This window comes from Suncus etruscus, chromosome 11 (genome assembly GCF_024139225.1).
Source record: "Suncus etruscus isolate mSunEtr1 chromosome 11, mSunEtr1.pri.cur, whole genome shotgun sequence".
Lineage (NCBI taxonomy): Eukaryota > Metazoa > Chordata > Mammalia > Eulipotyphla > Soricidae > Suncus > Suncus etruscus.
This window is the reverse complement of record NC_064858.1, coordinates 71,436,412-72,589,844: the sequence shown is the minus strand read 5'-3', so window position 1 is coordinate 72,589,844 and position 1,153,433 is coordinate 71,436,412. Positions and strand designations below refer to the sequence as shown.

At 36.8% G+C, this 1,153,433-nt stretch overlaps 2 protein-coding genes and 3 non-coding genes across 5 annotated transcripts; 1 reads left to right on the top strand and 4 right to left on the bottom strand.

The window, feature by feature from the left end:
- The first annotated feature begins 317,629 nt into the window (after positions 1–317,629).
- NAV3 (neuron navigator 3) lies at positions 317,630–849,122 on the top strand. Its single transcript, XM_049783639.1, has 39 exons — positions 317,630–317,735; positions 614,261–614,378; positions 615,025–615,077; positions 639,615–639,687; positions 644,618–644,798; positions 660,861–660,929; positions 663,870–664,009; positions 673,427–674,390; positions 696,219–696,334; positions 716,164–716,272; positions 717,091–717,471; positions 725,451–725,570; positions 756,694–756,826; positions 757,462–757,732; positions 758,530–759,238; positions 761,241–761,729; positions 764,749–764,790; positions 766,149–766,309; positions 772,347–772,535; positions 781,868–781,920; positions 786,899–786,922; positions 789,150–789,227; positions 796,797–796,880; positions 805,263–805,374; positions 813,332–813,453; positions 814,615–814,635; positions 815,339–815,511; positions 817,518–817,671; positions 818,893–819,067; positions 823,353–823,450; positions 827,329–827,424; positions 827,674–827,842; positions 829,088–829,323; positions 836,551–836,705; positions 838,070–838,141; positions 838,656–838,852; positions 840,632–840,750; positions 845,122–845,319; positions 847,944–849,122. Exons 1-39 carry the CDS (start codon positions 317,664–317,666, stop codon positions 848,061–848,063), a joined length of 6,846 nt encoding a protein of 2,281 aa, XP_049639596.1. The 5' UTR covers positions 317,630–317,663; the 3' UTR covers positions 848,064–849,122.
- On the bottom strand, positions 428,095–428,227 carry LOC126023169 (small nucleolar RNA SNORA51). Its single transcript, XR_007500374.1, has one exon. It is a non-coding gene; the product is annotated as a small nucleolar RNA SNORA51 (small nucleolar RNA).
- Positions 445,302–445,434, bottom strand: LOC126023129 (small nucleolar RNA SNORA51). Its single transcript, XR_007500336.1, has one exon. It is a non-coding gene; the product is annotated as a small nucleolar RNA SNORA51 (small nucleolar RNA).
- Positions 656,957–657,458, bottom strand: LOC126022644 (probable ribosome biogenesis protein RLP24). The gene has a single exon (XM_049783617.1). It carries the CDS (start codon positions 657,456–657,458, stop codon positions 656,967–656,969), a length of 492 nt encoding a protein of 163 aa, XP_049639574.1. The 3' UTR covers positions 656,957–656,966.
- A 136,311-nt stretch (positions 849,123–985,433) lies between the features above and the next one.
- LOC126023588 (U6 spliceosomal RNA) lies at positions 985,434–985,544 on the bottom strand. Its single transcript, XR_007500702.1, has one exon. It is a non-coding gene; the product is annotated as a U6 spliceosomal RNA (small nuclear RNA).
- Positions 985,545–1,153,433: the final 167,889 nt, after the last annotated feature.

Genomic DNA, 1,153,433 nt, shown 5'->3' with positions numbered 1-1,153,433 from the left:
GTAAGAGAAAAATTGAAAGCCCTAATTTAAGACAAGACTGAGCAACGCACACCAAACTTTGATAGAAAAATGGCACTAAGTCCCAGAATAATTCTTTCTCTCAATGTCAATGGACTAAATGCACCAGTTAAGAGACGCAGAATGGCTAAATGGATCAAAAAACTCAATCCAACATTCTGCTGCCTACAAGAAACACACCTGAATAGTCATAACAATCATAGACTCAAAATAAAAGGCTGGAAGAAAATCATTCAAGCAAACAACAGCCATAAAAAAGCTGGAGTGGCCATACTAATATCAGATGATGCAAACTTTATACTCAGGAAAGTTATAAGGAATAAAGATGGACATTTTGTATGAATCAAGGGATACGTAGAGCAGGAAGAAATAACTCTCCTAAACATATATGCACCGAATGATGGGCCAGCAAAATATTTAATACAATTGTTGATAAATTTGAAAAATAGTATCAATAACAACACAATAATTGTGGGAGACCTCAACACAGCACTGTCAACACTTGATAGGTCAACCAGACCAAAACCCAACAAGAATGTACTAGACCTGAAAAGAGAAATAGAAGAAAGAGGCCTAGTAGATATATAAAGGACACTCCATCCCCAGAAACCTGGATACACATTGTTCTCTAATGTACATGGGACATTCTCCAGGAAAGACTACATGCTAGCACATAAACATATCTCCATAATATCAAGAGAATAGAAATTTCGCTGACCACAAGGCCCTGAAATTATATGTAAACGACAAAGGGACACAGAAGAAAAACTTTAATACCTGGAAGTTAAATAACCTAATACTGAATAACTAGTGGGTCCGAGGTAAAATCAAAGAAGAAATCAAAAATTTCCTGGAAACAAATGACAATAAAGACACAAACTATCAGAACTTATGGGACACAGCAAAAGCAGTACTGAGAGGAAAATTTATAGCTTTGCAAGCACACATCAGGAAAGAAGAAGGGGCATACCTGTATAGCTTAATGATGAAACTCATAGAATTAGAAAGTGCTCAACAAAAGGAACCAACAATAGGGAGACAGAAGGAAATAAAAAAGCTGAGAGCAGAAATCAATGAAGTGGAAACCCAAAAAATAATCTGAAAGATCAACGAAAGCAGAAGTTGGTTCTTTGAAAAAATAAACAAGATTGATAGAACACTGGCAAAATGAACAAAGAAAGAGAGAGAAACTTGATAACTTGTATTAGGAATGAAAAAGGAGAGATCACTACTGATGTTGCAGAGATTCAAAGGGTAATCAGAAACTACTTTGAGAAACTCTATGCCACTAAAAATGAGAACCTGGAAGAAATGGATAAATTCTTGGACTCTTCTAATCTTCCACGGTTGAATGAAGAGGATGTAGCATATCTAAACAGCCCCATCACTACTGAGGAAATTAAGACAGTACTCAAATGTCTGCCCCAAAACAAAAGCCCAGGGCCAGACGGATTCACTAATGAATTCTTTCAAACTTTCCAAGAGGAACTACTACCAATTCTGGCAAGACTCTTTCATGAAATCGAAAACACCGGAACACTTCCAAATAGCTTTTATGAAGCCAACATCACCTTGATACCTAAACCAGACAGAGATGCTACAAAAAAAGAAAATTACAGACCAATATCGCCGATGAACACAGATGGAAAGATCCTCAACAAAAACCTGCCAAATAGGATTCAATGCCTCATTAAGAAGATCATCCACTATGATCAAGTAGGTTTCATCCCAAAATGCAAGGATGGTTTAACATCCGTAAGTCTATCTACATAATACACAACATCAACAACAAGAAAAATAAAAACCACATGATCATATCAATAGATGCAGAGAAAGCATTTGATGAGATCCAACACCCATTCTTGATCAAAACTCTCAGCAAGATGGGAATGAAAGGAACCTTTCTCAATATAGTTAAGGCCATCTATGACAAGCCAGTGGCAAATATTATCCTCAATGGAGAAAAACTAAAAGCCTTCCCTCTAAATTCTGGCACAACACAAGGCTGTCCTCTCTCACCACTCCTATTCAACATAGCACTGGAAGTACTTGCTATAGCGATTAGGCAAGAAAAAGATATCAAGGGAATCCAGATAGGAAAGGAAGAAGTCAAGTTCTCGCTGTTTGCAGATGAGATGATACTCTACTTAGAAAACCCTAAAGACTCTACCAAAAAGCTTCTAGAAACAATAGACTCATATAGCAAGGTGGCAGGCTACAAAATTAACACACAAAAATCAATGGCCTTCCTATACACCAATAGTAATAAGGAAGAAATGGACATTAAGAAAACAACCCCATTCACAATAGTGCCACACAAACTAATATCTTGGAATCAACTTGACTAAAAAATGTGAAGGGCCTATACAAAGAAAACGATAAAACTCTGCTGCAATAAATAAGAGGACATGTGGAAATGGAAGCACATACCCTGCTCATGGATTGGCAGGATTAACATCATTAAAATGGCAATATTTCCCAAAGCATTGTACATATTTAATGCTATCCGTCTAAAGATACCCATGACATTATTCAAAGAAGTGGATCAGGCACTTTTGAAATTCATTTGGAACAATAAACACCCTAGAATAGCTAAAGCAATCATTGGGGAAAAGAATATGGGAGGAATTACTTTCTCCAACTTTACATTTTACTACAAAGCGATAGTTATCAAAACAGCATGGTATTGGAATAAAGACAGGACCTCAGATCAGTGGAATAGGCTTCAATACTCTGACAATGTTACACAGACATACAATCACCTAATTTTTGATAAAGGAGCAAGAAATCCTAAATGGAGCAAAGAAAGCCTCTTCAACAAGTGGTGTAGACGTAACTGGCTAGCCACTTGCAAATATTTGAACTTAGACCCCCAGTTAACATCCTGTACGAAGGTAAAATTGAAATGGATTAAAGACCTCAATATCAGACCCAAAACCATAAGATATATAGAACAACATGTAGGCAAAACACTCTGGGACATTGAGACTACAGGCATCTTCAAGGAGGAAACTGCACTCTCCAAGCAAGTGAAAGCAGAGATTAACAGATGGGAATATATTAAGCTGAGAAGCTTCTGCTCCTCAAAGAAAATAGCACCCAGGATACAAGAGCCCCCCCCCCACTGAGTGGGAGAAAATATTCACCCAATACCCATCAGATAAGGGGCTAATCTCCAAAATATACAAGGCACTGACAGAACTTTACAAGAAAAAAAAAACATCTAATCCCATCAAAAAATGGGTGAAGAAATGGACAGACACTTTGACAAAGAAGAAATACAAATGGCCAAAAGACACATGAAAAAATGCTCCACATCACTAATCATCAGGGAGATGCAAATCAAAAAAACTATGAGGTACCACCTCACACCACAGAGATTGGCACACATCACAAAGAATGAAAACAAAACAGTTTTGGCGGGGATGTGGAGAGAAAGTAACTCTTATCTACTGCTCGTGGGAATGCCATCTAGTTCAATCGTTACGGAAAGCGATATGGAGAGTCCTCCAAAAACTGGAAATCGAGGTCCCATAAGATCCAGCTATACCACTCCTAGGAATATACCCTAGGAACACAAAAATACAATACAAAAATCCCTTCCTTACACCTATATTCATTGCAGCACTACTTACCATAGTAAGACTGTGAAAACAACCAAGATGCCCTTCAACAGATGAATGGCTAAAGAAACTGTGGTACATATACACAATGAAATATTATGCAGCTCTCAGGAGAGATGAAGTCATGAAATTTTCCTATACATGGATGTACATGGAATCTATTATGCTGAGTGAAATAAGTCAGAGTGAGAGAGAGAGAAAAACACAGAATGGTCTCACTCATCTATGGGTTTAAGAAAAATGAAAGATATTCTTGCAATAATAATTTTCAGACACAAAAGAGAGAAGGGCTGGAAGTTACAGCTCACCTCATGAAGCTCAGTAGAAACAGGGATGAGTTTTGTTAGAGAAATAAGTACATTTTGCACTATCCTAATTATGAGAATGTATGAAGGAAATAGAAAGCCTGTCTAGAGTACAGGCGGGGGTTGGGTGGGGAGCAGGGAGACTTGGGACATTGGTGATGAGAATGTTGCACTGGTGATGGGTTGTGTTCTTTACATGTCTGAAACCCAAACAACACAATCAAGTATGTTATCATGGTGTTTAAATAAAAAATATATTAAAAAATATCTGTGATTCTCAAGTTTATGAGAAAGTTGATTCTAAACATAAAAAAAAGAGGAGCAAGTTTATTGTAATTGAGAAATTCTTGAACTTGTTACCTTATGGTTTTTTATCGTTCTGGTCTCTATTTTGTCTGATCTCTCTTTCTTTCTCTATGCTGCAGGTCTCACAATGCCACAGGGTTTCCTGTGCTTAAATGTAACTTTAGTTCTAATTGTAGTTAAGATGTTATTAACCTGTTATTTCTGAGCCATCGTGGTACATTTTATGTATTAGCTTAAAATAATTCTGTAACAGAGCTAGAAAGTTAGTACAAGGGACAAAGGGATCAAACCCTGCTCAGTTGTGTGCCAGCAAGCACCCTACCTTCTGTACCATTGCTCCAGTCTTCTAAGTACCTTCAGTCTTTGTCACAAATTAAAGGCAGCCTGGAAAGATTACATGTTGCCATTTTGAACAATATTCAAAAGATTAAAGTATGGCTCTTTTATTTCAATATAAGAGATTGGCCAACAGAATTTTTGAAATCAACACAGTTTTCTTGCTCAAAGTGACCAACCCTTCTTACAGAAAGGAAATGTCTCTATTTTATAATGTTGCTGTTTGGCCATGCTTCTATTTCATGACTAGCTATAATTATAACTCATAATTTTATTCTTGTGTAAAAATCATTTTAAGGTGATAAGATTAAACAGCATAAGTAAATTATATTAATTCACAGGAAAAGTAAAGGTGTGCATTCATGTGTGTGTGTGTGTGTGTGTGTAAGTGTGTGTTAGAGACAGAAAGGAAGAGAATCTGAACAAGACATAGTACAACAATTGATGCACTTGCCTTGTATGTAGCTAACCAATATTCATCCATTGCACCCCATATGGTCCCCTGATCCCTACCAGGAGTGAGTTCTGAATGCAGAGTCATTAGGAAGTCCTATCTTGCCCAGTGTGGTCAAACAGAGAGAAGAGAAACATTGCCCCTCAGTTCTATTACTTTGTCTCATATGAGCACGAAATTTATCTTGGCTCTTAAAAATATTTGGGGGGGGTTGTTTTGGGTCCACACCTGGAAGTGTTCTGGGCTTACTCTAGTCCTGTGTTCAGGAATCACTCCTAGTGTGACTCCGGCCAATGATCCACCTGCTGTACTATCTCTATGGTCATAGTTCCTTAAACAATTAGCTACTTCCAATTCATTTGAGAATCTGCAATGTCTCCTCTACACATATGCTCTATTTTTTCCCTAAATGCTGTCTGCATGACTGTATAGTACAGACAGCTTGAAAGCATTGTCCCTGGCCATTGGGTACAGGACATTAGGTGCTGTCCCATCCTCTGTCCGAGGGTCTCCTGAGCATGTAGTAGTAGCAGACAAAAATGAAGAAATGACACATGAGCAGTTTAATCTGACTCTGGGTTACTCATACCCCAAATAGATCAGCAAGACTCCTCAGGTCACATTACAGCCTAGATTGAAACCAGAGAAAGAGTGTCCTTGATCTTGTTATCCTCTATGAATTCATACAAACAAAAGACTGACCTAGTGACACTTTCATGGGAGAGAAAAGAGGAGAGAGATCATAGAAAATGTTAGTTTTTCTTTTCTTCTTTATAAATCTATACATTTCTATAGACCTGACACAATGAATGCATTATGGAATCATTAGCCCCATTAAGTTCATGTTGCTGCATCTTCTTCTGTCAGCCAGCGCCTGAGATCCCAAAGAGAGGCAGTTAAGTGGTAATGGAGTTGTGTTAGGCATTTTACCATCTAGTGGCCCTAATTAGACTGCAAAAGGAGTTGCCATAGACAACCTGGAAATTCAAATAATGCATTTATTTCTGTATATTCTTCCTAAACATGCCAGCAAAAAATTTGAAAGAAAGAGCAGAGAGATATCTCAAAGCAGTATTAGATTTTGTATATATTTTTTCAAAATACAGTCTGAACCCTATTGATATTTTATTTGCAATAAGTGATATGATTTAACAAGTCTTACAAGGTAATCTGAACCTGGTACATGCAAACTGACACTCCATACCAAACATATCAACATTTGAATAAATCATTAGAAACAAAAGGCATTAATTTAGAAAAGCAGTGTGTACACAAGAAAAGGGATGGAAACTGAAAGCAGTATGGACCTGGTAATGTTAGTTCTGAGGTTATTTATTATCCAAGCTTCGATAATCTCTCTGTCTTCCAGCAGCTTTGGAAGGCCTTTGAAGTACCCAGCACTCTCAAAGACACTTTTGGAAAGACAGACATTTACAGTCATCAATAGGGACAGTAACATAGCATTCCCTAGAGCTGCTGTGGCTTCTTGCATTCCAATGAGACTGAGATTTCAGATAATTGAAGTACAGCAAATGGAGTCAAGGAACTGAAGCTATTTGTCTCATCTACAGGCCAATTTTCCATGCACAATCAAATTTTACTTCTTATGTTCCCCAACAGCTGCTTTAAATCCACTGAGGATTTGAGACTCATGATATAATATTAGTAATAAATTAGAGTAGTAGCAGATCACACATTGTTTTCTGAGCAACATAGTACAAAGCTGATTAATATTAAATACCCATGCCTGTGCACATGTTCACATCTCCAAGGAGAAACTAAACAAGATCTATCCTTCAGGGAGATACACTTAGTAGCTTTTGCATACAATAACCAAGATGCTGCTACCCACTAATGAAATTCTGATGGAGGGCTCCCAGGTTCAGAACAAAGCCCACAAAGGAAATGTGAATAAACTTCTGGTTTTAAAAGCAAATAGCCAACCTCATTTATTGATCGACTCAACATGTATTTGTGAAAGCCTTCTTTCGACCAGTTTGAGGAGGCCCTAGAGATATTGTAGTGAGGAAATACACTGCTACTGACCTCATGCAGTTCAAAACTAGAGAAAAACTGATTTTCAATAAAACATTCACACAAAAAATGCATTCTTATAACCTAAAAACAACTTTAAACTTAGATATTAAAGAACAGAACAGTAGGAATTGGCCTTGACTGGTAGTGTGTGTGTGTTTGTGTGTGTGTGTGTGTGTGTGTGTGTGTGAGAGAGAGAGAGAGAGAGAGAGAGAGAGAGAGAGAGAGAGAGAGAGAGAGAGAGAGATTAAGGGACAAGGTGGAATACTTGGAATAATTAAAAAGGAAGATGAGGAATTCTAGAGAAGAGATTCTTGTTTGAAGGAGACAATGGGGCAAGGAGCTTGTGGCCTGAAGGATCATGGTACTTTTAACAAGACCAAGGGCTTCTAAAGAGCAAATAACAAGGAGTAAGATGTGAAATAAATAGACACCTAGATATTAGGTCATGCTGCTAACAAGTTTTCACTATACAATAATGGAAAACTATTAAAATTTAGGTAGCAGGGTGTCAAAAGTCTTTTGGAAACAATTGCTCATAAAATTTGAAGAATTCTTTGGAAGAAGTCAAGAATATATCTGTCAATAAACAAGTGAGGAAAGAGAATGTCTGGACAAGAATGGTAATGGAAGACTTGGAGTGTCCAGAGAATTCCTGGAGAGAACATATACATACATATATAATGTTTTAGATCATGAAAGCTAGAAAATGAAAGAATTTTCATATTATAATCTATGTGTAATGTAAAATTATACATTATATGAACAGAAAAAATGAGAAAGTAACTGATTCATTACAAGAGTACTTTTACAAGGGTGGCTCTAGAGTTTTGTAAAACCTTGATGAATGCAAGTGGAAATTTTTTAACTCTAGTTAGCGATTTGGGACTAGATCTATGACAGAAGGCATGTAGATTTTTGTGTTATTAATATACAGTTATATCTGAGACAGTAGTATGCATGAAATCACAAAAAGCAAGAATAAAAAGTAAGACAAGATGATGACTAAAGTCTGGAGAACTTCTAATAAAAATATAGTGACTTTCAGAGTATAATATACAAAGAAGATGTACTAAAATCACTTTGGAATCTATTAGAAAGGCCAGTAGATCTACTGAATGCAGAATTCTGGGGGATGGGGAACAGTAACATGCTCAAGAATAATAAATCTTTGGATGTTTTTGATACACAAATAAATTTAAGTATTATTGCTAACTAAATAGTGTATAGTTAATACTTTTTGTTCTATTGTTCTCCTGAACAATAAGTAGTGTTCATGCTTGTGTTTAAGTACTTTCTAGAGGTTGAATAAAATTTAGTATAATATAAGTATGGCCGTCCAAGTTTTTTTCAAGTAGTTTGTATTATTGTTTTCCATCCTTTTATTCTGTATCTATCTTGAGATTTTAAGTGTGCTACATGCAAGCAGTAAATGGCACCATGACCAATTAGGTTTAATTGCAGGAATGCAAGCTTGGGTTAACATATGTAACTCAATCAACATAATACACCATATTAAAATAAGGAAAAATAAAAACTGATGATCTTATTGATATATGTGGAGAAAGCATTTGATATGGGTCCAACGCCCATTCATGATAAAAATGCTCAACAATTTGGGACTGGAAGGAATTTTTTCTTAATATTGTAAGGCCATCTATCACAAGCCAATGGCAAATATTATTCTCAATGGAGATAAACTAAAAGTCTTTTCTCTAAAATCTGGTTCAAGACAAGCTGCCTGCCCCCTCTCACCACTTCTATTCAAAATAGTACTGGAAGAACTTGCCATAGCAATTAGGTAAGAAAAAGATATCAAGGGCATCCAGATAAGAAAGTATGAATTCAATCTCTCCCTACTTGCAGATTATAGATACTATATTTAGAAAAACCTAAAGATTCTACTAAAAAGCTTCTATAAAAAATAGATTCATATAGCAAAGTGGCAGTCTACAAAATTAACATATAAAAATCTATAATGATAGAGAAGAAATAGACATTAAAAATAATTGTATTCTCCTTTCATCCTTTTTTTTTTGGAGGGGTACACCCCCATGGGTGCTCATCGGTTACTCTTAGCTCTACACTCAGAAATCGCCCTTGGCAGACTCAAACCCATGTTCGTCTTAAATCAGCCGCATCCGAGGGAGAGACTTCAGAGCATAAAAACCGGCTAACCTTTGCAAAAGCTGGCTCCCTGTGTGTGACACCAGGCGGGGAAAATCCGCGAAAGTACACCGGCCCAGTGGGGCTCAGCTGTGAAAGACTGTGAGTGTGACCTGTCTATGTCTGTCTACTGTCCTCTTGCGTGAAACTCTTGCGAGTGGGGCAAAAAGAGCCTCCAGAAACCTCGCTCACCCAGACGCCATTTTCAGGGAGGGACTTCAGAGCATAAAAACCGGCTAACCTTTGCAAAAGCTGGCTCCCTGTGTGTGACACCAGGCGGGGAAAATCCACGAAAGTACACCGGCCCAGTGGGGCTCAGCTGTGAAAGACTGTGAGTGTGACCTGTCTATGTCTGTCTACTGTCCTCTTGCGTGAAACTCTTGCGAGTGGGGCAAAAAGAGCCTCCAGAAACCTCGCTTGCCCAGACGCCATTTTCAGGGAGGGACTTCAGAGCATAAAAACTGGCTAACCTTTGCAAAAGCTGGCTCCCTGTGTGTGACACCAGGCGGGGAAAATCCGCGAAAGTACACCGGCCCAGTGGGGCTCAGCTGTGAAAGACTGTGAGTGTGACCTGTCTATGTCTGTCTACTGTCCTCTTGCGTGAAACTCTTGCGAGTGGGGCAAAAAGAGCCTCCAGAAACCTCGCTCGCCCAGACGCCATTTTCAGGGAGGGACTTCAGAGCATAAAAACCGGCTAACCTTTGCAAAAGCTGGCTCCCTGTGTGTGACACCAGGCGGGGAAAATCCGCAAAAGTACACCGGCCCAGTGGGGTTCAGCTGTGAAAGACTGTGAGTGTGACCTGTCTATGTCTGTCTACTGTCCTCTTGCGTGAAACTCTTGCGAGTGGGGCAAAAAGAGCCTCCAGAAACCTCGCTCGCCCAGACGCCATTTTCAGGGAGGGACTTCAGAGCATAAAAACCGGCTAACCTTTGCAAAAGCTGGCTCCCTGTGTGTGACACCAGGCGGGGAAAATCCGCGAAAGTACACCGGCCCAGTGGGGCTCAGCTGTGAAAGACTGTGAGTGTGACCTGTCTATGTCTGTCTACTGTCCTCTTGCGTGAAACTCTTGCGAGTGGGGCAAAAAGAGCCTCCAGAAACCTCGCTCGCCCAGACGCCATTTTCAGGGAGGGACTTCAGAGCATAAAAACCGGCTAACCTTTGCAAAAGCTGGCTCCCTGTGTGTGACACCAGGCGGGGAAAATCCGCAAAAGTACACCGGCCCAGTGGGGCTCAGCTGTGAAAGACTGTGAGTGTGACCTGTCTATGTCTGTCTACTGTCCTCTTGCGTGAAACTCTTGCGAGTGGGGCAAAAAGAGGCTCAGAGGAGCACGGCCGCTCCGCTTTGCTACGCGGCCGTGCACTCTTTCTAAGGAAAGAACTCCATTGCAACAAGAAGGAAAAATCACACTAAGAACGGCGCTATATCACAGAAGCAAACATTTCTCTCTGGACTGTCTTCTCTGTTGCATGCTCGGGCCTAAGATTTGACCCAGTGTGAGGCTTCATCCACGGAGGACTCCCCTCCCTTAGAGGCAAGTCAGCCCATCCAGAAAGGGAGGAGCCAGAGGAGTGTGCTGCCTACATCATATAGACAATGAATACCACCACAACACGTAGAAAAACCCACAATACAAGTGTGACAATGGGGAAACAACGCAGGCCAGCATCAGACATAGAGAATGAAGATGACAATTCTGAGGACCAGATAATGACTGAACAACTAATCAACCTCTCAGATAAGGACTTTAGACTAGCAATATGGAAGGTGCTCAACAGACTCCAAGAAACCATGGATCAAGTTGAACAGAACACTAATAAGAACCAAGAAAATATGAAGGCAGAAATGACAAAACTCCAAACTGAAATAACATGTCAACTAACAGGACTGAAAAAGTCAGTAAACGAAGTGAATGACAAAATGGATAAGCTCTGGGACAGGGTATCAGAAGCTGAGAATAGACTTGGTGCTGTGGAAGATGAGATACATAACAATTCCATACAGCAGGAGAGATTGGACAAAAAACTTAAAGCAAATGAGCAGACAATGGAAAAATTAGTCAAAGAATGGGAACAGACGAAAATAGAAGTCTATGATAAGATCAACAGAAACAACTTAAGAATCATTGGAGTCCCAGAGACCCAGGAAGAAAATTTCCAGGAAGAATCAATGGTCAAGAACATCATTAAAGAGAAACTTCCAGAGCTAAAGAATATATGTGATCAAATCCTGCATGCCCGAAGAGTACCAACCAAAAGAGACCCCAGAAAAACCACCCCAAGACACATCCTAGTCACAATGACAAATCCCACAGATAGAGACAGAATTCTGAAAACAGCAAGATCAAAAGGGGAAATCATGTTCAAGCAAGCTTCCCTGAGATTTACAGCAGACCTGTCACCAGAAACGCTCAATGCCAGAAAGCAGTGGTGGGATATTGTGACAAGACTGAATGAAATGAATGCTTCACCCAGAATACTATACCCAGCAAAACTCACTTTCCGGTTTGATGGAAGAATACATGGTTTCACAGAAAAAAAACAGCTCAGAAACTTCACAGACACAAAACCAGTCTTAAGAGAAAAACTGAAAGACCTAATCTAAGACAAGACTACCCAAAAGACACACCAAATTTTGAAATAAAGATGGCGTTAAATCCCAGGACAATTCTTTCTCTCAACATCAATGGACTAAATGCACCAGTTAAGAGACACAGAGTGGCTAAATGGATCAAAAAACTCAATCCAACCTTCTGCTGCCTACAAGAAACGCACCTGAATAGTCAGAACAAACATAGACTCAAAATAAAAGGCTGGAGAAAAGTTATCCAAGCAAACAACACCCATAAAAAAGCTGGAGTGGCCATACTAATATCAGATAATGCAAACTTTATACTCAGGAAGGTTGTAAGGGACAAAGACGGACATTTTATATTAATCAAGGGGTACGTAGAGCAGGAAGAATTCACTCTCCTAAACATATATGCACCGAATGAGGGGCCAGCAAAATATTTAATACAACTGTTGACAAATCTGAAAAATAATATCAACAACAACACAATAATTGTGGGGGACCTTAACACGGCTTTGTCAACACTGGATAGGCCAACCAGACTGAAACCCAACAAGAATATACTAGACCTGAGGAGAGAAATGGAAGAAAGAGGCCTAGTGGATATATATAGGACACTCCATCCCCAGAAACCTGGATACACATTCTTCTCCAATGTACATGGGACATTCTCCAGGATAGACTACATGCTGGCACATAAAACATACCTCCATAAGATCAAGAGGATAGAAATTTTGCAAGCTACCTTCGCTGACCACAAGGCTCTGAAATTATTTGTGAACTCCAAAGGGACTCAGAAGAAACACTTTAACACCTGGAAGTTAAACAGCCTCATGCTCAATAACCAGTGGGTCCGAGATGAAATCAAGGAGGAAATCAAAAGGTTCCTGGAAACAAATGACAATAAAGACACAAACTCTCAGAACTTATGGGACACAGCAAAAGCAGTACTGAGAGGAAAATTTATAGCTTTGCAAGCACACATCAGGAAGGAAGAAGGAGCTTACCTGAGTAGCTTAATGACACAGCTAATAGAACTAGAAAATGCTCAACAAAAGGACCCAAGAACAGGAAGACAGAAGGAAATAACAAAGCTGAGAGCAGAAATCAACGAAGTGGAAACTCAAAAAACAATCCGAAAGATCAACGAAAGCAGAAGTTGGTTCTTTGAAAAAATAAACAAGATTGATAGACCACTGGCAAACCTAACAAAGAAAGAGAGAGAGAGAAACTTGATAACTCGTATCAGGAATGAAAAGGAGAGATCACTACTGATATGACAGAGATTCAAAGGGTAATCAGAAACTACTTTGAAAAACTCTACGCCACTAAAAATGAGAACCTGGAAGAAATGGATAAATTCTTGGACTCTTATAATCTTCCACGGTTGAAGGAAGAGGATGTAGCATATCTAAACACCCCCATCACCATTGATGAAATTAAAACAGTAATCAAATGTCTGCCGAAAAACAAAAGCCCAGGTCCAGATGGATTCACTAATGAATTCTATCAAACTTTCCAAGAGGAACTACTGCCAATCTTGGCAAGACTCTTTCATGAAATTGAACAAACAGAAACACTTCCAAATAGCTTTTATGAAGCCAACATCACCTTGATACCTAAACCAGACAGAGACGCTACCAAAAAAGAAAATTACAGACCAATATCACTGATGAATGCAGATGCAAAGATCCTCAACAAAATCCTGGCAAATAGGATTCAATGCCTCGTTAAGAAGATCATCCACTACGATCAAGTAGGTTTCATCCCAGGAATGCAAGGCTGGTTTAACATCCGTAAATCTATCAACATAATACACAACATCAATAACAAGAAAAATAAAAACCACATGATCATATCAATAGATGCAGAGAAAGCATTTGATAAGGTCCAACACCCATTCTTGATCAAAACTCTCAGCAAGATGGGAATGGAGGGAACCTTTCTCAATATAGTGAAGGCCATCTACCACAAGCCAGTGGCAAATATTATCCTCAATGGAGAAAAACTGAAAGCCTTCCCTCTAAATTCTGGCACAAGACAAGGCTGTCCTCTCTCACCACTCCTATTCAACATAGCACTGGAATTACTTGCTATAGCGATTAGGCAAGAAAAGGATATCAAGGGAATCCAGATAGGAAAGGAAGAAGTCAAGCTCTCACTGTTTGCAGATGACATGATACTCTACTTAGAAAACCCTAAAGACTCTATCAAAAAGCTTCTAGAAACAATAGACTCATATAGCAAGGTGGCAGGCTACAAAATTAACACACAAAAATCAATGGCCTTTCTATATACCAATAGTAATAAGGATGAAATGGACATTAAGAAAACAACCCCATTCACAATAGTACCACACAAACTCAAATATCTTGGAATCAACTTGACTAAATATGTGAAGGACCTATACAAAGAAAACTATAAAACTCTGCTCCAAGAAATAAGAGAGGACACACGGAAATGGAAACACATACCCTGCTCATGGATTGGCAGGATTAACATCATCAAAATGTCAATACTCCCCAAGGCATTATACAGATTTAATGCCATCCCTCTAAAGATACCCATGACATTCTTCAAAGAAGTGGATCAGACACTTTTGAAATTCATTTGGAACAATAAACACCCTCGAATAGCTAAAGCAATCATTGGGAAAAAGAATATGGGAGGAATTACTTTTCCCAACTTTAAACTGTACTACAAAGCAACAGTTATCAAAACAGCATGGTATTGGAATAAGGATAGGTCCTCAGATCAGTGGAATAGGCTTGAATACTCAGAAAATGTTCCCCAGAGATACAACCATCTAATTTTTGATAAAGGAGCAGGAAATCCTAAATGGAGCAGGGAAAGCCTCTTCAACAAGTGGTGTTGGCACAATTGGATAGCCACTTGCAAAAAATTAAACTTAGACCCCCAGCTAACATCATGTACAAAGGTAAAATCCAAATGGATTAAAGACCTCGATATCAGCCCCAAAACCATAAGATATATAGAACAGCACATAGGCAAAACACTACAGGACATTACAGGCATCTTCAAGGAGGAAACTGCACTCTCCAAGCAAGTGAAAGCAGAGATTAACAGATGGGAATATATTAAGCTGAGAAGCTTCTGCACCTCAAAGGAAATAGTGCCCAGGATACAAGAGCCACCCACTGAGTGGGAGAAACTATTCACCCAATACCCATCGGATAAGGGGCTAATCTCCAAAATATACAAGGCACTGACAGAACTTTACAAGAAAAAAACATCTAACCCCATCAAAAAATGGGGAGAAGAAATGAACAGACACTTTGACAAAGAAGAAATACGCATGGCCAAAAGACACATGAAAAAATGTTCCACATCACTAATCATCAGGGAGATGCAAATCAAAACAACGATGAGATACCACCTCACACCCCAGAGAATGGCACACATCACAAAGAATGAGAATAAACAGTGTTGGCGGGGATGTGGAGAGAAAGGAACTCTTATCCACTGCTGGTGGGAATGCTGTCTAGTTCAACCTTTATGGAAAGCGATATGGAGATTCCTCCAAAAACTGGAAATCGAGCTCCCATACGATCCAGCTATACCACTCCTAGGAATATACCCTAGGAACACAAAAATACAATACAAAAACCCCTTCCTTTCACCTATATTCATTGCAGCTCTATTTACCATAGCAAGACTCTGGAAACAACCAAGATGCCCTTCAATAGACGAATGGCTAAAGAAACTGTGGTACATATACACAATGGAATATTATGCAGCTGTCAGGAGAGATGAAGTCATGAAATTTTCCTATACATGGATGTACATGGAATCTATTATGCTGAGTGAAATAAGTCAGAGAGAGAGAGAAAAACGCAGAATGGTCTCACTCATCTATGGGTTTTAAGAAAAATGAAAGACACCCTTGTAATAATAATTTTCAGACACAAAAGAGAAAAGAGCTGGAAGTTCCAGCTCACCTCAGGAAGCTCACCACAAAGAGTGATGAGTTTAGTTAGAGAAATAACTACATTTTGAACTGTCCTAATATTGAGAATGTATGAGGGAAATGTTGAGCCTGTTTAGGGTACAGGCGGGGGTTGGGTGGGGAGGAGGGAGATTTGGGACTTGGGTGATGGGAATGTTGCACTGGTGATGGGTGGTGTTCCTTTTATGACTGAAACCCAAACACAATCATGTATGTAATCAAGGTGTTTAAATAAAAAAAAATTAAAAAAAAATAATTGTATTCACAATAGTGCCACAGAAACTCAAATACCTTGGAATCAACTTAACTAAGAGGTGAAGGACATATACAAAGAAAACAACAAAACACATGGAAATGGAAACACATACCCCATTCATGGATTGGGAAGATTAACATCATTAAAATGGCAACAATCACCAAAGCATTGTACAGATTTAATGCAATTCCTCTAAGGATACCCATGGCATTCTTCAAAAAAGTGGATCAAGCACTACTGAAATTCATTTGGAATAATAAACGCCCATGAATAGTTAAAGCAGCCCTTAGAAAAAAGAAGATGGGAGTCATCACTTTGCCCAAACTTAAATTACTACAAACCAATAGGCATTAAAACAGCATGGTACTGGAATAAAGACAAACCCTCAGATCAATAGAATAGACATGAGTATTCAGAGAATGTTTCCAGACATACAATCATTCAATCTTTAATAAAGGGCAAAAAAGGCAAACTAGAGCATGAAAAGCCTCTTCCACAAGTGTTTTTGATTCAACTAGTCAGCCACATGCAAAAATGCAAACTTGGACCTTCATATAACACCATGCATAAAGGACAAATCCAAATGAATTAAAGGCCTTGACATCAGACCCTGAACCATAAGCTATATATAAAAACACATAGCTAAAACACTCCGTGACATTGAGACTAAAGGCATCTTTAAGGAGGAAACATCAGTGCCCAAACAGAAGAAGAGATAGGAGAAATAGAAACAGAGATAAACCAATGGGACTATATTAAAATGAGAAGCTTCTGCACCTCAAAGGAAATAGTGATTAGTATACTAAGGCCACCACAGAATGGAAGAAACTAGTCACCCAATAGCCATCAGGCTAACATCTAAGATATTCAAGCAACTTGAGAGAACTTAACAAGAAAAAAAATCTAACCCCATCAAAAAATGGGGGAAAGAAATGAATAGATACTACCTCAAAGAAGAAACACAAATGAGGTCAGAGTGATAACACAATGGTAGGGCATTTTCCTTGCACACGACTGACTAGGATGTACCCGGGTTCAATCCTCAACATCCAAACCTGCCAGAAGTGATTTCTGAGCACAGAGCCAGGAATAACCCCAGAGCACTGCTGGGTGCTGCCCAAAAAACAAAAACAAACAATAAAAGAGGATTACAAATGGCTAGAGCAACATCAATAAATGCTCCACATCACTAATCATCAGGGAGATGCAAGTCAAAACCACAATGAGGTACCATCTCACACCACAGAGACAAACGTACATCACAAAAAAGCAAGAAAAATCAGTGTTGGTATATATAGAAAGTAACTCTGATTCACTGCTGGTGGGAATGCCATCTAGTCCAACCTTTATGAAAAACAATATGGAGATTCCTCAAAAAACTAGAAATAGAGCTCTCATTTGATTCAGCTAGGGATATACCATAGGAACACAAAAACACAATGCAAAAATGCCTTCCTCACACCTATATTTATTGTAGTGCTGTTTACTATAGCTAGAATATGGAAACAACCCAGAAGCACAACAACAAATGAGTGGCTAAAGGAACTGTGGTACATATACACAATGGAATACTATGGAGCTGTCAGGAAAGATGAAGTTATGAAATTTTCCTATACATGGATGGATATGGAAACTATAATGCTGAGTGAAATGACTCAGAGGAAGAGAGATAAACATAGTATAGTCTCACTCATCTATGGGATTTAAGAAAAATAAAAAAACATTATTGTAATAATACCCAGCAAAGGTGAGGGATGGAAGGACCAGCCCATGGTATGATGCTTACTGTTAGAGAAATAACTAGACTGACAACTATCACGACAATGGTAGTGAGTGAGAGAAATAGAATGCCTATCTTAAATACAGGCAGGGGGTGGGAGAGGAGGGGGATCTAGGGCATTGGTGGTGGAAAGGTTGCACTGGTGAGGGGGAGTATTCATGTTTATAACTGAAACCCAACTACAAACATTTTTGTAATCATGGTGCTTAAAGAAATATATTAATTAAAAAATAATTAAATAAAATAGTTTCTTGGAGCTATATAGTTTGTCAATTTTTATAACTATGGTTATTTTATTTTCAGCTGAATAGAAATTTATCTTTCAAATTATAACAAATAAATAAACATTTATATCATAAGGATAACATGTTTTTCTCCTCTATACTATTTCATCTGGAAGCTGAGTAGGGATGTATTGAAAATTATTGGAGAATAATTACTCCAATGTCTTTACAATTACTTCTCTCTCTGTTCTCTGATATGTGTTATGTAGTTATAGTCAAATAAAGATGCCACTTAAAGCTTCTATGACTATTTTGTTTTGATTACTGACAGATAACTTGTTCCAAATTATTAAGAGATGAAGTTATATTTCTTTCCATAGCTGAATTCACCTGTCCTTCAAGTATAATCGTATTTAATTGGTGGTTGCTGTGAAATTTTAGAAAAAAGTCATCAATATAATTTCCCATTCATAGCTGGTATCTGAATTAAACTTGTCAGTATGCCAGCAAATGTGAACTATGTCTCAGTAAACATAATGTTATTATAAAATCACTGATAAGGAAATTCTTAATTTGTGTTTTTTTCTCTACTTATTAAAAACATCACTCAGGTATAATCAAAGTCTTGCATTATGAGTAAAGGAAATGGACTATTTAAAAGCTGTAGTAATAAAAAACAAGTCAAACAATTATATTTACAATGATAATGCATTTTCCTTCAAGTTGAATACAAAGAAAGAATTATAATCAGATGAACTAGACTAATATCTTGTGACTAAAAGAAGCAGTGCTTTGAATTCTCTTTCATGTTTTCTATCCTATTTTAGAAACTCTTAGAAAGCAGAGCACAGCTCTGGTTCCCAAAGAAATCATTAACTCACGCTCCTTTCTAAGGGAAAAGTCAAAACCATCAGCATGTCCCAGGTACATACATGATTACATGTCAAGTCCTTTCTAGCACTGGTTTGATGTTTATAGCAAAGGGACTAAATTTATTTGGCCTAGAGCCATAATTTCAGAAATTACTTAGCAGCTCCATAGAAATATTCTTCCTTTAAGACAACAAACAGAAAGCACTCCTAATCAACAAGTAGAATTCCAAAACCCCTTCCAACTTCTGTGCTACCCACTTTGGAAAACATCAATTTATAGCAGGTACCATTGACCTCATAAGATCAGGAAGGAATACTTTTTTATTAATAACTTTATTTAAACACTTTGATTACAAATATGATTATAGTTGGGTTTCAGTCCTGTAAAGAACACCCCCTTCACTGGTGCAACACTCCCACCACCAATGTCCCAGATCTCCCTCTTCCCCACCCACTCCCACCTTTATTCTAGACAGGCTTTCCACTTCCGGAAGTACATCGAATCTATTATGCTGAGTGAGATAAGTCAGAGGGAGAGAGATAGGTGCAGAATAGTCTCACTCATCTATGGGTTTTTAAAAAAAAGTAAAAGACAGTTTTGCAATAATCCTCAGAGACAAAGAGAGGAGAGCTGGAAGGTCCAGCTCACAACATGAAGCTCACCACAGAGTGGAGAGTGCAGTTAGAGAAATAACTACACTGAGAACTATCATAACCAGGTGAATCAGGAAGGAAGGAATACTTTTACATCTTCACTAATCAAATGGATCAGTTACCTATATATAGGTAAGGCCAGGGCAAAGACAAAATTCCCAAATAATTCCAGGCACAGCACGCTGCAGTCTTTGTCATTCATTGCTTTCCTTATCTCTTCCTCATCAAACTTTAATTTGTAGGCCCATGGAATGTTTTGACTTCTAAAACCACTGGCAAAGCTGCAGGCAGGAAGGTGAGAGAACTACAAGGAGGAACAACTGCTGTCCCTGCTCATATTTTTCAGTAGTATCTTTTCAGAAACTAATATGGAAAGGAAGGTTAGTTGGATGGTAATCCTTATGTTCTGATGCTAGGCCCTTGCTGCAGCATGACCCAAGGGGCAATTTGTCAGTTTATTCTTTCTTCCCAGGTTGCTTTATATGAAATAAAAGGAAGGAGACTGTTCTGCTGAGGTTCAACACTAAATAAGGTGGTGGAGGTGAAGGCTGGTAAAGGTTGGAGACTAATTGTAATGAGGAGAGGGTTCTTTGGCAGAGTCCTGGCAGAGGTAAGGCAGCAGAGGAGAAGAGGTGTTTATTGTAATGATGTGTCATACACATGGAATTTGGGGAAAATTTCCACTTCATAGTCTTCTTTGAGAATACCCTTTGAGAAGAGCCAGAGCAGGGAGGGTGTTTGCCTTGCATATAGCTAGTAGTAATTATTGACTACAGAACCAGGAGTATTCTCTGAGCACTGCCAGAGATGGTCCCAAAACAGAATTAAAACAAACAAACAAACCCCATTGAGATGACATTTTTCTTTTCAATTTATTTGATTTTTTTATTAGGTAGTTTAATAGATCTCTCTTATTTATCCCTTAATTATTTGATGGGCTTTTCTGTCTTTTCCATAGGGGTAGCTTTTCACCTGACCCCTATTTGATGCTAGTCTTTTCACTGATATATTTTCTACATTCATTGAAGCATTATCCTCAAGTCAAAATTGGCCAAATGTTCTATATGAGGCCAAACAGGAAATATTTTAGACTTTGCAGGCTAGATGACCTCTGTCTTTCTTATTCAGTGAGGCTGCTTGGCAAGCAGCTGTAACCAATGAACAATTTAGTCTGTGATAGAAGAGAATTTTTCTTTCATGTCTGTTGCATTTTTATCATCTTCATATATCAAATATGTCATGTCATGTCATGGGATGATGGGAAGAACATCAAGTTCTACCAGGTGTGGCCCATAAATCAAAATTATCATCAAATCATCATTTGCAATTTAAGAACATCTAAATATTTAGTTTGAAGTTTTCTAGACTCTTCATATGAAGATTAAATGGGGCTTGAGATAGCTAAAGATAGTTACTTATATAGCCTATATATGGATAGTGTTTATTTATGTATTTCTGTTCTGTATATATAGCATTATTTACATATTTGTACCACACAAAGCATAAGAATGTATTGCATATTTTTACTGTGTATGTGCTATGATTACTAGTGAACTAGTAGCTGGAATGATAAAGTAGACATAAAGCTTTTAGGAAAATAACACAGAAAGCAAATATACATATATATTTGCAATTAGAGAAGAAGACTTTCAAGAAGCATTCGAAGTTGACTTTTGTTTGGATTTATACATAAAACATTCAATTTTTAGGAAAAGTTCCAAAAGTCAATAGCCTCTGCCATTAATGGTTTTTTAAATTTTTTTCTTTTTTTTTGAAACTTTTTTCTTTATTTAAACATCTTGATTACATATATGATTGTGATTAGGTTTCAGTCATGTAAAGAACACCCCCTTCACCAGTGCAACATTCCCACCACCAATGACCCAAATCTCCCTCCATCCCACCCCACCCCCACCTGTACTCTAGACAGGCTTTCCAGTTCCCTCATTCATTCACATGATTATGGTAGTTCTCTGTGTAATTTCTTTTTTTTAATATAATTTTTATTTTAATTATAGTGGCTTACATATCGTTCACAGTAATATTCCAGGTACATATTTACATTGAATCAGGGGAATTCCCACCACCGAATTGTCCTCCAACAACCACTCCCATCCTGCCTTCCATATCCTCCACTCTCCCACCCACCCCCCCCAGGGGCTGCTAGAATGCGTGGTCCCTTCTGTGTCTAGTTTATTACTTAGTGGTCTTACAACTGTTTGGTCTTGGTGCCTCCATTACTGCCCCCTCTAATTGGGAGGTGGGACTAGAAAGTTCAAGTTATGTGGTTTTGTTTGAGGAAGAGAAAGGTAATATAATGGGGTAAAAATCGACTATGCCGACTATGAGCAGAGTCATTCTAGAGGCTCTCATCCTTGGTGTGAGGGACGAAGGGGAAAAGAAGAAGGTGAAACACCACAACAGATCAAAAAGAGGAGTCAAATAAGATATCCAGTGAGCACTGCAGCAATAAAAATATGCACCACATAGTTGCCATGGTCTTGAGATAGGAAATATGACAAGGCGCAAAGAGGAAGAAGAGAAAAGAAGAAAGAAAAAGTAAATATATAATTTAAAAAATGGACAACTACTTCAATATCTACCCCAAAACAAAAACAACTAGATAAAAAAATAAAATAAAATAAAAAAGAAGGATTATTTAGTGTTTTTTGTCTCTTTCCCTGCCCCCCCCCCCCCTTGCATAGGCACAGTAAATATTGGGGTCATCCGAAACAGGAATACCCTTGGCCTAAGAGATACAGGATTTCTCTACCCTTGGAATATATTGTCATGGGATTATCTATAGACTCCTTTCATGTTCATTTACTCTCCCCTGGGTGTTTTTGTGCCGTATGGAAAACTTCTGCTCTGATCTGGATAATAAAAACAGACCTCTAAATCTAGAGGTCTCAGTCTGTGCACAGGTCAAGGAGTGGAACTTATGATGAAGACTTTCTTTGTGATTTTACAAGTTCTGTTTCCTCGATGTCATTTTAATCTGTCTTCTGTGGTTAGTGGTCTTGGCCCTTGGCGCAGAAACTCGGATGGAGCCTGGGATATCGTCTTTCCATTATGTTTCCAGAATACCCGTTCAGTTGCAATTGCCTCAGTCAGGACTCTGGAATTGGAGGTCATGATTGTTATGCAGGACATAGACCAAACCCTAGACTAGGGCTTTCTTGTTGGTCCCAGAATACATACTGCCCGGTCATGGTCCTATCAGCTGGTCATGTGTAGATCACGTTCTTGGCTTTTGCACAGCCCATAATGTGGTAAGTCTTCTGATTTTGTTTTATCATTAGTTGATAAGGTAAGATAACCTGTTCTTATGTCCATTTGTTCCCAATTTCCTCGTTTTCAGGATATCATATTAGAACTGGCACATGTTGGAGATCGAGTAGTATTCAGGATGCCCCAGATGGGCTTTGGTTCCTGTAGCTGTTGTGAAGAACTGTGTCGATTCTATGTCTGGGGTTCAGGATTCAAGTCTGGATGGTCAGTGTATAATCTTCTGGCGTCTAAGATGGATCCACATGACATATTTTCAAGGTGGGAGATTCCCCTGTATTGTAAATAAGTATGAGTTCTTATCCCTAGTAGATAAGAGCTTGTTTATATTTGTGGGATTTCCTCCTTTTTAGTGTGCCTTTGCAGGAAGAAATGGTGCTTCATTATATTGCCGGTGCATTTGGGGATGAAAAGAACAGAGAAACAAGTCACACACCCAAAAAAACATAAAAATAGGAATAAAAAATATATTTGCTCACATATGTATAGTGAAAAATGATTTTAAGTAAAATGAAATAAAAAATAAAGAGGTAGTGTTATACAGGTCTTATACTTATGATGGAAGTATATGTTTCCCCATTGCCTTTTGAGATTTTCTTGTGGGGTGTGGGTTCCCAGACACCTTTTCATTGCACACCCTGCCCTTCCTGAGATTGGTAAAAGATTTGAGGGGGGGGGTCTTGTGTAAAGTTCTTGCATTAAGAGTCCTTTTAGGGCTAAGTCCGGTATCCAGCAACAGTCCACGTTAGGATAAGTTGGTAGGGAGAGCCACACAGCATGAGTCAGTAGGGGTTTTGGTTGTCTTTTCCTGCCAGGGACAAGGTGTGGGTTTGAGTGGATGTCCCTTCTCTCGGGTGCTGGGTACTGGTTCGTTAGGGTAGGAGGTCAGTCTTGAGGCCTAATAGATTAAGAACTAAGGGTGAAGAGTTTTAATAAATTGGAAAATCTGGATGGGATTGAGGGGTGAAAGGGTAGTCGGATTCCTGGAAGGGGGATAGGGGAGAGTATTTGGAAGGGGCAGAAAAGAAGAAAGGGGAAAATAAGATTAAATAGGGGGGAAAAAGGAAGAGGGAGTAGTGAGAAGAGAGGTGAAAAGAGTGGGAGCATGTCATTTTGCTTAAATATGTTCAATGAGTAGGTCCCGTAGTATAAGTCCGCAGGTCACCGTTGCTGCTTCGGTGGTCTGGCTGGTCACATGCTTCAGGTCCTAAAAGAAGGTATGCCATAGAGATAAAGGGTGTGTTAAAAAGTTTTGTCCAGACAATTTTGTAATGCAACCTGGGTATGGTATCTCATGTGGCTTAGCTCTGAGATGCCATCTTAGGTTGTCCATCCTTTGTATCCAAGAACGCCTGTGGACAGAAAAGCTGAGAGGTTACTTTAAATATATTAAGCTTAAGGCATTAACCCCTATTATTTTGAAATACTTTGGTTGTAGTCAGTGATTTCCCGTGGTATACTTTACCTGTAACCTTGTATAAGATCTCTAAGAGATTATTATGAGCCTCTGCAGTAACAGGCTGATTACATACCTGTTCACTCTACGCTGCTGTTTCTGCAGTTGCTGGTTTCTTTATGGTTTAATGTGTGGTTGAGAGTTTATGATGTTCCTCTTTCATGTGTTTTGGGCACTTCTGCCCAGTATATGTGTGGTATTACAGTGTTTGGAGTTTATACCCTGTTAAGTCCTGTTATTTAATCTTTGAATATTAGTTGTATATATGGTGTAGTTTCTAGGTGCTTCAGAATAGTGCTATCATTCTGTGTTTATCTTTCATCTTCTGACTTACTTCATTTAACATAATATGTTCTAGGTCCATCCATGTTGCTGCAAAGTCTGTGATTGAATCATTTCTTATTGCCATTGTGTATAGATACCACATCTTAATGATCCACTCATTTTTTGTTGGGCATTGAGGTTGGTTCCAAGACTTGGCTATTATACTGAGTGCTGCGATAAATAGTGGGGTGCACACATATTTTGGGATGAATGTCCTTCCAACTTGGGGGTAGATACCCAGGAGAGCAATTGCTGGGTCAAATGGCAGCTCAATTCTGAGTTCCTTGAGCACTCTTCAAACTGTTCTCCATAGGGGTTGGACTAGGGGGCATTCCCACCAGCAGTGGATGAGAGTGCTTTTCATACCACAACCCTGCCAACTCAAATTGTTCCCATTATTTTTGATGTGAGCCATCCTCACTGGTGTTAGGTGGTACCTCATTGTTGTCTTGATTTGGATTTCCCGAATGATGAGTGAAGGTGAACATGTTTTCATGTGTTTGTTGGCCACCTTTCGATCTTCTTCGGTGAAGTGTCTTTTCATCTTCCCATTTTTCTATGGCTTTATTTGGTTTTGTGGAGCTCATCTTTCTGAGTGCTTTGTATATTCTGGATATCAGCCCTTTATCAGACATGTTGAGTGCAAAGATTTTTTTCCATTCAGTTAATTGTCTTCTTGTGTTGAGTATGGTTTCTTTTGCCATGCAGAAGCTTTTTGGTTTGGTGTAGTCCCATTTGTTTATGTTTGATGCTAAAGTTCTTGCCATTGGCAATCTATCATCAAAGACTTTTTTGATATATAGGTCTTTGAGTGTTCTGCCTATTTTTTCTCAATAAACTTTATGGTTTCTGGTCTGATTTCAAGGTCTTTGATACATTTTGAGTTGACTTTTGTATATGGGGTGAGGTATGGGTCAATTTTCAATTTCTCACAGGTGGTTTTCCCATTATACCAACACCATTTGTTGAAAAGACTTTCTTTGTCCCATTTCAATTTCTTGGCTCTTTTGTCAAATATTAGTTGACTATATGTCTGGGGCTTATGTCTGGAAATTCTGTTCTAACCCACTGGTCTGAGGCTCTGTCTTTGTACCAGTACCATGCCATTTTGATCACTATGGCTTTATAGTATAGCTTCAGGTCAGGTAGCGAGATGCCACCCAGCTTCTTGTTTTTTAGAATGTGTTTGGCTATCCTGGGTCTTTGTGGTTCCAGATGAATTTTATGATTGATTTTTCTAAGTCTTTAAAGAATGATGTCTGAATTTGGATGGGGATTGCATTAAATCTATATAGAAGTTTGGGTAAGATGGTCATTTTGACTATATTGATTCTACCTACCCATGAGCATGGGATGTTCTTCCATTTCCTTAGTTCCTCTTCAATTTCTTTCTGAAGTGTTTTGAAGTTTCCCTGGTATAAGTCCTTCACTTCCCTTATAAGGTTGATCCCTAGGTATTTAATGTTTTTTGTTACTATTTTAAATGTAATTGAATTCTTAATCTCTCTCTCCTCTATTTTATTATTTGTGTAGAGAAATTCTACTGTCTTTTGTGTATTCACTTTGTAGCCAGCCACTTTGCTGTATTGGTTACTTATTTCTAGAAGTTTTATTGTGGACTCTTTAGGGTTTTCTATGTATATCATCATATCATCTGCAAAGAGGGATAATTTGAGTTCCTCTTTTCTAATTTGGACTCCTTTGATTCCCTTCTCTTGTCAGATTGCTATTGCTAGCTCTTCTAAGATTATATTGAGTAAGAGTGGAGAGAGTGGACAGCCTTGCCTAGTTCCTGACCTTAGTGCAAATGCTTTCAGTTTTTCCCCATTAAGGATAATGTTGGCTGTGAGCTTTTCATAGATAGCTGTAACTATCTTGAGAAAGGTTCCTTCTAACCCTATTTTGCTGAGTGTTTTCAACATGAAATGGTGTTGAATTTTGTCAAACGCCTTCTCTGCATCGATTGATATGATCATGTGGTTTTTGTTTTTCTTGTTTTTGATGTGGTGTATAATGTTGATTGATTTACATATATTGAACCAACCTTGCATCTCTGGGATGAAACCCACTTGGTCATGGTGTATAATCTTTCTGATGTAGTGCTGGATTCGGTTTGCTAAAATTTTGTTGAGAATTTTTGCATCTATGTTCATTAGGGAGATTGGTCGGTAGTTTTCTTTCTTGTGCTGTCCTTGCTGTCTTTGGGAATGAGTGTGATATTAGCCTCATAAAAGGAGTTGGGGAGGATTCCTGTCTTTTCTATGGTTTGGAAGAGCCTGTGGATCAATGGTAGTAAGTCTTCTCGGAATGTTTGATAGAATTCACCTGTAAAACCATCTGGACCTGGACTTTTGTTCTTAGGGAGTTTCTTAATTCCGCTTTGATTTCCTATGAAGCTTGTTTAGATTTTCTAGATCTTCAGATTCCAGTCTTGGTAGATGGCATTTTTCCAAAAATCTGTCGATTTCTGCTGAGTTCTCTAGCCTAACTGAGTATAGTTGTTCATAATATGACCTCATGATATGTTTTATTTCTTTGGGTTCTATTGTAATCTCTCCCCTTTCATTTGTGATCCTATTAATTTGGGTGATTTCCCTCTCTTTTTTTTTTTTTTTTTTTTGGTGAGTCTTGCCAGAGGTTTGTCTATCTTGTTTATTTTTTCAAAAAACCAACTCCTGGGCTCATTGATTTTTTGTATTGTTTTCTTGGTTTCTGTGTTGTTTATTTCTGCTCTGGTTTTTATTATTTCTTGACTTCTCATTGTGGTTGGATTTCTTTGCCGCAGTTGTTCCAGTTCCGGTTTTTTAGTTTTTTTAATAGAAAAAAGTCTTTTTTACTTTTTTATTTTCCCTGTAATCAGAGGGAATTTGGTTTAGTATAATGTTTTAGATCTTTGTCTGGTATCAGCTTGCTATTTTGTTAGTCTACTCCTTTTTTAACAATATAAAGTGAATACAACTACAGTGGGCTAATTTTTACCTGATTTCTCTATCCTAGGGAACAAGCTAAGGGAATAGTTTGACCTCAATAAAACAAAATGGATTTATATTAATGGCATACTAGGGAAAATCCATTAAAGCTATTTCAGATGATAAAAAAATTATCGAGATTTTCAGACCATATTAAGGTTTTTAATATAAAATATTTTTTCTTATCATTGGAATAAAATTAAAGTGCAGTTCTTTTTCTCATTTGTCTGGTTGAAGAAAAAAGTACAAAGGTTGGGTTAACTACCCAACTAAATTGAAAAATACATGAATGTAGGGAAGCTTTTCAAGATCCATGGGTAATTCATCCAGAAAGTGCATTTATTTGAGGTTGTTCTTGCTTAGTGAATTTTGGATATAAGTAGCAGCATATTAAGGGAGGAAGAACCATGCTTTAAAAGTACGTTTTAAATAAACAACCATGTAAATATTCAGATGTCTTTGTAAAATTAGGGCTAAAAGAATGAATAAAAAATGTTTTATGGTTGTTGTAATTGGGGGTGTGTGTTAAAACAATTTTCTACTCAGTGGGAGATAAAGGTCATATTAAAATCCCACCCCACCCCCCACTCTCCTGTTCTATATTTTTAAGCACTTACTGCAGGGGAACAGGAAGCAAAGGTTGTCAGAACTAGAAGGAAAAAAATTCATTCCAGATGAATGAATAATGGATACCCAGGGACTGGAGAGAGTGCTCAGGGGGGCTGGTGTGCATGCTCTGAACACTGGTGTTCCAGACTCGAGTCCCAACAGAGGTTCATAAATGAGTACTGAAAATGCTCAAAGAAGATACAAAGAAGTGACACCCAGAACAGGACAACAGGGAGCTAGGAGATGGGGACACAGAGGTAGAAATTAAGTTGCTGTTTAAAATCTTCCCTGTCACGAGGCCGTCTTTGCTTTGCGTTTCAAACTTTCTACAGGTTGTGAAATGCCGGTGATGCAGTGTGTGAGTGGAATGTGGAGAGAGGAATCTTTGTCACCTGAAGGCCTGGCCCATAGTTTCTTCCTTCAAGGCTCTTGGGATTTCTTACCCAGATAGAGTCCAGTAAAGATCCCCTATGGGAGATCTTTGACATTTCAACGACCTTCTTAACTTACATTAATTGTGACCTGAGCCAAAACCAAAACATAAAAACACTGTTGTTGGTTTATGTCAATGTCCTGTATAGGTTGGTTATTATCTATATCAGCCTATTTTAACTAATAAATCATAGAAGAGGAGCTTGACTTGGAAAATGTGAAAATAGGTGTTTAGAACAAATTAGAAGAGACTTACCCAATGAATGGAATAAGCTAGTCTAGTGGGTAAGGTGCTTGCCTTGCTTATGGATGGCCTGGGTTTGATCTCAGGACTCTATACTGTCCCAGATCCCTGCCAGAAGTCATTTCTGAGAGCAGAGCAGGAGTAAGTCTATAGCACAGCTGGTTGTGACTCCCCCAAAAACCAATCAACCAAACTAACAAACAGAACAAGAATCAGAGTAATAATTGTGCTTTATTATTTTCTGCCATACCCGGTAGTGGTCAGGGCCTGCTCCTAGATTACTGTTTGGTGGTTGAACTGATGTGATGGTACGTGGGACTTTAGGCAGGGGTGGGGATCAAAGCCAAGCCCCCACATGCAGAATACATGCTCGATCCTTATTCTTGACCTCCTGTACTCTACTTTTTTTTTTTATAATGTGAAGTTGAACTTTTGTGGTTTAAAAGGAAAATAAATTAATTTTATAGAAATAAGACAAATACCTAGGATAGTGACATACCTAGGATAGTGACCTAGGATACCCAGACAAATACCTAGGATAGTGACATAAAAATCACGAAATCAGGGCTGAAATAACAGCACAGTGGGTAGGGTGTTTGCCTTGCTCATGGTCCACTGGGGTTCAATCCTTGGCATCCCATATGGTTCTCAAGCCAGCCAGGAGTGATTTCTGAGCACAGAACTAGGAGTTAACCCCTGAGCACCACCAGGTGTGGCCCCAAAACTAATAATACTAGTAATAATAACCCAAATCAGTTCTACATGAGTCTTTTTGTTCCCCAAGAATATTTAATAATTTTTTCTGAAAGCCAATATTTTTTCTTTTTTTGATTGAGGTACTATGATTTATAATTCTGTTCATTCTAACTTTCATGGACATTTTTCTAGCACCATGCACATCACCAAAGTGTCTGTTCCCTAAATGCCCATCCTAGTTACTTTCTTCCCCCACCCCAAGGGAAACTCAGTTTTGGAGCCAAAATTCTGATGCCTTTGGCCATTAACTTGACTTTCTTTTAACTTTTATTATGCTCTCAACCAATGTCCTTACTAATGAGAAGTTTTTGATATACTATAATTAGCTTTTCTTAGGGTCTTCTACATTGAAATTAGTTTTTAACTTTTTTATGAAGATTATATGAAAATATTCAGTCTCTCAAATAAATATACTTAGTGAATACTATATACTAAAAAGTACACAATGACCAGTTTTGATTGTGACTCATGAAATGGGAAAGATAAAATTTGTCAGGAAATCACACAAATAACTTTAAATAGCTACTTTGCTAATCATACTTGAGAAATTTTTTTGAGGAATTTTTTTAATGAGGCTTGGTAAGTAAGTTGAATAAGAACTTCTCTAAAGATGTGATCTTTGAGCTGAAATCTTATTTAAAAAAATAGAATATTGTTAGCCAGTTTACTTTTAAAGATTAAAAAGTAGAAACAGAAGCTGAAGAGTTAGTACAGTGGTTAAGGTACTATATCTGAACCTCTGTTCTATTTCTGATACTGCATATGGTCCTCTTAGCACCACAAGGAGTGATTCATGAACACAGGAGTAAGACCTGAGCAATGTAGATTTGCCCCTCTCTTTCCTCCTGCCACCAAGAAAAAAAAAGTTGGGACTAGGGAAATAGTTCAGAGGGCAGTAGCACATGCTTTCTAAGTATGAGGCTCAGAGTTCAATCCCAGCATCACATCATTATTTAATATCTCTGGGTGAGACTCTGATGATCCTGAGTGCTGCGGCATCCTCAGGCCCAGGATCGCCAAACTTATACAGCAGGGTTAAGTATCCACCAGGGGTTAAGTATCCACACACAGACAGACAAATAATTTTAGCCTATTTGAAGTCCCTAAAGGCAGGAGGCAAGACTTAGAGAAATTTTAGAAAGGGCAATTGGTAGATATCACACACACACACACACACACACACACACACACACACACACACACACACACACACACACACACAATGTTAGAAGGGGTGAGTGGCCTGGAGAAGTAAGAGTGAGTTGGGACATTAGATTGGATTTTTTTGTATCCCCGTATAACTGAACAAAAATCTGGCATAATAAATGGCCACGAGAAGTAGAGTATTTATATAAAGTGGTATGATTTGTCTTGGGCTTATTTTTATTAGTTCAAGCTAATACTTGTTAGAAAATTAGTTATTTATTCTGTCATTACAGTGTAACATCCTAAAGAACCCAAATAGAAACTACCATAGGCATAAAAACAGGGTTAATTTTCTTCTGCATGTAAATAAGAATATTCTCTTTCCATAAACAACAATGTTATGAGAATGGAGGCACTAGTTGTCCATACTGAAACCTTCCAAAAACAGAAATAAATCATTCTGTTCTAAAGGTATTAATTGCTTTTTTTGAAGGACCTTTGAGGTCTTTTCATTATCTTGGGTAATACCATTCAACCTAATAGGAGATTGAATGTTGTGTTTAAGAAAACACTTTGAGAATGGTAATATTATATTTCCAGTGCATTGAAAGCTGCTGTTTCCATTAAATTATGTTAAATGGCATATCAGAAAAGCTTCTGGTGATCTATACCCATAGATTAAATTTTATTGAAACATGTGCAATAGAATAAAGAGATTGGATAATGACTTCTTCTTGATATTTCACATAAAAAGCAAAAAAGAATTTTAGCAATGGCCTAAATGTCCGGCCTTGAAAAAATGTCAGCATTTCTTGGAAGGACAGGATTGTCAAGATTCCTGCTTGGAAGTACTGGAACGATAGTACAGCAGTAAGGCAAGGTTTAGGTTTGCCTTGCATGCTGCCAACACAGAATGGACCCCGGTTTGAATTCCGACATCCGAGCCTGCCAGGAGCGACTTCTGAGCACAGAGCCAGGAGTAAATTCTGAGCACCTCCTGTTGTGACCCAACCCCCCTTCAAAAAGAAAAAAAAAACCTCCTGCTTGGAAAAGAACATGGAAGATTTCATTCCTTTGTGAGTTTGTGCCTTAGAAAATGACTCTTGACTGATCCCTGGAACAACAGCCTGGCAAAGCTGCATTCTTCAATCTAATATCTAAATTGATTAAAAAAAAAAAAAAGACAGATAGCAATGCTCCAAAGTTCAAGAACTGCAGTAGCAATACGGGCAAAATTAGAGACTTTCTGAGCTCAAATGCATGACCATCTTCTGAGCTGTTAGGCTTGCACATTTAGTTCATAGTTGTTGTTTTCCTCCTCACTCTTGTTCTCAAAACAAATTTACATCTCTAGATTCTATTTTTACCAGATGCTATTATTGAAGCAGATAAAGTACTTATTTGTAAAATGGTTTTTCCGAACTTTCACTATTATTTTACTGAGCAAGGAAATCTGATGTTGGAGCCCGTGCTATTTGAGAAGGACAATGAGTTCAAGGTCATCTCTAAGCCTGCTTTTAGTTTCTTGACTGGCCTCATCCCATAGGACTTTTAACTCATTAGTTAGAGTAAATTTCCTTCTTGCACTTAGGAAATCAGATCTTTCTCTGGTAATTTAAGGTACTGTTGAAGAAAAATGCTGTTTTCTAGCTTATAAAGGCTTGTGCTGAGTGCAAGTACATGGCTGCCTAGTCTTTCTAAATAGAACATGTTAGAGGTCATCTTGTACAGTATTCCAATTTTATGCCCAAAGAAAATAAAAGTAAAAAAATTTTTTTATTTTTAATTTTAGAATAAGTTGTTATATTTTTTATAGTATCTTTAAGCACCATGATTACAAACATGTTTGAAGTTGGGTTTCAGTATATAAAAGAATACCCTCCTTCACCAGTGCACCTTCTCACCACCAATGGCCCCATCTCCCTTCTCCCCTACCCCCTGCCTGTATTCAAGACATTCTATTTCTCTTATTCACTACCATTGTCATGATAGTTGTCAGCATAGTTATTTCTCTAACTTCACTCACCACTCTTTGTGGTAAGTTTCATACCATAGACCAGTCCTTCCAGCCCTCACCTCTGCTATCTCTGGGTATTATTACAATCATGCCTTTTATTTTTCTTAAATCCCATAAAGACTATTCTGTGTCTATCTCTCTCCCTCTGACTTATTTGACTCAGTATAATAGTTTCCATGTCCATTAAGTATAGGAAATTTTTATGATTTCATTTTTCTTGATGACTGCATAATATTTCATTGTACATTCCATATATACCACAGTTTCTTTAGTTAGTCATTTGTTGTTGAGCATCAGAGTTGTTTACAGATTCTGGCTATTGTAAATAGTGCTGCAATGAATATAGGTGTGCAGAAGACATTTTTGTATTGTGTTTTTGTGTTCCTATGATATATCCCTAGGAGTGGTGTAGCTGGATCATATGGGAGCTCAATTTTCAGTGTTTTGAAGAATCTCCATATTCTTTTTCATAAAGGCTAGACTAGACGGCATTCCCACCAGCAGTGAATGAGAGTTCCTTTCTCCAAACATTCCTGCCAGCACTGATCTTGTTATTTGTAATGTGTGTCAGTCTATGTGGCTTGATATGGTACCTCATTGTTGTTTTGATTTGTATCTCCCTAATGATTAGTGACGTGGAGCATTTTTTCATGTGCCCTTTGGGCATTTTTGTATTTCTTCTTTGAGGAAGTGCCTGTTAATTTTTTCTCTTCATTTTTTGATGGGGTTAGATTTTTTTTTCTTGTTAAGTTCTGTCAATACCTTGTATATCTTCTATGTTAGCCCCTTACCTGATGCATATTGGATGAATAGTTTCTCCCATTCTGTGGGTGGCCTTTATATTCTAGTCACTATTTTCTTTGAGGTGCAGAAGCTTCTCAGCTTAATATAGTCCTATTTGTTTATCTCTGCTTCCACTTGTTTGCACAGTGATATTTCCTTCTTGAAGATGTGTTTAGTCTCAATGTCATGGAGTGGCTTACCTACATGGCTTTTTATATACCTTATGGTGAGTCTGAACTTAAAATTAATAAACATGTGTGATCCATCTTGCCTTTGATTAATCATCACTGTCTGACCATTAGTCTGTGTGATCTTTGGCAGTGAGAACAAGAAGAAAGGAAATAATCTCTGTTTTTAATAATCAAAAACTCAGAGATATGCAAGGTGTTACTTATCTGTGTGATCTTAGACAAATTGAAACAGAGATTATTCCCTTATCTTTTGAGTGGCAACAAAAATTGCATGAACAATGATAATCTCTTGAATTCAGTCTGATTGGGGAAGATAGGAAAACAAAGGGGTTCCACAAAAGGCCCTTTGAAGTGCTTTTTAGGTTTCCCATGTAGGAAGCTAAGCAGCTTCTGGGTAACAAATTATGTTATGTAAAATAAGGGCTGGAGCTAAAGAATGAACCTGCCTGAAGTAGAGAGGAAGAGATGGAGGAAGAGTCAGTGGCTATCCCAACCCTCTTTTTCTATTTATTTTTTACAACTCCTCCAATGAACCCTTCGTTTTTATAGCAATTTCAAAGAATCTGTCGTTCATCAAATCTTTCTTCTCTTTGCCTCCAGTCTCTGGTTAATGCATAGTTTCTCTAGAGCTTTTCTGTGGAAATTTGTCTTGCAGGGGAAGACCACCGGTGTTCTTGGAAAAGGAGTAGAGATTAGTTTGAATGCTAACTGCAATTGACTTTATAACTCTTTGATTTTTTTAAAATTTTATTGTCGCTCTTTTTGTTTTGAGACCACATCTAGGGGTGGTCAGGAACTACTCCTGAATGTGTATGGGGGCTGCTCCTGGCAGTGCTCAGGAGACCATGTGGTGCCAGGGATTGAACCTGGTCCTCTAACATGCATAGCATGAGTGTAGTGTCTTGAGCTAGCTTTCCAGTCCATTTTCTAAAAGCAAGTTTTTAATATTTCCTGAATGCTATTGCTACTGGTAGAATGAGGTGTGGACATATTTGTAGGCTTTGGCTAAGAGAAAAAAAGATCTTGATCTTTTGTTTAGATGGAAATTGAATTGGTTGAACTATAATTTGAAAGAAGGCCTAAAATAACACTTGATAAAACTACAAATTCCACCAGACTTATGGTACAAAAGAATACAAACTTTAAAGAAAAAAACTATTTTTAATAATTTCTTGTTTTTTTAATTTAACCAACTTTATTACATACATGATTGTATTTGGGTTTCAGTCATGTAAAGAACACCACCCATCACCAGTGCAACATTTTATACATAATATGTGCTTTCCTTATGGCCCAGTTTGAGGCTTCTTTTCCCCAACTATAAATATGTCCACATAGAAAAATTTTACATGAATATTCATAGCAGTTTTATTTATAATAATGCCAAAGTAGAAATGATCAAAATGTGTAGAGCATGTGAATAAACATGCTGTGTGTTATATCCTTATGGAATACTGCTCAGCAATAAGAAAAAGAATGGCTGTTTGCAACACCATAGATGTATATCATATTTACCAGCTTTGAAAAAAACATATATACTAATCTTTGATTTCTTGACTGAAAACTTCAAACATAGTTTAAATATCTCTGATGATAGAAGAGTAAGGGGCTGCTTTGTTGCATATCATATAATGCATTGTGGGAGTAGCTCTCTTGCTGTGCTTTATTTAAAGTCAGTGCTACACACACACACACACACACACACACACACACACATACACACACACACACTCAAACTCCTACACACAGGCACAGGAAAGCAACTATTTATAGGACTATTAAAATTAAATAGTTAAATAAAGAAATTTTCCAGGGGTCTGAATCTTGTGTGAGGTGCCAGGTTAAATGAGCACAAATAATAGAAAAACTCTTAAAATTGTGGGCTTAAGACCTGGGTATGTTACTCTCAGTAAGGTATACCTCAATAAATATGTCCACTAGTTCAGGATCCACTTAACTGGGAAATAAAGAGAAACCAAATAAATTCTCAAAGAAAGCATTATGATCACTCTTTCTTTGGTTTGACTTAGTTTATTGCTAATTGTGCTTACTGAAAAATATAGTTTGAAGCATTTCTATTGAGGGTCATCTTGAAGGTAAGGGAGACACATGGAAACTAAAAGCAAGCAATTTCCATTTTATTTACTTAGAGCTGAGAAGACCTCCAGAAATCTGATCAGAGTGGTAGATGATGTGTGTGTGTGTGTGTGTGTGAGAGAGAGAGAGAGAGAGAGAGAGAGAGAGAGAGAGAGAGAGAGAGAGAGAGAGAGAGAGAGAGAGAGAGAGAGAATATTGGGAGAACAGGCTTCTCAGAGGCCAAGTAGACCTTATACTCTGAACGTAATCCTCAGCAAGAAAGCACTGAAGCCAAGCCACCCCTAGGCTTCCCTCAGCCAGCCAATGGTTGAGCACAATTGATGTACTAGGTGAATCTATCTCTGACTAAGTTCTCTGTCAGAAAGCTTAGGTTAGAGGACCCACCTACTCCCACTTGCACCCATTTCCACCTCTACTGGCTTTGTGGAACTTTTTTTTAAACTTTAGTGTAGAGTGAGAAGCCCCTGTTTGATTTTTCCCACATCCTGCTCTCCTTTGTCCCCACTTAAGGACACAGAACCTCAAGGCCTTACAGCCCTCTCATTCTTACTACACGTATCTGCTTAAAATTTCTTAGAGCAGCCAGAGATAATACAGTGATTAAGGTAAGCTGGCAGCTTGTGCCTTAGACAATGGTTCGAATTATGACACTATATGTGGTGCACTGAGCACCTCTAGGTGTGGCCTTTGAGAACAGAGCCAGGAATGGTCCCTGAGTATAAAGTCGGTAGCAAACACTTTAGCACAGGGCCAGGAGTGGCTCTTCTAAGAATGTCAAACCAGCTCCTTCTAATAATCTTCAAATGCACAACCATCTTCTATACATGCACAGGGTTCCAGAATTCTTGCTCAGATATTTTATTAATCATTTTTATATTTTATTAATCTTATAAAGCACTCACACAGATATACAGAAGCTGTAGCTGAAGAGCTCTTCTTAAAGTTTTATGATAATTTAAAACTTACAGTTCACCCATTTTTAATTTTGCCTAATTTCTTTCCTGATCTATTCCAGCTACTGGAATTGCAATGTGAGTTATTATGATCTAGGATAATGCTTGCCTCCTTTAGGTGTATCTCTAGCCCTTTTTCTTAATAGTTAAACTCATTAGCAAACTTGACCTTGAAAATAAAACTCTAAGTAGAGATAAGAGTCTATTGACTGTTGGAAATATTTGATAGGGAGATTTGTGGGTATTTTATCTTTAAAGCAAGAGATTTACCAGCTGAAGAATGATCTTCAGAAGAAAATGGTCAGGAGAGATAATGTATTGACTTTGCATACAGTCAATCTGGTTCTCTTCCCTATTCACATATTTCTTAAGAGACACCAGAAAATGGTGCCTGATCTGGAGCCAGGAGTAAGCACTGAGTACAGCGGGGGTGTGACTTAAAAAGCAAAAGAAAGGGGAAAGGAAAAAGAAGAAATACTGGTTTTCTCCGAGAATAGAATTTGAATGGTTTTACAAGGCTGAGGAGAGCTCAAGTGTTGCAGCAAGTGAGAGAGCAGCAAGTGTTGGCAGACTGTGATTGGGTCTTGGGGGCATTACAAGGCCTTTGGGACATTTCTGATATCTAGTGGTCTCCTCCAGTGCTGCTTCCTACCACTACCACCTTCAGGAAAACTCTCTACTCACAAAGAAAGCAAAATAACTATTAGATCCTAATAGGCTACAATTAGAATGAACTGAGGGCTGGAGTGATAGCACAATGGGAGAGTGCCTTGCATCAGGAATGCAGGATTGAAACTATGTTTCAATCCCATATACCACCCCCACCCCAATATTGTCAGGAGTAACCTCTGAGCATTGCTGGGTGTGACCCAATATAAATAAATAAAATAACTAAATTTATTTACTTATAAAATTAATATAAATATGTATTTATATATGAATAATATAAAAGGGAATAAATTTAATTTATTCTCCCAAATAAATAAAGACAGAATGAGCTGAGAAATGGAATACTGAGCATTAAGAATAGGACTTACTTGTCTAAGGATGAAATTTGTTGATAGATTTTGGGAGGGGTCAATACTGTCAGAGCTATATCCTTAAAAAAAAACAGTTGGGGCTTGTGCAATAGTACAGGTGGTAGAAAGCGTCCCTTCTCTAGGCCAGACCCAGGTTCTATCCCTGGTACTCCATATGGTCAACCCTGACCTTCCCATTACCTAAGGAATGATCCCTAATCTTAGAGCCTAAATCCTGAGCACATTTTGGTCATGGCCACGAAACAAAAATAAACAAAAACAAATTTTAAAAATTCTATGATTCTGCGGACTAGAAAGATAGCACAATGGTAGAGCATTTGCCTTGCACGAAGCTGATTCAGAACAGGTGGTGGTTGGAATCCTGGCATCCCATATGGTTCCCTGTGCCTGCCAGGAGCTATTTCTGAGCACAGAGTCAGGAGTAAGCCCTGAGAGCTGCCTGGTGTGACCCCAAAACAACAACAACAAAAAATTTTTATGATTCAGAGAGATTTTTAGTGTGTTAGAATGACCTTTATTTAAAGGAAATTTGAGTCTATCATACTGCTGAAAAGACATATTGGATACTGATTATTTCCAAGGATGGGACAGAAACTTGGACATGATAAGAAATTTACATTTTGCATCCTATACCTGAGCTTGCTATTTCAAACTTAATTTTTGGGCTTGGGGGGGGGGGTTGAGTCACACTCAGCTGTGCTCAGGATTACTCCTGGTTCTGTGCTCAGAGATCACTCCTGGATAAATGCTTAAGGGAGCTGGTTCTCTGTGGACCGATTAAAAAATTTTAAACCCCCAAAATATCTTATTTTTATATATGGAAAGTGTTTAAACAAAATTATAGACATAAAACCGAGAATATAATAATATTATTTTTGGAGAATTTGACTTTTAATTGTAAATGAGATTAAAATAAGATGTAAGTGGGGGGTCTGAGTGATAGCACACAGTTTGGGTGTTTGCTTTGCATGTGACTGACCCAAGTTTGATCCCCAACAACCCATCTGTCTCCTGAGCCTGTCAGGAGTAATTTCTGAATGCAGAGACAGGAGGAACCTCTTGTGCCACTTGGTGTGGCCCCCAAACAAAAACAAAACAAAAAAAGATGACTAGACAGTTTTGATAGGCTTTAGAAAAAAGTGTGGCAATTGCAGGAGAAACTGAGATGGTGGCTTGTTCAGTTATGATTAAGTCCATTTTTAAAAGGACTATTATAAAAGTCATGCTGTCATTCTTTAACCAAGTCATTTAGTGTCTGCTGACGACTCACAACTTTCTGGATATGTAGATAAAATTGTCAACACCCTTTAGGATGGAAATGCAGAGATATCTGTTGGATTAACCAGTTTCCTCTCTATTTTCCTCCCCATGGTGTGGTCTGGCATTCCTAATTTCCCAGGTCTCAAGGAAATGCTTTCTTGCATTCTTGAATTTCATACACTGTGCTATTTACTTCTTAGGAATGGAAGGCTTGCATGTTGAAGTTCCTGAACCTGTTTTACTTCACTGTGAGTGGATTATTTTCTGTGTTGGTGTTTTCTTCCAGACCTGCGTTTCTCCAATGTTCTGGTCTTGAGGCATGAGGCTTCTCCATACCTGACACTTAAAGCAGGGACTCAGCTGATGACTGGTGAGATGTTAATTCTGTGGCTTTTTAAGTTAGCATCTATTTGGTTCAAAGTTGTGACAATGGCTTGGTTTTTGGTTGAGGGACACTGGCTTTTCCTCATACAAATTGCTATCTTCTTTCTTCCAATAGTCAAGATAAAACATATTGATGTAGTAATTTATACAATGGTAGCTCTAGTAGTGGTTTTCATTGTTATTTTAGTTTGTATGTATTGTGAGATGTGAAAAATAAAGACTGAATACTCTAACATTGCACTAAAAGTTTCTGAAGTGCTTTATTTTGTTTCTAAAAGCCCTGTAAAGCTTAAAAATATAAAAGCATATCCGGTAATTACACCTGGTCAAACCAAAAGCCATGAGGTTGGTATTCTGCAGCCCCCCACTGGCTCTAGGCCAGAAGAGCCTCTAGTTGCTTCACCTGATGGTATTGACTTGCAAAGTAAAAAATCTGACAAAATGATGTTATAATAGCCCAATCAGATTCTGAAGGCGTATCTGTAAGATTATCACCTCCATTCCACCACAACTCTTTGGAGAGTATGAAACAGACTCACTTTCCCACAATGGCTCCTTATTAGGAGATTGGTATTAATACATAATTGGAAATAAATTATTCCCATCAGGAAAACAATAAATCACAATAGCTAATTCTTAGGATAATTGGCTCTAACATAGAATCAGAAACAAATTTCTATCATCAGGAAAACAATCAAACTTCAACCTCTGAGAGCTTAAATATGGATTACTTTGGTCAATTTAAGAAAGCATGCTCAGAGTATGATCTTCTTTCTCCATTTTGTGTTGAATTTGGTATCTGGAGTGATGATGGGTGTTGGACCCACCAGGATTTCAACACTGAAGCAAAAACCTGTTTGAGCACTTCTCAATATTTACAGTGGAAAATGTGGCATTCTAAAAGTTCTAAAAGTGAAATTAATAGCCTTGATCACTATGGAATGATGGCTGTAGGAGTCAGTTTGTCTTATCAGATGCTGATAGGAAAGGGGGAGTTCACAGAAATAAATAAGCAGATAAAAATACCCAGTGCTGGGGCCGAGAGAAAGCACAGTGGTAGGACTTTTGCCCTGCACGTGGCTCACCCAGGACGGACCTCGGTTCAATCCTTGGTGTTCCATATGGTGTCCAAGCCAGGAACGATTTCTGAGTGTATCCTCAGGAGTTATCTCTGAACATCATTGGGTGTGGCCAAAAAACCAAAACCAAAAAAAAAAAAAAAAAAAAGAATACCCAGTGCTGTTTTGAGAATTGTTAGGAAACTTGCTTTGAAGGCTTGGGAAAAAATTGACTTTGAAACCAAATATAAGGGTAGTTAAACAAAGATTTTTGGGGGGAGGTAAGGAGCCATATGCAGATTTTCTGGGGAAATTGACAGAGACTATTAAGAGGCAAATTAAAGATAAGGGAGTTCAAAAACTGACGAAAACCTTAGCCTTTGATAATGCCAATGAAAACTGTCAGGCTATATTATGTCCAATTAGGAAGAAATAAGACTTCCACTACAACGTTCACTGTTAGAATGTTTTTGTGTCTTAATTTCTATTCTATTTATAATAACCTTTTAATGCTTTTGTTCACAGTGATCCATATATATCCAGATATATTTTGCATGTGCTAGTTTCACATACAGTGATATGTTTTATTGGACTCCCAATACAGTGCTTATTATGATGTCTTAACAAATATTTTAAATGATTTATTTTCCATTTTACTACACTGTTGTATTATCTAATGTATCTCTCCACAAAGATCCTTGAATATGGCATCTGAATGCCATGGATTTTTGCTACAGGGCTCAGCCATTGAATATGGTTTTAGAATTTACCTTTAATTCTTGTTAATTTTTTACTAAATCATATGCCTTGTTCTCAATTTGCTTTTTGGAAAGGTACCTAGATTTTTGAAACATGTGATACTATACTCCAAGATGTAGACTCTTTTTACAGTGCTCACTGACGATTTACTTAAGTATTCTAGACTTGAAAATTATGATTGTTTTGGGAATATTTTGTGCTCATTCTAGACCATGAAGTTTTTTTTTAAAGCAAAGTTATTCTCTATTAATGTCGATTACTCCAAGTAATTAGAAAATTTTTACACCTAGCATGCTGACTTTATATTTTTGAAGCACTTTGATCCATTATTTTTGGGTCAGTCTAGGTGTCTGTGATGTGAGTGTATTTGTGGTAGCCACACCTATGTCCATTTGTATTGTATGTAATGTCTATTTATGTTGTATATTAAGTTTCCCTCGATTGTACTTAGCCCTTTGTTTTTTTATTGTTCACTCTCACCCCCTATTTATTATTTTTCCCTAGTTAACACTTGTTACTCTCAGTTCTTAACTCCTCATGAAACCCCTTCCCACCTGTTGCTGGTAGGATCCTCTACCTCTAGCCCAACTTTTGTCTCCATCCTGGAAAGAAGATGCCACCACCATTATTGCTGATGTGTTCTCAGTGGCTACCTTTTTACCACTTTTCTTCAACATAGACTGTTGCTTGGAACAGTTTTTAACTTTTGAGATATTCTTGGCTGTAGGACATTTTCTCATTGGTGACTGCTGTGAGCCATTTTTTCACATTTCACAAGACGATGTTGCCAGCTGAAATTGTGATTCTTAATTTATCCTCCCCTCAGACTATTTTAAATTATTTATAGGAAATATGTATACATCTTCTAGATATTTCTTAAATGTATTTCTTCAATATGTATATTCTTTATTGTATGTTTTATTATGTAGTTATAGATTCCCTCCTTTTCTTTAGATTTGCTAGTAGGAATTCTTAGAAGATAGTATAGATAGGGGTCTGCCTTGCAAGCGCTAGCCAAGGAAGGACTGTGGTTCGATCCCCCTGTGTCCCATATTGTCCCCCCAAGCCAGGGGCAATTTCTGAGCACTTAGCCAGGAGTAACCCCTGAGTATCAAATGGGTATGGCTCCAAAAACAAAAAAAAAAGATAGTATAGATAGTACCCATGAAGGTTTTTTGCTTTTTGTTTGTTTGTTTGTTTGTTTGTTGGGGCCACACCCAGCAGTGCTCAGGGGTTACTCCTGACTTTGAGCTCAGAAATCACTCCTGGCAGGCTCAGGGGACCATATGGGATGCCAGGATTCGAACCACTGTCTGTCCTGAATTTGCTGCGTTCAAGGCAAACACCCTACTGTTGTGCTCTCTTTGGTCCGTCCAATGGAGTTTTGTGCTTTTGATAGAACTAGATTATAAGGATTGTTTGATTTGTTATTATTTTCCACTTAGGTTTCAGTAGTATCCTGTGGCACTATTCTTTTTGCATGGGTGCATTAAAATCAGAAAATATTAGATACTAAGTATGAGCACTCAGAAATGTTTTGTTACAAGGGGCCTTCCACCCTGAGCATTTGCCATATTGACTTGACTTAGGCTTTAGACACTTGTACATGGGTCAATCATCCTTGAGTTTTGGGTCTCATCTTTGAACCCAGCACAGTTTTCTGCACCTACCCCAGGAATCAACTTTCTACTAGTAAAGGCCCTGGAACTGCTTTGGCACATACTTGCTGCAGGGTGGGCTCTCACACTAACCTGACTATGGCTTGGAAATCAGCAACAACTTGCTTTGAAGGCAGATTTTTCTGCCTCACCACATAATGGTGAAATGAAACCCGGAGACATCCTGACTTTGACATAAGATGTGTGCTAACATCAAGACCTCCAATTACTGTAACCTGACAGTGAAAACTGTGATTGGGGAGAATGTTTCCTGGGATTTCAAAAAAAGGCTTTGGGTTTAGACAAATTAGTGTGCCTGGAGCCTGTATTTTGTCTTATGTCCGGATGCTTTGTGGTTGGGGACATCCTGTTTTTAGGCCAAAAGTGTTTTTAATTTTTTTCAACTTTTGCTGAGCCTATGCAAATTTTGCCAACTTCTTTATCTTTTAGTTAGAGGCATCTACTTTTTTCTTAGAAACTCGGGATGCAAATTACTTTGTTTTACCTCATATTTTTGCATTTTTATATAATTTTTAGTACCTGTACCTTATTTTTGCACCCAAAACTCTCTATTTCTAAAGCATTTATGGAATTACTGGGATGATTGATTACCCAGATAGTCTGAATTCTTAGGAAAGCATATCATCTGTGAATTAAGTCAAAAGAGTAGTTCCCAAAAGATACAGAGACTCACAACTGCGAATGAGTTCTTGTTTGCAAAAAGGATGTTACATGTGTCTCCTTTTTTGTAGATGTAAGTAAATTGAAGATCTTGAAGTGAGACAACCATGAATTCTTCTGTAAGTCTCCAAACGAATGGCTAGTACTCTTCAGAAGATGGTGAGGGAGGATAAAAGATTGTTTGGTGAAGACTGAGGCAGGATTCGTGCAGCTATATGCCAAGGACTCAGGAAGCCCTAGGACTTTGTGGAATCAAGGACAAATTCTCCCAGAGACTCCAGAAGGAACAAGTCCTCCTGAGCCCTTGACTGCAAACATCTGACACCCAGAACAGTAAGAGAATCTCAATTATTTTAACATACTTTTTATTTTAATTGTAGTGGCTTACATATCATTCACAGTAATATTCCAGGTACATATTTACATTGAATCAGGGGAATTCTCACCACCAAATTGTTCTTCCACAACCGCTCCCATCCTGCCTCCCATATCCTCCACTCTTCCCCCCAGGGGCTGCTAGAATGCGTGGTCCCCTCTGTATCTAGTTAATTACTTAATGGGCTTATAACTGTTTGGTCTTGGTGCCTCCATTATTGCCCCCTCTAGTTGGGAGGCGGAGCTAGAAAGATCAAGTTATGTGGATTTGTTTGAGGAAGAGAAAGGTAATATAATGGTTTAAAAATCGACTACACCAACTATGAGCGGAGTCATTCTAGAGGCTCTCGTCCTTGGTTTGAGAGACGATGGGGAAAAAAAGAAGGTGAAACACCACAGCAGTTCAAAAAAGAGGAATCAGGGGAATCTCCCACCTTGAAAATATGTCATGTGGATCCATCTTAGATGCCAGAAGATTATACAACGACCATCCAGACTTCAATCCTGAACCTTAGATATAGAATCGACACAGTTCTTCACAACAGCCACAGGAATCAAAGTCCACCTGGGACATCCTGAATACTACTCGATCTCCAACATGTGCCAGTTCTAATATGAGATCCTGACAATGAGGAACTTGGGAACAAATGGACATAAGAACAGGTTATCCTACCTTACCAACTAATGATAAACCAAATTGGAAGACTTACCACACTATGGGCTGTGCAAAAGCCAAGAACGTGATCTACAGATGACTGGCTGATAGAACCATGACCGGGAAGTATGTATTCTGGGACCAAAAAGAGAGCCCTAGTCTACGGTCTACGTCCTACATAACAAACTTGACCTCCAATGCCAGAGTCCTGACTGAGGCAATTGCAACTGAACGGGAATCATAACGAAAAATGATATCCCAGACTCCATCCGAGCTTCAGTGCAAGGGCCAAGACCACTAACCACAGAAGACAGATTAAAATGACATCGAGGAAACAGAACTTGTAAAATCACAAAGAAAGTCATCATTATAAGTTCCACTCCTTGACCTGTGCACAGACTGAGACCCCTAGATTTAGAGGTCTGTTTATATCATCCAGATCGGAGCAGAAGTCTTCCATACGGCACAGAAACACCAAGGGGAGAATAAATGAACGTGAAAGGAGTCTATAGATAATCCCATGACAATATATTCCAAGGGTAGGGAAATCCTGTATCTCTTAGGCCAAGGGGATTCCCGTTTCGGATGACCCCAACATTTACTGTGCCTATGCGGGGGCGAGGGGGGAGAGACAAAAAAACACTAAATAATCTTTTTTTTTAATTTTTTAATTTTTTATTTTTTTATCTAGTTTTGATTGAATTCTTCGTTTTGGGGTAAATATTGAAGTAGTTGTCCATTTTTTTAATTATATATTTACTTTTTCTTTCTTCTTTTCTCTTCTTCCTCCTTGCGCCTTGTCATATTTCCTATCTCAAGACCATGGCAACTATGTGGTGCATATTTTTATGGCTGCGGTGCTCACTGAGAATCTCAATTTTAAGTCATTACATTATGGCATCTGTTTTAACTATAGGGGGTCAATACTTTCAATTCTAAGTTTGCAATGTCATCTAAATTGTCACTGTCCTATTATAAGATGATTATGTAAAAATTAATTATATGTAAATTATTTGAGAGATTACAAAGGTATTATTTTTAAAGTGGCATTTTGTACGACATTTTCATTGGTGTAATTTAGTCCCTCGACATATTTGATATCATTTAGAGATATTTTTGTTATCATAATGAAGCAGGTGTAGCTAATATCAAATACATGTCAGGATTTCTGCTAAACATTTTACAATGCAAAGATTTTCCAACAAAGAGTTATCTAACCTATAACATCAATGGCACCGAGGTTGAAAAATGCTGACATATGAGAAAACAAAGCATTGCAAGATTAAAACTCTACCATGAATTTTCATGCAAGCCAAATTATTTTGGTCAGTAAACTATGTGGACTTTAATTTTCCTCTATAAAACACATTGATACTTAAACCTGTCAGGTCTTTTCAAAATTCCAGTGATATAATGTCTATCAAAGTTGAGCCTTTAAGAATACTTTAATACTAATGAGACTTTTATAATTATTCCTATATTACTTTACTGGAAAAAAAACCTTTGATTTTTCATTAATATGGTTGGAAGTTTACAATGAGTTCATTTACTCAGTCACAGATTTTTCTCATGCATTTATGGTTATTATCTCAGATAGAGAAGTTCTCAGAATTTGGAGTCTGTTATTGTTTAATGGTACTTTTTAGTAGCAAGACTACACTGGAAATACTAATAAAGTTTCTCTGGAAATCTTACATCAGATGAATAACAAAACAGAAACCAAATCAGGGGATGAACAGAATTTTAATGCAATGTATGTAAAAGCAGAATTAGCACTATGTAGTCTTTAGAGTGCTTTTTTACTATACTGTTTCCTAATGATTATTATAATACCCGTGTGAAGCTAGTTGGATGAGTGTTATCTTTATTTGACTTAGGAGAAAACAGAAACTTGGAAGAGCAATATGCTTAGTCAGCCAATGGCAGGGTTAGAACAAACTTAGATTTTACCCCTTTCTAGAAAGAAAACTTACATATAAGCTTATAGAGCCAAAGAACCAAACTTATTTTAGAAGTAGGTTGGAAAGTTTTCTATGAAACTCAGTCCTGGAACTTCATCTGAGACATGGTGTGATGAAAATTCCTCATGTCCTACAACTTGTGCAGAGAAAGTAGGAAAAAAAGCACTATCTCTTATTTAGAAAGGTCATGCTTAATTGATTAACTAATCAAACCCCTCATATGCCAAGGGATAATGTGGCAAAAATAAGGTATACATTTAAGGGAATATTTTCCAAAAAATAATGAAGTATAGGTATATTGTGATTTTTTTGCTTTTTAAATTAATATCTTTATTTAAACACCTTGATTACACACGATTGTGGTTGTGTTTCAGTCATGTAAGGAACACCCCCCCCCATTGTTTTTTTCAAACATGGAATTTTTCTTTAAACAAGTTTGGGAATAAGTATATTTCTATTGATTCTAAGATGAACTCTGTATGTGTGTATATTTGTGTGTGTGTTTGTGCATGTACTGTGTTTAATTTCCATATCTCTTATTTTAAGGTCTACTTTTCAAATACTGTAGACTAAGTAAATAATGTAACTTTCCTAGTCTATTCACAGGGCAGCTGAGTTATTATTTCTGTTATTATGACTGAAAATCGAAACTTTTAGACATCTGAGACAGTTTAAAGATCATCTGAGTCTGAAATGATTAGGCTCTGAAATTTTCTATGACATATTTTGAACAAGAAAGCGTCAACATCAAAACTTCCAGAATAGAAGTAAATGACTTCACAGAACATTCTGTGAGAATAGTGAAACACATTTAAGAAATATTGTCTCTTCAGTGCTTCAGATGGTGCTGAGGTTGAACATTGAATGGAAAAACAAGAGTAATTGCTAAAAAAAAATGCTTCCAAATTGTCAGACTCTGAATGGGAATGAATTTTGTTAGTATTATATGCAATGACCTTTACATATACATGTACATATGTTTACATATACTTGTGGGTGAATATGATAAAATTGCATAAATCTACAAGTATCAGATAATCATGTGACTCAAAAAACATTGTCTCATGTAATTAGCATCATTATGTCTGCCTTCATTGTATCTAAAATTACATCTTAACATTAAATGACATTTTACAATAAATAAAATGTATTTCCCTTCTGGAATCTAAAGGATAAAGACTGCCTATTAGCACATTGAGATACTAATATTTAGCATAAGAAAATCTAAGGAGTTGTAAAGTATTTTAACTTTTATATGCATATTATAATAAGCTTTCTTTTCCTATAAAATGTCTTATTTCTTAGATGAATTTTGTATTTTTTCATCTAGGTTCATGAGAGCTTTGACAACATGCAATTATATTATCTTTTAAAGCTGTATTTTTTTAGATAAATAGTGCCTACTTCGAGAGACCTGAAATGACCTATTTTGGTATTATTTACCTTTGATTAGTAATAAATGACTGAAGTAAAGGACATATATGTTAGAATGGCAAGAGTACATGTGCTGGTTAATTTTATGCATCTACTTAACCATAAGATGCACCATGATATTCTTGAAAGTTCTTTTTGCACATATGTGGGAGAGAGTTTAAAAGAGATGAGCATTTGGACTGTTTCTTTGTGAGGAACAAAGATTGTTCTGCTGAAAGTGTCTCAGATAAATAGTTGAGTAGATTGTCAAGGCCTATCCTTCTTTGAGTAAAACAAAACTCTCACTGCCTCCAAGTGGAGCTTGGAGATTTATCTTTTCATACTCCTTCCTTTAGAGTCCCACTTGAATCTGTGCCTTGCCCTCTTTCCAACTGAAATGACTACATCTTTAATGGAACTACCAAACCAGCTCCCTGAGCCTTGAGCTTGTCAACTGCAGATTTGAGGACTTCTTGACCTCTGTGATAATATTAGTTCCTTATCTATGGCTCTGTGAATTCTAAAACAGCTTAGAACTTTGATCTTTCTTTTTCTGTAGTTCCTCTAGAAGTGTGAACTGGGAGCTACAGTACTGACATCACTTGGGAAATGCAAAAATCTTCAAAATGCAAAATCTCATTCTCTTAGGCTCCTCCAAGTCCAGCTGAATTTAAATTTGCATTTTCAGGTAATTTGCATATGCTTTAAACTTGGAAAGCTCTTCTTTAGAATATTTTGAAGTCTTTGCCTATAATTTGTGTTACTGAAGAATAGTACAAGAGAACCTTATAATTATTTGACACTAATACTTCAGGAGATTTTAACAAAGGTTTTCTTTTTAATCAAATTTTGCATAATATTTGGTGAATAATTTTGCAATGACTGGAAGAGAAAGATTAATGCTGAAATTTGTAGGCCTAGAGAATTGGTAGCTTTACTGGTTTCTTTCTTAGTAGCAATATATCCAAGTTAATATCTGCTTATCATTAAACATTAGCAGGAAGACTTCTAAAATTATTTTATAAAATATGGATAGCAATGTAAGAACCTCTAAAAATTTAATATTTAGACTATGCTTTATAATGGCATATGTAGCTAATGCTTTAAATTGCTTAATAGTAATGATATTTTATTTTTCTAATTTTAAGGATAACATTTATAAGTACTGTATTATTGTTTTTTGTTTTTTTTTTTTTTTTTTGGTTTTTGGGCCACACCCAGTGACGCTCAGGGGTTACTCCTGGCTATGTGCTCAGAAGTTGCTCCTGGCTTGGGGGACCATATGGGATGCCGGGGGATCGAACCTTGGTCCGTCCTAGGCTAGTGCTGGCAAGGCAGACACCTTACCTCTAGCCCCACCATGCTGGCCCCAGTATTGTATTATTTTAAACCTATATTTATAGGCATCACTAGCTCATGAGATGCTTCCAATAAGCTTGTGAGATTATTTAGGTATTTCTTCTGGAAAATTTTGTTTGTTTTTGGGCCACACCTGGCAATGCTCAAGGATTACTCTTGGCTGGTTGGGGAACCATATAGTGAAGTGTTGGGATCAAACCCAAGTCAGCCCCATGCAAGGCAACTGCTCTATCTATTGTACTACTGTTCTAGTCCCTCTTCTGGAAAACTTTTACAATTATTATCACACTTATGTTTTCATTCCTTTGAATCTTTTTAAGTCAGTCTTTTCAACACTAATTTTGTAACTTATTTTAAACAATATTTACTTTTATTTTATTTCTTTATTTTTTGGTCAATGACCATTTGTGAAGCCTTTTTTTTTCATTTATTTTTATTTTTTGGTAAATTGCATCTTTTACCCATAATGCAGTTTATATTTTTACTTCATTTGAAAAGGTTTTAAAATAAAAGTCTGTTTAGAAAAGTATGAACATATTCAACTATATAATATCGAACTTAACACTATTTATATAAAAAGTTTTATAGTTGAGAAGTTAAGTTTTTTGTATCCTTTGTTTATTTGTGAACTGCTTAGTTTTGTATTTTCTGAAACTGTTCTAAAATTGTGATCTGCATTATCCATGCTTAAGGGCTGCAGCTCAAAGGGGACATTGCACATTCCCACAGGTACCATGGGAGGAAGAAGACCTGAGGGAAGGGTCTGACCTCAGTACAGTTGCGCCATTGTTCATGGTTAGGACCGCACTCCAGAGAAGGGACCAAGCCTCATACCATAGGTGACAAAGAAGAGCTGAAACTCGAGGGCAGGACCAAACCCTCACTTGGTTACCACCATTTCTTCCCACTCCCCACCCCCGCTGACTCTCCAGACCAGTGTTCTATATACTGTACAGGTCTAGGCAGACCAGATCTAACACTTACTTCCTTCAGATAATCCACAGCCCATAAAACACAACAGCAAAACAAGGAAATAGATTGTATTACCTCTGCCATACTTTGATGAGCTCACTCAACTAGGAAAGATAAACTCAAAATTGAACATAGCTCTAATCACTTCTAACACAGTAAGTCCAGCAGACCACTTTATTAAATAACTCAAAACTTGAACACTCTAAGCTACCAAATACAAAGAAATATGGGTAAACTAAGTAAGACACTAGCAACCAGGGATATAGAAAGAAATCAGCAAGTTTCTAAGTCCACCAAAATGCACGAGCCTAATAGATGAGGACCTAAAAGTGGTAATGAATTCCATAGCAATAGAAATCAAAGAATCACTATCCAGCAAGATCAAGAAATCCATAAATGAACAATTCAATCAAATCAAAGAACGTTTACAGAAGATAAGAGAACCCATACAAATGGAATTAAGGGAAATAAAAACATCATAGCAAGCCATAATAGCAGAATTACTCAGTTGGAGAATCACATAGAAGAACTTGAAGAAAAACTACAAACCAAAAATGACAAAGAAGCCAATAAGAAAATAAGAGATAAAGCATTGGAAGAAAGTGTTAGGTATTTAATAAACAAAGAAAAAGAAATAATATACAAATTGTAGAAATACCAGAAGGGGAAAAAATTGGGAAAGGGGAAGAACAAGTAGTGAAGGAAAAATAGCAGAAAATTTTCCCACTCTCTCAAAGAGGCATCATTACAAACCCAAGAGGTGGAAAGAGTCCCTAATAAAATAGACCCTAATAAATCAACACCAAGACATATAGTAATCCAAATGGCAATAAACAAAGAGAAAAATGTTTTCCTTAAAGTAATAAGGGAGGTAAAAAAAAAACCTATAGTAGAAAGGAAAGAAGACAAGAATCAAACCAGCTCTCCCATTTGAAACAATTCAAGCAAGAAGACAGTGGAATGATATATTTAAACTACTGAATGAAAGAAACCTTCAACCTAGAGTCCACTGCCTGGCAAAACTCTCATTTATGGAGGTAGGACTAAAAACATTCTCAGAAAAAAAAAAGAGCTAGCACTATTTGCGCTAACCAAACTGACTCTGAATGAACTACTCAGAGATAAATTACAAAATCTAAACACCCAATTGTAATAAAAAAAAAACTGCCCTACACAATACAACTGCACGGCAGCCCTCTCTGTCAATAATCTCTTTAAATGTCAATGGACCAAACTCCCCCATTAAAAAACACATAGTAGAAGGTTGGATCAGAAAACAAAAACTGAATTTCTGCTGCCTGCAAGAAATACACCTAAAACAACAGGTTAGATAAAGGATTAGAATAAAAGTATGGAACTCAATTATTCAAGCCAATAAAAACAAAAAAAAGTTGGGACAGCCATTCTTATGTCAGATCAAATTACATTCAACCTCAAGAAAGTGTTCAGAAACAAAGAAGGTCAGTACTTACTGATCAGGGGAACACTAGATCAAGAAGTACTAACTATGGTCAACATTTATGCACCAACTGAGCCAGAAAAATATGTAAGGCATTTGCTAGCAAACCTGGAGAAACATATGGAAGGAAATGTGATAGTAATAGACTTCATTATCACCACTAAACAGATCTACTAGGCAGAAAACTAGCAAAGACATAATAGTCCTAAAACTTGAAAAACTAGGACTAATGGACTAATACAGGGCCTTCCACCCCCCAGAAAGCGAAATACACATTCTTCTCAAGTGCACATGGATCTTTCTCTAGAATAGACCATGTCTTAAGATATAAAATATCAATTTTCTAGGAATTAACCTTACAAGAGAATTGAAGGACCTATACCATGAAAACTTCAAACCACTTCAGAAAAAAAATCAAAGCGGGCCAAAGAAAATGGAAGAACATCCCATGTTCATGGGTAGATAGAATAAACATAGTCAAAATGACTATCACATCTTACCTAAGCTTCTATATAGGATTAATGCAATCCCTATCCAAATTCAGACATTATATTTTAAGGACTTAGAACAATCAATTATAAAATTCATATGGAGCCACGAAAGACCCAAGTTATCCAAATCCATACTGAAAAACAAGAAACTGGGTGGAATCTCTTTACCTAATCTGAAGCTTTACTATAAAGTCATAGTAATCAAAACAACATGGTACTGGAACAAAGACAGAGTCTCAGACCAGTGGTTTAGAATATCCAGGGATATAACCTCAAATATATAGTCAACTAGTATTTCACAAAGGAGCCATGCACTTGAAATAGAACAAAGATAGTCTCTTCAACAAATGGTGTTGGAACAACTGGATAACCACCTGTAAGAAATTAAAGATTGGGGCCTGAGATAGCATGGAGGTAAGGCATTTGCCTTTCATGCAGGAGGTCATCGGTTCAAATCCCAGCGTCATATATGGTCCCCCGTGCCTGCCAGGAACAATTTTTGACCCTGGAGCCAGGAATAACCCCCGAGCACTGCTGGGTGTGACCCAAAAACCACAAAAAAAAAAAAAAAAAAAAAAAAGAAAAGAAAAAACAAAAAGAAAAGAAAAACAGAAAAGAAAAGAAAAGAAATTAAAGATTGATTTATACATCAAACCTTACACAAAAGTCAACTCAAAATGGAAAAAAAACCTTAAAATCAGACCTGAAACTATAAAGTTCATTGAGGAAAATATAGTCAGAACACTTCAAGACATATATCAAAAAAGTCCTTCATGATAGAATGCCAATGTCAAAAGTTATAGCATCAAACTTAAATAAATATGACTACATCAAACTAAAAGGTTTCTGCATGGCAAAAGAATTCCTGATTAAAACTAGAAGACAGTGAACGGAATAGGGAAAATTTTTTGCACTGAATGCATCAGATAAAGAGTTGATATCTAGGATATACAATGCACTCAGAAAAGTGAGCTCCAAAAATACCTAATAAAACTATAGAAAAATGGACTCTGAGGACTTCAAGGGAAACTTCTCCTGCCTGTGATTGTCTGCCTGTGTTTCTGAATCCCTGAAGGTCTCCTCAGAGGCCTAGGAAATGCACCCCCAAAAAACTGCATTTTGAAGCTGCCCAGTGAGTAAATTCTGGCTGTGGGGGTCGCCGTCCAATAAGCTCTCTGGCCTGCAGAGGCTTCGCCCTGCTGTGCCTTTGTTCACTCTGAGGACTTCAAGGGAAACTTCTCCTGCCTGTGCCTGTTTACCTGTGTTTCTGAATCACTGAAGGTCTCCTCAGAGGCCTAGGGAGTGCACCCCAAAAAAACTGTCAACTAGAAGCAGCAGAAGAACACGGCTGCTTCGGTTCATGGCCACACACTCTTTCTAACCAATGAACTCCACCACAACACGCAGGAAAAACCATACTACAAGCGTGACAATGGGGAAACCTTGCAGGCAAACACCATGCACAGAAAATGAAGATGAAAGCTCAGATGACCTAATAAATTCCAACCACCTGATTAAACTCTCAGATAAGGAACTTAAAATGGCAATATGGAAGATGTTTGAAGAAGTCAAAGAAAGTCAATCTGAACAGAACACAAAAACAGAAATCAGAAAAAAAAAACTAAAATAACAGATCTGAAAAACATGGTAACTCAACTGAAAACCTCAATGGATGGACTCACAAGCAGGGTATCAGCAGCTGAGGAGAGAATCTGAAACTGGAAGATGTGATGCAGAAAAACTCAACACAACAGAAGAAATTGGAAAAGAACCTTAACACAAATGAACAGGCAATGAAAAAAGCACTCAAGGAATGCGAACAGATGAAAATAGAAGTCTTTGATAAACTAAACAGAAACAACATAAGAATCATTGGAGTCCCAGAGACCCAGATAGGAGATCTCCAGAAAGAATCAACTGTCAAAGACATCATCAAAGAGACACTCCCTGAATTAAAGACTACATGCAATCAAATCCTGCATGCCCGAAGAGTACCAGCTAAGAGACCCAAAGAAAAACACCCCAAGACACATCCTTGTTACAATGGCAAATCCCACAGATAGAGATAGAATACTGAAAGCAGGAAGATCAAAAAGGGAAATTACATTCAAAAGAGCATCCCTAAGACTTATTGCAGACATATCACACGAAACTCTCAAGGCCAGAAGACAGTGGTGGGATATTGTGACAAGACTGAATGAAATGAATGCCTCACCAAGAATACTGCACTCAGCCCAACTCAAGTTCAGGTTTGAAGGAAGAATACCTAGCATTATGGATAAACAACAGCTCATAAACTTCACAGATGATAAAACAGCCTTAAAGAAAAAACTTACAGGTCTACTCTAAGACAAGAGAGACCAACAAACACAGCAAAATTATCTACAAAGATGACATTAAATCCTATTAAAATCATCTCTCTCAATGTCAGTGGACTAAATTCACCAATAAAAAGACACAAAGTGGCAAAATGGGTCATAAAGATGAATCCAACCTTGTGCTGCCTACAAGAAACACATCTGAATAGTCAGAACAAGCATAGACTCAAAATCAAAGGCTAGAGGAAAATAATCCAAGCAAACAACACCCTCAAAAAAGCTGGGGTGGCCATATTAGTATCTGATGACACCAACTTTATACTCAGAAAAGTGGTAAGGGACAAAGATGGACACTATGTACTAATCAAGGGATATGTGCAACAGGAAGAAATTAGACTATTAAACATATATGCACCCAATGAGAAACCAGCAAATTATCTAATAAAATTACTGACAAATCTGAAAGAAGAAATTAATAATAACACAATAATTGTGGGAGACCTCAACACGGCCCTATCAACACTTGATAGGTCAACCAGACTGAAAACCAACAAAAACATACTAGCCCTGAAAAGAGTAATGGAAGAAAGAGGACTAGTAGATATATATAGGACACTCCATACCAAAAAAACCTGGATACACATTATTCTCCAATGTACATGGGTCATTCTCCAGGATAGACTACATGCTGACACATAAAACATACCTCCATAAAATCAAGAGGATAGAAATCTTGCAGGCTACCTTTGCTGACCACAAGGCTCTGAAATTAGATGTGAACTACAAAGCCACACAGAAGAAAAACTTAACAATTGGAAATTAGAAACCTCCGAGATGAAATCAAAAAGAAATCAAAACTTTCCTGGAAACAAATGATAATGAAGACACAAACTGCCAGAATCTATGGGACACAGCAAAAGTGGTCCTGAGAGGAAAATTTATAGCTCTACAAACACACATCAGGAAGGAAGAAGGGGCATGCCTGAATAACTTAATGACGCAGTTCAAAAAATTAGAAAATGACCAACAAAAGGAACCAAAAATAGGTAGACAGAAGGAAATAACAAATCTGAAAGCAGAACTCAATGAAGTGGAAACCCAAAAAACAATCCGAAAGATCAACGAAAACAGAAGTTGGTTCTTTGAAAAAGTAAACAAGATTGATAGACCATTGGCAAAACTCACAAAGAAAGAGAGAGAGAAATCTGATAATCCGTATTAGAAATGAAAAGGGGCCGGGGCCGGGAAGGTGGCGCTGGAGATAAGGTGTCTGCCTTGTAAGCGCTACCAAGGAATGGACCGCGGTTCGATCCCCCGGCGTCCCATATGGTCCCCCCAAGCCAGGGGCGATTTCTGAGCACATAGCCAGGAGTAACCCCTGAGTGTCAAACGGGTGTGGCCCAAAAACCAAAAAAAAAAAAAAAGAAATGAAAAGGGGGAGATCACGACAGATATTACAGAGATCCAAAGGATAATCAGAGACTACTTTGAGAAATCTTATGCTACTAAACATGAGAACCTAGAAGAAATGGAAAAATTGTTGGACACTTATAACCTTCCACATTTAAGTAAGGAGGATGTAGCATATCTAAACACCCCAATCACTACTGAGGAAATTGAAACTGTAATCAAACATCCGCCCAAAAAGAAAAGCCCAAGCCCAGATGGATTTTCTAATAAATTTTTTCAAATCTTTCAAGAGGAGCTACTACCAATCCTAGCCAGGCTCTTCCATGAAATTTAAAAAAATGGAAACATTTCCAAACAGCTTTTATGAAGCCAACATCACCTTGACACCAAAACCAGACAGAGATGCTGCCAAAAAAAAGAAAATTACAGACCAATATCCCTGATGAATGCTAATGCAAAGATCTTCAACAAAATCCTGGCAAATAGGATCCAATGCATCATCAAAAAGATCATACACTACGACCAAGTAGGTTTCATCCCAGGAATGCAAGGATGGTTTAACATCCATAAATCTATCAACATCACAAATACACAACATCAACAAGAAAATAAAAATAACATGATCATATCAATAGACGCAGAGAAAGCACCTGATAAAGTCCAACACCCATTCTTGATCAAAACTCTCAGCAAGATGGGAATGGAAGGAACCTTTCTCAATCTAGTTGAAGCCATCTACCACAAGCCAATGGCAAATATTATCCTCAATGGAGAAAAACTAAAAGCCTTTCCTCTAAATTCTGGTACAAGACAAGGCTGTCTGCTCTCACCACTCCTCTTCAACATAGTACCGGAAGTTCTTCCTACAGTGATCAGGTAAGAAAAAGATATCAAGGGAATCCAGATAGGAAAGGAAGAAGTCAAGCTCTCATTGTTTGCAGATGACATGATACTCTACTTAGAAAACCCTAAAGACTCTACCAAAAGCTTCTAGAAACACTAGACTCATATAACAAGGTGGCAGGCTACAAAATTAACACACAGAAATCAATGGCCTTTTTATACATCAATAATGATAAGGAAGAGAAGGAAGTCAAGAAGGCAATCCCATTCACAATAGTGCCACACAAACTCAAATATCTTGGAGTCAACTTGACCAAAGACGTGAAGGACCTATACAAAGAAAACTATAATGCCCTGCTCCAAGAAATAAGAGAGGACACACGGAAATGGAAACACATACCCTGCTCATGGATTGGCAGGATTAACATAATTAAAATGCAATACTCCCTAAAGCATTATACAAATTTAATATGATCCCCTTAAAAATACCCATGACATTCTTCAAAGAAGTGGATCTAACACTTATGAAGTTCATCTGGAACAATAAACACTCTCGAATAGCTAAAGCACTCCTAGGAAAAAGGAAAATGAGAGGCATTACTTTCCCCCACTTTAAACTGTACTACAAAGCAATAGTCATCAAAACAGCATGGTATTGAAATAAAGACAGACCCTCAGATCAGTGGAATAGGCTTGAATTCTCAGACATTGTCCCCCAGACATACAATTACCTAATTTTTGACAAAGGAGCAAGAAATCCTAAGTGGAGCAGGGAAAACCTCTTCAACAAGTGGTGCTGGCAGAACTGGTTAGCCACTTGTAAAAAAGCGAACATATACCCCCAGTTAACATCACGTAAAGAGGTAAAATCCAAATATATTGAAGACCTTTATATCAAACCTGATATCATAAGATATATAGAACAACACGTCGGTAAAATACTCCATGACATTGAGAGTAAAGTCATCTTCAAGGAGGAAACCACACTTTCCAAACAAGTGAAAGCAGAGTTCCACAGATTGAAGTACATTAAACTGAGAAGCTTCTGCACCTCAAAAGATATAGTGCCCAGGATACAAGTGTCACCCACCAAGTGGGAGAAACTATTCACCCAAAACCCATCAGATAAGGGGCTAATATCTAAAATATACAGGGCACTGACAGAACTTTACAAGAAAAAAACATCTAATCCCATCAAAAAATGGGGAGAAGAAATGAACAGACACTTTGATAAAAAAGAAATACAAATGTCCAAAAGGCACATGAAAAAATGCTCCTTGTCACTAATCATCAGGTAGCAAATCAAAACAACAATGAGATACCACCTCACACCACAGAGATTGGTGCACATCACAAAGAATGAGAACAATCAGTGCTGGCAGGGATGTGGAGAGAAAGGAACTCTTATTTACTGCTGGTGGGAATGCCGTCTAGTCCAACCTCTATGGAAAGAGATATGGAGATTCCTCCAAAATCTGGAAATTGAGCTTCCAGTTGACCCATCTATTCCACTCCTAGGGATATACCCTAAGAACACAAGAATACAACACAAAAACCCCTTCCTCACACCTTTATTTATTGCAGCACTATTCTCAATAGCCAGGCTCTGGAAACAACCAAGATGCCCTTCAACAGATGAATGGCTAAAGAAACTATGGTACATATACACAATGGAATATTATGCAGCCATCAGGAGAGATGAAGTCATGAAATTTTCCTATACATGGATGTACATGGTATCTATTATGCTGAGTGAAAGAATTCAGAGAGAGGGACGCAGAATAGTCTCACTCATCTATGGGTTTTAAGAAATATAAAAGTCATTTTTGCAACAATCCTCAGAGACAATGAGAGGAGGGCTGGAACTTCCAGCTCACTTCATGAAGGTCACCACAAAGAGTGGTGAGTGCAGTTATAGAAATAACTACACAGAGATCTACCATAATCTTGTGAATGAATGTGGGATCTTTAAAGCCTGTCGGAGTCTAGGTGGGGGTGGGGTGGGATGGAGGGAGATTTGGGATATTTGTGGTTGGAATGTTGCACTGGTGAAGGGGGTGTTCTTTACATGATCTAAATCTAATTACAATCATATATGTAATCAAGATGTTTAAATAAAGAAAAAAATTTTAAAAAAAGGAAAAAAAAAGAAAAATGGGGAGAAGAAATGAATAGACACTTCTCTAAGAAAGACCAAAGGATGGCCAATAGACACATGAAAGCATGTTCACCATCACTCATCATTAGAGAAATCCAAATCAGGACAACAATTAGGTACCAGTGAGTATGGCACATATTAAAAATAACGTGACCAATCTCTATTGGAGGGATGTGGTAAGGAAGAAACTCTCATTCACTGCTGGTGGGAATGCTTCCTGGTCCAACCCCTATGGAAAAAAGTATGGAGGGTGCACAATAACTCAGAATTGAGCTGCTGTATGACCCAGCAATCACACTCCTGGGTATCTATTTCCAAGACAGAAGGATATTCATACCAAAGTATGTATGTACTCCACTATTTATCTCAGCACTCAGCACAATAGCCAAGATTTGGAACAAACATTGATGCCCAACAACAGATGAGTGGATCATGAGTATGTGGTACTAATACACAATGAAATACTACATAGCAGTTAGAAATGATACAATCATGAAATTTGGAGCAACACGATGGATCTAGAAAATATTATGTTAAAGTAATCCAGAAGAAGAAGAAATAGAGAATAATAGCACTTATCTGAGGTATTTAGAATATATACCACATATACATATAATACTCCATGAACAAATACAATGTTCTAAAGGGTAGAAACTCCAACCACCATAGATGTCACCAATAGTGGGGAGAAGTGTTCAAATTAAGTGGAAGAGGAACAACACAAAGCCTTGACTATCCATTATACTAAAGAAACCAGTGGTTTAGAGTGAACAGGTATGCAATCAATCTCTAACTACAAAGACCTATAATAATGTCCTAATGTATTTATCCAGAGAACCAGATACAGAATATGATTGGAAGCCAGGGACTCCCACTGCAGTGATTACTAATATGTTTTAATGCCTTAATTTTACCAGGTATAAAATAACCCTTCAGCTTCTTTGTCCACAGTGGTTCTTGGAAACAAAGGGAGGTACCCTAATTTTATTCCTCGGTGCTCAATCATACTTGATACCATTGAGAGTACTCAGTATGACAATCTCTTGATAAAATACTCCAATTTACCCATTTCCTTTTGTTTATGTCTTTTATTAGGACCTAAAGATCACTGAAAGAGTCAGCGGCACACCACAGACTTATGTTACAGGTCACACACATAAAATTTGTTTTTTTCAAATTACTATTTCCTTTCTCTCTCCCTTTTCCTACTTCCTCTTTCCTTCTATCCTTTCTTACTCTTCTTCATCAATTCGATTTATGTTAAATAAAGCCCACGCTGTCAGTTACTCTTTAGGAAAGGTACCTCGATACATAAGATGCAGCAGACAATACTACAGAGGGTAGCCACCTCTCATAGTCCTCACTACCACATTGTTTTGTATTCTAGAAGTGAAACTATACTTATCCTAAAATGATTTAGCCACTATATAACCATGAAACCTTCATTTAACAAAGCCCACCTCTGTCAAATATTAAGTGTCTAGAAATTTGAAAATCTTCCAACTTCGATGCACAGGCCTATTTTTTTAAACTTATTTTTACCATATTTACTTATTTTTCTTTTCTCTTCTCTCTTATCCTTTATTGTCCCTTTCTTTCTCTTCTAATCTATATCTTAGCTAATTATCTTCTCTTAATTCAATTCTTTCTTTTTTTTTTTTTTCGTTTTTGGGCCACACCCGGCGTTGCTCAGGGGTTACTCCTGGCTGTCTGCTCAGAAATAGCTCCTGACAGGCAAGGGGGACCATATGGGACACCGGAATTGGAACCAACCACCTTTGGTCCTGGATCAGCTGCTTGCAAGGCAAATGCCGCTGTGCTATCTCTCCGGGAGAATTCAATTATTTCTTAAGAGCTCAGACCCATCCTATGAGGGTCAGGCTTCCAAAAACAGCTTAAGAAAAGGTCACTAATGTCTGTCATTATGTGGGCATAAGTCTGTACACAGTAGACCACCCTCTGATTACCAAACCTAAATTGTAAACAATCCATGATTAATGAATATATAAACCCTCATATATTTTCCCTCCTCCTGCCCTACAGAAATCCTTCTATCCTTTTATCCCCCAATCCTGATCTGATATCCCTCCTTTTTTTTTTTTTTTTTTTTTTGGTTTTTGGTTTTTGGGTCACACCCGGCGGTGCTCAGGGGTGACTCCTGGCTGTCTGCTCAGAAATAGCTCCTGGCAGGCACGGGGGACCATATGGGACACCGAGAGTCGAACCAACCACCTTTGGTCCTGGATGGGCTGCTTGCAAGGCAAATGCCACTGTGCTATCTCTCCGGGCCCTGATATCCCTCCTTATTTAACCCTCTTTACTCTCAGTTCTTAACTCATCAGGTACCAAGAGTGAACTCCTGCCCCAATAAACCACACTGAGCTCCCAAAGCAAAAGGACACCCTCTTAGCCCCACATCTCATGCTGTCAAGAAACTACATTCAACATCGCTGTTTTGTGGCCCTTCTCACCACCACCACCACCACCACCACCACAATGTGAACTGTTGTATGCTACCAGATTCAGCTCCAGAAAGACAATCAGGTCAATAACACTACTTGATCCCTTACTGCTGCATATCATTTCTCAAACTCAACAAGACCACAATGTGTGATGAAGATGTGCCCTAGATTTCACCCCCCAAAAGAATATCTCAAAAGACTAAATAGGAAAACCTAAATTTCCTATATATGTTTAATAAGTCTATAATTATACCACTTAGTCTATTTATTCCCAAATGTAAGATAGCCTCTTACAACGTACTTTTTAAAATTTCTCTTTATGCATTTCATATATATATATATATACATATATATATACGCACACACACACACAAACACACACACACACAACAGAGATTGTATAATCTGTCATTCTTACCCCCAAATGCACCAGCAATATATGGCACCATTCCTTTTTGCAAAGGCATACTAAAAATGGGGAAATTTTATGTATTGAAACAAACTCTTATCTACCAGGGGTAAAAACTCTTATATTTTATAATACAGGGGCACCTCCCACCCTGAACATGTGTCATGTGGATCCAACTTAGACTCCATGTAATCAGACAGCAACCGTTCAATCCTGAACACTAGATCCCAGACATACACAGTTCCCTGCAGGATCACAGGAACCAAACTACTCCTGGGAAATTCCTAATACTGCTCTGGCACCAACTTGCACCAGTTTTGATATGACATCCTGACAACAAGAAAATGGCAGCAACTTGATTTAAGAGCAGGTTGTCTTATCCCATCACTTAACCATAAGATGAAATCAGAAGACACATCCTTTGATCTTTGAAAAAACCAAGATCACTAACTACTGAAGACTGACTTTGACAACCATGACTGGCAGAACTTATCCTGGGACTAATAAGAAAGACCGTAGTCTAGACTTTGGCCTAGGATTTGTACAATAACCAAGATCTCTAATTTCAGAGGTCTGACTGTGACAACTGTGACTGACCAGAACTTCTGGAACCATAATAAAAGACTATCCTAGGCTTCATCCTAGGATCTGTGCAAAAACCAAGACCACTAATTACAGAAGACTGATTACTACAAAAGTGATGGAAGAGAACTTCTAGAGCTGTAAAGACTCTATCCTAGGCTGTGGACTATGATCTGTGCAAATATCAAGATCACTAGTTACAAAGGCCTGATTTTATTATCCACAACTGAGCAGAAAGTTTCCTGGCACTATAAAAGTACCTTGGGGTGTGAAAATGAGCATGTAAGGAGCCTGTAGTTTCTCTCATGACGGTATGCCTTTAGTCTCAATGTCATGGAGTGTTTTAGCTACAAGTTCTTCTATATATCTTGTAGTTCTAGATATGATGCCACGGTTTTTAATCCATTTGGATTTGACCTTTGTGCATATTGTTAGATGGAGGTCTGATTTCGCTTTTTTGCATGTGGCTGACCAGTTGTGCCAACACCACTTGTTGAAGGTTTCCTTGATCTATTTTGCATTTTTTGCTCCTTTATCAAAGATTAATTGATTGCATTTGTGGAGAACACTCTCTGAATACTCAAATCTATTCCATTGATCTGAGGTCTATATTTATTCCAATACCATGCTGTTTTAATGCCTATTTCTTTGTTGTACATTTAAAGTTGAGGAAAGTGATGCCTTTCATCTCTTTTTTCTAAAGGTTGCTTTATCTATTTTTGGGTGTTTATTGTTCCAAATAAATTTCAAGAGTGTTTTATCCACTTCTTTGAAGAATTGCATTATATCTCTACAATGCTTTGGGTAGTGTTGCCATTTTGATTGTTAATCTTCCCAATCCATAAACAGAGTATGTGTCTCCATTTCCTTGTGTCCTCTTTTAATTCTTGAAGCAGTTTTTTGTATTATTTTTTGAAATTTTCAAGACAAATCCTAGTCAAATTTTTTACTTTTATTTCCCAACCAAGACTAGATGATTTATTGCTCTTATTTGGATTTTGCTCAGTCCTATTTTTTATGTGGGAGTTAAAAATCCAGATTTGGGGCTGAAGAAATAGCATGGAGGCAGGGTGTTTGCCTTGCATGCAGAAGGTGGTTCGAATCCCAACATCCCATATGGTCCCCCGAGCCTGCCAGGAGCTATTTCTGTGTGTAGAGCCAGGAGTAAACCTTGAGCACTGCCAGGTGTGATCTCCCTCCAAATCCAGATTTGTGTTTGTCTTTCTTTTCAGTCAATTGCTTACTTCCTGTCTATAATAGGGAAATAGCTATTTGACAGTGTCTGATCTTGTTCCTGAGGAAGTGATGCTACTTAGTGATCATCATATAAATGTGGCTGTCTCTAGGGTAGGATGAAGCTGCTATTGTGTTTGTGTGTCTACAATAGTATTTAATCATCAGAAAAAGTGATATCCTATTATACAGAAGACTTGATCTCACTCAAGAGACATTTGGGTGTGGGAGTTTAGCCAAGAGATGTCAAAAGAGTGCTGCTGAGACTGGTTCTGGGTCCTAGAGAATTGGATGCTTGTGTTTGGGGGAGATGATGTATGCTAGATGGTATTTGCCTTTCATTTAGAATAAATAATGTGTTATTTTTCATAGAGGAAATAAACTGCCAGTTTAGACAATTGTGTTCAAATACTTTGTATTTGGGAGCACTGAGTACTGCAAAGAATGAGAAAATTATTTTTTGGATTATTGTTCTATAAATATCTATATTTATTACATTTTAAGGTTACATCTCTGTCAAGAGAATTTTGGTTGAGAAGAAATATCACTACTAAATAATAAAACCTTTTAGTTAAAATTTGATTATAATAAACTACATGTGCAACATCTGGTTTTTAGAGGACATTTGAAATTCCCTGGTGATTCTTTTAAATACTTTATATCTGTAGGAATGAGTCAACAATGAGGCTGATTACCTCAAATTTATATTTCTTTGTAAAACTAGTTAACTCTTCACCAGGATATAATGGAATGAAAAAGATGCTTTTAGGAATGCTAAAACTACAAAAGCAAAGGGCAGGGAGACAAGAGAGCTGCTACAGATATATGGACACATTTCATGCATAAACAAATCAATTCTTTTGTAGAGAACATAAAATTGCAGATAATTGCTAATTAATGCTGAAACTTCAGTTTTCTACACTTGCCATTGTTATCACTTAATCATAATCCCTCTAATCACAATCTCTCTATTTTTCTCTATCACTCCTCCCCACCCCAATGCCAAATGCTTCCAGTGAAATGGTTTGTTCCCTTCTTCAGGCCAGAGTGAAACACAACAGAACAAAAAACCTGTCTTGACTCCAGTATTCCCCAGAGACACTGTACTACTTAGTTTTTTTCCCTACCAAAAGGAACTGCCTGGACATCATATCAAAGGCTGCTGTTAATACTTCTTTTCTTCCTTTTTTTTTTTTAGTTACCATAAAATTATAATGTTAATTATGACTGGGTTTCAAGCCTGATCTCTTAGCAGTGCCCACTTCCCTCCATTAATATCCCCCATTCCCATTTGTGTCTTACCCACCACTCTGCTTTTGTGAGAGGTACTACTTATATCTCTATGTATATATGCTTTGGGAATAATTGTTGCTTTGATGACCATGAGAAGAAGATATGTTTCCATTTCCTTGTGTTCTTTTTTAATTTCTTGAAGTAGTGCTTTTTAAGTTTTGTATAGATCTCTCATCTTTTTAGTTAAGCTGATGCTGAGTTACTTGATTTTCTGAGGCACAATTGTGAATGACATTAAAAAAATATGTCCTTTGAGATTTGGTGTTGACATTTATTTTTATGTCTAAGTTAACACTACTCTTTTCTACCATCATCTCCTTTGACTTATTTGATGACTAATTTTTTCATTCCATTCTTGTCCGTAATGAGTTTATCTATGAGGCTATACTACTCATCTTAAACTGTAGAATGATTTCAACTCTACAGTAAATTCTACTCTTGTGCTACATTTTATTTTGAGATTTTTCCCTTATATATAATTTTCACTAGAAGTCCTGATGTTACTTCAAGACCAGTATTCCTTAAATGAAATTAATCTTATCCTTAATTATATACATTTCATTAACTCTCAGTTGCTCATGGCATCAATTTTGTTTTTGTTTCTCAGACTTTGAGTTTTGTTTCACACTTAAACCTCTATTTATTTTTGTTCCTATTTTTTTTGTATAAATATGCCTAATACCTCTTTTTGTTCAGAAAAGTTTTGTTTGGGAGTAGACTCAATCTATATTTAAATAATGTCTGTGTGAATATATTTTATATATGTTTAATAAAACTTATGAATAATAAATGTGGATATATTATATTAATAACATAATATATAATTAATATTAAAATATATGTTTAAAATATACATATAGATATATTTAAGGTCTAACCTGACAGTGCTCAGGAACTATTCTTAGCTTTGTGCTCAGGACTAATCCTGACAGGGCTCTGAGGATCATATGTGGTATTGAGGATTCAAACAATTGACTTGTTTCCTGTACTATTTCTCTGATTCCATGGGCACATGTTTAATTTCATTGACTTGTGCATAGTATGAGAGACTGTCAGAATTCACCTTTTGTTTTTTTGGGAGGGCACACTTGGTGACGCTCAGGGGTTACTCCTGGCTTTGTGCTCAGAAATCGCTTCTGGCTTGGGGGACATATGGGACACCGGGGGATCGAACTGCGGTTGTTCCTAGATTAGCACGTGCAAGGCAAACGCCCAAATGCTTGCGCCACTGCTCTGGCCAAGAATTTACCTTTTTTAATTAAATATAATTTTTATTTTAATCATAGTAGCTTACATATTGTTGACAATAATATTTTAGGTACATATTAACATAAAATCAGGGGAATTCCCATCACCGAATTGTCCTCTCTCCACCTCCATTCCCTTTCTTCTTCTCATATCCTCTTCCCTTACCCCCCGGGGCTGCTAGAATAAGTGGTCCCCTCTGTGCCTAGCTTACTACTTAGTGGTCTTACACCTATTTGGTCTTGGTACCTCCCTTATCCCACCCCCATTGGGTGGCTGGACTAGATAGTTCAAGTTATGCGGTTTTGTTTGTGGAAGAGAAAAGTAATAACCTGGAGAAAAAGAAAAAGAAAAAGAGAATCAGATACTCCGGAAATTGGCGGAGTTCGTCTAGAGGCTTTCATCCTTGATTTGAGAGATGAAGGAGAAAAAGAAGGTGAAACACCACAACAGTACATAAAGAACTGTCAAATAAAATATCCAGTGAACATTCCAAAAAAACAAACAAAACAAAACAAAAAAAAAGGGTAAGCACCATAAAAAAGCCATGGTATTGAGATAAAAAAATGTGGCAGAGCACATAAGAAAAGAAAAAAAGAAAATAAATATAAATGGAGACATCCACTTCAATAGCCAAACCACAACAATGAAATCAACAAAAAAATAGATAAGTAAATAATAATAAAAAAATTGTTTCGTGCTTTTTTTTCCCCTCCTGCAGATGCACAGTAAATATAGGGGTCATTCAAAAAGGAGTTTCCTTTGCCTAAGAGATTACAGGGTTTCTCCACCCTTGAAGTATATTGTCATGGGATTAACTATAGACTCCTTTCAGGTTCATTTACTCTCCCCTTGGTGCTTTTGTGGTGTATGGAAGACTTCTGCTCTGTCCTGGGTGATAACATCAGACCTCTGTATCTAGAGGTCTCGGTATCTGCACAAGTCAAGGAGTTGAACTTATGATTATGTCTTTCTTTGTGGATCTAGAAGTTTTGTTCCCTCAGTGTCATTTTAATCCATCTTCTGTGGTTGGTGGTCCTGGTCTTTGCACTGATCCTAGGAAGGGGCCTGGAATAGCGTCTTCTGTTATGTTTCCAGAGGTCCCCTTCCATTGCATTAGTCTCAGACAGACCTCTGGAACTAGGGATCATAGTTGTTACGCAGGTTGTAGCTCACACCCTAGACTAGGGCTTTTTTATTGGTCCCAGGATACATACAGTCTGGCATGGTTCTGTCAGCCAGTCATCTGTAAATCACGATCTTGGCATTTGGATAGACCAAAGGGTGACAAGTCTTCTGATTTTGTCTTATCATTCGCTGGTGAGTTAGGATAACTTGCTCTTAGGTCAAGTTGTTCCCATTTTCCTCATTGTCAGGGTATCATATTAGGGCTAGCACTTGTTGGTGTCTGAGCACTAATAAGGATGTCCCGGTTGGGATTTGTTTCCTGTGGCTGTTGTGAAGAAGTGTGTCATTTCTATGTCTGTGGTCCAGGGTTCAAGGCTGGATGGTTGGTGTCTAATCACCTAGGGTCTAAGTTGGGTCCACGTGACATATTTTCAAGGTGGGAGATACCCCTGTACAGAATTTACCTTTTAAGAAAGTTTCAGGAGAGATCAAAAATATGTCTTGAAATGACATGTGCCCTTCTCTGCCTCTGTCCTCTTCAAAAGATATGAGACTTCTTGACCAGGGTAAATTAAATATTCCAGATGATTTCTCTAGAAGGTAATAATGTAGTATCTGGAACAGATAAGACTCAAATCTGCCTGGCACCTGGACAAAAAAGACTCGGGTACCTAAACTGAAGTAGTCTGGGGTTGGTTGGTCCTGAATCAAACCAGGCTCCAAAATGTTGAGAGTTGAGACAGATAGTCTTGGGTGGTCAAACCAGCTCCACTGTGCTCACCCTGCCCAGAGTGGTGGGCTCTGGTACAGCTCTAGCCTAGACATGAGTCTAGTTGAGTAAATCATCATTTACCCAGCACATGAACAGTGACTTTTGGACTTTTCAGACATTAAGAGATGCTGAAGACTTCAAAGTTCTACCTGTTTGGTTGAGAAAATAGGTGGTATGAAGACTGGAGGTTTTGGCTGACAGAAGAAGGGTTTCCAAAAAGAAGGCATGTGATTGTCTTCTAATAAATTAGGGGCTCAAGGTATTATTCTAAAGGTGAAAAAAAATTTTAACTTCCTGATCCCCAGTGATAATCAAAGAACACAGCAAAATCAGCTCTCAAGTGCCTAACCTCATGTAGACTTGTCTCTGCCCACAAGGGGGCTAATTTCTGTTTGTCTTTGGGCTAAAGGGGACTTTTTAAAAAACAACTCTTGGGAAAAGGAATATAGGAGGCATCCCTTTTCTCAACTTTAAATTGTATTACGAAGCAATAGTCAGCTGGTGAGTTGGGCCCCTTGGTGGAGCTTGAAGGTACCCTAGACCTTCCCCCACTATCCATTTGGCTCCTTAGGGAGGGTCTGGGTGGGGCTCTGAACTTCTGGCCTCCCAGCTTCTTGAAGGATCTCTCCTTCCTGGGAGCCGGGAGTCTAGCAGGATGGGGTTCGGCAGGCCCCTGCCATGCTGGAGGCCTTCTTAACCAGGCCTGGGGGGGTGCGGGACTTGGGTAACCCCAGCACCCCTCTACCGCCTTGCTCCAGATCTCCAGGGCTTCCCCGGGCCACATGCCTGGGCAAGCTGGTGAGTTGGGCCCCTTGGCAGAGCTTGAAGGTACCCTAGGCCTTCCCCCATTATCCATTTGGCTCCTTAGGGAGGGTCTGGGTGGAGCTCTAAACTTCTGGCCTCCCAGCTTCTTCAAGACACTGGTAATCTCTTTCCAGTCTATATTTTCAAAATCGCGATGGGGCTAGTGCCCCCGCGCGCACAAGATACATTAATAGTACTCACTATTATTGAATTATGTTTTTATGTATGCAGAATGTCCATTTTGTACTCTGCCCTTTTGCACACCCCTACAAAAGATCATTTTTCTCTTTAACTTCTTTAACCCCTATCATCATCACTCCTCATTTACCCTTTCTAACTTAAGTACTGTAGAGCCCTAAGTCACAGACCAAAGTGGTACCCTCGAGTTAACACCCACCCAACTATTCCAAAAGTCATAAAAAGGACACATATGTCTTTTCAACATTTTATGGGTGTTTTCTTTGACGGCTATAACTTTTGCTGAATATTTTCTTATACAGTGACGATTCCCTCCCCCCCTTTTTTATATCTTCTCTTTGTGAACTGCTCAATATGGAATTTGGTGTGAAAGAATCCCTCAGTTTAATGCTTATGTTTGAACCAAGTCATGGGTATTGTTGGACATGTTCTTACGCCCCCGTATACTCTGATAACGACACATGGTTTTATTTCTTGTTTGCTTAGGCACACTAAAATGGGAAATACTATACATACCAATAAGTTCTTATCTAATAGAGATGGGAACACACAAATCTTGTAGTGCAATGGGACCTTACACCCTGAACATTGACATAAAGACCTGGCACAGGCCTCAGAAGAATGGACATTCTCCATTCACCCCTGATCTAGAGAAGACATCTACAAAACATCCAAGGTTGTCTATAACATCACCTGGAGGCAATCCTCTACCAGGGAAGACCCTACAGCTGCTCTGACATCGATCTACTCAAAAGAGACTTCACTTAACACTGAGAAGACTTAACAAGAACAATGACCTGCTTACTGGAAAGAGCTTGCTGTATTGCCACTTAATTGTGAGGTGAAACTAGAGGATACTCCACACCAGCCTGACTTCAATGTAGTATGTGCAGATTCCAGGATCTTTAATACAGAAACCTGATGCCAACAATAGGACTGCATGAAAAATAAAACTGTATTGGCACTACAGACAATGACTTGGATTGAATAAACTAGTTTGCCTGGAGCCTAGAGTTGGTCTTATGCCAGGAAACTTCAGAGGTAGTGGTCTCCTTGTATTTAGACCAAGACTATTCCTTTCTATGATCCCCATATTTTGGTGGGCCTATGCAAACAATATTTGCCACTCTAACACCGTTTTTACAGTGCCCTTTTGACTAACCCTTAAAAAAAACCCTTAAACTTTTGAGGTTAACTTAAACTAATATGTATGTGCATGAATATATAAAAATACTATGCCTTCAAAGTTAAGGAGTCACATCAATCTCATGGCTTTAGGTTGCTTTGTGTACTGCTAAGAAATGTTATAATGTACTACAATCTAGGGACTTGTGAACAAAGTAATTGTACATGGGCTCTGTCTTATTTTTCTTAATGTTTTTTTGACTGTAAGTTCAATATTTAGGCATCAGCAAGGGGATTTCTTCCGAGAACTCTGTTTATGGGCGATTGTTCTTTCACTGTAACTTTACCTTGTCCTCTTTGCAACATTGTTCTCATAATTAAAATAAAAATTAAAAAAAGTAATAGTCATTAAAACAGCATGGTATTGGAATAGACAGAGCCTCAGATCAGTGGAATAGACTAGAGTATTCATAAAGTGCTCCCCAGATATACAATCAATTAATCTTTGATTAAAGGGGCAAGAAATGCAAAATGGAGCGAGGAAAGCCTCTTCAACAAGTGGTCTTGGCACAACTGGTCAGCCGCTTGCAAAAAACTGAACTCAGACCTTCAGCTAACACCATGCACCAAGGTCAAATGCAAATGGATTAAAGACCTTGATATCAGACCAGAAACCATATATAGAACAACACATAGGTAAAACACTCCAGGACATTGAAACTAAAGGCATCTTTAAGGAAGAAACAACACTCTCCAAACAAGTCAAAACAGAGATACACAAATGGAACTATATTAAGCTGAGAAGCTTCTGCACCTCAAAGGAAATAATGCCCAGGATACAAAAGCCACCCATAGAATGGGAGAAGCTATTCACCTAATGACCATTAGATAAGGGGCTAATATCTAAGATATACAAGGTACTGACAGAACTTAATAAGAAAGAAATACCTAATCCCATCAAAAATGGAGAGAAGAAATGAACAGACACTTCCTCCAAAAAGAAATACAAATGGCCAAAAGGCACATGAAAAAATGCTCCACATCACTAATCATCCGGGAGATGCAAATCAAAACAATAATGAGGTACCATCCCACACCACAGAGACTGGCACACATCACAAAGAACAAGAAAAATTAGTGCTGTTGGGGATGTGGAGAGAAAGGAACTTTCATTCACTGCTAGTGGGAATGCCATCTAGTCCAGTCCTTATGGAAAACAATATAGAGATTTCTCAAAAAACTGGAAATTGAGCTCGATTTGATCCAGCTATACCACTCCTAGGGATGTACCATAGGAATACAAAAAAACAATACAAAAATTGCTTCCTCACACCTATATTCATTGCAGCACTTTATACAATAGCCAGACTCTGGAAACAAGCAATACTTTCAACAGATGAATGGCTAAAGCAACTGTGGTACATATACACAATGGAATATTATGCAGCCATCAGAAGATGAAGTCATGAAATTTTCCTATACATGAATGAACATGGAATCTATTATGCTGAGTAAAATTAGTCAGAGGGAGAGACACACACAGAATAGTCTCACTCATCTTTGGGCTTTAAAAAAATTAAAGACATTAAAATAATTCCTAGAGATGAGGGCTGGAAAGACCGGCTCAATATATGAAGCTCACCACAAATAGTGGTGAGTGCAGTTAGAGAAATAACTATGCTGAGCACTATCATGACAATATATATGAATGAGGGATGTAGAAAGCTTATCTCGAATACAGGTAGAGGGTGGGGGAGAGAAGAAATGGGGGCATTGATGATGGAAGGTTGCATGGTGCAAAGAGGTGTTCTCCCCCCCCCCCGGGGGTGTTCTTGTTATAACTGAAACCCAACTACAATTATGTTTGTAATCATGGTGTTTAAATAAAGAAATTATTTAATAAAAAATAAAGAAAGATAGAAAAGAAATAATTTTAAATATCTACATTATGAAGTCTTAGGACATATTACACTAGTTTAATTTTCTTTATTGCAAGCATATTTTTAGTACACCAGTTTGTTCAGGATGGATTCTGTTTAATTTTGAGCAATTTTCTCATTTGCCATCAAATGTGTTCTGGCTTAGAAAATATGAAGTCACCATTGCCTATAAATCTCCTATAAATGCAATTTTGCATTTTCAGGTTGAGAAGGGGTCTTTTACTTTCTATCACAAATTTACATCTTGGAATTTTATAGTATTAAATTCTACTAAAATGAACTGTGATCCTGATGAATTCATTTTACAGAAAAGGTACAAGACAAGACAGTTAAGGCTTGATTAGGTTCATTCAAACTTTCATAGTGCTGGTAGACCATGCCTTATCCTGTTGGTAATGCCAGGGATTTTGAATCAGCACCTCACATATGCAAGGTGCATGATTTACCACTTAAGCCACATTCCAATTCTCAAACTTATTTTCTACCTGATTTTTTGGTCATTAACTTGCATAGAGAGAATATTACTGTACAGGAGTTTCTAATAAAGGATACTAAAGAATACAAAAATTAGTCTACACTGGCATAGCTTTTCAAACATATTTGGCTTTCTTCCCATTTTCAGAAAAAGAATTACTAAGAACCTCCTGGAAATCAAACTTCTTTAAGCAAACAGGAAACTTCATCCTACCCCTGATTACACTTGAAGCTTGTTTCAATGCCTCTTAGAGAGAATTGCCCATTTTGGGAAACATTGACTTCTAATTTGGGAAACTAAGACATCACATGCTCTAGACTTGCCTTTGGAAAAATGGCTTCTTCAACTTCCAGAATGTAGCAGTTTATAGAATGCTGGTAAAAACTTTAGAACAAAAACTGTAATAAAATGGTCATAAATTCTCCTCGTAGGCTTTGGATCACAGCCTTCAAATGACTATATTGATTAAAATGACAGCTTCTAAATTTTTAAAAGGAAGTAAAATAGTTAAGAGTAAAGTTTATGAATATATGTTTCCAAAGATGTGTTTAGGCAAATGTTTATGCTTGCATTCAGTGGAACAAATATATTATTCAATAACTTTAAGATTTCCTTATAAAAACTCATCAGTTTTTTTATAACTTTATCTATACAATTTGATTACAAACATGACTGTAGTTAGGTTTCAGTCATATAAAGAACACCCCCCCTTCCCCAGTGCAACATTCCCATCACCAGTGCCCCCAATCTTCCACCTCCCTACCACCCCCCCACAACCCCGGGGTCATCAGTTTTTTAGGATCTTCGAGCTCTGAAAATAAATTTGAAGAGCTGTTTATTTTCTCATTATCTAGACATCAGTCTTTATAAAATTGCTTTGTTTCATGTTGCTTTATTTTAAGTTAATGAAATGTTATATGGTATGTTTTCTTATTTCCAGCATGCAATTTATATTTTTCTACTCCTAATTGATAGCACTTGTAAGAATGAAAATACTGAGGGGCTGAGGCACTTGCCTTGCATGCGGCATATCTGAGTTCCAATTGGCATGTTCCCCCAAAAGAGGACCCTAATCCTTGAGCACTGAGCCTGAGTCTTTTCCCTCCATCCCCAACATATATACCAGGTTGATCTCATTATTGTGGAACAAGGCAGGGGATTGACAGTACATAACAATAACAACCCCTGCCCTTAAATTACTAAACTAAATTTCTAATCAATGAGGGGTTGGAGGTGAGAAGGAATGAAGACCAAATTAGAGATGGCACTGGACATAAGCATGTTAGAGATAGTGGCTATAAAAACTGTGTACATCAACACCATAAATTTTAACATTATTAAATGTTACCTAAACTATATAAAATAAAAATAAAATTAATAAATGGTTCTTATGTTTCTTGTACAATATCATTTCATATCAGCATATCAGTAGTTTGTTGTTTTTACTGGGTAGTGAACCAACTAAGGTTGAAAAACATATTCTCGGCCGGGCGGTGGCGCTGGAGGTAAGGTGCCTGCCTTGCCTGCGCTAGCCTAGGACGGACCGCGGTTCGATCCCCCGGTGTCCCATATGGTCCCCCAAGAAGCCAGGAGCAACTTCTGAGCGCATAGCCAGGAGTAACCCCTGAGCGGCACAGGGTGTGGCCCAAAAACCAAAAAAAAAAAAAAAAAAAAAAAAGAAAAACATATTCTCAGACTGTTAATAGTGTTAACACAGCATGGAATTATTTGACAGAGCTGACAACACTGTTTCATTATTTTATTTTATTTTTTAATTTTTTTGCAACACCCAGTAGAGGTGCTCAGAAGTTACTCCTGGCTCTATGTTCAGGAATTCCTTCTGGCAGGTTCAGGGGACCATACAGGATGCTGGAGATCAAAACCATGTGGTCAGCCACATGCAAGGCAAAAGTCAGCTGGCCCCAGTGCCACCCTTGTAAAGCAAGAATCTTGAAGAAGTTGGGAATGAAACTGGCTATATCAGTGCTGGTGACTTCCCCAAGTTTTCAAATAGGCCTGAAAAGCCTCACTAGCACACATCACCTCAAGGAGCCACATTAGCAGTTCATGCCTGCAACTCTGAAACAGTTGATTCAGGAGCTGAGGTAGGCCTGCTGCTTTCCACAGCGTGATTCAGATCTGATCATTCCATCCTTGAACTACAGTCTGAGATTGTGGCTTGATGCCAGAGTGTATGCAGATGAATTTATAAAATTGGCAGGGATATGGTGAGAAAGGGACACTCATCCACTGCTGGTAGAATCCTGCCTAGTTCAACCCCTATGAAAAACAGTATGGAGTGTTCTCAGTAAACTCAAAATTGAGCTGACATACATGCCATCAATCCCTCTTTTGGGTATCTAGCCTCAGTACAGAAAAACATTTATTCAGTCAAGTATAGAATAAGACTGTTTAGGGTCTTTTAGATTCAGGGTCTACATCGGCAAAAATAGAATAGGAAACTATCAAAACTACTCTTAAGAATGCATTCGAATAGCTATGTAAAATATTTCAACCTTTGATCTTTATATACCAATTAAATGTTAGAGTGCTTATTAAATGGCCTTAATGTCTTTGTCAACCTGTTGAGAGCCCCATGGAGGCGGGGGAGAACATGGTATTGAATAGATGACCAGCTGTTAGATCACTTATGGCTGTTCAGCCAACCTAAAAAAAAAAATATCAGGGGATTCTAAACGAAGCCTGTCTACCCTAAACAAAGTTTGAATTCTTGCATATTGCATTCCTTTTAAGAAATAGAAATGTTTTTGGGTTTTCTTTTCTTTTGGGGGGGGGGTCATACTCAGTGGTATTCAATGGTTACTCCTGGTTCTGCATTCAGTAGTTATTCCTGGCAGTGCTTGGTGGACCATATGAGATGCTCCAGCAGCTTCATGCAAGGAAGTACCTTACTTGCTATACTATCTCATCAACACCAGGAATATTTTTGTTATTGTTGTTTGTTTAGTTTATGAGCCACACCTGATTCTTCTCAAGAATTGTTCCTAGTTCTGTATTCAAAATTCACTCTTGGTGAACTCAGAGGACAACATAGCTTGCAAGGGATTAAACTTGGATAGCCACATGCAAGGAAAGTGCCTTACCAACTGTTCTACTTTTTTGTCGAAGCAAAAATTTTGCTGTTTCTGGCACCCGACATCTGCAGAGCTCACACAAGCTCTAAAACTCATTCTTATAGGAAGTATTTATTTTGCCGCTCTCCAGACCATAAGAAGGGCTGTTATGAGGCCTTTGGGAGGGAGAGATTATAATTGGAGCATGAGGAGCACAGAAATGTAGGAATCACAGCTGATTCTTTTTTCTTTCTTTTTTCTTCTAGGCAGTAAACAAGGGGATATGGGAATGGTCTAGAAATCAATTTTCAGAATATTTAAAAGGTCACCATAGTATAGCGTAGCCTATTGAATTGCTTGGAATATCTAATGTGCTAAAACGTGGCTGCCACATTTTTAATGGAAATTGGGGTTCAGGAGAGTAATATGCTACCAATTGCCGGTTGCCTTTTAGAATACAATGAAGCTGATTTTTCAGGACCTTTATTTTGAGCTTTTATAATATTATATTGCTTCCATTTTTATTAATAGCTTCTTTTTTGAGGTTTTATTGTTTGCCTTGGGAAAAATTTCAAACCTTCAGAAAGCTTACAATTTTATAGATCAACCTGAATATAGCTTTTACTATCTTTGGTCACACTTACCACTATGTGTAGATATAGCTAAGAAGCTATCTATTTATACCTAGGAAGCTATATCTATATATACCTATATATGCACTCAGTCATATATATTTATATTTATATTAAAGCAGCTGTATCCTTAAATAAGCATTTTTTGGGAATAGTCATTTCAGGGTAAATTCTGTATAAACTGAAATCAAGGACATTCTCTTAAGTACCCTACTGCTCCTTTCAAATACAGATATAATCTATTTTTAAGAGTCCTTTTATTAGAAAATGTAGCTTTATATTGTTTTTATCCCCAATGGGCTTACCTCTAGAATGAAATTGAGATGTGCCTGTGAAACACTCCAAATGAAGGCCACCTTTCTTCTCTTAGCAGCCTCCTTCCCAGTTATTCCTACCTCCCTTTCTTTTCATCATCTCTTTTTTTGTTCCCTTTGCATTTTCTCTTCACAATTGATCAGTTTAAAGGCCACTACAGTTCTTCTCTGGTCACCTAAGCAACTTAATTACATTTCTTGGAGCTGCATTGCTTATTTAAGTGCATATGTCTAAAAAAAGTAAAGCTAGGTAACATTTTGCAGGGTGTGAATGGCCATTATTTCCTCTAGCCTTGGAAGGTGGAGACTTCATTTACACATTCAGACCTTTCTAGAGTCAGGAGTTCAATAGCTGATGTAGTAATTAACACTGGGGCTATTTGAAAGCTCACAGGCCAACATAGTGGGGCTGGATCACTCTTGAAAAAGCCTTTTCTCTGGTTGGCAGCTCCACCAGCATCTGTCTGAGCTGTGGACTAGAAACTAGAAGGAACTTTTAGATAAGTCCCTGGAGTTCCTTATCTGTTAAAACAGAGCCATCGATCTTAAGGAAGAGTTCAAAAGAAAACGAAGGTTAGCAGAGTCTATTGTGCAATTTTTCAAAGCAATTTGCAAGGCAGACACAGAAGAGAGGCTCCCACCCTAAAAAAAGAGCTTAGCCCAGAAAGATCCTCCCTCAAGGATCCAGGTTAGTAGCTGGAAATCAATCCAAGCAGATAAAAGGATGAAAGGAGATTTCATGGTCCAGGGTATCTTCTTTTGAGAGTTCTGGTCAGAGCTTTTAGTGGGCTGCCTGACTAGAGGCAAAGATTAGTGTCAGGAAGCATACTCTCAATACCATGATCTGGGCTTGGGGTCTTTCCCCTGGAAGAGAGCCTGGCTTGGGGGTCCAGGACTCCTTTGGATATGGTGAGCAGACGGGTTGAGAAGATGAATATTTACATTGCCTCATTCAAACTAATACACAAGAAGAATAGTGTTTGCCTTTGGATCATATATATAATATATTTATATATTACAATGTAATATATCGTATAGTATCAAATATATAATAATATATATTTTTAGTAACTATCTGAAGAATAGCTTTTTTGGGGAAGGAAAAGCAGCTCATCTAGAAATCCCAAGATAATAACTATCAGCTCTTTGCTTTGGTTCTGGATCTGGTGGTTTGGTTCCAGAAAGGAGAATCATTTTTATTTTTTTATCCCAAGGTTTTCCTGATAGCTAGTATGATACAGGAACAGTTTACAGTGCTATCAATAGCTTTCAGAAATGAATAACAATGACGTTTCTCACCACATATGTCAGAAGAGACAAAAACATAAGAAATCCAACACTAACAATCGTTCTGTAAAATTTTACTTTAACATTTTTACAAAATAAAGAGGAGCATCTTATTTGGGGGACCCAGGAACTGTTGTTTTTTTTTGGTTTGTTTGTTTGTTTTTTGTTTGTTTGTTTTTGGGCCACACCCAGTGATGCTCAGGGGTTACTCCTGGCTGTCTGCTCAGAAATAGCTCCTGGGGGACCATATGGGACATCGGGATTCGAACCAACCACCTTAGGTCCTGGATTGGCTGCTTGCAAGGCAAACGCTGCTGTGCTATTTCTCCCCCCTACCCCCCCCCCCCAGGAACTATTTCTAAGGCTGGAGTGCATGATCTATAAATGAATGCACTGGATTCAATTGTTGTGGCACCACATAATCCCACAAGAACTTTACCAGAAGTAACCCCTTGAGCACTGCCAGATATAGTTACAAGCTTTTTGTTTTGTTTTATTTTGTTTTGTATGTTTTTGGGCCACACCCTACAGCGCTCAAGGGTTACTCCTGGCTCTGTGCTCAGAAATTGCTCCTGGCAGGCTCTGGGAACCATACGGGTTGCCGAGAATCAAACCACCATTGGTCCTGGGTTGGCTGCTTGCAAGGCAAATGCCCTACCGCTGTGCTATCTCTCGGGCCCACAAGCTTTTTTTTTTAATTGTTAAAAAAATGGGGGGTGGCTAGAGTGATAGTGCAGTGGTAGGGCATTTGCCTTGCACGCAGCTGACCCAGGACGAACTTTGGTTCGATTCTCAGCATCCCACATGGTCTCCCAAGCCAGGAGTGATTTTTGAGTGCATAGCCAAGAGTAATCTGAGCATCACTGGGTGTGACCCAAAAACCCAAACCAAACAAACAAACAAAAAAGATGGTTATTTTTTATTGAAATGTTATTTTTAATAAAAATAAAAAAAAATTTATTTTTTGTTGAACACCTAGGCCCCATGAATAAATCTCCTGCTTCTTATTACTTAAGTTTATACCAGGTACACAGGGGTCCAGCTATGACCTTTGTGTCTTCAGTGTTAGCCTCTGGTAATACTAGAAATGATGGCTAGAACTACCACAATAGGATCTCAGTAGACAGACATTAGGTTTGAAGGTTGAGAATGATGCCTTGGAAGTGGTTATTGCTAGACTGTGAGCAAATGAGAATAAACAGGAAGACTCGGAGAATGATGTGAGGGGATCCGCATACCCAGTGTTCACTATGCAACAGATCTGAATGGGATCAGAATTTTAATTTCCAACCAGTCCACAGCTGTTGCCTTGGCTGCTCTTCTGGGGACAAATTTTAAAGTCTTTCTCAGCTGGGGGTTCTCACCTGATTCAACACAAGAATGGAAAGGACCAGTGCTATCACAGACTAAATCTGCAAGAAAGTCCCTGAAGGAGGGCACAGGCCTGGAAGCCATCAGATGTTCCAGGTTTTCTGTATGTGCCTCTCCTTTAGATTTTCCTTGCTGAGCTTCTCAAAAGAAGTGACCATCAGTCCTAGTTCTCTCATTAGAATCCCTTATTAGGATTTTAGTCACTGCTACTTAAATGCTGATCTCAGAGTTTCTATTAAAATTGGTGCAATATGGGCATAGAGAACTATGAATTTAAGAACTGAATTTAAGAACTTAAATTTAAATTAAGAATTTAATTTAAGAATTAATTTAAGAATTTAATTTAAATTAAACTTGAATTTAATTTAAGAACTGAAAGTGACTCTACTGTGCAGCTTAAGTTAAAAATCATTGTTCTTATTAGACAGGAATCAGGATTTTCAGAAGTGTTTCTTCAACTTGGAAATTATCTTTCGATACAGCTATATAATCTTTATGTGCCCAAATATTTATAAGCTCTCTGCAGTTTGTAATCACACTACCCATGTTTTTATATCATTCCCTTCTATGTTTCCTTATTCAATTACATTTAGCATTTATAAACACTGCTTTAACCACTGAAAAAAATCTAGGGGCTGGAGTGGTAGCACAGTGGTAGGGCATTTGCCTTGCATGCAGCTGACCCAGGATGGATGCAAATTCGATCCCCGATATCCCATATGGTCCCCTGATTTCTGAGTGCAGAGCCAGGAGTAACCCCTGAGCACTACTGGGTGTGGTCAAAAAATAAAAATAAATAAAAATTAGGAAAAAACCACTGAGAAATCTTTAATTTAAAACAATATAAAACATCTACTAATCACCAACCATTTAGGTTATTCTCCTACTTCCTGATTAAACTCAGATGTCATTTCAGAGGCTTATGTCTTAATTTCTTTCCCTAACATTCCCTTTACCATTAGATTCTATGTCCAAAGGTAAGAAACCTCTTCCATCTTAATTGTAGGTACACACACACACACACACACACACACACACACACACACACACACACACACACAGTGCTTTGCTATGCATGGATATACATGGAATCTATTATGGTGAGTGAAATAAGTCAAAGGGAGAGAGATAGACACAGAAAGGTCTCACTCACCTATGGGTTTTAAGAAAAATTAAAGACATTACTATAATAAGGCCCAGAAACAATAGAGTTAAAGGGCTGGAAGGGCCAAAAGGACCGGCTCACAATTTGAAGCTCACTACAAAGAGTGGTGAATGCTATTAGGGAAATAACTACACTAACAACTAGCATGACAATATTAAAGAATGAGAGAAGTAGAATGCCTGTCTCGATATTGGCAGGGGTGGGGAAGGAGGGGGGCATGGTGGTGGGAATGGTGAAGGGAAGGGATTCTCTTTATGACTGAAACCCAACTACAAACATGCTTGTAATCATGGTGCTTAAATAAAGATTTATATATATATACATACATATATATAAATATATATTATATATATTAACCATTGTTCTGAAGATCCTCTTCAGCTGTAATAATGTCATGATTTCTAGCTGAATATTTATGGAAAGCAAACATTCCTATAGATCTTATGTTTATAAGAAGCTGATTTTATGAGCTATGGGTTGGTATGTTTATGGTATTCAAATTTTAATTAAAGTGTTACCCCAATGTCCATAAAGTCTTCTACCCAACAATTTATTTTTATTCAAAATATAGACATAAGTTTTTGCTTAGACAAATTGGGAGTCCTAATTATGTTACTTATCACACTTTTAGTTTATTCATATTTATTCTTGCCATTTAATGTTTCCTATATGAAAGTAAAATGTAGGAGAGTGGGAATATCAACAAATAAATAATCAGCTTATTCATTGGAGCAGAATCAGTTTATAAAGACCATTCTAGGGAAAATATTTTTCTCTAATAACTGGTGCGGGAAGTGTAAAGATTACACAATCTCTTAAAAAAGTTTTATCACTGTGAACTACAAAATTACTTATCAACAATTAAGTTTTAGGCATCCAATGTTCCAACACTCATACTTTCATCAGTGTTCACTTCTTTCCAGTAAAGTCTCCAGTTTCCCTCAACCCCAGCCAGCCTCTATGACCACACTTTTCTCCTTCACCATTGTGGTGTTCCCTTCCTTGACTTGTTGACAAGTTTCCTGATAGAGACCAGTTATCTTTGGGGCCAGAGTGATAGTGGGTAGTGCATTTGCCTTGCATGTAGTTAACCCAGATTGGATCCCTAGCATCTCATGTACACCCCTGAGCCTGCCAGGAGTGATCCTTAAGTGCAGAACCAGGAGAAAGCCCTGACCACTTCGGGGAATGCCCTGAAAAAAAAAAAAAAGAAAGAAACAAAAAACCAGTTGTCTTGCTTTTGATTTCCATAGGTTTTGGGCACACATAGTCTTTTTAGGAGTCAAATACTTGGCATTCAGCAGCTTGAGAAGCACGTGCTTTAGGTCAGTGGACGAAGGAGTGAAGAAAGAGCTGGAAAGCAATAGAGGTGCCTTCCTCAGCCTGTGAGAGAGACCCTTTTCTGGAGAGCTGGGAGGGCAAGAGTGAGTGATAGTAATCAAAGTAATGAAATACTGGTGCATGGTAGCACACAGGTACAGACAATTGTGCAAGGTCCCTTGTGCAGCCCTGAATTGGCCTGTCTCCTTCCTAGGCGTGTGAAACTCAGTCCAGCTTCCCCTCCACCTGTAATACAGCTCCAGGTCCTGTAGCATTTATTTTGCAGGGTTACTGGGGAGGGGGGGTATGCATAGGGTCATATTGGCTTATCTTATTGTATGCTCTAAAGACCAGAGACTAGGTCAAGTAAGGCACAAACATCTCTCACATGTATTTGGAGGCTGAGTTTCAAGATCAAGGCACCATATGAGGTGTGTGGTAAGTTGAAAGTTCTCCTCAGATTCTTCTCACTATGTGTCTGCACACTGGGGTGAGGCGGTCTTTTCCCCATACATTTGAGTATTTCACTTTTTTTTCCTTTGCTCAGGAATCACCTTTAAGAGGGGCGCAGGAGGACCTTATGCCAGGGAGCAAACTGGAGTCAGCAGTGTGCAAGGCAAATAAATACTCTACTAGGGGTCTCAAACTCAATTTACCTGGGGGCCGCAGGAGGCAAAGTTGGGGTGATCCTTGAGTGCAAAGTCAGTAGTAAGCCTTGAACATGGGGGGGTGACCCAAACAACTAAAAACAAAACAAAACAAAAAAAGATTCCTCTAGGGCAGGGCCACAAAATGTACGGAGGGCCGCAAACGGCCCCGGGCCGCGAGTTTGAGACTAAATCATCTCTTTGGTCCCAAGTATGATCTACCTTTATCTTTATCTATCTAATCACCTCTCAAAGGCAAGATCCATGACAGGCAGATTAGGTTTCAGCAGGAGTTTGGGGAATATGCAAACAACATTCAGCCTATAGTTAGCATGCAAAGCATTTAGCCTAGTATCTAGCTTATGGCAGGAATTCAGAAAACATTAATTACTCTTTCCCTCTGTCTTTTGGAATATTCTTATTTCCTTGCTTATGCCATTCCCTTTTGTCTTTGATTATTATTACTATTATCAGAAGAAAAAATGTCACCTCTTCCTGCAATATTTTAGGCCATGGGCTTTGGCATCCTGATATATGAGATAAACAATCTACCATCCCTACTTTCAACACACCTCCTATAGTGAGGGAGTCAACAAACATGACTTATGTAGGAAGGTAGGTACAGAAGAAGCACAAAGATAGGCACCAAACTCAATAGTGCAACTTGAGGGTGTTTGGAGAGACATTTCTGAGGAAGTTTGGTTTTAGGTGATGAGCAAAAAAGAAATGGCTGAAATGTGATAGTGGTGAGGCAAGGACAGGGGGCTAAGTGTAAGGGAGGAATTTCTGCAGATTTCAACGTGTATATATATAGGGAAAATATATGGGTGCTGTTTCAGAAAACATTGTCTAAGTTTGATTTGTTTGGGAATTGTGGACAGATTGAGAGGGACGTATAAGGGAATGCATGTTGTAGGCATGCATGAGTAGACAGGGTTTGATCATAAAAGATCTATGCCCGGAGCTCAGAGTATGGGTCTCAGATCATCCACATTATTGTCATCTGAGCTCTTAGAAACAAAACAGACTTTCTGTACCCATGTTAGGCCATTGAAGGGAAAAGTAGAGCTTAAGAGTGATGGTTTTTGGGGCTGGGAAGGTGGCGCTAGAGATAAGGTGTCTGCCTTGTAAGCGCTAGCCAAGGAACGGACCGCGGTTCGATCCCCCGGCGTCCCATATGGTCCCCCCAAGCCAAGGGCAATTTCTGAGCACTTAGCCAGGAGTAACCCCTGAGCGTCAAAGGGGTGTGGCCCAAAAACCAAAAAAAAAAAAAAAGAAAAGAGTGATGGTTTCTACAGTCTACAACTGACAGTGGAGACACTACTTTGTACCATAATTAGAAATGTGAGCATTTCCTTGAGGGAAAAGGTAATTTTTGTTTATTGTAATATTAATTATTCCAAAGACATACTGAAACCAAGATGAAAGAGGAGCAAGATACATGCTTGGAGTCTGTTGGGAGAATTAGAGAAGAAATGGAAGATACTTAAGTGCAAATATAGAATTCTGGCTTTGTACAGCTCTCCTAAAAATATATGTGTCAGAAACAGAGAAATGATATTTGGCTCTGGTACACAAGTTATTGATAAGATTCACCATGTGTAAAAATACTTTCTTTCAACCCAGTGCATTGCACTGCGTTTATAGAGCAGAGAGTGACTTTGTAGAGTCAGCATGAATGGTGAAATCACACAATCACACAAAGAAGTCTCTTGCCTTTTTCCCCTGGCAAAGACCTGGGTTAAGTTGGTAGCACCATGAAACTGTCACATAGAAGCCAAATGAATGGGTCGGATCAGAAATTTTTCATTGCTACCAAGAAATCTAGGGGTGGCATTAAAGTTTCCAGGGGTCTCAAACTCAATTTACCTGGGGCCGCAGGAGGCAAAGTCGGGGTGATCCTTGAGTTCAAAGTCAGTAGTAAGCCTTGAACACTGGGGGTATGACCCAAACAACTAAAGCAAAACAAAAGAAAAAAAGATTCCTCTAGGGCAGGGCCACAGAATGTACGAAGGGCCGTTTGCGGCCCCTGCAAACCATGCCAACATAGCAGATATTCTATTTGGATTGTATACAATTGAGACTAGCATGGATCTGAGTCTTTTTCAGTGTGTGAATTGTCCGTTGAAATCTGGCTTTTCAGCTGGGGATCAAACAGCATTCTGTTTGCTTAAGCTTGAATCTTGCAAAAGGTCTCCTCCGCTGGGTGTGTGTGTGTGTGTGAAGGGCAGGAGGGGGAGGGAAGAGAGAGAGAGAGAGAGAGAGAGAGAGAGAGAGAGAGAGAGAGAGAGAGAGAGAGAGAGAGAGAGAGAGAGAGAGAGAGAGAGAGAGAGAGAGAGAGAGAGAGAGAGAGAGAGAGAGAGAGAGAGAGAGGAGAGATTGAGAGAGATTGAGAGAGAGAGAGAGGGAGAGAGAGAGACAGAGAGAGAGACAGAGAGAGACAGAGAGAGAGAGATTGAGAGAGAGAGAGGAGAGAGAGATTGAGAGAGAGATTGAGAGAGAGAGAGGATGGGGCCGGAGAGATAGCATGGAGGTAAGGCGTTTGCCTTTCATGCAGAAGGTCATCGGTTCGAATCCCGGCGCCCCATATGGTCCTCTGTGCCTGCCAGGAGCAATTTCTGAGCGTGGAGCCAGAAATAACCCCTGAGCACTGCCGGGTGTGACCCAAAAACCACAAAAAAAAAAAAAAAAAAAGAGAGAGAGAGAGAGAGGGAGAGAGAGAGAGATTGAGAGAGAGAGGGAGAGAGAGAGACAGACAGAGAGAGAGAGAGATTGAGAGAGAGAGGAGAGAGAGATTGAGAGAGATTGAGAGGGAGAGAGGGAGAGAGAGAGACAGAGAGAGACAGAGAGAGAGACAGAGAGAGACAGAGAGAGAGAGATTGAGAGAGAGAGAGGAGAGAGAGAGATTGAGAGAGAGATTGAGAGAGAGGGAGAGAGAGAGATTGAGAGAGAGAGAGGGAGAGAGAGAGAGAGAGAGAGAGAGAGAGAGAGAGAGAGAGAGAGAGAGAGAGAGAGAGAGAGAGAGATTACATGATTACATGCGTGGGGTGGGGGTGTCTTTGCAATGATGAGGCCCTGGAAGGCTGGAATACATTTTCAATCCTATTTTTCAGGACCGATAAGGAAAAGCAATATTCCATCGACTGTGATGGAACAACAAAAACCCCAACCCAAAGCAACCTTCCCTGCAAGACAAGTGACAGCTTGTCTGTCCCTGCCTTCCTCCTCTGAAACCTAGGCATCTGCGTTTCCTGCCTGACACCTTCAAGGAGCATCCCCCCCTGCGGCTCTGTGCGCTTTCAATGAAAAAATAAAAGAGAGAGAGAAAGAGGAAAAGTGTGTGTGCAGAGGGGCAGCAGGGAGCGCGGTGGGCTCGGGCTTGCGCCCCGACTTGTTGAGCATCTGCCTCTCCGAGATGCTCCCGGGAATCCTCCCCGCCAGAGAAAGAGCCGGGCGGGTCACCCCGAGCTGCTGTCTGACAGCGTCGTGGCCCTGGACAACTTCCACCCAGGGGCCCCGCGGTGGGCCAGGCCTGCGGCGTCCTGCCGAGGGGCGCCTGGCCGCGCCGCTCCCGGCCCGGGCGGGACGTTCCTGTCCCTTTAAATCGCCGCCGCGCGCAGCGCCCCCTGCTGGTCGGAGCGGCGGAGGCGGGCTCGTCGCTCGCTGGTTCGCTCGCGGAGGGAGGCTCGGCTCGGCTCGGCCCGGCCGCGGGCGGCGGCGGCGGCGGCGGCGGCGGCGGCGGAGCCGGGGAGGCGCCGAGAAGGGAGCTCGCGTGCTGCTCGGGCCGGGCTGGCGCGGCCGTGGCTCTCCTCGGAGCGGGCGCCAGGGACGTCGTGCATCGCGGGGCGCTTCCCCCTGGAGCGCGGCGGCCGCGAGCGCCTTCCCCCTTCTCCTCAGGAACCCGCGGCCGCGGGCGCGTTTTCTCCTCGGGAAGCGGAGGCAGCGGCTCGCTGTCGCCCTCGCAGCAGGTAAGGGCTGCGGCCGCACTCTCGCTCCGAGGCGCCTAGGAGGAGTCGCGGGGACGACGGGGCTGGTCCTCGCGCGCCGCTGCCACGAGGGAAGAGAAAAAAAAAAGATGAGGAGGAAAGAACACCCCACGGAATCCCGGGGTTCGGGCCCCTGCCCCGTCTCGTGCCCGCCTTCTTTCGATCGCTCGTTCGTTCGTTCCCCGCCCCGACGGCGTTTCCCCTCGGACGAGTCGGGCCGGCTGGGAGTGGCGGCTCAACGAGGCTGGCGGCCGGGGGGCTAAGGCCGGAGCGCGCCTCTCCATCCGGCTGTCATCTAGCAATCTTTCAGTCCATTCATTCATTCATGCATGCATGCATGCATTCATTCACTCATGCATGCATGCATTCATTCATCCTCTCATCCATCTTCCAATCCACCCTTAGCAGCCCTTGCAGCCGGCTGCCCGGCCCTCTTTCTCTCTCTCTCTCTTTCTCTCCTCAGGTCCCTTTCCCCCGTCTTGTTTCTTTCTTTCTTCCTTCTGTCCCCTCCCTCCCCTCCTTTTCTGCCCCTCGCTTCATTATTTTAAAATTTTTGTTTCTTTTCTTCCCTCCTTTCGCCCTTGTCATTTCCCCTCCCCGCTTCTTAAAAGACCGACACCCCAGGGGAGAATCCGAATCGGTTGCTTGGTTGGTTTTGGTTGAGCTGTGTGTGCCACCACCACCTGCAGTTTGTGGCCACCTCGATGGATGGATGGATGGATGGATGGATGGGTGGATGGATGGATGGATGGAGGGATGGGTGGGTGCATGGATGGATGTGGTCGGTTCCAGGCTCGTCCTCATCCATCAAACCCGTGTTGTGCTTCTCTGGGGCTCTTATTGATCTATCTGCCTGGATTCTGCAGAAGAAATGCATCCGGAGCTGGGCGTCTCTACATATCAGGATCAGACGCTTCTGCAGCTCGCTGCTTCCTTGCTCTCTCTCTCTAGTATGTCCTGCATTGTAAAGGCTGCTTGTGTTTGATTACCCCCCTCTCATCTAAATTGATTTGAGAGAAACTTTCCCTTTAAAATAACGAACCCCCCCCCCCATTGATAATTAATAGTAAGGGACTTGGAACAGTTATTTCTTCCCCCCACCCAGTTTGTGAGGCGCTTGCAGCTTCTATGATCTTAATTACCTCCTCTTTACACCCTGTATTCAGTTTTGTGCCTCCCAGTCACTGGAACGGGTAGATCATAATTAAGGCTCTGAAGCTTGACTCCCTGAGTCCTAACCGGCTTAAGTGGCAACTGATGTTAGATCTCAGGAGAGGTTGGGGTGGGCAGAAAGACCCATGCAAAGGATTGAAAAGGCAGAACAACTATTATTCTGTGTTCAGTCTTCAGTTCTGATGACATTAAAATACAGTAAAAACAGACTCTGTGGGGGGTTGGTTTTTAATATGCCTATAACTATACCAGGTGGATTTAAGGTAATACAACCTGAGCCATTCTAGCTCAGAGCCTATTCTGCCTGCTTTATGTGGATGTCTTTCCTCACTATGGTTTTATTATTTTTTAAATATAAAATGTCTGTATCATTGTGAAAACAAAGGGAAAACAGACTGTGACATATGCTTAACCTGAAATAGGATTTATATGGATCTTATTTTGTTTGTTTCTCCAAAGATCTAGTTGTTATGCTCTCAAGTTTTCAGAGGTCAACATATTTCATGGGTGAAATGATCCTAATCAATGATTTTCCTCTACGACTTCACTGCCGTAGCTAGTTTATATATAAAATGTTTTCAGTTTTAGAGAGCTTCCTTTGTCTGCACATTTGTTTTAAAATTTAGCTAGTACTAGAGAATCAATGAACAGAGAACACATCATAGAGAGGAGCTATGCATTAAAAGCCCAATAAAGAGAATAAAACCCTATCATTTTCACTAATTAAAAAGCTGTTGGTTTTCATTGTAGTATCTTCCTAATTCAGTAGCTAATACTTTCTGATACATAAAGTTATATTTATCAAGTTCAGATAAAAATTTACTATGGCTTCAAATTCTCTTGCTAGTGAAATAAAAAAGCATCTATTCTGTTCTTCCATCTCATGAATAGTGATAATAGTACTAGTTTGGCATTATTGTTTTCTCCTGATTTCTTGTTTTGGCATTTACTAGTTGAGTGTGTTTTTTCTGACACATTTTCGTGATGGAGTTCTCTAGCTCTGTGAAAATTGAATGCACAATTAAGCAATGAAATGTTCATTTTTCTTGTTCTTGATTTTAAGAGATGCCATATCCTTTAGGGCATTTATGGTGCTTATTCCTTTTTGTGTGTGTTCATGAAGTATTGCATGCAAACTCTGTTCTGTTTAAGCTTGTATGGTTTGGGACTAAAAGGTGACTAATACTAAAAGGCATTAGTAATAAACCATAAATTAATCTTATTTATATAGTACATTGATCCTGAAACTGCTCCTACTCTTCTGCCCCCAACAGTGATTTGCATCTATCTGTGAATAATTAATGAAGATTGACAGTAATAAGCTATCTGTTTCATAGTAGGCAAAAATGTCTCAACTTTACTTACTTCAAGCCCCCATCTTTATGTAGAAGCATTAACAGTTTTTTTTGATCTGATGCTTTAATAGATTATTGCTGAGACTATTGTTGAGTGGTGCTAACTACAAAACTATATTATGTTAATTCTGAAATTGATGCAACAGACATCTCTTGAGTTGTTGGAGGGCTCCAAGTGACTCATCATTGTAACCCATGGCAACAGGAAATGGTTGTCCTGGGCACAGCTTAAGTGTGGATACAGAGCTACACTTTACTCAGGGACTTGAGAGAAAAAGAAGTAGCATACTGATTCCTTTGCTGATGTTAACCATTTTGTTTTAAGTCAGAATAATAGCCATGTCTGTTTTCCCAGTTTTCCTTTGCTCCTCATTTACTTGTCTAAGTGGTGAAAAATTCTCATAAAAGATATATGTTCTGTATTCCTTTTGTGCGTGTTAGGGGAATGTAGGGGATTGGAAAAGAATCTTTCAAACAGTGGTCTTTAGGTGATAAAGGCCTCTCCCAGGGATACTTGTTTTGACTGTGAAAGCTCAGTGATCTGCTTAGGCTTAGGGGACCACACTTGTCTGGAAAGCTAACTTGGGACCCTGCATACAAAACACGTATTTCAGTCCTGTGGTATCTCATGATACCTTACTGTTTGTTTGAACAACATTTATTGGGGCCACACCCAGCTGTGTACCCTGGGCCAATGGTGGAGGTGGGTGGTATTGGCTATACTTGACTCAGCTGTATAGGCTCAGTACTCTGGGCAGGAAGGCACCTGTAGTGATGGGGCTCCATCTCAGGATCTAACATATGCCAGGCTTGTGCTTAACTTCTTTGAGTCACAGTCCCAACTCTCAATGTTACTTTGTAAAGTAACTTTGTTACTTTATAGAGAAGTATGCATGTGTGTCTTTTCCATGTTTAGCAGAGAATATCAACAAGTGGAACATGAGAGGCTGTGTTAACCTCAGCAATGCTGCTAGTCAGGATCTGTGTATGAAAATTGGGGTGACAAGGCCATATATTCTTGTCACTGTGTTAATAATTATTATGGTGACTTCCCCCCCTTTTTTACAGTTATCAATTTTTTCTTTCTGCAGAGGAAAATGAGCATTATCTTTTTAAACTGGATTCTTAATAGATTTCCTATGACACAATTATATATAGATGAATGTGTATATATATGCTTATATACATATATATGTATGTATATATATGTATATACATATATATGGTATGGGTAGAGACTCCAACACACAAGACAAATACACACACACACAGAAACAGGCAAAACACAATTCTTCTTTATAGAGAAAGGAAATCTTTCCTTCAACTACTGATGGATAGGCAGTGGTGCTGAATTAATCCTTCTACTTGGGGGGAAGGTGAATATATAACTCTTGGAATTCTATGAATATAGGTAGTACTCAGTGATTAATCATGGAACATAATATGCATAATTGAATAATCTCAGCAGGTATCTCCTTTTCCCTACATGAATGCAGTGATAAGTTTCTCTCATTAAAAAATAGAAATGATTTAAAATCTCCTCCATCTTCCCAATTTTGTAAGGAAAAGTAATTTTCTGTGAGGTTAAATGGACAATAGGGTATGACAAATCCCCTGAGGGGACTGCTCAAACTTTATTTTTCCTTATAATTCTGTCAACAGTAATATCTGATATGTGCCTCTTGGTCCTCATCACTCTGTCCCAGATGAAGTCTTAGGACAAGCACAACAGAAGCATTGATTCTGGGTTTAATGTATCATGCATGCTGCTATGTAACTTAGTAGTCTTCGGGGGTAGAACCAAAGCTAAAGTTCTTTAAATTATTGCATTTACATATCTTTAAAATGATTTAATTTCAAAATGATTTCATAATATTTAGAGAAAAATAAGCTTGGCCCTTTCCAGACTGCAAAGCTACTTGTTCTTGTCATTAGATTATGCAATATTTGCACAGTGATGCTTTTTACTAATCTCTGTGGCCTTTTCAAAAGTATAGTAGCAAAAAAAAAAAGTATAGTAGCATTTAGGACAACTGTTAGTTATCTTTATTTGGATAAGTACTTGAGGTAATGGAGACCTCAAGATTCCAAGATCTTGAAACTGCTTGATCTGCCCACATATTTTTGAACATAGGAAGCAAAGTATTTTGACAAAAGGTGATTTGAAAGACCAGGTATAGTCAATGATTGAAAAAAAGTAAACATTTATTTCTTCTTTATTTATATGTATATGTATGTGTATATGTACACATACAAGAATGAAAAATTTGTTGGCCACTCCATACTAAGCTTTCAGTTTTCTCTACTGTGCATATCATTTATATTACCAACCTTGATGATGTCTATGGCAAGAAATAGATTTTATGTGCTAACTTTGCTAATATAAATAAGGTCACAAAGCCCTATACTTTCTGAAATTTTTTTCTCAACAGAAGAAGCATTTCTGCTTTTGTACACCTTCTCTACTTCCTTACTGAAATGGGTTTAAACACCATGATTATTTGATTTTATAGCCATTCATTTTAAGGTAATGTTTTGGCCATGTCTCTTTGGGTTCGAATTCCAACTCTGCTATTTACACTTTAGTAATCTTGGATACATTTGTCAACCTGGTCTGTTTCTTTGTCTGTAAGATAGTTGAGAAGCATTTTTGTAAAGTATAGAGAATACATCAAGTTATTTGGGAGAGATTTCTCTTGTATATTAGGTTAACATTTGCGTATTAGCTGCCGTTAACCTATTATCCATGGAAGTTTATTAAAAAATGGAAACTGCATAAAATTACTGGGGTCTTAGCCACATTAATTCTTGTACATGGGAAACACATATACTCATGAAGTCTATAATCTGGGATTCTCTAAACCAGTTCTGAATTTCTGACACATAGAAACTGCATGAACTCAAAAAACTCTCAAATAGTTGAAATTGCTCATTTTGGGGGTATTTTGGTATGCAGTAGCAATATAAAGATCATTAAAGGTGTTTGCAGTGTCAATTATTATCAGTCTTTACTACTGATCATTGCTAATTGTCATTGCTTAGAATGCCAGTTAGTAGAATTCTAGTTGACAAATGCTGTTTAAGACTGTACTTAACTTATAAATTATAGACATCCTCCATCTCTTCTAATTCTTCATAATAAATCTTTTGTGGACATTAATTATAATTAAATGTTATTTCTTGTTTCATTGGTTTCTATCCTGGAACTGAATCTAGCTTTCCTCTTGGTAGCATATATGTTCAAATGAATTGCTTGAGAATTTTGAACAGAGTGGCTGGGTAGTGGTAAGGACTGGAATATACTTTAGCTGATACTAAGATAGATTTTGAAATAGTTTTATAACCTATCATATTACTCTTCAAAGGACTTCAAAAAGTTCCCCATTATTTTCACACACACCAACATAGAGATCACGGCCTTTATGATTTGGACTTTTATTGTTACAGAAACTTGTATTACTTACCAAAATACAAAATATGATATACCTCCAGTAGTGTTGCTTAGTATGGTCCTTCATCATGAATTTGCATCATGAGTCTTTTGTGCATATTACTAGGTTTCCATTCTTATGCTTGGTTCTGGTTGTATGTTTCAGTCTGTTCTTATATCACAACCTTAATGAAATTTAGAGGCTGAATCTATCACAGGTATAATAGATATATAAAGGTTTCATAATCCTTGAATACAATGGTATGAATCAGAGAACCTAAAAAAGGCAATGACTTTACATTTTTTCCCCTTTGAGTTTTTGAGCCATTCCCACCAGTGTTCAGGGTTTACCTGAACATTGTTTACTCACAGTACTCAGGGATTATTTCTAGCAGTGCACAGGGAACTATATATGGTGCCAGGGCTGAAATAGGGGTTGACATATGTAAGGCAAGTACCTTATGCCCTATGCTATTTCTTTAGCCCTACTAACTTCAATTTTTACTTTATGAATGGTTTGATTTTATCTGAATAAAATTACTGTCACTTAAAAACTTAAAAGGGGACAATATATGTGTGTGGATTCTTAGGGAATATAGATAATTAATGTTTTAAAACTTATGTTGTCTTTATTTTGCTCTTTTCTCAAATCAGCTGCAGTCTTTTGGACTGAAGTATAAGATTTTAGTGCCTGGTTTATTTTATGTGTTAGGTAGGATAACTATTGGATTATTGACACTGAAAAAATTTTTAGATCCAAGGTTATTTTGGCATAAAGTAGTGATCATGTTCACTGACTTATGCCAATATCATGCTTTCTGGGAATTGAAATTGATTCTTTTTGGTTCTTGTTTCATAGAACAAGGACCACCTAGGAAGGTGAAGGAATATCAATAACCTAGTTATTAAGAAATTAGTTTTTAGGATATTACAAGTCAGTTGCATCACAAACCTCAGAGGAAGCTAATGGTCTCTCTTTTCTGATATTGTTGACTACCATTGTGTTCAGTAAGAACTACTTTAGGAACTGACGATAAATAGCATGATCTATTTACTGTATTTTGTAGAATACATGAAATTCAAATTACTTAGTTGCCAATATATAGAATATGCACAGTGTGTTTTCTTTTGGGTATGTTTCTTTTTTTTTTTTTGGTTTTTGGGCCACACCCGGTGACACTCAGGGGTTACTCCTGGCTATGCGCTCAGAAGTCGCTCCTGGCTTGGGGGACCATTTGGGACGCCGGGGGATCAAACCGCTGTTTGTCCTAGGCTAGCGCTGGCAAGGCAGACACCTTACCTCTAGCGCCACCGCGCTGGCCCCTTCTTTTTTTGGGGGGGGGTATGTTTCTTTAGATGTCTTCTAATAAGTATGTTGAATAGTGTATCTTTTTTTGTTTTGTTTTGTTTTGTTTTTGGGTCATACCCAGCAGTGCTCAGGGGTTAGTCCTGACTCTACACTTAGAAATTGCTTCTGGCAGGCTCGGGCGGACATATGGGATGCTAGGATTCAAACCACTGTCCTTCTGCATGCAAGGCAAACACCCTACTTCCATGCTATCTCTCCGGTCCCTGAATAATGTATCTTATCTTGTGTTTATGTCTGTGTGTTATGTACATTCTGTTTTGTTCAATTTTCTTTAGGAAGTAAAGCAAGATGAGCAAACAAAAATAAAGTTTATAAATACATATTAATTACTATCTTCAATGTGACGTTGGTGCATATGTGGGTACATAAGCGAGTAAGATAAGTTTCTCACCCTGGAGCAAGTTGGAATGCATATCATTAATTTAATTTTATTTTTCAGAGCAGTTATTTGACTATGTTATGATTTATTATAGTCAGGCTGCATTCAGCACAAGAGTAGGTTGAATTATGTTTTAATAATTGACAGTTATTTAGAGTTTTACATTGTTAATGATAATGATACTTTGAAGGTCTCCTATATGTGTCTTTACTAATAAGACCTTTCTGTTTACAATAGATACTATCTCCATAATGTCACAGAAAGTAGAATTAGAAGTAAACCATCATATACAGAGAACTTACCCTTTTATTTTTTGTCAACAAACTAATAGTTCTTCAAAATATTCCCTATTTGTCAAATATCAGTGTCATGCTTTAAAATGTATTTTTTCCCAGAGTAGAAATGCATATTATGAACTTGTAAGTAAAATTCCAGATAGTAGTGATTTCTATTTGTGTATTTGAAAATTTGATAGTAGTGTTTTGTTGTTTATTTGTTTGGGGGCCACACCCGTTTGATGCTCAGGAGTTACTCCTGGCTAAGCATTCAGAAATTGCCCCTGGCTTGGGGGGACCATATGGGACGCCTGGGATCGAAGTGCGGTCCTTCCTTGGCTAGCGCTTGCAAGGCAGACACCTTACCTCTAGTGCCACCTCACCAGCCCCATGATAGTAGTGTTTTAACAGTGGTATGTTACCTCTCCAGGATTTTTTTGAAGTCAGTGCAGGTACCCTCCTCACTGCCCTCCAAATTCTTGTATTTTCTGATGGTTGGACAGCTGAAACCACACACTGCAAGTACAGTGGCTATGTTTGCATCTGACCAGCTCCATAGACTCACTCTGTTCTCAAAAGAGCCATGAAAAATCTCTAGCCACATAATGGAAGTCTAAAGAGGAGAGGGCAGGCCAAGACTCTGAACTGCCCTAAGTCATGCCAGCTGCAGCTACTACTCGCAGTCACTGCTTTGCTAATGGCCCAGCTTCACCATTCAACCACAGAGCTCTGCAGAGATACCATACTGACCCAAACTCTGGTATTTAGGCTGACATCTCCAGGATTTTTATGAAGTGAGGTGGGCACACTACAGCTGCCTTCTTGTACTTCTGGAAGTCCTGGCAGCTGAAACCATACCCCACAAAAGCTGTAATATCAGCCACAGAGCTTGAAATTTCTGGGTTGAGTAGCAGTATGTGCAGTTTCATGACAACTCCAAATATTTACAATATTGTCATCCCAGAAGTAACATATAGTAACACATAGTAACATAGATTCAAGACCACCTAATGTTCAGAAGTAACAGAAAACCAAACTAGCAACAAATTGCTTAGAAAATATTAATTGCAGGATATATTAATTTTCACAAGTTTTCTTATTACTGTTTTTCAAAATTTTTTATTTCCATGTACTTGTTATTTCAATAAGTGTATACTGGCTTTGAATGAAAAAATGGAATAGAGGGGGCTAATATGTATGTATGTATGTATGTATGTATGTATGTATATATATATATATATATATATATATATAATTTTTCACCTTCCAAAAGCAGAATACACATTCTTCTCCAGTGTACAGGAACATTCTCCAAGATAGACCACATGCTGGGTCACAAAACATAGTTCCATAAAATGAAGAGGATATAAATCATATTATCTATCTTTTCATATCATGATGTACTGAAAATAGAAGTGAATTACAAACAGAACCAGAAAAATAACTTTCACATCTGAAAATTAAGCATTTCACTACTAAATAACCAGTAGGTCAGAGAGAGTCAAAAAGGAAATCAAGAGTCCTGGAAACAAATAAGAATGGGGACACGAATTATCAAAATTTATGCAGCATTAAGAGGAAAATGTATAGTTTTGCAAGATTATCAGGAATGAAGAAAGGGACTACATCAATAACTTCATGGTATAGTTTAAGGAATTGGAAAATGACCAGCAAAGTAATCCTAAAGCAGGTAGGAGGAAGGAAATAATAAAACAAAGCAGAAATTAATTAATTAGAAACCCAAAAAACAATCCAAAAGATCAATGTAAGCAAGAGTTAGTTCTTTGAAAAAATGAACAAGGTTGGTAAACCATGAGCAAGATTCACAAAGAAAGAACCCTAATAAGCCAAATCAGAAATGAAAGGAGGGTTATTAGAATAGACACCACAGAAATTCAAAAGATAGAGATTACTTTGAGAATCTTTATGCCACCGGATGAGAGAACTTAGAAGAAATATATACATTCTAGGATTCTTTTCTGTTTGTTTGCTTTTAGTATTTGGGCCACACCTGGTTATGCTCAGGAGTTACTCTTGGCTATGAACTCAGAAATAGCTCCTGGCTTGGGGGACCAAATGGGATGCTGCGGATCTAACCAGATCTGTCCTGGGTCAGCTGTGTGCAAGGCAAATGCCCTACTGCTGTGCTATCACTCTGGCCTCAAATTCTAGGATTCTTATAATCTCCCAAGGTTGAACCAGAATGATTTAGAATACCTGAACAGACCTATCACTGTTAAAGGATATTGAAATGGTACTAAAAATATTCTCCAAAAACAAAAGCCTAGGCCCAGATGGATTCACTAATGAATTCTTTCAGACTTTCAAAAGAGGAGTTATTGCTATTATATTTCAAGCTCACCCAGGAAATTGAAGAAACAGAAACACTCCCAAGTAGTTTCTATGAAGCTAACATCACCCTAATATGAAAAGCAGAGAGGGGCCACGAAAAAGAATTACACCACACAAAGAAGGCCAATATCTTTTTTTTTTTGTTTTGTTTTTTGTTTTTGGGCCACACCCTGCAGTGCTCAGGGGTTACTCCTGGCTTTCTGCTCAGAAATAGCTCCTGGCAGGCTCGGGGGACCATATGGGACACCGGGATTCGAACCAACCACCTTTGGTCCTGGATCGGCTGCTTGCAAGGCAAATGCCGCTGTGCTATCTCTCTGGGCCCGAAGGCCAATGTCTTTGATGGACACAGTGTAAAGATCCTTAACAAAATACTAGTAAATAGAATCCAATAATTTATCAAAAAATCATACATCATGTTCAAGTTGGATTCATCCCAGTGATGCAAGAATGATTAAACATATGCAAACAAAGCGATATTATACACTATATCAATAAAATAAAAACTCCATGAATTTCCTGTATGCAAATAAGAGAAGAAAGAGCCAGTAAAAAAAATTCTATTCACAATTTTACCTCAGAAAATCAGAATCAACTTAACTAAAGAGGTGAAAGACCTATACAAAGAAAACTACAAAACACTATTTCAAGAACTAACGAGGAAATAGAAAAGCATACCCTGCTCATGAATTGGGAGAATTAACATAATTAAAATGGCAGTATTTCTTCAGAGCATTATATAGATTCAGTGCAGTTCTTTTAAGTATACACATGGTGATTTTCAAAGATATAGACACTTCTGAAATTCATATGGAACAATGAAGCTTCACAAATAGCTATAGCAATCTTTGGTAAAGAGAAGATGGGGTCATTGCCTTTGCCAACTTTGAACAGTACTACAAAACTGTATTAATTAAAATGGCATGATATTGCAATAAAGACAGACCCTTAGGTCAGTGGAATGGAATTGAATGTCTTGATACAGACCCCTAAGTTTATGATAAGTTAATTTTTGGGGGGGGTCACACCCAGTGACGCTTAGGGGTTACTTATGGCTTTGCATTCAGAAATCACTCCTGGCTCAGGGGACCTTATGGGGTGCTGGGGGATTGAACCAACGTCCACCCCTGGTGATAAGTTAATTTTTGATAAAGGAACAAAAATTGTGACTATACTTTACAATTCACACTTCACACTTCACAAGAGGAAAGGAAAGCTTCTTCATCAAGTGGTTCCGGGAAACTTAGTCAGCTGCATGCAAGAAACTGAACTCGAACCTCTTCCTGACACCATGTACAAAGGTCAAATCAAAATGGATTAAAGATTTTATTTTAGACCTGGAATCATAAGGTATATGGGGGAAACACAGGCAGAGCTCTTCATGACATTCAAACTAAAGGTATCTTCAAGGATGAAATGCCACTGACCATACGTTAGTAAAGATAAACAAATGGGACTACATTAAATTAAGCTTCTGCATCTCAAAGGAAATGAGGACCAGGGTACAAAGAGCACCCATAGAATTAGAGAAACTAGTAACTCAATACCCATTTGATAAAGGGTTATTATCCTAGATATGTAAGGCGCTGGCAGAGCTTAACAAGAAAAATATATAACTGACCCCATCAAAAAATGGGGAGAAGAGCTTAACAGACATTTTCTTAAAGAAGAAATATAGACACCCAAAGGGCACATGAAAAATGCACAAAACTAATCATCAGGGAGATGCAATTCAGAATTACAATGAGATATCACCTCACACCACAGAGACTGACACACATTAAGAAGAACAAGAACAACCAGTGGTGGTGTGGATGTGGGGAGAAAGGGGCTTTCTTTCACAGCTGGTGGGAATGTGGACTGTTTCAGTCTTTTTGAAAAATAATATGGACATTCTTCAAAAAGCTAGAAATTGAAATCCCACATGACCCAGTAACACCACTCCTGGGATATAATCTAGGGGCCTGAAAAACAATGCAGAAAAGCCCTCTGCATTCCTATGTTCATTGCAGTACTATCCACAATAGCCGGAATCTGGAAACAACCCAAATGCCAGAGAACAGATAAATGAATAAAGAAACTGGTATATCTATTCAATGCAGCTGTTAGGAAAAATGAAGTCATGAAGTCTGATCATATATGCAGGGATATGGAGAGTATTATGCTGAATGAAGTGACTGAGGGAGAAAGCTAGATGAAATGATCACACTCATTTGTGGGATCTTAAAATAGTATGGTAATTATATCCAAAGACAATAGAGATAAAGATCAGGAGGACGTCTATTGTAGGAATTTTGCCATAAAGGTGCAAAATGAGGAGGGCAGAGATGGGACCAATATGAAAATAACAGTTGGGAATGATCACTCTGTAGAAGAACTGGGTGTTGAAAGGAGATAAAGTGATATGTTTGATAGGCCTTCAGTAACTATATTGAAAATAGAAAAGGGAAAAAAAGGGGAAGGAAGGGAGGGAGAGAGACAGAGAGATGAGAGAGGGAGTTGAGAGAGAGTGAGAGAGAGAGAGAGATGAGAGAGAGAGAGAGAGAGAGAGAGAGAGAGAGAGAGAGAGAGAGAGAGAGAGAGAGAGAGAGAGAGAGAGAGAGAGAGAGAGAAGAAAAAATGGCTACCATAGAGGCAGCCAGTGTGAAAGCTAGAAGGAGAGCTGGAAGCTAACTGGGGACATGGTAGCAGAAAATGTGCACTGGTGAAGGTATGGATGCTGAACATTCAATAATTGAGGCTCAACCACGAACAACTTTGTAACTGTATCTCATGGTGATTCAAAGTAAAAAGTATTCATTTCCACTTGTAAATGAGCAATATAAAATAGGTTATTTTATGCTTGCCAATTGCTTGGGAATGGCAATCTGGGGACAGTGGTGGAAGGAATTTTACACTGATGATGGGATTGATCTTGGAACTAATGTATTATGAGCAGCTATGTAATACATGGTCATTAAAGAAAGTAATTTTATTAAAAATACTATAATTCATATAAAAGCAGCTTAAATCTAAGTAATAAATATACTGCTACATGAAGGTTTCTTTTCCACTATACCATATATTCACCTTAAAAGTAAATTTTTTCTAAGTGTGCTTAACTGAGTTAAACTTTTTTTCTTGGTTTAAACTTTTTAAGTATTATATGAGCATTGTAATGAGCAATGTGATATATTTTCATAGCTCCAAATGATCAAATTCTTGTTGTGCATTCGAAATCCTTAATACAGACAGAGAGGACCCCTAGGATTAAAGACATTTAAGAAAGGGGTATGTCAGGCTCTCAAATATGCCTGAATTTAATCTGCCACTTACCCTATATCTGATTGAACATATTGAAGCCAATTGGGATCAGAATTACTTTGTTAATAGTATTGAGATGCTAAAAGTTTTGTGCAAAAGGGATTGCTGTACATAATTTAGATCAGATTCACTTTTTTTTTTCTTCAAAGTGTCAAGAAAGAGCTTTATAGGCAGCAGGGGGACTGTGTAGAAGATGATGTACTTAGAAGCAACCATCTTTTTTAAAAAATATTTTATGGGCCCGGAGAGATAGCACAGTGGCGTTTGCCTTGCAAGCAACCGATCCAAGACCAAAGGTGGTTGGTTTGAATCCTGGTGTCCCATATGGTCCCCCGTGCCTGCCAGGAGCTATTTCTGAGCAGACAGCCAGGAGTAACCCCTGAGCACTGCCGGGTGTGGCCCAAAAACCAAAAAAAAAAAAATATATATATATATTTTACAGTTTAAAATATATACATTTTATTTATTTTTTTAAATTAATGTTTATTTAAGTACTGTAACAGATTGGTTGGTCTTGACACACAAAGAAATCTTCTGGGGTCCCTGTGAAAGGTGTATACCGAGTTTGGCTAATGGGTAACACAGGCCAAGGAATCAAGTTGGGTTCAACCTCTGTTTTGTTTATTCAAGGCACAAGGTGGAATACTTATATCCGTTTTTCTTTTTTGACAGATCATAAGGCTAATTTACCAAAAAAAGTCAGAGGGGCAAATTGTTCAAGGCATGTTTCTGATGCAGGGTAGTTTCACTTTTGAGGCTGCTTCTTGCTATCAGTAGTTTCTCAGAAGCAAGGTCAGTTGAGAATTGTTTTGGTTTTATGCACACTGAACTGGGGTATGAATTGTTTACTCTTACTATGAATGCATGTAGATTAAGAGCAAAGCTAGATTTGAAGTAATTTTTTTTGTAAAAATACTTGAATCTACGCAAATGTTCCTTATAAGTTGTGTTTATATATATGATAATTTTTAAAAGAGGCTCTAAGAAAAGTGAGTAATAATTATTTTTTTTTTTTTTGGTTTTTGGGCCACACCCTGTGACGCTCAGGGGTTACTCCTGGCTATGCGCTCAGAAGTTGCTCCTGGCTTCTTGGGGGACCATATGGGGCACCGGGGGATGTAATAATTATTAAAGAATATTTGAATCCATGCAAATATTAAATCTGAGTAATCTTAGAACGTCAGCTGAATGTATGCCTCACTAGTATTTATGCTACATCCCTTTCTTTCCTGAATGCCTCATGGACAGGCAACAAGGTTTTTTTCAGGGCTCTAATATGAGTACAAATTATTTTTTTAAGCATCTTTTCTTATAGGTGCTAATTTTTACAAATATCCTCTCTGCGAGTATAGACAGCTTTGAAAAAGTGCCTGTAATAGAAGACAGCTTTTAAAAAGCCCTTTCTTTGCAATTAGAACCTTTATAAACTTTCTGTCTTCCTAAATCTCAGGATTTGTTAAATTATGGGATGTAGCAAAGTACCATCATTAAAAACATGTTTGTAGTTGGATTTCAGTTATAAAAACACCCCCCTTCACCTGTGCACTCACTACCATTTTCAGGATAGTTGTCAGTGTAGTTATTTCTGTAACTGTACTCACCACTCTTTGTGGTAAGCTTCATATCGTCTCATCCCTATGGTCTCTGTGTATTATTACAATAATGTCTTAATTTTCTTAAATCTCACAGATGAGTGAGACTATTCTGTGTCTATCTCTCTCCCTCTAACTTATTCAGTCAGCATAATAGTTTCCATGTCCATTCCATATAGGAAAATTTTATGACTTCATTTTTCCTGAAGGCTGCATAGAATTCCGTGTGTATATGTACCACAGTTTCTTTAGTCAGTCATCTGTTGTCAGGCTTCTGGGTTGTTTCCAGATTCTGGCTATTGTAAATAGTGCTGCAATGAAAGTTGAGGAAAGTGATGCTTTCATCTTCTTTTACCTAAGGTTGCTAATAGCTATTTGTCATTGTTTATTGTTCCAAATTAATTTCAGGAGTGTTTGGTCTACTTCTTTGAAGAATGTCCTGGATATCCTTAGAGGAATTCCATTAAATCTGTACAATGTTTTCGGGAGTATTGCCTTTTTAATGATGTTAATCCTCCCAATCCATGAATGGGGTATGTGTCTCCATTTCCTTGTGTCCTCTTTTATATTTCCTGAAGCAGTGTTTTGAGTTTTTCTTTTTATAGGCCCTTCACCTCTTTAGGTAATAAGGTAAGGTATTTCAGTTTTTTGGTACTAATGTGATTGGTATTGGTTTTAATGTTCACTTATACTATTTTTACATTGGTTCTTGTGATTGTTTCTTTGTCCTTTATGGGGGATCATATACATATGAAATGTTTAGGGGCCATATGCAATACCAGTGATGAAATATGGGTCAGCTGCATGCAAGGCAAGTGACTTATAACTGTACTGTGTCTCCAACATTGTTCTGAAGCATCTGTGTTGTTGAAAATAGTAGGATGGCAGAACATAAATTTCTGGTAAAGAGTTAACAACTGATGAGAGACTAGCAGGTATTTATCTTGACACTCTTTTTTTAGTTTTACTAGATGGATGAATAGGTTCATGGGAAACAGGTATGGAGGTGACCATTTTGTTGCTTGAAGGCACTTGGGAGAAGGATACTCAGAGAGGATATGGCTGAACTGATTCTTGGAAGCTGAATGGTAATCTGACAGATGGGCAAAATGAAGGTGGGAGCCCCAGGTTGTGACTGCATTGCACAGCAAAGCAACATAAGGTACATGAGGCTTAGGAACAGTTAGTCTTCAGGAGGAGCTGACGTGGGAGGAATAGGAGCCACAGGAGGCTGTGAAGAGATCTATCCAGTAAGCAAAGCAGATCCAGTCTAGACCAGGAGATGAGATTTCTTTAGGAGGCATGAGTGCTCTTCAAAGGATATGAAACAGGTATACTATAGGTATACTATATCTATCTATCTACCTACCTACCTATCTATCTATCTATCTATCTATCTATCTATCTATCTATCTATCTATCTATCTATCTATCTATCTATCTATATCATCTATCTATCTATCTATATCATCTATCTATCTATCTATCTATCTATCTATCTATCTATCTATCTATCTATCTATCTATCTATCTATCTATCTATCTATCTATCTATCTATCTATCTATCTATCTATCTATCTATCTATCCATCCATCCATCCATCCATCCATCCATCCATCCATCCATCCATCCATCCATCCATCCATCCATCCATCCATCCATCCATCCATCCATCTATCTATCTGCTTTCCCTGGTGAGCAGCTATTTGGATTATAACATCTTAGTATAAGATTGTTCAGGAAAGGAGCAATAGTAAATGTCAGCCAAGAGCTGACTCTTCCTAATATGTCACACTTCATATGGGCTCTGTGGTGGTTGTGTAAGCTTGTCAGATATCAGTGTTTGCATCTGCAAATAGGTGTGATCATAGCACAAAGTCTCAGCATTTTTGTAAAAATTAGTTGTGGATTATTGTTGATAAGGAACTCTGTGATAATAGTAAATGTGCAGTAATTTAAAGTACAATTACTTTGCAGGTTGAAACAGGTGAGGTCAATTAGAACTGGCAACTAAAAGTCACTTGCATTGTTTAGGATTTTTCATTTGCTAAGAGATACCCAAAGATTCTAGCTAAATGCTAATATTTTCCTTCATCCCCTCCATAGTTTGTTGGGAGCACCTGAATTTGAACATATCTAACTGTGGTGCTTGCACATGTGTAATGCTTGGTAGGGGCTGCATTTAGACTGCGGTGCGCAGTGACATTTGCATTTCTTTTCAGTGTCCTTGATTGCACATGGTTGTGATGCTTGCCAGGGGTTGATTTGTGTTCACCAGAGGTGGCAGCACTCCCTGGCCCAGGTGTTCATACATTGTTTCAGGTGGTGCTCTCCTGGGCTTGAACCCTTCTGAAATATTTCCTCATTTAGAATTTTCTTGTTTACTTGGCTGTGGAAGAGCAGAAGAAAGTGTGATGTGGTGGAAACTTAGGATAAACCACATGCTTGGCAAATAGACATGCATGGCAAATAGACTCCAATGATTGGTATTGGAATTTCCTGAAATTCTACAGGTAGCATTAATTATGTTATAATATCAGAAAAGAGAGAACAATCACACGAGGGACTAAAAATAGGGACTATGTTAGGGAAGAGCATCCTCTGCCAAGGCTTAGTTGATTCAGAGTCCGAGGCATCAAGATGGTGTCAAGGATGGTATTAATATGTCTGCAGTCCTTTACCAGTGAAATGTGCAAAGTCACAATACTTTGGTTGAATGTTCCACACAAATACCATACACAGCTTTTGGTCACATTGACTGTGTGCAGGGTTTCCACTTGGCTTGGAACTTGGGGGACCATATGGGGTTCTGGAGGCAAATCAAGCAAATTCAGAGAAGGGGCTAAAGAGATAGTACAATAGGTACTTGTATCTACACAGCCAACTTGGATTCAGTCTCCAACATCTCATACGGTCTCCCAAGCCCAACAAAAGTTAAGTCCTGAGCTCAGATACAGGAATAACTCCTGAGCACCTCCAGATGTGGCCCCAAACAAAACAAAATTCAGAGATTAATATGATGATATTCAAGTATTAGTGAGTGTAGACTTATTATAGAAAAATAGATTTTCATACAATAAGAAATTTTTAATAATAGATGTTATATTCTTTTAAAATAAGATACATATCTTCAAAGATATTTTATGTAAAATATATTTTATAAAATGTAAAGATAGATCTAATTCATGTCTTATGTATGATCTTATTAATTGATAATTGTTTTCTTTACAACTTAAAAGTGTTTTTTTATTCTCTATTAGCACGAATTTGAGGTAATAATTATGGTATCTTGTGTGTGGGGGAGTGATTTTATTCCATTGAGTGTTCTCCATTGATAGTGAAATACTTTTTTTCAGATCAACTTAGAACAGTAGAGCTTTAAATATTTATATTTCACATATAACCTCTCAAATGTAATGCAGATTAAAGTCAGACATTGGTCCTAGAGTTTGATTGATGAATAAGTATTACTTCAATCATGCAAATTATGAGTTTCAAAAGAATATGTAGCATAGAGAAGTTTTATTGATGAGTGAATGCTATTAATGAAAAAATATTGGTGGTAAATTATATATCCAAGAACTGGAAAATTAACCTCTAGCACATTTTTTTGGCTTGGAGTTTAATTTTTTGATATTGCATTTATACTTTCTAAAATATATTTAAATTAGAAAAATGTTTCTTTGAGTTCTTTATGTAGGGTTCTGGCACCAGGACCCCCAACGAGGCCAGTGCAAGGGTGGGTAAAGGTCTCTTCCAGCCCATAGCCTCGGAGGCTAGACTTGGGAAAAGGAAGGAAGACTATGAGCCACAGACCACTAACAGGGAAGCATTGTCAGAGCATTGGACTTTGTTTATTGAAAGTAGGGACAAGGCTGTTAAGGGTAAACTTTAGGTGGGAAACAGAATGTGGGGAATACAGCTTAAGCATTACAGCAACAAGATGGTATGTGAAGACAGCAGTCACAATGTACATGGCATCATTAATTCAGATGGTATGCACTGATTATGGTTACAATGCTCATGGCATTATTAAATCAGGAAGTATGTAAAGATAGGATTGCAATGCTTTTGGCACTATTAGCCTAGACAGGTTGTTTGACCTGGATGACTTTCTTCTTAGCTCATCCTGCAGTCATAAGAGCAGGGACACAAGTCTCTAAACAGAGACTTCCTTTTATATTCAAGACCAGCTTGCAGAAATCTCTTTATTTCCCAGATCTCCATCTTTTTACTTTATAAGAACCTAGTGGTTTATGCTGAAGGGGCTGGGGGCCTATGGGTTTTTGCCTGCCTTAAGTTATCCTGGTGACACCTAAAAGATATCCCAGAATCTTACCCTTCATTAACTACCAAACCAGCCTCATGGGTTTCTGCTAACATAACATACGCTGTAGTCTCTCTGTTTCCAGTTTGTATTGTTAACTCATTTACTACATTAGCAAGCATTGCAACCATGTGAAACTGGCTCTTACTCATGGCCACCAGACGGTTTAAAATGAAAGGTCCAAAAGTATTGATAATCAAAAACATAATTAACGGTCCTGCCAATGCAGATAAAAGGGTAGTAAGCTAAGGGGATCAATTAAACCAATTTTGATACCAAGATGATCCTGCCTTCCACTCTATTTTTATTTGTTCAATTCCCACCTGCAATTTATTAATTGAGTCTTTAGTGTGTCCAGTATGGTCAGTATAGATGCAGCACTCTTTACGTAGGGCAACACAAAGGATATCCTCTTTCAGGAATAGTCTGTCCAGTCCTCGTTGATTTTGCAGCAGTACCTTGGCCAGGGAGCGTAGGGAAGTCTTCAGGTATGTGACAGAGTTGCCAATTTCACCCAGATCTTTGTCAATTTGTCGTCTCATATTTCAATGGCTTTGTGCTGGGTTCTAAGGGCTGCCATTCCGGTGGCTGCTCCTGCAAGGCTTAAAGGGGAATCCACAATAATAGTGGCCACAGTGCCTGGGTCCCGCTTAAAGCGAGTTATGGTGGCAGAGGTGTACACATCTGGAACAGAATGCCAGGTAACTCTGGGAATTAACTGGACAATGACACATATGTCTGTATCATTTTTAAAAATGCTGATAGATATAGGCACTTGGTAAGGCCTTTATTTTTACACAGACATTGCCCAGTGTTTGGAACTGCCCAATCAGAATAAAGGAGATGTCCAATTGGTAAAATTGAGGCAATAAGGGAGACGATTGTACTATCTCCTTTGTCCACTACATAGGCAGGAGCCTGTCTGACCCTGACCTGTCCAAATGTCAGACCCAGGGTGTCAGAGGTGGAACACCATTGAGTTTCAGTTGTATTTATATAAAAAATGATTGATTAAGGGCAGTAGCTTTATAAAAAGGGAGGGCTGCATCAAAACAAAGCCAGCAAGCCTCAGTTAAATCAGACCTGGTATAGTTAAGCATAGCATAGGTGGAATTCATGAGTTGCCAAAGTACATGCACAGTAGGTGTTAAACCTAAGAGAACATGGTGCATAGGCATTGGCCTACTAGGGGTCATGGTAAACTGGGATCTAAATATTTGTGACCTGGAGGTCAGAGCAGTTGGACTGACTGATGAAAAGCTGAGAGATGTTACAGGGAGAACAGGAGGTGGTGTCAGGCCCTATTTTAAAGGTAGGATAAGTGATGCTTAACTGGATTTTAAAAAGTAAGCCAGAATCATAGCCAGATTCATAAAATCTTAATCCCCACATCATTCCTCTTTTAATTTTTCTACATTTTTTTCTTTCCAGTTTCTGTAACTTGTAAAAGCACAGGGTTACATTGAGTAATCCGGGTGAACACAAAGTTTATGGTGTTTTGGTAATTTTAATAAAATCCTCAGTATTATGCTTTAATCCGCTGCCTGAATCTGTAAATTCACACTCGCCTGTGGCACAATAATAATCCCTTTCGATTCCACATTTAGTTGTAGAAAAAAAGACCATGACCAGGGCATATATAAAATTGTAAGTCGTGCAAATTATTTTTTTGCATTTAAAGTGGACATGGGTCATGGTACCCAGGCCTGCCCAAGATATTTTATTTATTTATTTATTTATTTATTTATTTATTTATTTATTTATTTATTTATTTATTTATTTATTTATTTATTGTTTTTGGGCCACACCCTGTGATGATCAGGGTTTAATCCTGGCTATGTGCTCAGAAATTGCTCCTGGCTTGTGGGGACCAAATGGGACGCCAGGGGATTGAACTGTGGTTTGTCCTAGGTCAGCCGAGTGCAATGCAAACACCCTTCCGCTGCACCACCACTCTGGCCCCATGTCCAAGGTATTTTAATACTGGACCTAAAGGAGCCCACAAGGTCACATAAATCAAACTGCAAGTCCAGAAACCAGGCTCCTGCTGGGTAGACAGAGGAATGAACCATAAAGGCATCAACACTGGCTTCAGCTTGAATTACTTTCCATTGCTGCTTAAGTGGTGCAGGCAGGGGTGGGGGTGGGGTGGGGTGGGGGGATGGTGGCACCAGGCAGCAGTTGGTTAAAAAAAAAAATCTAGCAAATCTCCATCCTGCAAAACAAAAGTAAAACTAACCTCAGGTTGGATCAACCTGTGTTGAATTATCATTATCAGTATTTTTAGTAGGTATAAGTTTGATATTTCTTGCTGAGACTCAAATGGGACTAGGTTTTTTCTGTGGTAACACAGCCAAAGCCACAGCCTACTGACAACAGAGGATCTGGACCCCTCCATTTCCCTAATACTGGGTCCTTCCAAATGGCCATCACTTGGAGTTTGGCTGATTCCTTTTTACAATGTCAGGCAAAGGCCTACAGCCCATTCTTCTTACTGGAACTTGAGTCAGCTTAATGCACAAGGCATTCTTATAATTCTGCACCTTGATGAGAGAAGCCTTTGTGAATACCTATCTATATCTGTAGCAAAAAGTAATGAAAATCTTTTGGTTGGATGGCAGCAAATACAAAAGCTGATTAGACAAAAACATTTCTAATTATGTCTAATAATTATTTAATTTGATTATACAGAGAGTTTCTTTACTTAAAACATATTCTTAAAAAATAGTGTTTTTTAAAAAACATCCTTAAAAAATAGCACTCTCCAAACAAGTGAAAGCAGAAATAAACAGATGGGGACTATATTAAGCTGAGAAACTTCTGCACCTCAAAGGAAATAGTGCCCAGAATACAAGAGCCACCCACTGAATGGGAGAAACTATTCACCCAATAACCATCAGATAAGGGGCTAATATCCAAAATATACAAGGCACTGACAGAACTTTACAAGAAAAAATTATCTAACCCCATCAAAAAATGGGGAGAAGCAATGAACAGACAATGTGACAAAAAAGAAATACAAATGGCTAAAAGGCACATGAAAAAATGCTCCACATCACTAATCATCAGGGAGATGCAAATCAAAAGAACTATGAGGTAACATCTCACACCATAGAGATTGGTGCACATCACAAAGAATGAGAACAAGCAGTGCTGGCAGGGATGTGGAGAGAAAGGAACTCTTATTCACTGCTGGTGGGAATGCCGTCTAGTCACTTTATGAAAAGCGATATGGAGACTCCTCCAAAAACTGGAAATTGAGCTCCCATACAATCCAGCTATTTCACTCCTAGGGATATACCCTAGGAACACAAAAATACAATACAAAAATTCCTTCCTCACACCTATATTCATTGCAACACTGTTTACAATAGCCAGACTCTGGAAACAGCCTAGATGCCCCTCAATAGATGAATGGCTAACGAAACTGTGGTACATATATACAATGGAATACTATGCAGCCATCAGAAGAGATGAAATCATGAAATTTTCCTTTACATGGATGTAAATGGAATCTATTATGCTGAGTGAAATAAGTCAGAGAGAGAGAGATAAACATTGAATGGTCTCACTCATCTATGGGTTTTGAGGAAAATAAGACATTTGTGAATGATTCTCAGAGACAAAATAGAGGAGGACTGGAAGATCCAGCTCACGACATGAAGCTCACCACAGGGATTGTTTAGTGCAGTCACAGAAATAATTACACTGAGAACCATCATAATAAAATGTGACTGAATGAGGGAAGTAGAAAGCCTGTCTAGAGTACAGACCAGTGTGGGTTGGGAAGGAGGGACACTTGGGACATTGGTGATGGGAATGTTGCACTGGTGAGGGGTTTTTTTATATTAAAAATTGGCAAAAAAAAAAGAAAAAGAAAGAAAAAGAAAAACACATCCTTGACCCTTTCTACACATTGCTTTAAATAAGGGTCTCAAGCTCAATTTACCTGGGGGCCGCAGTAGGCAAAGTTGGGGTGATCCTTGAGTGCAAAGTTAGTAGTAAGCCTTGAACATTAGAGGGTATGACCCAAACAACTAAAACAAAACAAAATAAAAAAAGATTCCTCTAGGGCAGGGCCACAAATGTTGTATGGAGGGCCGCAAGTTTGAGACCCCTGCTAAATTCACAGAATTCCCTTCCTTTTTCCAGTATTCATAAATTTACACTTGATCTTTCTTGCATACATCACGCACCTGCATTCCTTTTTTCTTAACTTTCTCTTCCCTGCTTCGTCCTCTGAGGGCACTTTATTCAAGGATACAGTTTATATCAGAATAGCTTAAAGAGTAAAACAGCTGTAATAATTTCTTGAATTTCCAGTTTTTAACACAAACTATTAAAGGTGACCAAAACTGACTCAAGAAACAATCCAGTGTTTCTACTTTTGAAGACCTCAAGTTAATAATTTGTAAGTTACCATGAATTTTATTTTTGTTTTTTTTTAAGGCAAGTTTAGCTTATTTTAAATACCCCTATATAATTAGTATTTCTTTTTTTAATTTATGTTGTATATGAAAAGAAGACTTCTAGTTAAAACATTGAACCAATATTAAATAGGTTTAGAAGCTATAGTCTCTTCTTGTGCTTATAGGTATTCCATGCATGTTAAAATTTTATATTCCAGATTAACAATATTTTTAGATCATTATAAAATATAAATTCTCTTAAAAATTCTCAAGATTTGTAATCTAGAGGAATTAGTTTTTAAGGTATGTCCTCACTACACACATTATTAGTTACTTTGCTCCTTTTTTTTGATAACTTAGTACATTATTCAAAATAGTTCTCTTTCTCTGTTTCAGGCATATCATTTTGCAGTTTTAAAGAATATATCTTATAATTTCTTGCTTCTTCAGTGTTTTAGCTGAATTGCTAAATTTGGTAAATGCAAGTAGTTTAAAAAAGGCTAACCACAATATTTTGCACACAATTTTCTAATTTTACATACCGTTAAAATAAAAAAAATCCAATAGAAATATAAAAGATTTACCAGAGGCCATGTTAAAGGTATTATTTTTTTTATTTGCATTCAAGTCCCCTTTTCTAGGGAACCTATGTAGATAATCTGCAGAGGAAAATACTTTGAATTGGGCCTCAGGATACAATGAATTCTATTAATTAGAAGGATGACCTTGTTTCAAGAAAAAAAGATTTCATTATATGTCTCCCTTGCTTTCAGTGTAATAGAACTTGTGTTGTCTGGTTCACATTTTAGTCTATTTTATTTTTTTGCAAGTGTGTGTTACATAAAAAGAACGATGGAAATTCAGTACCCATGCAGCAGACAATAAATTTGCTGACTTCTAATTGTTAGGATTGTAGTGTTACAGTTTATTTTCCTGCCTGCCTTGCTTAGCAAATAAAGAATCCCATTTACATTTCAATCTTCAAATATACTTGCATATTTTGGGGGCGTGACAGGTAGACATGATAGATTAATGACCATTATGATCAGAATCTTAGTTTTTTGGATTTTTCTTGAGTGTAAGCAGGGTAAAATTTGGTATTTTATTCAGGTATTACATACACCTTTGCTGGATTGAGAGAGGATAAAATAGAGGGGGAATGAAAGAGTTGAATTTCTTGTGTCTATGGAAATAACATTTTATAGTAGTCTGCTAGAGAGGGACTTTGAAATCTTCAACATGCCTAAGCAACTTGACAAGATTCTAAAGTTCATTGTTAAGTGAATTAATTTTTTGTTAAGTTAATTATGTGCTATCAGTTCAAAGTGGTTTTATTTAGGACACAGAGATAGCAAAGTGTTTGTCACTTGCTTTTCATGCAGCCAAGATTAGCTTGATCCTGAGCATCTTACAGTTTATCCCAGCACCACCAGGAGTAGCCTCCCTTAATCCCTCCAAAGAAATTTTATTCTGGCTCTGAAATGGTGGCTAAGGACCTAGAGTCTGGAATGGAAGGCAGTCCTTTTTAAGTTTCTAATCTAGATAAAATAAACTGAAGATGGCAGAAGTTTAGCACATGTGCTATAATAAATCATTATTTCTTTCTGAAAATTGGCTGAGAGAAAATTTCTAGCAAGATTACAAAAGAGTATTTTACTGTTTGTTCTTATGGCAATTTAATGTTAATGGAAGATACCTATTCGCTGTGTGTTGCATTGTTAGATTTATAAAATTCTTCTGCTTGTATTTGATGGTGTTAGCATTTTATAGTTTTAGATGCATAGCATATGCATTTGTCCTTAAATTATAGACTATCAAATTCAGGCTTGGAGTAAATTTTACTATTTTATTTGAATCACTAAGTGATTAAGTAGTAGAGTGACATTAGAATCCAGTTTCATTTATGTCTGGAATTATGAGTTGACCTCTATGATTAAGAAAGATAGATAGTTGTTGAGACAGTGGATAGGGATTCTACCAGTTTTGGACATTTCCAACCATAGAGGGTGTTAGTTATAAAGTGGTGATACTGAGTAAAGCCACGCATATTTTAAGATCAGTAATGACAATAGAAGGGCAAAATAAAAATAAAAATCACAATCTGCTTGTTTTTATTAAGGGGATACAATGGAAGTGACTGTTTGGCAGGCATTTCTGTTCTCATTGTGACTTAGGGTCAGTGAGTTTCCATTTTGACCTCTGCAGTCATAATTGATGGTGAATTTTAGGTATATGATATATCGCCTTATATGCATAATAAGTGAATGAATTAAGCTGAATCTGTTTCCATTCTTCTTGAAAATATGTATTGTAGATTATCTCATTTCTTTTTCTCAAGAGTCTGTCATTTAAAATATTGCCATGCTTTTCTTTTCTCAAAAGGGAGTAATAAAACCCATTTTGGGAATGAGTGAGTATATTCTCATAGATGTTTCAGTGGTCTAAATAGGACTATTTATCTTATCCTTAAGTAAAGATATATTATTGCAAACACAAACATTGTCAATGGGAGGGTTTGAATGTGTCCTTCAATCAGCTCAAGATCACTTTGTATAGCTTGGATTGAATCAAATACCACTTTAATCAGCTAATTACATAAAGTAGATCAGGTTTTCCTGCCAAACAAGTAACTGGGGAGGAATAATTATGTAAATATACTTCCCTGAAATTCGCCCCCAGTAGTCCTTTGGGAAACCATGCTAACAAGGTTAAAATTGTGTGTATGCTTTAAATTTTGAGATAGTTGATCATTACTTAGGAGGAGTATTGGAACATTTAATTGTGTTTAGGAAAGAACATTGGCTTTTCCTCCTTGCTTCTCATCTCTGACATTAAATTTTCTGATCTCTGTTTCCTCCTCTTTTGCCTTCTCCTTTTGACTCCATGTCTTCCAGGTGCCCTAAGGTTCAGTAATCCAAGAGTTTAGTGACATCACTAATTTCTCATTAGGAAAATTTCCTGGTGCTTTTATAAAAGGACTTTTCTCCTTTCTGTGGTCTACCTTTAAAGCCATAGGCTTTCAGATATTTAAAATTATTTTAATTTGTACAGTCATACAAAGTTTATATGTGTGTTTACCTCATTAAAGCCAGAGAAACTAAGAGTTTTGCACAAGCAGACTAGTGTTGTAGTGAAGAGAGGGATGCAAGTACAGGTCTTTACAGTTAAACTAGAAAATTTAAAAGTAAGACAAATGTAAGGTGAAATAGGGGCTGGTAAGATGGCGCTAGAGGTAAGGTTTCTGCCTTGCAAGTGCTAGCCAAGGAAGGACTGTGGTTAGATCCCCTGGCGTCCCATATGGTCCCGCCAAGTCAGGGGCAATTTCTGAGCTCTTTGCCAGGAGTAACCCCTGAGCATCAAACAGGTGTGGCTGAAAAAAACAAACAAAAAAAAAATGTAAGGTGAAATAATTGTTCACCTTTCTACTTACAGAGTAGTCTCAGTTACAAATGGAAGTCATATCTCAGATAGGCATCTATTTTACTGAGCACATGCAATAAATATTTTTTTCAGGCGGTGAGAGTTGAGAAAATAACATATATTTCCAATCTAGGGATTATTAGAAGAATGCTGTAGCTTTTTTCCATCAACATTCCATTGCTTACTATTTCCTACTATTTCACCTTTCTTCTTCCACCAGCAGGATTTCATCTGAGCATTAGGAAAATAGCAGAGGTTGTCAAGATTTTCTTTTGTTAACAACTTAGCATTTTGCTGGGAACCTGGAATCATACAATTCTGGGAATATGCTGATAAGGAGCTCATCATAATCCTTTTTGTTTTCTCTCTGCATTTGCCTTCTCTAGGTAGGTTTTGGGATGTGGAGGTTGCAAGCCTATGCTGAGACATTGATTTGTAAGGCAGCACATAGTTTCTACTTGTGTGCATTTCTAGAATTTTGCTTGAATATTAATTTTTAAGAAAAGTTAGACTTAAAGAGTTGTGAAAAAACCTTCGGTAAGATTAACTTCCTGTAAAGATGGAAGAAGATGGTAAATAATGTTCATGGGGCTGTTGATTCCAGTTTCCAACATCTCTTTCTGCCTTCTTGAGGGATTTAGAAGAGCACAGTTAAAATCACTGATATTCCTTGAGCTTGGAAATTATGCTGTATGTATCTCCAGTATCAGAAATCATTAGGCATATACAATGCAAGTGTAAATTCTAAGATCTGTAGAAAAAGGATGCAATCTAAATAAAAAATAAAAATTTTTAAGAGACATAGCTTATTTGTATCTTTCCTTTTGGTAATTTTCTATTTTAATTTATTATTTATTTAGTTATTTTGTTCCACAACTAGTGGTGCTCTGAGCTTGGTGTTTGTATGGAGGATAGAATTGCTACCAGCTGTTTTGGAGGACTATGCATTGGTGGAAGTGATTTAGGCAAGCATCCTACCACTAGGACTAAAGCCCTATCTTTTCATTTATGACTCCTGTTTCATCTCTACCTGGAGTGTGAATGTGGGAGTATTCTAACATTTTAACTCTTGGATTTATTCCAATATTTTGCCCCCTCCCATTTTTTGAAAGGCCAGGATTGGCTTTAAATAATGTTAGAGGTAGAAACATGGATATAGCCCTTAAAAACAAATATAAAATTAGGAATTTTTTGTTACCAGAAAAGAGGTCAGGCCACTCCTGGCTCTCCATAGTCATCAAGAACATCTGGTGTCAAAATCTTTGGCCATCACCCCAAAAAAGGTTATTGCTTGGGAAGCATGTGAATGTATACAAGAGAATAACATTACTGATTTTCCTATAAATTTTCCCAGTAGTAATAGTTTATCCCATAATTTGTTCTCTATTCACCTGTATTCTTTCTTTACCCCATCTTTGTTATGTCCTATCCATTTTCCTGATTTTTTTTGCAATATGTTTCTAAGATCATCATGACCATGCTTGTTTCTGCCTGAGCTCTCTCCATTAAAGATGCCCCTTCCCACTTCTGTGATATCTAGAGAGCATCCTGAATTTTTTCAGAGGAAGTGGAATGGGGTCACCATCCCTCTCATGGATACACTAATGCCATGCTGCCAAGAATCCTGGTTGTACTTCATTCAAAGAAACTAAAACGAGAGGGAGAAGAGCTTCTCATTCCCTGGATTTTGTGTTTTCTTCCTTAAAGACTGGGGCAGGCCCCTTGGAATTTTTGTCTTAGCTCTCTGCGATCAGTTGGTGTGTTATCATGGTTGCTACTAGATATGTAGGCTTATTGGTCTCACTGACTGGAGGCAAATAGGCATGCTTTGGTTTTTTTATTTTATAGCATTACACCCTCCTTCTTTATTCTTAGTTATAAAACTGCCATGGGCTAATTATATTCCTGTCTCATTTTTGGAATTCAGTGGCTGCTTGGATGGTATCTCCCTTTTGGTTCATTTATTAACTGGATTATTTCAGGTGAAAGTATCTGAAAATGAGTGGTAGAGGGTGTTACCTGTAACTGTCTGGCATGTAGTAGGAAGCATACAGGTGGCTGTAGATATAGACATTTACTACTAGATACTTCTGGTTTCTCTGAGAGATAGGAGTTTCTTTTGCACAATAACAGGGCCTGCATTGATTCAGTGTTCATTAGGTAGCATGTATTTGTCACATTCCCATATTAATGAGATAGCTTATTTGCATCCTATTGCTGCCAGTGGTAGCACTTTACTTACCTCTTTTTGTCTGAGATTAGTAGTTTTATGTGGATTTAGTAGTTTTGTCTGAATTTGGTTGTGGAATTTAGTAGTTGAATTTAGCAGTGTAGTGGTTGAGTTCCAGGCAAACAGGTAGTAGTTGATTTTGTCGTTTAAGTTAGTAGTTTTATCTAAATCTAGTAGTTTTGGCTAAATTTAGTAACTTGAAATTAGTATTTTGTCTAAATTAGTAATTATGTCTGAGTCTAGTACTTTCAGATAACATCATACAACACAATGTACTTGTTAGGTTTTTCTGTTTTCATTGTCTATTTTTTTGAGGGGGGCTCATAACAGTGATATTCAGGGGCTGCAACTGGCAGTGCTCAGGGGACTCTGGGATGCTAGGGATTAGACCCTCGTTGGCCATATGCAAGGCAAGCATTGCTTATCTTTTTTTAATAATAATTTTTATTTTGACCAAAATGGATTATATCTCTTTCACAGTAATATTTTAGGCACATATTTACATTGAATCAGAGGAATTCCCATCACCAAAGTTGTCCTCCCTCCACCCCTGTTCCCAGCTTTCGTCCCATAGCCCCCATCCTTACCCCCCGGATTGCTAGTATAAGTGGTACCCTCCATTATTTCCCCTTCAATTTGAGAGGCGGAACTAGATGATTCAAGTTAGGTGGCTCTGTTTGAAGAATAGAAAAGCAATAAAATGGGGTACAAATCAAATAAGCCGAAAATGGGCGGAATCCTTCTAGAGGCTCTCAACATCAGTTTGAGAGAAGAAAGGGAACAAGGAAGAGAAACACCCCATCACTACAAAAAGAAATATCAAACGAAAAATCCAATGAGCACTACAGCAATAAAGTCAAGCACCACATAATATCCACGGTCCTGAAATAAAAACACAAGAGAGTGAAAAAAAAGGAGAAAGAAATAGTAGTAATGATAATAATAATGAAAATAAAAAATGGAAACAATATCAAAACCAAAAAATATGAAATAAAATAAAATAAGATAAAATAATAAAAATAAATAGATAAATAAATAAAAATATTATTTTGTGCTGTTTTTTGTTTTTTTTTTTTTGTTTTCCTTCATAGGCACAGTAAATATTGGGGACATTAGAAAGGGAATTCCCTTGGCCTAAGAGATACAGGGTTTTTCCACCCTTAAAGTATACTATTATGGGAATAACTAGCACCTTATCTTCTGCTTTCTGATCCCATGATTTGTTTGTTGTTGTTGTTAATAGACATTTCTTTCTTTTTTTTTAAATTTATTTTTATTGAGGTCATTGTGAATTACAAGTTTTTCACTGTTGTATTTCAGGTGTTTAGTGATAGTGAATTAAGGTCATTCTCACCATCAGTGTTGACCTCCCTTCAGTATAGTTCCCCAATGCATCCTAAACCTTTACCTCTAGCCCCCTGGACTACAGTAGGTCTATTTTGTGTTTAGCTTGTTTTAGTTTGGGTTGCTTGTTTTTGTTGTTGTTGACTTTAGCTTGGGTATTTAGATCTGACCTCTCTTTTATTTCCCCACTCAATGTTCCTGAGACCACTTGACCCCTGGGCCCCATCCACTTATTTTTCTTTTCTCAATTTGTAAAAAGACATAGAAATATGAACCAGAACAAAGTGATTCAAATTCTATGGTTCTAGGAAAAAAGGCATGGGGCACCAATCTAGAATATAAATAAAATTAAAAGAAGAAAATAGAAAAAAAGAGAAGGTGTTCAAGGTGTTGCTTGAAGCATACTGTCTAAAGACCAACTATAGGCTCTGGGCATATTCGTTGTCCAACCCCAATGTCTCTATGGTCCCAGAAAAAAATTCTGCTTAGTTGCAGTTGACAAAGTCCATCTGTAGTTAGAGATCTTAATTTTTGTACAGCTCCTAGGGTGAAGACTAGATAAAGTTATTCTTTGGTCCTAGGAAAAGTTCTGCTTAGTAGTAGTTTTTATAGATAGTCTTTTGTAAATAGAAATAGTGGCTCTTGTACAGATCCTAGGGCAGTTCGTCATCTGATTTCATCTCACCATTGGGTGGCAGGATAGAGCAACCTGCCTTTAGATCAAATTGTTGCTGTTTCCTTATCATTAGGGTGTTAACACACATTTATTACACTTCTGGAGGTTAAAATTCTTTTTTACTTGTTTGTTTGTTTTTTGGGTCACTCCTGATAGCACTCAGGGGTTACTCTTAGCTCTGTGCTCATAAATCCTGGCAGGCTTGGGGGACCATATGGGATGCTGGGGGTCAAACCCAGGTTGACCATGTGCAAGGCAAACGTTCTACCCACTGTGCTATTGCTCTGACCTGTGGATATCATAATCTTAAAATCAAAGTGTCTCAGTTGTATTCTGGAGCTTACGGAACATAGGAAATGTGCTTTCTTGTTTTTCCTATATTCTAGCTGTCACCAGCACTCCTAGGCTGGTTTCTGCCTCCTGTATTTGCAAATCCAGCCTCTTCACAACTCTCTTGTCTCTGAATTTTAGTTTCTTCTCTTTTGATTTTTAATCCCCTTACCTCCTCCTTTATTTCATCTTTTAAGAAGAGTGGTTGTGATTATGTTGAATTAACCCAGGCAATTCAAGCTAAATCTCTCCATTTCAAGATTTTTTCTGTCGTCAAATATTTACCGGTATTCATTTTTTTGGGGTGTGTGTGTAGGGTGGTGGTGGTATTGGTCAGACCATTTAAGGTAGATCTAATGCTCCTGGTGGTCCTATGGGTATTGGGCAATAAACCCTGGCTGGCCTTTGAAAAGCAGGTGCTCTACCTGCAGAACTATTAGCCAAATCCTTTCCTCTATTTAGATGCAAGGTAATGTGTTTTTAGGTTCCAGGGATTAGGATTTTACTCCTTTTTGGGTGTGGGGTGGGAAGAATCAGTGTATATTCTATCCTTGGTAGTTTCCTATTCTAGATAGACCAGTGACAATAACAATATGGATTGAATTGCTACAGTGGTTCAGGTAAGAGAAAGATCTTGGTTACTTTGCTATAAGACATAATTCCAGCACGGTGACTTGGAGACTCTCCTGTAGCTGAGTGGCCTGGATAAAGGACAACAATCCAGAATGTTTGAATCCAGTGCTCATAGATTCTGTTTCTGTACAATTCCACAGTTATTGACTCTTCAATACTGACAGAGAAAAGAGGCTGCTTTTTGGGCCATATAGTTATAACTGGGTTTCTAGCTTCAGTATGCAAGGCTGTCTGTTCTGCATGTGTTCCTCCCACACCCTCTTTTGCCTGAGATTTTTGCTTTCAACTGGAGTGTCTTTGCCCTTTGTTTTGTGTGTGTGTGTGTGTTTGTGTGTTTGTGTTTAATTTTTCCTTGGGGATGATTCTTCTAGTAGTTGTGAAGTCAGGAGGAGAAGTTGAGATGTAGCTCCTGGTGACTGGGTGTGAGCACTCAAGGGCAGAGACTGCATATCTTGGTCGGTGGCTGATGCTCTGTTTAGGTGGGCTGTGTACTCAAAGGAGCTTCTTGTAGGTTGTGGTGACCACTGCTTTCTCCTTCATGCAGGGACCCTGATTCACATGGAATTTTAAATTCCATCCTTGTGATGGAAAGCTAATGTTTTATGGAACCAGATACAGTTTAGTTACCATAACAACTTGGAAATGTTCATTCTGTCTTGGCTTACTGCTTCCAAGTGTGATGTACAGCAGTCATTCTGGACAACTGAAATGTGATTTCACCATATTTTTGTCAGGTGTATTGATACATGGCTCTTTTCTTTTATCTGCAAGAATCACATATTTTTATTGCAATCATTGTGATTTACAAAGTCCTTCATAGTTGGGTGTCAGATATACAAGGAGTCAGGGCCAATCTCACCACCAGTGTTGACCTCCCTCCACCAGTGTTCCCAGAGTGAATCCGATATCACCACTCTTTGCCCCTACAATCTAAACTTTTTGTTTAGATTGTTAAAGTTTAGTTCTCTTGATTCTGTTAACTTTGGCTTGGATATTTCTGTTCTTTTTTAACACCACTAATGCAGCTGAGACCACTTGGCCCCTGGCCCCCATCCTTTTATATTTGTGTTTCTCCTCCACTCAATTTCTTTCCATCTCCTTGATATACTCTGGGGCCAAGAGTGTTTAAGACAACCTTATTTAAAATCATTGCATTTCTTCATGCACTTAGGAACCACATTATTATTTTTTAATATATTTTTTATTTAAGTAACATGATCATATTTGGGTTACAGTCATAACCAGAACACCCCCCTTCACCAGTGCAACATTACCCCCTCCCCCTTCCCATCCCCTGCCTGTATTCGAGACAGGCCTTCTACTACAATAATTTGTTTTTAAGTTCAGTAAGTTGTATTTTTTTCCTTAAAGGATAAGAGTAAAAAAATATAGTAAAGGTGTGATAGTGGCAATCACCAATGTTTGCATAGGTCCAGAAAAATGGAGAAAATGGAAAAAAAAAATCCTTGACATGATTACAAAAAGGCCTCACCCCAGAAGTTTATTGGCATAAGACAGACTCTGGGTTCTAGGCATACCAGTCTATCCAACTCCAGTCATTCTCAAGGTCCTGGTGAAACTTTTTCACACTTTAGCTATTGTTGGTATCAGACTCTTATATTTAAAGACTCTGGATTCTGTGCATTTCTTTCATCGATGCCAGGCTGATGTGGAGCATCCTCTAGTTTCAGCATATCATTCAATGCAGAGCGATCTGCCCTGCATGCAGACTGTTGCTGAGTCGCCTGGGTGTTGGGAGCACTTTTGGAGTAAGTCAATGCCAAAGCAGTGGTAGGTCTTCTCTGGTAGAGGCTTGGATCCTGGTAATGTTAAAGACAATTGTGGTTGTTTCCATAGATGGTATCCATTGTTCAGGTGTGTGTGGGCGATGCCCATTCTTCTGAGGCCTGAGCCAAATCATTATGCCAATGTTCAGAGTAAAAGGCCTAATTACATTACCAAATTTGTGTTCCCATCTCTATTAGTTAAGAACTTGTTTTTATATGTATTATTTTTCCCATTGTAATGTGCCTATGCAAAAGAGAAACAATGCCACAAGATATTGTTGGTGCATCTGGGGGCATGGCTCTTTTTTTATGACACAAATTTCGAAGTCATCTCTTTATGTGGCTGACCTTCCTTTAAGTTGCAGGTCATATAAAGAGAAGCTTCTGGAGTAGCAATATGATGTGTGTTTTTCTGTCACTGAGCTATTTTATTGTAAAATCTATGTCTTTCTATGAGTGCAGAGGCAAGAAAGGAGAAAAATCAGTAGATGGTTTAGTTTATCTACTTGGAGCAGAATATCATACTATTATGTAATGTTATTATTGTCAATTGCAAAACAACACAAAAGTTTAAAAATGTTAAGTGTTATCTTATTCTTAATGTGGTCAATCTGCCATAATCTTAGAAAGGTGTGGGCAATATTTAAAAAGTGATTCTTTTAAGGTCAGTATTTTCTATGCTCTAAGACATTAATGGTTAATATTTCTTTGTAAGTAACATGCATTAGTATTGAATTTGGGATGTGTGTTTGTGTGTGTATGTGTGTGTGTGTGTGTGTGTGTGTGTGTGTGTGTAAATGATAGAGTGAGCTTGTGAGAATTTGAAGGGAATTAGATATTAGGATTTTGGGGCTGGAGTGATAGCACAGCGGTAGAACATTTTCCTTGCATGTGGCTGATCCAGATAGACCTTGATTTGATTCCCAGCATCCCACATGGTCCCCTGACTCTGCCAGGAGTGATTTCTGAGCACAAAGCCAGGAGTAACCCCTGAGAGCTACCAGGTATGGCCAAAAAGCCTTTATATATATATATATATATATATATATATATATATATATATATATATATATATATATATATTAGGATTTTGTTGTGTCTTATAAGTAGTTAGGAAACTGTGTTCTTTGTTTTAGGCATGGGTAATAGGATTGGTAATAGGTAATACTCCCCTTGTAGATAGGGAGTAAAGGTAATGATGCATTTTTTATTCCTCTCTTGGAGATACAGAATATATATGCACATTCCAAGTTTCTGAAAAGCCCAGAAGCTGAAAAATGTACTTAATTAACTCTTTCATTCAGCCCTGGGGCCAAGGGAGGGGTTCAGTTCCAGCAGAGCATCTGTGAATATCTCATAAAAGGGTATTTAGTAAATGGTGCATTAGAGGAGTGAAGAAAAAACCAGATTCAGTCTTTCACCTTCTGTTTCTAACCATCTCTCTTGTGATTCAGGTAGGACAGAATCAGTATTTTTATTCTTTTTTTGTAAGCTGACACATTTTTGATGCTCCCCTCTCTAAATATTAAAATGACATTTTGAGAGATAGAGGAAGAGGATGCAGACCTCTTTGCTCTAAAGAGATTTTTATCATCTTAACTCTAACAGATTTCTATAAAGGATGTGGAGGCTGTTAATATTCTCCTAAGTATTTCTTCCTACCTTAATTTCTTAAGATTTCTAAAACAGGGAGATGAAATGTGGCTCAAGTGATAAAGCACATACCTATCATGTGTGAGACCCTGGGATCAGTCTTCAGCATCACATGATTTCCTGGGGTGGGGGGAATACCTGGTGTCTCTGAGTATTGCCCCATAACAAACAATATTGAAAACATTGGCAGGAACAAATATAGAAATGTATTCTGAAGTAGCCAGAGGATTAAGATTCTATAAGTCGGCTTCCTCATTGCTAACAATGTATTGGGAAACTCATTACTTTTAATAAGAGCTTTTCAATAAAACTGGAAGAAAATGACATTACTTATGATCTGTGAATTCAGGAATCATTTTTGGGAATTTTTGCAGTATTTTATTCAGCTTTTTTCTCTAAGTATGAGTATAGATATTTATTGGAAAATTAGAAAATTTCTGAGAAATCTAAGGACTAATAGAAACCACTAGATTTATAAAATGGCTAGACTAGAAAACAGGTAAAACACAAAGTAAAACCTATTTTTAACTGTAATTATTAAAGTATGAAATTTTGGTTGGAGAGAGTACAGTGTGGACAGATGGCTATCTCTGGTTTGGTCCCAATCACTACACATAGTCCTCAAATCTTGCTAGGAGTGATCCCTGAGTACAGAGTCAGAAGTAAGCACTGAACATCCTTGAGTGTGGACCAAAAACCAAAGCAACGATATGAAAGTACTCTGTTTAATAATAAACTAGTCTTTTTAGTACTGTGATTACTTCCTTTCTTAGTGATGAAAAAGCTCTTATTATGTTCCTTGTCTGTTTAAGGCACATATATCTGGGTTACTTCTGGCTCTATGCTCAGAAATCGCTCCTGGCAGGCCATATGGGATGCTGTGATTCAAACCACTGTCCTTCCGCATGTAAGGCAAACGCCCTACCTACCTATCTTTCTGCTCCCAACATCTTGTTCAAAAATAATTTTTTTTTGGGGGGTCACACCTGGCAGCGCTCAGGGGTTACTCCTGTACCTATGCTCAGAAATCGCTCCTGGCAGGCTCAGAGAATCATCTGGGATGCTGGGATTCAAATCACCATCCTTCTGCATGCAAGGCAAACACTCTACCTACATTCTCTCTCTCCGGCCCCTCAATAATAAAAATTTTAAGATGACTTTGTTTCAGAAAGCGTCATTGAATAACTAGGTATGCAGAAGCAAAGTTGCTTTTGCTGTTCACAGTCTTAGACATTTTGAAATTCATTGCTTGCTCCAAGTTCTTACTGGATATTTGACCTTAATCCCTAGTGGTCAGTGTATTGTCTGTGATTTAGCACAGTCAATGGCTTTTCTAATTCTAAACAGCCATTGTGTACTGTATTGTCTCCCTGTGGTTAACATTATCCAAATAACAATGCCACTCTGTGATTTTTGAGACAGTTGTTAATCTCTGATTAAACTTCCCCAAGTTCCATTTGTTCGAATTTTAAATTGCCTTTTTATTCCTTTCACTTTTTCTATAATAACATAGCTGGGAATTTTGAGGTAATTGATTTTTGTATTTACATTTTGGTCAGAAAAATGGTGTGGTTCCAAGCAAGAGTAGTGAGTTCAACCAACTCAGTCTATATTGTTATTCAAGAGTATTGTATGCCAAGCTAACTTCATAATGTAACAATGGGGTGTACATATTTATTTAAAAATTACAAATAATTTTTTTCAGCAGCAAAATTGGAGCTAGGGATAGTCAATAGCTAATAACCCAAACAAAGTATTAACCTAAGATGTTGAAATGGTGATTTATACACAGCTTGGAGAAAAGAAGTAGCCACTCATATGTTTGACTGCTGGAATGCTGACTTTGCTTATTTGTAATACTTATAATAACTCATTTTATATAATACTTGATTTCTTGGAAGAAATTAGGGAGAGCTGGAGTAAATGGAATATACCTCAGACATTTATATTTAATAGTATACACACATATATTTATCTACTTCCTGTACACAGACCTGAGAAATTAGGATTCAATCAGGAGACAATGTACTAAAAATCTTTGGCTGCAGAAATGGTAGCTCTTTGCATATTTTCTTAGGTGCTATTAGTATGGATACTCATTTCCTGGCATGGTGTGGAGAAATTATATCTTTATGATGACTGAAATGAAATGGAAAGGAGATATTAGCGTTGGGCTGTTTGAAAATTATCTCCCAAGGCAGGGGGTAGATAAAGAAACCTATATTGCTTTTTTTGAAGCTATAAACATGAGACAGGCTGCAGGCACAAATAGGATAAGAACCCAATGAGATGTCAGTGAGAGATAATAAAGACAAGAGCAAATGTGTTATCATTGTCATTTGTCTCTCTCACACATACACATGTGCATGCGTGTGTGTGTGCGTGCATGTACATTTTCTTTTCTGATTAAGAAGTGAAAACTTTTCCTGTATGTCATTTAGTTTTTGGATAATTAGTGAATCCCATTTAGCTTCTCCAGGCACCTTTTTTCTAATAGAATTGAGCTATGTAAGAGCCCAGATCATTAGGAATTTCACTTAAGCATGCTCTTTGAGTGAGCACCCACACTCTGCTATTCAACTCACACTAGTGCACTGTCTCCAAGTGAATCCCATGGAATGGTCCATAAACTGTGAGAGAAGGCAAAGAAAAGGTTACTGTTTGGTTGTTAATAAAGATGATTATTAGGGGAATGGTGAAAGTTTGCCATGTATAGGCTCAGAGGAAGAGATACCGGTAGTTGAATCTTATGGGATTTGCATGAGTATATGGGAGGCATAGATAGCTGAAGCAGCTTAACCGGTGTAGAGTACTAAAATATTCTTGGAAATTCTGTATGGCTGGAGCATAGAACTCATGTTTGGAGAGGAGTGGAAGAGTTCATCAAGGATAGACAGGAACCATACTCTGCAGGGCCTCACATTTTAGTTTTTAAATCACTGGCCTTGGAGTAACAATATGGACATAAAGTCTATTTAGACATTTGCACAAAAATGAGTGCACCAGTGTTATGGAGGAGGTGTCAGAGAGGGCTGAGCCTTGAGAGTAGGACTTTGATGAGGAAGTACATTCAGCATCTTATGCTAGAGCAGATAAGGTCATATTTTTATGTAGGGGCAGTGGGCATGAGAGTTAGTAAGGAGAAATTTAGGTGCTAATAAATTCCCCAAGACTCTAATATTAGAAATGGGAATGAAAGAGTGCAGTGAAAATTAAGTGAAAAGATAGATATTTTGTATTTTAGGCAGATGGATTCTGGCACAGAGTAAACACAAAGGGAATAGGAACCTATAAGTTCTTTTGCTACACACTAATAATGGAAACACCTTGTAGTTTTCTGTCTGTAACAACTGGAGACTTCAACTCTGTATAGCCCCATTTCCAATTATACATCTTCACAGCTTTAATACTTTTAGCTTTTGCTGATTAGGAGGAGTGTGGCCTTCTTCATCTTCAGATATCGAAGTATTTTTATGGCTATTAACAGTATCTTCTCACATGCTCAAATTGGAGAACCTGGTGCATGTTTTAAAAACAGCTCAGCTGTGGCTCACATCTGTTTACCTTTGGCTATATAATTAGGGAGAAAAGTCCACTCTCCCTGAGCCACATTTGGTTATTTGTGTAGGACTTTATCATACAAATATGTCCTTTTCCTCTGTGTACGTAGAGCTTTATTTTAATCTTAGTTTCAGATCCAGTGTTTCTTCAAATTAGGATATTAGGTTTTTTATAACTGACTACACTAGCAAATAGTTCTTTGAAGGTATATATTTAATATGAAACTAGTCTCAAGTTGTCTTAACACAAAATATGATAAACTGGTCAGTTTAAAGAATAGGCATTTAGTTGTGGAGAGATAGAACAGTGGATAGGGCACTTGCCTTACATGTGGCTTACCCAGGTTTAGACTCAAGCACTCCATAAGGTCCTCTGAATCTACAAGGTGTGATCCCTGAGCTCAGAACCAGAAGTAACTGCCGAGCATCGCTGGTATGGCTGGTTCAAAAACCATAACCAAAAAACAAAACAAAAAAAAACAAAGACATTTATTTATAATCACTCTGGAGCTTAGGCTACATGCTGGTTATGTTCCTGGTTACAGCCCTTTTCCTAGCTTGCTGATCACTTCTTTATCACTGATCTGCCTGTGGCATAGAGAGAGCTCTTCCTTCCTCTTATATAGTCATTGACCTTATTTAAGGGCACTTCCATAGTGATTCAATCCAAACCTAGCTACCTTTGAAGCCTCCCATCTCTAAAGTTTATGGCGATAGGGGTCACCATTCAGGCCATAGCAACTGGGGTTTAAGAGTGTGACTATACTGGATTTTTGCTGCTTTATACTGAGTTTTAAAAGTCTTGGTGAGGTGACTTCTCCAGTGGCACTTAGGAGATGTGGGGGCCTATCTCAGCAATTCTTAGATATTTGGTCTGGCAGTTCAGTGCTAGGACAGGAGGATAGTTTATTGACTGGGCCCTGCAGTGTTGGGGATAAAACAGCACACTGGGGGTACTTGGGAGGCTTTCAGGGACACACCCAGAAATACTGGTGTCCTCTAGGGCTGCAGTGAGGCATGTGGTGCCTGAGTTAGAGAAAACCTTAAAGACTCTACCAAAAAAGCTTCTAGAAATAAAGACTCATATAGCAATGTGGCAGGCTACAAATTTAACACACAAAAATCAATGGCCTTTTTATACACAAATAATGATGGAGAAGAAATGGACATTAAGAAAACAACCCCATTACATTAGTGTCAGACAAACTTAAATATCTTGAAATCAACTTGACTAAAGATGTGAAGGACCTATACAAAGAAAACTATAAAACCCTGCTTCAAGAAATAAGAGAACACATGAGGAAATGGAAACATATACCCTGCTCATGGATTGGCAGGATCAACATCAATAAAATGGCAATACTTCCCAAAACATTGTACAGATGTAATGCGATCCCTCTAAAGATACCCGACATTCTTCAAAGAAGTTGATGAAACACTTCTGAAATTTATATGGAACAAAAAATACCCATGAATAGGTAAAGCAATTCTTGGGAAAAAGAATATGGGAGGCATTACTTTCCCCAATTTTAAACTGTATTACAAAGCAACAGTTATCAAAACAACATGGTTCTGGAATAAAGACAGATCCTCAGATCAGTGGAATAAGCTTGAGTATTCAGAGACTGTTCCCCAGATATATAATCATTTAATTTTTGATAAAGGGGGAAGAAATCCTAAATGGAGTAAGGAAAGCCTATTCAACAGGTGGTGCTGGCATACCTGGTTAGCCACTTGCAAAAAAGCGAACTCAGACCCCCAGCTAACACCATGTATGAAGGTAAAATCCAAATGGATTAAAGACCTTGATATCAAACCTGAAACCATAAGGTATATAGAACAACATGTAGGTAAAATACTCCATGACATTGAGACTAAAGGCACCTTTAAGGAGGAAACAGCACTCTCCAAACAAGTGTAAGAAGAGATAAACAAATGGGACTATATTAAGCTGAGAAGCTTCTGCACCTCAAAGGACATAGTGCCCAGGCTACAAAAGTCACCCACTGAGTGGGAGAAACTATTTACCCCATACCAATCACATAAGGGGCTAATCTCCAAAATATACAAGGCACTGACAGAACTTGACAAGAAAAATACATCTAACCCCATCAAAAAATGGGGAGAAGAAATGAACAGACACTTTGATAAAGAAGAAATACAAATGGCCAAAAGGCACAGGAAAAAAAAATGCTCCACATCACTAATCACCAGGGAGATGCAAATCAAAACAACTATGAGGTACCATCTCATACCACAGAGATTGGTGCACATCACAAAGAATGAGAATAAACAGTGCTGGCGGGGATGTGGAGAGAAAGGAACTCTTATTCACTGCTGGTGGGAATGCCATCTAGTCCAACCTTTATGGAAAGCGATATGGAGATTCCTCCAAAAACTGGAAATTGAGCTCCCATACAATCCAGCTATACACTCCTAGGGATATACTCTAGGAACACAAAAATCCCTTCCTCACACCTATATTCATATGCCGCGCTATTTACAATAGCCAGACTCTGGAAACAACCAAGATGCCCTTCAAGAGATGAATGGCTAAAGCAACTGTGGTACATATACACAATGGAATATTATGCAGCTGTTAGGAGAGATGAAGTCATGAAATTTTCCTATACATGGATGTGCATGGAGTCTACTATGCTAAGTAAAATAAGTCAGAGGGAGAGAGATAGACACAGAATAGTCTCACTCATCTATGGGTTTTAAGAAAAATAAAAGACATTTTTGCAATAATTCTCAGAGACAATAGAGATGAGGGCTGGGAGGTCCAGTTCATTATATGAAGCTCACCACAAAGAGTGGTGAGTGCAGTTAGAGAAATAACTACACCGACAACTAACATAACAATGTGAATGAATGAGGGAAGTAGATAGCCTGTCTCAAATACAGGCAGGGGGGTAGGGAAGTGGGAGATTTGGGGCATTGGTGATGGTAATGTCACGCTGGTGTACTTTATATGACTGAAACCCAATTACACTCATGTTTGTAATCAAATTATATAAAGACATTAATAAAAAAGGGGAAAAAAAAGAACTGAGTTAGGCAGCATGCAAAGCCTGTATTTGTAACCCCTTGGTCCTGCATTTACCCTTTATAGAGTAATCTGGATGATTGTCTTAAACTGGCTGTGTTAAAGGTTTCAGTTATGTTATAGAGTCATTCATATCCTGATACAACTCACAGGCACGGATTTAGATTTAGAAGTAGTAGAATTTTGCCATAGGTGTATAAAGCACAGCTGTAATTTCTTAACTGTGTAACATGTGCAATTTTTTAGGGAAGTAATTACTCTTAGGGGATGGGAATCATGGAAGGCAAAATATCAAGGTCTTGGCAAAAAGGATACTCTCTCAAGATTCTTTTCAAGGCAGTTTGGTACTTTATGTGCTGTTGAAATGGACGTTGCATCATTCCATAGTTCTGTCCTTTGATTAATTTAATTACTAAGCTAATCTTAACTACAAGCATGGAAAATTTCTCTTCTGGTTTGTAAAGGAAGCTGTTAATTTTAAGTAGATTTTTTCCTTGCCTTTTTTTTTTTCCTGCAGTGTCAGGAATCAAACTCAGGGCCTCACCATAAGTAAAGTGAACACTCTCCTATTGAGCTACAACCTTGGTTTCTTAAACTGGTGTTTTTCTTTAGTGCTAAAACACGGTTTCCTACATTTTAAAATTTCTGATAACAGCATGTACTTTAATATAATGATTCATCATGGGTTAATGAAAATCTCCTGCCTTCCAAGGTAGTGTAGGATATTCAGTGAACTGACTGAGCACTTCATTTTTTTTCCATGGGTAATGCTCATTATAATGCTAATCATGGTCAGCTTCCAAAAGGATCTGCAATAAGTTGGTTTCTCAGTGTTATTTTGTATTTGTTTGAGTAAGTTTAATTTCTCCATGAAATAATGTTTTTCTGTCCCTCATATTTTGGTGGGCCTATGCAAACAACAATTGCCACTCTAACACCATTCTTACTGTGCTCCTTTGACTCTAATCCTTAAAAAGAACTCACTTAAAATTTGAGGTTAATTTAAGCTAATATGCATGTATATGGAAATGTAAGAAAATACTATGCCTGTAATGTTTAAGGAGTTACGTAAGTTTTATGGCTTTAGATTGTGTTACAATCTGGGGACTTGAGGGACAAAGTAATTGTACATGGATTCTGTCTTATTTATCTTAATGTTCTTTGGCTGAAATTTCAAAGTTAAGATATCAGCAAGGGGACTTCTGAGAATTATGTTATGGGTGATGGTCCTTCCACTGTAACTTTACCTTGTCCTCTTTCTTTGCACCCTTGTTCTCATAATTAAAAATAAAAATTAAAAAAAAAAAGAAATAATGTTTTTCTTTTCTTTGCCAGATTTAATCCTTTAATACTTCACATTTTATAGGAAAATGCTGGTGAGTTTTGTTCTAGTTTTATCTGGTGTATGTGTGTATGTGTGTTGGGGGAGGGCATGCTTACACACAGTGCTCTGAGGTCCATCCCTAGGCCTCTCTAGCTGATGAACCTGTGGAGATGTCAGAGTTCAAGCTTGGTATGTCTTATTCATCACATCTCTGTTGAATGCAATACCACTTGCAGTATCTATAATACTCTCATCATGCTGCTACTACCTCTATCATGGTTGTTTTGTCTTCCGGGTCCCAGACTCTGCCTTCCTTGATTCTGTCTCCCATGTCTAGACTACCTCTCTGGTGTTAGACACTTATATCCATGTTACATCATTTTTTTGGAGAGAATTCCTTTTGGGCCTAGTTGACATAGCTTGCCCTGGCTCTTGCAGTTGGCACCTGGATTTTGTTTGCCATCTTAGTACTCTTGCACTAGATTCTTAATTTAGACATAAGAAATGATACTTTGTCTACTACCCTGCTCAGTTTTATGTGGCATCCAGGCTTTCCAAACTGCTTCTAACTTTGCAACATTTTTTATTACCCACTATTAGCAAACTTTCCATCATATGATAATTTTAAACTATTCTGATTTCTGTACTTTTATATTCTTGGCTGATATACTTTGAATCCTGAAACACTGACATGTATTTTACTTTATATTTCTCCGTAGTAAGCAAAATGTACATTATAAGCAGAATGAATGAATTTCAGAATTAATTCCTACTGTGTATGCAGTGCTTATGATGATTAAAGGATAAACAGACAAGCATTCACAGGAAGTGCCTCATGATCATTTGAACTGTGCCTGATGGCTTATATGTTTAGATTTTAGAGTAATGCTTTTTTATATTTGAGTATTTTTGTTATGTTTCTGATGCAGCCAGTTACGGTGTAATTTACGTTCTATATAATTTTGTTTCTTTAAGTTCTGACATTTTACTTATGGCATGTATGAAATATAGTTATTCATAGCATTTATATATAAATGCCTATAATGCTTTCATTTTTCCATAATTCAGGCATTTTATACTTACTTAAATTTGTTACTAGAACATAACTTCTTGAGGGGATATGGTTTTATTTATATATGCCCAATTCCTGAACAAAGCCTCTACATAGATTCTCAATAAATATTGAATAAGTGCATAATTATTCTGTTTTCTTGAGGGAATAGTATTTCAAGATTCTTTTTTATTTTGTTTTTTATTTTTTGTTATTTTTTTGTTTGTTTTTGGGGCCATACCCATTGACGCTCGGGGGTTACTCCTAGCTATGTGCTCAGAAATCGCCCTGGCTTGGGGGTACCATATGGGATGCCAGGGAATTGAACCGCAGTTAGTCCTAGCCTAGTGCTTGCAAGGCAGATGTCTTACCTTTAGTGCCACCACTCTGGCCCAGTATTTCAAGATTCTTATAATTGGAATATTACTCACAAAATATTCCAAATATTGGCGCTTTGCAGGTTTTTTTACAATTTTTTTTTATTTTTGGCCACATCCAGAGACGCCCTGGGGTTACTCCTGGGTATGTGCTCAGAAATTGCTTTTGGCTTGGGGGATCATATGGGACACCAGGGATTAAATTGAGGTTTGTTCTGGGTCAGGTGTGTTAAAGGAAAACACCCTACTGCTGTGCTACTGCTCCGGCCCCAAGATTGTTGTTTTTAATTTGACAGTGATTTTATTTGTGAGTGAAAGTGAGGGAAAAGGTTTGCCAGAGCAAATAGCTACAGGGTAAAAATTATGGAGTTTAGCACCTCATTCTGCAGCCTGCCTGTTTCTCCTTAGTTCTTAGTTCTCTAGATGGGAGCTAATGAGGGAGAATGGTAAAGGGATATGCTGAAGGCCCCTCATGAAAACGGCCCCTCCAAATACATACTGCCCACAGCTTAGGCTCAAATCAGATATTCTGGAATGGTGGAGGGTGGTGGGAAAAGTCAGAGCTGGAAGAGACCGAGGGACAAACCAACTCTCGATCATGCCCTTCCAACAGCCATCAGAATTGCATGAACACAGGGAGACCTTTAAAAGGTGTGGAAGAGAGTTTAATATGCTTTAGTCTAGATTCTGTACCATAGAACAATGAAAGAATAAATATACATGTGAAGAAGTTAGAATATTAATTTAGAAATGTCACTGGAAGCCAGTGGTTGGAACACTAGAGAAGAAAAGAATTGATTCCTCAAGCACTTCTCCCTTAGCCCACCACTTACAGGATTGTTTATAGGGATCTGTGGAAAATTACATTATAGTAAAATGATTTGTGATGTCTGCTAAAGGGTCACAAAAGTGGCTTGTTGTTGATTGGAAGGATCAGAACCAATTCCTCTGTTGTGTTTATTTAAGCCTGTTTCTGTTCCATCTGCTCTGCCAGTGAAAAATGGTCTTGGGATTAGAATAAGGAAAGGGAAATAAAAATATTTTTATTGTGTTGATGCCTTATTGAAGGGATCAAGAAATTTCTTATTTCTTTTCTTTTCTTTTTTTTTTTTTTTTTGGTTTTTGGGTTACACCTGGCAGCACTCAGGGGATACTCCTGGCTCTATGCTCAGAAATCGCTACCGGCAGGCATGGGGGACCATATGGGATGCCTGATTCGAACCACCAACCTTCTGCATGTAAAGCAAATGCTTTACCTCCATGCCATCTCTCCGGCCCCCAAGAAGTTTCTTAATTAATTTGCCTACCGCTGTTTTAATTAAGATCACATTTTTAGAAAAAGGGAATACATGTTAATAGCCGAAATTTTGTAAGCTTATTAATTGGCATTGGCAGCAAGTCATTGAATAATTAGTCTTTACAATGTTTCAGAGTAGAGTATTTGATTTTTCCATTTATTTGTTAATAGTATTTTTTGTGATCAAATAAGGACTTACTGTTAGTTCATAAAGGACCTGAAATGTAACGGAGTAATTTATCTCAAGAATGAATTTTTCTGTATGATCGCCTTTATAGGTATTTTTCTGGACAGCATACATCTTTAAAATAGTGTTAATTTTTTCACAATAAAAAAATTTAACCTGCCACCTGCCTGTACCTGTTACTTGATAGTAGTACCACTAAGAACATGGTACTAGTTCTCCTCACATAAATATCCCTCCCTGCATTCTTCAGTTAAAACTGTAGACCTAGATCTACTTCTGCTTGTGGTGGCCATGCTCAATTATTTTCCTTGTCTCTTAGATTACATGTATATTTCAATTACATATATTTGGAACATATTTCTATTAGAACATCTATTTCTATTTCTATCATATTTCTTTTAGAACATCTTTCTATTACATATATTTGGAACATATATTTGGAAGCACAGAATAAGTTACCTCTTTCTAGTAATCATAGAAGCTTTCTCTTGAAATAAGAAAAGCTTTGTACATTGTGAAGTGAATCTTAAAGTAAGCAAATTTCACTTTTCTTCAATGTTCAGTGTGTTTGAAAATGGCCTTTAGGCCTCTGTATCTACTTTTATGGGTTCTTACTCAAATATAAAGATATAAAAAAAGGACTTTGATCTATAAGTGCTTTTCTGAACCTTAATGCAAGAAAGATTATTTACTAATATAGTTAGCTTTTGTGTGTACATGCTTAAGGTCTGTTCTTGCTCATTAAAATAAAAGATATTTTTCTTTTTTGGAGCATTGCCATTATAAAAATAAATAAATGTCAATATGTTTTGTACTTATACAATTTTAACACTTGTTTCAAAATGCCAAATGATGACTACAGCAGTATTTCTGGGTGTGGGCAGTGTATTCACAATAGAATGACATCAATTACAAAAATGTAACACTGTGCTTTATCTTAGAGCATTTTCTGAGTTGCAGTGGTTATTTTTACTTCATATGTCCTTGATTAGTGAATGCATAGAAAAGTAAAAATAGTATAGGTGTGAAAGCTTTTTATTTTCCTACTTACTTGCACTCATCCTGTTCCTATTCCTTTTTCATTCCCCTCCTGGCTTTTCTAACCCTTTCTCTCTTCAATCATTTCTCCCCTTGCCTTACATTGAACAGTGAGGGTATTACTTTATCCCAATGGTGGCAAAGGGATTTAATAAGATTGCTGACCTCAGGGCCAAAATGATTCTTACCTGGCTGACAGCTGTTAACTCCTAGAGGGCTATGTAGGAAGCAAAAGTGAAAAAGAGTTCCCATGAGCTGTTGAATCAGAATGTGTTGAAGACTAGGGACCTTTGTCAGCACCATTTTTTTTTCATTCTAGTACTTTGTCTGAATTGATGGGAATCTAATTGGTTCAGAATAAAATGACAGGAAGAGATCAGTAGATTTGCATCCCATATTTTCTTTTAATCAGTCTTCATTGTACTAAAGGACTTTGTGGGATTGCAGGGGAGAAAGGAATAGGTTAAGGAGATGTTGTAGAAGTCAGTTGCTTTCCTGGTTCCATAGTGCATGAATTCTGATGTGAATGGTGAGGACTGAGGTCTGAAAAATGGATTTGGATGGCTAGGTTTGGAAATTTTGGGGCTGATGTGTTAGCTTCAAGACATTAGCAGAGTAAGGAAATAATGGGAAAATAACTCATTGTGCTAACCTTGAAGATTATATATTTTGTGTAATTTATTTCCATTTACAGTAGAATTAACATAAGACAAATCTTCTCTGTGACATTTTAACATTAATTACACATATAATCTTTAAAGGTAATTAAATATTCTAGATGCTTTTATCTTGTGACTTCCTAATGACTTAACTCCTTCTGTTTGCAGTTACTGCATTTTCCTTGTCCAGGAGTCATGATTGTGGTTCTTTCACAGGCCTCATTTTGTCAGGGATCCCAGCATCTGTGACCATGATGTTACTTGACAGTTTGGGGCAGTGCCAGAGTCTAAACTCATGGCCTCATTCTTACAATGCTCTATCATTGAGCCACATACCCTGCCCTTTTATATGTTCTTATAGGAATTGTCCATTTGTGTATCTGATTCCAAATAAAAAGATTACAATCCAAGACAGATTCAGGGGCTGAAATGATAGTACAGTGGGTAAGGCACTTGCTTTGTATGTTGGCCAGTCTGAGTTCAATATCCAGCACCTCATATGGTCCCATGAGCCCTCTAGAAGTGATTCTTGAGGGGTTGGAGAGATAGTACTTCAGTTAAGACACTTGCCTTGCATGTGACTGAGATCTGGGTTCAATCCCTGGCATCCCATATGATTTTTCTATGTATAACTATGAGTACTTTTGAATGCATATCCAGGAGTAACCTGATTTTTGCTGGGTGTGGCCTCAACACAAAAAATTAGTGATTCCTGAATGCATAGACAGGAGTACCCTTGAGCACTGCCTGATGTGGTCCAAACAAAGCAAAAGAAGACTTAAAAACTTGTTCTCATATAAATTCCTGTGAATTCCTACTTGCTACTTGTGGGAACAGTCAGATCAGATTCAGTTAACTAGCTTGTAACCATTTCCTATAAAAAGCTGTGGGCCATGGGAGGTAGGTGGGGAGTTTACTATAATATTATTAATTTTTTTTACCCGGTGCAAAGCAATCAATTTTTATCCTCCTTCTATCCCCTGCCCCAGTAAAGGAAAAGAAAAACATGACTAGATAACACAATTTGAAATTTGAAAATGCTTTTTAAAAATATTCTGAAAATGTCTTTCTAATGATTTGAAAAGGAGATTTAAAACATTGTTTTTGATATTATTCTCTCTACACCCACCAACAAAACAGAATAAGTAACTTTAAAATTAAGTCAGCATTGATTTATATGGTTCCTATTAATGTACTGCAGAAAAAAGGAATTGTACAGCTTTGATGAATTAACAAAGCAGAAAATGGAATATATAGTTCAGCCTCTGGGTTTTGTGAGTCAGGAAGACCACATCCCTGGTAGTGTTTATGCTTGTATCGGTTTTGTGAAAAACAAAGTAAACAAGTTTTCATTTATGCTGATCTATTGTGATGTTGAAAATATCATGTGCTTTTTGTTCTTTGAAAAGATTTTCTCAAATAGAGCTATAAGAACTAAACATGAATTGTGGAGATTGTTTTTTTATACTAAAAGCAATATCCTTCCTGTCTAAACAAGGAATTTAGATGACTAAATCAATAACTTGTTTGTCTTATGGGACAAATTAGTGTATTATTTGTGTATTATACAAATTAGTGTATTATTAACTTGTGTTAATAACTAGTGTTTATTAACTTGATAAGCCTTAAAGGCCATATTCTCTCACTATTTTATCATCATGCATATAGAAACAATAAAAGAGAATAGAACCATAAATGGTTTCTAGAATCTTAGTTCATACCTGCTGACATTTATGTACCACCTAATTGCATGACACTCCTGTGACAAATTACTGGCATTGTGTGTGGTGTATTTTCCTAAAATAAAATTTCCTAAAAATAAAACTTTTTCTAAAGTAAAAAACAGGTGAAATCTGATATTTAAGAAATAAGAACCCATCTTCGATTGAGATGTGTAAGTAGAATTTCATTGGCAAATAGCTATCCAACTGCTAGCTTTATTTCCTAAATGCTCTTTTTTTAGGGTTGCATGTGAAAGTGTTAGCTGTGTCAATTAGTTGAGAGGAAGTGACATAATATATTGACCAATGGTGATAACTTTCTAAATACATTGAACATTTGGCAGCACATAATTCAATGCCTCACTAATTGCTCAGATATATGTCTGCTTTTGTAATCAATGTGCTACTTGGGCTAGCCTCAGCACAATTTATTGCCTCATTTTCTATTTCAACTGCTTAACTATTCACTGGGTGGTGGTATCCCTGAAAAATGACAGTCCCTGAGGATAAGAATCTGTGCTGTGGAGGGCAAAGGTCTCCCTTTGCATGGCTTCAGAATCACTCTTTCATTTTCTAAGAAGACAAAGCTGGTGATTTGCATTTAAAGAACCCCTCTCCAAGGTTGCATGCTGTTGAATCTGTCTTACAGATAGTGGGCATTTATCATAGTGTTGCTCTTAAATCTTAAATAGCTGCTGAAGGTAGAGCAGAGAGCCATCATAGTCTTGAAGAACAAGGTAATAAATCAGAACCTGCCATATAATCACTATGGTAACCATCAGGTCCTGTCACACAGCAAGCAATTTTGAAGGGTAGGGACAATGTTCACCTCATCAAGTCTTTGTGATCATAAACCTGTTGACACTGTGCATTTGATATGACCATGACTGTCTTTGTGTATTGAAAGGGACTGCTATCAAAACCCACTTTGGAGAAAAATAGTATCGTATTTAAGGGAACGGTTTATGATTGTAGACATTAAACTTGTCAGTGTCAATTGGCATAATACAATAGTATGTCATTTCTCTTTTTAAAGGTAAAATCTACTTTCTTAACACTGTGACACAACAGGTTCATTTCTATTGTGATAGTTCATGTAAGCAATACATGAGACATGTATCATATTGAATAAAGTTATTTAGTTTTTTAAACATTTTAACTATTATAACCCATTATTCAGCAGTTTTATTTCTTATGAAAGAAATAGAAAGGAAGGATCTTCAGCTAATCTTTTCTTTATATTTTAGCTATATGTACAGAACTATGTTTTGAAACATTATTGAGATATAGGTAGCATTATGGTAAGATTGCTGATGAATTTGTTGGGAAGCAGTTAGTATATAAAGCTAATATAATGGAAGGTAATATATTTGGTTATGTGATCTAATTAACTGCATATTCCCCAAAATTATAATCACAACTTTAGGCAAATAAAATCATATGCTCCTTAAGAGCAAAAATTAATGTATCTAGAACATTTAAAACAGGGGTCTCAAACTCGCGGCCACACGGGCCGTTTGTGGCCCTCCATACAACATTTTGTGGTCCTGCCCTAGAGGAATCTTTTTTTGTTTTGTTTTATTTTAGTTGTTTGGGTCATACCCCCCAATGTTAAAGGCTTACTACTGACTTTGTACTCAAGGATCACCCTGACTTTGCCTCCTGCGGCCCCCAGGTAAATTGAGTTTGAGACCCCTGATTTAAAATTAATGTTGTGAGATTTAGTATATTTATTTACTATAAATGTAAATTACACTTACTCATAATAGAAGGTAGATTTCCCAAAACATTTTTATTATATGCTTCTTTAACATTTTATTAAAGCACATATATTTATAACTACTCAGTAAGGGAAGAAAACGTATTTATTATTGTAAAATTGTTAGTATTGTCATAATTATGAATATATCTTAGTGTTTTTTTTCCAGTGGACTGAAAGGACATTTTTAAACATTAAAGGCATCAACTTTATAATCATCTTACATGAAAAGTAATAAATTATTACAAACATAATGTCGCAGGTCAGAGAGATAATAGAGGTTTAGGTTCAATTTCTGGCACTGCCTATCATCCCCTGATATATCACCAGGATTAAGGCCTGAGCACAGCCAGCTGTTTCCCAAATTTTGGAGGACACATTCTTCAATTAGTATTTGAATTTTCTTACTTTTCCTACTTTTTTAAGAGTGATCTAACTTTAAATAGTATGTATATCTTATTACATCTTTTATTTTTTTTAAAAATGGATGATTTTATGGATGATTTTATAGTTTTATATGATTGTATAGTTTTATACTTTCAGTTATTTTCTTTTTTATAAGTTAGATTATTTTAGTTTAGGCAATGAAGTCATAATAGTGCTCATATTTTGATATGCCATGTTACTTCACCTTCCCCACTACAGGTGCCCAAGACATTGCATCTTCAAAATATCTTGTCCAATTATAGGCAAGAATAAATACATTGTAAACTTTTTCCTTTAAAATATAGGAAGGAAGCTAGGAATGAAGGACACAGGAAAGGAAAAGCATACTGCATTAGTTTTGAATATGTAAGTAAGTAGCAATGTAAAAGGCACAACAAATATTTACAAGTTTTTAAAATAAGTTTTCTCTAATGATTTTTTTTTTTTTGGATTTTGGGCAACGCCCGGTGACACTCAGGGGTTACTCCTGGCTATGCACTCAGAAATCACTCCTGGCTTGGGGGACTATATGGGAAGCCAGGGGATTGAACTGCAGTCCGTCCTACATCAACTGCGTACAAGGCAAATGCCCTACTGCAGTGCCACAGCTCTGGCCCCTCTACTGTGATTTATTTTACTTGAAAGGCAGTTTGCATTGTGGCCCTGACTCCTGAAAAGCAGTGGAATTTAGTGTTGTGGCAGACATGGGGGTTCTGAACTGGACCAAGTGCTATATTTCATGTGGGCTGCTGAGCTGCTGTCAGATACACCAGTGCTTTACACCATTGTATGGTCTAGAGATAGAGCAGCAGACTGGTGAGGAAAGACTTGGGGGTTGAGTGAGTGGTTCATGTCAGCCAGCCCCTGACAATCTGCATAGAAGGGCAGAAAAGTCTCTAAGGACAGTAAAATGAAAGTCTATAAGGGCAGTAAAATGAAAGTCTATAAGGGCAGTAATAATATGTAATTATTATCTGCACACAGTTTACTTTCCTTACTCCCGAGTTTCAATTATCATTACATTAGGCTCATATTTAGAAGTACTTGTTCTAGTATTTTCTGAATTATGAAGTTATGGCATTTTTATAAGGAACCATACACATACTAACTGCCCTCATATGGTATGTACCGTATTTGCCGGCATATGAGATGACCCTTCAACCCATGAAAAACGTTCTAAAAGTCTTAAAAGTAAGTTACTTCTTAAAAGTAAGTTACTTCTTAAAAGTAAGAGGGGTGTGGATCACTTGTCCCTGAAGCTGGAACAAGTTTCAGCATGCCGTATACCAGCATATAATATGATTCCCAACTTTTAGGAAGTTTTTCATGGGTTTACGGATCGTCTTATATGCCGGCAAATATGGTAGTTATTTGCGTGCATTCTACAACCCTAAATTGGAGTAGTGTTTCCATGTTCTGGTAAGGCTGAGCCTTAGGAAGCCTTAAATATTTCAAATGTGGGGTCAGGGATGTTGTTCAACCTGTACACATGCCTAGTTTATGTGAAGCCCTGAATTTAATTTCTAGTATTAAATGTAATTTCCCATGCTGCACCCCCCTCCCCCAAAGAAAGCAGATCATAGCTCATGAAATAAAATATAGAAAATGGCTGAACTATATTTTTTCTTAATATATAGTTTTCTTTATTGAGACCATTGTGAATTATAAGTCTTTCACAGTTGTATTTCAGGTGTTTAGTGACAGTGAATTAGGGCTGTTCCCACCACTAGTATTGACCTCCCTCTACCCTAGTTCTCTGCATGCATCCTATACCTCCACTCCTACCTCCCAGGACAATCAGTGTAACAGGTCCATTTTGTGTTTAACTTGTTGTAGTTTGGGTCTCTTGATTCTATGGTTTTTGACCTTGCCATGGGTATTTAGGTCTGACCTTTTTTTTTTTTCTCACTCAATACTCTTGAGACTTCTTGGCCCCTGGGCACATACCACTTTTTTTTTTTTATCCTTTTCTCAATTTGTAGGAAGGCAGAAGAAATATGAGACAGATCGAATGAATGACTCAAGTTCTATGGTTCTGTGAAAAAGGCGGGAGCCCCTATCTAGAATATAAGTAAAATTACCATACATATTCAAGTATAAGCTGAGTTTTTCAGCACAAAATTTGTGCCCAAAAGCCCAAACTTGGCTTATACTCAGGCCATTCAGGTTATTTGATTTGGTGTAGCAAATCGAATGAAAGTAGTCTCCAGTTGTCTTTTGCTGTCTGCTGGAGGGAGCAGTGCTTCAGCTCAGTCCACAAGTCACGGCTGAGCTGAAGAGGTAGGCTGCTGAGCTGAACTATATGCCACTGAACTATTTAACCCACAATCTTCCGCACTTTGTATAAGACCGACAGCAGTGATGATGATACTTGCAAACTCAGTGATGATGACAGTGTCTATGGTGATACCCTCACATCAGATACAACTGAGCTCTGTTTGGACATACAGATGATGAGGAATCCAGATGAAGGATTTTAACCTTTGTGATATAGCTTGATTACCTGTTAAGCTACGATTTTCTGCACTTTATTTAAAGTTTTAAAGTTATTGTTGCTATTTTACAGTTTTTCTTTAGCAATAAATATTGAAATGCTATTTTACAGTTTTTCTTTAGCAATAAATATTGAAATTTAATCTACAGACTCCTCAATTATTGTAATTGTTTTTTTGAAATTTTTTATTTATTTTTAATTTTTTAATAATTTTTATTTTGACCAAAGTCGACTACATATCTTTCACAGTAATATTTTAGGTACATATTAACATTGAATCAGGGGATTCCCATCACCAAAGTTGTCCTCCCTCAACCCCTGTCCCAGCTTGCATCCCATATCCCTCTCCCTTACCCCTGGAGCCCTAGTATAAGTGGTCCCCTCTATATCTAGCTTGTAGATTAGGTATCAATTCTTTTGTTGTTGACTTTGGATTTGGTGTTAAAGTCTGATAATTTTTATCACTATTTAGTGATCATACAACTGCTTGGTCTTGGTACCCTTCATTATTTCCCCCTCAATTAGAGAGGCGGAGCAAGAGGGTTCAAGTTATGTGATTTATTTGAAGAGAAGAAAAGCAATAAAATGGGGGTAAATATCAAGCAAGCCGAAACATCAGTTTGAGAGAAGAAAGGGAGAAAGGATGAGAAACACCAAAGCAATAATAAAGAAAAATCAAACAAAAAATCCAAAGAGCACTATAGCAATAAAGACAAGCACCACATAACCACGGTCCTGAAATAAAAACAAAACAAGCGCAAAAAAAGAAAAGAAAAGAAAAGAAAATGACAACAATGTTTTGGGTATATATATATTTTATTAATAATTTTTATTTTGACCAAAGTGGATTACAAATTATTCACAGTTATATTTTAGATACATAGTGACATTGAATTAGAGGCATTCCCACCACCAATGTTGTCCTTCCTTCACCCCTGTTCCCAGGATGCATTCCATATCACCCCTCCTTTGCCCCCCGGCTGCTAGTATAAGTGGTCCCTTCTGTGTCTAGCCTGGTGTAGATTGGGTATTGATTCTGTTGTAGTTGGCTTTAGATTTGGTGTTTAAGTCTGAGCATTTTATTTTTATTTTTGAAATAATGCAGTGGCTGCTGCATTTTCCACCTTAGCTTATACTAAGTTTTCTCAGTTTTTAGGGTAAAATTAGGAAATTAGGAGGGTCATTTTATACTCGAGTATATACGGAAAAAAATAAAAGGAAAAATGGGAAGAGGGGAGGATTTTTTTTTACATAGGCATAACAAACATTGGAGAAATTATAAAGTTTCCTGGAAATTCCATTGGCCTAAGAGATACAGGGTGTCTCTACTCATGAAGCCATGAAGCAAACTATTAAAAGACTGTTACAGGCTTGTTGGGCATGTTGGTTGTCCAACCCCAATGTGTCACTTTATGGTCCTAGAGAAAGTTCTGCTTGGTTGCGGTTATCAAAGTCAGTTTTCTGTAGTTAGCAATCTTGTTTTTGCCCAGGTCCTAGGATTAAACCTTAGATAAACTCTCTTTGTGGTCCCAGGACAAATTCTTCTTAGTTGCTGCTGTTGTAGTTAGTCTGGTATACTTGGTTCTTGTACAGATCCTAAGACGGAGCATCTTTTGATTTCATCTCACTGTTGGGTGGATGAGGTAGGACAACCTGCCTGTAGATCAAGATGTTGTTGTTTCCTCATCATCATCAGGGTGTTTTATTGACATACCCTGGAGCAGGTTGGTGCCAGGGAGGAGGCACACAAGGCTACCCAAGGGGGATTTTGATTATTGGTGCTGTTTCCATAAACTGTGCAGGTCCCAATGTTGGGATCGGAGGGACTTTCTCATCCCTGTGGGAGACTGCTGAAAAAGACCCCATTGAACTTAATCAACTTAATCTCATCATGGTTCACCAACCAGGTAGGCGGTCCTAGTCCACAAGGCAGTGCCATCTCCTGACTGGTGCCTTTATAAAGCCTTTGCATCCCTCCATTTTTGGCTTTCTTATCCAAGCAGAGAAGCAGGGAGGAAGGAGTGTGGCCACTCTGCTTCGCTATGCAGTCGCACACATCTCCCTGCCCATGTTTTGATGTCCCAGAGAGTACCAACCACATAGTTAACCTCTCAGACAAGGAATTTAGAGTACTAATATGGAGGATGCTCATAGAACTCAAAGAAAGAATAGATCAAGATGAAGAGAACATTATAGTCTCTAGGGCTCTTTCCGTTTTTTGCTTGTTTAAATTTTTGCCCCCCCCCCAGTTTTTCCTTTTTTTTTCTTACCTTCAAACAGAACAACATAACTTGAACCATCTTGTTTTGCCTCACAAATTGAGGGGGAAATAATGGAGGTCACCAAGACTAAACAGTTGTATGAACATCGAGTAGAATTAAAGAATGATCAGACTTGAACACCAAATCCAAAGCCAACTGCAACAGAATTGATATCCAATCTACAACAGACTAGACACAGAAGGGACCACTTATACTAACAGCCCGGAGGGCATAGGAGGGGCAATATGGGATACAAGCTGGGAACAGGGATGGAGGGAGGATAACATTGGTGGTGAGAATGCCCCTGATTCAATGTCACTATGTACCTGAAATACTACTGTGAATGATCTGTAATCCACTTTGGTCAAAATAAAAATTATTAATTAAAAAAAGGATGAAGAAATCAGAAAACTCCAAACTGAAATAATAGGACTGAAAAATTTAGTAGATGAAATTAAAAACTTAATGCAAAGCCTCTCAAACAGAGTAACAGCAGTCAAGGAATCAGTGAGCTGGAAGATGAGATGCAGACTGGAAAAGAACTTTAAAGCAAATGATCAGTCAATGGAAAAATACTCAAAAAATGTGAACAGATCGAAATAGAAGTCCTTGACAAATTCAACAGAAACAATATAAGAATCATTGGAGTCCCAGAGACCCAGGAAGAAAATCCCCAGGAAGAAGAATCAATAGTCAAGGACAAAATTACAGAGAAACTAAAAGCTAAAGATGGCCTACAACTAAATCCTGTGTGCCTGAAGAGTACAGCATCTGAAATTTGGGGTTCGACAGTAAATGTCTGATCCATTGAGGTCTAAGTCAAATATCCGTGACAAACTGAACTGGGTTTTTTACTCAATTTTCTTTGATGCCAAACCTTGTGTTCTCCTTATTTTTTATGTACTGTTTATGCCCAATAAGACTTAATTTCTAATTTTTGTTGTAAAAGGTACACTTTAACTATACACTCCAAACAGTGTTCATTTAAAACAAAAAAGAGCTATACCCACTGATATGGTGCTCAGAGTTCTGGGTGCATGGGAGCTCCTAGAAATACTTGACCCAGTGTTGCATGTTTGATGATTCATTGATTGTGCCCAGTGGAAGAGGCAGTGCTGAGGATAGAACAATAGATGTCTCATTCTAAACATTTACAGGACCATAATGAATTATATCTCTGGTCCCTACAAATGTTTTAAGTGCAATACTGTGTTGTTAATCCACGTATGATGTCTTATAGTAGATCTAGAACTTATCTTATAATCAAAATATTATATTTCCTTTGAATAGTATCCCTAGGAAATTATTATGGGCCTTTGTAGTAAAAGGCTGATTATATACCTGTTCTCTTTATGCTGCTGTTTCTGCTGTTGTGATGGGAAATTACTGACTCCAACAGAAACATTTCAAAACAATATGTTTAAATACCTTAACCTTACTACATTTAAAATAATTTCTTAGTTTTTCTGTCCATAGGGGTGCTTGGAGACAAAGGGTGGGCATCCTATGGTGGCACCTCGGTGCTAAGTCACATGTGGTACCATATTCAGCTTGCATTATGAAAATATCTGGATAAAACTCTTTAACATACCCTTTACCTCCAAGTTATGTCCTCTTTTAGGACGTGAGGCACATGATCAGCCAGACCACCGAAGCAGCAACCATGACCTACAGATTTATACTACAGGGCCTACGCATCGAACACTTTCAAGCAAACTAACATGCCCTTACTCTTTTATCCTCTCTTCTCATTCTTTTTTTGTTGTTGTTATTGTTTGTTTGTTTCTTTTGTTTTGTTATATTTTTTCTCTATTCTTGTCTCCCTCTTCTTCTACCTTTTCCTCCTCATTACCATCAAATCAATCCATGTCAAATAAAAACCACATGGTTACCTCCTCTATAGGAAAGGAGAGCTGATATTTAGGGTGCCGCGGACAGTACTGCAAAGAGTAAACACCTATATAGATAGACCTCACTAACACAATGGTTAGTACTTGAGACATGAAACCTATACATATCCAAAATTTTATCTATTAGTTTCTCTACCTTACATGTACTATACTTGCCTATCTTTCTGTACTCAGTATATCTCTTACTCTTCCCACCTCTCTTCATTAATATATACCTAAGCTAACTTCTATATGTTTATAGGTGGGCAAGAGCATACAGAGAATAGTATTTTCTTGTTTCCTCTACCTTTCTATCCCTGACACTCTTCTACTTTCTGCTTCAGTAAGTTTGATAGATAACTCATTTAAGTGGAATCAAACAATATTTTTTTTTTCAGTTGGATGAAGCACTAATTTACTAGGACTTTCACAAAATCCCCTTTTTACTTGTTGTTATTTTTAATTACCTCTGTGAAGATCACATGAATTCTGAACTGAATGTGTCCTTTTTAATGGAACTGAATAGTAGCTTTGCAATTAGACTCAATCTGGCTTTATGCGGCAAGGTGCCTGGTGCTACTGAGCATCCTTGGTTAGTCTTGGTGATTTGTGGCACTGCACCCCATGTCCTTGTTCCACTGGCTGCACTGGCCATACTGCTAGGAGTGGCCTACTGGTCCCCTGAACCCTGCATCACATTCCTCCACATTTGGCCTCATGATTTCTGCGTGAGGCCTCTGAGGAAGACCCCAGCGAACCCAACCCCATCAAGGCTCCCTGGCCAGGTAGGCTGTATCAGCCCACCAGGGTGGCACCAGACTCCTGATGGATGCCCCCAAAGAGCCTCTGCATCCTCCACAACTGGGCCCCTAATGCCCTGTGGGAGGCCATGGAGGAAGACTACAGCTAACTCAATCCCCAGAATCAAGTAATATTTTTCCTTTTGTTATTATCTTATTTTACTTACCACAGTGTTACATATGGTAGAACTTCAGTTTTTGTTTTTGGGCCACATCCGGTGACGCTCAGGGGTTACTACTGGCTATGCACTCAGAAATTGCTCCTGGCTTGGGGATCATATAGGATGCTGGGTAGCGAACTTTTTTTTTTTTTTTTTTTTTTTTTTGGTTTTTGGGTCACACCCAGCAGCGCTCAGAGGCTACTCCTGGCTCTATGCTCAGAAACTGCCCATGGCAGACTCGAGGGACCATATGGGACGTGGGGATTCGAACCACTGTCCTTCTACATGCAAGGCAAACGCCTAACGGCTGTGCTATCTCTCCGGCCCCTTGAATTTTATTTTTTAAGGCTAAATATAATTTTATTTTAAATATATACATCATACATATTTTTGTATAAAATTAGTTTTTTTAATCCATTAATTTATTAATGGGCATTTGGGTTAATTTATGTTTTTCTTTGAGTGATAACTACAGTTAACATAGGAATGTAAGTATTTCCTTGAGACCTTGATTTCAATTGCTTTGATTATATATCAAGACCTGGGGTTGTGGAATTACACAATGATTCTCTTAGAGAAATTGTTATACTCTTTGCCACAGTGGTTGCACTAATTCACATTTCCATACACAGAAGAACAAGGGTTCCAGTATATCCACATTCTTGTCAACACTTGGTATGAATTACACGTGTGTCTGTAGTTTTTAATTATGAAGTCTTATACCTACATATACACATATAAACACACAGATATATATATATATATATATATATATATATATATATATACACACACACACACACACAGATACATACAAGTGTGATATGAGAACTCAGGCAAGTTTTGATTTTAACCTCACAGATGATGAGTGTAAACATATACCAGTTTTTATCATTTGTTGAAATGTTTTGAACTCTTTGCCTATTAATTTAGTTTAGTTGTTTTATTTATAAGCTGTTGAGTTGAAAGAGTTACTAATATTGGAAGTAACCTTTCATCGCTATATTTGTAAGAATATTGTAACATTATATAGGTTATATTTTCATTTTATTAATATTTTTGTTTTTATATTTGATATAATCCCACTTATCTATTTTAATTTTTACTCTTATGTCATATTCAGGAAATATTTTCCCAGAGCAGTGTCATAAAGGTCTCTCTGTAACTTAAATTTTTTCCTCTAACTTTTTTAAACATTACTGTTTACAAAGTTGTTCATAATAATTAAAACATCGTGGTACTGGAATAAAGACAGATTGGTGGGATAGAGTTGAATATCCTGAGATGGATCCTTAGTTAACCATTAGTAAAGGATAAAAAATATAAAGTGTAACAAGTGATGCTGGTAACTGGTCAGCTACATGCAAAAAAAAAAAAAGAACAAAAAAGAACTCAATATTCTTTTTAATGCCATGCACAAAAATCAAATCAAAATGGAATAATGACCCTGATATTAGACCAGAATCCATAGGGTACACAGAAGAAAATATAGACAGAACTCTCTATGACATAGAAGCTAAAGGCATCTTCAAGGATGAAACATCAAGGATGACCAAACAAATAGAAGAAAAGATAAACAGATGGGCTATATTAAGTCATTTCTGTACCTCAAAGGAAATGGTGTTTAGGATACAAAGACTGCCCACAGATTGGCAGGAACTCTTTACTCAATACACTATCTGATAAGGGGGAGCTTACCAAGAAAAAACACACCAAAATATCTAAAGCCATTGAAAACTGGGGAGAAGAGAAGAGCAGAAACTTCCTCAAAAAGGAAATACAAATGGCTAAAGGCACATGAAAAAAATGCTCCACATCATTGAACATAAGGGAGATGCAAATCATAGCAGTAATGAGATATCATTTTATACCACAGAGAATGGCACACTTTAAAGTAAACAACCATTTCTTTTTTTTTTTTTTGGTTTTTGGGCCACACCCAGCGATGCTCAGGGGTTACTCCTGGCTGTCTGCTCAGAAATAGCTCCTGGCAGGCATGGGAGACCATATGGGACACCGGGATTCGAACCAACCACCTTTGGTCCTGGATCGGCTGCTTGCAAGGCAAACGCCACTGTGCTATCTCTCTATACATGGATGTACATGGAAAATCTATTATGCTGAGTGAAATAAGTCAGAGAGAGAGAGAAAGATGCAGAATGGTCTCACTCATCTATGGGTTTTAAGAAAAATGAAAGACATTTTTGCAATAATAATTTTCAGGCACAAAAGAGAAAAAAGCTGGAAGTTACAGCTCACCTCATGAAGCTCACCGCAAACAGGGATGAGTTTAGTTAGAGAAAGAACTACGTTTTGAATTATCCTAATAATGAGAATGTACGAGGGAAATAGAAAGCCTGTCTAGAGTACAGGCGGGGGTTGGGTGGGGAGGAGGGAGATTTGGGACATTGGTAATGGGAATGTTGCACTGGTGAGAGGTGGTGTTCTTTACATGACTGAAACCCAAATACAATCATGTATGTAATAAAGTTAGTTAAATAAAATAAATTAAAAAAAGAAATGAATTTGCCCACAATATTCTCAAAGGTTTGGAAAAAAATAAATAAAGTAAACAACAGTGCTGGTGTGGATGCAGGGAGAAAAGTACCCTCATTTACTGCTGGTGGAAACATCAACTAGTCCAGCCTTTATGGAAAACAATTTGGACATCCTACAAAATCTAGGAATTGAACTTTCATTTGACCCAGCAACTCTACTTTTAATAAAGACTCTATGCACTTCCTCAAATAGTAAAAGATATTTGTCCTGGTGTCCACAAATTTATATGGGGTGAATTGGTGGAGGGAATGCTCACTGGCAAGGGATTCCTTTTAAAACGTTGTATACCTAAACCCAATAATGAATAACTTTGTAATTTCATGGTGATTAAATTAAAAAGAATGGAAAAAAGGAAATTAAGAAGGAAATCAAATTTAAAGTAGCACCAAGAAGAATAAAATACCTAGGAATAAACTGAGCCAAGATTCATGTATCGGAAAGTATTTAAGAAACCAGAATTTCAACATTATATCCAAAATTAAATAAGGAGTTATGAAATAAGTCATGAATAAATGGAAAAATCTTGTTTAGTTTTTTGAGTATGTATATATTTGGAGATTTCTACTATATGGTACATTACTTCTTAGAATTGCTTTTAGACTGGTTAGTGATAGGAAAAAAATATTCAAGTTCAGGCATTCGGAATTTCACTTGGTATTTCTAGATAACTAAGTAACTAAGTCACATTCTGGGATGGTACTTATTGAAGTCTATGGGAAAGAGTAATTTGTGTACTTACCTCAAGTGGAGCAGAGTATGGGGGAAACCATACTTTAGCAATCACATTTGGGGTTTTGTCTCAAGCCTTAGCCTGAACTAATAGCGTGGAGTATTAGTTACTAAAAACAGCCTCACCTAGGCTATAGATAGTGCCTACCACGTCATATTGTACTGTAATGGTGAGAAGTAATGGATTCCAAAGATTTGATGTGGAGTAGATACTATTCATCTATTTTCACTTGTGGTGCTTTCCAGTTATAGAGAAACTAAAAGATAAAGTTAGAAGAAATTAAAAGTTTAGATGATGGTTGGTATTTATTTTTTTAAGTAACTCCACCTTATGTAATTTATTTATCAATGACATTCATGCTAAAGGTATTGCATTTCCGCCTATAGATTAATTTCTCTATAAATTTTAAACATCTACTTTCTTGACCACAAGAGGTAAATATTGATGAGAAAATGAGAAGCACTTTTTTTCTCCAAACCTAAATCTGCAACTGAATACTATAGACTCAATGCAGAAGAGAACCTGGTGATTATAATTAGGAAGGCAAATGCTAATGTGCTAATTCTGAGCATTTTTTCAGGAATCAGGTCATACTTCTCTGTTTTCCTCTGTTCATTTTCCTGTTCTGTTTTCTTGTCTCTTGCTCTTCAGAATATCTTAAGGATTTATACTTTTTACCTCAGCCAGGCCAGTATTTCTATACAGGATAATCATTTGCTTAATTTCATCTGGTTTGTTGTCTTTTGAATTGAAAATTCCTCATTCTGCAGCTGTAGTATCTGGAAAAATCTAACTATAATGTAAATGAAAGGTCAATTCTTCTCTGTTGTGGAGCCAGGCAGCTGCTGGGCACTGTTGCCCTTTCACTGTTAGGAAAGTGTGAGGAAACAGGCTCTTTCACTGTTGTGGACTTGTTATTGTAGAACTTCATGTCATTGTCAGGCTGAGTGAGAAACAGTCTTTTTGAATAATATTAAAAAATTAACTTTCTGAAAGACCCTTCTCCAAATAATCACTAAGATTTTCATCATAGTAATCTATTTCTTTCTCAGTACTCTCAGTTGACTAATTATCTATGACTTGGAGGGTTTTAATTTCTTTTTTTTTGGTGTGCATGTCCTCTTATTTAAAGGGTTATGGATATGTAGGAAAAGTAGATGAAATTCTTTAGATTTTATTTCTCAGGTAATGCTGAAATCATTGGTTTAGAAAGGAATTCTGATTACATTGGCCTTTTCTCTATGATCTTTATTTAATTCTGAACAAGCTGTAATTTGAAATTTATATCTCTGTTAGAGAAGAAAAACTCAGATGAAAAATGCACCTTTCTCCCTGAAATGTTTTAGCTTGGCTTTGCTTTCCCATTAGTAAACACTAGGAGCAACTGTTTGCAGAACCAGACTCGAACAGCTCTTTAAACTGAAGCATCTTGATTCTCACCACAGAGATGCATATTCAGCTTCTCTGCTTGCTAAGTAGTTTAAAGAAAATTATGCATAATTTATGAACCAGGGAATTATTTGATTTAGTGCCTGCTGAATGTTTTGGGTGTGTGCATGTGCATGCACATTCTTTTTTGAGGTGTCTTTGTGGCCATACATGACTACACTTGAGCATAACCCTGGCTCTGTGCTCAGAAATTACTCCATATACAGTGCCAGTACTGAAATGGGTCAGTCATGTGCAAGGCAAACACTTGTCCACTCTTCTACCTCTCTGGTTCCAGCATGTGCTTCTAAAAGTAATTTTCTTGTTCTAAAAGTGATCACTGCATTTGTTTAAAAGATTTGGGAGAATTGTAGCTAACTAAAAAGTAGTAGGAAGTTATTGAGACTATAGAAGTTACTTCTTAAAACTTAAATAAATTAAAAGCCACCTTTTGGGTACTTAGTTCTGAGTTATGAAAAATTGTCTAGAATAATACGATCCTGAACAAAGTCAAGGTTAAGAAATATTTTTCCTCTGAAAAATTCTCTTGGGACTAACTCTGCCCCAATTTTAAAACCCTTGTGAACTGTAACTTTATTCAGTAACTTTACTCAATTTACACAGTAACAAAATTAATTTTCGACAATTTTGTTTTAAAGTTCCAAGTTTATTTGAGCAAAACTAAATTCTAATTAAGCAACAATGAAATAGAAGTTGTTAGGAACACACCACCACAGATGGCATAGACTTTACAACAAATGGGAACTGTGGGTGCTATAGGTTAAACCCTAGTGACTGTGATTATTAAGTTTCAACTTTGCAAAATCATGGTTTAGAAACTAATTTGTCTAGTGGACATTGTCACATTAGAGACGCAGCAGGCCATTAATTCAACGATGGACTCATTGAAGCCATCTTGGAAGGAGTATATTTGGCAAGTTTTTCTTTTCTTTTTTTTTTTATTTTGTTTTTAGGCTATACCTGGCTCAATGCTCAAGTTTCGACAATTTTTAAATGAGTATTGTACACTTGAGATTATCCTAGGTTTTTGTGTATAAGTAGCTACTTTTTATTCTGAGTAATATTTCATTGTATGAAAACACCTCAGGTTTTATCTGTCTACTGCTGAAATACTTGTATTTCTCCAGTTTTTAGTTATTATGAATAAAACTTATAAATATTGCATAAATGAATCCAGAAATATATATAGCACTGAAGTTAAAGCAATTCCCTTTATTGCTGACCCTGATTAATCCTAAACACTGCATATGTTCCCTTGAGCACTGCCAGAAATAACTCTAGAGCACTGCTGGAGTCATTTGGTGTGGCCCAAACACTCCTCCTGCCCCAACAAATAGTGCATACAATCATATGAATAATATGAGTATATCTTAAATAAATAACTTCAGTAAGTTTTCTGAGTTATCTATTAAAGAATAATCAGAATTTTTTTCTTTCAAAGGGAATATACAAATTTGAACTATCAGTAAATTATAACTTTTCTGTTGTTTTGTCTGTTTACCAATGTGTGGTATATTTTTCTTAATTTAGCTATTTCTTTTTCTAATATAATTTTTATTTTAATCATAGTGGCTTGCATATTGTTCACAGTAATATTTTAGGTACAAATTAACATTGAATCAGGGGAATTCCCACCATCGAATTGTTCCCCCTCCACCTCCGTTCCCGTCCTGCCTCCCATATCCTCCACCTAGAATGAGTGGTCCCCTCTGTGCTTAGCTTCCTACTTAGTGATCTTACAACTGTTTGGTCATGGTACCTCCATTATATCCCCCTCTAATTGGGAGGCAGGACTATATAGTTCAAATTATGTGGTTTTGTTTGAAGAAGAGAAAAGTAATAAAATGGGGCAAAAAACAAATACGCCGAAAATGGGTGGAGTCCTTCTAGAGGCTCTCATCCACTGTTTGAGAGATGAAGGGGAAAAAGGTGAAACACCACAACAGTATAAAAAGAAGTATCAAATAAAATATCCAGTGAGCACTACAGCAATAAAGATAGGCACCACATAATAGCCATGGTCTTGAAATAAAAAACATGACAGAGCACAATACGAAAAAAGAGAAAAGAAGAAAGAAAAAAAAATGAAAATGGAGACAAGTTCAATGTCCACAGCAAATCAAAGAAATCGACAGAAACTATATAGATAAATAAATAAAAAAGATTATTTTGTGCTTTTTGTCTTTTTTTCCCTCCTGCATAGGTACAGTAAACTTTGGGGTCATTAATTTAGCTATTTCTATAGGTCATAGTTGTATTTTGCAGTTTTAAATTGAAGTTTAGTGACGACTAATATTGAACAGATTTTTATGTTCTTTTTAGCAGTATATTTTCTTGGATGAGCAGGTCAAAAATCTTTTGCATCTAGGCTTTTATTGTTGGTTCTTTGGATTCTGCACGGAACTTTTTTGTCAATTCAGTCATCTAATTTTTTTTATGTGGGTTGTTTTTTTATTTCACTAAATGGAACCTTTTGCAGAGCAAAACAATTTAAATCAAATTTACCATCAAATTTATCCATATTTTAATTTTTGGATCATGTTTTTAAATACTATATCTAAAGACTATTTTGATAGGTGAAAAATAAAAAAATCATAGAATTTTAATTGTTTTATTATTCACTTATATCCATGATCCATCATCAGTTAATTTTTTATAAGGTATAGAGTATATTACAAGAATGTTTTGTGAATGTCTATTTGACTCTTCTAAGCCAATTATTCAAAAGACTTCATCTTCTTTCAGGGGGTAATTCTAGGCTCTCTGGTTGGCTGGTTTCCCCCAGGGCGGTGGGGGGGGGGTGGTTGACAGCTGCCTCCTGCAGCTTGCTTTTAGCCATCTGCAGTTTGCTGTATTGACTGTGTTCATGTTCGTGCTGATACTGGAATGGATGTGTCAGCAGCAAGGAGTGGTGCATAAGAAACCAGACAGAATCATGGGAAAAAAATGCATTTCATTCAGGGATTGGTGGGGAGCTTCTTCGGTCTTACTGAGCCAGCCAAGCTTCTCTTGCTGACACTTTTATTAGCCATAGTTTAATATAAATCATCTGAGGGTAAGAGTTGACATAATTAAGGGTACTTGTTCTAATTAACTCAGAAAAGATGAAAGTAAAAAGTAAGTGATTTTACAGGTGTATGACAACAGTTATCCTCTTCTATTCATTAAAAAGACCCATGGATGGGGAAATATCAGATAGTGATCAGCTGAAGAAGTAGCCCCTTGGTGGAGATGATCTCCTGTGGCTGCTGATCAGAATCAGCAGTCAAAGATCCACTGGAAGTGACCAATACATGTGGTCTGCTCGGTTGCAAGTGGTGATTCTCTTCTCTTTTGTAGTACTAATCAGTTTGTTTGTTTTTGGGTCATACTCGGCAGTGCTCAGGGGATATTCCTGGCTCTAAGCTCAGAAATCGCCCCTGGTAGGCACAGGGGACCATATGGGATGATGGGATTTGAACCACCCATCTTTTGCATGAAAGGCAACCGCTTTACCTCCATGCTATCTCTCCTGCCATTTTTGTAGTACTAATCTGAAAGGATACAGAAGGGGAACACTTTGAGGCCAAGAAGGAAGGTATTAGAGGGATAGAGAAAAGGTTTTGTTTACAACACTGACAGAGATTCACATCCGTGCATGCACAGTTGATCAGTAGCCTCAACTAGTTATAGCTGGTTTGAGGGGCCTTGGCACTCTCACAAAGCACCTTCTACAAAAGCTTGTTGGGCACCGGCATCTGGGACTTGTTCTGAATCTTCAGCTCACTCTCCCTTACTGTCTGGTTCTGTCTCACCTCAGGGGGCCTCAGCAAGGTGAGGCCCAAGATTAAGTTGGCAGAACCTATGTCGATTAGGAAAAAAGCGGCTGTCTTGCATTGGTATTCCCTCTGGCACTGTAACATTAATAGCTTCTGCACATTTCTGCCCTTTCATGATATCAAATTCCACAATCTCCCCATCTCCAATGCTGCTCAAAGACTTCCCGGCGTTGTTTCTCTTCATAGCTGTCTGGTGAACAAAAACATCCTGCTTAGTTTCATTTCTGTTAATGAAATCATAGCCATTTTGAACATTGAACCACTTAACAGTACCTAAGACTTGGATTGCCAACTCTGGCTTTTGGGTCTCCTTATTGCTCATCCTCCTGTGTCCTGTACTGACCCTGGGGGAGTATGTAGAGTGATAACTCTTTATTCTTGTATCTTGCACATATTTGTCAGACATGTATTCTGCACACATTTGCCAGACATTTGTAACACAATTTTGCTTATCCCACCGGATCCAGTACCTTAGGAATGTCTTTTGAGTAAGGACTCTTCACTCTGTAAGAGCACTCTTTTTCTTCTTGGAGTATGTTCATGGGAGAATTTTTAATGGATATACCACATTCAGTTCATCTTGAAAATGTTGGCAAATACCTCAGAACAGCGTGACACAATTCAGAAGGGGGGTGAGTTATTTAAGCAAATATTCCAGTAGAGGGTATAGCACATTTAGTGCAGTAAGAATGGGCTGACCTGGTATCTTTACTCAGTACCCCAAGAAATTTGTTTCCTCACTCACAGTTCTGAAGTTTTCAAGTCCCTGTAGAGATGCCAAACTGTGGGGTTACTACTGGACTCACTGGCTGGTTGTTTCTGGAGGCTGACTGATACAGTCAGTATTCACATGTTTGTGTAAACATGTGAATAAACATAGTATTCACCATGTTTGTGTTCATGTTAATGTTGGCAGCAAGGAGTGGTGCACAAGAAACCAGAAAGTCATGGAAAAAGTGCATTTCAGCTAGGGGATTTTGAGCAGCCTCTTAGATCTTACTGAGCCAGCTAAGAATTTTCTCTTGCTGCTTTCTCTGATACTTAGTAGCTATAGTTTAGTGTAAATCAACTGAGGTAACAGTTGACATAACTAAGGGTACTAAAAGGTGAAAGTAAAAAGTGATTTTACAGGTGTATGACAATATTCTTCAGTGAGCTGTAACTTGTATCCTTATTCAAATCAACTTATTTTGTGTGATTTTTACCTGAGCTTACTCCATTTGGTTCTGTTAATAGATAATTCTGTCATTTTTTTCCTTCTTTTTTATTTTTATTTTGGGCTACATCTGGCAGAACTTGGGGACCACATGGGCTATCAGGAATCAAACCCTGGTCCATCCTGGGTTGACCCCCTGCAAGGCAAGCACCTACCACTGTGCTATGGCTCTAGCCCCTCTTGCTTATATCTTATCTTAAGATGATTCTAAAGAAAGCTTTAGAATAAGGTGATGTGAGTTTTCTCCAACTTTGGGTTGTTTCTATATTTTAAAAATAGATTCTCTTTATTAGGAAAAGAATTTATTATTATACTCTTGTATGAATCCCTCCCCCTTTTATTTGGTCACACACTGCATGATCAGGAATTACTCCTGATTCTGCACTCAGAAATCGCGCTTGGCAGGCTCAGGGGACCATATGGGATGCTGGGAATTGAACCAAGATCCGATCTGTCGGGGTTGGCTGCATGCAAGGCAAACATCCTACTGCTATGCAATTGCTCTGGCCTGAATTTTCCCCTTAATCATGAAATGGATGTTAACTTTTATCAATATTTTTCCATTTGTTAATGAAATTGTATGGTTATTATTTACTAATATATCAATACAACAAATTACTCATTTCCTTAGGTGGAAGCTTATATTTAAGATATGCTTATATTGGAGGAATTATCTTCCCAGCTATGATCAGGGGTGTGTGCCACTCCTATACTTGGCCAGTCTTTCTGGAACACTCACTGGCCCTATTCTGAGGTACTGCTTTGCCTGAGGATGGATGCTTGAGTCTGCCAGCACAAACCTACAGGTGTATAGGGACAACCTGCTTTGTATTGTGCCAGAATTTAGAGGGAAGGCTTTTAGTTTTTCTACATTGAGGATAATATTTGCCACTGGCTTGTGGTAGATGGCCTTAACTATATTGAGAAAGGTTCCTTCCATTCCCATCTTGCTGAGAGTTTTGATCAAGAATGGGTGTTGGACCTTATTAAACACTTTCTCTGTGTCTATTGATATGATCATGTGGTTTTTATTTTTCTTGTTGTTGATGTTGTGTATTATGTTGATAGATTTACGGGTCTCTGGGACTCCAATGATTTGCTACACTTGTATTGTGGGTTTTTCTATGTGTTGTGGTGGTATTCATGGCTAAATGATGTACGCAGCCACACTCCTCTGGCTCTGCCCTTTCTGGGTGGGTCGACTTGCCTGCAAGGGAGGGGAGTCCTCTGTGGATGAAGCCTCACACAGGATCAAATCTTAGGCCCGAGCACGCAGCAGAGAAGACAGTCCGGAGAGAAATGCTGGGCTTCAGTGAACCAGCACAGTTCTTAGTGTGATTTTTTTCTTCTTGTTGCGATGGTGTTTTTTCCTTAGAAAGAGCGCATGGCCGCTCCACTTCGCTATGCGGCCATGCTCTTTCGGAGCCTCTTTTCTGCCCACTCCCAAGAGGCTCACGCGAGAGGACAGGAGACAGACACACACAGGCAGCACTCACAATTTTTCACAGTCGGGCCCCACTGGGCAGGTGTAGTTTCATAGATTTTCCCAGCCTGACGTCACAAACAGGGGACCTGGCTTCTGCAAAGTACTGCTTATAGCCAGTTTTCACGTTATGAAGCAGTTCCTTGGTGCTTCCGCCCTGGAATAAGCCTCTGAGAGAGCAAGTTTTCTGGAGCCTCTTTTCGGCCCACTCCCAAGAGGTTCACGCTAGAGGACAGGAGACAGACAGACACAGGCAGTACTCACAATTTTTCACAGTCGGGCCCCACTAGGCAGGCAGGTGTAGTTTCGTAGATTTCTCGGCCGAGAAAGCATTTTTATGTCTTTTCTTAAGTCTGTTTTTCCTGGCTACATAGCTGTTCTAAATTTCTTTTCCACCTGTGTTTAAAAAGAGTTTTTTTTTTTTTTTTCATTTTTTTGGCCTCTATAGATTATCTTGAGATTTCCGAGTTATGTGGATCTTTCTATATGTAATTTCCTTGTTCCTCCCACTGTTTTTAATCAACTGATTACAATGTGTCTGGGTTTGCTTATTGCAGTTTATCTTCTTTGAAAGTTCACTAGGATGATTAAAACTGTAAATTGATGTGTTTCATCAAATTTGGGATATTGTTTGCAATCATTTTTTTTTCTATTTTTTTCTGACCATTCTTTCCTCTGGGAAGTGAATGGCATTTTTGATATTTCCCACATACTTCAAAGAATATGTTTTAAAATTTAATTATTCTCTCTGTTCTTTAGATTGGAATATTTATTTTGATCTGTCTGGAAATTCACTGAAAATTTGCTTTTTCTTTTCAATTTTGCTAATGAGATAATTTACCAAAATTTTGCTTTTTAGCGTTTTTAATCTCAAAAGATTAAATGTCTCTCTGTATATATGTCATCGCTTTAGCTCTTGGATTAGAACAAGAAAGTAAGGAAGAATAAGGCTTGAAAAGTTGCCTTTTATTTTTTTATGGCTTATCTATTTGATATTGTGAGTCTTTTGGTTTATTTCAAATAATGTTCATAATTTAAATTTTTAATTAAAATGATCTCTTTTAAAAATAATTTTAAGATCAGGGACATTATTATGAAAGCCCCTATTTTGTGCTATGTATGTATATGTTGGTGAGAATTTTTTTAATTGAAATGTATTTGAATATTTTATTTTTCTAAAAATCATTTTTTATTGAGGTGCTGGTATTTATAATACTGTTATCCATTTTATGCTGCATCATTTCCATACCACACCTATCACCAAGGTGCCCATTGTCCTAAGGGCATCCACCCATGTAATCTCAATTTTGTAGAGAAAAACTGCAGTTCTGAGGGCTTTTTGACCATTAGTACAAAATTCTTTATTATTATTAAATTTCATTTTAGGTCATTCTTAAATTTTATTGGTGTTTCCCCCAATATTTGCATAAAGTTGTTGTGATGGCATTTTTGAGTAAAAACAGTTTCTTATATTCAAATTATTCTTTAGGCTCTTTTGCTAGATGAACAACTACTAAACTAGAGGGGCTCAGTTTTTTTTTAGAGAACACCTGTGATATTTAGAGGTAATCCCCTGAGAGTTATTCTGCACTTATTAATTACTCCTGATGTTGCTTAGAGGACCATATGGGATGCCAGAGATTGAACCCAGGTGGCTGTATGCAAAGCAAACAAATTACCAGAGTACTGTCTTTTCAGCCCCATCCACAAACATTTCAAGAAATAGGAATTATTTTAAGGGGCAGGTGAGGTGGCGCTAGAGGTAAGGTGTCTGCCTTGCAAGCGCTAGCCAAGGAAGGACCACGGTTTGATCCCCCAGAGTCCCATATGGTCCCCCCAAGCCGGGAGCAATTTCTGAACGCTTAGCCAGGAGTAACCCCTGAGCATCAAACGGGTGTGTTCCCTCCAAAAAAAAACCAAAACCAAAACCAAAAAGGAATTATTTTAATTAGGACTTTGTCGACTCCCCCTATGCTCTGTGGGTGTAAGCAGGGTCCTTCAGTACCGGAACACTCATATTCAGTTATGCAAGAATTTTGCTAGTCAAGCCAGTTGCTATGATAACTCTGATGGCATCACTTTTCTCTTTAGGATCCTTGCTAATGGAAAAATATTCCAAGATTTTTGTTTCTGTTTATGGGCCATACTTACCTGCTGGTGCTCGGGACTTATTTCTGTCTCAGCTCTCTCCTGGTGGGGCTTACAGGATCATATTGGTGCTAGGGATAAAACTGGGTCAGTCAAATGTGTGCAAAAAAAGTGTTTTCACTTCTATGTTATTTCTCTAGCACCATAAGTCTACTTGGTGCTTTGTCCATTTGTGATCTCCTGTTTGTTCCTTGTTATTCACCGTCCTATATTTATTTATGTTCTCCTCCAGGTTCTTCCATCTGCCTTTGTTTTTTAACCAACCACCAGCCTTCACACGCAAGCCCAGATACCCACATAGACCAGCTCCTCTGCCTTGCATGGCTTAATTGATGATCACTTTTTCATTTGGAATTCCATTTCTCCCAATAAATTCCTGTGCCACTCAACTCACCACATTAATATGCTATTTAACTATATTTATATTATATATTCTTTCCCATTTACAGTGGGAAATGACTTGTTTTTTTATGTTCTCAGTACTCAGCATAGCTGTGATATATACTATGATTTCAAGGACTGTTGATTGCTGTTTGAATATATGAATGAATATATGAATACCTCAGAAATTTTCTTGCTGATGCTCATTTTTAATGTTCTTGTGCTTCAGAGCAGGACTCATTAAGCCTTTCCCACACAGGCATGACCCCTTTCTGCCCGAGAAGTGCAACATGGGCTAGTGCTGCCAGAAACACCTCTGATTCATTTCCCATTTGATTTTGAATCTCACCCCCAAATTCACCAGCAATATAATATAGCACCATTCCTTTTGCAAAGACATACTAAAAAAGGGAAAATTTTACATATAGAAACAAGCTCTTATCTACTAGGGATAAGAACTCATACACTTTACAATAAAGGGGCACTTCCCACCTTGAACATATGTCATGTGGACCCAGTTTAGATTCCAGGTGATTAAACAGAGACCATCTCACCTTGAACCCTAGATCCCAGACATAGAACTGACACAGTTCTCTGTAACAGCTCCAGGAACCAATCTCTTTCTGGGATATTCTTATTACTGTTCTGACACCAACATGCACCGGTTTTGATATGACATCCTGCCAATGAGGAAATGGCAACAACTTGGTCTAAAAGCAGGTTGTCTTACATCACCTCCTAATGATAAGATGAAATCAGAAGACATGTCATCCTTTGATTTGTACAAAAGCCAAGTTTGCTATCTACAGAAGACTGACTGTGACAACCATGACTGGGCTGAATTTATCCTGGGACCAATAGGTCTTTGCCTATGATCTGTACAACAACCAAGATCACTAATTCCAGAGGTCTGACTGAGACAACTGCAACTGAGCAGATCTTCTGGAAACATAATGAAAGACTCTATCCTATGCTTTGTCCTAGGATCGGGCCAAAAACCAAGACCACCAACTACAGAAGACTGATTAAAACAACAGTAATGGAACAGAACTCCTAGAATGTAAAGGAAGACTCCATCCTAGGCTCCATCCTTTGACCTGTGCAAATATCAAGATCTCTAGCTACAGATGCAGGATTTTATCATCCACGATGGAGCAGAAAGTTTCCAGATACCACAAAAAGACCTAGGGGAGAGTAAAAGAACATGTATGGTGCTTGTAGTTATTCCCATGACAATATACTTCAAGGGCGGAGAAACCCTATATCTCTTAGGACAAGGGAATTCCCTTTATAATCTCCCCAATATTTACTGTGTCTATGCAAGAAAAAAATAAAAGAGAAGCACAAATTAATTTTTTTAGGTTTTGTTGTTGTTGTTGTGTCCCCCCACCGTGGTTTTTTTTTTTTTTTGTGTGTGTGTGTGCTTTGTTTTGTTTTTTATTTCAGGACCGTGGTTATTGTGTGGTTGTAGTCTTTATTGCTGTGGTGCTTTTTAAGTTTTTTGTTTGATTTTTTGAAATATTTTTGTATTGTTATGTTTTTCTTCCTCTTTCCCTTTCGTCTCTTAAATTGATATTTATAGCCTCTAGAACGAATTCTCCCATTTTTTGCTCATTTAATATTTGCCCCATTTTATTTTATTTCCTTCAAACAGAACCACATAACTTGAACCATCCTGTTCTGCCTCACAAATCAAGGGGAAAATAATGGAGGGTCATATGAACATTAAGTAGAAATAAAAAAATGATCAGACTTAAACACCAAATCCAAAGCCAATGACAACAGAATCGATACCCAATAGTGCTGCCAGAAACACCTCTGATTCATTTCACATTTGATTTTGAATCTCACCCCCAAATGCACCATGCTAGACACATGCTATCAGCCCGGGGGGTAAAGAAGGGGGATATGGAATGTATGCTGGGAAAAAGGGTGGAAGGAGGACAACATTGGTGGTGGGAATGCCCCTGATTCAATGCCTCTATGTACCTAAAATATTACTGTGAAAGATTTGTAATCCATTTTGGTCAAAATAAAAATTAAAAAAAATTTAAATGTACTTAAAAATTGTTTGTACATTTTTACAGACATTTTATAGTTACATTTAGAGGGTACATTCTCAGATTTAGTTACATTTATATCTCATATAGATTTGTGTCCTAAGTGCCAGTATTTGGTACTGTTGATGATAATCAGTAACACTAATATTTCTCTCTTAGAATTGGGAACAATAGTTCTTGATTTCTAAGGTTAAAATGAATGTGGATTCATGTGGCTTGAGTAGCAGATATTTCTAGATTTGACTGGTAGGGAACAAATATTTACATGGTTTGTGTTAACTGGTGTTATAGGCCATGGAGCAAAAGGTCTTGTTTTTCTTGTTTGAATATGGTTTTGTTGTTTTTTTTTTTATTTTTTTGGATTCTATATTATATGATGACAAAGACTCCAGTCTGTGCACTTGAAATAAATTTATAACTGGACAGTTTGGTGTGTTAGAATAGAAATCTATTCTCAGATGGAATGTTTCTGAATACTTTAAAAATACATTAAAGGGGCCAGAGTTATAACACAGCAAGTAGGGCATTTGCCTTGCACTTGGCCAACCTACATTCAGTCCCTGAAATCCCATATGCTTCTCCAAGCTTTCCAGGAGTAATTTCTGAGTGCAAATCTAGGAGTTAGTCCAATGCACAGTCATGTGTGGCCCCAAACTAAAACAAATACATAGGCTTGGAGAGATAGTACAGTGGATAAGGTGTTTGTCTAGTATGCAGCTCACTTGATTTGGGCTGCCAGCAACCCATATGGTCCCTTGAGCAATATCAAGGGTGGTTTTGAGTGTAAATTAAGTGGTTAGTCCTGAGCACAGATGGGACTAGTTTCAAAACTAATAACATATTATACAAATAAAAATCGGAACTATCTCCATCCCTGCCCCTTTATCCCCACTCTATTCCTGGATAAGAAATTTTGTACATGACCTCAGGGCAAACTTTATTGTTCAAAATATGTTTTATTGGGTTTACATACACAAAGTTTGTTTATTTACAGGGTAACTACTACCATTGCAAATTAGAATTTAAGTTTATAAAGTATTTTTAATAAATAACATGATGTTAGAAATCTGTAGAAAACACTTGAAGCATTAAAAAAATGATAGTGGTTATTTTGAGAAGTTAACCTAAGTCAACATAGTCATTTCTCATTGATAAAACATATTTAGGATTTCTGCTTTTCATCTACCCTTAACTCACTAGGACACACCTAAACTTGATTAAATATAGATTTTAATTAGTTCCAAATAAATAGTTTAAGGTTAACAATTTGTGAAATAAAATATAAACAAATAAAGCAGAATATAAATTTGACATAAGATGAGGCAAAGTATTTCCTGATTATCCAGCAATATGTGCTTTCTTTTTCACTTAATCCAATAAAATTAAGTAAAAGTTCTATTAGAATTATATGCATCACTATTTATACACATACACACACACACACACACACAGATACACACATTTGAAGATACTGAGCTTTATATCTCCCACCCATGTGCTAGGAACAGTGAAGTGCAGACTTGGGGTATAGTTCATACTTAGTGTCAACTTTTCTTTTCTTTTCTTTTCTTTTTTTTTTAATATAATTTTTATTTTAATTATAGTGGCTTGCATATCGTTCACAGTAATATTCCAGGTACATATTTACATTGAATCAGGGGAATTCCCACCACCAAATTGTCCTCCCACAACCACTCCCATCCTGCCTCCCATATCCTCCACTCTCCCACCCCCCCAGGGGACTTGGACTTCACCTCATGGTGCTCAGGTACCACTCAGCTCAGTGCTGGGTAACGATATGGTGTTGGCAGTCAAACATGGGCCTCCTGCATGTGACGCATGTGCTCTGAACCTTTCAGCATCCCCCCTGCCACACAGTGGAACAAAATGACAAAGTCAATAGGCAGTTTCTTCCTCTTCTCCTCCTCCCCTTGAAGTGCTCAGAGCCAATTCCTGGCTCTGTATTCAAGGATCACATTTAGTAGTGCATGGGGAAATTTAAGATCACACCATGACATGCACAAACTAAAGGGTAGATAAAGGGTTCTCTGAAAGCAGTAATTTGGGGATAAGAATAATTTCTTGGAGGCCATGAGATTTAATGTGTAGATATTGTTTTTTGATTTGACCATTTAGTTTTAGCATGGGGATTCCAAGTATACTCTTTCAGCTCTACCTTACTACTCTAACCATCTGTCCTTTCAATTTCTGTAATAGGTTCTTTAATAGTATCCTAGTGACTCTTCTTGGGACCTGTAATGTTGTTCATAAGGCATATTTATTCCTGACACTTAGTTTTATCTTCTCCTCTGTATCCCTAAGCCAAGTGGGAACAATATTGCCATCAATGTTTGTCAAGAGAAATTTCCAAAGAGAATACTGTAGGAGACAGGTTTGTTTAGGTGAGGGTATGTAGGGCCCAGGCTAACTCTTTGGCTGTTGACAGATTGTTGTTTAAATTATTCAGGGGTAAAGAAGGAACTTTTGTCAAAAGTTTTGAGCCAAGAAATGTATAGCTTTAGAGAAATTTGAATTTAAAGAATGCCGTTTTTTGTTAGAGCTGGTCCCAGTAATTCTCTCTCTCTCTCTCTCTCTCTTTCTCTCTCTCTCTCTCTCTCTCTCTGTCTCTCTCTCCTCTTTCTCTCTCTCTCTCCTCTCTCTCTGTCTCTCTGTCTCTCTCTCTCTCTCTCTCTCTCTCTCTCTCTCACTGTGTGTGTGATACTCCGCTGCACTCTAGTAATTTGGGGTAGATCTCTTGGATCTGATACCATAGTTGTAGCTGAATAACTACAGGAGCCATGTGACTGCATATTTCCCCCTTGAGCTTTACACCTACAAGAGGAATTCAAACAAATGACGTCAAGAGGCTGCTGCTCTTGTGTATCCCTTAAAAATAAATTTTGGGGAATAATTTTAAACAGCTATAGTTTATTTTTGGAGATTTATACTGTTTGGGGTAATACTACTTGTGTAGATCTTAGCTATGGATAGTTTGGGCTTAGGAATTGACTAGAGTATAAGAGATGATACAGGAAGTAAGGCTTGCATGTGGCTGACCCAGGTTTACTCACTGAGACACTGCATTGGTCCCCTAAGCACCACAAGACTATTCCTGAGCACAGAGCCAGGAATAGCCCCTGAGTACCAATTAGTATGGGCCCTAAATCCCCCCTCAAAAAAAGAACAATACTGGCTTGTATCATCATTTGCCTGTTTCATTTTGTATAAATTGGTAATAATCACTGTAAAAAATTAATCACCATCTTGTACAGATAAGCAATCATGTGGTATTAGAAATAAACAGAAGTAGGGGATGGAGCACATGGTGCACATTGGTGGTGGGAAGGTTGCACTGCTGAAGGAATATGTTATTTTTTATAATTGAAACCCAACTACAAATATGTTTGTAATCATGGTGCCTAAATAAAGATATTAAAAATAAAAATAAAGATGAAAATAAATGGAAAAAAAAGAAATAAACAGAAGTAGGAGGTTAGAGGTTCAGCGATCAATTACTTGCCTTGCATGTTTAAGTTCTATTTCAGACACTACAAGATTAAGGCTATAAAAAAATTAGGGATTGTTTGTTTTACTAAAGATGAACAGCCAGTGAGGATTTCTTTGTGGGAATTTAAGGGAATTCTTTAAATATAAGAAAATTAATGATATGAGAAACTTGAAATCTTGATAAGAAATGAAAAAATAGGGGTCAGAGCAGTGATGCAACCTGTAAGGCCTGTGTTAGCCTAGGATGTACCATGGTTCGATCCCCCAGTGTCCCATATGGTCCACAAGCCAGGAGCAATTTCTGAGCACATAGCCAGGAGTAATCTTTGAGCTTTACCGGGTGTGGCCCCAAGACAAACAAACAAAAGAAATGAAAAATAAATCAATAAGTAATGTACATAAAAAGAATATTGATTGCACTAAAATAATGATAAAATGCCTGTATAGAAGAGTTGAATAATTTTAATTGTTTTGGGGGCACAACTAGCATTGCTTAGAACAGGGCTGTTTCAGTTCATGCTTACCAATTCAGGGCTATTTCCAGTGGTGCTGGAGGATTCAGCGTTTGGCATGTCCACTAGCAGTTTAAGCCTTATCCCTGCCACCATAGTTGAGTAGTTTTAAAGCTACACTTCTGTGAAATAAATCTGAAAAATTAGTTGAAGAATAAAGAGGAATGCCTTTTTGTGTGTATGGGGAGTAAGGAAGTTGATATGTAAGTTTAAATCAACAGATATTTTTTGGGGGCCACACCTAGTGATGCTCAGGGGTTACTCCTGGCTATATGCTCAGAAATCGCTCCTGGCTTAGGGGACCATATGGGACCGTATCGAACTGCGGTCCATCCTAGATTAGCACATGCAAGGCAAACACCTACCACTTGCACCACCACTCCGGCCCCAGAGTTTTATAGACAGTTCATTTTTTTCTATCTTGCTCCATTTCCAAAGGGAGCACTTTTTCTACCCTCAGAACTATTTGTTTTTTATATCATAGTTACTAACCTTATAAGTTAATTCAAATCACTCATTCTTGAGGGTTTATGGTTTATGAGCAGCATTTTTCAAAAGCCTCATCTTAAACAGATTTTTTAAAGCAAACTTAATAGAGCCTGCATTCTTTAGCACTTATAATAAATAGTAACTCATTTACTGTTAAATCTTTTGTTGTTGTTGTTGTTTTGTTTCTGAGCCACCTGGCTGTACTCAGGGGACACTCCTGGCTCCGCATTCAGAAATCACTCCAGGGGTGCTGGGGATCAAATCCAGATCAGCCACATGCAAGGCAGATGCCCTACTCATTGTGCTATCACTTCTGCCCCTACTATTAATTCTTAGTTATTTCCTTGTACTTAATATGTTCTTTTAATAGTGCTATTTTTGTTGTTCATAACATTACTTTGTACTACTTTTTATTTCCCCCCTGTCCACTTCTTAACAATTGGAGAATATTCTCATACATAGAAATAAAATGGAAGGTTTCTAGTGAATTTAATTTAATTTTTAGATTGCCTTATTCTTGTGCTCCCATATAAACAGTGAGTGAATCTTAGATTTATAATCAATGCACTGCATGGCATGAAGGCTGAATTTTGTGTAATGAGATTTATAGTTCTTTGTAAAAGTTCAGTGTTACTTTTTCAGGGTCTTTTCTAGGTGCTTTGTTAGAGATGCAAGTTCTGAATTTATAATAAAGCCTTTAACATCCATCTGTGTATTATATGTATTGCCTAAACTAAATTTTATTAATCATATCTTACTTTAGCCTTCAGTTAGGTTAAGCCCAGGAAATATATATTTAGGCTCATTTAAACATATTTTATGTCAAAGTGAAATGTATTTTCTAGATTATTGGAAGAAAATCTTATAAGATAAAGAAAATATTTAATTTTAAATACTTAAACATTTTAAAATATTTTTATGATAAAAGTATACCTTGTAAAGAGAAAACATTATGTAGAAAGTGTTCTGAAAATTTAGCAAGTGATGACCCTGTGTAGATGCAGAACTTTCTCACTCTTTCTTCATCTGTGAAAAAATATTTTCAGGAACTTTCCTTCTAGATGCAAATTGAATGTTTTGTTGTTGACAACCTTGGCTTCCAGATATAGCATAGATGTGGAAGAGAAGAAGTATTTTTTACCTGTACATTTTAATCTTTTTGTATATCAGAAGATAAAGTTCCCCAGTATACCAGAGATTGGTTGAGACACACATGCAATATAACTAAGAAATGTGCTCACATAGGAAACATAAGAGTTGATGAAAATTAATAAGCCAAGTAATTTAGTTCTTTGTCTATAAAGGAGCATGCTTCAAGATCACAATTAAGGGTCCACAATTAGGTCCCCTCTCTTCAGTGCCTATTTTACTGGTGGTGGCATCTGCTATACTGTGCTGATGCACTTGCAACCGTACATTTTTTTAAAATTTTTTCTTTCCATTTATTTTTTTAATAATTTTTATTGTGACCAACATGAATTACAAGTCTTTTACAGTAATATTGAAGATACATAGTGACATTGAATTGGGTATACCCACCATCAAACATAGAATGGACACAGTTCCCTGCAACAGTACAAGAACCAAACTACCCCTGGGAAATTCCTAATAACTGCTCTAGCACCAACTTGCGCCAATTATTTTTTATTTTTTGTTTTTTTGGGTCACACCAAACAGTGCTCAGGGGTTACTCCTGTCTCTACACTCAGAAATCACTCCTGGCAGGCTTGGGGGACCATATGGGATGCCGGGATTCGAATCACTGTCCTGCATGCAAGGCAAATGCCCTCCCTCCATGCTATCTCTCCCACCCAATGCCAGTTTTGATATGACATCCTGACAATGAGGAAATGGCAACAACTTGATCTAAGAGCTCTTAGATCTAATCACCTAACGGCAAGATGAAATTAGAAAACATGCCAACCTTTGATCTGTGCAAAAATGAAGATCGCTAACTACAGAAGACTGACCTTGACAACCATGACTGGGCAGAAATTATCCTGGGACCAATAAGAAAGACCCTAGTCTAGGCTTTGGCCTAGGATTTGTACAACAATCAAGATCTTTAATTCCAGAGGTCTGACTTTGACAACTGCGACAGAGCAGATCTTCTGGAAACATAATGAAGGACTCAGTCCTAGGCTTCATCCTAGGATCTGTGTAAAAACCAAGACCAACAATTACAGAAGATTGATTACAACAACAGTAATAGAACAGGACTGTTTGCACTGTAAAGAAATACACTATCCTCGGCTTCATCCTATGACATGACTTGTGCAAAAATACCAAGATCTCTAGTTAGAGGCCTGATTCTATCAGCCACAACTGAGTAGAAAGTTTCCTGACACTATAAAAATTACTTGGCTTGTGAAAAGTAGTTTGTATGGATCCTGTAGTTATTCCAATGACAGTATGTTTCAAGGGCGGAGAAACCCTGTATCTTTTAGGCCAAGGGAATTCCCTTTCTAATTTCCCCAATATTTACTGTGCCCATGCAAAAACAAAAAAACAAAAACAGAAACAAAAAAAAATGCCAGACAGCCCTTTCTTTTTTTTTTTTCTTTCTTTCCTTTTTTTCTTTCTTTTGTTCTCTTGGTTATTGTTTGGTTGTTGTATTTATTGCTATCATGCTTTTTTGTAGTTGCTGGCTTTGGTCTTTTGTTTGATTTTTGTTTATTTTGTGTTTTGTCTATTTAGGTGATTGTTATTGAGTTTTTTGGGGTTTTTGAGTTTTTTGGGTAATTTTCTTAATTTTTCCTTTGTTTTTTTAATTATATGTTTTTACTTATTTTTAATAGTAAAGTTATTGCATTTTATCACATATATCGAAAGTTGTACAATATTCAATAATCTGGTAATCTTTCAAATATCATAAAAATCTCTTTTATTATAAGAATAAAAATTACATTATTTATTAGTGTATTTGCTATTTTAACAATATTTTAAGTTATCAGTATTTTGTGACTGCTACTTAATTAACTGAAGAACTACTGAAAAGATTTTGACAGTTTTGACTTTGAAAATGAGGAAATTTTCCTTTTTAATTAATTAATATAAACTCTTTATTTAAGCACCATGATTAGAAACACAATTGTATTGGGTTTCAGTCATTAACAGAACATCACCCCTCACCAGTGCAACATTCCCACTACCAATGCCCCCCGCCTTCCTTCCCATCCTCTGCTTGTATTCTAGACAGGCATTATACTACAGTTACTTTTTTTTTAAAGTTTACTGAGCTCTTCTATTTTTTTTAAAGGATAAGAGTTAAAAAAAAAAGGACAAAATCAATGATGTGAGAGTGGCAATTGTTGTTGTTTGCATAGGCCCAGAAAAATATGGGTAAAATGGGGAATAAAAGCCTTGGCCTAAATACAAGGAGACCTTACTCCTGAAGTTTTCTGTCCTAAAACTGACTCTGGGCTCCAGGCATACTAGTTTGTTCAATCTCTGAGTCATTCTCTGGTCCTGGTGAAATTTTTTCGTACATTAGCTTTTGTTGGTGTCAGGTTCTTGTAGTTAAAGATTCTGGTTTCTGTGCATTTCTTTCATAAAAGTCAGGATGATGTGGAGAATTCTCTAGTTTCACCTCATCATTAGATGTTGAGAGCCCTGCCCTGCAAGCACGTTGTTGCTGTTGCTAAGTTGTCTGGGTGTTAAGAGAACACTCTTTGGAGTGAGTCAATCCAGGGCAGCGGTAGAATCTTTCCTAGTAGAGGTTTGTTTCCTGGTGATGTTACAGACAATTGTGGTTGTTTCCATAGATGGTATCCATGGTTCAGGGGCATATTGCAATGTCCATTCTTCTGAGGCCTGAGCCAAGTCATTATGCCAATGTTCAGGGTATAAGGCCTGACTGCATTACAAAATTTGTGTTCCTATCTCTATAAGAACTTGTTTGCATATGTAATATTTTCCCATTTTAATGTGCCTATGCAAAAGAGGAACAATGCCACAAGGTATTATTGGTGCATCTGGGGGCTGAGGGAACAAGTCCAACAATCTCTGTAACTTGGTTCTAACATGAACTCTAAATAGAGAGACTTATTCCTTATTGAACAGATCAAAAGAAAAAGAAAAAAAACAGTGGGCAAAAATGTTACTATATAAGAGGATATTCAAAAAGAGTTATAGCTGTTAAGGGAATACATCTAAGATATACAAAGGAGATATACATGTCCCTTTTATGTCTTTAGAAATAGTCGGGGGGGTTGGGGGCTGTTGAATCTGGGACCACTTTGGTCTGTGATTTGACCTTCTGGAGTCTGAAAACTACTCCAGCAGCCCCATATCAGGAAATGTCTTTGAGTAGGGGACTTCTTAGAAGCTGAATATGGTGGCAAGCACAGGTACACAGTAAAGGAAGGTGGAGGATAGGAGACAGCTGAGAGTAGATAAATAGGAACAGAGTATTGGTTTCTTCTCAGGCTGAAAGTCTATTTTTTCACTTTGGGGAATAGTTGACAGCTGGCTTGAGTGGGGATAATGATCAGCTTCTTGAGGAGTCAAGAAATGAGGGTAAAAAGAGTTAAATATGGGGTAATAGATTGTGGGGGTGAGGGAGTAAAGGACTAGAAATGAGCTTGTAAGGTGGTGAGCCAAGGGGGGTGAAGGAAAGTAAACAACATAAACATTCTGTATATTGTAAACATGGATTAAACCATATGATATTCTATTCAAGTATACTTTAGATGCAGGGGCACTAGCCCCCACGCAGTTTGAGAATGACAAGGTGGGAAGAAAAGTTGCCGGCGACTTCCTCAAGCCAGCCCTTCTTGTGCAGGGTGGGGGTTGGGGAAAGCCTGGGGTCCCCTTTAAACTCCTCCCTGGCACCCACCTCGCTGGCCCCCTGGGCACCTGCCCCAGATAGCCCCAGAGTCTGGGAGGAAGAAGAGGGAAGATTGTTGGGGGCAGCCTGAACCTCGCAGCCCCACTAAGCTTGGTAAAAAGGCCTTCAGCATGGAGCCTTGCTATTCCCCATGATGGAATTTTTTCCTTTTCTTCTTTTTAAATTGATCTTGTTCTGCCTCATAAATTGAGGGGGGAAATGGATGGTATCAGAATCAAACAGTCATATGAACATTGAGTAGAAATAAAAAATGAGTAGATTTAAACAAACCCAAAGTCAAAAACATAATTGATACCCAATCTTTAACAAGCTATACACAGAGAGGTCCAGTCATACTAGCAGTCTGGGGACATAAGAGGGGGATGCCGGGAACAGGGTTGGAGAGAGGTTCCAAGGTTTTTAACTGGTTTGACTCTATTAGAAAGGGGTGAAATTTGGTGCCCATCATAGTAAGTAATATTGAAACTTGCAGTACCCTTCCATATGTATTTCATTTATTGAATTTCTGTGAGAGAGGCAGAGAAGCTATTCTAATAGGCAAAGAAATGGAGATTCTGAGAGGTTAATTGACTTGTCCAGGGTCACTAGCAGTAAGTGATAAAACTGTGACTTGAAATGCAGTTCTTTGTGTCCTAATCTAGGATATACTTCTGCTCTACTCTTTGCTTCATACATATGAGGCTGTTTCATGTGCAGACAGGCTGTTCCATCAGACAAAGGCTATTGTCAGTCTTTAGTTCTTTATTATCTTTTAGTTATTGTCTCTCATCAGTCTCAGTACAACTGAACTTGGGATCTGAGGACTCCAAATTCCTGTCAAGAAGCACCTAGATCTTTTGTGCCTTGAGTTGAATGGATAAGAAATGGTAAAATTTTATAGTCAGTTTACTTGGAATTTATGCTCCATTAGATACTTAGTATTTACAATTTGATGCTTAGTATTTGGGCAACAGTTGGTAACTTCTGCTCATATCCCTTAGTCACTTTGGAATGAGACCTTAGATAACAATCAAATTTTTCACACTTATAATTGTACTGATTTCAGAGGAAACATAGGCCTGATTCAAGACTGTACAGATCTGCAGAAGCCAAATGAAATCTCTGGAGAATCTTTTTGTATTTGGTAACAGAACTTTATATGATTTTTCGCCCCTGCATTCTTAGATAGGTAACTAGTTTTTGGATGTGAATGACTGTCCTCCACACCTTATGTTTAGATCGTCATTGGTTCCCTCGGCTAGATGATAAAACATGTTCTAGTAATGGTGCATTTTTCCAGCTTTCGTTAATATTCTCAGGGTGGATGAAAGTCACTCCTGGTCAGGAACTACTCTTGTAAACCTTACTAGGCTTATTTCTTGTTGGATACTTATTCCTCTCAAATATTAACTGACTTATTTATTTGTTTTTTCTTTCTCAGCTCTCAGTAACATTCTTCTTTTTTTTTTTTTTTTTTTTTTTTTTTTTGGTTTTTGGGCCACACCCATTTGACGCTCAGGGGTTACTCCTGGCTATGTGCTCAGAAATCGCCCCTGGCTTGGGGGGACCATATGGGACGCCGGGGGATCGAACCGCAGTCCGTTCCTTGGCTAGCGCTTGTAAGGCAGACACCTTACCTCTAGCGCCACCTTCCCCGGCCCCAACATTCTTCTTTCAGTTCATTTCTTATCATGCTAAGAACACACATTTTACTAAACTGAAACAATTACTATAGTGATCTTTGTATATGTTTTAGAATCCAAAACTACATTAATTGTACTCAGTAATGATGAAAAGTCTCAAGGGTCACAGTACTCTCTTGAAAGTAAAAGCATTTTGGTTCTACTTTAGTAAAGAAATATATTCTTTTTTATTAAAAGATAGGATTATTTTTATTTATTTATTTTTTTAATTTTTATTTTGACCATATTGGCTTACATAGTATTTTAGGTACATATTAACATTGAATCAGGGGAATACCCATCACCAAATTTGTCCTCCCTCCACCCCTGTTCCCTTCCAGCAACCCATATCCCCCACCATCACCCCCCAGGCAGCTAGAGTAAGTGGTCCCCTGTGTGTCTAGCTTACTATTAGTGATCATATATCTGTTTGGTCCTGGTACCCTCTCTTGTTTCCCACTCTATTGGAGAGGCGGAGCTAGATAGTTCAAGTTGTATGGTTTTGTTTGAAGGAAAGAAAAGCAATAGAATGGGGTAAAAAAAAAAAAATCAAATAAGCTGAAAATGGGCGGAGTCCTTCCAGAGGCTTTCAACCTCAGTTTGAGAGAGGACAGGAAAAAGGTAATTGAAACACAACAATACAGAAAGAAATATCAAATAAAATATCCAGTGAGCACTATAGCAATAAAGACAAACACCACACAATAGTCTTGGTCCTGAAATCAAACCATGCTGGAGTGCAAAAAGAAAAAGATAAAATAAAATAAAATAAAATAAAATAAAATAAAATTTGGGACATCAACTTCAATATCTACACCAAAATAAAGTGGTCAAAAAAAATCAATCAATATATATGTGGATAAAAGGATTATTTTGTGCTTTTTTTTTTCTTTTTTCCCCTGCATAGGCACTGTAACTATTGGGGACATTATAGAGGGAATTACCTTGGCCTAGGCGATACAGGGCTTCTCCACCCCTGAAGTATACTGTCATGGGATTAACTGTAGACTCCTGGCATGATTATCTCCCCTCAGTGCTTTTGTGGTGTATGGAAGACTTCTGCTTTATCATGAATGGTAAAATCAGACCTCTATCTAGAGATCTTGGTGTCTGTACAGCTCAAGAAATGGAGCTTATGATGAAGTCTTTCGTTGTAATTCTAGCAGTTCTGCTTCTTCAGTGTCTTTTTAATCTATCTTCTGTAGTTGGTGGTCTTGGTCATTGTGCTGCTCCTAGGGTGGAGCTTGGGGTAGTCTTTAGTTATGTTTCCGGAAGACCCGTTCACTTGCGGTTGTCTCAGTCAGACCTCTGGAATTATCTTGTTCGTTGAACAGATCGTAGACCAAAAGATAGGCTAGAGCTTTTGTTGTTGTTGTTGTTGTTGTTGTTGTTGGTCCCAGGATGTGTACTGTCCAGTCCTGGTTTGTTGGTCCATGAGCTAGTAGTATAGGAGGTAAGTTGTACCATATATCATTCTCTGAGCACCAAGAATCTGAGCTCCTCAGCATTTCTGGATGTGGATCCCATCCTAACAAAAAATATTTTGTTAGTTTTATGCTGCAATTGACATTCATCTTTCCACTATTGTCCTTTGTCTCCTTACTCATTTTTTGGAATTTCATACTTTTTTTTGTTTGATTGTTTTGGGGACACACCTGTTGGTTCTCAGCGCTTGCTCCTGGGCCTGCACTTAGGGATCTCTCCTAGTGGGTTTAGGGATGATAAGAGATGTTGGAGCTAGAAACCAGGTCAGCTGCATGCAAGACAAATGCTCTACCCACTATACTGCTCTGGCCCCAAACCCATTTCTCTTTCTATAATGCAAAAAACCATTTTTCTTTAAATGTGTAAGGAATACTGTATGTACTTACATTTTTTTTTTTTTTTTGGTTTTTGGGCCACACCCGGCATTGCTCAGGGGTCACTCCTGGCTGTCTGCTCAGAAATAGCTTCTGGCAGGCACGGGGGACCATATGGGACACCGGGATTCGAACCAACCACCTTTGGTCCTGGATCGGCTGCTTGCAAGGCAAACGCCACTGTGCTATCTCTCCGGGCCCATGTACTTACATTTTTAATTGGAAAGTCATGTAATTAATTTATATAAAATTGGAAATAATTCCTAGGATTTACTGTATTGATCCTCTTTGCATTTATTATTAAAATTTAATTTTCTAAATTGAAGTAAAAAGTCTTAGGGATAACAAAGAGGTAAAATGAAGCATTTTCTGTAGATGAATGAGTTTTTTTTGACATAGAAACCTTTTATATATATATCCTGTCTCCAAGACAACCACTGTATCACAAGAATCACTATTTTCAGATATATTAAATAAAGCTTGACCTCCTTCTTGCCATTCTTGCAGCTTTTGGACTCTTTCCTAATTGAGTATGAAGTTATAATTTTGTTATATAGATTTTCTATGTTCAATATGTGTATATATGGATGTCAAGTAAAGGGATAAGTTGTGTATCAATATAAGCTTCTGGAAGATGGTAAAAAGTAAATCATGTGAGAGATTATATAAGGTAGTGTGGTTCTGAAAATGTGAAACAGTTTATTTTGAAGACTTTAGAGAAGAAAAGTAGGAAATATGTGTACATGACAGAGATAAGGACAGCATAAAGAAGAATGGGAGATTAGAGGATTGTAGAAACATTTTTGTAGTTATCTAAAAATTAAATTATTGGTTTCTACCTTTTCTATTACTCTGTTATGGTTGGGTGATACTTTTTTGAAGCAGGGAAAGCAATAAGCCTGTGATTTAATAACAAATGAACAATACCTTTGTATATTTCATTACAGTAAATGTAACCTAACAAGGAAAAGCTATTGTGTAATTGCTTTATATAAAGCCATGGGCAATATGCACTCCTCTACTTTCATATTTACACATTCAATGTTCATCAACCTACATGTAAGGGGATTCTAAAATGAATTTTACATTTAAATATTTTCATACATAAATTGAACTCTTTAAGTATTACAGTTTTTTCTGGATTTAGTAGATTTCATAAAATAGTGTGTTAAACTTGAAGTGATTAGTACTTATGTTCTAGTTTGTTTATATTCCAAATTTTTCATTTATGAGTTTTAGGAATGTCACCAGAACCTGTATAGATGTAGTCAAAACAGTGCCTACAATCACAAATAGAACATAACATGAAAACATTCTTCATAAGTCTTTATTAAGTGCCTCTGATAGGTGAAATATTTTGTGATGTATTGGGGAAGCAATAGATCACATAACAGGAAGCAATCAAACACACAATAGCAATCATTTCCAAATTATAGTTTGCCTTGCTCAGTTTGCAAAAGCATAGTGATTAGCTTGGAGTCAATATACAATATTAGAAGTCCCTACCTTGGAATACAAATACTAGTGAAGGTCCTTTGCTCAAGTCCCTCTACACATGTGGTCCACTTCTGAGCCTTCTGATGCTCTTAGAAAATGGCACCTCCATGAAGGGGAGTAGCCCAATGATGCTGGGCTCATTTATTGTTACTTGAAAAAACTTCTGCAAATATCTTGCTCCCTTTAAACTTTTTTGTATGCTTGATTCTGGGTTCAGGTTGCATTTAGAAGGGATCTGGGTTTTGGATCATTTATGTAGTTTAGGATTTGACAGAAAGCATTAAAATTCATGTGAGAAGTTGTTGGATGAAACTCCAATTGGGAGATGGGGGAAGAAAGAAAAAAGGATTAGTTTTAGTCCTCTCATTGGGTTTGAGTTATGCTAGTTTTTCTAGTACAATAGTGGGCATCTGTAATTTCTCATCTGAATTAGCTGCTCCAGTGACTTCTTCAGTATAAGATGGGTACAAGATGGGTTCTTCAGTTTACCTGTAGCATTATAGCAGAACAGAGGCTACAGAATGGGAGAGAATAGATTGATCATAATTGTTGCTTGAGCAGACAAGAGTAGTGTCTCCAAATATCTGACTGCTATTTCATTACAATCTTGACATTTGTTGTAGTGAAAATGTTACCTAAGAGATATACTCCCAAGTCAGAAATAGTGTGTAACTTTGATAATCTTTCTGTGTGGGAGTGAAAAGGTAAAAATGGGGAGTAATATCCTATTTCAGAAAATGTAAGATTAATTTGAGATTAAAGCACTATGATGTTAAAAAAAAAAGACTGAATTTGTCATCAGCTACAGTATTTGATTCAAAACTACTTATTTTACAGGAAAAAAAAAGATAAGTACATATTACTGTTAGCATCAAAAAAGTAATTTAAGGGGCCAGAGCAATAGCACAGAGGTAGGACATTTGCTTTGCACGTGGCTGATCCAGGACAGACCTGGGTTCCATCCCCCGTGTGCCATATGGTTCCCCAAGCCAGGAGCGATTTCTGAGCACATAGCCAGGAGTAATGCCTGAGTGTCACGGGTGTGGCCCAAAAACCAAAAAAAATTATTTAAATTTAAAGAAAGCTGGAATCTTTTCTTGCATTATCTTTTAAGTTGTGAGTGATGTAAATGATGATTGCAGAACATCTCTCATTGTGGAAGTGTTATAAGTAGGAAGAATACAGCAGTATCTTCACAGACCAGATGGAATATGTCTGACTAGATTTCACATTTTAGATTTTAATTTATAAAGGAAGAACCAAAATAATAAAGAGTGTATAAACCTCTTTTCACCAAACTGTCATTTTTGTTGACTATAACTGTTTTCATTACTTCTTTCAGAAAATATTTTTTCTTTTTACCTATTATTTAGAACCTTAAAAGTAGTGCTATGATTTTTAGAAAGCGAACTACAGGGCTCTGTATATTTCTAGAGGATTATGAAAGATTGATTGATATTAAAAGTAAGGGTTTCCAGAATAGTGATTTAAATTGCCTTATAATTCTAGCTTAGGAATATTGAATTTCCTTTTGGGCTAAAAGGCATTAAAGTTACAATTTTGCAGGGGTCCTCAAACTTTTTAAACAGGGGGCCAGTTCACTGTCCCTCAGACCATTGGAGGGTCTGACTATAGTAAAAACAAAACTTATGAACGAATTCTTATGCACACTGCATATATCTTATTTTGCAATGAAGAAACAAAACATATATATATATATATATTACATATAACATGATATAAATACAATATGTGGCCCAAGGGCCATTGTTTGAGGACCACTGTCTTAGAATATAAATTTTAGTAGTGAGAGTCTGTTTTTTCCTTAGGTTGTTGGAGGTATTTTGGCATGAAGCAACCAGAAGAATCTGTTTATAACTAGGAAGAGTCACTAATCTCATGAAATATCAAAAAAAGTGATCAGAGATTTGTAATTTGATGATTTGTAGATGGGGAGAATTTATTGCTTTAAAAATTGTATTTTTTTTCATTATAAGACAGTGTTGAAAATATAGTTTCAACTTAGGGCTCAGATTAAAATATAGCAATATGTATTACACACAATTCTAATATTTTTGAGAGAGTGTTAAACAGATTAAATTCCTTATTACTTGGTGAAGTTTCATTCATTGTCTATTTCTTAAAATTATATTTTATGATGCATTCTTTTACTTTATAAGCACTTCTTTTCTTTGTCTATACCTTTGTTTAGAGTCAAAAAGAAATAAAAATTTTAGAGCTATACAATGCTGTCTGGCCCATAATGAAATCTAGTTTTATTTATGTGTGCTTAGAGGGTTGGAGCAAGCTGAGCTGCTAACAGTGGTATTAAATATTGTTTGAGACTCCCTTCCTTAAATCCTTTAAAAAGAACCGATTTTGTTTATGTACATGCAAAAGAGCCCTTAGGGGACAGTGTGTGAGGCATATGGCTTGCTCATACCTGGGATTATCTTATTACTAAAACTTGTGCAATTGGGGGGGTAGAGGGGGGAGAAACAGCCAGGGGATAAAGTAATACTGAGCTGTTTGCAATGAAGTGAGGAGCAGGGACTATGCAGCCTAGGACATTCCAGAAATCTTAATTGTGCCTATAAATTTCAGTGATAAAAAGGTGTGGCATAACTATGACATAATGAGGCCATAGTATAATAATATGTCTGGGATTATATTTCTTTAGTTTGTCTATCTAACACAAATTTATCCAAATGACTGGACACTTTAATGTTTTAATAGCTCAACTATTGATAATGACTAGAATAAGAATTATTTTATAGCCTACTTGACCTAAAATACCTGAACCAACTTTTTCCACAGAGTAGCTAGCTGCCTTATTTCAATTTGAATTGGAATGCTAACTGTGTGGGAAGGGAACAGGGCGCATGACCTTAGGAAGAGAAATATCTATGTTAGATAAATAAATGAACCTAACAGAAATGTTGATGTTTATTAAAATTAGGGATATGTAGGAATATGTTACTCTTCCAGGGATTGTTCACCTCAGACTGAATGATTGAAAATTGGCCTCTCAAAAAGTTCCTGAAATTGTTAGAAGATAGAATTTACCAAGATGTTCAGACAGGCCTATAGAACGGAACAGCTGTACTGAACATCTTTAAAATATATCCATATCTATCTATCTATCTATCTATCTATCTATCTATCTATCTATCTATCTATCTATCTATCTATCTATCTATCTATCATCTACCTACCTTCCTATCTATCTATCTATCTATCTATCTATCTATCTATCTATCTATCTATCTATCTATCAATCATCTATCTATCAATCTATCCAGTGTCCTTCTGGCACATGGATTATTTCAAGTTGAGATTAATCATGATTCTCAGCTTTATGGGGAGCTTTTGAACATGACCTTAACTACCTAGAAGGGTCAAAGTTGGAAATATTTAGAATTAGGATATTTACTAGAAATAGATGTCTCTAGTAGTGATTTTATCTTTGTGACAAGGTAGATGTGTCCCACTGAGCATCAATCCTCATTATATTGAAGTTATCTTCTCATCATGAGATACCCCTTTCTCTCCTTGAAGCTCCAGGATCCTATCCTATTTTTCTTTCTTTCTCTTTCTTTCTTTCTTTCTTTCTTTCTTTCTTTCTTTCTTTCTTTCTTTCTTTCTTTCTTTCTTTCTTTCTTTCTTTCTTTCTTTCTTTCTTTCTTTCTTTCTTTCTTTCTTTCTTTCTTTCTTTCTTTCTTTCTTTCTTTCTTTCTTTCTTTCTTTCTTTCTTTCTTTCTTTCTTTCTTTCTTTCTTTCTCTCTCTTTCTTTCTTTCCTTTCTTCCTTTCTTTCCTTTCTTTCTTTCTTTCCTTCCTTTCTTTCTTTCTTCTTTCTTTCTCTCTCTCTCTCTTTCTTTCTTTCTTTCTTTCTTTCTCTCTCTCTTTCTTTCTTTCTTTCTTTCTTTCTTTCTTTCTTTCTTTCTTTCTTTCTTTCTTTCTTTCTTTCTTTCTTTCTTCTTTCTTTCTTTCTCCTCTTTCTTTCTTTCTTTCTATTTCTTTCTTTCTTCTTTCTTTATTTTCCTTTCTTTCTTTCTTTCTTTCTTTCTTAATTTCTTTCTTTCTTTCTTTCTTTCTCTCTCTTTCTCTCTCTCTCTCTCTCTCTCTCTCTCTCTCTCTTTCTTTCTTTCTTTCTTTCTTTCTTTCTTTCTTTCTTTCTTTCTTTCTTTCTTTCTTTCTTTCTTTCTTTCTTTCTTTCTTTCTTTCTTTCTTTCTTTCTTTCCTCCTCCCTCCCTCCCTCCCTCCCTCCCTCCCTCCCTCCCTCCCTTCCTTCCTTCCTTCCTTCCTTCCTTCCTTCCTTCCTTCCTTCCTTCCTTCCTTCCTTCCTTCCTTCCTTCCATCTTTTTTTTTTTTTTTTTGGTTTTTGGGTCACGCCCAGCAGCGCTCAGGGGTTACTCCTGGCTCTATGCTAAGAAATCGCTCCTGGCAGACTTAGGGACCATATGGGATGCCGGGATTCAAACCACCATCCTTTGTCCTTCTGCATGCAAGTCAAATGCCCAACCTCTATTCTATCTCTCCAGCCTCTATTTCTTAGTTTAGGATATATCTCCTTAATTTGTCTCATTGATTTCAGAATTCACATCTATGTAGATTCTCTATACATGCAATTACATATCTTATTTTCTCCTAAAAATTGATCTAATATTATTGTGTTTGATTTTTGGATCATTCTTGGACTGATGTCTGGTATGGCTTTTAGCATACCTGAGTGACCATTAGGTGCTAGGGATCAAACCTAGGGCTCTAATGAAAGTGAATTGCACTATTTCTTCCAGGTAATGCTAATTTGCTCCAATAGTCTGAGATGAACCCAGAAGATGAACGGATAATTTCTTTTTTATTCTTAATTTTTGTACTGGTATCCTCACCAATTCATATGTTGACACATAACACCCCAGTTTGATGGTATTTTGAGATGTGGTCTTTGAAAGATTATTTGTTCTTGAGGATAGAGCTCTCAGGACTTGTTAGTATCTTTTAAATGGAGATCTTTGAGAATGCCCTCTCCCTTTCTTGAAGGCTTAGACTTAGTAGACAGCTCTTTGTGAACTGCTAAGAAATATGTCCTTATTTGCATTGACTGAATTTGGTGACTTCTTGATCTTGAACTTGTAGCCTCCAGAATGTGGCAACAAGTTTCTGCTGTTGATAAGTCCTCTAGGTCATGGTATTTTGTTATGACTGTATTATTTAAGACACCAGCAGAGAGCAGAGTCAAGTCTGGGACTCTTTATGTTGTTTAGTCCGAAAAGGTAAACATTCAAATCTGCACTTCAAAGGAAACAGCAACTAGGGTACAAAGGTCACCCACAGAATGGCAGAAACTATCACCCAGTACCCATCAGATAAGTGATTAATATCTAAGATATACAAGGTACTGATAGAACTTAATAAGTTAGAACTTATTAATAGAACTTAATAAATACCTTATTTAAAAATGGGGAGAAGAAATGAACAGACATTTTCTCAAAGAAGACATATAGATGGCCAAGAGGCACAAGAAAAATTGCTCCACATCACTAATAATCAGGGAGATGCATATCAAAACAACAATGAGATATCATCTCATACCACAAAGACTGGCACACATCACAAAGAATAAGAATAATCAGTGCTAGAGGGGATGTGGGGAGAAAGGAACTCTCATCCACTGTTGGTGAGAATGCTGTCTAGTTCAACCGTTTTGGAAAACAATATGGATATTACTCAGGAAACTGGAAATTGAGCTCCCAAATGATTCAGCTATACCACTCTTAGGGATATACCCCAGGAACACAAAAACACAATACGAAAATCTCCTCTGCACACCTATGTTCATTGCAGTGCTATTTACAATAGGCAGAATCTAGAATCTAGAAATAACCCAGATACCCGACAACAGATGAGTGACTAAAGCAACTGTGGTACATCTACACAATGGAATACCATGCAACCATTAGGAAAAATGAAGTCATGAAATTTTCCTACACATGGATGGACTTGGATATTATCATGCTGGGTGAAATGAGTCAGAGAGAGAGAGATAGATAGACACATATAGTCTCTTATCTGCTGGGTTTAAGGGAAATAAAACACAGTATGGTCAGTAATACCCAGAAACAATAAAGATGTGGGCCCAAAGACCAGCCCATAATATGAAGCCTACCACAGAGAGTCATAAGAACAGTTAGAGAAATAACTTCACTAACAACTACCATGACAGTGTTAGTAAGAGAGAGAAATAAAATGCTTGTCTTGAAGATAGGAAGGGGGTAGGGGAGCAGGGAAATGGGTAACACTAGTGGCAGGAAAGTTACACTGGTGAAGGGTGATGTTCATTTGATGATTGAAATCCAAATACGTTCATTTTTTGTAACCATAGTGCTTAAAGAAAGAAATTAGTACTTTAAAAAAATTAAATCTGCTTCCAAGAGGAAGCCATTTTATAACTGGGATGTTTGTGGAATGTGGCTTAGCCGTATTCTTTAGCACAGAAGTGCTTGTATATGTTTGCTATGCAAAAGATGCCAATGAGGATAGACTAAAGGATGAAAAAAACTAGTAAAATGAAAGATTTTCTGAGCTTGAGATCTGCGAAATAATGAGACACATACTCTTGCTTAAAACAACAGAAAATCATTTGTCTAACAGTTGGAGAAAATCAGTTATTATTTTTTTTGTTTTGTTTTCACCCTTACTTTTATGCCCCTGAATCAGGTACCACCCAATGGTGGGATCAGGTACCACCCAATGGTGGGAGCAGAATCAGGTACCACCCTTGGGTGGGAGCAGAATGCCAGGTCACCCCTAGGGTAGGGCACAATCACCGATCAGGGTAGTAACTTAATAATCCCATTTAAATGTTTACATACACAACACAGGCTACACTGGTGGTAGTCAGTGCTTTCTCCTGGCTTTGTGCTCAGGGATCACTCCTGGTGGTGTTTGAGGGTCTATCTGAGGTGCCAGGAATTAAACTGGGATGGGCTGCATGCAAGAAGAGCTCCTTAATCTCTATATTATCTCTCTGGACCTATTTCTTGTTAACTTTTAAAATGTTGATAGAATTTTTTTGTTTGTTTTTGTTTTGGGGCCACACCCGGCAGTGCTCAGGGCTTACTCCTGGCTGTCTGCTCAGAAATAGCTCCTGGCAGGCACGGGGACCATATGGGACACTGGGATTCGAACCAACCACCTTTGGTCCTGGATCGGCTGCTTGCAAGGCAAACGCCGCTATGCTATCTCTCCGGGCCCTGTTGATAGAATTTTAAGTAAAATCAAACATTTCAGTTTTTTTTTATTAAGTATAGTTATTTTTAAAAAATGTATACCAGGAAATATAAGGAGTTAAAATAATATAGAGTAAAATTTCAAATCAGTCAGTACTGTGGTATAAAAATATTTAGTAGGTTTTACTTCTCCTATATATTCTTGATAATTTCATTTCCCTTTTCTCCCTATTGGTAACAATACTTATGACTTGCTATTTAGCTTTCCATATTTTTGGGATATGCAGGTAGAAGAATTCTATTCATCATAGCATTTAGAATTTTCAGAAGAGAGTTAAATATAATTTGGTAACAAGATATATTCTGAATAAAAATTGAACAGGGCTTTTTAAGAGATAATACAAAGGACCAAAAGATAAGATCTTTCCTTTCACTTCTAGCACTATAGGCAGGAAAGGTTGAGCTGGGTCTTAGTATATTTTAGTCTGTGCCAGTTCTATAAATGAAATCAGGTATATGTGAAATACATTTTTGTGGTTACACAGCACTTAAACTTGTAGCACTCTTCATCCTACACTCTTGTGGTTTAGTTTGGCAGTTCTGAGATGAGACATAAGCCACGAAGTACTTTAGGTCTTACTGCATAATGAAGTAATGAATTTTGTGAACAAGTAAGGAAAGGAATAACTGGTACTTTTTGCTAGCCAAGCTCTTTGTACATAGATTGCCATTGCTTTGCACCTAATTCAGTTCCCAACATTGTATTCTGCCAGAAGGTATCCTTGAGCACAGAGCTCAGGGGTTAGTCTTGAGTACTGTCAGGTGCCCCCAAACAAAACAAAACCAATATTATTTCTAAAAAAATTCCTTAACTTATCCTCCTATAATTTTATGATACTAGTTGACATGTTGTTTTGTGCTTATGGGATTGCTCAGTGTTGTCTAAAGTCCATTATAGTAGTACTTCTGGAGTGGGAGTAATATGGCCAGTGTCAGCTCTCAGATTAGTCCAAGTGGCCACAGAGAAAATCACAGAAATGGGGGTCATGGCACAAAACTAGGGGATCAACCAATCAACTGGTAAAATATGAGGGGTTGTCACAGGAAGAAAACAATCAGAAGGAGGAATTACCTGAAAAAGGTTGAGAAACACCAAGTAACGATACTTGGCCCTTCTCTCTTGGGCATTGCGAGACCCATTTTGTTAGAATTTTGTCTGTACCCACAGTAGATGAGTAGAACTTACTGAAAGATTTCAGAGGAACTGTGTTGACTGGAGTGGTGAGTGAAGAAGCTGAGGAGACTATATGGATGGACACAGCCAGGCCTAGGAGTACGGCACAGAGAGCATTTGTGCCTAGGCAGCAGAGGGTCTCATGACTTAGGATGTCACAGTAGAACATGATGCCAAGAGCCTATCAACTGTCCATTTCTTGAAGGTCTTTTATCTTTTAAAATTTCAGTTTAGGGCCCGGAGAGATAGCACAGCGGTGTTTGCCTTGCAAGCAGCCGATCCAGGACCAAAGGTGGTTGGTTCGAATCCCGGTGTCCCATATGGTCCCCCGTGCCTGCCAGGAGCTATTTCTGAGCAGACAGCCAGGAGTAAGCCCTGAGCACCGCCGGGTGTGGCCCAAAAACCAAAAAAAAAAAAAAAAATTTCAGATTAGAAATTTAAATTGGGATATAATCAGTCAAATAAAGGATGCTTTGTAGAAAGAAGTGAATCTCATTAAAATTCTATTGTCTGTTAGGTAGAAAACAGGTCTAAAAACATAAGAATCAGAGGCAGCTTGACACTGAAAATTTTGTTTAAGCTTTATTTTTGGTAACCACCTTTATTAAAATTAAAGTTCAATTTGTGTTACTTATAGAGTCACTTATAGAGGGATGTTACAGGGTGCTTGCCTTGCACATGATCAACCCAATTTTGATATCCAGCACCACATATGGTCCTTTTACCATGGCCAGAAGTGTGATCCATGAGGAGAAAGCCGGAAGGAAACCTCATGGTCCCAAAATAACAACAAGAAGAATCTCCTTTAAAAATGGCTTCTTTTAATTATTTTGCTTTTTATCCTAACTGAATCGCACCCCTTCTCTTTGTTGCTATAGCAGACCTTTTGATAACAGTGAACTACATACATGTTTTCATTTTGTAGCTGTGATGCTTGCTGTGCTCATAGGTGCAGCAAGGTGCTTTGCTTCCTGAGTATTGGACCCCTTTTCATATTGTTTGCACACATGTTTGTAAGAGTCACACTCTTATTGTGGTGTTCACATACATTCTGATTGTAGTTGTCACCCAGGTGCCCAAAGGGCTTGCACTTTCTGGTTGTGGTGTGTCTGCACCATTATTATGCTTTCCAGTCCTTTTTTTTTCCAGTTGTTCTCCACATCTGGGAGCAGTTCAATCAGAAAGTTCTCAAGGCATTAGACCCACAGAATTAACAGGATTCTGCACACTTCATGTGATGACCCAGGGGACTGAATCTTGATCAGATGCTTGTGGAGCAGGTGCTCGAAACCTTTGGAGTATCCCTCCAGACTCCATAACTGTTTTTGAAATTTGAAAGTATATGGCCTTTTTAAAAAGATTGGCTGATATACAACATGTCCATTCATTTGCCATGTTTTCTTCTTACTTATAACTTGTTATTTTAACTTCATTTGACCCAGTTTTTGTGCTCTGTGTATTTAGGTTTTATTTCTTCCGATTGGGAAATATTCTCCTAGGTGTAAATCCATCTCAACTATGTGTTTATTTGGGTTCAGGTAGGAGAGTTGGAGCCAACTCTTTGTAATCCTTATAATTCTTTCCAGTTTTTTCTTTAAAACCATTAGAGCATTTCCTGAATTACCTCTGTTAACATTGATTTTCTTTGTGAGTGTTCATAGATAAGTGAAAAGTAATTCAATTTTTATTTAAAGGTGGCTTGTTAATGATTCACCATTTGCTATTTAAGTGACTATCATACTGCACATCTAACACTAAATATATATGTTGTTAAAATTATAGACATGTATAAATGTGTAGTAGATAAGCATTAATGCATTAATGTGCATTAGTCTCTGATTTTTAAAAATCTGTCTAGTCAGTATATTTTAATCAGTTAAAGATATATCTGCCTTTTAGAGGCAGAGAGTTCTTGAAAAGAGAAAGACTGTTATCTTTAGTAAGTTAATTCATGGAATACATTTCAAAAATGCTTTTTGTCTGGCAAAACTTTATTCTACACATTGTTGAAATTTTTATTAGTTAAATATCATTACATTTTAATTTAGCACATGTCCCCTTTCATTTAAAAACAAAGATATAAAGGGAATTTAATTTGCCTAACAAATTTACTGTGGTTATTCATGGAACAAAAATGCTTTCTTTTTAAATTTTAATTTTGATTATGTAATAAAAATTATTCAGAGTAAAAGTGATACTTGCTCATGAGACAATGTGGAGTGATGAAGAGAACTGTAAGTTTCCAGTGCTGGTATCAAGGGTAGTCATTTTTTTGTTTTTTTTGTTTTTGTTTTTTGGACCACATCCAGTGACAGTCAGGGGTTACTCCTGGTTATGCGCTCCTGGTTTGGGAGATGCTGAGGGATTGAACTGAGGTCCATCCTAGGTCAGCCGTGTGCAAAGCAAACACCCTACTGCTGTGTCACTGCTCCGGTCCCAAGAGGTAGTCATTTTAAATTGAATTTCATTATGAAAGACTCCTCAGTTTTTTTTTTTTCTGTCTAGCATCCCTCCAGGTAATACTAATTAGCCAGCCAAACTAGAGAAAACTTTCTTTGTTGATTGAAGGAACTTGTGCTTTTGTGAGTGGTGAGGAGCATGTATGTGCAAATGTATGTTTGCCTCCATGTGTTGTGTACTTTGTGTGGTTTGATGGGAGAAAGATAGGCATTTGATTCTGAAAATTTTTGGTAAATGTATTTCATTTTCATTCTTTGTCTTTGTTTTTAATTAGTAGGATTCTCCTCTGCAATAGTGCCCTAAGTGAAAGCAACTGGCAGTAACAAGGCTTCAATATCCACTATAATTGAACTTTGTCAGTGCTGCCCATTAAGGCCATGGTGTTTATGCAAGCTCATTAATCCATAGCCTATTGTTTCTCTTCCATCATTTCCCTTCTAATCATGGCATTATTTCAGGTTCTAAGCCACTCATTGTGTGTGTGTGTGTGTGTTGTGTGTATGTGTGCGTGTGTGTGTGTATGTGTAGGTTTAGTCTTGGAAGGCAATAGGCAGTATTGCTCATGTCTGAGGCATAACCTTTCTTAATAAAGACATCTGCAAATTGAAATTATGGTGTCATGATTACATATCATTTGGGCTTCTTGGGTCATTTATTTGCCATCAGATTTGTCTGTATGTGAACTGGCATCAGGTATCTAAAATCCTCATGGTTCCATGAAGTAAAGAAAGGTCTTTGTAATGAAAAGATAGGTCTTTGTAATTAACATGTGCATACACAATTGATATTGATAGTAAAATTATTTGTATATTGTGGAATCCCTATAGAGCATAAAACTGCAGGTGTTCATTTTTATCCCATTACCAGAAAAAAAAGATGAATTATAATATGATTACACTCTTGATTTTCCAAAATTGTTTTTCCTTAGATGTTGTCACTAGCATTTATATTAGCATCTTCTATTAGCATATGTTAATCCTAATTTTTATTTTTTAATTGTTATTTGCATATACCCTTTTGTGGGTACAATTCTGTGGTACGATAGCAGAGATGACTTAATTATTACATGGAGAAACCTTTCTAACATTATTATGTGTAAACCTGCTTAAAGCCCTTCTTTCATCTAATACTAAACATCACTTCTTACACTTTAAATGCAATTGAATAAAATTCCTTTCTGAGTAATTTTGATTCTGTAAAGTAATTGAGGCTTATCTTTTTATACACCTAAGTAGAAATCAAAGAAAATACACTCTGGCCCATAGAAGGAAAGGGATTTCAACTCAAGGTTTCATCAAACTGAAATGCAAATATGTGAGAATGCCCATTCACTGCAGCTGAAAATATAGACTTGGGAGAGTAAGGGGAAAATAATATTAATAGAAATAGTTAAAAAAATAATGTAGTGGGGCCCAGAGAGATAGCACAGTGGTGTTTGCCTTGCAAGCAGCCGATCCAGGACCTAAGGTGGTTGGTTCGAATCCCGTTGTCCCATATGGTCCCTTGTGCCTGCCAGGAGCTATTTCTGAGCAGACAGCCAGGAGTAACCCCTGAACACCGCCGGGTGTGGCCCACAAACCAATAATAATAATAATAATAATAATAATAAATAATAATAATAATAATAATTCAGGTGAGGGATGTGGCTCCACTGCTCAGGGATGACACTTGGTGAGGCTGGGATCACTCTTGGTGGGGTACATATAAGATGCTGAGTGTTGAACCAGGGTTGGATATTTGCAATGTAAACAACCTTATTTTGTACTATCTCTCTGGTTCCACAGTAGCATATATTTCAAAATATTCATATAAAATAAAGCTGATTTTATTTCTATTAAATATACTTTAACATTTTTGTTTTTTATTTTGGAAAATAACATTTAGAAAAGCCCTCCCCCCTTTTTTGGGGGGTGTCACACCTGGTGATACTCAGGGGTTACTCCTGGATATGCAATTAGAAGTCGCTCCTGGCTTGGGGGTCTATATGGGACACCAGGGGATAGAACTGCTGTCTTTTCTAGGTTAGCATGTGCAAGGCAAATGCCCTACTGCTTTTTGCCACCACTCTGGCCCCTAGAAAAGCCTTTTTAATATTATGTTTCATTAAGTGAAATTGACATTTTGGATTAAACCTACACACTTATATTTTATTTCATACCATAGGATTAGAAGACAATTGCTTTCTGAGTCATTATTACTTTTCTGCATGTGGGGCTAGTGATATAAGAAAATTCACATATCAAAATGCTATGTCAAAGTAATCAGTCAGGAAATATATTGGCACATTCTTTTCTGAGGCTAAGAAGAAAGAGTTAAGGTAGGGATAGCAGTCAAATGAACATTGCTCTCTAATTTCTTATTGCTCAATAATTTAATTAGTTCCTTGTTTGTAAATAACATTAGAGTCTGGAATCAAAGAATGAGACCACACAATTGGAGCAAAGCAAAACAAAACTTTATTCCATCAGCCACAGCCCCAAACTGACCAGTCAGGGCCATCTCCCAGAAGAGACAACCCCTGCCGAGTTCACAAACCAGTTCATATAGGCAGGGGATGAGGAGGTTATAGCTTCTGATGAATTGAAGACAATTGGCTTTTGTCTAGGGTTCCTTCATACTGTAATTCCAGATAAGCTACCTGGTATGGCCAGGTGGTGTTAAAAGAAACTTAGGCTTGAGAAAGAGAAGCCTAATATGTGGTCCTTTAGAAAATTGCACCCCTCATTCTTCAAATCATAGGGCCCCACTTTCCCACCTCCTCTTATGGACCTGAGTCAAATCCTTGACTCTCCTTGAGGTTCCTCAAACCTATCCCTGCTTATGGAATAAGCATATATTGGAACCTTAGCATAATCATCTTAATTGCACCTATGCATGCCTAAATAAAGTGTATGAGGAAATTGATTATGCAAGGACCTACTAAGAGCATCATAAAAATAATGAACAATGGCCTACCCAGGATGGGTATCAGGGAGACTGAGGGAATCACTATTCATTCTTCCTGCTTCTGCAAGCTGGCCTTCACCTGCTGCAGCATCCCCTTGATGGCCTCTGTTCTGTTCCCTTTGGATCATACACAGTCCACCTTGTTTAAAGAACGTTAGTCAAAATTCCTCTGCAGAGCCACTTCTATTAATGAGTCCAGAGAGTGCTCAAGATGTATGCACAATCAGCAATCTTTGGAAATGGGGAAGTTTGATCTTAGGCTCTCTTCTACTCCATGCTTGATAGTGAGGCTTACACTGGTACCTTAAGCAGTGTTGAACTGTTGGCTCCCTTCTTTTTATTTGTCTTAACTGATGATTCCCTACTAGGAAGTAAGCCAGGGTGTATTCTTTTAAATATCTACTGATATTTGGGCTGAGACAGCTCTGGTTAACAGCACTCCCAAATCTCTGAGACCTCCAGACCTAGCCTCAGGTTCTGGCTTCCTCTTTGCTGCCAGGTAGCTTCCCTGACACATTCCTATCTTAGCAGTGAAAGTGCACCTCTCCCCCACATTTTGGGGGGACTCCCTTATGGACACATAAAAAGAATGCTCACAGGGTAATTTCCCTATCCTGAGACCTTCACCCATGGGGTGGCATTCACTTCTTAAAGCTTACACCTCTGTAGTGGGAGATCTTGTAGAGCATAATTGGAAACCCCAAACAAATCACATAGGGGAGGGATCCATGGGGTGACATTTTAAACCACAAACCCTCCATTCATAGTCTGGGTAAGAGTCTAAATATAGTCCACAAACAAAGTAGGTGTCCATTCTTGCCAGTTGTCCTGCAGTCACTGCCAGCAGCAGGAGCATCAGGAAGATCTGTATTCTGTCCTGGACTATAGGGGGCTTTATCTTATTCAAGCTATGACTCTTTACCACGAAGAACAAGGAAGTTCCTGCATCTTCTTCAATCCTGCAATTTAAACAGCTATTGGTGTGGAGAGAACAATATAGGGCCCTAGAATCCAGTTGCCTAGAGAGACAACTCAGGGTTGTTATTTTCCCTGCACTGGACCAGACAGAAATACATCTGATGCTAATTCTTTTACCATTAACATTACCACGGGAAGTCACAATCTTTGCTCCTTCTTTCCTTCCACTAGCCATCCTCTTTAAATATTAGTGTCCTGTTCATCTTTCCTCTTGCCCTGATTACTGGGGAAGATAGGCATAGTGTAATTTCCAACTGAAGCCAATTGCCTTATCTAGTTGAGCTCCTGTGTCACCTTTTGCTCTTATTCTCTGGCAGCTTTCCTGATAACCTTTCTGTTTCACATATTTCCTAGAGATTTCACCACCTTAGAAGTAGTCATTAAAGGGGATGTAGCAAAGGTTTACTGTAACTTTTTCAGGCTGGCAAAGACTGTGAGCTCTACATATAAGAAGGGGTGAAATCTTATGCTACCTTAGCCCTTAATAAGGGTCCAGACAATTAACTGGTTCTATTTTGCAGTTATCAACATCTGAAAAATATCAGATCAATTAGACATAGGGATATTACTGAAACCTATCAGGCCCTGGAGCAGTAGTCCTCTCTATCATTGGGAGTATAGAACAGTAGAAGAATCTTCCTCTGGGATGATTACACAGAAATTAAGCAACAGAGACAAATCAGCATAGCACTATATCTGTTCCCTGAGTATTTGGGCATCTGTGTAAGATCATGCTGTCAGTCCTCCTCATTATAAACGTTCTTGGTTCTATGCAGGTATTGCTGGGAGGAGACCCAGGACTCCTACTAGGTCTGGTAACAGCACATCTACTCTTATCCATTGTCCTTCTTAGTCTAAATTCTCCCTAGTAAAGTTCTGGCTCCCACTATCAATAGCAATAGCATGTATTGCTTTTAGTTCCTTCATGGCCACTCTATTGCAACCAGGAAGTACGAGAAGAATGGGCTTTAAGTTAAGTCTACTAGAATGCATTTAAATTTAGTCTGCCACTGAAAAATAATTTTTTTCTCTCCACCTTCATATGGAGACTTGCAAGATGGTTAAATAAATTTGGCTTGTTTCTTGCATAAACCCAGCAAGACTAGAGAACTCTCCATTTGGGGCACCCCATTTTTTACAGAGAATTCTGAGGATTGTTCAAGGACAGAGCATGTGGTTTAACAATAAAAGCATTAATTCTTTACTTGTCATGTCATGGCTACCCAGGTTTGGCGGATGTAAAGATGCGAAGGTCAGTTGATGCACTGGAGGTGGCCTTGGGCTTCTTATTCTTTGTAGTAATGTCCTGGAAGGAGTCTGCCCCATCCCTCTCCAAGTCTAGGAGAGATTCTGATTTCCAGAACTTTTCTCGATGCTGAGAGCAGAATCCAGGCTGTGGTCAGTCAGTGCGGATCTAGACATTTTTGGATGATTTCTCATTTCCCTAGGCCGATAGCCTCTATCTATGGTATTCCTGAGATTATCAGAGTACTTGTAACAGTACTGCTTGTCACTTAATCTCAAACCCTTTTAACTCCATTTCCCTGGCAGAAGGTTCTGGAGTCCCCTAGCTGATTTTTAAGATATCCTATCTGCATGAGGAGTAATAACCACTACAGAGAGGAAGCTTACTGTTTTTTATTTATGCAAATCAACACAATGCCATGAAGTATCAAAAATACTGAAGGTTCCAAGAAAGGACAAAAGCAATATTTCTCAATTTATGGAATACACAGAACAACCATTATGCATATAATTTTAAATCCCATTTAAAAAACATTGATTTCCTGTAATTTCTAAAGGTCCAATTTTCTAAGAGCACTATACCATGTGTTTAGAATATCTAAGCTTCTTTTTATAGAATTCTTCATACAAAAACATTAGACCATATCTAATTTAGAGACATATTAACAACTCAGTTTAACCATAGTGTTTTCCATTCCAGTTTGCAACCAATAGAAACCAACTTATTTTATTCTCACAGAATTCCCTTTTAATTTTCCCCCAACATTCATAACTTTGTCCATTATCTTTCTTGCATAAAACACACATCTACAATCCTTTCTTTAACCCTCTCTTCTCTCTTCATCCTCTGATGGGTAGTTTTGCTGCCTTGGGCACCACAGACAACCATGTGCACCCAACTTAGAATACTAGAGAGGGCTGTTCTTGGCTCTGCGCTCCAATCTCTTTCCATGTCTTTTTTCTGTATTTTCTCCCACCCACCCCAGCTTCCCAAGTTAGCAGCATAGGACCAAGCACTAAGGCTCTAGGAGGGAAATTTGAAGCTGCCTGCTGTCAATTTGGAACTAAATTGCTAAACATTCTTATACCTAGCAGGACCAAATTGTTCTTTATGGTACTTATTAAAGACCTTTAAACCAGTCTATAGATTTCCCATCTTTTAGATATTCACAATTAAGTACATTACATTTAGAAAGAAGCCTTTACTAAGTTTACCATGAATCATTGATATTTTCACACTTAAAGCTATTTTATGTCCAACATTAAAGTTTAATATGGCAGAATTGACATGGAATTGAGTTACTTTAACAATATCATATGTTCACAAAATTATATGGCCCATTTTTTCAATCATCAGCAGTTTACTCATTAGTATACACACTATACATTCTCTAGGAAAGGGTCTAGGAAAGTTCCCCATATCAGATAACTACCAAATTATAATACTTAATATACTTAATATAACTTAATAATTAATACTTAATACCTAATCACTGATAGGATCAATATATAATGTTTTCAAAACCACATACTTTAGCCTGTTTGGATTGGGTTTTAAAACAGACATTTTCCTCCTCTCTCCAGCCAGTTACTACCACCATTGGAAAGGGGCCAGGGTGGCACCATTGCACACAACTCCTTGGAACTTTCTTCCTTGATTCTGCCCTCCCCCTCCACACACATGAAGATTGAGACTGTCTGGTGTTTCTTGACTTTCTCCCACTTCTATAAAGACAAAAAAAGACTCAAACACAGGCACACAACACAACACACAATATTTGCTGAATTCAAACTGAGGATGACACTAATGTAGGTCAAGTCCCACTAGGGTGATACGTGGGTTCGAGTCCCACAGGGGACCTCATGGATTCATGTCCCACTTGGGGTTCCAGTTGCTCTGTGTCTCTCTTTGTGGTCTTTGTTTCTGTCATGCTGTGTTTTCTCTGTACCACTGTCTTCCCTGATCAGAACATAGAGGGAAATTCTATTTAGTTTGAGTTCAGCAGAAACTTTATCCGGTCAATCACAAGCCCAAACCTGACCAGTTAGGAAAGTCTCCCAGGGGAAATGAAGGGGTCACAAGCCAGTTCATATAGGCAAGGGCTAAGGAAGTTCTAGTTGATGATCTTTAAGATGATTATCTTTTGTCTAGCTTACCTTCCTACGACTCCATCATGTTCTTTTCAGATAGGCTACCTGGTATGGTCAAGTAGTTTGGGGTGGTGTTAATAGAAACTTAGGCCTGAGAAAAAGAAGCCTAATATGTGTTCCTTTACAAAATGATGTCTTTCCTTGTTCAGAAACTAGCGCTCAACAACATGACTATCAATTTCACCAAGATAAAAGTGATTCATTAAAAAAAATGGAAGCCCAATTATAGTGAAAAGAAAATAAGTATGTTTTATATTTAGAAAAATATGCTTAAAAGTTTTCTCATCATGGAAGTTTTCTACACAGTTTCAGCAAAGCTCAGTATTCTGTGGCATTTTGATGATGAATGTGAAAAAGCATCATTATTTTCCTGACATTTCCTCTTCCATATATTTCCAAAAATGTTTGACATTAGCCACCATTGTACTTCCTACAAATGCCACATATAATAGATGTTTTAAAAACATAGCTTTTGGGAGTCCTAATCCTCATTGAGATGGATATAATTGCTACTGGTATTTTAACTTAAAAATTAACACACTTTCCCCACAAATTACAGCATACCTTCATCTTTCTTGTCTTTTATTTAGAGTCCAGTAGAGAATACCACACAGGCCCATTGTCTTTCTGGGTTTGCCAGCATTCCAGTTTGGGGCTCACTCTTTCTGTGAGCTCTCTCTTCTATCCTTTGCCCCCTACTCTTTTCTCTCTTACTAAATAAAACACACACAAAATCTTAGTCTTAAACTCATTTCTTTACTCACAGACTCTTTTTTTTTTTATTTTTATTTTGACAAAAGTGGATTACAAATATTTCATAGTAAATTTTTAGGTACAAAGTGATATTGAATTAGGGTCACTCCCACCACCAATGTTGTCCTCCCTCCACCCCTGTTTCCAGCATACATCCCACATCCCCCACCTTTAACCCCCAGGTTGCTAGTATAAGTGGTCCCCTCTGTGTCTAGCATGTCTGATCATTTTTTATTTCCCCCTCAATTTGTGAAGCAAAATAAGATGGTTCAAATTATGTGGTTCTGTTTGAAGAAAAGAAAGAAAAATAAAATGGGGCAAAATTAAACAAGCAAAAATTGGGAGGAGTCCTTCTAGAAGCTATAAATATCAGTTTAAGAGGAGAAAGGGAAAAAGGGAGAAATCTAACAACAATACTAAAAAAATATTAAAAAATCAAACGAAAAACTCCAAAAGCACCACACAATAAAGATACCAACCACACAGTAATCACAGTCCTGAAATAAAAACAAATCAAAGCACACACACAAAAGAAAACCCATGGAGGGGGGAACAAGCAACAAACAACAACAATAGCAAAACTAAAAAAAAGTTAATTTGTGCTTCTCTCTCTTTTTTTTTTCTTGCATAGGAACAGTAAATATTGGGGGAAATTAGAAAGGGAATTCCTTTGGCTTAAGAGATACAGGGTTTCTCCGTCCTTGAAGTATACTGTCATGGGCATAACTACAGGCTCCATACATGTTCTTTTACTCTCCCATTGGTCCTTTGGTGGTGTCTGGAAACTTTCCTCTCCATACTGGATGATAAAATCCTGCCTCTGTGGCTAGAGATCTTGGTATTTGCACAGGTCAAAGAATGGAGCCTAGGATGGAGTCTTTCTTTATGGTTCTAGGAGTTGTACTCACATACTTTTATGATGTTGATGGCTTTCAAGTCTGCTAATGACTACTTTTTAATAGTTAACAGTATATTCCTAGTATTATTTTTTGTAATATATATAATGATTATAAACAGGCTGTATTTTAAATTTGGTATGCTTATTCTCACAGCAGATCTCAGTTCATATGAATTCATATGAGCTATGCTTCAAATATTCAATGGCAATGTGTAGATAGTGGTTATATGATAGATAGCTGAGGGTGGAGAAAATAGTAGGGCGGGTAGGCCCTTTACTTGCACACAGCTAATCTGGATTTAATCTCTGGTCCATGGTCCCCAGATAGGATCAATCCCTAAGCAGATCCAGGAGCAAGCTTTAAGCACTTCCAGGTGTGGTACCCAAACAAAAACAAACATGATTTAGGCAGTACAAAACATAGCACAAAATCTTGCATATTTTGTACTTAGCAAATATTAACATTATCAAAGTATTTGGACGAAGGCAGTAATAAGAGTGCAATCATGAACACTTTCCAATGCCCCCTCATAATTAGTAGGAGAGAGTTTTGATGAGATGGTGCATTAAAAATAATACTCTTGCTCTTTGTTCCATTAAATTTTTTTTATATCTTGATTGATTCTTAAGTGTTTATGTACCATGAATATCTCATTTTTTGGGAGGGCCACATACTGTGATGCTCAGAGGTTTCTCCTGGCTATGTGCTCAGAAATCACTTCTGGCTTGGGGGACCATATGGGATGGTTGGGAATTGAATCACGGTCCATCCTAGATCAGCCGCATGCAAGGCAAATGCCCTACTGCTGCATTGCTCTTGCCCCAAATATCTTTAAGTGCTTTAGAATTTAAAAAAAGATCCACATTTCAAAATATTTCTGTATGTTTTAAATCTCTTGGGGGAAATAGTTCCTTCAACTGTAAACAGATATGGATTGAATTTCTGTTGTTTGCTTCTCTGACATTTCTCACTTCTCTTTTATACTTTATGTAATTTATAACATAAATTTATTTTATGAAATGTGACAATTTAGGTCTTCTATTATAGAAATTATTTTCTGAAATATGATATAAGAAGGAATATAGAATTGAAATCAATTGGAAAATATAAATGACCATTGGACCCATTGGATTCCTTGTATCTGTGATATGCTGGACAAAATACTACAGCAATTATTTAATCAAAATGTGTTGTGCTTCAGCACGGGGTCTCCCAATGAGGCCAATGCAAGGGTGTGTAAAGGTCTCTTACAGTCCATAGCCTTTGAGGCTGGACTTGGGAAAAGGAGGGAAGACTGCGAGCCACAGACCGCTCACAAGGATGTATTGTCAGAGCACTAGACTTTATTTATTGAATGTAGGAACAAGGCTTTTAAGGGCAAAGTTTAGGTGGGAAACCGAATGTGGGTAATATAGCTTAGGCATTACAGCAGCAAGATGGTATGTGAAGACAACAGTCACAAGGTACATGACATCATTAATTCAGATGTATGCACTGATGATTGTTACAATGCCCATGGCATCATTAAATCAGGAAGTATGTAAAAATAGTGGTTGCAATTCTTATGGCACTATTAGATAGTTTGTAAGGACAGGTTATCCTTTCTTCTTGGGTCATACTGCACTCATAGCAGCAGGGTCACAAGTCTCTAAACAGAGACTTTCTTTTATATTCAAGACCAGCTTGCAAAACTCCCCTTATTTCCCAGCCTCTCTCCCCCCAAAAAGCTTTATATTTTCTAATATCACACCCTGAGAGTCTAGAAACTCTGAGGAATCTTTTGTCTATCGATTTCTTTACCAGGGCAACTGCTTTGTTGTCTTTTATTTTTTCCCGTGTAGTGATTAGATTTTTGAAAGAAGACAAAAAAAAATTTGCACCATTTTTTAACTTGGCTTCCACTGCTTCTATTTCCAATTTGTGGCTAATAAAATCAAAGTATTTATTTAAAATATTTAATTTATGTTGCCTTCTGTATAGAAATTCAGAAAAACAGAAGAAATTTCAGAAAACAGAAAATTCTTTTCAGTCACCTTGCTATATTCATCTTTCAATAAAGTGGGTGAGGCAACTTCCAAGTATAATTAAGAAACCCCAATCTGTTGATTCACATCAGTACATAAAAGACTGGAAAAAGCATGAATGAATCTGTAATCCCAGACTTTAATCTTTGTTTTGCCTTAATTCAACTTTTTATAAATCTTAGCTTTCTCATTGTTAAACATGAGGATAATATGAAACTTAAAAGAAACAGAAGCAAATTCAATATATAAGATGATAAAATAAATGGAACCAGTAGAAATTAGTTTTCCAATATTTTCTGAGTTGTGGCTATGGGAAATTGAGAATTTTTGTTTGCTTGTTTTGTTTTTTTGTTTTGGGGCCATACCCAGTGAAGTTCAGGGGTTGCTCCTGTCTATGCACTAAGAAATTGCTCCTGGCTTGGGACCTTATTGAATGTTGGGGGATTGAACCGCGTTCCATACTTAGCTAGCGAGTGCAAGGCAGACAGACACTTTACTGCTTGCACCAACACTGTGGCCCCAGGGGAAGTGAGAATTTTAACATACCAGTAATGGGCAGAACATTATCAAGAGAAACTTCTAAAAGGCTGTTTGCAAGACTGTATATGCAGTATTACCATTAATTTACTTACGTATGTAGCCATTGACAACCTAGGACATAGAACAATGTGTTCATGAAAATTTTGTTTCATAAAATCTGAAAATATAGATTTATAAAATCTGAAACTAAAACTTTGTTTCATAAAACCCAAAAGCCAGATTTGCAACCTGGTGTTGTCTGTGGACCAGTGCTTGGAAATCATTGTCATTAAACAGGGAAGAATAACTCTGAAGCTCAGCATTAGTTTTTGACCAGGTAGTTGAAGACCCTGCTGTAGAAAATGGAAATATGTATAAATTAAGAATGAATTAAGTACAGGCATTATAATGGGTGGCATAGATAACTGTGGGAAGATGCCCAGGATGGATTTAAGTGAAATAAAAAGTTAGGTTGTTCTTTGTATAGAACATGTATGTATAAAAGGTATACGTGCACACGATCAATTAGTGGGTCACCCTGAGAAGTGGAAATGAATTCTGGACAGTGTTCTCTTTTGTTTTCCTTTCTGAGCTGTCTGAAATTTTCTCTCTATGTTGACAATTTTTGGAAGTACTTGTGTTTGATATTTATAGTTATTTTTAAACTACTCTAGTTTGGGGATGTAAAAAAGCAAATTTAGGGAAAAGAGATCAGCAGTTTATTGTAATCTTTTTGATACTGTTATTTTGGACTACACCCTGTGGTGCTCCAGGCACCTAATCCCAGAGCTCTGTGCTCATAAATTGCTCCTGCCAGTTCTTTGGATTGCACCCAGGCCTCCTCAAGCAGAGCATACTTTTGCATGTGTTCAACCCAATTGTTCTCTCTCCAGTCCCAATAATCTTGATTTTTTTTTTTTGGTTTTTTTTTGGGCCACACCCGGTGACGCTCAGGGGTTACTCCTGGCTATATGCACTCAGAAGTTGCTCCTGGCTTGGGGGACCATATGGGACGCCGGGGGATCGAACCGCGGTCCGTCTCCTAGGCTAGCGCAGGTAAGGCAGGCACCTTACCTCCAGCGCCACCGCCCGGCCCCCAATCTTGATGTTTTTGTCAGATACATATTACTAAGTCAATTTAACATTTTGCATAATATGTTGGATTTGCATCAGTGTGTCTGTTGAGTTTGATATAATAACAATTGTTTCAGTACTTTCCTATTAAATAGCTTAGTGTTAAACATTGAGTTTCAAGTGTTTTGGTAAAAGCTTAGTTTGGTAGCAGGCTTGAAATGCTTAAAATTTAGAAATGCAGCCTTAAAAAAGACACACTGGTTCAGTTTCTCCCAGCCTATCAATTTAATGTAAACTAATTAGATCTTTCTGGAGGAGGCCAGTTTCTAACTCACTTTACTTGTACTACATAAATATGAGAGACAAAATAATTCACTTTAATTTCTAGGAAGGTCAGATCATGAATGAGTTTCACTAAGTAGATATCAAAACAAATATGGCTTCTAAAAATGTAATAGTGTAAGGATTTTTCCTAATCCTGATTAGATTATGAATTGTCCCTCAGTAGTTTGTATAATTTTAAGGCTCTGCCATAGAATGGAGAACAATGACAAATAACTCATTAATGCCTGTTTATCTTTGGTATTGTTCCAGGACAGTACAGCCTGGTGTTTACAGAGGAGCCTGTCTGACATTTTCCAGTTTGATATGGAGTATCAGCACTGCCAGGACTTTTCTGTGTTAAGACAGTCATGATTTTGTCTGAAGTGGTAATATCCTGAGGAGCAATGGCTGCAAAATAATTCAAAGAGTTATTTCTTATATTGTCTTCACATGCTGTACCATGAGAGAAGTTTGGAATTATTGGCTTTTAAACAAAGCAAATTACTAAAAACTCTAAGGGCTTTTTTTTGGAATGGCACTCCTGGCTGTGCTTAGGGGTTATTTCTGGCTCTGCCTTCAGAAATCACTTCTGATAGGCTTGGGGAATTAAATCTGGGTCAGCATGTAAGAAAAATGCCCTGCCCTCTATTGATTGCTTCAGCCCCTAAAATCTAGTTTTTGAACCTAAGACTAGATCTAGGGTTATTCTACTGTTGACTAAAAATTGCTGCCAGGGCTAGATTTTAAATATTCACCACTTATAAATCATCAGTGTTAGTACATTTTCAGCATAAGGCTGAAGCATTAGATATGATTCCCTCATTAATATATAATAAGATGTTGAGTCTGGAGTATCTTCATTATCTAAGTTTTTCAGAACAGGTTTTGCTCATCCTCAGTGTTACAGGAAGATACTGCTCATTAGAAAATACTCACAAAGTAAGTGATTCCTGTTTTGATATATATAATAATATATGTATGATTTTATATTTATATACATACATACATACATACACATAAACCCATAATGTCTCTTAAGGCTTCAGAATGATCAGTCCACTTAAACAGAGGGAAACCCTTCAGTAATGTGCCATGTGCTATAAGTAGAAACATGTCTCTCTCTCTGTCTCTCTCTCTCTCACACATTCTCTCTTCTGGAACAGATGCTGTGGAACCAATAAAGATATTTTTTCTGTTGGTTCAGTGGAAATACAAGGGACACACACATATTAAGTTAATTTTAGGGCCGGAGCAGTAGCACAGCTGTAGGGCGTTTTCGCTGCATGCTCCTGACCCAGGATGGACCTCAGTTCAATCCCCAGTGTCCCATATGGTCCCCCAAGCCAAGAGCAATTTCTGAGCTCATAGCCAGAAGTAACCCTGAGTGTCACCAGGTGTGGCCCAAAAACAAAAAACAAAACAAAACAAATAGATTATTTTTAAATAATCAACAATTGAACATACAATTTTCTTTCATTTCTTATTGATTAATGCTTAAAGTATCAGTTTAGACTACTCAATTATTCTTTAGATTTTTGCATTTATAAATCATTTTTCTGGTTATATTTATTTTTTATTATCTCACAAAGAATCAGGTTACATATAATTTTGGTGAAATTTTAAAATATGAGAAATATGTATGTATGCATAGACAGTGACTTCGTGTAAATCTTAAATCATATAGACTTAGTCTAATTAGTCATATTAGACTTCTGTTTTCCTCTTTTTTCTGTTTTTCACTTTCTCTTTTCTTTCCATTCCGTTCCTTGCTTTGATGACTGGGGTCAAACTCTTGGTTATTATTCTTGCATATTTAGTTGCACTCTCTGGGGATCTTATGTAGATTATATTTTAACTTGTTTAAGTTAAATACTGATCTTGCACTTGATGCAATATATCTCTGAAAGAGAGGAAGAAAATTTCCCTCTATGTTACACAACCAGTTATTTAGCTTTTGATTCTTTTATAGTTATGGACCCCGAGTCAGGTGCAGGAGATCTTGTTACTAAAGTCTTGTGAGGCCAGACTGTATGATGGTTGTTGCCAGGCTGCTGGGATCTGCTTACAGAAAGATAGTTGAGTTCTTGTTTCTGAGACTTCAGCTTGTCTGCCATCTTACATAGATCCAAGGCTTTATTAAAAGCACTATTTATCCTTTTTGGCTCCTGCATATTTCTTAGTTTATTCTGTAAGGAACTTCATTCATGTGCATTAAACAAGTGAAAAGAACTCATTTGTGTAAACAATGTCAAAATACATTTAAGCAATTTTAATTTCAAAGTAGTTGCATTACTTTTGAGATTATATGTTTAGGTTATAAAAATAAGAGACTAGTCATGACCTAATTTTTGGAAAAGGACAATTCTACCAGAATTCTGCATAGTTTAATTTACAAAACATCCACAACAATTTCCCGAAGACATAATTCTTACAGATATGAAGAAAACAAGCATATTTTCATATCCAGATATTAAGAAAACAGGCATGGTGTATTCAGTGAGACTGTTGTGAGATCCTTTTATGTAAAAATTCTTCTATTTAAAATGATACTCAACAGACACTGATGGATTATTTTTTACTTGTTTATCCATTTTATTGATATTCAGGTATATTTTCTATAAGGGATGTGGATTTACCAAATGAAAACTAAACTTCAACTTGTAAAAACAAATATAAATAACTGACTAAAGATACTTTAAAAATAGATTTATTGATTTAGTTATCAAGCTGATATATTAAAAACAAATATAAACTGTAGATATTCTGTTGGTACTAATATGCTAGGATTGCTGTAACAAAGTTATATGTAACAAAAATCAGTTGTTTTACATAATAGATATTTTTGTCTCATGGTTCTGAAGGCAGGATGTCTGAAAACAAGTAATTTCGTGAGGAGATCATGCCAAGAATAAACTTATCTTGATTCTTTTCTTACAGTTTTTGGTGTTTGTCCTAATTCTTCCCCCACATTTACTTATAGAAGCAGTACTTTCAGTCATATAGTTTTCTTTACTTGGTATTTCTTTACACAACAGCATCTTTTTCTCTGTTTTTTCTTCTTTTGTCCTGATTCAATCATTTTTAATTTAAATTTTCTCTTTGTAGTTCTTAGATTTAATTGAAGATTTATGAGGTATATGTTCAATCATGAAAACACACTCCTAAAATCCCAATTTTTTATAAGCACATGATCATACTGTTTTGGATATGTCTTAGTGACTTTTTAAAATTCTATTTCTAAATACTGTCACATTCTAAAAAATAAAAAACAAACCTAATAATGTCATATTCTGATTGATATTTTAGCATACTTCTTGGTATAACACTTTGATAATGGTGATATGGAGGATGTTTGATTATTTATTAAATTTTTTTATTGAATTTATATAATAGAAGCTAGAGAAATAAGCCAGGTAGTTAAAGAAATCTCTAAATAAATTTTATTATTGTCTACTATATATTCAGTTGTTTTTAGAAATAGAGGGAAATCTCATGGATTAGATCAATAACATAGTTAGCCAAAGTATGAGTTTTAGGGACTCTGGTGCTCTAGATTGTAGTTGAAATTATCAGAGAGAAAATATTTCTAGCTAACAAACATCTAAAATACGTGATTGAAAGGTTCAAAGCATTGCTTTGTATTATAGGATTTCTTAAAGCCTATGTTATTGATCATTTGAGAATATACCACTGGAGGCTATTGTGTTTGTCAAACTTGTTTGACCACATAACTCATAGCATATCTCAAGGACTAATCTCCTGAGGAATTAATTTTTGTCATGTATGATTTTATTTAAAAGTTCATTATGCAGGAGCATTGATCAAAGGATGTTGTTGTGTGTGATTTGTATGTAGGGAATACAAATTTCCCAGAGCATTTCTGGAGTGACATAAAAGAAAAAAATGGAGTTAAAAAGCCACTATAGAATTCTAAATATTAGGAAGATAAGATTCTTCATAGTCGTTGAGCATAAAACACTTTAAGAAATTAGGAAAACTTGAGGGGCCAGAGAGATAACATGGAGATAGGACATTTGTCTTGCATGCAGAAGGATGGTGCTTTGAATCCCGACATTCCATATGGTCCCCTGAGCCAGCCAGGAGCTATTTCTGAGCGTAGAGCCAGGAGTAATCTCTGAGCGCTGCTGGGTATGACCCCAAAACAAAAACAAAACAAAACAAAAACAAACAGAAAAAGAAATTAGGAAAACTTGAATTAGACATTATAACTCCACAAGAGGGTGTACTTTTTTTTTAATAACAAAGGCAAGAAAATACTGGTTAGTGGATTGTTTTATTTTTGTGGGTTCTATGGCTTCCATCCATGACACAGCCTCACGCATGAAGATTGTTTCATTTTTAAAGGCTCCATTCTCAGAGGTTCCTTCTGGTGGTGCTCAGAGGATCCTGTGAAGTACTGGGATTGAATTCAAGTTAGCTGCCTGCAGGGTGGTTTTTTTGCTATACTATCTTTATGATCTCTATATTTTGTCTTCTTCATAAAATTTGAAATATAATTCAAAATATATTCAAAATATAATTTAGGGTACATAATTTGTTATTAAAATAAAAAGTAGAGTATTGCCTCACATTCATTGATATATTATTGTTGAATTTGAGAGATAAAAGTTTAAACAGTTTTGAACTCTGCTTCATACCCCTGGGAAATATACACACACACATATAAGGAAACACATATAGGGTTATGATGAGAAAGCGGGATATGTAGCTATGATATGGGGCTTGAAGTAATGTACATCCTGTATACCTTTGAAAAGGTAACATATTTATTCTGTATTAGCTTGAAAAAATACGAGGCTGTGTACCAAATTAGGGAAATTCTGCAGCAAATGTACTTTGGTTAGCACTTTAGAAGTGAACATGTATTTGTTTACTGTCACCAAAAGAAATCTGGAGAATTAGATGATTGAGTCGTGTTTCTAATGGCATTAGAAGCTGAAAGATGTTTTTATGATTAGCCTGGCCTCAATTTATTTGGATATGATATGCAGCATTGGGAAGATTCTAATATTTGCAGACAGGAATAGTTATATTTTGATTATTGTCCTACTTATTCACTGGCACTTTTGAGTCATGAAGTTAGGATTATTCTGAGAGTTGTAGATACTTTTATACATATTAGCACTCCTAAAATACAGAAATGGAATTTTAATTTTTTCATAGCATTCTATGGAAGTGCTATATCTATTTATCTATCTTATCTATCTTATCTATCTATCTATCTATCTATCTATCTATCTATCTATCTATCTATCTATCTATCTATCTATCTATCTATCTATCTATACTCTATTATCCTGTATGTAATTCATAAACTTATGTATATGGTCTTCTTTCTAGTTCCTTACATTCAATTTTCTGTATCTAGGTACATGTAGGATTTAGTTGTTTGACTCCATCAGAGAGGTGATATGACTCACCAATGATCAAAAAATTATGAGGATTAAACATGAATTTTTAGTTCCAGAATAATGGTTTTGCAAGCTTGCAGTTTCAAATATCCCATTAAAATATGTCTGTTTTCAGTTTTTTGATTGCTTGTTATTAAATAAAATAAGATCAGCTCTGAATGATATTTGTTTCGCAGCTAATAGCATTATGGCCAAAACATTTTCCATGACTAGAAAAGCATTTGGTGAACTGAATGAAGTGTTCTGATGGACAGAATCAGAGGAAAGCTAAGTGGATAATATGTGGAATCTTTTGTTAAAAAGTTAGAGTTTCCTTTAAAAATGAATAGCCATATCAGTAAACTTAGTTTTCAGTTCCTTTCTGGGGATTCTAGCCCCAAGGACCAAGTTGAGCCATCCAATCTGTGGACATTCTTTGCCTGTACATTAAATGTGGAGGCCCTGAAGTGTTTCTTTTCTGCCTCAGAAGTGGCTCTGTTTCAAACCTGGATGTAGAAACACCTCTTGGTCTCAAAAAGTTTTCAGTTTCTTAATTTTAATGGCAGTATAGAAATGTTAAACATAATAATAATGTTATTATTATCACCATCTTACTTGAGGCTACTCCCTGTGAAGAGTGAGCCAAGAACTGTCCATTGCTTTAAGTTTATTAGGAAAAGGCAGGGGAGTTGGAAAGCAGGAGTATCATTGGGATAGATACAAACTCTCCTTTGCAGTGGCCAACCAGTGTTTCCCTTCCACAGAACTCAGCCAGCAGATGTTCTTCATATTTGATTGATAAATGGAAATGTAGCTCATCATTCCAACAAATGCACATCATTGACCACGTTCCTGCAAGTGTCTAGGCAGAACATTTTTACAGGGTTTAGGCATTTCCAAACATCTTGAAAGTGGTAAAGAAATTGAAGGGTATATTCTAAAAATGCCATTGTTTTGTGCATCAGCTTCTGGAAGGAGCAACCATATAGTTGATTCAGTCCCAAGTATGAATACACAGGACACTGTTGTTTTTATTGAGATCATATGAAAATGTTTTTGTTTATTTAAGTTAGCCTTGCTTATTTTGAACAGCTTTGAAAATGTATTTGGTTAATTTATGTAAGCTTAGAACAAATTTAAATTAGAATCCTGTTGAGGACTTGAATTGTTCTTTTACCCATGCATTGGGACTTTGCATTTTAAATACAAATAATGAAACTGTGAGTCTGTTGGTCTTCCATTTGGTAACTGCAATTCAGTTACCCAAAGAAGTAGTTATTAGGCTTTGCTACTCATTACTTCCTTGGGACCGTTGACTAATGTGCTTGACATGGGCACCTTGGTCAGCCTGCTGCCTAATTTAGAATATCTTGAAGCATTACAAAATTATTTTTTATGGAGATAGTAACTAAGTCATGCCAAATTGTGATATAGCACTTCTGATTTGTAAACTAATACCCATTTTAGGTATAGTAACTTTTACAAAAAATGTGTTACAGTATTAAAATAAATGCATCCAGTAGATAGGGGTACAGCAATATGTTATTTAAATGATTTTATATCTGGGCTGGGACATCCTTGAGGACCAAGATGCCCTTTATCAGTTGATAACTCAGATCCAAACCATCATTTGATAATTGAGCTTGAAAACCAAATTTAGCAAATTTGAGATTTTTTTCATTAACTAAATAAATTGACTTTTATATCTGATTTATTATAATTTTTAGTTACAAATTTCTAGGATGGGGATATAGTTGGACTGTTATTTCTATTAGATCCGTGTGAAGTAAGAAAGATGTTTGTTTGTTTTTTCATAAGAAAAAATAAACTGGAGTAAAGAGGCATGAATACTTCTCAGAGCTACAGAGGAAGAAGACCAAGATTCTGACTGGTATACATTTTGTCAAAAACAATCAGTTGTCCAATAGCCTTTCAGAGTTTAGAGTTATCTGTGAATGATGGGAAGAAATGAATTTTGCCATATAGCTCTCTAATAGGCAGGGATATTCCAAGGGGGCTAATAGAGAAAATCAAATCATATAAGTGGAAAGGCACAGCATAAAACTAATGGGCCAAGTAGAATAGTGAACTATGCTAGGAGGGGCCACAGTTGGAAAATATTAGAAGCATTGCTCTGGAGAATGCTGCTGCTGAAGGAATAAGAGTGAGGTGATTCTGAAAAAAATTATCTGTCTTTCTCATTGCAATCTCCTACCACCACAATGTGCTTAATTCTTTGGTATTTATATTATGCTTTTAACTGACTAATTTTAGTTGTAAGCTGAATAACCTTAGGCTATTTATCCAGTAATGTTAAACCTGTGGTTGCAATTTTCACAAAATGGATTATTGATACCTATCTGTACCAGCTGTTTTAAGGAGGCAAAATATACATAAATTATCTACTATCATATTTAACTCAAGTCAAAGCAACACAATTTGACTGTTTAAATGACACCTATGAATGCCAATGGAACACCAATCTATTGATTATATTTTGATAATCATTACTTCAGAACTTCAGTTACCTCAGAAACTACACACATTATTTTATTTTAATATAAATTATTACATCTATACACAAAAGTAACTGTTAAGTTTATATATGTATGTAAGTGCTTATCTGTAAGTAGTTAGTTTCTGGAGTAAAATAGTAAGCCATTCATATTGCATGTATTGTGTGGAGTTTTTCCTTTATATTTGGACTCTGAAGCCAAGATTTTTCTTGGTTCTTTTGAAATATCCAGATACTTATAACTGCATTTTATCAATACTGTGTTGGTTAAATTCTTTTTCAGTTGATTTATGAGAAGATTTCAATAAGGTATACATTTTTTTTTTTTGGTTTTTGGGCCACACCCAGTGTTGCTCAGGGGTTACTCCTGGCTGTCTGCTCAGAAATAGCTCCTGGCAGGCACGGGGGACCATTTGGGACACCGGGATTCGAACCAACCACCTTTGGTCCTGGATCAGCTGCTTACAAGGCAAACACCGCTGTGCTATCTTTCTGGGCCCTCAATAAGGTATATATTTTAATGTAAACAGGAAATTTAGAAAAACTATGCAGTATATAGCTTTTAAATTATAAACAAATGGCATCAACGATGGCTGCAAATGCTTTCTATCTATTTGTCTCTGAAAACAAGACTGAATCAGGTTGAAGTTGCAATCACCTCTCTTACTTGAGTCATTAAACTTGAGCAAGCTGACTCTACTTTAAAGGAGCCTTTTAGGAGACTAATATTGCACTTTATAATATCAAACAATTTTCAGAAATATCAAAAAAGTGGTAACTTCAAATTTTTGTTAAAGGTATTTTATTAAAATTGGCCTTGAGGGACAAAATAACAGCTAAATAAATTTGGCTGTATAAACACAGAATAAGAGAATAAAGCATGCTACATTGAAATGATATCTGGTAAAATTATCAACACTGTATACACATAAATACAGCTTTTGACATCTTCTGAAAAATTGTATTAGGGAACTAACAGAATTGAAATATGGTTGTAGTTTAGTAAGTAGTTAATATTTTTGTCTTGCTTTTATTTTTTGCATGTTTTGTATTTTTTTCATTTTTTGTATTTTTTTAATAATAATATTTTATTTTGACCAAAGTGGATTATATATCTTTCACAGTAATATTTTAGGTACATATTAACATTGAATCAGGGAAATTCCCATCACCAAAGTTGTCCTCCCTCCAGTCCCGTCCCCAGCTTGCATCCCAGATCCCCCTCCCATACCCCCCCACCCCCGGGGCTTCTAGTGTAAGTGGTTCCCTCTGTGTCTAGTCTAGCTTACTACTTAATGATCATACATCTGTTTGGTCTTGGTACCCTCCATTATTTCCCTCTCAATTTGAAAGGCGGAACTAGATAGTTCAAGTTATGTGGTTCTGTTTGAAGAAAAGAAAAACAGTAATATGGGGTAAAAATCAACTAAGCCCCCATTTCCCTCCCGGCTCCAAAGGGAGGGTTTGGGGTGGAGGCCCTGACCTTCTGGCCTTCTGGCTCCGGAAGTATCTCTTTCTTTCCTGGTAGCTGAGCCGGGAGGTCCTGTCAGCATGGCATTTGGCAGCACTCCGCCATGCCAAAGGCCTCTGTAACCAGGCCTAGGAAGGGATGCGGGACATGGGTCACTCCAGCACCTCTCTACTTCCTTCCTCTGGTACTCCAGGGCTTTGCCTGGCCACATGGCTGGGCAGGGCAGCGAAGTGGGTCCCTTGGAGAAGTTCCTAGGTGGGAATAGCAGCACAATAGGTTCTGGCATTAGGACTTACCAGGCTATTTTTCTTATTAAACCTGTTCATTGTGAAACCGTGTGGGGGAACTTTATGAGAAATATATGGATATTATTGTTTTTCCTCTGCTTGTCATTACCTGAACACTGTGCAGGTGCTGGTTTTATTCCTTTACTCCCTCACTCCCAGCTCTTGTTACCCCACATTTAACCATTTTTCTGTACTAAGGATTTTTGTTTTGGCCAAGGTGGATTACATATCTTTCACAGTAATTTTTTTGGTGGAGTTTGAAGCTTCAGCAGGCAACACGTCACGGCAAGGTTCCATGCTGTAGGCTTTTTGGCCAAGATAAGGTGAAGATGCAGCCTCGGCTGCCCCTCACAGCCTTTTCTCTCCTTCCTCCCCGTTTCCAGAGTTATTCATGGACAACTGATCAGGGTCCCAGCAAGTGGGTTCCAGTGAGGTGCAATTTAAAAGAGACCCCAGGCTTCCTTGTTTTTGCAAGGGGCTAGGAAGGAACTGCTGAACTTTCAACTTTCAGCAATTAGGAAGCAAACGCCTCTCGGGGAGTCAGAAGCTTCAGCAGGCAACAAGGGGTGGGCATGGCTTCATGTTCTCTTCACTTATCCAAATCACAGACCAAAGTGGTATCTTGGAAACACCCCCCTCCCTCTTGACTATTTTTAAAACATAAAAGGGTCACATGTATCTCCTTTGTATATCTCAGATGTATTCCCTTTACATCTATAACTCTTCGAATATCCTCATATAGTGACAATTTTGCCTACTGGATTTGTTATTTGATTGTTTGATTTTCCCCCTTTGAGATCTGTTTTATAAGCAATACTGGTAGAAGAGTATTGCTGTATAAATTTCATGTATGTAGCAAGTTACGGGGACTTTATTCGTCGGCCCCCAGATGCACCATCAATATCTTGTGGCATTGCTTCTCTTTTGCATAGGCACATTAAAATGAAAAATAATACATATGCAAACAAGTTCTTATCTAATAGAGATGGGAACACAAATTTGGTGATATAATTAGGCCTTTTACACTGAACATTGGCATAATGATTTGGCTCAGGCCTCAGAAGAATGGTCATCGCCCACACACACCTGAACAATGGATACCATCTATGGAAACAACCACAATTGTCTATAACAGTACCAGGATCCAAGCCTCTACCAGGGAAGACTTACCACTGCTTTGGCATTGACTTACTCCAAAGAGTGCTCCCAGCACCCAGACGACTCAGCAACAGTCTGCATGCAGGGCAGATCGCTCCGCATTTAATGGTATGCTGAAACTAGAGGATGCTCCACATCAGCCTGACATCGATGAAAGAAATGCACAGAATTCAGAGTCTTTAAATATAAGAATCTGATACCAATAATAGCTAAAGTGTGAAAAAGTTTTACCAGGAACTTGAGAATGACTGGAGTTTCTGAATCCTGATGCACTGTTGGAAAGTACTGAATTGATTGGATGTTTTTTCTGACTCTTTTCTCTATGAAGAGCACAGTTGGTAGTTCCCAAATTTCTGTCCTTTATAAGGAATCCTGCAGTGTTTTATAGTGGCTGCAATAAACCCTGTTACTGTTTTTTAGTTCTTCTTTAAAAACACTTTAAGTAAATCTTGCAACCTGATTTTTCATGTATATGTCAAATGCAAGGATAAATAAATAAAGATCTCTGATGCCTGAGATTCTTGGTGGCGGATGAGGCATTGGATTGTAGATTTAAGCTAGCCTTGGAAAAGTATAGCAATAATAGACTCATTCAATTGCTTCTGTCCCTGCAAAGCTTGTTTTACAGCTTTTGAGTCAACAAGATGATCTCTGTTTTCCTCTCTATGTTTGTTCTAAATATCAGATTTGTTCAAGTCCTGATGAAGACCCTTCTTTAAAAATAGAAGTAGTTCATGTGGATTCTGTTGACTGTTTCCTGAAAAACTAGTCATTAATCTTTCTAATGGTCATTCAAAGTCTTTCGAGTTGATATAACTCTGCTGTCCTGCCATAAGGCTTTTATAATCTTACCAAATTATTCTGTCACCTTGGCTTTATATTCAAATGTACTTGACTTGTTAATGTTCTTCTTAAAATGGTTCTGGTATATGTTATTAGTCAAACTTGGAATATTATAAAGGCATTGTAGTACTGAGTTGATGTAACAAGTGTTTCCTAAAATATGAAGTCTATTGAGAGCAGGGCCAGTTCCCTTATTTACAGAATAGAGATTCTGGAATTGGTCATTTTCACTCCTATTAATTTCTGCCTCATAGTGTAGTGTCAGTTCATTATCCTGGTTACCTATTGAGGTCACAGTTTGTTTTCTTCTCACAGTTTTTGAATATTCCATATTGGTTCTGATGGAAGGTATACATTCTTATCATGCATTTATGTCTGAGTGTTTTCATTTATGAGAATTCTGCTTCTAATAAGGCATAGTGGGACCCAAAGATTTTTTGGACAGGGTTGCCATTTATATAAACATAAGCATATACTTTTCCTGAAATGAGATTACCAATAATCCATTAATCATGCATTTTTATCCAAATAGGTTTTTTTTATACCTGAGCAGCTTCTTTAAAGTGTTTTTCTGCAGTTGTATAGGGCCTTTTTGTGGTAAATTTAAAAAATTTCATGAAAATAATGTTAAAGATAAAATATTAGTGGATGGCATGCCCTTTTTCTATATTTTAATAGTTGAATTTTGAGAGTTCTGTAAACTCTTTCAACTATGGCTTATTCTTGTGGATTATATGGGATGCCAGTGATATGTTTGATTTGCCATTCCCTTCAAAATGATTGAAAAGTTTTACTGGTGTAGGCCGGTTCATTGTCTGTCATTAGTGATTGGGGACACTCATAACAGAAAACCACTTTAGCATGAGGTGAAAACTGCTCTAGTTCATTCTGATGTCACTGGAACTCCTCATATAAAATGAGAATATTTTGGAAAAGAAGTCAACATGTGTAACATCCCCTTGCCAAAATTCATTAGTCTGTAACCCTTTGGGGTTGGCCCCAGCTACATGTGTTATTTTATTCAAGGGTGCTCAAATGGTACATGTATCAACTATTTACCTGGCTTGCTTCAATGGAATATGATAGTTGACATGCAAATGACAGGCATTTGTATTTTTTCCAGGTACTTAAAAATTGGCATGGCCAGATGATCCAGATTCTTATTTCCTAAAGCCATCGGACCTGGGAGGCCAGAGAGGGCTCTTTTGTGAGTAATAAATATTGGTTTAGAATGTTTTTGCAGAAGAGCTTGTAATTGTTATGGCAGATCTTGAACAACCTGGTTATAAGCATTTAAAGAGATGGTTATTTTTCCTGGGAACAATCTTATTATGTAAGCTGAATTGCTTACTATATTGCTGAAATACAAATCCCAAGTATTGAAATGGAGGTAAAGTCTGGATTTTTTCTGTGGCTATTTTTAAACCAGCACTCTGCAAACAGATGAAAACAAATTCATAAACACATTGTAATTCTTTGTGAATCTGAGCTGACAGTAAGATGTCATCCATGTAATGCACCAAATATAGGTGGGTAAACTTTTTATGAGCTGGACATAGAACTAAATCAACAAAATATTGACACCTGGTGGGTGAATTTGCCATGCCCTGAGGCAAAACCATCCATTGAAATTGGTGCATAAGAGCCCTGTTATTAAGAGGAGGAACTGAAAAGGCAAACCTTTTTCTTTTAGATATATAGAAATATATAAAAACAGTCCTTTAAGTCAATTTCTATCAAAGGTTAGTCTCTTGGAATGATTACTAGTGAAGATAATCCATCCTGCATCTTGCCCATCAAAACCATCTGAAAATTTACGGACCTGAAATCAATTAAAATTCTCCAGCAAATTGATGGTTTCTTAATAATAAATACTTGAGAATTACAATTAGAATAAGAGGTTTCAATGTATCCCAGCCTCAACTGTTCATCAACTAAGTTTCCAATCATCTCTAATTTTTTCTATGTTTGGGCCACTGGGGAATCCAAACTGGAACATCAGATTTCCATTCAATGAGAGTGGGTTCTGGGCACCTTGTGGTCCAATTAAAAAGGCGAAAACTATGAATTAACATTCTGGGAGTTGTTTGGTGAAGGATGTGCTTTTCTGCTCTCCATTGCTTATGCAAGTCACATCCTCATAGGTTCAAAGAAATTGGAGATACAAAAACATAAATACCACCTGTTGATTTTCTGGTCCTGTGCACTTCAAATACCTAGTATTCTGGCAAACAGAATTTGGAGGCAAGACCTCTTCGATCTGTTCCAAACTGTTTCTTTGGTGGTATTTTGTTGTTTGTTTTGGTTTTTGGTCCACATTCGGTGATATTCAGGGGTTACTCTTGGCTATGCACTCAGAAATTGCTCCTGGCTTGGGAGACCATATGGAACACCAGGGGATTGAACCGTGGTCCATCCTTGGCTTGTGCCACCACTCTGGCCCCTGTTCCAAACTATTTTGAATGTCCTGTGGGCCCAATTTTGGGACCAATCTCTTAAAGAAATCACAGGTACTCTGTACTTGAATCAAACATACTTTCAATTTTCTGCCCTAAATTTCAAGATTTAACAGTGGATGTTCCTCTTTAAGGTTAGCAGTAAAAGCTATAAATGCATTAGCAGAATCCTCAGGGTTAGTTCTCCTAAAACCTCCTTCCCTTATACATTCTGCTTTTCCATTCATAACACAAGGAAGTCATAAAATTTGTGCTATATTTTTACCTTAATTCAAGGTCCAGACTGTGAGTACTGAAACAAAACTATTATTTCCCCTATATGGTCACAATCTATAATGCCCAAGTGAATTACTGTTCCTTGGAGCATTAAACTGCTTCTTCCTAAAATCATCTCCACAGTTCCTTGAGGGAGATGCTCTGTTATGCCAGACCTAATCTTATAAGGGTATTCAGCTGGAAGGACAGTCAAGTCCTCCAGGCGGGAATATCTAAACCTTATCTTCCTGAAGTGGAAGGATTTAATGACCTTAAACTGTGGAGTTCTTTTGGTCTGGCCTGTGAAACTGAACTATTGATTAAAAAGTTCCCTGATTTTGAGGGGTCTCTGGCCCAGTTTCCTGAAACAAGTTGATTAAATCTTGGTCTCAATGGGGCTGGGTCCTTGAATTGGTACAAAACCCAGTTGTCACATGCATTTTTTTGTGAATGCTCCATACTGCCACACTGAAATTATATAATCTGATCTCATGAGATAGGCTTTGTTTCACTCCTCTGGTTGCTGGGAATACAGGTACTGAAGGACAGTTACTTGTTCAATGAAATTTCTCCCCACACCTTGGGCAAGATCAGTTGATTTTCTTGGTTGAAAGCCATGGATCTGATTTTGTGGATTTTGCCTCTGAATAGGATATGTTGTTAGAGGTACATCAGTGGGTGGCAGTAGGGGATAATTGTAAGTCCTAGCATATCTACAAGCAAGTAGAAATCCCATGATCATCTTTTCTCTCCCTAATTGAGCATAATATAGCTTGAAAATATTCATTGGCATTATCAAAGGCTAAGGTTCTTGTCAAGAAAATTTGAATTTCTGTATTTCTATCCAGCCTTTTAATTGCTTCTGTCAATTTCCCCACAAATTCTGCACATGACTCCATAGATCCCTGTATAGCTATCCTTGAACTTGGTGCCTAAGTTAATTTTTTTTCCCAAGCCTTCAATGCAAGTTCCCTGATAAGTTTGAAATAGTGTCAAAGTTCATGAAGTTTGGGGCAGAGGAGGAAATAGTTAAAGAACCGCAGTATAGGAATGGGGAGCAGGGCCTGCTGTCCCCCCCTTCCAAACCCTGAATCTCAGGGGGCTTCACCTCCAGCTGTGGGCCAGCAGCCAGCCCGTGTCCATAGGAATGTCAGTCCCTAGTCCCTGACAGCTTGTTCCAAAACACACAAAGATCAGCTGCTCCCCAGGACCCAGGTGACTCTTGAGATTCTTCTTGAGGACAAGTGGGAGTACACGGACATCATACATGAGCTGATGAAGGTTCCTGAACAGGAGGAGGCAGGGAAAGAGCAGGAGCCCTAGTCTGACGCTGATTTCCTGAGCTACCTGGATGAGTTGTGCTCCCAGAAGGACCTTGTCACTAAGGTGGCAGAGAGGACAATGTGAGGGTGGGGAAGGTTCAGTCATATGAAATGACTCTGTGTTTTCTGTATCTTAGCTGTATATATATATATATCCATGTGTGTCTGTATGACCACTGGTACACATATATATTCATACTTGGGTTGAGTTTCCTGCTTGAAATTCATGCATTTCTCTGTGGAAAAAAATACTTTTTATTAGTCTTGCTTGCCTATTTACTTTTGCATACTGTCCTTCTCCTATCAGCATTTCATAAGATAATGTGATTCCTGTAACCTCCCTTCCAGAGTGATATAGACTATTAATTTTACTCTTAAAATTTTATGCAACCCACATTTTCCATTGTAAATATTGAGAAGTTCTCTAACAGCTCTTTGCTATAGTGTTCAGTCCTGGTGAGTCCAATACCCACCATTACTCCAGGTACCAAGGTAGTCAACACAAAACAGAGAAAGAGGAACATACTCTGAGCACTCTTTCTTAAATCTACCAAGGTAATCCATATTCAAACCCTCCTACTTTTATTTATTTATTTATTTATTTATTTATTTATTTATTTATTTATTTTTATTTTATTTAATTTTTTTGCCACACCTTATGATGCTTAGGGGTTACTCCTAGCTTAGGGGCCAGAGCAATGGCACAGTGATAGGGCATTTGCTTTGCATGTGGCTGACCCAGGATGGATCTTGGTTTGATTTACCAGCGTCATATATGATCCCTCAGGAACAATTTCTGAGCGCATAGCCAAGAGTAACACCTGAGTGTCACCAAGTGTGGCCCAAAAATTAGAAACAAAATCATTCCTGGTTTTGTGTACCATATGGGAAGCTGGGGATAGAACCCAGGCTTGTCCTGGGCCAGCCATATGCAAGGCAAATGCCCTACTGTTGCACTATCGCTCTGGTCCCATACCCTCATAGTTTTAAATTTGATTATCTTTATGATGGGGAGAATTCATTTATGCATCTGTGTTATTACTTGTTTCCCTAGGAATTAACCTTTGTAATGGAAGCAGGTTTATTCCACACTCTTTAAAAGGCTGAGGTGGAAGGTGGGTGGGTGAGAATCATACAGATCCAGCTTCTGATTGGGCTATTTCAATATCATGGGATTTGCTTTGTAAGCCAATATCCTCTAGAGAAACTACTAGGTGCTCTAACACTTATAAGGGGCGGCAGGACGCTAACCTCAGGGCTTTGGGCTTTACTATATGTGATCACTGGAAATGCCTTTCTAATTTTTGGCTTTACAGACCTTTCAGAACTACTAAAAAGCACTTCAGAAATGTTTATAGCAAAGTTAGAATAATCAGCTCATGCCTCAGCAAACTTTAATGCGAGGCTAGAGAATTAAGCCTGAATATTTTGATTCTCATGAAAATGAAAAAACAAAACAAAACAAAACAAAAAAACAAGGATAGCCACCACTAATGCAGTTTTCATGAAGAGAAGCCAGGGTCCTTCAACCAAAGCCCAAGCAACTGACATCACATTTAACCAAAGAGTCTAAGGTTAAAAATCTAGAACAGTGAAATCCACCCGAGAAGCAATGAAATTAGCATCTCACCAGTCTGTGGTAGTTCCTGTTTGATTACCTGTTACAGTTTCAGGTCCAATCTTGGGCAACATCTATAACCAGAGCCCCAGGCTCCCCAAAAAAAGGTTCAGGTGAGACATGAGTCTGGAAGCAAATGTTGACACAAGAAATAATCCATACAGTGAAAAGGGTTCAAGAACAGGTTCAGGAAATCTCATCAAGCCAGGAATCCCACCACACAAGCCTTTTGCTTATAAGAAGGAAAGCAGCCGAGTGGAGGAAGACTGAAGATTGAGTGCCTGACTTCCTAAGTCCCCTGCTTTTATTGACAAACCAGGCCACACCCTGGGGAGGATAGGTATATCAATTCAGGAATAATCCAATAATCCCATCACCAAATCACACCTTAGGGTAAATTATGAATATTGATTAGGGTGGGACCAGTAATCCAACAGTGGTGACTATGAACTATTTTATAAATGGATCACCTCTGACTATTAATTATTTAATGAAAGCAGGAAAATAGGTACCCTATTTAGAAGGAAGATGCATTTCGTTGCAAGATGCATTTTAACGTAAGAGATACTTAAAAATAATAGGTTTGCCCCAAAATGACAAAATAAAATAAAGAGCATTAGTGCAGTCATATTTAGAATTATGTAAGTTAAATATGTCATATTAAGGAATTGTCCACAACAGAAAGCTCAGGAAATTGATTATCATTTTCTATTTCGAAAATGATTCTTGTAACTAGTTCTTTCCCATGTGAGCTCTGATTTTCTTTAATGTAATTATTTTTTAAAGGGAGGCCATGTCCTGCTATGCTTCGAGTTCAAAGTCATTCTCTGTGATGCTTTGGCTGGTGGTGCTCTGGGTTAGGGGCGAGGGAGTGTGATCAAGTGTGATCACGCACTGCTGGGGACAAATTTGGGGTATCTCACATGCTAGTAATGTATTCTACACTTGAACTGTAATTTCTGGCCCATAGTGCAACTATTTTTACAGTGAACTAGCAAAAATAAACTAGCCATTATATATTATTTTAAAGTAATCATCACATGGTAGGTGTTACTTATTCAATATGAATTCCTGCTATCCAAATATTTTTTCACTTATGTTTATAATTGCATACAGAATTTGCATACAAAATAATATAAAAAGTTTTTACTAAGTATGTTACTGACCTAAATAACACTCTTTTAGGAATTTTTGTCTGAATACCTTGACAATAACCAAAAATGAAATTCTTCTCTGTACAGTCATGTGGCATTTATGCAAGTTCTACAGATAGTTAAGCTTTGGAATAATACTTACTGATGACTGTGGGACTTTTATAGCTATAAACAACTGTTCCATAACCTACTCCCAGAGGCAACAATTTATAAAGGTGTACTTAAAAGGGTAGTCTGGACAACTACCTTTCCTAAAGTGATGGTCTCACTCGACTTATTTTCACTATCATTCATTCAAATATAGCTTAATTATATTTCCTACTTTTTCATAAATGGTCTTAGGGAAATACTGATAGCTTTTTTGTGAATAGTAATAATAGCTTTATAAGTCTCTTGTGCTATATGGTTATTTTTAGGTAAGGAATTATTTACTGTAACACAATAAACAATACTAAATTAGATACTTCCTCCAGACTGGGAGAGATAGTAGAGGAAGAAGGGAGTTGCTTGGCATTGTAGCTGCTTTAGCCATGACCCTAGTTGGATTCCCTGGCACATCAATGGTCCCCTGAGAATTTCCAGGGGTCACTCATGAGCACAGAGCCAAGAATAACCCTTGAACATTACTAGCTATGCCCAAATTTCCCTAACCTCCAATTACCTTTCCAAGAAATTACTATGTGATTTTAACAGAGTACTTTTTTATTGAAGACTAAATTTTTTTATTGAAAAGTTTTTTATTGAACACAAAATTGTACTGGTCATTTTGTGGAAAACTATTTATTAGGAAATTCTATACAATACATAATATAAATATGTGGACATATAGATGGTAGTATAGGAATTACTAAAGGAAAGATGATAAAATACATTCATGTTATAATACATTTACATTTCTATTTTACAACTTTCAGAGTATTTTTGTATATATAATTTTATTTGCTTCTGAAAATATGTATAATGAACTTATTAAGTTAAATAAAAATATAGTCTAGAATTAGTTGACTAAGGGATGTCATATTACTAGATGTAGACTGAGGAAAATAAATATATACATAAACATTAACTTTCAAACTGACGTATTCAGAAAAAAATTTAGAAACTAAGATATAATGTAGATCTTGAAAAATATTTCAGGTTGAACATTTATTCTGGAATACAAAAATAAGGAAGACCAAATACCTTGTAGACTGCAGTTAAGAATCAACTTACAGAATCAGATGCTTTATGTATTGGGGCCTTGCGAGGTAGAAACTATAATTAGTATAAGATAACTGAAAATTACTTTATGGCCACTTGAGTGATTTTTCATGGGGTGACATTTTGTAATATCTGGAAATAGTTTTTGTTGTTAGAATGGAAAGATTGAGGTGGTGGTAATAACATCTATTTGGGCCAATGTTCTCCCGACGTTGTGTAATCTATAGGATAGTTTTACACAACACAAACTTTCCTTTCTTCAAATGTCAATAGGGTTAAAGTTAAGAAATTATGCATTAAGTTGTGGAGAACTGAAAATGTTTATTCAGGAAGTTGAAACTAATCCAACATGCATTAGACAGTTAATAGGAGGCAATACTATACCTAGAAGAACTATGTTGGGGGTGGTAATCAATAAAATCAGTTTTATTTTTCAAGAACTAAAATGTCAAACTCTAACAATTGTTTTTAGAAACTGTAGTCACATTATGATGTTTTTCAGGAGTCTGTCACCAGGGTGAGTCTTGACATACACTGAGACTTACTAGCAAAGTCTTGACTAGGTGTGAGATAATTAAAGTTGGGCAGCCATTGTAATGAATTCTGCAAGCCTCTTATTATGTCCGCATAATAAAGGGAGCACTCAGTCTTCTGATGCAGCTATTCTTATGGGTGTGTGGAGGGTTGACTTTATGGATGTGATCAGTGTTCTCCAAATCACATATGGAACATTCTGCTCTGTGATGAGATGTGACAGCTGCCAAGTGGCATAATAGTCCTGAATTTATCAACTGTCATCTATTCTAAATACTTTTAGCATGCCAAGGTTTTCACAGCTCAAGCCCTTAACTTTTAATGGCATGATATTTCACGTCTCTGAATGATATGACCACCTTTATAGCAAGTGCCTGATACTTTTGCAGTCATCTTCCAATTGTTGATCTTTTTTGTTTGTTTGGTTTTGGTTTTGGGACCACACCCGGTAACACTCAGGGTTACTTCTGGTTATGCACTCAGAAATCGCTCCTGGCTTGGGGGACCATATGGGACGCCAGGATTCAAACCTTGGTCAGTCCTAGGCTAGCACAGGTGAGGCAGACGCCTTACCGATTGTGCCACTGCTCCTGCCCAACTTCCAATTGTTTTTACAATGTTTTATTTTTAAATTACACAATGTGATTTTTTTTCTTCCCTCAAATTCTCTATAAAAACTAGTTTTCTTCTTTTGATGGTACATATAAGTTTCTATAAAACATTGTATTTGAAAAATTGCATATTAACAATCAACATAAGGTGATATAAAATCCCTATGTATTCAAAGAGGTCACAAGTAATGAATGATAAATGCCTGTAAATATTGGACTTAAAACTACAAAGAAAGAATATACTTCTGTTCCTAACCAACTTATGTTTGGACCTGGTATCTTGAAATAACATAGCAATGAGATTTAGAGTTTGTTTGGTCCCAAATATACAGGTTCACAATTTTTTGGATTTTTTTTTTTTTTAGGTTTACAGTTTTATGATACAGACTATCACTTGCTTAAAGCAAAAGTACATATTGTTGCAGCTGTGAACTACCTGGAGGGCTAAGAAAAATATTAACTTGTACAGATTTCTATAAACTAATTCATCCTGGAAAAGGTCAGACTGCATGAGTTTTTATTTTAAACACATATTCTGGGTATTGCTTATGTCCTGAGGCATGTGCATAGGCTCCAGGGCTTGTGGAGATTTATTATCTATATTAATATTCTTGTTTTTCTATATCTCATTTTAAAAATAAAACTAGTAAGTCACTATTATTTAGAAAGTTGTCCTAATATAATTGTATAAACATTGTTCATAATATAGTTGTTTCAACAACAGTTTTTCAAAAACAGTCTTACCACAGGGTGCCTTTCCCTCCACCAAAGTCCTCAGTTCCCTCCCACCTTTAATCAGCCCTCTTGGTAGGCATACAACACATTTATTTCAAATAGCTTGATGTAACAAAACTTAAATGGCTAAAGAAATGATCATAAAATAAGTCAATAAAATTTAGTTTTTGTTTATTGCTGTATGATTTTGAATTTCCTTAATCTATAAAGGGCAATGATAAGTTCATGAGTGAGTGTCATACTCGATGTCATGTTCTAGAAAGTTTATTTTATTCTTATCCTTTAGGAAGGTGCTTTTTAGTGCTTTTTAGAAAGCAGGTTTCAAGTTGTGGATTCCCTTAGATGTTTCTTGTTCATGAAGCTCTGTATTATTCTTTCAAATCTGAATGACAATCTCTCTAGGTAGAGTATTAATGGAGACATGTTCATAGAGTTTTTATACTATACCCTTTAATTTATTCTGGCTCATAGAATCTTATTTGATCTGTTGTGAATATCATAAACTTTATTTTGTATGCAAGCTCCTTTTTTTGGATCTTGTTACTTTCAATATTTCATATCTCTTTGGATTTTGCCCTCCTGATTGCTGCATGTCTTGGAGTCTTCTACTTTGAGTATTTTTGTTGGGACTCTTCAGACCTCTTGGATCTTACTGTCTGTTGATTTCTCAACACTGGAACATTCTTTTTTTTTTTTTTTTTTTTGGTTCTTGGGTCACACCCGGCGGTGCTCAGGGGTTACTCCTGGCTGTCTGCTCAGAAATAGCTCCTGGCAGGCACGGGGGACCATATGGGACACCGGGATTCGAACCAACCACCTTTGGTCCTGGATTGGCTGCTTGCAAGGCAAACGCCACTGTGCTATCTCTCTGGGCCCAACACTGGAACATTCTTATCTATAATTTCTTTAATTATTGTTTGATTATAGAATTTGCTTTCCTACTTTGGTGATTGTTATATTATTCATCAACCTTATTCCATAGTTTTCTGATATGTGTTCATTTCTTTTCATAATCTTCCCTATCATCTGGTGTTTTCTAGTGGTTTCCTCCATCTTGTCCTGGAACACATTTATCTTTCCTTAGTTGTTATTATTCTGCTGCTCAGAACTCCTATTGAGATTTTCACCTAACATTCTTTTCGTTTTTTGCTTGTAGTCTTTTCATTTTGACACTCGTACTTTATTGTATTTTTCTGACTACCTGTGCTGTCATTTCTTTGAGATTATTAAAAATCCATACCATGGTATTATTAACATCAGTGAGGATTTATGGATATGATTGGTGCTATTTGAGCTGTCTGTATTATTATTTTCATATGTTGAACTTGGTGAGCCTTTAGGTGTTCTCCACTGAATTTTCAGACTCTTGCTTCTAATCTCTAATCTTCTAATCTTCTCCCAAGCTCCCCAACCCAGGACTCTCTCAAGAATAAGAATTGGGATTTTTTTCATCCCTCCTGTTCTTCACTCAGTGATAGGAAATATAACTGTGAGCAGTGAAATTTGATGAGGAGCTCTCAGGTTTAGGAGATGTGACGCTTGACTTGTTGAAATGTCAGATATTAGACTATGAAGCTGGGAATTAATATCATACCTTTCATGTCTGGCCCGATTCATTTTCTGTACCTAGTTTCATATTTAGGGCAAAGGAAATCTATTTTATATTTTCATTTATGCACAATTTTTAAGGAAAAAGCGTGACTATTTCTCAGGAAATAGTCTGAAATTGTTTCTATTAACTTTCTTTAAGTAAATTGCAAATAAAATTGGAAAATAACTTACATAAGGATGGAATGTCTTATTGTTGATTTGCTGCATTAACTTAGAACTTATCCATAACAAACATTGTGACATAGATAATTTAGATAAAACTAAATTAACTGTTAGAAAAGATTGCTTCCAGAATTTTATCTATTATGGTATTTTCTTATTGAATAATTTATAAATGATTCTCAAATATAAATATATTTTTTGGTTGAATGCTTTTCTCAATAGTATGCAATTTTCTGTCATGAGGATAGATCTGGAGATTATCAGGCTAAGTGAAGTTAGTTAGAGAAAGGTAGACCAACACAGAACGATCTTTCAGATGTGGGATAAAAAGAAATATAATAGTGGAATAATAAATGTTTCCATTAAAAAGTCTGCACCTGAAGTGTGTGGGTGGATAGAGCAGAGCAAGAGACACTACAGCAGTGGAGGAAAGAAGTGTTCAGCTGGGAGGACAAGGGCTCTGAGAATAGTAAAGTACTATTCATCAAACCCTATTGGCAGCAGTACTAGAAACTAGTAACTAAAGTCACAAAAAAGTGCCTGTCATAGGTATGTATGTATGTGGGAGGGAGCATAGGGACATTGGTGCAAATAAGTGGTTGCTGGTGAAGGCTTTAGTGTTGAAACATTGCTTTTCTAAAGCCTCAGTCACAAATAACCTTGTAAGTCAGGGTAACTATAACATTTTTAAAGTAGCATGATGGTATGTTTTTAATATTCTGAACATGATCATATTTTAATGTAAATATTCAGAACCTTATTGTTAAGTTTGTTGTCTGCTTTTGCTTCCTATGTTTCTATATTAGTGAATTTAAGCTAATTCTTAGATATGAAGAAAGTGGAAGTAGTTTTAAATGTATTGGACTATATTACTTGGCATATACTTGGAAATTAGTGTATAGCCAGTTTTATGAGGATTATTCTTATTTTGAGTATACCTGAGAAAGATAACAATTTAAATTAACATAGATTTTCAAGAAATATGCAATAGAAAAGATTTTAAGAAATTAACAAGAGGCCTGAAGTTACAATGGAGATAATTGTCAAAATCTTATTTAGATATCTTCTGAATTTTATGGCATTAAGTTGGCAAAAAAAAAATTTTAAATGAAAGGAACTCTATAGCACTCCCTATATAGTCACTCACTATATAGTACTGATATTGGTGACTAAATTTCCTGACTTCTTTGAAATGGGAAATTTTATTGCTATATTTTTACAGAAAATAATTAAATGTAGAATTATGTCATTTCTATACAAAATTAAGTTGACAAATCTTAAGGTTTAGTTTTGTTTCCAACTAGAAATTAATCTAAATTTATTAGTATATATTTCCAAATATAAATTAATATAAATTTAATTTATCTTACAGGTTTCCTCTTTAGAAAAACAATTAGCCCAAGGAATGTATTCAGTAAGTAGGCTTTTTCTTTTGACTTTATTTAGTTTTGTGTTCTGAGCCTTAGAATTATAGGTATGATCAGATATTTGGCTGTGCTGACTCATACAGTTTTTTTTCCGACTCATATTTTTTAACCATAGTAAGGCAATATATTATAACATATATATATATATGTTCTGTGTCTTGTGAAATTCCTTAAATGAATACAAAACTCTAAGCAATTCATGGATGCTAATACTTGCTATCTTATTTATATCAACATCTCATTTAAATAACCTATTATCTACACAGAATTGACATTTCTAATATTTGAGTGTTTTAAAAGTTGAAGTCAGCAAGATAAGCTTTTACCCATATACCAGCTTAGTTTATCTTTGACATTAACTCAGTTTTTCTTTTTTTTTTTTTTTTTTTGGTTTTTGGGCCACACCCGTTTGACGCTCAGGGGTTACTCCTGGCTATGTGCTCAGAAATCGCCTCTGGCTTGGGGGGACCATATGGGACGCCGGGGGATCGAACCGCGGTCCTTCCTTGGCTAGCGCTTGCAAGGCAGACACCTTACCTCCAGCGCCACCTACCCGGCCCCTAACTCAGTTTTTCTTTGAGAGTTATTTTCCTCTAGTGACTTTTATAAATTTTATAAACTTTATATTATAAAATATAAATTTATAAACTTGGTTCTGTAAAAGAATCATAATGTTATACTATTATTAATGGTAATACTTTTAATGTGAACATTTCTATGGCTGGGACTAAGCACAACTTAGAAAATAAGGTTATTTCCCACCTTTTAGCCATTGAAGTTCTTAAATGTTCAAACAGAAGCCCAGAGAATTTGCTCAGAGAATGAGGCACTTCTTGAAATGATTGTCTCCGCAGGCCTTTATACCTTTCTGACCTGGAGTGGCTTCAAGTGGTGACACAAGGTTTTTGCTAAGTGTCTTGCCCAGTGGAGTGAGTTGGAGGAGGCAACAGAGCTGTTAAAATCTAAAATCCTTTTTTTTCAGTTTTCATCCCTACATAGAAGAGGGCAAAGGAAGAGGCTCAGATGTAGAAATAAAGCATTTCATTCAACTTCCCACCTGAACTGGCTCTAGGTACTTGTGCTAATACAGCTATTACCTAGCCAAATAGAGCTAACACCAACACCACCACTAAATATGTGATGAAAGTTGAACTTTATTTATAAGTGATAGTTGTTTTTTGTTTTGTTTTTTCTTATAATTATCTTTATTTAAACACCGTGATTACAAACATGATTATAGTTGTATGATTACAGTCATGTAAAGAACACCCCCTTCACCAGTGCAACATTCCCACCACCAATTTCCCAGATCTCCCTCCTCCCCACCCCCCCACACCTGTACTCGAGACAGGCTTTCTACTTCCCTCATTCATTCACATTGTTATGATAGTTTTCAGTGTAGTCATCTCTCCAACTGCACTCATCACTCTGTGTGATGAGCTTCATGTCATGAGCTGCACCTACCAGCCCTCATCTCTCTTGTCTCTGAGATAATGTTAAAAATGTCTTTCATTTTTCTTAAAGCCCATAGATGAGTGAAACCATTCGGCGTCTTTCTCTCTCCCTCTGACTTACTTCACTCAGCATAATAGATTCCATGTACATCCATGTATAGGAAAATTTCATGACTTCATCTCTCCTGATGGCTGCATAGTATTCCATTGTATATATGTACCACAGTTTCTTTAGCCACTTTAGCCACTGTTGAAGGGCATCTTGGTTGTTTCCAGAGTCTGGCTATTGTAAATAGCACTGCAATGAATATAGGAGTAAGGAAATAATTTTTGTATTGTATTTTTGTGTTCCTTGGGTATATTCCTAGGAGTGGTATAGCTGGATCATATGGTAGCTCAATTTCCAGTTTGTGAAGGAATCTACATATGGCTTTCCATAAAGGTTGTACTAGACGGCATTCCCACCAGCAGTGAAAAAGAGTTCCTTTCTCTCCGTATCCCCGCCAGCACTGCTTGTTTTCCTGTTTTGTGATGTGTGCCAATCTCAGTGGCGTGAGGTGGTATCTCATAGTAGTTTTGATTAAAATGGCAATACTTCCAAAGCATTGTACAGATTTAACGCAATTCCTCTGAAGATACCCATGACTTCTTCAAAGAAGTGGATCAAATACTTCTGAAATTCACCTGGAACAATAAACAACCTCGAATAGCTAAAGCACTCCTTGGGAAAAGGAATATGAGAGGCATTATTTCCCCCAATTTTAAGCTGTATTACAAAGCAATAGTTATAAAAACAGCATGGTATTAGAATAAAGACAGATCCTCAGATCAGTGGAATAGGCTTGAGTACTCAAAGAAGGTTCCTCAGATATATAACCACCTAGTTATGGAGCAAGGAAAGCCTATTTAACAAGTGGTGTTGGCACAACTGGTTAGCCACTTGCAAAAAAAGCAAACTCAGACCCCCAGCTAACACCATATACAAAGGTAAAATCCAAATGGATTAAAGACCTAGATATCAGATCTGAAACTATAAGATATATAGAACAACATGTAGGTGAAACACTCCAGGACATTGAGACTAAAGGCATCTTTAAGGAGGAGACGGCACTTTCCAAACAAGTGGAAGCAGAGATAAACAGATGGGACTATATTAAACTGAGAAGCTTCTGCCTCTCAAAGGAAATAGTGCCCAGAATACAAAGGCCAACCACTGAATGGGAGAAATTATTCACCCAATACTCATCAGATAAAGGGCTAATACCCAAAATTTACAAGGTACTGACAGAACTATACAAGAAAAAAACAACTAAACCCATCAAAAAATGGGGAGAAGAAATGAACAGACACTTTGAAAAAGAAGAAAGGCAAATGGCCAAAAGGTCAGTGATGCTCAACATCACTAATCGTCAGGGAGATGCAAAGTGATAGTTGTTGATATAAAATCCAACCCTCTCTTTTTTAGCATGCAGTAGAAAATAAATACATCTTGATAGTTATTCACATTATGACCCCATTGAGCTATGACAATTTTCACAAATTTGAACATTTTTATGATTGCTAAATGGCAATGAAAACAAAGTTAAAAAAAAGTTTTTCCCTTTTTTCTTTAGTCACTTTGACTACTAAGTTGTTTTATGTTGGTCATTGTTCACTGTTTATTGCACTATGAAATATTTTTATTTTTAGGTGTTGCTGGCCATCAAACCCAGTGAATCATGAATTCATAACACTTCCTTTAGGTTGTTTACACAACTGTCTCTTTTATATTCTTTTCTTTTATTTACTTTTTTATTTTGGTTTTAGAGGAGAGAGGGAGTCTGTGCTAAGGGTTAAACTCTTGGTTCTGTTCTCAAGCCTCACTCATGGTTGAGTTTAGGGGATCCTATGCAGTGCCAAGTATTACAGGTATCAGGGAACAGAATGTAGCTGATCTCTCCAATTCCCTTCCCTTTGTAACTTCCCTTTGCTCAGCTCTAAGTACTTTTTTTTCTGAATCTGTTCTTCACCTTTTTATTTTGTAGTGTTTGCATGTAATTCAAATGACTATGTGTTTCTATAATTTTTCATATCTTATTTAGTTATTATACCTACCTATAATATCTACCTTTTTTTTTTTGGGTTTTTGGGCCACACCTGGCGGTGCTCAGGGGTTACTCCTGGCTGTCTGCTCAGAAACAGCTCCTGGCAGGCACGGGGGACCATATGGGACACCGGGATTCAAACCAACCACCTTTGGTCCTGGATCGGCTGCTTGCAAGGCAAATGCCGCTGTGCTATCTCTCCGGGCCCATATCTACCATTTTAAATCTTCATTTCAGTGTACATGTATAATACATACATGTATATAATAATATATATACATATGTAATGTATATATAAAGTATTATAGTCTTCACCTCTGGACATCAGTGTGTATTTGATTTATATGATGCTTAGATTCCCAAATCTGAAAATTTGGGCTGGAGATATAGCACAATGGGGAGGGTGGTTTACCTTGTACTCAGCTGACCAGGTTTGATCCCCAGCACCCCATATGGTCCCTTAAGCCTGCCAGGAGCAATTTCTGAGTATAGAGCCAGGAGTAACCCCTGAGTGCCTTCCCATGTGGCCCTAAAACCAAAATAAAATAAAATAAAATCTGAAAAATTTTGAGTTCTTTAACGATTGCAGTTGTTATAGATTATAATAATTTCCTGCATTTCTATAGGCCACATATGGCCTTTTATTTATCTTAGTAAGCTTGGTGTCATATTTTTGGAAATAAAAGTACATCATGTTTGACTTCAATTTACTTAAAGTACTTAATGACATTTTTTCACCCACTGTGCTAATAATACACCTTACTTTTAAGGACTGATGTCACAGAGCCAAGCCAAGCAGACTAACAAAGTACCATCAAAGTTAATAAGTAATATGTATGTTAACCATGGATGTAAGAGACCTATTTCTTGCTGGGATATGCTTGGTTTTAGTTCTAGGCATTGTTCCAGAATTTGAATTTGCAGTGTTGATAACATATATATTGAGAAATTGGGAGATTATGCTAATCACTCTGGATTTCCATAAGATACTTTGGAACTCTTCTGTTACTGATACAAATTGTAATGGGAAATTTACTGTGTATATCTAGAAGCCTTGTTAATTTACTAGTTTAATTTGTGATCTAAATGTAGTGCATTTCTTTTACTTTTCGTTGAGTTTAGTTGCTGTTAATGCTTTGTCTAGTTAATTTCTTCTGATATTTTCAAACACTAAAAGAACGCTTATTTAAAAATAAACCTATGACTGACTTTAAAATAGTTAATTTGCAGTCAATTAATTGCATTATTTTCTGGCATTGTTATACAATTAGCAGTTAAATTAAATTTCTCTTAGGAGAGATGGCTCAGTGGATTTGAGGAAAGCTCAGCTGCTGGAGTTGAAGGATTTATTCCTGGTCTGGCATTGCCAACAGCACTTAAATATATGGTGAAGCAGTGATTATGGGGGTACAGTTCTTAGAATAATTCCATGATATTAAAAAATTCCCTGCTCTGTGTTACTCCTTTTGGAGTTTCATCAGGCCTGCTTCAGGATAGTTAGATTATTGAGACTTGTTAGACTTTTAGGATCAAGGGTTTTTAGGTTCAGGGCCCGATATTACTTGGGTTTCCTGAGGCATGTATGCTACAAAGATAGAACTAGGCTGTAAACTTTATAATAATTGCACTTAATTTATGGGTTCTCCATTATTTTTGTTCTTTGCTTCTGTTTCTCCTTGTAACCTCCTCCTTCCTTACCCTCATGTCCTTGTACTAAGGAGAAGGGGTGATGTGCTTGCCCCTTTTGCTATTGTTCATATACTCACACTGACTTCTGGATTGGATAACCCTGTTTATATATGTTTAAATTAATTTAAGATGAATTTAGATGAAAATCTAATTGCTGTGGCAAATGATTATTTCCTAAAAGATGTCTCCTTTAGTTTTCGGAAATTTTATAGAACAGCATTACTAATATTTTGGGTTTTAGGCTATTTCTTGCTTTACTTTATTGTCTACTCATTATTTACTACCATAGAATTTGTTGGTTATAGCTTATAAAGTATAGGTTATATAAAGCCTGGGAAAAAAGCAATCAGCAACTTGAAAATTCCAAGTTTTGAAAAATGCATTTCTTTTTCTTTTCTTTTTTTTGATTTTGGTTTTTTGGGTCACACCCGATGATGCTCAGGGGTTACTCCTGGCTATGCACTCAGAAATCGCTCCTGGCTTGGGGGACCATATGGGAACACCGAGGGATCAAACTGCTGTCTGTTGTAGGTTAGTGCATGCAAATGCCCTACCTCTTGTGCCACAGCTCCAGCCCCTAGAAAATGCATTTCTAATAAGTTTAATAAGTGGGTTTTTTTGACTCATTTTATCAGAAATCTAGCAACACATTCTGTTCAGATATAGTCTGATGTGTGCTCCTGTACCATTTGTCTGTGATTATATTATTTCATGTGTCATCACTTTTGAATTGTATTTTCTTTAAACTGCTGCTCCTCACAGAAAAAGGACCAACCTAGATCTGGCTCATACACTCTACATTGCATTATCCCAAAGAGGAGATTATATGTTTTATTTTGTATAAAACTTGAGTCTTTGGAACAACTTAGAGAATATGCCAATTTCTCTTATTAAAGGTATATCATATACAAATTAATTATTATGAGGTCAATGCTTATTTTAAAACAATTTTTTAAGGAAATAGATTAGCATACTAAAAATATACCTGGAAGAGATTTGAGGTCAAGCCCATAGTTATACATTTCCAATACATAGTAACAAAACTGCATATTTATATGGTTTGAAAAAAATTAGTAAGGGTCCACGTAGGGCTATTGTGTTAGAGCACATGTTTATATTGTGTGTAGAAATATAAGACATTTAATAGAGCACATGTTCTTTTTTTATATCTGAAGCCCTGGATTTGATACTTGCATTGATTTAAGGTACATAATTTCCTTAGGAGGCCTCTTTAAATATGTCTACTTAAGAAGGTTGAGTGTTCAGTGTTTTGTTTTGTTTTTATTTTTGTTTTTAGGCCACACATATAGCTCAGGGGTTATTCCTGGCTATGTGCTCAGAAATAGCTCTTGGTTTGGGGACCATACCCATATGATATGGTTCAATAACCCTGGATTGAACCAAGGTCTGTCCTGAGTCAGCCGCATGCAAGACAAACGCCCTACCACTGCACTATCACTCTGGTCCCAAGTATTCAGTGTTTTGATGAAGCCAAGGAATTCTGCTTGTAAGCTAAAGAGTCACCCTGACATAATTTGTATTTAGTAACAAAACACATAGATTCTCAACTGTGATACAAAGTACTTTACTAATCATAACAATAGCAATAATAGGAATATTGGCATTTGCTCCAGTTTCTTCTTTATACATTCCCACAGCAATTCAAGGAGGCCAAGATATTCCCTGCACACATACTAGGTTCCATTATAGAAGAGGGACAGTTCAACCAATATTCAACAAAGGAATCTTGATAACAAATGTCCAAGCAGACCTAGTTGACCTTTGCATTGGACAGAACTATTGTCTGTATTATACTAGAGAGTAACAAATCTGCCCTTTGTGTCACTTACAATTCCTCTCTTTCAAGGCGATTTTCTATTCAGAAAGTTTTGAAATGACCATCCAGAACAAAGACTGTGTGAGTGACATGTCCAAATGTAAGGAACCCGTGGGATACATCCTTCAAAAAAATATATCCCTGGTTTTGTCCCACCTAATTCTCCATGAGCATGCCACTTTGTTGGCCACTCTAATTTGGCTGACAGAAATTGCACCAAATCTCTTTGTCTTATAAAATATTAAATTAAGATTTCTGTCTGTGGGATACCAAATGTTATGATGACACCAACTTCATTGCCCATGGATGCAAATAATTCCTGGCTCTCCAACTTAACTTCTACAAAACATCAGACTCAGTCTAAGAAACCTGAGTAGTTTTTTTCCCCATAAGTTTATGTATTTAATTTACTACTTGACTTAGGGCCGGAGAGATAGCATGGGAGGTAAGGCGTTTGCCTTTCATGCAGGAGGTCATCGGTTCGAATCCCGGCGTCCCATATGGTCCCCCGTGCCTGCCAGGAACAATTTCTGAGCCTGGAGCCAGGAATAATCCCTGAGCACTGCCGGGTGTGACCCAAAAACCACCAAAAAAAAAAAAAAAAACCTCCCTTATTTATAAAAAAAATAATAGTAATATAAATTATGAAATGCTAGATGTTTATTAAAGACAATTAAAATTAGTTTTCTAGATCTACCCTTTTTAGGATGACAATAAGGTATCATTATAATTAGATAGCATTTCTAATATTATTTTGACCCATTGATAATATCAATATGACCAAGATTAAATTTAAACTTGTCAATGAAATTAAGTTCTTAAAAATATTATGCACTTGCAAAATTAACAATATTATTTAAAAAAGGTTAACCATAATTAATTGCAACATCATTTAAACAATTCTTATTTCTTAAAAACTTTAATAGAGGGGGTGGCGAGGTGGCGCTAGAGGTAAGATGTCTGCCTTGCAAGCGCTAGCCAAGGAAAGATCGCGACTGCAGTTCAATCCCCCAGCATCCCATATGGTCCCCCAAAGCCAGGTGCAATTTCTGAGCGCTTAGCCAGGAGTAACGCCTGAGCATCAAACGGTGTGGCCCGAAAAAACAAAAAACAAAACAAAACAAAAAAAAACTTTATTAGAAAGTTAGAGAAATATGGAAACTTTAAAAACCCCAGACCTTATTTCCTTAAACAATGGGGTGATCCTTTCCCCCTCAGAGAAATAAGTAGATCTAAGACCTACAAGCACTTGGATTTAAAAGTCAAGTACATTTTTTTCTTTGCTTTTCTTTGAGGCCAGGTTTGACCTAGGAAAAGCGGCTGGTTAAAGTTTACATATCTATGATACACTTAGTCATAGCAAAAAGCACTCACTGTTTCAACACACGATTCCAACATACAGTCTCAATGCACACTCAAGCAAACTTTCAAATTCACACAGCACATAAATCGATAAACAGTATAAAGATGAGTTACAAGTAAAAGATATGAGAGATGAGAAAAAATGTGGGAAATGTTTGGATGTCTCCAAACTTTCCTGCCAGAACTTTGCTGGCTATTATCAGCAAAAAATTATTTATTATATATTTATTTTATATATATTTTATATATATTTAAAATATTTATATATTTTATATATATTTATTTAGAAGAGTAAGAAGAGCCAGCTCTAGTGAAAAGGTAGTTTCAGAAGAGGAAAAGAAATTAAGTGCATTTATTTATTTCTTTAAATTCTTAGTTGGTAAATTTCTATTTTTGTTGCATCAGATATGACATGTAATTTTCTATAGATACACACATGTTTATTATTTATACATTACATTGAGCAGAGACTTTTAGTAAAACTACTCATTATTGGATATGTTAGATGTTAGTAATTATGTTTAGACACACTTTTTAATATATCTCTTCCCCATAAGGTATATGATAAGTGAGGTAGAATATAGGGCTGGAAAATCCCTTTTCTTACACTGGCATCCCAAGTTAAAATGATATCACTTTTAGAAACATTATTAGCTAATCCTACCCCCAAAAAGGAGATGAAATATGTTCAATGGCCCATGAATAGGGCCAGTCCTTTCCAGCAATACAGGAAAAGTCTGCACCGGTATCCAAGAGACCTAGTATATTCTTATCCTGAATCTTTATAGATAGTAAAGGCTCTTTACTTTCTAGTTCTTTATTTCTGTAAGGCAATGGTTGCCCTGAGGCATCCTCATATTCCTCAAACATTATCAGAAGATGCGGTATATGTTAGTTTTATAAAATTTCTGATTCTTTGCATAGGAGAAGCAGAAGTCAAGGCCAATATAGGTGTATTTTTAAAGGCTTTTTTCTCCGGTTCTGAGTCTAAGTCATAATTAAACCAATTTTTAGATCCTTTTACCGAATATGTAATCTGAGAAGGCCCATGATTTTTTAATTTTGCCTTTTGAGTTCTAGTTCAGGTCTATCATCTGTAAGATTACCAATTTGTGTCCATATTGAAGAAGAGATAGCCAGATGGACGTTTTCTGTGGCTATATGTTCATGGGACTCCAGAATATCCTGGTCCATCCTGTTACTTAAAGAACCAGGGACTAACTTTATGTACAGAAACCTGAATAAATTATTTTAATGGTTGTTTAGTTAATGTAGTTATGAACTTGTACCTTAAAACAGTAGGAAAATTCTGTTTACCTTCTGGTCTTAACCTGTTGCTGTTTAGGGAGTCATAGGCACTCTGACGAGGGTCATGCTTCGTGCACCTAAAAATAAGATGAAAGAAAAAAATAAAGGAAGAGAAAAGAGAGAGACATCTTGCTTTCCTTCGACAGCCCCCAAATGTTGAGCGCCAGCTGCTGTAGACGTGCTGCGTCTCAGCAATTCTCGTGGGTCATAGTCCTTTCACTGGAGGAAAACGGGTAATACAAGTGACCGAATATGAAATATGAAATTAATGAAACTACACAGGGAATGTGGGGTAAACACGTTTCCTCAGGAGTGCGACAAGTTTAATTTTTTGAGCAGGGAAATTTATAGGGGTAAAATTAGCCACAGGTGAAGAATAATTGTAATCACAAAGCCTAGTTTAACAATAACAATACCTAAGCTATGGATGTGACTAAAAATTTTAAGCTACAAGAGAGAAGGTCACAATTCAAGGTAACTCCTTGCAAGCTACTTTAAATGCAAAATCAAGATTAGGAGGAAGAAGGAAATATCTAGAAACTGGATCTTTCTAGGCTGGACTCTATAATTTGAGGTTAAGTGAAGGGAGGAACCAAATCCCCAAGAATGAGCTTTCCTATTTCTAAAAGAAGGTCAAGATCTGCATTCTGGTTATGCCCTTGATTTCCAGAAACTGCAGTTGCAAAGAGAAATTTTTTTTTTGCTTTTAGGACTGGCTATATCCAGAAAAAGGGGTACTCAAATAAACTTTGGTGCTGGAATTTCTGAGCCAAATTATTTGATAGAGGCTATAATTTTGCCTGATATATACAAAGGAGAGATAGTTAAATACTGTCTGAAAATGTAATGCCAAGCGTCTCTTTGGAAATTCCTCAACCATCCACGCAAGGGAAAAAGGTGTCTACAGAGGGCCTATTGAGGAACCCCATGGGGGTTAAATTAGTTCCACCCACCAGGAAAATCTGAGGATACATCTGGTGGGCTGAGCCCCCTAAAAGCTTAGGTATGCCCTGGCAATCCATCTGGGCCTGGACTTTTCTACTTAGGGAGTTTCTTAATTACATCTTCAATTTCCTCTGAGGCGATTGGTCTGTTTAGGCTTTCTAGATCTTCCTTTTCCAGTCTTGGAAGATGGTATTATTTTCAGGAATCTGTCAATTTCTACTGGATTCTCTAGCCTAACTGAGTATAGTTGTTCATAATATGATCTCATGATATGTTGTACTTTTGGGGGTCTTGTTGTAATCTCTCCCCTTTCATCTGTGACCCTAGTGATTTGGGTGTTTTTCCTCTTTAATTTTTTTTTGGTGAGTTTTGCCAATGTTTTGTCTATCTTGTTTATTTTTTCAAAAAACCAACTCCTGGTCTCATTGATTTCTTTTTTATTGTTTTCTTGGTTTCTATGTTCTTTATTTCTGCTCTGGTTTTTATTATTTCTTGCCTTCTGGTTGTGGTTGGATTCCTCTGCTGCTGTTGTTCCAATTCCTTGAGGTGATCCTTTAAACTGTTGATTTTGTCATTTTCTTCTTTCTTGACATAGGCCTGTATAGCTATGAATTTCCCCCTAATTACTGCTTTTGCTGTGTCCCACAAATTTTGACAAGTTGTCTCTTCATTATCATTTGTCTCAAGGAATCTTTTTATTTCTTCCTTGATTTGCTCTTTGATCCAGCTGTTGTTGAGAAGCATGTTGTTTAATCTACAGGTATTAGTTTTTCTCCATTGCTTCTTCTTGTGGTCAATTTTGACCTCTATTGCATAGTGATCTCATAGGGTGCTTCTAATGATCCTTATATTTGTGGTCTTATATAGTTGGCTCTATATCCTAAGACATGGTCTATTCTGGAGTAGGTTCCATGTGGGCTTCAGAAGAATGTGTATTCTGCTTTCTGGGGATGGAGGGTCTTATATAAGTCTATTAGCCCTAGATCTTCTAATTTTCCATTTAGAGCTCTTATTTATTTCCTATTTTTTTTTTTTTTTTTTTTTTAATATAATTTTTATTTTGATCATAGTGGCTTACATATTGTTGACAATAATATTTTAGGTACATATTTACATAAAATCAGGGGGGATTCCCATCCCCAAATTGTCCTCCCTACTCCCCCGTTTCCGTCTTACCTCCCATTTCCTCTTCCCTCACCCCCAGGGCGGCTAGAATATGTGGTCCCCTCTGTCTCTAACCAACTACTTAGTAGTCTTGCATCAGTTTGGTCTTGATGCCTCCCTTATTTCCCCCTCTAAGTAGGGGCAGGGGTAGCTAGTTCAAGTTGCGTGGTTTTGCCTGAAAAAGAGAAAATAAATAAACCGGGGTAAGAGTTTAATACCCCGAAAATGGGCAGAATCCTTCTAGAGGTTCTCATCATCGATTTGGGAAATGAAGGAGAAAAAGAAGTTGAAACACTCCACCAGTACCAAAAGAAGTGTCAAATATCCAGTGAGGACTCCAGCTATAACGATAAGCACCACAAAAAAACAGATAAAAAATAAACCAAAACAAACTAAAAACAAACACAAACAAACAAAAAACACGCCGTGGTCTTGAAATAAGAAACATGGCGTAGCACATAACGAAAGAAAAGAAAGGAAGAGAAAGAAAAGAAAGAAAAGCAAAAAAAAAAAAAGAATAATTGGGGCCAACAATTTCAATAATCACATCCAAACTGAGGAATCGACCAAAATAGCTAGGTAAATAAAAATAATAATAACAATAATAAATGAAGGTAAGATATATATATATAACCAAGGTTTTGTGTTTTTTGTATTTTTTTTTCCCTCCTGCCCTGGCACAGTAAATATTGGGGTCATTCGAAAAGGAATTCACTTGCCCTATAAGATATGGGGTTTCTCCGTCCTTGGAGTATACTGTCATGGAATCAGCTCTAGTCTTTGCTCAGGATCATTACTCTCCAGGTTGTGGTTTTTTTTTTTTTTTTTTTTGGTGTGTGGAAAGCTTCTGCTCTGTCCAGTGTGATACCGTCAGAGCTCTGTGTTTAGCAGTCCCAGTATCTGTACATATCCTGAGGTGGGACTTATGGTGAAGTCAGTCTTTGTGAATCTGGAGGTTCTGTTACCTCAGTGCCATTTTAATCCATCTTCTGTGGTTGGTGATCTTGGTCTTTGCGCTGAACCTAGGAAGGCATCTAGGATAGCGTCTTTCTTTGTTCTTCCAGAAGCCCCTTTCCGTTACAATTGTCTCTGCCGGACCTTTGGGACTGGGGATCATGCTTATTGTGCAGGTCTTAGTTCAAACCCTAGACTAGGGCTTTTTTATTGGTCCCAAGATGTATACAGTCTGGTCGTGGTTCTAGTATCCAGTCATCTGTAAATCACGATCTTGGCTTTTGGACCTACCAAAGGGTGCCACGTCTTCTGGTTTTGTCTTGTCGTTAGCTGGTGAGGTAGGCTAAACTGCTCTAAGGTCAAGTTGTTCACATTTTCCTCATTGTCGAGATATCATGTTAGAGCTGGCCCTTGTTGTTGACCCTGCAGTAATAAGGCTGTCCCAGATGGAGATTGTTTCTTACAGCTGTTGTGAGGAGCTGTGCCGTTTCTATGTCTGGGATCCAGGGTTCAAGGCTGGTTGAATGGTATCTAATCACCTGAGGTCTAAGTTGATTCCACATGACATATTTTCAAGGTAGGAGATAACCCTGTATTGTAAACAACTATGAGTTCCTATCTCTAGTAGATAAGAGCTCTTTTTTTTTTTTTTTTTTTTTTTTACTATGTAAGATTTCCCCTTTATTTAGTGTGCCTTTGCAGGGGGAAGTGGTGCTCCATTATATGTCGGAGTATTTGGGGTGGACAGAGTGAGTAACAGAGATAGGTCACATACCCAAAGACGATTAAAAAAAAAAAAAAAAAAGGAAATAAAAGTGTATGTGCCCACAAATGTATATGTAAGGCAGACATTTAAATAAATAAGTTAATTAAAAAATATAAAAAAATTAAAATGAGTTAGCGAAGTTTTTAAAGGACCAATGTGGTGCAAAAGACTACTTTGCATTTGGGAGAGAACAGGTAAAGAGTTGGTGTATTACAGGTCTTATGCCTATGTTGGAAGTACAGTTTTCCCATTGTCTTTTGGATTTTTCTTGTGGTGTGTGGGTTCCCAGGCATCTTCCAATCACACCCCCTGCCCCCCTTCAGATTGGTAAAAATTTGCAGCTGGGAGGTCTTGGAAGAGTTCTTGCATTGGGGATACTATTGGACCTAAGTCCGGTTTCAAGAAACAGTCCATGTTAGGGGGAGTTGGTAGGGAGGGTCTCGCAGCATGTGTCCACAGGGGAGTTGGCTGTCTTTTCTTGCAGGAGACGATGTGTGGGTTCGGTTGGGTGTCCCCTCGCCTGGGTGCTGGGTACTGGTTCATTGGGTAGGAGGTCGATCTTGATGCCTAAAAGATTAAGGACTGAGGGTGGAGAGTTTTAATATGGTGGGAGATCTGGATGGGATTGAGGGGTGAAGGGATAGTTGGATTTCCGGGGGGGAGAAAGGGGAAGATATATGGGAGGGGTATGAAGGAAGAGAAAAGAGAAAATACCGTAGAAAGGGAGAAGAGAAAGGGAAAAAAGTAAAGAGAAGAGTAGAAGAGAAAAAGAAAAGAGAAAAAAAATAGAGAGAAGAAAGGAGAGAATAGCAAGGGAATGCTGGTTTGGTTGAATGTGTTCGATGACTAGAGCCTGTAGTTTAGGTCTGTACATCGCAGGTACTGCTTTGGTGGTCTGACTGGTCACGTGCTTCGATTCCTAAAAGAAGGTTTAACCTAGAGGTAAAGTGAATGTTAAAGAGTTTTCTCGTGGCCGTCTCATAGTGCAAGCAAGGTATGGTATCTCGTGTGGTATCCCGAGTTGCCATCTTAGTTTGTCCGCCCTTTGCATCTAAGGGCGCCTGTGGAAAGAAAAGCTGAGAGGTTATTTTTAAAATATAGTAAGGTAAAGGGATTAAAACGTAGTGTTATGGTATGTTGCCATTGCATTACGTGATTTCCCGCGGTGTTCTATACTTGTGTTCCTGTTTACGATCTCTAAGGGATTATTGTGGGCCTTTGTTGTAGGAGTCTGGTTACATACCTGTTCTCTCCATGTTGCTGTTTCTGTTGTTGCTGTTTTCTTTGTGGTATAATGTGCAGTCAAGAGTTTGCATTGTTCCTTTTTCATGTATTTTGGACACTGCTCCCACGTATATGTTGACTATTACAGTGATCGGAGTTTCTACCCTGTTAAACCCTGTTATATGATTGTTAGGTATTAGTTGTGTATAAAATATATGTTCTAGGTGTTTCAGAATAGTGCTACCATTCTGTGTTTATCTTTTGTCTTCTGGCTTACTTCGTTTAACATAACATGATCTAGGTCCATCCACGTTGCTGCAAAGTCTGTGATTGTATCATTTCTAACTGCCATGTAATATTCCATTGTGTATATGTACCACATCTTAATGATCCATTCATCCGTTGTTGGACACCTAGGTTGGTTCCAAGATTTGGCTATTATACTGAGTGCTGCGATAAATAGTGGGGTGCATATGTATTTTGGAATGAATGTCCTTCCATCTTGTGGGTATATGCCTAGGAGGGCAATTGCTGGGTCAAATGGCAGCTCAATTCTGAGTTCTTTGAGCACTCTCCAGACTTTCCTCCATAGGTGTTGGACTAGGGGACATTCCCACCAGCAGTGGATGAGAGTTCCTTTCATACCGCATCCCCGCCAACAAAGGTTGTTTCCATTATTTTTGATGTGGGCCATCCTCACTGGTGTAAGGTGGTATCTCATTGTTGTCTTGATTTGGATCTCCCTGATGATGAGTGAAGGTGAGCATGTTTTCATGTGTTTGTTGGCCATCCTTCTGTCTTCCTCAGAGAAGTGTCTATTCATTTCATCTCCCCATTTTTTTATAGCTTTGTTTGCTTTTGGGGGGCTCAGCTTTCTGAGTGCTTTGTATGTTCTAGATATCAGCCCTTTATCTGATATGTCGAGTGAAAAGATTTTTTCCCATTCTGTTAGCTGTCTTCTTGCGTTAAGCAGGGTTTCTTTTGCCATGCAGAAGCTTTTTAGTTTGATGTAGTCCCATTTGTTTATATTTGATGCTAACGTTCTTGCCATTGGTGCTCCATTCTCAAAGACCTTTTTGATATATAGGTCTTTGAGTGTTCTGCCTATTTTATTCTCAATAAACTTTATGGATTCGGGTCTGATTTCAAGGTCTTTGATCCACTTTGAGTTGATTTTTGTATAAGGAGTAAGGTATGGGTTGATTTTCACTTTCGTACATGTGGTTTTCCAGTTGTACCAACACCATTTGTTGAATAGGCTTTCTTTGTTCCATTTCAGATTCTTGCCTCTTTTATCAAATATTAGTTGGCTATATACCTGGGGGTTTATGTCTGGGAATTCTGTTCTGACCCACTGGTCTGATGTCCTGTCTCTGTTCCAGTACCATGCTGTTTTGATTACTATGGCTTTATAGTATAGTTTCAAGTTAGGTAAGGAGATGCCTCCCAGCTTCTTGTTTTTCAGTATTTGTTTGGCTATCCTGGGTCTTTTGTGGTTCCAGATGAATTTTGTGAATGCTTGTTCTAATTCTTTAAAGAATTGTGTCTGGATTTGGATAGGGATTGCATTAAATCTATATAGGAGTTTGGGTAGGATAGTCATTTTGATTATGTTAATTCTACCTATCCATGAGCATGGGATGTTCTTCCATTTCTTTAGATCATCTTCAATTTCTTTCTGGAGTGTTTTGAAGTTTCCCTGGTATAGGTCTTTCACTTCTCTTGTAAGGTTGATTCCTAGATACTTGATATTTTTTGATACTATCTTAAATGGAATTGTATTTTTAATCTCTCTCTCCTCAACTTCATTGTTTGTATATAGAAACGCTACTGTCTTTTGTGTATTGACTTTGTAACCAGCCACTTTGCTGTATTGGTTAATTGTTTCTAGGAGTTTTACTGTGGACTCTTTAGGTTTTTCGATGTATATCATCATATCGTCGGCAAAGAGAGATAGCTTGTGTTCCTCTTTCCCAATTTGAATTCCTTTGATTTCCTTCTCTTGTCGGATTGCTATTGCTAGGACTTCTAAGGTTATATTGAATAAGAGTGGAGAGAGTGGACAGCCTTGCCTAGTTCCTGATCTTAGTGGGAATGCTTCTAGTTTCTCACCATTGAGTATAATGTTGGCTGTAGGCTTTTCATAGATAGCTGTAACTATCTTGAGGAAGGTTCCTTCTAACCCTATTTTGCTGAGTGTCTTTAACATGAAAGGATGTTGGATTTTGTCAAATGCCTTCTCTGCATCGATTGATATGATCATGTGGTTTTTGTCTTTCATGTTGTTGATGTGGTGTATAATGTTGATTGATTTGCGTATGTTGAACCAACCTTGCATTCCTGGGATGAATCCCACTTGATCGTGATGTATGATCTTTTTGATGAAGTGCTGGATTCGGTTTGCTAATATTTTATTGAGTATCTTTGCATCTATGTTCATTAGTGAGATTGGTCTGTAGTTTTCTTTTTTGGTAGTGTCTTTGCCTTCTTTGGGAATGAGTGTGATATTAGCCTCATAAAAGGAGTTGGGGAGGATTCCTGTTTTTTCTATGGTTTGGAAGAGCCTATGGAAAAGTGGTAGTAACTCTTCTTGAAATGTTTGATAGAATTCACCTGTAAATCCATCTGGGCCTGGGCTTTTGTTCTTAGGGAGTTTTTTAATTACATCTTCAATTTCCTCTGAGGTGATTGGTCTGTTTAGGATTTCTAGATCTTCCTTTTCCAGTCTTGGAAGAGGGTGTTTTTCCAAGAATCTATCGATTTCTACTGGGTTCTCTAGCCTAGTTGAGTATAGTTGTTCATAATATGATCTCATGATATGTTGTATTTCTTGGGGTTCTGTTGTAATCTCTCCCCTTTCATTTGTGATCCTATTGATTTGGGTGTTTTCTCTCTTTTTTTTGGTGAGTTTTGCCAGTGGTTTGTCTATCTTGTTTATTTTTTCGAAAAACCAACTCCTGGTCTCATTGATTTTTTGTATTGTTTTCTTGGTTTCTATGTTGTTTATTTCTGCTCTGGTTTTTATTATTTCTTGCCTTCTGGATGTGGTTGGACTTCTCTGTTGCTGATGTTCCAATTCTTTGAGGTGATCTTTTAAACTGTTGGTTTTGTTATTTTCCTGATTCTTGACATAGGCCTGAATTGCTATGAGTTTCCCCCTAATTACTGCTTTTGCTGTGTCCCATAAATTTTGACATGTTGTCTCTTCATTGTCATTTGTCTCAAGGAATCTTTTTATTTCTTCCTTGAGTTGTTCTTTGATCCAGCTGTTGTTGAGCAGCATGTTGTTTAATCTCCAGGTATTAGTTTTTCTCCATTGCTTCTTCTTGACCTCAATTTTGAGCTCTGTGGCATAGTGATCTGAGAGGGTACTTCTAATGATCCTTACCTTTGTGGTCTTATATAGGTTGGCTTTGTATCCTAATATATGGTCTATTCTGGAGAAGGTTCCATGTGGGCTTGAGAAGAATGTGTATTCTGCTTTCTGGGGGTGGAGAGCTCTATATAAGTCTATTAGCCCTAAATCTTCTAATTTTTCATTCAGAGCTCTTATTTCTTTGCTATTTTTCTGTTTGGTGGATCTGTCCAGTGGTGATAGTGGAGTATTGAGGTCCCCTGCTATTATCACATTTCCCTTCATGTGTTTCTCCAGGTTTGCCAGTAGTTGCCTCACATATTTTGCTGGCTCTACAGTAGGTGCATAGATATTGACCAGGGTTAGTGTTTCTTGATCTAATGTTCCCCTGATCAGTAAGTAGTGACCCTCTTTGTCTCTGATCACTTTCTTGAGGTTGAATGCAATTTGGTCTGATATAAGAATTGCTGTCCCTGCTCTTTTTTGTTTTCCATTGGCCTGAATAATCACTTTCCATCCTTTTATTCTAAGCCTGTGCTTATCCTGCATCTGTAGGTGTGTTTCTTGCAGACAGCAGAAGTCCGGTTTATTTTTCCTAATCCAGTTCTCTACTATGTGTCTTTTAATTGGAGAGTTTAGTCCGTTAACATTTAGGGAGATTATTGAGAGAGAGGATTGTTGTGTAGTTGTGTTGTGTAGGGTGGTTTTTGTTACAATCGGGGGTTTGGATTGTGTAATTCGTCTTTGAGTAAGTCGTTTAGGATCGGTTTTGTTTGCACAAATAGTTCAAATTCGTTCTTGTTTGAGAATGTTTTTAGTCTATCCTCCCATATGAATGTAAGTTTTGCTGGGTATTGGACCCTAGGTTGGAAATTTCTTTCATTCAGTCGTTTAAATATGTCATTCCATTGTCTTCTTGCTTGAATTATTTCAAATGGGAGATCTGGTTTGATTCTTATGTCCCTACCTTGGTACTTGAGGTTTCTTTTCTTCCTTATTGCTTTAAGGAGTTCTTCTTTCTCTTTGTTTTTTGCCAATTGGATTACCATGTGTCTTGGTGTTTGTTTATTGGGGTCTATCTTATTGGGAACTCTTTTTATTTCCTGTATTGGCATTGCAGTATCCTTCCAGAGGGTGGGGAAGTTCTCCGCTATTATCTCTCTGACTACTTGTTCTTCCCCTTTCCCTACTTCCTCCCCTTCTGGTATACCCACAATTCTTAGGTTGTTTCTTTTGTCCTTTTTCATTAGATACTGGACCTTTCCTTCCAGTGCTTTGCCTTTTATTTCTTTGTTGGTTTCTTGATCATTTTTTGTTTGCAGTTTTCCTTCGAGTTCTTCAATGTGTTTCTCCAATTCTGTGTTTCTGCTTGTAAGGCTTGTTACTTTGTCTGTTAATTCCTTCACTTCTTTTTGTATGGAATCTCTCATGTTCTTTAACATTTCTTCGTTAATTTGGCTGATTTGTTCATCCATAGATTTCTTATACTCGATAGCTAGGGTTTCTCTAATTCCTTTTATTAATTCTTGCATTTCCTTCCTCATGGCTGCTTTTAGGTCTTCATCGCGTGTATCTGTGTATTTTGGTGGACTTGGAAGCTTGCAAGAGTTTGTCACCATATCTCCAGATATTAGTGATTTCCTTGATTTACGCATATTTCTTCGTATTTAATGGTGTGTTTTAGGGTGCTGTGCTTCTAATTTTCACCTGTTTTGATCCCCTGTGGTGTGGGAGTTGGTTCCCTCCCTGAGGGTGGTTCTAGAGGGACTTTTGGGTGAACTCGCTGAGGTTTTGATCCTCCTGTACTCTTTATGTGGCCTGGTTAGTTGTTTTCCTCTTTTGTTGGCAGCTAGTACTGGCCCTTTCCTGACCACAGTGGTGGGGGGCACTGTTTCTCCTCTCCTTTTTCTCCTCTCCTCTACTAGTTGGAAGTCAGTCTTCCTCTTTATTCCTGTCAGCAGGTGTAGTTCCGCTTCTGGCCACACTGGTTGCGGGCGCTGTTGAGCCTGACTCTCTGTTCCCTCCCTTATCTGGGGGTCAATGAAGCTCTGCTCCTCCGAGTTACCGCGGAAGAAATTCCCCCAGTCAAGCCCTCCCGGTAGCTGCTCTCAGCCCTAGGGGGGGTCTCAGGTCCACTCTGGGGCTCGGGGCTAGGTTGCTCTAGGTTACGTAAAGGTCCAGGGGGCAGGCCCAAGCTCACCTAGTCTATTCGTCCCACCTGTCCCAGCTGGGCAGGTGACTCCGGCCCACTAGGTACTAGGGAATGTCCTCCCCTGTCCACGCTCGGGTCAGGTGGGATGAACTCTGGGGCCTGGAAGTTGAGGCAACGGGTGGTGTGGTCTCTGTGCCAACAAGCTGGCCTCTGCAGTCTATGGGGGGGGGGGGTCGCGCGCAGGGTGGCTGGCGGCTGCGGGTCGTCCACGTGTGAGCGCCCTAAAACAGTGCACTCACCAGGGACGCCGGGGTTCCCTATTCCCCGTTGGCGCGGCTGGCCTCTGCAGTCTATGAGGGGGGGGGTCGCGCGCAGGGTGGCTGGCGGCCGCGGGTCGTCCACGTGTGAGCGCCCTAAAACAGTGCACTCACCATGGACACCGGGGTTCCCTACTCCCCGTTGGCGGCGGCTGGCCTCTGCAGTCTATGAGGGGGGGGGTCGCGCGCAGGGTGGCTGGCGGCCGAGGGTCGTCCACGTGTGAGCGCCCTAAAACAGTGCACTCACCATGGACACCGGGGTTCCCTACTCCCCGTTGGCGGCGGCTGGCCTCTGCAGTCTATGAGGGGGGGGGTCGCGCGCAGGGTGGCTGGCGGCCGAGGGTCGTCCACGTGTGAGCGCCCTAAAACAGTGCACTCACCATGGACGCCGGGGTTCGCTATTCCCCGTTGGCGCGGCTGGCCTCTGCAGTCTATGAGGGGGGGGGGTCGCGCGCAGGGTGGCTGGCAGCCGCGGGTCGTCCACGTGTGAGCGCCCTAAAACAGTGCACTCACCATGGACGCCGGGGTTCCCTACTCCCCGTTGGCGCGGCTGGCCTCTGCAGTCTATGAGGGGGGGGTCGCGCGCAGGGTGGCTGGCGGCTGAGGGTCGTCCACGTGTGAGCGCCCTAAAACAGTGCACTCACCATGGACGCCGGGGTTCGCTATTCCCCGTTGGCGCGGCTGGCCTCTGCAGTCTATGAGGGGGGGGGTCGCGCGCAGGGTGGCTGGCGGCCGCGGGTCGTCCACGTGTGAGCGCCCTAAAACAGTGCACTCACCATGGACACCGGGGTTCCCTACTCCCCGTTGGCGGCGGCTGGCCTCTGCAGTCTATGAGGGGGGGGGTCGCGCGCAGGGTGGCTGGCGGCCGAGGGTCGTCCACGTGTGAGCGCCCTAAAACAGTGCACTCACCATGGACGCCGGGGTTCGCTATTCCCCGTTGGCGCGGCTGGCCTCTGCAGTCTATGAGGGGGGGGGGTCGCGCGCAGGGTGGCTGGCAGCCGCGGGTCGTCCACGTGTGAGCGCCCTAAAACAGTGCACTCACCATGGACGCCGGGGTTCCCTACTCCCCGTTGGCGCGGCTGGCCTCTGCAGTCTATGAGGGGGGGGTCGCGCGCAGGGTGGCTGGCGGCTGAGGGTCGTCCACGTGTGAGCGCCCTAAAACAGTGCACTCACCATGGACGCCGGGGTTCGCTCTATTTCCTATTTTTATGTTTGGTTGATCTGTCCAGTGGTGATAGTGGAGTGTTGAGGTCTCCTACTATTATCACATTCCCCTTCATGTGTTTCTCCAGGTTTGTGAGGAGTTGCCTCACATATTTTTCTGGCTCTACATTAGGTACATAGATATTGACCAGGGTTAGTACTTCTTGATCTAATGTTCCCCTGATCAGTAAGTAGTGACCCTCTTTGTCTCTGATCACTTTCTTGAGGTTGAATGGAATTTGGTCTGATATAAGAATGGCTGTCCCTGCTCTTTTTTGTTTTCCATTGGCCTGAATAATTATTTTCCATCCTTTTATTCTTAGCCTGTGCTTATCCTGTAGTTTTAGGTGTGTTTTTTGCGGACAGCAGAAGTCCGGTTTATGTTTTCTAATCCAGTTCTGTACTATGTGTTTTTTAATGGGAGAGTGTAGTCTGTTAACATTTAGGGAGATTATTGACAGAGAGGACTGTTGTGTATTTGTGTTGTATAGGTGGTGGTTGTTACAATCGGGGGTTTGGTTTGTGTAATTCGTCTCTGAGTAGGTCGTTTAGGATTGGCTTTGTTTGCACAAGTAATTCAAGTTCGTTTTTGTTTGAGAATGTGGTTAGTCTGCCCTCCCATATGAATGATAGTTTTGCTGAGTATTGGACCCTAGGTTGGAAATTTCTTTCATTCAGTCATCTAAATATGTCATTCCACTGTCTTCTTGCTTGAATTATTTCAAAATGGAGAGATCTGTTTTGATTTTTATGTCGCTTCCTTTGTACTTGAGGTTTTTTTTCTCCCTTATTGCTTTAAGGAGTTTATCTTTCTCTTTGGTTTTTTTTTGTTTGTTTGTTTGTTTTTGGCCATTTGGATTACTATATGTCTTGGTGTTAGTTTATTAGGGTCTATTTTATTAGGGACTCTCTTCAGTTCCTGGATTTGCACTGACGTTTCTTTCCAGAGGGTGGGAAAGTTCTCTGCTATTATTTCTGTGGCTATTCTTTCCCTTTCCCTATTTCCTCCCCTTCTGGTATACCCACAATTCTTAGATTATTTCTTTTGTCCTTGTTCATTAGATACTGGACTTTTCCTTCCAGTGCTTTGCCTTTTATTTCTTTGTTGGTTTCTTGGGCATTTTTTATTTGCAGTTTTCCTTTGAGTTCTTCAATGTGCTTCTCCAACTGTGTTTCTGCTTGTAAGCCTTGTTACATTGTCTTTAATTCGTTCAATTTCATTTGTATGGAATCTCTCATGTTCTTTAACATTTCTTCTTTAATTTGGCTGATGTGTTCATTCATAGATTTCTTAAACTCGGTAGCTAGCGTTTCTTTCATTTTTCTTTATCAATTCTTGCATTTCCTTCCTCATGGCTGCTTTTAGGTTCCCTTCCCATGGATCTGTGCATTGTGGTGGATTTGGGAACTCATGTTAAAACCAGGTTGTAGGGATTGTTTGGCTTATGTGGCATTGTTCCCTTTTGCATAGTCACATTAAAATAGGAAAATCTTAGGTACTGAAAGAAGTTCTGGAGAAGGCCCTCACAAGGCCCTGGGAGTGACTTGCTTCACCCTGGTGACACCCTGATGACTTGGAAAAAGTAACAACTTGCTTCAGTGCAGGTTTCCCTGTATCACCAGCTAATGTTGAGATGAAACCAGAAGACATCCTGACTTCCACATAGGATATATTGATCTTTTGATAGTTAAAATTAATAGAGACTTAGAATAGGTAATAGGTAATATTTTTGTATTTATTGCTTGGGGTGTATATATATATTTAGTTTTTGGGCCACATCTGGTGATGCTCAAGGGTCACTCCTGGCTATGCGCTCAGAAATTGCTCCTGGCTTGGAGGATCATATAGGATGCTGGGGGATAGAACTGTGGTTCATCCTAGAATAGCTGCTTGCAAGGCAGATGCCCTACCATTGCACCACTGCTCTGGTGCCATATATTTATTTATTAATATTACATCTTATTGTGAAACTTCTGTGAGAAAATAGCATGAGGGTTGACTGTAAGATAAAGGTTCCTCTTCCTGGATTTAGAGAATTGGAAATTAGTGAAATCGGCAACTTGTCTGGTAAGTTTTCTTTTTTTAAGTTCACAGGAATGAAGAAATAGTAAAGAATAGTAAAATAATAGAAGTATAAAGATAGAAATATTTTTGCCTTTTATGCAGCTGACAGTCTTCATTCTCCAGCACTCCAGTTGATCTCCTGAGCACTGACAGCAATGATCCTTGGGCCAAGTCAGGAATAAGTCCTGACTACTGCTAAGTTTGTCCCTCAGAACATACAGACAAGATTAATGATTTAAGAATCAGAGACTTACATGATTGAATATATTTGAATTAATTTCTAAGCTGTCACCTTTCATATTGTCAGTACTCAAAAGGCCAGGAAGATCAGAATAAAGTTGATGTGCCAGTGTTTTTTTTTTTAGCCTTCCTTTCTATCGTTTCTAAGTGACTCTTGCTAGCTGTATCTGGGGATTACATTACCAGTTAAGTTATTTTTTAAGTTAAGTACCAGTTAATATTCTTTTTTGTTTGTTTGTTTTTGGGCAACACCGGTGACACTCGGGTTACTCATGGCTATGTGCTCAGAAATCGCTCCTGGCTTGGGGGACCATATGAGACTCCGGGGATCGAACCAAGGTCTGTCCTGGATCTGCTGTGTGTAAGACAAATGCCTTACCACTGCACTATCACTTTGGCCCCTAACTAAAATATTCTTAAAGGAAATTGATTGTTAACATGAAATTTTTAGCATTCAGTAAGATGGTATTGTTGGTGTGACCTTTTGGACTTTATTAGAAGAGAGGAAATCTGATCATTAATTCAGAAAATATGCTATGTTGTTTTTCTTTGTCTGATTTTTTTTAGTTCTGGCATTTTTGTGTTTGTGTGTAGCAGCTCTGTTTACATTTTTATAAATTGCCTAACTATGGAATTAGAACAAATTCTGGAGGCATAAAATGCTAAGTGAGCAAGCTGCAGGGAGCACATTATACCAGGGCTCTTAACACACAGGGCTCTGACTGCCAATTTTGTATTAAGTACAAGTTGGAAGCTAGTTATGGTCTATCAAGCCCTAAATAAACTAGGCTTTCTTCACCCTAGAAATTAGCTCCTTTTTAAGAGCCACTATCACCATTAATCATGATCCTTCATTCTCAAGTTACTTGTTTTACAAATGTTTATTATACAAAATTCTCAATATAACATATTTCCATTACTTATTAGAAAGAATGGAAAGTGAAGATTTGGAGTTAGGCATTTTTAGAGACTGACCTTCTAACTTTAGTTTATTCTAATCTTGCTGTGGAACATTTATCAATATCAATACGAGTGCTACTTTATAAGAATAAACAGGGCATCTGAACTTCAGCATTGTTGGTAAGTTTAAATCAATATTTTGTTTTAAATTTTTGTCCACACTGGTGGTTCTCAGAGCTTCTTCTTGGCATTACACTCAAGATAATTTCTGGAGGCCTTGGAGCACCATAGAGTGTACTGAAACTTAAATTAGGCTCAGATGTGTCAAGGCAAGTGCTTTACCCATTGTATTATCATTTGGGCTTAAAAATCAGTATTTTTTACTTTCTACTTTCAACCATATCCTGCAGATTTTATTGTCTTTTCTATTTTGTAAATAAGGAAACCCATCAACCACCAGACAACAAACTAAAGTAAAATGCTCTAAGTTTTGTAGATTTTTCCAGGAAAATGAATAAAATAGTATTCACTTAATTGCAATGTGGTGATAATGAAATGAAATTATATTTTGTTTATTATAGGTATCTTTCATGATGACATGTTCAGTGTTAGCTGTTAATATATTTTTGGGGGTATAAGGACCAAACCCAATATTTCATAATCTTATCCATGGACTAATTCCCCAGCTTCTAGTTTTTTTTTTTTATTGGGGACACCTGATGTTCAGGGGCATCTGAGTATTGCCAGTAATTCCTGGTTCTGTACTTAGGAATTACTCATGGTGGTGTTTGGGGATTTATATGGAATATATAGAATACCAGGGAATACCAGTAAGCCATGTGCAAGGCAAGTGCTCTCCCCACTCTACAATTGCTACCGCCCCAATCTTAGTTGTGAATATTATTACATAGTGGTTTTTTGTTCTTCAGAGTGTCAGAATCAATATAATTAGATAGTTACACCTAATTACATAGAATAATATTTACACATAATACAGCATAATAAAAGTATAATCATTAGGACATTATGACATTGAATCATTAGGACATTTTTAATATATGTGAATTCATGTGGTTGTGGAAAATAGTAAATTCAGAATCTTTGATTTTAGTTGTTATTGTAGGGTAAGCTGTGTGGCATAAAGGGCTAATGCAGATGAAATTCAGAAGCAATGGGCTGGAGAATTCATTCTTTTTTTTTTTTTTTTTTTTTTTTTTGGTTTTTGGGCCACACCCTGTAATGCTCAGGGGTTACTCCTGGCTATGTGCTCAGAAGTTGCTCCTGGCTTGGGGGACCATATGGGACACCGGGGGATCGAACCGCGGTCCGTCCAAGGCTAGCGCAGGCAAGGCAGGCACCTTACCTTTAGCGCCACCGCCCGGCCCCGGAGAATTCATTCTTACCCAGGGCAAAGCTCAGAATTTTTGTTCTATTTAGACTTTTCATGAGTTTCACCCACATGATACATAATGTCCTCTACTTTTCTGATTAAAATGTTAATATCAAAGAGTCTTAATATAATTCAAGAAATCTGTTCCAGAAACATCAACAATTATACTTGACCAAATATCAAGGCATCTCATAATTCAGTCAATTTGACATATAAAAGTTAACTATCACAGTAGTATATCTGGTAGACACAATAAATGATCTTTTGCCATGAAAGATAATCTTCTTAGGAAATGAATATGTCAATTTATTTGTGATTCTTTAAATGGACTCTTTTCATATGTGACAATATACAATTTGATGTTTGGGTATATATGTACTAAATTTTGAAATTTCTTCACAATGCATGTGGATGAGTAAATTTGTTTAATTTTGGGGAAGGAACTTTGAGCTTTAATTTCTGAACAGTCACTACTTCTAAACAGTCTTACTGCCTAGGATACAAAAGCCACTCACAGAATGGGAGAAGCTATTTACCCAATACCCACCAGATAAGGGGCTAATTAATATCTAAGATATACAAGGTATGGACCAAACTTAATAAAAAAAAATTCTAACCTCATCAAAAAATGGGGAGAGAAATGAACTGAACAGACACTTTGTCAAAGGAGACATACAAATGGCCAAAAGACACATGAAAAAATGCTCCACATCACTAATCCTCAGGGAGATGCAAATCAAAACAACAATAAGGTATCACACCACAGAGACTGGCACACATCACAAAGAACAAGAACAATCAGTGCTGGTGGGGATGTGGAGAGAAAGGAACTCTTAATCATTGCTGGTATGAATGCCACCTAGTTCAGCCCTTATGGAAAACGATATGGAGATTCCTCAAAAAGCTGGAAATTGAGCTCCCCTTTGACCCAGCTATCCCACTCCTAGGGAGATACACTAGGAACACAAAATACAATACAAAAATTTCTTCCTCACACCTGTATTCATTGCAGCACGTTTTACAATAGCTAGACTCTGGAAACAACCTAGATACCCTTCAACAGATGAATGGCTAAAGAAACTGTGGTACATAGACACAATAGAATATTATGCAGCCATCAGGAGAGATGAAGTCACGAAATTTTTCTTTACATAGATGTACATGGAATCTATTATGCTGAATGAAATTAGTCAGAGGGAGAGACACACAGAATAGTCTCATCCTATGAGTTTTAAGGAAAATTAAAGACATTGAAATATTTTCCAGAGGTGAGGGCTGGAAGGACTGGCTCAAGATATGAAGCTCACCACAAAGAGTAGTTAGTTCAGGTAGAGAAATAACTACGCTGAAAACTATCATAACAATGTTAGTGAGGGATGTAGAAATTCAGTCTTGAACACAGGTGGGGTTAGGGTGGGGAGGGAGAGATGGGGCATTGGTGATGGGAAGATTTCAAGGTGAAGAGGGTGTTCTTGTTATGAGTGAAACCCAATTACAATTATGCTTGTAATCATAGTGTTTAAATAAGGAAATTATAAAATAAATAAATAATTACTGATAATTGTGTTTCACTCACACAATGTTCTGGTACCTATCCTACCAACTTAATTCCAGCAGTGTTCCTGAGTTTCCTCTTATCCTTCCAGCTTGACACTGACTAAAAATTTTTCAAATTTGATTTGTGTAGTTTGAATCTCACATTTTTTATGTTGTTGAGTCTAGGTTGTGGCTATTGAACTATATTATACTTCTATATTGGCAATATACTCAAGCCTCTGACCCTCGGTAACCCATTATTTTATCTTTCTTATCTTTCCTCTTTTTTCTTTCCTTTTTTTCTTTTCTTTTCTATCCTTCCTACAGTCTTGGGTCAAGGTGATCTAGGCATTCCCTTTTTGCTATGTTGTATTTTATTGTGCAGTTATTCTAGATACTACTGATAAATGAGATCCTTTTTTATTTTTTCCCTTCTTCATCTGACTTACTTCTCTCAATATATCTTACAGTTCCACCCAGGTTATAGCAAATTTCATGATATCATAATTCTTTGTAGCTCCATACCATTCCATTGTGCATATTTGCCACATCTTCATAAATCATTTGGCATTGGAAACCTCGGCTGATTCCATCTCTTACTTATTGTTCTGTTAGTGAATTGTGTTCTTGGAATGAGTTTTTGAGGACACCATCATTTCCATAGGGTCTGAAACCTTGGGATTTCCTTAAAGATAGTTCTCAGTTCCCCAGGAATTTAGGTATATTTGATATCCAAGAATCACTGGTAGCTAGGACTCTCCTGTCTATGTCCCTTAAATTCCTTGTTGCCCAATCTCTCTCCCCCTCACTTCTCTAATACTTAACAAATTTCTGTTGCCAGGCCTCTGTACTTTCCCTGCCGCAGGTCTTGTCATGATTCCTTAATATGCAAGAGTTAAAAATCTCTACTATAGGCCCGGAGAGCTAGCACAGCGGCGTTTTCCTTGCAAGCAGCCAATCCAGGACCAAAGGTGGTTGGTTCGAATCCCGGTGTCCCATATGGTCCGCCGTGCCTGCCAGGAGCTATTTCTGAGCAGACAGCCAGGAGTAACCCCTGAGCATCGCTGGGTGTGGCCCAAAAAACAAAACAAAACAAAAAATATCTACTATGAGAAATTATAGTTGTAAAATCAACAGTTTATTATTTTAACAAGTTATTTGTTACTGTAAATTGAATACCTTTTAGTAGGAAGAAGCATTGTGATTTATGTTTGTTGTTTGTAACAATATAGTCATTAGAAAGTAAGGTCTAGGTTAAAGATTATATTAACTATTAGACTGAAAATTTTAAGAGCAGGATTCAAGATACTATTCTAAAAATTTCTATTGTCATCAGAATGTTCATTGTATGAAAATTATTAAATTGGTTATCACAGCATGTTTTATTCCAAGTAAAAATTAAAAAAACAAATTTAAGTCTTTTATCAGGAGGCCTTTATAACACTCTTTTTAATTTTCTTGATTTTCCTTTGCATTAATAAATGAAAATTACAGATGACTGGTGAAATCCCTCACTGATACAGAGCTCACCACATATATAACAGCTGCCTGGTGAGATAAGAGGAGAGAGCCTGAAGTGCACCTTGTACCTCAGTATAATATGCCCTAGAGGAGAAATTTCTTGGACATTATAACACCACAAATACTTTCTGACCATTAGCAAATATTAAACAGGAAAATATAACAGGGGTTTCCATCGACATTCAATCAGAATTCAGGAGAGAAATGTCTGTCAAACTCCCTTAATACTGTTAATTCAAATGTTTGATGAAAATTGTCATTTTCATTGTGGTAATTTTCTTCAATGGTTCTTTCAGCCTTATTTTTAATTTTACTATAATAAGCATTTGATAATGGAATTAATTTTGTTTTGATTTGTCATCTTCACTGTTGACTCACTGCTGTAATTTACCCAGTGCATTGATTTTGATAGGTTTTGTTATTTAGGTTCTTTATGCCATACTTTGTGGCACTATAATTTACCTGTTCACTGGAAGTCAAATAAAAACATATATATGAAATAGTTAATTATACTATTTCATTTAATTAGTCTCTTGGGCATTCAGAATTTTGTGTTAATGAACTGAAACTTTCTGAAGCCCAAATGCCTGAATGTTTTTTGTTTTTTTTTGGGGGGCCACACCCTGTGACGCTCAGGGGTTACTCCTGGCTATGTGCTCAGAAGTTGCTCCTGGCTTCTTGGGGGACCATATGGGACGCCGGGGGATCGAACCACGGTCCGTCCTAGGCTAGCGCAGGCAAGGCAGGCACCTTACCTCCAGCGCCACCGCCCGGCCCCAGATGCCTGAATGTTTTAAAAAGAAGATCAAGAAAACCTTCATACTAGAAAATAAATACATGAAGAAGATAAAAAATAAATGTGGTGTCATCACTTAATTTTTTAATGAGACAGTTGCCAACTGAATAAAATTGGTTATTAAAACCACTCTTGCTATTAATCAGTATCAATCTGAGGTAAAAAAAAAAAAGTCAGCTTTCTTTCAAAACAAGTCTAGACTCTTCATTAGAATTTGGTGCATGGTACCTAGCAGACAGATAGGTGAATGAACTAGTAAGTTCTTTTGTTTGTTTTTATTTTTTGTATTTCTTTTGAGAAGTACTGTTTATTTTGCTGCTTTGAGTTTTTTTCTCTGATCAATGTCTGTTAAGTAAAATTGTGAGCTGAACTATGATGTCAGAAATATCATTCTCTTTGTTGCTCTAAGGCAGTTAAAACTTGTAGACCACCACTACTCTCTTGTTCACAAAATAAGGAAAAAGATACCTTCTTCCTAATTTATTTGGGGACTCATCTTGGGTGATGAGTCCTTACACTTGGAAGAAATTCCACTTGGAGATTGTGCGTTGTAATTTTCGGCAGTCTATGACTATTCTATTTGAGCTGAGATATTTTTTTGGAGTGTTTATTCTTTGTGTTGGCTCTTCATCTAGCTCATGGAAGTTTATTCTTTTTGTTAGGTCTTCATCTAGCTTATAGAAGGATAGTGTGATAATGGCTTTTTAAATCTTGACATAGGAGTACTTTATTGTGAATTATAATTTTGAAGGCTTATTTTTTGGGAGAAAAAACTTAGGATGGAGGAAGGAGTCTAGTAGAACTCCTGAGGACATTATGGAAGTTTGAACAGTAGTCATGGTGATAGAAATTTGCTCTAAGCAGCCAGGTGGTTCCAGATGGCAGAGGACCTAGATCTAAATGAGTGCTCTATTTCAGGAACCACAGACTCTCCATTTAGTATTCTTCATTCACTTTATGTTGTGTGGCCCCAGAAAGTTTTAGTGTTGATAACTAGGCTTGGTATATTTTTGAATTTTATTTAGTTAGGATATATACCTTTATTATGGGATTTAATATGAAATTACATAAATCAGAATTGTTTAGAGGCAAGTTTTTCTTCATCTCATTTATTTATATGAGCCTTGAAATTTAAGTTAAAACAAGGGAATTATTGAAAAATTAAAATGGTTAGGAAGAAACATGCTGGGGGGGGCAGAAAGAGAAAAGGCTGACAGAACCATAATTATCCATGTTCTCTTTTTTAAATGTCTTTAAACAATCTTTGAAGAGTAAGATTTTAAAGAAATTGAAAGAAACTTGAAGATCCATTTTGTATCCATCTTAATTACTTGTATATACATTTTAGCACCTCTTAGAGTTCTTTTATGCCTTTGTTTCCAATAGAGGGTGCAGTCTATAGATGATCTAGCATGGTCAACATTGTATTGGCATTAAATTCAAATTTACATCTATGGCATCCTGCTGTTTTACCTTGTAAGTTTTCTAAGTTAAATATTGTCTTAACTGTATCTGAATTGTCATCTTAATTCACAATCCCTGTGCTTTCCATGAGGTTTGTTTTTTCTGTTTCTTCTTAAAAACTTGTTTGAAGAGGTTTTCTTACCTTCCACTGAAATTATATAGCTAATGGGAAGGCATATTTTCCACAAAGCTACTAAAGTTTAAAGTTCATCTGCATGAACCTTTTCCTGGACTTTCATAATGGTCTATATTTATATTTATATATATTTATATTTTTTACAAAAATCTGAATTTTCCTCAATTCTATTGGTATATAGAACTAAATCGTTGCTTAGGTGAAATGATGCTTCTTTCTGCACAGGACTTTTATTAATCTGAAGAAATCTTCTTCTTCTTCTTCTTCCTCTTCTTCTTCCTCTTCTTCTCACTTTTTGTGTTTTTGTTGCTTTGTTTTATTTTGGGACTTTGTGATGCTTAGGGATCACTCATTGTGTTTGGGAAACTTTATTCAGTACAGGGATCCATCTGAGTCCTCAGTATGCTTGGAAAGTTCCTGAATCTCTGCATTCTTTCTCTGTCCTGCACAGGTTTTGTTTAATATTTTAATTTTGGCAGCATGATTGGCATTTATATTTCTATTTGAGCGAAGTAAAAAGCTCCACCGTTGCCTAAACTCACCAGAATTTTAAGCATAGAAATCTCATTGCATATCCACGTGGGAATTTCATAAGGCCTCAGTCTGTTACTTCTGTCTTTGTATTGTTTTGATTAATTCACTATTAACTAACTCAAATTAGAGAACTGGTACACTTGATTCCACCGACTTGCACATATACATATTTCATCAAACACAAATCCTAGTTAATTTGATCTCAGAGTTGTAGTTCATTCACACCATCAATAAGTCTAACATGGATTGAGCTCTTATTTTTTTCTACTTGATTATTTTAACAATCTGTCTGGTATTTTCCCCAGTTGGTACACCTCAAGTAAATAGGGCTAAACTGTTTAAATAAATAAGCAAAAAACCAAGATTATCAGGAAACATTGCCATATCTTTTTCCAGTGGACAAATTGCAGCATAAAGCAATAGTTGCCAAACTTCTCATACCTATAGATTGTTGACTAATTACGAAAGAAAGATTAAACCTTAAGGATGTCCCAGATGGGATTTGTTTCCTATGGCTATTGTGGAAAACTGTGTCATTTCTATGTTTGGGATCCAGGGTTCAAGGCTAGATGATTGGTGTCTAATCACCTAGGGTCTAAGTTGGGTCCACGTGATATATTTTCAAGGTGGGAGATGCCCCTGTAATGTAAACAAGTGTGAGTTCTTATCCCTAGTAGATAAGAGCTCGTTTTTATACATAAGATTTCTCCCTTTTTTTAGTGTGCCTTTGCAGGGAGAAATGGTGCTACATTGTATTGCCGGTGCATTTGAGTGTGGAAAAATAAAAAAACAAAAACAGGTCACAAACCCAAAAAGGATAAAAATAGAGATAAAAATATATGTGCTCACGTATATAAATAAAAAGAAAGGAAAAGAAAAAAAAGAAGAAAGAAAAAAAGATTTAAAAAATGAAATAAAAAAGTAAATAAAGGAACAAGGTGTTGCAAGAGACTACCATATATTTGGGGAAAAGCAGGTAAAGAGTTGGTGTAATACAAGTCTTATACTTATAGCGGAAGTATAGGTTTCCCCATTGTCTTTTGATATTTTTTTGTGGTGTGTGGGTTCCCGGGCGCCTTTTCATTACACAATGTGACCCTCTTGAGATTGGCAAATGATTTGTTGCAGGGAGGTCTTGGGAAGAGTTCTTACTTTGGGGATACTTTTAGAGGTAAGTCTGGTTTCAAGTAACAGTCCACGTTAGAAAAGGTTGGTAAGGAGGATCGCCCAGCATGGATCCGCAGGGGAGGTGGTTGCCTTTTCTTGCAGGAGACGAGGTGTGGGTTTGACTGGTTGTCCCTTCACTTGGGTGTTGGGTACTGATTCGTTGAAATAGGAGGTCAATCTTGATGCCTAATGGATTAAGAACTGAGGATGAAGAATTTTAATAAGGTGGGAAATCAGGATGGGATTGAGGGGTGAAGGGATTTCCAATAGGGGGGAAGAGGAAATTAAATGGAAGGGGCAGGAAAGAAGAGAGAAAATAAATTAAGAAGAAAAGGAGAGAAAAAGAAAAAAGAGAGAGGAAAAAAAGAAAGTAGAGAAGAGCAGAGAAAAGAGCAAGGGAATGCTAGTTTGTTTGAATGTGATCCTTAACATGGCTCGGACACCAACAAGTGCCAGCCCTAATACAATATCCTGATATCGAGGAAAATGGGAACAACTTGACCTAAGAGCAAGTTACCCTATCTTACCAGCTAACGATAAGACAAAATCAGAAGACTTGTCACCGTTTGGTCTATCCAAATGCCAAGATCGCGATTTACAGATGACTAGCTGACAGAACCATGACCGGACTCTAGGTATCCTGGGACCAGTAAAAAAGCCCTAGTCAAGGGTTTGAGATTCGACCTGCACAACAACCATGATCTCTAGTTTCAGAGGTCTGTCTGAGACATTTGCAACGGAAGTTGTCTCCTGGAAACACAATGAAGGACACTATCCCAGGCCTTATCGTAGGATCAGCACAAAGACCAAGACCACCAAACACAGAAGACGGATTACAACAACACCAAGGGAACAGAACTTCTAGAACCACAAAGAAAGACTTCACCATAAGTTCCACTCCCTGACTTGTGCAGATACTGAGATCTCTAAATACAGAAGTCTGATTTTATCACCCAGGACGGAACAGAAGTCTTCCATACACCACAAAAGCATCAAGGGGAGAGTAAATGAACCTGCAAGGAGTCTATAGTTAATCCCATGACAGTATACTTCAAGGGTGGAGAATCCCTGGATCGCTTAGGCCAAGGGAATTCCTTTTCGAATGACCCCAATATTATTTGTGCATGTGCAGGAAGGGAAAAAAAAGGCAAAGAGCACAAAACATACCATATGATATGAGGTCTGATATCAAGGTCTTTAATCCATTTGGATTTTACCTTCGTACATGATGTTAACTGGGGAGTATATGTTCACTTTTTTGCAAGTGGCTAACAGTTCTGCCAGCACCACTTGTTGAAGAGATTTTCCCTGCTCCACTTAGGATTTCTTGCTTCTTTGTCAAAAATTAAGTAATTGTATGTCTGGAGGGGGACAATGTCTGAGAACTCAAGCCTATTCCACTGATCTGAGGGTCTGTCTTTATTCTAATACCATGCTGTTTTGATAACTATTGCTTTGTAGTACAGTTTAAAGTTGGGGAAAGTAATGCCTCCAATTTTCCTTTTCCCTAGGAGTGCTTTAGCTATTTGAGGGTGTCTATTGTTCCAGATAACTTCATAAGTGTTTGATCCACTTCATTAAAAAATGTCATGGGTATTTTTAAGGGGATCGCATTAAATCTGTACTGTGCTTTGGGGAGTATTGCCATTTTAATGATGTTAATCCTGCCAATCCATGAGCAGGGTATGTGTTTCCATTTCCGTGTGTCCTCTCTTACTTCTTGGAGCAGGGCTTTATAGTTTTCTTTGTATATGTCCTTCACATCTTTGGTCAAGTTGACTCCAAGATACTTGAGTTTGTGTGGCATATTGTGAATGGGATTGCCTTCCTGACATCCATCTCTTCCTTATCATTATTGGTGTATAAAAAGGCTATTGATTTCTGTGTGTTGGTTTTGTATCCTGCCACCTTGCTATATGAGTCCATTGTTTCTAGAAGCTTTTTTGGTAGATATAAGACCTGATACCATAAGGTATATAGAACAACACATCAGTAAAATACTCCATGACATTGAGACTAAAGGCATCTTCAAGGAGGAAACTGCACTTTCCAAACAAGTGGAAGCAGAGATCAACAGATGGGAATAAATTAAACTGAGAAGCTTCTGCACCTCAAAAGAAATAGTGCCCAGGATACAAGAGTCACCCACTGAGTGGGAGAAACTATTCACCCAACACCCATCAGATAAGGGGCTAATATTCAAAATTTACAGGGCACTGACAGAACTTTGCAAGAAAAAAACATCTAATTCCATCAAAAAATGGGGAGAAGAAATGAACAGACACTTTGATAAAAAAGAAATACAAATGGCCAAAAGTCACATGAAAAAATGCTCCTCGTCACTAATCATCAGGGAGATGCAAATCAAAACAACAATGAGATACCACCTCACACCACAGAGATTTCCGCACATCACAAAGAATGAGAACAATCAGTGCTGGCGGGGATGTGGAGAGAAAGGAATTCTTATCCACTGCTGGTGGGAATGCCGTCTAGTCCAACCTCTGGAAAGCAATATGGAGATTCCTCCAAAATCTGGAAATTGAGCTCCCATTCGACCCAGCTATTCCACTCCTAGGGATATAGCCTAAGAACACAAGAATACAATACAAAAACCCCTTCTTCACACCTATATTTATTGCAGCACTATTCACAATAGCCAGGCTCTGGAAACAACCAAGATGTCCTTCAATAGACGAATGGCTAAAGAAACTGTGATACATATACACAATGGAATATTATGCAGCCGTCAGGAGAGATGAAGTCATGAAATTTTCCTATACATGGATGTACATGGTGTACAATGAAATAAGTCAGAGATAGAGAGAGAGAGTGAGAGAGAGAGAGACGCAGAATAGTCTCACTCATCTATGGATTTTAAGAAAAATAAAAGTCATTTTAGCAACAATCCTGAGACAATGAGAGGAGGGCTGGAACTTCCAGCTAACTTCATGAAGCTCCCCACAAAGAGTGGTGAGTGCAGCTATAGAAATAACTACATAGAGAACTACCATAATCGTGTGAATGAATGAGGGAAGTGGAAAGCCTGTCTGGAGTACAGGTGGGGGTGGGGTGGGATGGAGGGAGATTTGGGACATTGATGGTGGGAATGTTGCACTGCTGAAGGAGGGTGTTCCTTACATGACTGAAACCTAATTACAATCATTTATGTAATCAAGATGTTTAAATAAAGAAAAATAAAAATCAAAAAATAAATAAAATCAAAAAGACAAAAAAAAGCACAAAACAACTTTTTTAAATCTAGTTCTTGTTGATTTCTTTGTTTTGGTTTGGCTATTGAAGTCGTCTCCATTTATACTTATTTTTATTTTTTTTCTTTTCTTTTCTTCCTTTATGTGCTCTGCCACTTTTTTTTTTATTTCAATACCATGGATTTTATGTGATGCTTATCTTTTATTTTCCCCCACCTGGAGTGCTCACTGGATACTTTATTTAACACTTCTTATTGTACTGTTATGTTGTTTCACCCTCTTTTTCCCCTTCATCTCTCAAAACTAGGATGAGAACCTCTAAAAGGACTCCACCCATGTTCGGAGTATTTGATTTTTTCCCCCAGTTTATTACTTTTCTCTTCTTCAAGCAAAACCACGTAACCTGAACTATCTAGATTTGCCTCTCATTTAGAGGGGGAAACAAGGGAGTTACCAAGACCAAACAGGGGTAAGCCGACTTAGTAATAAGCTAGGCACAGAGGGGACCACTTATTCTAGCAGCCTCGTGGGTGAGTGAAGAGGATATGGGATGTAAGACGGGAACGGAGGTGGAGGGAGGACAATTTGGTAGTGGGAATTCCCCTGATTTTATGATAATATGTACCTAAAATATTGTCAGTGATATATAACCCACTGATTAAAATAAAAATTATATTAAAAAAGAAAGATTAAACCTTTGTAGTAGTACTAGTTCATCATTAGGTCTTTAGAAAGCACAGTATAGCAACTGCCTTATATATAGAGTATATGCTGTTATGAATCATTAATAACTAGTTTTAGACTGATAGAAAATAGGTAGGTTTCTTAGATTTCACCCCTGGCTGAGTGCTTCTGAAGCTCTGAGAATGTGAAGTTCTGAGAAGCCATTGTACATAATTGTCTGCCTATTAGATAAACATTGAATTTTTTCCCTGACTGTGTTGTTTACCATTTTATTCTAGCTTTTTTTTTTTTTTTTTTTTTTTTTTTTTGGCTACACACAGTGGTGCTAAGGGGTTACTCCTGGCTTTGTGCTCAGAAATCACTCCTGGCAAGATCAGACACCTTATAGATTGCTGGGGATTGAACTCAGGTTGACTATGTGCAAGGCAAACTCCCTACCTGTGTGCTATTGCTCTGGCTCTTTTTTTTGTAGCTTTTTATGTCTGTTTTAATACCCTTTTTTTTTTTTTTTTTTTTTTTTTTTTTTTTGGTTTTTGGGCCACACCCGGCCGTGCTCAGGGGTTACTCCTGGCTTTCTGCTCAGAAATAGCTCCTGGCAGGCATGGGGGTCCATATGGGACACCAGGATTCGAACCAACCACCTTTGGTCCTGCTTGCAAGGCAAACGCCTGCTGTGCTATCTCTCCGGGCCCTGTTTTAATACCCTTGTATTGCTATTGTTCTATGATATTGTTGTAAGTATTTTAGATTATGTACTACTAATACATAAATTAATTTTTAACACTCTCCAATACATATTGGAAATTAAAATGTTTTAATTATAATGATTATGTTATATTATTAAAACAAGTGCTAAGGGAAGTAAAATCTTGGGAATTCTTGGTGAAAAAATAAACTATATAAATATATCTTTATAAATTATAAATCTATAATTATAATTTCATATTATGTAATAACATATAATATATAAAATAATATATTATATAATTATGAATTATAAGCATATAATTTACCAATTATGTAAATAAATAAACTATCTTCTTTCAATTGATAATCTGATTTTTCTTTTTAACAGTACACCTTGAAGAATATTTACCCTGAGGTCCTTTGCATTTACTAGATAAAACTGATACCAGTTTGCTTTTTGTTTTGTTTTGTTTTTTGTTTGTTTCTGTTTTTTTCAATTCCTTTCTTTTCTTTTTTTTTCTAATTTTCTTTTCTTTTCAAACAGAACCACATAACCTGAACCATCTTGTTCTGCCTCATACATTGAGGGAACAAATGGATGGTACCAAGACCAAATAGTCACATGAACATTGAGTAGAAATAAAAAATGATCAGACTTAAACACCAAATCTAAACCAATGACAACAGAATCGATACCCAATCTACAACAAGCTAGATACAGAGGGGACCTCTTACATTAACAGCCCAGGGGGCACAGGAGAGGTAAAGGGAGGACAACACTGTTGGTGGTAATTTCCCTGATTCAATGTCACTATGTACCTAAAATTTTACTGTGATAGATCTGTAATTTATTTTGGTCACAATAAAATTATTGGAAAAAAAAACCCAAAAACTGATACCAGAAACCTAGTGACTTGAAATTTTTTAAAGTAGAATCAATAGTGATACTAGCCATACTTAACTTGGCAAAGGAAGATTGCTTTATTCATAGAAACTTCCCAACACAGAAAAAATAAACTTGAGTAATAGATCTTGTTGATCTTGGTACTGTTATAAAAATTTTGAACCTATGTTCCCAAGAGCTGTCTTACAGAAACTATTTCTGCTTGCTAATAGTACCTAATATTTGTCCTGGTTTAATATCTTTGACTTCTCTGTTAAAATATTACATTAGATCACTTTTTTCATTCATGAGAAATTTGAATTAGACTTTTTGTTCCTTTCTTTCAATCCCCACCCTTTTAAAAAAAACAACTATTCACTCATTCATTCATTGGTTGGTTTTGGGGCCACACCCAGTGGCGCTCAGGGGCCACTCTTGGCTTCTGCCCTCAGAAATCTCTCCTGGCAGGCTGGGATGCCAGGAATCGAACCAGGTCTCCCCTGGGTTAACCGCATACAAGGCAACAACAGCCCCTCCATTGTGCCATCTCTTGCCTCTGCTCCAAATCCTTAAGAGTAGTTATGGATAATAGCACAGATGCATGTTACTGGCTTTCTTGAAAGGTGTGTTTACTACTGCTTGAGTAAATAATATTCAGTAGAGGATTCTTCAGTGGAAATGCTGGAGATTTATAAAAACAGCAGTTTGCTCATACACTGGACTCTCATTACTGGGGTTGCCTTCTTAAATCCTCCTGCTTTGACTTTACTTCTATATTTTAGCTTTAAAAAATTACTTGTATTGTGTTGTTAGTATTTTACTTGCTCTGATATGATGGTTGCATCCAAGAGAGAGGGATTACACTCAGTTATGTGGTTGATGGTGCCAGGGGATCACCTGAACCTAAGGCATCATACAAACATTCTGTCACTGAGCTACATTCATGAGCCCTTGTGTGTTTATTTTTTTATGATTTTTCTTATAAGTAAAGATTGGGAAATTTCCTTATTTTTTAATATCACTTAAATGTTATGTGATAGTGATCAAATTAGTTCAGCTCTCAACAAATCTTTATTCATTTATAAAATAAAGATATTAGTGAAATCTGTTTTGTAGAGTTGCAGCTAAGATTTGCTTTTTTTTTTTTTTTTTTTTGTTTTTGGGCCACACCCGGCAGTGCTCAGGGGTTACTCCTGGCTGTCTGCTCAGAAATAGGTCCCGGTAGGCACGGGGGACCATATGGGACACCGGGATTTGAACCAACCACCTTTGGTCCTGGATCGGCTGCTTGCAAGGCAAACGCCGCTGTGCTATCTCTCCGGGCCCAAGATTTGCTATCTTAATGAATATGATAGTCTTAATTTATAATATGATCTAAGAAATATCTTTCATAGTTTGATTCTTGGCAAAATTCAGACAGTCTTCTGTGTTACAGCTTTGCTTTTGACTCTAGTGCCTGATGAGGAGGCATTGGTTCCATACTTGAGAAAGATGCTGAGTTTACCCAGATTTAAAATGTTCCCTGCCCTTCTATGACCACACTGACAGTAACCATTTACTTCCAGCTTCTGTCTACCTATGCTCAAGAATCAACCCAATCTGTTCTCATTTCTTTAGATTGAGAATATTAATATTTGAATTTGCCTAACTATTTTGCCTGCAGAGCATTGATCTTTATAAAAGGCCAATGTACAATCATGGCTTTATTTAGAAAAGGAAATAATACTTTGATATGAAAGTGTGAGAGCAAGAAAACATGAAGAGTTATTGTTAATAGAGTAGTAAAAGACACACATAACACATGCTTATCTTATGATCTTTATTTGCTTCACAATAGGAGCAAAGAGTAGAGAGCTTCACAGATCCAAACTTTTGATTGAAGTCCAACTAAAGGTTAGGAGCATCTGGATAAATATTTTATGAGGTTCTTCTGCTTGTTTTACCTGCTAATGAGAAATAAAACTGTGATTGTACCAGGATTTTTGTTGTTGTTGTTGTTGATGGTCTGCACTGGATTTTTTTTTTTTTTGTTGCTGTTGATAGTCTGCACTGGAATGCATTGCATACACACTTAGTTGAAGTGTTTTCTGTGCACTACACCCTTTGTTATGCTCAAATCAAAGCAGTGCCTTGGAGACTGCACACTTTTACATTGGTGCTGGGAATCATAGACCCATACCAATATGTTATCTGCACAGCAGGGGCTCTAACACTGATTGATGGTGGGCCTGAGACTTCCTTATTGTGTAAAATGTTCATTATAAAACTGGCAAAAGCAGAAATGCAGCCATTTTTAATTGTAATAAAATTATTCCCTTGTGAATTTTTGCCTTATATACTTGAAAGGCTTAGTAACATTACTGACTAGATTAAGAAAACCGATGCTATTGGCAATTAATCCATTTGATGCTAATGTTCACTTGCATGCTTATTAATTCATGAGATATAGAAATTCAAAATTATTTGCTGATCAATTGCCAATGCATATGATATGACTTTTAATTATGTAATGATTTCTTCAATTATTCATTTTAACTTTCTAACTTCTGGGTCATAGGAACACGTTTTACTTGTACAAATAAACAGTAGGAAAATCATGAGGACCCTGATTTAAAATAAACAGAGACAGTCCATTTTTTTCTCATAGGGAAGAGACTATAAGAGGTTTTGGGAAAATAATATATTTATACATATATGAAGGTGAAAAATAATTAATAGAGGAAATTTTGTGTATTTTCTTAGCTGCACTTGAGAACAACATCGAGAATATTTGACCATGGTGGCATACATTTCAGATAGTTTGCTCCTTTCTTATCAATTAGATATGTAAGCATATTGTTATATTTTAGAATACTGCAGTCGACTAAATGAAAATATGACAACTACTTTAGTAAATTATACCTACATAAAATTTATTTATTGTGTTCTGTCACAGATGTTTTTATCACGCATATGTTTAATAGTGGAGAAAAATGTATGTTTCTCTTTCAAATTATAAAAGTATGAAAAAATAGGTTTAAATAAGATTTGCTGGTAAAATACACATTATAAAACTGAATTGATGAATTATATACTCTCCCGCCTATTTTCCTTTAATACCCATTGAACTTCAGTGTGTTTTAGGGAGTAATAGGGTTCAAAAGTTGAGTTAATGTCTTACATGTATGATGCCTGTGTGAGTTCCAATTATTCTTTCTCTTCACCCCTCTCCACTCTATATTTTGGAATATTTCCTCATCCCTCTGTCTAGGTTAAAGGAACCAGTGAGAATTTACATTATGTCTCTATAGCACAATTATTACATAGTTTTCAATAAAATTAAAGACAAATCTAGGGTTTAGTGTTTATTCTTCTTTCATGTAGTCAACAATCAGCTGAGTACCTGTTTGTCATATAGTATAATTCTTATGTTCATATTATGAAGTATTGGAACTTGATTCAGTTCACTTCCTTTCTTTCTTCCTTTCTTCCTTCCTTCCTTCCTTCCTTCCTTCCTTCCTTCCTTCCTTCCTTCCTTCCTTCCTTCCTTCCTTCCTTCCTTCCTTCCTTTCTTTCTTTCTTTCTTTTTTTCTTTCTTTCTTCCTTCCTTCCTTCCTTCCTTCCTTCCTTCCTTCCTTCCTTTCTTTCTTTCTTTCTGTCTTTCTTTCTTTCTTTCTTTCTTTCTTTCTTTCTTTCTTTCTTTCTTTCTTTCTTTCTTTCTTTCTTTCTTTCTTTCTTTCTTTCTTTCTTTCTTTCTCTTTCTCTCTCTTCTTTCTTTCTTTCTTTCTTTCTTTCTTTCTTTCTTTCTCTCTTTCTTTCTTTCTTTCTTTCTTTCTTTCTTTCTTTCTTTCTTTCTTTCTTTCTCTCTCTCTCTCTCTCTCTCTCTTTCTTTCTTTCTTTCTTTCTTTCTTTCTTTCTTTCTTTCTTTCTTTCTTTCTTTCTTTCTTTCTTTCTTTCTTTCTTTCTTTCTTTCTTTCTTTCTTTCTTTCTTTCTTTCTTTCTTCTTTCTTTCTTTCTTACCTGGCAGCACTTAGGAGTTACTCCTGGCTCTGCACTCAGAAGTTGGTCCTGGCAGACACAGAGAATCATATAGGATGGTATGATTCCAACCACCATCTGTTTGAATCAGCTGTGTGCAAGGCAAATGCCCTATCGCTGTGCTCTCTCCAGCCCCTCATTTCAGTTTCTTAATTCTGGATTTAATTTTTATATAAAACAGTGAATGTAACTTTAGGTACATTTCTGATACAGAAAACTTTCAGGAATCAGTATATTAAAAGAGAGTAATGTATATTAAAATAGAGGGTAGTAAAATAAGGAATAAGTGTACTTAAGGAATAAATCTACATTTGTTGAATAATTTTCTATTATGTAAATATATGATTGATAGCATAGAAATATCCCATTTATGTTTTCAAAACCTGAAGATAATCCATACTTTTGTTCTTCTCTCACTTGTTTTTATATGTCTGGAGTGCTCAGTTCATTTTCTCATTAATTTATTGCAACTTCCTTATGTGTGTTAGGACACACAGCTGCTGCTGCATTTCTGAATATAGAGGTAAAGACTCAGTACAAACTGTGCAGAAACTTTAAAGTAAATACAATGAAGATGGGAAATGATGTGTGAAATGTGTATATTGGTTGCCCTGCTACACAATCAGGAACAAACTGACTTTTGCCATTATCCTGGGCCTTTGGTATTATGGGCAAAGGCCAAGGTTTAGTTGGAAGGTGAATTGCATTTGGAATGTTATATGACATATGGATTTCTCAAGAGGAATAGAAATTAGAGACTTGGGAGAGATTGCGAACTTTACCCTGTTATAAGGAACATATTTGTTTGACCAACATTTAAAATGCTGCTCCTTAATTCTATGCTTTGAATTGTAAAGAAGGTGATAGAAATATTAGAAGCCAAAAAAAAATACTATCACTGTTTTGATGATACACAACAGATCATGTCATTGCTTGTGAACTTGACACAAATGGACTTATTTTAAATCAAAATAGATTTTGTTTTGTTTTGGTTTTGGTTTTTGGGTCACACCCGGCAGTGCTCAGAAGTTACTCCTGGCTCTGTGCTCAGAAATCACTCTTGGCAGGCTTGGGAGACCATATGGGATGCTGGGATTCAAACTAGGTCCTGGACCAGCTGTGTGCAGTGTAAACACCCTACCACTGTGCTATCTGTCCAGCCCCATGTCAAAATAGTTTCATATTAAAATAAACACACAAAAAATTTTATCTATAAAATTTGATCTTTGCTTCTAACTTTTAAATTCTTTTTTCCTGCTTTGAAGTTTTCTTAGAATTATGTTTTTAAGTTCTTAGACACCTGAATTTTTCATTTTCAAATCTTACATTTTCTTGAAAGAATCAAAATATGTTCTTGACATGATGAGTATATGACATTAGAAATAATATCTGTTAAAGTTTTTTTTTTCTTTGTGGTTTTTGGGTCACACCCGGCAGTGCTCAGGGGTTATTCCTGGCTCCAGTCTCAGAAATTGCTCCTGGCAGGCACGGGGGACCTTATGGGACACCGGGATTTGAACCTATGACCTCCTGCATGAAAGGCAAACGCCTTACCTCCATGCTATCTCTCCGGCCCCTGTTAAAGGTTTTTATTTTTGTTTTGTTTTTCCTGAAACTCTATTTCCTGAAACTATCATATTTGATCTGTTGCTTTGCATCAATATAGTAACAACCTTTTTTACTCTGTGATCTTGTCAGTGGCATTTAAAATGAAAAACATATTAAATAATAATTTACATTTTTGAACAAATTTTTTGATCTGTGGTTATATGCCATACTGTTAAACAGGTTCTGATTTTTATATGTGGGCCACTTCCTGTGGTGTTTGGATTTACTTATGGTTGTCTGCTCAGGGTTCACTCTTGGCAGTAATCAGGGTACTATATTATGGTGCCAGGGATCAAACTGGAGTTAGCTCGGTGCAGGGAAATTGCTTTTTACTATCTCTCCTGCCTCTAATTTAAACACTTTCAATCTCATTTTCTTTGTATTGGTTCTGTTTTATTTTTTCGCATTTGTATGTTTTATCTCATCTGAAACAAATAAATTTTTGGGGGGCAAAATCAGTTGAAAATTTACCCTTTTTTTCTGAGCCCATTGATCCATATAACAAATTGTGCCAGGCTAAGGGAAAAAAAATCAACGATGTTAAAAGATCCCATGATGTGTTTCTTTTTTGTTTTGTTATGTTTTGTTTTTGGGTCACACTTGGCAGTGGTCAGGGGTTACTCCTGACTCTCCACTCAGAGAATACTCCTGGAGGGCTTGAGGAACTATGTGGGATGCCGAGATTTGAACCCCTGTTCTGTATGCAGGGCAAATTCCTTATCTCCATGCTATTTCTCTGGCCCCTGTTGATGTGTTTCTCTTCCTTTTTACTTTTCTTCTCTCAAATTAATATTTATAGCCTTTAGAAGGACTCCACCCATTCTTTGATTGTTTGAGTCTTACCCCCCATTTTATTTATTTATTTATTTATTTATTTATTTATTTATTTATTTATTTTCTCTCTTCTCCTCAAACAGAACCACATAACTTGAACAAACTTGTTCAGCCTTTCAATTTGAGGGGGAAACAATGGAGGGCACCAAGACCAAACAGTTGTATGATCACTAAGTAGTAATAAAAATGATCAGACGTAAATACCAAACCCAATCCTACGACAACAGAATCAATACCCAATCTACAACAAGACAGAGAGGGAACCATTTATACTAGCAGCCCGGGGGGGGGGGGGTGGGGTGCGGGGGAAGAAGAGGAATGTGGGATGCATGATAGGAAAAAGGGTAGATGGAGGACATCTTTGGTGGTGGGAATTTCCCTGATCCAATGTCAATATGTATCTAAAATATTACTGTGAAAGATATGTAATCCACTTGGTCAAAATAAAAATCATTATTAAAAAAAATCCAATGAGTAAATGGTGAAGGGGCCTTAAGTATACTTGAGTTGTGTTGTATGGGACAATGAGAGGAAGGGACTTAATTGGAAATAGAGGCAGGAGCAGGCAAGGATGAAAAGAGAGAAAGGAGAGAAGGGGTTCAAGATCAAAGAAGCAGAGAGTGCATCATTTGTGGTTGTAAATGAGAAAGATGGGACAAGTATTATGTGACAGCAGGTTTTCAAGACATTACTCAGAAGATCACTGTAAACTAGATGTGTACTTACTACCTCTTGGGAAGATGAATGGTCCAATTCTGTTGCGGGATTAGATATATAATAAAAACCTATTTACATTGTTTAGGCCTGCACTTTCAGAAGAAATATAACACAGTGAAATTTATAATGATCTAGTTGTAAATCTAAAAATTAATAAAGGGATAGGAAATGAAATTTAGCCTTATAATTTATACTTTATTCCCAGTATGTCATCATTTAATTATGTAATCAGGTTGAAAATAATTAATGGTCATCTTTATACACTTTGATTGATACCATTTTAGATATCTGTTTGTTTAGTTATACTTTTCTCAATTTAGAATTTTCCAGTGCTCAGTATTACTGTGTTGACTGAATTAAAGAGCTAAACTAAGGATTTAAAAAAAAAAGCTTTAATGTGTTCTTTTATTTACTCTAAAAATGTAAAGGCACTAAGTTTCCACACATTCTCGTATTTGTATATTTATATTTATTATTTTAGAAGAATTACTTCATATATAGTATGAAAGGTTGGTGAGAAATGCTGACAAAATGTTATATGTGGGGGGAGGTTGAATAATAGCTGGTGATATTCAGGGTATACTGGATACTCTTGGCTGTGTTCTCAAGGATCACTCGAGGTGAGACTTGGGGAACAGATTGGGTGCTGGGAACAGACTAGGGCCATCAGTATGCAAGGTTTATTCTCTGTACTATTTCTCCAGCTAAAAAATATATTTTATGGGTATATGAATGTCTATTGGTCTAACCTGAATAATGTACAGTTTTAGGAAATTCTTTATGCTATAGTAAAATTCTTTGTTTCTGTGACTAACGAATAAAAAGGTTACCAAATGCTGCTCTGGGAGGAGACTGTTTTATTTAATTCTCAAAGAGTTGAAGACAAAACAGTAAAAAGGTATGTTAATTAAAAAGGTAGTGTTAATTTCCTTTATAAAATGATCCCAGGTGGTAATTTTCTTCCTTTCCATTTGTTGTGATGGTGTGTTAGCACTCCATGAATCAGATGCTGGCCAGGAATGGATGAAGGCTCAGAAGAGTCAGGGTGGCATTTGGTAGTGATGAAGGCCTATGCTGGGGTCAGACTTAAGGTATCATACATCAAAGACATGCCACAGAGACACACTTGGTAAAATAAAATGGGAATCATAACAGTAGTTAAAATTAGCCTGAAAGCTTGACATGCTGACTGGAATGTACTTTTCAAATAATTAACCAATAATCTTGATAGCTGATATGTGGAATGAATCATATGTTAAGATTTTATAATATTGTGTTCATTATTAAAGTTTGAAAAGTAATTATTTAAACCTTTACATTTTAATGAGTTATTTATTTTACATGCAAATGCTACATTAATTAACATGATTAATTATGGGACACCACTATTTTGCCTTTTAATCACTATTCCTGGCAAGACTATTCAAGAGTCTGATTAAAATAGCTGCAATTCATCCAGGATGCTTTATTTCTGATTTAGCTTATAACGTTTTCAAACTAAATTTTCTATAGGAAAGAAAGTAAAGAATTACTATATCTCTGTGATAATACTTTATTTTCAAAGAGACATTTTATATGTTTAAATAAATAAAAAGTACAATTTAGCCCCATCTTAACGTGTTCTGGGGTGATGCGAGTTTTATATTCCATTTTTTTTTTTGTTCTCGTAATGAAAGAGGTGATATAAAATCCTATTTCCCTTCTTTTTCTATGCTGCTCCATTTATAGTTGCATTTGAATTGCAGACTTGAAAAGTTTTTTTTTAATTTGTAATTAGTAGTTGATTATTTTATATTATACAAAATTCCTAGAGACTTGGCTGGAGACAATTGTAATATATCCCAGAATTAACATAAATTCATCATGAAAGAAAAGATGAGGTGTGAAGAGCTGAAAATATGATTAGAGGTGATATTTCCAATAGAAAATAAAAGAATGAGAACAAAGGTTTTAGAGAGACTAGAAGCAGAAAATTTCTTAAGCAAGGAAAGGAGAAAAGCAAATGGGAAATTGGGATTAGAGTGAAGAATGGGGTGTAGCAGAGAGGCAAAGGTCCTGATGATTGACTCAGACTGCAACAGATAAAGTAGTGAGAAACCAGTGAATGAAAAGTGGAGAGAAAGCTCATGGCTATGAGCACAGACTGTTCCAGAGAGAGGATAGAGAGAAACCAGTCATTAAATAGAAAGTGGAGAGATGCAGTTGAACAGAAAGCCTTTTAGAAATTATTATAATATAGCAGCAGTAATTGTAAGGGGAAAGAAAAGGAAATTGAGAAAGAGGAAATGAAGTAAATAGGAGCTATTAGTCATGGCCAGCTAACTCTCCAAGTGTGGAAGGATTCTCTTCAAATTTTGTTTCCCAAGCTCTTTGAAGGTACTTGATCCTCAACCATGTTTTTGATGACAAAAAACAGATTTGAAGTAGCAGTTAGATTTTATTTCCTTGACTACTGTAATAGAATATACAAGCTGCATGGTTTATAAACAATAAAATTAGATTTTCTTTTTTTCAGTCATATTTAGGAGTTTGTCTTGGCTCTGAGTCAGGGACACTCCTGGTGACACTTAGGGGATCACATAGGGTATGACGATGAAATTCAAAGTGACCACAAGAAAAATAACTATCCTACCTATTGTATTATTACTTTCTTAATTAGATATAAGAACTACTGTAATGAAAAATAATTCTCTATTTCTTATACTTCTGGGCCTGGGAGGTCCAGCAGATTTTACTGAGAGTGCACTTAATTTAAGATGACCGTCTCCCTATGATATCGAGGGAAAAAGGAGTTGCCTGGAGCCTTTTATTTAAGAGCATTAGTCATATGGATTCTGCTTCTGCTCTCATGGTATATCCATTGCCCAGAGATCCCTCCTCCAAAAACACTGCATTGGGAAGTTAAATTGATATAGGAATTCAGGGAAAATGCAAGCATTTAATTTTAGTCATTTGCTTCTCTTTCTACCTAGTAATTCATTTTTTAGCTTTAAAAATCAGATTGCAGGACCAGAGCAATATCACAGCAGGTAGTTTGCTTGTCTTGCACACAGCCAACCTGGATTTAATCCCTGTAATCTTTCTTTTTAATTTTGGCTTTTGGGGTCACACTCGACCATGCTCAAGGGTTACTCCTGGCTCTGCTTAGAAATCGCTTCTGGCAAGCTTACAGGACCATCTGGGATGCCGGTATTCGAATTCATCCTGGATTGGCTGCTTGCAAGGCAAACACCCTACAGCTGTGCTATCTCTACAGCCCTCAATCCCTGGAATATGGTCTCCCACACCTGCCAGGAATGATTACTGAGGGTGGAGCCAGGGGTATCATCTGAGCATTACCAGGTGTGACCCAAATATAAGACAAAAGTAAAGTAAATGAATGTATGGGTAACCTCCCCCAACACATGTACACATGTGTACACATGACATATGGAAAAGTCCTGAGTCTGTGGGAGTGGAATATATTTAAAGTGTGATAGTGGAGTTAGGGCTGTCCTACTAGATCCAACAGAGTACAACAGAGTACAGGAGCCTATTGGCAGCCCCTTTCCTAGAATTTATGATGGAAGTGGTTTGTGGAATATGGCCTGTGGATAGGAGTTTAACTTCAAATGTTTAGAAGTTTTAGTAGAAAGATGAGATTGGTTGGTAGTTTAAGTATCACCAACACCATCACACTTTCTCCTCTGCTGACCTGGTTTGTATGTGTATAAATAATGGCCTAGAAAGAGGAAGATGCCATTACTATGAAATAAACCAACATTTCAAACCACAAAATAACCCCAACAAAACAGCATTTAGACAAATGGACAAGTCTTCCTTAATTTTAATTGATTAGTATTCTAATTCATCAACTCATAACTTTTTAGCAAATACAAGCCTATTATAACTATATACAGAGAAGTTTCATTTTAAATTATCCCTGCTGGAGCTGTCAGAAACTGCTACTTTATGTTGCAGGGCAGAAGGAAAGTTTGTGGTCTGAATTCTAGTGAGGCCTAAAGAGCTAGGTCATATGGTAGAGTGCATGACCAGCATATGTAATCCCCTGAGTTAGGCAGCACATGCTCCAGCAAATCCCACCAACACATAACTTTCCATTTGTTTTTCCTTTGGGCAGTTTTTTATATATTATAGTTGTTATATTATAACATTATAGTAATTTTTAGAAAAATATGTTCTTATTACTTAGAAAATGAAGATTAGATTGCCTAATTGGATATTAAGTCATTCTTTGCATTATTTATATATTATATTTGACATAACTTACCCCATGATGAATGGTAAAGTTGTCTTAATTACTTGCTATTTCATATATAAATTTCAAGATACTTTCTATTGATTTTATGTTAATAATGGTACATGAAAATAAATGCATTCTGATTTAGTAGTCTAAGGTCATCAGTTAATGTCTAAAATCTTTAAATTGTGATCTAAACTTTTAAAAAAACTGCTCATGCAAGTGTTAAGACAATGTGATAGACAAAACTGGATATTTGCTTTCTTCTTTTTAACTTGTTAAATAGGGTCTGTGTAGAGTAATCCTAATAACTAAAATTAATCAAATTTGGTTATCAATGTGTATATACTATTCTGAATAAGTCTTCTAATAGAAAAATTTTCTCTGGAATGTTTCAAAGTAATATTCATTTACCTTTTTCTTATGCATGTTTCTGTGCTATGGGAATTTTTTTCTCAATTCTGCAATAGATTTAAATATTTTCTTCTCAGCATGTGGTATATTTTAACAGAATATTGGTTTTGATGTTTATATTGTGTCTATAAACAATATCATCTTTTAACTAGAGCCATATTTTTATTTGAGAAACAATCCATTTGTTTTATTTATTGTCTCTTCTTTCTGTCTATTCTTTCTGATTGTGCCTAGTTAACCACAAGCTCAAGAAAAATAGTTGCTAAGCTCTCAGACGTGATATACTCAAGCTGTTTGGATTTCAGTCTATATTACAGCACTTTGGATATCCTTTTATTTACATCCAGTTGTAGAAAAACGAATGAAAATAATTTTAATCTTGGATTTTATGTTTCTTCTTATTAAGATAAAGAGTATTGATAACTTCCAGCCTTCTCTTCACTGCATAAGGGCATATTTTTTCACAGTAGCCCATCTGGCTAAAAAAAAAAAAAAACACAACACATTTTCCCCCTGTTTTTAGATTTTATTTTACATTTTATAGTTTAGAAACAATTGCCTAATGTTTTACATTTAGAGGTACATTTACCAATGTTTTATTGGAGTTGAAGTAAAACATGAACATGATATGTTTAAAAATGTAACTAATTGGCTATTTATTTATTTATTATATTTATTTTACTAATTGGCTATTTAAATGTAATTTTTTCCTGTCTTTTACATCATGTTTTGCATGTACGTATATATACAGCCTGGCACTGCAACAATTAAAGCTGCCACCACATTCTGCTCGTAAGGTAGCATGTGAGGGTCAGGCTGTGGCTCAGCACTTGAGTAAATGTCTTGGATGCATGACATACCTAGTTTTATCCCTTGTACTAGAAAAAAGGGGGTAGCTAATGAATGATAAAATATGGGGAAAAAAACCAGATACTTTCTTTAGATAGGGGCTCCTGCCTTTATCATAGAACCTTTAGATATGTTTTACCTTGTTTTATCTGATATATTTTTATTTTTATATAACATTGAGAAGAAAAAAAAAAGGATAGGGTTAGGGGTCAAGTGGTCTGAGGTGCATTAGTGGAAAATAAAAAGGAAAGAACTAAATATCCAAGCCAAGGTCACAACAACAACAGAATCAAGAGATCTAAATTTTAACAATCTAAAGTTAAAATGGGTCTGTGATACTGGCAGGCCAGGGGGAAAAGGTAGTGCTATAGGATGCACTCTTTGGAACATTTCTGGAGTAAGGTCATCACTGGTAGTGGGAATGGACCGAATTCACTGAGTATCTGAAATTCAACTATGAAGGACTTTGTAAATCACAATGGTTTCAGTAAAATAAAATAAAAATAAAATATCTCCAAAGATATTGATTGGAAAATCATGTTGAAGACAATCCAGGCTTATCTACTCTGAGTTTTATAAGGTTGGGTTGAATATATAGTACTATTTTTTCTGCATTGAAGTATTCACACAGTTGGAGATGTATTTTCTGTTCTACTCAAAAGCAGATAACTTCCTAGTGTAAGATCCTTCCAGAGGCCTCCAGCTGTACCTATAATGAAATGTTACAATTTTAGGTATGTCTGTATAGCAGCTGACAGAAAGATGTACAACATTGGTAGTTTTTATGGAATCCTACAGAAGTCTCAGAAAATAAAAGCTATTTAACAATAAATAAGATTTATCTCTTTACCAAAAAATAGGCTTCAGACCAAATATTTCCTATTGATTTATAGACAAAGAATTTAGATAAAGATTCCTTTTAATGATGATAATTAATTTTGCTGGGATTTGCAAAGTTGAAGCCAAGATACCTTAGTGAGATACTTAAAAATTAAACAACTATTTTGAAATTATTATTTTTATTTATTTACTTACATATTATTTATTAGTTTAAGTATTATTAGTTGAAATTCTTGAGTTTCTAGTGTAGGAGAAGATATACAAGGGTGAAGACATTTTTCTTGCATGTAGCTGACCCCAACTCGGTCCCTGGCCTGATATATAGTGGCCTGATTACCACTGAGAGTAAGCTCTGAGCACTGCCAGTGTAGCCCAGTGTCCTGACATTCTGCCCATTCCTTGCCTTCAAAATAAAATAAAATAAAATAAAATAAAATAAATATACAAATCAAACAAAATTATGTTTCACAATTATGTTTCTTACTTTCTGAAAGACCTAGAAGATCAACTATTCATACATTGCAGTTTGCCTACTATCACCTTTTGAAACACTATAATAAAATGTTCTTTGTACAGTACCTAAAACTTTCGGTTGATTTAAAAAAAAACTGAGACTACACATAGTAATTTGTTGGTTAATATTTACTACCTGGTTCTCTAGAACAATAAGTAAAAACAGCCATAATAACAACTGTAACTTGTAGAAGTTAATAATTTCCTACCAAAGCCAATTAAAAGTTACCAATAGTTGCCATTGAATAAAAAACTAAGGAAGATACTCATGCAAATTTATAATATGCTTTTCTTTATACAAAGGGTAATTTCATATAATTGTCATCATAATTATATTTTCTTAAGGTAAAGCAATATTTCTCTAATTTTTCCCTTGTCAGAATCGGAAGCAGAACAAATCAAGTGTCACAAGTCAGAGTCAATGAAGGGGAGATATTTTTTTATGTTCTAGAAGATAGTTGACATCATTTACTAATGCATTGTATCACACCTTGTAGGTATTTGTTTGCAACCTATGGTCTAAGGGTTTTTGAGAAAACAAGAGTTTTGAGGAGTTTTATGAAAACTATGCTCCAATGAAATGAATATCAGATCAATTTGTTGAAGTTATAACAACTTTTAGACCTGCACTTTCAATAATTACATTGAATACAACTGTGTACCAAAACATCAATACTTTGTTTAGTACAAGACTCCACTATTACTTCCATTACCATTTCTTCATCTCAGAACCAGTCTTCTTGTGGGGGAATCCTGAGACTGCAGTTCTGAAACACAAGCCTAACCTTTGTGTAGACTGGCAGGACTCTATAAAAGCCCCCTGATAGCCCAGGTTTAGGAAAGCTGGTCACATGAGAATATGACTTCTCCCCTAGCATTTAGGCTGAATAAAGAAAACAGGAAATATTGGCAGCTAAACAATTAGGACAACTTCTGGAGGAAGCACATAGGTATAGTTTTCTTCTGAATTTTCCAAGTACAGGGTATCATTTTACAGAATTATTTTCTTGTGAAACTTTGTAATGCACCTCCCCCACATCTATTTTTTTTCTTATCTACTTCTTTCCCTTTTGATGGTGTGGGTATACGCCTTTTATTCAAGTAACAGCTAGAATGTTTGCGTCATACTTGTCTGTGTAAATATTTTTTAAAGTTTCAGATAACAACAAAGTGCCCAGGACACTCCAGTATTGTCCAAATGTCACTTCTAGTCTGGCCTTCTTTCTTTCCCACTCATCTAACCTTATTTTGTAATTGGTTTTATATTCAGTGTCAAGGTTATGCCATTGTTCTATCCTGTCTATTCTCATGTTTTGTCCCTCTATAGTCCACAGATAAGTGAGATTATATTGTACTTATTTTCTTCCTTTGACTTATTTTGCTTAGCATGCCAATATCCAGTTCAGACCACATTTCTGGGCACTACATGGTCTCATTTTTCTTACAGCTACATGTTATTTCATTATATATAATATATATATATATATCTTCATGGTCCATTCATCCATTGTTAGACATTTTGGTTGTTTTTATATTCTGGCTATCACACTAAGCTACCATTGATCATAGGTACACATATCTTTTCAGATTGCAATTTTCTTTTGTTTTCATATGCCATGTAGTAGAATTGTTTGGGTTATAGTAGAGTCCTAACTTTTTTGATATTCCTCATTCTCCATACTCTATTCTTCATACTGTTTTCCATAGATGCTGACCAGATTATTCTCATTAACAATAAAGGCATTTTTTTCACATTGGGAAATTTTTCAGTTTTACTTATTGGTCCCAGCCAATACTGGTTGCTTCTAGTGAGAGTGGACTTTTTAGAAAATTAAAAATATAATAGTCTCTGGCATGGTTCTATTTCAGGACCGAGGCAATTATGTGGGGCTTGCCTTCATTACTGTAGTGCTCATTGGATATTTATTTGATATTTCTTTTTGTATTGTTGTGGTATTTAAAGTCCTTTTTTCCTGTCCTCTCTCAAACTGAGGTTGAGAGCCTCTAGAAGGACTACACCCATATTCGGCTTATTTGATTTTTACCCCACTTTATTGCTTTTCTCTTCTTCAAACAAAACCACATAACTTGAACTATCTAGTTCCACCTCTCAAATAGAGAGGGAAATAAGGGAGGGTACCAGGACCAAACAGATATATGATCACTATGTAGTAAGCTAGACACAGAGGGGACCACTTATTCTAGCAGTCCAGGGGGTGAGGGTGGGGGAAATGGGATGCAGGATGGGAACGGGGGTGGAGGAAGGACAAATTTGGTGATGGAAATTCCTCTTATTCAATGTTGTTATGTACCTAAAATACTACTGTGAAAGATATGTAAGCCAATATGGTCAAAATAAAAATTATATATAATAATAAAAAAATAAAATATATAATAGTCTTAAATAGTGATTCTAATTAATAACCCAAGTGATATCTAAATATTAAATGATTTGTAAATAGCAGTTAATTCTAAATAATTTTTTAGAAATTGTGCTCTTGAGAAGTGTACAGCACAGCACTTAAATCCTTTTCTTATGTATTAAAGCTTAGGGGATGTATCTCAAAAATAATTAAATGTGGATACAATTACTCTTGAGAGATCTGAGAACAAATTTTCTTTTCGGTACATGCTGGTGTGTGATTGTGGATAGATGTATACACTCACAGTTTCTGTATTTATTATTCCGTACATGTAAGCTAAATGTTAGCCTTTGGTTCGCTGATCTTTGTGAATGTAACTGTCTGGTTCCAAGAACTTGGGCCTTTGAATGGGAAGAAGAGAAAAGAACTGGAGGTGGTTGGTGAGTGTGTAGTTCACTTTGCTACATTCATTGTCTGTCAGAGAAATTCAGGTAGGGAAGCATCTGCCTCTTTCTGTATTTGGAATAGAACCTGTACTTGGAACTGGAGGGTAACAAAATCTCAGTCATAACTAGAAACTGGATGTGCTTTTAAACATGTCTACAGATCAACAAAGGAGAGGTTAGTTAACTTCATCTAGGAGTAGAAGATAAAGATGCAACAGTTTTTCCAGGAAGGCTCTTGAGCCTATAGATAGACATAGTTTTATTTTTCTCTCCTCTCTTTTAGACAGTGCCTAGGGAAAGCCTGTTTGTTGTTCTTTCTTTGCATCATCACAAATAATGTTTGTTTTGTATTCTTCTAAACAATTTACTAAACACTTTTATATTTTGCAATATTTAATAAATTTGAAAATATTCAAATTTCTAAGCTGAAAAAGAAATGAGGAAAAATTGTTATTGTAAATTATTTTTAGTTAACTAAGTATCATTTAAAAAGGAATCTTTGGTTGTGAAAAATTATTCATTTTATATGGCTGTGTTTTTATATAATTATTAAAATTCAGAAGCTAGGTATTTATGGCAAAAACATTTAAGGTTATAATATTTTTTCAGAAAAATTGTTGTGTTCTTCCATAATGTAAGACTATTGTAGGCTTCATCCTAGGATCTGTGCAAAAACCAAGTTCACTAATTACAGAAGACTGATTACGAAAACCGCGATAGAGAAGAACATCTACCTCTAGTGCCACCTCTCCAGCCCCTCCATCATGGTTTATTTCTCAAAGAACCAACTTTTGCTTTCGTTGATCTTTCTAATTGTTTTTTTGATTTCCATTTCATTGATTTCTGCTTTAAGCTTTGTTATTTCTTTCTGCCTATTTTTGGTTCCTTTTGTTGCTCATTTTCTAGTTCTAAAAACTGTGTCATTAAGCTTTTTGTATAGGCCCCTTCTTCCTTTCTGATGTGTGCTTGCAAGGCCATAAATTTATATATATATATACATATATGTGTATATGTACATTGTTTTAATTATGACTAATTAAATGCCTAATGAGTGTCCTAAGAAAAAAGGGTGATTATTTGTTTTTTCTAATTTAAAGTATTATATTTTTTATTTATTCATAGATCTTTTTATTATAGTTATTATTAAAGCACTATGATTTAAAAGTGACTCATATTTTTAGACATAATATTTCTGCACAAATTTATCACCCGTGTCAACTTCCTTCCACCAACATACCGAGGTTTCTTCTCCCAGCCCCCACCCCCAGTCTGTCATCTTGATGATTAACTTTTTAAGTTTGGATGTTAAAGTTTGGATCTCATCATTTTATTGTTCTTGACTCTGTGATTTGGATATTTATCTCTGTCCTTCCTTATCATCACTGATGTTTCTGAATAATCTTGATGCCTGTCCCTGTTATTTTTCATCATTCTTTTTCCTCCTCTGCTTTAGTTTTTCCTTCTCCTTCCTATACTCTGAGGTCAAGGTTGATTTAGGCAGCCCCCCTTTAAACCATTGCATTTCCTCCTGCTGTTATTCTGAATACCACATATAAGTGAGATCAGTGTGTATATCTTATTATCCTTATATATCCTTCTCTTGGCTTACTTCATTAAACATAATATTTTCTAGATCCATTTATGTTGCAGTGAATTGCATAATTGCATCATTACCTCTTTTTAAGAATCAATAAAGTCATTTAAATAAGGGGCCATGAATGTGGTTCAATGGCAGAGCACTTGAAGAAGCATGTATAAAACCTTGAATTTGGTTTTAGCACCCTGCATCATCAGGCTTGGTTGCTATTAAAAGGTAATGTGAGATTAATTGATTTACCAAGACCAAACAGGTGTAGGACCTTTAAGTAGTAAGCTAGGCACAGAGGGGACCACTTATTCTAGCAGCCCAGGGGGTGAGGGAGGAGGATATGGGAGGTAGGATGGGAGCAGAGGTGGAGGGAGGACAATTCGGTGATGGGAACTCCCCTGTTTTTATGTTAATATGTACATAAAATATTATCATCATTGATATGTAAGCCACTATGATTAAAATAAATATTATATTAAAAAAAAGAAAACTTGTTAATAGACCTGTCAAGGTGGCAGGATGAGTGGTGGGAGGAAATCTGGGAACATTGACATTGGTGGTTGTATTGGTACTAGACATTATATACCTAAATCTCAATAACTTTGTAATTCACAATTCTTTAAATAAAATGTTTTTTGAAAGTGGAAAATAAAAGAGATTAATTGATTGTATATCTGGGGGTCATTCTCAGAATATTCAAGTCTATTCCATTGTTCTGAGGGTCTGTCTTTATTCAAGTAACATGCTTTTTAAATGACTATTCATAGTACAATTTAAAGTTGGGGAAAATGATGCCTCCCATCTTTTTTTTCCCTAAGTGTTGCTTGAGATATTCTTGAGCATTTATTATTTCAAACGAATGTCAAGAGTGTGTGATCCACTTATTTGAAGAAGATTATATCTATGTAATGCTTTGGGGAGTATTGCCATTTTTTATTTGCAAATTATTTATTTTTTATATATATAATTTTATTTTGACCATAGTGGCTTACATATCTTTCACAGTGATGTTAAATTCCCCAAACCATGAACAGGGTATATGTCTCCATTTCCATGTGTCCTCTTTAATTTCTTGAAGCAGTGTTTATAGTTTTCTTTGTGTAGGTCCTTCACTTCTTTAGTTAAATTTAATCCAAGTTATTTGATTTTCTGTGGTGCTATTTTGAATGGGATTAATCTTTGACAAAGTACAAGAAATGCAAAATGGAGCAAGGAAAGCCTCTTTAACCAGTGATACTGAGTCAGCTGATCAGCCACATGCAAAAAGGTGAACTCATTCCTCTATCTAACATCTTATACAAAGGAAAAATCAAAATGGATTGAAGACCTTGATATCAGGTCTAAAATTATAAGGTATATGGAAGGAAATGTAGGCAAAATATTCTATGACACTGAGACTAAAGGCATCTTCAAAGAGGAAACATCACTGGCCAAATAAGTGGATGGAATCAGAGATAAACATATTGGGATTACATTAAATCGAGAAGCTTCTGCACTTCAAAGGAAACAAGAACTATAGTAAAAAGGCCACCCATCAAATGGGAAAAACTTTTCACCCAATACTCATCAGATAAGGGCTAATATATAAGATATGCAAGGTACTAACAAATTAACAAGAAAAAAATCTAAAATATATATATAAGATATACAAGGTACTAACAGAAATTAACAAGAAAAAATCTTATGCAACCATCAGGAGAGATGAAGTTATGAAATTTTCCTATACATGGAATCTATTATGCTGAGTGAAATAAGTCAGAGGGAGAGTGAAAGATGCAGAATAGTCTCACCCATATATGGGTTTTAAGAAAAATGAAAGATATTCTTGCAATAATTTTCAGAGACAAAAGAGAGGAGGGCTGGAAGCCCCAACTCACTTCATGAAGCTCACCACAAAGAGTGATGAGTGTAGTTAGAGAAATAACTACATTGAGAACTATCCTAACAATGAGAATGAACGAGGGAAGTAGAAAGCCTGTCTAGAGTACAGGCGGGGATGGGGTGGGGAGGAGGGAGATTTGGGACATTGGTGATGGGAATGTTGCACTGGTTAAGGGGGAGTGTTCTTTACATGACGGAAACCCAACCATAATCATGTTTGTAATCAAGGTGTTTAAATAAAGATATTAATTTAAAAATAAAAAATATTTTTTAAAAAAAGGGGGGGAGGAGAAGAAATGAACAGACTTTTCCTCAAAGTCTTAAGAAATACAGATAGTCAAAAGGCACATGAAAAAATGTTCCACATAACTAATCATCAGGGAGATGCATATCAATCACCAATGATATATCATCTCATGCCACATTTACTAGAACACATCATGAAGAACAAGAACAACCACTGCTGGTGTGGATATGGTCAGAAAGGAACTCTCATCCACTGCTGATGGGAATGCCATTTAGTCCATCCTTTCTGGAAAAAACATGGCTATTTCTTAAAAAATTGGACATTGAGGATATATGGATACAATATGGATATTTCTTAAAAAATTGGACATTTAGGATATATCCTAAATTGGACATTGAGTTACCACATGATCCAGAAATAACTTTCCTAGGATACATCCTATCTTGAAGGCAGGCAGGTGAGGAGGGAGGAGGAAAATGAGGACATTGGTGGCAGGAAAGTTGCACTGGTGAAGGGGCATGGTGAGCATTTTATGGCTGAAACCCAGTTACGAACATGTTTGTAACCATGGTGCTAATATAAAGAAATTATTTTTAAAAAAGGAAATTTGAATTAAACATATTTTTATTACTCTATATGAGTTCCAAGGAACTTTTGCCAAGTTTTTAAAATGTCTTTTATTATTTATGTTTAATAAAACTTAATATGTTTTCAAAAGAAAATAGTCTAATATAAGTAGAATATTTTCCCTGTGTACTATATAGAATTAAAAACCTGCTGATTCCAGTTTATCTCAGCTATATGTTATGAAAATGTTTTTTTACAAGTTTCATGTTCATAGTGTACTATTAACCATAAGAGATACTTTTTACATAAATGTGTATAAATATCCACATATGTAACTTTATAATCTGGAGGCTCATTGTGATATTGTGATATGAGTGTACTAAGCAAAATTTGATCACAAATGTTTGTTTTAGGTTAGGGACCACTCCCTATGTGTACAGATCTTCCTGTTGGCTCTGTTATTTGAGATCACTGCTGGAGGTGCTTGGGGATTCTAGGGAGTGCCTGGTTGACCACATACAAGGCAAGCCCTTACCTGCTGTACTATCTCTCAAGCCTTGACAACACAAAAACTGAAGAATATATTATACTGCTCACTTATTTTGACTTTCAATAAAAATAACCTAAAACTCATAGCTTATTATTAGCATATATTATACTTCCTCATTCTCCCAGGTACAACACTTCTCTATTAAAATTAATATCATAAGTTCCTATATCAAATTGTTTTTTTCTTTTTTTGGTTTTTGGGTCACACCCGTTTGACGATCAGGGGTTACTCCTGGCTATGCACTCAGAAATCGCCCCTGGCTTGGGAGGACCATATGGGATGCCGGGGGATAGAACCGCGGTCCGTCCTACACTAGCACTTGCAAGGCAGACACCTTACCTCTAGCACCACCTTCCCGGCCCCATCAAATTGTTTTCTTAAAATATATCTTTTGTACTCTTTTCATACAAATTAAGAAAAATACTTTCTCTTAAGAAAGAAGGCAGGAAAAATCAAATCTAATTTTAGCAATGACTTTCAAACTTTCTTGACCATTTATAATAATAAAGATATCATAAAACAATATTTTACATTTAACATTTTTGTTTTTTCTATGGAATTATACTGAATTTCAGTACATTCATTTCACCCTTCTTCTATTTACTTTTTCCCCTCCACTACTTAAGAGCTTTCATTGTGACCATTCCAATTGGTTTTATGTTCCATTAATGTTCCATGAGCAGTAATAAACAATGAATAATTAGAAGCTGAAGAAAAAAGTGAAGTCTATGAATGTGGCTAAATTAATGTTTTTTCCTGCCTTTTATTAAGCACATGTGACTTTGTTCAGCATTAGATTTGTAGGAATTTAATTTATATTTTGTAAGTATTAACTTGTTAATGAAAGAGAGTTTAGTTCAGAGAGGAGTTCAGTAAAATAGGATTTAAAAGTAATAGGATTAATATGGATTATGGAGTTAATGTATTTTGTACTGTTGAAGATTTTTGGCAATTGCCATTTCACTTCACATGGAAAGGAGAGCAGAGAACAGAAATTTGAATATGGAGTAAAAGCTAAAGAAATTACAAGTATTTTAAATACATGTTTTTTGACAGGCAGAGACAACATTTTTGACAGTTCTTCATGTATTGCTGATGGGATTATGGTGCCAGGATCTCAGGAAAGTAGCTCAGCACTTCTTTAAAATATTAAACATGGGTTATCATTGATACACCAATTTTATTCCTAGTTAGAGATCTAAAGGCAGTGAAAATAGATGTTCATGCAAAACAATTTGAACAAAATATTGTTCAAGGAATTATTCATAGTATTTCAAAATGGTAAATAATCAATCAGTTGATAAATGGATAAAAGTTGTGATGTATTTTCTACAAGAAATATTAGTTGGCAATAAAATGGATGATACACTGATACTTAGCATAATGTGAATGGACTTTGAAAAATATATTTAAATGAAATAAGATAATTTATAGTAATATGTGTTATATAATTTTACTAATATGAAATACCAAGAATGTGTAAGTTTATAAAGATAGAAAACAAATGAGAAATTATGTGTATGGAAATAAGATAAGTCATGAGGTAGTAGAGGGTGTGGTCTTCTATTTGGGTTGATAAAAATCTTCTAAAATTGGGCTGGTTTAATAATTGATAATGTAGCAAAATCCACTGAACTGTACAATTCTGAAAGGGCGACTTTTATAGAATAAATTCATATTTAAGCAAAGCTTTTCATACAGAATGAACTGCTTACATCTTTACTTTTTGCAGTAGGATCACTGTTCAAGATCCTTCTATTTCACATTTTTGCTGCATCTCTAAGCAGTACTCAGGGAGTCTCAGGACTGTGCCCAGAGACTTGACCTCTGTCAAGGAGACCATGTTGGCCAGGCCCTATGCTTCTAGGGACCCCCAGGCCATCCTAGCAGCTATGGAAGGGCTCCAGGACAACACCCAGCAGTGCTCAGGAGTTACCTTCACATTAGAAAGAACACAACTAGAATATAAAATTTTATAGAATCTGGGTGAAAAGAATATAGTCAATAGAAATGATATTTTCAGAAATACATCTGAAACTAAGTCCAATAAAATGACAAAAATAGTTCAAGAACAGAAGGAAAGAAATGATAAGAATAGCTTTACAATGTGGGCAGATTACATGCTGTTAATTTTGGTGCAGGATTTTAAAAATTACTTTAAAATTAACCTTTTGCTTTTAAAATTAACCTCAAAATTTAATTGAGGGTATCATTGCTTTTCTTTGAATAATTGTTCAGTTGTAATTTGAAAGTTCAAGAAGCAAATACTAGAGTTTTTATTTAACTCCCTAAGAAATCCATCTATATTTAAAATAAACTTTGTTTTCTGGCAATTTCACATGTATTGAATTATGTAGGTAATGATTTTCTTAAAGTTAATAATTTCTCTGAAGGATAACCTTGTTGTGCTTTTGTAAACTTGGAATCTAGTATTAAAACATTAATATTAGCTATACTGCAGTTTATTTTGAATTTAGACATATTGTATATTCTTTTATCCTGATGATCTAATTTAAATTAACAGCTGCATTTAATCATCAAGTCTTCTTAATTTCATCTGGTTCAGGAAATTATGTTATTTTTTTCATTGTCTTTTGCATAAGTGTGACAATTTTACACTTTTTTTTTCGGGCCACACCCGTTTGATGCTCAGGGGTTACTCCTGGCTAAGCACTTAGAAATTGTCCCTGGCTTGGGGGAACCATATGGGACGCCAGGGGATCGAACCTCGGTCCTTACATGGCTAGCGCTTGCAAGGCAGATAACTTACCTCTAGCGCCACCTCGCCAGCCTCTTTTACACTTTCTTAAGGGTTATGAATAGTTATTTAAAAAAAAACTCCACTTAGTTTGATTTTATTTTCAACTCAGTGTTACATCTATATTGTGAAGATTTGAGAAGAATAGCATCAAGGCCAAAGTGCCCACAACTCACCTTGTTCAGGAAGTTGTTTGTATAAGCTTGAATTATTCTGGTTGATATTCTTTGATCACGTGGCTAGAGGGTGCTAACTGATTGGTTACCTTTCCCCACAGCAAGGTGGTTACTTTCAGTATTGTACCAATACATGACAGGAATATAATCTTATAAGATTAAAAAGAAGTATGAAATGTGATTTTTTTCTTTATTTAAAACTAAATAACATTTTTGAAATCGGTATAAGCAGGTGTTAAATGACTTTTAGATAAAATATATTTAGCTTTCAAATTGTTCTTCTGTACAATTAAGTGGGTTTCTTTTTTTTTATAACAGACCAAAGATTTCACAAGATTGTAGCTTTTAACTACTTTATAATGAAAATATTAACATAACAAAAAAGAACATGACATGACATAACAATTTTCATATAAAAGAGAAGATATTTCTAAGGGAAATCATTCGCGAGTGCTTCACATAAACAGGAAAGAGAAATGTATACTAATTACTATACAATAAACACATTTTAATTTTGGTTTTGGGAAGCTATGCGATTATGCTTTTCTTGTTTTCATGTATGGAATTTTGTTTTTTGAAATATGTCTATTTTAATTCTATTAACTCCATCTACTTTAGTGTAAAATTTACATACAATTTAATTTCCCCCAGGTAGCTTTGCTGTATTCATTTTGCCCCTTTCATTAGTTTCTTTTTGTCCTCTTCACTTTTGTCACTGTTTTTCTTAATGAAGACTATAAAGAAAACACTAGATGGTTACTTCTGGCTCTGCGCTCAGAAATCACCCCTGACAGGCTCAGGGACCACATGGGATGCCGGGAGTCAAACTGGGTCATCCTGGTCTGCCCATGTGCAAGGCAAACACTTTACCACTGTGCTATTTCTCCAGCCTGAAAACACTATATTAAGGACTTCAAAGTTAGCACCTTGGAATGATTTTCAATGATATAATTAGCAAAAGATAACCATTTTTTCTTCCAAATTTCTAGCCAAAGTGGGTTAGCAAAGTATTCAATAAAATGATTTGTCCTAATAACCTGTCATATATATATATTTTTTTTTGAAAAAAGACAGTTGATATTGTTTAGTTGAAAGTACTTTATTTTAGTAGCTAGGCAAATTGTCTGCTGTAAGCAATAATACTTTTACATAAATTTAACTAAGATTGTGAAAGAAATTAAATCCAGCCAATCCTCATTTGCATCTCTACAGTATGCCTTTTGACTGCTTATTCTAAAATACTGGTTATGACTATGTAAGTTGTTAATTTATACAGTAACAATGTTTGTAGTCAACTTCTGATATTTGAGATAGTTTGATGAGCATACTACTGTTCTTAAAATCTCTAGTAAAATATTCTGAAATTTTTTTAAGTTGGTGTTTTTTTAATATATTTTTTATTTAAGTAACATGATCATATTTGGGTTACAGTCATAACCAGAACACCCCCCTTCACCAGTGCAACATTACCCCCTCCCCCTTCCCATCCGAGACAGGCATTCTACTACAGTTATTTGTTTTTAAGTTCAGTAAGTTGTATTTTTTTCCTTAAAGGATAAGAGTAAAAAATATATAGTAAAGGTGTAATAGTGGCAATCGCCAATGTTTGCATAGGTCCAGAAAAATGGAGAAAATGGAAAAAAAAATCCTTGACCTGATTACAAAAAGGCCTCACCCCAGAAATTTATTGGCATAAGACAGACTCTGAGTTCCAGGCATATCAGTCTATCTAACTCCAGTCATTCTCAAGGTCCCTGTGAAACTTTTTCACACTTTAGCTATAGTTGGTATCAGACTTTTATATTTAAAGACTCTGGATTCTGTGCATTTCTTTCGTAAATGTCAGGCTGATGTGGAGCATCCTCTAGTTTCAACATATCATTAAATGCAGAGCGATCTGCCCTGTAAGCAGACTGTTGCTGAGTCACCTGGGTATTGGGAGTACTCTTTGGAGTCAGTCAATGCCAAAGCAGTGGTAGGTCTTCTCTGGTAGAGGCTTGGATCCTGGGAATGTTAAAGACAATTGTGGTTGTTTCCATAGTTCAGGTGTGTGTGGGCGATGCCCATTCTTCTGAGGCCTGAGCCAAATCATTATGCCAATGTTCAGGGTAAAAGGCCTAATTACATTACCAAATTTGTGTTCCCATCTCTATTAGATAAGAACTTGTTTGCATATTTATTATTTTCCTATTTTAATGTGCCTATGCAAAAGAGAAGCAATGCCACAAGATATTGTTGGTGCATCTGGGGCCAATGAATAAAGTACAACATTGCCCATAACTTGGTATAAACGTGAAATCTATACAGAGTTACTCTTCTACCGGTATTGCTTATAAAACAGATCTCACAGGGGAAAAAATCAAACAATCAAATAACTAATCTAGTGGGCAAGATTGTCACTATATGAGGATATTTGAAAAAAGTTATAGATGTTAAGGGAATACATCTGAGATATACAAAAGAGATACATGTGACCCTTTTATGTTTTAAAAAGGAAAAAAGAAAGAAAACAAGGGTATTTGAAGACCTTTATTGTCTAGTCTTCTATGTATTGCCTCTCCCCTCTCCCTTTTGTCTCTCCTACCTCCTCATACCCAAACCCTGAACCATTATCTTCCCCTTATTCAACTCTCCTTATCCTCAGTTCCTAATTGGGTAGACAACAAGACTGACCTTCTGCCCCAACACCACCATCCAGCTCCTCATTGAATGACACCCTCTCAGTCCCCAGCTCATGCTATACAAACAACTACAACCAACACACCAGTTAACCCATGCTTGGTGGCCCCTCATGCCCCATCAAACTATAGACTGTTGCATGATATCTGAATCAGCTTCAGCATAACCCCTAGTTCAAGGACAATATAGGGTTCCGTAATGCCGCAAAACATGTCTCAAACTCATCATCTGTTGTCTTCAAATATTCTGAAATTTTAAAGTAAGAACTTTTGAAGAGCATCAAATGGACCTTATTTTGCATGTAGTTTTGGTTAATTTTTTTCTTTAGTATATAAAAACAAACATTAAGTGAAAACATTGCCCCAGATTTTGATTTCTATCATTTCTATAGTATTATAAAAATAAAACAAAGATATAAATTTTTATGGAAACAGCTAAATGACTCATTAATGATTTTTTGTTATAGGTTAAATGTATTTCTGAAGATGAACTTCCAGAATTCTTATTCAATGACTGGAGATTTTAATGCTATGTTATGTAACTAGCTGTCTGAGGATTAAATGAAATTCTTCTATTAATGTATGTATCTAGAACAATATCTAAACTTCTTTTTTTATTGTTTTGGTCCTTGAGTTTTTTTCATCTTGAATAGTTTTTATTTATAATTAATATTTTAGTCATGAAAGTATTTGGATTTGTCTGTTTGCACTTGTTCAAATAGTTTTCTATTTATTATATTTACTTTGGGTCCTATTTACAAATTTATGGGAGGAAAATGATTTGAGACAACCTAAAGGAAATAAATATACATGAGGATAAAACATTCTATATATGCAGTCATTTATCATTATATTAATTTGAAATGTTGACTGTACCTAATAGATCTATTTTTGTTTTGTTTGGTTTGGTTTGGTTTTTTTGGGCGATACCCATTTGATGCTCAGATGTTACTTCTGGCTAAGCGGTCAGAAATTGCCCCTGGCTTGGGGGAACATATGGGACGCCAGGGGATCGAACTGCAGTCCTTCCTTGGCTAGTGCTTGCAAGGCAGACACCCTACCTCTAGCGCCACCTCGCTGGCCCCTCTATTGTCTATTTTTATTAAATGTATAAATTATTTTATCTATTAAAATGCTTTATTATTTTTGTAAGGGCTAATTAAAACTGACCTTTAGCATAAAACTGTATGAGCTTAATTCTTAATATTTTCAGTAAGTGGTTATTTCATAATGATAAAATCATTAAAATTGAATAATTAAGCTTTATTTGATGATTTAAGTTTTTTCTCATGTTCATTTTTCAGTGGAAAGCATTGAAAGTAAGTTTTATGTTTAAAACAGACAAGTTTTCTAGTTTATTTATAGGATTCAAGGCTCTGGAATATATTGATATTTTGATTTTCTGACATATTAAAATGATACATTTTATATACTTTTAAGATTAATATTGCCCTTTTTAACATTTTTTCTTATCTTACAATGTAGTATATAGTGAATACAATAACATTTTTTTCTTAAGGAAACTGAGCCACCATTAGAAATTTTTATCATTTTTTGCACTCACATGAAGACATTGCATGAACCAGCCTATATTACATTCATATGTCAACAATTTTATCATTATACCAGTGGCAAAAATTGTCCTCAGGATATATTCAAATATGTTGCTCAATGTAGTGATGTATCGAATGAATCCAGAATGCTGCATTTCTTCTTAAGCTCTCACGTCTACAGTTATTTATTTCCACTGGAAATGTGCCTACTTCTATAAAGCTGATCTTCTTTACTTACTGATTCTAACTCAACTTATACTTGCTAGGTTTCTATTTAGAGAAGAAATTGCTAGAATAGTGTTTAAGTGAAGCCTTATATGCCACACCTTCTGCTACATCTCTATATATCAAACCTTCAGGTTGGAAATAACATACATTGAGTCTGTAGAGGTGGAGGGTTGGGCTTGATCTATTTCTCACAAGGTGAATTTATTAAACATTTCTGTCATCAACATACAAATGTTTGATTCTTACCTTTGAGCATCTATTTTTAAAATATCCCAGAAGAAATACCTTGGTACTTGAGAAAAATGTCAGTGTCTTATCTTATAATATAACATTTAAAAATTATATTTAGAATTAGTCAGTGATATCATTATGACATAGCATATTTTCTCACCGGCTGTTCTATTTTTGATTCCTTTCTCAGATGCTAATGATACTGTGTAATGCTGGGTGCATTCCAAATAATAGAATCAAACCAAGGAAACAAACTAAAATGAGAAGAGCCCAAATCAGTAGCTGGGGATATGGTTCAGTGGAAGAACACATGCTTTGTATGTCTAATGCCCTGGATTAAATTCCTAGAACCACAAAATAAATATATAAATAAATAAATTAGTATATGCATACTGTTATCTATTTTATGAATGTTTTAATTTTATGTTTAATGGTTATGCTAGAAATTTTGTTATCTTGCTGCCTATTGGTTTTTGTTTGTTTGTTTTTTATGGGGTCACACCCAGAAGCACTCAAGAATTACTCCTAGCTCTACTCTCAGAAATCGCTCCTGGCAGGTTTGGGGGGACCATATGGGATGCCGCAATTCGAACCACCGTCCTTCTGCATGCAACGCAAATGCCTTACCTCCATGCTATCTCTCTGGCCCCTTGGTTTTGTTTTTTAAGAGCGATCCTGAGGAAGTGCTTTGAGCACTCAAGACATCACTCCTAGCAAATATCAGGCCTGTGCTGGAGAGATAATGCAGTTCTTGTAGGTATCAATTTTAAGAAAATTGATTTTGTATTTGATAATGATATCTGCAGAAGTGTATCAGGATATAATTAACATACACAGTGAGTTAATACTAAGATTTGGAGATGTAGAAATTTAAATATGAGATACTATGTATATTGACAGTTGAAACATCATAGCCTTTAAAATTGCAAAGAATCCATTGTCTTCCACTAAAGAGAAGCTGTCTAGGAGACAAACTCTTTCTAAAGCAGTAGCACAGAGCAATAGAGCTATTTTGTAGTAGAAACAGGAAACAATCCGCTGAGATTCTTACTCGAGGTAGAATGGAGTGAATTTTTATTGATTTGTTATTTCATTTAAGACATCATTTTGTCTTCTTGCTCTCTTGTTATATGGGTGCTCAATAAATAATATAGTCTTCCTTCTACATGTTGCCACTGCAGAATTTATTTGGAGTTTCTAATGCACATCATTTTGACTTCTCTATGATTTTGTGTGAGCAGTATAAAATTGTTCTTTTTTTGTTTTGTTTTTTGTTTTTTTGGGCAGCACCCTGTGCCACTCAGGGGTTACTCCTGGCTATATGCTCAGAAATCGCTCCTTGTTAGGGGGATAATATGGGACGATGGGGTCCGTCCTGAATTTGGCCACGTGCAAGGCAAATGCCCTACTGCTGTGCTCAGGCCCCAAATGTTACATGATTCTTAAAGAGACCATGAAGTTCACCTGAACATCACCTGATATAACGCATATATTATATTTTCCTGTGTAAACATGTGTTATATGCATACAAAAGGGAATTGATTTACATTTTCATGTTGGTTAGACTTTGTCAATTTAATCAAACATTTTTGGGGCATGTGTAAATGAAAGAAAAGAGTTTCTCTGTGTGATTGCAGTAGTCTAGGAGATGAGGCAGTAGTGCTGCTGGGAATTAAAAGACCAACTGTTAGGATTGTTAGTCAGGATAATTGTGGTAAGAAATTCCAAAGGTCAGTGCCAATATAACAGAGCTTTGTTTCTTATTGATATCACTGTCAGAGTATGTCAGACAGCTCTTCTTGATAAACCTCTTTCCACTGGTTTTAGAAATTCAGCTGTTTGGAGTGTGCCTACCACTCGGCCACCTCCTCACATGGGCACCAGATCCCCACGCTCCGCCTAAATCCCACACTTGAACCCAGAGACCCCCGACCCTGCTGCAGGCAGGGTGAGTGTGCCCGCCAATAGACCACCTCCCCACATGGGCACCAGACCCCCGCATTCCCCAGCAGCCTCACGCCTGAATTTAGAGACCCCCAACACAACTGCAGGCAGTGCAGCCCCATGCCTGAATTCAGGGACACGACCCAGCTGCATGGAAGGACAAGTGCGCCACCCGGCCACCTGCCCATGTGGGCACCCAGAGAACCCTGCGCCTGACCCACTCTGCGCTGCTGGGAAGGGCTAGAGCTTACAGACCGGTTGAGCTTTGGTCTACTCCCCATACCTTGGGGTATCCTAGAGTAGCCTGCCCCCTGAGCCTCGGAGTGGACCTGGGACCCCAGGGGCGAAGAGAGAACTGCCAGGTGGGTTTGGCTGCAACAATTTCCTCAGCTGAGGCTCAGCTCCGCTGACTCACAGGGAAAGGAGGGAGGACAGGGAGTTAGGCTCAACAGCGCCCTCCAACATTGTGGCCAGGAGCGGAACTGCACTAGCTGCCAACGAAAGGAAAAAACAGACCAGACCCTACTAGAGAACATAGGAGGAGCCAAATCTCCGGGAGCCTACCGAACCGACCCCTCTAGAAGTACACTCGGGGAGGAGACCCATCCCCACGCCACAGGGGGCAAAAGCAGGCTGAACTTGGAAGACACTGAACTCCAAGCCACACCAATAAATGCAAAGAAATATGGGTAAATTAAGGAGAATCCTAACATCTGGAGATATGGAGAGAAACCCTAGAAAGTTTCCAGTCCACCAAAATGCACAGATCCTTTGGAAGGAGACTTAAAAGCATCCATGAAGAACAAAATAGAAGCCTTGATTAAGGAAATGAAGGAAACGCTAGCCACTGAATATAAGAAATCCATGGAGGGACAAATCAGCCAAATTAAAGAACTGTCAAAGAATATGAGAGATTCCATATAAAGGGAAATAAAGGAGTTAAAAAACAACATAAGCCATTTGAGCAGGATCACACAGTTGGAGAAGCACATTAAAGAACTCAAAGGAAAACTACAAACAAAAAACGACCAAGAAACCAGCAAGGAAATAAAAGGCAAAGCACTGGAAGGAAAAGTCCAGTATCTAATGAACAGGACAAAAGAAATAACCTAAGAATTGTGGGTATACCAAAAGGGGAGGAAATAGGAAAAGAGGAAGAACAAGTAGGGAAATATTAACAGAAAACTTTTCCGCCCTCTGGACAAAAAGGTTCAGTGCAAAACGAGGAAGTGAAGAGAGTCCCTAATAAAATAGATCCTAACAAACCAACACCAAGATATATAGTAATCCAAATGGAAAAAAACAAAGAGAAAGATGATCTCCTTAAAGCAATATGGGAGAAAAAACCTCAAATAGAAAGGAAGGGACATAAGAATCAAACCAGATCTCCCATTTGAAATAATTCAAGCAAGAAGACAGTGGAATGACATATTTAAACACCTGAATGAAAGAAACTTCCATCCTAGGGTCCAATATCCAGCAAAACTCTCATTTATATGGGAGGGCAGAATAAAAACATTCTGAAACAAAAATGAGCTTGCATTATTTGCGCAAACAAAACCACTCCCAAATGACCTACTAAGAGACGAATTACACAGTCCATACCCCCGATTGTAACAACAACCACCCTACACAACACACTGCACAACAGTCTTCTCTGTCAATAATCTTCCTAAATGTTAATGAACTAAACTCTCCCATTAAGAGACACATAGTAGAGAACTGGATTAGAAAACATAAACCGGACTTCTGCTGCCTGCAAGAAACACACCTACAACTACAGGACAAGCACAGGCTCAGAATAAAAGGATGGAAATTAATTATTCAGACTAATAGAAAACAAAAAAGAGCAGGGACAGCCATTCTTATATCAGACCAAATTCTATTCAACCTCAAAAAAGTGATCAGGGACAAAAAGGAACACTACTTACTGATCAGGGGAACACTAAGTCAAGAAGTACTAACCCTGGTCAATATTTATGCACCTAATGTAGAGCCAGCAAAATATGTGAGGCAACTTCTTGCAAACCTGGAGAAACACATGAAGGGAAATGTGAAAATTGTAGGAGATCTCAATACTCCACTGTCACCACTGGACAGATCCACCAAACAGAAAAACAGGAAAGAAATAAGAGACCTAAAAGAAAAATTAGAAGACCTAGGGCTAATAGACTTTTATAGGACCCTCCATCCCGAGAAAACAGAATATACACATTCTTCTCAAACCCACATGGAACCTTCTCCAGAATAGACCATGTCCTAGGATACAAATCAAACTTATATAAGATCACAAATGTAAGGATCATTAGAAGAACCCTATAAAATCACTATGCAACAGAGGTCAAAATTGACTACAAGAAGAAGCAATGGAGAAAAACTAATACCTGGAGATTAAACACATGCTGCTCAACAGCAGCTGGATCAAAGAGCAAATCAAGGAAGAAATAAAAAGATTCCTTGAGACAAATGATAAGGAAGAGACAACCTGTCAAAATCTGTGGGACACAGGGGCTAGAGATAGCATGGAGGTAAGGCTTTGTCTTTCATGCAGGAGGTCTTAGGTTCGAATCCTGGTGTCCCATACGGTCCCCGTGCCTGCCAGGAACAATTTCTGAGCTGGGAGTCAGGAATAACCTCTGAGCGCTGCCAGGTGTGACCCAAAAAAACACAAAAAAATCTGTGGAACACAGCAAAAGCAGTATAGGGGGAAACTCATAGCAATACAGGCCTATGTCAAGAAAGAGGAAAATGACAAAACCAACAGTTTAAAGGATCACCTCAAGGAATTGGAACAACAGCAGCAAAGAAATCCAAACACAACCAGAAGGCAAGAAATAATAAAAACCTGAGCAGAAATAAACAACATAGAAACCAAGAAAACAATACAAAAAGTCAATGAGACCAAGAGTTGGTTTTTTGAAAAAATAAACAAGATAGACAAACCACTGGCAAAACTCACCAAAAAAAAAAAAGAGGGAAAAATACCCAAATCAGTAGGATCACAAATGAAAGGGGAGATATTACAACAGAACCCCAAGATACAATATATCATGAGATCATATTATGAACAACTATACTCAGTTAGGCTAGAGAACCTAGTAGAAATCAACAGATTCCTGGAAAAATACCATCTTCTGAGACTGGATAAGGAAGACCTAGAAAGCCTAAACAGACCAATCACTTCAGAGGAAATTGAAGATGTAATTAAGAAACTCCCTAAGAAAAAAGTCCAGGTCCAGATGGATTTACAGGCAAATTCTATCGAACATTCCGAGAAGACTTACTATCACTTTTCTACAGGCTCTTCCAAACCATCGAAGAAACAGGAATCCTGCCCAACTTCTTTTATGAGGCTAAAATCACACTCATTCCCAAAGATGGCAAAGACACCACCAAGAAAGAAAACTACAGACCTATCTCACTAATTAACATAGATGCAAAGATTCTCAACAAAATTTTAGCAAACCGAATCCAGCACTTCATCAAAAAGATCATACACCATGACCAAGTGGGTTTCATCCCAGGAATGCAAGGTTGGTTCAACATACGCAAATCAATCAACATCATACATCACATCAACAACAAGAAAGACAAAAACCACATGATCATATCAGTCGATTCAGAGAAGGCGTTTGACAAAATCCAACACCTTTTCATGTTGAAAACACTCAGCAAAATAGGATTAGAGGGAACCTTCCTCAAGATAGTTTCAGCTATCTATGAAAAGCCCACAGCCAACATTATCCTTAATGGTGAAAAACTAGAAGCATTTCCACTAAAGTCAGGAACTAGGCAAGGCTGTCCACTCTCTCCACTCTTATTTAATATAATCTTAGAAGTCCTAGCAATAGCAATCCAACAAGAGATGGGAATCAAAGGAATCCAAATTGGGAAAGAGGAACTCAAACTATCTCTTTTTGCAGATGATATGATGGTATACATCGAAAACCCTAAAAAGTCCACAGTAAAACTCCTAGAAACAGTTAACCAATACAGCAGAGTGGCTGGCTACAAAGTCAATACACAAAAGAAAGTAGCGTTTCTCTACACAAATAATGAAATTGAGGAGAGAGAGATAAAAAATACAACTCCAATTAAAATAGTATCAAAAAATATAAGGATCCTCAGAATCAAACATACAAGGGAAGTGAAGGACCTATACCAGGAAAACTTTGAAGCACTCCAGAAAGTAATTGAAGAGGATCTAAGGAAATGGAAGAACATTCTATGCTCATTGTAGGTAGAATCAACATAGTCAAAATGACTATCCTACCAAAACTACTATATAGATTTAATGCTATCCTTATCTAAATTCAGACATCATTCTTTAAAGAATTAGAACAATCAATCATAAAATTCATCTGGAATCACAAAAGACCCAGGATGGCCAAAAACATACTAAAAAACAAGAAGCTGGGTGGCATCTCACTAACCTGAAGCTATACTATAAAGCCATAGTGATTAAAACAGCATGGTACTGGTACAAGGACAGAGCCTCAGACCAGTAGGTTAGAACAGAATTTCCAGACAAAAACCTGCAGATATACAGTCAACTAATATTTGACAAAAGAGCCAAGAACTTGAAATGGGACAAAGAAAGTCTTTTCAACAAATAGTATTGGTACAACTGGAAAACCACATGTAAGAAATTTAAAATTGACTCATACCTCACTCCTTATACAAAAAGCAAATCAAAAATGGATCAAACCCTCGAAATTAGACCCGAATCTATAAAATTTATGAGAATAAAATAGGTAGAACACTCGAAGACCTATATATCAAAAAGGTCTTCGAGGATGGAGCACCCATGGGAAGTACTTTAGCGTCAGACATAAACAAATGGGACTACATCACACTAAAAAGCTTCTGCATGGCATAAGAAACCCTACATAACACAAGAACACAGTTAACTGACTGGGAAAAAAATCTTTTCACCCAACATATCAGATAAAGGGCTTATATCCAGAATATACAAAACACTCAGAAAGCTGAGCCCCCCCAAAACCAATAAAGCCATAAAAATATGGGAAGACAAAATGAATAGACCCTTCTCAGAGGAAGACTGAAAGATGGCCAACAAATACATGAAAACATGCTCACCTTCACTCATCATCAGAGAAATCCAAATCAAAACAACAATGAGGTACCACTTAACACCAGTGAGAATGGCTCACATCAAAAATAATGGAAACAGCCTCTGTTGACAGGGATGTGGTATGAAAGGCAGTCTCATCCACTGCTGGTGGGAATGCCCTCTAGTCCAACCCCTATGAAGAACAGTCTGGAGAGTGCTCAAGGAACTCAGAATTGAGCTGGCATTTGACCCAGCAATTGCTCTCCTAGGTATCTACCCCCAAGTTGGAAGGGCATTCATCCCAAAGTATGTGTGCACCCCACTATTTATCACAGCACTCAGTTAATAGCCAAGTCTTGGAACCAACCTCGATGTCCAACAACAGACGAGTGGATCATTAAGATGTGGTATCTATACACAATGGAATACTACATGGCAGTGGGAAATAATACAGTCATGGACTTTGCAGCAACATGGATGGACCTAGAACATATTATGTTAAATGAAGGAAGTCAGAAGACGAAAAATAAACACAGAACGATAGCACTATACTAAAGCACCTAGAACATACACCCTATATACAAGTAATACTCAACAATCAAATAACAGGGTTTAACAGGGTAGAAACTCCAAACACTGTAACAGTCAACATACACCGGGGAGCGGAGCAGTTCCCAAAATACATGAAAGAAGAACAACACAAACTCTTGACTACACATTATACCACAAAGAAACCTACAACAGCAGAAGCAGCAGCACAGAGAGAACAGGTATGTAATCAGCCTTCTACTACAAAGGCCCATAATAATCCCTTAGGTATCTTATACAGGATTACAGGTAAAGAATACCATGGGAAATCACTGACTCCAATGGGAACATTTCATTACAATATGTTTTAATGCCTTAATCTTACTATATTTAAAATAACCTCTCAGATTTTCTGTCCACAGGCGTCCTTGGATACAAAGGCTGCACAAACTAAGATGGCATCTCGGGGCCCAGTCACCCGAGATAACATACCCAGATTGCACTACGAGAATGTCCCGAGAAAACTCTTTAACATACACTTTATCTCTAGGTTATACCTTCTTTTGGGACTTGAAGCATGGGACCAGCCAGAACACCGAAAAGCAGCAAGGACTACATCACACTAAAAAGCTTCTGCATGGCATAAGAAACCCTACATAACACAAGAACACAGTTAACTGACTGGGAAAAAATCTTTTCACCCAACATATCAGATAAAGGGCTGATAAAGACACAGGTCTTACAGACTTATTCTTATCCCAACATATCAGATAAAGGGCTGATAAAGACACAGGTCTTACAGACTTATTCTACAGGCCCTGCTCATTGAACATATACAAGCAAACTAGCATTCCCTTGTCCTTTTCTCCTTTCTTCTCACTATTTTTTCTTTTCTTTTTCCTCTTTCTCTCTTCTCTCTTTTTTTTTTGTTTGTTTGTTTTTGGGCCACACCCGGTAACGCTCAGGGGTTACTCCTGTCTATGCGCTCAGAAGTTGCCCCTGGCTTGGGGGACCATATGGGACACCAGGGGATTGCTAGCGCAGGCAAGGCAGGCACCTTATCTCTAGCACCACCGCCCGGCCCCCTCTTTTTTTTTTTAAATGTATTTTCTCTTCTCTTTTTTCCTGCCCCTTACATATACTTTCCCCTTTCTCCCCTTTGGAAATCCGACTATCCCTTCACCCCTAAATCCCATCCAGATTTCCCACTTTATTAAAACACTTCACCCTCAGTTCTTAATCTATTGGGCATCAAGACTGGCCTCCTACCCCAACAAACCAGTACCCAGCTCCCAAGCGAAGGGACACCAAGTTAAACCCACACCTTGTCCCTGGCAAGAAAAGGCAACCAAATCTCCTGCTGCGTGGCCCTCCTTACCAACTCTTCCTAACGTGGACTGTTACTTGAAACCGGACTTAGCTCTAAAAGTATCCCCAAGGCAAGAACTCTTCCCAAGACCTCCCTGCTGCAAAGCTTTTGCCAATCTCAAGACGGTCAGGGTGTGTGATGAAAAGGCACCCGGAACACATATACCACAAGAAAATCTCAAAAGACAATGGGGAAACCTATAGTTCCATCATAAGTATAAGACCTGTATTGCACTACCTCTTTACCTGCTATTCCCCAAATGTAAGATAGTCTCTTGCACCATTTTTTCTTTAATTACTTTGTTATTACAATTTTTAAATATTTATTCAATATATATATGTATATGAACACATATTTTTATTTCTATTTTTATCTTTTTTGGGTGTGTGACCTGTTTCTGTTTTCTTCTTTTTCTACCCCCAAATGCACCAGCAATATAATGTAGCACCATTTCCTCTTGCAAAGACACACTAAAAAAAGGGGAAATCTTACATATAAAAATGAGCTCTTATCTACTAGGGATAAGAACTCATACTTGTTTACATTACAGGGACATCTCCCACCTTGAAAATATGTCACGTGGACCCAACTTAGACCCCAGGTGATTAGACACCATCCGTCCAGCCTTGAACCTTGGATCCTAGACATAGAAACGACACAGTTCTTCAAGACAGCTACAGGAAAACAAATCCCATCCAGGACAACCTCAATACTGCTCAGACACCAACAAGTGCCAGCTCTAAAATGATATTCTGACAATGAGGAAAATGGGAACAACTTGACCTAAGAGCAGGTTATCCTACCCCTCCAGCTGATAAGACAAAATCAGAAGACTTGTCACCCTTTGGTCAGTCCAAAAGCCAAGAGCGCGATTTACAGATGACTGGCTGATAGAACCATGACAGGACTCTATGTATCCTGTGACCAATAAAAAAGCCCTAGTCTAGGGTTTGAGCTACTACCTGCACAACAACCATGATCTTCAGTTCCAAAGGTCCGTCTGAGACAATTGCAGCGGAATGGGTCTTCTGGAAACACAAAGAAAGACGCTATCATAGGCTCCATCCTAAGATCAGCGCAAAGCCAAGTCCACCAACCACAGAAGATGGATTAAAATGAGGGAACAGAACTTCTAGAACCACAAAGAAAAGCTCCAACATCAGTTCCACCCCTTGACCTGTGCAGATACCGAGATTTCTAGATACAGAGATCTGATCTTATCACCTGGACGAAGGAGAAGTCTTCCAGATACCACAAAAGCACCAAGGGGAGAGTAAATGAACCTGAGCGGAGTCTATAGTTAATCCCATGACAATATACTCCAAGGGTGGAGAAACCCTATATCTCTTAGGCCAAGGGAATTCCTTTTCGAATGACCCCAATATTTATTATGCCTGTGCAGGAGGGGAAAGGAAAAAAAAAGCACAAAACAATTTTTTTTATATCTAGGTTTTGTCGATTTCTTTGTTTTGGTATGGTTACTCAAGTTGTTGTTTCCATTTATATTATTTATTTATTTTCTTCTTTTCTTTTTCTTTAGGTACTATGCGATGTTTTTTTATCTCAAGACCATGGCTTTTATGTGGTGCTTATCTTTATTGTTGGAGTGCTCACTGGATATTTTATTTGACACTTTTTTTGTCTGTTGAAGTGTTTCACCTTCTTTTTTTCCCTTCATCTCTCAAACCGATGATGAGAGCCTCTAGAAGGACTCTGCCCATTTTTGACATATTTGATTTTTACCCCAGTTTATCACTTTTCTCTTCTTCAAACAAAACCACATAACTGGAACTATCTAGTACCGCCTCCCAGTTAGAGGAGGAAACAAGGGAGGTACCAAGACCAAAACAGGTGTAGGACCACTAAGTAGTAAGCTAGGCTCAGAGGGGACCACGTATTCTAGCAGCCCCAGGGGTGAGGGAGGAGGATATGGGAGGTAGGATGGGAACGGAGGTGTAGGGAAGATAATTCGGTGATGGGAATCCCCCTGATATTATGTTAATATGTACCTAAAATATTATTGTCAACAATATGTAAGCCACTATGATCAAAATAAAAATTACCTTAAAAATAAAATAAAATAAAGAAAAAAAGATTCAGCTATTTCCCTGAACTCACCTTACCATATTGAACTCACTAGCCCCACAGTGCTGAACTTTTATACTGATAAGCACTAAGTCTGCTACCCTAAATCATGATTGCGAAACAGTGTCTCTTATGTGCACCAAAGGGGAATATCTTGTGGTTGATAGTCTCTTCCACAGCAGCAAATACTGAGTTAAATAAGTATAGTGCTACTAGAAACAAAGTGCACAAAGCAGAAATTTGCACCATCTCTGAGAAAGATTAATTTGGGTGCCAGAGAAATAGTTCCAGTCCCTAAATTCAGTCCACAGGACCCCATGTTTCCAGCTCTGCTGAGAGCAGCCCTTGTGTATATCCCAACCCCTAGGGTGTTAGTGTGGGGCATGCAGCTAGCATTAGGGTGCCCAGACCTAGCACTGAGCCTCAGGCCTGTATACTCATGAGTCACTGGGTCCTGTGTGTATGTATATATGGACCCCAGTGAAAAAGGAGAAAGAAGGAAAATACATTTTTTGTACTTCTGTTGTAACTTTCCCCTTAGTTTTTAGTCTGCTGGTTAGACTTCTGATTCCCTACTTAATAGTTTATGAGACTCAGTAGCATGTTGTTTTCTCACTGTATTAGTATTTAGTTAATAGAACATGAAGAGTTACATTAGGTTATATAGAATAGTAGCAAATTATGGCTTATGATCTGAAATAAAAAAAGACTGACATCTCTTTTTGGGCCACACCCAGTGCCACTCAGGGGTTACTACTGGCTCTCTACTCAGAATTGCTCCTGGCAGGCATGGGGACCATAAGAGATATCAGGATTTAAACCAATGTCAATCCTGTGTTGGCATTCTTCATCTTTCACTCATTAAGATTGTCATGATAGTTGTTACTCTTTGTGGTGAGCTTCATATTGTGAGCTCTCCTTTCAGCCCTCATCTCTATTGTCTCTGGGCATTATTACAATAATGTCCTTAATTTTTCTTAAAACCCATAGATGAGTGAGACTATTCTGTGTCTATCTCTCTCCCTTGACTTATTTCACTCAGCATAATAGATTCCAAGTACATCCACATATAGGAAAATTTCATGACTTCATCTCTCCTGACAGCTGCATAATATTCCATTGTGTATATGTACCACAGTTTCTTTAGCCATTCATCTTTGAAGGACATCTTGGTTGTTTGTAGAGTATGGCTATTGTAAAAAGCACTGCAATGAATATAGGTGTGAGGAAGGGATTTTTGAATTGTATTTTTGTGTTCTTAGGGTATATCTTGAGGAGTGGTATTGCTGGATTATATGGGATCTCAATTTAGAGTTTTTTGAGAAATCTATATTGTTTTACATAAAGGCTGGACCAGACAGCATTCCCACCAGCAGTGAATAAGAGTTCCTTTCTCTGTACATCCAGCTAGTACTGATTGTTCTTGTACTTTGTGATGTGTGCCAGTCTCTGTGGTGTGAGATGGTACCTCATCATTATTTTGATTTGCTGCTCCCTGATGATTAGTGATGTGAAGCATTTTATTTTCATGTGTCTTTTGGCCATTTGTATTTTTTCTTTAAGGTTGTGTTTGTTCATTTCTTTTCCACATTTTTGATGGGGTTATATGGTTTTTTCTTGTTAAGTTCTGTCAGTACCTTGTATATTTACGATGTTAGCCCCTTTTCTGAAGGGTATTGAGTGAATAGTTTCTCTCATTCTGTGGGTGGCCTTTGCATTCTACTCACTACTTCCTTTGAGATGCAGAAGCTTCTTAACTTAATATATTCCCATCTGTTTACTTCTGCTTCCTCTTATTTGGAGAATGTTGTTTCCTCCTTGAAGATGCCTTTAGTCTCAATGGCATGGAGTGTTTTACCTACATGTTGTTCTATATACTTGAGTTTTTAGGCATGATATCAAGGTCTTTAATCCATTTGATTTGACCTTTGTGCATAGTATTAGATGGGGGAGTCTGAGTTCGCTTTTCTTCAAGTGCCTAACCTGTTGAGGCAACACCACTTGTTGAAGAGGTTTTCCTTGCTCCATTTTGGATTTATTGCCCTTTTATCAAAGATTAGTTGATTGTATGTCTGGGGAACATTCTCTGAATACTGAAGTCTTTTCCACTGATCTGAAGATCTGTCTTTATTCCCATACCGTGCTATTTTAATAACTATTGCTTTGTAATAAAATTTATATTAGGGAAAGTAATGCCTCCCATATTTATTTTCCCAAGGATTGCTTTTGCTATTAGTGGGTGTTTATTGCTCCAAATGAATTTCAGGAGTGTTTATCCAGTTCTTTGAAGAATGTCATATTATCATATCAATAGATGCAGAAAAAGCATTTGATAAGGTCCAACACCCATTCTTGATAAAAAAAACTCCTATCAAGATGGATATGAAAGGAACTTTTCTCAATATATTCAAAGCCACATATTTACCACAAGCCAATGGTAAATATGATTCTCAATGGAGATAAAATAGAAGCCCTTTCTCTAAAATCTGGTACAAGACAAGGCTGCCCCCTCTCACCACTCCTATTCAACATAGTACTGAAATATTTTCCCTAGTGATTAGGCAGGAAAAAGTTATCAAGGGCATCCAGATAGGAAAAGAAGTCAAGCTCTCACAGTTTGTAGATGACATTATATTACATTTATAAAACCCTACAGACTGCCAAAAGCTTCTAGAAACAACAGATTTATATAGCAAAGTGGCAGGATATTAAAGTAAAACACAAAAATCAATGGCCTTCTTATACACTAGTAATGAGAAGAAATGGACATTAAAAAAATCCCATTCACATTAGTGCCACACAAACTCAAATATCTTGGAGTCAACTTAACTAAAGAGGAAAGGTTTACTATATAAACTACAAATGCCTGCTTCAAGAAATAAGAGAGGACACAAGGAAATGGAGCCATATACCCTGAGGTCTTTCTTTACGGTTTAGAACTTCTGTTCATCGCTTTTGTTTTAATCAGTTTTCTGTAATTGGTGGTCTTGGTTTTTGCATGGATCCTAGGATATAGCCTAGGATAGAGACTTTCATTATGTTTCCAGAAGACCTGTTCAGTTGCAGTTGTCTCAGTCAGACCTCTGGAATTAGAGATCTTGGTTGTTGTACAGATCGTAGGCCAAATCCTAGACTAGGGCTTTTTTATTGGTCCAGGATACATTCTGCCCAATCATAGTTGTCACAGTCAGTCTTCTGTAGATAGCGATCTTGGCTTTTGCACAGATCAAAGGAAAGCATTAACTTTTAATTTATGAAATCCAAATCATTTCCTTCATTATGTCATTGTATCTCCTTTATTTTCAGTATTTATTGGGCATTTCTTCAGTAATATTGCATAATCTTCTGATTCCTCTTTCCCTAATTTATTAACATTGTGCAATAGGCATTAATTTTCTTGTTCATAGTCAGCTCTGCCTCATAGAGATGTTACTTGTTATCAGGGTTTTGTCTGAAGTTTCTTCCATCAAATTTTCCTTTTCCATTAAGCCTTAAGAGTAATTTAAGTAACTTAACTCTTAAATTCTCCTTAAGAGTGTTTCTCTGACCCATTCTATTCTCAGAGGAGGCCAGTGTAAGCCAATTTAAAGCCTCACCTTAATACACTTCAATTCTCTTGAGCATGGATAGTCAGTTGTAGAAAACTCAGAGTCACTAATGCAGGGTTGATAAGGAAAATTTACTGAAAACAGTCTAGTTTGTATGGTTTAGGGTAAAGGCTAATCTGCTATAACAAAATGATTATTATGGTTCAGACAAGATTGAAGTTTATTTTCACTCATAGAACAAGTTGAATGAAGGTCACTGGATTTCAGAATCAGTGAGAACTCTGTTCTCAAATCCCAGTTTGATCCATGTTGTTACTGTCATACAACAGCTGTGTTCTTATTATATGGTTGGTTATGACCAGCACACAGTACACTCTGGTCCAAGAAAGTGGGATGGAGGAAAATTGCTACACAAGTCATTTCTATCTGAAAGTCTTACTTGAAAATAATGTGAGAAAGGCTGACACTGGTAATGCCAGGCATTGTCATGAGTAATTTGGCTAGGTAGCCTTTCATTTTGAGGCCTGTTGAAGGGCCAGTGTAGATCCAATACTGGATGATAATTAGCCATGGCTGCTCTTATAACTTGAACTTGAACTCTTGAACTAATTATATATATTATGGGGACTATCTATTTGTCAGAAAGGTGAATAAAGCCCTCTCTTCTCATGTGAACAACTATGCACATATCAATTCTTCCATAGCAAATAAACAAGAAACATTATTATTTTTTTAATTAGACAATTTTTTGTTTGTTTGTTTTTGGGTCACACCCGGCAGCACACAGAGGTTATTCCTGGCTCTATGCTCAAAAATCGCTCTTGGCAGGCTCGGGGGACCATAGGGATGCCGGGTTTTGAACCATCATCCTTCTGCATGCAAGGCAAATGCCCTGCCTCCATGCTATCTCTCCGACCCCTAATTAGACAATTTTTTTGTCTTTTACTGAAACAGTATGATTACAAAGTGGTTCATGATTTATTGTCTTAAATGTATATGACCCTTCACCCATTAGCAGTTTCCTGCCATCAATGTCCCCAGTCCCCTCTATTCCCTCTGAGGCAGGCATTTTAGTCCTCTCTCTTTTTTTTTTCTTTTTATCTTTTTAGACACTGTGGTTTGTACTTTAGCTTTACTGTTTTTTTTCTTTTTTAATAATATCTTTATTTAAATACCTTGATTACAAACATGACTATAATTGGATTTCAGTCACAAAAAGAACACCACCCTTCACCAGTGTAACATTCCCATCATGAGTACTATTAATAAATTTAACACAGCAAATTTAAAATCATTGCTCTGATGATGGAATAAAATTGATTTTATATAAAATGATTCTGTCTTATTGTCTCTTTTTCCAGTATAAAAGACAAGGTAGATAATTATTTAATTTTTTATTTATTTAGGCAACAGGATTTACAAAAGAGTCTATACTTGAGTTTCAGGCAAACAATATTCCAGTACCAAAACACTCTCCATCAATGTACCAGGTTCTCTCTGAGATCACCTCCTTAATGACAATAATTGTTATTTTAACTATTGTGGTTTGGTCCTTATGCTTATGTAATTTGGGCTCTGTGTTTTAATTATATGCTTATACTGCATTTCTACACTACCAGTGTTCCAAAGGCCCCTGATCTTTTACTTTGTTAACACTAGTCCACTTCTTCTTACTTCCCCTATAATTCCCCATAATTTCTCTCCTTCCTTGGCCTATTCATTTCTATAATCTATGAGGGTTTGCCCACCTCCCATTCCATTGTCATGTTATTCTATTACCACAGAGTAGAGAGAATATCCTGTATTAGTTCTTTCCATGACTTACTTAACATGATATCCCTCAGTTCCATCCAAGTTGCTGTGAATCACATGATTTCATCATTCCCTGTAGCTGTTTAATATACCACAACTTCATTATTCAGTTGCCATTGGACACTTGGGTTAATTCCATATTATACCTAATGTACTAAGTGCTGTATTGAACAAAGATTGCATTACTGTTAATGAAGGGGTACCATGCATATCAATTTATGTCCATTTAATACCCAGTTAACATCCAGAGTGATCAGTTCCAACTATTATTCTCTTAGTGGTCCCTTCTCTATTCTAACTGCACTGCTCCACTATTTTTGTCAGACTTCCTACCATGGTCTGGTCTTCCTGAACTTCATCTATACTGTCTATGGATATTAATACTATACTATTATTTTTTTATATACCACAAAGGAGTGAGATTATTCTAAGTCAGTCCTTCTCCCTCTGACTTATTTTACTCAGCATAATACTCTTCATTTCCATCCCTGTATAAGCAAATTTCATGACTCCATTTTACTGACAGATGTGTAGTAGTCCATGGTTTCTTTTCACAGTATCCCAAAGTTTTTTATACTGTCATCTGTTCTCGGATACTTGGGTTATTTCCAGATTTTGACTATTGTAAATAATGCTACAATGAACATTTCAGTGCAGTGAAAATACTAATACTGATTTCCAGTATTGTGTTTTAGGGTTCCTAGGGTATATATCCCTAGGAGTGGTATTACTGAATTATATTGTTTTTGAGATGGCTGGACTAGTTGGCATTTCCACCAGCAGTGAATGAGTGTCCTGTCTTTATCAGGATCAGTACTGGCTGTTCTTGTTCTTTGTGATATGTGCTAGTCTTTGTTATCTTTGTTGTAGTCATACAAATGATACCTCATTGTTGTTTTGATTTTCATCTTCATGATGATTAGTGATGCAGAGCATTCTTTTACTTTGCCTTTTGACCATCTGTATTTCTTCTATGAAGAAATGTCTGTAATTTCTTCTCCCCTTTTTGGATTGGGTTAGATATTTTTTTTTTTCATTTTGAGTTTTACCACTGCCTTGTATAGCTTAGATATTAACTCCTTATCAGATGGGTATTGGTTGAATAGTTTCTCCATTCCATGGGTAGATAGTTTTTGTATCTAGTCACCATTTCTTTTGAAGTGCAGAAGTTTCTTCGTTTAAAGTTGTCTCATTTGTTTATCTTTGCTTCCAGTTGTTTATCAATGGTGTTTCTTCCTTGAAGATGCCATTATCTTCAGTGTCATGGAGTATTCTGCCTATATTTTCCTCCATGTAACTTATGAGTTAACATAAGATATCAAAGTATTAAAGTAATTTTTATTTTTGGTTTATTTAAACAACATGGTTACAAGATTGTTCATAATACAGTTGTTTTCCCCCACAGATAAAGTTGTTTATGGCTTCATCAGTGCACATTTACTGCCACCACTGGCCCCAGATTTCCTCTGACCCTCCCCAATGCCCTCTCCCCTTCTCCTGTCTCTGAGCATACATTTTTCTTCTGTCTTTCCTTATCTCTATTTTTTTCTCTTCCTTATTTTCCCTTTAAACACTTTGATTTACAGTACAGTGCACATTTCCTGCCACCAGTGCCCTCATTTTACCCCCCCCCCCCATTCAACCTTCCCTGCCTGCATCTGGAGCAGGCATTCAGCCATTTTCTCTCTCTCTCTTTCTCTCTCTCTTTCCTTCTTTCTTCTATTTTGACATTGTAGTTTGTATTATTGTTAACGAAGGGATGCCATTCGTATCACTTTATTCCCTTTCTGCACCCAATTCTCCAGAGTGATCAGTTCCAACTATCATTGGCATAGCAGACCTTTCTCTATTCTAACTGCATTCTGTTCTTTGCGCCGACCTTCCTACTATGAACTTATCCTCCTGATCATCATCTCTCTCTAATCTCTGGATATTATTACCATAATCTCTTTTATATTTCACATATGAGTGAGATTATTCTGTTTCTCTCTCTTCCGCTAACCTTTTTAACTCAGCATAATAATCTCCAAGTCCATCCACATATAACCAACTTTTATGACTTTATCTTTCCTCATGGTTACATAATATTTCATTGTGTTGATGTACCACAGAAAAATACTATTATTTGTTTGCTTTTGGGCCATAATAAACAGTGTTCAGGGTTTAGTTTTTGTCTCTTTCAGGAATCTCTTCTAGTGGTGCTTGAGGATGCCAGGGAATAGAAGCTGGGTTGCCTGCCAACTCGACTACCTCTCCATCCCCTAAACTTGAAACATTTTATAAAATCATTTTGGTGTTTTGTAATATTTTAGCACAATAGCTCTTGATATTTTTGCTTTTATGAATGCAATTGTCTGTTATAATCTCTCTCTGAGACCTTATGTTCTCTAAATAACTGAATTCAAGTAAGTACAAAATGGAAGAATCTGATCAAATAAAAAGTTTGATTGCAATTACATGATAATGCATTGCATATTTGTAAGCATACATTTGTCTAGTGTGTATCTTATTTTCTGGGCTGTGACCTGAGTTATTGGAACTGTGTTGTGTTTATCTCAACTCTCACAGAAATTAGAAGCTCCATTTTAGAACTATTACCAAAGATCAAATTGATGTCAGCAAGGAAACTGTAATCTCCTATCCCTTGGCCTTGAATTACTACATTGCAATTTCAGGCAATAAATTCAACAAAAAGATTCAAGATCCCCCAAACTTATCATTATTACCTAAGGATATGAGTGTTTTATACTGCTATGTCTACATTATACATACCGTTATGTATGGTTCAGGATGACGTTCAACTCTTGTGTCATTTATCATAAACTAAATTTCAAATTCCTGCTACAAACCCATGTAGAATTTTTTCAATGTGAACCACAAATTCACTTAATTTGATCAAATAACCTGCCATTGCCAGCCACAGAAGCGAAGCACAACAGTCTTGTTATAAGGAACAGAATGTTTTTATTTTGTTTTTTATTTCTCTTGCATATCACCAGTGGAAAAGACAGAATTTTACAAGAACTTAGTTCATGAGGCACAAAACAATGCAGTTTTTAAAAGTACGATCTATCATCTATCTATAATCCATCTATCTATCTCCATCCATTCATCTATCTATCATCTATCATGTCTGTCTATTCAGATGTGAATTTGGTGTTTTTTCCAGAATCATCTGTTTCATTAGCAGGATTACTGCCTTTCTGGCATTTTTCATAAATTGGATGATCTAACAAAGCATATGTAATGGCTATTGAGTATGCTAAGGAAGTGTAATACTATGTGGGAAATATATCTAGACTCACAGTTGGATAAGGGTTAGCTTGTCTAGGCCATTGTTACGAGAGAAAGTAAAGAAAAGGAAGCTTCAGAATAAAAGTAACTGTTAGGAATATTTTTATTATTTATGCATTTCTTGTTTGGGGTCCATACCTGAAAGTGCTTGGAACTTTCTCCTGGCTCTGTACTAAAGGATAGGTTTGGTGACCATATGTGGTTCTGGGGTATCAGTTGCATGCAAGTCAAACACCCTAGTCATTGTACTATGCCCAGCCCCTGAGTAATATTTTTAAAGTAGTAGTAGGAGTTTGCCAAGTGGATTATGTATTAGTTATATGTTATATGCACACATATATGTGTGTATGCTAATATATAATCATATAATGAAAACTTTTAAGAACAGTTTCAAGAACACTGTATTATTTGTGTCTGTGATTCAAGTAAATTAAAGAAGAGGACAGTGAAATGCATGTTTGCATTTTTTGAGTTAACTTTGACAACTGCAGCTAATAATAAAAATTGTTATCTTCCCTGAATGTCTATATAAGGTTCTTTTCTTAGCTCATGTAATTCTGAGTAATCTGTCATTTCAGTTATCTACATCTATTTATGTAATATACCTGTATATTACATGTGTGTGTGTGTGTGTGTGTGTGTGTGTTGTGGAGGGAGTATGGTAAACCTAGAAGTGCTCAGGGCTTAGTTCTGGCTTTGTGCTCAGGGAATAAATGCTTTTGGTGATGCTCAGTGGACCATATGGGTACTTGGGAGGTAAAATAAGCTTTACGATCATTTTAGGTTAACTTCAGGTAATGTATTAAAATATACATGCTAACACATATTTATGAAAAAAACATTTCGTCTTTACCCAAACCAACAATGAGTGGCAGTGTCCATTCTATACTACTGTTTCTTCAGTTTGTAAGGAAATCTTCCTTACCTCTCTCACTCACTAGCTTTTTCTTTCATGGTGGAAAGAGAGCTAGTTATAGAGATATAAAATTTATTTAAAACTAAATGAACCTCAGGGCCAGACCAATAGCACAGCAGTAGGGCATTTGCCTTGCATGCAGTTGCCCTAGGACGGACCTGGGTTCGATTCCTAGTGTCCCATATGGTTCCCTGAGTCAGGAGTGATTTCTGAGCTCATAGCCAGTAGTAACCCCTGAGTGTCACCAGGTGTGCTCCCAAAACTAAAAACAAACAGGGGCCAGAGAGGTGGAGCTAGAGGCAAGGCATCTGCCTTGCAAGCTTTAACCTAGATTAGATCCCCCGGTATCCAATGTGATCCCCCAAGCCAGGAGCAATTTCTGAGCGCATAGCCAGGAGTAACCCCTAAGCGTCAACAGGTGTGGCCCAAAAAACCCAAAACAAACAAAAAAACAAACAAAAACCGTCAATCAGGATGCTTGCCTAAGAAGTTTGAATTTTTTACTATTGGATCCTTTTGGTTTCTCATCCCTTGAACTCAACCATGATATACCTTCTCATCCTGGAAATATCTAACATCTTTCTGCTCTAAAAGTTTCCTTGAATGGGAATCTTTGTACAGGATCCCTTTTTGTAAGTTAATTGAAGCAATTGATTTGTGTCCTATATCTTGTCCTGAAGATAAGCACATCTTTACAAAGAAAACTGTCATTTATTTTTAATATGCATTATTCTATCCTGCTGCCACATGATAAACACTTGCTTTTTTGTTTCCTCAAATAAATATAGTGCTCTTTGTTTCAATCTTTATTAGGGCCTCATCAATACATTGGATTAGTAGCACATATTTTACTGCCTTTGTAACTTTATGAATTATTTTAATTATTTGAATCATGGACTTCCAGTATGTCTGACCAATAGAGAAACTGGAATTATAGAAAAGGGAAACTTCTTATACCTATGCATGAAGTTATTGGATTTATCTTTCAAACCTGACACTCAGTTTTATTATGTAAAGTAGCAGTTAATATGACTTATTAAATTTTTTCTTCTGATAAGAAAATAACTATATTCTAAAATTTTTTATCCATAAATTTTTTCTTTTTGACACCTACTTTAAACTTTATTATAAATAGTTTTCATCCCCCAAACTAAGCATTAGTCACATTCTTGTTATGTTTAAAGTGAACAAAAATTGCCTCAAAATTACTTTTTAAACTGTTTAGTATTTTATTTATTTTGTTCACATGAAATTCATATTTATCATTGGTGTAAACACATCTAGATTCTAATGTTTTGTTACTTGGAAAGGTTTAAAAGAGTGCTTTGATAATTCTAAATTATTAAATTTAACTCCACACTAGACTTTATGCTCCATATAAAAAGGACTAGATTTGAAGTTTGGATATTTTGTTCATTCATTATATCAAGTATAAATTTTTTACTTGTTATTTTGTGTTAATATTTTTAGTATAATAAAGTCATATGAAATAATTTCAGCGAAGAAAACAAAATCATAGCCTGTGCAAATATGTAGGCATTCACCTACAAGATGGCAGGCAATAAGTCTGAGCTACGTACACTATTGCTTCCTTTCTCACTTTTAGGAAATTATAGTTTGTTTGACTTGGAAATGTGCAGGTCATAGTGAAATGGAAGAAACTTTTACTCTGCATTTGTCAAATATTAATTCTGTACTATCTTATTAAAACTTGGAAAGAAATCTGGCTCATGAGCTTTGATCTCTTTCCTCTTAAAATAATAAATAGTGCTAATACTACACTGTTGTCAGAAGAATAATACTTCTAATCTTTCAAGTGCACTTTATATTATGATCAGTGTGCAACTTAAAGCATTTCACCTAAAATTATTACGAGACCTAGCACAGTGTATTTATTTTGTATGGTTACTAGATATTAATTTAGTTTAAAACCTGGTGATAATAATGTATTTATTGTTTATTTTCAACTGTCATGATGTAGGTTAATATGCTTCATTGACAAGGTCATATTTTCTATACTCTGTTATAGTACATTTGAATATAACATTTAATATTATTCTCCATGAGCTTTATAGATGAATTTGTTTCTGGACGAGTATATACATTCAATTTTGTTTATAGTAATCTCTGCCCCATGAATTTCAGTCAAATCCATTAAATAACAATAAAAACATCTTCCACTGAAAAAAATGTGTTTTAGTATTATAAGGGAAATTTAGGCAAGACATAAGTTTGAAGTATTTGATATATTTGGATATATAACTGGAAGCTGCCATAAATAAGTATGTAAAAGTATAATTAATGGGTCAGAGCTATAGAATAGTGGGCAGGGTATTGCCTTCCTCACAGGCAGGCCAAGATATCTCTGATATCCCATATTGTTCCCCAGCCTGTCAGGAGTAAGCCCTGACATTAATAAGTCTTGCGTGCAAGCTAAGAGTAAGCCATGAGAACAGCCCAAACAAAGAAACAAAAAGTATAATTGATATACTACAAAGGTGAAATTGATATATTGCTCAGTAGTATAAAGAAAGTGAGAGAAAAATTAGAAGTTACAAATTGAATATATTTTTGGTATTTGTCTCAGGTCTCCCTGTATGCTTTCTCCCCCTCCCCCACACAAGAAAAAGCCAACTGCATGCCTGTCCCTTCTCCCTGTCATATACCACATTCCAGATATTTTTGTTTTTGTATTTTTTTGTTTTGTTTTTTGGCTTCGATCACTCTGTATCTATCTCTCTTTCTGGCTGATTTCACTCAGCATGATTTTCTCCAGTTCCAGTTATATAGTGGCAAATTGAATTATTTTACCTTTTCTTAATAGCTGAGAAGTAGTCTAATGGGGCTATATTTACTGTTATATGAAAATAATCTGTACCTAAATTCTTTTTCTAAGTTGTAGCTTTAAAATAAGTTTTTTTTCTTTCATTAAGTGATGATATGAGTATTAATTGTCTGCTTTTTTAAATCACAGGTTTGCAGAAACTTTTTTTCATTAAAATGGAAAACTATGAAGAAAGAAAAAGATAACAGTTGGAGTTGAAATTCTTGGAAGAATACATTGCTTTTGAGAGGCCAGCATTTACAAACGATATGCAGATCTGGAAAGCCCCGGGAGTAAATAGCAACATTCACTTTTTAAATTCAGTCCATGAATTTTTTAATCATTCCTTGAAGCTAATGAAGTTCATAGATGGTATATGATGGGAAATGTGGCATGCAAGTATTTTCACAGTGATTGCATCTTGGATTAGTTTGCTGCTTTTTTGAAGAGATTTCATTTAGACGGAAAGAACCTAATGTAATGGATTTATCTTCAGAGATGAACAGACATGGAAAGAATCCAGTGAGTCACAAGCTAGAAGATCAGAAGAAGGTAATAATGCAATTTCCTTTTACTCAATTCATTTTTATACTTAAAAGGAATTTTGTAAATTGAAAATGATTATATTTCTTGAGATGACATGGTATACTTTTCATGGGAAGTATGGAAATGAACTCTGATCTCCAGCTGTGTATCTTTAGTTCATTCCCAAGAGGTAGTTTTGTTTTAAAGCCTGCTGAATATACCCATTTAATGGATTGGCAAAGGATTTCATTGTGTTGTGAAGTTCTCTCCATGTTGTTTCACTTTAACCTCATTGTTGTGAGTTTCTGTCCTGGACTCAAGTGAACAGATTTGTGAGCTCCAGAACCAGATGTGAATGATGAGGTATTTCTGAAGTAATAGAGCAGGATAGAATTCTAGAAGGGGAACCTGGTTTTGCTGCTATTAAAAGGCAGAGTTAAAATTTAAATCCTCTGGTTTCAACCAAGTCTTATTTTTACAGCTGACTCAGAAAGAGAAGCCACCTTAAGCTTTGACTCTTTATGTGTGATTTTGAAGGAACTAATGGAAAATATCAGGAAAGGACCATGATAATTTTATGTTACTTTATAGAGATTCTGAGTAAGAAATGAGAAGTGAATTCTGAGTATTGCACTTAACCCTCTAAACTTGTAAAGTTATTTAAAATCACTTAGAGAGATATCATTCCCAGAATACAAAGCCTGCTCAGAAGATATTTTCTTTGGTGGAGTTTTCATGGACTTCATTAGTATAGAAAAAGCACATGAGAATTTAGTGGCTAAGTCACAGAAACAAAAAATCATGAGAAAATAAGGAATTTATAGTTAGACGTACTTCTAAGAAACATGATTAAGGTGTCAGTTTTTACATCGGTCTCAGGAATTATTTTAGAAGGCGTGTTGTTCTCCTATAGGGCAGCTAGCTCTTTCCAGTTTGGGTGGTAATAAGTTTAAAAGAGGGTTTACAGAACCAGTAGTGTATTAATTTGTTCTGTCATTATGACCACTCCAATAGGATGAGGGCTAAGCAATTGTGTTGCATCAACTCAGGCAGAAGTGGATGGATTATGTTCAGTTTGGCGCTTTCAATGGATTTACTCATGAGTGTAAGCCTTAGAATAACTGATTGTAAAATCCAAGTCTCTAGGAATCAATTTTCACATCAATGTGGTTATAAATCTCAGCATATATAATTGGATTTGTGTATATTAAAAATGATCTGCTCCCTTTTACTGGCATTAAGAATATTTAATCTAAAACAGATGGCTAGATATGTTTCCATTTAAGAATTTTCTTAATTTCTGAGCCTTTTAATCATTTTTGCCTATACACATTTTAAGTATTCTTAACACCAATTTTAGTTTGTCTACTGTATTGGGTGAATGAGGAGGAAGTAGGTGAACAAAATATTTTTATATTTATATTTTTATATTTATATTTTTACTATATATTCTGCTTTTCTGGAAGGAAAGGGCCTCCTATTTAGGTACCATGTTTTCATTTCCTGAATATGAAATTTTCTACACACCTTAGAGATTGAAAGTTGAAGATTGGAATGAATTCTGAAAGTTATTCTAAAATTTTCTTATATGGAACTATAAAGGACAGTAAGTTCAGCCAAACTATAAAGAGCCTGAATTTGCGGGAACATTTTCAAAATATCAGCTTGGTATTGTGGGGCAAGGAAATCTCCATTTTACGATATTCTGCCTTTCTAGTTGTGAAGAGAAACTGGGAATAATGAACATTTCCAACAGGAAATATCAGTGTAGAGAATAGGGTTCTGTTGAGTTTCTTGCCCTATAATTGGTATTGACATTCACAGAGGGGCTTTGAGATATGCTCTTCAAATGTGAGTTGTCATCACATCTGAGAAGCAAAGTTATGAGCTCAGCTCATATCATGATCAGCACCAAAGATTCAGATGTCAGCAATAACACATAGTGAAGGATACTGTTGCGGTTGTTGTTGTTGTTGTTGTTGTTGTTGTTAGATGAAAAAGATTTGTAAGCATCATCATAAATCTTGGTGTGCTAAGCTCTGGATACTTATTTTTGCCACTGTATAGTTGCCTTTTTGTTGTAGTCCTTCATTATCAATTAATTTGTTGTGAGATAAAATAAACCTATTTTAACATTTGGCAACACAAAAGTTAATTCTTTGTTATAACTGAGAAATTGTATTCCTTTTACAGCTTAGCATATAATAAGCTTCCAAATAAAGGAACTGATTTGCTAGGTTCCATGTTACACTGAAAAATTGATCTCTTGTTCAGTTTCCAAATGGCTCACTAGCTTTTGTTTTTAAAGTGAAGTATTATAATGTACATTTATGTCTCCTTCAATAGAAACTTAGGGCTCTGAATGTGTGATTTGATAAGTGTGGGTTCTACTGTAGTGCCCATATAAATGCCAGGGAATAGTTGATTCTGATTATCTATACCAGTGGTGTTTGTTTCTCCAGTTAATAAAAAGTGTCTTTCTACAATGATAAAGGCTGCTTTTATTTTTTTCTTGTAAAAATAATGATCAATTTACTTCACCCACTTTATGTATGTAATTAAAACATGTTTATTTAGTCATACTATTATTTAAGATTTCAATACAAGAATTTTTATTTAATTATCTAACACTGAAAAAGCTTCTGAATTTTTTACTTGCATGAGAAACACATTTTTTTATTTAAAAAAATTTTTTTTGGTATTTGGGCCACACCCGGTCATGCTTAGGGGTTACTTCTGGCAATGCGCTCAGAAATCGTTCCTGGCTTGGGGGACCATATGGTCGCTGGGAGATCCAACCACAGTCTGTCCTAGGCTAGCGCAAGCAAGGCCTTAGCACTTGCGCCACTGCTCGCTCCAGCCCCTTATTTTAATTTTTTATTAAAAACACAATAAATAACAAAGTTATTCATAGTTGAGTTATAGGTATTTCATGCTCCAATACCAATCCCATTACCAGGGTCATCTTCCATCTATCAGTTTCCCCATGTTCCCTCAATTTCCCCTCCTCCCACTCCCACACAACCTCTCACCTCCCACTGTCTTGCTACTTTGAAAAGCACATTTTTAAGCTTGGTTGTTGTGGTTTGGACCATATTGTGTTATTTAAGATTTAAGAGTCCAATAGTAGTGTCACTTTGTGAGTCTCTTTGAAGTGTTAGCTCTCTGCCATACTTAATCTGAACGGAGGAAAACATATTGAAAAGTAAATAGGATAGATACAAATCCTCTCTGAAGTGCCTTTCATTGTGAGTAAATCAAGAAAGACTTGCAAAAGTGAAAGTCTTGATTTTTCTAAGTATCTCAAATTGACTTGGTATGTCTGAAAGCTATGAAAGCTAGTGAAATTTAGTTGCCTTTTTGATACTCTGTGTGTGTGTGTGTGTGTGTGTGTGTGTGTGTGTGTGTGTGTGTGTGTGTGTGTATTTTCAGTAAAACTCAGTTGTGGGGAGTTAGTGGAGACATAGTTGAGAAGAGCTTGCCTTGTACATGGTTCACCCTGGTTCAGTCCCCCACACTGCGCATGTTGCTGGACTCTCTCTTGAGCACCTAGCTAGGCAATACCCCTTAACACTATCATATGTGGCTCAAAATGCAAGCAGACATAAAGTCTCAGTTGGTATGGGCCCATAGTCCTGGTTTTGGTATTCAGTTTTTGAAAGATCACAGGTGGGAATTTTATCATGGTACCTCGACTCATGAATTTCTATCATGAAGTATTTGATTAATGATCCTTGTTTGCTCTTTGCTGCCAGACAGTAGTATGCTTTGTGGGATTGGGATCATTGTGTGAAAGTCCAAAAGGTATAAAATGTTACTTCTACATAATTCTGTCCTTGAATGGAAGCCATACTCTGTAGATTTTCCTGTCTGTATAATTGTTGCTGTTTGCTCTTCAAACAGCCCCGGGGCACTGCTTTGTTTCTTTGCTAACACTGTGATATTAAACAAAGGCATAGATTGTTCATTGTCAACAATTTACTAGGTGCTGTTCAAAAAGAGTAGCAGGATAGCAGGATATACTTTTGAGATTATGAAAATGAAATGACAACTATTTAGAAAGCTGCTGGAAATACTTTTCTTCTCTAAAGAGATATAATTGCATATATGGATAATAATTTTGTGTCAATGTAGATTAATGAAACCTGACTTATTAATTTCTGAAATTATGTGTCTTTTTCATTTTGGGTGTTCAGTTTTTTTTTCCAGACTGCCATGCAGGAAGCTGAAGATAAGTCATGTTTCTTTCTAACAGATAGCAATTATATTAGAAATGATGCTTTTGAGTATAGTTATGAGAGTTTGAACTATCAAGAATAATATAAAATGAGAGAAATTGTTGTATTAATTAAAAGAAAAAGAATGTTGATATGGAAAAATATTTTAAGGGCTGCCTGTATGATGTGAATATATAACCATGTTTAAGTGGGAGCTGGTAAAGGTGCTGGTAAAGGTATTGGTATATAAAATATAAAATAATATATAAATAAATTCCTTATATATTCCTACAAAATAATTTCTTAAATTATATAAATTATGATTTTTATTTTTCCTAAAATAAAATTTAATTAAAAGATAAATACTCTTAGAGAATGTATTCTATGAATTTAGCAATAGTTGCTCTATAAAAGTCCATCTGCTTGACTAATTTTATTAATTGATACAAAGCTAAAACATGATTTAGGTATTCATGTTTGAATATGGTTATCTCTGGTTCCTTTTTCTGGAAATTTGTCCATTATGGTTTTCAGTGAAATTTGAAGTCTAAAGTTAAAGTTCATTCAATTATTCTTTACCATATTTTAATGTATTGGTTTTTAAAGTTAATACCATTGTTGCATTTACTTTTAGCATCATAAAATAGTTGCATGTGGGCCCGGAGAGATAGCACAGCGGCATTTGCCTTGCAAGCAGCCGATCCAGGACCAAAGGTGGTTGGTTCGAATCTCGGTGTCCCATATGGTCCCCTGTGCCTGCCAGGAGCTATTTCTGAGCAGACAGCCAGGAGTAACTCCTGAGCAATGCCAGGTGTGGCCCAAAAACAAACAAAAAAAAAATAGTTACATGTGATTCAACAAGTGTTTTGAATTTAGTCTGACAGTTGAGGACAACTTGAAATAATTTATAATAAAGACATTAAATTATCTGTTGCAAGAGAAAATATTAAAATGAATTTCTTTCCTAACGAAGAGAAAGCTTATGATAAATTTATTTTCTTATTTTTCAAAACCCTTGAGAATCCTAAAAATGAATCCTTTTTAGAATCCCTTTAGACCTTAAAAGGTGTCCTTATTAAATGGTTATCTTTATTTTTATCAGTATTCATTTTAGCATGTTAAAGGAATCAGGAGAGAGTATATTTTTGAAGCAAAACTATATCTTTATTAATCATTTGATTTTGAAGCATGATTTTTATATCTATAGATTATACTGGGGTTTCAACAAAATTGTTAGGTCGTTTAGTAATATTTATCAAAACTTTATTTTAAATGTATTCAACAACCACTATGTAATGTGGTTAATATAAGCCTTGTATAAGTTTGCACATATGTCCAGTTCTCAAAATAGTATCCAGTAGTGACATAGTGTGGTGTCAATTAGAATTATCCTCAATTTTCCATTAACAGTATTCTTAAAGAAATATAGATAATTCTATAAATAATGTTGTAAATAGCTCTCTCCTACTCCACTTACCTTTCATTGTCCAGGGATGAATTAATCTGACAAAGTGAGTACCTTTTTCTTCTCTGAAGTTATCTAAAAGTTTTAGATATTTAGATAGTTTAGAATTTAGATAGAACTTCCTTCAAAATTTCATCTATATATAAATTTCATATACATATATATCCTATATATTACATCCTATATGCCTATAACATATGGTGCTTACATAGGCTTTTAAAATTATTTTACTGTGGCCAGTGTGAATTACAAGTTTTTCACAGTTATATTTAAAGTACATAGTGACAGTGAATTAGGGCCATTCCCATTAGACTTTTGAAAGCTTATACTTTACGTCTTACTACCGGCAGCAAACATTTTGAATGTAAGCTTAGGAAAATTTAAAGAACTGAAAATAGACATTTTTATTATATATCATGCTTCATGGTATCTTTTCTTTGTTTAAATAGATCATATATTTTTCTCGATTGGTATATTTTAAAATGTTAACCATATGAAATCACATAATTTTTTTATAAGTGAAGCTTCTAAATAATATACCTAAGCTACATGAAAAACCCTTTGAAAATAGAATTAATTATTAATCATGATGTTTATCATTATGGTTCATAATGTTAATTACTACATGAAATTTTTATTAAATATTAATTTTCTTATCCACCTCAATGTTAGTATACATATTCTTTTAGTTTTTATTATTCAAATAAATAATGTTTTTTCTTCTATACTCTTGAAAAATGTATACACTTATAATACCAAATATTTGTACAGTGCTAATCTTACTATTTCCCCATATCTACTATGCATAACTTACTTACTTTAGCATCTTTATATTTGTACATGTGTAGTAATTTTTAAAGCATATATGTTATTTTGTGGACTGTTTAAAATCGTTATGTTTTCCTTTTGGATTGCATTCCTAAAAGTATATTGCTGCTTATTGTCATTTGACTATAAAAACATTCACCTGAACAGAGAACATTCATTCAACAGCATTAATCAAGTGAAGCCTAGTCTCTTCCTCCAAGTGAGTATAAACAGATGGCGTGAGATTTGAATTTGCCCTATGAGAGTTCAGTAGGTTCAGAACCTGTGATTGCAGCATGTGCACCACTGAAGAGTACTTGGTGTTCAACTCAGACAGTTCTGCTCACTTTGTTGACCCATTATAGAATACTTGTTACACAGTCAGAATATAAGTCACCAGAATGGCTTGGAGATTACTATCAATATGTATAAGTAGAGAGTCAGAGACTAGTGGAGAATGACATGCCTGTTTATGACTTCTGTTCGTGAAATGAATGCATCAATATAGTGCTAAGACAGGGTAAATCAAATTTTATTGTTTATTCTTGGGCCATATCTAGTGATGCTCAGGGGTCATTCCTAGAAGTGTATGAGAAATCATCAGGGTTGCTGGGGTTAAACCTGGATCAGTTTCATGATCTGTCCCTATTAAAAATATTTTTGGTTATACCTGGCAGTATTCAGGGCTTATTCCTAGTTCTGTACTCAGAGATCATTCTTGGTAATGCTTAGGGGACTTCATGGGTGCTGGGAATTGAACCTGGGACGACTTTGTGCAAGGGACTCACCTTTACCCACTGTATTATCCTTTCTGCTAGCAGAGTTTTTCATTTTCCTTGTGGGGGAGCTGACCCAATATCTCCCACACTGATGATATTTTTTGAATACACAATCACACAATATGAGTCCCACAAAATGTGACTCGATATATCATTATATATCAATTATATATTGTATATTATATACAATTGTATATTATATTACCAACATAGTAGATTTTAGATATTCTATTGCTTTTATATGAAAATTGGAACCATTTGAGAAATAAGTAGAAAATCACCAAAATCTTTGTTTTTGTTTTTGTTTTTTTGGTTCACACCTGGTGGCACTCAGGGGTTCCTCCTGACTCTGCACTCAGAAGTTGCTCCTGGCAGGCTCAGGGGACCACATGGGATGCCAGGATTCGAACTGGGGTCCGTCCTGTGTTGACTGCATGCAAGGCAAACACCTTACCATTGTGTTATCGCTCAGGTCCCCAAAACTTTGATTTTTATTGTTTTGAGCATTATCTCATGTGAACAAAAAGAATAGTGTTTATTTTATCCTACACTTAATCTACTCAATTGGAATGTGCATTTTAATGATCTCCTGGTGATGCTTCCTCACACATTATTTTAAAAGCATTGCTTAGAGACTGTGTCATCTCTGTGGGATTAAGCTTTAGTTACTCACTGGTGTGATAAGATAGATTCCTTTTATTTTTCTTCTGGTTTCTATCTTCCTTGCTGACTCTTCTCCCAGTATTTCCTGAAATTATCATCCAAGTAAGTATCCAACTAACCATTTGACTTGAACCAGTGTTTGGATTTTGCTCTGGGCAAGTCTAAAGTATAACATGTTGTATCCAGGATTCTAATATTATAACATATTCTTTAGTAAACTAGTATTGTGTTCTATATTAAACATTCTGATAATTTTATCTTATAATCACTCATCCTATTTTTGTTTAAGTATATACACAGATGATAGTTCCAACCTTTAATTTACAAAAATGGTTGACAAATGGTCCACTCATAGGACAGCTGCTGATACTACTCAGGACTAGCAATTGTTCATGGCTTTTGTGGCAAAAATTTCCCAAGTATTACAGCCAGAATTATTTTCATCTCCTACCTTCAATGCATTCACTAATCAAAAAAGTTATAAAATAGTTATTCAATTTATGTTTTAATATTTAGGTGGTTTATGTTAGGGATTACTGCTTGCAGTGCTTTGGATCACATGAAGTTCCAGGGGTTGATCTCATGTTGATCACATGCAAGACACTCTACCTGCTGTATTATCACTCTAGCCCTGGTGTTTTGTTTGTTTGTTTTGTTTTTTATATAGTTTTATCGTAACCATTCACTTCCCCTAGGGTTTCTTGCTAAACAAGAGACTTCAAAAAAAAGATCAAATAGAAATAGAAATAAAGAACTAGCATTATAAATATATGTATCAATTATCCCACACTCTTTTAAAAGTATATTTTGTGAAAAGTTAGAGTACCTTAAGTCTAAAAGTCAAATATGGGTTTATTAAAACATCAAAGCTGTCATTAGTGCTAGAAATTATTAATCAAGTTAGTTGTTTGGATTAAGTTGGAGAGAAAACTTCCTGAAGGAGTAAATGCATTTTAATCACAAATGAACCATACAATCAAATAATGAAGTCCATACCTTTAACTTTGCCAGAAAGTGACATTGCCAGGTAACAAAGCATGATCACCCTCTATTTCACACATTCCCTAATCAAACTAGAAATGTCTTTGGAAGAAACTGATAAAACGTAGCTTTAGAAGTTTAAATTATTTAAAACAGGAATGAATTTGATTCTTTACCCTGACACTTTGTCATATTACGCAACTCCTATATTCTCAATGTTTCCTCAATGTGTTAGTCCATAAATGGGAGTGTTAAATATGAATACATGTATGATATTTGGAAAGATGCCTCATATCTGAAAAACACTCAAAGTTCATGCATGTGTTAAACTTTGAAGTGAGATGTAATTTTAGCTTCTGCAAGAAGAAACCAAGACATTAGTTGGAAGTCAAACATCACTCCATTTTCATCCTGTAACTTCTAGATGCTTCAGAAGTTCTAGTACTGAAAGACTTCCAGATTATCTCAATCACAGGTAAACCATTTTAGACTTCTTACCAGGTTCCAAAGGTCATAAGTTTCTTAAGATTGAGAAGTGCAAACATAAAAAGCTGAAGGTAAAACTGATTTATAAACCCTGGGTATCCTCTATGGTTCACCCATGGTAGAGTAAAATTTTCCTCTAGATCATTCCCCTAACTTGGTATTAATAGGTCATCTTAGGCATGGTTCAGCAAAGTTGTTTTCTGGAGATAGAGTTTGTGCTCAGAATTGTGTGTGTGTATGTGTATGTGTACAGTGATATTTTATAATAAAGTAGATGGAAATCCTACATACTAATTGAGTGGGGGGAGCGTGTGGAGGCATGGGTCACTTGAGCAGTTGCTCGATGGACTGCTGAATGGACTGGATCTGCTGCTTTCTTTCCACCCTTACAACTTCCACCTTCTCAATTTGCTAGATTTATACATCAAATATTTTTATTTACATATTTGGTGGATCTAGCCAACATAAGATTACTCACCAGAATATTTTGTTTAATAGGATAGACTTTTATTTTAAATGATATTTACTTGTGTTTTCTGTGTGTGTGGAAAATCTAATGTCAAACCATTTCTATTTTTGTTTATTAGTTTTCTGTGGGGTATTATACCTAGGGATGTCCAGTGCCTACCCTGGCTCTGTACTCAGGATAACTCATTTTGTGGCTTAGGAAGACAAATAGGGTGCTAGATATTGAATCCTGGTTGGCTGCATGCAGAGTTAGTACTCGATGTGCTTTTGCTCCAATCCCACAATTTCTATTTCTTAAGAAAATCTAGTTTATACATGTTAAAAAGTCCTGTGGACAGAAGTAGAGGATATTCTCATTTTTTAATTTATTTTTTATTTTTGGGGCCACACCCAGTGACGCTCAATGACTACTTCTGGCTATGTACTCAGAAATTGCTCCTGGCTTGGGGAACCATATGGGATGATGGGGGATCAAACCGTGGTTCCTCCTAGTTTAGTGCATGCAAGGCAAATGCCCTACCACTGCACCATCGCTTTGGCCCTGATATTCTCATTTTGATTATGGGCTTAGTGGGGGAAAACTACATCCTCAAATTATATAAGCATTCAAACTCTTGCAAAACAGTGCTATTTCATACAAAAAATTGAAAAGCAGTTTTGAATTATTTGTGTCTACCAAAGCTGTCTTTGGTGTCTACCAAAGCTCTTTGTTGGCATAAATAGAGTTGGTCCCATGACACTTTTCTCATTTGGAAACTTGTAAACAAGGATCTCCATTTAGTTAAAGGTGATTGATTTCATGACACTTCATTTGGAAGCTTCCTGTCATTTTAGGTAAGTACACAGGAAGATCATGTTATACTTAAATTTGTAGACTGTGAAGGAAAATCCTTACTAGTTGGGCTCTGTCCATCTCAGCCTGTCTGTTATTCAGCCCCCCAGACTTCAGGTAACCCACAGAGCTTGGCTTGCTGGTCTCTTGGCTGAGCCAGTGACACATGTGAGGACATACACATATGTGATTCACTGTGCTCTCCTACAGTGAGACAGGATGTTCTGTTGGGCACTATTCACTCAGGATTTGCTTAGGATTGTGGAAATGATGTAGGGCTGGTCCAGAAGTAAGATTGCTTGGCACTTTGAGGCTTGCCCATAGTCTGATGCACTATTCAACAATAAAATTGAACAGATGTATTCATGTGTATTCAACTGTAGAGTTGATTTTCCTAATGTTAAAAGAAGATAAGATCAGTATTCTGAGGTATTTTTTTAAATATTTATTGAAAGATATTTAAGTGGTGCTATAATGATACTCATTCCATTGTGTGTGTGTGTGTGTGTGTGTGTGTGTGTGTGTGTGTGTGTTCTTACTTGTGATTTTGGCTGTTGGGCAATAATCAAAGGTGCATTTTGAGTTTATTTTCTTTTTTTTTTCTTTTTTTCCTTTTTTTTTTCAGCCACACCCAGTGACACTCAGGAGTTATTTCTTCAGGAGTTATGTACTCAGAAATTGCTACTGACTTGGGGGACCATATGGGATGCCAAGGGATTGAACCAAGGTTCGTCCTAGGCTAGCTTGAGCAAGGCAGATAGATGCCTTACCACTTGTGCCATTGCCGCCAAATAAGGTTTCCTATTCTGAAGGTTGTGATAATACCATAGAGTTGTCCTGCTTGGTATTTTAATTTAGCTGCTAGTACTTAATTTATACTGACTTTATAATAAAATTAGGCCTTATTGAAACCTACAGCCTCCTGACTTTCATTTTTATTTTTTTCATTGATTTACTTTTTTACAATATTATAAAAATGTAGTTTAGCTTCATACGTCACCATGTGTGTAATTGTCATTTCTCTGATTATCCATATTTCATGCTGCCCCACCCATTAACTACCCCTCTGCTTCTTCCTTTAGCTGCTTTTATCTCCTTTTTATGTCAGTCATCAAAGCTTCCCAGGTGTATAAGTTAATTTGATAGATTTGGGTCAGTTTATTGACCTTTTTCATTCTTTCCACATTTACTTATCTCACCTAGCATAATCATCTCAAGTCCTATCATTTCATCTGGTTTTAATTAAAGAACAGCTTTTATCCTTTTTTTGTTCTTTTATTGGTGTCACACCCACCAGTGCTCACCAGGTTCTACACTTAGAAATCACTCCTGGCAGGCTCAGGGGACCATATGGGATGCAGGGATTCTAACTTCTGCATGCAAGGCAAACACCCTACCTCCATGCTATCTCTCCAGGCCCTATCTTATTTTTTTTGAAAGAATCAGTTATCTAGACTTATCTCTAGCATTCCCAAAACTCATAAGCTTTAAAAGACATTTATTGAGATTGAAGTACAACCTGAGTGGGTCAGAGAGATAGTACAGAGGGCAAGGTGTTTGTCTTGACTCAAACAACCAACTTTTAGTCTCTGGCATCCCATATGGTACCCTGAGTTTGTTGGGTACGGGGATCAGTCCCCCTCACTCGAGCAGCGTCTCTAGCATTTCAAGGACAGTCGGAAGCTGTGCAAATTTGCAAAGGGTGATTTATTTTTCTGGTGCCAGGGTGACACCAGGGTCAGTGCTCAGGGATGAACCCCAGATCAAAGACCCCGAACCATTACTTAAGCAGTGTTTTTATAGAACACTTTCCCAAAGGAACAGCATATGTCACGGAAGTAGTATTTCGTTTGTTACATACTACTTAGGAATACAGCACAACTCAGTTAAAAGAAAGAGATATTTAGCAAAGAAACAATCATTAAAGCCTAACAGACCACCACTAAAAGTTACATTTTTATCCTACTGAAAAATATTAAACTTAAGGTCACATTTCTTTACCTTAAAGGCTGGACCTTTACTCCACCTTACTAAAAGTTTTGCAAGCAAAGAAAATAGAAAGCATAAGCAAATTGGGCATATACTACCTTCCTTGAGTAGAGCCACATTCTTATCTCCTTCAGCCAATGCTAGCCTGTGGCTCTGAAGGTCACAAAACAGGACACCTTGTAAGCTTAGGGAAACTTCAAACTTAAACTATACGTATTTATGAAAAGCAAAAACTTCTTGTCCCTTTCAAGTTCAGAGTCAGAACTAAACCCTGAGTACCACAGCATGTGCTCCAAATACACATACTCAAAAAATACAAGCTGAGCTCACTAACATCCTCCCTTCAAGTCTCAAGCCACTCTTTCCTTTTCTCTGTTCCAGCCATACTGGGGCCTTCTTTGTTTTTGAGCAAACTACAGATTCATTTGAAGGTCTTTGCTGTGCCACCTTTTCCTGGAATGCCCATTTTTCATTTCTTTTTTTCATGAATGGCCTCTCATCACTCAGGTATTGATGTCATTGAAATGTTTTCATAATGCTGTCTCATCTATTCTTATATTAAAGTGTATTACAGTAACCTGTTTCATTTTGAACAACCTTAGTCTTGTATCCTATAACCTTTGTTTCTGTCTACCTCCTTTGGTCATATAGATGCTTTCTGTCTTCGTAATTATCGTTTGCAAGACTATTCATTCAAAGAGCTGCTGTTATGGGACAAATAAGAAAACTCCATTGTCATTCTCTAACAACCATTTACTCAGAAAAACTTGATGAAAAACGTTTTTTATAAAATTGATGTAAACTTTTTGATGGAATGAAGACCAAATGGAAGATAAAAAGATAAATTTCTATTTTGTTTAAATGTAACACTCAAATCAGTACATGATCATATAAGAAATAGAAAGACTAACTCAAGACAGGGCTTTTTTGCTACAGCAGATGTTAATATGTGTTCGATTTATACATACCCATGCAACTTTATTTTTCCTGTGAGGGAAGAGAGGAACTTTTAAACTGTAACTGTCTCTGTAGACTTATGTTTCCATTAATTGAAGCTCTCAAAGATTAAAGAAATGTAAGGTTTAACTATTTTATGATTTCTGTTTTGATTTAATTAGCTATTTATTCTTAATGTTGTATAAGCAACAATGATATCTATAAAAATTGGGGGTATTGATGGCTACAGGCATATATATATATATATATATATATATATATATATATATATATATAAACTGCCTAAAACTTAAGGTTAAAGCTTTTTTGTTTATTACCCACAAAGGTAGGGTCAAAGGCTGGTCAGTATTATTATTTGAAGTGTGGGCTATTGTAGTATGACTTCCAGTTATTAGCCTAAGACAGAGACTATCCCCCAACTTCCTTCTTCCTTTAACCTCCTCTTCTGATATGTAAAAGCCCGCAGCATAGGTACTTTTATCTCTCCCTTGACCTTCCCCCATCCAGGTGTATTGGGTATTGGTTTAATAAAGAAACACAGTATTGGCTTTGGTGGAGGTTGAGAGACATTGAGGCAAAAAGCAGACTGGCTCCATGGCTCTCTCCTGACTGGTTGGCTTTTTATTTCTTCACCCCACACTGCTTCTTCAGACCCCTCTGCATGGGGGTTTAGAAATATGGTTCCTGGGGTGATCTCACAACCCATGGATTTTTCTTTTTTGGATTTTGGGTCACACCTGGCAGCACTCAGAAGTTATTCCTGGCTTTATGCTCAGAAATCGCTCCAGGCAGGCTATGGGGACTGTATGGGATGCCGGATTCGAACCACTGACCTTCTGCATGCAAGGCAAACGCCTTACCTCCATGCTATCTCTCTGGCCCCAACCCATGGATTTTTATTTAACAACTAACTCGCGATCAGGACCCAGGTCTGAGAAGACTCCAATGATGGTGAGTTCCTTGACCCTCAGTTAGTTAATCATCATGACGGCCTCCTTAAACTGGAGTGAAAGTGCAGTGCCCTTCACTGGAACATCAGTATAACTGGACCCTGTTCTGAATGTGGCAGTGGCCCCTTTGGGTGTGACAGAAGCAGCCAATGAAGGAGAGAGAGCTGAAGACTTTGAGCAGGGTCCCAGAGTCAAAGCCTACTATAGCCTTTCTTCTACCAAAGGTGCTCTCTACGAGGACTTCAGTCCTCTAACCTGCAACATCTTATTAAGGTCATTGATGGGGTAGAACCTATGAGAAGACTTCATTTGAGGATTACCAAAAACAGGAAGATGAGCATGTCCCCTCACCCAGATTCTGGCTCAGGAACCAAAGGCCTTTCTGGCCCAGATTGACCCCAGCAGCCTAACACAGAAGGAGAAATTGGAGGAGAAGATGGAGGATCTAAGCCTAGCCAAAGAACCCAACTACTTTCAGAAACTCCTGCATCTTTCTTCTAGGTTGATCTCTTGATCCTATTTGCATTAGTTATATTGCTGGTTAAACTGTGTTCTAGTTAAACTGTGTGTTCTACCTGTATAGATCTTAATGCTACTCTTTTGTTCTATGCTCTACTGCAAACATAAAATTTTGTATACAGTGACCAGAGTGGTGGTGCAGCAGTAGAGTGTTTGCCTTGCACGCAGCTGACCTAGGATGGACTGGTTTGATTCCCTGGCATCCCATAAGGTCCCCCAAGCCAGGAGCGATTTCTGAGCCCATAGCCAGCAGTAATTCCCAGAGCATCACCGGATGTGGCCCAAAAATCAAATAAAAAAATTTGTATCCAACTTTCGTAGTTCAATATTAGTTTGCACAGATAATGCATAACGGTTTTAGATTTTTAATGGTTCTCAGCTATCCTAGTGAATGTTTCTCAATTGCTGCATTGTTTGTGTATATTATGTAACAACTTGTTCTCAAATTATGTCCGCAAAAATGTTCTAATGTCTTTGTCCACAGAAGTCTATGGAAAAGGAAGCTGGATACTATTGAAAGGGACAAGAAGTTTTTGCTTTTCATAAATACGTATAGTTTAAGTTTGAAGTTTCCCTAAGCTTAGAAGGCGTCCTGTTTTGTGACCTTCAGAGCCACAGGCTAGCATTGGCTGAAGGAGATAAGAATCTGGCTCTACTCAAGGAGGGCAGTATATGCCCAATTTGCTTATGCTTTCTGTTTTCTTTGCTTGCAAAACTTTTAGTAAGGTGGAGTAAGGCGGCCACCCCCACCTTCAGCCTTTAAGGTAAAGGAATGTGACCTTAAGTTTAATATTTTTCAGTAGGATAAAAATGTAACTTTTAGTGGTGGTCTGTTAAGTTTTAGCAATTGTTTCTGTGTAACTTTAAATGGTGGTTTGTCAGGCTTTAAGAGAGGGGAACTGATCCCCGAACCCCAACACTATAAACTCTTATTACAGTGCTCACTATAAGAATGATTTAGAAACTTACTTTTTTAAACTTTATATATATCTGCAGAAATTCTTTTGTGATTTTGTTTAGAAAAGTTTATGCAAAGAAACTTGGATGGTCTAGACAAGTGTTTTTCAACCTTTATTGTGCAAGGGCACACTTTTTCATGAAAAAAAATTACAAGGCACGTGACCATTAGAAAAATGATAAAAAAAAATTAACTCTGTGCCTATATTGACTATATATAAAGTAATTATCTTGAATAGGAATCAAATAAACACAAAGAAATAATTTATAATTACTTTATTATAAAATAAATCATTAGAATCTAATGATTGGTCTATTTTGTGAGCCAAAGCCGCATGTTACAGATAAAATCAGAATTTTTCCGCTGCACATCAGACAATATCACACAGCACACTAGTGTGCTGCAACACAGTGGCTGAGAAACCCTGGTCTAGACTCATATTGCAGTGCTTGATGTAATACAAATTAAGTGTATCTTCAGAAAGGTTTTAATGTTTATGTTCAGAGAAGTTTATGAAAAATTTTATGATATGTATAAGACAAATATATGGGAAAAGCTAACTGTTTTGAGAATGATGTATACAATTTTAACTTTGATGCTATTACAGCCAACTTTTACTGTTCCTATGCAAAATAACAACCATTTTTATAAGTTCTGATCTGGGCTTCCTGCCTCTGGTAGAGAAATGCAGACCAAACTTTTATAACTTTTCTCTCTCTCTTTTTTTTTTTTTGTTTGTTTGTTTTGTTTAAAACCGAAAGGGTAGAATTGTAAGGATGACACCCAGCTATTAGCCCAAAACAAAGATTTTCCCCAACTTTTTCCTTCCTTTTACCTCTTCTGTTGATATGTAAAAGCCTGCTGGATAGGTACTTTTGTCTTTCACTTGACCTTCCTTCCCCCTTCCTTGTGTATTGAGTATTGGTTTATTGAGGAAAGGCTGTACTGGCTTTTGGCTGAGGCTGAGGAAAGTGAAAAGGAGGTGAAAAAGTGACAGGCTCCAATGGCTCTCTCCTGACTTGGTTGGCTTATTATTTTTTCACTGTTACCCTACTTCTTCAGACCATTCTGCATGGGGGTTTAGAAACACAGTGACTGGGATAATCTCACAACCTGTGAATTTTATTTTACAGATAACATATATATATTTTTTTTTGGGGGGGGCACACCCAATGACACTTCAGGGTTACTCCTGGCAATGTGCTCAGAAATCGTTCCTGGTTTTGGGGACCATCTGGGACGCTGGGGGATTGAACCCCAGTCCGTCCCTGCACCACAGCTCCAACCACAGATTATATTTTTATATCAGAGATTCTTTTATTTTTCATAATTGTTTTCACTGAGGTACCATTGATTTATTTCCTGTGTATTTCAGTGTATTTATCCACACCTGTTCATACACTGTTCTCAGACTGCACTCACCACATGAATGCCAATAACCCAATAATCTGTCCCCATCAGCCCTTGCTTCCTGCAGAGCCAGTGGCAGACTCAGTTCTTTGAACTGAAATCCAGAGGTTAGATTTGCCATTCCTTTCCTTTGTAAAATGGTCAGATTTTTAAGCTTTTAATAATTCTGAGTGTCCTGACCAATCAATCATGTGGGTTTATTCTTAAATATGATGTTAGTCTAATGGTCATATTAAGAATTTTGATGATACAGGTTGAACATGAGAAGGGGCAAGATTCAAATCAAAAGTCATGCTGGTCTCATCAATCTAGGCCTTTGTATTTTGACTGTTCTGTGATGCTCATGCTATTTCTTCATGATCTACTATTGCTACTGACCTTCTGTTGCTGGTTTTGTAAATTCTTTCAGGGAATATGAACTGTTTTCAGGAGCTAACCTGAGCTGTTTTTGTTGCTGATTTATACTATTGAATGAAACTTTCATGGTTCCTTATTTTAAGATAGTCTGATATATCTCCATCTTCCAGGTATCATTGTTGGGTTCTGAAGTCAATAATAATTGATCAGAGACACATAGGATGCAAATGCAAAGATCATTTATTGAATCCAAAATTCCAGCGTGCTGGGGTCAACCACATTTGATAGGGTGACAACCTGAGCTAGGGTTCAACGCCCTTTTAAAGGCAGTTAGGAGATTTCCAGCCAGTGCAAGGGTGGGAAGGGTTCAACCTTTACTATGACTAGTAACTGCTCAACTTTTAAACACTAGGCAGCAGGGGATAGGCTTGTCAGGTATCAGAAGACTCCATGTTAGGGCTGGGTGTTTAGTGAGGGAGGGGCTGAAGAGGTTCTAGTTTCTGATGATCTTTAAAATGATTGGCTCTTGTCTAGATTACCTTCCTACTGCTCCTTTGTGTCTTTTCCAGATAGGCTATCTAGTATGGACAGATATCTCTGGTGGTGTTAATGTAAATTTAAGCTTGAGAAAGAGAAGTTTAAGCAGTTTACAGCATTGAATCCTTTACAAAATGGAATCCCGCCTGTTCAGAACTTAGGGTCCCACATCAGTTGGCACTCACGAGCCTGCATGAAACATTTTTCTTTACCCTTGGATATCACATCATTTTTTTCCCCAACCTGTTATAAAGAATTTACTTGTCTGTGCTCACTTTACTTGAAAAGTAGAATTCTAATAACTCTTCCTTGAGCTCTTTACAACATGACCTTAATGCTTCCAAGTTAGTTCTAGCAATTCTCTTGCTCGGAAAAAAGACATAAAAAATTATATATATAAAAAATTATATATATAAAAAAAGACATAAAAAAGACATAAAAGACATAAAAATTATTTTTTTCTAATGAGGAATGCTACTACATGAAATAAGTTATAAGTAGGTTTGCTGATTTCCTTGACTTTGAAATGTTAGAAGTTTTCATTCTCAAAAGCTTTATAATGGCATAATTTACTCTTATTTGTTTCTGGGGACTAAATAAATCTATTCTGCAAAGTATTGTTTTATCAATTTGCCTAAAGTATTAATATTTTCCCCTGAAAGGAAGGTTTTATTTTTGGTGCTTAGGTTAGCACCTAACCCAATAAGTAAGTCCTTTATATGCTTATTTTATATTGTTAAGTTTTGTTTCCAATATTCAGAAAAACTAGGAGGTCCATTAGCACACACTGTGATTCCATTTTTTCCCTCAGAGTTAATGGGCTTTTTATACTCTTGTTTACAAACATAATTAAAATAAGACTTTGTAGAGAAGAACTTAATTCTAATAAAATGTTGATTAACTTGCTAAATGAAACCTTTTTATTTCTTAGCAAGTACCTGTTAAAAATTTAAGTTTAATTTTTTAAAGTAAAGGTAGGAAAACTAACGCTAACTTTAAATCCTAACTTAGAAAGGTTTGAATGCTTTATATGTTTACTGATATAGTATTTACTGTATTTATTAGTTATTGGGATGATTGTATTGTGGAGAATATTGGGGTCACACCCAGCAATGATCAGAGGCTATTTCTGGCTCAATGCTAAGGATACCCTCCATTATGCTGGGGTTGAACTTCAGTCATTACTAGTTTTAGCCATCTGATTGGCCAATGATAATTCTAAGAGACAGCACATATACTTGGTTACCAAGAAATATTCTGCCAGTCATCATTGCTGAAATTGCCCTGGTGAGAATGTAGTGTATAAAGAGGAAATGAAAAGACTGAGAGATGCACTGAGACTAAAATTAGAATGGGAACATTCATGGGGAGTGTTTGTCTACTTTCTTAATGTAAAAAATCATAATAGAGGTCAAAATTATTCCCTGGTAAAGAGGAGAACTTCCTATCATATCGTAAGTTTAGTAGAATTGTCTTTGAAAAAAATCTTAGAGACCATATAGATCACTTATTAAATTCATTCTTGAAGGGTTCATGTCGCTAATTTTTGCTTATGTGGGTATAAAAATTCTTACAATGAATAAAATGGTTTTGCTTTGTGTAAAAAGAAAAAATTGAATTATAAATTATCAAATTAATTGGCAATTAATTTTTATTACTGATAAAAATTATTTTATGGTGAACTGAATGCTGTTTTATATCTTTCAGTAGTCCTCAAACTATGGCCCATGGGCCACATATTGTATTTGTATCTGTTTTGTTTCTTCATTGCAAAATAAGATATATGCAGTGTGCATAAGAATTCGTTCATAAGTTTTGTTTTTATTATAGTCAGATCCTCCAATGGTCTGAGGGTCAGTGAACTGGCCCCCTGTTTAAAAAGTTTGAGGACCCCTTTCTTAGAGCATAATAAGGCCAGCCAATAAATTAGTATCAGAACACAAGTATTAAGGTCAGAAAACCAAATCCTTTAAGAACATATACATAATATTTCTCATTATTTTAGCAAATCACATAAAATCATGATTGTATCCATGTACATTATAGTTTATCTCATTTTATATAAATATGTATTTTTATTTTCAAATATTAAAAAAGCCATATGTTTTCTAAACTCCTTTTGAACAAAAAGTTAACTAAATACTAGAAGAAGAAAAATAATACCAATACCAGCAGCATCACTAGTTTAATTTGATTCCAAGGTAGGGTTAGCCTAAATTATTGCTTACTTGAAGCCTAGTTTACTAGTGAGCTACTATCAGATAATTTTAGGTAGAAAATGTACAAGTAAAGGAATCCCAGAAAATATTGATAAAATTGTTACTATAGTCATCAAAAATTGTTAGTTCTCACCTTATTTATTCCAATACAGACTTCTACTCTAGCGACTTCTGCCCTTCACCCAAGGCTTTTGATATGGAAAAACCCATATAAATTTCATTAGCTATTTGTCTGTTACTGGACTCTCCCTTGGCCAGGAACTTGTTGGAAGGAAAATTAAAATTGTTGGTTTTGGTGGCCCATCACCATGAGGTTGGAAGCCTTCCAATCCTACATTTAAGCACCATTATTACAAACATGTTTGTAGTTGGGTTTCAGTCATTAAAAAGGACACCCCCTTCACCAGTGTACAACACATAGGTAAAACACTCCATAACATTGAGACTAAAGGCATCTTCAAGGAGGAAACATCACTGTTTAAACAAGTGGAAGCTGAAATAAACAGATGGGACTATATTAAGCTGAGGAGTTTCTGCACCTCAAAGGGAATAGTGACTAGGATACAAAAGTTACCCACAGAATGGGACAAATTATTTACCTATTAGCCATCAGATAAGGGGCTAATATAAGATCTAAGATATACTGATAAAACTTAACAAGAAAAAAACATCTAACCCAATCAAAAAATGGGGAGAAGAAATGAACAGATACTTTCTTAAAGAAGAAATACAAATGGCCAAAGGGCACAAGAAAAAATGCTCCACATCACGAATCATCAGGGATTTGAAAATCAAACAACAATGAAGTACCATTTCACAGCATAGAGACTGGCACACCACAAAGAATAAGAACAATCAGTGCTGGCAGGGATGTGGAGAGAAAGGAACTCTGTTTCACTGCTAGTGGGAGTGCTGTCTAGTCCAGCTTTTATGGAAAATAATATAGAAATTCCTCAAAAAAATGGAAATTGAGCTCGCATATAATCCAGCTATAACTCTCCTAACACAATTCCTAGTTACACAAAAACACAAAAACAAAAATACCTTATGCACACCTATATTTATTGCTGCACTACTTACTATAGCCAGAATCTGGAAACAACCAAGATGCCCCTTAACAGATGAATGGCTAAAGAAACTGAGGTACATATACACAATGAAATATTATGCAGCTGTCCGGAGAGATGGAGTCATGAAATTTTCCTATACATGGATTGACATGAAAACTATTATGCTGAGTGAAATTATCAGAGGGAGAAAGATAGACACAGAATAGTCTCTGTGGGATTAAAAAAAAATAAAATTCATTATTGTAATAATAGCTAGAGACAATAGAAATGAGGGCTGGAAGGACCAGCTCATGATATGAAGCTCACCAGAAAGATTGGTGAATGCAATTAGAGAAATAACTGCACTGACAACTCTCATGACAATGGTAACAAGTGAGATAAATAGAATGCCTGTCTCAAATATAGGCCAAGGGGTCAGGGAGGAGGAAAATGGGGAGGGGGCCATTAGAAGTGGGTATAAGGAGGGTGCCTTTTTGTTTTGTTTTTTCTGCCACACCCAGTGACTTTGAGGGGTTACTTCTGGCTATGCTCTCAGAAATCGCTCCTGACTTGGGAGACCATATAGGATGTCGGGGGATCAAACCATGGTCCTTTGTAGGCTAGTGCACACAAGGCAGATGCCTTACCACTTGCGACACTGTTCTGGCCCCTAGAGTGCCCTTTTTTATAACTGAAACCCAACTAAAAACAAGTTTGTAATCATGGTTATTAATTATATTAATTTAAAAAAATGAAAAATTAGCTATTGAATGACATAAAATAAAATAATTGGGATTAAAAAACAGAAAGTGCTTTACCTTTTACCAGAGAAACGGCATACATGCTGAGTTGCTTTATGTTGTTCTGTTGCAGTCACATACATCTTTCACTCTGAAATATGCATGCCATGCTCTCTAGAATTTTTTCTGCGCATATGAACCAAGAGGTAAAAATCACATTCTGAGTTGTGATACAATCTAAAAATTATTTGACATTACAGGGCCAAAATTTATTGTTCACTACTTGCATAAAACCAGAGACCAAAGAGATCTTCTCTTATCAAGTCTAGTACATCAAATGAGGAAGACAGATATGATGAGCAAGCTCTTTTGATTCACTCTGAAAACAGAAGTTGAAACAAACAACAACACAAATCCGATGTATTGATTAAAATATAAAGTATATAGTTCATGTGTTGGGTGAGGCCACCCCAGGCATTGAATTTCTAACCCCTCAGGTAGACAGGTTTGATGAAGGCCAATGGCAGAAATAATTCACAAAGTTTCAACGGAGTCAGCTTGCTTTATATCATCCACGACCTTTCTCTACTATGAGTCTGTTTAACTCATGTCTTTCTCTCACCACCTCTGACTCCCCTGCTGTTTCTCTAGCCTAGGGGTCTCAAACTCAATTTACCTGGGGGCTGCAGGAGGCAAAGTCGGGGTGAGGCAGGGCCGCATAAGGAATTTCGCTTACCGAAAAAAAATCGCAAAAAATCGCATTAAACATTTGCATACCCCGAACGGAACTGCTCGGGGTATGCTAATGTTTAATGCCATTTTTTCTTACTAATGCGATTTTTATTGCGATTATTTGGTAAGCGAATAATCGCGAATACTGCAATAATTGAAGGCCGGCTGCGGGCCACAAAATGTTGTATGGAGAGCTGCAAACAGCCCGCGGGCTGGGAGTTTGAGACCCCTGCTTTAGCCTGCACCTTTTCTTTATTATTTAAAACAGCCCACCAATCCCCGGTGTAGGTAGTTCTGATTATCCAAGTGGGACTAACATCTCAAAAGAAGAGGTTAGTGAAACAGGAAGTTGGGGGCAGGGTTGCAATATGGTATGTTCAATATTGTGTACAGAAGTATATGTTTCTTCTAAAAGTTATAGAATGTTAAAGTTAAAAGGAACTTCTAGAAGTATATAAGGTGCAATACCTGAGATTTGGAGTAGCCTTATGACCTTCTTAGATCATATGGCTGAATAATGTTAGAGATGATATCAAAAACATTATAGTAGTCTCCATTTTATAAAGCATATTTTATGCTGACATTTCACAGTATAGCAACTTCTGGTTTCCATGTGTTTCTATTTGGTATTAGTCTATAATACTCTAGAATTCTGGAAGTCTACAATACTCTGGAATTCCACTCTGTGTGTATTACTCACTGCTCTTGCTTCTAAAGTTCTAGCATTATCTCCTTATAAGTGTAACCACATAGTTTTCCCAAAGGCTCAGAGGTTTATTTATGAGCATATGTGTATATGTACAATTTATTTCCAAACAGTTCAATAGAGCATTTGGACTGAATTTATTCATTATCTCTTTTGCACTTTTACATACTGATGTTTGCAACCTGCGTGTATGGTTCTTGCTGAATATCTTTATTTAAAGCCTCATAGATTCAGGTAGTTTAAAATTCAAGATTTGTATTCTCAGTGCTTAGCAAGAGTAAGAAGTACTGAGTCTGGTTACAGAAAACAAATCTTTTGTTTTGGGATTCACACATTTTGGTGGTGTGATATTTGGTGGTGTGACCCAGAGCATCTGCCCGGGTCTGTGCTCAAAGCTTCCTGGTGTATCAGGGACTATCAGGCACAGGTTGTGTTGTAGTACCACCTGCAAGCAAGAGTCTTACCTCAGGTATTGTCTTTCCAAATCTACAAAATAAGGGTCTTACTTTGGGAATTACTGGATCTATTCACATGAAAGGAATAGACCTGGGTGATAAAACTTTTTTTCTTTAGAAAAGAAAAATATTTTAACAGTGTTTTGAATTTTTTAAATGTATATTTTTCATTTTATGGACCACACCCAGTGATGCTCAGGAGTTACTCCTGGCTATGATCTCAGAAATCGCTCTTGGCTTGGGGGACGACATGGGGGACTGGAGGATCAAACCACAGTCTGTCCTAGGTCAGCCACATGCAAGGCAAATGCCCTACCACTGTGCCACCACTTTGGCCCCTAAATATATATTTTTAATGAAACAAATTTAAGTAGTTGCTTCTTATTCAAATTTTTATATTTTTATGATAGTTTACAGTCTGTAGATGACAAAAGCAACTGTCAAGGTACATTGGACATCATATTAAAAAGGTTTCTGTGAAAGTATACGTTCTTAAAAGAAAGTTTACAAAAACTTTCTGAGCTAACATTATCAATGTCTGTGTTTCATTATAAATTGTAGCCATTCAAATGTGAAGTCTGAGGATCATAGTTAAATTTATAATCGAGGAGCAACAAAAATATGCTCCTTGGGGTTTGGGATGATGCGGCATATTTACAGAATACATATTACTTGGGTAACACCTTATTTCAGTCCTTGAAATTAGATTTATATAATATATATACATGTTGGATATATGTTCTCTTTAGAAATAATTTCCTAATATTTTTACATTGATAATTTTTATTCCTGGTTCAGAATTCTTATGGCATCATGACCTCAGAAAAATAAAGACAAGCAGAACAAAAACCATTGAATTATTTTTAATATAAAACCTTATTTTTATAGGAAAGTAGTAATCAACAAAATATTTTCTTTCATCTACCTCATATACATTGAAATATATCTGCTAATTATTTATTCATGAGTGATGACACACACTATGCAGAATCCTTGGTATTTAGGGTCATTTTCAATAGGAAATTATAGCATTTGAAATCACTGTGCTTTCATATTTAATGATATTATACAAACAAAAGTTAAAGATATTATGTAAATTGTAAATTATTTAATCAATAGTGGTGACTTTCCCCAAAGTAAAGGTGCTTGTTTTTGGATAATGACTTTAACTACGCATGATAGATAAAACATTTTTTTTGTTTTTGTTTTTTGGGGCCATACCTGGTGACATTTATAGGTTACTCCTGGCTATGCGCAAAGAAATTGCTCCTGGCTTGGGGGACCATATGGGATGCTGGGGATCAAACTGCGTTCCATCCTAGGTATAGCCAGCAAGGCAGACTTTTTATTGCTTGCGCCACCACTATGGCCCGATACAATTTTTTGATTATGATACATGATATATAATAATCTCATTAGTCATATTCAGGCATGTTATTAATTTCAAAGTCATTTAAGCCTATAAATACTATTCTTTATCTGTCTATCAAAAATGAATATACCAGGAAGACATTATATCTAAAAATATTTTTACAATTATTATATATTTCTCATATGCACATGCAAGTATGTATTTGTATGTTTATATGTGTTATATTTCTTTATTATGTATGTACACATTTATCCAAGTATATATATATATGGATATATACATTTACTTTAATAGTGATTATTATGATTTAATTAAGGAAGTCTAACTTATTTTTAGTAAGCTCTCAAGAATGTTATGAATTTCTGACATAGTTCGTGGGTTTTGAAATTGACTTTTCATTCTCTTGAAGTAGAATTTGATTCATGGGGGAGGTTATTGCACTGTTGTTAGAAACTAGAAATTGGGGCCGGAGAGATAGCATGGAGGTAAGGCGTTTGCCTTTCATGCAGGAGGTCATCAGTTCGAATCCCGGCGTCCCATATGGTCCCCTGTGCCTGCCAGGAGCAATTTCTGAGCCTGGAGCCAGGAATAACCCCTGAGCACTGCCGGGTGTGACCCAAAAACCACAAAAAAAAAAAAAAAAAAAAAAAAGAAACTAGAAATTATGGATTTTTTTTTTTTTTTTTGGTTTTTGGGCCACACCCGGCGGTGCTCAGGGGTTACTCCTGGCTGTCTGCTCAGAAATAGCTCCTGGCAGGCACAGGGGACCATATGGACACCGGGATTCGAACCAACCACCTTTGGTCCTGGATCGGCTGCTTGCAAGGCAAACGCCGCTATGCTATCTCTCCCGGCCCAAATTATGGATTTCTTGATGGGCAAGGACTGCTGGTGCTTCTGCTTCACAAAATATCTGGTTCCAAAAGCAGCTTTGGATCCTGCCTTGCTCACTATGCTTTCCTCCCAGTTTTCCTAATCAAAAAGAGAAGGCCAGCTGCTCCATGTCATTAGGATGCTTAGTGGTAGTAAACATAAGCCTCAGGACTGATGGGAGATTGGGGCTCATCCACACTCAGACTTTGGAATTAAGGGGCGCTTTGTTAATGTGTTTTAGGACACTAGGCACATGGTTCCACTCGAAGGCAGCTCCATACATGGAAATAGATCAGTTTGAGAATGTCCCAGTATCACTGATATATGTCATGGCTGGGGATGTTTTAAATGAGAAGACGGACAGTCTTTGGTTTAATATAAAATTACTGTTGGCCAAATCATTTGTGTCAGTGTGAAGCTTTAATCAAAACAGTTCTCTGACTTTCCCCCTTTTGTAGTGTATTAAGGGGTGATTTATTTCAGACTTTCTTTAGTGAAGATAATCAGATTATGCTCTGGAGTCCAACAATTGTTTCCATTCTTTGGTCTGGTATCTTGTGATTGCTGTTGCTACATATGTTACATTTGTGCACACATGCTAAATTGCTAAATCCTCCTAAATTCCTCTAAATATTTGGCTGAATGATTTCCTCTGGCATGATTGATCAGGTTGCCCATATTCTGTGAATTCTGAATTTTTCCAACTTTTATCAAACCATTTCATACAGTGCCATATTTTTGTTTAGGAAAGCCTATTGAGTGAAAAAGAAATGCTGACATTTGAATGGAAAAGCCAGAGATGTAAGAAATGCCAGAAATCTACAAATATCCTTTCTCTGGCCTAGATAATTGGAATCTTATTCTTCTTGGGCAGCAGATGGAGGTGGTAAAAACTGGGCTTCTAAATGGCATGAGTCTGAGTTAAAGGGCTTGGTGCTGTGCCATGCAAACAGCCCTGCTTTCTTCCAGCCTGCAGTAAGGACAGATGCCAGCTTAGAAAGTGCTGAACTCCTGGGGGATGGAGGGATACCAAATTGCCTTTGGGTGTATAAAGTTGATTTTAGTTAATGCCAGTGTCGTGCTATCATCATTAAAATGAGAGAGACATATGAAGAGAGAATGAGAATTTTTATCCCACAGGTTTTTAAATAACATAAATTTGATTTTATCCTTCTAACTGATTCATCTCTGTGTCTCAGACTCACTCCTTTTCTTTGCCTTTCCTTTGCCTCTTGCTCTTAGATAGCCAATGTTGTCTTTGGGCTATGAGGAGAGTGAGTAGGCAGTTGGGTAGAAAAAAGATAAATTAGATGCCTTAATGCACTTTCCTTAATAATTACCCTACTTTATTTTTTGTTATTGTTTGTTTGTTTACAGGCCTTACTTGATAGTTCGTAGAGTTTACTCCTGGCTCTGTGCTTACATATCAATCCTGTTGTCATTCAGGGGACCTTATTCAAATTACACAGAAGCTCATACAACTTGCTTTCTCTCCAGCCTTTTCTTTAATCTCAAATAGCATATGATTCATTTGTCATTACAGTCTTGGGCATATGAAACCCCCCCACACATATATACATATAGTGGCACAACTTGTCTCTTATTTGATCACTAATTTTTGAGCAAATTTTACATGATTTGTACATTTTCAGCACATAGCCTCATGCCAATGATTTATAAAATTTGCTTTAAGAAAATAGTACTGTGTTACCATGTTACTGGAATAATAGCAAAAATGAATAATAATATTTTTCTTTTACAGAGGAATGATGGTTATTACCTCACACATTTGCTATAACAGATGCTTTATTTAATCATTATTTTTAACAACTGTAGAGTAGGGTAGGACAAAATAGTTGAACTACTTTATTGAAAAGGTTGTCTAGGAAATAAAACCATTTACTCAGAATTCAAAACCAACTGTGTGTGCTAATATAAAGAAAAACACAGAAGGCCTGTATCTGGATGGGAACAGGGACACTCCAGTCCTAATCCCTTTACCAAACTTGAACAGGGCCTCCTCTCCTCTCCAGCCTTCCCTCAATCTATTTCTGGGTTCCAGTGCCATCACTGTTCATCCACCCTTTGGGGTCAGCCAGCCTGAGAAATCCAGCACTCCAAACCACTAAATGGAAAATTCAATGGGAAACTATAGAAGACATCTACTGTGGTGGATATGGACAGAAATCCTGGCATATCTCCAAGTCCACCTAAACACCTGAACCGTATAGATGAGGACCTAATTCAACACTTAATAGTTTAGCAATCGAAATTAAGGAGTTGCTAGCCTGTAAAATTAAGAAAACTATAGATGAACAATGCAGCCAACTCAAAAAAGAATTATTTTAGAAGATGAGAGAATCCATACAAATGGAACTGAAAGAACTAAAAAACATGTTAGCAAGACATAAAAGAATTACATAAGTGGAGAATTGCAGAGATGAACTTGAAGACAAATTACAAGCCAGCTGGGATAAAGAAGTCAAAAAGAAAGGAGAGCCAAAACCCTGGAAGAAAATGTAAGGTATTTAATGAAGAAAGACAGCAAAATAATCTCCAAATTATAGGAATTCCAGAAGGGGAAGAAAAAGTGAAAGGGGAAAAACAAGTAGTGAGGAAGGTAGTAGCAGGAATTTACCCACCCTTGAGAAAGGGGCTTCTTTACAAATGCAAGAGACAAAAAGTGTGCCAAACAAAAGAGAGCCTACGAGAACAACACCAAGACATTTAGTAATCCAAATGGCAAACAACAACAACAACAACAAAACAAACAGAGATTTCCTCTTTAAAGCAATAAGGGAGAAAAAAGCCCTCAGGTATAAAGGAAATAACATAAGAATCAAACCAGATTTTCCATTTGAAAAAATCCAGGAAAGAAAAGAGTGGAATGACATAATCAAACTACTGAATGAAAGAAACTTTCAACCTAGAGTCCACTACCCAAGGAAACTCTCATTTACATGGGAGGGAGGGTTAAAAAACATTCTTAGACAAAAAAGAACTTGCAATATTTGCACTAACCAAACCCACCCTAAACACAAACCAATCCCAAATTGTAATAACAACCCTAACCAATATAATGGGATGACAGCCCTTCTGTCAATAGTATTCTTGGGAGTGGGGGAGTTGGACCACACCTGGTAACACTCAGGGGCTACTCCTGGCTATGTTCTCAGAAATTGCTTCTGTCTTGTGTGACCATATAGGATGCAGGGGATCAAACCACAGTTTGTCCTAGGTTAGTACGTGCAAGGCAGGTGTCCTACCGCTTGTGCCAACATTCCAGCCCATAGTGTTCTTAAATGTCAATAGATTAAACTCTTTCATCAAGAAAGGATACAGGTGTTTATTTTGAGCAGGTGTCTTTATAGATATCCCTAATGATGTTCTACTGCTTTTATTCACAGAAACGGGTGCAGAATGCATTTGGAAGAGTTTGGACTTCCACTTATAGTGCCTGCTATAAGTAGTTTTAATGTCTTAATTTTACTGTGTAATTTTTTTTTTACTGTGTAAAATCTTTTTTGTCCACAGTGGTACTTGGAGATATAGGTTGTTCACCCAGGTTCCACATCACAATGCTTTACTATATTAGACTCAGAAAGTAGGACTCATATGATAATATCACAAAAAATACTAATCTATTAATTTTCTACTTGATTATGTCTGCTAGTATAATCTAATATTTATATCCACAGATAGCAATGGACTATGCAACTCCATGTCATGAACTTCTGTTACAGAGCTAATTGTATTTTAATGTAATTGTTTAATTGTAATTGTTATTGTAATTTGTTTTCAATTGTAGGTAGTTTACCATTATATAATAATGCTCTTGACTTTAGATTTCTTTTAGGAATGGAAACTGGATGCTCAAGACTCGATAGACAATCTTTCATGATGTGGACTCCTCTTACACTGCTCATTATCATATCACTTATTTTTCTAGACTTGAAAATTATGATTGTTTTTAAGAATTCTCTATACACAATCTAATCCATGACACCTTTCTTCAGTAATGTTTACCCTTACCAATGATGATTGGGCTAGAAAATGGAAAATGTTTACATCTGACTTGTCAGCTTTATATTTTTTTTAAGTGTTCTGTCCCATTTCACCTGAATCAGCTTTGCATCTGTAAGCCATGATCAGTCCTTAATGTCTGTCTATGTGTGCTCATGAGTGTATGTGTAGGACATCTCAACGTCTGTCTGTAATAAATATAATTTCTATATTGTATATTGTCTTTCCCCTGTCATTTATAACTCCCCTTTCCCCCTTTGCTTACCACCTTACAAATTATTTCATAGCCCTTCATTCACCTTCCATCTGTTATTTCTTCCCATTTAATCCTTTTTGCCCTTGGATCTTAACTCCTCAAGAAGCAGAACATTCTTCCACCCCAGCCAGCTACCAACAAGCTCCCAACCTAAAACGATAGTTTCTCGGTCTGAGAAGAAGCTGTTACTGCCGCTGCTACTGGCTTGCTCTCAGTTGCCTCTTTTTTCCCCCACCTCCATTTCCTGTGGACTTTTGCTTTTTACCAGATTCAGTTTTTGAGAACCTCCAGCTTGAAGACATTTCCTGAGATGTGACTGCTGGGAGCCATTTTTTAGACTTTACAAGACCAAATCACAGGCTGAAGCTGTGCTCCAGATTTGACCCCCCCCATACTATTTCAAAAGACTTAAAGGGGACATGTATATTTCCTTTGAATATTTCTTTAGATATGTTTTCTTAATAGGTATAATTCTTATTACCTAGCTTCTTATCTAGTGGCAATTTCCCCCATTTTTTGGGATCTGTTTAGCAGAGGATTCTAGTAGATTAATTTTTCTAGTGTTTAGAGTTCATGTTAGAACCAGATTATGGGGATTGTTGTGCTTGTTACCTCTGCCCTCATATACACCAGCAATACCTTGTGGCATTGTTCCGTTTTGTGTAGACACATTAAAAAGGGGCAATCTTACATGTGCCAACAAGTTCTTATCTAATAGAGATAGGAACACATACATTTTATACTGCAGTGAGGCCTTACACCCTGAACACTTGTCATAGTGACTTGGTTTAGGTTTCAGGAGATTGGACATTGACCATTTACCCCAAACTTTACATACTATCTTTTGAAACAACCCCAGTTTTCTACACCATCACCAGGAATCAAACTTCTATCAGGGGAGGCCCTTCTAGTGTCCTTGCATCAACTTACTCCAGAGAGGGTTCTTACGATACCATGATGACTTGGTAACAACAACAACCTGCTTTCAGAAAAGGGTTCTTTGCATTGCCACATATTTAATGGTGAGATGAAGCCAGAAGATGCTCTATGTCATCCTGACCCTGACATAGAATCTCTACAGAAACCAGGATCTCTAACTACAGAGACCTGACAGCAGCAACTGTGTTTGTGAAGAGCTTTTACTGGAACCACAGAGAAAAACTTTGGGGATAAACAACCTCGTATGCCTGGAGCCAGGAGTTGGTCTTACGCTAGAATGCTTCATGGGTAAGGTCTCCCTGTTTTTAGGCCAAATATATTTCTTTCTAGTTCTCCATTATTTTGTTGTTCCTATGCAAACAACAACTGTAATGAATCTGAGCTGTTAAATCCTTTGTTGGGTGTTTGTGAATCCACGAACAGTCCCCAGAATGAGAACTTACTTCCCATCCCCTTGTCCCCTTTCAGGGGGAGACTTTGGTAATATTTATCCGCAGCAAATAATAATCCACACAGACAAGAAGGTTAGGGTGTAATAGAGAGAGAGAGAGAGAGAGAGAGAGAGAGAGAAAGAGAGAGAGAGAGGAGAGAGAGAGAGAGAGGAGAGAGAGAGAGAGAGAGAGAGAGAGAGAGAGAGAGAGAGAGAGAGAGAGAGAGAGAGAGACCTCTTGCAGCCTGCAAACAGCTTTCGCAAAAAGACCCCTCTTCCCTGTCCAACAAGCTATTTATTGCCAACTCCACAGCACCCCCACCTGGAAGGTCTAGGTGGGGCAATAGTCACAGAACAATCCCAAGGAAATATTGTTATATACAACAATTCCAAGACTAATCTTATGGAAACTTTTTCATATACTATAAACAACTATTGCCACATATACATCTTTCTGTATTGTATTTTTTAAACTTAAAAAAAACAGAGCTTACTAAACCTTCTCCTATTGTATTAATGACTATATTGGAGATACAATAATTTTCACAAATATACTTGCTACTTAACTTTTTCTTCTTCTCTTTCATTTTATTTCATTAGTTTTTTTAGATATTTTCTTTATATATTTTAATAACTGCATTAATAAATGTATTATGATCAGTTATGTCAATATGTGATGCATTTCTTTAAATAAAAACAAATTAAAAAGAAAAAAATATCATTTTCATAAAAAAAATGAAAAACACAAACACTGTAGCTCTTCTTTCAGTGTTTAAATGAATGTCTCCAATTATTTTAACCAGTTTTTTACTAACTTGCCAAAAATCCTTGTGTATAATAATGGCTTGCCATGGCAAGACTGGACAGGAATACTGTGGAGTAATTGATTTTGTTAGTTGAACATCTGGCCTAACAGCCTGTATATTTACTCAGAAGGAATATTCGCAGACCAGAGTTAGTTTGCTTTGGGTTTTAGAGCACTAAAGTGCAATATCAAGCTGCTCTGAGCATAAAACACATGGGTGTTAATAGGTAAGTGAATAGAAGAAAATGAAGAAATGAGGCTTTTTACATGTGGACAAAACATTAGAGTGCAGAAGTTCAAAATGAAAATCAGAATAATTTTTTGAATTTGTGTTACTTCAAATTAGTTATTCTTTATCTTAAATGGAATTTTAAAAAATGAATACCAATAAAGAAGACCAATTTTGAGAAAAATATAAATGATAAAAATACAGTATTTACAATGTATATGGTATTATCTCTTATTAAAATAGAGCTTAATTATTAAATGTCTGGCATGTGTATCTGTTTGTGAGTGCCTTGTTTTTTTTTCTTTTTGTAAAGATATATTTATTTAATAACCACGATTACAAACATGCTTGTAGTTGGATTTTAGTTATAAAAACACCCCCTTCACCAGTTCAATGCAACATTTAAGTGTGCATTTTCGTAATATTGAAATGTTTACAGTGTGCTCTTTTACAGCTTACTTCTCTATGTAGCTATAAGTTCAAGATTATGCTGTGGGTCATAAAATATAGCTATCTTTTTTTGTTTATTCAAAGAATCTTGTGGTAGTAATATTTTGAGAAACATTTTTTACATTAAAAAGGCTGGTTGTCTAAATTTGTCAGTAGTATATTGGCACAATGCCTTACTTATATTTCTTATACTGGGGCTGGGGAAGAAGCCTAGTATTCCTCCAATTGCTCATGGTACTTAACTAAGAAGGTATTCCTGATACACAAATTACCTTGTATTTAAGAATGAATTATAGTAACTTTCATTTTTGAGCTCAGTAACATAAGCAATAGATGTTAAAGGATACTCTGTCTATAGTGTATTTCTATTTTATTGCATATTTTATCATATCAAACAAAAGTTTGTGAAGGAAATAAACTTTCATATACAAGTGTGAAACCCATTAACTTTACAATGTATATATTTAAGTTATAGTCTTAACATTTTATATAGTTGTAATTAGTTCTGGATTGTTTGTGTATGTGTGTGTGTGTGTATGTGTGTGTATGTGTGTGTGTGTGCCATAGACGTCAATTATCATTTCTCTCAGGTAACCTCTGGTAGAACAGACTTAGCAAAATGTCATTTCATTTAAAGTTGCAGCTTTCATGAATCTGTCACTGATATTTATTGAGGGGAATTAGAATGTTTCTCTGGCAAATAAACAGTAAGAAAAAAAGAAGGCACTGCTTGAATTTTAAAGTTGCTTGCCTCCATTACGAGGGAATTTATTTTAAAAGAACAGTGGAGATTCACTAGTTTATATATTTTATTTAATAGACTGGTCTTGCACTTTCTGAGCAATATATAAAGGCAGTCATACAATTAAAAACCATAAAGTTGCATTGTGATGTAAGACAAATCTGAGTTACAATTCATTTCTGTCACTTTTTTGCCAGCTGAATTTGGTCAAGTCTTGGTCTTTTGAATTTCTTGTTTCTCAATGAAAATAAAAAATATCTATTATTATTCTTGGGAAGAGAAATGTGGTAATACATTGTAAAGCCTTTTGTAAGTGTGTGATGCATAAAAAAAATCTAAACTTGGACAGTTGTTGATTTTTTCACAGATCAAAGAATTGACTTTATCTGTGAAGACTATGGATTTGATTAAAGTTTATCCTTTTTGAAAGTTATCTTAATAATTAATGAATGCTATATTGGAACTTAAGTGTTTTGCTCTTTTTAATAAAGTAAAATGAGAATGCACATGTAATGCTACTGTAGTGAATAATTCACATTTCATCTTTTTAAATATTAAGTCTATTTGCTTAAATTTTTATTTTCTGAGAATTTTTGGCTAGTTTGACATTAACCTAGTTTTACAAATTATATGGATATCGAGAAAATTTTGTCTTTGTACTTTCAAGTTAAACAGTTTATTCATGAAGAAGTCCTTTCCTCATACTCTGCTGGTACTGAAAATAGAGGATATAGATACCACTTGGTCACCTTTAAGACATTCAGTGACTAAGAAGAAAGCATTTTAATTGATTAAGCAAGGATAAAAGAGAAGGTTGTATAATACACAGAAGTAACATTATGGAAATATTAGTTACCTCTGCTAGGTATTTTTTAGGAGTGTAAAATAATAATTGTGTTTGAAGGTACAGACCTGAAGTAAATGGTTGTATTTGGGTGTACAAATGGAGTTTTGTTTTTCCAAAAAGTGAGTGAAATGCATAGAGGCAAAGTAAAGTTATTGGTGAATGTGAAATGATCAAGAATCCTCTAGTCAAGACTGGGCTTCCATGTCTGTGCATTCTTTTTCTCCCTACTCAAGAATTATAATCATGGAATCATGACCACTTACTTCAACTCAAAGCAGAGTATCTTGATGGAGACTCTTGTTCGTCATTGCCTCTAAGTGGATCAACTTTAGTTAGTCTACAATCATGATGATGTCTAATATCTATTATAAAAATCATGAAATTTTTCAAAATGAAATTTGTTAAATGTTATTTAGATTCTAAATATAATAACTCACTGTTCAGCTTGTACTTTCTTTGGGGGAATACATTCTTTGCTATGATAAAATATTTTGGTCATTTCTATAGTATCATTTCATATTTAATGACCTGCATTCTCCATTAGTTAAATTACATGAAATGCCTTATTTATATACCTGTGCCCTCTACTAAGTTGTGGGGTCTTGATACTCTCGGTGCACAGAGTAGTTACTCAATAAATATTCAAACCTTTATATCTTTCAGGCTTAGCAGCTTTTAGCAACATTTACAGAAATACACGTCTTTCAATTAGCTAATAATTTTTGTTAGCATTATGCTTATGTAAGTGATGTCTTGGAGAATCTTGAGTTAATTGTATGTTTAAGGAGGACTTTTAATACTTATCTTCAACATTCACTAAACAGATATATTGACTGTTGATCACTGCCCTGTCTATTGTGGATATAAACATGAACACAAATCCTTTTGAGGGGCCGGGTAGGTGGCGCTGGAGGTAAGGTGTCTGCCTTGCAAGCGCTAGCCAAGGAAGGACCACGGTTCGATCCCCCGGCGTCCCATATGGTCCCCCCAAGCCAGGGGCGATTTCTGAGCACATAGCCAGGAGTAGCCCCTGAGCGTCAAACGGGTGTGGCCCAAAAACAAACAAACAAAAAAAAAAACAAATCCTTTTGAGTATCAGGATTTCCATTTTCGGTCATTTGATACATAGAAACAACTGAGATAGAAAAAAGAAAATGGAGATTTCTATAAAATGCAGTCATCTAAGTTTGCTTGAGATGATCAGAGAGAATGGGCAGAAAACATATAATGCTTGACCTGCTAGAAAGATCTCTGGAGAGAGATTTGTGGTAAAATTATTGGTGGGAAGTGAAAGAAGCTTTCCTTACATCTTAGAGTGAATCAAAGGATCATGTGGGAGCAAAAAATGATATATAAGTAACTATATATACAAGCTTATATGCATAAACAATTTTTGAGTAAAACTTTGAGTATTGAAGAAGCACATGCCCAATAACCATTGTATTTCACATGTATAAACTATCATCATGCCTTCCATAAGTGGTTCAATAAAAATTAGACTCTGCTTAGAATGTTAAATTTGAATATAATTACATGTATATTTGCAAAGATATGTGAAAACGTTATTGCCTTTGTGTTGTTATTGGATATTTTAATTTCATGATGATGACCCTTTCATTTAGTATGTTTCAGGAGGGTCAGGGAGAGCTTAAAGTGCAGGATAGTATGTTTTGTCTGCTGGAACCTTAGTTCAGTTCCCATCATGAAATGAAAAGTTTGAGTGCTGCCAAGTGTGATCTCTGAGTACTCTACACCTCATTGCTCTCAGATGAGATCTAGAGACAAAAACAGTGACAGGGTGAAGAAAATAAAAAAAATCTAAAATATACATATGAAATATTTAACTATTTTAATAGTTAAACAATCTTTGAAAATAAATGTATCCAGAGCCAGAGAGATGGCATGGAGGTAAATTGTTTACCTTGCATGCAGAAGGTCAGTGGTTCGAATCCCGGCATCCCATATGGTCCCCCGAGCCTGCCAGGAGCGATTTCTGAGTGTAGAGCCAGGAGTAACTCCTGGGCGCTGCCAGGTGTGACCCAAAAAAGAAAGAAAGAAAGAAAAGGAAGGAAGGAAGGAAGGAAGGAAGGGAGGGAGGGAGGGAGGGAGGGAGGGAGGGAGGGAGGGAGGGAGGGAGGAAAGGAAAGGAAAGGAAAGGAAAGGAAAGGAAAGGAAAGGAAAGGAAAGGAAAGGAAAGGAAAGGAAAGGAAAGGAAAGGAAAGGAAAGGAAAGGAAAGGAAAGGAAAGGAAAGGAAAGGAAAGGAAAGGAAAGGAAAGGAAAGGAAAGGAAAGGAAAGGAAAGGAAAGGAAAGGAAAGGAAAGGAAAGGAAAGAAGGAAGGAGAAATAAAATAAATGTATCCTATTATTGTTATTATGTTATACTTAGTTTTATGATGATGGAAGTTTCTCTCCAATTTTTTTGAATTTGTTATATTTATGCATCACATTGATGACTTTATTAAGAAGAAAACATTTGCAAAATATTTCAGTCTTCAAGTTTTAGGATAATTTGCAGAAATCAAATAAATTTTAGTGCATGCATCCCAAGATTTTGTAATTATGTTTAAATTTCAGAAATTATGACAATTGTAAACATAATTATTCATCATTAGCTATATTAAGGTCTCTTATGTACATAACTACACATACTTAGTGTTTATAGTTTAATGAGTTTGTGCAGAAGCATCTAAAAAATTCTCACCATAATCAAGATTATAAAGATGCCTCCAAAAGTTTGTGTGTTTGTTTTTGCTGTTTTAAAACATTAATGTGATATCCAGAAACAATAGATAAGAGGATTAGGAGGACCCAGTCCATGGTAGAAAGTTCGCCACAAAGAGTGGAGAGTGCAGTTAGAAAGGAGTTTCCTATAAAGGGATATTCTTGGAACCTTCTTCATTTGAAGTAATACAAACCACAATGTCAAAATAGAAAAGAGAGGGTGAGAGAGAAAGAGGGGAGACAGAAAGAGAGGTAAAATGCCTGCCCCAGAGGCAGACAGGAGAGGGTGGTTAGGAGGAAAGATGGTATCAGGGAGGGTGAGAGGGAAACTGTTGATAATGGGAGTGGAAAATGCACACTGTTGATGGTTGTTGCACAATGTATGACTGTAACTCAATCATGAATAACTTTATCTGTAGGAAAAAACTATATAAATAACCTTGTAACCATGGTATTTAAATAAAAAATATATTTAAGAAACCATTAATATGAGTTTATCTGCAACTAAAGTTTTAATTTTACAATATATTATTATCTATGGCACAGTTTTGTATATAAGATACACAGAACCTAAACATTGTTCATAATTGCAGTTTATATCCATATATAGTGCCTTTCCATCAACATATAGAAATGATCATTTTACTCCTTTTATTTTATTTCTGTGACTTGCTTATCTCATTTAGCATATATCCTCAAAGTACCATCAATATTGTCACATATAGCAGGATTTCCTTTTTTATTTCTTAAAAAAGATTTCATTGCGTTTATATACCAGTTTTTATATTCACCCATTGATGGATATTTCAGGTAACTTTATATTTTGGACATTGTGAATGATGCTACTATGGATTTCAAGTGCAGATATATCTTCATTATCCTGATTTTAGCCCTTTTTATGTTTACTCTGGTGTATGATATATAAATAACTTTTGGTTAGTTTTCTCTGGGATTGTTTATCTGGTCTACTTACTAGTAAACTCAATGTTAAGAGTAATGCTTGCTCAGTACTCTACCTTCTGTCTGCACTTTCGTTCTGATCCCCCAAACAACTATTTTTAGTCATCATAATTCTCAACATCATGAAAAGAAAAGTTCAGTGTTTCTCTCAAGTTTCTTTTGAGTTTCTTTGAACAAAACTAAAGAAAGTAAGCTCTGTTTTAAAACTTTTGCTTTATATATGTATAGTTCTAGGCTTTTGATACCTAGCACAATGAATTAATCAAAGACATATTTTTCTCATAAAATGGTATGATTGGATTTGAAATAAATTTCTACTATGGTTTTCAGTTTATAAGATGCTAAACATAAACAAATGCCAATAGTATAGAGCAGGAACAGCATCAATTTTCATCCAGTTAAGTTTAATCCTCTGCTTATACTATACTGAGCATATAGAGGGAATTTTTGGAAATATTTTGTTATTAGACTTATAACATTTTAAATATATAAAAAAATCTTTATTTGAGCACCATGATTACTAGCATGATTGTAGTTGGATTTCAGTCATATACAGAACACCTCCCTTCACCAGTGCAACATTCCCACCACCATTTCCCTTCTCTCCTCCACCACTACCTGTATTCTAGACAGTCGTTCTACTTCTCTCACTAAGATTCTCATGATAGTTGTTAGTATAGTTATTGCCATAACTACACTCACTACTATTTGTGGTGAGCTTTATATTGTGAGCCAGTCATTCTGGCCTTCATCTCTATTGTCTCTGGACATTATTACAATATTATCTCCAAAGAATAGCCCTCAGGGAATGATGAATGGGAAAAGGATCAAATTCCAGTCTGCATGAGAGCCAAGAGAAGGCCCCAAACAGCTGCTGTGCTTTAGGTCAAACAGCAGACACTGTGGGCAGGACTGCTCACCTCCGAAGAACATATTGCAAAATTTTAATTATTAAAGAAGCTTTTCAGATTCTTGTAAAACTACATATTACAAATTTTCTTCTGCTTTGTGCTTACTGTCAGAATATATTTAAAAACATTGCTGCCTAAGCAAATATGTAATACATGTGGTTAAAGTAATGCAGCATCAGTATAAGTTTACTGGTTTTGATGTTTATATTTAAATATTTAGTTCTTATATTAACTCTTGCCAACTGAAAAGGGATATCTTTGGTATTTTTTCCTTAAACTTCTTTCTGTAAAGGATAAATAATGTTTCTAGCCTCATACTTATATTCTGAACCTATGTGCTGAACCCTACATGTTCATTTCAACCATTACCGAAATTATATTCTGAACCTATGTGCTGAATCATACAGTTCATTTCAACCATTACCAAAATTTTCAACAACAGTGTCTTTTGTACTGTGTCTCATCATTCTGCCATCTTTTCATGTTGAAATCTTTTCCAAGGATTATATCAGATATCTTATGTAGAAATTGGGTATGACAATAATATGTAAGTGGTATTATTTTCAGGCAAATCTGTTATATAAGCATGACCTTGATATCAGGGCACTTAGCAGAAAAACAACTGGCATTTCTATTATCTCAAATGGGAAAAATGTACATGTGATAAGTTATGGAATGAGTATGAATTTAGAGTGAAGAGAATTTTATCAATTGTATGATATAACTAGTGACTAGAGAAGTCGAATTACTTCCCAAACAAGTGATAATTATAAAATATTTTGAGGGGCCGGCGAGGTGGCGCTAGAGGTAAGGTGTCTTCCTTGCAAGCCCTAGCCAAGGAAAGATCGCGACCGCAGTTCAATCCCCTGGTGTCCCATATGGCCCCCCCAAGCCAGGAGCAATTTCTGAGCGCTTAGCCAGGAGTAATCCCTGAGCATCAAACGGGTGTGGCCCGAAAAACCAAAATAAAATAAAATAAAATATTTTGAATACTAAAAGTATACCATTTTATAATCATTTTTAAATTTATTTGTTTACAAATACTCATTATATTTTGGAACTGGCCATTACAAGTAATGCCGCTCTCATTTTTTTCTTTCAATTCTTGTTATATATACCCTATGTGAGTTTATATAGGAATAAAAGTCTAATTGAGGACTGATCACTTTTTTGTTTTTTTGAGCCACATCTGGAGGTGTTCAAGGTTTACTCTTTGCTCTTTGCTCAGAAATCACTCATGGCAGGCTCATGGGACCATATGGTTTTCCAGAAATCGAACTTGAATCTGTCCCAGGTCAGCTGTGTGCAAAGTGGTAGATTGCTCTATTTGTGCTATTGCTCTAGCCCAAGCATCGGTCACTTTTATAAGTATTTTTTGTATAATAGGCCTTAAAATAGAAGATAGAGATCTGCTTTTAGAAAAACTAGTGTCTTTTTCCATTCTAGTATCTGTAAAAGCTTAGTTGATAATCTTTGTTACTATTAGTTTTGGAATTGTGTCTCTGAAAAGTAGTTGTAAGAAAAGACCAAAATAATTAGGCCTCATTATTCACTCAAATCTTCCAGGATCCTTCCTATATTAGTTTCATTGTATAGTTTTTCTTTTGAAATTGTAAGCAAATATAGTTCTTATATAGTTTTGTGTGATAGTTACTGTTCTAAGTGTAGAAGTATATAGTCATATACAGTTGGTTTTACTTAATATATATATATTACATATATATGTATATATACATTTATAACTCAGTACATAATAAAACTCACTTTATCACAATGTCTCAAGAAAATTACATAATTGTCATTTTACATAAGGAAACTGAGATTCAGACAATAAAATAAAATGCAGACAATAAAATAAAGTAAAATGGCATGCCAGAGCTGGTGACTGGCAGCATTAGAATTTGAAACCAGTACTCAGGCTTAACAAGTCTTACTCTACATAATTAATTTTCTACTATCATAGTGAATGATTTTCTCTTATAACCAGAAGAGGGTTTATAATGAATGTGGAGAGAAAATTCACACCAAGGACTATCACCCTGGCATAGTTTCATGATGATAGATTCATCATTACTTATCAAATCAAACTTTTAGACCTACTTGAAACATTTATATGACAAATATTTGCCTGTTTACATGTATTGTTTAATATATGTCAGAATGACAGGCATAGACAAGTGTATACTCAGAAATATAAAGTGACACATATTTGCAAACATAAATTGTAGTTGATTACCAAAGCTATAAAAGAATATAGACATTTTATATGCACTTATATAATTATATAGAATTTATTAGTTACATAGTTATAATTTCTAAAGGAGATTTCTAAGGAAATATTGGAGATATGCTACTTATACTGGGATTTAATATTAAAGTAGATATTTTTTAGCCAAGGAGAGGATAATGAGTATTTGAAAAAGAGCCTATAAGCAGTATGCCATAATAGGCTGAAATAATTTCATAAATAAAGGGTTCTTTCGTGGTAGGATCGTGAGTTTCATATTGAGAAATAGTAATAAATTAGAAGGATTTAAAAGGTCACTGTATGACAACCCAAGAAGTTTAAATTTTTCTCATGTACAGTGGAAAGCCTTCTCAATCTTTGATGAAGAGGAATAATATAAAAGATTTTATAGGAAAATTACATCATACGCTATTGAGGATTGGAATATAGTGTGAGGGATATTGGAAATGGAATTTAGAAATTTAGTCAGTGGTTTCACAGATGAAGATCAAATAATGTCCTATATTTTGAGTAAATTGGCATGCAGCCAATTCAGGGCAGATGATGGTTCGAATCCTGGCATCCCATATGGTCCCCTGAGCCTTCCAGGACCAATTTCTGAGCGAAGAGCCAGGAGTAACCCTGAGAGTCGCTGTGCTATCTCTCCAGCACCTTCATTGCTTTTCTGATGAGATTTTTTGATTAAAGTTTATTTAAAGCTAATGAATATTGTAAAGGGTAAAGAACTATTGAGTATGTTATTGAATTTATAATTCTATTCAATCCATAAGGTCAAGCAATGAGCTTACTGTATGTTTCAAACATTTCTCTGTTTTGATTCAGGGAAATAAAGTGAGATGTACAATATCATTATTGTTCCCTATTTATGGTTCAAAACAATGATGTTCATATGTTTTGTAGTGATTTCTCAAATTAGAATCTTCTTCAAAAAAGCCTTCCAAAGCAGTTCTATACTGATTGTGTTATGTAAAATAGTATTATTCCCTCCGTATAATTTTTGCAAACTGTTATCCATGGTATAAAATAGCTGCCTGGTTTTAGATGTGAAATTAAGCTTTAACAAGATGCAAAAGTGAGAGAAAATTTGTTAGCCTTGCTATGGTAAAAACCAACCAACCAAACAAACAAAAAAACATTGAGAAGGGAAAGTGGGGACATCGGTTTTGAGAAATGTGTACTGGTGAAGACATGAGGATTGGAACATTGCATAACTGAAACACAACCATGAACAACTTTGTAATTGTGTATTTCAGAATGATTCAATTAAAATAAATATTGAGTAGCATGTCACATTTTCTTGAATATAATAAAGATATTTTTAGATCTTGACCCTAATGTGTGCAAGCTAGTCATTAAAATTCCCCAAATGCATATGCCTAAAGATTTAAGGGTGAACTAGGTTTTCTCTCCTTTGTTTTTCTCACCTAATTATTTGCCAGTCTATGAGCTCTCCTTTTAAAAATATGTCTATATCTTTTTCTAGCATGCATGTTAGTATAAGACAAATGGTATATGCACTAGGGAAAAGAAAGGCTGACTTTTGTTTCATGTTTTTCCTAGTTATTTGTTTTACCTTGCTCAAGACTTTGCTTTGATGTCTTCAATATCAAATTTCTCCCAGCTGAAATTCTCTAATTCCTCTGCAAATCTTCTATGGTTATTTTGACTTGCTGCTTATATGTGGTGATGACCTTTTTATCTGGGATCTTGGATTTAATCCAGTCTTCTAAGTCAGGACTCCTGACTACTGTCAAATAAATCTTTCTGACGAGTCCTTTACTGATCATAAAATCTGCAATGATATTTGCTTTTTGATTATTCTTGAGTATTGTATGCATGATTGTACACATTTCTGTACATGGGCATTAGACAGTACAATGGCTTTCTTTGCTCTTCCCTGTGAGTTTTGACTCTTAAGGTGCTTAATAATTTGGCTCAAATTAAGTTTCTAGATAAACTTCTAATAGTCAAGTAGTTGGCACTGTATTACATTAGAAAATAAGTAAATATATGCACATAGAAAATTCAAATACATAAAATTAATAAAGTCTTTAAGAAATTATATGTTAATTACAAGCTTTTATTCTCAAATATTTGTAAGATTTTCTGTATCCATGTAATTATATATTATATATACTATATTTTATATTACATATGTACATATTTTACTCAATATATTAGAAATAAAATCATGGTCTATATCAGGGGTGGTGAACAAGTTCAACACAAAGAGCCAAAATTTTAAACTGTGAGAGTCAGAGAGCCACACCACGCAGTGATCTGACAAAACAGACAAACTCTCACAAAAGCATATAATTTTAACAATAATATATTAAACACATATTTCATTTTGCCATTTTGAGTGAGGGTAAAACTCCTGCAGTGATGGTGAGGGTGTGCTGCATCCTCCACACTAAGAACTAATGGCAAGATGTGGCACAACATGTGACACACAGGTCCCCCCACTTGCTGGCCCATGCAGTTGTTTCTGAGGGATGGGAGACGGGAGGATGCAGCCTGGAGGTGGGACTACATGCTCAGAGATCTCTCCTCAGAGGTCTCTCCTCAGACGCAGCAGAACAAAATCCAAACTTGGCAAAGAGCCACAGTATACAAAATAATGATAAGAGGCAAAGAGCCACATTTATTTTGGCCAGGAGCTGCATGCAACTCGAGAGCCGTTTGTTCACCACCCCTGGTCTATATATCTTGCTCTACAATGTTTTAAATATGAATTTAATGAAATATTTTAAATGCATACTTTAAATAATTAGTCAATACTGCCATAATAAAAAGAGATATAAAATTAGTATAGCTTCTTCTCTTTCCCTCAAACAAAAGCACATAACTCAACTTATCTAGCTTAGCCTCTCAAATAGAGGGAGAAACAAGGGAGGGCACCAGGACCAAACAGATGTATGATCACTGATAGTAAGCTAGACAAAGAGGGGACCACCTACTCTAGCAGCCCGGGGAGTGATGGTGGGGGATATGGGTTGCAGAAAGGGAATGGGGAAGGAGGGAGGACAAATTTGGTGGTGGGTTCCTCTGATTCAATGTTAATATGTACCTAAAATACTAATGTGAAAGATATGTAAGCCAATATGATCAAAATAAAAATTAAAAAAATAGTATAGCTTCTCAAACATACTTTTTCTTCTGAAACATTATTAGTATTTATCCATTAGTAGAAATGAGTAGGGGCTTCTCTTCATATTTGAATAAGTTTATTCACAAAGCTGCTATTCATTTATTCAAGGATGTTTACTACAACTCATTGATTTTCTTTATCTTATAACTACTCTTAATGTGTCGAAGAGATAATATCTCCTAGAAATATCACATTAATATTAACTTTCTATATTAACTATATTAATATTAACTTTCTATCTCTCATGACAAGTTTGCTGCTTACTGGCTATGAAACCTAGGGCAGTATTACTTCCTGAGCCTTCTATTTCTTGTCTTAGAGTGGGGTGTTTGAAGGTTACAAATAATAGAAACTTCATATCACAGTATATGTAATGATATAGAAGGTACTCAACAATCAATACAGTAATTCACTACTAAGATTAAACAAGTAGGGGCTGGAGAGATAGCATGGAGGTAAGGCGTTTGCCTTCCATGCAGAAGGATGGTGGTTCGAATATCCCCTGTGCCTGCCAGTGGCGATTTCTGAGCATAAAGCCAGGAGTAACCCCTGAGCGCTGCCAAGTGTGACCCCCAATCCCCCCAAAAGATTAAACAAGTGCTTCTAATTCAGAAATGCAGATATTCCAAGGAAAGATTCTATTGTATGTGTTTAATTATGCTTATGTAAATGCAGTATAATGTTTTGTATTTTTCCTTCACATTATTTATATTTTTCAATTTTATTTTAGTCACAGTCTTTACAAAACTGTCAATGGTAGGGTTTTATGCATAAAACATTCCAGTCCCGCCTTTTCACAAGTGTTCACTATTGCTCATGTGTTCCTTCCACCCCTTCTTCTAAATGCTAATGTTCCTGCTAAAGTACAGTTATTTTTTATTTATTGTAAATTGTGATTTACAAAGTCCTTTATAGGTGGGTTTCAGACAGTGAATCAGAGCCAATTATACCACTATTGTTGATCTCCTCTCATGTTCCTACAATATAATCCAAACCCCACACTTTGTCCCCCAGCCTGCCAATATTACAGCTCCATTAAAAGTTTAGATTATTAGAGTTTGGGTCTCTTAATTCCATTGTTGTTGACTTTGACCTGAGTATTTGGTTCTAACCATTTTTTATCTCCACCAATGCACCTGAGAGCACTCGGGCGCTAGCCCCCATTCTTTTTTATTTCTTTTTTTTTAATTTTTTATAGAAAAATGCAGAAATATGAGATAAAACAAAGTAATTTGTATCCCAAGATTCTATGGAAAAGGCCACCCCTATCTAAAAGTTAAAAAAAGGTTGGCAGTTTATTTTATAGCTGCAGCAAAAGTTGGGGAAAGAAAAAAACACTTGGCCTAAAAAACAGGGTTCCCTACCCACAAAATATCTTGCCATAACACCAATTACAGGTTCTGGCTATCCTAAGTTATCTAATTCTAAAGTCTTCACGTCCTAGGAAAAGGTCTCAATCATGTAATTAGAGATCTTTGTTTTGCACAGATCTTATGTGTAAGTCAGGTTGTCAGAGAGTGTCTTCTGGTTTCATCTCACCATTGGATGGTGAGGTAGGGTTGCTATTGTTGCTGCTTCCAAATTGTCTGTGTCAAGTCAATGCCAGAATAGCATTAGGACCTTCCTCAGTAGAAGTTTGATTCCTGATGCTGGTGCAGAAAACTGTGCCAGTTTCAAAGATGGGATCCTGGGTTTAGCGGTGAGCAATCAATGTCCGATTTGACTGAAGCCTAAGTTAAGTCACTATGACAAATGTTCAGGGTGAAAGTTTTCCCTGCAATAAAAAGTTTAGGAGTTCCTATCCCTATTAGATAAGTGTAAAATTACCCCACAAACTATATCTCCTGGCCCAGTTGAATGAGTCAGAATCAGGGTCACACATGAAATAATCCAAACCACGTTGAGGGTGAAACACATGTAGTCTGGCATTCTTCTACCTCATATAGAGAGCAAGCTTCCTGCCAGAACTCCCATTTTTATTGAGTACAGAGACCACCCCTGGGTTGGGCAGTAAGGACCTATAGCTCAAGCTATCCTGAGCCAGTCCCAACCAGGTTTACAAGTAAGCCAATCTGTTTTGGGGTATAACCAAGTTGTAAACAAACATACAAAGTAACCAGGGATGATCTTTGTTTTAGGTAAAATAAGGTGTAATCTAACAACTACCCCTTTTTTTGTCAAAAAATTGAGAGGTGTATGTGAGTAGTGTTTATGTAGAAAAAGAGACATGCCAACCATGAACATCTTATCCTTAATATCATTTTTACTAAAAAATTTTTTTTGGTTTTTGGGCCACACCCAGTGATGCTCAGTGGTTACTCCCTGCTATGCACTCAGAAATTGCTCCTGGCTATGGGGACCATATGGGAAACCAGGGGATCTAACCACAGTTTGTCCTAGGTTAGCACGTGCAAGGCAGATGCCCTACCATTGCACCACTGCTCCAGCCCCTTTACTAAAAATTTTAAATTTAACCCAATGATAGCCTTATACAGCTGCAGAAAAAAACAGTTTAAAGATGATGTTCAGGTGTGAAAAACAATTCACCATTTTGTTTGCCGATTGGATTGCTGGTAATCTCTTCATTCAAGGAAAATGATATGCTTATGTTTCTACAAATAGCAAGCCTGCCAAGAAACTTCAGTTTCCTATTGGGGTGCCAGTTGTAAATCACCCTGCATGCCATATTTCCAACCCCAGGTGAATGAGTCTGAATCAGGGTCACACATGAAATAATCCAAACCAGGATGATGGTGAAACACGTGTTATCTGGCAGTATTCTTCCTAGTATGCACCAGCTGCCTACCAGAACTGCCATTTTTATTGAGTACTGAGACCACCCCTGGACAGATAACTCAGGCTATCCTGAGCCAATCTCACTCAGGTTTATAAGTAAGCCAATCTGTTTTGGGGTAAGTCCAAGTTGTAAACCAGGGGTCTTAAACTCACACCCCCCAATGTTCAAGGCTTACTACTGACTTTGCACTCAAGGATCACCCAACTTTGCCTCCTGCAGCCCCCAGGTAAATTGAGTTTGAGACCCCTGTGTAAACAAACATACAAAAGATCCAGGGATGACTTTTGTTTTAGGTGAAATAAGGGGTATCATAACAGATAAGAACTTTCTATCCCTAAAATTTTTCCCATTTTAATGTGCCTATGTAAAAAGGAACAATGCTGCAGCATATTACTGACGCATTTGGGGCAAAGAATAACAAGCCAAGCAATAACCTGGTTCTGACATGAGTTTAGAAGTTAAGAGAAACTTATCTACTAGAAATTTCTACTAAACAAATCCAAAAAAGAGGGGGTGGGGAAAACCAAATCTATATAAGGAAATACACAGTAAGAATTACACCTACTAAGAAAATACCCTAAAGAAATATACAAAGGAAATATACATATCTCCTTTAATTCTTTTGAAATAGTTTGGAGGGAATAAAATCTGAAGCTTGGGGGAAATAAAATCCAGAGCACATTTTCAACCTGTGATGTGGTCTTGTGGATTCTGAAAGATGGCTCACAGCAGTCACAAATCAGGAAAGACACTCAAGCCAACGGTATTTCAAAAGCCGAATCTAGTAATGGGCAACAGTTCACAGTGAAGGAGTTTGGGAGAAAAGGGGTCTCTGAGTACTAATTAGCTGCACCTGAGGGCAATAGCTTCTTCACAGACTGAAGCAAGGAAGGCTGGTAGACTGTCCTTTTTGCTTTGAGAGCTGGCTGGCAGCAGGTTGGGGTGATGGTAATGTACAATAAAGACAGACAATAGACATATGTAGAGATGGCAAACATACAGACACTCACAAAAAGACAAACAATGAAGACAGATCATAGGTTGCAGTTTGAAAAACTGACCCAGGTAGAACAGGTAAGAACACTTAAAAAATATAAATGGGAAGGTAGATGGGAAGGTTTTCCAATTCTTAGGTAGATCATCATTGGTGAGGGTAAATTTTGCTGAAAAAGGCTTTCTGTTTTAGACTGTGATTAGAACATTCTTTTTTTTAATTTTTATTTCTTAATTTATTTAAACACCTTAATTACATACATGATTGTGTTTGGGTTTCAGTCATAAAAGGAACACCACCCATCACCAGTGCAACATTCCCATCACCAATGTCCCAAGTCTCCCTCCTCCCCACCCGACCCCCGCCTGTACTCTAGACAGGCTCTCCATTTTCCTCATACATTCTCGTTATTAGGACAGTTCAAAATGTAGTTATTTCCCTAACTAAGCTCATCACTCTTTGTGGTGAGCTTCCTGAGGTGAGCTGGAACTTCCAGCTCTTTTCTCTTTTGTGTCTGAAAATTATTATTACAAGGGTGTCTTTCATTTTTCTTAAAACCCATAGATGAGTGAGACCATTCTGCGTTTTTCTCTCTCTCTCTGACTTATTTCACTCAGCATAATAGATTCCGTGTACATCCATGTATAGGAACATTTCATGACTTCATCTCTCCTGACAGCTGCATAATATTCCATTGTGTATATGTACCACAGTTTCTTTAGCCATTTGTCTGTTGAAGGGCATCTTGGTTGTTTCCAGAGTCTTGCTATGGTAAATAGTGCTGCAATGAATATAGGTGTAAGGAAGGGGTTTTTGTATTGTATTTTTGTGTTCCTAGGGTATATTCCTAGGAGTGGTATAGCTGGATCGTATGGGAGCTCGATTTCCAGTTTTTGGAGGAATCTCCATATCGCTTTCCATAAAGGTTGAACTAGACAGCATTCCCATCAGCAGTGGATAAGAGTTCCTTTCTCTCCACATCCCCGCCAACATTGCTTATTCTCATTCTTTGTGATGTGTGCCATTCTCTGGGGTGTGAGGTGGTATCTCATCGTTGTTTTGATTTGCATCTCCCTGATGATTAGTGATGTGGAACATTTTTTCACGTGTCTTTTGGCCATGTGTATTTCTTCTTTGTCAAAGTGTCTGTTCATTTCTTCTCCCCATTTTTTGATGGGGTTAGATGTTTTTTTCTTGTAAAGTTCTGTCAGTGCCTTGTATATTTTGGAGATTAGCCCCTTATCTGATGGGTATTGGGTGAATAGTTTCTCCCACTCAGTGGGTGGCTCTTGTATCCTGGGCACTATTTCCTTTGAGGCGCAGAAGCTTCTCAGCTTAATATATTCCCATCTGTTAATCTCTGCTTTCACTTGCTTGGAGAGTGCAGTTTCCTCTTTGAAGATGCCTGTAATGTCCTGGAGTGTTTTGCCTATGTGCTGTTCTATATATCTTATGGTTTTAGGGCTGATATTGAGGTCTTTAATCCATTTGGATTTTACCTTCGTACATGATGTTAGCTGGGGGTCTAAGTTCAATTTTTTGCAAGTGGCTATCCAATTGTGCCAACACCACTTGTTGAAGAGGCTTTCCCTGCTCCATTTAGGATTTCCTGCTCCTTTATCAAAAATTAGGTGATTGTATGTCTGGGGAACATTTTCTGAGTATTCAAGCCTATTCCACTGATCTGAGGACCTGTCCTTATTCCAATACCATGCTGTTTTGATAACTATTGCTTTCTAGTACAGTTTAAAGTTTGGGAAAGTAATTCCTCCCATATTCTTTTCCCCAATGATTGCTTTAGATATTCGAAGGTGTTTATTGTTCCAAATGAATTTCAAAAGTGTCTGATCCATTTCTTTGAAGAATGTCATGGGTATCTTTAGAGGGATAGCATTAAATCTGTATAATGCCTTGGGGAGTATTGCCATTTTGATGATGTTAATCCTGCCAATCCATGAGCAGGGTATGCGTTTCCATTTCCGTGTGTCCTCTCTTATTTCTTGGAGCAGAGTTTTATAGTTTTCCTTGTATAGGTCCTTCACATCTTTAGTCAAGTTGATTCCAAGATATTTGAGTTTGTGTGGCACTATTGTGAATGGGGTTGTTTTCTTAATGTCCATTTCATCCTTATTACTATTGGTGTACAGAAAGGCCATTGATTTTTGTGTGTTAATTTTGTAGCCTGCCACCTTGCTATATGAGTCTATTGTTTCTAGAAGCTTTTTGATAGAGTCTTTAGGGTTTTCTAAGTAGAGTATCATGTCAGCTGCAAACAGTGAGAGCTTGACTTCTTCCTTTCCTATCTGGATTCCCTTGATATCCTTTTCTTGCCTAATCGCTATAGCAAGTACTTCCAGTGTTATGTTGAATAGGAGTGGTGAGAGAGGACAGCCTTGTCTTGTGCCAGAAGTTAGAGGGAAGGCTTTTAGTTGTTCTCCATTGAGGATAATATTTGCCACTGGCTTGTGGTAGATGGCCTTCACTATATTGAGAAAGGTTCCCTCCATTCCCATCTTGCTGAGAGTTTTGATCAAGAATGGGTGTTGGACCTTATCAAATGCTTTCTCTGCATCTATTGATATGATCATGTGGTTTTTATTTTTCTTGTTATTGATGTTGTGTATTATGTTGATAGATTTACGGATGTTAAACCAGCCTTGCATTCCTGGGATGAAACCTACTTGATCGTAGTGCATGATCTTCTTAACGAGGCATTGAATCCTATTTGCCAGGATTTTGTTGAGGATCTTTGCATCTGCATTCATCAGTGATATTGGTCTGTAATTTTCTTTTTTGGTAGCATCTCTGTCTGGTTTAGGTATCAAGGTGATGTTGGCTTCATAAAAGCTATTTGGAAGTGTTTCTGTTTGTTCAATTTCATGAAAGAGTCTTGCCAAGATTGGCAGTAGTTCCTCTTGGAAAGTTTGATAGAATTCATTAGTGAATCCATCTGGACCTGGGCTTTTGTTTTTCGGCAGACATTTGATTACTGTTTTAATTTCATCAATGGTGATGGGGGTGTTTAGATATGCTACATCCTCTTCCTTCAACCGTGGAAGATTATAAGAGTCCAAGAATTTATCCATTTCTTCCAGGTTCTCATTTTTAGTGGCGTAGAGTTTTTCAAAGTAGTTTCTGATTACCCTTTGAATCTCTGTCATATCAGTAGTGATCTCTCCTTTTTCATTCCTGATACGAGTGATCAAGTTTCTCTCTCTTTCTTTCTTTGTTAGGTTTGCCAGTGGTCTATCAATCTTGTTTATTTTGTCAAAGAACCAACTTCTGCTTTCGTTGATCTTTCGGATTGTTTTTTGAGTTTCCACTTCGTTGATTTCTGCTCTCAGCTTTGTTATTTCCTTCTGTCTTCCTATTCTTTATTTTGTTTTTTTTTCCTTTTATTGTTTTTTTTGTTTTGTTTTGTTTTGTTTTCTGTCTTCCTATTCTTGGGTCCTTTTGTTGAGCATTTTCTAGTTCTATTAGCTGTGTCATTAAGCTACTCAGGTAAGCTCCTTCTTCCTTCCTGATGTGTGCTTGCAAAGCTATAAATTTTCCTCTCAGTACTGCTTTTGCTGTGTCCCATAAGTTCTGAGAGTTTGTGTCTTTATTGTCATTTGTTTCCAGGAACCTTTTGATTTCCTCCTTGATTTCATCTCGGACCCACTGGTTATTGAGCATGAGGCTGTTTAACTTCCAGGTGTTAAAGTGTTTCTTCTGAGTCCCTTTGGAGTTCACAAATAATTTCAGAGCCTTGTGGTCAGCGAAGGTAGTCTGCAAAATTTCTATCCTCTTGATCTTATGGAGGTATGTTTTATGTGCCAGCATGTAGTCTATCCTGGAGAATGTCCCATGTACATTGGAGAAGAATGTGTATCCAGGTTTCTGGGGATGGAGTGTCCTATATATATCCACTAGGCCTCTTTCTTCCATTTCTCTCCTCAGGTCTAGTATATTCTTGTTGGGTTTCAGTCTGGTTGACCTATCCAGTGTTGACAAAGCCGTGTTAAGGTCCCCCACAATTATTGTGTTGTTGTTGATATTATTTTTCAGATTTGTCAACAGTTGTATTAAATATTTTGCTGGCCCCTCATTCAGTGCATATATGTTTAGGAGAGTGAATTCTTTCTGCTCTACGTACCCCTTGATTAATATAAAATGTCCATCTTTGTCCCTTACAACCTTCCTGAGTATAATGTTTGCATTATCTGATATTAGTATGGCCACTCCAGCTTTCTTAAGGGTGTTGTTTGCTTGGATAATTTTTCTCCAGCCTTTTATTTTGAGTCTATGTTTGTTCTGACTATTCAGGTGCGTTTCTTATAGGCAGCAGAAGGTTGGATTGAGTTTTTTGATCCATTTAGCCACTCTGTGTCTCTTAACTGGTGCATTTAGTCCATTGATGTTGAGAGAAAGAATTGTCCTGGGATTTAACGCCATCTTTATTTCAAAATTTGGTGTGTCTTTTGGGTAGTCTTGTCTTAGATTAGGTCTTTCAGTTTTTCTCTTAAGACTGGTTTTGTGTCTGTGAAGTTTCTGTGCTGTTTTTTGTCTGTGAAACCATGTATTCTTCCGTCAAACCGGAAAGTGAGTTTTGCTGGGTATAGTATTCTGGGTGAAGCATTCATTTCATTCAGTCTTGTCACAATATCCCACCACTGCTTTCTGGCATTGAGTATTTCTGGTGACAGGTCTGCTGTAAATCTCAGGGAAGCTTGCTTGAACGTGATTTCCCCTTTTGATCTTGCTGTTTTCAGAATTCTGTCTCTATCTGTGGGATTTGTCATTGTGACTAGGATGTGTCTTGGGGTGGTTTTTCTGGGGTCTCTTTTGGTTGGTACTCTTCGGGCATGCAGGATTTGATCACATATATTCTTTAGCTCTGGAAGTTTCTCTTTAATGATGTTCTTGACCGTTGATTCTTCCTGGAAATTTTCTTCCTGGGTCTCTGGGACTCCAATGATTCTTAAGTTGTTTCTGTTGAGCTTATCATAGACTTCTATTTTCATCTGTTCCCATTCTTTGACTAATTTTTCCATTGTCTGCTCATTTGCTTTAAGTTTTTTGTCCAATCTCTCCTGCTGTATGGAATTGTTATGTATCTCATCTTCCACAGCACCAAGTCTATTCTCAGCTTCTGATACCCTGTCCCAGAGCTTATCCATTTTGTCATTCACTTCGTTTACTGACTTTTTCAGTCCTGTTAGTTGACATGTTATTTCAGTTTGGAGTTTTGTGATTTCTGTCTTCATATTTTCTTGGTTCTTATTAGTGTTCTGTTCCACTTGATCCATGGTTTCTTTGAGTTCTTTGAGCATCTTCCATATTGCTAGTCTAAAGTCCTTATCTGAGAGGTTGATTAGTTGGTTGGTCATTATCTGGTCCTCAGAATTGTCATCTTCATTCTCTATGTCTGATGCTGGCCTGCGTTGTTTCCCCATTGTCACACTTGTATTGTGGGTTTTTCTACGTGTTGTGTGGTATTCATTTTCTATATGATGCAGGGAGCACACTCCTCTGGCTCCTCCCTTTCTGGATGGGCTGACTTGCCTCTAAGGGAGGGGAGTCCTCCATGGATGAAGCCTCACACTGGGTTAAATCTTAGGCCCGAGCATGCAACAGAGAAGACAGTCCGGAGAGAAATGTTTGCTTCTGTGATATAGCGCCGTTCTTAGTGTGATTTTTCCTCCTTGTTGCAATGGTGTTCTTTCCTTAGAAAGAGTGCACGGCCGCGTAGTTTTGCTACGCGGCCGTGCTCCGCTGGAGCCTCTTTTTGCCCCACTCACAAGAGTTTCACGCAAGAGGACAGTAGACAGACATATACAGGTCACACTCACAGTTTTTCACAGTTGTGCCCCACTGGGCCGGTGTACTTTCGTGGATTTTCCCCGCCTGGTGTCACACACAGGGAGCCGGCTTTTGCAAAGTCTTGCCGGTTTTCATGCTCTGTCAGAACATTCTTAAGAATCATAACTTTCAAGTCTAGAACATTAATATGTTAATTAACACTGTAAAAGGAATCTACTTCTTGAAGTATCGTCTAACAGGTCTTGAGTACACAGGTTCCTTTTCTGAAAGTAAATCGACAACATGGGCATTATGATATACTAGTAAACAAGCTTAAATTTTAAATAAGTTGCAAGAACACATTCAACGAATGAGCTCTTAGCAAGAGTCTACAGCATGCTGTTGCCTATTCCGATATTCTAATAGTATCTGTGGATATAAACATTAGATTATATTAGCAGGCATAATCACATGGAAAATGAATACTGTATTAGCCAGCGTATAAGACGACCCCCTAATTTTGCAGTTAAAACATAGGTTTAGGCCTATATTCGCTGTATCAGACAGAACTTTCCTGTGCTGCAGCTGTATGTACCACAGTGAGCCAATCACAACAAGCAAAGGTTCAAAGGTTATACTGTCATAGACTTTCTGACTCTGGCCAATCAGCAGGCTTTTTACAGTGTAGATTCGGGTCCAGAACATTGTCTAATTTGCATGCATAAAAAGCCTGCTTGGATTGGTTGAGTTAGAGAGGCTGTCCGAGCAGCCTTGCAGTGATTGGTGCAGGATCGAGTTGGAAAATTTGTTTGTGGCAATATTCAGACAATTTTCATTTATCGGCATATTGAAACATTTTTCGGGATATACTCGGCGTAAGATGACCCCCAATTTTTGGTTGACTTTTTTTTTGTTTCAAAAGTCATGGGGCCAGAGAGATAGCATTGAGGTAAGGCATTTACCTTTCATGCAGAAGGTCATCAGTTCAAATCTGGCTTCCCATATGGTCCCCTGTGCCTGTCAGGAGCAATTTCTGAGCATGGAGCCAGGAGTTTCGTCTGAGCACTGCCGGGTGTGACCCAAAAACCACACACACAAAAAAAAGTCATCTTATACGCTGGAAAATACGGTAGATTAGAATATTTGTCAAGATATGTGCTCTGTATTTGTAGTCTAATATTATATAGTACTATAATGCAAAACTAGGCAACCAACCTATATCTCCAAGAACCAGTGTGAACAAAAATATTGAAAAGTTATTATAAACATTAAGATTAAGACACTAAAACATAATTATAGAGAGCACTGTAGTGGGAGTTTATAGGTGCCAAACACATTCTCTGCCTGTTTCTGTGAACATCCTTTTATTTTTAATAGTTGAATTTCAGATATGCAGTGAATCAGGGCCATTCCCACCAACAGTTTCAACCTCCCTCCACCAATAATCCCAGAGTGCATCTTATACCACCACCCTTTGCCTCCTGGCATGCTCATTTTCTGTATTTAAAATGAACTTGAGAAGAGGTAATATGTATAAATCTATTCAATCAAATACCCAATAGAAAATCTGAGAAATGAACAATTATAGACTCAGGTAAAATTCTCTGTTTAATTTTAAAAACCAAAGTTAGAATCCAGTACAATAGTCACTTAGTTTAGTTTCCACCTAAAAATCTCTTATTTCACCAACTATGAATGTAAGATGTCTCAATGATTAAGATATCTCACCCGTCAACTGACTAGTATAGAATCTACATTCCATTGCCTGTCATAACATTTTATATATTAGAAGTATAGAAGATTTGAGTCAATGCAATGTATTTGACTTATATAATATGGATGGGAATGGTGGACGGTCTGTTAATATTTATTCTTTTCATAAGAATTGATTAGCTCTCATCTTTTTGACCTAGTACTTGTCCTTATCACTATAATAATCTCATTTTGCACAGAAGGAAATTGGGTAGAGGAGGAGAGACACAAAACATCTGATTCTACACTCCAGTACTTTCCAGCACATTGCTTCCATCAAGGCTCACTGTGTTCTGCATATGAATCATTTCTTGGAAATCAGAAAAGGGATGGTTATGTAGGTCCCAAGAAAGTATGATGCAGTCATAAACTGGACCTGTCTTGAAACATTTAGAATGTAAAGAAAACCTTTATATTTTCATTTCTGGTTTAGACAATGTGGGTTAAAACAATCACATAGATTTTGTTTCATTTACTAATGGATTTTGATTTGGAGAATGCATGAAATAAAATTTTATAAAATATATGCACACATACATGTTTGTATTCACCACTTTATTTTATAAAGTTTAAAGTATTTTTTACTGCATTATCTGGTGTCTGATGCAGGTCTCAAGAATACAGATTCAACAATTCTGATGTCATCTAACTTGGTTTAAAAGTGTAGTGTCCAGAAACATAATAGAAACACAGTGTGTTTCAGTTGGTAATATTTGTAATAAAAGCTTGTAATGTAATAAAGAAAGTGATAAGTAATAAACCTGTGTTTATAAAAGTGTGACTTAGCAAACATTATAACAAAAATGCCACTTGGCAAACATCATAATTAAAGTGTGACTTGGCGGACATCAGAACAGAGGAATGATCCAATGAAGTGCTTGCTGTAGACCTTTGGACGCAGAATATGCTTTGAGGCCAGTCAGTTTATATTAGCTTGCACGATCCTTTACAAATGAATATAAAGGATATTTATGTTAATGAAAAAGGATGCTCTGTTAAGAATCTTTGAGATCAATAATTAATACACATTAATTAATTAATTAATGTTGAATTTTTAGTAACAAGGATTTTCATTTTCATTCAGAAGCTCCTGGCAGTCAGTTGGAGGTGTCCATCTAGGTATGCCTCTGGCTGCTAATCTGACAAGAATGAAGTTCACAGATGGTCATCAGAGTTAATTTAGAGTTGGAGGATATAGTATAGAGAGGTCAGAGTCAACTCCAGGATATTTGTTGGTCTCTTAGAGATTCTTAAATTGTAATTTGAAAATATTTGGAGACTTTTTTTTATTTTTATAATGCCTGGAAGATGCCTCTAGCATGAAGTCAGTAAGTGAAAAGTCTAGCAATTCATAGAAGTCTATGAGAAGGCAAAACAGTGGAGACTTTTATCCCAAATGCAGGCATGGTCCATTTATGAATGATAGAGCAGTTCCTGGGACTTTGGAGTATTAGTATATAAGTAAAATAATTAGAGATTATAAACTTGAAAGGAATCTATCTTACTTCTGCATACTGTTATGTTTTTTTTCTTTGTTTTTGTTTTTGGGGTCATATCTGACTATGTTCAAGGTCTACTTACTCTGTATTCAGGGATTACTCCTGGCAGGGTACCCTGAGGATTGTTATTGAACCCAGGTTAGTCACATGCAAGGAAAGCACCCTAAACACTGTACTCCAGGTTTATGAGTACCATTATGGAGGACTAGATTGTTTTCTAAAATAGTGCCTTTATGTAATTGTTATTGTCCTAAAGAACACGTGTAAGGCCCTTATATTTTTTTATCAAAAGAATATGAAATATAATTCTTATTCATGATATTAAGAAAAGCATTTTAATATTTAAATTATGAACTACTTTTTCAAGGAGGGAGGGGGAGAAGGGAAAATTGGTGGTGGAAATGTTTCACTGGTGAAGGGGTACTCTGTTACTGAAACCCAACTACAATCATGCTTATAATCAGGTGCTAAAAGATTTTATATATTAAAAAAAGAATCACAAATTAAATAATCTGTAGAGCACAACTTAGAAATGATGTTAGTAATAATTTCCCTTACAGAAAATAAGATGTTAAAGAACTTGACTCATTGTTTACTATACTAGTAAATTGAACATAGAAAGAAATTATGTATCCAGATCAATTATATTCAGTAAATATTTTTTAACCTTCCATTGTGTATCAGGCAATGCCCTAGGGGTTAACCAAATATAAGTATCCTAAGAGACCTTAATAGTAATAGGAAAATCAAATAGGATAACTGACATTATAGTAATGAGTAAGAAATTTGGTACCTAGATATAAAATGGCAAAATATTATTTTTTTTGATCCTTTTTTTTTCAAAATATTATTTTTGATAAACTGGTCACAATGTCTGAAGGGTAACATCAGCATTTGAATGTCATGTATCAGACATTTTAATAATTTTTGACAAATCAATATAATGTTGATATTGCCATGAATAGCAATACCATAGTGATTTTTAGGTATCCCTCTGATGTAAACAAGAAGGTAATAGGGTGACATGTTCTTAATATCAATCACTTATTTATAAATGTGTTGGTAACTGTTCTGAAAGACAAGAGCACAATTAGGGCTGGGATAGTGGAAGGGACTGACACTCCTGATCTGCATTTGGGAAGCCCAGAATAGATTACGGACATGAAAAAGTGGTCTGACCTTGCTTGGAACACAATAAGTTCATGATAGGTGTAGTGATTTTTCTTTTGTTTTGGGGCCACACCTGCCCATACTCAGGGGTTACTCCTGCCTCTGTCCTCAGGAGTCACTCCTCTGGTGGTGCTTGAGGGACCCTATATGATGCTAAGGATTGAAGCCAGGTAGACCATGTCCAAGGCTAATTGTCTACCCAGTGTATTAACTTTCTGGCCCATAAGTTGGTATTTGGATAACACCTGGACACATAAAAGAAATCTCTTTACATGCTGACAGGGGTTAGTGCCTAGGGTTTAGTGATTTTTCTTTATTAATATAATTGTTAATCAAAAAGGATGTATAGTGCTTTGACTTAAAAATTTAGGCAGTTTCAGAAACAAAAGGTCTGAAAAAATCTATAAACAAGCTCAATAATTAACAAAAAAGAAAACTATATAAAGAGTAAAAGTCATTAGGTAAATTCATATGTGAAAAGTTTAAAATAACAAATTATTTTCACTTAACAAAGAGCAAGTATTAGATCTATAACCTGACAGAAGAAATAAAATGTGAGCAAGGACACATTCTTTTTACATAAATTCTTTACATAAATTATGCATCTTCTAGTTTTCTGTTTTCAAATTGTTTTTAAAGAATTATATCTAGTTCACTAACCACCCTGTATATCTCAGGCCAAGGGAATTCCCTTTCTAATTTCCCCAATGTTTACTGTGCCTATGCAAAAACAAAACAAAACAAACAAACAAACAAAAAACCAAAACCAAACCCAAACCCAATAAACCCTTTTTTAAGAAGTTGCTGGTATGTTTGTTTGTTTTTTTTACCCTCTTTTCTTGTTTTTGCTTTCGTTTTTGTTTTGTTTTGTTTTTTTTTTTTTTGAATGTGTTTCTTCATAGCAGATGGTTTTGATTTTTGGTTTATTCTCCCCCTTTTTTTAAAAAAAATATTTATTGTACTTTTTTTTTATGTTACTCCCTTATTGGTTTTTTGTTTCATTTTGGTTTGTTTTTGCCTTGTCTCATTTTATTTTGTTTTGTTCCTTTTTCTTCTTTTTTGTCTTCTTTCCCCTTTCTTCTTCCAAAGGGATACTTACAGCATCTAGACAGACTCATCCAATAACCCTTCTTATATCTCAAATCGAGCCATATTACTTGGAATCACCTTGATCGGCATCATATTTGAAGGGAGAAAAACTGATGGTACCAAGACCAGACAGTCATATGTCCATTTGTTGGAAATAAAAAAATGATAAGACTTGAACACAAAATCCAAAGTCAATGACAACAGAAACGATACCCAATCTACATTAAGCTGTACGTGGGGGAACAGCTGCACTAGCATTATAGGGGTTAGAGGAGGGAGAAGAGGGATGCATGCTGGGAACAGGAGTGCAGGGAGGACAATGCTGGTGATGGCAATGCCCCTCATTCATTACTACTATGTGCCTTAAATATTACTGTGAAAGATTTGTAATTCACTTTGCCTACAATAAAAAAAGGACTATATCTAGATTAAACTAGTACCACCCATGACCATGTGATGGACCAGCTGCCCTGGTGAATGTGCCCCCCTCTCCAAAGTGACAGAACCAGTGTATCATGACCATATAATGGAGCAGCCTGCCCATATGAATTAGGACCTGTCCAAAAGGACAAAACTATATGAGCATGCCTGCTCTGCTCCAATTGTGGTCACACATTCTTTTAATCAATTAGCTCCAATACAATATGTAAAACAAATCACATTGCAGAGGCCACAATGGGGAAACAAGGCAGAACCCCATGATGCCTAGAGAATGAAGATGATAACTCTGAAGACATAAAAAGTATTAGCTACCTATATAGCCTCCTTGATGCAGAGGAAATGTAGAGATTATTCAAAGAACTCAAAGAAAAAATGGAACGAACTGAACGAAGCACTGATAAGACTCCAGAAGATATGAATGTAGGATTGAGAAAACTTCAAAGAGAAATAATAGGACAGAAAAACTTGGTAAGTAAAATTAAAACCTCATTGGAATTCCTACCAGTAGAGTAATAGCTGTTGAGGACAGAATCAGTGAGCTGAACAAAGAACTGCATAAAAACTTCATATAACATCAGAGTTTAGAAAAAGGTCTTAAAATAAATGAACAGAATGGGAAAATAATAAAAACAAGGAACAGACTACAATAGAAATCTGGGCTAATTCGATAGAAACAAAATAGGAATCATTGGAGTCCCAGAGATCCAGAAAGAAAATCTTTGTGAAGTATCAACAGTCAAGGACATCATTGTTAGAAAGTTACTAGAACTAAATTGGGCTTCCTGAATGCCCAAAGAGTAACCATAGAGATTCAAAGAAAAACACCCCAAACACATACTAGTAACAAGGTAGAGATAGAGAGTAGAAAGATCAAAAAGGAAAATTACATACAAAGAAGCATTACAAGCAACCCTAGAGGCCCAAAGATAGTGGAAAAATCTCAACGAAATAAAACTTTATAAATAAATAAATAAATATGAAATAAATACTTCACTCAGACTTTTTTTCAGGTTAGAAAGGATACACAGTTTCGTGGACAAACAACAACTCAGAAACTTCAGATTCAAAACCAACCTTAAAGAACTGAGGGTTATAATTTAAGGCAAGGTAGGACCAAGAAACATGCCACTCTCCTGCAAAAAAGAACACTAACTTGCATGATAACTATCTCTCTTAAAGTCAGTGGACTAAATGTACCAATTAAGAGACAAAGAGTGGCAAAATAGATCAGAAAATTGAATCCAATATTTTGCTGCCTGCAATAATCACATTTAAATAGAGCAAACGAAGTCAATTGGTTGGAGAAAAATCATTCAAACAAAAAGCCCTTTAGAAAGGCTGGGATGGTTATAGTAGTATCAGATGACATAGATTTTAGGTTTAAGAAGATTATAAAAGATGGGAATTTCTTACTAATCAAATGATGTGTACACCAGGTAGAAATCACACTCCTAAACATATGTGCATCAAATGAAGGGCCAACAAAATACTTTAAAAACTGCTAATAAACGTAAAGAAAGTCATCAAAAATAACACAGTATGAGCTGGAGCAGTGGCACAAGGGGTAAGGCATCTGCCTTATCTGCGCTAGCCTTGAACAGACAGTGGTTCAACCCCCTGGTGTCCCATATTGTCCCCCAAGCCAGGAGTGATTTCTGAGTGCATAGCCAGGAGTAACCCCAGAGTGTCACTGGGTGTGGCCTGAACCCCCCCCCCAATTCCAAAAAAATAAAAACCACACACAGTAATAGCAGAAGATTCAACACTAACCTGTCACCCCTTGATAGGGTAAAAAATAAACAAGATAAAAAATTAACAAGAAAGGTAATAGCAGAAGATTCAACACTAACCTGTCACCCCTTGATAAAAATAAAAAATTAACAAGAAAATACTGGCTCTGAAGGAAAAAAAGGAAGAGAGTGGCTTAGTAAATATATATAGGGGCTTTCCATCCTCAGAAATCTGGATATGCTCTCTTCTCCAATACATATGGAACATTCTCCAAGATAAATCACGTGCTTATTTATAAAACATGCCTTTATAAAATCAAACATTGTTTTGAATAGAAACAAAATAATAAATTGTTTCTATTCTCAGACCATGCGACACTGAAAATAAAAGTGAATTTTTGTTTTATTTTGTTTGGGGCTCATAAGAAAACATTACTCAGGGATTATACCTGGCTCTGCACAGGAATCACTGCTGGCAGTCTCATCAGATCATATAGGATGCCTGGGATCAAATTCAGGTTGGCTGCATGCAAGGCAAACACCCTCCCTACTCTACTGTTGCCAGTATTTTTGATATGTACTATCTTCACTGGTGTAAGATGATATCTAATTGCCTTGATTTGAATTTCCCTAAGGATAAGTGATGATGAACACTTTTTTCATGTGTTCATGTGGTTCTCCTCAGAGAAGTGCCTGTTCCTCTTTCCTGTCCATTTTTATGAGGTTTTTGAGCTTTGTGGAGCTAACCTTTGTGAGTACTTTATATATTCTAGAAATCAACCCTTTATCTGATGTGCTGAGTGCAAAAATCCTCTCCCAATCAGTTTTCTTCTAATTTTAGTTCATATTTCTTTTGTAACTTTTAGTTTGATGAAATCCCATTTATTTAAGTTTGCTACTATAGCTCTTGCCATTGGCATCCTATCATTGAAGACTTCTTTGAGGTCCAAGGTGTGGAGTGTTCTGCCTATATTTTCCTCAGTGAACTTCATGGATTCGGGCCTCATCTCAAGATCTTTAATCTATTTTGAATTGGCTTTTGTGTAAGGTGTGAGATATGGATACAATCTTTTTTTTAATTTTTGTTTTTTTTTGGCCATGCATATCTGCTTTCAGGAGTTATTCCTGGCTCTGCACTCAGAAATTGCTCAGGGGACCATATGGGATACTGGAAATAGAATCTGGGTCTGTCCCAGATCTCCAAGTGCAAAACAAAGCTCCCTACCAATGTGCAATTGCTCTGCCCAAATATGGGTCAATCTTTAATTGGTTATGCATAGTTATCCAATTTTTCCAACACCATTTGTTGAAGAGACTGTCTTTGTTCTATTTCATATTCTTGGCTCCTTTGACAAAGATTAGTTGACAGTATGCTTGAGGTTTTGCCAGTGGATATTGTATTCTGACCCATTGTTAAAAAAATATGTCTTTGTTCCAATACCACACTATGTCTTTGTGGTAGAGCTTCAAATTATGTAATGATGTGCCTCCATATTTCTTGTGTTTCAGTATTGATATGGCTATCCTAAGTCTTTTATGGTTCCACACAATCTTTAAAATTGATTGTTCTAAGTTCTTGAAGAATTTTGTCCGAATTTGAATGGGGATTTCATTGAATTTATATAGTAGTTTAGGTAAAATGGTCTTTTTAATTATATTGATTCTTCCAATCCATGAGCATGGGATGTTCTTCCACTTCCTTAGTTCCTCTTTAATTCTTTCCTGAAGTGTTTTTTGAAGTTTTTGTGGTGTGGGTCTTTCACTTCTTTTGCTAGGTTGAGTCCTAGGTACTTGATAGTTTTGGACCCTCTTTTAAATGAGATTGACTTTTTTTTATTAAATTGACTTTTTGTTCTCTTTTTCCTCTTAGTCGTTTTTTTGTTTGTTTATTTTGTTTTGTGGCTTTTTAACTGGCCACTTTACTGTATCGGTTTATTGTTTCTAGGAGCATTTCTGTGGACTTTTTAGGACCTTTGATGTATAACATCATGTCATCTGCAAATAGAGATTGACTTCCTCTTTTCTGATTTGGCTTTCTTTGATTTTCTTCTCTTGCCTGATTGCTATTGCTAAGACTTCTAAAACTATATCGAATAAGAGTGGAGATAGTGGACATCCATGCCTCATGCCAATCCTTAGTGGAAGCATTTTCTATTTTTCACCATTAAGAATAATGTTGGCTGTGGGACTTAAATAAATAACTGTTAGAATCTTTTTTTTTTTTTTTTTTTTGGTTTTTGGGCCACACCCGTTTGACACTCAGGGGTTACTCCTGGCTAGGTGCTCAGAAATCGCCCCTGGCTTGGGGGGATCGTATGGGATGCCGGGGGATTGAACCGATGTCTGTCCTATGCTAGTGCTTGCAAGGCAGACACCTTACCTCTAGCGCCACCTTCCCGGCCCCAACTGTTAGAATCTTGAGGAAAGTTCCATTCACACCTATTTTATTGAGTTTTCATCCTGAATGGGTGTTGGATTTTGTCAAAACCTTTTACTGCATCAATTAATATGATCATATGTTTTTCCCTTTTATTGATGTGGTATATTATGCTGATTAATTTGCATATATTGAACCATTCTTCCATTCATAGGATGAAACCCACTTGGTCATGATCTTTTTGATGTGTTGTTGAATTCTGTTTGCTAAGATTTTGTTAAGGATTTTTTAATCCATATTAATTAGTGAGATTAGTCTTCAGTTTTCATCTTTGTGTTATCTTTTCACCTTTGGGAATGAGCATAATATTAGTTTCATAGAAGTTATTGGGAGGATTCCCATCTTTTTAATATTTTGAAAGACTATAAGAATCAATGGTAGTAACTCTTTGAAGGCTTGAAAAAAGTTACCTATAAACCCATATTGTCCTGGACTTTTGTTTTGGGGGAGTTTCTTAATTACTAGTTCAATATCATTACTTGTGATTGGCCTATTTAAGTTTTTCACTTCCTCCACCTTAAGTATCAGAAGATAATATATTTCCAGAAATCTGCTCATTTCTTCTAGGTTCCCTAGATTAACTGAGTACAGTTGTCCATAAAAAGCTCTCATGATGCCTTTGATTTCTTGGGGTTCTGTTGTAATCTCTCCCCTTTCATTTCTGATCTGATTTATTTGAGTATTTTCCCTTTTATTCCTTGTGAGTCTTGCCAATAGTTTGTCTGTCTTGTTTATTCTTTCAAAAATAATAGCTCCTGACCTCATTTTTTCTTTGTATTTTTTTGTTATTGTATTGTTGATTTCTGCTCTATTCTTATTACTTCTCTTCTGCTTGTGTTTGAGTTTCTGTTAGTTTTCCGGATTTTTTAGATGTTTTATAGGTTGTTGATTTTGTCATTTTCTTCTTTTCTAATGTAGGTCTGAATTGCCATGACTTTCCCCTAATTACTGCTTTTGCTGTGTACCATATATTTTGGAAATTTATTTCTTCATTATCATTGGTTTCAAGGAATGTCTTTATTTCTTCTTTTATTTCCTCTTTGATACAGCTATTACTGAGCAGCATGTTATTTAGTCTCCATGTGTTAGATTTTCCCCACTTTTTTATAGTCAATCTTGATCTCTGTGGCATTGTGGTCTAATAGGGTGGTTGGTATAATTCTTATATCTGTATCTTTATATACATTATATTTGTATTCTAGAATGTGGTCTATTCTGAAGAAAGGTCCATGTGCACTTGAAAAGAATGTGTATTTTGCTTTTTGAGGATGAAATGCTCTGTTTAAATCTATTAGTCCTAGTTCTTCAGGCTTCTCATTTAAGGGTTTTATATATTTGCTTGTGTTCTGCCTAGTGGTTATGTCTATTGTCGATAATGGCGTATTGAAATCTCCCACTACTATCACATTTCCATCTATATGTTTCTCTAAGTTTGTGAGCAAAAGGCTTAAAAATTTTGTAGTGTCTATTTACATTTGGTGCAAAGATGTTGAAAAGAGTTAGTACTTCTTGGTCTATTGTTCCCCTGATCAATACATCGTGATCATTTTTGTCTCTAAGTACTTAAGGTTGAATGCAGTTGTTCTGATATGAATATGCCTATCAAAGCTTTTTTCCCCAGTGGTTTGTATAATTGTTTTTCATCATTTTCCACTGAGCCTGTATATATCCTGAGCTTTTAAGTGTCTTTCCTGCAGGCAACAGATATCTGAGTTTTGTTTCCTGATCCAACCTCTACTCTTTGTCTTTTGATGGGAGAGTTCTGTCCATTGACATTTAAGGAAACTGTTGACCAAAAAGATGCTGTGCCATTATATTGTGTAGGGTTGTTGTTGTTGTTCCAGTTTGGGATTTGATTTGTGTAATTGCTCTTATAGTAGTTCATTTAGAGTCAGTTTACGTAGCACAAATATTGCGAGTTCTTTTTGTCCCCTCCTATGTAAATGAGAGTTTTGCTGGGTGGTGGTTGAAAGTTTCTAGGTTGAAAGTTTCTTTCATTCAGTAGTTCGAATATATCATTACATTCTTTTCAAACCTGGATTGTTTCAAATGAAAGGTGATTCTTAAGTTTTTTTGTTTATACTTGAGTTTTTTTCCTCTTTCTTACTGCTTTAAAGAGTCCATCTCTCTCTTTTTTTTTGACATTTGCATTACCAAACGTTTTGGTATTGTTCTCTTAGGTTCTGTTTTGTTTGGAACTCTTTGTCTATTGGCTTCATAGAGAAACCTCTTTCCCAAGGGCTGGGAAGTTCTCTGCTATTATCTTCCTCACTACTTGTTCTTCCCCTTTCCCATTTTCTTTCCCTTCTGGTATTCCTATAATTCAGGCATTATTTCTCTTGTCTTTGTTCATTAAGTACTTTATATATTTCTTTTTTATTCTGTTGTATTTACCTTTAATCTGGGGAAAATGTATGATCTAAGCATTTCCTCCACTTATTCCATTACATTCCGTTGTGTACCATAGAGTACGTAGAGTTGGGATATCATCTATGTTTGCACTTACCCTTCTGATGTTATCTTTCTTTTCAATCAGATTGCCACATTTACATTGTTTTATTATTCCTTACAGCTGCATAGTAGTTCACTGTGTATATATATGCCATATCTTCCTAATCCATTTATCTGTCATTGGACACCTAGGTTGTTTTCCTTTCTGAGTCATTGTGCTAAGTGCTATAGTGAAGTGTGCAGCATTTCTTTGGAATGAGTGTTCTTTGTCCTGGGATAGATGCCCAAAAGTGAAATTGCTGGGTGACATGTCAGTTTGATTCTGAGTTCACAGAACTCTTCCTACTGTGTTCCACAAGAGTTGAACTAAACAACATTCTCACCAGCAATGGTGAGAGTTCATTTTTCTCCACATCCTGCTGGTGCCTGCATAGATTTTTCCCTGTATTTTTTATCTGTGTCTTTCAAAATGGTTGTGAGATGACTTCATTGTTTTGATTTGGATTTCCCTAATGATAGTGATACTGAACACTTTGTTGTGTCTTGTCAAAAATTTGCTTGTGTGTTTTTGAGAAATACCATTCTTTTTCTACCCATTTTTGATAGGGCTGTTGCTTTTTGTGAGTACTTTATATATCCTTGCTCTCAAGGCTTTATCTGACATGATGAATGTGAATATTTTTCCTCTTCAGTTAGCTGTCCCTTGGGTTCAGCCCTTGTTTCTTTACATGCAGAAATTTCATGATTTGCTTCAGTATTGTTGGTTGAGTGTTGAAAGTAGAGGGCACTGGAGATTGGGGAGATGGTACCACAGGTGATCTGGGGTTGGCACTTCATATGGTCATCCAAGGCCCAGCCAAGAGTGATCACGAGAAAGGAAGAAAGACACAGGATGATTTCTGGAGTAGGTACTGTGGATTATAGATTTAGCACCAGGAGGGAGAGATGTGATTAAGAGGAAAGAGCAGAATTAGATGCTCAACTGGTTCAACTGATCAGGGCTAAATTTAGGTCAGGAAGAATTGGAGGATTCTTTTTCACCTTGCCAGGAAGTGGTGTGAAAAGCAGGCCACCCATGATAGATTCAACTCTTTCATGATGGGAGCTCTTTTATTTTTTTGGTAACTTTTTTTTAATTTTTTATTTTTTATTTTATGAAGACAAAGATGCAAAAAAAGAGGACAAGGTTACAGTGGGAAGATAATCACCCATAAACAGAATTCTCAAAAGAAATCTCCTTGCTGACACTTTAATTTTGAATTTTCAGCCAAAGCACATTAAGAAAAATAAAACAAAACACATGCACAATTACTTTGTAATTCAAATCACACAATTATAAGGTAATTGTGCAAAGCAAAATGATGGGAGCTCTTAATGTAGGGTTCTGACCACCATCTTACTGGTGACACTCAGAAGTCTGTGCGTATAGGTTAGAAATTTTGACTTCTGGCAACTGTGAGCATCTTATTCAACCAGAGGTTCATCATCTTCAAGGATGTTGACTGTAGTTTCTTCTGTTTTTTTTTTTTTTCCTTTTTGGTTCACACAGTGATGATCAAGGTTTAATACTGGCTCTTTATTCAGGAATCACTCCTGATGGTGGACAGGGGACCATAGTGGATGCTGAGGGGTTATCAAGCCTGGGTTTGCTACATGCAAGGCTGGTAGCTGCTGAGCTATCACTCCCATGTTGGAAATTGTTCATGTTTATCTTCTGTGTTGCCAATAGAAACCTTTTTATTCACCTTTCCATTGAGATGAAGAGTTGACTTTGTAACCAAATAACATCATGCTGTCTAGAAGTTTCTTTTCCTACCACCTGATACATAGTGACATTCAACGCATGACATGCTGGGGTCATATAATACATTTACTAATGATATGAGAAAATAAAATCATTGTTTCCTATGGCATTTTCTCATTGTCTTCGTCATCTTTAAGGGTTTAGACTCTGGTAAGGCTCTTATTCTTTCTAGAAGAGTTGGCAAAATACAAGTCTTTTATTGCTTTATTTCAATAGAATTTGCAGATTCATACCTGATGATTTACATTTATTTTTAGATCTCGTTCATCCTCTGTATTCTGTGTGAACAACTTGCTGCTAATTAAAAAAGATAGTACGTTAAAAACTATAGCATACTAAAGTAGAAATATTATACATTTGGTGATAATTAGTAGTGTTCATTTCCTCATTAAGTACAAGGGCATACCATACAGTTTCCATAGCAAGTCTATTCTGTTCAATTAACTGCTTAATGTGAATATATGAGTAAGTTTCTGTTTAAGGAAAACTTTTATAAACAATAAAATGAGATAAGAGTTTACACTTGCAGATATAAACCTGTGTGTTCTTTTCATTTTTCTTTTGAAGATAGTTTTAAAAATATAGTTTTATATTCTAATATAAGCAGAAAAAGCTTCAGGAGTGAATATATTTGAATGAATGTTTAAATGGCCTACTGTACCAGATTCTCTGAGTCTCAAGCTAGTCCCTGGTTGTAAATTATGCAAATGTACAAGCTGCCTTAACTCTTTGAGGACACTGGGGGATCATTTGGCAAGTAGCTACTCCAGGGAGATCTAATCCATCATGAAGAGAGGGAGGGAAAGAAACAAAGGACATTTGATGATGATTAAATCAGTGTTTTTCTAATTTATAAAATGTCCCTGCAAAACAGGAAGTGAGTTATATTGGTATTTCTGAAGAGAAAACATTAGAACATTTCACGAGTCTAGGACTCTAATTGACAGCCAGATAGAGGAGACAAGTGATTTTGGAATCAAAAGTTACATTCAAATTTTAGAATAGCTTATATATATAGAATTGCTGAGACTGGAGACATCCTCTTCCCTAGCTTTGGGAAGGACAGTAATTATTGTTAGAAGGGTGGTAATAGTTTTGACTTTAAGTAGATTTTTACTCTAAACCACCTTTTATATGAGTATCATATTGTGAGTCATGAACTATTTCCTTCATTTGGAGAAACCTTTCTAAGTTGTCAGCATTCAATCCTATTAATGTTTTGTGATAATTATTCTACATAAGATATCTTTGGAAGTATACAACTGCATAATCCATGATATGGTAATATTTAACATTGTGCCTAGTAAGCAGTCAATGTTAGTTATTGTTGCAATTAATTGCTCTTGTCTTTTATCTAACAATACTAATATGAAGAAAATAAAATTTTACATATTTGGAAAATTAAATTAGACTTTGATACTGTAAAAGAAGTGGCTAGATCAGTATAGATCAGCTATTAGAACTTACATTTATTTTAAAGATATTTTATGCTACTCATTAAATTTTTATAGAAATTATTTTGTTATATCCTCATTATCTCTAGGAGTTTTATTCTGTTATTTCCATCTATCATTCTAAATTTAGATTACTCTTTATTAATATGAAACTAATATTTTTCTTAAGAGTAAAGGGCTGGGGCTGGAGCAGTGGTGCAAGCAATAGGGCATTTGCTTTGCACCTGGCTAATCTAAGATGGACCACGGTTCAATCCCCCAGCATCCTATATAGTCCTCCAAGCCGGGAGTGATTTCTTTTTTTTTGTTTTTGTTTTTTTGTTTTTTGGGCCACACCAGTTTGACACTCAGGGGTTACTCCTGGCTATGCGCTCAGAAATTTCCCCTGGCTTGGGGGGACCATATGGGACACCGGGGGATTGAACCACAGTCCGTCCTACACTAGCGCTTACAAGGCAGACATCTTACCTCTAGCGGCTCCTTCCCGGCCCCTGGGAGCTATTTCTGAGCACATAGCCAGGAGTAACCCCTGACTGTCACTGGGTGTGGCCCCAAAACCAAAAATAGAGTAAAGAGCTTGAGTTTAATATTAAAGTTCTTAGATTTCTGAAGATTTTTCCCCCACCCTTCAATCCCTGGATATTTTTATATTTAATATTAAATATAAAATTTAATGCATAAATTTAATAAAAATGTTTTCTTGTATTTATTATTGTGAGAGGCAACATTCATTGATGCTGGGCATTACCATGGCCACACTCCATGGTGTTTGGAAATCATATAGTGTTAGTTAGCCAATGAGGCCCTCAAGTTGAGATTGCTGGGATGCTACTTGGAATTGCAAAATCTTATGTACTTACATAAATATATGCTTGGAATATAAATGACTTTTTATTATCATGTTTGTATTCTCAGAAATATTTTTATGTTCTCTCCCTATCACACTCTTCTGTCTTAAATTTATGTTCCATAGTTGCATCATTCATGTAAAATTGTAAATGGAATTTCCCTGTTTTCTTCTGTTACTACTTCTTGTATATTTTAAATTTGTTTCCAGGTAATTGGTAAATTATCTCATTAATTATGGGTATTTTACAAGAATTACTTGTGTTTTGAGGAGATTAAAATGAGATATGATGGTAATGAGCTTAAATAGTGCCTAGTACAGAGCAATCTCTCAGTTAACAGTAGCTCTTTCATAAGCCCAGGCCCTAATTTCAGTTAGCCTGGTCCTTATCTGTGAGAAATTTTCTGTATAATTATCCCCACATTTCATTTTGATAATTTTATATATTTAATTTTAAATAACATTTCTTGAATATCTGATTGCATGCTAATTAATTTTACATAGATGAGTTTCATAGTTTAGTGATGCATGATATAACATTATTTCATTATTCTAGAGCAATTATACCACATCATTATTACAAGGGATTTACATGCAATTAATCTTGACTTGGGAGCATAACTAGTATAATAAGAAATATTATGGAAAAATAATCAAAGGAAGGGAAGAAAAAAAAAGAGTAATTGGGGCGGAGGGATAGCACAGCAGTAGGGCATTTGCCTTGCATGTGGCCAACCTGGGAATGACCTGAATTCTACATATTTCCGAACTCAGAGTCAGGAGTAACCCCTGTGTATCACTGGGTATGGCAGAAAGAAAGGAAGGAAGGAGGAAGGAAGGAAGGAAGGAAGGAAGGAAGGAAGGAAGGAAGGAAGGAAGGAAGGAAGGAAGGAAGGAAGGAAGGAAGGAAGGAAGAAAGAAAGGAAGAAAGGAAGGAAAGAAGAAGGAAGGAAGAAAGGAAGGAAGGAGGGAAGGAAGGAAGGAAGGAAGGAAGAAAGGAAGGAAGGGAGGGAGGGAGGGAGGAAGGGAGAGAGAAAGAGAAAGAGAAAGAGAAAGAAAGAGAAGAAGCAACAGAGAGAGGAAGGAAGGAAGGAAGGAAGGAAGGAAGGAAGGAAGGAAGGAAGGAAGGAAGGAAGGAAGGAAGGAGAGATAGCATGGAGGTAGGGCATTGCCCTTGCATGCAGGACGGTGGTTAGAATCCCAGCATTCCCCTGAACCTGCCAGGAGCTATTTCTGAGCATAGAGCCAGGACTAACCCCTGAGCACTTCTAGGTATGACCCAACCCCCCCCAAAAGAAAAAAGAAAGAAGGAGGGAGGAATGGTGGGGAGGAGGGAGGGAAGGAAGGAAAAAGATTGCAGTAACAAGCACGTGATAAATTATTGTATCTCCAATAGAGTCATTAATACAATGGCAGAAGATTTAGTAACTTCTTGTTTGCTGTCCATTCTGTTAAATTGGAGTGTTAATTTAATGACAACATTAAACAATGAAGTTGTCCAGAGATTCACTATTATTAATACTATGAATTCTAGGGGGTGTGTACTCAGATACCAGGGCTCCTAGAGGCAGCCCTGTTGATATCAGCTCTAGAATTGACGCAACTGAAATTTGATCAATTGGTGTCCCTGAAGGGAATTTTGATGGTCAGTGATGAGGCAGGGCTATGGGGACAACAGTGATTGTGGGTGATGGAGGCTGCAGGAGTGGCTTTGGCAGGACATAGTTTTGGCAGGTGGAAATCTCATAAGATTTCCAGCTTTTTGCCCCAGTTTATATCTTGTTGAAGAGTGAGTCTATGGAACTGGCCTGGCTTGAAAATGGCAGCTGTGTTTGAGGATGTGGCTACAGATCATCACATTTAATTTTTTTATTGTATGATAGAAACAATGTAAATCTTACAGCAGTTTAAATGTTCCTTCTCTGTGCTAGGTACTAGAAGGTTTACAGTTTAAAAAATAGATGTTGGGCCCGGAGAGATAGTACAGCGGCGTTTGCCCTGCAAGCAGCCGATCCCGGACCAAAGGTGGTTGGTTCGAATCCCGGTGTCCCATATGGTCCCCCGTGTCTGCCAGGAGCTATTTCTGAGCAGACAGCCAAGAGTAACCCCTGAGCATCGCCGGGTGTGGTCCAAAAACCAAAAAAAAAAAAAAAAAAGATGTTATTAAAATAATAAAAAAGAAATTATTAAATAATAGACAATTTTTGAATAACTGGCCTTTTATTAACAAGACAAAAGTTCTCAACAGACACTATTTGCTGCATTATAAAGTAAACCTTTGGGTGGCTTTGATGCCATTTGTCATCTATTTGTGCACCAGAGCATACAACAATGTTTCTTGTCTACAGGAATTTCATTAGCTCTTGATCTTCTTTGAAAAAATATAGCACGACAAAGTCTTGAGAAATTAATGCGCTGTACTAATGAAATGCATTAGTTTAAAAAATACAGGATCTGTGAATTGTTGTGTATGTAAACATTTTATGGGATTATTATGTTACTGACCCTACCCTGATAAGTGATTGTGTCCTAACCTAGGGTGTGACCTGGCATTCCGCCCCCACCCTAGGGTGGTACCTGATTCTGGGGAATAAAACAAGGGTCTGTGGAAGGCGTGGGGCTTTTGGCTGATGCTGAGGCTTTGGACTTCAGTCTTGTTACTGAATAAAGCTAATATTTCCACAAGCCTGACTGTTTGCGAGCTGTTTATCCGCCGCTTCACCTCAGAACCGCCGGCTGAACAGGGTGGCAGAAGCGTGCTCCGAGCTGAAGGGGAAAGACCTCATCCTCCATCCCTCCATCAGTCAATCTCTTCAGGGGCTGACTTGCAACAGTGAATGATTTTTATGAATGGCCAAACTTGCTTTTCTAATGTAATCTCCTTCCAAGATAATGGGGAAATGCCTCCCTTTGCTTTGTTTGAAAGGAAAAGATAAAATCTTACCATTTCTCTTTTTTTCACATCTCACTCCAAAAAGGATGTTCTCCTTATCTTTTTTAAAGGAGCAGTCTCCATCCATGTAGAGACCATAAGATGTAAATCTTATTTCCTCTTAATACCTCTTCAACTCTGTTTATCTCCTTTGTTTGCTGCTACATACAGCTAGACTTCTGGCTTACATCACGATTCAGATTCTATACAGAATTTGGTTACATGGTCTTTCAAAGAACATGGAGCCTATGCTGCATGGGCTGTATTCTTGTCATTTGTTTTGATCATCTGAAATTGTTGATTTGAGAAAAGAACAGGTTAAGGAAGTTCACATATTATTTTATTCATCACCCCAAACAATAAAATATTAGTAATTACATAATGGGGGATGAGGTAAAAGTAATTATTACTAATTACTATTAGTATTATTACTAATATTAGTAATTACTTTTACCTCATAACAGTATTTAGTTATAGCACTAAGATCCTACCACAGCAATGTCAGCAGTATCTAGGTCATAAGTATATGCAGCTTTAGTTTTTTACTATGTATATCTGAATAGGTCAATTTATTGTCTTGAAAGTCTTCTCTGATATATTTATTAGACATTATTTAAATTCACAGAAAAGGACTTATAGTTCAACTCATGAGTTTCTTAACCTCTGCGGTAGCTATATTTTAAATAGCATGTTCTATTTTAAGAATGTTGATTATAGAGAGAGATACTGTGTATAAAAACACTGTATACACACGTTTCACATATTAGTTTATATATACACCAAGAAATTTAATACACTGAAAAATCATTGCTGGTGACCACAGGGAATATTCAATAAGTTGAATTTGAGGACAAATAGATCATCTCCATTTCTAGGACTTGTAAGTAGATTTCTTTTTACACTCATGAAGATCTTTCATGTATTTTTTTTTTTTGGTTTTTGGGCCACACCCGGCGTTGCTCAGGGGTTACTCCTGGCTGTCTGCTCGGAAATAGCTCCTGGCAGGCACAATATGGGACACCGGGATTCAAACCAACCACCTTTGGTCCTGGATCAGCTGTTTGCAAGGCAAACACCACTGTGCTATCTCTCCGGGCCCTCTTTTATGTATTTCTATACTTACAAATTTATTTTGATACCAGGTACTTGCTTATATATCAGTAATTCAGTAATAACCAAGATATATCCACTCTTTGGTTTTATGCAATTTATTATATAGAGAATAAAATTGAGGAAAAAGTGCCTGGCCATTTATTTATTTGTCATACTTAATTTTCCTTCATAACACATTTTATTTGTTTACTTGTTGGTTGTATCCTCACACTATAATGCAAATTCTATAAGGGTAGGAATTTCACCACTTTGTTCAGTAATAAAACTTTCCTGCTAGAAAAATTCCTGACTAGTCTTAAGAGAGAAAAATTAAGTGACACTATTCTATTCACCTGTGAAGAATGAAGATGCTGAGTGCCAAGTAAGAGTACTACAGAAAATGTATGAAAGGCAAGTATGAATCAGAAGCCTTCTAATAAGTGCTTATATCTTATGGCAGACACAAAATTTGGGTGTCTTGGGAGCACAGAAAAACTGGAATAGTGTCCAAGTTGAGAAGTTAGGAATAACTCCCTTCCTAAAGGAATCTGACTGAATGAATCACTCATCATCTTGAAACTATCTGACTACAGTCAGTTTTCTTCTTTCCTGTATACTTCACTTACAAGCAGAGTTGCACACACAGAATTACAACACATACAAATTGATTTGAGGGCATCAAAGGAGAAGAGATTGTAGTCTGGTTGAGGTACTAGAAAGAGTTGACAGGAACAAGAATTTACCCTGAGTTTTCAAAAGTTGTGAAAAATAGTTGGGAAGGAATTGAACAGGTAAAGATATAATATAACTGTCATCTGAGTTCATTCAGTCCACATAGAGAAAATACATTTTCCTGACTGTTCTTTTATCATCGATCCTGTTTACTATATAGATATTTGTGTTTCCTTAAGTTTTCTGGTCGTAAAATGATCCAGAGAAGATTAATTGCTAAGTGTTCTGTACAAAGGAAATAATGATTTGAGAGAGCTTTTCATAGTGATGCAGTGCAACAAAGAGACTTTTATTTAAACCATTGGGAGAAGCAATTCATTGTTTAGGAAATGAATAAGCATTTCAAGGAAACATGGCAGGAAGAAAGTGTTTTCTTCAAAATAAAGATGTAGGATACCCAAAATCATATTTAAAAACAAGAAACTTGGAGGCATCTCATTACCTAATTTGAAGCTCTACTACAAAGCCACAGTAATCAAAATAGCATGTTATTGAAACAAAAACAGATTTTCAGTTCAATGGGTTAGAATAGAATATCCAATGACAAACCCCCAAGTATGTGGTGAATTAATCTTTGACAAAGGAGTCAAATATTTTAAATGGAATAAAGACAGTCTCTTCGGCAAATGGTGCTGGAACAACTGGATAATCATGTGTAAGAAATTAAAGATCAGGGCCAGAGAGAGTATAGCAATAGGGCCTTTGCCTTACACACAGTTGATCCAGGACTGACCTGGGTTCGAATACTGGCCTCCCATATGATAAGAACTTATTTCTATATGAAATATTTCTCCATTTTAGTGTGCCTATGCAAAAAGGACAATGCCATATGATACTCCTGGTGCATATGAAGGTAAAAAAATAACTAGATAAACAATCTCTATAACCTGGTTTTAACATGACCTCAGATCCCAAGGAAGACTTTTCTAATGAAATTTCCTACTAAGCAGACCCATAAAAGGGATTGGGAAAGCTACCTCTACCTATGGAAATTAACACTAAGAATTATAGCTATTAAGAGATGTGTTTACAGAAATATGCAAAGGATATATTGGTATTCCCCTTAAGTATTTTGAGATAGTTCGGGGTTGGGGGATAAAATCCAGAGCACAGTTTCATCCCGCTCCGTGGTCTTGTGGAATTTGTGAAGTGATTCACAGAAGTCTGGGATCAGGTAGTCCTGGAGCTTAATCCAGTAGTAAGCAACAGTCCACAGTAGGGGCTTGGAGTGGGGGAGGGCCGCATAGGATGAGTCAGCAGGAGCAGCTTCCTCCCAGGGCAAGACATGGCTGCCTGGGAGGGTGTCCTTTCACTTTGGGAGACAGCTGGCAGCTTGTTGGGGTATCAACTCAATTCTAAGTTTTCTGAAAACACTCTGTACCATTTTTTCATGGGAGTTCAACCAGAAAACTTCCCACTAACAGTGGATGAGACTTGCTTTTTCACTATATCCCAGCCAGTACAGATTATTCTCACTGTTCTTGGTAAAAGCTACTCTAATTGATGTGAGATGATATCTTGTTAATGTCTTTTTGTTTTGTTTTGTTTTGTTGTTTTGGGCCACACCTGGCGGCACTCAGGGGTTACTCCTGGCTATAAGCTCAGAAATAGCTTCTGGCAGGCACAGGGGACCATATGGGACACAGGGATTCGAACCAACCACCTTAGGTCCTGGATCAGCTGCTCGCAAGGCAAGCATCGCTGTGCTATCTCTCCAGTCCCTTGTTATTGTCTTTATTTGGAGTTTCCTAATGATGTTATGATGAGCATTTTTATGTTCTGTTAACCATTCTGAGAAGTGTCTATTCATTTCCTCTACCTATTTTTTCATAGGGTTTTGGATTTTGTTGAGATTATCTTTGTGGGTACTTGATCCTCCATCTGAATGTTCAATGCAAACATGTTTTCCATTGTTCTTTTTTTTTTTTTTAAGTGTTAGCTTGTCTGTTTTTTTTTTTTTCCATGCTGAAGCATTAATATAGTCCCATTTTAAAGTTTCATTGCCTTTCCGGTGGCATCATATTATTGAAAATTTCTTTGAGAAACAAAATTTGGAATATTCTGCATATATTTTCCTCAGTGTACTTTCTAGTTTTCATAAGATCTCAGGCTTTTGATCCACTATGAAGAGATGTAATGTGTGAAATATGGAGTTAGCTTTAAATTTTTACACGGGGTTATCCAACTTTCCCTCAATATTTGTAGCAAAGGCAATCTTTACTATATTTCTTCTTCTTGTATCTTTGTCTAAAATTAACTGTTCAAAACATGGGATTTTATCCTTGGATCTATAAGCCATTGAACCTGCTTTATTTTCAGTACCTTTAAAAAAAAACAACTCTATATCTTCATATAGTTTTAAATTAAGTACTGAAGTATATACCAGTTTCTATTCATATTTTTTAGTATGGATTTGGCTATTCTCTTCACATAAACCTCATTACTAACATTTTTAGGTTCTTAAAGAAAGCATCTCTACTTAGATGGAGATTGTTTTGAATCTTTATAATATCTTAAGTAGGAGAGTAATTTTAACAGTATAGATTTTGGGGGCTAGAATGATGTACAGCAAGTAGAGCATTTGACTCAAATGCTGCCACCCTGGGTTCAATACTCAGCATCCCATATGGTTCTCTGACCATTGCCAGAAGTAATTCCTGAGTGCATAGCCAGGAGTAAACCCTGAGCACTACTAGGTATCATCTTTAAACCAATTAAACAAGCAATATACCTGACATTCAACATTTTATGTTATTGTAATTAAATTTTTTAGTGGATTAAGTCCTTACCATTAAATCCTTACCACTAAACCACAAAAAACATGCAACTCACGTTATCATGATTTTTTATTTCATTAATGTAAAACCCTGGAATATCTTCAAGGTATGTATATACTTCTGAGATCTACTGTATCTTTATATTTACTTTTCAAATAAAATAGTATAAAATGTGCAACTTTGCATTTTTGAATAAATTGAATTTTGAATTTATGGACAAGCATTTTGTCCATATATAATTTATAAATAATTTCTAGAACAGTAACTTCTGGGACTGTGATGTTCTCTTGAATTTAAAGACTAGAGTTTAGAATTGACACCTAAGTCATATTGACTTCCAGTTCATATATAGAGTATAAGCCACCAATTGATAGTCTTTACAAATTTTCTCATCTTATATAATAACTTTTAATAGTATTACCCTATGTCACATTTATTTCTAAATATTTACCTCTTTTTGTTTGTTTGTTTTTGGTTCACAACTAGCAGCGCTTAGGGTTTAGTCCTGGCTCTGACCTCAGAAATCACTCCTGGCAGGCTTGGAGAACCATAAAGGATGCTGGGGATTGAATCCATGTCAGCTGTGTGCAATACTGTGCTGTTGCTTCAGCCCTAAATATATTTTTTTAATACAGCTGTAAAATTTTCCACCTTATGCCTCACTTTCAATGATTTGTAAGACATTTCTAAGTTAATTTTTTTCTTGACAATCGATACAAGTACAGTTGATTTTTATATTAAGATTATATACTATGGGGCCAGAGAGATAGCACAGTGGTAAGGTGTTTGCCTTGCATGCAGATGGATGGTAGTTCAAATCTTGGCATCCCATATGGTCCCCCAAGCCTACCAGGAGCGATTTTTGAGCATAGAGCCAGGAGTAGCCCCTGAGCGCTGCTGGTGTGACCCAAAAAACCCCCCAAACAAACAAAAAAGATTATATACTATGGCACTGCTACATTTATTTGTTTTCATAAATTTTGCATAACATGAAGTAATTGTAATAAACTTAATTTTATGGTTAGTGCTTTTAGTCTAGTTAACATTTTATAGTTAATATTATAATAAAGCTATTGTTTTACTGTATTTTAAATTTATGAAATTTAGACTTTGTGCATATATTTGCTGCTTATATTTTAATATTTTATTACAATTATATTGTAACTTTTATATTTTAGTCTTTGTCCCTAGAAAATATAGTGTGAAACAAAAGAAGACAAAATTGGCAATAAAATGGATTTGTCTTTTCCAAGAGTATTTTGGTGATAATATCCACCTGTTTCTCTTTTTCCCTCCCTGAAAGGATGTGGATTTTATTTTATTTCATTCATATATACATACATGTATATATTTGGTTTGGGGGCCACATCTGGTGGCACTTAGAGTTTACTCCTGGCAGGCCCAGAGACACCATAACAGATGCCAGGGATGGAGCCCGTGATTGGCTTTGTGCAAGAAAAATGCCCTACTCTCTGTGCTATCATGCCAGCCTCCAAGATGTGCATTTTAAATGAATATGCAATCAATACTAAATGTGTTAAGAATGCATTATGTCAAATTTAGATTTTCTGAGAGAAAATGCTTACAACTTGCGGCTTTCTGGGGACCCCGGCCAGCAGGGTGAAGGGGATGAATGCCGCAACTTATTCGTGGGTTCACTGAAGCCGACCCGATCCGAAATATCTATGGGAAAAATCTGTAGAGGTTAGAAAGAAGGCCTAAGTCTTTTATCTGATCAAAGGCAATTTATTAAGCAGGCAAGCACTTATATATATTTTTTACACAAGGGGAAGTATGTTTCAAAAACTATTGGTCATTTCAAACCATCTCTTATTCAATTATATTCCAAGCATAGGCACATAACCAAAAATGAATAAAGGTACTAAACATTAAACTTATGGGGCATACAAGCATTGGTCAATTCAAACAAGCTTTTCACCAATTATATGCTTACTACAGGTATTTTGGCCAAAAAGGGAAAAAGGATAGAGTATGCCTTGTTAAGCACAGCCCAAAGGAGGTGGGAAAGGAAAAAAGGGGGAGGCATGACTCAATGACTGATCCTAGTAATCTTTAGCTGACCGGAATCAGAGACATATAAGGAAATATTGTCTTGTCCCTGGCCTCATGGCCCTGTGGTTAGTACAAGGGGCTATGTTGTTGCAAGATTTCCTATTTGCTCATGGGCTAAGAACCTGCCAACAGTTACGTATGCAGCTCAGTGGAACTTTCCACAGTGATAGAGGCTAAGGTTGATAGCATCCATTTTGTGCAAGCTAGAGCAGTCTCCCACAACAACTTATCATGTTTATTGTATAATTTGAAATTTATAAAATATACAACAGTGTATTTGATTTTTTTAAATGTTGTAAATTATCCTTCTTAAGAGTACGTTATGCACAAATCTTTTCTATTCATATAGATTTTTCTAAAATAGCAATATAAGTAATTATAAACAACTCACTTTATTTGAAAGATCTATTTAAATTATTTTTAAGTAAAGCATTCTATTATATTAAATACCTGAGAATCTGTTCTCCTCATGGTATTAACTGATATAGTTGCAAATATTTTTCAGAATTTGATTTATGTAATTTATGTAAAAATTTAATTTACATTTAAATCCAGAGACAGGTTTATGGACATTTTAGTTCTTCATTTTGAAACTGTAAAATATTAGGAAATTAAGGTATAAATTATAAAACAAAGACAAGATACCACATGAATGCTAACTTTTGGGAGCTAGTTGACTCTGCTATGTCTCTGAAGTATGCAGACATCTTAAGCCTTCTCTCGGTTTGCTTCAGCCTGGGAACTTTGATCCTCTCTGGCATCCTTTCCTGAGGGCTAGCCTTCTCCTGAGGTGAGTCTTCCCCATTCACAAAGGGTGGAGCCAGAGAAGTATGGCCACTCCACTTTGTTTAGTGGCCACACACTCCACCTAGCCAATAAATACCACCACAACACGTAGAAAAATCCACAATACAAGTTTGACAATGGGGAAACAACGCAGGCTAACACCAGACATAGAGAATGAAGATAGCAACTCTGATGTCCTCAAAATGGCCAACTACCTAGTTAGTCTCTCAGATATGGAGTTTAGAGAAGAAATATGGACAATGTTCACAGAACTCAGAGAAAGCATAAATTGAGTTGAATGGAACACTAATAAGAAAAAGAGGATATGAAGATAGAAATAAGAAAACTCCAAATTGAAATGACATGTCTGAAAAGCTCAGTAGACTAATTAAAAACCTCAATGGAAAGTATCTCCAATAGGATAACAGCAGCTGAGGATAGAATTAGTGAGCTGGAAGACGAGATGCATAACAACTCCATACAGCAGAAGAGATTGGAAAACAGCCTTAAAGCAAATGACCAGACAATGGAAAAATTCCTCAAAGAATACGAACAGAAGAAAATAGAAGTCTTTGATAAGCTCAACAGAAACAACTTAAGAATCATTGGAATCTAAGAAACTCAGGAAGAAAGTCCCCAGGAAGAATCAACAGTCAAAGACATCATTACACAGAAACTCCAAGAGCTAAAAACTACATGCAACCAAATCCACATGCCCAAGGAGTACCAGCCAAAAGAGATCCAAGGAAAAGAACCTCAAGACACATCTTAGTCACAATGACAAATACCACAGGTAGGGATCGAATACTAAAAGCAGCAAGATCTAAAAGGGAAATTACATTCAAGGGAGCATCCTTGAGATTTACAGCAGATCTGTCACAAAAAAAACCCTCAAGGCCAGAAGGCAGTGGTGGGACATAGTGACAAAACTCAATGAAATAAATACTTCCACTAGAATAGTGCACCCATCCAGACTCACTTTTAATTTTGAAGGAATTATAGCTTCACAGATAAACAACAACTCAGAAAATTTTCAGACTCAAAACCAACCTTAAAAGAAAAACTGAAAGGTCTACTTTAAGACAAGACTAACCAATAGACACGCCAAACTTCTACACAGAGATGGCATTAAATCTATGACAATTATCTCTCTCAATGTCAATGGACTAAATGCACCAGTTAAGAGACACAGAGTGGTTAAATGGATCCAAAAATGAATCCTACCTTCTGCTGCCTACAAGAAACACACCTGAATACTCAGAACAAGCATAGACTCAAAATCAAAGGCTGGAGGAAAATTATCCAAGCAAACAACACCCTTATAAAAGCTGGAGTGGCCATACTAATATTAGATGACACAGACTTTAGACTGAGAAAAGTTGTACCGGACAAAGATGGACATTTTGTACTAATCAAGTGATATGTACAACAGGAAGAAATCACAGTTCTAAACATATACGTACCCAATGAGGAACCAGCAAATATTTAATACAATTGTTGACAAATCTTAAAAGAAAGCTAACTTTCACAGCTCATGACTGCAGGTGCCAAGTATATTTTGTGTGATAGAATATTACTTTCATGTGTCTGAGCACATCACACTTACAGCATGAAACATGGTTCTAATCTATAAGTTCAGCCATATGCATATTTCAATACTCACCCAAGTGTAATGAATGATGCTAGAGAGAATTTGCCAGATATCCCACCATATAGCTACCACTTACCAGTCAACCATTACTTCTCACCTCCTGTCTGATTCATTAGCACTACTTCTTGAATAAGCTAGAAGTGATAAGAGGCTGGATTCTGGGCTATATACCTATATTTACATTCTGACTTAGTAGCATTTTAGCTGGGTAGAAAGTTCATTGATTCATAAACTTTAATAACAGAAAAATCCTCTTTCTTTCAGATGTTATGAGAAAATCCTCTTCCTTTCAAATATTATGAGCACAAACACAAATTTTTATCACTTTAACCATATATATTTGTAGGTGTGCCTAGTTACATGTCTACATATATAATCTAGATATACCTTTTACAAATGCATTATTTTATTTTATATTTTTATTTAATAACTACTATAGCTTTTATTTATCACTAGTGAAGATGGAACTTTTCTACTTCGTTTTTATTTAAATTTTTTGATGATAATCTGTAATAGGCAGTCACTTCTGAGGAAGCAAGTAAAAACACAGCTTGTTATTGTCTTTGTACACATCTAGATAAACTGTCTCATTATTATTCTTTATAAAATGTACAAATGTGGGGCTTTTTTGGGCTCCAGAAATACATTTGTATAGATATGTTTAAAATGGTCTCTCTGCTTGGCAAAGCATGAGGCAGTTATTAGCTATATTTATGATTACTTTTGAATTTAGTCCAGTTTACATTTAAAGATATTAAACATACATTGACTGTGAGGATGTGTAGCTCATTAAAACAGCATTTTTTTTTTTGGTTTTGTTTTTGGGTCACACCCAGTCATGCTCAGGGGTTACTCCTGGTTCTATGCTCAGAAGTTGCTCATGGCAGGTTCAGGGGACCATATGGGACGCCGGGATTTGAACCACCGACCTTCTGCATGCAAGGCAAATGCTTTACCTCCATGCTATCTCTTCGGCCCCAAAACAGCATTTATTATGTAGCTTTTCTTTTTTACATTGGACTGATTAATGAGTTTCTGTAGAGTAAAATGCATTTCATTTTTACTCTACAGAAATGCATTATTTTAAACAGTAGTGCCCATAATGTAGTGTGTTTAGTATATTTATTATGATTGTTAAACATGTCTGATATATCATGTTATAGTATATGCCAGAGTTAACTGATATATTCTCTCTCTCTCTCTTTTTTTCTTTTGTGGGGGTCAGCATATCTGATGATATTCAGGAGTTAAACCTGGCTCTGCACTCAGGAATTTGTTCTGGTGGTGCTCAAGGGACCAAATGTGATGCTGGGTTTGAACCTGGGTTAGCTGCATGTAAGACAAATATCACACCTATTATACTAAGCAGATTGGCATTTCTTTAAATTATTTCTTTGTATTGACCATGACCAAATTAACAAGTTTGATAAATATGAATTAGAAATGAGACTAAACAAAATCAACTAAGTTGATAAAATATTCTTAAATCACTTAAGTTTGTCCCAGGCCAAGGGTCAAATACATAATTGGAACAGTTAAATATATTCACTACTTAAAATATATATTTTAATATATATATTATATATATAATAAATAAATATATTCCTAGGTATATACTCTAGGAATACAAAAATGCAATACAAAAATGCCTTCTGCACACCTATATTCATTGAAGTGCTATTTACAATAGCTAGAATCTGGAAACAAACAAGATGCCTGACAACAGATGAATGGCTAAAGAAACTGTGGTACATATACACAATGGAATACTATGCAGCCATCAGGAAAAAAATGAAGCAATGAAATTATCCTATATAAAGAAACTATTATGCTGTGTGAAATATGTTAGAGGGAAACAGATAGATACAGAACAGTCTCACTCATCTGTGGTATTTAAGAAAAATAAAAGACATTATTGTAATAATACCCAGAGACAATAGAGATGAGGGATGGAAAAATCAGCTCATCATATAAAGCTTACAACGAGTGATGAATGCGGTTAGAGAAATAACTACACTAACAACTACCAAGACAATGGTAGTGAGTGAGAGAAATAGAATGCCTGTCTTGAATATAGGCAAGAAGTGCATAAGGAGGGAACTGGGGCTATTGGTGGTGGGAAGTTTGCACTGGTGAAGGGGGTGTTTTTTTCTATAACTGAAACCCAACTACAAACCTGTTTGTAATCGTGGTGCTTAAATAAAGATATTAAAATAAATAAATACTTAATGTGAAGTTTATATTCAAATCTTATCAAGAAGATCTAAAAAATTAAATACCCATTAAACCATCCTTCTGAATCAGAATGATTTTCTAGTTATACACTGAATAATTATGATATCCAATGTAGAATGAAGCCATATTTTAGTATTTCCTTTTTTTTCTAGAAAAGATGGCTAAATATATAGTATATCAGAATCCAGTCCTTCTGCATAATGCTTGATGATATTTTTAAAATGCTTTTTTTGAAGCTTTTGATATATACTTGCATTTACATTAAAGTAATAGATGATTTGACAGTATCATCTATTAATATATCATCATTATTATATCATCATTAATAATGACAAATATGACCTAGTGAAAATATATTATCTTAATAGTACTCTGCTAAAGTCAGAAAGGATAATGTTCTGAAATAAAGTGGTATTATAATTTCTGTCATAAATTTGTTTTATTTCAAAGATAAATTACTGTATTATGTCATGAGTCTTGGTTCAAAATTGTAAGTTGTGATATCTTCAACTTCCTCCACTCATTTTTACTTATCTAGGTTAGAAATTAAAGTCAAATGCTACCCTCAAATATTGGGGCTGTGGACACATTCTTCTAAGATTATATGTGGACACTAGAAATAAGTATTGAGTGACAGTTTCAGTGAACAAGTTTGAAGTGTTTTGCTGTGTTGCACTTAAAATTGTAATCGATGTCAGCATTTTCAGAATGGGCATACTTGACCTTTTGTTTAGATTAGGTACTCTTGAGAATCCATGAAAGAATCTGCATAAGACCTTAATGTTCACTTTTTAAAAACCATGTAAGCATAAATGCAAATAAAATTTTATAGATAGATTCTCTAGTACGCTTAATGGATCTTCTAACAAGGGCATATACTATAAATATGGGTCCTACTACACCAAGATACTCATCTCTACAATTTCTCTGTAAATCAGGTGATTAAAATATAATGGTCAATTTTTTTTGTATTTAGTCAGCCTAACATAAATCTGCCAGTGTTGAAGCGTGTTATTTATACTAAATACTCAGTAACCAATATTTAAATGAAGCAGAGGTTATATATTATTTGAAGAAAAAAAAAGGCACTTTCAACCATGTATTCTTTCTGTAAGGAAGTTGTGAGGACAACCCTGTTCTGGAAAAATCTCTCAGTATGTTGGGAGGATAAAGAAATTTGTGTAAGGCACTGTTTTTTTTGTTTGTTTGTTTGTTTGTTTTTGGGCCACACCCAGCAGCGGTCAGGGCTTACTCCTGGCTGTCTGCTCAGAAATAGCTCCTGGCAGGCACAAGGGGCCATATGGGATGCCTGGATTCGAGCCAACCACCTTAGGTCCAGATCAGTTGCTTGCAAGGCAAACACTGCTGTGCAATCTCTCCGGCCCCTGTATAAGTCACTTTTATATTTTAAATACTTTATATTATTTGGTTTTTGGGTCACACCTGGAGGTGCTCAGGGGTTACTCCTGTCTCTGCACTCAGAAATCGATACTGGCAGGCACGGGGACCATATGGGATGCCGGGATTTGAACCACCATCTGTCCTGGATTGGCTTCGTGCAAGGCAAACGCCCTAATGCTGTGTTATCTCTCTGGCCCCTTATATTATAACTTTTTAATAATTCTTTAAGTATCGTGGTTATGAAAGTGTTCATAGTTGGGTTTCAGTCTTTGGATGTACACCATCCTTCACCAGTGTAAATTTCCCACTACCAATGTTCCCCATTTTCCTCCTTCTCCACCCTTATTTGTATTCAGAACAAGCATTCTATTTCTCTCTCACTATCATTGTCATGGTTGCTATCAGTGCAGGTATTTCTCTAACTCCACTCACCATTCTTGTGGTAAGCTTCCTATCATGGGCTGATTCTTCTGGCCCTTATCTGTACTACTGTCTTTTGTTTTTCTTATATCTTACTATGAGTGATACTATTTTGTTTTTATTGCTCTCCATCTGACTCTTTTCATTTACCATAATAGTCTCCATACACATTCATGTCCATCCATGACACTGAAATTAAAGGCATCTTCAAGGAGGAACACCACTGTGAAAGCAGAGAAAAACTAATGGGACTACTTTAAACGAGAAGCTTCTACACTTCATAGGAAACTATGATACAAAGGCCACCTATTAAATGGAGAAACTATTCACACAATACCCTTCAGATATGGGGCTAATATCTAAGATATCTAAGGTACTGACAGAACTGAACAAGAAAAACATCTAGCCCCATCAGAAAATTTGGAGAAGAAATCAACAGAGATTTTCTCAAAGAAGAAATACAGATGGTCAAAAAGCACGTGAAAAAAATTGCTCCACATCATTAATCATTAGGGAGACGCAAATCAAAGCAACAATGAGATACCATCTCACCCCCATAGACACTGGTACACTCCACAAAGACCAAGAACAACCAGTTCTGGCTTGGATGCAGAGATGCTGGTTGGATGTCATCTAGTCTAGCCTTTCTGAAAAACAATAAGGATGTTCCTCATAAAACTGGAATTGAGCTCCCATATGACCCAGGAATACCACTTTTTGGGATATACCCTAGGAACACAAAATCACAATACAAAAATGCCCTCTGCACTCCTACATTCATTTGCAGCACTATTTACAATAGCCAGAATCTGGAAACAATCCAGTTGCCTGACAATATATGAGTGGTATAAGTATTTTATATTCTGAAATTTAGTCACAAATAATAAATACTATTAAATTTTACTCCATGCCCATCTTTAAAACTTAGATTATTACTGTTAACTAATTTATCCTCAAAAAAAAAACACTATAAAATACTCTCTTAGTTTGTTCCAGCTACTTCATAAAAGTAGCATTAGCTGCATATCTTAAACATTCTTTTCCTAAATTAGGCTAGATCAAGAGGAAGATTGGTGTTTGTAAGATGATTCCTACTTCCTACTTCTTACTGTATTCTTATAGTGGAAGGTATTTCAATAACACCAATCCTACTCATAAGAACTCAGCACTCTCCAAAGTCCCACATCCCTATCACACTACATTGAAGATGAGGTTTGTCACATACCACCTGAAAATCCACAAAATTTTCTACAATATATATTCACAATTATTCCTGACTTACAGTTGATATCACTGAGGTTGGGAGAGTTGATATAGTTTAATTTACTGATTACTCAATTAGTACTCAGAGAGCATGTGAGCAATCTCTGTCAGTGTATATGGCTTTCTAGCCTTGACTCATACAACTCTGTGGATTTGTCTAGAACTGCAGAAATAGTTCTTTCATAGTTTTTCAGATTAGAAAAGAAATACATGTCATATGACATATAAAAGTTATATATTCATTTTTAAATTATAATATTTACTTGGTACTCAAGAATAGCTATACTTCTTTTGGTTTTTCGGCAACACCCAGTGACACTCAGGGGTTACTCCTGGGTATGTGCTCAGAAATTGCTCCTGGCTTGGGACCATATGGGATGCCGTGGGATTGAACCGCAATTTGTCCTAGGCTAACGTGCAGAAGGCAGATGCCTTACCACTTGCACCATTGCTCAGGCCCCAAGAATAACTATCTTATTAGAATATGGGAGTACTTAAGTTATTCTAATTGTAATTAGTTTGTTGTTCATTAAGCATAACTTCTATGACTATATATAAAATTAATTTTCTTTTACTGAATCTATACTAAACTCTTTAAAATACAATTTTGTGGGTCTACCCAGCCCATGTGGTTTCAATCAACTCCCTATTTTGACCTCATTGATCTTCTATTTTGATCTCTGTTGTGTCTTTCAACTATCATGAGTAGTTTATTTCAAATTAGTGGCAGATTACTATATCTTGGGATATCTATTTTTGAATCATTTCTCTTGCTAAGCCAGCAGGCAAGGAATAAATACTTCTAGAATCAAACAATGAGCAAATTAATCTTACTATTTGATCTACCAAAATAAGTCTACCAAAATAAGATACAGTAATTTAATCTGATGTATTAAGTAAAACCAAATATCATCAATATTATTTTTTGATACTATTTTAAATGGAATTGTATTTTTAATATCTCTCTCCTCAGCTTCGTTATTTGTATAGAGAAACACTACTGTCTTTTGTGTATTGACTTTGTATCCAGCCACTTTGCTGTAATGGTTAATTGTTTCTAGGAGTTTTACTGTGGACTCTTTAGGGTTTTCAATGTATATCATCATATTGTCTGCAAAAAGAGATAGTTTGAGTTCTTCTTTCCCAATTTGGATTCCTTTGATTTCCTTCTCTTGTGGATTGCTATTGCAAGGACTTCTAAGATTATATTGAGTAAGAGTGGAGAGAGTGGACAGCCTTGCCTAGTTCCTGACCTTAGTGTAAATGCTTTTAGTTTTTTTGCCATTGAGAATAATGTTGGCTGTGGGCTTTTTATAGATAGCTGTAACTATTTTGAGGAAGGTTCCTTCTAACCCTATTTTGCTGAGTGTCTTCAACATGAAAGGGTGTTGGATTTTGTCAAATGCCTTCTCTGCATCAATTGATATGATCATGTGATTTTTGTCTTTCTTGTTGTTGATGTGATGTATGATGTTAATTGATTTGCGTATGTTGAACCAACCTTGCATTCCTGAGATAAAACCCACTTGGTCATGGTGTATGATCTTTTTGTTGAAGTGCTGGATTCGGTTTGCTAAGATTTTTTTGAGTATATTTACATCTATATTCATTAGTGAGATTGGTCTGTAGTTTTCTTTCTTGGTGGTGTCTTTGCCATCTTTGGGAATGAGTGTGATATTAGCCTCATAAAAGGAGTTGGGGAGGATTCCTGTTTTTTCGATATGTTGTATTTCTTGGAATTCTGTTGTAATCTCTCCCTTTTCATTTGTGATCCTACTGATTTGAATGTTTTCCCTCTTTTTTTTTTTTTGGTGAGTTTGGCCAGTGGTTTGTCTATCTTGTTTATTTTTTCAAAAAATCAACTCCTGGTCTCATTGATTTTTGTATTGTTTTATTAGTTTCTATTCTGTTTATTTCGCTCTGGTTTTTATTATTTCTTGCCTTCTGGTTGTGTTTGGATTTCTTTGCTGCTGTTGTTCCAATTCCTTGATATGATCCTTTAAATTGTTGATTTTGTCATTTTTCTCTTTCTTGACATAGGCCTGTATTGCTATGATTTTCCCCTAATTACTGCTTTTGCTGTGTCTCACAAATTTGACAAGTCGTCTCTTCATTATCATTTGTCTCAAGGAATCTTTTTATTTCTTCCTTGAGTTGATCTTTGATCCAGCTGTTGTTGAGCATCATGTTCTTTAATCTCCAGGTATTAGTTTTTCTCTATTGCTTCTTCCTGCAGTCAATTTTGACCTCTGTTGCATAGTGATCTGATAGGGTGCTCCTAATGATCCTTACGTTTGTGGTCTTATATAGGTTAGTTTTGAGTCCTAAGACATGATTGATTCTGGAAAAGGTTCCATGAGGGCTTGAGAAGAATGTGTATTCTGCTTTCTGGGGGTGGAGGGCCCTATATAAGTCTATTAACCCTAGATCTTCTAATTTTTTATTTAGGGCTCTTATTTCTTTGCTATTTTTCTGTTTGGTGGATCTGTCCAGTGGTGACAGTGGAGTATTGAGATCTTTTACTATTATCACATTTCCCTTCATGTGTTTCTCCAGGTTAGCAAGCAACTGCCTCACATATTTTGATGACTCTACATTAGGTGCATAAATATTGATCAGGGTTAGTACCTCTTGATCTAGTATTTACCTGATGAGTATGTAGTGACCCTCTTTGTCTCTGATCACTTTCTCGAAGTTGAATGGAATTTGGTCTGATATAAGAATGGCTGTCCCTTATCTTTTTTTGTTTTCCATGCCTCTCCTTTACTTGTAGGTGTGTTTCTTGCAGGCAGCAGAAGTCCGGTTTATGTTTTCTAATTCAGTTCTCTACTATGTATCTTTTAATGGGAGAGTTTAGTCCATTAACATTTAGGGAGATTATTAACATAGAGGACTGTTGTGCAGTTGTGTTGTGTAGGGTAGTTGTTGTTTCCATCGGGGGTTTTGATTGTGTAGTTTGTCTCTGAGGAGGTCATGTATGATCGATTTTGTTTGCACAAATAATGCAAGATCATTTTTGTTTGAGAATGTCTTTAGGCTACCATCCCATATGAATGACATTTTGCTGGGTATTGTACCCTAGGCTGGAAATTTCTTACATTCAGTTGTTTAAATATTTCATTCCACTGTCTTCTTGCTTGAATTGTTTCAAATGGGAGATCTGGTTTGATTCTTATGTCCCTTCTTTTGTATTTTCTTTCTTATTTTCCCTTATTGCTTTAAAGAGTTCATCTCTCTCTCTCTCTTTCTCTCTTTCTCTCTCTCTCTCTCTCTCTCCTCTTTTTTTTGCCATTTGGATTACTATATGTCTTGGTGTTGGTTTATTAGGGTCTATTTTATTAGGGACTCTTTTCACTTCCTGGATTTGCACATAGTCCTCTTTCCAAAGGGTGGGGAAGTTTTGTGCTATTATTTCTCTAACTACTTGTTCTTCCCCTTTCCTTGTTTCCTTCCCTTCTGGTATATCTATAATTCTTATATTATTTATTTTGTCTTTGTTCATTAAGTACTGGATTTCTTTCCAGTGCTTTGCTTCTTAATTCCTTGTTGGTTTCCTGGTAATTTCTGGTTTGCAGTTTTTCTTCGAGTTCTTCTTTTTTTTTTTTTTTTTTTGGTTTTTGGGTCACACCCGGCTGTGCTCAGGAGTTACTCCTGGCTGTCTGCTCAGAAATAGCTCCTGGCAGGCACGGGGGACCATATGGGACACCGGGATTCGAACCAACTACCTTTGGTCCTGGATGGGCTGCTTGCAAGGCAAACACCGCTGTGCTATCTCTCCGGGCCCTTCTTCGAGTTCTTCTACGTGCTTCTCCAACTCTGTGATTCTGCTCGTATGGCTTTTTACAGTGTCTGTTAATTTCTTGAATTCCTTTTGTATGGAGTCTCTCATATTCTGTATCAGATCTTCTTTAATTTGGCTAATTTTTTCTTCCATGGATTTTTGTACTCGGTGGCTAGCGATTCTCTCATTTTCTGTACCATGGCTTGCATTTCCTTTCTCATGGCTGCTTTTAAATCTTCATCTCTTGGATCTGTGTGTTTTGGTGGACTTGGGAACTTAATAGGAGTTCTCTCTGTATCTCTAGCTGTTAGGGTCCTCCTCAGTTTACCCATGTTTTTATTCATTTATTGGTGTGGCTTGGAGAGCAGTGCCTTACGATTTCACTCTGCTTTTGCTCCCTGAGATGTGGGGCTGGGTTCCTTCTCTGAATTGCAGTTTTGGGTGGACTTTTGGGTGGGCTGGCTGAAGTTTGGCCTCTAGCATGCCCTCTAGTGGGAGCCTGTTTAGTGTTCCCCCCTCTTGCTGCCAGCCAGTGCAGTACCGCTCCTGACCACAATGGTGGAGGGCGCTGTTGAGCCTGGCTCCTTTGCCCTCCTCCCCTACCTGGAAGTCAGATGAGCTCCGCCTCCTCCAGGCCTCTGCTGGAAACCCCTCTCGACTGTAATTCCTAGTCCGTCCCAGTGGGGGCACCAGAGACCTCAGAGATGCGATTGGGAAGGGGCGGAGGCAGCGGACGTTCCCCTACCTTGTGTGGACCAGAGAAATCTCACAGACATGGGCTGGGAGGGGTGGAGGCGCCTGGAAGTCTTCTACTGAAAGTGGCTCCAGGAAAACTCTCAGGCATGGGCGTGGGAGGGGTGGAGGCCGCAGAAGGTCCCCTACCTCGTGTGGCCCCGGGTAACCTCAGAGAGGTGGGGGGGGGAGCAGCGGAGGTGCCCAGAGGGCAGGGGAGGGGTGGAGGCAGTGGGAGGTCTCCTACCTTGTGTGGCCCTGGGAAACCTCAGAGAAGCAGCAGGGGAGGGGCGGAGGTGCCAGGAGGATCATCAATATTATTTTTAAGAGGAAAAAAATGCCATGTCCATTTAATTCAAAGAATGAATACATTGCGTATATACTGTGTAATCTGAACATTTAATAAAGACATTCAATTCAGTCTAATTAAATCTTCTAGTTTAAAAGAATAAATTATGGGGGCCGGGCGGTGGCACTAAAGGTAAGGTGCCTGCCTTGCCTGCACTAGCCTTGGACGGACCGCGGTTCGATCCCCCGGTGTCCCATATGGTCCCCCAAGCCAGGAGCAACTTCTGAGCACATAGCCAGGAGTAACCCCTGAGCGTTACCGGGTGTGGCCCAAAAACCAAAAAAAAAAAAAAAAAGAATGAATTATATATTCTTTGATATTTTATCATATAGGAAGCTTAATATTTGAGATGAATATTTAAGTTTAAGTTGATACATAGTATTTTTCTGAATAATTTGCATTATTTCATTTTTATTTTATTATTTTTCAATGCTTAGAGACTAGTTTAAAGGGTAATAAGGAGGATAAAACAACTAAGGGCTTTCAAATAAAATATGCTTGCTTTTTCTTCTCTCATTTTAAGAATTGGCATGTATTTTTACATTCATGATTCATTGCTTTGTAGAATTTTTTATTTAATATGATGTTTTATGTGTGTGTTTGGTTATGCTTAGTAGTGATCAAATTATTTTTGATGTATAAATACAATTAAAATTTTTGGCATACCTAGTCATTAAATAAGCTGAGTAATCACAGAGGTTCACAATTGGCTGATTGAACAATACTGCATATCTGGCAAAAAGGACCTTTAAAGGATATGAAATGTAGATGTATGTCTCAGTTTGCTGATGTGGCATTCTGGGAGGAAACTATCTTGTTCAGTAATTTTGATCAATATGCAGTGTATCATTTTTGTTTTGTCTTGAGGTTCTCTGCCTATTTGGGAGCAACAAATTCTGCATTCAGTGATCATTTCTGGAGTGGTTCAAGAAACTATCTGGGATCAAGTCCTAGTTGGCTGCTTAAAAATAAGAGCCACACCCATTGTATTTTCTTTTCTGTTTTGTAACTTATTGTTCTATTTTGTTTTTGGAGCTTACATTCAGGAGTATTCAGGGCTTATTTCTGGCTCAGCACATGAAGATCTCTTCTGGTGGATGCAGGAGACCACCTAGGGTGCTAGGGATTGAACCAGAGTCAGCTGCATACAAGGAAAACCCCTACCCCTGTTCCCTCCAGCACCATAATCACATGTTTTGTATGTAGTAATTGAGGGCCAAATAGTACAGTAATTAAGGCATATGCTTTGCATGGGGCATGGTATGATCGTTAGAGCAGCCCAGGGTATGGTCCAGGTGGTCCCTGAAATCTACTAGTGACACAGAATGGGCCAAGGAGAACCACATAATTTAGTCCTGCTTTAAAAAGCCAGTAGTGATAGTTGAGAATAGCTAAGAGAAGCACACCCTCTTGGAAATACTTTGGATACTCCCCCAACAAAAATAATAACTGGTATTCAAATTTAGCCTCACAGAGAAAAAAGAACAAGCCTTGGACTAGTCTTTAGTGTATTCATTTTGTTTTATTATTATTGATTTGGAGTCACACAAGGCAGTGCACAGAAGCTGCCCACAACTCTATTTGGGAATTTCAGTTTCAAATTCTAGCTAAACCTTTAATGCATTTTAAAAAATTATATTTATTTGGTTTTTGTTCACCATCTACTCTAAGTTCTAGATAATATGTTTGATAGGGCATGTTGGTGATCAAGTCGATCTGGTTATTTTGTCTTAAGATTAAACTCTACAGGGAAGATAGGTGAGTGTTAAACATTGATCTAAACTATAAGTATTTTTGTTTGCTATAGAATGAGAAGATGGATATAGTATTACAAGAATCTCTAGCTATGAAATTTCTGGATATTCAACAGAATCATTCACATGGAAATAGGTCTTCAAGTTGAGACTTGCAGGACAGAGAACAGAGACGGAGCATTTTTAGCAAAGGGAGGAAGTGTCATGATATCTGCGTGTTGGCAAGCCATATAAACAAATATAAATTAGGCTGACAACAAGATATAAACAAAACATGGTTATTTTAAATACTTCTGTTTTTCTTTGTCAATCTTTTATTATATTAGTCTGAGTTCAGCCTGAGGACAGTATTAGAAGATACATATTAATAAATTTATTCCAAGACTTAGACAATTGCATGTATTGTGGTATTTGGCCAGGGAAGTTCATGTACTAATTGGCAGGATTGACAGGAGTTTCTGTCAAAATAGGACTCACAGTTTCTCTCAATTTAGCTTTTCAGACTTTTCAACTAAAATTCCTACTGACTAATCCCCAAGATCATCTGTTACTTCAAATTTGCTACTGTGAATTTTAATATCTACAAAATACCTTACAGCAGCTCTTAGTTTAGAATGAGCTACTGAAAACTTTAATTTGGCCTAGTTGGCTTATAAATTTGACCATTGTACCATATACTTTAAATTCTGCTCAGTTTAAATATTGTTCATTCCTTGTAGTTTAAACCTCTGCCTCGCAAACCCCTGTTCCTGTCTCTCACTCAACCCACTTTCTTTTTTTTTTCTTTTTTGGTTTTTGAGCCACACCCGTTTGACGCTCAGGGGTTACTCTTGGCTATGCACTCAGAAATCGCCCCTGGCTTGGGGGGACCATATGGGACGCCGGGGGATGGAACTGTGGTCCATCCTACGCAAGGCAGACACCTTACCTCTAGCGCCACCTTCCCAGCCCCTCAACCCACTTTCATCTCCAAAGCATCTGGACTTCTGGAGAGTGTTCTTAGAAGGTTTTGTTTTCTAAGTTGAAGTTGGGGGCATGGGTGGAGGTTCACTCTCATGTTAATCCTTGTGTGATTCTAAACACTACCTGGAATTTATGCTCCCAGGAGCCTTTTGGTGCCCTGTGCCTATCCCCTCTGTATAATTTCCATTTTATTGCAGATGTCACAGAAGTAAGCACCAGATTCTCTTACTATCCTTTAGCCCTTGTCCTCGGAGTCATTATAGCCCTTCCTTCACCCAGGCTGAGGGAGAAACTTGCTAGTTGTCCATAAAGGCTTCCTTTCACTGAGGCCACACTACCATGCTGGCCTTAAAGTCATCTATCCAACAGGTGCAGCCTTACTGCTGCTGTTCCCTCGCTCGTAGCAGAGGAGCCGACAAAGTGGCATATCACAAGGCTGTTTCTAGCAGAGAATCTCCTGTCTTCTTTAGAGCTCCTCTTCTTCTGCCCACTAGCTTATCTAATGCTAGTTTTTCTCTTTACCTCTTGTTACATATAGCTCCTAAGCATTAGAAAGGAATACACCTTTTTAGTTTGTTTTGTTTTTATTTTGGCAAAAATCTTTGTGGCTTACAAAACTAATGTTATAATTTATTTGGAAAGTTACAGTATTAATATCAGACTCTTTATACTTATTTTGAAAAAAAGGCATTCTTTTTATTCACTGCTGGTAAACTATTTTTAGGTATAGTTAAAGAGTTTCAGGTTGGGGGGCCAGAGCAGTAGCACAAGCGGTAAGGCATTTGTCTTGCATGTGATAGCCTAGGACAAATGCAGTTTGATCCCTGGGCGTCCCATATGGCTCCCCAAGCCAGGAGAGATTTCTAAATGCATAGACAGGAGTAACTCCTAAGGACACCAGGTGTGGCCGATAAACAAAACAAGACAAAACAAAAAGAAAGCTTTAGGTTGGGATGAGAGTGGTATATTTACTGAGTGAAGAGTCCATTCTTGCAGTCTTATTTGGAGCTTCAGAATTTAAATGTCAACTCCATATAAAAATGGTAATGAGATTTTAAAATGTTTTTCTACAGTCATATAATATCTTAATCCAACACCAGTGGAATATTAAGTGTTTCTACCAGTAGTGGGTGGGTTTTTAATGATTCATTCATCTTTTCTTAACCCATCCCCATAGTCACTAGATGGCTTTCAGTGTGAGTTATTAAGAGAGAGATTTAGTCTGAAATCAAGAAGTTTTTGTACAAAAAAATAAGTTCATGTACATAACTAATAATTATTGAGTGTATCTAGAAATACACAGTAATTTGCAACCCTCGTCTTAGTTTATAATTGGCAAATTAAGCATTATAAAGATTTATTCTTTGAAGTATTTTATTTAGGTATATGAAAATAGAACTTCACACATTTCACTGTCTGATGGAGCAGAGGCAAAAATTAGTTGGTAGATGTACTTAAAAGCTGAGATACTTTTGGTCCATTGTCCTGTCTATTGCCATTGTAACAATCTTTAAAATCTTTAAAGCAAGATTTGCCATGTTTTCATTTTGTACTGGGCCCATCAAATTGAGTACAGTCTTGAGCCAAGAAATTATCTTTTAATATTGACTGAACTTGCTTGCTCGTAGGCACATTAACTGTTCGAAATCTCATTGTTTTATCTGTAAAAAATTGTGATTAACTAATACCTCATAGAATTGCTGAGGAGATAAATGACAAGTTTGAGAGCAGTATTGAAAGCATTCCTCAGCTTTAAAAAGCATGCAGTAAATGACAGAACTGTTTTTGATATTTCTGGCATATAAATGAGTGTGTTTGGACCCCAAGCTCTAATTAAAGAACCTACTAAAGTAGCAAATAATTTTTATTTATCTAAAGTAAAAGTATTATGATCATTCAAAAATATTACCTTAATAGGTTCTATTTTCTCAAAAATGTAAATGTTAGATATTTTTCTCATACTTTTAGGATTGTTAAATAGGATGATTTTCTAATGAAAAGGTAGTAAGCACTGATATGGCTCATTAATACTGGTTTGATGCTGATATTTTGATAATTTAGCTTCTATTTTAAATAACATTTGATACTAATTTATCAAATATAAATAAATATAACCTCCTATAAATAATAAAGAATGGATCTGGCAATAAAATGTAATGGTGATAGATTAGGAGAAATTAGCCATAATATGATATTATATTTGAAAAATGTGTAACAAACTTACATGATAAAGGATTGAAAACAGAATATTTCATCAGTGCCAGTTTCTAGGGGAGTGGGTGGATAAACTGTTCTCAAGACTAAATCTTAGGAATGTACAATGCTAGCTTTTATATATTTTGATAGAAATATATTTCTATATTTGATATATTTGATAGAAATATATTGGAATCTTAATTATTATAGACATCTAATTCAGATAATATACTAAGTTTCTTTCAACAGTAACAGTCAATTCTCTCTCTTTCTTATTTTGGGGAACTACACCCAGAAGTACTCAGGGGTTATTCCTGCCTGTGAACCCAGAGATGATTCTTTATAGACTCAGGAGACCATATGGGGTGCTGGGAATTGAACCATAGAACATGAATCATCTTGTTCTGCCTCATATTTCTATTTATTCCTACAAACAGAGAAAAAATAAGTTGAATGGTACCAGGGGCAAAGCAGTCTTATGAGCATTGTGTGATAAAAAATGATCAGTCTTGGGGCCAGAGCAGTGGCGCAAGCTGTAAGGTGTCTGCCTTGCCCACACTAGCCTAGGATGGACCATGGTTCAATACTCCAGAGTCCCATATGGTCCCCCAAGCCAGGAGCGATTTCTGAGTGCATAGCCAAGAGTAACCCGAGTGTCACTGGGTGTGGCTGAAAAACAAACAAACAAACAAAACCCCCAAAAAATCAGTCTAAAATACCCAACTAAAAACTAATGACAATAGAATCAAGAGACCAAACCACAATAAGCTATTAACAAAAGGGATCTGTTATGCTACCAATCCAGGGACCTAAGGGTAGAGGTATAGGATGCATACTGGGAACAGTGGTGGAGAGAAATCATCACTGCTGGTGGGAATTGCCCTAATCACTCTCATTATTTACCTTAAATATAACTGTGAAAGACTTGTAATTCACATTGATCTCAATAAAATAAAATAAAATAAAATAAAATAAAATAAATGATTAAGTCAACTTGGGCTGACATAAGTAAAGAACTGAAGTACTAATCATGGGACTGGAGTTAAAGTACAATGCTGAGATGCTTATATGGCAGGTACCAAATTCTTGTTTCATTCATAACACAGGACACAGTTTCCTGAGCACAGACCAGGAGTAATCCCAAAAGCAAAGCTAGTGTGCCCCCCAAACCAAACAAAATACAACAAATTAGTCCTATTTACATATATCACAACCTGTGTAAAAGTAAAAAAGTAGGTAGGATCTTATGGCAGGAATTTAATTTACTGGATTATAGCTAGTAAAAAAAAGAATTCTCTCTTATAACCTTAGTCAATTCACTAAAAATAAATGGGAACACTATTGTGTGAGCTGCCTTGAAAGGTCCGGAAGTCCTAATTTAGTTACCCGGCGCAGAGAAATGAAGAGGCTTATGAGTTCCAGCAGATGCTTTAAAGTGCTTTAATACTGACCAGTCAAATGGCCAGGGTCAAAGTTCCCCCAGAATAGAAAGGGGACCAAAGACCTCGTGGGTCCCTCGTTACCCCCTTATATAGGATGGGAAGTGGGAGGGGAAGAAGAGTCCTTGAGGGCTGGACTTCTGCTACGATAACACCAATGATTCGTGAGGTAGGGGTAGAGGTGGGGCCGAGGCAGTGACGACTTTCTTAAGGGTGGAGCCAAGGTAGTGACGACTTCCTTAAGGGGCAGGACACCCGCCAAGGTTGGTGGGGGGGGGCTGATTTCCCTTTTCAGCCTCAGTATATGGAAATTGCCAACTACATTTGGTTCTTTTTTCAAATCTTCCTCTTATTGACTCTTTGTCCTTGACTTGTACATTAAATGAAAAACCAGCATTTCCTTACCTTCCACCTGCATACAAAGACTTCTCATCTACAGTTGCCAGTAATAATTTATATACCTCCAAAGGGTTTCTGTCTGTATTTTGAAACAACTAAGAAATAAGATAAAAGTCAGGTATGTCTTTGACAGCATCATCAATATTGAGACTAGGCTTAAATGTAAGCACCAAATTAATGAGGCCTATATTAAAAACTTGCCTAGGTAATTTTACTAGTCCAGCGACAACAGTAGCAAAACAGAATTCTTGTAGACAGGAAAATAAAGACATAGAGCTTTCTCAAATTCATAATTTAGAACATTGTGGGTCCTTCTGCCTGGGGAGCAGTGGCTGAGGTGGTGGAAAGTAGAAACATTATTAACTTAATAAACATTCTTCATGGTAAGATATGTCAACATTGGGCTGAAAAATATACATCTTCTCTCTTCCCCATCTAACTGCTATGTGATTCTCCTCCACTTTTATAAAAAGCTAATTCACCCTGGATTTGTTCTGGCAAAGCAGGATAGTTTTTATTGAAGCATTCAGAAGACATGAGGGAAGAGAAAAGAGATATATGTTAGAGAAAGAGCAAGAGAGAGAGAGAGAGAGGGAGGGAGAGGGAGAGAGAGAGAGAGGGAGGGAGGGAGAGAGAGGGAGAGAGAGAGAGAGAGAGAGAGAGAGAGAGAGAGAGAGAGAGAGAGAGAGAGAGAGAGAGAGAGAGCATGATTTCTCTAGTAAAACTAAGCAAACTGTTCACTGTCAAGCCCCAAAGTCTTTGTGGTTCCAGAAAATGTTCTGCTTGGTTGTGGTTACAAAAGTCAGTCCTGTTAATTGGAGATCTTGATTTTTGCACAGAATTTAGGATGAAGTCTAGGATAGACTTCATTATGGTTCCAGAATTTCTGCTTAATCATGGTTGTTGGAGTCAGGCTTCTATATTTAAGGATCTTGGTTTTTGCACTGATCAAAAGATGGAGAGTCTTTTGATATCATCTCACTGTTAGGTGATGAGGTAGGGCAACTTGCCCTTAGATCAAGTTGTTGCTGGTTATAAATGTTATTTAGAATATCCAGACATGAGTGCATATTGTTTATGCTTTTCATATTTTATCACTTTTGGTTTGCTTTTTACTTCCTTGATGATATCTTATGATGAAAAACTATAAATTTGCTGAAGTTAAATATATTAATTTATGTTTAATTTATTAATGCTTCTTATAAAATATATTTTTCTAACTGGTTACAAAGACATTTCTTATGTTTCCATTAATAAACTTTCTAGTGACATATTCATTTAGGTTTTGAACATAGACTTTGTTGATAATTAATTTTGCGTATAACTTGATGAATCAGGTTGTTTTCTAAATTCTGTTTATTACTGTGGTTTACAAAGTTGTTCACAATACAGTTGTTTCAATGTTCCATCACCAATCCCACCACTAGTGTGATCATCCCTCCACCATTCTACTCTATTGTTGTCTACTCACCACCAAGACCTACCCTTGTAGCAGGCAAAATTATTTATATTACTTCTTACAACATAATGGCTAATAGAATCATTGAAATATACTTCAGTGAAAGAAAATTTGTGAATATTGTTATACTTCACAATGGGCACATTAAATTCTTTATCCAAGGTCACATTAAAGTCTTTATCTGACGATTTAGTAAACTGTTGCTAGTTGAGCCTTTTGTGTTATGGCTTTTATTTATTGAGCTTAGTTGCTTCATATTAATTAACCATATAATCTGCTGTGCTCCCCCTGGGCTGTCAGTGTTGTGGAATTTGGAGATGTCAGTTTAAAAGCTCCAGGATCTGTAGAACTGGGACCCTTCTTAGCATACCTTCCTCTTGAGGAAGCAGGGATATGCATTTTAAAGAATAGTGTACCTGTGAATTTTAGCAGCTTGACTTGAAACTGTTTAGAGATTCCTTGTGAAGCTGTGAAGCTGTACTAGTCTTTACATGGCAGTGATGTAGGTGTGATTGCTCGGGCTTCCAGCAGTACAGGGGTGAGAGGTGTGGAAGAGAGATTAGGTGTTTTCACACACATATGCATACTTTTAATTTAGCAAACTACATATAAGAAGGCTGTTCTTTCTCTCATTTCATGCCATTGACACCTTTGTTGAAAACAATTTGGGTTCTCTATGAAGTCTTTAATCTGCTTCATTGATCTATTTGTTAGTCCCTTTGTCACTAGTCAGTGTGGTTTTTATAGCTTGTAGTAAATCTAAAAATTAGATGTTCATCTAATTTTATGATTCCTGTTCAAGATTCTGAAGTTGGAATTTTAATTAGAACTACTTAGTGCTTATCTATTTTTCCTATGCTTTCTTGGAAAAGTGCCTTTTTATGAATGATTACTGAAGAATAATATATGTAAATCTGATACATCTTTTAACATTGCTTTCGAGAAGCAGTGTATGAATACCTTGAAAATTGTTGTTGTTTTTTTTTTTGTTTGTTTGTTTTTGGGCTACACCCATTGATGCTCAGAGATTACTCTTGGCAATGCACTCAGAAATTGGTTCTGGCTCGGGTACCATATGGGATGCCTGGATCAATCCCAGTTTCATCCTGGGTTAGCAATGTGTAAGGCAAACACCCTATCGCTGTGCTATCGCTTAGGCTCTGAAAGTTAAGGCCTTAAGGCAATTCTCCTTCCTGTGCAAAGAAACAGGTTTTCTGGCACATTGCCATCTGCTGACTAAACAGCACTTGATAAACTCAATTTTCTTTTATTTGTGTTGTTGCCTTTAGTGATAACCTCTTCAGTCCAGTTTTTACATTTTCTTACAACATATATCATTGTTTCTATAGCTCATGTGTAGCTTTGCTCTTTATAAATTTTTATTTTTTGTCGGTAAAGTTTATTTTGTGGTAAGGGTAGGTGGGAGAGGAGGATGACACCAATCATTTCTGATGGATCCCATTTGGTGCTAGGAATGGAACTCAGGTTTCCCTTTGGTACTTGGACCACATCCTTAGCCCCAAGCAGCAAGTTTATATTAACCTCCTTAAGCTTTTGGAATAACCCAGGAAATTTTGATTGCCACTCATCAAGTTTCACTGAAATATAAAAATGTATTTTTTGTAAATCATTGCTAATTAATTTCAAAGCATTCAAAAATCATTAAAGACTGTAAATAATGCTGGTGTAGTCAGCTCCCAAGATATAGAAGTCACTGGTGCAGTTGGAATTACTAGTTAGGTCAGATCCTGGGCTCACCGAGGAACATCCACCAGTCACTTTGGGAAAGTAACTCAAGTTGATTGTAAGTGGAAAATGGATATTTATATTAGGGGAGAGTATTTTGTGGACCCAGTATCAACCAATTAGATAGGAAGTGAGAGGGGATTGAAACAGGATGTGTGCTTCTGTGTTTAGGGAAGACAGGGTGGGGGGAATTAGGGAAAGCTGGGTGTTAAAACAATGTGTGTGCTTAAGGTGATTAACTACATCTCTCCCTTTTTGTTTGTTATATAAGAATTGAGATGGTTTGTTAAGCACAAAAAATAGAAAAGGGGGGCCCGGAGAGATAGCACAGTGGTGTTTGCCTTGCAAGCAGCCGATCTAGGACCTAAGGTGGTTGGTTCAAATCCCAGTGTCCCATATGGTCCCCCGTACCTGCCAGGAGCTATTTCTGAGCAGACAGCCAGGAGTAACCCCTGAGCACCGTCAGGTGTGGCCCAAAAACCAAAAACAAACAAACAAACAAACAAATAAATAAATAAATAAAGGGATAGATAAGTCATGCCAGATTGTCTTCCACTAGAAGCATGAACCTTAGATCAGAGCTTCAGGAAAATGTTTAAAAATATAGCTGTTATTTTGCATAGGTTCAGGAAAAGCTGGGATAAAAACTTTTAACCTAAATTAGATTTATAGCAGGGTGACCTTCTCAGGAAACATCTGGTCAGACATTTCAACTGCAGGCTTCAGGCCAGTCTTTAGTTTGCCAGAGTGTTCTTCTAGGTTCTGGGAGAAGTAGAAGGATCTCCCTCTTTCATTTTCTTCTCTTTGGTGGCTGTTACTGAGAGGCATTACACTAGGTCCTTAAGGCTCTCACAAGCCTTATGTCATTGCCAGGGCATTATGAAGCAGGCCCCAGTTTACAAGTCTTTGCCAAGGTGTCATGAAGCATGCCTCAGTCTCAAGTCATTGCAAGGATGGAGCAAGGTTTGCCACTCGTTCTCTCATCACCAGGGTAGCTCACAACCTAGCCTGGTTTTGTTGATAGGACCCAAAGTTTAGGGGTGTATGGTCAATTTCAGACAAATGAAGACAATCGAACACACCTGAAATTCATTTGGAACAATAAACATTCACAATTAGCTGTAGCAATCTCTAGGAAAAGGAATATGGGAGTGATCACTTTCTCTTACTTTAAAAATTGTATTACAAAGCAATAGTCATTAAAACAGCATGTTATTGAAATAAAGACAGACCTTCATATCCATGGAATAGACTTGAGTATTCAGAGACTGTTCCCCAGATATACAATCAGTTAATCTTTGATAAAGGGGCAAGAAATGCAAATTGAGCAAGGAAAGTTCTTCAACAAGTGGTTTTGTGACAACTGATCAGCCACATGTAATAAAGCAAACTCGGACCTTCATCTAACACCATGCACAAAGGTCAAATCCAAAAGGATTAAATACCCTGATAGCAGACCATAATCATAATGTATTTAGAACATGTAGTAAAACAGTCCATGACATTGAGACTAAAGGCATCTTCAATGAGAAAACATCACTTTTCAAACAACTATAAGCAGAGCTAAATAGATGTCACTATATTAAGCTGAGAAGCTTCTGTACCTCAAAGGAAATACTGTTTAGCATACAAAGGCTAGCCACAGAATGTGAGGAACTATTCACCCAATACCCATTTGATAAGGGGCTAATATCTACAAGGTACTAACAGAATTTAAGAAAGAAAAAAAAATTAACCCCATCAAAAATATGGAGAAGAAATGAACAGACACTTCCTCAAAGAAGAAAAACAAATGGCCATTAGGCACTTGAAAAAATGCTCCATCTAACTATGCATTAGGGAGATGTAAATCAGACAGTGAGGTACCATCTCACACCACAGAGATTGCTACATATCACAAACAATCAGTGCTGGATGTAGATACAAAGGTACTCTCAATCACTGCTGGTGGAAATGATACCTTTTCCAACCTTTATAGAAAAACAGTATGATAGTCCTCAAAAAAACTGGAAATTGAGCTCCCATATGATCCAGCTATACCACTCCTAGGGATATATGCTGTGTACACAAAACCACAATAGTAAAATGTCTTCTGCACACCTGTATTCATTGAAGGGCTATTTACAATAGCCAGTATCTGGAAATAACCAAGATGCCCTTCAACAGATGAGTGGCTAAAGAAACTGTGGTATACTATGGAATGTTATGCAGCCCTCAGGAGAGATGAAGTCATGAAATTTTCCTATACATGGATGAAAATGGAAACTATTATGCTGAATGAAATAAATCTTAGAAAGATAGACACAGAATAGTCTCACTCATTTGTGATATTTAAGAAAAATAGACACTATTGTAATAATACTGAGACAATAGAGATGAGGGCTGTAAGGACTTTCTCATGAAATGAAGCTTACCACAAAGAATTGTGATTGCAGTTGCAGAATTAACTACATTAACAACTACCATGACAATGATAGTGAATGATAGAAGTAGAATGCCTATTTCAGGGGCCGGGCGGTGGCGCTAAAGGTAAGGTGCCTGCCTTGCCTGCGCTAACCTTGGACGGACCGCGGTTCGATCCCCCGGTGTCCCATATGGTCCCCCAAGCCAGGAGCAACTTCTGAGCACATAGCCAGGAGTAACCCCTGAGCGTTACTGGGTGTGGCCCAAAAACCAAAAAAAAAAAAAAAAAAAAAAAAAAGAATGCCTATTTCAAATACAGACAGGGGGTGGGGGAGTTGGGAGATGGGGGCATCAGTGGTGGGCATTTTGCACTGGTGAAGAGGTGTTCTTTATATTACTGAAACCCAACTACAAACAAGTTTGTAATCATGGTATTTAAATAAAGTTAATTCTTTATAAAAGTACCTCATCAAAAAAAAATAACTAGCCAAACTTGTGCAAAGGAAAATAGAATACAGAATCATTCTAACAGATTAAATAGGAAAAGGCCCAAGAAAAACTGGATTTGTAGAACTGTCATAACAAGAGAAAAGAACTTAGGCTCCAGAATCTGTTTTTAACAAAGAGATGGTGGAAACCTTTCTTGATTATTAGTTAAGGATGAGGATAATCTTATATATAACCCTACTGAGTAAACTTAACTTAAAACATCAATGTGCAGAGCCAGAGCGGTGGCGCAGAGTGGTAAAGCTTCTGCCTTGCCAGCGCTTGCCTAGGATGAACAGCAGTTGCATCCCCCTGGCATCCCATATGGTTCCCCAAGAAAGGAACAATTTCTGTGTGCACAGCCAGGAGTAACCCCTGAGCCCAAAAAAAACAAAAACAAAACAAAAAACAAACATCAGTGTGCTGATGGTACCCACATGGTACAACATGCTTGACTTAAATGTGTCCAAATCTGGTTCAGTCTCTTGTGCCATATATGGTTCCCTAATCACTGTTAAAGTAACCCTTATACAAAAATAGTTCCTCAGTACTACCTAGGTGTACATTTTCCAAAAAAACCTTGAAGAAAAAAATTCTCCTCAAAACATCAATGTTACCTAAGGTTTTGAATATTTTGACCATACTTTTTTCTTTTTTGGTTTTTGGGTCACATCGGGCAGCGCTCAGGGATTACTCCTGGCTCTACGCTCAGAAATCACTCCTGGCAGGCTCTGGAAACCATTTGGGATGCCTGGATTCGAACCTTCTTCCTTCTGTATGCAAGGCAAATGCCTTACTTCATGCCATCTCTCCAGTCCCAGTATTTTAATTTTTTCATATGGAGGCCAGACAGATAGTACAAGGGATAAAGTACTTGCATTGCATGCCCCTGACCTGGATCCTATCTCCGGAACCCCATTTTTTTTCCTTTTGAGTTCTGCCAAGTAGGATCCCTGAGCTCAGATCCTTGAGTAAACCCATCAGTTGTGGCCCCCTGACCAAATAAATATATACCCACAGAAATACACATTTATGATACACTGTATTAGAAACACTAATTTTGTTTAAACTTATATCACAATTTTATTGTGTATGTTGGAATGTAAACCTTATATCAAATTGAAACCTTGTTATCTAATAGATATATACAGGCTCAATTTTTATAGATGGATATTTTTATGTTCTTAGTTTTCCCTTTCAATATATTCTTATGCAATTATTATCAAGAAAGAAAATTTGAAAACATATATATTTAATATATGTTGTTTTAAAAGTATTTGCAAAACATTTGAAAATTTAAGGAGATAGAGACTACAAATGGGGCTGGATTAGAAAGATAGAAAGCATTGAAAAAATTTTAAGTTTCTGGTGTATGGTATATTTAGCAGAAATGTTATGTTTTTTTTTTTTAAAAAAAGGCTGATTTGTTAATTTTCATTGTATACTTTGTTGCCTTGAAAATATTACCTGACTTTGGCTAAAGGTGGAGTCGGGATTACAAAAGCTTCATTTAAGTTTCAGGGATGGGGGAGATGTAACCCCACCCGGGATTTTCTTGTAACTTTACCAGCAAGACCCTCCCATTTCTGGGAGGGGTCTTGGGGAGGTTATAAAAGGTTTGGCCTCAGGGGCAAAAGGGGATTTGCCTGGATGGAGGTCAGAGGAGAGATGGCTGAAAGAAACTAAGATGCAGGGCAAGCTAAGGCGTGTGCTTAAGTAGATTTATTATATAGGCCACAAATGTTGGAAAGGGCATAAATAAAGCTGATATTTCCTGTAAAAAAAAAAGAAAGATATGAAACTGCTTCATGAGGACCTTCCCTGACTGCTTAAATTGCTTATTATGTGAGTTTGTTGTTGTATACTATGCTCCTTCTCTATATTATGATTACTTTCTTATTATATATTTTCTTCAGGAAATCTAGGCATTATTAGTATAAGTATCTTGTTATCTTATTTACTCTTTCATCTCTCTAGACTGGTCTTGGGTCAGGATAATAATAGATACACAATGAAATTTCTTTCACTTCATTTTTATCAATAATTGGGTCAGGATAATAATAGATACACAATGAAATTTCTTTCACTTCATTTTTATCAATAATTAGGAAATGAGGGAAACAGAAAAGTGATTAGTAAAATAGAGTATTATAGAAACCAGTGGCCACATAAACACATCTTTATTATTATACTAAGTTACCACAATTATTTTTGGTGACTGGCCTCTCAATAGAATGGAAGTAATAGAGATTAGATTGTAGCTGTTTTGAAGACTTATCAGTAATGAGGAAGGATGAAGAAGTAGTAAAAGACAAATGAATGAAATAGGGATGTTTATGTATCAGAAAGAAAGCAAGTTTAATGAAAACTGCCCTAAGCATTTTCCTAGTTCATTAATAAAGTGGAAATGAAAGGAGTTTTAAAAAGTGACAAGAAGCCAACTGCAAGAAAATCAGAATTATCAGAGTCAAATTTGCATATTTTCCTTTCTTTCTCTGAAAGGACTTAGCTGAAAATAGGATAAAAGAAATTGGATAAGAGGAGTAATCCAGGATTTAGGACTGGAACAGCAGAAGGATTAAGAAGTGATGGGATTTAGAACATTATTAAAGATCTCATCAATAGCATTGAATATGGAAGATCTCAACACTATTCATAGACTTTAAGTGTTAACACGTCTAAAAAAGTAACATTTATTGCTGAAATTGCTGCTAACTTTCCAAGAAAAAATGTTGTTTCTTGTCTTGAACATCTGCTGCTAGGGAAAACTCACACAGAGAGCTCAGTTGTATAGCAGTGTTCAATCAAAGTAGAATTCAAATTATTGAATGAATCAACTCACCCAACATTTTATTTAGAATACATGTCATCTACACATGGTTAAAATGCAACAAAAATTGTAAACTAAAAATATTAGCCCCTCTGATACCTGTCACTGGCAAGGCTGAAATGTGGAAGCAAGATCGACTGCATTGCTTTAGGCTGTGGCTGTTCCAGGCATGTTTCTGAAGGTGAATAAAAGTGCCTGTGAACTCAGAACTTTGAAGGACCAGCAGATGGTGGTAACCTTAGCAACCACAGCACTATACTTACATGCTTTTCAAGGAGCTAAGTGGAGAAACATCCTGGTGTTCAGAGGTTGTAGAAAAGGAAAAGCACATAGGAGCTTAAACAGAGCTAACATCTTACTAAAAAAAAAATATTTCTGAGTGACTGTAGTAAAGATGGCATTTAAATTTTAGCTATGTTTGTTTAGTGCAACAATTAAAATGATATGCCAGGGTTAGAGCCATAGCATAGATGGTAAGTCACTTGCATTGCATGTGACCAACTTAGGTTTGATCCCAGCACCCCATATGGTCACCCAGGCTCACCAGGAGTAAATCCTGAACTCTGAGCACTGTTGGTTTTTCTTCCACCACCTCCACCCTCCCCCCAAAAAAAAGCCCCATGAGATGCCAATATTTTAAACAATTTTCCTATCTTAAAAGACCAAAATTTTGTGATAGTCTAGGATGCTTTTTGTTTGTTTGTTTATGTTTTTGGGTCATACCCGGCAGCACTCAGGGGTTACTCCTGGCTCTACACTCAGAAATTGCCCCTGGCAGGCTTAGGGGACCATATGGGATGCCAGGATTTGAACCAACATCCTTCTGCATGCAAAGCAAACGCCTACCGCTGTGCTATATCTCTGGCCCCAGAATGCTTTAATATGTACAAAAGTTACTCTATTACTGATTATTATCAAGTCAACAATTGGGTTTTCAGAACCGTTCAATATTTTTTTGAGTTTTGATATTCTTTTTTAATATATATTTTATTTTTTATTTTTTATTTTTTTGTCCCCCAATTCACAATACATACCCGGCAAGGGGCCTGTGTTGAGGTGTATATGGGGTGCCTTTACTGTACCTCCTCTTTCTATACAGCCAGTGTAAAGAACACAGCCTGTGGTAAGAATTGGGAGGCCTTATTTTATCTTTTATTTATTTTTTTTTCTTCAGGGCAAACTAAAGTTGTTTTTTTTTGTTTTGTTTTGTTTTTTAAGTAAGAATTCATTTAAAGGACAAAATTGATTAACCTAATAAGGTAAACTAATATAACATAATATAGTGACATAACATAACATATAATATAATTAATATAATAATAATACATGTAAGTCAAAGAAAGTTTCTGATTAAAAACACAATTTTTTTTTCCATAATGGCTTACATATCTTTCACTGTAGTGTTTTGGGTACATATTCACATTAAATCAAGGGAATACCCATCACCTAATATGTCCTCTTCTCAATCAAAAATCAAATATACTGAAAATAGGCAGAGTCCTGTCTAGAGGCTTCCAACCTCAGTTTGAGAGAGGATGTGAAAAAAGTAATTAAAATACCACAACAATACACACACACACACAAAAAAATATCGAATTAAATAACCGATAAGCACCACAACAATAAAGACAGGCACCACACAATAATCTCGGTTCTGAAATCAAATCATACTCAAGTACAAAAAGAAAGAGAAAGACAAAACAAAATAAAATAAAATAATATTGGAGACATCAACCGTAATCTCCACACCAAAATAAAGACGTCAAAAAAATAGATCATTTATTCTCCTCTTGCTGCTTTCGTGGTATGTGGAAGACTTCTACTTTATCTTGGATGGTAAAATCAGACCTGTTTCTAGAGATCTTGGTGGCTGTGCAGATCAGGGAATGGAGTTTATGAAGTCTTTCTTTGTGGTTCTAGCAGTTATGCTTCTTCAATGTCCTTTTTTTGTTTTTTATGTATTCTAGGTGTTTCAGAATAGTGCTACCATTCTGTGTTTTTCTTTTGTCTTCTGACTTACTTCGTTTAACATAACATGATCTAGGTCCATCCACGTTGCTGCAAAGTCTGTGATTGTATCATTTCTAACTGCCATGTAATATTCCATTGTATATATGTACCACATCTTAATGATCCATTCATCTGTTGTTGGACATCGAGGTTGGTTCCAAGATTTGGCTATTATACTGAGTGCTGCAATAAATAGTGGGGTGCATATGTATTTTGGAATGAATGTCCTTCCATCTTGGGGATATATGCCTAGGAGAGCAATTGCTGGGTCAAATGGCAGCTCAATTCTGAGTTCTTTGAGCACTCTCCAGACTTTTCTCCATAGATGTTGGACCAAGGGGCATTCCCACCAGCAATGAATGAGAGTTCCTTTCATACCACATCCTCTCCAACAAAGGTTGTTCCCATTATTTTTGATGTGAGCCAACCTCACTGGTGTGAGGTGGTATCTCATTGTTGTCTTGATTTGGATCTCCCTGATGATGAGTGAAGGTGAGCATGTTTTCATGTGTTTGTTGGCCATCCTTCTCTCTTCCTCAGAGAAATGTCTATTCATTTCGTCTCCCCATTTTTTTATGGCTTCGTTTGGTTTTGAAGGACTCAGGTTTCTGAGCGCTTTGTATGTTCTAGATATCAGCCCTTTATCTGATATATCAAGTGAAAAGATTTTTTCCCATTCTGTTAGCTGTCTTCTTGCATTAAGTAGGGTTTCTTTTGCCATGCAGAAGCTTTTTAGTTTGATATAGTCCCATTTGTTTATAGTTGATGCTAACGTTTTTGCCATTGGTGCTCCATTCTCAAAGACCCTTTTAATATAAAGGTCTTCGAGTGTTCTGCCTATTTTATTCTCGATAAACTTTATAGATTCAGGTCTGATTTCCAGATCTTTGATCCATTTTGAGTTGACTTTTGTATAAGGAGTGAGATATGGGTCGATTTTCACTTTCGTGCATATGAGTTTCCAGTTGTACCAACACCATTTGTTGAATAGGCTTTCTTTGTTCCATTTCATATTCTTGCCTCTTTTATCAAATATTAGTTGGCTATATATCTGGGGGTTTATGTCTGGGAATTCTGTTCTAATCCACTGGTCTGAGGTCCTGTCTCTGTTCCAGTACCATGCTGTTTTTATTACTATGGCTTTATAGTATAGTTTCAAGTTAGGTAAGGAGATACCTCCCAACTTCTCATTTTTCAGAATGTGTTTAGCTATCCTGGGTCTTCTATGGTTCCAAATGAATTTTATAATTGATTGTTCTATTTCTTTAAAAAATTGTGTCTGGATTTGGATAGGGATTGCATTAAATCTATATAGCAATTTGGGTAAAATAGTCATTTTGACTATGTTAATTCTACCTATCCATGAGGATGGGATGTTCTTCCATTTCTTTAGATCGTCTTCAATTTCTTTCTGAAGTGTTTTGAAGTTTCCCTGGTATAGATCTTTCACTTCTCTTGTAAGGTTGATTCCTAGGTATTTGATATTTTTTGATACTATCTTAAATGGAATTGTATTTTTAATCTCTCTCTCCTCAACTTCATTGTTTGTATATAAAAACGCTACTGTCTTTTGTGTATTGACTTTGTATCCAGCCACTTTACTGTATTGGTTGATTGTTTCTAGTAGTTTTTCTGTGGATTCTTTAGGGTTTTTGATGTATATCATCATATCATCAGCAAATAGAGCTAGCTTGTGCTCCTCTTTCCCTACTTGAATTCCTTTGATTCCCTTCTCTTGTCGGATTGCTATTGCTAGGACTTCTAAGGTTATATTGAATAAGAGTGGAGAGAGTGGACAGCCTTGCCTAGTTCCTGACCTTAGTGGGAATGCTTCTAGTTTCTCGCCATTAAGTATAATGTTGGCTGTAGGCTTTTCATAAATAGCTGTAACTATCTTAAGGAAGGTGCCTTCTAACCCTATTTTGCTGAGTGTCTTTAACATGAACGGATGTTGGATTTTGTCAAACGCCTTCTCTGCATCGATTGATATGATCATGTGGTTTTTGTCCTTCATGTTGTTGATGTGGTGTATAATGTTGATTGATTTGCGTATGTTGAACCAACTTTGCATTCCTGGGATGAATCCCACTTGATCATGATGTATGATCTTTTTAATATATATTTTATTTAAACAACTTGATTACATACATGATTGTGTTTAGGTTTCAGCAATGTAAAGAACTCCACCCATCACCAGTGCAAATATTTTAGTCTTTATTTCCCATCGTGGTGATTATAGATAAAATAAATATGTGGATGTGGAGAGAGAGAGTTACAGAAGTTATGGCACTTGCCTTAAAAGTGGCCAACCTGGCTCGGTCCCTTGAATCCAGACCCCTAGAAGTGATCCCTGATGAGATATATATCTATATCTATATATAATTCATCTACTCCCTGTGCACCCCAGGGGAAGTGCAACAACCAGCCTCCAATATATTTTCACCATATGTATCAGTTATCGTGTTTTATTTGACACTCAAAAAAGAAATGGAATCATAATTCATACTGAGTCATTTTTGTCCCCTATAAAAGTAAGTGGTTTCTAAGCTGTGAAGCATATTAGTTTCAACCTGATTAGTCCTTCTGAGGTAAATATCATCAGAATAATATGCATTGCATAATATATGGATTTCATATTATACGCTATGCTATAATAGGGCATATAACACATAATGTTATGAAATATGTGTACATATGAAATCTTTTATATATAATAAAATAATATATTAATAATCAGAATGATACCAGTAATCAGAATAACACATAGTCATTAACATTGTACTTGACAATTGTATAGTTTTCATTTTTTTCTCAAATATTCTGAATCTGTGGGACTGGATTCTGTTTGACAAATTCTCTGATGCAGATGGTACTTAGACAGCACTTGAGAGGGGCTGGCGAGGTGGCGCTAGAGGTAAGGTGTCTGCCTTGCAAGGGCTAGCCAAGGAAGGACCACTGTTCGATCCCCTGGCATCCCATATGGTCCCCCCAAGCCAGGGGCAATTTCTGAGCACTTAGCCAGTAGTAACCCCTGAGCAAAAAAAAAAAAAAAAAAAAAAAAAAAAAGAAGACAGCACTTGAGAAATGAACTGTCTCCTTTGGCTGCCCCAGGGAAGTCTTGGGTCACTTTGACAAATGAGAGACTCTCAAGGAAGTAGATAAATTTAGCATTGCTTTGTGAGACTTTGAACATAAAAAAGCACAATTAACACTTCTAGAAAGTCCATTGTTTGGAAAGGATAATAATGAATGTATATTGCTAACAAGGATTTTATATTTTATACTTTGTAAACATCATTCTAAAATAAATATATTATTAATTCCTAAACTCGCTGTTTTATTTCTTTCTACTGATAATGGCTTTCTTATCTTTCTTTGCTGTTTGTAAGGCAGGATGAGGGACTAGAAAATTCTTAGCTGATACAGATAGCTGAGTATTTCACCCTTAATTCTAATATATTACATAAAGATATTAGGTACATTCAATAATCTTGAGCCTCATTTTTCCCCTTAGTCAAAATGGTGATTATCTTCATTAAATCCTTGTGGGTTGGGGCCGGAGAGATAGCATGGAGGTAAGGCGTTTGCCTTTCATGCAGAAGGTCATCGGTTCGAATCCCGGCGTCCCATATGGTCCCCCGTGCCTGCCAGGAGCAATTTCTGAGCATGGAGCCAGGAGTAACCCCTGAGCACTGCCGGGTGTGACCCAAAAACCATAAATAAAATAAATGTCTAAAAAAAAAAAAAAAATCCTTGTGGGTTGTAAATAATAAAAATGAATGTAGTATTAGAATAATATCTACTCAAATCGCCTTAATCTTAGTCATGTAAAAAGAAATAATTATTTATTGTTAGCTGATTTCTAAACTTAATTAACATTGCTAGAATTAGGGTAGAGATTAAAACCATTTAGGTGCATGACTTGACCCTTGCCAACCTGGGTTTGAAAACTGATACTGTATATTCTGAGCTAAATGAGTGATTCCTGGATACAGAGCCAGAAATAAGGCTTGAGTACCAACAGGTGTCGAACTAAAATTTGCTAAAATGAAAGCCAGTCTTAAGCCACACCTAAATACAAGCAATATGTTATAAATTTGTATTCTTTATTTTGTTTTAACTTATTTATATAGCCTTAAAATCGTATCCATTATTATTCGTGTATCTTCAGTTATAGGCTATGCAAAGTGTTATTTTATACTGATATAGATTTATTAAAATAAAATTATGGAGAAAATATCATGAGGCTGTTTTAAATTGCATGCTGACAGACAGAATATATTCAAGAAGGCAACATTAATTGAGTAATTTGTTTACCTAGTACCTGCAGTATTCTATGCTGTATAATTAAAATGAAGTTTATCAAGCCTTGGAAAATCAAATTAAATGTTAAAAAGGAACTCTCATCCCCTGCTGGTGGGAATGTTTTCTGGTTCAATACCTGCGAAATACAGTATAAAGAGGTCTCAGTAAATTTAGAATTGAGCTGCCAATTCCAGCAAGTCTGCTTTTGGATATGTGTCTTCAGGACATTAAAAAATTCATTCAAAAGGATATTTGCACACCATTATTTATTACTGCAATGAGTACAATGGCTAAGACTTGGAGTCAACCTAGGTGTTAAATGACAGATGAATGGATTATGATGATAAACAAACACATAATGGAATACTATGCAGCAGCAAGGAACAATGAAATCAGGCAATTTGCTGGAAGCTGGTTGAAATTGGAAAATATCATTTTGAGTGAAGCAAGTCAGAAGAAAGACAAACACATATTCACTTATCTTTGGTATATAATACATTAACTGGACAAGAATATATATTGTAGTTAAGGTGGGAATGCCTAGTTTACCTTTGACACTGAACTTAGGGAGGAGAAGGACATAGAAGAAAAGAAATCAAGAAGGGAAGGAAGAAGAGAAGAAATAGAAGTAATGGAGGAATAGGGGTCAAGGCTTTGTTAGTGGTGAATTTTATGTAAATGTTGAATCTATATTCAAGTGTATCTTAAATTATTGCTTTTATTTTTAATGATTTATTTATGATAATTATGTGACATTGGTATTATTACTTACATGTGACATCACTGAGATTTAGAAGATTCAGATTCAATATGCTTTCAGTCACATACAAATGGGAATTTTAACCAACATCATTAATGACACATTAAAGTTATTATATTCTAAGCTCATTTAAAGATAGAGATTATGCCTTTTACACTGCAGTATATTTCACAGTGATGCCATATGCTTACATATAGATGCCAAATGATGTACTGTATTTGTATACAGCTCCCTTGGGTAAATCTTATAGACAATCTTCTTGAGAAAAATCTTATACTCAGCAGAGTAGCTTAATAAATAATACATAAAAAGATGAAATATGATTAGTAGAGCGATTAATAAGTATGTTATGTATATATTTATATATTGACTCTATTGATTATAATTTCTTGCACTTACTATATAAGTACTTAACTTCATATGCTGCTGTTTTGAAGGGTAATTAGAGTTGTACTTCACCCACTTAGCCGAAAGGCCCTATCCTATTTCCTAATGGCTTTATACCATTAAGTAATTCATTCTCTAACCTTTAATTTGCCAATTTTGGGGGGGTGTTTGGGTTATACCCAGCAGCACTCAGGGGTTAGTCCTGGATCTATGCTCAAAATCGCTCCTGGCAGGCTCAGGGGACCATATGGGATGCCGGAATTTGAAACACCAGTCTTCGGCATGCAAGGCAAGTGCCTTACCTCCATGCTATCTCTACGGCCCTATTTGTCATATTTATAATATGGAAATATTACCAATTTTTATAGCACTGTAGTGGAGACCAGCTGGGCTAATCAAAGCCTTTTATTGAGCTTGGTATATTAGGCATGTTGACTTTGGTCTGTGTGCTATTCATGATGAGTCCAAAACTTCCTTCCCATTATTGTTCAACAACAGCGAGTGATAATTTTTTAATTTATTTTTAATATATATTTTATTTAAACAACTTGATTACATACATGATTGTGTTTAGGTTTCAGCAGTGTAAAGAACACCACCCATCACCAGTGCAACATTCCCATCTCCAATGTCCCAAATCTCCCTCCTCCCCACCCTACCCCCACCAGTACTCTAGACAGGCTTTCTATTTCCCTCTAACATTCTCATTGTTAGGATAGTTCACAATGTAGTTATTTCTCTAACTAAACTAATCCCTGTTTGTGGTGAGCTTCATGAGGTGGGCTGTAACTTCCAGCCTTCCTCTCTTTTGTGTCTGAAAATGATTTTTGCATGAATGTCTTTCATTTTTCTTAAAACCCATAAATGAGTGAGACGATTCTGTGTCTTTCACTCAGCATAATAGAATCCATCTACATCCATGTATCTCTCCTGACAGCTGCATAATATTCCATTGTGTATATGTACCACAGTTTCTTTAGCCATTCATCTGTTGAAGGGTATCTTGGCTGTTTCCAGCGTCTTGCTAAGGTTAATACTGCTGCAATGAATATAGGTGTAAGGAAGGGATTTTTGTATTGTGTTTACCTAGGAGTGGTATAGCTGGATCGTATGGAGCTCGATTTCCAGTTTTTGGAGGAATCTCCATATGCTTTCCATAAAGGTTGATTAGACGGCATTCCCACAAGCAGTGGATAAGAGTTTCTTTCTCTCCACATCCCCACCAACACTGCTTGTTCTCATTCTTTGTGATGTGTACCAGTCTCTGTGGTGTGAGGTGGTACCTCATAGTTGTTTTGGTTTGCATCTCCCTGATGATTAGTGATGTGGAACATTTTTTCATGTATCTTTTGGCCATTTGTATTTCTTCTTTGTCAAAGTGTCTGTCCATTTATTCTCCCCATTTTTTGATGGAATTAGATATTTTTTTCTTGTAAAGTTCTGTCAGTGCCTTGTATATTTTGGAGATTAGCCCCTTATCTGATGGGTATTGGATGAATAGTTTCTCCCACTCAGTGGGAGACTCTTGTATCCTGGGCACTATTTCTTTTGAGGTGCAGAAGCTTCTCAGCTTAATATATTACCATTTGTTAATCTCTGCTTTCACTTGCTTGGAGAATGCAGTTCCCTCCTTGAATATGACTGTAGTCTCAATGTCCTGGGTTGTTTTGCTTACCTGTTGTTCTATATATCTTATGGTTTTGGGTCTGATATCGAGGTCTTTAATCCATTTGGATTTTACCTTTGTACATGATGTTAGCTGGGGGTCTAAGTTCAATTTATTGCAAGTGGATAGTCAGTTGTGCCAACACCACTTGTTGAAGAGGCTTTCTTTGCTCCATTTAGGATTTCTTGCTACTTTATAAAAAAAATTAGGTGATTGTAAGTCTGGAGAACATTCTCTGAGTATTCAAGCCTATTCCACTGATCTGAGGTCCTGTATTTATTCCAATACCATGCTGTTTTGATAACTATCGCTTTGTAGTAAAATTTAAAGTTGGGAAAAGTAGGCAGCAGAAGGTTGGATTCAGTTTTTTGATCCATTTAGCCACTCTGTGTCTCTTAACTGCTGCATTTCGTCCACTGACATTGAGAGAAAGAATTGTCCTAGGATTTAATGTCATCTTTATATCGAAATTTTGTGTGTCTTTTGGTCAGTCTTGTCTTAAATTAAATCTTTCAGTTTTTCTCTTAAGATTGGTTTTGAGTCTTTTAAGTTTCTGAGCTGTTATTTGTCTGTGAAACCATGTATTTTTCCATTAAACCTGAAAGTGAGTTTTGCTGGGACAGTATTCTAGGTGAAGCATTTTTTCATTGAGTTTTGTCACTATGTCCCACCACTGTTTTCTGGCCTTGAGTGTTTCTGGTAACAGGTCTGCTGTAAATCTCAAGGATGTTCCCTTGAATGTAATTTCCATTTTTGATCTTGTTGCTTTCAGAATTCTGTCTCTATCTGTGGGATTCGTCTTTGTGACTAGGATGTGATTTGGAGCATTTTTTCTGGGTTTTCTTTTGGTTGGTATTCTTTGGGCATGCAGGATTTGATTGCATATATTCTTTAGCTCTGGAAGTTTCTCTTTAATGATGTTCTTGACTGTTGATTCTTCCTGGACATTTTCTTCCTGGGTCTCTGGGACTTCAATGATTCTTAAGTTGTTTCTGTTGAGCTTATCATAGACTTCTATTTTCATCTGTTCCCATTCTTTGACTAATTTTTCCATTGTCTGTTCATTTGCTTTAAGTTTTTTTTTCTATTTTCTCCCACGATATGGTGTTGTTATTTATCTCATCTTCCACAGCACCAATTCTATTCTCAGCTTCTGTTAGCCTGTTGGAGAGCATATCCATTTTGCCATTCAATTCGTTTACTGAGTTTTTCAGGCCTGTTATTTGACTTGTTATTTCAGTTTGGAGTTTTGTGATTTCTGTCTTCATATTTTCTTGGTTCTTATTAGTGTTCTGTTCAACCTGATTCATGGTTACTTTGAGTTCTTTGGGCATCTTCTCTATTTCTTGTCTAAACTCCTTATCTGAGAGATTGACTAATTGGTTGGCCATTTTCTGGTCATCAGAATTGTCATATTCATTTTCTATGTCTGATGCTGGCCTTAGTTGTTTCCTCATTGTCACACTTGTATTGTGGGTTTTTCTACGTATTGTGGTAGTATTCATTGGCTAAATGATGTGCACGACCACGCTCTTTTGGCTCCACCCTTTCTGGGTGGGTCGACTTGCCTCAAAGGAAGGGGAGCCCTCTGTGGATGAAACCTCACACAGGATCAAATCTTAGGTGCGAGCACACAGCAGAGAAGACTGTCCGGGGAGAGATGCTGGGCGTCAGTGATCCAGCTCAGTTTTTAGTGTGATTTTTTTCTTCTTGTTGCAGTGGCATTCTTTCCTTAGAAAGAGCACATGGCCACGTAGTGAAGCAGAGCTAAGTGCTCTTCTGGAGCCTCTGGGAGAGCGAATTTTCTGGGCCCCTTTGGGCCCACTCCCAAGAGGTTTAGGAGACAGGACAGGAGACAAACACACACAGGCAGCACTCACAGTTTCTCACAGTCGGGCCCCACTGGGCCAGCGTAGATTTTCCCAGCGTGATGTCACAAACAGGGGACTTGCCTTCTGTGAAGTACTGCTTATAGCCAGTTTTCACTTTAGGAAGCAGTCCCTTGGTGTTCTAGCCCCTTGAATGAGCATCTGGGAGAGCGAATTTTCTGGGCCCTTTTTGGCTCACTCCCAAGAGGTTTAGGGGACAGGACAGAAGAAAAACACACACAGGCAGCACTCACAGTTTCTACAGTAGGGCTCCACTCACAGTAACTTTTTAATTTAATTTGATGATTTAATTTACTCAGATTTGATATTATAGCTATTGCCATTAGCATTCTAACATCAAAGACATTTTTGAGGTCTAAGTCTTGGAATGTTCTATGTTTTCCTCAATGAAATTTATGAATTTGAGTCTAATCTCAAGGTCTTTATTCCACTTTGAATTGACCTTTGTGTAAGGTGTGAAATATCGATTAATATTTAATTTTTAACACCATTTGTTAGAGACTGTTTTTGTTACATTTCAAGTTCTTGGGTATTTTGTCAAAGAATAGTTGAACATATACTTGTGGGTTTGTCAATGGATATTTTATTTTGACCCCACTGGTATCCAAGTCTGTCTTTGTTCCAGTAACATTATGTTTTGATCACTTTTTAGTAGAGCTTCAAATTAGGTAATGAGTTCCCAGTTTCTTGTTTTTCAATATGGATTTGGCTATTGTAGGCCTTTTATGGTTCTACACATAATTGTTCTAAGTCCTTGAAGAATTTTATCCAAATTTAAATAGGAATTACATTGAATATATGTATATAATTTGGGTAAGATGGTGATTTTGATAATATTAATTTTTCAAATCAAAGAGTATGAAATTTTCTTCCATTTCCTTAGAATCTTCTTCAATTTTTTTCTGAAGTATTTTAAAGTTTTCTTGATATGTCTCTCACCTCTCCTGTTAGGTTATTCCTAGGTAGTTGATAGTTTTGTACCCAGTTTTAAATGGGGTAGGCTTCTTAATCTTTTTTTTCTGAGTCATTATTTGTATAAAGAAATTCTCTCAAGATGTCTATGATTTCTTGGGGTTTTGTTGTAATCCTCTTTCATTTCTGATCCTATTTATTTAACTAAATTCCCTTTATTTCCTTGTGAGTTTTGCCAATGGTTTGTATATCTTGTTTATTCTTTCAAAAAATAAAAAGATCCTGGTCTCATTAATTCTTTGTTTCTATATTGATTATTCCTTCTCTATTTTTTATTATCTCTTTTTTTCTGCTGTGTTTGGGTTCCTTTGCTGTTAGTTTTCCAGATATTTCAAAATAAGATATGAATTATAAGATAAACTAACAAAATATGATCATTATACCTTGCTACAAATAGCTAAACATGCTTCTTGGTTATAAAAACTGATTGAAGCTCAAAAATTATCACTAGCTGGTTGATACACTTGGAAAGGGGAAGCTGCTGAACTCTGCTGGAATGCAGATGCCAGCACCTATCTCTGACTGTCTCCTGTGCTGTGCTGCATTCTTGGCCTGATTTCATCCTGTGTGTGGTTTCATCTGTGCACGGCTAGCCTTCCCTGGAGCCTTCCCTGGATGTGAGTTGCTGTATTCTTGGCCTGATTTCATCCTGTGTGTGGCTTCATCTGCTCACTGCTAGCCTTCCCTGGAGCCTTCTCTGGAGGTGAGTTGCTGCATTCTTGGCCTGGTTTCATCCTGTGTGTGGCTTCATCTGCACATGGCTAGCCTTCCCTGGAGGTGAGTTGATACACCCAGAGAGGGAGGAGCCAGAGGAGCCCTCGGCCACACACATCATTTAGCCAATGAATACAACCACAACACGTAGAAAAACCCACAATACAAGTGTGACAATAGGGAAACAACGCAGGCAAGCGCCAGACATAGAGAATGAAGACGGCAACTCAGATGACCAGAACATGGCCAATCAACTAGTCAGTCTCTCAGATAAGGAGTTTAGAGTTGAAATATGGAAGATGTTCAAAGAACTCAAAGTATAGAAGAGAACACTAATAAGAATCAGGAGAATATAAATATAGAAATGAGAAAACTCCAAACTGAAATTTCAGGTCAAATAACAGGTCTGAAAAACTCAGTAGATGAATTGAAGAAAAACATGAATGAGCTTTCCAACGGGTTAACAGTAGCTGAGGATAGAATTAGTACACTAGTACACTGGAAGATGAGATGAATAACAACTCCATATGGCAGAAGAGATTGGAGAAAAGCCTTAAAGCAAATGATCAAACAATGAAAAATTACTCAAAGGATGGGAACAGATGAAAATAAAAGTTTATGAGAAGCTCAAGTGAAACAACTTGCACCAGAAATTGAACTTATACTGGGGAAGGCCTTAATGCTGCCCTCACACTAACTTGCTCCAGAGTGTTTTCATATGACACCTGATACTTAGAAACAGCACAACATGCTTTCAGAGCACATTTCCCTACATCACCACCTAATGGTGAGATGAAACCAGAAGATGATCTGTGACACCTTGGTTTTAACTAAGGGTCTATTCAAAATCCAAGATATCTTATTACTGAAACCTGACTGCAAAAACCATGATTAAGAAGAACTTTTACACACTTTTGCAATAATTTTCAGAGACAAAAGAGAGGAGGGCTGGGAGATCCAGCTCACGACATGAAGCTCATCACAAAGAGTGATGATTGCAGTTAAAGAACTAACTACATTGAGAACTATCATAACAATGTGAATGAATAAGGAAAGTAGAAACCCTGTCTAGAGTACAGGTGGGGATGAGATGGGGAGGAGGGAGATTTGGAACATTGGTGATGGGAATATTTCACTGGTGAAGGGGGTGTTCTTTACATGACTGAAACCCAACTACAATCATATTTGTAATCAAGGTGTTTAAATATATATATATATAATTAAAAGAAGAAGAACTTTTACTGGGAACATGAATAATGACTTTGGAGTTAGACAACTTAGTATGCCTGGAACTTGTAGTTCGTCTTATGGCAGGATTCTTCATGGGCGGGATGTGCTTTTTTAGACCAAACATTGTTCCTTTTAATTTTCTCCCAACCTTTGTTGCACCCATACAAAAAAACTACCACACTTTATTTTTAATTTTTTAATTTTTTAATTTTTTTTGGTTTTTGGGCCACACCCAGCAGTGCTCAGGGGTTTCTCCTGGCTGTCTGCTCAGAAATAGCTCCTGGCAGGCACGGGGACCATATGGGACACCGGGATTCGAACCAACCACCTTTGGTCCTGGATCGGCTGCTTGCAAGGCAAACGTCGCTGTGCTATCTCTCTGGGCCCATCTTTTTTATTTTTTAAGTATAGGCTTCTACATTTTTCATAGAACCTTATGACACATATTACTTTGTTTTACCTCATATTTCTGCATTTTTTTTTCTATAAAATTAAAGAGAAGAAAAAAGAAAGGATGGGGCCTGGGACCAAGTGGTCTCAGGTGCATTGGTGGAGTAAAATAAAGACAAAACTAAATATTCAAATCAAAGTCAACAACAGTAAAATCAAGATACCGAAACTTTAACAATCTAAACTTAAATGGTCTTGTTATACTGGCAGGCCAGGGAGAAAAGTTTGGTTGTATAATATGTACTATGGGAACATGGGTGGAGTGAGGATTATGGAGGCAATAGTTCTGATTCACTGTATATCTGAAATTCAACAATGAAGGACTTTGTTGATCACAGTAGTTTCAAAAAATAAAATTAATAAAAAAAGAATCTCTAGCCTAGAGTGCACACAATCAAGTGGAATTGTTTTGCAAGGTGAAAATCTACTACTAGGCTACCTGTAATTTAAATGATCTTGTGCTGTTTCTATTTTTTTCTAGATCCTTCTGGATACTTGTTTTGTTCAAGAAGAAATATTGACATGTTAAAATAGTCATGAAGATTTTATTTATAGAGACTATAATAGCTGTCAAGTGTCACAATCAGAATAAAGGTCATGTTAAACTCCCATTACAGAGGCCAGTGGGCATTTTATTATGACACAGTGCATAAGGCCAGTGTAGTAGAGATGTATAACAAAGATATAACAAAGATCTATAACACTGGCACTGTTATTTAGGCTCGCTTACCTTGTAATGTCACAGTATTAAGATATTAATAGTGGGGGAATTCCTGCTCAATTTACTTAGTATGGATCTTGCTATAAGTGAACTAGTCAGACCAAAGACAGGATTGACTTTGCTCAGAGGACTTGTTTAAAAAGTAGGTGCTTAAATAAAAATTTTATAAAAATAAAGTGAACTTTGGCAATTGGTTGGTCATTTACTCACTCCTATTTCCAATTATTCCTATAATGATGAGCAGTTGAACTGTGCGTAGTATATAGTTAAATGTATATAGTCATAAAGTATGTAAGGTGTGTTTGTCTTTTTTAATTACTTTTTATTTTTTAAGAATTTTTATTGTGACCATAAGTTAATAACAAATCTTTCACAGTAATATTTAAGGTACATAGTGAAATGAATCAGGGCTATTCCCACCACCAGGGTTGTCCTCCCTTTACCCCTTTTCCCAGCATGTGTCCCATATTTCCCTCCTTTGCCCCCCCCTCCCCAGAGTGCAAGTATAACTGTTTCCCTCTGTGTATAGGGTATCGATTCTGTTGTTGACTTTGGTTTTGGTGTTTAAGTTTGATCACTTTTTATTTCCACTCAATGTCCATACAGCTATTTGGTCATGGTACTGTCATTCATTTTTATTTCCCCCTCAATTCATGAGACAGAACAAGATGATTCAAGTTGTGTGGTTCTGCTGGGAAAAGACAAAAAAAAAAAAGAAAAGAAAGAAAAAAGAAAAAGAAAAACATGACAAAAAAAATCTAACAAACAACAGTAAAAAAAAAGCAAAACAAAAACAATAACTACTCAAAAAATAAAAAAACACCAGCAACAACAACAACAAAAATAACCAAATAATAACCACAAGGGTGAAAAGACAGAAAATAAAGAAAAAAAGAAGGAAAAAAGAAAAAAAAAACAAAGGAAGGAATGCTGGTGTGGCAAGGTTAAATGTATATAGTCATAAAGTATGTAAGGTGTGTTTGTCTTCTATTAACAGATTTTTGAGATGGATCTATATATTGCATATGTTTTTTATTTTTTCCTTGAAACACTGTGATTTATAATATTGTTTATATAAGGGTTTCATGCATGTTGTTAGTGCTCTTTGGGTTCTGTCTGTACTCTGATTGTTGGATGCATATTTTTGTTCTGATAATATTTACTATTTTTTATATTTATACACTCAAATTATCAAAGCCAATATTGAGACTCTGGGGATAGGGTAGTTATATTGTCAACCCTGACTAGAATTATATACTATATAAATTATACTATGTGAGACCTGAGCAGTGGCGCAAACGGTAAGGTGTCTACTTCATATGTGCTAGCCTAGAATGGACCGAGGTTCAATCCCCCAGTATCCCATATGGTCCCCCAAGCCAGGAGCAATTTCTGAGCACATAGCCAAGAGTAACCCCTGAGCATCACCAGGAGGCCGAAAATCCAAAAAAAAAGTATACTATGTGCATTTCAGATAAGAATAACTGAAAATAATGTTTATTTTCTCTGAACTTATTTCTCAAATATTCAGTCAACAGATAAGAAATTGAATTCAAGGATAACTGGAAAAATATGAATCTTTGTTTATTAGTATCTTTAAGCACCATGGTTACAAACATGTTTGTAATTAGGTTTCTGTCATAAAAAGGACACCCTCCTTCACCAGTGCAACATTCCCACCACTAATGCCTCCTATCCCTCTTCTCCCTACCCCATGCCTGTCTTCAAGATAGGCATTCTATTTCTATCACTCAATACCATTGTCATGTTAGTTGTTAGTGTAGTTATTTCTTTAACTGCACTCACCAATCTTTCTGGTAAGCTTCATATCATGGGCCAGTTTTTTAAAAACTCATCTCTATTGTCTCTTGGTATACTATACTATCTTTCTTAAATTCCACAGATGAGTGAGACTGTGATGTGTCTGTCTCTCTCCTGACTCATTTCACTCAGCATAATAGTTTCCATGTCCATCCACATATAATAAAATTTCATGACACCATTTTACCTGACAGCTTCATAGTATTCCATTGTACCACAGTTCCTTTAGACACTCATCTATTGTCAGGCATCTGGGTTGTTTCAGATTCTGTTTTCAGATTCTGGCTATTGTAAATAGATTTGCAACTTAGAAGTATTTTGGGAGGTCATACCTGGCAGCACTTAGGGGTTACTCCTGGCTCTGCACTCAGAAATTGCTGCTGTCAGGCACAGGGGACCATATGGGATGCCTAGATTCGAATCACTGCCTGTTCTGAATTGATTGCTTGCAAGGCAAACACCCTACCATTGTGCTATCTCTCCAACCCCAATTTAAAAGTATTTCTAGGTGACAAAGTTAATTTGGAAAATTAATGTTAATGATTTGTTTTGGGGTCATCCATTTGGTGATCCTCAGGGATTACTTTTCACTCTGGAATTACTCCTGGTAATGACTGGGTGACAATCTGGAATGCCAGGATAGAATACTGGTGGGTCAGGTCATGTGTGCTAGGCAAGTGCCCTACTAGCTGCATTATCTCTCCAGCCTTAGAATGTATGCTTATTAGCTCTAGATCATATTTTTCCCAGTAGTACTACTAATTTTTTAAAAAAGTTTCAAGTAGTTTACTGCACAATCATAATATATTGACCAAATTTGTTTTTCTGTAATTTTTAGAGAACAAGGTTCTAAAAGAATATCTTTGACATATACATAGACAAGGAATTGAATTTTTACTATACACTGTTTTTTATAAAATTCCACTGACTTATTAAACTACAAAAGCACTTCATGTTACTTATATTTCTAGAAATAATTTGAGTGTTTTCCTTTTTCTAGCTCTTGGCAGTGGATTAAATGAACTAATCTAATATACTTGGCAAATTTTCTTTGAGTCAGATTTTTTTCTTTTTCTTTTGGCAGCTACCTTTAAACATTGTTTTAAAAATTGTTTCTAAGAATTTTTAATATACTCATTTTTTGTTGGTAATAACTTTGTGCTGTGACATGTCTGGATTCTGTCCCAAACCAATGACCTCATAAAATTATTAAATTAAGATACTCTTCAAATAAATGTTACTTTTCATGCATGTCTCAGGAAAACAATATTAATGAAAACTATGCATTTTTTTGTCCCCCAATTCACAATACAGACCAGGCAAAGGGCCTGAGTTGAGGTGTATATGGGGTGCATTTACTGTACCTCCACTTTCTATACAGTCAGTGTAAAGAACACAGCCTGTGGTAAGAATTGGGAGGTCTGTACTCTATGCATTTATTAAATTAATTGCTGAATGAACAACTGTGTACACAATACAATTATTTGAGTATGTAGTGTGTGTGAAGCGTCCATTCCACTTATACTCCTAGTCCTCACAGCTCCTTTGTGACTACAGTGAAGTTTAGAGCACATGCCTCAGAGATCATGTGGCCTTAGCCTGCTAATGTAGCTTTTGTTGTCTTTCTGGGCTGAGGCAGAGGCTTTTCTTGCTGTCCCCTATGTTGCCTTTCCTATGTTCCTGGTCTCCTGGGAAAGTCCCAGTCTGATTTTGACCATTTTTATTTTCCAGTATAATGTTATGTTTTAAAATATTTTATTGAGAACATTGTGAATTACAAGCACTTCATAGTTGTATTTCAAGCATTTATTGATAATGAATTTGGGTCATTCCCACCATCAGTGTTGACCTTCCTCCACCAAAGTTCCCAGCATGCATCCCATTTCTCCCCCTTGACCCCCTAGTCCACCAGTCTAACAGGTCCACTTTAAGTTTAGATTATCATTTGGGTTTCTTGATTCTATTGTTGTTGACTTTGGCTGGATATTTAGTTCTGACTTTTTTTTTTTTCACCCAATGTACCCGAGACCAGTTGGCCTCTGTGCCCCCATCTACACTTTTCTCAGTTTTTAGAAAGATGCAGAGATTTGAGGTAAAAAAAAGTAATTAATGTCCCAAGGTTCTATGAAAAAGGCGGGAGCCCCTATATAGGAGAAACAAATAAAATAAAAAAACAGGCAGGTTTTTTATTAATATTTTTGCATAGGTACTGCAAATGTTGAAGAAATTAGAAAGAAAATACCCTTGGCCTTAAAAAAAACCAAGGTGTCTCTACCCATGAAACATACTGTCATAAGAAGACTACAGGCTCTGGACGTACTAATTGTCCAACACCAAGATCTTTCTTCCTGGTCCCAGGAAAAGTTCTACTCAATTACGGTTGTCACAGTCAGGCTTCAGTGATTAGAGGTCTTGGTTTTTGCACAGATCCTATGTCGGAGCTGGGGTGTCACAGAGCATCTTTTGATTTTACCTCAGTGTTAGGTGGCAAGGCAGGGAAACCTGCCCTTAGAACAAATTGTTGTCTCCTGGTCATCAGAGTGTCTTATGAACCTACTGTGGAGCAGTTCAGTGTCAGGTCAGTTTTAGGGCCTCCTGGGTGGGGGGCATGATTCCTGTGGCTGGTTCAGAAAACTGTGCTGGTTCCAAGAATAGGATCCAAGGTTCGGGGTTGGATGATCAATGTCCAATCAATTGAGGCCTAAGTCGAGTCACTATGACAAATGTTCAGGGTGAAAGGGGTGACCTTGTACTATAAAATTTATGAATTTCTATCCCTAATAGATAAGAACTTCTTTCTATACATAAGATTTATTCCATTTTAATGTGCCTATGTAAAAAGGAACAGTGCCACATGATATTACTGGTGCATATGGGGGTAAAAATAACAAGCTAAGCAATTCCTATAACCTGGTTCTAACTTGAACTCAGATCCCAAGTGAGACTTATTTTCTAGAATTTCCTACTAAGCAGATCCAATAAAAGGATGGGGTAAGCTACCTCTACATATTGAAATAAACACTATGAATTACAACTTTTAGAAAATTTGTCTATAGAGATATACAATGGAAATATGGATATCCCCTTTAAATCTTTTGAGATAGTCTGAGGGAAGGGATAAAATCAAGGAGACAGTTTCATCCTGTGCCATGGTCTTGTGGAGTCTGAGAAATGGTTCACAGGAGTCAGGAGTAGTGTCCTTGAGGTGAGTGAGGGTCTCTCTGGAGCCAAATCAGGAAGTAAGCAATAGTCCACAGTGAGGGGAAGTGGGAGTAAAGGGCCCACAAAGAATAAGTAGTAGGAGTGGTGGTGGTAGCTTCTTTTTGGGCCAACAAGGTGGGTTGGGAGGTTGTTTTTCACATTGGTCTAACTTGAACTCAGATTCTAAGTGAGACTTCTAGAATTTCCTACTAATTTCCTACGAACTGTCATGTCAGTTTTCTAGGGCAGGGGGAAGTTTCCAGTTTTTTAGGAGTTAAGAACTGAGGGTAAAGAAAAGGGAGCGATAATGGATCAGGGTTGAAAGGGTGAGAGGATAGATGAGGATTTGTCAGGTGGTAGGCAGGGGGTTGGAGGAGGGGTTATATATAACAGAGACTATATACAACATAGAAAGCATTATGTACAATACAATTTAGACAGACACTACATATACCCTCGCACACACAGACATAGACAGACATTGGAGATCTATTCATAAGTTGCAGTTGAAGAATTGACCCTTATGGAATGGGTCAGAGTGCTTAAAAATATGAGGCCAGCACATCAGGGGAAGAGGTTTTCCAGTTTTTTGGCAATTCATCAATGGTGATGGTAAACTTGCTAAATAAATGTTTTAGGCAGTTCATCAATGGTGAGGGTAAACTTGCTAAATAAATGCTTCTGGGGTTAGATTTTGCATGGAGCCTTCTTAGATCAATCATCATTTTTATTTCTAGGGAACTAAGCAATATGGTAATGAGCACTGTAAGAGGAGACTTTGCAATAAATTACTACTGGTCTCTAGCATTCATGTTCTTTTTTTTTTCTTTTTTCTTTTTTTTTCTTTAAACACCTTGATTACATACATGATTGTGTTTGGGTTTCAGTCATGTAAAGAACACCACCCATCACCAGTGTAACATTCCCATCACCAATGTCCCAAGTCTCCCTCCTCCCCACCCGACCCCCGCCTGTACTCTAAACAGGCTCTCCATTTCCCTCATACATTCTCATTATTAGGACAGTTCAAAATGTAGTTATTTCTCTAACTAAACTCATCACTCTTTGTGGTGAGCTTCCTGAGGTGAGCTGGAACTTCCAGCTCTTTCTCTTTTGTGTCTGAAAATTATTATTGCAAGAATGTCTTTCATTTTTCTTAAAACCCATAGATGAGTGAGACTATTCTGCGTTTTTCTCTCTCTCTGACTTATTTCACTCAGCATAATAGATTCCATGTACATCCATGTATAGGAAAATTTCATGACTTCATCTCTTCTGACAGCTGCATAATATTCCATTGTGTATATGTACCACAGTTTCTTTAGCCATTCGTCTGTTGAAGGGCATCTTGGTTGTTTCCAGAGTCTTGCTATGGTAAATAGTGCTGCAATGAATATAGGTGTAAGGAAGGGATTTTTAGCATTCATGTTCTTTTTCTCAAAGCAAACTGACAACATGAGCATTATGATATAATAGTAAACTAGCTTAAATTGGAAAAAAATTACAAAAACATATTCAATGAACAGGGCCTGTAACCAAAGTCTATGGTGTACAATTGCCTATTTCAGTGGTCTCTGTGGACATAAACATTAGATCATAATTGCAGGCATAATCAAATGGAAAATGGAAAAATTAGAGTATTTTGTCCAGACCTTCCCATATTGATTACTGTATTTGGAGTCTAATATGATAGAATACTGAAATGCAAAACTAGGGTGACCAACTGATATCTCCAGAGAACCACTGTGGACAAAGAAGTTAAAGGGATATTATAGATATAATAAAATCAAGTCACTAAAATGTTCTAATAGTGAGCACTTTAGTGGGAGTCCCTGGCTTCCACATGCATTCTGCATCTATTTCTGTGGATAAAACCATTAGAACTTTATTATAGAACTCTATAATGAGCTGTTGATTGAACACCTGTTCCATCTAAACTGCTGTATTCATTTCTGCAGGTTTCTTTGAAGTGTTTCCTCTCTTCCTCAGTTTGGTTCCTTCTCCTCACTATACCTTGGCACCTATGTTATTCAAAACAACTGCCATTTACCCGCTCCCTGGTGGTCTAGTGATTAGGATTTGAAACAACTGCCATTTAGACCATGTGTTTCTTCATGCAGTTATTCTAAATTCTACATATAAGTGATATGCTAAGATTTTATTTCCCTGACTTTAGAGGAGTCAGAAAAAGTTCCTACGCTAATTCTCTTTCTCATTTTCTTCTGAAATGTGGAAGAAAAGACACAAGATTTGAGCTTATCTTGAAATTATAGTTTAAAAAACTAGAGAGAATGACAACAGAATCCATTCTTTTCTGATGATGGCATGGAACATGGAATCTGGAACAATCCAAGTCCTGGCACTCCTGAGGGACTTTTCCTACCTGAAGGAGATTAGTGAAGATAGAGGGATAGAGACTTTCCAAAGGAAGTTCGCACTCCATACAATAAAGTTTTGTCTAAAATATTCATTGCTGGGCATTTTTTGGGGGGAAAACATCCATCTCAGCCAGGATCATTCCTGGTTCTGTACGTACTTGTAGGACTCAAGAGGACCATATATATGGTCCATATATATAGTACCCACTATATTGTTTTTTTTTGTTTTTTTTTTTTATTTATTTTATATGACTTTTATTTTACCCACCTTCACAATCAACACATTCCATTAGAAAGTATACTCTTAGTCTTCTCACTCTTCAATTTATTCTTAATGCACCTGCTCTGTGATATACTATGTAAGAAACAAGAAATTGCTTTTGGATCTCCAGTAATAAACTTCTAGACCACAATATAATTACCTTCTTTTATCTTTTCATGTCTTCTCCTATGCCTGTTTAACACCTTGAGTTTTATTTTAATAATTCTTTGATCTTTAAGTGTCCATGACTATGTCAATTTCTTTGTTACATGAAATGAAGAAAAGAAAACTAAAAACATTTCTTAAGTAATTGAGCTCCTCACATTGTCAAGAAGCTATTTTAAAAAATAATAAATGAAACTTGAACATCAGTAGGATAACATAATTAAAACAAACTGAAACCTTTTTTTCCATGATGTAAACCTAAATTTATTTTCTTATCTGATTGTCAGTTTATATTAACTGCTGTAGCTAAAATTTCACTTATTTTACACTGCATTTTTCTGTCCCACTTTGAAGGAAATCTTTTTTTTTTTTTTTTTTTCTGGTTCAGCCTCTGCTGCTGGTGTGTTTATTCACTTTACAGCTCCAGGATGGGTCCTTTTTTATTTATTTATTTATTTTTTTTGCCAGTCGAGAGGTTTATTGAGGGGAGATCAAGGTTTTTATGCCCTGCTTCAGTGGGAGGAGTAGTAACATAGGATTGAAACATAAACCAATCAGATTTGTACGAGTACAACAATTTTAACCAATGGGAGCATAAACACATTTTGATGGGGGGAAGCAAATTCTTAAACAAATAGCTAATTGATATTTACGCAAATACAATTATTTGTTTAGCCTATTTTCCATTTAGATCTATCTTTTGTGCAAGCAATAAGGATCGTAATTTAAACTTTACAAAAACATATCTATAACTACATGCTTGAGAGCAGTTACAAAAACAGGTTCCATGAAAAGGTTAAGGCATCTGGTTAAGCCAGATTCTTTGTGCTGAGCTAAATTTATTTGCAGAGTTTTCTGTTGGTTCGGGGCTATGCAAACTTTTGTGGCTTGAATCAGGCAGGTGGTGGAAAATTCATTCAGAGTTCCTTTGATATGTGGGGTGCTCGATCTCCCACATCTCCCCCTGTTTAGTATACAATATGGAAGGGACAGACGTGCCTCGGTGGACTGGCCACACTGGGTGAAGAGGTGTGGGGCTTCCAGTCACCGCATCTGCTACCCTTGAATCTGCTACCCTTGATTCAGTCGTTTCCAAAGCATGGCAAGGCGCGAGCGCACAGATTGAGGTCTATGCGCCAGCTCCTCGATAACTTCAAACTTAAGTGGCGGAGAGTTGGCAGGAGGGGAGATGTCAGGTGTCAGCTGGTCTTCTGAGGTGCATAGTTGTTGGTACAGAACCTTTGAGTCCTTTCTGGTTGCTTCATCCACTTGATTCTTTACGAAGGTGGTGAGTTTGCGAAAAGCCCAAGGACCAAAGGAAACAGGGCTCCCTGCATTGCCCTTTGATTGTGAGGTGAAAGGAGAGGATGCTCCACATCCTGACTTCAATGTAAGATATGCAGATTCCAGGATCTTTAATACAGAAACATGATACCAACAACAGAGACTGTGTGAAAAATAAAAGTGTGTTGGCACTACAGACAATGTATTGGATTGGACGATCTAGCTTGCCTGAAGCCTAGACTTGGTCTTGTGCCAGGAAACTTCAGGGGTCGGGTCTCTTTGTACTTAGGCCAAGGTTATTTCTTTTTTTTTTTTTATAATTTTTTATTTTGAATTATGAGAACAAAAGATGCAAAGAAAGAGGATAAGGTAAAGTTACAGTGGAAGGACAATCACCCATAACATAATTATCAGAAGAAGTCCCCTTGCTGATATCTTAACTTTGAACTTTCACCAAAGAAAGTTAAGATAAATAAAACAGAATCCATGTGCAATTACTTTGTCCCTCAAGTCCCCAGATTGTAGCACATTATAATATTTCTTAACAGCACACAAGGCAATCTAAAGCCATCAAACTTACGTAACTCCTTAAACATTAGAGGCATAGTATTTTTTACATTTCCATGTACATGCATATTAGCTTAAGTTAACCTCAAATTTTAAGTGGGTGCGTTTTAAGGATTAGAGTCAAAGGAGCACAGTAAAAACGGTGTTAGAGTGGCAATTGTTGTTTGCATAGGCCCACCAAAAAGGCCAAGGTTATTTCTTTCCATGTCCCTCATATTTTGGTGGGCCTATGCAAACAACAATTGCCACTCTAAGACCATTTTTACTGTGCTCCTTTGACTCTAATCCTTAAAAAGAACTCACTTAAAATTTGAGGTTAATGTAAGCTAATATGCATGTATATGGAAATGTAAGAAAATACTATGCCTGTAATGTTTAAGGAGTTATGTAAGTTTTATGGCTTCAGATTGCTTTGTGTACTGTTAAGAAATATTATAATGTGTTACAATCTGGGGACTTGAGGGACAAAGTAATTGTACATGGATTCTGTCTTATTTATCTTAATGTTCTTTGGCTGAAATTTCAAAGTTAAGATATCAGCAAGGGGACTTCTGAGAATTATGTTATGGGTGATGGTCCTTCCACTGTAACTTTACCTTGTCCTCTTTCTTTGTACCCTTGTTCTCATAATTAAAAATAAAAAAAAATAAAAACTAAGTAAAGGGGAAATCTTAGATAAAAAAAATAATAACTAACAAGTTTAAGAAAAATCATTTAAGTTCAGTTTAAAAGTTTTTAAACAATTGGCAATTGTTAATTATAAAATTTTTTTTTGAATGCTGAAGTCTTACAGAAGTCAGGAGGCATTCCCGTGGCATTCAAAAATAACCATTTTACCTCCTGCCAAGCTGTTTTCTTACAGACTTCCTGCAGCTTCCCGCAGTCCTGTCCTCATTCACTTAAAAACAGCCTGTCACCCCTCCTGCTAGCCCACCATTCCTGCCGGACCTGTTTCTGACTGACTCTGCCTAAGGGGAATGCGGGATGATACTCTGCCTGGCAGCCCTTCTATAAACCTTCAGCATGCCCACTGCTACCAACAACCCTGCTGACCTCCACTGGGGAGCTGAGACTCATCAAGGCATACCTTTGACACAGGTCATGGGCATGGGACCTTGCTTACTCGGACCATATATGCGCCCCCCCTGTCCAACTATCAAACATTTGCAATCAAACCATTGTGGTTAATAACACTTCCATCTTCATTGAAGCCCCCAGCTCTACTGGACATTTTCCCCATATTGTTACTAAAATGTTTCTTGCTTATCATGACTATTAGCTTTGTTAATGCCTAGATTAACCATCAAACCTGTTGGTCCAGTTTTCACCTCGAACCTCATCCTGCAGATGGTCAACGCCTCCACCATCACTGACCCTGCCTATCTGCTATTCATCTCAACCGCCCTTCTGCTTTGGCGACCCCCTGCCTGTCTCTGACCCCTTCGCTCTGCAATCCAGCCCCAAGCCTCACTTCGGCATCACCTTGGAACAGGTGGTGGAACTTGAACTTTGCCTTTTGGTACCCAATATGATTCCCCCTAAAATTGTAATCAAATTCTTGTCGTTGATTTCTCCTTTCAGTTCATGATTGCCCCCAATTTAACGTTTTTTGTTTTTTTTTTTTTGCCTGTTTCACTAGTTTATCTCCCCCATTGTTTTACATTTGTTTCTTTAGTCCTAGTACCACTGTGTTTTGGTTGTTTTAATGCCTAAATTGACTGTTAGATCAAAAATTGCCTTATTACCTCTTAAATATAATCTTGTGTCTCTCCCCCGCTGCAGTACAAAAATCAAACACTGCCATCACCCTAGCCTTATTAAAAGGCCTAGGTGTTATTGGTGTAAGCACAAATATTTATTCATTGGTTCATACTCTAGAATCTGCTAATGCCTTATAACTGTTGCTAAAAATGTTTACAAACTTAAAGAAGTTTACACTACTGTTGATTTCCTAGCAAAGAGTGCAGAATAACCGCCGTGGTTCAAAATTAACATTTTTTTGAGGGAGGGGGGAATTTGTGTCATCCTTAGAGTAAAATGTTGCTTTTTAAAATAAATTCGGCTTAGCTAGAGATAGCATTCAACACATAGAGGATAATTTAGTAAATAGACAAAAAGATATAGAGCAGAGTGAGAGCTGGTACAAAAATTGGTTTTCTACCACTCCATGGATAGCAACAGTGCTCCCAGCCTTTTTGGGGCCCTTCATTGGCTTTATGTCACTATATTGTTTTTCCAGCACCTGGTGTTAACTTTTGGCACATCCTGTTTGCCCAAAAAGGGCCACTGGCCTCCAAATGCTTGGTTACTTGTTCTTTCTTACTTTCTCTAAGGGGTCAATCCCTTGAACCTTTCTCATAGAGAAAGGTAATTTTAGAGTTGAAGCTTGGAAAACATTTCATTTGTTCGGTTGATGACACTTAATTGGATGAAGGCACAATGTTTAACAATCTGAATATGCTATGGTAATTATGTTTTAATTAGTCCTAGGTCCTCGTTCTGGAATAATATGTCTAGATTCTTTACATTTTAACATTTTTAAAAAAATTGAATCACCAAGAAATAAAGTTGTTTATGATTGAGTTCAGTCATACAGTGTTCCAATGCCCATCTCTTCACCAGTGTTTTGTCTCCTTTCAGCACCAGGTTCTTGTACAGAGTAATCACTATCATTATCATAGTGGTCCCTTCTCCGTCCTAACTGCACTTCCCACTCTTCCTATCATGGGTTGATTCTCCTGTTCCTCCTCTCTATTGTCTTTGGCAGTATTACCATACTATTTTTGAGACTCTATATTTTTAAGGTAGAGAGCTTCCTTTTTGATCTTAGGTCCTGTATTTCCTTTTAACTGAATAAAACTTTCTAGCTTGGTCCTGGACAAAGAGCTCCATGGCTTAGAATGCCTGCCTGCAAGTGTGGGTCCCTGGCACCTCATATATATACTCAGCACAGCACAGTTCTGTGTTTGAGTTTCCTGAACTCAATTTCTGGTCCTAATACATTCAGATATATTGAAGCCTGGGGTAAGTTTTTGCACAACTACCACAGCCAGACATCTGGCAAGCAGACATATTGTCACTGCAGCAATGGTCCCACCAGGTGAACACCCGATCATAACTTGTGTAGAGCAAATCACTGTTGAGCTCCAACTCTGCCAAATGTAGCTGTGGGGGATCGCTGAATGACTTTAGTCAGGTCGGGAAGGGAGAGAAGAGGCAGTATCCACGAGAAGTGAATGTGTCATTTCTCTTTATCCGCTAACCTATTGGGAATGTCCAGGAGCTCTAAGTCTGGAGAAATCTGCTCTGAGATCCTGCATGGCACGAGCCTCACATGCCAGCAGTCCATGAGTCAGTCCCAGGCTGATCTGACATCAACATGTTCAGTGTGGGAGATGACTTGAGACTGACTTCTTATAGAGCCTGAAGGGAAGTATAGGTCTGCAGGAAAGTCAGTCTTTGTGGACTTCAGCTGGAGTGTAAGCTTGCTCTTTGCAAGTAAGAACTAGACCTCACCCAAGATTTTCAGGCCTGTTGAATTCCTTCACAGAAAATGAGTTTTAGGAGATTAATAATGAATTAAAAACAGCTTATTTTGGAAACTTTGAGAAACTTTAAGAGAGAGAGAGAGAGAGTGTGTGTGTGTGTGTGTGTGTGTGTGTGTGTGTGTGTGTGTGCGTGCACGCAAAAGAGAACACAGGGGCAGGAGCGATAGCACAGCAGTAGGGTGTTTGCTTTGTGTGCGGTCGATCCAGGATGGACCCCGGCACCTCTTACTGTCCCCTAGCCAGGAGATATTTCTGAGTGCATAGCCAGAAGTAACCCCTGAACCGCACTGGGTGTGGCCCCACAGAAGTAACCCCTGAATGTCACTGGGTGTGGCCCCAAAAACCGAGAGAGAGAGAGAGAGAGAGAGAGAGAGAGAGAGAGAGAGAGAGAGAGAGAGAGAGAGAGAGAGAGAGAGAGAGAGAGAGAGAGAGAGAACACAATCATCTCTAGAAGAGAGCACAGGGAACACTTCCCAAGAGTGAGATGTTGGCAACATGTGTTTAGGCAGCATGAAGTGAGCATGGGCTGGTAGCATCTCCACCTGCTTCTCCAGCCAAACTAGCTTGGTCCCTCTTCAGAGCTTCCCTTGCAAATGCTCTGTGCCAAGGTAGGACTCCAGTGACATGGGGTTGTTAAGAAACAAAGGTGGAAATGCCTGATGATGATCCTCTTATGGTCTCTTCTTGGTCCTCATGCCTTTGTTCCTCTGGAGTGCTTCACAGAGGGCTCTAGCTTTCTCTAGTCCAGACCTCTGCCCACCTGATAGTCTCCTTAGAACTCAGCTCCTTTGAGAGGCCTGGTAGTAGAGCTTTTGGCTAGTGACAATCATTCCTACAAACCCCATCTCAGTTTCATTATGTCCCCTGAACTCTTTGCCACTTCCTCTCAAAAGAGAAAGGGATAAATCAGTGCTTTCCTGACTTTGCAAGTGTGTGTCCCAGTGCAGATGTGGCCTAGTATGTGAATACTGCCACCTGATGTGCAGGCCAGGTGAGCACTGCAACTGAAATTGAGTCCCATAGTGAGCAAGCAGCCCTGACCATTGCTACCAAGTTATGCAAGCACCAAGACCAAGGGAAAAGAGGGAAGAGAAGAGGGAATTGGGGGCCTGTGGCACGATGTTGAGTCCACTACTGATATATCCAGGGTCCCCAAATATCTCCCAAATTGAGAGACCAACTCCCATTCTCGGGGAGACCTTGGCAATAATCGTCCGCAATAAATGATCCAAACAAAGAGGTTTTGGGGGACAAAAGGTTTGGCCAAAAGAGCCTAATCCTCCCTGGTTCGATCTCTCTCCTCTCCTCTCTTAGTCTCTGTCTCTGTGTGTCTCTCTGTCTCTCTGTCTCTCTCTGTATCTGTGTCTTTCTCTCCTGTCTTTCCTGTCTTCTCCCTCTCTGTCTCTCTCTGTCTCTGTCTTTCTCTCTGTCCTTCTCTCTGTGTCTGTCTTCTCTTCTGTTTTTTTCCTCTATCTCTCTTCCTTTGTGTCTCTCTTTCTCTCTCTGCTCCCTCCGTGTGTCTTTCTTCTGTGTGTCTCCCTTTCTCTTCTGTTTCTGTGTCTCCCCCTGTGTCCTTCTGTGTGTCCTTTTATTTCTGTATCCCCCCTGTGTCCTTCTGTCTGTCCTTTTGTTTGTTTCTGTGTCCCCCCTACTGTTTCTGTGTCTCTCCTCCCTTGTTTCTCTCTTCTCCCCCTTATATTCTCTCTGTTCAACTGCCTCTCTCCAACTCCCTCTGACCAACTGCCTCTGTCCAACTGTCTCCTTTGGCCTCCCCTCCAATTTCCTTTATTTCTAAATACAAAATAAATACAATACCTAAAATAAATACAAAATACTCTACATCTATATTCATAGGCCATTAGCATGCCACTAATTTTGCTCTCAGGAATGATTTTTTTTTTAACAACTCAGCCTCTGTGCCAACAAATGGAGTGGAAGTTCATTTTCCTCTGGTTTGATCTTCCTATTTTTTTTTTTTTTTTTTTGGTTTTTGGTTTTTGGGCCACACCTGGCGGTGCTCAGGGGTTACTCCTGGCTGTCTGCTCAGAAATAGTTCCTGGCAGGCACAAGGGACCATATGGGACACTGGGATTTGAACCAACCACCTTTGGTCCTGGATTGGCTGCTTGCAAGGCAAACACCACTGTGCTATCTCTCCGGGCCCCCTATTTTCTTTTCATTGCCCCTGATATTTGGTTTCATAATTTCTCTGGTGGGATTTTTCTGTAGCCATCTATTTTCAGTTAGCTTGCTCTTCTTTCTCTGTCTCTGTGTCTTTGTCTCTCTCTCAAACCCACAAGTCCATTATAGATCTTTTAGTTCTTCTGAATTACATCAGTCTGCATTTATCCCTCAATCTCCTGGCCATTTAAATCACCTGCAACTAGAGCATGTTAAAAGCAATCAATGGCTTTAGCTGTCTTATTATTTTCCATTATTGCATTTTACCACGTCTAATATTAGTCGACTACTTAAGCCACAATATCCTTTTCAAAGAAAAAGTACGATTTTCATGAACATAAGCAGCAGAGACTGTATAGGAAAGCCAAAAAGGGCAAGTGTGTGAACCAGTGAAACATCTTTCCATCTATGTAGGAGAGTGTGATTTTACATGTATCATATAGTATTATTTTCAGTTGTAAGAATACTGTTTCCAGAAAACACTACTTGAACTGCTCACAGCCCTTTCTCCAAAGTAAAATCTATGGAAGGCCTTTTCTTGCATCAAAGCTCAGAAAACAGAAAGATGCCAATGACTAATGAGTTCCACACCAACCAATACATTTTGGAGGCCTAAAAATATTTCCAATGAAAAGCCACTTCGAATTAGAAGTGAAACTTTAATATGATCAATATTACCCTAATGACCTACTCAGATTATATTTAGGATGACTCAAAAGTGTTTATGATTTTAGTTTTGTTTGTTGGATTCTTATTAACTGAAGTTCCTATCTTACTATTATTTCTTTTCAAATGAGACTCATTTAAAATTGTGTAACATGCCAAAAGATGTCACATTTCTGAGATGGTAAACGCTATCTCAGGCCTATGGACTTGATTGCAGGCTCCTGCAAAGAAATAGAACAGACTTATATTTAGAAATTATTCACATGGGAAAAAAAGCAAGTTGTTAGAAATTAGTTAACACAGTTTTCATGGTTGAACACCAGAAATCAAGCTCTTTGTCTAATAGCTAGTTTTCTAACCAAAGGAGTCAAACGATTCTATCCTATGTGAGTATGTCTGAGAACCTTTACCCTAACTACACATCCTTCAGAAGTTGGCCCCACTCTGGAGACAGGATCACACAGGGATATGAAACTAACACAGCTCAGCTCTCTCCCCCAGAGACATTGCTCCAACAGAAGCTGAATTTATTGATTGGTGACATTCAGTGTACTGGGCACACCTGTGCAGGCTTTCTGTGTGTACACACTTATTTGGTGCAGAAGCACAAGAATTTGGTGCTAATAAAGAGGGGATTTAAATGCGATTGCATTAGGTTCTAAGTGTGGATTTTGGTTTCTGATGTGTGGTTTGTGTGGAAGGGCTGAAATGATGGAAGGCAGGGTGCCATCCATATGAAGCTTGCACTTGATCTCTGAGCTACAGTCCAGCCCCTGGTTACCTGCATTGACTTTATTCAAAGCTTTTCTAATTAAATAAATATATCTCACTGGTAAAATAGGATCTGGGAAAAATATTTATATATAGATATTCACTTTCCAGTAGTATATGTGTTAAAATTTGGATTTTAAAGTATATTCAGGAGTTTTTATATATGTATATATAACATTTTTATTTTATTGAAACACTGTGATTTAGAAAGTTCTTCATAGTTGATGTGATATATATATCACATATTAAATGAATCACATATATAATGAATAGGAGCAGTTGCACCACCAGTATTAACTTCCCTCCACCAATGTTCCCACAGTGCATCCCATAACACCCTCTGCTCCTACAGCTGCCAGTATAACAGTTCCATTTTAAGTTTAGATTGTTAATGTTTGAGTCTTTTGAACCCATTGTTGTTTCCTCTGGCTTGGATATTTAGTTCTGGCCTTTTATAATACTGCCAGTGCACCTGACACTGCTTGAATCCTTTCATCTTTGTGTTTCCTCTGTCATTCAGTTTCTTTCCTTTTTCTTGCTATACTCTGGGGCCAAGGATGTTTAAGGAAAAAAAAAACCCTCCCATTTAGACCATTGCATTTATACATAGTTATTCTAAACACCACATAAGTTATATTCTGTATTTCTCCTTCTGGCTTACTTCATTTAACATAATATCTTCCAGATCCGTACATGCTGCTTCAAATTGCATAATTGTATCATTCATTACAGCTATGTAGTAGTCTACTGTATATATGTACCATATATTCCTAATGTACTCATCTGTTGTTGGGCATCTAGGTTGATTCCATGTCTTTTTTTTTTTTTTTTTGGTTTTTTGGGCCACACCATTTGATGCTCAGGGGTTACTCCCGGCTAAGTGCTCAGAAATTGCCCCTGGCTTGGGGGGACCATATGGGACGCCAGGGATCGAACCATGGTCCTTCCTTGGCTAGCGCTTGCAAGGCAGACACCTTACCTCTAGCGCCACCTCGCTGACCCCTGATTCCATGTCTTAATGTACTGAGTAGTGCAATGAATCATGGTGTGTATATACATCCTTTTGGATGAATGTTTTCTTGTCCTGGGATAGACACTCAAAAGGATTGCTAAGCCATATGGCAGCTTAATTCTGAAAACCCTTCATACTATTTTCCATAGAATTTTGACCAGGTAGCATTCCCACCAACAGTAAATTAGATTTTCCTTCTCACAACATCCCTGTTAAGAGATTGTTCCCGGGGCCGGGCGGTGGCGCTAGAGGTAAGGTGCCTGCCTTGCCTGCGCTAGCGTTGGATGGACCGCGGTTCGATCCCCCGGTGTCCCATATGGTCCCCCAAGCCAGGAGCGACTTCTGAGCGCATAGCCAGGAGTAACCCCTGAGCATCACCGGGTGTGGCCCAAAAACCAAAAATAAATAAATAAATAAATAAATAAATAAATAAATAAATAAATAAATAAATAAAAGTGATTGTTCCCAGTATTTTTTGATATGTGCCATTGTTACTGGTTTAAGATGATATCTCATTGTATTGATTTGGATTTCCTTAATGATGAGTGATGGTGAGCCTTTTCCATGTGTCTGTTGGCCATCTGGTGGTCTTCTTCATAGAAGTGTCTATTTATTTCCTTTCCCTATTTTTGATGAGGTTTTTAGGTTTTGTGGAGTTAACCTTTGTGAGTACTTTGTATATCCTAGATATCAATTCTTTGTCTGATATGTTGAGTGCAAAATTTTTCTCCCGGTCAGCTAGCTATTTTCTAATTTTAGCCTGTGTTTCTTTTGCCATACCGAAACATCTTAATTTGATGTAATAGTCCCATTTATTTAAATTTGATTCTATAGTACTTGTCATTTGCTCCTATCATGAATGACTTCTTTGAGGTCCAAGTCTTGGAGTGTTCTGCCTATGTTATCCTAAGTGAACTTTATGGATTTGGGTCTAATCTTAAGGTCTTTAATTTGCTTTGGATTGACTTTTGTGTAAGGTGTGATATATGGATCAATCTTTAATTTGTTACATGTAGTTATACAATTGTTTCAGCGTCATTTGTTGCAGAGGCTGTATTTATTCCATTTCAAATTCTTGGTTCCTTTGTGAAAGATGAATTGGCCATATACTTGTGGGTTTGTCACTGGATTTTTTATTCGACCCATTGGTCTGAAAGTCTGTCTTTGTTCCAATACTATGCTGTTTTGATTTTTTTGTTTTCTTTTGTTTTTGGGCCACACCCGGCATTGCTCAGGGGTTACTCCTGGCTGTCTGCTCAGAAATAGTTCCTGGCAGGCACGGGGGACCATATGGGACACCGGGATTCGAACCAACCACCTTTGGTCCTGGATCGGCTGCTTGCAAGGCAAACGCCGCTGTGCTATCTCTCAAATTAGGTAATGATATGCCTCCCAGTTTGTTTTTGAGTATGGATTTGGCTATCCTAAGTCTTTCATGCTTCCACACAAACTTTATAATTAATTTTTCTAAGTCCATAAATAATGTCTGAATTTGAATAGGGATTGCATTGAATCTATATAGTAATTTAGGTAAGATGGTCATTTTGATGATCTTGATTTATCCAATCCATGAGCAAGGAATGTTTTTCCATTTCTTTAGGTCTTCTTCAATTTCTTTCTGAAGTGAAGTTTGAAGAGTATTTGATGTTTTCATAGTATAGCCCTCTTGCCTCTGTTGTTAGGTTGATTCCTAGGTACTTGATAGTTTTGGACACTATTTTAATGAGGTAGGCTATGATCGCTTTCTCCTTTTTAGTCATTATTTGTTATAAAGGAATGCAATTGTCTTTTGTGTATTGACTTTATAACAGGCAACTTTGCTGTATTCATTTATTGTTTCTAGGAGCTTTTTTTATATTTTTAAGTGGGTCACACCTGATGATGAGAGTTCCTTGTGCTTCTGCATTCAGGAATTACTTCTCATAGTGCTCAGGGTATCAAATAGGGTCAGGTGCATGCAAATCAAGTGCACTGTACTCAGTACTGTCTCTTATTTTTATTTGTAGAAAATAGTTTCCAGACAGAAAAAGATTTTTTTGTTTTCTTCAGAGATATAGATTACTACATTGCTTGGCTTGTCACTGGTATTTGAGTAAATGTCCAATAAATTAATATTGTGTAACATGGTTCTCAGAATGTTGCACAGTTATTAAGGATGTAAGACATGATGATATCATATTATTATGAAGAAATACCTTAATGTTCTTGTCATAAATATGTTGACATGACCTTCCAAGGCCACTGCCCTACATTCAGATTGCCCCTTGGGAAATCAACAGTTGAGCATTTTGCTTTGTTGAAGCTTGTTATTTAAGTTATTTTGTTTTGTTTTGTTTTTTGGGTCACACCTGGCAGAGCTCAGGGGTTAGCCTGTTTCTACGCTCAGAAATCGCCCTTGGCAGGCACGGGGGACCATATGGGATGCCGGGATTTGAACTACCGTCCTTCTACATGGAAGGCAAATGCCTTACCCCCATGCTATCTCGCTGGTCCCGTTATTTAAGTTCTTAATTATGCTGAACCTTATATAGAATTACTGATGGTTAGTTCTAGTCCTTAATCTGTTTGACCTTATTAAAATTTTCTCCCATGCTGTCTATTAGACCATTTATAGATTTGAATATGTACTATGTTTTGGTATATCTTATATATTGTATTAGTTTTTCAGAGTCATAGTAACTTGAATTAAAATAACAATATTTATTTTTTATTATGTAACTCAAACAAGTTTAATTTAGATTAACACTATATAATAATAGATAAATAAAAAATTATACTTGAGATGACTTGGTTCTGCCATTGAAAATATAGCAGCTAGAATTATTAGCATTAGTTATATTCCTTTCAATAGAATTTGATACTGAAGCAATCATATTAAATCTATTTACAAAATAGGGTATTTTGTAGGATATATATTTGAACAGAATTTTCTTTTTAAAAGACCTTTTTTAATATAAATTTTATTTTTATCATAGTGGCTTATATATTGTTGACAATAATATTTTAGGTACATATTTACATAAAATCAGGGGGGATTCCCATCACCAATTTGTCCTCCCTACACCTCTGTTTTCGTCCTACCTCCCATATCCTCTTCCCTCACCCCCGGGGCTGCTAGAATATGTGGTTCCCTCTGTACCTAGCCTACTACTTAGTAGTCTTGCACCTGTTTGATCTTGGTGCCTCCCTTATTTCCCCCTTTAACTGGGAGGCAGGACTAGCTAGTTCAAGTTACATGGTTTTGTTTGAAGAAGAGAAAAGTAATAAACTGGGGTAAAAGTCTAATGTGCCAAAAATGAGCGGAATCCTTCTAGAGGCTCTCATCATCGGTTTGAGAGACAAAGGAGAAAAAGAAGATGAAACATTCCACCAGTACAAAAGAAATTGTCAAATATCCAGTGAGGACTCCAACAATAATGATAAGCACCAGAAAAAAAAAAAAGCCATGGTCTTGAGATAAGACACATGGCAGACCACATAAAGAAAGAAAAGAAAAGAAGAGAAAAAAATAAGTATAAATGGGGACAGCAACTTCAATAACCACACCAAAACAAAGAAATCGACCAAAAATAGATAGGTAAATAAAAATAATAATGATAGTAAACGAAGATAAAAAATAATATCTAAAAATAAGCAATGTTTTGTGCTTTTTGCTTTTTTTTTTTCCCTCCTGCCCTGGCACAGTAAATATTGGGGTCATTCAAAAATGAATTCACTTGGCCTAAGAGATATGGGGTTTCTCCACCCTTGGAGTATATTGTCATGGGATTAACTATAGACTCTGTTCAGGATCATTTACTCTCCCAGTGGTGCTTTCGTGGTGTTTGGAAGACTTCTGTTCTGTCCTGGGTGATAAAATCAGAACTCTGTATCTAGAGATCTCAGTATCTGCACAGGTCCAGGAGTGGGACTTATGATGAAGTCAGTCTTTGTGGTTCTAGAAGTTCTGTTTCCTCAGTGTCATTTTAATCCATCTTCTGTGGTTGGTGGTCTTGGTCTTTGCACTAAACCTAGAATGGCACCTAGGATAGCGTAAAAAGACCTTTTTTATATACCATTATACAGTGACCTCTTCAGTCACTAAAATGGTCAAATCTTAACCAGAAATGTAAATATTTCATGTTTTAAAATTTTTGAAACTTTGATGTAATAACTGTTTTATATTTATTTTAAATAATGCAGTATGCATATAGTTTCTATACTCTCTTTTAATATGATATTTTAAATTACTTGAACAGCAAATATTTCTTAATATTGCAGACATAGTTAGAGTCACATATTCTATTATAATAGGTTATTAAAATATATTAAAATTTTGTAGTTGCTAAAATCAAATTTTATCCCCAAAGAGCATATATGTTAATAAATAATTCATTAAAATATTAAAAATAAAAATGTTAAATATAAATAAAATCTTAAATGAGTTATTAAACAGTTATATTTATTGATATTATCAGTAACATGATATGACCATGATTGAATATGCTGTTTTTTGAAGTCAGGTTCCTCTTTTAAATATCTCCTATTTCTGGTCGCTGCATGACCTTTGGAAGAGATGCATCGAGACCTACTAGCAATGCTTTGCTGATGTCGGCATGTTCTACTTAATTTTTTGTATTTTCTCCAGAGAGTTTGCATTTTGCTGAATGAAGAAAAATGATACTCTGCTATGTGCCCTCATTGTTGTAGAATGCTACTTATTTATAACATGAGATTATGGGGTCCTTATGAAAGCAAACCTTAGCTACAGTATAAGTTCTTTAAATGCACAATTTTTATTTACAGTGTTTAAAAAAACATAACTTTGAGACAAGTTGTCAGTCTCTTAAAATGAAATTCAAAATGTCACATTTTCAGGTTTATTTTCAAACTATGCAAGCTTTGAAGTCAATAATAATTTCTCTTGAATCACAGCTTAAGTGAAATATAATTACTAAATCTATTTTAATTAATTTGGATATAAAATAAAATTGCATTTCTCAAAATGGAATAATGAGGGCTGGGACTGTAAGTTAGTGGTAAGAATATGTGTTTCATGTGCATGAGGCCCAGGGTTCAATTCATGGCACCACTTTCCTACCCCCAAATAAAATATAAAGAGACTTTATTTTCTTGATAAATCTGAACTCTTTCATTTATTCACTCTAGAAAGCATAGACTCGTTTAAGAAATAGCAAAAATTATTATAATATTCAGTTTTCCTGCTATACCACTCTAGGGATATACTCTATGGACACAAAAACCACTATAGAAATGCCTTTCTCACAACTATATTCATTTTATCTCTATTTGCAATAGCCAGATTCTGGAAACAACCAAGATGTCCTTTGATAGATGAATGGCTAAAGAAACTGTGGTACATATACACAATGGCATATTATGCAGCTGTCAGGAGAGATGAAGTCATGATTTTTTCCCATACATGGATGGACATGAAAACTATTATGTTGCGTAAAATAAGTCAGAGGGAGAGCAATAGACACAGAATATTCTCACTTATCTATGGATTTTAAGAAAAATAAAAGACATTGTAATAATGCCCAAAGACAATATAGATTAGGGATAGGGGGACTGGCTCACGTTATGAAGCTCACCACAAAAAGTGGTGTATGCAATTAGAGAAATAACTGCAATAACAACTATCATGACGATGTTAATGAATGAGATAAGTAGAATGTCTGTCTTAAATACAAATATGGGGTGGTGGGTGAGGAGGGTATGGGGGAAATTGGTGGTGGGAATGTTGCACTGGTGAAGGGTTATTTTTATGAATGAAACCAACTACAGTCATATTTGTTATCATGGTTCTTAAATAAATATATATTTAAAAATATATTCTCAAACAAAAAAGAACATTCAATATTTGCACTAACAATTTGACTCTAAATGGCTCAGAGATCAGTTACTCAAACCAAACACCCTATTTAACAATAATAACGCTATATAATATAACAGCATAACAACCTTCTCTGTCAATAATTTCCTTAAATTTCAATGGACTAAACTCCCATTAAAAGGCATATTGTAGAGGTTTGGACCAGACATCAACTGCCTGCAGGAAACACACTCAAAAGTTCAGGATAGACACAGGCTTAGAGTAAAATTATGGAAATCAATTATACATGCCACTGGAAAACAAAAAAAAGCTGGGACAGCCTTTGTTATATCAGATTAAAATACATCCAGCCTTATGAAAGTACTCAGAGACAAAGCCATCTTTGGCTTTGATCAATCACTACTTATTGATCAGGAGAACATTAGAGCAAGAAGTAGTAACTCTTACCAACATTTATGCAACAAATGTAGAGCCAGAAATATATGTAAGGCTTTTGCTCACAAACCTAGAGAAGCATATGAAGGTAAATGTAGTGGGAGATTTATTTATAAATAAATAGCATGTAAACGGATTTACATGCTATTATTGATACTAGATAGATGCACTAGGTAGAACACTAGTAAACATAAAACCCCTAAATTAGAAACTAGAAGACTAAGACTAATGGACTTATACATGCCCTTCTATCCTCAGAAAGTTGAATGTACATTCTTCTCAAGTGCATATGCAAACTCCTCAAGGATAGATCACACAAATATAATGTACATAAAGCACAAATACAAGAATTATACCAAGTATCTTATCAGTCCACAATGCAATAGAGATCAAGATTGACTGTAAAAAGATGACTGTTAAGAGATGACTGTAAAAGTTGTGGAGATTAAACAATATGCTGTTTAACACAGCTAGATCAAAGAGTAAAGTAAGGAAGAAATAAAAAGATTCATTGATATATGAATGACAGTGAAGAAACAAATAGCCAAAATATATGGGACACAGCAAAAGCAGTTATTAGAGGGAAACTCATACCATTACAGAACTATGTTAGGAAAATGTAAAATGACAAAAATCAACAACTTAAAGGGCCATATTAAGTAGCAGGAAGACCAGCCTCAAGGGAATCAAACACAAGAAGAATAGAAATAATAAAAATTAGAGCAGAAATAAACAACACAAACAAAGAAAAAATAAAAAAAATCAATGAGACTAGGCGCTGGATTTTTGAAAGAATAAGAAGATAGATGAACCATTAGCAAAACTCACAAGGTGTTTTGGAAAACACTCAAATAAATTGAATCACAAATGAAAGGGGAGAGATTATAATAGAACCTCAATTAATATAATGCATCATGTAGGCTTATTTTGAATAATAGTACTCAGTTAAGTTAGAGAACCCATAAAAAATTGACCTATTCTGGAAAAAAATATATAATATATATCCCGAAACTTAATAAGGAGGAAGTAGAAAGCCTAAACAGGCCAAACAAAAGTACAGAAATTGAAACAGTAGTTAAGAAATTCCCCAAGAAAAAAAATTACTGAACCAGATGGTTGGTTTTACAGGTTAATTCTATCAAATATTCAGAGAATTACTATCATTGATCTTTAGACTCTTCCAAAACATCGAAAATACAGGAATCCTCTCTAATTTCTTTTATGAAGCAAATATTATTCATATTCACAAAGATGACAAAGATAACACAAAGATAAAAACTACAAACCAATCTCACTAATGAACATGCAAAAATAATTAAAAAATTCTTAGCAAACTGAATCCAACAACACATCAAAAAGATTATGACCAAGTAGGTCTCATCCTTGGAATGCAAGGATGGTTCAACATACACAAATCAATTAATATCATACTCCACATCAGCAGCAAGAAAGACAAAAAATACATGATCATATCAATCAACATAGGTGTGGAAGGAACCTTCCTGAAGATAGTTATAGCTATCTATAAGAAGCCTACGGCCAACATTATGCTTAATGGCAAAAAACTGAAAGCATTTTCACGAAGGTCAGGCAGTAGACAAGACTGTCCAGGTCTCTGCTCTTAATCAACATAGGACTATATGTCCTAGCAATAGCAATCATACAAAAGAAGGGAATCAAAGGAATCCAAATTGGAAAAGAGGAAATCTCTATTTGCAGATGATATGATTGATGATACAGATCAAAATCCCTAAAGAGTCCACAGATAAGCTCCTAGAAACAATAAACCAATACAGTAAGGTGGCCAGCTATAAAGTCAATAATGAATGACAGTATCATTCCTTTATACAAAAAAGGAATCAGGATAAAAAGATAAAGAAGTCCATCCTATTTAAAATAGTATCTAAAAATATCAAATACCTCAGAACCAGTCTAACAAGATTGGTGAAAAACCTATACCACAAAAACTTCAAAAACACCAGAAAAAAATGAAGAGGAACTGGAAGAACATATCATGTTTCTGGGTAGAAAAAATTAATGTCATCAAAATGCCCATCTTACCTAAACTACTATATAGATTCAATGCAAACCCTATCCAAATTCAGACATCATTTTTATTGACAGACTAATCATTTATAAAGTTTATGTGGAACCACAACAGACGTAGGCTAGCCAAATTAATATTGAAAACAAAACAAAATTAAAAAATGGGTGGCATCTCTTTACCTAATTTGAATCTGTAATGCAAAGACATATTAATCAAAACAGCATGATACTGGAACAAAGAGTCTTAGAATAGAATATCCAGTGTCATACCCCCAAACGTACTGTCAATTAATATTTGACAAAGAACCAAGAATTTGAAATAGAATGACAGTTTCTTCTTCAACAAATGGTGTTGGAACAACTGGGTAACCACATGTAAGAAATTAAAGATTGGGGGCCTGACAGATAGCACAGCGGTAGGGCATTTGCCTTGCACTCAGTTGATCCAGGATATATGATGGTTCGAATCCTGGCATCCCATATGGTCCCCTGATCCTGCCAGGAGCGAATTCTGAGCACAGAGCCAGGAATAACTCCTGAGCACCACCGAGTGTGACAAAAAAAAAAAAAAAAAAGAAATTAAAGATTGATCCATACCTCACACCTACGTAAGTCAACTCAAAATGGATTATAGATCTTAAAATCAGACCCAAATCTGTAAAATTCATTGAGGAAAACTTAGGAAGAATACTTGAAGATTTATATCTCAAAATATTTTTTGATGATGGGATGTCAATGGCAAGAGCTATTGCCTCAAACCTAAATAAATGGGACCTCATAAAACAAAAAAGTTTCTGTATGTTAAAAGAAATACAGGCTAAAACTTGAAGACAGCTAACAGAATTGGGAAAAATTAGCACTCAATACATCAGATAAAGGTTTGATATCTCTAACAAATATTAGATATCGCTAACAAATGTTAGCTCCACAAAACCTTAAAAAATGGGAAAAATACATGAATAGACCCTTGTGAAAAAGACCAACAGATGGCCAACAGAATCATGAAAACATGGTCATCATCACTTATCATTAGGAAAATCCAAGTCAGTACAACAATGAGGTAGCATCTTATGTCAGTGAGGATGGCACATATCAAAAATAACAATCTGTGTTGGTTTGGATATGGTAAGAAATTAACTCTCATCTACTGCTGGTGGGAATGCTGCCTGGTCCGTTTCCTATTGAAAACAGTGTGGAGAGTGCTCAGTAAACTCAGAATTGAGCTGCCATATGAACCAGCAATCGCACTGCTGGGTATCTATCCCCAAGACAGAAAGACTTTCATTCAAAAGTATGTAAATGCACCACTATTTATTGCAGCAGTCAATACAATAGCTAAGACTTGGAATCAACTAAGATGTCCAACAGATGAGTGGATTATAAAGATGTGGTACATATACATTTTGGACTTACATAGCAGAAAAAAATAATACAATCATGCAATTTGAAGCAACATGGATGGAACTAGAAAATACTACGTTAAATGAAGTAAGCCAGAAGAAGAATAAATACAGAATGTGTCACTTATATGTGGTATTTAGAACAACTCCATGAAGAAACATCAGGTCTATATGCTAGATACTCTGAACACCATAGGTACCAGGGTATAGCAGGGAAAAGGAAACAAATCAAGTGGAAGAAGAGAATCACAAATCCTTTACTCTCTTTTATAGTAAAAAGTACCCTGCAACAATGGAAACAACTATTTAGACTGAACAGGTGTCCAATCAAATTCTCACAACAAAAGCCTATAATGATGTTCTAATATTTTATACACAGAAATAGGTGTATAACATGATTTGATGCCAGAGACTCCCACTGCAGTGCTCACTATGATGTTTTAGTGTCTTAATTTTAATTTTATTATGTATGAAATAACTCTTGGTCCACGATGAATCTTGGAGATATATGTTAGACACCCTAATTTCACATTTATTGCTCATCATATTAGACTCCACACACAGTGTTCATTATGACAATGTCTTAACAAAATACTCCAATTGTTTTTTTTATTTTCTTTTGATTACAATTGTTGCTATGATCTAATGCTTATGTTCATGGAGACAACTGAGATAGGCAACTGCACCCAATAGACTTTTTTTTTTTAACAAACATTTGTTACATGAACATTTGTCATGGAGACTTGACTTAGACTTCAATGGATCAGACTTCAACTATCTTACCCCAAACCCCAGTTCCCAACCTTAGAACTGGCACAGCTTGTTGCATGAGCACCAGGAGTCAAACTACCTCCAGGAGACCCTAATACAGCTCTAGCACCGACTTGCTTCAGGGTAGGTTTACATGACACCCTAATGATGAAGAAACAGCAACAACCTGCTCTAAGGGAATATTGCCCTACCTCACCACCTAATTGTGAGATGAAATCAGGATTTCATGTCCTAGGATCTGTGTAAAACCCAAGATCTCTATTTACAGAAAATTGACTATGACAACCACGACTGAGCAGAACATCTCCTGGAACCATAAAGAAAGACTTTAGTCTAGGCTTCATCCTAGGATCTGTGCAAAAACCAAGATCTCTAGTCACAGAAGACTGGCTTTGACAACTGTGACTGAAAAGACCTTTTTCTGGGACCATAAAGAAAGACCTTGGGGTTTGACAAGTAACATGCCTGGTGCCTGGAGCCAGTCACATGACAGTATGCTTCAAGGGTGGAGATTCCCTTATTCCAAGGGAATTTCCTTCCCAAATTCACCAAATTTTACTGCATCTATGCAAAAACAAACAAAATTACCATATCTGCCTTCTCTTTCTTTTTTTTCTCCTTCTTTTGATTTTATTTATACCTTCTAGATAGGGGCTCCTACCTTTTCTACATAGCCATTGAACTTGAATCATCTTGTTATGCCTCATATTTCTATGTCTCTTACAAATTGAGAGAAAAAATAAAAGTGGATGGGACCTAGGGCCCAAGCAGTCTCAGGAGCTCAGTGGAACTCAGGGGAAATCAAAACTGGTAAGACTTAAATACCCTAGCCAAAATCAATGACAATAAATTCAAGAGACCTGGACTCTGATAAGCTATACAGAAAAATGGACCTGTTATACTAGCAGTCTGGAGGGCTAAGTGTGCATATATGGATACATGCTGGGAACAGTGGTGGAGAGAGGTCAACATTGGTGGTGGAAATGACCCTAATTCACTGTCACTATGTGACTGAAAGTCATAATTTACATTGGTGTCAATAAAAAATTTAAAAAAGTGATATTCATGTATAGATTTTTAATATATTATATATTAATAATAATTATTCTTATGCTTCTATAGTTCCCCTGAGGATCAAGATGCTTTAATAAAAATACATGAACTCATATTATTACAATCTATAAATATTTGCTTCTATTGTTTTCATATTTTAATTTAAATATATTCATGAATATTAAATTGCCTTTATTTTCTTAAGGGCATAGTAAGAATTTAAGTTACCAGTCAGTTCATATGAATTCTCATTTCTCTTGTACTTAAATCTTGGACTGAATCTGAGATCTAAATTCTACCACTTATTTTCTTTTCACTTAATAATGTATACCATAAATTTTCTTACCTAAAGAAAGAGGGATTTATATCTGCTACCCTATGCTTTTATGAATATTTAACAAGATCAGTGTGCATGAAGAAATTTTTATATTTAGAGTGAATTAGATAATTAGGTGGACTATTGTTATCCTGTAGAACAAGGCTGGATGAGATAACCTGTGATCTTTAGTATTAGAGATCTTTTACAAAAAGCGTAACTGTGCTTTGCAGTTTGCTACAAAACATCTTTTCTGACCTCAGTATTTATAAGGAATTATTGAGCATCTTTGATATTTATATGACTTGCTGTAGTAAAAATATATGACAGTCTACCTTCTTTCCTTTTAAATGTACAAGACTGGATTAACTATGCATTCAATGATATACAGCGAGTCTCTGGCATTTTCTCATTTGGAAAGAACTAAAACTTTTTACTCCTAAAATAGCAACTGCCCATTTCCTGCTCCTTCCAGCCTGTCATCTACATTTTAACACTCTTATTTGTACTTAGATTAGTTCAGCTACCTCATGTTCATGGCACCATGCAACATTTGCCCTTCTGTCATTACCTGCTTTACTCTGAGTAATGTCTTCCAGATTCAGACATGCTAGAGTATAGCAACGAAGTTCCTTATTAATTAATTAATTTTTGGTTTTTGGGCCACACCCAATGACACTCAAGGGTTATTCCTGGCTATACACTCATAAATGGCTCCTGGCTTGGGGGACCGTAGGGGATGCCAGGGATCGAACTGAGGTATGTCCTGGTCAACCATGTGCAAGGCAAATGCCCTACCACTGTGCTATTACTCTGGCGCCTGGAGTTCCCTATTTTAAGGCTACCCAATATTTTTTGTTGTTGTTTGTTTGTTTTTGGCTATCCAATATTTTAAATTATGCACCTATCACATCACTATCCCTTACCCATTGATGGACTTATAGATGTTCTTTGTTCCTGGGCTATTGTGTATAGTATTCTTTTTTTATAATTTTTATTTTGACCATATTGACTTACATATCTTTCACAGTAGTATTTTAAGTACATATTAACATTGAATCAGGGGAATTCCCATCACCAAATTTGCCCTCCCTCCACCCCCGCTCCCATCTTGTATCCCATGTCCCCCCTCACCCCCCGGGCTGCTAGAATAAGAGGTCCCCTCTGTGTCTAGCTTACTACTTAGTGATCATATTTCCGATTGGTCCTGGTACCCTCCCTTATTTCCCCCTCTGTTTGAGAGGCAGAATTAGATAGTTCAAGTTATGTGGTTTTGTTTGAAGAAAGAAAAAGCAATAAAGTGGAGTAAAAATCAAATAAGCCAAAAATGGGTGTAGAGGCTCTCAACCTCAGTTTGAGAGAGGACAGGAAATAAGGAATTGAAATACCACAACAATACAAAAAGAAATATCGAATAAAATATCCAGTGAGCACTACAGCACTAAAGGCAAGCACTACTGAATAGTCTCGGTCCTGGAATAAAACCATGCCAGAGTGCAAAAAGAAAGAAAGATAAAATAACATAAAATAAGATTGGGGACATCAACTTCAATATCTACACCAAAACACAGAAGTCAGAAAAGATAAAAATAAAGAATAAATGAGGGCTGGAGAGATAGGATGGAGGCAAGGTGTTTGCCTTGCATGCAGAAGGACATGATCCCCTCTGAGCCTGCCAGGAGCGATTTCTGAACATAGAGCCAGAAATAAGCCCCGAGCACTGCCAGGTGTGACCCAAAAACCAAAAATAAAATAAAATAAAATAAAATAAAATAAAAGTAGATAGAAAAAAAACTATTTTGTGCCCCCCCTCGTTTTTTTCCTGCATAGGCATAGTATTCTAATAAATGTGAAAATCTACATGTCTCTTTAAAATATTGTTTTAAATTTTGTTTTTGATCAATAATTAGAGGAGGATTATTGAATCCTTGGATTTAAATATTTGAGAAATATTTTACACATCTTCTGTACTTGATTCTTAACATTTTACATTACCACACACATTATCCAAAAAATTCAATTTCTCCATATCCTTCAGCACTTGCTGCTTTTAAAATAGTGGGTTTTTTTTTAAACAGGAATTTAGTGATATTTCATTATTTTAGTCTTACGTTTTTGACTGCTGTGCCAGGCAAGTTCTCTACTTGCCTGCTATCATCTCTCTTTTAGATTCCATTTATGGAGGTTTATTATTTTTTGCATATTTTACATTTCTTTGTCTTATGCTTAGTATTATAACTTTGTATGGGTATAACACATGGAAAAATGCATTCTCCTCTTTCACCTTTATGAACAGGCTTCATATAGGAAAAATTCTCTTCTAGCCCATCTTGACAGGCTCAGGTCTCTCAACCCCCCCCCCCGCCCCCCCTCCCGCCCCAGCTTCCTTATCCTTAGCACTCACTTGCTTGCCAGTCCACAACTAGAAGACAACATTGAGATCGAAGAGTTTATGATCTCATGTTCCCTCTGGTGTCTATACTCAGTATTGCATGTTTTTTTAGAGCTGCTATCTATTAGTCACCTGCCTTTCCATTGTTCTCAGTCTTCCTGTATTTTTAGAGTATTGTATTTTATTTGAATTACTATGAATTACAGGGATACAGAGTTACTCATAATTGGGCTGCAGGCATTTAGTGTTTCAAAAGCATTACCTTCACTAGTGTCGACTTCCCTCCACTAAGACACCCCAGTTTCCTGCCTGCCCTCTGATAGGCACTTTGTTCTTTCTCAGAATTTAGGAATGGAAAACTGTTCTGGTAGGACAGCATGCACATAATTTTATCTGCTTTCAGCACTCAGTCTTTGTCCAGAATAACAACCACTGTTATTTTAGCTTTGCCCGTACCCCTGTTGGGTAAGACAGAAACTTGGGCAACCAAGCATGAAAAACTCCTCTCCCTTCTGAAGAAGGGCCACTTCTTGGCTCTACGCACTTTACCAAGTATACCCAGGAATAGGAACAAGCTGCCTCTCTGGCTTCTGTCCTCAGCACCTCTATGCACTGAGAATGTGCCATGAACAGAGCCAGAACATCCAACCAGAAGACATTTTCTTTTTTTTTTTTTTTTTACCCTTTTTTTTTTAATTTTGATCATAGTGGTTTACATAGTGTTGACAATAATATTTTAGGTACATATTTACATAAAATCAGGGGGGATTCCCATCACCAAATTGTCCTCCCTACACCACCGTTTCTGTCCTACCTCCCATTTCCTCTTCCCTCACCCCAGGTCGGCTAGAATATATGGTCCCCTCTGTATCTAACCCACAACTTAGTAGTCTTGCACCTGTTTGGTCTTGATGCCTCCCTTAGTTCCCCCTCTAACTGGAGGCAGGACTAGCTAGTTCAAGTTGCGTGGTTTTGTTTGAAAAAGAGAAAAGTAATAAACTGGGGTAAGGGTCTAGTACCCCGAAACTGGGTGGAATCCTTCCAGAGGCTCTCCTCATCGATTTGAGAGATGGAGAAAAAGAAGGTGAAACACTCCACCAGTACCAAAAGAAGTGTCAAATATCCAGTGAGGGCTTGAGCTATATCGATAAGCACCACAAAAAAAAAAAAAAACAGGCAAACAAACAAACAACAAAAAGCAAAACAAACAAAAACCAAACAAAAACATACAAACAAACAAAACACGCCATGGTCTTGAAATGAGAAACATGGCATAGCACATAACGAAAGAAAAGAAAGGAAGAGAAAATATAAGTATGATTGGGGACAATTTCAATAATCACTCCCAAACAGAGAAATCGACCAAAATAGATAGGTGAATAAAAATAATAATAACAATAATAAATGGAGGTAAAAAAATATATAGATAATAACCAAGGTTTTGTGCTTTTTGTATTTTTATTTTTTCCCTCCTGCCCAGGCACAGTAAATATTGGGGTCATTCGAAAAGGAATTCCCTTGGCCTAAGAGATATGGGGTTTCTCCGTCCTTGGAGCATACTGTCATGGGATCAACACTAGACTTTGCTCAGGAACCTTTACTCTCCCGGTGGTGGTTTTTTTTTTTTTTTTGGTGTGTGGAAGATTTCTGTTCTGTGTTTAGAGGTCTCAGTATCTGCACAGATCCTGAGGTGGGACTTATGATGAAGTCAGTCTTTGTGGTTCTAGAGGTTCTGTTACCTCCGTGTCATTTTAATCCATCTTCTGTGGTTGGTGATCTTGGTCTTTGCACTGATCCTAGGATGGCACCTAGGATAGCGTCTTTCTTTGTGCTTCCAAAAGTCCCGTTCCGTTACAATTTTCTCTGCCGGACCTTTGGGACTGGGGATCCTGATTATTGTGCAGGTCATAGTTCAAACCCTAAACTAGGGCTTTTTTTTTTTTTTTGGTCCCAAGATGTATACCGTCTGGTCGTAGTTCTAGCAGCCAGTCAACTATAAATCACGATCTTGGCTTTTGGACCTACCAAAGGGTGCCAAGACTTCTGGTTTTGTCTTGTCGTTAGCTGGTAAGGTAGGTTAATCTGCTCTAAGGTCAGGATGCTCGGATTTTCCTCATTGTCAGGAAATCATGTTAGAGTTGGCCCTTGTTGTTGACCCCGCAGAATTAAGGCTGTCCCGGCTGGGATTTGTTTCTTGCCGCTGTTGTGAGGAACTGTGCCGTTTCTATGTCTGGGATCCAGGGTTCAAGGCTGGATGAATGGTATCTAATCACCTGAGGTCTAAGTTGATTCCACATGACATATTTTCAAGGTAGGAGATATCCCTGTATTGTAAACAACTATGAGTTCCCATCTCTAGTAGACAAGAGCTCTTTTTTTTTTATGTAAGATTTCCCCTTTATTTGGTGTGCCTTTGCAGGGGGAAGTGGTGCTACATTATAATGTCTGTGTATTTGTGGGTGGACAGAGGGGATAACAGAAACAGGTCACATACCCAAAAGCGAGGAGAAAAAGAAAAAGAAAAAAAAAAGGAAACAAAAATGTATGCACTCACAAATGTATATGTAGGACAAACATTTAAAAAATAAATTAATTAATTAAAAAAATTAAAAAAAATAAAAAAAATTTAAGGTGAGTTAGTGAGGTTTTTAAAGGACCAGAGTGGTGCAAAAGACTACCTTACATTTGGGGGAGAGTAGGTAAAGAGGTGGTGTATTACCAGTCTTATGCCAGTGTTGGAGGTACAGTTTTTCCCATTGTCTTTTGGGTGTTTCTTGTGGTGTGTGGGTTCCCAGGCATCTTCCTATCCTACCCCCTGAACATCTTCAGATTGGTAAAAATTTGCGGCAGGGAGGTCTTGGAAGAGTTCTTGCGTTGGGGATACTTTTGGACCTAGGTCCGGTTTCAAGAAACAGTCCACGTTAGGGGGAGTTGGTAGGGAAGGCCGCACAGCATGAGTCCGCAGGGAGTTGGCTGTCTTTTCTTGCAGGAGACGAGGTGTGGGTTTGACTGGGTGTCCCCTCGCCTGGGTGCTGGGTACTGTTTCGTTGGGTAGGAGGTCGGTCTTGATGCCTAATAGATTGAAGATTAGGGCGAAGAGTTTTAATATGGTGGGAGATCTGGATGGAATTTAGGGGTGAAGGGATAGTTGGATTTCCAGATGGGAGACAGGGGAAGGTATATGGGAGGGGTATGCAGGGAGAGAAAAGAGAAAATACCTTAGAAAGAAAAGGAGAAGAGAAAGGGGAAAAAGTAAAGAGAAGAATAGAATTAAAAAAAAAAGTAGTGAGAAGAGAGGAGAGAATAGCAAGGGAATGCTGGTTAGGTTGAATGTGTTCGAAGAATAGAGCCTGTAGTTTAAGTCTGTACATCGCAGGCACTGCTTCGGTGGTCTGACTGGTCACGTGCTTCAATTCCTAAAAGAAGGTATAACCTAGAGATAAAGTATATGTTAGAGAGTTTTCTCGTGGCCCTCTCGTAGTGCATGCTATGTATGGTATCTCGTGTGGTATCCCGAGTTGCCATCTTAGTTTGTCCGCCCTTTGTATCCAAGGGCGCCTGTGGGCAGAAAAGCTGAGAGGTTATTTAAAATATAGTAAGATAAAGGCATTAAAACATAGTGTTATGGTATGTTGCCATTGCAGTCGTGATTTCCCTTGGTGTTCTATACTTGTGTTCCTGTATACGAACTCTAAGGGATTATTGTGGGCCTTTGTTTTGGAAGTCTGAATACATACCTGTTCTCTTAATGCTGTTGTTTCTGTTGTTGCTGTTTTCTTTGTGGTATAATGTGTTGTCAAGTGTTTGTGTTGCTCTTTTTTCATGAATTTTGGACACTGCTCCCACGTATATGTTGAGTGTTACAGTGTTCGAAGTTTCTACCCTGTTAAACCCTGTTATTTGATTGTTAGGTATTAGTTGTGTTTAAACTATATGTTCTAGGTGTTTCAGAATAGTGCCACCATTCTGTGTTTATCTTTTGTCTTCTGACTTACTTCGTTTAACATAACATGATCTAAGTCCATCCATGTTGCTGCAAAGTCTGTGATTGTATCGTTTCTGACTGCCATGTAATATTCCATTGTGTATATGTACCACATCTTAATGATCCATTCATCTGTTGTTGGACATCGAGGTTGGTTCCACGATTTGACTATTATACTGAGTGCTGCGATAAATAGTGGGGTGCATACGTATTTTGGAATGAATGCCCTTCCATCTTGGGGGTATATGCCTAGGAGAGCAATTGCTGGGTCAAATGGCAGCTCAATTCTGAGTTCTTTGAGCACTCTCCAGACTTTTCTCCATAGATGTTGGACTAGGGGGCATTCCCACCAGCAGTGGATGAGAGTTCCTTTCATACCGCATCCCCGCCAACAAAGGTTGTTTCCATTATTTTTGATGTGAGCCATCCTCACTGGTGTAAGGTGGTATCTCATTGTTGTCTTGATTTGGATCTCCCTGATGATGAGTGAAGGTGAGCATGTTTTCATGTGTTTGTTGGCCATCCTTCTGTCTTCCTCAGAGAAGTGTCTATTCATTTCATCTCCCCATTTTTTTATGGCTTTATTTGGTTTTGAGGGTCTCAGCTTTCTGAGTGCTTTGTATGTTCTAGATATCAGGCCTTTATCTGATATGTCGAGTGAAAAGATTTTTTCCCATTCTGTTAGCTGTCTTCTTGCGTTAAGTAGGGTTTGTTTTGCCATGCAGAAGCTTTTTAGTTTGATGTAGTCCCATTTGTTTATATTACATGCTAAAGTTCTTGCCATTGGTGCTCCATTCTCAAAGACCTTTTTGATATATAGGTCTTCGAGTGTTCTGCCTATTTTATTCTCGATAAACTTTATAGATTCGGGTCTGATTTCAAGGTCTTTGATCCATTTTGAGTTGACTTTTGTATAAGGGGTGAGATATGGGTCGATTTTCACTTTCTTACATGTGGTTTTCCAGTTGTACCAACACCATTTGTTGAATAGGCTTTCTTTGTTCCATTTCAGATTCTTGCCTCTTTTATCAAATATTAGTTGGCTGTATATCTGGGAGTTTATGTCTGGGAATTCTGTTCTGACCCACTGGTCTGAGGTCCTGTCTCTGTTCCAGTACCATGCTGTTTTAATTACTATGGCTTTATAGTATAGTTTCAAGTTAGGTAAGGAGATGCCTCCCAGCTTCTTGTTTTTCAATATGTGTTTGGCTATCCTGGGTCTTTTGTGGTTCCAGATGAATTTTGTGATTGATTGTTCTATTTCTTTAAAGAATTGTGTCTGGATTTGGATAGGGATTGCATTAAATCTATATAGAAGTTTGGGTAAGATAGTCATTTTGACTATGTTAATTCTACCTATCCATGAGCATGGGATGTTCTTCCATTTCTTCAGATCGTCTTCAATTTCTTTCTGAAGTGTTTTGAAGTTTTCCTGGTATAGGTCTTTCACTTCTCTTGTAAGGTTGATTCCTAGATACTTGATATTTTTTGATACTATCTTGAATGGAATTGTATTTTTAATCTCTCTCTCCTCAACATCATTGTTTGTATATAGAAACGCTACTGTCTTTTGTGTATTTACTTTGTATCCAGCCACTTTGCTGTATTGGTTGATTGTTTCTAGGAGTTTTACTGTGGACTCTTTAGGGTTTTTGATGTAGATCATCATATCATCGGCAAATAGAGATAGCTTGTGTTCCTCTTTCCCTACTTGAATTCCTTTGATTCCCTTCTCTTGTCGGATTGCTATTGCTAGGACTTCTAAGGTTATATTGAATAAGAGTGGAGAGAGTGGACAGCCTTGTCTAGTTCCTGACCTTAGTGGGAATGCTTCTAGTTTCTCACCATTAAGTATTATGTTGGCTATAGGCTTTTCATATATAGCTGTAACTATCTTGAGGAAGGTTCCTTCTAATCCTATTTTGCTGAGTGTCTTTAGCATGAAAGGATGTTGGATTTTGTCAAACGCCTTCTCTGCGTCGATTGATATGATCATGTGGTTTTTGTCTTTCATGTTGTTGATGTGATGTATCATGTTGATTGATTTGTGTATGTTGAACCAATCTTGCATTCCTGGTATGAATCCCACTTGGTCGTGATGAATGATCTTTTTGATGAAGTGTTGGATTCGGTTTGCTAAGATTTTGTTGAGAATTTTTGCATCAATGTTCATTAGTGAGATTGGTCTGTAGTTTTCTTTCTTGGTGGTGTCTTTGCCTTCTTTGGGAATGAGTGTGATATTAGCCTCATAAAAGGAGTTGGGGAGGATTCCTGTTTTTTCTATGGTTTGGAAAAGCCTATGGAAAAGTGGTAGTAAGTCTTCTTGAAATGTTTGATAGAATTCACCTGTAAATCCATCTGGGCCTGGGCTTTTGTTCTTAGGGAGTTTTTTAATTACATCTTCAATTTCCTCCGAGGTGATTGGACTGTTTAGACTTTCTAGATCTTCCTTTTCCAGACTTGGAAGAGGGTGTTTGTCCAAGAATCTGTCGATTTCTACTGGGTTCTCTAGCCTAGTTGAGTATAGTTGTTCATAATATGATCTCATGATATGTTGTATTTCTTGGGGTTCTGTTGTAATCTCTCCCCTTTCATTTGTGATCCTACTGATTTGGGTGTTTTCCCTCTTTTTTTTGGTGAGTTTTGCCAATGGTTTGTCTATCTTGTTTATTTTTTCGAAAAACCAACTCCTGGTCTCATTGATTTTTTGTATTGTTTTCTTAGTTTCGATGTTGTTTATTTCTGCTCTGGTTTTTATTATTTCTTGCCTTCTGGTTGTGGTTGGATTTCTCTGTTCCTGCTGCTCCAATTCTTTGAGGTGATCTTTTAAACTGTTGGTTTTGTTATTTTCCTGTTTCTTGACATAGGCCTGTATTGCTATGAGTTTCCCCCTAATTACTGCTTTTGCTGTGTCCCATAAATTTTGACATGTTGTCTCTTCATTGTCATTTGTCTCAAGGAATCTTTTTATTTCTTCCTTGAGTTGTTCTTTGATCCAGGTGTTGTTGAGCAGCATGTTATTTAATCTCCAGGTATTAGTTTTTCTCCATTGCTTCTTCTTGATATCAATTTTAACCTCTGTTGCATAGTGATCTGAAAGGGTACTTCTAATGATCCTTACCTTTGTGGTCTTATATAGGTTGGCTTTGTATCCTAAGACATGGTCTATTCTGCAGAAGGTTCCATGTGGGTTTGAGAAGAATGTGTATTCTGCTTTCTGGGGATGGAGGGCCCTATATAAGTCTATTAGCCCTAAATCTTCTAATTTTTCATTTAGAGCTCTTATTTCTTTGCTATTTTTCTGTTTGGTGGATCTGTCCAGTGGTGATAGTGGAGTATTCAGGTCCCCTACTATTATCACATTTCCCTTCATGTGTTTCTCCAGGTTTGCCAGTAATTGCCTCACATATTTTGCTGACTCTAGATTAGGTGCATATATATTGACCAGGGTTAGTGTTTCTTGATCTAATGTTCCCCTGATCAGTAAGTAGTGACCCTCTTTGTCTCTGATCACTTTCTTGAGGTTGAATACAATTTGGTCTGATATAAGAATTGCTGTCCCTGCTCTTTTTTGTTTTCCATTGGCCTGGATAATTACTTTCCATCCTTTTATTCTAAGCCTGTGCTGATCCTGTAACTGTAGGTGTGTTTCTTGTAGACAGCAGAAGTCCGGTTTATTTTTCCTAACCCAGTTCTCTACTATGTGTCTTTTAATTGGAGAGTTTAGTCCGTTAACATTTAGGGAAATTATTGATAGAGAGGACTGTTGTGCAGTTGTATTGTGTGGGGTGGTTGTTGTTACAATCGGGGGTTTGGATTGTGTAATTCGTCTCTGAGTAAGTCGCTTAGGATCGGCTTAGTTTGCACAAATAGTTCAAGTTCGTTCATATTTGAGAATGTTTTTAGTCTGCCCTCCCATATGAATGATAGTTTTGCTGGGTATTGGACCCTGGGTTGGAAATTTCTTTCATTCAGTCGTTTAAATATGTCATTCCACTGTCTTCTTGCTTGAATTATTTCAAATGGGAGATCTGGTTTGATTCTTATGTCTTTTCCTTTGTACTTGAGGTTTTTTTTCTCCCTTATTGCTTTCAGGAGTTCCTCTTTCTCTTTGTTTTTTGCCATTTGGATTATTATGTGTCTTGGTGTGGGTTTATTAGGGTCTATTTTATTAGGGACTCTCTTGACTTCCTGGATTTGTCCTGAATTGTCTTTCCAGAGGGTGGGAAAGTTCTCTGTTATTATCTCCCTGACTACCTGTTCTTCCCCCTTCCCTATTTCCTCCCCTTCTGGTATACCCACAATTCTTAGATTGTTTCTTTTGTCTTTTTTCATTAGATATTGGATTTTTCCTTCCAGTGCTTTGCCTTTTATTTCTTTGTTGGTTTCTTGATCATTTTTTGATTGCAGTTTTCCTTCGAGTTCTTCGATGTGCTTCTCCAACTCTGTGTTTCTGCTCATAAGGCTTGTTACTTTGTCTTTTAAATCCTTCACTTCTTTTTGTATGGAATCTCTCATGTTCTTTGACATTTCTTCTTTAATTTGGCTGATTCTTTCATCCATGGCTTTCTTATACTCGGTTGCTAGGGTTTCTTTCATCTGTTTTAGTAATTCTTGCATTTCCTTCCTCATGACCGCTTTTAGGTCTTCTTCCCATGGATCTGTGCGTTTTGGTGGACTTGGAAACTTAATAGGGTTTGTCATGTTGTCTCCAGATATTAGGGATTTCCTTGATTTACGCATAATTCTTTGTATTTAATGGTGTGTTTTGGAGTGCTGTGGCTTCTAATTTCGGCCTGCTTTGGTCCCCTTCCTGAAGGTGTTTCTAGAGGGTGCTGTTGGGTGGGCTTGTTGAACCTAGCTCTTTCTCCTCCCCTTTGCTACCTAGAGTTCAGCCTTCCTGCAGTGGGTATTATAGCTTTTCTACTCCTTATTTCTGTCAGCGGTGCAGTTCCACTCCTGGCCACACTGGTTGCTGGAGCTATTGAGCCTAGCTCCCAATCCCCCCTCCTTTCTCTGGGAGTCAATGGAGCTCTCCCCCCTCCAAGTTTCCCTTGAAGGAGTTCCCTCAGTCCGACCCTTCAGGCTCTGCCCTCGCCCTTGGGGAGTCCCTGGTCCACTCCAGGGTCCAGGGGGGTGGACTGCTCTAGGTCACCTGCGAGTCCAGAAGGCTGGCCCTATCTCCCCCCGTCTATTCGGGTTGCTCAAGTTGCCGTTCCAGGTGCCCACCCGGGGGAAGGGACTTACCCAAATCACTCTCGCAGGCGCTCGTGGTCCCTGGGGGATGTGCTGGGCTAGGCTCCCGCGTGAGGCAGCAGGGACTCACCCAGGCCTCCCAGGCCGGCGTCTGGGGTCTCCGGGGGATGTGGTGGGCTAGGCGCCCGCGTGAAGGAGCAGGGACCCGCGCAGGTCTCCCGGGCCGGCGTCTGGGGTCTCCGGGGGATGTGGCGGGCTAGGCGCCCGTGTGAAAGGGCAAGGACCCGCGCAGGCCTCCCGGGCCGGTGTCTGGAGTCTCCGCGGGATTTGGCGGGCTAGGCGCCCGTGTAAAGGAGCAGGGACCCGCGCAGGCCTTTCGGTCGGCGTCTGGGGTCTCCGGGAGATGTGCCCGGCTAGGCGCCCGTGTGAAAGGGCAGGGACCTGCGCAGGCCTCCCCGGCCGGCGTCTGGGGTCTCCGGGGGATGTGGCGGGCTAGGCGCCCGCGTGAAGGAGCAGGGACCCGAGCAGGCCTCCCGGGCCGGCGTCTGGAGTCTCCGCGGGATTTGGCGGGCTAGGCGCCCGTGTAAAGGAGCAGGGACCCGCGCAGGCCTTTCGGCCAGCGTCTGGGGTCTCCGGGAGATGTGCCCGGCTAGGCGCCCGTGTGAAAGGGCAGGGACCTGCGCAGGCCTCCCGGGCCGGCGTCTGGGGTCTCCGGGGGATGTGGCGGGCTAGGCGCCCGCGTGAAGGAGCAGGGACCCGCGCAGGCCTCCCGGGCCGGCGTCTGGAGTCTCCGCAGGATTTGGCGGGCTAGGCGCCCGTGTAAAGGAGCAGGGACCCGCGCAGGCCTTTCGGCCGGCGTCTGGGGTCTCCGGGGGATGTGGCGGGCTAGGCGCCCGTGTGAAAGGGCAGGGACCCGCGCAGGCCTCCCGGGCCAGCGTCTGGAGTCTCCGCGGGATGTGGCGGGCTAGGTGCCCGTGTGGAGGAGCAGGGACCCGCGCAGGCCTTTCGGGCAGGCGTCTGGGGTCTCCGGGGGATGTGCCCGGCTAGGCTCCCGCGTGAGGCAGGGGGGACTCACCCAGGCCTCCCCGGCCGGCGTCTGGGGTCTCCGGGGGATGTGGCGGGCTAGCCAGAAGACATTTTCTTAGGAATCCCAGTTTCAACCAAAATGCTTGAATATTAGAATTAATCTCTTATTGTTCACCTCAGGGAGAAGCTGGAATTGGGGTTTTCTCCTGCTTAATTTGAGTATTTTTAAAATAATTTATTTAGGCACCATAGTTACAGAAATGTACATATTTGGGTTTCAGTCATAGAATGGACAGCCCTTCACCAGTGCAACTTCCCTGCCACCAATGACTCCCATTCTTCCACCCCCAATCCATTCCTGCCTCTGGGACAAGCATTCTGCTTCTCTCTCTCTCTCTCTCTCTCTCTCTCTCTCTCTCTCTCTCTCTCTCTCTCTTTCTCTCTCTCCAATTCTCCTACTATCATTGTCATGGTAGTTGTCAATGAAATTAGTGCTCTAACTGCACTCACTGTTCTTTGTGGCAAGCCTCTTATCATGGGCTGATCTTCCTGGCCCTAATCTCTATTGTCTCTGAGTATTTATCACCATACTTTGTTTCTTTTTCTTTTTAAAGAATATTTATTTGTTTATTTAGATTTTTGGACCACTCCTGGAGGTGCTTAGGGGTCACTCCTGGCTCTGTGCTCAGAAATCAATCACTCCTGGCTGGCTCGAAGGACCATGTGGGATGCCAGGACTCCAACCCAGGTCCATCCCGGTTCAGCCATATGCAAGGCAAAAATGCTCTACCTCTCTATGCTATCGCTCTGGCCCTTCTTTATTTTTCTTAAATCATATATATAAGTGAGATTATTCTATGGCTATTTCTCTCCCTTCAATTCATTTCATTCAGCTTAATAATCTCCATGTTCCATCCATGTATAGGAAAATTTCATGATTCATGTTTCCTGACAGCTGCATCCTATTCCATTGTGTAGATGTACCATAGTTTCTCTAACCACTCATTTCTTGTCAGGAACCTGAGTTGTTTCCCAGATTCTAGCTACTAGGTACTGTGCTGCAATGAACATAAGAATGCAGAGGCCATTTTTGTATTATGTTATGTGTTCCTATTATAAAATGACACTGAGCTATTAACCCATAACAAAAGTGTTCCCCATCTTTCTTATTCTTATAAACTTCCTTTGATATGTAAAAGTCCATCTAGATAAGGTACTTTTGTCTTTGCCAGGGGTCCTCAAACTTTTTAAACAGGGGGCCAGTTCACTGTCCCTCAGACCATTGGAGGGTCTGACTATAGTAAAAACAAAACTTATGAACGAATTCTTATGCACACTGCATATATCTTATTTTGCAATGAAGAAACAAAACAGATACAAATACAATATGTGGCCCGCAGGCCATAGTTTGAGGACCACTGCAACCTTTCCACTCCTGGTGAATTTTATTCTGGGTTTAATAAAGAAAGAGCAGTTCTGGCTTTTGGCTGAGGCTGAGTGACATAAAGGAAAAAAGCAGACTAAGTGGATCTCTCTTGACTGGCTTGGCTTATTATTTCTTTGCTTCTACTCTGCTTCTTCAGACCCCTCTGTGTGGGGTTTAGAAACATGGTGCCTGGGGTGATCTCACAACCTCTAGGATATTATTTTATAACTGGTGCTCAAACAGCAACCCAGAGACTGAGAAGTCCCCAACAATGGTGAGTGCTTTGACCCTCTGGTGGATATTAATCATGACAGTTTCTTTGAACTGGACTGAGTGTTCACCATCACCAGGACATTGGTTCACATGGCCTCCATTCTGAATAGCTTCATGTTGCTTTGGTTGGGTTGCTCAGCTGCCCCAACACCTATGGTAGCAGAGGTTCCTTCAGGCGGGACAGAAGCAGGCAGTGAAGGGGAGAGAGCTAAAGACTCTGAGCAGTGGCTCAGAGACTGAGGCCCACTGCCTTTCTTCTACCAAAGTGCTTTGTGCATAAAATAATGGAAATATTTTAATAAGTATAACAGCTCTTTATGTCAAAAATGATAGAGGGTTCCTAACATGCTATTATTCTTTTACTATTTTATCCTTTCCTTATGCCTAGAAAACAATAATCTTAATAACTACTAGAATTGAAAATTTGGGAGACATGTTATATGTTAAATGGGAAAGAAAGGGAGAAATCTACTATAGATAAAATATTGGGGGGGCGGAGCAGTGGTGCAAGTAGTAGGGCATTTTTGACTTGCATGTGCTGACCTAGGACTGACCATAGTATATTTCATATTTATATTTTATTTTCTCCTGTATGTATTTGTCTTTGTCTCATATCCCACTATCTTAATTCCATGAATTTAGGTAGATATCTTACTATTTTTTTTAAACTTATTTTATTTTGGTTTTTGGACCACACTTGGCAGTGCTCAGGAACTGGCTCTGTGCTCAGAAATTGCTCCTGGCAGGTGTGGGGGACCATATGGGATGCTGGGGATTGAACCCGGGTCTGTCCTGAGTCAGCCACATGCAAGGCAAATGCCCTACCACTGTTCTATTCCTCCAGCCCCAAGGTAGATATTTTAGACTAAAATTAGTGCTTGTAAATAGGTATAAAAATCAAGATATATAGAAGGCCAATAACCTTTATTTACTTGTACTTTATGAACTAGTAATTTTTATTATTTGTCTCCTACATTGAAATAATTATATTCAAGTCTAATATGCTGTAAACCATCCTAGACGCTGAATGGCCTTTTACACAGTGCTCTTTAGGAATATTGTCATTTCCACAACACATTTTTCTCAATGAGTTTACGATAATTCCTGACCATTATTTGAATCCTATGAAGAAAAATATATTTTCACTTAAAAAAAAAAAAACCTTTATTTAAGCACCTTGATTACAGACATGATTGTAGTTGGGTTTCAGTCATATAAAGAATACCCCCTGCAGAAGTGCAATATCCCCATCACCAATGCCCCAAATCTCCCACCTCCCTGCCACCCACTCACCTCTGGCCTGTATATGAGACAGGCTTTTCACTTATTTTTAAAGACCCTCAAATCTGATAAAGGAAAAGTTTCTTCTGTGTCTTTTCTGATTCGGAAGAGCCAAATTTTACTAGGGCTAAAAATTACTATAGTTCCCAGATTCTTAGTGAAGAATTATTGAATACAGTACCTGAGAGAATTATGATTTTTTCACTTTATGAGAAATCACTAAAAACGCTGTGATAGGTATTTCTGAATAAAATTCAAATGCAGCTCAGCTTTCTGCTTAACAAATGTTTGCATTAAATTGAATAGTCATAAAATTTTCAAACACCATTTCATATATAATATACTTTTCTGTTCACATTCTCTTGTTTTATTCTGAGTGAATTGAAAGGAAAATATATGAAAAAGATTTTAGTTTGTTTATGATTTTGGTGCACTGGGCTATGATTGATACATTTTATTTGTTAGAAATATTAACATTTGGGGCCGGGCGGTGGCGCTAAAGGTAAGGTGCCTGCCTTGCCTGCGCTAGCCTTGGACGGACCGCGGTTCGATCCCCTGGTGTCCCATATGGTCCCCCAAGCCAGGAGCAACTTCTGAGCACATAGCCAGGAGTAACCCCTGAGCGTTACTGAGTGTGGCCCCCCCCAAAAAAAAGAAATATTAACATTTTTGTTCAGAAAAAAATAGAGGTGACTCAAGACTTTATAATCTATATGCTTGTCCATGTTGTATTATTTACATATATTTGAACCAATTGGTATCAAAATGTTATTGATATGAAACATGGCACTTTCCATTTTTGTGATGTTTAAAAAATACTTGTTTCCACACCATTGTGATGGTAATTCTGTGTAACCAACATTTTCTTACCAAGATTTTGATTGCTAAAGGGATATGAGATATTAAAATTTTTTATTATAATTAATTTTCTGCTTACAAAAAATAAATCTATTTTATTATAGTTTTGTGGAGATTTATCAACTGATGTCATTTTGGGGGTCACTGAGTTCCTTAGAATGTTTTGAAGAACATGCAGGCTGTTTCCACACTTTGTTTATATGATGAAAAAGTTTAAGTGAAAGAGTGATATGAACAAATCTTAAATTAAGCCAAATATTTATAATATGAAATTACTGATGGAAATTTTTCATGTTCCTTAGAAATCCCACAATGTTTAGAAGGACAGTAACGTTGAAGCCAAAACCTTTCTCATGAAGTTCTGTTCTCTGACTTCAGGAATGCTGACTAATTTTTCTCTTTCTTTGTCATGCATACCTAGTACAGGCCTCATTGGGACAAAGGCAGATGAATAGGTACATGCGTAATTGTTATCTGACTATGACTTGATAATTAGGGGCATGGCTAGATATGATCATTTGTAGTGATTTTCTATTTTTTAACTTTGTCTTAGTGTTATTTGATATATTTTTAAATCAATATCTTTATTTAATATATCTTTCTTTCTCTCCCTATCTTCCTCACTTTCCTGTTCTCTGTTACATCTTTTCTCTTTTGTGCTTTCACAGAACTGTTTAGGGGCCAGGTCTCTCCCACACACAGGTTGTAAAAGGCTGATTGCTAAGGATTGGAGCAGAGTTAAGAATGTAATATAATGGAAAGGTTTGAACTCTTGTCCTTGTGCATGCAAGGTATATGTTTTTGACCCAGAATCATCTCTCTGTCATTCAGATGTTTTCTAATATGTGGTTCTCTTATGTATCCACAGCTTTAGATTATATGTACATGCATATGTTTATATACCCATCAATATTTTCTCAATTTTAGCAAGTGTTCAAACTTCAGTATTATCTGTCAACCATAACCTGATCAGCAAGCAGAGTCTAGGTTGAAGAAAATGACATATATAAGTATGATCTCTACTGTTTTCTGAGGTTGTGTGATATGTGTGATATCAAACATCTGTGCTTCTTGGGCTATTTATTGAAGTAATATTAATAAAGGAAAATTTTAATGAATGCCATAATATTTCAGTTTATTGGTAGTATATCATTTCAATGTCCTTAATGCAATTTAAAGTGTTGGAAAGGTTTTAAATTATATGATAGGTTGCACTGAGGGATTTTAATGAGATATTTCTTAACAAGGATTGCAGACTGCTTACACCAGCATTACTGAGCAGACATTTAGCAAGTCTCTTTGCTCACAGATCTCTGAACAAAATAGAGATGATTTCTACTCACTTAATGTAAATATGTTTTAAATTAGGTCAGATTCTGTGAAAACTTTATATTGAGTTTTGAGTTTTTGCCCTCCACATATCCAGGTGCAAAGATAAATGGTGTTTTCTTGGTTGCTAAAGAGTCATGGCAGTAGAGATCTAATGGGAAGACAAGGGTCTAGGATGTTCTTTTCTCCTGTGATTTTTATTTAGATGCCATGATTTACTGTACCACTATAGAACTTCATGTATGCAAAGTTCTGAGAGCAAACCTCTCACAGAACATCACCATCTCTCTATCTCAAGGTCCTTGGCCACTCCATCCTATCTCCCCTGGGAAGTCTCAGTTCTCTAGGCTTAATTATCCTCAGGCTTAGTCACCATTGATCACTTGAGATTGCCTTACTCTGTTTATATTTCTCAGATGAGAGAGATCATATTGTTTTTCCTACCTTTCCTTCTGATTGACTCGACTTGCCAGGATATCCTGTGGTTCCATCCATGTAGCATGATTTCCTTCTTTCTTGTAGCTGAGTAATATTCCACTTTGTGTCTATGCCAGAATTTCTTAATCCACTCTTCTGTTGTTGAGAAATTTGAGTTGTTTCTAAGTCTTGGCTTCTAATATAGGATATATTATTATATATTATATATAGAATATAGGAATATAACTATGTTTGTGAAATGTGCTATTTAGACTTCTGTCGAAGGCCTTTGTTCTCATACTTATTTAGGGAATTTTCTTCTTGGAAATTTATAAATATGGTACATATATCTTTACTTATCATGATACTTTAATAATTTCACTGTTTAATTTTTTACACTTGACAACTCATTAGGTGAATGTCTTTAATAAAATGATGAGCCTTGTTTATGTTAAATTCCCAGTATTCTATCATTTATATATATATATATATGTAATTCTAAATAGTGACTATATTTTTTAACTTCAAAGGTAGATGTGTCCTGTTTTCTTAAATTTATGTATTATCTTCAAACATTTCAAAGAAAATCATGCATTTGTTAAATGGAAGTTCTAACACAAATTACTTATTTTTGTGCAAATAAGACTCTACATATTTATAGATATAAGGTATTTTGTTATTCCAAGTCTCAAGAAATGTTACATATTCCCTAAACTAAACAATACCAATATAAAAATTGTGTCATACATCACTTGAAATTGCTGCTTTTATATTAAATCGAGTCTGATTGTTCTTATATGGGCATTTTGTATTTATATAAAGTCCTATTAATTTATTTTACCTTTTTTTACTAATTTCTTATGAGAATAGAGGTTGAGACCCTAATTTACAAATAACAGATATTACATTCTACAAAGAAACAAAAAAATTATGCTTGGGAGATTTTTCTGTTACGAGCACTTAATTTAAACTAGTAAAATATCTACAAATTTATTTAGATTGTTTTGAGGCAGTCAGAATGTTAAGAAATACCTCAGATTTTAAATAAGATTGTGGTAAACTGTCAATACTGCACAATCCCAGTATACTGGGATTGCCACCAGAGAGTGCTAGAGGGAAATGAACCCAGTTATGGCTTTGCTTTACTCTAGATTTTTTTTTTTATTTGCTCCTGTTGTTCTTATGTTTTCTTTCTTGATAAATTCCTTCATTAAATGGCAGCTTTTTGTTTGTTTGTTAGTTTAAATCTTTCAAGTATCAGGGACTTGGCTATGTGCAAAAACAAAAGCAGAGTTTCATTTGTTTCTTCATCAGGAAATAACTAGAAAAGGCTGTAGTGGGAAAAATGGGATGAATTAAAAATATTCAAACAATTAAATATAAATATTTGTGCATTTACTTTAAATCCCTCTAATAAATATAATTTTTAAAGAAAGCATATCTTTTGCTAATTTAACTTTTAAATCTTTCATATGTAAATCCATCCTCTTCAAAGTATAAAGTTAAGAATATTGTTGAGTGAATTAATTTAGAGGACATTTTCTATTTGGGGAGAAAGGATATAAGACATACCCGGCAATGCTTAGGGCTTATTTCTGGCACTGCACTCAGAAATTATTCCTGGTGATATTTGATATCATACGGGATACCAGGATGGAACCTGGATCAACTGTGCCCACTGGACTTGGCCAGTAAAGTACATTTTCCAATATTGTAATTATATTCTCAAAATTTGGAGTTAACTGTTATCCATATTTTTCAAATAAAAATATTATCAAATATTTCTAATTCTTTAGTCTATTTCAAAATAATTTTATGGGCTACAACATCCAGTGATGCTAAGGGGTTACTCCTGGCTATACTCTCAGAAGTTGCTTCTGGCTTGGGGGACCATATGGGATGTTGGAGGATCGAACTGCCATCTGTCCTAGGTTAGTGTAGGTTAATGTATGCAAGGCAAAAACCCCTACTGCTTGGGCTACCACTCCGGCCCCCAAAATAAATATTTTATCTATTGTAGATTTTCCCCTTCCTTTCCTATTTAACATATAACATGTTTTCCAATTTTTGAATTCCAGTAAATATTAATATTATTGGTTTCTAGTCATAAGGAAAGGATAAAATAGTAAAAGAATAATATCATGTTAGGAACCCTCTTGTCATTTTTGACACGAAGGGCTGTTATACTTATTAAAATATTTCCATTATTTTTAACTTTATTAAAGTATACACATTATTGTATATTTATATTTATATATTGAAAAATTAATGGGTGAATGCTTGAGATGGAAGCTGACTTCAAAAATAAGCTATAGCTAGAATTAAGTTATCAGGAACAGAAGAAATAGAAGTCAGAAACTACTCTTAACATTAAAAGCAGTTTTAGTATGGAAGGAGTTAAAATTGCATGAAATACATAGAATTAACCATTACAGAGAAAGGGTTTGAAAACAAGGCCAATGGAAAAGAAATCAACTCCCAAATTAAATCACTCAAATAGTTAAACTTTCACTGGAAGCATTGGGCCTGCCACATAAAAAAGATGTGTGTTTTTTTTCCTCTTCCTAGTATTCTCTGACCCCTGAGCCTCCCTATCTAATAATTTATTTTACCCTGAATGCATGTGTGATGAAGAAGGATTGAAGCAATTCATGAGAAAGGTTGTAGCATTGTGTTGCCAAAGTGGAATCAATCAGGAACAGTTGAGAGTCTTAGGAACAAAGCTTACCATTAACTGGATGTGAGAATTTCACTGAGAACAATCTCCCACCCCACAGAGTGAGGTTGGAGAACAGCTGTGGTCACTGCTTCTGAAGGCACCTCTAGGGGTAAGTCTTAGTAAGTTACAGGTCCTCCACAGTTTGTGTGCTATTTGATTGTTTCTGTGATGTACACCCCCAAATGAGATAGCACTTGTCCTACATATTGCCATCTATCGGCTTTGTCCTTTTACTAACATTTACAAATATGGACCTCTTTTCTCTGTTCCATGTTGAATGTTCCTTACAACCCTTAGCACAATTCAGTGAGTAAAATTTATTTCCATTTAAATTTTATACATGAGGAATGGGAAGTACACAGAATGTAATTGGTAAAACACCCACCTAGTTAGTGATCAGAGGAGTTGGTATTTGGACCTGAAAGTCTGACTTGGAGCTGTGTCAATCATTACTCACTTTTATGGATCCAATATAATTGTATTAAAAACAAAGGGATAGCAAGTTTACTATGTCAAAGCTCATCAAGATGGAAAAAGTAGTGTGAATTGGAAATATTGAAAACAATTATGTTTGGTGTGTATAGGATGAAAATTTTATGAAGGATACATACAAGGACCTGGTGGAGAGAATAAAAAACAGAAGCATTGGAGACACTAATACTACTTAGTTCATCAAGAGGCACTTGTCTTTTTTTAAATACATTTCATTGTGGTAAAAATTAATTACAAATCTTTCGCAGTAATATTTAAGGCAATAGTTACAATGAATGAAGGACATTCCCACCACCATTGTTGTTCTCCCTCCATCCCTGTTCCCAGCATGCATCCCACATCTCCCTTCTTTAACCCCCATAATGCTAGAGGAACTGTTTCCCACTTGTACAACTTGCTGTAGATTGGGTGTCGATTCTGTTGTCATTGACTTTGGATTTGGTATTCAAGTCTGATAATATTTTATTTTTACCAAATAAGAATATGACTGTCTGGTCTTGGTACCATGGGGGGTAGGGTGAGGTAAACAAAAAAGAGAAAAACTTGAAGAAATCCGTCTAGATGTTATAAATAGCCATTTAGAAGAAGGAAGGGAAAAAAGAAGAAAAAGGTAACAGACAACACACTCACAAACAAACAAACAAACCAAGAGAGTAACGACAAAAGTACAAAAAGAATTTAAAAAGAATAAACCAAGAATGAAAACCATTAGCTATGGCAAAAAACAAACAAGCAAACAAACAAACAAAAAAACAGACCATCAACTTTTTTAAAAAAAGGGTCGTGTTTCTTCTTTTTTTTTTCTTTGCATAGGCACAGTAAATATTGGGGAAATTAGAACGGGAATTCCCTTGGCTTAAGAGATACAGGGTTTCTCGACCCTTGAAGCATACTGCCATGGGAACACCTACAGGCTCCGTACTCATTCATTTACAACCATTCTGCTGGGAAACTTTCCACTTAGATGTGGGTGATGACATCCTGCCTCTGTAGCTGGAGTTCCTGTTATTTCGTAGGACATAGGGTGAAAGCTAGGAGAGATTTTCTCTATGGTTCTAGGGGTTCTGTTCCATCACTGTTGTTGTGATCAGTCTTGTAATTAGTGGTCTTGGTTTTTGTTCTTATCCTAGGACAGAGCCTAGGGTATAGTCTTTCAGCATGGTTCCAGAATTTCTGGAATTTCGCAGTTGTCAAAGTCAGATCTCTGGAATTAGGGATCTTGGTTTTTGTACAAATTCTAGGCCAAGACCTAGGCTCGGAACTTCCACATAGTCTTTTTGAAGAATTTTTAGCCAAATACTAAGGAGGTACTGAAAGATAGGCTTTTACTGAGAAAATAATGTCACTGATCATCTTAAGGACATCTATACACACAAAAATAGCAGTTTTGCTCACTCTCAGATGAGAGTGAGGGCTGAGAACTGATAGAAAAAATATAGCAAGCTGTACACTTGACAGACTGCTTAATTCCATCATTCAAAAATGAGTTGGGTACTTTTCTCTGACTTGTCCTACATATTGCTTGTGCTTTTTTTTTTTTTTATTACAGGCCTTTTTATCTTCACTTTGATTGTTAACTTGAAAACTCAGGTCATGCTCATTGCCCAGATTCTGTGTGTAAGCAGGCCAGTGATAACACTGCATGAAACTCTTGCTGATAGCTCAAGCTATACATGAGTAATACCTGGCAGAGCATGAAACTGAGTTTGGAAATATTGGCTGATGACCCTTTAAAAGTCATAGCAACTAAGTTTGAGGTTTTTGATTTATGTATTCAGATTATTTTGCTGCATGATCAGATGATCTACAACCTGGCCTCAATGATTTGCCTGCAGTAAATTGTAAGATGTGACATATTTTAAACCCCCAAATGTGGAAGGGATGAGTCAGCCTATCTGGGATTTTATATGGCCAATTTCAGGGACACAGCATTATCCAAAGCCAATGCCTCCAGAAGATTACTATTAAAAATATTTTCTGCATGGCAAGATCATCTAATATGTCAACCTTGACCGTTCCCTTAATTAAAAGGAAACATTAGGAAGCAAGACCAACAGAATCACTGCTGAAGGGCAGTGGGAAGGTTATGTCCATCATCTGTCTTTCAGGAACTAATTTTTTTTTTCACGACAGCCTTGGTTAATTTTTTCAAGAATCATAGAGAGCTCATTTTTTAAAAAATAAAATTGAATCCATTTTTTCTCTGTAAAAAGTTATTAATAATAAAGCAAAGTTATTTAAAGATCAGTGAGTATACTGTGTCTGAAAAATGGAATTATAAGCCTTTTTCTGTAGTAATTGAGAACAGGATATTAATCACTCAACTGGTAAATATATTTTAAAGAAAAACTTAAAAGTTATATAAATTATGACAAGGTCTTTTTATTCCAGGAACTGTTTTTTTTTTATTTGTTTTTATTGGTTGAGGGTGGGGATGCTTGAACAGTAAGCTGGAGCCTTAGTACAGCTAAGTATTTTGCCTTACGTGTGATCAACTCCAGTTGGTTCCCCATCACACTGTATAACCCCTTAACCCACTGAGTACAGAACCAGGACCAAGCCCTGAGCATCATTGAATGTGCTGCCCAAATAAAACAAACCAAAAAACAGAAAGTGATTCCTGTCAAGATTTGGTTTTGTCTTAGTTTGAAGAATGACTGAGGGGCTAGAGAAGAACAGCAGTATAGAAAAATAGTAGAGCAGTACAGTTTACCTTGTACATGAACAACTTGGGTTCAATTTCTGGCACCCCATTTAGTCCCCAGAGCAGGCCAGGGTGAGAGTGAGGAAAAAGTGGAGCCTTATGGAATATGGGAGTACTAGTGATGGAGTTGACACTGGTGATGGGGTTGGTATTGAAATATTATATGCTTAAAATCCTACTATCAATAATTTTATAAATCATGGTTCTTTAAATAAATTTTAAAGAAAATTATATAATTTTATTTTTAAAGAAAATTTATAAACATATTCTTTCTTGTATGATATCTTTACTCTAATTTTTGGTTTTCTATGGTGCAGAGAATACCTATCATTTAAATATGCTATTACAACTCCAAATACAATCTTTTCAAAAATTGGTCAAGCGTTGCATGAGTGAGTGGGTGCATCCCAGTACTTAGGCTTAAAAATGAAACACAGTATTTGGATAGTTATCAAGATCACAGTAGACCATATCTTTGTTTTTGTTTTGTTTTGTTTTGCCACACCCGTTTGATGCTCAGGGGTTACTCCTGGCTAAGTGCTCAGAAATTGCCCTGGCTTGGGGCGATCATATGGGATGCCGGGGGATCGAACCGCGGTCTTTCCTTGGCTAGTACTTGCAAGGCAGACACCTTACCTCTAGTGCCAACTCACCAGCCCCAGACCATATTTTTGAATAGTTATCAAAATCACATTCGAACATTTTTAACACCAGAGTTCTTTGGTTTAATAGCTTACATCCCTCTGATGTCTTGAGTTGTTATTTGCTTTCCCACTAGACTCATTCTAAAATTCACATAGGAAGCCTGTTAGCAACTTAGCTACTTCATCTCCTTGTAGTGTACCTTCACAACATATTGTAGTATACAAAAATAATCAGAAAAACTGCAGTTGTGGTTCTGTTATACTCTATGATATATCTAAATCAACATATTTCATGACATGTGAATTAGAAGTTGATTTATTTTGTTTTGTTTTGGGGCCACTCCCAGTGACGCTCAGGGGTTACTCCTGGCTATGCACTCAAAAATCATTTCTGGCTTGGGGGACCATATGAGATGCTGGGGGATCGAACAGCAGTCTGTCCTAGGCTTAGCACACACAAGGCAGACACCTTACCGCTTGTGCCACCGCTCTCGCCCCAGAAGCTGATTTTTTAAATTTTCTTTTATATTTCTCATTCCTTTTGGTTGTTCTTGCAGTGAACATGGTGGTACATGTAGTTTCAGTGCTTGGCAGATATTACACATGTAGTTTTAGTAGTTTCACACTTTGAGTTGTTCTTGATTTGGATAGTACAGTCTAGTTTTGCTTATCCACAGTAGGTTGCAATGCTGCCTGAGGGTTTTACCCTTGGTTTCATTGCTCCCACTGATTAGACTGGATATTCCAAACTGTGATGAAAACTGTGCCTTACTTTTTAAACAGATTCATCCAAATTACAACTATTCAGTTACCAGCAAATTTAAAAACGATATAATAGAAGTAAACATTTTTATTTTGACCATAACTATTCTACTCAATCTTTCAGACCCCAGAAAATTACTGTAATAACAAATTGGGTTAATGTTGGAAAATTAAGCTCTACATGGATAATGACTATGTTGAGAATGACTATGTTTCTTAATGTTTAAACATTTAAATATAAAAGGCAAATGTCCTACTGTTGCACAACGAGTCGCAGAGTGACTTTTTCATTTTTTTTTGTTAGTTTGTTTTGTTTTGTTTTGGGGTCACACCCAGCATTGCTCAGGGGTTACTCCTGGCTCTATGCTCAGAAATCACTCCTGGCAGGCTCGGGGGACCATATGGGATGCCGGAATTTGAATCACCGTCCTTCTGCATGAAAGGCAAATGCCTTACCCTCCATGCTATCTCTCCGGCTCCTGACTTTTTCATTATTAATTTAAATTGTTTAAACTAATTTTAATGCAGGCTATAAAATCCATTTTATATGACAATCATTTATATGAATTAGAAGAATGTTGTGGAATCTTAAAAGACAATTTGCAAGCTTTAATTTTTAAATTGAGTTATAATAAATTACCAATTAATAGCATTCTTTTATAAAGAGAAAAGTTTCTTCACTGTTCTTGGATTGGAAACAAATAATTACATTTTATTTAAGAACAATTAATTTTTAGTTTTTATACTAAGTAGATTTATTTTAAAGGTCTTACATTAAGATATTTTCAAATATATACCTTTTGTGGCTGAGGCAATAGTACAATGGGTAGGGCGTTTGCATGTAGTGGACTCTAGTTCAATCCCCATTATTTCATATGGTGCTCTGAGCCAGCTAGAAGTGATCCCTGAGAGCAGAGCCAGGAGTAAGTCCTGAGAACCACCAAATGTGACCCACAACTAAATAAAAACCTCTATTTTTTGTCTGTGTGTGTCTTGGGCCACACCTGTCACTGGTCAAGGACTTACCTCTGACTCTTCAGTTGACTCATTACTGTCAGGTTTAGGGGACCATATGAGATACCAGGGATTCAACCCAGATTAATCTCATGCAAGGCAAGCTTCCCCCTCTGTTGTACTATTGCTTCAGTCCACAAAACACTTTTCTTTTTTTATATAATATCTTTATTTAAGCATCTTGATTACAAATATGATTGTGATTAGGTTTCAGTCATGTAAAGAATAGCCCCTTTCACCAGTGCAACATTCCCACACCAATGTCCCAAATCTCCCTCCATCTCACCCCACCCCCACCTGTATACTAGACAGGCTTTCCAGTTCCCTCATTCAGTCACATGGTTATGGTAGTTCTCAGTGAAGTTATAAAAATTCTTATATAGAATTTATATACATATAAATTCTCAGTGTAGTTATTTATTTCTTTCTTTTTTTGGGGGGGGGGCCACACCCAGTGGTGCTCAGGGGTTACTCCTGGCTGTCTGCTCAGAAATAGCTCCTGGCAGGCATGGGAGACCATATGGGACACTGGGATTCGAACCAACCACCTTTGGTCCTAGATCGGCTGCTTGCAAGGCAAACGCCACTGTGCTATCTCTCCGGGGCCCAGTGTAGTTATTTCTATAACTGCATTCACCACTCTTTGTGGTGAGCTTCATGAAGTGAGCTGGAATTTTCAGCCCTCCTCTCATTGTCTCAGGATTGTTGCAAAAATGACTTTTATTTTTCTTAAAACCCATAGATGAGTGAGACTATTCTGCATCTATCTCTCTTCCTCTGACTTATTTCACTCAGCACGATAGATTTCATGTACATCCATGTATAGGAACATTTTATGACTTCATCTCTCCTGATGGCTGCATAATATTCCATTGTGTATATATACCACAGTTTCTTTAGCCATTCATCTGTTGAAGGGCATCTTGGTTGTTTCCAGAGCCTGCCTATTGTGAATAGTGCTACAATAAATATAGGTGTGAGGAAGGGGTTTTTGTATTGTATTCTTGTGTGCCTAGGGTATATCCCTAGGAGTGGAATAGCTGGGTCAAATGGGAGCTCAATTTTCAGTTTTTGGAGGAATCTCCATATCGCTTTCCATATAGGTTAGACTAGATGGCATTCCCCCCAGCAGTCCTTTCTCTCCACATCCCCACCAGCACTGCTTGTTCTCATTCTTTGTGATGTGTGCCAATCTCTGTGGTGTGAGATGGCATCTCATCATTGTTTTGATTTGCATCTCCCTGATGATTAGTGACGAGGAACATTTTTTTATGTGCCTTTTGGCCATTTGTATTTCTTTTTTATCAAAGTGTCTGTTCATTTCTTCTCCCCATTTTTGATGGGGTTAGATGTTTTTTTCTTGTAAAGTTCTGTCAGTGCCCTGTATATTTTGGAGATTAGCCCCTTATCTGGTGGATATTGGGTGAATAGTTTCTCCCAAACAGTGGGTGGCTCTTGTATCCTGGGCACTATTTCTTTTGAGGTGCAGAAGCTTAATGTATTTCCATCAGTTTATCTCTGCTTCCACTTGTTTGGAAAGTGCAGTTTCCTCCTTGAAGATGCCTTAGTCTCAATGTCATGGAGTGTTTTACTGATGTGTTGTTCTATATACATTATGGTATCCGGTTTGATATCAAGGTCTTTAATCCATTTGGATATTCCCTTTGTACATGGTGTTAACTGGGGGGTCTATGTTCACTTTTTTGCAAGTGGCTAACCAGTTCTCTGCCAGCACCACTTGTTGAAGAAGTTTTCCCTGCTCCACTTAGGATTTCTTGCTCCTTTGTCAAAAATTAGGTGTTTGTATGTCTGGGGAATGTTCTCTGAGAACTCAAGCCTATTCCACTGATCTGAGGGTCTGTCTTTATTCCAATAACATGCTGTTTTGATAACTATTGCTTTGTAGTACAGTTTAAAGTTGGGGAAAGTAATGCCTCCCATTTTCCTTTTCCCTAGGAGTGCTTTAGCTATTCGAGGGTGTTTATTGTTGCAGATGAACTTTATAAGTGTTTGATCCAATTCTTTGAAGAATGTCATGGATATTTTAAGGGGATCGCATTAAATCTGTATAATACTTTGGGGAGTATTGCCATTTTAATGATGCTAATCCTGCCAATACATGAGCAGAGTATGTGTTTCCATTTTCGTGTGTCCTCTCTTATTTCTTGGAGCAGGGCTTAATAGGTCCTTCACGTCTTTGTATAGGTCCTTCACGTTTTTGGTCAAGTTGACTCCAAGATATTTGAGTTTGTGTGGCACTAATGTGAATGGTATTGCCTTCTTAACGTCCATCTCTTCCCTATCATTATTGACGTATAAAAAGGCCATTGATTTCTGTGTGTTAGTTTTGTAGCTTGCCACCTTGCTATATGAGTTTATTAATTCTAGAAGCTTTTTGGTAGAGTCTTTAGGGTTTTCTAAGTAGAGTATCACGTGATACACAGTGAGAGCTTGACTTCTTCCTTTCCTATCTGGATGCCCTTGATATTTTGTTCTTGCCTGATCGCTATAGCAAGTAGTTCCAGTACTATGTTGAAGAGGAGTGGTGAAGCGGACAGCCTTGTCTTGTACCAGAATTTAGAGGAAAGGCTTTTAATTTTTCTCCATTGAGGATAATATTTGCCATTGGCTTGTGGTAGATGGCTTCAACTAGATTGAGAAAGGTTCCTTTCATTCCCATCTTGCTGAGAGTTTTGATCAAGAATGGGTGTTGGACCTTTTCAAATGGTTTCTCTGCATCTATTGATATCATCATGTGATTTTTATTTTTCTTGTTGTTGATGCTGTGTATTATGTTGATAGATTTACGGATGTTAAACCATCCTTGCATTCCTGGGATGAAACCAACTTGGTCATAGTGTATGATCTTCTTGATGATGCATTGGATCCTATTTGCCAGGATTTTGTTGAAGATCTTTGCATCAGCATTCATCAGGGATACTGGTCTGTAATTTTCTTTTTTTGGAAGCATATCTATCTGGTTTTGGTATCAAGGTGATGTTACCTTCATAAAAGCTGTTTGGGAGTGTTCCTGTTTTTCCAATTTCATGGAAGAGCCCGGCTAAGATAGGTGGTAGCTCCTCTTGAAAGGTTTGAAATAATTCATTAGTAAATCCATCTGGGCCTGGGCTTTTCTTTTTAGGCAGCTGTTTGATTATGGTTTCAATTTCCTCCATAGTGTTGGAGGTGCTTAGATATGCTACATCCTTCTTACTTAACCAGAGGATGTTATAAGTGTCCAGGAATTTATCCATTTCTTCTAGGTTCTCATGTTTAATAGCATAAAGTTTCTCAGAGTAGTCTCTGATTACCCTTTGGATCTCTGAAATATTTGTCGTGATCTCTCCACTTTCATTTTTTTTTTGGTTTTTGGGCCACATCTGGCAGTACTCAGGGGTTACTCCTGGCTGTCTGCTCAGAAATAGCTCCTGCCAGGCACGGGAGACTATATGGGACACCGGGGTTTGAACCAACCACCTTTGATCCTGGATCAGCTGCTTGCAAGGCAAACGCCGCTGTGCTATCTCTCTGGGCCCTCCCCCTTTCATTTCTAACATGGGTTATCAGGTTTCTCTCTCTTTCTTGGTGAATTTTGCCAATTGTCTATTAATCTTATTTATTTTTTCAAAGAACCAACTTCTGATTTTGTTGATCTTCCGGATTGTGTTTTAGGTTTCAACTTCATTGATTTCTGCTTTCAGCTTTGTTATTTCCTTTTGTTTCCCTATTTTTGGTTCCTTTTGTTGGTCATTTTCTAGTTTTGTAAGCTGTGTGATTAAGCTATTCAGGTATGCCCCTTCTTCCTTCCTGATGTGTGCTTGCAAAGCTATAAATTTTCCTCTAAGTACTGCTTTTGCTGTGTTCCATAGATTCTGACAGTTTGTGTCTTCATTATTGTTTCCAGGAACGTTTTGATTTCCTCTTTGATTTCATCTCAGACCCACTGGCTGTTCAGTAGCAGGCTGTTTAATTTCCAACTGTTAAAGTTTTTCTTCTGAGTCCCTTTGTAATTCACATCTAATTTCAGAGCCTTGTGGTCAGCAAAGGTAGCCTGCAAAATTTCTATCCTCTTGATTTTATGAAGGTATGTTTTATGTGTCAGCATGTGGTCTATCCTGGAGAATGACCCATGTACATTGGAGAAGAATGTGTATCCAGGTTTTTTGGGGTGGAATGTCCTAAATATGTCTACTAGTCATTTTTCTTCCATTTCTCTTTTCAGGGCTAGTATGTTTTTGTTGGGTTTCAGTCTGGTTGACCTATCAAGTGTTGACAGGGACATGTTGAGGCTCCCACAATTATTGTGTTATTATTGATATCTTATTTGAGATTTGTCAATAATTGTATTAGATAATTTGCTGTTTTCTCATTGGGTGTATATATGTTTAATAGTCTGATTTCTTCCTGTTGCACATATCCCTTGTTTAGTACAAAGTGTCCATCTTTGTCCCTTACCACTTTTCTGAGTATAAAGTTGGTTTCATCAGATATTAATATGGCCACCCCATCTTTTTTGAGGGTGTTGTTTGCTTGGATGATTTTCCTCCAGCCTTTGATTTTGAGTCTATGTTTGTTCTGACTATTCAGGTGTATTTCTTGTAGGCAGCAGAAGGTTGGATTCATCTTTTTGACCCATTTTGCCACTATGTGTCTTTTAATTGGTGAATTTAGTCCATTGACATTGAGGGAGATGATTGTCATAGGAATTAATGTCATCTTTGTAGATAAGTTTGCTGTGTTTGTTGGTCTCTCTTGTCTTAAAGTAGGCCTTTCAGTTTTTCCTTTAAGGCTGGTTTTTAATCTGTGAACCTGAATGTGAGTCGGGCTGGGTGCAGTATTCTCAGTGAGGCATTCATTTCATTCAGTCTTGTCACAATATCCCACCACTGTCTTCTGGCCTTGAGAGTTTCTTGTGACATGTCTGCTGTAAGTCTTAAGGATACTCTTTTGAATGTAATTTCCCTTTTCAATCTTGCTGCTTTCAGTATTCTATCTCTATCTGTGGGATTTGTCATTGTAATGAGGATGTGTCTTGGGGTGTTTTTCTTTGGTCTCTTTTAGCTGGTACCCTTTGGGCATGTAGGATTTGATTGCATGTAGTCTTTAACTCTGGGATTATCTCTTTGATGATGTCTTTGACAGTTGATTCTTCCTGGGGATCTCCTACCTGGGCCTCTGGAACTCCAATGATTCTTATGTTGTTTCTGTTGAGTTTATCAAAGATTTCTATTTTCATCTGTTCGCATTCCTTGAGTACTTTTTCCATTGCCTGATCATTTGCCTTAAGGTTCTTTTCCAATTTCTTCTGTTTTTTGAGTTTTTTTGCATCTCATCTTCCAGCACATTGATTTTGTCCTCAGCTGCTGTTACCCTGCTGGCGAGGCCATCCACTGAGTTTTTTCAGTTCAGCTACCGTGTTTTTCAGATCTGTTATTTCTGTTTGGATTTTTCTGATTTCTGTCTTTGTGTTCTGTTCAGATCGATCTATGATTTTTTTGAGTTCTATGAACATCCTCCATATTTCTATTCTAAACTCCTTATCTAAGAGGTTAATCAGATGGTTGGAATTTTTTGGGTCATCCAAGCTATCATCTTTATTCTCTGTGCATGGTTTCCTGAGAGGTTTCCCCTTGTCATGCTTGTAGTGTGCTTTTTTCCTGCACTCTTCTGAGGCCTCTAGATGACAGTTTTTTTTGGGGGTGCACTTTCTAGGCCTCTGAGGAGAGCTTCAAGTATTCAGAAAAGACAGGCAAGCAAAGCAAAGAGTTCCCTTCAAGTCCTCAGGGTCATCCAAGGCACAGCAGGAGGGCGGAGCCAGCCAAGAACTTTCTGTAGCAGGGAGGATCGCAGGCAGGAATCCTGATGAAATCCAGTCTCAGGCGGTTGGAAACACCATGGCCCAAGGTGGCTTCTGCACCCTTCTGACACCCAGCAGAAACCAGCAGGAATCAGTGTGTATACGTCCAGACCCACCTCTGAAGCAGGCAGGATTGCAGGCAGGATCACCGGCAGGAACTCTGATGAAATCCACTCTCAGGCAGCTGGAAACCGCATGGCCCAAGATGGCTTCTGTACCCTTCTGACTTCCGGCAGAAACCAGCAGGATCAGTGTCTGTACGTCCAGACCCACCTCTGAAGCAGGCTCCAAAACTCTTTTCAAATATGATTATTATCCCAAATGTAGACATGAGAAAGCAAATAATATACTACTCAGTTTATAGCTTAGATATGCTTTATTGAGAGTGTATGGACACTTTCCTCATTCTGTTAATTCTAATATGTGGAAAAAACTAGTACCTAGTATTATAGTTCTTTAAAGATTTGAGAAGAATATGATATATAGATTAAGAACAGTAACAGAATTAGGATAATTATGTAAGTCAAAGACATACATTATTAATCAATATAATTCCCACTATGACAACAAAAAGATAAACTGCATAATGAGACTACAAAATATTAGTCTACTAGAAATTAATTTTGAAACAGCATGTAAATTTATACAGTTTGAAGAAAGAATAAAAATGGAATTTGAATGGCTCCTTATTCATTTATTTTCAGTTGACATTTATAAATAAGTTGTCTCTGGGACCATGTGATGCAATACCTTTACAAATAACTTATCTCTTGAGCATTGGCAGCTATGACTCAAATAAACAAAAAGAAACAAAGGGTGGGAGGGAGAGAGGGATGTAGTGAGTGAAGGAGCAAAGGAGTGAGAGAGGGGAAGGAATGGAGGAAAGGAAGTAGTGAGGGAGAGAGGGAGGCAGGAAGGGAGGGGAGGAAGAGATGAAGGGAAGTAGTTAGGGAGAAAGGGAAGGGAGGAAGTGAGGGGAGGAAGGGAATGAAGGGAAATAGGAGAAGGGGGGCAGGAAGGGAGGGGAGGAAAGGAGGGAGCTAAGGAGTTATTACCCTAGCCAAGTAGACATTGAGGTATTGACAATCTAGGATTTCTATACATGGGTCTCAGGTTTCCTGGCAGTCATGTGAATCTGTGTGAGTCTTCTCAGCTTTTCATTCATTGACCCTTTATCATTCAGGTCCCATGTCTTGTATATCATTCCTGGTCTCCTATACATATCCTTGAAGTTCACTGTCCTGTTCAATATAGTAGTTTCTTTTTCCACATCCCACATGCCAAAGACCACTTTAAAAGTGACTAATCATCTTGGTGGATTCTGAAGATATGTGGACCCCTCATCAGATTCATTACAGCTCAGCTTGGCTTTAATTCTACCTACTTGCCACATCCTCATTTGTAGGGCCCAGACTTTCCTACTATCAAAATTCCATGCCTGACTAGTGCAGTCAACAAATTTAAGGAGTTACTGAACTAATGACCTGCTTTATAACTGACAGAATGAAAGGCATCTCTGACCCCAGGAGACACGTTCCGAACCAGCACAAAATATAATATTCTGATTTATAACTAAAGAGTGATGTTCAGTCTATGCTAGAAAGCAGTCTAGATTGCGGGCAGTAACACTGGGACATAAAGTGCGGTTCTCCCTCCAGTATTACCCTGAGTTGTAGAAAGGATACAATGTCCTTTATTAACAGGTAAATTTCTTTTAATGAAGGAAAACTTAATCTAAGAAGTTGTAAATGAAGTTTTTGATTTCTAACAATTTTTATCAGTATTACTGATTTATCCAAGACACAGAGTTAATATTTTTGTTTTCTAATATTTAAATCAAAATGAAGACTTAACTTTTCTACTGATACAAACATAAGATCAAATATTTTAATTAATAAAATTAATATGCATAAAATTTTACCTAGAGTTGATAGATTGCATTAAATGATGGAATTAAAATACATGTTTTATATTCATTCTAGACTAATTTTTATATGACAATCAGGTTAATATTAGCTGGTAATCATTAATAGCTGCTAAATAAAAATTCTTAGGCATAAAAGAAGTGTAGCAAAGATTGAATTAAGTAACAAGTAACTTAATGACTGATATTGAGGCTGTGTATGGGAGTTTTACTGCTGTCGATAGGTCGTATTTGTGAAGAAATTCTTAAGAGCACAGTGGATTCAAATGATGCTAGTCGGTTTTCTTTATAAGTTTGAAGTGCCAATGAAACAAATGCTGGTTTTTGTTTTGTTCTGTTTTGTTTTGTTTTCCAATAAAAGCTTCCAATAAGTAGGTTTGTTTCCTGGGAAATCTGAATACCTGTCACCAGAAAAATACAGTAAAGGGATTCTTCAAATCAGTCAAGATAGCTGGGATGATTTGTTTTCCTTGTTAGCCATCATGGCGGGCCAGAGTGATAGCACAGCGTTAGGGCATTTGCCTTGCACGCTGCTGACCCTGGACAGACCTGGATTCTATCCCTGGATCCTATAAGGTCCCCTAAGCCTGTCAGGAGTGATTTCTTAGCACAGAGGTAGGAATACCCCCTGAGTACCGCCAAGCATGGCCCAAAAGAAAAATAAAAAGCCTTCATGGACTCTGGAGCCAGTGAGGCAGCTCAGGCAGAATGTGCTTAGAGGTGTACACACCTGGGTCAGTTCCTGATGTCACAGAGCCTGCTGGACTGCCCATGGTTGGTGAAATCTCATGCATTATAGGATATTAACCACCCCAAGAGTCTAAGATCCCATGATTACTTTAATATAAATGGGAAAAAATGACAAAACAATAAGAAACATAACTGGATAAGTAATAAGATGAATGTAATTGGGACTCTTATCTTGATTAGCTTTATCAGTCTCAACTGAGATTTTATGAACTTCAAGTTTCCACTTAAACATTGAAGTGTACTTACATAAATTCCAGATAGTAACAAGTGGTATAATTTCCTATATTAAGATGTATCATTAACATTCAAAAGAGAAGGCTATAGTTTCACATGAATTTTTTCCTCCTAAATTAACCAAAACTTTATTTTAAAAGACAAAGCAAAAATTTTACACGAAATATTAGGAATACAAAAATACAATGCAAAAATCCCTTCCTCACACCTATATTTATTGCAGCACTATTTACAATAGTAAATAGGAAGCTACCCAGATGTCTGACAACAGATTAGTGGCTAAAGAAACTGTGGTACATTCACAATGGAGTACTATGCAGCTGTCAGGAAATATGAAAGTCATGAAATTTTCCTGTACATGGATGGGCATGGAAACTATTAAGCTGAGCGTAAGTCAGAGGGACAGTGACAGACACAGGATATTCTCACTCATCAATGGGATTTAAGAAAAGTAAAAGACATTATTGTAATAATACCCAGAGACAATAGAAATGAGGACTGGAAGAATGGGCCCATGGTATGAAGCACACCACAATGAGTGGTGAGTGCAGTTAAAGAAATAACTACACTAACAACTATCATTACAATGGTAGTGAGTGAGAGAGCTAGAATTCCTATCTTGAATACAGGCATGGGTTGGTTGAGGACAGAAATGAGGGACAATGGTGGCAGGAATGTTGCACTGGTGAAGGGGTTGTTCATTTTTTATAATTGAACCCCAAATACAAAATGGTTGTAATCATGGTACTTAAATAAAGATATTAATTAAAAAAGAAATATTAGGTCCAATTTGCCTATTTCTATGAACTAATAAATCATATTTTAGTGTAGTTCACATAGAATTAAAACATAAATGCCTTGATTTGCATTAATATCTTCTAATTTTCTTTTTCTTATATCTATTTATTTTGGAACAATGGTTTACAAGGTTCTGTTCTTCATGTTTTCATAAGAATATAGATAAGAGATTGAATACATTTGGACTATTATCTCATCACATTAAATAAACATTGAAAATTAAATTGGGCAGGGTCAGGGAAACATAGGACAATGAATAATTTTTTTTTACTCAGGTTTTTAAGGTTTTTATTCAGGTTTTTAAGGCCACTGAATGAAAAAAGAGCAAAAAAATTTGTTGCATTCATTTAAACTCTTTTCTTCAAAATGACCAGTCTTGCATTGAGCTATCTTCTGAAGAACTCTATCTCCCCCTTCTAATTAAATATATATCCCTTTCCAGATACACTGATTTACTTATATTATTTTTATTATCTAGAGATATTAATAAGTGGTTACATTTTGTATGATTAACAATGTGCCAGTAATGTATGTTTAACTGAAACATTATTTTCTTTTATAACTGGATTTAGAGTCAGTTTGTCTGTGCTATTAACACATTGAAATTATTCTTAGCTTGTTATTATAAAAAATATTGGAAATACTAGACATCTTATGGAAATTTTTAAGAACTTATTACCAGATGGGTGAACATTTATCTTTTCCAAGAATATAAAATTGTAACTCATTTTTATCTTCGGTTTTCCACTGTAAAGAATGGGTGTCAGCTTCCTATGTAATTTGGATTTGTTTATCCAGCAGTTTTGTTTGTCCATGAAGTTTTCTATATGCCAACTGTGGTCAATATTTGGTTTCCATAAAAGGTCTGAGTTTTCTTTGAGGCTATCTTCTCTTACCATTGCCAAACCCACAACTGATGCACCATTACTTTAACTTTTGTTCTTAATTTAAACTTGACATTAATCCTACTTTGGTGTAAAACATGAAACAAAGTTGATTCTGACATGGTTTCTGGGGAGGCAACTATTTGCTTGACATTGTCAGAAGGAAGAGAGACAGATGTTCGTGTTGTGTTTGTAGGAACGGAACTTCTGAGTGTGCTAGTGCATACACATGCTCGCCTGGGGTTTCTGTGCTCCAATTATCTAGCCAGAATTCAATTTCTCTTTGTTTTTAGGTAAAAGCAGATAAAGAGACACCAAAGTATCTCTTTTAAAGGAATGAGAGTAACCTGAGAGAAACTATCGTCAAGTCCAGTTACTTTTCATTGCTACAGCCTTTCAGGAATAACTCAGCATTTTATATAATTGAAACCCAGACTAAATCCTGAGTTAGAATCCTGACTATACTTCTTATATGACTAAGACTGTTATTAAACCAAATGAGGGCTTTATGTATTTATGTATTTAATGCAAAATGAAATATTAAGAGTTTGATTAAACATAGTGTGATTTGTCAAAGTGAGAGGTAGAAGGCCTCCTCCTCATCTCTCACGTATGTTCACAAACTGAAGTTATTGCATGCCAAGGTGGGACTTTAGGGTCTTTAAAGAGTAGCTTTGGACTTTCTCATGTCATCACCCTCTTATATAACTTTCTGAAGAAATGCATATTGCGTCTGAAGTAAATTTAATTGTCACCTTTGACTTGAATTTGCTAATACACCTCTATGAAGAAAAACTTTAATCATACCAGGGAATAATTTAGGTCTTAAAGGTTCAGTTTGTCTGTGTTTGGAATAATTTTTAAGCTCTCTGCAGTAAATATGTACAGATATAAAATTAATATCCAGGGGCCAGAGCAGTAGTACAAGCAGTAAGGTATCTGCCTTGCCCGCGCTAGCCTAGGATGGACCACGGTTCGATCCCTCAGATTCTCATATGGTCCCCCAAGCCAGGGGCAATTTCTGAGTGCATAGCCAGGAGTAACACCTAAGTGTCACTGAGTGTGGCCCAAAAACAAAAGAAAAAGAAAATTAATATCCAGAGAAATAGTGAAAGGGAAGTCCTACCAGATTTTACCTATCAACTCAATTCACTTGTTTATATTAATTGATTAAGAGCATACACTCTGAGGAAAATTTCATATATTCTCTTGTCTTTGCAACTTTGTACATTGTTGGCTTCTGATAATTTTTCAATTAAAGTTTATGACCAAGATTTCCACAGAAATTGTTTCTTTTATATTACTTTCTAAATGTATTCTTTTGAAAGTAGATTACCATTTAGACATAGAATAGTAGCAATTGCTAAGCTTGGTGGTATCCTTGAGAAAGTTCTATCCCTAAGCCTAAGGCTTATTTTTGGATATAACTCATGTGTTATATCTGTCTCTCTGTCTCTGTCTGTCTCTTTGTCTCTGTTTCTTTCTCTTTCTCTCTTTCTGTTTCTCTATTTCCCTCCCTCACTCCATCTCTCCCTCTTTCTGTCTCTTCAAAGACTATCCCTAGGTCTGATGCACTGTTGATTTTGCAGTTTTTACTTAGGTATTGATATGATATTGAGAGTGATGGTAGTATTAAAAATTAGATGTTATATATAGATATATTTTGGTCTCTTGCCTCAGTTTAGAAAGAAGGAGAATTGATGATACATTGTCATTGTTCTACTAAACTCATGATTTACTTAGATGGAATGCAAGTCATACTCATAATGTAAAAAAAAACAGCTATTAAAAGGTTATATACAGAAAGATAATTATTGTTTATCAGGTCATAAAATATTATAAATAACTTGAATTTAAAAAATTGAAGATTATAGGATGCAATATTGATTTGATTATTAGCTCAGTTGGTTTTTGAGGTTTATGTAATATTATGCTTACTTAACTGTCATATTTATTTTTAAAAAATTAGTTCCTCTCTTATCTCTGCAGGAAGCTGTTTTTACACTCACTATTCTGTGGACATGAAAATAAAGAAGCTCTTGGAAATGTCTAGAATAGATTAGCGTGGCCATTCTCTTGTGATATTCAGTGATGTCTGAAAAACAAGCTCCATGAGGAGAGGTGTAATTTTTAAGACTGGGAAGTCATATCTAAAAAGACAAATTAATAACTCTATTTTATTGCTGAACTTTATATAAAGCTTCCTGGTTGGCTTTTTTTTCCACTGAATATTTCAGTCATGTCTTAAAATAAATATCCTGGGACCAAAGCAATAGTATAGTCAATATGGTCCTTTTTCCATATAGTGAGCTGTATGGTTCCACCCAGCATCCCATATGGTTTCCCCAAGCACTGACAAGTATAATTCTGAGCACAGAGCCACGAGTAAACATTGGCCCCCAAACAAACAAACAAATAGATAAATAAATGACAATAATACCCTCAATAAGTCTAATTCAGCTATTTTTTTTTTAATTCGCAAAGCTTATTTGGATTTTCCCTGTACCTTTAATTCATAGTTTTGCTACTTTAGATTCAGGAACAACTGCAGAAACCTCTGTGGAGCCAAAGCTTTAGTCATTTCTCATGTTAATTTTATTTGAAGCTTTCATCATGTGTGCTTTGTCCTGGGACTCAGAGTGAGGAGCAGTCTGACTTGGGATGTGCCAGGATCAGGCAGAGGAAAAAAGCCTGTGAGGCTATAGCCTGGCTTTTAAACTACTACTCAGAGGACACTCATGGCCTCTCTTCACTCACATTTGAATAGAACCAACTCTGTCGAGTGGCTAAGGGAGCAGTGTTATTAAAAAACAAAAACAAAAACAAAAACAAAAAAAACCCTCATCCAGCCACAGGAACAAATTTGTGCGCCAAAGAGCAAGCAGAGTGTTTGGAGTGTTTGGTTTTATCTCTTGCCTTGCCATCACAGCTTTGACCAGCAGACATTTCACTTGGTCTATGATTTTAAAATATGTTAGGCTCCTTTGGCTCTGTGTTTTTTTTTCTTTTTAATTTTTGACCCAACTCAGCTAAAGGCTTACTCCTGTTTATTTCATTCAACCTGTGTAGGTTCATACAGCCTGCTCATGGAGGTATTTGGGAGGGAAACATAAGTTAGTACTAAATCAGACTGGGGTGGGCCCAGTTCAAGTCCAGCACCTTAATCCCTATACTACCTCTGTAGCCCTTCACTTATTTCTTTTTATAAAGCATCAATTGAGATTGATTCTGTCATTCTTGATACAATTAATATTAACAAGATATATGCACCACAGAGCAAGTGGTCTGTCTGAACTTTGGTTCTATAAATCGCATTTAAAGATAGATTAAGATAGAAGTATAAGTGCCTCCTTCTTTGGAAAAAAAATCTAAAATTGCTTTGAAATTCAAACAGAGAAATCAAAAAGAAGTTAAATAATTCCATAGTACTTGGAAAACTCAAGAATCTAATGGGGGTCAATGGTGATGGTACAGTGGGGAGGGCACTTGCCCTATACATGGCTGACCTGGGTATACCCCTGTTGAATTAAATAATTAACGATGGGGCTGGATGGTGGATGATGCCATCCAGCCCACATGGCTCTGCAACCTCCATGCAGCCGGCGAGTTCCAGGCCCAGGTGAAATCACTCACTCACAGGCAGCCATCAGGAAGAATCATCTTTATTCATGCCCTTGCCACCACAGGTGTGTGGCCTATGTCAACCTTTCAAGCATTCAGCAATATTTTGCTAGCCCTGCATCTTATCTCCTGTTAGCCATCTTCCCTTTGGGCTCCATGCGGCCCAAAGATCCAAAAGCCAGGAAACCAAGCCGGGCCAAAAGAGAAATGGCAAAAGGGCCGAATCCCCTGGCTCAGAGGTTTATCTATCCTTTTCCAGACCCCTCCCAGAAATGGGAGGTCTTGCAGGTAGTTACACCTATTATCCGGTTCCCAAAACTCCTCCCAGATATGGGTGGGTCTTGGGGTACACCACATTTCCCCCTTTTTTAAATATTTTCATGCGCCAACGTAATAAAGTGAAAATTAATATACCAGCCCTTTTCAAAAACATATTATTTGCAAAATATACTTTACACCTGTAACCTAAAATTCTATTAATGCTTTTTTACCAAGCACTATTTCGGAACTTTTATGTTCCTATATTTTTAAACTATATTGGGGGAACTTTACTGTTTCTATATTTTTCCTATACACAAGTACTTCAGCATACATGCATAACATACATTTTAAAAACAGGCTAAGTACATTAAAATACACAGTAAAACATTTTGCAATTGAAAATATTAACTTTGAAAGACAACAAAACACATTTAAATCATAAAGAAAATGACTAAGACAAAGATGCAGGTGGTTAGAAATTAGATGTTAAAATGGGCTAATCTGTATTACCTCCCTTATATTTTTATTTTTTAACCACTAACTAATTAAAACTTATTCCATCACCAACTATGAGTAAAATATTACTACCCACTAATTTTTTACACCTAAAACCATAGTTTAGATTAATTTGTTCCACGCTGATCTCACCACGTGGCTTTTGTAAACTTTTAAAGTTCAGATGTTGGTTTGTTCCATGCTGATTTTACCACGTGGCTTTCTTCTGTAGTTTCAGGCTCCGCTGCCGGTTTGTGATCTGGAGCGAGGATTTCAGGTTTTTCGCTTTTCCGGGCAAAGCTGAGCCCAGCCAAGCCGATCCCAGCCGAGCCGAGCCCAGCCGCTTGGAGCTTTTCGCAGCTTTTTTTTTTTCTTTGGGCGCTCTTTGCAAGCAAGTTTTCGGCCACTTTTCTGATGCTGGAGGGGCTTCACCGCTGCCTTATTTTTCCCTCCGGGCGCACTTTGGAAGCAGCTTATGGCCCACATTTTCACAGGGCGCTTTTCAAGTGATTTAAACTAAAAGTTCAGTCCGAAATTTCCAAAGTTGAAATTCAAATTCAAGCCAAAGGTTATTTTCAGAAAATCAGTTCATTTTTAATAGTCTTTTTTCTTCTTCTTTTTCAATTTAGACTTTTAATAAGTCTTTGAATAGGCCCAGGTTTTTGTTTCTTGTAACAAAGTTTTAGTTTTGGGCCTGGGCTGGAGGTGATGCAAGCTTTTACCTCTCTTGTTTTAATGGCCTTTGAACCCCCAGGTGGGGTGTTGGCCATCTTTGAAAATTGTTGCACGTGGCCCAGGGTTGTGGGCTCAGTGCACCCGACAAGAGCCAAAATTAAACTGAAAAGCAGAAATATTACCATTGTTGCTGGTTTCTTGGGTCCAGGATTCAGGTTAAAGTTCGGAGCGCCAGATGTTGTGTTAAATAAATAACGATGGGGCTGGATGGTGGATGATGCCATCCAGCCCACATGGCTCTGCAACCTCCATGCAGCCGGCGAGTTCCAGGCCCAGGTGAAATCACTCACACGCAGGCTTCAGGAAGAATCATCTTTATTTATGCCCTAGCCACCACAGGTGTGTGGCCTATGTCAACCTTTCAAGCATTCAGCAATATTTTGCTAGCCCTGCATCTTATCTCCTGTTAGCCATCTTCCCTTTGGGCTCCATGCGGCCCAAAGATCCAAAAGCCAGGAAACCAAGCCGGGCCAAAAGAGAAATGGCAAAAGGGCCGAATCCCCTGGCTCAGAGGTTTATCTATCCTTTTCCAGACCCCTCCCAGAAATGGGAGGTCTTGCAGGTAGTTACACCTATTATCCGGTTCCCAAAACTCCTCCCAGATATGGGTGGGTCTTGGGGTACACCACAACCCCCAGCACCCTAAATGGTCTTCTAGGGTTCCCCCAGGAGTGATTTCTGAGTGAATATCTAGGACGAAGACTGAATACAGCAGATTCTGACCCTGAAGCCAAAAACAGAAAAATAATTTGGTGGGTTTTTGTAGTCTTGGTGCCACTCTTATTGGGGTTCAGGGTCTGCTCATGTTTTTAGCCTGGGATAATTTGGGATTGCTGGTGGAGCTGGGTGGTGACTTGAAGGGGTTCTAGGAAATTTCCATTGAATTTTATCTGATAAAAGTAAAACTGTTTATGAACTAGTTGTGAAGGTCTAAATATGATCTTCTCTAGATAAATGTCAAATAACATCATTGTTAATGTCTATTGTTGCTAAAGTTAATCTGGGAAATCTGCTTTCATAGGTTATGTATCAGTGTTTTGTTATCGTGTGCTTATTCAGATGAGCAAATCTGAATGAAGCTATGAGTAGTCAGCTTGCTACATCTGCACAAGAATTTAAAGGTTTTCCTTGGTACTAGAGAGATAGTAAAAGCCTGAGGCACTTGTCTTGACTGTAGTTGCTGACAGTTTGCTCCATGGCATTTCATAGAGTCCCCTGAGCACAAAGACAGGAGTGAACACTTAGCACTGCTGGGTGTGGTCCACACTTCCCAACCCACCAATGAAAATAAGGTTTCTTATTAGAGATGAATATATAATCTGATTATATATATACATTTCTGTATTATGTTCCATTTTTATTCCCAAGAAAGGACCCATGACTTTGTAGGTTTTCCTGGGACTGCTCTTTTGCTATATTCTTGAAACCTGTTATTTAATCATTTTGAAGTAATGACTCACTTACTTATCAAGAGTATATTTCTTTGTATATATTAATGTAAATGTGTTTTTTTTCTGGATCAGATAGAATTTTGAGGAAGCTGGAATTTTTTAATGGTAATTTGACTATCCTAGGATTTTGAATGTTGTGAACATCTGACAGTCTCTACTATAGAATATGTTTAATGCTTTGATTTTCAGAACTGATATTAAATCCAGATATGCAGGAAACATCCATGAGTATGAGGGAAAAGAATGTTTTTGAAGGCACTGAATAGCCCTGTGAAAAATTGACTCGTATTTCAACCTAGTTTTCCTTTTGTCGGGATTATGGTTACATGAAGGTGGAGATGATTATTATGCTGAGGAAACAACTTGTCCCTTGTCCCACCATCCTAACTGGAATAGGAGGAAGATCTCTGGGGTCCCCAGAGCAGTGCTGTCATTTTCTTTGGAGACAGGTTTCTGGGCTCTCTAGAATTTCAAAGTGACAAATTCTGCATTAGCATCTCTGAGCCTTCTCTGTTGATTTTGGCTAGGTTTTAGTGCCATTTATACTTAGCAGCAGTTTTTTATTTTTTAATAATTTTATTGTGACCAAAGTACTTTACAAATCTTTCACAGTAATATTTAGGTACATAGTGAAGCAGGGCCATTTCTACCACCAGTGTTGCCCTCCCTCCACCCCTGTTCCCAGCATACATCACATATCTCCCCACTTTGCTCCCTGGACTGTTAGTGTAACAGATCCCATCTGTGTATAGTTTGTTGTAGGTTGGGTATCCTGATTTTGTTGTCATTGACTGTGGATTTTGTGTTTAAGACTGGTCATTTTTTTTTTTATTTCCACTCAATGTTCAAATGACTGTTTGCTCCTGGTCCCATTCATTTTTCCTCTCAATTTATTAGGCAGAACAAAATTACTCAAGTTCTATGGTTCTCTCTTTGGCACACTTGTAAATCATCAGCAGATTATCTTTACTATCTTTGTCTAGATCCCCTCTCACACTGTCTCACTGACTTGCACATTGTAATTCCCAGTTAGAAGTTGTAACTATGTGGTCATCAAAACACAATCTAATTGTGAGTAATGGTCAAGAGAACGTTTTTTTAGTCAGTGATATTGGAACAATATTAAACTTTCAGATTAGTAAAGTAAAATAGTCTTGAAAGTCCAGAGGTAAATGCTCAGACTTGTGGCCAGTTAATATATGTGACTGAGGGTAAATGTAAGGAAAGATTATTCTATAATTGGTGCTGGCAGAACTGTAAACACATGTGAAGAGGTGAAACTTGATTTCCATAAAGTGCATAATGTGGAAATATTTTCTCCCAGTTGTGGAGTGTCTTTAAATTTAAGTCTCAATTCTTTTGAATACAGAATTAAAAAAAAAATAACTGATGTAGCTTCATTACTTAATTTTGCTTTTTTTCTTTGCCAATGAGATGGGATCGCTAGAGATTCTTCTGAGGTCAACATTGTGGAAAGCCATGCCTACTTTTTATTAATAAATTTTACAGAAATAGATTTATCATAATAACAGCAAAACTGTTTCTATAAAATAGAAGTTATTAATAAATTATTAAACAAAGGGGTAGTTAAGTTTCACTTGCTCTCCATTTGAAGAAGAAATAAAAGAAAATAGTGAAGTTGATGGATGAAAGGAATTGACAGACTTTCCTCACCTCCTTTAAAAGTAATTATAATTTCTTCTATTCCTTGTATCTCCACTTTCTTTTACTCTAGTTCTTTCCTTTCCCTTGTGCACTGATGATAATAATAAATATGCTCTAAAATAAGCTTGATCATCATGAGAGACTGTTTTAAATTACTTAAAATCTTTACAAACACATATATGTGTATTTTATATAATTATATGTCTGTAATTCTGATGTTTTAGAATTTATCTTTGTTGAAGAAACAGATAGGAAGAGTTTAAAACATATGCTTAAGGAAACTTAAAGTTAAGAACCAAACTCAAATTTGAATTCATGTCCGTTAGGTCCAAAGCCCGTTTTTAGTGATATTTGAATTTTAATCCAACTGAATTTAATCTAGTAAATAAACTTGCTGTACATTTCTGAATGACTCTAAGTCATATATAGGTTTGTTAAAAATAATATATATTTTAAACCTTAGAATGACTTCCAAGCTCTTAAGTATGATTTCCAGCATGACTCTAGTCTAGGCAAACATAAATGCCTCGTTTGTCAGTAATAGCTAAAAGAAGCACCCAGTGTGCTCAGGCCTTTCTGTCAGAAGCACTTCCTGATAGTGAAGTGCTTACTGTGTTCAAAAAGAAGAATGCTCATCTTTTTTGAACCATTAACCACATATATTCTTTTGTGTGTATGTGTGTATATATATATATTGGTTTTGGGTTTTGGGTCACACCCGGTGGCGCTCAGGGATTACTCTTGGCTCTGTGCTCAGAAATCGCTCTTGGCAGGCATGGGAGAATGTATGGGATGCTGGGATTCAAACTACCATCTGTCCTGGATCGGCTGTGTGCAAGGCAAATGCCCTATGGCTATGCTCTCTCCAGCCCCTTTTTTGCATATTAAATTTACTTTGTATGTTCCCTGGATCTTTAAGAGCAAGGAATAATTAAAAAGTTAATTCATCTTGAAAAAGTCTTGGGAATGTTTAAAGAGGCAGTTTTATTCTAATCATAGATTTAGTACATTTCTACGAATTAGTGAAAAAAATTTGGAGAGTTACAATCATTTTATAATATTAAGTGGTTTACATAAAACTAATAATATATTTGTGGTCAGTGTTAGAAATATACTGCCATTCTTAGTCATATTTATCAATATGGAGGTGATTCTGAAAGCAATTTTATTGTTATTAGATCATTAAAATATTGATTATTTTCAATTACTCTAATAACATACTAATTTGAAAACTGAATTCTGATTTTTTATATTAATTTGTTACTAGTATGGGTTGTTTTGTTTATGGGGGGCCATGCCCAGCAATGCTCAGAGGTTATTCTAAGCTCTGCACTAAGAATCATTCCTGGCAGGTTGGAGGGGGGCCATATGGGAGGTCAAGGATTGAACCCAGGTCAGTCGTATGCAAAGCAAATGCCCTACTGACTGTGCTATTGCTTTGGCCCCTGTTATTAGTATGTTTTAAATAAGGGTCAATTCTAAAATATGTTGGTACCTTTTATTTTACAGTTAAGGAAATAATAGAAATTATTTTAGTGTAGAGATAGCTGAATTTTAATTAAACAAAATGCATTAAACATTTTTTTTAATTTTTATTTTGACCAAAGTGGACTACAAATCTTTCACAGTAATTTTTTAGGTACATAGTGACATTGAATCAGGGACATTCCCTCACCAATGTTGTCCTCCCTCCACCCCTGTTCCCAGCATGCATCCCATATCTCCCTCCTTTATCCCCTGGGTTGATAGTATAAGTGGTCCCCTCTGTGTCTAGTATGTTGTAGATTGGGTGTTGATTCTGTTGTCATTGACTTTGGATTTGGTGTTTAAGTCTGATCATTTTTTAATTTCTACTTAATGTTCATACGACTATCTGATCTTGATACCCTCCATTACAAAATGCATTAAACTTTTAAAGTTACATTGCCTTATGACATTATTCTTTATGAGAAACAATGATTTTTAATTTGGGTAGAAACATGATATAAGAGTTATTAAATTCAGAGTTCTAAAACATGTTTTTAAATTTGTTTCGGTTACACACCCAGTGATGTTCAGGGCTTACTCCTGGCTCACATGCTCAGGGATCACTTCTGGCAGGGCTCTGAACCAGATGGGGTGCCTAAATGTGATCCTGGATTTGGCATGCATCCTATAGACTTTAGACAATATTCTTTCTCCTTTGAACTGAAGTTGAGGCTAGGTCATGGATTGGCAGTATCAGAAAGAGGGCTGCCTCAGTGTTTGTGAGAATATAGATTATTAGATTGTAATCTCTCTATCAGATTGCAGTTTTAGCTGGCAGCACTCTTATGTGGAGAAAGCTGAATTGCCTCCCAGAATTTGACTGCTAAGTTAGCTTGAAGGAAGCTGCCAATGGGATTTGAGTATGTCAGTGTATTCACCTCCCAAGTAACTAGGAGAGTCTTTAGTCTTAACTAAAAAAGCCCAAGTTGCTTTTGAGCTCTTACAAAACAGTCAGGGAACAGAGAATTAACACGAAGGGTAGAAAAAGTGCATTGTGTGCAGCTGATAAATAATTCTGACTTTGACTTTCTGGGAAAAATTAGTAGGGGAATCTAGCTATCAAGTATGAGTCTTTGTATTAAAAGCTGGACAGAGGGATTTATTTGGTTGGCTTGGTTGGTTATGTTAAAAAGTGCGTAGCAAATATTGGCTTGAGAGGTTCTATTTTAATGGATATATTAAAAGCCACCTGAGAACTGTTTAAAAAGAAAAATTCTTCATGGTTCAAGCCTTTGGAGTCGTTGTTGCATTTCTGTGCAGCTTCAGGATGACTGCTAATGGCCAAAATGTGCTTGGGGAACACACCATACCTGATTGTGCCAAGACCTAACTTAATGCACAGAGCAGATTGTGGTGTTTCCTCCCAGCTGTGTCTGCCTCCTTTCTTGTTTGCCTGATGACTTTCCATGAATGACAGATAAATTTGGACATTTCAATAGCACATTTATCATACTGTGTAAGTGGTAATCGTGAAAACATAGGCTGATTTCTGTGAGACTATCACCTGTTGGTTTAATCATTCTTCTAAAGAGTAGAAACAAATGAGTATTTCATGGTCGATGGAGGCATATAAAATAACCCTCCAATGGTTTTACTATGTCATATAATCAGAATCCCTTTTACCAAAACCATTAATTTTGTTATTTTTATTTTTATAAAAATATTACAAATTGCAGTCTTTCAGGGGAAAACCAAAGTCTATGGTAATACCAAGAACATTTCAAAAGACAAGATAGAAAACAACTTCCATTGAAGAAATTTTTTCTTTGTTGTTTCTTTAACTCTTTTTGACCCTAAGTTTTACATGTTCTCTTAGGTTTTTTGTTTTGTTTTGTTCTGTTTTTGGGGCCACACCCGGTAACACTCAGGGATTACTCCTGGCTATGCGCTCAGAAATTGTCCCTGGCTTGAGGAATCATATGGGACACTGGGGAATCAAACCGAGGTCTGTCCTGGGTCAGCCCTCTGCAAGGCAAACACCCTACTGCTGCACCATTGTTCCAGTCCCAGTTCTCTTATGTTTTCAAGAAAGTTGACTACAGATCATTTTGTTTACTGATTTATAAATACTTATCATTTAATTATGTACTAGGAAAATTTCTACATGATAAAGAAAATAATCCCTGACTCCCAGTAAAGTGGAGAGATATTTTTATTTATTTTCTTTTTCGGGCCACACCCGTTAGATGCTCAGGGGTTACTCCTGGCTAAGTGCTCAGAAATTGCCCCTGGCTTGTGGGGACCATATGGGACGCCGGGGGATCGAACCACAGTCCTTCCTTGGCTAGCGCTTGCAAGGCAGACACCTTACCTCTAGCGCCACCTCGCCAGCCCAGATATTTTTATTCTAATGGCATTTAAAGACTAGTTGTAAAGACATTAAGATAAAAATATACAGGGCCGGAGAGATAGCATGGAGGTAAGGCATTTGCCTTGCATGCAGAAGGATGGTGGTTCAAATCCCGGCATCTGATATGGTCCACTGAGCCTGCCAGGAGTGATTTATGAGCACAAAGCCAGGAGTAACCCCTGAGAACTGCCAGGTTTGACCCCCTAAAAAAAACCCCAAAACAAACAAACAAACAAAAAACATAAAAATATACAATTGGGGGCCAGAAAGATAGTACAGTGGGTAGGGCATTTTTACCTTGCTTGCTGCTGACCTAATTATTCCTGAGCCTGCCAGGAATAATTTTTGATTGGAGAGCTAGGAATGACTCTTGAGCACCATAAGGTATAACTCTAAACAAAACAAGCAAACATATATGTATGTGTGTATATATATGTATATATATACATATCTATGTTGGATGGTCATAGTAACTATTAAATATCTAAGGCAAGAAAGAAAAATAGAGATTATTGAGGGGTTGGGAGGTACAATTTTAATGGAATTATTCTTAAAAAGTAGCTCTAGAATATATTTTTGTCATCTTTATTTGAAATGCACAATTTATAGCTTGGCAGTATACTCATCATCTATATATGTAATTTAATTATAAACAAGTTTTAAATCTCTGCTCTTGTGTTAATGGATAATAGAAAGGAACGATCTTATAGATTTACACACTACTTGTCTAAATCAGAATATAAGGACCATATTTTTCCTATCGTATTTTTATTATGTTTCAAAAGAATGAAAAAAAGGTTTTAATTTTGAAAGAAAAAATATTCCAGAAACCCACCTTTCCTTGAGTTGGTAGAAAGTAGGGGTTTTGTTGCAGGAACAATACCTACTATAATCTATAATGATAGAATGATTTCCCTAGTATCCCAGCTGAACAGAGGACAGAGAAAAACAGCACATTTTCTTCTCTGAAAGAAACGAACAAACAAAACAGAACACTGATGTTTTTCTCCTCCTCACTTTACATATGTCACTCAGGGAACCTTCACCAGCAACATCTTCAACTCAAATTCATTATTATGCCACATTGACATATTCTGGACCTGCCTGTCCTTTGTTCTAATAATTCCAAAGTGCACACTTAGGATGTGGTATGTACTATTATTCAACAAAATTCATTCACCTGCTAGGTCTTATTGTGTATAATAAAGTGGATTAAATAACTAGTGTTACATTAATAGAAAAATCTCCGATTCAAACTCTAAATGAAAATGTGTTTCTTGAACTGATTTTGATCCTTGTTATGCATTGACTTTTGTGCAGTACCATCTTTTTCCTGAGTAAACAGCCTGTAAAGTTGCTGGCTTAGTGCAAAGCGACATAGACAATGACCAATCTCCTTCACACAGTCTCATTCTCTACAAAGCAGAGAGCCTTTCTAGTTCTAACCTCTCCAAAGGCATTGCTTACTTGCAACAAGGAGAAAGAAAATCCTTAGCCATTTTTAAAAAATGGGTCTTTTATTCTAGAGCACTTATTAGTTTCAGTCCTGTATTTTAGAACATACTTTAATTATGTCCTTGTTTTTATTTGCAGAGTTTTTAATTCTTTCTTCTTAATCTAAAAGGGGAACATTTGCTGCTGAAATGTCTCACGCTATGCTTATATATTCTCTGGAGATGATATTGAACAGGGGAAGAAGCAGTTTCTTAGCAATGTTTGTTTTGTTATTAGGCAGTGCATCACAACTCATCCTTGACACTTATTCTTTAATATTCATTTATAATCAATATTATCTGTAGTTAGTTTGTAATATTAACAAAATCACTTTAAAAGGTGCTGCATTAAGTTAAGTTTTTTGTTTTATTTTTTGTCCTGTGTTTCTTTTGTTATTAAATTTTGAACTTATTAGAATACTTGGAACCAGTGCTCTTCTTTATAAGATAATGCAAGAACATGATCACACAAGGCTTGGAGCAAGGATCATCCTGACTGAGCACAGAGAATCTGTAATTATGAAAGGAGTAGCAAGTATGGATTCAGGGGTGTCCGAATGTCCTTGGTCACATTGCCTTTCTTTCAGATGGGTTGGAAATCTGGCCTAGCAGGTGTACACTTAAGTAAATCCAACCCCAGACGGAGATCAACTCACGAGAGAGATGAACTTGAGGGAGCACATGAACATTTGCAACATCAGTCTTCAAGGAACTGAACTTCACAAAGGTATATAAGAAATAAAGAAAGAGTGAGAGAAAGAAAGAGAGAACAAAAGTAAGAAAAGAGAATGATATATAGTTAAGAAGGGGTCCAATCATTTCTACTGGAAAAATGGAGCAGGAAAAGGGTACATTTGACCCGTATGATATAGAATAAATAGAACCCAAAATTAAGTTTTCCCCCTGCCCCACCAAGCTGCTACCTGGCTCCAAAATGAAAGGACACCCTCTCAGCCTCCCATCTCTTGCTCTGGGAAGAAGCTGAAGCTACAACTGTTTGGCCCTTTTTCTCTCACCTCCCCTCACTGTGGACTGTTTTTTGCTACTGGATTCAGCTCCAAAGGGACTTCTGTTTGAGGATACTATCTGATCCCTGACTGCGACAAACCATTTCTCAGTCTCCACAAGACCACAGTGCAAGATGAAAATGTCTCCTAGATTTAAACCCACCCAGACTATCTCTAAAAACTTAAAGGGGATATTTATATTTTCTTTATAAGTTTCTGTAGATGCATTTCCTTAATAGTTATAACTCTTAGTGTTTATCTCCATATGTAAAGGTAGCCTTTCCCCATCCATTATTCCTGGCTATACATTCAGAAATCGTTCCCGGCTTTGGGAGCCATATGGGGCTCTGGGGATTGAACCAAGAACCATCCTGGGTCAGCCACATGCAAGGCAAGCACCCTACTGCTGTGCTACTGCTAGGATCCTATTTCTTTTTTTATCTGCTTAGTAGTAGGAAATTCTAGTAGAAAAGCCTTGCTTGGGATATGAGCTCAAGTCAAAACCACGGTATAGAGACTGTATAGCTTGTTTGCTTTGTTTTGTATTGTTTTGTTTTGGGGCCATACCCTGGAGCACTCAGGGATTACTCCTTGCTCTATGCTCAGAAACCACTCCTGTTTTGAAGGACCATATGGGATGCCAGGGATCAAACCTTCATCTGTTCTGGGTCAGCTGCATACAAGGCAAACGCTCAACCACTGTACTACCACTCTGGTTCCAATAGTTGTTATTTGTAACCCCCAAAGCACTGGTTATATAAAATGCCATTATTCCTTTTTTTGCATAGGCACACTAAAATGGGGAAATCTTATGTATAGAAAAATGTTCTTACCTAATAGGGATAAGAACCCATAAATTTTATAGTGTGGGTGTGCCTTCCACACTGAACATTAGTCATGGGTACTTGACTTAGGGTTCAGTCAAGTAGACATTGACTATCCACCCCAATCACCAGATCCCACCATTAGAACTGACAGTTTCCTGCACCAGCACCAGGAATCAACTCCCCCTGGGGGAAGCCTTAATACTGCTCTGGTACCAACCTACTCCAGGTCAACAACCTGATCTAAGTAAGGGCGGGTTACCCTAGCTCACAACCTAACAATGAGATGAAATGATAAGACACTCCATCCTAAGATCTGTGCAAAATCCAAGGTCTCTAATTACAGAAGACTGACTTTGACAACTGCAATTGAACAGAAAGACCTTGGGGTTGGACAATCAGCATGCCCAGAGGCTGTAGTTGGTCTTATAACAGCATGCTTCATGGGTGGAGCCACGTGTATCTCTTAGGTCAAGGAAATTTCCTTTCTGCTTTCTTCAGCATTTACTGCATCTATGTTAAAAAAAAAACCACACCAGCCCCCTTTTGTTTTTGTTTGTGGTTCTTTCACTTAATTTTATTTATATCTTTTAGATAGGGAATTTTGCCTATTACATAACCTTAGAATTTGAAATCATTTTGTTCTGCTTCATATTTCTTTATCTTTCTACAAATTGAGAAAAGAAAAAAAAAGTGAATGAGACTCAGGGGCCAAGTGGTCTCAGGAGCATTGAGTAAAAAAAACAGTCAGACCAAGCCATATGACAATAGAATCAAGTGACCCAAACTATAACAAATTAAACACAAAATGGACCTATTACACTAGTTGTACAGGTGGCTAATGGGAGAGGTAGGGGATACATGCTGCAACTATGGTGGAGGGAGGTCAACACTGGTAGTGGGAATGGCCCTAATTTACTGTCACTATGTGTCTGAAATATAACTGTGAAAGACTTATAATTCAAAATGGTCTCAATAAAAATTTTTAAAAAAGAATATTCAGTTGAATTGTCAATGTAGAGAGGGAATGGAATTCCTTTCTTCTTTTCTTCTTTAATTTCTTCCTTCTTTCTAGCCTGCCTGCCTGCACCTACCCTCTCATTTTCTTTTTCTTCCTTCCTTCCTTCTTTCTCTTTCTTTCTTTCTTTCTTTCTTTCTTTCTTTCTTTCTTTCTTTCTTTCTTTCTTTCTTTCTTTCTTTCTTTCTTTCTTTCTTTCTTTCTTTCTTTCTTTCTTTCTTTCTTTCTTTCTTTCTTTCTTCCTTCCTTCCTTCTTTATTTCTTTTTCTTTCTTTCTCTCTTTTTCTTTCTTCTCTTTCTTTTTTCTTCTCTTTCTTTCTTTCTTTCTTTCTTTCTTTCTTTCTTTCTTTCTTTCTTTCTTTCTTTCTTTCTTTCTTTCTTTCTTTCTTTCTTTCTTTCTTTCTTTCTTTCTTTCTTTCTTTCTTTCTTTCTCTTTCTCTTTCTCTCCCTCTTTCCCTCTATTCTCCCTCCCCCTTCCTTCCTTCCTTCCTTCCTTCCTTCCTTCCTTCCTTCCTTCCTTCCTTCCTTCCTTCCTTCCTTCCTTCCTTCCTCCCTCCCTCCCTCCCTCCCTCCCTCCCTCTTTCTTTCTTTCTTTCTTTCTCTTTCTTTCTTTCTTTCTTTCTTTCTTTCTTTCTTTCTTTCTTTCTTTCTTTCTTTCTTTCTTTCTTTCTTTCTTTCTTTCTTTCTTTCTTTCTTTCTTTCTTTCTTTCTTTCTTTCTCTTTCTCTCCCTCTTTCCCTCTATTCTCCCTCCCCCTTCCTTCCTTCCTTCCTTCCTTCCTTCCTTCCTTCCTTCCTTCCTTCCTTCCTTCCTTCCTTCCTTCCTTCCTTCCTTCCTTCCTTCCTTCCTTCCTTCCTTCCTTCCTTTTCTTAATTTCTCCTTATACCTGGCAGCTCTCAAGGATTTCTTCTGGATCTGCACCCAGGTATCACTTCTTGCAAGCCCAGAACATACATACTAGAGGGGATTGAACCTCAGTTACTTGTGTGCAAGCCAAGGTTCCTTCCCTCTGTACTGTTGCTCCACCCCTAAAAGGGGGAATTTAGATCAAGAACAACAAAAAGTTAAAAATCATCAATAGAAGTTAAAGTCCATCAAAAGACATAAGATTTGTGGAACAAGAAGGATTTGATGTTCTTGAAGTGACAGTATTCAAAGAGAAACTTCAGTAGTCTGCACTGGTCTGGATACAGGGAGATGATGGTTTATTATTATTATCAGTGTTATTATCTTTGATGAATAACATCAAAGACTGAAGATAATGGAGTATTAGGTTATTAATATGATGATTTTAGGCATGAATACAATCATTAATTAAGTCAGAATCTGAAAGACTTGTTAACTAGACAGATACAGTGATCAAAACAGACAATGCAGGGAACATAAGCCCAAAGGAAGGACTATCTGAGTAATGTCCTATTATTCACTTCAGGAAAATATCTGCTAATATCATGTCTAGGTCACAGGCTAGAGTCAGCAGTAAGAGTCACATCACATCAGCAGTCAGTCATCTTGGTCACTGAGTCAGTTCTTTGACTGGAATTATACTGTGAATAGTTCTGTGTGAGTGGGGAGAACAGAAATGCAGAAGGCTCCACTGGGTGCAATTGACAGTAAAGGATACATTATTCCACTCACAGGGCTGTCTTTCCTGTAAAAGGGAATTAGTAAAGATTATTCAGATAGAGCTATGGGAGATGGGCCATACAAACTTGGGAAAGGGACAGAAATCAGACACAGTAGAAAGCTGATCAGCAGAGACCCAAGGTAAGGCCATTCAGTCTTCATTACTCTACTCTGGCACCCCCCTCCCCCGGATTAATAATGGCATCATTTGCACTCAGATTGACCTCTGCCTATAACTGGGATTTGTCTTTTCTGAATAGGACAGCAAGGTATTAACTTCCTTGTTTTTCTTAGTAACTATTTCCCAAAACTATGTACTGTTGAGTGGAACTCCCCTAAAGAGACTCGGAAACTAATGAAAGAGGGTTTGGATGTTAAAAAGATGATGGGGAGGCATTGGTAGTGAGAATGTTGCACTGGTGAAGGGGGTATTCTGTTTATGACTGAAAACCAACTACAATCATGCTTGTAATCATGGTGCTTAAATAAAGATTTTATATATTAATAAAAAGAAAAGGAAAGGAGGGAGGAAGGAAGGAAGGAAGGAAGGAAGGAAGGAAGGAAGGAAGGAAGGAAGGAAGGAAGGAAGGAAGGAAGGAAGGAAGGAAGAAATAAAGGCATAAAAGAGATGCTTTACTAGAAGGAGTGAGGAGAGAACCAAAGAGAATGATAGGGAAAAAATAAAGCTTTTGGAAAATAAACTGCAATACTGCTATCACAGTGCTCTGTTCAGATTGGGTTTGGGGGAAAGATGAAGCCAGAGGATCCTTGAAGAAGCTATAAAGAATAATAATTCCAGATAGTAAGCATAAGTACAAGTCTAAAGGCTCCTGACACTTTCTATCTTCTTTGCATGTAAACATCTTAAAGATATTTTTCTCAGAATGCTGGTTAAGAGTGGACTGCTTGCTTCATGGCTTTTTAAATGAACATTTGTGGATTGTTCTAGGAGCTCCAAAATATCTTTTATCAGGTGCTTTTCAAAGAACATACTTTTGAAACTCAAGAAACTTGTGGTCATCCTTCTTTCTATATTATTTCTGGTACAAATCTCTTAGTATTAGAGTCTGTATATCCTGAAATGAGACGTTTGTCATAGTAAAGCTTAAACAAGTAAAGGCTTAACAGAAGCTAAGTGATCCTCTTTGATGAGTGCAGATTTTTTAAGCATTTTGGCTTAAGGTTTAGTATCAAATCCTTGCACCTAAGCTGTGGGAGCCCATGAAAATCTTTCCAGTGAAAACTACTGCAGTAGAGATTTCGGCCAAATAGTACATTCCTACTTAAGTCATTTCTCAAAAATAACTGAAACTGTTGATTTTGTTCTGCTCCTCACTGCTATGTGATATGTATTTATTTTTAAGAAGTATGGTAGAGAGTAAGTTAGTGTAATGTGTAGTGAAATAAGAGAATTTTGAATTGTTTTCACTGTGTTAAAACTGTATGTTTTGGGATTGTTCATCATATATGCCATTGGTTGCTATCATTTCCAAATAGTGACATTAATATGTGATTTTAATATTTTTCATATGTTAGGACTGAACTGACTTTGTCTTCAAACTCTAGTATAATTTAGGGAGTATTTTTGAAGCATCATTCTATTCCATTGTAAAGTAATTATAAAAAGGTAATATTTGTTCATTTGGAAAGCATGCAGTAAAGGCTATATTTAAAGCAATAAGCATGGTTTCATTTAAAATTTTGAATCAATTCAGATAGAGGCAGTGCATGGGACAGAGCCTTGATAAAGTTTCTATTAAACACATGTGGATTGGAGTCATAGAAGGAAGTGTAGGCCACAGAAAGTTCAATCCCTCTGCCACTTGAAGATTGGTTAAATAAAAAACATGGTGATGAGGCAATAAAGAACTTCATTAGCAATAAGCTATGAACTTTGAAGAAGGCAGAAGAATGTCTTCAAAACTCCCAACCTTTTAGTCATGATAAGGGATTTCTATAGGAAAGAAGATGAGGAAGAAAGGATGAGCTTTCCCACTGGTCCAGAATTAACAGTAAGTCCTCTTTAGTGAAAGACCCTGAGGGAAACTTTCTCTTTAACTATAAACAAAATATTTGGTTAGGCTTTGGGGGAGGGGAAAATGAGAATCAGTCCCTTATTTGTAGGCTTTGTGACAAGGAGAGTTGTCCCTGTATAATATATGCCTCTGGCACATTTTAGAAGAATCCTATGGAAGAATTACTGGATGATGAACTCTTCATTTTCTTATATACACTTCTTATTAGAGCCCACCTTCTGTTCTCTCTAATAGATCAGTGTTTTTTTCTTAATCCTCTCTCCAATTTAATAAAGGCCAATAAGTATCATATTGTTCTTCAAAATGGTGTCTTGACTTTCTCTAGACCTTCATTTCTGTGTGTCCTTCTCTACCTGTCATGTTTGTTTCCACCTATCATTTCTTACAGATTTCCAAGAGGAAAAACTCCTACATGAAAGAAATATTTATTCTTCTGAGATATTTCCAAAGCACCATATTCAACCGCCTGCGTGCTCAGACAATGACACACTGAGACTGCAGAGCTGATGTGCACTCTGGGCGGCCAGAGAAACCTAGAAAAATTGCCAATTTGTGTGGCTGGCTGGGTTGGCCCATCTGAACTTTATGTCTAAGGGCACTTGTTTATATGGCCTGAAGGCAAGAAACAAAATCTAAGAAAATGTAAATAGACCTGATAGGGTGGTAGAAAATATTGGTAGACACATACATATGTCTTAATTCTATTTTTAAGTATATTACTTATATGTTAACATGCATTTCCTTTGTATTAAAATTATTCAGGACGATGTTGAGATGTTTAGACTAAAATGAGAAATCCAAAAATTACAGAGTATCATCTTTTATGAGAAACAAGTAAAAATGAGCTGCATATACTTTTTTGTGTGTGGTAATTGGTTATTAAGTCAGTGTTGAATGTGCTTCGTCTAAGTGACAGTATAGTATAGTTGGAAAGTCTAGTGTAGCACTCCCTGGTATATTTTGGCCAAGAATCTTAGTCTCTCTCCACTCTGTAACCCAGGCAGTTCATATGTAAAGATACTAACTTGGATTCCATGATCTCTAAGGCACTTCAGCCCTGAAAGTCCAGGATCTTTTAGTAACTTCTTAATAACTTTAGCACATGGAATGCTCTTGAAAGCATTTAGCTTTATCTTGAAACAAAGATTTTTTTCAGGTGTTTCCTCCCCTCCCTTCTCTTTCCTACCCCCTTTCCTTCTTCCTTCTGTTACATAGAGATTGTAGAGATTTTACTCAGAAGTATTGATTTCAGATGGTTAAATAATAAAGTTTCCATTCAGTGTCATAGGAGTTGAGATTTTGCTAGATTAAATCCTTGTAGTGTGTTCAAAAATAATAAAGCAAAACCAAAACACTGAAATTTACATTGCTTCCTAAGTGAGCTCCTTCTTTGCCCTAGGCCCTAAGTCTCAGGACACAAAGAAAATCACTCTGTAAACCTCGAACTTCTTCTGAGTCAGACAAGGAAGTTAACAAGCATCTGCCAGAGTGATGAGATGAAAATTAAAAGAAGTTTCTTAATAACTACACCTCTTGTATCCACAGATGCGGCCCAGAAAGGAAGAGTAACACACATAAATTCAGATACCAACTTACAGCTTTAGTTAAGACAAAGTTTGATGGGAGGTTAGCTTAGGGAAGTGATCCAAGCACAATAATGCCAAACTATAAAGCTATGCAGATGTAAGGAGAAATGGACAGAGAAGTAGGTTTTCATTGGAGAAAACTGAGAGGCATGTTTTTATATTAATGTCTTTGCCCCAAGGCAACCTCCACTTAGATTGAAGAGTCCTGATGAAATTAACCTCTCCCTAAAGGACATATTTGGGGGGCACATTTTTGCTCTCCTCAGTTTGTAAATGCAAGCCTTCCTCATCATTGATGTCACAGTTTCCCTTTCCATTGCAGTGGAGCCAGAATATTGAAAAGCATCACATATTCTTGGTTCTGCCTCATCTATGATATCAGTCCATATTTTCCTACCTTCTTAACTTACCCAGTAGTTTGCTCTATTTGTTTCTTCCTTGTTTTAGTCATATTTACCGTATTTTCCAGCGTATAAGACGACTTTTGAAACAAAAAAGGTCAACCAAAAATCGGGGGTCGTCTTACATGCCGAGTATATCCCCGAAAAATGTTTCAATATGCCGCTAAACGAAAATTGTCTGATTATTGCCACAAAACGAATTTTCCAACTCGATCCTGCACCAATCACTGCAAGGCTGCTTGGACCGTCTCTCTAACTCAGCCAATCCAAGCAGGCTTTTTATGCATGCAAATTAGACAATGTTCTGGAGCCGAATCTACATTGTAAAAAGCCTGCTCAGATTGGCCAGAGTCAGAGTGGAAGTCTATGACAGTATAACCTTTGAACCTTTGCTTGTTGTGATTGGCTCACTGTGGTACATGAACACAGAAACACATGCAGCACACGCAGCACAGGAATGTTCTGTCTGAAACAGTGAATATAGGCCTAAACCTATGTTTTAACCACAAAATTAGGGGGTCGTCTTATACGCCGGCTAATACGGTACTTATTTTCCTTTTCTGCTTCCAAACCCCTCTAATAATTTTGTTTTACTTCTCTGCTAGAGAGGAGTTTCCTAGACTGTGTACCTGTTTGTCATATCAGTCCTACATAAATATTACCATTTCCTTACCAGCTCGTCTGTGCCTCTTGCCCATTGTTAACGCTTGTTAGTCCTAATAGGGATTTTAAAAATCCCTTCTTTTCCTGATTGTCTGCAGTCCAGCTATTGCTAAACTACTATATTTTTCTTAATATGTTTTTCTAATGCCCATGTCCTAGCTTTATCCTCCAATACCAACTATCTCAGGTTCCTGGCTGCTTTCCAAGACTCAGCACACATCTGTTTCAGATTTCCACCTTGGTGAAACTTCTCTTGCTCCCTCCTCAGCTGGCACTGCCTGTGACAAGCTTCTGTTTGACAGCTAAACTGGCATAAATAACCTTACAGGGTCCCAAAGGACAGGAAGTGTGCCCATCCTGTGACTGCGATGCACATCCTCTGAAGTCCACATTTTCTGGCTAATCAGTAGTCAAGGGTCAGATCAAGGGTCAGACTTAGGCTCCATAAGTGGTTCTTAGCATCTATAGTACTCTAGTAGATGGCACATAATCATGCTCTTCTATCATCTGATACCATTTAAGGCTTCTTTCCTAGAATAATCTAGGCCTGAGTTATTGCGTAGCAAGCAACTTTCATCATCTTGTGGCTTGAGAGTCTAAATGCTTAGAAACGGATGCTTGTGTTTCTTCTCATTCCAAGATGATAAGCCTTGTCCACCTATCACTATTCTTTGCAGGCAAGGACTGGTAGTCCTGTGATCTGTAGTCTTAGGGGCTTGGGCTGAGAGTGTTCAGACCCCATTAATCAATGTTTGGTTAAGTTAGAGGCTTGGAGACTCATGAGGCTGTGCAGTTTCAGCTGAGTTTGTGATCCTTGTTTAATATCTCTTTGACTTAGGGACTTCACTGCATTGGGCCTTTTTGAAATTCCATTTCAAAGTAATGGACTGATATCTGGAATGCAATGGGTAGCCTTCTTCTGCCTGATTCTACCCTCTTGTCAACCTGTGCTGATTGAGAACTCCAGTTTTGAGGCTTTTGCCCACTTATCTCACATTTGCAAAGATTTTCCTACCTGTAGCTGATTTTCCCTAAACTTAACTACTTGTAACATTTGGGGAATTGGTTTCAATACCCATCCAGATTAAATACTCCAATCATAGTTAGCTGTCTACATTCAATGACCTTGTGACAATAGATGTAACCAAATAGCATCTAAGGATAATTACAATTCAATTTTATGTTGTTCAGGGGCAACTGTACAATACCCTTCTACACATAGGCACTCACACATATCAACACACACCATATTTACACTTGCGCATTTATTTGAGGGGCCATGCCACAGTGCTCTGAAGATCCATGTAGTAGCTAGAATCAAATCCAAGATGTCAGATAATGTGACATAACACTTGAGCCACATCTCAACAAAAGGAATAAAGGAGCACAGAGGAAATGACCATCATTTTGACATCATGTGGGGTTTTATGACTATTTCACAATACAAAGATATGTCTTTCATTCTATGATATTTTTTTCCTTTGACTTATGGATAAGCCAAAGTGATAGAATAGTGCAGGTTTGAGGTTTCCTTTGAAATGGAACAGGGTCTAATAAATTTTAAGAGTTAAATTTTAGGTCTTAGAAATTTATTAGATATAAAATGTCTTATATCACCTTTTCTTTCTTTTTTTGTTTTGGTTTTTTGGGCCACATGTGATGACTCTCAGGGGTTACTCCTGGCTATGCACTCAGAAATCTCTCCTGGCTTGGGGGACCATATGGGATGCCAGGGATTGAATCACAGTCCAACCTAGGTCAGCCATGTGCTAGGCAAGTGCCCTATTACTATGCCACCACTCCAGCCCCTTATAATACCTTTTCTTTGGTGGGGGGGAAACACACTCAACTGTGGTCAGGACTTACTCTTAGTTCTGCAATCAGGGATCACTCCTGCAAATTTAGAGACCATACGAGGTGCTGGGGAATGTATCTCAATCAACTTCACACAAGACAAGCACCTTACTACTATCTTCCTTGCTCAATATGCAGAACTTTTTGTGTACCACATATAATTCTAAAAGTCTCCAAAGGACACATACCTGATCTCTTTCCCCCAAATTCTCTAATCTTTTTTTTATCACTCTTGCTTTGCCTGCTTCTGCCAGACTTGTATCATCTAATTTATTAAAATTGCTTAAAAAAATATCTAGACCATCTGCCTTCCCCTCTGTTTGGAATCCTTTTTTTTTTTTTTTTTTTGAATTAAAGAAAAATATTGTCCTGGAGAGATAGCACAGTGGTGTTTGCCTTGCAAACAGCCGATCCAGGACCAAAGGTGGTTGGTTCGAATCCTGGTGTCCCATATGGTCCCCTATGCCTGCCAGGAGCTATTTCTGAGCAGACAGTCAGGAGTAACCCCTGAGCAACGCCGGGTGTGGCCCAAAAACCAAAAAAAAAAAAAAAAAAAAAGAAAAATAGTTATATTTATTTTTTTCCTTGAGCAATCTTTTTTTTAGATTAGTATGCACAATTTTATAGTTTTAGAATCTCACAGCTATTCAAGACTTAATAGAACAAATAGCAAAAAACACCAACAGACATATTCAAGAATGGAAATTGAAACTAAACAAAAACAAAAGTGCAGTTCCAGATGGTTTTACAAGTGGTTTCTTAAAGGTTTAGTGTGGGGGAGCACTGTAAAAACAGTGATAGAGTGGCAATTATTGAATGCCGCTGTGCTATCTCTCCGGCTGGAATCCTTTAACTGCTATGTGCAATATCAAACTTAGCTCAACACTCAGGTGACAGACAATCAAACAATCTTTATTTTATTATTTAATTTAATTTCATTTTCAGGTTTTGTCTAATTGGCAAAAAGTTAACCTTGAGCCTTTAGCAAAGGTTCCCTCATGTATCAACCTACTCTGGTACTCAAATATCATATAGCCCAAAGCATTTCAGGTGTGTTATGAGACAATGCTTTTTGAGCCACAAGCTACAGAAAACATCATTAATCCTCTTCCTCAGCCTGAAATCTGTATACAGTGCATCTGCTCAGCCATTTGAGCCAGCCCCCACACATTGCCTTCATATGTGTCTAACCTTTTTCTGAGTAGTTCCATAGAGTGTCTTATCCTCATTTTAGTTTGGGACTTATTTTTGTAGTATATACCAGGGGCCTAATAGATTCTGGCAAATGTTGGAAGTGAAAATTTTCATCTCTTGATTTGACATAGGAAGAAAGATTTTTGATTACTGTGCTCTATGGTAACAAAAGTGCCATATATGTTTTAAAGTGTCAAGTGGATACATATAAAATTAAAATATTTTGTATTATTCCTTCTTCTTGGTTTTAATGCTTTATTTGATTATCTGAATCTCAGCTGTCATCACAGTGAAATTGGATCCTGTCACAGAAACATAATGACACTTAGACAGATGTGCTGATGGGCATCATTCCCACCATCTGCCTTCTCAGAAGTGCTACCTATCTAAAACATGCTCAGTTATGGGTGAATAAAAGCATAAGAATAACAGACTTACATTCCTGGTGAATGAAACTACTCCTAATGCAGTTAGATCTCAATGTCTAAAATAATTAAGGTATTCAAATTACATCAGTTTAGTGTTTTTCTTCATTTTGTTTTGTGGCCACACCCTGAGATGCACAGAATTACTCCTGGCTCTGTTTTTAGGATTACTCAGAATTACTCAGAGACCATATGGGAGTCCAAAGATTGAACCTGGGTTGACTGTATACAAGAAAAGTGCTCTATCTGCTGTACTCTCTCTTCAGTACCCATTTCAAGTCACTTTGGAAAGCAGTCACTCCTAAATGAACAAGTCCTCTTGATTTGTCAATTGTCTGAAGTTCTTGGGTCTTTTGAGGGTTTCTATAATTTTAATTGTTGATATTTATGGACTACCTAGATAATTTGACTCTCAAAAATTATTGCATTAGGGGCCAGACAGATAGCACAGTGGTAGAGTGTTTGTCTTGCACGTGGCTGACCCAGGACAGACCTTGGTTTGATCCCCATAAGCTTCCCTAAGCCAGAAGCGATTTCTAAGTCCATAGCCAGGAGTAACCCCTGAACATCACTGGGTGTGGCCCCAAAACAAACAAAAAATTATTGCTTTAGCTTAGTTCTATAATATTTACAGATCAAAAAGAAAATAAATAAAATCATCTTCCTTGTTAGTTTTAAGTATACTCAGGACTATCCTCCTGTAAACAATTTGTAATTTAGCAGCTGCTACAGGTCCTGAACATAACTCAGGTGGCTGAGCACATACCTGCAATGTGCTGGGTGACATGTTAAATGTTGACTCTCCACATTACTCTGGCATGGCTGCTGAGATGGTGAGACCTCAGGGGACACTGTGTGGAATCTCTTTAAGAAATGAAGTGAGTGTAGGATTTCCTTACAATGAGGATAACCATTCTAGAATCAGAAAATATTTTAAATCTTAGGGCAGTGTTCTTGACTGGTTGAAATAGATTTTACTTTTCAGGCTTTAATTTTTTTGGGGGGGCTATATTTATTAAAACAAAGCTAAAAATGTAATCTTAGTGTTAACCCATGTATTTCTTAGTAAGAGTTTAATTATTTCTTCTTTTTGATCTTATATTTTGTTGGGGGCCTCACCTGGTGGTGCTCAGGGGATATTCCCTGCTCTTTGCTTAGGAGCTACTCCTCACAGGACTCAGGGGGCCAGAGAGATAGCAGAATGGGTAGGGTACTGGTCTTGCAAATTTGATAATCTGGGTTTGGTCCTTGGCACTGCATAAGGTTCAGTTCTATGAGCACTTCCCTAGACTGCCAGGAGTGATCCAGGAGCACAAACCCAGTAGTTATCTCTGAGAATTGCTGAATGTGGTCCCAAAACAAAACAATCCTTTGAGAAGCTATGGTTTTCAAAAGAAATAAATATCTATCTTCCTGTCATGCATTGAATTTTGCTTCCATCAAAGCTATACATCATAATATTAAAAGCTAAAAGTAAATAGAGGTATTTGTTTGAAATGTGATACCAGAATATAACAAGAAGATATTGAAGTTAGAGCAAATGATTGGAACAATGTAAAAAACTGAAACAACTGATATGTCATATCAGAGGGTAAAAACTCATTTGCCTAGTAAAGAGACTATATATAAAGAACAGTAAAGAGGAAGTTTATAATCCGAAAAAGTGAGACCTGCAAGGACTCACTCAGGTCTACATTCTGCCTTAATTAGGTTGGAATTGCTCATTAGTGGGACTCACCTGTGATTCAAAACCAAGGGCAAAGCAGAATTGAATGTACATGTTTTGGAACAAGACTTTCTCTGCACCTGTTTCTTGTTTCAATATGGTGATTAGAATCTGAGAGTGAGGCTGTGTGGAGGGAAGCAGATACTCAGGTGGAAGGATTGGTATTTGGAGGTGGAATGTATGAAACCCTCTCAGTGAATAATAGTGTTAATCACAGAGCTTCCAATAAAATAATAATAATAAGATCAATTGAATTCTGGTGGGGGCAGGAAGTCAGTCTTGATAACTAATGAGTTAAGAACTAGGGTAAAGAGCATTAATAAGGAGGAATATCAGATTGAGATGGGGTGAAGGGATAATAGGATTTCTTGTGGGGGAGGGATAATATATAAGAGAAGCTATATACACTATAGGCATGGATTGTTTACCACTTAGGTTTGACACTCAGAGCAGAATCCTCTATCTGTGTACTCATGACCATGTACTCATAGTCATAAAGACATACATTAATAATCTATTCTTAAGTTGTTGTTAGAGGTCTGACTCTAATAGGATGGGTCTGAGTTCTTAAAGACTGGTTGAAATAAGGTAAATAATTAGCTTAGATATAGTTTATGAAACAGAGGAAGGGAGAACAAGAGATAAGAGAGAGAAAAGAAAAATAATTAAATATAGTAAAAATAAATTACAAAAGAAAATTAAGTATGTCAAATAAAAGATTGGGCCAATGAGTCGGAGTTGGGAGGTTTTCATTAGTGATGGGCTGACTTTGCTAAATGAGGCTTTCAGGGTTAGATAATGGCTGGAGCATTTTAGGATACACATAATTTTCGCGTCTTGAGTATTAGCATTGTGGTAGTGAAGTCTAGCTATGTAGGTGGCTACCCTATGTAGTATTGTCCACTGCATCTTATGTATTGAATTTCCTTTCCTTAAGAGAAACTAACAGTGTGGGTTTTATTTGACATACATTGAATTAATGATGATGAAGAGGAGGAAGAAGAAAGGGGAGAAAGAAAGAAGTAAGGAAAAGAGTGAGAGAGAGAGAATGTTAATTTGCCAAAACTTGTTCTTCGATTAGGTCTTGTAACATAAGTCTATGGTTCTCAGTTGACTGTTTCAGTGGTCTGAATGATCATATGCTTCAGGTCCTAATAGAAGACATAAACCAAAGAAAAAGGTTATATAGGAGTGTTTTATCAAGACATTATCATGATGCAGACTGAATATGTTTCTAGTATGACTGAACACCGAGGCATAAATTTAGGGAATCCACCCTTTGTATCCAAGAATCTGTGGACAAAGAAGCTGGAAGGTTATTTTATACCTAATAAGATTAAGGCATTAAAACAAATATTGTTAGGAATCACTGCAGCTGGAGTCTCTGGCTTCCAATCATATTCTTCACTTGTATCAGTGTATAAATTTCTTAACACATAATTATAGGCCTTTGTAGTTAAAGGCTGATTACATACCCACTCCAGGGGTCTCAAACTCGTGGTCCGCAGGCCGTTTGCGGCCCTACGTACAACATTTTGTGGCCCTGCCCTAGAGGAATCTTTTTTTGTTTTGTTTTGTTTTAGTTGTTTGGGTCACACCCCCCAATGTTCAAGGCTTACTACTGACTTTGCACTCAAGGATCACCTGACTTTGCCTCCTCAGGCCCCCTGGTAGATTGAGTTTGAGATCCCTGCACCATTGTTTCCATTGTTACTGGTTTTTTATGGTATAATGGATAGTGGAAGCTTTTGTTTTTCCTCTTTCACTTGATTTGAACTCTTCCCCCCCCCCCCCCCCGCTAAATGCTGGCAACTAAGGTGCTTGGAGTTTCTACCCTATTATACTGTTGTGTTTGTTCTTTGAGTATTATGTGTATATATGGTGTATATTCTAAATACCCCAGAGAAGTGCTATCATTTTTCTCTGCCAGTAGTAATTTTTGAGCACAAAGTCAGAAGTAACCCCTGAGTACCACCAGGTGTGGCAAAAACAAACAAACAAACATGTGGTTAAATGGGAAGACCTTGTCCTATAAAGATACAGTACTATTATGCTTTATTTTCTCATTGCTAAAAAAGCATTTCAGAAACACAGTAAAATTGACCTTTTCTTTGAAACACCTGGATATGCTAAGGTCCTCTATTATGATTAGAATGATTAAATATACTATTTAAATTGTTGATATACTTTTAATGAATAGCTTTCCAAATTATCATGTGCTTTATCTCCAGGAATTTGCAGCTTTAAAATTATATTATAATTTTTATATAATTATCATTCTGTACTAGGATATCTTAGTACTATTATAAAGTATGGTCATGGCTTACAGAAATGTTATAATTTATTAAATCATTTTCCTCTACATCTTATCTCTGTATTTCTAATTTGTATTTCTAATCTGTATGCTATAAGTTTTTTTTTGTTTTTTGTTTTTTGGGCCAACACCAGTAATGCTCAGGGGTTACTCCTGACTATGCGCTCAGAAGTTGCTCCTGGCTTGGGGGACCATATGGGACACCGGGGGATCAAACCGCGGTCCGTCCAAGGCTAGTGCAGGCAAGGCAGGCACCTTACCTCTAGCGCCACCATGCTGGCCCCATGTATACTACAATTTTTAGATTGCCAAGTATGATGTATCAAATAAACTTTGGTGTAGTAAACTGAAATTTTTATATAGTACGCCACCATGCTGGCCCCATGTATACTACAATTTTTAGATTGCCAAGTATGATGTATCAAATAAACTTTGGTGTAGTAAACTGAGATTTTTATATAGTACAAAAAATAAGTTACTGCATTAGGAAATCTAGAAACTTGGTATATGAGTATATGCTGAAGTATGCAAGAATTTGAAATTTTTTTTCTTTATCAAGCTTTATCATTTTATTGAGCTGACCTCGTTTATAAAATGAGTATAGAGCACAAATGAGTAAGAGAAAGAAAATTTAGGAATATAAGTGAGAATTTCCAGGGCATGAAAATCTAAATTTGAGAATTACTAAAAATGAACGAGAAAAGATTTATGGATAATTGTAAGTCATGTAGAAGTGAGATGAATATAGCATTTATTATAAAAGGTAAATAATTAATCCTGGGATGGAGAGACAGTACAGAAGGTAGGGCATACCAAGTAACAGTCTAGAAACAAATTTATTTTATTTATTATTTTTTAAATAAAACCTTTATTTAAGCACTATGATTACAAACATGTTTTATAGTTGAGTTTCAGCTATAAAAATGAACAACATTCTTTGCCAGTGCAACCTTCCCACTACCAATGCTCCCAACTCCCTAACCCTTGCCTGTATTTGAGACTGGCATTGAAAACAACTTTAATGCATAATATCTAATATGTAATAAAATAGATAACCTGAGGAACCAACCTCTATTTTTATGACACTAATGATAAAATAAAAGTAGAGACTGGAGGAAACCATTTCTAAACTAAAACCATTCTTTGTGAAACTTCAAGTATGTTTGGACTCAAAAAAAAAATGGGACCAGTTACCCTAGCTCATCACCTAACATTAGGATGAAATCAGATGACATGTTGTTCTTTGATCTGTGCAAAATCCAAGATCACTAATACAGAAGACTGATTTTGACAACTGCCACTGGGCAGAACTTATACTGGGACCAATAAGAAAGACCTTAGTCTAAGTTTCAGCCTAGGATTTGTACAAAAACCAAGATCCCTAATTCCAGAGGTCTGACTTTGACAAATGTGACAGAGCAGGACTTCTGGAATATTAATGAAAGACTATCTTAGGCTTTGTCCTAGAATCTCTGCAAAAACTAAGACCATAATTACAGAAGACTGATTACAACAACTGTGATGGGACAGAACTTGTAAAACCATAAAAAAAGACTCTATCCTAGACTACATCCTATGACCTGTGCAAATACCAAGATTTCTAACTACAGAGGCCTGATTTTATCATCCACAACTGAGCAGAAAGTTTCCTGACACCATAAAAAGACCTTGGGGTTTGATAATGATCGTGTACGGAGCCTGTAGCTGTTCCCAAGACAGTATGATTCAAGGATGGAGAAACCCTATATCTCTTCGGCCAATGGAATTCCCTTTCTAATTTCCCTAATACTTACTGTGCTTATGCAAAAATAAATAAATAAATAAATAAATAAATAAATAAATGGCACAAACCTTGCCACACCAGTCCTCCTTCCTTTTTTAAAATTTTTTTCTTTTTCTTCTTTTCTTGTGGTTGTTTTTGTTTGTTTTTTTTGTTGTTGTTTTATGTTTTTAGTTATGTTTTCTCCTTTTTCCCCTTTCTTTTAAATTGATATTTATAGCCTCTGGGCGAACTCCTCCCAGCTTTTTTTCTCTCTTTTTTAGACATAACCATAGAACTTGAATAATCTTGTTCTGCCTCAAAAATTGAGGGGAAAATCTACAAAGAGCTAGACATAGAGGGGATCACTTATACTGGCAGCCCTGTTAGGGGGAAGGGAGGGGGATATGAGATGCATGCTAGAAAGAGGGGTGGAGGGAGGACAACATTGGTGGTGGGAATGCCCCTGATTCAATGTCACTATATACCTAAAATATTTCTGTGAAAGATTTGTAAACCACTTTGGTCAAATAAAAATTATAAAAAAATAATAATTGAGGGAAATAAATGGATGGTACCAGGACCAAACAGTCATATGAACATTGAGTGGCAAAAAAAAGGATCAGACTTAAACACCAAACCAAAAGTCAACAACAACAGAATCAAGATACTCAATCTACAACAAGCTATACACAGAGAGTTACACTAGCAGTTCAGGGGCAAAGAGGGAAGATATGGGATGCCTGCTGGGAACAGGGGTGGAGGGAGGACAACACTGGTGGTGGGAATAGCTCTGATTCACTTCACTATGTACTTTAAATATTACTGTGAAAGATTCATAATTCACTTTGGTCACAAAAATATTATAAATAAATAATGAAACCAAAGAAAATGTCTATATAGATAATATTTTAGTGAAAAAGAGAAAATTGAATGAGGCCAGGTTATATGTAATATGCCCGTCAAAGGAAATATTTTTTACATGAATATGGTAAACAAAAGGAAATCAAAAGGAAGGCTGAAATGTTTGCTCAGACTTCTTCAAGGGTGTTTTTGAATTTTGCCTTATGGTAGTTTCTGTACAGTTCTGGCTGTGTGGATGTTCCTCAGAGTCAAACAGTTCCTGGTTTTGTTTTATTTCTAGACCAATGAAATTGTGGTGTGAAGACTGTGCACTAACCTTCTCCAGAGATAATGGTATCGCTGAATACCAAAGGCTACTCACAGATGGCATCTCTGAAGCACTTCTTTTATTCACTGCATTCAAACAATACTCAGAAATGAGAATTTCTACTTTTTACCTAGAGCCAGGAAAAAAAATGCAGCATGCTGGAAACTGTTTCTTAGGTCTTTGCCTTTGTTTCCACAGTTTCATTTTTTATTTTTGCTGAACAAATTTATTGAAAAAAATCTCATTCTGGTGTCCCAGCTTCCTCCCTATGTGTCTCTTAGAGTCCCATACAGCAATTTTCAACTAGTCCCTGTTCCTATTAAAATAGGGCATGACCAACTTTGTGAAGTTATTCTGTATGTTCTCCTAGGTTGAATATGGCATAATTACATCTAAATTTTAAAGTATTTACTGGCAAATCTTTGATGCTATGTAGTCATTTCAGGCAGCAGTTACTTAATCTCACTTTCTAAGTTAAAGAAAACTGATTATTACAGTGATATCCTGTGTTGAAATATGAAAAAACATAAGAGAGAAACTTGTAGCAAAGATTTCTTTTTAATTCCTGAAAGAATTAGCATGTTTATTTTAAAAGAATAAGAGTAATGAAATATTACATACTTCAGTCTATGTAGCATGTAAGTGTATGGAATACTCCAAAAGATAATGTTTGAGTTCATAGAAACTGTAAGTTGTGCTTTTCACACATACACACATACAAAAAAACCCCAGGATATCTAAATAGATCATTTAAAAATTGTGATTAGTGTATTGCTATTTAATTTTAACCAATTCTCACCTATATGATCTATTTTTAAATGGCCAAAAGTAATAAAATTATTAAAAAAAAAAGAAAGAAAAGGGGCCAGAGAGCTAGCATGGAGGTAAGGCAATCAGAAGGACAGTGGTTCGAGTCCCGACATCCCATATGGTCCCCCCGAGCCTGCCAGGAGCGATTCCTGAGCTTAGAGGCAGGAGTAACCCTGAGAGCTGCCGGGTGTGATCCCCCCCCCCAAAAAAAAATAAGACAAAGGAACAGTACTTTAGTAGAGTCTTCAAAAAACTGATTTTCTATTTGGTATGTCTCCCATTGTTTGGCTGACTTTCCCAGAATAAGCTGTGATATCTTTGTTTAAAGTCTCTAACTTAAGAAGAAAGGATTTGCATGCATAAATGCAGCAGAAGCCTTTCTTTCAGTTACATTATTTTGCTTTAAGTTTCTATTGCTCCCTTTCAGTGTTTACTTAGACCTATGAGATCTGTGGTGCAGTTGGAGCCTTGAAATGGATCTGGCAAGACTATCAAAGGAATTTTGTTTTAATAAAATTGTTGTCCTTTCTCCAACTGGGTATATTTTTTACTCTGGGAGCTGATTTCCTACATGGGAGAGTATGGAAGCTACTACATTTGCTTTTCATTATACTTTATTGCTAAGAGGACTTCTGAATTTGATAAATTTATTTCTTCAATTAACCACAGAAGTAGCATATTGAGAGGAAGGCTATAAAATGGTAAAAATGAGCCATCCAGCAAATGTCACTGATTTCTGCCTTCCCTGAGCTACTCTTCAGTTCAGTAAAAATTATATACATTTCTAAAGTTTCTAGTAGCTTTATATCAACCCCTCTCTATTCATCACCTCTTATACTTTTAGTTAGCTGGTTTGCTTTTATCCCCTTCTCAAAACCCTCTTGGAAAGGCATAGCTTTGCTTATTGTCCCACAACTATACTATATAGCTAATACTTTGAATGAATTTTTCCCAGGTATATAAATAAATGAATCTAAGTGGTATTCAGACAAGGGAAGTGAAAACAGACCTTACCATTTTAACTGTTTCCAGCCAAATCTGGATAATAGTTTTGACTCAGTGCTTACTATATATCTTATATTTCTTTTTATTATTTAAATTTCCTATGAAATCTAGAAGACAGTTCATTGAAATCCGCCAAAATCTTTGCAAGCTTTCCAAATAATTACTTCTTTGCTAAAGAACTTCTCAGCCATAAGGGAGCTTAAACTTTCTGGAGGTTTAATGTGAAAAACAGTAACACCTAATACATTTTCAGGAGTGGCAGGAAAACAAAGAATTAAAAATATGACTATTTATACTACTAGGAATACTAGATTAAGGGGAGATGATTTTTTTCCATCGTACATAATTTGAACCTGAAGGAACACCATTTAAACCTTACTTACCTGCACAGATCTATAGTCCTTAGAGAAGTTGTAAGAGGATTTCTACTGCTGAGTCAATTTACTTTCTTTAAAATGGTATTCATTTCCCAGAGCTGAGGTGGAGAATGGGGAACCCAAATAGGCTAAAACCATTGTGATATGACCTAAATAAAGTTCAATGAAACAGAGAGTTTAAAATGTTTGCAACATAGTAACAGAAAGGCAGGTGAAATAAGAGATTTAGAGACAGAGATAGGTCCAAGAGGCTAAGGGAGGAAGTTAGGAGAGAGAAGAGAAGAAGCTAAGGGAGAGAGGTGAATTTGAGAAGAGATATACTTGAGTGTGACAATGTACAGTAAACACTTAAAAACTTGAAACTTACCTTGAAATATATAAGCAGAGACCAGCAAAGGCCAAAGAAGTAAGCAACAGAAAAGAGTAGATAATACCTAGTATTCACAAAGCATGTGAATGCTTTACATTTCACTGCAAGAGGAAAGAAGCCTTCATGCTTGAGGTATTCCTCAGAGTCCAAATAAGAGGATTGATTCCTCTAGCTATGTATTTTCTTTAGCTTCATTAAAATAAGGTATTAAAGTGACTTAATTATCTACTATTTAAAATCAAAATTAGCACATATCCAGTTTATACAATGTATGATTCGAAGTGCTGCATAATAAAAATTTAATAACTATAGGACTGGAGAGATAATACAGTGGGCAGAGCTGTTGCCTTACATGTGCCCAACATGAGTTCTACCCCTGGCACTACATAAGGTCCCCTGAACCATGCCACAACTTATTTCTGAGCACCAGTAGTTAAGGTCCAAAACAAAAATTAATATTTTTTAAAGTGTTTTATTTCTTAGGACAAAATTTTAAAAGTATGTCTTACTTCAGACTGCTAAAAATAAGAATATGATTCTCATACAAATGGCCAAAAGACACATGAAAAAAAAATGCTCCATATCACTAATCATCAGGGAGATGCAAATTAAAACAACTATGAGGTACCATCTCATGCCACAGATTGGTGCACATCACAAAGAATAAGAACACGCAGTGCTGGTGGGGATGTGGAGAGAAAGGAACTCTTATTCATTGTTGGTGGGAATGCCCTCTTGTCCAACCTTTATGGAAAACGTTATGGAGATTCCTCACAAAACTGTAAATTGAGCTCCCATATGATCCAGCTATATCACTCCTAAGGTTTTACCCTAGAAACACAAAAATACAATTCAAAAATCCCTTCCTCACACCTGTATTCATTGCAGCACTATTTACAATAGCCAGGCTCTGGAAACAACCAAAATGCCCTTCAATAGATGTATGACTGAAGAAACTGTGGTACATATACACAATGGGATATATTTTTTATTTTTTTATTTTTATTGTGACTGAAGTGCTTTACACAGAATTATTTATGGTACATAGTGATAATGAATGAAGGGCATTCCCACCACCATTGTCATCCTCTCTCCACTCCTGTTTCTAGCATGTCTCCCAAATCTCCCTCCTTTACCCCTCCAGAATACTAATGTAACTGGTCTCCACTTTACAGCTTGTTGTAGATTGGGTATCTATTCTGTTGTCATTGACTTTGGGTTTGGTGTTCCAGTCTGGTCATTTTTTATTTTCACTACATGTTCATATGACCGGTCCTGGTATCATCATTTCCCCCCTCAATTTATGAGGTTGAATGATTCAAATTATGGGATTCTGTTGGAGATAAAAAGGTTAAGGAAAATAGAATAAAAATTTGGTAGCAACTACCAAAAAAAAATCACCCAATCATATCCACAAGAGTGAAAAAGAAAGAAAAAAGTGGAAGAAAAAAGAGAAGGAAAATAATATAATATAAAAACAACCAAACCAAACCAAAACAAAACAAAAAAAAAGGAATGCTGGAGTGGCAGGGTTTGGTGTTCCCCCCACTTTTTTTGTGTGTCTCTGTGCATAGGCATGGTAAGTATTGGGGAAGGAAGGAAATTCCCGTGGCCTAAGAGATTCAGGGTTTCTCCACTCTTGAAGCATACTGTCATGATAACAACCACTGGCTCCATACATACTCATTGCCATATCCCAGGGTTTTGTGTGTGTGTGTGTGTGTGTGTGTGTGTGTGTGTGTGTGTGTGTGTGTGTGGTGTCAGGAAACTATCCTCTCAGTTGTGGATGAGAAAATCAGGTCACTGTAGCTAGCAATCTTGGTATTTGCACAGGTCCTAGGACAAGGTCTAGGATAGAGTCTTTATGGTTCTAAAGGTTCTGTTCCATCATTGTTGGTGTGTTCAGTCTTCTGTATCATGTGCTCCATGTTTTTTCTTGGTCTCTAAGCAGAAGTCTAGGAAATTATGGTTACAAAGGTTCTGCTCAGTCTCTGTTGTCAAAATTGGGCCTCTGTACTAAGAAATCTTGAGTTTTGTAAGAGTCCTAGGCTACAGCCTAGGGTAGGGTTTTCCTTATTGGTCTCAAGGTAAGTCCTGCCCAGTCATGGTTGTCAAAGTCAGTTTTCTGTAGTTAGTGCTCTTATTTGTCATAGTTCAAGGGACGATACATCTTCTGATTTCCACTTAGTGTTAGGTGATGTGATAGGACCTCCTAGTCTTAGGTCAAGTTGTTATTTCCTCGCTGTCCTCATTGTCATATTAACACTGGTAAAAGTAAATCTCCCAACGGAGCTTAGTTCCTGGTGTTGTTGCAGGGAGCTGTTTCAGTTCTATGTCTGGGATCTGGGGTTTGAGAATGGACTAACACTGTCCAATCTCGTGGAGACTGAGTTGTATCCATATGACATATGTCCAGGATGGAAGGCACCCTTGTGTAATAAGTGTGAGTTCTTATCCTTAGAAGATAAGATCTTGTTTCTGTGTTTATAATTTCCCCTTTACACAATGGAATATTATGCAGCTATTAGGAGAGATGAAGTCATGAAATTTCCCTATACATGGATGTACATGTATATGTATATGTTATGCTGAGTGAAATAAGTCAGAGGGAGAGAGCTAGACACAGAATAGTCTCTCTTATCTATGGGTTTTAAGAAAAATAAAGAAATTTTTGCAAAAATTCTCAGAGACAAAAGAGAGGAGGGCTGGAAGGTCCAGCTCACGATATGAAGCTCACCACAAAGAGTGGTGAGTCCAGTTAGAGAAATAACTACTCTGACATCTATCATAACAATGTGAATGAATGACGTAAGTAAAAAGCCTGTCTCAAATACAGGCAGGGGGCGTTGGGGAGGAGGGAGATTTGGGACATTAGTTAGGAGAATGTTGCACTGGTGAAGGTGGGTGTGTGTTCTTTATATGACATTATATTTGTAATCAAGATGTTTAAATAAGTATATTAAAAAAGAATATGATTCTCCCAGCCATATTTTAACAAACAGTGGAATTGACAAACCAATTATGTTTTATTTCTTTTTCAAATAACTGATATTGAAAGTGAACTGTATTAGAATTCTCATTTTTCCTGAAACTCTAGTTTGAATTTAGAGATTTGTGTATTTCAAGAGTCATTGCCTCTTTCTCTGTTGGCAAGAAATGATAACTAATTTTGTATTTTATGCCATTTTAGATCATTGAAACTTTGGTCATTCACCTCCAGTTCATTTCTGCTAATCTTTAAAACTGGCAAAACTCAATAATGGTTTCTGACTTTAACTCAGTATTTCTCAAGACAACAATATTTCTTAAAATATAATTAACAGGTGTCAGAGCAATTGTATGGTGGGTAGGATGTTTGCCTTGCATGAGGCCAAACCAAGTTCGATCTCCTGTGTCCCATATGATCAGTAAGCCCACCTGGAATGATTCCTGAGTGCAGTGCCAGGTGTTACCTGAGCATTACAAAAACAAAGAAAAAATTAATGTTTAGTGAATACTTACTTAGTGACAGGCTATTTTATAATGGCTGCATCTTTTTATTTCCTTTATCCCAATTTTCTAGTGAAAAAAGTAAAATGAGTTTTTTCATGTTTCACAGATTCTGAATCAGTAGCATAGAAACTTCAAAAATTCTTACAGCCTAAAAGGCACAAAGATTTAACTACCAGTATCCCAGACTTAGAGTCTATTCCCCAAACTATTAAACTGCATATACCCCCAATATATAGGTTTTACCATATATATGAGAAATTACTCATTTAAATGTGGTGCTCTGTGCCTTATGATGAGTTAAGTGATCTATGTATTTAACAAGCACTCCAAAACTTCTCTTTAATTCTTATTGTTGGAAGTTGTATTTCTAAATTGCTCCTTACTTAAAAGTATATATAATTTATAGAGGTATAAATGGTATTTACATAATTGCTTTAGAAAAATATATATTTATAGGGACATAATATTGTCCACTCATGTTTGGTTTTGATCATTATCATTTTTTATTTATTGTATAATATGTATTTGTTGCTTTTTTATTGCATTTTCAATATTACTTATTCTTAAAATACTTAAGGGTCTGGAACCATAGGTAGGGCATTTGTCTTGCACGTGAGCAACTGGGGTGGCATCTCATCTGGCCCACAGAGTCTGCAAGGAGTAATTTTTCAGTGCAGAGCCAGGAGTAACCCCTGAGTGCCACCCGGTGTGGCCTCAAAGCCATAAAAATACATTTATTACATTAATTTTTGAATAAAGAAAAATAATGTGTCTGTGTCTAAGATGAACATTCACCAGGATGTAGGGTGTGAAAAAAGTGAATTTCTGTTTTTATATTGGAAACTGCTATTAAGATTTTAAAACTGTCATAGAAATGTAATAACTTTAGGAAGCGTAGGAAATGATAGTACAATTTTTCTATGTACTTGTTATCCATGCACAACCACTCTGAAGATAATGATATATGTATATCACATGCTTTATTAAATACCCCCATGGATGATGGACTTAAAAAAAAGAACTTGATCTTATTATAAGAAAATAATTTTGACTAGAAGCAGCAGTGTTATAATCAATAAATGAGCATTTAGAATCTTTTGGAACTTTAAAAATTTAGGGTGGGAGCAGAGCATTAGTACAGCAGGGAGGTCCTATGCTTTGCATGAGGCCAACCTGGCTTCCATACTCATATGGTATCTCATATGGTCCCCAAACACTGCTAGGGGGATTCCTAATTGCAGACCCAGGAGTAAGTCCTAAAAATCCCTGGTTGTGGCACTCCAAAATAACCAAAAAATATTAAATTCTAAGGGGGACCAGGATGATAGTTCATAGATTAGCTCATACTGGCATACTGGGCCCCAAGTCAAACCCCTGGCACTGCAGAGAACCTCTGAAGGTAGGTCTGGAGGCCATGGAGAACAATTGAGGTGCCTTGGTCCTCCCAATGCTACATTGTGTGAGCTTTGACCTGTCAGGTCAGCACTGTAGGACTGAAAGTTTCAGAGCTGCCCTCATGGTCCTGAGCATTTCTGGGGATATTAAAACAAAACAAAATAAAGAACAGAATTTTAAGTTGTCTTAATGATCATAAATAGCAGTTATTTTCTAGATGATTTTTAGCATTAATTTTAATTAAACAGTGTCACTTTTTCACTTGATACAATTATTCAAATGTCTATGAGTCTTTGTTATTCTTTCTATATAAAACAGAGCAGATGAATGTGCCTATTTATTCCATTGATTAAATGTAATCATGCATAATTAGCTTAGCTGTTTAGCTTAGTAAATGCTATGTACTATATCCCACATGCATATTCTTTATTAAATTTAGAAATTATAATTAGTGTTTCTTTGTACCCTGCTCTTTGTATTTACTATATTTTCATACCCTGAGCTTGCATGGCCTGCTGAATGATTTAGCAGCTCTAGCTAGTTTCAGGATTGCATGAATTTAATCTGATTTCATGGTGTGAAACAGAGTGAACGCCACAGTTCATGGTTGTTCCTAGTGAAAAATAGCTGGAAATCAGACAAACAGCTTCATTGCTGAGATTGTTTCCGGGCTAAAGTTCTTTCAACAGCTGTTTGTTTTGGCCATTAATTGTGTCCATTCTTTTTTTTTTTTCTTCCCCAAATAGGGGAAATGTAATTTTCTTTAAAAAGAAAATGCTGGCTGGTTATTTCTGAAGTCAGGAAGAACGTCTGTCCTTCCACTATTGTGGTCTTTTGGCTGCCTGGACAGTTACACTGAGGGACTTTTTTTGTTTGTTTTTGTCTTTTTTCTTTTTTTTATACTTCCAGTGCTCAGATTCCGACTGAAGTCATGAGAAGAAAAAGTAAAGTTAGGAGCTCTAGAATTCTGGGGATGGCGTTTTGTAGCAGTTACCTTCTAGAAAAGTTTATTCCCCAAAGGAGTATTTAGTATTACTTAGACAATGACTCACTGAAGCATGAGAGAGGGTTTCGAGAGAGGAAAAAAAGAGAGGGAGGAGAAGAAAAAAGAGAGAGGCAGAGAGACAGACAGTGGATCGAGCTAGTATGAAAAAAATAAGCAAAGATGTAAAGATGAAGAAAGTTTTGTCTTTTCCTGAAAGTTATTAGTTTTGTGGGTTTTTAAAAATATTATGATGACTGCTAGTTTTGTCTAAAGCATTTGTTCTGGAACTACTAAAGTTGGAGTCTAAAGACTGAGGTTAGAAGCATTTTCTTTGGCAGCAAGAAGACACTTTTATAGAAGCCATGCCTGTATTTGGGGTTACCTCAAAATTGAGGCCGCCAGCTGTTGGGTGGAAGCCTGTTCATACTGCTCTTCCGATGCCGAGTCTTGGCACACTAGGCTCCCAGCACTCTGCTCCCAAACCTGTGAAGCTCACCGGAACAGAGAGCTCCATGTTGGCTTGTCAAGTCCAGCTCCTTCCGACTTGTGGAGCTGCTGCAGCCAAGGCCCTCTGCGGCGAGGCAGAGGAGACAGAAGACAGCAAGGTTAGTGGCTGGTTGAGACCTGCAGCTCAAGAGCACACTGCTCTTTCCTTCTAGGTAAAATCTAAAGCATGCTGGGATTTTGGGGGGTTAGTAGAAGAAAATCCACGCAGGAAAGTCATTTGCAGAAATAAAAATTGAATGTGTAGCTTATATATATGTATATTTCGAATTGCAAAAGTTGTATGAACAATTTATCTAAATTTGCAGAGATTGATGTAAGGACTATTCAGGAAGAAGCCTGTTTAGTCCTAATTGTTATTCCTTAATATAATCTTAAGCAATTTCAGATATGAGATGAAAAGGGGACCCGTTTTATGCATATTATTATAAAAGGAGATTTTTAAAAATCCATATAGACACTATCACTTTTCTGAGTGCCATTTGCATTTTAAAAATTGTGGGAGTTGGTCCATACCCAGTGTCCTCAGGATTTACCTCTGTCCCTGTACATGGGAGTCACTTCTGACATGCTGTGAGAATGATAGGTGGGGTCTGGAGTTGAACTTAAATCTACCTTCCTGTACTGTCTCTGCTGCTCCAATTCACATTCTTTCTTTTTGAGTATTATGCACAAAACTGCTTGATTCATAGGTAGTCTGCAAGATTAAATACTATTTTTCTTAAGACTGCAGATAAATGAACCCATTGTAGAGTGAAACTTTTCTGGTTTCCTTATGACCGAAACCATGTTACAGTTGTTTTCTCCAGATGCTGAGAGTTTCTAAGGTCCTGGATAACAAGCTTCATCAAGATTTGTTTGTACCATAATGACATAATTTAATTTAAAATAGGGACAACATTTAACATGCTGGGAGGATGAGGAGTACTAACTCTGGCCACCAGTGCTCAGGGCACTTGTACCTAAGTAGCGGGTATCCAGAGCATCAGTACCCTCACCCAGGGCTTCTCTGTAGTCATTGGTGCTGGAGAGAACCAAAACCATGCTCATAGAGGGGAGAGGGTATGTGAACAGGGCCACAGGAGTTAGAATTTGTTACATGCATTCTGCTCTTTGAGCTATTGTCTCAGTTCCGTTATTGCCACCTTTAAATGGCAATATGCAGCTATCATTTTCAAAGTCAGTTTTCTGGATTGGAAACCTGCTTAATTTTGTCTTCCCATCAAAAATGAGAACTTTAAAAAGATCTAATAGCAAAACTTTCCATAAAAACCAATTATTCTAGTTTTAAAGCAAGCTTTTTACCCTTTGTCTGAAATGCCTATTTGACCTTCACCCAGTCTTCTAATATGGACCCTAAGTGCAATTTTCTTCTTAGAGTCCTGGCTAGGTAGCCTCTTGGTTCCCTCTTTGTCTGTGATTCCTCAGAATTAGAAATGCATGCATCATCTTTCTCTTCATGTTTCAATTATGCGAGTCATTCATTTCTGTTTCCACTAAACTGCAGATAAGTAGAACTCAGGGCCTCAGTCCATGATAAAACTCCTTCTCCTCTGGGCCTTTTGTGTAAGAATTAAATAGAAACAGAACATTTAATGCATGAATAAATGAATCAGTAAATGTACTCACAGTTACTTTGAAAAATATGTTGTTTAAGTTCATTAGTCTCTGGATAATTTAATCTATAAAGCAAGAGAATGATTTTTATAGCATTTTATAGCTCCAAACTGATATTATTCTATTTGTGTCTTAAAAAGAGCATTGTCTATGCAAAAAATGTAGACTATAACTTTCTGTCCAATATAAAAGGTTTTATAACAAAGACTGATGTATTTAACTTAATGCAAATAACTTACAGTGAATGCCCTATAATTCTGTTCACTCTTCAGTATACTTGCCTGGATTAGATGGGGGGAAAAGACCCAATTTTTCTGCTCACATTTATCATTATGTCTAAACATTTTATTTTGGCAATTTTAGACAAGCAGCCACTTGGCTAAATGCCCTTGTTCTGAAACTTGACTATACTATTTATACTGATTTTTAATAGAATATTTGGTCTATCTCTCTGTTTGGCAAATATATGAGGCACTCATATATCCAATAAGACTTGGTGTAAAGTAATGTTCTGTGTAATTGTTATTTTTTTAAACTTATCACTAGTAAGTTTTGAAAATTTTTAAACAAATACAATGATTCCTGGTTAGCATTTCAGAATATTTCTAAATACTGGAAATTATATTTAAAGATATAAACTATAAAAGATATAAACTATAAAAATAAGAACTCATGAAAATAGAAAATACATTTATGTGGTAGAGAAAACTAGATTTATCTCTAAAGAATAGAAAATGCAATGTAGAAATTACATAGCATAGTTTATTTCTTTTTTCATGGGAATAAACAATTGGTGGCCATTAGGGTCATTCCATAAAATTGTCAGGAAACTAAACTCTTTTTGTCCACTGCCTTCAGTTTCTGGCACCAGTCTTTAAGTCTTAAATGGATAATTTCTACCCAATTAAAAGACATCCTGTTTTCTTAAGGATGTTTCTGTGTCCCACTGAACTGTTTATAGTTCCGAGGTCTTATCTAGCTTCTGTGGAGATTGGAAAATACAGTATTTATCCTAGGAAATCATGTGCCCAACTAAAAATTATGGGTTTTATATCTAAGGAAAAAAGAGACTATTGATAGTGCCCACAATAGACTAGCGTCATTAAGTAACATTTCTACAGAGCATTCTGCTGGTCTGTGCATAAAAATGTCTTTTCAATACAGTTAGAGAGGATAAGCCTATGTCTGCCATGACAGAGAGGTGCTTCTGCCCAGCACCCCCTTCTCCTATCCTGGTATCATCTGCTGAAAACTATGATTTTTGTCATCTAATCTTGGATTCCTCTTTTAATATCTGCTGACAAACATTGCTATCTCATCCTCCCTAATTTCCTAGAAACTAGAAATTTGTGCTTTGGCACTTCTTAGATTTTCTATCAGCTATAACAGTAATTGCAAAGTGGTCTACCTTCATTTAGAACTCTCCACTGCACCATCTGATACTTTGGCTATCCTTCTTAATGAAACATCTTTGGTTACTTCATAATGTTCTACAATTTCTTCATCCAGCTCTTGTCTTCTTCCAACTGTTGTCCAGTCTCCTGCCATCACATCATATTTGACTCTATTCTGATGCCTCCTCAGGACTTTAGATGGTATTGTTTTACTATCCTTTAACAAGAGCCAACTCCATTCCCAAGTAAGTTCATGCCACATGTATCTAGAAACTTCACTCCCCCCCTGCTCAGCATTTATTTTGGTTGGGGGATTTTCTGGGTGGTGCTCAAGGGCCCTAGGCCCACCCGCAGCAATTCTTGACTAATCATGTTTATAGTTTAATGCCAGAGCCATGAGGTGTAAGTGTTGTTCTGGACCTACAATGCCTGGGGAACAGGACAACCCCAGCAGTGCTCAAGGCCAGCAGGACTATACCTGGTGATACTTTGGGGACCATTTGGCACCAGGAATGAAAGTAAAATCTGGCTCATGCAAAGTACATGCCAAAATCACTATACCAGCACCTTCTTCTCTACTCCCAACTACCCCCCTGACCTGGGATCCTTCCTGTCATACTGGGTTGGGCCTCTCATCTTATGCCCTGGTACCCCCATTGACACAGTTTATACCTGTACTTCCCCCAGGGAAATCACAGTATTCAGTTCAGGGGTCTCTCCTGACATCCTCATATGGGAGACTATATGGGGTGCTGGGGATTGAAATCACTTGGCCACATGCAAGGCAAGTTCCTTACCCAATGTACTCTTACCCTGGCCCGGATTTTTTATTTATTAGCTCTCTAGTATTAATTTCTGACTTTTCTTGAATTTTTTAATGTCTTGATTTATATTTATTGGTTTCTAAATTATTCTTATAAGTTTATTCAAATGAGAAAGGTAGTGACTTTGGACGTTTTGCTTAAAAATCTTGAGCTGACAGCTCTGAAAGAAGGTTTGTATTGTATGGTTCAAAAAGTAGCATACAATTAAGAATTATGTATCCTTAATTATTAAATATTTTTGCCCATTCCTACCACTAAAACATTCTCTGAGCTTAAATTTTCAATTACCAGCCTCTTCAAATTTAATATTTCACCTGTCTTTGATGTCCACTCTCATTTTTAGCTTCTTGGACACATCCCTTATTCCATAGATTCTCTATAAATTCAAGCTTTATTTATATTATTATAAAAATTAAGTTTTTAAACAGCTGCCTGGTAGGATAGTTATTGTATCCATGTTACATTTCAAAGAGTCCATATTTACAGAGGAATAAAGAGAGGCTTAGATAGCATGGGACCCTCATAAAATAAGCTGCTAAAAGTTATACTACTAACTTGAAGCAAAAATTTTAATTTGAACTTAAAGTAGTCCTGCAAAGCCTACTTTTAGCTATGATAGTGCACTCTTTTTTTGTGGTACCAATGAGACATTTTTGTAGGTATTGTCTTTCTTTCAAATCTTAACCACTTTTGCAGATTTATTTTATTGCATTAATTAATTTTAGTTTGTGGCCCCACACCCTATGTTGCTCAGAAGGCTTTTCCTGATATGGTGCTGAGAAGATCATATGCAGTGCCAGGTGTCAACCCAGGGTCTCCAGAATGCAAGAAAAGGGCCTTAATCCTTTTCTCTGTTTCAAAGTTAAATAAAATAAGTATGGAGCTTAAGAGATGGTTACATCTGGTTGGGAAATATTTGGAGAAGATTTTTGAATGATTAATTGCAGTGATGTGCATAGTGGTATGAATATTGTTTGATGTTATTATTCAACTAGTTGCAAGGACAGTATAGGTCAAGATTAGTATGCCATTAACTTAAAACTACTAATGCTTTAAAAAAATAAAAAGAAATAGGAGTAGAGCAGTTTCACAGCGATAGGGTGTTTGCCTTGCATGCAGCTGACCCAGGACAGACTGTGGTTTGATTCCCCAGTGTCCCATATGATCCCACAAGCCAGGAGTGATTTCTGAGCTTATAGCTAGGAGTAACCCCTGAGCATCACCGAGTGTGGTCCAGAAATCCAAAAAAAATTAAATAAATAAGTAAATAAAAAAAGTTGAATAAATTATTTTAAAAATAAATAGTAATATAGGCTATTAAATATCTCGCTATCAATAATATAGCTTATGAGGACATTGTTTTTGTAGGATTTTACAGATAATAGAAATCTATTTGTAGAGCATTCAGAAAAGACTTAATAAATTATTTAGATTTTAATGAGCATACTAGACTCAATATATAGAGCAATTGTTCTATTTTTATAATAATTATTCATTTAGGAAAAATTAAATAGAAAAATACCCAGTGAGTAGACTGTTTTTATTTTTAATATTTATAGATCAATATAAATATGAGCATTATAATTAAAGCAGATTTAAGAATAACATTAAAGGAACAGATAAAATTCGATTATACATGTCAGAAGACATTTTTAGGTGGACATTAGGGAAGGCTTCTGGTATTGTAGATGAAGGGATTGGGATGGAGAGGGGTGATATTATTTACTGATATTTCAACATTTGAGTATAGGAGAATAGTGATTCAAACCAGGCCTGATTGGTACCACCAAACATTATTCTTAAATTGTAAATAATATTGCACCAAAAAAGACATTTGCTGTTGTCAGGAGGGAGGCTATTGATCAACTTGATATCTGTGTAGTCAATTGAGATTTGTTATTGGAAATTAATGAGCCTTGCCAGTGATTTGCAATGTACTAATCATTGTATATACCCAAGTGACAAAGTGATTAGAAACTAACTCATCCTGCCTGCATGACAGAACTAAGATTTTTTACATGCACAATAGAAATACACCAGTGGCTAGCAGTAGAAGAGGTGCCTCCATCTGTTTCCTCCTTGGAGAAGCTGCCTGATTGTAGAGGCCTCTGAACACTCCCATTGGCTTACTCACATGGTACCTCTTCCAGAGCTGCCTGGCCTACAGCTGCTTAGGTCATCCTCAGGTCCCAGATGATCCTTAACAAATGCCTTTTTCTGCTGAGTTGCACATTTTGCTATTTTTTTTTTTACTTAAAGAAACATGATCATTTTTCTGATGATAGCTGATGTTCAAACTAAATCATTAATGGTTCTTTGTTGGAGTGATAGAATGAAAAATATTTTAATGATCCTTGAATATTAACATTTTTCTCCACTAGAATAGTGCTCTGTTTTTCATTACCCTACATATATTTCCCTTGACTATTTGTAGAAATGTTGCAATCAAAATGAAATAAGGCTCAAGATTTTTTCTAAGGGTAAGAATTTTATTATCTACTTTTTTTTTTCCTTCCTGATTTTGTCCTGCTAGTTGTCCTATTTCTATTAATTTTCTAATATTTCCTCCTCAGTGGATACTTGGGACTCAAAATTTTCAAGATAAACATTTCAGACTTACTAATTCTGTGTTATGGGCAGAGGTGACCAATCTTATTCTTGTAGACTTTTTGGTGATATCATGTCAGTATTGTCTATGTACCGCTATCATATCCACCTGTAATAGTATAAAATGTATCTTAATATTTTGAAATGTGTCTAGAGTTAAATAAAACAAACTCAGTTTTAAAATGCTAATTTATAATTAATGTTCCCCAGATGTTCAAGTTTAATTTTTAATATGCAGTTATTATTTCATTTGCCCTGTTGATATAATCAATCTTCTTTCAGTCTTGCAGATATCTATGTAAAATAATAATTTGTGTTCATCACCACTACTCCATTCAATACTTACATTTGTTTACTTTTATGTTCACTTACTGTTTTTCTAAAAGTTAACTATATTTAAATATATATCTTTTACATTTTCTAACATTTGTCTTTTTTTGTTTGTCTTTTGGGCCACACCCTGTGACGCTCAGAGTTTACTCTTGGCTATGTGCTCAGAAATCGCTCATGGGAGCTGGAGTGGTGGCGCAGCGGTGGCACAGCGGTAAGGCGTCTGCCTTGCCCGCGTTAGCCTAGGACGGATCACGGTTTGATCCCCTGGCGTTTCATATGGTCCCCCAAGCCAGGAGCGATTTCTGAGCTCCTAGCCAGGAGTTACCCCTGAGCGTAATGCATGGTTAACTTATACATTATTTAAATTGGTATTAGATTTAGTTGTATAGTGAGTATATATGCTTGCTGCTGCCACCATTTTTTTTTAGTGAATTAAGGTAGTGTTTATTTAATGAAATTAGTTTAGCAAGATGTGAAGGGAGAGAAATAGAAATAGTATAGAGAAGTCAGGCTTATCTAGAGTGCAACAGAGGAGATAGAGACAGATAGACCAACATACAGACAGAGGTTCAAGGGAGAATATGGGCTTTAAAGAGCAAGCCAGGGGCGTTTGCCATGCACTCAGCGGACCTGTGACAGACCTGGGTTTGATCCTGGCATTCCTTAATGGTTTTCCGAGCCTGCCAGGACCGATTTCTGCATGCGGAGCCAGAGTAACACCTGAGTGCTGCTGGGTGTGACCCCAAAACCAAAAATACATTGATTAATTAAAAAAAGAGTGATCTTTGTTTCTCCTTCACTTTGGCATTGCTTATTGTTTTCTTTAGCTTGGATGACTGTTAAGTTTTTTGATTTTCAGACTGTAAAAACTATACATGTTGTATATTCCTTTTTATTGCCCCCAAATGCTTGTATTTTAAAAATTATATTTCTGTGCTTTAGAGGGGACAACTTATTGAATTCTGCAGAGTGATATTATTATTTTGATATATATGTATATATTGGATTCTGACTCATATTTCCTTTATCTTCAAACCATCTGTTTTTATAGCCATTTCTTCCTTCCTTTGTCTGGTATTTTGATATCCATATTTGTGTGTTGCCCTCTTACATTGAAGACAGGGTTTATCAATGACAAAAATATGTTCTCGCTGTTCCTTTCTGCTGATTCCACCCACAGGCTATACCTACTGGGTCTGACCTTTTGTATTCTAAAATAGAGCTGCTTTTTCACAAGGCATATCCTGACACTTGGTATACACATTGGAGTTTGAACTTAAAATTTGATTTTTACATAAAGGTTAAGCAAACAATAGTTTAATGAGTACCTACAACAGGAGCTATTCTGCTGGGAGCATGCAGGAAATATTTCCTTTGAGAATGTTTGGATATATTATTTTAGTATCTTAAATACCATATTTGCCAGCGTATAAGATGACCCTTCAACCCATGAAAAACTTCCTAAAAGTCTTAAATGTAAGTTACTTCTTAAATGTAAGAGGGGTGCGGATCACTTGTCCCTGAAGCTGGAACAAGTTTTAGCATGCCGTATACCAGCATATAAAAAGACTCCCGACTTTTGGGAAGTTTTTCATGGGTTGAAGGGTTGTCTTATATGCTGGAAAATACGGTAATATTCATAATTTTTATTCCAGTCTTCACTTACTATTTATCCACATAGCATCCCAATGCCCATCTGGAATGAAAACGTTCAAATAAAAAATTCAATTAAGTCTGTACTGGGCAACCAATTCTGCTAGATTCTCCAGGATTATTATGATTTTAACACTGAAAGGTTCTTGTTTGGGGAATTTCATAGTCAACCACACGTGGTATGGCTGATCACCCTAATCCTTACTAAAATTTACTCATTCTTTTATTTTATTATTAGAATAATTATCCTATAATCTCACTTTGTTGCAGTTGAAATATATTTTATATCTATCAGTTTTAAGTATTGCCTTATTTAATGAAACTCCATTCTCAGACAAGTCAGTTCTTTATTCAGTTTTAGTAGAACATGACATTTCTTTACCATAATTATTTTAATTTAAATAGTTTCATTATTCAAAGAAGAATCATTTTATTTTACTAGTTTTCAGTATTTAAGTCTGGTTCTTCTTTATCCAGGTCACTTTAATTGTGTTTTGACAATAATGTGTGCCCTGCGTGTGTGTGAGTGTGTGTGTGTGTGTGTGTGTGTGTGTGTTTCTTTGGAGTTTTTAATTAAACAAGCATAAATCAGTTCCCTGAGTTCATCAAGTCCTAAGTTGAATGTGGTAATATATTGAGGTATTGCAATCTACCATAAAGATTACACACAAAAAAAGATTTTCATTTTGCTTTTCAGCAAGATTCTCCTCTAAATGTCAGATAGGATATGGTCTGGGAGAAAGTCCACACTTTAACAATAGATCTTTGGTGCAATGTATGGTATGTATAAGAAGAGCTCATATGTCACCACTTCAAATTATTAGAGGCACTTACATGTGTGGAATCTTCAATTTCAGAAATACCTTTAAGATATTTTTTCTTTCATGCTTCTATTAGATAAAGGGAAAATCCCATCACAATAACAAAGCACTTTAAGTTTAGGGAAGAAATGCATCATATTTTGACTAGTTATCCCATGCAGACAATCAGTTCCCTTAGGACTGAGCATATTTAGTCCTTTTTAAGTATATAAAACAAATCAAATTGAATGAATGAGAATATAAATTTTACTGATAGAAAAAATATCTACAAAGGACTCTGCAGGAAGGATATTTTTCTTTTTCTTTTTCTTTTTTTTAAACTTTTTATACTGGTATCCCAGTACTTGCTTGCAGAATGCTGAATACCAATGTTCCATGGAGACAGTGATCCAGTGCCAGCTTTATTTGTTCTTCAAATAAAATAAGAGCAAAGATACTGCACAACTAGAATGGGTATATAAACCCTGATGTATTCCTTTCTCCTTTGCAGTTTTTATCAAATAGTGCTTTAAATTAAATTTACTTTTTGAAGGATTTGTAGGGAAATCCTAGATCTATGTCTATTCTGTCCACTATCTTTGTAATGAATGGATTTACCCTTTCAGGGTAAGGCTCTCAAATCTACCACCCTCCCTTTATGTAGACTTTTATAAGCATAGTCTGTACAAAGGCAGTTAAAAGGAGAATTGGACTTAATCCCAATATCTCTGTTGACTTTTGCTTTATCTCCTTTAATGTTGTTGTATAAACTCTTGTTCAAATGTCTTACCACCCGGCTTTCCATGTGGATGTGTTGCTCCCTCTAAAGTGCTTGGCAGTAGGTGCTTCCTGTTGTGCATCTGGCTCCCATTTATAGAACATCTGTAAACCACAATAAAAACAGTCCAATAGCAAGAACAGTCTTCGAATAATTACAGGAAGAACTTGAATGTTCTTTCTTGAGATAAAAGAAAATGCCCCGAAGAGCATATTTAGCATGAGTAAGAAATAAGTCAAGGTGCAAGTTTTTACTCTTCCCCAGAAAACAACACTTAGATTTCCTGGCAATGCTATTATGTAATGATTGTGGTTTCTTTACGCAAACTGTGTCTCAGACACGGAGGAAGAAGAAACCAAATGGATTGTGCAACTTTATAAATAGAACCAGCCCTGTTAAAATAACAAAACTGCTCCCAGTTAAACCCATGAATGTTGCTTCTAGCTTCAGGGCTGGACTTCTGAATGAGTGTAAGATCCATCCTGTGGAGAAATTTCTCAGGTTTACTCAAGAACTCTTACTGAAAAGAATTCAGTGAGAAGCTCTTAACCTCCTTCCATTAGATCCCAGTCCAAATAAATCCACTCTTTTGCTCTGCTGGGAATGGTAAGTTGGAGACACATAGGAACTTTGCCCTCCACTACAAATAATGTATAATGAGCCCATTTTTAATACAGCACATAATTTACTGAGTACTGGGAACTATTTATCCTGGCAGTGGCAGAAAAAGAAAAAGAGACACCTCCCTCATTTATCTATAGAATAAAATGAACTCTACATTTGCCATATATTCTGGAGCATTGGCTGATTTCCATTTAATTAATGTTCTTTATCTAAAAGGCGGGACTCAGGTAAATAGAAATAAATCTTCTTAATAAAGACCAAAAGCACCAGCTATTTTAGTGTGATTCTATTCAATGTTATGTATACCCAAATATATTTTACTGTTTTATCCAGTGAGCTGAGGCTTAAAGATAATAAATTTTGAATCTCTCGGGGCTGATTAAATAACAGTGGTGTTTCCTTTGATTTTTTTTCTCACTAGAACAGGAATCCTAGTCCTTTCTAGATAGTTTTGACGAATAACTCTTCCCTTGTACTATCATAATCTTAGGCGGAATTTTAATAAAGTGTTTTTTCTGACACCGTTTTTGGGGGCCATTGGGACCACATCTAGCATCCTCAGGGCTTATGCCTGACTCTGTGCACAAGGATCACTCCTATGCTCAGGGTACCATATATGGTACCTAAGCATTAGAACAGGCTGGCTGCATATGATGCAAGTACCTTACCGCTGTACTATCTCTCTATTACTTTTATTTAAGGAGTGTCCAAATTGGATTTGAATTTTTCTATTTAAAGAGTGGCTGATGTGTATATCTCTAAGATACATTGCATACATTCACTATTTAAATATAATTTTGAGTAATAAATTAATAAGGAGTTTTTATAACTTCATATATTGACAAGTTTTATCTGATACAATTGTGTTTTTAAAATTGCTATCTTTTAGTGCTATAAACCTAGCTTTAATAGCTTTTAGTGCTAGCTTTTAGAACCTGATTGTTAGAAACTGGCCTCAATGTTTATATTTCTTTTATATTACTAATTAAGATAAATATGCATAATTTATATATCATAAGCTACTCCATCTTGAGCAAACCTGAAATTTTGAGAAAGAAGAGGTTTAGTGCATGCTGGAGATTATAGTTTAGAAAATTGGAATTAGAACTTGTATGAAAGTCATGTCACTGGAAAGCAACTTGAACACTACTTTTGTTTATAATAGGTACTTAACATTGCTTCTGTCAAAGCTTCTTAGAAAAAATGAAACTGTATTTAGCATAGAACACCAGACTCCCAAGGCTCTCAAGAAATCTATTTCTCCATGCTAAGGAATTAGTCTTGAAATGGAACATGCTTGAAACATAATCCCACATCTCCTTTGATTTCTTGGTCAGTTGTAATAGACCTGGTGAGATTTCTACTTAGGAAGAGCATACATGCCTAGATTTATGGATGACCATATTTTACCTGTTTGGGTGATATATGAACTTAGATCTTCCTCTAAGTATATCAGGTCCACTGTAGCATGATGAAGTTAGCCAAGTGCACTGTAATTTATAAGCTTAACTTAAAGACTTTTTAAGATATACTATTTCTTAGAAAGTAGAACTTATTTTCTGTAGTATAGCCATTCTTAATCTCATTCCTCCATGCCTGCTAATGACAGAAAATGAGATCAATTAGAATGGCAGAAACAAAATACATTCCTTTTTAAGAGCTTATGATAGTCAATATTTCTTAACTTTTGTTTGTTTGTTTGCTTTTTTGGGTCACACCTGGCAGTGCTCAGGGGTTACTCCTGGCTCTATTCTCAGAAGTCACTCCTGGCAGGCTCAGGGGACCATATGGGATGCTGGGATTCGAACCACTGACCTTCTGCATGCAAGGCAAACACCTTACCTCCATGCTATCTCTCCAGCCCCATTTCTTAATTTAAATATCAAATGTCTTTCTTTATTGGGGAGTGGTTTGGGGACTACACTGGCAGTGTCAGGGATTACTCCTCATTCTGCATTCAGATATTGCTCCTGGCATGGGATGCCAGGGATTGAACCTGGGTTAGTCCCAGGTTGACTGCATGCAAGGCAAACACCCTATTTGCTGTGCTATCCCTCCAGTCCCTGAATGTCAAATTTCTTGAGTGCTTTTTCTTTTTTTTTTCTATGAGACTTTCTCTTTTCTAATTTCTAATATTTATCTTTCAATGGGTTTAGGAAGTTGGTGTGCATTTTGGATTATGGGATAGAGTGATAATGGGAAACTATTGGCTTGTTCCCATTTCTAATCTTTCTCCTTTGTTCTGTGAGAGCCCTATACAGCTTGGATATGCTGTACTGTTTACTACAAGCTGAAACTTGGAGTTTGGGTACTGTGTAAATCTACTGCTGGGATCCAAATCATGCTGCTGTCTTGTCCTAATTAATGTCTGCTTCTTTTTAGTACTGTAGTGTTCTCAGCATTTCTCAATCAGTACATTTAACAATGCTATCTCAAGTTCCAGCTGCCTGCCCATATCCTCTTCTCTTCCCCGCTATATTGAGATTATTCTCTGTTGGGTACCATACCTTGAACTCTCCCACCTACCAAGTGGGATTCAATTTCCCTTGATTTCTATCTTGATATTCTAGTAATTTTTTTAATCCAATAGGTGATGATAAAGTTCTGGGTTTTGGACCCAGTAGTCTCTTCTGCCAATTATAATGGAGTCCTATTTTAGACTTACTACTCCCAACTCTCCTGACTTTCTTCCTGTTCTTTGAAGTTCTGAATTTTCTTATCATCAGTTTGCTTCCTTGAAAAAATATCCCACACCTATATATTGTATTGTACTTTGTAACTTAAGGCTCTGTTCTCTAAGTTTCTCACTTCTAGAAATTGCTTTTTCATTCTTCAATGACTCTTGACTTTCAACACAAACTTGCCACCATCTGGTCCTATAAATTTAAGTTGATCAATGAGTTTCTTAGACTTTTTCTTAATAAATTCTGCCTTTTAAATGAATTTCAAAGCAGGGGCCAACTGAAATAGACACAAAGTACTGGTCTAATATCTCAAAAATTCATTACCTTCTAAATAAATACAATAGAACATATAAAATTATTTGATAAGGTTTATAACTTATTTTCTTCTTTTCAAGAGTGTGGAAAATTTTTCAATATGACCCTAATGAATATTACATAATTCATAAAATAATGTAAGTTGGATTTAATATTTAATACTAATAGTGCTGGGGTAGGTACACTGGTGTAGGTACTTTAAATATATTCTCATCTATTCTTCTAATGCTATTATAGTTATGTAAACCAATGTAAACAAAAATCATGGGGCATTGGTAAGATGACCAGCTACTATTTTTACGTAATTTCAGTGAATTCAGTGTGGAGGAATATTAATTAACAGTATAAGTACCAACTTCTAGGAAATAATAATAAACATGCATATAAAAAGGGGGATTTATCCCTTAAGCAATATAATGTGATTTTAAAGTAAATGAAGTTAAAATTTGGCTGGTGAGCCATGCCTAGCACTGCTCAGGATTATTCCTTGCTCTGTGTTAAATAGGATGCCCTGTGTTCTAGGCCCCCTGATACTAGCTGCTGATGCTCTGGGTAATGATATATAGTTCTGAAATTGACGGTATTAAAGTAAAATCCCTTACCATTAGCCTATTTTTTCTGCCCCATATAATGTGATTTTCTTTTTTTAAGTATGGTAACTTATGTTATTATGGAGTGATGATGGAGTAACAGATCTTTAGGAGAACAACTTAATTCCTAAAAACGCTCATATACTTAATGTGTGTAGAATAAAATAATTCACTCTAAATTTATTAACAATGCTTAGTGAATTATTTAGTGCAGTTTGCTAGCAAACATTTTTATATTCATCCCTTAACTTTATTAAAACAATACATACAGAAGAAATATATAATATACATTACAAATACATAATGAATTCTTAGAAAAAGAATAACTGTCACATTGAAAAGGGAAATGTAATTATTACTCACATCTTTAAAATGTCATTAGATATTTAGAGCCGGAGTAGTGGTGCAGGGTGTAATGTGTCTGCCATGTGCATGCTAGCCTAGGACAGACCATGGTTTGATCCCCCGATGTCCCATATGGTCCCCCAACCCAGGAGCGATTTCTGAGCGAATAGCCAGGAATAAACCGTGAGCGTTGCCGGTGTGGCTGAAAAACCAAAACCAAAACCAAAACAAAATGCCATTAGATATTTATTTATTTATTGATTTTTATTATTTATTGATTTGGGTTTAGGGGTTATATCGAGTGATGCTCAGGGGTTATTATTTATTGATTTATTTTAGTTTCGGGGCTACATCCAGTGATGCTCAGTGATGCTTGGGGCTACATCCTGGCTCTGCTCTTAGGAATCATGACTGATTAAACACCACTGCAGCCACACCAGTGTCCTCCTCAGATGGGCCAAGGAGCAGACTGAATGAGAGAGGAGTCATTGAAGAGCCTGTAAGAATTGGGAAGACCCTGTTCCTGGTACCTGACCAGAAGGCAGAGTGGAACTCCTGAGGGAGTCAGACAGCCTAGTTCCTCCCAGTCACTTTGTACTGGGTCTTGAGTGCCCACTTCTCACCAAACATGAATTTATTAATGTTAGGATAACTTTATTTTAATCAACTTTGACTTGCAAACCATTATCATCAATTACAATTCACATTCCTTGAATATTTTTTGAAGAACAATGAAAAGCAAAATTTGGAAAAAATTTAACTTGTAAGATCTTTTTTCATAATGAAATTCAGCCTTTTTGTCTTAGGCTTGCAAAACTTTAACTATTTAAATATAAAACTATACCTAACAATGGCAATGATAAGAAACTATATGATGTTGATAAAGTGCATAGGTGAAAAACATTCTTGAATGTTTTTATGCTACAAAGTTGTTTTGATGTTGCTTAGTTGTTACTTTTTTAGTGTGTTTCTATAGTCAGAGATTACTTGAGTATAAAGAAAATTCACGTTATGTTCAAAATGCTACTCAAATAATTTTCCAAGAAAAACTTCATTTTTTGCATTTGGGAGAAAGCACAGTTTGTGATTATCTTAACATGTTTAAGAATTTCAAGAGGCCACTTCTAGTAGAGGGTTCCAAGGGAGTTAGAAATCTGGCTTGTGATTTTTCCTTTTTGGCAGTGGCTTTTGAAATAAAACACAATAGCTTATAATATTTCAAAAAGTTATCCATCATCTACATTGTAAAGTACATTGCTGCTCTGGAGTATGACTTGAAAAATTAACTATTTGCGTGAGATGGAAAATATGAAAAAATTGGGGCCGGGAAGGTGGCGCTAGAGGTAAGGTGTCTGCCTTGCAAGCGCTAGCGTAGGCTGGACCGTGGTTCGATCCCCCGGCGTCCCATATGGTCCCCCCAAGCCAGGAGCGACTTCTGAGCGTATAGCCAGGAGTAACCCCTGAGCATCAAACGGGTGTGGCCCAAAAACCAAAAAAAAAAAAAAAAAAACAGAAAATATGAAAAAATAAAAATGAAGACAGGGTTTAGGAAGAATTGAGTTCTATGTGTATGAAGAATTTGACACAGAATACATATATTTCAGTAACTGTTTAATGTGGACTGTATTGTTAATTAAAATTTCCAAAGGTTCAGCATTGACCTTAGGTTCTCAGGAAATAGGAACATGGCCACCCTATTAAACTTAATATCAAGGACTCTTATTGCTTGTGTGGAGAATTAGAATTGAGATTTTACAGAAGAATTGAAGAGAAAGCAACTGTGTTAGACAGATTGAGAACTATTGGCAATCTTTGATCATCAATATCTCATTGTAGGTTTTTACATTGTGGAATTTGACTTCTAAATGTGGGGAGACTCTCAGTTTTTATTTTGGTCTGACAACTTTTCCTCATGGAATACAGAGCTCACCAAACGTTTGCTCATGCTAAATCCTTGGAAATTACTTCAAAGGGAAACCCTGCTATATAATTGTGCTTATCGTGATAGTAATAGATGTTCTCTCAAAACATCAGTCAATCCAAGTCAAAGAGTACAAAGTCTTAGTTTATATAGAACTTCATGTTCATTGCTCAGTAGAGAAGTTGATCTGGATAATCCTGCTATAATATTTCTAGAGAGAACGATGCAAATTTCTATTACCCAAGGTAAGGTGTGTGTAGAGTTATTGGTTTGTGGGCATACATCCTTATGTACTTTCATTTGATTTATACAAGTATATGCCCTCATTTATAAATGTATAACATTCACAATGAGAATGTCATCAATGAATAAGAAGGAAAAGTCAATTTCACAAACAGTTGAGCTATCTTCTCAGTCTTTTAAAAAGAGAAAAATAAAATTCCAGATTGTCATTTTCTTATATTTTCTTTCTGTTTATTTGTTTTTGTGCCAAACACTGACTTTCTATTCAGAAATTACTCCTGGCAGGTGCAGGAGACCATATGGGATTCTGGGGATCAAACCTAGGTTGGTCACATGCAATGTCCCATCAAGTTCCTTTATTCTTAAAACTCCTAGAATTACAGATTAACTGTTTAAGTTATTAAATTCTTAGCATAAGTAATCACATTCAAAAAACTTTCTAAGATACCAGTTATGTTCACTGCTTGCTACATTAAAGATTATATATTGTAAGGTTTTGGAAACTTTTCTCGCAAATATGTCTCAGAAATGATCTAAACTAGGGGCCAGAGAAAATTGTATAGTAATTCAGGTACTTGCTTTTCATGAGACCAAGCCAAGTTACTTCCTCAGCACACTCTATGGTCCTCTGATTCCCACAAGGTGACATTCCTGAGTGCAGAGCCAGGAATAAGCCCTGAGCATTGCCGGGGATAGTCCCAAAACTAAAAAACTAAAATCTAATGAAATATGATGCCATTTTTAAAATAAAGTCACTCAGTTTTGTCTAAGAGAATTGCATAATTCACTGATCTAATTCTTTATCCCTAGGGCAAAGATTTTATGATTTAAGAAAATCAGTAATTTTTTACACTTAAGGAAAATCAGATGTGACTCATTTGGAAAAATAGTTTTATTGTGTGATAGGAAGATTAAATTGCAAACCATTTTGCTTCTCTTGTATTCAAGAAATAGTTAAGATGGTGATTTTATTTTATTGACTTTATTTTTAATAATAATATATTAAAGAACCATGATTACAAACATGTTTGTAGTTGGGTTTCAGTCATATAAAAGAACACTGCACTTCACCAGTTTAACATCCCACCATCAATGCCCCCTTTTTCCCTCCTCCCACTTCCCCTGCCTGTATTTGAGAAGGCTTTCTATTTATTTTACTCACTACCATTATCATGATAGTTACTAGTGTAGTTATTTCTCTAACTGCACCTACCATTTATTGTGGTAAGCTTCATATAGTGGGCTGGTCTTTCCAGCCCTCATCTTTATTGTTTCAAGGTATTATTACAGTAATGTCTTTTATTTTTCTTTCTTTCTTTCTTTTTTTTTTTTTTTGGTTTTTGGGCCACACCCGTTTGATGCTCAGGGGTTACTCCTGGCTATGAGCTCAGAAGTCGCTCCTGGCTTGGGGGGACCATATGGGATGCCGGGGGATCGAACCACGGTCCATCCTACGCTAGCACTTGCAAGGCAGACACCTTACCTCTAGTGCCACCCTCCTGGCCCCGTCTTTTATTTTTCTTAAAATCCATAGATGAGTGAGACTATTCTGTGTCTAGCTCTCTGACCTACTTCACTCAGCATAATAGTTTCCATGTCCATTTATGTATAGCAAAATTTCTTGACTTCATTTTTCTGACAGCTACATAGTATTCTATTGTATATACAGTACATACCACAGTTTATTTAGCCATTCATCTATTATGTGGCAGCTGGGTTGTTTCCAGATTCTGGCTATTGTAAATAGTGCTGCAATGAATATCGGTGTGAAGAAGACAAGAAGACATTTTGTGTTTTGTTTTTGTGTTACTAGGGTCTATCCTTGGTGGGGGGTATAACTGGGTCATATGGGAACTTAATTTCCAGTTTTTTTGCAGAGGTCTCCATATTGTTTTTCATAAGGGCTGGACTAGATGACATTTGCACCAGCAGTGAATGAGAATTACTTTTTCCCCACAGCCCCGCCAGCACTAATCGTTCTTGTTTTTTTTTTGTTGTTGTGTGTGTGTGTGTGTTTTGTGATGTGTCCCAGTCTCTGTGGTGTGAGATGGTACCTCATTGTTGCTTTGATTTGCATCTCTCTGATTATTAGTGATGTGGAGAACTTTTTCATATCCTTTTTGGCCATTTTTATTTATCCTTGAGGGCCTTCTTATAAACAAATAATGAGAAAGAAGAAATGAACATTTAAAAAAAATCCCATTCACATTAGTGCCACAGAAACTCAAATACTTTGGAGTCAACTTAACTAAGTAGGTGAAGCACCTATACAAAGGAAACTCCAAAACACTGCTTCAAGAAGTAAAAGAGGCCACAAAGAAATAGAAACACATACTATGTTCATGGATTGGGTGGATTAATATAGTTAAAATGGAAATTCTCCCCAAAGTATTGTACAGATTTAACTTAATTTCTCTATGGATACCCACGATATTCTTCAAAGAAGTGAATCAAACACTCCTTAAATTCATTTGGAACAAAAAACACCCACGAATAGCTAAAGCAACCCTTAGGAAAAAAGAAGATGGGAGGTATCATTTTCCCCACATTTAAGTTGTACTAAAAAGCAATAGTCATGGAAATAGCATGCATTGGAATAAAGGAAGACCATCAGATCAATGGAATAGACTTAAATATTCAGAGAATGTGCCCCAGATATACAAAATCAAATAATCTTTGATAAAGGGGCAAGAAATGCAAAATGGAGCAAGGAAAGATTCTTCAACAAGTGGTGATGGCTCACTGGTCATCCACATGGAAAAAAGCAAACTCAGACTTCTATCTAACACAATGCACAGAGGTCAAATCCAAATGGATTAAAGACCTTAATACCAGACCTGAAACCATAAGATATATAGAAGAACATGTAGGTAAAACAATGTATAATATTGAGACGGAAGGCATCTTCAAGGAGGAAACATCACTTTCCGAACAAGTGGAGGTAGAGCTATACAGATGGACTGTATTAAGCTGAGAAGCTTCTGTACCTCAACGGAATTAATGACTAGGATACAAAGGCTATCCACAGAATGGGAGAAACCATTCACCCAATATCCATCAGATAAGGAACTAATATCTAAGATATACAAGGTACTGACAGAACTTAACAAGAAATAAACATTTAACCCCATCAAAAAATGGGGAGAAGTGAAGATGATGATTTTAACCCTGAATTTGATCCCTCACACTCATAATTCATGTACATCTCTTTTTGTTTTATTGCTCAGTTAAATGTCAACATGCTTAATTCTATTTCAATTTGAGCCAAATCGCTTTCTACTAATAAGAAAAGCACTTAAATCAGGCATCCCTAGTCATTAGAAAAAAATGTGTTTGTATTGATCTTGAATTATGTTCAGAGACCTTAAGTTGTAAACATAAAATGTAAAATATGGCATATCGTAGGCTTTAATTTCATTTCCATTAAATAAGTGTGGCTTTGAATATGTGTATATCTGTAAACTACAGATATACACATATTCAAAGCTATATATATATATATATATATATATATATATATACCAGTTTGGAAAGAAACCTAAGAAAATAATACCAATGATTCCCTACTAGAGGAAAGGACAACTGAGAAACAGTGATTATAGGTAGATGTGAACATTCTTTATATGCATGCAGGTATATGCAGAAAGTATATATACACATAAATGTTTCTATATTTTACCTTTGTATGAAAATGCAAAATTTATGAGTTGTTATAAAAAGAGTATCATTAATAGATATATCTTATATCATTATATAGTTATATATAAATTAATATTCTGTCAAAATATTTCTGAGGTTTAAATGTGAAGTTATATTATTTTTCACATTTTGATTAGAGCTAGCCATTTCTGAGTTTTCCTTACAAAGTACTGAGTTTTCCTTACAAAGATAGTGCTTAGAATGACTTTCATAGTTGCTGGACATAATTGCTCTTTGGTTGTCTTCTGTATACAAGATATTCTTTTTTGATTTTTCAATAAAACATTGTTACTTTGGGACTAAAATAAATTGGCATATGAATAAAATATAATATCCCTAAGTCTATATTTGACATTTAGGTACAATGAAGTTAGCTTTACTGTCAAAATATTAGATACAGATGCGACTGCCTAAAGTCAGGTTTAGATTTTAAATAGAATTCCCTAGGTGTTTAAAACCAAATGTGAAGAGCCCTGGCATTTGTTTGTACCATGTTGAATGGATTTTGCCTCGCAGTAATTCTTTGTCAATCTGTTTTAATTGGCCTATAAAAGGGAAATAAAGACTTGAAGATCAAAACAAAACTTCACAGAGTGGGAAAACTTGAACATTTTAGTTTGATTTTTTTCTCTTTTCTGAATTAGTCACTTTATGCTTGTCTGTGAAGAAGTGATGGGAAGTCATTTAAGAGCACAAGTAAGACCATACCATTGAGTCCTTTCTATACAGTCTGAGTGTTTGTGGACATCAACTGAGTGCTTAGTTTGACGTCATAATTATGAAGTTTCTCTTATGCAATATAGGTAAAGCACAAGTAATTGCAAATGTCTATGCTTGATACCAATGATTTGAGTTTTGTTTGAGGACCACACCCGGTGGCAGTGTTCAAGGCTTGTGCTTAGCTCTGCTCAGGGATTATTTCTGTTGAGGTTAAAGGACAATATGGGGTGCAGTCTAATGTGTTCAAAGATAGCTCCCAACCACTGTACTTTCACTTCAGCTTTCACTTTACTGTATATGATTGAAAATCATACTTGATTGAAAATTGCAACTAGAGCAGCCAGAGTGGTAGCATAGCAGTGAGGCATTTGCCTTGTACACAGCCAACCCAGCCAGAATGGATGGTGGTTTGAATCCCAGCATCCCATATGGTTCTTTGAGCTTGCCAGGAGTGATTTCTGAGATATTTAAGGATACTTAAGAATGCAGCCAGGTAGTGGAGCAATAGTAGAGCAGGGAGAGCATTTATCATGCATGTGTTCCAACTGGGTTTAGTCATTAAAACCATATATGGTCCTCTCAGGAGTATTCTCTGAGAGCAGTGCCAGGAATGACTTCTGAGTACCCTGGGTATGACCCCCCAAACAAAACAAAATTTTCTTGATAATAAAAATAAAAAATATAATCAAAGCCAACATGAAATTTCACAGTAAAAAGTTCCACATTTTTATTTTTTAATGTCTTCTAATATTTCTAATGGGTAATATTGTGGCATAATTTAAATAGTAGGTAAATGCCATTCTTCTGAAGTTTCTGCAGGTGTGGAATATAAATTAATATGAAATGTATGTCCTTTGATGTGCCTTTGGAGAAGTCCTGCATAAAGTAACATTTATTTTATATCATTAAATTATATTTAATGCCTTTATGGTATTTAAAATTAATCAATTCATCAGTGTTCATCAGGAGCAAATTTATCCAAAGGAGAATTTGGTGTTATATTTAATAATAGATTTTTGATGACAAAGATAATTGAATCATTTCTGCTTGCCACCAAGATAGATGTATTCATGTTGATTAAGTGAGTTGAGATAGGAGGGTCATTACAGCTGATGAGGAAGACACTGGCCTGTCTGTAGAATTGTTGAATAATTTTAGTTGATTTTGGCTTCATATTATTTTTTGAGATAGAACAAAATTAGCATTTATTAAATTAATAATTCTTCCCATAGACCTCTTTAAAGATTTAATAAACATGCCATACAAAAATAACAAAATTATTTTGAAAGCCTGCATAATTACTCTCTTTTTTGTTTAAATTCATCAATTCTAGGAAAATCTAAAAGTATTTTTAATGGTGATATGTGACTTTAATAAAAATTTTTTGGATTAAACAATAGCTCATCTAATGTTTCTATATTAATCAGGCAGACATTTCTAGGATTAAGTTACTATTTATTTTTGAAATTGAATGGATATAGGATGGAGGATCCTGTCATATTGAACTGGATAAGGTCATGAAAAAGTTGCCTTCCTTTTTCTCTCATATAAAAGGACTCCAGTATTCTGTCTTGATTTTTTTTCATATTCAACACTGCATGTTACCATTCCGAATTTCCTTTCTTCTTTGTTAATGGAAGCATTATTTTTGCCAGTGACTTCATAGACTGTATGCATATATTTAAAGAACTGACATCTTGAAAATTTTTCTTAAATCATTTGCAGCTGCTTATACCAAACACAACAGGTTTATATTTAAACTCGAAGGACTCAGAGTGCCAACTGTCCAAATACTAAAGAAACAAAATGCAAAGTATAAACAAATAAAAATTCTTCTAAAGATATAGATCTCAGAAGATCTACTGAATTGACAAGGGTAACCTTTAATATATTTATCTAAGGATTGTTGAAGTACACATCTATATTTAAAGTCGGATACACTCTAGTCTCTGACAGATGCCTAGGTATATTCTGGGAAGACACTCATTGAGTCTTTATAAATGGCTGAGTTTTTATAAATCATCCAGGGATTTATGTTTTTCCTTATTCAAATTCTCTATTTTGTATGTGATATTTCCAAGTTTTTATAATTATTTAAACTATATAATACTATTTTACAAAATATTTTCATTGGTATTTTAAAAAATGGATTATGACTATGTCACTCATTCCTTTCCCTTATAAATATTTTTCTTTTCCTTGCATTCATGACATAAAGATGTGTGTGGCAATCACCCTAGATACAGACAATTGTGGAATGGAGGGACTTATATAAGAACTTAAAGTTATATTGCTATAGTATTTAAAGGATCCATTTGGATGAAAATGTTTTAATTAGTATAAAAAATAAAGAAAAGAATCACACCTTTAGGTTACGTTGCATAAATGAAAATATCTTAGAAATCAAACTATTTATAGCTGGTGTGAAAACTATGATTCTCTCACAATTATGTTCATGTCAGTGGTTCTTTAAATCAAAAGATTAGAAATGATGTCAAAGCCTATTTGAGAAAGTCATTAAGAAACATTAAGTTGGGGCCAGAGAAATAGCATGGAGGTAAGGCATTTGCCTTTCATGCAGAAGGTCACTGGTTTGAATCCTGGCATCCCACATGGTCCCCCAAGCCTTCCAGGGGCTATTTCTCTGAGCATAGAGCCAGTAGTAACCCCTGAGTGCTGTCGGGTGTGACCCAAAAACCAAAAAAAAAAAGAAAGAAACATTAAGTTAGTAGTTATAGGTTATATGCCTCAAATATTTATATTTTAATTCGTGGAATACTGTAAAACATATTTCAAAGGACAGATTCCATAACATAAATAAAATATAACTAATATATACTTGGGTACATTTTATTTTCAAGTTTCTATTTAAAAAATTGGAATTATGCACCTCTAATTTTTTTTAAAACTTTCACTGTGGTTCTTTATACATACTTTATATATTCTACTCTTTTCTTCCTTGATTTCTACCAACTTATATTTATTTATAAATCCTTCATCTCACCATAATAAATAAGGACCAGTGGTTTGCCAATACACCTAAGTATTGCAATTAAGGGGGTGTTCTTTATATGACTGAAACCCAACTACAACCATGTTTGTAATCAAATTGTATAAATAAAGATGTTAATAAAAATTATTAACTCCTACCTTGTTGTGATATGGAATTGAGTGCTTTTAATTTTAACTAATAGTTTCTTTTGAAGTATTATATGTAGACTAGAAAATTTTATTCTAAGAGACTTTATTTTGCAAGTGTGGGGAACTTTGTTACATATGCAGTAGGTTATAGAAGTTTGTCAAACTGTGGCCAAAACAATATTTGAAAATATTTTTTTGAGCCACACTTGGCTATGGTCAGGTCTTACTTCGAGCTCTACACTTAAAGATCATTCCTGGAGGGGACCAGAGGACTTTATGCAATACCCAAAGCAGAAAAAGATAGACCACAAAAAGGGGAAAATTGTATAACAATATACCTGATGAACACAGATGCAAATATTTTCTCTTTTTTTGGAGGGGGTGTATACCCAGTGATGTTCAGGGGTTACTCCTGGTTTTGCACTCATGGCAGGCTCCAGTCCCAACTCTTTTTAACAAAATACTTTTAAATTGGATTTAACAGCATATACAAAAGAGCATATAACATGACCAAGTGGGATTCACCACAAAGATGAAAGAATGGTTTAGCACAGAGAAGTCAATAAATGTTATATACCATATAAATATAAAAAAATAACAGGGACCAGAGTATAGTGGCTAGGTCATTTGACTTACAGTAGACCCATTCTCAACCCTCAGTTACCATATAGTCCCCTGAACACTGCCAGGAGCAATTCCCGAGTGCAGAGTCTGGAGTAATTAACCCCTAAACATTGCTTGGAGTGACCCCAAAACAAAACAAACAAAAATAAAACAAAATAATATACATGGTGGTAGAGATTAAAACAGCATGGTACTAGAATAGAAGTAGATCAGTGAAATGAATTGAAAATCCAGAAATAAATTCTCAGATAGTTAGGCAGCTAATCTTTGATACAGAACCAAAAGATAATGTAGTTGAACAAAGAAAGCCTCTTCAACAATTGTTATTAGCAAAAGTGTTTGGTCACAAGCAAAAAAAAAATAGCATTCAGGCCAGAGAGATAGGGCATTTGCTGGTGACTGGTTTGATCCCCATACTCCATATGCTCCCCAGAATCCTACATAAGTGATCCCTCCGAACAGCAGGTTGTGCCTACCCCCCCCCAAAAAAAAAAACAAAACCTCAGACCCAAAAGCAATGCACAAAAGTCAAACCAAAATGGACGAAGAACCTCTCTGTCATACTTGAATCTATAAGATATTCCTAATTTTGATCTTCATAATTATTCTTTGAATATCTTTCTTATTTGCATAGCCATAGCTTTAAGTTAGGGAGCATAGTTATTGATCTTTTCTTACAATTTGAACACACACCAGACTATGTGATCAGTTTATTAAATGATATTTAATGTATATTTCAAATTTGGTTTGCACACATATTTAATAGAGAGTATAGTCTATATACTTTGTACTATATATTTATATAGCCTTTTGCTGTCTTTCAATTCAAATTTTACATTATTGAAAATTTACCAAAAATGAAATACCTGTTAATGTAACCTAAATTTTTAGAAACATTATGTATATAATATTTTAGTATTTATCAAATCTTTATCATTTTAAGCAAGGTTATATGGCAGTTTGAATAATATAATTTACATGATGAAATAAGTCAGAATAAAGCCTAAAATGTTTAAAAATCTTTTCTTATTAGTGGAACAATTGGGAATTAAACAGGGAGAAATATTGAGGCTGAAAACGAGACTTTAATAAGTTGTTGAGTCATTTATTTTAATAAATGCTGTTGCAGATGCTGGAGAATTTGTGGACAGGGAGTTTATTACACACTGGGGAGAGGGGAGGATATGAGTGGAGAGGGAAAAAAATTACGAGTATTTAAGGGAAATTGGGAAAAGGAAAAAAGACAGAGGGAAACTTGAGGGGGGAAATAAAAATGAATGGTACCAGGACCAAACAGCTGTATGAACAACACTGAGTGGAAATAAAAAATGATCAGACTTAAACACCAAAAGCAAAGTCAACAACAACAGCATTGATATCCTATCTACAACAAGCTATACACAACGGGGAACAGTTATACTAACACTGAGGGGTGGGGGACAAAGAAGGGAGATATGGAACATATGCTGGGAAAAGGGGTGGAGGGAGGACAGCCCTGGTGGTGGGAAAGTTCTGATTCATTGTTACTATGTACCTTAAATATTACTGTGAAAGATTTGTTATTCACTTTGGTCACAATAAAAATTATTGAAAAAAAAATTTGGCACAAGAAAATTTATGAGGACATTAGAAACACAGAGAAGGGCCCGGAGAGATAGCACAGTGGCTTTTGCCTTGCAAGCAACCGATCCAGGACCTAAGGTGGTTGGTTCGAATCCCGGTGTCCCATATGATCCCCCGTGCCTGCCAGGAGCTATTTCTGAGCCAATAGCCAGAAGTAACCCCTGAGCACCGCCGGGTGTGGCCCAAAAACCGAAAGAAAAAAGAAAGAAAGAAAGAAAGAAAGAAAGAAAGAAGGAAGGAAGGAAGGAAGGAAGGAAGGAAGGAAGGAAGGAAGGAAGGAAGGAAGGAAGGAAGGAAGGAAGGAAGGAAGGAAGGAAGGAAGGAAGGAAGGAAGGAAGGAAGGAAGGAAGGAAGGAAGGAAGGAAGAAAGAAAGAAAGAAAGAAAGAAAGAAAGAAAGAAAGAAAGAAAGAAAGAAAGAAAGAAAGAAAGAAAGAAAGAAAGAAAAAGAAAACACAGAGAAAGTATGGAAGAAATTCAAGTTGAGAAGAAAGGTGGAACCTGATTGTCTCCTAACTCCTCTCAATTTAGCTGCTGCCTGACCAGCCGCTTCGGCTTTTGGAACCAACCCCACCCAGAAGTGTCTGCAGAAGCCATATGATTGGAGGTGAACTGGACCAACTCAAGAAAGCTGGATCTAGAGGAGCCTGGCCACTTCACTCCACATTGCACATATATCCTAGTCAATAAACCCTAGTACAACACTCAGAAAACATGACACTACAAATGGAGTGGAAATAACACAGGCCAATACCATGCACAGAGATGAAATGACAGCTCTGATGACCCAAAAAGTGCCAACTACCTATTTAGCCTTTCAGATAAGGAGTTTAAAGAGGAAATTTGGATGATCCTTATAGAAATCAAAGAAAGTCTGGATTGAGATGAACAAAACCACAAATAAGAATCAAAAGGATATGAGCATCAAAATAAGAAAACTTCAAACTGAAATAACAGGACTGAAAAACTTGGTAGATGAAATGAAAAACTCACTGGAATGCCTCTCCAACATAGTAATTGCTGCTGAGGACCAAATCAGTGAGCTGGAAAGTGAGATGCATAACAACCCCTTACAACAGAAAATATTGGAAAAGAGCCTTAAAACAAATGATCAGACAATGGAAAAAATCCTCAAAGAATGTGAACAGATGAAAAAAGTTTTTGATAAACTAAACAGTAACAACGTAAGAATCACTGGAGTCCCAGAGACCCAAGAAGAAAATACCCAGGAAGAATCAACAGTCAAGGACATTATTATAGAGAAACTCCAGGGCTAAAGATTGCATGCAACAAAATCCTGTATGCCTAATGAGTACCAGCTAAAAGAAATTTGAAAAAAAGCACTCCATGACACATCCTAGTCATAAGGAAGAATCACACAGATATGGATAGAATACTGAAATCAGCAAGATCAAAAAGGGAAATTACATTCAAAGGAGCATCCTTAAGATTTGCAGCAGATTTGTCACAGGAAACCCTCAAGGCCTGAAAGCAGTAATGGAATATAGTGACAAATGAAATGAAATGAATGTTTTGCCTAGAATACTCCACCCAGCCAGACTTACTGTCGGGTTTGAAGGAAATATGCATTGCTTCATGGATAATCAACAGCTCAGAAACTTTGCAGACTCAAAACCAGCCTTAAGAGAAAACCTGAAAGGTCTACTTTAAGATAAAACCAACCAACAGACACACCAAACTCCTACACAAAGATGACAGTAAATCCTATGACAATTATCTCTCTCAATGTCAATGGACTAAGTGCACCAGTTAAGAGACACAGAGTGGCAAAATGGATCAAAAAGTTCAGGGGTGGCAAACAAATTCGACACAAAGAGCCAAAATTTTAAACTGTGAGAGTCAGAGAGGCACACCACGCAGTGACCTGCCAAAACAGACAAACACTCACACATAAAGCATCTAATTTTAACAGTAATCTATTAAACACATATTGCACTTTGCCATTTTGAATGAGGGTAAAAATCCTGCAGTGATGGTGAGGGCTTGCTGCGTCCTCCACACTAAGAACTAACAGCAAGATGTGACACAACATGTGACACAATAGTCCCTGTGCTGGCTGGCCCGTGCAGTTGTTCCGAGGGATGGGAGATGGATAAAGCAGCCTGGGGGCCGGACTACACGCTTGGAGATCTCTGCTCAGAGGTCCCTCCTCAGAAGCAGCAGAACAAAATCCAAACTTGGCAAAGAGCCACAGCATGCAAAATAATAAGAGTCAAAGACCCACTTTCATTTTGACCGGGAGCCACATGAGAATCGCATGTTCGCCACCCCTGAAAAAGTTGAACCCAACATTCTTCTGCCTACAAGAAACACATCTAAATATCAGAACAAACATAGACTCAAAATCAAAAGTTGGAGGACAATCATCCAAGCAAATAACTTTCTTTAAAAAGCTGGGGTAGCCATATTAATATAAGATGACACAAACTTTAGACTGAATAAAAATTATAAATGACAAAGATGGACATTTCATAATAATCAAGAGAAATATATAACAGGAAGAAATCACTCTCCTAAACATATATGTACCCAATAAAGGACCAGCAAAATATTTAAAACGATTATTGACGAATCTGAAGGAAGACATTAATAGCAACATAATAACAGTGGGAGACCTCAACACTGCCCTTCTTCCCTTGATATATATAAAACTCTCCTACTGCAGGGTGACTCAGCAACTCTAGTGGGGGAAATATTCTTCACGAGACGAAAGTGGGTGATCATGAGTGGCTGGGCAGAATATAAAATATGAAATAATGAAACCACACACAAGTATGTGGGAGCAACACGTTTTCTGGCAAGTGTGTGACAATTTTACTCTTCTATATTGGTATATATTGTATATATATGTATATATATACCAATATATGTGTATATATTGGTACATATATATGTATATATGTGATATATGTATATCTCACATGTATATATATTGTTATATATGTATATATATAGAGAGATATCAAACCCAGTATCAGACATGAAAGGAATTTCCATGTTGACAAAAGGTGGGAGTTATAGAAAAACAGAAATAATAACAGGAGGCCCTGCTAAAATATACATATCAAAACTAGCCAGTGGAGGTGAAAAGAATCTTGCTAAAAAGTCCTGAGCTAGGAAGGAGGAAGTAACATGATAAAGAGAAGGGGGTGTATCTAGATTAGAAAGGAGGATCTTATGACAAAAGATGAAAAACTTGTTTGCTGAAATTTGGGAGTTGGGTCGAGATGGCAACTGATAGTGAAGGTAGAAACTGTTTGCTTATTACTTAGAAGCTGAAATCAAAAAGGCTGGTTTGACAAGTAGCTGGCTGATTTGCTTTAGAGATGTAAATTTATTTGGCCAGCTTCCCTGTACCATAGTAATTTCTAAAATATGACTTTCAGGGCCAGGGAGATAATACAGTGGATAAGTGTTGGTCTTCCAGAGAGCTGACTTCTGATCACTACTACTGTATTGAGAAATGAGTAAATAAATGAAGCAATGTAATATGTGGTGTCTCAGCTTTCAGTTTTGCACAAGAAATCAGATAGTCATGGCAGAAAATGTATTTTCAGCCAGGGGTTGTGGAGCAGTTTCTTGGATCTTACTGAGTTAGTCAAGCTTCTTTTTGCTTCTTTCTCTGCCACTTTAATTATCCAGAGTTTACTATAAATCACCTAAGGGTCAGGGTTGATGTAATTAAGAGTATCTGTGTAAATTAACTCAAAAAAAGATAAAGAAAAAGTAAAGTGAGTTTACTGATGTATGACAACAGGGCAGAATAGCCTTTTCATGTAGAATACCCTCAAAGGTTTTGTCTCCATAATCTACCTTAAAAAAAAAGAGCCTGACTTCCCACTCCCAGGGTGTGGACTTCAGGAGAGCTGGGCTTGGCTTGCAGTAGTGCCTGGCATACATTCCCTGCCCTGTTCACTGAGGTCACTGTCAACACTCATCGCTCATGTTGAGAGCATTTATGTCACTGTGGCATGAGGAATGAGGGTCTTTAGCTTTCTTTCTCCCCAATGATGGATTTTTAGTGTAATCTTCAAAAAAATATAAGACAGATTCCATCTGACAAATGAGTATACTACACAGTACCTTCCTGGTGAACGTCTAAGAAATGTCAGAATCTTCAAAAACCAATGGGGTTTGGGAAACTCACAGTCAAAATAAACTAGTGAGACATGCCAGATAAATGTTCTGTAGCACTCAATAGAGCTCCAGTCCTCTGTCTAACTGTCTCTGTCATTAGAGTCACAATAATAAAATATGTTGGGCCCAGAGAGATAGCACAGTGGCTTTTGCCTTGCAAGCAGCCGATCCAGGACCAAAGGTGGTTGGTTCGAATCCCGGTGTCCCATATGGTCCCCCGTGCCTGCCAGGAGATATTTCTGAGCAGACAGCCAGGAGTAAACCCTGAGCACCACCGGGTGTGGCCCAAAAAACAAAACAAATAAAAATAAAAAAATAAAATGTGTTAATGATGGAGGAGGAAATTGCATGCTTATAGGAACTCTGTACTAGCATCTCAATGTTCCGCAAATCTAAAACTGTACTATAAAGTGAAATAATTTGAAGGGGGAAATGGATGGTACCAAGACCAGACAGTTGTATGTTCATTTGGTAGAAATAAAAACTGATCATGAATACCAAATTCAAAGACAACAGAATCGATATCCAATCTACAACAAGCTGTCCAAGGGGGGAACAGTTGCACTAGCATTATGGGGGTAAAGGAGGGAGATGTGGGATGCATGCTGGAAACAGGGTAGAAGGAGGATAACACTGTTGGTGGGAATGCCACTCATTTATTGTCACTATGTGCCTCAAATATTACTGTGAAAGAATTGTAATTCATGAACTGTGACCACAATAAAAATTAAAACAACAACAACAACAACTGGGCCCTTGCAAGCAAACGATCCAGGACCTAAGTTGGTTGGTTCAAATCCCGGTGTCCCATATGCCAGGAGCTATTTCTGAGCAGACAGCCAGAAATAATCCCTGAGCAATGCCGGGTGTGGCCCAAAAACCAAAAAACCAACAACAACAACAACAACAACAACAACTAAAATTAGCCATCTTTATAGTTTGGTGAATGCTACTTACAGTAGAAAATGCTGATGGTGATAGTTGGTTGAGTTTGGCTGCTTTTGTAAGTGGTCTAAAGCTGCTCCTAGGGGCTGGGGCTATAGTTCTATTATATGTGGCTGATGATGGTTCTGTCCCAGTCATCCCTAATGGTCCCCTGAGCTCCACCAGTGATTGCTGAGTGTAGAGCCAGAAGATCCTCCTGAAATACCTTTGTGGGTATGGTCCAAAACTAAACAGAAACTGCCTGTTGTTTTGTTCCTAGGAGTGCTTGAACCCCTGGAGGTACTGGGGCCACAAATTCACATATAGAGAAGACACCTAGGTTTACAGACCTATCAGTGCCACATTAGTTTTGATTATCTATACTATTTTTGTTTTTTGTTTTGGTTTGTTTTGGTTACACCTGGCAGTGCTCGGGATTTACTCCTGGCTCTTTGCTCAGAAATCGCTCCTGGCAGACTTGGGGGGGGGCATATCAGATGCCAGATCGAACCCAGGTTTGTCCTGGGTCAGCCACTTGCAAGGCTCTACTACTGTGCTATCACTCTGTGATATTATCCAGTCTGTGTTATTATTATCCTATCTGTGTTATCCAATTTTTATTACTCAGTTGTTTTACTCTTTGCTTTGGAAGTAGCTTCTTGCCATATAATTGGATCTTTTAGAGAAGGAATGAAAAAAATATACACTTTAATCAACCTCGGGTCATTACTAAGATAAGTGAATTTTCTGTTATCATTTGATGTTTATGTTTATTTTTTTCCTTGGGGGGCGAAGAGGACCATACCTAGCTATGTTCAGGGCTTATTCCCATTTGAGCATGTGTGTTTGTGTGTGTGTGTGTATACATACAACTTGGTTCTACATAGCCACTTCTTGTTTTTCACTAGATTTTGCACTGGATACTGAGATCAATAAGAAGACTGAAATTTCCCAGAGGTTATCCCACAAACACATTGGATGCTGGAGAAATGGTCTGTCTTGGTACAGGAGATGTGATGCAGTAATGATTGCAAGGAATCCTGGGAAAATCCTTAGGCTCAATAATTTCTTATCTATGCTTTTAAAGATTTGTGGTGTGTATATTTGGGGTGGGATAGGCCATTTGGACCACTTCTGACTGGATTGAAGTTTTGTTAGTAGATACATAAACTCTCTATATAATACAAGATTTATGATCACAAAATTCAAACTACATTAAAATAATATTTGACACTCAAGGCTATAAAGATAGAATGGGGTAATACATGGGGAAATTATTTTACAACTATTAAGTGTTGTGAATGTGTGCATATGTAATTATTATGTTTAATTATTAAAGTTTACTACTTCCCAACACAATATGCAGGGTGATGAGCTTTAACTTTAAGAGAGAGAGATAAATAGAAAAATAAATTTTTTTGGTCCAGAGCAATAGTAGTTGCCATGCATGTCACCAACCTGTGTTCAAGCCTCTTGACAACATATGGTTCCTCAGACACTGGTAGTGTTGTCACTTGAGTGCAGATCTAGGAGTAAAGCCTGACCATTGCTGGGTATAGCCCCAAAACAATCAACCACCACCACCAACAACAATAATAACAACAAAAACTTTTCTAAATTAAGCAGACATTATTTTAATGCTTTACATATTTTTATGCAAGGCAGCACTTTACCTCTCTGCCCTCATTTTTTTTTATATTTTGTAGGAAATAGGTGTTAATAAAGTCCTGCATAGTATATTCATATGGTGGCCTTCTTTCTTAGCAGGACACTTGAACAACAATATGAGTTCTATGTTCATTTTCATCTCTAAAAATAATAATCTATTTAAATGGCTATTTAATTGTGTCATGTTTTACAAAAATATGCCTAGTATCAGTACTCAATAAAAAATAGTACTTATTTTTCAAAGAAGTTCTCTTTTTCAACTTAACTGTAGATGAGAACAATTGGGAGCCCCAGCCCTTCCCAGTCTCCTAGTCCCCAGACCTCTCTTACAAAAAAAAAAAAATGGCATAAGAAGTGATGCAATACTGTCCTTTTTGTTGTATTTATCTTTCTAAAAAGCTAGCACCAGGAAATCTGTCCTCCTTTTTGTTTGGAGAAGGGTGTTGGCCACACCCATTCTATGCTTAGGGCATTCTTTGTTCAGGGAATCATTTTAGTGGGCTCGGAGGCCAATTTCGGGTGACAGAAATCAAGCCTGGGTTGGCTATGTGCAAAGCAAGCCCCCTATCTACTATGTTATCTATCACTCAAACCTAGGAGAATATCTTTTGGCAAATAGTTTATATCTACTTGTAGATAAGTTACATCATTTAACATGATTCTTCCAGTTTTCAGGACAGTAGACAATTTCATTAGCAAGCACATATTATTTTATAGAGACTTCATGTTAGGTGAAAGGAGATTACATTTTGAAGACAAGTAGGAATATTCCTTTAGACTTCTTCATGCGGAGGTTCCAGATAGCACCATTCATGCTATCACTAGACAAGTTTAGTAGCTAATAACTACATAGAAAGCATGTGAATTTATAGTCATGTCACATCAGCTTTTGTCAGGCAATGTGTTGGTATTGGCTCCCTCTACTGGGCTAATTAGTGAGCAAATATTTTATTGTTTTAGTCAGAATTGCCAAATTAGTTGTGCTTTTCTTTCCTTTGGGGTAAGTTACTGGGTCTTTAAACATGAACAAACCTAAGCATGGGTTTACTATGGATAGAACATTTTTTAATATTATTGTATTAACTTGAGTTTCTCTATTTCGTCTGCACCCACAGGAAACATCTCAAAATATTTAACATATTTGTAAATTGTAGTTAGGTAGACATTCCTATCAGGTATATTGGAGAATCAGATGTAATTTTCCAGTTAAAGTTTCAGATTTAAATATACACCATTCATTTATGTTGGGAGTTTTACAGCTTTCTGTATTGGTTAGCAAAATTATTTGAAATTAGTTTTGGTTAAAAAACTATATTTTTCTAACAATGAGAGAAATAAAGAAAGAGAAAATTTCAAGAGAGATATTATGTAGCAGCATATTCTGTAGTGGAATTATTTCTCTTTCCCATTTTCTTGTGGACGGATGTTCTCTGCTGCTCTGGGGTTTTGTTCTGACCTGCAATTAGTCTGTTGTTTTTTTTCTTTCTCTTTATTTTCTACTTACTACTGGGAAATTGGAAATCATAGGTTTGGCTGAAAATTGTTCCTAGAAAGAATTAGTGATACTTTACTGCTATTATTTTTTTAAAAGAGACCAAACCATATTATATTCAGTGACCAAAGTAATTTTAGTTTGTTTTATTTTTCAGCCAGAAATTTTGTTTTGTTTGTTTTATTTTTTGCTCAGAAATTGCTCCTGCCTTAGGGGACCATCTGGATGCCGGGGGATTGAACCATCGTCCATCCTAGACTAGCGCGTGCAAGGCAGATGCCTTACACACCGCGCCACTGTTCCAGCCCCGTAATAGTTCTTTTATGATGACTGAGTAATTTGAAATGCACCATAACTTCTGTAAGAGTTTCAGGACTCACAGTACTTTTAAAATGTTTTCTAACTTACTCAAGTCAAAGAGCCATAGATGGTTTCTAAGTCCTGAAAATTTATTTAGTAAGTAGGTAACCTTTATGCTTACCCTTTATTAAAACTTTATCAAAAGTGTTGATAAATAATTATTTTTATCTGTAAAATTTTGGGATTTCTCAATTTTACAAAATTCTGGAGAGAAGAAAAGAAATGTCAAAAATAAATTAGTGTGAGCTGAATTTCATAGGAATGCTTAATAATAAGAAATTCAGAGTATAGAGATAAGGTTGATAAAGGCAGTTGTAAAATATTTAGAATATTTATTGTTGGGAAAAAGTTATGGAACATAATTAACTAAGTTATAACATGCCCACTTTCATGACTACTACTTTGAGGCAAAAACTCAAGCATAATTATATATTGCTCCTGAAAATATGGGTTCCTCTTATTTAGGAATTTAAATGATTAAATTTATTTCCTTTGAGCTAATATATATTTACAAAATGTCTGTGTGTGTATGTCTGTGTGTGTGTGTCTGTGTGTGTGTGTGTGTGTTTGTGTGAATCAAAACTCTGTGGGCTGTGTTCTTACCTTTAAATAGGAATGTCTTTGTACAATCATGTTAAGTCACTTCCAAGGTCTACATTCTTCCCTTAGTTTCTCTATGGATCTAGTAATGTACCCTAAATATATTAAAGAGGCCACAATCCTGGAAAGGCTTTTCTACTATAAATAATGGAAATACTTTTAATGATAAGTAAGAGAAAGCTTTGATTCCATCATCTTTCATCTTAATCTTTTTTGTTTCTTTTTTTGGGGGGGGGCACTTTCTCATCTTTCTTAAACAATGGAAACAACCTAATCTTTTGATTTAAGAATATTTGTATTTGGGAGGTTGGAGGTATTGTACAATGGGTGGAAGAACACTTACCTTGCACCCAACTGTCTTGGATTCAATTCTCAGCATCTCCATATGAACTGCCAAGTCCTACCAGGAGTGATTTCTGAACACAAGACCAGGGGTAAGCCCTGAACTCTGCTTGGCATGGCCCAAACCCAGATGCTAAAATAATATTTGTATTTAAACAAAGAAAGCATTTTTCGCAGTACCTCTTTCCAGTTAAATTGATTATTAATCTATCTAGATCAAAGCATTTCTCTGCTCTACTAACACTAAAGACTTCACTGTACACAATATAGTATTTAGTTATTCATTTATTTTTCTAAGCACCTTTCAACTTCCATATCATTTTTCTGTTATCAACACATTGTAGGAGTCTGTATTTTATACTTAACATTGCACTGAATATACATCATTCAAAACATTATTTAATATATCCATCAAAATGGATAGTATTTGCTACATTGTTGTTGCTACATTATTATTCCTCAAATTTAATATAAACCCCACAATTTTCTGATATACTTGTCTTTTTCAAGATTAATAGTTCATAACTTATATATATGTATATATATATATACACACACACACACACACACACACATTTTGTGTGTTGGTGGTGGTAGAAAATACCTATTCATGCATTCTATGAGAGGTTTTTATAAATAGAGGTTTCTAGAATGAATACCAGAGGTTCTGAACTACATTTCAACATCACCATTTATCTACACTATTTTATTACAATAATTTTAAAGTACCAAGTATAATTTTACTTTTCTCAAAATTGGAATAATGACTAGAAACAGTTATTCGTATAAGCCTGATAAATAGTAATAAAATATTTTAGCCATAAAAAAGAAAATGAAGAGGAACAATGAATTCTAAATTACTTTGTAGGTGACAATATTGATATTAGTTAAGTATGTTAATCAATGCCCATAAGTAATGAAACACAGGACTCTCATTCAGTGTGATTGAGAGATAGCTATTTATTCACTGGATATTAGTTTTCAATACAGATCTTGAAATTAGTAATATAGTAATAAGAATTACCTCTAACTATTGATTTATCCTTACATTGAAAGGCTTTTATAAATATAAAGTGTGATTTAAAGAGATATAAAACAAAATTTTTTATTTTGATGTTTATGGAGGTTTTACTTTAGCAAAAGACATACTGTTTTAGAGGCTTTTCTATTATTAAGACAGACGTACTCCGATTTTAAATATACTCTCCTCACCCCCCTCCATCATATAAAGCAGAAAAGTGAGATGAGAAAGGGAAAGAAAGAGAACAGGGTTAAAGACATGTGCCTTACAGGCAGCCAACCCTGGTAGCATATGGTTCACTGAATAATACCTCCAAGAGTGGCTCAAGCAAGGAACAATTCTTTTTTTGTTTGTTTGTTTTTTTGTTTTTCAGGCAACACCTGTTTGATGCTCAGGGGCTTCTCCTGGCTAAGCTCTCAGAAATTGCCCCTGACTTGGGGGGACTATATGGGACGCCGGGGGATTGAACCGCGGTTCTTCCTTGGCTAGAACTTGCAAGGCAGACACCTTACCTCTAGTGCCACCTCGCCGGCCCTGGAATAAGTCTTAATCTCAATTACTGAGCTCATTTGAAATGGAAATAACCCAAACCAACCAACCAAAATAAACAATCAAACAAACAAACAAAAAACAAAAACAAATCACAGGTAATAAAAGACTCAGTTGGAGTTTCTATCAAAATCACTAGACTTTAACTGCATTAAATATTCATATTAACTTGCTATGTTCATATATTGATAACTAAAAAACCCAACATTATTATATTCATATAAAATTAACTAGCTCACTCTTTTTTTAATAGGCAGGAATTGAAATTGTTTGAGCAAAAGTATGTTTGTTTACTTTCATTAGGCAAGGTTTACTAAAAAACAAAACCTTGGGTTCGCAGTTCTAAAACTTGCAGGGTAAGAGTGACATCTTCTCCCTGGCTTTGAACAAAGACTCCAGCAGTTTCATACATAAGTTTCCAATGTTTTTTTTTTTTTTATTTTAGAAACTAGGCATTTGCCAGAGTTGGAGAGACAGCAGAAAAATCATTTTAATTCTTTATTTTTCGATGAAAATGCTGACTGCTACTCTAACATTGTTCTCTTCTAATTGCACTAATTATTAGGAATCCAAATTAAAACAACAACAACACCACCAGTTAGATATTTCTACCTAGTCTATCAATGATGCCAATTCATGATTGCCCAGCAAGACTGATGTCTCCTTCAGAGGAGCAACTTTGCACTTTCCTTTGCAAGCCTATGATTTGATTCTGACTCCCAGAGAGAAAGACTTCCACAACAAGCTGCAGCCATATTTAGTCTAATTGACTTTGGACCTTTGCCCAGCACTTTCATGGGTCTTTGTCTGATTTATTAATAAGATGCTGTTACTATTGTCCTCCCAGCATAACAATTATGAATAGAACCAAGAAAAATTTCTATGCCCAGAATAAAATTTATAAGCCAAGGTGTATAAGCCAACATGAAGTCTAGGAAAAATATACTTATCTATCATGTAACTATCTTTCTATCTGTGGAGGGAGGCAAGTGATAATAGATCATAAAGAGCATAATTTTCAAAACAGAAGTGATTTCCAAATCAACAAAATCATCAGGAAAAAGGAATGATTTTCAGAACATAGGCATGTCCTTGGCTCTCCAAACACAAGCTACATTGAATTAGAAACTCCTCGTTATGAGGCCTGAGCACCGCCCTATTTGTACACTCAACCCCAACTACCAATTCAAGTAGTGCTGGAATTGATCATTGAACACGTCTGGGGTTCCTACCTATCCAATTTTGCTTCTGAGTGTTGTATTAAATATGTTACCAGGTTTTGGGAGGCCACACACCTATGTGCTTAGGGATTACTCCTGGTTCTATGCTTAGGGATCTGACCAGGAGAGGCTCAGAGCAACATATATGATACTAGGGATCGAACTTAGGTTGGTTTCATGCAAGGCAACTGTCCTGACCCTGTCCTATATCTCCAATCTTGGTTAACATTTGGTTTTATTAAATGTAAATAACAAGTATATACTTGAAGTAGGCATTATTACTCCTATTCACATCTGCTTTTTCTTCCTGTGTCTCCAACCTCACTATCACACATTTCCTTTCAAAACAAACTCTGTCTGGAAGAATTTACCCAACAAAAAGATTTTAAACAAAATCTGCACATCTGATAAGAGGAGACATGTTCACCACTCTTCTGTAAATAGCTAACATAAAAGTCTAAATTATTATTTAGAACCACTGAAAGTGGCATTTGATTTTGTGGCCATTTAGTTTGCCTTTTGAGTTGTAGATTATGTTTCACTTTAAATTCTCTTCATTTCTTATAGCAGTAACCAACATTTTATATTAAATGTATTGCAAACCCTCATCGTCATTTGTCAGGCCACAAAACTCATCTAAAAGGATGGATTTTGATCTCTGGGATAACTGATGATAGATGTAGGTGTAGTTCATAGATCTTCCATACATAAAAGCCAGTTTTAGAGTAGAAATATGAGTGTTACAAAGTAGAGAACTTCTACAGGAATCCAAATAAAAGCTTTTAATCTCTGTTCTTCAAGGGGGAATTGGTGGTGGGAATATTGCACTGGTGAAGGGGGTATTCTTTTTATGACTGAAACCCAACTACAATCATGTTTGTAATCATGGTGCTTAAATAAAGATATTATTTTAAAAAAGAAATGTACAACTGTGATTAAAAAACACAAATGTGTGGGGTAATAATTCCAAAAATATTTAATTCATAATATCTTTTGTCAGGCTCTATCTTAGGAACTGAAAATAAAAAAAGGGCAAAAACAAAAAGGTGCTACACAAAGAATTATAAGGGATTGGCAAACAATGGAAGAAAATGATACAGGAAGTGTTTGTAGCATGATGCATACCTTCTTGAGTAATATTGGTATGTGTGAATGTTTCTCTAAAAGAAGTCAGCATAGTAATGGTATGAGGGACCTGTGGGGAATTGATATATTAATCAGAATACTCATCAGGGCATGCATCAGGATATGCATCTGGATATGGATTAGGGCATACATTAGCATATTCATGAGGACATGCACCAGGATGTGTTTCAAGGCATGCATTGGGAAATGCATCAAAAGATCATTGGGATATGCACCAAGGCATGACTCAAGGCAAAGATATGCATCCTCTGAAGGGCTAACTCTCCAGAGCTCTAGCTGATGACTGACATCTAAAACTTCCAATCAGGGAGCAAGAGTCATAGGAAAGGACATGGTTGGGCACTTACAAAGCATGCAGTTAAGCTTAGGTTTCATTACCAGAACCCCAGACTGTCTCCACAAACCCACTAGACGTGATCCCTAAGTAAAGAGCTAGGAATAAACCCCACATCTGGTTTGGCGGAAATAAAATCTGTTGAGGGGATAGAGATAGGACAGGAGTAAGGTATGCATGCTTTGCATGCTGTTGGCCCAGGTTAGAACCACACCATATAGAGAACCCCTGAGCACAGAACAAAGAGATAACCCTAAGAACAGCCAAATGTGGCCTCTCAAGATAAATAAAGAAACTTTAGGCTGTTATTAAGACTAGGTTATTGGGCCGGAGAGATAGCATGGAGGTAACGTGTTTGCCTTGAATGCCGAAGGTCGGTTGTTCGAATCCCGGCATCCCATATGGTCCCCCGAGCCTGCCAGGGGTGATTTCTGAGCATAGAGCCAGGAGTAACCCCTGAGCGCTGCCGGGTGTGACCTCAAAACCAAAAAAAAAAAAAAAAGACTAGGTTATCCTGGACTTTGAGGAGATGGGAAACCAATCTATAGGTGAAATCTGCTTCTTAAATTATGTGAAGCAAACTGTAAAGTGTTAAGGTTTACTGTGGAGGACCATTCCAGTTACTCACACAGCTTCAGTCCCTCACTGACTCCTATGTATAATATACATATTACATATAATTCATATTCTTTGACCTAAGTTAAATTGAAATGTTACCACTTTTTTTAAAAACATTTTTTTTTATTAAACTCTGTTTTCTCCTATATATCAGACATTATTTCTCTTAAAGCTCATTTTTTTTTGTTTGTTTATGGGTCACACCCAGCAGTGCTCAGGGGTTACTCATGGCTCTACACTCAGAAATCGCTCCTAGCAGGCTCAGGGTCCCATATAGGATGCTGGGATTCGAACCACCATCCTTCTCCATGTAAGGCAAATGCTCTACCTCCATGCTATCCCTCCGCCCCCTTAAAGCTCACCTTGTTTATTTTTTTTATTGTTGTTTGAAGCACTCCAAGCTGTTTAGGACTGACTGATCTCTTACTCTGTGCTGTGCTCTAGGATTTCTCCTGGTGGGACTTAGATGACCATAATGTGTTGCTGAGGATATAAATATCTTCAATATAATGTGGTCCTACATTAAGGGTTAGTTGCATGCAAGGCAAACTCCTGATCTGTTATGCTATTTCTCTGGCTCTTAAACTTGTCAGTTTTCCTAGTAAAATGTTTTCTGTGTCTTCAAGATTTCATGTTATATAACAAATTAATTAAATTATGTGGGAGGATTGTGCCTGGCTGTTCTCAAGATCTTCTGCAGCACAGTGAGTTGAATGTGAATGCAGGTCCAGAATGTGCTTACCTTTCCCCTTCCACTGGAAACATCTCTCTTTGAGACATATTCAGGACCTTAGTGCTTTTATAATTACTGAATGGACTCTCAAATGTCAGCATTAAGAAGAAAAAAATTATAACCAACTCATTTTGGAAAAATACTTTTATTTCTCTATCTTAGTATGTGCATATGAATGGGGAAATGGCTTTCTTTTAAATACATTTAGTGATGCCATCAATTTTAAAGTTTGAAATAAATTCTTTTCAGATTATAGATAATTATTTCAAATAGTATACTTGTAGGGAGAAAAATGTGGCATGTAATTTTAAAAGTAGAAAACCCTACAAAACCCATGTCAAATGATAGGATGGTGAGATCTTGAGTAATTTTTCCATGATTTTGGAAGGTTGGTGTCATACTGCTTTTGTTTTATTTATATTTTCAGTTTATATATAATTCTCTAATTTTATCCATGGATTTTTATCTCCAAATTTAATGCATTGCTTGTTCATGGAGTTTTTTTTAAATATACTCAAATCAACTCAGGATCTAAATATAATATATTTCTCTTTTACAACAATAGTAATTCTCTTGTTATTTAACAATTCATCTGTGCTTCCCAGACTCCAAAGTATTAACACTAAATTTCTATAGTTTGATGGTCATCATAATGAAAACTCTTACCTAGCTAGAATATTTTATTATTTATATTTGTTCTTAAATACTCAAGTATCTCACATGGATGCTTCCTCACTCTTTTAAAGCACTATTTCTCGTTAAACAGTTCTTCCTACTCTCAGGCACATGCATTTTATAAACTCATTTTAAGCTTATTCTATACTAGGCTTGCCCTCACTTGTAAACAAGAGTTCAAGTAGTCTCTGACATCACAGAATCTGGAGAATGAGGACAGTTGCTGGCATGTATAGAGACACTGTTTCACAGATCCTGGAAACATGGTGTCTAAGATAAGAGGATGGTAGACAAGGTAGCTCAGTAACCTGAAAAATCTTTCTACATTATTTATGAGCTAAAACAAGGACTAAAACCTAAAACACATAAACACTACTTGGTGTGATGCCCCGATCCTTAACCACCACCATCCCCCAAAAAGACATGACTAAACTAAACTCATCTGAAGAAAACATTAAAAGGACTTTAGAAGGGGCTGGAGAGATAGTGCAGTGGTAGGGTATTTGCTTTGCACGTGGCCAACCTGTGAAGGGCACAGGTACAATTCCCAGCATCCCATATGGTCCCTTGTGCCTGCCAGCAGTGATTTCTGAGCACAGATTAGGAGTGACCCAGAGCACCACCAGATGTGGCCCAAGGGAAAAAGAAAATAAAAGGGCATTACAAGCAATAAAATGAGAAAGTACAAAAGTTTGAGTTTATATGAGATGAAAGTTGAGTGAGCGAACATATTTATATTTTTCATCCGAGTCCAGTAGCTTCATTCTACAACTTGAGAACCTTTCCTCAGTGTCTTTCTACAGACTGAGCTTTGGCTGGGACAGTTTCAAGTAGCTCTCTCCTAACTCCAGATCTAAGCTGCATGTTGCATCTCTGGTTCTCCTTTTGATAGATTGTAAAATAAGTCATAAGTCTCTCATAATATACATTTTTATGGTATTCAGTTATTTTCACTCAACTTTATCATGCTCATAGGTAATGTAGAAAGATTTTTTAGGTTGCTGAGCTATCTTGTCCATCATCCTCTTATCTTAGACATTCTGTTTCCAGAATCTGTGAGTATCTCTACACATGCCTTTAAAAATGTTACTGCAATGGATTCTATTATGTGAGATTTTCAGGGAAGAAATTCGAATTCTCATATTATTTCTTAAGACAATGAGCTTCTCAAAGATAGCTAATATATCCATTATATCGAGTGCTCATGATCCTGGGATATAGTTTACAGACTACTGAAAATTAACTAGCTTCAAATTTTCTTCTCTAAAAAACATGGCTAAGTACAACATACTTGTTAATAGATGTGTGTATAGTATATATATATATATATATATATATATATATATATATATATATATATATATATATATATATATGAACTTTTCTGCCTACATTTGAGTGTTTGAACAGTTAGTGGCCTGCGTATTAAACCATAGTCATTGCCACATAATTTTCTTCCATAAAATTCAGGAAAGCCAGAGAAAACCATGCACATGTAGATGCTATGGAATTATGGTTAACAGTGGGTTTAGAATATTTTCTTATGTTTTAAAATATAATAAGGCCTTTTATGCAAGTAGCAATCACTAATTATATACTTATTTGTCGGGAGACTATTTCAAAATGACTTGTATTCAGATTGCTTGTTTTAACATAGGCTTCTCATTTCATATTGGAAAATGACATATTAAAATTACCAGGTTGAAAGTATAATATAAAACCAACAGCATATGCTTCTACAGAGAATTAAAGCTGACATATTGTCTATGAATTTTTATGTACTAAATATATTGAGTTTCATTAAAAGGCTTGGAAGTCATTTATTTATTTTAGAAATATAAAATGATTTGCAAATGGGTATAACTTACCAAAATGTGCAGACATGTGTATTTTAGAAGAAAAAGATACCAGTTACAAATATTTTAGAAAGGAGAAAATGCAACCAAGAAAGAATATATCTGTGTTGCTCGTTAGCTTCTGGTGTCTAAGCAGATTTTTGTGAGTTGATCAATTTTATTTGATTATGTTTGGATTTTCCACAATATTTTCTTCAAATGACACTCTTCTAAGAATTCCAACTTGGTCCCAAGAGATGGTGCAGAGAGCTGGCATGGACACTCTGCAGTCAGTCCTGGGTTTAACCCCTAGCACAGCATAATCTCTTTCTAGCACTGCAGTGTATAACCATGATTATAAACATGACTGTAGTTGGGTTTCAGTCATAAAAAAACACCCCAATTCATCAGTGCAACCTTCCCATCATCAATGCCACAATCTCCTCCCTCCCCCACTCCCTTCCTGTATTCAAGACAGGTTTTCTACATTCCTCACTTGCTTAACTTGTTATGAATGTTTTCAGTGTAGTAATTTCTCTAACTGGACTCACCACTCTTTGTGGTAAGCTTTATATCTTGAGCCAGTTCTTCTGACCATCATCTCTAGGAATTATTTAAATGTCTTATTTTTCTTAAAACTCATACATGATTGAGACTATTCTATGATTCTATCTCTCCCTCTGATTTATTTCACTCAGCATAGTAGATTCTGTGTACATCCATATATAGGAAAATTTCATGACTTCATCTCTCCTGACAGCTGCATAAATTCCATTGTGTATATGTACTACAGTTTCTTCAGCCATTCATCTGATGAAAGGCATCTTGGTTGTTTCCAGAATCTGACTATTGTAAATAGCGCTGCAATGAATATAGGTGTGAGGAAGGGATTTGTGTATTGTGTTTTTGTGTTCCTATGGTATATCCCTTAGGAGTGGTATAGCTGGATCAAATGGGAGCTCAATTTCCAGTTTATTGAGGAATCTCTGTATTGTTTTCCACAAGGGCTGGACTAGATGGCATTCCCACCATCAGTGAAGGAGAGTTTCTTTCTCCCAACATCCCACCAGCACTGATTGTTCTTGTTCTTTGTGATTTGTGCCAGTCTCTGTGGTGTGAGATAGAACCTCATTTGCATTTCTCTGATGATTACTGATATGGAGCATTAATTAGTTCATGTGCCTATTGGCCATTTGTGTTTCTTCTTTGAGAAATTGTTCATTTCTTCTCTCCTTTTTTTGATGGGGTTGTTTTTTTTTCTTGGTAAGTTCTGTCAGTAACTTGTATATTTTAGATATTAGCCCTTATCTGATGGATATTGAGTGAATAGCTTCTCCCATTCTGTGGGTGGTTTTTGAATCCTATGAATTATTTCAATTGAGGTCCATAAGCTTCTCCGTTTAATAGTCCCATTTGTGTATCTCTGCTTCAACTTGTTTGGAGAGTGCTGTTTCTTCTTCAAACCTAAAAATGAAATCTGGCTGGATGCTGTACTTTAGGTAAAGCATTCATTTCATTGGGTTTTGTCACTATATCCTACCACTGTCTTCTGACCTTGAAGGTTTCTTGTGATAGGTCTGCTGCAAAGCTTAAGGATGCTCCTTTGAATGTAATTTAACTTTACGATCTTACTATTTTCAGTATTCTATCCCTATCTATGGGATTTTTCATTGTCATTAGGATGTGTGTTGGGATGCTTTTCCATGGGTCTCTTCTAGCTGGTACTCTTTGAGCATGCAGGATTTGATTGTATGAAGTATTTAGCTCTGGAAGTTTTTCTGTTCTAATTGTATAGTGAGAATTAGATGAGATATTCAAGTCCCTTACAGCTTGTAGTAGGAAGATGTTTGCTCTGCTAATATTATTAGATATATGGTAGAAATCTAGGATATATAGCAAGTAGATAGAAAAAGTTTAAATCAAAGAATAAAAATCAGACAGTGTATCTGACTGAATGTAATTAAGAAGTTTTCAGGGACATTTTTTCTCTTTATCTCTTTCTTTATTACTATGACATCAAATCAATGAACAGTGGCTTGTTTTATCTAGTAACAACTCTATTCAATCACAGGTAAGATTGATCACAGGCATACTCCAAACAGGCTAGGGAGCATAGGAGTTGCCAACTCAATAGTAATGAATGAGACTTTGTTCCTACACAATTGTCTTATAGGTTAAGAACAGACAAAACCAAATTTTTAGCTTTCTTTGAAGATCTAGTTCTTTATTAAAAATTTAAAAGGTAAAAATACTTTTTGCCTGTTAAATTCAGATACAACATGAAATTCAGCTTTTTATTTTGCATTACTCATTTATAATATGATTCAATGAAATTAAATTTATTTTGGAGCAAAGTTATCATGAGTACTTCATCTAAGATGGTCATAATAGGTATTATTAAAATTATTGGATTTGCTGAGTCTATGATTTCTATGTGTATATTAAAAGATATTAATAATTTACTTAATACCCACAGGGATCACTAATGGTTGTGCTCTGTGGAAATATATAATGCCTGAGATTGAAACCATCTCTCAAGGCCCTTCATTTTTAATGACCACTAATTGGGTAAATGAGAAGTTAATTTTTGGAGTAAAGCAGTACTTCATGTTGAAATGTTCAGGTCTAAGCCTAATTTCTATTGTATCTGTGTGTATAATTTTTATTTTGACTAATGTATCCAGGTGCAAATAGGCCATATTGGATGTGGGTGGTTCCAAATCTAGTGCCTGCTTTTTTCATAATAATTAAAAATAGACATATGGGGAAACTATAATATAGAGTCACAGAAAAGACATAATTAGACCATGAAAATATAGAATAGTATGTTGATTTACAAACCAAGGAATGTCCTCTAGCCCTCTTACACTGACAAGAAGTTGATTTTAATTGACTTGTTTCTAAAAAAATATGGTTTCCTACAAAAATCATTTAACATGTTAAAGCTCAGAAGTCAGTAACTCATACTACAAATTTACCATAAATCAGCATCTGCATAAATCAGCATCAGTGATATGTAAGTTTATGTCTTTCTAAGTTTGATAACTGGTACACTCTATTACTTGAGGAAATAGTATTTTTGTTTTATTGTATTTGTGATTTCTTTTTTGTTTGTTTTTTGTTTTTGTTTTTGTTTTTGGGTCACACCTGGCAGTGCTCTATGTTCAGAAATCACTCCTGGCAGGCTCAGGGGACCATATGGATGCCGGGATTCGAACCACCATCCTTCTGCATGCAAGGCAAATGCCTTACCTCTATGATATCTCTCCAGCCCTGTATTTGTGATTCTTAAAATATTCATTTTAAGATCTATTTTGGGAAAAAGTTTGTTCTAAAGATTTTTTGGGGGGGTCCACACCCAGCAGCGCTCAGGGGTTACTCCTGGCTCTATGCTCAGAAATCACTCCTGGCAGGCTCGGGGGACCATATGGGATGCCAGGATTCGAACCACCGACCTTCTGCATGCAAGGCAAGTGCCTTACCTCCATGCCATCTCTCTGGCCCTATTCTAAAGATTTTTATATGTTTAACATTTCTATATAAATTTTACCTTTCTCTAGTATTTCTGTTACTTTATAGTCTCCATTTTCAGATTTTTATGTTACATGAAACGTTTTATTTACTATTACTCCCCAAATTTAATTTAGACATGAGAAATGATGCATAGAATGAAAAATTAGCATAATAGGTTTTCAAACATGATATAAAGTACATATAGTTAAGTGCCTCATATATATTATATTTACATATGCTTTTATTTTACATGTCATGTGCATAACTATGTTTTACTGAGAGTCTCTTATACTGAAGAAGAAGATTGAGCATAAAGAGAGTCTACATGCTTTATTTACATATGCTTTTATTTTACATGTCATGTGCATAACTATGTTTTACTGAGAGTCTCTTATACTGAAGAAGAAGATTGAGCATAAAGAGAGTCTACATGCTTTTTTACAAAAATAACCATCACTAGTGCTGACTGGGTTGTGTGCAGGAAATTCTGAATAGATGCTTCAGGAAGAAAAGCAGGGGGGAAAAGGAAAAAAACAAAACCAAAAACAACAAAGTACAATTGTTTTGTGCTAAGCAGTTCTTGCAACTTGCCCCATTCAAGCAATCACTATAAGATTAAGTTTTCTTGGGAACTGCTCCCATTTATTATGGCCTAACCCAGTCAGCAGTCATTATGAGGACCCGAGGACACAATGTCAGGCTCAGGGCACCTCACGGGCTATACCCAGAGCTGCTTAGAAGACCATAAGATGCTGAGGATAAAGCCAACTATTCATTCTATATCCTATGGACTTGTACTATCAACTAAAATTGGACAGTTTTTAGTTATATAATTTGACTTATAGGGATTGTGATTTATTGGAAAATTGAACTTTGAATTCAAGGAATATGAGTAGGAATAGTTGATCACTCTACCAGTCTGGGTTGAGAGACCAGAAGCAAAGCGTGCCTTTTTTTCTTTTTTTTTTTACTCTCTTCTTTAAATTTTGTCTTTAGAACAGAGTTGATTGAAATGTTTGAGGTTTCCATCCTTGGTATCCACATGGTCCCCTGAGCCAGGAGCAATTTCTAGCGTACAGACAGGAGTAACTCCTGAGCGCTGCTGGGTATGCACCCCCCAGACAAAAAACAACAGCAACAACAACAACAACAAAAAGAAATGTTTGCAGTTATTTTTGAATGCTAGATTCCAGGCTGCCTTCAGAAAGGAGAACTTTGTCAAGTTCTGACTCATGTGCCTCTTCACTCTCTGTCTAGCACAGATCCTGTTTCAGCCTGATGTGCATCTTGGATTTCTCAGTCAGCTTTTTTTTTAGCACTATGCATAGAATATAATATAGATTCATTGTATGTTGATTTCAGTTTTTCACCCCTTAATTCTGTGTGGGACTTAATCAAACCCAGATTAGAAGTCCCCTTTCAGCTTTGAGTCATGCCATTTTCAGGAAGCCACGTAAAATTTTTTAATGCTCTTCTTTTCACTGAGTGAAAATTTCAGCAGATGTTCAGCTGGTTAATGTTCACCATAATTTTTACGTCTTGTATCTTTGCCAACTTCGTAAACTGCTTCAAGAGAGAATCCTCAAGCAATCTCTTCTGCAAGCTGATACATCCTGTGGCGTTACTGGCGTGTAAGAGATAGTGCCTTTGACTATCAAGTCTTTGAATCATTTGTTCACTCATCAAGACATAAATCCAACAGTCGCTTGAGAAGGCTTGAGAAAGCTGGCAGTTTTGAGGAGGCCTGCTGTGTGATTCCGATAGTTGGGACTTTACCTAGCTGAGCCCAGCAGTCCCCTTGATCTCTTAGGGAGGGGAACACTCTAGTGTTTTGTTGCAGATGTTTCTGTGCCATAAAATTGAAAGATACGTGATTTTGCTTCTTTTAAAAAAATCATACTTTCATGGAAGCTTTTATTGTGTGAATACTATTAAGATAAATAATGGTGTCGGATGGGCTCAGTCCCTCAGGTGAGCATTTGCTGCTTCTCTCCACCCTCCTGCTGCCCTGTGCACCTATATGACGTGATAATCTGTGGAGTATTGCTGAGTCTGTTGTGTCTTGAAAGGAAACAGTTTGTAAAAAGCACTTTCTAGACATCTAGTCTCATTCAGAAAAAGGGCATTTTAAACTCAAAATAGTTTAACTGTTACTGGATTAAGATGTACATAGATGTTTTGTATTTTCTTTATGGTCTGGGGTTTGCCATTTTTATGCCTAACTGCCTGTGTGGCAGTATATTATATACAAAATAAATTGCACTCAGAAGTATTTTAAATGGCATTTAAGAATTCAAGCCAACATTGCTCATTAACTTTTAAGGATTATTCATTTTGAAATTCAAGATGTCAAAATCTTGAAAACACCATAACAAAATCTAAGTGCCTTCCTTCATACCTAACACTTCTCCCTCCCTAAGTACTGCTAATTTTCTCCACCCTCATTTACTTTCTAACTTGCTTGAACTCTTGTTGCCTCCCAAGGTCACTGTGGCTGTGCAGTTTTTAATTTTAAATGGAATTGTGGGCACATCAAAAAAATTTTTTTACCATTCATCCTTTCTGCAAAATATTGTCTCAGAAAGTAAACAATTTGTGTGAATTATTATATTCAACCTAATATTGACAGAAAGGTTCCTTTTTTTACAGAGAGCTGCAGGATTTGTTTAGTGCGTCTCTGAAATTTCCCATTGCATGGCCTTCTGGAGATTTGTCAAATAAATAACAGAAGAGTTAATTATCAGTTGCTGTTGAATGTTTGACAAAAACAGATCTGCAGGCTATGGCTTTCCCACAGTGCCTCTTTACCTTAAAAAGAAAGCAAAAGTCTTCCAACCAGATTCAAGTCATTGAACTTGAGTATACTTTTTTTTGCAGCTTTTACTGTGTTTTTGCCATTTTATATCTGTAAGATGTGTTGGAATTAAAAGTGCAAAAATTTTTTTTATCGATGAATATAATCACTTTAGTCTCTGAGAGGTACATAAACCAACTGTAATATTCCCTCCTCTAGTAGAAGTGTCAACACAAAGAAATGATAAAATTGGTATGATCTTTGCTGGGTATACTCTGAGGCTTCTTGAGTTCTTCACTCATTCAGATCCTGTCACTGTTTATTGTGACCATGCTATGAGCTAGATACTTTCTGAACAAGTAACTTATGTAGTAAATATATAGTAATATATGATGAACAAGACAGGATCCTGGCTGTCATGATGTTTATATGCTAATGAGGAGAGCTATGTGGGAAACATTTAAACTATATCAGATATTTATATGATAAGACAACATACACACACACACACACATATATATATATATATATACACAGTGATCAAATTACAATCAGGAGAAAGTGTTTTATCAAGACTTAAGAAGCCTCTGAGAAAATGATAGTCAAGCAGAAAAATAGTGAACAGTTACTTGAACAAATGAATAATGATGTGACTGATGCTTTGATGAAATAACATTAGGAAAAAATGAACAGCAAACCAATCAATGTCTTGAAATTATGAATTACTTGAGATATAGATTGCATGGATTTTTTTTAATGCTTAAGCTAAATGGCTACTTGAAATCATTGGAAACTATTTACAAGTGGTCCAATATTTTATGCAGAGTAGAGGAAATGACAAATCTAAAGGATCATTTTGAAGTTAATATGGTAGTCCTAATTAACTCTTTGTTCTAGTAAATCTATAAGGAATATCAGTTAAGACTTCATTCATTTTATAGTTTGGGTGGTTTTTTTTGGTTGTGTTTCTTACATCTTGTTTTCTTAGATTCTTCATATAGCATGAGGTAAATAAAGTAACTGAGAATATATGAGAAAGAAAACATGAGGTGGCAGGAATTGATTCTGGTTTGGCAGCATGCAAGGCAAGTGCCTCACCCACTGTACAGTTGCTCTGGCCCACCAAGTTTGGAAAAGTGTGCTCTGTATTGACATTGAAATCACCGTTGTCCTAGAAATGATGTCACACATGACAGCTAGTGTCCCTGTGTTACTCCTATGTTACTATTCCTCCAGTAGCGCTCTGAAGCTGGGAATCTCATGTTTGCATATACTCAAGGAGTACTCAGAGGAGTAAGTGAAATGACTCAAATCATCAAGAAAAATGAGATATTATTAGTGCTTAGTTATAGTGTTATCATTGTTTACTGGGAAAATAAGCCCCAAAGCCTTTGCACTGACTTCAGTAGATGCCAGGCACAGACATTTCACCACCCTGCACCCCAAGTCTCTCTATGATTTATAGCCATAGTGAATTATCTGGACTCATTGGAGATTTATGTGAACACTACAAAGGAGAGATAGTCTGAATCATGCAGGCCCTAGAATAAGTATCCAACAGAGGATGTTGAGTGAAAAGGTTGTCAGGAATGAATAGATTGTCTTTTAATGAAATTAAAGTTCGACATAGTTCTACGGAGATGTTAGAATTAAGGTTCTGGACATAAGACAGATGTTCCCTGAATTCTCTGCAGGGAATCTCTGGTTTCACTGGATACCTGGAGACGTGAACTTAAAACCATTCACTGCAGGGCTGGAGTGATAACAGCTGTAGGATGTTTGCCTTGCACGTGGCTGACCCAGGAAAGACCTGGGTTCAATTCTCAGCATCCTATATGGTCCACCAAACCAGGAGCGATTTCTCAACACATAGCCAGGAGTAACCCCTGAGCATCACCTGTGTGGCCCACCCCTCCAAACAAACAAACTAACAAAAAAACTATTCACTGTAACATACCCCTGACTTCAGTGTTTTATGGCTCACACTTTTCCATATAGCCCTGGAGTTTCTGATAGTCAGATGTGGGATTATGATGCTGTTTGATATGATGCTATTTGAGGACTGTTCCTCAAAATTCAGGCATCAGCCACCTTGTTTATATACTGGGATCTCCTATTCTTCAAAAATTTACATGGTGCATCTTTGCTTAGATTAGAAAGAACTGCATTCTTTCTAAAAAGACTTGCACTAGCCAATGATTTTGCTGACAAAATCCAAGAGGATATTTACCTCTATGACCAATGAATGGTTCATAAAGAATCATTGTTGACCTCTGTGCACAATGGTATCAACAACTTACTATAGCAACCTGCTGTTGATGCACCTTTCTTCCCAATATCCTCATTGTCTTATTTCTGCCTTTACTGTATGTTGTTATTTTAGCTTCAAGGCAAAAGCTCATGAGAAGCTGCACCTAATGAAAGCAAGTAGTGGCAAACATGCATAAAATATATGGCCAAAGTATGTTCATTTTTACACTAGACTAAACTGGGAATAATTCAGATGTGAAAATACAAGATAAAAAATTTTTATGGGAATATTTCTGTGTCTCACTAATGAAATTTAAATGTTTACTTATTTATCTTGGTTTCATAGCCACACTGATTTATGCTCAGGACTTACTACTGAATCTGTACTCAGAAAATATTCTGGCTCTATGCTCAGGTTCCCTCCTGGTAGTGGAGCTGAAAAATAAACCAAGGTGGACTTCATGGGAGGCCTTATTTGATGTATTATTTCCACCCCTAAATAAATTATAAAAGAAAAACTTTATTGATTTCATTTTGCTTTTACAACTGTGACTTAATCTTAGTATATATTTTCTTTGGGAAAATTTTATTTTAAATGCAATTTATGAGTAATATGTACCATTGGTTCTGATAAGGATACCATATTTCATACGGCATTGTACATTGGCAAATGCTTTTCATTACAATTCTTACAGTAATCCTGTAAAATAGATTAGGTAAAATTATGATCCCTACGTTAAAGAGGAGAAAGCTCAAATTCTAGTAGTGAATGACAAGGATGGGAAAATAGCCCGGGATTTCTAACTTTAGGTCCTCTTCTAAAATCCTTCCCAATTTAACTTTTTATTTTTACTCCTTATTCCATGCGACGGATCTGCAATTGGAGAACAAGATCTAAGATTAGCCTCCTAGCCAAATGATAAGTTTTATTCCCTGACTGTTCTGTGTGGGGTGAATATCTTAGAGTTAGACCATCTATCACATACCTCCCTAACAATTGCTTCAATGTCAAAAGTCGGCCTATAAGGAAATAGACATTAAAAGTTGCTTTATAGACTTGAATACACATACAAACACACACACACACACACACACACACACACACACAAATTGGCACCTTTTGAAAATTTAATCTTTAGTTTGATAAATTCATATAAATATAGTATACAATTATTTGAGTTTTTCTTTGTTTGTTTTTCTGGGCCACACCCGTTTGATGCTTAGGGATTACTTCTGGCTAAGCACTCAGAAATTGCCCCTGGCGTGGGGGGACCATATGGGACGCTGGGGATTGAACCATGGTCCTTTCCTTGGCTTACCTCTAGCACCACCTCACTGGCCCCAAATATAGTATACAATTATATGGCATGAAGCCTGCCTCTGGTATTTTCATTTTCTTTTTTTATTTTAATTTTTAATAATCTACAAGGGTTTTAAATGACATATGACTTTCTTAGGAACTTAGCAAGTCGATTATATTTCAAAGGAATGTCTTTCAGGATGAAAATTTTTGTTTGATTATTTGTTGTGTGTTGGGTCATACTTGGCCACAGAACTGGGTTTGGCCTTGGGTAGGTCTCAGGGGGGATAGCACAGGGTCAGGATCAAGTCCAGGCTTCTTTCTCTGTGGCCCAAAACTTTAGAGACTTTTTAAGATGACTGTTAATGTGATGATTTATGATGTCTCTTTTTCTTTGTGGATTTGGAACGACTATATAATTGTATAATTCTCTGAGCAGCTTCACTTGACAGTGGATGAAAACAGTGGCCATCACCTTTGACTGATGGCCACAATTAAGCATCACTGGCACCTCTCTGTGGTAATAGAGAGCTACAGCAGCTTGAGTGGTGAGAGGTACCCACAGAGAGCTAATTAGAATTCTGTGAACCGTGGAATGCAAATCGGATGTATCACCGTGTCCTTTGCGAACAGCAAATTCAATGAAAGATCTCACTGCTTGCATGAGCATACATATATGTCTGCACTTTTGTGATTCACAGTAGTTGATTCTTTTCAGATCTTCATGAAAATAGGAGGTGCGTTAGTGGAGAATCTTCCCTATTTGCCTAGGGTTCATGTTTTGAAATAAAAGTAGGACAAAAGCTGTCAATAAATAAACTTTTTTTAAATAAGCATCTTGTTCCCCTGGAAGTTTGACTTCCGCTGCCTATGAATTGTGGGTCGGTGGGTTTCCCTCGGGAAAGTTAGTGCATGCTGGCAGACTCTGTAGAGTGATTTCTTAACACGTCAAGAAGGCTTTTCTCTCAGGCTCCCCATTTTTCATTTTTACCCCACCAAATATAAGTCATCCTCTGTTTACATCTTTCCAAATAAATACCTATTTTCTGTCTTGAATAGGCTTACAAATAGATATCTAGCACTATCACTAATAAGTCAAGGAATTTAAAACAAAGAAATGAATTTTCAAACATTTACAATCAGTTGCAGTTGGTTTATATTTTATTTTGATTGTGACAGCAATTTTGGAGAGAAAGGAAAATACTCTCTTTTTTTTTTTACTTTTCCCTTATACGGAAATATTTTTCTCTTTACAAGGACACCTCTTCAATTGCTTGAGATAAAACTATTATTATTTGAGGAAACATAAGCCCATGCCTGTGTTCTTGACATTAGCCTGTTTTAGAGTCCCCAGAGCCTTATAAAATTTCAGGCCCCTACTCAATAGTTTCTGAGTCTTGGGGCCTGAAGTTAGTCCAGAGATGAAAGTGCTTGCCCTCTGGACCTGGCACTGCATATATTCTCCTTAGTACCTCCAATTCTAACCTCGGAACACAGAGCCAGGAGAAAGGCCTGAACAGTGTCTGGGTTGCCCCCATTTTCAGGCAAAAATAAATTTGAGTACAAGTATCAGTGATGACTGATCATTTTTATCACGTACATAGAGTTCCGTGATGTCTTTGATTTAGTGAATATATTGAGATACCCAGAGATCTTTGCAATTATGCCTTGAACTTACCTCTGCCTAGATTGATACATGAATGGAATATCTGAATATGAACTAATGAATCTTATTCATGCATATATAGCCTTTTTAATTTTGTGTGTCTTATTGCTTTTTTTTTTTTTTTTTTTTTTTTGGTTTTTGGGCCACACCCGGCAGTGCTCAGGGGTTACTCCTGGCTGTCTGCTCAGAAATAGCTCCTGGCAGGCACGGGGGACCATATGGGACACCGGGATTCGAACCAACCACCTTTGGTCCTGGATTGGCTGCTTGCAAGGCAAACACCACTGTGCTATCTCTCCGGGCCCTCTTATTGCTTTTTCATAACAACTTTCTTCCATAATATTTGTTTTCTGAGGGATGGTTGCTGATACTTACATTTATTTGTACTACCTGTCAGGTTTCAGAGTTTCAAGAATTCTTCTCTATAAAGTGTAGGAATTTCAGTTTTACTGACCTTTTTTCTTAAAGATGGCCCAATTTTATACACATCCCCACTGCATTACTTGTAGTTTGCAAGCTGCTAGGATGGATTCCCATAGAGTAGTCAATGAGTGCCAGATGTTGGAGCAGTCAATTAAAAGGTAATCTCCCCCAAATTTGGATTTGAATGTCAGATGCAAGGAAGCTAGCAGCAAGAGACTGGAATTAGGGAAAGCACATAGAGGAAATGTTCCCTCTGTGCGGGCTCAGAGTGCCTGTTCTAGCCTAGTGGTTCCTGATCTGTGACTATAGAATATGCTGCTGCTTCCATTTCAGGATCCCCAGGTCTGAGGTGGGATCATAATATTTTCCTCTGAGGGACTAAAATTAGACCATTTCAAGTGTTTAAAACAGTATCTTACCCCCAACTTGTTATTGCTGCACACTGTCTGTTAGAGGAAATAATGCTGTGTAGCTGTTGGGGCTTGTTGATCTTTTTATTTTTTCCTAGAATTTTTCATGAATATGACATTACTTATGACTTCTTTAAACCAATGCACTTCTTTAAATAACTGGAATAAGTTGTTTTCCAGTTCATAGAAAGACTTAGTGGATGGACCAGGGGCAAAGCAGTCTCATGAGTGGAAATAAAAAATGATCAGACCTAAATACCTAACCCAAAGTCAACTACAATGGAATTAAGAGACTCAAAATACAATAAGCTATACACAAAAGGGACTCATTATGCTAGCAGTCCAGGTGGAAGTATGGGATGCATGCTGGGAACAGTGGCAGAGGGAGGTCAATACTGGTGGTGGGAATTACCCTAATTAACTGTCACTATGTACCTTAAATATAACTGTAAAAGACTTGTAATTCACAATGGTTTCAATAAAAATTATAAAAAGAAGATATAAATTTATATATAAACTTGTAAATTAAAAATTATTTTTAAGAAATAAAATAAAACTGGGATAAGTTGTTTTTCTGAAGTTAAATAGTATTATGTGATTTTTTTGGAGTCTTCATCAACTTAACATTTTAAAGCCATCACTAGCTGCAACATATATAAAATTTGTATGTTTAATTTGTCTACACCAAGAGCCTGATTTTTATGCTGAGGCAGTTTGGATGAGAGATGATGAAAAGTTAAATCAAGGTAGTAATGGCAATGATAGAACTGAAGGGTCAAGAGATGTTTAAGAGTTACAATTAACAGAACTAGGTCATAGACTGAGAGAGAAGAAATTAAAATTAAAATTAAATGATCTGAGTTTACCATATATATATATTTAATTACTTCTTTAGGAATAAATAGTCCAGTGGGTAAGGCATTTGCCTTATATGTAGCCACTACAGCATACTTTCCATCACAGGTACCACATGTGGTCTGCTGGGTATTACAAGGGATTACTTGATAAAAGTGCTTGGAATAGCACTCGGGAACTGTATCCCAGCCCTTCCCCCCTAACTTACCTGTGTTTATAAACCACTCAGTAGTTTTCTTGGAGGCCATTTGACTCTACAATTTGCTTTCAAATCAACCTTTGTAGATAGTGAAAAACTCCATTAGTTATCAGTATCTCCCTTAATAAACTGATAAATAAAATTTGTTGTTTATACATATGTTTATGTATAATTCATCATGAGTACTACAGCACCCCGGTATTGAGATTTCTTGGTCTAAAAGACAGGAGATTGGACTTCACACATCTCTTGATATTTATTCTGTAAGAAAACATCAGATAACTCAGTCTATAATTGAGTTTGCAAGGTGATTTTTATGATTTTAAAAAGTTTATTCTCAGTATTAATTTAGTGTAGCAATTTACTGACTTTCTTTGTCTACCATTTATGAATTTTTGAGATAGAACTGATATGTTCAAAAATAACAGCTTTTAAAAACATATATTCCAAGCTTCTATTTCTACACAGTAGAAGAAAACTTCTGTCTCCCAGTCCAAAGAAACATATTCACTTCTGGTTTAAAACTCAGTCTAAAATGTTTAAACAGAGAAAAGGCTCATTCAGTTCTGGATTCTTCTCTTGCCCCTGTGCATCTTTCTTCCTGAATTAATAGAGTGGGGAAAGATTATACTATTTCTGCCAGTAGTGCCCACTACCAGTGCTGTCTAGTAAGTGTTGAAATTTCTGGTGCCTAAAATTTATGAGAAAAATCTGACACTTATAAAAATAAGTGATCAGGGGACCAGAGTGCTAGCACAGTGGCAGGGTTTTTGCCTTGCATGCAGCCGACCTGGGAATGTTCTGGGTTCGGTTCCTGGCATCCCATATGGTTCTCCAAGCCCGCCAGGAGCTATTTTCTGAGCAGAGACAAAGTAACCCCTGAATGCCGCTGGGTATGGCACCAAAACCAAAAATAAATAAATAAAATAAAAAATCAGTGTTCAGTCAGTGTAACATCAATTTTAAATGACAACAAAAATACCAGCCATAGAGAATGTTTCTCAAAACATACATCCCACTGGGTAGTAGTCACTAAAACTCAATCTAAGTATAAAATGTATAATGTTCCATGTTTTCTTCATTTTTATTGTTTTTGATTACTATAAATGGGTTATTTATTTGACTCCTTAGCTTGCAAAATATTGCTTTTATAAATTAGTTTTAAGACAGTTGAGAAAAATTAACTTCATCTGTTCAGATATGGATTAATTTTGAATGTTGTCCATAATTTTATGATTAATATACTCTGTTACCCTGGTACATAAGATAATCAAACATTAATTTTTTATTAATTCATGTTGTTCATAATTATACAAATGTTCTACCAAAAGATGTAGTAAATTCATGTCACAATTCTATAAAATGTATCACCACCCATTTTATAACTCATTCAATTGAGGCACAGAGGTAAAATATTCTGAATACTTTCTGTAGAAATAAACTTAATGCATCTTTGGAATCAGATTGAAAATCTGCACATGAAATCATTCCTTTGTATTTATTTGAACAACAGATTCTAATAAGAGTTAGGAATGGTTATTTATACCCTAATATTACTCTCATCATAATATTGATTGATTTTTGGTGAAATTTAAATAAATTTAATTTTAAAATAAATGCTTTTAATTCTTGGATCCTTCATAGTTCACCTTTTACTTCCATTTCCTCATACATACATTTTTTTATATATAAATTCATGCATATGTATGTATGTACATAGTTTTTTCATACATAAACTGATAGTTATGTATAAAAAATTTAAAAACAGAAAAATTGGTTTATGCAGTAGTTTAATTATACGTTTTAATATTTGCTCACTTATAAGTGTTTGTTTTGTTCTGCTTTAGAGTTTGGGCTAGATCCCAAACTAAATGAAGCCAAACCTGGCTCTAAAAACAGGGATCATCCCTGAGAAGCCTCAGGGGCCTGTATATGGTGCCAGAGGTGAAACCTGGGTCAGCTGCCTGCAAGGCCAATGTCCTACCTGCTTCACTATTTCTCCAGCTACAAGTTCGCAACTTCCTGAAAAATATTCCCTTTTTTTTAGAGTTCATGTGCCTTTTATATACACTTATTAATGAAAATAAAGTGTGCAAGGTCAAATCAAGTATCCAGGACTCATTTGGAATGTGTACACATGCAATAGACTCGTTTATTTCCACAGATGACCTGCAGGCCAAAGCTCTCATCTGAGTAGTTTCACAGAAGAGAAGGTGACGTGTTAGGGCCTGCTTTCGGGGATTGCCATAGCAGTCCTGCATGTGGCATGCTGAATCCCAGGCTTCTTGGGCCAGGCCTATAAGCCAACCTGCTGGATTTCCCCTTGCTTTCAGACCTGAGTCCAGAAGGCATTTTAACAAGCAGCTGGGGCACAGTTTTCATGCATTTGAAGGATGAAAATAGCCTTGCTTTCATTCTATTCTAGCTCACTCTTTTTTATTAGTTTAATAATGATTTTTCCCTAATGTAATGCCTTTAAATAGCAAATTCCATGAAACAGGGTTTTTTTTGGGGGGGGGGGTACTGTTACATTTGCTCTAAGGCAGAGATGGCTAAGAGGATGGTGTGAAGTCTGAGATATAGATGCTTCCTCTAAATTTGGGTAACAGGAAAAATTGTATTCTAGTGACTAGACACAGAAGAGTTGGGCTAGAATGAAGAGTATAATCTCCATCCTTTCATTGATGAACTTTCCAAATTCTTTATCTCCTGTGAAAGGAAGAATTTATTCGTGGGGGGGGGACCCTTTTACAAATAAATTTTTAATCCAGCTTTAGTAAATAGAACTAGATGTCATTATAATAATAATCACGAACATTTCTTATGGCAGAATTATTTTTAGTTCTGACACAATTGTGGAAATTAAGTTATTAAAATGCTTAATTTTAAAAGGAATAATTGGGTTGGAAGGTGAGTAGCAGACTTAGGGTTCCCCTGGAGAAAGACTAGATCTTAAAGTCATCCTGATTCCAGAACTCATCTGCATCCTTGTGGGATCATTGAAATAAACAGACTTGTTCTTGGTAGAAGCTGCCATTGGAGATAAGACTAAGTTTTGGGGCCAGTAGATACTCCAAGGGATAAGGTATTTGCCTTACATGCTACTGACTCAGGCCAATCCTAGCACAGCACATGGCCCCCTGACCAGGAGAGACCCCTGGTGAAATTTCTGAGCGCAGAAGGATGAGGCCCTAAAACCAAAACAAATTAACAAAAGAACAAAATTCAGTTACAACCAAAATAAACTTTCTTTTTTTTTTTTTTTTTTTTTTTTTTTTTGGTTTTTGGGCCACACCCGGTAACGCTCAGGGGTTACTCCTGGCTATGCGCTCAGTAGTCGCTCCTGGCTTGGGGGACCATATGGGACGCCGGGGGATCGAACCGCGGTCCGTCTCCTAGGCTAGCGCAGGCAAGGCAGGCACCTTACCTCTTTGCGCCACCGCCCGGCCCCCAAAATAAACTTTCTACTGAAAAGCTCCTAAATTATTAGCATGATTTGAATGATAAGTAGAGAGAAATATTCAATATTTTAAATTTAAAATTTATACTTCCCCCCAAAATAAATATTTATAGTAATATGATATTTATAGTAATATAGTAAATATTTATAGTAATATGAATGAATAAAATATTTGGTGAGGAAAATAATTGTAAATACAAAGAAGTACAAATTTAGAAACCACAGGATATTTTTCTAATTCAGAAAATAGTAGATCAGTTTTTAAAATCACATATTGATATTTTCAACATAGACACAATTTAAGAATGTAATAGAAAAGCATTATTTTTCTATTGTGTTGGGTTTGTTTTTCATTTATAACCAGAGGTGGTACCAGGGATATATACTGAATGCTTCAAATTATTTCAGTACATTTATATATATACAACACTATATATATTAGCTATCTTGTATTTTCTAAAATAAAATTTCTCTATTGTACTCTATTTTTGAAGATTTGTACATAGATTCATTAAGAAAATTAGCATCATTGGGCCAGATAGAAAACATGAAGGTTCTGATACTTGCCTATTCCATACCTCTGGCCATGATTCTGGTTCAAATACTTGCTCCATATATGGCTACCCTGAGTGAAAGCAGGAAGGAGTGGTCCAAAAGGAAACCATGTGTTTCCCTTGACACTCCCAAAATTTAGCAGTCACAGTCACAATTTTTTTTTGGTTTTGGGCCTCACCCAGTGGCACTCAGGGGTTACTCCTGGCTATGTGCTCAGAAATTGCTCTTGGCTTGGGGGACTATATGGAATGCCAGGGATTAACCAAGGTTCATCCTGAGTCAGAACTGTGCTATAGCTCCAGTCCCCATCAGTCACAATTTTTTAATTAAAAATATTGGCACATTAGTCTAATCTATTCCAAGTTTTAGGCATCTTGCCATAATTACATATTTGATTTTATTTGTTCTTTTCCCAAGGTTTATTCTAAGCTTGACACTCAGGTATCACTCACTCCTAAAGAGCTGGGAGACTGTAGGAGATGCCTGGGATGTTCCTGGATAGGCTACGTGCAAGGCAAACACCCTTCTTGCTGTGCTATTACTCTGGCCCTATTTACAGACTGAACAGCTGTGCCCTTGATTACTTGCCCCTCTGTCTTTCTATACCTTGTACCTTTCTCAGAGGAAATGCTTTCCCTGTTTTATTTATACCCTATTTCATAAGGTTAGTAGTTTAATGTTGATGCTTTGCTGAAACTTTTCCATATATGATAGCAGTCATTCCCCTGCTCTATTTCAGTTTCCAATTTCTTGTTCTATTTATCATCTATCATATTTTATCTAATAAACTTTCTGTAATAATAATGTGAGCCACCCAGGAAGTTAGAAAATATAAATTCTTACTTATTTTCTTATAATTAGATGACATTACTTTTAAACACCAAACAACATTGAAAAAATGTTAATATTTTATTTTTGTGGATTGTTTTAATCATTTTGTGCTTCTATTTAATCATAAACCATTATAGAAGGTTCTTTTCTCTGTGCTATATCTTCCACTTGGGGTTTATAATTCATTTCTTTATTATTAATTGCAATATCTGAACTATATTTGCATTCACTTTCTCTATTTTTAATGGAAACATATTTCAAGTGGCTTATAAACAGGAGATGGTAGCTGACAAATAATTGAGGTATTGCAGTTATCTCCTAAAAATAATACTGGCCTTCATGTACAGTATCTCTCATGCCAGATTTGTGAAGTTCTCCTAGAGACAGACACACTTTACAGTAAAAGATTCTATATCTGTATCAATCTGGGAGGCCTCCTTTCACTAGAACAGGCTGGATTCTTAGCAGTGCAATGGAATCAAAGCAGAGAACCCCAGACTAATTTGCAGTTTCCTCAGTAGTTATTGGGGAAAAAAGTTTTGCTGTGTCACAAATGAACAGTCCCTTATTTTGAAAGAGAATGAATCATGCCCCTTTGAAATGGGAGATAAGTAGAAGCAAGCTGTTGAAAAATTATTTTTACAACGATTTCCTTTTGAGCCATGACTTCTTCAACTGGAATGTGATCCAGAATAGCTCTGCTTTGAAGGCAACATTTGTCTTCAGCATTTCACTGTGTCTTTTAACTTGCCTCAATCTCACTTCTTTCCTTCGTCTCTGTTCACTAGATTTACACTGACTGGGCCAACCACTATCTAACCAAATCGGGCCACAAGCGGCTGATCCAGGACCTGCAGCAGGACATTGCAGATGGGGTGTTGCTCGCTGAGATCATCCAGATCATTGGTAAGACCTGCCCTAGAGAACCAGCCTGGACACTGCTGCTACTGCTGCTGAGTCCTCCCATCCAGTCCATTAGAGGCCCCTTACAGACAAGCCTACTACAGGTTGCTCTGAGAATAATGTAGTTATCTGGTGTTTTAACTAAACATATTTATGCTAGAATGTTTGGGTGGGGGAAGCAGTTTGGCCCTACTTTTAAATGTCTTGAACTGTTTCGTTATGTACACCGAATTGTCAGAAATGGACGCTCTATTAAACCATATGTGTCCCATGTGTGTGTTTCCTTAGCTGGAGCCACTCTTGCAGGCTTAAGGTCCCTGAAACTGTATCCTGATCTGCTGCGACAATTGTGAGCAGTCTTATGTCAGCCCTCATTTGGCACTGGCTAAAGAATTAGCAACAACATCCTTCTCACTCAGTTTTCCTTTTCCCTGATTTGTGCGTATAAGTTGGCGACTGTTTACAAGTGTGATCTCTTGCACATTAGCACATGTGAGAGACAGCGGATGTGACGGCAGCATTTTGTTTGGTGGTTTTGATTTATTCTTTGTGTGTGTATTTGTATTTATGTGTATGTGTGTGTGAGTGTTTCACTTCATGGCTTAAGCATGTACTTTTTTCTCTCTTTTATTTTGTGTCTTGGCTTTAGCAAATGAAAAGGTTGAAGATATCAATGGATGTCCTAGGAGTCAATCTCAGATGGTAAGAATCACATTTATTCTCAGTGACATGTTTCTCCACTCCCAGACTTAACTGTGCTTATAAATAGAATTGAGAGTCTTTGGCATGTCTGTCTGCTTAATGAGCCATTTGATCATAATCTATCATATATTCTTGTGGGTATAATTTTGAACAGTTGAATGTGTATGGCTACTAAATAACCTATATCCAACTGTTTGATCAGACTCTTGATTTGTTCTTTGTTGTTTATATCTAAATAATTTAGCTTAATATTTATCTCAGAGACAATAACTCACATTTCCAAGTTTAAGTGGAGGTTTTTCTTTCTGAATAACTGTTTTGAAGAACAGAATCAGTTTGAAGAAGTGAACTTGCCATGTTTGTTTTAAAAAATATAGAAAAGGTGTTTTCTTTGTTTATGACAAAATCCATTGCTAACAACTGGATCTACCACACTTGGGGAACTAACTCTCTAGGCATGCTGCTTAGCATTGACTGATGCTGAGCTGACCCATGGCCTACCACATAGCCATTGACCTAACGTTTTCTTTACCAAGTGATAATGTTCAGAGTTTTATAAGAACGTAATGAATTGATAAATGGCTAGGATACAAATTTAGCACCATCAACTGGTCATTTTTGTTTCATTTTGGTTTTTGGTTTTATTTGGGGGGCCACACCCAGTGATGCTCAGGGGTTACTCCTGACTATGTACTCAGATATTGCTCCTGGCTTGGGGGACCATATGGGATGCCCTAATGCTGCTCTATCACTCCAGCCCCCAAGTGGTCATTTTCAATCAATTACTGACATCTTAGTTTTCAGACACTGAAAGATTAAAATAAGTATCAGTTGTATCAGTTTTTTTTAATCTACTGTCTTAATGTCAGAAAATGAAAATTCAAAGCAATAGAAGAAATTTTTTTCAATTCATTAGCTAGTTTGTCTGGTATGTGTGTGCTTTAACATACACTCTTAAGGACTTATTGCAATGACATGAGATCTTTTGACTAATGTGAAAAATAATCACTGAAAATAAAAAGTCCCTGTTAAATGGTTTAGTTTTGAGGAAACTTATGTCATAATTACTCTGGAACATATGATTAATGGCCATTATTTGTAATTGTTTTCTGAAGTTTTATTGACAGCCATTATAATACCAAGATCTTCAGGACCATATTACAATAATAGCTGTGAACTATTAGGAAAGTTACATGTTATCTGTGTCTACATATTTTCATTTATAAAATGAATTAACTAGATTATGGGGATGACAAACTATTGTATGTATTTTACAAATACCTTAAGTGATAAGAAAAGGCATAGTATTATTACTACAAATTCATTAACTGCACTTGCTAGAGAATTTTTAGGATTTTATATTTAATAGTTCTTAACTTAATGTTATTTTTATGTTATTTTACATATAACTATTGGTTTTTTTAACTATTATATTAATATAAAGAATTGTTGGATACTCTTAACCTTATTGGCTGTCATTGCAGTTTAATTTTATTACAAAGAGTCCTGATAAAGTAGCTAACTTATGACTTCATAGGGAAAAACAATCTCCAAATCACTGAAATATATATAAATAATATAGTTCTTATATACTATTCTAAAAATTTTCTAGCAAATATTCTACAAATCTGTTCATTTATATATATACATATATATACTCAATAGAATCAGACTGTTTTGTTTTATTTCTATTGCTTATTTTCCCTTAAATGCCATGTAACTTTTAATATGCATGATTTGTAACCTTTTTGTTTCAGATAAAAAACAGAAATGTCAAAGCCTAACAAGCACAAAATTTATAAAAGAAAAGTAGTTTTTACACTTAGAAAAGGCCAAGATCACATTGAATTTTGGGTTACAATTACTTGGATCCTAATTTTTTTTGATGTGGTGGAATTTTGAATCTGATATTGCTATACACTCAATATGTTGGTAAGAGATAAATGTCATATTTTAGTCAGATTCTTCTTGCCCCTGGTTTTAAATATTGGATTAACACTTTGCTATTAATGAACGAAAAACCTGTATTTTAACTAAAGAAAAAAGTAGAGGAAGGATAATTATGGTAGCATAACGGAGCTTATGAATTTCATTTATCTATTTCAAACAGTATGTTGCATTTTTTTTTATCACATAGTAATCAAGAAGTCCTGGATTAATAATAGAGGTTGCTAGCCTTAGTCATACAACTGCATAGTTGGTATGTTTGATCTTGTTTGGCACGTTGTTGTTGCTTCTGGTTAATAACAAAAGTAATGTAAATCTGGGTCTATAAAGATATCTAGCCACCACATGTCCTTATTAGTATTTGAAACTCCATAAATTTTATTTAAACATTTTATTTAATTAAGTATTTGTACACACCCAGTAGTAATCATGGATTTCTCTTGGCCCTGATTCCAGGAATCATCCACACTAGCTCTCGGTGTACTCTAAGGGATATGTATAGAGATTGAATCCAGGTCAACTGCATTTTACCCACTGTACTATCTCTCTGTCCCTATTGGCATATTTTAAATATTTTAAGAGAGGAGTTCTGGTGCCAGAAATATAGTACTGATCTCTGTTTGATTCCCCCGTATTCAACATGTTACTCCAAGCAACTCTAGGTGCGTTACTCTGTGCTCAAGAGGTATTAGTAAGCTTTAAGTACTACCTGGTGTGCCTCCATTCCCCTAAAAATAATAAAAATTTTTCTGTTTAGTCAATGATGAACCTTCCATATAATGATGGATCCTCATAATGGGCAGGTAGTTCATAATTAGCATTTTTTAAGTATTGTGTTAACTGAGTTCAATGTACCGGATCTGAAGGGCTAATATTTGAATAAAAGAAACTATTCATAGGCAAGAAGAAATGGATTTAGAGAGAATGAACTTAGTATATTTCAGAAATTGCTAGAAGAGTACTGTGGTTTTCATACAGTCAGATGGTCATGAGAGCCTTTGAAAGAGATATGAGAGACTAACCCTGTAGGCCAAATTTAACAAGTTTGTATGTTCAATAATGAATTAATTTAGTTGGATAATTATCTCGCATGTCTGAGGACCCAATTTTGACCCCCAGGAAAAAGTTAAAAAATATTTCTGTTACTCTAAATGTATTAAACAGTCTTGGAAAGATTTTTCAAGTTTAAAAGATGAACATTTTGTTTTACTTTATAAGAGTAACTTAGATTCTTTCTGGGAAGTATAGATTATATAAAGTTATGGTCAACATTTAGGATGAAAGATGAAAAAGATATAAAGTGACACCTATGTTTAGACTGGAATTCAGGAGTAATAACTAAAAAAATCATTGTTATATAGAAAGAGAACAGACAAAAAGATGGAAAACAGAAAAAAAAACAAATTTATGTTTGCTAAGTTGAGTTTGATAAATCCATTGGAGTATTGAGTAAAGTTTGATTTTAGATAATCAGCACATGTTTCTGAAGCTCAAAAATTAAGTTACAGGTAGAATAATTTTAGTTTATCAGTAATAGATAAAATCATGGGCAAGGCTGAAATCCTTAGGAAGTCGGTATCAAGTCATGATGGAAGGCTGAAGTTGTCCCACTAGAAATGATCAACAAATGATACACAGAGGTGTTGAATTTACAGAGGAGAATAGTGAGAGCAAACTCATTATTAAATGACTGGATCAATAAGGCTCTATTATTATCCTTTGGGAGCTATGGAAACTCAGCTACTGGGGTTAATTCTGTGACATAGGGCAGTAAGATGGGCACAGTGTGCCAGCCTCTGTTTTTAGCTCTGTAACTAACTGTTGGGTGATTTGGCAGGAGGAAGTTAGTTCTGGTCATTAGGCATTGGTGACCAGTATGTTAACACCCTCTGTAAAATGATCTTGTGTTAACTAGTAACAGGAGGTCTTGAGGTCCAGTTATATGTATATGTACATATATATACAGAGTTTAATAGGAAGCTAGTGTTTTATAGGAAGCTAGTATAAAGAAATAGTTTGATAGAAAGCTAATGTTTGATAGTAAGTGTAAGGACATAGTTTGATAGGAAGAAAGTGTAGAGATAGATAGGAATTGAATATAAGGAGAGTTTCTCTGTGTATGGGGGAGATGTTGGCTGAAAATGGAAGCAATAGGGAGAGAGGAAGATCTGAGAAACAGGAAAGAAGAGATAATGCAAAGCTTCAGAGGATTTGGTAGAGGAGGAAACTTGAAGTCTATGTAGATGTTTTAATGCTGGAAAATGGTGCAGATATATTTCCCTTGTGTCCTTTCATATTGAATTATGACTGTGTGGAGATGTAGGTATTTTACACTGTGTTATGTAGAAACTAAAGAAAAGAAACAACTTCAGAATATTAGAAATACTTAAATTTTCTTTTTCACATGCTTTTCTGTTATATTCGAAAGAAAATAACAGTTCTGTTACTTTAAAATGAATAAAGAAAACCAATAATCATCTTTTCTGGCAACATGGGCCAAAGAGCATATATATATTTAAGAGAAACATGAACTTATCTTTTTGTTAATGTTAGCATAATTCTTCAGATATTTTTATCCCTGTCTATTCTCATTTTCAAAGTCATTTTGTGTTTGAAAATAAGTTTGAAACTGAGACCATTCTGAAAAGCAAATCTTAACTTTCCACTTAATCAGAGCTCATTCTGCACTATATATAACCCAACCAAGAGATAAAGTTACTAATATGGATGACACCTGTTGAATAATTTTAAGATGGGTGGCATCAGGATTCAGAATATATGCTGCATGCCACAACTTTGGTGAAATTACATGAGGGAAGAGATAAATTAGTAAACTATAAATATCAAGAACTTCCAGAATGCTCATCTGATTAAATATAGCTGAACAGAAATGCTTAACATTTATTTGAAATGTAGAGGCACAAATGCAAAGCTCTTCAGACAGAAATGTAAGATAGTAAGGGAAGAGTTGATTTGAAAACCGGCTTTTCTTTATTTGAAAATAGACTACTATATTCTAGGATCTTCACAATGGCCTACTGAGACTAGGAAGTTTGATTTTATAAAGTAGTTGCAAATGAAGAATTCAAATCTACCTGGCTGAGAATATTACAAACAATTTGACCTTTCTTTGCTTCTTGTTCTCTTGGCCTCTCCTTATAAATTCAGTTGCTTTTCCAGGATCAGAGTTTATGTTATGTACTTTATGTAGTTATGTAGTTTATGTAGTTTAGCCAACTAACTACATAGGGTCCTCCCAGTCCTCCCTGAGCAAAGAGTCAGGAGTAGGCCCTGAGTGTTGCTCAAAATAAAAAAAAATAAAAATGAAACCCTGTTGGTTTCTTTTTTACCAACATCCTCAACCTTACTTATTATTAAATCATATTATTAAAATTTGCAAATAGGAAGATAATTAGAGTGTGTCTTACCTATTTTTATTCACAAAAGATGGAAACTCAAATTTCTCTCTTAGTTCTCTGCTTCTAAGACAGAGAAAAATCACTCTCTTGACTCTTGGTTTTCATAGGCTTCTTATTCCATTTCTGTTTTTGGACACTGAAAGTATCTCAATAGTAAAAATATCCTGTGCTTTTTATCAGCATTCTCTCATTTATGCTTTTCCATTTTTTTCTCTCTCACCATTTCTAATTGCCATTCTTAATTATATATTTAGGTGAAACAAGAAATAAGGTTCCTAACCAAACCAAATTGGGAAGAGATAAAATGCTGGAATGCTCTTAAAGGTTTAAGAAAATCTTATAAATGGCACCCTGCAGGATTCTAACACTATGACTCAGAGGAATGTAATATTGCTCAGTTAGTCCACTCATGACTTCTTGGCATATTTGAAACTGTTCATCTTCTGGAATGGAGAATAAAATAAGTTCAAAGATATAAATGTTTCCCAATGACTATAGCTAAATCTCTAGTGAAATTTTATGGATGCCTCTTCCTTTTGTGGTTTCTTGTGTGATTTTATTTTGATGTAGGTCCAAAATATGGAAAATTAAGAATCTGTTACTTATTGGAGAAAATTTGTATTTCAACTATTCCAATACTATGCTGAAAATTTAAAAAATTTGAATTTAAATTTTATATTTTCTATATATACTAATGATTTGAGGTCAAATGAAATAATTAAAATAACATGTTCAGAGCAAACAAAGAAAGCATCTCATGTGGCAATGACAGAGGAAACAGAATTCTAATTCCAAATGTGACCCAGTATAAAGAACCCAGTAAACACTTAGAGCTCTGTTTATTCTCGTAGTAAGGGAATAGATTGATAAACTCAAGAGTTTAATGTTAATGTAAACAACCACAGTAGTACTGTAAAATTTGATATCTCAATATGAATCATAAATTCTCAAATGTCAATTATGTACTATCCTGGCAGGGAGAAATTATGATCATGATCATAAAGGTCATTGCCCAAAGGAGGCTGATTCATTGCTTTCCAGATATGCTGACACCTACCGATTCCCTCAAATGTGGAATACTTGACTGCCTAATTTATAGTACTGGGGAACTGAGTGTGTGCTCTTCCCATGGGGGGAAATGCCAGTTGTAACATGAACTTGCTGGATTAATGTGACAAAAATGATTTCTGTTCAGTATTTTTATTTTAGAGATCTACATAGTTTATTCATCATATTTTCTTTCTGAAATGGCATTCATAGATGGTAAGAAACATATTTTGTAAAATACATATTAATTTTAAAAGAAACAGAAGAAATGTAGAAATTGCATTTTTGTAGGAGTTAACTGATATACTATTCAGAAATTAAATGATCATTGAAAGAACACTTTTAACACTTAACTTACATTATCAAAGAGTTTAAATTGTCTTATTAGTACTAATGCCAAAATTGATTCATGCCACTAATAAGACAAGAAGAAATAATTAGTTTTGGATTGAGTTACAGGTTTTGTTTTCTTAAACCCATAGTTGAGTGACACTATTCTGTGTATCTCTCTTTCTCTGACTTATTTCGCTCAGCATAATATATGCTATGTACATCCATGAGTAGGAAAATTTCATGACTTCATCTCATCTGATGACTACATAATATTCTATTGTGTATATGTACCACTCTTTCTTTCTGTCTTTCTTTCTTTCTTTCTTTCTTTCTTTCTTTCTTTCTTTCTTTCTTTCTTTCTTTCTTTCTTTCTTTCTTTCTTTCTTTCTTTCTTTCTTTCTTTCTTTCTTTCTTTCTTTCTTTCTTTCTTTCTTTCTTTCCTTCCTTCCTTCCTTCCTTCCTTCCTTCCTTCCTTCCTTCCTTCCTTCCTTCCTTCCTTCCTTCCTTCCTTCCTTCCTTCCTTCCTTCCTTCCTTCCTTCCTTCCTTCTTTCTTTCTTTCTTTCTTTCTTTCTTTCTTTCTTTCTTTCTTTCTTGTCATACCTGGTGATGCTCAGGGGGTTACTCCTGGCTATGCGCTCAGAAATCACTCCTGGTTTGGGGGACTATAGGGGATGCCAGGGATAGAACCCAGGTTTGTCCAGGGTCAGCTGTGTGCAAGGCAAATGCCCTACCTCTGCACTATCGCACAGGCTTCATTCCATAGTTTATTTAGCCATTCATCTGATGAAGGGCATCTTTCTTGTTTCCAGAGTCTAGCTATTGTAAATAGCACAGCAATCAAGATAGGTGTGAGGAAGGAATTTTTGAATTGTATTTTTGTGTTCTTAGGGTATATCCCTAGGAGTGGTATAGCTGACCATATGGGAGCTCAACATCCAGTGCTTTTTGAAGAATCTCCATATTGTTTTTCATAAAGGCTGAACCAGATGACAACCTGCCAGCAGTGAATGAGAGTTCCTTTCTCTCCACATCTCCACAGCACTTATTGTTCTTGTTCTTTGTGATGTGTGCTAGTCTCTGTGGCACAGAGGTGAGGTGGCACGTCATTGTTCTTTTCATTTGCATCTCCCTGATGATTAGTGATGTAGAGCATTTTTATGTGCCCTTTGGCTATTTGTATTTCTTCTTTGAGGAAGTGCCTGTTCATTTGTTCTCTCCATTTTTGATGTGTTTTGATATTTTTTCTTGTTAAGTCAGTACCTTGTATATCTTTGATATTAGCCCCTTATCTGAAGCATATTGGGTGAATAGTTTCTCCCATTCTGTGGGAGGCTTTTGTATCCCAAGCACTATTTTCTTTAAGGTGCAAAAGCTTTTCAACTTAATATAGTCCCATTTGCTTATCTTTGCTTCCACTTGTTTGGAGAGTGCTGTTTCCCCCTTGAAGATGCCTTTGGTCTCAATGTCATGGAGTGTTTTAACTACCTGTTGTTCTATATACCTTATAGTTTCAAGTCTGATATCAAGGTCTTTAATACTTTTGGATTTGACCTTTGTGCATGGTGTGTTAAATGGAGGTTTGAATTCACTTTTTTGCAAGTGGCTGACCAGCTGTGCCAACAACACTTGTTGAAGAGGCTTTCCTTGCTCCATTATGCATTTCTTGACCCTCTATCAAAGATTAGTTGATTATATGTATGGGGAACCTTCTCTGAATACTTAAGTTTATTCCATTGATCTGAGGGTCAGTCCTTATTCTAGTACCATGCTTTTTTAATGATTATTGCTTTGTAATAAAATTTAAACTTGGGAAAAGTGATGCTTCCCATATTCCTTTGCCCAAGGGTTACTCTAGCTATTTGTGGGTGTTTATTGTTCCAAATAAATTTCAGGAGTGCTTGAAATTATTGAAGAATAATTTATTGAAGAATGCCATGGGTATTCTTAGAGTAATTGCATTAAATCTCTACAGTGCTTTAGGGAATATTGCAATATTAATTATGTTAATTTTCCCATTCCATGAACAGGATATATATCTCCATTTTCATGCATCCTTTTTTATTTCTTGAAGCAATTTTTTTTTTTTTAGTTTTCTTCGTATAGGTCTTTCACCTCTTTAATTAAATTGACTCCAAGATATTTGAGTTTGTGTGACACTAGTATGAATGGGATTATTTTTAATGTCCATTTATTCTCTATCATTATTGGTATATAAGAAGGCCATTCATTTTTGCATATTAATTTTGTAGCCTGCTACATTGCTATAGAAATGCATTGTTTCTAGGAGCTTTTTGATTGCATCTTTAGGGTTTTCTATATATAGTATCATGTCTTCTGCAAACAGTGAGAGCTTCACTTCTTCCATCTCTATCTGGATGTCCTTGTTATCTTTTTCTTGCCTAATCACTATGACAAGACATTCCAGCACTATTTGAATAGGAGTGTTGAGAGAGGGGGCAGCCTTGTCTTGTACTAGATTTTAGAGCAAAGGCTTTTAGTTTTTCTCCATTGGGAATATTATTTGCCATTGACTTGTGGTAGATGGCCTTGACAATATTGAGAAAAGTTCCTTCCATTCTCATTTTGATGAGAGTTTTTTTTTTTTATCAAGAATGGGTGTTGGACCTTATCAAATTGATGCATGTATCGATATTATCATATGTTTTTATTTTTCTTTTTGTTGATATGGTGTATTATGTTGATTGATTTATGTATGTTAAGCCATCCTTGCATTTCTGGAATGAAACCTGCTTGGTCATGGTGTATGACCTTCTTGATGAGGCATTGGATCCTATTTACCAGAATTTTATTGATAATCTTTGCATCTGTATTCATCAAGGATATTGGTGTTTAGTTTTATTTTTTGGCAGCATCACTATCTGGTTGTGGTATCAAGGTGGTTTTACCTTTATAAAAACTACTTGGGAATGTTCTTGTTTTTTCAATTTCATGAAAGAGTTTGAAAAGGATTGATCTTGTCTTTCATGAAACAGAGAGTGTCATCCGGAGATGACACAGGCTTTCTCTGCATCTCATTATATGTGTAAAAACCTGGATGAATAAAATCTGTATTCCATGCTGAAAAAATAAAGCAGGGGTGGCCATATTGATATCTGATAACATAAATATTAGACTCAGAAAAGCTATAAGGGACAAAGATGGACAATTCATACTAACCAAGAGATATTTAAAATAGGAAGAAATCACACTTCTAAACATATATGCACCCAATGAGGGACCTGCAACATATTTAATACCATTGTCCACAATCTGAAAGAAGACATCACAATAGCAACACAATAATAGTGGGAGACTTCCAGCAGAGAAACTCTGTTTCATGAATGAAGCTAAAATAATATAAAAATAATTTGAAAAATCCTTTTCTGTACACTTTCAAATAAATCAAATACTATTTTTTTAAATCTTTTTGTGTTTTATTTATTTATTTTTTTTGAACACAGTATCTTATTTCTGCTAATCAGAAAATAGGTTTTTCTATTTGTTTGGGCTTTGAAATCAGGGCAACCCCCTTCCATGTGTGTTACATGGTTAAAATGCATAGATAACCTAGGTGGTATTGCAGGGTCCAGACAACCCGATTTCCAGCTGCCCGGCACAGAGTAATGAAAAAGACTCAAGCCCAGCAATAATGCAAGCAAGTTCCGTATATTATCTGACCCGTCAGAGGTTCGAAACGTACCCGTGGCAGAGTAGAGGTTTACGGATCCTGAAACCTTAAGCCAGTCTCTTTTTATACAGAATTTAGACAGGTTGATTCATTCTTATCATCAAAGCACAATCTTAAAAGAAACAGGAATGAGCACTGACGTAGGAGAGCTGCGCCCGGGGTTGTGAGATAAAGGTGATTTCAAATTTCAAGATTTTAGGGCGGGTGGGCCACACAGGAGTGAGAAGCAGGGAGGCCGGGGGGCAGGGTGGCATCATTTTCAAATCTCAAGGGCGGGTGGGTCACACAGGAGCTCGTAAAGCTGCGGGAAGCAGGGAGGCCGGCAGGCAGGTTCTGAAAAGCAACTTATGGCTGGAGTTTAATAAATTCATATCATATTTTAAAGCTTTCATTAAAAGTATGTTTTTCACTTCTTTCATTATGATCATGTAGTTCCTAAAATATTTCACCTAGTTAGTCTAATCAATAAGCTATTTAACCAATTAAAATACTATTATTATATCACATTGAACAACTTGATGTCATTACCTTTTTTTTTTTTTTTTTTTTTTTTTTGAAATACTAGGAATATATACACATTTGGCTTGGAAAGGATTGAAATATTGAAATATCACATCAATAATATTTAGATTTTTCTTCTCTCCTTAAAGAATAAAGCTCTTAATAAATCAATTTTTTTCCTCAGTTCTAGTGTGCAAAAAAGAAAATCCCTTTTGAAGCAAATAAGATGTCTTATGATTTGGCCAAAAAAAAAAAAAAAGGAAAAAAAATGGTTTTTTTTTTTTTTTTTTTTTTTTTTTGTATGATTTAAAAATTTTTAGGATAAATCTAGAAGGCGCCCTTGGTTGTCAACTAATTGTTCCAACCCATCTTACCATGAAGTGTGTTTGTAGAATTATCTCCACTTGAACAGCAGAGAGCACTTTAAACACACCGACAATGCTTTGGGGGCATGAGGATGGGAGCAAGCACAGAGTGTGCAGAAGAGACAGTGTCAACCCCAAATTAGGGGGACCCCTACAATATTCTTTGTGAGATTCACAACAAAAGGAGAAAATAGGGATCACACCAAAGGTTTTGTTTGGGGAACCAGGAAGTGTGTGAGAAGTGAGAGGTAAGGAAGGGGGGGCAGTGTCGAGGGTGCTATGTGTCTTTGACACTCATCTTCAGCCCTCTCTGTCCTTCCCAGCATGAGGTGGAAGAAGCCTGGCTGAATAGAAACTTTTTCAATGGCTTTTGGGTATAGAAGCTGTTTTCAAATCATTTGCTGGGCTTTTAGCTTTCCTGCCTGTTGCACCACCCTTGTGTTCACAGGCCTGGGGAATTGCTGAGCCAATGTGGGAGCCTTTTCTTCCTTCAGCCAGTTTGTGCTAACCCCTTCTTCAGGGAGAAACCCTACTCACCATGCCCCACCCCCCATCTGCATTTACAAAGGGCAACTTTGGGCTTTTACTCCACTGAAAGCACCTCACACATCTGTATTTGCAACTGCTTTCTGAGCGCCTTTCCTCCAGGCAGGGCTGCTGAGACTAAACTCTTTGCTTTCAAAGTTTTCTATTTTTATTTTTTTGCAAAAGTATTATTGGTCTCGAGAAACATCATGTCGCTTTCAGGTTAAATCTTTTCTATTGGCTCTGGTTTCATGCCCGCTCCAACCAAAAAGGATTTATGTGTGTGCACATGCGTGTGCTGGCAGAGTTGAAGTAAACTTTTTTGATCTTTAGAGAAATAGAACTCTTAGTAAATACTTTTTTTCATTTAGTGTTACTAGCCTTTTGCTTGCTTTCTGCCTGGCTGGCTCTGTCTCTGCCTCTGCCTCACTTTTGTTCTCTCTTGTGTCCTCGTCACCCCTGCTTTTTTAATCGAGTGTATTATTTCGATGATTTCCCCCCAAATTTTATTTTGAGTCTATGTATGTTTGTTCTGACTAGTCAGATGTGTTTCTTGCAGTCAGCAGAATCTTGGATTTGGCTTTTTGATTCATTTTGCTACTCTTTGTCTCTGATCTCATGCATTTAATTCATTGATGTTGAGAGAGATAATTGTCATGGAATTTAGTATTATCTATATATAGGCGGTTTGTGTGTCTGTTGGTCTTTCTTATCTTAAATACACCTATTCAATTTTCTTTAAAGGCAGGTTTTGAGTCTGTAAAGTTTCTGAGCTGTTGTTTATCTGTGAAGCTATGTTTCACAGACCAATTCATCTTGAAAGGTGTGTACCTGGGTCAGCTGATGGGTAACAAAGGGCCAAGGAGTCAATTTCTTGGCAGATCATAAGACCAATTTAGCCAAAAAGGCATAAGGGCAAATTGTTCATAGCATATTTCTTACACAGTATAGTTTCACTTTTGAGGCTGGTTCTTGCTATCAGTAGATTCTAATTAGCAAGGACAGTTTAGAATTGTTTTAGTTTTATGCTTACTGAACTGGGGCCTGAAAAGTTAACTCTTACTATGGCTATATTGTAGGCTAAAAACAAAGCTAGATTTGAGTGTGACTATTTATTATGTTAGACTAAATCAATATACTTATGTCTAAACAAATGTTCCTCATAGGGTGTGTTTATATGTCTAAGTAATTTTTATGACATATAATGACATATAATATAAATATGTCATAATATATATGTCTATATAATGCCTCAAATAATATTTATGCTACATTCCTTTATTTTGTGAATGCCTCCTGGACATGCAACCAAGATTTTTTTTCAGGGCCCTAATGCCTGTGAGTACAGGCTATTTTTAAGCATCTTTTCTTACAGGTCCTACTTTTTTCAAGCATCTTCTTTGTGAGTGCAGACTACTTTAAAAAAGTTCCTGTAATTGCATACAACTTTTAAGAAACCCTTCATTTGGCAATTAGGGCTTTTATAAACTTGGTGCCTTCCTAGGCCACAGGATTTGTTAACACAGGGGATGTATACTATGTACATACATAGCATATGTACATACATAGCAGCTATGTATACTTCCTTCAAACCTGAAAGTGAGTCTGGCTGGATACAGTTTTCTAGGTGAAGCATTCTTTTCATTGAGTTTTGTCATTATACCCCACCTTCTGGCCTTGAGGGTTTCTTGTGACAGGTCTGCTGCAAATCTTAAGGATGCTCCTTTGAATATAATTTCCCTTTTTGATCTTGCTGCTTTCAATATTCTATCCCTATCTGTTGGATTAATCATTGTGACTAGGATGTGTGTTGGGGTGCTTTTCTTTGGGTCTCTTGTAGATGGTTCTCTTTGGGCATGCAGAATTTGGTTGCATGCAGTATTTAGCTCTGAGAGTTTCTCTGTATTGATGTTCTTGACTGTTGACTCTTACTGAGGATTTTCTTTCTGGGTCTCGGGCTCAAATGATTCTTATGTTGTTTCTTTTGAGTTTATCAAAGACTTCTATTTTCATCTGTTTACATTCTTTGAGTATTTTTTTCCATCGTCTGATAATTTACTTTAAGGCTCTTTTCCAATCTCTTCTGTTGTATGGAGTTATTATGCATCTCATCTTCTAGCTCATTGATTCTGTCCTCAGCTGCTATTACTCTCTTGGAGAGGCTTTCCATTGAGGTTTTCATTTCATCTACTGAATTTTTCAGTCCTGTTATTTCAGTTTGGATTTTTCTGATTTCTATCTTTGTGGTCTGTTCAACTGGAGCTATGCTTTCTTTGAGTTCTATGAACATCCTTCATATTTCTTCTGTAAATTCCTTATCTGAGAGGCTTAACTTGTTGGTTGGCTCTTCTCATGTCATCAGAGCAGCTATCTTCATTCTTTATGTATGGAGTTGGTCAGTGTGGTTTACCTATTGTCTCTCTTGTAGTGTTGTTTTTTGTATGCTCAATGGTGGAGTTTATTGGTTTGAAGATGCATGTGATCACTCCACTTTGCGGCCATGCTCCTTTGGTATCACCCTTTGTGGGCAAAGACAGCCCACCTTGGTGAGTCTTGATGAGATTAAGTTCGCTGGGGTCTTCTTCAGCATTCTCATGCAGGAAACCAGGAAGCCAAGTATGGAGGAATGCAGAGGCCCTTTATAAGCTTACAGCAGAAGTTTGTCACCACCCTTGTAGGCAGAGACAGCCTACCTTCCTGGTGAGCCATGATGAAATTAAATTTGCTGGGGTCTTCCTCAGAAGCCTCATGCAGGATATCAGGAAATCAAGTATGGAGGAATGCAGAGGCCCTTTATAAGCCTACAACAGGAGTCTGGCATCACCCTTGTGGATGGAGACAGTCTACCTTGCTGGTGAGCTTGATAAGATTAAGTTCACTGGGGTCTAAATCATCAGCCTCACACAGGAAATCAGGAAGCCGAGTATAAAATATTTTAGAAAAATTATTAAGTTTGATATTTGTGTGTAGATATTGTCAAATATTAATATTTAGACACATTTGGATATTAACTACTTCTTTATAAACTTAGCTTCATCTAGATACTTAATTTATTTGTATTTTATTATTTATTTGGGGAAAATGTTGGATCACACACAGTGGTGCTCAGGGGGCAACTCCTGGGTCTATGTCCAGGGATTTTTAAGAGGATATTACACAGTGCTGGTAATCAAACTGAGGTCAACTTTGTGCAAAATAAGCACCTTACCCACTATAATATATTTTTATTACCCCTTTTGAATGTTTTTGGCCCACTAAGCCATGTTTAGGAGGGCTGGGATTATACATCTGTGGTTTAATGAAAGGACCCCAGGAAAATGTGCTCCTCAGGCCAGGTGGAGATGTTGGATGCTGGGGATCCCTAGGACCACTCAAGGAGATGCTCTGGGACCAAGGGGTGTTTGAACATCTCCCTGGAGCTAATCACTAGTCTGATCTCTAGTCCTGCATTTTCATACTTTCTACATAATGCATTTTCTACTGATAGACCATAATCCTAGTCAACACTAATTATTATAGTGTACTTGATGACATTATGTGTATTTTGTGCTATATACAAAATAGGTAAACATTTTCTGGCAACCTTATTTTAATTTTGATCACATCTAGTCCCTTTCTTACTTACTTAAAATTGTTGTCATTATAAGGGAGCCAGCCTCCAGCCTGTGTTGCTAAGCATTCCAGATCACTGCAGACAGTGTGCAGAGGGCAGAAGCCATAGTGGGTCATGCTGAAGCACTAGATGTTGCTGGGATAAACCCAGAAACTCTAGAGCCAAAACAGGCCCTGGGACTTTAAGCCTCTCCCTGGCTCTTTGAAATTCCTTATCCCATGGTGTTTCCCAGCTTTGTATCTTTCCCAGCCCTTGGACCCCAGGCTTACCTGCTAGGGTAAGTCTTCTTTCTCTTGCTTTCTTTCCCTGGCCTTTTTTCTAATCAAATTGTTCACTTGGTTAACCCTAATTCTTCCAAGATAATTCTCAGTCTTAGTTCAAGCAGGAAACTGTAAGGATTGATATGAAATGCTTTTTGACATATTCTCTCAGTGTATCTGGAGCACAACAATTTAAGTAGCTGTAAAAGCTTTTATCACTGCTAAGAAGTTTACTGCTAGCAATTTCCAAAGGAATATTTGTAAATACTCTGAAGGAATAACTTTCCTTTGTTTTAGTTTCTTGGACTCTGATCAAGAAGGGACCATGTTTTCATATACCCCAGGTTCTCTACCCAAGACATTCATGACACGACACTGAACTTATCTCCCTAAGAGCTCTTTGTTTTCATGTACTCACCCTGAGCATCACCACATGGAGGACTGGAGGCCTCTGGGCCTAAGAGCACTGGAGTACTCAGTGGCATGAACCTTGAACCTGCTGGTAGGATTGGCTGAGAATCACTGGAATGGCCCTAATACACTCTTGGCACTGATTGGTGTTTTGGGGGCATATATTTACTATATATTTATTTTTACAAGAGTAATGTATGTATATTACTTCAGATATGTCATAGTAAGGATTCATTGAATTTATAGAGAAAACTCAATCTTTTTTTTTTTTTTTTTGTGGTTTTTGGGTCACACCCAGCAGTGCTCAGGGGTTATTTCTGGCTCCAGGCTCAGAAATTGCTCCTGGCAGGCACAGGGGACCATATGGGGCGCCGGGATTCGAACCGATGACCTCCTGCATGAAAGGCAAACGCCTTACCTCCATGCTACCTCTCCGGCCCCAAAAACTCAATCTTTGAAGAATTATATTTGCTACTTGATTTTGAATAATAAAGTTTAATCAGTGGCTTTAGAATCTAAGCAACAATGAATATTTTCTCTTTTTTTAATATCTTTATTTAAACACCTTGATTACAAATATGATTATAGTTAGGTTTTAGTCATTTAAAGAACTCCTCCTTCACCAGTGCAGCATTCCCACCACCAATATCCAAAATCTTCTTCTCCCCACCCCACCCCCACCTGTACTATAGACAGGATTTCCACTTCCCTCATTCATTCACATTGTTATGATAGTTCTCAGTGTAGTTATTTCTCTAACTGCACTCATCACTCTTTGTGGTGGACTTCATGTCATGAGTTGGACCTTCCAGCCCTTCTCTTTTCATCTCTGAGGATTATTGCAAAAACTTCTTTAATTTTTCTTAAAACCCATAGATGAATGAGACTATTCTGTGTCTATAACAATGAATATTTTCAGTTGCACACACACAAACTCAACTTTTTCAATAAGATTGCAGAAAACAAAGACTGGCCTGCTCTACTGTGCAAGCAGTTTTTCTTGATTCCTCAACTAGTATCCCACACCCTCACGCGCTTAAATAACTTATCAAAATGGGATAGAGCCTGCTAGTCAAAAAGCATCTGCTCTATGAAGCTTTTCTTGTACATTTTAATGAAAATTGATAAGCACATTCTTTTCATTGTCATACAGAGCCATTTATTCTCTTAGAATTTATTTCACATGTCCTGCATTATGAAGATTTATGAATATTTTATGTCTCCTCAGCTGTTTTATGGTACATAAAGGCAAAACCTTACAATTCATTTTTATATCCCTTCAAAATTTAGCAGAGCTTCTGCCCATAATAAACAGTAGTTTTTGAATGAATTTGTTGCTCATCGTTAAACAGAGGGTCACAGTTGAAATTTAATCACAAACTACAAGGATGATATGAATCACATTAAGATATTTAGTTTCAAAAAAAAAGATATTTAGTTTCGGGTGTGTCTTTCTGGGCCAGAGTTGTGGATAAGACAGACTCTGCTGGGCCCCTTAAGCTCGGCAGACATTTTGGGGCTTCCCCCGGCTTGCTTCAATCTGGGAACTTTGATCTTCTCTGGCATTCATCCCCTGACGGCTTGCCTCAGCTGAGGTGAGTCTTTCCAGGCTGGAGTTGCGGATAAAGCTGACTGCTGGGCCCCTTAGGCTTGGCAGATATTTTGGGGCTTCCCCCAGCTTGCTTCAACCTGGGAACTTTGATCTTCTCCGGCATTAATTCCCTGAGGGCATGCCTTGGTTGAGGTGAGTCTTTCTGGGCCTGAGTTGCAGATAAAGCTGACTCCGCTGCCCCCCTTAAGCCCACCTGTAGGGGTCGAAGCAGAGGAGCGCTGGCACGCGCAATCCACCTAACCAATGAATACCACCACAACATGTAGAAAAACTCACAGCATAAGTGTGACAATGGGGAAACTAAGCAGACCAACATCAGCCATAGAGAATGAAGATGGAAACTCTGATGACCCAACAATGGCCAACCACCTAAGCAGTCTTTCAGAAATGGAGTTTAGAGAAGAACTATGGAGGATGCTCACAGAACTCAAAAAAAGTATAGATCAGAACACTAATAAAAATCAAGAGAATATGAAGATATAAATGAGAAACCTCCAAACTGAAATATCAGGTCAAATAACAGGTCTGAAAAACTCAGTAGATAAATTGAAGAACATAATGGATGAGCTTTCCAACAGGTTAAAAGCAGCTGAGGATAGAATTAGTGCACTAGAATATGTGATGCATAACAACTTTACACAGCAGAAGAGATTGGAAAAAAGCCTTAAATCAAATGATCAGACAATGGAAAAATTACTCAAAGAATAAGAGCAGATAAAAATAGAAGTCTTTGATAAGCTCAACAGAAACAACTTTAGAATCATTGGAGTCCCAGACCCAAGAAGAAAATCTTCAGGAAGAATCAAGAGTCAAGAACATCATCACAGAGAAACTACCAGAGCTAAAGAAAACATGTGACCAAATCCTGCATGCCCGAAGAGTACCAGCTAAAAAAGACCCCAGGAAAAACACCCCAAGACACATCCTAGTCACAATGACGAATCCCACAGATAGAGATAGAATACTAAGCAGCAAGATCAAAAAGAGAAATTACATTCCAGGGAGCATCCTTGAAATTTACAGCAGATCTGTCACTCAAGGCCAGAAGGCAGTGGTGGGATATAGAGATAAAACTCAATGAAATAAATGCTTCACCAAGAATACTGCACCCAGCAAAACTCACTTTCAGATTTGAAGGAAGTATACATGGCTTCACAGATAAACAACAGCTAAAAAACTTTACAGACTCAAAACCAGCCTTAAAAGAAAAACTGAAAGATTATTCTAAAGACAAGACAAAACAAAAAAACACACCAAACTTCTACACAAAGATGGCAATAAATCCCATGACAATTATTTCTCTCAATGTCAATGGACTAAATGCACCCATTAGAGAGGCACAGAGTGGCGAAATGGATCAAAAAACTGAAGCCAACCTTCTACTGCCTACAAGAAACACACCCAAATAGTCAGAATAAACATAGACTCAAAATCAAAGGCTGGAGGAAAATCATTCAAGCAAACAATATCCTTAAAAAAGCAGGGGTGGTCATACTAATATCAGATGACACAAAATTTATACTCAGAAAAGTTGTAAGGGACAAAGATGGATATTATGGATATTATGGTCTAATCAAGGGATATGTACAGCAGGAAGAAATCACTCTCCTAAACATATACACACTCAATGAGGGACCAGCAAAGTATTTAATACAATTGTTGACAAATCTGAAAAAGGATATCAATAATAACACAATAATTGTGGAGACCTCAACACAGGCTTGTCAACACTTGATAGGTCAACCAAATTGAAAGCCAACAAAAATATACTAGATCTGAAAAGAGGATAAAGGAGCAAGAAATCCTAAATGGAGCAAGGAAAACCTATTCAACAAGTAGTGTTGGCACAAGTGGTTAGCCACTTGCAAAAAAGCGAACTCAGACCCCCCAGCTAACACCATGTACAAAGGTAAAATTCAAATGGATTAAAGACCTTGATATCAGATCTGAAACTATAAGGTATATAGAACAACATGTAGGTGAAACACTCCAGGACATTGAGACTAAAAGCATCTTTAAGGAGGAGACAGCACTCTCCAAACAAGTGGAAGCAGAGATAAACAGATGGGACTATATTAAGCTGAGAAGCTTCTGCATCTCAGAGGAGATAGTGCCCAGAATACAAAGGCCACCCACTGAGTGGGAGAAATTATTCACCCAATACTCATCAGATAAAGGACTGATATCCAAAATTTACAAGGTACTGACAGAACTATACAAGAGAAAAACATCTAACCCCATCAAAAAATGGGGAGAAGAAATGAACAGACACTTTGAAAAAGAAGAAAGGCAACTGGCTAAAAGGCACATGAAAAGATGCTCAACATCACTAATCATCAGGGAGATGCAAATCAAAACTACTATGAGATACCACCTCACACCACTGAGATTGGCACACATAACAAAAAAGGAAAACAAGCAGTGCTGTCAGGGATGTGGAGAGAAAGGAACTCTTTTTCAATGCTGGTGGGAATGCCGTCTAGTACAACCTTTATGGAAAGCAATATGGAGATTCCTTCACAAACTGGAAATTGAGCTTCCATACGATCCAGCTATACCACTCCTAGGAATATACCTGAGGAATACAAAAATACAATACAAAAATCCCTTCCTTACACCTATATTCATTGAAGAGCTATTTACAATAGCCAGACTCTGGAAACAACCAAGATGCTCTTCAGCAGATGAGTGGCTAAAGAAACTGTGGTACATATACACAATGGAATTCTATGCAGTCGTCAGGAGATATAAAGTCATGAAATTTTCCTATACATGGATGTACATGCAATCTATTATGCTGAGTGAAGTAAGTCAGAGGGAGAGAGAAAGACGCAGAATGGTTTCACTCATCTATGTGTTTTAAGAAAAATGAAAGACATTTTTAACAGTATCTCAGAGACAAGAGAGATGAGGGCTGGTAGGTGCAGCTCATGACATGAAGCTCATCACATAAAGTGATGAGTGCAGTTGGAGAGATGACTATCATAACAATGTGAATGAATGAGGGAAGTAGAAAGCCTGTCTAGAGTACAGGTGTGGGGGGTGGGGAGGAGGGAGATCTGGGAAATTGGTGGTGGGAATGTTGTACTGGTGAAGGGGGTGTTATTTACATGATTGTAATCATACAACTATAATCATATTTGTAATCACGGTGTTTAAATAAAGATAATTATAAAAAAGGATATTTAGTTCCTAAATGCCCATAGGAAAAAGCAGTCTGTGAATTGGTATGCTCTAACTATTAATGTTGTGAAAGATACCTTCAGTTATATATTCCAAAGCAAGTTTTATTAATTTTATAATAAAATTTCTCAGAGATTAGAGGTAGGAAGGAGAAATAGTACGATGAATAGAGTGCTTATTTTGTATGAAGCTAACACCAGTTTGATCCCTGAAACCATATATTATCAGTTGTACACAGCTAGGAATGATTCTTGAGCATGGGCGTGTGCACGCACGCATGCACACACACACACACACACACACAAAGAAAAACAATAAATTATTCTTTTGAGCTACAACCATATGTTTCACTTAGAATAATTTAATACTGAAATGAATAAATATATTTTCAATTTGCCCTTATATTTAATATATTCAGAACATATAGTTAATCTTCATGTTTAAGGAATTTTGGAAACACACATATAATCCTTTTGAGTTATGATAAGGAAAGAAATTTCATCTTTTCCTCATTTGAACCATAATAATTTAATGTGGCATATAGATATTCTCATATTTAGTGAATTACTCAGAGTACAGTAAACATATGTAAATTATACATATATTTCTAGTTTGAAAAATATTTTCAGGCCAATATTTTAATGCTGGAAATGAGCCAATTCTCATTAAAAATGAGATAGTGGCTTTGTCTTGGAAGTTGTATCTGTAACATTGAGCACAATTCAACCACATATAAGTTTATTGTTTCTTGAATGCATAGGAAATCGTTGTTTAGAACCAAACAAAATGAAAGGTAATGCTCTAAGATACTAATAACTTACATTAGCAGAAACTCCTCGGATCTAAAAATATGGACCAGTTTTACTGAATTTACTATCTTCTCACAGAAAGTACACAGAAAAATTTCCAAATTAACTTAAAAAATGTGAAGGGGGTTATGTTTAGGGGGAATTAGAGGGAGTTAGGCCACACCCAGCATGCTCAGATGTTCTGTCTGAATTGAGTTCAGGTATCACTCTATGATATTCAGAGTTCCATGTGCAGTTTTGGGAATCAAACTCAGGTTGACCACATACAAGCAGGGCAAGGGCCTTAATACCTGTACTCCAATTCCCTAGCTGTTTTTTTTTATTAATTTAAGATTTTGTCATGGACCCCAAAGTGTCAAAGCTCAATTTTAACACATATTAATGGCTAAAGAAACTGTGGTACATATACACAATGGAATATTATGCAGCTGTCAGGAGAGATGAAGTCATGAAATTTTCCTATACATGGATGTACATGGAATTTATTATGCTGAATGAAATAAGTCAGAGAGAGAAAAACACAGAATGGTCTCACTCATCTATGGGTTTTAAGAAAAATGAAAGACATTCTTGCAATAATAATTTTCAGACACAAAAGAGAGAAGGGCTGGAAATTACAGCTGGAAATTACCTCAGGAAACTCACCACAAACAGGGATGAGTTTAGTTAGAGAAATAACAAATTTTGAACTATCCTAATAATGAGAACATATCAGGGTTATAGAAAGCCTGTCTAGAGTACGGACGGGGGTTGGGTGGGGAGGAGGGAGATTTGGGACATTGGTGATGGAAATGTTGCACTGGTGATGGGTGGTGTTCTTTACATGACTGAAACCCAAACATAATCATGTATGTAATCAAGGTGTTTAAATAAAATATATATAAACATATAGACTGGGTCACTAAGTTACTTTTTTATTACAGTCAATATTTTTAGATTATATTTTTTATTACTTTTTTTTGTTTTTTGGGGGGCCACACCTGTTTGATGCTCAGGGATTATTCCTGGCTAAGCGCTCAGAAATTGCCCCTGGCTGGGGGTGGTGGTGGGGGGACGACCATATGGGACTCCGGGGGATCGAACCACCGTCCTTCCTTGGCTAGCGCTTGCAAGGCAGACACCTTACCTCTAGTGCCACCTCACCGGCCCCTAGATTATTTTTAATGTAAGAATAAAAGAAGCATTTTGGTTATTGTTTCTAAAATATAAGCCACAATAAAAAGACCCAAGAAATTGTGCATAATATGGGTCAGGAAAAGCCCTGGGTATACTCTAGGGACCGGAATGATAACATAGCATTAGGATATTTGCCTTGCAGGTGGCTGGCCCAGGACGAACCAGGTTTGATCCTTGGCATCCCATATGGTCCCGAAGCCTGCCAGGAGTGATTTCTGAGTGCAGAGCCAGAAGTAACCCCTGAGCATGGCCAGGTGTGACCCCAAAACAAACAACCCCCCCAAAAAAAAGAAAAAGAAAGAAAAGACCTGAGTATAACTCTTCATGAACTGAACATGACTGTTTCATGAAGCAAATGAGTCATGTGGTACCACAGAATAAAGAATTGTCTTTGAAAACAGATTTGTTTGATGTTATACTGATAAAATACAGGAATTACATAGTGTTATGGTATAAAAAATAAAAGACTGACTGTGATTCCCATGCCTATAGTTGAATTGACACACAGTTCCTCAGCAGAAGCTAGATTCATGTTTTGATTCCAAAGTGTTAGGGCCAATAGAAATTTTCTAAGTACATTTTTTATAAGTTCTGGAAGTATCTCATTTTTTCTGATAGCTTAACATAATTACTATTGACTAAATACATATTATTAAGTACTAAAATAGTAAATCACTTAGTTAAAACAGGGAATTGAATTATTTCAACAACTGGCACTCAATAAATGAGTATAAGCTTCAGACAAAATTTAATACTTCTGACACATAAAAATATGGAGTATACTTTTAATATTATTTTCCTTTCTAGCTGGAGCTAAATTAATGGTGTATATTGAAAGAAAATATGTTCCCCTTTAGTACCCAATCTAAGAACCACTTTATTATATTTTATTTGTAACCTAGAATGCTATTTTACAAACATAATTAGACTACTTATTAGCTATTTATATGTCATCCAATGAAATATTCTACTCATAAATTATAAAAATAGATTTATACAGTAGTATAATATTACCATTTTGAATTTTATATATTTGGGTAAAATATATGTTTAGTAAATGCAAATTATTGCCATGAAATTAATTTCAAGATATTTTTGAAATGTTGAACTCAGCCAAGCTATAAAACAAATAACAAAGAAATACAAGCAAACCTTTTCACCATGACTTACTAGAATTTAGGATAGCAATATGCCTTATTGAACTCTTATTTTTAATAGTTTGTTCATATATTCTTTTAAATACTTATAAAATAGTATTTGCATTTTAATCATCCACACTCTAACATTTTAGGGCTTACACAAGAATAAACACACAAGGGTTGTCTTGTTTATGGTTGCTTTTGTAGAGACGTGTGTGAAGCAAAAGATTTGGTTTTATGGTAAGTCAGTGGGCTGCTGATCTGCAAGAATGCCACTCTTGACCAAGCCTTTATGAATTGCCTGTTGGTACCCAACTGAACAATGAAAGCTTTATGCTCCATTCTACCATTAGCTGAAATAATTCTAGTTAAACTCTCTTAAAGATTTCAAATATGAAATGAATGTAAAGTATTCATTCTTCTTCATGTTTTCTGATTTCATTCTTGCTTATTTACTTAATTTGAAATGGCCCTCTCAGTTCCATTTTTATTGCTTTTCATTTTACAGACTGAAAATGTTGACGTCTGCCTTAGCTTTCTAGCAGCTAGAGGAGTAAATGTCCAAGGTCTATCTGCTGAAGGTAAGAGAAAGTATCATTGCCACCAATGACACCCATGTTTGGGAAAGATTTTTCTTAATGCAAAAAATCGAAAGTGGGAGCATGTAGCTACTAAATGCTATAAAGAAAATGGGTAATGTTTCTGAAGTAAAAATAATGTAATAAAATAATGTAATGAAATTGGTTTATACTTTAATTATTTTAATGTTTTCCTGATTTACTAATGTGGATATTACATAAGTATTTATGAGAGGAGATCAACAAAATACCTTTAATTTGTTAAGAGAGTATATATTGAGTAGTTGGAGGGATGAATATATAATGCTGAATAATAAGTAACATGAATAAAGGTAAAATGTATAATTTCTGTGTAAGCATATCCAATTGTGAAGAAATAGTCTAATCATTTTAAGTTTTAATAATTTTGTTATTAGATTTAGTAGTATCAATATTAATAACTGTATATGTAAAGACTTTAAGTCATTAAGTTTTTAATTCTATAAAAGATTATTAACATTGAATAATGGGAATAAAAGAGAAATGCACTGAACTATTTTTGTCATCTTTTTTCCTGAGCTTTTTATTTCCTCATATAAACTGTTAGAAGTTTGTAAACCTCGTACCTGAGATAAACACACCACACATTAAATAACAACAATGAAGTGATAGGGTTCAGAGTTATTGTTGAGTTACGGGGGCTTAGTCACTGACCTTGCATGCAGCTGACATAGTATATATGGTCCCCTGAGCACCATCAGTAGTGTACACTTAGCATAGAGCCAGAGTAGGTTCTGTACCCAAAATAACTAAATGCACAAAATAACAAAAGGTAAAAATACATAGTGATGTTTTTTTGTTTTTGTTTTTGTTTTTTTTTTTGTCTTTTGGGCCATACCCAGAAGTTTCTCAGGAGTTATTCCTGGCTCTGTACTCAGAAATTACTCCTAACAGGCTTTGGGGACCTATGGGGTGTGGAGGATCAAACCCAGGTCAGCTGCGTGTAAGGCAAATGCCCTACCTGCTGTGCTATAGCTCTGGTCCCAGTGATGCTTCTTTTTATCCCATCTTCCTTCTTTATATCTTATTCTATTCTTCTTCATTCCATCTGTTTAATTTTTTATTCTAGTAAAAAATGAAATCAGATACATGCTAGAAATATTTTGATTATGTGAATAATTAATGATATAACTACTTGAGAATTTTAGTTAAACATATTTTTAGGAAACTTAACCAGACTTTTCAACTATTAGAAACAATACCAACCATACTGGATTAGAAATAGTTTTATATATTAGAGTTTGAGTCCCTACTTGGTGGAGCTCAGGGTAGGTTGTGGCTTTGTGCTAAGATGTTACCACTGGTAGAGCTAGGTGACCATATGTTGTGCCTTGAATTGAACTGATACGCCAATACTTAATATTGTAGTAAGGCTACTCCTTACTACTTCTCCATCCCAAAACTTTTTTTTTTAATTCTGCTAGATCACAGTAAACACACTGTCAATAAATATTTTTTAAAGCTGAACAGAACTTTAAGCCATCTACCAAAAACCCCAAACTGACCCGTCAGGATTGTCTCTAGAAGGAGATGAACCCTGCCCAAGGTCATGAATAGGATTATATAGGTAAGGAATATAGGGAAGTTCTAGCTTTTCATGATCTTTAAAATTATTGGCTGTTGTCTAGGGGTAACTTTCTACTGCTCCCTTGAGCACTTCCTTGATAGGCTACCTGGTATAGCCAGGTAGGTTGGGGTGGTGTTAATGGAAATAGGCTTGAGGAAACCTAGCATGTGGTTTAGATCACATGGCCTTTACAAAATGGTATCCCTCTTTTGTACAGAAACCAGGACCCCACATTTTCTCCACTTCTTATTGACCTGAGTCAAATCTTTGACTCTCCTTGAGGCCCTTTGTCCTTTTCCTTACTAATGGGCACATACTGTGACCTTAGTACAAGCATCTTAATTGCACCTATGCATGCCTGAATAAAGCAGGCGAGGAAATTAATTATGCAAGGACCTACTAAGAAAATCATCAAAATTGAACAGTGGCCCAGCCAGTGGGGTAATCGGGGTGATTTTCCAGGGTGATTGAATGAACAACTGTTCATACCAGATTGCAGAATCTTTTCTTTGCTTTTCCCACTCTGCAAACTAGCCTTTACCTGCTACAGTTTCTCCAGGATGACTTGTTAGCATAGAAACAACATTGTCCCTAGAGCATGTGTAGCCCTCCTTCCTTCAGGAAGAGTAGGCTCAGTCCCCTCCTGTTCTGGGGAGAAACTTAAGCTTGGGAGGCAACTTAGTCTAACATCCTGATAGAAAAATGATATCTTCTCAGATTAGCATCCACTTGTTGGGGGAAAACGCAACTTAAACAACTGTCAGTAAATTTTATACTACACAGTTTCAATGAAACACCTTTTCCCTACAGATACTACAAATATTGGTCAATTCTAATTTTTTAAAATTATGCTAGTTTTACATAAAAAATGCTGTGGCTTCTGAAATATAATGCACATTTACCATATATACTTGAGTATAAGCTGACCCGAGTATAAGCCAACCCCCTAATTTTACCCTAAAAATTAGAAAACTTAGTGACTCTAATATAAGCTGAGGTGGAAAATGAGCAGCCACTGGTAAATTTCAAAAATAAAAATATATATCCAAAAGAATTACAACAATTGAGGAATCAGTAGGTTAAATGTTTTTCGATATTTATTGCAACAATAACTTTAAAACTTAAATGCAGTGCAGAAAACCTTAGCTTAATAGGTAATCAAGCTAAATCACAAAGGTTAAAATCCTTCAAAACTGGATTCCTCCTCTTCCTCATCTGTATGTCCAAATAGAGCTTCATCTATATCTGATGTGAGGGCATCAGCATAGACATTTTCATCATCACTGAGTTTGCAGATATCATAACTGCTATTGGTCTCATACAGAGTGCAGAATATTGTGGATTAAATAGTTCAGTGGCATACAGTCCAGTTGAGCCGCCTACCTCTTCAGCTCAGCCTTGACTTGTGGACTGAGCTGAAGCACCATCCCCTCCAGCAGACGGCAGAAAATGACTGCAGACTACATGCATTTGATTCGGTGTGCATGCACCAAATCAAATAACCTGTATGACCCAAGTATAAACCAAATTCGGCTTATACTCGAGTATATACAGGTAGTATTTTTTCTATAATAAAAATTACTTTATTTAAAATTGTCTTCACTTGAGGCCAAGTGATAGCTCAGCAATAAGACATTTGCCTTACTCGCAGCTATCTTTGGACAGACCCAGGTTCGATTCCCAGCACCCTGAGCTTCCCAGGAGCAATTCCTGAGAGCAGTCCGGAATAACTCCTGATTGCAGCTAGGTGTGGTCCCAAAACCAAAAAATAATTGTCTTCATTCACTATGGTATAATAAAACAAAGTATACATTTAATAGATAAAAATGCATAAGCCCCACTGGTGTTTCTGAATATTTAGAATAAAATGAATAAGATTATCAAGGGTATCTGTTAATTGAGTAAAAGAAAGCCTAAAATACTACCAATTAATTCTTTAATATTCCTTCTTTCTCATGCTAATACATTATCAAACATGTTTTTTGTTACTTTTCTAAAAACTTCCACTAATATTTGAACACTCACATAGAAGTAGCTTTTATCCACTGGCAGGTTTGACAAAATTAAAAAATAACAAGATGAATTAAAAATTTAAAAATGTAATACTACTCAGGGCTTTTGTTTGTTGGTTTAATTTGGTTTTGGGAGCCATTCCAGTGGAACTTAAGGCTTACTCTTGATATTGCACTCATAAATCGCTCCTGGCTGGGCCTGTGGGAACTATTTGGGATGCCAGGGATTCAACCTGGGTTGGCCATATGCAAGGCAAGCATTCTTCCCCCTGATGTTGGAATGCCAATTCCATTTAGATTTATGGAAGAACATGAATACTTTCCAATGTAGCATTATATTGCAAAGCATATAATAACTATTAAATATGTACTTATAGTATGTAACTAAACTAGTTGGTGAAAGAATGAAAAACAGAAACACATAGCCACATTTTAGATTTCTATTTCCTTTGTGTCATTTGGTGATATCATCAAAGTTTCTCAGCTGAGTAAGTTTACTGACCATCAGAGCTAACAAGAAATTTGAATATTTAAGTAATGCTTTTAATATTCAAAAATAAAATATGAAATATGGACCTTATAGGAGGATGCATTTGATTGCTAAGAGAAATATGATTATAAATTTTAATTTTATTTGCAATTTAGTTCTCTTTTTCTAACTTTTAAATCATAAGCACAAATGAAAAAATTAGACTCATGTTTGAGACGGCTTTGTGCATTTAATTTTTAAATGTTTCTATTCTATGATAGATAAAATTAAATAATGTTAGATAATGGGATAATCAATATTGATAATATAATAAGTAATAAGTAAGTTGCTTGGTTTCTGATTAAAAAGAACATTAATTGTGGCTAAATCCAGTTGTTATGAGGAAATCCACACCACCAGTACTTATAACTTTGGGCATCATCAGCATGCAAGTGACTTTCTTTCTGCAGTGTATAGTTACTGCTGTGTTGGATACAGCTGTATGTATTTGTGTTGGAAGCAGTAAGAAATAAAACAACTATAACAAATCTCAAAATAAAAATAAGCTAACCCTAAAGAAACTGTCAAAACATTTGTCCAACTCTGTCCTCTCTGGTCCCCAAGACCAGAGGTCTTTTTTTTTAAGGTCTTTGTCCCTTAACTTCCAGTGATATATATCTCCAAATATTCATCTGTCTCAGAAATTTAGATTTCACTTAATTTGTAATTGGACAATCAAGGTTCTGGCTTCACAGGTTCATTCTCAGAAAATTGCATCTAGGATTTTTGTTTTTTAAAAAAACTTATTTCACATGATCCTGTTTTTTTATTTTTCATTCAATACAGAAATAAGAAATGGAAACTTAAAAGCCATTCTAGGGCTGTTTTTCAGTTTATCCCGCTACAAACAACAGCAGCACCAGCAGCAGCAGCAATACCACCAGGCCTTGGAACTGCAACAGAGAGTCCATCAGAGCCCCCCTCAGGCAGAAGCCAGTCAAGCCAAACCCCAAGAGATGCAGTCCAGGTAAGGTTGGAAATGGGGTCTGGTGTTCAGAGCCATGTGTCTGCATGCAGATAACTGGTTCGTGAACAATATCCTCTCTGTAAGTTGAAGCCACATGTCTCTGCTGTCCTGTCAGTGTGACAGGAATATTCAACTAGTGGAAAAGAGCTTTTGAGCACCTTTTTTGGGGGAGGAGCAACAGTGAGGGTGAAATACATTTTTTCTCCCTGCAAAAACGGTGGTGGTTTATTTCAATGTGTGTGAAATGCCTTTGTTGAACTTATTGTGTTATGATACTTTCTTTTCTTCTCCAATTGTGCATTTAGATTGTGCGCTAGGATCCGAGTCTGGGGCTCCAATCGGGTTGCTTTTGAGGGATAAATAAAAATTTTAAATATATCATATACAATGAGCCAGAGCGATAACACAGCGGTAGGGCATGTGCCTTGCACACGGCCAACCCAGGATGGAAATGTGTTCGATACCCAGCATCCCAATGGGACCCTGAGCCTGCCAGGGTTGATTTCTAAGTGCAGAACCAGGAGTAACTTCTGAGTGCTGCCGGGTGTGGCCCAAAAACTCGATAAATAAATAAATAGAAAAAAATTTTAAATATCAGATACGTTAAGTCCATAAAACAGAGGTGTTTGTGTCTTTAGTTTAAAAAAAAAGCGTTCATTTGTTTTTGTTTTGTTTTGTTTTGTTTTTTGTTTTTGATGTGCAGTTGTGCGTATTTTCCTCTACACCTATGTTTGTCTTTCTTTGAGTCTGTTAATCTGGAGTAATAACAAATCTTGGCAACTTCCTTCTTTCTTCTACCTTTACTGCTTTTGCTCCTCCTGGAGTTATTTCAGTCAACTAACCCAGAGAAGAACCTGGAGGAAATGCATAGTGAGATTTACCTTGGGAGTAGTTTTATGAGATTGGAAAGGGACCTGAAGCCCTAAAAGCAGTTTATCAGCAGGACTGCTCTCACTGTGGGAGCAGAAAGGTCAAGGGTGAATTTTCTGTTCTCTGTAGACCCCCAAGCAGGTTTCTTTTAACACCTCTGAGCTATTTGTTGGCTTCTGGCTCTTTATCTGGGGGATGTCATCTTCACTTCTGAATTTGCACCCAAGGCACACAGCTTTTTCATAGCATCACCCAGATTGGCTAAATAAATCTGATTTGAGACTTTCCATATGGCCACAAAGTATAATCACTAGATGAAATGAATACATTTAATTTCGGGGGGGGCGATAATAATTATTAAGTGGTTTTAGAAATCTAGGTATATTAAATTCAGTCCGTAGAACACTGGTATAAATGAACCCACACTAGTAATTTTAAATGTAATCAATAATAAATATAGATAGCATATTGATGGTTTATTGCTGCAACTGAGTTTAAAATGTGTTTATTTTATAGTCTTCTTTTTAGCCCTGTGTAGTGCAAACACCATGAAAACAGTCATATTTTCTATATTTGATCTTTGCTCTATCCCTAGTGGTTGCTGTCGATCCTTATAAATAGTAAGGTTTTTAATGATTGTTTCTCAAATGAGAGGTATGATGAGAATTACAGAATCTATATTATAGCTGCCTCTAAATATTAGTAATATTGGGGCTGTACCTGTAAAGTCACTTTAAATTAAATTTTAATATGTTATAAAGTTAGTGACATCAGTGTGATTTTAAATGGTCTAGGTGTTGAGGAATTAGACTGTCATTCATTTAAAAATAAAAATGATCATTTCAAGGTGGCGTATAATGACAGATGATGAGGTAAATAAGGTGATTCAGATGTGTAGGATTTTGACTTTTGTCTCATTGTTCCTTATTTTCCTTCAGTCTTTTATTTTCTTATTGTAGATTTTATATTCTCTTGGCTTTCTGGATGTTATTGATTATCTTACTGTCTTTAGTGTGATGGTCTCTGCCACTTGGTCTCTTTACTGACAGTGACGTATGCATGGAGAGATAAAAAAACAAACTATCAAAAGAGTTGGAGATTTAGTACCCTAAAAATTAAATTAGTGGCATGAGTTAGATACATGAGCTATGGGATATCACTAACAGCTAAAACTATTTATAAGCTCTTTATTTTGTAATATTTTGTTTAAATGAATGAACTGACATAACCAATCTAAGTAGTTGACAATACTTGTAGTTTGCAATTAATAGAGCATAGTCTATATTTTAATATCTTTAAATTATAGACTGGAAAAAAGTATTAATGTCCTAATTAATCCTATACAAGATAGTGTCTAATAATTTCTTACTGTTGTTTTATTAATATACAAAGTAAGCAATTATTCTTGTCTGTGTAATTTATGGAATGGAAAAATAATTTTCAAGCTACATGATTTTTAATTAATTTCAAGATGAGTCTTGTTTATGTGTTTTTAATTAATGACAAACAAAGGCAAAGTTATTCCTTGATTAATAATAACCTTTATAATTTGACATGAATAATCCACTTGTACTATATGTATTAAAATAAATCTGAGGGTAGGAGTAATAAATAGTACAGCAGGTAGGGCACTTAGCTTGCATGTGATCAACCAGGGTTCAATCCCTGGTACCGTATATGCTTTCCTGAAGCTGTCAGGAATGATCCCTGAACACAGAACCAGGAGTAAGCTCTGAGCATTGCTGGGTGTGGCCCCAAAACAAACAAAAAGAATCTGAGAATCACATTCTTAATTTCTGAAGTATTTCACATAGAAACATTTGCTTTTATTTTGGTTGATAATGAATCAATCAATTTATCAATTTTCAAGGATTTTTAACATATTTAATATAAAATTTAAATTTTATTTGTAACATTATCTTTAGGAGGACTTTATTGAGTAAAGATTAAACATGTTGCATAATGTTTAAATTCTTATTTGTATTTATTTAATTGAAAAGTAAAGCATTATTTGTTCTGCTTTTCCTTAATTTTATTTCTTTCTTCAACCATTGGGTAAATGTGAAAAATGCTGATTGAAAATGGCAAAAATATTATGAATTATAATCATAGTTATTTTTTATTTTAGGGGGGGTGAATTTTTCCATTCTAGAAAGTTAAGATACAAATGAATACCAAAAGCTTCTAATTCAAGAAATTTCATTCCATAAGTAAACATGCCTGAGGCATTCAGAAAAATTCTGCTAGTCAGATTTTTTTTCTATAAATTGAGCTTTGACAAGAATTTTTATTTAAAAGCAAGTCAAAATATTCAAAACTACTAAATTTTGCACAGTTCCTATCAATAATGAGTAGAATAAATGTTCTGAGCTTCTAATTTTAGGGACTTTTAAACTGAAATAAAATCATAATGTAGAAAACAGTTATGCCCTGTTCTGGTTATATACAAGCTATTTGCATTGAGAGTATTTAAAATTTCAAAAAAATTATTTTACCTAAAACTTTATACAAATATTTCATCATACTATCAAATATTGGTGAAATTTATCAATGGATAAAAATTGATTTCTGACTCACAGAACACTTTTTTATGAAATGAAACCACCTGAGAGGAAAAAACTGAAAATGAAAAGAAGGGTAGTAAAAAATTGGAGGTCAGTAAGGTGACAAGTGTTAAAGCAAGTCAAGGTGATAAGTCTTTCTGATTAAAAGAAAGATTTGGGGAATTTGGGAGGCATGAGGTCAATTGCTCTTCTGCTTTTCATTTTTCTGAAAAAAGAAAAGATGTTCATGTTCAGTTCAGTCAACTGTCCTGAGAAAACTCAGAAGTCCATTGACAGGATCTTTGGGCACACATTCTTAGGGTGTTTGGTCTATCCAGTTTGCTCCACCCTCTTTGCCACTGAACACACCTACCTTGCCACACACACATTGCTCTTAGATTACCCTTCTCACTGAGGACGTTGGTTTTCCACTTTTCCAGAAAATGTTACTTCATTCTGAAACTGGCTGGATTATAGCTTCTCAGCCTGGGGTTATAAATCTTGCAAAGTATAAAAAAAATGTAATTGCAGATGGCAGGAATGCTCTGGCCATTCAAGCTCCAGGAGCCTGGTTCAATTCGCTGGGACTCACCCAGCCGCGTAGGGGTCTTCACACTTTTTAAACAGGGGGCCAGTTCACTGTCCCTCAGACCATTGGAGGGTCTGACTATAGTAAAAACAAAACTTATGAAAGAATTCTTATGCACACTGCATATATCTTATTTTGCAATGAAGAAACAAAACAGATACAAATACAATATGTGGCCCGCGGGCCATAGTTTGAGGACCACTATAAGACAGCTGTGGCTTGTAGAATATGCTTCAGAAAGTCAGAGGAGCAACTAAACTTGAAACTAAACAAAACAGAAAGGATATTTATGATCTTTAAAAAAAAAAAGGGCAGCAGTGTTTTTCTCCCTTCATTTGTAAAGTGAAAATTGTAGGGAAACTATGTTGAATTGACTGGTTTAGGAATTTTCTGTAGGTATTAATAAATCATGAATTTATCATTGAGCATTTGAAACGTTAAAATGTTAAATACAGAGAGGCACACATACACACTTTCTGTTCAACTTCTATTCCAGTAATTTTTAAGTTCAATGATTGCATCTACTTTTGTACACACAGAGAAAACTGCATACAGTCAGGCACACAGGGACTTAAAATTTGCTTTCCTATTGCTCTAGAATGAGTATACAAAGTTGTCTTTCCCAATACCAGGATTCTTTTCTCTGAGGTCCAACTGGTGATATTTTTTTAGGATGTGAGAGGAGTTCATAGAGTCATTTATTAATTAAATTCCTCAGTGTACTTCCCTGAGCCTATAAAAAAAAAAAAAAAACAACCCTCAAACCAGCCATTTCCATCTCCCCTGCTCCCACTTTAGAATCTTCTCACAACTTTGAATAAAATTGATGTGTCCATAGAGGAAAACTAATATATACTACCCTTCCCTCTTTTCTCATATTTCTGATTCAATCCATCCACTTCTAATTTTTATTAACTACTTAAAAATTATTTCACAATAATAATGTTCTTGTTGTTCTAGGTGTCAGCCCAAGTACTCAGACATGTATCAGTTTCTTTTTAGAGGTTTAATTATTATTAAACTAATTTATTATTTAAGTTATTATTTAAAAACTATTTTATAAAATAATCATTAATAATTAACTTTTAATTATTTATTTTTGTATTATTTAATTCTAATTATTTTATATCTAATTATTTTAATTTTTAATATTATACCAAAATATATAATTATTTAAAATACATAAAATATAATAAAATATACCTAAAAAGGCTCAAAGTGATTACATATAATGGAGGGCACTTGCCTTGCACCTCAATTTATTTCTGAGAGTCCCATATGGTCCCCTGAGCCAGCAAAGAGTGATTCTGAGTTCAGAGCCAGGAGGAATCCTGAGCATCCAAAAGTGTGGCCCCCACATATACCTAAAGAGGTAAATACATAATTCAAGGAAAATATTTCCTCAAATTATTTGAGGTGTCTCCTTTACTCGTTGCTTTTATGTAGCTAGGTGAAATGCTTTCTGTACTCATTTTGGCAGCAAAATGAGCTGACACACTTTCTGTTCTCTCTGTTCTCCATTATTAAACTCAACAAATGTTATTTTGTTTGTTTGTTTGGGGAGGTTATTTTTTGTTTGTATACATAGGATGAGTACTGGTTTCTAATTTATAATTTATTTCACCAGAGAGTAAAATAACTAACTTGACTGGAATGTGTTTCATGAGTAATGGGAGAGAGGAGTTGAAGATCTTTCAAAGAGTGTTACTTACATAGCTAAATGAAACCATGCTCTAGTTTATATTTTTTTGAATGTTAAATTAGACAGCTCATTGTTTCTCTATCAATTGGATGATATTTTTGGGACTTAGCTTTATAAAATATTGTTACTGACATATCAATACAGTCTTTCTCTAACCACTAATAATTTCCACCCCATCTCTTATCAGCACTTTTTTACTGTTAGCAATATATATAAGCTTTATATTCTATTTTACACACATACAATTCTTAGCATAAATTTATTCCAAGTCTTTTAACACTAATGAAGTGTTTACCTAATGGTTCTGAAGAGTCAATTCATATGTTTGATTCTTTCCTCTTCCACAAAATATCCTAGTGTTTACTGAAGGTCTGTACCTGTGTTTATTATAAGCAAAGGCTAGTAATGACCTTTGAGAGTAGATAAAAAATTATTCAGTCATTCTCTAAAGCGATCAGAATAAGTAACCCAAGAGAGATTCTTATGCAAGTATCTTTTTATATGATATTATTGAGTTGAATTATAGTTAAAATTTTCTCTTGCTGATTGTATATTCTATTAGTTAAATTTTTGTTTGTAAAGATTTATGATTGTATATAGCAACCAACATGGACACTTAATGTCATTTTTAATGGTTCCTTTATATTACCTACAGTTTGTAAATGAAGCTTCCCTTTCTAAACTCTTACTCAGGGGAAACAAGCTTTACCTTACTGTGTGAATTCCACTAAATTTCTCTAATTTTTTTATTTCCAAACATTATATTTTAATTCTTACTGACAGTGGCCTTGCTTTATCTATTTTGATGTTGTATTTTGATGTTGTAAACTTAGACTGTTATTATGGTTTTATCATCATGTTAGAAGCTTCTCTCAGGGAAAGTCATAATGCAGATATGAGTCTCCAAAAACATGCTTCGAATAATTTTAGACTCTGATAATTATAATTTTGTCCTAAACAAAATAAAAGCCAATTAACAGATTATTCTGTTGAATGAGATAATTAAGAAATCATAATTGTATACTATCTTTTCAAGGTAATATAAAAATATAATAGACATTTGAGCATGTTTGTAGGGTTCTGGTACCAGGTCCCCTGATGAGGCCAATGAAGGGGTCTCTTCCAACTCATGGGCTCAAGGCCAGAATTGGGAAAGAGAGGGAAGACTGTGAGCCACAGACCACTCACAGGGAAGCATTTTCAGAGCAATGGACTTCATTTATTGAAGGTAGGGACAAGGCTTTTAAGGGTAAACTTTAGGCGGGAAACAATTTGGGTAATACAGTTTAGAAATTACAGCAACGGGGCCCGGAGAGATAGCACAGCGGCGTTTGCCTTGCAAGCAGCCGATCCAGGACCAAAGGTGGTTGGTTCGAATCCCGGTGTCCCACATGGTCCCCCGTGCCTGCCAGGAGCTATTTCTGAGCAGACAGCCAGGAGTAACCCCTGAGCACTGCTGGGTGTGGACCAAAAACAAAAACAAACAAAAAAAAGAAATTACAGCAACAAGATGGTATGCGAGACAGCACTCACAAGGTACATAGCATCATTGATTTGGATGGTATGCAGAGATAGTGGTTACAGTGCCCATGACATCATTAAATCAGGAAGCATGTAAAGATAACGGTTGCAATGCTTGTGGCACTATTAGCCTAGACAGGTTGTTTGACCAGGATGACTTTCTCCTGCACTCATAACATCAGGGACACAAGTCTCTAAACAGAGACTTTCTTTTATATGGCAGGCTTTATAAGGCATGCTTGCAGAAATCTCCTTATTTCCTGGCCTCTATCCCCACATGTTAGACTGACTCTATGTTAAAATAAGTTAAAGTTAAATAAATAAATAAAAAATAATAAATTTATTTTAAATAAATAAAGTTAAAATAAGATGAGTTAAAATTTGGGGTTTGGGACACTAATGTCTAGGTAAAAAGCAATGATGAACCAATATTCTGTGACTGGGTTTTCTAATAGATCCACAAACTGCAATGAATAAACTGAAAAGTTAGTTTCTTAAGAAGTAAGGCTTGGATGTCGGAGGGGACCTGGATATTAGTGGAGAAAGTTGACACTGGTGGTGGATTTGGTGGGGACATTGTCTACCTGAAGCACTATAGCCTCAGCATCTTTGTATCATTATAAATTATAGTATCCCATTAAAATGGACTAAAAGAGAGTATGAATTGCGTTAACATCATAGAGCTGGGAATTAGGATGAGCCATTCGTGATTCATTTCTTTAAAATTACAGCAGAAGGTGGGACTTTTACAATAGTACAGCAGATAGGACACTTGCTCTACATGTGGCTGGCCCAGGTTCAGTTTTCAGCACCACATATGGTCTCACAAGAACCAGAAGTGATCCCTAACGCAGTCAGGGGTAGTTATTTCTGAGTTCCTCTGGATGTGGCCGCAACCCCAAAAAATCAATACACAACTAAATAAAATTATTATATGTGTTAATAATTGTAATGAGTATGAGAATCTTTAATTATGTTCAGTCTTGGAAATGAGTTTATGAAAGTCTGTGTGTTGCTTTGTAAAACACGCTGTACTGATGGTTTCTGAACATTTCTAGGCTTATTGGTTTGTGTGTGTGTGTGTGTGTGTGTGTGTGTATGTGTGTGTTTTTGGTGAGGGGTGATATTTGGTTGTGCTTAGGGCTTACTTCTGGTTCTAGGGATCACTTGTGGTTATGCTGAAGAGCCAAGGAATCAAGTCAAGTGCCTTACCCACTGTACTGTCTTTCTGGCCCTTTTAAGGACTTATAGGATGGATACCTTTATCAAAATTTATGTTCTTGAGTTTAGGAAACAAGAGTGATAAGTACACAGCAAGGCTTGAAGGCAAGTAAGATTTTTTTTTCAAGAAATCCTGCTTCCCAAGGTCACCAGGAAGCAAAAGACAAGAGTTAGAGTTTATGACTGTATTTTCACATTTCTGACACTCTAACACTATATACTGGGAAGTCCTACCCTATGGATTATAAAATGAAAACATAGCAACATCAAAATTGATAGGGATAAACAAAGAATATACTATCAAGAATACCAATGGCAGAAAGGCCGGGTAGAGATTAAGGAATGTAAAGTACTATGTTTTACCAAATAACTAGTATTTATAGATCCTCCCTGGGATCATAGTACAGCCAGGGATTTGATATGATTTTTTTCTTTAACTAATGCAGCATGCATTTTTACTAGAGAGCTTCTAAGTGACAGACAATTTAATCCCCATATAAACCTTACAGGAAAGTTATGATATTCCTTTGGCAGCTGAGAAGCAGGCAGATAACAGCTGAGCAAGATTTGGGGAGAGTAGACTAGCTTAGGATTCTGCTCTATGAACCGATATAACTAGACTTTTACTAGGAGAATTAGACAACACAGAAACTCTGACTAGAGAGGTAGTTGAGTAGTTGAGTGCATTGTGTATATATATGAAAACATGGGTTCAATTCTTGACACTATTTACCTACACAGACAATAAATAATGGATAATCTTTTTACAAATGCCTAAGTAGTTTTGTGTTTTCTTTCCAGGCTTAAGGTTAATTCAGATTCTTTAAAATTCCAAATTATACTATGAAGGTTTTTTTAATTTTCACACCTCATATCAAAGATTTAGTTTTTCAAAAATAAGAATCATAATTGGAGGCTGAAGAGATAGCACAGGAGTAGGGCTTTTGCCTTGCACATGGCTAACCTAGGACGGACCCAGGTTCGATTCCCAGCATGCCATATGGTCCAGCAAGCCTTCCAGGAGTGATTTCTGAGCATAGAGCCATGAGTAACCTCGAACACTGCCAAGTGTGTGCCAGAATTAAAAAAAAATCATAATCACTACATACTTAAATGTAATTTTTCCATACTGTGTATTTATAACAAAGTGGCAGTACATGGACACAATCAATAAAATAATTTTAATGATTCATGAATTAGTTGATTATATAAGTAGGTATGCTTATTAGAGTAATTGAACACAACACTAAACAAATTTGTCAGTATTTTTATCTGTCATTACCATTGAACATATTAGATGTGTGAAACCAATTACTTGTTGATTCTGAAGCCTAATACTACAAAGTGAACTTTAGCTGTTATGTGAATGTAGGGTTTCCTGATTCTGAATATCCATTTTCTCATTATTTTCAAATACTTCATTCTTTGCCAAATGAGACAATTTAGAAGTAGTGTCTTTCCCTTTTTCTCTTTCTCCTTCAGGGCTGTTACACCTCCTATTGACCGAAGTAGAAGTAAGTCTTGGTGGAAATTCTGAGTTTCTCAGTTTAGGCAAGTGTACTTTTGAACCTGAGATCAGTCTTGACAGTTATACTCAGAGAATTACTTCAGAGCTTACCAGTTTAAGGAAGATGTATCCACATCAGGAGAGAAATAGGCTCATTAAAACCCAAACCTTGTATAAATCGGAAAAAGTGCAATAAGTTCTAACAGGGTTTTTTGGTGATGGTTGTTTTATTTTTGTTTTATCTTTTTGGTAGGATCTGAAGTGTGGAACTTTTACTAGATAATTTTAGTATCATTATTATTCCTCCAAGGTAGCAAAACTTGTAGTATTAGATTAGTACTGTCTCCTAGTTCTGCTGATGTGAGTCATGGTTGGGTGCTCCTGTTTGATCACCCTCTGGTTAGCAACAAAGGTCAATGACTAGTTACTTCTTTTTTCTCACTGATTTATGGAGCTTTCTGTACAAAGTATTCATAGAACAGGGAAAGTCTGTTTCTGGCTCTTGTACATACTAGAGTTTCTGAAGCTTTGTTTGCTCTTTAGCTAGCATTTTTTCCTCCCTATTTGAAAGGGAGTTGTGTCCCAAAATGAAATTCCCATTCCCATTCCATTTTGGCATCTTCATTCTGTATATTTATCTTCTGTAATTCAATTCAGAGACTAGGGCCCAGCAGAGATATTATTTTCTTCCCTTTAATCCTTGTGTCCACAGTTTGAACTTCTCACATCCATCATTTATATCTTCCATATCTCTGCCTTGGTCTGGGCCTCACTAGACTTACCAGAACCACAGCAGTGACTTCCTATTATCTGCCCACTAAGAGTACACACATGACAGATTTTCAAATTTCCACTTACAATCAGAACAGAGTCCTGATTTCTTACCAAGTTGTGGTAGTACCTCAGGATATGATTATAACCGGTCAAAAGATAGAGTTGTAGAATGGAAGAGTAAACAACAAAAATCGAGTAAACACTAAAGAGGGTAAGTCATGAGAGTTAAAGTTTGATAGTGGCCAGTGGAGATAAAGAATAATAAAGTGTATCAGATTCAGATAGTATGTTTTGGTCTTTTTTTAAAAACTCTTTCACTTAGAAAATTTTTATAAAGAACATGAACTTAATACTTTGGTAACAATTTTTTAAGAAAAAATGTAAAAATTAAATTTTATATATTTTTTCTTTTATAAGTAAGCAACCTATAGAAATTATACAGTAAAAATACACTGTGTGTGTGTGTGTTTTAAATTTTGGGCCATGCTCAGCAGTGATCAGTGCTTTCAACTGGCTCTTTATCAGGAAGTACTCCTGGTGGTGTTCAGGGATCCATATGGGCTGCTATGGATTGAATCTATATTGGCCACATGCAAAGAAAATGCATAGTACAACAGTACTATATCTCTTGCTCAGAAATACATTTATTTTATTTTTACAAAATTTCTATAGTGAAATAAACTTTTCCTTTTAAGGAGATATATACTTAATGTTTAGAGTCTATACTTGCCCAGTGCTGGGCTCCCACTTGGAAGTGCTCATCAGATCATAGTACTCCAGCCTTTTGAGTTATATCCAGTCAAAAAATAAAATCTTTAAAATCATATTTTGATCAGAACATATTGAAAGGAAATGAAAATGAAATTTAATTTTTATTTTTATTTTTTTTGGTGGATAAATGTTGCCTGGAATTATGAACTTGGGAATATTTTGTAGCTACTACAGGGCTTGGCAGAACGTTTTGTGGCTGATTGATCAGTGACGTGTGATCATGGGCATGAAAGTGGTCAGGTTTAAAGTGCCAGATTTGCATATCTAGATGAAAATGATGCTTAAAATTGTTAAAGGTAGCATTTAGTTGAGTATTTTATATGAGAATTTATTAGAGACTAAAAGTATCTTTTACCTAAGTTTGTTTTATTGTTTGTTTTTTATAGCAACTTGAGCCATCAAGTTTTGTTAATAGTCAATACCATATCCAGATGATAGGACCATTTTATTTCTTAAATGCACTTCCTTTGCTCAAGATTTACATACCTGCCAGTGAAAGTTTAACAATAAGAACCAATCTAACACATACACTAATTTATACTTTGGTGATAGTAATGTAGATGGATCCTCAAATCTCTGATTTGAGAGAACTTATGTAAGATAACAAAACAATTATTTAGAAGTTCTAAGTTTCCAAAGGAGATTTTCAATGTTATAAGCAGTGGGATTTTTAAGAAGTATCTTCCATGTCCACATCCTGTTGCAATTCCTGTAATAGTTTTTCTTCCAGTTGTTTTCCTTTGCCTGCAACAGGGGCATGGATAAGATGGATATTTTGCTTTACTTCTTTGATGTCCTCCACTTTCTGTAGTTCTTTATTTTTCTTCAACCTGTTCATTATAAATTTAGCTTGCCGTTTCTGCTTGATCTCTTCTACTCTCTTCATTGCATCAATAGTTTTATTCCATAGCTCTCGCTGGTACTTAATAGGTTCATTTCTTTGTTTTTCAAATTCAAATGAATTATCCACTGTAAGCTCTTTACCAGCTGCTTTCCGGAAGGCTTTCATCCACCTTACTTTGCGAGGATTGCACTTTTTCTTAAAGTTTGTATGACACTTGAATTTACAGAATCTGAACAGTTTACAATCGTTCTGGACGAACATCATGCTGTGGCCGGAGTAGATGGGTCCGGAACAGAAATAACATTTTTTGATCCTCATCTTGCACCCGCGTGGGACTGGGACCGCCTGGTGCCCCATTATTTATTTTTTTGCCACACCATCAATGTTCAAGGTTTATTGGCTCTGTACTCAGGAAAAATGTAGTCCAAAAGAAACCTTAAAAATTCATATACTAACAAACCAAAGTTCAAATTCTGTTGTTCTGTTTACAGAATGCACAAATTTTACAGATGAGGTTAAGGGCCTGAAAAAATAGAACAAGTGGAAGTGGCATTTGCCTTGCTTTAGGATGACTTGGGTTCTATTCCTAGCACTTAATATGGTCCCTTGAACCCAGCAGAAGAGATTCCTGAGCCCAGAGCCAGGGTTAAGCCTTAAGCACGACTCAGCAAGAACCTAAAACCAAAATAAAATAAAATAAATTAAACTAATGAGTTTAGATTTACATCTTTTAGTCTTAGTTTTTAGTAATGAATAGACTAATTTTTGCAGGACTCTGTAAAGAATAGCTAAGAAAATAAAAATAAATGACTGTCATTAAATTAAAACATATATAAATGAATGGCTTTTGTTCTCTCCTTTAATATACTCTTGATAATTCTATTCATGAATTCCTTAACAGATGGTGATATAATGTATCATTGTTTGATAATTGTTTTATACTAGTCAATAAATATTGACCTATTATTTACTTATAACACAAACCAATCCCTTGATAGAAACTGTGAGTGTACAAATGAACATATTTCCAACCCTTGTTGATGACAATAAGATCCATTCAGTAGTCATATTATTTTTCACAGAATATATATCCATGTAAATCTCATTTGAGAAGAATCAAGACATACACCAATGGGAGACAAAACTAACTCCCAAAGGCTTGAGACATGCATAATGGAAAGTGATTTCTGAGTTGTATTTTAAAATATAAGATTCAATGTGGGAAAAAGAAGAAACATTTCTTTTAGCTGAGAAGAGCCAAAGACCCATGAGCAAGGAAGGGGACAGAGGAAGGAGACCATGGAAGCAGTGGGGAAGTTGTGCAGAAAGAATAAGATGGCGGGGCAGACATACTGAGTGTTCTGTGGACCAAATGTCAGTGCCCAGCTTCTATACTGCAAGAAAAGGGAGTCTATGCATTTTCAAAGAAATTGGCATTATTATTTCTTTCCCGAGAAAGTTCATTCTTGGGACTGTGGCAAGAATGATTGGATTTTCCTGGAAAAATAAATGGACTGACAGCCAGGCAATTAAAGAGCATTATTGGAGATTACAGGATTGAGGGCACATCCAGATAAAAGAGAGGGTAATTATGAGACAATTTCTTATTGTTCCTAGCAGAAAATGTTGGTGATGCAAAATTTCAATAGAACCATTAAATTAAAGAAGTCAAAGATAGAAGGGACCATTTGAAATAAGGACAGACTTTGGACACTTTTTGGATATCTGTTAAATACTCTAGATCCAGGGGACACTAAGTTCAGATTTGAGATTTGGGTTAAATGCTTAAAGTCTGTATCAAAAGAATAGTGGGATCCAGACTATGATTTAAAAATACTGATGGTCATAGAAACTTTAGGCTGGAGATCATTTATGGATTTATCTTAGAAAAAAAGAAGGTGTAGTCATAGGCAAAGCTGTTCCATTCATGCATCTAAGTGAGAAATAAAAAGTTATAGAAGGGTGGACAGTGTAGGCAGAATCTAAATAAGCATCAAAGCATGAACATTTGTATTTTAATATTCTATCTTGATTTGGTTTGGGGCTCACACAATTTTGCACTTAGGTCTCACTTCTAATGTAGTGCTCTGGAGACCATCTTCAGTTCTAAGAATTGAACCTGGGCCAGCTGCATGCAAGAACTGTCCAGTTACTTTGACTGACCTGTGTATTCCCATCTCACACTGGTTAAGTGCAGTAATGATCTTTAGAAAGATGCCTGAGGCCTAAGAAAATCACCCTGTATGAAAACACTTGCTTGACAGCAAAGCAAGCAAATGGGCTTCAGTAGGCCTCCAATGTCCCCTTCTCTCCCCATCCTACATGTGCCTTGTGTCCTTGGAGATCAATAATCCATGAGAATAGCATCTGGGCACATAGAATCACTATACAAAGGAACAGTTCTGACTATCTCAGGGATCAGCATCTTATAGAGCTGCTGATTCTTCCCCTGGTTTTCATACACCTTGGGTGACTCCAACCAGCTTGAAACTAAAACATAAAATTTCACTTTCTCTACAAAATATTTATTTCTTTCCAAAATGATGTCTAAATGACATTCTATTTTATTTTTAGTCATACTTTGAATTAAAAATAATTGAAAATTATTCAATACTTAGAAATTAGTATTATTTAATGTTTGAAGAATTTTTACTTTTGTGTCAATAGTTGCATAAATTATTCTTTAGAAAAATGGGTTTTGTTTTCAACTTCTTGAAGCCATCTCTTTAGGAGCAGAGGTAAATAGTAAATTATTAAGAGACTGGGAGGAGAAAAAAAGAAAAAAAGAAAAAAAAGAGACTGGGGAGAGAGTTCAGAGGTTTGGCATGTATACCTGGCAAGCCCAGGACCCCGGGTTTGAACCCTGGTACTGCTGCTCTCCAGAGAACTACTAAGTAGCTCAGTGACCCCCAGAATTGCTGGGAAACCACCCAATATTAAAAAAAAATCAGAAACAAGATTTTCAGCATTTAGCATTATAACTAATGTTTGGAATCAAAAGATCAAATTAGGGGACTTGAGTACTGATACATGGGTTAGGGCATTTTCCTTGTATACAGCAGACCCAAGTTTGATCTCCAGCACCACCCCATATGGTCTGAAGTTTATTGAGAACTCTCAGGAGTGATCTTTGATTGTAGACCCAGGAGTAAGCCCTGAACCCCACTCTGTATGGCCTCTAAATCAAATAAAGTGAAAGAACAAATTAGAGGTTTGTTTTAAAAATTATGCTCAGATCTTTCTATTTCGCTTTTATAAGTCAAACAAAAATTAAACTTCAGGATATTTGCCAACTAATTTTAATGGCTAGATTTATGTTTAATAAGATGAATGAAATAATACTACATAAAATTATCTTAGTGGATTAAAGGGTGTGGTTCAGCATCCCTGTGCATGTGTGAGGTATTCTGTGTTCTCTACCCAGCACCACCAAAATTTAAAAATCTAAATGCATTTTAAATTTTACAGACAGAATTTTTAAAGTTAAGGAAGACAACTTTGATTTTAAGGGGCACATTGCATTATTTTCTAATGCATTCATAGTCAGAGATCATGTGTTTATGTTGCATTATCATAATTTCCTAATTAAGTTGTTCTCTATACATGTTTATTCATGTTCCTATTGCATTTCATAAACTCATAGTTTTCTTGTAAGTTTGTTCTTTCTTTCCATTTTCAAAGAATCTCTTTAATTCAATTTCTCTGTTTCTCCTCATACAGTCTGGCAGCCAGATATGCAACTCAGTCTAATCACAGTGGAATTGCAACCAGTCAGAAAAAGCCTACTAGGTCAGTTAATATCTCTAATTTATTACTTATTAGTGATCATAAGGTCAATTCCCAGTGATAATTTTCTCCTATCATCCTGATTTTCCCCCTCAAATTATATCCTTCCAGATGAAAAGTTGGAAAAAACTGAATTCTTTGAAGCCAGTTACTATTTTCAATTTCGGGACAAGCATGCTTATGTTCAATCTGTTTGCATTTTGCTGTGTATTATTTAATGAGGGAGCTGAAAGTCCAGGTGACAAGCTGAGAGATAGTTAATGGCTCCTTCTTCCCAGGTCACAGACTCCAGAAGTGAGACTGGGATTGCATTTTGAGTCAGGTCTGACTTATGCCACCTATGCCGAATTTGAAATGAATCGGGAAACAGTGGCTCATTTTTATGGGGGAGTTTGTACTCTGTCAGCCTAAATTTCTTTTTATCTGTAACAGTTGTGTTTTTTTTCCATCTTTATGAAGTGGATTTTAAAGTCAGTGTGTTATAGTTAATGGCAAGACATTATGTACTTACTGTTCAAAAAATGCTAGTATATAAAAATTTGAGGAAAATATTAGAATTTTGCATAATATGAAGTGGTTGCAGGCAGGATGGTAGGATAGAAGAGCTGAGGAAAGCCACAGCACCGCCTGATTCTTGTGTAATCATCTGTGCCATCTCCCTCACTCTCTGCTGATTTACTAGTCATTGCCCTAATGACATCTCATATCATGTAATGTTTAACCACAGGACCACTTATGAAGCATTTATTTGAGGTATGTATCTTTCCCTTCCGCCTTGGTTTTATCAATCTATTAATGTTGTTAGACTACAGAATTAAAAATTATTATTTAATTTTAATAATTAAATAACTGTTGATTCTACAGTAATGAAATTATTCTGGTGAGGCAAATTAAAAGTGTTAACAGAAAATGAGAATTAATTTTATGTCAGTATATATAATGACCTCCTAAGATAGAGAGCATTTTATTATTGCTTTTTAAGACATTGCATGTAAAGTAGAGTTAAGTATTTTGATTAATTAGAAAGGCCTTTTCTCTCTTTTTATCTCCTTGGCTTCTTTTTTTATCTCTCTTTTAATACCATGGTGAGTGAGCCAGAGTTCTGGCTGCCTGTCAAGTTAGGATAATGAGAAGAGTAAATGGATCTTTAAATTTGTTTTAATTTGTTCCTCTGAAAACTAAAGATCACTGGCCTTCATGGAAGATTAAAATGCATTTTAATGCTTTCTAGAAAATAGGTCAAATTTTATTATAAGCTGGAAATGTGTGTGTGTTTGTGTGTGTGTGACAAAATTTGCTGATGCATGTGAAATTTAGAATGAATTGTCTAAACCATTACTGATGCTACAGGAATATGTCTTATGTTTATTTTTATTAGGACATTTGGCCAAATTAGTTAGTTGAATTCTTTATTCAGAGTTTAATCATCAGTACTCTAAAAATCCGGTTGCTGTGACCATTGTGTTCTGTTATTGTACTTCCAAATATTCAAGATTCCTTGGAGCAAAAGTCAAATGCTGGAATCATTAGGAAACGATTTTCCTCTGTGTATGACACACTTTTATCAAAATAACTGAAGGGAGTTTCTCAGTATGTGTATTTAGACTCCAAAGGACAAGCAACATTTAGAGACTAAGAAGCCTTCCAAAAAATAATCTTTTGTTTTTGAGATTTGATTTGTGGTTTTCTATTTAATTTCCTGATTTAGTCCTGCTACTGTTTAACAAGACTTTATATATATACATATATATATATGTATATATATGTATATGTATATATATATGAACTCTATATCCTGATAACCTCTGATGATAAAGTTGTTATATATTGATTGGACACAATAAGCATCCTTTAATTTTAAAATACGTAGAAGTACAGCAGAACATTGAGAGTTGCATGTATACTTGTAGATTGCTTTATTTCCCCTTGAAAATAGTAAGAGCAGTACACATTTAAATTCACATGGTGGCAGCAAATACTACCATAGATGCTGGTAATATTCAATGCCGTATTCTTATATATATATCACTTTTAATGTCTAGCTTGCTTTAACTGAATTTGTGATTTTCTTGTTACTAAAATATGTAATTTAGGATATTTTATATATATTTCAGTGTGGTTTAAGCATAACATTAATTAACACTAAAATATTTAAAGAAAAACTTATAACATAATAGTCCAGTGAATTAAATTCTTCACACTAATATTTGACAATAGTCAAGAATAATAGCTACATATTATAATGTCCTGTTAAGGGCTCTATATTTATAATGACATTTAATTTCCTCTTTTTGTTCTTTATACAGAGTAATTGAAGCCACTTCCATAATAGACATACATTAATTATTATTATAGTAAAGTGAATTCTAGTAACATGACTTTGTTCACTAGATTGTTTTATTAGTTGCATTAATATTAGTAATAAACATTTCCTGTTTGCAGTTTGTTCAGTAACATTATCCTTCTTGTTTCTAATGTGCAGTTTGATTTAGGATATAGCTAAGACACAAACAAATGTCCAGAATGGGAAACTAACAAAGAACAGCAATTGCATGTAACTATTTATTATCCCTACAATATCAAGTTAACTCAAGATCTTCTTGTTTTTAAAATAGTGATTACAATATATTTAAGTGGTCTTCATCTGGAATATGGTAAGAATGTGTGTTTACTTCATGGTTTCTTATTTCTCTTTGTTTATTAGAAGAGCATATGCATATAGAATACTTTGGGAGTATGTATATTAAAAAGTGAAACAAGTTATTTCTGAAATTCCTCTAAGCTTGTATGGAACTGTTTATCATATAAACTTTCATATTCTGAAAAGAGAATTGAGAACCTCATGTATTGTGATTTTCCTCTTCCCTCCTCCCTGCTCAAATCTCTTGCTCCTAGATTTTCATATCATACAATAATGATGTAATTTTCCTTATGCTATTTCAGGCTTCCAGGGCCCTCTAGGGTACCAACCGCCAGCAGCAGCAGCAAGGGCCAAGGAGCTTCCAACTTAAATAGACGAAGTCAGAGTTTCAACAGCATTGACAAAACGAAGGCTCCAAACCATGCAAATGGCAACGAGAAAGGTAAGTGTTCCCCTGTTGTGTCACTATGGCGCTCCTCTAAGGTGTGAGTCTCTTAGAGAAAAGTCAGTGTTCTCCTGTTACATCACTATGGAGCATATCTAAGATGTCTCTGAGAGAAAGTAAGCATTCATATGTGACATCACTATGGCACATGTAAGTCTCTCAGAAAAAGTTCACCATTTGCCTGTTACCTCATTATGATACATATCTAACATGTGAGTTCTCAGAGAAAGGTTCACCTGTGACATCACTATGGTGCACATTTAACATGAGTGTCTCAGAGAAAGGTCAGTGTTTGCCTATTACCTCACTATGGTACATGTCTAATATGTGAGTCTCTTAGAGAAAGGTCAGATGGCCCACATTTAATGTTTAAGTTTCTTAACTGACATGCTAAGTCATTACTTTAATCAACACTACAGCTTTTGGAGTGGAAATGTTACAAGTGAAGTATCCTGCTTTTTCTCAGTGCTCCATCCTGAATTCTAGCTTTTTAAATTGGGGATGGGGCAACTTTTCTGAAAAAACATATAGAGAAAATAAACTTATTTATTTTTAAATGATTCATTTTATACTCAAGATTAAGATTGATTTCCTAAGTAAATCCTTAGGCAGATAAATAATGCTTTCTTTGCTTGCTCTTGTTTCATGAACATTTATTATAAAATTGGTTTTTTTTTATCCTTATATCTTTTGGTAGCTTATGTGCAGAAGTGTTTTAGACAGTTAAGATTGGTACACCTAAAACTGCATAGAAGTTAGAGATATAGTACAGATGTACTTGCTTGTATGCGATTTATACTGTTTTAATCTCAAATACTACACATAGTCCCCCTTTACACCACCAGCGATGAAAAAAATAACAAAAATTAACATTATTAAAATTAGTAGTGGGGTAATAGTATAGCAGGTAGGATTTTTGCTTTGCATGTGGCCAACCCAGGTTTCATCCCTAGTACCACATATAGTCCCCCCCAAGCCCTGCCCTGAGTAATCCTTGAGCCCAGAACCAATAATAATCCCTGAGCACTACTAGGTATGACTCAAAACCAAATAAATAAAATTTAATTTAAAAATAAAATATGGAAGATCAGGAAGGTAGCACAGTAGATAGGGCATTTGCCCTGCATGCAGTTGATCCAGTGCTTTGTACCACATATGGTACCCTGAGCACCATTAGGAGTGATACCTAAGTGCAGAGCCAGGAATAAGTCCTGAGAACTGCCAGGTGACCCCTAAACCAAATAAAAAATAAAAATGAAAATATTAAATAGTCTTTGAATTATTTTCAAACAGTATTACTCAAGATTTCCTTTTTTTCTGGGGAAGAAGGTAACTCTTCCTCCATAGAAACACATTCTCCCTTGCTCTCTGGCATTTCCTAGAAAGTGACATACATGCTTCATATATGCCTCATAATTCTGAGTTATTAAACTAACTTCAACTGGTGATGAATGGATGTTTTACGTGTCAAATTTGCTGCATAACATGTCTGCAATAAATCACTAATAACAACTGTACAGAGATACAGAAATGGTTTAAATAACCTAACGTTTTGACTGGAATTTTTGTTTGTTTTGTTGGTTTTGATTTGGGGGCCACACCTGGCAGTGCTCAGACTCCTGCCATTGTGGTGGATCAAACCCATGTCAGGTTTTTGCTAGGTAACACCTTCATTCTTATAATAACCTCCTGACCTCTGTATTTGAATTTTTATGTCATAGGAGATAATGCCTTCCTAATACCTGAAAGTTTAAAATAAGGAAGATCAAGCATTCCTAATTTTCTACAGCTACTCAATCTCATGTGGGGAATAGGACAAAATGTAAAATTAGCAGTATTTGTAATAGCCACAAGGTGGAGACAGATGATACAGTTTTCTCACCATACGAAGTGACAAAAAGACCCAACTTTTATGATGAATCAACTAATACTTTTCATTCAAATTAACATTTTCACAAATTTAAAGTATGTTTATAGAGCTGGAGAGATAGCACAGCTAAGGAATCTTTCCCTGCACAAGGCTGGCCTGGGTTCCTTTCCCTGCATTCTATATAGTCCCTCAAACCTGCCAGGAGTGATTATTGAGTGCAGAGCCAGGAGTAATCCTGAGTGTGATCAAAACAAAACAAAAGCACAAGCAAAAACATAAGATTATAATTCAACATTGAATATATGAGACTCACAAATGTTGATATTAACAAATGTGATCATTAAATTAACAGCTCACCGTCAGTTCATTCTATCAGTGTTAATAAAGTAATTGTTGTCTTCCTATTTTGTATTTCTAAATATCTTAAATTATAAGCAAATAATAAGCATCCTATATGAAATAAATTATAGTTTATTCTATTCTATTGGTTATTGCTATTTGATATTCTTGAGAGCCTTTTTTGAGGTGGAGATTTATAGTTGTATTATAACCTAAAAATGATTCTGTCTGCTAACAAGCTAATTTCATCACAAACTAATTTATACATAAATTCTAGGAGAACCAAGTAGGGAAAAATTAATAAGAACATTTAGAACTTAGAGAAATAGATGAAAAATTTAGGTACTCACTTGAGTTTTTTCATTTGTATTGATATACTTTTTTCAGTTTTTAGAAATTAAAAAAATTTAAATCTACTAAATTAAGATGTTTTTCTTGAAAGATTAATCAAATGATGATGATGGTTTATGGGCATCACCCAGTAATGTTCAGTTTTTACACTAGTTTTATGTGATAACATTATTTTCATGTGATCATTTAATATTCATACATAGATATGCAATTTAATTGATTTTTATCAAGTTTTAGGTGATGAGTTATTCAACTAATTCGTTGAATAATCTCTAAATTTTCTAATAAATAATAAAAGTTCATGTGCAATCTGAACTGTTTTACTTTCCTATTAAAAACATTCTTTAGAGGTCAGAGAGATAGCATGGAGGTAGTGTGTTTGCCTTGCATGCAGAAGGATGATGGTTCGAATCCTAGAATCCCATATGGTCCCCAGCGCCTGCCAGAAGCTATATCTGAGCGTAGAGCCAGGAGTAACCCCTGAGCACTGCCGGGTGTGACCCAAAAACCACACACACACACACACACACACACACACACACACACACACAAACAACTTTAACATTGTCGTGCTAGTTGTTAGTGTAGTTATTTCCCTAATAGAGTTGAGAGAAGTAGAATGCCTGTCCCGAATACAGGCAGGGGTGGGTGAGAGGGAGGGCATTGGTGGTGAGAATGTTGCACTGATAAAGGGGGTATTCTGTTTATAATTGTAACCCATCTACAAACATGCTTGTAATCATGGTGCTTAAATGCAGATTTATATACATGAAAAAAAAGAAAAAAGAAAATGAGAAAATTAAAAATATTCTCTTGAAAATACTGTAGAATTTCACATATCTGAAGAAATTTAATTTGAACATTTGTAACTTTTCCAAAGAAATCAGTGGAGAGTTACAAACTTCATTTTAGAATAATATCTAGTATCATTTTTATAATAACACAATTCAAGATTTTAACACATTAAGAGATAAATAAATATTGTCATAGATTACCACTTACACATAAAGTTTAACTAAAGTGATCATAGCAGAACTTGCTGCTATTCTGACAAAGTGAAATATGGAACTGAATTCTTCCAACAAATGACAATAAAAAATAGCATTGTTTGCATAGACAGATGCTATTCTTTTGAGAGTTTCAGTTTCTTTTCTTGACAACCTGTCACTCAGAAACTGACTATGAACAATATGTTGTGCAACTGGCATTTACCTATTGGCCCTTGAAAAAGCTGAGAGGAGCATCCTCTACCTAGTTGTGTTTTAGTGAAATTAAAAACCTGATCACTGAAGAACAGCGATCTTGTGAAAATGACAGGAACCTGAAATTTCAATAGTTTAAGCAACTTATTTTTATTAAACTTTTTTTTTTTGGTTTTTCGGGCCACACCCGTTTGATGCTCAGGGGTTACTCCTGGCTAAGCGCTCAGAAATTGCCCCTGGCTTGGGGGGACCATATGGGACGTCGGGGGATCGAACCGTGGTCCTTCCTTGGCTAGTGCTTGCAAGGCAGACACCTTACCTCTAGCGCCACCTCGCCGGCCCTGCAACTTATTTTTAAGATTTTATCTTGGTTTATGTGATCTGGGAAATAAATATATACAAAAAGTTAAGTAGTATAGGATTGATAATAATATGCAAGATATTGAAATAGTAGTGTAGTAGTATTATTAATATATGCAAAAGGTTCAGTAGTTATAGAATTATTGGTAATACATACAAAAGATTCAATATTACAGTATTGCTAGGAAGATATATAAAAGGTTCAATAGTATAGTGTTCTTCATAACATATGCAAAAGGTTCCATGATATAATATTGTTCATAATATATGCACAGAATCAGTAGTATAGTATTATTAAAAATATATGCAAAATGTGCAGTAGTGTAGTGTTATTAGTAATACATGCAAAAGATTCAACACTGCAGTATTATCAGTGATATATACAAAAGGTTTAATAGTATAATATTCTTTATAAAATATGCAAAAGAATCAGTAATCTAATATTATTAGAAATATACACAGAGATCAGTAGTGTATTATTGTTGCATGTTGCTAGGTGACAGGACACAGCACCTGTCTCCTGCAGGTGGTTGTCACATCTGACATGTGCATCTACTGAAGAAATTTCTATGTTCTAGATCCTAGCCTTCTGGGTGTAAAAGTGCTTGTCTTTATTTTTACTGAGTATAGAATTAATAGAACTGATAGAGTGGCATTTCTAGATAACTTTTAGAAGCTGAATTTGAATTATGTGAACTTGCATTAGTCATGAAATTTAGACAAAATATCAGATATATAATTTTAATAGTTTATAGGTTTTATATTACTCTGAAATTACTATGAAACCAATTAATTGACCTGTTATTTTTTTTCTGTTTAAAGTGATAAAAACAGGTCTTTTGGTGTAACTTACCTCTTGATGATTTGTTTATGTGTTTCAACATGATTTTTATACTCTATTTTTTACATTTAAGCCAGATGGGAAATTAGTGTGGCAATTTCAGGTTAGCCTTAGGCTTTGCATGAGGAACCATATTATGTTCTTAGAAGGGAACATAGTTATATATATTTGTGTTTTTATGCTGTTTGCTTATATATAAATGCTCATATATTTATGTAACACATATTGTTACTCATGCACATCAATTATATTCTTTATGGTAGCCAATCTATGAGTAGAAATTTTGTGAAATTTTACAATATTTCACACAGTGGCACTCTAAGACTACTGGTAGTACAAACCTGTAAGGAGCTGAGAGTGTTTCTAGGATTACTATAATATTCCATACATATATTTCTCTGAAATCTTCACAAAATAGATGGTTGAGGCATATCACAAACAACCCAGTAGGCACGTGCTGGGGTAAGTAGTGGGGTAGTAGTGAACTAGTGAAGAAGGGTTAATTAGAATCTGAATGAAACTTATTTAAATATATGTATATATAATAATATATATACACATATATATATTTCAGTGCTCAAAAGCATTTTGGTAAGTTATTCTGAATGGAGTTTAACTTGAATTGTTTATCACTGCTTAGTTATGATCTATCTCCCTTCCACATGATACTGTGATGTGTCTACTTTATCCAAGAGTGCAATGCCTGCCACACAGTAAATACTTTGCAAATATTGGTAGTCTTGCCATTGCTTTGTGTATGGCTGAGTTGAAACTGGGTTACAGCCACACATTATTTCATGAAGAAGAAGAGATAATTAAGTGGAAAGGGTCCTGTTTCCTTTATCAAGCTAAGAGAAGCATTGACCACACAGAAATATTTGACAGTCCACAGAGAAATGTGCTTATTTAGGGACAAAGAGATAGTACAGTGAGGAGGACACTGTGAGTGATCACAAGTACTGGTCAGGAGTAAGTCCTGAGCACAAGTGAGTATGGCCCAGCTCTATACCCATTCCTGTACCAAAAAAGATGTAAAATAATAGTGATAAAAAGAACTGTGATTACCTAGATTTTCTTTATGTCTGACATGATTATTATATTTACCTTCAGCCATCAATTTTAGAATTCAGGGCTCAGAGCAATGGTGAGTGGTAAAGCGTTTGCCTTGCATATAGCTGATCTAGGATGGACCTTTGTTCAATCCCCTGGCATCCCATATGGTCCCCGAGCCAGGAGCGATTTCTGAGTGCAGAGCTGGAGTAACCCCTGAGTGTCACTGGGTGTGGCCCAAAAACAAAAACAGAAATTCAATATAAATTTGCAATTTTATGTTGATATTTATCCCAGGTCATTCATGTTAACTTTTGCAAAGAAGCAATAACTGAAAATTAACCTTGTGAATTTATAATCATGGATTAAAATCTGTTCTTTACTAGACTCAGAAGTCTGGTGCAAGTTGGATGCCCAGAGAAAGAAAATATTTTTACTGACTAGACAATACCTGTCAAGATGATTCTCCCTATTTAGAATTTGTTCATTGAACAAAAAGGGAACCATGTCTTAAGGAATCACCCCACTACCTTGATCCTAGTGACAAACATACATCTTTCTGGACAGTCCTCCACATATAGTTTTCAAGTTCTGCACTGAACATAGAAAAAGAAGAAATCTACAGTTTGGGAATAAGATCAATAAGTTCCTATTTTTATTTTCTCAGTTGTACTGTGTGTTTGATTCAGAACCAGTGACTCTATTGTGGTGGTGGTGAGGATCTGATTCCTGCAGCCTCACTGTGGTCCTGAACTTGTCTAGGAGAGTCTGACATTCCAAGTGTTTAGCATAATAACACTCAAGCAGCATGTGTATCATCATATATATCATGTATATATATATATATGGGGAAAAAAGAGAAAAATTTTTCCTTTTTTTAATACATTCATAATCCCTTGGCCTTATCTGTCTTGGTTTTATTATTATATGGCTCTTTGTGCATCTCTGATCTCTTTTTCCTTTATAGATTTTTCTTCCCATATCATGCTCATTAGACATTTAATGAATGTTGTTTATATTTTATGGGTCTCTTTTCTTTTGCTCCAGTAGATACGGTATATTGGAATGTCTTCTATAAAACAGTCACTTAGTGCATTAATAGATATTTGCCTAAATTTGAGACCTATAGATTGTAGAATTAGAATAGATTTGATTACTCTGGCTAACAATGAGAGAGGAAGACAAACTAGACTAAACTAATGTGAATAAATGTGATCTCACCCTGTGAAATGCTTGAATATGCATATAATTCACTGAAGGGAAAAATAGAGTCATTCTTGCTTTCAATTGGTCATTAATATGATTAAGTTTATTCAATATAACTATAACACTTAGCCAGGGTTATTTTATGTTTACTCAAGGAATAATACTACAGCTCATTAGCTACTGAGCATTTGAAGGTCTATGGTGTTAGAAAGAATTAACTTAGAACTCAAGCTATTTGAAATGTGCAAATTCGATCACCTTAGCAAGTTATTTATCCTCTATGCCCATAACTTTATATGTGTAAAATAATTATATAAATGAAAATTTTATGTAGTTATTGGGAGGATAGAAGTCAAATGTTTTACATAATTTAGTGTTTTTCATATAGTAGGTGTTAAGAAAATAGTATAACACTGCATTCAAACATGCTCTTTAATTTTCTGGAATGTCAATATATCAGAAGAAACAAGGAATTACAATAGAATGAGTTTATTGGTATTATGAAAATAGTATCCTTTATAGATTATAAAACATTAAAGTTCACAAAAACAGCAGCAGTTATTAATTCTGAACTAATTCTAACTCTTTAATAAATGTTAATTTTAATAATTTGTCATTGCACCTCTTATAAAAAGAAATGAATGTGTAGATGAAGGCATTCAAGTCATTGAAATGTAGATAAATTATTTGACAAGAATCATATAGTTCCTCAATTAGATTTTCATGCTTAAAGTCTTTTAACTTCAAACTAAGTTCTTTATTAATTCATACCATATTATTAAAATGTTTACATGTTTGTCTTCTGTGTTTAAAAATAATATTTGTTGTAGTCAGAGATATAGTACCACTGACAGAGTTTGCACTGCAGGCATACAACTGATGCAAGTTTAGTGCCCAGCTCTCCAAGTACCACCAAGAGTGATCAGTGAACATAGAGCTAGGAGTCAGATTGTGTACCTCTGATGTGGCCCAAGACAATAGAATAATAATACTGATAAAAAAGAACAAGAAGAAATCTTGTAATCAAGCAGTGGTCAGTGCCCTAAGTTAGTTAAAATCCCAGCATAAAGTGATCTCTATCCTTTAGCATTGTGAAGTACTTCTGTGACAAAGGGCTTTATTTCCCATCATTCCCCAAGTAGCTTGATTTTCTAGTGTGATTTACTTTACACTATGAAATGTTTTGGGGTCACTGCAGGAGGCCTTGCAGTATGAAATGCCTGGGTAGAGTCCTGAGTCCATACAGGCACTTACTCCTCTGGAGGGTGCTTTCTCTCTGGGTGTATGAACAGGAAAACTGACCCAGTGGGTCTCCCAGCTAGCACTTGTGTGAGTACCACAGCTCCCCTAGTGAGTATTCTCAGCACAGCTGAATCTGGATAGTCCTCAGAACTGAGAACAGAAGTGGAGGATACTAGCAGCAGTGCCAGCACTTGTGACCCCAATTTCTCTGATACAGAGGAAGTGGGGGAAGAGGTGGGACCAGTTTCAATCCAGTTTGTGCAAACTTCAGGTTTTCTTGTTTTTCTTTGCCTCAGTTTTTAATTTTTAAAATCTGGGTGATTATATTAATGCACATCTTTCGGGAATGCTATAAGTATTAAATCTATATTATATAAAATGCATGTTATATATTGTCTATAAGTTAGATCTTATGTAGTATATGAAAATTATAACGAACATGTAATAACATACGTGTATAATCAGTAGATCATGTGACCCTTTTAGGAGTACACTTAAATGCTTCTTTGACACAGACAAATGCTAGGACTAAACATTAAAGCATGATACACAAGAGTATTTAATCATGTAACAATTGGCTAATATCCCTAGATAACAATTAAGGACAATTTCTCAGTATTTATTAGACAACTTACTAGACCAGAGTGATGAGAGAAATCCATTTGATCTGAATTGCAGTATTAGTTGGGGAAAAAACAATACAGAGAATTGCTTAAGAAATAGGTACTATTGCATGTATCTTGTCATATCTATGACATTCAAGTTGATTTGGTTCAGAACCATTTCAGAAGGGAAAACAAAACAAAAAAGCAGGCAAATCAACATTTTCCCTTGATAGAGGAGAGTTGGAACCCAAATCTTAGGAGGTTTAGTTGGAGGTTGGTGCTGCGCATATCTCTTGTTAGTAACCCCTGTGAATGAGCCCCTGTTTCTTTTGTCTCCAATTCCCCCAGATTCCCCCAGAACTGCTCCGTCTACCGCAGGCACGAATGGGGGCTCGCAGCCCCCACCTTCTGCCATCCCGTCGCCCGGTTCCAGCAAAGCCTGGCGCAGCAAGTCCATGAGTGCCAAGCACAGTGCCACGGCAACGCTGTTGGCGGTCAAACAACCCAGTCCCGCCACATCCCCACCCCCCACTGACAGGCTGAAGCCCCCCACACCCTCCGACAAGGTGGCCCCAGCCCAGAAGTCAATGCTGGAGAAGTTCAGGCTGGTCAACACCCGTTCTGCACTACGCACACCGCAGAGCAGCGGCCTGGGTCCTGACAGCGCCAGAGACGAGGATACCACAGGGCCGGAGCCTGGAGACCTACTGGATGGCACCAGTGGGGGATCAGCCAGCAGTAGCCCCAAAGTGTCCCCGAAGCTGGCAACCCCTAAGGCTGGCAACAAAAGCCTGGGCAGTAAGAAGGGCCTGCTGCAGCCCAAGGACAAGGAGGACAAGCAGCAGCGGGACAAAGGCAAAGCTGGGCCTGACAGGCCAGGCAAGGATGAGAAGGAGCAGGCACCGGATTCAGCCCCCAAAAAGGCCTCAAAAATTGCCAGCCTAATCCCAAAGGGTAGCAAGGCAGCTGCCAAAAAGGATGGCTGGACCCCTGCGTCTAGTGGGATTCCCAAGCTGGGCTCCAAGGTGCCTAACACAAAGCAAACTGTTTCCCCTGGCAGCCCCGCGGGCAGAGAGGCTGAGAAATTACGGACGCCCAAGGGCAGCCCTTGCCAGCCTTTCCCAAAAACCATGCCCCCTGAGAAAGCAAACACAGCGGGTACTGCAGTTACCACAGCCGGGCAGGCTGCACTGGATGAGAGGGAAGCCAGCCAGCTTCCCACAGGCCCAGTTAGCGGGAATGGAACCGTGCAACTCCCACAGCAACAGCACTGCCACCCCAACACTGCCACCGTGGCCCCCTTCATCTACAGGTAAGTAAGGAGTCTCTGTGTCCCTCCCATCACACTCTGTCCTCATTCTGAGAGATAAATACACACCACTTCAACTTCTCAGAGATCTACACTTCTTGTCTTTGTTCTGAGATCCACACACCTATATCCTTGCTCTCAGAGATCTTCACATCTAATGTCCATGTTCTGAGATATTTACACTACCAAGAGCCTTACTGTCGTTCTAGAACAGTGGTGCACTGTGAAGCTCCTAGAGGAGAATGGCATTTTCCAGAAACATATGGCCACTTCTGTCTTCTGTTCCTGTTCGCTAGAGGGAACTTGCAAAACGACTTCCTCTAGGAAATCCCATCACTCAAGGTTGTTCCCATCACTAAAGAGGCTGTTACGATTCTAAAGTCTGCTACCATTTCTACAAAAGCTGTTCAATCACTAAAATCTGTTACCATTACTATAGAGCAGGGTTCTCAAACAGAATTTACCTGGGGGCCGCAGGAGGCAAAGTCGGGGTGAGGCAGGGCCGCATAAGGGATTTCGCTTATTGAATATTCGCAATAAAAATTGCATTAGTAAGAAAAAAAATCGCATTAAACATGTGCATGCCCCAAACGGAACTACTCAGGCTATGCGAATGTTTAATGCGGGTTTTTTCTTACTACTGCGATTTTTATTGCGATTATTCGGTAAGTGAATAATTGCAAATACTGCGATATTTGAAGGCCAGCCGCAGGCCACAAAATATTGTGCGGAGGGCGCAAATGGCCCGCGGGCTGTGATTTTGAGACCCCTGCTCTAAAGTCAAAAGACTTGGGGTAGGGGCCGGGCGGTGGCGCTGGAGGTAAGGTGCCTGCCTTGCCTGCGCTAACCTAGGACGGACCGCGGTTCGATCCCCCGGCGTCCCATATGGTCCCCCAAGAAGCCAGGAGCAACTTCTGAGCGCATAGCCAGGAGTAACCCCTGAGCGTCACAGGGTGTGGCCCAAAAACCAAAAAAAAAAAAAAAAAAAAAAAAGACTTGGGGGACAAAATGTTGTACGGAGGGCCGCAGCGAGTTTGAGACCCCTGCTATAGAGGCTGTTACTGTCACTAGAGGCTGTTCCCTTCATTAGAGTTTCTTCCCATAACTCGAATCTGTTACCATCATTAGAATCTCTTACCATCATTAAAGTTTGTTACCATAACTACAGTCTGTTCCCATCACTTGAGGATAATTCCATCACTAGTGTTTGTTCCCATTCTTGAATCTGCTTCCACCACTATAGAAACTGTTACAATCACTAGAGGCTGTTACCATCATTATGGATTTGTTCCCATCACTAGAATCTGTGGCTTTCAGTAGAGGCTGTTATTGCTGCTACCATGATGGCTGCTATAAAACAATGCCAGTCATTGTGTCTCTTCTTTACTCAGTAAGGAGGAACGGCGTCCTAGAGACAGGTCTGACGCTCAGCAATAGGAAAGAGAAGTTCTGAAGAGCAAGGACATTCTGATCTCATTCAGAGCAACAGGTGTTATGAGCAGAGGAATAACAGATAACCCAAGGCAATAGGTACTGAGGCCTTATCCCTGCAGGAGGATGAGGGGACACTGGGACCATGTTGGTGGGAAGTATGGTTCTAGAATAGTTATGCATCCACCCCCATCACTAATATCAGATTATAAACCTAATGGAATAGTTATGCATGAAACTCTATAACAGGATTGTAAACCTGATGCCTACAATAGAATGGAAAAAGACAAAAAAGAGTAAAGATGATAAAATTTTAAAAAACGTTTTAAACATAAGGGTTTTTAGAAAATACAATAATGAGGATGATGGATTCATTTTCCTGCCAAGTAAACCCTAACTGTTGGCTTTTCAGGACTTGTGGACATTTAGCAAAGCAAATTCCTGGCAGTTCAGTTCTAGGATCATTCTATTCTGACTTGTTGGTGTTGGTTAAATAGCAATAATTGATTTATGGGCCTGTTGTGTTCATTTGCAAACTTAAGCTTTTGAATTAGACTCACATGAGATTCAATAACTTTTTCTGACATTCTAATTTCAGGGCACAATTTAATGTGTACAGAATCACAGTGCACATTTCAGAAGGATAAGAAAAATTCCTAAAGTTTTAAATATGTCACATTAGACTTCAGCATCCCACTATATATTCTGTAGAACATTGGTCCTTTCAAATTATCATAAATTTTACAGGAAAATGTGAATCTATGCAGAAAAGCTGTTTCCTGTCAGTTAAGTGCCTTTTAAATTTTTCTATAAATAGCAACAGGCTCTTTTATTTTTACCATGAAATATACAATAGATACAAAATTAGTAGTTTCTGTTTGCAAATCTGACTTTTAAAAGGGAACCTCCCCACAGGTAAGTTCCTTAAAAGTTCTATGACATCCTGAGGTTTGATCACCCTCCCCTTAAAATGAAGATATTGTAGAGCTGATTTTCCAGAGCTGAGTAACAACCTGCAAGCAGATTTGTCATTGTTCAGAGAGGATGGTTGTTGGTGTGAAACTGAGGTTCAGGTATCTAATGTTGCTTTGGGTTGGAATCTCTGTCCCCCAATTCTTTTGACTTTAGAGCAGGGGTCTCAAACTCGCAGCCCGCGGGCCATTTGCAGCCCTCCGCACAATATTTTGTGGCCTGCGGCCAGCCTTCAAATATCACAGTATTCACGATTATTCGCTTACTGAATAATCGCAATAAAAATCGCATTAGTAAGAAAAAATTGCATTAAACATTCGCATAGCCCGAGTAGTTCCGTTTGGGGTATGCAAATGTTTAATGCGATTTTTTGCAATATTTTTCTTACTAATGCTATTTTCTATTGCAAATATTCGGTAAGCGAAATCCCTTATGCGGCCCTGCCTCACCCTGACTTTGCCTCCTGCGGCTCCCAGGTAAATTGAGTTTGAGACCCCTGCTTTAGAGAATGTTTTTAATGACATTTCTGAAATGAATCCTACTTGGTCATGGTGTATGACCTTCTTGATGAGCCATTGGATCCTATTTGCCAGAATTTTGTTGAGAATCTTTGCATCTGTGTTCATCAGGGATATTGGTCTATAGTTTTCTTTTCTTGCAACTACTCTGTCTGGTTTTGATATCAGGGTGATAGTAGCTTCATAAAAACTATTTGGGAGTGTTCTTGATTTTTCAATTTCATTAAAGAGCCTGAAAAGGGTTGGTCCTAGTTTAAATAGAAAGTTTTGAAAGAATTTGTTTAAAGAATTTGTAGGGAATCTATCTGGGCCTGCACTTTCATTTTTGGGAAGATTTTTGATTACTCCTTTAATTTTCTCAGTAGTGCTGGGTCTACTTAGATATGCTAGATCATCTGGTTTAACTGTGGAAGGTATAGGAGTGCAAGAATTGATCCATTTCTTGTAGGTCCTCGTGTTTCCTGGCATAGAGTTTCTCAAAGTAGTCTCTGATTACCTTTTGAATTGCTGCAGTATCTGTAGTGATCTCACCCTTTTCATTTCTAATCCAATTTACAAAGTTTCTCTCTCGTTTCTTTGTGAGTTTTGCTAGTGGTTTATCAATCTTGTTTAATTTTTTAAATAATATTGATTGTGACCAATGTGAATTACAAATCTTACACAGTAATATTTGCAGTACATAGTGGCATTCAATCACGGGTATTCCCACCACCAGTGTTGTCTTCCCTCCACCCCAGTTCCCTATATCCTCTCCTTTGTCTCGTAGACTGCCAATATTGTTTATTTTTTCAACAAACCAAATTTTTTTCATGGATCTTTCAAAAATTTTTTTATTTCCATTTCAGTGATTTATACTCTAAACTTTATTATTTCCTTCTGCCTACCTATTTTTGGCTTCTTTTGTTGATCGTTTTCTAATTTTAAAATCTGCGTTAATGACCTAATTGTGTAGGCTGCTTCTTCCTGTCTGATTGTGTGCTTGTAAAGTTATGAATTTTCCTCTTAGTACTGCTTTTGCTGTGTCCCATAAATTCTGATAGTTTGTGTCTTCATTGTCATTTGTTCCCAGAAATGTTTTGATTTTCTCTTTGATTTCATCTCTGACTCACTGGTTGTTCAGCAGTTAGTTTTTAGGACTTTTTCTTCTGAGACTCTTCATAGTTCACTTCTAATTTTAGTGCCTTGTGATCTGAGAAGGTAGTCTGTACAGTGTCTAACCTCTTAACTTTATGGAGATATGGTTTATTGGCCTGCATGTGGTCTATCCTAGAGAATGACCTATAAGTATTGGAGAAGAATGTGTATCCATATTTCTGGGGATGGAGTGCCCTCCATATATATATATATACTAGTCCACTTTCTTCCATTTCTCTTTTCAGACTTAATATTTTCTTGTTGGTTTCAGCCTGGTTGACCTATCAAGAAGTGACAGGGAACTGTTGATGTATCCTACCATTGTTGTATTGCTATTGATATCTTTCAGGTTTGTCAACAATTGTATTAAATATTTTGCTGATCCTTCATTGGGTGCTTATATGTTTAGGAGAGTGATTTCTTCCTGCTGTACAGATCCTTTGATTAGTACGAAATGACCATATTTGTCCCTTATAACTTTTCTGAGTCTAAAGTATGTGTCATCTGATACTAATATGGCCACTCCAGCTTTTTTAAGGGAATTATTTGCTTGGATAATTTTTGGCTAGTCTTTTATTTTTATATTTGTTCTGACTATTTAGATGTGTGTTTTGTAGGCAGCAGAATGTTGGCTTCAGCTTTTTGATCCATTTGGCCATTCTGTGTCTCTTAACTGGTGCATTTAGTCCATTGTCATTGAGAGTGATTTTTGTATGGGCTTTGATGTCATCTTTTTGTAGAAGTTTGTTGTGTCTGTTGGTCTGTCTTCTCTTAAAGAAGACCTTTCAGTTTTTCTCTTAAGGCTGGTTTTGAGTATTTAAGTTTTTGAGCTGCTTTTTTTCTGTGAAGCTATGTATACTTCCTTTAAACCCGAAAGTTAGTCTGACTGGGTGCAGTATTCTAAGTGAATGAAGTATTCATTTTATTGAGCTTAGTCCCTGTATCCCACCATTGCCTTCTGGCCTGGAGGGTTTCTGGGGACAGGTCTGTTACAAATCTTAAGGATGCTCCTTTGGATGTAATTTCCCTTTTTGATCTTGCTACTTTCAGTATTTTATTCCTACCTGTGGGATTTGCCATTGTGACTAGGATACGTGTTGGGGTGTTTTTCTTTGTTTTTAATAATATTTTTTATTTAAACACCGTGGTTACAAACATGATTGGGGTTGGGTTTCAGTCATATAAGAGGACAACCCCCATCACCAGTGCAACATTCCCACCACCAATGTCCCAAATATCCCTCCTCCTCTCCCCACCCTCACCTGTACTCTAGACAGGCTTTCTATTTCTCTAATACATTCTCATTGTTAGGATAGTTCACAATGTAGTTATTTCTCTAACTAAACTCATCACTCTTTGTGGTGAGATTCATGAAGTAGACTGTAACTTCCAGCCCTCCTCTCTTTTGTCTCTGAAAATTATTGCAAGAATGTCTTTCATTTTTCAAGTCTCTTTTAGCTGGTACTCTTTGGGCATGCAGGGTTTGGTTGCATGCCATCTTTAGCTCTGGCAGTTTCTCTGTAATGATGTCCTTGACTATTGATTCTACCTGGGGATTTTCGTCTTGGGTCTCTGGGACTCCAATGATTCTTATGTTGTTTCTGTTGAACCTGTCAAGGACATCTATTTTCATCTCTTCACATTCTTTGAGTATTTTTTCCATTGTTTGACTGTTTGCTTTAAGGTTCTATTCCAGTCTCTTTTGTTGTGTGTGTTGCTTAGTATCTCATCTTCCAGCTCACTGATTCTGTGCTCAGCTGCTGTTACTCTGTTGGAGAATGTGTCTCATATCCCACACATGCTCACTATGGGCCAGGCTGAATTGGCTAAAACAGGACAAGCAGTGGTGAAAAATATCTGTGCTATGCAGCAAGATGCATAAAGCTCCAACTTGAGACATAGAACTCTGGAAAATTATTTGTCTACTGGAACCATAGGACATGTCACATGGACCTGTATTCTAAAAGAGACAGTATAAAAGTGGATTTTTAGAGATAGGGAGAACTCAAAGGAGTAGAATATGAGCTTTGTGTGTGAGAGACCTGGATTCTTCCCCCAATGTTATCTGGTACCTGCTTCTTGCTAAGTGTCCAGGTGCTTCCCCAGTAAATATGATAGCTAGTGGGAAGATTTGGAAGTAGATACCAGACATCATGTCCAGTGTTTAGAAAACTAAAGTAAAGGGGGTTAATACTGACTTTCTGGAGTAGCTGTGTTAAGTGTTGAATTGAAGTTCCATTTTATAAGAGGAAAATATAAGGAAAGATGCATAGAATTTTTTCAAGCTGAATTTTTCACTGCCTTTATATTTATGGTATATTTTATGCCATATTTTTAAACTTATTTTCATAACCTTCAGTTAAAATGATTATCTTAACTCCCCTAAACCTTTAAATAGTGTTTCTCCTATTCGTGTTTGTCAATTTTTGTCCTTTCCTTTTGCATTCACTACCTTAGATGTGTATGTTCCCAAAGTAAAAGGAGCTGTAATAGTGAAGTAACTAAGAGAAAAAAATACTGTATAATTTCTGAAACCATAGCCTTTGGATCAGTTCCTAATGAATTTTAAAATACCTATCAGTCATCTTTATAACTTACTATTTTAAGTCTATGTTTTTTTATTCCTATATAGAAAATGCCAGTGGAAAGACAGTGTGCTATTAACAAAATTAGTATCTAAAGCAGGGGTCCTCAAACTTTTTAAACAGGGGGCCAGTTCACTGTCCCTCAGACCATTGGAGGGTCTGACTATAGTAAAAACAAAACTTATGAACGAATTCTTATGCACACTGCATATATCTTATTTTGCAATGAAAAAACAAAACAAATACAAATCCAATATGTGGCCCATGGGCCATAGTTTGAGGACCACTGAAAGAGTAAAATCAGTGACATGACAAATTTATGCTCAGACATATACTCAATGCATACACACTCTCATAAACACTATACCCACCACACCATGATCACCAACAGCAATTTAAAAAGCCATTATGTAAGGGAAGACATCAATGAACAAAAATATCATTATCTATATACACCAGCATTGTAAAATTCAGCCAAGAAAATTGTAATTTAGACTATTTCTTCTACTACCACATCATGCATTTTCTATAACCATATCTTGGGTACTTGGGAGATTTTTTTGTTGTATCTCACATTTGTGTGATACTTATAATAACCCAGCAATTGATGTAGAAAATTTGGGATATACTATGTCTCAAAGACAAAGAAAACACAACAACTTTTTAATACTTATATGGTTTTAAGACTGACATATTTGTTGAAAAGGAGCTTGGAGTATATAGAGGTTTTTTTTTTTTATTATTAAATAGGGGGACATACCCCAAAGTCCTCAGTGGTTACTCCTGGCTATGTTCTTAGAAATTGCTCCTAGCAGACTCAGTGACCTCTGAGATGCCAGGAATCAAATTTGGGCTGACCATGTACAAGGCAAATGTCCTAAAAGCAGTGCTATTGCTTCAGCCCCTAGAATTTATAGAGATTCAAATGTAGAGCACAAAACTCATGAATAGAAATTTGATTGAAACCCTGAAGCTATATTAGCTTGTGTTGCAATTTTGTTTTTATGTGAATTGAGCATAAATGATCATCAACACTAGCTAAAGTTTATTGAGTTCATGACTTGTGAGCTTGTTTTTTGCTAGGTTTAGAGTGTGTGTATGTGTGTGTTATCTGTGCTTCTGGTGTCAGTTTAAATTCCCTCACAAAGCATTAGAATATTTAGAGTTAGTGCTGGAGAAAGGTCTCCAGCAGCAAGAATGCTGCTGTGAATTTGTATTCTTACAGAAACATGCTTTAGAAACTGCTCTTTCTCTATAGATTCACTTGAAATTCAGTATGCCTAAATTATTATTGTATCTACTTTCTTGTAAAGTTTTATTTTGAAAAAAAAAAGTATATTTCTTCTATTGGGGCCACAGTAGGTCGTGCTCAGAGATGACATATGGCTCAGTCTTCAAAATCACTTCCCAATAGCTCTGGAGGATCTTAAGAATTGCCAAGGATTTGAGCTGTCTAAGCCACATAAAAAACAAGCACCTTAGGTGGAGAGATAGCATGGAGGTAAGGCGTTTGCCTTTCATGCAGAAGGCTGGTAGTTCGAATCCCAGCATCCCCTATGGTGCCCTGAACCTGCTAGGAGCGATTTCTGAACATAGAGCCAGGAGTAGCCCCTGAATGCTCCCGAGTGTGACCCCCCCCAAGACAAGCACCTTGTTCATTGTACTCTATCTCCAACTCCCACAAATATTTTTTAACATTTTTCTTGGATAAAAAAAATCAAAAAGTGTGGGGCTGAAATGGTGACACAAGTGGTCGGGTATTTGCCTTGCATGTGCTAACCTAGGATAGACTGCAGTTCGATCCCTGGAGTCCCATATGGTCCCCCAAACCAGGAGCGATTTCTGAACACATAGCCAGGAGTAACCCCTGAGTGTCACTGGGTGTGGACCCAAGCCAAAAACAAACAAACAAAATCAGAAAGTGTGAATGAATTTTCATAGACATTTCAACCAGTATCTTCAATTGAACTTTAATTGAATGCCCCAAAATTACCATATCTTTGGTAATTCAGAGTCAGAGTAATATTCACTTGTCATATCTTCTTATTATTCCTTTGTCTGAATGGTTTTTCCATTTTTTCCCAAATAAAACAATAATGTATTTTTTTCTTTTGTACCTTATCAAGTATCCTAAAAGATTATTACCTCCTACTTTGGAGGTGTTAAATTATATCATTTATATGGAATGAAGTTCTTTTATTCTTTCCACTCCAGAAATAAATTTTTCATTTGGATTAATGAATGTTTATTGTTGTTGCTGCTACTGCTAGCTTCAATGCTGCACACCCAACAGTTCATCCATCTATTGGTCATTTGAGGCTATTTCCCGCTCTCTGCTCAGGATCATTTCTCATGGTACCTGAGAAACCATTCTGTACATGGAGATCACTCCCAAGCTTATATAATTTTTTGAAACTATTCACTCTGAGTGAGTCTGATCTGTTGGAGTTATCTCCCTAGCTCTCCAAAATACTTTTCAAGTTGAATGCTAGTGTTTAAGTGCATAATGAATGATCAAATTAGAAATAATTTGACCTCTGTTTGAGTACCTTATTGATTCAGGCAAAAAACTAAGTGAGGAGTGGCTGGATCTGTGGTAGAGTGGGAAGGGTGCTTGCCTTGCACCCAGTCAACTAAGGTTTAAACCTCACTATTCTTCCATATGTTCCCCAGTGCCCTTCTGGAGTGATTTCTGAACAGTTAGCCCTGAGCATCACTGGGTTTGGTCCCAAATCCCACCAAATTAAATAAAAATTATAAGGAAAAATTAAAGGGAACAACAGATACTGAAACATGGGTGAAAGAGGATTAAAAGATGTATTAATATCTATATACAGTCATACTTAAACTTCCACAAAAGTACTTGAGAGTGAGGCATATGGCCCAAATGATAGACCTTCAGTTGTTACTGAATTTGCTCATTGAGCATGGTAGTCTTCAACACAATTTTCCCACGAAGGAGCTGGTATGATTTGGTAACTGGATGGCTTGATGATGTTCAGTTGTGGAACTGGGCTGGTTCTAAGCCAGAAGGTTCCAGGTCCATTAATGAAGCCAGCTGGGCTAGAGAAGGCCCTGGAATTTTCAGCCTAGACTGATGCTCAGTGGCATTCTTTTAGAGATTAGACCTGGGCTGGGCCATATTTTATGCTCCCCAATTATTCAAGGCCTGAACCTTAGTCACTTTTCTAGGCCCCCACAGCTGACACCATTTTGGGAAATTAAGTGTCAACACACATGTTGTCAGCCAATAAAATTGTCTTGAATTGTGAGTGACACACAAGGGGTTGAGCATTAGACATGGTGATTGTCTTGGGTTAAGGGCACAAAAACAAATATGACTCTTATTAATTACTGAGATTAATTTTACTACTCTAGTGTGTAGTAATAACATGGACCCTAAAGAGCCTGCCTTTAAGATTTGTGGTGTTTTTGTCTTTTTTCATTTTATATCTTCAAAAAGTGCTTGTTACACTTGAGCTATGTTGTAAAAGTACAGTAACATCTGCATAGGACTATGTCTACTAAATATTTTTCTGGGACCATATGACATTTATTTTTAGCTTTCCATTCAATAGAATGGGAATACAATAAACATTTATGTGGAGATGGAAAAATAGGCCTCTGCAATATTTATATACCTGTCAAAGAGTCCCATTTACTTAGAGAACATTATTGATTCTGAAGTCTTCATAAATTGCTTTATGAACTGAACTCCCAAACCTTTCATTTTATTGAATAAAGCGTGCATAGAGAGAGAAGGCATGAAGGGAGTCCTTAGTGATTTAATTGAACCACTTTGATCATTTGTATAAGTTAACTTTATCAGTTTAAATGAATTATACCCTTGAGGGCTACAATTAACAATTTGATTCCAAGGGATGTGGTATAAAAGTGGTGGGCATTTTCAGTATGACTTGTGTTATATATAGACAGAGAGCTGGAGTTAATTTACTTGTGAATACAAACCCAAACTATATATAAGTCCTTTTTAAATGTTAAAATTAGGGGCCATTCTAATAGTATAACATGGAGGGCACTTGCCTAGCATGCAGTCCACCCAAATTCAGTCTCTGACATTTCATAGTCCCAGAGTTCACCAGGAGTGTTTCCTGGGTGCAGTCAGGAGTGAATACTGAGCACTTCCAGCTGTGGTCCCCAAAACAAAACTATTTTGTTTAATTTTTGTGTTCATATCTGTAATTATCTTGTTTCTTCTAGCTTATGTAGGTAACTCATAAATGTAATATCACAGAAAATAAACCAAAGAACTTGAAAATAAGATTCTATGTTTGATTTGTGATTTAGATGAGAAAATATTAACTCAGAAAATTACCATAGTACATCAGATCATAAATTTGAAAAGAATTTTCTGGACCAAGTCCTGAGATGAAAGAGATTGAGCACATATTTTGTTTTCAGAGGCTTTTAGGAGCTTTGCAACCAAATTAAATGTGCAATGAGGAAGGTTCTTGCCTTCCACTAGCCAACCTGGTTTGATCCTCAACACTGCATATATTCCCCAGCACAGCCAGGAGTGAATCTTGAGAACAGTATTAGGAATAAGCACTTTCTGAGCATTGCTAGGAATGGTCCTCAAGAAAACAACTCTCCTCAAAATAATAATACAACCCTAACAGTAAATGATCCCCTGAGCACCCTATGCACCTTGAACCACCAGCAGTACCAAATACCAAAACATAAATACCAAAGTTTCAGTCCTGTTTGTTTGTTTTGGACCATACCTGGCAGCACTCAGGGGTTATTCCTGGCTCTGTGCTCAGAAATTATTCCTGGCAGGCTTAGAAGACCTAGTGGGATGCCCAGAATCTAACCCAGGTTAGCTGTGCTATTACTCTAGCTACTAGTGTGAATGCTTTTTATAAGTCAGTGGTTTAGGCAATGAGAGTTAGTCAATTATTATTAATATTATTATATAAATAAGTATACTTATTTTGGGGGGGGGCCACACCTGGCTGTGCTCAGGGGTTACTCCTAGCTGTCTGCTCAGAAATAGCTCCTGGCAGGCATGGGGGACCATATGGGCATCGGGATTCAAACCAACCACCTTTGGTCCTGGATCGGCTGCTTGCAAGGCAAACGCCGCTGTGCTATCTCTCCGGGCCCAAATAAGTATACTTATTATTGTTACAAATATGCATATATGTTGGAGAAATAGCTACAGTCAAATCTGTGGTGGCAAAGCATAATCCCTCTACTTTTCAAATATGTTCTGAGTTTTCTTTAGTTCCATCCAGAATGTCCTTAGGGTCAGGTTGTGAATCTCTGTAGCAAATTGATCAACAGCATCCTAACTCCTTGCCAGCTGCTGTTTTTCTCATGAGAGCCAGGGAGCACTGAGCTATCACAGCACCTAGGGAACTACCTAATATGACGCATCTTCTGAGCCATCAGTTAGGAAATACAGATCCTGCAGGATTGGCTGGCTCTGGCCACTGCTTATCTACCAGGGTAGATAGGCATAGGGTGCCTATGCCTGCTGTAGCTCTTGGCAGCCAGCCCAGAGCTCTCCCTGGTTTCCAGTCAGTACCTGGTTTCCATTTAAACTTCTTCAGTAGTACAGATGCCCAAAATAGGTGAGGGCTTTTTTCTACATTATGATGCAGAGTCAGCAGGGTAAGGAATAGATGAGGATGGGGCAGTGGCCCTCAAGAAAGAGCCACAAGTGGAAGAACAGTCTTTAAAGATTATTAGAAATATGTGACGGGGACTATAGAGAAACAGAATGATCATTGGGCAAATAAAGAGAAATGTCTAGGAAAAAACATTCAGAAATCCAAGTGTATATTTCACAGTGTCACAATTAGTGTCTAGACACATATGCTTCCAAAGAATGCCTTTCCAGATTGTGACAACACTGAAAATTCACAATGTTTTTAAATAATAGACATACTATTCTTTAATATATTTCAGAGGTTAAATAACATAGCAATGTCAAATAACCAATTGTTAAAGAGATATCTTGTATTCCAAATCCTCATATACTATTGTTATACAATGCCTTCTTACTTAGGATAAATTTACTAATACTACTTTAAAATAACTACTCATAAATGATTCTTATGAATATTTCATAAAAATAATAATTTGTCAAATATTTGTTAATATAGATGAAAGTTAGGCAGGGGCTGAATATTGGATATAGTAATGAGCTTAAGCATTATGAGAACAGTATCTAGTTAAGGAGATAAATATTGATCAAATAATTACACAATTTTTCATAGCAAGTGCTGTCAGGGAATGTTACAGGAGCAAATAAGTGCTGATAATTTGAAATTTCACCTGAAAATTAAGGCTGGTCCTGTAAAAAAGATTTACTGGAGCTGAGAGTTGAAGGGAGAGACTGAGGAAACCTGCTAAATGTACAAGGACTGGTAATCAGCAGTGAAGGAACATGAACAGAAAACTTGGAGGACATTGAGAGACAGAGAGGAAGATCCTTGAATTGCTGTTTCCAAAGAGATGGAGATAAACCTGGTCACAAAGGGCTTCCAGCTTCCAGAGAGAGCTCCTCCCCCCCCCCCCCAGGAAACCAGGAGCAAATACCATGATTATTGGGTTCATGATGTCTGTGTGAGTTATTGGAAGGATTGCCAAGCAGTTCTAACCCACATCTTGAGTTGGGAGTGTGGTTTGGAATGTGTGCAGAGATAGGCAATGAGTATACACTAAAGATGCTTGAGTTTGTTTAGAACAGTGTTATAAAGACATCAAAACAATCTCCAATCTTTTGACCTGTGTAGACTGAAAGTAGGAGAAATATTTCTGAGACTGCTAAGGAAAAAGAGATCTCATTACTTATAATCAGAATATGTATAGATTGATCTTTATAATACCAATTCTGATACTGCATACCAGGTATTACTAGATAATTGTTTTTTTTAAAAATGATAGGAAATATTGGCATATTAGTGACTATAAAATATAAAGTTGTAAGACTATAATTGATAATGAGAGATGCTTAGAATATATTTTACGAACCTCTTTTTTTCCATCTGTATCTCTGTCTTTTTAACTTTTATTTTTATTTTTATTGTGAACAAAGTGAATTAAGAATCTTTCACAGTAATATTTAAGGTACATAGTGACAATTGAAATGGGCATTCCCACCACCAGTATTGTCCTCTCCCTACCCCTGTTTCCAGCATACATCCCATATTTCCCACCTTTGCCACCCACACTACTAGTGTAGCTGGTCCCCTCTGTGTCTAGCTTGTTGTAGACTGGGTATCGATTCTGTTATTGTTGACTTTGGTTTTGGTGTTTAAGTCTGATCATTTTTATTTCTACTCAATGTTCATATGACTGTTTGTTTGGTCTTGGTACCATACATTTTTCCCCAGAACAAGATGATTCAATTTATGTTGTTCTGTTTTGAAAAAAAAAGAAAAAACACTGGGAGGAGTCCATCTAGAGGTTATAAATATCAATTCAGAAGAAAAAGAAAAACATAACAAAACAAAAACAGAAAAAAAAACATCAGCTACAAAAATGCACAAAAGCAACAACAAAAAACAACCGAATAATAATCAAGAAAATGGAAAAAAGGAGGGAGGGCTGGTGTGGTTTGCATAGGCACAGTAAGTATTGGAGAAATTAGAAAGGGAATTCCCTTAGCCTAAGAAATACAAGGTTTCTCTACTCTTGAATCATATACTGTTATGGGAACAGCTCAGGCTCTGCATATGCTCATTTTCATATCCCAAGGTCTTTTTATGATTCCAGGAAACTTTCTGCTCAGTTATGAATGATAAAATCAAGCCTCTGTAACTAGAGATCTTGGTATTTGCACAGGTCATAGGATGAAGCCTAGGACAGAGTCTTTCTTTATGGTTCTAGAAGTTCTGTTCCATCACTTTTGTTATAATCAGTCTTCTGTAATTAGTGGTCTTGGTTTTTTCACAGATCCTAGGACAAAGTCTAGGAAAGAAAGAGTCTTTCCTTATGGTTCCATAATTTCTGCTCAGTCGCAGTTGTCAAAGTCAGATCTCTGGAATTAGAGATCTTGGTTATTGTACAAGTCCTAGGCTAAAGCCTAGGACAGGGTCTTTCTTATTGGCCCCAGGATAAGTTCTGCCCAGTATGGTTGTCAAAGTCAGTCTTCTGTAGTTAACAATCTTGGTTTTTGCACATATCAAAGGACAAATTGTCTTCTGATTTTATCTTACCATTAGGTGATGAGATAAGACGACCTGCTCTTAGATCAAGTTGTTGCCATTCTCTCATTGTCAGGATGTCATGTCAAAACTGGCACAAGTTAGTGCCAGAGCAGTATTAGGAATTTCTCAGGGAGAGTTCAGTTCCTGGTGCTATTGCAGGGAACTGTGTTAGTTCTATGTCTGGGATGTAAGGGTTCAGGATTGGATGGTCGCTGTCTGATCATATGAAGTCTAAGTTAGGTCCACATAACACATATTCAGGGTGAGAGGCACCCCTGTATTATAAAATGTATGAATTTTTATCTACTAGAGATAAGAATTCTATGTATCTATACATAAAATTTCTTCCTTTTTTAGTATGCCTTTGCATAAAGGAATGGTGCTATATTATACTGCTGGTACATTTGGGGGTAAGAATGACAGGCTACACAATCTCTGTGCCCTGGCTTTGACCTAAGCTTTTATCCCAGACAAGACTTTTCTTTGTAGGTTTTCAAACCAAGCGGAACCAAAAAAGATGAAGATAAAGATATATAGATATAGATATAGATATAGATATAGATATATGGAATAAATAAAAGTAAATTATAAAAAGTAATTAAAGAAAAAAGTGTATGATACCTTACATTTGGGAATAAACATACTAAGAGGTATTATTACAGATACTCCTCGCTTAACGACCTACCTGTTTAGCGACCACTTACACTTACAACCATCTCTTCAATGTTATTTTATTTTATTTTAAATATCCTTTTTCCATCTTGTACACTCTACAGTACAGTACCATGGTTTTTGGTGCTTTAATGTACCTACTTTACTAACTTTATGTTCTGTAATACATTACAGTACTATCTGTAAATTACACAACCTATGCAAATTAAAACAAGTGGAAGTTTTCAGTTTGATCTTTCTCATTATTTTACTTATTTAGAATACTGTATTGGCAAGTACTATGAATATACTTTATTACTGTATACAGTACATGAAGTTCCTCACTTAATGTCCAATTTGCTTGTTGTTAAGTGAGGAGTATCTGTATAGAGGTATTAAACATATAAAGAAAATATAGGCTTCCTCATTAAGTCTTTTGATATATTCTTGTGGGGCGTGAAATCCAGGGCACATTTTCATCACACACAGTTGTCTTGTTGAATTTGATAAATGATTTGCAGCAGTAAGGAATCAGGTAGTGTCCTTGTGCTGGGGGTTCTTCTGGAGCTGAATCTGGTAGCATTCAACAGTCCACATTTGGTTGGGGGTGAGAAGGGCCACAAATCATGAGTCAGCAGGATTGTTCTTCCTAGTTTCTTGCAGGGGCACAAGATGTGGGGCTGAGAGGGTGTCCTTTCACTTTGGGAGCTGGGTGGTAGCTCATTGGGGCAGGAAGTTGGTCTTGGTACCTATTGAATTAAGAACTGATAGTACACAGGGTTAAATAAGGAGGGATATCTGGTCAGGATTGGGGTATTAAAGGATAGAAGGACTTCTGAAGAGGGGAAGTGTAGCATGAAATAATTAACGATGGGGCTGGATGGCAATGGATGGAGGCCTTTGTGCTTAGGCCCCAGCCACATGGCTTCATCCCCCATGCAGCTGACGGGTCCCAGGCCCAGGTGAAACGCAAAATCACTCACTTACAGGCAGGCTTCAGGAAGAATCATCTTTATTTAGGCCCTAGCCACCACGTGTGTGTGGCCTATCTCATAACCTTTTAAGCATTCGGCCATTCTTAGCACTGCATCTTATAATTCAGTCATCTTTCTCCGAGAGCCCAGCAGGGCCAAAAGGCAAAAGCCTTTAATCCCCTGGCTTCCGGGTTTATCTACCTATTCCAAGACCCCTCCCAGGAATGGGCTGGGTCTTGGAAGTAAGGTCACACCTATTATCCGGTTCCCAAGACCCCTCCCAGAAATGGGTGGGTCTCAGATAGGTATCCTACAGGGAAGAAGGATACTATATAAGAGGAGCTATATATACCTTGGCATGGATTGTTCACAATTTTGGTTTGGCAATCAGAGAAGAGTCCATTGTCTATAAAGTCATGCTCACATAAAGACAGACATTAGTGACCTATTCTTAAGTTGTTCTTGGAGACCCTACCTTCATAGCAGCTCTTAAATAATTAAGGTAAGAAAAGATATCATATTATGCCGGCGTACAAGGTGACTGGGCGTATAAGATGACCCCCTAATTTTGCAGTTAAAACATAGGTTTAGGCCTATATTTGCTGTATCAGACAGAACGTTCCTGTGCTGCAACTGTATGTAGCACAGTGAGCCAATTACAACAGGCAAATGTTCAAAGGTTATACTGTAATAGACTTCCTCTCTGACTCTGGCCAATCTGAGCAGGCTTTTTACAGTGTAGATTCGGGTACAGAACATTGTCTAATTTGCATCCATAAAAAGCCTGCCTGGATTGGCTGAGTTAGAGAGGCGATCCGAGCAGCCTTGCAGTGATTGGTACAGGATTGAGTTGGAAAATTTGTTTTGTGGCAATATTCAGACAATTTTCGTTTAGCGGCATATTGAAACTTTTTTCGGGATATACTTGGCGTATAAGATGACCCCCAATTTTCAGTTGACTTTTTTTTTGTTTCAAAAGCCGTCTTATACACCAGCAAATAAGGTAAATAATTAGATAAGATATATATTAGGAGAGAAAGAAAGGGAAAACAAAAGATAAGAGAGAAAAGAAAAATAAATAAATATGGTAAAAATAAATTAAAAAAATTAGAGCAGTGTGTTGGAGTTGGAAGGTTTTCCAATTTCCAGGGACTTCATCATTGATGGGATTGGTATTTGCTAAATGAAGATTTCAAGGTTAGATAGTGGCTGGAGCATTTTAGGATAAGCATAGTTTTTGCATCTAGAGTACTAAGCAATGTGGTTGTGAGGACTATAAGAAGAGGTGACTACCCTTGCTTATTCTTTTGAAAATCCTACTCATGGTCTCGTTGATTTTTTTTATTGTTTTATTTGTTTCCATGTTGTTTACTTCTGCTCTGACTGTGTTTGGTTTTCTTTGCTGCTGTTTTTTCCATATCCTTAATGTGTTCCTTTAAACTGTTGAGTTTGTCATTTTCCTTTTTCTTGACAGAGGCCTGTTGACAGGCCTTGACAGAGTTTCCCCCCTCATTACTGCTTTTGCTGTGTCCCACAAATTTTAACAATTCTTCTCTTCATTATCATTTGTCTTAGGAATCTTTTTATTTTTTCCTTGTTTTCCTCTTTGACCCACCTGTTTTTGAGCAGCATGTTGTTTAAACTCAGGGTGTTGGATTTTCTCCACAGCTTCTTTTTACAGTCAATCTTGAACTCTATTGCATAGTATTATGATAGGGTGCTTCTAATAATCCTTATATCTGTAACTATGTGCAACTTAGATTTATATCCAAAGGCATTGTCAATTCCAGGTAAGGTTTCATGTGCACTTGAGAAGGATGTGTATTTTGCTTTCTGGGGGTTGAAGGCCCTGTATAAGTCCATTAGTCCTAGTTCTTATAGTTTCTCATTTAGGACTCTTAGTCCTTGCTAATTTTCTGTCTAGTGGATCTGTCTATTGGTGATAATGGTGTGTTGAAGTCTCCTACTACATCACATTTCCTTTTATAAGTTTCTCCAGGTTTGCAAGGAAATGCCCAATATGTTTTGCTGGCTCTGCATTTGGTGCATAAATGTTGACCAGAGTTAGTACTTCTTGATCTATTGTTCCCTAATCAGCAAGTAGTGACCCTCTTTGTCTCTGAACACTTTGTCTCTGAACACTTATATCAGAACAACATTGTTGTGTTGTTCTAATATAAGAATGGCTGTCCCAGCTTTTTTTTGTTTTCCATTGGCTTGAATAATTGATTTCCATTCTTTTATTCTAAGCCTGTGTCTATCCTGTACTTTTAAGTGTGTTTCTAGAAGTCAGCAGAAATTCAGTTTTTGTTTTCTGATCCAACTCTCTCTGTGTCTTTTAATGGGGGAGTTTAGTCCATTGACATTTAAGGAGATGATTGACAGAGAGGGCTCCTGTGCAATTATATTGTGTAGGTTGATTGTGTTATAATTGGATGTTTGAATTGTGTAATTCATCTCTGAGTAGAGTCTGTTTGGTTAGTAAAAATACTGTGAGTTCTTTTTTTGTCTGAGAATGTTTTTAGTCCTCCCTTTCATGTGAATGAGAGTTTTGCCTGGCAGTGGACTGTAGGTTGGAAATATCTTTCATTCAGTAGTTTAAACATGTCATTCCACTGTCATCTTGCTTGAATTGTTTCAAATGGGAGATATGGTTTGATTCTTCCTTTGTACTTGAGTATTTTTCTCCCTTATTGCTTTATAAATTAATATTTCTGTTTTTTTTTTTGCCTTTTGGATTACTAAATGTCATGGTGTTGGTTTATTAGGGTCTATTTTATTAGGGACTCTTTTCACCTATTGGATTTGTACTGTCTCTTTCCAGAGGGTGGGAAAATTTTCTGCTATTATTTCTCTCACTACTTTTTCTCCTTTCCCTATTTCCTTACCGTCTGGTAGTCCTACAATTGTAGATTACTTCTTTTGTCTTTGTTCATTAAGTAATTAACATTTTCTTTTAATGCTTCACCTCTTATTTCCTTACTGTCTTCTTTGTCATTATTGTTTTGTAGTTTTTCTTCAAGTTTCTCTATAGGATTCCTCCACTGTGTAATTCTGCTATTATGGCTTGCTAAGATGTTTTTATTTCCTTTAATTCCACTTGTATGGATTCTCTCATCTTCTGAAAAAGTTCTTCTTTGAGTTGGTTGAATTGTTCATCTATGGATTTCTTGATCTTGCTTAAATCTTAAATCTCCTTGATTTCCATTGCCATGGTATTCATTGCCAATTTAAGGTCCTCATCTATTAGGCTCATGCATTTTGGTGGACTTGGAAACTTGCTAGGATTTCTCTCTATATCCTCAGATGCTAGTGTCTTCCTTAGTTTATCCATATTTCTTTGCATTTGGTAACTTAGTGTGTTGAAGTTTCAGGTTGTTTAATAAAGTGGTCTGCTAAACTTACTGTGATTAGAAGTATATTCGAATTTGAGTTAATTTTTCTTAGTTGAGTGAACTTGTCTAAGTATGACAGAGGCATTACAAGATACTTCCTTGTTTTGCTGTTGTGTTTTATGAGCTGTGGATTATCTGAGGGAAGGTAGAGTTAGATCTGGTCTTCTAAGACCTGTACAGTAAACAGACTCACTCGTCTCAATAGTCAGAGGGGGAGGTGAGGAGAAATGGTGGTGATCACCCGAGGATTTTGTCTTACCCTCGAGCCTCAGCCCTCCCCTGTTACCTATGGTTAGGTGCAGGGTCCCCCTCTATGCTGCAGCCACCCATGGACAAGATCTAACCCTGCTATAGGGTCTCTTCCCTCCTCTGTTCTGTATATCTGTCTTTTTAATACACAGAACCACATTTAATGGTTAATTAAGAAAAAATGGGGAAAAGTTTCATTCTGGGAGAGAGTGGGATACAAATTGCTGAATTTTTGTCATAGAAGCTAAGACAGGAGCGTTCCATAGAGAAAAGTATGATTTGCTTTTCTCCATGTAGCCAAAATATCTAGAAATATGGATCCTAACATGCCTATTGATTTTAGCTAAATTGGGTCTTGACATTAATTATCTATACTTTAACTTGAAATATATATCTGCTTTTGAAGGGGCTCACCTGGTAGTATTTAGGGATTCCTCCTGGCAGGACTTTATGAACCATATGTGATGCCAGATTCAATCACATGTAAGGCAAGCACTTTACTTATTGGAACTCTCTCTCCAGACTCTCAGACATCTGCTTTATTAATTATGCTCTTCTTATATTTAATTTTAAATTAGACCAAAATTTTACCTGAAGATTAGGTACAGATTGCCAGAAAATGTTTTCCACAGAATGTAATTGTATAAATTATGTCATACATCTTTATCTTTAAGTTTCCACATATATACCTATATCTGTTCATTTAATAGCTTTTTAGCATATTTTTAATCCTAATAAACTTTCTACAGCTATATAGAATTCCACTGTAATATGTACACATCTTCATGATCCACTTATCTGTTCTTTAACATCTAGATTGATTCCAAGTCTTAGCTATTATACTTAGTGCTGTGATGAATAACAATGTGCATACATCCTTTTAGATGAGTGTTTCTCTGTCCTGGGGACAGATACCCAAAAGTTGGATTGCATGCCATATGGAAGCTCGATTCTAAGCTTTCTAGTCAAATAAATAGAAAATATTCTCATAAGTGACTAGAATTATTCCCTTAAAAATGGGATTTAGGGGCCGGTGAGGTGGCGCTAGAGGTAAGGTGTCTGCTTTGCAAGCACTAGCCAAGGAAGGACCATGGTTCAATCCCCGGCATCCCATATGGTCCCCCCAAGCCAGGGGCAATTTCTGAGTGTTTAGCCAGGAGTAACCCCTGAGCATCAAACGGGTGTGGTCCAAAAAAACAAAAAAACGAAAAAAAAAAAAGGGGTGTAATGTACAAGTCAAATGTTTACTACAAATTGAAGGTATTTTGGATGGAAAGCTATTTCAAACCCTGCATGTGTGAAATGCCAAATTTGATTCCTAGTTAGTATCTGGTCTCCCAGCACTGCCAGCAATAAGTAAAGTGCTCTCCAATTCCCTAAGCACAACTGGCATGGTACTAATTTCCTTTATGAAATTATAAAATTTTTCTATTAAAAATACTTTGGGGCAAGAGCAATAGTACAGCAGAGAGTGTAATTGACTTTCATGCAGCCATCTAGGTTCAATCCCCAGAATCTCATGGAGTCCAACAGGTATCTTCAGTAGTAATCCGTGGAGCACAGAGTAAGGAGTAACCCCAGAGCATCACTGGGTGTGACCTCAAGCAAACTGTTTTGGAATGTCTTTGTCATGAAGAAATACTTATTTTTCTTAATAGGAAACTTTTAATACACTTATTTCTTCTGTATTAAGTAACTTGAATTATTCACTTTTGGCTATTTGTCTTCTGGGTTCCTTTCAGAGCACATTCAGAAAACGAAGGCACCCCATTAACTTCAGCCGATTCTTGTACCAGTCCTACTAAGATGGATTTATCCTATAGTAAGACTGCTAAGCAGTGCCTAGAGGAGATATCTGGTAAGTGAACTAATTGCCAGTTAGAAAAATCCTTAGCATTTTCCCAATATCTCCATCAGTATATGTATACATATGTGTGTGTCGTTTTGGGGCCACACCTGGTGATGCTCAGGGGTTACTCCTGGCTAAGTGCTCAAAAATCACTCCTGGCTCGGGGGACCATATGGGACACTGACAATTGAACCCAGGTCTATCCTGAGTCAGCCATGTTCAAGGCAAATGCCCTACCGCTGTGCTATTGCTCTGGCCCCTCCATCAATATATATTTTTCCATCAGTATATTTTTAATAAATGTTATCATTATACTACTCTTATGGAAAAATGTACTGAAAGTTTCTCATATTTAGAGATTCTTTAATAATTGTTCTTTCTTCTCAGGAGGATATTTTTAGCTCATTAAGAATTCTAAAAGGGGCTTTCAAAGGATGCTATTTTAAATCACTACTTTCAATCAACTTGAATAAATCAGAACAGCTGAGGAGTCTTCTACTAATAATAGAGCAGTCCTGGAACATATTTTTATTAGTTCAGACAGTTGCAATAAAATATTAAATCTTCTTTCTGGTAAAAATATAATTAGGAAATATTTTCTGTATTTGAATAATGTAATGACAAGAATATATGTATATTTCAGACAGTTTGTCCTATTTCTGGTTGTTTTGTTTGTTTGTTTTTTGGTTTTTGGGCCACACCTGGTGACACTCAGAGATTACTCTTGGCTATGCACTCAGAAATCGCGCCTGGCTTGGGGGATCATATGGGACACTGGGGGATTGAACTTTGGTCCATCCTAGGTTAGCACATGGATGGCCAACACCCTTTTGCTTTCATCACCGCTCTGGCCCCAGTTTGTCATATTTCTAAGGACATAGAAATAATTCCCTGCATAAAGCCAAAGTTTTTCTAGTATCCAGATAAGTTAAAGCATATATAGAAGTATTTTTTCCATAAGTGTATTATATACAAGTAAATGTGTCTACATGAATAATGTAATATATAGGGTGATTTTTGTTTTGTTTTATTTTGTTGGCTACACCTGGTGATGCTCAAGGATTCCTCCTGGCTATACTCAGAAGTCGCTCCTGGCTTGGGGGACCATATAGGCTGCCAGAGGATCGAACCACGGTCCATCCTAGGCTAGCATGCCCAAAGCAGATGCCTTCTGGTCTGTGCCACTGCTTCAGCCCCTGTACTATATAGGTTTTTAGCAAAATATCTTGCTTATAAAAGAATACTTATTTCATGGGCCTATTATCTGTTTTTAAGAATTTATGTAAATCAAAGCCAGAGCAGTGGCACAAGCAGTAGGGTGCCTGCCTTGCACATGCTAACCTAGGATGGACCGTGGTTCCACCCCCTCCCCAGTGTCCCATATGGTCCCCAAGCCAGGAGTGATGTCTGAGTGCAAAGCCAGGAGTAACCCCTGAGTGTCACCAGGTGTGGACCAAAAACCAAACCAAAAAAATTTTTTTCTTGGAAATTGAGTGGTATCCATTATGATTTTAGTCTCTGACTCTGGCTTGTGTATTCCAAATGAAAACACTGAAATAATCCTGTCACTTTAAAATACTCTTGTGCTCCAAGAACCCAAAAGTATTGCTCAGAAACATATGAAAGAAGCCAACTCACAAATTTGTGGGTTAAAATGAGTTCATTTATAGTCCTGTAAATTTAGTTTGTTGAATAGAAGCCATTACTGTTAGACATTGATAACAGTGAGGGGAAAAAGAGACCTAGAGTTCCTCTTGGAACCTAGTGATATAAGATGGAATTAGAGGACTTGGTGAGATCTTTAACAAAGGATTAGTATAAATTAAGGATAGAAATGATGACATCAATCTTCAGCTAGAAGATGATATTTAATGTCATTATCCATGTATCCTCCTGGTTATATTTATGCTGTGAATCTGTGTTACAATGGTATTCCTTTATGCCTACAATAGCATAAAGCTTCATATACTTCTCATATTTTTCTGTATATATAAATGTCTTTAATTGATATCAATATGTTGGTTGGGAAAAATTAGAACTTGACACTGTAAGTTATGTATAGTTAATCCAATTTGAGTTCTAATTTTAATGTGAATTGAATATAAGGGATAAAAAGTCTATATTTAAAATTTTCATTAAAATTTAATTTTCCTTGTTTCTTATTCTGTCCACTTTTTATTAAAAAATGTTCTGTTGATATTTCCATTCAATGTTCTCATAGTTCAGTGCGATTCTTGAAAGTAAAATATAAACCAGCCTTCACCATAATTTAATAGATTTATTAGGAGATATAATATCTCATACAACATGATGTTATCTATAGAACAGTAGATTTTGTACTCTGGATTAAATGAAAATACAATAAAAAAGAACTTAGTGGGGCTGGAGCAAAGCACAGTGGCAAGGCATTTGTCTTGCACACAGTCAACCCCTGATGAACTCTGGTTGTATTTCCGCATCCCATATGGTTCACTGATCCTGCAGGAGCGATTTCTGAATGCAGAGCCAGGAGTAACCCTGAGAGCTGCCGCTGGGTATGACATGACCCCCCACCCCCCCAAAAAAAGAACTTAGCAAATAAATTCTTAAATGAGGTTGATATAATTGTGTTTATTTTAAATTAGCTTCTAGTGTGGTAGTAAGAATTCTTTGTGGACAGATTTCATGGAAAAATATGACAATCATTTATGTGTAGTTAGCTATAAAGTCAGTTCTATAATTGAAAAAATAGCAATCAGATGTTTGCAGTCGGCCCCTGGGGAATGCTATTGGCACTCATGGAAGCCCTGGCCCTTCTTCTAGTTAGTCTCCTTGCCTGCATTACTCACTTTTATAGTATTATCAAAATCTGCATCATAGCCTCACTTTCAACAGTTCAATTGCTTGAATTAACACCTTTTACTGACCTTCACTAATTAACTTCTTCCCTCTAGAATCAGTTGAATTCTACATAACTGAATATAAATTTACTACACATATAGTGGCCTCCTTGCCACACTCACTTTATTGTATTCACTTGAAAAAATTAGGGTTAGGCCCACTTTTATTTAACTCCTCACTCTTCTATTCTGGCAATGGACAAATTGGTCCAAACCCAACATCTTTATAGGGTTAACTTGATATTTGTAACCCTCAAACTCCAGTCACTTTACATCTGTCTCACAACCATTTCATGATGCTATGGTCTAATGTTTTTTAATCATATTTTCATAAAATGTTATGCCTTTTCATTTCATTCCAGCCCATGGTACCACTCATTACGGCCCTTCTAGTTTTCTTTGAAGAGGTGGGGTTTCCTGAGTTTTTTTGGAAGATTTTGTTCCAGGGCTACTCAGCCTGCCTGTGTAGATCTGATGGCTTGATGGTTGTACATGGCTATATTGAGCACTTCATGCAAAGAGGTGCTGGTGACTGCCACCAGTACTGAGTGAACATGTGGTGTTGCAAGTCAGCCCTTGATGGGATTGACTGATGGAGGGATGGAGAATGAGGTCTTTCCCCTGCAGCTCAGAGCACACGTCTGCCACCTTGTTCAGCTGGCGGTCCTGAGGTGAAGCGGCAGGTAAAAGGCTAGCAGACAATCAGGCTTGTGAAAGTATCAGCTTTATTCGGAGGACAAGACTGAAGCCAAAAAGCCTCAGCATCAATTCCAGCCAAAGGGCTCCCCAGCCTTCCACAGACCCTTGCTTTTATCCCCCAGAATCAGGAACCACCCTGTGGTGGGATCAGGTACCACTCAATGGTGAGAGCAGAATCAGGTACCACCCTAGGGTGGGAGCAGAATGCCAGGTCACACCCTAGGGTAGGGCACAATCACTAATCAGGTTAGGGCCAGTAACATAATAATCCCTTTAAAATGTTTACATACACAACAATGTAGTACTGTGGTTAAGACTTGGACTTAGTGTGTGCTGGGCATATGCATACCAGCCCTCTGAACCATTTTGCTGCCTTATTTCCTATCCTGTCTCTTAATCGATGACCCTGATATTTATTCACAGAAACAAAAAGTAAAGGGTCTGGAATGGGACAGATACTAAGTATAATAAGGACAGTACTAAAGGACATTTAGTTCTTGGCAGCAGTAAAGGTGTAACATATACATTAATAGTAATACTATAGTAAATTGTGACACTTCAATAACAATAACATTTACTTTAATTTAAAAACCATGTATCTTAGCCCATTCTTTAGTTTTCTCTCCTTCTAATTTCTGTTGTTGCTGCTTGAGAAGTTATTAACTACACAGGCACTTAAATTTGTCACTATGCCCCACCACAGAATGGTTAACAGAATAATCTGTGAATATCCAGGAGTATGGTAAGAGCAACATTCAAAAACAAAACAAAACAAAACAAAAACAAGAAGTCGCTAGTCTCTTTTCTTGAGATTATTTAGCAGTTGTATTTGTTTCTTGCTATTTGTGTGTGAGATAACTATGATTATATATTTAATTGTTATATTTATTATCTATTTATATATTTAATTATTACATATTTATAAATATAGTATTGTATATTTAATTGTTGGGATTATTATAATATCAGGATTTACTCTTCCATCTTTACAATAATCAGTTATCATTACTTTATACCTGACAGGTATACATGACAGGTCTGAGTTCTCCTATGGAAGTATAAGAGACACACATTTTCCACACAGATCATAGAATTACTAGACTATGGGAACAACTAATTTAAATATAATGAGTTATAAAGGACATAAAATAAACCTCCCGCTCCTCTCCTTCTCTCTTCTTCTCTTCCTTTTCTTTTATTTTGGAGGAGCATCATACTTGCAATGCATATAGAATATTTTTGGGTAATACTTGCAATGCTAATGGAATATCCCTGATACTGTATTTAGGGATCATTCTTAACAGTGCTTGGAGGGTGATATGAGGTGGTGGGAACTCAGTCAGGGCCAGCTACATAGAAGACAAGGACTGTAATACCTGTACTATCTCTGTGCCCCATAGAAGAGACATTTTAGAAACACACATGTGACCCAATCCAGCTTCATCAGAACCAAATGAGACAATATCTTTGAACTCTACCTAAGACTATTAAGAGATTCTTTCCATTTTTCATAAGCTAATCAAAGGAAGTTTGGAGCTGGGCATCTATCTTTATTCTCAAGTGAAAATTGAGCCTCATTCTAGGCAGCATGAACTCAAACTCATCATTAGAGAATATTTCTGAATATGGCATGTCTAAAACAATTCCTTTTGCTTCCATCCACATTTCTGTTTCATTACTCAGGGAAAATAGCCATTGTACTTAAGCACATGTGGCCAAAGAGATGTTTGGCATGCAAAGATTTGTAATTTCAGTCAGAAGTAAACCTGAGTAGTTCCTAATGCATAACTTAGATGTCTATAGATGCTGTCACTAATTTTTTTTTTTTTTTTTTGGTTTTTGGGCCAGACCTGGTGACGTTAAGTGTTACTCCTGGCTATGCACTCAGAAATCGCTCCTGGCTCAGGGGACCATATGGGATACTGGGGAATCGAACTGCGGTCCGTCCTAAATCAGCCACATGTAAAACAAATACCCTACCACTGTGCCACAATCTGGCCCCAATTTTTTTTACAAAGTCTTGTTGTCTAGACTTTTATCTACATTATAAATTGCCTGAAGCCATATAACAATGATAGTAGAAGTTCATATGTCTTAAAATTATGATGGAAAATAAAAATAAGAAATGAGAGATACTCCATAAAATGTACACAGGTTAAAAATCTTTTAAGGGCCCGGAGAGATAGCACAGCGGTGTTTGCCTTGCAAGCAGCCGATTCAGGACCTAAGGTGGTTGGTTCGAATCCCGGTGTCCCATATGGTCCCCCGTGCCTGCCAGGAACTATTTCTAAGCAGACAGCCAGGAGTAGCCCCTGAGCACCGCCGGGTGTGGCCCAAAAACCAAAAAAAAAAAAAAAATCTTTTAAAACTTTAAAAATTGGATATTTTATATTATCTACAAAGTCTTGATCACAAAAATTTTGTATTTTCTACATTCTTATGAAGGAACTCTCATGACTGATAATGGACTGATGACAATGGTACTGTTGATTATTTTATTTAAGTAAATGTTCTATACTATTTGAAACAAGATTTCTGTGATTGTGGCCTCATCACCCCATTCTTCCCAGGTAACTTGATCTTACCTGCAAGACCCCGCCCATTCCTGGGAGAATTCTTGGAAAGGTTAGATAAGGCTTTGACCAGAGAGGATTAGGACCTTTTGGTCTTTTGGCCCTTTTGGTCTTTGGCCAGGATGGAGAGGAATGGGCATTTACCTGGATGGAGAGCTATGGCTGAGGGAGAAGCAAGAATGCAGGGCTGAATGCGTAAATGGTTAGCAGCCACATCTGTTGGCTAGGGCTGAATAAAGATGTTATCTCTCATAAAGCCTGCCTGTGAGTGAGTTCAATACCCCTCGCTTTCCTGGACCCAGATCCACCGGTTAATGGGGGATGGAGCCACGTGCCAAAGAACAAAGGGGCCAAAAGACCAAAAGGGCCTAATCCTCTCTAGTCAAAGCCTTATCTAACCTTTCTAAGACTCCTCCCAGGAATGAGCGGGGTCTTGCAGGTAAGATCAAATTACCTGGGAAGAATGGGGGGATGAGATAGATCTGTTCTATTTATAATTGTCCTTGTAGACCTTTCTCTATTCTAGCTACACTCACCACTTTTTGTGGTGAGCTTTCTATCCTGAGCTGGATCTACCGAACTTTGTCTCTATTGTCATGGGTATTATCACTATACTATCGCTTGCTTTTCTTATATACCACAAATAACTGAATAGTCATTGATAGAAAGATTTGGCCTCAGAAACTATCCCTTTTATTAAAGGCCAATAGATTCTGATAAAATTAAAGTGAGTCCACTGTAAAATCATTCAATAAAGTTTATGGGTTTTTTCTATGTAGGTTCAAGATTGTACCGCTCCCTATTTTGCATAAGGTTATCTACCAACATTTATACTATCTATTTAATGCACTGATAACCTTTATATAGGATTTACATTGAAGTTTATGTTGATAAATATCCAACTAACTCAGCACCACCAAAGCTGGTATGTCAATTTAAAAATAAGAAATGAAATAATTGGTTGCAGTAAGGAAATTACTTGAGAAGTAAGAATTTAATTACTAAACTGATAAGCTAATGTTAGCGAATGTTTTTCTGACTGATCAAATTTTGTAGCATATATTAAAAGTATTTAGCATTTAAGATCTTTTTAAATAACCAATTAAAATTTAAATAAACTCAATTCAAAATTTAAAATAAACAATTTTACTTGAATGTTTATGAAGACTTAAATGATCAAGCACAGGTCACTTGGATAAGTTTAGATCTTTTGTTTAAATGCCCTTCTGTGATTAAGTTTACTAAAGAAATGAATAGCATTCCCTTATAGGATATTATATTATAGAGAATATATTTTAAGATTTGGTTTCAAAGAAATAAAAATGGGTCTGATTTTGAACCTTGGTTGGCCCTAATTGTCTTCTCTGCACTGATGGTTCCTCCTCCAGCTTGTTCAACATCCATTTGTATGTGCGAATCCAGCTAAGTAGAACCACACCCATGTATGAATGTATGCATAAGGCAGACAGACATAGGGTGTCTTGGGAAGCAGTTAAGGGGACTCTTCATGACTGTTTAATCATAAAGAGTGAGTTTTTTTGTAATTTTAATAGAAAAAACACCTTAACCATAAGTTGACAATGATATCTTTCAACAAAGAAACAAAAGTATTCTTTTGATATCTGTTTTGTTAGAGTTATTTCTTCAAAATGTTTTTTGTTCTTCCTTCCTTACTCCAAAAAATTTAGTACTCCATCTTCCAGGATTCATCTCAGTATAAAGTTGGGGTGAGGATTCACCATGTGACTGGACTTGACCATTGAGTTGCAGTAGAGTTGCATTATCCTAATCAGAACAATCTAAAAGGTGTTCTGTGAATCATTCACCTTTTTTACCTCTGGTATGAGAGGAATGTAACCTGGACTGGAATTGTTCTTTAATTAGGAAAGTGAGAGCTGTGGACACCATGCAATGAACAGCATGCTATCAAAAACTGTGTATGTTGTTCATAGGAGCTCCTGAAATTTCTGTATAACAAGTGTGGCATGACCTGCTCTAACCCCGTTTCTCTCCACTTTTGCCTGTATTGTCAATAAGACCTGCAGCATTGCTTGTGGCCAGGCAGTCTTGTCATTGCTGAATCTCTAATCATTTCATCTTTCTCTCACTTAGATCAAAGTGATGGCCCCAATTTTATTTCCTATGGCTGACTGTCACCTCAGGGTGGGGTTGGGAAGATGCAGCTAAAGCAAAAATTACTCTCAATTGAAGACCACGAATCTCAGTCAGGCAGTACTCAAGTGGGCTCTCAGAAACAATCTCTTAGAAATGTAGTCTAGGGGCCAGAGCAGTAGCACAGTGGGAAGGCATTTGCCTTGCATGAGACCAACCCAGAACAAAGCCAGGTTCAATTGCCAGCATATGGTCCCCAGAGCCTGCCAAGATCTATTTCTGAGCACAGAGCCAGGAGCAATCCCTGAGCACTACCAGGAGTGGCCCCAAACCAAACCAAAACAAAACAAAATAAAACAAAAGAAATGTAATCCCAGAGCCTTCCAAATTTATGGAATGAAAAGATTCAGCATGGGTTGGTGGTCAGGAATCTCCCAGAGACCTCCCCAATGATTCTGGATGCTATCTGGGCTTCAACTCCAGTAATATACTCTTTGGAACTTGGGAAGACACATGGTTGTGAGTGTTAAGCCTGACCACTGATCACTGGACTATCCTTGATCTAATAGAGTTGGTGATAGGTTTCATGGGTACAATATTCCAATACCACAACACCCACCAGTCTGTTTCCAACATTTTTTCAGGATACCCCCTCAACCTTGCCCTCCTCCATCCAACTTCTCACTACTATGGAAAAGATTAGTTATCAGATTATATGTTCTTGGCCTTTTGTTATTCCACTACTATGATACTTTATTATCACATAGGAGAGAGATTATTTTGTATCTCCCTGACTAACTTCACTCATCATGACACTTTCCGGTTCTATTTAGGGAACAGAATATTGAATCATTTCATCTTTTTTTTATAGCCAATAGTATTTTATTGCTTATATATATATATATACATATATATATATATATAAATTTCTTTATATAGCCACCAGTTTTTGGAAACAGATTGTTTCTAGATTTTGACTGTCTTTTCTTATTTGAGTTTTTGTACCCATAAGTGAAATTGATGGGTCATGTGGAATTTTTATTCCTAGTTATTTGAGAAGTATCCTTATTGTTTTCCTAAAAGGTGGGAGTGGTCATTATTCCCACCTACACTGGAAGAGGGTTCCATTTTCCCTACCTCTATGCTAATACTGGTTTGTTTTGTTTTATTTTTTGGTGTGTATCATTTGTATTGATATGAGATAATATTTATAGTTTTAATTTGCATTTTCCTGATAAATGATGCAGATAATTTTTGGGGGGTCACACCCAGTGGCACTCAGGGGTTACTTTTGGCTTCATGTTCAGAAGTCACTCTTGGCAGGCTCAGGGGATCATATGGGATGCTGGGATTCGAACCTGGGTCCATCCTGTGTTGGCTGCATGCAAGGTAAATGCCTTACTGCTATGTTCTCACACTGGCCCCAAGATCATTTTTAAATATACGTACTTAATAGATATATGCATTTCCTACTCGAGGAAGTTTCTGTTCATCTTTACTCCATTCTTCTTTCTTTCTTTCTTTCTTTCTTTCTTTCTTTCTTTCTTTCTTTCTTTCTTTCTTTCTTTCTTTCTTTCTTTCTTTCTTTCTTTCTTTCTTTCTTCTCTTTCTTTCTCTTTCTTTCTTTCTCTTTCTTTCTTTCTTTCTTTCTTCTTTCTTTCTTTCTTTCTTTCTTTCTTTCTTTCTTTCCTTTCTTTCTTTCTTCTCTTTCTTCTCTTTCTTTCTTTCTTTTCTCTTTCTCTCTCCTTCTCTCCTCTCTTCTTTTCTCTTTCTTTCTTTCTTTCTTTCTTTCTTTCTTTCTTTCTTTCATTCTTTCTTTCTCTCTCTTTCTGTTTCTTTCTTTCTTTCTTTTCTTTCTTTCTTTCTTTCTTTCTTTCTTTTCTTCTTCTTCTTCTTTCTTCTTCTTTCTTCTTTCCTTCCTTCCTTCCTTCCTCTCTTCCTTCCTTTCCTTCCTTCTTCCTTTTCTTCCTCCTTCCTTCCTTCCTTTCTTTCTTTCTTTTTTCCTTTTCCTTTCTTTCTTTCTTCTTTTCCTTCCTTCCTTCTTCCTTCCTTCCTTCCTTCCTTTCCTTTTTCTTTCTTTTCTTCTCTTTCTTTTTCTCTTTCTTTCTTTCTTTCTTTCTTTCTTTCTTCTTTCTTTATTTCTTTCTTTCTTTCTTTATTTTCTTTCTTCCTTCTTTCTTTCTTCCTTCTTTTTTCTTTCCTTCATTCTTTCCTTCCCTTTCCTTCCTTCCTTCCTTCCTTCCTTCTCCTTCCTTCCTTCCTTCTTCCTTCCTTCCTTCCTTCCTTCCTTCCTTCCTTTCTTTCTTCCTTCCTTTCTTTCTTTTATTTTTGTGTAACCTGGATTTTAATGGGCCCCCCAGAAGATTCTGAATATGAAATCTAAGACCACTGTCTAAACTAACTGACACTCAAGTGCCCTAGGGTGGTTATGGATACAATTAGTGTTTTACTTGTGGATAAGGAAGGGAGCAAGTCTTGACACATCTAAAATGTATGAATGCTCTTTCTTTTTTTCTGGGAATCTGAAAGACTTGAAACTATATGGTGACATTCTAGAAGAAAACATTTCAAGCTGATTAAAATTTGTAATTTCAACAAATTTACCATGATAATTACCTGACAATTCATTGAGTTGTAACTAATCAAAAGAAAATACTAAATATAGATTTCCGAAGAGGAGTGGTTTCTTGATCTCTTAAAAAAGCATGCTTACAGAATATTTTCAGATAAATTATGATTTCTGATTTGACATTTATATCCTCATTTTCATTAAGCACAATTAAACATTTTTTTCCACTTTAAGGGTCTATAGCATCAGCTAATTAAATTTTAAAAAGAATTTAAAGTCAGTATTTATAGTTCGCATATTAATTTTGTTGTTAATTTTTATTTTTCACACATAGTTGCTATTTTTTTCCATTCAAGTTTCTTTGTGTCCATTTTCCTATTAAAAATGGGCCTATGCCAAGGGGATTCCCGTTTCAGATGACCCCAACATTTACTGTGCCTATGCAGGGGGTGGGGAGACAAAAAACACTAAGTAATCCTTTTTTTTTAATTTTTTAATTTTTATTATTTTTTATCTACTTTTGGTCGATTTCTTTGTTTTGGGGTAGATATTGAAGCAGTTGTACATTTTTTAATTATATATTTACTTTTTCTTTCTTCTTTTCTCTTCCTTGTGCCTTGTCATATTTTCTATCTCAAGACCATGGCAACTATGGGGTGCATATTTTTATTGTTGCAGTGCACACTGGATATCTTATTTGATTCCTCTTTTTGAACTGTTGTGGTGTTTCACCTTCTTCTTTTCCCCATCATCTCTCAAACCAAGGATGAGAGCCTCTAGAATGACTCTGCTCATAGTCGGCGTAGTCGATTTTTACCCCATTATATTACCTTTCTCTTCCTCAAACAAAACCACATAACTTGATCTTTCTAGTCCCGCCTCCCAACTAGAGGGGGCAGTAATGGAGGCACCAAGACCAAACAGTTATAAGGCCACTAAGTAATAAACTAGACACAGAAGGGACCACACATTCTAGCAGCCACTGGCGGGGAGAGTGGAGGATATGGGAGGCAGGACGGGAGCGGTTGTTGGAGGACAATTCGGTGGTGGGAATTCCCCTGATTCAATATAAATATATACCTGGAATATTACTGTGAACGATATGTAAGCCACTATAATAAAAATAAAAATTATATTTAAAAATAAATAAAATAAAATGGGCCTATGGAGCCAGAGCAGTGGTGCAGCTGTAAGGTGTATGCCTTGCACACGTCTGACCGCGGTTTGATCCCTTGGTGTCTCATATGGTCCCCCAAGCCAGGAGAGATTTCTGATCGCATAGCCAGGAGTAACCCCCAAGTGTCACCAGGTGTGGCCCAAAAATAAAAATAAAAAAGGGCCTAAATATAATTTTCCTGGTCTAAAGAAATAATAGTTTTACAAAGTAAGTTATTAAATGTAAAACTATAAGAAATGTCTATTATTTTGCTGATTTATAGAGAAAATGGGCACTTTTCCCTAATTGAAACATGAAGTGAAAAATCTAAATTAATTAGATTATGTTCAGAATAGATGGACATTTATACAAATTTGAGTGACATTAAAATATATTTTTTCTTTCTCCATTTCTTCATACCCTAGTATACTTTTTTGTTTTTTGTTTGTTTTTGGGCAAAAAACAGCAAAAAGATTTTTGTTTGTTTGTTTTGCCACACCGGGTGACGCTCAGCGGTTACTCCTGTCTATGCGCTCAGAAATCGCTCCCCGCTAGGGGGACCTTTTGGGACTCCGGGGATTGAACCCAGCTCCATCCGTCCTGGGTCAGCCGCGTGCAAAGCAAATGCCCTATCACTACACTATCGCTCCAGCCCCCCAAACGGATTTTTTATTTAATACTGTTTTACTTAATTCTTATTTGGTATATTTAGTCTCTACCACATAAGATAGATTTTTTAAAACTTCAACTGGATTCAAGATTTCAGGACACTCTATAGTATACACAGCCAGTAAATAAATAAAAAATAATTTATCTTGAAAGTTCTCATGTTTTATGGGTGGATTTAAAATAATGACCTAAGCATGCCATAATATAAATTCAATCATTTTATAAAACAGATGAGGGATTGCAATTAAAAAATAAACACAACATATGTTTTTTTGCTTATTGTTTTTCTTTCAATGACAGAGGAAAATATACCTTATGAGGTGTTTTTGTTTTAGCTAATTTTTACAGGAATAAATCTTGTGGGGGATTTTACAGAATCATTCCCATATCCAAAGCTCTGGAATTCGTTCTCTAGAACACAAGGTGAAATTTTCCTTAACGCATCATCTGTGAACTGTGGGGTGTCGTGTGTGTGTGTGTGTGTGTGTGTGTGTGTGTGTGTGTGTTTAGATTCTTTCCACACTTCAATCTGATTTGTGCTTTTGCAGCCCAAATGCCAACATTACCAGAGCAGATCTGCCTGCAGCTAGAATCAGGCTGCCGCTCTGTCTGTGTGCAGTGTGGGCTGCATGTGCACACGTGTGTGTGTGTGTGTGTGTGTGTGTGTGTGTCCCTGCGGCAGGCGAGGTGACGGGCAGTGAGTGATTCTTCTGCGGATCCGCCCGAGTGTCACCCGCCCGTTTCAGGCGAGCTTGGAAACCTGTGGCATCCGCGCTGGGCGCTGCTGGGATCCAGCGCGTTCGCTACCATGGCAGCCGGCAGCATCCTCCACGGCGGGGCCGAGCGGGGCGGGATGATCCGTGCTGCATCCTAACGAGAGTGGGCCGGGCCGGGTCGGAGGGAGGCGGGCGGGCGCCCGGCACGCTGCTCCCCGGCGGCGCTGCCAGACCCAGGGCTTGCAGGCGCCTCCTCGGCGATGTGAAGACGGGGCCAAGCCAGCCTAGCCGTGGGGGCACCTCTGGGCGCTTCCCTCTCCCTTTTCGGAACACCGGAGAGACCGAGGGTGCCGGGCGCGCATCCTGCAGCCGAGCACAGCGATTGGATGAAGCCGGGCAACGTCGCCTGCTACTTTACAGCCCAGCAGGTCTGGGGTGGACTCCGCAGCCGCTGCTCCAAGAACACGGTGTCTGAGTACTGCTGAGGCAGGGAATGGGGACGTCGGGGACAGAACCGACTGCAGCCTAGGCATCTTCGTGGGCCCCGGGAGCCTGCCTGGGCGCCTGCTAGCCAAATGCACGTGTTAGTTCGACCCAACCCCGTGTTCAAAGACCCCCATGAAGCCGGCTGACAAGCAGCAGGATGCAGCAGCGGCCGGCCGAGCTGTCCGTGTTCCAGAGCAAGGCAACCCGAAGACCACTGCAGAAGCCCAAGTCCCTGACCAACCTGTCCCTCCCCAGCGATGGAGACCGCAGGCCCAGCGTGCGCAACTCCAACTGGTTCGGCAACGCGGCCAAGGCGAGCCAGAGAGAACCCAGCCGTCTGTCCAGGTTCCTCTCGCGCTCCGTGCAGTCCCTGCATCACCACGCCGGCGCCTCGAATGCCTGGAGCCTTCTGCCATCCAGCCAGGCACCCGGGGAAGGCGTGCAGGGCTGGGACCGGGCTAGGGAGGGTCTGCAAGGAGACAGCGACGAAGACAGCAGGTCGGAGGAGGAGGAGACTGAGTCCTCCAGGCCCAGCAGCAGGAGCTGGGCAGAGGAGGAGGGCGAGAGCTGTGTGCGAGAAGGGGCAGCCCTGTTAGACGACGAGGTCATCTTGAGCATGCTGGGCGACCTGCAGCGGGCGCTGGCGGCAGACCTCCTGGGTGAGTGGCAGCCCTGCGCCCCACACCCCGCACCTCAGGCCTTGAGCCCGGGTCCTCTGCACCACAATCTCAGAGCTCTTCCATTTCCTTCCAACTCAGGAGTTTTGTTCATTGGTGACTTCAAATTCTTAAAATAGAGGCAGAAGTTCTTTGGCAGCATGAAGCGAGTAGTTTTGGAGGCAGGGAGGTCAGGTGCTTAGCTTGTGTGGATGCAACTAGACCTGGTTGGATCCACTACATCACCTGATTTCGGAACACTATTGGAAGAGCCCAGGAACACTGCTGGGTGTGGCCCGACTCCCCATTAAAAAAAAATCCCTGTATTTTAGATCCTATTTGAAATTCTAAATGGCAGCATTTGCCCTGGATGTCTAGTACAATCTAGACTTCCATATTGTGGGCCCTGTACAATTTAGATAACCATAAATAGGTTGTGATTTGAAAACTTTAATGCATGCTTTTCTTCGGTGCTGAGAAGGGCCTGTTTATTCCGCTTCCTTTGGGTGGTCACACCACAGATGTGGGAAAAGGGAAGAAGGGTATTGTAGAGAAATATTATCAGTAAGTTTTTTTCTTCCTGTTTTTTTTTTTGGGGGGGGGGGTCACACCCAGTGGCACTCAGGAGTTACTCCCAGCTCTGTGCTCAGAAATCTCTCCTGGCAGACATATGGGATGCCGGGATTCGAACCAGGATTCTTCTGGTGTTGGCCGCGTGCAAGGCAAACACCATACCGCCGTGCTATCACTCTGGCCCTTTTCTTACTGTTTTTGCATCAGTGACAAATGTCATCTATACTGATAGCACTTTAAAAATGTAGAGACCTGAAAACAGCGTCACACTTTTTTCTTTCTATATTTGATAAAAAAAAAAAGTGTTTTTGAGTGTGAAAAGTATCTCTTTTCCAAGCATTATGGGCATGAGTGAAAGTTGTGACTATACAGGCAAGGCCTTTTTTGCTGATAGGATTCTTAGCACTAACTTTTGACATAATCTTGAATCACTGAGATATGGAGATGCCTGAAGTAATCTAATACATTGGTCTTAACATGAAGTCTCAGTTTTGCTACCTGGCCAAATAGTTAAACTGTATACATCTTAATTGTTACATGTAAATTCCATGTATAGGTATGTCATGCACTTTTACTGAAAAATCCAAAAAGTACTATTGGTAACATCATATTTCATGTTCATTTACATTTCCACCAGGGCATCTTTAAATTTGTTAATTAAAACCGAGTTGGTACTTCCTTTGTTTCTGATTCACAAAATGAATATGAATATAGGTCCATTTTGATTCTCTCTGTATACTTTTATTCCAAGGAATGTTGTGAGGCTTTTCTGAAGCTTATTGAGTCAGCACTGGGAGAAATCTTAGAAAGGCAGTAGGGACAAATATTGTTTAATCTTCTGTTAGTTTGCCTTAAAAGAGTGCCATTCCCACAGTTGTAGAAATAGTTGTTTCTAAATCTGAGTAGACCAGGTTCTCAGACACTGAAGATCAACTTCGTAACCATTGTGTGGTAGTTATGACAAAGCGCTTCTCATCAAAGTTCTGCAGTAAAAAGAGAGGAGAAGAAATATTCATTCTTAGAAGTCTTTCTTCTTGGACTGATTTTTTGGAACAGTGGATTCAAATAATACCCATTATTGTCTATAGATACTAACACTTGTCTTGTAAGTAGCTCTTATAAAAAACGCTTTAAGTATTAGGGCCAGAGTTCAATGTCTTGACACTCTCTTGGTTGCTGAGTTAAATTCTAGCTGTAGGTGGGGGTAGGCATGACACATGCCTTTTTGCATGCCAGTAACTTGATCATGAGTTAACAGGGCCATCACACAACAGAAATCTGTGTATGCCGTTTTTAACAACTGGGCATCTGCTCACATCTGTGGGATTTTTTTTCACCTTAGGGCTTTTTTTTTTTTTTTAGAATTTAAAAATTCTAGTGATAAAGAGGAACAATTTATATATATATATTAAAAAAACCACCAGCTCTGCTATGAATATTTATTCCAGGATAATCAAGCCTGCCATGCAGCTTCCTAAATGATGATACATATTAAGTCAGTGACTTTAGCCACCCCAAAAGAAGGAGGGATTTCAGGATCTCTGCTATGTGCTACATGGGTCCTGCTTCCGACTCAAAATGGCCTCTTCCAAGTTAGTTTTTAGAGAGGTTTTATGAGTTTAAGTTCTTATTCCTAGTTATACTAATAAAGCAGACAATGTGATACCACCATATACAAAAATATACCTAAAAGAGGTCTATAATTATTAGTTATATCTTACTATTTTTTACCAAAGTGTGTAGCATAACCAGATGAATTAATTTTTTTGCATGTAAATCATTGTTGGACTGACCAATGCAATTAACTTTATATAATTAACAATGTAACTTTGAGTTAATAATTGAGTTTATTTCTTAGAATAAATCAAAAAGCTAAATAATATTTATAATGTAGATTCTGTGCTGGAATTCTCTGTGAATCAGATTAATTCATTATAATTTGCTTTCCTATTAGGAGATGACAGTGTTGGCAATTTTAATTACAATGTGTATAATTAAAGTCTGACATGTAAGAGCAAGCCACACAGATTAAATGGTCTTTCTGCTGTGAAGATAAAAAAAATACAAAAGTGCCAAGTTGAGCTTGTTCCTTTATACCCTAACTATCAGGGGAAATCTTACAGGCAATGAGAAAGCAGTTTTCACCAATGTTGCAAATTTAAAGCAAATTGCAGAATGTATCATTAAAGAAAACAAGTGTTAATGTTTCCTTTAGGAATGACCCTTTACTTTTAGATTATGAATGCTTTGTGTATGCCAGTTTATGACAAAATATATTCCTTATATGTATTTTTTCTGTAAGCTTTTATTCATTACTAAGCATTTAATTCAATTTGTGCTTTTATACTGGAACTTCCCTGCTCCCTATCAATCATTAATCTTCCAGCTATCATTTATATACAAACTCACAAGATTTTTCAGACTCTGCCATATATCTAATTAGGGTGTTTGGAAGTATAGTGTAATTTGAGCTTGCCTTTTGTGGTTCATTGAAGACTTGCTACAAACAAATTCTGATTTTTTTTATTAGCTTTCATAGCACAAATGAAGTGTCAGTTATGTTTTGCTCATTAAGAACTGGGAGGAAAATATCCATATGTTTCATTTTCGTAAGCACTACAGTGTCACTTGTGGCTGTCCTGGGAAGGAGTCCGCAAAGGTTCGGGAAGGTTGTGGTTTTAAAACGTGACTGTAAACAAAGAAATGAATTCAAAGGAAGAATCCAAGGATTCCAAATGTCCATTGAATTGAAAGAAGTAAACTTGAAAGATGATGAAAAAGATATAACAACAACAACAATATTTAGTGAATTAATGTCTAAAAATGCAATATTTTAAGTCAATATAAATATATTGAAATAATTTTATTATTGATTATGTTAATATTATGCCAGGAGTTTATAGAGATGCAGTTAGATTACAGATCTCTCACAAGGAAGGAAACTGAGGATAAAGTAGGTACTCTTGTGCATTATAGAAACTTGTTTTTAGTCAAAAAGTTGAAATTTCTCTTTCCTCTAACAAATTCTCTTCCTTTAGTATTTCTCATCTCATCATTATTTTGAATCTATGGCTTTTATACTACATGAAATATTGCTAATGCTAGCAGTGTTAGAGTGCATTTCCAATCACCTTTACTCTTTACTATTTATTACTTTCTTTCTCTTTCCCTTTGTCTTCCTTCCTTCCTTCCTTCCTTCCTTCCTTCCTTCCTTCCTTCCTTCCTTCCTTCCTTCCTTCCTTCCTTCCTTCCTTCCTCCCTCCCTCCCTCCCTCCCTCCCTCCCTCCCTCCCTCCCTCCCTCCCTCCTTCCCTCCCTCCCACTTTTTTCTTTTCACACCCAGTAGTGGTGATTAGGGTTTACTCCTGGCTCTATGCTCAGGGATCACTTCTGGTGGTACTCAGGGTGATATGGTGATGGGATCAAACCTGGATCAGACACATGCAAAGAATGTGTTTACCTGCTCTACTATGACCATACTTTACTATTTCATTTGAATCACCACTTCTTTACCATCCCTCTTTTAACTTTCATGCTATTAGTTTCCTACTCTTTAAAAAAAAATCTAATCAAAAAGTCTTCTTTATACTTCAGGGTGCTGTCATGATTGTAGAAGTAAAAGGCAGAATTATTTCAGGGCTGGAAAGATAGACAGGAGCTAAAGGAATGGCCTATTTTTGGCTGACATTGGTTTAATCCCAAGCACTATAGATGGACCACTAAGCTCTGCTAGGGGTCACTCCTGCCCGGTGTGGCCCAAACCACCTTACACACCTAAAATAAAACATACTTGTTTCTAACCATTTCTCATATGTAGTTTCATTTATGAGACCAAGGATAAGACAAGTTTCCAAGTTCAATATGACTCTAGTCTTAAAGAACTGTTAAAAATTTTCAGATTTAAAAGAATGATATTAAAAGGCTTGGGAATGCACAACTTGAATTAGTGTAGGAAAATATATGACATTTGCATTGGGACAAATATGGTATAAGGGACCACTGCCCTGAACCGAATGCAATGACGTGATTTTGTAAGCTGAAAAAGAAACCTGTTTTATGTTTATTGGTCATAATCTAATCTAAACTTAGCTATGTAGGACTTCATTGAAATCTGAATATGTCATATGCAGATATGTTGATTTTCTGCAGAAAGTAGATAAATAATTAAAAGTAAAACTATCCTAGGCTGCATAGATAGTGCAGAGGTTTCATTGCATGTAGCCAACCCCAGTTTTGTTCCCAGCATTACTTTTGTTCCCCTGAGTATGATCAGGAGTTATTGTTGGACACAGGCCCTCAGCTTTACTGGATATATGTCCCCAAACAAATAAGTCTATCTAAAATTCCTAAAGAAAATAACCTCCATCTTATTTTTTATATAAATGTAAAGGAAAGTCTATCAACTATTCTTGATAATCATGGACATAGTAGAATACAAATAATATAAAAATCAGAATTATTTCACTAATGTGAGGAGTAAAATACATTTTCTAATGACATTTTTTTGCAATAAATAAGATTGTAAGCTTGCAAATTATTGTCATTATGGCTTTTCAAACTGCGTCACTCTGTTTATTTCTGTTCAGATTTTATTTATGGAAAGAAGCACTGTAACTTTACACTGATAATTTATTTTGTAATTTCCTGTTATTTTATTTTTAAGCAGAATTTATTAACTTATGTATGTAAAAGATGGTTCTGAGGACTGTAACTGGCTGGGGTGTCAAATTCATCATCATGTGATTCTCTAGGTGAAGATCCTGAAACAAGACGAATGAGAACAGTTAAAAACATCGCAGACTTGAGACAGAATTTAGAGGAGACCATGTCGAGCCTTCGTGGGACCCAGATCAGCCACAGGTTTTACTTATTTCTGCATCTCTGGAACAAGGAGGGAAAAACATATTCAAGCATTTTGGAAGTCAAGCTTATGTCAATTTAATTTCACTGTACTCTTTCTCATTACATTTTACATAATAGTCAAATTATACCAAAATAATTCCCATCCTAAGGACTCTTCCTTTAATTTTCTGTTCAAACTAAACTAGCTACTAGAAGTACCATCTTTGCAATTAGGTAGGTTCTATTTTATTGTCCAAGAAAGCACTAGCAGAAATTCTAGTGCATTACACCTGGGGAGGATGGTAGAAACTTTCAGACATGATTGTATTGGGGCTGGAGCAATAGCACAGTGGGAAGGGCATTTGCAGCTGACTGGGTTCAATTCTAGGCATCCCATGTGGTTCCCCTAAGTGCCACCAGGAATGACACCTGAGTACAGAGCCAGGAGTAACCCTGAGTACCACTGGCATGACCCCAAAACAAAAACAAACAAAAAAGGTGTGCTTATTTTCAAGAATAATTTTGAGGAGGCTGCAGTGAGTTCTAGTACGCCATTATTGAATATAGATAACAATATTTTTGTTTCATTTTTCTGATGACTTTTTGAAGCAAACTAAAATTTAAAAATAAGAATACAGGGAAATAAATTGAAGTGAATGGCCTTTCTCAGGGTTTGCCATGGACAAAAGTATGTAGACTGGACATGAATATATCAGTTAGTTGGCACAGAGTTGGTACCCTGTGAGAACCACACCACGTCTCACTGCAGTCTTGTGTGGTAGGGCCTGCCATGCAGCTGAGACCAAGGAAAGTCCTTTTCTCCTCCCCATTGCCAGCACCCTGGAGACCACGTTTGACAGCACCGTGACCACCGAAGTGAATGGGAGGAATGTGCCCGGCCTGGCGGGCAGGCCCACGCCACTGAGCTGGAGGTTGGGCCAGGCCTGCCCACGCCTACAGGCAGGGGATGCACCCTCGCTAGGTGTGGGTTATCCACGCACTGGAGGCAGTCGCTTTATCCACACTGACCCATCCCGCTTCATGTACACAACGCCACTCCGGAGGGCTGCTGTGTCCCGCCTGGGGGCAGTGGCCACCATGGAGTTGAGTGATAAGGCCAGCAGTGAGCTGGATGTGGCTGAGGTGGACGCTGGTGGCTACATGAGCGATGGGGACATCCTTGGAAAGAGCCTGCGGACCGACGACATCAATAGTGGGTAAGTAGCCCAGTGGCATGGGCTGGGGACCACAGGATTGGGGAAAAAATCTAAAGAGAAGGTGATGGGCTGCCTAGCATTTAGCTCACAGCAGTTGTTCCAGTAGAGGACACCACGGTCACTGGGTGTCTTTGTTCTTGTAACATGCAGTACGTGAGCAATTTGAAAGGCTGCCATGATGAGGCATGATAAGCCATGATAGACCATCATAAGCCCTGGTAAACCATGATAAGCCGTTGTAGGCTATTATAAGTCATAATAAACCATGATGAACCATGATAGGCCATGATGAGTAAGGATGAACTATGATGGGCCATGATAAGCTACTTACCTTCCCTAGTGTTAGTTTAGGGAAATACACGTGTCCTACATTTGAACCATGATAGTTAACCTGATATTCTTTATTTTTAGATTTAAAAAAAATTTAAATGCTTGTTTACAAGGTTGTTCATAATACAGATAAATTTGTTTATGATTGAGTTTCACTCATACAATGTCCAACACCCTTCACCAGTACACAATTCCCATCACCAATGTTTCTAGTTTCTAGTTGATCTCCTGTTCTCCCCTACTACCTACCCCTGGGCAAACATCTCTCTCTTGTTCTCCTTTTCCTTCCCCCTCCCTCTTTCCCACCTCCTCCTCACACTATGGCTTGCAATATTGTTATTGAAGGAGTATCATGTATATCATCTCTTTAACTTGCTTCTTAAAAAACACATTTTATAACAAAGAACTTGGGAAAGAGACAGGAGGAGAAAAAAAGTATTTGCTGAGCTGGCTTTTTTTCTTTTGACTTTTCAAAATTTGCTTATAAATGTCTTGGCAAAACAGATATTTTCTTCCATCTTTCAATTATGTGTCTCCAATTTAATTTGAGAAAAAAATCAACTTAGAGTTGAAACTTTCAGTCTATTCTCTTTTGCAGGTATACCATTCATTTTTTTAACTTGGTCTTTCCTTTTCCTTCTGATTCCTATTAAATTCTAAGAAAGGTTGTAATTTTAAATCACTTTAAGTTGAGTGGAAAAGAAAAAGCAAATATGAAGGCATGGAAGCCAGGGACCAAGCAGTTTCAGGTGCATTGGTAGTGTTAAAAAAGGGCAGAACTAAAAATCCAGGTCAAATGCAATAGCAATGGAATCAAGAAACCAACACTTTAACAGTCTAAACTTAAAATGGGCCTGTTATACTGGCAGGCTGAAGGGAAGGGATGGTGATGGTCTGGGATTCACTTGGAAAACATTGGTGAAAGGAAGTGGATACTTGTGGGATTGGCCCTGATTCGTTGTGTCTGATGCCCAAATATGAAGGAATTTGTGGATCATAATGGTCTCAATAAAATTAAAATTAAAAAATCCTCGAACTATTTGAAATATTGAATATTAAATTTATTCTGAAGAGAGGACAAAATGCAGGTCACAGTATATTATTATATTAAAACTACATATATTAATAGTGAGCATTGCCAACTTTACTATATGTCAGCTAATAAACTTGTTGATTGCATTAAAATACTTTAATGCATACTAGCATAACTTTCCAATCATTACAATCATCAGCAACCCTTTTGGGTTTAGTATTTTTATACTTATTCTACACACAAAGAAACTGATTTTAATTGGATGTAGTTATGTAAAGTATAGATTGTGTGTATTGGAACTAAGCAATGTCTGTCTTCAAATCTCAGTAATGCAAGGGAAAAAAAATCCAAATTTATTTCATGTGCCTGGTTCATGACATTTTTTTCCTTTCACAGCTAAGGATCAGAATTAGAAATCATCCCTGTAGATGAGTAGCCCTACCTGTCTTCTTTCATGTAAAGCTTGTTTGAAATGGACAAAAGGCCTAAAGATAGCATGAAAGAGATACACATCAGAAACACAGTTCTCCTCAGAGAGCGCCTTTCCTCTGCTTCTGTCCTTCCTAGCCTCAGGTTTCTAATAATTTGTATCTGAGGCTAGAGAGTATGTCAGAGGTAGGGTGAATGTCTGTGTGGCCTTGGGTTCAAAAGATAAGAAGAAAATTGCAATTCATCACAAAAAGTGGTCAAACTCCCACTGAAATGTGTTTCTATTTTGAGTGTCTTTCTACCATGTGCAATCTGTGAACTCTTCAAGAGCTTAAATTAGTTAGCCATGTGAGTTTGGGGGGCATCTGTGATAGGAACAAAAAGGCAGAGTCTTCATAAAATTGTCAGGAAGAAAATAACACTCAAAACTGTACTCATCACAAAACTGGTCATATTATCTCTTAAGTAAATGTATACCATTATTATAGTCATTATTTATGATTATTAAAAACTATACTGACTTATTTTTGTTTTCTATATGCATTTTATACTACCTGGTAGGGAATGTTCAGTAGAGTTCTAGTTCTGTGATAACAACACAGAACTATGTGAGACATGTACTTTGTTGTCTCTGTCTCTTTCATTTCATTTTTTTTGCAGTTCTTCCTGTTCTGCTTCCTCTATCCTTCTTCATCAGTTTCTTTAAATAAGGGCATCTCTAGCTAGCTATCTATTATTTTCTCGTTTGAGGTTTGGGAACCACATTCAGTCTTATTCCTGGCTCTGCGCTCAGGGACCACTCCTGGAAGGGCTTAGGGGACTATAGATAGTGCCAGGTATTAGTCATGTGTATAAGCAGGTGAATATCCTGACCACTGTACTTATTAAATATATGTATATTTATTTTTAATATTCCTTACAGAATAAAGATTCAGTTTTGCTCATAAGCACTCACATTAAACCTCATTATTTGAAGTGATTATGCTCTATAAAGTTGCCAAAGATACAGAATTACTAAATAAATAGATGTATTGTTTCTAGGGAAAATACAGATTTCTGCTCCTGTAAGCCTTTGGGCATGACATTTTGTTTTACAAAGCTCACAGGAACAGAAGAATGAAAAGATGGCTTCAGTAGGAAGAAGACAAATTACATGTTGGGCAGTTAATCTGACCTGCGTAGGCTCTGAAGTAAGTTTTGTAAAAGGAATGGGAATAGGGAATTCTGGTTTTATGCCAAGTGCATTTAGCATATATAACAATATATCATATTGAGGAAAATCTTTTCAGGGAAAATCATGAATATCCACAAGAGAGAATGGTGAGCACTTGCAATTGAGGTACCTGCAATAATGGTCTTCTTTGCATGTACAGAAAATGTGGGTTAAATGTCAGTAGAGGCATGTTTTTTATCTGGCAATAAAGTACTAGACCAAGGTTAAAAGGTGTCAGTGATAGCGATAGCACAGCAGTAGGGCATTTGCCTTGCACATGGCCAATCCAGGACAGATGGTTTGATCCCTCAGCATTCCTTATGGTTCCCCGAGCCAGGAGTGATTTCCGAGTGCATAGCCAGCAGCATCCCCTGAATGTCACCAGGTGTAGCCCCAAAACATAAAACAAAACAAAACAAAATAGTAAAAAAAAAAAGTGTTAATTCATAGTCCCTACTCACTAGTTCTGTTCAGCCAGGGCTAATGGATCATTTGTAAGGTGTTCTCTTGATACAGTCACAGGTAATAGAATTTAACAATGTTGTTGCTCTCAAGAAAGAATGTTTATTCCAGATTCCAAAAAGTGAATCTCTGATAAATGACAATTTTTAATTCCTTAACTCAAGAGACTTAATTCATCTCAGTTTTGAAGTGAAAGAAAGGGTTAAAAAGTTTAATACAATTTGGGGGCCTGAGCGATAACATAGCAGTCAGGGTGTTTGCCTTGTGCACAGTTGACCCTGCTTCAATCCCTATTATCCCATATTGTTCCCCAAGCCACACCAATAATAATTTCTGAGCACAGAGCCAGGAGTAACTCCTGAGCATCCTTGGATGTGGCCAATAAAAGTTCAACACAATTGTAGTTGAATACAAAATTCAAATTCAAATAATGTGTGTGTTTCTTTCAATCTTGCATCTTTGGACCAATACGGAAAAACTATCACAATCAAACTCTTATAGAATTAAGCTTCTTCTAAAGATAATTTAATTTCCTTTGACAGTTTTTCCTTACATTTTACATGTAACTTTTTGTGGCTGTGTGTAGCTCTCTCTCTCTCTCTCTCTCTCTCTCTCTCTCTCTCTCTCTCTCTTTCTCTCTCTCTGTGTAGATAGGAACTATGATGTGTGTAGTTATAAATGCAGAGAGGGATGTAAAGGTTTGTTGTTGAAAAGCCAAAGTAGCATTCAAAGCAGAGATATGATGTAAGGTGTGAACTTAATAGGAAACAGGAGACTGTGAAAGACAAGAGGGCATTTGGGGAATAGAAATGGGTGGAGGCTGGGGCCGGGCGGTGGCGCTGGAGGTAAGGTGCCTGCCTCGCCTGCGCTAGCCTAGGACGGACCGCGGTTCGATCCCCCGGCGTCCCATATGGTCCCCCAAGAAGCCAGGAGCAACTTCTGAGCGCATAGCCAGGAGTAACCCCTGAGCGTCACAGGGTTTGGCCCAAAAACCAAAAAAAAAAAAAAAAAAAGAAATGGGTGGAGGGACAAAAAGGATCACTAGATTTTAGTATGTCCATATTAAAATCATGTGTTTTCCCTCTATGATCAGCACTTAATTTCTACTATTGTTAAACATCCTGGAGATATTACTTTTTCTTTATAGATGCCCATTTATCTCATGAATGAATGTGTATATACATAAATTTTATCTCAAAATGTATACAAAATCACATTCTAAGATATGCTGTTTTTAAGACAGCTGAAGCTGAGTTCATAATTATATACCTCTTAAATGTACATGTAAGTACATATGTGCCTATATTAAGAAATCTTTTATATTTTGCAGGACCCTAGTTTTATTAATAACACTAAGTGCTATAGTAAAAAATCTCTTAAAGCTTAGTAACCTGACTCAGTAACCCGAAGAAGCCAACTGCTCCTTCACATAAAATAAGTATGAAATTATTTTCTGATGGTGGTTTTCTTTTACTTGTGTTAGTGGCTGGGACGCTAACCACACAAATCATAAAATAAATGTAAATGAAGTTTCATTTTTTTTCTTATACTGAGGTAGAGCTCAGAAAATGAGTTAATCAACATTCTAAGAATTCAAAACTCCTTGAAGCATAGAGAGGCTTATCTCTTTCTTTTCTTTTTAAAATTACTTTATACATTAGGGATGTGAATCAGCCAATAATTAGGAATTAGTCAGAGGAAGGCTTCTTACTTCTAATGAGTCTTTTTGAAAAAATAAATTCTCAGTAAAGCAACAGCAGAAAGAAGTGTTAGGAAACTGCGAAGATAGTGCTTCAATAGAGTGGAAATTGAAGTTATGCTGGTGTCACTGATAACTAGTTAGACTAAGACTATAGCCTTAATTCTACTTTCAATATATTTTAAATATATCACAAGTCTACTTTAAATCACATGTATTTTAATAACTGCAAAGTGAATTTTCTAAAAAAGGAAGATTTTCCTTGAACTTCTTGCAATTCTCCTTTAGTAAATTGGTTATACCAGAAGGATGTTTAATACTGGAAAGAAATAGTTGTCTGGATTAGAATTATTGAGAATTAGGAATCTATGAATTCCTTATTTTAAGGCTTCTGCTAATTTCATATTTAATATTTATAGTAATTTTTAGTTAAGGTAGATGTTCTGATGAAAAATGGATGTTAGCTGTTTCTAACAATGTCCTATGTATTTTACATAAATTATTACCCTCCATAACTCTAGAAATTAACACACGATTACTATTTTAATTTTAAAAATGAAACAACTGGGGCTGGAGCGATCACTTAGCCATAGGGAATTTGTCTTGCACACGGTTGATCCAGGATGGACCTCAGTTAGATTCCTTGCATCTCATAAGCCAGGAGAAATTTCTGAGCACATAGTCAGGAATAACCCCTGCGTGTCACCAGGTGTGGCCCCAAACCAAAAGAGAATAAATAAAATAAAAATAAAACAACTAAGACATAGTTTACATGACTTCCACAAGTCCATGCATCTATCTAGTAAATAATTGTGTTAGACTTGAAACCCAAGCTCCATGTGCTCTCATCCAGGATATACTCCTCCTATAAGATTGTCTGCATGTCTAAGAATATGTTTTTCTCTCCTGCAAGTTAGATTTTCTGAAACATAATAATTTTTCACAAAAATCAATTATTATTTTAATAAGCACATCTTATAGAGCATAATTAGGTGCCATAATTTACAATGCTGTTGTGATCATAACACTTCAGTTATACAAGTTTCCTATTTCACACATACCATGAATCTCAGACTCCTTCCACCAATAATCTAAGATTGCCTCCCACTTCCCAATCCTGCCTTCTTAGCAAACACATGTCACAATTTTCATCATTACAACCAGAGAGAGGGCACATGTGTTAAGATGTTTATCTTGTCTCCTGCTGACTCCAATTCAAATCTTAGCACCACAGATGGTCTCTTGAAGACTGCACAGAACCATCTTGGAATTGCTTAGCTAATTGAGGACTTGATTATAAAGACACGTTGGCCTCCTAGAACTCAAGACCAAACTGCTCATATAAAACTACATAGCCAAGGAACTCTGAACTCTGTGTGCTTATCTATGATTGATTAGCCTTTGTTTGGGGCCAATCTGGTGCAGAAAGATACCCACAACCCCAGGGTTTTCATTATATTCATCACAGGCTCACAGAAGAACCGAGTAGTGGAGCTAGTCCACTTTTTCCTTCTTGACTGAATTTGAGGGTCTTCCATCCCTGTGTAGTGTTGCTGGTTCTCTGCTGGTGAGGGAGTATTTCTCAAGGGACAGGTAGGCAATGGGCAATGGAAGGGACAGTGTAGTAGTGCTTCAGCTCTTCAAAAATGCAAGCAGAGTGACATAGTTTCTTCTGCCACATTTTCAAATAGATTTTTCAGTTCTGTCATGACTCACTGAGTGACCTTTTATAAGTAAGTGACCTTTGTGTATAGACTTGAACATAGACAAAATTTTCTAAATTTTTTATCCTTAAAACAGAGATGATAATGCTATAACTGTTTTTTGGCAACGTATTAAACCTTTAGTACATTTTGGCTATTATTTTATAATAATGACAAGTTTTATAAATTTTACTCATTAAGTAAATTCATCTTAAGCTTGGTCATTTTCTATTACTTACATACATTTTAATGCATTAAATATTTATTTAATCACTATTAATTTTAATTAAATAGAAATAATAGTCGCAAAATATCAGACTTAAGCACCAAACCCAAAGTCAATGACACTAGAATTTATACCCAGTCTACAACAAACTATACACAAAGGAGACCTGTTACACTAGCAACCCATGGGGTAAAGGGGGGAGGTATGGGATTCATGCTGGGAACAATGGTGAGGGAGGACAACACTGGTGTTGGGAATGGCCCTAATTCATCGTCACTATGTACCTTAAATATTACTGTAATTCACTTTGATCACAATAAAATTATTAAAAATTAAATTATATTCTATGTTAAACTTTTCAAATACTAATAATGAGCTGAAGAGATTGTTCAAATAGCTGACCACCTGCATTGCATATAGAATGCTTGAAATTGGTCTCCAGAACCACACGGTGCCCTGAACACTACTAAAAGTGAATTTTGAGCACTTAGATGGGAGTAGCTCCTGATCATCACTGAGTATACTCTCCAAATTGTTAGCTACAGATATAGATAGATAGATAGATAGATAGATAGATAGATAGATAGACAGACAGATAGATAAGATAGATAGATAGATGATAGATAGATAGATGATAGATAGATAGATAGATAGATAGATAAAATGAAAAACTTTACAGTAGGGAAGTGACTATCATCAAAAGGGTGAGTTACCAATAAACGTGAAAGGATATTTTACTTTTCCTAATGAGCAAATATTTAGAAAGAAGATATGATCATAGATAATACCTGTATGGTAATCAGGAATTGTGACTGGTTGGTTTAGATAATTATAGTGATGATACTGTTTTACTTTCTCTTGATGAAGTAAACATTTGTTTCCAGGTATATGACGGATGGAGGCCTCAGCCTGTATACTAGAAGTCTGAATCGAATACCAGACACGGCAAGCTCCAGGGAGGCCATCCAGAGAGGGCTGCATGACGTGACAGTGGATGCAGACAGGTACTATTGCAGCATTTATCTGCCATCATATGGAGTGCATCTAGCAGTGCACTAGATGGGATGAATCTAAGAGTTTTCTTGGGTAACACCAAGTCCTGTAGATTACAGTTTCCTAACTATTGTGGCATATTTTCAAGACTAAGGTGGTTTTATTTGCAAGTTTTTGTTGTCTTTTAGCTCCGAATACTGAAAAAAATTTATGTTGCTGGTGAGAATATTAAAACATGTTTGGCTATACCTAGTGACAAAGTGTATTTAGAAAAGAGAAATGGTGAACATAGACTTATAGTCCCTGCTTGAAAGAAATCTGACTAAAAAGTCAGTTTCAACTTTTGTATATTCTCAAATATTTCTGAATGCAAATGATAAAATATTAAAACATTATTTAAATAATAAGAAAAAGTTGTTTGGGTTTTTCCTTAAGGGAGTTAATTGAAAACATATAGCTTTTTAGGTAACTGCTGTATCATTATTATCTTAAAGTGGTTTAAGATTGTGTGTATCTATGAGTGTGCAGATACTTCATAGATCAGTTACTATCTGGCTGGAAAATTTGTAAATTCTATCAAAACTACACTGATGAAGGGGGTTGTTCATTTTTATGACTGAAACCCAACTACAAACATGCTTGCAATAATGGTGCTTAAAAAAAGATATTAGTATAAAAAACAGTTGATAATATTGTTATTAGGAAGTAATGCTAATGATGTATTTCTAGCTTAGTTATGCCACAGGTGGCAATTACAAATAAATCATTCACAAAATAAAAATTCAGTTTTTGCACTTTTCTCAGAATTTGAACCTTATTGAGCAGGAAAAGAATACTTATTTCCAGAACTATAGTATTTAAATTCTTAAAGTATTATCTAATTAAACATTTATGAAAAGACAAAAAATTGATCGTAACATTTATGAAAATGACATTTTATCCACATTGGGATATAACAACTATATGTGATTCATTGTATGTTTCAGAACAGCATTTCTCTCTTTACCAGGCAAATTCTGAGTAAATACCTCTAAGGTTTGAGACATCTTAGTCTGACCCGAGTAACAGTTTGACTTGACTCCTTGTCTAATAATTTGACTAGGTGTGTTCATTTGTGTAAAACATGAGGCTACTAAAAGCTTATAAAAATTTTTCTGTCTCCAACTTCTCTTCAATCATTTTATTCCTCTGGTTTCTACACTATCTTCATTTATGTTGGACTTCTTGGCAGTTTTATTTTATTTGTGGCCCCTCTACTGATGATAGTTGGGAGGACCACATTGCCAGGGATTGACCCCAGGAGCCTACATGTATAGTACATACTCCAGCCCTTTTAATCACTTTCGCTGTCTCTCTGTGCCTTTGTTGTTTCCTTAAGTCTAGAATCCCCTGTTCTGCATTCATTACATTATTTCCTCAGTATTATTTCTGTTTTAGTTTAGTGTACCCTAAACAAAAAATTGTGCCTAGGATTACTAAACTACATTTTCTTTACTTTTTTTCTATTAAATAATTTTTATTTTGACCAAAGTGGATTACAAATATTTCACAGTAATATTCTAGGTTTATAGTGACATTGAATCAGGGGCATTCCCACCACCAATGTTGTCCTCCCTCCACCCCTGTTCCCAGCATGAATTCCATATCCCCCTCCTTTGCCCCCTGGGCTGCTAGTATAACTGGTCCCCTCTGTGTCTAGCTTGTTGTAGATTGGGTTGTCATTGGTTTAGATTTGGTGTTTAAGTCTGATCATTTTTATTTCTACTCAATGTTCATACAACTGTTTGGTCTTAGTACCCTCCATTATTTCTCCCATAATCTGTGAGACAAAGAGGTTCAAGTTATGTGGTCCTGTTAGAAGGAAAGAAAAAGGGGGGCAAAAATCAAACAACCAAAAAACTCAGGAGGAGTTCTTTCTTTACTTTTAATTTTTTTCTTTGTTTGTTTGTTTTGGGGCCATACCCAGCAGCTCATGGGCAAGCTTGGGGGAACCATATGGGATGCTGGGGATTGGAACTGGGGCAACCGTGCCCAGGAATACCTTACCCGCTGTACTATTGTTCTGGCCCCTAAACCACAATTTCTTTTCAGACATTTTCTTCATGTTATTTTAGCCTCTGTATTTAGCCTCTTGAAATATATTATGCATATTTGACTATTTATCCACCATTATGATCTAAGACCAGGAATTCAATACTTTGGTAATATATATTTTATGTTTATTTTAGAAAATGCTGGAATTAATAAACGAGGAGAATGAAACAAGCAATATTTTCATGTAGGCTAGCAATAAAATCTAGTTATATTTCTTAATATTAACTAATAGAACACACACTTATGAAAACATAAACATTTTGATGTTTAAACATCAAAATACAGAAGTAGCATTTTGCAGATCTTATTTACTCTGTTAATTGTTTTCTAGCAAGGGAAGATGATCAAAATAATCATCTTAATTTCACTAAGCTTTAAACTAGATCCAGTAGGGACGCATAGCACCTGAAATTGTCTCCTTTTGTTAATTTCAACTTTCAAGAACTACATAAAAATATTTTAAAGAGGGCCCAGAGCGATAGCACAGTGGAAACGCATTTGTCTTGCATGTGGCTGACATGCTGACTTGCATGTGGTTTGATCCCAGGCATCCCATATGGTCCCCTAAGCCAGAGGCAATTTCTGAGAGCACAGCCAGGAGTAACCCCTGAGTGTCACTGGGTGTGGCCCCAAAACCAAAAAAATATCTTAAAGATCTCATCATGACAAATATAGGAAACTGCTTTATTAAATTGTATAGATTAAATGATAGGAAGAAATTTTCATCTTGAAAATTCTCCCAGAAATGAGATGGTTCTTTTTTTAAATTTTCTTAATAGAGGAATGAAGCTCTTTTAATGTCCTATATTAAAGAAATGGCTCAGGATGCATTTGGTTTTAGGATGCACTGTCCTTAATATTATAGTTAGTTTGTTCAGTTAGTTAATTTGTTGTTTTTATGGCGTTTAAGCAACCCCAAGAACTGGCAGGTGTAGCTCTGTGCTCAGAGTTTCAAATCTTCCAGGGAGAAAATTTATAAAAACTTGAAATATTTTGAACTTATTTTAGGAAAATATGGGGACTGCCGGGAGGGGGGCTCTTTGCAGTACTATATTTTGGCTGAACTTACATAAATCTGCAAAATAATCCAATACCCTACCGAAGGAGAACATAACAAACATAACAAATTCTCACTAATAAGAGTTTTCTTAGGAGGGGAAAGTCTTTGAGATTTTTGTAGTTTCTCTAAATAGAGAAAGCAAAGGCAATGGCAATTTCTCCTACACGGCTCAGCACATACCTCCAGGTTCACATTCATTAGAGCTATCACTAGTGGGTGCTGGAATCACTCAGTCCATTCTGGTGATCTACACTAATACAATCACAGAATTGGATATTCCCATTTCTTCAGCATTTCCTTCATTAGTTTACAAACTTTCCATGGTGATTAAAAACATACACAAGGGCCCGGAGAGATAGCACAGTGGCGTTTGCCTTGCAAGCAGCCGATCCAGGACCAAAGGTGGGTGGTTCGAATCCCGGTGTCCCATATGGTCCCCGTGCCTGCCAGGAGCTATTTCTGAGCAGACAGCCAGGAGTAACCCCTGAGCACCACCGGGTGTGACCCAAAAACCAAAAAATACAAAACAAACAAACAAACAAACAAAAAACATACACAAAAAATAATTAATAGACTGAAAGGGAGATAAAGTAAACATAATTTTTTAATTTCATAATCAAATGACCTATCATTTTACCCCAATTCCCTGACTTAATTAGATAGAGGTCAATACAGGATATTGGGGGAGCACAAAATGTTGTTTTATTGCATGTGTGTATGTGTGTGTGTTTGGGTGTGTCATTTTCTGGGCCACACCTGGTTGTGTTCATGCCTTACTCTTGGTTCTGTGCTCAGGGATCACTCCTGGCACACTCAAGGAACCATATGGGATGCAGGGGATCTAACCCAGGTTGGCCATGTGGAAGACCAACACCCTCCCCACTGTACAATTGTTCTGCCCCCAGAAAAAGTTTTATTTCTCCTCTTTAGCTTCATTCAATACTTGCTCATAATTTCAGGCTCATGAACTGATATTGAAATTTCTCTCCTGTTCTCAAATAAATATAATCAACTGATTTCATTGTAAATAATCTTATAAATGTATTAATGTATAAGAATAGAATTAATCCATGCTGTATCATTTATTACCAAGCATTTATTAACCACTTATTTTTTATTAACCATCTATTACCACTTATTAACAACCTGTTTAGCCAAGTACTATGCTCAGTTCTGGCACCTTATATGCAAAACATTTAGAGTATAGGAATGTTATAATAAAAATTATGATGACAGTCTGAAAGACACTAAGAACTAAGATGAGGTGCAGATACTGTTAGGGTTATGATTTAACATTTTTCAAAATATAGTGAGAGGTGAAGCATTCATATAAGCCCTTTCATTAATTTAAAAGACTACCCAGGGGGGCTGGAGCGAAAGCACAGTGGTAGGATATTTGCCTTGCAGGTCCTGCCCAGGATGGACCTGGGTTCAATCCCCAGTGTCCCAAATGGTCCCTCAAGCCAGGAGCCATTTCTGAGCACATAGCCAGGAGTAACCCTTGAGCCTCACTGGGTGTGGCCAAAAAACAAAAAACAAAAAAAAAAAGGAAAAGAAAAAGAAAAATAAAGACTACCCAGAACTTGAAATATGGGTAAAGCTAAAATATACTATTATTGAATTAGTCTCCCAATAAAAGAAATGATTCCCCAGTATTTCCCCAATTTATTTATGCAATAAATGTGTACTGTAGTTTTTCTTTACCTCATGTCCAAATAATTTACTAATGAATATCATTAAAATTGTGATTAAAAAGTAGGGGTGAGTCAACAATAATAACAATAGTATCTCTCAACCTTGAAGACCTAGTATGTCATATTACTCATATTACTTAAATATATTGTTGTATTTTCTCATCAAAACAAACAGGTGAATTGAGTTTTATTGATGCCATTGTGTAAGTGAAATAAAAGGCCTAGGTCAAGAAACATAACTATAAGTCATCTGTTTATAAGTTATAATGACAGAATTTCAATCCTTTTTATGTGCTTAATTATAAGAATTATCACTTCTTATGTGCATAATTATCTTTCTGGTTTGTTTTTGACTCACACCCAGCATAACTCAAGGATTACTCCTGGCTTTACAACTCTGCACTTGGGAATAACTCCTGACAGTGCTCAGAGGACCATTTGAGATACTGGAGATCAAACCCAGGGTAGCCGCATGCAAGACAAGCACCTTAACCAACTACTGTACTATCACTCCCACCCACTGTGTGCTTAATTTTACCTGGAGAAATGTAAACTTACATAATGGCTTTATAATGCTTGAATTTTCCGACTTTTAAAATTTTTATATTTTTATTGTTTTCTACAAAATAGAATACAGCTTTTGTGTGGCATGGGCCACACCTGCTGGTACTCAGGGCTTACTCCTGGCTCTGTGCTTAGGAATCACTCCTGGAAATTCTGGGAGACTATATCAGGTGCTAAGGACCCAACAGAGTGAGCTGCATACAAGGCAAATAACTTATACCTCTACTATATCTCTGGACCCTGAACAAATTGTTTTATTGAACGTTATAAATGTTCATAAATTACTTAGGCATGTAGTTATATTTACTCCCCACTGTGGGATGCCAATAAATCTAAAATAACAATTGATAAGAAAATATTCTTATATGTGTTAGGGTTCTGGATAAGCTGGCTAGTTTGTTAATATCAGAAAACAGTTAAAGAACCCTTTTTTCTTTAAAATTCATAAATGATCATAAACAAATTTCTGTTGAATAGTCTTTTTCTAAGAGGGTCAAAATTTTTTCTTAAAAATCAAAAGGACCCTTTTTATATTCAGCCAGTATATTGAGAAATACTAAAAGAGTACTAATACATAAGGGCAAGCAATTTTGGGACTTTCATATTACTTACCCGGGCTTATATTTTCCACAAGAGCAATAAAACAGCAAAGATTGTGCCAGCTGATTTAATTTTTCAATTTAAGAAGTTGCATCAATACATGAAACAGTTGGCTACTTTTTTCCCTGCAAAAACTAAAGAAGACTTTTTTAATAGCCTAACTAATGTGGCGAAACATTCATCTTGGGATCATTAAATTGAGGGTTTTCAACTGGCAGCTAATAAATTCTACATCTTCCTCACACCAACAATATAGAGTGGGCTTAAAACTTACGAATGTGAGTCATATGTGCTCTGCTTAGATTTTTTTTCCTTACTTGACTTAATTTGTGTTTGGAATTGTTACGGTTATTTGCAACAAGCCTTTTAAATGCATTAACAAAGCTATCATATGGGGCCGGAGAGATAGCATGGAGGTAAGGCATTGCCCTTCATACAGGAGGTCATCGGTTTGAATCCCGGCGTCCCATATGGTCCCCGTGCCTGCCAGGAGCAATTTCTGAGCCTGGAGCCAGGAATAACCCCTGAGCACTGCCGGGTGTGACCCAAAAACCACACACACACACACACACACACACACACACACACACACACACACACACACAACAAAACAATTATATGTTTTTCTAATTAGTTTTAAGTGAAGTGTTTTCATTATAAATGATTGCTTATTTTCCAAATTAAATAGTTATTTTATTATTAAAAAGCTTTCCTGTGACTTGGGCCGGAGAGATAGCATGGAGGTAAGGCGTTTGCAGTTCATGCAGAAGGTCATCGGTTCGAATTCCAGCATTCTATATGGTCCCCCGAGCCTGCCAGGAGCGATTTCTGAGTATGGAGCCAGGAGTAACCCCTGAGCACTGCTGGGGGTGACCCAAAAACCACAAAAAAAAAAAAAAAAAGCTTTCCTGTTATTATTAAAGAAAATTTGTAGAACACATAAATATACATAGGAGACCTAAAAAGAGTTTACTATACTCTCATTCTCCAACAAGGAATTTAAATATATTTCCTCTCATGTTTTCCCACCCATTCTATTTATATAATTTTGGTTATAAATTCTATTCAATTTTGTCCTTATTTTTAATTTAATTTTGTTTTTTGGGTCACACCTGGTGACGCTCAGGAGTTACTCTGGCTATGCACTCAAAAATTGCTCCTGGCTTGGGGGACTATATGGGACAACAGAGATTGAACCCAGGTCTGTCCTGGACAGCCACATGCAAGGCAAATGCTCTACCTCTGTGCTATCACTCTGGCCCCTGTCCTTTTTTCTTATAAATTATATAATGCTTTCATATTCATTATATTGAAAGTTATTGCAAAGTACAATTTTTATTAATTGCATGAGAGTTACAGTTAATTTTAAGATAGCCAATACATTTCTTTTTTTTGTAAAAGTTTTTTTTAAATTTCATTTAAAAGTGCTTTATTTAAGCACCATGACTGCAAACATGTATGTAGTTGGGTTTCATTCATAAAAAGAACATCCCCCTTCACCAGTGCAACATTCCCACCATGCATTTCTGATGTCACTTGTAAACCATAAGAAGAAAGTTACCTGATTTGTGAGCATGTCTGTATTCATGTATATTTTATATTAATGTATATATTAACACATAGAAGTTGCTTCGTGTAGAGAGGTACACATGTGTGTGATTATATGTATAAATGCACATTTGAAATGTAATCTTGTTCGTTATACACACACAGGTCAGAGAGTGACTCAGAGGACTCAATGGGATGCTCTTTACACACAGAAATCTTGGGTTCTGCATGTTTCTCAAATGTTTCTTAAAGGCTAGTCAGTATGACAGATTTTGCAGGATGACACAACCTTTAGTTTTTCTTTTCAATTTGTGTAATACTATGATTATAATGTTATTAATATTAGTGGTTCAGGTAGAAAATGATGAGGCAACATTTTAAAATCATGTACAGACTGAGATAATGAGAAGGAAGGAAGTATCACAGAATCTTCAAATCTTAAAACAATAACTAGCATACTGAACTCACTGAGCCAACAGTTTGGATTGATCCACAGCAATTTATTGTCTTGGACACCAAATTCAAGCTGACTTAGACATATTCTTGGCCCCGACATTCATTCACTGTGTTAGTTAAGTAGAACTTCCAGTAACAAAGCAAAATTGGATGACTTAAGCCATGAAATGTGCTATATCAGAGTTCTCTCGGCTAGAGGCAGATACCCAAGTGTTGCAATGTTCTATTCCTTCTCAGTGTCCTCAGGGAGCCAGCTCAGCCTCTTTCCTTAGCTATTTTATCTTGTCTTTACAGTCTTCAAATTTCCTCTTCATGTGTGTATGTGGTGGTGGGGCTTGGGGTGCTGATGTATCATATCCAACTGTGTTAAATGGTCATTCCTGGAAACATGTGGCTTTGGGCATTAAACCAGAGTCAGTGCATGCAAGGCAAGTGCCTTAACCCCTGTAATGTCTCTCTAGCACCAAACTTGCTCTTTTTACAAGGAAAACAGCTTAACCTCATTAACTCTCTTTAATTACCATCTTTGAAAGACCCTTATTTCTAAAGGAGGTCTTTTCTAAGTGGTTGGGCTTTGGAACTCTAACATACAAATGTTGGCTGCAGAAGAAGGTGGCCCACAATCCCACCTTCATTATCTCATTCTCTTTTGATCACATCAAACTGAACTGTTAAAGGAAGAAAAGTAACAGTTAAGTATTGGATCAACCCCACTCTCCTTGTTCTCCATTTAAAATCATCACTTCTCTGGGAGACTATTCAAGCTAAATCAAAAAACTTGTAGATTTGTAGTGGACCCTGTCAGATTGGCCATCCCAACTCCTGAGAATATTCAGAAACAAACAATTGTGGGGAAGTATCATTAGAATATTTTAACCAATTTGTAAAATGGAAGCACTTTTTAGAAAAGGCTAATTATCAAAAATAAATTTTAATCATATTTCTCACAGGGTTTATGACGGGATGATTAAGACTCTTGCTTCTGTCATTTTCTAAATATATAATAAGAAGAAAATTCTCACCAATCATGCCTTTCTGTGTTTCAGCAGCAGATAAAATCATTTATCAAATGATATGCACTTGAAGACTCCAACTGTAAATGTGGCTGGTTGTTAGTAGTGACATCCTGGTAGTGACTGGGGTGTCACAACAGTGACATTGATTGTACAAGTGCCATATGGATCAGCACAGGAATTATATTGGAATATAGATTGTAAGAATTTTAGATAGAAAGATGCATTTGTAGCTTACAAGCCCGAAACTATTACTAGAAAAATGCGCTCATAGTCATCAGTTTTAAAAGAATTGTGCTTTAAACGGAAATGAATGGGGTGGAGTACAGGAATTAAGGCGCTTTTAGTGCATGCAGATGACCTAGGTCAATCTTCACTACATAGGGTTCTCAAAACATTATAAGTGTGACCCTCAAGCATTGAGCCAGGTGTCGGCCCTGATCACAACCAGGAGTGGCCCAGCCTCCTTTAACCAACCCCTCATAAAAAATAAACCAAAAAAGTAGTGTCTTTTATATCCTTCTCTTTTTCTCCTTTTCTTCTTCTTTTTTTTTTGTTTCCCCTCCTCTTTATCCTCCACATCCTTCTTCCCCTGACTATGATTATTCATACCATTACTCAAAGCAGTCTTCACACTCAGTGATAGATCCTTGCCTGAAACCTAGCCCCCATTCTGACCTCTATCTCTTTGAAGGCTTTCTGTGTTTCCTTTGATAGATGCTGATGTTCATGCCTGGTGACAGTTCAAAAGGAGCCTTTAGTTTCCAGGATTTGTCAGTTTATATTTTATGTTCAATATGTGTTACATTATCTAAAGATCTATTAACAATACTATTGTAAAAATATAGGATAACGTATGAAAAAATACAGTTATGAAGGCAATTCTCATTTTCCTCCTATTGAAATGTCTAACACGTTGAAGTCAATTTTAAAACTTTCGATTCTTTACAAATGAGAAAAACAAGACTTTCATATTAATGATGTAAGTTAGGACATTCTATGTTTTATGAGTGAGGAAACCAAAGCATAGTGAAGTCACCATATTGTGTTGTTTGTGTGTGTGTGTGTGTGTGTGTGTGTGTGTATGTGTGTGTGTGTGTGTATGTGTGTGTGTTTAACAAAATAATGTTTGATGAGCCTGGTCTTGACAAAAGAATTCAAAGAGAATCCATGGCTTTTTTGATCTTTTAGACTAGTTTAAGAGGAGAATATTGTTAAGATTAATCTTTCTTAAAAATATCTCTGTGTGTTAAGTAACCCCATGGTAAGTACCATGAACTCCTGAAAGTAGAAAATGAGTGTGAGTTTCACAGCAAACCACCAGCAGCAGGACTATCTCTTCTTATTTTCTGGTGACCGATTGGAACATTTTTATAGAATTAAGTTGCCTGTGTGATATATAGAGTGAACCTTAAATTAAACTTCCAATGTATTCTATCTGGAAACATGCATTTCAAATAAATTTCACCTGCATAAATGTTCTCTTGGAATAAAGACTTAATCACCATACTTTGAAGAAATGCTTTTCTTCACCTTTGATTCCATTGTTAATAGAATGACAGCAACTAATTAACACTGTAGGAGTTAGTATTGATTATGACTTTTAGATTTTACTTTATCCCCATTATGGTGTAATTTCTATTTAAACTAGATAATAATCCTTGAAAGGCTGTTACTTTAAATTTTTTTCTCTAAGATATTGAACTCATGGTAAGATAATAGTGTTAAAATTGATAGAAGTAGTCAATAAGAAGCCTGAACCTTTGTTCTCCTACTGTGTTTGGTAGAACATAGAAAGATATGTAGTCTTCAATCAGAATCATTCATGCAAATCAAGTGCGAACTGCAGGTACAATCAGCACTATCTAATTATCTCACACTTATTTTTCTTATGCTTCTATTTTTCTAGGCACTTGCTTGTGATAATAATGAATTGGCTAATTCAGAATCCTGCTAACCCCAGGCAATTTAGTCATTGTAAATGGAGCTCTGTGCATTTTAGTGGTTTTATCAGCATGCCAAGTTAGCAGATAGGAAAAGGAAAAGCAAAAAGGGCAGAAACAGAGAAGTTGGAATCTAATTATTTTAGGAGTCTGAGCCAGGATAGTGCCTTTGGTTAAAGTGTACATGGATTGTCCAGTTCTTTAGATTGCAATAATAACATGTCTAAGATTTGATAAAGTGTTTAGAGCATAACAATAAGTTTAGAAAGTGATGGTTTTTTAGACTCACACAAATCTACTTTCTTAAAGATGCAGAGCAAATAGCTGCTGTTATTTCTTTTACTCTTCCCCCTGGATGGGAGGAACTAATGAGCCTTTACAAGGCTTTACAAGGCTCATGGAGATGCCCATGCAGAATCAGTTGGGGTGCTCAGCTAAACTTGAAAAGCCCATGATGGTGATGGCAGTCCTGGCACATTCGCCTTGTCCCTTGCTTCTTCTTCTAGTGAAGGCCCTGCCAGTGCCAGGGACAAGCCCATCAGGGCAGATCCTGGAATGGATGAAAGATGGGTGGGGAGGGACTGTCAAACCTCCTTGTCCTGGGAAGAGCCTCGTGCACTGGTTTTTATTATAAAGTGCTCAGTTTCCTAAAGGTGAGAGCCTTAGATTTATTTTCCTTGAGGCAATGTAATTGATCTCCTGGGATGTATTTTCTAATATAAATTTATGAATTTAAAATTATTCTATCTTTTTTGTGTGTGTATGGAAGTTTTTTTTAAAAAATAACTTTATTTAAACACCATGATTGCAAACATGATTGTAGTTGGGAATTAGTCATAAAAAATTATCTTTCACCAGTGCAACATTCCCACCACTAACCCCCCCCCCCATTGCTCTCCTCCCCCATCCCCTGCCTGTATTTGAAACAGTCATTTTACTTCTCTCACTCATTGACATTGTCATGGTAGTTGTTAGTGTAGTTATTTCTCTAATTGTACTCACTACTCTTTGTGGTGAGCTTCATATCCTGAGCCATTCCTTCCAGCCCTCATCTCTAGGTATTATTTTATTTTCTTAAAACCTATAGATAAGTGAGACTATTCTGTGTGTCTCTCTCTCCCTCTGACTAATTTCACTCAGCATAATAGTTTACATGTCCATCCAGGTATAGGAAAATTTCATGACTTTGTCTCTCCTGATGGCTGTATAATATTCCATGTGATGGCTGCATAATATTCTATATGTACCACAGATTTTTAGCCATTCATCTGTTGAAGGGCATGTTGGTTATTTCCAGAGTATGGCTATTATAAGTAGCGCTGTGATGAATATAGGTATGAGGAAAAGATTTTTGTATTAGGTTTTTTTGTTCCTAGGGTATAGTCATATGAGTAGTATAACTAGATCATATGGGAGCTCAATTTCCATTTTTTGAGGAATCTCTATATTGTTTTCCATAGGGGCTGGACTAGATGGCATTCCCACCATCAGTGAATGAGAGTTACTTCCTTCTTAGCACTGATTGTCCTTGTTCTTTGAGATGTGTGACAGTCTATGTGGAATGGGATGGTACCTTATTGCTGTTTTGATTTGAATCTAGGGATGTGGAAATTTTTTTCATGTGGCTTTTTGCGATTTGTATTTCTTCTTTGAGAAATTGTTCATTTCTTCTCCACATATTTTGACAAGGTTTGATGTTTTGTTTTTTTCTTCTTGTTAAGTTTTGTCAGTACCTTGTATATCTTAGCTATTAATCCCTTGTCTGATGGATATTGAGTGAATAGTTTCTCCCATTCTGTGGCAGCTTTTATATCCTAGGCACTATTTCCTTTGAGGTGCAGAAGCTTTTCAGATTAATATAGTCCCATTTGTTTATCTCTGCTTCCACTTGTTTGGAGAGTGCTGTTTCCTTTTTGAAGATGCCTTTAGTCTCAATGTCATGGAGTGTTTTAAATATGTGTTGTTCTATATACCTTATGGTTACAGGTCTGATATCAAGGTCTTTAATCCATTTGCATTTGCCCTTTGTGCATGGTGTGTTAGACGAAGGTCTGAGTTTGCTTTTTTTGCAAGTGGCTGACCAATTGTGTCAACACCACTTGTTGAAGAGGCTTTTCTTACTCCATTTTGCATTTCTCGCCCCTTTATCAAAGATTAGTTGATTGTATGTTTGGAGAACATTCTCTGAATACTCTAGTCTACTCCACTGATCTGAGGGTGTCTTTATTTCAGTACCACGCTGTTTTAATGACCATATCTTTGTAATATAATTTAAAGTTGGGGAAAGTGATGTCTCCCATCTTCCATTTCCCAAGGGTTTCTCTAGCTATTCATGGGTGTTTATTATTCCAACCGAATTTTAGGAGTGTTTAATATTCTTCTTTAAATAATTGATTGATTGCATTAAATCTGTACAATGCTTTGTGGAGTATTGATATTTTAATGATGTTAATTCTGCCAATCCTTTAGCAGGTTTTATCTGAATTGTGTTTTTCTTCAAATTAACAACCTGATTGAAAATATCTGTGCCCAGGTTTTAAGAAAAATTTGCTCTTCCAGATCAGTTGTTGCCTTTCATTGGGATACATTTTTATCTTGAGGGAAAATGTTATGCATTTGATACTTTGTTTTGCATCTGTGTATCTTTAGATGTGCTGTATAGGATTTTTTTTATCTATTATAGACAAAAACAGAAACAGTATGTAGCATATAGTTCTCCTGTTATTATCATTAAGACAGAATATATATGATTTACACTCTTGTTAAATATATCCTAAGTATAAGCTATATCTTGAATGTGATAGAAGAAATGTTTTATATATATATATATAATTTCTATAGAACTCTAGAAATGCTCTATAAGAGAAATTTCATATTGACTTTGAACCACAATCTTTATACTATAATCTTATTTGCATAAAAACCCTGGAAAAAGTTTTTATTGTTGTTTGTTTATGTTTAGAGAACCACACCCAGTTGTGCTCAGGGCTTACTCCTGTTCCTGCTTAGGATTCATTCCTGGACATGCTCAAGAATGGGTTGCCAAGAATTGAACCCAATTCCATCACATCAACATAAAAATCCTACCTGCTGTACCTCTGACCCAACCCCGGGGAATTTTTTTATTAGTGATTATGCTCTCTGAATTTTTTCTTTCAAGAGAAATTATCCTACATTTGTTCCATATTCCATATGTGTTCTTATTGAGGTAGCAAGTGTGTTCATTGTTTAGGTTAGCAATAATATTTATCGAAATCAACTGAATATTCCTAAATTTAATTGCCCTTTTTATTTTTTTATCTTACTTAACCAATCAGCCCAATCAGCAAGATTGGTTACTTGATCTTCTTTGACTTCATTCTTCACCCCCTGCCTTGAAGAATTATTTATGATATTTGAAGAAGAAACTGAGATAATAAAATTTCTTTTTATGAAAAGACAATTTGATAGGCCAGAAACTAAACCTATATTTTAACTAATACTTAGTAAGTCCTTAGTATCATGACTTTTAATAACAAGCATAGTGTTTCTTATTTACAATGTATGACACAAATGTAAGTCAGTAGCTCTGGCTTTTTTTTTTTTTTTGTTCTTAGACCCAGATTAAAGAATCAAGGCTCCATTTGGACTATCTTTTGCCTAAGACCAAAAAAAAAAAAGGGGGGGAGGGGGCAAAAGAACTGGCAGTAACTTCTATGCTCATTAATGGATTTAAGAAATAAGAGGTGTCCTGCCTGATGAGATTCTACTAAACAAAGCACATCATATAGTCAAGGTCCAAGTCAATGGATGGATGCATATAAGCCATGAAAAGAGAAAGTAATAGAAAAAATTTTGAGCACTACTTTGATTTAGTTAGTATAATAATTGCAAATTAATTTCTGTCATCTTGATTATGAAAATGATAGGCAGAGCTAGAAAAAAGTCTAGTAAAAACATTGAATTTTATTTTTATTATTTTTACAACTCCATTTTTTAAATTTTTATTGTGACCAAAGTGCATTACAAATATTTCACTGCATCATTTATGGTACATAGTGACAATGAATGAGGGGCATTCCCTCATTCCTCCCTCTGCCCCTGTTCCCAGTATGCATCCCATATCTCCCTCCTCTACCCCCCAGAATGCTAGTGCAACTGGTCTCTATAGCTTGTTGTAGATTGAGCATCTAGTCCACCATCATTGGAGATAAAAAGGATAAGAAAAAAGAGAGAAAAAAATTTGGTGACAACTACCAAAAAAAGAAAGAAGAGAGAGAGAAGAAAAAAAGAAAAGAAAAATGGAAGAAAAAAAAAAGGACCCAGCAAATAAAAATAAAAATAAATCTCTAAATAATAACCACAAGAGTGAAAAAGAAAAAGAAAAGTGGAAGAAAAAAGAGAAGGAAAATAAAGTAAAAAACTAACAATCAAACAAAACAAGAAAAAGTAAGGTTTGGCGTTCCCCCCACTTTTTTTAAATACTGTGTCATCTCAGTAGGAACATGCCAATATAGATGCCAACATTTATTTAAAGCAATTTAATGTTTAGAAACAAATGAAGTAACAGAATGATCAAGTGGCAACAAGAGTTTAGTAAACTTTCTGATAATAACCTCATTACGAGGTACAATAATTTTCACAGATTTTATTTTATCTATACTCTTTTATTGGCTTTTGGGTTTTTTGTTTGTTTGTTTGTTTGTTCTTGGTTTTTGGGCCACACCTGGTGATGCTCAGTGGCTACTCCTGGCTGTGTGCTCACAAACTGCTCCTGGCTTGGGGAACCATATGAGAAACTGAGGATCGAACCATTTTAGTTTAGTGTGGGCAAGGCATACACCTTACTGCTTGTGCCACTGCTCCAGCCCCATCTACACTCTTTTAATTTCCTTCTTTCTTTTATTTTGGCTTTAGAATAATAAACTAGTTTTCACTACTCTACATGAAAGTTACCTTTGATTTCATCACTGCTTCATGTTTTCTATTTTAGAGCAGTATAGCTCCTATCTGAGTCTTTTTTTAAAATTTTTATTTATTTATTTTATAATATCTTTATTTAAGCACCATGATTACAAATATGTTTGTAGTTGCATTTCAGTTATAAAAAAAGAACACCTGTTTCACTAGTGCAACCTTCTCACCAACAAAATCCCCATCTCCGTCCTCCCCCACCCTCTGCCTGTATTCGAAACAGGCAGTCTATTTCTCTCACTAACTACCAATGTAATGATAGTTGTTTGTGGAGCTATTTCTCTAACTGCACTCACCACTCTTTGTGATAAGCCTCATATTGTGGCCGGTCCTTTTAATTTTCATTTCTATCATCTCTGGGTGTTATTACAATAATGTCTTATTTTTCTTAAATCCCACACATGAGTTAGACTATTCTGTGTCTATCTCTCTCCCTCTGACTTGTTTCATTCAGCATAATAGTTTTCATGTCCATCCATGTATAAGAAAATTTTGTGACTTCATTTTTCCTGTCTATTCCAGCCTTTATGGAAAACAATGTGGAGATTTCTCAAAAAAAAAAAAAAAACCTAGAAATTGTATTCCCATATAAACCAGCTATACCAATCCTAGGGATATACCCTAGGAACACAAAACCACAATACAAAAAAATCCTTTCTAAACACTTATATTCATCGCAGTACTATTTACAATAGTCAAATCTGAAGACAACCCAAATGCCTGACAACAAATGAGTGGCTAAAGAAACAGTGGTACATATGCACAATGGAATACTATGCAGCCATTAGGAAAACATTGAATTTTAAAAGGAAGAAGATGAATTTAAGAAGAAACATACTATATGTGGGCTGAACACTCAGAAGGAGGTGACAGGCAATTTAAAATATAAAAGAGGCACTTAGGTTAAAGGTCAAATCAGAATTTTAATTCAGTCAAGAACAGATTATGTATTTGAACAAAAGGAGATAAGGGCATATCTATAAGGAATAGTAGTGATTTACAACTTGTCAAAATGTCAGCTAAAACATTAAATAAAGTGAATTTTCCCTGAACTAGGGATTGGTAATTCTCTGTTAAGTTGCCCAGACTTAGTAGGCCGTGAGTTTTCTAAATTTATATAAGAGATACTAGAAATTAAAAACACAGATTCAGGAATCAAACATTTTTATTTTCCTTCCAGCTCAGCCATTTTGTAACTCTGAATTTGTGAAAACTATTTCACTTCCCTAAACCACATTTCCTCTGCAAAATAGTAATAGGAACATTTATTTTGTAGGATTGAGACATTGAGTGATATTGCGCCTGTAAAAATGTTCAGGCAGCTCTAGCTTGTTTTTAATACTGAATTAGTGTAGGAACATTGTGAAAAATTAGAGTGTAGACTCTGTCTTTGTTTCTTTTTTGTTTTCTTGAAGTTTTTTTTTCATGAAGATATGATAACATTTACTACAGTTAAACAGTCTCTTGATAATTTCACAAGAATATCTGGGATTTATATTATTAGCCAATTAAATGAAAAATTCAAATAGCATTCAATTATAAAATGAAAACATTCCTGAGTAATAACATTTATTTCTAAATTTATTTTGCCCAAGTGCTTTTATTCCTTTCAAGAGTAGGCTTGTTGCAACATACATTATTTATTGCTACAAATATTTTTGTCATCATGTAATTATAAAAGGGCAGTTGAATTTTAGTTACATTTTTTTCACCTTCTTAAGCTTTTATGCCAAATGAGAATTTATATGGCAATGAATCTTTTTAAAGGAATGAGGCATTAATGTTTTGAGGGGCTATTCCATGTAGCTTGAATAAATAGCATAAACGTCTAGAATTAAGAACTTGGAAAACCATCTCTCTTTCCATGGACAACATTTCTGCAGTTCAGATCTATTGAGTATTTTATTTTGTCTTCTTCTAACACTTCTTTTTATTGGTGGATGCTGTCCATTTCATTATCCACCACATCATTTCATTAAAGGATTTTAGTTGTTTCATTCACCTTTCATATTAGTCAAGGAATAAGTGAATCACTTTTAGTGAAAATTTCCTTTATTACACCAACATTGTTTTTTATTTTTGAATTAACCCACTATGAAGTCTTCAAAGATGTCCATGAAACAATCTGTCCCAGAACCTAGAGTCTACATTGTTCTTTGATGCTAGATCTTGGCTTTCCTGTGAAATGGTTTCTGTGCTTGTTTTCTTTAAGCATCACTAGCCATTTGTGAGTCCACAGGATGGATTAAACCCATACTCTTGTCATGCTCACAGGAATTGTAGAATTAAAGTAACTTTGCTGCAGGGTGGCATCTTTTCTATATATGGTTCTGTTGACATCTCTGAAATTGGGGATTTCTTTGCTAAGTCACCAATATACATTAATCTTCTATGTGATATCATTTTGTAACAGAACTGACATGTATGATATAATTCTAGAAATCTAACTTTAAGCTAAAATGCAATAGCATATGGAAGATTAAAGATTATTTCCATATACATGATTTATTTTGCCCTGGATGGCACAGATGGTATAGAAAGTTATTTGAAAACTCAGGAAAAACCTAATGCATTGCATTAGCAATGCCATCTCCTCATCTCTCTCTGAAATGCAATACATAGCCAAGAATTTGACCATATCCAGGAAGTATCTTAGTGACATGGGCAAGCTGAACATACAGTTTTATGTAGCTCTTTCCTTTTTCTTTTAATTTGATAAAAGCCATGTTAATGCTTAGTGATGTAATTGAACAATAGCCAAGACAATTGGACAGTGTAAATCCTCACATCCTTATCTCTTTGTAAATATACATTTTGAAAATATACCCATCAAGTAACCTTTCATTTATAATCTGTTTTCTATTTGTTATGCAAGAAACATATCAAACCTTTTTCTTCATATGTAAGATTTTATTTTTTAAAAATAATATCTTTATTTAAGCACCATGATTACAAACATGTTTGTAGTTAGGTTTCAGTTATTTAAAAAAAGAATCAAAACAACAATGAGGTACCATGTTATGACACAGAGACTAGCACACATTACAAAGAACAAGAACAGTTAGGGGCCAGAGCGGTGGCACAAGTGGTAGGCATCTGTCTTGCCCACGTTAGCATAGGAGGACTGCAGCTCGATTCCCTGGCATCCCATATGGTTTCCCAAGCCAGGAGCGATTTCTGAGTGAATAGCCAGGAGTAACCCCTGAGTGTCACTGGGTGTGGCCCAAAAACCAAAATAAATAAATAAGTAATAAATAAAAAACAGTCAGTGCTGGTGGTGATGTGGAGAAAAAGAAACCTTTATTCACTAGTCATCTAGTCCAAGCTTTATGGAAAACAATATGGAGATTCCTCAAATCTGAAAATTGAGCTCCCATATGATCCAACTATACTACTCCTAAGGATATAGCCTAGGAACACAAAAAACACAATACAAAATTGCCTTCTGCATGCCTTTATTTATTGCAGCACTATTTACAATAGCCAGAATCTGGAAACAACCCATATGTTTGACAACAGATGAATGGCTAAGGAAACAGTTGTACATATATACAATGGACTACTATGCAGTTGTCAGGAAAAATAAAGTCACGAAATTTTCCTATACATGGATAGACATGTAAACTATTATGCTGAATGAAATAAGTCAGAGGGAAAGAGATAGACAGAGAATAGTCCCACTCACCTGTGGGATTTAGAAAAATAAAAGACAATATTGTAATAGCACTCAGAGACAATAGAGATGAGGGCTGGATGAACCAGCCCATGATATGAAGCTGACCACAAAGAGTGGTGAGTGCAGTTAGAGAAATAACTACACTAACAACTATCATGGCAAACTTTCGTGACTATACTTACCTAGAAAGCAAATCTCAGGAGCAGGCAGGTCAGTACAGAAGAGACATCTGCACTGAACTCAGAGGCATTGGCCCTGCAGTTTTCGCAAATCTGATAGAATAATCTGTAGAATTAAGAACTATATTTATACTTTCCTCTGGCTTAAAATATATATTTTTGGCCTACTAGATACCTTGTACTTAATTTGGGATATATTTATTTACCCTGGTTCAATGATACATATTAATTTACAGTTTAGCAGATTATAAGAAAGGTTTAAATATGAATTTTTGATCATATAATTTGTATTTGCATAGTTATAAAATATAAGTATATAATGAAATAGATTTACATGTAAAATTCACTTCATCTTTGCTATTAATAATGACCTGAGCATTTTCCATTATTAATATTGGATTAGTGGTTTCAGCTTTTATCCTTTCACAAGACAATATGTTGTAACTTATTGTTAATAACTGATCACTTAATGCTTAGAATTTGAGATTCCTGGTAAATTTTGTTCTCTACACTGTAAAATTAGGTATATAGATTGTATTCTCTTTATAGAATGTGACATTGGGTAATGTATATTTGTGAATTAGTGTTGTCCTCTATTTATTCTTTCTTACCGCTCCTTCTTGTACCTCCAAATAATGTTTTCACATTATTTAGGGCAATTTCTGAGTGCTTAGCCGGGAGTAACTCCTGACAATCAAATGGGTGTGGCCCCAAAAAAACAAAAAACAAAAAAGAAACAAACAAACAAAAACAAAAAACAAAAAAACCCACATTTACCTAAATTCTTTTAACATCAGAAAAAAATACAACAAACATTTTTGTTAAATACTCAGTCTTCAGCTCTAGGCGGCATTCTCCTGGCAGGTTTATGGTACTGAGCACTTATAGATATAATGCAACCCCCAGGAAGCTGCCAGAATACAGATGTGCTGTAGCTGCCCATTCAATATCTGAGAGCTTATTAGTGCATGTAGTTAAAGAGAAAACAAACAAACAAATAAACAAATGATGTTAGAAATGCTGAGATAGTAGAATGTATAGGAAATCGGAGCTTTCATTGTAGTTGCAAAAACAGAATGGTCTCTAGACCACTTCCAGACTATCTCCTGGTAATGTTTTCATCAAATTCAAGTATCAATTAACAGGACTCAAAGCATAATTTTAGTTCAGGTCTGTGCTAATTACCATTATTTTTCTACATTAAGGGGAAAGCGTAAGAGTTATTATGCTAAATGTGGAACTCTTGACAAACTGGGACTTCCTAGAAAGATGCTAGAGTTACTATTTAAATTAAATGCTATTTAGCTGTGAAACATTCATTTTTTAATTTAGAAACTTGTTTTTAAAATTATTAAAATTAAAAATTTTTTAAACGGAACCAGTGGTGCTCAGGAGTGACTGCTGGCTCTTCATTCAGACAGTACTCCTGGTAGTGCTAACGAAATCATATGGGATGCTGGAGAGTGAGCCTGGGTAAGCCAAATTCAAGGCAAATTTAAAAGTACCTGCTGTACCTGATCCAGCCCCTAGCTGAGAATTATTTATAGTAATAAACATTAATATCAAGTCTGTTTTGAGGCTAGGAGAGCAATCAATAAACTCTTTGTGCTGATCTTTTCATTTCCTTTTATTTTCAGACAACAAGTAATGAAGATGTATGGTGTTTTCTATTGTGGCATCAGATAGGAAAGAAACAAAAGAATAAAAAATTGCTCATTATAAAGAAAACTTTAGATAGACTGAGCTAAATGTGCTGAATTATGCTAGTTTGAAATGAGTTTATGTATAGTCAAAATATATTTTGGCAGGTAAAGAATCTATTTTTATTACTGAGCTAAAAATTGCCAGAGGCAAATAATCATATGTTAAATACATTATTAGGATGTTATATACATGGTTTTTCTAGAAATGTCAATTATCATGCTTATGATGTAGTCATGTGGCTTAAACACAGAGCTATATAAACTTTTCACTGAAGTTTGCTATTTGTGATAGATCAAAAATATAAATATGACTTATATGAACATTAACTCAAGAATCTGATATGCTTGTCTTATATTAATTAATTTAAAAGCTAGAATATGCTCATTCTGAAAAGCTAGATAGCTCAGAAGCACATAAAATAAACTAAGTAGGGGCCCGTGCGATAGCACAGCAATATGGCATTTGCTTTGCATGCAAAGCAAATGCCATATTGCTGATCCAGGATAGACTTTGGTTCGATTCCCACGTCCCATATAGTCCCCCAAGCCAGGAACGATTTCTGAGCATATAGCCTGGAGTATATAGCCTGAGCATCACCGGGTGTGGCCAAAAACCAAAAAAGAAAAGAAAAGAAAAAGAAAAAATAATAGAAAGATAGAAATTAAGTAAATTATATGATCCACCGATAATATTTTGGGTAGATCAAAATATTATATCCATATATTATCTAAATATATTGTACATAATGCATATGTAAATTTTCCTCATTGAGATTTGTTGGTTAAAGTATTTTTGCTGTGTTGAAGGGCATACCTGGTAGTATTCAGGACTCCCTCCTGGCTTTAACTCAAGGATCACTCCTGGCAGTGGTTGGGTGCAGGGGCGGGGGGGGGGGGGGACCTTATGTGGTGCTATGAATCAAGCCACATGTAATGCAAATGCCTTAACCACTGTACTATCTCTGGACTCCAAGAGGGTAGTGTTTTTACCTTCTTCATTTACTATAACCTTACAATAAGTTTTAATGTTCTTAATAAATTTTACATAATTAGAATATATGAATTTTTACATATTTAGCTAGTTCAATCTTATGCTATATGCATTTCCATTTTTTACTTTTAAAAGTAATAATGCTAACAATTTTGCATGTAAATACTCAAGTACAGTTGTAATTATATTTTTCAGATAAAATCCAAGAAAACTAGCAAGTGATTCACAGTATTAAATATCAACACTGAAGATTCACATTGATAGTGGGAAAATACACCATTGTTTGCTCCCACTAGTCACAAAGAATGTCAATATAAAAAATACTGAGACTTTCTGGGGTGAGAGAGATATTATAGTAGGTAGGGCATTTGCCTTTCACGTGGCTGACCTGAGTTCAATTTCCGGCACTGCCAGGAGTGTAGTCCCTGAGTGTAGAGCGAAAGTAAGCCCTGAGCATTGCCAGGTGTGGCCCCAAAAGCCAAAATGTAAATAAAAATACTGATATTATCAATTGTAGTTTCTTTCAGTCAATAATTTAAGTATCAGTTTATTTATTTTGGTTTGAGTGGGAGGCAAACCTGGCTGTGCTCAGGGCTTACTCCAGGTTCTGTGCTCAGGAATCATACTAATTAGGGCTCAGAGACTGTAGATGGTGCTGGAGGATGGAATCGGATGGTTCACATGCAAAGGGAGTGAGCTACCCACTGTACTATCGCTGGGATCCTTCATTTAAATAATAAAGGTGTAAACTATTTGCTCACTACTGTTTTGTATCCTCTATGAGACAGGAAGTGAGGCTGAATTTTCTATAGGTTTATTAGGTTTTTGTTTTTTTTTTTGGGGGGGGGGCACAACCGGTGACGCTCAGGAGTTACTCCTGGCTATGCACTCTGAAATCGCTCCTGGCTTGGGGGACCATATGGGACACCAGGGATCTAACCCAGGTCTGTCCTGGGCAGCCGCCTACTGCTGTGGTATCGCTCCGGCCCCTTTATTATTTTTGTATCGACAGATTGACAGTGCCCTTTGTTAACATTTCAAATGAAGTTTAATAGTCCACATGGTGAAATACAGTCCAGTTTGTTTCTTGGTTTTTACTTTCATGAATATTTTTATATTCAGAGTGATTGTGTATATACATACTTATATTATTACTTGCTTAGTTGGGAGGCACATTAGGTGGTGCTCTGAGTGTCTTCCTGGCTCTGCATTCAAGGATTACTCATGGCGAGGCAGGGAATCTGTGGTGGTGGTGGTGATAACATCTGGGTCAGCTGTGAGCAAGGCATGTGTCTTCCCGGCTCCGCTGCCACTCAGGGCCAGAGTAAAAAAACATTTTTTAGCTTTTTCTCTCTTTCCTTCCCATGAAAGTTAGTGTATTTAATTGTATTTCTGCTTTGTTTTCTTTTATATTTCACTTTTATGACAAATTGAAAACTTTTACAAATAGCTAGTAAAATTATTAAGCAGGTTATTGATACATATTCTGGATTTATTCTTGCCATTCACTCTAACACATATTAGGATTTTCAACAACTATTGAATGTGTTCACTTGATCTATTTATTGATTGTTGATCTATCACTGATGTACTTTTTATACTGATAGAAAAACACATTTATAGGAAGCCTACATATTAAAAATGCATATTTCATGGCCAAAGTGATACTACAACAGGTAGGCCAGGAGCTTGCATGAGACTGACTTGGATTCCATTCACAGCACCATATAGAATCCCTCAAATCATAAGGCGTGATTCCTGAGTGTACAACTCAATCCTCCCACCCCCTCAAAATATATTTTTATTTATAATGTGTTTCTAAAAGCATACTTAAAATTATTTTTAAAATTAAAAATTAATATTCTAAAAATATGTGTGAATTTTTAGTGTCTGAAACACGTCAGTGCTATTGCTAGGTCATTAAGATAGAAATCAATAGGCTGTAATATAAAACTTTGGTTTAAATGTGAAAAATTGTTGTTCTCATTTTTAAAACTTTGCAGACTTTCCAAATATCCAAACATTTAGTTTTAGTTATTTTACTTAATAAATAGCAATCACAGTTACACTAATCCTCAGTTGTCTTCCCTCTGAAAAACTTCCATTGTTACAGAAAATATTTTTGGCATTAGCTACTTTTTTTTAGAAAGACAGACATGTGCAAATGACTATAATCTCAATGTTGAAATTAAAAAGAAACATTATAGACAAATAAAAGAGGGCAGCAAAAGCTCAATAATTTAGCTGTATGGCTAACTACAAAGGAACTTAAAAAAGGAAATCTGGGGCCGGGTAGGTGGCGCTGGAGGTAAGGTGTCTGCCTTGCAAGCGCTAGCCAAGGAAGGACCGCGGTTCGATCCCCCGGCGTCCCATATGGTCCCCCCAAGCCAGGGGCGATTTCTGAGCGCATAGCCAGGAGTAACCCCTGAGCGTCAAACGGGTGTGGCCCAAAAACCAAAAAAAAAAAAAAGGAAATCTGTTCTATGATATCTTTCTGGAAATAGCATATGTCAAAGTAATAATTCAATAAAATATTTTTAATTTCAGAGAGCAATATTTTAACAAGAGAAACCTTTTTATTTGAGAAATATAAAATATGTTATAGACATTCCAGATTCTTTCTTTTTTTTCTTTTCAAACATTGAGAACACTGCTGTGGTAAATAATGTCCCTTTAGAAAAACTGCATTTTTAAAAAAACATCCCTTCAAAAATTTTTTAAAATATCTTTTAAAAAGATATCAAGGAGCTATCTCTAGAAGAGGGTGAAAGATAGTTCATAATTAAAAATATCCTTGCTAGGAAATCCACATTTCAGCACTGGATAATGACAGATGGTTGCGGTAACAATGCAAACTCACAGAATCTCCTGTCTGGCATCCTTTTAAAATGCCCATTTCCTACCAAAAGCAGCCAACTGCTTTCTTCTTGTTTGTTGTGCATAGCTCCACAAAATAGGAGGAAAAATGCAAAAATAACTTTAGAGTTTTCTTAGCAAGGGAAAATATTATGCCTGAAGAGTAAAGGTGAAGTGGTGATGTGTTAGTGAGCAGGTGTCTTAGTTGACTGCAGTTTCCCAGGTGTCATCCCCTAACAGATGCTTGGCCTGATATGTCTTTAGATCTGCCACCTGACCAGCTATACCCATGGTATGATCCCAGTCCCAAAACTCTGGTTTGTGATTCTGAACTCTGCACTCACTTGATTACTCTTCTTCCCTATAAAAACAGCCCACAGAATTATTTTATCTTTGGTGAGACCTGACTCAATTTTCCCTGATGACCCATGGAACAGAAAGTGAGACTTCGGAATTGTAGTACTTAGAAATGAAGCAGATAGAAAATATTAGTTCAGGCAGGCAAAGGACAATCAAAGCACATCCATGATCAAGTGTGGTAGCGGAACAGGAGCATCCAAGGAAGGGGTCATTGAATCCTGATGCTGTTAGGAGTTAAGAGATTTACAAGAATTGAAAAGGTTCAGATCATAAACGGGATAAAAGATGTGAAATCCAGTGATCAAAGAAGACTTTGACAAATGGGGCAGCCTTTCACCTCAAATAGAGAGCGTTTATATCATTCAAGCAGAAATCAATTTCCTAGGATTTGGTGAGGGCAAACACATGGGTCTGAAAGAAAGAATAATGCACTGACACAGGGAAAGGCAATTCCATCTCAGGATGTGGGATGCAGCTGTGGGATCCCAGATCTACTCAGAGAGGAAACCAAGCTCTGATCTTTGAGCTTGGGGAAAGTCAAGTAATGAGTCAGAAAAATCTTATGTGCTATGAATACCTGGAATTGACCATGAAAATGTTTTCATCTTCTACATCCTTCTTTCACAAAGGATGAATTCAGTAACACCCTGCTTAGCCTCCTAGGAGGTGAAATGTGCAATATTCTTCTCAGGTCAATACTAGTTATAGGATAGGAAAATAAAATTTATCAATAGGATTTATACCAATCCTAGTATATTTTTGCCCATATTGCATATGGTTAACTTTCTGTAACAGATAAAGTTCCACGGGTATCATAGAAAGTAGAGTGTTATCTGGATTCTAGCTACACCATGATACAGCTGTGAAGCCTTGTATAGAATTAAACCTGTATAAGTGTTTGTGACCACATTATATAAATTCATGTAACATCCACTGAAATTTAAACTTAGAATACTCCATCTTGCATAAACTTACCTTATGTTTTAATAGCTCACCAACCTCAACCCAAAGTATGTTCACTTCATTTGCTTCTCTTCCTTCCCCTTGACATTGTCTTATGGAATGATTTCAGCATTGCCCAGTAGACTATTGTTATCTCTTAATTATTTTCTCTGCCTCTTTTCTGTTTTTTTTTTATGCATACTCAAAGAATCAGAATAAATCACCCAAAACTTAAGGAAGGAGACAACAAAGACTTCTAAGTCTGCACCTTGGTTATTAGATAAATGTACATGGCTTTTCTACATATAGTCATATTGAACTCTTGGTCTACTGAACAATGCATTTTATATATTTCATTTTTAATGTGTTCATTATTTCTAGACTGCTATATGTTTCTCACTTAGTTTATCTCTCTCTCTCCATAACTTTCTTCAAATATACAGTGCTTCCAAATAATCTTCCTTTATATTCTGGAATGAGTCAATTAAAAAAATTCTCATCATAACACTTCTTTCACCAAAATTACATTTTTAATTTATTTTTTATTTTTAATAAAATATTATCTCTTTATAGGTAGTTTGAGCCTATATTTTTATAACAAGTTTTAATAAACTACAGAAACACATATAAATATTATAGGTTGACATCAATATATTTATGTAACATTGAGAAATTTTATTTTGGAAATTTTAAAATATTACCATTTCTAATCTCCTCCTGTCTTGTAAACAAAAAAAACAATCTAAGAAATGAAATGCAAGGATATTATTTTCTCTTGTTTAAATATTAATGCACGTAAGTCTTAATTGAGCCCAATGACCCAAAAAGGGACGGTTTAGCATTCTTAAGTAGAAATCTTTTGATCTTTCTTTCTTTCTTTTCAGGGCTCACTCCTGGAAGTTCTCAGGGGTCATTCCTGGCAGAGCACAGGAGATTGTATATAGTTTTTGGAATTAAACTAGGATCAACCACATTCAGGCACCTTATTCTCTAATCTCTCTCTCTCTCTCTCTCTCTCTCTCTCTCTCTCTCTCTCTCTCAACCACATTCAGGCACCTTATTCTCTAATATCTCTCTCACTCTCACTCTCTCTCTTTCTCTCTCTCTCTCTCTCTCTTTCTCTCCCCTTACACCTTTCTTGGCAAGAGGTAGTGGTTTGGGGACTATACCCAGAATTCCTCAGGGGTTATTCCTGGCTCAAAAATTCCCAATATTGGGCGACATCCAGAATTGTTCAAGGCTATTCTTAGCTCAGAAGTCAGGGTCAGTGCTGAAGTTTCATAGACAAAGCAAATGTCTTACCTCCCCCTTTCTGTTATCAATATAACTATATATCCCAATTCAGTCTCAGTGCATTTTCTTCTACTCAAGCCTGAATGAAGTAACTATATTTCACCTAAGGGCAAACATATAGGAAAGAACCATTTCTCCAATACTAGAATCATTGCTTGTCTCAAGATCAGAAGGTAAATAAATACTAAGATAAGAAGAAAATACACATATAACTTACCCATCAGAGTTTTGAGTATAGTAGTAAAATAAATCCATCAATTCTTCAGTTGTGCAAATAAATATCTTAATTAATGTTTGTACTTTTTACCTTTCAATTTCTTACCCTTCTCTCCCTTCAAGATGTAAATTTGAATAGAGACAGAATAATAACTATAGGAAGATCCACTTATAATGCCTGCATATTTTTTGGTTTATTTGTTTGTTTGTTTGCACCACACTGGTGGTGCTCAGCACTGGTGGATATGGCCCAAAAAAACAACCTTAAGAGAAAAAGAAAGAGAAGACTATAATGACCTTGTCAAAGAAGCCATTTTTATTCACAAAACTTACTAGTTGTCTTGTATTAGTTTTCCCTTAATTTCATCTAATCAATGTTTTAACAAAATGCATCATTAGTGAATATTTAAGTGCTAGAACAGTGAAGTAACCAGATTATGGTTGTAGTTTTTTACTCTGCAAAAATAGACCATTTATTTATTCTCCCCCTCCCCATAAAAATAATTTGTCCTGGGTCAAAGACTGGGCAAAGACTGTGAAAGGAAATTTCTGGAGGTGGGAGCAATAGCACAGCAGTAGGGCATTTGCCTTGCATGTAGCCAACACAGCTTCAGTTCCTGGCTTTTCATATGGTCTCTTAAGCCTGCCAGGAGTAATTTCTGAGCACAGAGATAGAAGTAAGTTTTGAGTGCTGCTGAGTATGCACCCCCCAAAAAAAGAAAATTTATTTCCTGACTTTTAGCCACAATCTTATGGCTGACCCATTTTTGGAAGTTGGAAAACCACATAAAATAGAAGCAAACTTGTAGTAAACAAAGGTACAGAAGGAAAAGTATTTCCTTGGAAATCATGAAACAGTTCATAGAGAAAATGATGTTCAACTAGATATAAAATCATTTAGTCAAACACCAGTAAGCCATAGTTTGTGAGCACTGGCAGAATATAATATCTTAAAATCTTAAAAGATTCCAGAAAAATTATTTTGTAAATGGCAATAAAAATGTGTACATTTTGAGATTAAGTTAGTTTTTAGCATGAAATCATTTTAGTATATTATGTCATTTTATTATTTAGAACTTTTCAAGTCTTCTAATGGCTTTTTTATGATTACAAAATTTCTTTCTTTTGAAATGCTGAATAAATATTTGTTGATATATATCAAATATCTTTCTATCAATGACCCTGAAGTAATAGAAAAGTTACACTTCAGTGATTTAAATGTTCAAACTTTGCAGACAGTGTATTGCATTTGCTGATTAAAAAAAGGGATGTTGCATGTCTCAGTGATTTTTGTGCTCATTTAGTTTTGAGTGGATACTTTTATATATTGGAACAAAAGTACAAATAGATTCTTAGTATCTTAAACATTACATAGAAAAGGTCTTTGGGTTTAAATGATTAAAGAATTCTTGGGGCCGTAGCAGTATCGTAAGTGTAGGGTGTTTGCCTTGTACGTGGCTAATAACCTAATATGGACCCCAGCATCCCATATGGTCCCCAAAGCCAGGAGCAATTTCTGAGTGCATAGCCAGGAGTAACCCTTGAGCGTCACCGGGTGTGGCCCAAAAACAAAAAAAAATTCTATGAATGCTCATAAAATAAGTATGTATATTTTATTGTGACTTATGGTTTCATATACAATGGCCTTGAAAAATAAAGCTTGCCTAGAATGTGGTAGAAAAAATATAACCATGTTTTCTTCATTTTTGTTCTTCAAAAATATAGGTCACAATATTCTCTTGTTTATAACTGAATTAACTAGTGATGGTTAGGATATAATTTGCAAAATCACTTCAATAATTACTTGGTTAATATATTCTTCTTATAAAAAGAAGCATTAAATAAGAGCTTAGGATATATAACATTTATTTTTAAAAAGGTCCTTTTTAGGGTGTGAATTCTGGGGTGAACATGGGTTCAAGGCTGGGCCTGAGCATAGTACAGCAATTATGGTGCTTGCCTTGCACATGGTCAACCTAGAATCAATTCCCAACATCACATATGGTCTCACAAGCCTCCCAGGGGTGGTCCTTGAGGGAAAAGTCAGGAGTAAGTCCTAAGCTTCAGAATGGAAGAGATGTTCCTTATGCAGAAAGAATTGCTAACATGCTCTGTGGGCTAGGCTTGTTCTGTTTGAGAATCAATTGCATTGGTACAAAGTCTGATAGGTCTGAAATGAGAAGTTTTGTTCAATGGTCTATCTTTCATTCAAGAGGTAAATCTGATCAGAATTGATTAAAATTTGATACTCAAGTCAGTCATGTATATGACTCAATATATGATTAAATACCAATCTTGAAGTTTCAGAGAATGATGGAAAGCAATTACAACGTAGAATAAAGAATAGATCAGATCAATAAGACAGTGTGTAGGGCATTTGCCTCCATGCATTTGACACTGGTTCAATTCCCAGCAACCCATATGGACCCCTGAGCACCACTAGGAATGACCCCTTAGCATGAGCCAGGAGTAACCCTGACCAGCACCTGGTGTGGCCAAGATACAAATACTAACACAAAACTCTAAAAATAAACAAAAAGAATGAAGAATTACTCGGTGCTTCCTGACCATGTATAGTTCTGTTTTAATTTTTGACAAATTGTGAAGTCTTGTGTGTGTGTGTGTGTGTGTGTGTGTGTGTGTGTGTGTGTGTGTGTGCATCCTGGTTGATTTATGAGGGGGAAAAGACATTGTGATCAGTAAAGATATTCTTTTCTGATCCATGTGATATTTGTAGTTATGTTGTGTTTTCATTCTTTTGATGAACATTTTTCTGGCATTTGAATGTAGAAATTGATCTTAATAAACTTCACTTACAGTTATCTTTAGGTGTGCTCTCCATTCTTATTTCTCTTATATGGGAGATGGAAATCAATCATTCTTGGTAAAGTTAGGGGAGAGGTTGGTTTCCCGTGGCCATTCAGGGGGCTCTGATGAGCAGAGGGGGGCAACAACATTAACAGCGACCTCACCGTTGCATGTCTTGCCTTTAGCTGGGACGACAGCAGCTCTGTGAGCAGTGGTCTCAGTGACACCCTCGATAACATCAGCACCGATGACCTCAACACCACGTCCTCCATCAGCTCCTACTCCAACATCACCATCCCCTCCAGGAAGAACACACAGGTGAGAGTGAGCTGCCTCCTTCAGTACAAGAGTTTTTTCTGTTTAAGCCCTAAAGCTCCTACACCATTGATGTACAATCTCCCCTCTTATTTTGAAATATTGTGTAAGTTAAAGATCACTTGTATATATGCCCATGTCTATTGATGAGAACCTGATCTATACAGACTTATGTTGCCAGAGCTGCTTCTGCCAGGTTCATTTATTGGTTTGGATCTAAAATTGTTCCAAGACCTCAGCTATGTATTATTCTTGGTTATATTATATTGCCATCAAGTATTTTTGGATCTTTGAAGAACAGTAAATTAAGAGAGATCTTTTTGTAAGGGACATTGATTAATTAAATCTTATCTTGTCTGACTTTTTCTTATTAGATGACAGAGAAGTTCCTCCTCTCTGGAGTGCTTAATTAAGGTTTCTGTATGAATTTCCTCTGACATTTTCTCATAGGAAAAATTAGGTGACTAAAATTAATGAAACTCAAATAAAGACCTGATAAAAATAGAACTCCTTAAAATTCTTCTGAATTATAAATTATTGATGCTTTGGAGGGAGTAACTGACTCTCTGAAATGTAAGACTCTTCTTGTACCTAATACATGTTGAACCGATTTTGTTCCTGTGGTATTTTCTTCCCAGCTGAAGATGGACTTGGAAAAGCGATCTGCTCCCGACGAGTTTTGGGACAGCTCAGAGGAGACAAGAAAGGGTGTAGAGGAGGAGGACAGCCATGGAGATGGCAGTGGACGATGGAAGGGCATCTTGGCGACGTTCCCTGAGGACTCAGACAAGGCCAGCCAGAAAGCAGGGCTCCCTGTTTCCCAGACGGGGTCCTGGATAAGGGGTGCGTCGGCCCATGGAGGGGCACCAGCGAGGCAGAAAGCTGGGACTGGAGCACTCAAGACCCCTGGTATGCTTGGTCTTTAGCAGTAGTAGGACAGTAGGTCCTGAGGTTCTAGCTGTCTATCCATTCCGTGTTCTTTTCTCACCAGCTTTTAAGAAATTTGGTCAGATTATAGACCACACTTCCAGATGGTCTTTAAGTCTACATTATGTGTCCTTTATGTCTGTCTGCTTCCTAAACATATGATTGCTTCCATGTAGACTTTCTTAGATGAGTTTGGGGATCTTTCAAGTCTATCACGACTCTACTGCCAAGTTGTAGAAACAGGAATCATCTGATTAATCTAAGCTGGTTGAAATGCCAGAAATAAAAGCACTATTTGTAAATTTAACTGACTAAAAGAAAAAGAAAAGTGAAATAATTCTTCCGAAATGCATTCTTTCTTTTTATTTTTAAGACTCCCTATATTTTAGGTAGCTCCTCCTGAAGTACTGATATGTCATGCCAGTCCGTCCAATATGATCCTCACGTGCATGGCTTCATGATGATTTTTCCACCTCTTAGCTTGCTAAGAAGTACTGTCCTTAAGGACAGTTGTATGCAGATTATAAATAATAGAAGTAACAAAAACCCTGCCTTTATTTGCTCTTCTCAGCCTCATAGCCCCACTCAGTTGCTTTGTGCTCTATGTTCTCAATATAGAAGATAGAGTGAGAGAGACAGAGAGAGACAGCATTTTCTCAGATCAAAAACAACTTGGTCTTGGGATGGGACTTCATTTAACTCCATCCTTTGTAGTGTTTTGAAAATGCATTTCTGAGCTCTAACTTGGCAAGCACTGTATGAGTGTGTTTCTCCTTCAGCAGGGAAAACGGATGATGCCAAATCCTCAGAGAAAGGGAAGACGCCCCTTAAGGGTTCCTCTCTGCAGAGATCTCCCTCCGATGCAGGCAAAAGCAGCGGGGACGAAGGCAAGAAGCCCCCCTCGGGCATCAGCAGGTCGTCGGCCACAGGCTCCTTCGGGTTCAAGAAGCCCAGTGGAGTGGGGTCGGGCACGGGAATCACCAGCAGTGGGGCCACCATCACCAGCGGCTCAGCCACACTGGGGAAGATCCCCAAATCTGCTGCCATCGGCGGAAAGTCCAATGCTGGGCGCAAAACTAGCCTGGACGGGTCCCAGAACCAGGAGGACGCGGGGCTGCAGGCGACCTCCAAGAGTTCCCTGCAGTACCGCAGCCTGCCGCGCCCTGCCAAGGCCAGCAGTGGGGTCCCAGGCCGTGGCGGCCACCGCTCCAGCTCCAGCAGCATCGACTCCAATGTCAGCAGCAAGTCAGCGGGTGCCGCCACTTCCAAACTCAGGGAACCCACCAAGGTGGGGTCTGGCCGCTCCAGTCCCGTCACCGTCAACCAGACAGACAGGGAGAAGGATAAAGTGGCCGTGTCTGATTCTGAAAGTGTCTCATTGTCAGGTTCCCCAAAATCCAGCCCCACTTCCGCCAGTGCCTGTGGGACGCCAGGGCTCAGGCAGCCGGGGTCCAAGTACCCTGATATCGCTTCACCGACTTTTCGGAGGTAAGATTTTCCCCAGGGATGCCCGGCAGAGATCAGGTGCTGGATGTGGGCACAGGTGAGCCCCAGGGCCTCACCTCTCTGGGAGGGAGTGGAAAAGATAGTGCGTGTGCGCATATGTTCTCTATATTTCTCTATATCTTACATTCTAGGTTGCAGATATTGGAGAAACATTTTTCACTTTGTTTCTGAATGCTGTGAGTCCTAAGAAGCAGATCATATTGATGAGGGGTGGGGAATGGTGGAGCAAAACATAAAAATAAAAACCCCAATGCTCTTTTTTGTAAAACTTGGCAGTTTCACTATCAATGTAATACTGTTAGCAACACAAACATCTAAGCAATTGGAAGGCAGATGGCAATACATAGGGAGAGTGAGAAAGCAGATTAATAGCTGGTAAGGTTCTTGTGAATATTCCAGCTCTCCTTTATGCAGTGCAAAAAGAAAGCTAAGAGAGGCTTTTATGACTCTTAGTCTTCATTCCCACTGTTTACTTTCGTGTTGGCATTTGCCAATTGTAGTAAAACAACTTTTATAACTATACATAATTGAACAGATTTTCACTGTACCCAGTCTTGAGTTTTTGATGAATGTTAAAGTATGGTGTAGACAGAATTTGGAAACAAAATTTGAAAATGTTTGCTACAGGATAACAAAAAGAGGTAAACTAGATTTCCTGAAGCTCTTTCTTCCTTTCATTGAGCTCTGGTAAAGAAAAAGATTGGATTTTTGTGCTGGGACATTTTTCTGGTATAGAAAGCTTGGGTTTCTACATACACTGAGATGCCAGTCACTACTTGTAAAAACCAACATGTTTTATGTGACAATACAATACACAATTAAAAACTTGGTGAGAAGATCTGAGTCCATTTCTGACATTCTAGATTATGGTCTCTATTTTATTACATGGTAAGGCTTTGTAACATTTGTTTCTATTATACTGACTAAACCAACATTCTTGATATGTGGGGAGTAAAGAGGTCTTGAAACATTTAGTTTACATTTCAAGGAATCTTAGATTTTTGACTTCTTGAAAAGCGTATAGGCTACCTAATATTCCTCAGAAGACATATTAATCCTGCAATGCTGGCTTTGAAATATGGTTTCTCATTGGTAAGAATTATCTATGATTTGTGCAGTTAACTATTTTTGCTCTTTAAGCAAAGACTAATAGTGCCCCCCAGTGGCCCATTACCTATAAAACGATTTCTCATATTCGTAGTAATTTCACGGTAGAAAATATGAATTTCATCACACCTTAATCAATAATCATTGTGCCATTACTTCATATCACTTGACCTCCATATTTACATAAATTTACTTATATCATCTGCCTCATTTTCAAAACTAAAATGTTTTCTCAACGAAACTCCAACACGTGACTTACTTACTTCCTACTATGTTTCAAATCACATTATAGACATGTATTTGAATAACGCTGGCAACAATCCTAACACCCTTTAAAACAGAGAAACTGCCAAGTTACCAACCCTTTCCATTGTGGTTTCAGCCACCGATCTCTGATAATGCCATGAGGCACTCAAACTTCTAGATAGGCCTCAGAGTCTTGAAAACTGGGCTGGAAGTGTTCCTTTTGAATTTTGAAAGACAAAAAGTGAACCATTTCCTAACGAATGAGTAGAAGTTATTTCATCATAATGGTTCTATCAATAAGTAGATAGTCAAGTGATCTAATTAATGGGAAAAGTTCTTCTGAGCCCTTCACTGGGAAAAGCCAAGGGTCTTCATGCTCGGTGTAGCTTTGGCTTTGTCCACTTCTCTACCACCCTCTCCCCAAATGGGAAGCTCCTTCCAGTGATCTGAGAAATTTTGACCCCAGTTTTAAAAAGGTCAAGTTTATTCAGGTTCATGGACATAGAGACAAGGAAGGTGCTGGGGCCCTAGGGTCACCGAAGCATGCTTGGCTCTATGTTGTGAAAGCCTGAATGTGAATGTAGCTGGAGTTTCTGGGAACAACTGAAGTTGTTATTTGTTTTTCTTTTAGGTTGTTTGGGGCCAAGGCAGGTGGCAAATCTGCCTCTGCTCCTAGTCCTGAGGGTGTGAAATGCTCCTCAGCCATGCCCAGCCCTAGTACCACCTTAGCGCGGCAAGGCAGTCTGGATTCGCCGTCGTCTGGCACGGGCAGCCTGGGCAGCGCTGGCGGGCTGAGTGGCGGCAGCAGCCCTCTCTTCAGTAAACCCACAGACCTAACTGCAGATGTGCTGAGCCTGAGTCCTTCGCTGGCGTCCAGCCCGGCCTCGGTTCACTCTTTCCCCTCAGGTGGTCTCGTGTGGGCTGCCACCCTGAGCAGTTCCTCTGCTGGCAGCAAGGACATGCCAAGTTACCAGTCCCTGACTAGCCTCCACACAAGCTCTGAGTCCATTGACCTCCCCCTCAGCCACCACGGCTCTCTGTCGGGACTGACCTCAGGCCATTCCGAGGGCCAGAGCCTGCTCATGAGAACGGGTAGTGTGAGATCTACTCTCTCAGAAAGGTGAGCTTTTCTGGAGGGGCTCTTTTCTGTCGTGTCACCCCATATTCCCTGGATTCCAGCTACCTCTTCCCTGCTGACACCCGGGACTCAGAGTAATTAAGGTTCCATCATGATGGTGCCCTTCCTGCACTCCTGCCACCAAATGTCCAAAAGAAATGGCGTCCAAAAAATCAGGCAGTAGCAGAGCTTGTGAGTCAATATAGGCACATATATGTATGGAGAAAGATGTCTTCTTAAGAGAAGTTAATGTCCACACTTTAGCTCTAGAACTATATAGAGGTCACAACAGTGATGACTTAAGCATTTTTACAAGACCACATAAATGGAGTTTATACTTATTCTCTGATCGATAGCACGGTAGGTAGGGCATTTGCCTTGCATTTACACAGCTGACCTGAGTTCCATCCCCGACATCCTATATTGTCTCCTGAGCCTGCCAGTAATAATTTCTGAGTGCAGAGCGAGGAGTAACCCCTAAGTGCCACCAGGTGTGACCCAAAACCAAAACCAAAAGCAAATGGATGACTGGAGAACTCACAAACAAATTAGAGGGGAAAAAATCCAATATAAATTCTTAGAGAAGAGAGAACATAAAACACTGTTATCATTTTTAATGGGCCTCTTGAATGGAATTGGCATTACAACATTTGTAATGCTATGTTTCCCTCTGGTTTAATGAGCTTGGGAATATTTTGGAAAAAAATAACTTGAAATAGAGAAACCTTACCTTACCTAATATATATTAGAAAATATCATTGTTGACCAAAGTAGCTCTCAACTCCTCCCAAATTGCCTTCTCAGATCTTTGAATAATGACATCTCCTGTCAAGAAATTGTCTCTAAATTGCCGCTTTTTCTTAATAAAATTCATGTTGCTTGTTTCATGACATGTATAAAGCTTTCAAAGAGAGTTTGGTTGTCTATGTGTCAGTAGTAGAAACACTAATGGTCACCAAAAATACCACTATCGCCAAGTTCTTTTACCTCCCCAGTATTCCTGGATTTACCATGATTAAATCATCAGTAGAATGTTGGCAACATAGCAAAAACAAAAGAAAAAAAAGTGAAATTATGTTCAATATTGACCAGACAAATTGGGACTAGTATTGATACATGTAGTTCAATACTTTACTATTTGTCTACAGTTTCAAAATATTTTCTTGATATTCATATCCTAGTTTATTAAATTTGTAGTTTTTGTTGATTTTAAATTTTTGCCACTCCTTTTCACTAGAACAAACACTAAATTGAAGATGAGCAATATGAAATAAATTGTTCAACAACTTTCCTTATTACCGCCCAAGATTATTGCTGGCTCATGGCCATACTCAACCAGTCCATTTTGTTCTGTTCTGTTTGTTCTGTTTCCTGTGACCTAATGAAACATTTAAAACTATTTAAGGCAGTAGCTAACTTTGAAAATATCTGATTTATCTTTAAAACTCAGACTGGGCAATTGTATCCTCCTGTTCCTATAGAGCAGCTGTTGGCACCCTGCAAACACCCTGTCTGTCTCTGTCTGACAGTTGGCAAAATCCCCAATTCTGGCATTCCCAACCTGGTTAAAACCAGCAACCAGTGATGTTTTGGTGGTACAAAAATTATCTGCAGTGCAATTCTAAATGCCCAGATTCAAACACTTATTTCTACTTAAATCTTTAGTAAATTTAAGTGTACTTTTTCTAGGATTTCTTTAGTTACATTTACTGCATCATATAAACATGGTTTTTAAATATATATGTATATATAAAACTTATATTTTTAAAACAATGCCTATATAATCTGCATTGTTATACTTTAGTTTGCACATGTGAAATATTGTCTTTTTTTCTTCTCTTTCTATCTTTTTTATGGAGCTCAGATTGAGACCATGATCTCACACATGCTCAGTTTTGTTTATATTTAAAGGTTTACTATATTTTTTCAATATAATTGGTTTTTGTTCAGCCTGTTATACAAAATGTCTATAATCAAGCTTTATCTTAGAGCTAGTCTCTATATAATAAGCATGTTTTGTGGCTGTTCGCACTATATAAAATTAATATTTATTATTTTGGAATGCTTTCTATATAGTCCAAAGTAATGGAGTATATGTCAAAGAAAACATTTCAGCTTTGATTTTGCATACTGAACTTCAAGTCAATGTGTCTACATTCATGTCTTATCATTTTCATTATACATTTCTGTGGATTTTATTTCCATTATTTGGTGTTTTATGAGAAGAGTTTGAATTCTGAAAGCTCAAAACTCTAAATTAATTTTATTCTTGAATTATCCACATACCAGAAACAGTAACAGAAATACCCTATTGTCACTTTGTTGACACTCTGGTGCTATTTGGGGCAGGCTGTTACTCATTTTCTCAGGCCCATCCTCACATCTCATTCTGTAACCAAGTTAGGTTTCTTAAAAATGAGACTGATAATGAGTGCCTTTTCTATATCTTGTTTATAATTTCTTAAGGATGGCATTATTTTATTAAATATATTAAAATGATGCCAAAATTATTGTATTTAAAACAGTATTTATTAAATATATTTTAAATGAAATTTTCCTCACCCTAAAATGAAATAGACTACCATTATTTTTTTAATTGATTTGAAGACCAATATAAAAAAAATATATCTCTTTCTAGCCATTGGAACTTTTCACTTTGGCCTTAGCAAAGCAGACCTCTGTCTGATGATTTTCATATATATGAAATCATAGCAGAAGTATTTCACTTGCATGAAAAGACAAAAATTGTTAATAAAATTGGGTGGGACATATACATACCCATGATGAAGCTCTTCTAGTAATTCTGTACTCATAGTTGAATTCTGTCACCCGATCACTGCATGTATTACAACAGTTGACATCTGGTCTCCTTTGTTTGACCTTTTCCAATGACTCAAACACTAAATATGTGATACCAAAACCATTGTTCTGGGTAGTTCAAACAGGGAAACCTTTTGGTAACATATGTAATTTGAAAGTTTTATTTACATTATGTCCTTAGGGGTCTTCTTTGTTTTAACAGCATGCAGCTTGACAGAAATACACTGCCCAAAAAGGGACTCAGGTACATATTTCTCCTCAGCACACTTGCTGCCTTTCTCTGTTATTTATATATTTTGTGTGCTATCTCTCTTCCTCTCTTTGTTTGTTTGCAATGAAGCTGACATGGAAGCTGATTCCACCTTTTAATCTGCATGTTCTCTCTTCTCTGAGGAACTGATGAGATAGTTTTCAGGTCAATATGTTCTGAAAGGTCAAGATTGAAGTAATTCAGTTCAGTGGTCATGCTATTGGCAGTGAGAAGGGCAGCAACTTTTTGGTGAAATGCAGAACTAACATTCGAAAATTAAAGTAAAATTTACTTCCCTGATTTTTGCACCTCAGAGGTAAATGCTTGCTAAACTGCAGAACCTCAAAGGACCACAAATAAGTTCAATGATTGTTGAAAGGTTGAGGGATATTCTAATTTAAATAAAATAAATATATTTCACTATTAAATGACAGTATTATAAGCTATTAATTTTAATGGATTTTTATAAAGGCTTAAGAAAGTGTTAATTTATATTTTTCAAAAATGTGGTTATTTTTCAAATTAGTTAAACATGTACAACAGTAGAATTATAGAATACACAGAGTACTTAATAATCACAAAAATAGAATGACAATTTATATCTTGGCCATCTTTTTTAAACACTTTATCTGAAGGGATTTATAAACTTCTAGTAGAGGTGTAATAGTATGAGTAAGAAAAGTTGCTGTTTGATGCTAGAAATTTGCTACTCTTGTTAAAATGAGTATTGGCCAGAGATTTTTCCCTGTCACCCTTTTTCTCAAAATCTTAGTGATAAAGAAAGGCTTACCATTACTCTTTTGAAGGTTATATGCCAGAAATTTAGTTTTCAATAACATAGGCCCATTTTTCCCTCCATTGGAAATTTTTAGACAGAATGTCATTTGATATTTTAACCAAACAAATATTTTCCCTTAAAAAAAAGAGAACTGTCAATTTCTGTTCCATCTCCCCTGCTTCTCTATGACCATCCACCACTCCAATGTCCTTGGCTTATGGCCTATCACTGTCTTTCATACTTAGACTGCTTTCACTTTCTCCTCTCCGTGTCCTCCAAACCCTGTGCTTTTGAGTTCTTCTCAATTAACATGGCTGTCTGCTCATTGCTTATGATTTTCAACTGCATATCTCACAAAAGCATACTTTTCTTCTGAAATCCTTTATTTTTCACCCCTTGTGAGATTAAAGCAGATGGTGGCAAATCACCCAGAAGAACTATGCAATTAGAATTCAATTTGATCTCTTTAGAGTGTTATTCAGTCTAAATTGCAAGCTCCTCTGCCTTGTGTCCTTGTCTGGCTGCACCTGGCCCAATGGATGTGCTGAAGTGTCTTAGCTATGCTGTTTTGCAGATACACCCCATCATCTCGACAGGCCAACCAGGAGGAGGGCAAAGAGTGGCTGCGATCCCATTCCACTGGCGGGCTGCAGGACACAGGCAGCCAGTCCCCACTGAGTTCTCCATCTGCAATGTCATCCTCTGCCACCGGGACATACCACTTTTCTAACTTAGGTAACTAGCTACTTCTCCAACAATGATCTTTCTAAAAATTTCTTTAAAATTCACCATGATGTACAGTTGCTCATAATTGGGTTTTATAATGTTTTATAATGAATAATCCCAAATTTGGGTTTATAATGTTCCAATGCTGATCCCAACACCAATATCAGCCTTCCTCCACCAGAGTCCCAGGTCCCCTCCCCCATCTCTTGCTATCATGGCGGGCACTTTTGACAGTTTGCTTGTTAATATTGGATCTCATGATTTTAGTGTTGTTGACTTCTGCTTTGAATATCTAGCTCTATTATTTTGAGGGACTGTCTGTTTTTTGTTAGGGCCTATATCCAGCTATGCTCCAGGTTTACTTCTAACTCTGCACTCAGGAATCATTTGTGGCAGTACTTGCGATGCCCTATAGGGTGCTGGGTGATCAAAACTGGGTTGGCCACATGAATGACAAGTGTCTTCCCACTGAACAGCCACTCTAGCCCTGCTCTATCATTTCCTAACGTGATCCATGTACCTGAATCCTCCAATCCTTGCCCTCCTATTGCTTCTCAGGTGTCTACACACACACACACACACACACACACACACACACACACACACACAAATACTCACACTAATTTTTCTTCTCCTCCCTATATTCTGGGAACAAGGGCAATCTAGGAAACATATTTAATATTTAAATAATTAAATTATTAAAATATTTAAATTATTCCTCATATATGTAAGAAACGATTCTATTTTGTTCCTTTACCACATAACTTTACAGGGGCCCTGATTTTTCCACCATTTAAACCGGTTATTTAAAGAAGGAATAACATTTTAATCTTAATCTTAATCATAACTTTTATTTGTATGATTGTAGCTGAAAAGCAATTTCATAATATTGTTTGGGACATTTTTATTGCTCATGACATCATCTTAACATTGGTAGTATAGTAATGCTATTATTTTCTAGACTAGAGATCAGATCAGAAACAATAGAGAGGTCATTTGACTTTGAAATATTAGACCCTTATCACTCTGCCAATATAGGCAGACTGAACCCAAAAGCAGCTGACTCCAAACTTAACATCTTTCTCATAATCTCCTTGGAAAGCAGTAAATTAGCTTCATTTATACTTGTTTCATAGTTCTTAAAAATGCTTAGAACTGGGGCTGGAATGATAGCACCCAGGACGGACCTGGTTTGATTCCTGGTGTCCCATATGGTCTCCCAAGCCAGGAGCGATTTTTTTTTAATTTTTTATTTAAGCACCATAATTACAAGCATGATTATAGTTGGGTTTCAGTCAAAAACAGAACACTCCCCTTCACCAGTGCAACTTTCCCACCACCAATGCCCCTCATCTCCCCACTGCTGCCTGTATTCGACACAGGCATTCTACTTCTCTCATTTAGCACACAGCCAGGACCCCTGAGTGTCACCGCGTGTGGCCCCAAAACAAAAACAAACAAAAAATGTTTAGAACTGTAGTCAGAAATATCTCCCAACTATGGAACTTATATCTAGATTGCAAGAGGCTCTGAGTTTGAGCCTGATAATGCACCCTCCCTTTTCACCCATGCTCAGTCCCCCATTGTTCTCCCAATTACTGCAGGTAATAACACTAAAGGTCCTGTATTGCTGATAACACAAATAGTAGTCCAAGTCCCACAAGCACCCCTGGGAAATGTACTATTACAATCCATATACATATAAAAATTCATAAAAATCCATATTGGTATACAATATAAATTATTATAAGAAGAAAAATATGTTTCCAAAACTCAAAGGTAACTTATTTTCACCATTCTAAACTTAAATCTCCCCTTCAAAGGACATGTACAACTTTTTGTCCAGATAATATTCTGCAAACATGTTTGGGTAAATGCAATGAAGAATAAATGACCAGATAGCTTAGCCATTGAATAACTTTGTTTTTAGCATCATCTGAAAAATAAAATCGTTTCTACATGTTATAGGAAGCACAGAAAGACTGACAAAATAATGGAAGAAGCTTTAAGCATGCCAGTTACTTAAGAGAACCAATTATTTAAAAATTGTCTTAATGCTCTTGACTCAGTTTTGGTCCTCTTTGGCTAGCTAGATGTGATCCCTGAGCACAGAGCCAGAAGTTACTGATCCAAGCTCTCTGTGTGCACCCTCTCCCCAATTAGAGATAGTTGGCTTTAAAATCTCCTGATAATATTCGTTTTGCTTTAAAATTGCTCTTTCAGGGGACACACTAATAGAACAGCAGGTAGGCTGTTTGCCTTGCACAAGCAGGCCTAGGTTTGGTCCCTAGCACTACATATGGTTCTCCAAGCTCGTTAGGAGTGATCCCTAAGAGCTCAGTCAGGAGGCAGCCCTCATCACCATCAGGTGTGCAAGACCAAGAAAAACCAAAATTTCCTTTTTTTTTTAATTATATACCCAAAGATCATCCAAATACTTCAATCATTTGAACTTGTTACCTTTCAGTATTAATGGAATTGTGTCTGCCCTATTCTGACTCTCCTTTCAAGACATCACAGAGCTTATGGAAATAAAAATAACCATTTATTTTGATCATAGTTCTCCACATGTGAAGAGTGTGAGTTAATCGTGAAGCTACCTGGTCCTCTTTTTGTAGTTATTACATCTCTTATTTCTTCTCTTAACCCACCAATGTGAGAAATGACCTAAATAGAGGTGTGTCACACTTTTAAAGTTTTCTCCTTTAAATTTTCAAGTAAAAATGTCCTGAAGCTCCATGTCTTGTTCTTAGTTATAGCTCCAGATTCTTTAAAAAAAAAAATGAACTAAAATTAGATTCTAGGCAAATATTTTAAAGCAATACCATAAACTCACTACTTATTTTTTAAATCAGCAGACTATAATTGCTTCTCTGTGTGAATATGTGAAATATAGTAAAAGAGAAAGTGAATTTTTAAAGCTCACTATCTTTGTTTTGAAAGTAGAAAGAAATGAGTGTATAAAGAAAACCTGGGGGGATGAAGGGAGTGAGCAGAGAAAAATAGAGAAAAAGCAGAGAAAAAATTACTTGCTATTTGCACATTTCTTTTTTCTTTGTTTTGTTTTTGTTTGTTTGTTTGTCTTGGGGCCACACCCGGTGATGCTCAGGGTTTACTCCTGGCTATGAACTCAGGGTTTACTCCTGGCTTTGGGAACCATATAGGACACCAGGGGATAAAACCGTGGTCTGTCCTAGGCTAGCAGAGACACCTTACCACTTGTGCCATGGCTCAGGTCCCTATCTGCACATTTCTACTAGTTCTCTTCTCGGTCACCATAATTCAGTAATAAATTTGACTTTGTTGTGAAGATATAACAAGACAAATTATGAGTCTTCTCTTAACAATAAAGTACTATATCTATTTCTCTCCTATTTCTAAAATTTTTTGTGTCACTGGACTTTGAATGGCTCATAGAGACCACTTATTCTGTCATTTTTGGTTTGTTTTATGTTGAATTCATGAAGAAACTGAAGGTTCTAGAGATTGAAAGATTTTCCAGAGGAGAATCTAAAGTAAAGATATCACTAGAAGTCTGCACCAATTTGTGTCAATTATAGTTATTCACTTATTCTGGAACATTCTTTGTCTCCTGTTCTATATTGTTGCCTGATCTTTTGTTGTTGCTGTTTTTGGGCCACATCCGGCAGTGCTCAGGGGCTACTCTGAGCTCTGTACTCAAAAATTGAGCCTGGCAGGCTCGGGGGACAATATGGGATGCCAGGATTCAAACCATAATTCTTTTGCATGCAAGGCAAATGCCCTACTTCCATGCTATCTCTCCAGCTCCTGCCTGATCATTTTACCTTTTATATTTGTCTGCCTTTCAGCCACCTCCCCCCAGTAGTTAACTTCTGTTTAATCATTATATCAAAAATATACCTGACATAGATAATAGGTGTATTTCCAATAGAGAATGTGTTAAAAGGCATTTGTAAAGGGAGGCTCAGAGAGCTAGTACTGGAGGTAGACACTTGCCTTGACCTCAGTAGAACCCCCTGCATTGCATCTGGTCTCCTGAGCATAGCCAGGAATTATCTCTGAGCATAGAACCAGAATCAAGCTCTGAGCACTGTGGCCCAAAAATGAAGGGAAAAAAGAGATATGTACATACAAATTAATCCCTTTAAATTTCGCCACTATTACCAGTCTTCAATTAGTATTTTATTCTAGTTTTACTGAATCATTTGCCTTAGAATCAGAGAAAGACAAATTGTCTTGGATAGTAGTCTGCAGTTACATTCACAAGACTTATGCAAAGCTAACAGCCAAAGGGTGTCCTTCTAACCTCTAATAAATCTCTTCAAATGATGCCCTTGTAAACATGGGAAAAAACATTTTAAAAAACTTCAGCCATCAAAGCCTTAGTTCATAATGCAGATCTCAAACAGGCAGATTTGCTGTGTATCTCAGATATAAATATTCAAGTCTGGAATGTCCCATAGTCTATCTTCCATCAGCTATAAAGACATTTGTCTTTGATGATTCAGGAAATTTATCTAAAATGTCCTTCAACCTTCCTCTCTGTCATTTCTCCGCCTCCTAATCTTTTCCTGTTTTCTTCTTCATTTTTACCTTTCTTCTAAAGATTGAAGCTCACAAATTTTGAAAATCCATAGTGTTATCACATAAATGCAAATTTAGCCTCTGGTCTCCTTCATTTGGGGGGGGGGGCTTCTTTTACTCTGTTTCTAGCTTGCTCTATTGAAATTGCTTTGTGAATTCTAGAAAATATTAGATATTTCATCTTAATGACCTCCTACCCTATTCACTTCTTTCTTGACATTGCTTAGAAAGATGGTAATGATACATGAAGTATTAAGTTCTGTGTCAAATAAAATAGAGCAAACTTTGAAATGATATCAGTTTACTTCTAAAGCAAAGATTTAAATCCTCCAAAGACTTGAAAATGCCTAAAAATTCTTTTTATATCTTAAGAATTTTTTTTACTGTTTTCTCATCTATCTTTAGCTAACTGCTAGTTTATAATATAAACTTTATAAAAAAAGATTCCAGTTTTTCTACCTGATTTTTTTTTTTTTTTTTGGTTTTTGGGCCACAACCGGTGACGCTCAGGGGTTACTCCTGGCTATGCGCTCAGAAGTCGCTCCTGGCTTGGGGGACCATATGGGACGCCGGGGGATCCGTCCTAGGCTAGCGCAGGCAAGGCAGGCACCTTACCTCCAGCGCCACCGCCCGGCCCCTCTACCTGATTTTAACATTTATAAAAATCTGATTTCCATTTTGAAAATTGCAGTTTAAAAAACTTCATTGATTTCCAATACATTTGTACATTCAATCACCTATTTCTCTGAAAAACAATGAATATTTTGGAGCTCGATAGATGACTCACAGCACTGGAAATATCTGCCTTGTATGTCTGATATTTGATATTGCTGAAGTTGACCCCTGGCAAATAATACCTGAGAACTGAGGAACACTGATTTGAGAACATTAGGCTTTGTGTTGGCCCTGCATTGCCAGAAGAACTCTCCAACTTCCATATACTACTTGTAGGAGACACAGGAAAAAAAGAAAAGAAAAGAAATAACTACATGGATAATATTGATATAAGTTATAGATTTGCTTGCATTCAAAATTCAAGATGACTGAACATCTTGGCCAACATCCTTGAAAGCTCTTTCTAGGAAATTTAGATTTCTTAACTTTTATTAATATTCTGTTTTTTTCTTTTATCATTAAAGTCATGCATTCACTACAGTAAAAAAAATTGCAGACTTTAGAAAGATAATTGTATTTTCATGATGCCAAGAGAAAATGCCATCTTCTTATATTTCTAGTGTGAAGGGTATTTTAGTAGTTGTATTTGATATTGCTTTAGGAACCAATTCCTTGCCATGAAAATTCTAGAAAAGTGGTGAACTTCAGCATGACTGTCATCTAACATTTCAGAGGCCCACTGCAAAGTGGGCCATGCTATTGTGGGCATCCTTGTATAAGCAGTGGACCACATTCTCCTTTCTTATCGCTCCTGTTGTCAGCATCCAAATCCTGAAACAGTGGGCTGTTGTGCTTTGTTTTTCAGTGAGTCCAACCAACCTGTCTCAGTTTAACCTCCCAGGACCCAACATGATGCGTTCCAACAGCATCCCAGCCCAGGACTCTTCCTTTGACCTGTATGATGACTCACAGCTCTGTGGCAGTGCCACATCTCTGGAGGAAAGACCACGTGCCATCAGCCACTCGGGCTCCTTTAGAGACAGCATGGAAGAAGGTAAGCCAAGGGCTGGAGCCAGTCTCTTGACTCTAGAAGGAAGCTCTGGCCATCCAGATGTATTTCTTTTTTTTTTCTGATTAAAAGAAAAATTTATACAAATCATAAAATTAAGACAGTTTACAAAAGAAGGCATTAAGTAGAGAATGTAAATGTTATTTCTGTGGTCTGTTAGGTATTACTTTTTTTATTGTAAGAATTTATTCAAGAGACAAAATTTATTAACATAATGAGATAAACTAACATAACATAGTAACATAACATATAATATAATTGATATAATAATACATGGTAGTCAAAAAAAGTTTCTGATTAAAAACACAATTTTTCCCATAATGGCTTACATATCTTTCACTGTAGTATTTTAGGTATATATTAACATTGAATCAGGGGAATACCCATCACCAACTATGTCCTCCCCCCATTCATGTTCTCTTTCTACAACCCATATATCCCACCTCACCCCTCAGGCTGCTAGAGTAGGTGGACCCCTCTTTGTCTGGCTTACTATTAGTGATCACATATCTGTTTGGTCCTGGAACCCTCCCTTGTTTCCCCCTCTATTTAAGAGGTAGAGCTAGAAAAACTGAGGTATGTGGTTTTGTTTGAAGGGAAAAAAAGCAATAGATTGGGGTACAAAATAAGAGGAAAAAAAAGAAGTCAAAAGTCAAATACGCTGAAAATGGGCAGAGTCTCTCTAGTCTAGAGGCTTCCAACCTCAGTTTGAGAGAGGACGTGAAAAAGGTAATTGAGATACCACAACAATACAGAAAAAAATATCGAATTAAATACAGATGTAAGTATTTCTTAGAGCAAATAAGAATGCAGGACTCTCACTTGGGAAGCCCTAAAGCTGGACCTAGTTTTTTTCTATCTTTGGTTTTTAATCTGCATAATACAGTGTTTTGATATATCTACTAGTATGCCAGTATTTTTAGCTGTATTATAGTCCAAAATAATTCCAATGTGCTTACAAGAAATTCTCATGATTCTAGAGACTGTCCACCTAGTTATGTCAAATATTAAGTAGATGTTTTGTTTGGCACCTCAGAGTGACATAAAGCTACATAAAGTAAAATATATTATCTCACAAAATTACCAGATGCTGCTGAATTTTATTCTCATATATCACACTTTTAAAATAACCTGATGTTAGGTTTTCTTATATTATTTTAAAATCTCAACCTTATATTGATTTTGTTCATGCAACATTTTTAGTTATAGACTTCTATGAAAAATAAAACTACCAAGTAGAATGCCTGTCTTGAATATAGGCCGGGGTGGGGAAGGAGGGAGATGGGGGACATTGGTGGTAAGAATGTTACACTGGTGAAGGGGTGTTTTTTTTTTTTTTTTTTATGACTGAAACCCAACTACAAACATTTTTTGTTATCCTGGTACTTGAATAAAGTTATTATTAAAAAAAAAGAAAAACTCATTCAGCTTACTGATTCAAATATATATGAGTTTCTGAATTCTATAATCTCACATTTTAGATTTGACTTTTATTTGAGAGACTCCCTTTTGATTTAGCAAAGTATTTCTAAAAGAAAACTGTGAAACAATATTTAAAAAAGCACATCATTTTGGGATATCGAGTTACATACAAATGATAGGATTTTGTATCTTGAAACATACCAGTGTCTGAGCTTAATCATCATTTTTGAACTTAGACAAGTTTCCCAATTTTACTAATCAACTTCTGCATCTGTAATTTCACAAATATATGTGAATAAAATTAAAGTTTTATTTCTTCCTCTTTTCCCTTTCTCTGATCATTTTATTTTTTTTTGTTTTGTTTTTGTTTTTGGGCCACATCTGATGGCAGTAAGAGGTTACTCCTGGCTCTGCACACAGAAGTTGCTCCTAGCAGGTTAGGGTACCATACGGGATACTAGGGATCGAACCTGGGTCCCATGTCGGCCAAGTGCAAGGCAAATAAATGCCTTACTGCTGTGCTATCACTCCGGCCCCACCTTCCTCTGTTCTTATTTAAAGTATCTTCTTTCTGAAAGTCTTGGCAGCAATAAAAATTGGCTCATGACTTTCAGATCACTACTGTGCATTTAATATGCTGGCACCACATAAACTAGCCGGAGTTGGCCCTGCCTTTAGGGAAATTAACCAAATCACTTATATCACCATTACAGAGAGTCATGGTGGGGAGGGGCTGCTTATTGCTACAGTGCTGACAACAAAATAGAACTAATTTGAAATGTAAATTCACTGCCTTCCTGAAATGGCTTTATCACTTTCTTCACAGAGGGGAATCTCATGATACTGTAAAAATAATTTGCTATTTTCCTGATTTAACAGAGCTCCTCTTTACAAAGAGTGCTGTTGGTAAGCTAGGAAAGCATGACCTTCTCTAAACAAGGGGAACTGCTGAAAACCATCCTGAGTCAGTGAGATGTTTTTGTGAAACTAATGCATTAAATACTGGAAATGACAATTCTTAAGTCATGGTATAGATTCCACTAATATTATCTTTTAGAGAGAAGACCAGGCTTAATACTTTGATATTCATAGGGCTGACGAGACCCAGCTACAAACTATAAGTGCTAGGCCTGAGGACTGAAAGAGGGTCACCTCATTCATTATCCTCTTTTTTAGTGGACGGTGTTATCCAGACAGTCTTACTTCTTTTTTATTCTTCGCCTGTGTCCCTTTGTAGTTTACATCTAATTTCAGAGACTTTTGGTCAGCAAAGGTAGCAGGCAAAATTTCTATCCTCTTAATTTTATGCAGGTATATTTTATGTACAAGCATGTGGTCTATCCTGGAGAATGACCCATGTGCACTGGAGAAGAATGTGTATCCAGATTTCTGGGGATGGAGTGTTTATTATCTATCTATTTATCTCTCTATCTCTCTATCTATCTATCATCTATCTATCTATCTATCTATCTATCAATCATCTATCTATATATCAAGTATTGAAGTCTCCCACAATTATTGTGTTATTATTGATGTCCTCTTTCAAATTTGTCAATAATTGTACTAATACTTGCTGGTCTCTCATTGGATGCATATATGTTTAGTAGTGCGATTTCTTCCTGTTGCACATATTCCTTGATTAGTACAAAGTGTCCATCTTTGTCCCTTACAACTTTTCTGAGTCTAAAGTTTGTGTTGTCTGATATTAATGTGGCCATCCCAGCTTTTTTAAGGGTGTTGTTTGTTTGGATGGTTTTCCTCCAGCCTTTGATTTTGTGTCTACATTTGTTCTGACTATTCAGGTGTGTTTCTTGTAGGCAGCAGAAGATTTGATTTATCTTTTTGATACATTATTGCCATTCTGTGTCTCTTATAGGTGCATTTAGTCCATTGACATTGAGGGGGATGATTGTCATGAGATTTAATGTCATCTTTGTGTATAAGTTTGGTGTGTCTATTGGTCTGTCTTGTCTTAAAGTAGACCTTTCAGTTTCTCCTTTAAGGCTGGTTTTGCATCTGTAAAGTTTCTGAGCTGTTGCTTATTGGTGAAGCTAAGTATCCTTCCTTCAAACCTGAGCATAAGTCAGGCTGGGTGCAGTATTCTAGGTGAAGCATCCATTTTATTCAATCTTTGAGAGTTTCTTGTGACATGTCTTCTATATATCTTAAGGATGCTCCTTTGAATGTAATTTTCCTTTTGAATCTTGCCGCTTTCAGTATTCTATCCCTGTCTGTGGGATTTGTCATTGTGAGTAGGATGTGTCTTGGGGTACTTTTCTTTGGGTCTCTTTTATTTTATTTTATATTAATATTTTTTATTTTGACCAAAGTGGATTACAAATCATTCACAGTAGTATTTCAGGTACAAAGTGACTCTTTGGGTCTCTTTTAACTGGTACTCTTCTGGCATTCAGGATTTGGTTGCATACAGTCTTTATCTCTGGGAGTTTCCCTGTAATGATGTTCTTGTCTGTTGGTTCTTCCTGGGGATTTTCTTCCTGGTTTCTGGGACTCCAATAATTCTTATGTTTTTTCTGTTGAATTTATCAAAGATTTCTATTTTCATCTATTCAAAATTTTTTGAGTATTTTTTTCAATTTTCTGATCATTTGCTTTGAGGTTCTTTTCCAATCTCTCCTGCTGTATGGAGTTATGCATCTCATCTTCCAGTTCACTAAGTCTGTCTTCAGCTGCTGTTACTGTATTGGAGAGACTTTTCATAGAGGTTTTCATTTCCTCTACTGCATTTTTCAGTTTTGTTATTTCCACTTGGAGTTTTCTGATTTCTTTATTTGTGATCTGTTCAGATCAATCTATGCTTTCTTTGAGTTCTACGAACTTGCTCCATATTTCTATTCTAAACTCATTATCTGAGAGGTTTATTAGGTGTTTGGCATTTTTTGGGGGGGTCATCAGAGCTGCCATCTGTTGTCCTGAATTGTTTCCCCATTGCCACACTTGAAGTGTGAGTCTTACTCCGTGTTGTGAAAGGGTTTGTGTTCTATAAGAAGTGTGTGGCTGCGGAGCTAAGCAGAGTGCTGCACTCATTTTTCCCCCTATGTTCTTCTTTGATTGTCACTGGGAATCAGAAAGTAGCCCCAGGTGTCGCTTTTTTTTTTTTTTTTTTTTTTTTTTTTTTTTTTTATTTTTAATTATGAGAACAAGGATGCAAAGAAAAAGGACAAGGTAAAGTTACAGTGGAAGGACAATCACTCATACATAATTTTCAGAAGTCCCCTTGCTGATATATTAACTTTGAAATTTTAGCCAAAGAACATTAAGATAAATAAGACAGAATCCATGTACAATTACTTTGTCCCTCAAGTCCCCAGATTGTAACACATTATAATATTTCTTAACAGCACACAAGGCAATCTAAAGCCATAAAACTTACGTAACTCCTTAAACATTACAGGCATAGTATTTTTTTTTAATTTTTTTTTTATTTAAACACCTTGATTACATACATGATTGTGTTTGGGTTTCAGTCATAAAAGGAACACCACCCATCACCAGTGCAACATTCCCATCACCCAAGTCCCAAATCACCCTCCTCCCCACCCAACCCCCGCCTGTACCCTAAACAGGCTCTACATTTCCCTCATACATTCTCAATATTAGGACAGTTCAAAATGTAGTTATTTCTCTAACTAAACTCATCACTCTTTGTGGTGAGCTTCCTGAGGTGAGCTGGAACTTCCAGCTCTTTTCTCTTTTGTGTCTGAAAATTATTATTACAAGGGTGTCTTTCATTTTTCTTAAAACCCATAGATGAGTGAGACCATTCTGCGTTTTTCTCTCTCTCTCTGACTTATTTCACTCAGCATAATAGATTCCATGTACATCCATGTATAGGAAAATTTCATGACTTCATCTCTCCTGACAGCTGCATAATATTCCATTGTGTATATGTACCACAGTTTCTTTAGCCATTCATCTGTTGAAGGGCATCTTGGTTGTTTCCAGAGTCTTGCTATGGTAAATAGAGCTGCAATGAATATAGGTGTAAGGAAGGGGTTTTTGTATTGTATTTTTGTGTTCCTAGGGTATATTCCTAGGAGTGGTATAGCTGGATCGTATGGGAGCTCGATTTCCAGTTTTTGGAGGAATCTCCATATCGCTTTCCATAAAGGTTGAACTAGACAGCATTCCCACCAGCAGTGGATAAGAGTTCCTTTCTCTCCACATCCCCGCCAACACTGTTTATTCTCATTCTTTGTGATGTGTGCCATTCTCTGGGGTGTGAGGTGGTATCTCATCGTTGTTTTGATTTGCATCTCCCTGATGATTAGTGATGTGGAACATTTTTTCATGTGTCTTTTGGCCATACGTATTTCTTCTTTGTCAAAGTGTCTGTTCATTTCTTCTCCCCATTTTTTGATGGGGTGTTAGATGTTTTTTTCTTGTAAAGTTCTGTCAGTGCCTTGTATATTTTGGAGATTAGCCCCTTATCTGATGGGTATTGGGTGAATAGTTTCTCCCACTCAGTGGGTGGCTCTTGTATCCTGGGCACTATTTCCTTTGAGGTGCAGAAGCTTCTCAGCTTAATATATTCCCATCTGTTAATCTCTGCTTTCACTTGCTTGGAGAGTGCAGTTTCCTCCTTGAAGATGCCTGTAATGTCCTGTAGTGTTTTGCCTATGTGCTGTTCTATATATCTTATGGTTTGGTGTCGCTTTTAAAAGAGTTCACTGTAGCCCAGGGCCCGGCAGGAATTATCCCCGGTCCTTCTGGGCAGAGGTACTCTTACCTGTAGTCAGGCACTGGAGAGCTGATTTTGCTGTGCTCTTCTTTAATTGACACAGGAGACAGGCTTTTTTTTTTTTTTTTTTTTTTTCCTATGCTTTTTGGGCCACACCAGGTGACGCTCATGGGTTACTCCTGGCTATATGCTCAGAAATTGCTCCTTGTTTGGGGGACCATATGGGACGCCAAGGGATCAAACCACGGTCCTTCCTAGGTTAGCTGGTACAAGGCAAATGCCCTACTGTTTTCACCACCGCTCTGGCCCCTGGACACTCTTACTTCTATAAGAATGTTACTAGTGGTTGAAAGATGGTGCTTTCTAAATATGTCTAACATATATGTCTCACTGAATTTGAACAAGTTTGAAATCTAAGTCACCCTTCTTTCCTTTTTTGTTTTTGGGCCACACTTGGTGGCGCTCAGGGGATACTCCTGGTTCTATGCTCAGAAATTGTTCCTGGCAGGCTTGCCAGGAATCAAACCTGAGTCTCTCCTGGGTCGGCCACATTCAAGGCAAAAGCTCTACCACTGTGCTAACTCTCCGGACGTTCTTTCCTCTTTTGACTCATTATTTATTTCTCCTTCCCTCCTTCCTTCCCCTCTTCCTTCTTTCCTTCTTGCGTTCCTTCCTACCTTCCCTCATTCCATCTTTCCTTCCTCAGTCCTTCCTTCCTTCCATCCTGCTTCCTCCCTTCCTTCTCTCCTTCATTCCTTCCTTCACTCCTCATCCTTCCCTCCTCCCTTCCTTCTCTCCCTCCCTCCTTACCCTTCCTTCTTTCCCTCCCTCCTTACCGCTTCCTTCTCTCCCTCACTCCTCCCTCTCTCCTTCCTTCCCTCCCTCCCTTTTTTCTTTCCTCCCTCTGCCCCTTCTTCCCTCCCTCTTTTTCTCCCTCCTTCCCTCACTTCCACCTTCCCTCCCTTTTTCTGTCCTTCCCTCTTTGCCTCCCTGCTTCCTTCTTTCTCTCCCTCCTTCCCTCTTCCTTCTCTTCTCCCTCACCATCTCTTCTTCTTTCCCTTCTTTCTTCCCTCCCTCCATCTTTCCCTACCTCTCCTCCTTTGTTCCCTCCTTCCTTCCCTCTTTACCTCCCTCCCTTTCTCCCTCCTTAACTCCCTTGCTCCTGCCTTCCCTTCATCTTTCTGTCCTTCCCTCAATTCCTTCCTCTTCCTTCCTTTTCTCCCTTCCTTCCTTTCTTCCCTTTCTACTCCCTTCCTTCTCTTCTCCCTCCTCCATCTCTCCTTCTTCCCTCCTTCCTTCCCTCCTCCTTCCCTCCCTCCTTTCCTCCCTCACTCCCTCCTTTGTTCCCTCCTTCTATCTCTTCCTCTCTTCCTCCTCCCTTCTTTCCTTAATTTATTCACTCTCTCCCTTCCTCTGTCCTTCTCTCCCTCGCTCCCCCTTTCTCCCTTTCCTCCCTCCTTCCTTCCTTTATTTCCTTCCTTCCCTCTCCCTTCCTCCTTTCCTCTTTACTCCCTCCCTCATTCCTTCCTCCCTCTTTCCTTCCTTTCTTCTTTCATTCCCTCCTTCCTTCTTCCTTCATTCCATCCCTCCCTCCTTCCTTCACCCTTAATTGTAACTTTCCTTCTTCCTTTTTTCTTTTCTTCCCTCCTCCCTTCTTCGTTCATTCCTTCCCTTCCTCCTTCCTTTCACCCTTCAATACACCTTTCCTTCTTCCTTTCTTCTTTCCTTCATTCTCTCCGTGTCCTCCCTCCTTTCTTCCTTCTCCCCCTTTTCTCTCTTCCTTCCTTCCTTCCTTCCTTCCTTCCTTCCTTCCTTCTTTCCCTTCTTCCTTCATTCCTTCCCTCCCTCCTTTCTTCCATCCTTCATTCTACCTTTTCTTCTTCCTTCCTTTCTTCCTTCCTTCCTTCTCTGCCTCTGTCCTCCCTCCCTCCATTCTTCCTTTCCTCCCTCCCTCCCTCCCTCCCTCCCTCCCTCCCTCCTTCCTTCCTTTCTCTATATTTTTCTCTTTCACTATTTGCCCTTAATTTCCCTCTGTTGTGTTGTATGAATTCCATGTATTTATACTCAGTTTTAAAGAGATTCTTCCTGGTGTCACTAAAGTCCTTTCATGTAGTTCATTCATGTGTTCTTAGCATACCCAGCACATTGCTTGGGATAGTAAATTTATAATACTGTTTTATATATGTGTAACAAATATATATATGTATGTATAATTTAGATATCTGCACACTGGTCTATGGGTTCTGTGATTTTATCATTAAAATTTTTTAGTCCTAGGTTATAGCTAGAACCTAGCACATTATGTGTCTTTTACTAGTGTTTATTAAGTGGATAAATAATTACTTTATTCAAGGTGAAGTTTTCAATAAATAGCTATTAAGTATAGTTTTATACATATTTTTTGGCTTAAAGGCCAAAGGGGATTTAGAGAATTTGCCTTGCATAGTTTTTATTTTTCACTTGAGGACATTGGCATGGGAAACATTTTAAATTATTTATTGTTTATGATAGTATTTAGATACACCTACATAAGAAGCCATTTATATTCTAGTCATAATTTTAGTAAGATGACTCTTTTAATTCATGTTTTTCTATTAATAAAATTACTATTAATACAATGGAGCAATCATTCTCAATTTTAAAGGGCACAAGAAAATCATCACAGGTAATGCTGACAAGGAATATTCTCTACACTCAGAAATCATTTCTGGCAGATTTGGGGTACCATATAGGATACCAGAAATTGAATCCAGGTCAGCTGCATGCAAGGCAAAATGTCCTACCTGCTGTGCTATCACTCTGCCCCCAAGAAAGTTCTATAAAATGCTCATTTCCATTCAAGTCTGTGGAGAAACACCCTGAAAATAGATCAGTATTATATTAAAAAATCAAGTAAAATGTTAAAGTTCGCAGTGACTTTATTCTATAGGATTCTCAGGTTGCCTAATAATGAGGTACCCACAGTGGTCTTTAGTACAGTGAGGGCTGTCTGGTGAAAGTTGGTCCCTTGAGCACAGCAAGGGGGACCTTTCCATACCTCCAGACCAAGTGGGTCTCCATAAATGACCCCAGGCTTGTTCTGCAACTTTGAAACTTCCTCTAATTCTGGAATCACCTCTTTTATACTCAGTAGTGAGGTGTTCCTTTGCAGTCTTCACTCTTTTCACCTCTTGTTTTTTTCTGCCTTTTCCAGTTCATGGCTCTTCATTATCTCTCGTCTCCAGCACATCTTCTCTTTATTCCACAGTAAGTATTGCTGGATAAGAAAATCTTGTCTTTGTCAAGCACATGCACAACTGGATTGGCAGTGGACTCAGGAGCACTGTGTAGTAGGGGATGCACTAAATTCTGTCTCAAAAATATCTAACCAGTATAGAACAGTCAGCCACAGGCTGCTTTTAAGCAGTTGATGCCTGTCTCATAGGGCAGGCAATTTTTCAATTTAATCCACTTAAGTGTAAAAATCCACACATGTTTAGGAGTTATTACAGACTTATAGGCAATAAAGAGGTTAAAGAGCTACAAAGGGATAATTTGAAAGTATAAGTGAGAAGTATTGTTTTAGGAATAAAAGTTGAAATGGATTCTTATGATATAGGTCCTAGGATGAGTAGAGAGATTCGATTCATATATTTGTAGCTCAACATTGAGAGGTGAGATGAGGCCAGGTGTTGAGTAAAGAGGCATAGCCACATGAGACAATAGCGCCCAGGATACAAGAGCCCTCCACTGAGTGGGAGAAACTATTCACCCAATACCCATCAGACAAGGGGCTAATCTCCAAAATATACAAGGCACTGACAGAAATTTACAAGAAAAAAACATCTAATCCCATTAAAAAATGGGGAGAAGAAATGGACAGACACTTTGACAAAGAAGAAATACAAATGGCCAAAAGACACATGAAAAAATGCTCCACATCAGTAATCATCAGGGAGGTGCAAATCAAAACAACTATGAGGTACCACCTCACACCCCAGAGATTGGCACACATCACAAAGAATGAGAACAAGCAGTGTTGGCAGGGATGTGGAGAGAAAGGAACTCTTCTCCACTGCTGGTGGGAATGCCGTCTAGTTCAACCTTTATGAAAAGTGATATGGAGATTCCTCCAAAAACTGGAAATCGAGCTCCCATAAGACCCAGCTATACCACTCCTAGGAATATACCCTAGGAACACAAAAATACAATACAAAAATCCCTTCCTTATACCTATATTCATTGCAGCACTATTTACCATAGCAAGACTCTGAAAATAGCCAAGATACCCTTCAACAGATGAATGGCTAAAGAAACTGTGGTACATATACACAATGGAATATTATGCAGCTGTCAGGAGATTTAAAGTCATAAAATTTTCCTATACATGGATGTACATGGAATCTATTATGCTGAGTGAAATAAGTCAGAGAGAGAAAAACGCAGAATGGTCTCATTCATCTATGGGTTTTAAGAAAAATGAAAGACATTCTTGCAATAATAACTTTCAGACACAAAAGAGAGAAGAGCTGGAAGTTACAGCTCACCTCATGAAGCTCACCACAAAGAGTGATGAGTTTAGTTAGAGAAATAACTACATTTTGAACTATCCTAATAAAGAGAATGTACGAGGGAAATAGAAAGCCTGTCTAGAGTACAAGTACAGGCGGGGGTTGGGTGGGTAGGAGGGAGATTTGGGACATTGGTGATGGGAATGTTGCACTGGTGATGGGTGGTGTTCTTTACATGACTGAAACCCAAACACAAACATGTATGTAATAAAGTTGTTTAAATAAAAAAAAGAAAAAAAGAAATTATAAATCTTAATATTTACTTTGAAAGGGATGTAACTGTATACCTGAATAGAAAAAGAAACACGAATTTGTAGTAAGGCTGTGTGTGTGTGTGTGTGTATGTGTGTGTGTGTGTGTGTGTGTGAGAGAGAGAGAGAGAGAGAGAGAGAGAGAGAGAGAGAGAGAGAGAGAGAAAGACTTTGGAATTAAAATAGAAAATGTGTGGGCCAGAGAGATAGGGAATGCACAGCTGTGACTACATACCCTTGGTTGCAATGCTGGAACATTTGATCATATTGGTTATGATATTTGCTTATTATATAAATATTATATTTGTAATTATAAATAAAACTATAATTATATTATATAAATATTGCTTCATATAGTTAGTGACCATTAAGACTTTTAACTTCCTGCAAAACCCATTTGTAAAATGGATTTTATTTATTTTATATCTCATATCTAATCAGTGAAAAAAGCATCATACTAATGTTTTGACTCACTGTTAATAACCATAGCACACACAAAAAGGTAAATATCAAAAACTTGATCTGAAAAATCAGCTCTGAAAAGACCTCCCATATAATATATATATATATATATATATATATATATATATATATATATATATATATATATATATATATATAATGGTCATAATTTTAACTTCTATATGTAACTTATTTGCCCTTTTTCTTTTTTTTATAATACCTTTACTTAAGCACCATGATTACAAACATGTGTATAGTTGGGTTTCAGTTATAAAAAAGAACACCCCTCTTCACCAGTGCACCCTTCCTCCATCACTAATGCCCCCATCACCCTCCTCCCCCACCCCCTGCCTGTATTTGAGTCAGGCATTTTATTTCTCTCATTACCATTGTCATAATAGTTGTTAGTGTAGTTAGTGTAGTTATTTCTTTAACTGCATTCAAGACTAACTGCACTCTTTGTGATAAGCTTCATATCATGGGCTGGTCCTTCCAGTCCTCATCTCTATTGTCTCTGGGTATTATTACAATAATAAAGGCATCACTTTTTCCCAATTTTAAATTGTACTACAAAGCAATGATCATTAAAATAGCATGGTATTGGAATAAAGACAGACCCTCAAACCCATGGAATAGACTTGAGTATTCAGAGAATGTTCCCCAGACATATCATCAATTAGTCTTTGATAAAGGAGAAAGAAATGCAAAATGGAACAAGGAAAGCCTCTTCAGCAAGTGTTGGAACAACTTCTCTTTTTCAATGGAAAATGTAATAAACGCCATAACTAAATTAATAGAATAAATTATTTAAAATTACATATATAGATTATGAAGTCTGAAAAGCAGTAGGGAGTTAAGGCATTTATATTGATGACCCTAGTCCAGTGCCCTCACCATATATTGTTCTGAGCACAGCCAGGACTTATCCTTAAGTGCAGATTCAGGAATAGTTCCTAAACGTGTGTGACCCAGACTCCTCAATTTCAAATTGCATATATATGTATTTATATAAAAGTATTTATTTAATATTAATTTTATATAATTCTAGAAAACTCAGAAGCAAAATTTGAGCAGAATGACTTAGCAATAGTTATGAAAAGTAGAAGAAAATTTAATAGAACTTATAGTTAATTTGCCAAGATGCCAAGACATACATACAACCCTCAGATTTCTTTTTATTATCTTTGTCATTTCTGGGTTTGTTTTGTTTTGGGGCTACACCTGGAAGTGTTCAGGAATTACTACTGGCTCTATGCTTAGAAATAACTCCTGGCAGGCCAGAGGGAACATATGGCATCCATATGGGTTGCCAGGGATCAAACCTGGGGTCGTGTGCAAGACAAACACCCTATCTGCTGAGCTATAAACCCAGCCCCAGATTTTTTGTCATTTCTATCTAAAAGTTCTTTTCTAGTTTTGATTCAAAATTAATGTTTATAGTTATGGGAGTTCAGAGTGATAGCACAGCAGGAAGGATGCTTTTCTTGCATGTAGCCAACCTAGGTTTGATCTCTGCCATCCTATATGATTTCCAAAGCTTGTCATGAGTGATTGCTGATACAGAGCCAGAAATAAAACTGGAGCCACCACCAGGTGTGGTACAAAACTCAAAACAACCAAACAACCCCTTCATTAAAAATTTTATTTTCAGGCTTGAAGTCATTAGAATTAAAAAAGGATATACACATATAAAACAAAAATTGATACATAAAGCATGCGAGCTTTAGGTCAGAATTTACTTTTTAAGTGTTTCTAATGAAAGCTTCTACTAGCAATAATTTGTTTTAAAAATAGGAAAATGCAGGAGAGAAAAATTCTTTTTGTGTGTATGTGTGATTTTTTGGGTCACATCCAGCACAGCTCAGGGGTTACTCCTGGCTCTGAACTTAGAAATTGCTCCTGGCAGGCACGTGGGACCATATGGGATGCCAGGATTCTAACCACTGTCAGTCCTGCATGCAAGGCAAACACCCTACCTTTTGTGCTATGTCTCCAGCCCTAGAAAGATCTTAAGTTCAAAATTATGCACAAAAGACCTCAATGTTTATTTTCCTTTGTTTCATATTTTCTGGATTAAAATGGTTTATAAATATCAGTTCAAGTCGCTTCATAACATTTTACCATAAAATGATTCACAAAGAGAGATAAGAAAATATTTTTTAGCGTTGACTATGCTACTACAAACTTGTATTGTTCAGCAATCTTATGTATTACACTTTTTTCCAGAATAAAGACAGTTTCCAATATAATGGTTCATATAACTTATCTTCTGGCATTTTGAAGCATAGAACACAGGATGAAAAAACAGAGCCAGGAGTTTTCTGCTTTTAGATGAAAAGACAGAGAAAGCTTCTGTAGCAGCATCATTGTAGCAGCATGGATTGTGTAATTAAAAATGCTATGCACCAACTTTACTGCCACCTTAATCCTGGCAAGTAGTGTTTGGCTGACTTGCAGTACAATAAATTTAAATTATATATTTTATCTGTAAATATACATGTATGGACACATAAAATAAAAATTTAAGTTAATACTTAGCAGGGCAATGACACTAGGAGGTGGTTTTGAGTGAAAAATAAATAAATTCCTGTTCTTTTCCCACATTATGTGTGAACTAAATCCAATTTAAATATATTTTCTTGTGCCTGTCTTCAGAGTATAATTTTACAACTTTCTTATTAGTGGGTTGGATCTAAGAGTAATAATTATTCTAATTATATTATCAGCTCTAAAATACTCCTGGATTAAATAACGTATAGTTTTAAAGTATTTTCTGATTCATGTCTGAAAAAGCATTTGTCTCTAAGAAAGGTTTCTGCTTTGGTTAAATCATATAAATTTTACTGTCTCCCTATATTAAACAATGATTATATTTTAAATACATGATGGTTTATGTTATTAAGTTATAATTGTGCAATTACTTTACACCAATTACAATTTAATTGTTTTTTTTCTTTTCAGGCTGAAGAAAAGGCTCATTCAGAGGTACAAATATCTGTTGCGTTTTTGTGTCTGTGTTTTTTGTTTGTTTTTGTTTTTGTTTATTGTTTGCAGTTTTAGTTTACATTCATGATAAAATTAGTATTTCTACCACTAGAGGGCTCTGTGACACAGCCATGCAGTATTGAGACAAGAATAAGCAACATGATTTGCAAATGATTTACAATCAATATTTTATATTTTTATAAAATTTTTATAATTTATTTATAAAATTTTATAATTTTTATAAATATTTTTATAATTTACTTTCAATAATTTTTATTCATAAGGAAAAAGTTTTAGAAGCAAACTTTCCTCTCATTTTCTAGAGTCTTAATTTAACAAGTAGTAAATTTTCCTAATAGTAAGATGAAATTTTGTATTGTTTATTGTTGTTTCTTTCTGCCTCTACTTTTGAGATTAACACAGAGACTAAATATTGAAGATTAGGCAGGAGAATCTGACCATTTTGTGCAGAGCTTTGCTGCTTCTAATCATCAATTTCTGTCTTAAATGGGAAGCTTTCCTAATCTTATCAATTTCATAAATACTCACTTGAATGACATCATGTACAATTTCGATGCCAACCTGGAAAACACAATTTTTTTCTACTTTATAGCAAAGAAAAAAAGCCTCAGTTAGGGCACTTCTTTTAAAAGCTGTGTCAGTGAATATTTGACTCATCTATTCTGGGAATATCAGAGAGCAGAAAATCCATTGCACATAGAAACATTTGCCAAATATCTTTGCCCATTAAAGTCTTATTTTGGCTAAACAGAGCCAGTTGTGACCCAAAAGCTAAACAAAAAAGAACTACACACACACACACAAATTTTTTTTTAAAAATTCAGACTTAGGGGGGGCCGGAGAGATAGCGTAGAGGTAAGGTGTTTGCCTTGCATGCAGAAGGATGGTGGTTCGAATCCTGGCCTCCCATATGGTCCCCCAAGCCTGCCAGGAGCGATTTCTGAGCACAGAGCCAGGAGTAACGCCTGAGCGCTGACGGGTGTGGCTAAAAAATTTAGACTTAAAGCCTTAATTAACCTTTAATTTGAAACTTGGACTGTTCAAAAATATCAAATTGTATTGCTTATAATTGCTAGACCAAAGGGTGAATATGATTTTTAAAAACAAACATTTTTTTAAAATATAAGATCACGATTAAGCTAAAACTGATGGTAGTGGAGCTTCTGAGATTTTGAAATGCTACATCATTAGTAATATCATTATGTCCCCAAAAGTTCTTGCATTGGGAGGGACAGTTTGGTGGTGCTCAGGGCTTACTCTTGGCATTTGGTTAGGGATTATTCCTGGTGGTGCTCAGGTGCCCTATGTGGTTCTGGGGATCCAACTGGGTTAATCACATATAAGCCTAAACACCTGTTCAGTGTCTTTGGGTCCCAGGTCTTACATTTAAAATAATAATTTAAAATTTTAAAGTCTCCTGAATATTACATTTTAAAGGAAATAAGACCATATAGTTGAGAGTATTAACTTGAGAAAGACTGTTCAAACTTTTATGGGGTGGTGTATAGGGGACTCTAAGGTCATGGCTGAGGAAAGGACTGGTGAAAGCTGTGATGTCAGGACTTGGTATGCATTAGCAATTTTGTAAGTCATTGCCATTAGCAATATTGAAGTCATGGTGCTTCATATTAAATAAAATATATTGAGTATTATAACCATTGCCTTAATTAAAATAAAATGAGTAGGGACTAGAGTAATAGTACGGCAGGTAGGGCACGTGTCTTGCACTCATTGAAACCAATTTCATTCTCAGAATCCCATAAGGTCCCCCAAGCACTGCCATAAGCATTTCTTGAATGCAGAGCCAGGAATAACCCCTGAACATTGCCAGGTATAGTCGCCAAAATAAATACATTAAATGAATAAAATTAAATAACCACTTAAAATAACAAAATGAATTTTCATCTCTCTTAAAATGAGTCAGTGGAAAGTGAGCCAACTGTTCAGTGTGGCGAGGGGACAGGTAAGATCCTTTATTCTGAAGATGGGAGTCCCAGCTCTGAACATGGACAATTACCCTTTTTGAAGTGGCATTTCACTGTTGTCATGTAACTTTTGTTTTCATGTCTAATATTTTCAGAAATTGATTCATAGACTGAGGTGGTATAGTGACATCCATGAAGTATTTACTTTCTTGGATTGAATTCTTGGGTTTAAGTGCAAATCTTCTGGACCACTGAATTTATTATTTTTTAATTCCTTTCAGCAAATCCATAAACTGCGGAGAGAGCTGGTTGCTTCTCAAGAAAAAGTGGCTACCCTCACCTCCCAGCTCTCAGCAAACGTATGTCCTTTGGTGCTTTTTTTATATCCAGGCATTTATTTTATAGAGGGCATTGGAGCATTGTTGTGACAGACTTACAATCATTAAGTCCCCAAATATTTAGACTTAAATCACTGAACAGTAGTTTGTATAATTTGTATAAATCTGCCTGAACACTTGGTAATTAAATGTAAGCAAAAATTTACCAAGAATCACAGTTGAAGTAGATATTTCTTTCCCTCGCCTCCTTCTCCCTTTTAAGTTCTTCTTACACTGGTAACAGAGTCAAATTAAAAACAGAGCAAGTTGGGGGCATTGGTGGTGGTAATGCTGCACTGGTAAAAGAGGGTGTTCTTTTTTATAACTAAAACCAACTATAAACATGTTTATAATCATGGTGCTCAAATAAATATTTAATATTTAATAAATATTTTAAATATTTAAAAAATTTTAAAAATAAAATCAGATTGGTAGAAGGAAATTAGTCAACTTTATATAAACGTAGAAAACTGGAGCTATTAATTCTGATAATGATGGGGAAACAGAGGTGTGTATCATGAATTAAGTCAGGAATGGGAGATTATGTTAGGAATGGATTTTCAGAGAGAGAGAAGGGAGCCTGGTGTGCCAGCACAGTATCAATTCTGCGATGGTGAACAGAGATTTTAGGACGTTTGCATGGCTTGTGAGATGATAATTCTGCCAGAAATATAGGTTTCTTTGATAAATAGGGCATGGAAGACCTGAAAATAAGCCTTAGTATGGTCATAAACCCAACTTTAATTTTTTCTTAGTAAATTAGGGGTTTGTTGAAAGTTCCTAATATACCTACAGACAATCTACAGGCCTACAGACAATACCTATAACCAGTTGACCTCAACTAGAAGTAACTCACATTTCAGCATAATGCATGTTAGTAAGGGAGAGTCAGATTTCTTAGAGAGGCTTATCAAATGTGTTCAAATGGATTTTGTCACTGATTACTATAAGGTGAAAAACAATCATAACAACAAAGAATTTGTTTCCTTCCTATTTTTTCCATTTCCTTCCTATTTTTATCATTACTCATATGTAGTATTTGGTGAAAATAGTTGTTAACTGAGTAATATCAACTAAAAAGATTTAAAAATAGTAAGTGCCCTGATCATTCAATACAGTGTATTCATCATTAAATCTATAATGGTGAATAAATTGGCTTAGGTCTAAGGTTTCTAGCTCAGCTATGCCATTAAAGAGAAATAGTTTTCTCATAAAACAATATGGTAATCTTAGAGCAATTCATCTAGCCTAGGATGGCTGAGAAGTGATAATGACCATCAGTTATGTTAAGAATTATTAAATATGTGTGCTAGGGAGTATTCTGATAGATGCAAAAACATTAAAGAGAGTATTTGGTGTTATGGCTCATCTGGAGAAGTGACAGTGTTAGGAGCTATAGGCAGGGAGGATGGAAACTGCCACTATTTTTATATAGTTTTGTATAATATCTTTATTCAAACACCATAATCACAAACATAATTGTAGTTAGGTTTCAGACATAAAAAGAACAAGCCCCTTCACCAGTGCAATGTTCCCACCACCAATGCCCCCATCTCCTCCCTCCCCTAACCCCCACCTGTATTCGAGACAGGCATTCTACATCCCTCACTTAATGACATTGGTATGATAGTTCTCAGAATAGTTATTTCTCTACCTGCACTCACCACTCTTCGTGGTGAGCTTCATATCTATCATAAGCCAGTCCTCCTGGCCCTAATCTCTGGAAATTATATGAATGTCTTTAATTTTTCTTAAAACCCACAGATGAGTGAGACTATTCTGTGTCTATCTTTCTTTCCCTCTGACTTATTTCACTCAGCATAATAGATTCCATATACATCCATGTATAGGAAAATTTCATGACTTCATCTCTCCTAACAGCAGCATAATTATTGTGGATATATATTACAATTTCTTTAGCCGTTCATCTGTTGAAGGGCATCTTGTTTTTTCCAGAGTCTGACTATGGTAACTAGTGCTGCAATGAATATAGGTCTGAGGAAGGGATTTTAGTATTGTGTTTTTGAATCCCTGGGGCATATCCCGAGAAGTGGTTTAGCTGGATCAAATGGGAGCTCAATTTCCAGTTTTTTGAGGAATCTCCATATTGTTTTCCATAAGGGCTGGACTAAATGGCATTCCCACTAGCAGTGAATGGGAAGAATTCCTTTCTCCCCACATTCCCACCAGAACTGATTGTTCATGTTCTTTGTGATGTGTGTAAGTCTCTGTGCTGTGAGATAGTACTTCATTGCTGTTTTGATTTGCATTTTCCTGATGATTGGTGATTTGAACATGTAGATTGGTATGAAATAGCCACCAACCAAGCAAATCTCAGCACACCCCAAGTTAGGACCCACCCATTCTAGCCACCTGGGCTGGCACCCAGGGATGGTCTGGAGGCCGGGGGCAAAAGAGGGGACGGCTGGGGGTCTATCAAGGCTCCCAGCAACCCCAAGCTAGGGAGAAGGCCTTCGAAATGGGGTCTCCCCAAACCCCATGCCGGCTAGAACTAGCCTCCAGATCAAGAAAGGATTTGGTAGAGAACCGGAAGCCAGGATCTGCCCGCCCTCCTCCCTGCGCCCTTCCAAACCTAGTGCTGGGGGAAGGGCGGAGAAAGCTTGGGAGCCCCTCCAGGAGGGACCACCTGACACCTACCTTTTCTGGCCACATGGTTTGGCACCAGGGAAGGCCTGGATCCCAGGGGCAGAAGAGGGGACGGCTGGGGGCCTATCAAGGCTCCCAGCAACCCCAAGCTAGGGAGAAGGCCTTTGACATGGGGTCTCCCCAAACCTCATGCCTGCTAGAGCTAGCCTCCAGATCAAGAAAGGATTCAGTAGAGCTCCACTACAGCTTTTTTAAGAGTGTTGTTTACTTTAGTGATTTTCCTCATGCCTTTAATTTTGAGTCTATTTTTGTTGTGATTATTCAGATGTGTTTCTTGTAGGCAGCAAAACGTTGGTTTCAGCTTTTTGGTCCATTTTGCCACTCTGTATCTGTTAACAGGTGCATTTAGTCAATTGATGTTGAGAGAGATAATTGTCATGGGATGTAGTGTTTTCTTTGTGTAGAAGTTTGGTGTATCTGTTGGTCTTTACTTAAAGTAGGCCTTTCAGATTATCTTTTGGGATAGTTTTGAATCTGTAAAGTTTCTGAGCTGTTGTTTAATGTGTTTAAACATGTTGTGAAGCCATGTATATTTTCTTCAAACCTGAAAGTGAGTCTGGCTGGATGTAATATTCTAGGCGAAGCATTCAATTCATTTTGTCATTATATCCCACCACTGCCTTCTGGCCTTGAGGGTTTCTTGTGTCAGGTCTGCTGTAAATCTTTTAGGGATGCTGCTTTGACTGCAGTTTCCCTTTTTGATCTTGCTGCTTTCAGTATTATCCCTATCTGTGGGATTCATCATTGTCAGTAGGATGTGTCTTGGGGTATTTTTCTTAAGGTCTCTTATAGCTGGTACTTTTCAGGCATGCAGGATTTGGTTGCATGTCTTTAGCTCTGGGAGTTTTTCTGTAATGATGTCCTTGACTATTAATTTTTCCTGGGGGTTTCCTTCCTGGGTTTCTGAGACTCCAATGATTTTTATGTTGTTTATGTTGAACTTATCAACAAATTCTATTTTCATTGTTCACAATATATGAGTAGTTTTTTCATTGTCCGAGCATTTGCTTTAGGGTTCTTTTCCAATCTCTTCTGCTATATGGAGTTGTTCTGCATCTCATCTTCCAGCTCACTAATTCTGTCTTCAGCTGCTGTTACTCTGTTGGAGACGCTTTCCATTGAGTTTTTTTATTTCATCTGCTGAATTTTTCAGTCATGTCATTTCAGTTTAGTTTTCTGATTTCTATCTTCATATTCTTTTCAGCTTAATTTATTCTTTCTTTGTGTTCTATGAGCATCTGCCATATTACTACTTTAAAACTCCTTGTCTGAGAGGGTAATTTTGTGGTTGGTACTTTCTGGGTCATCAGAGCTGCCATCTTCATTCTCTATGCATGCTGTTCTCCTGCGTTTTATCCCATTGCCACACTGGAAGTGTTAACCATACTACATGTTGTAATGGGGATTATGTTCTAGAAGACATGTGAGCTGTGGAGTGAAGCAGAGCAGCCTCCCTCTTTTCTTTGCTGGAGTCTCCTTGGTTGTCACTCACCAGGAATAAGGAAGCAGTCACTGGTGCTCCTTTTTATAGAGTCCCCTTTTGCTCAAACAGTCAGAATTCAGTCCCCATCCTTGTGGGCGAAGACAAACCTACCTGTGCTGAAGCTGCCACTATTTTGCCATATGTCCCCACACCATCATTCAGCATTAATATACTCATTTCCACTGTGAGGCACTGAGTTTGTTCCCTCCCTACTCTCCACTGAAGGTTTCTTCTGTCTCCCAGAAGAAATGTGTCACAACCTAAGATAGGAGGTAGATGCTATGGATCTAGCTTGATAAAGAACCTTTCAATAGCTCAGAAAAATTAAAGTTATGCTGATCAGAGGCTACATGGATTAACAAAATACTTCACTGAATGCTTTTAACATGCCATATGAGAACATTCTGATTCAAATCAGCATGTTTTTGTAACCAGTTATGTTTTATTTTGAATTGATAACAAATGACTTTATAATAATTAAAAATTTACATCTTAATGGGTGATATTATAATTTACTCATAGCTATCAAATGTAAGCAGTATAAACTGGCTAACATATTAATATAGTCATGCTTTTTTTGTCATAGCTGTCAGGAGAGATGAAGTCATGAAATTTTCCTATACATGGATGTACATGGAATTTATTATGCTGAGTGAAATAAGTCAGAGAGAGAGAGAGAGAAATGCAGAATGGTCTCACTCATCTATGGGTTTTAAGAAAAATGAAAGACATTCTTGCAATAATAATTTTTAGACACAAAAGAGAAAAGAGCTGGAAGTTCCAGCTCACCTCAGGAAGCTCACCACAAAGAGTGATGAGTTTAGTTAGAGAAATAACTACATTTTGAACTGCCCTAATAATGAGAATGTATGAGGGCAATGGAAAGCCTGTCTAGAGTACAGGCGGGGGTCGGGTGGGGAGGAGGGAGATTTGGGACATTGGTGATGGGTGGTGTTCTTTACATGACTGAAACCCAAACACAATCATGTATGTAATCAAGGTATTTAAATAAAATATAAAAAAATGAAATTTTTATTTCAAAATGAGAAGAATTGATTACGATGAACAACTAATCTAAAAGTAGACAGAACTAATCTAAAAGTAGGCAGGTATTGAAACCATTTTCTTCACTGTTGTTTAAAAAAAAAGAACAGTATGAAGCTACAAGAAAAGTTGAAAAACTGCAGTTTGCTGTAGCAATGTTAGAACTGGAGAGTAAAGTATTTTTACTTAGTAAAATAAGTCAGAGGAGAAGCACTAATGCTGAGTCATCTATGGTATAGAAAAAAAAACACAAAAGGGACAATTTGGGCAATGACAGCCCCTTGATGCATTTCAAAACTCAGATTACCAAGCAGTGTGATAACTGGGAGGAAATAAAGAGATAGACTAGGAGAAATGTAAGGACAATTATGAAAGGTATTGGATACTTTCACAGCTATGAGGTACAGTTGCTTTGTATATCAGCAGTACAAACATGAACACTATTGTAATCCTGTTACATAAACTATAATGAAATATTTTTAAAACAGAGAAAGTCAGGATACTTTATAGAAAATTGATATAATGGTAAATCTGATAAAAGTATATCTATTGTCATTAAACATATTTTAAACTATAGCATTCTATTTGTTTTGTTTTTGGGGTTTTCTTGGCCTCATACAGCAGTCTCCAGGGCTCACTCCTTCTGGTGGTGCTTGGGCACCATACAGAGTGCCAGAGATTGAACCTGGGTTGACCACATTAATGGAAAGCCCCCCTACCACAGTACTGTTTCCTTAGTCACTCTATTATTCCTTTTGTTTGTTTGGCTTGGGGGGGATTTCTCTTGGAGGGAAAACCCAGCAGTTCTAGTGGTTGCTCCTGGCTCTGTACTCAGAGCAATGCAAGTACTCACCCCCACTACCCTATCTTTCAGACCCCTCTATTTCTTTTTAAGTGTATCATTTATCCAATTAGAGCTGCTAACAAATTGTAGAGTATCTTAGTTCTCAAGTTTGTGTATATGGAAGAGAGGAAGTGAGGCAAGAGAACATAAAAAAATGAGGTATACTGAAGAACTAATTTTCTCTGCTTTCCCCTACATTGCAGTGTCAAAAAAAGAAAGGCAGCACAGGATGAATTTAGAACTAGGAACAAAGGCATCTTTTTTAACATGATGATAATGGAAGGGACTTGTACCTCCTAGCTGTTACCAATAATGGAGTAAACTTGGCTGTTCTAATTCTTTGGATTTCTATGATCCATTTGATAATAGATACCTTGGCCTTTCAGTTCTCCTTGAGTTACAAGCAGATGTATTTTCATTAAATCTTCTCACTCGCCTCACTTTTAAAAATATTCTTGTCTGAGAATATCAATTTTTCTCCCACATGTAGTTTATTATAAATGTATAGTGTGATCTCTCTTTTTTCTGTTGAATAGTAAAATAAAATATCAGTTGGAGATCCTATAGTTGTAGAACAAGCCATGGCCAAGATTGGAATTTTTGCTCATGCTTCAATTCTGGGGCTCAAGCTGTGGAATGGTCTATACTAGGAACTGGCCTATTGTAGATTTTAGGGATATCAAGTTATATGGCAAACAAAGACAAGAAAATCATTACTAGAAGTGCTACCGTAGGGGGAAGAAGACAGACCAATGATGGGTTGGCAAAAATGGTCACATACACCTAATTACAGTAATTATTACATATATAAAATATGTGTAATTCTCTGAGCTTAAAAACATAAAGCCACAAAAAATGTTTAAATTGAATAATATTGACTATAGTTGGCCTACCTGGTTTCCCTTAGTTAACTTCCTGAAGAACTAAAGTAGAAATAGAAGCTTTTTTATTACAGTTTAGAAAAGTCAAGACAATTTTTTTCCATTTAATTCTTTGTAAGTAGAAAAAAGATAAAAGTTAATATTATTGCTGTCAGCAGTCTCCTCACACTTCAAAGAGAGAATCACTACAATAGAGGACCCAGCAGTATCTTCAAAGGTCATCATGTAGGCATAAAAATGAAGAACATTTGTCCCTTGACTATTACTGTAGTCTCCTCTTTTGCTTAAGTCTAAAAACTTGACAATTAAGAACTTTATTCAGTGTTTTTGGGTTTCAAGTGCCCTAAACGTGCCCATCAGAAGATACTATTATTTGCGATCTTTCATAGCCTTTCAGAAGCTCAACTCTCATTAAATGTCAAGAGACTCAAGCCCCAATTTTCTGGAAAAGCCCAGAAGTGATAAAGAAAAGTGGATTAAAGCCGTGTCACCATTAACAACAAACACTTGGGGCCTGGTATTTAAATAGAGTTAGGATACCTGCAATTAAGCACTTTGTAAAATGAATGTTGTTGTTGTTGTTGTTGTTTCCATCTGACATTTAAAATGTGTTTTCTCTGATTCTTCCACAGGCTCATCTGGTTGCAGCTTTTGAAAAGAGCTTAGGGAATATGACAGGCCGGCTGCAGAGCCTCACCATGACTGCAGAACAGAAGGTACAATCCAGACCTGCCCCTGGGACTTGGAATAAGACAGTAGATTGCACCAGGCATTGAAACCATGCCTGAGCTCTGGCTTCTGAGAAAGATTGTGATAAAGGACACTTCATGCTAAGCCACAACACTGAGATCCCATTAGTTCTTTCATCAGTTATTACAGTTATCAGTTATTAGTTATTACAACTGACCTGTTTTGGAAAACACACACATGAACTAAGTTCTTTCTACATTTTATAAGTCTGGTATTTTAAAAACTATTTAAAGAATGCCAAATGTTTGAAAAGAGAAACAGTTGTATAGAAAAGCTAAAATATGCTAGGAACCATTTGTTATATAATGTGCATGAACTACACTGAGAATTTTCCAAAATGTTTGGTATGAGCCATCTATGTATAGACAGTGGCTGAGACAGGATGGGCCTCAGATGGAAGTCAGGGACAGAAGTGAGGAATTCACTGATTCAGGGCTTGGGTCTCCTGTATCTGTGGGTCTAGAGACAACCTCAAGAATTCTCATTCAGATACTTCTTGGCATCCAGGGATACAATTTTTGAAGTAAAATGAATTTTGAGCCAACATTTTAAATGTGAAGGAGTTTATAAAATACAAGAGAGGATAGTAAAATGAAAGTCACCCTGAACCTATTTCATAGAAGCAGATGCCATAAAACTGTCCCTGTTGCTGGCAGAGACACTTTCTTCATGCTGCTCAGCGTATCTATTTCTCATTGGTTTGGGAACCTAACCTGAGTCTTTGGTTGTGCAGAAACCTTGTGAAGACTGACCCTGGCTATAAGTATAAAAGGGACATCTGTGCCTATTCCAAGCAGATGTGCTCTGCTGTCGTCTAGTCCTCACAGACATTCCTAACCTACCAAGTTTGGTCTGTTTTCAAAATAAATTTCCTATCAGATGCATGACTCAGCTTTATCCTTAGTCTATAGAGCACATCATTAGCTTTAGAGAAAAAAAAACAGTTTTTATATTCTCTTTAAGGAGCATTTAGTCCTCAAAAAAAAATGCTTAGGGATTGTTCTTAGTTTGGTGCTTGGGGCTCTTTGTGCTGGTACCCTGGAAGTCAGGAGATCCAGCCCAGGGCCTTTGGACTGCCTCCCTCACGCTATTTCACTATTTGGGATTGGGCGGGTGCACCTCCAATTTTTGGTTCACCAGCTCAGTGGTTCAGTGGGAGGGTCCAAACATGTGAGGCTCCTCAGCCCTGTAGTCCTGGGGATACCTGATGCCCTAGCAGTTGTGGGGTCCTACAGATAGGCACTCAGTGAGGTTCAGGAGAACAGAGGATATCAGGGATTTAACCTGACACAATTTTCTTCCCATGTTTTACTCTATTTATGATAAAAATAAAAACAATGAGCAGCTAAATTAAGCCAAAAGGAGAAAAATCAAATACTTATATAATGTTCTGGGGTAATAGACAAGCTGTATTTTATATGCTTTTATTTTCTTTTCTCCTGTTTCAACCATTTCTTTTGCCTTGGAGAGAATTCTACCTTTCCCTTCCAAGCGGCTTCTGAAAGGAAGAAATACTAACTAATTCCTTTTAGACACATCTATTTCATTTTAATTTTCTGGGCATGTGTAGTTTGCCAGTTTATTATTGAATCTAAGCAGCCAGCTAGTAAGATAACACAGCTCTTTAAGAATACCATAAATGGGGGCCGGAGAGATAGCATGGAGGTAAGGCGTTTACCTTTCATGTAGGAGGTCATCGGTTCGAATCCCGGCATCCCATATGGTCCCCTGTGCCTGCCAGGAGCAATTTCTGAGCCTGGAGCCAGGAATAACCCCTGAGCACTGCCGGGTGTGACCCAAAAACCACAAAAAAAAAAAAAAAAAAAAAGAATACCATAAATGGAAAGAACAGAAACACTGTCACTCTTCAGGCTTGAGAGAAAATCTCACCAATGTCTCTGTAAGAGAACTGGAAAGTTCCATTTTGTAACCTTAAGATTCTAATTTTGTAGGTATGAATTATAGCTGCATATAGAATCCTTTGTTATGGATAGTGAGATGCTATAATAATAAACATATAGTGATTAGTCAATGAATGTCACTATTATGTTTTCTTCTATAGCTCTGTGAAAGAATGTAAGCTAAACCCAATTTATTACCAGCTCTATACCTGACATATTACAGAAAATCATAGTAGAATTTTGTATTTATATGAGCTTTATAATTACAAAATCTAATGAATGGTTTACTCCCTATATGCCATTTAACTCTTTTATTTTCTTATAAAATATAATAGATTTTGTCCATTTATAATATCTATTAAGTCTTAAATATTTAAAATACGTATCTATTTATAAAGAAATTAGGGACTTGTGCCCCCATCAGCCTTACATGGCCATCATGGCAGGCATAACATTTTCTAAGAAAATATCATGATAGGAAAGGAAGAAGTCGAGCTCTCATTGTTTGCAGATGACATGATACTCTACTTAGAAAACCCTAAAGACTCTACCAAAAAGCTCCTAGAAAGAATAGACTCATCCAGAAATCAATGGCCGTTTTATACACCAATAATGATAGGGAAGAGAAAGAAGTCAAAAAGGCAATCCCATTTACATTAGTGCCATACAAACTCAAATACCTTGAAGTCAACTTGACCAAAGACGTGAAGGACCTATACAAAGAAAACTATAAAGCCCTGCTCCAAGAAATAAGAGAGGACACACGGAAATGGAAACACATACCCTGCTCATGGATTGGCAGGATTAACATCATTAAAATGGCAATACTCCCAAAAGCATTATACAGATTTAATGTGATCCCCTTAAAAATACCCATGACATTCTTCAAAGAAGTGGATCAAACACTTATGAAGTTCATCTGGAACAATAAACACCCTCGAATAGCTAAAGCACTCCTAGGGAAAAGGAAAATGGGAGGCATTACTCTCCCCAACTTTAAACTGTACTACAAAGCAATAGTTATCAAAACAGCATGGTATTGGAATAAAGACAGACCCTCAGATCAGTGGAATAGGCTTGAGTTCACAGACAATGTTCCCCAGACATACAATCACCTAATTTTTGACAAAGAAGCAAGAAATCCTAAGTGGAGCAGGAAAAATCTCTTCAACAAGTGGTGCTGGCAAAACTGGTTAGCCACTTGCAAAAAAGCGAACATAGACCCCCCAGTTAATATCATGTACGAAGGTAAAATTCAAATGGATTAAAGACCTTGATATCAGACCTGATACCATAAGGTATATAGAACAACACATAGGTAGAATACTCCATGACATTGAGACTAAAGGCATCTTCAAGGAGGAAACTGCACTTTCCAAACAAGAGGAAGCAGAGATCAACAGATGGGAATACATTAAGCTGAGAAGCTTCTGCACCTCAAAAGAAATAGTGCCCAGGATACAAGAGCCACCCACCGAGTGGGAGAAACTATTTACTCAACACCCATCAGATAAGGAGATAATATCCAAAATATACAGGGCACTGACAGAATTTTACAAGAAAAAAATCTAATCCCATCAAAAAATGGGGAGAAGAAATGAACAGACACTTTGATAAAAAAGAAATACAAATGGCCAAAAGGCACATGAAAAAATGCTCGTCATCACTAATCATCAGGAAGATGCAAATCAAAACAACAATGAGATACCATCTCACACCACAGAGATTGGCATACATCACAAAGAACGAGAACAATCAGTGCTGGTGGGGATGTGGAGAGAAAGGAACTCTTATCCACTGCTGGTGGGAATGCCCTTTAGTCCAACTTCTATGGAAAGCTATATGGAGATTTCTCCAAAATCGGAAAATTGAGCACCCATTTGACCCAGCTATTCCACTCCTAGGGATATACCCTAAGAACACAAGAATACAATACAAAAACCCCTTCCTCACACCTATATTTATTGCAGCACTATTCACAATAGCCAGGCTCTGGAAACAACCAAGATGCCCTTCAACAGACAAATGGCTAAAGAAACTGTGGTACATATACACAATGGAATATTATGCAGCTGTCAGGAGAGATGAAGTCATGAAATTTTCCTATACATGGATGTACTTGGAATCTATCATGCTGAGTGAAATAAGTCAGAGGGAGAGAGAGAGATGCAGAATAGTCTCACTCATCTATTGGTTTTAAGAAAAATAAAAGTCATTTTTGCAACAATCCTCAGAGACAATGAGAGGAGGGCTGGAACTTCCAGCTCACTTCATGAAGCTCACCACAAAGAGTGGTGAGTGCAGCTATAGAAATAACTACACAGTGAACTACCATAATAATGTGAATGAATGAGGGAACTGGAAAGCCTCTCTGGAGTACAGGTAGGGGTGGGGTGGGATGGAGGGAGATTTGGGACATTGGTGGTGGAATGTTGCACTGGTGAAGGAGGTATTCTTTAAATGATTGAAAACTAATCACAATCATATATGTAATCAAGATGTTTAAATAAAGAAAAAAAATATCATGTTGTCTAAAATTATGCTGACAATTTAAAAAAATAAATAAAATGATTCCTTTTCTATTCAACTGGTGTACAAATAGTGCTTGTACAAACTAGCCAGCAGTGTTTATAGCTGGTGTATTTAATTAATATGATATTTATAATTGGTGGATTTCCAAAGTGGTTGGATAAATAAATGTTATCAACTTAATTGCAATATGATACTGCACCATCTAGGGCCAGGATCTTCTGAAAGCCAGGAGAGGCCTGTGCTGGGCAAGGTTCCTGAGCCCTGTAATTACTGCCACTGAGCACTGAAGGGCATTGGAAGCCAGGAGAGCCAGAGCTCTAAGGGAGATTGCTCGGTGTGCTGACTTCTCCATTTCTCATCAACAGAGCATCATTTAGATAGAAGAGACAAACTTTGTTTTGCACTGGATTCAAGGACAATTTTATTGCAAACTTTCTTAAATTGAGGTCACAAAATAACAAGAGACAAAATCGCTGTTCAAATAGACTTTTCTGTACAAGCCGAGGGCACAACATTTAATCATATTTCAGTAAAGGCTTTTCTTTGGGAAGCTGAGATAAAAGGGCATATTGCTTTCAAGTGAACCAACAATCTTGAGAAGTAAAATGCTTAGAGAATATCGAGCAGAGGTTTTTCCATTCTCTTCCTGGAACATCAAGGCTCTTTTGTCCATTTAGTCATTCAGCCAAGGTACATTGAATTTCTAGGGTGTATAAAAGGCTGTTCTAGTTACTGAGAATTTGGCAGTTAATGAAGTAAGGAATATGTTACATATAGATATGGGTGTGTTGTGTAGTAGGTCTCACATAATGTTTAGACTCTAGTGTATAGATAGAAAGGCATAATAAAAAAAATTTGTATTTTAGTGTCCATCTATGATAAAAATAGAATTAAAACAAATAGGGTTTGAAGTGAAAAAAGTAAGGTTGAAAGTGAGGCTGTCTAGAAGCAGGCTGAGTCGCTTAGAGGTGAATGGATATTTATAACAAAGACAAAAGTGACTGATTACTTATTAATGAGTGCAAGAAATATATAAAACTGTGATTCAAATCTGTCTTCTGGCTTTTTCTACTTACAATGTTTTACTTCTTCACATGGCAAATAACATGACAATACATCAACAGTTTAGTTTTTTTTTAGAAACCAAAGTTACCACATTAAGTAGTGTTCGAAAAGCTTTCCCTGTCTCCATTGCCAAATCTTACTGATGCTCTTGCAACACTTTCATGCCAGGAACTCTGACTTTATAGCCAGGTGAGACAAGAGGTGTGAAGCCCCTGGGGAGAAGGGAGTGAGTAATATGTTTGCAAGCATGAATAGAAAGTGCACCGCTCATTGTTGTAGAGGATGTTGCATCTTCACACTGGTTTTGGAGTGAAGGTGGCACCAGGGAGCTTTATAAAGGTCTGGAAGGGGAAAGAGAAATGCAGGAAACTCTTTCATAGAGGAGTACCATGACCTTGAGGAGCAGAGGAGAAACTTCGGTTGATGTCAAGGGAGGAAAGTGGGAATTCGCAGTTAGTGGAACTCGAGTGAACCAACAGTCTTGAGGTGTCTTGAGGAGAACTAAGGCTGGAGTGAGTCAAAGAATCTGGACATTGAAAACAAAGTCTAAATTAAAAATGAAAGATAATATTTAAATATATTTAATTAAAACTTAACATATCGGGGCTGGAAAAATAGCATGGAGGTAAAGCATTTGCCTTACATGCAAAAGGTGAGTGGTTCGAATCTTGGCATCCCATATGGTCCCCCGAGCCTGCCAGGAGTGATTTCTGAGTGTAGAACCAGGAATAACTCCTGAGCACTGCCAGGTGTGACCCCAAAACAACCAACAACAACAACAAAAAACTTAACATATCTATTGGTTGCTATGATATTGAATTACTTATTTGCATTTTATTACAAGTATGCACAATAGTCATTATTTTGAGACTGCATTTTTAGTAAAAGCAGAATAATTACTAGTAACCATTTTACCTCTAGGGAAGGTCATGTGTGTGTGTATGTGTGTGTATTGCCAGAATCAAATCCAGGAGCTCACACTTGCAAGTTGTGCATTCTGTAGCTAAGCTCATTCCATGCACCAAGATTTTTTTCTCAATAGAAAGTATATTTAATTTTGGTCAACTTTATCTGTTTGGGCTAGAGACAGAATATACGTAGAACTTAAACTGGGAAATTATAACAAATTGTATCACCAATTTTTGTCATGACACTGAAAACTTTTCTCAAATACAATATTTTCCTTTATGGTAACAATTCAAATAAAATTAAGTCAGTAGTTTGAAGGTCATCTATGAGTTCAGGAAATATTGATTTTTTAAAATATTGATTTTTTAATGATAAGATTCTTTGATATTTTTTCACTAGCTCTTAAAGTCTAGAACATTTTTTAATTCCATTTATCAGTAATGTCAGGTGTCTGATGAGAGTAGATCTATGGGGTACCAGGTATTATTCGAGCCTTGGGTATGATTTCAGTTAGCATCACTGTTATTACTTTGAAGAGTCTGAGGTTGGCATAGTCACTAGACATTTCCATGTATGGTATTGTTTCTACAATGGCAGTTTTCGGTACACTCATCATTTTCTGTAAATTCAAAGAGGGATTGCTAAACTCTCTAATAGTATGAAACTAGTTCCTTGGAATGGAGAACTTATATCTAATTCTATGGTTTCTGCCCCAAATGCAAGAGACAGTGAGGAAAGCCAGCTACATTACTGATGAATTCTTTATAAAAAGGCTAACAAGGTCTCAAATTCTTATTTGCCTAACTGCAAAACAGTACATGCTTCAATTGTAAGTCCCTAATAGAAATATTGTCTTTACAAGTTATAAATTTCTTTTTTTTTCTATTTTGGTTTTGTCTTTTTCACACTCATAATTTTAGGTTATATAATTCATTCAGGGGCCAGAGAGATAGCACAATGGAAGGCATTTGCCTTGCATGCAGCTGATCTAAGACAGACAGTGGTTTGAATCCTGGCATTCTACATAGTCCTCCCATATAGAAATTGCCAGGAGCAATTTCTGATCACAAAGCCAGGAGTAACTCGAATGCCACCCAGTGTGATTCAAATACCAAAAAAAAAAAAAATAAAAAAATAAAAAAATTCCATTTAGCTGTGAATAATAAACTTATACAATTATTATAATGAAGATATATCTTAAAATCACCCTAAATTCAATAGATGTTCTTTTCAAAATAGATTTGTTAGTTATCTCTTTTATGTACATTAGATATTATTTAAGAATTGTTTATGGGGGGGCAAAAAAGAAATTGTTTATACATATTTATATTTACCTTTTAAAATGTCTGTACTGATTTGACTTTGTGAAATTAGGTTTTCATACTAGAAACTTAAAAAATGAAACATTTAAAATCAATGATGAACTTGCTGTGCCACCAGGTTTTAATATAATAATACTTATGGACTTGTGGGATGCATGGTTTCATGTTGAAAAATAAAGAATTAGCTCCTCAAGAAAAATAACATTCATTCCTAATTTGACAGATCAAAATTTCTAGTAAAATTGATTTACCCATGCTCTTTATTCATCAATTTGTATTCATATACTTATCTATACAATATCATTGTATCTGAATAAATTAGTGTTGCAATATATTGTATAACTTTGTACCAATCAGCTCTGGGTGCTGAGATGAATGAGCTGGTCATATTATGCATAATGGGAAACAAGTAAGAAAATTTATGTGCAAAGAACTTTTCCACTTAGCTAAGCAAGGAGTTGTTTGGTCCAGCTTGGCAAGGCCCACTACCCAGGCTGGTCATCTATAGATGAGTCCCAGGGCAGGCAGGGTGCTCGAATGAACATGAATCATGAACAAGGACATTTTCTTTTTCTCTGTAGATATTAAAACTGCCAAATTATGCCTTCTTTTTCCACAGGAGTCTGAACTTATCGAACTAAGAGAAACCATTGAGATGCTGAAGGCTCAGAACTCGGCTGCACAGGCCGCCATTCAGGGGGCGCTCAATGGCCCCGACCACCCTCCCAAAGGTTAGTATTATACCTGTTTCCTTCCTGTTCATTTCTTGCTCTCTTCTAGCTCTCTTCCTACTCTTTTCCTGCTCACTTCTTACTTGATTTCTGCTCGCTCCCAGCACTTTGCCTGCTCACTTCCTGCTCTTCCTACTTTTTTTTTTTTTTTTTGCTCTCTTTCAGCTTTCTTTCTGCTTTCTTCCTACTTTGTCCCTGAGTTAGTGTCATTACCTTCTTTAATAATTACTAAGTGGAGACAAATGCAGTCAGAATATCAGAGTTTAAGGATTGTATCTTTCATTGTCAGATTCTTTTAAACTGTCTATAAGAAAAATATTTCTTTAATTGTACACACAGTACATGTGTTTTTTGTTTTTGTTTTTGTTTATTTTGTGTTTTTGTTTATTTGTGGGGGTTTTTTTTGTTGTTTTTGTTTTTTGGTTTTTGGGCCATATCCGGTGACGCTCAGGGGCTACTCCTGGCTATGCGCTCAGAAGTCGCTCCTGGCTTGGGGAACCATATGGGACGCAGAGGGATCGAACCACGGTTCGTCCTAGGCTAGTGCTGGCAAGGCAGGCACCTTACCTCTAGCATCACTGTGCCGGCCCCACACTACATGTTTTATTGTAGTCTAAACAACGTAGTTACAACTGTGTTAATGTTCATGGTTTTGAGGTAAAGAGATTGCACCACACCACCAAAATGCCAGATTCTCCGCTACTGTCCTGATGCCACATCTAATCTCTCCTCCTCAGCCTTTTTCCACTTAGTTGGCCATTTCAGTTTCATGACCAAAGATGAAGCATTTGTCACTACTTGATATTATTTTTTTCTTTGTTTTGCTTCTCTGCAAACTACAAATGGTTGAGATGATTCAGTGTTTGTCTTTCTCCCTCAAACAATCAGTTTAACAGGATGTCCTCCCCTTCAAATCAAGAAAACTTAAGATTTCATCTCCCATACACATGTTGCTCCATTTGATATGACTCAGGTGAAGATGAAGAGATTAGTCAATGTAGGCATGTTTGATTTCATCCTATACAACTTGAGTTCGAATAATCAAAGTCGAAGTCTCTATATAAAATAAAATAATCAATATGGTAAAAAAAAAACAAGAAATAGATATGAAAAATAGCTATTATTGAGTGGACATAATAAAAATGTTCTAAATTTTAATGTACTTTTGGTAGAATACTTTAAGAACTGACAAAGTGGACTCATAGTTTATCCTTTAATTAAGTTGCACTTTAATATGACCATGCTTTGCTGTTTTATTGATTTTTTTTTAGTTTTATTTTTGGCAACACCCAGGTCAGCCACATGCAAGGCAAATGCCCTACCTGCTGTGCTATCACTCAGGTCCCTTTGCTGATTCGTAATCATGATAAAATAGCCTTTATTGAGGCTAGAACACCAACCTAGGTTGGATTCCAGCATTCCATATGATCTCCTAAGCCTACCAGGAGAGATTTCAGAGCACACCCACTAGTGTGGCCCAAAATCTAACTAATCTTTGTTGACATCACTTTATTGACCACTCCAAAAGTGCTCTGTATTAAAAGAGTATTGTTTGTTTGTTGGATTTTTTTAAGTTTATACTCTTTTCAGTAAAAGTGTACATAATCCTTTCCTAGATCTTCTTGCCCTATCATCTCTTTTCCCATTTCCAGAGAATGCTGAGCAAATATAATTTGTCGCTCAGTGTCTATAGCATCCAATCACACTGACAGCCCACTGGGATGTGGCTTCTTTTTCTACACCTCATCAAAATTATTCTTTCTAGGATAGATAATCACCATTAGGGCACTAGGTTCACTACAATATTTTGAATTGTTGTGTTTGACATGGAAACGGCATTTAGTACAGAATTCTATTTTGTTCTACTCATCCAATGTTCATGATATTATTCCAAATCTTGAGTTTTTCTTCTACTCCTTTCACATTTCTTTAATTCTTATTATTTAAAGTTCTCCTGTTTGTATTAATTTGTTTAATGTTGAAGTTTCTTAGGATCCAGTCCTAAACTTCCTTTTATTATGATTATATTTTTATGGTATACTATGTTCTATCTAAAATGCTGTACCACCTCACCTGAGACTATAGCAAGTGGTGATCACATATATATGTATATACATATATATACACATATGTGTATATATACATATTATATATGTTGTAGCTGTCAAATCTATCACAATTTATTTTCTCAGATTACTGTTTTGATAAATTTTCTTTGTATATACTTGGATACTGTAAGCTTGTCCTCTTAAACTCCAATTTACAAATTTAACATAGTCATCTGAGACTAGATTTGTTCTTCAGCTTTTCTTGCCTCCAGTAAATGATACCAACATCACCCCTAAATAAGCAGAGGTCAGAGTCACCTACAACTTCTCTCCTCATTCAATAGAACATCAATTGATTCTATTGATTCTACTGGCAAAGCATCTCCTTTACCCTACATGTCTCCCTTGAACCTTATCCACAAATTCCCATTTAGCTCCTTCCTATCCTCTTTATTTTTTAAGCAAAAGAGATGTCTTCCAGCAGTTATGTATAAACGTCACATCTGCCTTCAAATCTAAATTCTTTAATATGACAGGATGGTTCCTTTCCCAGATTCTTTCTCTGAAAAAGACTTTATGGATTATCTTTCCATGGCAGGCACTGTTTTCAATGTTTCCCCTTTTATTACATCTATGTTTTGGCTTCCCTGCACTACACCTATGGCTTAAATATTCTTTATATATTATTTGTGTTCTACTGAAAACCCTTTATTTGTTCAGCATAAAGCCTTTTATAGAGCTTTCAAACGTTAACCCAAATATATCTACTTGACCCTTCAACTAGATGATGTCCTGTTGTGATACAGTTCTGGGAATAATTTTACTTCTCTAGCAAAATCTGCATTAACTTTAATACCTTGATTTCTTTTGTGTTTTTCTTGGTTTTATTTTTTTGTTAAATTTTAGTGTCCATGACTATTAATTATGAATAAAAATAAAGAACATAGATTTTATAGATAAGAATAACATTTTATCAAACACTTAAAATTAGAAGAAAATTACATAAAGTGATATCTGCCTGAAATGAAGAACAAAATATTTCTCTTGGAATTGCTTCTGTTAAAACTTTAGCAACTTTCCAAGAGGAGGAGTTGATTTATATGCTGCATGGAAAATTACTGCATATTTAAAGCTTATCTTAGAGCTATAATAAAGCAGCTTATGTTCTAAATCTTCATGTTGTAAACAGATCCAGAAGGGATTTTAAAGTTCTTCATTCTTCTTTAGCACAGTATGTAACTGAAGTAAAACTTTCTGGAAACGGTTTCTTTTATCTTAGGCAACAAGCAGCTTAATCTATCTAATTATTTTACAAATTAGGAATTCCTTTGCTCAGAAATGTTGTGGAAGTGCCTAATAAACAAAATGAAAGCAGTTAATTTCAAATAGGCCAATAACTTTAAAATTATTACAGGATGAAAAATTAGTCAAACAAAATTTATAAGAATGTAGGGTATTTAGACCATGATTATGATATTAAAATTCAAAATTATATTAAATAAACTCAAGTTAATCTTTTTATTGTTTTTTGAGTAGATGGGGAGAAAATACTTGAATTAATTATCTTTCCACCTTTGTATTCAAGGGTTCATAAGATCTCAAGTTCACTGAAATTAAAAGCTATTTATTATTTACATATGTATGAATGCATATATGTTTAACTATTATAGTTATTTATTACATTATTGAAAGGTAAAGGTAATATAATTTTTTGTTTTATTTTAAAAATATGCTGTTATTTTTTCATAACTTCTGTACATAAGTATGGTGAAGGTTTTTCCTTTATATCTTACCAAACACAACGATATAATCATGGATGCAATTGCTATCAGTAATAAATGTTAATAGGAATATTAAACAACATATTTGTGTTTGATTAGTATATAAGGATAAATTTATTAATCAAATATGTATCAATCAGTATTATACTGTACAAAGTCCCAGAGTATATAGTGCACGTAGTCTTTATCTTCAAATATCTCATCCAGTGGGAGACTTTGGAAAGGAAATAATTGTTGTGCTAATTTTTGTAGCCAAATATACCTAGAAAAGTAGTTTTTCTTTCTAAAATACACAATAATAGCTGCTGTCGAGAGTAGAGAAACTAGATAACACAGTAAAGATGGCAAAGCTCAAAAATTCTTTTTCTTTTTTATTAAAATAATATCTTTATTTAAGCACCATGATTACAAACAAGATTGTAGTTGGTTTCAGTCATAAAAAGACTTCACCAGTTCAACATTCCCACTACCAAAGCCCCCTATCTTCCTCCTCCCCAACCCCTGTATTCAAGACAGACATTCTACTTCTCTCACTCATTAATGGCACCATGTAAGGGGTCCAAGAAAAAATTACCACATTATGTTGTAAATACTCGGTGAACATGTCTAGAAAGGGCTTGAGAGAGGAAATGTATTATAACCTCTGTTGAACTAATAAAATGAAAATAATGAGCTAACAAAAATTAAGTAAAATGTAATTAGAGGGCAAAAAGCACTGACAAGATTTTCTGAGAGATTTTCTACCTTATTTTAAGAGTTTAAATTTAAGGGATTATTTTTTTCTACTTTTAAAATAAAAATGTAGTGAAATGTATTAGTAGAAAAGTGAAATGGATCTCTCACTTGTTTGCTTGCTTGCTTTATTTCTTTCTTCCTTTTTTCTCTCCCTCCCTTTCCTCTCCCTTTTTCACTCCCTCTTTCCTTCTTTCTTTGCCTTGCCTTGCCTGCCTTCCCTCCCTCCATCACTCACTCTCTCCTTCCTCCATCCCTCTCTCCCTTCTTCCCTCCCTCTCTCCTTTCTTTCCTCCCTCCCTCCTTCCCTCCCTCCCTTCTTTTCTCCTTCCCACCTTCCCTTCCGTCCTCCCTTTTCCTCCCTCCCTTCTTTTCTTCCCCCTCCCTCTCTCACTTTTTCCTCCCTTCTTTCCTCCCCTCTCCCTCCTTTCCTGCCTTCCTTTCTTCATTATTCCCTCCCTCCCTACTTTCTCCCTCCCACTCTCCCTCCCTTCCTTCCTTCTTTCCTTCCTTGCCCCCTTTTTTCCTTCCTCTCTTTTTTCCTTTTTTTCCTTCTTTCCATACTTCCTTCAACCCTCCCTTCCTTTCTTTTCCCTTCTTCCCTCCCTACTCTCTCCCTCCCACTCTCCCTCCCTTCCTCCCTTCCTTCCTTCCTTCCTTCCTTCCTTCCTTCCTTCCTTCCTTCCTTCCTTCCTTCCTTCCTTCCTTCCTTCCTTCCTTCCTTCCTTCCTTCCTCCCTTCCTCCCTCCCTCCCTCCCTTCCTTCCTCCCTCCCTCCCTTCCTTCCTCCCTCCCTCCCTTTCTTCCCTCCCTCTCTCCTATTTTCTCCCTCCCACTCTCTCTCCCTCCCTTCCTCTCTCCCTTCTTCCTTCCATCCTGATGGAGTTCAGGGACTACTCCTGACTTGGTGCTCAAGTCTGGCCTTTCAACTCTTCCTATGTCACTGTAGATTTTAAAATGTATAACTGAAACACATATTTTAAAATTTAGCCTCTCCATTCATTTATATTGCTAACATGCATGTGCCGGTATTTACTGAACACTTTGGTTTCCCTTGTACCAAATCAAATACTTATAGCTACTAGAAAGAAATTGTGCATTTCATCCAGAGTCATAGCACTTAAATGAAGCCTCAATAACTTTTATTAGTAAATAAAATCTTAATTGATGGAAATTAATGCCTCCAAATGGCTCCTTTTGATTGATGATTATAAGGACTTAACTCTCTTCTTGAAATTTATGTGCAAGTCAATATAACATTAAATTTGGATATAATGAAAACTTTCAAAAATTGACACTTAAACTGCTACTAAATTTATTAAAGCAAACTATTAGGGAGGGGATTAAATAGTATATTACCTCAGGGAGCATATAATCATTGAGTGTTCACAACACAAATGGCCCAAGAGATAGTAGCAGGAATGAAAGTCTATGCCATGTCGACTCCTACTTTAGTCCTTAGTGCCACATGGTCACCAAGCCCAACTGGGTGCATCTGAAGTGCCCTTCACATCCTCAGATGTGGACCTAGAGATACTCCAACTATTGCCAAGCTCACTTGCAACAAGTTTAGCACCTAAGGGTCAGAGCAGTGCCCCATTTTTAGGCAGTCACCTTGAATCACTAATTTAATTGGCTGTTTGGGGAGACTCTTTGACAAGAACTACTTGGAACCCACAGATGAAATTTTTCTTATATAGTTTACACATTATATATATCTATTTTAGTTGATTCAATGATTATTGGGCTCCTTTATTGCTAAATCAAGGTATACAGATTAACACTGTGGTACAGCCTACAAAGTTGTACTCATCACTATAAAAGTTCTATGGATGAAAGTTTTGGCTTTGGCAACAGTTTTAAGATGCCAAACAGTAAATATTCTCAAAATGAATACAAAAATTGCAAAGACCTGACTAAGGATTGTGAACAGTAGTTCTAATTTTACAGCTATAAAGTATTTCAGTATTGCTTTTATTAAAGAAATTAAGGCATTTAATGCTGTACATGTATCAAGATGAAGATGTGTGCATATATTATATACCTATAAACATATTTATCTTTTTGAGCTTGTTTTGAATGTAACCAGCTATAGTCTTATTGATATGGATTGTTTTAATACTAAATAATTTAGTCAACTAGAAGACTTTGATTTTATACTATTATTTCGATGGATACTTTTTCAAAGCTCCATATAGCAATTTCTGGCTTAAGTTTTACTGAGCATTTTTACATGACTAAGTTGAATTGATTCCAGTTAAATATAGCAATAAAAGTGACCTAAAAGTAGACCATGACCTTTAAAATAATTTTATTGATTTTTAATGACTTTACTACTATTATCAGAATACTCTAAATAGAAAATTTTAGTTTAGTTTAGTAAGTAAATAAGTCAGTTTTAAAGGCCTAACAAATATCTTGAAAAATTGATTAAATATCAAATTGTTTCACCTTCAGCATATTTTATGGAATTCAAGAAGCACAGCATGCTTTTTAGAAGGACAGAAAGTCCATATTTGTTAGCAATAGGCAATAAACTCACTGAATATTTCAAATGAACTCCATCAGCACTGTGATTGGTCAACTTTCACTTAGCAACTAAACTAATTTCAGTGTCTTATTTCAACTCTAGAATTAGATACACTTAGCATGAAGTAAGTAGACTGTAAAAGCTAGCTTATATTACCTACTTTTATTTTTGTTACTATTCCTTTTATTCCAAGCCATAGACAGGGCAAAAGTGCTATGGAAGAATAGTGTTATTTTAGAGATGTTCTCAGCTTAATCCACAAGGTGCCCAGATTCCTTGAGGCATTTCCCGCCATGCCTGTTTGACCATGGCCACTTTCCTAATGTCAGCATTTCCCCATGTGTGAGATGAAGTACTTAAATGCTTAGATGGCTGCCAAGGTTCATTTAGGCTCCAACAGTCTCTGACTCTTGGAAATAGAAAATTAATATGTTTGGTTTCAGCAATTTTATTTCAATTACAAATATTCCAAAAACACAATTAATTCTCATGCTATTCTGATTTTCCATTTACTTCATGGAAGTAGTCATTTGAAATAAATCATTTTGGAAGCCCTGTTTCATCAAGGTATTCAGGAGAAATCATTTAGCCTAACATTGTATTTTTGGACAGTTCTCAATTCATGAAGCCACCTCTGTTAAACTGATAAAAAAAAAAAACTATTTTAATCCTACTGCAGATAACTCAGTTAATTAAAGCAAATCTGATGGGACTTGATTGAGCTTATAAAGCTGAGGCTGCCTGAAAGCAATTTGCATAAAACTGAGTTGACTTCTCTCAGATCATTTTCTGGGAGAAAGGCTGAAGTTTTGGTTTGTGCAGAGCCTGTATCTCTAAGTGAAGGTGACAGTACCTCTCTGTTGCCAGATCTCCGGATCCGAAGACAGCACTCTTCGGAAAGCGTGTCAAGTATCAACAGTGCCACCAGCCATTCCAGCATTGGCAGTGGCAATGATGCTGACTCTAAGAAAAAGAAGAAGAAAAACTGGGTAAGCACTGTACTACAGAAGTTTCTATCTCCACAATGAGTAACTGTTTTTCCTCTGCAGCTTTCGTGATCTATGGTGGTTTACAGTCATATTTAAGTGACCAGCATCCTGAATGCCACTCTCACTGCCAAGATTTGGGGTGACATGGTGCTGAAGTGAGTCTATTCTGCACATGGACACACACTAGCATTTGAATGGGAGCTCTAGATTTCGCACAAATTATTTTATCTTTCAGGAGACCTGACTGTGCTCACCTGTGAATAATGAATGCTGACTTTATGAAGTTAATTTAATGAAAGATAAAACACATCCATAAATGAGTAGCTTAAACCATGGGTTTATTGAGAAAATGAAGAAGGAATAAAATTGATAATGGCGGTGGTGGTAATAGAGGAAAATAAGTAGAATTTGAGTTGGTAAAGAGAAGGTAGAAACCTTGAAATTTCCCTCAATTCTCACACCAGCAGAGTTTTGAGGGGTCGGGGAAATAGTACAAGGTTTAGAGTTCTGGAGCCCATGTGTGCCCAGCCCCACAAAGTTATCCATAGAATTGCCAGGATGGCCATAGTGGTCCCAATACCTCCAGGCCTAAAGAACGTTGCATCCTCCGGCCCTATCAGATTCATTAGTCCCACTTTTCTATTTAGAATGACCTCTAGGCCTTCTGAGCTCAACTTAGCTAGATGCCTCCCTCCTCCAAAATCAGAGCTTACAGTGTGAATAGAATTTCACCTTTTCTATACTGCATTAATGTCTGCATATTTTTTCTATTATGAAAATATAGCAGAAGTAGGGGAAATTACCTTAGCAGAACTGTGCATTTGGTTTGCTAGAGATAAGATTAATAATAGCATTAAGCAATTGCAAAACAAAAAAGAAGAAACAACCCCCTAAGGGGAAAATGCTATCATTGCAAAAAGTTTAAAAACAATGAAGTAAAAGATACCTTTTAATACTGTGAAGCAAAGACAGGTTTTAAAATGAGTACAACTGTTGACGAAACTCAAAGCATAAGTTTCATGTTTATTGGAGTACCTTCTCTAAATAATGAAAAATATACATTCTTTGTTTTTAAAATGTTTATACAGGTACTATTTTAAAATACTATTCCACCTTGATTCCCTTGATTTTTAATTCCCCACTCTTTCGTGTTTCTGCAAGGTGAACTCTAGAGGAAGTGAGGTGAATATAACCTGTGGACAATTTGGCATGCAACTATAAGAAAATACCCTACCTTGGCATGAATGCTATTCATTTGGCAGTAGGCTTTTATACCTTTGAAAAACAGATTACTTTGTATGTCTTTTCTTTGTGTCTTTTCATTTTAATCTCAAACTTAAAAGAGAAGTAAAGCCACTTATTTTGAATGGAGCTGTAGGGATGCTAATTCTGGTTTTGAATAGTCTAGGAATTGAAAATTTGAATAGAAAAAGTAAACCACCCAAAATTAATGAAATGTTCAGTGAATTTGATTTCATTTTGCTTTTGAAGTTCAGACTATCAGCAGGAAATGACTTGATTGTCCAGCAAAAGTGGCCATTTAAAACCAATTGCCTTGAAGAGTGAAGCCTCAGGAGTAGCAATTCCCTTCAAGGTACTTAGTTTTAAATGAGTGCTCAGATAGCCCTGCCCTTGGCCCTGCACTGTTCCAATGCCTTCCATGTCTGCGCTGCACAGGATTAATACAAGAATAAAACAAAAACACAACATATGATAGCCTTTTTAAAAAAAGGACAGTCTGTGCTGCAGTTGCTACTCTTCTCTGCTTCCTCATACTGACCCCAAGCAGTGGCTAGGATGGATGGCAGCTGCAAACTAACTCCCCCAAAGCTATTCTCCCCTAGAGCAAATAGACTGGAGGGCTCAATCCCTGTCCTTCTTTCAGCTGAGAAGCTCTTTCAAGCAAGCCTTTGGGAAGAAAAAGTCCACCAAGCCTCCTTCCTCCCACTCAGACATTGAAGAGCTAACAGACTCATCCCTTCCAGCTTCTCCTAAGTTGCCCCATAACACCAGTGACTGTGGGTCCACTTCCATGAAGCCCTCGCAATCGACCTCCGCGTAAGTCATTCCCTCTCCAGAAGCAATTCCTCAGTGCAACTTGCTGTTGCATTTGCAACATAGGGAACATGTTTGTGTTCTCAGTATAATGGGATTGTTATTTTTTACCATTTCAGCATCTCTGTACCCCCAATTGAGAATCTCCTGTACAGTGGCAAACAGAATTTATTTTACTTCCATTTTTCATCTAACACTAGAATTGGAGTGATTGGGATCTTACTCTCCATTTTTTTTAAATTAATTATTTTCTCATTTCTTTTCACTTGCTTGTCTCGGTTTATGTGTCTAACTGTGCCTTAAATGCAGGTCACCCCTTGTCTGGCCACCAAAGAAACGACAAAATGGCCCTGTGACCTACAAACATAGATCCCGGTAAAATGAGTGTGGTGCATGGAAACTACAAGGATGCAGCTTCTAACCTGAGCAGTGTTCACTTTGACTTTTCTAAAATTACTCGCATGCATTGTGATAAAAGACAACAATTTCTCCCTCATTCTAGATTTTAAGTAAAAGAGGGTTCCTTAAAAACCAAACTAGTATCTTTTTTTTCTCTAATGTTATTAATCTTACATAGAATTTTAATAATAAGGTGTTTTGAATATCGAAGTATGTGTGGTGATGATTCGTTGTCTTTGAAACTAATGGAACTAGATTGAATAATGCCTAGCATGAACTCTATTGGAGCTATATTTCTCCACATGCTAGAATAATGTCTAGCACAAACTTTATTGTAGCTTTTATTTCTGTATGCTAGAATAATGACTAGCATAACTCCTGTATAGAACAGGGCTATCCACAGGCTCAATATATAAATATATATTTATATATATTTATACATGTTTATGTATATATTTATATACCCTATATAAATACATATTTTATATATGCTATATAATTAATATAAATTAATATCTTATGAAATTTAAATATTCCATGTAATTGAATAATATTTAAGAAAATACTTGATTATGATTGAATCATATTCAAGAAAAATACTTGAATATTCAAGAATATTTGAATATCAAATAATACTATGATTTTTTGATAGAGCTCACATATTAGATAAAAGAGATATTAGTGGGGCTGGCGAGGTGGCGCTAGAAGTAAGGTGTCTGCCTTGCAAGCGCTAGTCAAGGAAGGACTGCGGTTTGATCCCCCGGCATCCCATATGGTCCCCCCAAGCCAGGGGCGATTGCTGAGTGCTTAGCCAGGAGTAACCCCTGAGCATCAAATGGGTGTGGCCCGAAAAACCAAAAAAAAAAAAAAAGAGAGAGAGAGAGATATTAGTGAATAAAAATGAAAGTTCTTTTGCTATAGATCCCACAGTGCTATTCACAAAACAAAGCAAAGCTAAACTAAATAAATGCAGCCATAAAGATAGTTCTATGACCTTCAGATGGCATCTGGTTCGCCTATTTGTGCAGACTGAAACCCGTGATTTAGCTTCATTAGCTGTGATCCCCTAAATCAGCCAAGCCTCCTGAGAGGATTAGATAACATTCATCCATGTACACAATTAATCTTTCTGATCTATTTTCTAAAATATTTATACCGAATTTTCATGATAACCTGAAGGACAGCACGGTGGTAAATAAAGCTATTCTTTAGAGGAAATCAGTATTTTTAAGGACATAATAACTTAGCTTTAAGAAGACTATTTTCTTTGTTACAAATAGAGATTTAAATGCCTTGGAAAAAGCAAAATAAAATATGGCTTGTTGTCTCCATAAATATCAGTAACAAGGGAATGTTGGGCATAACTTGATAATAGACATTTGGGACTGCAGAACATAGGAAGAAAAGATTAAATACGACCACAGTGAATAGTTTTGAACCTCTGAACGTGTTACTCTTTGCAAGACTCTCCTTTTCTCCAGGTCCTAACAGTAGCAAATAAATTCTATCTCTGCTGGATAACATGCAGTTCCACCTTTCACAGGTTCTTTGCTCCTTCTAATTCTCTAGCTTCCTCTCAACTACTGACACCTATATGTTGCCTTCTTCAGGATCTGTGAATGCACAGAAGCTGAGGCAGAAATAATTCTCCAGCTGAAGAGCGAGCTAAGAGAGAAGGAGTTGAAACTCACCGATATCCGTTTGGAAGCTCTCAGCTCTGCTCATCACTTGGACCAGATCCGGGAAGCCATGAACCGGATGCAGGTCAGCACCTTCAAGGAACAAACACAAGAGATAGGAAACGTGCTTAGATGTTGGCAAAATCCCACAAATCTCCATTTCTAACCCATGGTGGAAACATTTGCTCATTATTCAGATTTTGCAAACTCATTTCTTATTACCAGCAGAGATCTGCCAGGTCCTGTTTTGTTGCTAATGGGACTCACGACCCATGTGTTCTGAAGCGCCTTTCAAGACACTTAGAATCCTGACTGAATTTTCTGCAGAGCTAAGTCTTTTGTTTTGAGAAATAACAACCCTACTTTTTTCACTTTCCCATAAATAAGCTTGATGCTGATTCCCCCCCCCCCCCCATTCTTTGAAAACTGACTTTCAAGTACATTGACCAGTTTTTCATTAAAAACAAAAAAAGCAATTTGGAAACTACAGTCATTTCACAGGGCCTCTCTAAATCTGAAAAAAACATGATGTGGAATTCCATCTGCAGAAGTCAAGCTTCTGTATTGGAGTGATGATGAGGGGTGCATTTGAAGGCTAAATTCAGAACCATTCTGTGCTCAGTCAACATTTCCACTTTATTATTATAAACCAGTAATCACTTGGTGCCACAGATGATTGGAAGAAGAAAAGATTATTGCTGAACAGAACCGTTTGCCACTTTATATATCATCAGCAGACTGCTGTTCTCTTACATGTACTGCCCCATTTTGAAAGAACAGAACGTTTTTAAGCTGTCAGATGGGACCTTAAACTAATTTTAAATTACCTTGTTTATTTTGGTTAATTTTGTTCCTTCAGCGCTCCATAAATCCCCAGAGTATTACAAAGCACACTACTAGATAGAGTTGGAGCAATAGTATAATGGATAGAGTGCTTACCTTGCATGCAGCTGACCCAGCTTCAATCCCCAGCATCCCATATGATCCCCAACCCTGCCAGGAATGATTCCTGAAAGCAAAGCTAGGAGTATCCCCTGTACATCACAGATGATAGAAAAAAAAAGGCAAAACAAAATGGTACTACTGGATGTATAAATTTAGTAATTCTAACAGTGGGTCTAGAAATATTGGTCTTTGAGAGATAAATGATTTATTTCCCTTCTTTGGAAGGTATGCTTCTTTTCAGGAATTGATGAGTTTAACTATCAGCAGTTACTTTCTTTAACAAACTAATGAGCCCGATAAAGGAGTTGATAGGTTTTCTCAGCCAGCCAGCTCACTAGTTTCATGTTTTCACATGAGCCAGAATGAGATCGAGATCCTGAAAGCAGAAAATGATCGGCTGAAGGCAGAGACTGGGAACACAACTAAGCCTACCCGGCCTCCATCTGATTCATCTAGCAGCACATCCTCCTCCTCCTCACGCCAGTCTTTAGGTCTCTCTCTGAACAACCTGAACATCACGGAGTCTGTCACCTCAGGTAAGTTGTTCTGACTCTCTAAATTCTCTTCCTCATATGGAGAAAGGCAGGGCAAGGCAATACAAAGCAGAGTAGGGCAGCTGACATGTGTAGTCCCATCCACACCATGCTCATCTAGCTGATTCACCAAGACCTGTAGCACTCCTAAGTTGTGAAACTGAGATGTTATATAAATTTAAAATCACATTTTAAAATAAATTTAAAATTTCTTCCTCACAAGAGAAAGAAAAGATAGAATATTTTGAATTGTGCTTGAGAAATACTTTCTTTATGCTTAGATACAAGATGAGAAACACTGATTATTTATATTATGACTAAATTTTTAACAACCTTGTGCATCCCTGTAATGCTCAAAACCTCTTTAAGTAGGTCGGGCCTACCCTGTTTCGCCAGAAATAAGACAGTGTCTTATATTTATTTTCGCTCCCAAAGATAAACTAGATCTTATTTTAAGGGGAAGTCTTATTTTTTTATGGAGAAGAACATGATGAAATGTTCATAAATGAAAATAAAGGAAATTTATTACTTAATTATGTTATGGTAGTATGGCAGTTGTCAACACAAACTCGACAAACTGTGAATACTACAGATGCCCTAGCACTGGGGCAGCCCTAGCAACCAGTTTATAGTATATTAATTTTTATTCCGAGACAGAACCTATGAAGGTCTTATTTTGGGGGGATGCCTTATATTTCATCCAGAAGAAAATCTGTAAGTAGGGCTTATTTTTGGAGGATGTCTTATTTTGGGGGAAACAGTATTCTTGAATTTGACTAGAAGGGCCTGTAAGTTGCTCACTACTATGTCACTCAGTCTAGTCTGCAGTTAAAATTATAACAAAAAAGCAAAATGCATACTTGGGATTTTCTGGTGCTCAGGGCTACAAATTTAGTCACACTGAAAACAGAATTATATGATCCAGTACTGTCTGTCTAGGGAATTTTCAGTTATCAAGTGGAATAGCCCCCATTGGTATTGAAACCGTTTTCTGGAGAGATTGACAGGGATCTGTGGTGATTACATAGTCGAGCCACCAGATGGCATTTCAACCCATCCTATCCTATCTGTATTCCTGAGCAACTGCATTTTCCATGCTAGAACTAGAAACTTCTCTGATTGCTTTAAATTACACTAAAATACAGACGGTGAAGGCGTAGGGGAGATTTGCAAAACATGATTATGCTGATGAAACTTTAGTTTAGCATATCTCTTCCAAAGAGTCATATTTTTCTATTTTATTTGCCTTGCACAATGTTAACTAAATGGCTCAAATATATGTTTGTCTTCTTATAAAAGACCAGAAGGGACTTAGAAAAACACATATAGAGGGAATTTGGAATTTGGAAGGGAATTAATTCTTAAAATAAGTGTCAAGTAAAATGTTACCAATTGCTCCTACCTCAACCCCTCCCCAATGAATTGTCTGGAAAAGACTGGAAATTTGACTGCTATTTGAAATTGTAAATTGTCTGTACATTAACATCATCCTTGTGTTTGAAAAGAGACCAGAGGAGGAAACACTTGGAGTCTGTTGAGGCTGAGGTCCAGAGCAGAGTCTTTTGTTTGCTGCTTCAGTAGCAAAGAATAAAGTGGAATCTGCCCCCACTAGTGCTCAATGCTAGGTGTATGCTAGGATCTGGCTCCCAAGGAGTTTCTCCCTAGGAATCCATTGTTTCATGATGCTATTTTATCCTGTTTTATCCTGTGGCAAAACGATAAGGACCAAAGGAACCAAGGTCTATTTATTCTAAAGATAGTTTTAAAAGAAATGCGATATTTTGAGGTAAATTGTATACCTGATAGAGTATGACTATCATAAAAAATTTTTATAAAATCTAAGATTAAATGTGGAATGTTCTATATTCAGCAAACTGAATATAGAAATGACCTAATTTGGAAGAATTTGGAGAATTTGGAAGAGTACTTTGGGGTGGGCAATTTTTAATATTTTAAGATTTATTTAAATCTATTTTAATTACCCATTTTATAATTCATTTTAGTTCTGTGTTAGCCTAGTTTTTAATTTTTTTTAAATAGTGACATAAGTATGAACTCAGGGACAAATTAATCACATATCCAGGATACAATTTGTATTATTTTTACTCCTGATTCATGGATTCATAATTTAAAATCAGCTTAGTTAGCTAAAATAAAGATCAACTCCTGAACTAGTGGAGGAAAGGAGGAAAGAAATCCAAATAATGGGGACAATGGTGAAGGACAGAAAGAACTGAATTTTCAGTGATAAACATAATACACACATGTCAATTTTTAATGACACACAACTACAACTCATGTAATGTTATAATGCAATAATTGCTTCAATTTTTAAAAGGTGGACATCAAAGTACCTTATGTAAGGGTTTTTAAAATAAAAATAATCATAGTTTGTGATCAACCTCTTAAATTAAATTAATTAATCTCTTTGGTTTGAGAACACAGTTCTTAGAGGCTGCTTCTTGTGAACTAACTTGGGGGGGGGGGGACCATGCAGTACAAGGGATTGAACCCATGCCTTTTGCATGCCGAGCTAGCACTCCAGTCCAATGAGTTCTCTCTCTACTCTCTCTTTCTGGTCCAGACAGCTGCCCTAACTTCTGAAATGTACTTTAAATATCCAGTAAGGGCATACATTTGAAAAACTTTAGGTAGTTTTGTCAAAATTTTATTTAGTTATAACTAAAAAAGATAAACCTTTCTTCTCTTTCAAAATATTGAAAGGGCCAAGATTTATTTTTTGTAACAAATCAAAGGACCTCTCCAGTCAAATAAGTTGTTTTTGACGCTTACTTGGAAAAGATGTGACCTATACAAATAAATATCTTAGTGGCTAAGGATAAAACTCAAAGTAATAAATAAGACAATGTGATATACTTAAAAATCTTATTTTTTGAGTGAGATAAAAAAAGAAAATGTCGGGGCCGGGTAGGTGGCGCTAGAGGTAAGGTGTCTGCCTTACAAGCGCTAGCCAAGGAACGGACCGCGGTTCGATCCCCCGGCGTCCCATATGGTCCCCCCAAGCCAGGGGCGATTTCTGAGCACATAGCCAGGAGTAACCCCTGAGCGTCAAACGGGTGTGGCCCAAAAACCAAAAAAAAAAAAAAAAAAAAAAAAAAGAAAATGTTGAGAGACTTTGAGAGTATAAATAGATTTCAGTACATTATCTCTGATTCTTTAAAAAAAAATCCTAGCAAAAGTATTCATAGAAGTGGTTTATAGAGTGTATGGTCTTTGTTTTTGCAAAACTACCTCTGTTTTTTATTATTGACATACTTGAAACAATTCACATTTTATAATTAATTTGGCTAAAAATTGTTTTGATGATAGTTTAGTCACTACTCGTGCCTATATATTTATAGTGGGAACAGTTAAGTTTGTTTTTCATCAGGCATCTGACTGTTCCTCACATAATAAGGCTTCCTTTGTCCATGAACATGATCTTTATAATAAACATGGCTCTGTAATAGCATCATTGTCAAAAGAAAATGTATGCTGAGGATAATATACTCCAGATGGAGCACTAATATTTTTATTAGATTTTGAATAAAATTGTTTAATCACATTTAAATTTTGATGCCTTTAAGGTTAACTAGCTTTATCATGCCTTGATAATGATTAACTAAGTAGTAAAAATATCATTTTGATATTAAAACTGTAAGCATAATGAGTACTGGAGAGTGAAGATAAATATGCTTCTGTGGGGAAGTCCATGCATGGTTGAAAATCAATAGTAGTATCTAATAGTGTGTGTATGTGTGTGTGTGTGTGTGTGTGTGTGGTAAATTGTATTATAATTCAATTTGTGCCAAACTCTTGAAAAAACCTCAGCTGACAGTTTTAATCTTGGCACCTTTGCATTCATAAATTGCATGGATTATTGAGCTTGAATGTTTTAGATTGGATAGGAAAATCTGATGTTTTCCAGTTCGTTATGGTTATAATGGTAAGTAAATATTATTCACGTATTACTACTCAACCTTGTGTGGAATAGAAAAAGAAACCCTGATTTCCTCACCTAAAGGAAATGCCCCTACACTTGGTGAATATCCTTGAAACTCAAAAATAAATTCTTAGATTGAAGCCCTAACCTTACCATAGTCATTCATATTCATAAAAGCTGAGAATTTTCATACCAGTTAGGCCAGACTGGGAAGCAGACAGGCTGCATATTTCCACTTAAAGATACAAAACTAGGAGAATGGAAATCCTGACAATCATCTAACCTGAGCTAATGTGACTCTGTTGTGTACATGTTTGTATGTGTATATCTTTGAACATTTGGCAGATATTCTACTAGATGATGCTGGTGATTCAGCTGGACATAAAGATGGCCGCAGTGTGAAAATTATTGTCTCCATAAGCAAGGGCTATGGGCAAGCAAAGGTATTTCTCTAATCTTGAGTTTTCACCTAGTAAAGACTGAAAACAATCCTGAAACCAATGTGTTTTATATTTATGATTCTGATATGTATACTATTAGCAGTATTTGTCTTGGCCTTCACTTAATGTGCTAGAATAAATAAGATGTATTAAAAAGTATAAAATGTTGGGCTTTGACAAGAGGCCATCATTATATAGGTATCTATCAGAATTAACACAACACTATCACTTTCCTTACTGAAAAGTAATAGTTGTCAGCAACCATTACTTTTTTTTTTTTTTTTTTGGTTTTAAGGTCACACCCAGCAATGCTCAGGGGTTACTCCTGGCTCTGGAGTCGGCCACGTGCAAGACAAACACCCTACCACTATGCTATCTCTTCGGCTCCTAGCAACCCTTATTTTTAAAACTTATAAAAAGAGGGCCGGAGTGGTGGCACAAGTGATAGGGAGTCTGCTTTGCACGCACTAGCATAGGCCAGACTGTGGTTCCATCCCCCCACCCCTGGGTTCCCATATGGTCCCCCAAGCCAGGAGCCATTTCTGAGCGCATAACTGGGAGTAACCCCTGAGTGTCACTGGGTGTGGCCCAAAAACAAAAAAAAAAAACTTATAGAGAGAGAAAGAAGAAGGAAGGGAGGGAGGGAAGGAGGGAGGAAGGAAGGAAGGAAGGAAGGAAGGAAGGAAGGAAGGAAGGAAGGAAGGAAGGAAGGAAGGAAGGAAGGAAGGGAGGGAGGGAGGGAGGGAGGGAGGGAGGGAAGGAGGGAGGGAGGGAGGGAGGGAGGGAGGGAGGAAGGAAAGAAGGAAGGAAGGAATGAAGGAAGGAAGGAAGGAAGGAAGGAAGGAAGGAAGGAAGGAAGGAAGGACAGCATTTCTTTTTGATAGAAATATTTTTTCCAAGGGCACAAATATAGTACAGAATATAGAGCACTCGCCTTCCATGTAGTTGACCTGTGTTCAATCACTGGCACCAAAATGGGTCCTCTGTGTAATTCCAGGAGTGTTCCTTGAGCACAGAACCAGGAGTGAGCATAGCTCACTGAGCATAGCTGAATGTGGCATAAAATCCAAACCAAAAAAAAATTAAATATACAATATTGTCTCAGTATTACCTGTATAAATATAGACAACATAATGTGAAGAAGCATTTGCTAGAATGATCAATGTGTTGTTTCTATATATCCTATAAACTTGTATATGAATTTTCTCAACATTTAACATATTTATTGTACTAAATTCAGTAAATGAACTTCATTAGATGAGGCAATATTTTCATTTTTTCTAGTGTTATTTTTCAAAGTGGCAATGTTATTCTGATTCTAATCTTTTCTTACAATTAAAATATTATTAAGTTAAATTTATAGTTAAATCACCAAGAATATAAATCTATAAGCATCCAAAATGTTTTTAATTAACTAGAAAATTATTTCTAAATTTATATAATTAGAATATATAAGTTTCAAAGTGAATTTTTACTCTAAGCAGCTATTCCGGGAATTCTTATGCCATAACTTTCTACTTCAGCTACAGGTTTGGGCCTTATTTTCCCAAATGGATCTTTATGTAAGAGACTGTAATAGTCTATGTGTATCTTAATTTATCTCTACTTTCAAAGCATCTGTTTAGGAACACTGAAAAGCAAGTTTCTAAAAAGAATTGTTTTTAAAAAAAATTTAAAAATGCACTGAGTATTCATGGGTTTCCATGACAAAATAACATGGCTGGCTATTATTATAAGAAACATATATTTTTTCACAATTCTTATGTCTGAGATCAAGATGTTGTCTACACAGTTTGATTCCTGATGGTGGATTCCTCTTGTAGTGTGAGATCAAGATGTTGTCTACATAGTTTGATTCCTGATGGTGGATCCCTCCTGTTGTGTGAGGTGGTCATTTTCTTTATGTCTTTCTATGGTCTTTCTCCAGTCTTTGGACTTAGACTCGGACTTGGAGAAAGAGTGACCATCCTCTCTCTCCTTTCCTCTATAAAATGCCACCCACCATGGCAGTGTTACCCCGATAGCCTAATCTATCTCACATTACTCTCCAAATGTGCCCTTCACAAATGTTATCACAGTGAGATGATGGTTTTAACATATGAATTTGGAAGATATGTAAATATTTGTTCAAATAAAATAGTTTAAAAATAACCTTTTTTTTCTGCTGGGACATTTTTTATTAAGTTAAGAAGACTCATGGGCAGGCACAAGAGGAGAGTGGGAAGGGAGGACACTTGCCTTGCAGATGGCCAACCTGGGTTCCATCCCCAGTCCCCCATTCTAGGTCCTCCAACCCCATCAGGAGTGGTTCCTGAGTGCAGATCCAGGAGGAATCCCTGAGCACTGCGGGTGTGAACCTAAAGTTAAAAATAAAAACAAAAACAAAAAACTAAAAAAAAAAATAAAAACCAAACCAAAAAACATAATGAGACTTTGCTGTGAATATGTCTGAAAAATCTATTAAGGTCTAAGTCAGGTCATTATTTATTCTTAAAGAGGTGAATGTTACCGGTGAAGAAACCGAGACTTGATTTATTGAATCTATGTCTTCTAATACCTCTATTCACCTATTCTACTAAGTCATACAGACCATGCAGTGGGTTATAAGAATCAGGATTATAATATATCAGTAGTTTAATTACCTTCACTGGTTTCATGATCATGTTTCACATAGCCATTTATTATAACAATATAAATCTTCAAATGTTTACCTTTGCAATATAGGTAGAAATCTCTCAATAGCACATCCTATGGGAGGAAAATACATTTCAGGCAGGCCTTGAATTGTATAGCAAAGTGATTCTTTGCTTAAAAAAATGAGTCCTCTATAATTCTCTGGAGAAAAAAAGGAATAAAGTTATTTTATATGTGTTTTGGAAGTTATAAAATTATTTATTACCCAGGTTCTATCTTCAACAACCCACATGGTTCCCTGAGCACTGCTAGGAGTGATTTCTGAGTGTAAAGCCAAGAGTAATTCTTGAACATTGCCTGTTGTGACCTCAAAACCTGAAAATATACATAAATATGTATAAATATATGTTTTATTAAGTTTCTTTCTTAAAGTAACGCAAGAGGCAAACTTAAATTTAATCCCTCAACACTCATATATAAACAAAATGATAGTGCTTCATAGTAGCTTTTTCAGTTTTCTGTAAAATTAATTTTACTACAGTAAAAAATGTTCTGAAAACTTAGTGGCTTATTAGTTGCACCACACTCTCACACCAGACTCATTGTCAGCGCCCTCACCTCTCTCACCTGGGCCCTGAGGAGCCCCCTTCACCCTTCCATACAAGCTTAGCTCTATAAACAAATTCTCCAGTTTCAGTTATTGGCCATTCTTTGTCCTATATCCCATATGTCCTATTTTGTTTATATCCCACATCTGAGAGAAAGACATTTTTGGGGTGTGGAGGCGGTGATACCTAGCACATATTGATGAACAAAGCTAAACTGTAACTTCACAAAATTTTAGAGATTATCTAACAAATGGGAAAACTAACTATAAGTAGTGAAGTGAAAATCTAGGACTCAACTCACACATTTCTGTGCCAGGATTTCTCTCTTCAGGAGAGAGACTCTCCTACCTCTGTCCCTGCAGGTGAACAGGAACGGAATCACTTTTCCTTGCACGTTATACTTCATCTAGTCCTTCTTTCTTCTGGTTATTTTGCTGTTCCTTTATTTTATTTACTTGGTTAGTAGTCTATTGAAGTATTCTTTATATTATATAAATTCACAGTGTGCTTATTACAATAAAGCCCATAGACCTAGTACATATTTTAGACTTCATCACTATTACATTAGTAATCAGTTGAATTCTCCCTATCTTATATTGCATTTATATTCTTTTGTTACTTTGTTTTATTTTTATTTAGGATCAGAAGTCTCAAGCCTATATAATAGGATCCATTGGTGTGAGTGGAAAAACCAAGTGGGATGTTTTAGATGGTGTCATTAGACGTCTCTTTAAGGTACATTGTCCATGGTGTCCTAATATCAATTTTTTAATGTATTTTATGTATTTTTCTTAGGTTTAATGGGGCTTTTCCTCTCCTGAATTTCAAACATTAAAAATCTCTCTCTTTTTGTGGTATTTGGTATTTATAGTTTTGCTTGTATCCATGTCTGAAATTCTTGACATCTCGATTTATATCCCCATGAATTTTGTACTTGTGCTTGAGCTGATTCTGTGTTTGACTGTTCCATGTGTTCCATTTTAGGAATATGTGTTCCGAATTGATACTTCTGCTAGTCTGGGCCTGAGCTCCGATTGCATCGCTAGCTACAGTCTAGGAGACTTAATTAGATCTCAGAGTCTAGAAGTGCCAGAACTGCTGCCTTGTGGGTACCTTGTAGGTGATAATAATGTCATCACTGTGCACCTGAAAGGTAAGATGGGAAATGGAAAGAGAAACACATTTGCATTTTTTATTTTGTCATAAAAAGTGCCCTTCTTCCAAATTTTGCATTTGAAAATTGTGATGGTATTTGAGGTATGAAATAAACCATATTTATTTTCAAAACACTGAAAATCATATTAACAATACTATAATTTCAATATGTGAAATGTTGGTATTTGGGATCTGAAACTTGAAATGTAATTATGAAGACTCTTCAAGATTCACAGAAAATAATGTGATACAGAAATACTTTGCTGTTTTAATATTTAATATTTAATGATTATATTTCATTTAGGAAGAAATTTGAAATTTGTTGCATTTACTAAAGTTTTATAGGCATATTTAATGTTAAAATGAGTTTATTAATTCCCACTGGAGATAGATGATGGAAATGAAGAATCAAAAATGTGAAATTTGGTTTTATATGTTTTTGAAGACTATGACGGACTATGAGCAATAGTATAGTTAGTGTACAAATGTCTCCATAATTCCTTGTTGTTACGAAAACAGAATATACCTATATAATAGTTAATAGTGAATTTATCATATTGGATATTATAATCAATATAATCATCTAATAAAAGAATATCATTGTTCTTCATAACTCCTTTTCAATTAAGGTCATTTGCATTCTATAAAAATATATATGATTTTACATTAAGATCTACAGTGAAAGAAGAGAAAAGAAAAAAGAAAGTTACACACGAGCATTTTATATTTCAATCTCCATAAAAATATAAATATAAAAAATATAAGTCTGCCTTTAAGGAGAAGGAAGATTCTTATGATAAAATGTATAATAATACTTATTTTTGTTTTTGTAACCCACTCCTAGGAGTTACTCCTGAACTCAAAAATCACTCTTGGCGGGGGGGGGGGGGACCATATTGGATACCAGGATCAAACCCTCATTGGCATACTGCAAGGCAAATGCCCTACTTTATTATTGTTCTGGCCCCAGTACTTCTATTTCTTTCTGAAAACATAAACAGAAAATATGCCCTTTACAGTGGAGGGAAGTTTGAACTACAAAACACAGCTTGCTTTCAATGGTAGATAGACCCATTCAGCTTCAGTAGTAATCTTGCCTATCTTAAAATGGCAAATTACGTGTGGGCAACTATAGCCAGGAAAGCACTCTGTTTCTCCTACAACAATCCTATTGTCTCTTGACACCATACTTTATCTCAGGTAAAACAATTAGCCATACTCTTCTCATTGTGTCTTCATGCAGGGGTAGAAGAAAACAGTTTGGACAGTTTTGTTTTTGATACCCTAATTCCTAAACCAATTACCCAGAGGTACTTTAACTTGTTGATGGAGCATCACAGGATTATACTCTCAGGACCAAGTGGTACTGGAAAGACCTATTTAGCAAACAAACTTGCTGAATATGTAATCACCAAATCTGGGAGGAAGAAAACAGAGGATGCCATCGCAACTTTTAATGTGGACCATAAATCAAGCAAGGTAAGTGGGAGACTCCTAAGAGAGGGGCTGCTGTCTACCCAGTAGTGCCAAGCAATTAAGCTCAAGATGCTTCATAACTTCAATATTATGCAGGAAAAAAAAATCTATCTTGGCTCTTACTTACAATGTGGTGAGTACTACCCCCCCCCATTTCCTGTATTTGAACTAGGCAATTCAAAAGACTTCAGCTATGAAGTACTCCACCAGCATTTAATGTAGAGGGAAATGACAGGCCCTATTGTTAGATTTCTTTCTGACAGCTCTTTAGGCAGTACTCAAATAGAAAGAGGCCTATGCAGCAGGTTAGAGAAGTAAGCGGGAATAAGAATTCCTTAGTGAAACTAGAGCTGAATTTTTTAAAAGAAGCTAATTTTTAGTCAAGGTTTTAGTAAATAAGTTGGAATGAAATGGGGGCATAATAGCCATATGTGGTTTAGGTATTGGAAATATTCAAGCAGAAATTCTAGGAACTGCAATTTGCTTACATTATTTATATTCTGTGTAATTTCTTCTTAGAGAATTTAGAAACTGACAGCATTCTATTTTACCTTTGACTAAAGTCTAATGTACCATAATAATGATCCTGAATGCTGTTTTACTAAATAGGCATGAAAGACTATAAAACCTGCCCATTACTTTTATATATTCAGTGTAAAATAAAGCACCTTGTAAAGGTGTGTGTGTGAGAGAGAGAAGAGAGTGAGAGAGAGAACTAGATATTAAGGCAAGAGCCTTGCATGTTGCCAATCCTGACTTTATCTTAAATAACACATAATCCCTTGAGCATAGTTAAAAATAAAGTTTATAGGGGCTGGAGTGGTGGTGAAAGCAGTAGGGTGTTTGCCTTGCATGCGCTGACCTAAGATGGACCACGGTTTGGACCACGGTTCAGTCCCCAGCATCTCATATGGTCCCCCAAGCCAGGAGCAATTTCTGATTGCATAGCTAGGAGTAGCCCCTGAGCATCACTGGGTATGGCCAGAACAAAACAAAAGAAAACAAAACAAAACAAAAGTTGATGCTTAACACAAAGTTAAACAGTTAGAAAAGTAACAGTTAGAAAAGTAACCACACTAAAAACTATCATGACAATGGTAGTGAGTGAGAGAAATAGTGTCTGTCTCACATACAGGTAGGGAGCAGGGGAGGAGGGAGACGGGTGGCATTGGTGGTGGGAAGGTTACACTGGTGTAGGGGGTGTTCTTTTTGATAACTGAAACCCAACTACAAACATGTTTGTAATCATGGTGCTTAAATAAAGATATTATTTTTAAAATAAAAATAAGGGGCCAGTGTGGTAGCACAAGAGGTAAGCTATCTGCCTTACCCACACTAGCCTAGGATGGACCACGGTTCAATCCCCTGACGTCCTATATGGTCTCCCAAGCCAGGAGTGATTTCTGAGCACATAGCTAGGAGTAATCCCTGAGAATCACCGGGTGTGGCCCCCTCAAAAAAATAATAATAAAAGCAACCATTAATTCTACTGCTTTGAAAAATTTTATTTTTTTATTTGAATGTAAATAAAAATATTAGTTCCAGAGAAATAATTCAGATGCCTGGAACACACGATTGAGTGTTTGAGTTGGATCCTCAGCACCATATACCAATGCATAAAACATCAGCTATAGTGATGGTGACATCTGAGCACTGAACCCTACCACACATGGCCCTTATGAGTCCCAGCAAAGTAGAGGGCCTTGCCAAATGCTCATACTCACATGTCTGAGCTGTTTATTGCCATAGTGGCCCCCAAAGTTTGTGAGCACCATAATGGAGGCCACTATCCATCCTCAAAACCTCAAAAGTTAGTGTTTCCAAATATTCTCAGTAGTCAGATTATGTGATGACCTGGGAGATGCTCAGAGGTCTGGTGCATATGTTTGGAATATGTAGGGAGATGCATTGAATCTGGAACTACCTGATCTTTTAAGCACTGTTGTGACAAGAATCTCAGAGCACAGAGCCATGAAGAACCCCTGAGTGCTGCTGGTATGAATGCCAGAGAGAGAACAAAGAGCGTTGTGAGCAGTTTTTTTCTGCCTATTTACCTGCTTGATTTTTTTAATTAAAAATAAACAACACCTATAAAGTATTCTCTTTTTGCTTTGTTGTTGATGTTGTGAGGACAGGAGACTTAAAGACACATGGTAGAGACACACATATTGTAGTTGTGTTGCACTGCTCGCATGCTTTCCAGCAGCAGCGCTTTTTGCCTATTGTGCTCTCTCTCATTTCCAGTTGCCACAATTGCATGCTTCTGGCTTCACTGCCTCTGCTGGCATGTGGTGCTTGGCGGTGGGAGAGGCCATGAACAGCAGAACTGCTGGGCATTAAGACGATACTGCCCCACTACAAAATGAATACCTCACATGGGCGAGACACCCACACTCAGCCCTTCAGCTGTCATCCTCACACCCAACAGCTATTTTCTGCTTTCAAAAACTAAAACCATTTGAATCAGCCAGTTACTGATTTATTGCAAAATAATGAATAAAGAAGATACTCTTGTAGAGCATGATCAGAACTAATAGTGCTACAAGTTTCTAAAGGGAAGAGACCCAGACAACTAAGTGAGTAAACCTTCAGTGTAGACTGCAACTAGCAAACACTTCCGTTTTTTTCCCATGAAACAGGCCAATAAGGCTCAAAAAAGGTGACCACATTTGGGTCAATTGTCCAAAATTCTGCCATGTTTTTTCAGAGCAGAGGTGAGGGAAGTGGTGAGAGAGTGCGATAAAGAAACAAAGACGGCAAATTGAGGGTTCTTGTGAACTGTGTGGGTTTGCTCCTATGAGTGAGACAAGAAACAATACTGTTTCTTTCCTCTGAAGAATAGAGCTGTATAATCGCTGACACACTTTTTGCAGACCCATAGAAGCAACAGAAAGACAGAGCCATAAAGTACTTGCTGGTTTTAAAAAAGAAGAAAAAAGAAAAGAAATTGAACCCAGGAACCATTAAATTTTCATGTTTTTGATACCTCTGCATTTTCAATTCTGTCCCTCTTCATACACACCAAACTCTGGCTGGAATTTATGATTAAGAATAACACATATGAATAGTTACACTGTGTTACATTTTGATTCAGCAGGCCCATGGGATAGAGATGGATTTAGGAAAGAATATGTGGCCAGCTGAAGCCACCTGGAATGCAAGGTGGGAAAATATCAGAGAACTGGACTTGGCAGACTAAATGAGTCTCTTGTGTCTGGAGGCAACACTAGAGAAAGCAGCAATCAACTATTTTAATATAATTGCTGTGTTCTCTATATTTTTAAAGTATTGGACTATCTCATGATCAGTGTACATCTTGTAATTATACCTGGTTTCAACAGCCTCATGAGGACTTGAACATAAAACTTTTCATTCTATTGCATACATATTTCAGCCTCAGGTTTTACCCAAGTAAGCTAGAGGAGAGGTCATACAAATTTCATAGAGGTCTGTGGAAAAAACTCTCCAGTTATTCCCCACAGAATTACCTATACATGCCTGTTCCTCTTGTGGCTAGGCTTGATCTTCTTTTTAAAATTTCATTTAATCACCAGAAATTGCAAAGTCATCTATGACTGGGTTACAGGCATATGGTGTTTCAACCACATGTTTTCATCAATGTCTGCTTCCCTTCAGTAATCTGCCCCACAGTCCATTTTGCCTCCTACGGACCAGTCTTCCTCTATGAGATGAGCTTTGTAAAAAATGTTTGTTTTTCTTTTTTCAGTCTTTGCACTATTGTTTCCAGCACTGTTGCCAATAGTTTCATACATGACACTTGCTCACCTTTCAGTATCTTCTCCTCCTCCTAGTTGGCTGCCCCCTTTTCCTAACACCCACTCCACTCCCAAATGACACTTTTCCCACTGAAGACCAGTTCTCTTTATATTATTAATGAGGTCTATTGAGATAATCTTAATAATAACCTATCCAGTGTCTCTGCTTCTTAAAAATCACACACTGATATCTTAATTTGATCTACTTTGCTTCTTTTCTCAGTCTTTCTTTTTTCTTTTAAATATATTTTTTAATTTAAGTAACATGATCATATTTGGGTTACAGTCATAACCAGAACACCCCCCTTCACCAGTGCAACATTACCCCCTTCCCCCTTCCTGTCCCCTACCTGTATTCGAGACAGGCATTCTACTACAGTAATTTGTTTTTAAGTTCAGTAAGTTGTATTTTTTTCCTTAAAGGATAAGAGTAAAAAATATATAGTAAAAGTGTGATAGTGGCAATCGCCAATGTTTGCATAGGTCCAGAAAAATGGAGAAAATGGAAAAAACGTCCTTGACCTGATTACAAAAAGGCCTCACCCCAGAAGTTTATTGGCATAAGACAGACTCAGGGTTCCAGGCATTCCAGTCTATCCAACTCCAGTCATTCTCAAGATCCCAGTGAAACTTTTGCACACTTTAGCTATAGTTGGTATCAGACTTTTATATTTAAAGACTCTGGATTCTGTGCATTTCTTTCGTTGATGTCAGGCTGATGTGGAGCATCCTCTAGTTTCAGCATATCATTAAATGCAGAGCGATCTGCCCTGCATGCAGACTGTTGCTGAGTCGCCTGGGTGTTGGGAGTACTCTTTGGAGTAAGTCAATGCCAAAGCAGTGGTAGGTCTTCTCTGGTAGAGGCTTGGATCCTGAGAATGTTAAAGACAATTGTGGTTGTTTCCATAGTTCAGGTGTGTGTGGGTGATGCCTATTCTTCTGAGACCTGAGCCAAATCATTATGCCAATGTTCAGGGTAAAAGACCTAATTACATTACTAAATTTGTGTTCCCATCTCTATTAGATTAAAACTTGTTTGCATATGTATTATTTTCCCATTTTAATGTGCCTATGCAAAAAAGAAGCACTGCCACAAGATATTGTTGGTGCATCTGGGGGCCAACGAATAAAGTCCAACATTTCCAACATCTCAGTCTTTCTTTTATTTATTTTTTTGATTGCTACTATAGTTGATTCTTTATCTTTAAAGAAATACTGTGATTTTAATTGTTATAATTATCTTCTTGTTACTTTCTTACCCTTTAGTAATCTCATCTCATTCTTGTTTGCTAATTGGTCTTTTTCTAGTAAATGAAAATATCCCCTGATATTCTATTCTCTACTTCTCTTCCATCTGGGTAACTCCTGGTTTCAACATCTGTTGAATTAACAATTAGCAGTGTATACTCTTCTAGATAATACCCTTTTATTGGTTTCTAGGGAGATTTATACTAGCACAGTAAATATATATGTGGGATCCTGAAAATGTCAACTGAAAAACACTATAAGAAATTCATCTTACCTACCACCATTGTCCCACCCAAATTAATATTCTGTCACTTAGACTACTGCAAATTTTGTATCTAGATACTTTATGTACAGCTTCTGTTTAATTTTATTTCTCTTTTTTTCCTATCTTTTTATCACCTAAAATAGAGATTTTCCTAGTTAAAATCTGCCCACGCATTAAAATTCCATTGTTTTCTGTTGGAACCAAAAGTATTCTCATACTTCTCTTTTGTATACAGTCTCGTATCAACTCCTAGCTTCAACATTTTCTGTGTTCTTGTGACTCATTTCCCCACCCCTACTTTTAAGTGTACTTACTACTTTGAAATTTTGATTAGGAATACATAACTAGGATTCCATACATTCAATGTTTCTTCACTGCCTAAAGTTCATTGATCTTACCAGTCATTAAAACTTGCAAACTATTTTTCTAATGTATTTACCACTACTCATTTTCATAAAATTATTAATTTTTCCTACTATTATAATATTTTTATGTTTCTGCTTATGTCATTCATTTTCTTTATAAACCTATTCTCCCATTTTATCATTAAAATATAACCTAAACTTAAAAGTAAAAGGTAATATAGATAGCTTTTATATATAAACATATAGTTTATAGATATAAATATATAAATATAAATATTATGTTTAAGCTTATGTTTCTAAATTCTTCAAAAACTTGCCCATTGGAGCCAGAGAATAGAATAGTGTACAGGGCTTTGACCTTGCATACTGACAAACCAAGTTTAATTCCTGAAACCCAAGTAGTCCTTGAGTCCATCACTATGTACAGCCTCAAAATAAACCATCAAAAGCCTTAGGCTTGATCATTTCATCCCTTCCCACTTTTACTTTAATTTTTTTTTTTTGTTTTTGAGTCATACCCTAAGGCAGCTCAGGGGTATACTCCTGGCTCTGAACTCAGAAATTACCCCTGGCAAGCTCTGGGGAGTATATGGAATGCTGGCAATTGAACCCTGGTCAACTGAATATAAGGCAGTGCCTTACCCACTGAACTATCTGTGGCCCCCGCACATTTACTACTCAAGGTGAAGTTGCTTCTAGGGTAAATAGTTCACATGTTTACCTGAGTACCAGAAATTTAGATCATGGGACTTTTTTTTAAACCTGAGCAAAATTTATAAATTGAAAATGTCATTGTAAATATGCAAATATGATGGAAATGCTCTTACTGATTAGGATAATTCTAAGAAACCTAATTATGCTCTTGGCCTACCCATCTGTGGGAGCAGTTAATCAGTGAATTGGTTATCATATTTAGATTAAAAGCTATTAGACAGGAATAATACCTGTTATAGAACCAAGAATCTCAAGAATGCTATCAAGTGACCCAATGAAACAGTAATTTGTGTCTCTGTTTACTGAAAGAGCAGCTGTGTGCAGATGATGGATAAATAACCAAATATTATATTTTTATCCCTGTCCCAGAGCTATTCTTTCTTTTGCATCTCATTGAAATGAACTGGAATAAAAACATTTAAAGAATTAGTGCCTTTAGGTTCTACTTTAAACTTATAATTATAATACCTGTTAAAATACGCTTTATTAATTAAATACTAAAAGCAGAGTGGAATTTTCAGTTGCGATTTATTGTAGGACCCACATCTGAAATTCTTTTTTTTTTTCTGTTGGGGGAGAAAACAAATGAGAAATAGGCCTTCATGTTTTCAGCTTTATATATGCTGCATGTTTGCTATATTGTTGCTGCTCTTCCTTTAAAATATGAATTTTCATGTGCATGAATTTTCAGCATTATTTTGTTTTTCTTTATGAATTCCTTTTATTTTAATCAATGGAAAGATCAATGCATTTAAGTCAAAGATAGTGAGTGGAAAACAAAGCACCCTATTTCTTAAATATGGAGTGCTCACCTTTGGTATGAATGTATCATTGATGTCTTTGTTTTTTATTATTTTTAAAGGAATTACAACAGTATCTAGCTAACCTGGCCGAACAGTGCAGTGCTGATAATAACAGTGTGGAGCTCCCAGTTGTAATAATTCTTGATAATCTTCATCATGTGGACTCTTTGAGTGATATCTTCAATGGATTTCTCAACTGTAAATACAATAAATGGTATGTTATGAAATATTTTGAGTGATAAAATATAAAATGAAGGGGATCAAATTTGATTTCTTGTGCCTTCATACCTGTGAAGACCTCTTACAAAACCTTTCATTTTAGGGACCTCCTTAATATTATGATGTATTTTTAAAGCTCCCTATTTATTCATTCATTCATTCATTCATTCAATGATTATATTGCAGGCGTCTTTTGGGAAACCTCATCAACTTGATAATATTCACTACTGCAGATATGCTAAATGTCTGAGAAACCAGTAAAATGATGAAATATTTGATTGTGAAAACAAAAACTAGAATTAGACTTGAGAACAAGGTGTTCATTCTTAGTCCATCATAAAGCTCAAAACCAGTCTTTCTCTAGATACACACAGAGGGACTAATAGTCCTCTATTCATGAGTCAAATTTTTCACTACTTGTGATACAATTTGTAAAAGGTTGATATAGAGTATATAATGTCTGAAGACTTGGGCTGAAGAGATAGTTCAGGTGTTAATTTTTTTTTTTTTTTTTTTTTTTGGTTTTTGGGCCACACCCGGTGGTGCTCAGGAGTTACTCCTGGCTGTCTGCTTAAAAATAGCTCCTGGCAGGCAGGGGGGACCATATGGGACACCGGGATTCGAACCAACCACCTTTGGTCCTGAATCGGCTACCTGCAAGGCAAACGCCGCAGTGCTATCTCTCCAGGCCCTAATTTTTTTTGATTAAAGAATTGTGCATCTACCAGCTCTGGTCACACAAAGACTAGTCTTAATTAGTGCAGACATCCTTAATAAATTTTCTAAAATAAAACTGTTAATATCTATCAGAAAAATTAAACATTAAAATATAAATTATATCAGGAACATTAGCCATAAAGTATAAAATGGGAAAAATTAGTAATTTTATCACATTATGTTTCCATGGGATAAAAGCTTCTGCGATTATTCTAACTTTTCCATTTTATAAATGAGTAAAATTGACTGAAAGGTTAGAGCAGAAATTAGAAACCTGAATTTCTAGTGCATTTTTGTTTGTTATTTGCCAACATAACATCAGAAAATTACTCTTTTAAAGCTTACCTTGAAAGTGGAGTCATCCTTGCTTTTTCTAGCCCAGGATCAAATTCCCAGCACAACATATAGACCCAGAATACTGCCAGGATCACATTTAGGTGTGGCTGAAAGACAATAGTAGTAGTAGTAGTAGTAGTAGTAGTAGTAGTAGTAGTAGTAGTAGTAGTAGTAGTAGTAATAATAATAATAATAAAGCAGAGTGATCCATATTATTCTACATTGCTTTCTAAAATTATTTCAATATATTCATATTTTGTACCTCAGTCAGTAGATGAACCTATCTTACCCTTTTATTTTCTCCAGTCCATATATTATTGGAACAATGAATCAGGGAGTGTCTTCATCACCAAATCTAGAGCTGCATCACAATTTCAGGTAAGATAAATTGATGATGTTTGTTTGATTGGTTGGTTTTATTTTTGCCTTTGTATCATCTCTTTCTACTTTCTTTGGGTAGCCTTGTTTTTTATTTTGCTTTTTTAATTTATATTTTGACAGATCTTTCTAGTGGTTACCTGTGGTGTGAAAATAATTCTCACTTCTCATACTCTTTCTCAAGCAGTCATTTTGTGATCCTCAGCCTGCAATCAGAAGTGTTTCTTGGAGAGTCAGGGAGGTTAATTTTTTTTCCTGCTCACTACGTCAGGACTAAAGTAGGGCCCTTTCTTTTCAAGTGTGAGCAATGTTCAGAGAGTAGCTGATCTGAGCAGAGTGCTCAGCCTGCACTTCCATACCCTTGGAGACACACCTGCTTCTTTTTTCCTCAAAAATGAAGTCGCTTCTAATACTTATAAGCCTGATCCTCATTCCAAATGTCACTGGGAAGTGTATCACTACGGCTTGATATTTTCTTTACGAAAATATCTTGTCCATTATTTTCTGTTTTTAGGTGGGTCCTTTGTGCAAATCACACAGAGCCCGTAAAAGGCTTTTTAGGCCGATACCTTCGAAGGAAACTAATAGAGATGGAAATCGAAAGGAGCACACGCAGTAATGACCTGGTGAAAATCATCGATTGGATTCCTAAGACATGGCGGCATCTCAATAGGTTTTTGGAAACACACAGTTCTTCTGACGTTACCATCGGTGAGTCCAGAATCTGCAACATGTCATTTTCCAGAATCTCAGAGTATAGGGAAGACTGCCAGATCGTATAGTAGAAAATAACAAGTGCAGGTACTGTTTTTCAAGCTTCTCAATATTGAAGTTGTCTTTAGTTATTTTGTGTCCTGGAATCTTGCCTTTCCTCTGAGCTTCGCATTCCATTAGCTTCATTTCGACTGTCAATTTGGTATATGGAGATATTACAAATAGGCAAGAATCTAAAGAATAGATGTTGGGAGTGGAACTGGATGGAATTGGTGGTGAGTGCTGACACAATGACCAGATAGATCACACCTTTATTGTTTGACTAATCACACCTTTATAGTTTGGTACTTGATCGTACAAACTATGGCCCACGGGCTACATATTGTATTTGTATCTGTTTTGTTTCTTCATTGCAAAATAAGATATATGCAGTGTGCATAAGAATTCGTTCATAAGTTTTGTTTTTACTATAGTCAGACCCTCCAATGGTCTAAGGGACAGTGAACTGGCCCCCTGTTTAAAAAGTTTGAGGACCCCTGATTATTACCTGGGCTTGCTCACAAGCTGTCCTGCTGTGAAGTGATATCTCTGGAAGGGTCTCTCCCTGCTGGGGCTGAGGTTGGTAGCAGGTCCTAATGGATAGGTGGTCTTTTTTCATTGTACTTTGATAGTGGCAACTGGGGTTTTAAATTTTAGGAACTGTGGTTGGGTCGAGTTCTCTGACAGTTTAACTGGAGTCACATCTGAGCCTCCTTAGGTCTGCTCTAAGATGCTACTCCTTATGCCTAAGAGCTTCCCTAATCACTTTTTCAAGATCCCCAGGTTGTGCCTCAGGGATCCAGGAAGTGCTGTGAGCAAAATTTTTTTTCTGGGTTGGCAAAAAAATCACAGCTCTTGAAAACATTACTCTGGTTTAACACAAACATCACTCTGTTGTAAACATGTTTATAACATTCTCTCCCCTATATTCCTGTTATTCCATTAGTCCATGTGTGCCTGAGCTGAAACCCTTTGGATCCCTAGCTATTTTTAGGTATTCATTATATTAGATAACAACTTAACTGAAATATTCTTTAAAAAATTGCATTTGAGTTATTGAGTTTAAGATTATTGAGGTATTTGATTTTTTTTCTCCTGAGTTGAAATTCAAATGTTGAGTTTTGTATTCCTTCTTAACTTGCCATTGATATGGATTCTAAAAAACACACTCACTAAAGAAACTGTAGATTAGAGGGTATATTACCTTGGGGGTCAGAACTATGAGCCCCACATTGAAAGAGTGATGTTTCATATTTAGCAGCTCATTTCAGCAGTTTCATACTTTATGAAATGGGCCAATTTGACCAAATAATGAGCTTTATTTAAGATTTCTCCTAACCCTAAATTGTTTCAGATGGGCTTTATTTTGTTGTTTTGTTTTGGGGCCAGACTTCACTGTGCTCAGGGGCATACTCCTCCTTGATCTTCAATCAGCGATTACTCCTGGTAGTATACAGGGAACCATTTGTGGTAGTGGGGATCAAAATTGGGTCAGTTATGTGCAAAGCAAACACCTTTCTCACCATACTATAAACTCTGGCCCCTCAGACCAAAGTTTATTGTAAAAAGAAATGAGAGTTCTGGGAATTGTGTCTTCAATAAAATATACTTTAATAATCCCCAAACTAGCCTATATTAAAATTTTCTAAGACTCCTACAAGAAACATTAACCCCCCCCTCCAAAGGTTACTGTGGAATATGATAATTGTTAAAAATAACTTTGTTGTTTCTTCTCAGGTCCTCGACTTTTTCTTCCTTGCCCTATGGATGTGGAAGGTTCAAGAGTGTGGTTCATGGACCTTTGGAACTATTCTTTGGTACCATATATCCTGGAGGCAGTGAGAGAAGGCCTTCAGGTATAATAAAAATTTCCCTTACTATCTGAAACATATGTCTTCTTGTTAAAGTATAAGCATTTATCTCAATGCAAATATATATGTTTAAAGTATATTAATATCCTGGTAAAGTTATAAAGATGAACTGTAGGAACACTTATTTTTTAGTTCTGAGTAAATATGCAATAGAAAAAATGTATGTTTCCTCCAACAACTTTACATTAAAGGTCAAATTTATTACAGTAGGTGATTGCAAGTTGTTCTTATTAAACCATCTAGTCAGTTTCACTGTTCTCTAGTCAAGTTGTCATTAAACAGTTTCACAAGACAAGTCTATTTTATGTATCTTTGTAAGTTGTCTCTTGTATAATTTGCAATCAGTTGTTTTCCTACAGAGGTTCCCTATTTCTAATATATTTCATTTTTAGTGTCTCTTTAATATAACATGTAAGAAGATCTTTCTATTTCTTTGGTAGTGCTTTTGGTTCAGAGGCCATTTGCTAGTCTGTTTTTTTGCTTTTTCTTGAAATTTATGATAGCAGCATCTTTGCTGTTCCTCCCATTTATATTATATCATGAGGCATTAAACTCTTCCATTTATTCTCTTAGTCTTCTCTTTATTCTAAGCTAAAATGTCAAAATACATCCTTAACAGGAAAAATCTTGTTTCCTCAATAAAATATTGTCCCTCTTTTTCATCAGTCTTGCTGCTTTATTACATCTTAGTTGAAATTTTATAACATATAATTATAAATCTTAACGTTGAACCTTTATGATTTGTGTTGTATATCACTGTAGATAAATATTTTCTTCTTTTGCAATAACTCAGCCAAGTCATAAAAAATAATTTGCTCAGCTATCTATATCTGGTGATCACAAAACTAAAAGGATTAAGACAGAGCTCAGGTTTTTCACATTTTGTCAACTGCAACCCATGCTGAGTCTTTTCCTGTTTAAAAGCTTAGTTGTCTGTGTTCTGTTTTTTTCAATTCCTTCTGTCATCAAGCTACTTTCACCTAAGAGAAGGGTGTGGAATTATTTAGAGCATAATTGTTCTGATGAACATAGTGAATATGTTAAAGCTTTTCAAAACATTCAGAGATAGTTATCCTAGAAAACACTAACAGTGGTTCTACTTTGGATTTAAATAACCCGACTTCATGTTTTTAAGGGCATGGTCAGTCTAGTTCCAGTTGTGGTACCAAAAATGAATCTATACCAACGACTTTTTTTTCTTTTTTTTTTCTCTCCACCCCTGACTTATGTTTTTGTTTTTAAGAATAGCAACACTTTTCATGATTTCACTCAAACATTTCCTGATAAATTATGGGTTCAGGTGCCTAAATTTTAATTATTTAAACTAAACATAATTATATTTGAAATGCAATTAATAATATCCTGGAAGTCATTATGTTTAAATTAACATTTAAATTATTTTCTTTCTAAATTGGTAAGTATCTGTATTAGATAGTGCTGTACTGCACTGTCATCCAAGCAATTATAAACATGAAATCCATATTTTTCTTTTCTAATATATTAAAGGTTTTGTTCAAAATTCAAAAGCAACATTTTAAAAGCCTAGCTTTCTTAGATCTCAGTTTTAAAATATTAACAAGAACTTAATTGATCAATATATTTGTAAATATAATCTAGCAATTATAATTCTATAAATTTCTCATTTGTACCTAAGTACATTTACTAAAATGAAACCAATTTCTCAAACCATAATGGAAAGATACTTCAAAATTAATTCTAAAGGAAAATAAAAATCTAACTTTCTTGCTGGAGTTTTAGATTGTGGTCCTAGAATGAAAGCAGTATTAATTCAAAAATAGTGAATGGCAGGTGGGCAATAGCTCCAAGCAGAGGAAAGAGCTGAGAAAGCCTTTTGTTTATTAGCCATTTTTCCTTGCTCATGAAAGATGTGCTTAGTGAAAAGATAATTGATAGATGTATTCTTAGGGTGGTTCCTATGTACTTCCTGGAGGTAAGCAAAGAAAAGAAAAGCACTAGTGCTATGAAGCTACTGGCATCAAATAATATTGACTTGGGGAAAGAGGCAGAAAGGCAACAATTCAGAAATAAAAATCTATGTTGGGGCTGAAGGCAGAGTTTTCCATTACAATGTTTGCTTTGCAAGGGGCTCTGGTTCAATCCCTGACAATGCAAAATAAATAAAAATAATCTGTGTGGAGAGAAATAGAACAATCTCTTTTCATATGCAAGACTCATGCTTTGATAAGAAAACGCATAGAGAATATTCTCTTGGCCAGATGTTTCAGTAAAATAAAAGCCAGTGATGTAGTTAATTCTGATTTTCATTCTGATCATTCCTCCTTGAAATGTTAACAATAGTTCATCTCCTTCTGAATGTTTAAATTTTCAGATGTTTTCCTGTAATACCTGTTTTAATCTCAAAACTCTGTTCATTCATCTGGAAATTAATACGATTTTTATAGATTTGATTTCCAAGAATTACACATTTTTCTCCAATCAACTCTGTTTTACAATTTCTATAAAGTAAGTTTTTTTTACTGAGAGAAAATTCCCAAATAATAGAATGAAGAACAATCAAATTATTTCTATCCCTACCATCATATTATCAAGAAAAATATAGATATTAGGACCTAGAATTTTGTGGTTAACTGACCACAGCTTCATCTCTCTTCTCTAGAAGAAACCTAGCAGTGATTCCAAGCAACCTATAGACATAGTCCTCAGGGCACCCATGTCTACAACTTTGGTCTCGTCTCCCTGTGCCACAGTCAGCTAGCTACATAGACACAAACTTCTGTCTTATCATCCAGGATTTCCACTGTTACTTGCTACCTATTATCTCTCAATACAGGGCAGGTCAAGGTGGAGGAAACACTGATTTATAAGCTAGTGGGTGAGGATGTGGCTTGAGTGACTGAGACAGTCTTTGCTTCTAGGAAACCCTGAAGTTCATCCTGCACTGGTTTGGCCCCCTGAGCACCACTAAGTGCAGCTCTCATTCCCTAGTGGGAGCACTGTATCATGGGGTCCCCATCACTGCAGTGGTGTTGGCCTCACTTCCATCATTAAAGGGCTTAGTCCCTTTAATTAAAGGGGTTAGATTTGGTACATCCATATTCAGTTGTCTACATTGCAAGTTTTCTGTCATCCCATGACAGAAACTAAAAAAAAGATTTTTTTACCAAGCTTCTCCCTGAATGGAGTTTTTTGTTTGTTTTGTTTTGTTTTGTGACTATGCATGGCAATGTTCATGGCTAACTTCTGGTGCTATGAGCTCAGGAGTTGCTCCTGATTAGAATCCGGGGACTATAGAGATCAAACTCAGGTTGACCAGTATAAGGCAAATACCCACTGTACTATGGCTACAGACTCTCAGATTTTGTTTTAGCTTTGCTTCCAGCCTAACAATGTTTCATTTTATCTTAGGTTCACAGACTCCCCACATCTCTGTTTCTTTGTTCACTTTTATGCTTTGTATGAGTCTGACAACATTATTGCTTCCATTTCTTTTTTTTTTTTAGCTTCTTTGCTAGTCATCTTGTAAATAAATACCTAAAAAGTGTTTCTTATATGAAATCATTAGAGTATTAGAAAGAATTTACTCTGAGAAAAGTGATTGTCAGAGAATGTGTTAATATACTCCCCCAAAACTAAGTAGAGAGAACTAGACACAGAAATTATCTTTTCTTATGATCTTTGATAATTGAATAGACATGTTTACATTTTTGTTTTGTTTTGTTTGGGGCCACAACTGACATTTCTCAAAGGCTCTGTATTCAGGGTCACTCCTCGTGTGCTCAGAAGACCATATGGGATGAATCTGGGTCAATCTCATATAAGGCGAGCATCCTATTCATCTCCATACTTTGTTTCTAAATTTATTATTTTATTTTCTCCATAACTAGAACTTTTCTTTCTTGATTTTGCATGTTCTTGGTTTTTTATAATAAAGATAAACATGAGTAGTCATAAGTACTTTATTCTTTTGGTTTGTTCTTTTGTTTTTGAACCACTTCCAGTGATGCTTACGGGTTACTTACTCTTGATTCTGCACTCAGGAGTTACTACTCCTGGAAGCTAGGGATGGAGGGGTCTGTCTATGGGATACTTGGGATTGAAGCCAGGTTGGAAGCATTCTACCCACTGTACTCCTGTCTCATACATTTATTTAAAACAATTCTCCTTCACATGCTCCCCATCAATCCCAGGTGTTCAGTTTTATTTTGTTTCACTTTGAAACAAACTATATTAACAAAATGGATATTTTAAAATCTTAAAAGCAGTAGTCAGGCATGTAAATTCCTATAAGGATTTAAAGTGCATCATTCAGTTGGTCGCCATCTGTTTAGCTGACTAGGAAGACATTGAAGATGTTTTTTGTGTGTATTTTTTTAGATGTATGGGAAGCGTGCACCTTGGGAAGATCCTTCCAAATGGGTGCTTGATACATACCCGTGGAGCTCAGCGTCTCTGTCTCAGGAGGGCCCAGCGTTGCTTCAGCTGAGACCGGAAGATGTTGGATATGAAGGATGTACTAAAGAAGCTACAACCTCAAAGCACATTGCACAGACTGATACGGACGGAGACCCCCTGGTAAGATGCTGGGATTTATTTCTTCCTCTTTAGTCTTGACTACAGAGCATGGTGGTAGAAGTCATATGTATAAACACTTGTTAACCTCGATATCTTGAGAGAACTTTCCAGATACTAGTTCCCAGCTTTAATATTGATAGTTAGTCCTCTTTTAATTGTTCAAATCCTTCTAGTGAAGATCCAAAATTGATTATTCAAAAATATATAATAATTCAGGAGTACTGAAGCCTCAGTGTGATCATAGTGTTTTCTTATTTCTTATTGTATAAAAACAATAAAAATGAAAAAATTCTAATCCTTTGATGTCTCCATTCACTAAGTGTTAGGAGGTTGAATTTTAGTTTTTTTTTTTTGTTTGTTTTGTTTTTGGTTTTTGGGTCACACCCGGTGATGCTTAAGGGTTACTCCTGGTTATGTGCTCAGAAATCACTCATGGCTTGGGGGGACCATATGAGACACCGGGGATCAAACTGCGGTCCATCCTAGGCTAGCACAGACAAGGCCTTACTGCTTGCGCCACTGCTCCAGCTCCGAATTTGTTATTAAATATAAAAAAACACAAATGATTGTATGTATTCACAAATGAATACAATCTAGCACATTATATACCTCGACAAATGTGGAGCACAGTTGTTCTTTTGGCCTATAGGTTTAAGATAACAATAATACATGCCATATCCTCAGAGAACTGATTTAATGCATTGCTTTAAAGATTATGAAAATGGGGGCCGGAGTGTGGCGCTAAAGATAAGGCGTCTGCCTTGCAAGCACTAGCCTAGGACGGACCGTGGTTCCCATATGATCCTCCAAGCCAGGGAGTGATTTCTGAGCGCATAGCCAGGAGTAACCTCTGAGCGTCACCAGGTGTGGCCCAAACAAACAAACAAACAAACAAACAAAAAGATTATGAAAATGCTTATAAAATATGCGCTAACTATTCTGTCAGAAAGATATTCTTGAAAAAATATGTGCATCTTGGTTTATTTTTATTTTATAAACACTTATTGAATAAACATTTCATTCTGAGCACACAAGCATGCATTACCTAATATAGGACTAATTAATTTTTCTAGCGGCTAGAGTGATAGTGCAGTGGGTAGGACATTTGTCTTGCATGTGGCCAACCTGGGTTCAATCCCTTGCATCCCATATGGTGCTCTCAGCCTGGCAGGAGCAATTTTCAACAGCAGAGCCAGGAGTAATTCCTGAGTGCTGCTGGATTTGGCCCCAAAATTTATAAAGAAATTTTTCTTGATGTATCCTTTCTTTGAATCTCTATTTCTCTCCAGGGGTCTCAAACTCAGTTTACCTGGGGGCCGCAGGAGGCAAAGTCGGGGTGATCCTTGAGTGCAAAGTCAGTAGTAGCCTTGAACATTGGGGGCTGTGACCCAAACAACTAAAACAAAACAAAACAAAAAAATCCCTCTAGGGCAGGGCCACAAAATGTTGTACAGAGGGCCATTTGTGGCCCGCGGGCTGTGAGTTTGAGACCCCTGTAAGCTGTTAAAAAACTTTGATTAATTAATAAGCTAAATAAATCAATGTTAATAAAACAACAGAAAGTTTGCTACAACTTACTGAAATCTCCTCCTAAGAGACTCCCAACTTCAGTATGAGGTGCTGATTTTTCAGTGCTTTATAACATCACTGATTTGGACACTATTTCATTTTGAATCTGCTTTATGATTTTACCTTTTTCTCTAACACAGGGTCTCTCCATCCAAGTGAGGGGGCTGCTTCCCCTTTTGTAATGCTTCCTCATTCTCCCCAAGTGCCTTCCCTGCAAGTGTCACCTGTTAGTTGACACACATGGTCCTCTTTGTCCTGTGCAGCTATGCAGCTTGAGCCAGTTGCTGTCATTTCAGGAGAAAGGTCTTGCTTCCATGAGATATCAATTATGTGCTAGCCAGATTCAACAGTAGCAGACTCTACAGGGATCCCTTCCTCCTCCTCCTCCTCCTACACTTCCTTCCTCTTTTTTCCTCCTCCTCTTCCCCTCCTTTCTCTTCCTCTTCTTCCTCCCCTCCTAACTCCCTCTCCCCTCTTTGTCCCCCCTCTTCCATGTCCCCTTTTCCTCCTCCTCCTCCCCTCTTTCCTCCCCTTTCCTACTCCCTTTCTTCCTACCTCCTCCTCCTCCCACCCCACTCCTTTTCCTCCTCCTCCTGTTGCCCTGTCCATTCCCCTCCTCTTAAGGTCACTCCCTCAGCAGCAGATGGTGTACTGGCTCATCTGCACTCTCCCTCTCTCAGGGGACTATGTATGTGTCTATGTATAGAGGAATATGCTTGACTTTTCAATGCCCATTCAATGCTTGCTGCTTCTCCTAGCCAGAAAAGCTGAGAAGTTTGGGTTCACTCTAGCACAGGACCCAGATATTTAGTAGCAATAACATTCCCCGCACAGCACTGGCCTTCATAATCTCCTTTCAAAGGGGGTTCTCTAGATTCCCAATTTGGGCTTTGGGGAGAAACAGGTAAGGGAACTGAGGTAACGAGGTGAAATAATAATCCAAATATTTTCCTATTCTACTGGCATAGGATGCCATGCTTTGCCGTGTGTTTTCTGCAAAACTGGCCTGGGCCATGCAGTGATACCCATATGGCTGTCTCCTTTTCTCCTTCCAGATGAATATGCTCATGAAACTCCAAGAAGCAGCCAATTACTCGGGGACACAAGGCTGTGATGCTGATGGCCCCCACCCACGTGAAGACACTGTGGATGCAGCTCTGGAGTCTACCTTGTAGTGGGTAAACAGAGCAAAAGCAAAGGCATCCCCAACATTGGGAAGATGTTTCCAGGGAAGGCATTTTCGCAAAGCCACTGCCAGTCCTCCATCCCAGGGCCCATTCCCAGAGTCTGGTTTCCCCCAAGGTGGCACAGCCCAGTCTGCACTACCAGAGGTTCACGTGAAAGTATATTTTGAGCTTGATTTTCTGTCTCACCTTGGGTAGAGCTGTGGTATGCTCCATGGATCCCCGACTCAATTGGAAAGGTCCCTGTGGATAGGGGAGCAAAATCTATCGCACATGAATAGCCAAATTAGACTTTCCTTTGGTTCTCTCACAAAGTTTACAAGGAAATCTTGGTTAATACCCAACTTTTTTTTATTCCCCCATGCATCCTTCTGGTCTCTCCAATCCCCTGGGTGCCCCCTTTCACCAGGTGCTGCACACAGGGCCATTTTTGTGGTGTGGTATGGTGTGGTATGTTGCTTATGCCCATTCCAGAATGAAGCTGTGAGGCCAGTCCTTTGTAAGCACAAATTGAAAATGTGTGACCACTAGAAAGACACGGCAGCACGATGCCAAACTCATTCTCTATTGCCATTTTCACAGGATTTGTTCCACCGTCTTACTAGTCTCAGAGTCCCAAGTTTTCTAGAGTTATTATTACCACAATGGTCTTTTCAAACCACCTGCCCATACACCCTTAACAAGAGTTTTATACCAATTATTTGTCAACACTGACAAAAGGCTTTTTTTTAGGGCTTTATTTGTTGGAGCCTTTTCAGTGAAAGGAGGAAAATTTCCTATGGTGCTGTCTCACTGCCTTAAAACCAATTTCTACAATGGTCTAACAGTTGGTTTCGATTCTGAACCAATGGTGGATCTCCACTGTTTTTTTCATTTCCAATCAAGTAACTCCAGTTAACAAACACAGTGATTCATCTCTCTATTTTGTGTTGTTGGGATTTTCTTTCTTTTTCTTTTTTGGGTTTGCTTTTGAGAAATGAATAGGAGAAAGATCAGTATTTTGAACCTGGTGAATAAAAGAATTTACCTATTTCTCCCCACCCCCCTCCCCATTTTCAAGTAACCCAGGAGCTCTCTTGGATTGTCACTTTAGGAGCTAAGATAGATGACAAAACTCCATCCAGGTGTAGGCAAGAGTCTCCTGCAAATGTCAGGAGATTGAGTTCTGACCCAGCAGAGCTACAAAATGAGCACAAGCACAGCTGTTCAGCTTTCCTTCCCTATTCTCTCCAAATTCCTACCATTTCTTTGGAGCACATAGTTTCGATGGCTGTTGTCATTCATGAGAAATTCAGCATTCAAGTGCATGGGCTCAGTGAAGTGGAGGTGGGAGGAAGCATTGATACTGTAAAAGAGGTTAGATTTGCACAGGCTACTGGGTAGGTATTGTAAATACTCCTTTTGGAAAACTTGCACAAATCAAAACACACACACATGCACACACATACATGCACACACACACACACAGTTGTCCTTATCCTGATGGTGTCAAGAGATGTTTCCCTGGCTTAAATCTTCTGTACATTGCTAACAAGTCCAGAATGCAGAGTCTCCAAGTTGCTCTTCTCTAGTGCGTTTGTTCTGTATCCACAGTCATGATGCTGATGCAAGAGCACTCAGTACTAGAGGGAGTGTCTGCCCACAAACTGTACATGAAGCCAGTGCACTTCTGCAAATGTGTGAATGTATGTAAGGGCACCAGTCTTGGGGGGAGTAGAAAGAGAGAGGGAGTGGGGAGAGAGAGAGAGTCATTGCACAAAAAGCCACCACAGCTGAAAGCCAGGTTATACATCTCAAGGGCAAAGCTTGGGTGTAGACTTGTTATAAGAAAGGAAGGAAACAAACTCTTTTCAGGGTGTGTAATCAGTGCTACTCCCTGGGACCCCACTTCACCTCCTCTAGGGTCAATTGCTAGAGAACCATGACTCAAGATATTTGTGGAGATTTTTCAGTGTCCCTGAGTTCAGAGGTCCTATGAGGTGCTATTGCTCTCTGGGAAATCCAAATTCTCTCTATATACCAAGAATTCCCATGACTTTGATACCTCAAACATGGATCCAGTCTGTTGTGAGATGTCTCTTTGTTGCTGGATGAGTGAGTAGTTTCTCTCGTGTAATGTATGAGCTAAGGAAATTGCTCATCTTTTCCTGCCATTTTCAGAAACACCTTCCAAACATGACCATAAGCAACATCCTGCAATACATCCCAGTAGGTCCACCTAGTTTACAACTTAAACTAGTTTGTGAAACATTTGTCTGTAAACATTTTATATTTTGTACATTTTTTGATGTAACATAACATGTAAATAGACAGAAACAGTGAGATAAATCATCTGGGAAGTTTTGTAGTCTTTGTAAAGCCCCAACAATAAGTACTTGGTGTTCATGGACTTAACTGGATGATGTATTTTCTATTGGTTTATTGTTCCTCTAGCTTGTAAACCAGCTTGCATATATTTTTTTTGCAAATGTGCACCCTGTATCTGTCTAAATTATTACTTTGCCATTAAAGTGTAATTATTTATTGACAAGGTGTGGTGTCTGTCTATGGGGAAAAATATGAAATGATGATGCACTAAGAGGGACAGGCTTTAAATGGTGTAGCACTATTGCCGTGCCATTACTCAGGACAATTTTTAATATTTTTGCAGGGGTCCTCAATCTTTTTAAACAGGGGGCCAGTTCACTGTCCCTCAGACCATTGGAGGGTCTGACTATAGTAAAAATAAAACTTATGAACGAATTCTTATGCACACTGCATATATCTTATTTTGCAATGAAGAAACAAAACAGATACAAATACAATATGTGGCCCGCGGGCCATAGTCTGAGGACCACTGTTTTTAAGTAATTAAAAAAATCAATTGTAAGTAATTTTTTTTCTTTTCTATACTTCACAGAAAGGACATCATTGATTTCAGTAAATCAATCAAAGATACTGTATCTTTTGAAAATAATAGTTATTTGGTGACAGTTTTTAGAAACTCAACTAATCTTACAATTGTCCTCATTAAAAATAGAAATTTATATAAAATAAAATGTTTATATTCTAATTAAATCAATTCACAGAAACCTTCATTTTATTACATTCATATACTTGGACCTTGGACCTTATTGTTGAAAACAGATTCTAAAGCATAGTAATTCTGTTGTGGCTATTTGTGGTATGGGATGGAGGGGGTTGGGCCACTCCTGGTGGTGCTCTGGAATCACTTCTCTGCTAAGTGACCTGATGCTATACTGGGGGTGGACACTAGTCAGGGTGTGTGAGACAGAAGTACTCTTAGTCCTCTACTATCTCTGACAGCCCATGGCTGCTCCTCCCACTCATTTCTTCCTCTCTCCTCCACTCCATCTCTTCCTCTCCTTCCCCCTCCCTCTTCTCTCCCCCTCTCCCCCTCTCCTCTTGTCTTCTTCTTTTTATATATACTTTATTTTTTCCTCCTGTCCTCCAACTCCCTCTCTTCCCTTCTCTTCCCCTTTTCTCCTCCCTCCTCCTTTCTACTTCCTCTCCTCCCTCCACTCCCAGTGGTGCTTGATATCTGCACTTAGGTATCATCATATCTGGTGGTACTATAGAGACCATGTGTAATACAGAGATAGTGTGCCTGCCAAGTGCCCTGCTTCTGTACTATCTCCTAGTAGCTCTTTAAGAAAAGATTTTTAAAGGAAACCAAACCAAAACAAAACCAAATCCAAAACCAAATGTACTTCTAAAATGAGACTTGTTTTCAGAGCACCAGGACCCTATTCCCAATACTAGACTCTCATTATTAGACAAAAACTGAGTGATCACAGACCTGCACTGATACTAAAACAGCAGCACTTCGAGCCCGTCTCTCACCCTAACCCTGGAAACAGAGTCACGTGAGTTTGCAGAAGTGGCCTGAGTGTTTGAACCGGTGAGAAGGGCAGCCAGAACAGCTGGAAGCTTGACTCCACCTCTCTCCAGAACAGCTTGATCCTTACTGGATATTTCTCTGTTTCTACTCCCATTGCACATTTGTGCTGTCTTAGTCCTGGTGTACTGGGGACAGGCAAACTGGCATGTTGAGGATTGGTTGGCTGGTGCCAGGGAGGCCCGGAGGCCCGGAAGCCTGTGCTAGTCATTGGTGGTTTAAATGCTAGGACCCAAGATGTCAGGGGACTAGGCCTGTCTGTGATGGGGTTACCTTGAGAACCCTGTATTGCTAGTATCTACAGGTCTGTACCCTCAGCTTGCCCAGGGTATGTGCAGGAGTAAGCCATAGATAACAGCAGATCTAGTCACTAACCAGGCATGCACCTTCATGCAATCCTCTACTTACACCTATTTTTAACTTTAATATTGTCTATGCTATGATTTGATAAGGTGGTGGAAATGCTCAAAATGGTGTCTGCCTAAGTTAATGATAATCATTTCTTCGCACTATTTGCTTATGAAAGGTTTCAAAGAATACCATACTTAGAGACTTAAGAGTCAGGAAAGAATGCCTGTTCTTGAACTCTATTCTAAGAAACTGATTAGCTTTAAACGCAGGAAAACGTTCTAATTAAAAACAGATGTAGAACAACAACCCAAGTACTCATTAGACTTGTTCAATCATCCATAATAGATTAAAACTCGTTCATTGTTTTCTTCGTTCAAAGTTAAGGAAGAGAGCAAAATTTCAAACTTCATTTTATCCAGAAAAAACATGGAATTAATACAAAAGTTCACTACAGTCCTGATGCATGTAAGATTAGATTGCACATCTGTGGGTCTTGGAAATTTTGTTCTTTCCTCTGTAACCTTGGACAATTCACATAGGTTCCTTATCCAGAAACTGGTAACACTAACAGTGTTAACTGCTAACAAGTGACTTCTAATAAAATGGTTTCTTTTTTCTTTTTGGCTTTTGGGCCACATTGTGCAGCACACAGGTTACTCCTGGCTCTGTGCTCGGAAATGGCTCCTGACAGTCTCTGTGTCACATGGAATGCTGGAGATTGAACCTGTGTTGGCTGTGTGAAAGGCAAAGGCCCTATCCACTGTGCTATAGCTCTAGCCCCAATAAAACGGTTTCTTATGTGCAAAAAAAAAAAAAAAAAGCCTTTCTAGTGCATAACATTTATAAAGCATTCCACCATATAGTATATCTACTTTAACAAGCACATGTTACCTATAAATATAGATATAAATAGATAGATTCTATTAGCAATATTTACTAAGAATGCATAATACATATTTGCATTCTTGAGAATGATATGTAAAGCAATTGAAATTATTTTAAATATCTTTGCTGTTAAGAATTCATCCTTACACCCCATTTCCTTATTTATAAAATAGATCTATTGGAGAAATAAAATATAAATCTTGCAGGTTTATTGGGAGGATTGGATATAAATCTGGGACTCGTGAAAAAAATGTCTTAACACTTAGGAAATTTCACACAGATGATAGCTGCTGTGTTACCTTGGCCTTTATAGAAACTCATGTGCTGGAAAGATGGATCAGGATTCTGGAGCCCATTCTTTATCTGCAGAAGTCCCAAGTTTGAAATTCAGCAGAACTGAGTCCCTTAAACACTGCCAAGTAGGCCCCCAAAATCAATCTAGTAAACTAACAATGTCAGTAGAATAACAAATAATCATAGAATTCAAATTTAGAATTATATTCAAGGTATTATAAGCATTTTATTAGCTACAGTACACTTTAATTAAAAGTATCATTTATACAGTTTCCTCATTTGTAAATAGAACAGCTAAGAGTATCCATAATGTTGCTTTGAAGAACCTAATGTTTCAAAATATTGAAAACAATCAGAAAGAATAGTATATTGTCTTATGTAAGCTATTACTATTAAAATTGGATCATATACCTAATATGTCCCAGACAATATTTTTTAGCATCAGAGGCACTGAACCATGATGGTTGCTCTTAAGGTTTGTAGTGGGTAAAACTGTGTCTATGGCCTCTGTATTCTTACTCTGATAGTTTACTGGATGTACCCTGAACATTAGACATGGGACATGCTTCCATGAATACTGAAGAATACTCTAGTCATATATATTTGACTAGTTGGGAGAAATGTGAAAACCTTTATTTTGGCCTTTTGGGCATTCAGATAAAAATTATTTGGGGATCAAAGTGGTAATACAGAGAGCTGGGTACTTTCCTTACATGCAGGAAACTGACTATGATTCCTACTACCCGATATGGTCCCCTGAGATGGCCAGGAGTGATTCCTGAGTTCAGAGCTAGGAGGAAGCCCAGAGAACCACCAGTGTGATGGTTTGTGAGGTTATTTGTGAGATTATTTGTGATTATTTGTGGTTATTTGTGAGGACCCAGTAAGAGAGGTTTTAAGGCACATGCCTTGCATGCCATGCATATAGCCAACCCCAGTTCTATTCCTAGCACCTACTTTATGGGCACTTGGTCATCTTCAGGGGGTTTTCTAGAGGCCTCTGGACAGTAGAACCTAAGCAACACCCTATCTCTTGGGCCCCTTACACTAAACTGTCTACCTGGTTAGTCAAATAATACCAGAAGGAAATCTCACCAAAATTACTTTTCAAGGGTGCCAGACATTGAATACAAGTCTGCCTTGTGCAAGGTAGACAACTCTACCATTAAACTATGTCCCAGTCTTCAGAATCTGATTGTCATATGACAATTTAAGGTTCTGGTTTTGATCAGTTAAGATTTGAGGCCATTTTTATTTGGGAGCCACACCCAGAAGTGTTCAGGACTCACTCCTATTGATATTGATTGTGGGGATTGAACTCAGGTAGACTACACCTGAATTCAGGTAGGCAATTACATATTACACCTTTCCCAGTAGACTAGCTCTCCATCATGTTCAACAAAGATGTTGAAGCTTCAGGATTAGAGAAATGATAAAAAGGGTTGGCACACTGCTTTGCACCTGGGATCCTTGTATTCACTCTGTAGCATGGTATGAGGCAGGGTGGGCTGAGTGCCACCAGAAACACAGAAAATGTTTCTGAAAGTGTTTCAAAAAGGCCACACAGAAAGTCAATCACAAATCTGCCCTGTGCTTGGCTCATTTATGTGGGTGCCAATTACTAGGTAAGATATTGCATTACTAAGTTAATTTATTATCATTTTTAAGGATTTTAGTTCAGTAGAAAATCAGAGGATCTCCTCTCCATATGAAGTATGGAAATGTTTACATATACAACAACATCATACAAGATTTTCTGATTCCTCAATTTATGTCAAGAATCTCATTTATGGGCCAAGTAGTAGAGCACATTCCCTGCTACTGAATGGTCCACTGAGAAAGTCATTGGGTTTGGCCCTAGTGGATACCATCAATGTCAGACCATGTGATGATGCATTGCTGGGTCTGAGCTTGATTCATCAGAGCAAGACCTTCAGACCAAACATTCTAGGGATGACTCTGGACCCCACCGAAAACCCCCAATATGGGTCTGAGAAAAAATTCTCCTTTAATGTCACGTTCTTTATATTTTCCACACATCTAATTTTTTTCTTTTCAGGTCATTTGAAGATGCCTGAGTTATGTAAAGTGTGATTTTTAATGTGTGGGGATTTGGGGAAAACAGAAAATTATGCCAAGCAGTTGGAAATGTAATTCTAGAACAGAGAAGAAGGCAGGTGAGAGTTGAAAAGATCAAAATAGGAATTGTTAGCACAGAAATGAGAAGTGTAGATGCAAATTTCACTTTGAGGTGTTTCCCAACCAGAAAGATCTTTACCAAAAGAAAAAGAAAAATAATAAAATTAAAAAGATATAGTAGACAACATTATAGTTCATTTGGCTTTCAATTTTTAACTTGCATTTTGTTAAGCTTTTGTACATTCACTTTCAACTTGCATTTGTGCATATTTAAAGCATATTTTATAAAGAAGTATATTGTACATGGAAGACTATTGAAGTCAGAATCAAAAATTTGAATCTTAGTTATATTTTTAATACTCCCTTTCCTACTAGGAAAAAAATCAACAAATTATCTTGCTCATGTAGCTCTTTTTTCTACTCTAGCAAGGATTCCAGAAAGTAAGAGGATTCAAGATAGTGAAATATACCTGTAGACAGCCAGAGAAATAATATAGGAAGTTAAGTTGATAGCTTTACATGCTGCTAATCCTGGAAGGGTCCCTATTACCTTTAAATACCACCAAGGATACCCTAACAACACTCACATAAAAAAATTAAATAAAATGTACCCAGCATAACAGGAAGGGTCCTATTGTGTTTTAGGGAATCTATTATTCTCAGATTCCGGGAGTATAATACATGTCTTGTTTTTTTTAATTCTCATGACGTCCTGCTTCAGGTCTGTTAACCAAGAGCTGAACTCTGGCAAAAACATTTTAAGTAGCTGAAAGATTTCAAGAATAATATAAATTCAATGGACAGATATAACAAAATGTTAGCACATGGAAATAGAAGGACTACTTGGATAAGTTAGAGATAGGAGAATAAGGAGCATATCAAAATTACACTAAAAATGGAAATGCAAACTAAGTAAAAGAGAAGAAACAGATTGAAAATAGTGTATTTCCCAATGAGGTTTAAAATATCCTTTCTTTGGCCCAAAGTACAAATGGGTAAATAGTACAATGGGTAAAGTGCTTGCCTAGCATGCAGCTAACAGTGTTCAATTCCAGTACTGTATATGGTCCTTGGATCACCACCAGGAATGGTCTCTGAGCACAGTTAGGAGTAAGACTCAGAGACTGCTGGTGAGGCCCCAAAACAAAAACATTATATACATATTGTATACACATATACAGATGTATACAGATGTATATATATATATATATTTCTGTATGTATATATATATGTATCTTACTCTGTATATATACAGAGTCAAAGAACAAGAACACACAATTGAATTAAGAAAACAAAACTTAAATCCATCTATCAATAACTCCAAACTGGCTAGCCAGGGTCGTCTCTTGCAGGAGGCAACCAATCCCAAGGTTACAAGCCAGTTTATATATGAAAGGGATGAGGAGGTTCTAGCTTCTGATGGTTTTTAAAACGATTGACTATTGTCTAGGGTACCTTCCTACTGCTCCCTTGTGTCCTTTCCAGATAGGCTACCTTGTATGGCCAGATATTTGGGGGGCAGTATTAATCGAAATTTAGGCTTGAGAAAGAAAAGCCTAACATGGAACCCTTTACAAAAATGGTGCCCTCCCATTCAGAACCTAGGCCCATACTCCCTCTTCTTATGAATCTGAGTAAAATCCTTGACTTTTCTTGAGATTACTCTCCCTGTTCCTGCTTATGAGTACATACTGGTACCTTAATATAGCATCTTAACTGCACTGATGCATGCCTGAATATAGCATGTAGAAGAGAAGGCCCAATCCCCGCTTGTTCTAGAGGGCAACTTCAGCTAAGGAGGCAACTTGCTTCTGCAACATCCTAATAGAAAAATGGAGTTGTGCCAGATCAGCATTCACTTGTTGGAAGAGTTGTCTTAGTTGCACTTCTCCCTTGACAAATGAAGCCACACCCACTCCAGTGGAGACAACAATTGCAGCTGCCACAGGAGCTGGAATAAGAAGGGGAATGACCCTCTTCTGGTGGGATGATGACTTTGTTCAATTTGTTCCACCCACCTTCTGCCAGGTATGACACTTTGGGTAGGAGAATGACCACGATGCAAAACTCATCTAGGGTTGCAAAGGCAGTGGCAAACAAGCAGGAGATAAGTCCCTTGGTACATGCAAACCATGTTCCATTTGGTCCGTCAGGGTGAATACTTTTTATGAAACTATACTGACCTCTAACGTCTCATTGCAATAGTCCAGGTAAGGGAGAGGACCCTGGTGGCCGCTCTAGGGATACGAAAGAGGCACATGCCCATTCCTTATATTTCCTGAAAAGTGATCCTCCCATCACTCCAGGGGAAGTCTGAGACTGTTGACTGGGTCCCTGCCCCATTACTTCCACTCCCAAGAAATATAGGAGTCTAGGATCCAAGCATAACTGAAGTCTTCAGCCAGTCCTGGTTGAGAGGCATTGAGTAACCAGTAGGTTGCTTCTATGGTCCTGAGTGTCTCTTCCCCTTCAATTATTGGACCAGGAAGAGATAAATGATTGTGGAGCTCAGGTATTGTTCCTGTGGAAGGTAGTGCTGGGCTCAGTGGGAGTGTAGGTGGAGGCTGTTGAGGTATCCTGGGTATCTGGTCAGTGAAGACACTTGTCAGGTCCTATTACTGGCCCAATCCTACATCTAACTACCTTTTGGACAGAAAATTTCATTCCCAAGTCCCTGTAGATCCAGAGACTCTAGGTCCTACCCTGTTCCCAGCCAGCAATTTTCCCTGGTTCCTAATGCTGGAGACTCAGAGTAATGCTTATATACCTTCCCGTAGTGCAACCTGGATCACACCTCTTTCCCATAACCCATTTTACCTTCAAGTTTCTATCACCATTAGGTTTTCTGGAGTCTAGTGGTTCACAGCCCCAGGAAGCTCAATAAAAGTCCTGATTTCCCCCACATTTTCTCTTTTTTACTCTCATTCTTCCTTTTCTGTTCTCATTCTCCTTCCTTTAGGGCACTCTCTGTGGGCCCATATGGGCAGCCCACCCAAGTGTGGGGGGCACTTTCTAGTGATAGAGGGCCAGGAGGAAAGAAGCAGTCAGGGACGGAGGTAGAAATGGGAGAGGGTCAGGAGGTGGCAGGAGCTCAGATTTCTCAGGAGATGGGAGGATAGAATGTGTCCATTCTGCACCTGTGGGGAGAGTGACCTTGGTCTTCCTTGCCTGCTGTATAGGGAAAGAGATGGTATAGTTATCAGAGGAAAGATGGAGTTAGATCCATTGTGGCAGCTCTTCCACTAAGTATCTCCAGGCCACAATGTATCTGGTCTAGATGGTCATAAAACACCACCTCCTGTGTGGAATAAATCTGGGCCTGAGAGAACATTCCCCTCAGGGAGCCATCCTGTCTGGAACATTGGTCATTCTAGTTGGCAGAATGTCTGTAACTTTTCCAGTTGGATGGTATCCTCATACATAGTGTCTTTGGTCTTAAAATTCTTGAAATGGTGCTGTACCAGCCCCAGTGGGATGGCATTCTCCTTAGAATTTTTCTGGTCCATGTTCTAACCAGACAAGACAGTGATACATAGAAGAAAATACAACATAACAAAACATAAAAACAGAGAAAAACACAACATGACAAACGCAGAGTAACAGGGACAAAGAGTAACTGGAACCCCAGTGACACTGGAGCACAGGAGATTACAGGTGGTAATCAAACCTGTTGAACCCATAATCATGGTGGTGATGCAAGCACACCTTTGAGTGGGACTCAAACCCATGTGATACTTAGTGGGACCAAACCTACATCAGTGTTATTCCCAGTGGTGACTGCAGTCAAATTTTTCTTCCCTGGTGAGGGGAGTGGGGCGTCCCTGCACAGCCTCCAGCAGTTGGGAGTTAGGTTGGTGACCTAGTCTATATCTTTCAATCCAGATGAAGGCCAAAATGATAGAGTTCAGAGTAAAAGACTAAGACCACATAATTGAAATAAACCAAAACAAAATTTTTGTCTACAAACATCTCCAAACTGGCTAGCCAGGATCACCTCTCACAGGAGACAAACCATGCCCAAGGTCACAAACCAGATCATATAGGCAGGAGATAAGGAGGTTATAGCTTTAGATGATCTTTAATGATTGATTATTGTCTAGAGTACCTTGTGATCCCTTGTGTCCTTTCCAGATATCTCAGGCAGTGTTAATGAAAACTTAGGCTTGAGAAAGAGAAGCCTAAAATGGAATCCTTTACAAAATGGTGTCCCCCCATTCATAACTAGCCACACAATATATTATATATCATTATATATCATATTATATATTTTATATAATATATTATATAAATATAAGAGAGAGTAAGGGAGGGAGTGACAAAGGGAGGAATAGAAATAAATGTATGTTTCTCTTTTGTCCAGGGCTATTCTCCCTTTGCCTACTGATATCGCTAAATAACATTTTAAATAACATGTATTTTCACACTTGTTGTGAGAAGTCACTTCAGCAGGCACACACACACATATACACACATACACATAAACAGACAGGCTCCACTTCTTGTTGCCCTGGGGACAGAGGGCACATGGCGTTGAGACGGCTTTGAGGGCCTCACACACCATCCAGGTATTCTAGCATGCAGATCACATTCTTTTGTTGATTTTTATTTTGTTTTTTTATTAATAACATCTTTATTTAATATTTATTTATTAACTATGGTTACAAATATGTTTGTAATCAGGTTTCAGATATAAACTGCATATACCTCTTCACCATTGCAACTTTTCTGCCACCATTGTTCTTCCATTTCCTATCTCCCCTCACCCCTTGCCAGTCTTCAAGATAGGCATTATATTTCTCTATCTATCAATGTCATGGTAGCTGTTAATGTAGTTATTTCTCTAACTTCACTTACCATTTTTTGTGATAAGCTTATTTTCATGGGCTGGTCCTTCCAGCCCTCATCTCTGTTGTCTCTGGGTGCTATTGTTATATTGCGATTGTTTTGGTTTGGTTTGGTTTGGGGTCACATTAGCAGTATTCATAGGTTATTCTTGATTCTGCACTCAAAAGTCACTCCTGGTAGATTCAGGGGACTTTATGGGATGCAGGGATCAAACCTAGCCAGCTACATGCAAGGTAAATGCCTTCCCTTTGAGCACATTCTTTTTTAAAAATAATTTTTATTGTGACCAAAGTGAATTACAAATCTTTCACAATAACAGTAATATTTAAGGTACATGGTGACAATAAATCAGGGCCATTCCCACCACCAGTGTTGTCCTCCCTCCAGCCCTATTCACAGCATGCATCCCATATCTCCCTCTCTTGCCCCCCCCCTCAAGTCTGCTAGTGTTAACTACTCCTCTCTGTACATAGCTTGTTGAGATTAGGAATGGATTCTGTTGGCATTGACTTTGGGTTTGGTATTTGAGTATGATCATTTTTTATGTCCACTCATCTGAATGTTTGGTCCCGGTACCCTCCTATTCTTTCCCCCTCAATTCATGAGGCAGAACAAAATGATTCATGTTATGTGGTTCTGTTGGAAAAAAAATAAAACAAAACCAAAAAACAAACAAAAATAACTGGGAGGATTCCTTCTAGAGTTTATAAATATTAATTTAAAAGAAGAAAAAGGAAAAATAAAGAAAAACGGAAAACAAAAATAAAATCAACATCTACAAAAAATGCACTACCTACTATAAACAACCAACCAACCACCATCATATAATAACCAAGAGAATGAAAATAATAAAAGAAAGAAGATAAAGAAAGAAAAAATAGAAAAGAGAAGAAAAAGAAAAAATATAGTAAGAAGAAAAAGTGAAAAAAAATCACACACACACAAAACAATGAAAGAAGGAGGGCAGGTGTGGCAAGGTTTTGTGCTTTTTTTTTGCATAGGCACAGTAAATATTGGGGAAATTACACAGGGAATTCCCTTGGCATAAGAGATACAGGGTGTCTCCACCCTTAAACCATACTGCCATGAGAAATATGGGTTTTATACATGCTTATTTTCACACCCCAAGGTCTTTTTATGGTGCCAGGAAACTTTCAGCTCAGTTGTGGATCAGGCCTCTGTAGCTAGAGATCTTGGTATTTGCATAGGTCATAGGACGAAGGCTAGGATAGAGTCTTTCTTTATGGTTCTAGAGGTTTTGTTTTTTTTTATCATTATTGTTGTAGTCAGTCTTCTGTGGTCTTGGTTTTTGCTCAGATCCTAGGACAAATCCTAGGATAGTCTTTAAATTTGGTTCCAGAAGTTCTGCACAGTCATAGTTGTCAAAGTCAGACCCCTGGAATTAGAGATCTTGGTTTTTGTACAAATCCTATGCCAAGGCCTAGGCTAGGATCTTTCTTAATGATCCCACGTTAAGTTCTTCCCAATGTTTGTCAAAGTCAGTCTTCTGTAGTTAGCAACATTGGTTTTTGCACTGAGCAAAGGATGACATGTCTTCTGATTTCATCATGCCGTTAGGTGATGAGATAGGACAACCCCCTCTTAGATCAAATTGTTTTCATTTCCTCATGTCAGGATGTCAGATCAAAACTGGCGCAAGTTGGTGTCAGAGCTGTATTAGGAATTTCCCAGGGAGGAGTTTGGGTCCTGTTGCTGTTGCTGGGAACTGTGTTGGTTCTACATCTGAGATCTGGGATTATGGGTTGGACGGTCACTGTCAAATCGCATGGAGTCTAAGTTGGGTCCACATGACACATGCTCAGGGTGGGAGGCACCCCTGCATTATAAAATGTATGGGTTCTTATTCCTAGTAGATAAGAGCTTGTTTCTGTGCATAAAATTTTCCCTTTTTAGAGTGCCTATGCAAAGGGGATGGTGCCATATTATATTGTTAGTACATTTGGAGATAAGAATGGCAGGCTACACAATCTCTGTGCCCTGTTTTTGACCTGAGCTTTTATATCAGGTAGGAATTTTTCTTCTAGTTATTCATACCAGGAACAATAAACCCCCTCGAATAGCTAAAGCACTCCTTGGAAAAAGGAGTAATGGAGGCATTATTTTCCCCAATTTTAAGCTGTATTACTAATATTTATCAAAACAGCATGGTATTGGAATAAAGACAGACTCTCAGATCAGTGTAATAGGCTTGAATACTCAGATAATGTCCCCCAGACATACAACCACCTAGTTTTTTATAAAGGAGAAAGAAATTCTAAATGGAGCAAGAAAAACCTCTTCAACAAGTGGTTAGCCACTTGCAAAAAAAGCAAACTCAGATCCCCAGGTAACATCATGTACTAAGGTAAAATCCAAATGGATTAAAGATCTTGATATCAGAGCTGAAACTATAAGGTATATAGAACAACACGTAGGTAAAACACTCCATGACATTGAGAATTAAGGCATCTTTAAGGAGGAAACAACACTCTCCAAACAAGTGTAAGCAGAGATAAACAAACGGGACTATATTAAGCTGAGAAACTTCTGCACCTCAAAGGAGATAGTAGTGCCTAGAATACAAAAGCCACCCACTGAATGGGAAAAAATATTCACCCAATAACCATAAGATAAAGGACTAATATCCAAGATATAAAAAGTACTGACAGAACTTTACAAGAAAAAAAACATCTAACGCCATCAAAAAATGGGAGAAGAAATGAACAGGCACTTTGAAAAAGAAGACATGCAAATGGCCAAAAGGCACATTTCTAAGATGCTTCACATCACTAATCATCAGGGAGATGCAAATCAAAACAACTTTGAGGTACCACCTTACGCCACATAGATTGGCACACATCATAAAGAATGAGAACAAGCAGTGCTGGCGGGGATGTGGAGAGAAAGGAATTCTTTTTCACTGCTGGTAGGAATGCCATCTAGTTCAACCTTTATGGAAAGCGATATGGAGATTCCTCCAAAAACGGGAAATCGAGCTCCCATATGATCCAGCTATACCACTCCTAGGGATATACCTGAGCAACAAAAAAATACAATACAAAAATACTTTCCTCACACCTATATTCCTTGCAACACTATTTACAGTAGCCACACTCTGGAAATATCCAAGATGCCCTTCAACAGATGAGTGGCTAAAGAAACTGTGGTACATATACACAATGGAATACTATGCAGCCGTCAGGAGAGATGAAGTCATGAAATTTGCCTATACATGGATGTACATGGAATCTATTATGCTGAGTGAAATAAGTCAGAGGGAGAGAGACACAGAATAGTCTCACTCATCTATGATTTTTTAAAAAATGAAACACATTTTTGCAATAATTCTCAGAGACAAAAGAGATGAGGGCTGGAAGGTGCAGCTAATGACATGAATCTCACCACAAAGAGTGATGAGTACAGTTAGAGAAATAACTACATTGAGAACTATCCTAACAATGTGAGTGAATGATGGAAATAGATAGCCTATCTAGAGTACAGGTGTGGGTGGGGTGGGGAGGAGGGAGATTTAGGACATTGGTGGTGGGAATGTTGCACTGGTGAAGGGAGGTGCTCTTTACATGATTGAAATCATACAACTACAATCATATTTGTAATCACGGTGTTTAAATAAAGATAATTTAAAAAAGAAGACATAAAACAAAAGAAAATGGGTAAATTGGAATATTTTTCAAGATACTGTTATAATGAGCACTGTATATGGTATTTAGTATGATTGAGCACTGGGGCATAAAATTAGTGTGTTCCCCCTATGTTTCCAAAAACCACTATAGACAAAGAAGCTGAAGGCTTATTTTGTGTCTGATAAAATTAAAGCATTAAAACATATTGCTAGTAATCACTGCAGCAGAAGTCCCTGGCTTCCCATCATATTCTTTACCTGGTTCTATGAATAAATACACTCAGATATCATTATAGGATAGGCCTCTGTAGTTAGAGGGTGATTGCTTATCTATTCACTCTAAACCGCTGTTTCCCTTGTTGCTGGTATCTTCATGGTACAATGAATAGTCAAGACTTTGTGTTGCCCCCTTCTGCTTGATTTGAGACTTCTCGTTATATGCTGACATGAAGTTTGGAGTTTCTGCCCTTTAGATCTTGTGATTCTTCATGGAGTATATATGTATATATAGTATATATTCTAAATACCTCAGATAAGTGCTATTATTCTGTATTTATCTTTCTTCTTCTGACTTACTTCATTTAACATAATGTTTTCTATATCTATGTATGTTGCTGAGAAATTCATGATTGTATTGTTTCTAACTGCTATGTAATATTCCATTGTGTATAAATACCTCATCTTCATGATCCATTCACCTGTTGTTGGACATTGAGGTTGATTACAAATTTTGGCTATTGTGCTGAGTGCCGCAATAAAGAGTGGAGTTCATACATACTTTGGATTGAAAGTCATTTTGTCTTTGGGATAGATACCCAGGAGTGTGATTGCTGGGTCATATGGTGTACTGGCCTGGGGCCTCAGTTTATTCGCGGCCATGGAAAGGGTCTTCACCTGCAAAGAGAATGGGAGGGAAAACGAGAAATGCCAAGACAGGCTTTCTGATCATGGCATTCGTTTTATTTTCAGTTAGCCAAAGCTTATATAGGCTTTACACAATGGGGGAAGTAAGAAACTAAGAAACCATTAGCTTAGTATACATTTCAGACAGGGAGGTTTTGCATGTGCTCATAAAACTGTTACAATCTTCTAGCAGAACATCCTGTTACCACATACCACGATCTATCTATCGATCTTAGCTTCCTGTTTCAGAAGAATGTGGCCAAGTGGTCTGCATCATTTCAAGCCCAACTGGTACGTACTCAAGTTACAGTTCAACCAGGGGGTGAGCTTGAAGCAAGATGGCCGAAAGATCTAAAATGGCTGTGCTAATGTCAAGGTTCCAAAGGGAGGCAACCGGCTCTCAACAATATGGCAGCTCAATTCTGAGTTTACTAAGAACCCTCCATACTGTTTTCCATGAGGGTTGGACCAGGCAGCATTCCCACCAGCAGTGAATGAGAGTTCCTTTCTTGCCATGTCCCTGAACCCAGTTGCACTCAGGGGTTACTTTTGGCTCTGGACTCAGAAATCGCTCCAGGCTCAGAGGACCATAAGGGATCCAGGGATTGAACCTGTGTCCATCCTGGGTCAGCTGTGTGCAATGCAAATTCCCTACCACTGTTGCGCACAATCTTATCAGTTTAACATCCTGATGGCTGTATTGGCGTCCTAGAAACCCCCAAACCTAGATAAGTCATTTTCAAATGTGGCTTTTTTTCTTTCTTTTTCCTCATATATTAAAGAGCAGCAGCTATTTCTTCCCAAGAGAAGAAATATTGTATTTCCTTGACTACATATTTTTGTTTTTCTTGACAATTTGCTGCTAAAAACATGGTACATCTGCTGAAACCACAGGGCAGACTATAGAAAAGAGACAAGAGAGAATCAACAGTCTCCTTGTGACTGTAGCAGTAATTAGCCTTTTTTGTTTATAGTCATTAGATTTTTTTCAGTATCAACCAGAATTTTATTAACTAGCTCAAGAAAAAAATGTCTCACACTGGGGACACACACAGGACATTGAAGTTATGAATACCCTCATACAAAAATGCATTAGGAATTAAGGAAAATGAATTAATGGCCCAATAAAATAAAACTATCATTGATACTAATGTTACATTCATTGTCAGCTCAGAAATAGAAATCCAATATTTCATTAGCATAGACTATCTGCTTGTGTCAGAACTGCCTGAGAGAAATCCCAGCTTTCCCCCTGTAGGAAATCATGGATTTTCAGCATACTCTGGAAATGTCTTTTTCACAAGTTCAATTGAAAAAGATATGTAAGTACCTCCAGAGAGCTAGGAAATAGATCAAATGCAAGCAACTGAAAATATTTATGCAGCCAGGAAAATATTGATACAGCTCAAATTCACCCAGTCACTCTGTGACCATTAATTTTAAAAAAAAAAAAACAGGTCAAGTTGCAGAGGTTAACATCAGTAAGACAAAAATGTAATCTAGGTTTGATCATATCATAGAAAAATGATCAAAGCCATTTTTGCACCTTTGCTGTTATTGGTAAATTAGCCTAATTTTATTTTATGGTCAATTATGACTTCTAATGTCTTATGATGTGTTGAGTATACCATAAAAATGTATTTCAAAGTACTATTTCCAATATTTAGAAGATGTGTAAAAATGTATGAAAATACCTTTTCAGAGCCAGAAAGATTGCTCGGGGATTAAAATACTTGGTTTACATCCTACTAACCCTGAGAATTTGTGGCTCCTCATATGGTTCCCTGTGAACTGCTGAGGTTCACTTCTGGGCTATATTCGCAGTATAAGACTATCTCTCTTTTAATGCACACTGAATGGAAATTAAAAAAAAAAACACATAAGAGTAAAAGAGTAGAACCCTCAAAGGTTAACAGTATATGTTTAATAAAGCTAGACTTTGAAGTGACAACAATCATTATACATTGTTATTTGTAGTGAGTGACTGTGATTTTTTTAATTGTGATCTACATTGAGAGCAGGGAGAAGGGGGTTCTCCAAGAGCAGCTGGCTGGGGTGCAGTGATTAATAGTACAGCTAAAGGGAGACAGAGCGCCTCCTCTGTGTCCCATAAAAGCTGAACAGAGGACTGAGCACCGGGAAAGCCACATACCTGGTGGCTGAATGAAATGTGGTGCTAGGTAACTCAGCTCCTCTGTGTGCCCTGAAAGATGAATCAGGACAAGCAGAGGATTTAAGACCAGAAAGCCACATACCAGCGATGACACCAGCTGGCTGGATGGAATGCAGTGCTTGGTAACTCAGCTTTTCTGTGTGCCCTGAACGATTAATCAGGATGAGCAGAGTACAGAGTGATGACACCTGGCAGCTGGATGGGATGCATGTTAAGAGGGGTAGGGTCAATCGTCCCTGTGATAAGAGGGGCCAGATTAATCATCCCTGAAGCTGGGGTAAGTTTCAGTGTATAAGACGACCCCCGACTTTTAAGAAGTTTTTCTTGGTTTAAGGATTTTTCCTGATATGAGTCCATTGCTAGCTGGTTATCAGACTGCACAAGCCAAACCATAGACCAAAGTGATGCATCGAATTTAACAGCCCCCCCAACTATTTCAGAGACATAAAAGGGACACACACATATACATATACATAAATATATCTTTTGAATATCTTGTATGTATTCCCTTACTGAATATTTTCTTATACAATGACAATTTTACCCACTGTTTGTCTGTTCTCATTATGATCAGTTCAATAAGGAATGCTGGTAGAAGAATCCCTAGATTTAGAGCTTATGTTAGAACCAAGTTATGGGGATTGTTGGACTTGTTTCAGCGGTCCCCATATGCACCAATAATGCCATGAGGCATTGTTATGCTTTTGCATAGACACATTAAAATGGGAAAATACTATATATACAGGCAAGTTCTTATCTAATAGAGAGAGAAACACACAAATCTTGTAATGCAGTGGGACCCTACACCCTGAACATTGTCATAATGACCTGGCTCAGGCCTCAGAAGAACGGGCATTGTCCATTCACCCCTGAACCAGGATGCCATTTATGAAACAACCACGGTTGTCTATAACATCACCTGGGAGCAATCCTCTACCACAGAAGACCTTCTGCTGCCTCAGCATCGACCTACTCCAAAGAGAGGTCCCATAACACCTAGAAGACACAACAACAACAACAACAACCTGCTTTCAGGGCAGGGCTATCCTCGTTGCCCCCTAATTGTGAGGTGTAGAGGATGTTCGACATCATCCTGACTTTGATGTAGGATATGCATAGATTCTAGGATCTTTAACTACAGAAACCTGACACCAACAACAGTGACTGTGCAGGGATGGGGGGAAGGTTTATTGGCATTACAATGACTTGGGTTGGACAACCTAATATGCCTGGAGCCTAGAAATGGTCTTATGCCAGAAAACTTTAGGGGTAAGGTCTCCTTGTATTTAGGCCAAAGTTTTTCCTTTCCATGTCCCCCATATTTTGCTATTAACTATGCAAACAACATTGGCCACTCTAGCAATGTTTTTGCTGTACTTCTTTAACTCTGATCCTTAAAAAAAAGAAGTAAAGCTTATTAAACCCTCTGCTAGGCCTTTAATGAATTAATTGGTAATTCAATGATTCTCAAAAATATACTTGCGGCCGGTTGCAGTGACCTCCAGGCAGGAGTCTTGGATACAAAGGATGGACACCCTAATTTGACATCTTGGTGCTCAGTCATACTAGATACCATATTCAGTTTGCATTATGAAAATGTCTGGATAAAACACTCCAATATACCTTCTTCCTCTGGTATATGTCTTCTAGAAGGAACTGAAGCATATAACCATTCAGACCACTAAACCAGCCAATTGCAAATCACAGACTTACATTTCAGAATCTACTCATCTAATACGTTTGGGCAAATTAACATTTCCTTTATCTCTCTATTCCCCCTACTTCTTTTCTTCACCCCTTTTTCTTCTTCCTCTTCTTTCTCATCATCAATTCAATCTATGTCAAATAAAACCCTCACTGATAGTTTCTCTTTAGGAAAGGAACCTTGAAACATAAGATGCAGCAGACAATCCTACATAGGGTAGCCATCTACATAGGTAGGCCTCATTAACACATTGTTTAGTACTCAAGATGCGAAAAATATGGGTATCCTAGACTGCTCCAGCCATTTTATAACCCTGAAATCTTCATTTAGCATGGCCCAAACTCATCACTGACTAAATGTCTGGAAACTGGGAAAATCTCCCAACTCTGAAGCACTGGCTCAATCTCTTTTATTTGATTTATTAAATTTATTATTAATTTATTTGTACTATATTTACCTATTTTTCTGTTCTCCTCTCTCTTATCTTTGGTTCTCCTTTCCACTCTTTCCTAAGCTATACCTAAGCTAAGTATTCATCTTAACTCAACCAGTCCTATTAGGGTCAGACCTCTAACAACACCTTAAAAATAGAATACTAATGTATGTCTATATGTGGGCATGAGTACATTGAGATAGGTCTCTAAGAGACTCAAACCTAATTTGTAAACAATCCACGTCTATAGTGTATATAGCCTCCTCCTATATACTATCCCTCCTCCATCCCTTCAGAAATCCTACTATCCCATCACCCTCCAATACCAACCTGATATCCCACCTTATTAACACTCGTTACCCTCAGTTCATAATCCATTAGGTATTAAGACTGACCTCTTTCCCCAACAAGCCATCGCCCAGCTCCCAATTGGAGGGAAACCCACTCAGCCCCACATCTTGCCCCCCAGCAAGAAACTACAACCAACAGTCCTGCTGACTCATGCTCTGTGGCCTCCCTCTCACCCCTCCCCAATGGTGAACAGTTGCTTGATACTGGAACTGAAAGAAGTGAAAAACATATTTTCCCCTACACATTCCTGATGGGAGTTGTCTGTCTTTTTCTCATGCAATGCAATGTTCCCCCCTCACCCTCCCCTCTGTGTTAACTACCTGCTTGTTTTTTATTTACTGAGTTACAGGTGCTGATCCATTTGCTGGCTCCCCATGGTTTTACAGACCTTGCATTAATTATCCTGAAGACATCTTGGAGACTTAATGTCTGGATCCCGCTCACTTGGAGACTTGAAGTCTGGACCCTACTCACACCTACCCCCAAAACCTCCGGATTCCCCCATATCAAAGCCCATTCCTGTTTCCTCTGTAAAAATAACACAGCCCACCTGAAAACTGTATAAAAACCCCTTGATTTCAGACCTTGGGGTTCGCAACCTCTGCTCTGCTCTGAGCACGTTTCGAACCTCTGATCGATCAGATTAAACTTGGAACTTGCCTGCAATTTGCTGAGCACGTGCCTTTTTCACTATTCTGTGCTGGGCAACTGGGGGGTCGGGTCGTCCGGATTTTTCAGAACCAGCTCCAGAAGGACCTCCAGTGCAAGAACTCTATCTGAGCCCTTTCTGCCACAAATCATTCCCCAAACTCAACAGGACCAGGGTGTGTGATGAAAATATTCCCTCTTTTCAACCCCCAACAAGAATATACCAAAAGACAATGGGGAAGCCTATATTTCCTTTATAAGTTTAAGTCCTATATAATAGTACCTCCAGCACTTGGTTCCCTTAATTTCTTTTTTAAACTCATTTATATATATATATATATATATATATTCATGTATATATATTTGGTCCTGTATTTACTTTCTTCACCTCCTTAACTTAACCTTTTTTGGTGTTTTGGTTCTGCTGGGCACAAAAAACCTACAAGAAAAAGAATCTTGCCTGAGATTAAAGCTTAGGTCAAAACCAGGGCACAAAGAAGATGGAGGCCCCCAAATGCACTAGCAATATAAGATACCACCATTTCTTTTTTACAAAGGCATACTAAAAAAGGGGAAATTTTACATATTAAAATAAGCTCTTATCTACTAGGGATAAGAGCTTATACTTTTATTTTTTACAATACAGGGTCACCTCCTACCTTGAACAATGTCATGTGGTCCCAACTTAGACTCCATGTGATTAGACAGTGACCATCCAATCCAAACCATAGATCTCAGATATAGAACTGACACAGTTCTACACAACAGCTCTAAGAACCAAACTCCCTCTGGGACATTCTTAATACTTCTCTGACACCAATATGCATCAGTTTTGGTATGACATTCTGACAATGAGGAAATGGCAATAACTTGTTCTAAGAACAGGCTGTCTCATCTCAACACCTAACAATAAGATGAAATCAGAAGACATGTCATCCTTTGATCAGTGCAAAAGACAAGATCGCTAACTAAAGAAGACTGACCTTGACCACCATGACCCGGCAGAACCGATTCCAGGACCAATAAAAAAAATCCTCATCCAGGCTTTGGCCTACGATCTGAACCAAGATCTCTAATTCCAGAGGTCTGACTGAGACAACTGCAAATGAGCAGAACTTCTAAAAACATAAGACTCTATCCTAGGCTTCATCCTGGGATTGGTGCAAAAACCAAGACCACCAACTACAGAAGACTGATCATTAAAACAACAGTGATGGAACAGAACTTCTGGAACTGTAAAGAAAGACTCCATCCTATGACATGTCCAAATACTAAGATCACTAGCTACAGAGGCCTGAATTTATCATCCATGACTGAGCAGAAAACTTCCAGACATCACAAAAGGATATAGGGGAGAGTAAAAGAGCATGTACAGAGCCTGTAGTTATACCCATGACAGTATACTTCAAGGGCAAAGAAACCCTGTATCTCTTAGGCCAGGGGAATTCCTTTCTAATCTCCTCAATTTTTACTGTGCCTATGCAAAAAAATATAGCACAAATCAAAATTTTTAAATATTTTTTGTAAATGTTGTTGCTTTTTTTTTTGGTTTTTATGTTTGTTTTGTTTTTCCTTTCTCTTTTCTTTACCTTTTTTTCTTTTTTTCCCCCTGTGCTTTGATTAATCTTTAGTTCAGGACTGTGGTTAGTATTCAGTTGTTGTCAGCATTGCTGTGGTGCTTTACAGGTTTTTGTTTGTTTTTGTTTTGTTTTATTTTGAGTTTGATTTTTCTTGTTTTATTTTTATGTTTTACTTCCTTTTCCCCTTTCTTTTCTTAAACTGATATTTATAGTCTCTAAAAGAACTCCTCCTGTTTTTTGCTTGTTTGAATTTTTGCCCCCCTTTTTTCTTTTTTCTTTTATGCTTTCTTTTCTTACCTTCAAACAGAAATACATAACTTGAACCATCTTGTTTTGCCTCACAAATTGAGGGGGAAATAATGAAGGGCACCAAGACCAAACAGTCGTATGAACATTGAGTAGAAATAAAAAATGATCAGACTTGAAAACCAACTCCAAAGCCAATTACAACAGAATCGATACCCAATCTACAACAAGCTAGACACAGAAGGAACCACTTATACTAGCAGCCCAGGGAGCAAAGGAGGGGCTATATGGGATGCATGCTAGGAGCAGGGGTGGAGGGACAACAACATTAGTGGTGGGAATGCCCCTGATTCAATGTCACATGTATTTGAAATACTACTGTGAATGATTTGTAATCCACTTTGGTCAAAATAAAAATTATTAATATAAAAAATATATATACTTGCTATTGAACCTTTTCTTTCTCTTTCATCTCATTAGTTTTATTTTTATTTTTAAAATAACTTTGCCTTTGTTCTTCCTGAAGCAAATGTATTATGATCAATTGTGTCAACAATGTGATATATTTCCTTTAAATAAATTAAAAAAAAGATTGGTGACGAAATGTTGTATGTCTAAACCTTAATTATGAATAGCTCTAAATAACAGTGATTTAAATAAACAATTTTTATGTTAAGCAAAAACACACATGCAAAAAATATAGCAGAAATTTTCATTCATCTGAATAGTCATATGTAAAATAAAAAGTCATCTAATATGCCAGAAAATACGGTAGTATTTACAATAGATAAAAATTACCTTTGTGGTCTCTAAAGATGAGACAAATTTTATTGAATAGCTATTACCTAATAATTTAATTGAATAATCAAATGACTGCTTTTAAAGATAAACTTTAAGTGTCAATAAAAGGGAAACCTATTTGTTTGCATCACATATTTGCCTTAGACCACAGTAATAGAAATTTGTCCTTGAGAGAACCTGTGAAAATATTCTTTACATCTACCTGGAGATGAGAGGCTTGTACAAATTATAACGGCCTTGTGTTCAGCAACCAACAGGTAAAGTAATAGAACTAAGCTAATGTCAAAACACATTTCATTTCTAAAAACTTCCTGTGAAGGTTATACACCAGGCACCCCTTACATTCTTATTTCTGACTTGAACAAGTCCAGATAGAGAAGTGACTAAAGTGAAGTGTTTATGCAGCTTCTTGGCAGAATCTCTTTCTGTTTGTGGACTCTCTCCTCTCCTCTCTCCTCTCCTCTCCTCTCCCTCTCCCCTCATCTCTCCCCTCCCTCTCCCTCACCCTCCCCCACTTTCTCTTTCTCTAGATTCCCTCTCTCCCCTCTCTCTCCTATCTCCCTTCCCCTCTTCTCTCTCTCTCTCTCTCTCTCTCTCTCTCTCCCCCTCTCTCTCTGCTTTCTTCTCTCTCCTTTTCTCCCTCTTTCCCCTTCTCTCTCTCCCCCTTCCTCCTTTCAGATCTGAACTTAGGGATATCTCTTCTGGTTGGACCAGTTAACAAACCCTGGTAGGCCAGGTACATCCATCCTCTCTGCCCACTGTACTGTCTCTCTGGCCCCAGAATGATCTCCTGAATCCAGTAACATGTAGATGCAATTTACCAACTTTTCCACAGAAAATGTCCCTGGACAGTCTGTAAAAACCTTGGAAGAAGTTAGAAGTTGAAGTTTCTCAACTTAATTTTCTGCAAGTTTGTTCAGTTTTCTTTTGTTTGCAAATTTAGGTGTGAATGCATTAGTGGAGGAAACTTTGGGGAGGTAGAGTCTTTAAGTAAAGTAGGGTTTTAAAGAAAACCCACTTCTGAGTCTAACAAATTTTTTCAGAAAGGAAGGGGATTATATACTTGAAGCTCCCTCATTCTCGTGACTTTCTAGTCATCTCCGTTCTTAGCATTCTGTTCATATTAGATGCTCAATGATGTTGAATAAAAGAGAGACTTAAGGGCTTCAGGAAAAGGCACTTACTGATCAATCATTTTTATATTCTAAGAACCTCTTTAATCAAAAAGTGTTATTATTGTGGCTATGAGATGAGGACACATTTATTACCGGAGCCACTTGAAATAATCTTCTGAAATTTGTTTACCAAGAGAGAAACTACTTTTTATGGAAGTTCTCACTTCTCTATATTCACTAACAGCTACTCTGGTAAGAGGCTCTTTGAGAATGCAAATATTTGCTCCCTGTTTTAAAGAGTCCCCATTAGAGAATAATGGAAGCTGATTTGTGAAGACACACAATACATAGCTGTATATTAGGGGCTAAGCTCAGCAGTGTCCAAAGGGACTTGTGGAGCCTAGTATTAAGGGTCAGTGCTGGATTAAGTGCTCTATATGCTAGGTGATAGTTATAAGCCGAAGTAACCCAGATGAAGAAAGGTCTCTCTCCTAGGCATGTGCTTTGCTGCTAGAGCAATTCCAGGGCCATGAAAAACTAACTCTATACAGATTCACTGGAACAGTTTTAAAGGAAAGTTTCCTTCTCATTCTACCTCATTGTCCCAGAAAAATCAAACTCAGAAAACATGCACAAATTGAATAAACTATCTCTGCTCTTGCTCTTGTTAAAAGTCCACCTTAAAACAGACATAAACAAATCATTACTTATGTTTCCTCTTTACTTCCATTGATTGCTAGTGACCAGTGGGTCCCCACCCTTGGTGGTCCTTGACACATGCTTATGAAAGATCATACACCTGAGTGGTACTGCACACATGCAGTGGGTGTAAGTCTCTAGAAAGTTCACACATTCACTCAGTGGGGCTGAGTCAGTTCCTCTCTCAGTGTTTCCGCATCTTTGAGTGATGGGCTTCACCTAGGTTTCAAATGAGCTGCAATGCTTGCGTCATACCTCCCTGTGCACTAGGAACTACATTCTGCTACAGAGCAGGAGATTCAGAACTGCCGGGGACCATACTTAGTACATGGAGACAGAATCGGGGTCAAACTCATGGCCTCACACTTACAAGTATGTGGTTTCATATCACTGAAGAATCTCTTGAATTCTATTAGTGTTCAAAGGCCTTTAATTGGGATATGCTTTAAGTCCTTATCTTTTTCTGTATCCTTTTATTGTCACTAAAATTCAAAGATAATTTGTCGCATTCCTTGAAGTGCTGATAAGAAGCATATTGTATATTTTATTACCATGCAGCTTGGAAGATGTGCTAAGATCCATAGCATCTGAACTCATATATGTCAAAGGTTGCTAAGTGGGGCCTTCTGAACAAGTGTGTGCTAATGGCCTGCCCAGAGACTTGAAGCCTTTTACCTGGTTTGCTGCATTACTTTTCTGTTGCTGGCTAAGAAATGAGCACATAATGCCCATTTTTTTCTTGTAATTTGAAGCCTTAAGTGGGACTGAGCTCAGTTGAATTGTCTGTGCAGAGTATCACAGAACAAAATGAATTATCCTCTAGAATAAAAATGTATGTGAAGGCTCAGGGAGAAGTTTGCAGATACCGTTAGCTTCAAAGTCATACAGAGTTCTGCCCCACATTTTTCTCTGTGTACCTTATGGTTTTGGGTCTGCTATCAGGCATTTCATCTATTTTAATTTGACCTTTGTGCATGGTGTCAGGGAGAGATTTGAATTCAGTTTCTTGCATGTAGCTGACCAATTTTCCCAGCACCACTGTTGAAGACTGCTTCACTTCCTAGTTTTGGCAGAGTTTAGTTCCCTGGGGTTGGGATACTGAAGGCCCCGATTTATTGCTGTCTGTCAGAGAGGGATTACTTAGTTAGATATAGTTACTTAGATCTGATTGTCATTGACTTCTGTAATGTCCAGGTCAGCAAGGACTTGTACCAGTCTGATGCTTTCACTTTCCTATACTGTGGGATTTGATTGGTTGGTCCTACTTAAATCAGCCTTGCTGCATAGCAGTCCTGGGAGTAACAGGTAGTATACTGATATCAATGGATTTCACTCACATCCAAGGAAGATAAGATTGTAAACAGACCAAAATCATGGGAAGAATTCTATCTACTACTTTTACCAAATTTAAATGCTAAGGTATTCCATAGAAATATAAAATAGAGAATTTTTAAAAACTAAAATATCTGACAACTCTTGGGCCACATTTCATCAGAACTACGGATTAAATCTGATAAATTAGTCTTTCAGGGATACATTCTACAGTGGTGTTCATTATTCTCCATATACATATTTCAGTTTAACAACTACCTTATACAAAAAACAATACTGCAGCACATTTTTGATAGAGTACATATTCACACTTCTTCAGGCCTAAATTTCTCCAAAAAACGAATAATCTCAATGATATTAGTACTTTGAAGATAATGAGACAATTTCAAGCAAAGCACTGATGTTCCTTTTGACTCTCAAGACTGATTCCCGTAATAACATTTCAGTAAACTTAGTCATTCTGAGCATGTACTGTCTTTGAATCTGATTAGTGAATAATATTGCACAAATTAAATGCTACTACTGAGTTAGCTCATGCAAAAGACACAAATGTACTCTCAGTGGACAAATGCATTCTCGTGTAATCATGCCAGTGGCAGAAAATGGAATCTGTCATAAAAAATAAATTGTCTGAGAGTCAGACCATGTTCACACAGCTCAGATCTAAATTTCATTTTCCCTGTTCTTCAGTGGAGGGTGTAAATAAACACTTATAAAACAGCCTGAATGATCACGTTGTTCGTCAACGTTGAATCTATAGCTTCAGAATTTAGATGCATGAGGCAGAGGCAGTTGGGAAGCTTGTTACTTCTATTGTTCAGGTGCTCTGACACCCTCACTGCCCCATCTAGTTATATTTTCACTGTTTTTGAAGGCAACTTGATGCAGAGAAGGAAATGCATAGCTAACAAGTTGCATTTGCTTGCAAAATATGGGAGAAACTAGAGTTGAAATAGTAGAATTTTCTTACAATTGTGATGGCCTCGATTATGGAGCCCTATGTGTCAAGGTACAAGATTTATATACATTTCTAGTCAACAGGAAATAATTTCATTTGGAAGATCAGAAGAATGCCGTATTGAGAAGCAGAATATTGAGAAGCAGGTTAGGGGTTCAAATCTCATCCTTGTCATGAATAGAGAGAGATAGTCAATATCTATATCTCAATGTCCTACTGGAAAATAGTGATTGTAGAAGACATATATAGCAACATTTCATAAAATTGGCCATCACTATCTTAGTAATTCATGTTGGGGGGCCTGGAGAGATAGCACAGCTGCGTTTGCCTTGCAAGCAGCTGATCCAGGACCAAAGGTAGTTGGTTCGAATCCTGGTGTCCCATATGGTCCCCCGTGCCTGCCAGGAGCTATTTCTGAGCAGACAGCCAGGAGTAACCCCTGAGCACCGCCGGGTGTGACCCAAAAACCAAAAAAAAAAAAAAAAAAAAGGAATTCATATTGGGGCTAAACATTGTAAAACATAAACTGTAATTTGGAGAAAGGAAGGCTGTACAGGTGTAATAGTGCAGATAAAAAGTACATTCTTTGCACGCAACTGATCCAAGTTTGAAGGCCTTGCAGCTGGCATGTGGGAAAGTCTTCAATTAATAATTTTATAAAATGTATAGAGTTTTTAGATACTAAAATCTTGTTATTAAAATTTAATTGATGTGCTGGCACTTTGAGGAAATTCTTTGTTTTTTTGTGGCAGTTTGGGCACTTGGGCTCAAAAAGGTTAGCCATCACTGCTAGACTCACAGTTTCAACCCACAAAGACCGGCAGAGATGGCAATAATGAAATGGGCAAGGGAGTTTATTCAATTACCAGCATTCTGGGGCTTCTATTCTTGTGAGTGGTGACCCCTAAATGGGCTTTTTTATAGAGTCACTAAGGCTTCAAGCTAGCGGTAAGACTATAAGATCTTCGTACATTTTGCATTAGTCTAGTTTAAACTGGTTGGTTGAAGCAGTAGCAGAGGAGCTCAGGCACCCGCTAGGCACCCATCAACCTTCGAGTGCAGTTAGATACAGTTCATCTTCAGCAGGTCCCCAGGTGTTGCCAGTTTATCTAGCTGTCTTGGTACATGCGTTGAAATTCTTGGAACTCGCTGCTCTGGACCTTGTTTCTTCTGCCACATATCTGAGGCCTGTCGTGGCTGTGTCCACCCCTGTTTTGTTCAATTTTTAATGATGAAGATACTGTCTCTTCATGCTGATGATGAATTGATCCACTAAGGAGTTGAGTCTAAATCAATGATGAGATAGGAAAAAGGTTGAAATGGGAATTTCAATTACACTCCAACCTTCTGAGAATGAAGACTATAGCCAGATTCTTGGCTCCTGCAGTCCTGAGACCCACAATCAGAACTCCACAGCAAAGCTGCTCCTGAGTGCTGATACTCAGAAACTCTATGAGCCTGAAATGTTTCATTTGTCTTGATGTTTGTTTGATGTCTCTGCTTCCTTGGATCCAAATACTTTAAGGAATTCTTAGTGTTCGCAGGAAAGTGGATGCAAGAATCAGCAAATGAGAAGTGATAGGAGCCACAAGTAGTTGTGTGGGCGAAACAATGTTCTGTTTTGTTCAACATACATACCTATGGTAAATATGCAGGATTATTTCCCGTCACAGTTTTTAATGGTATGTTAAAAAGAGCTCACATTTTTTGCAAAGTAAAACTTTTTATATTGTTAACAGAAGCTTTATCAGTGTACACTATTTGATCTTCAAAACAATTCACATGCCTCCAGGTGGTTTGCAGACCTTATAAATAAATACATTTCAATTAAGAGCCCAGAGGTTTCCCTGGTATCAAAAGAGAGTAAATTTTAATATCTCAAAGTTTTTCCTCTTTGACCAGGCCCTAGGTGTTCATTCTTATGTAGATTAAAGGATTTAGCAAGAAGCATGGTTTTCATATCAAGGTTCCTTTTTACCTGAAGGAACATGTTCTTTGCTTTTAGGGCTTTTGAAGATAACTAATTCCAAAGTCTGACTAAGAAACAGTTTTTATTAGAAAAGACAATAAAAGAGACACACTTATTTGAAAGACATGTAAATCTTTACCTGGTAAAAGCTTTCTTAACCTTTTGCTACTTCTAGACCAAACTTTGGATTTTATATCCAAAGTAAAAAATTAGTCCCTTAGAGATGTCCCAAAAGAAACAGTCCTTTCATCTGAAAGAGTAGTCTTAAAGCTACTGGGTTTTTAAAAGGACTATGAGGATTAAAATTGTTTTTATGCATCTATTGGTGCTGAGTTTTCCAGGTAAAGATGTTATGTTTAATCAAGGTTATGTTTGCCTGTATTCTTACATCTGGAGGTAAATGCTCGTATATATACATAATCAGTATAGCAGAAGGGTGATTCATATTTAGGCCAAATATGTAACTAAGATTGAGAATTATCACCCTCATCAGGGAAGTCTTGTCCGCCATCCACACTGGGGGTGCTTCTCAGTGGTCTTTCTAATAGTCTTTCTTTAGATCATGGTGGTGACAGTATGGGATTCATATCTGGGGGTGCTAGGGCTGCTCCCACCTTAGGAGGTTTAGATCCAGTGTTGTGTGATCATGCAGTATTGAGGACCAGACTTTGTTCTGTTGCATATAATGCATATACTTGAACCCTTTTCTTATCTCCTGCCTATTCTTTTTTTAAGCTACTACATGGAGGGCTTGATTTAGAAATTGGTACAAAGATCAGTATTAAGCTGGATAACACAACACTGCCTGACTATCAGCCCAATGATTGGAACTGTTTGTCTTCAGATTCCTCTTCCCACAATTTAGCAACTTTGTTCTGTCCAATTATTTCTTTAGCCTGAGCATGAAGGGAATACAGCAGTGTCCAAAGCTTCTAGCTGTGCACTCAGTAATCATTCCTGGAGACTCTATGGGGTAGTGGTGGTGGTTGTTGTGGAGACAGGGAGAGTGGTGGTTAAAGAATACCTAAACCAGAATTACACTACAAAAGAGAATTTCTTCTCCTTAAAAGAGAGAGCTTTCCTCCCCCAAGTAGAAAGAAACTATTTTTAAATATATATAAGTACTTTATTTAAGTACTGTTAAAGGTAAATTTATGAAAATAGATGATATAATAACTCAGATATATGATAGATGCCTGTTAATCCTTTCCCACCCCCACCTTGATCAGATATAGATGCCTGTCAAGCCTTTCTCTGCCCTGCCTTCTTGGTCCCCCTTGGTCTGTAATTTCACCTTAAGATATCAATAGCCTGCTGCCCTGGTAACTATTAACCAACTCCCCTCCTATGAGGAATGGATTTAGCTTAAGATGTCAAAGGCCTGCTGCCCTCGTAACCATCAGCAATGCCCCTCCTAAAGAGGAACTTGATATCTCTGGGGGAAAATTTTTGACAAATGACAAACTAATCATCTGATTGGAATTGTCTTTAAACTTGGACTAGGAATAGGTGCATTTTACAAGCCCTACTTTTCATATTGATCCTCCTCCTAAGATTCCTTAAACCTATAAAAGACATCTTCCTAGATTACCTGGGCTTCCAGTTTCAGTCTGTATGGCTGTCCTTGGTGGCCCAGAGCTCTGGTCTTTCTTGAGGTAGTGGGCTTTCCTGGGCACTGGGCACTGGGGTTTTCCAGACCCTTGGTTATTTTGAATGGGTGGGCTTTTACAGACTCTTTTACTGCACCCTTTAATAGCACCATAATGTTAGGTTCGTCAGGCCTATGATAAGGGTCTCGGTGGGGGGAAATGAAGAGACGGACACCTCTGTAAGGCACACAAATAAGCTCCAGTTTATTCTGACCGGCCAGGGTCCAGTGCCTTGCTGTAACCAGGTTCAGGCAAAGGACCTCATGGCTTTCTTTGTCAATCCTTATATACCATAAGGAAGAGAGAGGGGGTAGGGGATGATTTAACATTTCCTTATAAGGGCATAACATCTGCTAAGACATTCTGAGGCAGTGGAAAAGTACAAGATATCACATGATAGTTATACCAGGAAGTTCCCTACAATGATCCATTGTTATGGGAATTTCTACCTTGCCCCGGGAGAGTTTCCACACATCTACCTTTTAGAAAGGTCAAGCTCCTTTACTGGAACTGTGTTTCAGCCCTTACAACCCCCACTTCTGTGGGAGCTTCTAATCCTAGAAGCCTCTAGTAGCCTGTGTCCAGCTCCGGGTACTCTTGATATTGGGGGGTCCCGGGGGCCAACTCCTGGTATTGTTGCCTTAACACTATAAGCTTACCTCTCCTACCTGGGCCCTGATAAAAGCTGTGAGTCGATTGATGGTGCAGGGCCCCACAGCTACTATGACTAGTAAGGTGAAAAGGGTCTCAGTAAGGAGAGTAGGTAAGGAAGGATACCTTCCCATAGAGACCATACAGGGCTTTCAAGTAGGCTAAATGATGCCGTGACATAAAATGGTACTGAAAGGTTCTAGGAAAAGAGAAAAGGCAAATATTACTTAAATTTGTACAGAAAATTCTAGAATCTTTCTACAACAAAATATTTATATTTTTTAATTATTTAAACCATGGCCATATTCAAAAAGCCTCTTGTGATACAAATATTAATGTTCTTGGTAGCAAATAATGAAAAATTGTAAAATAACATTTTAATTACGCTTAATTTTACATATAGAAAATAGAAGTTTACTTAGTCTTCTGGCCTCGGTTTACAGGCAGAAGACACCAGCAATTCACGTTACACAAATTAATTCTGAATACCAGGAAGAATGTTCACTACTTCTGGCAGATTTAGACTTTTAAAGAATTTATAATTAACTATCACCAATTTTCAAAAACTTTTAAACTGAACCTCAATGATTCTTTTAAATTCTTGACTATTTTCCTTAAAACTAACTTTTATCTTTTAGATGTCTATAAGATTTCTTATTACCCCACCCAATAACATGAGAACACTATAACATGTTTTGAAATGTTTAAACTCCTTTTAATGCAACACATTAACTAATTTAACCAAGGTTTAATCATTTAGTTTGATTCTCGGTCCCTTTTGCACATTCTTAAACTTTCTGCATTCAGCCACTATTGATCAGCGTGGGAGCTTTGACCTGCTCCGTTTCCAACCTGGGTGGGTTCGCCCCTCCTTAGGCAACATGGTGGTCCCCCACTCCTGGGGAGGTCACCAAATTGATGCCGAACTTAGTGCGGACACCCGATCAGTATAGCGCACTGCAGCCCAGAACTCCTGGACTCAAGAGATCCTCCGGCCTCAGCCTCCCAAGTAGCTGGGACTACAGGCGAGCGCCACCACACCCAGCAGTGCTTGAGACCATGCCAGAATTTGAGGTACCTTTCTTTTGCATGCAAGGCAAATGCCCTACCTTTATTCTATTTCTCGGGCTCCTTCTCTTTTTAATTTCTTCTCCACTCATCCTTTGGGAGTGGTTTTGCTGCTAAAAACCTCCAAGTGCACCCAACTCAGAGCAAGCCTTTTCTTAAGGACCAGCCTTCCAAATTTACAGCCTAGAACCCAGCATTAGGGCCCTAGGAACAGAGCTTTAAATTGTCTGCTGCCAATTTGGAATTACTTTGCTGAATATTTTTGCACCTAGCAGGACCAGATTCTATTGTTTCCTTTTTCTTTATGTATTTACAATCTAGTACCATCAAGATTTTTACATTAAAGCTACCTTAAAAACCACCAATAAGTTTGGTGAGATAAATTCGACATGAAATTGAGATAATTTAACAATAACATGCATTCACAAAATTAACAATATCGTTTAAAAAGGCCAACCACAATAACTTGCAACATTTTTCACCCAATTGTTCATTCTAAGAAACTTCTAAGTCAGAAATTTAAATGCTCAAATAAAAGGTTTTTTTTTCTTCCAACCAAAAAGCGGCCATTTAGCCTTGTTCCTTTCTCTAGTCACATGTTCATCTTTTTCTGGCCTTAACTAACACATGGCAGGAAAGCTGGGTGATTGCAAAGTCCAGAAATTCTCCAGGGAAAATTTATCCCTGATGGCCATTGAGAAATCTGGGATTTACAATCTCCAACACCCTCTGCCATGTCCCTAGAATAACAAAGCTGGCTTAACACACAATTTTTGGCCTAAGGAGAGGTAGCATTTTTCCTAGAGTTTCCCTCCATGTTTAAATCAGACAAAGAAAACAGAACACAGACTACAGACAAAAAACAGACAGACTGACAATGACAGACTGACAATGGCACCACACTGGAACATTCCCAATGAATGCATTCCTTAACACTTTTAGCCTTTAGAATCAAGTCACGATAAAATGACCCCTTAGCTGGCTATCCAACCTTACAAGTGGGCCACTCTGCTGCACAGAGTGTCTGCCACTTCCCTTTCTTTACCAGAAAGGAAAATTCCTGGGCTCTTACTTTCAGACCAATGAGTGATTCTGCGCTCGGCTCCTGACCTTGGACCAATGGTCCAGAGTAAGGGATAGAGAGGTTGCCTGTTGTTGACCCATAACGACTCAACAAAAATGAAGGACAACAAGAAGAAGCAAGAAACCAAAATCGAACCTGAACCTTTACACTGTTCACACTCAGGAGATGAGAACACCTTCCTGCTGCCTATTATGCACCTGGGGCTCCTCAAGGGCCGTAACCTATAGCACCAGAGACCGTCGACTTGCTACCACTTGGAACTTCTTCAAGTAGGGGTCTCGAGCCCTCAGTCATGCAAACACAGTCCAATCACATAAAAGAACAAGAGCAGCAATAAGACAAAGTGGAAGATTCTGAAAACCGAAAAGAAAAGAGAGAGAGAGAGAGAGAGAGAGAGAGAGAGAGAGAGAGAGAGAGAGAGAGAGAGAGAGAGAGAGAGAGAGAGAGAGAGAGAGAGAGAGAGAGAGAGAGGCTGGAGCTTACCAGGTGCCATTGATTCACCAACCCCCAGAGACAACCAAAGTGGGCCTCCTGGCTGGCTTGCAAAATGTTAGGTTCGTCAGGCCTATGATAACGTCTCGGTGGGGGGAAGTGAAGAGACGGACACCTCTGTAAGGCACACATGTAAGCTCCAGTTTATTCTGACCAGCCAGGGTCCAGTGCCTTGCTGTAACCAGGCTCAGGCAAAGGACCTCATGGCTTTCTTTGTCAATCCTTATATACCATAAGGAGGGGAGAAGGGGTAGGGGATGATTTAACATTTTCTTATAAGGGCATAACATCTGCTAAGACATTCTGAGGCAGTGAAAAGTACAAGATATCACATGATAGTTATACCAGGAAGTTCCCTACAATGATCCATTGTTATGGGAATTTCTACCTTGCCCCAGGGGAGTTTCCACACATCTGCCTTTTAGAAAGGTCAAGTTCCTTTCCTGGAACTGTGTTCCAGCCCTTACAATAATTACAATATTGTTCATGGTTGAGTTTCTTTCATAGAATATACACCACCCTTCACCAGTGCACATTTCTCACCACCAAAACATCCCATTTCTCTCCCACCCATTCCCCACTTGGGGACAGACATTTTACTGATTTTTTTCTCTTTCCTATAAATTTCTCTTTTTTTGACACTGTGATTTGCACTATTGCCAAAGACAGGGTACCATGCATATCACTTAATCCCCTTTCAGCAGCCAGTTTTTGTCCAGAGTTATCTGTTCCAACTACCACTGCCACAGTGGACCATTCACTATCCTACTGCATTCACCACTCTTTGTGGAAAGAGGAAGCTATTTTTAAATGTGGAGCCTCTCCTTGCATTTCATAGCATATCCCAACTGAAGGCTGTGCCCAGTGCTGCTGCTGAGGTATCTGATTCCAAGTGCCCCTTTCATGATGCATTTCATCAGCTTCATGAGACATCAAACTTCTTGTGGTAAACAGTCTCTAAAGAGAGAAAAGATTTGATGAAGGCAGTAGAATGATATTAAGCCATCAGCACACCTTTTGTTATGTTGATTGTGTCCTGGTTTTCTTAGAGTTGGATGAAAAATAGAAAGGGCTGAATTTCTGCATTCAGTTCTTTCCAACAGCTCACAAAGCTCTGTCAGCACTTTCAGAATAGAACAGGTTGGCGTTGGGCACTGTAATTTTCTCTAGCTCCCCTTTTACTCTGCTCTACAGTGTGGCCTCATACAATCTCTCTTCCTATTACAACAACTAAGTGGCTTTTTCCTCCTCTCCAGCAAATTCATTCTTAAAAGATTCAGGTCCTTGTCATTTTTCTCAGTATGTTGTTCATCTTCTCTCACATTCCTGCATTACTTTTTCTTGGTTTTTAACTTCTCTAATGACATTTAGAACTACTTTTCACTTAGCCTTTGAAGAAGGCTCTCTAGGTTTCTGCTCTAGAATGTGTTGTGTTAGTGTTTTTATTAAGTGAGACTATGTCCCACTGATGGCATCTATTTAAATAGTTATGTATCACTGTAGGCATCTTGTGTCTTAGCATCTCTAGTGGGCAAAAAATCTTTCATGGGAGACAAAAGGGTGACAAGAGCGGCCAAATATGAAATATGATATAATGAAACTACACACAAGTATGTGGGGTCAACACATCTTCTGGCAGGAGTGCGACAAGTTTAATTTTTAAGCAAGGCTCTTTATATGGGGGCAAACTCAGTCATAAGTATAGAGAAGAATGTTTACAATCACAAAGCAAAGTTTAACAGTAAACTATTTAAGCTATGGGTGTGCACCATAAGGATTCTGAGTTACAAAAGAGAAGGTTACAACTCTTTACAAGCTTACTCCAAATGCAAAAGAAGGGGTTATTAGGAAGTAGAAAATATTTATGAACATGATCTTTGCTGAGCTGAGCTCTATTGTTTTAGGGGTCAAGTAAAGGAAGGAACCAAATCTCCTAAGGTGTGGCTCCCTTTTTTGAGAAGAGTCAATAGCCCATGATCTGTATTCTGGCTATGCCCATTACCAGAAACTGAAGCTGCAAGGAAAATGTGTCTCTTTGATAAGCTCAGGCAGAGAGGAAAAGAAACCTGATCTGCCTTCTTACTCTGTATGAAGGAAATTCCTGTGTGTTTTGTTGTTCTGTTTATATTTTTGTTTTTGAGGAAATTTCTTGAAACTCACAATAAATTTAATATCCTGAAAATATATAATGTTTTCTGTAGAAAGAATTTTATGACTGGGTCAGTTGCAGATATAACAATGGTATACATGTTTTAAAGTAAGACATATTACTCCATTTTTCTTAATTTTCCATTTTTATAAGGCACTTTTTAAGTCAATTATATGTTGCTTCTAATATAAGTGACATTAAATTATGGTTCTACATCAAACAAAATTCTACCTATGTGTAGAATTATGTCATATAGAAATCACAGATATATTGGCATTTTATTTATTTATTTTTTTTTGTGGTTTTTGGGTCACACCCGGCAGTGCTCAGGGGTTATTCCTGGCTCCATGCTCAGAAATTGCTCCTGGCAGGCACAGGGGACCATATGGGACGCCGGGATTCGAACCGATGACCTTCTGCATGAAAGGCAAACGCCTTACCTCCATGCTATCTCTCCAGCCCCGGCATTTTATGTTTAATAAACAAATCATCTTTAAAAACTTTAAAAGCAAATGTAATTTTTCTTAATATTTTAGGATGCAGATTTAAATGGGACAGATCCTTTGATAGGTGATTTTTTTTTTTATAAAAGCTACTAACTTTCTGATCTTTCTAGAGCCTCTTCTCTACTCTTTATTGTTACTGTTAATGCATGGGAAATAGTATGGGAAATTCTTTAAGAAACAAGAAATGGTATCTCAGGTGACTGAAGAAAAATGGTTTTAAGAGCTCAAAACAGGAGCTGAGGCTATAGTAGGAGACATAGCAAGTAGAGAGAACTTGCCTTCCTCATTGCCAATCTGAGTTTGATCCATGGCATATCATATATCTGCCAATAGTTATCCCTAAGCATAGAATCAGGAGTAAGCCTCAAGAACTGCTGAGTTTGCTTCCAAAACACAACCTTAGACCATAAAAAATAAAAGACCTCAAGCCAGGCAAACTTAAGGATATCAACTTCCTAAAGGAGAGAACATTGGGCATCAGAGAGATCGTACAATGGATAGGGCTTTTGCCTTGCACAGGGTAGACCTGGGTTTGAACCCTGACATCCATAGTGGTTCCTGAGATCTCTATAGTACTTATTGAGTGAAGAGTCAGAATTAAGCCCTAAACAGTGCATGTGCGTGAGGAGAGAGGTACAGGAAGACAGAGAACTTTGGAAGCCTGTTTCATCTGGTTAGTGGAGAGGTGTTCAGAGACCAGAACTCTATTTTTACTTTTTTCTCTTAAACTCAAATAATATTAGCCACAAAATTGTCCCCTATCTATATAATGAGATGCTAATGATCTGTAATTTATGAGCAAGAATTATAGTCCTTATACTCATGCCCATCTTAGCACCATCCAACTCAAGTTCCTTATGTCGATCCCCTTCTATTTATGTTTTTGTCTTTGTTAACTCTCTCCTTCAAAAAAGACCTCTGGCCCCAGGACTTCCTCCTGACTTCCTCCTCTGTGCCACCAGCAGCTTTAATTTGGGGAAATCCTACTGCTTGAAGAAATATTTCTGATTTTATCTACAGTCCTTGTTCTTAAATTCTTTCTCACATAAAAGCCAAGAAGCTCACATTCTGGTGGACACTATTCTCTCACAGCTTTGTGAATCTCAAAGAGTTTATTTTATGCAGGCAAAATATACGAAAGGTTTCAGAAAACTTGGAGGCATTAACTTCCAGGTTGACCTAGATGGTCATAGATGTAGCATACAAGACCGCTTTGTGAACAGTACTGGCAAGATAATTGTCCTCAACAGGCAGGAAGTTACCTTATATTGGTGAACATTCTTAGTCTGATCTCTGGCAACAATGTGATAATAGAGGGTCTCATATACACCTGGCTGTGATCCCGTCAGAAACTGTGTCACGTTCAAAGGCAGTCTCAGAACTACCAGATTAAGAAGGCAGAACTGCCAGTTACCAACAATAGGATTGCCAGTATGGTACAAGTGCATGCAAAGATTGAATTTATAAATTTAGGTTCATAGATCAGTGTTGGGTTATACATTATTTTACCCAAAACAAAGATCATCCCTGGTTTCTTTACAACTTGGTTTCACCCAAAACAAAGATTGTTTTATATGTAAACTGGGTGGGACAGGCTCAGGATAGCCTGAGCTATCTGCCCTTACTATGTACTGACTGCCCCACCTGAGGCTAGTCTTCGTACTCAACAAAAGCAGTTCTGGAAGGCAGCATGCAGGAGATATGAAGTAGAACATTGACAGACTATTCCTGTTTCATTTTCAGCCTGGTTTGGATTATTTCATGCATGACCCTGATTCAGATTCATTGACATGGGTTTGGAGATATGGCAAGTGGATTGATTTTACAACTGGTGCTTAAATAGCTACCTAGAACCCAGGAATCCAAGAAGACCACAACAATGGTGAGTGACTTGACCCTCTGGTGGATTATCACCATGAAGGACCCCTTGAGCTGGACTGAATGTGCTGTGCCTTTTACTGGAACATTGCTGCACATGGCCCCTGTTCTGAATGACTTCATATTACTCTGGTCATCTACCTGCATTTCTCACTCTGGACTGTATATGTCAGGTTTTCTAGAAATTCTATTGTACACATGCCACAAGAGGGAAAGAGTGCCTTCCCAGTGGTAACGAATTCTTGATCTTAAGACCTTCACAGGGATGATAATTTATCATTTACTATGGATACTAAACAGGGGAGACCTCCATTTTTGTATAATAAAATAATAATAATATTAATAATAATAATGATCCAGCTACTATCTCTGCAAACTCAGAATTTGAAAATGACTCAACCAGAGATACCCCTGTGCCCCAAGCCCAGAGTCAAGTGGACAAGCTAGTGCTGGGCACTGTAAAATGGTTCAATGTTTAGAATGTTTATGGATTTATTAACAAAAACACCAAAGAAGATGTCTCTCTTCACTGGAAAGCTCTTAAAACAATCCTAGGGAGTTTCTGTGTAGAACTGAAGATGGGGAGACTGTGGAGTTTGAGGTTGTGAGAGAGGGGGTCCAAAAGCTGCTAATTTATCTGGACCTGTGGAATGTCAGTGAAAGGTAGCCAATAATACTCCCAATCAACACGGGTTCTTGGTGGATTTATCTCATGGCCTCACTCAGCTTCTCCACCACCTATGGTAGCAGAGGCCATCTCAGGTGGGAAGGGTAGTGAAGGGGAGAGAGCTGAAGGCTCTGGGCAGCATCCCAGACATCAACACCTACCATTTTTTTCAACTAGAGGTGCTTTTTGCGAGGACCTCAGCCCCCCAACCTGCAGCAGTTTATTGAGGAGACCCCAGCTGCTATCACAAAAGATGGAGATGGAGAATTCAAGCTCAGCCAATTCTATCCTAACTAGCAGTTATTGCTAGGAATTAGCTACAACAATAACTAGCTTAAATTTTAACCACCTTACTTGATGTTAATAGTTTTTTCTTTTTACTATTTTAATTTACCCAGCTTTTACTGTGCCTATGCAAAAATAACAACCACTTTTAAATTTTAATCTGGGGTTTCTGCCTCTTGCAGAGAACAAAGAACACAATTTATGTACTCCTCTCAGTTATTTTTGTGTTTGGGGCCACACTCAGAGGCTCTCAGTAGTTACTCCTGGCTCTGCACTCAGAAATTGCTCCTGGCAGACTCAGGGGACCATATGGGATACCGGGAATTGAACCTGGGTCTATCCCAGGTCATCTGTGTGCAAGGCAAACTCCCTACTGCTGTTCTATTGCTCTGCCCATCCCTCAGTTTTTTGAACAAAGGAGTAGTTGTTAGGTTACACATTATTTTACTCATCCCTGGTTTCTTTGTATCTGTTTGTTTACAACTTGGTTTCAACCAAAACAAAGATAGTCTTATATGTTAATGTGGCAGGACTGTCTCAGGATAGCTATCTGAGCTATCTGTCCTTACTATGTACTTACTGCCCACCTGAGGGTGATCTTTGTACTCAATAAAAGCAGTTATGGCAGGCAGATTGCTGGACATATGAGGTAAAAGATTTCCAGTTCATATATGTTTTATTTTCCAGATCAGGTGCTATAAGTCACTGTCCCTTATCTCTATCCTGGTCCCCCCATTTCCAAATATCCCCTTTAATTTCTGTCTCAGTTGTATTCACATAAGTAAACATATTTTTAAGATAATATCTGAAAACCTAGACATAATAAGCAAAGTATTTTAATCATAATATAAATTTGCTTTGAAATGTATTTCACTGCTTTGAAATAAATATGGTTTTAAATTTTGGAGACTAGCTACAAATTCCTATTTTTTACAAAGTCCTGTTTTTCTTAGGTCTTCTTAAGAAAGCTATTTTTCACAAATTGTATCTTTAATTACTTTAATAAATTGTACTTCAGAGCAGTTTAATTAATATTTGATTCTTGGTAGTCAAATGCTTTAAACTCTTAAGCAACCAATTCCTTGAGTAACTTAATTAACCCCCTTAAATATTTAAAACAGAGTTTAAACACTAAATATTTTTCATATTTTTAAACACCAGCTTGACAAAATATGTTTTCTTTTGAAAATGTAAAAATAAAATATTCTTGCTTTTACCCTTAATGCAAATTAATTTTTTGTTTATTAATTTGACTCTTACTTATATATAAATTACTCTCTGTTAGGATATTTTGTCAAGCTGTTTATATAGTCCAAAATGTATTTTTTTTCCAAAGCTATATGACACCTATTTGAAGCAAATAGCTTTTACTAGGGCTTTATTAGGAGGCTGCTGCCAGATACAATGTAAACAGCCTTTCAATATTGCCTGAATGGGTTAGTGCTTATATATATAGAGAAGTCTATTCGAATCAAAATTATAACTCCATTAAATTCTGATTGATGGCCTAGTATGCTAATTAGGCTGGTGATGACTTGATTTCATTGGCTTGCTAATATACTAATAGGTGACAAGTTAGGTCATCAGTTTCAATGCTGGCCAATCCGTGTTTGTTTTAGCTCCTCCCCTCTGAGGTGGATGTTTCTGAACATGTCTGGATATACCAGGGTATTTTAGGACCAAGTCTTCAGTAGCCCTTCTGACATTGTTTTATTTATTCAGAAACAGGTGAGTCTAAAGTGATTTTATATTATGTATGTCATGTATATGTATGTTATGTAGTCAAGCATCAGGTGTGTGATATTAATTACGAAGGGACCAAAAGTGGATTAAAATTATAACCCAATAAGTAGACTATGAGTTACTTCTCATTCATTGAAGAAGCAGCTATTCTTTTTCAGGGTTAATATGTAGGTGGACCAAGACCTGTTTATGCAGAAGTTCAGCCTGAGAGCTATCCCATTGTTTTAATATCCCTTAAAGTAGGGGCATGATTGTGAAAGATAGTTAAGGTACTAAGAGCAGAACTTGATATTAATATTAGGTGTTCTGAAATATTCTGTGTTCTAAAGTCTGAGATTACATTTTGAGTATAACATAGAAGGACAAATTAACTTACTAGGTTCTGTCTTTTGAAGAATGAAAAACAATTCACATTAAGAAAATATTATTCCTGAAAAGTTAAATTGTTTGAAGGATAGAGGCAATGTATTTAGTATTCTGCAAAATGTATGGAAATTTTGTAAAACTTTTTAGGGGCAAATTTAGTAGCCCCCCAGGCTCTTTTTGCCCAAGAAATAATTTAGTGGCGGGAGATGGGAGTTGCAAAAGAGATTTTATTAGGGGAAAAAAACACTACAGATGGGTAAAAACATGCAGGCTAGGTAAAGCTCTGGACTGCCCTCTCACCCCTTGGTATTTTATTCCTCCTAGCTTCCAAGCTTTCCTCTCTTCTTCAGGTCATGTTATGTAAGTATTATCGAATTAATTCCTGGCATCCCAGAAAACTTTTCAATGTTAAATCCTTCACAGGTGGTAATTGACTATTATAATAGATGGAGGCAACTTTGGCCTCCATGACAAATGGACTAAAGGGCACAATGTGTTATAAAGGGGGAGTCCTTATTGGTGGATTTTGTCATCTGCTACCTCTGAGGACTCTAATTCTGGGTGTTTGTACATTTCTCTGAGGGCTCTGAGCTACCCATTGCATGACAGTTCTCTCTAACTGCCCAACTCTGACTAACATGGGCAACATGAAGAAGGAGAGAAGTAGTAGATTCAATTCATAAAAAAGACATAAGTTTTTAAATTTGATTAATTCTGTAGCCCACACTTTTCACCTTTTTTCTCTTTTCTTTTTCTTTCTTTTATATTTTTGGTGATAACTTGTTAAAATCCCTTACCTGAAGGAAAATCTGAATGTAATAAAGCACATCTATAAGCAATACTAATTAAAAAATGTTAGAAAGTGTTAGAAAGTCATTTATTTTTTGAGCACACTGATAAAGAAGGCACTGCAAGAGGATTTATGTAAATAGAATGAGCTAAATCATTTGTCTTGTAAACTTGATAAACACCAGTAGGCACATTAGAGGGTGAAAATAATTAGTTCCTTAGCTCCCATGTGTGCCCAAATCATTGCTACTATTATATTTGTTTATCATTTTAGAATGACTTCCCATGAAACATTGAAACTGAAAATCACTTTTTCCTAACTTACGTTGTTTCTTTTTAATATAGCAAATAGATTCTCATCTTTAATAACATTGGTGGTCTCTCTCTTTCATAGGAAAATACAGAAACATTGAGTTATTGTAGGCTAAATAATCTCCCAAAAACATTTCTCTTCCTAAAACATAAATTTTAGTTATAATTTAAAAATTATGATATGACTTATCATTCCCTTTCCAAGGATAAAACCCATAATCAGAAATCTTTATTTGCAGTCACATCAGAAGTGGACTTGATAGGATAAGCCCCTGAGTAAATTTACTGATTACGTTGGAACCTCCAACATATAACCTATCCTTGCTAAATATGTGCTTTCCTTGTTTTTATTTTTTTCTCTATAACACCCCCCAACTTGGGAGCATGCAAACAAGATGATATATTGATGACAAGAAGCTACCATCTTCTCAGGTTGCCAGCACCTGAATCAAACTCATTTTTCATTCCAGATCAACACTTATGTCTTGAATAATTATCCTTTGAGTACTGAGCATCCACACTTGGTTTGGTGAAAACAGACTCCATTTACATAGACTTTGGTTGAGGCATCTTGAAAGTTGTTGATTATTCATTCTCCTATTTTCCAGTCCATGGTTCAAGGACAGTCACCAATGTTATTTCTAAGCTGAGAAAGGACTTGGAGGGGCATCTTAATTTCAGTCATATTTGGTGTATATGTAACAGTGTTAGGAGCAGTGTTCTGGGAAAATAGTGATGATAATTTTCTATCCAATCCTAAACATTAATCAGTGGACCTGTGAAGGCCTATTGCCATCATGGCTCAAAGGAGAAAGCCTGTGATGGAGATCAAGAGCTTTAATAAATTGTCTTCAAAAATCATTTTGGTCGATATAGTCATAACAAGGCAGTTTCCTAGAGAAAAGGCAGGAATGAAAGAGTGGGCTATACATGAGTAGGCATCAGAATTAACATCAGAATTAATTCCCCTGGTGACATTCTCCACATAGTTATAAACCTAAATAAAGCAAACTTTGGAGGAAGGATAAACTGAAGACAACTGTTCTTGTCTTGGGCTCTAGGAGAAGCACAGGCATATTGCTCTGATATTAACCTTTGGCTTGGTTTTGAAATCACCCTGGCAAAGTAGTATCTCAAAAAATAAGGTCTAAGAATTGAAAAGACAGAACAGTGGGTAGGGCATTTGACTTTCACATTCTGACCTGGGTTAGGTCCCTGGTATATCATATGGTCTCTAGAACCTGTCACGGGTAATTTGTGAGTACAGAGCCAGGAGTAACCTCGAAGCACTGCCAGGCATTCCTTCCCAGATATAAAGGTCGAGGAGATCATTCAGAAGACTTGAGTGTATGCTTTGTATGCAGAAGCACAGCACAGCTCCCTAGCATTGCATTGTCTCCTGAGCAATGCAGGTCTCAAACCTCCTGATACCAAGCTCAAAGTATCCTTTGAGCTCCTAAAGAGCAGAAACAACCAGCCTTTCCTCTAAATTCTGGCACAAGACAAGGCTGTCCTCTCTCACCACTCCTATTCAACATAGCATTGGAAGTTCTTGCTATAGCGATTAGGCAAGAAAAAGATATCAAGGGAATCCAGATAGGAAAGGAAGAAGTCAAGCACTCACTGTTTGCAGATGACATGATACTCTTCTTAGAAAACCCTAAGGACTCTACCAATAAGCTTCTAGAAACAATAGACTCATATAACAAGGTGGCATGTTACAAAATTAACACACAAAAATCAATGGCCTTTCTATACACCAATAGTAATAAGGAGGAAATGGACATTAAGAAAACAACCCCATTCACAATAGTGCCACACAAATTCAAATATCTTGGAATCAACTTGACTAAAAATGTGAAGGACCTATACAAAGAAAACTATAAAACTCTGCTCCAAGAAATAAGAGAGGACACGCGGAAATGGAAACACATACCCTGCTCATGGATTGGCAGGATTAACATAATCAAAATGGCAATACTCCCCAAGACATTATACAGATTTAATGTGATCCCTCTAAAGATACCCATGACATTCTTCAAAGAAGTGGATTATGCACTTTTGAAATTCCTTTTGAACAATAAACACCCTAGAATAGCAAAAGCAATCATTGGGGAAAAGAATATGGGAGGAATTACTTTCCCCAACTTTAAACTTTACTACAAAGCAATAGTTATCAAAACAGCATGGTATTGGAATAAGAACAGGACCTCAGATCAGTGGAATAGGCTTGACTACTCAGAGAATGTTCCCCAGACATACAATCACCTAATTTTTGATAAAGGAGCAAGAAATCCTACATGGAGCAAAGAAAGCTTCTTCAACAAGTGGTGTTGGCACAACTGGATAGCCACTTGCAAAAAATTGATCTTAGACCCCCAGCTAACATCATGTATGAAGGTAAAATCCAAATGGATTAAAGACCTCGATATCCGACCCAAAACCATAAGATATATAGAACAACACATAGGCAAAACACTCCAGGACATTGAGACTACAGGCATATTCAAGGAGGAAAATGCAATCTCCAAGCAAGTGAAAGCAGAGAGTAACAGATGGGAATATATTAAGATGAGAAGCTTCTGCACCTCAAAAGAAATAGCTCCCAGGATACAAGAGCCACCCACTGAATGGGAGAAACTATTCACCCAATACCCATCAGATGAGGGGCTAATCTCCAAAATATACAAGGCACTGACAGAACTTTACAAGAAAAAAACATCTAATCCCATCAAAAAATGGGGAGAAGAAATGGACAGACACTTTGACAAAGAAGAAATACAAATGGCCAAAAGACACATGAAATAATGTTCCACATCACTAATCATCAGGGAGGTGCAAATCAAAACAACTATGAGGTACTACCTCACACCTCAGAGAATGGCACACATCACAAAGAATGAGAATAAACAGTGTTGGCGGGGATGTGGAGAGAAAGGAACTCTTATCCACTGCTGGTGGGAATGAAGTCTAGTTCAACCTTTATGGAAAGCGATATGGAGATTCCTCCAAAAACTGGAAATCGAGCTCCCATATGATCCCACTATACCACTCCTAGGAATATACCCTAGGAACATAAAAATACAATACAAAAACCCCTTCCTTACACCTATATTCATTGCAGCACTATTCACCATAGCAAGACTCTGGAAACAACCAAGATGCCCTTCAATAGACGAATGGCTAAAGAAACTTTGGTACATATACACAATGGAATATTATGCAGCTGTCAGGAGAGATGAAGTCATGAAATTTTTCTATACATGGATGTACACGGAATCTATTATGCTGAGTGACATAATTCAGAGAGAGAGAAAAAGATGGGTTTTCAGAAAAATGAAAGACATTCTTGCAATAATAATTTTCAGACACAAAAGAGAAAAGAGCTGGAAGTTCCAGCTCACCTCAGGAAGCTCACCACAAAGAGTGATGAGTGTAGTTAGAGAAATAACTACATTTTGAACTGTCCTAATAATGAGAATGTATGAGGGCAATGGAAAGCCTGTCTAGAGTACAGGCAGGGGTCGGGTGGGGAGGAGGGAGATTTGGGACATTGGTGTTGGGAACGTTGCACTGGTGATGGGTGGTGTTCTTTACATGACTGAAACCCAAACACAATCATGTATGTAATCAAGGTATTTAAATAAAATATATATAAAAAGAAATCATACTTCTTTCTTCTAAATTAACCTAAAAGAATTATTTTTATTTAATTGTTGATATGATAAATATAAATAAAATACTTTAATATCTGGAAAAAAGATGATTTACAGGTTAAAAAATTAATGAACATATCTGGATAAATTTTTTTTTTTTGGGGGAATCATACTCGGCAGCACTCAGGGGTTACTCCTGGTTCCACTCTCAGAAATAGCTCCTGGCTGGCTTGGGGGACCATATGGGATGCAGGGATTGGAACCAATGACCTTCTGCATGAAAGGCAAAAGCTTTGCCTCCATGTTATCTCTCCGGTCCCGACTGGACAAAAATTGATAAAGAATAGGCTGCTGGTAATCTCATTCAAGGGAAAGGATATGCTATGTTTCCACAGATGGCACTCAGCCAAGAAACCACAGGCCCCACTTTGTCTTATCAGAATCAGGATGCTCACAAACAATAAAAACAAGACATCAGTACATGATAAGGAATCATCCAAACCAAGCATGCATACCTCCTCCCCCAGACCCAACACAGACTACTCAAGAGGACAAGAATGGGAAACCTACAGTGATCTTGACAACTAACTGGGATAACAAGCCAGTATCTCACTAAAGCAGAGTCTACACAGGGATTGAAAATGACCAGTTCAAGAACCTTGGTTCTGTTGATTTAGTCTGGTTCTCACTGGACTTTATAATTTAGCAAACACTTCCTACATGAACTCAATTTTATAATGCCTGTGTAATATATCTGGTTTGACTGATTATTTTAACTGGACCATTACAAGGATGATGTTAACAGGTAAAATCCGGTGAGACATAAAGGCAAAGTGTCAGAAAAATTATGAAAACCCTATGGGCAGGACAATACAGGTATATCAGCCCAAAAGACTTGAAGATAACAATTGGGAAGCTAAAAGATTAGTTTGCAGGGGACTAATATTTCTAATGAATGGTCTCCATGAATAAGTGATATTTCTTTTATTATTTATTTATCATACTCCATGAATAAAGCCTATAGGAGAAAAGACATAAGGAGGAAAATATTGATACTTTCATTCACATAAAAGCTGTGTAGCAAAGTTGGCAGAGACAGTAACAGCTCAATGAGTCTATTATTGATATACTTTTCCAAGATCAGTTCACATCTACAGTCTAGTGCCTCACTTGTCACAAAATGTCTCAGGAATTTGAGATTTTCATGTATTTATTTTGTTGTTGTCATCCACAGGCAAATGCATGCTGTAGTATTGCCTCAAGATAATTTTCAAAGAAAAAAAACTGACAGACAATAAGTCTTACTGAAGTCACTATAATGTGCAGGGGACTCTCTAAAAAGGACAGAAATTAGGAAACTGCTGCCAATGCTTCTAATACATCTGAAATGCTTTTTCTACAATAACAAGCGAATGCAAAATTTTACAGACCTTCATGGACTTTCTCTTAAGAAACTTTGACTTGTCACAGTACATTATGGATGTTAGAATAACCCTGAAGAAAAAAAAACTTACTCTATTTTGAACCATTAGGTTGACATAGACAAAGGTCGTTGCATGGCCTATTGTAAAAATGCAGCAAGACAACACTGATTTAAGTTTGTTAATCACGAAATTTCAGAAATCCTTACCTTGTCTGTGAAGTCTTCAGCAGCTTATATTCTTTTTTATATTTTAAAGAAGCCTACAGAATTGACACAGCTGCTTAGACTAAAGCAAGTGTTCAGCTAACTGCCCGTTATAGATTTCTATAATAATTTGCTAATTCTTTTACTCACAGAAACATTTGCAAAATGGGGTTGTATGCCATAAACTCCACAGTGCTCACCATAAGAATGTTTTAGACTTTAAACTAGTATGCTTACAATAACTTTCTAATGTTTTTGTTCACAAAGGTCCTTGGAGAAAAATGTTGGATATGTTATTGTAATAATGTTATAAAATATTCAATGTCTTAAGTTAATCATTTTCAACCTATCATGCCTGATTATGTGATATAGTGTTTCTGTCCACAGATATTGTTGAAGTTTGTGTCTGTATATCATAGTCTCGTACTACAGTGCTCTTTCATGAGAATATTTGGCAACCTAATTTCAAGTTAAGCAAGTTTGCAATCATATTCCAATAATTTTGTTATCAGATTCCAAAAGAAAAGAAATCTGGATACTCTAGACCAGGGGTCTCAAACTCAGTTTACCTGGGGGCCGCAGGAGGCAAAGTCGGGGTGATCCTTGAGTGAAAAGTCAGTAGTAAGCCTTGAACATTGGGGGGTGTGACCCAAACAACTAAAACAAAACGAAACAAAAAAAGATTTCTCTAGGGCAGGGCCACAAAATGTTGTACGGAGGGCCGCAAATGGCCCGCGGGCTGCGAGTTTGAGACCCCTGCTGTAGACCAAAATACTATATGATGGAGACTCTTTTTACAGTAGTCATTACAATATTATTTAGTAAATTATGGAAAAAGTTTTGTGATATGCTGCAGAATAACATTTGGTAAAGCTGTTTATTTTGAGAATGTTGTATGCACAATCTAACCTGTCAAATTTTTTTCAGCCAAATTTACACTCACCAGTTTTGATTTAAAGGAATTGGAAAAATTCTCCACTTGATCTGCCAGATTTATATTTTTTAAAATGCTTGGACCTGTTTTAGCTGGGTCATTTTATCAGCTGTAATCTATTTATAAATATACAATGTCTATGTGTGTGTAAGTCTAATGTTTGTTTGTACTGTACATAATGTATATATAGCCCTTCTTACTTTTTCCTATCCTGCTTACCACTTTATAAATTGTTTTCTATTGTTTTTCTTTATTCTTTCACTCCAGATTTCTTATTCTTCCTATATATCCCTTTTCCCATCAGTTCTTCACCTCTGAGAACCAAAAACATTTCCCCACACCCACCTCTTTCATCACTGTGGACTGCTGCTCACAACTGGAGTCAGCTGTTGAGAGAGCCTCAGCTCAAAGATATATCCGATCATTGAATTCAGCTAGCAGTTTCCAGACTGCCTACAACATATTATTGGCTGATACTATGTTCCAGATCCTACCCCGTTGGACTATTTTAAAAGACTTAAGGGGGATATATATATTTCTTTTGGTCATTTCTTTATTATGTAAAATTCTTCATAAAGAAGAAGTGTACTTACTTATTGAGATGTAGTTTTACCCCCTTTGGACTTGTTTAGTAGAAATATTAGGAGATATGTATCAGCTAGGAACTGTGATTCTGCTAGCACTAGGTAATAGGGAATGTTTAGCTTGTTATTATTAGCTCCTCTGCACCAATAGTATCATGTGGCATTGTTTCTGTTTTGCATAGGCACAATAAGATAGAGAGAAATTCCTATCTAGTAGAGATAGGAACTGGAAATTCTTTGTTGCAGGGGAACCTTTCACCCTGAACATTTGTCATAATGACTTGTTTTAGACTTCAGTTGCTTGAACATCAGCCATTCATCCCTGAACCTTGGGCTACTTCTTCAGAACTGAAAATAGTTTGTACACCATCACCAGGAATCAACCTACAACAAGGGCAGGCCTTCATATTACCCTGGCACCGACTTGCACCTATGCCACCCTGACAACGACTTGAAAACAGTAACGACTTTCTTTCAGGGCAGATTTCCATGCCACAGGACCTAACAGTGAAATGAAACCAGGACAAATTTTATGATGCCCTGACATCAATATAGCATAACTGTAAAATCCAAGATCTTTAATTACAAAAGCCAGACAGAAACAGTACAATAAGAACTTTCCATGAGACCAAGAAGAAAGTCCTTGAGGTTAGAAAAATTATACTGCATAAGCCTGTAGTTGATCTATGGCAATATGCTTTACGAGTAAAGACATCTTGTTCTTAGGCTAAAGGTTTTTTCTTTGTATTTCCCTAACTTTTTTACCTATTAAAATACTGCCAGTCCTTTTAATCATCTATATAAATAGTTCTACCTTTTGCAATGAACATTGGGGCACAATTTACTTTGTTTTTATTTCACATTTCTCCATTTTTTATGACATCAATAAGGGGGATTTATTGGAGTAAACGGCTCTTACTTTATTCAGTATGATTCTTCTTTGCATGTGCTTGGTTCATCTGGGTTGAAAGTACCTCTGGATTGGCTTCCTCCCCTATCTGTTCTTTACCCCCGGTGGTGGTCTTACTCTTTCTAATACAGACTTTGGGTCAGAGTTTGGGTCCTACAACTTTCCTGCCTGCCTGCCAATACCTTTCTGCCTGCTTGCTGATAGCTTGTGGTGGAAGTTCCTGAACCTGTTTAATCTCTCATTGTGTAAATTATTTCCTGTGTCAGTTTTGTTTCCAGATTCATGTTCACCAATTCCCCCGGGATTGGGGTATGAGGCTTCCACTAAGTTAGCATCCTCTTTTGTGCTTTCTTTGTGATAAAAATGTTGTCCTTAAAATAGTTTATAGAATTTACTTATTGCACAAAAATCTATTATGTAATGTGCTAGAGTATGCACCCCCATTTTCCTAAATATAGGAGCTTAGGCAGTTTCAATATTTAGTAACTACAAATTGAATTATGTTGCATAAGTTTATGCACATGCATAATTATTAAAAATATATCTTCAGAGTAGATTTTAGTGTGGGTGTTGGGTTTAAAAGCAGGGGTCTCAAACTCAAATTTACCTGGGGGCCGCAGGAGGCAAAGTCGGGGTGATCCTTGAGTGCGAAGTCAGTAGTAAGCCTTGAACATTGGGGGATGTGACCCAAACAATTAAAACAAAACAAAAAAAGATTGCTCTAGGGCAGGGCCGCAAAATGTTGTACGGAGGGCCATTTGTGGCCTACAGGCCATGAGTTTGAGACCCCTGGTTTAAAGATAAGAGCATCCACGCATTCCTTTAGGTACTACTCCATTCTCATTCATAAAAACTATACTTATTTGTGTTTTTCCCATTAAAGAATGAGATTTCCTTCACAATCTCACAGACAGATTTTTCTGTTTTCTTTTTTTTAAAGTTTGATAGATAATTATGCTTCTTGGGGTCTTAAACTGTAATCCTCTCATTAACATTTTCCTCTATGTTGAGAAAAATGTTTTGATTATAATTTTAGATATTTCTATTCATTTTATTTTTTTAAGTATTTTCACATACATTTTATATTTAAACTTTATCAATTTTTACTGTAATATTCATGCTTTTTATCATCTTGTTTTTCCTTATGAACTTTAATAATAGAGACTATTGTTGCAAAATAGCTTTGCTGCATTTTTATTTGCATTAAATTGATTTTATAATCAAGTGATAGCTGACATTTTTTCAAAAGCATTTTACCTAATAAGATGTTCTTACATTTTTCTTTAAATAGTTTTTTATTGTGACCAATGTGAATTACAAGTCTTTCACAGTTATATTTAAGATACATAGTGACAGTGAATTATGGCCATTCCCACCACCAGTGTTGTCCTCCCTGTTCCCAGCATGCATCACATACAATCCTCCTTCCCCTGAGACTGCTAGTGTAAAATATAGTTTTTTGTAGATTAGGTTGTCTTAATACTGTTGTCGTTGACTTTGGATTTGGTGTTTAGGTCTGATCATTTTTTATTTTTACTCAATTTTCAAGCAACTGTTTGCTCCTGATACCATCCACATTTCTCCCCCTCAATTTTTGAGGCAGAACAAGATGATTCAAGTTCTGTGGTTCTGTTGAGTAAAAAAGCTGGGAGGAACCCATCTAAAAGCTATAAATATAAAATTAAAAGAAGAAAAGTAAAAGAAAAAACCTAACCAAAACAAGCAACAACAAAAAACACAATGACATCTACAAACAACAACACAACAACAATGCCAAGAAAGAAGAAAAAGAAGGGGACTGGTGTGGCAAGTTTTGTTTCGTTTTGTTTTGTTTTTACATAGGCACAGTAAGTATTGGAGAAATTAGAAAAGGGAATTCTCTTGGCCTAAGAGAGACATGATTTCTCTAACCTTGAAGTATACTGTCATGGGAACAAATACAGGTTCCAGAGATGCTCATTGTTGAACCCCAAGGTCTTTTATGGTGCCAGGAAACATTCTGCTCAGTGTGACTGTCAAAATCAGTCCTCTGTAATTAGAGATCCAGTATTTGCACAGTCTTGGATAGCGTCTTTATGGATCCATAAGTTCTGCTCTGTCAAGCTTATTGTAGTAATTCCTCTGTGTTTGCACAAATACTAGAATAGTCTTCCTTTATGGTTCCAGAGGTTCTGCTTAGTTGCAGTTGTCAAAGTCAGACCTCTAGAATTAGAGATCTTGGTTTTTGCACAAACCTTAGGCTGAGGCCTAGTTCTGCTCAGTTGCTATTGTTGAAGTCAGTCTTCAATAGTTAGTGATCTTGGTTTTTGCACAGATCCAAGGATGGAGTCTCTTCTAATTTCATCTTGCCATTAGGTGATGAGGTAGAGGAACCAGCTCTTAGATCAAGTTGTTGCTGTTTCCTCATCGTCAGGGTGTCATATCAACATGGAGCAAGATGGTGACAGAGTGGTATTAGGTACTCCCCAGAGGGTGTTTGTTTCCTGATACTGTTGCAGGAAACTGTGTCAGTTCTACAGTTGGGATCTGGGTTTCTGGGTTGGAAGTTTGCTGTCCAATCACATGGAGTCTAAGTTGAGTCCCCAAGACACATGTTCAGGGTGGGAGGCACCCCACTATTATAAAATTTATGAGTTCTTATTTCTAATAGATAAGAGCTTGTTACTAAATGTAAGATTCCCTCGTATTTTTAGTATGCCTATGCAAAAGGGAACAGTACTATCTTATATTGCTGATGCATTCGGATGTAAGAATGATAGGCTATACAATCCCTGTGTCCTGGTTTTGACTTGAGTTTTTATCTTAAGCAAGACTCTTTTTCTAGAATTTCATACTAAGCAGAACCAAAACAAGCAGAATATATATATATATATATATATATCGACATACAATTGGAAGCTGTCTTGTCTTGTGAAATAAACACACTAAGCGGTGTAACTTGATGTTTTCAACATATAAAGAAATGATAGATATCCCCATTAATTCTTTTGAGTTATTATATGGGGGAGTAAGATCCAGGGCACATTTTTATCCACAGTATGGTCTTATGAATTTGAGAAATGGTTTGCAGCAGTAAGGGATAAATAGTGTCCTTAAGCTGAGGTTCTTATGGTACTGAATCTGGTTGCACACAACAGTTCACATTTGGGATGTGTATGAGAAGAAGAGTCACATAGATTGGATCATTGAGAATAGTGGTTGCAGCTTCTTGCTGGGACCCGAGACGTAGGAATGAGAGGGTGTCTTTTCACTTTGGGAGCTGCTTGGTGGCTATTAGGGGCAGGAGGTTGGTCTCGGTACATAATGAGTTAAGAACTGAGGGTTAAGAGTGTTAAATAGGGGGCCGGAGAGATAGCATGGAGGTAAGGCATTTGCCTTTCATGCAGAAGATCATCGGTTCGAATCCCGGCGTCCCATATGGTCTCCCGTGCCTGCCAGGAGCAATTTCTGAGCATGGAGCCAGGAATAACCCCTGAGCACTGCCGGGTGTGACCCAAAAACCACACACACAAAAAAAAAGAGTGTTAAATAGGAGGGAATAATGGATCAAGATTGGGGAGTGGAGAATAGGAGTTCTGAAGGGGGAGAGAGGATATAAGAGGGGCTATATATAATATAGTCAGGGGTAGTTTGCAGTATAGGTTGTACAGACAAAGAGGATAGCATTATATACAAACTCATGTCCACATATAGACAGACATTACAGATCCATTTATAAGTTTTTTTGGAGGACTAACTCTCACAGGATGGGTCTGAGCATTTACAAAATAATTGAGTTAAGAAAAGATAAACAATTAGCTAAGGTATAGATTTGGAGAGAAAGAAAAAAAGATGAGGGAAAAAATAAAGAATAAATCAGTAAAAAAATTGTCTGGTGCCTCAGGTGGGAAGTTTTTTCCAATTTCTAGGCGCTTAATCAATGATAGGGGTCAACTTTGCTAAATGAAGCTTTTAGGGTTAGATTGTGGCTGGAGAATTTAGGATAAGTGTAATTTTCACTTCTAGAGTACTAAAAAATATGATATTGACACTATAAGAAGTGTCTACCCTATGAAGACTCATCCACCATGTCTTGTGCATCGAGGTTTTTTTCCTAAAAAAACATCAGCATGAGCTTTATGATATAGTAGTAACATATGTTGAATTGAAGAAGAAAGAAGAGAAGGAAATAAGAATAAAAGGAAAAGGAAAAAATGAAGAGAGATAATAGTAATTTGCCTAAATTTATTTGCTGAGTGGGACCTGTAACATAAATCTGTGGTATGCAGTTGTTTGTTTCAGTGATCTCAATGTTTGTATGCTTTGAGTCCTAATAGAAGACATAATCAAGAGGAAATGGGTAAATTGGAGTATTTTACCAAGTATTTTACCATGACAATCATCTCCCTCAACGTCAATGGAGTAAATGCACCAATTGAGAGGCAGAGAGTGGCAAAATGGATCAAAAAGATGAATCCAACCTTTGACTGCCTACAAGAAACACACCTGAATAGTCAGAAAAAACATAGACTCAAAAATCAAAGGCTGGAGGAAAATCATCCAAGCAAACACACCCTTTAAAAAGCTGGAGTGGTCATATTAATATCAGATGACACAAACTTTAGACTCAGAAAAATTGTAAGGGACAAAGATGGACATTTCATACTAATCAAGGGATATGTGCAACAGGAAGAAATCACACTACTAAGCATATACGCAAACAATGAGAGATCTATCATGTTTCCTTCCACATGTTTCTCTCGGTTTGCAAGCAAATTCCTTACATATTTTGCTGGCTCTACATTTGTTGCATGAATGTCGATCACAGTTGGTCTAATGTTCCCCTGATTAATAAGTAATGATCCTCTTTGTCTCTGAGTACTTTCTTGAGATTGAATGTAATTTGGTCTGCTATAAGAATGGCTGTCCCAGATTTTTTTGTTTTCTATTGGTTTGAATAATTGATTTACATCCGTTTATTCTTAGCTTGTGTCTATCCTGTTCTTTCAGATGTGTTTCTTGCAGGCAGCATATCTGGTTTTTGTTTTCTGATCCAGCACTCTATGTCTTTTAATGGGGGGAGGAGTTACTCCTTTGACATTTAAGGAAATTATTGACAGGGTTGTTGTACTTTCATATTGTGTAGGTTTGTTGTTAAAATTGGGTATTTGGGTTGTGTAATTAATCTCTGAGTACTTCATTTAGGGTCGGTTTGTTTAGCATAAATAGTGCAAGTTCTTTTTTGTCTGAGACTGTTTTTAGTCCTCCCTCCCACGTGAATGAGAATTTTACCAGATAGTGGAGTCTGGTTGGAAGTTTCTTTCATTCGGTAGTTTAAATATGTCATTACATTGTTTAATTGCTTCAATTTTTTCAAATAGAATATTTGATTTTATTCTCATGTTTCTTTCTTTGTACTTGAGGTTTTTTGTCTGCCTTATTTCTTTAAAGAATTCATCTTTCTCTTTGTTTTTGTTTGTTTGTTTTGCAATTTAGATTAATGTATGTCTTGGTGTTGAGTTATTAGAATCTATTTTATTTGGAACTCTTTTTGCCTGTTAGTTTTGTACAGGTACCTCTTTCCAGAAGGTGGGAAAATTTTCTGCGATTATTTTCCTCACTACTTGTTCTTTCTCTTTCCCCTTTTCTCCCCTTCTGGTATTCCAACAATTCGTAGATTATTTCTTTTGTCTATGTTCATTAAGTAGATTACATTATATTGTACATTAAAATTGTATTTAAACTATACATTATTATAAAATGTAAATTAACATTATAATTAAAACGTACATTACATTTTCTTCCAATGTTTTGTCTCTCATTTCTTTGTTGACTTCTTTGTTGTTTCTGGCTTGTATTTTGTCTTTGAGTTTATCCATGTGTATAATTCTGCTACTGTTGCTTGCTTTCATGTTTTTTAGTTTCCTTATTTTTATTTGTATGGACTCTTTCATCTACCTTTTTTGAGTTGAATGAATTGCTCATCTATGGATTTCTTAATTTCTTTGGTTAGTGATTCTTTGAATTCCATTACTAAGACATTAAATGCTGATTTAATGATTTCAGACTTCATCTATTAAGTTTGTGTGTTTCGGAGGACTTGGAAATCTGTTAGAAATTCTCTCCTTGTCTCCAGCTGTTGATATCTTCCTTAGTTTCCCCATTATTCTTTGCATAGAGTGGGTTGGAGTGTTAAAATTTCAGAGCATATTTTTTTAAAGTGGTCTGTGGCGACCAGAGACCTCTTCTGCTCTACAGAACCTAAATGGGGTTATGACGGTGACTCGATGAAGGTTGATCCCTGCTCTCAGGTCTCCCTCCCTCCTATCCTACTTGTGGTGCAGCCAGAGATCTTCTCTGCCCTTCAGCACCTGAGCGGAGTTATGGCAGTGACCCCGTGGGGGTAAGCCCTGTTCTCAGGTCACCCTCCCTCCTATCCTACTTATGGTGTGGTCTGAGATCTCCTCTGCCCTGCAGTGTCTGAGCAGGGCTATTGTGGTGATCCCATGGGGGTTGAGTCCTGCTCTCAGATCTCTCTCTCTCTCCTATCCCACTTATGGTATGGCCCAAGACCTCCTCTGCCCTGTAGTGTATGACCAGGGTTATATTTTTCCAGTTTTGAGACTACCTTTATGACATGAGAAGTATTTTACTATTTTTCTCCAGAGGTTTTACAAATTACACCTACCTATTCCCAGACTTGAGTGTGTTAATTTTATATCTTATCATATCATTATATTATTTTGTTGAGCTTTTTCATTTCTTCTGAGAGAAACTTAATTAAACTATTTCATCATATGTAAATAGAGAATAATATTTATTTGTATGTTTTTAATTCTTTTATATTAATACAGGAGAAGTATAAAGTTGACTAATATTTCTGTTACAATATCAACTAGCATGAGAGAGTACATGCCTTTGAACAAAGCAATAGTTTAAGGAGTAAGATACACTGTGCAAAGGCATTTTAATAATCACTCAGCTTGGATTGGGTGATAGTTTAAAGAGCATAATTCCTATTTGGGAGATCCAGGTTCAGTTTTTGGTATCACTGCATGATCCTGCAAAAACCAAGCTAGGAGTAGTTCCTGATTATAGCCAGGCCTGTCCAAACAAATTAACCAAACAAAAATACTTTCAATTTCTACTTTTATTTTTCTTACTGATCATCGTGATTATAGAACTTTATGAGGATATTTTCAGGATTTATGGATCTCACAAAAATTTCCTCAGCTCTAATAATATGATAGATAGTATGCAATAAATTTCATAGTATTAAACCAACTTAACATTCTTGTATAAATCCCACTTAGTCATAGAATATTTTTATTATATGTTAGATTCTGCTTGGTGTAAAAGATTTTCACCAGTATTTATGATGGCTATTAATCAGCTTTTAAGGTTTGTGTGTGTGTGTTACTCCACATCTGTCTCAAACGAGTGTACCAATCTTATTTGGTAATGGGAATTAGATATTGTTTTCTTTCATAGTTAAATGTTCTATGATAACAGAAAGTTATTATAACTTTAGTTATCTACAATAGGTAAAATTTTCCAGTGAAAATTTTATCTAAGTCTATTATATTTTTACCAGTTTAAATTTTATTTTTATTTTAAAAATTATTAAAAAATTTAAACTCAAATAGGTTCAACAGTGGATTCTATTTTGTAAAATAATTTGAGCAGTTCTTTCTCTAAATAGGTGAATTGAATATCCTGCAATTTTTATTGAAACTCTTGACTAATGTTTTGAATTAAATTGTATTTAGATGTGAGCTTTTTAAGAAAAAAATGTTAAAATGAGCTCTTATTGGGATGGGCTCTTAATCACTCTGATTCAGATCCTCATAGTAAGAGTCTAGGACACACAGAGTCAAACCTGCTGACATTTTGGTCTTGGATTTCTAGTCTCTAGAACTATTAAAAGTAAATTTTTGAGGTTTTAGTCATGTGGTCTATAGATATTAGTCATTATTTCCTAGAAAACTTCATAGAAGATTAAGGAAGATTTGAATTTTTGTTTAGTGGAAACCATAAATTTAACCTTAAGACACATAAACTGGGGCTGGAGCAGTGGCATAAGTGGTAGGGTGTTTGCCTTGCATGTGCTAACCTAGGACGGACCATGGATCAATCCCCCAGCATCCCCCAAGTCAGGAGTAATTTCTGATTGCATAGCTAGGAGTAACCTCTGAGTGTGGTGTGTGGCCCAAGAAAGGAAGGAAGGAGGGAGGGAGGGAGGGAAGGAAGGAAGGAAGGAAGGAGGGAGGGAAGGAAGGAAGGAAGGAAGGAAGGAAGGAAGGAAGGAAGGAAGGAAGGAAGGAAGGAGGGAAGGAGGGAAGGAGGGAGGGAGGGAAGAAAGGAAGGAGGGAGGGAAGGAAGGAGGGAAGGAAGGAAGGAAAAGAAGGAAGGAAGGAAAAGAGAAAGTAAACTGAGCAAATTTGATTTAACAAATTATTGTTTAAGAATGAGAGAAAGAAAGAAAACATAAACTACTGTTTGAGCTAATCTGATTTAACAAATTACTGTTTAGCTTATCAATTTGTTTCTAATTTCTAAATACCCTTTAGAATGGCGTACACACTAATGAACTTTTTTTTAGGTTTCTCTTCTTTTCCAGTTGGACTATTTCTCCTCATAATATATCACAGTAGAACTTTTGTCTTCATTCTCTCACCTCCAATATTGTTTTATTAAAATATTGTTCCAAAATTATTTTAGCCTTATATCTTCATTTCTAATGTAAATATGCATTTAATACATTCATATTGCATATATAGATATACATTTATCTCTGTAGTTTTTTTTTGCTTCCCCAGTAGGTCTGTCTCCCACTTTCTATATCTATATCTACCACCAGGGATTCCCATTTCCTGTGTATTCTCTTTTTTTTGACTACCTACCTAAATTCTTCTGTGATATTTTCTCATCATTATTTGAGTAAATTAAGCTCTTCTTCAAGGTGATAGATGTAATTAAACTTATTCTGTAGAAGTCTAGTAGTAAATTTTGGGGGTTTATTGAGTTTGGATTTATACAGCAAGAAACCCCCTACTCTAACTCAATATATAGATCTATCTATCTATCTATCTATCTATCTATCTATCTATCTATCTATCTATCTATCTATCTATCTATCTATCATCTATCTATCTATCTATCTATCTATCTATCTATCTATCTATCTATCTATCATCTATCAATATTTTTGAGCAAGAAACCCCATACTCCTTTATTTCATTGTGAAAATAGCCATAGGCATTGTGTCTAGGAATGCATTTTCTTACTACCTTACAAAACAGAACTGTCAACATTAGAATATCTTGTGGCCATAGATATATTTATAGTAAAGAGATCTCTATAGATGTAGTGTTTATAGTAGAGTTTATATATAGATATAGATATAGATAGATAGAGAGAAAGTATTATGTATATTTGCTTATTTGTAAGTTGTTTGATTTGTTTTACAATTAGATGTCATACCTTTGACTTGTTTTTAGGTTTATACCTGGCAGTGCTCAGGGACCCCTACTGGGTCAGGAATCTGGGTCCTTTCTAGAAGTACTGGGTGGGGGGCGGGAATATGGTGCTGAAAATCAAGCCCTGGTTTCCCGAATGCTGAATAGGGCATTAGACTTTTGATATAGCTTTCTGACCCCACCTGATACCTTTGCCATATATAAGCTAGATGTTAGGATCTTGGAATTTTTATCTTTATGTTTGAACTCTAATTGCTTTAGTTAGTATCTATTTTAGAATTGATTGATGTCAATTTTTTTCTATAATTTTTAGGATGGTATAAAGGTGATGCTTTGGATAATTTTATATATCTGGAAATATTTATTGACTTATTTTAAATATTAATTCTATTCTACCAATAGATTTTTAATTATTTTTTAGTGTCTCTAAATATGCATGTGATTTTATTCCTATTATTTTTTTTCCTAGCCTGTCTTCCATTCCACTGCAATTCTTTGATTCTTTGTACTTTTTTATGTCACTTTCATATTCGTGGTTGTTATTATGTCTCTCTTGAATGTGCCTTATTAAATATTCATTTGAGTGTATTCTGCCTTGAGCATTGTAATGAGTAGTTATATTTACTCTTTACAAGAACTGAAATGTTAGGCTGCTGAATTAATGTCTGCATTTGACACATGGGGAAACTGAGATTTTATGCACTGAATAAACTATACACTTTCTTAATGGGAAGTTCATAATGTAGAAGTCAAAAGGACCAAAGCTTTCTGCACCCCAACCTGCTGGGAATAGCTGAATTCTGTTTACCTGTACACATACTGTAGATGTGAGCTTGCAACATAGCATGTGCTGAACAATGTTAGAGTTTATTGTGAATGATTCACACACACACACACACAAACTGCAAAGCATACCATCTTCCAGATTATAAAGAATAGGCAGATATCAAGCTGGTTATGCTGGTGATGGTTAGTGTCTGTACTGACCAAGTAAATCATCTCTAATCTTTCCTACCTCTCACTTTCCATCTGTCCATATCAGCAGATAGTCTGATCCCAAATCCTGATTAGAGGGCTGTGATTTGCTCACGTGATTTATTTTGAGTATATTTTAGATAGAAAATAAATTCTCCTAAGAGATTTTCAGCATTAGACAATCTAGCAAAGGCCACTTTGTGCATTTATTAGATGCATTTGAATCTTGACAGATGTTTACTCGAGAGAAAAGCACATTTGTGGGGAGGGGTTAGAAATGATCAAATAACTGAGAATATTAATGTCAGGTTTTCTCCTACTTTTTGAATTTTACCAATCCCCTTAAGTATCTAGGCTCATGTAGCAGCTCTCCTGTTTAACTGTACTGTCCAATTCCTTGGTCTCTTAGTCCTCCACAGCCTATGAGGATTGGAGGGAAAGGGCAAAGGAGACACATTCTGTGGTGAGATTAAAGACTGAAATATTGATCCTGAGCTCCCTAGGACAGGATTCTTTCCTGGCCACCCAGAGGGTAAAGGATGCCTGCTATGGCTGGAAGGCAAAGAGAAAGAGACAAGCCTTTGGTTCTGTTCTGAATTCCAAACTGGCAGTCCAGGTCAGGCATAATAGTGAGTCCCTGGGGGCCAGCTTAGCATGGTCTCCTGTGCCAGGGAGTTGTGTGCTAGCCCAGCCCAGGCCACAGGCCAGCAGTGCCTCTCATGGGCTCATTGTGATCTTGGTGCTCAGGGCCATTATTAATGGTACTTGTTCAACCTTGTGGCTTTTCTCTGAAATGCTGCCTGCATTTGTCTACTGGTTGCCTGGCTCTTGATTGACACCTACATGTAGATCCCTTCTTTTCAGTTTTTCTTCCATTCTTCATCTCTCTTTCAGTTACCTAGAATTCTTGTGTGTGAAATGTTTAGACAGAATATGGTGAGTAATGTAATCTATAGAGTTAGTAATATGAAGAGAATGGCCAAAGTGCTTAATGTGGGAGACATGGAATAAAAGTGAAAGCCTTAATTGTTACATTGAAGAGATATTTCATATTTTAGGAGAAAACAATTTATGAGAATGTAGAGTAGGAAAATTTTGGACAGTGTATCTGTGATTTGAAGGCAATTAAAGTAAAATGTTAAAAAGGGTTGTAGTATGATGATTGATTGGTTGCTAAAAGCCAATCATTTCAGTTGATTGCTACAGTGTCCAGTGCATTTTATTTGGATGGGTTCTTCCCTTTTACAATCTCTCATTTGAAAAGAAAATCGCAAATATTTATAATGGACTTCAGAGCTGTAATTCATTTACCTATCTCCTCTTGGTGAACACACTTATTTCTCTGATTTATCTTTTTTCTGTTCACTCCGACCACACCGATTCCCTTGATATTAATATATGAAAACATACATTATTTGAGTCTTCTATAGTTATTATTCCATGGACATGAGAATGCTCACTTCAGCAGCACATATACTAAAATATTCTATGAACAAGGGAAAATTTACTACCATCAATTTGAATGGCTACTCTTTTTCTGTATGTAAACTCAGTAAAAGTGATAATTTCTAATCTCAGAAACATAATATGTTATAAGATGAAAAGAGTTGTATGTTTTTTTCAGTTGTGACAAAATTAAGGATCTTCAGATGAGAATGCTTTTCTGAATTATACAAAGAAATGATCCCAAATAAAAATCATCTGTGTAGTTATAAGAAAATGTCAGGGAGTCCAGAGAAATAGCACAGGCTTTAAGGTACTTCCTGTGTACCCTGTAGATATTAATTTAGTCCCCAGCACCAACTATATTACCTTGAGTACCGCAGTCATCCCTGAACATAATGTTAGAAGTAGCCTATGAGCATTTCCAGGTGTAGTCCTACCCTCCCCTCCACCAAGAAAAGAACATATAGATGGAAATTTATGCAGAGAAAGCACTGTGACCACTGGAGCAACTAGCTATAGTGGGCTGGTTTTGAGGCTGTGAAGGTGCCTTCAGCCAAGAAATGTAGCTGGAATACTGGAAAAGGCAAGGAACCAGACCAGGACCTTCAAAGAAAACACAGATTTAATGACATCTTGGTATCTTATTAGTAAAAAATATGCTGAACTTTTGTTCACAAGAAACGTCAGAGAATTGTGTGCTGTTTGAAATCATGAACTGAACACACAAATGCAAAGCAGAAATGCAAACCTTCTTATAAGTACAGATTAAATAAATGGATTCCATTCAAAGGTGCAACTTTGGTATCAACATGTGGAAAGTGGCAATCTTAAAATGTTCACACTCACCAAACAATAGCAAAGTGTTCACACTGCTGCACTCTGTAAGATAATAATTAAACATTTAAAAACTCTTGCGGAGAAGTTGTCGTTTTATTTCTCTGCAGTCTCCACTGAATGCCTTGACTGGGTTGGGTACCCTTATAGCTCAGCATCAGTTGGTGGAAAAGACATGACTTTACAGGAGCAGGAGAAACTAACTAAACTGAGACAAAATCGTGGTTTCAAGCTAAGATTTGCTGATCTACCTTTGGACAGTTTTTGGTTGGATAGTGTCAAGGAGTTCCCCATTCTGGCAAACAAAGCTATTTTGACATTGCTCCCATTTTCCACTACATATCTGTTTGAGATGAGCTTTTCCAGCCTAATTGCTATAAAATTAAAGACAGAGAGACTGAGAACTGTTGATGAAGATCTAAACGTGTGTGTCTTTCTTCTATTCCTGCCAGAATATCAGCTTTGTGTTTACCCAAACAGGCCCAAGTTTTGTACTGAGTAAGTGAACAGAAATATGGACAATTATAAAATACTTTATTATTCATAATTAAGTAATTGTAAAATAATTCTTTGTGTTTATTTGATTCCTATTTAAGAGAATTACTTTATATATAGTCAATTTAGGCACAGAGTTAATTTTTTAACATTTTCTAATGGTGTACTCGTGATATTTTTTTATGAAAAAAGTATGCCTTTGCACAAAAAAAGTTGAAAAACACTGCACTATTATACAGTAATTTATTACATCAGCAATAAGAAACTAATATACCAAAAATGTCACCTTGTTGGTGACATTTCTCTGCTAACTTTATTTGAAATTACTACCCACTTCCACTTCATTTTTTTTGTTTTTAATTAGATGATAAATGTTTAGCACTTTTCATTATTAAATAATTCACCCATTGGTTTTCTTGTCGGTTTGTAGAATTTCTGTTGAATACTGTGCTTGGGCCAAAGTAATCCTCTGTTCAGCAGTATAGGATCACTCATAGAGATACTCCAAGGGGTCATCAGGGCCAGAGGTGCTCAGGATGAGGTGATATGGCTATTTGGGGAGTGGGAGTGGGGTGGGGGGCTGACTCAGAACTTCAACCTTGCAAAGTGTGAGCTCCACAACTTGGGCCATATCCTCATCCTCTTGATACTTTTTGCCTCTTTCCTAATTGGCTGATATTTAGTGTTTGAAGGATACCTAGGAAATAACAGTAGTTCTTACAATAGCTTACATTGAATCTAAGCATTGAATCTAAGGGTATATGCAGAAGGAAAGTTGCACAAATTAGATGAACTTGGAAGGTTCAGTAGAATGAATCAACGAGTGAGTGTTTGAATCATTTAAAATAAGAGATTTACATAGAGACATTCATATCTAGTCAGACAACTCTTCTACAGTGATGTCTTTGTTTCTCTGGATAACAATGATTAATAGGAGATATGCATATATGAAATATAGCTACTTCTTTTCTATTCTGTTTCAGTGGAAACCTTAAGTTATATATATACATGTAGCTAGTATATTTATGTATGTATATATACCTATCATTTATAACATCTAGTTATCTATATATCAAGTTATTATAAGAAACTCGCTCAGGTGAGCTATTTCTAGATCTGTCATCTGCAAGCAAGTAGAGGAACCCATGGGCCAAGTTACAGTATGAGTGCAGAGATCAGAAAGTCTGAAAGTCTCTAGTAGCCAGGCCAGAGCAACACCCATTCCTATAGCCATTTTGTTCTGTCCAGGTCCCAACTCACTGAATGGAATACACCCTCTGGGTGGGCACTTGAGGGGAAAGACTACATTATACTTATTGGCTAAAATGTTCATCTTTTGTTTTTTTGGTATTTTTATTTAAATAATTGTGATTTACAAAGTTATTTATTGTTGAATTTCAGACATACAATGCTTCAGCATCAATCCCACCATTAGTGTCAACTTCTCTCCACCAGTGTTTCCCAAGTCCATCCCATGCCACCACCCTCTGTCTGAGCCTGCCTGTTTTTAAGTTTGATTGTTAAAGTTTGAGTTTTATGATTTCATTTTTGTTGACTCTGGCTTAGATATTTAGTTGTTTCCTTTCTTAAAACCACCAAATACATGAGTCCCCTTGACCTCTCTCTCCTGTCATTTTACATTTGTCTTTCTCATCCTCCACTCAATTTTTTCCCTTCTTCTCACTATACACTAACAATGTCCATTTAAATCTTTGGATTTATTCATGCAGTTATTCTAAAGACCACATATAGATGATATCATCCTGTTTTTAATCCATCTCTTTCTACCTTCATTAAATGTTAATATTTTAAATGGAGTCTTCCTCAGCAAAGGCAGAATAGTTATGGATCCTTAATTTATCTGGAAAAGGAGGGGTTAGGAGCACACCTGATGGTATCTGGCAGTTGCACTAAGCCATGGAGAATGAACCAGAGTCTGCATAGTAATACCTGTTATTCTTTATTGCCTTTAATCCATGTTCTATTGTTCTGGGCCCACATGTTAAAGTTTCATTTACTGGTAATTGATTTTAGGGTCTTTCACACACATACAAATCAAGTGCATTTTGCTGAGAACATTAAAAAAATTATTGTGCTTAGAAATCCAGAAGTATGCGTTACTTTCAGTGTAAAAATCTGTCTACTGTAGAGATGAAAAGGAAATAGTAAGGCGAGGCCACAGTTTTCACCAAATTAAGGAATTCTCAACCTCTGAGCCTGGCTGTAATGAGAAGGTCCAGTTGTATGGACAAGTCAATCAACAGACATGGCATCCTTGAAAAAGTACCTGATTAGTAACAAGTCAGCAATGGGAAAAATGCCAGGCATTTGTCCTTAAAGCAACCACCTTGTCTGTCTGGTCCAGTGGCAAGAAGTTATTTTTATAAAGAAGAGAAGAGAGAAGTGCATTCTGGGGTTAGGGTGCTGCTGGGCGACTAAGTGTCAAATGGGCATTTAATCCCCTCTTGTGTCATCTCCTGATATGGACCCTTTGTGACTGCAAACCTAAGGCTGTCTGGGTGAACCTGAAAATTGCCCCTCTGTGTTTGTCCTAAAGATTAAACCAGGCTTTGAAGAGAAAATAAAAACTGGTTTTTGCCCAAAAGAGCTGCTGTTTTTTAATTTCAAATTTAACTCTACTGAAAGGCAGGAGTTAAACTCACACCCAGTTTTTCTCAGAGGCAGTTTTTGGCTCTTTTCTCAGGAATGACCCCTAGCAGGTCTCTGAGTACCATATGCCATGCCAGGGATCCAATCTAGCAGTAGGCAAGGCAAACACCTTACCTCTGTGTTATCTGTTTGACCCCAACTGGATAAAAGTAAATGTCATAGACAACTTCAAAACGTGGCACAAAAACATCAGGCAGCCCACAAGTCAACTTGGGGTCATGGTCTATTGTTGTCTTTTGGTTCATAACTACTATTGTTAAGCCTCCCAAGTCCCACATTAAAAAAAATAGAGAAAGTTGGCACATAAAATTGACCATCATAAAATTTCAAGTTTATGTCCATTAGCATCTTTTTAAACCATACTTGTTAAACCAAATATGACTATAATAGTCATAAATCTCACATGATAAAAAACTTAAATGTACTGCTTTTGACCTTGCTTAGGCTACTGGTTGAAATATTAATCTCATTCAAAATCATTTTCATGGGAGCAACCAGGATTATATTTGATTAAATATCTGGGTACTCCAAGTCTTGGCTGGTATAAAACTAAAACAAACCACCATGAATACATGATAACAACCTCCACTATGGATGCAGCAGAACAAGATGGGGAGGAAATGGGGACTCAGGCATAGGAGATCAAAACTCTTCTTTCTTCTTTTCCTTTTTCAACTGTTTGTTGCAACTTGGGAAAGAGAAACACTCTAGTTGGTGGAGGATTAAGATAAATGCTGTAGGAATAAAAACAAACACAATTCAGTAAATCCTGTAAGTAGTGAATAGCCCTCCCTTGTATATCCCTTTTATATTTTCAGTTATGATGATAAATTAAGGACATACTTTCAATGACAGACAGCCCAGCCTTGCAAGCTTTATTTTTGAAATGGCAGAAGAAGGAAAAATTATATCCCTCCAAGGGCTGGCATGGAATTCCTCCCGGGGAGAAAGAGTCATATTCTGTCACAAATATGGTGATGCAGCCCTTTGGGCATGAACAGATGGTCTGTGATAAAATAGAAGGCTCACTAAACTGTTCTGCGGGAAAAATTATCTGAACCTTGGGTGGGAGCTATGGGTGACTGAACTTGGGCTGAGGAGAAAGGAGGCAACACACAGTGTGAGGTGAAAATCCTTAGGATAAATGGACAGCACATTTGCAAACAAGTTTCAAGGACTTGTAAGGTTAGAAGTGTCAAATCGACTATGCTGTGCTGTTAAGTAGATCCACCTCTAACAATCTGCTAGTAAACTCTGTGTATAGTCCGGGCTTTAAAGGAATTGGGGAGGGTCAAATGATTTATGACTCATTTAGAGCTTGGTTCTATCAGACAACCAAGCCCATATGTGGAAAGCATAATGCAAAAAGGATGGAGAATGGAACAGAAATGACATGGAAAAGTACAAGCCTGTTCACTACCTCTTCTCAGATAATCAGCACAGAGGGTTCAAGAAAATCAAACCAATTTCATGAAAATATTAAGGACCTGGTACCCACAGTCAGCCTGAGAGATGATGCATGCTCAGATGTTTGGATTATAAGTGCAATAAATATTTTCTATTATTAGATGTGATTTGGCTTAAAAACCAAAGTTGTTGACCTATTTAGATAGCCACACCTGGGGTGAAAATCAAAAGAAGGATCAAATCTTGCTTTAGCTATTTCAGTCTGTTTTGGCCCTTGGTTCTTTTCTCTTTAAAACTAAGCACTGGCACATTTGTTCTATATGGCTTTCTCTTCCTTGCTGTTACTCTGTACTTGAGACTGCTTTTGTGTTTATTTGCAGTTGTGTGTTCTCTGAAGCCTGTAACAGTCACATTCATAACCTCTCTTTCAAAGAAAAGTTGACAAGCAAAGATCCTGGGGGTTCATACCAGAGTTATACTTTGAAATGGGCTTGGAAATCCGGTCTTGGAAAACGGTAAATGCAAACTGCAATCTTAATCAAAATAGGTTCAAAGAATATTAGCCTTGCAGCAATGCAGAGAACAATGAATCATATTAACTCAGTGTCTGTAGGTAGTTACACATAAAAAATATGCATTTGTAGGTGCACATAGAATAAAAAGTTGATCCCAGTAGTGTTTGAAAGGACCACTTGGAAGGCAGCATTTGGAACAGCCACCTACAATGAGCAATTGGTTATGTGAGGCTCCATGTACCTCAAGAATCCTCAGTGGTGCCTACTAGGACCTGTCACCCATAGCTCCCAGATGAAGCTCAGAGTGGCATGTCTTTGTTGTTTGAAATCAGTCAAAGCCTGCCCTAGGCTTCATATTATGGAAGGACTAAGTCTCATGCCTTCGATTTGGAATAAAGTTGGGTCTTGGTACTTGAAGAATTTTATTCATTTATTTTACAAATAGATTTTTACTGAATCCATCACAGGCATATGCTAGTCTAAGATATAATTTGACTACATAACCTGACAGGAAAGAAAGTTTTTACTTAAAATGAGAGAGAGAGAGGCTGTAAATGAGTAGTCTAAAGTGTCATGGGCCTGGGATAGTATGTATTATAGGTATATTTTATGTGCTTATATTAACTGCTGATTTATTTAGAATCTACAGTTTATAAAGCAGAATGGGCCCTGAGAGATAGTACAAGGGGATGGGGTGTTTGCCTTGAGTGTGGCTGACCTGAGTTCTATCCTCATGCATCCTATATGGTCCTCCAAGAAATGTCGAGTTATTCCTGATCACAGTTGGAGTATGACCCATTACTCATTCCCTAAAAAAGAGGGGGCATTATTTCAAAGGCATTACTTGTGGGTAAAAAGTTAAAGGGAAAATAGAAAAGAGAATACCACTAGAATTGATTTACATCTTTGTTTTCCATGGTATAACAAAATACATAAGCTGGCTGGCTTATAAACAACTCCCATTAATTTCTCACTGGTCTGAAGTCTCTAATCTAAGATCAAGATGCCAGCATCACTAAGTTGTGACTTTCTTCCAATTCATAAACTTTTTTTTTTAATTTTATTTTTTGTACTACAACAATATTTATTTATTTTTTTTGCATATTTTTTTATTTAAACACCTTGATTACATACATGATTGTGTTTGGGTTTCAGTCATAAAAGGAACACCACCCATCACCAGTGCAACATTCCCATCACCCAAGTCCCAAATCTCCCTCCTCCCCACCCAACCCCTGCCTGTACCCTAAACAGGCTCTACATTTCCCTCGTACATTCTCAATATTAGGACAGTTCAAAATGTAGTTATTTCTCTAACTAAACTCATCACTCTTTGTGGTGAGCTTCCTGAGGTGAGCTGGAACTTCCAACTCTTTTCTCTTTTGTGTCTGAAAATTATTATTACAAGGGTGTCTTTCATTTTTCTTAAAACCCATAGATGAGTGAGACCATTCTGCGTTTTTCTCTCTCTCTCTGACTTATTTCACTCAGCATAATAGATTCCATGTACATCCATGTATAGGAAAATTTCATGACTTCATCTCTCCTGACAGCTGCATAATATTCCATTGTGTATATGTACCACAGTTTCTTTAGCCATTCGTCTGTTGAAGGGCATCTTGGTTGTTTCCAGAGTCTTGCTATGGTAAATAGAGCTGCAATGAATATAGGTGTAAGGAAGGGGTTTTTGTATTGTATTTTTGTGTTCCTAGGGTATATTCCTAGGAGTGGTATAGCTGGATCGTATGGGAGCTCGATTTCCAGTTTTTGGAGGAATCTCCATATCGCTTTCCATAAAGGTTGAACTAGACAGCATTCCCACCAGCAGTGGATAAGAGTTCCTTTCTCTCCACATCCCCGCCAACACTGTTTATTCTCATTCTTTGTGATGTGTACCATTCTCTGGGGTGTGAGGTGGTATCTCATCGTTGTTTTGATTTGCATCTCCCTGATGATTAGTGATGTGGAACATTTTTTCATGTGTCTTTTGGCCATGTGTATTTCTTCTTTGTCAAAGTGTCTGTTCATTTCTTCTCCCCATTTTTTTGATGGGGTTAGATGTTTTTTTCTTGTAGAGTTCTGTCAGTGCCTTGTATATTTTGGAGATTAGCCCCTTATCTGATGGGTATTGGGTGAATAGTTTCTCCCATTCAGTGGGTGGCTCTTGTATCCTGGGAGCTATTTCTTTTGAGGTGCAGAAGCTTCTCAGCTTAATATATTCCCATCTGTTAATCTCTGCTTTCACTTGCTTGGAGAGTGCAGTTTCCTCCTTGAAGGTGCCTGTAATGTCCTGGAGTGTTTTGCCTATGTGCTGTTCTATATATCTTATGGTTTTGGGGCTGATATCGAGGTCTTTAATCCATTTGGATTTTACCTTTGTACATGATGTTAGCTAGGGGTCTAAGTTTAATTTTTTGCAAGTGGCTATACAATTGTGCCAACACCACTTGTTGAAGAGGCTTTCCCTGCTCCATTTAGGATTTCCTGCTCCTTTATCAAAAATTAGATGGTTGTATCTCTGGGGAACATTTTCTGAGTATTCAAGCCTATTCCACTGATCTGAGGACCTATCCTTATTCCAATACCATGCTGTTTTGATAACTGTTGCTTTGTAGTACAGTTTAAAGTTGGGAAAAGTAATTCCTCCCATATTCTTTTTCCCAATGATTGCTTTAGCTATTCGAGGGTGTTTATTGTTCCAAATGAATTTCAAAAGTGTCTGATCCACTTCTTTGAAGAATGTCATGGGTATCTTTAGAGGGATGGCATTAAATCTGTATAATGCCTTGGGGAGTATTGACATTTTGATGATGTTAATCCTGCCAATCCATGAGCAGGGTATGCGTTTCCATTTCCGTGTGTCCTCTCTTATTTCTTGGAGCAGAGTTTTATAGTTTTCTTTGTATAGGTCCTTCACATATTTAGTCAAGTTGATTCCAAGATATTTGAGTTTGTGTGGCACTATTGTGAATGGGGTTGTTTTCTTAATGTCCATTTCATCCTTATTACTATTGGTATATAGAAAGGCCATTGATTTTTGTGTGTTAATTTTGTAGCCTGCCACCTTGCTATATGAGTCTATTGTTTCTAGAAGCTTTTTGATAGAGTCTTTAGGGTTTTCTAAGTAGAGTATCATGTCATCTGCAAACAGTGAGAGCTTGACTTCTTCCTTTCCTATCTGGATTCCCTTGATATCCTTTTCTTGCCTAATCGCTATAGCAAGTACTTCCAGTGCTATGTTGAATAGGAGTGGTGAGAGAGGACAGCCTTGTCTTGTGCCAGAATTTAGAGGGAAGGCTTTCAGTTTTTCTCCATTGAGGATAATATTTGCCACTGGCTTGTGGTAGATGGCCTTCACTATATTGAGAAAGGTTCCCTCCATTCCCATCTTGCTGAGAGTTTTGATCAAGAATGGGTGTTGGACCTTATCAAATGCTTTCTCTGCATCTATTGATATGATCATGTGGTTTTTATTTTTCTTGTTATTGATGTTGTGTATTATGTTGATAGATTTACGGATGTTAAACCAGCCTTGCATTCCTGGGATGAAACCTACTTGATCGTAGTGGATGATCTTCTTAACGAGGCATTGAATCCTATTTGCCAGGATTTTGTTGAGGATCTTTGCATCTGCATTCATCAGTGATATTGGTCTGTAATTTTCTTTTTTGGTAGCGTCTCTGTCTGGTTTAGGTATCAAGGTGATGTTGGCTTCATAAAAGCTATTTGGGAGTGTTTCTGTTTGTTCAATTTTATGAAAGAGTCTTGCCAAGATTGGCAGTAGTTCCTCTTGGAAAGTTTGATAGAATTCATTAGTGAATCCATCTGGACCTGGGCTTTTGTTTTTCGGCAGACATTTGATTACTGTTTTAATTTCATCAATGGTGATGGGGGTGTTTAGATATGCTACATCCTCTTCCTTCAACCGTGGAAGATTATAAGAGTCCAAGAATTTATCCATTTCTTCCAGGTTCTCATTTTTAGTGGCGTAGATTTTTTCAAAGTAGTTTCTGATTACCCTTTGAATCTCTGTCATATCAGTAGTGATCTCTCCTTTTTCATTCCTGATACGAGTTATCAAGTTTCTCTCTCTCTCTTTCTTTGTTAGGTTTGCCAGTGGTCTATCAATCTTGTTTATTTTTTCAAAGAACCAACTTTTGCTTTCGTTGATCTTTCGGATTGTTTTTTGAGTTTCCACTTCGTTGATTTCTGCTCTCAGCTTTGTTATTTCCTTCTGTCTTCCTATTCTTGGGTCCTTTTGTTGAGCATTTTCTAGTTCTATTAGCTGTGTCATTAAGCTACTCAGGTAAGCTCCTTCTTCCTTCCTGATGTGTGCTTGCAAAGCTATAAATTTTCCTCTCAGTACTGCTTTTGCTGTGTCCCATAAGTTCTGAGAGTTTGTGTCTTTATTGTCATTTGTTTCCAGGAACCTTTTTATTTCCTCCTTGATTTCATCTCGGACCCACTGGTTATTGAGCATGAGGCTGTTTAACTTCCAGGTGTTAAAGTGTTTCTTCTGAGTCCCTTTGGAATTCACAAATAATTTCAGAGCCTTGTGGTCAGCGAAGGTAGTCTGCAAAATTTCTATCCTCTTGATCTTATGGAGGTATGTTTTATGTGCCAGCATGTAGTCTATCCTGGAGAATGTCCCATGTACATTGGAGAAGAATGTGTATCCAGGTTTCTGGGGATGGAGTGTCCTATATATATCCACTAGGCCTCTTTCTTCCATTTCTCTCCTCAGGTCTAGTATATTCTTGTTGGGTTTCAGTCTGGTTGACCTGTCCAGTGTTGACAAAGCCGTGTTAAGGTCCCCCACAATTATTGTGTTGTTGTTGATATTATTTTTCAGATTTGTCAACAGTTGTATTAAATATTTTGCTGGCCCCTCATTCGGTGCATATATGTTTAGGAGAGTGAATTCTTCCTGCTCTACGTACCCCTTGATTAATATAAAATGTCCATCTTTGTCCCTTACAACCTTCCTGAGTATAAAGTTTGCATTATCTGATATTAGTATGGCCACTCCAGCTTTTTTATGGGTGTTGTTTGCTTGGATAATTTTTCTCCAGCCTTTTATTTTGAGTCTATGTTTGTTCTGACTATTCAGGTGCGTTTCTTGTAGGCAGCAGAAGGTTGGATTGAGTTTTTTGATGCATTTAGCCACTCTGTGTCTCTTAACTGGTGCATTTAGTCCATTGACGTTGAGAGAAAGAATTGTCCTGGGATTTAATGCCATCTTTATTTCAAAATTTGGTGTGTCTTTTGGGTAGTCTTGTCTTAGATTAGGTCTTTCAGTTTTTCTCTTAAGACTGGTTTTGTGTCTGTGAAGTTTCTGAGCTGTTTTTTGTCTGTGAAACCATGTATTCTTCCATCAAACCGGAAAGTGAGTTTTGCTGGGTATAGTATTCTGGGTGAAGCATTCATTTCATTCAGTCTTGTCACAATATCCCACCACTGCTTTCTGGCATTGAGTGTTTCTGGTGACAGGTCTGCTGTAAATCTCAGGGAAGCTTGCTTGAACATGATTTCCCCTTTTGATCTTGCTGTATTCAGAATTCTGTCTCTATCTGTGGGATTTGTCATTGTGACTAGGATGTGTCTTGGGGTGGTTTTTCTGGGGTCTCTTTTGGTTGGTACTCTTCGGGCATGCAGGATTTGATCACATATATTCTTTAGCTCTGGAAGTTTCTCTTTAATGATGTTCTTGACCATTGATTCTTCCTGGAAATTTTCTTCCTGGGTCTCTGGGACGCCAATGATTCTTAAGTTGTTTCTGTTGATCTTATCATAGACTTCTATTTTCGTCTGTTCCCATTCTTTGACTAATTTTTCCATTGTCTGCTCATTTGCTTTAAGTTTTTTGTCCAATCTCTCCTGCTGTATGGAATTGTTATGTATCTCATCTTCCACAGCACCAAGTCTATTCTCAGCTTCTGATACCCTGTCCCAGAGCTTATCCATTTTGTCATTCACTTCGTTTACTGACTTTTTCAGTCCTGTTAGTTGACATGTTATTTCAGTTTGGAGTTTTGTCATTTCTGCCTTCATATTTTCTTGGTTCTTATTAGTGTTCTGTTCAACTCGATCCATGGTTTCTTGGAGTCTGTTGAGCACCTTCCATATTGCTAGTCTAAAGTCCTTATCTGAGAGGTTGATTAGTTGTTCAGTCATTATCTGGTCCTCAGAATTGTCATCTTCATTCTCTAAGTCTGATGCTGGCCTGCGTTGTTTCCCCATTGTCACACTTGTATTGTGGGTTTTTCTACGTGTTGTGGTGGTATTCATTGTCTATATGATGTAGGCAGCACACTCCTCTGGCTCCTCCCTTTCTGGATGGGCTGACTTGCCTCTAAGGGAGGGGAGTCCTCCGTGGATGAAGCCTCACACTGGGTCAAATCTTAGGCCCGAGCATGCAACAGAGAAGACAGTCCAGAGAGAAATGTTTGCTTCTGTGATATAGCGCCGTTCTTAGTGTGATTTTTCCTTCTTGTTGCAATGGAGTTCTTTCCTTAGAAAGAGTGCACGGCCGCGTAGCGAAGCGGAGCGGCCGTGCTCCTCTGAGCCTCTTTTTGCCCCACTCGCAAGAGTTGCACGCAAGAGGACAGTAGACAGACATAGACAGGTCACACTCACAGTCTTTCACAGTTGAGCCCCACTGGGCCGGTGTACTTTCGCGGATTTTCCCCGCCTGGTGTCACACACAGGGAGCCGGCTTTTGCCCAGATAGCATTGTTATCTCTTCCCGAATGTAGTTTCTTTGGAGTTAGCTTCCCAGGGCTCTGAGGAGAGCTTCCAGAGTTCAGGAAAGACAGAGAAGGTTAGGACAGGGCTCCCTTCCGGTGCTCAGTTCCTCAGAAGAAGCACAGCCCGGTGGAGATTCTGCAGGTAGAGCAGTCAGCACTCTGCCTGGAAACCCCCACCTGCAGCCTTTTCTCACTCACTCACTGGCTCGCTGGGTAGCTCCCGAATGTAGTTTCTTTGGGGTTCGCTTCCCAGGGCTCTGAGGAGAGCTTCCAGAGTTCAGGAAAGACAGAGAAGGGTAGGACAGGGCTCCCTTCCGGTGCTCAGTTCCTCAGAAGAAGCACAGCCCGGTGGAGATTCTGCAGGTAGAGCAGTCAGCACTCTGCCTGGAAACCCCCACCTGCAGCCATTTCTCACTCACTCACTGGCTCGCTGGGTAGCTTCTGAATGTAGTTTCTTTGGGGTTCGCTTCCCAGGGCTCTGAGGAGAGCTTCCAGAGTTCAGGAAAGACAGAGAAGGGTAGGACAGGGCTCCCTTCCGGTGCTCAGTTCCTCAGAAGAAGCACAGCCCGGTGGAGATTCTGCAGGTAGAGCAGTCAGCACTCTGCCTGGAAACCCCCACCTGCAGCCATCCAATTCATAAACTTTTGAAAGATATTCCAGGATCTCTTTTTTGATGACACTAATTTCTTACATAGTGTCTAAATTTGGGGTGGGTAAGGAAAGCATTGCCATATATCTACGAAAATGTGAGCTTTTATTTTTTAGTGAAAATGTCCCTCCTTTTCATCAGATTTTTAGATACATACTTCAGAACAAAGAATTTCAGAAAATAGACTTTTGAAAGAGACAGGGAAAATATCAAGATATATCAGTGCCTAGAAAACAGGATTATTAAGCAAAAAATAACAAAACAAAACAAAACAATAAAAAATCACCCACACCCTATATGTGCTTTGGACAAAAATAATTGGGAAACTTTATTGCAGATGATCAAGTGAACAATATATACAGACTACTTAGACTAAGGGAGTGTCAGTGTGTGATCAGTAGATACATTTCCAGCTAAAGATTGAGATAAGATTATGCCATTATGTCTGGAGAATGATAAATAATAAATAAGTAATGTCATGCTATTCAAAAGAACAGTTAAAGGATATATTTCTGAGTTGTATTAAATGATAGAAAGCTAAATGTAGAACATTGTATTTCATCATTTAAAATTTAAATAGGCTGAAGACAGCTTGCCTTGCTTGCATGCTGATGGTCCGATATGATTCTGAGCACCATATGGTACTTTGAGCACCTCCAGGAGTAACTTCTAATCCCAGATTCTAATCCCAGATTCAGGAATAGTCCCTGAACAACACTGGGTATGACCCCTATTCCTTCCCCAAGAAAACAAACTACAAATACAACAGAGTGTAAATATCAAAATGGTCAAGAGCATTGGTGATTGGAATTATAGGCATTGGGATAGCCTTTAGACAATTTACACTATCTTACAGGGAATGGCTTTTACCAAACAGCTAAATCAAATAATATATTCATTTTAAATTTTTGTTTATTTTTTGTTCCATGTGAAAATGTTATAGTTAGATAGTTAGGAACAAATTAGATGTGAACTACAAAGGGACACATAAGAATAACGTTAACAACTGAAAATTAAACAACCTGCTACTGAACAACCAGTGGGTCCAAGAGGAAATCAAAACTTTCCTGGAAACAAATGACAATGAAGACACAAACTATCAGAATATATGGGACAGAACAAAAGCAGTACTGAGAGGAAATTTTATAGCTTTGCAAGCACACATCAGGAAGGAAGAAAGGGCATATCTCAATAGCCTAATTATGCAGCTCATAAAATTAGAAAATGATCAACAAAAGGAACCAAAAATAGAGAGACAGAAGGAAATAACAAAGGTTAGAGCAGAAATCAATGAAGTGGAAACCAAAAAAATCAACGAAAGCAGAAGTTGGTTCTTTGAAAAAATAAACAAGATTGATAGACTATTGGAAAAACTCACAAAGAAAGAGAGAGAAACTTGATAAATCATATTAGAAATGAAAAGGGGTAGATCATTACAGATATTCCAGATATTCAAATGGTAAACAGAGACTACTTTGAGAAACTCTATGCCACCAATATGAGAATCTGGAAGAAATGAATAAATTCTTGGACTCATAACTTTCCATGGTTGAATAAGGAAGACGTAGCATATCTAAACACCCCCACCACCATCGAGGAAATTAAATGATAATCAAATGTCTGCCCAAAAACAAAAGCCCAGGCCCAGATGGATTCACTAATGAATTCTTTCAAACCTTTCAAGAGAAACACCTACCAATTCTATTTAGGCTCTTTCATGAAGTTAAAAAACTGGGTACACTTCCAAATAGCTTTTATGAAGCCAATATCACCTTGATACCAAAACCAGACAGAGATGCTGCCAAAAAAGAAAATTACAGACCAATATCCCTGATGAACACACACACACACACACACACACACACACACACACAAAATTTATTTTTGCATAGGTACAGTTAAGTATTGGGGAAATTTGAAAGGGAATTTCCTTGGACTAAGAGATACAGGGTTTCTCCACCCTTGAAGCATACTGTCATGGGAACTACCACAAGTTCCAGATATGCTTATTATCGAACCCCAAAGTCTTTTTATGGTGCCAAGAAACATTCTATTCAGTTGTGGCTGACAAACCTAGTCCTCTGTATTTAGAAATCTTAGTATTTGCATAGGTGATAGGACAAAGTCTAGGATAGAGTCTTTATGGTTCTAGAAGTTCTGCTCCATCACAGCTATTGTAGTAAGTTTTCTGTAATTAGCACTCATTTTAGGATGAAGCATAGGATATAGCATTTCCTTATGGTTCCAGAAGTTCTGCTCACTTGTAGTTGTCAAATTCAGACCTCTGGGATTAGAGATCTTGTTTTTGTTCATATCCTAGACTGAAGCCTAGGCAAGGGTCTTTCTTATTGGACCCAGGAAAAGTTCTGTCCAGTTGCAGTTTTTGTATGTAATGAATGACCTTGATTTTTGCACATATCAAGGACTTAGTGTCTTTTGATTTCATCTTATTAGATGATGAGGTAGTGCAACCTGCTCTTAGATTTAGTTGTATTATTTCTCATCGTCAGGATCTTGTATCAACCTGGCACAAGTTGGTTCTAGGATGGTATTAGGCTCTCCCCTGAGTGTTTGATTCCTGGTGCTGTTGCAAGGAACTGTGTTGGTTCTACAGTTAAGAACTGGGGTTCAGGGTTGGAGGGTTGTTGTTCAATCACATGGAGTCTAAATTGAGTCCCCATGACAAACATTCAGGGTGGGAGCCACCCCTGTATTATAAAATTTATGGGTTCTTATTCCTAGTAGATAAGAACTCGAGAAACAATATTTTTAGATAAACAGAAGCTTGACTACATTTTTTCTATTTAGTTTTGTTTGGAGCTGTTTTTTTCTTTTTTAATTCATTCCCTCCCTCCCTCCCTCCCTCCTTCCCTCCTTCCTCCTTCCTTCCTTCCTTCCTTCCTTCCTTCCTTCCTTCCTTCCTTCCTTCCTTCCCTTCTCTGTTTCTGTTTACATAATGATGTATCCAGTAGTTCCTGACTGATCCTCAAGGTTAGGTCCTGGCAGAGCTAGGAGACCATGAAGCCCAGGAAACTGACCCCAGATCTCCATCTTACATAGCACATGCTACTTCCCAGCCTTGAATCACGTTTCTTACAGTGCTAGTATATGGCATATCTCATCCTGAACAAAAAACAAAAGTTCTTCTAGGACAGTGCTATTACTATACTAGTTTTAGAGAAAGAATAACTATGTCTGACAAATTAACTATCTTCCCCTAAGATACTCATACATGTATACTTAACTGCAAACAAGGCATGAGTTTTACCTACTCTACTACTGATTCACCTCAAAGAGTGGAGGCAGCCTCCCAGTTGGGTGATGGAACTTCAGCTTCCTGTGTGACTAGTAGGAATACTGACCACTCTAATAATGAGATGGCCCTTGACTCAGATTTTTTCTCTTAAAGTCACATAGATTAAGTTTCAGTCTCACAAAATTGCCTTTTTAAGACACCAAACACAGCACTAAGAGAAAAGTTCCTGACCTATCTCTCTGCTGTGGAGTAGAGGGCCAATTACTTACATAGATCTCAGTTCTCAGAACTTCTCGTTCAGATTCTAGTAATTTAGCTGCTCAAAGAATTTAGGAAACTAGTTTATTCTGGAGATAACTGATTAGTTATAAAGATATTATTCAGATGCAGCTAGACACAGAGATACATTGGACAGTGTCTTGGGAAAATTTCATTTCAGTGACTTCTCCATGGGTGTCAATCTTGAGAACTTGACAAACCCAGATGCTTTTTGAGTCTATATTCTTGGGCTTTCATGCCAACATCATTTCACTAAGATGATTTGTTGTCTCAGTAGTCATTTAATGATTTAATCAGTTTCTTTCCCTGTCTTTTTCTCCCTGGAGACATGGGGGGTAATTCTAGAAATTCTAACCCTGTATTTTAGGGATTGGTTTCTATGACAACCAGGTCCATTCCTTAAATGTTTTTCTCATAAATGTCACCTCATTAATATAATAATAACATTTTGTCACTTTCAATTCTGGGGAAATCCTTAGGGCTCTGTTAGCTATCTATGACTGAAGACCACATATATACAAAAATACAGTTTTTTTCATTTGAATAACCTACTTTGTATTCCTTTATTATTTTTTTTTAGGGAACAAAGCCAGTGGTGCTCAGGACTTTAATACTCTCTGTACTTGGAAATTACTCCTGGCAAAATTTGGGGTACCTTCTGAAGTGCCAGATCAAATTGCAGTTGGCTGTGTGCAAGGCAAATGCCCTCCCTACTCAGTGTATCATTTTTCTAATCCCTCAACTGGTATTTCTTATAAATTATACTACCTCAGATTTTATCTAAATCAGTAAAATACCAGCGATTTAAGCCTAACATAGAGTTCCATGCAATCATAGACCCTTCAAGTCAAGGACATGAACATAGAATTACTGACTATCAGTTAGGATGTTAGTATACTAGGACACTTTCTGTGAACTGACCTTCACTTTATCTTTATCTTGCTTTATCTTTTCTTGTTCTTTGGAATGTAGACACCTTAGGATTTCATAGCCAGATGATTCATATTGTCTTGAAATTAGAAGTTAGCATGAATAGGAGGGAAGGAAAACAGAAGAATCTTGGATTCTAGAGACCTTCCTGTGACCAGCTCTGAACATTCATGATGCAGTTATTTTATACAAAAAATTAAATCAGAGGTACTTTTTCCATACTCTCACACAGAACACTCAATTGTTATGGAAATATTATCATCTTAATTTTATTGATGGCCAAACCCTGAAACTTAACAATTAAATCAGCAGCATCCTCTCCCCTACTGAGCTAACAGGTTACCTAACCTAACCAATGGGATGCCTTTTGGGAGGTTCCAAATTCAATGAAATTTGGATAAAAATTGGAGTCTGATTTTAGACCCAGTTTTTTACTAGTAAATTAAAACTGATGAGGCTGTTTAATAGTGAATACCTAAATCATGTAACATTTGACATCATTCTTTTCAAAGTGGTGTTCATATCTCATACGAGACCCCCAGCTTATCAAGTTAAGTTCAAGAATAGCCTTTTCAAGGTAATAAGTCTTTATACTGCTCTGTGATAGATAGTAGAATCATAGAAAATTGGATTAGGTTGTACAGTGACCAAATGTATTGAGTACTGCTTTTGAGGTACATGGCTTATGTGTGGTAGAGTCCAACCAATGTCATCTCAAATGTCCTTAAGTGTATCTATTGCAATAGACCTTAATACATTTATCTTTCCTCTGTTTTTCTCTTCCTTCTCTCCCCTTATTTTCTCCCCACCCTCTTGCTCCCTCTTCTTCCATGACAACAACCTTTACTTGAAGACTTTCTTTGATTCTTCCCTTCCCTCCCACTGACTGACTGGATCTGTTGCATGATCTAATAACTTTTCTCCATCAACTAGTTTGACTAAATCAGTTTTTCAACAGAGATCAGAGTAATGCTCACTAATTTCTACATTTTAAGTAATTTATCTCTAGGTATGTGCAAAGCATATCAATAGCAAAAGCACTTGGCTATATAAAGCAGACATATATAAATAGAAGGTTTAGACAATACATAATTAGACTCAGTGAAAGTTTATAGCACCAATTATTTGGATACCTTACGTTTATTCTAAATTTTTACTCCAGCTTCATTTCTTGGAAGCATTTGTAATTCTCTTTAGTTTGAAATCAACAGGAGCCAGCAAGGTGGCACTAGAGTTAAGGTGTCTGCCTTGCAAGCGCTAGCCAAGGAAGGACCACAGTTCAATCCCCCAGGGTCCCATATGGTCCCCCCAAGCCACAGGCAATTTCTGAGCACTTAGCCAGCAGTAACCCCTGAGCATCAAATGGGTGTGGCCCGAAAAACCAAAAAAAAAAAAAAGAAAAAGAAAATCAAAGATTGAAATCAACAATTAATTATATCTATCTTGCTACATAGTAGTATTATAAGCAAAATTTAAAATACTTCATTTAAGGACTGAAGTCCCTATAAAACGATGTGCTATGAGCACAGAAAACAATTCTTTGCTGCTGCTTATTAGGGATACTCAATATGTCTGTGTGGTAGCACTAATGACCCAGAGAAAAAGATAGTCATCTTAATCCTTGACTTTCTCCTCAGGTTCCAATCAGAACCAATGGTTCTTCTATACTTACTTCAGGTACCTAACAAATTACCATATGTTTATCATAATAATTTTATCTGTTTAATTAGCTGGGATATATTTGTTCCATGAAAACAAAGAAAATGTAATTAGAAAGAATGTGTATACAATGGATGATTAGGTAAATAGGGGTGATAAAAGAAAAGATAGGGAATGCAGATGTTATATCATGTGAAATACTAGCAGATGCTTTGTTTATTTACTTCTACTAGCTTTCTAACATAATTGTAATAACAATTCTTATAATATTAGGTTTTTATTTTTATCCAGTTATAAAATATATTTTGATATACTATTTTTTAAAACAAGTGGTAAAGTTCAAACTGAAGAATTACATATCTTCTTCATTGGAATGTTCTTCCCAAGGAATTAGTTCTTCCCAAGAAAGAGAAAGGGTTAGTGTTTTCATAGATAGGCAGAGAATTCTTATGGAAAAATAATATCTTACTGGGATGTTTATTTGGGTGACTGGCAAGCTTCTGATTAAGGAAAATAATTAACAAAAATATACTCTATTCAATCTATTAACTCAAATGAAAATTTTAATCATATTTATAAATTAATTTTGATATAAGTTATAAATAAAAAGGAATCATGATCAAACCATAGGGGCAGGCAGAGGCCAAATGGGTTTGTTTCTGAACCCTTACAGCGGTCTCAAACTTGTGGCCCGCGGGCAGTTTGTGGTCCTCCGTACAACATTTTGTGGCCCTGCCCTAGAGGAATCTTTTTTATTTTGTTTTGTTTTAGTTGTTTGTGTCACCCCCCCCAATGTTCAAGGCTTACTACTGACTTTGCACTCAAGGATCACCCAACTTTGCCTCCTGCGGCCCCCAGGTAAATTGAGTTTGATACCCCTGCTAGAAGAAGTGGCTGCCTAAAACAATTTGTGCCAAAGAGCTCATTTCACTGCTTTCCTTGAACTATTAGTTTAGAGGTACCAAATGGCAGAGAATTGAGAGCTGACCAGAGTCAAACACTCAGAATACTAGCTTATGAGTGGGAGAAAGAGTGTCTCAATTTCAAAGATGAAATTGAAATGAGCAATGTTCTTACAGACAGGACTATAAGAAGAATGCTAAAGAACAGTCATTATCTTTATCTTCACTGACCAGAAAACTGGCTCAACTCAAAATGTCATTTTGACTTCCCAATAGAAATCTAATAGAGTCCAAGTCAAAATAAACCATTTTGTTTGAGCTCATTAGGATTTTTTTTTAATTTCTGATACTATTCATTCCTCTTTTGGTAAATGCACAGGGTGATTTGTGTATGTAACTTCAATTGTAGAAAAAAAGATAAAGGATTGAGGGATAAACTGGTGCTTGACTGCAGGAAATCAGCTTATTGTCATCAGCAAGTAGGTGTAGTTTATAAGAAGGAATAGCCACACAATGATTTACTTCTTAGAACTCAGGGTTGACATGCATCTGTCTATGGTATGAAGGTCCCTTTGCTCTCCTCTGCTCACATCTGCATTAGAACTCTCCACTTAGGCATCTCCAGAGTTAACTGTCAGGCAGTACTTTTGCTTGTATTGAATACAAGCAAAACTATAATTAAGAAAAGGCTCTCCCTAAACATGCAATAAGTTCTTACATGATGGGAATGTTAATTTCCTGAAATTTTGATTTTTTTTGGAAGTTTTGATTTTAACTGAAACAAGTAGAGAATTTCAAATCCCATAATAGCAATTTGTTCAATAGCTGAGGTTATTTTTCCTCATTAACATTATAAGAAAACCAAAAAACAATATGAACAAAGAACATTCACCAACCATTTTTCTAACTGGCAGTTGCATTTTATGTGTGATTTGGTTTGAAAAGTGATTGTAAATTGAACTTAAACACATTTAAACAAAAGGCCTTGAATTTTGTAGCCATTTACTTAGATGATGTTATTCTGTGGTAGAAATAATCTTAAATTGTCAGTAGTTAAAGGTGTGTTATTCTTTTTTCTGCTATTTATTTGCTATAGTTGTAGAATGTTTTCCTCAGTTTAAGGTGATGATTTCAGAGTAGCACCTCTCTGACACTTTAATTTGTCCTGTAAAGAGAGTCAAGGTGTCTCTTGGCTACCCAGATTTCTGCTCAGGAAAGAGTTTTCCTGTTGCCCACCTTTATCTGGCTAAAGTGAATCAAAATGCTAAGCTTGAGTCTTCAGCAGTGGCAAACAGACTACCCTGAGAAAGGCTCTGCAAGTCATTTGTAATTTGGAGGTAAAGCCAGTTCAAAGGAAATTAAAAACTGAATTTAAAATTAGAAATCAGAAAGCTCTTCGGAAACAAAATCTTTGACTTGTCCTGGTTCCTAATGACCAAGAGGTTAGGTTGCATTATTCTCAGAAAGAATCCTTTGGTTTAGGTGTGCAGAGAAGATAAAATGGAGGTACTCAGGGATGATTTGTTTATTTATCAAACTGGTGCGCATCCGCCTGCAACTAGCACTTCCTAAAACTGGGCTTCCTGGTTCCTTTGTGTTTGTAACATCTTTTTCCACTGCAGACAAGGGGACAGCAGTTTGCTGCCTTCCAACCTGTGAGTTGGTTCCCTCTTATGCTCTTGCTCAGCCTGCCGTTTTGTCTTTTGAAGGACTGGCCCTGGAGGATCAATCACCACCCAAGGGAGCCAATCTTCAAGGCTGTGTGAGTGAACAAAGGAACAAAAGAAAACCTGCCAGGTATATATAAAAACAATACAGTCTGCATAAGGTGTCTCAAGAAAGCATCATCTGACAAACTGCAAGCTGTTCTTTAGTATATTCTTAGTGCCCAAAATATAGAACACCAATAGGGCATTAACACTCATTAACACTCATTAACCTCATGATGTTATAGCCCAAGAAGGGGCCGTGGCTTTAAACTCACATATCATATTTGTACCTGTGAGAGGCACCCATTTGGCAGTTGAAAACTGAATGGAACTAAAATTCTTTTTTTTTTTTTTTTTTTGGTTTCTGGGTCACACCCGGCAGCGCTCAGGGGTTACTCCTGGCTCTATGCTCAGAAATCGCTCCTGGCAGGCACGGGGAACCATATGAGATGCCAGGATTTGAACCACCGTCCTTCTGCTTGCAAGGCAAATGTCTTGCCTCCATGCTATCTCTCTGGCCCGAAATAAAATCCTTAATGCCTATCTTTCACACTTTCTTCTGACTCAGGGATGATCTTTCTTGATGGGAACAGCAACAAACAACTTGTATGTGGCCAAATTTGTCATTCCTTTTCCTCTCTTGTAGAGTGTCAATCATATATTTAAGTCTGCAAAAGTTAAATCTGTGTATAGTGAAAGTTCATTACAAGTGAGATTCTTCAGTGAACTCCTCCTATGTATGTGGCATTAGACATTTATTCACTCTTTCGGAATAATTGGGTCAGGGGACATGGGAAGTGTTTGACTAGAGTCATTTAATGGCCTGAGACATTCGTACACAATGCTTTATGCTGTTGTGTTGTCTTGTGTTAAAACCATTAATTTCCGGAGCCCATCTGCCTGGTTTTCATATTGAATTACCATTTATTAGTAAATATGTATGTCTGTTGAAATTTTACATGCCCCATTTTTCCTCATCTGCTAAATGGGGATCATAGTTCCTACTACACTAGGGTTAATCCTCCATCAACAATGACGCCTTATTTCTTTTTTTTTTTTTTTTTTTTGGTTTTGGGTCACACCTGACAGTGCTCAGGGGTTATTCCTGGCTCCATGCTCAGAAATTGCTCCTGGCAAGCACGGGAGACCATATGGGACACCGGGATTCAAACCTATGACCTTCTGCATGAAAGGCAAACACCTTACCTCCATGGTATCTCTCCGGCTCCGAAGCCTCATTTCTTATTCAAGAAAACCTCATTTGGAAAAAGACAAAGGTCCTATTTCCAGCTCTTGTAGTTGCTTCCCTTGTCTCTTTGTTTCATTGTCTCTTTGTTTATGAGGTTGGTCCTTAATGCTGCTTGGACAATTGGAACCACTTCCTGCATCACTCTGCCCAGCTGTGTGGGCCTGATGATTTGATGCAATGTCTGATGAAGTGTATCTCACTGGACCCAGTAGCACTGAGCAGCCACCTTAGCCATATTTGACAGTGCTCATGGGCCAGGAGACCCTGGTGTTTGAACTCAACCTTCAACGATGCCCTCCATCCTTTCATGCTGTTTCTTCAGCCCCTTCTCTTTTATTGTTTGTTTTGCCCACATCCATAAATGCTCATGGCTTACTAATGGCTCTGCGTTCAGGGGTAACTCCTACTGGGCCTTGAGGGACTGAGTGTAGTTCTGAGGATCAAATCAAGGCCAGGTATGTCCAAGGCAAAAGCCCTATCTGATATACTGTATTTCCAGGTCCAGCTCATTGTTTTTTAAGGCTGTCCTTGATACCTCCTTCCTTAATCTTCAATTTCATCCATTTTCTCTCAATCCATCTTAACATTTTCCTCCTCTTTGGATATAAAATGCTTTATTTCTTTACTTTTAGTTTTTGGGTCACACCTGGCAGCACTCAGGGGTTATTCCTGGCTCTGTGCTCAGAAATCGCTCCTGGCAGGCACGGGGGACCATATGGGATGCCGGGATTTGAACCAGCTTTGGTCCTGGGTTGGCCGCTTGCAAGGCAAATGCCCTACCGCTGTGCTATCTCTCTGGCCTCATAAAGTGCTTTATTAAGAGTCCTCATGGAGTTTATCCTGAATATTGACAGGATTCTCAAAACAAATATTTATTGAAATCCCAGAGTGTATTATATGTACTTCAAAATAAATCTCTTAACATAAAACTTTGAAGACAATTAATACATAATATTCAGCATAAATGATTTCTAAACAGGCATTTTGTCTTTTCCTGATAGTGCTTAATGCTCAAGAACAGAAGTCAAATTAAAACAGATGAAACACAGTAGAATTACCATCAAATAATATATTTTGGGCTTATGGGAGAAATCATCATTAAATCTAAGGAATTGAGTCGAATATATTTCTGAATCAATCTCTATTTTCAACAACATAGTAAACTCATTTGACAGTACTGTACACATTCTCATAGCTACTTGTATATATACCACAATTTGTCAATAGGCACGTTAGGCTGTTTCTGGTTCTTGGCTAACTGTAGGGGCCCACATATCTCTTTTTGTATTGGCCTATAATCAGCAGAAATATTAATAAATACTGTTTTTGTACCAAATATGGGAACCATGGGTCTCACCTAAATAGGAATAGCAATAGTTATGCAAAAACCTTTTAACTTTTAAAAAAATATCTATGTGTGGAAACAAACAGTAATAAGAAGACAGAGCTCTAAGAAAAATCACATCTTTAAGACAAAGACCTTCAAATTCACAAGTACAGGTTATTGCAGGAAGGCAGACAAGTTACCCATTTTACAAAATATCTAGCTGAAACGTGGGGAAAAGTTTTCTTACCCAACCCATATTGCCCTTTTATTTGAAAAGCTAGAAATGTTTGGAAATTGCTTTCTTAATTTTTGCTTTTCATTTTGTTTTGTCTTGTTTTGGGACTTACCAGGTGATGCTCAAGCATTGCTCCTGGCTTTACACTGAGGAATTATGCCTGACATGTTTGGGACGATATGGGATGCTGGGGATTGAACCCAGGTTAGCCACTTACAAGACAAGAATTCTATCTGCCGTATTATAGCCCGATTTTTGTTCCTAATGTTTAAAAAATTCTAAGCAAATACTTTATTTCCCCTATAAATGGAATGTTTATTTGTTTTGCTATCTTGAGGTCACAAGTAGTTTATTCTCCTTGTGGACATTCAAAGACTCATAAAGCCGTTAAACTCTTTATTTGGTGCTTAAATGTAGTCTGATGTTTTTCAGCAACTAGCCAGGCTTCAGAAAAATTGACTAATGTAAAACTTGGGCTTTGTTCATGGTAAGAACATGGTAATACTCAGGTCTTGTTTAGGAGGTAAGATTTGCATGTTTCCCACAAATTTATTTCCTCTTTTTAGGAACAAAATTGAATGTGAGAAAATTTTAAGATAAAACATGCTTATTGTTTCTAGAGACAATCTTAACTTCAAATTAATGGTGGCTGGAAATTACCCTTTAAACCCTATAGATTCAGGAGTTTGGGTGTATTGGTCTTGCTATGATCCTTTCATTGTAGAAAGTTGTTTTTTTTTTTTTTTTGTTTTTTTGTTTTTTAAGAAAATTCCTCTTTGGTATACATTCTTTCTCTGCATTTGAAAAGCAAAAAAAAAATGTTTTTTAAAAGTATTATGTAGATTATATTTTGGATATCTCTAGGCATAAAAGCTTGATTATTTAGAAAAATTTTTATAAGATTTAGAGAGGTTTCTTTCCACATCAATGTTCTAAAATGAAATTATATATCAGCTGTACCAGGCTGATAAAATTTATCTTGTTCTAAAGATGGTTAGCAAAGCAGTTTTAATCCTCAAATATCATCATCATCTATTCTTAAAATAGCATCACCTGGGCCCAGAGAGATAGCACAGCGGCATTTGCCTTGCAAGCAGCCGATCCAGGACCAAAGATGGTTGGTTCGAATCCCGGTGTCCCATATGGTCCCCCGTGCCTGCCAGGAGCTATTTCTGAGCAGACAGCCAGGAGTAACCCCTGAGCACCGCCGGGTGTGGCCCAGAAAACCAAAAAAAAAAAAATAGCATCACCTAAATGCTTTTTAAAAAATATAAGTTATCTGTCTCTTGGCTTAACAAATCCCTCTGGTGATTAATTTTGCTCAAGTTTGGGAAACATTGAGCTATCCAACATATTATTTGTATGTTGTGGATAGTTAGAAGTGTCCAATAGAATTGAGAGGAGTAAATTATACAGCTGGAGTTCAAATCCTGTTTGGAAATCTTCCTAAAGTGTGTGAAGTCAGGTAAGCTATCTCGTTGTCCATCTCCTCTGTTAATGGGATGTTAACAACAAATAGCCATATACATCTTTGCGATAAAGTGAGATAATACGCAAAGAATTCTTGAAAGTGTGCTTCATATAAGCACTAATAAGATAGACAACTATTTAATACATATATAAGAGAGCACTTTAATATATTTACAAAATGTATAAAGTATTCAAAGTCAAGTCAAACTTATAATAGAAATACAAAGATATTTGAGGCTTATTTAAAGCATATTTTTATTATTTATTCAAATCACAAATTGTCCTTTTGTTCTATATATTTTGAAACACAACATGGCTTGGGCAAAAGAAAAAAATAGAGAAAAATGTTTTTGTTTTTGTTTTTTTTTTTTTCTTTTTTTTTTTTTATTATTTTAATTATGACAACAAAGATGCAAAGAAAGAGGACAGGGTAAAGTTACAGTGGAAGCCCAATCACCCATAAACAGGATTCTCAGTAGTTCCATCGATGATATCCCAGCCTTGAACTTTCAGCCAAAGAACATTAAGAAAAACAAAACTGAACCCATGTACAATACAATTACTTTGTCCCTCAAATCCCCAGTTGTAGTACATATTGTTTCTTAGCAGCACACCATATAATCTAAAGATATTAGACTTATGTAACTCTTTAAACATTGAGGGCAAAGTACATTTATCTAGTTCCATGCACATGCTTACTAGTTTAAGTTAACCTCAAAAGTTTTAATGGGTTGTTTTTCTTAAGGATTGGAGTCAAGAGAACATAGTAAAAAACGATATTAAAGTGGCATTTGTTTGCATAGGCCCACCAAAACATAAGGGACATGGAAAGACAAATTATGGTCTAAATACATGGAGACCCTACCCCTGAAGTTTCCTGGCACAGGACTGACTCTAGGCTCCAGGCAAACTAGTTTGTCCAATTCAAGTCATAGTCTGTAGTGGCAATACACCTCCATTCCTCACATAGTCTCTGTTGTTGGTATCATTCTTCTGTATTAAAGATCCTGGAGTCTGCATATCCCATATTGCAGTCAGGATGGTGCAGAGCATCCTCTCGTTTCACCTCACACTTAAGGGGCAATAGAGAGAACCATGTCCTGTAGAGCAGGTCATCGTTGTTGTCATGTCTTCTCGCAGGTCATTGTTGTTGTCACGTCTTCTCAGTGTAAACGGAAGTGTCTTATTAGGAGGTCGATGTCACACCCTTGGTAGTGTCTTTCCTGGTAGAGGACTGCTTCCAACTGTTGCTATAAAAGACCTTGGATGTTTCGTAGATAGCTTGCCTGGTTCCAGCGTGAATGGAGAATGCCCATTCAACTGAGGCCTATGCCAGGTCATTATATCAATATTCAGGGTGTAAGGTACATTGTAATGAGATTTATTAGATAATAACTAATCTGTATGTATAGTGTTTTCCCATTTTAATGTGTCTATGCAAACAAGGATCAATGCCACGAAGCGTTATTGGTGCATCTGGAGGCAATAGGAACAAGACTAGCAATTTCCATGACATAGTTCAATCATAGGCATCAAACTGAGGGATAGTTCCACCACAATCCTTACTGAACAGCTTACAAAGAAAAGACAAGATGAAAAGTGGATAGAAACATCATGGTAGAAGAATATATAGAGAGTTACAGCAGTTAAAGAAAATAACCATAAAATATTCAAAAAATATATGTGTTCAATATGTGTTCGATTTGTGTCCTTCTAAATAGTTCTGGGATTTGTAAGATCTACTGTATGTCTTTGGTCAGAGATTGAAGCTGTGTGTTACTGAAGTTAGAGAAAAATAAATCTGGGGTACTGATGGTTGGGTGCTCATGGGGCACCCTGGGTTTTCCCCACTCCCAGGCCGGCTCTAGAGGGTGGATCAGGGTGTGTAGTTTGATCTGGGGGAGGCAAATAATTTCTCAGCTATACTCAGGCTGTCACTGGCAATTTCATACCAGTCTACATTTTGAAACCGCGCGGGGGCGGTTGGGGGAGAAAAATGTTTTGTTAAAAAAAAAAAAAAAAAAGCTTGATACAGACATTGCTTTGTGGTCCAGGCTGAATTTGAGTGCCAGTTCTATAATTTACTAGCTTCAAGAGTTATTGATTTTTTTCCTCAATGGAGAGTGCTTTTATGTCCTAAGAACTATTTGTTTTTTTTCTTAGTTTGCAAAACTTTCTCCTCTACTCTATTGTAATATTTTTATAGTTTTCTTTGCAGATCTATAATGTATTTTAACTTTTATATTTGGGTTAATATATGAGGCCGGAGTGGTGGTGCTAGAGGTAAGGCATCTGCCTTGCAAATGCTAGCCTAGGACGGACTGTGTGGTTCGATCCCCTGGCATCCCATATGGTCCCCCAACCCCAAGCTAGGAGCAATTTCTGAACGCATAGGCAAGATTAACGCCTGAGCGTCAAACGAGTGTGGCCCCCAAAAACCAATATATATATAAAATATCACTATATAGCTTTATTTCAGTTATAAATATCTGGTCCTACAGGATAATTTGTTGAAATAACTATTTTTCCCTTTCAAATATCCATGCTCTCTGTAGTCTCAGTTGACTAGTTGTGAATCTGAATTCTGTTCTTAGCATTTTTGCATCTATATTAACACCACAGTCTTTAAACTGAAGAAAAATTGACTTACAACATTGCAGTAGCTTTAAATGTTCACATATGACTTAACTTTAATTTATAATACAATGATTATCAACATACATTTATTTATCATCTTAGCAAGCTTTCAAATTCTTGATAGCATATTTTTTTGTCTATCGACCCCAGAATGTCATCCAGATTTGAATAATTTAACTGTAGTTTTGGAAATCAGAATATAACTCATCCAATTTTGGTTCTGCTATAAAATAGATTTGGCTATTATATGAAGTGTTTACTTTTACATGAAATTCAGACTCATGCCAAATATTTACCATAATTACTAGTATTTAAAGGGAATTATACATGTTCTGTAGAGAAGAGTTATATGTGAATCTCAGCTATCAAATGTTTGAAATTAGTGACTAGTAATATGATTTGAGTAAGGAGGGTTAGGAGTTTGGAATATGTTTGTTGTTAATTGGGTTTACTCGTATATAGCTTATTAACATTTGCTGTTAACATTTCTTATGGTAAAGCAAAATTAGACCTATTAAGAAACAAATAAGAAAAAACAATAACAAACTACTACTGAATAAAGGTAGAGAACTCAACTGTGCAATATGCCAAAACAAAAAGTGTAAAATACTTTTTTATGTATATCAATTAACATACACCAGTTGTAAATTGTTAAATTGTCCTACTGTTAAATTGTCCTATTGTTAAATTGTCCTACACAAAGACCATATTTTTCTGATTGTCATTTTTTACGTCAAAATACATTATTTTTTCTTGATCAACATTTTATTGTATTTTAATATAACTCACATGTTAATTTTATCATCTGATATTTTTTATTCCAATAATTTGTCTTGGTTAACTTTCCTATCTCTGGGAGTTTTGAATTTCTCCAAAGCTAATATAGAATATATTAACATGCTGTTTTGAATAAAATGATCTCTTAACTACTATTAAGTTAAAGTTAATGACTTCTACTGAATACTAAATCTTACTTGGTAAGCAATTTTTTATTTCTTATGTCATGGTACTAATGCTAACCTTAATTCTCAACATAATTCTAACTCTATCAATTAGTTCTAATTAAGGTTATTCAGTTAATTTTAACTCTCAAGACAGGTTTTCAGGCTGGATCTGAAATTATGCCACTCTTCTTCTATTTCTTTTCTTTTTTTTTAAATGATTTTTATTTTGACAAAAGTGGATTACAAATCTTTCACAATATTTTAGGTACATAGTGACATTGAATCAGGAGGCTCTCTTCTATTTTTTAGTATTAATGTTTTATGTTATCATAACATCCTTCTTCAACATACTGTTTCTCTTTTACAAAATTTCAGTGTTTATAAATGGACAATAATTGCTTTTTCTTAAAATTTAAAATTCATATTTTAAGGTTTGCACAAGATATGAATTTGAATATGAGGTTATAAGTGTTATTACTGATTCTCAGTTCAGTTGTCCCAGATAACTCACTGGAACCTCCCACAGTATTTTCCTTCTTTAAATGTTATAGTTTCTTTTTTCCATAGTAAATTGATTTACATATTTATCTGGATGTTTTTCTACTCCTTCATCCCATTTACTTTCAATTCCTCTTGATTAGTTTATCTAGCCTCCAGGCAAACACATTCTCCAAGGAGCAAATAGTTCTTGCGCTTGACAATGCTTAGAAAATGAGATGAAAATTGGGAAGGCGGTCTAAATAATGAATGGTACTGAGGTATAAACACAAATATGTGACCAGGGAATATTAGCGAAATAATTGTGTAATTTCTTAAAGAAAACAATTAGAGCTTACGTAGAAATGGTAGTTATGGGCTTCAAAATATCCTTGCATTTCAAGTTGAAAGTGAATTTCTTTTGTCAATTTCAAAATGTCACCTAAAATTGAATAATTTGAATATTACTCAAAATGATAATTTTAAATATATTATTTGTGGATATGTCATGTAGAAGACATGGGAAAGATTCATCAACAATACATGTTCACATAAAAATCTAGATTAAAATTCTACAAAAAAAGGAAGGACAGGGAGTAATGAATTAAAGTGACAGTGAAGGAAATGAGTAAAGACAGAAATGAAATAGGTAAAGAGACATTTGTAAAATGTTTTAACTTTTTAATTTTGAGGAAAAATTGTCTCACTGACAATACTTAGGATACTGTATGAAAAGTAAGGGAAGAATAAAGGATAAATTTTTATGATACTTGATGAATTAGAGAGAATTTTGAGAAGCCTGTGATGAGAAATCTGTTAAATGAAGACATCTTACACTTGGTAGTTTGAGAGACACAGCCCAAGTCTTCTGAATTAAGAAGCTAAATGTGTGACAGCCAAAGTAAGATTCATTTAGGCAATAACGAATTGTTAAAGATACTGGGGTGTCTTATACAGTTGAAGGAACAACTTCAACTGGTTCTAGTACTTAGAGAATAAGAACAGGCACCTCACCATAGCTGGAACCTTCTCTTTGTTCCTTCTGCTCTACCTGAAGGTCGGTCTTGTTGGTAGTAATTCTCAGGAGGCCCTGGGGTTACTTGTGCAGTATTCAACCATATGCACCTGTTGACATAAGTTGGAGACTGAGGAATTAGCTTTTCATTGTAAGAGATTCAAGAGGCCCCTAAAAGTTTTCAAGAGCAGTAAGATAAGACCCATGCTGAGGGTGCTTCCATGTTAGGGATGCTTATTTTCTGAGACATCCCCCCCCCCAAAATGAGAGTGGAAATGATAACATTCATAGACTCAGAGTTTCTTTTTTTTTCTTTCTGCTACATCTCTGCCAACACTGATTGTTTCCAGTCTTTGTAAATATATGACATTCTTACTGATGTTGAGGTGAATTTTTACAGTCATTTCTATTTGCATTTCCCTAGTTATAAATGATGATTAACTTCTTTCATATGCTTATCAATCATCCGTATGCCCCATTTCTTGATGGGGTCATTGGTTTCTTGGTTGTTGAGCTTTGTGAATACTTTATATATTTTGAATGTCAGTCCTTTATGTTATGTACTGTGTGAAATATCTTCTCCCATTTAACAGAGTTTTCTTTTATTTTAATGAGTTGCTTTTGCATGAAATATTTTTTGATTTGAGGTGGTGCCATATATGTATACCATCAAAGACATTGACTTTCTCTGGAACACTTAGGATAAAGGTGAAGAAAAAATAAAGAATTTTTATTATGATAAACAAAAGAATGTTCATTTCAGGAAGAACATTTTACAGTGTTTACCTGTTGAGTAGAATGAAAGTCAAAACCATGCAAACAACAATACATCAACCTATGAAAATTGTGCTTATCTATAACAAAATGCATGAGACAATTGTTTAGAGAAACTAGACGTTGTGAAGAGCTGTATAACCAACCAGGAGTAGAATATGAAAAAGGAAGCACATGGACAGATAAAATTGAGTGGCTATAATAGGACTTACAAAATGTTTATAAGTTGAGGGGCCTCTGGAGTGTTTTTTTTTTCTCACTGATTTGCATCTAAATTTTTTTATGAACTTAGGCTCTTTACTGGAGCTAATATTTTTAATTCTTTTTCATGGACCCGTAGGATATACCTCAAATTATTAAAACTGTTTAAGTCTGAAATGTAGGGGCCGGAGTGGTGGCACAAGTGGTAAGGTGTCTGCCTTATGCGCGCTAGCCTCGGACAGACCACAGTTCTATCCACTGGTATCCCATATGGTCCCCCAAGCCAGGATCGATTTCTGAGTGCATAGCCAGGAGTAACCCCTGAGCATCACTAGGTATGGCCGAAACAAAAACAAAACAAAACAAAAGTCTGAAATGTATTATACTAATTTACCTTTGTAACCATTATTATAAAATTTGCTTGATTTGCCTAGGATTAATTGTTGTCATGACAAGTCAGGCCTTTCCAGGACCTGTGCCTGAGCAAGGAGCACAAATATACATATGTGAACAGAAAAAGTCTGGTCCTACTTTTCTGGTAAAAAGTATTTTTGTGCAACTTTGCCTACATCCTTATCTATGCTATACTTTGAACTGGGCTCTGACATGGGTATAAATTATTGTCCACATAGTACGCAGAGAGAATGGGAGAGTATATAGGAAAGTAGAAGGAACTATTGTCTTGGATGTCAAGTAAGATTGTTACATTGTTTTTGAATGACTTAATGATGCTGTATAAAATGCTGTATGGAATATTTATAAAATTCTATAAAAGCTGTAAACTGTAAGGATTCGAGGTCCACAAATCATGCACTTCATCAGGAAACTTTTGGACTGCTGAGTACCCAAGTAAAAATAATAATAAATAAAATTCTGATGTAACTTACATCAAAAATTGGCAGTTTATATATCTCTGGATTTTGGGACTATGGGCAACTCTAATTCTAACTCTAACAAAAGAATTTCTGGAATCTGTTGTCTAAAACCTGAAGAATTCTCATTTGACATCTTTCAGTTAAGTACTTATTTATAAGACAATACTTTTCTAATAAAATCAACAAATTTTGTGATTCTATCTCCTTGGTTAATGTGTGTTTGTACTTTATTGGTAAAATTTGTACAGGCTATCCCTATTAATTTTAGATGAATCTATTTTCCAGATGACTCTAGTTTAGTAAGGATGTCTTAGAATAGATATAGATGACTTGAAGACAACATACAGCATGATTTTAAAGTATTTGGGGTTTGAAGCCAAATAGATATGACTTTCTATTTTGAAAAAGTTCTATGCCCTTAAAAGGATTTTTTAGCAGCCAGAACAATAGCACATCAGTACAGCATTTGCCTTGCATGCAACCTAATCTGACAAACCTGGGTTCAATCCCTGGCATCCCATATGGTCCCCGGGGACTGCCAGTTGTGATTTCTGAGTGTAGAGCCAGGAGAAATCCCTGAGTGCTGCCATGTGTGCTCCCCGCAAAAATATTTTTGTAAATTTGAATTTTAATAAGCTTAAAATGTAGAGAATAATGTCTCTTATCAAGCTACTTTAAAGCTGAAGTAATATTGTATGCATCACTATCACTTGATTAATATATGAATTATAACTGCTTCATAATAATTCTGGAATGGCTAAATTTTATTTTGTTTAAAATAATTTTATAAATAATACTTTTATATAGAGAATGTGGGTGACTAGTTCTGCAAAATTTTATTTGAAGTACTAGAGAGATAGTTCAGTAGGCAGTGTGATTTCCTTGCAATGGGGCCATCCCAGAGTTGATTCTTGGCACCTTAGAAGGAGCACTGAACACAGAGTCAAAAATAAATCCTGAGCAGTCCCGGATGTGACCCCAAAACTTTATTATACAACACTTAAATAATATATTAACAAGTTAAAAATGGGGAAGAATACATCAAGTCTCTTGATTATTCCAAACATATACAAATAATCTCTGGATTACTTCTTCTATTATGTGATAAATGAATGAATTAAAATGTAATTTCTTCAAACATAGTGGGAGTTTGAGAACCTAAGACTCAAGGCTATTAACTCTTTAATCTCTGAACAACTAAAATACAATGAATGAACTGGATGGTGAGGGGAAATGAAACAACCAGTTAATAGTAGTAGTGACAGAATCAGCATTCAAAGAACCATGCACAATGTATTGTTTAAATAAATAAGCACCTTATCTTTAAATCAAAGGAGAAATGACTTGATTCTCCAGCCCTTTTATTTTTCTTTTTAGTCTTTGGGGCCACATCCATAATACCTCAGGGCTTACTCCTGGTGGGCTCCTGGTGATAGGGATCAACTAGGTTCAACTTCATGCAAGGCAAGTGCCCTATCTTCTGTACTTTCACTTCAGCTTCCAAATTGTTCCAAATCTTTTCCAGCCATAACTTATGCTTGGAGACATGAGTGAGGGTTCAGAAAAATTCACAAGTATATTGCCGGATTAAAAAAATCTCTGGACATGAGACCCCAGTAGAATGAAAAAGTACCTTATCCATCCTTTTCCAGCTAAAGAAAATATGTTTATCTACTTTAAGACATTTTTGCCCCAAATTCTCAATGAATGACATGAGGAATTGTCAGAAAATATAAATAATTTTTAGACAGTTATTAAATATATTAAAATTCTTTTTTCATGTTTTCAAATGCATAATTTAATATGTAGACAATATGTTGAAAACAACTTAACTGTTTGGGAAAATAAGTATGAGAATGTTATTGGCAGAAGAGAACTATGATGGAGTAAAGTATAAGCCCCTGGCTTAGCTAGGTCAAATTACATTGTTGTTTTATGGTTTGTCAGAAAGACCCCAATGAAGAGACGTCAATTTAGATCACTAGGGTTAAGTTCTGAGGGCTGAGCTGGAGAGAGATTTTTAGTTTTGAGTTTTCCTCCTTAGGACAATTAATTTGGCTGCTGTTTATTATCTTTACTCTTTTCCCCAAATCTGTCAAATATTCTTTTTTCCTCCAGGACAAAGACGTCACATGGGATAGGTGCTATTTGAGTTGTCGTGATTGTCATACACACACAGTTGTGTGTAATTCACAGTAGATCTGGTAGCTCCAGGCTGAGAGATAATATTTGAGTACAGTCTAGTATTTGTTCGGGGCAAGTAGCAGACAACTGTGATAAATTGTCTCTGTGATATTTTTAGAATCAGAAAAGCTTGCTATTTCTCCTACCTAACAAGCACAGCCTTTGTATAACTTGGGAAACATGTGATTAGATGGTGAGATCATATCTGAAGGAGACCTGGATCAAAGGACTCACCTCAGTGCCATTTGGCTCTCGGACATTATGGGAAGTCATTAGTAGGTGAGCCTGAACACTGGTGGTTAATACTATAATTGCACTCAGCCTTGAAAGCTTAAGCTTTTATTCCCTTCTAGTGGATTCAAATGGAAATGTCAAATTCATGGTGAAGAAAATGGAAAAGTTCTAAAGGTTGGAATACATGAATTAAAATCGAAATTAAAGTCCTGCAGAAAATAAGAGGGTGTTGTTTTGTAGTCTGTTTTTTATTTCATTTTTCCGACCAGTGACAGTTAAATTGCTGGGTAATTGTTATATTCTAACAGACTAATACTGTTAAAATCTGCTTCTGAGAAATTGTCTGCATATTAGAGAAGAAAATGTGGCCATTCTAGGAAAGAAAAACTGCTTAAAAGCATTTCATCCTCAGGCAAGAAACGACAACCAATAATCCTGCTGACTCATGCTCTGTGGCCTCCTTCTCAACACCCACCTACCCAAATATGGACTGTTGCTTGATACCGGATTCAGCTCCAGAAGGAAGCCCAAAGCAGGAACTCTACCACCGACCCCTTTCTGCTGCAAATCATTTCTCAAACTCAACAAGACCAGGCTGTATGATAAAAATGTGCCCTGGATTCCACCCCCTGAAAAATATTTCAAAAGATAACGGGAAGAAGCCTATATTTCCTTTATGTGTTTAATACCTTTATAATATTACCTCTTAACCTGTTTATCCCCAAATCTAAGGTTGTCTTCTAAGTCACTTTTTTCCTTAATTATTTTTTAAATTCATTTTTATTTATTTCTTCTATTTATATACATGTATATATTTTTTTTTCTTCTCTTTCTTAACTTCCCCTATTTTGGTTATGCTTGGTACAAAACCTACAAGAAAAAGTCTTACCTGGGATAAAACCTCAGGTCAAAACCAGGGCACAGAGATTATGTAGCCTGACATTCTTATCTACAAATGCACCAGCAATATAATACAGCACCATTTCTTTTTGCAAAGGCATACTTAAATAGGACAGATTTTATGTATAGAAATAAACTCTTATCTACTAGGAATAAAACTCATACAATTTACAATACAGGGGTGCTTCCCACCATGAACATATGTCATGTGGACCCAACTAAGACTCCATATGATTAAACAGCGACCGTTCAATCCTGAACCCTAGATCTCGGACATAGAACCCATAGAACCGACACAGTTCTCCACCACAGCTCCAGAAACCAAACTCCCTCTGAGACATTCTTATTACTGTTCAAACACCAACATGGGCCAGTTTTGATATGACATCCTGACAATGAGGAAATGGCAACAACTTGATCTATAGCAGGTTGTCTTATCTCATCACCTAACTATAAGATGAAATCAGACGACATGTCATCCTTTGATCTGTGCAAAAACTGAGATCGCTAATTACAGAAGACCAACTGTGACAACCATGACTGGGCAGAACTGGGATCAATAAGAAAGACCCTACCTTAGGCTTTGACCTATGATCTGTACAACAACCAAGATATCTAATTCCAGAAGGCTAACTGAGACAACTGCAACTGAGAAGAACTTCTGGAAACATAATGAAAGAGTAACTTATGCTACGTCCTTGCATCAGTGCAAAAACCAAGACCACCATTTACAGAAGACTGATTAAAGCAACAGTGATGGAGCAGAACTTCTAGAACTGCAAAGAAAGACTTTTTCCTACGTTTCATTCTATTATCTGTGCAAATACCAAGATTTATAGTTACAGAGGCCTGATTTTATCATCCACAACAGAGCGAAAAGATTCCTGGCACTATAAAGAGACTAAGGGAGTGAAAAAGAGCATGTACGTATGGAGCCTGTAGTTATTCCATGACAGTATGCTTCAAGGGCAGAGAAACCCTGTATTTCTTAGGCCAGTGGTGGGCAACCTTTTTTTTTTTTTTCAACTGAGTCAAATCTCGCCAAAACCACGATTGAAATTTATTTTTAAATTTTTAAAACCAAAAATACATAGGATGGTACACTGTCATCTTCCTGCTCTACACAGAAAGTTATGCCCCCTACCCCCATACCACACGACCCTACTGGAGCTATGTGGAGCCGGCTGCTGGGGCTGCACACGGTGCGCACTGACAGAGGCTAGGAGCAGTCTTGACTTCTGGAATGGCCGCTTGGCACACAGAAGAGCCGCATTAAAAAGTGGAAAGAACCGCATGTAGTTCGCAAGCCATGACTTGCGGACCACTGTCTTAAGCCAAGGGAATTCCCTTTCTAATCTCCCCAATATTTACTGTGCCTATTGAAAAAAGAAAAGCACAATTTTTTTCTTTTCATTTAGGGATCGTGGTTATTGTTTGGTTGTTGTCTATTGCTGTGATGCTTTTCGGTTTTTTTATTTTGGTTTGTTTGACTTTTTTTCTTTTGTCATTGTAGTTTTTTTTTTTTTGTTGTTGTTGTTAGTTTTCTTGTCTGGGTTTTTGTTTTTTTTTTGTATTTTTTTTGTCTTTTTTGGTAGGTTTTTCTTCCTTTTCCCCTTTCTTCTCTTAAATTAATATTTATAACCCCTAGATAGACTCCTCCCAGTTTTTTGTTTGTTTGTTGTTTTGCTTTTTTTTTTCTTCACACAGAACCACATAACTTGAATTATCTTGTTCGGCCTCATAAGTTGAGGGGAAAAAATGGATGGTACCATTGTCATATGAACATTGAGTAGAAATAAAAAATAACCAGACTTAAATACCTAATCCAAAATCAACTTAAATATCAAATCCAAAGCCGATGACAACAGAATCGATACCCAATCTACAACAAGCTAGACACAGAGGGGACCACTTATAATAACAGCTGGGGGGGGCAAAGGAGGGGATATGGGATGCATTCTGGGAACAGAAGTGGAGAGAGGACAACACTGTTGGTGGGAATGCCCCTAATTCAATGTCACTATGTACCTAAAATATTACTGTGTAAGATTTGTAATTCACTTTGGTCACAATAAAAATTATTTAAAAACACATTTCATTTTTAAAGAAATTAGAGGAAAAAGTTTGAAAATTGTTTAAAAACAAAAGACAAAGTGGTTTTCACTTGTATTTTGCTTATTTTGAAGAATTCAGAATTTCGGTTCTGGGGTACTTCATAGTCTTTATTTTAACAATGAACAATTTAGGCATTGATAGGATACAGGAAATGTCTTGAAGGGATTGAAACTAATAACATTATTGATATGAAGAATTGTTATTTGTATTTTCCTCAAAAATTTATTTTAATGATGTAAACTACTTCTTTTTCAATACTTTCCAATATTCAGGATAGAAGAACCAAAGATGCAGGTATAAAAATAGTGCAATTATATTTATCAGTCAAGAAGTGACCAGCCTGCAGTATAATTGAAAAAGCATTTATTGGAGATAAATAAATCTCAGAACTTGAAGGATCACATTCAACTACTAAGTAGTAGTACTAAGGCTTATTCTCCAAGAGCCTAGAAAGAAGACTTTTTTTAGTGGTCAAGCAGTGAAGTGGTATTCATTTTAGTTTTGACTTGTTTAAATTTTGGAAACACTTTAGATTTGTTCTTAAATTGACTTCTCTTTTTAGAATTGTTTGACAAGAATTTTTAAATTTTCAGACAGAAGCTTCTGGTAGACAAAGCTTTTTTATGAGTTTGCAGATGATTTGTTTCTGTCTCAGCCATCAATGTACACAGAACAGGGACTTCCTGAATAAGGCAGCAATTTCCCCAGGATTCTCCACAGGACAGGGAAGGCCAAGATAGAGTCTATTGGAGTATAATGGCTTCCACACATTTGTCATAAACTATAGCATAAAGCATATTTTTGTATATGTAGTCCTAAGTATTTGTACTGGTATTTTCATTGAGAATAAAATTTGTGGCTTCAGAAATTATTTTCATTTGCCTAAGTAGAATTTGATTTCTGAAGGTAGAGATGGCATAAATGCTGTAGCATAACTAATTGAAGGAAAGAGAGAAGCAGTGACTGATAGATGATACTTGGTCCCCTTCATTAATGGGTAAGCTAGGTATACTCTATGTGTCTGCTTTTTATTTTTCTCTTTGCACTTATCTGCCTTTTATTTGAAAGATATGGAATAGACACTTAACTTGATCTTCCTTTTCACTAGTTTTTTCCTTGTGGCAGTTTGCTAGTTGAGAGATACATATATAAAATTCAAATTCCTTGCCCCTAACGCAATTTCATGCAGAAGAAAACTGGATATCTAAGGGAGTAAACGTAAAAAGCCATAAAATGCTAAAATGTTATTTCATCCGGCTAAGAGTTAGAGCATTAAAGCAGGAAAAGCTTTTTATCTGTAGGCAAAACATTTAATCTGTGGTTTTGAAGGGTAACTAGAATAATGTCAGGAAGAGATGGATGAAAAGGAGTTAAAAATAGGAACATCTACAAGGTGATAAAAAATACTGTTGGTTTTGAAAGAAAAAGATGGATACAAAGGATTTTAAAGTAAATAAAAAGATTAGTAAGTTATACTACAAAAATGGAATTATTGTACACACACAAAATGAGGTTTAAAAATTAGCATTTTTAGACATAATAATCTTTTCATCAACCATATGAGATTTAGCCCCAAATTTTTTTTTTTTTTTGGTTTTTGGGCCACACCCTGTGACGCTCAGGGTTACTCCTGGCTATGCGCTCAGAAGTTGCTCCTGGCTTCTTGGGGGACCATATGGGACGCCGGGGGATCGAACCGCGGTCCGTCCTAGGCTAGCGCAGGCAAGGCAGGCACCTTACCTCCAGCGCCACCGCCCGGCCCCTAGCCCCAAATTTTATGGCAAATTGTAAACATTGTTAATTATGGCATGTGCTAATACAATGAGCACCAATTTAAAATAAATGGTAATCTTGAAGGCTATGAACTTGGGCTCAGATCACTAGCTAAAGACCAAGCCCTGTTTCACTTCCAAAATAATGGTTAATAAGGAAGTTATAATTCATAGTATCTTGGGATATATGAGTCTTGAAACTGAGAACTGTCCATATAGATGAGGAACAATAGAGTCAGGTCAAGGGGATTCAGGTAGAGTGGTAGTGTTAAGGATTGTTAGAACTAAATATGCAAACCATTGTATATTGAGACCCAATAAAGATTGAGACCCAATTTTTAATGGCCAAACTTAAAAAGGTGCCTGTCAAGAGGCAACCTGGGAGGGGGTTAGGATGGGAGGAAACCTGAGACCCCTGGTGAGGGAAGTTGATACTGGTGGGTGGGATCTATGCTGAAACATTATGTGTGAAACTCGGCTATGAATAACTGTAAGTTAAACAGTGGTTTAATAAAAAAAAATGAAAGAAGAGAGAAATAAAGTCAAAGAAATAGAAAGCAAGAAAGAAAGAAAGAAAGAAAGAAAGAGAGAGAGAGAGAAAGAAAGAAAGAAAGAAAGAAAGAAAGAAAGAAAGAAAGAAAGAAAGAAAGAAAGAAAGAAAGAAAGAAAGAAAGAAAGAAAGAAGAAAAAAGGAAAAAGGGAGGAAAGAAAAAAGAAGAAAGGAAGGAAAAAAGGAAGCAAGGAAGGAATGAGAAGAAAGGAAAATCCATAGGTTTAACAAAAAGTAAGGACTTTGCAGAGCAACAGCTCAGAAATTCTGAGCCTAATATTTTTTCTCTGCAAAAATTTCAAGTGTGGAACTTGAGAAAGTAAAAATGACACATTGAAACTTCTTCCTTAATCCTTCAACTTTGCTTCAACCTCAAACCCTTCTCTTTTTCTTTAGGTGCTTTTATGTGAATTTTTGCACAATTAACTTCTTGTCATTCATGTTATAACTCAAATGCTACTCTTTTAGTAAATTCTCTTATATCATAAGTTTATTCCTGCCTTTGTAATTTTTAAAGTTTTCTCATTTTTGTCAAATATTTTATATTTAACATAACATTACAGCATATAGCAGTAATTTTAACACCTTATAAACTTATTTTGTTGCTCCTATATTTTAAGTCTACTGTGTGTGTGTTTTTTTTTAATGACAGACACCGTATTTTGAGGTTTTTTTCTTTTAAAGCACTCAGTCCCCTTCTCCTATATTCTTTTTATTGTTTTTTTGGGGGGACCACATCTGGCGTCACACAGAGGTTACTCCTGGCTCTGTGCTCAGAAATTGCTCCTGGCTCGGGGGACAATATGGTATGCCAGGGATTGAACCCATGTCTGATTTTTTAATAAAAGACAAAATAGAAAATAATGATTTCAAAAGAAACTGGTTTAATTTATAAAAACGCCCAGGTATAAAATTTTACTGAGGGAAAATTCAGTTTGTTGGTGATACTACTCAGTTTTCAAATAATAATTGAAGTCTACTGGAATCAGAATTCTTAAGCATGAAGGGTATGCCCAAAAATGAAATTTGGATGCTATGTCTAGAAATCAATTTGCTAGCATTAACCCAGGTATCAACTTTGTTTGCTTAGATTTTCTGCTTTATTTTCTCTTTTCTGAACTTGTGGTTTCCCTTTTAGCTGATAGTTTTACTTTATTTGCGTTTTTCTCCTCTAAAGATATAACAGTATTATTAGAAGAAAACACTGCTTAGCATTCTAAACCTTCCTAATTCAGCTAAGGAAGCTTTAGAAAGCTGACTGTTCTCAGCCCTAAAAAGTGCTTTGATTCTCTCATTTCTCTTTCCCATAAGTCCTTCTGCCAAAGTGACACATCAAGATGGACATTTGAGAAGAGTTTAAACTGAGGAATTGAAACTGTTGAAACAGAAAGCAGCATTGAGGGGAAGATCATTGAAAAGAATAAATATCTGGTATGGTCCTTCACTCTTTGGTAGCAAAACAATCAATCACTAGCTAGAGAAGGCAAAGTGGAAAGAAAAATGTTTTGCATATAATCTTTGATGATTCTGGGCAGAAACGCTGCATTTCTTGTCAGTATTCATGGTAAGGATCCTGCCTTGCTCCAAAACCGGTTGCTGTTTTAGGGATCATTAATCAGTGAGGGTTCCAGGGTGGTGGAGGAGTAGAAAGAAGACAGGATTAGTCAGCCCCGAATGAGGACAAGGGTGACCGAGGTCTCAGCAGAAGATGGGCAACTAGGTGCAGGGACTCTTAAGATTCATTCCCATCACTCTTTTGGCTTGACATGCCCCCTTGCTTTCAAAGAATGCAGCTCTGAAATGCTGAACTCCCACAAGCAATTATTCAAGGCAAAGAGCATATTTTTCTTAGACTTTTCAAAGTTATTAAAGCTGAGAAAAATTGAAAAGATAATGACTAGATCAAAATGTACAACGATGTTCCTGCTTAAATAATTACTAGTCAACGATGCAAAAACACTGGGGATTTGGTAGAATAATTGTCATTTGTTCAGTATTAAATCTACACTCAAAATTATTATGCTACAAGTACATATATATTAATAATCATCTAATTCTTTCCACTTTCTCTTAGTCTTCCCTAATGTAATCTGCAGATGTTGATATTAACATTTTGTAAATTTGATTTGCAGAGTTCTTTGGTCATATACTCTAGCTTTAACTTTAAGACAGACATACTATTTTTCAGATATATATATGTATATATATTTTTTGAATTTCAAACATTAATACCTCTAAAATTTTTGTGTTGACTGAGATTCTGTAATGTATAATGTTAATAATGATTTGTCATGAACAGAATTTAAACCATATCTATACAAATCAATATTATAGTTGAATTATTTATAGAAACTATTTAAAATATATTTTTTCTGTAACATTTTTATTCAGATGCAAATTATTTATACATACTGATAACAGACCTACAATCAAGTTTGAATTTCAAAAAAAGTCAGACATTTCTAATATTTGACAGCTTTATTAATACTGATGCTAGATGCTATGTTTTAAAGCTGTACTACTAATAATTTCAATCACTTTGGATATTTATATAGGGAACAATAGAAATTATTGATAAAAACAGTAATAGACATATTTAAGTTAATTTATTAATTTTCAAAATTTTCTTTGATATCGAACCTAGTAAGATTATTATTTTTCACTATTTTGGGGGGCTACATGCATTGACGCTCAGGGGTTACTCTCAGCTATGCACTCAGAAATCACTCCTGGCTTGGGGGACCATATGGGACACCGGGGAATCGAACCACGGTTCGTCCTCAACTAGCAGGGCAAAGCAGATCCCTTACCTATTGCACCACTTCTCTGGCCCCTATTTTGCACTCAAAAGTGCAAAATTAGATATTTTGTTATACAAAACGAATTATGCAGAGTACATTACTAATAAAATGTAATAAAAATTTAAAATATAAGGAATGTTTTCTGACATTTAAAATTTGGAAACATTCACTTACTTATGAATAATTGAATTCTAATATAATGTATTTGTTCTATGTATTCTAAATAACTGTAAAGGACAATATTAACATTTTATAGTCATTCAGTATGCTAAAAATATAATTTTAGATATATTCTAGGATTCTGCTTTAGCATTTGAATAGTCAAAACAAAAAAGACTCAAAATCAAAGGTTGGAAGAAAATCATCCAAGGAGAAAATTCCCTTAAGAAAAGCTGGAGTGGAACGACAACAGAATCAATACCCAATCTACAACAAGCTGTACAAATGGGGACCAGTCACACTAGCATTCTGGGGGGTAAAGGAGGGAGATATGGGATGCATGTCAGAAACAGGGGTGGAGGGAGGACAACATTGCTGGTGGAATGCCTTTCATTGTCACTATGTACCATAAATATTACTTTGAAAGATTTTTTATTCACTTTAGCCACAATAAAAATTAAAAAAAACACAACAACATTGGAGTGGCTATATCAGATGACACAAACATTATATATAAAAGTTATGAGACAAAGATAGATATTTTGTAATAATCAAAAATATGTGCAACAGGAAGGAATCACACTCCTAAATATATACACACCCAATGAGGGACCAGAAAATATTTAATACAATTGTTATCAAACCTGAACGAAGACATCAATAGTAACACAATAATAGTGGGAGACCTCAACACTGACCTGTCACCCCTTGATAGGTAAACCAGGTTAAAATTCAACAAGAATATACTAGTTCTGAAAAGAGAAATGGAAGAAAGTGGCCTAGTATATAGATAGCACTCCATCCTTAGAAAACTGGATATACATTATTCAATGCACATGGGTCATTATTCAGGATAGACCACATGCTGATCCATAAAACATATCTCCATAAAATCAACAGGATAGAAATTTTATGACTACCTTCTCAGATCACAATGCACTGAAATTGGAAATGAAATACAAAGGGACACAGAAGAAAAACTTTAACATCTGGAAATTAAACAGCTCATTACTGAACACCCAGTGGGTCAGAAAATAAATCAAAGAGGAAATCAAAAGAGTCCTGGAAAAATTTCCAATGAATACACAAATTATCAGAATTTATAGGACACAGCAAAAGTGGTACTAAAAGGAAAATTTATAGCTTTGCTAGCACCCATCAGGAAGGAAGAAGGAGCCTACATTAATAGTTTAAAGACACAGCTTATAAAATTAGAAAATGATCAACAAAATGAAACAAAAATAAGTAGGCAGAAGGAAATAACAAAACTTAGTGCAGAAATCAGTTAAGTAGGAATCCAAAAATACAATATAAAAGATTAACAAAAGCAAAAGTTGGTTTTATAAAAAAATAGACAAGATAGATAAAGCACTTGCAAAATTATCAGAATTTATAGGACACAGCAAAAGTGGTACTAAAAGGAAAATTTATAGCTTTGCTAGCACCCATCAGGAAGGAAGAAGGAGCCTACATTAATAGTTTAAAGACACAGCTTATAAAATTAGAAAATGATCAACAAAATGAAACAAAAATAAGTAGGCAGAAGGAAATAACAAAACTTAGTGCAGAAATCAGTTAAGTAGGAATCCAAAAATACAATATGAAAGATTAACAAAAGCAAAAGTTGGTTTTATAAAAAAATAGACAAGATAGATAAAGCACTTGCAAAGCTCACAAAGAAAAGGAGAGGGAGAAACTTAATAAACCAGATAAGAAATGAAAAGGGGGAGATCACTACAGATACTGCAGGGATTCAAAAGGACTACTGTAGAGATTCAAAGGGATTCAGAGACTACTTTGAGAAACTCTATGACACAATACATGAGAACCTGGAAGTTATGGATAATAAACTCTTGGTCTCATAATCTTCCTTAGTTAAAGCAGGATAATCTAGCATATCTAAACAGACCCATTACTGTTGAAGAAATTAAAATGGTAATTAAAATTCTTCCATAAACAAAAGCTCAGTACCAGATGGATTCCGTAACGAATTCTTTCAGACATTTCAAGAAGAACTACTTCCAGTGATTTTCAAGCTCTGTCATAAAATTGAAGAAACAAGAACACTCCCAAATAGTTTTTGGGAGTGAAGCTACCATCACCCTGATACCAAAACCAGACTGAGATGCTACAAAAAATAAAACTAAAGACCATTATACCTGATGAATACAGATGCAAAAATCCTCAACAAAATTCTGGTAAATATGATCCCATGCCTCATCAAAAAGCTCATACACAACCACCAAGTAGATTTCCTTCAAGGAATGATAGGGTGATTTAACATACAGAAATCAATCAACATAATACACCATATCAACAAAAAGAAAAATAAAAACTATATGATCTTTTCAATAGACACAGAGAAAGCATTTAAGGTCCAACATCCATTCTTGATAACAACTCTCATCAAGATGAGAATGGAATGAACTTTTCTCAGTATAATCAAGGCCATCTACCACAAGCCAGTGGCAAATGTTATTCTCAATGGAGATAAACTAAAAGCCTTTCCTTTAAAATCTGGTACAAGAAAATGCCACCCTCTCTCAGCTCTCCTATTCAACATAGTGCTGGAATTTCTTTCCATAGTGATTAGGCAAGAAAAAGATATCAAGGGCATCCAGATAGAAAAGGAAGAAGTCAAGTTTTCACTGTGCAGATGACATGTTATTATATTTAGAAAATCTAATGATTCTACCGAAAGCTTCTAGAAACGATAGATTCATATAGTAGAGCTTCAGGCTACAAAATTAACATGCAAACATAAATGTCCTTCTTATACATCAATAATGATAGTGAAGAAATGGACATTAAAAAAAAACAATCCCAGTCACATTAGTGTCACACAAACTCAAATAGCTTGGTGTCAACTTAACTATAGAAGTGAAGGTTCTTTAAAAAGAAAACTACAAAACCCAGCTTCAAGAAATAAAAGAGGAAAGAAGGAAATAGAGACACATACCCTGCTGATGGAATGGGAGAATATTATCATTAAAATGGCATTACTTCCCAAATCATTGTACAGATAATCCTCGCTTAACAACCAAGTTTCTTTTCAATGACTTGGTTGTTAAGTGAATTGGTCATTAAGTGAGGAACTGTATGTACTGTATACAGTAGTACAGTATATGCACAGTACTTGACAATACAGTATTCTGAATAAGTAAAATAATGAGAAAGACCAAACTAAAAACTTTCACTTGTTTTAATTTGCATAGGTTGTGTAATTTACACACAGTACAGCAATGTGTTACAGAATATAAAGTTAGTAAAGTAGAAACATTAAAGCACCAAAAACTACAGTACTGTACTGTAGAGTGTGCAAGATGGAAAAAGGATATTTAAAATAAAGAGACAAAAAATAAATTCAGGATATCATTTTAGTCAACGAATCCTTCAAAATCTTCATCTGTGTCATCATTAGAGCTATTATCAGGAGTTGTTTAAGGCCCAGGTAAGGAGCACGATAGAGTAGAAATTGAAGCATTGGTAGTACTTGGTGTAACTTTTCAAAAGTATCCACTTAGAGTGGTCTGCTTTGTCATTTTCTTTTTTTCTCCATATATTTCATGATAGCACGGTAAAACTTTACTTGTCTTTCCACCTTTGTGAATCCTTCAACATTTGGATTCATACTCTCTATTCCAACATAGCTGCATTCACTTGAGAACACACCAGCTAATCCCTTCACAGTAAAGTTCTTTGGTACTTCTCTCATGTTTTCATTTTCTTCTTCCTCTGCCAGGTTCTGCTGTGCTTCCAACTCTATTAAATCTTTGGTAGTTAGCTTTCCCTCCCTGTATTACACAACATAGGATCTTTCAGGCAAATTTTCTTCGAAAAAAGTCCAGTTTAAGCCACATTGAAGTTCTGTTCTAGACCTTGCTCTATGATTTTATCAAATTGGTCAACACATTTTTCTGCTGCTTCTACATCTGCACTTGCTGCCTCACCACTGATACTCCGATTATGCAGGTTGAATCTTTGAGAAAACCATTGAAACCATCTGGTACTTGGTGTAAAGGTTTCGGCTGATACTTCACGGCTGTGTGCTTGCAAAGTCTCAAAGATATTGAGTGTCTTGACTTAAATTATTGAAAGGCTCAATGGCATTTTTTTTTTTTTTGAATCTGGTCATCAAACCGGGTAGCCAGTAACTTCTCCATATCATGAATTAGGCCTTTCCACTGTCTAGTTATTATGGTTTTAAAGCCTGTTGATGCTTTCACTGCCTATTTTACTCTATCTTTATCCTTAAAGATTGTTGAAATGGTTGAACGTGCCAGCTGCAGGTCATATGTGTGGTATCTCAAGGACCTTTTTTAGTCATCTCCATAATCCTTTATGATCTTCATTTTCTTCTCAAGATCAATAATCTTCCTTTGTTTCTTGGCATTTTCAGGTGAAGCTTTGCTTTTCCTTTTTTGGAGACATCTGGGGTAAAGTACAATACAGAATAAAGTACCCAGATCACACACTACTTGTATGTTTGAAGAAAAAGCTTTATAAACAGTTACACTGTACTATACATATTGTAATGTACTATATCTGTACTGTATATTGTCACAATACTGTGCTGCATTGTGGGGGCCTGAGAGAGATCCTGACTGTATACAGTATAGTTGTACTGTATGTACAGTACAGTATAGCGACTTATAACGTTTTTTCTTTGCATCACAAAAAATAATTTACTGCTGAAATGTGAATATTGACCAGGAAAACAGCAGTACCGGATCTCAGATTAGTGTATATCAGTCATAAATGATGACCGGACCTCAGATTAGTGTACATCAGCCATAAATGACGTTGAGACGCAGGGCCGCTGCCAAGTTCTAGCACATACTGTCGGGGAGATGGTTGAAAGTGTGAGCAGTCATAACGGTGAAGATGGTCGTAAGTGCGAGCAGTCGCTAAACAGGCGCGTTGTTAAGTGAGGAGTATTTGTATAGATTTAATGCATTCTCTCTAAGGATACTGATGACATTCTTCAACAAAGTGGATCAAACACACCTGAAATTCATTTGAAACAATATACACCAAGTAATAGCTAGAGCAGCCCTTAGAAAAAGCAATATTGTAGGCATCACTTTCCCCAACTTCAAATTGTATTACAAAGCAATAGTCAGTAAAACAGCATGACACCGGAATAAAGACAGACCCTCAGAATAATGGAATAAACTTAAGTATTCAGAGAATATTCCAGACATACAATTAATTAATATTTGATAAATGGGCAATAAATTAAAAATTGAGCAAAGACAGCCTCTTCAACTAGTGGTGTTGGGAGAACTGGTCAGCCATTTGTAAAAAAGTGAACTCAGACCTCCATCTAACCCCATTCATAAAGATCAAATCTAAATGAATTAAAGACCTTTATTTCAGACCACAAACTGTAAGGTATATAGAAAAAGACATGGGTAAAACCCTCCATTACACTGATACTTAAGTATATTAAAGGAGAAAACTTCACTCTTCAAAGAAGTGGACGTGGAGTTAAACAGATGGGACTATATTAAGCCAGTAGTTTCTGCATCTCAAAGAAAATAGTGACTGGAATTCAAAAATCACTCAGAGAATGGGAGAAATTATTCACTCAGTACCCATCAGATAAGGGGCTAATGGCTAAGATATACTGACGGAACTTAACAAGAAAAAGATCTAACCCCGTCAAAATATGGGGAGAAGAAATGAGCAGACACTTTCTCAAAGAAGACATACAAATGGCCAAAATGCATATGAAAAATACTTCATACCACTAATCATAATGGAGATGGAAATCAAAACAACAATGTGATACCATCTCACACCACAGACTGGTACACGTAACAAAGAACAAGAACAATCAGTGCTGGCGGGGATGTGGGGAGAAAGGAGAATGTTCTCCCCACATTCCCAGTTGATGGGAATGCCTTCTAGTCCAGCCTTTATGAAAAACAATATGCAGATTCCTCAAAAAACTGAACATTTAGCTCCCATCTGATCCAGCTATACCACTCCTAGGGATATACTCTAGGAACACAAAAACACTGTACAAAAATGCCTTTCTCACACCTATATTCATTGCAGTGCTATTTCCAATAGCAACAATATGGAAAGAACCAAGATGCTCTTCTACAGATGAATGGCTAAAGAAACTGTGGTACATATACATTATGGAATATTATGCGGCCTTTAGGAGAGATGAAGTCATGAAATTTTTCTATACATTGATGAACATGGATACTTATTATGTTGAGTAAAGTCAGAGTGGGAGAGAGACACACACACAGAATAGTCTCACTCCTCTATGGGTTTAAGAAAAATAAAAGACATTATTGTAATAATGCCCAGAGACAATTGAGATGAAAGCTTGAAGGACCAGCTCATGATAAAAGCTCACCACAAAGCACGCTGAGTGCAGTTAGGGAAATAACTACACTAACAATTATCATGACAATGTTAATGAGCAGAGAAGTAGAATGCCTGTCTTGAATACAGGAAGTGGATGGGAGAGGAGAGAAATGGGAGACATTAGTGGTGGGATGATAAGGGGGTGTTCTTTTTATGACTAAAATCCAACTACAAATTTGTTTGTAACCATGGTGCTTAAATAAATATATTATAAAAATACAAATTTCATAGCATTAATTAAAAATATTATGAAGTATCTACCAAGTAAGAGGCATTGGCAGAACAAAAATGTTAAACCACTAACACATTTGGCTTCTTTTATAAAGATATTTAGATGTATACATATATTCTTATGATATATTATAAATATGTATGCAAATTTTAAAAGTAAAATTTATTGAAAATTTTCTTTTAATAATACCTACTTAAGGGCCAAAATTAGAGTGAATGACAAAAAAGGACTAAAAAATGCACAAATGGGGGCTGAAACAATAGCACAGTGGGCAGAACATTTGACTTGCATGTGGAACTACCTGAGTTCTATACCTGAGTCTGCCAAGTGTAATTCCTGAGCGCAGATCCAGGAGTAGCCCCTGAGTATTGCTTGGTGTGCACCAAAAACAAAACAAACAAACAAAAAAGCACACATTCATGAATATAGGATTTATTCTTATCCAAAATTATGAAATTTATTGAAAATAAATAGCAGTGAAGGTAAATAATGAAAAGCTTTCAAGACTAGAACAAGGGAAAGTTAGGTGTTAAGAAATAGTAAATTAAATTTGCTATCTTTAGAATAAATTATTAGTTTCTTTTTTTTCTTTTTTTTTCGGGCCACACCCATTTGATGCTCAGGGAATACTCCTGGCTAAGTGCTCAGAAATTGCCCCTGGCTTGGGGGGACCATATGGGACGCCAAGGGATCAAACCGCAGTCCTTCCTTGGCTAGCGCTTGCAAGGCAGACACCTTATCTCTAGCGCCACCTCGCCGGCCCCAGTTTCTTTCCTTTCAAATCAAGCAAGACTGTGTTTGGCTGCAAGGAACATAAATTTGGTTACAGTTATTTAACCTAATAAGACTTCATTTTTTAATATAAGATATTTATGTAAGCACCATGATGACAAGCATGATTGTAGTTAGGTTTCAGTCATAAGAACATCCCCCTTCACTGTGCAACATTCCCACCACCAAGGCTCCCCACCCCCCTGTGCCCACTGTATCTGAAAGTCATTCTAATTCTCTCACTCATTAAGATTGTCATGATAGTTGTTAGTGTAGTTATTTTCAAACTGGACTCACCAAAGAGAAGTCTGAGTTAATCTGGGCCTTTATTTTGACTCAATGACCATATATATTCTCTTTAATTTTATATATTTATATATTTATTTATATATTCTTTCCTTATTTTGACTCAATGACCATATATATTCTCTAATTCTTTGTCTGTGGTTTTCTTCCTCTAGACCTGTAAATTACTACTCTAATCCTAGACATCATGCCTGTCAAAAATGTATGCTAATGAGGTGGATTCTTTATTAACACAAAGAGAAAGGTGAAATAGTTTGATTTTGTCGTGTCTGAGACTTGTTTTTATTTGATACATCAAACTCTTAATCAAGGAATAAGATTAGGGAGTATGTGAATGTCTGTCGAAGTGTGTAGGTACTAAACTGTGTGTAAGTTAGAGCTTGTCTAGCTATCAACATGCTTATAAAAGATAATTATTTATTCATTGGAAACAGATGACTCGATCATCTGAACATTCTTCTCTAACTCCAGCTGAGTTTGATTGTAAGCATAGTTCACACTAATTCTCAAATCAACTTTCTTCATAAATCATATTTAATTTTTATCAATTGGAAAAGCATTCAGAACTAGTACTTTAAAATTACTTTATTTTTGAGGCATAATTGGCAGCTTTCAGGGGTTACTTCTAGCTCTATGTCCAGATATTACTTCTGGAGGACTCAGAAGACCCTAAGGGATACTAGGGATTGAACTTGGTCAGTGCAAACACCTTCCCTGCTGTACTATCTCTCAGCTCCTAGTACCATTGATAAGGGTCTTCGATCATGTGTTGATTTTATTCTTTTCAAAATGTATTACGTCTGTCTTCCCATCTCTTTATGGTTGTTGTGATGACTGGGGGCTGCTGTGATTCTAACACATTGATTGTGATAAAATTCTATTTTTTCACCAGGAGTCATACTCCTCTGTGTTAGGACAAAGCTGCAGGTCACATATAGCAGAGCTCTTGGCTTGGTTCATGCCTTGGGAATTGAACTCTGTGACATTATGCTTACAAGGCAGGTCTTCTAAACTCTTCAATTGGGAGCATATATGTTGACTTTTCTAGGAACAATCTCAGCACACATGCAGCAGGGACATTTAAGTATTTGTAATTCATTGATTGGGCTTTATAAATCCTGTATTTAAGTGACAATGATTTCTCAAGGTTCCAACTTCTATAAGGAAAATAATGTGGTTCTAGATTCCCATAAATGTAATAATTGTCTCCGGAAGAAACCTTTGCTGCTTAAAAAACAAACAAAAACAAAACAAAACCAAGTCTTTTTGCCCCATTTAATTTTATATAGTCTTGGCAAGAAATAAAAGTGAAATGAGATTTTCTCTCCTCTTGGCTCAAGGAAGAAAGCAATGTGATAATACGGTTTTGTGAGCTCATCAAAAGTAATTTAAATTATCTAAACGTGTCAAGTGTCTAATAATATTTGGAAATGGGATGAAAAAACTCTTTACAGATTTTTATGGTAAAAATCATTCTGATTTATGGATAGTTTGAAAGGTGCTAATCTAAGTCTCAGATAGAAATTTTTTGTAGTTAAGTGTCTTAGCACGAATAAAAGCAGTTAGTGAAATAACTACACTGAGAACTACCATAGCAATGTCAATGAGTGAGGGAAGTAGAAAGTCTGGCTCAAATACAGGTGGGGTGGGGAGAGGAGGAGGGATGGGGTATCAGTGATGGGAATGTTGCACTGGTGAAAGGAGTTGTTCTTTTTATGATTGTAATCCAACTACAATCATTTTTGTAATCACAGTGTTTAAATAAAGATATTATTTTTTTAAAAAGGAGGACCACCTACATTAGCAGTCCAGGATGCAAAGTAGGGAGGTTTGGGATGCTTGCTAGGATCAGGTGGAAGGACAACACATTGGCCCGAATGGCCCTAATTCACAGTCACTGTCACTATGTACCTTAACTATTACTGTGAAAGACTTCTAATTCACATTGGTCACAATAAAAATATTTTAAAAATGAAAGCAGTAGCTATGAACAAAAGAGAACTTGTTAAGAAAAATACATGACAAAATCCTGGAAAATATTACTTTCCTAAAAGAACACTAAATTTCTTCATAAGCATGTTTCAGTTATGCTAGTTTATTTTGTTTTCTGAATAGGAAAAATAATCTCAGTTTTATTATATAAAAATCTCAGTACTTGGGGTCGGCGAGGTGGCGCTAGAGGTAAGGTGTCTGCCTTGCAAGCTCTAGCCAAGGAAGGAACTCGGTTTTATCCTCTGGCGTCCCACATGGTCCCCCCAAGCCAGGGGCAATTTCTGAGCACTTAGCCAGGAGTAAACCCTGAGCATCAAACGGGTGTGGCCCGAAAAACCAAAAAAAAAAATCTCAGTAGTCTATATTGACATAATCATTTTTATTAAAAAGAAAGCAGAATATCATTTGGTAATTTTTTAGATTTTAAACCTTCTCTAACATTTTCTTTAGTGCCTTGAGATAGACTTTAATATTTCTTGATGTCAAATATTTGTAGACAGACACAAGACTTTTATATCAAGATATCAATTTTTTGCTTTGAAAAACCATTTGTAGGAAATTTCTCATTTATTCTTTATTCTAAAAGATATTTTTCTCTAGAGAAACCTGAAATGTTTTAGTTATTTGTCTTTACTTTGAAAAGTGAAAGACAACATGATGTAGTAATTAACATAAAAATTCTGCAAAGAAATGGCCAATGTTGACATGTTAAAGTTTTGCTTTCTGTACAGTATAAATATATCTAATGATATCCTAACTTATTTGAATATTTTAAATTATCTTTTATGAGGGAAGGTCGCACAATTTTTATTAAATGTATTCCTAATTAAGTACTAAAGGTAAATACACACACACACACACATATATATATGTGTGTGTGTGTGTGTGTGTGTATGTGTGTGCCTGATGGTACTTAGGAGTTTGTCCTGGCTCTGTATCCTCTCTGCATCATTCCTGACATACTTGAGTTACCATATATGCTGCTGGGTATTGAAAGGGTCAGAGCATGCAAAGCAAGCAAGCTAACATCTTAAGACCAGAACTATCTCTTTGACCAAAAATTTCATGCAGGAGGTCATCGGTTCGAATCCCGGCGCCCCATATGGTCCCCCGTGCCTGCCAGGAGCAATTTCTGAGCCTGGAGCCAGGAATAACCCCTGAGCACTGCCGGGTGTGACCCAAAAACCAAAAAAAAAAAAAATATATGATTTTTGTAGCTGGTATAAGTAGTCACTTTTTACATAGTCTTTCCTATATTTTGATATTATTTAAGGAATTCTATAATCATACTTATTCTAGTGCCCTAGATTGAACCTGGAGCTGAGGTATGCAAAAACATGCTCCAGCCCTTCGAACCGTTTCTCTGACTCAAGGCAGGCTAATATCTTTTGCTTATTTTTTTGGTCACACCCGGCAGAGCTCAGGGGTTACTCATGGCTCTACACTCAGAAATCGCTCTTGGCAGACTCGGGGGACCATATGGGATGCCGGGATTTGAACCACCCACCTTCTGCATGCCAGGCAAATGCCTTACCTCCATGCTATCTCTCTGGCCCTAGGCTAAATATCTTAATTTATCAGTTTTGTATCTAAAAAAGAGTACAAAGTAACTGGTCTCAGATTTTATTTTTTATAATAACATTTAATTACTTATTTTTAATTAATATTAAATATATAGCCTGGGCATCCCATACAATTCAATACTTGACTATAATTAAACATTTGTTTTGTATTAGAATTAACAAAAATGATTCTTATATTTTACCTTTAGGTATGATATGCCTATCGGTTTTTGGTAGTTCTTTATCAGGTAAAGATCTTCCCTTAGATTCTTACTGTGCTCAGAGCATTTTGTAGAACAGGTGTTGTGTTTTTAAGATTATTTTTTCTACACTTATATTTTCTCTTTCATATGATTTTTAAAAATATAAAAAAGTTTTTAATACGTGTCTAATTTTAAACATGTACCATCCTTGGGGCCAGGGAAGTAGTTAAAAAAAAAAAAGGTTTAGTATCTACCTTACATACTAGAAGCCTGGCATTAGCCCCTACCAGCTCCTTACCCCCTAATCACCTTCAGATGGAGTCCAAAGGGCCCCACACTACTTAGCACTCCCAGCCCCCCTTCTACTACATAGCCCCTAGACATGGCTGAAGAAGATTAGAGGATGTTACCAAACAAACAAGAACAAGAACAACAACAAAACACAACCTAAAAACCAAAATTCTTATTATAGTCCTGACATCAAACTTTTTGTAGTTTATGTTAGATATTTGAACTAGGTTATATTTCTGTCTTCATCTACTTTTAGACTTGATATTTATTTATTTATTTATTTATTTGTTTAAGTTTTAGGCTCACATCTGACAATAATCCAGTGTTATTCCTAGCTCCACACTCAGGAATCATTCCTGAGTAGTGCTCAGGGGACCACATGAAATGATGGGAATAGAACTGTGGTCTATCTGGACCTGCTTGTAAGGCAAGCATTTTACCAGCTGTACTATCTTTTCGACCTTGCACTGTAAATACCTTTAGCCCTGGTATCTTTCCAGGTCCTGAATAAAATCTTGTTTAAGATATATTAGCAGGGAATTTGGTTACAAATAAATCAAATTCTGGCTAATTTAAGCAGAAATAGAAATTATTTGCATGAACTTGGAAGTCTTATACAGTCTGTGCTCAGAAATTTGACAACCTCAAATCTATAATATCTCACTTATGAGTTACTGATGTTTTCCTTTTGTGGTGGGGAAGGGATACGTGTAAACCACTTCACATTTATTCTTTAGTTCTCTTCTCAATATTTCCTTTCTTCACTGAAGCTTTCCTTTGTCCCTCATGTTAAAAAGGAATGGTTTATATTCTCCTAGGACAACAATCATATCTCAGTCTTCTCAATTTCTAATCTCTATCACTAGGATTTATTCCTTCTTTTATTTGTCACATACTCAATAACATACATAATGTATGTATTATTCAGCAGAATTTCTAGAAAATGTTTTGTATTCTAAATACACTTTGCTATATTTTCTATATTTGTGTGTATGTGTGTGTTTTCTGTAGTTTTTCAAGATATTGTTTACTATCTATCACTAAAAAGAGCTGGGTTCTGATGAACTAAAATTGAACTTGGAACAGCAATTTTAACTGTCTTTGATGCCAAATGTTCTTTTCCTGTTTTAATAATTTTATCCCAGTAATGCCTCTGGGATTTCATTTTCCATGTATCCAGAAACCCTACTGTGAGCCCTAGGATATAGCTGGTATGCATGATACTCTACATGGTGTGATCACCTTCATTCTCTAGGCTTAGAGCTGCTTCCTATGTGCTCATGACGCTTCCTACTAATTATATTTAGGTTTATTGAAATTTGTCATTGTGATCACAACATGCCTTGACTGACGGGTTTATCAAAGTTTTTTTATTTTACATGATAATAATTCAAGCTTTCTATTTTATGTAGGAAGAACATTAATTGGGAGGAAATTTTTAAATTCAAAATGACTATTTTCAAAAAATAACTTGATAACTTAGAGAGCTATACAATACACTGGAACACTATCTTATAGATTCAGTCACTCTTTGTTTCTTTCACATGAATAGATTAAAAGCTATTAGGTTTTAGGCTCTGAAATATGCATAAATAATACCACAATAAGAAAAAATGTAACTTTTTTTTAAACCACTATGTAGGAAAAAATATAGACATGAGCAATTTGTTCTAAAATAACCAGAACAATGCACAGAAGTCCTGAGGAAGGGGGATCTTGATATAAAAGCAATGATGACCACTGTGTCCTGTGAACCGCATAACTAAGGAGAGAAAACAGAGTACCATATATACTCGAATATAAGCCTACCCCCAAATTTTAAAGTAAAAACTGGAAAAACTTAGTAACTTGAGTATAAGCCGAGGTGGAAAATGCAGCAGCCACTGGTAAATTTCAAAAATAAAAATATATGCCCCCAATTACAATAATTGAGGAAACAGGTTAAATGTTTTTCAATATTTATTGCTAAAGAAAAACTGTAAACTAGCAACAATAACTTTAAAACTTTAAAGTGCACAAAACCGTAGTTTAACAGGTAATCAAGCTAAAACACAAAAGTTAAAATCCTTCAAAACTGGATTCCTCCTCCTCCTCCTCCTCATCATCATCTGTATGTCCAAACAGAGCTTCAGCTGTATCTGATGTGAGGGTATTGGCATAGACATTGTCATCGTCACTGAGTTCGCGGATATCAATCAGCACTGCTGTCGGTCTCATACAAAGCGCAGAATATTGTGGGTTAAACAGTTGAGCGGCATCCAGTTCAGTTCAGCCGCTTACCTCTTCAGCTCAGCCACGACTTACGGACTGAGCTGAAGCACCACCCCCTCCAGCAGACGGCAGAAGATGACTGGGGACTACAAGCATTTGATTTTGTGCGTGCGGAAAAACTCAGCTTATACTCGAGTATATACAGTAATGGAAATAACACGTCTTTTAATGTTTCTTCAGTTGTCCAGTGCAAAAGAGGTCAGATGTGAAGAGCTGGTTAAAATAAATACTGTTTGTATTCTACCTGTGAACATGTGTGGGGAATCATCCCCCTGACATAACCCCATGGTCAGAACAGTTCCTGAACAAAACAACAGTTAAAGTCAGAGAGAATAATGGGATTGGTCAATGTGAGCTCACAGATGGACAAGTAAACTTGTACCCAGGAAAAAGGTAGAGTAAAACAGTTTAGGGATTAAGATCTAACATACAAGAAGAAAGTAGAGAAGGGCCCTACCTTTATCCTTTAAGTAAGCCTGCTGACTAGAGGTGGAATTCTCTGTCCTCTGTTACATTTTGATGTGAATGTCTTTGCCATCTTAAATAAGAGCACACACTATGGAAGCCAGGGTTAGGGAACAAATTTGTCTTGAATAAATTACCAGCCCATGAGCTCGCTATGGCACAGGTGACCCCAAAGCTTGGACAAATCTTGGCTGTCTATCTGCCTCCTTGTGTGTCTCTTATTCTCTGTGACTGACCGCAGCTGGACAGGGGTTGGGAGTGTCAACTCCATTAACTTTACCATGGTCAGTGGCCACATACTTGGTGACCCTAATGTGATCTGAACCTGCAACATTCTGATTAGATATGATATAAAGTCATTGAGCATTTCTTAAGTTGCTTACTGTAGAAGAGGTGAGATGAGAGAAACTGGTTAAAGTTAATATCACTTGTATTCAAAGCAGGGTATAAATGTAAAAGCTAACTTAGAAAACATAATATATTTATATGTACAGTGGCTAAGAACATAATTTCTAAAGTAATTTAGTAATTATAGATACTATTTTAAAGCCATTAGATATGATTTGAGAAATTATGAAGGAAAATTTCTCCAAAAGGACTACATCTTCATTTTATTTTATTTAAAAATAAAGTGTTTTATTTTAAAAAGCATAGTTGTGTGCATTTTTAACAAAAATTTCACCTGTATTAAAAGATATTTTTTAGAGAATGATTTGTAAACTTGAAATTATACTTTAGTTACAAATAAAACTATAGAATTTTATGACATGTACAAACTAAACATCAAATATTGGCACTAATTCTTACTTGTATGACATCTCAATGAATTCTTTGGGAGACAGACATATTTAACTGTAATTTTTTTTCTACCTTTTTGTCACAGTTCATTGTGAACTAGGACCTGCTCCATTTGAAGTTGCTATGTAGCTTATGTAGCTACAGAATAGAAGGAGGGTTAGTTAGCAGTGCCAGCACTTAATTGTAGTCCCAAATGTATTTTTATACTTTTTTTACCTTTCTCAGATATTCTTATATCTTAAATAGAAACACTTGCTATGGTTGTTGGTGGATTAGAATGAGAAACAAATTTATGGTTCTAATCCTAATCTTTTATTTTAAGTAGAACTTTCCCAGAAAATTTATATATCTGTTCTAGTGAAATGAATGTTTATTGTTTTAAACTGTTGGATATTTCTGAATGGTTAAATGTCCTGCATCAAATAAAAACTTACAAATACAAATAATATCTATGCCTTTTAATCCACTGTTGCTTGAGGATAACAAATAATGTTTAAATTGAGGGTATATCATTAATGAATGTTTTAGATATACACATAATTTTATTTGGGAAATAGTACAGTGATTCATAACCTATTTCCTGTTTGTCACTGGCTAAGTGGCTAAATATCCTAGTGCCTAAATTTCTTATAGATAAATAGAAAAAATAATTAAACATTTCATAGCAATTATTTTTGTTTGTATTGTTTATTTTATATTTTGTGTAATTAATTTTTTATAAAATTTTAAAAACAAAGAAAATAATTTCCAAATATATAAGTACTCCTAATTTAAAATAATATTATGTTGATACTTTATCAGAAGCTAAGGAAGCAACTTTTATTAAATTATTTTAAAGTTGAAAAAGTTAAAGTAAAATGAACTATACTGCATGGTTTTGTATGTAGCTTTTCTTCAATCTATATTTCTGTAGGTTTATAAGTTAGAACTATTGTTTATCTATAGATACTTTATACAGTTATTCAACAGACCACGGAAAAGTGAGATAATGCTGTTTTTGTCTTTCTTCTTCTAGCTGACTACACTCAGCATGGTATCTTCCAGTTCCAATTAGGTTGCAACAAATTGCATGATTTTATTGTTCCTTGAAGCTGCATAGATTTCTATTGTGTACATATTGTGTATATATACCATATCTTTATAACTAGCAATGAATAATGGTGTGCATATATTCTTTTGAATAAATGTTTTTAAGTCCTGGGAGTAGATACCCAAAAGGATTTCCTGGGTCACATGACAGATCACTTCTAAGTTTACTGAGGACTCTCCATACGGTTTTCCACAGGGTTTGAAGTAGACAGCATTCCCACTAGCAGTGGATGAGAGTTCCTTTAGGAAAAATCTGTTTTTAATTCAAGGAGTCTTGCTTTATTACATCACATATTTTAAGCATGTATCATTGTATGTTAGCACATGCCTCATCTTTATCTTTTTTATGACTTCCAACAGTAACTTCCATACTCCACCTTCTCTCTTCTCTTATGAATGTCATTAATTGATTGTATAGTACAAAAGCCTATAGTGCTATTTAGTTCATCTCTTCTTTTATTAATAGACAATGAGCGAGTGAAATCATACAGTATTTGTCTTTCTCCAAATTCTTTAACTCTCGTCTCGGTCTGTTTATATTGAAAATGATGTGCTACTTGCAAACTAAGCACCCTAACTGCTGCTTTATAGCTGGTCTCAATCAGAATATTTTAAAGAAAATAACATTGTTTGTTCTGGATAGACAGTATAGGTTTAAGGCCAGCCCTGTCAGAAGAGACCCAGTAGACAGGATTCCTGAGCACAGAGCCAGGACTAAGCTCTCAGTAGTGTGGCAAAGAAAACAAAATATAAAACTGTTTTTAAAAAGTGAATGACATTACTTGTCTTTTTAAAAATAATATCTTTATTTAAACACCATGATTAAAAACATGACTGTAGGGCCCGGAGAGATAGCACAGCGGCGTTTGCCTTGCAAGCAGCCGATCCAGGACCAAAGGTGGTTGGTTCAAATCCCAGTGTTCCATATGGTTCCCCGTGCCTGCCAGGAGCTATTTCTGAGCAGATAGCCAGTAGTAACCCCTGAGCACCGCCGGGTGTGACCCCCCCCCAAAAAAAAAAACATGATTGTAGTTGGGTTTCAGTCATAAAAGAACAACTCCCTTCAATAGATACTCATCACCAATACTCCACATCTCTCTCCTCGCTTGCCCCCCCCCCCACTGTACTTGAGACACGTTTTCTGCTTCCCTCACTCATTGACATTGTTAGGATAAATTTCATGTTGTTAGTTCTCTAACTGTACTCACCATTCTTTGTGGTGAGCTTCATATTGTAAGCTGATCCTTCCAGCCCTCATATCTGGGAATTATTTCAATAGTGTCTTTTATTTTTTAAAAAAAACACACATAGATGCGTGAGACTATTCTGTGTCTTTCTCTCCCTCTGACTAATTTCATTCAGCATAATAGATTCCATGTACATCTATGTATAGGAAAATTTCATGACTTCATCTCTCCAGACAGCTGCATAATATTACATTGTGTGTATATATGTACCACAGTTTCTTTAGCCATTCATCTGTTGAAGGGCATCTTGGTTGTTTTCCAGAGTGTGGCTATTGTAAATAGTGCTGCAATTAATATAGGTGTGAGGAAGGGAGTTTTATATTGTGTTTTTGTATTCCTAGAGGATATCCCAATATACCACCAATACCCAATATACCAATACCAAATGGTATAGCAGGATTGTATGGAAGCTCAATTTCCAGGGTTTTTTGTTTGTTTGTTTTGCTTTGTTTTGTTTTGGGGGGCCACATCCTGTTTTGCTCAGAGGTTACTCCTGGCTATGCGCTCAGAAATCGTTTCTGGCTTTGGGGACCATATGGGTCGCCGGGAGATTGAATCTCAGTCCATTCTAAGTCAGATGCATGCAAAGCAAATGCTTTATGGCTGCCCCTGCTCTGGCCCAATTTCCAGTTTTTTGAGGAATCTACATATTGTTTTCCATAAGGGCTGGACTAGACTGCATTCCTACAAGTAGTGAATGGGGAGAATTCCTTTCTCCCGACATTCATGTGAGCACTGATTGTTCTTGTTCTTTGTGATGTATGCCAGTCTCTGTGGCATGACATGTTACCTCATCATTGTTTTTTTTTTTTTTTTTCTTTTTGGTTTTTGGGCCACACCCGGTAACGCTCAGGGGTTACTCCTGGCTATGCGCTCAGAAGTCGCTCCTGGCTTGGGGGACCATATGGGACGCCGGGGGATCGAACCTCGGTCCGTCTCCTAGGCTAGCGCAGGTAAGGCAGGCATCTTACCTCCAGCGCCACCGCCCGGCCCCGTTACCTCATCATTGTTTAGATTCGCATCTACCTGATGATTTGTGATGAGAAGCATTTTTTTTTATGTGCCTTTTGGTCATTTGTATTTCTTCTTAGAGAAATTGTTCATTTCTTCTCCCCCTTTTTTGATGGGGTTAGATGTTTTTTCTTGAAAAGTTCAGTCAGTACCTTCTATATCTTAGATATTAAGCCCCTTATCTGATAGGTATTGGTGAATTGCTGCTCCAATTCTGTGAGTGGCTTTTGTATCCTAGATATTATTTCCTTTGTTATGCAGAAGTTTCTCAGCATAATATAGTCCCATCTACTTATCTCTTTTTTTTTTATGACTCTCTTGCCTTGTTTTTAATGTAAAAAAGATGCTTACAGGAAAACAAGTTGCCCATAAATAACATGTGGGGCTTAATTCCAGAAGGATCTGGGTCTACATACATTAAAGTAATTTACATGAAACGTAAATATCTCACATCAGAATATTCCCCTGAGATTTTCTGTCACAAACATTATGAAGATAATTTCTCTGTGAATTCCAAATACTCATGGATAGCTTACATCACAGAGAATGAGGATGGAGTCCAGATTATGAATGGGAAAAAGAGCTTAGTTTTGCCTTTCATGTTACTATTTATGAATTTCCAAAATGGATTCCAAAATAACTGTACAAGAATCTTTACTGTATTTAATTAGAAAGCATTCTATACCAGAAGTAAAGAAATATAAATCCTTGTTCAAATTTAGTCACTTTGAGACCTAGGAAAATCATTTTATCTATATATGCATATATCTCCTTCCCTGCAAAGTAGTGAGTCATGTGCTCTGTAGGTTATATTCTATCCAAATATACTCTGGACCTTACTGTGGTTACTGTGGATTCCCCATAGGAATCTCCTGTTTCAGGGAGATCAGCAACATATCCGACTTATTTCAGACATTGGGTTTCAGGAGATGTGAAGAGTTCTATATTTAAATGAATAAGAAAATCACAGGAAATATATGAGCTCTAAATTCTCTGCCAACTATGATATTGTATAATTGTGTGAATGTTTCCAACCCCCTTAACTAAGTTTCCATGAATAGTTTTATTTTATTATATTACCTGCTAAGATTAGAAGAAAAGTGAAGATAAAGTCAGTGGAGCTCTCTTCAACACTGTAAATCTGAGGTCACAGAGCATTATATTTCTTTGATTTGTCTGAGTCAAGATATAGTTGGTGTGAACAGATATCCCTACCAGGTCTCTGTTCTCTTTCTTCCAGCTTTTCTACCTATTACCTGGCTCCCTGATTATAATCATCAGTTCTCACCCAGAGTCTCAGTTTTTTTTTTTTTTTTTTGCCGAGTATCATGTCTAGTGTTTAATTACACAACTTATGCTATCTCTGGATTATTAAATAGAAAACAATGTACAAAGGATCTTGACTGCAGAGGCCATTATTGGTCAATTGTATTTCAGCACCAGGAAATTTTTGCAAATTCAAGTCAGATTACTCAGTCAGTTAAAAAATAGATCTCAATAAAGATGTTTTCTTTTAATATAGAAAATCTTGAGTGTAATATTAGATGATATATGAATTTTTTTTTAATTTTTTTTTCTTAACACCACCCATCACCAGTGCAACATTCCCATCACCAATGTCCCAAGTCTCCCTCCTCCCCACCCGACCCCCGCCTGTACTCTAAACAGGTTCTCAATTTCCCTCATACATTCTCATTATTAGGACAGTTCAAAATGTAGTTATTTATCCAACTAAACTCATCACTCTTTGTGATGAGCTTCCTGAGGTGAGCTGGAACTTCCAGCTCTTTTCTCTTTTGTGTCTGAAAGTTATTATTGCAAGAATGTCTTTCATTTTTCTTAAAACCCATAAATGTGTGAGACCATTCTGCGTTTCTCTCTCTCTGACTTATTTCACTCAGCATAATAGATTCCGTGTACATCCATGTATAGGAAAATTTCATGACTTCATCTCTCCTGACAGCTGCATAATATTCCATTGTGTATATGTACCACAGTTTCTTTAGCCATTCGTCTGTTGAAGGGCATCTTGGTTGTTTCCAGAGTCTTGCTATGGTAAATAGTGCTGCAATGAATATAGGTGTAAGGAAGGGGTTTTTGTATTGTATTTTTGTGTTCCTAGGGTATATTCCTAGGAGTGGTATAGCTGGATCGTATGGGAGCTCGATTTCCAGTTTTTGGAGGAATCTCCATATCGCTTTCCATAAAGGTTGAACTAGACGGCATTCCCACCAGCAGTGGATAAGAGTTCCTTTCTCCCCACATCCCCGCCAACACTGTTTATTCTCATTCTTTGTGATGTGTGCCATTCTCTGTGGTGTGAGGTGGTATCTCATCGTTGTTTTGATTTGCATCTCCCTGATGATTAGTGATGTGGAGCACTTTTTCATGTGTCTTTTGGCCATCTGTATTTCTTCTTTGTCAAAGTGTCTGTTCATTTCTTCTCCCCATTTTTTGATGGGATTAGATGTTTTTTTCTTGTAAATTTCTGTCAGTGCCTTGTATATTTTGGAGATTAGCCCCTTATCTAATGGATATTGGGTGAATAGTTTCTCCCACTCAGTGGGTGGCTCTTGTATCTTGGGCACTATTTCCTTTGAGGTGCAGAAGCTTCTCAGCTTAATATATTCCCATCTGTTAATTTCTGCTTTCACTTGCTTGGAGAGTGCAGTTTCTTCCTTGAAGATGCCTTTAGCCTCAATGTCCTGGAGTGTTTTACCTACGTATTGTTCTATATATCTTATGGTTTTGGGGCTGATATCGAGGTCTTTAATCCATTTGGATTTTACCTTCGTACATGATGTTAGCTGGGGGTCTAAGTTCAATTTTTTGCAAGTGGCTACCCAGTTGTGCCAACACCACTTGTTGAAGAGGCTTTCTTTGTTCCATTTAGGATTTTTTGCTCCTTTATCAAAAATTAGGTGATTGTATGTCTGGGGAACATTCTCTGAGTATTCAAGCTTATTCCATTGATCTGAGGGCCTGTCCTTATTCCAATACCATGCTGTTTTGATAACTATTGCTTTGTAGTAAAGTTTAAAGTTGGGAAAAGTAATTCCTCCCATATTCTTTTTCCCAATGATTGCTTTAGCTATTCGAGGGTGTTTATTGTTCCAAATAAATTTCAAAAGTGCCTGGTCCACTTCTTTGAAGAATGTCATGGGTATCTTTAGGGGGATCGCATTAAATCTGTACAGTGCTTTGGGGAGTATTGCCATTTTAATGATGTTAATCCTGCCAATCCATGAGCAGGGTATGTGCTTCCATTTCCGCGTGTCCTCTCTTATTTCTTGGAGCAGAGTTTTATAGTTTTCCTTGTATAGGTCCTTCACATTTTTAGTCAAGTTGATTCCAAGATATTTGAGTTTGTGTGACACTATAGTGAATGGAGTTGTTTTCTTAATGTCCATTTCTTCCTTATTAGTATTGGTGTATAGAAAGGCCATTGATTTTTGTGTGTTAATTTTGTAGCCTGCCACCTTGCTATATGAGTCTATTGTTTCTAGAAGCTTTTTGGTAGAGTCTTTGGGGTTTTCTAAGTAGAGTATCATGTCATCTGCAAACAGTGAGAGCTTGACTTCTTCCTTTCCTATCTGGATTCCCTTGATATCCTTTTCTTGCCTAATCGCTATAGTGAGTAGTTCCAGTGCTATGTTGAATAGGAGTGGTGAGAGAGGACAGCCTTGTCTTGTGCCAGAATTTAGAGGAAAGGCTTTCAGTTTTTCTCCATTGAGGACAATATTTGCCTCTGGCTTGTGGTAGATGGCCTTAACTATATTGAGAAAGGTTCCTTCCATTCCCCTCTTGCTGAGAGTTTTGATCAAGAATGGGTGTTGGACCTTGTCAAATGCTTTCTCTGCGTCGATTGATATGATCATGTGATTTTTATTTTTCTTGCTGTTGATGTTGTGTATTATGTTGATAGATTTACGGATGTTAAACCACTCTTGCATTCCTGGAATGAAACCTACTTGATCGTAGTGGATGATCTTCTTAATGAGGCATTGAATCCTATTTGCCAGGATTTTGTTGAAGATCTTTGCATCTGCATTCATCAGCGATATTGGTCTGTAATTTTCTTTTTTCGTAGCATCTCTGTCTGGTTTAGGTATCAAGGTAATGTTGGCTTCATAAAAGCTATTTGGAAGTTTTCCTGTTTTTTCAATTTCATGAAAGAGTCTTGCCAGGATTGGTAGTAGTTCCTCTTGAAAGGTTTGAAAGAATTCATTAGTAAATCCATCTGGGCCTGGGCTTTTGTTTTTGGGCAGACATTTGATTACTTTCTTAATTTCCTCAATAGTAATGGGTGTGTTTAGATATGCTACATCCTCTTCATTCAATCGTGGAAGATTATAAGATTCCAAAAATTTATCCATTTCTTCCAGGTTTTCATTTTTAGTGGCATAGAGTTTCTCAAAGTAGTTTCTGATTACCCTTTGAATCTCTACCATATCAGTAGTGATCTCTCCTTTTTCATTCCTAATACGAGTTATCAAGTTTCTCTCTCTTTCTTTCTTTGTTAGTTTTGCCAGTGGTCTATCAATCTTGTTTATTTTTTCAAAGAACCAACTTCTGCTTTCGTTGATCTTTTGGATGGTTTTTCTGGTTTCCACTTCATTGATTTCTGCTCTCAGCTTTGTTATTTCCTTTGCCTCCCTATTTTTGGATCCTTTTGTTGAGCACTTTCTAATTCTATGAGCTGCGTCATTAAGCTATTCAGGTATGCCCCTTCTTCTTTCCTGATGTGTGCTTGCAAAGCTATAAATTTTCCTCTCAGTACTGCTTTTGCTGTGTCCCATATGTTCTGATAATTTGTGTCTCCATTGTCATTTGTTTTCAGGAAGGTTTTGATTTCCTCTTTGATTTCATCTCGGACCCACTGATTATTCAGTATGAGGCTATTTAACTTCCAGGTGTTAAAATTTTTCTTCTGTGTCCCTTTGTAGTTAATATATAATTTCAGGGCTTTGTGGTCAGCAAAGGCAGCCTGCAAAATTTCTATCCTCTTGATATTATGGAGGTATGTTTTGTGTGCTAACATGTAGTCTATCCTAGAGAATGTCCCATGTACATTAGAGAAAAATGTGTATCCAGGCTTCTGGGGGTGGAGTGTCCTGTATATATCTACTAGGCCTCTTTCTTCCATTTCTCTCCTCAGGTCTAGTATATTCTTGTTGGGTTTCAGTCTGGTTGACCTGTCTAGTGTTGACAATGCCGTGTTGAGGTCTCCCACAATTATTGTGTTGTTATTGATATTATTTTTCAGATTTGTCAACAGTTGTATTAAATATTTTGCTGGCCCCTCATTCGGTGCATATATGTTTAGGAGGGTGATTTCTTCCTGCTGTACATATCCCTTGATTAATACAAAATGTCCATCTTTGTCCCTTACAACTTTCCTAAGTATAAAGTTTGCATCATCTGATATTAATATGGCCACTCCTGCTTTTTTTTGGGTGTTGTTTGCTTGGATGATTTTCCTCCAGCCTTTTATTTTGAGTCTATGTTTGTTCTGACTATTCAGGTGCGTTTCTTGTAGGCAGCAGAAGGTTGGATTGAGTTTTTTGATCCATTTAGCCACTCTGTGTCTCTTAACTGGTGCATTTAGTCCATTGACATTGAGAGAAAGAATTGTCCTGGGAGTTAGTGCCATCTTTATATTAAAGTTTGGTGTGTCTGTTGGTAAGCCTTGTCTTAAAGTATGCCGTTCAGTTTTTCTTTTAAGAATGGTTTTGAGTCTGTGAAGTTTTTGAGCTGTTGTTTGTCTGTGAAACTATGTATTGTTCCTTCAAACCTGAAAGTGAGTTTTGCTGGGTGCAGTATTCTAGGCGAAGCATTTATTTCATTGAGTTTTGTCACTATGTCCCACCACTGCCTTCTGGCCTTGAGTGTTTCTGGTGACAGGTCTGCAGTAAATCTCAAGGATGTTCCCTTGAATGTAATTTCTCTTTTCGATCTTGCTGCTTTCAGAATTCTGTCTCTATCTATGGGATTCATCATAGTGACTAGGATGTGTCTTGGGGTGTTTTTTCTGGGGTCTCTTTTAGTGGCACTCTTCGGGCATGCAGGATTTGATCACATGTATTCATTATCTCTGGTAGTTTCTCTTTAATGATGTTCTTGACTGTTGATTCTTCCTGGAGATTTTCTTCCTGAGTCTCTGGGACTCCAATGATTCTTAAGTTGTTTCTGTTGAGCTTATCATAGACTTCTATTTTCATCTGTTCCCATTCTTTGAGTAATTTTTCCATTGTTTGATCATTTGCTTTGAGGCTTTTTTCCAATTTCTTCTGCTGTATGTAATTGTTATGTATCTCATCTTCCAGTGTACTGATTCTATCCTCAGCTGCTGTTAACCTGTGGGAAATCTCAAACATGTTTTTCTTCAATTCATCTACTGAGTTTCTCAGACCTGTTATTTGATCTGAAATTTCTGTTTGGAGTTTTCTCATTTCTATCTTCATATTCTCCTGATTCTTTTTAGTTTTCTCTTCTATACTTTGTTTGAGTTCTTTGAACATGTTCCATATTGCAACTCTAAACTCCTTATCTGAGAGACTGACTAGGTGGTTGGTCATGTTCAAGTCATCAGAGTTGCCATCTTCATTCTCTATGTCTGGCACTGGCCCGTGTTGTTTCCCCATTGTCACACTAGTACTGCGTGTTTTTCTATGTGTTGTGATTGTATTCATCGGCTAAATGCTGTGCACCGTCGCGAAGGGGAGCGGAGCAACCGTGCTCCTCTGGCTTCTCCCTTTCTGGGCGTGTCGACTCACCTCCACGGAAGGCTCACAGGAAGGCAGGCTGGCAGATGGGCCGCACCCAGAATGAAATCAGGCCGGAAATGCAGGACAGCAGAGTAGAGAGGCAGAAGGGTGCTGGCATCTGAGATCCAGCAAAGTTCAGTGGCTCCTCCCTTTCTGGGCGTGTCGATTCACCTCCACGGAAGGCTCACGGGAAGGCAGACTCCCTGGAACGTTCACAGGAAGGCAGGCTGGCTGATGAGCCGCACCAAGGGTGAAATCAGGCCGAAAATGCAGGACTGCAGAGTAGAAAGGCAGAAGGGTGCTGGCATCTGAGATCCAGCGAAGTTCAGTCCCATCTACTTATCTCTGCTTCCACTTGTTTGGAGAGTACTGTTTTCTTCTTGAAGATGCCTTTAGTCTTAAAGTCTTGGAAAATTTTATCTATGTGTTGTTCTATATACCTCATTGTTTTTATTAAGGTCTTTAATCCATTTCCTTTTGATCTTTGTGCAAGGTGTTAGATGAAGATCTGAGTTAGTTGTTTTGCAAGTGGCTGACCTGCTGTCCCAATACCACTTATTAAAGAGGCTTTCCTTGCTCCATTTTGCATTTGTTGCCCCTTATCAAAGATTAATTTATTGTATGTCTGGGGAACATTCTCTGAATACTCTAGTCTATCCCACTAATCTGAGAGTCTTTCTTTATTCAATACCAGGTTGTTTTAATGACTACAGCTTTGTAATCCAGTTTAAAGCTGGGGAAAGTGATGCCTCCAATATTACTTTTCCCAAGGGTTGCTCTAGATATTGTGTGTGATTATTGTTCCAGATGAATTTCAGTAGTGTTTGAAAAACTTCTTTTAAGAATGTCATTGATATTCTTAGATGGATTGCTTTACATCTGTACAATGCTTTGGGAGTATTGACATTTCAATTATGTTAATCCTCCCAATCCATAAGCAAGGTATGTGTCTCCATTTCCTTATATCCTTTTTTATTTCTTGAAGCAGGGTTTTGTAGTTTTCTTTGTATAGGTCTTTCACATCTTTAGTTAAGTTGACTCCAAGAGATTTGGGTTTGTGTGACACTAATGTGAATGGTATTGCTTTTTTGATGTCCATGTCTTCTCTATCATTATTGATGTTTAAAAACGCCATTAATTTTTGTGTATTAATTTTACTGCCTGTTACTTTGCTATATAAATCTATTGTTTCTAGAAGTTTTTTGGTAGGGTCTTTGGGGTTTTCTAAATATAGTATTATGTCATCTGAAAACAGTGAAAGCTTGACTTCTTCCTTTTGTATCTGGATGCCCTTGATACCTTTTTCTTGCCTAATCACTATTTGTCTTAATGGGCCAATATTTTTCAGCTAAGGTTTAAAAAAATTCTGGGGTATTTAAACTTTATATATTTAAAACGAGAGTAGATATTATGATTTACAAAATTTATCTCTTTATAGGTATTTTAAACAGTTGGTTCTGAAATTATTTTGATATAGATCACTGACTTAGTAAACGAATGGAATCTGCTCTTTTGTTCATATGATAGACCTTATTCAGGGGCAACTTAAGTATCGGCCATCTGATGGAGATTCTTTTAGAAGTCAAAGCTAATTCTGTTTGCTAGTTATATTTTGACCATTTCCTCACTAAATAAAGAACCTTGTAATTATGTTAAAATCTCATTTTTTTCCTCTAAAACAAATAACATTTTTCTGTTCTTATTCCTATAGTTTATCTGTAAAATGATATTGGCATTTGGGATGCCATTGAGTGACATAAGACATGTCTATCAAATGTGACTGGATACATTTTACATCCAAGCCTCTACTATTGATGACATTGTGAAGTTAGATTTTGACTTTCCAGAGCAAAATCAATTTTTCAACTACAGTAACCTGCAACTATAATGAGTTTGGAAAAAAATCTCTTCTGGTTTCCTGCTGAGATTCCATTAGCTGCAGTTTGAGATTGCACCCCACACAGTTGCATAGTATTTGGGATGCTGTGTTTCTGGGTTACCCCCTACCATTCTATGGCATAGAGCTAGAATGAGGATCCTAAAATTGAAGACTTCAGAGAGCCTTAAAAATCTGGGAACAAATGTCCAGTTCATTAATGTAGATGTCTTCAAATCAGTGAGTTTACTTCTCCAGAGTCAATGTTTAACTTGGGGAACTTCCAGAAATAATAGGCATCTAAGAATTCAGTGATTTCTTCAATTTAAAATGTTTATAAGATGTCTATGTTAATAGGAAGCAAATTCATTCTTTTTTATTTCCACATTGCCTCAGCAAAATATATGCCCTTATTAAATTACTACACAAATAGCATTATATTTTATTTATAAATATTTGAGGCAGTGTAATTATATTCTTATTGACATTTTCAGTATAATGTAGTTATTATATATACTACATATGTATATATATATGTATACCTATATGCACACACTTATGTGCTCTGGGTCACTAGGACTATAGCAGGCAGTGGTTGGGCATACAAGTGAAGCCATATCCTACATAAGTTTTTTGTTTCAGACCTTTTGATCCATCTCCCATCCTTTGAACAATGTTACTTCATTAAAAAATATTTGAGGAGCCAGAGTGCATTTACCCTGCATGCAGCTGATCTAGAGTGAATCCCCTGCCTTCCCATATGGTCCTAAGAGAGCCTTCAGAAGCATCACGAGATGTGGTCCAAAAGTCAAAAGCAAACAAAACAAAACAAAAACAGAGTTAATCAAGCATTTTATTAGAGCTATATTTGAAAAACGTTTAAGTTCCTTGAACGAAGATTCAAGAGCCTTACTCTTTACAGTCAAGATAAGGTCCTTTACATCATTTTACAAAAAATGTTCTCCTTTCTTCTGAAGGTAGCTTCTCTCTGGCTGCATCCACATAACTCCAATATATATGTGAGAAAGCAAGATATAGTCTTTAATTACTTACATTCCTTATTTACATAAGGACAGTTAATCCAGTAAGCTTTTATGCAGAAGTGCTTGAAATTTTTGGAGATCTCCTCTTACATATGCATACACTTATAAAGTTTAAAAATTATTCTGAAGTTGACATAAGAAAATTTAACTTAGTCCCACTGGGATAGCTGGAGTGGGAAGGAGGAAATAAAATCAAGTGAAGAGCATACAACAAGAGGGGAACATTTTGAAGGAATAGTGCTAAAATATCCAGAGATTAGGGCAGAAAGAAAATTGTATGTGACCTTGCATTATTTGTCCTACTCAAGCAAGACTGTACAAAATTTCATTGATATTCCCTGCTGGATACAACTTCGTCATATTACCTATTAGGGAAGTTACACATTCTACCCATGTTGCACTTGTGAGAAACTCTCTAGAGTTAAAACAGTCTTGGACAGCTCAATACTATGGAAACAGAAAGACGGAGGGGTTTTTAAGGAAAACACATTGAAGGAAATATCAGAGGATCATAGGGCTGAAAAGTTCAAGAAAGGTCATCTACTTCCAGCCTGCCACTGGACATGATTGCATTAAGCCATTAATCCTCCTTTGAGAAAGAAAATTGTGTAGAATTTCTACTATTTCCACATTTCAAATATGTATTTGGAACATTTATCCAAAGTTCATCTGGATAACATTTTTTAAACTTTAAAAAATGTGATAAAATGCTTATTTTTAGGTGTATACATCTTCATGAATTTTTATAGATAAATATATGAGTGACATTGCAGAAGACAAAGAAAATTTATCCATTCTCTTTATATATTTATACATTCCCATACAGGCCAATATTGCACTCTCAACCAATATGCCAACATTAACTATGATTCCTTTTTTTTTTTAAAATATGGAACGCTTCACAAATTTGCGTGTCATCCTTGCTTGTGCAGGGGCCGTGCTAATCTTCTCTTTATTGTTCCAATTTTAGTATATGTGCTGCTGAAGCGAGCACTATGATTCCTATTTTTATGTCTTTAAATACATTTTTATTTTTTACTTATAAATGTAACTATTTGTTAGTCATTGTTTCTAGCCATTTTGTTCAATAATTTTAATCAAATAAATTCTTTAATTGAATTACCATGAGATAACAGTTACAAAATGGTTCATGATTGAGTTTTTGTCATACTATGTCCAACAACCCATCACAGTCATATTTCATGCCATTAATATCTTCATTTCCCTTCCATTGTCCCCACTGCCCTCTCTCCTGCCTGATTCTATGACATTTTTCTTGTTCAATATTTTTAATCTATCAGTGACTAAAGAAAAATATCATTATGTTCTTATTTGTTTGCTTTTATTTGTGCAGGTATTTGACATACAATTGACCAAAATCAAGACTTAGTCCTGGTTATTCTCAGATATATCTGCTGGCAGTGCTCAAGGATCCAGTTGCGCTATGAGGGATTAAAATGGGGTATTTTCATGTACAAGGCAATTGCATTAACCTCTGTACTATCTATCTGGTTCTGAATAAAGAAACTTTTATAGATCTTGCTATTTTGTTGTATGAATATGGGAACAATTTATCCATCCTGCTGTTGGTGGTTTTAAAAATTGAATAGAATTGTTATCTGATAAACTATGCATGTATTTCAGTGAGGAAAAAATGCCTAGGAATGGATTTACTAGATAATAAAAAACGTTTCAGATTAGCTATAGTAGTACCACCAAATTCTCAATTTATACTGCAATTATCAGAGTATCACAATTCATATTCTTTCACAATTGTGTTATTGGCCATTGTAAGTATTTTTATATGAAAATCATTTTATTACTGTAATACTATCTCAATGAGTTCTAACTTACACTTTATGAAGCTGAATATTATTTCAAGTTTTTGCTATTCTTTTTTTGAATACCTGTCATGAGTTCTGGTATTTGAATGTGGAGCAATAAAATTATATGTTCATTTAATACACATACATGTGGGTATTAAGTATATTTATTTTAGATGAAGCTGTCTTCTATAGAGGTTATTCTATGTTAGTCAAACCAAAAGAATAAAGATTAAGAATTACATGAGAACTCTGTCAGGAACAAAGTTGAAAATTGATGTACAGTATTTTTGTATATGTTTTCTTGTTTTGTTTTTATTTTTGTTTTGGCCACTCTCAGTGACAGTTGGGGGTTACTCCTGGCTATGTGCTCAGAAATTGCTCCTGGCTTGGAGGATCAGATATGATGCCGAGGAACCCAGGTCTGTCCTGGGTCAGCTGCATGCAAGGGAAGTGCCCTACCGCTGTGCTATCGCTCCAGCCCCCTTTTATATATATTCTCTTGTTTAAAATTTAATTGGACTACTAGGATTTTTTAACTAAAGGAAAATATAATCTTATCAATTAGCAAGCATATAAAGACTTTAGGGATAAATATCTAGTCAGAATTAGATATAAAATATTTTGTAAAACTTTTTAGCAAGCAAAGAATCTCAGTGTTGTAAATTAATTAATCTTTGGTATATTGAATTTGGTATATTTAATTTTTGGTACTACATATTTAGAAGGTCTCTCAGCATCCAATATTAGATATTTAGATGCTCTGTAAGCCTCCATAATTATGTCTGGGCTTATCACTCCTTTTTTATTCTAATTATGTATACATAGATGTATTTAATGAATATAGTTAGTCTCTTTTTTATATTGCACTTTATCATATATAAGTTCTTGTGATATATAAATTTCTCAGTTCTTTACAGAATATGAGAGTAGGAGAGACCACAGAGGTCATCTGGTCCAATCCTTATCCATTGCATAAATCCTTTCCAGCTGGTTAAACTCATTTTTAATTCCAAAGCAGTTCTCTAAGCTTCTAGTCATTTCATCAGCAAACTTAATTAACAGGGACTCTATTCAATCTATTGACTCGTGAGGCCAGCTTAACAAAATTAATAAATATATAATTTGGCTGACTGCACAGTGAGGTGAAAAATGTGGGTGTAATATGCATGACTTCAATGCCTGTAATTCTTCTCATAACATTGCCAAGCAATATTAGATAATCCTAAATTCACTTTGCTGAGAAAGAAAAAAAATCAGTCTAGTCACTATCTCATGCTATTTGGAGATAAATTATAAAATACTGGACCCCAAAGTTAATATATATTAGATGGGAGAATTATTGATTTAGAGGAACCCTAGGAAACAAAGAACATACTGAATTGAGTAACTTTATGACATTTTTTCTTGAAAAACTAACATTTTTGAATAACTAATTTTGACAATTGTTGATTTCTGGCCAATTATCATAGGTGATATGTCTGACATAAAGTGCTATTTCCCCACCTTTTTCTCTCCTCCCATTGCTTGCTAATCTTAGTTTTATAATACAAGCTGAAGGGTTTGCCACCATTTGATATTATCTATATACTACAGATGAGTGGGTTTTTTTTCTGTATCTATCCACTTCTATGACTTATTTTGAGAATTTTTATTTATTTATTTATTGATTTATTTAATTTATTTATTTGAGCCTACTAGAAGTGCTCATTAGACTGTACTCTTGGTTCTGTGCTCAGGGCTTACTCTTGTTGGTGCCCAGGTAACTATATGCAGTTCTGTGGAATCAATTAAGGGGCTGTCAAGCAAACACCTAAGTAAGTCCTTATCTACTCTCTCAGTGCCAGAGACTTTTCTTTACATGTGATCTTCTTCACATTTTGAAAAATCAAATGCCTTAGTGAATTAAAATATAATGATAAGCTTTATAATATAATAATGTATGCTTTATATACTTTAATTAACCTATCACAGAAATTTTAAAATATATTTTATTAATTTAGGAATGCCTACAAAATAAAACATTAAGTTTCCTGCTTATCTATCTGCTATTGCATATTAGCTATTCAAAATTATGTTAGTGTTTTCTATCTCTTTTTATTCTAATGAACCCTTTCTTATATTCATTTGCTGCAGACTCCAGCATTTATTATTTATTTATTTATTTATTGAGATATTTTTGTTGTTTTTTGGGCACACCCGCTGACACCCAGGTGTCAGAAATGCACTCAGAAATTGGTTTTGGCTTGTGGGACACTGGGGGATAAAACCACAGTCTGTCCTAGGTTAGCACGTGCAAGACAAACGCCCTACCGCTTGTGCCACCACTCCAGTCCTCCAGATTCTAACATTTAAAGACAACTTTGGCCAGTCATATGGACAACTTGAATATTATCCCTTTCTTTTGTTTTTGTTTTTGTTTTTGGGCCACACCCGGCAGTGCTCAGGGGTTACTCCTGGCTGTCTGCTCAGAAGTAGCTCCTGGCAGGCACGGGGGACCATATGGGACACTGGGATTCGAACCAACCACCTATGGTCCTGGATCGGCTGCTTGCAAGGCAAACGCCACTCTGCTATCTCTCCGGGCCCATCCCTTTCTAATTATTGAGCCAAATTAAAAATTTAAATCATTCAGGGGTGACTCTACCACCACCACTAGCTGGATGTGACTAGTTAATTTACAAATCGCTCAACTCTAATTCTCATGTATGTGTGAACACACATATATGTGGTGCCAGACATAGTTCGTAGGGCCTCAGATAAGGCATATGATCTATTTACATTTTTATATATCTTAGAGTAATTCTTACAGATAGTAAAGGTATAGGTTATTAAATTGAACTATTTTAAAAGTTGTCCTACTAACAAAGATATTCTTATATTAATTTTACATATTACTTTATATCATTTATATATTAATTTTATATATTATATACATAAGGCTTGGGCAAGGGTAGGTAAGAAGTAGAGTATAGAAATAAAGTTTCTCTTAATTTATACTTCCCAGTTACTATCCTTGGTTTTTAACTTTATTTTATATGTCTTATTTTAGCTATAATTTGTAGGAAACTCCCTTTAAAGTACTGTGTTATCTACCAGTGGCAGGGGCAGATGGATCCCAACTAAAACATACTCCCACCTCCTTCATCTCTGTCTAAGGAGTCATCAATCTGATGAACAGTCTGCTAAATATCAAGGATCAGAAAGGAAGGTACTTTTTAATGTAATGTTTTGGCAGCCAATTCTTTCTCTGGCAGCCTGGCTTCATCCAGACCTGTATTAAAAAAAATCTGGAATCACACTTCTCAACTAGATCACTTTGTTGATAACATGGATATATAATAATGAATTTCTGCATCTCTAGGATGACCACAGAACATTTCAGTTCAGTGTCAATTTCCCCAAATATTTGAAGAAGATGGTTTTTATGTTTTTATGCATTTACTCTTTTTATTTGTTTATTTATTTTTTAAATAATATCTATTAAAGCACCATGATTACCAACATGTTTGTAGTTGGGTCTCAGTTATAAAAAAGATTACCCCCTTTTACCAGTGCAACATTCCCACCATTAATGCCCCCCATCTCCCTCAACCTAACCCCCCTGCCTGTATTCGAGACAGATATTCTATTCTTCTCACTCACTACCATTATCATGTAAGTTGTTACTGTAGTTTTTCTCTAACTTCACTCAACATTTCTTATGGTAAGCTTCATATTATGAACCAGTCCTTCCAGCCCTCATCTCTATTATCTCTGGGTATTATTACAATACTTTCTTTTATTTTTCTTAAATCCCATAAATGAGTGTTTTTTGCAATGTGTGCCAGTCTCTGTGGCTTGAGATGGTATGTCATTGTTGTTTTGATTTGCATCTCCTAATGATTAGTGATGTGGAGCATTTTTCATGTGACTTTGGTCATTTATATTTTATTTTTGAGTAATTGTTCATTTCTTCTCCCCACTTTCTGATGTGATTAAATGATTTTTTTCTTGTTATGTTCTGTAAGTACCTTGTATATCTTAGATATTAGCCCGTTATCTGATGATGTTGGGTGAATAGTTTCTCCCATTCTGTGGGTGGCCTTTGTATTCTAGACACTATTTCCTTTGAGATGCAGAAGCTTCTCAGGTTAACATAGTTCCATTTGTTTATCTATGCTTCCACTTGATTGGACAGTGGTGTTTCCTCCTTGAAGATGCCTTTCGTTTAAATGTCATGGAGTGTTTTACCTTTGTGTTCTTTCATATACCTATGGTTCTGGTTCTGATATCAAGGTCTCTAATCCATTTGTATTTGACCATTGTGATTTTATGTGAATATACTTTTTATCTGTATTTTATAGCATGCTTACATAAAATGTTAGAATCTCACTTTGCTGTGTTGATTGATCTCATAGCACTACATATTTTGGAAATGTTAGGGAATTTCTTGGTATAGCTGTTTTATTGTGACGAAGGTATACTATTTTAGAGTACAAAAGTATACTGATGGATGGTATGGGATGAATTACATTTTCTTGAAGTTATGCAGTAGGGAGCATTGAAAAATGTTATCAGTTTATAAACCATTTAACTTTAAAACCTTAAAAGGTGACTTACAAAGTTATTTAGCTTCCTCTTACAATTATTGTAAATCAGATCTTTTTGTTAGTTTTACTTTTTTCAGTAAGATTGCCATAATTCAAGAGTTATGATTTTGTTGCATCTATAAATCACTATTTAATAATACATAGATAGTATTTTAACTTGAAACAATAATAAACCTTTAAAAATGTTTCACAAAATTAAAGCATGGCACAAAATATAAAAGTCAAAGAACCAATATTTAATCATGAATACAACAGTAAAGGTTATTCTATCATAACATGTGCTTGCTGGCAATTGGCATTTATAATGAAGTAATAATGCAATGTATTTGCATACTTAAAACATGAATTATTAAGTTAAAAATAAATCTTCCTGAGAAAAATAAATCTTTATGTATCTTTATACTTTGCACATGATAATCATGAATAATCTAAGTAAAGATGACTTAAAATTTTTACAAATCAAATGAGATAAATATTACTTATTCGGCAAAATAAATATATAAGTTAAATAACAGATAAAATGATCTGAAACTTATTTTAAAAAGAGTTTTAGAATTAAAAACTAAGTTCTAGATCAATATAGAAGCTTACCTATATAGTTATTAATGCAACCATTATTAGTCTACTATAGAAATGAATAAAATCATTTGGGTCAAAAGAAGCTGCAGAAGTAGAAAAATAAAGGTCTTAGTTGGAAAATGCTACCTGACTATAAATCAGTGTAGAGAAAGACATGGGTATAAATGTTTAAAAGACTGGGAAATCCTATGTTTTCATGATGATGTCTGCTAAGATAAACACCTTTAAGGAATGATACTTGTTAAATTGTTTAGTGAAAAAAAACTACATTATATATATCAAGATGATCTTTTAAAAGAACTATTTTCTGAAGGAAAAAAGTTAAGATTGTATAAAAAATGTTGGGAAACAGTAGCCCATATAAAAGATCATCTTTGTTTTTCTTAAGAATTATCTAACTATTCTTGTCTGTGTACATTTCCATACAGTTTGAAACATCAATTACCATGAAACAAATTTAAACAGACACTAATGCTAAGCAGAAGAAGCCAAAAAGAGAAATTCTAATACAGGATGTTCTCACTCCAGAACAAATAAAGCCAAATAATGACAATGAACTGTTGTCACTTGAGGAAAAATTGAAGGAAGGGGAGAGACCAAGTCAGGGAGAGGGTCATAGAGAAATATTGGTCCTTTTGTGGTGGGTCCAGTGTGATAACACAGTTAGAAGAGATACAATGAAACCCTAAAACGTCCACAATTGATGAGGATACAGAATTTGTAGCACTATCAAGGATCATCATGAATATATATTCACAGTTATTTCAGATGTTCTTGAGAACATTTGATAATTAAATTCAGCCAATAGAGTAGCAAGTCTTTATTCAAAGAACAGTTGCAACATGGTTAAAAAATGTGTTATCATGATCACATTGACTTTCATAAATCTGAGGCATGTTCAAGTGCACTTTACACATATTACTTGATTTATTTCCCATGACATTCAATCAAGTAGCTTTTCACTCTCCTGATTTTTGTTTTTCTTTTGTATGTTTTAATTTGTGGCCATACTTGGAAGTGCTCAGGGCTTACTCCGGGCTCTGTGCTCAGGGATCACTCCTGCTAGGGTCAAGAGACCACATGGGATGCCAAAGAACTCAGGCCAGCCGCATGCAAGGCAAGCCCAATGGCTCCCCTCCCTCCACCCCATTCCTTGTCATGGACTGTTTAACAGATGAGGAATCAGACTGCAAGACATTCAATACTTGGTCAATATTCACACAACTGCGAAACAGTGAATGTGGTGCTCTGTGCCTGTTTCATCTCTAGATCCTGAATCCAGCTCTAGCTTAATCTAAACTCTTAGAATATTAATCTGAATCTTAGAGCTAAATCTAAACTGTTTCTCCCCAAGTTTATAAAATAGAAGCATCTGAAAGCTTGTTGGAAATAGAAAGCTTCAGGTCACTTTTGACTTGCATATTAACAATAACTTCTGGTAAACATGTGAAAGTTAGATAAATAAATACCACATGTTTCTTTTTTGGGCTGTGGACCATGCCTATTTATGTGAGGGTTTGTCTTCATACCTATCTCTTTACCTACTCTTGTATTATCTATGTATCCCAACATGTTACTTTGCAATCAAAGTTTTTTTTTGTTTGTTTGTTTGTTTGTTTTTTATCTAAGGAGGCCATTCTGGGTTAGTATTTTGTGAAGATAGTTTTTATTTAGAAAGATATGAAGGAAAAGAAAGAGAGAAAAGTATGTGTTCAAGAGAGAACACAGGCTTCTCCAGGGTAGAAATAGGCAACAAATGATACATGTTCAAGAGAGAACACAGGTTGAAGAGCAAGTTTAAACTTACAACTTATGTTCCTATGGTCATTGTCAATCATGGTCAGGGAGTCTATAATATCAGTACATATGTAATTAAAATTGGGAAACTCAATTTGTTCATGTTGCTCGCCCAGTGAAAATGGTAGTCATGTTTCTGCTTTATCTTTTTTAAGTGGCTGGGTAAAAACTGGAGATTTAAAGTCTCCAGAGGTATATCAATAAAACATTCCACATATTTTAGATGTGACAGAGATCTCTGAGTGTCACAGTGACTAAGAACAGAACTCTATTGTAAATTTTTCAGTCTGGACAGCAAGCATTAAGTTTTTCTTCTACTATTTCTTTTGAAATTTTTGTCTAGTGTCTAAGAAATATAGTGTGGGGGCCAGAGAGAGCACAGTAGGAGGGCATTTGCTTACGTAGCCTATGCAGTGCTGACAATGGTTTGAATCCTAGCATCCCATATGGTCACCTGTGCCTGGCAGGAATGATTTCTGAGCTCAGAGCCAGGAGTAACCCCTGAGTGCCTCCGGGTATGACCCCAAAACAAAAACAAACAAATAAAAAGAATTATGGTGTGGAGGTGATAAAAATAACAAAATGAGATTTTTAGTTATATTTCTGTTGCATTTTTAGTTATAATCAGTTTATGTCCATATTTTAGAGTTTGAAACTTATAAAATTTTGAAATAAATTTAGATAAATATTTGTCATTCAAACTATATCAACAGTACAGTTGATGCAAATATCTGTGAAAGCTATGTATTTGCTAATAATAAGGAAAACACTCAGAAAGGAAAATATACTCAGAGATGTGCAAGGATAACTAATGTTGGATATAAGTAAAAAAATCAAAACACATATTCCTACAATACAATTTAGTCTCAAAGAGTTTGTGGCCAATTGAGGACTCCTTCTTCATGTCTTTCTCCCTTTATTTAGTGGCCTATCAGCTGATGTCCTTCCAGGAGGGCAAAGAGCCTGGGTTAGCCCATTTCACATTTCTCCTCCGCCAAGATGACACCTGGCCAGAAGGAGGAGCAGGAGGCAGCAGACTGAGTCTGGCCCATAATTCGCCCTGACAGGAGCACAGACTTTCCCCACTCTGGGAGGATCACTAAAGACAGCAGGTCGTGATGGTTTGGCCTCACCTCTACCGAGCCTCACCTTGTCTGCTTTTGGTGGACGACTAAGGCATCCTGGGCTCAGGCAGAGATACCAGGATAAATATATGGAAGATCTTTCTTATAGAAAATTATGCTATGCCAATACTGATTTGCCATTTAGTATTAATTTAAAGAGAAACTTATTCTTCTCCTAGGTAGATACCACTAGGAAAACTTTAAATTCTAAGTTACAATTTATTTTTTAACTGAAGCTTATTTCAATAACAACAGCTCCTTCTTAGAACCTCTCTGATCTATAAATCACTATATTTTTTAATGCCAAGGAGTGGAAAAGATTACCTCTAAGTGCTTCAAATCCCAGTGGTGTTTTTAATGAACCGTGTTTGTTTTTAATCAATAGAAACACTGTAGAATTTAGAGTTTTTAAAAATTTTTTATGGTCTTGCTTTTAGAATTCGTTGCTGTGAAGAGATAATAGCAAATGTCAGACTTGAAAAAAAAGATGTGACTTTGATGTTGAGAATCAATAAAAAGCATTATTCTGCTAAGTATGAGAGATAAAAAGCAAAAAAGAAAAAGGAATGTCATTCCCAGTCCTCTAAGAAATCACCATTATGATTCACCATTCTATCTGCAGGGTGCATGCATCTGAGCCTGGCACTTTCCAATGTTTGCAGAAATCTTTTCAGGTTAAAGCAAGTCGAGTAGAGAACATTCTGGCACATTGAGCCTGTTTTTAATTGCTAATCTCTGTTATTTGTAGACCATTTTATTGTTTGTGAAGCACTTTTGCCTCACATTATATTGCTTAAATCTCACAACAATCCTGATTCGGCAAGCGAAGTAGAGTTTCATTGAACTCATCTCACAGATGGGAGACTGGAGACAACAATATCTAGTAATTGCTGCAGATCATACAAACTGGTCATTGGAATATCAAGGTGGTTCCATCTTCCATGTAGAATAGGAACAAAGATTGTTCTTATTGCTTAGACAAAATGTTCTCACAATTTATACTTAAGTTGTCACACACACAACACACACACACTCTAAAATGTTACAATTGGTTTCAGATATGAAACTGATAACATGAAAGTTCAGAAAAAACTAATTTAATCATCGCTAAGTTTTCCAAGGTAATCATCATGAGGCTTTAACCATTCCTTCCACATAGGTCTGACATTCAACTGGGGCTAAAATTAGATAATAGCCATCTTAGAGCCTTAGGAACTAAGCAAGAATCTAAAGGTGATGATGGATTGTAAAAAGTTGTCTCTGTGCTAACATCCAGGTTAACTTTCATGTATGCAGAAAGCTTCAAGGCAGTAGTTCTTGGAGGAATTTTCTATAAACTCCTCTCAAAGCCATTAAAGGCTTTTCTGTTTTTTTTTTTTTCTAAAACAAGTTCTCTTTTGAACCTATCACATTCTCTCTCCCCTCATACTTTTGAAATTTCTTTCAATAAAAGATATTTTGCTTCACACACAAATATAAACTCTTTTTAATCAATTATGGCTGATCATTTTCCTTAAAAGCTTATATCTATTTTTTTCTACTAAATGCAAATGAGTATTGTACAGTCAATTTTAAAATACACGAATTTAAATCTACTTTTAACAATTTATTATAAATAGTATCTGTTAGACATGCACACAAATGGATAATAATGGATAAGATCAGAATTTCACAGTCACAAAACTTAGAAAAAACACCTACTCATCAGTATAGAAGTGTTAAGAATAGAATAATATAATCACAAAAGACAAAAGAGTAATTATGAATATGTTAAGAGGTACTTTTGGGTATTAAAAGATATTCATAGTATTTTATTATGTATAAAAAACTAGTTATTGGTCTCCCCTTTTAGTCAAATTTATATGATGTCCTTAGTGTGTAAGCTTTTTGTATCATCTTATTTTAGTAATATATGTTTTATTATTGAATAATTTTTATTTAACTATAATTAATCAAAGATAAAATATGGTGAAAGTGTTAGAGCAGTTTGGAACATGTTTATTTTACTTGAATATGTATAATGAATATATATTACTTGAATATGACTTTTTGTGTTGCTTTGATCCATTATCAGAATATTTTTAATTTAAATTATTCCCTTTGATATCTGTTGGATTCAGCCTATACTTATACATTAGAAGCTGATGTTTGTATGATTTGAAATATGTTATTTCATGGGTCACATTAGTTTCTTTTCTTATAGCTTGATTTTCACTATCAAATTTTTTTCAAGGAACAAAAAGTGCTGCTTTTTATTTTCAATTGGTATCAGAATCATACTAAATCCTCTATGAAGAATTTGGACCTAGTACTTGTTTTCTATTTCTTTTCATGTAGAATATTTTTGCAGACAAGCAATTAATTTTCTGTAAGCTGCATCCATGAGGGTACAATTGCCTTTACCTTCCAAGGATGGATTTTTACTCATATAACAAAAGTACCAGTTGTACTTTGTCTGAGATTAAGGCTCAAAGTAAAATAATCTGTCTAGTTAATACTTTGGCTTAGAATTCAATGTTCCTGAAGATTTTGTTTCTCTTTTGAGATTCTTTGTGTTTGTGAGAGAAGATCTACACTTTAATTCTGGTCTGTGAATCTTCCTGTGTGAGGTTTAGATTGTGAAAGAGGCAGGCTGTTTTCTTCTTGATATAAATGAGCAGATTCTTTCATAGACATAGGACAATCCATCACCAAAGATTGTTCACTATATCAATGCCAGGAATTGGGGAAGTAGAACAGGCATAAACTCAGGAAAGTCATAACTAAGCACAAGATGCTGGTCAGTAAAGCTCTTTAAGTCCCTGGAGTCAGAGAATGCAGATAGAAATGGAGCAGAAATGAATGTGAGTTCAAATGGTTAAATTCTAATCTATGGAGTGAGCTATAACACTTTCAGATTCATTTGGAGTTGAGTATTTCTATTTGCACACAGTTTGTCTACTCATTCTATACCCTTTATTTATGTTTATTTTTTAAAATTTATTTAAAGAAAATGTATCACATAGTTGACATAACTGATCATAATACATTTGTTTCAGGCTGACAGAAAGCAAAGTTATTAAGAAATAGAGAATAGAGAATTTAAAAATGAAGTAGAAAAAGAAGAGAAGAGAGTTTATTAGCAGTTATATTACCTATAAAGTCATTAATACAATAGCCAAAGGTTTAGTATGCTCCCCCTATTTTTTCTTTAGAGATGGGAGATACAGTAAAAAAAAAAAAAGAAAAAAGATATGTGGTGTGTGTGTGTATGTTAGTTGTCATTTACTTAGGAACAACAAAATATTGAAGAAATTGAAAAGAAACACCTTTGGTCTAAAAAACAGGAGATATTACCCCCAAACTATTTTGGCATAAGCCAATTCAAGGCTCCAAGTGAACTCGGTTGTCTAGCCCCCCAGTCATTCTCAGTGGTCAGCTCTTCAGTCTCACAGTTATTGTTGTCAGATTTCTGTAGTTATAGATCCTGGTTTCTGTTCAGGCCATGTCAAAGACCAGGTGGTGTTATTATGTCTTCTGGTTCCATCTCACCATCAGTTAGCATTGCAGAGAATCTTGCCCGAAAAGCAGACTATTGCTGTTTCCCAGTTGTCAGGGTGATATAAGAACTGTCTTTGGAGTAAGTCAGTGCCATGGTGGTAGTGGAAAGAGCCATGGCCTTCCTTGGTAGCAGTTACGTTCCTGGTGCTGGTGTGGGAAACCACGTTTGTTTCCGTAGGTGGTATCCTTGGTTCAGGGTGAATGGTCAATGTCCAACCCACTGGAGTGTAAGCCAAGTCATTATATCAAGTGTTTAGGGTGTAAGATCCAACTGCAGTATAAAAAAATTGTGTTCCCATGTCTATTAGATAAGAACTTCATTGCATGTGTTAACTTTTCCCATTTAAATGTGCCTGTGCAAAAAGGGACAGAGTCACAGGGAATTACTAGTGCATGTGGGGGGCCAAGATGTCAAGACCAACAGTTCCCGGAGCCTTTTGCTTACATGAACTCTGAATAGAGATTTGTCTACTAGTATACTGTATTGAATGGAACCCAAGAATAGGGGCAATTGCTGCAACATGATAAGATATTCGATAATGGTTATGCCTATTAAAGGAGTGCATCTAAAAGAAATATTCAAAGAAAATTTATATGTTCTCTTTAAATAATGATAGTGACTCCTATACCTTTTAAACCAACACTCATGATTTGCATGAGAGAGACATTTAGCCCTAAACATAGAAGTTATATATTTTTAGAATAACATTGACAGCATATACTTACACAAGCTATATTGGTTTTTGAGTTGTTGGTAATGGTAGTGATTCTTATATAACTGGGAAGGCATCAAGGTCAGTTCAAACTCATTATCAGAATGTTGAAAACTACCACTGATATCTTCTGTCACCAGCAAAAACACCCCACATTTTCACTTGGAAGTCAGTAGAACATGTCAATAGACATCCATGATTCTGGAAGATGCTCAAACCAGGCTTTATTCATTAGTCTAACAAATAAAATTTTAATAATTAAAATATCAAAAATTAGGTGCTTGTATGTCTGGGGGACATTTTATGAGTACTCAAGCCTATTCCACTGATCTGAGGTTCTGTCTTTATTCCAATACCACACTGTTTTGATAACTATTGCTTTGTAATACAGTTTAACATTGGGGAATGTAATACCTCTCATATTCCTTTTCCCAAGGATTGCTTTAGCTATTCGAGGATGCTTTAATAAACACCCAATTTTTTTTATAAAGAAGCAAGAAATCCTAAATGGAGCAAGGAAAGCCTCTTTAAAAAGTGGTGTTGGCACAACTGGTTAGACACTGGCAAAAAAGCAAATTCAGACCCCCAGCTAACACCATGTTTGAAGGTAAAATCCAAATGGATTAAAGACCTTGATAACAGACCTAAAACCATATGGTATATAGAACAACACATAGGTAAAACACTCTATGGCATTGAGATTAAAAGCATCTTTAAGGAGGAAACAGCACTCTCCAAATAAGTGGAAGCAGAGATAAACAGATGGGAATATATTAAACTGAGAAGCTTCTGCACTTCAAAGGAAATGGTGCCCAGGATACAAAAGCCACCCACTGAGTGAGAGAAACTATTTACCCAATACCCATCAGATAAGGGGTTAATATCCAAAATATACAAGGCACTCACAGAACTTTACAGGAAAAAAACATCTAATCCCATCAAAAAATGGGGAGAAGAAATGAACAGACACTTTGTCAAAGAAGAAATGCAAGTGGCCAAAAGGCACATGCAAAAGTGCTCCACATCACAAATCATCAGGGAGATGCAAATCAAAACAACTATGAGGTACTGTCTCACTCCACAGAGATTGGCACATATGACAAAGAATGAGAGCAAGCAGTGCTGGCAGGAATGTGGAGAGAAAGGAACTCTTATGGTGGGAATGCCATCTAGTCCAACCTTTATAGAAAGCGATATGGAGATCCTCCAAAAACTGGAAATCGAACCCCCATATGATCCAGCAATCCCACTCCTAGGAACATAAGAATACTATACAAAAGTCCCCGCTTCACACCTATATTCACTGCAGCACTTTTTATAATAACCAGACACTGGAAACAACCAAAATGCCCTTCAACAGATGAATGGCTAAAGAAACTGTGGTACATATGGTACAATGGAATATTATGCAGCTGTCAGGAGAGATGAAGTCATGAAATTTTCCTATACATGGATGTACATAAAATCTATTATGCGGAGTGAAATAAGTCAGAGTGAGAGAGATAGATTCAGAATAGTCTCACTCATCTATGGGTTTTAAGAAAAATAAAAGACAATTTTGCAATAATTCTCAGGGACAAAGAAGAGGAGGGCTGAAAGGTCCAGTTCAAGACGTGAAGCTCACCACAAAGAGTGATGAGTGCAGTTAGAGATAACTACATTGAGAACTATCATAACAAAGTGAATAAATGAGAAAAGTAGAAAGCCTGTCTTGAGTACAGGCGGGGAAGGGGGTGTGGAAGAGGGAGATTCGGGACATTGGTTATGGGAATGTTGCACTGATGAAGGGGGGTGTTCTTTACATGACTGACTACATGACCCAACTACAATCATATTTGTAATTAAAGTGTTTAAATAATATAAAATTTAAAAATAAAAAATAAAAAGAAAGAAAGAATTTATCAGCAAATAATTTATTTGAGGGAAAAAAAAGGAGTTTTGTTGAGATTATTTGAAGAAGAGTTCTGAAAAGTTAGAGATATAGCCAGCCCAGGGTGGGGAATTACAATGATTACCCAAGTTGATCAGATCTCTTATTTGACCATGTTATCTCAATTCTCTTCTATTTTTTTAATTTAATAAGTCTTGTCTTATCCCAAAGCTGTTCCGAAGATATTTCTCCCACTTTTTTGTTGTTATTGTTGTTGGCAAGGGCCACTCCCAGTGGTGTTTGGTCTATAATGCAGGAGTTGATGCTTAAGTATTTTGACTGGTGGGGTGTGTGTATGGTCTCAAATTCTGCACCCAAGAATTGCTTGGCATGGCTACCCAGTAGGCTCCAGGAGTCAGGGTATATGATATCATGAACTAAACCCAAGTTGGGCACATGATCATTACACCATCTCCCAGGTTCAGATTTTAGTAACTTGTTTTGTGTTCTTCCTGACTCTAGCTTCTGATGTCTCTCTTTAGTTTCACCATTACCTTTTTTGTAGAATTTATCTACTCTGTTTTTGTAGCTATTTTATTATGACAGTTTCCACTAGCAGAATCAATGTGTAGAGTTCATCATAAAAGAAGGTGGGGGGAGAGAGATTGCACAGCAGTAGGGCATTTGCCTTGCATGCAGCCAATTTAGGACAGGATGCATGGTGGTTCAAATCCCAGAATCCCATATGGTTCCCAGAGCCTGCCAGGAGTGATTTCTGAGCTCAGAGCCAGGAGCAATCCCTGAACAGCACCGGGTGTGATACAAAAACCAAAAGAAGAAGAAGAAGAAGAAGAAGAAGAAGAAGAAGAAGAAGAAGAAGAAGAAGAAGAAGAAGAAGAAGAAGAAGAAGAAGAAGAAGAAGAAGAAGAAGAAGAAGAAGAAGAAGAAGAAGATTTGGAACACAACCTTTTGCTTCAAGAAATGTTGGGAAGGGCTTTTTGGCCTCTGAAATATGACTATGGGGCTATCTGTGGTTAGGTGAAATCAAAGGCATTAGCAAATAGAACTAGGAAAAACCAGAGAGGGGGCTGATGATGGAAGAGGAGTCAGCTGAAGAAAGTTCTAGCTGATTTCTGGCTCCTCCAGTACTACCCTAGGAATGCAAAATGGAAGGAGCCTACTGGATGAGCTTCTTTGTATTAAGAGTGAGAGAGCCGTGGTCTCTCTACCCCATGAACCCTGTCTAGAGTGTCATCCCCAGCAGTGGGCACAAACATTTTCCTCAATGCTCTGTGAGCAAGGTTTATCTACTGTGTTCTTTCTCTCTTTAGCTGTTCCTCTTAATATTACAATGATTCAACCATACAGCAATGGAATATTTATAAGGTTTGTGAAGAATAAGGAGCCCAGTATGCTCAGAAGGGGATTTTGTCATCAGTTCTATAAGGAAATTTGGGAAACTTCTATTCCCTGTGATTTAATAGTGGCCTCACAGCACGCAGATTTTTAGCAGGTGAGGTGAGTCTACAGGAGATAGTCAAGCAGAAAACCTTAATCTGGACCTTTTCTGGTCTGACATTAAGACATATATCTCTTCCCTTTAGTGTTTTCATTGTTACTCACTCTGGTTGCCTTTAACTCAAGACTGTTGACCAGCTAGTAGGTAACCTTTCTGCAAATAGTTCAGAGGTAGTTTGTTTTCTCTCATTCTGTTTCACCAGTTATTAAACTCTGATTTTTGTAACTGAAAATAGCTTTGGCTGTCCAATCATACCTTTTAGTTTGATGTAATTGCTTCTGTTTATGTAATTAATATATCTTGCTATGCATGGAAGAATATTTTATTGATGTTTTAATTAAAAATATGAAAATAATAACAACAATGTCAACTTTGTTATTACATATTATAATTACTGGATGGCATTAGATTGTGTTGTACAACTATACCTTCTAAAGATGTTCTCAGAAATATAGATTTCTCTCAAATTTTATCCAGAAACACCAAAACCAATCTGAATGTGATTGGTAGAAAATTAGAAAATGGTCAAAATCACAACTTTCTAAAAATGTTTATTATAAATAATTATTTAGTAATGCAGAAAGTTAGGGACACTTGTATGCTTTAAGTATCTATATTTATTCATGGTATGTGATGCTAATCTTATTTTTTCATGTTTAAAATTTTAATGTTAAAAAAAGTATTTGCAGCTTTACACTCAGCAGTAGACCCACTAGTGCTCTCTAAACTGGTGGTTGTGTGGAGATGGGAATGTGAGGATTCAGGAATAAAATTGAAGGTTCACACAGGCCAAGAATTATCCTTTTGGACCATATCTCCTGTCAGTATTTGTCATTATTATTGATATAAAAGGTAAATCACATTTTATACCCTATGCTAATAAATGTTTAATTATTATTTTGATTTACAATGGAGCCCTAAATCTCTGTTTTCTGTTTACATTTTTTACTACAATTCTTAGATAATAAAGATTCAGGCATGAAAATATTTCTTTCAGGGTGTAATTGGCAACATTTTTTATTTTATTTTGAAATATAACCATATATTATCTACAAAGTTATATTAATTTACTCAAGTGATTGTTTATCTAAAGCACCTACTTAATGTTATTTTAAATTTGAGTTCTTGGAATTTAATCAATGATGTCATACTGAATATGAGTATTTTCATATTTTGAATTGATATATTTTGTCATTTAGATATATATTAAGAGGCATTAGCTGCTTGGACACTATTTTTATTTAAATTATTTTTTAAAGAAAATGTATCACATTATTAACATAATTAATCATAATATATTTTTTCGAGATGACAGAAAGCAAAGTTATTAAGAAATAGAAAGAGAACAGAGAATCAAAAAAAATGGAAGAAGGGGAGAGAATTCATGAGCAGTTATATTTGTGAAACTTGTATCAGCTATAAAATCATTAATGGAATAGCCGAAGATTTAGTATGCTCTCTAGAAATGGAAAATACATTAAAAAATGTGGGGGGGGCATTGTCATTTGCATAGGCACAGCAAAATATGGAAGAAATTGGAAATAAACACATTTGGCCTAAAACACAGGGAGATCTTATCCCCAAAGCACCTTGGCATAACACCAACTCAAGGCTCCAGGCATACTCAGTGGTCAGCTCTTCAGTCTCATAGTTGTTGCTGTCAAGTTTCTGTAGTTATAGATCCTGGTACAGGCCCTGTGTCGAAGACCCAGTGGTATGTTGTGTCTTCTGGTTTGGTCTCTCCATCAGTTAACATTGCAGAGAATCCTGCCCTAAAATCAGACTATTGCTGTCGCCTGGTTGTCAGGGTGATATAAGAACTATCTTTGGAGTATGTCAGTGCTGTGGCGGTAGTAAGGTGTTCCTTGGTAGATTATGTTCCTGGTGCTGGTGTAGAAAACCTTGTTTGTTTCCATAGGTGGAATCTTTGGTTCAGGAGATGAATAGTCAGTGTCAAATCAACTGGAGTATAAGCCAAGTCATTATGCCAAGTGTTTAGGGTGTAAGGTCCCTCTGCAATATAAAAATATTTTGTGTTCCTATCTTTAGTAGATTAGAACATGTTTGAAACTGTTAACTTTTCCCATTTTGACGTGCCTACTATTGGACACTATTTTGTTTCAAGCTATCTTATCTCTAAAGTTGTTTCTATTGGTTCTTTATTTTCTCTGACCATTAATACTTACTTTATATCATCAAGCTCTTGGTCATGGAAGAGAAACCATTCTAGACTCAATTATATAAGAGCACTAATTTAAAAATAAAAACCTGATGCCATTTGGTAAATGCCCCCTTGGTGATCCCTTTTAAGTCCTATTTTCTGTTACCCATGAATCCTTTGTTCATTTCCTCGCATTCTTTTCCTTAGGCTTTAGTCACATCTTAGCTGAATTATTCAAGCTACCATACTCATGGGTTCCAAATTAATGTTATGCAAGTACATTTGTTGACCATGTCACTTTCTTATATGCAAACATTACATAACTTCTAAGTAGTAGTCATCATTTAATTAATTGGTCATTTTATTAAAGTCAATGACTACTTGATAGTTTAAGAGGCATTATAAGTAATTAGCTGTTTAAGAATTGCACTGGGCCCTGCTACGATAAAGAGATATAAAATAGCTTCTTGTTTTTATTAAGTTTATAGATTATAGGGGAAATTTTCATAGAATTTAGTAGAAAATAAATGCATACTTTATGACCATATTCATATTTGTCTGTGCATGTCTATATAAACACAACATATAGTTATACTTTATAACACAGGCATAAAGTTGTTGTTAATTTAGTTGTGCAACAGAAAATAATATTTTATTTTATATTAAAATTCAATTCCCAGGGGCCAGAGCAATATTACAGTGGCTAGGGTGGTTGTACAACCCTGGTAGTGCTTGGCCAACCATGGTTTGATCCCCAAGACCCACAATTAATTACTAAATTCTTGATTGCTGAGCCAAGCATAAGCATTCTAAGTATAGTCTTAAAACAAAACTAAACAAACAAAACTCAAAAAAAATCTACCAACCAAAATCCCAACAACAATAAGAACAAACCACAACTATTTTTTAAAGATTTTAATTTCCAGGTACAAAGGATAAGATGTTTGCATTATATATTACCAACTCTTGTTTCAGCCCTCAACCCTATATGGTCCCACTCCAGCACCACAGACAACCTCTAAGTTATCCTAAGAACTGCTTGGTGTGGTCCAACCATCATCCCTTCATAAAAATAATTGAGTTATTGAAATTAAATCAATTATGTTATACTGAATACAAATCTTTTCATATTCTGAATAGATGTATTTTGTTCTTTAGATAAAAATTAAAATATATGAGCTGATTACTATTTTACTCATTTTACTAGCTAGATTTGATTTTTTGGTGTTGTTGTTAATATCTTTATTTAAATACCTTGATTACAAATATGATTGTAGTTGGGTTTCAGTAATGTAAAGAGCACCCTCCCCTTCACCAGTGCAACATTCCCATCACCAATGTCCTGAATCTCCCTCATCCCCACCCCACTCCTGCCTGTACTCTAGACAGGCTTTCCACTTTCCTCATTCATTCACTTTGTCATGATAGTTTTCAATGTAGTTTTCTCTAACTGCTCTCATCACTCAGTAGTGAGCTTCATGTTGTGAGCTGGACCTTCCAGCCCTCCTCTCTTTTGTCTCAGAGAATTATTGCAAAAATGTCTTTTATTTTTCTTTAATATTTCCTTGGTAGTTGGTTGCAAGTCTCTCCTCAAATTTTATATGGAACCCAATTCTTACTATGAGAGTATTTGAAGGTGGGACTTTGGGTTGTGATTTGTTCCTGAGAGTAGGGCTCAGAAGTAGGATGAGAATCATTCAGAAGAGGTCACTTGGGAATCACCCAGGTATCAAGACATCCAGGGATGTCCTGAGGCTGATAAAGATAGCAGGGTCAGAAAGAGTCAGGAGAGCCATCATTCAAACACATTCACAGTTCTAGAAAACAATGGCTCCAGAAATCTGACAGCAACATCAATAGACAACATTATTAATAGAGCAAGAGATTGACAATATTATCAATAGAGAAAGGGACTGAGCATATTATCAACAAATCAAGAGGACTATTTAATGAAGGCTTCTACTGTATGCTGATGTGTGGGTTTCCCCTTGATGACCGAAGCCAGTTTGTAAGAGAGACACTCTGTGGTCTTTTCCCCTTGAGAGTTAGCACCCCAACCGTCTTCCCTTATTAGCTTCAGGCTGAGTCCTAGCTACACACCTGGGATCCATCCACCCAGGATCTAACTGTGAATCAAGAGGTGGGTACTCTCCAAGTGCTCTTCCTGGCTCTTGGTGCTCTCCAAGTGCTCTTCCCTGGCTCTTCAACTTGGACTGAAGTGACAAATTTGTAGTTGTTGATCTATTAGTAGTATTTTGTTGTTGTTGTTATAACCACTTGAATAGACTGAGATGATTCTGTAGTGAGAGGATCTGTGGTCCTATATGTTGCATCCCATCTAGGTTAATCAGGTTCATATACATTAAAACATATTTTATTCCCATAGCAGATTTGCATCCATTAGCCTCTATTTGCTACTCTGAGTTTGCAGTAGAAATCTCTATTTTCTTTTTCTTTTTTTCTCTCTCTTTTCTCTTTTTTTTTTGGGGGGGGTTGGTTTTTGGGCCACATCTGGTGATGCTCAGGGGTTACTCCTGGATATGCACTCAGAAATCACTCCTGGCTTGGGGGACCATATGGAATGCTTGGGGATCAAACTGCAGTCCTTCCTAGATCAACGCGTGCGAGGCAAACATTCTACAGCTTGCACCACCGCTTCGGCTCTGGATTCTCTATTTTTAAGCCAATCTTGCTTAAATATTTTGTTTCTGCTTCACTCTTATCCCTCTAATAACTAGTTAGGGTTGATAAGTCAAAGCTTATTTTGCCTTCTTCTCCCTGAATTAGTACTCACCCGGGTAATCAGAGGAATAAAGCAAGAAAACTGGGTAGAGGGGAACAGGGGAAGCAAGAGCTCTTTAAATTTTTTGTTCTCCAATTTATTTATAAATTAACACAGTAGCATATACTAAATGAAATCTTACATATTAAGAAATAGGTGTTATACACATTTGACATATTAAGTCTATGAACTTAATAAATATTATAAGTAATTATTTAGAGTAATTCTATTTGGGAGATGAATAAAATAGTTGCATAATAATGGAATTCTAAATAATTATATTTTGAAATTATAGGTATGCAAAGTTTGGTTCCATGTAGAAGTAGTCTGCTTAGGCAGAGTTGGGGCATTATCTAAATTACTAGTAAGTAGAGATATGGCATATGATAGAAGTTGTAATACTGATAATTACTTTACATTCTAATAACTTGCCTTTTTTTCTTTATATATTTTCTTTGTCACCTTTCTGCTGTCCTCTATCTTCTCATGCTTCTTCCATTATTCAGCAATTTCTCTTTCTCTTATTTAGCTTCTAAAATTTTAGAATTGGCTTTAATGTTACATCCAATATCATGCCTAGGAATTGTGTTTCTCACAAATGGTCATGGCTATTAACTTTGCAACACTATCCTGGCTTCAAATATCATGAAAACCAAAAAATTCAGAAAGAAACATTTTAATTATATAAGGATACTTGTTTTTTCAATGTAGAATGACTTTTATTCTAACTTCTATTTATGTAATGTTATGTTTAATAATGACCAGGACTTGTGATGCAGATGATGATGATGATAATGATGATGATGATGATGCAGTTGTTTGGTGTTTGGGAACAGGCTAAAGCATTCTTGTGAGGTCCTTAAATTTGTTTAATAAAGAATAATTGACATAAACAGTAACTAACAGTAATAATGATTATGCCACATGAATCTGTACTTCTGTCCTCTGTCAACTGGTAACACCAATGTACCTGCTGGTTGTGTCCAAACTTGGGTCTTCTCGAGTCTGAGAACTTAGGAGTCAGAACACAGAAACATCTTGCAAGCACATTGCAATTTGAAAGTTTAAATAATTGCCTCACTCTGAAATCCAAAAATTAAAAAATACCTATAAATTTATATAATTCTCTGAAGAAATCCAATGACAATTTTCATAAGTACTTTACTTGTGCAGAATTACAAGGGAGATACCCCTAGTGGATTTCTTTTTCTTTTTATAGATATGTTTTAGCTGGCCTACTTAAAATGCCATTCAGAAACTTAGGAAATCAATATCATTATATGAGAATTCTGCTTAATACACTGATATTTTGTTTTGAAAAGACACTTTAAGATTTAACTTATAGGGGTGGGTAAAAAGATTTAAATTATAAAGAATTATTCTAATAGAAGATGACTAATATTTTATAAAACAAAAAATCAAATCGAGAATCAAAAGAATTCATTACCCTTACTAAACAAAATTAGTAACGTGCAAATATGAGAAAGGTCATTGTATTTGATATTTGAATTATGCATAGAGAGGAAGCTTCTTTTGAAGTGTTTATTAGTATTGTCATGGGACTGAGTTATGAAATCACTGTGTATTTAAGATGCAGGGGAGGCTCTGAGTTTTGAACTTAAATATTAGTGACTTAGTGCAACCCAGGACACACCTTGGACATTTTTAAACAACTTTTGAGAAGAAAAACAAGTGAGCTCTTTGTGTACCAGACAGATGACCTCATGGCAAGACCTAATAGATATTTCACTGTGATATGATTTCTTTATTCTTATCTTGTGAGACATTATTTCCTGGGCTTTACTGAGAAAGACTAGAAGTTAATGACTGTAAAAGGAAGCATAGAGCATTTTATAGTGTCCTTATATACAAAATTAGAAATGGAAAACATGATGTCACTCACATTCTGGCTTTCTTCCTTTTCCTTCTAATAGAAGTGGGTTAATATCAGACTTCTTCAACCACTGACTTTTATCTTTCAAAAGTGGAAACTATATTGTCTTATCTACCATGAAAACACCTTTTAGACTGGCATCAACAAATAAATTAAGAAGTAGAAGTAGACTTTTGACTTCTTTTTTTTCCCTCTTATTCTGCTTTTCTTGCCTTCAAACAAAACCACATACCTCGATTTTTCTAGCTCTGCCTCTTAAATAGAAGGGGAAACGAGGGTTCCAGGACCAAACAGATATGAGATCACTAATAGTAAGCCAGACAAAGAGGGGTCCACCTACTCTAGCATCCCGGGGGGTGATGGTGGGGTATATGGGTTGTAGAAAGGGAACTGGAATGGGGGGAGGACATAGTTTGTGATGGGTATTCCCCTGATTCAATGTTAATATGTACCTAAAACACTATTATGAAAGATATGTAAGCCATTATGGAAAATGTTTTTAATCAGAAACTTTCTTTGACTTACATGTATTATTATTATATCAATTATATTATATGTTATGTTATGTCACTATATTATGTTATGTTAGCTTACCTCATTATGTTAATCAATTTTGTCTCTTGAATAAATTCTTACAATAAAAAATAAAAAAAAAATAAAAAAAAGAAGTAGAATAAAATGCTACTTAAATTTCACAAGGAATAAATTTCATTATTATAAAGATTTCAGAAGCAAGATTCTTTGGCCTCATAAAGGTGAAAATGGTTCTCTAGATTTGAAACCAATTAGCCTTGAATATTATCTCCTTAGTAATTTAAAACTGCATTTGAAGATATGTGGTATTAAGTAAATAAATGAAGTATTTTATATGCTTGAATAAAATAAGTCTATATTCACCTTAAATGCAACTAGATTATTGAATGAGTTTTCTGAAGAAAATGACCTAGCAAACAGACGTATAAACTTGGAGGTGTTAGATAACATTTCCATCCTTACTTTCATAAACTAAGAAGAGTTTTTTTTTTTTTTTTTTTTTTTTTTTTTTTTTTGGTTTTTGGGCCACACCCGGTAATGCTCAGGGGTTACTCCTGGCTATGCGCTCAGAAGTCGCTCCTGGCTTGGGGGACCATATGGGACGCCGGGGGATCGAACTGCGGTCCGTCCGAGGCTAGCGCAGGCAAGGCAGGCACCTTACCTTTAGCGCCACCGCCCGGCCCCAAACTAAGAAGAGTTTTAATGATACATAGTTAATTCAGAATTATGGTAGAGCTCAATTGATACTAACATATTGTGTGAGCATATATTAAAGTTTGAAATATTTTAAACACAGTTACTTTTGTCAAGATATATACATCATTTAAATCCACCTCAGAAGAGCAGGCTCTCTTCTTGAAATGTTTTTGTGAAAAGAAAGATTCAGCTTCTGACTCTTCCTTTCTTTGCTCCTGTTTCAGATCTTCTTGTCTAACAGTTCAAAGTGGCTCCTGGCATCACTGGCTATTTGATGGGTATTTCTGAATTCTTTCTGTAATTCTCTATCCCACTTCATGACTGTATCTTGAATCACGCTTCTGATTGTGGAAAATTTTAGCAGCTCTCATACAATCATTCATGCTAGAAATATTTCTCTTGCTTTAATATTCATTAATAGATACAAAGATTTCTTGAATTTACCATTCCAAGACTTCTCTATTCTCTTCTGCAAACACCCCATTTGTTCTCATTTCTTTTTCTTGGTCTTCTGAATAGACTTAAACTAAATGTATCTTCTCCCAAGTTTGTTAAAGAAAACTTCCTAAAATTCTTTTTTGGACTTGGTTTTTCCTTTTGTCAATTTTGATGGGTTTTCTGCCTTTTATGGGACAAAGTACAAACTATATTAGGAAAGCATTTTTCATAATTTTTCCATATGCACCAATATTCTGGGTTCTTAAATGTGGTGGTAATTCCCAGAATAGAGCATGAATTCCAAAATAGTGTTTCTTTGAAGATGTCCTTTCCATGAAGTAGTCTTTCTCCATTTCACCTCTCATTCCCCAGGGAAACAAGGAATATATTTTTGTACTAAGAAGGCTTTTGAGACCTATGGTCCTGTGTTCAAAATCTTTTGCCTTCAGGACTACACAGCCTTTTAGAAAATATTTTATAGGGGCCGGGCGGTGGCGCTAGAGGTAACGTGCCTGCCTTGCCTGCGCTAGCCTAGGACGGACCGCGGTTGGATCCCCCAGCGTCCCATATGGTCCCCCAAGCCAGGAGCAACTTCTGAGCACATAGCCAAGAGTAACCCCTGAGCGTCAAATGGGTGTGGCCCAAAAACCAAAAAAAAATATTTTATAATTACTTTTCTCATTTCTTCCTCAATAGACAAAAATTATTTTTCCCACATTTTAACTGAAAAAAAGTTAAAGCTCTCTTTAGATGTTTACTGAGAGACTAAAGTAATATTAATATAATTTAGGATTTTTTTTGCTTATCATCACCTCCGAAATAATGAGATAAGTATAAGGGAAGGAAAAAAAAATCTCAGAAAATTGGAAGAATACTGCTGATAAATACCATCTGTCTCCACAGAGAGAAACTCTTTTCATCTTTGTTTTGCTTCAAGAGAGATTCTTTTGGACTCTTGTCATTTGTGACAAGTGAGGACTTATCTTCTGTCCCTCTGTTTTGTTTCTAAAGCATATTTGTAGACATGACTTGGTCATGAATCAGAAGAAGTTTTACTCCCATTGCAGATTAGTACAGCATTCTTTTAATGAAAAGAAGCCTTAGAAATTTGCTACCTCACAAATGACCTCATTGGTTAACTAAAACCTTCCTCTAATTTAAAGATCTTTTGGGGGAAAATTCATTATTACAAACATCAGATAAAGCACATTTGAAAGAAAAAGATTTAATCCTTTTTACCTATGACAGGTTATGTGCCTGAGCAATTAGGATTATTATTCAGACCAAAAAGAAAGGTCTGCTAAATTAGTCATTAACAAGGACTCAAAGCAGCACTTTGTTATCAGAGAATCCTTCAGTACAATCGTTGCTGGCTCTGATTCCTGAAGCCCCAAATCCATTTTGACAGGGAGTTTGTGTATTATATCACCATGGCAACAAAGACTGTCTTCTTAGGTTTAAATTTGTTTGCGCTGCAGATCCATAACTTTAAAAGCTTATCCAAAGCTCTTAAAGACTGGCTTGTATTGCTTCCATGGTTCCTGCTGCATGCTAAAAATGCACAGCATTTTGGCAAATAGTAATTTTAGTGTTCTTTGCTTTGGCTCTTTCATCTCTGAAGTGCACAGTTACCTGAGTGAAAGGGTTATGCCTGAGTGTTTTGTTTGTCACTCACGTCATTTCAATATAGAACAGTAGAGGTCTAGGCAAGGGGAAGTGATGTTCTTCTCCATATTTGTTATACAAAAAGTTTGGATGGGTGTTTACTGATGTGATACACAAACAAGAGTGATGCAAAGCAAACAGCTATTTATTTTATCCTGTGGAATATTCTGAACTTTAGATTGATGTGTTGCTCTCCAAAGGCCCAAACCTTGTAATACTGTAATACTCTTTGTTTCTACCTGCTAGAGACACTGGTCTTTCCTAGAGTTTCTGTCAGCAGTGAAGAAAAAGGAATGATCAATAGTTTTGTTCATTGCTTAGCCCAAGGTCCTTAACACCTCTCAAATGGGTAGCAATGCTGACAGGGGGGCTTCATTTGGAGTTAGAGCTGGGTGGGGGTGTAAGGGGGGGAGTAGAGTGAGAAGGAGGGGGGAGGAAGAAGAGGAAGAGGAGGGGGAAGAAAATGGAGGAAGTCATGGTGGTATTAGATTTGCCATTGTTTTTTATTAATATCTTTATTTAAACACCTTGATTACAAACATGATTGTGGTTGAGTTTGAGCCATGTAAAGAACACTCCCCTTCACCAGTGCAACATTCCCATCACTACCGTCCCAAATCTCCCTCCTACCCACCCCACCCCTGCCTGTACTCTTGATAGGCTTTCTACTTCCCTCATTCATTCACATTGTAATGATAGTTCTCAATGTACTTATTTCTCTAATTGCCAATCCATGAGCTGTGTTTCCATTTCCATGCATCCTCTCTTATTTCTTGGAGCAGGACTTCAAATGATCATATCAAAAGACAAAGAGAAAGCATTAAATAAGATCAAACACCATTCTTGATAAAAAAAAACTCTCAGCAAGATGGGAATGAAAGGAACCTTTCTCAATATAGTTAAGGCCATCTACCACAAGCCAATGGCAAATATTATCCTCAGTGGAGAAAAACTAAAAGCCTTCCCTTTAAATTCTGGTACAAGACAAGGCTTCTTCTCTCACCACTCCTCTTCAACATAGCACTGGAAGTATTTGCTATAGCGATTAGGCAAGAAAAAGATATCAAAGGAATCCAGATAGGAAAGGAAGAAATCAATATCTCTCTGTTTGCAGATGACATGATACTCTACTTAGAAAACCCTTAAGACTCTACCAAAAAACTTCTCGAAACTATAGATTCATATAGCAATGTGGCAGGCTACAAAATTAACACACAGAAATCAATGGCCTTTTTATACACCAATAATGATAGGGAAGAAATGGACATTAAGAAAATAACCCCTCAGCAGGCAACACGTGGACAGCATGGTTCCACGCTGTAGGCTTTTGGGCCAAGCTAAGGGGAAGATGCAGCCTCGGCTGCCCCCCACAGCCTTCTCTCTCCTTCGTCCTGGTCCCCAGGGTTATTCCTGGATACCTGCTCAGGGTCCCAGCAAGTGGGTTCCAGCGAGGAGCAATTTAAAGGAGACCCCAGGCTTCCTCGTTCCTACAAGGGGCTGTGAGGGGACTGGTGAACTTCCGACTTCCAGCAATTAGGAAACAAACGCCTCTCAGGGAGTTGGAAGCTTCAGCAGGCAACATGGGGAGGACATGGCTCCATGTGCTTGCTCTTCGCTTGTCCAAATCACAGACCAAAGTGGTGCCTCGGAAACTACAACCCTCCCTCTTGACTATTTCTAAAACATAAAAGGGACACGTGTATCTCCTTTGTATATGTCAGATGTATTCTCTTAACATCTATAACTCTTTTCAAACATCCTCATATAGTGACAATTTTGCCCCCTGGTTTTGTTATTTGATTGTTTGATTTTCTCCCTTTGAGATCTGTTTTATAAGCAATACTGGTAGAAGAGTATCTCTGTATAGATTTCATGTTTGAACCAAGGTACGGGGAATGTTGGACTTTATTCGTCAGACCCCAGATGCACCAACAATATCTTGTGGCATTGCTTCTCTTTTGCATAGGCACATTAAAATGGGAAAATAATACATGTGCAAACAAGTTCTTATCTAATAGAGATGAGAACACAAATTTGGTAATGCAATCAGGCCTTATACACTGAACATTGGCATAATGATTTGGCTTAGGCCTCAGAAGAATGGGCATCGCCCACACACACCTGAACAATGGATACCATCAATGGAAACAACCACAATTGTCTATAACATTTCCAGGATCCAAGCCTCTACCAGGGAAGACCTACCACTTTGGCACTGACTTACTCCAAAGAGTGCTCTCAACACCCAGACGACTCAGCAACAGCCTGCTTGCAGGGCAGATCGCTCTGCATTTAATAGTATGCTGAATCTAGAGGATGTTTCACATCAGCCTGACATTGATGAAAGATATGCACAGAATCCAGAATCTTTAAATATAAGAACCTGATACCAACAATAGCTAAAGTGTGGAAATTTTTCACCAGGACCATGGAGAATGACTCGTGTTGGACAGACTGGTATGCCTGGAACCCAGAGTCGGTCTTATGCCAATAAACTTCTGTGGTGAGGCCTTTTTGTAATCAGGCCAAGGATTTTTTCCCCATATTTTTCTGGACCTATGCAAACAACGGCGATTGCCACTATCACACCTTTACTATATTTTTTTACTCATCCTTTAAGGAAAAAAAAAAAAACAATTTACTGAACTTAAAAACAATTAACTGTAGTAGAGTGCCTGTCTCGAATACAAGCAGGGAATGAGAAGTGGGGGAGGGTGGAATGTTACACTGGTGAAGGGGGGGTGTTTTGCTTGTGACTGTAACCCAACTATGATCATGTTATTTAAATAAAAAATATTTAAAAAAAAGAAAAAAGAAAACCCCATTCTTCACATTAATGCCACACAAACTCAAATATCTTGGAGTCAACTTGACCAAAGACATGAATGACCTATCCAAAGAAAGCTTTCCCATTGTTAAGCCATCATTAAGAGATGCAAATTTCCCACCCAGTTGTGCATTGCAGTATTCACTGCAGCAAAGCCAATTGTTTTGTAGTTAGCTTCATTTGTGAGGAGGCACACAGGTGAATGTGAAATCAGAAGGTTCTAGGTGAAAGTTTTCATACTGATTTTATAGAAAGGGATGTGCAGAATTTTTTTCAAAAAGGTACTAAACTAAAACAAACTCTTCCATCTTACATTTTTTCTGAACACCAGCTATTTGCATCAGTTTCTACACGAGTGATGAAGAACATGACCAGGGGCCTGCATTTATTAGAGTTTTGAAATGAATCCAGATGTTTGTCTTGTTACCATATTTGTAGATATTCAATTTTTTCTGTCTGCTTCCTACTAGGCTGAATTTAGATTATAAATTAAAATCACGGCATTCTTACACCCATTAACATTTCTAAGGAACAAAATAACTTTCTTAAATCAATTCCATATTTTTAATTTGATTTTCTTGACTCAATTTGTGGGCTTATGTAATTAGGATTCATAAATGCTTCTGAACTACTAAACCATATGCTTTAGGATCTAGAATGAGGAATACTGTGTTGGAAGAAAACTGAAAAGCAACCCTTTGCTCAGCAAAAATTAGCTCTATCATTGGGAAATTAAGTAGGCTTCTAACATCCCTGTGGATGGCATAGTGCACCTACTGCAGCAGATGCAATGGAACTTTAAATATCACAACAAGCCAGATGGTCAAGATCATGATTTATTCTAGGTCCTGTGTCCAAACTAGATATTATTTTTCAGACTGTTCCAATCTGGGATCATTTCAAGTAGTATGGAGAGTCGGGCCTTCCTAGGTACCTTCAAAAAATGAAATCTTGCTTGAAGCTTATGGTTTCACTTAAGAAATTTCTGGTTATGGTGGAAAGTCCCATCATACATTTATATTGGTCATGAGTATAATATTAACCATTTATCTGTGAAACATGGTTTTAAAGATCTTGGATATTATTTGGGATTGGCTAAAATAGAGATGAAATATTTAGGAAGTATAAGTAAATCTCACTCTTTTCTTTCCCACTCTACTTCTCTTTTCATCTCTTCCATCTGTCTCTTTCCTACTCTTGCCCCCCCCTCTCTCTCTCTCTCTCTCACACACACACACACACACACACACACACACACACACACACACACACACACACAAAACCTGTCTTTCTCATGAAGTGGAAGGAAGAATGATCATCAAGAAAGCTATCATTTTACTTCTTTAGAGACAATATTTGTGAGGAATATTCAAACAAGGCATTGCTGTTCAATGATGCATTCTGGATTTATTTATGGATGGAGTCCTATTAGTCTTGTCTCATTTGAAAAAAAAAAAGATATTTGGATTAGATTCAATGAATAATAAGAGATTATCATTCAAGCATGTCTCAATGAGTCCTGAGTCCAATTCAAAAAATGCATCAGGGATGGAGCAATCACCGAGTAGAATATTTGCTTTGCATGCAGCTGACCTGGTTCTATCCCCAGCATCCCATTATCTTCCAATTCTGCTAGGGTAATTTCTGAGTGCAGAGCGAGGATAATCCCTGAGTACCACTAATTGTGACCCCCAAATAATACATAATAAATAAAAAAATAAAAGTAGTATATTTATAAGAAAAAGAAGGGAATTTGATGTAGAAACATGGCATAAAATCTGCTATGACCGGAATGTTGCTGTCACATGAATGCCAGCTGCTAGCAAATACAAAGCGAGGAACAGGAACTCCCTTTGTATTTCTAGAGAAAGCACAGCACTACTTAAATTTTGGCTTCCTTATCAAAACTCCATTATTGTGGAAGAATAACATTCTAGCTTGCTCCATGACACCCAATGTACAGTTAGTAATTAGAACAACTACCAGGTACACATCCACTGAAAATCATAGTCGATTAGTGATGGTTTCTTCTTTCCATCATTACTCTTCTTATCCCTGCCCTAGTTCAACTGGGCAGTCTCTTTGGAGAAGCAGCTCATCAGAAATTAGAGGCCTCATGGCTGGCTATGGGTCACTCCAACTGCTCATTGTGAGCTTCCCCCTCTGCAACACCAGTGCACCCAACTCCACACGCTGACTTCACTGAGTTAAACTTCAGGCTTTGTGTGCCTGTCTCTTTCTTCCCTCCACCATGCCCTCCTCCATATCACTATCAATTTCAGGTTTTAGCTTGCTAAGATGTTGTTTCTTCCCATTAAAATAATATTTTAGCTCCTAAGAGAAGGCTGCCCTATCTAATAACCTAACAGTATGATACAATTGGGAGATATGTCATCCTTTACCCTAAGCAAAAACCAAAATTGCTATTTACAGAAGACTGAATTTGACAAACATGGAATGGACAGAACCTATCAAATGACCAATGAGGAAGTTTCTAGACTGGGCCTAGGCTTCAAATTCATACAAAATCAAGATCTCTAATCCCAGAGGTCTGACTTTGACAACTGCGGCTCTGAGCAGAAATTCTGGAACCATGCTGAAAGACTATAGCCTAAGCTCTATTCTGGGATCTGAGGAAAATCCAAGTCCACTAATTACAGGAGACATATTATAACAACAGTGATGGAACAGAAATCCTAAAACTGTAAATAGAAAACTCTCTCTAGCCTTCGCCTTATGACCTACGCAAATAAGATTTTCAGCTACAGAGGTGGGATGTCATCACCCTCATCTGAGTGGAAAGTTTTCTGGCACAATAAACAGATCTTAGGGTGTGTAAATGAGTGAGTAGTTGTTTCTATAATTGTTCTAATGCCAGTGTGCTTCAAGGGTGGAGAAACCATTTATCTTTTAGGCCAAGGGAATTCCCATTCTAATTTCCCCAATATTGACGGTGCCTATGAAAAAAGTAAAGATAAGAAAAGAAAAGAAAAAAAAAAAAGAAGCAACTCTTTTTCAAGAAGTTGTTGGTCTGGTTTTGTTATTGCTGTTGTTGTTTTTGATTTTTGGGATTTGTTTGTTTCTTCGTAGCTGATGGCTTTAGTTTTTGGTTTATTCTTTTTTAATTCTTTTTGTACTTTTGTTGTTACTCCCTTATTGGTGTTTTGTTTTGTTTTGTTTCTGTATTTGTCTTCTCTTGGTTTTTTTTTTAAACTTTTTTTATTTTTTGGTGTTTGGGCCACACCGGCAACACTTGGGTTACTCCTGTCTATCTGCTCAGAAATCACTCCTGGCAGGCATGGGGGACCATATGGGATGCCAGGATTTGAACCACCATCCTTCTGCTTGCAAGGCAAAAGCCCTACCTCCATGCTATCTCTTCGGCCTCTGTTATGTTACCTTTTTATTCTTTTTTCTTCTTTCTCCTTTCTTCTTCCAAATGGATACTTACAACACCTACATTTACCCCTCCCATATATTTTCTTATATCTCCAATAGAGCCACATTACTGGAATCACATTGATCAGCATCATAATTGGAGGGACAAAAATGATGGTACCAAGACCAGACAGTCGTATGTTCATTTGGTGGAAATAAAAAATGATCAGATTTAAATACCAAATCCAGAGTCAATTACAACAGAATCGATACCCAATCTACATCAAGCTGTATAAGGGGTGAGGCAGTTGCACTAACATTACGGGAGAGGGGAAGGAGGAAGAAGTGGGATGCATGCTGGGAACAAGGGTGGAGGAAGGACAGCACTGGTGGAGGGAATGCCCCTCATTCATTATCACTATGTGCCTTAAATATTACTGTGAGAAATCTAGCACAGAATTCCTGAAGGAAGCAGAGACTGAGGTACCTGGACACGCCTGATCAAGGTGAGTCTGGGTTACTGATATCATTACTGAGGGTGCCGTGCCCCACATTGGGTTTGAGGCCCAAATCCAGCACAGAATTTCTGAAGGAAATTGGCGACTGGGAGAGATGAAGGGGGCCTGTCAGCTTTGCTTATTTCTCTTCTCTTCTCTTCTCTCTCCTGAAGCTCTTCTGAGAGGACCAGGAAGGGCCCAGCAAAAACTGTTTCCTAGAGGCCACAGAAGAGCACAACCACTCCACTTTGCATTGTGGCTGCGTGCTCTTTCTAACTAATGAACCCCACCATAACATGCAGAAAATATTGCACTACAAGAGTGACAATGGGAAAACCTTGCAAGCAAACACCATGCACAGAGAATGAAGATGATAGCTCTGATGATACAAAAATACCATCTAATTAATCTCTCAGATAAGGAGTGTAGAATAGAAATATGGAGGATCCTAGTGAAAATCAAAGAAAACATAGCTCTAGCTGAACAGAACACAAAGACAGAAATCAGAAAACTCCAATCTGAAATAAGAGATCTAAAAAACACAGTAGCTGAACTGAATTCTTTCAAACCTTCAAGAGGAACTACTAGCAATAAATGAAATTGAAAAAAATGGGAACACTTCCAAATAGCTTTTATGAAGCCAACATCTCCTTCATACCAAAAGCATACAGAGATTCTGCCCCACAAGAAAATTACAGAACAATATCCCTGATGAACACAGATGGAAAGATACTCAATGAAATCTTGGAAAATAGGATCCAATGCCTCATCAAGAAGATCATTCATGATGATCAAGTAGGTTCATTCCAGGAATGCAAGGTGTTTAACATCAACATAATACACATAATCAATAACATAATCAATAACAAAGAAAAAAATCACATGTTCATATCAATAGATACAGAAAAAGCATTTGATAAGGTCAAACACTCATTCTTGATAAAAAAAAAACACTCTCAGCAATATGGGAATGAAAGGGACCTTTCTAAATATAGTTAAGGCCATCTACCTCAAGTCAATGGCAACTATTATCCTCAGTGGAGAAAAACTAAAAGCCTTCCCTCTAAATTCTGATACAAGACAACGCTGTCCTCGCTCACCACTATTCTTCAACATACTACAGGAACTACTTGCTATAGCAATTAGGCAAGAAAAAGATATCAAGGGAATCCAGACAGGAAAAGAAAAAGTCAACCTCTCACTGTTTGCAGATGACATGTTACTATACTCAGAAAGCCCTAAAGACTCTTCCAAAAAGCATCTAGAAACAATAAATTCATGTAGCAATGTGGCAGCCTACAAAATTAACACAAAGAAATCAATAGCCTTTTTATACACCAATAATGATAGGGAATAAATGGACATTAAGAAAACAACCCTGAGATTGCTTGGAATTGGGCATTTGCCTTGCATGAAGAAGATAGTGGTTCAAATCCCAGCATCCCCTATGGTCCCATGAGCCTGCCAGGAACAATTTCTGAGCATAGAGCCCCGAGTAACCCCTGAATGCAAACAGGTGTGACTCAAAAACAAAAAAACAGAAAAAGAAAAACAATCCCATTCACATTAGTGTCACACAAAACTAAAATATCTTGGAGTCAACTTAACAAAAGACTTGAAGAAACTATATAAAGAAAAATATAAAACAGTGCTCCAAGAAATAAGAGATGCCACACTGAAATGGAAGCACATACCCAGCTCATGAATTGGCAGGATTAAATCATTAAAATGGCAGTACTCCCCCAAAGCACTGTACAGATTTAATGTGATCCCTCTAAAGATACCCATGACATTCTTCAAATAAGTGGATAAAAATCATTTGGAACAATAAACACTCTTGAATATCTAAATAAATAGAAGAAGTACAAATGGCCAAAAGGCACATGAAAAAATGCACCACATCACTAATTATCAGGGAGTTACAAGTGAAAACAGCTATGAGTTGCCATCTCACACCACAGATATTGGTGCACATCACAAAGAATGAGAACAAGCAGTGCTGGCGGGGATGTGGAGAGAGGAAACTCTTATTCACTGCTAGTGGGAATGCCATTTAGTTCAACCACCTTGGAAAGCAATATGGAGATTCCTCTAAAAACTGGAAATTGAGTTCCCATACAATCCAGCTATACCACTCCTAGGGATTTACTCTAGGAACACAAAAATACAATACAAAAATCCCTTCCTCACACCTATATTTATTGCAGCACTATTTACAATAGCAAGACTCTGGAAACAACCAAGACGCCCTTCAACAGATGAATGGCTAAAGAAACTGTGCTACACAATGAAATATTATGCAGCCATCAGGAGAGATGAAGTCATGGAATTTTCCCATACTTGGATATACATGGACTCTATTATGCTGAGTGAAATAAGCAATAGGGAGAGAGATAGATGAAGAATAGTCTCACTCATGTGTGGGTTTTAAGAAAAATAAAAGACATTTTTGCAATAATTCTCAGAGACAAAAGAGAGAAGGGCTGAAAGGTCCAGCTCACGACATGAAGCTCACCACAGAGTGATGAGTTTAGTTACAGAAATAACCACATTGAGAACTATCATAACAAAGTGAATGAATGAGGGAATTTGAGAGCCTGCCATAAGTACAGGTGAGGGTTGGGGGTGGGAATGAGGGAGATTGGGGACATTGGTGATGGGAATGTTGCACTAGTGAAGGGAGTTGTTCTTCAGATGACTGAAATGCAACTACAATCATATTTGTAATCAAGGTGTTTAAATAAATATATTAAAAATATTACTGTGAAAGATTTATAATTCACTTTGACCACAATAATAAAAGAGATAATATTTTAGCTTTTAAAGCCTCTAGCTAAATTTCTTTAATCAAAGCTTTGCCAACTTCTGGTCTTTACTCAAGAAAGCCAAGAACTGTTTGTAAAATAATGTCAACTCAATGGAATAGAGAGAAAGAGGAATTATGCCAATGTAATCACTTCTATTGTTTCTTCTTTTAGTGATCTGTATGTTTCCTTCCTTGCCATTATTAATAAATAATATGTTTATTAACACTTTTGTTTATTAATCTGTTAGTCTCTCTGAAGTCATCACAATCTCAGCAGTGTGTTTCTTTTTAGAATTTTTAGTTTCAGAGAGTCTGATGATAAGAAAACTGAAGATTGTTGGCTTTTCTTAACTGTAACATATAGAATTTCCCAAGAATTCTATAAAAAAAATTGATGGAGAAGAGACAGATTTTTTTAATGAGCTTGTAATTTTCCTAACATGGATGTACATGTAATATATTATGCTGAGTGAAATAAGTTAGAGGAAAGAGATAGATATAGAATAGTCTCACTCATATAGGATTTTTAAGAAAATTAAAGACATTATTGTGATAATGCCTGGAAGCAATAGAGATGAGTGCTGGAACAACTAGCTCATGATATGAAGTTCACCACAATGAGTCGTGAGTGCAGTTAGAGAAATAACTACTTTGAGAACTATCATAACTATGTCAATAAATGAGGTAAGTAGAAAGCCTGTCTAGAATACAAGCAGGGGGTGGAAGAGGGTGGAGGTAGGGGCATTGGTGATGGAAATGTTGTACTTGTGAATGGGTGTTCTTTTTGTGACTGAAACCTAACTACAATCATTTTATAATCACTGTTTTTAAATAAATACATTATTTAAAAATAGGAGATAGATTGCTTTAAATGTTTCCTTTTAAAAGAGTTATGACAATGAGCATTTTCTAGGTACATATTTATTATGTGTATAGCAGGACCTTATTGGTTAAGGATGGATGAGCATATAGTAAAGAACAAAGACAGTAAAATAGCAAATAGTAGCACCACAGTTACATTGTCTGTTCAAGATCATTGAGGCAAGCACATCTTCCACCACCTCCTGATAGTTAAGCAGTTAGGAATGCAGCTAGAAGGTCACAAGATGTTTCCATGGATACTGCAAGAAGTATTGCCCACTTGCCTTATTTGGAATAATGAAGTAATTTTCATGCCAAAAGAATGATTGACATTGCCTTTTGCCTGCCTCCTTCACCTTCCTTATATAAGAAGGTGCTGGACTTTAATAAACGCCTTTGAACAGAGTTTATGTCTTGGGCCATTTATTATTAACCTCTCCCAGATTTCTTACAGGTGCGGTCGTCTGAGAGCCTTCCCAGTAGATCCCCGCTGACCGGGCCCCTCTGGGGGGCTTCAGGACCCCGCAGTTCTCAATAGGTCTTAATAAGCATTTAGGGAAGCAATAAACTGCAAAAAAGGAGTGATTAAGATGCAGAGGAAAAGAAGAGTTTTTCCATGGAGTGGTGAAATTTTTAAACAGTAATAAATAATATACAAATGAATTAAAGTCAATTTAGCAGTCTAATACCTTGAAAATTTGTTTAATCAACAGTAATATTGAATTTATAAAAACTATACCTCTCTATGAGAAAATACAAATGTATGGTACAGTCGACAATGGTAGCCACATATATTTTGTGCTTATACTTAAAAAATATTACAATGATCAGAGCTAGAAAAAGTGGAGTGAGTGTGGTGCTTGCCTTGCACACAACCAGTAGCCCACGTGGTCTTCTAAACCCTTCTAGGAGCAAACCTTGAGTACAGGTCCTTGAACAGTTCTGGATGTGGCCCCAAACAAACAAACGAACAAGCAAAAAGATAATTCATAAAAAGAGTAGAAATAATCTAAAGAAAAAGGACAGGGGCCAAAGAGATAGCACAGCGGTAGGGCATTTGCCTTGCATGCATCCGACCTGGGAGAGACCGGTTCAGCTCCTGCCATCTCATATTGGTCCCCCAGCCTGCCAAGGGCAATTTCTGAGTGCAGAGTCTGAAGTGACCCCTGAGTGCCACTGGGTGTGGCCTCAAAAACAATCAATAAAGTTTATTAAAAAATAAAAAAGAAAAAGAACAGCTGAACTCCAAGCCTGAGCAAAGGAAAACATAAAATTAAAATAAAATACTAACAGGTAAATTCTGTTATTTTCCTTTAATATATGCCATAATTGAGACTTAACTTGTCCAACAGCTTCGGTTAAGAAGTGAGTTAAACAACATTCTGCTCATTTTATTGGTGTCTGGTTTTGAAATGAAAATAGAATTACTGATTACAAAATCTGGGAGCAGTTTTTCTGGTAGAACAGGTCTTTTTCTTTTTCTTATGTCCTGAACTTAGTTATCTTAACATATTTATTTTTAAGTGTTCCAGATGGTGTTATGGGGGAGAAAACAAACAATATATGCTTAGAGTAGGAGTGAAAGAAGAGAACTGTTTTCTCTCTTTTTTTCAAATTCCCAGGGAAATAATTCAACATGGATGAGACATAATCTTAGGTCAGTTTATCATCATCTTATGGCAGTTCAAATGTCCTCTTTTTATATATAATTTAGGAACTTATACAAGTGGACTAATAAATTCACTTCTCACATAAAATAAGAATTTTTAGGTTTTGAAAATCTCTACCGTTGAACAAAGTCATCATTTTTGGTCAGCCATAAAAGGGTGGGTATCTTGCAAAATGCCTTTCCAATTATATTAAAGGGTGAGAAAAAATTTAAAGCCATTTTTTGTTGATATCTGTCTTAAGCAATGAGAGTTTTCATTTCTGTTTGTGGCCTCCCACGCAAGGCCCAGGGAGGCCCAGGGCTACTCACAGCCACACTGGGTCAAATGGGCCTGGTGTCTTAGAGTTGGCAAGTCTATGATGCAGTCTAAAAATATTACATGAGTCTAAGTCAAACCTGGAGGGTTTTTAATGACCATGTGACTCAGCATACTTCTGTATGGAATGCAGATAGAAAGTGGCCTTCAAGAACTACATTTGAGAAAATCGAAAGATCCTGAGCATTAAATCAGTAATAAGATGAGTCTTTTGATGGCTCTTGAGAGAATGGTATGAATATTGTGCTGTGCTCATAAGAAAAATAAAATTATAAACCAAGAGGGCCAATCCTGTTCAATAATTTTCCAGATATTTACTACCAGCTCCTATCTTTTCTATTGCATGGCACATTCACACCCAGATGTGAAATCTTATTCTGTAAAACTGAGCTCTCATGAGTGATTGATTTGGTCAATAAAATACAGCAGAGTTGACATGGATGGATTTCCAAACTGAGTTCATGAGCAATCTCATGGCCGCCCAAACCCCTTGTCAGGGTCTGTGAAATCCTCTCTCTTGGAATCCAGCATCTGTAATGTGAGGACATGTGGAATGTTTGTGATCAGAGTCCCAACTCAGTTTCCTGTCCCATGTTAGCTGCCAGAAAACTCACCTTTTGTGTCTGGCTAAGAGAAGTCTCCAAGATTCTCAGTTTTCGGCCAATATATCTCTCAAGCTGCACAAGAAAGCAAAAATGACAGAGAATTAACTCATGTGTCTAATCTAAAGAACCAGGAGAGGTGAAAACAACCCCTGTAAATCTTCACCTTCTCAGATGCTTTGCTATTCCACATTTGATTATTTATTTTTATTTTGGGGGGATCATATATGGTGCCAGAGATGGAACCCAGAACAGAAGCATTCAAGGCTATATATCCTACCCACTGTACTGCACCCTAAAGTTTTATTTATTTATTTACTTATTTATTTTTAACATCCTTTCCTTGTCAAACTTTGATTCACTATTTTTATTTTATGTATTTATTAATATATTTATTTAAGCACCATGATTACAAACATATTTATACTTGGGTTTCAGTCATAAAAAGGTAAACACCCTTTCACAAATGCAACCATTCCATCTTGTTAACCCCCATGTCCCTGCTCCCCCACTTCCTGCCTGTATTAAAGACAGGCATTTTATATCTCTCACTCATTACCATTATCATGATAGTTGTTGGTACAGTTATTTTTTATAACTGTACTCACCACTCTTTGTGGTAAGCTTCAGATCATGGGCCAGTCCTACCAGCCCTCAACTCTTATCTTTATTTTTTGTCAGCCACACACAATGACACTTAGGGGTTACTCTTGGCTATGTGCTCAGAAATCACTCCTGGTTTGGGGGACAATATGTGAGGCCAGGGGGTCTAACTGCAGTCCATCCTAGGCTAGCACTTGTAAGTCAGACCACCACTTGTGCCATCACTCCAGCCCCTATTTCTGGCTATTATTACAATGCTGTCTTCTATTTTTCTTAAATCCCATAGATGTATGAGACTATTCTCTGCTTATTCTCTGTCTGACTTATTTCTTTTTTTATTTTTATTTTTATCATAATGGCTTACATATCTTGCACAGTAGTATTTTAGGTACATATCAATATTGAATCAAGGGAATACCCATCACCAAATTTGTCCTCCCCTCATCTCAGTTCCCCTTCTGCAACCCATACACCACCATCACTCACCGGACTGCTAGAGTAGGTGGTCCCCTCTTTGTCCAGCTCACTAGTAGTGATCATATATCTGTTGGGTCCTGGTACCCTCCCCTGTCTCCCCCTCTATTTAAGAAGTGGAGCTAGATAAATCGAGTTATGTGGCTTTGTTTGAAGGGGAAAAAAAGCAATAGATTGGGGTACAAAATAAGAAAGAAAAGAAGTCAAAAATGCTGAAAATTGGTGGAGTCCTTCCAGAGGATTTCAACCTCGGTTTGAGAGAGGATGTGAAAAAGGCAATTGAAACACCACCACTATACAGAAAGAAATATCAAATTAAATATCCAGTGAGCACCACAGCAATAAAGACAAGCACCAGACAACAGTCTCGGTTCTGAAATCAACTCATGCCGGAGTGCAAAAAGAAAGAGAAAAATCAGATAAAATAAAATAAAATAATATTGGAGACATCAACTTCAATCTCTACACTAATAAAAGGTGTCAAACAAATCAATCAATTGATAAATAAATATGTGGAAAAATGATTGTTTTGTGCTTCCCCCCCCCTGCAAATGCACAGTAACTATTGGGAATGTTATAGAGGGAATTCCCTTGGCCTAGGAGATACAGGGTTTCTTCTCCCCTGAAGTGTACTGTCATGGGATTAACTATAGACTCCTTGCATGATGATTTACTCTCTCCTCGGTGTTTTTGTGGTGTATGGAAGACTTCTGCTTCATCATGGATGGTAAAATCAGACCTCTGTATCTAGAAATCTTTGTGACTGTGCAGCTCAAGGAATGGAGCTTATGATAAAGTCTTTCTTTGTGGTTCTAACAGTTCTGCTTCTTCAGTGTCATTTTAATCCATCTTCTGTAGTTGGTGGTCTTGGTCATTATGTTGCTCCTAGGATGGAGCCTGGGATAAAGTCTTTCGTTATGTTTCCGGAAGACCCTTTCAGTTGCAGTAGTCTCAGTCTGACCTCTGGAACTGGAGCTCTTATTTGTTGAACAGATCGTAGACCAAAAGCTAGGCTAGAGCTTTTTGTTGCTGTTGTTGTTGGTGGTGGTCCCTGGATGTGTACTGTCCCGTCCTGGTTGTAACATCCAGTCATCTGTATATAGCAATCTTGGCTTTTGCACAGATCAAAGGGTGACATGTCTTCTGATTTTGTCTTATTGTTGGCTGATGAGAAAAGACAACTTGGCCTATCCAGGACCAAAGGTGGTTGGTTCGAATCCCGGTGTCCCATATGGTCCCCCGTGCCTGCCAGGAGCTATTTCTGAGCAGACAGCCAAGCCAGGAGTAACCCCTGAGCACTGCTGGGTGTGGCCCAAAAAAAAAAAAAAACCCAGAAAAGACAACTTGGTCTTAGATCAAGTTTTTCCCATTTCCTTGTTGTCAGTTTATCAATTTAGCACTGGCACATGTTGGCATCAGAGCAGCATTATGAATGCCCTGGAGGGGATTGGGCTCCTGGAGCTGTTGTGGAGAACTCTGTCTTTTCTATGTCTGGAGTCCAGGAGTCAAAGCTGGATGGTCCGTGTCTAGTTCCCTGGAGTCTAAGTTGTTTCCACATAACATACGTTCAGGGTGGGAGATGTCCCTGTGTTGTAATCAAGTATGAGTTCTTATCCCTAATAGATAAGAGCTAGTTTTACACATAAAATTTCCCCTTTGTTTAATATGTCTTTGAAGGAAGAAGTGGTGCTACATTATATTGCTGGTGGATTTGGGGGTGGAGAGAGAAGAAAAAAGACACCCTACAAAAACTAGGAATATATATGCTCACACATATCTAAAGAAAAAAAAGAGTTTCTTAAAAAAAAAAAGATTAAATAAAAGACGTAATTAAAAGAATAAAGTGGGGCCGGGAGAGATAGCATAGAGACAAGGCGTCTGTTCTTCCTGCAGAAGGATGGTGGCTCAAATCCCGGCATCCCATATGGTCCCTTGTGCCACCAGGGGCGATCTCCGAGCATAGAGCCAGGAGCACCCTCTGTGTGCCGCCAGGAGTGACCCAAAAGAAACAAAACAAATCAAATCAAATAACAAAAACTAAAACAAAACAAAGCAAAACAACAACAACAAAACAAAAACAAAAAAACGAACACAGATAAAAAAGAAAAAAAAACAAAGAAAAGGGAGAAAGTGATACAGGAGATTAATTTACATTTGGGGAGAAACAGGATAAGAGGTAGTGTTATATAGGTCTATATTTATGATGAAAGTACAGGCTTCCCCATTGTCTTTTGAGATTTTCTTGTGAAGTATGGGGTCCAGACAGGGAGGTCTTGGGTAGAGTTCTTGCAGTGGGGGTTCTTTGCAGCTAGTTTTGGTATCAAGCCAGTGTCCACATTAGGGAAAGGTGATTAGGAGGGTCACACTGCATGGGTCAGTCGGGGTGTTGGTTGTATTTTCTTGCCAGAAACGAGGTGAGAGTTTGGGTGGGTGTCTCTTCACTTGTGTTGTGGGTACTGGCTCGTTGGGGTTGGAGGTCAGTCTTGATGCCTAATGGATTAAGAACTGAGGGTGGAGAGTTATACTGTGGTGAGGATATCGGGGGTGGGATAGAGGGGTGAAGGGATAGCCAGATGTCTGGGGAAGGGAGAGGGGATAGTATATGGGAGAGGTTATATAGGGTATAGGTATGGATTGTTTGTGTTTTAGGTTTGTCCCTTAAGAAGGATTCCTATCTCTGTGTGCTCCTGCCCACATATAAACATATAGAAGTTAACTTAGGTGTATATTAATATAGAGAGGTCAGGAGGGCAAGAGGTGCACTAAGTACAGAAAGATAGGTAAGTATAGTACTTGTAAAAAAAGAAAACAAATAGTTCAACTTTTTGGATATATATAGGTTTCGTGTGTTGGGTACTGACCATTGTGCTAGTGAGGTCTATCTATATAGGTGTTTACCCTTTGCAGTTTGTCCACAGCGCCTATATGTCAGCTTTCCTTTCTTATAGAGGGGGTAACCGTGTGATTTTTATTTGACATAGATTGAATTGATGATAGTGAGGAGGAGAAGATGGAGGAAGAGGGAGACAAGAAGAGAGAGTAGAAAACAAAACAAAACAAAACAAATCAACAGTCAAACAACAACAAAAATACGAAGTAATGAGAAGGGAGGGTATAAGAGCAAGTGCATGTTAGTTTGGTTGAATGTGTTCGATGCTTAGGCCCTATGGTAAAACTCTGTAGGTCACGATTGTTGCTTCAGTGATCTGGCTAGTCATGTGCTTCAGGTCCTAAAAGAAGGCATAATCTAGGGATAAAGGGTATGTTAAAGAGTTTTATCTAGCCATTTTCATGGTTCAAGCAGAGTATGGTGCCTCGTGAGCACTGAGGTACCACCGTAGGATGTTCACCCTTTGTATCCAGGAACCCCTATGGACAGAAAAACTGAGAGGTTATTTTAAATGTGGTAAGGTTAAGACATTCAAACATAATGTTTGAGATGTTTCTGTTGGGCTCAGTAATTTTCTGTCTTAATCTTTACCTGTAATCCTGTATAAGATCCCTAGTAAGTTATTATGGGCCTTTTTAGTAAAGCAATAATTACATACCTGATCTCTCTATCTGCTGTTTCTGCTGTTGCTAGTTTCTTTATGATATAATGTGTAGTCGGGCTTTGTGTTGTTTCTCTTCCCTTTGTTTTGGGCTCTATTCCCCAGTATATGGTGATTATTACAGTGTTTGAGATTTCTATCCTGTTGCCCCTGTCATTTAATTGCGGGGTATTGGTTGTATATCTGGTGTATTTTCTAGGTACTTCAGAATAGTGCTATCATTCTGTGTTTATCTTTTGTCTTCTGACTTGCTTTATTTAACATAATATGTTCTAGTTCCATACACGTTGCTGCAAAGTCTGTGATTGTATAATTTCTGACTGCCATGTAGTATTCCATTGTGTATAGATACCACATCTTAAAGATCCACTCATCTGTTGTTAGACATCGAGGTTGGTTCCAAGACTGGCTATTATACTGAGTGCTGTGATAAATAGTGGGGTGCACACATACTTTGGGATGAATGTCCTTCCGACTTGGGGGTAGATACCTAGGAGAGCAATTGCTGGGTCAAATGGCAGCTCAATTCTGAGTTCCTTGAGCACTCTCTAGACTGTTCTCCATAGGTATTGGACTATGGTGCATTCCCACCAGCAGTGGATGAGAGCACCTTTCATACCGCATCCCCACCAACAGAGATCGTTCCCATTATTTTTGAAGTGAGCCATCCTCACTGGTGTAAGGTGGTACTTCAATGTTGTCTTTATTTGAATTTCCCTAATGATGAGTGAAGGTTGGCATGTTATCACGTGTTTGTTGGCCATCTTTCAGTCCTCCTCAGAGAAGTGTCTATTCATTTCATCTCCCCATTTTTCTTTGGCTTTATTTGGTTTTGGGGGACTCAGCTTTCTGAGTGTTTTGTATATTCTGGTTATCAGCCCTTTATCTGATGTGTTGAGTGTGAAAATCTTTTCCCATTCAGTTAGCTGTCTTCTTATTTTAAGTTGCATTTCCTTCGCTATGCAGAAGCTTCTTAGTTTGATGTAATCCCATTTGTTTATGTTTGATGCTAAAATCCTTGCCATTGGTGTTCCATCCTCGAAGATTTTTTTAATATGTAGGTCTTCGAGTGTTCTGCCTATTTTTTCTCAATAAACTTTATAGATTCTGATGTAACTTCAAGGTCTTTAATCCATTTTGAGTTGACTTTTGTGTAAGGAGTGAAGTATGAGTCAATTTTCAGTTTCTTACAGATGGTTTTCTAGTTGTACCAACACCATTTGTTAAAGAGACTTTCTTTGTTCCATTTCAACTTTTTGACTCTATTGTCAAATATTAGTTTACTATATATCTGTGGATTTATGTCTGGAAATTCTGTTCTAACCCACTGGTCTGAGGCTCTGTTTTTGTTCCAGTACCATGCTATTTTGATCACTATGGCTTTATAGTATAGCTTCAGGTTAGGTAAAGAGATGCCACCCAGCTTCTTGTTTTTCAGTATTTATTTGGCTATCCTGGGTCTTTTGTGGTTCCAGATGAATTTTATGATTGATTGTTCTAAGTCTTGAAAGAATGATGCCTGGATTTGGATGGGGATTGCATTGAATCTATATAGAAGTTTGGGTAGGATAGTCATTTTGGTTATGTTGATTCTACCTACCCATGAGCATGGGATGTTTTTCCATTTCCTTAGATCCTCTTCAATTTCTTTCTGAAGTGTTTTTAAATTTCCCTGGTATAAGTCCTTCACTTCCCTTGTAAGGTTGATTTTTAGGTACTTGATATTTTTGATACTATTTTAAATGGTATTATATTTTTAATCTCTCTCTCCTCAGCTTCGTTATTTGTATAGAGAAACGCTACTTTCTTTTGTGTATTGATTTTGTATCCAGCCACTTTGCTGTAATGGTTAATTGTTTCTAGGAGTTTTATTGTGGTTTATTAGGGTTTTTGATGTATATCATCATATCATCTGCAAAAAGAGATAGTTTGAATTCCTCTTTCCCAATTTGGATTCCTTTGATTCCCTTCTCTTATCGGATTGCTATTGCAAGGACTTCTAAGATCATATTGAATAGGCATGAAGAGAGTGGACAGTCTTCCCTAGTTTCTGACCTTAGTGTAAATGCTTCTAGTTTTTCACCATTAAGGATAATGTTGGCTGTGGGCTTTTCATAGATAGCTGTAACTATCTTGAGGAAGGTTCCTTCTAACCCTATTTTGTTGAGTGTCTTTAACATGAAAGGGTGTTGGATTTTGTCAAACGCCTTCTCTACATCAATTGATATGATCATGTGGTTTTTGTCTTTCTTATTGTTGATGTGGTGTATGATGTTGATTGATTTGATTATGTTGAACCAACCTTGCATTCCTGAGATAAAACCCACTTGGACATGGTGTATGATCTTTTTAACTTATTTCATTCAGCATAATAGATTCCATACATACGTCCCATACATGTATAGAAAAATGTTATGACTTCATTTTTCCTGAAAGCTGCATAGTATTTTATTGTGTATATGTACCACAGTTTCTTTAGCCACTCATTTGTTGATGGGCATCTGAGTTGTTTTCAGATTCTGGCTATTGCAAATAAAAGCTGCAATAAACATAGGCATGCAGAGGGCATTTTTGTATTGAGTTTTTGTGTTCCTAGGGTATTTATACATCCCTAGGAGTGATATAGCTGATTAATAGGGGAGCTTAATGCCAAGTGTATGAGGAATATCCATATTGTTTTTCATAGAGGTTGGACTAGATAGCATTTACATTCACAGTGAATGAGAGTGCCTTTCTTCCAACATCCCCACCAGCAGTGATTGTTCTTGTTTGTGTGTGTGTGTGTGTGTTGTGTACCTGTCTCTGTGATGTGTGATTGTACCTCATTGTTGTTTTAATTTGCATCTCCCTAATTATTAGGAATGTGGAGCATTTTTATATGTGCCTGTTGACCATCTATAGTTCTTCTTTTAGTAAGTGTTCATTTCTTCTCCCCAATTTTTGATGGGTTTAGATTTTTTTTCTTGTTAAGTTCTGTCAATATCTTGTATATATTAGATGTTAGCCCCTTATCTGATGGGTATTGTGTGAATAGTTTCTCCCATTCTGTGGGTGGACTTTATATCCTAGTCACTGTTTACTTTGAAGTGCAGAAGCTTCTCATTTTAATGTAGTCCCATTTGTTGATTTCTGCTTCCACCTGTCTGGACAGAGATGTTTCCTCCTTGAAGATGCCTTTAGTCTCAATGTTGTGGAGAGTTTTACTTACATGTTCTTCTATATATCTTATAGTTCTAATTCTGATACCAATATATTTAATCAATTTGGATTTGACCTTTGTGCATGGGGTTAGATGAAGGTCTGAGTCTACTTTTTTTGCATTTGGCTGCCAGTTGTCACAGCACCACTTGTTGAACAGGCTTTCCTTGTTCCATTTTGTGTTTCTTTCCCCTTTATCAAAGATTAATTTATTTTCATGACTTGGAACATTCTATGAATACTCGAGTCCATTACATTTATCTGATGATCTGTCCTTATTCTAACACACTGTTTTATTGACTATTGCTTTGTAATGCATTTAAGGTTCAAAAAAGTGATGCCTCCCATCTACTTTTTCCTAAGAGTTTCTTTATCTATTTGTATTTATTGTTCCAAACGAATTTCAGGAGTATTTTTTCTCCCACTTCAGGTGTATTTGATCCACTTTTTTGAAGAATGTCATGGGTATCCTTAGAGGGATTGCATTAGAGATATTCTTTGAGGGATGCTTTGTTGAGTATTGCCATTTCAATGATGTTTATCCTCCCACTCCATGAACAGAGTATGCATCTCCCTTTCTTAGTGTCCTCTTTAATTTTTTGAAGCAATGTTTTCTAGTTTTCTTTGTATAGGTCCTTCACCACTTTAGTTAAGTTGACTTCAAGGTTTTTGAGTTTCTGTGGCATATTGTGAATGGGATTATTTTTTAATGTCAATTTATCTATTATATCATTACTTGTGTATAAGGTCATTGATTTATGCTTGTTAATTTTGAAGCCTGCTACTTTGCTAAATGAATCTATTGTATCTAGAAGATTTATCTTTATCTTTAGACAATATCTTTAGGGTTTTCTTTTTTTTTTTTCTTTTTTTTTTTGTTTTTTTGGGCCATACCCATTTGATGCTCAGGGGTTACTTCTGGCTAAGTGCTCAGAAATTGCCCCTGGTTTGGGGGAACCATATGGGTCGCCGGGGGATTGAACCACGGTCCTTCCTTGGCTAGCACTTGCAAGACAGACACCTTACCTCTAGCACCACCTCCCCAGCCCCAGGGTTTTCTAAATATAATATTATGTAATCTGCAAACAATGATAGCATGACTCTTTCCTTTCCTGAATGGATGCCCTGGATACCATTTTCTTGCCTAATTGCTATAGCAAATTCTTCCAGTACTAAGTTAAATAGGGGTGGCAAGATAGGGATGCCTTGTCTTGTACCAGATTTTAGAGGAAAGGCTTTTACTTGATCTCCATTAAGAATAATATTTCCCATTGGATTGTGGTAGATGGCCTTGACTATGTTGAGAAAAGTTCCTTTCATTCCCATTTTGTTGAGAGTTTTTACCATAAATTGGTGTTGGACCTTATCAAATGCTTTCTCTGCATCTATTGGTTCATATGGTTTTAGATTTTTCTTTTGTTAATATGGTGTATTATGTTGATTAATTTACATATGTTAAACCATACTTGCATCCCTGGAATAAAACCTACTTGGACATGGTCTATAATCTTATTGATGAGGTTTTGGATCCTATTTGCTTGTATTTTGTAGAAAATCTTTGCATCTGTGTTCATCAGGGATGTTGGTCTGTAGTTTTTTTTTTTTTTTCTTTAAACATCTCTATATGGCTTTGACATCAGGATGATGATAGCTTCATAAAAGCTATTTGGGAGTGTTTTTGTTTCTTCAATTTCTTGGAAGAAACCAAAAAGGATAGGTAATAGGTCTTCTTAAAAGGTTTGAAATAATTCGTTAGTGAAACCATCTGGGCCTGGGCTTCTGTTTTTGGGAAGATTATTTTTGGCTTTTTTTGGGGGGGACAACACCCGTTTGATGCTCAGAGGTTACTCCTGGCTATGCACTCAGAAATCACTCCTGGTTTTGGGGGGGACCATATGGGCTACTTGGGGATCAAGCTGCCATCTGTCCTAGGCTAGTGCTTGCAAGGCAAATGCCTTACCTCAAGCGCACCACACCAGCCTCTGTTTTCAGAAAGATTTTAATTAGTATTTTAATTTCCTCATTACTGATGGGACTGTTTAGATATACTAACTCACCCTGTTTAATCCATGGAAGATTATAAAGTCCAGAAATTATAATGTCCTTTATAAATTATAAAAATTACAAAGTACAGGAATTTATTCATTTCTTCCATGTTCTCTTTTTTTGTAGCATAGTTTCGCAAAGTAGTTTCTGATTACCCTTTGAATCTCCGTAGCATCTGTAGTGATCTCCCCCTTTTCATCTTTAATCCAGTTTACTAACTTTCTCTCACTTTCTTGCTTTATGAGTTTTGCTTGTGGTTATTGATCTTGTTTATTTTTTTCAAAGAATCAACTTTTGCTTTCATTGATTTTTCCAATTGTTTTCTAGATTTCCATTTTAGTTTTTTCTGCTCTAAGCTTTGTTATTTACTTCTGCCTATATAATTTTGGTTTCTTTTGTTGATCTTTTTCTAATTTTTATAAGTGTGTCAATAAGTTATTTATTGAGGCACTTTTTTCCTTCCTGATGTGTGCTTGCAAAGCTATACATTTTCCTCTTAGTACTAGTTTTGCTCTGTTCCATAAATTCTCATAATTTTTGTCTTTATTCACAAATTTTTTTTAGAAATCTTTTGATTTCCTCTTTGATTTCATCTCTGACCTACTGGTTTTCAATAGTTAGTTTTTTAATTTCCAGGTGTTCAATTATTTTTCTATGTCCATTTGTAGTTATTTTCTAATTTCAGTGCATTCTGATCTGAGAAAATAGTTTGTAAAATTTCTATCCCCTTTATTTTATGGAGGTATGTTTATGGGTCAGTGTTGCATTAAGCCTTTTGGATGGGCTTGGATGGAGGTGGATGGTGATGGAGGCCTTTCTCCTACAGCTCAGGAACACCTGTATCCACCTCCAGTTGAGCCAGCGGTTCTGAGGTGATCACAGTGGGTAGAAAACTTACATGCTGGCAGGCTTCAGGAAATATCAGCTTTATTTGCCCTGGCCAACATGTGTGGCCTATAATAACCATTTACACTGAATTCCTATTCAGCCCTGCATTGTACCTTGTCCCTCAGAGATCTCCTCCTGCTTCCTTCTCCATCCTGCATCCATGCAAATTCCCTTTGCCCCTGAGGCTAAACCTTTTGTAACCTCCCAAGACCCCTCTGGTTTTGGACACCCTTTGTTTAGGTTAGAAGTTTTTCTCTACTTTTTCCTATGATGTGCTTATGCAAACAGCCGCTCTTTTCTTATTGCTTAGTTGTTCCTTTTTACAATTATAAAAAATATTATTTACTTCTGTACATTATTATTGTTTCTTTACTAAAAAGGGGGAATTATTGTATATGAAAATATTTCCATAAGATTATTCTTTGCCTGTTGAGTTTATCAACGACTTCTATTTTCATCTGTTCACGTTCTTTCAGAATATTTTCCATTGTCTGATTATTTGTTTTAAGGCTCCTTTCCACTCAGTTCTTTTCTATGGAGTTGTAATGCATCTCATCTTCCAGATCACTGTTTCTGTCATTGGGCACTGTTACCCTATTGGAGAGGGTTTTCAGTGATATTTTCATTTTACCTACCAAGTTTTTCAGTTCTGTTATTTCAGTTTGAAGTTTTTTTTAATTTCTATTTTCATATTCTCTTGATTCTTATTTATGGTTTGTTCAGTTCAATTTGTGCTTTCTTTGATTTCTATGAGAATCTTGCATATTTCTTCTCTAAACTCCTTATCTGAGAGGCTATATAAGTGGTTGACACTTTTCAGGTCATCAGAGCTGCCATCTTCATTGTCTAAGCATATTGTTAGCCTGAGTTGTTTCTACATTGTAATGTGTTTAGTGTGGTGTTTTCTAAGTGTTGTGCTGGGGTTTATTGGTTAGGAGATGTGCATAGCCGAGTGGCCTGGCTCCTCTGGCTCTGCCTTTCATGGACATGTTCTGGTCACCTTGTTGACAAGCTCTTCTGAGTGGGATGTTCACTTCAGGGTTAATGCAGACCCGAAGTAGTTCAAAATGGCCTCTGTTTGCAAATGTGCAGGGCAGGGATCACATTCAATTATTTCTTTCTTTCCTTGATTCTTGCTCTATACCAGTGCTTCTCAATTATATTCTGTCATGCCCCCCTAGGAAGAAGAAAACATTTTTCGTGCCCTCCATGCAACTGCAAATAGTATCTTTATTAAAAAAAACTTTAACCTGCAAAACAAAAATATATAAAATAATTTGAGCTGATTATTTTAATCAGAGGTGATGTCTGGAAAAATGTCTATAATGAGCACTTTTTGCAATGCATAGCTTTTCAAAGCGGGATTTGAAGCAGGACACAGCAACTCAGTTCCAGAGACATACAGAGACATAAACATGGGGCTTAGCTTGTTATGACAGTGTTTGCATAGGTCAAACGTGCTCCCCTTTTACAGAGCCTCGCCCCCCTTGGGGGGCACACTTCACTATTTGAGAACCACTGCTCTATATCCTGGTGTTAAGGGATTACTTCTAATTACTTTTTTATTTTATATTTTATATTATTTTATATTTATATATTTTTATTATTTTTTATTATTCACAGCATTATTTATGGTACATAGTGACAATGAATGAGGGGCACACCCACCTCAGTACTGTCCTCTCTCCACCCCAGTTTCCAGCATGCATCTCATATCTCCCTCCCTTTCCCCCAGCATACTAGTGCAACTGGTCTCCACTTTATAGCTTGTTGTAGATTGTCTATTCTGTTGTCGTTTGTGATAAAAAAGGATAAGAAGAAAAAAGAAAGAAGAAAAGAGAAAAAAAGGAAGAGAGAAAAAATTGGCCGCAACTACCAAGAAAAGAGAAAAAGAGGGGCCGGGCGGTGGCGCTGGAGGTAAGGTGCCTGCCTTGCCTGCGCTAGCCTAGGACGGACCGCGGTTCGATCCCCCGGCGTCCCATATGGTCCCCCAAGAAGCCAGGAGCAACTTCTGAGCGCATAGCCAGGAGTAACCCCTGAGCATCACAGAGTGTGGCCCAAAAACCAAAAAAAAAAAAAAAAAAAAAGAGAAAAAGAAGAAAAATAATGCACCCAGCTAATGAGAAAAGAAAAAAAAATCACCAAATAATAATCACAGGAGTGAAAAGGGAAGAGAAAAGTGGAGGAAAGAAGGAAAATAAAGACAAAAACAAACAAATCAAAACAAAACAAGAGAAAAGAAGGGGTGCTGCAGTGGTAGGGTTTGGCATTCCCTCCACTTATTTTTTTTTATGTATAGGCACAGTAAGCATTGGGGGAGAATGGGAATTCCCGTGGCCTAGGAGATTCAGGGCTTCTCCATCCTTGAAGCATACCATCATGGGATCAACCCCTGTCTCCATAGGTGTTCATTACCTCATCCCAAGGGCTTTGTATGTGGTGCCAGGAAACTTTCATCTCAGTTGTGGGTGAGACAATGAGGCCACTGTATCCAGCGTTCTTGGTATTTGTACAGGTCCTAGGACAGTGTCTAGGTTGGAGTCTTTACAGTTCTAAAGGTTCTGTTCCACCATTGTTGTGTACAGTCTTCTGTATCCGATGCTCCCTGTTTTCATTTAGTCCCCAACCCGAAGTATGGGATATTATGGATCTACGGGTTCTGCTCAGTCTCTGTTGTCCAAGTTGGCCTTTTGCAATAAGAAATCCTTTTTTCTTATTTAATAAGAGTTCTGGTCCACAGTCTAGGGCAGGGTTTTCCTTATCGGTCCCAAGGATAGTTCTGCCCAGTCGCAGCTGTCAAAGTCAGTTTTCTGTACATGATGTTCTTATTTTTCGCTGTTCAAAAGACAGTACAACTTCTGGTTTCCATCCAGTGTTAGGTGAGGTGATGAGATGACTTGGTCTTGGGTCAAATTGTCATTTCCTCATTGTCATATCATAACTGGTACAATTAGTACCAGAGCTGTGCTATAATTCTCCCAATGGAGTTGGTTCCTGGAGTTGTTTCCCAGAGCTGTATCAGTTCTACATCTGGGATCTGGGGCTTGGAGTTGAACTGACACTGTCCAATCTCCTGGAGACTGGATTGTATCCACATGACACATGTCCGAGATGGGAAGCACCCTAGTGTTATAAAAAGTGTAAGGTCTTATCCCTAGACGATAAGATCTTATTTCTGTGTCTATGGTTTCCCCTTGTTTACTGTGCCCATACAAAATCGTATGGTTTCATGTTGGATTGCTGGTGCTATTCTGGGTAAGGATGACTGGTTATACTCACACTTTCTGTGGTCTGTTTTTGATCTGCCATTTTATTCCAGGCAAGGCTTTAGTACCAAGCAGCACCAAAAATGATAATGATTGCAAAAATATGAATACATTAAAATAGAACAGATAAATAAACCTGTGTTTAAAAAGAAAAAAAAAGAAAGAAAGAAAACAAGGGTATTTGAAGACAACAGGTGATAGTTGAGTTTGAGACATGTTTTGTGGCATTACAGAACCCTATATTGTCCTTGAACTAGGGGTTTTGCTGAAGCTGATTCCAGTATCATGCAACAGTCCATAGTTTGATGGGGGCAAGAGAGGCCACCAAGCATGGGTTAGCAGGCGTGTTGGTTTTAGTTCTTTGTAGAGGCATAGGATGAGGACTGAGAGGGTGTCTTTCAATGAGGAGCTGGATGGTAGTCTGTTGGGGCAGAAAGTCAGTTTTGGTGTCTACCTGGTTAGGAACTGAGGATAAAGGGGGTTGAATAAGGGGAAGATAATGGTTCAGGGTTGGGCGATGAGGGGGTAGGAGAGACACAGGGATGAGGGGAGAGGCAATACATGACAGAGACTATATACGATATATAGATAGACTGCTTATGGTTTAGTCTTGGAGTCAATATAAAAAGTCATGTCCTCAAAAAGACTAGAGAATAAAGGTCAATTTGAGTGTTTTATCCAAATCTTGGGCATCCTGATTCCATTCCTAGGAACAGTCTGAGAGATACTCAGGGGTCAGTATGCATTGTCAGGGACTGAATTAGATGGGCTGCAGGCAAGGCAAGTCTTGCCTGTTAGACTCTCTCTGGCTTAAGTCCAGAAATTTCACCCTTCAGTTTCCCCTTTTCCAACTAGCAACTTCTCTGTATTTTGTATGTGACCCAAACTAAGTCTGTCCTTTCTCTGTTGAACAAGAAAAGTGAACATATTTAGACCATAAACATTGTTTTCCTATGGCTTTGAAATTGGATATCTTGTTAGACATTATACAAATTGTAGAAAGGTATACTTCAAGTTGGAAAATAATAATGCTTGTTATTAAATTTAAACTCTTAACCCTTATAAATCACTATTCCAGCTTCCTACTAATTATTTAACAAGTACCAGTGTATATATTTTGTTTCAATGGTATTTAATTAATATGTGGTAAAATTTTGAGGAAAAAATTCAAATAGTTGATAAATATATCAATAATTATAGTAATATTATATATGATATTAATAAAGAGAAGGCCAAAAGAGTATTGATTTTAAAAATTACTGTTTTATTGAGATAAAAGTACAGTGTAGTAAAATTAACTCTTTTGAAATATATAAGCAATAAATTATTTTTTCACAGATCTTTTGGTATTTATGACTAATATTTAATTTTTAAATTCTTTATTTTTTAAATTTTAAACTCCTCTTCACCTTCCCTGGAGATATCCTATGCCAAATAGCATGTTTTTCCTCATTGTCCCCTTTACTATTGGTATCTTTTAAAATATATTTAAGGGAATATTAATACTTTATAATAATATTACTATTAATAGTTATATTGTGAATGGGCCCTGCAAAGAGACATCTTTATGTTTATACTATTTTCAACACTGAGTTTGTTAAAAATGAAATTATAGCCCTTTCTTCCACCTCTCTTAAGTCATAGGCTTGTCCCTTACCCTCCAGGTGAATCTTTTGAAGGCAGGACTTTCAGATTAAATGAGGTTATAAGGTTGGGTCTTTTTCTATGATTGTACTTATAAAAGGGACTGACTTCCCAGGAATGTGGATATATAGAGAAAAGACATATGAGCCCAGTAAAGCTTTATTCTTTAGCCCAAAGATAAGAGTAGAAACTAGCCCTTCTGCTGCATATTACTGGGAAAAGCCAAGAATTTTCTCCCCTGTGCCCCTTAATTTTCCATGGGTCAAAAAAAATATTTTATTCTGACTATCTCAAGCATTGTCAATTAAGAAAAGACTATGCAATGTGAATCCTAGGATAAGTTTCAGACTGCATGTCAACTGAGGATTTGATTTGGAATCTATATTTCTGTAGTTAAAAAGGAATTGTTGAGTATAGAGCTTTAAAAAAGTTTTAAGATAATGTGAAAAAAAAGCATTTTAGCCTCACAAATTTTATAGATTCTGAAATGATAATTTTACTTAATAGTTAAACTTTGTAAATACCCTTAAATGAACAGTTTTTTTTAAGTGTGGAGGCAATATAAATCTGAAACACATGGTAAACAAAGAGAAAGTGAAAGACAAGAAGATTTGAAGCAAGAAAGATTCACATGGAATTACTGATGAATAGGCCCTGGGTTTGAATCTTTTTAGCTGTCAGTGTTTCAACATATAATACATTATTTTTAGTAAAGCACTTGATACAAATTTGAAAAATGACAAAATTCACTATTTACCTACTGATATATAATTTTAGAGACTAGTAGAATGAAAAATAATACCCTTTGTACACCTTATAAAGGTTGTCAGTTTTTAGTAATACAAACAGTGGTAACAATGTCTTTGATAAAGAATCATGTCATGCAGATATGTTAAAGTTGAGAGGAATCATTTCTAAAGTCCTAGGTCAGGGAAGCCATTTTAACGAAGAGCTTGAGATTTGACAGTGATGGAGCTGGATTTGTTTTCGTTCCTGTCTTGCATGGAGACATCAAAAACTAGATTTCAAAATAAGGGTGCAGGATCTGAAAGTTCAAATGAAAGAATACCTTCCTTTTAACCAGACTATTTCCATGCTTCATATATAATAGATATTTAGATTTGCTCTGATTCTATATGTTTGGAAACAGATTAAACAGTTACCCCAAAGCAAAAATATGTCTACCATAAAAAATGGACTGTTCTTTTCTTTTTGAATTTTTGGGTCTCCCTGAATATTATTTAGGGTCCAATCAGAGATGAGGGTTTGGGGTTCACTTCTGGGAGTGCTTAGGGCCAAGGATCAGGTGTCCTATATGCAAAACATGTACTCCAGTCCACGGAGTTGTATCTCTTAAATAATGATTGTGTGATACATGAAAATCATCTGCAACTATATATATACATATAGGATAAAACTGATGAGTTATAAAACCTGAATATATTCTATGTCTTGAATACAAAGCCAAAAGTAACATTGCTGGATGTGGCCCCCAAACTGAAAAATAAAGAGAATATTTTTATTCTCATTTTTCCCTCCTACTAGGTGTATTACTTCCCTCTAGTTTAGGGTAAACATCTCCCATGCTGAAATTTCACATAACAAAAAAGAAAAGTCAGAGTGCTTTTCTTGAATTTGCTGTAATTTTTTTTCAGTATCTCTATTCAAAACACCCTGTGCCAGTGGTTTATGCTGAGGTGACATGCTCTGAACTTCACTGTCCAGTGTGTGTGTGTGTGTATTTGATCACCCCATTTCAAGGAGACACTGACAAACTGCACAGGATTCAGAGGAGAGTGACAGTGACAGAATTATTAAAGGGATGATTAAAGGGAAAGTTAAAAGAACTGGCATTTAGCCTGGGGCCAGTAATGTGGTTACTGTCTTCCAATAGATGAATTTTATTTACTTATTTACTTTTGGTATAGCATTGTGATAGATGAAAACAAATAAATAAATTGTTCTTCAGAAAAAATTATTGATTGTTTGATATATATTTATTGAATATATATGAATATATGAATAATTTCATATATATTTATTTTCCTAGTTTAGTATTCAAGCCCTTGACTAGGAAAATAGATAATTGTTTTTCCAAAGAATGTCCCACTATAGAATACTCTATAGAAGAATGAGAACTGTTGTATGACTTAGAGTTAAATATACAGTAAGTGCCTGAAATACTTCTCAGCTCATATTTTTCCTTATTTAATAGTCTAGTGACCTTCACCAGCCAGAACTGTGGGCAGGTCTATTGAAGGGGTAAAGGACCATGTTCACGCTCCACAGTCCTTGCCCATAGAATTCTGGAGCCCAGGAGAAAGAGAGCTTTAAGTACAGGACAGGAGCTGCTCATTTCATGTAGCCTCTGAGGTCAGTTCCCAGCAGCCCACAGTACCCTAAGTTTTTACTGTGTTGGTTCTGGGGTACTGCAGCCTTGTTGGGTCTTACCAGCATGGTACTATCAACCTGTGCAACAGATAAATGCTTAGTTAGGACTGCAGAACTAAGCCAGGCATCACCATACTACCAGAAGTGACTCCAGGCTGCTTGGAAACCTGTTACCCAAAATTATACTTTCTGTGAGATTGTACAAGAGTCCAATCACACCTGGTAGGTGACAAAACATTCAAGAAGAGAATATTTTAAGTATGGAGGAGATTTTCATAATAGTCATATTCTACTGGAAGATATGTATTTATTTGTTATTGAATACTTCTCAACATGGTCTCAAGTGACTTGGAGTCTCTCCCCACTCTTCTCAGTCCACAGAGAAACTCAGAATCTCATAAGACGATCTGTGCAAAATTGTGGCTATCATAATGGCAGGGTTGTTTTAAGACCTTTCTTGAAAGTTCCTTCCCCTATAGGAAAACTCTCTCTTTGCAAAGGACTTAGTCATACTCCCTCCAGGATAGAATGTCCAAGTTCATGTTTGGCAGTGTCAGCTCAGTGACCAATAACCATGATGGGTCAAGATTGGTCCAATCAATCTGTGCTTCCTTTTGAAATGGTCAATCTCTGACTGAACAGACCTTCCCAGCAAAGCCTTAATGGATTGAGCTGACGTTGGCCCAAGGGCTATGTATGTCATTTCAGCAATTTTTTGGCCATCTCAGCATGTCTGGTGCTTGCTCTGTGACCATAGGTGCTGTGGCTTGAACTATTCTATCTTTCCCAGTATGGATAGGAAGGAAATTAAAGAGTTGATGCCCTTATTGTATCTTACTGTCAAGTACAGGGGAGGGGGATGAGAAATATTACCAATATCTGTGGTGCTACATGCACGGCTACAATCATGTTATGCAAAAAGAGGAGAGAATTGTCAAAAAACAACTAATGGTTTTCCATCGAAGAGAACTATTTGCATAAATATTAGCATATCAGTGTTTTCATTCCTCAAAATGATGTAAGGAGTAGAGTCTTTGCCTGAAGCTTGGACTAGTTAGTCTTGTATATACTACATGTAAAAGTGTTGAGGTTATTGTGGTATCTCTGACAACTTTTTGTTGTGTTTTTTTTTTTTTTTTGGGTCCACACCCGTTGATGCTCAGAGGTTACTCCTGGCTATGCACTCAGAAATTGCTGCTGGCTTGGGGGAACCATATGGGACCCCCGGGATTGAACCGAGGTCCATCCTACCTAGGCTAGCATTTGCAAGGCAGAAGCCTTACCTCTAGCGCCACTGTTCCGTCCCCCTTTTTATGTTTTGTTTTTGTTTTTAATGCCACACCCAGCAGCTTCCAGGGGTTACTCCTGGCTCTGTGCTCAGAAATCTCTTCGGGGAGGCACAGGGGACCACCTGGGATGCCTGGATTTGAATCACTGTTGGTCCTGGGTCTGCTGCTTGCAAGGCAAACGCCCTACTGCTGTGCTATCTCTTCGGCCCTCTGACAAATTAAAAAAAAATGGACCCTGAGCATATTTGTTTATTGAAAGGAAGGGAATGGCCAAGCTGTCTTCAGTTCTCTAGTTAAGTTTATGATGAAAGTGAAGCTGGTTTTGATTCTGTTTACATTAATGGAGTATTCAATTTTTGGGGGATGGGTCACAACCGTTGACAATCAGGGTTACTCCTGACTATGCGCTCAGAAAATGCTTCGGGCTTGGAGGACCATACGGGGTACCAAGGATTGAACCCAGGTCTGTCCTGGCTCAGCCATGTGCAAGGCAAACGCCCTACCACTGTGCTATCGCTCTGACCTCCCTATTCTTGGTAATGGAGTATTTTTTAAAGTAATATCTTTATTTAAACACCTTGATTACAAATATGATCGTGGTTGGGTTTCAGTCATGTAAAGAACAAACCCCTTCACCAGTGCAACATTCCCATCACCAATGTCCCAAATCTCCCTCCTCTCCACCACACTCCCGCCTGTACCCTTGACAGGCTTTGTATCCCTCATTCATTCACAGTGTTATGAATGATCTCAATTTAGTTATTTCTATAACTTCATACATCACTTTTTGTGGTGAGCTTCATGTAGTGATATGGAATTTCCAACGCTCCTCTTTTTTGTCTCTGAAAATTATTGCAAGAATATCTTTTATTTTTCTTAAAACCCATAGATGAGTGTCTACGAATATGAGAGCCCATATTCTGTGTCTATCTCTATCCCTTTGACTTATTTCACTAGCATAATAGATTCCTTGTACATCCATGTATAGGAAAATTTCATGACTTCATCTCTCCTGACGGCTGCATAATATTACATTGTGTATATGTACCACAGTTTCCTTAGCCATTCATTTCTTGAAGGGCATCTTGTTTGTAAATAATGCTGCAATGAATATAGGTGTGAGGAAGAGAATTTTGTATTGTATTTTTGTGTTCCTAGAGTAAATCTCCAGGAATGGTATAGCTGGATGGTATGGGAGCTCAATTTCCAGTTTTTGGAGGAATCTCATATCACTTTCCATAAAGATTGGATTAGACAGCATTTCCAGCAGCAGTAGATAAGAGTTCCTATTTCTCCACATCCCTGCCAGCACTTCTTATTCTTATTCTTTGTGATGTGCACCAATCTCTGTGGTGTGAGGTGATACCTTATAGTTGTTTTGATTTGCATCTCACTGATGATTAGTGATGTGGAGCATTTTTTCATGTGCCTTTTGGCCATTTGTATTTCTTTTTTGTTATTGTCCATTTCTTCTCCCCATTTTTGATGGGATTAGATGTTTTTTCTTGTAAAGTTTTGTCAGTGCCTTGTATATTTTGGATATTAGTCCCTTATCTGATGAGTATTGGGTGAATAGTTTCTTCCACTCAGTGGGTGGCTCTTGTATCCTGAGCACTATTTCCTTTGAGGTGCAAAAGCTTCTCAGCTTAATAAAATCCCATCTATTTATTTCTGCTTGCACTTGTTTGGAGAGTGCAGTTTCCTCCTTGAAGATGCCTTTAGTCTCAATGTCATGGAGTGTTTTACCTATGTGTTGTTTTATATACCTTATGGTATTAATATGGTCTAATATCAAGGTCTTTGATCCATTCGGATTTTACCTTTGTACATGATGTTAGCTGGGAGTCTAAGTTTGCTTTTTTGCAAGTGGCTAACCAGTTGTGCCAACACCACTTGTTGAAGAGGCTCTCCCTGCTCCAGTAATGGACTATTCTAATCCCTGACAAATCCCTGTCACCATTGAAGGTCAACAGAATTAAATTCTGTTCTGTTCCTATTTTATTGACAAGGCATTTGGATCACCATAATCTGTTAATATCTAATCAAATTAAAGCACAGACTCTCATTGTTCTTTCCCTGTAACAAATACTGTACATCTACATATTGTTAAGTTTAGTTTAAATAGATATTTTCTACACAATCTTTTCTGATCCTGATATCACATCAACAAGGTTTTATGATTTAATAACTTTGTCAGGCACAGAATTAATTTAGTTCAGTTCATAAGTTCAAATTCATAAGCATTGTAAGAAACATGTATTTTAATGCATGGCAAGGTTATTAAAATAATCAATTCCAAAAGCCTGGTTCTCTGAAATCTTTTTAATAAAATTGTAATTTATGCACACAAAGGTAGTTCCAACAGCGTAAATAACATCCAGTCTAATTCTGTAAGCACTTTGTTGTTTTGCAAAATCACCTGTGTCCTATCTGTGGTTTGATCTTATAATAATTGGTGATATGAATTATTCAGAAAAAAGTCAATTCTATTCTTCTGAGTTAATCTGACCTACTCTTTGAGATTAACAAGAAGTCATTAGATCACTTATTTTTCCATATGTAAAATACAGTAATTTTAAAAAGTGAGTTTCTCATGCTCTTTAATTTAAATTTTTTTGAGAAAAGTTCCAGTAGACTGCACAAATTAGTTTGACAACTTTTTGTACTATTGGACTAATTGCCTAGTCATCATTCAAGATGTTTCATATTGATTGTATAGTTGAAGTCTGATCTTGAAAGTGCAGTGCCACTAACTCCCATTTAATAGTTACTATTAAATAGGCTTAAGATAGTAAGACTAAAATGATAAATTCCAAAAGGATTTTGTCCATCAAACTTCTACTGCTAAAATAGAGCTCTTCAAGATTAAAGCTCAGCACTTTCAAGACACTTTTAAATAATAACAGGAGAAGAAAATGTTATGTGTGGCTATAATTGGAAATAGTCACACAGAGAAATTCACCACCCTCAGTCTGCTTTTCAGGCAGGAACTTTTTCTTTCTCTTTTTATTCTACACTTTAAAACTACTTTAAACATAAGCAGTTACAATTTACATAATATAAAAAGACTTATTTCTGAGATGCATTTTAAATTTCTTAGATATAAAAATACAAATATAATCATTTTTATAAATAATAAAATATTCAAATGACTGCTTAGAATTATTATGTTGTATAATAAAAATGTTATTACCAGTTTACAAATGTTTTCACACTTATGAAATTAATGATATTATAAATATACTTTGCCCAAGATACTTGAAACTTGTATATATAACTCTTTAGAAGGTAAGCTGTTCTAAATCCTTAATTAAACATTATTATAATAGAATAACTCATTTGGTATTGGAAATAACTTTTCAGAGGTCTTTTTTTTTCTTGTTAGCAGATTTACTAGTAGACTTTGCTCCTTAAGTTTTTCAAAAAATTGGGTGTTTTAAACCAAATAATAGTGAAAATTAGGGATAGTGCCTCTATACAAGTTTTTTTGTTATACGCATAATGCTTACCCTTGTACCAGGCCAATGGGAAGTTATATTTTTCAATTGTTTCAAAAGAATTTTGATAATAAAAGCAGAGCTCTTTTGTTATATACACCATCCCATTTGTCTTTTTTATGTTACACTCTAGGAACTAGGGCTTATGGAATGAATACACTTAAAACAATCATGAAATTGTAGCTTTATCTAATTCTTGGATAATGAGCTGCATTTCATTTTTGGTCCTGATATTTCTTCCAGCACTCATGAGTGTAAGCAAACACTCTTTGCACCTCTTTGAAAGCCTCAGTTTTTGATACTTGACCTAGAGAAATGCCTTGTGCTATATACAGAAGAATAAAGGGTCAAATCAAAATATTTTCATATCTGAAATTGATCTTGTATAATGTAAAGGCTTTTTAATTCCATGGATTTCTTTTGCTCATTTCCAGATTGAAAAAATAATGGTGCCTAACTTCATACAAATATTAACTGAGACATGCATATTATTTGCCAAAATTATTTTGCTTGCCACAGACAACAGCTATAACTAATTAATGCTAAACCCTGTCTCTCTCTCATCTCCTGCTCTTCCAATCCATCTCATGGAAATTCAGTCTAGGATTATCAACCAGCAGAAGATAAACTTGGAATTTATCTCAAAAATACCCTTATTGTATAAGAGTTTCTTTTTCTCTGCTGTGTTTGGTAAATTAAGATCTGGTGCCTTACTCTGGCAAATGAGGTTGTAACATGGCCATTTAATCTGCTGAAATTTATTACAATGAAGGAATCAAATCATCACATGTCCCTGTGAATGTTAAGAGCAACTGTCACAGTGCAAGCCCATAGGATTTGGTAAACCTACTGAGAGAAGAGATGGGAGGACAGGAGTATAAAAGTGTAAAGGAGTGGGGGATAAGAGGGAATGGTGAAGAGTGAAGGAGAGATAAGAGAGGGAATAGAGAAGAGGGGAGGGGAGGGGAGAGGAACTTGTCTTTGCTTGCTTGATTTTTGTTTGCAGATTCTGCTTAGGATCTTACCTCCTCTGTCTTTGACTTTGCTCTCAAATTTGTCTGTGGAGAATTTCTCAGCAAAATGATCTGAGACAGTTTTTTTTCTTTTCACACCATCTCAGAAGCCCTGGATGGGGTTCAAACATTTCTTCCATCTGTTTCTTCTAAAGCTCTGACCTCAATCCTCCTCTGCAGTGATATCTCTCCTTTGGAATACTAATGACTGCCTGGGAGCTGGCTCGGTGGCTTCCCTCCCTGAGCTTGGATAACTGTGTTGTGCCAAATCCTGTCAGAGTGGGAAGCTAAGAGTTCTGTTCTGATGTTTCCTCAGCAGTCTTTGCGAGTGGCCTCCATCTGCTGCTCTTCACCTATCAGAATTTTACCTTCTCAGTTTAGTTCAAGTCATTGTCCTTCTAGGCTTCGGTTTTTAATAAGGGGAGTGAGGGTGATAAAAGGGGAAAAATCAAGTCAAATATAGGAAAGTTCAGTCAATTATGGCAGACATAGATATTTGTGTTTTATCTTTCTCAGTGTATTTTTTTCTCACAAAACTGTTGCATTGAAGACCCATGCAGATGACATATTTTGTATATCCATGTAAATTCAAAGGCTTTAGCCTTTCTTAGAAGTCAAAATGTCTGCATAGAAAGGTAAATAAATTTTGGGGGCTGGAGCAGTGGCACAAGCAGTAGGGCATCTGTCTTGCACATGCTAACCTAGGACAAACTGTAGTTCAATAACCCTGCGTCCCAGATGGTCTCCCAAGTCAGAGGCGATTTCTGAGTGCATAGCCAGGAGTAACCCCTGAGCACCACTGGGTGTGGCCCAAAATCCAAAAAAAAAAAAGGGTAAATAAACTTTTATATTAAAGCCATTTTCAAGATACCTCCACAAAGATGGAGCTATTTCACTTTCATATTTATATAAATATGTATAAATACAGATACTCTTCTCTTAATGACCTACCTGTTTAGCGACTGCTCTCACTTACAACCATCTCTTTACCATTATTTTATTTTAAATATCCTTTTTCCATCTTGTACACTCTACAATACAGTACTGTGATTTTTTGGTGCTTTAATGTACCTACTTTACTAGCTTTATGTTCTGTAATACATTGCAGTACTGTGTGTAAATTACACAACCTATGCAAATGAAAACAAGTGGAAGTTTTCTGTTTGATCTTTCTCATTATTTTACTTATTCAGAATACTGTATTGTCAAGTACTATGCATATACTGTACTACTGTATTCAGGACATGCATTTCCTCACTTAGCAACCAATTCGCTTGGTCATTAGCAAGGAGTTTCTGGTATAAATATTTCCCCACCTGATGGTTAACCAAAATTGTTATACATTTTAGATATTTGCCATAGATTACAATGGCATTTTTTAGTGATTAGCTTCCTTTTTATTCTGGGAGATGGTCTATTATGCTTTTATGTGTTTAATAGGCATTTACTTTTTTTTCTCTTGCACTATAGATAAGAATTTTTGTTCATATTTTTTATTGAGAGCTTTTTTAGATTCCTATTTTCTAAGAATTCCTTATGCATCAACTTTGTGGCATACATGATTTTTATAAGTTTTCTATTTGTGTTTATGATGCAATCTTTATAAATGGATAGCTAGAGAGGATTGAATTTATATACCTTTTTCTAAAGTTGATATCAGAAGTTAAAAGCCTTGTCTATTTGAGGACTATAGAAAGGTGCCAGCATGTTAGGCTGGATTTGCAAGGTCTCTTTCCCCTTCTAGATTCAGTTTGCCACTTGTTCAGCTCCAATCATGTGCCTGTTTATTGTTCACTTAGGCTTAGTTCTTATAAGAAAGGAATTGATTCATCATTTAGAATAAAAATATAATAAACTCAAATTGAGTTAATACAGTCATGTTTTCTATTTATTAAATTGGAATAGCAGGGAAGATGTACATTCTAAAACCTGAAAATTATTTATTTTCATCAGTTCTGGACATCTTGTGAAAAAGGAAATTTCTTTAGTGTATATTATATGTCTCTATACTCTGTGTTTTTATCAAAGTAGCTCTTTTTGGAGAAAGAAGTGATAGGTGTATTTTTAGACCTGGAACACTTTGAACTGCCCCCAGGTTTAAACCTCCCTGGACAAAGAGAACTGTTGAGATATTGTTCCAGCCCAATCCTCTTCCTGACTAGTTCTGTAACTCTGGAGAAGTCTTGACCTCTTAGCTTCACTTTCCTCCTAGAGAAATGAGGGAAATTTAGAGTACAGAATGTTTTCACTAAGGTAAACCAAGATAGTTTACATGCATTCAAGAGCTATTTTAAAATATTAAAATGTATTTTTATTTTAGATGAGTACAATTTATGAAAGATTGAAATGTGTTTTATCATTTCACTGATTAAACAAGGTGACATTTGTCTGATGAGTCTTTGATCCTCATTTCTCAAAGGTATTTGGAGACTAACCTTGTAAAAAAAAACATCCCTAACTGGTGACAATAATCAGTTAGTTCAACAATGTTTTAGTACAATTGAGAGTAAAATCTACAAATCTGAGTGATAACTTTTGAGAATGACCTTGGTATGGCAGTTATGGTGTCAGTTTTTCAGTCTATCTGGCTTTCTAGGTTATAGACAGATATTAAATGTTTTGGTATCATATCTTCAAATATGCTCCCAAGGTCTCATTTCTTGGTCACTTAATTTTTGGACATCAGTAATATCTTCACTATTTTCCAAATTCTTTGATCTCTCATTATTTTCATTTTAGATCCAAACTGCCATTGCTATATGCTGAATCTGTTTGTAAGAACAGTGCAAGTCAGCATGTGTTTTTGCAGGAATATTTTGGCTTAATTATCTTGAATTAATAGATAGTTCCAAAACAAAAGACATGGAGGAATAATCATTGCTTCTACGTTTGTTCTAGCTGCTCTGGCAAAAAGACAGGAGACAATGGGAAGCAGTCGGTTATTTTAATTTGTGAATGAGTTTTTGTTGTTCTAGCTTCAAAAATGCTGGCTTTGTGCAAGCTAATGTTGGAGTACTAGGGCTATAGAAATGGTAGTGGAATAAAGTGAAAAGACATTTAACAAGTATAAATTGGAAAAGCCATGCTAGGCTGTCATTAGTAGTTTTCTATTGATGGATCATTTATATCAATAGTGATAATAAAATAGTAAGTAGCAGTAAAAATAATAGTACTAAATATACCACATAATTATAAAGAGGTGTGTCAATTAATGATTTTGATAAAGATACAATGCAGCATTCAGCTTTGACATTCATGAGTTGAATGATCTTGAAATAAATTATTAACTGCCTTGGTTTCCTTATGCTTATTATGAATAATAGTGCTTATTTTCTCATACAATTAGAAAAATAAAATAAAATACACATCCAAAGCTTTCATAACTGTGTCTATTGTCATCATACAATTTTAGTTATTAGTGTTCAGTCAGAAAAAAAGAAACTATGCTTATTATCATTACATAAGTCTGCTATATCTTTATACCTCTACATGTATGCATTCATATAAAATTTTTAAACTTAAATTTTACAGGTTTATATTTATAGAATGATTAGCTGAATTATTATAAATACCTGACTTAAAAGCATACACAAATTCTATTTCTAGTCAATCTTTTGTTCTAAAAGCCTGTTAACATATGTGATCAGGATTCAAAAGTTATAAATGATTGCTTAAGCTTGTAGTTCTTTCTGTTTTAGAAAAGGTATGACAATATTGTCATTTGGCTTAAGATCATTTTCATTTTACTTGCAAGTATATGTTCTAGCCAACAAATTTATGTAATATTAGCTTTATCAACTTGGAAAACTTGTGGAAACATGCAGTGCTCTATTGTTATTCTTTGAGATTTATCTCCAATGAGATAAACACCATTTTAAGTGACTTTCATTGAAACATAAATTAGTTACAATTTAATTATTGTTGGTTTACTGGTCCTACCCTAATCAATATTCGTACTCCACCCTAGGGTGGGATCTGGTGATGGGATATTGGATTATTCCCTACTTGGTATTCCTCTCCCACCCTAGGGTTTTTGTCAATAAAATCAGGGGTCTGAAGAATAAAAGCAGGGGTCTGAAAAATAAAAGCAGGGGTGTCAGGAATAAATACCTGATTTTTGTCAATAAAGCAGGGGTCTGAGGAAGGCAGAGGCTCTTTCTTTGGTCTTCTTCCACTGAGTTGTATGATTTCTTAGGAGCAGAAAGGTTGAGTGGTTGACTTCCTTTCTTGAGTGCTAGATTTCCTGACACATTCTTGTACGTCTTCATTGTGTGGATTATTTCCTGCAACAACGTTTGCTTCCAGGCCTTGGTCTCAGTCCCACCAGATCCTCACTTTGAAACCCTAGGCCCCACTAACAATTATAATGTTAATTATAAAATTATTTTTAACTAGTATGAGAGATTTTGTTTTTCAGTATATTTTAGTTTACTTACAGTCATGTTTCAGTCCTCAGTAGTACCATGAAGCTAGTGCTTGCTCCATCAGACAGTGCAGGTGTGGTACATTTCCATCAATGCAGAAAGTTCCATTTGCAAGGTGTAGCTGAAGTCACCTAATGTTCAGAAACAAATGAAGTAACAGAATGGTCAGCTAGCAACAAGAGCTTCAGTGTAATCTAAAGAATTTTAGAAACTACTCCTTCCTGGAGAGATTAAAGGCCCTGATTTTCTGTAAACAGAACTAATTTTATAATCATATTCTTCCACCTCCTTGCCCTAGACACCCTAGGAGAGAAAGAGAGGGAGAAACAATATATCGTCTGCTGCTGTGACCTGGGTAGGTCTATAGGTGTGGAGGGGGGAGAGAGAGAGAAAGAGAGAGAGGATAGAGAGGAGAGAGAGGAGAGAGAGGAGAAAGGAGAGAGAGAGGAGAGAGAAGAGAGAGGAGAGGAGATAGGAGAGAGAAGAGAGAGGAGAGGAGATAGGAGAGAGAAGAGAGAGGAGAGAGAAGAGAGAGGAAGAGAAGAGAGAGAAGAGGGAGTGAGATGAGAGTGAGGAGAGAGGAAGGAGAGAGAGAAAGGTGAAAGAGGAGAGAAAAGAGAGAGGAGGGGAGGAAGGAGAGAGGAGAGAGAGAAAGGTGAAAGAGGAGAGAAAAGAGAGAGGAGGGGAGAAAGGAGAGAGAGAAGGGGAGGGAGAGGAGAGATGAAGAGAGAGAGGAAAGGAATTGTTGACGAATCTGAAAAATAATATCAATAACAAAACAATAATTGTGGGGGACCTCAACACGGCATTGTCAACACTTGATAGGTCAACCAGACTGAAACCCAACAAGAATATACTAGACCTGAGAAGAGAAATGAAAGAAGGAGGCCTAGTATATATATATATATATATATATATATATATATATATATATATATATATATATATATATATGGCACTCCATCCCCAGAAACCTGAATACACATTTTTCTCCAATGTTCATGGGACATTCTCCAGGATAGACTACATGCTGGCACATAAAACATACCTCCATAATGTCAAGAAGATAGAAATTTTGCAGGCTCTGAAATTATATGTGAATTTGTAAGGGACACAAAAGAAAAACTTTAACACCTGGAAATTAAACAGCCTCATACTGAATAATCAGTGGGTCCAAGATGAAATCAAAGAGAAAATCAAAACTTTTCTGGAAACAAATGATAATAAAGACACAAACTATCAGAACTTATGGGACAAAGCAAAAGTAGTACTGAGAGGAAAATTTATAGCTTTGCCAGCACACAAGAGGAAGGAAGAAGGGGCCTACCTGAATAGCTTAATGACACAGCTCACAGAATTAGAAAGTGCTCAACAATAGGAATGAAAAATAGGGAGACAGAAGGAAATAACAAAGCTGAGAGCAGAAATCAATGAAGTAGAAACCTAAAAATCAATCCAAAAGATCAATGAAAGCAGAAGTGGTTCTTCGAAAAAATAAACAAGATTGATAGACCACTGGCAAAACTAACAAAGAAAGAGAAGAGAGAAACTTAATAACTTATATTAGGAATGAAAAAGGAGAGATAACTACTGATATGGCAGAGATTCAGAGGGTAATCAGAAACTACTCTGAGAAACACTATGCCACTAAAAATGAGAACCTGGAAGAAATGGATAAATTCTTGGATTCTTATAGTCTTCCATGGTTGAATGAAGAGGATGTAGCATATCTAAACAACCCCATCACTATTGAGGAAATTAAAACGGTGATCAAATATCTGCCCAAAAACAAAAGCCAAGGCCCAGATGGATTCACTAATGAATTCTTTCAAACTTTCCAAGAGGAACTACTACCAATTCTGGCAAGAATCTTTCATGGAATTGATAAAAGGGTAACACTTCCAAGTAGCTTTTATGAAACCAACATCACCTTGATACCTAAACCAGACAGAGATGCTACGAAAAAAGAAAATTACAGACCAATATCGCTGATAAATGCAGATGCAAAGATCCTCAACAAAATCCTGGCAAATAGGATTCAGTGCCTCATTAAGAGGATAATGCACTACGATCAAGTAGGTTTCATCCAAGAAATGCAAGGATGGTTTTACATCAGCAAATCTATCAACATAATACACAAGATCAAAAACAAGAAAAATAAAAATCACATGATCATATCAATAGATGCAGAGAAAGCATTTGATAAGGTCCAACACCCATTCTTGATTAAAACTCTCAGCAAGAAGGGAATGGAAGAAACCTTTCTCAATATAGTTAAGGCCATCTACCACAAGCCAGAGGCAAATATTGTCCTTAATGGAGAAAAACTAAAAGCCTTCCCTCTAAATTCTGGCACAAGACAAGGTTGTCCTTTCTCACCACTCCTATTCAACAAAGCATTGGAACTATTCACTATAGCTATTAGGTAAGAAAAAGATATCAAGGGAATCCAGATAGGACAGGAAGAAGTCAAGCTCTCGCTGTTTGCAGATAGCATGATGCTCTACTTAGAAAACCTTAAAGACTCTACCAAAAAGCTTCTAGAAACAATAGACTCATATAGCAAGGTGGCAGGCTACAAAATTAACACACAAAAATTAATGGCCTTTCTATACACCAATAGTAATAAGGAAGAAATGGACATTAAGAAAACAACCCCATTCACAATAGTGCCACACAAACTCAAATATCAACTTGACTAAAAATGTGAAGGACCTATACAAAGAAAACTATAAAACTCTGCTCTAAGAAATAAGAGAGGACATGCAGAAATAGAAACACATACTCTGCTTATGGATTGGCAGGATTAACATCATCAAAAGGGCAATACTCCCCAAAGCATTGTACAGATTTACTGCTATCCCTCTAAAGATACCCATGACATTCTTCAACGAAGTAGATCAGGCACTTTTGAAATTCATTTGGAATAATAAATACCCTAGAATAGCTAAAGCAATCATTGGGGAAAAGAATATGGGAGGAATTACTTTTCCCAACTTTAAAATTTACTACAAAGCAATAGTTATCAAAACAGCATGGTATTGGAATAAAGACAGGCCTTCAGATCAGTGAAATAGACTTGAATACTCAAGAGAATGTTCTCCAGACATACAATCACCTAATTTTTGATAAAGGAGCAAGAAATCCTAAATGGAGCAAAGAAAGCCTCTTCAACAAGTGGTGTTAGCACAACTGGCTAGTCAAAAAATTGAACTTAGACCCCCAATTAACATCATGTGAAGGTAAAATCCAAATGGATTAAAGACCTCGATATCAGACCTGAAACCATAAGAACAACACGTAGGCAAAACACTCCAGGACATTGAGACTACAGGCATATTCAAGGAGGAAACTGCACTCTCCAAGCAAGCGAAAGCAGAGATTAACAGATGGGAATATATTAAGCTGAGAAGCTTCTGCACCTTAAAGGACATAGCGCCCAGGATACAAGAGCGCCCCACTGAGTGGGAGAAACTATTCACCCAATACCTATCAGATAAGGGCCTAATCTCCAAAATATATAAAGCACTGACAGAACTTTACAAGAAAAAAAATCTAATCCCATTAAAAAATGGGGAGAAGAATTGGACAGACACTTTGACAAAGAAGAAATACAAATGGCCAAAAGACACATGAAAAAATGCTCCACATCACTAATCATCAGAGAGATGCATATCAAAACAACACACCACAGAGATTGGCACACATCACAAATAATAAGAACAAACAGTGTTGGTGGGAATGTGGAGAGAAATGAACTCTTACCCACTGCTGGTGGGAATGCCATCTAGTTCAATCTAGTTCCATCATGTAATGATGAAAAGCCATATGAAGATTCCTCCAAAAACTGGAAATCAAGATCCCAGCTCCCATACGATCCAGCTATACTACTCCTAAGAATATACCCTAGGAACACAAAAATACAATACAAAAACCCCTTACACCTATATTCATTGCAGCACTATTTACCATAGCAAGACTCTGGAAACAACCAAGATGCCCTTCAACAGATGAATGGCTAAAGAAACTTTGGTACATATACACAATGGAATATTATGCCACTGTCATGATAGATGACGTCATGAAATTTGCCTATACATGGATGTACATGGAATCTATTATGCTGAGTGAAATAAGTCAGAGAGAGAGAGAGAGAGTGAGAGAGAGAGAGAAACTCAGAATGGTCTCACTCATCCATGGGTTTTAAAAAAAAATAAAAGACTTTCTTTCAATAATTTTCAGACACAAAAGAGATAAGGGTTGGAACTTACAGCTCATCTCATGATGCTGACCACAAACAGAGATGAGTTTAGTTAGAGAAATAATTACATTTTGAATTATCCTAATAATGAGAACGTATGAGGGTTATAGAAAGCCTGTCTAGAGTTCAGGCGGGGGTTGGGTGGGGAGTATGGAGATTTGGGACATTGTTGATGGGAATGTTGCACTGGTGATGGGTGGTGTTCTTTACATGACTGAATCCCAAACACAATCATATATGTAATCAATGTGTTTAAATAAAATATATAAAAAGAGGTTAACTTTACATATATCAACAATTCACCATTTTATGTTTTTATTTAAAAATTATATAGAGAATTGTTCTCAGCGTGCAATAGAGATCAGTCAAGTGATGGTCTTCTGTAAGTGTTTTAGCCATAGTCTTCTAGCAATGTCTTCTAGCCATAGTCTTCAGTTAGCTGCATTCATCTTTTCTTGAGAGTTAATTTAAAAGCCCCAAAGCTGAGAGACAATGTATAAGGGAGAAAGGAAACTATATTTTAGGGAACATACACACTAACTTTCTATGAAACCTTTGTCTAACCTAAGAAAGTGAAAAACTGATCCTTTGGGGTAATGAGGCAACAAATACTTTCTAGCTGTTTTATGCTGATAAGGGATATTGTGACATTATTAGAGCTTTCACTTTCTATTATCTATTAGAGGCAAATACTCTCTTTTAATAAGATTTTTGCTTATTTTCTCTTTTGCTCATTTTCTGTCTTTTTTCTCTTTGGCTCAATTATTTTCTCTCTGAATCTCTTGCTCATTTTCCTCCCTCTTTCTTTTGCTCATTTTCTCTTTTATTCATTTGGTTTTTATTTCTCTCATTTCTCTCTTTCATCTTCTCAACATTCACCTTTTTACTTAGTTTTTTCTTCTTGACTCCTTGCAGAAGCCAGGTTTCAATAGTGTTCACCTGTTCAGAGCATCAGTTGCAAAGGAGCAAAGCTGCACGGCTCCAAGTGTTGGACACCAGCTGTCAGTGCACACCCAGGGAAGCCAAAATGGGGACAGCTGCCTGAGTAGCCAGGGGGAGAGAGGAGAGAGAGGGTGGTAGAAACAAAGTATTGTTTTATTTCCAATACGATTTAACTGCTGCCAGGTGTGTATGTGGGTGGGAGAAAGAGAGAAATTTCTCACTAAGAGAAAAATAGGTAATTTACTATCCAGAGAGGGCTAGAGGAAGCTGTAAATCCAGGCTTTGAGAGAGAGAGAGAGAGATTGGAAAAAGATAGAGGGGAGCAGGCAGTATCTCGCTGATGCTTTATTTCCGGTCCTTGTGGGCTGGCAGACTCTACCCTGCCCCCCCCCAGCTGTCAAATTTTTTTCCTTAAATACCTGCCAGACATTTTCCATCTCGGGATGTGTACAAGAGGTATGTCCAGCGGAATTATCAAGGTCCAATTCCAAGGGCCTGTCCAGGTCCAATTACCATTACAGGAGGTTAACATTATATATCTGATATATAAATACCCAAGCTTAAATGTAAAATTTTTAATTTATTCTCCACTTGTTAACTTACTTCTGCATTAATATTATACTTATTTTGCAATAGTGATTGATGTTATTCCCTTAATTCCATGAACTTTTATCTTGGCTATTCATAATAACTCACTGAGGAATTTAAACACATCTATATTTGAGGCAACATGCTATAACACATACCAATTAAAGAATAATGTCTACGGAGGGGCCAATAGTCAACATGACAAAAATGATTTGTTGTAGTTTGTTTTGAGCTTATACCTGGCAGTGCTCAGAGATTTCTCCTGGCTTTGTGCTCAGGAATAACTAACTCATGGTGATGTGCTCGAGGCCATATGTGGTGTAGGGCCAGCTGCATGCAAGGGAAGTACCTTAACCCCTGAATTATCTCCCTGACCTGGCAAAGGTAGTCTATTGCCCTCTGCATGAATCCATAATCTAGTGGTTTGTAAATGACAGTTCTAGTCACACTGAACTGATATGGTTGTCTCATTTGTAATAAGTTTTCATTATCTGGCTCGCAGCTCTTTTAATATTTGACAATTATTTTTTTGGTTAAATATTATTCATTCTTTATGCACTGAAGTAACGATACTATGTTCTCACGAATTGCTTAAACTCTGACTACTTTTCTAGGTGCTTTCATTTTTTACTTTCATTGCTTTTGGCATTTTCAGTTATTAAAATGCATAAAATACAAAATATCAATTCTAACAGAATAGAATGCAATAAAGTACAGGAAAAAACATTGATGAAAGTAAAGAAAATATGTTTTCTATTCATCTTTCTCCAAGGGTCTGCCTATAAATGTAAGGAGGTGACATTTTCCCCATCCTAGGGTGTGACTTTGGTACATACACAAAACTTCTTAATTTAAAAGTTCATAAATGTAAAAACATATATACTGACATTCTTCCAACCAAATGATTTTCTAAGAACATATTTAAATATATTTAAAACTACTTGATTATTTTGAGAAGGCTGATTTAAAAAGCATTTATATTAAGATCGTAGAAAAATGCTAGCATTTTCTCAAAAATAGCAGGTGAGGAAAATCTGTGGACAGTGATAATTGAGAAACACACTTGTTAAGGTATTTTAAGCCCATGTGCCATTGAATTTTATTTTTGCTCATTTACCAAAATACATCAAAATGACAAAATGTGCTCAATATTCCCCAATAACGTATACTCTTTTTTGCATGGTAATAACTTTTTGTTAAATATGTAAAGGGTGAATGGGGAAATAAAAAAGAGGATGTTGTGTATTTAAAGGACCAAATATATTATGTTGAGAGAGATGCAGAGAGGGTGAATGTGGAATCTATGTGAATGGGATAATAATGTGAATATTATCTCAGCTCCGTAGCAAAGGAAAAGATAATAGTTATTTCCTAAAAAAAACTTTTCTCTCTTTCATATGAAAATGAAAAAGTTGGTTCAAGCTAGTACAGAAAGGACATAAATGTCAAGCTGACAGACATCTCTATTTTGTGCTCTCTCATCTTTGTCTTGTGCACAATATAGATTTTGTTGATGAGAATAAAGGAGAATCAAATTGGAAAACAAAGGGCACACTTGTTCTCTTTATGACCTTGATTTGTAAATGGCTTATGACAACCTCATGCACATTTTTCTATCAGAACTTGGTAGCCCATAATAATATAATATAATATATATAATATATTATAAATAGAGGTGATATAGTCCATAATTAACTATATGGGAAATTGGGATAAAGTCTCAAGGTATGTCTCAAGATAAAAGTTTTGTGTTTAATAAAAACAACTTTTTTGTTTTACTATATTTGAAAGGAATCAGTGGTTCTGGGAGGGAAATGTCAGTCTTTAATCATATTGAAAACTCTAAGGCTTTCTAATACCCAACCATAAAAAAATGGAGAGTAGACAATACAAAAATGCCTTCTGCACATCTATATTCATTATAGCGCTATTTACAATAGCCAGACTCTGGAAACAACCAGGATGCCCTTCAGGAGATAAATGGCTAAAAAATACTGTGGTATATATCCATATGGAATATTATGCAGCCATCAGGAGAGATGGAGTCATGAAATTTTTCTATACATGAATGTACATGGAATCTATTATGCTGAGTGAAATAAGTCAAAGGGAGAGGGCTAGACTCAGAATAGTCCCACTCATCTATGGGTTCTAAAAAAGAATAACAGATACTATTGTAATAATCCCCAGAGACAATAGAGATGTGTGCTTAGAAGACTGGTTCATGATCTGAAGCTCACCACAAAGAGTAGTGATTGCAGTTAGAGAAATTACTTACTGGCAACTACCATAAGAATGTCAATGAGTGAGAGAAGTAGAATGCCTGTTTCAACTGCATGCAGGGGGTGAGGAGGAGATGTTGAGCATTGGGGATGAGAATGTTGCACTAGTGAAGGGGGTGTACATTTTATGACTGAAATCCAACTACAATCATGTTTGTAATCAAGGTGCTTAAATAAAGATATTATTATTTTAAACAATATGAGGTAATTATGTAGCTGAGATTACATTTGTACCTGAAAATGCCTTATAAATTTATAAATTTGAGGTATGTTTACTATAAAGAGTTGAGTGCTTAAGAGAGATTAGGTAAAAAATAAAAGCATCTAAAGATAAGAACTTTTATTACTTTTCTACCTTTAACTATGAATAGGATGTCTAATTAACTTATTTACTTAAATTTAATTAGATCACATCCTCTAAACCAGGGGACCTCAAACTTTTTAAACAGGGGGCCAGTTCACTGTCCCTCAGACCATTGGAGAGTCTGACTATAGTAAAAACAAAACTTATGAATGAATTCTTATGCACACTGCATATATCTTATTTTGCAATGAAGAAACAAAACAGGTACAAATACAATACGTGGCCCACGGGCCATAGTTTGAGGACCACTGCTCTAAACAAAAAGAATTATATTAAAATAAAAATAATAAGGGTATAATAATGGAAAATCTGAGTATAGGATAACTGTAACTTTGGCTTTCTAGATGTGACAGACTCAGTACTTTTTCTGTTTCTTTGCAACTTTTAGCATGTTGATAATTTTATTTTGTAGATTTGTCTCCTCATGCCACTTGAAGGCTGCCACAGCCTTATATCTCTCAACTTTTTTTTTTCCAGGTGAAATCCAGCTTTAATTCATTGATCAACTTTTAATGAGAAACAAAGACATTTTCTAGGAATCCTATCAGCTAACTTAACCCTGGGCCTCAGTGATAAAGGTGATGCCACTTGTCACTGCTGTAGGTGAGACAGTGAGTGTCTATGCCGCTTTTGACTTTTATAGTAGGAAATGTAATACCTACAGTAAAATAAAAAAGCACATGGGAGGGAATTGGTATTGTTTAATCATCTCCCTGTGTTCCACTCTGTACCTTAGAAATTTTCTTACTCATGCAAAATTTAAAGAGCAAAGCTGTTGTCTTTTCTGTAACTCCACAAAGGCTTTCTAGCCCAGAGCTAATCTCCTGCACTGATATTTGATGAAATTTCATTTAAAACCACCATTGACTGGAAAATATTGAAGGTTACACATGAGAAATCACTCATGGAGTTGACTCAGAAAATCCTTAAACCAAATTAATCTCTACGCTGAACAAAAAAGCAAATCCCAAAGATGGCTTAGAATGAATTTTCTTATTTTTGAAATTGTGCCATTATATTTTGTCTATTTTTTCACATCCACATGAAAAAGTCTATAATTTAAAAATATTTTGAATATAATATGTGAATCTATAAACAGTTATGGTTGTAAAGCACACTATCTTGGTTATGTTTTAGTCATTAAATTATCTGAAAATATTTTAAAATGCACAATACCTCAGATAACGTTGTACACTCAGATAATGTTCTATACATTTAAAGCAGGAGATAGGAAGAATATTTATTCACTTTCCATTTAAAGATACTTTAATCTGGGACAGAAAACTATAGTACAGTGGTCAGGGCACTTGCTTTGCATATGGATGACCAAGGTACAGATCCCTAAACAAAGATGCTTAGCCAACTTTTCTTTCCAGTAACTTTCCTTTAATATACAAAATAAATAAAGGGAGCCATGCTAGACATCCATGAATGAAACTACTCCAAATTCCATGTGTTTCTAACCCCTTAGCTGGATGGGTCTGAAGAAGCAGGGTAACAGCAGAAAAATAATACGAAGCCAGTGAGGACAGATTTATGAGTCAGCCTGATTTTCACTTCATGGCCTCTCTTTGCCATATGCTGTCTTTGCAGAGCCCCAAGCAGGCACTGCTCTCTCTCTCTCTCTCTCTCTCTCTCTCTCTCTCTCTCTCTCTCTCTCTCTCTCTCTCTCTCTCTCTCTCCAGAGACCAAATCCACCAGGGTGAAGGAAGGTTCCATAATCCAGATGGGCTTTTACATATCCAAGGAAGAGGTTACTGGGAAAAGGAAGTCGGGGGAAAATCTTTGTTTAGGATTTTAGCTAGGTTGACCGTACATGGAGCAGACTAATAATAAAGTGATAAGGACATTACTTTGCATATAGCCTACATGGGTTTGACTTTTGGCATAACATATTTTTCCCAAGGGCACCTTCAGGAGTGATCCCTGAATGTAGAACCAGGAGTAAATCATGAGCACTACTGGGTATAACCACAAAAGAAAATGACAAAATCATTTCTAAAGGTGTATTTTTATATATATGAATGTTGAGTGATTTTGTAGCTGATGACAGGTAGGGTTTTTAAGGGTCTTGTTTCACAACTCATTCTCTGATGGATTACTTAAAACTAAAATCTTGGTAAATTAAATTTACTATTGCATTATTTACCATGCTGTTTGTAGTAGACCACTTTTGTACTCTTAATCTTCAAAATGGTCATTGGATGATCATATTAGACCAGGCATTGCTTTCTGAAAGAAATAATATAACATTATAGTTCTATGCTATTATCTATGGTGTCTTAAAATTATGGTATTTAGAAATTTAAATAGAAGTATGAACACAAAGTAGAGAGATGAGAATGTTCTGAGTCTTAATTTCAATCATTAAGTGTGACACAATTATTTTCCTTTCAGTTCTCATGTAACTCCCTTGTTCTCTTTTCATCTCTTCATTTAGTTTGGTTGGTTCTATCTCTGATTAGTTCTCCTCTTTTCAATATTCCTTTTTGATTAATCAGCATAATAAATGTTAAAATAATCTAATTATATTGGAAGACAAATATGCATTACCTGCTTAAAATTTCTCAATGTTTACTTTTCTTAATATAACAAAACATCATTCCCTAATCTAGAAGTAAAAGTCCTCCAACTTAACCCCACTGGTCTTTTCTCTCTTGATTATATACTTTCTTCAACTATAGAATTCATTTATCTTTCCATGATATGAACCTTTCCTTGGGGGGGTTGTTGGTGTGTAAGGATTACTCCTGACTTCATGCTTCCACAAGATAGTTACAGCTATCTAAGATATACAAAACACTCAGAAATGTGAGCTCCACAAAACCTAATAAAGCCATAGAAAAATGGGGAGAAGAAATTAATAGACACTTTTCCAAGGAAAACCAACAGATGTCCAATAAACACATGAAAACATGCTCACCATCACTCATCATTAGGGAAATCCAAATCAACGTACTACCTTACACCAGTGAGAATGGAACACATGAAAAATAACAGAACCAATCTCTATTGGCAGGGATGTAGTAAGAAAGGAACAGTATGGAGTGTGCTTAGGAAACTCAGAATTGAACTGCCATATGACCTGGCAATTGCACTCCTGGGTATCTATCCCCAAGTCTGAAGAATATTCATCCCAAAGTATGTATGCACTCCACCGTTTATCGCAGCACTCAGAACAATAGCTAAAATTTGGAATTAACTTTGATGCCTAACAACAGAGGAGTGTATCCTGAAGATGTGGTATTTATAGACAGTGGAATACTACATTGCAGTTAAAAATAATACATTCATAGATTTTGCAGCAACATAGATGGATCTAGAAAATATTATGTTAAATGAAGTAAGCCAGAAAAGGATAAATACAGAATGATAGCTGTTCTTTGAGGTATATAGAATAGATACCACATTTACATATAGTACTCCATGAACAAATACAAGGGTCGAAAGAGTAGAAACTCCAAACACCTTAGGTACCAGCATATAATGAAAAGTTTTCAAATGAAGTGGAAGGGGGGCAACACAAAGCTGTGACTATCCATTATGACTTAAAGAAACCAGCAATGATGGAAACAGCAGATTAGAGTGAACAGGTATGCAACCAACCTCTAACTACATAGGCCTATAATAAAATCCTAATTTATTTATTCACAGAACCAGGTACAGAATATGTTTGGAAGCATGAAACTCCTGCTGTAGTGATTACTAACAATATGTTTTAGTGTCACAATTTTACCAGTTATAAAATAACCCTTCAGCTTTTCTTGTCCAGAGTGATCCTTGGAAATATAGGGTGGACACCCTAATTTGAGTTGGCTTTGGCAACAATCCTTTGTGTAGTATTTTTGCTAAATCAAAATGAACAAACCAATGCAAAAGTTTTTTTAAGGCAGCATTAAGGGACCTGAGAGATAGATAGAAGAGCAGATAAGATTTTTCTCTTGCATACAACTAATCCAGGTTTCATTCTTGCCACTGCATTTGGTCCCCTGAGACAAAAATGATTTCTGATTATTACCATGTATAGCACCAAAACAATAAAAACAGCATTTATTTTTGGCTCATCTTCACATTAAAAAAATCTATAAGTATGGGGCCTGAGAGATAGCACAGCAGCAAGGCATTTGCCTTGCATACAGCTGACCTAGGTCGGAAAGTGGTTTGAACCCCGGCATCCCCATATGATCCCCTGAGCCTGCTGGAGTGATTGGGGTTTCAAACTCAATTTACCTGGGGGCTGCAGGAGGAAAAATCAGGGTGATCCTTGAGTGCAAAGTCAGTAGTAAGCCTTGAACATTGGGGGGTGTGACCCAAACAACTAAAACAAAGCAAAACAAAAAAAGATTCCTCTAGGGCAGGGCCACAAAATGTTGTATGGAGGGCCGCAAGTTTGAGACCCCTATAAGACTGCTAGGTGTGACCCCCCCCAAATCTATAAGAATACAACAAAAATCATAACTGATACAGATATGGATCTCCAAAACTACTGTTTATTAAATATTTGCTATATTTATTTTATTAAATACTTACAATATACTAAGTAAATTGACTATTGATTTATTTATCATGAAAACTCGAAGTAAGCTGTTATAATTTCAGAGATATAGAATACTAAGTATCTAGTTATATTAATTACCCAATTACCCACTATCACACATGCCCAAATTAAGCCTACAACCGAATTTAAATTCAGATGTATTTAACACTATCACTGGTCATAGCTAATAAACTGTATTGTAAGCCCTTTGAAATACCTGTATCATCATAGTTCTTTTATAAGCCTTTTGGCTTTTCTTTTGTTTTGGATTCAAATTGGGTGATACTGGTGACTGTTCTCTGGTTCGTACTTGGGGGTGACTTCTAGTGATTCTGGAGAGAGGGAGTGTTGTGCAGTATCTGGGATAGGATCCAAATTTTCTGAATGTAAATCATAATCTTCAGTACACTAAAGGTCTCCCTGAACCTTCTGGATCCTTTCTGAGTTTAAAGATTTATTAGTTTTTTTATTGCTTCTGTACAAATTTTACATTGTCATTTAGACACCATTTTCTGGAGTTCTGATCAGATATATCTACTATTTTTTCATCCTAATGTTCTATTCTGGAAAAATTCAAAAGTACAAAATATTTTAAGGATAACTATATATACTTGATCTTTCTGTCTATATTAGATTTGCCAGTTAATGTTTTGCCAATTGTTTTCTCTTTACTTTTATTTTGTTTCTTTTTCCATTGCTTAACTATTTAAAATCTAATTGTAAGGTTTCTAACTCTTCAAAATTTATTTTCTAAAGATAAAGACAGTCTCCTGTCATAATATAATGATCATATTTAATAAATTAAACAGTAATATTAAAAAAGACACCCTAATTTTAAACCTCCGTGTTCAATCATACTGGATACCATATACAGAGCCCATTATGATAATGTCTCAATAAAAGACTGTAATTTACGCATTTTCTTTTTTATGTCTTCTCTTAGGACCCAAAGCATATGATCATTAACCACTGGAGAAGTCAATGGCACACCACAGACTTATGTTACAGGTCCCATTCATTGAACATGTTTTTGCAAATTACTAGTTCCTTTTTTCTCTTTCTCGTTTCCCCCTATTTCTTCTTTCTTTCTCTCCTTGATTCTTCTTTATCAATTCAATCTTTTTTAACTTATTTCTACTGTTATTACTTATTCTTTTCTCTCCCCTCTTACCTTTTGTTTTTCCCCTTCTTTCTCTTCTAATCTGTATCTTAGCCAAGTATTCTTCTTTTCTTAACTCAATGATTTCTTAAGAACTCAGACCCAGTCTATGAGGGTCAGGACTCTAACAACCTAAAAAAATATCACTAATGTCTGTATTTATGTGGGCATGAGTTTTTAGACAGTGGACTTCCCTCTGATTGCCAAACCTAAAATGTAAACAATCCATGCCTAAAGTGTATATAGCCCCTCTTATATACTATCCCCTTACCCTTTCAGAAATCTTTTCTGAATCCTTTCATCCTTCAACCCTGATCTGATATCTCTCCTTATTTAACCCTCTTTACCCTCAATTCTTAACTCATTAGGTACCGAGACAGACTTTCTGCTCCAATAAACCACCACCCAGCTCCCAAAGTGAAAGGACACCCTCTCAGTCCAACATCTCATGAACCAGCAAAAACTACAACCAACACTCCTGATGACTCTTGCTTTGTGGCCCTTCTTCTCACCCTCCCAAATGTGGACTGTTACATGCTACCAATTCAGCCCCAGAAGGACCCCCAGCTCAAAGACACTACCTGATATCTTATGGTTGCAAATCATTTCTCATGATTTGAATTGGTATTCTATAGTTCTATAGTTTTCATCTATGAAATGCCAGCAGTGCTTATTATATTAATTATTTTATTTCATGTCCTGAATTTCTCATTCACCTACATTCCTCAAAGCAGATTCTATTTCTATACCAGAGCTCTATCTTCTAAAGCAGCAGTCAAAATCTTTTGAGTGTACAGAACTCTTAAATAGTTATCTAATCAGCATTGATAGTTACATTGAACAGTGAAATAATCTCTCCTGTGATCCTGGGCTTCCATATTTCTGATTTATTTTTTACCTTTTTACTGTATTTGAAACAGACTGGCTAGGAATCAGTGCAAATATCTTCCTCATAGGCCTTCTGGCAACATTTTTTTCCAAAAATGTAATGCCTTCCTTTAGCATAATATTAGGAGATAATACTATATTTCTATGTGCAGATAGGAATACCAGCAATTGATTTGAAATTAATACACACACTGTACCCAGTAATGATAGTTCCATTTTTGTGTGTTTTTCTTGAACTCTGTTTCTGCCTTTATCCATAACATGAAGATCTGAACCACCACTTCCACTATTTTTGTCCTGTTTTAACAGCATTGTTCATTAAGATCCAGCACTATTGTCAATTTGATTTTCATATTTTGAATTGATCATAAAAATTTAGTAAGTAATTTCTAGTGAAAACATCATATCCATGAAGCAAATAATCATATTATCAGCCATCAACACTTTCTTTTGGAGGGCAGCAGATGGAGGCTCGGGTAGGTGTCCAGCTCCTTGCCCACCCTGAGTGTGTGGACCAGCTTGCCAGTACCATGTCTCATCTGTCTTAAAAACTAAATGAAATACAAATGGAAACTGCTAAGTCATGTCTAGCTCACTCATTTCACTTAAAATGACCTCTATGACTCCTCTCACCACCATCTTTACCATACAGGAATGAGGCTATGATGTTTGTGTTTGAAGCAAATTTTATAGCAATAATAGAATGAGATTTAACATCTTTTAACATTCTAAGAAGTGAAGTTAATTCACATCTCACAATGATCTACTCCTGTTCAAAAACAATGTAGAATCCATTTAAAAATTGGAAAAAAAAAAAAACAGTAATACTGGGCAGATTGCGATTTTAAGAAAACGAGTTTCCAGCATTACTTCCTAGCACAAAAGGTAAAAATATACTTGAAAGAATAAAAAGGGAAATTCTATATTTAGCAATAAATAAAACAAAAATGTAGAAAAGAGACTAGTTGATATAATTTCTTTAGACAATATCATTAAAAAATGAACCATACAATATTTTTACAACTGTACAATGTTCTTGCCAGAAATTTGACCCTGAGTCTGATCAGCATTTAAAGCCAAATACCAAATTAAATGAAATGTATAGGAGAGAGAAATTCCATGGTAATTTGATATCATTGATATAATCTATAATTTAGAAAGTCTATTTTCTTAATTACCAACTTCTAAAAATATAAAATTGACCAATTAAAGCAATAAGAAAAAGAGGACAGGATAATTGTTATAAATTGAAAGAGATTTAAGTGGCATATTGGGCAAATGCTAAATGTTAAACTTGTTTGGTCTTTAAGCAGATCAACCCTTAAAAGACAATTATGAGAGGTGAAGGAAGCTGACACTGCTTGTGGATTTGAAGTTGAGACACTGCATGAAATTCTGTTATTAAGAAACTTTGAAATCACAGTGCTATTAAAAAATAAAAAGATATTTATGAGATATTAAGGACAGTTAGACACTGATAGGATATTTGAAATATAAATGCATTAGTTTAGATTTTAATTTGCATGTGGATTATGGCTGTGCTACAAAGGGAACTTATCTTTTAGTAGTATGTACAGAAAAAATTTATTTTGCTTTGCTTTGGGACTACTTCCAGCATGTTCAAGGCTCATTTCTGGCTCTGTCCTTGGGATTGTTTGTGGCTTTATTCAGGGATCACTTTTGGCAGTGTTCAGAGAACCGATGTGAAGCCAGGGATTGAAGTAATTTGACGCCAAGCAAGGCTGTACTTCTATACCATCTCTCCTGCCCTAACTTTTAATATTTTATTAAAATATTTATTAAAATATTTTGATAGAATTTTTAACAGTCTAGAACTTATTTTAATATCCTCTATAACTATAGAGATATATTATTTACTATAGATATATAGAGAATATACTATATAGATGAGTGGTCGTACTGAGAGGGAAGACTGTTTTTGTTTTGTTGATATTTTGATAAATTAGTGCTTATTACTTTCTTTGATCTACAAAAGAAATGTTGTTCTAACATGTACTGGGACTGGTTTCTTCCTTTTCCCAAACAAGTAATTTTAATTTTACTGGGTTTTGCAAAATAATTATTTGTAATAATTATTAACTTCTATCTTCAGAAGTCTTAGTTTTGCCTTGTCTCTTCAAAAATAGTTTATGTACTCAATTTTGAGGTTGGTAGGGACACACCTTGTTGTTCTCAGATTCATTAGATTCACTACTGGTGGTATACACATGGGAGTATATACAGTGTGAAGGAGTCTGGGCCAGTCCTGTACAAGGCAAGTGCCTTTACCTCTGTACTCACTCTTCAACCCAGTTTTGGTTAATGTTTCTTATCATTCATAATTCCAAAGGTATTTTGGCTTCCATTGTTGCTGAGGAAAGTATTTTGAAACTAATTCACTACATACTATATCTTTCCCCTACAACTGTTTTGAAACTAAATTTTTCCTGTAATAAATTTAAATTTTACAAATTTTTATCATACAATTAGGTTTCAGTTGATTTTTAGGCATTTAGGTCTGTTTCTTTCTTTTCTTTCTTTCTTTCTTTCTTTCTTTCTTTCTTTCTTTCTTTCTTTCTTTCTTTCTTTCTTTCTTTCTTTCTTTCTTTCTTTCTTTCTTTCTTCCTTCCTTCCTTCCTTCCTTCCTTCCTTCTTCCTTCCTTCCTTCCTTCCTTCTTCCTTCCTTCCTTCTTCCTTCCTTCCTTCCTTCCTTCTTCCTTCCTTCCTTCCTTCCTTCCTTCTTCCTTCCTTCCTTCTTCCTTCTTCCTTCCTTCCTTCCTTCCTTCCTTCCTTCCTTCCTTCCTTCCTTCCTTCCTTCCTTCCTTCCTTCCTTCCTTCCTTCCTTCCTTCCTTCCTTCCTTCCTTCCTTCCTTCCTTCCTTCCTTCCTTCCTTCCTTCCTTCCTTCCTTCCTTTCTTTCTTTCTTTCTTTCTTTCTTTCTTTCTTTCTTTCTTTCTTTCTTTCTTTCTTTCTTTCTTTTTGTTTTTTGGTCACACACAGCAGTGCTCATGGGCTACTGCTGGATCTATGCTCAGAAATCGTTCCTGGCAGGCTCGGGAGGACCATATGGGATGCCGGGATTTGAACCACCATTCTGCATGCAAGGCAAATGCCGTACCTCTGTGCTATCTCTCTGGCCCCAGACATCTAGTTTTTTGAGTTATATGGATCTGAAGGATCACCCTTTGTAGATTTTAAAACGTTAAAAACATGATTTCACTGGAAATTTTGTTTTTTCTCCTTTTCTTTTTGTTCTTTCATTTGGAATAGAAATTTCTTTTTATATTATTATATACTACATATCCTCTATATATAAAAAGAATATATTTTGTTCTGTGACTTTTGAAACTAATTCTTGTAAAAGTATCATTGTACTTTTTGTAGTATTTTTGTTTGGTCAATCAAATTTTTCACAAAGTTTTGTCTGTAGTCTTTCCTGGCCTTTGTAGACATATACAAATAGAGGTCTACACATCAAGTTACTGCTTAATTAAATGTATATTTAATTATGTACATTATAATACCATAATTAAAATTGGTTCTAGCTGCTCATTTTAGCACATATAGTTTTATAAGAATATGGAATTTCAAGATCAAAACATGAACTTTGGAATTTTGCTTTGACATGTGATAGAAGCTATCTTTGCAGGCTGATTTGTCGACTGCTCCCTTTCTTCATTCATCCATTTAATAATCAATTTGTTTAATTATAAGAACACCCCACTTGCAGATAATCATGACATCCATGCATTCAAACTCCATCCTTATCACCCCATATAGTTTTCTCTTAATAACTTTGCCAAACTCCTAATGTGAATACTAGAGCCTTGGTCTGTTCATATGAGGGCCAGCATAAGAAAGAGATTGATCAAGATATGGAGGGAGTTAAGGCATGAACTACTGGGTTTTGTGTTCCAGGAGCACAGAACAAGAAATGTTAGAAACAGTCAAAACAGTTTTTGAGCCTGCTTTCCTTTCTCTTTGAAGATATGCTTGGCTACAGAAGTATCAATTCTAGCTCTCCAAAGAATGTGACAAAGGAATGGGCCTCTTATTTTTCTGTTTGGGATATTACTGATGCTTCTATGCTGTTAGAAATAGAAAAATGTTTTCATTTCTAAAACAATCATGAGAATTTTTTTATTTCTTAAAAAATCATGAGCTTCTACTGAGATCATTATTCTAAGGAAAGTAAACTGCTTGTGGATAATAAAGGGGGTATGGATGGAGGAAGAAGGGGTGCATTGGTGATGGGAATGTTGCACTGGTAGAGGGGGTGTTCTTTTTGTGACTGAAATCCAGATTCCATCATGTTTGTAATTATGGTGTTTAAATAAAGATATTAACAAGTAAACAATACCATGGTGAACAAAAACTATTTCTATAAACATAAAAATGTACAAATATAGCCAATATGCTTCAGTGACTTCTACCAGGCACCAACCTACAGTTTATATGTATTTTCTCATTAAAATACATTGGTTTTACCATTTTCTATTTATTCTGCCTACAACTTAATTCAGGTCTCTATTAGACTATCAGAATAGTTCCTGACTTGTCTCTCTACTGTACCTATTGGTAAATCATTTCTGGGCTCAAAGTCTTCACGATGAGATTCAAGCACCTTGTTTGATTTTTCAAAGGTGCCTATGATCATTTCCTTTTTTGTTTGTTTGTTTGGTTTTTTGGGCCACACCCATTTCATGCTCAGGGGTTACGCCTGGCTAAGTGCTCAGAAATTGCCCCTGACTTGGGGAGACCATATGGGATACCGGGGGATCAAACTGCGGTCTTTCCTTGGCTAGCGCTTGCAAGGCAGACTTCTTACCTCTAGTGCCACCTCGCCAGCTCTGATCATTTCTTTCTTAAGATATTATCAGCTTTCTCACTTTCCAGTCATCCCAACAAGTTTATAGTTCTTCAGGTATCTTCTTACAATTTCTCACTCCTTTTCTTTGCCTGTCCTGCCATTTCTACCTTTCTTTATCTGCTAATTTTTGGATGAATTCCTTCATGGACATATAAGCAGTAAACATTTGGTACTCACATCTGATAAAAACATCTATCTGAAAGTTAAAATTGATTATAAGAGTTGTTTATATATACGTGATTAGTTTCTTATAATATATATGAAATAATGTCTGTTCAGTAGGCCCTTTTGTTATGACAATGGTTTCTATCTTCTCATAAGCTTTTAAACTTGATCTAGCCCTAATTGCTTATGATGATTTTGATTCCCCTACCTTAGTGATGAATCTACAAATATAGTTCTAAAGTATATGTCAAAGTACTTACTATTTATGTTTTTCCTACATATTTTATGACTACAGGTCTTATGCTCAAGTCTGAATTCAATTTGACATTAATTTACTAGTATGGTATAATATAGTGGTCAACTTGACAACAACAATGAACCCAAATGATATTAACTCAAAAATAAAAAGAGAATCTACATAGATATCTCACCAAATAAGAATAAAAATCATCTTTTAAATTACATATGAATTTCATCGCTTTTTTTCTGATCTCAAGATCTTTTTTTGGTTTCTTTTTTTTTTTTTTTTTTTTTTTTTTGGTTTTTGTGTGACACCTGGCAGCACTCAGAGGTTACTCCTGGCTCTACACTAAGAAATTGTTCCTGGTAGGCTCGCAGACCATATGGGATGCAGGGATTTGAACCTGCATCTGACCTGCTACATGCAAGGCAAACACCTTACCTCCATACTATCTCTCCGGCCCCTGATCTCAAGATCTTCAATACACTTTGAATTGACTTTTGTGTAGGGTGTGAGATATGTATAAATCTTTAATTCTTTTACATGTGGTTATCCAATGGTTTCAACACCATTTGATGAAGATACTGTCTTGGTTCCAATTCAAACTCTTGTCTCCTTTTTCAAATATTAGTTGACCATATAGTTGGGTATTTGTCATATGCTTGGGGGTTTCTGGATATTATTTTTTGACCCATTGGTCTGAGAATCTCTTTGTTACAATACCAGGCTGCTTTGTAGTAGAACTTCAAATTCAGTACTGAGATGCCTTCCAGCTTCTTGTTTTTAAATATGTATTTGGCTATCCTAGTTCCACACAAACTTTATAATTAATTGTTCTAAGTCCTTGAAGAATGTTGTTTAAATTTGAATAGGGATTGCATTGAATTTATATAGTAGGTTAGTTAAGATGACCATTTTATTATTAATTATAGATCAATAGGACTATTGTAAATAGTGCTGTAATGAATGTAGGTGTGAGGAAGGGATTTTTGTATTATATTTTTTATTAGTAATTTTTATTTTGGAGTTGATATGCCCGGAAAGGGGGAAGCCACTAAACTCTGCTAGAACTCAGATGCCAGCACCTATTTCTGACTGTCTCCTGTGCTGTGCTGAATTCTTGGCCTGATTTTATCCTATGAGTGGCTTCATTTGCTCACAGCTAGCCTTCCCTGGAGGTGAGTTGATAAGCCCAGAGAGGGAGGAGCCAGAGGAGCGTGGCCGCTTTGCTTCACTATGCGACCTCGCATATCATTTAGCCAATGAATACAACCACAACATGTAGAAAAACCCACAATACAAATGTGACAATGGGGAAACAACGCAGGCCAGCGTCAGACATAGAGAATGAAGATGGCAACTCAGATGACCAGAATATGGCCAACCAACTAGTCAGTCTCTCAGATAAGTTTAGAGTAGAAATATGGAAGATGTACAAAGAACTCAATTTCAGGTCAAATAACAGGTCTGAAAAACTCAGTAGATGAACTGAAGAAAAACATCAATGGGCTTTCCCACGGGTTAACAGCATCTGAGGATAGAATTAGTACTCTGGAAGATGAGATGAATAACAACTCCATACAGCAGAAGAGATTGGAAGAAAGCCTTAACGCAAATGATCAAACAATGGAAAAATTCTTCAAAGAATGGGAACAGATGAGAATAGAAGTCTATGATAAGCTCAAAAGAAACAACTTAAGAATCATTGGAGTCCCAGAGACCCAGGGAAAAAAATCTCCAGGAGGAATCAACGGTCAAGAACATCATTAAAGAGAAACTACCAGAGCTAAAGAATACATGCGATCAAATCCTGCATGCCGAAGAGTACCAACTAAAAGATCCCAGAAAAAACACACACATCCTAGTCACAATGACGAATCCCACAGATAGAGACAGAATTCTGAAAGCAGCAAGATCGAAAAAAGAAATTCGAGGGAACATCCTTGAGATTTACTGCAGATCTGTCACCGGAAACACTCAAGGCCAGAAAGCAGTGGTGGGGCATATTGACAAAACTCAATGATATAAATGCTTCACCTAGAATACTGCACCCAGCAAAACTCACTTTCAGGTTTCAAAGAACAATACATGGTTACACAGACAAACAACAGCTCAGAAACTTCAAACTCAAAGCAAAACAAAACAAAAAAACAAACAAAAAAAAAAACCTCAAAACCAGTCTTAAAAGAAAAACTGAAAGACCTACTTTAAGACAAGACTGACCAACAGACACACCAAATTTTCATAGAAAGATGGCACTAAATCCCAGGACAATTCTTTCTCTCAATGTCAATAGACTAAATGCACCAGTTAAGAGACACAGAGTGGCTAAATGGATTAAAAACTCAATCCAACCTTCTGCTGCCTACAAGAAATGCACCTGAATAGTCAGAACAAACCTAGACTCAAAATAAAAGGCAGGAGGAAAATTATCCAAGCAAACAACACCCATAAAAAAGCTGGAGTGGCCATACTAATATCAGATGATGTAAACTTTATACTCAGGAAAGTTGTAAGGGACAAAGATGGACATTTTGTATTAATCAAGGGATATGTACAGCAGGAAGAAATCACTCTCCTAATGAGGGGCCAGCAAAATATTTAATACAATTGTTGACAGATCTGAAAAATAATATCAATAACAACACAATAATTGTGGGAGACATAAACATGACATTGTCAACACTTGATAGGTCAACCAGACTGAAACCCAACAAGAATATACTAGACCTGAGAAGAGAAATGGAAGAAAGAGACCTAGTAGATATAGGACACTCCACCCCCAGAAACATGGATACACATTCTTCTCTAATGTACATGGGACATTCTACAGGATAGACTACACACTAGCACATAAAACATATCTCCATAATATCAAGAGGATAGAAATTTTGCAAGCTGCCTTCGCTGAAATTATATGTGAACTACAAAGGAACACAGATGAAAAACTATAATACATGGGAGTTAAACAGCCTAATACTGAATAACCTGAGATTAAATCAAAGAGGAAATCAAAACCTTCCTAGAAACAGATGACAATTGAGACACAAACTATCAGAACCTATGGGACACAGAAAAAACGGTACTGAGAGGAAAATTTATAGCTTTGCCAGCACACATCAGAAAAGAAGAAGGGGCATACCTGAAAAGCTTAATGACACAGCTCATAGAATTAGAAAGTGCTCAACAAAAGGAACCAAAAATAGGGAGACAGAAGGAAATAGAAAACTGAGAGCAGAAATCAACGAAGTGGAAACCTAAAAATAATTCGAAAGATCAATGAAAGCAGAAGTTGGTTCTTTGAAAAATAAACAAGATTGATAGACCACCGGCAAAACTAACAGAGAGAGAGAGAGAGAGAGAGAGAGAGAGAGAGAGAGAGAGAGAGAGAGAGAGAGAGAAACTTGATAGCTCGTATTAGGAATGAAAAAGGAGAGATCACTACTGATATGGAAGAGATTCAAAGGGTAATCAGAAAATACTTTGAGAAACTTTATGCCACTAAAAATGAGAACCTGGAAGAAACGGATAAATTCTTGGACTCTTATAATCTTCTATGGTTGAATGAAGAGGATGTAGCATATCTAAACACACCCATCACTATTGAGGAAATTAAGACAGTAATCAAATGTTTGTCCAAAAACAAAACCACAGGTCCAGATGGATTCACTAATGAATTCTTTCAAACCTTTCAGGAGGAACTACTACCAATCCTGGCAAGACTCTTTCATGCAGCCGAAAAAACAGGAACACTTCCAAATAGCTTTTATGAAGCCAACATCACCTTGATACCTAAACCAGACAGAGATGTTACAAAAAAAGAAAATTACAGACCAATATCGCTGATGAAAGCAGAAGCAAAGATCCTCTACAAAATCCTGGCAAATAGGATTCAATGCCTCATTCAGATGATCATCCACTACGATCAAGTAGGTTTCATCCAAGGAATGCAAGCATAGTTTAACATCCATAAATCTATCAACATATTACACAACATCAACAACAAAAAAAATAAAAATCACATGATCATATTAATAGATGCAGAGAAAGCATTTGATAAAGTTCAACACCCATTCATGATCAAAACTCTCAGCAAGATGGGAATGGAAGGAACCTTTCTCAATATAGTTAAGGCCATCTACCACAAGCCAGTGGCAAATATTATCCTCAATGGAGAAAAACTAAAAGCCTTCCCTCTAAATGCTGGCACAGACAAGGCTTTCCTCTCTCACCACTCCTATTCAACATAGCACTGGAAGTCCTTGCTATAGTGATTAGGCAAGAAAAAGATATCAAGGGAATCCAGGTAGGAAAGGAAGAAGTCAAGCTCTCACTGTTTGCAGATGACATGATACTCTACTTAGAAAACCCTAAAGACTCTACCAAAAAGCTTCTAGAAACAATAGACTCATATGGTAAGGTGGCAGGCTACAAAATTAACACACAAAAATCAATGGCCTTTCTATACACCAATAATAATAGGGAAGAAACGGACATTAAGAAAACAACCCTATTCACAATAGTGCCACACAAACTCAAATAACTTGGAATCAACTTGGCTAAAAATGTGAAGGACCTATACAAAGAAAACTATAAAACTCTGCTCAAGATATGAGAGGACACACGGAAATGGAAGCACATACCCTGCTCATGTATTGGCCGGATTAACGTCATCAAAATGGCAATACTCCGCAAAACATTGTACAGATTTAATGTGATCCCTCTAAAGATACCCATGACATTCTTCAAAAAAGTGGACAGGCACTTTTGAAATTCATTTGGAACAATAAACACCCTAGAATAGCTAAAGCAATCATTGTGAAAAAGAATATGGGAGAAATTACTTTCCCAACTTTAAACTTTACTACAAAGTGATAGTTATCAAAACAGCATGGTATTGGAATAAAGATAGGCCCTCAGATCAGTGGAATAGACTTGAATACTCAAGAGAATGTTCTCCAGACATACAATCACCTAATTTTTGATAAAGGAGCAAGAAATCCTAAATGGAGCAAAGAAAGCCTCTTCAACAAGTAGTGTTGGCACAACTGGCTAGCCACTTGCAAAAAATTGAACTTAGACCCCCAGTTAATATCATGTACGAAGGTAAAATCCAAATGGATTAAAGACCTCGATATCAGATCCATAACCATAAGATATATAGAACAACACATAGGCAAAACACTCCAGGACATTGAGACTACAGGCATATTCAAGGAGGAATCTGCACTCTCCACGCAAGTGAAAGCAGAGATTAACAGATGGGAATATATTAAGCTGAGAAGCTTCTGCACCTCAAAGGAAATAGCACCCAGGATACAAGAGACATCCATAGAGTAGGAGAAACTATTCACCCAATACCCATCAGATAAGGGGCTAATCTCCAAAATATACAAGGCACTGACAGAACTTTACAAGGAAAAAAAAACATATAATTTCATCAAAAAATGGGGAGAAGAAATGGACAGACACTTTGACAAAGAAGAAATACAAATGGCCAAAAGACACATGAAAAAAATGCTCCACATCACTAATCATCAGGGAGATGCAAATCAAAACAACTATGAGGTACCACCTCACACCACAGAGATTGGCACACATCACAAAGAATGAGAATAAACAGTCTTGGCTTTGTCCTATGATCTGTACAACAACCAAGATTTCTAATTTCAGAGGTCTGACTGTGACAACTGCAACTGAGCAGAACTTCTGGAAACATAATGATAGACTCTCTCCTAGGCTTCGTCCTAGGATCGGTGTAAAAATTAAGACCACCAACTTCATCTCTTTTTAGAGAAATAGAAATTAAAAGTCCTAACACCAAATAGAAAAGATATTATGAATATAAGGAACAATTATTGACAGGGATATAGAGAAAAGCAAACCCTCGTATGCTATTTGTAGCATGTAAATTGATGTCTCTGCTATGAAGATATCTAAAAAAGCTAAGAATAAAAATTGTTGTAAGATCCATTTCCTGCCACAGTTGTTATCTGGAATTACAAAAACATTAATTTGAAAAGATATATGTACCAACTTGTTCATTGCAGAGTTAGTTACAATAGAAAGACATGCTAAATGCTCCTTGATGGATGAGTGGATCAAGATAATGTGAGATATATACTCAGTGGAATACAATTCAACTGTAGATAAAAGATTAAATTAGGGAAATTTTCTATTTGCAGCAATGTGGATGGATTTTGGGGGAATTATGCTTAGTGAAAATGAGTGGAGAATGGCACCCTAAGATTTAACTCCTATGGAAAAGATAAAACTTAAAACAATGGAATGAACAAACAAAACAAAAGAAATTTCTTAGATTATGAGGACAAATGGTGATTGTCAGAGGGAAAAAATTAAAGAGTAAGCAGAAAAGGCAGAGGGGCCAGTTCCATAGAGTTGGATGAAAAGTAGACTTTCTGGAGTGATCATAATGAGTGTACCTAGTTGTTGAAGCATCATATGCCTGAAACCCAAAACAAACAAAAAGAAAGTCTTAGGAGAACAAAATGTGTCACCAGAGGGGAAATAGAATGGATGCAAGTGAACAAATTAGATCAAGAGAATTAACTCTATGCCAGTGGATGGAAACTAGGCTTCATTGGGGGTCCAATGCAACTTAGATGGATAAAACTAATAATGTTACAGATCTAAAAAATATGATATTAGAAAGCATTGTTATATTGTAAAAATTGAGAGAGGGAATAATGACTTATATTGCCTTACATATTTATCTTGATAATGTGTAGCTCTGACACTACTATGTATATGAGCCCTAAACCTGATTAAATGTTTCCTTAACAAATGCATAAGTAAGCAGCAAATTATATTTTGCTACCTGATTAATTTTAATAAAGCACATGGAAACTGCTCTTTTTATCTTAATCTGAGCCTACTTTGTAGGATGGTGATGATTGACCCAACAGAGAGGAGAATGGTTCAGGTTGTGAGGACAAGGAAGTACCTCTGCTGGCAGAATACAGGTTACCATGTGCCAGACCTGACCTTGATCCCAAGAACTACAAGTCGTCCCAACCTAGGACTACCAGTAAGATGCTGATGGTACCCAAGCAGCGATATGGACCACCCCTGCCTTTTTTTCTTAAATTGAGGGTTATATGAAAGATTGGATTCCTTGAAGCTTTTCATATTACATGTAGTTTACCATAGCTTTTACAATTTCCAATGGCAACTCCTATAGGCATTCTTTAAGGAGGTTTAAGTTTATGTTCTTTGTCAAGTGATTATGGTTTGCTTCTAAAAATCATACTTATTTGACATTAAAGAAAGTGATATGTTTGAAAGAGCATAAGAGGAATGTCACCTCTTAGCAGCTCAGTTCAGAGAAAGATCTCAGAACAAAGCCTTTTCTATCTAACAATAATTATTCCTAGTAATTCATAAGTATTGTTCCTAATAATACAGAATTTTAATTATTTGTCCTCAAACCTTCACCAGAAACTGAGACCTAAGTTGTAGCTTCCTCATTCTTGTCTAAACTCCCCACTTCTCTGCCCTTTTTTTGTGGGGTATGACTATATTTAACTGAGTAGCTTTTGCTATGTTTTATGTTAATTTATTACAAATTCTAGAAGTATTATTTCTCATAGATAAAAACCTAAAAGAAAATGATGAATTATAGCTATAATTAAATATTAATTTATATTTAATTTAATTACATTAAAATTATAAAAATACAGAAATCAACTTCAAGAATATTCTTTTTTTACCCCCCCTTCAAAGAATATTCTTAGTTGAATGGTTTTACTTGCCAAAAGGTAGAATTTATTTTACTTGAAAATTAAATACTGACCCAAATAGTTTATCTTCACTTTTTTTTTCTTTTTTGTCCAGACACAAAAGAGCACTGATGACTTCAAACTGCTTTAGGATGATTAATTTTGGAAACTTCTGGAAGGATCTTCAGGGCTTGACGAATAGTTGCTAAATATCATGACAACTGTAGAGGGCACTGACACCAGCTCTAAAACTCAACCCAGGAAAATCTGGTATTAAAACCTGGATGAGCACCAAATTCCACTATTTAAGGAGAGCTATTACTTGGCTTCGACACAGTGTCTATGTAAATGATAAAATAAAAGTTCAGGGGGCCGGGAAGGTGGTGCTAGAGGTAAGGTGTCTGCCTTGCAAGCGCTAGCGTAGGACAGACCGCGGTTCGATCCCCCGGTGTCCCATATGGTCCCCCCAAGCCAGGAGCAACTTCTGAGCGCATAGCCAGGAGTAACCCCTGAGCATCAAACGGGTGTGGCCCAAAAACCAAAAATAAATAAATAAATAAATAAATAAATAAAAATTCAGAACTTAACCTGGAACTTTAATACATTACAAAAATGGCTGTGATGTTATTCACATCAACTTTAAGATGTCAGTAAGTCAGAATTACGAGATGAGAGTGAATATTTTAGGGGGGCTTTCCTCTAGCAGTTAGTTAAACATTATCCCTTTTTATGCACCTAACCTTTTTTATTCTTCCACTCTCACTTCTTAACACTGCCTTATCTGGTTGTTTTCTTGACGTTCATAGTCCTGTGTTTATGAATTTATTATGAAACCTTTATTAAGGTGTTATGATGTGGGGTGCTCTTATAAATGCTGATATAAACAAGATGGGATAGGTTTAGGCAGTGTCCTCAAGGCATTTATGATCTAAAGGGAATAATGAATATAAGCATTTACAATGAACATATTTAAAGGAACATACAGGTTCGAGAGAAAAATGTTCCTTTAAATAAAGGAATATACAGGTTAGAGAGAACAGTAAATGTATTGAAAGAAACTAGATGGTACTCAGTGAAATAGATTCCATGAATAAAAATTGAGCTAAAAGCAATAAAACCAATAATAGTATTTGCACTCATTGATCAAGCCTTACAATTAAGAGGACTGGAAATGAAGCTTACATTTACATTAATATATGAAACTAATATAGCTCCCTATGCAGCTTTTGTGAGACTAGTTGCATGAGTCAAACATGATTGCTTTCTTTAGAGATAAAGCATAGTTAAGGAGAAATAAAAGACATGGTGAAATAAAAAGAGAGACCAACTCAGAAATGGGATCATTTCAATGCCATCTGCTTGGAATGACTCTCTGTCTTTTGCCATGTGTTAGCAGAAAATCTGTACTTTATGAAATAACATCTTGTAATGACTAATGGTCAATTTGATTCTGAAGCTTAAAACTCTTTAATATCAAAACATTGGTGTCATTTTACCAGTGATAGTGGCTCACAATGCATGGTTGGTATTCAGAATAAATGACAAATATGTTCGATATAGTTCTCATTATAGAGGAGGTTGCTGGAGAAGTATCTAGTTATGAGTTCATTAAGAAGCCTTCATTAAGGTGTTATTATGTGGGGTTCTATTGTTGGTGCTGACATAGCAAGAGGAATTAAGAATAAGCAATATTCATGTTTATGGGGGAGAGAAGTTTTGGATTATACCCTTGGAGAGGCATTCCCAGCTATGTGTGTAGGGGGTTTTCCTGGGGGGGGGGGTGATTGGGAATCAAGCCATGCTGGGGACCTTTGAAGACAGTATACAATCTCTCTGCCTGGCCCTAAGCATTATTTGAACTCAGAAGTGTTTGTGAAGTTCCAGTTCATCTGATGCTTGAGGGATCAAACAATCAAGAGACAAGATAAAGATGGAGAAAGAGTTCAGTCCATGATAAGTTTGAATATAGAGATGGGGTAGATTAAGTCCTATAGAAAAACCTGGCCAGATTGGCTACAGACACAGATTTTATAGAACAGAGAAACCTATTTGTAGAAATGGAAAGTTTCAGTCAATGGGTACTGGGTGTTCAACAAATCTTCTTTTTAGGCAAAGGTCCCCAGACTCATAATCATAGTTTCCACAGATGTGAAAAAAGAATTCTGAAGTATTATCATGTGGGGGACACAGTAAGATAAGCAGACTCAATATCCCCCGCCATCTCTGCCTAGAAGTGTTTCCTGGGTTTTGTTTTTGTTTGAGTGCCATACTCAGTGGTGTTCAGGGTTTACTTAGGCTCTGGACCCAGGAATCACTCATGCAGTGTTCAGGAACCATTTGGGATGTTGGGTATCAAATAGGTCAGGCATGCAAGCAAGTTCATTACCCCCTGTTCTATCTCTCCAATCCCTGAGTTTGTAGGTTTTTAATTTTGAATTTATCCCTTAATGTCTTTTGGATTAATTTCTGAAGGAACAAAGATTCTTTGGTCAGATGGAAAAATAATTTACTCTGTCACATTTGCTTCTTGGCTAAGACAAAATCTTTAATAAAAGACACACTAAAGAAGACAAACAACAGTTTAATAACATATATATTTTTGTAGACATAGGAATAGGTTCCCAAAAATGTGTCACTCTACAGCATGGCTGAAGCAATCACTTCATAGATTACCTTTACTAAAAATAAAGAATGCTATGTCCTCAATGCCAATCAGAAGGGTCTCTGGGCCGAGCCCAGAGTTAGCTCTGAACACTACCAGATTTGCCTCTAGATATAAATATTTCTTACAAAAGATCAACTTTTACCAGGTTGGCAGTGATTTTTACTATGTCTGCTGTTTCTTAGAAATAATTAGGTGAAATAATCCTTGTGCCAAGGAGATATAATTTGAGGTAGCATGTTCTGTATGCCTTCATTGATGTGTCACAAAAAAATAAAACAACACCTTGTTATGATAGGAATGGAAGTAAATTTTCTCTTTCCCTGCTAAAGTATTCTCAGGCTGGTTGAGCAAACAAATTAACAGCAGACAGATTTGTAGGAGAACAAATTTAACTCTCTACAGATGGAGATTTTACATGGGTATGAGATCTTGGGAAAAGACAGAATGAGGATTTTTATTTTGAGAAAAGGGGTCAGGCATAAAATAGAGTGGGATTTCCAGAACAAAAGCAGATGCTCTATTGCTTTATACCTGCTAGAAAGATAATGACGAGCTACTTCTTGAATTAGACTAAACTGTATTTCTTCTAGGTGATGAAATAATAATCAAAGTTTTCTTGAAGCCTGAAGGACTTTAACAACCCTCATTTCCACTTGCCAGTGACATTGTCAGCTAAGAGTCCCCCTGGGTAAGGTTCTTTGGGCAGTGATGAAATAGATTATGGACAAGGTCTGGAGCAATAGCACAGGGGTAGGAAATTTGCCTTACACATGTCCAACACAGGATGAACACTGGTTCGAATCCTGGCATCCCATATAGTCCCTGACCCTGCTAGGAGCGACTTCTGTGCTCAGAGCCAGGAATATCTCCTGAGCACCACCAGCTAGGTGTGACCCAAACACCCCAAAAAATAAATAAATAAAAAATAAAAGAAAAAAAAGAAATAGAGGATGTAATATGGACCTTACCCTAGCCTGGGGCTCTCAGCCTGATCAGATTGAAAGATTTTAGCCCAAAGGACAGAGTCTGAATTCCCCAGAAAACAAAACTTCCAAAGAAGGATATAAAAAACTAGTCAGAACTCATGATTCAATTTTTTGGATTCTTCAGCTGTTCTAAAAATAAATTGACAGAAGATACATTAATAGGAAAAAAATAAAAATTAACCTAAAGAACCGAATTAACCAACAGGGATTGAAGGGCTTGAAGGATGGGAAAGAGGGTAAAGCATTTGCTTTGCACCTGGTAGGACCCAGTTCAATTTCTAGCAGCATGTAGTCTTCTGATCATTGCCAGGAGTGATCTCTAACCTGTGAGCCACAGAGCCAGAAGGAAGCCCTGTGCACTGCCATTGTGGGTAGTGGTGCTATAACTCTCCTCTTGTTCTTGAGGCAAGGAGGGTGCTTTTATGGAGGATGGAGATATCTGTGGAAGATTCTGCCTTGTTCTGAAGATCAATAACATAGGGAAAGAAAGCATTTTTCAGAAGCTCTTCCTGGTAAGGAAACTTTTTCAGAGCAAATCTCAGAAAATGAGGAATTGATACCGGGAAAGGCATGATAAACCAAGAGTGGTTCATAGGCAGATTTCAGCTGCTGCCTTCCTAACTGATAACGTTTCCAAAAAAATGTGGTCATTTTCCCAGCTCACGGCCCAATAGCGTCACTCTCACAAATAAAGAGTTTCCTTATAAACAAACATAAATTTTTTGAAACAATCACTTAAAATCTTATTTCTGAAGTTATACTTTGGCATTATAACTCTTGTTCCTCTTCGATATTAAAGGTCAGAACACTGTCTTCACTGAAGATATGGCCTCTAGCTATATGTGAAAATAAAGCTCTGTCTAAAATTCATTTTTGTTGGTGCACTTGCAAAACCTTATTCTTTGTTGAAATTCTTATTTACTGACAATCATTGTTATTTCTTTCCAAATTTTATGTCATCCCACACCCCAAAAATATAAAATGTAGTTACCATTTTTTAAAGATGTACACCATTATGCTTTGCTAATTTTTTTTAATTGTGAAGTCATATGTAAATGGATTCATTTGTAAAAGATGGGTCCCTTTTTCATACCAGGAAGGCTCTTGGGTTTAGGGGCACTTTTTATTTATTATTATTATTATTATTATTATTATTATTATTATTATTTTGGTTTTGGGGTCACACCGGGCAGTGTTCAGGGGTTACTCCTGGCTCTACACTCAGAAATCACTACTGGCAGGCTTGGGGGACCATATGGGATGACGGGATTGGAACCACCGTCCTTCTGCATGCAAGGCAAACACCCTATCTCTATGCTTTCTCCCCAGCCCCAGGTTTAGGGGCATTTTTAAGAATGATGCTTTGGCCTTTGTTCACTCTGAGGACTTCAAGGAAAACTTCTCCTGCCTGTGCCTGACTGCCTGTGTTTCTGAATCCCTGAAGATTTCCTCAGAGGCCTAGCGAGCACACCCCCAAAAACCTGCATTTTGAAGCTGCCCAATAAGTACATTCTGGCTGCGGGGGTCGCTGTCCAATAAGCTGAGGTCTGGCCTGTGGAGGCTCCACCCTGCTGTGCCTTTGTTCACTCTGAGGACTTCAAGGGAAATTTCTCCTGCCTGTGCCTATCTGCCTGTGTTTCTGAATCCCTGAAGATTTCCTCAGAGGCCTAGGGAGTACACCCCAAAAAAACCGTCAACTAGAGGTAGCAGAAGAGTGCAGCCGCTTTGCTTCGCAGCCACACACTCTTTCTAACCAATGAACCCCACCACAACACGCAGGAAAAACCACACTACAAGTGTGACAATGGGGAAGCCTCACAGGCAAATACCATCCACAGAGAATAAAGATGAAAGCTCAGATTACCTAATGAATTCCAACCACCTGATTAACCTCTCAGATAAGGACTTTAGAATAGAAATATAGAAGATGTGTGTAGAACTCAAAAAAAAAAGCATAGATTGATCTGAACAGAAAACAAAGATAGAAATCAGAAAACTTCAAACTGAAATAACAGATCTGAAAAACACAGTTGCTCAACTGAAAACCTCAATGGATAGCCTCGCCAACAGGGTATAAGCAGCTGAGGAGAGAATCAGAGTACTGGAAGATGTGATGCAGAAAAACTCAACACAACAGAAGAAATTGGAAAAGAATATTAAGACAAATGAACAGGCAATGGAAAAGTATTCAAGGCATGCAAACAGATGAAAATAGAAGTCTTTGATAAACTCAATAGAAACAGCATAAGAATCATTGGAGTCCCAGAAACCCAGGAAGGAGATCTCCAGGAAAAATCAACTGTCAAAGACATCATCAAAGAGATACCCCCAGAGTTAAAGACTAAATGCAATCAAAACCTGCATACTCGAAGAGTACCAGCTAAAAGAGACACAAAGAAAAACAACCCAAGACACATTCTCATTATATCCCATAGATAAAATACTGAAAGCAGCAAGATCAAAAAAGGGAAATTACATTAAAAGGAGGATCCCTAAGACTTACAGCAGACATGTCACGAGAAACTCTCAAGGCCAGAAGACAGTGGTAGAATATTGTGACAAGAATGAATGAAATGAATGCCTCACCGAGAATACTGCACCCAGCCCGACTCACATTCAGGTTTGAAGGAAGAATATATAGCTTCATGAATAAACAACAGCTCAGAAACTTCACAGATGATAAACCAGCCTTAAAGGAAAAACTGACAAGTCTACTCTAAGACAAGAGAGACCAACAAACAAGGCAAACTTATCTACAAAAATGACATTAAATTCTATGACAATCATCTCCCTCAATGTCAATGGACAAAATTCACCAATTAAAAGACACAGAGTGGCAAAATGGGTCAAAAAGATAAATCCAACCTTCTGCTGCCTACAAGAAACACATCGGAATAGTCAGAACAAACATAGAATCAAAATCAAAGGCTGGAGGAAATCATCCAAGCAAAATACACCCTCAAAAAATCTGAGGTGGCCATATTAATATCTGACAACACCAACTTTATACTCAGAAAAGTGGTAAGAGACAAAGATGGACACTATGTACTAATCAAGGGATATGTGCAACAGGAAGAAATCAGACTATTAAACATATATTCACTCAATGAGAGACCAGCAAATTATCTAATACAATTACTGACAAATCTGAAGAAGAAATCAATAATAACACAATAATTGTGGGAGACCTCAACACAGCCCTATCAACACACGATAGGGCAACCAGATTGAAAACAAACAAAAACATACTAGCCCTGAAAATAGTTATGGAAGAAAGAGGACTAGTAGATATATACAGGATACTCCATCCAAAAAAAACCTGGATACACATTCTTCTCCAATGTACATGCGTCGTTCTCCAGAATAGACTACATGCTGACACATAAAACATACCTCCATAAAATCAAGAGGATAGAAATCTTGCAGGCTACCTTTGCTGACCACGAGGCTCTGAAATTAGTTGTGAACTACAAAGCCACACAGAAGAAAAACTTTAACAATTGGAGATGAAACACCCTGCTACTGAACAACCAGTGGGTCTGAGATGAAATCAAAAAGGAAATCAAAACTTTCCTGGAAACAAATGAAAATGAAGACACAAAATGCCAGAATCTATGGGACACAGCAAAAGTGGTTCTGAGGGGAAAATTTATAGCTCTATAAGCACACATCAGGAAGGAGGAAGGGGCATATCTGAATAACTTAATGACGTAGCTCAAAATATTAGAAAATGACCAACAAAAGGAACCAAAAATAGGGAGACAGAAGGAAATAACAAAGCTGAAAGCAGAACTCAATGAAGTGGAAAACCAAAAAAACAAACCGAAAGATCAATGAAAGCAGAAGTTGGTTCTTTGAAAAAATAAACAAGATTGATAAACGATTGGCAAAACTCACAAAGAAAGAGAGAAATCTGATAACATGTATTAGAAAGGAAAAGGGGGAGATAATGACAGATATTGTAGAGATCCAAAGGGTAATCAGAGACTACTTTGAGAAACTTCATGCTACTAAACATGAGAACCTAGAAGAAATGGAAAAATTCTTGGACACTTATAACCTTCCACATTTAAGTAAGGAGGATGTAGCATATCAAAGCACCCTCACCACTACTGAGAAAATTGAAACTGTAATCAAACATGTGCCCAAAAAGAAAATCCCAGGTCCAGGTGGATTTCCTAATGAATTTTTTTAAATCTTTCAAGAGGAGCTACTACCAACCCTAGCCAAGCTCTTCCATGAAATTGAAAAAAACAGGAACACTCTCAAACAGCTTTTATGAAGCCAGCATCATCTTGATACCAAAACCAGACAGAGATGCTGCCAAAAAAGAAAATTACAGACCAATATCCCTGATGAATGCTGATGCAAAGATCTTCAACAAAATCCTGGCAAATAGGATCCAATACATCATCAAGAAGATCATACACTACGACCAAGTTGGTTTCATCCCAGGAATGCAAGGAGGGTTTAACATCCGTAAATCTATCAACATCATACATAACATCAACAAGAAGAAAAATAAAAATCACATGGTCATATCAATAGACGCAGAGAAAGCATTTGATAAGGTCCAACATCCATTCTTGATCAAAACTCTCAGCAAGATGGGAATGGAAGGAACCTTTCTCAGTCTAGTTGAAGCCATCTACCACAAGCCAATGGCAATTATTATCCTCAATGGAGAAAAAGTAAAAGCCTTTCCTCTAAATTCTGGTACAAGACAAGGCTGTCCGCTCTCACCACTCCTCTTCAACATAAAACTGGAAGTTCTTGCTATAGCAATCATGCAAGAAAAAGATATCAAGGAAATCCAGATAGGAAAGGAAGAAGTCAAGCTCTCATGATTTGCAAATGACATGATACTCTACTTAGAAAACCTTAAAGACTCTACCAAAAAGCTTCTAGAAACAATAGATTCATATAGCAAGGTGGCAGGCTACAAAATCAACCTACAGAAATTAATGGCCTTTTTATACACCAATAATGATAGGGAAGAGATGGAAGTCAGAAAGGCAATCCCATTTACGATAGTGCCACACAAACTCAAATATCTTGGAGTCAACTTGACCAAACACATGAAGGACCTATACAAAGAAAACTATAAAGCCCTGCTCCAAGAAATAAGAGAGGACATACAGAAATGGGAGGACATACTGTGCTCATGGATTGGCAGAATTAACATCATTAAAATGGCAATACTCCCCAAAGCATTATACAGATTTAATGTGATCCCCTTAAAAATACCCATGACATTCTTCAAAGAAGTGGATCAAACACTTATGAAGTTCATCTGGAACAATAAACACCCTCTAATAGCTAAAGCACTGCTAGGGAAAAGGAAAATGGGAGGCATTATTTTCCCCAACTTTAAACTGTACTACAAAGCAATAGTTATCAAAACAGCATGGTATTAGAATAAAGACAGATCCTCAGATCAGTGTAATAGGCTTGAGTTCTCAGAGAATGTTCCCCAGACATACAATTACTTAATTTTTGACAAAGGAGCAAGAAATCCTAAGTGGAGCAGGGAAAATCTCTTCAACAAGTGGTGCTGGCAGAACTGGTTAGCCACTTGCAAAAGAGCGAACATAGACCCCCAGTTAACATAATGTATGAAGGTAAAATCCAAATGGATTAAAGACCTTGATATCAAACCTGATACCATAAGGTATATAGAACAATACATCGGTAAAACACTCCATGACATTGAAACTAAAGGCATCTTCAAGGAGGAAACTGCACTTTCCAAACAAGTAGAAGCAGAGATCAACAGATGGGAATACTGAGAAGCTTCTGCACCTCAAAAGAAATAGTGCCCAGTATACAAGAGTTACCCACTGAGTAGGAGAAACTATTCACCCAACACCCTTCAGATAAGGGGCTAATATCCAAAATATACAGGGCACTGACAGAACTTTACAAGAAAAAAAATAAATCTAATCCCATCAAAAAATGGGGAGAAGAAATGAACAGACATTTTGATAATAAAGAAATACAAATGGCCAAAAGGCACATGAAAAAATGCTCCTCATCACTAATCATCAGGGAAATGCAAATCAAAACAACAATGAGATACCACCTCACACCACAGAGATTGGCGCACATTACAAATAATGAGAACAATCAGTGCTGGCGGGATGTAGAGAGAAAGCAACTCTTATCCACTGCTGGTGGGAATGCCATCAAGTCCAACCTCTATGGAAAGCAATATGGAGATTCCTCCAAAATCTGGAAATTGAGCTCCCATTCGACCCAGCTATTCTACTTCTAGGGATATACCCTAAGAACACAAGAATACAATACAAAAACCCCTTCCTCACACCTATATTTATTGCAGCACTATTTACAAAAGCCAGGCTCTGGAAACAACCAAGATGCCCTTCAACAGACTAATGGCTAAATAAACTGTGGTACATATACACAATGGAATATTATGCAGCCATCAGGAGAGATGAAGTCATGAAATTTTCCTATACATGGATGTACATGGAATCTATCATGCTGAGTGAAATAAGTCAGAGGGAGAGAGAGAGAGACGCAGAACTGTCTCACTCATCTATGGGTTTTAAAAAAAATAAAAGTCATTTTTGTAACAATCCTCAGAGAGAATGAGAGGAGGGCTGAAACACCAGCTCACTTTATGAAGCTCACCACAAAGAGTGGTGAATACACTATAGAAATAACTACACAGAGAACTACCATAATCATGTGAATGAATGAGGGAACTGGAAAGCCTGTCTAGAGTACAAGTGGGGGTGGGGTGGGATGGAAGGAGATTTGGGATATTGGTGTTGGGAATGTTGCACTGGTAAGGGGGCGTTCTTTACATGACTGAGACCTAATCACAATCATTTATGTAATCAAGATGTTTAAATAAAGAGAAAATATTAAAAAAAGAAATAAAATTAAACCATAAAAAACGAATGATGCTTGATATGCTTATCATTGGAGAAGTCACCAATTAAATTGCACAACAAATCTTACTCAACAGTTTCTGTTTAACAGACTTACCCAGCCATCTTTCTCTATCTTACCTGGAAGTGAGATAGTGGTTTAGCATATGATTTTCTGTAAGCCCAAGCTCTCATCTTCACTTTGGGATATGTGTTGAGATCTATTCTCCTTTGTGTATGTTTTACATGCATATAAATAAATGTGTTTGTTGTTTATCTGTTTGGGCTGGAAAATCTAAGATGGCTACAGAAAGTGTTTTTGTTTTTGTTTTTCATTTTTTTCGACCTTATTCTAACTGAAACAATATGAACAGATGTGATAGACGATGATGTATTTTGAGAGAAAAAAATACAGGCCAGTTTTTCTCTCTCTCTGGCTACACTTTGGGCAAGTGTGGATGTACTAGTGACAACTGGAACACCCATCCACTCACGAAATGTCATATTGATAATGGTAGATGATGAAAATGAACAAGCGTGTATATCTAGTGATTATAAAGCTTCCATAATCCTAGGTTTCCTAGAGGACTTCTAATTCTGAACTAAACAAGCAACTGTCATGTTTAAGCTTTTATTATTTTCTATTCTCTCAACAGGGATGAATTAATATTCCCATTACTACAGTCTATGGTGTGTAGAGTGCAACAACAAGAACCAGTCCTGAAAATATGATAGTGGTTTAGTGATTTGGAATCATGGAGTAGAGACACACTCTGTTCTGGGAAGCTGCTGACCATAAGTCGTTTCTGGTAAAACATCTGCCAAATCAATTTGGCAATACCTTAACATAAGGTTCTTTACCAAGAAAAGTGTTAACATTCTCAGTGTGGGAGTATTTTCTATTGTTGCATTTTGACTTTTACTTTATTGACAATTTTTTAACCTTGTTTATCTGCCTTATGTATACTACTAGGAAGATAAATCCAAAGTTTGTAAGTAGTGACTTGCCAGTAGGAAGAGAAGGAAATTTTCTTTGTCAAGAGGGAGGTTTCTATTTCTTTGGCCCACAGTTTACATGGAATGGAAGCTTAGAATATAGGGCCTTAAAATCAGTCATGACAGGAAACAAAGACCTTTGTGATTAGTCTGAAGCAGTGATAAAATAAATCTTTGAATCCAAAAAGAATCTTTACAAGAGATAAGACCACACAAAACATTAAGACAACCAACCAGACAATGGGAGCCAGCCCAGTGGATACATTGAATTAAGTCTGCAGCCTTTCTACTAATTCTGTCATTTGACCTCAAGATAGTCACTATTAAATTGAGTAAGAGAATGATTTATGGGCACAGAGGCAAATAAACAAAGACCAGAAAATTTCAGTCTGAAAGAGCAGCATATAAGTGAGACTATTGTACTATTGAGTTGAAACCAGATTTGATGGAAATCAACAGTCCAAGAATCTACTAAATTTTTTTTGTTCTTATTTGTATTACTGAAGAACTGTGGGACAGAATTTTAGAACCGCATTGTGGCTCACCCCTTAAAGAGAAATTTTCTTCTCTTAGCCTATCCAACCAGAAAAAAATATTCTGCCAAAATTCAGATGCTCCCAAGTTAGGGATTGTCTCCCATATATGTCATTTATGACAATGCAAGAACTTTGGCGAAGTCAACATTAAACCTTAGCAGATAATACTCAGGTTTGCCCAGAGAGTGGGAACAAGTGCTAGATTAATAAGGGAAATTAGCTTTCAGATATTCTTGAGTGACTGTTTCTATTACCATTCATATACTTCACTTAAAGTAATGGAGGTTATGTGCTTTATCCTATTTTTATTCACTCTGTTATATTGGGGATATGTGACAGTTCTGGTTTCTAGATAACCAGTTCATGTGGGCTCACAGAAAAATCACAGAAATACTCTCTCAGGGTGGCAAGATTTGGGGCAGGATACTGAGCCTCTATATGATTTTGGGACAATCTAACTCCAATATTATATTTAGAATGGGAGGAGTAAATATAGAACAATATGTGAACTATGAAGGAGAGACAATTGTGATCTTGAAGGGAACAAAGATTAAACTTTAATACCTGTTCTTTTCTGTTGCTGAGAAAATTCCCTTTCCACTAAAACCAATGCTTCCATTCATAGTACAGAGAAGATCTTAGGAAGTGAATATTCCACCAGAAATTTCTATTTTTTTTGCCTCTCTATTCTTTATTTATAAATGCAAGTCTTTATGCCACATAAATTTGCTAACCAATGTTAATCTGGGTCTCAGAACAAATGCTAAGTATAGGTAAGAAGCATCTCTTGTCTTCCACTTATTTTACACCACTTATTTTACATCTTTGTCTCTCTCTTATATTTTGGAAGTACTTAATATTCTTTTAGCTAATCTGTAATAAAGTACTATCCTTTTACAAAAATAAAAATATTTTCCTTTTTTTTTTTTTATTTGGTCTTTGAGCCACCATAAGTTCTACTGAGGGCTTACTCCTGGCTTTGCAATCAGGGAACATATGGTCTTGAGGGACCATATGTGGTATTGGGGATTGAACAGGAGAAGTTACTTTATGCAAGGCAAGTATCTGTACATCTCTTTGGCCCCTATAAATAATAGAAGTAAGTTTTCCTTTTCTTTTCTCTTTCTTATTGGTTTAACTGCTAGCATGATAATGGGGTGCCTTTGACTAAGAAACTGATAAGACAAAAGGTGTTACCTACTTAAAGTTTTACATAAACAGATAGTTTAACTTGGACCTAGGCCTATTTGTCATCAGACAATGTATTTCTTCCTGCAGATTGTAGGTAAAAAAATTATAATAGGCTGTTCCATTGTATAAATTATTTTAATACTCTTTTGTGTTTTTCTTTTGGGGGGTCGTTGGCCACATCCACTTGTGCTCAGAGGTCATTTCTGTCTCAGTAATCTGGAGGGGCATGTATCAGTTCTCAGGATCTATATGTGACAATTTCATGCAAGGCAGTGTCTTACTTCCTGTACTTTTTCTCAAGTCCTAATATTTTCTATTTTCCAGATATGCCTACAAATAATTCTTTGGATGGACCAGGGCTTATGAACTTGATACCTTTCTAGGGAATTCTAGGGAATAGTCACCAGAGAATTGCATTTGGAGTAAAAATTTCTTCATGCTCTGAATCTTCATGCTCTGAATAATCTGGCATGTATATTATCAAATACACTTGACTAGGAAGTCAGCATCCTACCTGTCACACCGACATAATTGGGCAGATGGATAAGCCCTGGTGTGGTTCTTCAGTAGACACAGCAGCCCTTGGACATAACAAACCCTCAAGAACTAGTCCCATAACTGGGAGAATAAAAGAAAAAGATTTAAGACTTTTGAATTTCAATGCCACCAAATATGACTTAATATTTACTTATGTTAATGCATTTCCCAGTTCATTTCATGTAGGTATAATATGAGCACTAAGGAATAAAATAGTAAATGTTATTCATATTGCTTTTATACCAGTTAAAACCTAGCAATGAAAATACAAACAAAACAAAACTACAGAGGTTCATAACTACAGAAAGCTAAGTTCTATGTTCTTTGGTAACTATTGATTTATTTTTAGTGATCACTAAATCCAATGATTACTTATCTCATTAGGCAGAATTCAAATTAATGTGTTTTAGATTTTATTAGAATGTTAATTATATACAGAGTAAAAGATTTTAAAAATCTTCTTTAAAATTCAAGAGTTTGGAATTTTATGGGAGAAAAGTAACAAGGGCTAATAAAGGGTATATACAATAATGTATAAATTAAGCACAAAAAATGATCATTGCCATTCAGTCTTCCCCTGAAAGAATAATATGAGACAGATTTAAAATCAACACCATTGTTGACTCACTTATATTTGTGTTTTTCTCCCTAGATACTAAGACTTTTACAAGACTAGGAAGTTTCTGTGATTAACTGCTCTGATTAAAAATAGGATTTATTTTTCTGGGTTGGAGAGATATTACACTGAGTAGGGCTCTTACTTTCACATGACCACCTGACTCAGGTTTGATCCCAGCACTAGGGTGCCCTGAGTACCATGAGGAGTGATCCCTAAGCAGAGAGCCAGATATGAGGCCTGAACACCACTGGGTGTTCTAACCCCACCAAACAACAACAACAACATCAACAACTAAAACAAGATTTTTAATAAAGATGCTTTTCTATTGGGAAATTGAAGTGTTTCTATTAGATGGACCACTTATTTATCACATGACAGAGACATTTGTAGCAATACTGTGATGTCTGTGTTATTGCCTCTATAATGAAGAGTTTATGCTAGATATGCCCCGAAATTTTTGAGTTATATTTATAACTTCAAGATAATAAAAGACCTTTAAGAATAAAAGTGACATACTGTAATGACCAAATTCCATCCTCAAGGGAAAGAATTGATTTTGATGTTTATCTTTTACTTTTGCGACACACCTCAAGGAGGAATAAAGGCTTTGTGTTTATTCGAAACCTCCACATGCATCAAATAGCTTAAAAGTTGGGAATTCCACTCTTCTTTGATGCTCTATTCAAAATGCGTCCCCCAGGTGGCACTGCACACTCCGAGTTCAGAATAGTTGGGTTCAGTGCTCTGGTAAAAGGCAGTAGTCCAAGCTTGTCTCTGACACATTTATGTGCCATGATTTATTTTTTTTCCCCTTTTGGAGGAAATATGCTATGATTCTAATGGAACAAGACTTGAGTAATCAGAGACAAATAGCTCATTTTGAAGAGAAAATACCAGTTGCCCACTTAGATACTTGTGCAGCACTATGTCTAATAAACAGCTAGTAAGATATCACACAGAGTAATGCAGTGAAATAATGGAGCTTTATAGGGCAATTAGATCTAAGAAACCATCTGTATTTTAGATTTCTATTTATGTTATTTGATTGGCACTTAAATTTTTATTCTATATAATAGGATTAGGTAAGTACATAGCTATTATTTTTAAAAAGACACAAATGAAATGAAGTGACTTCACCATAACTTTTGCTTAAAGGATTACAAGCTACTGTTGTTGCTTTTTATGAGACTTTCTTTTAAGCTAAGTAAAAGAAAACAAGGAAATAGCTTCACACATGAAGCTGCAAAGTTGGGGAAGGAGCCATATTTCAGATGTGTGGTAAAAGGCTAGTAGAATAATCTGAGACAAAGCAATATCTGGTTATTTGTATGATAATCAGACTTTAAGGTAAATATTTAATTCCTTGAAGAGATTCACCTTTATAGAATCATAAATAATACTAATGCAGTATTCATTAATGTCATGGAAGAAGGTTAAATAAGAAAAAATAAAAACCCTAACATTTTGAAGAGCTATAAGAAAATCTTTGGAAAATAATTTTTTTCATTTTGATGAATTGTGATTATATTTTATAATCTAATGATGATGACATATTGGTTCGTGAAAGTCTTCTCTGTATTCTCACCTTTCCAAGTAAGAAAAAGGATTTGTGCTACAGAGGTACTTTAAGATATATGCATACAAGCACACACATACAGAATTTTGGTTATTTTGTCAGATCAGATGCTAATAAATTTATTTTTACCAGAACAACCTATAAACAGTATTCCAAATACTACAGTGCATCTCTATTCAATTAAATAAAACTACATATGCACTGGGATAGTGATTGGGCTACAAGGAAAAATAAGATATATCTTATTGGAAATGAAAAGCACAATGCAAATTACAACGCATGGAATTGGATTAAAAAAGTGAGCTTTGGGGTCAGGAGTGATGGCACAGTGGTTGCACATTTGACTTGCACGTGGCTGACCCAGGACAGACCATATAGTCCCCCAAGCCAGGTGTGATTTCTGAGCATCATTTGTGTGGCCCCAAAACAAAAAAGGAGAGAAAAGAAAGAAAGAAAGAAAGAAAGAAGAAAGAAAGAAAGAAAGAAAGAAAGAAAGAAAGAAAAGAAAGAAAAGAAAAGAAAGAAAGAAAGAAAGAAAGAAAGAACGAAGAAAGAAAGAAAGAAAAAAGAAAGAAAAAAAGAAAGAAAAAGAAAGAAAGAAATAGAAAGAAAGAAAGAAAGAAGAAAGAAAGAAGAAAGAAAGAAAGAAAGAAAGAAAGAAAGAAAGAAAGAAGAAAGAAAGAAAGAAAGAAAAGAAAGAAAAGAAAGAAAGAAAGAAGAAAGAAAAGAAAAGAAAGAAGAAAGAAAGAAAGAAAGAAAGAAAGAAAAGTGAGCTTTGGAACCAGCAAGCCAGAAACAAATAAAATCTTGATTTTAGTAGTTTTGGAAATAGAGTGTTTTTTTAATAAAGCATGCAATTAGATGTTTATCTGAAAGAAATTATTTGAGAAGTTATCTGTATCTCATGTTACTTATAGCATTATTTAAGATAGGTAAGGGATAAAAATACCTATGTTCATAAATGGGTACATTATAAAATATTACATATATGTGTACAAATATATGTGCACATAGGAACATTAGTTGACCATGAAAATGAAGAAAATTTTTATCATTTATAATAACATGGATGAATCTTAAGGGCAATATAATAAGTTAAATAAGTCAAAGAGGTACAAATGCTATGTAATTTTTACTTACATGAAGAATCTAAAACTTCATAGATACAGAACAGAGATTGATCATTACAAAATAGTAGAGTGGGCAAAGAAGTAAATGGATCAAGAGGTATAGACTTCTAAATATAGATGAATTAAGTCCTAAAATATTAAGTATAGCATGATGACTAGAATTATAATTAATAATCATTTATTTTTGAAAGTTGCTGAGAGTAAATGTTAACAGTTCTCATTATGCAAAACATCTGTATGTGTGACAGTGGATGCCATCTAGTATTATTGTACTAATTTCACCATACATGCACATATGAGTCATTATTATGTATGCCTAAAATTAACACGGTATTATAATCAGTTATATCTTAGTTTTGAAAAGCAGATAATAGATACTGGAGACATAGGACAGTAGGTAGGACTCTTGAGTTAAACACAAATGGCCCAGGTTCAGTCCCCTATAACACATATGAGATCCTGAATGTATCCAAGTGTGATCTCTGAGCACAGATCTCTCCCCAAATGAAAAATACAGATGATTCTATGAATCTACCTCAATGGAATATTTAAAAGAAAAATAGTTAATTAAGCCTACCTCAAAGGGATAGTTCAACAATAAGTAATTATTTGAATAAGGTGCCCAGCATATGGCAATTATCCTGGAATCAAGAGAGGGAAAAGGCCAATAAGGAAACAAACACTTGAATGCTGCCATTTTCTACCCAAGAAACATGGATTTTAATACACTGGAACTATGTTATCTGCACTAAAGTTTTGAAAAGAAAGAAAAAGATGTGAATTCAAGATCAGACCTTAAAAAATACCCTTTAAAGATTGTTGGTAATTTGACTCAAAGAGAATAATGTAAAGGGAAATTGAAGATACCAACTAGGAGAGAAAAAGTATAGTACTGGTTCATGTTAGCTACAAAGTAAAGAGGAAAGATTAAGTAGGCCCAAATATGAATGCTAAGACACACTTGTTTGACACATGAAGGAATATCACAGAATGAAAACGAATGGTGTGCCAATGGGGACTATACAATATGTAGGCAATCAACTTTAGGCTATAAACATACTATTTGCATAGCTCTATGGAAGAGAAATTGGGTGGAGAAGGAAGCAGAGACACGGAAATTAGAGATGAGAAAGGCAGCATGATCTGAAACTATAGGAGGAGATTTAATGGTTACTTAAAATTCTTGTTGATTGACTTGCCAACTGATTTCATACTGCATTATCTTTATAAAAGGCTGATCATGGACTGATTTTTTTTTACTGCATATTCCTTTCAGGAGAAAATTTATATTTTCTCTTTCATATACATAGCCTTTCAATTACATCATTTTGAAATCTATAGGCAAAACAAATATTTATCTAAAGATCTGTTCCCCTTATCCATAAACACACATTAAAAATAAAAAAAAAAAGGAACTTCCTCCTCAGAGATGAGTTTGTTCTGAGGAGGGTTAAATTGGTGGAGGCTTATTAAGTTCCCACAGCCCACCCCTTCTAGTTAGTTATATGATTTTGATTATATTCTCTCATTCGTGATAAACTTGATGAGTCAGAAAAAAATCTGTTAGATGGAGAATACCATAAAAATATTTTTTCTTTCCACACTAACTGCGGTGGAGTCTTCATTTAGCTAATGAGCCTTACTATTCTGAACACACAATGGAACCTGCAATAAAATAGACTTTAGTCCAGGAATAGTGATTTTGGTTCCTCTTGCAGAAGAATTGTGGAATTGCCTGAGTTTCTGAATAAAACTACTATGATTTTAATGTCTAAATCTATTAATTTAACTTCAATTAACTAGTCTTGAAGAAGACAAATGAAACAAAGTCTTGAAGAATAGCAAAAAATTGTTTGGGTATAAAACCTTAGAAATAGTCTCAAATTCCAACTTAAGTCTGAAAGAAGAGATGTTAGTTAAAAGTATCTCTTAAAAATGAGAAAAAGAGAACCTGTAAATAACAAACTTTTAAGCAAGCAAGCCATTTCATTGCAGCATTACAGCAACCATTGTACTTCTGTTATCTCTTGATTTCTCTTCTCAGTATTCTGATTATTAACTTCAGCAGTCAGATGCTCATCTCCTACCAGCCTTTGCACCACAGAGGTTCCACACTCAATAAATAGTTTATATCAGGAGATAACTACTAGCAGGATAGCCGACCTGGAGTAACAAGAGTGATATCCTCATTCTTTATTCCATTTACTTGGGTTCTGGTGACCTACATTTGTCATGTTTTGGTGCCACACAAAATAGCAATACCTTTGATAACCTCAGTTCTTTTACAGTGTCAGAATTCTCCTTGGTTCTCCTACAACCATAGCAAAGGTTCAAGAAAGACCACATGGAGGATTTCTGGAAGACTTTGGGATCAAGTCTCATTTCCATTCATTCACCTTTCGTTGCCAGAGCTCAAACACAGGATCTATCTAATTTCAAGAGAGGCCTGAAAATCTCTTTCCTCATGAGCCCTAGAATAAAGTAAATAACTTTTCCAAGAGAACCATATTTATGGACCAGCAGGAAAGTTGCCAGAGTCATGTGTTGAGTGTTAGGGATTGTTATGCAGATACCTCAAAGATGATTTCTTTTAGAGGACAGTCCTTTGACTTTTCCTGGGATTGCAGCCATGCCTCAGCTGGCTTGCTTAGCTCCTGCAAAATAGTTTAAATTGCTTGTTTCAACTGGGTGATGTTATTTTCTGACAGCATTCAAGAGAATTAAAGAAATAACTTGACTTCCTTTCACTGCTACTCATGTAGGCTCTAAGATTGTTTACTGGTAATCTCAATTTCTTTTTAATGTTATCTCTAGAGGAGGAAATTCTATTTTAGCCAAGAGATTTCATTCTGTAATTACATCACAAAGCATCGCTTTATAAGGGAGGCATTGCCTTTAAATTTCTGTCAGTTTCAATTTAAGTAGATGGAGAACTATGGAATATATAAAAAACAATCCTTGTAAAGCTTTGCAATCAGGAATATTTTAGTTCTCCCAATCAACACACAAGCTCTGGACTGGTGTCTCTACCTGTGTATTTCAACAAGTAAACATCTTGCACTTAAAATGTAAAGTAGATATTTTATTTCAAGCCAACAAGAACAAGATTGTCTCTCAGAATAAGGATTTTTAATTTTTTATCTTTATTAAAATCAATGTGAACTACAAGTCTTTCACAGTTGTATTTTAGGTACATAGTAACTGAATTAGGTCCATTCCATCACCAGAATTGACCTCGCTCCAACATAGTTTCCAGCATGTATACCATACCTTCAACCATAGCCCTTTGGACTGCTAGTGAAGCAGGTCCCTTTTGTGTATATTTTTGTTATAGTTTGGGTCTCTTGGTTGTATTGTCATTGACTTTGGATTGGAATATAGTTTTTTGTTTTTTGTTTTTGTTTTTGTTTTTGGGTCACACCTGGCAGCACTCAGGGGTTATTCCTGGCTCTATGCTCAGAAATCACTCCTGGCAGGCTAAGGGGACCATATGGAATGCCAGGATTCGAACCATTTACCTTCTGTAGGCAAGGCAAACGCCTTACCTTCATGCTATCTCTCTGGCCCCTGGGATATAGTTTTGATCATTTTTTATTTCTACTCGATGCTCCTGAGACTGCTTAACCCCTGGGACCCATCCACTTTTTTTTTTCTCAATTTGTAGGAAGACATAGAAATATGAGTCAGAACAAGATGATTTATTTTCTATGGTTCTGTAAAAAAAAAAAAAGCAGAAGCCCCTATCTATAAATTATAAATATAAATAAAATTAAAAGAAGAAAAATATAAAATATAAAATAGAATAAATAAAAATATTTAAGAAATTGGGAGCATATGTGGCAAGGTTTTACTTTTTTGTTGTATGTTTTTTATTTTGTTGTTTGTTTTTTGTTTTGTTTGCAACAGTGCAGTGAACGTTTGGAAAATTGAAAAGGAAATTTCCTTGTACTAAGAAACATAGGGTGTCTCTACCCTTGAAGCATACTGTCATGAGACTAATTACAGGCTCTGGACATGTTAGTTGTTAAATCCTAAGGTCTTTCTTTATGGTGTCAGGAAAAGTTCTGCTCAGTTGCAGTTGTCAAATTCAGTCCTCTTTAATTAAAATTTTGTTTTTGCAGATCCTATGATGAAGCCTAGGATAAGAGAGAGTCTTTCTTTATGGTCCCAGGAAAAGTTCTTCTCAGTCATGGTTGTTGTAATCAGCCTTCTATAATTAGTGATCTTAGTTTTTGCACAGATCCTAGGTCAGAGGGACTTCTGATTTCATTTCACTGTTAGGTGGTGAGAGAGAGCCTTAGATGAAGTAGTTGCTGTTTCCTTTGTCATCAGAGTGTCATATAAACCTATCTTAGTTGATGCCAGAGTGCTATTAGGGCCTCCCTCGAGGGGTGTGTGTGTGGGGGGGTGATTCCTGGTGCTGGTGCAGGAAACTGTGCCAGTTATAAGGTAGGGATCTGGGATTTGAGGTTAAATGATCAATGTCCAATCACATGAGATCTAAGGCAAGTCCCCATGACAAATGTTCAGGATGGAAGGTGCCGCTGTGTTATAACATTTATGGGTTCTTATCTGTATTAGATAAGAACTAATTTCTATACATAAGATTTCTCCCCATTTTAGTGTGTCTCTGCAAAAAGGAATAATGCCATTTTATAATACTGGTGTTTTGGGGTAAAATAATAAATTATACATTCATTGTGCCCTCATTAAGACCTGAGCTCCTAACCCAAGCCAGGCCTTTCTTCTAGAATTTCTTACTAAACAGAACCAAAACAAGCAAAACAAAAAAGAGATGGAGGAGGCTACCTCTACATATGGAAATAAATACCCCAAGAGTTATAACTGTTAAGGAAATAAGCATACAAAGAAAATATCGATATCCCCATTAAGTCTTTTGACATAATCTGGGTGGGGATAGGATCCAGGGCACATTTTTGTCCCACACCATGGTCTGTGAAGTCTGAGAAATGGTGTGCAGCAGTAAGGGATCAGGTAGTGTCCTCAAACTGGAGGTTTCGCTGGAGCTAAATCGGGTAGCAAGCAACAGTTTAAATTAAGTGGAGGTTGGAGGAAAGGGCCACAGAGAATGAGTCAGCAGGAGCGGTGGCTGCAGCTTCTTGCCAGGGCAAGAGATGGGAAACTAAGAGGGTGTCCTTTCACTTTGGGAGCCAAGTGACAGCTTACTGGGGCAGGGAAATGGTCTCAGTTTCTGAGAAGTTAATAACTATGGGTAAAGAGAGTTAAATAGACACAACCGATCAGGATTGAGGGGATGAGAGAATAGAAGGTATTTTGTAAGGTGATGAAGGAGGCGAGGGATAATATATAAAGGGGGCTATATACAATATAGGAAGAGAATTGTTTACAATACAAATTAGACAGAGGAATCCACTACATGCAAACTCACACCCACTTATAAAAAGACATTAAATATTTATTCATAGATTGTAGTTGGAGTCCTGACCCTTATGGGATGGGTCAGAGTGCTTAAAAAAGTTGGACTAATACATCAGGGAAAAGTTTTCCAAATTCTAGGCACTTCATCAATGGTGGGGATGAACTTTGCTAAATGAAGCTTTTGGAGTTACCTTGTGCATGTAGCATTTTAGGATAAAGATAATTTTCACAACTAAAGTACTAAGCAATATGGTCGTGAGCATGATAAGAGAAGTCTACCTCATGTAGTATCATCCACTGTGTCTTCTGCATTGAGATTCCTTCCACAGGAACTGACAGCTAGGACATTATGATATAGTGGTAATATAGTGGGGCTTGATTAGTAGCACAGTGGTAAGGCATCTGCCTTGTACACGGCTGACCCAGCATAGATGCGGGTTTGATCACCAACATCCCATATGATCCTCTTATACAGGAGTGATTTCTGAGCACATGCTAGGATTAACCTGAGTGTTGCTTTGTGTGACCCCCAAAAAACTAAAATAAATTAATGTAGCTTTAATTTAAAAAGAAAAAAAGTAAAAAAGAAAGAAAAGAAAAAATAATAATAGTAATTTGCAAAACATACTCAATGATAAGACCTATAACAAAAGTCTCTAGTGTGCAGTTTCCTATTTCAGTGGTTTCTATGAACCTAAGTATTAGATCTTAGTAACAGACATAATCAAAAGGAAATAGATAAATAGGAGTATTTTGTCAAGACATTGTCATAATGAGTACTGTATTTGGATAGAGCACTGAATTGTAACATTTGGGTGCCCAATCTTTATCTTCAAGAACTTCTGTAGACAAAGAAGTTGAAGGGTTATTTTATACATTAAGGCACTAAAAATACTGATAGTGATGGAATACTGATAAAAATGAGAATTTCTAGCTTCCAATAATATTTTGTCCCTGTTCTATTTAAAAAAAATAGAAAATTATTATAGACCTTTGTAGTGAGAGGTTGATTGGACACTTGTTCAATCTAAACAGATATTTCCTTTGTTACAGCTTTCTTTGTGATATAAGAGAGTAAAGACTTTGTGGTTCTCTACTACTTGACTTGTTCCCTTCTTCTTGCTATGCCCTGGCACCTACAGTGTTCAGATTATCTACCACTTAGAACATTGTGTTTCTTTTTGGAGTTATTCTAAATACCACATATAAGTGATACTCTTTTGTATTGATCCTTCTTCTGGCTTACTTTATTCAATATAATATTTTTAGTTCCATTTCTGTTGCTGCAAATTGCATGATTTTATTATTTTTACTGCTATGTAATATTCCATTGTGTATACATACCACATCTTCATGGTCCACACATCTGCTGTTGGACATCTTAGGTTGATTCCAAGTCTTAGCTATTGTACTGAGTACTGCAATGAATAGTGGTGAGAATACATACTTTTGGATGAATGTCTTTCTATCCTGGGGATAGATACCCAAGAGAGGGATTGCTGGGTCATATGGCAGCTCAATTTTAAACACTCCATACTGTTTTCCATATGGGTTGGATCAGGCAGCATCCCCACAAGCAGTAGATAAGAATTCATTTCTTACCATATCCGCACCAACAGAAATTGTTCTCATTATTTTTGATATGTGCCATCCTCACTGGTTAAATGGTACCTCATTGTTGTCTTGATTTGGTTTTCCCTAATGACAAGTGATGATGAACATATTTTCATGTATCTGTTGGCTGACTCTTGGTCTTCCTCAGTAAGTTTCTTTTCATTTCTTCTCCCCACTTATTGATGTTTTTTTAGGTTTGTGGAGCTAACCTTTGTGAGTGCTTTGTATATCCTAGATCAAAACTTTATCTAATTTGTTAAGTGAAAATATTTTCCCATTCTCTCAGGTCTTCTAGTTTTAGCCCATGTTTCTTTTGCCATACAGAAACTTTTTAGTTTGATGTAGTCCCATTTATTTAGGTTTGATGCTATAGCTCTTTCCATTGGCATCCTATACTCAAAGATTTTTTGAGGTATGAGTCTTGGAGTGTTCTGCCTATGTTTTCCGTCAATGAACATTATATATTTGGATCTGATTTCCAAGTCTTTCATTCATTTTTGAGTTGACTTTTGTGTAAGGTGTGAGATATGGATCAATCTTTAATTTCTTATAAGTGGTTATCCAGTTGTTCCAACACCATTTGTTGAAGAGACTATCTTTGTTCCTTTTCAAATTCTTGGCTCCTTTGTCAAATATTAGTTCACCATATATTTGAGGGTATATCACTGGATATTCTACTCTGACCTATTGGTCTGAGGCTCTGTCTTTGTTCCAGTACCTAGCTGTCTTGATCACAATGGCTTTGTATTAAAGCTTCCAGTTAGATAAATAGAAGCCACCCAGTTTCTTGTTTTTGAATATGGATTTGGATAACTTAGATCTTTTGTGGTTCCACACAAACTTTGTAGCTGATTGTTCTAGGTCCTTAAAAATAATGTCTGGGACAGTTCTTCACAACAGCTACAGGAAACAAACCCCATCCGGGACATCCTTAATACTGCTGGGCCACCAACAAGTGCCAGCTCTAATATGATATCCTGACAACAAAGAAAATGGGAACAACTTTACCTAAGAACAGGTTATCCTACCTCACCAGCTAACAATAAGACAAAATCAGAAGACTTGTGACCCTTTGGTCAGTCCAAAAGCCAAGACCGCGATTTACAGATGACTGCTGCTAGAACCATGACTGGGCTGAATACATCTTGAGACCAATAAAAAAGCCCTAGTCTAGGGTTTGAAATACAACCCGCACAACAACCATGATCCCCAGTTCCAAAGGTCTGGCAGAGACAATCGCAACAGAATGGGGCTTCTGGAAACACAATGAAAGACGCTATTCTAAGTTTCATCCCAGGATCAGTGCAAAGACCAAGACCACGAACCACAGAAGATGAATTAAAATGACACTAAGGGGACAGAACTTCTAGAACCATAAAGAAAGACTTCATCTTTAGTCCCACTCCTGAACCTGTGCAGATACTGAGATCTCTAGATACAGAGTCTTATCTCATCACCCAGGATGGAGCAGAAGTTTTCCAAACACCACAAAAGCACCATCGGTAGAGTAAATGAACTTGAACAGAGTCTATAGTTAATCCCGTGACAATATACCCCAAGGGTGGAGAAACCCCATAACGCTTAGGCCAAGTGAATTTCTTTTCGAATGACCCCAATATTTACTGTGCCAGTGCAGGAGGGGAAAAAAAGGCAAAAATCACAAAACATTTTTTATATTTTATATAATATTTTTATTCTTAATTTATTATTATTATTATTATTTACTTATTTACTTTTTGTCAATTTCTTTGTTTTGGTGTGGTTATTGAAGTTGTTGTCCCCATTTATATTTATATTTTTTTTCTTCTTTTCTTTTTTTTCTTTAGGTGCTCCACCATGTTTTTTAACTCAAGACCATGGCTTTTTTTCTGGTGCCTATCGTTATCACTGGAGTGCTCACTGGATATTTGACAATTCTTTTTGTACTGTGAAGGTGTTTCACCTTATTTTTCTCCTTCATCTCTCAAACAGACGATGAGAGCCTCTAGAAGGATTTCGCCCATTTTCAGCATATTAGACTTTTACCCCAGTTTACTACTTTTCTCTTCTTCAAATAAAACAACATAACTTGAACTATGTAGTCCTTCCTCCCAGTTAGAGGGGGAAATAAGGAAGGCACCAAGACCAAGACTTCTAAGTAGTAAGCTAGGTACAGAGGGGACCACATATTCTCACAGCCCCGGGGGTGAGGGAGAAGGATATGGGAGGTAGGACGAACACGGAAGGGTAGGGAGGACAAATCAGTGATGGGAACCCCCTGATCTTATGTAAATATGTACCCATAATATTATTGTCAACAATATGTAAACCACTACGATCAAAATAAAAATTATATTAAAAAATAATGTCTGGGGACGGAGCAGTGGTGCAGCTGTAGGGCATTGGCCTTTTATGCAGCTGACCTAGGACAGACCACAGTTTGACCCTCCAATATCCCATATGGTCTCCCAAGCTGGAGTGATTTCTGAGCACAGAGCCAGGAGTAACACCTGAGCATTACCAGGTGTGGCCCAAAAACCAAAAAAAAAAAAAAGAAAAAAAAAAGATGTCTGAATTTGAATAGATATTGCATTGAATAGAACATATATAGTAGTTTAGGTAAGATGGCCATTTTGATGATGTGTATTCTTTCTGTAGATGAGCATGGGATGTTCTTCCAACTGCTTAGGTCCTCTTCAATTTCTTTCTTAAGTGTTTTGAATTCTCATGGTATACATTTTACATCTCTCTTGTTAGGTTGATTTCTAGGTACTTGGAAATTTTTAGATACTATTTTAAACAGAATTGACTCCTTTATCTTTTTCTCCTCTGCTTTGTTATTTGTATAAAGGAATGCTACTGATTTTTGTATATTGACTTTGTAGCCAGCCACTTTGTTGTATTGGTTTATTGGTTATAGGAGCTTTTGTGTGGACTCTCTAGGGTTTTTAATGAATATCATCTTATCATATGCAAATATAGAGAATTTGAATTCCTCTTTTCCTATTTGAATTCCTTTGATTCCCTTCTTTTGTCTGCTTACTATTTCTAGAACTTTTTTTAAGTAAATAATTTTTATTTCGACCAATGTAAATTACAAATCTTTCACAGTAATATTTTAGGCACATAGTGACATTGAATCAGAGGCATTCCCACCACCAATGTTGTCCTCTCTCCACCCCTGTTCCCAGCATGCATCCCATGTTTCCATCCTTTGACACCTGGGCTGCTAGTATAAGTGGTCCCCTCTATGTCTAACTTGTTGTAGATTGGGTTTTGATTCTGTTGTCGTTGGCTTTGGTTTTGCTGTTTAAGTATGATCATTTTTTATTTCTACTCAAAGTTCATACACCTGTTTTGTCTTGGACCCTTCATTATTTCCCCCCTGAATTTGTGAGGCAGAATAAGGTGGTTCAAGTTATGTGGTTCTCTTTGGAGGGGAAGAAAAAAGAAAGAGAAAAAAAGTGGGGGGGGGGAATCAAACAAGAAAGAAATGGGAGGAGTCCATCTAGAGGCTATAAGTATCACTTTTAGAATAAAAGGAAAAAGGAAGAAAAACATAAAAACTATACCCAAAAAATCAACCAAAACAACCTGAAAAACACCACAGCAATAAAGACAACAACCAAACAATACCCACCATCTTGAAATAAAAAAAAAACAAAGCATATAAAAAAAATAAAACAACAATAACAAAAACAGCAATCACAAAAAAAATTAATTTGTTCTTTTTTTTTTGCATAGGCAGAGAAAATATTGGGGAGATTGGAGAGGGAATTCCCTTGACCTAAGAGATAAAGGGTTTCTCCACCCTTAAAGCATAATGTTATGGTAATAACTATAGGCTCCATACATACTCTTTTTCTCTTCCCTAGGTCTTTTTGTGCTGTCTGGAAACATTCTGCTCAGTCATGGATGATAAAATCAGGCCTCGGTAGCTAGAGATCTTGGTTTTTGCACAGATCATTTGATGACGACTAGAGTGAAGTCTCTCTTTAAGTTTCTAGAAGTTCTGTTCTAAAACTAATTTTAATCTTTCTTGGTTTTTGCACTGATCCTGGTATGAAGCCTAGGACTTCTACATTAGTAGACAGTAGATAGCTTTGCTTAATGCTTGATCTTAGTGGAAAGGCTTTCAGTTCTTCTTCATTAAGGATAATATTGGCTGTGGATTTCTTATAGATAGCTGTAACTATTTTCTGATTGTTTTCATCATGAATGGGTGTTGGATTTTGTCAAATTTCTTCTCTGCATCAATTGATATAATCATGTGGTTTTTGTCTTTCTTTTTGTTGATGTGGTGTATGAGGTTGATTGATTTGTGTATGTTGAAGCATCTTTGCATTGTATAATCTTTTTGATGTGTTGTTGGATTTGGTTTGCTAAGATTTTGTTAAGGATTTTTGTGGTCATGTTCATTTGTGAGATTGGTCTGTAATTTTCTTTCTTGTCAGTTTTCTTATCTTTCTTCTATCTTTGTCAGCTTTGGAAATGAGCATGGCTTTAGCTTCTTTAAAAGAATTAGGAAGGATTCCTGTGTTTTTGGAGTTTGGAAGAGTCTGAGGATCAATGGTAGTACTTCTCTGAATGTTTGATATAATTCACCTCGAAAACCAACAGTCCTGGAATTTTATTCTTGGGGAGTTTCTTAATTACTGTTTCAATTTCATTAATTGTGATTGGCCTCTTTAGGTTTTATACTTCCTCTTTTCTTTTATTTAAATTTTTTTAATTTTGAATTATGGGAACAAAAGATGCAAAGAAAGAGGACAAGGTAAAGTTACAGTGGAAGGACAATCACCCATAACATAATTCTCAGAAGAAGTCCCCTTGCTGATATCTTAACTTTGAACTTTCAGCCAAAGAATGTTAAGATAAATAAAACAGAATCCATGTACAATTACTTTGTTCCTCAAGTCCCCAGATTGTAACACATTATAATATTTCTTAACAGCACACAAGGCAATCTAAAGCCATAAAACTTACGTAACTCCTTAAACATTAGAGGCATAGTATTTTATACATTTCCATGTACATGCATATTAGCTTAAGTTAACCTCAAATTTTAAGTGGGTTTTTTTAAGGGTTAGAGTCAAAGGAGCACAGTAAAAACGGTGTTAGAGTGGCAATTGTTGTTTGCATAGGCCCACCAAAATATGAGAGGCATGGAAAGGAATAACCTTGGCCTAAGTACAAAGAGATCCTACCCCTGAAGTTTCCTAGCATAAGACCAACTCTAGGCTCCAGGAAAGTTATCGTCCAATCCATGATATTGTCCGTAGTGCCAACACACTTTTCACACAGTCTCTGTTGTTGGTATCATGTTTCTGTATTAAAGATCCTGGAATCTGCATATCCTACATTGAAGTCATGATGTGGAGCATCTTCTCGTTTCACCTCACCATTAAAGGGCAATGCAGGAAGCCCTGTCCTGTAAGCAGGTCATTGTTATTAAGTCTTCTCAATGTTAAGGGAAGTCTCCTTTGAGCAGGTCGATGTCTGAGCAGTGGTAGGGTCTTCCGTGGTAGAGGAATACCTCCAGGTGATGTTATATACAACCTTGGATGTTTTGTAGATGTCTTCTCTAGATCAGGGGTGAATGGAAAATGTCCATTCTTCTGAGGCCTGTGCCAGGTCTTTATGTCAATGTTCAGGGTGTAAGGTCCCATTGCACTATAAGATTTGTGTGTTCCCATCTCTATTAGATAAGAACTTATTGGTATGTATAGTATTTTCCTGTTTCAGTGTGCCTAAGGAAACAAGAAATAAAGCCATGTGGTGCTATCAGAGTATATGGGGGCGTAAGAACATTTCCAACCATACCCATGACTTGGTTCAAACATAAGCACTAAACTGAGGGATTCTTTCACACCAAATTCCATATTGAGCAGTTCACAAAGAGAAGATAAAAAAAAAATGGGGGGGGGGGAACGTCACTGTATAAGAAAATATTCAGCAAAAGTTATAGCCGTCAAAGAAAACACTCATAAAATGTTGAAAAGACATGTGTCCTTTTTATGCCTTTTAAAATAGCTGGGTGGGCGTTAACTCCAGGGCACCACTTTGGTCTGTGACTTAGGACTATACAGTACTTAAGTTAGAAAGGGTTAATGAGGAATAATGATGATAGGGGTTAAGGAAGTTAAAGAGATATATGATCTTTTGAAGGGGTATGCAAAAGGGCAGAGTACAAAATGGACATTCTGCATACATAAAAACATAATTCAATGTAAGTACTATTAACGTTTGGTGCCCCTGCGCGCAATTTTGAAAATATAGACTGGAAAGAGATTACCAGTAACTTCAAGAAACTGGGAGGCCAGAAGTTCAGAGCCCCACCCAGACCCTCCCTAAGGAGCTGAACAGAGAATGGGGAAAAGCCTAGGGTACCTTCAAGCTCCACCAAGAGGCCCAACTCACCAGCTTGCCCAGGCATGTGGCCCAGGGAAGCCCTGGAGATCTGGAGCAAGGCAGTAGAGGGGTGCTGGGGTTACCCAAATCCCACACCCCCCCAGGCCTGGTTAGGAAGGCCTCTGACATGGCGGGGGCCTGCCGAACCCCATACTGCTAGACTCCCGGCTCCCAGGAAGGAGAGAGATCCTTCAAGAAGCTGGGAGGCCAGAAGTTCAGAGCCTCACCTCTACTTCCTCTTTATTAAGTATTGGGAGATAATATTTTTGCAGGAATCTGTCTATTTCTTCTGGGTTCTCTAACTTAGCTAAGTATAGTTGTTAATAATAAGCTCTCATGATGTATTGTATTTGTTGAGATTCTGTTGTAATCTCTCCCCTTTCATTTGTGATCCAATTTATTTGAATGTTTTCTTATATTTCCTGTAAATCTTGTCAGTGGTTTGTCTATCTTGTTTATTCTTTAAAAAAAGCTTCTGGTCTCATTAATTTTTTATATTATACTCTTTATTTCTATGTTTTTTTATTTATGCTCTGATTTTCATTATTTTCTTTTTTCTACCCATGTTTGGGTTTTTTTGCTGTTGGTTTTTTGAATGCTTAAGGTGTCCCTTTAAGCTATTGATTTTTGACATTTTCTTTTTTTATAATGTAGGCCTGTATTGCTATGAGTTTCCCCTAATTACTGCATTGCCTTGTGCCCCATAGGTTTAGGCAATTTGTTTCTTTATTGTCATTCATATTAAGAAATATTTATATTTCTTTCTTGATTTCCTCTCAGCTGTTGTTGATCAGCATGTTGTTTAGTGTCCAGTTATTAGATTTGTTTCCACATCTTCTTTTTTATAGTCAATATTGATCTCTATTGCATTGTGGTCTGATGGGGTATTTGTATAATTCTAATATTTGTGATTTTATGTAAGTTAGATGTGTATCTCAGGTTATTTTTTTGCTTTTCAGTGGCAAGTAAAATTGATTTACATGTTTTTTGGTTTGGGAGCTACACCCAGGGGTTACTCCTGGTTCTGCACTCAGAACTTTGGAGGACCATATGGGATATCAGGGATTGAACCTGGACTATCCTGGTCAGCTGCGTGGAAGGCAATCATCTGACTGCTGTGCTACCACTCCGGCCCCTGATTTCCATTCTTTTACTCTCAGCCTTTGTCTATCCTGAACTTTTACGTGTGTTTCCTGCAGGCAGCAGATATCTGGGTTTTGTGTCCTGATCCAACATTCTGCTCTGTGTCTTTTAATGGAAGAGTTTAGTACATTTAAGAAAATTATTGACAGAGAGGTTTGTTGTGCAGTGTTGTTGTTGTTACAATTGTGTTTTTGTTTTGTGTTAATGATCTCTGAATAGTTCATTTGGAGTTGGTTTGGTTAGTGCAAATATTGTGATGTCCTTTTTGGTCTGAGACTGTTTTTAACCCTTTCTCCCATGTAAATGAGTTTTCCTGGGTAGTGTATTCTAGGTTGGAAATTTCTTTCATTCAGTAGTTTACATTTGTCATTCCACTGTCTTCTTACCTGAATCATTTCAAATGGAAGATCTGGTTTGATTCTTATGTTCCTTCTTTTGTATTTGAAATATTTTCTTCCTTATTGATTTGAAAAATTAATATATCTCTTTGTTTTTTGCTATTTGGATTACTATATGTCTTGGTATTGATCTTTTATGGTCTATTTTGTTTAAGATCTTTTCACCTTTGAATTTGTATGTATGCCTCTTTCCAGAGAGTGGGAAAATTCTTTGCTATTATTTTCCTCACTGTTTTCCTCTTTCTTTCCCCTCTTCTGGTATTCCTTTTAGTCTGTAGATTATTTCTGTTGTCTTTGTTCATTAATTACCTTACATTTTTTTCCAATGTTTTTTCTCATTTCTTTATTGACTTTTTTGTTTTCATTGGCTTGGGTTTTTGTCTTCAAGTTCATCTATGTGATTCTTTATGTGTGTAATTCTGGTATTATGGCTTGCAAGCATGTTTTTTAATTCTCCTAGTTCCATTTGTATAGATTTTTTCATCTTCTGGTAGGATTTTTGAGTTGTTTGAATTGTTCATCTTTGGGGATTTCTTAATTTATTTGACTAGTGATTCCTTGAATTCCAATGTTAAGACATTAAATGCTGATTTTAGGGCCTCATCTATAGGTTTTGTGCACTTTGGAGGAGTTGGAAATTTGCTAGGATTTCTTTCCATATTCCTAGCTAGCTGCTGGTGTCTTCCTTAGTTTCCAAATTATTCCTCATTGCATGAGTTGGAGTACTGGAGTTTCAGGGTGTTTAAAAACATGGTCTGTTTTATTGTATAAGAGGTGGTTAGAGGCATAACTGATTTGGAGTTTATTTATTCTAAGTAAGCGAGGTTGCCCAAGTATGAAAAAAATATTGAACACTAGTTTGTTGAGTTCTTCTGATTTGAGGGCTGTATATTTTCTTAAGGGAAAGACATGATAGTCCCATTCTGCCTAGAACCATCTGGTATAAGCTGAAATGCCTGTGAGGTTTTTTGGGCAGTGAGTCAATGGGTTTAATTCCTGTGTGTGCATGGGGATTTTTGATGGAGGCTGGGATGTCCAAAGGTGGAAGGATGGAGGAGGGGCTGTTTTGTGCATTCTCAGAATTTAAGGGATGACCCTGGGATCCATGTACCCCACCCCGCTAACTAGGGTACTCAAAGGTGGGTTGTGTGTGGGTGTTTGGGCTTTTCTCAAGGCCATTCTTTCCTGTCTGGGTGCGGGGCTTTTGCGATGGCAGCTGGGAGGTCCCAGAATAAAAATTTTATACTTAGATCTACTCCCAGCCCTCACTCACCTAGAATACAAGCTTTTCTTGCAGGCTGACTGCAATTGCTATGTGTGCTCAACTTTAAAAAAACCTATGATAATCAAATCTCTAAATTACTTTTTCTGTTTAACAGAACTCTGCTAGGGGATGAGCTGTGAGTGCAGCAGGAATCAGAACTGTTAATAATCCTATCAGCCCATCACAGAAAAGTGATTCCCATTATTACAACCACACCAATAGTAAACATTTAGGAAATGAGCTTTTTTTTATCTCTTATTATTCATTTTTGCTACTGTGGCCAAAAGAGACACTATTGGTATGCATGCGATTTAAGTCCAAAGAGCACAGAGAAACATAAATCTGCAAGTTGTAGGGCATCTGCCTTGCACACGCTAACCTAGGACGAACTGCAGTTCGATTTCCAAGCATCCCATATGGTCCTCCAAGCCAGGAGTGATTTCTGAGCACATAGCCAGGAGTAACCCCTGAGCATCACCAGGTGTGGCCCAAAAACCAAAAATAAGAGAGAGACAAACAAAACAAAACTATGGATTGTGTACATATGCTATATATGCATGGTATTTTCTATACAGAGAGCTCATACCTGGATTGTTTGTCTTTAAAGAACTCCTATGCAATACCAAGGAAATATGTTTTTATTTTCTAAGCCACTTAACATATTTTAGAATAAATACATCAGATTTTATGGGCCAGAGATAAAAGAGTGGAGAAAAGGTTCTATATTTGGCTCACACGTGGACGACCCCGCGGCCGCCAGCCACCTTGCGCGCGACCCCCCCCATAGACTACAGAGGCCGGAGCCGCTCCAACCGGGGAGTAGGGACCCCCGGCGTCCAGGGTGAGTGCACTCTCCTAGGGTGCTCACACGTGGACGACCCCGCAGCCGCCAGCCACCTTGCGCACGACCCCCCCCCCATAGACTGCAGAGACCGGAGCCGCTCCAACCAGGGAGTGGGGACCCCCGGCGTCCAGGGTGAGTGCACTCTCCTAGGGCGCTCACACGTGGACGACCCCGCGGCCACCAGCCACCTTGCGCGCGACCCCCCCCATAGACTACAGAGGCCGGAGCCGCTCCAACCGGGGAGTAGGGACCCCCGGCGTCCAGGGTGAGTGCACTCTCCTAGGGCGCTCACACGTGGACGACCCCGCAGCCGCCAGCCACCTTGCGCGCGACCCCCCCCCATAGACTGCAGAGGCCAGCTTGTTGGCACACAGACCACACCACCCGTTGCCTCAACTTCCAGGCCCCAGAGTTCACCCCACCTGACCCGAGCGTAGACAGGGGAGGACATTCCCTAGTACCTAGTGGGCCGGAGTCACCTGCCCAGCTGGGACAGGTGGGACGAAAAAACTGGGTGAGCTTGGGCCTGCCCCCTGGACCTTTAGGTAACCTAGAGCAACCTAGCCCCGAGCCCCAGAGTGGACCTGAGACCCCTCCCTAGGGCTGAGAGCAGCTACCGGGAGGGCTTGACTGGGGGAATTTCCTCCGCGGTAACTCGGAGGAGCAGAGCTTCATTGACCCCCAGATAAGGGAGGGAAAAGAGAGTCAGGCTCAACAGCGCCCGCAACCAGTGTGGCCAGGAGCGGAACTACACCTGCTGACAGGAATAAAGAGGAAGACTGACTTCCAAGTAGTAGAGGAGAGGAGAAAAAGGAGAGGAGAAACAGTGCCCCCCACCACTGTGGTCAGGAAAGGGCCAGTACTAGCTGCCAACAAAAGGGGAAAACAACTAACCAGGCCACATAAAGAGTACAGGAGGATCCAAACCTCAGCGAGTTCACCCAAAAGTCCCTCTAGAACCACCCTCAGGGAGGGAACCCACTCCCACACCACAGGGGATCAAAACAGGTGAAAATTAGAAGCACAGCACTCTAAAACACACCATTAAATACAAAGAAATATGCGTAAATCAAGGAGATCACTAATATCTGGAGATATGGTGACAAACCCTTGCAAGCTTCCAAGCCCACCAAAACGCACAGATCCACGCGATGAAGACCTAAAAGCAGCCATGAGGAAGGAAATGCAAGAATTAATAAAAGGAATGAGAGAAACCCTAGCTATCGAGTATAAGAAATCTATGGATGAACAAATCAGCCAAATTAAAGAAGAAATGTTAAAGAACATGAGAGATTCCATACAAAAAGAAGTGAAGGAATTAAAAGACAAAGTAACAAGCCTTACAAGCAGAAACACAGAATTGGAGAAACACATTGAAGAACTCGAAGGAAAACTGCAAACAAAAAATGATCAAGAAACCAACAAAGAAATAAAAGGCAAAGCACTGGAAGGAAAGGTCCAGTATCTAATGAACAAGGATAAAAGAAACAACCTAAGAATTGTGGGTATACTGGAAGGGGAGGAAGTAGGGAAAGAGGAAGAACAAGTAGTTAGAGAGATAATAGCGGAGAACTTCCCCACCCTCTGGAAGGAAACTGCAATGCCAATACAGGAAATAAAAAGAGTTCCCAATAAGATAGACCCTAATAAACAAACACCAAGACACATGGTAATCCAATTGGCAAAAAACAAAGAGAAAGAAGAACTCCTTAAAGCAATAAGGAAGAAAAGAAACCTCAAGTACCAAGGTAGGGACATAAGAATCAAACCAGATCTCCCATTTGAAATAATTCAAGCAAGAAGACAGTGGAATGACATATTTAAACGACTGAATGAAAGAAATTTCCAACCTAGGGTCCAATACCCAGCAAAACTTACATTCATATGGGATAGACTAAAAACATTCTCAAACAAGAACGAATTTGAACTATTTGTGCAAACAAAACCAATCCTAAACGACTTACTCAAAGACGATTTACACAATCCAAACCGCCGATTGTAACAAAAACCACCCTACACAACACAACTACACAACAATCCTCTCTCTCAATAATCTCCCTAAATGTTAACGGACTAAACTCTCCAATTAAAAGACACATAGTAGAGAACTGGATTAGGAAAAATAAACCGGACTTCTGCTGTCTGCAAGAAACACACCTACAGATGCAGGACAAGCACAGGCTTAGAATAAAAGGATGGAAAGTAATTATTCAGGCCAATGGAAAACAAAAAAGAGCAGGGACAGCCATTCTTATATCAGACCAAATTGCATTCAACCTCAAGAAAGTGATCAGAGACAAAGCGGGTCACTACTTACTGATCAGGGGAACATTAGATTAAGAAACACTAACCCTGGTCAATATCTATGCACCTAATGTAGAGTCAGCAAAATATGTGAGGCAACTACTGGCAAACCTGGAGAAACACATGAAGGGAAATGTGATAATAGCAGGGGACCTCAATACTCCACTATCACCACTGGACAGATCCACCAAACAGAAAAATAGCAAAGAAATAAGAGCTTTGAATGAAAAATTAGAAGATTTAGGGCTAATAGACTTATATAGAGCCCTCCACCCCCAGAAAGCAGAATACACATTCTTCTCAAGCCCACATGGAACCTTCTCCAGAATAGACCACGTATTAGGATACAAAGCCAACCTATATAAGACCACAAAGGTAAGGATCATTAGAAGTACCCTCTCAGATCACTATGCCACAGAGCTCAAAATTGAGGTCAAGAAGAAGCAATGGAGAAAAACTAATACCTGGAGATTAAATAACATGCTGCTCAACAACAGCTGGATCAAAGAACAACTCAAGGAAGAAATAAAAAGATTCCTTGAGACAAATGACAATGAAGAGACAACATGTCAAAATTTATGGGACACAGCAAAAGCAGTAATTAGGGGGAAACTCATAGCAATACAGACCTATGTCAAGAATCAGGAAAATAACAAAACCAACAGTTTAAAAGATCACCTCAAAGAATTGGAACATCAGCAACAGAGAAATCCAACCACATCCAGAAGGCAAGAAATAATAAAAACCAGAGCAGAAATAAACAACATAGAAACCAAGAAAACAATACAAAAAATCAATGAGACCAGGAGTTGGTTTTTCGAAAAAATAAACAAGATAGACAAACCGCTGGCAAAACTCACCAAAAAAAAAGAGAGAAAACACCCAAATCAGTAGGATCACAAATGAAAGGGGAGAGATTACAACAGAACCCCAAGAAATACAACATATCATGAGATCATATTATGAACAACTATACTCAACTAGGCTAGAGAACCCAGTAGAAATCGATAGATTCTTGGAAAAACACCCTCTTCCAAGACTGGAAAAGGAAGATCTAGAAATCCTAAACAGACCAATCACCTCAGAGGAAATTGAAGATGTAATTAAAAAACTCCCTAAGAACAAAAGCCCAGGCCCAGATGGATTTACAGGTGAATTCTATCAAACATTTCAAGAAGAGTTACTACCACTTTTCCATAGGCTCTTCCAAACCATAGAAAAAACAGGAATCCTCCCCAACTCCTTTTATGAGGCTAATATCACACTCATTCCCAAAGAAGGCAAAGACACTACCAAAAAAGAAAACTACAGACCAATCTCACTAATGAACATAGATGTAAAGATACTCAATAAAATATTAGCAAACCGAATCCAGCACTTCATCAAAAAGATCATACATCACGATCAAGTGGGATTCATCCCAGGAATGCAAGGTTGGTTCAACATACGCAAATCAATCAACATTATACACCACATCAACAACATGAAAGACAAAAACCACATGATCATATCAATCGATGCAGAGAAGGCATTTGACAAAATCCAACATCCTTTCATGTTAAAGACACTCAGCAAAATAGGGTTAGAAGGAACCTTCCTCAAGATAGTTACAGCTATCTATGAAAAGCCTACAGCCAACATTATACTCAATGGTGAGAAACTAGAAGCATTCCCACTAAGATCAGGAACTAGGCAAGGCTGTCCACTCTCTCCACTCTTATTCAATATAACCTTAGAAGTCCTAGCAATAGCAATCCGACAAGAGAAGGAAATTAAAGGAATTCAAATTGGGAAAGAGGAACACAAGCTATCTCTTTTTGCCGACGATATGATGATATACATTGAAAACCCTAAAGAGTCCACAGTAAAACTCCTAGAAACAATTAACCAATACAGCAAAGTGGCTGGTTACAAAGTCAATACACAAAAGACAGTAGCATTTCTATATACAAACAATGAAGTTGAGGAGAGAGAGATTAAAAATACAATTCCATTTAAGATAGTATCAAAAAACATCAAGTATCTAGGAATCAACCTTACAAGAGAAGTGAAAGACCTATACCAGGGAAACTTCAAAACACTTCAGAAAGAAATTGAAGACGATCTAAAGAAATGGAAGAACATCCCATGCTCATGGATAGGTAGAATTAACATAATCAAAATGACTATCCTACCCAAACTCCTATATAGATTTAATGCAATCCCTATCCAAATCCAGACACAATTCTTTAAAGAATTAGAACAATCATTCACAAAATTCATCTGGAACCACAAAAGACCCAGGATAGTCAAACAAATACTGAAAAACAAGAAGCTGGGAGGCATCTCCTTACCTAACTTGAAACTATACTATAAAGCCATAGTAATCAAAACAGCATGGTACTGGAACAGAGACAGGACATCAGACCAGTGGGTCAGAACAGAATTCCCAGACATAAACCCCCAGGTATATAGCCAACTAATATTTGATAAAAGAGGCAAGAATCTGAAATGGAACAAAGAAAGCCTATTCAACAAATGGTGTTGGTACAACTGGAAAACCACATGTACGAAAGTGAAAATCAACCCATACCTTACTCCTTATACAAAAATCAACTCAAAATGGATCAAAGACCTTGAAATCAGACCCAAATCCATAAAGTTTATCGAGAATAAAATAGGCAGAACACTCGAAGACCTATATATCAAAAAGGTCTTTGAGAATGGAGCACCAATGGCAAGAACGTTAGCATCAAATATAAACAAATGGGACTACATCAAACTAAAAAGCTTCTGCATGGCAAAAGAAACCCTGCTTAACATAAGAAGACAGCTAACAGAATGGGAAAAAATCTTTTCACTCGACATATCAGATAAAGGGCTGATATCTAGAACATACAAAGCACTCAGAAATCTGAGCCCCCCAAAACCAAACAAAGCTATAAAAAATGGGGAGATGAAATGAATAGACACTTCTCTGAGGAAGACAGAAGGATGGCCAACAAACACATGAAAACATGCTCACCTTCACTCATCATCAGGGAGATCCAAATCAAGACAACAATGAGATACCACCTTACACCAGTGAGGATGGCCCACATCAAAAATAATGGAAACAACCTTTGTTGGCGGGGATGTGGTATGAAAGGAACTCTCATCCACTGCTGGTGGGAATGCCCCCTAGTCCAACACCTATGGAGGAAAGTCTGGAGAGTGCTCAAAGAACTCAGAATTGAGCTGCTATTTGACCCAGCAATTGCTCTCCTAGGCATATACCCCCAAGATGGAAGGACATTCATTCCAAAATACGTATGCACCCCACTATTTATCGCAGCACTCAGTATAATAGCCAAATCTTGGAACCAACCTAGGTGTCCAACAACAGATGAATGGATCATTAAGATGTGGTACATATACACAATGGAATATTACATGGCAGTTAGAAATGATACAATCACAGACTTTGCAGCAACGTGGATGGACCTAGATCATGTTATGTTAAACGAAGTAAGCCAGAAGACAAAAGATAAACACAGAATGGTAGCACTATTCTGAAACACCTAGAACATATATTTTATACACAACTAATACCTAACAATCATATAACAGGGTTTAACAGGGTAGAAACTCCGAACACTGTAATAGTCAACATATACGTGGGAGTAGTGCCCAAAATACATGAAAAAGGAACAATGCAAACTCTTGACTGCACAAGAGAGTTACAGGTATGTAACCAGACTCCTACAACCAAGGCCCACAATAATCCCTTAGAGATCGTAAACAGGAACACAAGTATAGAACACCGCGGGAAATCACGTAATGCAATGGCAACATACCATAACACTACGTTTTAATCCCTTTACCTTACTATATTTTAAAAATAACCTCTCAGCTTTTCTGTCCACAGGCGCCCTTAGATACAAAGGGCAGACAAACTAAGATGGCAACTCGGGATACCACACGAGATACCATACCTTGCTTGCACTATGAGATGGCCACGAGAAAACTCTTTAACATACACTTTATCTCTAGGTTAAACCTTCTTTTAGGAATCGAAGCACGTGACCAGTCAGACCACCAAAGCAGTACCTGCGATGTACAGACCTAAACTACAGGCTCTAGTCATCGAACACATTCAACCAAACCAGCATTCCCTTGCTATTCTCTCCTTTCTTCTCTCTACTTTTTTTTCTCTTTTCTTTTTCTCTTCTATTCTTCTCTTTACTTTTTTCCCTTTCTCTTCTCCCTTTCTTTCTACGGTATTTTCTCTTTTCTCTGCCTTCATACCCCTCCCATATACCTTCCCCTTTCTCCCCCCCAGAAATTCAACTATCCCTTCACCCCTCAATCCCATCCAGATCTCCCACCATATTATAACTCTCCACCCTCAGTCCTTAATCTTTTAGGCATCAAGATCGACCTCCTACCCAATGAACCAGTACCCAGCACCCAGGCGAGGGGACACCCAGCCGAACCCACACCTCGTCTCCTGCAAGAAAAGACAGCCAACTCCCCTGTGGACTCATGCTGCGAGACCCTCCCTACCAACTCCCCCTAACGTGGACTGTTTCTTGAAACCGGACTTAGGTCCAATAGTATCCCCTATGCAAGAACTCTTCCAAGACCTCCCTGCTGCAAATTTTTACCAATCTGAAGAGGGTCAGGGGGTGTGATTGGAAGATGCCTGGGAGCCCACACACCACAAGTAAAACCCAAAAGACAATGGGAAAACTGTACTACCAACATAGGCATAAGACCTGTAATACACCACCTCTTTACCTGTTCTCCCCCAAATGCAAAGTAGTCTTTTGCACCACTTTGGTCCTTTAAAAACTTCGCTAACTCATTTTATTTCTTTTTTTTTTAAATTTATTTATTTATTTAAATGTTTGCCCTACATATACATTTGTGGGCACATACACTTTTATTTCCTTTTTTTTTTTTTTAATCGTTTTTGGGTATGTGACCTATTTCTGTTATCCACTTTGTCCACCCCAAATACTCCGACATATAATGGAGCACCACTTCCCCCTGCAAAGGCACACTAAATAAAGGGGAAATCTTACATATTTAAAAAAAAAAGAGCTCTTATCTACTAGAGATAGGAACTCATAGTTGTTTACAATACAGGGATATCTCCAACCTTGAAAATATGTCATGTGGAATCAACTTAGACCTCAGGTGATTAGATATCATCCATCCAGCCTTGAACCCTGGATCCCAGACATAGAAATGGCACAGCTCTTCACAACAGCTGCAAGAAACAAACTCCATCTGGGACAGCCTTAATACTGCAGGGTCAACAACAAGGGCCAGCTCTAATGATATCCCGACAATGAGGAAAATGTGAACAACTTGACCTTAGAACAGTTTAGCCTACCTTACCAGCTAACGACAAGACAAAACCAGAAGACGTGGCACCCTTTGGTAGATACAAAAGCCAAGATCGTGATTTACAGATGACTGGCTGCTAGAACCACGACCAGACCGTATACATCTTGGGACCAACATAAAAGCCCTAGTCTAGGGTTTGAACTAAGACCTGCACAATAAACATGATCCCCAGTTCCAAAGGTCCGGCAGAGACAATTGTAACGGAAAGGGGCTTCTGGAAGAACAAAGAAAGATGCTATCCTAGATGCCTTCCTAGGTTCAGCGCAAAGACCAAGATCACCAACCACAGAAGATGGATTAAAATGTCACTGAGACAACAGAACCTCTAGATTCACAAAGACTGACTTCACCATAAGTCCCACCTCAGGATCTGTACAGATACTGAGACCTCTAAACACAGAGCTCTGACTGTATCACACTGGACAGAGCAGAAGCCTTCCACACACCAAAAAAAAAAAAAAAACACAACCGGGAGAGTAATGATCCTGAGCAAAGACTAGAGCTGATCCCATGACAGTATACTCCAAGGACAGAGAAACCCCATATCTCATAGGGCAAGTGAATTCCTTTTCGAATGACCCCAATATTTACTGTGCCAGGGCAGGAGGGAAAAAAAATACAAAAAACACAAAACCTTGGTTATTTATATATATATCTTACCTTCATTTATTATTGTTATTATTATTTTTATTTACCTAGCTATTTTGGTCGATTTCTCAGTTTGATGTGATTATTGAAATTGTTGTCCCCAATTATTCTTATTTTTTTTTCTCTTCCTTTCTTTTCTTTCGTTATGTGCTACGCCATGTTTCTTATTTCAAGACCACGGCGTGTTTTTTGTTTGTTTGTGTTTGTTTTTTGTTTGTTTTGTTTTGTTTTGTTTTTTATCTGTTTTTTTTTTGTGGTGCTTATCGTTATAGCTGGAGTCCTCACTGGATATTTGACACTTCTTTTGGTACTGGTGGAGTGTTTCAACTTCTTTTTCTCCTTCATTTCCCAAATCGATGATGAGAACCTCTAGAAGGATTCTGCCCATTTTTGGGGTATTAAACTCTTACCCCAGTTTATTTATTTTCTCTTTTTCAGGCAAAACCACGCAACTTGAACTAGCTACCCCTGCCCCTACTTAGAGGGGGAAATAAGGGAGGCATCAAGACCAAACTGATGCAAGACTACTAAGTAGTTGGTTAGAGACAGAGGGGACCACATATTCTAGCCGCCCTGGGGGTGAGGGAAGAGGAAAAGGGAGGTAAGACAAAAACGGAGGTGTAGGGAGGACAATTTGGGGATGGGAATCCCCCCTGATTTTATGTAAATATGTACCTAAAATATTATTGTCAACAATATGTAAGCCACTATGATCAAAATAAAAATTATATTAAAAAAAAACAAAAAAAAAAAAGAAAAGGTTCTATATTTATGGAAGGGTAAATAATTCAGGACTTTGTGTTTTTGATTATAAATATGTTTTAAGACACCACATCTTCCAATGTTATTAACTAATCCAGAAATACAAGAGGTGTCCTTTTGACTCTCCTTAGTCAGACAGAAAGACTAAGTTTGCTTTCTAAAACTCACCAGAATTTATTTACCTTTCTTCAACTGCAGTGTTATCACTGCATTCAGTATGGATCATTTCTCTCTCTAAAACCTTCCATTTGTGCCTCACAGCAAGGTGTCCAATTTATGAGCAAAATATTATTTGGGAATTTGCTACAAGTATGAACTTACTAACTTCTTTCTGAAAGACCCTCAGAGAATTTATATTCATGCTGCATGTTGAGAAACATATCTACCTGCCTTCTGCTTTACTCGCTTCCATTTTTTCTGACCACAATTCCACCAACAATCATTATAAATCATTATAAACTTCAAATGTCAGGGATGGAGAGAGGGTGTAGAGGAAAGGCTTTTGCCTTGCACATGACCAACCTAGGTTCAATCCCCAGCATTATCTATGGTCTACTGAGTATTGACAGGAGCAAGCCTTAAACTCATCTGTGTGTGACACCGAAACAAACAAAAACAAACCCCCAACCTTCCAAAAAACCCTCAACATCTAACTTGCTAAAATCTAAACCTTGCCTTTTCTCCTTTAATCCTTTGATTCAAATAAAAATGCTTCCAATGAAATTGCAAAGCTCTTCATGACTGGGTCCTACTTATTTCCTCAGCTTTATTTTTAGCATGTTCTCTTCCTATCTGCTCAAGCCAGGTTTTGTCCTTGTTATTCCATCTTGACACTGTCTTTCTCACATGATTCTCTGTATTTGGGTCCTAACTGTGAGGATTCTATCACCCACTAACTAGGTTAAACTTGCTCCTCATAGCTTCCATTCAAATGCCAGTTTGTGAGGGGTACTAATTTCTGATGATCTGGATTTCAGCATCATTCATGCTCTTAATAGAGGTTTGGTATTGTGTTAACTTGTTCAGACTATAATTTCCTCAAGGCCAAGCATCATCATCATCTTGTGCAGCAAAATATCCTGAGTACTTAGGACAGCATTTGGCAGATAGCAGTCATGAAAGAGCTATTGCATGAAACAGCCTCTTCTCAAGATGAAAGTACACTTTCCCACACTGTTAAGAATCACAGTCCTCAAGATTATGAGGCACTGTTACAGGGAAGATGGAACAGACATCCTGATCCATCACAGATGAGAGGTTGACACAAACAGGGCTCATAAATGACTGACCCTGCCATATCCTGGGTTGGTTGGTACCAAAATCTTCTTTTAATAACAAATCAACTAGAACTAAATTGGCAATTTTAGGAAAAGAAAAATAATTAATAAAACAACTTAGTATTATTTACTAATTACTAAATATGAAATGGATAGTCCTGTGAGAAGTGTGATTATATGCCCACTAAAGGAAAGAATATAAAATTAAAACTCACACAATTAGAAAGTGGAGCTGTAGAGAAAACACAAAGGGTTGTAGTTCAACTTTGCATACTAGGGCCCAGATTTGATCCTTGTCACATGGTCCCTTGAGCCCTTTTGGGACCAATTCCCATAGCACTGAGCTGGGAGTATCCCCTGAATATCATGAGATATAGCTGAAAAATAAACTCTTTTAAAAAATGTATTTGAAGTAGGTGTTCAGTATTATCCTTTTCAATGATAAGCATCATTTTATCTATTCCTCTGTAAGGTGAAATGGTATCATAAATTTTAACAAGTACCACTAGGGATCATTCCTGATGGCAGAACAAAAAAATAGCCGCTAATACAGTCTACTGTAGCCGAAGTCCCCTCTTATCTCTTCAAATTATTGATATATGATTGATATTATTAATTAATGTATCAAGAGTTTAATACAGATACTGAAAGAAAGCTCTTTCATTATTTTGTGTGAACAAAAATAGGGCACCAACATTTTTCTATTTGGTTTTCAAATAGTCCTTAAACTTTAGCATTAAATTGTTTACTGAAAATGTATTTTTTTTAATAAAAAGAAAATAAGGGGAATGAAGAGATAGCACAGCGGTAGGGAATTTGCCTTATATGTGGCTGACCCAGGACAGACATGGGTTAAATTCCTGGCATCCCATATGATCCCTGAGCCAGAAGCTATTTTTGAGCACATAGCCAGAAGTAACCCGGAGTGTCACCGGGTGTGGCCCCACCCCCCCAAAAAACAAAAGGAAATGTGTTTGGTTTTTTTTATTCAAACAGTAAGGCAAATCTCGCAAGAGATTTCTTGTTTCTGATAAGTCTCTGTAATCTGTACCCTGTTAGATAATGTTTTTGAGAACCCATACTTAGACTTGAGAATGATAGAGAGGCTAGAAAGTACAGTAGTGCACTCAGAAGATATATTTATAATTTCAATTCAAATATTCGCCATAAAATAATCTTCTTAAGTTCTTAATATAAACAGGTGGTTGATATTTCTCTATCAACTTTCATTTACTCAAAATTTATTCAACCACCTGTTATGTGCTAGCATCCTTTTAGGACCTTGGGATACAAAGAGAAACAACAGCTGCTCAGAACTTTATTCTTTAGTGAAATGTGGTCCAAATAACAAGGATGCCTAAATCACCGGGAGGCTTGGGAAATCCACCATGGCTATTTTATCCAAACATTCTAAGTCATGGCTTCCAACTGCCAGTTCAAAAACCCATGCTGACCCATAGAGATATTTATTTCATTTTTGGATGAAAACCACTGACCTAGACTCTTAGCTTCATGAGGTCTGTGAGGACAGGGATTACTACTCAAAGATGAAAGAGTTGGAAAATATCAGTAACAAAGCTTCCTACTATTTAGCTCTGTCAGGGCACACATTTCCCTTTTCATGGATTCTCTTTACAGCCTCTCTAGTTGAATCATCATCCAGCCCAATGACTGGTCTAGTGAAACTAACCCAGGAATATTAGCTAACATCTGTGTGTGCTTTTCTACCATCTGTCTCAGCTTCATTTTTTCTTGCATTTTAAAAACTTGCATGAAAACAGCATAAGAAAACAAGTATAAGAATATTATTAGATAACACTATTTCAATGGTTTGGAAAATTTTGTGATACACATGCAAAAATTTGTCTATTTTCACCTTTTATCCTGACTTAATATTTTCTTTTGAATTTTCATTGTATAGTGTAACATTTTTTTTTGATCATGGATAAGATTGGTGATAAGACTGGTCTTACAGGAAACTTTCTGTCACCTGTGTTCTAGCCCAAATGACAAAATCTACGCCATGGGCCAAATCTGATCTAATTTTCCCCAGGCATTTTTATAAAGAGAGAACATTTTCTGTGTCTTTAAATGGCTAAAATGAAATAGAAAGAAGAATATAACACATGAAAACTATATGAAGTTCAAATTTCAGTGTTCAAAATAAAGTTTTATTGGAAGATCTTTATGCACAGTCATTTGCTCCTTGTCTATGCTCTTCCATTTATACTGTGATGAGTCAGCAGGATCATATGAACAGAAATGCCCAGACTGCTAATGTAAAATATGTGACTTACAAAATATCTTATCAGCTTCTATATTATCCTGTAAAAATGCACTCTGATCATCAAATGCATTTTTTGTTTGACCAGGTGGTATGTAGGACTTACTCCTGATGTTATGCTGGTATATGCAACTTTATTTATCAATAGCTACACTAACACCAGTGAAGAATAAAAGGCAAAATGAATTTCAAAAATAATTTAGCTTAGCTTATTCAGTCATTTTCTTTCTTTCTTTTTTTCTTTCTTGCTTTCTTTCTTCCTTCCTTTCTTTCTTTCTCTCTTTCTTTTTCTTTCTTTCTTTCTTTTCTCTCTTTCTTCTTTCTTTCTTCTCTTTCTTTTTCTTTCTTTTCTTCTTCTTCTTCTTTCTCTCTTTCTTCTTTTTCTTTCTTTCTTCTTCTTTCTTTCTCTCTCTCTTTCTTCTCTCTTTCTTTTTCTTTCTTTTTTTTCTTTCTTCTTTCTTTCTTTCTTTCTTTCTTTCTTTCTTTCTTCTTTCTTTCTTTCTTTCTTTCTTCTTTTTCTTTCTTTCTTTCTTTTCTTTCTTTCTTTTTCTTTCTTTCTTCTTTCTTTCTTTCTTTCTTTCTTTCTTTCTTTCTCTTCTTTCTTCTTTCTTTCTTTCTTTCTTTCTTTTCTTTTCTTTCTTTCTTTTTTTCTTTCTTTTTTTCTTTCTTTCTTTCTTTCTTTCTTTCTTTCTTCTTTCTTTCTTTCTTTCTTTCTTTCTTTCTTTCTTTCTTTCTTTCTTTCTTTCTTTCTTTCTTTCTTTCTTTCTTTCTTTTTTTTGCGGGGCCACACCCAGTGACACTCAGAAGTTACTCCTAGCTATGTGCTCAGAAATTGCTTTTGGCTTGGGGACCACCTGGGACACCAAGGGATTGAACTGCTGTCTGTCCTAGGTCAGCGCATGCAAGGCAAATGTCCTACCCCTTGCCTCACCACTCCGGCTCTCAGTTGTTATCACTTTGATGAGCATTTAGATATTAAAGAGTAAAAATGATGACTTAAATAGTTTCTGTTTCTTATCTGTCTTACCTTCAGGCTTTAGAGAACATTTTATACCTAACTACAAACCTCTAACCTGAAATGTGAAATTCACCACATTTTAGAGCTGAGGCACATATGTCTGGTGGCTGCTATGCAAGATGGTGCCATTTGAAAAGATGCAGCTGAATAGTTCAGTTCATATTAATTGTTTGCACGGGCTTATTGTTTTTATTATAAAAATTAAATAATATCAATGGTGGAAATTAAAGCGTATCTTTTCTGACATGTTAACTAGGAAAAATATCAAGGACACATGGAAAATAGTAATAAATAAAAATCATGATCAAATTATAATATCTGCAAGTTGAGTCTCAATGTGCATTATAGAATAAATTGCTTTCCAAAGTTTTCTGGGGACAAAAAAAGGCTTGGCAGGATAGAAAAGATGCACTTAAATAGTGGGTTCAAGCATTCTGAATACAGAGATAAGTAGCAAAAATTTAAAAAACAATTAGAACATGGAGAAATTTTAGCCCCAAAAAAGCACAATTGTAGCTTACTACTTAGGGTCAGTGGTTTGAAACAGAACACTTTGAAGACCACTATTAATAAGTTAACAGATATTTCTTGAGTTGAGCTTCCTAAAAATAGGACATAAGTGCTATTATAAATATAGGCCACTCCTAACAAAGATAACTATTTTTTCAGGATGGCTAGGTTTCAATATCTGGAATTTATTTCCTGTTTAGAATAAAGAATAGCACCCACAAGCCTTCCAAGTTACTAAAGGAAGACCACAGTCTTTGTCCCTGCCATCATTTACCATCTGCTTCTTTTCAAAACTATAGTGTTTCAGCTGTGCAATGAAATTTTAGTAAGATAATGCCTTGTATCTCTGACTTCTTTTTCCTAACATTCTGTAGCCCTGATTTTCTTTTCATATTCTCAATTTTCTCACCTGTTAAATGGGGATAATGATGACAAAATTCAAGGCATGATGTAATAAGTACATTAGAAGTGCTCCTTTTCATCTGTCTGCTTAGATGAAAAGGATATGGTGTTTTTAGTGCTGCAAAAAATTATAAAATGCCCTTTGCTAGTTAGAAAACTCAAATGCTTTTCCTGCTTGAAAAAGATCCAACTTTCCTAATAAAGTTTGGCAACAAATGGACATCTCCTTTAGGTATAACCTGCTTCATAACAAAAATAAAAGGATTTGACAAGGCCTGGGACAATTCCCAGTTCTGTGCAAAGTATTAGAAGATAATTCAATGAAATCACAGAAGATCTGAGAAGGCAAGGGATGACTTCTAATTTTACACAGTAACAAAGCATGTTTTCAGGGGAAAAGAGAGTGGACATAAAATTCAAGCATTTTCATCAGAAAAAGATTCTCACGCTGGAGAAGATTCTGAGATTTCATGGGCTTGATATGGTTTTATCTTGTGCTGACAAAAGACGAACTTCTGTAAATTATTCTTTGTGATGCTTTGCTCTTATGGCCCTCAGCCCTGTAATAATAGAGTATTTCTGTGGAGGGCAGGATTTGCCCTGATGGATGAGAGACCCTGTGGTGCAGGGGATACATCACCCTTTAGAGTTGATCTCATTGAAGTGACTCTGCCTGTGGCCAGTTCCCTGAAAGCACATTTTCAAAAGAATCTGCATCTGGCATAATATGCTCTTTATTTCTCGGATATATTGGCTGATACAAGAAACTTAATCAGATTTACTGACAAAATCATTACTTAAAAATAAGGAATAGGGCTCGAGAGGTGAAACTCTTATAACTTTTTTTTTTTCCCTAAGGCAACATTTTTATTGTCCATCCTGCCTGAGCCATCTCTAGTTTTGCAAGCACAAATAGATGAAGTCCACCAGGACCCCCTTTTCATCCCCCCTTTTTTTTTAACAATTTGTCACTAAAGATGTTGCCTGCCTTTTTCTAAAGAGGGTGTGATTAGAGGGCCACCAAAAAAAGAGACCCAAAAAACAAACACAAAATAAAACAAGACAGACAACGACAAGGATTCTAGAGTATGAGAGTCAATCACCCCCCCCACCCCGTTTCTCAGTAGGTAGGCACTAGGGAGGTGTAAATGGCTCCACAAACCAGTTCTTTCCCAGAAAGCTCTAGGAAGTGGAAGCGGAAGAAGAAGGGGAGGAAAAAGAAGGAAGAGAAGGAGAGACAGGTGGAGGGGAAAATAGAAAGAAAAGGAGGAGGAGGGGACCAATGAGGGGGAAAAAAGGAGAAGCAGAGGGAAGAAGAGGGAAGGTGGAGAGAAAGAAGAAGAGTAGGAGGAAAAGGAGGAGAGATATGAAAAATGCATTGTGTTCAGTAGATCCTGGTTCAATCCCTGATGGCTCATTCTCTCAGCACTAACAGGAGTGACCCCTGAGTACCTTTGGTTATGTCTCAGTGCCTGCCCTCTCCCTCCCAAATTAAAAAAAAGGTAATAAAATGAGACACAATCAGTTAGGGGTTGATGGTTTATTTCAATATGGGTGTTTGACTTCAGGTTTAGAGGAAAATGTGATTCCCAAAAGTTCCTTTTTATCTAAACAAATTGTAAAGTTGAGGAATAAGACACCACTGTGGAATTTCTGAGTTTTATAGCTTCAACATTAAATTAGTTCTGAGGTCTTTGCTAATAAATAGCAAGTAGAAATTGAACTCCAAGTTTTCTACTTGAGTATGGATAATTTAAGATGATATCATCTGAGTTCAATACATTTTTATATGGAAGAATCTTCCATAAGTCTAGGAAAAAATGGTTCTAGTTAGGAAGACTTAAGACATTTCTATACTTGATCTGAGCCTCTTTCCTAAACTTTTAGGTGTGACTGTGTTGCTTCTGCTTGTGAAATTACAAACATGGCTAAAGATGTTTAAACACAGTATAAATAAGTTTTATGTGTACTTCTAGACCTAGTCCACTTTGAATGCTAACATAATTTTGGTTTGAGGAAATATACATTCTGTATGACCAAGGGTAAACAGCACTTTCCTGGGTCAGAGAGATAACACAGCATAGGGTGTTTGCTAACCTTAAATGGAGCTGACCCAAGTTTGATCCCCACCCCCCATATGATTTCCCAGCTCTGCCATTGGTGAATCCTAAGTGCAGGGGCAGTGCCAGGTATGGTCCCAAACCAAGCAAACTAATTTTTTATTAAAGAATCACTTTCCATCTGACAATGTTCCTCACATTTATTTTTATTTGTTTATTTTTATAAGAGTTATACGCAATGACACTTGCATCGATGGTGTGACAGTTTGTTTTGACACTGCTCCATGGAGTCAGTCTAGAGATAGTTGTGAAGAAAGACAAAATGTTGTCTGTGCTTTACTTCTTAAATATTCTTCCTAAGCTTCAATCTCTCCTTACTTTATAGAGACTTTTATTTGCTTGTTTTGTTTTTTGGGGCTACCTCTGCTGACTCAGGGATCACCAAGGTGTTGTTTGTGGAAAATCTAGGGTGCTGGGATTGATCTCTGGTAAAATGCATGCCAGGGATCCTCCTTAATATCTGTACTATCTCTCTGGCTCCTCGCTGACTTTTCATGCATTTACTCTCTAAGTTCAGGTAGGGCCAATTATTTTAGATTTATTTTTCTTCATTTAATATTTTTCTTTAAGTAGCTAAGTATAATAACTAATAACTCTCTTTGGTTGAAGGACCAAAGAGGTCACATTTTTCCTGTGATGTGTAACAGAATAATTCTGAAAGAATGGATTAATTGATTTTGTCTCATCAGCAGGGGAGATAGATACTTAAGGACATTTTCTCACTTCTTCAACACAGCCTGATATTAAAAGGCAGACAACCCAGCATGCTTCAGAGGTAAAACTCTCAGTACAAGGTTTCATTGGCCGGTTCCTCCACAATGCCATATTCTTGTTAGGGAGTAAGAAAGCAGTTTCTAATGCCTTATAAAAACATGCAAGAAAATGAATTTAGATAAATCCACATGGAAAAGCATCTTTCATGGAAAATATTTAAAGGAATGCTTAGGTTAGATTAGGCAGAGATATCCATTCAGATATTACCCTCTGGGCTGCGTGATCATTTATCTTGGAAAACATCTCTATTCAACACAAAATTGATCTCCTCAATAGGAAGAAGTGCCCTTTAGATCACAATAGATGAAGGGTTGCATTACTTTCTTATTCATTGATGACTTTTCTATGCTTGGAAAAGCTGCAACTATGAGGTTTCTGAGCTTGCCCTTGAATGTGCCTAATTCATATTTTTCATAATTTTTTCTTTTTTCCTTCAATTACAAAAATCTAGTTTTTCCTACAAACATTTTCTACTCCTAATGATTGCAGTTTCCATGAATTTCTCAAAGGTTGGGAAATTCCCTAGGAGAGGAGATCTTTTGACTTGTCTAATTTCCTACCTTTCATTCATGAGTTTTTTTTTTTTTTTTATTTCTATTGAAAGAAAGAAAAAGGTAGGAAGGGGTTTCTTGAACTGAGAGTGTTTTCTCACTTCTCTTTCTTTCCTTTCTTTTCTAGGACAAAATGTTCAATAACCTTTGCTTTCACATTCTCGATTGCTGCCTAAACTGATGAGTCATAGCCTAGGAAAGAGCAGCTTCTGTCCTTAAAGAGGAAATCATTTCTTGTAAGCAGCTCCAGAGAAAGAACTGACCAATAAAGATACTGTGTTCCTGCAGAGATGGAAACCAAGAATGGCCACTGTCAATTAGATGCTTATCCAACAGTCAAACCCCATCTTCTTAGAAGTGGGGCGTGTGCATTTGAAAATGGAATTATTGATGACACACCAATTGTTTCAGCAAGACATATAATTAGGCTTGCCACAGTGTAGCTCCAGGAGAGGCAATATCTGGTATTTTAACTTACTTACTGTGGTTCAATTTGGCTTTTATTATTTATTTTTTTTCTATATTACCCATGGTGGTGAAAAAAAATCTCATCACATTTTAGAATAATGGAAGAACTTTCTAATTCCAAATTATTTCAGGAAGCATATTCTTAAAGTTCTTTGTTTTATATATTATACATATATATAAACATATATATCTATGTATGTATATAGTTCTATGTTGTAAATATATATATACACATTTTTTAGACAGGAAATGTTTATTTATTTAATTCTTCAGCTATTGAGTTACTTATACCATCTCTTCTCTCCTTCCTGCTCTTGTTCAGTTTTGTTGGCTCCTCTTCCTTCACTTCATGTCTTTCTCTTTGTGTGGTTCCCAGCAGGTTTGGCCTCACTGTTAGCCATTCTCAGCCCACCTCACTGACAATTCCGAGTAAGGATTGGATGCTGGTTAGGTCCTGCGGCTTTGGTGGTACTCAGGCAATGCCAATCTACCTGACTGCGGGGGTGGAGTGGGTGGGGGCTCCTAGGACATACCCAGCAGTGATCAGGAGTTTCAGGCCTTCATTTATTAAATTTTGGGGGAACCATTTGGTGCTGGGAATAAAACACAAGTTTGGCATATATGGTAGGCATATGACCCAACCACTGTACTATCTCCTGGCCCTGTAGTAACATTATTTTATCCAAAATTAAACACATATAAGGATTTAATATTTTTATTCCACTGATAATATGATTATAGTCATCCTTTTTTCTTTTTTCTTTAATAAATCTTTATTTAAGCACCATAATTACAAGCATGATTGTAGTTGGGTTTCAATCATTAACAGAACACCTCCCTTCACCAGTGCAACATTCCCACCACCAATGGCCCCCTCCGTCCTTCCCAACCCTTGCCTGTATTTGAAACATTTACTTCTCTCACTTAGGATTGTCATGATAGTTGTTAGTGTAATTATTTCCCTAACTATATCACTACTCTTCAACAGGTGAATGAATAAAGAAACTGTGGTACATATACACAATGGAATATTATGCACCCATCAGGAGAGATGAAGTCATAAAATTTTCCTATATGTGGATGTACATAAAATCTATTATACTGAGTGAAATAAGTCACAATGAGAGAGACACACACAGAATAGTTTCACTCATCTATAGATTTTAAGAAAATTAAGGACATTATTGTAATAATCTCCAGAGACAATAGAGATGAGGGACAGAAGGACCAGCTCACAATATTGTTATCCATTTTAAGGTATGATATGATGTTTCAGATATGCCATGTGATAGTAAATAAACTTTTAATAAATCACCATCAAAAATCTATTAGAAAATCCTAAAAAGAGGGGGAATTACCGAGCTGTTTGCACAGTAAAATACATCCTTAAGAAATAAAATGAAGGGCTGGAGCAGTGGTGCAGGGTGTAAAGTATCTGCCTTGGGTGCGCTAGCCTAGAACAGACTGGTTCAATCCCCCAGCGTCCCATATGGTCTCCCAAGCCGAGAGCGATTTCTGAGCATATAGCCAGCAATAACCCCTGAGCATCATGGGGTGTGACCCAAAACCCAAAAATAAATAAATAAAATGAGAAATAATGTATAAAATTTTGGACTTTGAAATAAGGATCAGTCTCTGTGTTTGATTTTTTTACATTGTACCAGGGAACATTGTTTTCAGTTGTTAGAAAAAATAAATGCATGTACATCTTATAGAAAGAGTAGTTATCATATGCAGTTTCCTCATTTACGATCCTTACACTTGGTTAAATGAAAATATTCTAAATCTAAAAGGAGTATGTGGGTATTTTCTCCCCTAACTTCTTAATTATCCCACCTGAATGATCAGAACTGTCCACACCTGGAATGGGTGGGTAAAGGAGGCTGACTTGAGGGGGAGAGAGATAAAAAAGGAGAGCTAGAGAGAGAAGTGAGAATCAGCAGAAGTGAGAATCGGCAGAAGTGAGAATCAACAATGAGATTCAACAGAGAGATTCAGCATCAGATTCAGTATCAGCAATTCAGCATCAGATGTAAGCATCAGCAGTTGAGCATAGCAAAGAATCATCAGCAGAGGCATCAACAAAGGGAGTTAGTCATCAAGGAAGTGTGGAAAAAGCAGCTGAAAGGGAGACAGAGGCCTAGAGTGCCAGAAGGAGTAGAGAAGTAGCTGCTAGGAAAAGGCATGGTATAGAAACCAGGTCAAGAAATGTACACAGCAGTTAGGACCATGAAATAAAGCTGGCTGACTCCTGGAACTTCATCTGACTGCTTTGTGAATCTCTCCGCCTTCACCCTGCAACCTACAGACCCACAAGACCACAGGGGCTACAGTAGCTGAGTCCAGCCCAGAAAGGCCTCACCATCCCCCTACCAATTCTAGGTTGGTAATTTATATTAAAACAACAGGAGAAAAGCTCACACTAATATTAAAAAGTTGGATTGAATTTGGATACGAACATTTTATTCAAGAGGTAAAAACTTTGTTTAACAAAAGTAACTTTTTTTTTTTTTTTTGGTTTTTGGGCCACACCCAGCGGTGCTCAGGGGTTACTCCTGGCTATCTGCTCAGAAATAGCTCCTGGCAGGCACGGGGGACCAAACATCTTAGGTCCTGGATCGGCTGCTTGCAAGGCAAACACTGCTGTGCTATCTCTCCGGCCCCAATAAAAATAACTTTTAAAGTCAAATTATTTCTGTTATTATATGATGCTCATGACAATTATTCATTTACTTGCAATTAATTCCTATGATGAATTAATTGAATAAATTATTTTTGAAATTCTGACATATTTTTATAATGGCTGGTTCCTCTCTCAAAAATCATATGGTTCTCAGACCCCCAGCTAACACCATGTACAAAGGTAAAATCCAAATGGATTAAAGACCTTGATATCAGATCTGAAACCATAAGGTATATAGAACAATATGTAGGTGAAACACTCCAGGACATTGAGACTAAAGGCATCTTTAAGGAGGAGACAGCACTTTCCAAACAAGTGGAAGCAGAGATAAACAGATGGGACTATATTAAGCTGAGAAGCTTCTGCATCTCAAAGGAAATAATGCCCAGAATACAAAGGCCACCCACTGAGTGGGAGAAATTATTCACCCAATACTCATCAAATAAAGGACTAATATCCAAAATTTACAAGGTACTGACAGAACTATACAAGAAAAAAAACAACTAACCCTATCAAAAAATGGGGAGAAGAAATGAACAGACAATTTGAAAAAGAAGAAAGGCTAATGGCCATAAGGCACATAAAAAGATGCTCAACATCACTAATCGTCAGGTCGATGCAAATCAAAACTATTATGAGGTACCACCTCACGCCACTGAGATTGGCACACATCACAAAAAAGGAAAACAAGCAGTGCTGGCGGGGATGTGGAGAGAAAGGAACTCTTTTTCACTGATGGTGGGAATACCGTCTATTACAACCTTTATGGAAAGCGATATGGAGATTCCTTCACAAACTGGAAATTGAGCTTCCATATGATCCAGCTATACCACTCCTAGGAATATACCTGAGGAACACAAAAATACAATACAAAAATCCCTTCCTTACACCTATATTCATTGCAGCGCTATTTACAATAGCCAGACTCTGGAAACAACCAAGATGCCCTTCAACAGATGAGTGGCTAAAGAAAGTGTGGTACATATACACAATGGAATACTATGCAGCCATCAGGAGAGATGAAGTCATGAAATTTTCCTATACATGGATGTACATGGAATCTATTATGTTGAGTGAAGTAAGTCAGAGGGAGAGAGAAAGATGCAGAATGGTTTCACCCATCTATGGGCTTTAAGAAAAATGAAAGACATTTTTAACAGTATCTCAGAGACAAGAGAGATGAGGGCTGGTAGGGGCAGCTCATGACATGAAGCTCATCACATAGAATGATGAGTGCAGTTGGAGAGATGACTACACTGAAAACTATCATAACAATGTGAATGAATGAGGGAAGTAGAAAGCCTGTCTCAAATACAGGTGTGGGGGGGGAGGAGGGAGATCTGGGAAATTGGTGGTGGGAATGTTGCACTGGTGAAGGGGGGTGTTCTTTACATGACTGTAATCATAAAACTATAATTATATTTGTAATCATGGTGTTTAAATAAAGATAATTATAAAAAAATCATGGTTTTCTAGATGTACTGAACAATGTAAATCAAATAGAGAAAAAGGTGACTCTGGCAAAAACAGCTAAAATGTATTAGTAATTGACAAAATATAGAAGAGTCTTGCTTTCTTATGCCATATGTTCCTTTAAAGGTTTCTGTGGGATTATTCTACATAATCTTACACTCAGAATCATGATGAGCTTCTATCCTTTGAAACATAACACTATTCATTGAGTCAACAAAGGCAAACAAAACAGACCAAGTAATACATGTACCTTTAAAATAAGTCTCGGGAGAATATCCAGCAACTCACTTGCATCTCCTCAGTAGAGAAAGTCACACTTTAAATTTGTTTTCCAGGGTGGAAATGTAATATTCTTTCACAAAAGAAATTTCAAAAAATAACACCAATATGTGTGAACAATCAGAGATAAGAAAAATGTATCTGATAGCCTTTCTAGTTTCAGAAATTTTCTTTATTTATCGTAAATAACTAATTAACTCAATGACACATACTAGAAAGAAAAATTGTTGTTTCCCAATAACTAAAACAGAACAAGAGTGTACACTATGCAAATGTTAAGTGCTGTGGAAATACAAGTTGAAAATGTATAATGATGGTGATTCAATTAAAGAATTTATATTTAAAAATTAAAAATTAACTCACCAAAATTAAACAAAACAAAAGGTAAATAGAACTGATACACACAATTGATTTGGAGGAAAGAGAGTATACTTGGGGGAATTTGGAAAAAACTTGAGGTACACTATAATATCTGTAGTATTGGAATTATGTGCATGAGAAACTAATATTAATATCATTGTAAACAACAGGATCTCAATAAAAAACATTTTTTAAAAAATTTAAAGTGCTGTTGAGAAACCAACTGGGAGAGACCTAGGGGACCTGTCGCCTTTGTGTGTTTCTCTACTCTTCTGTCTCCTAAACCTCTCCTGAGAGAGCCAAGAAGGGCCCAGCAAAAACTCTCTCCTAGAGGCTTCAGAAGAGGGCATGTGCTCTTTCTAACTAATGAACTTCATCACAACATGCAAAAAAATCACAATACAAGCGTGACAATGAGGAAATCTTGTAAGCAAACACCATGCACAGAGAATAAAGATGATAGCACTGATGACCCCCCAAAATACCAACCATCTGATTAATCTCTCGGATAAGGAGTTTAGAATAGAAATATGAAGTATCCTCATGGAAAGAAAAGAAAACATATCTATAGCTGAAAAGAACACAAAGATACAAAACAGAATACTTCAAACTAAAATAACAGATAAGAAAAACACGTTAGCTAAATTAAAAACCTCAATGGAAAACCTCTCAAACAGGATAGCAGCCGAGAACAGAACCAGTGAATGGAAAGATAAAATGCAGAACAACTCCATAGAGCAGAAGAGATTGGAAAAGAACCTTAAGGCAAAAACACTATTCAAGGAATGTGAAAAGATGAAAATAGAAGTCTTTGATAAACTCAACAGAAACAACATAAGAATCATTAGAGTCCCAGAGGCTCAGGAAGGGGATCCCCAGGAAGAATCAACAGTCAAAGACATCATCACAGAGAAACTCCCAGAGCTAAAGACTGCATGCAGTCAATTTCTGCATGCTAAAAGAGACCCAAAGAAAAGCACCCCAAGACACATCCAAGTCACAATGATGAATCCTAGAGATAAAGATAGAATACTGAAAAAAGCAAGATCAAAAAGGAAAATTACATTCAAAGGAGCATCCTTAAGATTTACAGCACAAGAAACTCTCAAGGCCAGAAGACAGTGGTAGGATATTGTGACAAGACTAAATAAAATAGATGCTTCACCCAGAATATTGCACCCAGCCCGACACATGTTCTGCTTTGGAGGAAGAATAGATAGCTTCACGGATAAGCAACAGCTCAGAAACTTTGCAGATGCACCAACCTTAAAGGAAAAACTGAAATATCTGCTTTAAGACAAGTCAGACCACAGACACACCAAAAGTATATACAAAGATGACATGATATCCCATGACAATCATCCTCATCAATGTCAATGGATTAAATGCACCAATTAAGGGACACATAGTAGTGAAATGGATCAAAAAGATGATCCAACCTTCTACTGCCTGCAAGAAACACACCTGAATAGTCAGAACAAACATAGACTCAAAATCAAAGACTGGATTAAAATCATCCAAGCAAACAAACCCTTAAAAAAAACTGGGGTGGCCATATTAATATCAGACAACACAGATTTTAGACTCAGAAAATTGTAAGAGATGAAGTTAGACATTTTGTATTAATCAAAGGTTGTGCAACAGGAAGAAATCACACTCTAAACATATATGCACCCAATGAGAGACCAGAAAAATATCTAATAAAATTACTGAAAAATTTTAAAGAGGATATCTATAGTAACACAATAATTGTGGGAGACATCAACACAGCCCTGTCAACACATGATAAGTCAACCAGACTGAAACCCAACAAATACATACTAGCCCTGAAAAGAGAAATGGAAGAAAGAGGTCTAGTAGAGTTATACAGGAAACTCCATCCCCAGAAACCTGGATACACATTCTTCTCCAATGAGCATGAGTCATTCTCCAGGATAGACCACATGCTGGCACATAAAATATTCCTACATAATATCAAGAGGATAGAAATTTTGCAGGCTACCTTAGCCGACCACACAGCTCTAAAATTAGATGTGAACTACAAAGGGACACAGAAGAAGAAGTTTAACAACTGGAAATTAAACTAGGCTTACTACTGAACAACCAGTGGGTCTAAGATGAAATCAAAGAGAAAATCAAAACTTTCCTGGAAACAAATGACAATGAAGACACAAACTATCAGAATCTATGGGACACAGCAAAAGCAGTCCAGAGAGAAAAATTTATAGCTTTGCAAGCACACATCAGGAAGAAATAGTGGGCATACCTCAATAGCCTAATGACTCAGTTCATAAAATTAAAAAATGATCAACAAAAGGAACCAAAAATAGGGAGACAGAAGGAAATAACAAAGCTTAGAGCAGAAATCAATAAAGTGGAAACCCAAAAAACAATCTAAAAGATCAAAAAAAAGCAGAAGATGGTCTTTTGAAAAAATAAACATGATTGATAGACCATTGGCAAAAATCTCAAAGAAGAAGAGAGAGAAACCTGATAACCATATTAAAAGCGAAAAGGGGGAGATCACTACAGATATTGCAGATTTCAAAGGGTAATCAGAGACTACTTTGAGAAACTCTATGCCACCAAACCTGAGAACCTAGAAAAAAATGAATAGATTCTTGGATTCATAACCTTCCATGGTCGAATAAGGAGGATGTAGCATATCTAAACCCCCTCATCACTATTGAGGAAATTTAAAAGGCAATGAAATGTCTGCCCCAAAACAAAATCCCTGGCCCAAATGGATTCACTAATAAATTCTTTCAACTATTTCAAGAGGAACTACTACCAATCTTGGCTAGGCTCTTACATGAAATTAAAAAAAAATGGGAGCACTTTTAAATAGCTTTTATGAAGCCAGTATCACTTGATAATAAAACCAGACAGAGATGCTGTCAAAATAGAAAATTACAGAACAATATCCCTGATGAACACAGATGCATAGATCCTCAACAAAGTTCTGGCAAATAGGATCTAATGCTTCATCAAGAAGATCATTCATTACGATCAAGTAGGTTTTATCCCAGGAATGCAAGGATGGTTTAACATCCATAAATCTATCAACATATACACAACATTAACATTAAAAATAATAAAAATCACATGATCATATAATAGAAACAGAGAAAGCATTTGATAAAGTCAAATACCCATTCTTGATAAAATCTCTCAGTAAGATGGGAATGAAAGAAACCTTTCTGATATAGTTAAGGCCATCTACCACAAGCCAATGGCAATTATTATCCTCAGTGGAGAAAAACTAAAAGCCTTTTCTCTAAATTCTGGTACAAGACAAGGCTGTCCTTTCTCATCATTCCTATTCAACATAATACTGGAAGTACTTGCGATAGCAATTAGGCAAGAAAAAGATATCAAGGGATTCCAGATAGGAAAGGAAGAAGTCAAGCTCTCACTTGCAGATGAAATGTTACTCATCTTAGAAAACCCTAAAGACTCTATGTAAAAGCTTCTAGACCAATAGGTTCATATAGAAATGTAGCAGGCTACAAATTAACACACAGAAATCAATAGCGTTTTTAAACAACAATAATGATAGGGCAGAAATGGGCATTAGGAAAACAACCCCATTCACATTATTGTCACACAAACTCAAATATTTTGGCATCAACTTGATTAAAAATGCGAAGAACCTATACAAAGAAAACTATAAATCCCTGCTCCAAGAAATAAGAGAGGACATCCAGAAATGGAAACATATACCCTGCTCATGGATTGGCAGAAATAACATCATTAAAATGGCAATACTCCCTAAAACATTGTACAGATTCAATGCAATCCCTCTAAAGATACCCATGACATTCTTCAAATAAGTGAATCAAACACTTCTTTTTCTTAATTTTTTTATTTTTAATTATGAAAACAAAGATCCAAAGAAAGAGGACAAGGTAAATTTACAGTGGAAGGACAATCACCCATAACATAATTCTCAGAAGTCCCCTTGCTGATATCTCAACTTTGAACTTTCAGCCAAAGAACATTAAGATAAATAAAGCAGAATCCATGTACAATTACTTTGTCCCTCAAGTCCCCAGATTGTAACACTTTATAATATTTCTTAATGGCACACAAGGCAATCTAAAGCCATAAAACTTACATAACTCCTTAAACATTAGAGGCATAGTATTTTTTACATTTCCATGTACATGCATATTAGCTTAAGTTAACCTCAAATTTTAAGTGTTTTTTTTTTTAAGGATTAGAGTCAAAGAAGCACAGTAAAAACGGTGTTAGAGTGGCAATTGTTGTTTGCATAGGCCCACCGAAATATGAGGGGCATGGAAAGGAATAACCTTGGCCTAAATATAAAGAGATCCTACCCCTGAAGTTTCCTGGCATAAGACCAACTCTAGGCTCCAGGCAAGCTAGATAATCCAATCCAAGACATTGTCTGTAGTGCCAACACACTTCTATTTTTCACACAGTCTCTGTTGTTGGTATCATGTTTCTATATTAAAGATCCTGGAGTCTGCATATCCTACATTGAAGTCAGGATGTGGAGCGTCCTCTCATTTCACCTCACAATTAAAGGGCAATGCAGGGAGCCCAGTCCTGTAAGCAGGTCGTTGTTGTTGTTAAGTCTTCTCAGTGTTAAGGGAAGTCTCTTTTGAGCAGGTCGATGTCTGAGCAGTGGTAGGGTCTTCCGTGGTAGAGGATTGCTTCCAGGTGATGTTATAGACAAACCTGGATGTTTCGTGGATGGCTTCCCTGGTTCAGGGTGAATGGAAAATGCCCTTTCTTCTGAGGCCTGTGTCAGGCAGTTATGTCAATATTCAGGGTGTAAGGTCCCTTTGCACTACAAGATTTGTGTGTTACAATCTCTATTAGATAGGATCTTATTTATATTATAGTATTTTCCCATTTTAATGTGCCTATGCAAAAAAGGAGCAATGCCACGTGGCGTTATTGGTGCATATGGGGGCCATAAGAACAAGTCCAACAATCCCCATGACATGGTTCAATCATAAGCATTAAACTGGGGGACTCTTTCACCAAAATTGCTTATATTGCCTTGCCGGCATAAAACTGATTTCCAAGACCTTTGCCAATTCATAAACCTCTAATCTGCAGTTGTTAACTTGTTTTTAATATAATGGCTTCATGTCTTGATATTTTTGTTGTGGTTGTTTTTAGGTCACACCTGGCAGTACTCAGGGTTTACTCCTGTCTCTACACTTAGGAAGTACACATGGCAGTGCTTGAGAAGCAAAATGGAATAATGGAACGTTGGGGATCAAACCCAGTCAACTGTGTAAAACTGTGTACACAATACCATTGCTCCAGCCTCATTTTATATGTGCCTTTTTTAAATTAATATCTTTATTTAATCAGCATGATTAAAACATGTTTTTAGTTGGATTTCAGTTTTAAAAATGAATACCCTCCTTTACCAATATCCCCACCATCAATGCCTCCCCCATTCCCTTACTCCACCACCCACTGACTGTATTCCAGAAAGGCATTCAATTTCTCTCCCTAACTACCATTATCATGATAGCTGTCAGTGTAGTTATTTCTCTAACTAAACTCAACACTCTTTATGGTAAGCATCAGATTGTGGGCCGGACCTTCCAGTCTCGTCTCTATTGTCTATGGTTATTATTACTGTCTTTTATTTTTCTTAAATCTTCTGACTTATTTCACCCAGCATACTAGTTTCCATGTCCATCTATGTATAGAAAAATTTGATATCATTTATCCTGAAGGCTGCATAGTATTCCATTGTGTATATGTACCAGAATTTCTTGTATATCTTTATTTAAGCACCCTGATTACAACATGTTTGTAGTTGTGTTTTATTTATATATATAAAAAGAACACCCCTTTTACCAGTGCAGCATTCCCACCACCAAATCCCCTCCATCTCCTGTCTCCTCCACCCCATGCCTGTATTAAAGACAGGCATTCAACTTCTCTCACTCACTACCACTGTCATGGTAGTTGTCAGTGTATTTATTTCTTTAACTGAACTCACCACTGTTTGTGGTAAGCTTTATATCATTGACCAAAAGTTCCGACCCTCATCTCTATTATTTCTGTGTATTATTATATTAATGTCTATTTTTCTTAAAATCCATAGATGAATGAGACTATTCTGTGTCTATATTTCTCCCTCTAACTTATTTCACACAGCATAATAGATTCCATGTCCATCCATGTATAAGAAAATTTCATGACTTTTACTAAAGCCTGCATAGAATTCTATTGCGTATATGTACCACAGTTTCTTTAATCACTCATCTGTTGTAGAGCATCTGGTTTTTTTGGTTGTTGTTGTTGTTGTTTTTACCAGATTCTGGCTACTGTAAATAGCGCTGCAATGAATATAGGTGTGTAGAAGGCATTTTTTCTATTTTGTTTTTGTGCTTCTAGGGTATATTCCTAAGATTGTTTATAGCTGGAGCATATGGAACCACAATGTCCAGTTTTTTGAGGAATCTTCATATTGTTTTCCATAAAGGCTGCACTGAATGGCATTTCCACCATCAGTGAGAGTTCCTTTCTCTCCACATCCCTGCCAGCACTGATTGTTACTGTGTTTTTATTATGTGTGCCAGTCTCTGTGGCAAGAGATGGTACTTCATTGTTGTTTTGGTTTGCATCTCCCTGATGATTAGTGATGTAGAGCATTTTTTCATGTGTCTTTTGCCCATTTGTATTTGTATTTTTGCCATTTTCTTCTTTGAGAAATTGACAGTGCATTTCTTCTCCCCATTTTTGATGGGGTTAGAAGAATTTTCTTGTTAAATTCTGTCAGTACATTATATATCTTAGATCTAAGCCCCTTATCTTATTATGGTTATTGGGTGAACAGTTTCTCCCATTCTTGAGTAACTGTATACTCATCACTATTTCCTTTAAGGTGCAGAAATTCTTCAAAGAATTGGACCAAAAACTCCTGAAATTTATTTGGAACAATATACACCCACGAATAGCTAAATCAATCCTACAAAAAAAGGAGATGGGAGCATCATTTTGCCCAATTTAAACTGTACTACACAGCAGTAGTCATTTAAACAGCATGGTATTGGAATAAAGACAGAACTTCATCAGTGGAATAGACTTCAGTATACAGAGAATGTTTCCCAGACATACAACAAATTAATCTTTGATAAAGAGGCAAGAAATGCAAAATGGAATAAGGAACGACTCTTCAAGAAGTGGTTCTGGACAAATGATCAGACACATGACAAAAAATGTACCACAATTTCTTTAGCCATGAATCTGTTGTTGGGAATGTGAGTTATTTCCAGATTCTGGCTATTGTAAATAGCACTCCAATGAATATAGGTGTGCAGAGCCATTTTTATATTTCATTTTTTGTTCCTAGGGTATATCCCTAAGATTGGTGTAGCAAACTCATATGGGAGCTCAATTTTTATTTTTGAGGAATGCTGAGCTAGACGGCATTCCCACCAGCAGTGAATGAGAATTCCTTTATCTTCATATCCCAGCCAGCACTTATTCTTATTTTTTGTGATGTGTGCCAGTCTCTGTGGCAAGAGTTGGTATCTCGTTGTTTTGATTTGTATCTCCCTGATGATTACTTATGTGGAGCATTTTTATGTGTCTTTTGGTCATTTGTAGTTCTATTTAGACAGTGTCTGTTCATTTGACTCCCCATTTTTTGATGGGTTGAGTTTTTTTCTTGTTAAGTTCTGTCAGTACCTTGTGTAACTTAGATCTTAGTCCCTTATCTGATAGGTATTGGGTGAATAGTTTCTTCCATTCTGTGGGTGTCTTTGTATCCTACTCACTATTTTCTTTGAGGTGCAGAAATGCTCAGCTTAATATAGTCTCATCTGTTTATTTCTGCTTCCACTTGTTTGGAGAGTGTGGTTTCTCCTTGAAGATGCCTGTCGTTTCAATATAAAATTATGAGTTCTAGATCGATAGCAGGATGGTGAGGTCTTTCTGGGCTCCACCCCACTCCTGCAGCCCCTAAGGTCTGGCAGGACTGAAGGTTGCAGGATGAGGGTGGAGAGATTCACAAAGCAGTCAGATGAAGTTCCAGGAGTAAGCCAGCTTTATTTCAAGGTCTTTACCGCTATGTACATCTGGCCACATGGCCCCTATACTGTCTTTTCCTAGAAGCTACTTCTCTTCTTCTTCTGGCTCTCTCAGCCTTTGTCTTCTTTTTTAGCTGCTTTTTCCAGGCTTCCTATCTAACTAACTCCCTTTGCTGAAGCTACTGCTGCTGCTTCTTTAATGATTCTCAATTGCTAATGCTGAATCTTCTGTTGAATCTTGCTTTTGATTTTTGCTTTTGCCGATTCTCACTTCTCTTTTTTTTTTTAATTTTTTTATTTTGAATTATGAGAACAAAAGATGCAAAGAAAGAGGACAAGGTAAAGTTACAGTGGAAGGACAATCACCCATAACATAATTCTCAGAAGAAGTCCCCTTGCTGATATCTTAACTTTGAACTTTCAGTCAAAGAACGTTAAGATAAATAAAACAGAATCCATGTACAATTACTTTGTCCCTCAAGTCCCCAGATTGTAGCACATTATAATATTTCTTAACAGCACACAAGGCAATATAAAGCCATAAAATTTATGTAACTCCTTAAACATTAGAGGCATAGTATTTTTTACATTTCCATGTACATGCATATTAGCTTAAGTTAACCTCAAATTTTAAGTGGGTGCATTTAACCTCAAATTTTAAGTGGGTGCATTTTAAGGATTAGAGTCAGAGGAGCACAGTAAAAACGGTGTTAGAGTGGCAATTGTTGTTTGCATAGGCCCACCAAAATAGGAGAGGCATGGAAAGGAATAACCTTGGCCTAAATACAAAGAGATCCTACCCCTGAAGTTTCCTGGCATAAGACCAACTCTAGGCTTCAGGCAAGTTATCGTCCAATCCAAGACATTGTCTGTAGTGCCAACACACTTTTCACACAGTCTCTGTTGTTGGTATCATGTTTCTGTATTAAAGGTCCTGGAAACTGCATATCCTACATTGAAGTCATGATGTGGAGCATCTTCTCGTCAATTCTCACTTCTCTCTCTAACTCTCCTTAATCTCTCTCTCGCCACAAGTCAGCCTCCTTTACCCACCCATTCCAGGTGTGAACAGTTCTGATTATTCAGGTGGGATAAATAAGAAATTGGGAAGGAGATACCCACAGATGCCTTTAGTCTCAATGTCATGAAATGTTTTACGTATGTGTTCTCTATATACATTATATTTTTGGGTCTTATATTAAGGTCTTTAATCCATTTTGATTTGATCTTTGTGCATGGTGGTAGATAGAGGTCCGAGTCCACATTTTTTGCATGTGGCTGACCAGTTGTCCCAGCACCACTTGTTGAAGAGGCTTTTTTTTTCTCCACATTGAAGTTCTTGTCCCTTTATCAATGATTAATTGATTGTATGTCTGGGGAACATTCTTTGAATACTCAAGTCTATTCCACTGATCTGAGGATCTTTATACCATATCTTTATACCATGCTGTTTTAATTATTGCTTTGTAGTACAATTTAAAGTTGGAGAAAGTGATGCCCCTATCTTTTTTTCTAAGTGTTGCTTTAAGTATTTGTGACTGTTTATTGTTCCAAATAAATTTCAGGAGTGTTTTCCACGAAAGTACCAAGGGGAGAGTAAATGAACCTGAACGGAGTCTATAGTTAATCTCATGACAATATATTCCAAGGTTGGAGAAACCCTGTATCTCTAGGCTAAGGGAATTCCTTTTCAAATGACCCCAATATTTACTGTGCCTGTGCAGGAGGGGAAAAAAAGGCAAAAAAGCACAAAACAATTTATTTTATTTTATTTTATGTTATTTATCTATATAGCTTTTGTCGATTTCTTTGTTTTGGTGAGGTTATTGAAGTTGTTGTCTCCATTTATATTTATTTATTTATTTTCTTCTTTTCTTTCTTTATGTGCTCTGTCATGATTTTTTATCTCAAGACCATGACTTTTATGTGGTGCTTATCTTTATTGTTGGAGTGCTCATTGAATATTTTATTTGACACTTTTTTTTTGTACTGTTGGGGTGTTCCACCTCTTTTTTCCCTTCGTCTCTCAAACCGAGAATGAGAGCCTCTAGAAGGATTCCGCCCATTTTCGGCATATTTGATTTTTACCCCCGTTTATTACTTTTCTCTTCTTCAAACAAAACCACATAACTTGAGCTATCTAGTCCCACCTCCCAGTTAGAGGGGGAAATAAGGGAGGTACCAAGACCAAACAGGTGTAAGACCACTAAGTAGTAAGCTAGGCACAGAGGGGACCACTTATTCTGGCAGCCATGGGGGTTAGGGGGGAGGATATGGGAGGTAGGATGGGAACGGAGGTGTAGGGAGGACAAATCAGTAATGGGAATCCCCCTGATTTTATGTTGATATGTACCTAAAATATTATTGTCAACAACATGTAAGCCACTATGATCAAAATAAAAATTATATTTAAAAAATAAAATAAATTTCAGGAGTGTTTGATCCTCATCTTTAAAAATGTCATGGGTATCTTTAGAGGAATTCATTAAATTTGTACAAATCTTTGGGGGAATATTGCCATTATAATTATGTTAATCCTTCCAATTCATAAACGGTATGTTTCTCCTTTTCCTTGTGTCATCTTTTATTTTTTGAAGCAATGTTTTGTAAGTTTCTTCACTTCTTTAATTGAGTTCAAGGTATTTGAGTTTGTGTTGCACTAAAGTGAGTGGATTGCTTTTTTTAATGTCCATTTCTTCTCTATCATTATTTGTGTATAAGAAAGCTATTGATTTTTGCATGTTAATTTTGTAGCCCACCACTTTGCTATATGAATCTCTTGTTTCAGCACCATTATCCTAAAATTTTTTACTATGTTTTATTTTTTTAAATTAAGAATATTTAAATCAAAATCATTAAGTGTAAAACATATATGCAATATGGGTCTGTCAGTATGACTTTTGAATTCAACTCCATCTTTAGCTTGTTGAGAAGTTAAATACAAAACAAACATAGTAAGTATTCATTTATATACATGTGAGCATAGAAACATTTAAGATTTTCTTTTTTCTTTTCTATTTAAACTTAAGGTAGAATGCATTGTATTAATTTCAGATAGTCCACGCATAAAGATTTGATATATAAACTTGTTATAAAATGACTTTAATAATACTAGTAAAAGCCTTTTCCATGCAGTGATAAAAAATATATTCTTACCATGATAACTTTTTAAAATTTTCTTAGTAACTCAAAAATGCAGTAAATTATATTAAGCAGTTATTGTGTTGTGTATCCCTATGACTTGTATGCCTATTCATTTTTATCTTTTGATCCTTTATCTGTTTTTACATACTTCTGACCCTACATTTGGAAATCTTTGCCAATTTATCTCTTGTATATATTACTTTCCCTAATTTTGGAATTTATATAAAAGTTATATTTGTCTTTTTCTGACTTATTTCTCTTATTGATATCCTCAAGATCTACTGATTTTGTATTTTTCTTTGTATAGGTCCTTCACATCTTTAGTTAAGTTGACTCCAAGATATTTGAGTATGTATGACACTAATGTGAATGGATTTATTTTTTAATGGTCATTTATTCTCTATCATTATTGGTGTATTAGAAGACCATTGATTTTTGTGCGCTAATTTTGTAGTCTGTCACGTTTCTATATGAATCTATTGTTTCTAGAGGGTTTTTGGTAGAGTCTTTAGTCTTTTTGGTAAAGTCTTTTATAAATGTAGTATGCAAACATATGCAAACAGTGAAAGCTTGACTTTTTACTTTCATATCTGGATGCCCTGGAAATATTTTTCTTGCCTAATCACTCTTGTAAGTACTTTCAGTACTATGATGAATAGGTGTGGTTAGAGAGGATATCCTTGTTTTGTACCAGATTTTAGAGGAAAAACTTTTAGTTTTTCTCCATTGAGGATAATATTTGTCATTGGTTTGTGGTAGATGCCCTTAACTATATTGAGAAAAGTTTCTTTCATCTCCATTTTGATGAGAGTTTTTAAATCAGGAATGGGTGTTAGATCTTCTCAAATGCTTTCTCTGCATTATTGATATGATCTTATGGTTTTATTTTTCTTGTTGTTGAAATTTTGTATTATGTTGATTGACTTATGGATATTAATCATCCTTGCATTTCTGGGACGAAACCTACTTGATCATGGTGAATGACCTTCTTGATGAAGCATTGGATCCTATTTGCCAGAATTTTGTTGAGGATCTATGCATCTGTGTTCATCAGGGATATTGGTCTGTAATTTTCTTTTTTTGGCAGCATCTCTGTCTGGTTTTGGTATCAAGGTGATATTGGCTTCATAAAAACTATTTGAAATTGTTCCCGTTTTTTCAATTTCATGAAAGAGCCTGGCCAGGATTGGTAGTAGTTCTTTGTGAAAAGTTTGAAAGAATTCATTAGTGAATCCATCTGGGACTTTGTTTTGGGGAAGACATTTGATTACTGTTTTAATTTCCTCAATAGTGATGGGGGGTGTTTAGATATGCTACATCCTCCTTATTCAACCATTGAAGGTTATGAGTCCAAGAATTTAACCATTTCTTCCAAGTTCTCATGTTTCGTGGCAAAGAGGAAATAAGAGAGGACATGAAGAAATGGAAACACATACTCTGCTTTTGGATTGGCAGGATTAACATCATTAAAATGGCAATGCTGGAGCCAGAGAGATAGCATGGAGGTAAAGCATTTGCCTTGCATGCAGAAGGTCAGTGGTTCAAATCCCGGCATCCCATATGGTCCCCAGAGCCTGCCAGGAGCGATTTCTGAGTGTAGAGCCAAGAGTAATCCCTGAGAGCTGTCGGGTGTGACCCAAAAACCAAATAAATAAATAAATAAATAAATAAATAAATAGATTGCAATACTCCCCAAAGCATTGTGCAGATTTAATGCAATCCCTCTAAAGATACCCAAGACATTCTTCAAAGAAGTGGATCAAACACTCCTGAAATTCATTTGGGACAATAAACACCCACGAATAGTTAAAGCAATCCTCAGGAGAAGAAATATGAAGGCATTACTTTCCCAAATTTTAAATTGCATTACAAAGCAATAGTTCTCAAAATAGCATGGTATTGGAATAAAAACAGACCCTCGGATCAGTGGAATAGGCGAATGTTCCCCAGATATACAATCATTTAATTTTTAATAAAGGGGCAAGAAATACAAATGGCGCAAGGAAAACCTCTTTATCAAGTGGTGATGGCACAACTGGTTAGCTACTTGCAAAAAAATAAAGTGAACTCAAATACCCAGCTAAGACCATGTGAACGTAATATCCTAATGGATTAAAGACCTTGATATCAAACCTGAAACCATAAGGTATATAGAACAACACATAGATAAAACACTATATGACATGAGATTAAAGGAGGAAACAGCATTCTCCAAACAAGTGGTTGCAAAGATAAAGATATGGAAATATATTTAGCTGAGAACCATCTGCACCTCCAAGATCTATATATTTTTTGACACAAACAGCAACATTTCAGTTCTGGGGTGCTGAGTTTATATATAAATGTATACACACACGAATTTTTATTATTCATTCATCAAGTTGTTTCATTCATTAAGTTGTTTTGACAGGGCTCAGAGGACCCTGTGGGATATACCAGGGATGTTCTATAAAGTTGGTTAAATTGGATTTCAAAGACACAAAATTGCTTTTAACATTAACTGCAAACCAGATCATTTCCCTCTTTATTTTTGTATTTATAGTTTATTAAAATTTATAATATTATAAAAGTTAAGACAATATAATATATAAAAGCTTTAAAATATTTTTAAAATATAAAAGTTTTATTAAAGTTTATAATTAATATAGTTTATTATTTTTATGAAAAAACTTTTATTTCAGGATAATCTGTACTAACTTTTTAATCAAGTTTTCATCCATTCTTTCCTCACACACTCAGCTCCCCAATCTGCTCAATTCTCAACTCTCTGCACTTGCTGACTATTTCAAAGTAAAATGTACGAAGGAAGACTACTATAGAATACTAAGCAGAAATATCTTGACAAGTTGAAGCATTGCTTTTATAGCCTTTCATAATTCTATATAGGAAAGAGAAAAGTTCAATTCAATATTTTATTTCAATTTATGAAAATGAAGGTGGGTAACTGTTACCATTAATATTCAGTTTTAATGTTGTCTATTGATCATTGGTTTACTCTTTCACCTCTTAGATACTGATTTGCTTCCCTGTAGCCAGAAATTAAATCTTAACTAAATCTTGACTTTTCAAAGTTTACATTTAGGCAAAACATTACCTGTGATAATTTTTTTATTATCTTTAAAGCTGCATCTTCTCTTACTATATTGGACGGAAAGTGGGGGAAAGAATTATAAAGGTAGTTAAGAATTATGTGAAGGGTGTAAAGGGAGAAGGAAGGAGTACTGAAGAGAGAGTTG

Bases quoted from the DNA above. Each gene is read 5' to 3' on its own strand.
- LOC126022644 (XM_049783617.1), bottom strand. From the start codon at position 657,458: ATGAGGATCAAAAAATGTTATTTCTGTTCCGGACCCATCTACTCCGGC.
- NAV3 (XM_049783639.1), top strand. From the start codon at position 317,664: ATGGATTTATCTTCAGAGATGAACAGACATGGAAAGAATCCAGTGAGT. The intron at 614,379-615,024 runs GTAAGACCTGCC...TCTTGGCTTTAG, and splicing joins TGAGATCATCCAGATCATTG to CAAATGAAAAGGTTGAAGAT. The intron at 759,239-761,240 runs GTAAGATTTTCC...TTTTTCTTTTAG, and splicing joins GCTTCACCGACTTTTCGGAG to GTTGTTTGGGGCCAAGGCAG.